This window comes from Agelaius phoeniceus, chromosome 12, assembly GCF_051311805.1.
Source record: "Agelaius phoeniceus isolate bAgePho1 chromosome 12, bAgePho1.hap1, whole genome shotgun sequence".
NCBI classification, from domain to species: Eukaryota; Metazoa; Chordata; class Aves; order Passeriformes; family Icteridae; genus Agelaius; species Agelaius phoeniceus.
In genome coordinates, this window is record NC_135276.1 from 17,940,394 (window position 1) to 19,018,236 (window position 1,077,843).

Genomic DNA, 1,077,843 nt, shown 5'->3' on the forward strand with positions numbered 1-1,077,843 from the left:
TTGCAGGTAGCCATTTTCTGTAACAAAACCACTACTTACCCAACTTGCTTCTGTTTCCAGAGAAGAAACACTTTCATTTAGAAACCTGACCACTTGGGAAAGTGCTACAGCTTCGGAGCTTGCACATAAAATGTACTGAAGCCTGAATCAATGCAGGTTTGCTTTATGAATATTTCACTGCTATGCTTACACCTCTGTCAAGAGTAGTTCAAGCATAGATTTTATACAGCAGAATGTTTCTACCTCAGGTAGGAAGCTCGAGTCGGACTTAAATCCCTCCATAAATGTATTTATACCATTGGAAATGCAGACAGGTGTTTCAGAACATCCCACCATGTCTGCTTGTAACTCTGTACTTAAAGTACATTTAAAAAGTCACACAGGGCTGAGTTTTGGTTTGTCTTGCTCACAATAACACACTATGGATGGTGCTTTTAAAGGCACATTTTGCAAATGCCCCATGAATAAAAGATTGTGCTAAAAATAAGTAGCTCTGAGCCACCAGCTGAATGTGAACAGCAAAGCTCCCAGATTTAAAGACAATAAACTAAAATCTACCTTTTCTTCACAGTTTGTTCAACACAGTTCTGTTGAAACAGAACCAACCTTCCTCTGTCCCAATTCCAAAATTGTGGATTTTCTAGGAAGCTCTTTAGCTTTTCATGTGCTTATCCATGCACCGTGGCACTCTCATGTCCAGCTATCCCTCAGGAAATAGCATGAAATTCAGGAGGCAGAATGCCCTTAATCAGAATTACTCCCCACTGGACTGAACAGAACCCTGCAATGCAGGAGAGCTCTCTGCAGAAGCCTGAAAAAGGAAGACTCCACATAGAATTCATCTCAGCCACTGCTGTTACCAAAATAACCCAAAAGCTTCTTTACATGGCACCACTGGACACTTCCCCAACTCAAGTCTCTCAGGACATGCAATTGCAGTGACATCTCCTGGTTGCTGGTGGCTCACCAGAACACACCTCACCCCTCAATTATTCAGCACAGCTATGCAGAAATTCACTCTCCATTCAAGAAATCCATTCAGAGGAATCATTTTCCTACTAATAAGCAAGAATAATGGGATGTATTCCAAGTTTTTCTTGTGATGACCAACAATAAATCATTTCATAGCTCAGGTCATATCTTCCATGGGAAGAAAAATGTCTTGCCATCATTAACTCCTTTTCAGCTAGCAGTAATATATGATCAGGTTTTAAGTAATTGAACCAGTAGCATTTAATTAGCTCTGAAAAACTATCTCAGATCATGAATCACAGCCTTTCCACCTGCACAAAGTCCCCTTACTAGGTTAAAAGTATATTTCTCTTTCCATGGTGTTATCCATCTTGAATATCTAATTAGGTGCTCCTGATATATGGATCACAGTTCATGTATCATAAGCAAAATACAGCAGACACAGTGTGTCCTTCTTTAAATAATTGAGTTTCACATCTTGTTTCACTGAGCTGTTAAAAAAAGACCAAAAAAAAGCCTCGTGCCCATGGCAAAATGGCCACCCCCTTACTTCAATTAACAAATTCCTTTCTGCAGAGAGCCAGCATTAAGGATGAGTAGCTTGGACATCCTGAGGAAATGCAGCAATAGCAATATTTCTTGTTGAAAGGCTGTGCACAAAGAATTGCTATGATTTTAGACAAGAACACACTGATGTTTTGCAAAAGACCCAGAGCACCAACTGACCAAAGAGAATGGTGTTTCTATCCTAATACTACTTCAGATGGCTTCATCACATGCTAAATAAATCAGTGCACTCAGCTAAATGTTGGGGGACATCTGTGGCCAGCACAAAAACAGGATTTCTCCTTGTATCAGACTGTATTAAGCATAATTTTTTTACACTAAATAAACTAATCCACAATCATCAACACAAAACCCCACAGTTTTTATTCTGCTTTCAAGTATGTTTCCGAAACTGTTATTATGCTTTTATGACAAGACTTACATAATTATAAGATTGGATTTTTTTGCTGAAAAAGAGGCAAAATTAGCAAATTTCTTTTGGAAGGCAGAAACTAAGATTCACAATCTGCTCAGATGTCAAACTGTAAACGTTGCCCAATATTTGGCTTGCTGTATTAAAAAAAAAGTTTCACTACAAAATCCTCTATTTTTAAATAAACTTTATAAAAAATAAAATTCAATAAAGTGGATTTTATTTCTCTGTTCTTCTCTCATCTTATTTTTAGCACAGTAAAAAAGATCACAAACCAAGCATGTTTCTGCTGACTTTTTTCAATTTGAAGAGAGCGCAGGTTTCATTTTCATAATAAAGCAAGCAGTGAAAGCTGAACTGCCTTACTGAATTGGACACAGCTCATCTTTACTCCAAATACTTCTTTCAGATGTTATCCTAAATTGTAAATAACGTTGCTTTTGATTGCATGCAACACTCAGTTTAACTATGCAGAACATTTAAAGAGACTGATGGGATGAGTGTCCCAGTCATGAAAAGCTGCTGAGAGAGGCAAGGATGTACAACATCCATTATATAAACACCCACTTTGGAAAGTGTCTGTCCTGTGGATGGTAGAAATTTCAATGAGAATAGAACAGATTTACAAATCCACCCTTTACATTAAATAGCAAAAACTCCAAACAATCTCCAGTTCTTGGTACTCTTGGTTTGGTAGGCATTAGGTAACAAGCTCCACTTGTGCAGTTGACCTTAATCATGAGGTTTTAAGAACATTTTCTTAGCTCTTTTACTAGGTCTTGTGTTACTATTCCCCTCTTCAACTTCATCATCTTCATCTTCATCATCATCCTTGAGTACACGTTGGTCCCTTTTTCTCAAAAATTTCTTCCCTATTGTTCCCACTAGTGTTTCATATCTGTAGAGAGAATAAAAAAAATTACACTTTCAACTAAAATCAGAGGAAAAATAGTGGTGCATCTCCTAAACATAATCAACAATTCAAGTGGTGTAAAAAACCTGGGCATTAAAAGCTTGGAGAAGCACAAGTATTGCATGACTTATTACATTATTATTCACTCTGATAGCTTCAATTTGTTAGCAGCTGGTAACAAGGAGGGAATTAGCATGGAATACCTGGATATCAAAGGGCAGAAAATCCCTACAAGTGATGGAGAATTTACCCCCAAATGCAATTGATATTCAAATGAATATACACCAGCATTCCTGGAAAATCAATTTGGTACAGTTCCATATCTATTGTGGGCTTTTTAAAATTTTTGTTTGTTTCATTTTTGGGTTTTATTTCCCCACACATAATACAGTAACGTATCATATTCCTAGCTAGTACTGATTATGTCATAAAATGTAACTTACCTTCTGGCCATTTCTTCATCTGACACATCAGCCTCCATTTTATCATCCTCTTCGATTTTATCCTCCTTGCACTTAGAGTTCATTTGGATCATTAACTTCTGAAAATGAAGTGAGAAACAGCTTAAGCATGTGACCATGACACAATGGCAACAGTGCTGAAATTCACTGGTAGAAGAGCATAAGAGGTAAGAATCAAATTTAGTAATTATTTTCTGTTCCTGGTTAGGCTAGAGCCATCATTATAAAAACTCAGGAAGAAAAGGCAACAGAGACAGCGTTTTCATTGTATTGTACTACTCAAACATTCTAGAGGGCACTCCTCCAAACATCTCCAGGAGACCAGATCATAATTAATTTTTCATTGTGATGTTAGCACACACAGACCTTGAAATGGTTTTGTTAAAAAGAAAGAATATTTTCAAGCATTTACAGTAAAAGCCATGAAGCAATCATATGCTCAGTCACAGGGACAGCAAGTTCAAAGTAACTGGAAGAATCTCCTAGGAAATTACCTTACATGGCCTTCTGCAAATCTCTCAGTCTTTACACCTTCATCCTCCTGCTTCAGGTTCAGTGCTAACCTTTTTATTCCTGTCCCTGTGTGCTTCTATCAGCATGAATCATGCCAGAAAGAAATGAAAGACTCTTGCCCAGCATTTTTACTTTGGAACTCTAAGGCCTTATTGATACAAGTAAGTGTTGAATAAATAGGGTTGAATGTTTGTAGATCAGACTCTGCATTCTATGTCAGGAGGAAAAGTGAGCTTTTGTTTTGGTGAGCAGCATGTGGGATGGTTTCCTCACTTCAGGGAGGGAAAATCTGCAGGAGTCGTGCAATTACTGACCAACAACACAGGGAGCTGATAAGATTCTATCTACCAGATGCTGCATTGATCAACATTTAGGGTTGAATGATGGAGTTTTGGGACATGGGAGGGTTTATGGAAGGTGCTGCAAAGGCCAATAAGGCTGCAGTGTGAACACTCAAATCCCCATCCCCAGGGGCTTCAACCCTAATGTGAGACAACCTCAAAGCAGGACACTGAAATGGTACCTCAATTTCAGGATTGAACCCTTTGAAGGACATTCTGCCATAAACGAGATCCTCACAGCGCAGAAAGCTTCTCTCTTCTATTATACAGCTCCTGAAACCCCAAACCCAGCATTTTGTCAAACCATGCACTTTAAAATTATCAAATTAAACAAATGCAAAAAGGATGTGCTGTCTTCCCCCACGCAAATAAACAAAACCACAGTGTATTTTAAACCATCAACTACTTTCTGCTCAATTGCCCTGATAAATCTTTCAGTAAAAGGAGCTTGGAGTGCAAAGGAATCCTTTTTGTCAGCAAAGCTGTGCCATCTCCACAAGCAAAATTAACTCTTCTGACAAAAAGCACTCTTTGCTGGTATGGTTCTGCCTACATTAATACTTTTGCCAGAATAAAAATACCACATAAATATCACTCCCCAGGTGGCACTACTATACCAGCAAAAGCTTCTAATTAATTTTTCATTGTGTTGCTGGACCTGGCATTAGTTGAGTCTGTCAGGGTATAAAACACTGTGTCACTCTCTGTTCAGCAGACAGATTTCCCCCTTCTTCCTCCTTTTTTTCCTCTTTTAATGAGCATGGAGTGAGAAAAGAAACATGACCCTGAGGCATTCATAATACATGTGTCAGATAAAAGTACTTTGGTGGATTGTTCCATCCTTTTCCTCACACACATGTACCTATTCCCTCATCCTCTTCATCTCCCATGTAAATCAAACTCTCATGATCACAGAACTCAGGCTGAAGAGATTGAGCTCATTGTCCTGCCCCAAGGCAATATCACTCACACATGTGCCATGAACAGCAGAGGTCCAGCTAACCTGTCCTCAAAAGACTTCTCATGATGAAGAATCCAGTGTCTCCTCAGGCAATCTACTCCAGAGCTTCAATAGCCTTATTGTTACAAAAGTTCTCCCAATGTCCAGCCTGAACACTCCTTGCTCCAACTGAAGCTCAAATACCTTTTTGTCATATCCACCAAGAGTAATGGAAAAGAGTTATCAATGGCCTTATTCAGCTACAGTTAATTCCTTGGGTCCCAGCTTTTTCAAAACTATGTATGTTCTCCCTCAGTGGAATTTTTTTTCACTTTAGAAAGGATGAAACCCAAGCAATTTCAAAAGTAGTTCTCCTGCTATTTAAGGCACCTTTCTAAAGAGCAGGACACTTTTTTTCCTTATTAGCTAAGCCTTCCTTTATTTTTGCCATTATCCCTCCTATTTCAAAACCAGGATTTGAAGTGAGCTGGACACAAGAGGACAGAACTGTCCTGATTGATTTAACCATGTGTCTGGAGCTGAATTTACTAACACAATGTTCCAAACTTTGTTTCTAATGAAGGGAAAAAGCAGCAATGAATGAATTGGACCCTGACTGAAAGAAACTAATTGCATGCATCTAGAAGAATGTGTGAGGGAAAGAAAACAACACACACAAGAATTGAAAGTAGGTCAAACTACACTAGGCAACCTCAAGAACAGCCCTAAAAATAAGTAATAAAAAAGTTGTAATGCCGGTCTGTCACTATTTTTGCTTCTGTTAACTGGTTATTTATAATACTTATCTTACAGGAAATAATATGAATATGCTATTTCCATTTCAAAACAATCCAATGACGATAAGAAGTACAAAAGATTACAAGCTTACTCTTTTTCCTTTAGATCTGGTACATCAAGATACCAGTGTTCTTCACTAATTATCTTCTTTTCTTCTTCTTCTAGTTGTTTTTTAGTTTGTGAATCCAAACCCCTTTGCATGAACTACAAAGAAAGACACAAACACACAGCTTCAGTTTTCTGCATCATGGGTATCTTCTGAACATGCAGTAATTACATGATAGCAATTATCCATTACATGATGTTTAGTAGTTGATACAAAGTAAATGTTTTTTGTGATTTTTTTTTTCTCTGAGTTTGGTCAAAGTTTGTGCAAACAGACAATGGAAAATTAAAACAGCTGCTATCATAGCTATCTACTGAAAGTCAACAGTAAGTCACACCTGTACTTACATATAAAGAAATAGACCTGTCCTGGCTAGTTTTGATGGACTGGAGTTGTCACAATTCCCCAGTTTTACTAAGGTTTTTCTAATGTTTCAGTAAAGACCAGAAAGAAGATAATGGTGTTGAAGTTATTGCTGCACATCAGGAACCAACTCCACCCATACAAACAGCACTGGAGCTCAGAACTAGAGGTGGGTTATACCAGCCTGGCCATTTTTTGTATTTTCAACCATCCTCTTCTCAGATTTAATGAACTGGAATGTGTTTGTAGCTGTGAAGGCACTAACCTGCCTTTGGAAGTGGAAAAATGTAAGACTTTGAAACCAGACTATGAGGCAAACTCCTCTGTATGCAGCTGTGCTAAAGGAAGATGTTCCCAGCTCTTCAGCTCTCACTGACCCACCAAAGTCCTGGTCCAGCACTGTATTTAAGGACCTGTTCACCCACTGCAGGAACAGTCTGCCAAAAGAGCTGAGATCAATAGTGGAGTTTAGGGCAAGACTGCTGTTTTTTCCTAATACAAGGACACTCCTGTCACTTGCTTCCTTGGTGAATAACCTCTGTCAGAGGATGGGAACAGGCAGGTAGGAACAGTAACCTCTCAACAGCTGGGTGTAGAAGAAGACATCTGTCACAGCCTATAAAAAACTGCTGAGAGCACAGAACTACAGACCTGAGGCCTGTGAAACAGCATTTTAATTTCCATTTGTCTTAAGTCAGGTGCCTGAACTGAGTGACAATTAAGTCAAATCAATGTCAATGAAACATGCTGGGAAAAAACAGAACTCTTCAAAATTTTATGGTGATAACCCATATAGTCCCACCTCCCTAAAAGTTGGGACCTTCCTGAGGATCTACAGAAAGTGTTTGGATAACTGTACCTGTCAGAGGTCTACATTTATACCAAGCTAACTCCCAGACAGAGGCAAATCTAACAGTACAGTTCACACACAGTCCTGTAAAAATATATAGGTGATATAGGTGTGCAATGTATGTATTATAAACAACCCACACATCTTTTCAGTCTATACAAAATGCCCAACCAAACCAAACTCAGAAGTACAAGCCAACAGAGCTAGTGTTTCATTTTATATTTCTATTTGCATCCACTGTACAAGATCTTTAATGAAAGAAAAATTGACTTCTGTTTTCTGAGTCGATTCAGAATATGTCAAAGCTTTCCAATTAAAATTACAGTATCTTCTTGAGGAAAATAAGTGAATCTATCATGTGGAAAAACATATTGCTCAAGGAAATTGGTTAGCCAGTTGAAAATCTCAACACAAGAAATTCTGCTACAAGAACCCAATTAAATAATCATTTCACACTCCATTTTAAAGATTATGTTCCTGAAGATTACTACAGGAAAAACCTAGATAGAAATTATGTGATCAGGTTTCTCTCGAATGTAAACACACACTGATGAATTAAAAATATACCCGTTGTGGTAGGCACAGAGTATTATAAGTCAGTAACTGAGGAGTTGTTTGGGTGAGTTTCCCCAAGCTGTGAGACGTGGATGAAATGGTGCAAGATCTGAAAGTGTGTCTCCATGTGGCCCAGTATTTACTGCAAAAGGTCCTTCCAACACCACCCACCACACGTCACCTCTGGGTGCCACTGCACCCACCTGCTGAATTCTGCTAATACATTGGATCACTACCTGCAGAGGCAGCTGCTAAAGGCTTCATTAAAACATTTGTAAACAGGAGGATCTGCAGAAACAAAGTGCTAAATGCAAGATCTGTGTATGACCTTTTCAAAACCTACTGATCTCTTCAAAGCTGGTTATTACTGCCTGGACTGTGAACCTGCAAATGTCATGGCAGCATATTCACATGGCTGGTTCTCCATTGCCTTCCAGAGAAAAACAAGCCAAAAACCTGCTTTTGAAATCTCCAGGGGGTTAGTATGCTGGCAAACAACAGAAAGAAAAATTTCATTTTAAAAGTGTATTATATAAAAATAAGAAAAAGTAATGATGCTGCCATCCAGGTTATGGGAGTCTGTATCATACATTGCTGGCTGACTCAGTTCAACACCTACTCCCTTTAGAGAGTGAGGCAAGATGTATTTTGTTCCTTCTGTGTACAAGTTTTAGATTTAGAAGCATCTGTTAATTAGGGTAAATATTCCATCATCCAACTGTAGCAGAGTGCACTTTATGTGAAAAATTGAACTGAAGTCAGCTAACTCTTTTCAGCCAGAATGTGAAATATAGGCCCATATACGTGGGGAAAAAATGGCTAAATAAAACACCACAAGCAAGAAGCCACAAAGGCCCCATCATGTTCAGTTAAAAAATTGAATATTAACATAAAAAGAAAAAAAAAGTTACTCAACTTTTCCTGGTTGTTTTCCAGCAATAAAGGACCATCAATCAGAGAACGTACTCTACTGAATTAGGAGTTGTAGTACATGGTGTGAAGCAGAATCCATTAGCCAGTGAGCAGAGACCAATTTCACACTGGTGACATGAGATTCACAATTCCAAGGGTAATAAGCACATCGGGATGTTACCAAGATCCCTGGCATTTATGAGTTGGGAAGGCTGGTTAATACTGGATGCTAATCCCCATTCAGGCTGGGATTTGCTTAGCCAGCAATGTAAACAGGGGTAAAAATGGACACACCAAAACTTTCTTTTCTCAACACTAAAAGCCCCACCCCCAAGCAAAGCAAACAGCATTGGTATTTTCATTTCAATGTGCCGTTGAAATATTTTTATTTAAATTCACAACAAACCACCCAGCTGCAGAGGAGCGAGCTGGAACGAAAGCACTCCCAAAAGCTGCGCTGGAGCTGGCCCTGGAGGCCAGGCTTTAGCTGGAACCATGAGGCTGCTCTCCGGCACCGAACCTTGCAGTTTGTAACCCCCGCGTTCGAGCGGCTCGGTGCCGGCATCAGCGATTTATTGCCGGGAAAGCAGCCCATGGATAAACACATCTGTTTATCCGGAGCGTGGGTGGCCGGCGATGGGCACGGCAATGCCCCAAACCAGGGTCCGGTACGGCCGCGTGTGGCCGGGGACACGCAGCCCGGCCGCGCCTCACAGCGCCGGGCCCCGCTCGCCATCGGTGCCCGGCCCTGCTGCCCCCGCTTCCAGCCCCCCCCCGCGGGCCTCCGGCTCGCCCTCCCCTCGTTCCCCCGTCACCTTCATGCGCAGCAGGTTCTTGGACAGCTTGGTTTTCACCTCCCCGGCCATGGCGGCCCGCAGGCCGCGGCGGATCCCCGCGCTCGCGTAGCGCCGAGGCCGCGCACGCCGCGGGAGGAGCGGGGCGAGGCGGCGGCGCGGCTCCACCCTCCGGCTGGGGGCGGCCGCGGGCACGGCACCCTGCCCACAGCACCCTGCTCACGGCACCCTGCCCACGGCACCCTGCTCACGGCACCCTGCCCACGGCACCCTGCTCACGGCACCCTGCCCACGGCACCCTGCCCACAGCACCCTGCTCACGGCACCCTGCCCACGGCACCCTGCCCACGGTACCCTGCCCACAGCATCCTGCCCACGGCACCCTGCTCACGGGCACCCTGCCCACGGCACCCTGCCCACGGCGCCCTTCCCACGGCACCCTGCCCACGGCACCCTGCTCACGGCACCCTGCCCAAGGCACCCTGCCCACGGCACCCTGGGCACGGCACCGAGAGCCGCCGGGGCCGGGGAGTGCGCTGGTGATGCAAAACCAGCGGTAGAAATAAACTTTACGGTGTGCGGGGTGAGGGAGATCGGGGGTGTGAGCAGGACATAAATCCGCTTCGGTATGAAATGGTGAACCTGACATGCCTTACCCATGCTTGTGTGTTGTGTAGTACTGCCGGCTTACAGCTTCATCCATAATTTTCTGGTGTTTCAAAAAGAGTATTAAATACTTCTCACACTGGCATTTGGAGACTGCTTGGCTTCATAAGAATTTATTTTTTTATAATCAGCACTGACTTTTATTAAAAAAAAAAAATCACAACATGGTCAGATGTGATTAAAACTGGAAAGCACACAAATTCAAAGATATTACAAGAAGCCTCAAAGCTTTGTTAGTCCTGAATTGTGATTTGTGAATTCAGTATTGGCAGTGTTGGTGTTGGACTGCCCTGCTGGGCACTGGGAGCTGAGGAGGATATCCTGATAGGGAATTGCCAGCTGACTCCTAGTCAGAAGCATGTACCACAATTTCTCTATATATCCTCATAAATCAGATTTCTGATGCCTGTTTTGACATTTGGCACATAAACTGGGTGATAAAGCAATAAGAGTGAGGGTTCAGTGTTCAAAACTTTAATGAACTGGTGTGCTCCAAAAGACCATTTAGGGAGAAAAGTTCCCGTATATGCAAGATGTAGGTCAAAGCTTGAAGAACTCTGTAAAGATTTATGTTCTAATAGACTCCACAGAAAGGTATAATGAAGGACAAAACCTGATTGCAGTGGGAAAGGAGGGAGAATTATCCACATCCAGCCTTCCTTATTACACATTTAAGCTTAGTGGACTAAAATGACCACAAATGCCAATGAAACATGGAGCCACAAATGCTTCAAGGCAAAGTCATAACACTGCATGAAAACATTTAATTTTCATATCAGGAAGGCACCTTCATTCCCAGGCTCTGTAAATGAGTTGAAGCTGCTCTGAAGTTCAAGGCCCCAGTGAGAAAGTCACATTGTGAGTGTGGCAGCTAAGCTGTTTTGCTCCTTCTCTGTTCCCTTTCTCATTAACAGCTATCATCCCTTCCCAACAAAAGAAGGCTGGGAAGAAATTTGCCATTTTCTGAATACAAATGTTCATCAAAGAATGAATATGTTTGGATCTTAGTGAGCAAACCAATAGGGGAAAGCTGCTAATTAATGTAATGACAGAGTACAGCCATAATCTGTCCATTTTTGGTGTTTTGTTCTATTTGCTGTGCATTTTAATAATGCATTTACTTTTTGTTGATCATTGCAAATCAGAGCCCTGTGTTTAATTGCATGACCTTCAACGTCAGGGCTTTTCTGAGCAGTTTCGGTTCATTTACAGTGCAGGAATGTACTTTGAATGATTTCTTCTAAATACTGTGCTCTCCTCAGCACTTCTGCAGCCACTGAGCTGTGCTAGTGCCTGGCTTTGCTTGGTGGCCTTTTCAAGGGCTGTTTCTGTCCCTCCATCCTGCAGAACATCCCAGCTCAACCATTCCTCAGCAGACTCTGCTCACAGCCTGTTTGGGATTGTGCACTGCACACAACAGCTCCACTCTACATTTGTTGAGAAGGAGCATCCTGCCCCCAAATTCTGAGAGCTGCAATCTAATAATTTACATCATCATGCAGTGATGTGTGATATGGGGAGAGTGCAAGGGGTTTTCACCTTATCTAACCATGAGGATTATTCCTGGTGCTCCCTGCTCCCCACTGTACCCCATGTCTTGGTGCTGTACCCCAGGCTTGCACAGAGTTTCTGTCACTGTCTGTTTGCACATCAGCTAAAAACCTGCCTTGATACAGGCAGGGAGAAGCATTTTGCAGTAAAAGCAGTATAGGTTCTGTGATGTTTATTTAGAAAAGTGGAGATTGTAAAAAGGCTGCCAAAGAATGTGATCTATTTTGGCAGTAAAAAAGCCCAAAGGAAATTTTTGGGTTGCATCTCCCATCGCTTGAATTGGATGGGGAGGTTATAGATAACAATCAGCTGCCTTGTGGACCAGATTATACTGTCTGGTAAATGTGAAGACACTCCATTGATTGCAGGAGAAATTTTTATGATTTACTGGTGGTGGTGGAGGTAACTCAGGGAAGAATCCAGCCCTGTAAATACGCCTGCTTGTGAAGTGGAGTGAGGGTGAGGAGAGTTAGGAGAGAAAAAGAAGCTCTCTACGTTTAGAGAAGAATCGAGGGTCATTGTAAATGACAATTAGACTCTCTCCCACAGCTGAGTGCTTCACAGCAGCTCCGTTTTCAACCCAGAAATCAATTTCTTTTTCAAAACAAAAATACTCGGGAAATAACTTGGGGGAAAGGAGTTCCATCTCATCAAAGATTGTACATTAAACAAGCAGATAAAAGATTTTTCTTCCTAGGAAATGTGGTCCCTTCTCCCTCTAGTAATTACTGAAGTCAAATCAAAGTTGTCATTAACATTATTTAAGGAGTAATCTCTCTTGGAGCAACACATGTGGCAGCTGTGAAGTAATTTCACGCCAATGGGATCTAATTTGAGGGAACTCGTGGCTTACTTTTCCCATAATCTTTTATTTATTCATATTATTGTAGTAGTGTGATTTTAGTGCAAAAGGGGTATCTCAAACCTTACAGCAGCCTACCAGTCGATTTGATTTCTTATGAGCTGTCTTTGAATTCTGAGGCAGCTTTTTGCAGCTCTCCGAATACCTGAAGCCTTTTTCCCCTCCTTGCAAATATCAAAATTCTTGTAGTATGACAGGCGAATCATTAATTTGTGTCAAACTTCTCCACTGTGTTTTAAACAAGGACATTATGTGTTTTTCTCTATGAATGAGGAAAAGAAAATGAGAAGTGGAGCTGCCGGGGGTCTGTTTGCAAACCTGAAAGGAAGGCGTGAAGTGGGACTGGGTGTGATCAGGAAAGCAGTTTGCTCCCCGGAGAGAGGGTGAAATCCTCCACGTGGCAGAGGTGCTGTTCTCATGGGGAGGACTCGTTTTTCATCTCTGCTGCTCCCACGCCGCTCTGAGCCGCTAATGCATGCGGTGCATTGGCAGCTGCTGAGGTGCTGGGGGCCGGGGATTTGTTACAATATTCAGCACCTTTGATGTGCTCACGTACAACCTGTGCTGCTCATCCTCACCTCATCCACGGAGGATACAGGGTAGCTCCAGCTCTCCTTCGCACCGCACTGATTCACCCTCTTTTGCGTTTTTCTTTTCTGGCATTGACACCGGTTTAGGTGGCATTTTGTAGCAGTGTATCTGAACTTAAGCCCCATTGTGCACCAGCCATACCGCTGGTAGCTATTCTTACCAGAGTTCTCTCAGAGCCCTCTGGAATGCATCAAGGTTACTAAGACAGAAACTGTGTTAAAGTAAGAAAGAAGAGGCTGAGAAACAGAGTACCAAGACCACAAGAACTAGATAATAGAGAGCTGTGAACCACCTGGACTGTAACCAGTCACATACCCTGAGAAGTGCATGCAGAACACCTGGACAAGGTAGAGGCACCAACGAAGAAAAGCACGATCAGCATGTGCAGTAGAGCTAAAATGTATAAATAAGTGTGTCATATAAACAATAAACATCTTCTGTTTCATGATATTGATTAGTCCTACAGGAGTCCTGTTCCCTGCAGCAATTGACACACAGAGGGTGTTTTAAATCCCTGCCCTGCGTTCCTCAGCTGACAGTGGGTTTTCCTGTGGATGGGAATGATGTGGAAAGAATGCAGCAGGAGCCAGGCTCCTGTAATTTGGGTAACACGGATCTGTGAGCTCAGTTCACGTGGCTGACTCTTTCCTTTTAATAGCCTTCAGTAGTTCACAATTTGTGCAGCATGGAAAGGTGTGTTTTAAAAATGTGCTTGTGGCAAAACAGTTACAAAATCTCCAGAACAATTAAGATGTGTCTTTGGTGAAAATGCCTGGTGTCAGTTTGGGAGAGGACTTGAGTTTGTCCTGAGTGCTTTTGGCTGGTCCAGTGGCACGGTGACCTTTGTATGAATAAATAGAGCAATTCCTTTTTGGTTACAGAAAGAGCCAGCCTCATGATGGCAGCTCTCTATATTCTGCCATCAGCTGAAGTGGTGGAGAGAACTCATGCTGGTCTGTCATTCTGCTGGCATGTGGAGAAGCCTAAATATTTGAAATTATTTGATATATGCCCATGTTAGGAGCCAGAGCAAAGAGAATGACTGCAGAACGGTGTGGAGCATCCTTCTCTTTGCTTTCCTTTAAAAATCAGGAGGCTTTTAACTTTTTGGATTTGAAGGAATCACAATTAAAAGAGAAAAAGAAAATATCACCCTCTGTTTGTTAGCCATAAAAATGCAATCCAGCAGTGCTGCTGGTGCTTTGCTGTTTCCCAGGTCAATAAATGGCTCCCCTGACTTTAATAAACATTGATGCTGCAGGCTTGTTCTACAGTGATTGAACATTTTTATAGTTTCAACCACTCGCATTGCATGAAAGCTTTAAGATTTTTTTTTCCTTTTATTCCACCCCTCTTTTCAGGAGGGTTGGTTCTGATTGATTAAATTGTCATTTTCAGAGTTAGTTGCTGAATTATAACTTGGCATTTTTAACCATGCGATTTGTTTAAAGAGACAGCGTTTTGATATAGCAAAGCAGCTGAGAATTTTTAAGCAGTAAAAGGAAATTTTGTTCACTTTGTTCTCAGCCTTTCATCACTGCCTGACAAAAATGCTCCTGAAAACAACATGAAGGCTATGATATGAAGAGAAGGTGCTTAGATCCATGCTCACTCCTTTATTCCATCATGGAGCTGGTCTGTGCAGAGCTATATTGCTTTCGATTAGTAGTCGGATACCTCATTGTTGTTGACACGTTTATCTTTCTGAGGAGGAAGGAAGGGAGGGAGGGGGAATTAGAAACATAAAATGAGTGCCACCCAATGTGATATTGAGAGTAAGTGGCAGCGCTGTACTTTGGATGGACCCCTTAATACGCACGATGGATTTCTTTGCACCAAAATGATGGGTTCTGAGTAAAAAACCTGCAGGGGTTTCACCGAAATCCAGACTGAGCCTGGTTGAAAGGGACAAAGACCTTGTAATTCTTTATAAACTGAGAAAATCACATCCACGTGATGATGCATTCATTTTTTTATTTAACCAGCTGCCACCTTCCTTCTCTGTGGATAGCTGCTGGGTTTCAAGGTCTGCTTTTTTACTTTCCTTCACTCCCCCCAATTTAAATCTGTATTCAAGACAGTAAAGCTGAAGTAAATGAGACTCACATAAAAAACATGTGTGTTCAGATTGTGTTTGAAAAGAAAGGCCAACAAAACTGTCCTCTAGAACATAACAGGGTATCTTTTGCTTTTGATTTACAGTGCCTGCAGGGGAAATGGGATAATCTAGTGGCCTGAATATGGGAGATCTTACACTGCAGTGTTACCCTGGTCAGACTCTGAAACAGTGCTTAGCAGTGGAAATCTCAGGGTATCAATATGAAATACTGAAGTCCAATTATACTTCTGCTTGTACACTTTCCCCTTTCTGGCCATTTCAGCTTCTGCTCTGAAATAATAACTTACAACAGTGCAAAGCTGAATTTCAGCAGTGAATTATATCCCTGGCCTCTAAATTTAATTGCATGGTACTGCAACTAACCCACTATCCATCTTGGTCCCTGGAATTCTTTCTGCCTCTTTTCTTCTGCTTCTATACCATTCATTTGAGACCTTTAGAAAGCACAAAATAGATGCCCAGAAGGAAGGTGAATTGTGAAGGGACTGTTTTAACTTCTTACCTGCCACCAATTCTTGATGGTTTTTAGCTAAAAAGGGAGGTAGGGTTCAGCAGCAGTGGGGTCAGGGTGAGGTGCTGCAGGCTCTGAATGTTTTCCTGCAGTGCTGGGTACCTGGGGTCAGGAGGACAATTTGCAAGCAGCAGTTTGGATACCATCCAGCCAGCTGGGTGCTGTACAGAATGTCCTTTTCCCACCATGTAGTGCCTGGAAATGGAGCCAGGGCAGGTGTCAGAGCAGGGCTCTGATTCAGCAAACCCGGTGTTCTGATCAGCTGAAGGTTTCAGCAAGATGTTGATGCCTGAGCAAACCGTTTATAGCAAAAGCAAAAAAGATTCTCTGCAGTTATCATAAATACAGTATGATTACATTTTTAGGACAGTTACTCATGTTTGTTTCAAAGTCGTATTAAGGCTATTTTATAAGTTGGGGAAATAAACTGTAACATGAAAAAGAGTAAAATATTCATTAATGCCGTAATGATTTATATCAAAACATTATGGGGTAGCACACTTTGCCTCGAACCAGTTCCTCAATGAATGTTTTTCTAATTTCCATAAGTAATTGACCTCTCATTAGCGACTCATTAGAAATATTGAGGTGATGTGACAAAAGCCAACCCACTGCACAGAAACTCTGCATGTGCATAAATCATTGAAAACTCTAATGGATTCGAAAGGAAGGACCACAAGAACCTTGCTTTCTCTGACTGAAAAAGGATTTTGTTTACGTCTGTGAAGTGAAACACTTTTCTGTGAAAATATCTATCTGTATCTATATCTATATCTATATCTATATCTATCTATATCTATCTATATCATCTATATGTATATATCTATTTATCTAATATATCTATATCTATATCTATATCTATATCTGTCTTATATCCTTAAATCTGTACTTTGGCTCATGGCTGATTTTCAAACCCTGAGCATTCACTTTTTTTCTCCTTGCATGTAACTTCATTGGAAAAAGAATTAGCCAAATAATTCAGGCATATGTGTAAGTGTGAGTCTATGTCAGGTCCTGGTACAGCTGTAGACATAGGTTGGAAAAATGGAGTACAAATTTTGGAATGGGGATTAAATACAAAACTTAATTTTGGAAGCAAATAAGCATCAATTGATGCTTCTCACTGACTCCATGCTAGAAGCAGATGCCTTCCAGAAAAGGCATTGTGCTGAATCCTTGCCTGTGAACAGTTGTTTCAGAGGGGAGAGGTCTGCCTTGTCCTTTTTCTATCCACTGTTAACCAACACAGCAATGTTAGCAAGCCCAAGTAATAGATTTTTCGCATATTGACATATTAACTTAATAACCTTATATATCTGTCTTTTTAGAGATCAATAAATCAATTTTGAGCTAGTTCTTCATCACTGCAATATTGTGAAAAGTGAAGCTGATATTTAATGTAGTTTTATGAGGCTTGGATGCTACTGGACAAACCTAGAAAAAAATCTATTTATTTTTAAAATATTCTTTAAAGTCCTGATGCCCATCTGAAACTTATTTGAAAGTAACTGGATTTGTGGGTTCCAAGTTAATGTTTCATTATGAAGTTACCTGAGTATGAGAGAGGAAAAAAAATGAGTGTGAGAGAGGAAGTTTTATACAGCAGAAAAGAGCTGAACTGATGAACCTCCCCTGACTTTATGCAATGCTGGCTAAGAAACTGCAGGGTCTAAAAGGTGAATAAAAGCAGTGAAGTAATGTTGGAAAAGAATGGGAAAAGCTACTGGCTTAGGCCTGTCCTGGATCCTCATTTGGGAAATGTATCTATCTGTTGTCTGGCTGCCCTTCTTACAGTTTGTTTTTTTATTTTTCTTCCTGAATTCTCTTGCAACGGGCCATTGCATAGCACTGCTTTAATATGGGTGAATATCACTTTTGTTTTGCCAAAGGAAGCACAGGGGTGATCATGAAAAATTTCCTATTAAGGAAGAAAAATGCACTTTTGAAGGCTCACTCAGAAAAATCAGACTGCTTAGCTTTCCATGACATTTAAAAGGAAAATATTGAAAAGAGATGATAGACAAATAGTGAAGTTTCGTGGTGTATTGATTGTTTAATGCCAAGTGACTTGTTTTGTGATGATGCTCCTGTATCTTTTTTTTTCTGTCTTGTTGCAGGAACTGTGGTTGCATGGTTTAGTCCTGATGATTTCAGCCCAAATGTACAGCAAAATCTGCTTTCCAATGCCTTTTAGCACCAGAGAGAGCATCTTCCTAGAGCCATGACTGAACTGATAGGAAACCAAATATGGTGCAACAGCAGAAAGCTGAGACTCAAACACCCAAAGATCTGAATTATGTCCAACATCTGCTCTGGGATTTCCAGAGCTGCTACAGAGATGGAGCTTTTACACTCCTGGACAGCCTTCCTGCTGGATTAAAGCATCCTCATCAGGTTATCCTTGCATCTCTGCACAGCACTGCTGCAGTGGGCTGCTCCTTGGAGTTCCATGCTCCTACACTGCCAGGATGTCAGATGGGCAGAATTGCTTTGGGATTTAGGAACACATTTGGATTTCAGCCAGGCATGGAAGATATGCATACTTCCTCTTATACCCACGCACACACTCAATATATTCCTTTACATATGGAATCTGAATCAGTAATACTAAAAGCCTGAAGTTGAAGGAAGGACAAATGCATTTATAGTCATGTCTCTTGATAAGGTTTTTATTTTTTTAAAAAACTCATGTATTCAATCATTTTGTGGGAGTGACATGATCCATTGCAAGGTGGTAATAAAACACACCAAGATAATTCTCCTGATGTAGATTGACTTTAAAGAAGTCCTAGTGCTAGGCTTAAAATTTATAATTTAACTGAACTAGTTAAAAACACTTCCTTTCCTTCCCTTGAAAAAGCTCACTGTGGCAAATGTATCTTATTTGCAATATTTTGGGTGTGCCCCTGCACTGCCTGTTAGTGGTTACCTGGGACTGGGTGTATTTTGCTGCTTTATGCTGAAAGCTGCTAATGGGAAAAAGAGAGTGTTATGATTGGGGGCCCAAACAGAATTTCCAAACCTGCAATATCATATCAGTATTCCCTGAGGCAAGGAAAGTTGTAGATATTCAGGAACTCACCAGATTAGCTAGGAAGGGCATCCTTAATGACACCAGCAGAAGAAAATAACAAGTTTTTTTTTTTTTTGTTGCAGCATGTTTTTGCTTGTTGTATGCAAAGTGGTTTAATATCACCTTAATCTCAGCTTGCCATGTGAAAAATGACCCTGTCTACTTGACACAGAAGTAGAATATTGAGAAGTGGAACATTTTGTCTAATGGGGAAGAGCTGACAAAGACAGACTGAATAATATTTAAATGGATAAAACTGACTTGATTTCGAATTCCAAATGAAATTAAAAATATTACACTAAGATTTATAGGGTTTGTTTTCTGTCTTCTCTTTTCTGTCTGTGTTTGCTGGGCTTTGCTCATGTCGCCAATATTTCAGTTTAGCAGCACCATTCCATTCTTTATTGATAAAAGCCAAAGGCTAAATATTGCAAGACATTTGGCAATGCCAGTATAAATGGGATTTCTCAGTTGTGTACAGCCCAGTTATTGATGTTTTTATTAGCAATCTTTGTAAGGGCACATTCTGCTTTCCTCCTCAGCACTGCAATGTGGAAATGAGGAAAATGCCTGTTGGAATTAGCTAAGCATGAGCCAGTGTTGATTGAACTCATCTGCCACAGGGCCAGGGTGTCTCAGCAATGCCTTTTGCCCCTTTGCCCATCCATGCCTCTCCTGCTGTCCAGGATATGGGAACAAAGCAGACAAATCTTCATCTGGTGCAGGAACCACCATCCCTTATTTCTCCACTGCATAAAGAGTTCTCCACAACCCACTGATTTCCTGCAAAATGCATTATCATATCTATTCAGGGCCAGTCTGAGGACACTATAGGGAAATTCTTTGAGAAAATGAATTTCTGAGAATTTTCACTAGCCACTATAAAAAGTTTTATCTGTGTTATTTTTTTCTCCCGCTCTGCTGTATAAACAAACATGACACTTTATTCTTCAAAGTGATTTCTTTCTGAATTATAGAACCATGGAAAAAGCATATAAAACCCACAAACCTTATTATTTTTGTATTCTTGAAACTCAAAATTGATTTAAACCAAGTTCAGCCAGCAATATTTCCTCCCCATCTGAGAAACTCTATCCTGAGCTTCAGACTAAAGTAAATTTTTATAGGCATGTTGTAATTATAAACCCTGGAGAAACAGATTTTGTAACAGGGACATGGGCACAAAGCTCCTCTGTAGTTACTCTGCTGAGCACTGATGTGGGGAGGCTGAACATCCATCCTCCCAAGAAGGAGCTTATTAAAAGACTGCAGTGGTTTTAATGGCATTTCTTGTGACATCAAAATTATTTCACTCAGAATCACAGAGCATCTCTGTTTCTGCATCTTTGAAAGCCCAGGGGGGAAAATACTTCTGCAGCCTCATAGTGACTGAGGGAAGCAGTCCAGAGGGATAAATCTGCTCTGGTGCTCATATCCTCCCACGATGGGAGATGTAAATTAAGCTATTTAATATAATAGTCATCACCAGGAAGGCAGGAGAAATGTTTGGAAAATACTCTGGGTTCAGCTTTTCCCCTTAAATTGATGAATAATGGCTGAAAGGTCAGCAATAACTGAACTCCAAATGAGGGGGTTTGGCTCACATCAGGTGTGTGTGGTAACTTGTGTTCTTATTAAAGTCTGTAGAGATCCTGGATTGATTTTCTTGCAATATTTCAAGCCAAGTGGGTATTTTTAAGCAATATACATTTCTGATTGGACTGATCATTGTATTATTTATATCATGTCGTTTGTGCACATGAATTCAAATCAAATGAGGGCAGGGTGCTTGGCCCAGATATATCACATAAGAGATTAAATCCTTCTCACTTGATCAACCTTAAATTACATTTCTCAGCTATACAGGTATGCAGATACTTTGCAAAGATGGATAAATAGCTTTATTGCCATTTTAGAGGCGTTCAAAGACAAGAATTGCCCCAAAACCAACACTAGCTCAGGGGCAGAGGTCTGAACTGCATCATCCCTCATCCTACATCCACAGAAGCCTAACAGCAACATTTTCACCTAGAATATCCAGCCTCTGGCAGTAAGTTTGCCTGGCTTTCTTCTGATCTCCTAGAGTTTACTCACAGGAGGAAGGGGCTAAAGTCTGACATGTTCTCAAAGGAGATGTGTAAAACAAGTGGTGGCAGCAGCATTCAGGGCAGGAGGAGGGTTTGGTCAAGCTGTTGGACTGCTGCAGGCTGGTGAATGTGAAATGGCACAGGCTGTGTTACAGCCCTTGAATTTTAGGGATTTTTAGAGTTGGCTCTTTGATCAGTCAGACAGTGAAGTGGGAAATGGAAAACCACAGAGAACTCAACTTCATCCACAGCGCATGGGAGTAGCCAAAAATAGCTGGTTGAATTGAATAGCAGGGCTGGGGAAGTTTTCCAAAGTTTTTCAGGATCTCCAAGGAATTTTTGGCCCATATTCTGAGAGAAAAATCACGTTAGACTCCCTTTTCCTGAGCCAGTTCTCTCATCCATGCACAGCTAGCCCAGACACGTGGGACTGAACCCAGCTCCTTCTGAAGCCAGGGGAAAGCTCCTACAGGCTTTGGTGGAGGCAGGATTCATCCCTTTGTGAGACAATCATATTTATATTCAATACCCTGCAACTTAAACTGAGGATTAGCAGAATTAAACCCTCCTAATTTGTATATCTCGGACTGCCAAGCCGCAATTAACTTTTGTACGTTTGAATTAATACGGAAAATTATTAACCACCCTTTCCTCACGCAATTATCATTATACACTTCTGGAAAAAAATTTCTTCCACATATGAAAAGTAGCCTGCACCCCTGTGACCTTATCCCTTTTAATATACTTTAGGCAGTAGAGTAGAAAACAATTTTTCACCCCACTGCTTCCATGTGCAGGCGATGCTTTCGCGGTGCCACTGCTAGGCTGGGCACTCTTGGATCCAGTGGCTCTGTGTGGGGCACTCCTCACAGGGGGACAGGACTCAGAGCTTTAAATCACCCCAGGGCAGCACCTGTGTGTGCAGCCCTTGGCAAAGTTTACATCCAGCTGCTTTTTTGTGTTATTTTTAATTGTGCAATGTGCAGGATCAACATTGTCCCTTTTGTCCCATGCAAGACCAAGCAGGACATTCTTTTTTTTCCCTCTGGGCACAGAGCTACAGGTTGGCAGGGCAGGGTGAAGGCAGCCTGGTGCAGACAGAGATTTCTGCCTTATTTTCTGCCCTTCTCTTGCATGGGCTGCCTGGGCTCTGCCCTTGCACAGCACTGGGAGGGCCCAGGTGGTTCCCAAAGCTGGCAGAGCATCTGTTGTCCCATGGGTTTTCCTTGTGCTGCACCATCCCTCTTTCAGGTCCTCTTTTCCTTAAATTTAGTTTCTTTAGGAATGTTCACTTTTAAGTTATTTTTTATTAAGGGTAGGGGGAGATTTGCAAGGCCAGGTATATTATTTAATTGATGTATCCCCCTTTTATAATAAATACATTTGTAACAACATAATGAAATTGTTGAGCAAAAGTTCTTTTCCAGAAGAATAATCTTTAACTGGTGCAAAATGTCTCCCTGGGATTTTCTCAGGTTTTAATTTCAGTTTGAATAAATAGTGTGAGACACCAGGCTGCAGAAGATAAAGGTGAATTTCATCTGCTTCCAGCTTGTCATAATGGAAATAATAACTACTTTAGCTAAAAACAAATTTCCAATTAGTTTCTCTAAAATAATATTATCTCCTTTTTTAATAGATACTGCAGCTCATTTTGGAACCTAATTTTGATAATATATAAACAGTTCTAAAATAGCTATTTCCACCAAAAAAGTGACAAGCGCAGATTTTGGCAGCACATGTTGGGAGCCTGTCTATATTGAAAAGCAGTATTTGCTTTTTTTTTTTTTTTTTTTTTTGTGGTGAATCTTAATGAAAAATAGAAAAATCAATTTAAAATATTCTTTAGGAGGAAGACATCTTTCCTGAAAGGCTTTATTTTAAATGTTTGGATAATGGTCATTAAACAAGACATTCTGAAATGATAAAAAACATTTGTTTGAGAAAATGCATAGGCTATCTATTTTATTATTGTTGTTACTCTAAGAATAATTAATGTGCTTTATGGGGGGGTTTCAAGACACAGGAAAAGTGAAGTAGCACTGGTGCTTAAATGCAGCTGAAATTGGCTGATCTATATATAACCCTAAATTCAGAAAGCAACAATAACATGGCTCAGAAAAAAGTGATTAATGTGAAGATTCTTTGCAGGGATGTGACAGGACTATATTCTGTCCAGTCCCACCCTGGGATCTCTGGGACAACTGTCATCTTAAATGCCAGTAAGGTGCAAATAAATGAACTTTTACTATTTAGGAGGTGCTTTTAGCACAAGAAGAAAACAAAACCTAAGCTCTGGCATCCAATGCCATGTCCAGCACTTGCAGAGAACATGTGACTCTGTCAAAGAAGCCAAGATGTGTGGCCCTGTTGGTTTATCCATCCCTGCCTAAGCAAAGAAAATAAATTTCACCAAAAAAAAATCCCAGAATGACACAGAATTTCAAAGACTTTGTATGACAAGACAGCATGAAGTAAAACAGCTATGTTAAAACCCCCACATCTAATTTAAAAACTGAATTTCATAATGCATAAACCTCTCATCATCACATGTACATATGTGTGCAAAACTGTGGGGGAACAGATCCAGGAGACACTGATAGTTCCAGGGATGTTTTTCTAAACGTTGACATTTTGCAGTGTATTTTAGCTGTGGTTATGGAGCTGCATGGAGAATTATCTCCTGATGAAAGAATGAAACACCAGACAAATAACCAGGATCTATTTTTGATGAATGTGGCTGTCAAACTGGCTTGGATGAGGGTCCTTCCAACCCACCTGTGCAGCCTCTGCCAGCAGCTGACAGGAAATGCTGTGCAGGAAACAATTGTAAAATAATTCACCCTTCACACCATCTTTCAGTCTTTCTGTTTTTGTAAATTCTTGCTACTCATCTTTAATATCACGAAATGATTTCAACAAGTAAACCTCAGGCTTCTGGTATGACATGGTGCTAACAGGAGACTCTTTCAACTTTTGTGATGATACAAGAAAAGTCTGTCATAAGCTGCCATCAAAGAGCTGCTTGGTAACACCCAGGCTGGTGTCTGCCCAGAAAATCGTTCAAACAATCGTGAAATAAAACATTTGCAAACATCATGTGCTCTTTGCAGAGGCAGATATCTGACAATACCTCACTATCACACAAGTTGTAATAATTAGGTCAGCACAGGTAATTTTCTGTGGAAACAGGTTAAGGAAACAGTTGCAAAGCAGGGCAGAAACTGGAGGTAGCAACATGCAAAATATCTCAGTTCACCTGGAAAAGAAAACCTCATTTGCATTTGCTTCCTGCTCTGTTGTAAATGGAAAAGACATTATCTCTGTGATTTACAGAAGATTTACAGAAGTATGGTTTACATAAATGAAAATATGGCGCTGATTTGGCCAAGCTGAGCGTGGTAATTTTTGCAGTGAAATGCGGAAGATTTTGTGAAGCCTCTGAGATGCCAACTCATAGTTCAGAGCCAGGCTGTGAGTGACTTTTTGTAGCTGGTTTGATTTTTATTACCTGAGTAAATGGACATTAGAGGGGAATTCTATAATGCAGGTAGCAGATGTAAAATGGTGTTGCAAGGGCCATTCACGACTGTGCGGAGGCTTTTGACACCTAATCATCTCCTTAATCACAGATCTGAGATTCTTCCCTGGAAATACAACGGGACCAAACTCAGCAAGAGCAGCACCCTTCCCAGATGGGATTAGCTCCTGGGTGTGGTGTGCTGAAATTTCATCTTGCCCAGCAGAAAAAGGAGGTATTGTTTTAGAGACCTGTGTGTTAGTCAGTGCAGGGTAAAAGGAATATGTTACTGGAGAGTTGGAATATGAAGTTTATATTCCATGAAAACTGTCTCATGAAACTGTGCATTAAATAGGTTCTTAGAAATGTGCAGCCCAGTAAATAAACCCAGTAATTCCACCTGTACAATAAGGAAATGAGTCAGTAAAGGTGTGGAAAAATGAAGGAATGACAGGGAAGCTTCATCACGGTTACGCTGAGGGTGTTTCCAATTTGGGCAGGGAAGGGAGATGTCGTTTTTTCAAGCTTGCAAGCAGAAATCATTGGCTGGAGAGATGGGAAAACTTATGCTTGACGAAATGGAAACTTAATACCAGCATAAACAGACCCACTCAAAAATAATGAAATGAAGTTTTAAAAGGCTTTATGGCACTCCAGGTTCAGCCCCAGCAGCTGGATTTACATAACTGCAGAGAAGAAGCTGCAGAGGTGGAAGCTAAACAAGTTCTGGTAGAGATGGGAGTGCAGAGCTAAAGGGCTCCCAGAAGAGTGATAGCAAACTCAGAGTTGCTGAATGTTTCAGGATAATCCTTGAAAATTTTGAGTTTCTCTCAGTCCCTTCCATGTAGAAAGAAAAGAGTTAATAAATATTGTCAGTGCCTGGGGAATTGTTCAAAAGGGATCTTTTGGAAGAGTAATCTTCATATTTAGAAGTATTTCCTCATTATGGGTAATAGGATGATGAACTGAGAAATGATCCTAGCCACTTATGATTCTAAAAGCCCCTAGCCTGAATAATCTATGCTGATTTAGAGATAATAGCATCAAAGGCAGAACTCATTTAGCACAATGTCCATTTACTTACTCCAAAGACTTTTACTATCCTGCACCTATTTTATAGACACTTATAAAAGTTGATAATGATGTGAAATGAAAAACGTAATCAAAAAAAAAAATGTCAGTGTGCAGTGAGAACTATTCTGTCCCACCCAGCCTGTTCTACAGACCTACCAACACTCCTCCTCATGAAGAGCAGTACAAATGCTGAGAGAGAGAAAAACCAGAGAGCATTCCCACTGTGAAGGGTCACAGCCTCCTTTGGGCATCCAGCTGCTCTGATGTGGGGTTCTCCAGGCTCTGCAGGTGAATGGGTTTATTACACAGCTCTCTGCTCCTGCAGGGGCTGCAGGGGCACAGCTGCCTCCCCATGGGCTGCACCACCCGGGGATCTCTGCTCTGATTGCTGGAGCAACTTTTCCTCCTCCTCCTTCACTGATGTGTCTGCAGAGCTCTTTCTCTAACAAATTCTCATTCCTTCAGCTGCTGTTATACAACAGCTTTTTCCCCTGCTTAAATGTGTTATCCCAGAGTTGCTACCAACCATCCCTCAGCCTTGGCCAGCGGTGGGTCCACCTTGACCACAGTTGGCTCTGTGGGACACGGGGAGCTGCTGGCAGCCTCTCCCAGAAGTGACCCCTGCAGCACCCCTGTACCAGAACCTCACCATGCAAACCCAATGCTGCACTAATTAAACAGAACAAACTGATGGAGAGGACGGTTTTGTGTGCTGGCTGCTGCAGCAGCACTTTGAGGGTGACAGTCACACTCTCAGAGCAGCATTTGCTGCTGCACTGCTGGGCTTCTCTTTGGCGAGCAAGTCTTGATTCCACTGCTGCACCACCTTGGACTTTTGGAGGCAGAATTCCTCTTTGATGCCCTCTCAGTGCAGATTCAGAGCTGCCTCTCTGCAGCAGGCTCTGCATTCTCCTACAGCACACGTTAGCCCACTAGCACAGGCAGCTGTCCCTAATTGCTCCGGATCACAGCCAACACTTTCCCCATTTTGGTTCCAAGTCCTCATGACTGTAACATCTTATTTTCAGCCAGAGTGTTTGCCCACGCATGGGACAACAAATGTTCAGGCTGACCTGAGGAGCTCTTTTTTTCCTACATTTTTTGGGTTCTCTCTTCTTCAAAAGGTGATGATGAGCTCTTTCAAATGCCGATTAGATCATCATAATTAAGATTTCACTTTGTTTTTCTCACATGACAGAGATTGTGCTTGCACATGTCACTGGTTTTAGGCAGTTTTGTATTTCCTGAGGTGATCCCTGCAGGGGTTTCTGAGAGACTGTCATCCTGGGTGATTTGGGCTCTGGCATTTGGACAGTGGAGACAACATTTCCAGCACTGCAGCAACAAAGGACAAGTGTTGGACGAGTGTTTGGCTCAAGACAGGAGGATATTAATAAAGGAGACTGTAATTTATGCCTCTGCATTTTTTAGGGCAGAGCTGATGATACAGCTCAGCCAGGACAACACTGGTTGTCTCTCAAATGCAGCACTCCTCATCCCTTCCTTCCTACATTCCCAAATGCAGTACTCCCAGTGGAAATAATAATTTTTGACATCACGCTTGAAAAATGCTATTTTCCCTTCTAACTGGTTCTTTCAGTGGGGATTTTCTGTGTGTTTATTTCCTCTAACCAGCTCTTCTCTTGTCCAAACACAGCCGTGCCCCTGCAGATCAGAGGTGGAGCACGCTGGTGGCGTGGTGGGTGTGAGGGCAGCTGTCCACCTCTCCCTCACCTCATACCCTGAAAGTTCATTCCATTTCATCTTTCACTTTTCTGTTTCCTCTTGTGCTGAGACCTTCTGCAGTTGGGTTTCTGTTTGATTGTGTAATAAACCCATGAATTATTAGCAGTATATAAAATATTGACAAACTCTTCACTGAGATAGAACAGCTTTAAAGTATTGATTATGAATCCAGAGAATTATAATTAGTTTCTGCATAAGAGATAATTAAGTTATTATTGTTTCTTTTTTCTCTAATATAGTGATGGATAGAAGGCATTTATACCAAACTGTATGTAATCTTATTAAAATTAAGACAATAGGTTTATGAGCACTCAAGATAATGGGAAAATAAAGCATGATGGGGAAGCATTTACAATTCCAAAGAGTTCAGTTGGCAACATCCTCTTGTTGTGGCAAGAAATAATTTCAGGTTTGCTCTGGGGAAACTCCTGGGCACAGAGATGTGATTGACTTCAGCAGAGTCAAAATCTCATTTCCATTTGGTTTTAACAGAAATCAAACCAACACTGCAGTGCTTTGTGTGCTTGTGAGCATTTTGAACCCAGGGGCTGACTTTTAGGTCAAATTTGGCTGAGGGGGACACTCTTAGATATATTTTGTTTCTGCAGTTTTTATACCAGCTTGCTAGCAAAGCCTTTGAAGTGTTAGTTTAGCTCTCATTAGGCATCAGAAAACTCATGCCAGAGCTCAATTTCCAGACAACAGGACACTGGTAACGAGTTTTTATGGATTCTGCTGCTCCAAAGTGATTTGTGCATCCTTTAAGCGAGATGCTTTTGCCACGAGGCTATGCCTTATGGAAACCTGATTTTATTCCACAGATTTCAGTACAGGCAAAGTGTTCCCAGGCAGAACTGGGCAGCAGGGATCCATCCTGCCTGCCTTAGTGTGCTTTCCAGTGCTGTGCTGTGCAGCCCTTGGCTCTATTCCCTCCACAGCAAACAGGGAGAAGGGTTTTCTTCCAAGGTATAATTCATCTGTGCAAGTTTGGGAAGAGAAAAATCATTGTAGGCATTTAAAGTAAGGCAGGGTGAATCCCATGCTCAGTGTGGTGTTGCAGTGGAGCCAATATAAATGTCAGGAATGAGAAGCTGTGGGCTCTGCCAGAGGAATGTGGCCTTCAGTGGATCCCTGCCTGCTCCTGCTTCCTCTCCCTCTTCCTGTGCTGCTCACAAGGAAAGGAAATGCTCCAGTGATGTGCAGTATGCCAAATCCAAGAACTGGGAGAGAGCAAAATTAACAGTCCCTGGGACACATTCTCTTTGAATATTGAGCATCTCCTGGTGCTCTTTAAATACATATTACTTATTCCTGGAAATCCCCTCTTAGGCTGGTATGTGGTTGGCCACTGAGAGAAAATAAGGTAGAAAGAGAATTTAGGAAGCTGATCCTCCCCACCCCTGTGCACCAGGGCAGCAATGCCAGAAACCTCCCTCATTAAACCATTTGCTCCTGACCCTCTCAGAGGTGATGGTTCCCCACCTCTCCTCAATCAGGAATTTAATGAATTATCCTTATGGTTACATTTCCTTATGTAAAACCTTTTACAGCCAGGAACCTCAAGCAAAGAGAAATTTCAGACAAGTTAAATTCACAGGGTGAATTAGTGCTACAATTATCTTACGAGAAAGCACAAAACTGTATAACATACCAGGATACCTGCAGCATCACTTTGGACAAACACTTGCAAGTCCTGGAACTTTTGTACATTTTCAGTTGCTTTTCATAATTTTGAGGTTGCGAACCTCTTGGAATTTCTGTTTTCTTGCACAGCATCATTGGACGATTCTCACAACCAAAGAAGGCCTGAGGACAGAGCTGAAGTGACTTCCTTCAAGACACAACTTTTTCTCCAGAAATGAAAAGAATCTCAGGCAGCAACAGGCAGATACCACTGTCCTGACCCTGGCATGGTGCTTGGTTTTGCTGAATGGCCACTTTCCAAAGCCTCTCACCCCAGGAGCTCATCCAGCTCTGTCCAGCAGCTGCCTGACCTGCTCTCCTGCTGGGCTGGAGCCCAGAACCACACTCAAATAGCTGCTTTTAACAGCTTCTCATCTCCCAGCCTTCCTGTGGCATCTGGTGGGAGCAAATTGCCTTGCTAGACTTCTGCAATCAGCAGGAGCTGCACTGCCAAGCCATGTGGGTGACAAAGCCATGTTCAGCCACGCTGCCCAATTTAATCCAAAGAAATACTGCATTGCATTAAAGAATAGAATAGAAGCAGGTAAGGAATTTATTTGCAGATCTCAGCTGTGTTGAACAAAATAGGAGCAGGTAAGGAATTTATTTGCCCATCTCAGCTGTGTTGAACAACTCATAAAACACATGAAGTCTATGAGGGAATGTGCTGTTAGAATTTCCACCAAGTTTGTTACAGCCAGCTCTTAAAATCCCACCTTCTAGGCCAAATCCACTCTAAATCTGTGGTATGTATGTGCTAATTGCAAACAAGCCTTGGATCCGGGTGCTGCTAATGCCAGAGGAGTCTGGGGGAGCTCTGAGTGCTGAACAGCTCCTGAATTGTGAAACGAAGTTGAAAGTGCAGCTGTCGGTCGGGAAAGCGGACGCGACAGCGCTCCCTCAGACTTTAATAGGCTGCTTGTGTGGCTGCTTTCATGATTTAACATTTGTTTGATAGTGCCTCTCTCTTTCCCTTTTGGGTGGAGATGTGAGCATCCTCGCAGAGGGCACTGGTCCTGAGCAATCACTGTCTGCCTACGGAACGGATGAAAACGCCCCCTCGCACCCCTGCCAACAAAATAGGGCACCTAATTGAAAGCCACGCCATGAGGGCTTCTCCATCCCCCTCCCTCCCTCCCCAGCACTACATCCTCATTGCATCTTTTGTCTGCTCTACATCAGATGCACCTTTCTTGCTTGCTCTGAGTGAAAACAATCCCTGCCTCCCCACAGGGAGGATGACAGCCTCTTCCCCGAGCATGAGCGCTAAATGAGAGCCGCGCTCGCTCTGTGTACTTTGGGAGGCAGGAATATTTCCAGGGACTAAATTAATCCCTCACATTTTCAAAGTGCGTGGCACAGATCTGGTCTTCAGCTCCCACAGTGGTTAAAGCAAAGGAGAGGAGATGGGGTCCCCTGGGTTTAATTCCCAGCGAGCCGCGGCGCGACGAGCGGAGCTCGGCTCTGATGTGCTCAGTGCTGCGGGCAGGGCGGGCAGATGTCTGTCCTGTGGGATCTGTCCTCCCACTTTCACTTTGGGGAAAGCTTTCTTCCCATCCTCCAGCTGAAACATCCAAGCTATTGGGAGGAGGGTTACAGAGGAAAAGGAAGAATTGTGCAATATGACAGTTTGGGAGCACACACTGGCTCTGGCTCCTCCAAAATGTGTCGCGTAGGCAAAGCGTGCAGCTGTGCAGGGTTGGGAACGGGCTCTCAGTGCTCCTGCCTTTGAGCCAGCAGCATTTATGGGCTCAAAGGACAGAAGAGGCAGGGGCTGCCTTGGCTCTGGGAGAGCGGCAGCCAAGAGATAGAGACATGACTGCAAAAAGCAGCTGTGTCCTGGCTTTGCCAGGCAGTAGGTGCCTGTGTGGAGGCCAGGAGCGAGCTGGAAAGCCAGTTCAGCAGGGCAGGGAGTGCCAGGATGCCTCTTATGCAGGCTCTGCTTGCAGATGTGCCAGCCTGGCTTCCTCCCTCTCTGCCATGAGTAGAGCCAGCAGCCCTCACCCATGGTTCAGTGCTATCAGGGGTGCATGGTGACCCAGCTCAAATACCATCCCCAGGGAGGACCTGGGTTTAGAGTTTCTTCCCAGCTTTGCTTTCTCTGGCAGATTTTTCTTACATGACTTTTCCCTGCCCCTTCTTTCACAGCAAAGAAATGGCAAAGTTCTGGCCATATAATTAGACCAAGAAATTCTAGCTCCCCACTCCCAAATGGTCCAAATCTACTGAAATCTACTGAAAAGCAGTGTCCCTTATCAGTTGCAAAATTGCTGTTGCAGGAGGAAAGTCATGCACAGCTACTGGTTTTGATGAGTCCCTCATACCTGGCTGTTCACCTGCTGGGCTCAGCTCCTCACTGAGGGCAAACAGTTTTACCCAAAACAGAGGTGAGAGCACCGAGCGCTGGTTCAGAGCAGGTCACCTTGGAAAAGAGAGGGAGAACCTTCTTCTCCAAAGACAAAGGGGGAGGTTTTGATCCATCAGAGGCTTCTCCCCAGGCTGTCACAACAAGCAGCTTCTAACCGAGGTTGCCCTGGCAGAGTGCAAAGCGTCCTGACAGCAAAAAGGCAGAGATGTGCTGCTTCAGGACAGCTGTTATTTGAAGGCAACAAGTAACTGTGTGTCTTGCTGTGTTTTTCCCAGTTTGGATCCAAGCAGGGCTTCTTCTGTGTCTGTAGGCAGAGGACACCCTTGAACAGAAGCTCTTGCATCCCACAGTGCTGCACCATGTGCCTCAGATCATCAGGAAGCCCCCCAGCTCTCACTCTAATTGCAGTTCTCTCTCTGGGTGTGAGTGATGTGAATCACTGGTGTTTTCCCAAGGCTACGATGTGCAAGGGCACATGCACTCACTTTAATTTCAGAATTGAAATTCCAGTGTGTTACTTGTCCCTTGGACCAGAAAAAATTGTCCCTGTTGTAGAAGGGGCAGACTTGGCTGCATTGGTAGGAACAAGGATTTGGCCACACTTTTTTTTAGTCACATTGTAGAAATGAATTGTTTCCTATCTTCCCTTCCTTTTCAAAGACATACAGATGCATTTGTCTTGATGCTGTAGAGCCAGAGCTCAGTTAATTATTTGCCTAACAAATAATGCATTTTTGATGGGCTGATTTTTATCAGATTACTCACCTCATGGAGCTTTACCATGTCTAAATTTCTTTAAAAAAAACTTGTACTCTTCAAAGAAGGATAAAACAGCCACTGTTACCACCTGTGTTTTACCACAAGTTCTTTTTCCTCTCTTCTTTTCAAATGTTTGACACAACTGGGCAGAGTCAACTTCCCATTTTCTCTGTGTGTGACATTGCTCAGTGGCAGCTGCTGAAAGAAAAGCCCCATCATAATCAGTGTGTTTTGCCTGTAGCACAAGGCATTTCAGCAACATTGAAAAGCTGAAAGGAAATAGGAGATAAGTTGGAAATCATGAGCTGAAATGCGCATTTCCATTTTAGAGATTAAATTAGAAAAATATATTATCGTGAATTTCAAACAGCATCATCAGCCGGCTTGACAGCTCATCTGGGCTCATGCTGGGCTGTTATTGAGGGAGCTTGGGCTAACATCCAGCGTCAGGATCCTGGTCTCCCTGGTGTTCAAAGGCTGGATGGAGCTCTGGGGCTGTGCTGCTCGGTGGGGAGCAGAGGAGGTTTCTGCTGGAGTCAGAAGCTGCTGACTGCAGCACTCTGCGAACTCAGTGACCTGCCAGCAGTGCCATGGGAAAGTGCTGCTGACCCATCAACAGCAAGGAGGAAAAGGGACATAATGGGGAAAAATTTGCACAGCTTGAAGAGCTGAGATCAAATAAAACAGTCCTGTAGAGAATGTAACAGGCAGGTAAATGAACAACCATTTCCTGGCCACCAGGAGCACTGCAGTCCTGCTGCACAGGTGACCCAGCTGCAGTTGCACAGTTTGGATGACATTCAGACAATCCACAGGTGACAGCACACAGGAAGAAAACTGGAGCATGTTTCCAATACCTCAGCTGATGTATTTTCAGAATTAAAGCAGGGATCAAACATAAGGCTCCCTTCCCTGTGGAACATGTGCACCCCTCCAGAAGGTTGGGAGCTCTCTCACCTGTGCTCTTGGCATTGCTCTTTTGGTGGCTCCAAGGCAGGGACTCAGAAAACAGCTCTGTAGAAAAGATTTGGGAAACGTTCTGTGTCCTAGTGGAAAAATTAGGAGTGAATCTGTTCCCTGATGTCATTGTAAGCTGTTCTGCTGCCCACAGTCCTGCCCAGCAGGAATTCCTATCTTTTTCTCCTTTGACCATTTTCTCCACATAGGCATTGGAGTGAGTGAATAGACTGCTATGTGATACCAAGCTCAACCCCTCTTTATGGTGAAAGAAGAGGAAAAGATGCAGAAAAGCTCCATTATGAACCAGATTAGAGAGATGTGTGCATTTAATAATCTCTAAAATGTGAGAAAGGGTCCAGCCTTGACTGAAAGGACATCTTCTCTATGCAATTCTGTTTCACTGAACCTTTTGAAATACCCAGTGTTCATATGGAGTGCTGAAAGTCCTCAGGAAAAGTTAAATTCTGCATTAATTAAACAATCAAGCTGTAAGCTATGTAAAGAAGGAAGGTGACACTTTCAAAGGGGCAGTTGAAGCATCAGATTGAGAGGTTGGAAGCACAATTTGTTTACCATGGCTCTATAAGTTTTTACAGTACACCAGTAGGAAGACCTGAGCCAGCCACACTCTTTGGCTACTGTGTGTGTAAGGTAAAATATGTGAGCTTAAACCTCTCATTTCTGAGAGTCCTTTCCTCCAAGCAGAGAATTAACGCAGGCAGAATATCAAAATAACTTCTAGAAGTTGAGCCAGAACAAAGAAGTGTTACCCAGGGAAGAAGCTGCTTCACAGCTTTTTTGGAATGAGATCTGCTCTTCAAGATGGTTTAATGAAGAGGGAAAGGCAGGAGATGTCAGCAGGCTGTGCATATGGAATAGGGTTAGTAGTCTTGAGAGAAATTAAAAATAGGTAGATTATTGTGCCAGTTTTTCCTGTCTTCTGTCATAAATGGTCTCAAAATCTGGCAGAGAAATCACCGGGAGGATGCACAAACTGGAGGAGCCAAGCAGCACAAAAGGGACAGCAGGGTCACTGGGTGACAGCCACACTGAAGGTCTGAGCCTCTGACCACAGACAGGGACCAGAGCCTGGGCAGAGAACAGGCAGGGTTCAGGTTCCATTTCTCTATTCAAACACAACAGAAGGAAATCCTTTCTCCTTTAGGAGTAAGACTTTGTCTCTGTGGTGTGGAACCATGAGAGGTGCCATTCCTGTCCCTGCAGGTCTGGTGGTGGCCCCTGGGTGACATTCCCAGGGGGAGAGTGGCACCTGCCAGGTGTACAATGCTGAAACAGACACTGATGCTGCTGAGGTGTCTGTGCACACACCAGCCCCTGGACAATAAACTGAGGTTCAGCTCCCACAGAAGTGTCACTGTCACATTTTCTGAAAAAATCCCTTCACCAGGGTTTCTTCTCCTGGGAAGCTGAGAAGCCTCAGAGAAAAATGAAAACAATAATTATCTGATCTGCCTCTCCTGTGTTTTGCTGCTTTGGAACGTGGTTTGGACATTGTTTACCAACTGGTCATTGTTTGATTGGTTTCCTGTGAATTGTTTTGACTTAATGACCAATCATGGTCCAGCCGTGTTGAGGCTCTGGAAAGAGTCATGAATTTTTCATTCTCTTTTAGCCTTCTGTCTGTATCCTTTCTTTATTCTTTATTCTTTAGTTTAGTTTTATTATAGCATTCTTTAATATAATATAGATCATAAATTAGCCTTCTAAGAACATGGAGTCAGATTCATCATTTCCTCCCCTCGATGGGGGACCCTGAAAATACCACACAGAAGAGTCAAGTCATGAGATTCATGTGTGGTGGGAATGAAGAGCAGCTTCTGCCTGAAGGGAAGGCTGCAGAGCTGTAAGGTCATTTACAGCCAGAGAGGGAAATGCATTCCCAGACTTACCTGCTGAGGGCTCATTTTATTTTTATTTCACTGGTCCCACCAAAGCCAGTGTCAAGACTTGCTAGAGTGACAGTTTCAAAAGGAGTTGTGATGCCATGTTAGCATGAACAGCTGAATTTTGGCTTTTCACAACCAGTAGGAAAAGTCACTGAAGGTCTTTTTTCATCAAGAAAACACATGGAAAATCTACAGAATGTTCAATCAGTAGCAAGACCCACTGAAAGAATCCTGCAGGAGAAGATTCTGGCCTTGTCAGGCTTTTGGTTGGCAGCCTGTGTTTGGCTCCAACACCAAACGTGGGGACAGACTGCTGGGGATTGGGACTTTACAGCTGGGAAATATCACCAGTTCCTGCCCATGTGTACCACCCTGTCCAGGACACGTGCTTTTGGGCACAGTTAGAATCCAGGATACAGGGGAAGTGGAGCTTAGATGAACTTTTCTCCTGCATCAGAATAAACACAGAGTTTGCATTAATTTGTGCTGATCTCTGCATGTCTCCATTATACGGTTGCCTACATCTATAATTATTTCTATATAAATGAATGAGGGGACATTTCTCTCAGAATTGCACATTGCCATCAAGATGAGCTTGGCTGGAACCACCCACACAGCCCAGAAATGAAGTGTTTTCTCCTGTCAGCTGTCTCCTGAGTAAAACCAGCACTACATCTTTGGATGTGCTGATCCAAGTTGGGGGTCTGGCATTGAACAGAGAGAAGGTTAAAGCAGGGGGTTGGTGCACAGGCTTGATTTCACCAGTTCTGCTGCTCTAGAACAGGGAGTGTGGTCCTTGCCATCCTCTCTGGTGGGCTGTAGAGTGAGGCAGCATGAGGAGAGGGATAAGGGCTGGCACCAGCTCACACTGTGCACACCAGGTGTTCATCATGGGCCTTCTTGCAAGGAGCTCCCACAGACTCATTACAGCTGTCATCTGGTTGATTTTTTTCTTTGACCATTTCATATATTTCCAGTAGTACTTTTAAGATGATAAACCCCCCTTGACTTTCTTGATTCAGGTGCATCCTGGGCTGTATTCAAAATTATGGTACAATTTCCAAAGCTTGAATGTGAGCCAGACTCTCTCTTTCCCAAGCTGGCAGGCTGCAAGGAAAGCAATGAACATATTTTTCACAGTTATGCATCTTGCATCTGACTCAGGTTGTTGTTATTATGCAGTAAGTGTTTCAGTCTGAACATTAAAGAAAAGGAAAAAATGTTCAGGTCCTAAGGGGGGAACAAAAATCCACTAATCCAACACAGGCTTTATTTGCTTGTTGACTACCAAGTGATGTTGAGAACGGCGGGACTCCCAGAGCTTCAAACAAGATTAGAGACTAGGAAATAGGACATTTATTTCAACTCAGATACTTATTTAAGTCTTCATTCTAGCTACACAGCTACGTATTTGGACATCTGGCAAAAACACTTGGCAGTGCTCAGGTCCTGAAAATGTTGTTAATCTTTAAAATCAATATTTCACTTAGGAAATTGCTCACCTACTTGCATGTTTGTGAGAGCTAATTCGTCCAAATGCTATTTCTAAAGTTACTAATTATGCTGGAAAAGGCATTTCTTTATCACTCTTGGACAACTTATACCCCCCTATAACCATTAATGTAAAAAATACATTATTATTACTAATTATTTAGTAGTAATATTTACTACTATTACATTATTTACTAATTATTACTATTTATTAATATCAGTTGGAAGATTCAAAAAGTATTTGTACATGATTTCCATAACTGGGATCCAAGTGCTGGTTAAAAAATATGTGGACACACCAAACTCATGTGGATGAATATTGGGCATCCACAAGTTGCACTTTGGTCCCTCTGACCACGAAAGACCATTGGCCCACCTGTAATTAATGCTCTGAATCTCACACTATTAAAATACTAAGCTGAATCTTGCTTTGCTTAAGAATCAGGTGGATGAAATGGAGACAGTGGAAGTCAAACAATGGGGTGGTTGTAATTTCCTGAAACTGCTGTATTTGATTTGCCTTTAACTCAGTTAAGTGTCTTGGCAAACCTTTAATTTGAAATCTGTACAGGCTGAGCATCACACCCTGCTAGGCCTATCAACAGATGGAGGAATTACTGGAGGCAAAATGTATATCTTTATGCTACTTTTTTATTTTTTTCCCCATCATTATACTAATCATGCACTGAAATGATCAGTAACCCCAGAGAGCGACAGATTTGTTTGCGGCAGAGGGTGACCCTGGAAAAGCGTGGGACTAACAGACACACAGGTGGCAGGGGCTTTCCCAACATGGGCTGACTTTTGTTGTGGGAAACTTGGAAGCTGATGGTAAACAAGGAAACCAGGTTTGCATCCCAGAGAGTCTGGAAAACGTGAGGGTGTTTGGATGGCCAGGGTGGAGCTGTGCAGGAGCTGTGAGCCGAGCTCTGCCCTGTGCCAGGACCGGGCGGGGAAGCTGCAGGGAGCCCGTGCCTGCCCCTGGCCTGTCTGGAGGAGATGAAACCTGTCCCATCCTTGGGATGCTCCAGCACTGAGCCCTCCGAGCCTGGAGCACTCTGGCAGCCTTTCCCATTCACACTCAGAGGAGATCCTGAACACACCAGCCTCAGTTAAAGTTCTGTAAAGACACAGGAAAAAACCCCTTAAATGGACTCAGCTCACCTCCAGTGTGCACATACTGCCCAAATCAACTGGAGGGAAATCAAATAAAGACCCTCCTGCATTTTCTCTTTACTGAGCCTGCTAACATTTTCTTCATTAATCATTAATCATGGAGCTAACTAAATTACTGTGGGAGTGAGCTTTCATTATTCCCCCCACACCCCCAGACAGTGCTGTTTTGGGCAGGCTCTTGCACATTCCTGGAGTGCCCGGTGCCAGCACTAACTGGGGTTTGTGCCTGCACCCTCAGGGAAGCTGTCAGGACTGCAAAGTCTCACATCCCACAGCAAGGTCCCCTGGCTTCCCTCTCACAAACTGCATTTCATCTGTCATCCCCAAAAGGACAATTTTACTTACAAGAAAAGCTCTTCAACAGAAGGCACATCCCAGAGAGCTGTCTGCTCCAGCTGCCCTCAGGGTGATACTATTTTATTAAAAAAAGAAAACAAAGCTCCAAACGTTTCAAAATAATCTGTGGACTAATAAAAAAAAGCCAAACCAGGTGCAAGTGAACTTTACTATACAACCTAGGTATGAAATGAAATTCAATCATGCAGAAATTGCCAACAACTTATTATAGATGAATGGGGTGGGAAGTGCATTTTGTCTAATCCCAAGGCATTTTAAAATAACTATTCAGCATCCTCTCACCTGAAATGTATCATCTTATTGATTTTGAGCTGACTTTTGCAGATTGACTCTGGCTGCCTGTTTGGCTTTCATGCTTTCAAGTCCTCAACTGCCCAGAAAATGGTGCCACTGCCATTCTCAAAGATGTTTTTAGTGAAACAGGCTTAAGGTGAATTAGAACAATAGCTGGGAATGAGAAAAGCTGAATAATAACTTCAGCCAGCTGGGAATAATGAGCACACAGCCGCAGCTGAGCTCCTCTGTGATGGGATGGAAAATCTGAGTGTTTTTAAGGATTAACCAGCTACATAAGCAGGGGAAAATATTTTCAATTGGAACAGGATTTTGTCAATTTTCACTGTGCAACATGGTCAAAAGTGAAGGAAATGTCAGGTCACTTGTTACAGTGATTTATCTGCCAGCTAAATTGTTCCTCCTCAGGCCTTGTGGTAATGTTTAAGACCTCCCAAGATATCTTCCAGGTTTCCCTTGATGTTCTTTTGTCAATATAGAACTCTTTGCAATGGAGAGCGAGCCCAGTCAGGGCATAAACACCAGGGCAGAAAATGTTAAAAAAGGATAAAAAAAAAAAAGCTCTGCAGATATGGGAGTGAAATGAAATGAGAGCATATCTCACTTTCAGGGTTGAAATTGTGTTTCAGGGCTGGTTCACTGAATCATGAACTTGGACTGAAAGGGTTCCTGGCCTGAGCACTTAGCAAGTACATTCGAGTGTGCACAGCTGGGAGATTTCCCTCTGAGTTTCTGGTTAATATAATCTTCAGTCCTGACAAATTTATGCCGAGTCAGAACATTTAAACACAGCAAACTCAAATGCTACCCAAATGCCTCCCTGTTGGACAAACACCATGGGCAGAGTTCAAATATATCTTGGAGAAACAGAGAAGTGTGGGGGAGCATCAGACACCAGAGCTTGTATGAGGGGTCCCTGGAGCCCCCAAAACTGGTGGGAAGCTCCCGAAACTGCCCAGCATGTCCAAGAACCATGGAAATGTGGTTGGAGAGCAGGATAAAGAGCCTCCTTCCAGCTCCCCCCTTTGCTGGGGCACTCTCTGGGGTACCCATGTGCCCAAGGGAAAGCACTGTCAGCAAAAAGGCCAAAATTCACTTTCAGTCTGAAGGTGCAAATTGGCCCCAAATGGTTGCTGCTCTGGAAATATCCAGAGTGGGATTTAGGTCAAATAAAGCTGGGTTAGAGCAACTCTTCTACAAAATTTTGTCTGGGATCCTGCTCAGTGGTTTGGTGGGTGGAGAGAAGATGGGTCCAGCAGTGTGTTAGGACAGATCAGGATTTGGGGTGGCCCTGTAGCTAAACTGGTTTTGGCTGACCTGGCCATCCCTTCCCATCTGTAAGCTCCCAGTGAATACCTTCAGAACAGGGGAGGAGGCAGAAATTATTTTAGCACCTCTCAAAAGAAAGCAGGCGACTCTGAGAGCTCGAAATCTCTGGAGCCGCGAAATCTCCAGTACAGATTCCCCAGCTGTAGCTCCTCTGATACTTCCTTCCATCCCTGCTGGAGAGAATCCAGAGCTGCCCAGCAGCTCCTGCAGCTCAGCAAAATGACAGAACAGCATGCCAGTAATTCTGACATAACAAGAATGACACATTAATCTCACAGCTGGGCATCACTAGCAAGGACCAAAACTGTGCAGACAGAAATCAAAGGAGAGCTGCACCGTTTCTAGGTCTCACCATTCAAGGGAACCCAGGGTACCCATCCCTCAAAGGGGAGCAGTGGTTTTGAGCACAATGTGGTTCATGGGATGCAGAGATTAAAAATGGAGCGTTTCTTTAGTCTAAATTGTAGCTTTGGGTTTTGAAAATTAAGCACAGCGGGTTAGAGGGCCCAACAGGTTTTCAGAAAGATACAAAAGCCTGGTAATCTTTGTTAAAAAAAAAAAAAAGAAAAGAAAAGAAAAGAAAATAGTGTGTTGTAACAGCAACACTGCCAGAATTACATCTAATGGGGAACAACAGGGGCTCTACTAAGCAGACATAACTTCACCTTAAGCATTCTGCTAATTCCCAGGTACCACCAGGAGACAGCTTCCCTGTCAATTACTTCTGGGTGCATGACAGCTTATGGCTTAACTGCTCCTATCTTGTATCATTTAACCAGATATTATCTGTTTTGACATTCATGACTGAGGTACTTGGCTCATAATTGGGAATGAGTACAACAGAGCAGAACAGAGTGATTTCCTTCCCCAAGGATGGTTGTTAGGGTGATGTGGCACTCTGGTGCTTGACTCACTGCATGACAGAAGCCCTCCCAGCAAGGCTGCAGAGCACAGCCAGGGAAGGCTCACGTGTGGCTAAAACCAGGGAGCTGTGCTGGGGCTGCACAAGCACAGGGGCACTGTCCAGTGCCAGTGTCCTTGTCCACTCTTGTGTGTTGGGCTCTGCATCAGCGGGGCTGGCACAGCCCCGGCCCCAGACCAGGGCACACGTGGGTGTGGGGATGCCTGAGAGGTGCCCCAGGGCAAAGCATCAGCACACCATGGCCTGAGCTGTGTCCTCTGCTTGAGCAGTATTATTTGGGTCTGTTTTAGACATTTAGGAGGATTTTGGACTATGGAAGTGTGTTATCTCCTGCCTGGGTTGTTGTTTCACTTCCATTTACTTAATGCAGGACAATCTGCAGACACCACCATGAAAACTGAGGGGGTTCATTCTGCTGCTTCTCTCTCGAGGGGGAAAGTGTCCAGTGCTCAAACAAGGGCAGCCAGTGCTGTCCTGTTTCACACCCACCAGACCTCTGGATTTTTCCCTAATTCAAACAAGTCCATACAAAAAACCCCTGATGCTGATTATCACTTAGATCAGAACCAAGATGCAGAGAGAAACAATATTATTCTTCCTGAATATGTATGGCAGAAGAAAACTGATAAAGCTATTGACAGCACAAACCAGAAAGAAATATGAGATGAGAGGAGATTGAGCTCCTTGATCTGTTTGATGTAACCATTACTGTCAGGTGAGTATCCTAATTAATGCAGGTATCTCATTCTAACTGCATGGATCAGGCCACTTTGTCTTTTCAATAATCTATAGAGCTGTACCTGGCATTAATCTTATTAATGGAACTATTATACTGCTTACAAATTAATTTCCATCTCGAGATTATCTCCTGGATGTGCTCATGTGCAGAGGGATGTCTTTCCTCTGAACTGTGAGAATGGGAATCCCCCCAAAGTTCTCTGGATTTGAAGATTTCAAAATTGATGCTGAGACTTCAAATGTAGATTTTAAGTGGCCAGATGCAGGAAGTGTAATCTTTCATTTCTGCTCTTTAAAACAGTTCTGCTGTTTGTATCACATGGAAGCAATCTTGTAGATTGCAGTCTGATGATTTCAGATTAAATTTTAATAATGCTTCTGGGTGGAAAGGATTTATCTACAGATATCTCTGAGAAGAGGAAAACAGCCTGTGGGGACCATTCATTGAAGCAAAAAAAGAGTTTTGGTTTTTAGTCCAAGAAAAAGGAGTCCAAATGGGAGTGAAATTTAGGCTTCCCACCTCTATTTAGTCACCTCCCTCAGTACAGTCCACATTTGTCAAGATTGTTTCCTTTGATGAAGTTTCCCCCTTTTCAAATGAAGACTCTTGAAGTGCAAGCGGCTCTCAAGGGGCCAGGAAGGAGGAGAAAGAGCTCTGGAGCTGAATGTCACAGCTGAGAGGAAAAGGACACATGAAAATGCAATTAAGAGTATGAAGGAAAGCTCAGGAAATGACTGATGATGTCTCCTGAGCGTGTTTGAATGCATGCACCCAGGTATCTTCTTTTCAAAAAGCAAACAAAAAATAGAAAATTGAGCTCCACTATGCATTTGCTAATTGAAAAATGAAAAATCCCTTCAGCTGTCAAGTGTATTCCCGCATCTTTACAAGTCTGTGTTTAGATAGGCTATGTGTCTTTTCAGGTTTTATTAAATTTTTTTTCATGTAAACTTTATATGGAAGACATTATTTTTCTGGAGGGAATTACAGCCCAGATGCTGTTCTTCTCTGTAGATTCCTGTATGTCTTGCACACTTGGTGGCACCCTGTTCCTGCAGGTTCTCACCTCCCTCTGCCTGGAAGTAAAGTCTGCACTGGGCTCTCCTCCATGTAACTTGGGAGGTTAAGTTTAGGAAGACCCTCTCCTCACAGATTTTGTACTCACAAGGCTGCAGGAAGAGAAACAGAGCAGGAATTAGGGTGTAAACTCACTCAGAGGCAAACTCACAGCTCAGCCTTGCTGGGCTGGGCTGCACAAGGGCGCAGTGCTGGCACAAGCTGAATATTCACCCTGAAACAGAATAATAATAAACAGAATAATAATCCATCCTTCCTGCTCTGGAGATGATCTGCCCAGGGAATGGGAGGCCCATCTCAGCCAGGGTGAGGAAAAGTCATTTAACCCAACAGCTGAGAGACAATCCCCTCTCCAAAAGGGCCCTTTCCAGAGAGCTAGACCTTAATATAGGCAGCTGTATTTTTTCTGCCTCACATTGATGGAGCATGAAAGTTAAACACCTAATCATTTAGATCTCTATTAGAAACACAGGCAAAAATGGAAGTGACAATATTATAATAGTACTATGTTTTAGCTACTCTTACCAGCTATGTTTGAAGCTTAAAGCTGTCAGGAACTCTAATAAAATGAAATTGAAGAGACAAAAAGAAACAATTTCTTGTTTAAAGCCTTAATTCCTGCACACCTGCTTGGCTGCAGCTGCTGTGTGCCAAAAAATGAGAAGAGGCAGGGAATGTCCCACCCCAGATGTGCTGAGAGCCCTGTGCTTGGGGCAGCTGCTGCCTCTGTGTGACCAAAGCATGCTGAGCTGCAAAACACCCACGAACAAACACCCATGCTGCAAAAATACCCATGGACAAACCCATGTGTCTCCAAGCCCATAAAGCAGAGGTGGACAGAGCCTGAAGAAGTGCAGGCACTTAATTTCAGCCTGAAAGTCACCGTGCAGTTACGACAGGTATTGATCTGCGTCCTGTGCGAGCACTTTATGAGTGATTTCTTATGTGTCAGGTGAGAGGCATGAATAGAGACCTAATTAAATTGTATACAAAGTACACGCAGTAAATCTCCCTGGCAATGTCAGCCTGCCTTGGAGCAGCCCAGGAGAGCAGGCAAGATGGCATAAATGAAAGATACAGAAATACTAACAGTCTGCAACAGCTTGGCTCATGAGACACCGACGTGGTGCAGCTGGGGATATCCAAGGAGAAAATGTGCCATTCCTGGGACATGTTCCACAGTCCTAAACCACTAAACAATGGGAGTCTTGCTCTTAAATAAAATTTTACTCTTAAATAACAGCTTTGTGTTTTTCTCCTGTGTCATAGCCATTATTCTATCACTGTTGTAAATTAATGCAGTATCTATCTATGATCCATCCTGATAGGCTTTTATACCACTGCAACATTGCAGAGACAAGGAGAGTGCAGAAATAACAGGGAAGTGAAAATTTTTTTTTTTTTTTTTTTTTTTTATTAGAGAACTATCAATATTAGGACAATGAGATATTGGGGTTTTTATGACAATGCTACTGTCCTTTGAGGAGGAGTGGGCCCTGCTGATGCTGAGCTGGGTGAGATACAGGATCTTCACATTCAGCTTTTGGATGGGCTGAGTATCTCACACCTACAATGAATTAGCAGCTTTATGACAGCATTTTCAAAAGCAAAATTATTTTGTGTGTGTCTATCAGGATGGATGGAAACAGATGCAAGTTTTTCTGCCAGCAGTCCTGGCTAGTTGAAAATTCTGGTGTGGAAGTTAGACACAGCTGCTTTCTGCTTTGGGGAAATACCAGAGCCAAGGTAATAAATATAGTGGAAATAAATACTACAATATATTGGCTTGGGCGTAGCGTGGCACTAACTTATCTCTACAGCTTTTTGGACTGGAGCTGGCTTGTGTTTCTGCACAAAGGAGCTAAGGTCCAGGTCAAGGTATTAAACACTGACTCCCCCAAATGACTACCCAGAGCTGAATTATAGCTGGCTTGGTTTGGGGATTTGGGGTTGTTGTTTTCCTTAGCTTCTCCTGAAGATGGGACCCGAGAGTTTTTCCAAAAGATACCACTTCTTTCCTATAAAAACCTGGTCCAGAATCTGCACTGCATTCCCTCCAAACTCCTGCAGTGGTCCTTGGACAAGGAGAAAGCTATTCCAGCCTTTTATCTTGGCCGTGTGGCCTGGGACCTATTTAAATTTTACTCATCTGTTCTCTTTATTAAGTCTGCATTGGGGTGAGAGTCTTCTCTTTTACCTCTGGTTTTCCTTACATTGTGCCCCTGCCCCTCCTGGATAATGTGAGGGAGCAGGGCACGCTGAGGAAATCTGCTCATTTGTAAAGCCAGTCATTAATAAGAATCAAGATGGCTTTACCACAGGGGTGCCAGCATCACTTGGCTGACAATGTCCCTTATGATCCTGGAGAGATTTTAATGGATTGAGCAGGTTGATGTTGTCATTTCCAATTTGCTGAACCATCTGACAGCGTTCCCAACAATTAGCACGTACAAAATACGGAAATGTGTTATCTTTTGCATTAAAAAAAGAAGACGGGAAGCTGCCTGGTCTCTGGAGTTGTATAACAACTTGTTATTCTGAAGTGCTTGCTTTGACTTTAAATAGATTTCAGTACAGCAGAGTCACCCTAACCTTGGGATAAATTTAGCTGTCGCCTGAGTCAGTAGCGGGGTTTGGGATCATTAGGAGCCGATCAGGAATTAGCACGCGCTTCCTGCGGTCGGAACTGCTGGAGGTGCTGGTTCTGCTCCTGCAGCCCAGAGATGGCAGTGCTGGGGACAGGGACCAGTGCTGAGAGCCCCCTGCACAGTGCCAGTCACTGATGAGAGCCCCACACACACAGGGCTGGTCCTTTCACCTCCTCCACCTCTGCAATCCCCAGCCCAGCGCTGCACAGCAACGAACAGGAGGGAGCAAAGTGACTCAGCCAAGGTCACACAGAGGGATGGCCCAGGCTCCAGGCACCTTGTGTCCTGGCTCCTGCAGGGGGATAGAGACAGAGGAGGCAAGCCAGGAGAAATGTACGCTCATGAATCAGGAGGTGCTTCCCGGGAGGTCATCCACTCTTGGTTGTTGAGATGAAAAGGTTGTTTTGTTTCTGGTGTGGACATGAGGCCATGAAATGCAGCTGTCAGCTAAGGAGAGACTGAAAGGAGCACCTCACATCAAAACCCTAAAGGCAGCAGATATATTTTTTAATGTGATGGCAGTTGCAGTCATTCTAGACCCACCATATCTTGTGTTAAGAGGAAATACATCTTCTGGCTCCTGACACTGGCTCCTGTTGCTTGCACTGCCTGTGACATGAAGTCACCTTCTCTGAGAGTGGGGCAGATTGAAGAGGGTTTTATCCCACCAACAGGACCAGGGTTTTGAATTCTGAGTGCAAAGCAGTAGGAGGTTGTACTCAGGAGAAGCAGGGCTCATCCCCAGGTTTTTCCTCCTCCATCCTCAGTGAGCATCTTGCACAGCTGTGTGTTGGGATGTGCCTGTGCTTTTGGGCACATCCTTTCTTTCTATCTTTCTGTCCAAGGGATTTGGGGAGCCACAGGAGGCTCAGTCAGAGTGCATATGGCTTTTGTGGGAACCACAAAGGAAATCTGGCTTTAAATAAAGCAGCCAGGCTGGGCTCCATGATGTGTTCCCACCTAGGATGAGGGCAGGAGTTGGACCTTGCCCTGCCACCCCCCGTCAGCAGGGAAGTGACCCTTATTTGTCACTGTGTGGTAACAGATGATGAATAATGGCTCAGGTGCTGCTACCTGAGGTAGGGCAGGTCCTGTAACCCAGGAGGTCAAAGCCTTGGCAGGCTGCATCCATCTTGGCACTGAGAGCAGCACTTGGAAACCAACACCAAGCACCTCATCTCATGGGTCTGCAACCATGGCAGGGAGACAAAAATGGGAGAGGGGAGCCCCAAAAATGCTTCCTGACCTTCATGTGTGCATTCAGCAATGCTCTGGTGGCTGCAGCCTCCCAGGCTTGAGATTTCTGTATTTTTAACCTCTAGTGACTCTTCCAAGACTTTGGTGCACCCAGTCATGTGCACTGTAGGAAAAGCAGCTACCAAACGTTTGAACATTTGAGCATCAGCCTCATAACTATGTAGGAAATGAAGATCTCCTCCTCAACCAGCCAAACCCCAAGCCAGGGGCGTAGGAAGATTTTTGTTTCTTTGCAGGTTTTCATGCTGCTTTTCCTAGAGACAGTTTTGAGAAAGACTGTCAGAATATCTTCAACAAAATACTAAAGAAACACACTGGGAACTGCAAAAGCTCAGAACTGAATATAAATATGAACTGACAAGCTGCTTCATTTGGTATCATTAAACTTCACAGTTAGACTTTTTTTGAAGACCAAATTATCATGTAAAAATATGCCTGTAGTGTTAAACTTGAGATGAAAACTGCTTATTTTTGTGTTTAGTGTGATAACTAGTAGAAGGAAAAGTTTCTGTGGTCTGATGTTTCATAGGGTTTTGAATTTTACATTCATAGCAGCTCAATTATAAATAATATTCATGATGCTGCAAACACATGGGGGTTATAAAAGTGAAGCAAACCAGGACGATTTTAAGATTATCTGATACTCTGAGGTTTAACCCAAAAGCTGAAGGCACAGACTAATGCAGCTGAGTTAGAGCATCCCGAGCAGGAGGGAAGAGCTCTCTTCTGACTCAGCGCCTGCCGATGCACAAATATCCCGACTTTTAAACAAGACTTTTCGAGGTTTCCCGGGCAGGCCGGCGTCAGAGGGACCCGAGTGACCGCTGGATGTCACTGTTAAGTCACAGAAGCACCCCGGGCACCCCGAGCGATGCCCCCTCGCTCCGTCCCTGCCCCAGGCTGGAGCGCTGCGAGCCGGGACCGCCCCGGGCAGCCCAAAGGGGAGCGGCGCTTTCGGTGCTTTCCCATTATTTTAAAGAGTTACTCAAAGTTCAAACAGCTTTTGCCGAGGCAAAGCTGTTCAGAGGCAGGGTGAAATTTAGGACGGCGAGAACACAAAATGAGATCTGGCTTTCCCCTTCCTTTGAAACAAATCCCCGTACCCAAAGCAGCGTAGCCGAGCGCTGCCTGGGACGTGGCTTTGTTTGGATATTCAAGGTGCGGGGATTTGTAGGCTGCTTGATTTTCCTGCTATTAATGCAGGAGTGAAAAAGAAAAGTGATGTTATTCGCTGGCACAAACAAACAGGATTGATATTAAATCAGCAATGAATCCTGCTATGACCTGGGTGTAGCCCTCAGGACTTTTCTCCAAGTACGTGGATATGTGAATAAATTCCTTCCATATCTAAACACATGCTCAGTCTTAGAATCACAGAGCCATTGAATGATTTGGGTTGGAAAGGGACCTGAAAGCTCATCTTGTTCCAGTCCCCCAGCCATGGCAGGGACACCTTCCATTATCCCAGGTGGCTCCAAGCCCTGTCCAACCTGGCCTTGGACACTTCCAGGGATCCAGGGGCAGCCACAGCTTCTCTGGGCACCCTGTGCCAGGGCCCCACCACCCTCACAGGGAAGAATTTCTTCCTAATATCCAAGCCAAACCTGCTCTTTTTCAGTGTGAAGCCATTCCCCCTTGTTCTGTCACTTTAGGTCCTTGTAAAAGTCCCTCTTGGCTCTTCTGTGGGCCCCTTCAGGTTCTGAAAGGCCTCAATTAGGTCAGCCTGAAGCCTCCTCCTCCTCAGGCTCAACAATCCCAATTCTCTCAGCCTTTCCTCTTAGGAGAGGAGTTCAGTGGGTGTTCAGGTAGTGCTCTCCTAAAGGAGTCCAGAAATGCCTTTCTTCAGGTGTCTCCTATTTCCCTTTGTTCCCAGATATGACAACATACCTGTTTTCTGTACAAGCTGGGGACAGTTTTTAATGCCAAAGCCATTGGAACATATTATCAAAGCCTCACCTAAGAGCAGGCTCACTTGATGGCCATCATTTTTACTAGAAACTAGCCTGTTTTTTCTTAGTATGCCATCACAGAAATTTCCTTTGAAAGAAGGACTGTTCTTGAATTCACAATGGGCTGTGACAAACTGTGAATTTCAAACAGCTCCACATTTCATTGCAGGAATTTGTCACCTTTTTTCATATGAGGAAGTCAGTGTAGATGTTTGCTTCAGGCCATTCTAGCTCCCCATTGGTCCCATGGGGTTGGTTCTTGAGCTGTTCCCACTGATGCCACCCTGGGGCAGCTTTTGGGCCCAGACTCCGAAGTGCTCAATCTTCTATGATGGACAAGGTCGTGGTTTCTTTTGCTTTTTTTCCCCCATGACCTTGGCTGTGCCATGAAATCCCAGGAATGGGGATACCAAGCATTCATCCTGCCAGAGCAGCTTGCAGACAGTTCCTGGTAAAACAGCCCATTCTTCCCAAAGCTAGAGGTGTTGATAAGACAAACCCTTTCCTGGGACTTACTTACCACTTCCTTAGATCTGTGAGTTCAAATTCAATTTACTTATTCCCTTCATTTCATGGATCCAAAATCAAAAATCTCACTTTTGTCCATTTGCCTTGATTGGTGTCAGCTGCAATAAAACATCACCGTGCCTCAACCCACAGAATGCTCAGCAAGGTGTTTGAGGCTAACCAAAGTGTTTCATTCTCCCCAATGGCTGTCAGCTAAAGGAAGGACAAAATAATTCTCCAGAAGGGAGAAAACAATCTCAAGGCCTGAAATGATTTGAGTGCATGTTTAAAAACAAAAGGTATGAGGAGGGCTCAGATTGCAGCTCATCTCGCTGTCATCTCACCATTTTCTTTTATCACTGAGCTTCCTCCCTATAGCCCTGGCTCAGCTCTGCTCATTTCAGCCTTCTTCTTCTCCCTCTGATCTCTGACATTGCCATGGATTGTCCAGTCCATCATGCTGAGGGAAAAATAGTCATTTCATGCTATTTGGGCATTGAGAGCAGCAGTTACTAAAGCACAGAGAAATGGTTCATTTTAAGTGTAGGATACAAATATCTGATCCAGAACATTTTCCAGACCTGTGTGAGAAACTGGGGAATTTCACCCTGTGGTGAAAACCACTCTGAATGTGAGGTGAGCTTCGGAGGGAGCTGGCTTGGTGGCACTGCCTTGAAAATTGGGAGGAGGTGGGAAAGCAGCTTTCTAGGGAGACACCAGGAAACACAAATTTACTGCTAAAAGAGCAGGAGCACATGCTAAGCAAAGATGCCAAGAGGTGAAGAGGAGATGGAGAACAGAACTGTTGGCACTGTTTGTTAGTGACTGGAAATGCACTGTGATGAGGAAAGATGTGGTCACTCACAGGAGATGTTCAAGGGGAAGGCCAGGTCCCCCCATATGGAGATAATGATAAAAGTAGAGAAAAGCAATGTCATGGGAACCAGAAACAGAACAGAAAGTATCCAAATCAACCCAGTGGTGATGAAACATGAGCAAATCAAACTGAGGAACAGTAGACACACCAGAACAGGAGTGATCAGAGCAATCATCCAGTCCAGCTGGCCTCCATTGCAGAAGATGTGACCTCAAAGTTGGACCCAGGGGAGTCTGTGTAACATCCCCCCTGTACTGCAGCTGTGAGCTCCCCTCACCATCTAACACATGCAGACTTTCAGTGAGGGACAGAACCCCACAACTGTAGGAGGGAGCCCTTGACTGGATGCCTTGAACAGCAAAAAGAGATTGCTCTGTTTCTATAAGGAGTGGGCAAGAAAATAAACCAGAACAAAATCCCTAGTCTGGGGGGCAGCTGACTCTTGGCTCCAAATCTAGCACTCAGCTTGTTCCTCTGTGCCCAAAGACACCAGACAGGAAACAGCTCACCATGACCTACACTGACTGCAAGACTAAGAAAAACAAAGATATTCTTCCAATGAAGAATTCACAGATTGGGGAAAACAGTGAAAGGCAACCTAAGAGTAGCAATTTTGATGAAGATGGCAGATTAGCAGTGGAGAGGAAATCAGATAGAGGAGTCTGCATAGGTGGAGGCTATTCAGGGTCTTGCTGCTGCTGTAGAGGTTTGGGGAGAGACCTGCTGCCAGGCTGGTTTGTGTGTAATACCCTTGGGGGCCAGAGAGAAAAGCTGTGAATCCTTTAAGCACTCAAATGCTTTCAGCCATATAATGTTTGGATTAGGATCCACTCGAAGGTGCAGCGAGCTCACTTGCTGAGTTCAACACTGGCAGAGATGTGCTGGTGCTTATTATAAGGTAAGAAGGAGAGAGGGAGTGTTCTCAGCACTCAATCAGTTACCCACAGGTAGAAGAGGAGATTCTGAATGGGGAAATGAAAATTATTATTATCTGTACAAAGCCATTCTTCCCCAAATGACACTAATGGGGATATGATACGTCAGGCTGCCAGCAGGATGAAAACAGACTTTGATTTTGCATTAGGAGGTGTCAGGGGGGAAGGAAAACACAACTCCCTGGGGCTGGGTGCTGAGCATCCCTCAGAGCAGGAGGCTGCACCACCTGCCAGGCTCCAGCACTTGGTGCTGCTCGTTAGTGGCACAGGGACAGGAGGGAGCTGCTGGCACAGCTCTGCACTGCCCTGATTAGGGGCAGGAGAGATTGATTGGTGTGCATAAATAAAGAGGTGAGACTGAAGCACGGCTAAATGGTGAGGAAGGGGAAAGGGTCTGTAAGTGTTTGAAGGGCAGTAGCAGAGGGAAGGGATGGATTAAGGTGGAACAGGGGCTTTTAGCTATGAGCAACAGGATGAAATCAAAAGGGGACATTTAGATTTTTATATACAGGGGTTTACCTAAGTAAGGGAGCAGGCCAGAACAGCTGCTCCTCACTCGCTCCCAGGAGGGCACTTTGTGCTGCACAAAGACTGCTTTGAGCCCTCTGGATGTGATGGGAGCCATGTGAAATAAGAGGCATTTCTGCAGAATTGACAGTGCCCTTCGCACTCATTTCCATTTATTCCTCACCAGCCTCCCAGTGTAGACAACAAGTATTTATCAGTGTAACTTTCTTTTTTTAGGAGTGAGATTTAAGCCTGCGAAATAATCCCCTCATTGGACATGCAGAAGGAGCTGCAATACTTGGCAGATGTGAAAACAAATTGGATGGCAAGGAAAAGGATTTAAACAAGAGATCCTAAGGAAGGTCAGCTCCTGGGGTGGCAGCCCCAGATTTTCCACACTGGGGCAGGCCCCCAGGCAGCCTCGTGCCTGGACACGTGTGGGCACTGCCTGCACAGCTGCCTGCCAGGCTGGGGAGCTGCCCTGGAGGAGTTCGTGGCATTTCCCCCAGCATCTCCCCACAAGGGTGAGTTTTTCCCTTGGAAGGGCAATATGCTTCTGCAGGAGTTGCAGAGAACAATCTTGTTAGGGATACACAGACTTGACTTCAACTCATCCATCTTAATAGGAATTATATCATTTTCCTTGATGGTTCTGATTTTCTATCCCATTAATAATAAAAAAGCTACTCTGCTTATATATAATGCAATTCAACAATAAGTCTCAAAGGAGGATCAAGATCACTTTGGCTTTCCATCAATTTGGTACTGACGCCTCTCCAGTTAAATAACTCGAGTGTGAGGAGAGTGAAAGGGACCAGGGATGCATCCCAGCACACACAGATTTGAACCTGAGTCTTCCTGAAAGCAGCTGATGTCAGTTCACCTCCCAAAGGGGGTACAGGGAGGGTAAAGCCTCTATTTTCACCTGCTGTAAATCAGGATGCCACACTGACTTTGTTGGAGTGAGGCTGATCTCAGCCACCTGAGAACTGGGCCAGAAGACACCATGAGAAGGATCTGTGATTATTTTTTATTGCTACTAGGTTTCAAATTGGTGTCTGGAAAGGGGCTTGTTAGTCAGTGTTTGCCAAATGGAATACTTCATGACAGCACTAATTAAAATAAATGAAACTTGACTTTTCAAGATGATGCTTTTTTACAGCAAAGCACAGTAGTTTGGAAACATCTTTAATTTAATTGCAAAATACTTTCTCTGGTTGTTTACTTAAAATTGTCTCTCATTGAAGAGTTGCACCAGTGTTTCTGGATGCACACTTTGATTTCGACATTTTACACTACATTATCAAGTTAATCTCCCCAAATCATTAACCCCCAGCAGGAAAGATTTTTAATTATGTAGATTCACCAAGTGTTTTTCAAGAACTGCATTATTTTCATGGGTTCAACCCTAATGTACTGTGGGGAGAGGGAGGGCATTGTCCTACACTTGATTTCATGAAACATCATTGTGAAAGAGGCCTCCTAACATGCAGCAGATTTCAGCCAATATATCTTATCCACAACAGAAAACAGCTAATGTCCTGGAGAGCCCCTGCCTTCCTGGGAAGGAGTGCTGATGTGCAAGAAGATAATTTAGACCAAACTGAACCTGCTTTTCCCTTCTAACATAAACCAGTTTTATTCCAGTGTATCAGAGTTCTGATTTACATCTCAGGATGTGGTCTCTGAATCAGACTGAAGCTAAAAAAAAAGCGATCATGATGGTTAGCCCTGCTCTTCTATAGGTTAGAAAGCACATAAAATGAAGAGTAACATTGAATCCCACTCCCTAACATCATGGGGGAAACAAAGAGTTGGGGAGATGATGGAGAAAGGACACTGCATTAATTTTTAATAATTAGCACTATTAATAAATGTTGGTTTGAGCCTTCACCCAGTGTCTTTCCTCTCTTGTTGGGCCCCTATGGTGGGCATGGAGGTGTGGGCAGCCTTGCTCAGAGTGTCAGCAGGGACTCAGCAGCTCTCACTGGGCTGGAGTAATGCATGGAAAGGCTTCTCTCTGCGGGACACAAACACTGGTGTCTTAAGTGCTGGAAAAACCAGTGAGTCACAACTGGCAGAACACCATAAAATCATCCTGATTTGCTCATCCAGAACCCTATTAAAAGATGAGCAGGAGCTGCGAGGGAACAGTTGCACAAAAGTGTGGTGTTCTCTCTGTCGATGTCACTGGTGGGCTGAGGAGCAAGGATTCATACCTCAGATGTACCCAGGATGATAAATGGTGACAATAATCCTACAGGAAGGGAAACATTTGAGGTGCCAGGGCTTGTCCTCCAAAACAGATGACACCGAATTCTTCTGGCTTGTGCAGCCAAGCTCCAAATATGAAAGAGAAATGAAGCATTTTGGAAAGGCGAGTGCATTTTGATTTCATGTGGGAGACGTGAAATGGTCCCAGTCCTGGCAGCTCGGAACCACAGAGACATCAAAGCACAACTGGGAGCAGTGAAGGTTTTTGTGGGCTTTACTGTGAGACTGCTCAGAGTACTGAAGTGGCTGCCTCTGTAAGAGATGGTGTGGAGGAGTCCCAGAAATGTATTGACAGCTGTCTCAGTGTAATGTGGCAAGGAAGCCTTTGCAAACACTCCTGTGGTTTATTTTCTGATACCTGCCTCGTGTCTCCCCTCCTTCTGTCCTTGCTCCTTTGAAAGGGAGATGAGAAACAATGGAATAACTGATAGTTCAGGACTGAATTAACAAGTCTGAATGTTTTTGCGGGTATGTGTGGTTGGTGTAGTACAATATAGATCCCAAGTTACGTCTTTGAATGCAGTGAGTCAGTGCAAAACCAACAATTAGGCCCTTTTCCTCTGAAACAGCGTTCATGCTCCCTATTCTGTAGTGACCCAGATCCATGAAACCCCAAGTTTATAAAAATTTTATGGCAGAACTACAGCTCAATTGCTACAGTTCATATTTCTACATTGAGTATTGGGTGCAGATAGTAGTGGGAAACACATGGTAGCTTTTACAGGTGTTAAAGCCTCTTCCATGAACTTTTATCGCAGAAAGTTCATTTCAGGTTTTATTTTCTTTATTCTTGTACCTGAAGCCTATGAAATCTCTAATCTGTCAGCCTGTGTGATGTTTCACCCAGTGTTTCACACTGCTGTATCAAAGTTAATAACAGCATCTCTATCTACTGCTACAGACATCATTATTTATTTGCCCTGTGCTGCACTCAGAGGTCCCAGGTGCAATCAGAGCTATCACTGAGCCTGTACCTAATTTAAACGTCAGTCTAATACAGACAACCACAGCTCTGCCCCTATAAACGTGTGCTCTCTGATCATGGGAACAGACTCAAACCCAGCAGCCCTTCAACACATATCTGCCTTGGTTCACATCTTCCTTGCATTTCAAATTGGCCAGGACCTTACCAAAAAGAAATTTGACACCACTGAGAGGAAGAATGCTGTGTCTCTCCTGTTCACTTTCCTTACCTGCCTGCTGCTCTTCCCAGAGCTGCAGATGCTGCTCAGAGAGATGCTTGTGGGGCATAGGATGGAAGAAAAGAGAGAGAAGAGCTAAATCAGCTTGCAGGACCTGCTCAGTGCAAAGGTTCAGGATTTGTTGTCACTGCTGGGTTGTGGCAGGGATGTGCTGAAGCATCCATAAGATTTCCTCCTGGGAGATCTTTGGGGCCAGCACAGTCTGGCCTTGGCAAAACATCATTGTGTGTCTGCATATGGGAAGAACACATCTAATTTAGAGAGCACAAAAAATGCAATGTATGTGTAGTTGTATGAGGCAATGGTGGCCATGAGTCCCTGATGGTCTGGCCTGATCCTCCTGAGGATCTTTAGGGAGATTGGTGGATGTTTTCTGGGTGTGCAAGTTTTATAAGAGGGTCAGCAGGAATGGAGAGGTTTTGAGAGGAAAATGCAGTTGCTTGGATGTACTTAATGTATTATTTGACATAAATGAGGTAAAGACTGTACCTAATGGCAAAAAAAGAAAAAAAAAAAGCAAGCTTGAACCCACTATCTTTTAGAACTGGCATAAATCAGGAATAGCTTGGAAATCAGCAGTCTGAATCTTCAGCTATTACCAGTGTTCCTGGGGTTTAAATGAAGTCGGAAGAGCTCTGCTGGTTTACATGAGCTGAGGATATGTCCTGATGGAATCACACAAGCATGAATATACTGTAAGGCAAAAGAGAATTAGGCCCATTATTTTTAAAAAAGCAAAGCTTGATTAAGGATGTTCAGTATAGGTTTAGAAAAAAGAGCACTGTCACGCCTCACTAACTTTGCTGTTCTGCTGAAACATGACTACCAGGGAGGTATTACAGTGCCCTGGGATTTTCTTAAAAACCAATCAAGGCAGCGTGGTTTGGGGGAGGAGAGGGGGGAACAGCACTTTTGTCAGTGCTAATTGCAGGCGTTAATAGGAGCTTTAGCGCTGAGAACTGCCTGAACTCCTCGGAAGTTGGAAGCACAAGTGCACTTGGCTTTATGGGTGCAGACAGAGAGAGATAATTCCTCTTGCAGAATGGAGAGGCAGGATCTGAGCTGGAGAGCAAACGTGCTGATCATTCCCAGTGTGATCAGTCAGAGGTTCAAGAACTGCAATGAATCGAGGGGGAAGCTCACAAGGCATTTTTTAAGATTGAAATATAATTAATGCAAATGCCTCCGAGGCTTGGTTCTCACTTTTGGGAAATGCAGAGCAAGAGCTTTATTATTTTTAAATGAATTGGATAAAACTTGAAGGCTACGTCCTCGGCAGAGTTGCATCAGCAGATATTTAACAGCAAAGAACAATGTTGATGTTGCAAATTGGGCATGTGCTGGGGGGAAAAAAAGTTGGGTCTGGTCCTATAGAAAAAAACACATAAAGAGCTGTAGAAGACTGCAGCCTGCCGGGACTGGGGTGTGGGCCTGAAAGCAGCATCACTGTCAGGAACGTGCAGGAACTCTTACAGGAGAGACACTGAGGTGGGCTGGATCACTAAAATTCCATGCAGGGTCACTGTTAGCACTTGTTTCTGCCAGAGAGGAGGTACCAACCATGTCCCACACCAGCACTTCACTTCAAAAGTCTTAGAGTAATTTTCTTAGTCATGTTCCTCATCAGAGAGCTTCACTGATCGACTTCACACCGTCCAAAGTACTGTTGTGCTATCAGAGATGTTCAAACACTTGAAGCTGATTCCTTTTTTGTTTCTTTGATTTCTCTGTCTTTCTCTTGAGTGACAGTTCCACCATAAATGTACAAATGAGATCAATGTAGAGTCTGACCGCTGACATTAGTAGGACCTCTCCTTGAATTCCCCTTTCTAGCAGCGTAGTGCAAACAGATCAAACAGCCTTTTAGGTATGGTATTTTATGTTACTTCATCTCCTTTTGCTCTTGTTTCTGTCAAATCATCTTTAATATTGAAAAATTCTCCCACAATGCAAAAGTTTATTAGAGGCCAGTGCCTCATGGCACCCCTGCATTCCTCTTTCCCCCTCCTCTGACAGAGCTCCTCAGGCTTCCACATCCTCTGTCTCCCTTCATCATTTCTGGATGGAGAACATACAGTCAGAATATTCAGAATATCACAGGTCCCTGTCTCCGGGAAACCAGGCACTGCAGCTGCCAGGGATTTCAGCTAACACCACAGACCTCCTGAAAAGTCAAGTGTCTTCAGGAGGGGCAGACATCTGCTGCCATCCCCATATTTTTTTCCTCTCTGCTCAGATTAACCATCTCAGTCCCTCTGCACAATTTCCTTGCCAGAGAGAAAGCAGGATTAAAGGTGTTTCTACATTACCACTCTTTCAATGGGGAAAGAAAAAAAAAAGGGCTTAATATAGCTTGAGAAACAAAGACAACAGCATGGGGAAGAAAGAAAGCACAGGTGTAATTTCTGGGCACAGTGAGAAGCCTTTTAAAAGCCCTTCAATGAGTGGTGTGTACATGTTTACCACCACTGCAGCTGACATATAGCCACAGGAGCACTGCACTACGGGGATCAAATGAGAACTTGTGGAGGGCTATTGAACACCAGGAATTTTCACAGCAAGGCAGAACAAAATTATTCAGCACTAGGGGGTTCTCTAATTTTGGTACACTTGGAAAATAAAGCAGTGCCTTTGTCCAGGACTAATATTTGCTCTCCAATGGCCAAATCCATCCGTTGCTTTTCTTAGCTGTGACCTGGGATATGTAGGCTAGCATTTGACATTTGGGCTGTTCAAGGAAATATGCAGAAATACTCACTCAAGGCTTGCTAGAGGACTTTTTTTTGCTTCTATTTTCGTTGCTTTGCGTACCTAACTTCTCTGAATCGTCCCAGGGCTTACACTTTGGCATATATTTAAAAATGTAAATAGATTTTCAAGGCTAGCACTGAGCCTCAGGGAGTCTCCAGTGAGATAAACAACTGAGCTGGTGAAACCCTTGAAATGTTTGCTGGGAGAGCAGAGGAAAACCCTCCTGAGATGCCAGCAGGCAGCACCAGCCATGACTGCAAGGCCATTTTGCCTCAGATTCCACTGTGCTCACTTACAAACACTGCCAGGCCACAGCTTGCAGCCAAGCACCGATTTCAGGCAGGAAAAGCCCACTCACTCCTCCATCACGTGCATTTTGGGTTGGGACTTCTTGCCTGGTGCCTTGTAGTTTCATCCTCTAAGGGCCTGTAAGGGTTTTCAGGGAGGAAAAGATTTCAGGGAGGCACAGATTTCGGGGAGGAAAAGCCCAATCACTCCTCCATCATGTGCATTTTGGGTTGGGACTTCTTGTCTGGTGCCTTGTAGGGTTTGATCCTGTAAGGGCCTGTAAGGGCCGTAAGGGCCTGTAGGGGCCTGTAAGGGCCGAGGCTCTGCCAGCCGTGCCATTGATTGGAAAGGCCACAGCAAGATGCCTCACGAGATGATCCCATTTTTATGGCTGAAATTACACTATCTACAGCCATTAAGTACCTTTTTCTCCTCATTAAATTTTGATCGTTTCCTCTGATAAAATATGGCTCTGGAAGATTGCTGTTCCAGGTTCCAGCTTTTGCCTCGCTCCTGAGGCAAGGGTTTTAAAAGGTGCAATCCTGCAAATTACTCCCCTAGTAAGGATTTTTATGCAAATCGTCCCGTTAACTTTACACAAGAAAGAGTTTGCTGGATCATGCCATTATCCCTAGGCTTACAATGGAAACACAACTGACCTTTAGCTGTAATGAGCACCAGTTGAAAAAAAAGTTACAAAATTGTCTGGATCTTTGCAAGCTGATACAAGCTGTGCCACAATGGTAGGGGACAGATCTTGGAGCAGGCTGAAGGAGTTAAGTCATTTCACGGTGTTAGATAACAGCTAATTGACAGCAGATATAATGCATGTTGATAACCAAATGTAATTCAGCAGCTAAGAATGAAAGAGCCCAAATATCTGCTAAACCAAGCTGCATGGGAGTTATTATAGAAATGTTCCCAAAGCTTTTGCAGCTGCAGGAAAAAAAAAAAAAAAACACCAACAAACCAACCCCAAAAAACAAATTAAAAGAAACCAACTAAAACTGTGATTTAGTACAAAAGAAAGAGGAATCAAAGCAGATGGTGCAGTTGCACGTCAAGCGTGGCCTGTTGAGTGCCCAGTGTGCAGCAGGTGATGAGAAATGGAGTTGAGCACAGGAGTTGTGGGATTACAGGCAGGATGGACTCCTTGGGTGAACTTGTGTGTGAGAACAGGGCACAAAGGTTTCTGATATTTTACTAAATTCAGTTCAGCTCTCCAGAGTCGTTGGGCAGGTTACCAGCACTGGAGAAAAAGGCTCAGGGTACAAGTGAGTTGTCAGACCGATGGGTATTGGCCCAGACCTTGACATCATCTATCTCTTGGTGCTTTTCCTCCCTTTTTAGCCCAAGGAGGCTGTGGAAAAGGCCCATCATCTCTCAATCCACAGCCCTGAATGAGCAGTGCCTCTGCCAGCAGCTGCCATGGCTCCCTGTCCCCCCACATAGCCAGATATTGATGTTATTAATGCAAACATTTGCCATCACTCTGCAGCTGTAGCAGAAACAGATCAGCACCACCATGGCCATTCCACACTTCCCTTTGCTTCATTTCCACTTCATTTCTGCTCCCTGCTTGCGCCTGCCCATGATTCCACTCCATCACTCAGCCAGGGTCTCCATTTTCTTTACACTGTTCTCTCCCTTCCTTCCCTCATCTCCTCCTTGTCCTTTGCCACCCCATTGTACAAGTGGCTTTTTCTCCTTCATACCCTTGCTTTTACCTTTTCTCTCTGTCTTCTTTCTTTCCTTCCACTCTCTGATGGTAGTTTTGACGCCTTCCCCTTGCCTCTTTTATTGCCCAGCTGCATTGCCTATTGTATTACTTGCCATTATCTCCAAATATATTTTGATATATTTCCCCCATTTTTCGAGCCTGGATTTTTGTTCCCTTAAAGGCACCAGAAAGCACTAAGGGTTAGAGAGGGGAACTGAAAAGCATTCCAGTAGTTTTCCATCAGCCTGTGTATAAAGCACTTCTTTTTCCACTTGATGAGAAAGCAGTAATCAGGTTCCCCCTGCATCGAGCTCTTTTACACAAAGAGGCTGCTGCAAAAAGAAACCAAATAGATTTCTACCTGGCCTTCCTCTTATCTCTGCCTTGAAGCCTGGTGAACCCACAGCCTTTTTGCTCTTTGTGGCTGCTGCTGCCATGCAAAGCACACGCAAGGTAAAGGGGGATGAGCCTCATCCCAGCTTGGCGGTGCAGGGCACGGCTGAGATTGTGGATTGGGCCCTGCAATTTATTTCCCACCTGGAGAATTTAAAGCCTTGGTCCAATAGCAGGGAGAGGAGATCTCTAACTCTGCAACAGCTGAAATGGTGTCAGAATGGAAGGTAAAGGGAGAAATGCTACAGTGCTAAAAGTAAGCTCTGATCTTCAGATTAAACATCACCCAGTCCCTTGGGTTCCCACCCTCCTACCTGTGACCACAGGGTTGAAAAATGCTGATATGTGTGCAGAGGAAGGTTCTACTCTAAGGTGTCATGGACTGAAATGCAGATTTCAATCTGTTAAATACAATGTGCTCCCCTCCTCAGCTTTGTCTCTACCAGCAAAAGAATCAGAACAACCTCCAGGGACCACTTGCTGCTCCCACCAGGTGTGTTCCCAGCTCTCTTTCCCTTCTGCACCTACAGCCATGGACCCAGCTGGGCTGGACTGCTCCCAATAGGGCCCTTCCCTGCCCCACAGAGCTCCTGGTTTGAGGGAGCTGGGTCTGTCAGAGCCCACCAGAATTGCCACAGACCAGCATATCCCACAGATGAGGGGCCAGGAACAGAGGCTGCCCTGGTACAGGTCTTTCCAGTCCCTATAACAAAGGGGTTGGAGTCCCAAGGGGGTCCATTTTCCCCTTGAAACACCCCACACAGGGAGGAGGTGCAGGGGCTGTGGTGCCCCCAGCGAGCTGAGCACTGCATCAGTGCCCTAAGCATTTCTGCAAGTTCAGAAGAAGATGAAACAAAACAGTCCTGAAATTATGCCTAATAAAGCAAAGGGAAAATGAGAACATACAGCCAGAAGGTGAAAGGCCCATTATAACAAATTTGGTCTCCTGTTTTTCTTTAAAATATAATTTCAGTCAAATGGATCTTATTTGCACGGTTGCAATTGTCACTCCATCTCTTTTCTGCAGCCACACAATACTTTTATCTCTGATGAGAAAATTCTGTAACTGCCTTTGTCTCATTCTCTACCTTCTCTACAGTCCTCTGCTTTTTTCCCTAACACCAAATAAAATAAAATAAAATAAATATGAGTCCCTCATCTAAGGCTCAGTACCAGAGATTTAACGTTGACAATGTGCTTTGTCACTTTGGCTCTGGAAAAGGCTTACAAAAGCTTTATTAACAGGCTCATTAGCACGGCCTGATTTACTTCTGCAGACTTTACTCTTTTACTAGTTTCCAGGAGCATCAGCATCAGTTGCAGGGCTAATGAATTCACTCAGATTTGCATGCTAATGAAACTCCCATGACTCTCTGTGCTCCCGACTTCAAATCGATCTTTGCTGTTGCTTGAGGAATATTAATAGAAATAAAAGTGAAGGGAAGCACCAGGCATTGCAGTTGGACTTGCTGTAATCTAAGGCTGCTGTGCAATTCACATTTCATGCATTACACTGTTTCAGATCTCATTTCTTTCATGCCTTATTGACTCTAGCTGTACAGGAGACAGCACCTTTAGGAAATTCCTGGAACAGGGGCTGGCCAGGGACTCAAGGGGGTATTTAGGAAAATCATACTTGAGCTCTCAATAAATGGGTCAGTCACCAGGAAGTGCTGCCATGCACCAGAGCGATTCCAGGCATTTTCCCCCAAACACATGGACACCATTTCTGTTTGACAGAAAGAGAAAACCTTCTGATCTCAGTTTGCTGCTGCCTGTGTGTGCAGTGTATCACTCAAAAATGAGGTGAGGGAGCTCCCCTTAACCAGACCTTAATTCACCTGGGTGAGGGGCCTGGCCCAGGGGATCTCTGGCTGGGGAATGGAGCTGCAGCCATGAAGGGAGCAGAGACATATCCAGTAACAGCACAACACCCTTCCCTGCTAGGAGCAATGAAGGGACCAGTACCAAGTTTATTCTTCACCTCCTGGAAACCACTGGGAACCATTTCCCCGGAGGTATCAATTCATTGCACTTCAGCTGCCAATATAGAAATGAATATATTTCTATCATCCTGGAGCATAATGATTGCCATTTCACAGGCTGAAAATCCGTTTGTCTGAATGCCTTCTAAGCAGGGACTGCTCTGTTTTGGGCTGTTGTGAGAAAAGCAGAAGGCATTTGGAAGTGCAAGGAAGGATCCAGAGCCCCAAATCCTCTGCTCTGGTAGGTCTATTGGAAGCCTTCCCCACAGGATCTCACTAACAGACCCAACCAAAACAAACAGCTCAGAGATGTGCCTCTGTTAATTGGAGATGCTACTCTCTCACTCCCGCTTCAATTTTAGCAATGATGAATGCTGGTAGCTGACTGAAGCCCTAGAAAGAAATCCCATTGTGCAATCATGTTTTTACAAGAATATTTTTGGCTTCTGAAAGTGCACTTAACACATCTAAATTAATGGAAAAGAGGATTCTTCACTGAGCAGCCTCCCGTGCCTGCTCTTCTTAATTTGATACAATAGCAGAGCGTACATTGAGATTAAAATGCTCTTTTGGATGCTCAATGGCAAGAAATTATTCAGCAAAAAACCAGGGCACCATTTTCCTGCTATCTCTTGCGAGTGAGGATAATCAAAGAGCTCCATTTTCCTTGCTGCAAAAATAACACAATTCCTACATACTTCTTTTTTTTTTTTTTCCCCCTGAACAGAAGTAAAGAAAATTAAATAAAATGTAAAGCAAGCTGTGGACTAATTATCCTTTTCTAGATGAATTCATATTGTAAAATAGCCTATTGAATGCATAATGAGCATCATTACCACCAAGAGGAGGAGAGTGGAGCAGTCATCCCGTCATTATCGGCGCTTATTTTGGGAGCGAAGCGGTGCCAGGGTGAAGCGGATGCTTTGTGCCCTGGACACTGGAAAAACAAGGCAAGCTGAGAGCCTCAAACTTCTCTTTATATTCTGGAGCACCTCACCCTGCCTCCAGCTGTCCTCTCTGGGCTTTGAGGGCCTCGGATGCTGGTTGCAGCTGGACACGTGTGTTTGGGATTGGCAGCTCTTCCACCAGCTGGAAACAAAGGGCTGGGCTCTGTCTTCTGCTGTGGGAGCTTTGAAGGGGTAATGTGGGTCAGGGCACTCATCAGGGTGGATGAGACAATTCCCATCCATGGCTTGGGGAGCTTTTTTTCGTATTTATAGCAGCATTCCCTGCAAAGTGGAATGATTTCCTGGGAGAGGCTCAGCCTGGAGCACCTTTTTCTGCCTGGGCTCCAAGCTGGGCAGCTCCAACAGGCTGACAGTGACTGCCTCACCTTTCAGCAGGGCCCCCCTCTGCCCTACACATGTGGGCTGCTGCCCCTGATCTCACTGCAGACCTGGGGGGCTGCAGGAAAAATTCCGATTTCCTCTCCCTTCCCATCTTTCTCTCCAAATGGATGCCAGGCATTGCACTTTCACTGGGATGGAAATACTCAAAGAGACTAAAATACTCCTCCTAAGTTAGGAATGTTCCTAAATGGTGTTCCCCGCATATTTTCCCTGCTTTCAAGTGCTTCCAAGTCTGGATGGCACTGGTACAGCTGAGGTGATGGCCATGGGGGACAGCTGCTCCCTGTGTCCTCCTTCCAGTGTCACCCTTGGTTCAGCAAATCCGTTTCATGCTCTAAGCCTAAAAGGTCATTTGTAGCAGTTTGGCCTGGATCAAAATGAATGAAAACATCCAATCAAGCCCTAATTGTGACAAATTGTATTAGCCTATAGTTGTGCAAGTTGCATTGCAGCAACTTAATTCAGGCTGTGCTAGGGAAGCCAGGAGAGGCTGAAGGGAGAGGTGTGGGAGGGCTGAGCTTCCCCCTTCACCCTGCTACTCCTCCTGTGAGCAGACTTTCATCCCAAAGTGCTTATGTGCTGTCAGCTAGACACTGCCCAAGGTACTGGAGGAATTAAGCAGGTTAGTCCCACTCCATGGAACTCAGTTTGATGCTGGCTGAAAGACCTGGGGAGAAAGAGCATCTGGCTGGTGACACAGGAAACTGTTAAAGTGAGGTGCAAGAAAGGGGAATGTGATGGGATTGGGTGTCCCTGCCCCTCTATTCCTCATTCCTGCAAGGAACATTCACTGGACCTTCAAATGGCTTCTCTCTAGTGCAAGATATGACAGTGGAGGAAAAAAAAAACAGGAAAGAAAAGAGAGGAAATACTAGAATTAATTTCCCTACATGACATATTTTAAAGGGCACTGTCAATTTGCTTTATAATTACATTTCTAAATCACTGGAAGATTACACTGAAAGGTGAACTTTACAAAACCGGAATATTTTTATTAATTTTTTTAAATTAAGAACCTTTTTGGGGATTTAAATACAATCCTTCTGTGCTGTAAGCCCGTGTAACAGCAACAGCAAGGAAATGGATAGGATATGCTACCCTTGTTCCTGCTCATTTGTACCTCTCATTTCCCACTAAGGCTACTAAACCTCAAAAGATTTAGCAGCTCCTTCTCTAAGGATGAGCAGCATGCTTAAGCACAAGTGCTCAGGTCTCCCCAAAACTTTGACACTGCCCTCATGCCTCAGGATCGTGAGAAAGGGCTTGAAGTGTTAATATTTGAGGCAAGAGGTTTATTTTGCTATCCAGTTTTTGAGCCCTTCCAGATATCCCCATTTCATGCCTTCAGGCTTTTCTCTGCAATGAGAAAAGCTCAAGGTGTCTTAGCTGAGAGCTGAGCTTCTCACCTTATCAAATTGCTCCAGGTCTGAGAGAGAAACCAGGCGTCAAGAGAATCAGCACAGAAATCTCCAGCTCTGCCTGTGGGGAGAAATTTGTTCTGGAAACACTGGAATGAACCAGAGGGATGTGATCCTGCAGAGGTGGGCACCATCCAGGTGCCCCCAGCCTCAATTCCGCTTCCTTTGCAACACCCTGTGAAAATAAAGCAAATCCTGGCTAAATTTGTGCTGTAGCCACTCAGGGGACACTCACGAAAGGCACTGGGTTAAGCAGAGATGTGATTTAAAAGTGCCCTGGCTAAAGCACATTAAATTTTAACATCACCACTCGGGGCTGTTGACACGGGGCTGTTTTCACCTGAGCTCCTTTTGCTGCGAGATGAAATCCAGTTTAACTGATTCACTTGCCCACCTGAGCTACCTCCCTGCCTCGTCCTAACAAGGCACAAAAGTAAAAAGCACAAAGCAGCTCAGTGTTGTAGTGGTTGTAGGAAATGATGGAGCTCCCCGTGCTCATCCACTACAGGAATCTATATTAGGTTTTTCAAAGTCTTACAAGCACAATGAGCTAATGCAGTCTCTCAGAGCAGGTGAGATTTATTTCTCTCGTTCTCTAATATATATGGGCCCAGATTCTCTGCTTGTTTAATCCATTGGTTTACATGGATTTACAGCAGATATTGGCATTTGATCTATGGCTGGGCTTGGTCTTTTGGCTCTAGCTTGAGTGAAGGAATAAAGTTCAGAGGACAAATTAATAGAGAGAAAAATTAGCTTTTCGTGTATTGAAAACAACAAAATTGCAGTCTGCTATCAAATAATCATCTAAATAAATAACCTTGAGAAAACCAATTACTTACATAGGAGGAAGCTATTGGCAGAGGTGTGAGTATCCTCCTGCTGCACCAGACTGAAAAGCCAATATTTATGTATAAAATGGAAATCTGGTTACTGAGACAGCATTGCAATTCACCCATTGTAATTAAAAAAATAACAATCACGATTCAAGATAATCCTTCAGGTAATCAAAAGCTGCATCAGTAGCAGGTGCTGGTACTGAGCTGTGCCCTTGCTGGCTGGTCCCCAGTGCAGGCAGTGACAAAGCTCTGACTGCCAAAGGTGGGATGTGATGGCTGATGGGGTTGTTTAGCCCAAAGGGGCACGAGGCAATAACCTGGAGAATTTGGGGACAGGGAAAAAAAAAAAAAAGCAACCCTCTACTTACAGGAAGGCTCCTCACATAATGTATTCAAATATATGTGTGTATACAGCCCATTTGAATGGGTTACATTGCAAATTCAGGCTTTATGGCCCTGAAAGACAAAGAACATCAAATGATTTTTCTTCTAATATGAGCACGTTAGAGATTTTAACAGCATTTGGTCTACTGAAACAAGATAAGGCCTGGAATAATAAGCAGCTGTTCAAAGATTTATCTAAATATGTTTGGCGGTTCCCCGCCCTTTGCCTCATGATGTGAACATCCCACAATTGAGACCATACCCTGTAAATTACCACCCTCTGTGGGGTTCTCACGTTAAATTATTCCAAATAAGCAAGGCCAAATGCTCTCAACTTAGCCAGAGATAATCAACTAATGTAAAGCAATTTCCAACAGTTCTATTTTTCTGCTTCAGGCTCTTCAAAGGACAAACAAAACCACACAGAAAATTGGCACGGAAAGGAATAAGAATTGTCACCTACTGCTTGTTGGTGCTGGACCAGCTTTTGTGTGTGTTCCTAATTATTAGGATTAGCAGTGTTGGATACCCAGCTCCAGCCCCCTCTGGGATCCAGCAGCAGCACTGGACATTGTGTTGGAGGCTGTGGGGATGAGATTTTGTTAGTCAGGCAATCCATCTCCCGGTAGAAAGCTGAAGGAATTAGTTTCACTTCCAGGGTTTTTTAATTATGGTCAAACACAAGTGCCCCAGTCAGACAAAGGAGTTGCATTACCTGCTGAAATTTCAGATCGCGGCGCTCTCTCCTTAAGGCATTGTGTTTGCTGTCTGCATTGACTTTCAATTTACAGTAGCTGCTTCTTCCTGTAGCACAAGACAACAAATGTGTTTCACTGTGTATTCAGAAACTTAGTGAAATGTAGATGAAATTCCATAATTTACATAATCAACTTCTGAGCTGAAAGTTCTAGGTTAAAATATATCCCTGAAATAGAAAGGGTTTTGCTTTTTTCTTGTGTTTTGGAAGGTACGACCCTTCATTTTGCACAAAATTGTATCAATCTGCCTTGCTGTTTTCAGTATACCCCATTATCAGTCAAATTAATAGGCCTGGAGAATGAAACCCCCAAAAGAAATCCACCACATTAGTGAAATAAATACAGTTAATGATGATAATTAAGTCACTAGGGATAATTGAGAGATTATCCAATTACTATCTATAATTCTTTGGCTTGCAAATAAGATAGGAGTATGTAGAGCTAATCCATTCTAGCAATAATAATAATAATAAAAAAATTAGTAGGGGGGGAAAAGCACAAAAAGCCCCCAACCCACAAATTATTGGATTTCTTCACAACTGGAGGTATTTCGTCAGTTTAATTGCCTAATTGGAGAGTTTTTCTAGTCTGAAGTAAATATTTTAGGCAGCTGTTCCAACACTGGTCTCTTGAGGATGGGGAGATATTCTGGGTCACTGAATTCCCTGCTGCAGTTCCTGATTCCCTGGAGAAGCCCTGCTGTCCCCTCGATCCAGACTAAGATGGGCACATGTGCTCCCAGCAAAGGTCTTAGAGTAACCACGAGTGAACTGATGCAAAATAAGAAGAGATGGGATCAGTCCTGAGTTTTGCTCTGGGTTCTGATGGTAAATTTAGGACAGAAGCTTGGTTCCAGCAGGCTCTGCCCTACAAAAAGCCCCTCAGGTCCCCCATGGGCTGCAGTTCCTCTCTTTTGTGTTGGTTTTGCAGTCATGCTGTCACTGAGCTAAGGAGAGGTGCTTGACCCCCCTGACCAGGTCAGGTGCTAAGGGAGGCTTTGGTCCCAAATATTTCTCAGCCTCAGCCTGTGTGACAGTGGCTCGAGTTTTCTAATTTAGCAAGTGGGTTAGGGACAAGAGCCAAAGCCCAGGAAAACCCAGCAGCACTCTGGGTAAGTTTGTACTCTCAGGGATAGGCACCATTTTTTGGGAGGTAGCTCCATTTTTGCTCTCGCTTTCGAGCATTTGTAGGGCTCTGCTTGGCACAGGTAATTTAAGGAGTTCTAAATATGGCCCCCAGCAAGTCAATTAAGGATGTGTTTAATTTTAACGTGTGCATAGTTCCTTTGGATCTCATCCATGGAAATCAGTGGCAAGGCTGCTGGTGGTTTGATTGGCTTCGGATCAGAGCCAGCAATTTTGATTGTAGAGATCGAATGCTTGAAATTAATTATATGACTAATGCTTCACTGGATTAGGGAATCAATTAATGGAAGTGGGGTGCTTGTTAGCAGATTTCCATTAACTTTCATGCAGATTTTTCTCCTAAACACAAACTGCATATTCATTGCCCTTGAATGCATTTAGGTAAGTTAGAAAAATAATAAGATGGTTGAAATAACCAGAATTTTCTAATAAAGCTACTGAAAGGAGTGTGGGATTCTGTACTGGAAATTAAATCCTTGCATTGAAAGACCTTGTGCCAAGTCCTCATACCAAATAGGTAAGTACCAGAAAGATTTTCCAATCCTGTTTATGCCAGAATCTCTTCAGTCTGGGATTGACAGACCAGGAAGGTGATCATCTTCACAAGCCAATCAAAAGGATCAGAAATGAGAGAGCAAAGGACAACCCTTTCTCCACACATCTTTTTTCATCTTTGAGTAGGTGCTGGAGGGCAAAGCATCCTTCAGCACTTCAACTCCTGCTTAACACAGGCAGCTATAACTACAAGAACATCCCTGCTCCCACCCATATCCATTCCTCCCAGCCCAGTGAAACCTCATTTCATGCTCAAAGCTCCCTGTGGACTCTGAAAGCACTCCCAAAATCAGGTTCTGACAGGTGTAAACACCCTCTGCTGAGGCCCAGAAGCTGCTGTAGGAAGGGATGGCTCCTCAGGAAGGTCCCAACCTGCCCAGCTGGCACAGGCTTTGATGGGCTGCACTTTATAGCAGGGTGGTTTTATTCCATGGCCACAAACTGAGCCCTGGGCTCTGGAGAAATTCCACTCCTGATGGTCCCCAGAACCCAGTCCCCAGCCCTGGGGCCCTGGAATGGGAGCTGCCTCTGGGCTGGTGTGTGTGTGCACACATGGCTCCTCTGTCAGAGCAGTGTATTAAAGCCACAAAATGTTTCTGTAAATATTGCTTCACACTTGGGTGAACAAAGCATGCTTTTATCTGAGGGAGAGCGCAGGGTGTAAATTACATTTTAATTGAGGAATTGGAAATACCAGCTTTTGCTTTTTGTGTTTTTTTCTTTTTTTCTTTTTTTTTTTGGTTGGATTGTTAGTGGGGATAGCTCTGATTGAAGCTCCCTGCAATGAGCCCACTCTCATTTCTGCAGACTTTCCCACCTTCCTTCTGGCTTGGCTTGCCTGGATTCTCCTCCTCCTCCCCAGTGAGGCTGTCTCCAGCCCCCTGAGCATTCCCAAGCCTTGCTCACTCCCAGTTTGGCACTGTGCCCCTGCAATGTTTGCAGCTGAGAAGGGCTGGTCTGGCACCCCCAGTGCCCTGCTGCCCCTGCTAGGCAGGAATGAGGGAGGCTGACAGTCTGCTGAGACCCCATTGTGCTACTCAGGATGCAAATCACAAGAAAAGGCTCCTTGGAGGAATGAAGTGTTTTGTGCTGTGCAAACTGGGTGTGATTCCTTCCTCTCCCAGAGCAGCTGGCACTGCACCCATTGAGGGCTCACAGGAGCATCTCTCAGGTCTGACACCCAAGTGCTGCCAGCCATTCCAGCCATGATGTGGTGCAGAGGTTCTTGCTCCCCCACACTAAAATACCACTGAGAAGCTGCAGTTGCAGCTGGGAGCACAATGGAATATAGGGTCATTTAAGTTGGAAAAAGCCTCTGAGGTCATCAGTTCCAACCACTAACCCAGCACTGCCAAACGCACGTCCCCAGGTGCCACATCTACAAGCCTTAAATCCCTCCAGGGTTGTTGTCCTCACCACTCTCCTGGGCAGTCTGTGCCAGTGCTTGATCACCCTTCCAGTGCTAATATCCAATTTAACCTCCACTGCTGCAACTTGAGGCCAGTTGCTCTCAGCCTGTTACTTGGAAGATGCTGACCCCTATTTTGCTACAGCCTCCTTTCAGGTCATTGTAGAGAGGTCTCCCCTGAGCCTCCTTTACTCCAATCTGAACAGCCCCAGCTCCCTCAGCTGCTCCTCAAAGGACTTGTTCTCCAGCTTCAGTGCCCTTCTTGCCTTTCATTGTCCATCTTAACACTTTGTTCATGTTCAAGGGTCTTTGCATTATCCCCACCTCTCACCCATCACTGCTGTGCCCCAAAGGACCGCCGTTCATCTAAGGCTTGCCAGTAGTGTGGGACCCTGTAGGATCTCTCTTTTTCCTGCTGGTGGAAACAGCCAGTAGTTTATAGCCCAAGCAGAAAGCATCCTGGTTTCTGGGGTCTCAGAAATCCCCCCTTGCTGGGAAGCTCTCTTTAGGAAGGGAAGGGAACACAACCTCATTCCTCAGGGCAGTCAATGAGCCATCGAGCACAGGAGCTGGATGTGGCCAGACAGAAGGGAAAGGCAGGAAAGGGAGCAGAGGATGGAGCCAGCTGTGCTAAACCTCTGCTTCTGGCAGGCAGCTTCTGCTGGAAGGGCTGGAGGGAGCCCAGGCTGGAGGCAAAGAGCTGCATCACCCTGCTGGGGATGGAATGGGAGCACGCAGCACTTCCAGCTGGGAGCTCAGACCCTGCACCCTCCTGCTCAGCGGGGTGAGTGCAGCCCCTTAGCCAGCTAATCCTCACAACAGGCTTTTGTGAGGCTACTATTTCCTTCTGGGGAAATGTATGATCTGCTGATTACACAGCATCCCAACATGCCAAATGTATGCTTGAAACCAGTAAACAATAAATATTTAATTAGCCGGTCATTTTGACAATAACAACAGGCAACAATTAAACTGGCTTTTGATTTCCCCTTCATTTAGTTGTCAGTCTTGTATAGTCAAAGTTAAATGCCAACTCTTGCCTTGACCACAGCCTTTAGTAAGGCTGTTAAGAGAATATTTAGGCTTGATCTGAGCTTTTGATTTCTGGCTCTGATTTCTCCCGCCTTTGCACCAGTTGTAGGCATGACTCAAATACCATTAATTTAATGTGGGCTGAATGTGAAACAGAAGCTTATTCTTTCTAGCCTAACAGTGCCAGCCAACATTTCAGAGACCAGTCGCACTTGGAAATACAATTATGATTCAACCTGAAACTCCTGATCTCCTCCACTGCTGTCAGGACTTTGCTCACCTCACAGGTCTGTGTACACCTGATGTTATTCCACAGGCACTTTCTTCCATCACCATCTCTGTGTATTCTTCTTTACTCCCCCAATGCTGGGCAGACCTGCTCAACCCCAAAGATTCTTGTCACCAATGGGGTGACAAATTTCTAAGTGGGAAAAGGAAGAACAAAGCTATTTTCCAGCACCAAATTAAATTTTCCCAACACCTACTCTTGCATCCACAGCTTCTGTATCCCAGCTCATGTCCCCACACAAAGGGTGTGTGACTCTCCTTGGTGTCTTTGTGTGAATCACCAAATTTTTCAGGTGGAAGGTCACTTTGGCAGATTTGCTGGGGAAGCCTTGGTCTGGAAACCAAACAATCCCCACTTATCAAACCTCTCCCATCTCGAGTTAAGCACTGAGATTTGGAGCAGATGCTTGGCAGCGTGGGAGGAGGTTGAGGTGGGACCTTCTGCCACTGACAATGCTGCATCCACCCTTAGAAATCAAGCAGGGCTTCTCCTACACTGCTGCCAGCCAGGATGTGAAGTTATGACCAGGAGCTGAACGTGGATTTTGTCTGGTTGAATTCAGAGCACCAGACTGCAAATGAGGAGCATTGGTTGTAATCACAGCTCTCCTGCTGGATGATGCCTGACTGCAGACAAGTCATTCCACATCTGTTCCCCTTTCCATCCTTTCTGGGTTGTGTAACTGAATGTGAGATCTTTAGAGCACGTTAATGTCACCCTGCTGTACCCAGAGGCCGTTTAGCTCTGTGCAGCCCTGACACTGTTGGAGACATGGAAGCACTATTTTAAGGTACCAGGCTTATAAATATTGCCCCTTTTTCATTTTTCCCCTTCACTACCACAATGTAACACCCTGCCCAAAGTCTCCATGTAATGCCAATTTTCTGATTCAACAGTTCCAGCAAGTCTTGTTAGATTTTGGTGAATATCAAAGTTGGTTCCAATTTAATTTTGCCTTTGTTGAGAAATGAAAACAGAGCCCTCAGTCCCCCCATAAAACAGAGGTAACATCCTTCAAAATAATGGATTTAATTATAAAAGTCAGCTTTGGATCAAGTCTGCTCTGTTTAGACCTACTAATCAGAGAGCATTTACAGAGTCATGAGGACCTGATAAAACGTGTACACAGTTTTAAATATGCCATTGTAATGCATTGTAAACCTTAATTTGAAACAAGACAGCTTAAAAGCTTTATGGATTTGACTGATGATACACCCTCTGTATTGATGGCTGAACCCAGCATGCTGTTATTCCTGCTTTCTTTTGCTAACAACAAAGTTCAGAACGATAATATATTTTATAAAAAGCTTCACTATTATGCTGCTGCAAAAGTGACTTTAAATAATGATAATAGGCCTGCACCACAACTTCACACAGAAACAGCTCTGGAGAAGATGAATTTCCATACAGCAGGCACGGAGGCAGCACAGGGATAATGCACCAGCTCTCCAAAATATTAGCGTGTGAGCATCTCACAAAGCAAAGGATGAAAGCATTTTGGAAGCTGGGTGGATCAAGGCCTCCTCTCTCCAGGAATGCAGCAGGGCTGGCAGGGAGCTCAGGGAGCTGTGACTCTCCAGCAGGGTCACATCCCAGGAGCACAGGCAGCCTGAAAACCCTGCTGGCAGCACTGAGCCTTCTCCCAGTGAAGAGTTCCTCTTCTGAGTGGGGAAGAGCAAAGCCAGCAGTCTGCTTTGATAGTGCAGAATTAATTAATTAATTTTCCTCTGCTAAGCCTGGCAATGTGATGTGATATAGCAGAGCCAACAGCCCCAGAGCAGCAGCTTATTCACACGAGGGGCTGCATTCCTGTCCATGGGGAGGGAGCTGGCTCTGAAAAAACACCTGCAGAGCCTTTGTTGTTCTTTCTCTCAGGCTTCGTGGTGTCAGATGGCTGGGATTTGAATGGGAAGCCCCACTTTGCTGTGTGCTGTGTTAATTCCTGCACCTCTGAGATCCAAACTTATCATCTGAAGAAAGCTTGGAGAAACCAGGAAATTGTTAATTTATAGCAAGAAACTCCGTCCAGCTCCCACAAATACATGAAATATGCACAAAGAAGAGCGGGGAGCTCACAATTCCAAAGGCAAGAGCTTTGCCAACTGGTGGGTCTGACCCCAGTTGTGGGTAAGACCATGGGGTGCTCTTTAGCCAGGTAAGCACAGGGACAGTCACCTTCTCACACCTGAGACACTCCTGTGCGAAACTGAGGGGCAGATAATCACATTCCATTTGAGATAATTATACCTGGAGCAATAATTCACCCTGCACAGTAGCTGGGTTAAACAAAAAGCTGCAAGGGAGCACTGACAGAAAAAGTATTTTTTACATTTAAACACTGGCATGATTTATTCAAGCAGTGAGGAATGGCGAATTTCAATGGATGGAAATGACACAGGTTACAGGTTGTATGAATTAATATAATTATTCCACAAGGCAATAAGTTGAAGAGTTGGCAATCACTCTTAAAATACCATTCAAAGACTCAAAAGAAGCGTCTACAGTTAAAAAGACTTGTTCTAAGCTTTGCATGAAATACTGTCCAACAATAAAATGTCATGTGCACCCTCCTGAACAGTCAACAGTTTCAAATTCTGTCTTCATTCTTACGTTTACTGTGGATCAAATTTATGCCTCTTACATTATCACCAGATAATAAAATATGCAGCAAAAAATACATGATGTCAACAGCAGCTCAAACTGTGAGGCAACCTTCAAAGGGGGACTTTCTCAACCCATCCCTTACAAAATTAATTGGTTATCTTTAAAGACCATATAATTAACATTTCTGTGTCTTTACATTTGTAAAGCAAGCATTTGTGTTCAAATTTACCTTGCAAACTCCATAATTATAATACTTACGTGTGTGTGAAAGCTGTAGTTGGTAGTTTCAGTGTCTGGCACAGTTTTAGAAGTGAGAATTTATGATCTCATGAACTTCCCCATTGTAACCCAGATTCCTTGCTCAAAATGAAGTCAAAACAATTCAGCACTGTAAAATTGTGCAGTTTTATGTATGTTATTAGGGGTGTATTTTGTGGAAGTAATAACAAGATTGAGGTTGAAATGAATCTCCATTTCCTATTACATATACACACAGATAAAATGAAATGCTGTTTTTTTTTTTTTAAGCAATGAACAAGGCATGTACAAACAGCTGGAAGACTATAAATATAAAAAAATATATTTGTGTGCAGGAAACAGGACTGATAAAGACCCCACTGATTCCTGGAAAATAGAAGATTTAAAGTTTGAACAAAGGGGACCAAAAATCTTACCTCCTTCATTCAGGAGAGATGCAGTATTAGAGAAAAATGTGTAAAAATGCAGTGAAGGGAAGCACCAGCAGCTGCTGGGATGTGTTCAGACCCAAAAGGGAAGGAGGCTCTGAGGCCATTTACTGGGCTGAGTCTCAGCAGAGAAATGCCAAGTTTCTTGCTCCTGATGTGGGTTGGGTGTTGGGTAAATATTGTGTATTTCCAGGTTAAAAACTACACCCTCTGCTCCTTGTAGTGTCTTTAAGGTCTAAAGTGTTGACAGAAGTAGCCAAGACCTTTGGTAGGCACCAAAGTAATTTTATGCCCAGGGAGCACATTTCAGAAGTGTGATTATTCTCATTGCTGGGCTAAAAATGTGCTGGCACTTCATGGAACAGAAGACGACCCCCTCTGTCCTGACAAGCAATCCAAGGTGCCAATTCTGCAATTTTGTGCACACTGGGATGGCAGGGGGAGTACAGAGGAGCCACCAGAGCTGTGGGACCCCAGGGAAATGTGAGCCCAAGGGTGGGGAGGAAGCTGTAGGGATGAAAAAGGCTCAGCAGGACCCTTGTATGGAAATAAAGTCCCTTCAGCAGTCAGTAAAAAATTCCATATTAGTCTCTTCTGGTGTTAAAATCTATGAATTTGAGAGAGAGGGAAGATGAACGAGATGGGAATTTATGACTTAAGTTTTTTATTTTACAAATGTATGCAGACTCTGGGAAAGCTGTACTGCTGATTTTTAACTCTTCCTCGAATGGACACTAAATATTTCAGTATCAGTAGTTCATCATTATTTTCCATCTCCAGAGAAATGCTGTTACCACCTTTTGCATAAATGTTCCTCACTGAGCCATGCAGTTTGGGGAAGATTTTCCTTTTTTCTTCCTCTCCTTTTGTCCTTTCATCTATGAATCCTGACAGTTTTGGGGTTTGCTCCATTCCCCCAAGTTCATGTGAATCTGCTGTCCCAAGACACACCACATTTAGAAAATTGATCATTAGCAAGTGGGTTTTCTCCCTCTTTCTGGTGGAGAATAGAAAGCAATTTTTCAGGTATCAGCTACAGCTCTGTAGGCACCTCTAGATCACTTCATTTTCCTAGTTTCAAAGGGCCACTTGACAAAAGTTAATTAGAATATTGCTGTCTGGGATGGGGAGGCCCACTGGGAGATGGTGGAAGCATCTAATTTCTCACAGCCCTTCAGCCAGAAAGCTTCCCAATGTGACTTTTATTATTAATAAACATACTGTACAATAATTATAGCACACCATACAGAAATTATGCCTTTTACAGCAGCACGGATTTGAATCCTGTCTTGTTAAACCTCCTGCATCACTCTGTAAATAAGTGCACTGGGCCCCAAATGCTCAGCCTGGAGGTGTTGCACACACAAAATTACCACCAGTGACAATAATAATGACAACCATAAATAGAGATGTGAGTCCAGTACAAAAACTCGCTCATGCTGGGGCAGCCTGGTGTGCTCCTACACACTCAGCTTCATAACACATTAGCTGCTTAATTTGGTAAGCAAAGAGGGCTGTGAGAAGAAACAGGACTGGTTCCCCATCTCACACATTTTGTGGATTTTCCTATATTGACTCCTTTCCTACCCACTGTTCAAACTGACCTACGAGCCAATCGATCAGGAGAGCAGGGAAATAAACTTCAGACAAAAATCTTAACAAAACAGGATAGGAACAATTCAGAACTGACAAATAAATAAACCCCTGACTCTGGCATATGTTGTGTGGCCATTTTCCCTGGGGAGTTTTTAAATAATGGGACACATCTCCTTCTCCCAGGCTGACCCCACATGCCACTGAACAAAGCAAAAACCCATCCTGACACCAAGTTCCTGATAAACAACTTGCATTTGTTGCTAAATAGATGCATCTTATTATGCATGCTTAGCAATTCATTCAGATGAGGAACAGCAGGTTGGATGACAGCATCTCCTGGTGACAGGTTGAGGTGCTATGAATATCACAGCCTTGACTTCACTAAAGCTCCAGGACCTCATCTGCAGCTCCCACGTGACACCAAAGCCTGATGAGGATCTGCAGCCCTGGGGCTCTGCCATGGACAGGGGAAGGATGGGGTAGGGCTGCACATCTGCAGTGTTTTTAGAGCTCATGATCTTACCCTTGCTGTGCCCCTCTCTCTGCCTCTTGGTGTCCTCTCCTCTCTGCCAGAGGTCTCCATGTGGAAAAGAAGCCTGACTTAATCATCTTGCACAGCTCAAATCTGTGTCCTTCATGATCCCTGCCTTTCAGAGGAGCAGTGTTTAGCTCCCTAAGCCAGCAATCTGCTTGGCTGTTGAGTTCAACAGGAGCACAAATAGGGCCTCAGTCCAGAGAGGAGTATTTTGCAGAGGCAGCTAAAATTAGGATCTGGCCCTGGGAGTGTGTTTGCAGACATCTGGATACAACACACAGCAGCACCACTTGTGTGGATCACCAGCATAATTGCAATAAATAATTTAAGAAACAGCAAATGATGCTGAAAGTGAAGCCTCCAGCTCTGCCACCAGCTGATGGCACTGTGGCCTGCAGAGGGGACATCTGCCAGGGTGGGATTTGGGGCTGGGAGCACTGGGGGTCCCCATGGGACTGACAGTGCCCCAAGGGGGCTGCAGGTGACAGCCAGTCCCTCTGACAGCCTGGCTTTAGCCTGAACATTTGTGATTGCCGCCTTTGTGTCCCAGGTGGGCTCCTCAGCTCCCTTCAAACCCACACCTGTCCCCAACTGAGGAACCTTTGGGAGCAGTAAGGAGGCTCCAGAGCTGTGCAGAATTGCAGCACATGGGATCAGGAGCCCTGTGTGTGGTTCTCTGTGCACAACATGGGTGGGTGTTTGCAAATAACCACCCTCCAGATGGCAAGGTGAAGCCAGACAGGAATTTTCCTTTATGCCCATTACTCTTTTCCCTAGCAATCAAGACCTTGGCCAGGAAAATATGTGATAACTCACAGATACAAGGTGTAAATACAGAGGGAGTGGGGAGGATAATTCCTCTCTGCACTGGTGACACTCTGCCATACATCATAAACCCTGACACTTCAGCACCAGCAGCCTGTGCTCTGGTGGAGGGACTTGTCTTCACTCCTGGTTGAAAAGCAAATCTGAACACAGGGCTGTGAGGAAGAGAATCCCTCTGGAAATAAAAGACCTTCAGTCATGTGAGTGGAGCAGCAGGATCTCTTGCTTGCTTAGAATTGAAACAAACAGGAAGTTCTTTAATCAGCTAAGGAAAGAAGAGATAAAGCAGGTCAGATGGCACCACAGCAGGCAGAGATGGCACTACTGGAACAAACATCCAGCAAAGCTCATCTGATCTCCCCCAGCCAACACAGCCACCTTCCATCTGGGGCTTTATTAAAAAATGGGATCTTGGAGATACCCCATTTCCATCTCCATACCTGTGCCAGAGCAGATCTCACCTTTGTAACAGAGCATGAGCTGAATCTAACACTCCAAACCCTGCCCCTTTTAGATGATTAACAGATTGACATGAAGTTATTTCTCCCCCTGATGCATTACAATCTTAGTTTCATAAAAGTCAGTAATTGTGATTCGCTCCTCGGTGCACTCAAAACTCTGACTCATATTTGAATTACAGTTTTGCAAAGGCTCTGTACACATATAATGGGCACGACCAAATCTGCCTCCTTCCTCCCCTGCCTCACAACTTAGACAATTAAAAACCTATATACAAAATGTGGCAGGTGAAGCCCATTTGCAGTGAAGTGTAATTATACTCAGAATAATGAGCATATGAAAAAGATTTCGTCTTGAACCAGTGCCTACCTTTTGTGAGGCTCTGAGTCACACTGGCATCACTTTCCTCACTATATTTTTTTTTTAGTTATTACTATTGCTGTTAGGCAATATAGCTGTGGAAAGAAGGTTAGGTTTTGCTTTGCATCCCCTGTTATCACCAGCGACATCATCAGCTAATCTGCTCCTGGCAATGACCTACTTCAGGAAGCAGCAGGGAAGCTGTGTATTCTCAGATCTCAAGTTGAGTTGGAAATCTCCTATTTGCCTTGTAAAAGGATGTCATTCCACCCACAAACCATTGAGAGACACTAGAAATGGGAGCTCATAGTGTTTATAGAATTCCTTCCTCATGCCTTGAAGAGAAAGGAAGCAGAGGCAGCTCAAAGGACCAGAAACTGTGATTAAATGTAATTTTTTTACTCTATCTAGAAAAAAATATTACAGTACAAATACGTAAAACAGCCAATAAATTTGCTCTTAGTGTCCTAACCCTTCTCCTCAAACCCTTTAACTCATTCCAGCATCTATAATCTTCTCCTGCAGAGCTCCACATGTTATGACACTTCCTCCACGAAAACATAGAGAGGATGCAGTGGCAATTTCAGCAAAGGAATCACAGAGAAGCAGCAGACAGGAATATTACTGATCAATGGCAAAAAGATTAAAGGTAGGAACATCCTCATGGTACTGTGCTGAGCAATGAGTGAAGAAGATCAAAGGGATTATCAAGTGCAAAGAGAGAGCTTGTGGCTATTAAACTGACAAAAAAAGAAATCCTGTGGGAAATGGGAACAAAACTCTTAGCAAAAGACAAGGATCAGATTTTCTTGTTTCACTAAAGTGAAGATGTTGGAGGGACAGGTGTCAGAAGCTGCAGTTTCTCACAGCGCTGATCCTTGAAGGGCAAAGGGATGAGAAGCTTGGAGGAAACATCACCAGGAATGGACAGAACCTCTCCAGCCACTGGAACGTCACCAGGAGCACAGCCCAGGCCAGGATGCAGAGAGATTTTAATGCTGAAATCATATTTTATGGATCTGACCTGTCTAAGAATGGGCATAACATTGTGTCTACCTAAATTTAAGGTTTTTGCTGAAGAGGATTTAGCAGATTTAATATTGAACATATTTTAAGTGTTTTCATGGGTAACTTCAAGCAAGAAGAACGTGTGAGCTGGATTATGAATCTTATACTCTTTTACAGCATTTATAATTAACTCTAGGTCTATTTTTTTTTCTTTGCTACTGGGAAGCAGTCATGCTGTAATCTTCTAATTAATAAATGGCTCAATAAATCATGAGATCTTTTGTCCATGGAGAAACTTACATATACTGTCAGAAATATTACACTCTAAAATGGGTAGTAGGCAACCAACCATATTTTTACTCCTTCTTCACTTTTTTTTTTTTAAATTTATGTTTAATTTGAAAATGTTTAACGACAAAATTAGTCAAAGAAATTATCCAGTAAGGGCTGGTTATTGTACCAGTTATTATCTCTGGGAAAGCTCTCATTGGCACCCAAGGGCTTTGGTGATGCAAAATTCAGCTGCACCAGAGCTGTCCAGTGACAAGGACATCCCATGGCTCTTGTCTTGGGCCATTGCTTCATTCTCACAATGTGTTTCTGGGGAAAAGCCTGGTCCAATGCACAGAACAATGGGGAAAAGTCCTGGACACGTGGCCTTGGCCCCTCACCCTGTTCTGTGAGCATCCTGCTCCACCTGGGCCTTCTTTTTCTCCTTGATGTTTTCATCTCTTGCTCATTTAAACCGAAACTCTCCCAGCCATGGGCCTTCTCTCCCTCTGTGCTTGCAATGCTCCCATTGCTGGAACATGAAATCAGAGAGTGACAAAACTTGTCACAGATCAGCAGGGACTGACAGGGACATGGGCTTTGTCATTCATTAGCCAGACTTCCCTCCTGTCACCTCCTCAAGCCCCCTCCCTTCCCCCAGAGCAGCATTAAAGCAGACATTTGTAATCCTGTGTTTCTGGCTGTCACACACATAAACAAATACCTCTCACTGCTCTCTGGGGAGGGAACCGAGGATCCTGATCTGCACTTTCTGAGTGGGGATGTGAGAGCAGAGACAGACAGGGTGAGACTTCTCAGCTACAAACACGCATCCCCAGTTTGCCCAGGCCCTGGCTGTGATGTGACAGGGGTGCCTGGGTGCATGGCAGATGCTCCAGCCTTCAGCAGCTGGTGAGGAGGGTGCCCTGCTCGCAGCCCTCCCTCCTGAGTTTCTGCTCTGCTGGCACAGGACATGGGCAACCACAGCCTCAACCAAACCCCAGGTGTTTGACCAGCTCACAAAGATCATAACTGTGGCAGGGCCCTGAGAATGACAGGAAAAAACTTCTCCTTGGAGGAGAGGCACTACAGGAGCTCACATCTGGAGGGCTCCTGGCTTCATCTGTTAATAGCCATTGCCAAAGCAGGTTTGATGAACCTCAAACTCTCCTCATGTTGTGTTTCCTTATATTTTATCGTCCCCAAAAGAAAAGTTCTTTATTATGAACTGCATACACTGAGTGGTGTGTATCCCAGCAGTGTCTGGGGGCTGCAGCCAGCTGTGACTCCTGAGGGAAGGTGGTTACAGTGCCTGTGGAGGTGTCTGGGTGCACAAGGCAAACCAAAATAACCCACTTTTGTTGTGCAAAATAAAAAGTCTCTCTGAAAAAATTGCTATATTGAGGAAACGATAGCACTGCATTTAAGACAGCCCCTAAATGTCAAGGGAGCATCAATAATTCTCTTTATTTTTACAATAGTAGAAGACACAGCTGCCTATTTATGGGTTGATAGGAAAAGAAAAGGGGAATGTGCAACTGCGTCTGTTTGAAATCTTAATTATTCCAGTAATCTTTCAAATACAGTTCATCAGCTGGATATAAACACTATCCTAGCTGCAAGCATAGGTGTGAAAAGGGAAAAAATCCCATTATCAAGCAATCTGCAGCTCTGAAGATGATGGCTTCCTGTGCCAGCAAATTTCTAACTGTTCTTTGTGGCTGGTGCTGGCAATAGGTTAGGAAAGTAAATGAGTTCCTAATGCAGGATGTAAGATATTCATTAAAGACCAGGTAGAAGAACATTAATTTACCTTTTAAAACTTATTAGGAGACAAATAAGGCAATGAATTCATTAGTATGCATGCATTGCCTCAGCTGATCAGGTCAGACAAGCTCAGCTGTGCTTCCTAATGCCTGCACTGCAAAACACTGCTGATAGTATGAACATTTTAATAATAATTGTAGTAATATTTACTGATAGGCAAAGGCAGGATGTGATTTACTGTAGCAGAAATCTTGGGTTTTCTATCCAGCTTGTTCACAGGTTCACACCACCTCTATGAATAATGCACTTAACTCCTACTGCTGACTATGGCCAGCAGCAAAACACGTAAAACAACAACAACAACAGCCTGTTTAAAAAACAGCCTGAAAACATCCTAAAAACAACCCAGGGAGTCTGAACAAGTCAATATTGCAAACGTTCTGCACTAACTGGGAGAGCAGCTTTATAGAGGTGAATTAAAAAAGGGGATAAACTCTTTAGCTTGGTATACACAGGAAGTAAATAAACTCTGTTCCACCCCAGATAAAAATGGGTACCTTTGCTGTCATTTATATTTTACAGCAACCCTCCCTTAAAGCTTCAGTTCTTCCAGCTGTGATTCCTGCTGAGATCCTTCCCTTGGTCACAGAGTCACCTGTGTGCAGTGATAAATCTCTGCTTTGAAATCTGAATTATACTCTGCTTTGAGGTCTCCAAACACGGGTGAGATCTTCCTTCACGTGCTGGCCCAATGCAGTTTTGGTGCAGGAGCAAAAAACAGCACTTGAGCACTCTTTGATCTGGGTCTTGTCATGCCAAAGCTGAGTCCTGTGTCAGAAAAGCTGCTGTGGGAAGAGCTGGGTGGTAATTGCCTGAAGTTGCTTTAAAGTGAAGTTGCCTGCTGAGATTAAGCAAGAAAATGCAACAATATCTGCATATATTTATTCTGGAAAGCATAATCAGGGATGGTGAGGAGTTTAAGGAGTGTGATCCCAGTCCACTGAGCCTGAGCACGTGGAATATGAGCTTCTAAAGAAGCCACTTCAAAGGCAAAAGGAGAAGGTAGAGAGCCATCAGTGTGAACAGATAATGCAGGGGAAGCAGGGCTTAGCAGCTAATTCATGAAGTGCATTTTTGCACAGGATTTTGGATGTAGCAGCTCACAATGACACGGGGCAGGCACTGCAAGGCAGAGGATGGAGTTATCTCCCTGGCTGGCTGCTCCCAGCCTCTCCCTGATCCAGCAGCCACTCTTACACATCATTAAGAGACAAGCTCCCCACGGGCACCACCACTGGCCTCATCAGCATGGGAAGCAGCCCTCTTGCTCTGCATCACTGAAGGCTGGAATATTCCCACACCGCGTCCGTCTGAATCACCACAGCTCTTTAAGGCAGCTCTGGGACTTTCATGGCCAAAATAATACATCCAGAGAGGGTCACATGAAGGATTTCTGATGTTGAGAGCAGCCTGGAAGCCAGGTGAAAGCACAGTTCAGCCCATCCAGAGCTGGTTCTTCGGGGATTTATCATAAATGCTTGTGGGGTGCTCAGAGGGAGCCCTGAAGATATGAGCTTTAATTGAAAAGGGATTGTGGGGGATATAAACCAACCTAAATGTCAGGGCACTGTTGCTTCCCCTAAAGGTCAGAATGAGCATACTGAAACCACAAGTCTGAAAATGATACCTCTGACAGTGCTGTTCCAACCATCCGTGGGCACAGAGCAATGCTCATCTATTCCAGCTTGGAAACTGGTAGGGAAGGATGGGAAAACAGCCTCCCAGAGGGCTGGGACCTGGGTAGAGCCTTTGGGATGCAGCTGCAATAAAAGAGTCTTCTGATGCCTTCCAAAGGCACAGCCCAAGTTATTACAACAGCATTAATTTACCATTAGGGCTTGCCAGAACCAGAGGGGAAGATTTTGATTTTTAAAAACAGAGTCGAAGGAAGGCAAGAATGAAAAAAAATGATATTCAGTCCTTTTAAAGTCTGACCTAAAAAGCCTTACAGTGTAAAATATGCACTAAAAGATTTATGTCAGGTTTCTATGGTTATACCTATGTATGGGTGTGATATAGAGCAGGCTCAGCCTTGCTCCTGCTGGCCTTACATGCCATGGAACTCAAAGAGCTCTTCCCAAAAGCCTGGCTGGAGTCAGCAGGGACGGCTGTGCTGGCTGTGTGGATGAGCTGAAGAGCCCCAGGTCACTGCCCTCTGCCCTGCAAGGCTTTACTGGCAGGGAGGAGGGAGCTCAGGGCGTCTCTGCTGCTGCCCAGCTCCTTTGGGATGGGGAGGTTCAGTGCATTCCCTTCCCCTACAGTAGCCCCTGGTCCTGGGGGTCCCTGCTGACCTCGTGAACCTGGTGGTACAGGCCCAACCCCAAAAGGGATGGAGAGGCTGCAAGTCCCTGTGTCTGACAAAGACAGTCCCATGGACATCCATGAGCAGCCCCTGCCCACAGCAGGTCAGGGTGGAGCAGCATCCCTGTGAGAAGGATGGGATTTATGGGATGGAACTTGAACAGAGGCAAGAAACTTCCTTTGCTTTATACCAGGAGGAAATACCAGCCCTCCATCCAAGATAACTCTCCAGAACAGCAAATGCTTGTTAAACATGGAAACAAAGGGTCTAATTCAGCTCTCACCCATGCAAAGAAGACCCCAAAACCCAACCAGATGACAGCCCCAGTGCTAATGAGTGGATTCACTTATCCAGCAGCGTAACGGAGGAGCCTCTCTGAGTGCTCCTCTTGGTTTCTAAGGAGCCAGCTGTTATTTATGCAGTCTATTTACACCTTCTTTTGGCTCTTTATGCAGAGGAATTATTTTATAGTGTAAGCTCCCTCTTGTTATTTTCCCTTTACAAGTGCATGCACTACAGAAAGAGAAGGTAGGACAAAGATGTTGGAAAGAGCCACATGTAGGTATGTTTTAAAGACAGAAGATATTTCAGGTTGTCAGTATGAAATTGTCAGAGAACATAAATTACTACTGTCTGTGCTTTTCTCCTTCCTAAGAGGATTGTGCTAATTAAACAAGAAGAGATTATCAAACTTTGTCTACAGCTGATAAAATCCAACTACAAATTAAAATGCATGTTAAAGCTAATCCGTCACAAACTGAAAAATTAAGCTAGTGCATTTATAATGTTTGCAGCATCCTTTGTCCTTCAGACAGTGCCCAAATACTAAAATTTAGTTGAGTTTAATGTTTTGCACTTTTGTGGAGATTTAGAATTGCACATTCCATGCAGTTTTCTAAATGCTCATCTTCTTTGCGTGTTTAAGATTGTGTCAGTAATTTGCATTCCCTTTTACAAATGGAATTGTAAAAGAAAAGGGAAAATGTAAGCAACTGGATTAAAATAAACTTTTGCCTCCTTCCAGTGCCAATAAGTTTGAAAAAGTTTCCTCTTGTTGTTACATACCTCTGATGAGTCACAGCAGCAGAAATGCCAAAATGCCACCAAAGAAAGGCTTTTCCCTTTTTATTATTGGAACAAGCAAGAACAAAAAGTTCTAGAAATACAGAGGGAGACACATTCTCCTGGGTCCCAGCCTTGCTTGCATGTATGGGCCTGAGTCACTGTAGCTGTGATTAACCAGATCAAAATGAGGGAGTTGGTCCACAGTGGCACACCCAAGCCCCAGCACTGCTGAAATTAGAATTTAAACCTTGAGGGTACTAAATCAAAGCACCCAATCTCTAGATATCCATCTGATCCTTGATAACTAAAGGACATTTTCCTCCTGGATCAAGTCCACTGCAGTCCAGAGCAGTGAGTGTGACAATAGCTAAAGGGTGAAGGAACAGATCTGAACAGAAAAGATAACCAAGAGGCCGTGGAGGCTGGAAGAAAAATTACAGCTCTCAGCCATAGGACCTGAGGCCTGTTCCTTGGTTTGCTGCCTGCTGGGACAAGTCATGCTGTATTTTTCCCTCTAATTTTTTTCTTGACATTTCAGACCCCTTTTGAGAAGGGGCTTTGTTCCACTCAAGTTTGGTGATACTGAACACTTAATGTAGAACATCTTTAGGACCTCTGATGATTGAAGTGATAATTGTATAGTGAATAAAAAATAAAAGATATGTAGTGCCTTTCATCATAACAATCTTGTACCTTTTAAAGTAACTTTAAGTGTTTTACTCATTGCTAAATATTTATTACGTCAATTTTTGTTCTAGCTTTGAAGGATATCGCGACTTTGATGGAGTCAAGATTCTGAAAAACACAGGCAGAGCAAATTCCTTGCAAAACCCAGTCTTGAGAGAAAAATAGGAGAGTGTACATTAAATGTTTTTGCCCACAAATCACCCTATTTATTTTCCAGATGATGACATTTTAGCACTGCTTTTATATTTCCCCTCTTCTCATCTCCTTGACTGGACATGCACACTGTGGTCAAATCCTGGTGGGAAACCAGCCTGAGATGTGCCTTCATCCTGCAGCTCCCCTCACCTCTGACTCCAACACCTCAGACATTCCTACAGCTCCCAGCACACCCATTCCTCCTCCAAACCTGCCCATGCCCTGGGAGCTGGGTCTAGTTTTAGGCTGTGCTTACACAGAATCCTTTGTACACCACCACTACTCATCCCACATCCCAGAGCCTGCCTGGCTCACCCTGCATAGGGATCCAACCCCTCCAGCCTCTCCCTGCTGGTTGTGTGCCCACATGGAGGCAGCACAGCCAAAATGGGGATTAGCCCTGGCCAGGGGTGTCTTGTCTCAAAAATTCATGTCTTCAGGTCACATTGGTTAAGACCTGCTCCAGCCTCTCGTGCCATGTCCCTCCAGGCAGAAACTGAGATCCTGCTTGTCAGGGAGAAGAATAATTGCAGATCTCTGGCTCTGCTCTAGCTTAAAGTGGCATTAATTCCTCCTAGTTCAAGGCATTGGAATAACAAATTCCATGTGTCCTGCGATTGTGATTTGTGCTGGAGGAAGGTCCACTTAGACTAGAAAACACAAGGGTAGTATTTATTTAACTGATTATGCTGCATTCTTTTCTTATGAATCACTCTCCACAGATGGTTCTTATGCCATGTCCTACCTTCCTGTTTGACAAGTGACTGCTCTGAATCCCTTATATTGGCTCTTGGTCCACTATAACTGCATTGAATGCAACGGATTTATTTTTTATTTATATTGGTGTCAACAAAGCTGGACACGGGGCCTTTAAAAGTAAAAAAGTGCCCCAAATACCTGTAAAATTCAATATGGCACATTCATTATTTATAAGATGATTGTTTCTGTTGCAGAACATTATTGATATTGTTATTTTGTGAGCTTTCCACGTGTACAACTGATATGTACAACTGTACTTAGTCAATACTGCTTGAGATTAATAAGAGTGGTAGGAGGTTTTTCAATCAATATACTCACTCCAAAGAATATGCAACTGGGTGTATAGGGGAATTGATTCTGTTTTCATAGAGATGTAAATAAAAACAATTCCTAGAAGCAAAAGGAATCATAAAAGTGGGAAATGAGAAGGCCATTTGTGATGTAAAGATTAACATACATTTTAAATATGACTTTGTGGCACTTTGGAGACCGTTTTGGGATTACAGTAATTTTATATTCAGTAAAAAGCGGCTTTCAAATATAGAGCCACAAATTACTTCTAGTGAGGAAAAAAAGCAGAAAAGCTCTTTTTTTTTTTTTTCCCCTCCCTACAGCCACAGGGTTTGTCAGCTTACTCTTGCCAGCCCTTACTAAAGAGAGTCTGGTTCCATGAATAGTACTGCCAGAAGTAGAAATCAGCGAGAATGAGCAGTCTAAAGGCTCACGTATGAAAACCAGCCTGCAAAGTTCAAGGAATAATTTCTTCTTGCAGGAGCCTTTCTATCCTCTGAGGGAGAAAAAAAGGAGCAACCACCCTGAGACCCAGGGAGAGATGAGAAGGGCTTTGGCCCTTCCTTGGGTTACCCTTGCAGGCTCTGTATGATGAAAGGAAATGTATGTGATGTGTGTGAAAACCTGAGAGCTGGTACCTTCCCTTTTATTTTTTTCTTCCTCCCCTTGATGATTTCCTTCACTCATCCTGCTCCTGTTACAGTTCATGGCTTCAGGACTGGTTCTTTGACTAAAGCAAGATCCCCTAACTAAGCCCCAAATATCTGACAAGTGCCTCTGTCCCAGCACAGAGGCAAACCTGGGCATGAGGCACTTTTTAAAATTAATTCATGCACACCACTACATGCCTAACCCACCCAGGGAGCCTGTTTCCACCCCATGGAACAAGAGTGGATTCCAACCCCACACGTGTTCCATGGTTTTAAGGATGTCCTGCCTCCCTCCTTTCAGTGTTTTGGGCAGCTTTTGCAAACAAATAGGTTTGGTTTTTTACAGCTTGGGAAAAGGAAGCTATTAAGCAAAACAGAAAGCATTGCTGAGCAATTGAGTTGATTGCACTTGTCCTTGGATGGAGAATGATCTGTGCTGGGGGAGCTGCCATCTCTGGAGACCCTGTGAGATGCTTGTGCTGGACACTGAAAGGAATCGCCAACCTCATGGAATTTCATGCTGGATATTATTGCTGTCCTGGCCAAACCACAATTTGGGTAATTATATCCTGCCCACCTCTGCTGCTGCTCTACTTTCCATCAGATGTAATATTCTTCATATCCTGTCCAAAACTACTGTGTGCTTCAAAAATAGCTATTTCATTTTTGCACAGAAGTGACTGGTTTTCAGCTGTGGTTAGGACTCCTTGCAGGTGTAAAAAAAGAAATAAATAGGACTTCTGGAGAGAAAAATTCAGTGCAGGCTGTATTCTCTTCCCACATGCACTGTAATGCCTGATCTTCACGCATTAACCCCAGACCTTTTCAGCTATTTTCTACCCAGTGCCCAGAAATGCAGAATCACTCAGGACCTTTCCTGCTTGGCACCATGTGAATCTGCAGTGACAGTCCCAGCTGGGAAGAGTTTGCAGCCTGAATGCCTAAGACAGTTCAGATAAAACATAAGCCCAGCAAAAGCTGAGAGGCTTGGCCAAGGTCACCCACATCTCTGTGGCAGCCTGGGGACCTCGCCTGCTGCTCAGGCTCCTGATACATTTGAACAAAGTCTCCCTTTAGCTCTCTTCTCTCTCCTTTCCTTCTTGGTCAGTTTATATCTAAGCTGATGTGGGTTTTGATTTTTGGTGATTTTTAATTCCCTCTTGCCTTCCTCAGACAACAGCATGAGGTCACTGAAGGTATTATATATAAAAATACCTCAAAAAATAGGGTTTTTTTACCTATTTGATGCATTTTTAGAGCTCAAGTTGGGTGCATGGAGCAGCTGCTTTACCAGGGCCGCTGTTTAAAGCTGGATTGCTCTGAATCCTCTCTCGGTTTGCAAGAGCCCCTTTGCTAGGGGTTAAGGATACACTTTGTGCAGGAACAGCCCAAAAAGCCTTGGCAATCCCCCTGGGGGTGGGATGCCATCTGGGATTTGCACTGCTCCTTGCTGTGGGCGTGCCTGGTGGGATGGACCAGGGAGGGAGACCAGAGCCCCAGCCCAAAGCGCCTTCAACACAAGGAAACATCACAGAGCACAGTCAAAACGTCCCAGGGCTCCCAAAGCTGATGTGATAGATCTCTCTGCCTTGTCTCCTTTCCTTTTTCTCTCTTTTTTCCCCCTCAGTCTGAAGAAGTGCCTTAAAACTACTGAGCCTCCCAGCAGCAGTGATGTGGGCAGGGATTGCCAGCAGGGAGTGAATGCACCGAGATGGGGAGAAGGAAAAAAGGGAAAATCCTTCTGAGCAAGAGGCTGAAGATTTGATAATGCTTCTGCAGAGCGCGGGGAGAGCTTTGCTTGACTCAAGGCTAAGCAAGAAACTCAGCACCTGGCTCATTTAGAGTGGTGAACAGTTCAGATTGAGCTTTTGGCTCCAATAAAGCCTTTTGCTCTATGCCTCAGACATCAGCATTCAGGCAAGGATTGGATGGGACAATGCAGCAGAAGGTTCACTTTTAGAGCTGAAAGATTATTATTATTACTGTCACCATCACCACCATCATCACCATCACCATCATCATCTCATTATTATAATTATTATCATTGTTATAGCTGCTATTATTATATTTCAGTGGAAATAGTCACACAGTTGAATTCATATATATGCTAATGCCTTGCTGAATCAGAACCTGTGAAAACAAAGAAGAGAAACCTGATGGACAGTCAGGATGAACAATTTAACACCGAGCTGGTCCCAGTTAGCAAATGGGAAAGCACAGTTTGCTGTAACTGCTCCAGACAGGTGCTGGGTTGGAGGGAAGGTGTTACAGGCTTGAGGATCTGTCCCAAAAACTGTTCCAAGACCATTTTTTTGATACAGATGCATTTCAAAAAAACCTGCAGACAATCCCTAGGCAAGCAGACAAGCAAAATTATCTCTCTGAAACCTGCTGGCTGCAGCACAGCCATAGGCCAACCCTAACTCTGCTATAACCATCCTGCAATGACTGGTGTTCAAAATAAATTGTCATCTCCTTTCTGCAGCCAATATTACTATTTCTGTGCATGAAAAGGAAATGGATGTTTTATTTCATCTGCTACTCATGGAAGTGAAATGCTCTTATATGTGCCATACTCCCAGCCTGAGGAGTAATGGTAAAATACAACTTGCACTCTTAAACTTGGTCTATATTTGAATTTTTGCTAGCCCAGCTCTGACACATAGGAATGTGAAAAAAAGAAAGAAAAAAAAATTCACACCTTTTAACTAACGTAACAGCAATGTACAAAAATCCTCATCTATCTTTTGCCAAAACCACTTTGAAATCTGGTTTAATGTATCAGTAAAGTTTTTTTTTTTTTTAATTACAATCTATTTTTTGCTAGGGAAGATTGCTAGGTCTCTGCTGGCTCAATAAATACAGATCTGAAGGCAGATTTTGAAACAGTCAGTAGTAATACTCAGTAGCTCTTAGAGTTCTTGGACCCAACATCTGCTAAATGCCAGGCTGCTTTTCACCAGAGGAGCAGAGGAATTGGCTCCTAATTGACCAAATGCCAAGGTGGGGTGAAGTGGATCCTGTGTGGTTAAAAAAACCCTGGATGTTTCTAGTTTTTCTCCTTTTTTCTCTAGTTTTCATCATTTTGCTGTTGGTCATTGCAGGACCCACATTCCTGGCTTTGCTACCTCCTCCTTGCTACTGCTCTCCCCAAAATGTCAATTTTCCTGCCCTGTGTGCATCCCAGCTGCAGAACCCCAAATGGTGGTTTCCACCTTTTCTATCTGGACTTCTGAATACAGCCAGAGCTGAGCACACATGGAGGTGGCTGTGGCCTGGGTTTTCCCTGCACTGCTGCTCTGGTTTGCTGGGAAAAACTCAATTTGCTCCATCTGGGCTGTGCTGAGAGAAGCATCTTTGTCACCCTCTGTGTCACAGCCCCTGAAGCAGCCTGGTGCCAGTGCCTGGCACTGCTGCTGGGGGAATGCTGGCAAGCACTGAGTCAAAAAAAACAATGTAATTGGAAAAATTAGCATGATCACCAGACAGGAGAACATCCCCATGTGTTTCCTTCAGAAAGCCCACATTTCCTTTAGCACCACGTGAGCAGAAAGGAGCTGCTCGCTGCTGCCTGGCTCCAGCTGCAGAGGCTTTGGCTGAGCACAGAGGTTCAGCAGGGACGTGTTTGTCTGCACTCACCATGAGAAGGGCTTTCCAAAGCACACAGTCAGCTCACTGGTGCACCACTGTGCTGCTCAAAGTTTGTGCTTTCTGGGCAAAACTTCTAAAAATAGCCTCCCCTTTAATATGGAGCTCAGAGCATGGATATTGCTTTTGGCATTTTGCTCGCTGCTGGAGGAACTCTAGCAAGGAGAAGTTTCCCACGGTCTGTTCTTTCAATTCTCTTTACACATAACACAACAGTGACACCAGAACAGGCTGAAGCAAGGGACAGGAAAAACATTTCAGTTCTGCAGATCTTTTTTTTTATTCACTGGTTCTGCTGGGCTGGGACACTACACTTCCCCTGGTACTGCATGTGAGACAGGTCCTCCTCAGAGAGGATGATAACAGCTAAAATACCCATGGAAAGGAGAAGGGTGCAGTGAAAGGTGCTTCCAGCTGTACTTTAGAGAAATAGAAGCCAAGTCCTGCAGCTACAAGTAGGTTTTGTCTGGAGTTCTCATCTCAGGCTGGACTATGTCTAGTGGATATCAATAACAGGCAGTCTCAGATGCAGAAATAGCATTTCAAGTAGGACAGCCTAGAAAAACCTGAATGGATCTGCCCTTATTTTAAAAAATTGCAGCTCTCCAAGGCCTCACCACCTGAAACTTGGGTACAATTGGTCATATCCAATTTTCAGAAGCCACCAGTGATGGATGAACCTCAGTAGCTGAAGATAGATGACCCGCAGTTATGAGAAGTGAAACAAACACTTTGAGCCATTCATTTATTGCTGCTGTGGTCAAATGGAGCAGGGTGGACCATGGATCTGATCTACTCTTGTAATTTAACCATCCCCATCCACCCACTGCAACCACTCCATCCCAGAGGAGCAGCCTGCAGTGCAGCAGCTGGATTTTCAAAGGAAGGGGGAAGAGTTGGTGCCCTCCTCCACTTCACACAGAAGGAAAAACAGAAAGAAGCTTCTTCCTTTCCATATTTTCACTTAACTAAAGTTCAATTTTCTAGAGGGGAAATCTCCTGATCTTTCTTCCTCTAGACCAATTATCATAAATAAATTCTCTGGCTCGCATTCATAAAATAGATAAAACAATTTGTTTAGTGAATAGATAAAATCACAAAGTAAGGAAACAACAAGAGGAAAGCCACACAAGAGCAACACAAACATTACCAGGGAGAAAATTATCAAACAAGATTCCCAAGGGATTTTAAAGGCTGTGTTCTGCTTTGAATGCACACATTTCACCAGCAAAATGTTAACACCTTCCATTTTCACAGCATGAAGAAGCCAAAGGTCTGGTTAAATTTCTACTCAAACGTGAATTTTAAAGATAAAGACCTACCTCTATTAAATACTCACATAAACACATTCACATGCATGCAGACACTGAAAGTCTCCAGCCTTTCTAGAGTTTTCCATTATTTTAGGATAACACAACACTAATTGAAGACCTGACTCATATCTAGACTCCGGTGAGTTTTGGTCCCCTCACCACTAAAATGCTGACATCAAATCAGAAGAATTTGTCTCTGCAAATAGTTTCTAGCTTTTTATATGTTAAAAGGGTTGAGCTTATTTGAACTACTGTCTTTCTCAATGCATTTTATTTAAAAATGTTCTTAAGATCTTGAGAAATTTTCATTCTTGTGGCTAGGGGAATAATTCTTCTGAGTTTGTTGCCTTTTATTTTTTTTTGGTATTTGAGCTGAAATGATTTAACTTTTCTGCTCACAAAGCAAAACAAATATTATAATTTTGCTTGGCCTATTTAAGAATACACAACTGCCAGAAAATGGATATGAAATGGGTTTTTATATTATTAAAGACGTGTGATCTTTAAGATCACTTGCAGCAAGATATTAGATATTCCTCCCTGCCAAGTTTCCTTTCTTCCTTTTCCCTCCAGCATGTATATAAAGAAATTAGCTTTTCCCAGTGCTCTGAAAAATTATTCCTCTGTCCTACCCATTCTGTGACCCCATATAGGACAGTACCAGGAAGGACTTGAATTTTGCAGGTCTCAGGTTTGTTATTGTTAGAGGTGTTTGCAGGTAGACTGTGATGCACAACACACAATTACCTTCAAGAGGAAAAACACAGAGGCAAAACTCGAGCTCTATAACATCCAGGTTTCAGTGTAGTCAACAATAAAATTAAATTTTCCACTTTGGCAAACCACCTTAGTCCTGCCTTATTTACTGGAAATGTTCTGGGTGGTGATGGGATGTGGCAAGCCCCAGAGGTGTCACAGACGTTGCTGCCATCTCCTCACCCAGAGAGGTGTTCTGGGACCTGGGAGGCAGGAAGGACCAGGGGAGAAAGACAATAGAAACCCCAGCCAGCCAGGATTTCCCTTCTCTGTTAAATATTTTCAAATCCATGGCACCGCACAAGGAATTTGCTGAGCACTGATTCGCCACACCTTGCCACAGCCACAACTTTCTCAGGAACATCTTCTGCTAGCCTGGCTTTGGCCAGCCACTAAACCCAGTGACATTGTCCAGTGTTGTTTCCTTCTGCTCATTTTTACATCTGGTCATTCATTTCAGCTCCCCCAAAACCAAGGCAATTGCAGCTTGCCCTGCTCCAGGTCTGCCACGCTGAGTGTGAGCCAAGGAACCTCACGAAGAATTTCTTGGTGAGGAAAACATCCCTTCCCCTGCTGCCTGGCATTTCCTCAAGGACAGAACTGTGGAGCTGAAGGCAGAGGGAGCTTTTGCTACAACAATTAATTAAGGTTTAGTGATTCCCCTTTTATTTTGGTGTAAAAAAGGAATAAACCACTTGTCTGTCCTGGTCTTGCAGACTGGTGTGAATGCCACTGAGGGTGTGGTAACCTTGGGCATCTGCACACTTGGTTGTCTTAAAACCAAGCAAGGAGCTTTAGGAGCAGTGGGATAGAGAGGGAAATAGCATCATCCACTGAGAAACCATCAGTGCTGATGAAGTTACACTGCATGCACAACTTGGAGAGGGTCTGTTTGCACCAGTCCTACAGTCCTGACACTGCCTGTTTATCCAGAACAGCCCCAGAGTGGGCAGTGGGGGTGACCGTGGTCACAAGGGTTTTCAGGATGAAGAAGAGATGAGAATGTTGACTCTATGATCAGAAGGCTTGATTTATTATTTTATGATATATGTTACATTATACTAAAAAGAAATAGAAAGGAAAAGGTTTCTTCAGAAGCTAGCTAAGCTAAGAATGGAAAAGAATGAATAACAAAGATCTGTGTCTCAGACAGAGAGCAAGAGCCAGCTCTGCCATGAGTGGTCAGGAAATCCAAACACCCACAGGAGACCAATCCCAGGTCTACCTGTTGCATTCCACAGCAGCAGATAACCATTGTTTCCTTTTGGTTGCTGAAACTGCAGCTTCTCACAAGGAAAAATCCTAAGAAAGGATTTTTCATGAAAGATGTCTGTGACAAGTGGGGGTGCCTTGATTTGAGTATTCAGCATTCAGCAGGAACAGCTTTGTTGGCATGGAAAAAAAAACCAAAAACAACCTTTAATCTGCAAAGTTTTGTACAAGCGTTGCTGGAGGTTCAAAGGTGTATCCCAAATCTGAGCACATGGAGGAGGTAGGAAATGCTCCTCTGCTGACAGCTGGTGGGTCTGGCTGTGCCTGCAGGGTGACAAGGGACGCTTCTGGTGGGGACTGGGCCAGGCTACCCCTGCCCAGAAGCTTCTCTGGGAACCACCACTCATCCTCATCCTCACCCTCAGCCACAGGCTACTCTGTTGGAGCAGCTGAAGGGGTGAGGACAGAAATGCAGGCAAAACCTGCTGAATGCCAGCTCCTGGTGCCGCTGAGGGTGGGTGGCACCACTCCACACCTCTCCAGCTGCTCAGCTGCCATCCCAGCACATTCCTGTGCCTGCTTTTGGCTTGGGTTAAGGGTTTAACCAATCCAACACACACCCATTGCAGACCCCTCATTTCCAAAGCATTTTTTAAGCACTTGGGTTGTCTCTAAGTGTAATTTATAAGACACTCATTGCATGGGCATTGATGGCAAAGTGCTGTGTGTGTTTCAAAGCCAGCCCAAGTGCTCGGAACAACTTTTTCCTATGGTAAAATACTTGCTCAATTGGTAATCCATGAGTGTGCATCCAGTGTAGCAACCATTTAAAAAATAATAAAACTGAAAAATAACTCTATCTAAAAAAAGCCATGACCCGTAAAAAGTATTTCCAATGACACCTATTAAAAATGAAAGGATGTTTCTAATTATATCTGCCTTTATACTTTATTGAAGCTCAAAAATAGCAAAAACAAATAGAACAATTTTTGCTTTCAAATGAGTGAAAAACTCTATGTTCTCCAAAATTATTTGGACCAATCTTTTGGTGGAAAAATGTATATATTTTTCCTGTGTAGCATGAACCCCTCTTCCACAGTTTTACTCTCTTTCCCATTTTCCAGGTGAACCTGAATATCAAAATAAGTGGAAAAAAAATAAAATCAATTCTCCAATTTTTTACACTTCTCTAACAAGGACCAGTCTCACCTGATGAAATACCTACAAAGCATAACTGTAAATTTTATTGTCTACCACACACCCTTGGTCGATTGAGTAACAGCTACGAGCCCTCAGAAATCAATCTATATTTATCAAATAACCAAACCTTTGTGAAACAGAAAGCAGGACAGGTTTTCCAGGCATTGTAAGATCTGGGATCTGAGTGTGTGTGTGTGTGTTGGAGAACATTTTGACCACAAACAGAGCTGATTATCGATATAATTATGCTGCAATCACACCAGAGGAGAGTCTCCAGTAAATCAAATCCAACTGTCCGCCCACTCGCAGAGAAGAGAGACTAAAACCTGTCAAATCAGGGAAGGAGGAACAGGTGGCCTCATTTGCAAAAAAAAGGCTGCTCCTCGCATGGCCAAGTGCTGAACATCCCCACTCACACACACACACACACACACACACACTTATTAAATGCAGAGTGTTTAATAAGCTTTCTGTGCAGCACATGAGATGTGCCTCCGGTGCGTGCCGCGATATAAAATGTGACTCGCAGGTCTCCTCGCACACCGAGCCAATAACCTGGCACTTGCTAACTGCTGCCACAAGTTTTCACCTTTTGAATGCATTTAATGGCTGCTGACAGCAGTGTGCAGCCTCTGTGGCAGCTCTGCCCAGCCCTTCAGAGGGAGCAGCTCTGTCAGCAGCTCAGGGGAGGCTCCTGCTACGCTGGTGTGGGACATCCTCTGTTCCCAACTCCTGTTCTTGGAGACCGCTGCCTAGCTGGGGTTAACAAGGCTGGGTCTCCAGAAATCCTTGGTGCCCCACCCAGGTGGTAACTGCTGCTTCTGCAGGTTTTAGAAATCACTTTAAACTGAAGGAGGGCAAGGTTAGATTGGATATTGGGAAGAAATTCTTCCCAAGTGAGAGGGTGATGAGGCACAGGCTGCCCAAAGAGGCTGTGGCTGCCCCATCCCTGGAAGTGTCCAAGGCCAGGCTGGATGGGGCTTGGAGCACCCTGGGATAGTGGAAGGTGTCCCAGCCATGGCAGCAGGTTGGACTAGGTGAGCTTTAAGGTCCCTTCCAACCCAAAAAATTCCTTGTTTTTATGAAATTTTGAATTTCCTTCATCTTCTCTGACCTTCTGACATGGTGGTCAGACCGAGAGACCCCCAAGCATTTAGCACATTTGAGAAAACTCAAATCTCACGATTGTTCCCATATATAGTTTCCTCCTGTTGGAAGCTGCAGGCATGTAGGGCACCTGCCAATCAATCTATTTTGGCAGGCAGTGGCAGCAGGTACAGGAAGAGCCTGCCACGTTTTGGGATGCAAACAGCTGCATTCCCCTGCTCACACAGGACTCATCTCTCAGCTGTGGCTGTTGTAATGACCAGACTATGAATCTTCAAACCCAAGGTTAATTCCTGTTTTCAGTAATGGATGGGAAAAGCTGAAAATCCATCAAAACTACAAAGAGGAGGAAAAAGCCTCTGAAAGCAAATGTCTTGAGGAAGTGCTGGCTATGAAATGAAAAGCAGATATGGCAAATGCTGTGAGTTCTCGGGATTCAAGTGTGCCCCCTTTCCAGGGGCTCCTGAAGGAAGAGATGAAAAACAGCTGAATGTCTTAGAAGGAAGGTTGGGGCAGCTGCCCTCTAACAGGAGATTCTCAAAGGCTCCAGTCTCTGGGGTGCCTCTATCACATGTTAGCTAAAGGGAGAAAATGTACAGGATTTAAACATACAGAAAATACTGTGTGGGATACACTGAAACTGCAGTCATGAGCTCAAGTACCAAATAATAAGACAGAATGATGATCTGTGGAGTCATTAAGTCCTTATTTGCCTAGCTGCAGATGATGCTGCCTCACAATTCCTTTCCCAAGCATAAACCAGCTGTGTTCAGCTCTTGGTACTGAGGTTGTAACCCCAGAGATCTATAGAAACATGACAAATCTGGTATGTATGCACATCCCTTATTCCCAGGGCTAAAAGAAGGTGGAAAACTCCAAGAGAAAATGCTCTATAAATAAGTTTAAGGACCCATCTGAAGGGGAGAGCAAGCATTTGCTTTAACAATGATTAATTTTTAATTGTTTTGTGCAATTTCAATGGACACAAGCTGTTGTAGGAGAGAGACCATTTGCAAAGTCCTCTTGTAGCTGTGCATGCTGTATGATTTAATCTGTAAACTGCTTCTGACAATACCCTGGAATGGTTTTCTGCTCTCAGTAGCACAGTCAACCGTTGCCCATGTAAATCCCCCATGAGAGAGGTGGCCCCTTTATGATCCAGCACACAGAGCAGAGGAGAAAGATCCTGCTCCACCCATAAAACCAATCATTCTTCCCTAATGCACATTGCAGCCACCATAAAACCCACTCTGACCATATTTAGCAGGCTGAGGTGTGATTCTGAGCTTGAAGGTTAAAGACCTGCACAGGTCCATCCCCATGGCTGGACTGTGAGGAGAAGTCAGTAATTCACACCAGCTACCACCAAATGGCACTGAAAAACAGGAATCCCTACCACAGGGGGAAAGGCCCTCCTGGAAGCTGCAGAGTTCTGTGCCACTGGGCTGTGCAGCACTGGGAGATGTCAATAAACTTTGCTGAGAAACTAAATCTAAAAATACACCTGGGATCACCCGTGGGAACATTTCCTTTCCACAACAGGCACCGAGGTCTTTAACGTGGAATTTCATCTTTTCAACCAACCCAATGCCTCGCCACCCTCCTCTCCAAGGCAAGCCACAGGGATGACATCTTCCTTATCATCAATAAAAATGATGTACAGCAGGCTGTGGAGTTATTCAACAAGCAATTTCCAAAGATCACCTTTACTGCAGCGTATAAAACAGATCTAGGACTCCCTTTCCAGGATGTCAGAATTTTATGAAGCATCAAGTCTCCACTTGCAGCTCCCTGTTATGAAAAGAACAGCTCCTCACGTCGATGTACAGTGTTTTGCTTGCCTCAGCACATCCCCATGACCGTGCAGAAAGGTTGCTTGTGATGAGGATTGTTATTAAAAGCATCACTGAGGTGATGCAAGAGAGGAAAAACCATTTTCAAAACACACCTAAAAAGAGCTGAGCAGGTGTTGCTGTCTTCCAGCTCATCTTGCCTGAGCCTCTGGACCACCTTGGATGGGGATGGTCCCACCAAGCATCATGAACACAGATGAGCTCTGTTATTCATGAAGTTTTTTCCCAACTGATGTTGTTGGAACTGAAAATGTGGCCCCAGGAACCGATTATGTAAATCCCTCAGATGGATGGAAGCTTTTCCCAACAAAACTGAGCATCACAGATGATTATTTCTGCCATCCCTGCAGCAGTGAGGGCAAGCTAAGAGCTGAGCACATGCTCAGAGCTTAGCACAGGCTGTTACAGGGATTTCTGAGTGTCAAGGACTCAATCTCCTCTTGAGGATGCAGTGTTGATTCCTAACTGTGGAGATGAGTCATGAGGAGTCAAAAGACAGAGCAGAAACACATCTGTTACTCTGCTGATCTGGAGAAGAAATATTTTCTCCACCTCAGTATTTCACATCCATCCTCACTTTTTCCTACCAGCACCTCCTCTGCCATAGCTGTGTTTTCAAATCCAGGGACATCACCATTATTCAGGAATAGGAACTTTAGCAAAGATGAAATGAAAGCAATATTACCAGCTCAGCAGTGACCAAGGGTGCTAAATCCTCCTCTAGCAGGAACAAACAACTGTCTTTCAGTGATTTCTGTATCCTGAGATTTGCACCACATTTGGACACAGTTAATATAAATAAATTAGCCCAAAAGAGTCAACATTAGATTAAAAAATAGGGTACTGTAACAATTATCTTCTGCATTTCAGAGCACGGGTAGTAGAATTTACTGCATGGAAGAAAAGGTGAATGGATTTGCATTTAAGTTTCATCACTTTTAAGGTCCCCAGTAGCCAAGCCTTCCTTTAAAAGAGCCCTAGTGGACAATAAACTCTTTTAGAAAATATACAGCAAAGCAGCAGTGCCCAATAGACATAAAATTAGAGTGCTGTGATGTTTCAGCTGTTCACTTCCTTTGATACAGGCAGCTGGCAGCAAGACACTTGAAAAGATGGAAGAACAAGTACCTTCTAATGGATAAATATATATTTTTTTCCATACCATATGTGTTTTAAATATACATAAATGCACACCCTCACACGTGTACTAATAGGATAAATTCACAGGGCAAACAGAAGTGAACAGTCACTAGTATAGATACTGAGCTACCATTAAGCATTTAAAATAATTACAGCTTTTAAACCATGGAAACAAGAACTTTAAAAGAATATTTTTGGTGCATTTTCCTCTAGAGTGAAAATTTCTTGGGTATTTCCTCCTGAGTGAAATCAGAAATCACCAGTGCCATTATATTTTAAAAGCAAAAGCTTTCTGCAGAAGATTTTTCATAAAGATGCTCCCAAATCAACCCCTAAGGAATGGACCGAGAGAGAGATCTTTAATAATATTTCAGTATGCAATTAGATTTTTCATTTCTTGTTAATTGTAATTAATTATCAGTTGTGTGGATGCCTTTGCACATGCTATTTTCATGGGAAGCCATGGGAAGGGTTTTCCTTTCCACTCTGCCAGCAGTGGCTTGCAGGAGGAGGGGAAGGCAGCTGCCCCTTGTCTCTGCCCACTCCATTCCTTGTGCACATCTGTGCCCCCAGGCCTGTGCCCATAAACCTTCCCTCTCTTCCCAGGGAAACAACTGGATGTACAGCTCTCCACAGTGACCTCCTCAGTGAGACACACAGGAATCAAAGGACATTCATTCTCCTGGCAAGCCAGGTTCCATTGCAAGCCTTTCCTTCAGCAGGCTGAGTTGACCTGTCTTTTATGCAAAATAGCGCTCAACCAGTGAATTGCTGAAGAATTAACAAAAAAAAAAAAACTAGGAGAAAATAAATTGAAAAAGAAATCATTGGCTTGTTTGCATCAAAAGAACCCCCAGTATTCACCATAAGAAACCAAGAAGCTGTTATGTTTTATGCAATAGATCCTTGGCCTTCCTTTCCTCCTCTTCTTCCTCCTCCTCCTCCTCCTTGCAGCCCTGGTGAGCTGCTCAAGAACCCAGGCAGTCTGTGCAGCCTGGACCAGCCCATCCCCATCCCCAAATCCCTGGGAGCTGCAGGATGGGAGAGTTTTTGGATGGTCCCTGGGAGCCCATCTCCTCTGGGCTTTCCTGCAGAAGCAGAGGAAGGTTTTTAATCTGTTACTCAGCTCTGACGTGCTCTGCTTTCCTTCTGGGTGTTGTTATGCATTTGTTTTCATGAGTGTTTGCAGCACCTTTCCACTTTGCAACAGCAGGCTTTGTGTGCCAGGCAGAAATATCAATGCTATCAGATACCACATGTGTCACTCCTTATCTGTAGCTGGCTGTAAACCCAACCCAGAACAACCAAAACAGATAATCCTTTCTAGAAGAAAAAAACCCCAACACTACCTCTATTTGGCTTGAAGATACTGTCAAGTGGTTTTGAGGTTCTTTTTTTGCATGTGGATACACACAATAGGAAAAAACCCTACTTTCTCATAGATGTGGATTTCCTCTCCCCTCTGAAACACTGAATATATTTATATCTGATTTATGCCATAAAGGTCCAAGTCCTTGAGGTCTTTCCTCTTTTACAGCATATGTTCAGCTCTTGTTCTTGCATTTGTGTAATGAAAATAAAAATAAAGAGAAAATATGTATTTTCACCTTTAATAAGAACAGGTGTATATCCAGCAGGATGGGAAGGCACTGATCAGCAGGTGCTGCTCTGCTGCTGCAGGAGGGGTTTACTCTGGTGCTTTGATAACAAAAAAAAATCCCTGCCTGGGCACTTCCCCCTTCATGGAGATGCTGTGAGGGTGAAAGGATCTGAGAGGCTTTGAGCAATGGTGATTATTGAGTGAGCTGCTCCTGGTTAACAGATTTGTAACACGATGTGGAAATTCCATATTGAATCTCCTCATTCTCAGGTGATGTTTCCCTCAGTAGCCTTTAATGGGAGGGCAGAGCTAAGGCATGAACAGAATACACACGAGCACACAAAATGTCTGCAACTCAAACTGTGATAACAAAAACCACAAAAGCAACAAAATTACAAAAACAAATGTTCTTCAAGGCTTTTAAGTCTTTGCCCACTGATTTCTATATGGAAAATTGTTTCCCTTGTGATGCCTTGTGAAGGCTGAGCTAGAACAGAGGCTGGACAGAGCTAAAGAATAAAGCAGGGATTTATTAAAAGGCCTCAATGGATCCACCTTGGGCAGCACAAGAGCCCAGCCAGGGCTGCACCCAAGGTGAACCAAAATGGTCCCAAAATGAACCCAAGATGAACCAAAATTGTCCCAAGATGAACCAAAATGGTCCCAAAATGAACCCAGGATGAACCAAAATGGTCCCAAAATGCCCGAGCGCTCCCGGGGTCTCTCCCTTGGATCAGTTCTGCTCCATTTGCATCTTGCAGTTCATTGTCCCATTCCAGCTTTAGCCCCTGCAGTCCCATCCTTGTTTTTCTCTCTCCAGCCCACGGGGTTTGTGCTCCTGGGCTGAGATTTGGATCATTTGTCCTTGGTGCCCAGCTGGAGCAGGAATTGTTTTGTGTCCCTGCTCTGTGCCCAGAGCTCAGCATCCCCTGATGTGAACCCAGACCCACACACTAAAGCAGCACAGAATGTGAGAAATACAAAAGCCAAAACCTGAGGCATCATGTGCAGTGTTCAGAATCTTCTGCCTTTGTATTAACAGGTTCAGGAGGGCAAAAGAGTGAGGGGACCACTCTGCCTTGGGGGAGATCAGCACCTTTTTGGGGTCTGAGGATGATCTGGGGGCACAGGAGCTCCATGGGGTGGGACAGGGCCTGGTGTGGCCCCAGCTCCACGAGGGGAGGCTCGGGGACCTTGCAGGTGGAGCTGGGACACAGCCAAACCCTGCAGGCTCTGCCTGGGAAATGTGCAGGGCAGCATTGCTGCCTCCTGCGAGGCTGTACATCCCTCATGTGCTGCTGTAATTATTACTGCTCTCTTAATCACGTTATGCAAATGGGCTGAGCGGGAAGGAGGGAGAGCAGGCAGACAGAATAAGTGAGGAGGAAAGGGTAATGCTTTTGGGTGGTTATGACTTTGCTCTCTGATTAAAATTCCTGGAATTCTCAATTGTTTCTTATCAAAAGGCTTAAAAAGGAGGATTTTTCTTTTAATAAAAATAAACGAAGAAAAATGGATCTCTCATTTCCAAGGGATACAATGGAGATCACCTTGTAGTCTGGCAGCAGAATTGATCTGATTTGCATTACCAAGGATGACTAAATGGAGTGTTAAATTATCTCAAAAAAAAAGAAAGATGTAAATTGATATTCATGACATCAACAAGGTTAGGGAAAAAAAAAAAGATAGTGAGTCTTTAAATGTCTTCTTGTACTATACAAGTGTTAATCTTGTATTCCATGGGCACTACATTACTCCAAAAGGCATCTTCTGCTTTTGTGTGACACCTCTAGGAAATGATTTGCAATTATACAAACCAGCACCAGAATGTGATGCTGCAGCAATCAGCACTGGCTATAAAAACACTAATTATTTCTGATAAATTCATTCTGTGGGTGCATTCTGAACACAGACAAAAAGTTTAGTGAGCCGCAAATTTGATTTTGGAATAAATGCATTTCATTCTAAAGTTTTCTGTTGGGAAAGATGTGGGGGAAAGGGAAAATCACCTTCTTCATCAGCTATGGAACCTCTCAAAATTATTTTTCAGTGATATTTAATCTGTTTAATTGCTCTTAAAATGTTTCACTATTTGTATGGATTCCATCATTGTTGACATGTTTATCTATGCACATATGCACATACACGGGAAATGCATTGGAATATGCAAAGAATATACAAGGTATGTGCAATTCCATGAATAAAATTCCATATTTGGCCCCAACATGAGTATTATTAACTTGGGTTGACCCTGGGCTACTGTTATCTTCTAACTTGGGGTCATCCTGGCAAACGGAGGCTGTGATCCCAATCTTGCCACTGCTCCCAAATTTACTTGGGATCATACTTTAAATGACTTGCTGGTCTAACCAAAATTTAAAAATAGCTACCTATAACTAATATTGCCCAATTGCTTTGCTCAGCTTTTGGGACTTTAGTTTGAGCCTTGCCATAGCTGAAAGTTTTCTATGAAGTCTTGGAGTCATGGGAGTACAGCTTTATCTTGCTCACTTAGGATTTTATGACTGCAATGTTGCATGATTTTTAGTAGGTCAGAGAAAACTGTTTAGAGCTATATTAATTAAAAAAATATTAGCTTTACCTAGTTTCCAAATGCCTGGGATGTCTGATAAGGCATAATTTTTAAACATACAAGTCAGTGTTAAACACTCATCAAATACTGCAAAGAACCAAAATATGTTGTGGTATTTAGACACCAATTCTTAAATAAATAAGGAGTTCTTGCTATAGTGCTGACACAAAAATGCCTGTAAAATCATCATGCACCTTTGAGACCAAGGCACAGCATTGTCAGGACAGCCCCAGTCCCCTTTGGAGCAGAGCAGCAGGGATTCCACCTGGAGCACATCAATCCCTCCCCAGCAGCACAAACAGTCCCTGTGACAAGTGCATCCATGCTCCATGCTCTGCCCCTTGGCTGGATTTGCCAAGCATTTTTGTCCTAGTTGGAATTTTCACATTTCCCTATCAGTCTTCAATTTTATCAGCTGTCTGGCAAGAGCACATAGCTGACAATTTTTCAGCTGTTTTCTTCTTCTCTGTCCAATACTGAGCACAATTCCTTCAGAATGAGGGAAGGATATTGGCATTTGGTTAATACCACAGGAAGGTGAGAGGTAGAGTGAAATGTAACCCTGAAGTGACAAAACCCATTAGTCAAATAACATTATCCACTTCTTTTTATTCTTTATTAAAAGAAGTTGCAAATATTTTCTTTAGTGTTAAATCAAAATCTCTGAGTACTCAAGGATGGCAATACTGACTCATAGTCAGAAGCCTCCTTCCTCATACCTAAAGTTCCTGCATCTCCACTGAAAGGCATCAAACCCTTTAAATCTCTTGCTCATCTCACTGCCAAGATATTGAATTATAAGAGCTGATTGAACTTTTTTTTAAAAATTCAGAATAGCAGTGGAAAGATTTATTTCACCTCTTTATCCTCCAATATTTCTGTATAGGTGTTTATTATAACACTGTATGTGGATACTAACTTTAGATTTGCAGATATGCATTTATGAATAAAATATTGTAGATGAGATCATAGATTAAGGCTAACAAATGCAGAAGTGATTTTTTCATTTGTAGTAACACAATGACCTCCTTTGCATTGCAAATGTCACTATATTTGGTTGGGGTGAGGATATGAAATATGTAATATTAAATAAGGATCTATAATAAACCAAAAGTAGATATCTGAGGAACAAGATGTCTGAAATTCCCCTTGATCTGGATTTAACAGTTTTTGATATTTTAGTTCTTTCCACCCTGGCTTGGTTCTCAGTGAACCCCAGAATTTACTCTGTGCTGTCCTCAAAACATTTCTGCATTAAGGGTTTGATGGAAGCACTTCCTGACACAGTTTTACATCCCTCATCTCATGTCAGGAAAAACATAATTTTCTCCGGAGCCCTTTCATGCTGGTGGGCATTAGTGACAATCAGCCCTGAAAAGTTCCCAGCAGCACAGGGTGGTTTGCAGGGAGATGTAAAATGCTCTATTTAACAACATGTCCATTAGTGGACCCCAGATGAAAGCTAAATTAAACACCTGCATTCAGATGTTTCTAAACAATGTTTCCTGCTGTACTGACAAATCATACCTAGCTATTTTCCATGAAGGGTATTATGTCTTTAGAGGAAATCTGTCAGAGAGAGATCAGCCCAATGTTCTCCATCCCTGAGCAGTAACAGGGTTATACAAACCCAGGGCTCTCTGCAGAGCTTGGGAGTGTCTTTGCACATTGCTGTCCCCAAATGTCACCACATCATTAAAGAAACAGAGCCTTTAATGTCCTCTTAAAGCCCTATCACAAAAGGATAAGAGGAGGGGTTTAGAGAAGTGCAAACACTCCAAAAGATGCAAGGAAAAGTAAAATTATTGCTTTGCATCTGGGATGAGAAATGTTTGCTGTCAACCAAAATGCATTCTAACTTCTGTCCAGAAATATCAATCCAATTAATTGCTATGGAATAACTGAAACCAGGAGAGAAAGAGTCCCCTTAGTGCTACACTCTAATTTCATGTGCTCTGCTCACTGTCTTTTAAAACCTAGCACTTCTTTTTGATGAATAGTCCTTGGCTGCCCTTCATCCTGGCAAAGGACTTTGCATTTCAACCTTTATTTCTCACAGAGGTTTTTCAGTCCAGATGTTGGCCCTTTGGACATTCCTGATCCACATTTAGCACCTCAGCTTTGGGTGCTGCCCACAGATAACCGGTGCTAAGGCCGTTATCTTGCCAAACATCCCTGCAGCCAACATGCAGTCAATTATTTTAATATTGTCCTTTAAATGAATCTCTCTAATCACCCTGGCTGCCTACCTCTGAGGCCAAATTAACTTGTCAGCCTCTTTTGTGTTCCAAGGGTCAATTTCTGAGAGGTCTCAGCAACGGCCCCAATCTGCTGCCATTGGAATCAATGGCAAAGCTCCCGGGATCCTCACTGCGAGCAGGTTTTGGCAAGTCCAGAGCATTTGTGAGAATTCCAGCCTTCAGGACAAAGTGTCCTCGAGATTTCAGAGGTGCCCTGCTCTGTGGCATTAAAGAGACATCTCCCCACGACACACACACACACACAGAGCACCAACCCTGCCTTCCCTGTGCTCCTGCTCCGCATACCCACATTATTCTCATTTTGCAGAGATGCACTTGCCCAAAGTCATTGCTGCTTCCTAAATCCCTTTTCCTTCCCCAGCTGATTTCCTACCTCCTAGGTTTCTTCTTTTCCAGCTGTTTTGACTTTACACTACAACAACCTGAATTTTACCACAATGTTGAACCAGGAAGCTTCTTCTTCCTCCCCTTTATATTTTTCTTCATTTATGACCTTTTTCAAACTGATATAACACTTCACAGTTTATAAAACATTGCATTTATCTGGTGTTTACTTCATCTTTCATTTCATTAAATAAAACAAGGCTTAACAGCAATCCCCAAAGTACCCCTAATTATTATTTCTCTCCAGACTGAGACCCCACAGTTTGTCCTTCAGCCAGTACAGATTCCCTGCAGTCATGGTCACCACCAGCTTCCTCCACACTTCTTCTCCAAGTAGGATTGCTATAAAATGTAGATGGATTATAAGCACTGCCTTTCCTCTGATGCCCAGTTTCATAAATTAATTTTAATAAAGAAACAATGAAGCCAACAGTGGTTTGGCAAATCTCTTCCCTGAGGGATCCAAATTCCAGCCTTGGGTGCCCAAGGCTGGAAGAACAGAGCTACACACAGAAAGGAAAATGTCCATTTCAGCCATCACCTGTTACACATTTCACAGCAGCACTAGGATCCCCAAACTGGAATGTTGTGCTCTGTTCCAAGACAAAGAAGGGATATCTTCTCAATGGTAATTTTGCTAAATTACTTAAAAATCTGAATTAAATACAGGGATACACAAAATAGAGGTGAGGTCAGGGTTTGTTTATAAAGGGAGAAGAACTTGGAATGCTTATCACACAATATTGTATAGAAATTTTTGCAAGAAGCAGTGCTGGCTTACATGAACAGCAAATTTAGATTTTGGATGGATGCAAAGTCACCTATCAAGCAGAAAAACCCTTCCTGAGGAAATCCTCTGCTGTGGATTTTCCAAGTTTTGATTTATTTTTTTCTAAATTAACTTCTGACTTTCTCAGTTGGCTCTGGGAACCGTTGACTCCATCAGCTCCTTGCTGTGGTTAAAGCTCTGGAAGATGTGGTTCTCACTCAGTTAGCACCATCAGGGTGGCTTCTTGCTATTCCTGATAAGAAACCACTCTTCAAAACCTGTGGGCAGCTGCACTCAGCTCCTGGCCATCCCTCTCCTCCCCTCCAGAGCACGGTGCCTCCTGGTTCCCAGGTTCTCTGCACTGGTTCCATGCATATCTCACCCTCACACTGCTGTAAATCCTGGGAAAACTGTGGGGCTGTGCTGGAAAATGCACCTGACAACATTTAAATCAATGTCAAGCCAGCCAGGAGCAGTTTGCCTTCACCAAAAGCCTGGAACAGCCAGGGAGCTAAGAACAGAAATATCACATTGATTAAAAACAAAAATTCCCATAATTGTTAATTTTCATGATATTTCATCCAGATATGTCAATCATCCATTTAATACACTGCTCATTACCAAAAAGCCACTCCTTACCTCCACACAGAGAGAAAGGGCAGGCAATTTATTCTTAAACATATTTCTCCTGAACTGACCATGACCTCACTGGATGCATATTTCTCTGCACTTGACATTATCACAGAGTGAAAGAGTAGTTTTACCTTGCACATAAGACTTAAAAAGAGTCACTCATTGATCTTGGTTTTCATTTCTGCCACAAAGGAATGCACAGGCATTTTTTCTTCCGCAAATGTGGATTTGGGTAAAAGCCAGCTTTCCTTGCCTGGTAATGTACACCAGCAGTTTGTGTGTGACTGGCAGCTGGTGCTCCTGCCTCTGAAAGAGGAGAGCAGTGGCATTTGTCATGGCATGCCTCTGACATTTTCCACAGCAAGGGGCAGATAATATCAAACTCCTGCTCATCCATTCAACTTCCTGGGGAGAAGCAGACTTCAAAATCTAAACCCAAGGAAAAATAGGCTGTTAGACACTTGTCCTAAAGGCTGCAAGGAAAAAAAAAAGTGTTTATAAATGTATCAAACCGCAGGAGCAGGATTTATCTTTGATTTGTCCTTGTTGGTTCTTGTCTGTGCAATTTCAGCCCAGACAGGGCTTGGCCCCAGGTCCTGGGGAGCCACAGGAGGTTTGGGGTTAGTCCTGCAACAAAACCCCCAAAAATCTCCACACTGAGAAGGAGAGAGAGTATTTGAGAGCTTGATGCGTCACCTCTTGGCAATGGAGAGCATCAACAAAAGCAAATCTGAGCATCCTGTGGGGTGCATCCATTACAGATTCCCTGTGCACCAAAATCCCCTGGACAAATGGGAGGACAAGGAACTTTTTCAAGCGTCCCCAAATTCATGGGGCAGCACAATGAGTGCCAGCTGTGCTACAGAGAGACCCTGCTGGGAGAAATACCTTGAAAACTGTTTAATCTTGAAGTTTAATTCCCCACAAGACTGAATGTCCAGTCTGTCCAATACCGCATATTGGGATGTTCAGGTGGACAAGCACAGTTTTGTGTCAAACATTTGCACTAAACAGGGGCTGGATTGCAAATTCATCCCAAGGCAGCAGCTCCTGCTGCTGAGGGAAGAGAGCCAAGGGCCAGGAGTGCCAGTGGCTTGTCATGGCTTGGGCCAAGTCCACCATCACTGCAGGATCTATCCAGTTCTCTCCTTAGCATCCAAAAAATATTCCTTCCCTTTCCAGAAACATGATGCTTGAAAGCAATTATGTACTACCAATGAGCAATAGAGAAGTCCTTCATGGCTAAGGCACCATTATTTTAATTAAATCTCTAACCATTCATTTGCTGATAAAAGTACAGTTTCCTCTGGGTGATTTCCACAAATTTCTGTGCTTACAGCATAACACCAGTTGCAACCTGAAGCCATAATTCAGCCACATTAACTGAAAATGATAAATCCAGAGTCTCTTAATCTTTGCCCTAAGATTCAGGGTGTATTGAGTTCAGGATGTATTTTTTTTTATTCTCTCATTGTGATCATGTCCTTCTTTCATTTAGTGCATTTAAGGACACAAAAATGTTTATACCACCCATGGTAGGTGAAGCCTAAAGTGCACGAAACTAAACTTGTGTGCAGCCTTAGTTTGTAAATTCATTGCCACAGAGGATAATTCCCAGCATATTTAGACACTGTGTTGTATAAATGGCTGTTGATGGCTATGAGCAGGTCTTTAAACTGCAAATATATAATTATCAAATAATAATAATAATAATCCTGTGTGTGAGAGGCATGTTCACATATAGAATATGCAGCAGGTGTAATTTAGTTGCAGTTTCTAAAGTGGAGAATCCAAGATTTAAACAGGAAGCTAGCAGTACAGATAGATGTCAGGAAAAGGGAGATGCAGAAAACGACCCAGAGCTGAACCTCAGTGACCTCCCATCCATCAATGAGTATGAGGAGGCTCAATGCCAGAGTTTCTGCATAACAAGCACAATAAAATGCCACAATAATAAGAAAACAGAGTGCTAACCTGAGGTAAATCAAACTAAGCCTCCCCCACTGGAATGTTTTTGCATGGGTGCGTGTTTTGCAGGGAGATACTTCACTTAGCATTACAAATGTAAGTTAGACTATGGTGCATATAAGCACATCCATATTTCATGAACCTCTATGTAGCTCCATAGTATTATCATATAAGTGGTATAGATTCCTTTCCTGGCTGTAATGGCAGAGTGTTTTCATTTTAATGATCCCTGTTATTATGCAGGCTGAAGGAATTCACAAGATCATCAGAACTTAGAAATTTCCAGAGTGGTTTTTTTTCTCCTCCCTGGATGTTCTGTGTGGTGTTGCCTTGATTTCTGGGTAAAAAAAAAAAAAATAAGGTAAAGATATTCCCAGCTAACCTCTAACTCAGATAAGGGCCAGCTCTGTGTGCCCTTTGTGTTTTGAGGGATGTGGGAGGCCTGGGGCAGAGCTGGGTTTGGGCCAGGTTAGAGCGGGTGGTCCTCAGAGTGAGTGCGGTGTGATTTACCTCATCTGCCTCTCATAGCTCTGAACCTTCTGAGGGAGAGCAAACGGAGCCTTGGCTGAATGTAAATGATGTTTTCATATGGTAATATATGATATGGCTTGGGCTGAGCCGTGCAGTGGCACGAGGTGCGTTGGGGACATAAAGGAAAACAAAAATCCTTGTGCTGAAGAATTTATAGCCTAAAAGAACGAGCCCTGGATTCTCTCCAAGGTAAAAAAACCCTCTTGGGAATATATCCCAAGAGTTGTTTGAGGGAAAGAGTTTCAGGATATTATGGATATTATTTTCCTACAGTAACATGTAGGAAAACCTCAGGCTGCTCCTGGTGCTCAGCTTGTGAGAGCCCTGCAGCTCTGACTGTGCAGGTCAGATTGTGTAGGGGACAACATCAGCTTCCTGTAAAACACTGCTGGAACTCACAAATGTTCTATGTGAAAGCCAGTGCTGAACCTTTTGGGTTTTCTTACCTATATCTTCCCAGTGGGAGATGTGTCAGAGACAGGGACCCTGAACCATGCCCACAAACCAACCCAGACCTCCTTTATTTCCAGGTCCTCTAAATCAATGAAGCATTTTACTTTTTTACTGTGTCTCCTGGGTGTAAACCTGCATCCATGTTTCTGAAGGAGTTTGCTTCATGCTGGGCATTTGTTTTTCACAAATGCAAGAAGCACTTTTGCTTGGAGCTTTTAGCAGGCTCCAATTTCATGTGTGGCCCTGCCTTCAGCAGGGTCCAGGGGTCACACACCTGGGCACTGTCTCGTCTTCATCACCCACTCTACCTATGGGATCCAGCAGAGTTAAAATGTTGGAACCAGGGAAAAATTGGGCCACAATATCTACAGTACTGTGTACAACCTGGGTGGAGCACAAATCCAGCTCAGTGGAGCATGCACGATGAACTAATGGGGCATCACATCCCATCTATTGGCTTTTACCATCTTTTAAGACCACACGATTATGCCAAATGCACAGTTTAGGGCGGGATTCACAGGAATGTTCAGCCTGATGCCTCCCTACAAGCAAAATCCCAGCCTGCAGGGTTTCAGTGGAAACAGCAATACACAAACATAAGGATTGTGAAGAGGACAAGCTGTTGAGAGGATGCCCTCTTTATTACCTGCACGTTGAGCATGTGTTGTCAGGGTTTTATATGTGACTGTACTGGTTTAAACAAACAGGAGCGTGGTGTAGAGCAAGAAAGCTGGCAGGAAGGATGATTTAAGATGAATCATCCCTTCAGCAGCCACTTAAGGGCTGTGTGGAGGCAAAGCCTGGGTAATTGGATGGCAGACTCCACCCCGAGGGACCCTGCCGAGCTGCAGGAGTAGCTCTGGCCAAGCTCAGGGCCAGGGAATTCAAAGACAAAAAAAATATCACCAAGGGTTAACAGGGGAGTGGCGGCCCTGGTGCTAGATGAGCTGGGTCTGAGCACCAGTGACTTGTCTGAGACAGAGAGAAGGTTTTAGGGGAGATGGATCTGTACAGGCTGCAGGTTGGTTTAAAAGCACTCTCCAAGCTTTGTTACTGCTGCAAAATACAGAGTGACTCTTTGTTAGGGTTTGATGGCACATCAGCAGTGCACCACTGAGCTCCCCCTCTCTGTCATGCCCTCTCTGCTTTGGTTCGTGTGGCAGAGCATCCCCAGGGATGCAGCCTCTGGGATGAAACAGCCCTGGAAGTTGTGCTGTGCTCAGGGGTGTGCACTGTGCTCCCAGCACTAATGAACATGCAGCCAACACCATCAGATTAGAGCCATCCATGAGTGAAATCCCTTCAAATTGCTCCTGTTCCCAGCAGCAACTGCTCTACTCTGCAAACCTGTGCCCTGGCCCAGTGCAAACAAGCCTTGCTGTGGGTGCAAGAATCCACCTGGTGAGTCACAGATGTCCCCAAAATGGACTTCTCAAGGGAAGGGGCTCACAGGCAGCCCCAGGCAGACACAGACTGGAGCATTCAGGGTAGTACAGCCCCTCTCTAGCCTTAAACAGAGGTGAATGACCAGAGAGGTGATGCAAATATCACCTCTTTCATCCTCTTAGGTGTAGTTTACCCAACAACTGGATTACCCCTGCTTGCTTTCCTTGGGAAAACCTCCCTTGCACAAACCCCAGCTCTGCTCAGCACAAGAGCAGCAGTGATGGAAACCTGGTGGCAGCTGGGAGGTGCCAAAGCCCTGTGAAGCCCAGGATCTTCTCAGCAGCCTGGAGTTATGAGTCTCTGGCAGCTCCTTGGATTCCACAGTGAGCACACCCTGCCCAGAGACACAAACACACTGTCTGGTCAACAGTGAAATTGTTTAGTGGGGAGAAACCAACTCCGATAAACTCTGCCAGCTCTGCCTGCCCTGTAGCACAGCAGCCAAAATAGGTGAAATAATAAAATGTGACTCTATGTGTCCTGTGAGCATAGGAGTGCTGGGAAGGAGGAATGCATAAATAGGAGCAAATTAATCTCACACACTTACTGCTAACTCTGTTTATTAGATTAAATTTATAACAATGCTGCATTAACTGACTCTGCTATCCAGCTTGCACACTCAGGGGTGTATCTCAAAAACAGAAGTAAAATTTCTCTTAAATACCTTGCAGGACATTTGTTCTTGAGTAAAGCTCTCTTAATTAAGCAGTTGCCTTTTAATAATAAACCAGAGCCAAAGATGTAGCATTATAGGTGTAAAAGCCATGAAGCAGAACCAAAACTCCATTATGGATCTAAGAAGACTTTTAGGAACACCAATAATTTCTTGATTTGTATAAACATTTTCAGCTGTCCCCTCCAAAAATGAAAAAAAAAAGAACAAAAAAACCCCAAAAGAACTTTAATCTCTATTCCTTTTCATCTCCCCTTTATTCTCCTAAGAGCTGAGGCATTAAAAGAGGAATCCCTGAGCTGTCAGGTGACTCCCCCAGGGGCAGGAACCCAGTGCCCATCTCTGGGACACCTTTCACAGCCTGTTACAGCCACCTGAGCCCAAAGCAGCACCTGGACCTGTGTCCCAGTCTTCTGTACAGCTTCCCCAAAGCCATCAGGCACTGTAAAGAGGAACAAATATCAAATGATAACACTGCTGATGGCACACATACATAGTAACACAGCAGCAGGAAGGTAATATTTGAAGTTTACAGAAAGCAAATTCAAGTAAGCTCTGAGTCAATCAGAAGTGACTGAAAGCTACTTTGGTCCAAATATGTGTTCAAAAAGGTCACAGCTGGTGTAATTATCCTTGCTAGACTTAGCACGTGTTCAGCTTAACACTGCCAAGAACTGAAGAACACTCTGGATGCCTAAGTAACTGTCACCTCATTAAAATAAAAAAAAAATAACTAAAATAATTATAATTCAGTGATATTTCGATCTAGTATACAAGAAATAATTTCTTTGGGAAAATACTTGGGAGACTTTTCAAAACCAAACTCTCTCTTTCCTCCACAGAATCTCCTTTTTGCAGCTACAGTCCCAGCCAGAAACACAAACCAGGCTTCACATCGAATGGGATCACATGTGAATGACAATGTGATGGAAAGGGACTGAGAAACAAAGCCTCCAAATGTTAATTGTATCTCAAAGGGAGAGTAAAATCAATAAATGCTATTTCTAAAACAACACAATATCCATCAGCTAAGATACCTGATATAAATCTGTGAAAGCAGTGTTATGAGAATGGTAATTTTTCCTAGTTATGGGAAAGGCTTCCTCTTATTTATTGCCACCAGCACAGCCATCTTCACCAATCTCTTTGCAAATAATGCAGATTTTGGTGCTGTCCCCCAGCCCCACCCTGTGCCAAGGACAGGCAGCCCCTGCTCGACTCCAAAGGCAAAACCATAAAAGTTTTACTGGGGAGCTGCAGCCCTCCTAAAGCAGGCAGTAATGAACTCAGAATCTATGGGGGTAGAGATTGCTTTGGACAGAGTAAAAGGCAAGGGGAGAGGTTGGTCTGAAATGTCAGAAATATTAACTACAGAGAAATACAGTAAGTGAATCAATGAGCACAGAGCTACTGGGTAAAAGGATTAAATGGCTAATAGAAGGGAGACTCCACTGACCTCCAACATGGGAAGGAGTTGATAATGAGATAAGTAAAGCTTATGAAGATAATAACAGTGTAATTATGGTCGAGTTCAAACTACTAAGTGTATATTAGGAAACCCCTGAGATATATATAGATATAAAATTCTGGATAGCTGGTAGTAAATGATTACCTCTTAGTCCAAAGTGTAAGAGGCTCAAAAAATACTTCTGGATTTGAGTTTAACCTATAACCCAACAGTGGGACTACATAAAACATTTTACACCTCATTTTTAAGGAACACACAAGAAGAAGGCACAGCGATTATGGAGTGATTTATCCATTGCAATTTCTGTTGCCACCAGACTGCACCAACTATAAATGCACAGAGATATCCTGGGAGACAGTCTTGGCCTGAGGAACGTGTGCTCCAAGGACCCAAACACACTGAGGAAGGCGGGGGAATGGGGCAGGGTGAGTTCCTTGCCCAGTTCTTGTCCCAGAGCTTGTGAACTGATTTTCATAATGGATATTTGCTGTAAGGGATCAGCGTGTAAGGGGCTGTATCCTATGAAATTACCCCTTTGCTTCCCACTAGCAAATTCTCCGCATGGCCACTGCTGAATGTTTTGTTTCCCCATTTTTTAATTTGATTTTCTCAGAAAACACGAAGCAAGGGATACCACCCACTGCTGAAGAAGCCAAAGCAGACAGATTAGCCAACAATGCGTGACAAATGCCGCCCTCACTGGGAAAGCACAAGAAAGCCTGGAGGATCACATTTTTAGGGGGACTCACTTCACATCTCCTGCCTCAATCCTGCAATCAGCTGACAGTGTGAATAGCAGGATTTGATTTCCTATCATCTAATTTGTGGGTGCAAACAGCAGTGTTCCACTGAGAAACGGAGCACTTACAGCTCCCATCGACTTCGTTTATCCCTGCTATTTGTGCTTACAAATCAGGGCCAGGCTTGATCTTTAAGTTCCATAATTTCCTCCTGCAATTGGTTGTACTCATGAAATTGCACCTGTGGTTGATTGCTGGAGCAGATTTAGGGGCTGGTTCTGAAGATGCAACCCGTGATTTTTGAAAAGCTGATGTTGGAAGAAAGAGAAAAAGACAGCTCCCACAAAAATGGGAATAGGGTTTTAGCTGAAACGACAGGTGTATTATTCAGTAAAATAAAAGTGACAGGCATCAGAAGGTCTTAATAGATGCAGTATACACTCCTACCTGGAGAACACAAACATAGCTCAGGGAAACACTTTTCTGAATAGCTGCCAATCAGGAAGTGGCAATAAAAAACTAAATAAATGCAGATCTCAAACATCTCAACTCTATTTGTCCTAAGCAGGGCATAGACATCTGTGTATCACATCACACATGTGCCACTGTGCGTGCCAGGGTGTGGACAAATGACTGCTGAAGTGCCTGAGCTGTAATTGGGTCATTTGTGTGCAGTCACCACCATTCCATGATCAAATCAAGGGTATCACCAAGTGCCTGATCCTGCATTTATATGCTAAAAAATATCCATCTTTCCATCCTTTGCTGTGGCTATAAAACACTGGGACATGCATGGCAAAGATTAAGAAAGATTTTTTTTTCCACAGGACTTCTTAGGTCACAAAAAATACAAAAGACAAGTAGGAGAGACAGGTAGTAGGAAAATGACTACACAAATGTAAAGTCATTTATTAATACAGTACAAGTGTGTGCTCTGAAAGGGACAGGTAGGAGACTACTGAGAACACAGGGCAGTGAATTATTTAAGTCAAGTGCCTTTTAGGGCCATGAAAACAGCAGCTGAAAAAAGGCTGTTAGGCCTTTTGTCCATACTCTGCATCTAAGCCTTAAAAACCCCTTACTACTGAGCCAGACAATGAATTTTTAATACCTTATTCACTGTTCTTAGATATTGCAAATGATGGAGCTTTTCCCACTTTGGGAAACAACTCCACTCTCCAATAAAAAAACCAAAACACATATAAATTGCCAACAGAAGGATTTTGAACCAAAATTCTCCTGGCAGCATCTCCATGGCTGCTCTTCTATTCCGTTTCAAGTGTCACACTGCAGAGACACCTTCAAAGGGGCAGGGTGAGGAGCTACATCAAACTGTAAGAAATCCTTATGTCTAAGAACAATCCCTCAGCTTATCTTCTATGTAACTTATTTTTTCCCAGATAGTGGCAAATAGATGAGAAATGAAGCCTTGAAGGGAAAAACCTTCAGGGAAGGTGAACTCCAACTTAGTGCAAAACATGAAGGTAGAAGTGACACACAAGAGACCAACATTAATTCTCTGAAACCTCAAAAAAAGATGTGTCCCATTTCCAGCTCAAAAGCATCTTTGCCTGACAGATCTGCAGGCTCTGCTTTGGATCTGAAGCTCACATTCATTTTCTCCCATTTTCTCTTTTTCCACGCTTAGTCACACATAGCAAAGGAATTTTAAGTCAATTTGGGTTCTCAAATCACCAGTTCACCATTTTTTTTAGTGTGCTCATTTTAACTCTTTTGAGCTTGTGTGTGTGAGAGTGTGGGCACGCACCTAAAACTGAGGTCCAACATTTGCCCTCTACTTGTGCCTGGTTTCCATCACTGATTGAGCAACAAGGAGGGAAAATACATTTCCTTGCTGACACTGAAAAGGAGAGCCCAGAGCACAAAGAGAGCCTGAACTTTTGCCAAGAGTTTGACTTTTCAGAGGAAGACTGTTCCTTAAATAAAAGCATCATTAAGGAAGAAAAAAAAAGAAGAAATCACCATACAATGGAATATAGGGTCAGCAATCAAGATCAGGCTGCACTTCCAAAGGCTTCCTCATGAGGAGTCTGGGGAGATGATGCAGTGGCCCATTTGTTTTTAGAAATCTAATGAATTGTGTTGTCCCAGATTTTGTCCTTGTGCACTATTTTCTCAGTGAGATCCTCCTCCATGGGGAACATTTTGCCTCTCTGTTCAGATGGATGTGGGACAAATTTTGCAAACGGGGTCCTAACTAAACTTGGTTAAGAAACTGAGTACTCTTTTTGGGGAAAAAAATCCATGTAAAAACCAGCTAAACGAAGATGAAAATGATCCCAAAATGTTTTTATATTTATGGTTTTAAGGAATGAATAATTAAAGCTGTTTGGAAGAACTCAGATGGAAACTGTGGGTTTATTTTATTTTCTAAACCAGCTACAGTGCTGAGGTAGCTCATCAAATAACACCAGGGAGAGGAGCTGGGCCAAGACTCTTCTGGGCCTTGCTGCCATTTACACAGCTTAGCCTGCTTATTTCAAGAGGGAAGAGAGCCAGAGATCAAAGCTCTTGACCCTGTGAGCACCAAGCCCCAAGGCTGAGAGCAGAAGGGTCCTTAATCACCTGGTTACCAGCTGCTGGTTCAGTCTCAACTTAGATAGTTGGGCTTAGAAACTTTTTTTGCCACATCAGTTAAAACCTCCCTCCTCAAATAACAAAAAAAAAAAAGCAGAGATGTAGATTTTTCACGAGGCTTAAAAATGCTGTTCTTAGCATGTCTGTATGGGCAGGAGAGGAGAAAAAGGCTCCTCAGCCTTTACTTGCCTCCATACTTTGCCTTGCACTTTTTGAAGGCTGCACAGCAAACCCCCAGGGCTGAATCTTCTTTGCTGTGCATGATGGATCATCAGGCCTGCAATTCCCATTATTGTTAATGGCAGTTGTGCATCAAATTACTGCACGTGGCATTTGCCAGTCCTCTGAGCTACCTGCTTTCCTCTAGCAGTGCAAGCACGTAGGAAATGCACCAGGATATTGCTGCTTTTGGAGGTTGTTAGCTGTGAAAATTTGTGCAATAAAAAAAAAATAAAATGCTGCAAGCTTTCATTATCTTAATAACAAAAAACTACACAGAATTTTCACTTTTTACTGCAGAGCCACCAGTACTTAAAACTGTGAAGAAGTCCAGGAAAAGCCAGGCAACAAAATTTAAAGTCAATCCATAGGCCACCATCAATGATAATTCCGGGGAACTCTGCTAGATGTTAAGACTGGTACTGGGCATAAAACACTATTGAGAAATACTTTGGATTTTTTTTTTTTTCCATCATTTTATTCTAGTCATATCTTCCAAAGAAACAGGCTGGAGTGAAAGTGCTGAGCACATGAAAAGGGAAGAGTCACAGAGAGGGCAATCACTGTTAGAGGCACAAGCTACCCTTGCCTTTGACGTGGTGAAAATGGAGTCCAAGCTGCCTGTCTGTGTGCCATGGGCAGCACAGGGCAGCTCTTCTCCTCCAGCACCACCTGGAACTGGTGTCTCCTGCCCTGGGACCAGTGCCACTGCCCCAGAGAGCACATCCCTGTGCCCTGGGGTTTGTTATGATCAGGTTTGTTATGAGGGTTTTGATGATGTGCTTCCCTCTCATTTGAAAAGAGTTCCAGAAAATTGCTGTCAGACCCTCAAGACCTCTCTTCCTCCCTTCTGCCTCCACTCTGTACAATGTTTTCACACTCTGTGCAATTTCAGTCAACTTACTGATGTACAAAGGAGAATTTAAGGAAATGTACATCTGCTTATGGCTCCATTCTGCATTTTGTTTAAAGCTTAGCTAGGCATCTGTAAGGGAACAGACAGGTTACTGCTCTGAGCTATGAAATATTCATAGAAACACCAGTGTGATGCCTCACCTTTGCTCCTTCAAACAGACAATGGTCTGGCTGCCTCCCCAGAGCCAAGTTTCAGTGTCAGAGAGAGGAGTAAGAGGAGTAAGTAACTTATTGTGCTGTTAATATATGATTATGTCATGTCTCTTAACACTCTCCCACTAGAGAGGCTGAGACCTTCAGGTCTGCAAATCCCCAGCTTGAAATGGAGCTGGGGATTTCTTCCCCTCTCTGTAAAGCAGCTCAGCTGTAATATGAGCTGAATGGAGAAAAGGTTCTGTGGCTTTCACAGAGAAAAGGTTCTGTGGCTTTCTTTTCCTTTTTTTTTTTCTTTTTCAGGGATCCCATTTAAAAGGCTTCAGAACAGAAGTCTTAGCACCTAGTTTGTCTTCATGCAGAAGGATGGAGGAGACTCCATTGACTTGTTGCTCTTCTCTTGATCTACAGAAGGACAGTAGTTGGGACAGGATTTGTTTCTGGAAACAAATCAGGAACTTGTTGGTTCCTTCAGTGACAGCTGCACCTGAATGAGCCAGGAAACCTCCCCCTCTGCAGCCCCAAAAAGACAAAATTTATGGCTCCTTCCCTCTTGAAATTGAGAAGAAACAGATCATTTCCTTGCACAACACACTAATAAAACCTATCAAGAATCTGTCTGCTGTTACTTCCAAGCCAAATTCCTGGACTACAGCAGGTGCAAGTTCCCTCCCACCTGGTTGCAGAGCTAGAAATTACAGATGGTTCTAAGAACCCAGGACAAAACCCAGTGAGCTTTTGAGATCTCAGTGTTGTGAAACAGGACTTGAAGTACCTCCCTGCAGCAATAAATAAATAGTGACACAGAACCTCTGGAGTCTGTAGAGCACACTGGCTTCTGCAGAGGGTGCTGACCTCGTTGTTCACTGCCCAAAAGTCCTTGGGATTTTATGGACCTGCATTAAAAATCTAAATCTTTTCATTTGAAGACCTACTTTTTGATGGATACTACAAATCAGTCTAAAGTAACACTTTGTCAGCCAGAAATCCTGATAAATGTAAGTGATGCCCCTTTTAATGCCTCCATAGTTAATGTTTCCACAGTTCCTCCCAGCAACCTGGGGGAAATAAAGGTCTACTGGTGATTATTTTCCTACTTTTCATTGTGTCATGCAGACATTTTTTTTTTTTTTTAATATTAAGGTCCAGGGTAGAAGATATCTGATTTATGCAGCTGGCATATTAATGGCCACTAACCTGAGACCATTTTTCTTTCTTCCTTTACAAAATAGATGTTCTGAAACCTGTCAATTCCCATTTTAGGAAGAGACCATAAAATCCATCTAAAAGCTTTTTCAGATTTAAGGAACTGTGGGTTTGAGGAAGAAAAGAGCAGAGAGAGTTCTGTTTTAAAATTTTGGCCTAAAATGGTTCTAACATGAAACCATCAAGTTTCTGGCTCTTGGGTGCTTCACACAGATTTTCTTGGGTTGTATTTTTAATAAGAATATCCAACATCAAACTTTATCCAAGCAGCACTGAAATTATTGGCCACTGTTAATCTCCTGTATTTCAGATGAGTCACTTTTGACTTTTATTAGGAGGTGGGAAAATCTCTTTCATCTAATTCCCAGCATCTTCATTCATGCATGACAACTTGTCTCCCTTCTCCGCCCCTGCAGTATGTGTGAAACAAGATGTCTCAAAGTCTAATTCTAGAATTCAAGTACTGAACTGAAAAAAAATTGCTGAAGTTTCTCATATATTTTTGTAGCACAGGCTAGAATTATTAATAGTCATAAAACACAAGGCCCTTTGCCCACAGCTGCTCTGCAGGTGGAAAACCAGTGAACTTTACAAGAAATTGGCTTCCAACTATTTTATTTGAAGCACTAGAGGAGAATAAGGGGTCTAATCTTTCAAGGACAGACATAACTTCAGCCTTGTGCCTGCCAGCAGATTCAATAGGACGAGTTAGGATGATAGATTTAATTGTCTGTTCAGGATGCTGCTGAATCAAGGACTGGACTCCAGTGGCTGACAGATGGTCTGAATGGTGAGACTTCATGGATCTGGCCATTTCATAGCTGTTCCCAAGTGCAGCTTGGCTCCTTTCTGCCCTGTCAGAGGATAATGGCAGTGCCAGTGAACGTCCTGCGTGCACAGAAGGGAACTGGGGACCAAAGGGAGCACAGGGCTGAGCAGAGAAGGAAAGTCCCTGCATTGCAAAGAGGCTGAGCAGGTGTTTCCCTGCCAGGAACATTTCTGATTGCCCAGGTCAACCCAACACATCTGACTGGGCCAGTCCTTGCAGTCTCCAGGGAGAGAAAGGGAGACCAGAGGTGCTTTGGAGCATGGAGATTGATCTGTTGCTTTATGTGCTGTCTAAAGCTGGCTGAGGATTTTTGCTGGAGCCTCTTTCTGTTCACAAACTTTAGTATGCCAGAGAAGAAAACATGTTTTACAGCAAATTCTTCCAAATGCTTGTTGGGGAAGGTTTCTAACCTCAAAATGAAAGACACAAACAGCTAATTGGGCCATGCTCCTGAAGAGTGGGAAAAATACATGCTCTGGGGATCTTGGAAGCAGAGAGTTGGTCTCCCACATCCCAGAGGCATTTCCCTGCCACTGCCCTGGAGCAGAGCTTCTCCAGTCTCTGCTGGGACTGCTCCATGTGGAGAGGCAGCTGGGTGAGCACATGGAAGCTCAGTCCAAGCCTGGCTTCAACTCTGATCTCCCACATCCTGGAGGAGTGCCCACCAGCACAGAAATGCTCCTTTGCAGTCATTTCCTCTCAGCTGTTATCTTGGGGGGAGAAGGAATATGCTACACTGGTTCCACGAACAAATAAAATCCATGAAACCCTTGATGAGCCAGAGAAATTATTTCTCACTGTGTCCACTGTACTTGGAGTATCACCTGAACACCTGCCCTTGAACTTATGTTCAACAGCTCCTCAGAGGCCAGTTTTGCTCTGCAGAGGTTTGCCTGGTGCATTCAAATGATGATCTTAAAAGAACTCCCTCTGAGTGCCTGTGCTGCCTGTTTGAGGTGGCACCCTGCTCTAGTGACCTCCAGCCACCAATGGATCTCCTGTGCAGCCACACCTGCACATGTGCTCAAAATAAATGATTATTTTAAAGCTTCTCTGATGGCAGAGGAGGTAAACCCTCACACAGCAAGACACAGGCCATCCTCATTTTTGCTTTCATTTAGTTTTGTTTGAAGAGGGATATGCTAAAAGCCTGGCTTAAAGGTACAGCTGAAAAATGAGCAAGCCTAAATTATTTTTTATTGTGTTTGATTTCAGTGGAGCCCCACACCAAAAATGAATCTGGCTTCACTTTCTCTCTCTGTCCCTCTCTCTGTTTCTCTCACACGTGGTTTACTTAAAAAATGTACTCAAGTCCTGAAAAACCTCTGCAGTTTTGGTAAACCCTCAATTGTTCTCCTGAGAGAGGTTTCTGTTAAATGACATATCTTTAATCACCTCTGTTAGAGTTTCTAAGAATACAATTAATTAGTTTTAGACATCCCACTACCAAAAAGGTTAAGTTCATCTTCATTAGGAACGACCTCATCTTGTCTCCAATCTCTCACTGCTATCATCTGTAATGACACACCAGAGAGGCATCACTTGTCCCATGACTGAAAGGCTGTTGGATGACTTGTTTATGACCAAAGCTTTAATTCATTAAATAATGGGGAAAACAACTTTTTAATGCCAGTTGTTTTACTGCTCTGCAGACTGAGTGCTTGTCTCAGCGCTGCTGTCGCATTTGGGGCTAATTTAATGAATAATTAAATAATTTAGCTTTTAACTAAATTAATCATTTAGTTAATTCATTAATAATTATCCATTGCACTTCGATGGTGCCTTCCAGGCTAGGATATCAGAGTGTTTTTTGAGCATTATGGGGAAGTTCACCCTTCTTCCTCCCGCATGCAGCCTGAGTAAATGGATTTTATGTGAAAAACCACGTTAGTCAGCTTCAAAGAGAGAAGGGATCTGGTTCTGATTCTGTGGGTGGGGGCAAGGAATGGCTCAAACCACCAGATTGCCATTTTCAGCAGACACAGACTCTCTCTCCAAAACCTTTTCCCCTTGCTAGGACAGCGTGTGATGGGAGGTGGGATGGCCTAACACTGGCCATGGGGGAGTGCAGGTCTCAATCCTTGCTCTGCTAATGACTTTTTGGGTGATCACAGTCCCCAGGTGCCTTGGCTGTCCACCAGCACAAGCTGGGTGCAAAAAGCTCCTCATTTCAGGAAAAAACACACCTAAAGCTGTGAAGCTTCACACAACGTTAAAGTAACCAAACTGCAATGAGATCAATCATCATCCTCACAGAGCTCTCCTGTGGCTCCTCTCCTTGGCACCAGGGAAAACAAGGCAAAGGTCTGCTCAACTCACACAGCAGGCTGGTGGAAAGTTCAGCACTCTGTGTGCCCAGCTGATCCATCCTCTACTCCCCTTCAAGCCACTCCAAGACACACTCTGCCCAGAGACTGTTAAATTTTCAAGCCATTAGTAATAACCTCCTCATCAATACTCCATAGTTCCTTTTATTTTTCTCCCTTTGGTACCTGAATAGCTGTGAAGGTGGTTTTGATACATTTAATATAATCTTTCCATTTAAAATGATTTTAGTGTCAATCCACTTCAAAAAGGTGCAATTTTTAATACAGAATGGAAATTAATTTTTTGTGCATATGGAAAGAGGCTGATTATGTAGGACATTGTGGCCTCATGTGTGGGAGCACAATCAGGAATCACTTTACTCATATTTTTTATTTATTTTTCAGTCTTAAGCATTGCCAAAATTCTTAATGACACAACCTAGTGACTACTTATTTAAAGGGAAAAAAAAAAAATTAGTATTCAGGAAGAGTAAACTGACAAGACGCCAAGTGGATTTAACTGTGTAATTCCAAGAGAGAGAGGAACAGAAAGTCTTTAAAGAGCTATCATGTTCTTAAGTGAAGACGTGGTGATGCATTGTTAAACGAGAGAAGAGTGGAGGCTGAGATAGTGTGGGAAGGGGGAGATAATGTGATGCCCTCACAGGCTTTGGGAGAGAGACACAGAACAAGCCTGTTCCCACTTTGCCGAGCATTGTGATGGTCAAGTGCAATATTCGAGATCTCTGAGGGGATTGTGCTGCAGAACAAATGCAGAGAAGGACTTTTGTCACCTCCTTGGGAAGAGGGTGAAGGGGGAGAAAGCCTCTGAGAAGTGGGCAGTGCTTCTCAGCAGCCACAGCACTCGTGGAGATGAGAGCAGCGCAAACAATTCTGAGGCTGTGAATGCAAACTGAGAGCATTTGAAACGGTCCCAGAGAGGATCTCAGCAGCTGCAATTTTCATATGCATACTGAAAACTCATCTGGGGATGCTTGAGGGCTGATGGAAGTGCTGTACAGAGAAGTGGAGAAACAAGAAAAATATTCCCAAGTGTCCTGATCATCATCCTGATTAAGGAGGAAGCAGCTCAGAGGGAGATTGTGCTGATCCAGCAAGAACCATCACGTGCTGGGTTGGGACTGGTAAAACTTCTGGTCCTGGAAGCAGAAGCTTTTCCCTCACATCTGCACAATCCTCATTTTCAACTCTAGTCCCATATGAGCAGCCACATCTAGGCTGTTTTTCTGGGGAAATCTCATGGATCTTTGAGGATCTTGCAGAAGGTTGAAATGGCACCAATCCTGCTTGGAGGAAGTGGAAGGAGAAGCTGGGTGACCTACAGTTTGTAGCTAAGGAAATATTGAGAAAGCAGAATATTGGCTTGTCTATTTAAAGAGAAGCATCTACTTAATGCAAGGCTGTTGTTACCTTGAAATTGTTGTTACCTTGAAATTTAAGCATTTGCTCAAGTGCTTTGCTGGATGGGAATGCCATTATCCATGGGCTTAAAGCTGAACATGTGTTGAAGAGATTTTTGGTGAACAGAAGCAGGGTTTATAGAAAACTTCAGCCTCAGCAATCATCCAACCTGCTTACACAGGAGCCACAAAACATCAGCCCAGGTGTTCCCTGAAGTTAAAGCTGTTAGTCGCAGGAGCTGCCTATAAAAAGTGAGGTTTTCCAAAGGATGATGACGATGGAGGGGCACTCACTGCTTGCTCAGTTCCTGCAATGGGCAAATCCATTGCTGGTATAAGTTTCCATATAGCCAAGGAGATCTATTTTCCACACATTCACTTAGAATTCTCACTGCACTCTTGTATTTTTGCTGTCTATTGCAAATACAGATAATATTTACTAATTTGACAGCTATTGCTATTCAGTGGGTTGAATATTTGACAGCTCCAGTCAGTGGATTGTTCCTTCCTGGATAATAATTCTAGAATAATCAGAAGCACAGTGAAAAGAAATTTAAAAGTACCTTTTTGAAGATATGCCACTGCAATGTCTTGTCCAAAAGAATGGTTTGTCCTTAATTAGGCCAGAAGAAAGAAAAAGCTTCTATGGCATATTAGTATGCTTTTATCACTGCACTGAGAGTAACAAATAATTAACAAAATGAACCTCATGGAAATGTGACTGGTCCTGTGAAGCATCCCTTGTTAGTTGTGTCCAACAACTGCCACGAGGGCCTGTCAAATTTGTGTTAATATGTGTATTAATGGATTTTTTAGTAGCACCATTTGCTACTTCAAAGATCATGTGTGTTGTCTATTTAACCTTGAAAAAGTCACTGGCTAAAAGTATTTGGGAATATGAGGTGCTTTTCTGCCTAATTTGTTCTGTAAGTATCAAATGGAAGATGTGTCATGGTAAATTGCATTTTCAAATGACAGCTAGTGTGGCTGTGCAGCACAGGACTTTTCTAACTATTTTCTAGACTAATTTATTGTTTAGTTGTCAGCCACCTTATTTATTGGCCATCTAAACCAGGAAATAAAGAGTAAATTTAATTCCTTATTTTTAAATACTTTCAGGTTTTATATTACCACAATAATTTTTGAAACTCCAAGTTTAAAAGGTAAGTGAATGTAGAAGCTCATTTAGCTGCTCAATTAATTTTACACCAGCTTTATCTGGAAAAAAAAAATCCTTAGCCATGGCATCCAGGTCTTTATGAGAGGCTTGTATTTGCACTTTAATATACATCAGTTATTAAATTATTAATCAACTGAAGTTCGTTAAGCTCTTTGAAGATAAAAAGCACTCAGAGTGTTAAACACCATTCTTCTCACAATCATGTCTTCTAATTTTCAATGTTTTACCACACAAAATATGTTTCACTCCGATCTAGAGGATGCTTAAAGTGAGTTTGTTTATACATTTTGAGGATGCAGTTAATTTACGTAGGTTAATGATTCCTGTGGCACATTGAGGGTGCCGCACAGTGAATAAATAAGAGTTTGCAAGCTGACTCATGTCAAGGAAATTGAGACTTCAAGGATTCTGTCAGTTCTCAGTGACAGTAAAAATCTCAGATGAAATCTTATTCCTGAGGAAAATCTACAGCAAACTTCCCTTGGAGGACGAGCGCCAGAATTCCAGGCCTTTCCAGGCTGGGCCTCCTCGTGTTCCTCAGAGGAACCAGCCCTGCCACAGCAAAGCTCTGACACAGACACCCCTTCCCAGCAAGGCCTCCAACTCCCCATCCAGCAGGATTAATTGTACCTCATTAATTGCACCTCATTAATTGCACCTCATTAATTGCACCTTCCACCCACCCCAATCCAGGCTTCTTGGATGATCTGATGTGAAGAATGGAGGTGCACAGGGCCCCGTTTGCTAATTTCCGTGGGGGAGAGGGGTGGAAAACAAAATCAGTGTTAAAAATCTCCCCAAAGGCCAAGAGCAAATGGGAAAGCCCTCAAAAAAGTGATAAAAAGATACTTGTCAGGACAACAAATTGCCTCAACTCCTGCTGATGGAGAAGAATCAATGCTTGAGTAGATTTATCAGGATCACCACAGACATTCCCATTTGTTCATCCACAAAGGTAAAACAACGTCCTCAAGTCTGGAACGTGTAAATAAAGATCCTTGGATTAGAGCTCAGTAGAAATGCGACCTTTGGGGTCAGGAGGGATGAACAGCCCTGCCTGCAAGCAGGGGAGCAGCTGCCCTTGGTCCTGCCCAGCTCAGAGCCTGCTGCTCAGGGAGCTTCCTTGGACATTGGACTGGACCTTCTCCGAGGCTGAGGAGGATGCAGCAGAGGGTTTTTAATTTCTTTTCTACTGCTCAGATATTTGGATTGCCACCAGCTGGGGTAAATCCATTCTGTTGGTTGAATTTGTGAGGTTGTTGGTACATTTGCTGTTACATTTGTGCTAAATAAACAACTCATTTTCCACACCAGTGAAATTTTGGTTTAACTACAGCAGCCCCCGCTGCCCAGTTCAGCTGAAAATGGATGAGAGTGAGGGAAGGCTGCTGGGGAAATCTTTCTTTTTAATCAGACCATTATTTAGATAGCTCTGATGTGCTGCAGGGTGGTTGATTTTTCACATGTACCATGTTTCTCCTCAAGACCATAAGAGATAAATACTTATTTCTCTATTCCTAGATTTTCACACCTCCATAGTATTTCCTTAAGCTTCAGCCATGCATAACGTGCTGACAAACTTAATTAAAAGTACAATTCATTTCCAGTATGCACTCTACACAGCTTAAAATTAAAAATGGTTTCTCCTTCACTTTTTGTAGCAACTGAAACCTTTGATTTTCTCACTTTTTTCCCAACCTCAGCTAACTGAAAGATAAACTTTTGATAACACAACTGAGTTCACATCTGTGATTCCATATCTTTAAAAGGCACATTCCTGGAAGCAGGAAAAACAGAACCATGGTGTATTAAGAATGCATAGAACATTTTAAAAAGTTTTAACCAGCTTAAAAAAAAATAAATGGAGAAATAATCTTTTGAAAGCCATGTTTGGAAAAGAACTTGAATACAATTAACCTCTGAAATTCTATGCTTGTTGGCTTGCTTAGTTCAGCGCTTCCCAGGGACCATTTATCTCAACAGAAAAGCATAAATACTGTGTAGCACTGACTTTATCAGTGCAACTTTAACTGAACAGTGTCCCCAGAGCCACTTAAGGGTTAATCCTTCGCATCTCATGAAAGGTAATGGATTTTGATTAAAGAGAGCACCTCAGTGGCTTGGGAGCCTAAAGCAGATGCACACATCCCAGCTTTATATTTAATTTAAATCCAGCACCCTCAAAGAGGAGCACAAGCCATTTATACCACCAGCAGCTAAACCAAAAAATGTAATGCAACTGACCTCAGTGAAATGGAAATTAAAACCACGGCTTAGCTGTAATAATTATTTGCATAAGGTTTTAATGCCTGGCACATTTCATGGAATAGCGTATGGATTCTTAATGGAAATGAGCCCAGCTTTTGGGAGAAGAGCTCAGGGCACTTTTCCCAGGGGTGTTTTGAGGTGATGGACCCTTCCCAAGAAGCAGAAGCTGGTCAGAGTGGTTGGTTTAAGCATTGGGGCAGCCAACCCACCTTCCCATTTTACAGTCAAATTTCTCTACAGCTTGGCACTGGCCACTCCAAATTAGCTAAATAAGTCTTTACTCAGTAGCTGGTTGGTGGGACAGGATTCTTCACCTCCAGAGATTGTCTCATCACAGGAAAAAAATTCAGGTTATTCCCGTGAAATGTGGGAAATATTCATTATTCCCATGAAAGAAATTCAGGTTTTTCCCCATGCAACAGCCAGCTCCCAGCAGAACACACACTGAGAGCTCCTGCCATGGTCACTCACAGCTCCAGGGGATCAGCCAGAGAGGGATGAGGGGGTGTGGGATGACCTTGCTGGAGCATTTCTGGTTTTAGACAGAAAGACAAGCAAGTTCACACTGTTTTTCACACCAGGGTGCTCCTGAGGGAGTTCATGCATATAAAAAGCTCAATTATATATGATATCAACTTTTAATGCACTGGTCTGGAAAAAAAAAAAGGTGAATTGTCTTGCTGTAGGCAGAGAGGGATTTCATCCACATGGCTCCTTCATTGAAATTCTTCCAAGGTTCAGACAAATTGCTGAAGGTTGTCTATTGTTAATAAAATCACAGAATCATTAAGGTTGGAAAAGACCTCTGAGATCATCATGTCTGACCATTATCTCAGCACTGCCAATTCCACCCCTAACCTCTGCTCCTGAGCACCACATCCCCTTGTTTTTTGACCACTTCCAGGGGTGGTGATTCCAGCACTGCCCTGGGCAGCCTGTCCCAATGCCTGACCACCCTTCCAGTGAAGAAATTCTCCCCAATATCCAATCTAAACCTCTCCTGGCGCAGCTTGAGGCCACTTTCTCTCGTCCTATCACTCGTTACTGGGAGAAAGGACCAACACCCACATCTCTCCAACCTCCTTTGAGGTCACTGTAGAGAGTGACAAAGTCTCCTCTGAGCTTCCTTTCTCCAGCCTAAACAATCCCTCAGCTTGGGAGGGACACAAAACCACAAAACCCAACCCCATACTGTCCAGAACAAAAGCCAACCACAGGAGAAGAAAATATGTGGTCAGCAAGCAAAAGGCCACCCTTGGTTTAGATTTTAATTATGAAAATTTTTCTCTCCTGACAAGTGAAATGAATTTAGTCACTCATGCATGGTGCGAAAGTTGAATTGTCTGAAAATTAAATCAAAATAAAAAATGAAAACTACAACCCAGGCTTTTACTGCTACCAACAAGGGAGCCATCCTTTAGAGGTGACATTTCACAGCAGTCCCCGAGAAATGTGATTGTTCATAGCATTAAGTAAATTATGGTCTCTGAACAGTGTGGAAATAATTGAAAATGTTTGCTGTTTTTAAGTAAATGTTATAAATCCCTGAAGGCTGTTTCAGTCTAGAAGTGGAAAAGAATAAAACGTTTCAAACAGCAAAGCATATGGGTAAACTGCCTGATGGTTTGGCTGACAATTGTGAAACTTCACGTGAAATATCCACTGGAGCAGTTTTCCCTCTTCTGCCAACAAACTCACTTTTAGAAAGTTTTCCTTTCCTCCCTCCTCCCCAGCCAACACAACACTCACACCTGAAATGGCAGCACTTAACCAGACATGGTCGAGGGGTTCCTGGTTTCTCAGGAGCAGAAATGTCAGTGCCTGAGCCCTCAAATAGCCCACAGCAAGGCCCTGCTCCCTGGAATGCCAAAATGTGACTCCCTGGCTGCTGCCCCGGGGTCCCAGGCTCTCTCTGTCACCCCAGGAATGGGGACTCTCCTGATGCTGTGCTTGTGGAGGGCTCACACCTCTGGCAGGAGCATTCTGCTGCAATCCTCTGGCAGCTCTGTGCACAACCTGCTGCATTTCGTGGCTAATCAGGAGCATCTGAGATTCCTCTTGAGATGCTTTTTTACCCTCATCCTGCTACATCTGCCATTTCTTCTTCCAAATCCCTGATTATCGTGAATAAAAAGAAGCTTTTACATTTCTGTTGAAGAGATGTAAGATTGTTGCTTAGAGTACACTTGTCATTTTGTCTCATCACAACAGTGTGAGACTCCAGCCCCAACACAGATATATTTACTACATCCAGACTGTGACACATTCGTGCAGAGAGGAGTCTCTAACACATCTCCCCAGCACTGTACAGAACTGGTACAGAACCAGCACACACCCTCCAGCCCTGCACTGATTTACTGATCCATCCTTGGAAATCCAGGCTGCAATTCCCAGGTGCCAGGCACAGGTGTGCTCCAGCAGACGTGCAATGCACTTCTGGGTTTTTCCCAAGCAGCAGCAAGAGGAGGAGGAGGAGGAGGAGGAGGAGAATTAACTGGCTTGGCTCGACACCAGCCATGACCCCACCTGCACGGAGCAGCTGTGAGATGCAGCATTAGCTCCTGACAAGTGGATTACTCACAGCAAGGAGACAATTCTATTACTCAGAGGAAGGAACAAAATATGTCACCGAAAGGTTTAAGGACCACGGAGCAAACATATCAGCATTGTTTAGGAAGCTGTTTATGCATAGATGAGCCTAGTGGGATTCACCAAAGCACCTGCATAAGTTAGTCACCTAATTTGTACCAGCCATAAAGGTATTCAGAGCCTAATTGCTTAAGTGTTTTTGAAATTCCTGGTAGGCGTGAAAAGACCTTTGTAAATCTGCTCCCCCATGCAACCCGATTTTTATGGACAGAGACTATAAACACCGATGCACAAATGCCTATTCATGAAGTCACACACTGACTTTTGATCAGTGGTTTAAGGATAATTTGCAGTGTTAGGGGTTTATGTGGGTTCAAATGAGTCCAGTCATAACTTTGTTGATTAATCTGCATGTAAAATTTGGCTGCATGTTGTAACAATGCATGCACGGTTATGGTTTAAACATAACTTTGCCAGAATACAAATATTCCTCCATCCTTCAACTCCAAACGTGAAGGCATCCACTGAGACAGTGTGACTGCTCCTGTGTACTTGTAGTTGAGTTTTGATTTAAAAAGCAGGCTTTCCCCTTCACTGGTTACAGCTTTTTATCCCTTACGTGAACTAAATTCCTTTACAAACAACATACATCTTGTACGCAATGCACTAAAAAAAAAAAAAACTCTCCTTTTTCATTGCAGAGATTTGTGTGGAGAGCCTGACTCCATTAATTTCAACTGGATTGACTCTATGCCATCTGTTTTCTGTGCAGCTGCTTTATTGTGGGAAGAGAGGAAGACAAGAAAGCACCCTTCTAAGCTCCACCAATGACATCCAGAAGTAAGAATATAATTGGTGGAAAACCTTCTGAAGTCTGCTGCAATCACAACAGTCAAAGGGATTAGAGTGTGATCTAAAAGAATAGATGCAGATTAGGCATTTTTCAAAAGGATTTGAAACCTGCCTTCAGCCCCTTTCCAGACCTTCATCCCTTAGAAGTAAAATAAACAAGGCCACTGGCACGAGAAGCAATCAAACTTGAATTTATACAAACTGGGGTTTCTCACTCCTTTGCAGCATATGGCAGACAGGTAGTAATCCATCAAACAGTGAGATCAGTGCAAGTAGCAGCAAGGTGACACAAGAACACTTGCCCACTGCACACAGAAGGGCACTGCCTTAATTTTAGAGGAACAATCCTGGTTTTGCGTCATCTTAATCCCTGCTCTTACCCAGTGACGCTGTTGCTGGGTCTGCACAGCAGCAAACAGACATAGTTCCATGCAGAACAGAAAGGAACTCAGCTTCCCAATTTCTAGAGGGTGAATAATGTCTAAACCAGAGCTAGGAAAACAATCCCCCAAAGTGGCTGCACAACCCCACAAAGGATGTGCTCAGCTCATTTAATGTAATACTTCACTACCACATACACACACTCTCTGTTTTGGTTTTTATTCATTCCTGGTTAAATCTGGGCCACACTACTTCTATCAAGCATTCTGAGCATTAACAAAAGGGCCTATTTCAGGACTATCCTCAGCATCACTCATTCCATGATCTAAACCCCACTGCATCTTCATCTTAATACTGCCAGGAGCTTCAGTCACATTTGTAAATGTGTTCTTGGGCCCAGAAACAATTTATTTGTGCTTGAAGTCATTGTGATAAGAGCGCTGCCTTTGCAGGATTAACCGATGCTACCCATGTATTTATGACTTGGGCAAGTTGTTTTTCCAGCTTTAATAAATAATGAAGTCCTGATGGTTTTTCAAGTGGGTTTTTGGCCTCCTGGAGCCGGAACAGAGCTCTGATGCCAGTCAGAGGCAGGAGCTCATTCCTCTGCCTAAGTAATTCTCAGCAGAATGCACCAACCACAGAACAGAGCCCTGCTGCTATAAATACAGCCCAGCCTGGTGAGGAGCAGGGTGGGAAGTGCTGGTGGTGGGGCTCCCACCACGCTGGGTGTCTCCTGGAAGGCTCCCATGCCCTCCCAGGGGCTGAGCTCCCTCTGTGCTGCATCAAACCCTGCTCAGAGGCAAAGCAGGGCCCTTAAGGGAAATGGAGCCTGACATGTAGATAATACCTTCATAAAGCAGACAGCAGCAATTAGCTGGGGATGCACCCTTCCCATGCAGGGCTGTCAGATCTCTGCATGCAGCAGAGCTGAGGATGGATTTTGGAGTTGTTAGGGAGCAATGATTTCAAGCTTTGTCTACCACACATTCTGAGGGAAGCAATCCCTTTCTTCTGAGCAGGATGGTCATTGTGACTTTCAGCAACAGATCAATAGAGAGGTGGGAAACATCCTCCAAGAACCTACACATTCACAAAGGCTTTTTCCAAAGGTTTTTAATTTTCACTCCTGCATTTTCCGTGCTTATTGTCTCCACAACTTTGTGGTCAATAAGCTTACACTGGTAATGGTCTAACAACCACCCTGCTCCCCCAAGACAACCATCTATGTGGCACTGTTGGAGATCTTTAAACAATTTTGTTTGGTTCTCAGCTGCAGAGACTGTTGATGAAAGACTGAAACTCTTTTCTGAAACTTTGTCCCTGAGGTGCACGGAGTCCTGTGTGACCCTGCCATGCTCCTTCAGCATAAAAGCTCCCTCCCCTCTGCAGACTCCAGCAGCCAGAGATGAGCAGAACAAAACACACCTCAGCTGACACGGCCCTGCTCCCTCCTATTTCAGCCTTTCACAGCTTCCAGTGCACTCATCTCAACTTTCATCAGGAATGGTGAAGCTCTCTCGGCTCGGTGGGGGCGCACAGAATTAACGAAGAGTGAGGAATTGTGTGAAGCCTCTTGCTCACACCCCACCCAGACATCACCCAACACAGCACAGCACCTGAACCCAGCCCACCTGGACATTTAAGGCTCCCTAGGCAGACTTAAACTGATGCCTTGGGAGAAGGGGATTTTTGCTTCCCTATGTTCATTTATTCAGCCATTTTATACTTAATCCTAATCTACCTGTATTGAAAACAACACGTTTGGGGGAATGAGAGAACTTCAGCTCTGAGTGCTTTAAAATGCTTATGCCATAGATATTTACATGTTGTACATGGCAGAGCAATGCTATGTTTAACTCAAACATCACAAACTCAAAGTGTTTCAGGTACTTAAATATGTGCCTTAAAGCAAGCATTGTAAACACCTCATAAAAGCACAATTCCCCAGTGTTGGCAAATAAAGAAGCTGCAGGGGGAAAACAAAGAAAGCACAAAGAAGAACCATTGCACAATAACAGCAAATGAATAAAACACAGCTGGAATTAGAGCACAGAAATTCAGTGGCCTCTTTAACGGGTCATGTCTTCCTTGCCTGCCTACCCTAGTGGACCAGATTTGGGAAAACCTCACAGCTCATAAATGTGGATTGGTGGCATTGAATACTAAGTAAAATATGTGCATGTGTATATAAATATATGCATTTATGTATGTAAACATACACATTAATGCATCATATGCCTATGTAGGCTAATAACTTTTATATATTTTCCCAAAAGCTTTGATCCAACAGAGCAAACAAGCAGAAGGGAAAAAAAATCACACAGCCCTGTGCTGTGTGTATACACATCCTGACAGTGCATTTTAGGTGTATTAAGTTAGAGGAAAAGCCTTGCTGCAACATGGAGAGGAGCAACACTGCAGAAATGTTTTCCCAGGGTTACAAGGTGCCTGTGTCTTATGCAATAGAGCATTTCCCAGCTCCTGCAGGAGAAAGGTTTGCATTTGGAATCATCAGAATCTGTTTTATGCCAAACTGACTTGATCCAAAACATTTGCTTAGTAAGTACAGCCTTGGTGGCTGTACTGTGCATATTAAATAGGGCACTTTACTATTACAGTGGCAATAAAAGCAATGAACAGACTTTATGGGCAAGAAGAAATGCATAAAGGCTAGGTACATCTGGACTTTGAATAATGTATGAAGACCAAATTTTAAGCTTGTAAGATAAATGCAGTCCCCAAAAGTAACTGGAACTGTCTGATCATTCTGGCTCATTGATCTTCAAGGGGTTTAGTGCAAACACTCTTGTCCAAGGTACTGCCTTTCTCCATCAAAGCTCCTCTGAAAGAGTCAACATTTAGATGAATTTCAAGCTACAGTGAGAATATCACAGGTTACCCAGGCAGCTCTAACTTCCACACAGCTTTCAGAGAGTAAAACACAAGCAGAAGTGAGAAGCCACTTTTTGGTCATGCAGCCAAGTGCCAAATCTATGATGCTCTCCCCTGCTCCAGGCTGCCAGACACCTGTCCCTGCCTCAGGGGAACTCCTTGTTTCTGCAGATAACACATGAAATGCAGAAATAATTGGGACACATCACCTCCCTTCACCACCTTGAATCCCCAAAGCCAGTACAGGGGGCAGATGGATCTCTGCTTTCCAGCAGGGTGCTCCAGCTCCAAGTTATTGCTCAGAAAGGGGCAGGGCTGCCTGTCACCCACTGAAAGGGGCTTTGCTAAGGGCAGCAGGGGCTCCTCCTTTTACCATTTGGCTCTGGGGAGAAAAATGGAACAATCCTGAGTAAACCAAGGCAGAGCTGCATCTTGGAGTGAGGGCTCTACAAATAACAGGAGCTTTCTCTTCCTTTACCAGCTACACTCTTGTGACCACAATGTTGGGGTTTAAAACGAAATCCTCTCCCTCAGCTGATCCCTTTTTATCAGTGGCAAGAGGCAAAGAGCTGACATTCAGGGCTTGGGATCCTCCCTGCAGCTCCCACTACACTGTGCACACATGTTGTCCCCTTATCACAGGGCATCCATACTGTTGTCTCCTTATCACAAAAGCTTCGTAGCTGCTTGGTGTTTCTCATGGGCAGCTCCTCAGAGCACTGACTCTTTCTTCTTCCCAAAGCAGCCAAATGACTCCAGATCCTTTTTTTCTCTCCTAGCCACCCACTCTTTTATAGCACTCTTCTTCTCATTGGGTACAGCTGTGGCCTGTAAAGTCAGGCCCATTCCTAATCTTTGATAATTGGCCCGGCTGCAACTCCTTAGGGGTAAGATTAATTTCTACACTATCTTTATTTTCTTATATTCTATCCCCCTACACACACAGTGTGTGATCTGTGCTGGAATTTCACACAGGGCAGTGCCAAACCCTTCCATGCTGCTGGAGCTCCTCTGTGTTAGTTTTTGGAGCTGTGATTCTCCAGTTTTCTCATCACCATGCCTGGAGGGTACAACAGCAGCGCTTTGCTGGCACTAAGGGGCTGCCAAATTTGTATTTACTGATAGCACTCCCGTGGATTGCAGGTTTCCTGGGATTAGTCATCCATGCACATCCATTCCTTGGGCTTTCATAAGCTGTGCTCAAAATGCTGAGGTCTACATCTAGAAATGAAAAATAGCAATTAATGGAAAGAACCTGTGGAAGTCTCTTTTGCAGTGGCTAAAGAATAAGGATTATAAATTTACTTTAGAAGCAAGCATTTAACGTGGAGACACTTCACAACTAATTGTCAAAAGGAATTTCTTCATCCCCTAACCTGTGCTGCTCACTGAATCAAAGAACTCAGTGATTGCCTCAGTAATGGGCAATCAAGCCATGGTCAGGTACTAAAACCAAACCAGGGATGGACTTTAAACAGTTGGCCATAAATATAAAAATCAGAGCCCCCCGGGTTGCCAGGGATGTAAACGGTGTTGATTGTTCTGGAGGGCTTTAACTCCTCCAAGTTTTTGCTGCTAATGAGAGTGAAGGGAGTGCAGCAGTGCCAGGCATGTGGCACACAGTGCTGCCTCCCTCACTTTCTCCAGATCACCTGGATGAAAATCATCCATTACCCTGCCCTCCCTGCCACCAGCTGGAGGGAGAGGGACATCAGAGGGGGTGCAGAGGTTGAATTCCTGGGGGTTTCCCAGATGCAATATGTGCTGCCTTGGCGTGCTCACAGTATTCCTGGCCTCCCCCAGGTGCTGGGGGTGCCCGAGGCACTGAGGATGCTGCCAAGGTGATGCTCAGCCTGATGCCAGCACCTGGATTCTTGGGGAGGAAGGGGTGGAGAGGTACAGCAGCAGTGAGATTGCTTTATAAATTATTGCCCGGCTTCAGCTGACACATTTCAAGCTTCAAAAGAGGCATAAGCACTACTCATAGGGTTTAAACTGTAAATCCTTAAAAAAAAAAAATCCTTGAAAACCAAAGAAAGGCAACGCCAGGACCAAAACTTTCCTCACTTCATTTATATTTTACAATAGTTCAGCTTGTCAGTAGATATAATTTGTGCTTCCTGCTCAGAAGATGCTCAGAACTGCCACAAAACTGCCAAAAGACACCAACTTTTGTTTTATTTTGTCCTTGCTGCTCCATCCCTTTAGAATGGGCCAACAATAAACTATATTTAATGTAAAGTATTAAAAGTGAAGTTCTCCCCAGGCTGATACTCAGTGCATGGACTTTCAGGTCTTCATGGTCATGTTGTAAATCAGCTGTGAATTAAACCTCTGTCAAAACATGGGATAAAATGGCTCTTCTGGTTGCTGCTATTGTTATATATTGTACAATATAACGTGACCAGTTTCAGAATGGAATTTCCTGCATTGCTAACAATGTTTCCCATTTGGGAATGCTGTCCATTAACAGGGATACTTTTACATAAGAGCTCACACAAACAGGTGCTGGGTGTTGAGTTTTCTGCTGTTCACAGTTTAATACATTGACGGATTTTAGGTTCATTAGATCATTGTAGGTGATTTTCTCAGTACCACACATTTAGAGTCACTTTAGAGAATAGATTCTTTATGCTGTTGTGCACGCTCTTTATAAATTTTATCTTCATTATTTGTACCAAAAGGAGATAAATAAAAATAAAAAATACAATTGGCTAGGGGCTTAAAAGAAAATATCAGGTGACCATCAGAGTTTATCTGTTGGTAAGTGTAAAGAGCCCAGTCCTTGGGAACACAACGAGTTGTCACAAGTCTCCACAGATGTACATCACGTGTTCCCTGTGTTTCCACTGGCTGCTTAATTTTTTTCTGAAAATATCTGGGTCCAAATTTTCATTAAAAAATGAAAAATTCCAAGAGAAAACTTAGTGGAATGCTGCATGTTGAAAAGAAAATGTCTATTTTAATACCTACTGCTGTCTTCTCTCTCCATACAATATTACCTTTTGCACGATGGGGACGTAACTTCTATCTAAAAAATATGCACCTGCAGGTAAGTACAAACAGATTTGCATTGACTCAGCCCAGCCATGTCAGATTTTGGGGTCTACCCCTCTTCTGCCAGCCCAGATTGCTCCTCACAGCCTGGCTGCTCCCTGCTGCCCTGAAACACCAAAATAACACAGCTTTTTGATTTTTCAGAATTATTTCTTCAGATGGAAATTGTCATATGCTCATTGGTTTTGTTCTGATTTTGAACAGAATTTTTTAAACTACCAGAATGTAAAGAAGAGGATTTTTCAAGCTTACACCGGCTCTGCCTTTGATTTTTAAAAGAACTTGTTCACATCTCTTCACACTCAGCCTGGTCAGTCTTTTGTTTTGCTGTATTCTCATTGTCTGATTCTCCCCACTGCATCCTGCTTCCAATTATGATTTAAATTAAGCTTAAAACTCTATTCCAAACACAAAGACTTCTCTTGCCCTCTCCACTGCTTTCATTTCCCTCCACCCCCAGGTTTTCTTTTGTTTCTTTAGCTGCAGAATAGCCTCACAGATCAGCCTGCAGCTGAAATTCAACCCTTTTGGAGGTGTCTCCTCTTCTGTTCTGGGGACTCTTGGATCCCCAACTTGCCTCTTGCTCCCAGTGCCAAATGTCCAAACTTCTTTGTGAGCACTTATTTTTCATGAAGGGAAAGAAAAGAAAGCCAGGCACAGGAGCATGCAGTGGAATAGGTCGTTCTGTTAGCAGAAACTGATGGCAAGAATAAAAATAAATCTCATAGCTCTGACAGTTACTCATTTTAAAAGGACTGATGGGAGACAAGCATAAAAAACAAAAGCCCAAAAGCAGATTTGAGCAAGAGGGCAAGCAGCATAGATCTAACAACCTAATAAAGCCTCAGCCAAAACAATTTTAGAGAGGAGAGAGCTCCAGCAGAAGGGAACATATGTTTGACTCAGCCTGATTAGAAGAAATAAATACAGGTGTAGCCATCCTGGAAAGGAAAACTTCCTGAGTCAGCAAACACAGACCAGCCCAGGGGTGAGACTATGAAAGATGAGAACGAAACTCTCAGTAACCTTGTAAATGGGGTGTGCTTAATTTGGGCAGTCTTGTTTCAAGAAAAGAAAAAAGTAAAATAGACATAATCCTGAGAAACACCAAAAAAAAAAAAAACAAAAAAAAAACCCAGAGAAATGAAAATAAGTGTTTCATTAAAAAGCAATTTTTTGGTTGCATATAACTTTTTTACATATATATATATATATGTATATATGATATTTACACAAAGAGTGAAAAGTCATTCAAAATAAAAATCACCCTAAAAAAATATAAAAAGGATATCCCAAGTTTACAACTGGATAAATAAGGTATCTAAAACCTATGGGAGAATCATCTGCAGCTAAAGCACCATCTAAAAATGTAATTCCCTATTCTTTTTAAAGTCAGCTTCAGTTAGCCTTTAAAATTCCTATAAAGCACAATTCACAATTCAGGGTTTTGCTGAGATGTTAAATTGCACTTTCAAAATATTTAAGATTCATTTCCTACTAAGTGCCAAACTACATCTCAGGAAAAAGATGTAAATTCATAGAGAGAATTTAAGTAATGTATTCCATGAGAGAACAGCAAAGTGCCACGTTTCTTTTATAGTGACACATTAACCTCCTCATATCAGCATGTTGAAAGGAAAAAAAATCCCTTCACTCAACAACACCAAGAAGCCTTATTCTTGCCCATTACTGTTTGTTTCCATTTTTAAGATTCCTTTAAAGAAAAAAACTTAATGCATCCATGGGTGGGGAATTAGGTAATTTTCATCCCAGACTTCTGAGGGAAATGGCAAAACAAACTGCAGGTCTGATAATTTACTGCTCAAACCTGGACAAGTCCAGTGTGACTGGAGGAAAGCAAAAACAAAAAATAAAATACCATGGAAGAAACAGGAGGTACTTTTATTTAAGCCAGGACAAAAAAACATTTGTTGTTCAGTCAGGTTTGGTATTCAGGGTAATTTGGGTTGCTACCAAGGAGAAATAATTATGATGCTTATAAAATATATGTCTTTGTCACAGCTGACCCCAAAGCTTCCCCATTACTGGCACAGCCTCTGCGTGAGGTTCAGAGCTAATCAGGGTGGAAAAACCATTTTGTTGAGTGAGAAACAGAAAATGCAACTAAACTTTGCTAAAAATAGCCCATGCCAAACTATCCTGGTATTTTGTTTGAAAGCAAATCCCCAAAAGCAATAGATTGAGTAATGTGAGGAATGCAGGGGATCTGATTTATCCCAGTGTCTCGGAAGCAGGTGGGATAAGGGGTGCTGGATGCTGGGAAAGTGGGGAGCTTTGAAGTGCTGCTGATTTGTCTGAATAAAAGCAGACACAAGACGAGGAGGGAGGCTAAAAATCATGCCTGCCACGGGTCCTGCTGAATTTTCCTATTAATGATACAGACACAAGGAGGAGAAGTGTGTGGATTATTTTCCCTAGAGACACACGTTGGAAAGTGCTGCCAACACGAGATGTAGGAAAGGGGCTGGAGGACGCTGGGGCTGAAGGAGATGGGAAGAAATTCAACCTTCTGCAAGGGCACACACATGGAAATTAATAAAATCTTCAGCTAATAGCTAGAGGCTGCTCTTTTAAGTGTTTCATCCAAAGGCTTTCCCAGTGTGAGATGAGAGCTTGGTAACGAGAGTGCATTTGCCTGCAGCTGCCATGGCTGGCTCCTCTCCACCACCTTCTCTCTTGCCCCATGGCCTCTCTCCTCTCATGTGGCCTGAAATAAATTTTGTTCATGATCAAAGAACAGTTTCCTCTTACCTTTACACCTGCTGTATTCCTCTTACATGACAGAGGTGAGTGAAGCACAGAGCTCTGTGTCCTTGCAGGCAGCGGAGGCTCCTCGCTTGGCAGGTCTGTGGGGAAGGGATTGTGATGCTCTTTTTGTCTCCCACCCCTCACCTGGTGTCCCTTCCCCATCTCCAGCCTGCTGCTCTTTTACTCCAAATTGAGAAAGTGTTTCCTGAGATTTATGTGTGTCCTTCTGGAAAGGAAAGGATGTGGTTTTGCCTCTCGAACTCATGGAGGAACTCAGGCACAGGTTTTTGCTGCTCTAAAAGTAGACTGTGGTTACAGCCTCCACTTCCTGCCCCATCTGCCTTCTAACCTTGGCATTAACAGCAAGAAGAAGTCTTTTACTCAAAGTTGACAAATTAGTTCTGGAATAGGGTCAGGGCTCTGAATCCCATTTTCACAGCACCTCCTATCTCATGGATGTGGCTCAGTGCTAAACCGTGGATCTGTGGAGGATTTCAAATACACCCCTCTCTTTAGTATTTCCTAAGGCAGGCTTAAGTGTTCCCTGATTTACTCACTGCCCACTTTGAATCTCATTCTGAGGCACTTAATCCTCTCCCTTCACCCCAGAGGGAATTCAGGCATCTCACTCAACTCTGTGAACTCTGTTCCTGGAATAAAGCCTGCAACCACCAGGCACAAGCTCCAAAAAGCCTCTTTCTGCTTAGGAGGCCAAGTTTTGGGTTCTAATGGCACTAATCATCTCAGAGGCCATGGCCCAACCACTTGTATGACACAGCTCCAGCACTGCCTTGAAACCTCATGTCTGGCTCTTGATACCAAACTGTGGGATGAGTACATTTCTCTACAGGAAGCTGCTCATCAAATCATTTAGCCCAAGAAAGGTTCCTAAAAGGAGCAATATCCTGACAGGCAGGGGAGGAACAGGAGAGTTTATCTGTGCTAGAAAGAGGTTTTATAGCCCTGAAATGACATTTTATTTCTCCCTGAAACTTTTAGGTCTAAATACTGTGTAAACAAGGGATCCCTTGTAAATAAATTTAAGGGGTGGGTAGTGATTCTGCAGGTATCTGAGAGAGAATTGTGCCTAAGCAGGAAGAGGAGGTTATTCTCTGTCAGATCATTTGGATCCTTTCATGGTTTCCAAATTCAGGCTGTCAAACTACAACAACATGAAATGCAGCTGGACAGAACAACAATCTTAGCAATACATGAACCAGATCCTTCCCCACAGGAGGGCAAGCATGTACCTTTCAAAGAATAGAAATTTTAAAGTGGAAACCCATCATCAGCCTTGGACTGGGGGCTCGAATGATCTCACAGCATCACCCTGATGTGGATCCATAGCTTGAGGGCCATGTTTTCCATGTCTGAGAGTGGCAGTGAGGTGACCAAGTGTCTCCCTTCTTGCTGCCACACTGTAACCTTCCTCTTCACATCCCCTTCACTGACCTTCTCTTTTTTCAAATTACTCTTTTTTGGTATCTTTCACCTGTCACAAAGCTTTAACTGCTTAAACCTTCCCAGAGCAGCTACTGCACAAATGGAGCTCTGCCCTGCCCTGCTGCTCCTTCCCACTGCACTGGCTTTGGGTCCCAGCTGCACACCAGTGGTTTCCTGGCTGCATCTGTCGTGCCACAAGCCCTAAGAATCATCCCATTTTCCCGGTTTCTAAATGCTGTTACAATTATTTCTCCACCTTCCATGACATCTTCTTGTCCCTTAGCTAAATGGACTAAATTTAAGTGCCAGGAACCCAGCTAGGTGAACAGAGCAGGGCTGAGATTGAATGGAGAAAATCCCTGGAGTTATCGATCCAGTTGGTTTCCCAATATAGTTTACCATAGTCCAGGCTTTTAACACCACCAAGGAATACAGGGCTTGACTAATGGCCACTGAAATTCAGTGCTGAAGTTTTGAAAAGCTTTATTTAAATGAATTTTCCTTGGCATTTTCTTTACAAGTTATAAAAAGCCTCTTTCTTGCTTCAGTAGTTATATTGTGTATATTCTCTTGGACTTTCATACTCATTCCCTCTTGTTTGGAAGTCAAACAAATTTATCTCCAGCTTTCATCTACTTCAAAAAGGGTATTTGTTTGCTGCTGTTATGTCTGTGGTACACATCAAAACCGTGCAGGCTTATCAAGTGTTAACAGTGTTTATCTCTAAATTTTGCAGTTGTTTTCAGACACATTGAAATGTGTTTTCCTCATGTTCAGCCATATTTCATTAAGAGAATGTTATGGCTTTTATAATCTTTGAGTGCTAGTTTTAAGATAGATGCATACGAATATCTGTCACATTTAATTATCTCCTCCATCAAATTCAGTAAGTGGCCTATTAAGAGCAAAATGACTGGTTCATACACTCATTAGAAAAGGGAGATTTCATGGTACAACAAAGAGGAAACTAAATTTTTATTTCTGACTCTACAAGAAAGAAGAGAGAAATCACAATGCTTAAAGAGGAATGTTTAATCTCTTGTACGAGCTGGAAGAATCCAGAAGATTTGCTTTATGCTATTGGTACCAGTTAAAGATCCCTTTATCAATGTATGGGGAGAGTGGAAGTTATAATTAAATAAGTAATCAATGGCCTATATAAACGAGCTGTTTTCAGCTTAGTTTTCAATGCATAGGTCAAAAAAATCCACTTGGGCTCACTCCTCGCAACACAAACCAGGCATGATTTTGCACCATGATTACTGATTGGAAATGGTTGAACTCTGTGACAAGGCACCAAAGGAATTTTCCCTTCTGCTGTGTGGTCAAGGACAGCATTATATTCCCCATCTGGACTCGACCTTGGGCAGCAGGGCTGGCTGGCTGGCTTTCTCTCAACTCAGGAGCAGTTCTGTGATGGATTTCTGTGCACCACAAGCAGCTCACTGGTGCCACAGTGACCCTGCTCAGGTTGCCCTCAATCCTGCAGTCCCTTCTGCTCCCAGATGTTGAACTTTGCTGCCCATATGGAGCTGCCTGGTGGTGGCCACCCCTGCAGACCAGGTCAGAGGCCTTGTGGCACCACCCCTTCTTCTCCTCCACCTCTTCTTTCTGGGCCATTCCTCTGGTTCCACATTTCCTGCCTCCTTTGGAATTTAAGGTCTGAACCATGTTGTACTTCAGTGGCTGGGTCAGCACTTGCTCTGCCTCACCTTGGAGTCTGTCCATGAATATGAAAGAAGAGGAGATAATGCCCATTTAATAGATAATGTCTATTTTATAGAAACCATAACTGAAGTTGGTATTTTCCATTCCAGGTTACCTCAGCTTCATCCCACAGCTTCTTATGACTGACCCCAAAGAAGAACAGTTGGTTTATCACCTTATTATTTTTATAATCTGTTACTTTTCCGGGATGCTGAGTTTTTCTATTGTTTTCTTGCACTACCCTTCCTCTTCTGCTTTCCTTGCCTCCTTTTGGGAATACCCTGGGTTCCTCTAAGCTCCTGTCTTGCCCCTGCCAAGTGGGATCCAGCTCAAGGACAGAGGAGGGCCCTGATCTGACAGCTGAGGGCATGGCTGGAGAGGAGAGGCATGGTGAGATGTGCAGTTCTGGGGCTGGGGGGAAGAGACACCTTTAGCTTTATTTATGGCAGTGCTGCCCCTCCCTGCGACCTTTTTCTTCCCTTTTAAGACCTTGAAAAGTTTAGATGTAAAATTTCCATTATTATATTCATGCTTTGTGGTTTTGTGCACTACCTGGTGACTCCTCCCCCCTATTTATCCCCATGTCATGAGCTGTCACAAAAATACAGCTAAAGATGGCCATTTGCACGCCCATCCTTCTTTTCTACTCCACTTCTCTTCCTCCTGATCTCCATGGCCCAGTAATCCCCATCTGTCCTTCTGCTCAGTCCCTTGGCATCCTCCTGCAGGTTTTTCTGCAGGCAAATAAACTCACTTTACAATTGAGGCATGTGGGCTAACTGGATCAAGCAGCAGTTCTGCTGCTGAGGACAGTGAATACAATTTTTCATCATCATCAACAGTAAAGTGTGTTTTCAAGTACTGGATTTGCTGCTGTGCTTCGGAGTGGTGGATTTATAACCTCAGAAAATCAGGATCTGAGGATGTACATATATTATCTCCAAGGAGCACAGCAATCTGTAGTAATAGGGAGATTTTTTTCTGCAGATAGCTCGTAGTGTGAGCCTCATAAAGGTTTCATCTAACAAAGCTATGCAAGGCTTTTAAGCCAGATCTCAATACAAGTCCTAATTTATTTTTCCCATTTAAACAAATGGCCAGATTTTCAGAAGTGTTAGTGAAAAAGTTTGCCTCTTTTGGGCTCAGGAGCCAGGTTCAGAAAGTGAGAACTTGAAAGAGGTGCACATTTCCTGGGAAGCAGAGCTTGCTTGCAAGAGCAGAGGGGCTGCAACAGGGAAGTACATCCCAGCTCCTTCCCATTTTCCTTTGATGCTTTGTGTTTGGTTGGTGCACAAAAAAAAAAAAAAGTAGGTGGAAAGTTTTAAGTTTATAAGGAAACATTCTACTGTCTCCTCTATCATTTCTTGATAAAACCTTATTAAACCCCAAACCCCCAAAACCTAATTAAATAAAAAACCCGTACCAAACCCCTTGAAGCTGACATCTCTATTTTTTCTCTAAGCACAGTTCTAACTGCCCAAAAGAAATCAAACTACAGTGGTTTATATAGAAAAATCTCTCTGCTGCCTGTCCTGATAAAGCAGTACTTACGTGCTTGCAGGTGTTCCACAATCTGCTTGGAAAATCTGTGAAAGAAGCATCATGTAACATATTTAGCTACTAAGAGGGAGAAATTGCTACATTATTATCATTTCTTTATTGTTAGATCATTTGATTATTTTGCAAGTCTTTCACCATATGTTGCTAATTGACGTACAACGGATGTGTGCTCTGTTGTCTTCATTAATTTGTAGAAACCAAATATTTTGTTTTTCACTTAAACTCGCTAAGATCCAGTCTGAAAAAAAATTCCATAATTAGGCTCACACTGTTTGTAGAGTGCAGCAAGAGCATCCTGGCACTGTCAGCTGGGGAGGAGGAGGAGAAGGGAGAGAAGAATGAGCCGTGTGAGTGAAAACTGCAGGCTAAAGAGATATTGGCACGAGCAATTACACTTTGCAATGTCCCTCAGCTAACTGTGCTTTGGGAAAGGGAAAATCAAACAAACTGTTAATATACCATCCTGAAATGAAGATATTGCTGGAAACAAATCAGCCCAGCTCGGAGGAGTGCAAAGGACTGGAGCTTTTGGAAGTGCTGGGATCTGCAGCCTCCATCCCCTTTGGCACTGGTTTGTGCCAGAAGGGCCTCACAAAACCTCACCCCAGCCAGCCCAGCACTTCTTTCCTCTGTGTGTTAATGCTGGTGACTGTCTGGTGGCAATTCTCAGTGTTAATTCTGGTGATTGGTGGTAATTCCCATTGTTAATGCTGGTGGCTGTCTGGTGTCAATTCTCAGTGTTAATTCTGGTGATTGGTGGTAATTCCCATTGTTAATGCTGGTGGCTGTCTGGTGTTAATTCCCAGTGTTAATTCTGGTGATTGGTGGTAATTCCCATTGTTAATGCTGGTGGCTGTCTGGTGTTAATTCCCAGTGTTAATCCCCAGTGTTAATTCTGGTGCCTGTCCTGCATGGTGATGCCTGCTCCTGATGTGCTGCAGAGCAGAGATCCTAAACCAGGTAGGACTTCTCAGCCCCTTCAGAAGATTAATTAGAGTGAGGTTGAACAGCCATGGTCTCTTCCCCACTCCTTTTGCCCAGTCCTCAGAGCAGAGGGGAGGCTGGAATGCACAGCACTGCCATGGAGCCTCAGGGAGCTGCTCTTTTCCTTCCCTTAAATCATGGTGATTTAATGGCTGGTTTAAAAGACCACAAGTCTGGGCTGCCAAACTGCTTCCCAAGCTCCACTTTTGCCCTCAGCACTCTGACTTTCTGCCACACATCTCTGGAAATCCTGAATCCATCCTCCATAAGAAATTCAATATTGCTGTTATGTTACAGGGCCTCATTAACATGAGTAAAATCCTCTCCTAAAAGGCACCATAGAGCGACAGAACTTTATCTTTTCCCTTTCTAGCAGTGATTACTTTTCCATCCCTGTCATTCAGAGGAATGAGCTTCATATTTATTTAGAACCTGAGATTTTGGATTTACTATGCAAAAAAAAATCTGCAGAGTTGACAGGCCACTTTTTTCCTAGGAGACCTCCAATGGATGCTTGCAGACACTCCACCATTTTCCCCAGTAAAAGTTCTGGGTCTTGTCCAATGTCCTTGGTAAATTATCATAGTCTTTTTTGCCTTAAGAGCAGGAAGTAATCAGTGGTCTAAAAAAAAAAAAAAAGGAGAAAATTGACTGCCTATCTCTCTGGCTAGATATACATCCAGAAAAAGAACTGAACACAGCAAAGCAATAACAGAAGTTGATCAATCTTATATGCTGTGGCACTCACAGATGTATACTCCCAAAGATGAATTTTCTGTCACAAGTCCAAACCACTAAAGCATGAGGAATAGCAGTAGCAGATTCCGCTGATTGTAAGAAGCAGGAGTCTCTGATAGTTATCTAAATATCTCATAAAAAATGATTATTTTCTGTCTTGAGGCTTGCCTTCCAGGTAGAAATGGAATATTGCCTCTAAATGTTATTAAGGAACAGATGGGTCTGCACTCCAGATCAGCTTTCCCTCCAATAGCAGCAAAGCTCTTCATCATTGAGAGGCTGAACGTTTGCCTGAAACTCATGAATTGCTACAAACCAGCTCTGCTCAGGATGGGGCTGTGTCAGTAGATCTCCAAGAAATAAAACAGAAAGCACCAGAAAAGGCTTGTAAAGCCACCCAGACAGGCTTTTTTACTTTAACATGAAAGCACAGTTTGAATTCTTTCTAATTTCTCTAAAGGAGAGCCAAATCAGCTCAAGTTTGTGGCAGCTGAAGGACACCGACTGACTTAGTGGCAATAATGTGCAAACAAAAGCAACAACTGCTGTAGCTGGCACTTTTGCAGAAGTTTCAGCTGTGGCTTTGCAGCATGACTGGCACATCTCTCAGATGTGCTTGTTCTGGCAGAGAAGCCAGAGGCTGGTTTGCCTTGGCACTGCCCACAGCTGGTGACGTGTGGCGCGAGGCAGGAGCAGAGGGAACAGGCTCCTGTCCTGGGTCACAGGGGTTCTGCTGCACTGAAAGCAGAGCTGAAGCTCCCATCAGCTGGGTTGCATCACCATTGAAATAAAAAAAATCACCAAAATCAGATAAAAGGTGCAGGTTCTCTGAGTCCTCCTGTCTTAGGCTGGAGATGCAAGATGTGGCTGGGGGTGTGTGTTCTATTTCCATCTGTCAGAGCTGGGGCAGTTGTCTCTGTCCATTGGGGTTTTTCTTTATCTCTCCCACATCCAATCCTCCCTCCAGGAGATCTCTTCTGTCCATGGCCAGTGAGTGTCCCTGCATGGCTGATCCAATCCCATCATCCCATGGGGAGATGCTCCGCCCAGGGGAGGAGCCAAGAATTCCTACCTGGATCCAATCTGAGGTTTGGGACACCACAGCAGCCTTTTCCTGCTGGATTCCCAGAGGGAGCCCAGGCCCATCTCCAGCAGCCCTGGAGCTGCAGAGGAAAACTCCCCCCTTGTGCAGGATCCCTGCTCCAGCAGAGCCACAGCTGGCACTGCAGGAGGGCTGAGCCCCCCATGGGATGGGGCTGTGCCACCCCCTGACACACAGGGGGACAGCTCCTATTCTGACTGTAGTAGTTTTTTTGTACTATTGCATTTGTATTTTTAATTTACCTATTAAAGAACTGTTATTCCTATTCCCATCTTTACCTGAGAGCCCCTTAGTTTCAAAATTACAATGATTCGGAGGGAGGGGTTTTATATTTTCTGTTTCAGGGGAGGCTCCTGCCTTCCTTAGCAGACACCTGTCTGTTCAAACCAAGGCACCTCCTCAGTGTTGGTTATGAGATAAACCCCTCACTTTTGGCTTCAAAAATAACTAAAGTCTTTACAATGAAATATGGCAAGCAACATCCCCTGATAGATGGGGCTGTACCTGTTTTAGAGAGGACTGTGCAGAAGCACTCTTAGTTCCTGTTCCAAAGGCTGTGGAGATTAATGGAGAAACTCCAGCTGGAATAAGGAGGTGTCACACCTTTTCCTCAGTGCATGGTATTTCCATTAGCCCCTTCTAAATCTGCAAGTTGCTGAATCAGGCTTTTGTCAATCCACGTAATGACTGTAACTCCTCCATCACTAGATATAGCAGGTCAGGGCTCACACACTTCTCTCAGAAGATGAAGAGAATAGAATTTGGTCTGTTGCAACAACGTTCTGCATCTGTTGGTGCTGCCCCCACCCATACTGTAACATTTTTGGTTTGTTTCATAATAATTTCTGGGACTTTCTTTCCTATTCTCTGTATAATCACCAGGTTTCTTTCTTCTGAGTATTGTATAGTAGAACATATTCAATTTATGGTTTCTCATTGTCAGCATTGCACCTCAGTTTCCAGAAGGAAACCCTGCTGGATGTGTCATTGGAGGGGAAAGCCTTTGGTCTCTCAAGTTATGCATGCACTTAAAAAAAAAACTTCTCTGAAGTCAAAAGGGTACATTGTCCCCCATGCTCTGAAATTCAATTTTGAAATCAAGGGGGCGATTGATTTAAAGTTCAAATTGAAAGCAAAGTCTTGAAACTGCTCAAAAGCCTGGCAGTATATCAGCCCCAGCCATGATGTTTTAAGGGCCTCATTCATCCCATGGACATTTTGTGCTGGACAACCCATTATGATTTTTGCTGTTCTGTTCTCCTCATAAAACCATCAGGACTCTCTCCTTCTGTCTGTCTTAAAAAAAAAAAAAAAAAAAAAAGGAAAAAGAAAATAAAATCCAATTTTTCCAGTTAAGTCATTCTTTGGCACTGGGAACACAGGAAATAATTTCTCACTGTCAGCTGGGAAACCATAAAGTTTGACTGGGTCAAGCCCTTATTCCTTCTCCAGCACCACTGGCCACACTACCAGCATTACAGCAGGGTTGTGTGAAGGGACAGGAAAGGGGGAATGCTGCTAAAACAGCCTTTTTTTCCACACAAGTGGCCTTAGACAACTTTGCTTTCAGCTCTTAGACCCTAGGGTGAGATTAAAAATTTTTGTCCTCAATATTTGGTAAGAAGAGGTTGCGAGAAAAAATACAATTTTCAAGTCCTAAGAGCGAATGTTATTCACTGAAATAAGGTGTCAGGTAAATAAATGAGTTGTACAGCCTGCTGCATAGACAAATAATGCTGAAAAGTTGTGGAAAAATAAACATTTTGACTTGTGGGGTCCATTTCAGGTCCTGTTATTTCTGTAGTTTCTTTGCCAGTAACTCGGATCCCACCAGCTGAGACTGACAGTGTTTTACACACCACAGATTTTAAATATCAAAATGACAGTTTCTCACATGTTGTTGTCCATCAGTATGAGCCATGATTGCTGTTTGGAGAAGATGTGATTGCCAACCTGTGGCTGGTGTGATTGCTCTTTGCAATCTGCTGTTCCTGAATGATTTTTGGGGGAGTGTGGGGGAGGCAAGCGGCTGGGCTGGAGTGCACTTCCCATATAAATGTTTCTGTCCTGATTTCTCATGGTAGTGCTTATGCAACCACAGCGTGCTCTGTGTGCATCTTGAGCTATTGGTTTCTTTTAAATATTTTTATTCCCATTTTATACCCATTGGTTAATCTGATAGCTTTTAAGATCCTGTAAGTTTTCTACAGGTAAACAGGGAGAGCAGGCAGTTAATATTCCCATTGAGATGAGGGTTACCAGTGGCCAGGAATATTTTCCCTGCAATGTTTAGCTCTTTAGAGAAACAGACATTAAAAATCCTTTTGTACTTGATGAAAAAAGTGGTATTAAAAGGGAATTCATACAGCAGCTGTGATTTAAGACAGTTGCATGGAGCTTCATTGGTTCCAGTGTGCACAGACCTATTTGTTTCCAGACATTGTCTTGGATATAGAGTATATATGCAAACTTTGTTCCACCCTCCGACATAACCATATATCTGCACTGAAAAGCCTGGCTGTAATTGCTGGGAGAACACAGAAGTTATTGGCTCTTTAGTCTGCTTAGTCCAGAGGAAAATGATCCTAGGGAAAATTCTTCTAAACCTTATTAGTGGCAGTTGACTTATGACCTATATCACAGTAATTTTTACTTGATATGAATAAAATCAATTGTGTTTCTCTGCAGTGTAACTATCCACTTTCACATTGTTTGCATATCTAATCTGGTTTTGGGTTGAATTTAGCCTTTGTCCTTAGTGATATTTCATTTTGGTTAGTGCTGCTATAGATCACGCTGCACTTGCTTTTATTTTCTATCAGCTTTTAATTTGCTGCTTTTCAAATCAATTGATTGTGACTTCATTAAGTGAGAGGGCAAATATCAGAAGCAGATGCAGTTTTCCCTCTCCTCTGGCTTTGTCTCCCTCTGTCCCTTCCAGAGGGTTTCTCTTGCCTCCACATTATGTGCTTTGCTTTGATCCTGTCTCCCTTTAAGCAGGAGCCTCTCCACACTGCTAATCACTTTTATTGCCACATCTGCACATTGTGTCTTTTCTCAAACAGGGTGGGTGAGCTCATAAAACTGTGCAGGGGACAGCAGGAAGGGGAGGCTGTGGAGCTGACATTAATGGAGAATCTCATAGGCCAGCAGTTCCAATTCAAGCTACAATGTCACAGCTGAAACAATGTCAGGACCCATTTCACAACCTATTACAAGAGAAAAACCACACAACAACAAAAGCTCATAACCCTTTGGATGTTACCCTGAGACCCATTCACACTGACAGGATCTGCAGGATATTGGATGTTCTCATCTCACTGAGCAGAAATCATTTGGTGTTTCGCAGGGAGGGTTGGGCTTCTTGGAAGTCGAGCCCCTTTCTGCTGCTGTAAAAACAATTTGAAGAGAAGGTGCAGAGTGTTGGGTAGGTGCCAGGCAAATAGGATGACAAAAGCAGAAGGAAATATAAAACTTACTGCATCCAAGAAGTAAATCTGAGCCCATGCCAGGAAAAGAATGTCAATACACATGTATGGAAAGGAACGCAGGCTATGTTTTATAGCAATTTAGAGTGACCATTTACCAGATGTTTTGGTTTACCACTGAAAAATAATATATGTATGAATAGCAAAGACCTTCCTCTTTCAAGAGAGAGAAAAAGGATCTTAATTGCATTGAATTTATCACACTTTTTGTCCATTTGGTGGCAGAGCACTTGTCCTAGACAGTAACAGGCAGGGCTGCAGTGCCACCAGTTGCTTTTCTGTGCACATTCACATATTGATTAATGTCCATCTTGATTTATTTTCAGAGGGCATAAGCAATGTCCTGTAACAGGCACACGCTTGCACTAAGTAACTGTTGATTCGTTTTGGACGTATGATCAAAACCATTCAGAAGCTTCAAAGCACTTTCTGTTTCATTTCTAGACTTTTTTCCCCCCCTCATTTTGTCCTAGGGGGGAAAAAAAGGCAGCAAAGACATGCAAATGCAATCACACTGGCCTCAGATGATGAATATTAAAACTTGGATAGGTTCAGCTTTTTTCTGCTCAGTGTAGATGTATGTTTGTTGCCATGGGTATGTGTGGGCAATGTGTAGGTGGCTTCTTTAATGTTTTGCAGCTTATCAAAAAGTTTATTTCTTTGAAGTCAACAATGAGTATTGTGCTTGTCCATGTGATATTTACTCTTACATCTTGTGTTGTGCACTAATTAAACTGATGTAAGAGGGAATAGGTTGACACTATAAAAGTTAATGGCCCACTACTGTAGAAGTCCAGATGGTTTTAGGGTCATATTTGTAGCATTAATTTTGAATGTCAGGCTGTTTGAACCCTGCTGGGTGCACTGTTCTGGCATATATCAAAGCAGCATCTTCTCTGTGAATTTAGTGCTAGAATTTTTCCCTCTTGTCCGCAAAGAAAATCCACCACATAAAGCAGGGTAAGTTAGGACAGAGTTAATTCTTGAGATGCTCCCTATGACTCCAGTGTTCTGAATTGAAATCAGTATCTGTGCAATGTTAATGCTGTAATTAAATTTCATTAGATTTAAAGCTCAACCTTTTCATGGTGAGGTAAAGAACATTCCTATGTGGTTTTACTGATCATTGCAGTAAATGCCTTGAGAAAGTAGTGCTTGAAGGCTGAGATCCTCAAAGGGATACTGAGACCTGAAAGGGGCTCTGGTGAAATTCAGGTGTTGGAGATGAAGACTGCCACTCCACAGCCTCCTCCCTCCCGAGGTGCCCAGGAGGAGAGGACACAGAGCTGTATCTGCCTCTCAGTGTGCCCATGACCGTGCCCTGGAGTCCCACAGGTGCAGTCCAACCCCTCTGAATGTGATCCACCTCCTCCAAAAGAGGTTGGGCTGGTGGAATGGTCTCCTGAGAGCCTGGAGTGCCATTCAGGATCCACCACCAGCTGAGATGCCCAGAAATCCTGAACATCAGTGCAAGGCTGCCCACAGGCCAGCCTGCTCTGGTTACTGACCTAGCACAGGGCTGAGTGGATTCCTGAGGGCTCCCAAAACCCCAGAAGGTTCTGTCTTTGTGTTGCAAAGCCTGTATCCTGTTGTCTCTCCTGTGCTTTGCTGACTATTAAGACCCTCACTGAACCAGCTTTCTGCTGACACCAGCTGTCTCACTGGCTATTAGCCTGTCTCTAACCTCTGTGTTTACCAGGAAAATTATTGAGAAAAAGGTAACAAGGCAATCTGGGCATCATCTGACAGGTTCTGATTGCCTCCAGCTCTCTGGGCAAGGCCGGCCTCACCCAGGCAGGGAGCAGAGGTGAGGAGCTCGTGCTGATTCAATTATCACCACTCTGAACTGCCCTCAAAGGCTACAGGTAGCTCGCAGATCAGAAAGAAAGATGAGCTCGTAACCAGCCAAGTCCAAAGGCTTCCAAAGTCAATAGAAATCTTTTCATGGAATTCACTGAGTTGTGGATCAGGGCCATTAGGAGAGCTCTGACAAATGGGCAGAGACACTGCAGGCTCCCACCCCCATCATGTATTAAATAGAGGTGGAAGTGGGGAACTTAACATGGAATTACCTCTTCTGTGCAGTATGTGCTGTATTTCTACCTAAAAACCAGGTCTGTACTCTGTATATGCTCTTTTGGCCTCATAAACAAAATCCTGCAGCCCTTTGCCATGCACTCTCTAATATCCTACTGTACTTTGTAGGTGGATTCTCAGAAAAAAATATTGTACTTGCAATTAATCAATTGTGCTGTGTTGTAATTAAATGACTATATCAAAGAGGAAGAAATTAAAACAGGATCCCTTAAAACAACTACTCAGTGGTATAATTACAGAATACCCTATGAGCAAATTAGTTTCTTCCTATGTGAGATCTGACAAACTAATAAACACCTTGCTGTGTAAATTGAGACCAGGTATATTTTCAGACTCTTAATCACTGAAGCTTACCAAAGAGTGAAATGACAAATCATTATTTGGGTTTTTTTCTCCTTTCTGAGTGAAAAACTCATTCACTGCTAGTCTTAATTCTTTGTGTATCTTTGGAAAGTTTATTCTGTTTGTCTTTCTACCCTTGTCTATTCTTTCTTTCTGTCATTATGATATTTGCCATAGAAGGAAATATCTGGTTCATTTATTCACTGCTTTTCAGTAAGTAGAATTCATCAATAGAGAAACCAGCATTTGGGAATGGGAATGGTTATGAACCTCCTGGCCCATATAATTCCCTTATCATGCCATTTGGAAAAGAAGAAAAAAATTCTGTGAATGTATGAGAAATCTTGTTGATTAAAAATACGCACAAAGCCAAGAATGTTCAACAGGTAATCTCACAATCTTTTCTTAATATGATCTCGAATAGCTTTATATATGTGAAACATTCTACTAGAGGAAAAGAAAGTCAATAAAATGATGAAAAGTAATTATGCTAGGAAGTGTAGGCAAAAAGAGAAAATCAGAGTTCAACAGATCATTTTAATTTACTGCCACCAGAGACATAAAGTTAACAAATGAGAAGACACCATATTCATTTTGAAGTGTGCAGTAAATATGACAGAGCATCATAAGAAATGTTCTGATATGATTCACTTAAAGCTTGTTCAAATTAATATACTACTTGTTGAAAATGTGTAGGAGCTGTTAAGTTTATTTTAAGGAAATATATTGACTTTAAGGAAGGAACAGTCACTGTGACAGACATTAAAACACTCGAGTGAATTAAGGAACATTATACTGAGTGTATTGCAAATGAAGGCATGATATCTCTGGAAGGGTTTTACAGTGTGAGAAGTCTTTAATGAGGCATTTGAGCTGCATGGAGGAGCAGCTCTCATAGCCTTTGGAACATGACTACAAAGAAGATATTGATCTGTAGATGTTATCCGATTGTATTCCAGATTAAAAGATGACAAAATCTTCAGGAGGTAACTGAGAAGATTAACCTGTCAAGGAGATACCCCATAATGAGATTATCCCAATATGAGGCTCTTCACAAAGGGGAGGGATTATTAAGAGGGGGAGCCAGTGTTTAAAGGGATTTTTAGAGTGTGCTGGTTTGTGTGTGTGTGTGTGTGCACCGGGGTCTGCGTGCGGGCTTCAGTCTGAGAGCAGGGCAGAAACACACGGAGAGAAAATTCTGGTCTGTGTTCCAGGACACACAGAGATGGAGCTCTGAGAGCCCTTCTCTTTCTAAGGCTCATTACAAAGCCCACTGTTCACTCTCCCCATGACCCCAAGCTTCGCCATAGCTGTATTAAGCAAAATACATTTTACAACCCCAGAGAGCATTTCTAAGAAATAATCAGCTCTGTGCTTCTGTGAGTAGCTGCAGGGGCTACAGGTCAGCAGACTACAATTACCCCTCATAGTTGACTACACTTCCAGATTTGTAGGAACTAAATGGTACTTTTAATGCATTCTTAAATATATCTATGTACTGTATCTATATCCATGCACACATCAGTCCTTTTCTAGGGGTGACTGGTAATCCTGTCCCATTGTCTATTGATCTATCAAAATATTTATGTTGTTTGTGAGTTGCATTTACTGCACATGCTCATTTTGCTCTGATCTTGCAGGTGTTTATGGCGTATTAACTTTTAGAAATTTTCCGACTGCTGTTGGAATGGCTTCTACCTTGTTCCAGGCAGGAACAGCTACACCCAGCTAGTTGCATTTTAATGTTTGCCATTAAAAAGTTATCAGTCACTAAATTCAGACCAAAAGTTTCCTTCTACATTAGCACCATACCAGTTTATTAATAAAGGCTGATGGACTGATCAGATAAGTGAATTTTCCTGCTGTGTTGGGACATTTAGTCATCTTGGACTCACCTCTTTCTAAGCATGAGTTTCTGATATAAATCCCTTGGCTTTCCTGAGGTCTGTGTGCTGTGGGAGCTGTTCAAATGTTTGTTGTTGAATCAGCATGAAGGAGCTACAGGAAGTCTGTTTTAACAGCCAGGGCATGTCAAGGAACTTCCATCAAGGAGGAATCAGATCTCTTTGCTGATTTCCTGCACTGTAGTGAAGCAATGGAGTGCTGAGTTAACTTGGAAGCTGGAATGATTACAACTCTGTATCTGCCCTCCTGTTCCCCACCATCATTTATACTCTCAAGGCCAAAGTCTATAATTCACACACTGAATGATCTTGTGCTGCCTGGGGAGTCCTGACTGCTCATAGATGGCAGTGCTTCCAAAGACACTTCTGCAAAGCTGGACCTGGAGCAAATCCAGGAGACTTTATTAATTGATTCTCTCTTTTAGAAAGATTACTACCTATCTTTGTTCCCATTTTCCCCGGTGAAAACTCTCTATTTCTGCTGGAAGAAGCTCAGAAGGCCAGACCTGATAGCACCAAAGAATAAAGATGCTCAAGCTTAGTTTTATGGCTGCAAAAAAGGCCTGTCAATCTCAAGAGCTACCTGAGATATTGGATGAGCTCATGAGATATCAGGCCCTTCGAGTGCAGATCTCTTCAGCAGCATGGGAAGGTCAACCTGCTGTGGCATCTTGACAAATGTGCAACGATGAAATTCCTCTCAAATTACCTTTAAAATACTCCATTTGAAAGTCTGCACAGCTCCAGAGCACGGTTTGTGTCATGTCTTGCTTTCTCTCATTTAATTCATCACAGCACTTTTAACCCTCCCTCTCCCTCCCTCTCTGGCAACCAGGGAAAGCAAACCTTTCCCTAAATATTTGGCATCCCTACTCAGGATTTTTTTTTCTGTTTGTTTTCTCTAGGTGCAGTGCTGTCCTTCCCCTTTGCAGGTGGAATTGGGGGCTGTCCCCAGCACATCCCTGGGGCCCCTCTCCCCCCTGCATCCCTGTGAGTGACGTTGCTGAGCACCAGAGCAAATCAGCAGACAGAGGTGAGGCAGATGATATAAATGATGCAAATTTAAAAACCACACCGCACAAAAAGTTAATCTGCAAAGTTAGTGTACCTGGTAAGTGGGGAAAGCTGTTCATTTGGCTGCAGAAAAAGCTGCTGAGTGACGAGGAATAAGTCACTGGCTGTGTTTCCAAAGGGTGGCTGAGGCAGTGGGATTGGTCCCATCAAGGATGATTTAGGGACTGCTTTTCATATTACATGTGTAAACTTGGCAGCAGGTGTGTTTTGAGAAGAGAATGGATTTATTAGCATCAGGGAAGAAGGGCAACAAATGTGATGGAACAAAGCCAACAAATTAAAAATAATTTGACAAAATTAATTAGGCTGATGTGCAAGTAAATGGGTGATACACTTTCTAGATGGGAAGTATGAGGTGATGCAGCAGGGGACAGAAAATAATTATAAGGCTGTACTTTTAGGAGACATCGATCATGGTGAGGGCTTAAAGATGATTTTAGATGATAAATAGATACATAAGAGTAGAGAAAGTCCAGTAATAATTTCAAGAGCATATTGACTGAAACATGTGAAATGTAAAAGGTGAAAAGGAAAGGTGGTTGATGCTCATTTATTAGTATTGATTTGCATTAGAGTAGCAACTTTGTATCCCAGCCAAGCTCAGGATCCCATTCTGCTTGGCACTGCATCAACACACAGTAAGAGGTATTTTGTAATCTAAATAGACTGGAGACAAAAAAAAAAATAGAAAAGAATTATAATCCCAAATGACAGAAAGAGAACTGAGGCAGAGAGATGGTAAAGCTTGAGCTGTTTGGAAAATGTGACCTTTTAATTAAAAATACAGCTGCAAATGAAAAATATTTAAATTTTGACACAATTCTCATGGGAAATTTTGAGCTGCAGCTAAAAACCTCAGTGTTTTGGGTAACAACAAAAAACAATGAAAATATTCCTGCATGTCTTTTCCTCTTCTGCCCTCACAAGAAAAGCTTTTTCAAAGGAAGAGGAAGAATGAATTAATTAATATGCACATTAGTTCTCTGCAAGCCAAGCTTCCAATTTAAAGAAGCACTAATTTGAAAGGAAATTTTTAACCATTTCATATTGAGTGCTTGATGTCTACCCACCAGGAGATGCACCTGGCCACAATTCTCCTCCACGCCACTGTAACCACAAGAAAATCCTTCTTAGAGACAGGGAAGAAGCTGCTTAGGAATACAGGAGTTCTCCACTACAGGAGGTAGGAGCTCTTATGGATTTTTCTCTGCCCTAGTTCCTATTTTGTAAAGCCCCATGAACATTTAAGTTCACGGTGGCTTACTCCACGTTTAATAGTGTAAGAACTCATCCTCTACTCAGAGCGCCCTTAAAATGTCTGAGAGAGGAGTGAGGAGCTGTAAATTCATCCCTTGCTTTGCTGTGCACTGGTTTCTTGGGGTAGACAAGCCCACAGAACACCACAGTTATTTTAGCATGATGGGGAAATAAGATAGACACCATTAACATTTTATGAACAGTTTTGGTCCTTGAAATAAATGCAAGATACTCAGCAGAGATTGAAGTGGTTAGGGCTGTAGCAACAACAACAACAACAAAAAATAAGGGTTCAAAGGTTCATGGGATGTAAGTCAAAAGGAAAGATTAGCTAGTCAGAGGGGATTATCTGAGAAAAGAGGTAGATAAACTCCTGACAAAGGTGACAGATTCATGCCAATAAGTTATCTGTGCTGCTGAATAATTCAAGAGAAAGAGAGCAGGGATTGAAGCTGAGGGAAATGCTCATGCAAAAGGAGTTTCGGAACAGTCTCGTATAAAAACTCTAGCTGCCCAAAGTCATCAGCAGAACTGAGAGACAGGAAAGGATGCTACACAAAGCAAAAAGAGAGATAATTTTTTTTTTTTTTTTTACTTAATAGCTTTTATAAGGAACAATTTAAAACCAGTTGGGGATTTCCTCAAAAATCAACTCTCCAATTTTCCTGTTCATATATGGAAAGGAACCCATAAGTCAGTGCTGGGTATTTCAGGCAGAACCCAGCCATTATTTCTTCTCTATTTTGTCTTAGGTATTAATTATTCCATAGTAATTATTTCATTGTATCCTAGTGCTGTGATTTTTTCCTTCTTGCAAGCTTTTCATCAATGCAAAAATACTGCAGGAAATATTTTGCTTCCCTTTTTCAGACACAGTATTCTATTCTGGAAAAAAATATCCATCAAAAAGATTTTTTTTTTTATGAGGGGATATATCAAAAAGCAAAATCAGTGGAACTGTTGGCTGAATTATTCCTCTGCCTTTCCAAGATGTTTTAGTAACATCTATCAGTGTCTGTCAAATGTTAATAATACTTCAGAGGAAACAACTTTACATTGCAGCTCCCCTTCAATAAACTTTTGACTTTCAGTGAATAGCTTATAAGCCTGAGAAACTCAGTATGAGACAGGAGTCTATCTCTGGACACAGAGAAATCCTCATTTTTAAGGATTTAGGGTATGACAAGAAAACTATACCAAGAATAAACTGATTTCTGCTTCTTCACTTTCTTTCCTCCACCCCCAAATTTAAATTTCTGTTTTTTAAGAAATACCTAGCAAAAATGATTTGAAATTTGAAGAACTAGAATGAGCTGGAACATATATTAGTTGAGGGCCCTATTTTTGATTGTAGATGTTAATACCTTCCATGAATCATCAGAACAAGGCATTGTCCCCTTCCAGTCATAAGCATGGTTAGGATTTCCAAGGACATCAATATTCCACTTAAAAATGACAGGAAATACATTGAGGCCCACAAGTGGAGGGAACAAAACTCTCTTGGGGGCAGTATCCAGCGCCTGTTAAAATATTTAAGTATCTAAAGATGCAAGCTGAGTCAGGAGGGGCTTTTCAAAAGCCTTCCAACAGAAAAAAGGGATTAAAATGGCAGCAGGAGCAGCCACTGCAGCACTGCCAGTCCTGTTTGTACCCAGCATGTGAGGAGCAGCCATGTGCTGGCTGTGAATCCCTGTTCCAACATCCCAGCACGAGCTGGGAATGTCTTGGGAGAGGAAGTGAGGGGCTGGTGCTTCATATTCACAGAGATTTGCTGTGCTTTCTGCTCAAATCTTACTGCTTGGCACACAGAACTAAATAATGCCCCTTCCCTGTCTGCACACATTCCCAACAGGAAGATGTGGGGAACACTGCAAATCATCTGTGTCAGACCTCACTCTCAGCTGAGCAAATAAATCACACACTTTTCCAGCCACCTACTCATCCCCCTGTGTGCTGAGCAGAGGAATGTGAGGGATAGCAGCACACATGGGACCAGATAGAAAATGGGAGCCAGAATAAACTCCTCTGCTGGTGCTGATGGTTTTGGTGCTATAAATCATCCTGAAATGGCTCTCTGTAGTCAAAATGATGTTTCATGGATCCCAGACAAGAAGTCAAGAGCTCACCAGAGGATGACACTATGGAATAAAAACAAAGCAGTGTCTCCTTGAAGAAATCTCCTGCATCTGCATGAGCATTTGCTGTCTGCTTTTCCCTGGAAAAGAGGGAACTGGCACAGCCCAAAGGATTTGGATGGCTCAAGCCCTTGGAGGATGTAATGATGTGCAAAGCTTCTTTCACACACACACACACACACACACACATATATCTATCAGCTGTACAGAGTGCACTAAGCCACAGCCAATCTCTGGAATTCCTATTTCACAGGGTAAACAACAGAGAAAAATCTCTGCTGCCCCAAAAAAATGGAAAAAAATCAGCAGGAAAGGCCAACCACAAGTGGGGCATTATGAGTTCCATAGTGTGCTACAGCCAGTTTGTGAAACAGCTTGTTTATTTTTATCATCATACCACTAACCTGGCTACAGCTGACAGGCACAACGAGGATTATTAGTTCTTTATTTTGATTTGGAAAGATGTTTGGCATTCAGTCAATAGCTTCCTATCCCATTCTCTGCATATTTCCAATTTCTATCCTCACTAAAAAAAATATGCATATGAATATACATATAGCAGAGGAGCAGAGTGCTCACTCTTCATGAATAGAGAAAACTAATGCATGTTGTATTACAGTCAAAGTCTGAGCTCCTGCTGGCTGCAGGTCATTGCAATACCAGGTACATATATAATAAATCAAAAGGACAATAATTTATTCTTAGCCACAGAAGACAGCTCAAAATGGTTTCTTCACAGTTTTGAGACATACCTAAATGAAAAATCTGCAGCAAGATTGTCCCTTCATATGCATCCTTCAACAAAACTGAATATAAAAAAGAGCACCTGAACAGGCTGTTTCAAGCCAATGTGAAATCACGTGGTGCTCTCAGAGAAGAATTCATGGCACAGCACCAGCACACGTCCCAGCTGACATGAATGGAGTAATGAAATCTTTTGGGATCCATGTGCAGCACAAAAATGCATTAAGGGTATCATTTAGACCCCTGAGATGTACAATGACCTTGTAATTACTGGTTTCACTCTCCAGTGACTTCTCATCAGGTCTGGGACTGCTACTTAAATTCCCAAGCCTTCTCCTTTGGCTTTAACTCTGCAGAAAATCTTATTGTGCCCAACTATTCCAGATTTTTTTTTTTTAGAAAAAATAAACACAGCTGTAGTCACAGCAAGTTGAACCTTTTTCTTAAATATTTCTCCTGCAATTCGTTTCTAAGTGACAACCAACCACACAACCATGTAAGGAAGCTTCTGGACTTTTCCATGCTTCTCCTGTGCTCTTACAGAAACCTGCCAGTGTTTTCTGTTTCAGGGGATAGATTTACCCAACCATCATCTTTTTGTCTCTAATCACATCACATTCATAGCAGAGAAATGAGCTGGGTCTTTACAAAACTCAGCTCAGAGATTGGCCTATGCCAGCAAGGAATAAATGAGGCTGAAGAATTTGGGAACTCTGTTAAATTCTTTAAGGATATCTTCCTTGCTGATTTTTAGAAAGAAAATATTTTTGTATTTATTCCACCAGGATTTATGACTGCAGCAGTCTCCCAGAGAACCCCCAGAACAACATTCCCAGTTCATCTGCAGGACAAAATCTACAGCCCAAACAGGTCACAGTGAAAGCAGAAAGATGATCCCATTTGATCCCACAGGTGCAAAATGCTTGGTTATTAAATACTTACCAAATATGGTTTTCCTGGGGCTTGGGTTGACTTTTGAATATTTTTTTAAATGGTAGAATTTACTTGACTAGGGATGGAAAATCACACAGTTGTTAGCTAAAACCAGATTCCCCAAATCCTCCATGAACCAGCTCTTTTTGCTGTTACCACTTCATGCAGTATGAAAATTGCACACATATGGAGATGACTGGCTCTGTAAACTAAAATTATTTCTTACTGAATCCTTCTCCTTTTTACAAATAAGTATGTCCTTATTTTTCTTTCTTTTTTTAGTGGATCCTGTCTTTGGCAACTGGGGCAACAGTGAGATTATTGGGAGTCACCAGATGGTGCTATTGTACATTGTCTGTCTGGTTCAGTTCATCTGGTTATCAAGGGAATCTCCTCAAGAAATTCAAAGCATCAGGTGCACCAAAGCATTTGGTGCAGTTCCTACCAAAATCTCCAGCAAACCTCATCTCTTACCTGAACTCACCTGATGAAGAGTTATGTCCACAGGTACAAAATCTAGGAGACCTTTTAGTTTCTGTGGGAAAAGAAACAAAATATTCTGTGAAACCAGGTCATCTGCATCTGCATTCCTCATGTGAGTAATGGTCAATGCTATGAACTGGCCATTTATGCCACAGTTATGAATTGCCTAAAGAAAATTCACAGTAAGAGAGAATGCCTGCAGAGAACATACCTGGAGACAAATGCTCCAGTTCTCTGCTGGGGAATAAAAATATTTTTGCCTGCTAGCCCAGGATGGAGATAAAGATGTGATGTTTGGATGCTTTATAATCCTTGGATAGTTCTGTCAACCGATCCAGCTGCGTACATATTGTAAAAGGCCTAAAAAATGTATCAGCCTGAATGTGCTCTCGTGCTGCTTGTTTCGTGGCAAAGAGGAAAGAACAAGACAACCTGTCGTCTCTAGCAGAGTCTTCCTTGCTGATTGAGGTTAATGTATTTCTTGGTGGGGCAGAAATGGTTTGGGATAAATTCCTTACAAACTGGGGGAGCAGGGAGCTGAGCTCGACTGAACTTGCTGCTGCTAAAAGCCGTGAAACCGCACGGACTCAGGTAAAATCCTGCTCAGCAGTGGGTGTTGGCAGAAGCTGAGTCTCACCAGGCTCTTGTGTAACCACAGAGCCATAAAGTAAGAGGTGTGCCAAGGGAGAAAATCTGGCATAAATATGTGACAGCATTGATTCCTTTAATCAATGCCCTCAGGATGTATTAGCACTCTGCCTCCTTGCTCCTCTGTGATTAATCAATAGAAACACAGTTTCCAGGTAGGGCAAGTGTCACCAGCAGGCACAGCCAGACCTCCAGGGCCTTTTCCTCAGTGTACAAATCAGTTTTGTCTGTTCTTGTTATGAGGTTTATGGTCTGCAAGGGTTTTGCATAAAGCAGCAGCAGCAGCAGCAGGCAGTGCAAAGGCAGCTTGTGCTGCAGGAATGGAGGGTGCTGGGGAGGGATGGCAGCAGGAGATGGTGATTTTGGACATTGTCACATCAGCTCACACACTGGTGGCTGGCAGGTTACTCTGGCACTCCACTGGAAAATTGATTCCCCAAACCCCAATATTTGAAATCTGTCCAATATTCCAGCAATATTAGGTCAGAACTGAGGGCTTTGGCTGAAGGATTACAATATTACACTTTGCCTCTCTTCTGGTTTTGCATCATCATCCAAGTAATGACACTGTGCAAAAGAGTTCGCAGTGAGGCAGAGATTTTAGGGAGAGATGTGCTTTATTTTCTTACACAGTTGGAAAAAGAGGTTATGAGAAGCCAGGATGCAGCTCCATTTTCTCTTCTGTTTCAGCTGAAAGCTTCAAAAAACATGGATCAACATCTATGTTAGCTGGCTGCATACCTGTACAAAGACACCTACCTAAAGTTGCCTGGAAGTTACTGATCAACAGATCCCTCTCTACTCAACCTCTTTATTAAGCTGAAAATATTACTGGTGTTTTCTTTTCCTGTGCTAGTGATCCAATATCCTGTCATGGTAGACTAAGGCTCCTAATTTATGTGCTGGCATCTTTTGAATAAAGTTGAAACATTGTCTGCAGCTCTTCTTTGCAACTGTTTTTAAATGTTGAAACAGCATTCTGTCTACATTGGAATTCTGTTTCATTATTTTCTTCCTTAACTTGATTTGTGATTAAACCCATCTCTTCTCAGCTTTCCAGGCTTAAAAGCTGTTTCTCAGGAAGTTCTTCAACAATTATTTTCTACTTTCAGGCTGATGGCTCCCTGGCAATATTTTAACTGCAAGCTTTGAAATGGTGTTAGATAGATAAATAATGACATTTCCCAAAGAACATACAACCTGACTGCTTCCTTCAGAGACCAGCTTTTATCACTTTCTAGTCAACTTACTTATTTAGTGAACTCCATTAAATTTCCATATAAGTGGATATCTTGAGGAGTTTTTTTCTGCTGAGTTTACTCGCTCCTTTTGCATCTGTTTTGACTGTTTTGACTTGGATCTAATCATAAGTAAATTTTATTTCTTCCTATTGAAGCTTGATTGTATATGATTATCTCTTAAGACACTTGGCATGTTTAATAACATTTGATTGCTATTGCTTTATATCTCTGGCTTTCAGAGTTCAATAGACTGAAAGAGTTAATTATTAATAATTATTATTAATTATTGCTTCCACTGAACCAGCTTTTTTCTCTCAGGTGCACCCCCTACCCACTGGTTAACAAACTCATCTGCACCCTTCATTTTGTTGTATCTTACTCAAATACTTAAATTTTGGTCTCAAACTGAGGGCAATCAGGGAAGTGCTGATTCCAGTGGCTGAGTCAGCATTCCCAAAATCCCCCTTCCTAAAATAAAGCAGTATTTTAGTTTGTGCATTCTGGTCTGAAGTTTTATTTTAATCCCTCTTTACTTAGTGGGAAGAATTACAAAAAGAAGATGAAAAAAGCTTAAAGAACCCAATTTTTCCTTTTCCACAGCACAAGAAGTTTGCATCTCTCTGGGTGCCAGGCAGGGAGCCAATGCCTTGAGCTGATGTTTTATTATGGAATGTCCTTGCAGCACCCTGGATGTGCTGGGCTGCAGGGAAGGGTGGCACAGATGTGACAAACAGCTCAGTCCCACTGCACCCAGAGCAGCTGGACCTCAGGAGTGCTGTTCCCATGTGCCACCCACCCAGGTCCTTCCAGGATCAGCATTTGAGAGCATTCACCAGAGCTTTCTAAGAGCTCTTGTTGCCTTGGTGCTATTGAATCTCTTTAAAACCTGCTGAAAAGTGGGAAACTGACACATCTCAGCATCTTATTATCTTTGCTGCATCCCCAGACTGTGATGCACAGATTTCCCCAGGGCTGCAGCTGGCCAGTGCTGCTACACAGGGTGTGGCACATGGGCTTCAGGAGCTCATGTTGTCCAGTTTTTGGAACCAGACATTGATCACTGTGAGGAATATTTCAGAAAACAGGTTTGGCTTCCCCAGATTTAAACAGCTCTCAGAAGAAAACATTTCTTTTATTCTCCAAATGAGGACAAAAATAGCTACTTAGAAATTACCTCTATTTCTATAGAATACTTCTAGCACTACAGAATAATTCTTATTTCTTTGGATTTTCCTTTTCCTTGCTGAGCTCTGTTCAGTGTCTGACACAAGAACAGCTGTACTGGCTCCATCCATCTCACCTGCACTGCCTGAGCTAACAGCATCCTGACAGGAACACAGCCTCCCCTTGGCATGGCACAGTCCCTGCCCTGCAGCTGCACAGACCCTCTGTTCCCCCGGACATCAGCTGCCTGCATCCGCTGCACTGATGGCAGGGATGTTTTTCCTGATTAAAAAGAAGGAAAAGGGTGGAATGAAGGCCACCAGCAGAGTGGGATGGGGCAGCATGCACACCTCCTGCTCCTCCATGGGGAGGGACTGCTGCCTGCACGTGCTGAGCCCTGAGATGCCAGCCTTTGCCACCACCACTGCTCCTGCACAGGTACCACTGCACCAGCAGCCCCCACCTCCCTTCCTTCTGCTCTGCCCCTTTGCCTTCTCTGGAATTCTTTTGTCATCTTTTAGGAATGCATTTACCCTGGTGCCTGAGAGACCCACAGCAACAGTGGCCATAAACAGATGCCTAAGGAGGAGCAGGAACAGGCCATTCTCATGATCTTTCCCCTGAGTGCTTTTTCCAGCTTCCAACTATTTGCAGCTCCGGGGATTTCCTGATCTGATGTTGTTAGCTGAGGGAAAAAAAGGTATTGTGGAGCTGAATGTGGCTTCTTTGATCTACTGGCTTGTCAGTGCTGGGCTCAGCTTAAAGTTGAACGTGCCCAAAGCTGCTTTAATAAATGTCAGTGGATTGCAGCTCCCAGGAGACCAAAGATCTGCTGCAGGGCAGGCATGAGACTATGCAGCACTAGTTTTTTACCAAGCATGGCCAGTAGAACATCTTAGATCTACCAAAGCCCTATTTTGACTTAAAGTAAGAAAAAAAATATAGGGAGTTTAGTACCTGGATGTGGGTCATTCTCACAGCATTCCATCCCTCCTTCATTCCTGATTAAAAGAAAGCAAATTTCCAACCCACACTCTATCATTGAGCAGCTGACAAGGGACCTCAGAACGAGGGTTAAGTGATGCCTCAGAGCCCCAGAATGACCCACTGCAAGCTGTTTGCTCCTTTCTGAGAGACCCAGTCAGCCAAAATCAGCTAATTTTGTGGTCACTACCTGATCAAGGCAAGGTAATATAAGAATATTTGTTTTCTAATGTTAGAAGATCCAGTTCCATCAATTGAAAAGGAGCTGTTTGTTTCACGTTGAGGCTAAGCCTACTAAAACATCCTAGACTGCCTCTTTCTTGGAGTACTGCACACATTAAAAGCTAAACCCAAGAGAGAGATTACAGATGAGCATGAGGCAAGGTAACCTTCTAGCATCCCAAGGGAGACAGCAAAAGGAACAGGTTTTTTCTCCATATTTACAAAGGCTTAATGAATTTTACATAAGCAAGATACAAAATTGAAGACAAACAATGAAATACAAAGAGATCTCAAGATACATGATGAACCAAGAATTCATGCATAATATACAGTATTTCAAAGGCATGTAAAGAAGCAGTGTAAGAATCTGATGTTTTTGGTGTATACAGAGTGATTTGTTTGAGAAAGATTCTTCCTTAAGGAGCCAAAACTTGAAGATGCATCAAGCCCCGTGCACCTTCTGGATGCAGGAGGGCAGAAAGGATCCCCGGATTCAGGTCGAGTGCTGTGTTTTATCCAATCTGATTATCCTGATTATAATTCCAGGTTATTTTCAGACCTAAAACACCCAAACAAAACAGCTTTCTGGTTATTAAAAGAACATTCAATTTTCAAATGTTAATTTTTCCACCTTTGCATCACAAGGACTTTCTTTTTCCTTAAGTCATGTCTACATCTGCAGAAACAAATTTCCTCTAAGGCTATGGAATATCAGAGAACTTTGCCATAAATGGTTTGATAGGTATAGAAAATTCCATGAGAAGGGGACATCCAGAAAATTCCTCAATGCAATTCCTACTTTTCAAGACCGAGAAAATTTATCATCGAAGAGAATATCATTGTTTTGAGTTGGCAAATCTACCAATGATAAGGAGATGTATCCTAAAATCAATTTTTGAAGCCAAACATGTGAGACTAATGACTTTATTTCCATGCTTAACAGGTGCTGATACCAGGGGGAAAATACTAAATAGCGTGTGACACCCTTGAGAAGCATGTAAGATATTTATCTGCCTAAAAGCCATGACTGTTGCATAGAGAAAAGGTTGTGAATGTAAATGGAGAAGAAGGAGTTTAAGGAAGGAGGGTGAAACCTTGATGCTGCTGCAATTGATGGCAATTGGAGTTCAGTGGGACAAGGATATGCCTGAGCTCACCTCAGCCTGGCCCTGTCACAGAGCTGGGGCTGCCCAGCCTGCTCTCCACAGTCAGGCTGGAAAATCAGGGAATCACAGAAAGGGTTGGGGACCTTAAGGTGGGACACCCTAGCCCAGGTTGCTCAGAAGTGGCTTTTCATTTTCTGGGGGAGGATTTGCTCAGGGCTCTTGTCCTCCTGCTGGGGCAGCCCTCTGGTACCTGACCAGTTTCTAACCCAAGGCCACGCAGCTGTTGCCTTGCCCAGGGCAAATACAATCACAGCTCTGATGGAGGGGATTTGCAAACATATTTTTATGATCATTCATGTGAAATACAGAGCTGCAGTGGCCAGGGCAAAAAGAAAAGCAGCTGAAAATGACATGAAAGAGAGTAGTGCCCCAGTCTCTTAACACCTCCAGTGCAAGCAGCTATGCCCAAAGTCAGGAGGTTTAACAGCTCTGGGCTGATGTGTCAGCTCAAGCCCTGTGCACAGAGATATTCAAAGACTGACACATTCTCCCTCTCTCTCTCAACTATTTTATTCCCCCTAAAATATACTTATGTATCTGCTGTTCCTCTGTGAAAAGATGAAAGATTAAGCTGGCTTGTGCCTGGGTAAGAATGGTGAAATGTTCTACCCATAAGTAAGCTGTATATTCATGGTAGAATATTTTAAATGACCCTTCTATCATAAGAAGGGATTTAAAAAAAAATCCATAACTGTGAGATTTAAGAGCATATCTCTCACATTTGAATTTCCTAGCTGATATTTGGTTGGGCTTTAGAAACTGTCACACAATAAAGCCATTAAAATTCTGTGGTTAATTTATTCCTGCAGTATTAACTTTCCCATTACTCATGATAAATATCTTGAGTTTGGATATGTCTTAGAAGAACTTTTGACAGTGATAACTTGCTTTTTCTCCCATTTCCTGTGGAAATGTTATTTTATTTTTTTTAATGTATAAAAGAGTAACTTTTCTAATAAACTTGCACAGTGAATTTTAAATAATGACTTTGAGCTACCAAAATAGGCAATGATAAGGTCTTTTGTGCATTTGTTTGGTTAATTATTCTGATTTGTATTTCTGGGCAGAATTCAATATTACCGAGTCTTGGAAAATACAGATCCCATTGCCAAAACAAATTTTCTCACTCCTGTATCCATTCATTTCCTAGACAATAGGTGAGGTCAGAAGGGAAACAAGGAGTCATTCCCATAATAGTGGCAAACAACTAATGAGCTGCCATGCATCATATTCTCCTTGCACGAAGCTGTAATTGCTTCCAGAACACCTGTATTCAGGCCAGATACAATCATGAGTAGGAGGGAGGGCAAAGGAGCAGCGCTGTTAGAACAGGGAGGGAGAGGCACATGTGAGGAATGGGAACAGATAGCCCAGCCAAGGAGGAGATGCTGAATGAAGCTGTGGCTCAGTTTGGGGTTTGCACAACAACTGAGGGTCCCTCAGGAAGGCCATAGGTTCTTTCAGTACACAAAAGAGCCAGTGCCTGAGGCATTTAGCAATTTACAGCTCTGGGTTTGACCATCTTTATGATCTTAATGGGGTCCCTGTGTGTTGTGCGCCTGAGTTTTCCTTCTGGAACACTGCAAGAACATTTTTCTATACCCATATGCTGTGGGGAGGACACCCATGTTGATGGCCTGTGAGATCAGAGAATTAATTAGGTTGGAAAAGATCTTTGAAATCATCAAGTCCAACCTATGACCCAAAAGCACCTTATCAACTAAACAATGGCACCAAATGCCACATCCAGTCTGTTTAGAGCACCTCCAGGAACAGTGACTTCAGCCCATTCCAGTGCCTTTGGATTACTGAAAAGAGGGTAAATAAAGAGGCAGACTTCAACATGGATAGAGGTGTAGGATTACAGGTGGCTGAATTACTGTAGACTGTCACTAAACCTGGGAGTTTTGCAGTTGGTGCAAGCTCACAGGACAAGATCAGTTGCTGTGATTCAGCTGAAAAGTACAAATTCATAGCAGGCATGGGATAAAACCTGCATTATTCCAGGAAACTCTTTGGATGCTGGAAGTCAGCTGAGGAGCAAGAGCTTCTTCCACAAAGGGGCCCAGAGAGAGAAAGGAAATAAAACCAAACTTTTTTCCACAGAGAAGATGCTGTGGACAAACCAACCCACCCCATACCTAAGACTCATCTCACTCCTTTCCTATCTTGGTTCAGATGAAGTTTGAATTAAGGAACAGTTTGCTTCTGGTTCAAGTAAAGGTTAGAAATTTACATGTACACTGCTGCAAAGTGTTACTCTAGAATGATTTACAAAAATTTGGTCTTAGAAGTTTAACACAAATTTTGTTTATGCTTAAAGGGCTCAGGGATCCAAAAACATGCAAAACCCAAACAACAATAGGTTTTATTCCTATAGGAACTGAAAAATTGTGTTCACAAGAACAGGGATTATTTTGATTATTATTATTATTACTTGTACAGAAAAGGGTGTGATGGTCCCTTAAGGATTTTTCTAAAATGTAAAATTCCTGTTTGACGAACCATTTTTAGTCTTGTTCTGACAATGGAACACACCCTACTTCTTTCCACTGAAGTATCAGTTTGTTGTGTTGCCTGTGACTTGCCTGTTAGCAAGTATGAAAACAAAACCCTTCTACTATCCCAGAGCTTGGGCTGGGATGTAGAGAAACATTAGACAAAACATCCAGAAGTCCCACAGGTTTTAGAGAAAGCTGAACAAAACTTTCTGTTGCCAGTAGGTCCTTCATGTAAGAAAGTCTTGTAGGAGTTTGGGGTATTGTAGAGGCCTTGAGTTGGGTACAAAATGAAAAGCTGTGGGCTGAAATTCAAACTGCAACCCCCCTTTTTTCTAGTTTTGTAAATATTTCCCAAAGAAACTTCAGCTGCATTAAGACTGGAAATTCTGAGTATCTGTCCCCCAGAATAAAACATTATTAAAGCCAGTGGCCTCACTTATTCCTGCTGGAGAACCTCAGGCAGGAAAATGGGATTTCACTCCTCTATGGAGTCCAGCTCAATCCAGGTACATTTACTACAACTTCTTGTCCTACTGTCACACCCTCAGTTGTTGCCCAGGGCTAAAACCTTTTCCCAGGCTTAAAGAAAATGCAACCTGGTGAAGCAGCCAGGAGTGTAGACTGCCAGTACCATGGCAGGGGAAATTAGTCCCTCTCTCTCACATCCAGGTTTCTCATGTGACCCACTTTAAAGAGAAATTAAAATTCCCTTGTTCTGATACATTCATAGCAGCTGATACTCAGCTTTTACAAAATAGGGCAAATCTTCTGAAGGTCAAAAGGCATTTCTGGCAGCATGCAGTCACTCCCTCATCTGCTAATGGGTCTGTCTCTGAAAACTCCTCGTGTGTTGCAGGCAATTACTACTGTTCACATTAGCTCAGCATTGGCCCCTGTGGCCAGAGAATGTCAGGGAGAGGGACTGAGCTGACGTGTCAAGTTGCTCCACATTTTATAAGTGAAGAAGATGGCATTTTGTGTCTAAAGACTACAGACCATATTACACCCATCAGTTAGCATGGTTTTGAATCAGAAAAGGTCTTGGCAGGAGCTTTCTTTGTCACAAGCCAGGACCCTCTCACTCACTGCCTGAGCTTACTACACATTTTTTGTTGGCAAGAAGCACAGCTCACTGTAAAAGGGGAGGTCTGGACCCTCTCATTAACTACGCTTTAAACCTGAGGCTGTTATTTCTATTACTGTTGCTCCGTGGAACCTCAGCTTTATTTCATTTGTGAAGCCATGTTGCCCCAAGCTGGGGTTTAGAGAGAGCCCACCCTCCACCACCTGCACTCTTGCCTCCTGTCCAGCTCCTCAGTAAAGCTCTGTAGAGTTTGAACCTCCTCCCGTTACCTAGCTGAGACAGAGGCACCAACTATTAATTTCTAATTAATAACCTACCAGCTCTTCATTAATCAGCTAATTAGCAGAGAAGACTCTGCGCCTAACCCCAGAAGACACAGCTAGGCTGGGGGCCCACCTGCACGGGGTCAAACACCTGATTTCAGCAGCTGCCCTCCTCTCTGCTGGGGTCCCCAGCAGCCAGGGCTGTGTGTGCTGGAATTCCCTCAGGTGAGCAGTGCCAAAAAACCATTTCCCAGCGTGGCTGGGCCCTGAGGATGAGGGTGAGCGCTGCCGGTAGGCACAGCCGCCCTCACACTTGGGCACAGCCGCCCTCACGCTTGGGCGCTGCTGCCCTCACGCTTTGGCGCCATTTTGTGCCAGGCCTTGGCAGTGGTTTGTGAAGGGTTAACTCCCCAGGAATGGTTAATTATTCCTCCAGGAATGCTTAATTACTCCTGTAGGAATGGTTATCACCCTTCCAGGAATCAATAGTTGCTCTTTTAGGGGATAAGTAAGAGCATCTGTGAGTAGAGGCCAAAGCAGGAGGGATGGGCTTGGGCGCCATGTTGTGCTAGGCCTTGGCAGTGGCTTGTGAAGGGTCAACCCCCCCAGGAATGGTTAATTATTCCTCCAGGAATGTTTAATTACTCCTGTAGGAATGGTTATCACCCTTCCAGGAATCAATAGTTGCCTTTTAGGGGATAAGTAAGAGCAGCTGTGAGTAGAGGCCAGAGCAGGAGGGACGGGCTGCAACAGGAGGAAGAAGCTCTGTGGAACTGGAGGCAGAAGGTTGGTGAATTTGGTTTTTATTAAATGATTATTATTTTTCTCCTTAATTGTTGCTAGAGGGTCTTGGCTCATTCTGGAGGTAAAGGGCTGTGGTATATGGCTTCTTTTGGCTGGGAGAGTCCTTTGGGGAAGCAAGTCCTGTCCTGTGCCAGGATGTGGAGGGGTGCCATGGCTGTAGGGATGGCCATGCTCCTGCAGGACCATTGGGAAAACCTCACCCTCCTTGTTCCCCTCTCTGCCCCTGCTGGCCATGCTCCTGCAGGACCATTGGGAACACCTCACCCTCCTTGTTCCCCTCTCTGCCCCTGTGCTGGGATGGCCCCATAGCCTGGTTGTGCCTTGTACAGAAAATAACTGCTCATGTTGGCTCAAATCTCATGTCACATTATCCTGCAGTGAATCATCTACCCTATGACTTGACTTCTATTTTTTTTTTTTTTTAATGAGTCTCTTTCCTGTAAAACAGGATGCAGATATGCCTTTGTTTCTTTCAGCCACCACCTACTTCTGGTGGGTCTGGTAACTCACTCAGCTGTTTGGCACCTGTGGTGGGATTAAGAATGTCCAAATCCCAGTGCCCCCATACAAAGGCTGTGCACACTGTGGAATGGCTGGTGCTGTTCTCTGTGGGATTTGCCCTATAAACCCTGCCCAGCCTGGCTTATAAATTCCTAGGTGTTCCTCTTGAGGCTGGGAATTATATTTGGTGGCAAACTGACTCCCTGAAAGAGAAGTGGGAGGTGGCCAGTCATGTATTTCTAGTCATAGAGCTCTAAGGTTTTTCTTTTTTACCCTGCTAAACTGGCTTTCTGCCTATGCCTAAAAAAGAAAAAGAAAGCAACCTACCTGCTTTTTTCCCTTTTTATGTCTAAGTAGTGAACCTTTTGTGGTTATGTAGAGCATTATTATTTCTGCTGGTAGTTCCTGCTAGGTTTTGTTTGGATTGTATTCCAACTTGAGTGTTAATTTAAACTCATGTGTAATGGAGGTACTGGGACAGAGTTATTGCTGCCTGTGAGGGTTTAGACTTGGAAGACAGTGTTTTCCCTCAGTTTTGGTCCAGTGGTATGTAAAGGAAGATGTAAGCTCTGAGCAGTAGACTAGCAGTGGTTGCATCAAACAACATTATTCACAGCTGGGAGCTCCTGCTGATGCTGGGGAGCTCAAAGTGGCTGGCAGCTCCTTTATCCCTTCTATCTGCTACCTGCCTTTCCCTCCCCATGTTTCCTCTCATCTCCACCAGCACAGCAGCCACCCGTGGTGGGGCAGAGCAGAAAGTGATGGCAGCTGGTTCTGCTGGATGAGCAAGTGAGGGAAAAACATCACTGATGAGAGCTGAGGAGACTTTTGATCCTTCTAGAAATGGGGGAAGGGTACTGCTAAGTAACCTTGGTGACTGCCAGGAGGCAACTCAGAAAAGGACTGGAGTGTTGTGATACTGGGGAGTGGCAAGGGAGGTGGAGTTGGAAATGCACTCAGGGGCATTCACTCCTAATCTTTGGTCCATCTGCCTGTGTTGCTTGCTGGGCTGCAACATAACCAATCCAGAGAAAGCAGGTCCCCTCTTTCAAACAGGAAAAGTTTTTCTAATTGAAGGACATGCACCTTTGAGACTCTGTCCTGGATTCTAGTTTGTTTCATTAAAAGCCAATTCTGCCATTACCTGAGCAGTTAATAAAATCTATTGCCTTATGATGCATTTTTTCTGCAGGCTAGAATAGATCTGTCTTGGTTGTGATTTGTGAGATTGAGGGGAAAACCCAAAATATAACCTATATTTCTGCTGCACTGAAAAATCTCTCTGTGTTCTCCTTCTAAGGCTTGGAAGTAACCAAAACTGCAGAGGTCATTTTTTTGAATTATTAAAAATAAGTTTACCTTATTAACATTTTAATAAAGAGAATCTCTTTGCAGTGGTGCTCAGAGTTGCTCTTATTTATCTCTGTTCAATTCCATTCTGTAAAAGAGAAAATACTATTGAGATATGTAAAGCATGATGTTAGGTGGAAACTAAACAGAAATACACCAAAGCAAAAATGCTTTCTGAAGGTGCTGTGTTTGTAGAGGTGCTTGCTCAATATGTGTGATGCAAAATGGGGATGCTTTGTGAAGAAATCATCCTTGTAAAGCCATTGGTTCTGGTCATCAGACTCTATCCAATGCTTTAGTGATGATGCTGCTGATCTATTTGGGAAGTTGGCTGGCTCTCAAGGCAGAGTCTCTTCTCAAAGGCTGTTTCACAGTGAAAATATGCTCAGTGCAGCCGAGTGCATGAATGAAAAAGCCTCTGGTACCTTCTAGTCTGGCAAAATGCAGCACAAAACTCAACTTACTCTGTCTTTTCTGCTGTCCCAGGTAAGAAATGTGTGGGTTTTTTCCTTGCTTTCTTTCATCTTTCTGCTTTTGTGCATTTGGATTTGAAAGTATTTGTAATTCAGCTCTGATTTCTGAGTAATTATACATTGCTTGAATTACTGTTTAAAGATGCAGGATCTCTGCTCTAAGCCAGTTGCTAGGAATGCAGGATCTCATAGTTCCCTGATTTACAATTGCAACCAATTTGCCGTGTGATATATAGCATTTTTTTGTTTCCCTTCAGGAAGGGTGGCAGGGGGAATCTTTCAAGTGTCTCGGTTGCAGCTGCAGCGGCAATATTTTCTGTCGTATCAAATGCTGCAACTTTGATTTGCCTCTTTTCTCTGTGCCTTGTGCTGGGTGGTAGGTTTATAGACTGTTACAGGCAGCTCACGTTATTTATTGCTTTTTTTATTTTTTTTTAAATAAAAGAATTAGAGGGGGGGGGAATATGGAGGAAAAATAAAATCAGACCTTGCAAAAGGCTCCCTTTGCCGTACTCTCCTGATAGATGTGTAACACTCCGTTAGTGACTTGCTGTGTAGCCTTTCTCTTATTAAATGTAATAGATCCCCCTCTGCCAGAGAGCAGAGGAAAAAACACCCAGCCTTAAAAACACGGAGCCGCCGGAGCCCCGCTGCTGCTGCCTGTCAAAGACAGGGACTCGCTGGGCTTTCACTTCTCAGCTGGTCACTCTCTCTTCCTCTCGCTGCTGTCACAGGGCTCACTTTTGGGCAGCTCAGAGCAGGGTTGGAAATCCTTTGTTGTTGTCCAGCTTCAGTGCATTCCCCCTCCTTTTGTCTCCGGGGCTCCGTAAACTTGCGTTTAGTGTCAGTGGGCTGAGATCTTCTGCACCGAGCAGGGATGAAAGTTAATTCCTTTTCGAATCGAGTGGGTTTGTTAACCCTTGGAGGGTTGGTGGGGTTTAGTGTCAAAAAAGTGCTTGGGACACTGAGCTTGACCCCCCCGTGTTTGTGTAACTGCAATCTCCAGCAGCGATTTGGTCTGCTAATCCCAAACAGGGCAATAAGGAGTAAAACGGTGAGGGATCACCCCTGGGAGAGCTTTATTGCTAGAGCAGCTGCACAGAGTGTGAGGAGGAGGAGGAGGCAGTAGGGTGATCCACATGCTGTGATCCACATGCTGTGGATCAAGGTTAGGGCACTCAGGTCCTGGTTTAACCTGGTCAGGAGTCAGGGCAGGGATGTGGGTGGTTGGAGCTGTGGGACAGCAGGAGGCTCCGTGGCTGGATTGGGAGTGAGCAAGCACAAAGGCATTTGGGTGGGTTCGGGATACCAGCCCGGCTCCGAGGAGTGGAACAAATGAAAGCAGCTGCCTTGGGCCATGGCTTTGGTGCCGAGCAGCGTGTGCTGGTGCCACATGGAGAGTTCCTGGCTGGGCCACTCTGCCAGCCAGGGCTGGGCTCCCTCCCTGGCAGCATCCGAGGGCAGCCTCTGGCTCTGCCAGGACTGGCTCAGCTGCTGCCCAGGGAGGGCTGAGCACTGTCCTGTGGGCTGGGGGAGCCCAGAGGGCTCCTGGGGACGAGAACTTGTCACAAGTGGGCTGAGAGCCAGCCTGGGCTGGCAGGGGGAGGCAATGCTCAGGGAGCAGAGGGGCTGGGCGAGAGGGCACAGGCAGTGGAAGGGTAACCTGTGGATGTACTGGACTGGTGCTCTCATCTTGGCTTTGAGACCTCCCATCTGCTTTGCTTGGCTTTCTCTCTGTTTTGAGTCTTTTTTTTTTTTTTGGTACAGCTTCTCCAACATACCACTGAATTAATCAGCTTGAGTTTGGATTTTCTTTAGTGGTTGCTTGTAGGAAAGCAGAATTTATGTGATACAAGAGGATTGAGTTCAAAGGCCTATGAAACATAGCTGGCATTTTTTAAACAATAGTGATTACTTAAAATCTGCACCCGATTCTGAAAACACCCTCTGCTCTTTATTGATGACTTTCAGGGATACTTCAGAGTTTCTCCCCAGGCTGGGCTGAGATGAGTTCTGCTGTACTGCAGGGCTGAGCTTGTGGTACTTTACCCTTACTTCCAGCTTAATTGCTCAAATTGCACTCTGCCTCCTTTCTCAGCATGTACAGCTCTATCTGGCCATGTCTCTCTCCACCATGTGAGCTAGTGCATGTCCAAGTTTACTTTCCAGATCATGTCTAAGAGTTAATGAATTGGGGAATGAATCAGAGTGTAATATGGAAGTGTATGTAATTCTGTCTGCAGGTCTAGGCTGTTGAGTATTGGCAGGTTAAAGCATGAATTGGAGCGGGTGCCATGCTAGGGAAAGAGATGGGATTTACTGAAACACTGTTTGGCTTTTCTCTTTGACACCCCACATACACAACTTTCATGTGACAGGAAAAGTAAACAGAAGAATGTGGGAAACAACATATTAAACAAATGCAGCCATCTGCTTGTGTCGTGGTTGTAACACATTTAGGGATCTTGTTCTGCACGTTCTCTTTTTTTCTCCCTGAGGAGCAGCAAGAATGTCTCATATAACGCCATGCTAGCGGAACCAGAAAGGACCAAGTTTGATAGGATTCTTTCTAAGCAGGTGCAATCTAGTAATCTTTCTGTGGAGGCAGAAGATAGTGATAACTTAGTTTCAAAGTAATGATAGCAAAGTTTGCAGTGTAGAGAAAAAAGTTTGAGGAAATTCTTTTATGTCAATAGGAACATGGACTGTAAAAGGTTTATTTTTAATGAAAAGCCCATTTCTAAAATTAGTAACTTGAGTTTTGTGTTTTCTTGGTCTGCCTCTAATTCAATTGTGTTTTTAAAGTACAAAAACTTTGCCTTTTGAGGCATTAAAAGGATGAAAATGGAGAAGCACTTTTTCATATCAAAGCAGCTCATTAAGTATGTATGCAAAAACTGAGGTAAACAGGTGAGCAATAAATTAATTTTTCCTTTTGCAAAGATTTAGTCTACACTACTACCAACTGTTCTGTTTTCACCAAAAAGAAAACTGAGCATTAGCTGGAATAAATGAGAGAGATGTTTCAAGTAATCCTTTAATTCAGACTTGCCTTTAAAACTCCAAAGCATGAGTATAATATACAGCTTTATTGATCTGAAGCTGACAATAAAAACTAAATGTACTCTGCTAGCTTATGCAGTTCACTATACAGGGTACAGTAAGCAGTAAATGCATACTCTGATCTGATAGAATTCAAAATCTGTGTCTTTTACATTTTCCCCAAAGGGTATTTTCTAAATCTATATACAAGTATTTGTTTTAAGAAAAAAGTTGTTGACAGGCTTCCTTTTTTATGTTATGCATTTCATGCAGAGAGATGACTCAAAATTTGTAAGTAAGGCTTACAGGGTGAGGAAAAGCTCCCATATTTTTTATAATTTTAACAATAACTGTCACGTTTCACTGGGTTGCAACCAAGTAAATTGGAAAAATGTGTAGATTTTACAAGCTTGTCATTAGAGTGAATAGAGAAAATTAGTCCTCAAACTCTTTCCCCTAATGCAGAGCTCACACTGCTGCATTCTTAAGCTTTTATTTGTTCAAATTTCTCCAGAAGAGGGCTCCATGCACAGCTTGAAAGGCAGCACCCAGGTATTGAAAGCAAAAGAAATTTAACAGCTTCAGGAAAAAAGACAAGTCTTGCTCACACAAGTGTGTTGATAAAACATTGCAGATTATGCTTAAATTCTGACCAAGTATCTCCCTGTTCTGTCATGTTGGTCTTGTTATTTGATGTTATTTGAGAGTTCTAGAGAAGTCCTGTGGTTCTTTTGTTATATCAGAGTTGTAAAAATGCTTTAAAAATGTTACAGAAACTCAATTGTCAATTACTCTGTATAATTATTTCTACTGATGAGCGCTTTGTGAGCAGGCTGACGCTTGCTCCCCACAGTTTCAGGCCATCATTTTTGGCTATGAAGTCAAAAACCATCTTCCAGTTGCATATCTCATTCACAAGATGGTGTCTCCCAAAACACAGAGCCATTCCAGCAGTTGTGCTGTCCTATTTCTCAAATATTACCTTGGAGGGAAGGTTGGTACTGGTGAATTACAATGGCTTTTGGCTACAGCTCTAACCTCTAAAAATATCCTTACACAGGACCTGACCACAGCCCTTGCTGCTAAGCAAGGGGGGTTTGTTATAGCAGACAAGTGAAAACATGGAAATGCTTCTGCAGTTATGGCAATTAAAGCCCACTTTGTGTACCCTCTGAGACTCAATCCTTCAATCTAAACTGTTAGTTTAGGTGATATGTTGGGTCCTGCTTTCTGTGTCTGAGAATCAAAGCTTCAAAAAGGTTTTCTTAGCACATGTAATATTTGTGCTGTGACCCATTGGGAGTTATTGACTCGGCTTTTAGTGACTTGGCAGCTAAGAAATGGGTATTCCTAAAAGCTGTCTCAGTTCAGCAGGTTCTATTAGAACCACTTAGATGGCAACTGTGGTGCCCCTTCAAGGAGTAGTGAAGTTCTGCCTTGCTTTTCTTCCTGTTTGCTGCCAGATAAGCAGGCTCTTCCCATTCTATTAATATGTAAAAGCAAGGCAGATAACAGAGCCCTCTGTGCTCCACTCTGCTGGAGCTGCATCTCCAATCTTCAGCGGCTGGGTTGCACCAGTGTGCTGCATGTCAGGACTTTGGCCTCAGGTTTCAGAGTTCCTAGGACAGCACAAACCTGTGGCAGCAGCTCTCTGGCCACAGAGAGCAGCAGGCACAACTTTCTCAGGATTGTCCTGGGGAAGGCTGTCAAGAGATCAGAGAAAAGAATGATAAACCATTATTACCTTAACTGGCTGCACCTGTTGTGAACAGGGGAATGTGTTATGGAGATTTGGTTACCAAAGGGTGGTTTCTTGATTGGCCAGTGCTGATGGTGCTTGGATTTCAGGGCCAATTGGTTCCACCTGTGTCCTGGCTGTCTGTGAGGGGGATGAGTTTCTTAATAAGTGTAGTGCAATAAAGTGATTAATCAGCCTTATGAGAAGCATGAAGCCAACACTAATTATTACCTGGCTGGAGGCCTGTGAAGAAACAAACATTTCAGTAGGATGGAGGCTTCATTCAGGACTTTGACTACAAAGGTCAGATTAGCAGTTTTTTTATTGTTTCATGAACAGTTACAGGGGCAAAATTCACTGTTTTGGTGTGTATCACTGGTACTCCAGCCAGCAGGGACAGCTGTGTCCTGGGGGCCTCAGGCACAGCTTTGCCAGCTGAGAAGGGAGGGGATTGTCCTGCTCTTCTCTCCACTGGGGTGGCCTCAGCTTGAGTGCTGAGGGCAGTTTTGGTCACCACAATATAACAAAGGTATTATTACACTCTTAGAGAGTGTCCAAAGCAGGGCAATGAAGATTGTGAAGGGCCTTGAGGGAAAGTGGTGTGAGGAGTGTCCTAGGGCACTTGGCTTGTTCAGCCTGGAGAAGAGGAGACTGAGGGGAGACCTCCCTGCAGTCACAGTTTCCTTGTGAGGAGAAGAGGAGGAGCAGGCACTGGTCTCTGGTCTGTGTGACCAGTGCAGGACCCCAGGGAATGGCCTGAAGGTGTGTCATGAGAGGTTTGGGGTTGATATTAGGAAAAGTTTTTTGCAGAGAGGATAAAATAGTCTCCCCAGGGCAGTGGTTGCACCACTGAACCTGAGAGAGCTCAAGAAGAGTTTGGGCAATGCTCTTGGGCACATGGAGTGACTCTGGAGGATGGTCCTGTGCAGGGCCAGGAGTTGGACTTGATGATCCTTGTGAGTCCCTTCCAATTCCACATATTCTGTGATTCTAACTAGAGGTTCATCTGTGCAGGCAAAAAGACAAATCTACAATGTCCACTGGGGAGGAGAAACAGAATGAGAGGCATTTATCATCCTTAGGAGACTAAGTGAGCTATTGCATTTCCCAGTCAACTCTGGATGATGTTAGTGGGTTCTTGATCATGGCCATATGGTTGCACTGTGCCCTGCCCTAATCACCAGATGGAAGGGACCAGCCCAGATGGGAGGCTGTGTTTTTCTGTCACTTCATGTGTCCTGCAGCTAACACAATGTTAGTGTACACAAATCAGGAGGATATTAAACGCCAAAGAGGAGAGAAAAATAAGACATGCTTTATTAGCCACTGTTTCATTACTTGGAGGTCTTGGAAATTTTCCCACTACTGCTTTTTAAATTTTTTTTTTTTTGTGTCTGATGTGGACTGTATTCTCTGTCAAATGGAAGAATCTAATTCTTTGAAAGCCTTACTGTTTCATATGAAGGGAACTCATTCTGCTCCTATCTTATCCAATATTCTACTGTTTTGCACCATTAATTTTCTTGGCTAGAGGAAAAAAAGAAGGATTTTAAGATTTGGTTCGATGAAGCTGGTTAGAACAGTTCTATGAACAGACTAAAATAAATATGAGGTATTAAGAGTGGGGTGAATCTTTTCAGCACACAGCAGTTTTCAGTATCTCTAACCACTTGGAAAAGCTGATTAAGGTGTTTAAATAACTTCTGATATCTCTGAATGTTGGTGTATGGATGTCTAATTTGGTATCTTTATGGGCCTTGTTCTTAGGAAACTGAACATCCATCTTCAAGCTTTTGAAATGTCTTAAAATTGGACACCCATACACAGATTCCTGAAACTAATAAGATTTTATTACCTAGCATTCCCTAGACTCCATTTGCATTCCTTAGATTCCATTTTAGTCTAAATAAATTAAAAAACCCCTAGCAAACCACTAATAATAGCTATTTATTTCAGTCTAAATTATTTAATTCTCTTGCTGTGAACAACTAATGCTTAATTCCTTACTAGTAATGGCAATGTATATATTTCTAAACGTTAATATTTAATTCCCAGGGACTTTGCAGCCTGGTATGTAATGAAGAGCAAATAATTCTTGTGTGTATGAAGGCTGTGTTAAAAGTACAGACAGCAAGTGGGTTTCTAAAAGTTTGCAGACTTTTTGGGATTTTGAGTAATCATGGCAAATGGACCTTGTGGAATTTGTGTGTAACAAGGACTCAAAATGCTGAAGACCTCAGGTTCTAAGGCCATTAAGGTGTCACAGCACTGTTAATGTGGCTGTATGAAAAGAAATATTTATACCTAAAACTGGAATTTAGGACAGGAGACGCTCACTTGCAAATCTCTGTACCTGCAAGCTCAGGTTACCTCAGCTGTTACCGTTTGTGTGTTTGTTACCCCTCTCCCTTCCCGGGGCTGGGTGTGAGGGCTCCTTTCCTGCTCCAAGGCAAGGCTGACAAACTTGGCTGGACACAGCTGGGGGACTCCTGAGTCCCTGCACTAATGGCTGGCTGCCACATGGGCAGGAACACAGCTGTGGCACACGTAGAGAGAGCATGGGATAGCTGCTTATAATGCTTCAAATCAATCCATAAAAGCGTTGACACATTGAGTTTTGTTCAAACTGCTATGGAGCAAAAAACCTCAAACGTGTTACAAAGCACTTATCATGCTGATAATTGGCTCATCTACTTTATAGACACTCAATCTCCTTCTTTTCATCTTCTTGGCATAACTTGGAGTTGGGCTTCTGTACAAGTTGTCAGTGAAGAGTCCTGGAGTCAAACACAGGGGATTTTGAACCTGTAAGTGTAAAACAAAAGCTGGCAGTTGTCCATGGGGTCACTGTATAAAGGGAGATATCTCAGCTGCCTGAAAGAGGAGTATGATCCACAGCTTGTAGAGACAGCATAAAGGGATAGAGGCAGAGGATTATGATGTAAACTTTCCCCTTCCTTAGCCTGTTACAGTGCTCTTGTGTATAATTGCATTTTCAGCAGTGGGTAACTGCTTGGGAGCAGAGAAAACCCCAGAAATCTGTTCCCCAGGATCTGGCATTTTTCCATAGACAAACCTTCTTGCTTTGAGTTCCTCTGCTGCCAAATAAGGTGTATTTATACACTTCTCTTGAGACAGCCCTGTGCTGTCCCTGAGGAACTGCATTTTATCAGACAACAAACAGCTATAACAAAATGTGAGAACTGAACATAGCACTGCTCTGGAGTTGACAAAGCAGGAAATCCAGAGCATCTGGTACTTTGCTCCCTGAGTGAAAGGAGATGGAATTAGGCATTAGAATTGGATGGGCATTTCCTTCCCCATCAAACCCATTGTTTCAGAGCTCTGTCAGAGGAAGCTGAGCAGCTCCAACTGTGCTTTCAGCAAGAATGGATATCTCAGCTGCGGGTTTGAGTTGATCTGTACAGTTAAATAACCAGCCAAATTAAAAGGTGTTCAGCTTGACCTTCTGCCAAAATAACTGGTCTTGCAATTGCCAGGTAGTCCTGGTTATTATCCAGGTGAAATGCAAAATGAAATACCTGTGGGTAAAGACAAATGAGAATATATGAAAATAGAACAATACATAAAATTGTCTTGGTTTCTGAGTGTATTTTTTAGCTTGCTACCTGAAGGTTGTATTTTGTGCCAGGCAAGGGAATTTATTGTTTTCTGAAATGTTTGTTTTCATAATTCATGATCAGATTGAACTAAGTGGACTCTGAACTCTATAAATCTTGATTTATGGATATTGATATTCCTGTCAATTTACTAATACACAGCTCTGACCTGAACACTAAACTAGGTGCATATTTGATAATCTTTCCTTCATAATGGATCATAAAATGGTTTGAGTTGGCAGGGACCTTAAAGAGCATCTCATTCCAACCATTCTGCCATGAGCAGGAACACCTTCCACTGGACCAAGTTGCTCCAAGCCCTGTCCAGCCTGACCTTGAGCACTCTCAATCCATTCTCTGTCTTGCACTTGGGCTTCTGGACCTGATTCTGTGTAGGATGTGGCAATATCGTTGCAAGAGTCATTATTTAGGAAACAAAGCTGTAGGGATGGTCAGGAAAGCCTGGAGTAAAGGGAGCACACTTGCACCCACATTGCCTACTTTTTGGGAATGGATAAGCCATCTAGTTTTGAAATAACTGTTTTCTTCTAACGTTTTAAGCAACAATGTCTCATTTAAAAATGATAAACAGGAATGCAATATCCAGTGTTAAATGTCACCAATGGTTTTCCCTAGTTGTTGATCTCTGCAGTTTGGCTATCAATGCAGAAATGTGGTACTTTTTGTGGTGAGGGTATTGATTATTGATCTGGAAAAAGAGCAGCTGATAAGTTCACATACCATGTGTTACCTGGAAGTAAGATAAGGATGCTGGGGATAAATAATGACATTTTGTGTCTGGTGGAAATTCTGGTCTTGCACCTCTCTCAACTTCAGTTTTGTGTGTTTGCCATAGCAAAGGACTGCTGCTCCCACCAACACAGGAGCAAGTCTCCTGAGGATGTGGATTGATTGCATTGCCCTCCTTTTGTTATCTGGGTGAAGGATGGGTGGTGTCAGTGCCATGTGCATTCCTGCTGTGCATGTACCAGGATGCTTACACAGCTTCTATTGCTGTGGTAGCTGAGCACCCTACAAATGGTAATGAATTTATCCTTGCTTCCCTAAAATAACTGCTCAGTTCCGACAGGACCATTATTCTGAAATGGGAGACAGCCTCCAACATCTGCCTGTCTCAATGACCTGAGGTCTGTTATCTTGGGTGAGTAATGATGTTGCCTGCTGTCACTTGGGCTGCTGGTGTTGATTCAGTGGTGGCACTTCATTCCACTTCAGAAAGATTAATTCTTATTGGAGGGAGCCAAGAATAAATTCAGTATTTAGGCCAATCAGAAGGTGGTGTTTCCAGTAGTATTTTAATAATGCAGCTCAACTTTCAAGAATGTAATTAGTTATGATTTGCCAAGGAACTGCCTATCTCTATACTTGCATAGAGAGGAGACTAATAAGATAAAATATAATCATAGCAGCACAGAGATCTTTAGGCATAAGGAAATGGAGAATGCTTGCTCATAGCTGGTGCTTGTGATGGCTGCTGGCACAATGATCAGGTGGAGCAGAGGAGGAGGATGAGGCCAGCAGTTCTATTTACACTCAAGGCATTTCAGACCAGGGCAGTGGGGTAGAAAATGGAGTCAGATAATGCACAACCAACTCTACTTGGGTAGGGCAGAGGTTGTGCATCTTGCCACTGCAACAGGAGACAGTCTCAGAATATTTCTCCTGCCATCTGCTCACTGACAGAGGTTCCTGTCTTCCTTCCTTTCCTTGGTTTGGAGGAGGTAGAACTGCCAAAATCTTGGGCTGCTCTGGCAGGAGGTGAGCTGCTGGTTGTGGCTGTTCCCCCCCCCCAGGTTTAGCTGCTGGAAATGGGATGTTGCCAACCTAAAGTGTCACTGTTAGAGAGATGTACCCAAATGTTTGAATTCCTGGGAGCACTAGGACACATGGATGCACCATTTGTCACGTGCCCAAAACATGAAACTCTGGCTTTCAACAGTCCATACAAATCAACAAAGTCTTATTTTTTGGAACAGCTGCTTCTCCCTGTGAGTTTGTCTCTCTGAAATGAGGATTTAGTCTTGCACTTGCTTCCCAATAATAGAATTTTCAAAGCTTTTCCTCCTTCAGGAGTCAAAGGCACACAAGCACAGAACCTGTTTCTTGCTGTGCATGGGAGCTAAACATTGATTATGGGGTGGGTGAAGGAGTTTGTGTAAAACAAACTGACTTGCTTGGCTGCAATAGCTCATGTTGAACCTGAACTGAATTGTTTCTCCAACTTGTTCTTGACTTCTGATTTCTGCATGCTGTGTGTTTGTGGAGTCTAGCTGGGATACGTAGGAATAAAAAGCCATCGTGCACAGCATGAATGGTTCTCTCTGCCTTACCTCCAGGCTGACTGGAAGCATCAGCATTCCTGTAATTTCCTTGTTCAAATTGCTTTTTTCTCTTTTCTCCTCCATCTGGTTAAAATAATTCAGATAGTCTGAGTGCTTTTAGTTTTTTTACTCAAACTTTCCTCCAGAACTCCTGGTGTCGGGGGAAAGGGTGAATAATTTTTACTACTGTGAATAACTTTTACTACTGTGGTTTAACTTAGATGGGGTTCAGCAGGTTCTGCTGGAAAGTCCATCCCTGTTCGTGGTGCTTATAGATGTTTTTCTTTTGGTGCTAAAAGAGGATGGAGGTTTTCTTGCACTATGAAGAAAACCAGACACACTTAAGGAGTTGCTTTCTTTTAACATTTCACATGGGTCATATTTTCACTGGAGATTCCCCAGACTTCGTACAGTGCTAAGTTCCAACCTCTGGCTCATGTGGTAGGGAACTCTAAATGTTGTAGTGTTGCTACTTGTGCTTTTCCTGGTATGTTCCTATCACCCTATTCCTTTCTTCCTTAGTTCTTTCTGCTCATGTGGAAAAGAGAATTTCATTTATCCTCCCCAGTAATGGTGTTAGGTTGGCGATCTCCTGGAGTCAGGAGTGCTGGGGTAGTAATTTGTTAATAAACATGCTGACATAGCTGCTGAATTTGTCCTCCTTTTCCCTGGTTGACTGAGGAGTACAAGAAAGAAGAGCAAACCTTAAAGCATAAAAATGGAAAGGAAAGCAAAAACAAGGGAAAAAAGAAAAACGAAATGGTATTCAATGTTCTGTCACTTTGCAGCTGTTTGGATTTGGAAAGCAGCCTTTTGTATTTATGATACAGTCAACAGATGCATACAGGAATGGAGCACAGTCTGATTTTGCCTGATTTCCACATCTTCATTTGCACAGTCTTGCCTCAGAGCTTAGGCTGACACCCATATCCAGAGCTCTTGCTCATATCTACATCTGAAGTTGCTGGCACCAGGAAATGGTGATACTGTTTTATGCACATTTGTGTATATCAACATGCTGGTTTATGAGAGGCAGGAAATTTAATCCTTTGTAAAACTCTTTATCCATTTCCAGCATTCATTAGCTGCCACAGAACTCTCCTCTCTTTTACATTTTATATTTTGGTGGGGTTTTATTATCTCAATGGACAACATTTATCCCTACTGCTTTGACTTTGTTGTACTCATTAAATCCATTCTACTGATTCTTTGGCAAGCTTGTTATCACACAGATGAAATAAAGGTAGGATATCCCTTCCTCTAATTGACTAATTGGATGGGGAAGGAATGGGAGTGGAGAGAACAGAAGACAACTGGGTACAAATTGTGAGGCCAAAGCAGCCTTCATTGCAGGACAGCGTTTGCAATTTCTTTTGGAGCTGTTTGCATGTCACTTCTTTAATTGTCTGAACCTGGCTTATGTGGATCAGGAAGGTGACTTAGCACATGCTCCCTGTGTGACACCAGCAGGATTTTAACTGTTTCCTGATGGATGTCAGTGTGTCCCAAAGAAAATGGGAAGGTGGGAAAGGGTCAGAGAACCTCGGAGGAGAAGTGCAACTCTGTTATGGTTTTCTAGCAATAAATATGAAGCAGGGCAGCTACCAGGAACAGCTGGGTGATGTCTTGCTGAAAAGGGGCAACTCCTAGGAAAGAGAAATGCTCCAAAGTTTTGTCAGATATTATGTGACTTCCTCTCTCCTACCGCTTTTGCTAATATAATTTCACAGATTTATCCCTTTTCTCTTATTTTTCTGACAACTCTTGGAGGCTAGCTAAAGAGCAAGAGATTAAAAGGAAGAGAACCTGGCTTCAGGCACATTTGCAAACTAGCTGTTAGTTTTCTGCAGGTCCTTCCATGCTTCAAATAGAAACAATCCTCCCCTGACAACTGAGCATACAATTCATGTACAATGGATCTGCTTCTGACATTGTATTTCTGGGGCGTTTGTACGACTCGTGATTCATCTGGCAGTGCTTGAGTTTAAGCACTGATAAAGGCAACACAGCAGAGTGCAAATACATTTGACCTTTCAAAACATTGAATAGAAAACAAAAATAGGAAAAATAGTTACTTTGCAGTTTTTCCTTGTACATGTGTAATGACTGCAAGCACACCAGCATTCTGATTCCTGCCCTGGGAGCCTGGGCAGCACAGAGGCCTCCAGGCCTGAGCTCCTCCTGTTCCACTGTGTGTGAGTTAGCCTGGTATTGATGTAGAGGTACAGGTCAACTTTGATTTCCCCAGATCAGGGATTGGCCTGATGTCTGCTGCAGCCAAAGATCTTTACTGTCTGGCATGCTATGTTTGTGTAATTGGCACTCTGGTCTTGACTGACTTGCCTGGTGGGCAGGTGTCTGTATTCCAAGTGTAAAGTTTCCCTGGAAGTGCCACTTTTAAATCAGTAGCACTGACACAGAACTAAGGCTGGGGCACCTGTGGGAAGCTCCTGCCAAAATCCTCAGCCAGCTGCAGCCATAGCTTGGATGCAGCCGCCTCATATCAGTGCTGTGAGCTGCTTTGAAAAGGGAAGAACTCCATGGGTGCTCTGTGGTGTCAGGGCTCAGTCTCACTGGATCCCTCCTGGAGGGGCATGGAAACAGAACTGTGGTGGGGGCACATCAGCCCTGTGACACTCCCTATGGCATCCCTGCTCCTGGGGAGCATGTGCAGCTCTGAATAATGCTCCAAATATGATGGGAACTGAAGATCCTCCCATCTGTTCCTTGTAAAACTGTGGTTGATTTGTGATTGCATTCCTTTGCTTTACAAGCAGAGGAGGGACGTGCAGTCCATCTGTCCCAGCCCACAGGAGATGCACAGGGTGTGCAGAATTGTGTGCCAGGTTCTGGGTCAGGGTAGGTTTTAAATGAGGTGACCAGGTTAAACTTTCATCTTGAACCTCTTTGGGGAAGGGAGGGAAGACTATGCAGCAGCTGGGTAGGGCTCTGATCTGGCATTGCTACAGCTATTTTTGATATTTCTAAAACTACTTTCCAGTAACTGCAGTGGAATTTGGATGGTTTTTTGGTCTGAAGCTTCTTAGCTATTAATGATAGTCCATCTTTAATTTATTTGTACTACCCTGCTGCCTGTCATATGCTGGTCAAGTCTTGTGCAGCAGAGAGAAACGTTTTTCCCTTATCCCACTTTCTTATTTCTTGGTTCATTGTGTAGTCACCTCCTGTGGCTGTGTTTACATGAATTTCATTGACAACAAGTCTTGAGGAATCCGCTTAAGTAATAATCAATTTTTCCTTCAAATTGCCTCTTTTTCCATATTTTTATGTGAATGGATAAAATATCTGATCAGCTTCCTTAGCACCTGTAATGAAAGCTCTCTCTGGTTTTGTTCAGTGCTACTGGCAAGGTTTTATGCTGAAACAAGGCTGCTGGACTGGGAGGGTTTTGAACAATTTATGGATTTAAAAAGGGGGGTAGGAAAGGAAGGGATAAACTGATATTCTGCCTTTAGTAATTCTCTGCTGTAAAATATGTAACCAGTCACTGGATAAGCAGCACTAGTGAATTGAAATTGAAATTTGTCTTTTCCAAACAAAGCTCTAACTGTTCCTTTCGTAGTTGTGCTGTTCCCTGCATGCTTTTGGGCCTACAATTCTGGCCTTTTGGCCAAAACATCACATTTGTGTAACAGCCCAGCTTTGCTGGGAAAAAACAGGGCAGTGAGTGTACTCAAAGTTGTGACTTTGAGTGTCCTTAGTTTGAAGTGGGTTTTTTTGAGCTTTGGATTTCCCCTAGCCCAGCAAACTCTGTGTGGACTTTGATATTATTTCTGTGGTTTAGCTTCTTTTTTCAGACAGCTGCTTCACTAAGAATCTGAACTGCAAAGCAGTGCCTTTTGCCATCCCACCAACCATATGCATCAGGCTGACCTTTGGCTTGAATGCAAAGTTTGGTGTCAACCCTGTCCCATTAGCAAACATCCCATAAATCATAGTGACAAGGTTTCCAGGCTGCTGTGGCTGGGGGCAGGTTGGCACTGGGTGTGTTTGAGAGACAGGAGCGATGTCTGATCTCTGTTAGCACTGAAGGACAGGCTCCAGCAGGCCCAGCAGAGCAGGGCTGGTCCTTGCTCCATCCCCTGCCCTGTTTCCATGTGGGTGCCCTCCCTTGGGCTGTGCCTTTGCTGTTCTTGGGTCAGAGCCCACCCCTGGCACCAAGGAATGGCTGCTGGTCCTGCTGGGGATAACTTCACTTGGAGCTGCAGCACTTGGAGCCTCAATTCTCTCTTAACAGCCTCATCCTTGTTGAGCATCTTGATTTCAAGTGTCTGTTGAAGCACTGTAAACAGATTTCCTTCAGCTCTGCAGCACTACATGCTGTGTTGCAATACATTCTGTCTACTTTAGAGCTGTTAGTGATTCATTAGTTTGCTGTTCCAGAAACCAATTCCAAAGGGATCACTCATCTCCCTAGAGCAGTGAGGGTATTTTCAAGCTGGCTACACAGTGCTGTGGCAGGTTTTTTTGAGACTTGCCTGGTTCAAATCATGTGGCAGTGATACAGGCAAAGGCTGCCAGCTCAATGGAGGATTGCACACAGATTCCATGGGTGGGAACTTGCAATATTCTTAGACACAGCTAATAATAGCTCCTCTCGACTCCTGAAATGTCACAGTGGTCTGGTGGGTAACTGCTCTTTGGAAAGCATTTACTTGTGGTTTGTTTTTTTTTTGCCACCAGGAGTAGTCCCTGACATGTTCAATGCTGCATTATGCTTGTAACTGAGAAAAGTATGTTGGAAATGAAGAACCTTAATCCATCTGTCTGTGAATTGACCTGTGTCAAGATCTCAGAATTGCAGCTTCAGTCTGGGGACTCAGGACTGTGTCCTCTCTGAGCTTTTCCTGTCCAGAGATTCCTAAGCTCTAATGAGCATGCCTCTGGTAGGGACTTGGAAACATAACAGTAAGAAATCTCTGGTGTGCTAAAGAAAAAAAGGTATTATAACATAATAGTTATAATAACAGTAACTCAGTTTTCTTTAAAGGGGTTAGTTGCTGCCTGACAGACTGTCCTGCAGTCAGGTCTTCAGGGTTTTTGGAGTTTCTGAGTATATCTTTGCCCTAGAACTGTTTTTTCTGATGGAGAAGAATAACTGCTTTTCATGAAACTTCCAAAGTTTTCAATTGTTTTATGAACCAAGAGAACACAGAAAATAATAATAAAAAAATCTTTAAATGTTCTGTGGAACTAAGTTAATGCTCTTTCTTACGTTAGCCATTTATTTCTTTTTGCTGTCTAGTGCACCCAGCAAGGTACCAGCAGTAAATCTCCAGCTGCAGGATTTACTGTAAGATTTTTATGGACTGCTGGAGACCAGGCAGGGATTTTGACATATTGGCTGCAGAGTGGCAGAAACTGATACATACAAAACTGTGAAGACCAAATTCTTACTCAAAAGATGCCAGCATTTAGAAGGGTGAGAAGTTGAGCAGTGAGCTTTTGTTAGATTATAACTGAAATCCCAGCTCTGAGCAGGTGAGCTGAGTTTTAGGAGATGTTGGACACTTGCTGCCTCCTGGGATTTGGATTAACCTGCCCCTTGCCAGTGCAGAGCTGCATGGGAATTGCACAGAGCCATGCAGTGGAGGGTGATGTAAATGTGGGGACAGACAGATGGCCTCTGCTCCAAGTGACTCTTCTCAGTTGCATTTTACAGCTGTTTGTTAGAGTGACAGACACCTGGATGTGTCTTTCAAGGCAGAGTTGCATCACTGGGGGCCATGATTAACAGGACATAATGAAGGGACCTCGCTTTCTGCATGCTACTGTATTTCTGATTTTATTTTGCTGATTTCTCACAGCATTTTGATGATAGGATCACTTAAGAGCAAAAAAATCAAGTGTAAATCAAAGGAGGAGCTTGTGAAAAGTCTTATAGGAAGACTTTATCAGCTAGGCTTGTTTGCAGTCACAGCTCAGGATTCCCAAATCACCCATCAGTACATGTTGACCCTGGTAGTGAGAACCCAGAGGAACATGGCTTGTGGGGGATCTTGGAAAAGAGTCTTGTACTCAATCTGTTTATTTGAACTAATTACTTTAATTATAGTAATTAATTTGTATCTTAATGAGCAATCCATCCCTCTATTTGCGCAGTACTGCCAGAATTTAGTCCTCATCTTAGATATGTTGCAGGCTTCTTGTGCCTGTGAAGATGCATTTTCAGAGCACTTGGGGAATTGTGGTTCACAGAATGACTTCACCTAAAGGGGAGGCTTGGCTGTTGTCATTTTATTCTTGTTCAATAATCTGAAATACATCATCAGCATCAATGCTTTACTTAAAGAAAAAGAAGGTTAGAATCAATGGGGTTTAAGAATATTATCCTCTTTCCCCAAGGTTTCTTTTATTTTCCAGAAGTACTCTGTCATTTTCTTTGCTTGGCAACTTAACTTACTTGTGAGCATTTAAAGCAAATTGTGGTCTTAGAAATCTGAGAATAAAAGTAGAAAATATTTATCTCACAATAAGTTTTCATTCCTCTTGCATTTATTGTACCTTGTCCCCTCTACTCTAAATCATGGCAATCAGGCACTGGAAAACATATTTTATATGAGGATCCATGTGAGTCCTGGCAGATGGATAATGGGTTACTCTCAGCTGCTCTTTGCCATTGCTGGATAAACCCCATCTTGCCCTGACTCATAGGAGTCATCAGGCTTCATTTCAGCTTCATCCTTTGTCATCCTGATAGGCAAAGGCACTGGGGAATTAAGACATGAAATTGTTGGTGTTCTTAGAGGAGCAATGTCTGGAACACGTGACAGTTGCTGGATCTGTGTTTCTGTTTAAACTTGCTGAAAGAATTAGGTTCCCATTGTCTCAGTGTGCTGTCTGCAGTTTGCTGTGATCAAAGACAGGAGTGGAGGTGCTCTGCTAGGAATGATCCTCTCCTCCTGCATGAAAGAACAAATTACTACAGGTTTCCCCTTCATGGGATAATGTGTTCATCTACCTGCTTCAGAGCAGTCAGCAGCTCTTTGTGAGGTATTGGTGCAGGCACTGGCTGCTCCTCAGGTGGCTGGAAGTGCCACATTTGTCACTCTTTGCAGTGCTTGTGGCTTTACTCTGAGCTGGTCTGAGGAGGGAAGCAGTGAGACCTGCCCAAACTTCCCCACGTGGCCAAGCTGGTGATTTCCTTTCTATGTGTAACATCTGTGCAGCACAAAAATAAAATGTGACAATCCTTCGTGTCCTCAGTGAAGTGCTTGCTTGAAGTCCTGCACAAAACAACTGGCAGCTGACTGCTGCAAATGGGTTTTTTTTTTCTTTATAACACAATTCAAACTAGAGGTTAAAACTAATAGCTAAGAGTGAGTTGTTTGAATAATAATTGATCAGATTCCTCTAAGTGGAACACTTGGTAAGAAAACAATGATAGCCAGTATGAGTGCTACAAGTTAAATACAAAACTGCATTATGACATTCACATATATATAAGTTCTATCCTAGCAATTTTTTCTTAGACATTTTTAGGTGTAATGCAGCATTTGAGTGACAAGATCTTGAAAAGAAATGCTTGCTTTTTAAAGTTTTTCATCATTTTGACATTATACTCGAGAGCAGTAATTGTGATGTTGTTTCTAAAGTCCAAGAGGTTTATCTGTCAAGTATTAATAACAGATAAACATTTTGTTTGTTTTCTGCATTTAATATACTGTGGTATTAACAGAAGATAGAAATCAGGTTTTCTTTCTCTGATGAGTCCTTAAATTCAATTTAGCTGGGATGAGGTAAACAACACTACGATTTGAAAGAGGATAAACCTCCCTGAGCTATTAGGGAACTTGTATATGCCTGAATGTCCTTGCTATTATCATAACTTTAATCATTGTAAGCTGCAAGCCCATTCAAAGTATTATCTGAGCCTGACAACATCCTCAGTGTTAGCACAATGCATTAAAAAAAAAAGCCTTTTGTGCAATCTCTGTCTCAAGGACAAGCCACCTAATTAACAGACCAGCCTGAAACAGACACTGTTGTGTTTGTCTTTATTAAGACATAATGAATTGCAGAACTCCAAGTTGTTTTTTTTGAATCAGAATGATCTGAGGGAAGCATTTCATGGCAGGGAGTGGAAAAATGTGAAGGCATGAAGTACCACTGTGAGGAGAATGTTAAGTATATCCATGTTGTGTGTCTCCATATATATGTGAAAATATGTATGAATAGATGCAGGATAATACACACAATGTAGGGCAGGCAAAAACCTGTGTCTTGTTGAGTTACAATGACATTTTTTTTAATTCCTAAAGCTAATACTTGGTTTGTAACTCATTATTTTTTTAAATAGTGTTTATGCCTTAAGATTGAAGCTTCTGAACTTTAGATATTCAGCTCAAGTTGCTCTGAGTCTGGGATATTCATATAAAATCCAGTCAGAGCCCAGTCTGACTCTTGCTCTCAGGTTTTGAACCTGTGTGTATTTTGAACACAAACTCACATCAGTGGTATGAAAGCAGGTGCTCAAATCAGCTGTTTTGAAGAGCAAGGACTGAGTATCTTTACTTCAAAGTAACCTGGTCCAGCTGTGCACTACACTCATGGGTTTATGCTTGCTAAATTCTTACAATGGGAGCAGAGATAAAGCAACAGCAGCTGCAGAGCAGAAGTGTGCATGGAGTAGTTTGAAGGACTGATCTATTAGAAGGAATTCAAATAAAAATTTGCCAGGTTTGATGGATTTTTGAAATATCTGGTTGTTATCCTCAAGAGCTTCATTCAGGACCATGTGGATCCTTCCTTCCTGTGTGGTTTTGGCAGGCTGGATCTGATAGTTTTTAACCACAAGTGCTTCCCTGCCTAAACATGCAGCTTCACAGAAGGATTTCTTTGAACAAGCATAATTCATATGCATTATATCCACAAGGATTTGGGCCTCTATCAACGCAATAGGAATAGACCCTTTTAAGATTGTGGAAATACTTGCTCACAAGAGAATACTGATGTGATATTTAAAAAGAGCCTTAAAGCAAGTGTCAAAATATGAGCAGACCTTAGAGATATATCAGGTATAACTATATGCAGGGCAACTTAGAGCAAACCACAAAATGGTGTTTTTATTTTCCCCTGTGGTGTGATGTTATAGCAGAGAATGGTGTGTAGAGCAGAAAATGGAATGTGTTTCCTTTTTTTTCCTCCTGCTTTTAAGTACAGTGACGTGTCCTAATTTAGACCTAATTTTCATTCCTGTAACATTGCTTGTAATAACGTCTAAAGTCCTCAGAATTAATTTGACTGGAAAAATTCCAGAAGGACTTTCAATTTTTCTCATTAAAAACATTATAGATGTCTTAATTAGGCACTGTTATTAATAGTAATATTACTCAATTTAGAACTACACACTTAAGATGTGGTTACCTCTGGTGTGATTAGTCAGAGAAGCTCTGCTATGCAAGGTTGCACACTAGAATTCCTAACAGTTAAATATTTAGAGCCAGATGCTCAGCTGTGTGAATTGTGTGGCTACTGTGGCCTCAGTGGAGCCAGACTAGTGTACATTAACTGGGGATTTGCTATCTAAAGTTATAAACAATCATTTCTGTCTCATCTCCCTTACTGTTTTCTTTTTCTTTCTTGTATTAAGCTTATTTTTGCTCTCCATGGTAGAATAAGTTGATGAAGTAACACATGCATATTGTTCCTGCTCCAGGATAGGCTGTTTAGCCACTAAAACTTAACTAAAGCCACTCTACACTTGTATTTCTCTTCCCCTCTGTTGTCCCAGGGGGGATTTTCCTGACTGAAGTGAACCTGCTCCTGATTTAGAACACAGTTCAAGGACCTTGTCCCCATGTCTTCCACTCTAATGGGATCTGTTACAGGCTCCAAGTTGTGGCAATTTGCTCTGCTTGGTGAGGACCTGCTGCTGCTACATGTGAGGGGAAAATTAGGTGGAATGTTTTCTTTGCTTGCCTAGACACAGGTTTACACAAACTTTTAAAGTACTCTGCAGACCACTTAATGTGTGTATTTTCCTGTTAGAAGATTGAAAAGAGCTATTTAGGTTTATTATATTTGTGCCTGGCTCTGTTAGCACAGAGGAACCCATGACAGTGTTCAGGTCTATAATTACTGTGGCTCCTGTTTGATGTTGCTGATGTTTATTGTGACTGGGGATGGGAAAGGTTGTTGGCTACCTGGGCTGTTGCTGCTCTGTGCCTTCAGCTGGGGAGCTTGTACAAAACAACAGCTGGACTTTGATTACCATCAGGTTGTAAGATTTTGTTTAAAAAGTCACCCCTACACCCCTTAAAATCACACAGCAAATGTGCCAATTTTTAAAGTTTATTTGCAAAGTGAGGTGTAAATTAAATTGAAAATAACACACCAAATTTTTTCCTGTTCTGTTGCTCAGCGATCCCAGGGTTTATATTCCAGGTGTTTTCAATGTGTAAATTCTTACCTAGGCTGTGTAAGAGCTCATTTGTTTGGCAGAAAAAGCTGCTCTTTGTGTGAACTGTGTGAAAGCCAGATTTGTCATCCTGCAGGTAGTTCAAGCACGAAATGAACAGTCCTCACACATTCAGGTTCAGGTGGACAGATGTGCACAGGGCTGTTCAAGGCATCTGGATACAGACTTGGTGTATGGGAGACTACTGAAACCTCAAAATGCTACAGACATTTGCATCTGTTCACTGGTGTATATAATGACGAGTTATTTGGGGTAGTGGGGTGTGAAGCTTAAGAGGAGCTTAATGATTTTTCCTTTAATAAATCATTTGACTACAGAAGTGTCATCTTTTATTAGCTTGCAATTTTGTAAAAGTTAAGATTGAGCATAATGTTGCATATAATTCTAAAACATCTGGTACCAATATCTAGTAGCAGCTGTTTAGTACCTGAAATATAAACAAAACATGATTTTATCCATAGCTGTTATAGTTAATTTTTCTGGAAGTTTTGGAGTAGATGTACTATGCAATAGATCTGTTCAGGAGAAAGAGTGAGTGAAAATTAAGATATTGTTCTAAACCTCAGCAAATACAACAGGTCTGCATAAAATGTTGACTAGGAAAACAGCTGTGTTTCTAAAAAGATTTTGTTTTCTATTGAAATGAAGGAAAAAACTTTAGGAGAGATCCTAAAATGACTGATAGCCCTTAACTACATTGTCTTCGTAGTGAAGTGCATCCCATTAAAATTTATGATCTGTTATAATTGTGTTCATATAGTTTCTTTTTTTCCAATCCCTCTTTCTCTGAGGAAAGTTACCCAGTGCTTTGACTGTGGTGATATACATAGAGCTCTATTCCTGGTGCTTGAACACCAAAAGGAAAATAAAACAACCCCTCAAACAAAGCAAAGTGAAAATGAGGTGACAGCAGTTCACTCTCTGCTTTTCCTGTCTGGCTGTGTCTTGGCACCCTCGGGAAGTGTGGGGGCTGCATTGTGACATGGAGCAGAGAGCAGGCAGAGCAGAGGTGCCTGCATTGTGACATGGAGCAGGCAGAGCAGGGGTGCCTGCATTGAGACATGGAGCAGAGAGCAGGGGTGCCTGCATTGAGACATGGAGCAGAGAGCAGGCAGAGCAGGGGTGCCTGCATTGAGACATGGAGCAGAGAGCAGGGGTGCCTGCATTGTGACATGGAGCAGGGAGCAGGCAGAGCAGGGGTGCCTGCATTGAGACATGGAGCAGGGAGCAGGCAGAGTAGAGGGGGCTGCATTGTGACATGGAGCAGGCAGAGCAGAGGTGCCTGCATTGTGACATGGAGCAGGCAGAGCAGAGGTGCCTGCATTGTGACATGGAGCAGGCAGAGCAGAGGTGCCTGCATTGTGGCATGGAGCAGAGAGCAGGCAGAGCAGGGGTGCCTGCATTGAGACATGGAGCAGGCAGAGCAGGGGTGCCTGCATTGAGACATGGAGCAGGCAGAGCAGAGGTGCCTGCATTGTGGCATGGAGCAGAGAGCAGAGGTGCCTGCATTGTGACATGGAGCAGGGAGCAGGCAGAGCAGAGGTGCCTGCATTGTGGCATGGAGCAGGCAGAGCAGAGGTGCCTGCATTGTGGCATGGAGCAGGGAGCAGGCAGAGCAGAGGTGCTTTTGGGCTGCTGCAGTTGGAGCTGCGCCTGTGATCCCTCCCCAGGGCCCACTCTGCAGGGTCACATTGCAGAGTTTCTCCCTCTGTCCCATCTGGGCATCCATCAGATGTGATTGCTCTTTGAGAAGATGGTGCTGCACCTGCTGAGCCTCCCCTTGACCCTGGGAACTCAGCTTGGTTTTCTGCCATGCCATGGATGAGCAATACCCATTTCAGACACACCCAGTGATGGGAATGTGGTTTATGGGAGGACTGAATGTGCACAATCAAGCAGTATTTCCTGTGCTATGTCTCTATGAACTGTTCCTTTTAAATCTTGCCACTGTAAGAAGCAGAGAGGTTTGCCAAGTAATCTGACTTTAGTGTTGCTTGTAGCAGGTTCTGGTCATCCTGGAGTCATTGGTGGGATTTATAGAGAAGCAGAATAAGATCTCAGAATATTGCAGAGCATCAAAAGCTGTACATGTGCCACTAGCATACTTTCCTTCTCCTTTGATGGTTCTTTCCAGGTTCCTCTGGGATGTGAATTCTATTTAGGGCACCAGTATTCTAGCAATCCTTTTATCCAGTCACGTGTAAACTACCTGTACAGAATAATATCGCTTTAAGGGTGGAATGATGTCGATATTTGAAACTTGAATAAATTTTTTTCAATCTGTACGATGGTCCCTGAGGAGTGCAAATGGTTAACTCTGATGCTGGATGTCTGTTTTTCCTTTTCACTTCTTAGTAAGGACACAAGAGGACTCTTTAAGAATGTGAGCCCAATGAAGTTTATTTCTGTCTTGGGGCATTGAGTTTCTTTTGATGTTTGCCTATTTCCAGCAGTGATTAAAAGTCACCCATCCAGCACCTTGATCTGTGCCTACCATGAGTCTGTAATCTGTGTGGCAGAACAAGTAGACCTCTGACTGTGTAGGCATGATTTTTACTTCATTCTGTGCATGTGTAACTAGAAAAATTCCCAATTTTCTGTTACAGTGAAATGAGAATTTTACTGGATGATTCAGGTCCTTTACCTATAAGTTGATTTTAAACCCATTATGCAGTACGGGTGTTCAAGAGTAAATAATTTATAATCATAGCCTCATGCTTGAGGATGCTAAATATCAGTAATTTTGTATTATAACTCATTAAGGATGACATTTGGGCTCCCAGGGGGCTGTTTGTAAAACTCCCTTGGCCTCAGTAATGTCAGGATTTCACCATAAGTGTTACCTAAAAAATAAAATGATGACATTTCACTTTTTACTAAATCCAATTAATCTCCATTAATTGCATAATAATTTAAAATGTAATCTTATTTGAAAAGCTTGGAAGTGCACCAAAAACTGTGACCTAGATCCTGCAGTTTTTGACTTGTCTATGAAATAGAAGGGTTTTTTTGTGCATGCACAGGGTAGCTGCAGTCATTTCTAACTGCTTACAGGATCTTGGCTTGGTTGTGTACACAGGATATTCCCTTGGAACCAGACCTGAGCTGGTGCTGTCTGGAACATGATGCTCTTTCAAGCAGCAAATGCAACAAATTGTCACCAGGTTACAGCTGCAACAGGGGAGTTTTCGTTCTGCATCAACAAATTGGAGTCTGAGAAACCTTTAGGTTGGAAAGGCCTTTAAGGTCAAGTCCAAACCTTTACCCAGCACAGCCAAGTCCAGCCCTAGACCCTGTCCTTAAGTGCACCCCATTTGTGCATCAGCTGCTTTGCTATGGACTCTTGGGCTGGTTGGTGCTCCTGGTCCTTATGTGGATGGGGGTTTGGGCCACTGATGCTCCTGGCCCTGGGATCTGTGGGCTCCTGAAAGCTTTCTCAGCTTCTGTGGAGTTTCCTGTGGTTTGAGACTCCCCTGGGCACTTTCCTGAAATGTTCCACTGTGGGTTGTGCTGGCACTGGGCCTGCTCACTGTGGCAAATGAGGCTCTCCTGAGAAAGAGCAAAGTGTGGATTTGTGTCATCTTTGGACAGAGAACGAAGCAGAGTGTGGGTGAATGCTCTTGGCATTAGACAAGAAAATAAGAGGATACAAACTCATTACCTTATCATCATTGTCTGTCACTTGGAAAGATGCATTGCCTGGATGAGGAGGAGTAGATCAAAATGAAGTGTTCAGGATCTCAAATAGAAGGAACTTTGTCCTACGTCCTCCTGAGGTGACACAAGCTGCTGTCAGATGTGCTTGGGACTGCCCTAGCACTGGCCAGCTATTGTGCTCTTTTTATCTGTTCTATTAAATTGTCTTTCCCTGCATGCAGAATGCCTGTTAAAAATGATCTCTGCCCTGTGTTAATTCCCAAATGTGCCTGGGTATGTTACTGGAAGCTAATCCAAGAGCTTTGCATAGATCCCGTGGCCTCTAAGCATTTACACACCATGAGGACTTTTTATTTTTGCTCCTTGGGTTTGTGTCCAATGGTCCCTGTGTAGGAAATGGAGACCATGGGCATCTCTGGGGTTCCTGGGTCCTGGAGCTATGAATCTGAAAGTCAATGGGACCTTTTCAGTCCCTTGGAGCCAATAAGAGTATAAAAGGCAGCAGGTGCTTTACCTTAGGTTATTTCATCTCAAACTGGCTAAGATGGCTGAGATTTATTTGGTGTAGAGCACGTATGCCAAGGGTAATCACATCCAGAACATTTTTATGGTTGCTTTTCTAATTCATTTTAACCAAAGTATGCAAAACTGCCCCTTGTAAGATGTTAATTCACTTCCTTTGGGAGATCTCTGGTGAAGATATTTCAGTGCCTCTCTATTAGAGAAAGATATTTTGAGACTTCAGAACTCAACTGGAGGAGGCCCTGAAGGATGTGGTCTGACTTTGAAGTTTTGAGTAGGAGGTTGGACTAATTGACCTCCAGAGCCCTCTTCCAACCTCAGGTATTCTGTGAGTCTGTGGTGATCTTGTTATTTGTAATGTCCTTCTTGCCAAATGTTCTCCTTGCTCCTTATGGACGTATTTATGTTACAAACTGAATTGGTTTGTGGTCTTACTGTACCCTTTAAAAATGAGCAGAATAAAATCTGTACATTGCAAGGGAAATAACTCCCTGGTACAACCACAAATGAAAGTAGGGGTTTGATATCTTATAAATAGGTGGAAATTTTTCTTAAATTGTGAGTATTTCTCCTTATGTCTTTCATTCCTTGTAATTCATTCTGGTTTTTGATGGCAAAACATATTGAGTGCAACTTCAATAATTTCCCAAGTGCTGTTTGTAGCTTGTGTCATCATGCAACTTACAGTAGATGGGCTTTGAATGTGGCTTTCTGTATCAGCAAGTTAATACAGGTTTTCTATTTTGCTGCATCTTTGCACCAGTAAGAGGACTGCTATTGTGGAGGGCATTCTACATGGTACTTGCCATGATATTTATTTTCTGAAAAAAAGTTATTTCAGTGTACAAGTGTAACAGAGGAGGAGACCTTTTCATCTCACTATTAAAGCAATTCTAAACTTCATGAATTTGGCTGTAGCGAGTGAGCTGGGCTTGAATTGTGCCTGTATTCTAAGAGATTTCATGGCTTTGTTAAAAGAAAGTTTTAATGTCACAAAGTCAGGTGTGGAGATATTTATAATTCCAGCATTTGCTTGTTTTCTTGCATTACAGCAGAATCTGGGTGTTCTGTATCAGAGATGCAGTATATTGCTTATCTTTTTAGAGCAGTTCTTGTATTTCTTATTTGGAGGAAGTGGAAAGATTTTCATTGGGTATTGGGCTCTTTTTTTTGTTCCTTTATGATATCTGCTCCTACTTATTGAAATGGCAGCTCTCTCCTCTACCTGTGATGAGAACTGATTCAATTTCTTTCTCCTGTGCTGCCACTGACCTGGGAGGAGCTACCTGCAGCCATTTGCAAGGTCACTTTATTATCCTCATTTAACTGTCCTTTAAAATTCTTCTCTGTTGTAAGGAATCAGTAACTTCACTCTGGAGTTATTGGCAAGCAACAGCAATTGGGAATATCTTCCACTCCTCTCTGAATTATTTGTTGTGTCCTAGGCTGGGGTTGCCTGGGGCATGAGATTTTTGCTTCTGAATTTGTGTGTGTACTGGCCCTGACCTGGGGAATCCTTCCACGGTATGTGTAAATAACAAACACTGATGTAAATCCCAGAGAACTTGTCAAGGCATTAGATCAATCTGAGCCAGCTTAGCATGAAACATTCAAGGTATTGACTCTGCACCTGAATCTCTTGAATGTGCTCGTGACACTGGTATGAATTCACAGGCAGATTTCCTAATGGTATTTCCTGTTTTGCTCCCTTCTGACACTCACCAATTAATGAATAAAAGGCAGCTTTGAGAGTGAGGCTGGAGAAGGAAATGTATTCATCCTATGCAGATTTAAGAGCCCAAGTTAGATACCTAGGCTTTCCAATGGTAATTCAGCCTTTAGTAAGCAAATGAAAGCATCTAAATTAGGAATCTGCTTCTTTCTTCTGCCAGTACCGTGAAGCTGTGTGCCTGATTTTGACAAGTTCTGTAATGTGAATAATCTAAGCTGCTGTCTCATTTATTTTTCAAGCCCCTGTGAGCATCAAATGGGAAGACTGGGCTGTAAGAGACCTCTAAACTCCTTCACTGGGGACTTTAGAGTGTCCCCATCTGCATGCAAGTTGTGAAAGAGGAGGGATTAGTCTGTAGTGAAAGACCCAAGAGGCTGGTTATGCTGGATGAGAATGTTAACAGAACTCTCTACACTCTTGTTTTGTTTCCCTTTTTGTGAGAACTGGGCAAATAGCTCACTGGAAGGGTTCATGAATAGGAAAGAAATAAGAGTTTTGCTAATTGGTTTTCAGGCCTCTGAACTGTATGAGGAGAGTGGGCATAATTTAACTTTTTTCTCCTTGCAATCATTACACAAATACCGTGTCCATTTTAATGATTTCACTTAGCAAACCTTTGCAATGTGGGGATTTTTTGACCCTGTGCCCCTCCTTATGGCAGAGATAAAAAAGAGAAGATATTTTGAAATAACAGTTTAAATCTGATGCAAAAATGGGACCTGTAAGGTTTTGTTTTTTTTTTTTTCTATTTGCATGCTATACCATGGCACTTAGATGCATGGCACTTTATTCTGTTTTATGACACAGGATGCATCTCTGGCTGATATACTGCAGGCAAGGCTGCTTTAATGCTGTCAGCCTGCATTAACTTACCACTCCAATGAACACTGGCCAAGTGAGACATGGGATGAATAACTCAAGTGGCAAAATAATGTCAAATCCCACAGCTTGTCTTCTACAAGCTGCCAGTTATTTATTAACAATTAGATCCAAATATCTTATTCAGAACCAACAATATGCTTTGTGAGCAAGGAAAGTGGAAACAACTGATCTTTGCTGGAGTATTTTGCTGATAAATCTGAAGTCTGTCTTTTAAAGGATAATTCTACAGAAATGCCCACGGAATCTTTGAGTGCTCTGATGGTTTTTCCTGGGAAAGAGCTGCTGAAATCCACAAGTGAAATACAAGTTATGGGTGAGCTTGTAGAGACTTGAATTTTTAGCAGCATGGTGTTTGTAATTCAGCTTGGGCCATCAGCTTCAGCGTTTTTATCAGTGCCATCAGCAGCAGCTTCTGGTGCTGAGTTACTGGATCTATGCAGAAAGGAGTTTAAAAAAATGATCGCCATCCATGGTGCAATTATGTACCCAATACCCTTTCCTCAGTGAAGAAAGGAGCAACACTATGCTTTAGAACTTGCCTTGTGAAAGGGTCTCATTTTCTCAGAATACTCTTAGTTTAGACTAATTAAATGTTGATATTCAAATGTTTGTTTCTCACCATACAAAATGCATGATTTTACTATTAGTCCAAAAAGCTTTTTCCATCTTCCTTCTCTGTGGGTCTGTGTTCCTCTAGGGAAGGGTCTGTTCTAGCAGCACGAAGGGGACAAATCCTGGCACCTGGGCAATAATGGGCTGAGCTAAAGCCATGAGACCCTTGGGATGTGAGTGTTGGCAGGTGCTGAGCTTTGGCATGGGATGTAAACCTATCTCAGAGGATGCATGCAAACAGGGGAAAAAAGAAAGCATTGAAGGAAGAGGGCAATGTATGATAATTCTCAGTTGGTTGTGGTAGGTGTTCTTGGGAGAGCATTGAGAAGGTTGTAAGTTGATTCAATAGACCTGAAAGATTTGGTGATGTCCATGTTTTCTCTCTGTTAAGTGAGATATTTTTTTCCCCAAAAAGAGAAAGGTTGACTCTCTGACCGTTTTGGTGCAGCACCTTTTGCCCTCTTAGTGCAGGGGTTAAGCAAGCATCACAGGCTGCTGCAATGCAGTTTGTTCTTGGAGAGGATGATGATGATGATGATGATAACAGAGTATTCAGGTGCACAATAATGGTGAGACACAGCCACACACAGCATTTGTAGCTAAGCCAACAGTAAAGCTGCCAAGTAAAGGGGTGGTTCTGGTTTTCCATGCTTTTCCAGTCACTTCATCCTTCTGAAAACAGCTAATTAGGCCACGTCCTCATGATCTGCAGAAACAAATTAAACTGGACTTCAAACTTCAACAGTGATGATGGTGGTGTCTCTTCTATTGCACAACCAGCTGCTGCATGAAAAATGCCAGTGCTTATACAGCTTGCACTCTGATTTATTGAGCCTTTGGAGTGTTCTGCAGCGCTGGCAGAGCTCTCTGTCACAGTCCTGTTACCCACAGGTTTTGATACCTGCCTCTTCAAGTGCTCAGGGTGTTGCAATCTTTGGTCTATCTCCTCTTGATTATTTTGTTAGAAGAGGTTCTTGAGGAAAGATGCTTTTCAAATACTTGTCCCACTATAGAGTGCATCCTCTTTCTCTTATAATTCCTAGTGCCAAGCCAGAGGTACACTTGGACAAAAGTTGTCTGGATGTTCAGGAACTGGTGTTAAAGAGGTTAGAACACAGCAAAGATGAGTGGGGGGAGGAGGGCACGCATTCAATAAAAAAACCATTTATACAACAAAAAGGGTCTAATGCTTGAAAGAATAAAGATCCAGAGGCAGCTCTGGGTCAAGGGTTCATTCCAATGCCTCCTTACAATCCAGAGATGAATGCCATGCTCTCTCTGCTTTTATATCACCCACTTACCCTGGCAGAAGTGGTGACTGCTATTGCCCAGGACAGGCAGGGGGTGCCTGAGGAACTGGGAATTCTTGTGCTGAGTGCAGGGCACACCCTCAGGGCAGAGCCTGGGGCTTGCCTGGCTCTCCTGTGACAGTGAGACATTATTAACAAACACTGACAAACCACATGCTTTGCAAATCCTTCTCCAGGCCTGCTCCTGATGCTCCCTCCAGGAATACTGGGCTCTGCTGTGCTCCCACCAGCAAGAACTTTCATGGGCTTTTCCCCCCGACTAACTGCTCATTTGACAATTTATCTCAATGGTTTCTTGGCATCTTTGCTCGGTTCTCATTCAAAATCTACTAATACCTGCTGAAAGTTGGCTTTTGCCCTCGCTGCCACAAATTCAGCATCTATGAATGACTAATTGAACTCTGGGTACCAGGTGTGAATGTCAGTGCATGCTGCAGTGAGTCCATGGCAGTCAAGCTGGTGTAATTCTGCTTGTCATGGATGGAAAAGTAGGGAGGGCACAGCAGCTGGGGAGGATGGGTTGCTGTTTTCTGCTCTGCTTGCTTGGCTGAGATGGAGCAAGGTGTTGCTGATATAAGCACCACCTGGTCTAAAAACTGAAGTCTGAATTAAAAAATATTTAAAAAATCCAGGCAGTGTTCCCTATTGTCAGAGCTTTGTTCCCTATAGTAAGAGTTTTGAGATGTTTAATCAGCAGTTTCATTAAATTGCTGTTGATGTAGAATGTTTGTCCTAGGAGTTAGGAATGACTGCCTGTGGTGTTTTGTTATTTCACATTCCCACATATCAAGATGTGAAAAGTGATACTGAGATCTCTTGTAAATCATGTTAAGCTCTAGCAAGGCACTATTGTAGCTCTGTACAAGAACTTGCTGCCTCTGTTCTGTAACCTTAACTATAAAAACAAAATATCTGGGCTGCTGCTGTTACTGGTTTGGATGACAGGGTAATAGTGGCTCTCAAATTAGTAAACTTTTTACAGTGTTTTATACCAAAAAGTTTCTACAAATGGAGTGTCCTGAAAATAACCAGCTATGGCAATTCTAAATGGGAAACTACACCTTCATTAGGTTTGTGGCTTAGATATGAGACAAGTGGAAATTATTCCAGCCCTTCAAATGATTCCAAATGCTCCATTTTTAGGATGGGAACATCCACATAAGAATTGTCTTAACTATCTGCTACAATTCTTGGTTTTTACATGAATTTTGATATTGATTCCAACAGATGTGACCAGCTGGAATCAGCAAAGTGCAAGATTAGTCCTTGCCTTTTTTAATTAAAATTTGTAAAACTTGTCATTGTAACAAGCTTAGTTTCTGTCCTGTCTTCTTCACTGTCTCTGTGCATGACACTGATCACTTGCTGCATGTTCTCTGTACTTTTGTTCTCTGAAAAATGTTTTAATATAGTTGAGAATTCTTTTAATGAGGGAAAGGGAGACTTAAGGACAGAGGAAGATCAGTGGCCATTCTCAGACTGACATGATTGTTGAAAGCATTGACAGACACAGCCTTTGATCTGGTTTTTGAGGAGTTTTCTTTTTCAGTGCTGAAGCAGAAGCAGTCAGACTACCATGTTCAAACAGTTTGTAGTTCATTCCATTATCTAAGAACACTCCTTTAATAACTTAATTCTTTCTAGAAATCATAATTCATTTCATCTTAAAACTTCATATACCAATTGCCAAACTTTTCAACAACTTAGGAATGTCTGTCAGGTTTTGTTAACTTTCAGTTCTTAAATTTGTGCCATTCCCTTGAAGGCACTTTTAGATTCCTTCTTGCAGCAATCCTGTGCAGTTTTAAATTGTAAACCTTTCTCTGGGAATCCATAAATACAAGTGTGCCATGTTAAATTTGGTAAATATAAAATTAAAGTCTGTAGGGCAAGGGAGCAGCAGGAGATGTTGAATTTCTCCGCTTTTGCAGTGAGCTCTAGGAGCCAGCTCCCAGTGGTGACATCAGGAAACAAAGTGTGGGAGGATCTGAGTTCCCATCTTGCTGCCTGCTCTGGGAAGGTCAAGACTTTCCTCTTTGCTGGCTTCCCATATCCTCAGAATGAAATGCTGGGCAGATTGTCCCTTCCCTGTCATGGGCACTCATGCTGGAAGGGAAAGTTGGGATAAAAGAGGGAACCTGCTGAATTCCTTGCTGCTTGTAGAGCTGTGCTGCTGGTCCCAGCAGTTTATAGAAGTTTATGCTCTTTGTAGAAAGACAATCAGAAGTTGAAAGCTGTCTCTGCTGCTTTCTCTTTTTCTATTTTAATCTTCTGTTTTCAGAGAGAATAAAGCTGGTTATGCCCTTTTTCTTTCCTTGCTTTGTCTCTTGATGCTGTTATTTTCAGCCTGCTCTTCTCTGGGCAGGTAACCTGGTTGTCTAGGGGAAAAAAGGCTTCTCCTTTAGCATGAAAGTGAAATTTCAGCTTCTCCTGTAAAATGCAAGTATTGTTCCTACATCTGAATATAACATTAACATAACTGAAGTGAAAAAGCACTACTGCTATGAAATTATAGGAGCTTCTTTAGCTACAATTTACTCAGGCTCTAGAATGTAACTAATTAAAGGAAGTTTCCTCATTCCTCCCCAAAGAGTATCTGCTATGCAGATTTGAGGTATGGTGAAAAAACCATGGAACAATTTAAAATTAAGATATTTTAACATCTTTAAAGAGCATAGAAATACTATGAAATGTGTATTTCATCAGAGAAACATCCAGCATCTTTCACAGCAGGGACTGACAGGCCATATCAAACCTTGCTCTGTGACAGTTTCTGACCCTGAGCAATGAGATCACTCAGCATACACACAGTGTGAGTTAATTTGGTAAACAGTTGATAAAAAGGCTACTAAAATTGCTGGTGGTCTCTCTGTTGTCTTCAGTGTGGTGTGCATAATATTTTGTTCATGGTGGTTATGAAAGAGTTGAGGTTACACTGAACTAAACCAGCTGTGGCATTTCTATTTAGCTGCAATCTCATGAATCATCAACCATGGTAAACTAACTTCTGGTTTTGTTATTCAAAGAAAAGTTTCAATAGGAAAACTTGTCATATATGAACTTTGAAATAATTGAAAGTACCAGAGACTCTTTGGAAAGGCTTTTCTGCTCATTTAATTAAAGCTCACCTTCCTCCTGGAAGAACTTATTAAAGCAAGCTTGGTTTAGCTGAGTATAACTCCTTGGTAATACCACTTACAACTTTGGAAGTGGCATGACTTGTATCTTCTAACAGACTGGGCAATAAACTTGTGTGTATATATATATATGCCCAAAACCCACCAGGATCAGTAATTTTAATAATTCCTTACAACTGAAATAATTGACTGGTTTCTCTGCTGCTGTTTCAGATGGTTGCAATGGGAATATTTTGTCTAAGTGCTTGTAAAGTGTGACAGATTTCAGAGCTCACCAGTTTGGAGCAGAGGTGTTCCAGCTGTGGGCAAGTCCTATGGAGGCTACTCTGAAGCTCCATGAAAATTGGGTAGAGCTGGAATAAATAAATGCTGAGTGGACTAAAAGATGGGTAAACCTAAGAATGGCTGGGGTGCTAGGGCACAAATCACACAGCCATACATCGTGCTTTACTGTAGTCTGTGCAAAGAGAAGTTTATTGAGAGATTTGTTATGCAAATAAAATGTCATAAGAGCTGGCACTTCAAAGGCCTGTGCGTGCATTTGCCATATAATTGCCTGGAGAAAAAGGCTGTTTGGATGTTGAGCCTTTATTTGCATTTGGAGGATTAGCAGAATGTTTACTTTACTACCCTTAGCCTTTAAGTGCTCTTAAGCTGTTTTTCCAAGAGAGCTGAATTTATTCAGTGTAACTTCTTGATTGACACAGCAAGAGGAGCACATCAACCAAATGTGCAGGACCTTGCAGCAAGCAGCTCCTTTCCTTTGTGACCTTGTAACACGTAATGGAACCAGTGGATTTGAATTAAAAAATAAATAAATACAGATTATTACTAACAGTACAGATTTCCCATGGAAAAAAATGTACCCAGATGAGGATAAAGATTAGAGCTGACAGAATAATGTTTCTTCCCTGTTAACTTTATCATACCTTAAAAATATTCAGTGCATATAATTTATTTTCATTTTCATTATCTTCCCAAGCTTAGGTGACATGTTCAGCTTCCAGAGAAGTTAATGGAAATCTCAATACTGACTTCAGAGGACTTTAGGTCAGGTTTTAAATGACAAAGAATGAGCCCCAAATATTTATGCATATTTATGAATCGAGTGAAAATTTGTTAATGAAATGTTCATACACGCTTCATTCCAGGCTGGCTGCACATTCATCTCAGAAAGCACATAAGGGCTTTTCTTTGTGTTCAGTTAAAAGCTGACCAAAAAGTCAATGAGATTTTGCTGGAATGAGGCTTTTGGGATTTGGGCAGTATTCATGTACACAAATCTTTAATATTTATTGCTAAGGATTGATGCTTACATGATGAGCAGCCACTTCATGCATGAAGAAAGATGTAGAACTCAGAGTTTGATCCCAGCCATGCTCTTTATTCACCATGTCACACACCCTGACCAGCTGTGACTGTTCCCCAACAGGAGCCCCAGGATGTCCTTATTGCTCCCAACCTGCCAGTTTTTCCTCTGAAACTTGAGTGAAAAGAGACACTTGACTCTGTCAGTTTAACAACAGATTGGCTTATTTATGCTAATTCAAAGCTCTTGCATATGAGAAGGAAGCATGTGCAGCTGGTGGGAAAGCTGAATCCTTGTGCTCCAGGAGGCCACATCTTCCAGGCTGACCAGCTGCTGTCAGGAGATATCCATCATTGTGCCAAAACACCTTGACAGTGCCCCCTTGACTGTCTTTTTCAGAAACAAAAATTGGATTCGATATGACAAATGGGTCTTTTCTATGAAAAGACTGGTGTCCTTTAGCCTGTCCAAGTACAGTTCTTTTCTCTGTGTGATATGTAGTCTCTTGCCCATGGATTATGAATTTCCTCTCTTCATCTAATATGGAAACAAATGAGCCTTTTCTCTCTCTTGTCCTTCTAAAGTTACTCATTGAACATTTAATCAAACTACTTATATTTGCATCTTTTCTGACTTTGAGGCTCTGTTTCAAAATGTGCCTTGGCATCAGGACTTGATTTAAGCCTCCTCTCTGGTTTTATAGTGAACACTGCAAAAAATAATGTATCTGTATTTTAGTTACACAGGTGAGAAAGCATTTTTGTACAAAGCATAACTGGGGCTGACTGGCATGGGGAAGGTAATTTCTCAGCCTTGCTATTGCCTGAGGTAGATTATATCTGAATTATCAACACCTAGCTGTGGCATTCACTACTGCTTAGCAAATTACTTTTAAATATAGAGATAAGCATTTGCTCTCAGACACTGGAGCTTCATTCCCTCTGTGCACACACTTCATCACACCTGGACCACAGACTGATGCTGTCCTAATCTGGGCCCTCTTTAAGAGACAGGAGACGTGACCTGTGCAATTTTGCAGAGGATTTGACTGCCGTGGTAAGGTTAAGAGTTAGAGCCATTTTGGCTTCATAGTGGGATGTTCACCTGAGAGTTGGTGACTATTAATTCTTCTCTTCAGTGTGAATTTTTATTAATTATTGATTGTACATGATTCCTTCCCCTAGAGACTTCTCTCTGCCAATTAAAAGCAAAATTTTCACTTCTGCTTACTACAGGACTGAAGGAAAAACCCCTTGGATTAAGCTTATGAGACAGAAAGGTTCTGCTTGAGCAACCCTTACTGAAATATGGCCAAAATCCTTCCATTCATAACCTCCTCTGGTGTTCCTTGCATGTGAACACTGGTGGTACTATTGGCTTGCACTGTAGCTCTGTGCTTTCAGCATAGGATTGGCAGAACAGATGACTTCTCTGATTGCTACAATGTAATAGGCTCCAGATAGATGAAGCAGCTGCTTGTTTATGCATCAATTCTGTACGTTTACCAGTCATTAAGTGTGCAATTAAGAACGTGCTTTTGGAAAGGCTGGCGATGCCTGTGCCCTTGGTACACCCTGAACACCTCAGAACAGATGTCTACAGTCAAACAGGAGTGAATTTTTGGTTAAATATGAACTGAAGGTGTTGCAAATGGAACAGATTTGAGAAATGAAAAAGGTGCCTTTAGCTCTCAAACAAGCCTTTTGTTTCCTCTGATCAAGGAGGAAAGAGCCTGTGAGAAGAGGGACAGGTTTTACAGCCTGATATCTTCCCATGTGCTGCTGACTCCCCCAAGACAGTTGATTTTTGGGCTCAGGCAGTTTTGTGCCCATAGCAAATATTCTATGGATGCAGGACACTGGTGCTTTAGGAGCCTTCTGGAAATCCCTGTGCCATTGAGCAGAGAGCTGGCATGCAAAGCCAGAGGGAATGTGCCAAAAGGGGGTGAAGAGCCATTCCTGTGCTGGCTAGAAAATAGCCAGAAATTCCTCATTTTAGACTTGAGGAATGAACCTTGAGCTGCTTTCTCTTTGAACCATGAGCATTTCACTTGAACTGAAAAGCCAGGGTGCAGCAGCAACTGCACCACCCTTGTCATCAAATTCTACATGGGATCCACTTCTGGGATGTGACAGACTGTCCTGATTGCTGTTCCCAAATGCTATTAGTCTGAATGCAATTCACATTTTCAACAAGTTGGGAATTACTCTTGATCTGGCCCTTGTCAGCATCTGTGCTGTGGTTTGGGCACATTATTGAGGTGTGTGTTCAGCAATTATCACACCTTAACCAACTGCACACAGAGTGAAGGGTTTGCTGCTTAGGTGATGTACTGAGTCTCTTACAGGTGTAGTCATCCTTGGAAGGTTATCCCTGCCACTCCAACAGGGAAAATGGGACACCAGGGCATGATGTGTGACATGATTCATGGATATGTGACTAGCACCCTGTGACTTATGATATCATCTCCATTGTCTTGCTTGAAAATCACCTTCTGCTGCTGTAGAAGGGCAATGTTTCCCCATGTAGTTTATAGCTCTCATAAACAACTCCTACCAGCAACTTTGCTGTCGTGTCCTGTCTCTCACCTTCTCCTTGTACCTGTTTGTAATTGAGGATGTGAAAGTGTTCCTGTAAAGTCTCAGTATGAGCTAAGCTGTGAAATCCCAGGGCTCTGCAGTGAGAGCATTGATCTTCTGCTGACTCATCTGTGATGACAGATACTGGAGTTTCACAGACACACAGAGTCGCTTTTGCTGACTTATTCATTTTAATTTAACTGGGTTTTATTTGTTCTGGTGACTGTAATTCAGGGTGTTAATATTTCTTGGTGGGAAATGGGAGCAACAGCAGCTTTCCAGGCTTAGCCATAGTAAAAATAGTAAAGGTGAATTTCAAAGAAATATCTCTCTGACTTGCCTGTGCCTGTACTCAGTTTAGAGCAATCAGGATTCTACATGCTTATGTTGCTCAGTAATTTAAAATGCAATGCAATGTGTGAACATATCACTGTGATTCTTCTGAAAAATCAAAACATGCACTGACAATCCTTTCTTTTCAGAGTATGAATAGGTTGGAAGTGTACAGATGCCTCTTGAAAACTGTAATGTAGGGATGTTTTTTCTCTGGTTACATTTTCCTTGATACTCATGTTTGTAGTTACCCAGCTTATTTCAAAGCTTGTCAAACAGTTGATTTGGAAAAAGGAATTGAAGTGATACGTGCTGACATGAAACTTCTGTTTGCACCCCTTTTTGTTGTCATTACCTGCCTTTGTTCAGCTGATGCATTTGGAGCTGTGACAAGCTTTGAGTTTTCTTGCTGTCATCTGTCTCAAGTTTTCTTCCTGCTCTTCCCTTCTTCAGGCCCCCTTGCCTTCCAGAGTCAGGGATGACTCGTACTGATGTCAAAGGAGTTGGGATATGTACATTCCATGAGCGCTATGCTATTTAGTCCTATGAATTTCTCTTGCATCAGTGCACTTTTTAAACCTCATCTATGCATTGTGGTTCCTCTTCAGCTGGGCTTCCTAATTTCCCTTTTCATGGTGTGTTGTTGATGTCTCTATTCTTTGTACTCATTCAGCAGTTAAGCAAAATCTTCAAGTGTACTGTGACTGGAAGAGCACATTCTGACAATGGAGTTATTTTTTGGTTAAATTTATTTGATCATTTGAAGCTGACAGTGTGTGCCTTGAACACACATGGAATGTGACAAAAGATGCTCTAAGCTTTAGGGTGAAGGAAGAAATACAGCAGGCTAATTTTATATTACAGTAAATTTCCCTAGACATGCAACTGACTAAAAGCTGTAAATACCTGTATTTGTGTCCTTCCCTATAATTCTAGAGAAATGTTTGGTATTTCTTTCTTTTCAGTAAGAAATGGTCAAACTGTGTGTATTTTATTTTAAAATAATTTTTTGTGTCATGTATTAGCATAGATGCAGTTTTGTCTATTCTCATTTTGGCAATGCTTTCTCCTGTACATCTGAATGCCAATTCATGGCTCATTTTTTGAGCTGCCTTTTGCAATACAGGTGACCCATGTTCATTTGCAGAGAGCCTTCTTCCTATACTACAGTACAAATTCATCTGGGGGACAGGCAAATCTTGTTTTATAGAGCCACAAAAATTGATGACCATTGCTACTCTATGCTAAAAGATGCATCACTGTGTAGAGAATAATTCAGAGAGTGAGAAACACCTTTCATGAAGGATGAACAAAGACAACTTTTGCAAGCACTGTGTCCATATTTTGAGAGTTTCTTTGCTGTTTTTCGCACTTGAGGTGTGACCCCACCTTAGTGCCAGCAGTGGAGTCACCCTGGAGGATAAGGAGGTGATTTCTACCATGCTGGAGGGCTGCTAGGGGCAAGGAGACTCCAAGGAAGATCTGTGTGAAACAGAGGGAAAATGGTGAACATTTCATTCCCAGTTTGCCCTAGTGCCATGCACACAGTGTTTGCTTTGCTCACTAGGGCATATTTAAATCAGAAAATGTTCCTTAGATCATTCATTCTGGGCCATCAGGAATTCAAGGGTTCTTTCACAATATCTCTGTTGAGACAAATAAGAATTAATAATTCTAATGGACAATTAATGAAGGGATTGTTGACTGACCACTAGAATTTCAAAGTAAGATTCCAGCTTTGGTAACTAAAATATCATCTGGAGGAGAGGATTGGTTATTCAAAATTGCATTCTGACTGCAATTTGCTGTATTGCCTGAATTTGTCTTTTTATATTTCTGTAGGTGTTCATACTGTACAATCTTAATGCATCATCCATGCTTGATATAGCAATAAACAGAGCTGGCAGTACAACACATTTTGTAAAACCATAAATATTTTTATCTGTCTGGGAATGGGAACACAGTTATAACTAAGACAGCAATGAAAATTTTATTTACTCAACAGAAGTGATGTCTGGCTTAAAGGGAGTCCTGATCTTCACTTTCTGTGTTCCTGATGCAGATTTAACCTTAGGGTTTAAATGAAACAAACATATTTTATGTTTTTCTCATAATTGCTAGCAGTGGGAAGTGTAACTTCTCACAAGATTCAGCAAAGAGCATTTGATTGTAAATTTTAAAGCTTAGGTCAAAGTACTTTTAACATGAGGTTTCATAGGAAATAATTTTCTTGGGAAAGTGTTTGAGAATTTATTGGTTTTACTTTGGCATTCTGTTATGATCCCAAGCCCTGAAGATTTTTTAAAACTTTTTTTCTTAAGAAATCAATATAGACACTCTTGAATAGCCAGCAGGCAAAGAAAATTTGAAGATATTGAGCTGAACTGCTCTAAGTTTTGATCTGTTGGCTGCCTGGAAATTCCGATTTGTACCTTCCTAAGATGTAGAGCTAAGGAACGTTTTTCTGACAAAACCTTAATCAAATCAGCATATTCCCTCCAAAGGGCTGCATTTTAACAGCTGTAGATCATTCAAAAGGAAATGAAAAGCTAATAGCAATTGTAATTGCATGGTATATGATAGATGTGAGTGGTTGCTTAGATGAATATAGCACAGATGGAGCATCCCCATGACCTTCCCTGTGGGTTCATTCAAAACATGCAGTCCAAAACATTTCTTCCTTTAATTTAGATATCATAGAAAAATGCTAATATTGCTTGGCTGGCTGAGGAATTGCAGCCCATTTGAGCCAAACTTGCTCCATCATTTTTGTCATTGTGAGCCAATCCCTGTGTCAGTAGGAACCCTAGCATGCTTTTATTCCAGAAGCCCAGCTAATTATCTCCTGTAGAAGGATTTAAATGCTTGTACCCTAGTAGGCACTTTAACCCTTAGGATGCAGTTCTCTCTAGAGTTCAGTGTTTTACTGAATGTGAATTCATGAAAATAATATGCCAGTAAATGAGAGAATGAAGCATTAAAATGTGTCACAGGAATAGATTAAAACCTAACATAAAATATATTCCAATGCTCAGCGTCCAGTTAATATCAGTGTGATTGCATTAGCACATAATACCTGCTATTAATTCAATTTCAATTTTATCCTACTGCTCTTCCTTGAAGAGGGGAACAGAGTGACAGCCTGTAGTGAAAATCAAGGAGAGAATCTGTTTGAAGAGTTCAGCTTTTGTCTTTTTTTTTTAAACATCAGCTTCAAATGGAGACAATAGCTGCAGGATTGCTTCAACCATTACAAAATCTTGGTCTTGATTCAAAGAACATAGAAACTATTATTCTGTTAAAACTGCTCTTGCTGAAGCTTTCATATCAGTGAATAGGAAAGTGCTGAAGTGGAATTTGAGTCCAGGTGATGGAGGACTCTCACTGTCATGAAGCCTCAGGTCGCAGCTGAGACTACACAACAAGAATTCTGAAATTTCTAGATTAGGACTTGTTTGGGGTTGGTTTTTTTTGGGTTTGTTACTTATGTCACAAGGCTGCTCAGTCTGGTTCACTGCCAACCCCATTATGTGGGACAGAAATTTGTGAATAGCTCCCTTTTTCTTGAGAACCCAACTTAAGCAGCATCTCCAAGGGGGAAAGTTCATTAAAATTTCAAGACTCCCTTTCCATGCTTACCATTTTGAAGTTACATGTTGTATTTTTGGCATGGATTGCATCTAACTTGAAATAACATAAACAAAGATAAATAATGTGGCACCAGTGATGAACAATCTTAAACAAGAAACTAAAGTATCTTTCTTTGTTTCCTGACTTATACTTTATGAAACTTTGATAAATGTGGCTTTGTAACATCTAAGAAAGTTCCCTGTATTTTACAGAAGGGTGAGGGTGGCTGTGCAAACCAAAGCAATTCATTTTCTTTGACAGGAGTTGCTCCATTGCCCTTCAAACCCTGTACATCAAAAAGCACAATGCCCCTCACAGATCTGAGAAGAATCTCCTTGCTCTGCAGTGAGGAAATCCTCACAGCAAATTCTGTGTGTGATTTGAATGGATGAGAGTGTGGTGGTATCCTGTGCACGCCTCATGAAAGGGTGACCTTCATCTGCTCTGCCTATGGATCCATGGAGGAATCACAATCTGAGCTCTGCCTTTGATCTCCTGAGCGTGTGCTGCTGGGAGCAGAGCAGCTGATCACTGCCCTGTGATAGAATCTGCTCCGTGTGCCAGCTCTTTCAAAGGCTTTTTTGTCCTCTCTCTTGTAATAAGGTGGTTATGAACATTTCAGAACACGAGTGAGAGGCAGAAAAAGGAATATTAGGCTCTATGCAGCTTATAATTAAAATCCTAGAGAGCAGGAGCTCTGAAGTGAGTGAGGAAAAGTACAATAAAAGCAAGCAAACAAAAAAACTCCACTTGATCCTGGAAAGCACAAAGGGAGGCTGCTCTGTATGCAAGGCTTTCTATTTCAAGTCACCTTATCACCAAGACAGCTTTCAGTTTAAGATGACAAACAAAAAGCCCAAAGGAATTCTTTGCCCATTCTGAGGGAGAGACAAGGCTCCTGTGCTGATGCCTGGCACGTTTGAGCTCTGTCCCACACTGAGCACTTCCACAGTTTTATACCTCACTGCTGTTTTATGATACTTCCAAGGGATTAACTTGACAGGGTGAAAACCAGCAAGATGTATATTTGAATAGAGATTAAAAATACAACACAGAGCATTCTATTCTCCTGTCAACAATTTCAAGGTGAAAAGACCAACAACATATCAAGTAATAAAAGCCACTTTGCAGAGGTTAGCATAATGTAACCAAGGAAAAGGGAGAGAATGAGGAAAAGAACAAAACATCTTTGGTATGCTTCAAGCATTAGAGCTCTTAGCTGTGGTCTGAAGATCAATAAGGCAGAACATTCTTTTTATTATATATTAATACAGTGTGAGCAGCAAGCATAGCAACTACTAGGATCATGTGACTGCTGCATGTATGTATTTTTCCACTTTGTCAAGATGAGTGCAGTTAAAATTTCATTTTTTCAGGTGCAGAGTTAAAACTTGAGATGTATAAACCTATTTTTGTAGCACCCAGAAAAGAATGGAGGGGCTTGTAGTGACTTTGTTTTGCCCAAGCCAGCAGCTGAAACACTTTCTAAAGTAGAGTGGTGGGACACTGATGGTGAGGTGTAAGAGATGTGTAAATAAAGGAGTTTCTGAGAGCAATTGCATTGAAACAAAATTAAGTTACCTTGGGAATTCCATATTTTTATCATGATATCAAGTTGTTCTCTTGTTTAAGTTTTTTTTTATGAAGATGTTGAACCTTCATTTGAAGAGCTGAAGGGATGAGAAAGAATCCCATCTGCCCATAGTTAGACCAGCTGATTAAAAACTTGGAACCTCATTGGGATCTATTTTCCTTTAGAATTATATTATGTTACAAGTTCGAAGTAGACTAGAGCATGATGTAAATTTGCATACTCTTTTTCAGATAGGCTTTTTCTGCTTAACATATGAAGTGAAGCTTTACTCTTTCTGCTATCCATTACCAACAACAAAATCAATTAATATTCTCATTTCAACTGAAAATCCATAACTTAAAAAAATATATAAATTCATGCTTTAGTGCAGATATTCAAAAGTAATTTAGTAATAATACATCAAAAAGAATACTTTCTGTGGGGCTGCTGAAATCCACTATTGCAAAGGTATTTTTTCTAGTCTCCTGACAGCAGTTAAGATTGCTGTGCTGGTGAAGTGGGTCACATCTGTAACTCAAATTGTGCAGCTTCTCATCACTAATCGTGGTTGTTTGAATTGCACTTCAAGACCTTGTCTACATCTGTCTGCAGCACTGCTTCTGTTACAAAAACTCATAAAAGGGAAGTTAAATCATTATCAGTTAAATGTCTGACAGAGTCTTTTGCAAATTTGTATTATAATGATTGTGTTTGAAAAAAAATCATGGGCTTGACAGGTGTATTAAAGCTAAAATATGTTTGCTAAGGTTAAACAGCAAAAAGTCACATGTCACATTATTTCTGCTTGTGTTAGAGCTATGAACCTAAGAATTCACCACAAAGCTAAGGAGATCTCTTGCTTTACTGGAGTTAGTTTGAAGCCATTCAGTTGTGTGGGTGTTTTGAAGCAATAATAAAACTCTAAAGCTAGTGACCAAAGAGTGAGAATTTCTATACAGTGCTTTGTAATAAATTTGAGCAAAGCCTGAGGGTGACATTGCACAAAGGATGTGTCACTGGCCTTCCTGTGCAGCTGTGTGAGCCTGTAATAAAGGTCCTAAATGTTTCTGCTGCAGCAGAGTTGGGCTGATAATAAATGCACCATGTAGGCTGATATGAGCTGTTAATAGCATCCTTTAATATGTTGTACCTTAATTTCTGCTGGACTGTCCCAAGTTCTTCCATGGCAGACTGGGGTAAGGTGCAGGTACGTTGGCAGCTGATGGCTCCTCCAGCACAGCACTCAGGACTCTTTTATCCTGTTTCCCCTGTCTGTGAAGCCATCTTTCCATGCCATGAGTGATCCAAGAACTGATTAATTCATGTTTGCAATGTGCTTGAAAGCTTATCAAAGGGAAAGGGTGACAGAAGAAACAATTTTATTTTTATTCCAGACTGCTGGCAGAGCCTGTGAGCTGTGGCTGTGCTGGGGTTTGGTGCTGTTTGCTTTGAGCACAGCATTTCAGTTGTCATTGCAGCGAGTGCTGGCCCACTGCTCTCACCCAGCTCTTCCCTTGCAAATGAGATTCAGCTGTGCTCCTTTGCAGCAGCAGTGACAGCACCAAACACCTCACAGCAATGCTGATTTGATTCCTTTTTCTTCTTTATTTTTTTTTTTGTGGCAAACAAATGAAGAAGTTCAATCAACGTTTTTATTTCAGTCACAGCCTGAAGGAGTTTCCAGGTGAGAATGAAACCTGGTTCCATAGTTCAGCTGGTGACCTCAGTGGTGTCTCTGTAGATCTGAAATGGGAATTTCTGTCTCAGTCTTGTGACTGAAATACAACTTATCTTTAAATCAATATTCAATGTCTTTCTAAAGACTGCACTGATAGTCTGGCCAATCTATATCTTGGAAAGTTGGAGAGCAACTCACTTAAACTGTGATCCCATTTCAAGTCCAGAATTTCTAGCTTGAAATTCCAGCCTGCAGATCTTGTTAAGATTACAGATTAAGGGCTTGCACCTAAACACAATAGAGTTCAGGGGAGTATTTCTATTGAGTTTGACAGGCATAAAATCAGACCTGCTCAGAACACGACAAATCACACTTGTAAATCTTTGTAGATCAGTATCATTCATTCCTTATCTCTTGTGGATGTCTCCTCATTATTTCCATTGTCAAAACTTGAAGCTTTTCATTTTCAGCCCTCTTCTCTTGGGTTGTGTCTTGATAGAACATATGCAATTTCATTAAATTTATGTCATCTTCCTATTTCAGGCAGTGAAAATAAAACCAGAGGGGAACTGAATGTTTTGCTACATTCAATATGGAGCGTCAGAATAAAAGATCCTTGTAAACTCTTGTTTTTTGAATGTTGTGCTTCTGTTTATAAGCATAGTAAGTTCTCAGTGTGATAGATCTCAGCACTTCAGGCTTGTGGGATAAAAGATGCATGTGCTCTGAAGAATGATTTATCTTAAACCCCAAAAGCTCTAGATGATCTGTAAGTGCCACTAATGCATTTGAAAGCCTCATTGCACTGATTCTATATAAAGAGAGTTCTTGTTACTCTCCAGTGGCATCTGTTACCTGTTTTGAAGCTGTCATTTGGAAGTGTGTGAGTACACTGGGCAGATTTCTGGCAGGTGCTGCTTTTTAGGGAGGAAATGAATGCAAGAAATTGGGAAATGTCAGTTCAATCTCAGAGCAGTGACTGCTGTCACCATGGGCTGAGCACATCCTCATCTCCAGCTCATGGTGTTGCTCCCTCACGTTTGTGCTTGCTCTGAGTGTGTTAAGCCAAAATTATCACCTAAAAATAACAAGAGTTCCTCAGTTTTATGGACTAATATCACTTTTTATTGTCCCTCTTCACCTCTTTCAAATTCAGACCTGCTGCTTCATTACCAAATAATTTCCTACTTCCTCCTTATCTCTTGAAAGATGAACAGTTCAGCCAAACTGAGCAGAAGCCTGGCCTCTGGGAGGGCTCCTCACTGTCTGGATTTTCTGGATGCTTCCTGTCCAGCTTTGGCTCTTTTGGTGATCTCCAAATTTCCCTGTTTTATCAGATCACAAAATAAAAGCAGTGGATTAAATTGATTTAAATACATGCTAATGCCACACTGGTGGCCATACTGAAAACTATACTGTAATTTTAGTCCTCAATAATTACATTGCATGCATGGTACTGTCCAGTCAGCCTGTATGAAGAAGGGCAAGGTTAAAACTGAGTGAAAAAAATCACAAATGCATGTCTGCCACCTGGCAGCATGATAGAGCTGATCTGATGTACAGGTTCAACCTTTTAGTGCTCCTGCTGTCCTTAACATGTGGATTTAATCCAATTCAGAAATGGCAAGTGTGTTATTACCTGTAAAAACCCAGAGTTTTTAGTCCTGCAGAGGCAACTCATGCTGAAGCAAAATGTTTGCTTTGCTGGAGTGGAACTTGGACATTCAGTAGGACAACACTGCAAGCTTCACACTGGCTTGGAGAGTTGGAATGAGAGTACAGAATTATATAATAATTCCACAGTGGTGTCCAGTTGTGTTAAACCTTTCTGAGGAGAAAAGCAGTCATTGTCTCACTTTCAGGGTGGAACCTGGTTAAAAGTCTTGGTTTCTCTGTTGGGTGAATTATTTTAGACAGCTTTCAGCCTGGCTTGGAATGAAAATAAATCCACCTAATAATGTGTACTTTAAAATACTTATATGAAATTGTGAGGGTTTGTGAGATGTTCCTACTGGCATTATAGCAAACTTGTAGTTCTGTCTTGTTATTCATTGTTGAAATGAATGTATTGAGGCACTGAAGTGATGAGACTCATGAACTGATGAAGAAATGAAAAAAAAAAAGTGAGAAGGGGGATTCCTGTCCAAATAGCTTTGGAGAGAGTTCCTTCACAATTTTTGTGGAATTTTTCCTATTGAGACTTCCTTAAAACACCAAAAAATGTGTGTTTTCTTCTTAAAATCAGGAAGTCCTTAACAGTATTGATGAAACTGATTGACATCAGTTGCTGTTTGGATCACATTAGAAGATACCTGGGACCTTTAACTAAAATATTTCAGCTTTTCAATAGCTACCACTGTTCCAGGTTTCTGGCTAAATGAAGAGAAAGTTATTTTCTTCTAACATAATGACTTTCAAAAGATACAACACTGACAGGTCCTAACCATAGGTAGGTGGCTCATAAATTTTCATGTGCCCAAAACCTGTGATGTCATGCCTTGTTTAATAATTTACTCCACTAATTCCTACTGATCTATTGTAGTGGACTGAGCCAAATAGTTTATTTGAAATTTCAAATCTATTTTTGTTCTTCCTACTTGCCTTGTTAAAAAGAAGAATTAGAATTAATCATGCTCTCCTTCACTGCTTTTTAATAACCCCAGATACCTCTGTGTCTTGAGCTTAACTGTGTAATTTCAGATTTGCAGCCCTGCTTAACCTCAAGCTCTGCTCTCAGTGTTGGGTTTGCAGCTGCTCTAAGTTGCTCTAACTGTCCTAGGATGCTGTAGTTGTGTTTATTTACAGCAGCTCCTCATTCTGCTTCACAATTTCCAATATTGCAGAATAGAGTTGAAACCAAACCAAAAATAAAGTAACTTGAGCAGGCATCCTCTCAGGTAATTTCTTTTTTGAAGTAAATTTTTAAGGACTCGTCTGAGAGAAAGGTGTGGGTGGCTCTTGGTTTTAAGGATATTTATAAAGAGGATGGAGTGGGGTTTTCAGGTTGGTTTTGGAGATGAAGGAAGGGATCTACTTGAGCTGCCACTACTCTACACATAAAAATGTGTAGCACATAGACTCTACCTCTTCAGAAATGCAAAACTAATTACATCTTAATTTGCATATCAAAGCAAATTACAACCTAATGAAACATTTGCCTGCCAAACATTTCTTTATCTTAATGAACAGAAAAAGAATACCTATTATAGCCTGATTAAAATGTCTTTGTACTTGTCCAACAGGTTACACTCTGTATATATAAAAATATCGTTTCACCATCTTGCTGGCAATGTGAACAAAACAGATTCTAATTTACAGCACAACTGTTATTGTTTGTATCCATAGATGTAAAAACTGATAGGGAAAATGTTTTGCATTTTCTTTGGAAGCAGAAGAGAGAAACAGTATAATTTTGAAAAGGTATTAATTATTCTATTTGGAGTTTTATATTATAAAATAATGCTCAGAATCTGAGAAATTTGCACTCTTAATTCATACATTGCTACAAGTGTATACCACGATTACTTTGTTTCTCAATGAAGTTCACCTTGTGAAACTCCCCTCAGTGAAACTTGAGACAGCTCAGACAGAAAATGATCTAATACTTAAAAGCTAATTCAGTTGAGAAAAATATCTTTAGCCCCTGTTACAAGGAATTTATGGAATAAGCAGAAGTTACTACAACTTTAGATACAGTATCATAAATCAGCTGTGCTGCAAGTGCATATCTTGGGGTGAATATGTTTTATTTACTTAATTTAAAATCTGCATGCTCTTGCTGTTTTGGACTATCCTCAGTACTCTTTAGTAATTAACCAAAAGCTGAAATAAATTTGCTGAACATAACTGTTCTTAATACAAATGTTAAATCATTTTCCCCCAGGGTAATTGTACCTGAATAGATGCAACTGTAACATGTGCCATAAAAGGAGATAAAGCAGCAACATAATGTACAATTTCTTAGTGCATAATGGTAACTCTGAATAACACATGCTCCATGAAGAAAAGTAATTTAAACTGCATTACAACAAATGTCATATTTTAAAATGGAAACTATCCATCATGTATTGGGAGAAAGTGTTGGTGAACTACAATAAGTCTAAGGGATGTACTTAAAAATTCTTTTAGGAGTCCATTAAAAATAAATTGATGGACTTGCTTTTGGGACATTGTTATAAATTGTAAGTGACAGATACATGTATGTTCCCTCCTCGTGGTGTGTAAAACTTGGTGGACACCAATTGTACAGAATAATCAGAAGTGATTCCTATTCTATAGTGGATAAAGCCTTCATTTTAGGAAATGATTAGTGAATTTTTAAATGACATTGGTAAAAATGCCTGATATTTAATTTAGGTTTTTATTCCAGTGGGTGTTAAATTTATAGCAGCGCAGTAAGTTTTAACAGTGAAAGCCAAAGCATGGAAACTGGCAGTAGAAAACTTGCACATCTAGGCTTTGTAGTGTTTCTCTAAAAATAGGAAATATTCATATGAAATCCTTTTAAGCTCATAGATAATTCAGCAGTGCATGTGTACATTTTATGGCTTTCAATGAAGACTTCCTGAAGAGTAGAAAACCACTTTTTTTGTCGTTCCCTTTTTAATCCAAAATGGTGAGATTTCATAGAGGAAGGAATCCTGGCATCCTGCTGACTTTAGCTTGGGCTGATGCACAGCACCAGAGGAGGTGGAGGTTTTAGAAATATGCAGTGTGCACTGGGGGAAATGTCTTGCTGTGGGGGCCTTAAAAAAACAAGGAAATTAAAATCTGTCCCCATCTAAATGTTGTTTCTCAACTGAAGTGATGGTGGTTTTTTTGGGTTTTTTTTTTGTGTTTTTTTTTTTTTTCTTTCTTTTTTTGTTTGTTTCCCACAATTTGGAATATTTGAAAATGTGCAGAGGCCTCTACCCATTATGGAGAGGGAAGGATGGCATCCAGGAATTTACAGGGTTTGTTCTCCCTTCCTCTCTGGATATGTTTGAATATAAAAAGGGGGGAAATTCTGTATATGAGGTGCCTCACACCCTCCATGATGTGCTGGGATATGGCAGGAGGGTTTTCAACAAGCTCACCCTGTTATCTCAAGAGACCTTGCTCCCTACTCCTTGTCTGCAAGGACATCTAGAATGCAGCCCGTAATTTTGAACCAAAATTTGTATACTTAAAAAGAAACAGCCCTGAGTCAATCTCTCAGTTGGCTTCCATCAACATTTTGCCCTTAACTTGAGTGACTTTGAGTTCTGCTGTTTTTCTGGAAACTGTTTTCTATTTTGTTACACTGCTTGAAGTATTTTTAATAGGGCCTCCTTAATGCTCCTTAAGAAACATGCTTTTAATGCAGCCAGTTTGAGTCCATTGAAACACTTGGAAGAAAGAGGGAGAAATGGTTCTGAAAACTGCTAGCAGTGGAAGATGGAGGGGGTGTGTAAAAATAAAGTGTGATTTCCTGCTCTTGTACTCTTCTAAACAAAGAACATTTGTAAAGCCAGTGTGAAACACTGAAAACTTTGCTTTGGTCCAGAGAAGAATATAAGTAGAAAGTATTTGACCTTTAAAGTGTCAGCAATGCTTTGGCAGACAGAATGCAGGCTGTAATATTTCAATGGGGTGTGAAATATTTCTTTAATCTCCAATCCCTGTAAAGAGAGAAATTGAAATCTACTGTCCCCCCACAAGTAAGTGGCTCAAAAATAAAACTCCAGGGGCCTGACTTCTGTGAATGCTGACTTTGTTCTTGAGAGGTAGAAGGTGATGGAAGAGGGTTTTGTCTTTTGGTTTTACCTTTGCCTGAAGGGATTTAACAAGTTTCCTGATCTCCAGCTCACTTTAATAAAAAAGTGGAGAGTACAGCTACAACCTTCAGAAACGCTCACCCAGCCCTATTGTGGGCTGAAACTGTGTCCTTACTGGCCCTTAGCTTTACCAAACTGCAAAGATTATTTGTTGAGGTGGTTGTTAGTAACACTAATGAAATGTTTCAGTCTGCCATGACTCAGTAGGAAAAAACTTGTATTTGGAACAAGGCTAAACAAAACCTGAGAAATTCAAGAGACAGGAAGAAACTCCAGTTTGGATGAGATGATTGGAAGGGTGTGGAATCTTTGTTTAATTAGTTTTCCTGTGGGAAGTTTTGAAGAAGAAACAATTTTTGATTAGAACTGCATACTGGCTCACTCTCCCATATTTTTTGGCAGATGACTGCCTGAGCCTGAAACTTTGTGTCTTCAACTACCTGTGTGTAATACATAAAGAATAAAAATAGAATTAGGTCTCACATGAGAACCAGGCTATGTAGCTCAAAAATTATTATTTTAGAATTCACGTCCTGTGTGATACCTTTATACTGCTTAACTCTCTCTGGATATTAATTGCTTGCCGAGTGTAGAAAAGAAGTGTAAGGTGCTGATTATGTTCGTGGGTAGTGAGGAACCCAAAGTTTCATCCTTCTTTCCTTAATGTGCTGGCAATTGGCATTAGTAGATGTGAAACAGCAATTCCAGCTTTCACTCACCGGACCTCCCCGGCTCAACAATGAGCATCCATTACCCACCCCTGTGTTCTGCTGGGTTCTGCAGCACCGAGGGAGGGTTTGCTGTGGTAATTGCAGTGCTAAGTGGCTTTAATGCGATGGCAGTGATTTAGGAGAGCTGTAACCAAGTGAGAGCTGGGACTGGAGGCAGTCCTGGTGTCCCCTGTCACAGACTGAAGAGCTTTTTTTAGGGAATGGCCCCTTTTGAGGCTATTGAGTTGTCAGCCTGACTTTATTGGGCTGTTACTCGTGGCAGCAGTGAAATGTGTCACAGCTGCTCCCGACTCCCTCTGTCAGTCTCAGCAGGCCACGGGGATCTGTGTCCCTGTTTTCCTTTCTTCACTCTCTTTTAAACAAAGTGTCAAACTTTCTTCCCAGCTTCAGTGAGAATAAATTCATAAATTGAGAAGACTTCCAGATTCTGCAGGGATTTAGTGTGTGTGGAGAAAAGAAAGATGTGAATATATGTTAGGCATTTCAGGCTTTATTAAACAACACATTCCAGAGACAATTGCTCAGGTTGGAATTAAGTTCAGAACATTTCTTGCCCAGCCTGTAGTCGTACTAGAGAATACATTTTTTAAATCTTCACTTTGTACTCCCAAGGCTGAACATATTTTTATGCTGAAAGCTTTTCTCTCTGTTTGTCTCTCAGTGTAAACAGGAAGGCTCACTTTTCTCTGAGCAGGAAGGTTTATTTAATGGAAATGAAACTGGGACTTTATTGAAGATGATGTAATCTCCACTGTGCCTCTGTCCAGTCGTACTTTTATATTTGAGGAAATAGACCTCCTCAGCCTCATCACACTGCACAGATGAATGCAAGATGAACTGTGACGAAGGAAAATTTGGGCAGCTTTTCATCTTTTTAAATTTTTTTTTTAATTAATTTAACCTTTTTGAATTCCAGTATTTCCTGTTCCAGGTACAGTATCTCATAGAGCTCATTTTCCTGGCCTTTTAAAAGGTGACCTTAGGGGTGCACATCACTGGCAGTCTCCAGGTGCTGATCCTCAACCTTCAGCTCTTTCTCTGGAGCAACCAACTTTGCTGAAGTGGGAAATGCAGCTCTGCTGGTTTAGTCTCAGCATAACTGAGATCCTCCAAAGCAGAGCAAGGCAGAACAACTTCACTTCTGTGGAATTTCTGGGTGCTGCTTTGTTACTTGACCTTCAGTATTTGTTCTGTTTGGAGACAGTGGGTGAAATTTCGTAGAAGCACAAAGCCACAAAGATACTTATTTTAACTATCAATAAAGATTTGGCACCCAGGGTGTCACTGAGGGATCCATGGTGGAGATTTGCTGCTCGTTTTTGTGCCAAGTGATTTGCCTTGCAGTTCCAGCCGTGTTGCATTGCTCTGTTTTCCTTGCTTACATAAGGTCAGAGAAGCTTCCTCAGTACTAAATTCAGGATTCAGCTACTCTTTCAAGTGTCAGCAGAAACGGCCTCAAGTACTCTGACTGATTAGGAAGGACTGAAAACCAGTGCAAAGTGCTTTGTTTATCAAATGAGTCTTGTTCTGCTCGTATTTGCATGCACACAACTGTAAAATGTCATAATTCAAGTGGCAATTATGGCAACATGTGCAAATTGAGTGATTCTGCATGCAGCTGGCCAGTTGTGCATGCACAATTACCCAGATTACAAATGCAATCACAGATAAAGCCTATAAATGCTCCTCAGCAATGTAAAAATTGACTATTTTCTACCACAGGATGATTTCTGGATAAAGCTGTGATAAATTTGAAGTTGTGGATTTTTCTTGTCATGGTCAGGAAGTTATTTGGTAGTGAGGGTGTTTATTAAAGCTGAAAACTGCTGGCTCCTTGTGTGTTTTTGAACACAAAAGTCCAAGATACAGTTATAGATCAGAACTTTCCTTTTCCAGGCCAGTGTATTCCTTCTTATGTGTTATTTTTCACATGCATTACTCCAGCAATATTTTGATAAAATGGATAAGGTGAGATATGTACTAAAAAAGCTGAGTTTTCTACTGAATTCACTGATTCTGAGCAGTTTTGAATGTCATTTAATTTAGTTCTTAGTCTAGGAAATGGGAGCATCTTGTGTGCTTTGATTTGCTGCCTCCAAGTGCCTGAGCTTGAGATGAGGAGAAGCTGAACAAGGTTCTGGAATGCTGGAATGGGGCTTTAATAAGAACAACAATATTAAAGAAATGGATTTGCTAAGTCAACATAGCAGAACCTTTTTTCCATGGAAGTAAAAAGTAAATGAATCCCCAAATCTTCCAAGTCCACAATAAAATATAAGAAGGATGGGAAAGGCTTTTGGGAGGTGAGATGCTCCAGAGGGGCATGCAAAGACTCCTAGAGAAGATGGAGATTCTCCAGGGTGGAGAGGTGTGGTCAGAGGGAGCCTCATAGAGCCAGAGCTTGTAGCAAGAGGTGTTTCAAGAGCTCAAGAACACTGTCAGAGTGTATTTGGTGTAGAAGCAGTTACTCTCCTTGCTTTCCAACAAAAAATGATTGAATTGAGTTGGCAGTATTGGAAAGTGTGCTTCTTGCTGGTAATGAACTGCCCACCATTCATCAATATTCAGTTATGTAGATATGGAATTTATATTAAACTTTAATGTTACAAATTACTCATTTCTGCCCCTGCTTCCCTTGTAGGAACAATGGAAAAATACATTGAACAGTAGTACATATCTGAGTGAATGAGAACCATTTCTTTATCTTCCATCAAAACTTAATTTCCTGATTGAAACATTTCACATGGATAAGTAAAACACAAAATAATGAATGGATTCTAGAATTCTCCTGTCTAAGCAGACTGATCTTGAGCTGAAAAACAAACCCCTGTGTGTGCAGGGTGGCTGCAGGCTGTTGACAGGAGTGGGAAGGAGAGGGGAGCAGCTGCCTTGCAGGGCACCAACCAGGAGAAAATAACTCAGCTGTGGGTGTAGGGATGGGTGACACAATAATTCCTGAACGCCCCAAGACTTTTATCAGTGCTAGTGGAAGGGGAGGAAACAAACTAATGGAATTTTCTCTTTGGTACAAGCCTTCTCAGAATAAATAAATCTCTTCTGGGGGTAGCACATCCCAAGTCACGGATGCACAAGTCTAGAAATTATCAGCTTGAGCATCTTAGCTAAAATTAATTAGCTGGAATGATCATTGCTATGTGCACTAACAGGGTCCCCTCTGACTAAGTGGAGAGGATCACATGCTAATGAAGACAGAATGCTCTGCAGCTGGGAGCCAGCAGGGCCTGCTCTCCTGAGCTGCTCCAGAGGCTGATGTCATCTCCAGGATGTGGGACAGAGGCAGAATGTCCCTCAGGGATACAGGACTGCCTTTACTGGACACATTTATACATATATATTTTATATATGCATATAATTTATATATATATATAGGTCATTCCAACATTCAGGAAAAGGAAATCAAGCACAATCAAGACTTAATTTCTTTATAAAGTTATTATAATTGATTTGTGTTTAGAGAGATTCTCCTTCAGCTCTACCTCAGATGTCCATTTTCATCCTTCTTCTGTGCCTTGACACAGTCTAAGACAGCTTCTACTTCAAAACATTTATAATCCAAATAGTCCTGGCTGACTTGAATAGTAGATCTATGTTTAAATAAATGTGGGAGACCAAGGGATGGGAAGATGGGATATCTTGGCTTATGGTATGTAAATAGCTGTGGAAATGTTGTCTATCAACTCTTCCCTCTCTCAGATTTCTTTTTTTTTTCACAGCCCAGATGCTTACACAACCTTCTTTTACAAACATTCAAATCTCAGTTGCCCAAGGACTCCTTTATTTATTTTTCAGACATTTTAAAGAAATTTGAACAAATCTATCATTTTTGGTGTGGAGAAAAAAAAAAAAGGAGAGGACAACAAATAGCTTTTTTGGAAAATGTCCTCGTGAGAAAGTCAGAAAATACTTAAAATACATCTAATTCCAGGCAGTGGAAAAAAAAAAAGTGGAATGACCATAAATGAAAAAAAAATAAGATATCAGAAGAGATTAGTTTATTTATCATGAGGCTGATTTGAGCCCATCAGCCTGATGTACACAAGGACAATCTCTGTCCCAGCCACAGTTCCTCGAGCAGGAGTAGCTCAGGAGCATTAGATTGATTGCCTCTAAGTGTTATCTACTCTCCATAAAAGGGAAATTGTTCCTTCTCATTCTTTTTGGCACCAGTTTTTAACCTTGTTTCACCTGAAATATGATTCCTTAATGCGTGAAATTTTTAAGTATTTGGACTATCTATGAAGGCTAAAGAAGTATATTGGTGGTAAATGTGATTATAAAAGGTTCTTTAATAGACTCTAAATGATGCTTTGTACTGAGCCTGACTGCAGCTCAGCAGTTTGGGGCTGGGACTGGGCAGCTCTCGCTCCTGGCTCTCCTGCAGTGCCCTGATCTGGGAGCCCTGTCAGGAATCTGCTGTGTCTGATGGGTGCAGAACCTGCCCATGCTCATTTCATCCACCTGGTGCCTGCAGAGGCTGACCCAGAACCGAGGCTGGGCAGAGCTAAAGAATAAAGCAGGGATTTATTAAAAGGATCTCCTCAATGGATCCACCTCGGGCAGCACCAGAGCCCAGCCAGGGCTGTACCAAAGATGAACCAAAATGGTCCCAAAATGAACCCAGGATGAACCAAAATGGCCCCAAAATGAACCCAGGATGAACCAAAATGGTCCCAAAACGAACCCAGGATGAACCAAAATGGTCCCAAAATGAACCCAGGATGAACCAAAATGGTCCCAAAATGAACCCAGGATGAACCAAAATGGTCCCAAAATGGACACCTGATCATGGGGTCTCTCACTTTGATCAGTTCTGCTCCATTTGCATCTTGCAGTTCATTGTCCAATTACAGCTTTAGGTTATGAAGTCCCATTCTTCTTGTTTTTCTCTCTTCAGTCCATGTTGTTTATGATCTTGTAATGTCCTTGGTCTCAAGCTGGAGCAGGAATTTTTTTTGTCTACCTACTCTGTGAAGAGAATTTACCAACATTTAATATGAGGCTCAGAACTACACACCTAGGCAGCACAGAATCTGAAAAATATGGAAGCTAAAATTCAAGGCATCACAGCCAGTTAATCTCTCCAGGCCCTTGCAGTGGTGGTGGGGCAGGCAGTGGACTGGATCCTGGTCAATCAGTTCACTGAGCTCTGCACTGGAAATAGCTGATAGAAGAGGAGACCCAGAGCTGCTGATAAAGCAGCCAGGCTGACTCACACTGGTGTGGCCACTAAAGATTTTCTCTCTTAATTTGTCAGATTAAGCAGCCACAGAGATGTTCTCTGTTTATCATCACAGCACAGCTGCTGTTCCAGCTTACAGCAGGCTCCTCTACTACCAGCAGACTGATCTTTCTTCTTTACTAGGTTTTTCACTTTACAGCAATTTAAACATGGTCTTAAAAGCACCACGACTTTATTTCCTAAGCTGGAACATTTTTGGCCATGTCTCTGACCTGATCAATTTTCTCAGTAGAACAGTAATTTTTAAAAAAAACATTTATAGCACAGTGGTTTGCCAAATTATCACCTCTCTGGCAAGACACTTACCACAGACTAATTACCCTGACACTGCTTCATGCACACCATTTATTACCATTCCATGTGAAATGTTATGGCTCCTGCAGGGCTGGGAACTTGTCCTTACTCTGCAGTGCCCCAGAGGCAAGCACAGGCTGATACTTCTGTGACTTGTCTGGGTGCAAATCCCTGAGAGGTTTTATGGCAAGAAAATGTTTGCTGTGTGGTGTAGGTATACACGGCTCAGACAGTGAGCTGGCTTCACATTTGTGGCTAAATTATAATGAAAATCTAATTGTAGCTAAATGTGAGTTGGCCCCATAATTGTAGCATAGTTATAATGAAAAAAGGGGTGCTACAGGGTTTTGGGGAGTTGCTTTCTAGTGTCTGAAGCAGCACATCCAACAAGCCCAGGTGAGTCCTACCCTCTGAATTAATCAGAGGATAACATCAACCTCCCTGTGCCCCTGCAGAAAATCAAGGTTCCCTTCACATTTCAGAAAAGAATGATGTCAGTGAAGCCATTACGTTTCTGTAGCTTTAAGTAACTGTCACAAACACAATTTCAAAGATGATTTCAGATAGCTTATTGGATTTGCTTCTGAAGCAAATTGTGTCATTGCAAAGACAAAACAAAAGTCCCCACAACATTAGAGCTGCTTTAATTGCCTCTTAATGCGTGATATTGCCAAAATTAGAAACATGATTAGAATGAAACAGGTTCTTGTAAAATATCTTTTTTCATTAGTGTTTTTTTGTTGCCTTGAGTGATTCTTGTATTCAGATTAAAATGCAACTGGCTTTTGATACAATCTTGTCATGAGCCAAGTCACCTGTCAGTTCATAAAGAACAGGTTTGCTCAGTTTGCTTTTTCTCCCCCTCCCCAATTTAGTTGACCTCAAGTTCACTTAGGTTTGAAATTGCCTTCCAATCTACAAATTGGACTATTTTGAGCTAGAAGAATCAGAAATGCTTTGGTATAAATGTCTAAATAATATTAGTTTTATTAATAGCATGCAAATGAGTTTACACAAAAACCACACAGACAGATGGTTTCTTTTTACCTGTGTCACTGAGCAAGGAAATGTGATATGAAAGAATGATTTGAAATGCTCTTTTGACTGCACCAGCTCTGAAAATAGCTTAGGCAAAATCTGCTGCCACAGGTGTTGTAATGCTGGTGGAGTTAATGACCAGTGTGAATCCATGGAGAAGGTACAGGTTATATGGCCTCAACCTGGTTTTATTTGGAGCCTATTTAAATTACAGCTTTATATTTAATTTATTGTTTTCTTAATACAAAACCACTTAAGCCTTCTGAGCTTTTAGAGACTTGCAGAGGATGCTGAGAGGGAACAGCTCTTGGTTGTGATTCTGTCATTACCCTGCCCTTGCCCCCTTTGCATCCACGTTTTCATTGCTTGGGAAGAGCTTGGGGACAGAATTGAACCTTTTATAAAGGTCTGTATAAAGAGAAGTTAATTCTGCTTGGTGTTAGAATGGCCTTGAATAAAGGCTCTTTCTCAACTAACTACAGGTTTGGGTTTTTTTGTCTTTAATTAGCCAGACTAATACCTAAGTGCTTATGCTATTTCTTATTCCTGATATTGCTTCAAAGGTATTCCAGCAACTTTTTTTAATATCTCCTAGTTTGATTAAGAACGTAATCAGACTGCTATATAGCTGATTCTCATCTTTTATTACTGATAATTAATTACTGAAATGCAAAATGTGTATATTCTGTACTAAATATCAGGATCCTCTTGTATTTTTGTATGGATATATCACTTTGATTTTTTTCATTACCTCTGCAGTACAGCTCCTAATGTGTGAATTTTTGTCAAGACAACACACGCTTACACACATTGCTCTGTTGATTAGCAGTTTATTTTTTCCTTATAAAAAATGATTGCATTTCCTTGCCAGTAAATTAGTGTTAATTCAGAGTCTAAGGAAAGGCTTTATTATTACTTTTCCTAGCACATAAGGATACTAGTTTCCAAACATGTCTCTAAACTGGGAGATAAAATTTTTCCTATCACCATTTTAATCTGTTTTCTTGTTAGCTCTGTACTTTTCACTGTCTTTCTCTTCCCTTTTTGCACTGGGTTGTTGTTTTTTTTTTGGTAGAAGGTGTTCTTTTCCTGGGAAAGAGGAATGAAGGTCCTTTAGCCTTTAAAATAATTATTTAATTACACTCTGACTGTGTCTTAATATTTCCCTGAGCCCCCATCATGCTAAATGTGATGCTGAGCAATAAGAACCCCTTCTCAGGGAGTTTTCCAAAGTAATTGCTCCTTGCCAGCTGTATTGGGAGTTTTCCTCTGGGGTGCTTTGTGGACACCAAAAGAGAAGGATCTCCAATGATTTCGTTGCTGTTTTAGGGATACAGGCATTTTGGAGTTTGGTTCTACCATCTACATATAAAAAGTTTCACTGAGAATTTCTCTGTAAGGAAACACTGCATGATCCTCTAACAACCAAAAAAAGCTTTCCCCCCACCAAACTAAAACCCTTCTCCAAAAGACAGAGCTATGCTGCAAGCTCCCTGTGGCTGGAATCTGCTTTTGTTTGGCACTGGCACCTTCACCAGCAAAAAGATGCTCGTGCTCCCCATCAAGCTGCTTGCTTCCCCTTCTCTCCCATTTCCAGTTCCCTTTGGGTTCACCAGGGATACCTGCTCCCATGTTCAATGGGCCATCTCCAGATTGAAGCCTCCCAGTGATGTCTGAACTTGAACAACAGCAGTTCATTAGTATACATTGTGAAAGATCAACAAAAATCTGTCTGGAACCAACCTATTATAAAGTCTGATCAGCTCCTATTTCAAGTGACACTCAGCAAGAGCAATTCCAACTCTGTAATATGTGTGACAGCTATTTCCAGAGTTCCTGCTATTGTGTGGCATGAAATTGTTTCTCTTATATCCAGCTTTGACAGACAGAAACTTGATCTGGTAATGAGAGCAGTAGAACTGCATCCTGCCAGCACGTAACCTGGGAGCAGTGATGTTTAAAGTCACAGGTCACAGTGTCCCTGGGTACAGATATCTACCATGAGTGTCTCCAGTAGAACAGTGCCTTTTAGCCTTTGGGTTTACTGGAAGTATGTGCTATTTATTTTAAGCAAGGCTCCATCCTTTTGACATGAGTCACTGGCATTTCTGCCCGGCCCCAGCACACTGGGAGAATTAGTTTGCATTGTTTCAGATGGCAGGGGAAAGGTTTTCAGATTTACAGGATAAATGGTTGTGTGCAGTGGTAATCAGTTGTTGCAAACATTATCCTAAATCAGACTGATTAATGATTGCATTATGATGGGTTCCAAATGGACACAAATCTGGATGTTATGTTTTTGGCAGAGAGCAATGACCATGTGTTTTGACTGCTTGGGTTGGTTCAGAAATTGATGTTCCCTTTTGATCAGTTCCTGTAAAGATCTAGTTTTCCTTTCCAAATGCTTGGAAAAAAAGATGCAAAACAACATCATTACTTTATATGGTCCAGACATAAAAATTGACTAAACCTGAGATTTTTATCCATGGGGGAGTAGGTCTGTTTGGACATACTGACAGTTTTGCAGGAGGTTGTTAATCTTTGCAACATTTGTGCTCTGTTACCTGAATATCCTTCTCTTGAATGAGATAATCCAGACACCAGTCAAAAATGGCTGAAGAGCATGCATTTATGTGCAGCCTTGACTTTGCAGTCTGGCTAACCCGTTTTCCATACTCATGCAATTCAGACTGAATCCCCTGAGGGGTGGGAAGTTGATGAAGCAAAAATGAAATGTAAAACAACTTTCTAAACATCTTTACCTCTAAGCAGGAAAGTTTTGTGTTCTTCTGGTTCATGAGTCAGAACGATTCATGTTTATAAAGCCAGCAGAATGAAGTGGGGCATTCTGGGTCTATTGAGTACATATTTTTAATCATTTTTTATCCTTTTGGTGTTTCTCTGCTCCAAAGTAGGTGCCATAGAAAAAGGTTGTCTCTTATTTTTTTATGTTGTTTTCATTTATTTTTATCTGCTTTAATCTTTTCAATGTTATCTTCTGCATTGCAGCTTAGCACCTTTAGCTGCCAGATGTTTGTCAAAATATCATCTTGCCCTTTCTTATTTTTCTCCTTTTATTGACCTGATGAGCATCCAAGTGTAAGAAACTGCAGTTTACTGTGGGCATGGAAGAGAGATATAAAGACAGATTTAAGGGATGGTTTGAAGCCATAGCATCAGCAACTTCTGCAGAGCCTTTTCAGCTGGGAAACTGCACTCGTATGTGTTAGGCTGTGTTACTCTCTGGGCATTCAAATTTGTGTGATTTCATGTGATTTCAGGTGCTTCTTTCTGTAGCTGGGCGATTGTCTTTATCCTTGGGTTCTGTACTCAATAGTATTGAATTTGGGCATATCTGCAGATACCAATGTCTTTGGCTGGATATACTAGTAATTATGAAATTTTGGAGAATTCTAGTAAATCTTGAATTCAGTGTTTAGTACCCAGTTCTCAAATCAGACTAATCTGTAAAGCAGAGTAATGCACCTGATGTTCACAGCAGGCATTTGGAACACCAGTGGAGACAGGGGTAGGATAAATCACTCTGAGTAAGAGTTTAATTAATTGCACTTTGAATTCCAATAAGAGATACTGTCTTAGTGTGGTGAATACCATCTCCTTAACTTCACATTCAGTTTTAGACTGGGTAATAAACAAACCTCCCATTGCCTGTGGATTGACTTTAAAAAGTTTTAATCTTATTAGAGAACATTTGATTATAGACTAATTTGCTATGCATCTCTTAAAGAATTCAGATTGATTCTAAGGAATGTGGGCAACTTTAAATTATCTCTTTCTCAACCAAAAGAAAGTTGCATCTCCCATTGACTTACACTTTAGTTATTAATGAACCCTTTCCCTCAGCTTTCCAGCAGTGACTCTACCTTGACTATGTTGTTGTTGGAAATAAAACATTTTAGCAAATTCTTTGGTTTCATTATGACTGTTTTCAGTAAATGAAGAAGGATAAAGATATATACCTTTTAAAAGTAGTTGAAGATAGTTTTGTGGCTCTAGTAAGAACTAAGGAACTGGATTTTCTTGAATAAAAGAAGGTGGCTTTTATCAATTAAGGGAGCAGTTAAGTCAGACTAAGTATATTCATCTATGTAGAGAGAGAGCCAGATTCTCACAACTGCCCCTTCTTTGGGTACTTCATTACATACATCCCATCTTAGTCCATTACATGCATCCCATCTTAGTCCATTACATGCATCCCATCTTAGTCCATTACATGCATCCCATCTTAGTCCATTACATGCATCCCATCTTAGTCCATTACATGCATCCCATCTTAGTCCATTACATGCATCCCATCTTAGTCCATTACATGCATCCCATCTTAGTCCATTACATGCATCCCATCTTAGTCCATTACATGCATCCCATCTTAGTTCATTACATGCATCCCATCTTAGTCCATTACATACCTCCCATCTTAGTCCATTACATGCATCCCATCTTAGTTCATGACATGCATCCCATCTTAGTTCATTGCATGCATCCCATCTTAGTCCATTACATATCTCCCATCTTAGTCCATTACATACCTCCCATCTTAGTCCATTACATGCATCCCATCTCAGTCCATTGCATGCATCCCATCTTAGTTCATTGCATGCATCCCATCTTAGTTCATTGCATGCATCCCATCTTAGTTCATTGCATGCATCCCATCTTAGTTCATTACATGCCTCCCATCTTAGTCCATTACATGCATCCCATCTTAGCTCATTGCATGCATCCCATCTCAGTCCATTACATGCATCCCATCTCAGTCCATTACATGCATCCCATCTTAGTTCATTACATGCCTCCCATCTTAGTTCAGGCTTTGGCTGTCTGTGGCTCTGACCTCATTTTCCTGGCTATTTAAAGAGTCAGTGAAGAAGATCAAGCACTTTTCACTTATATATTTGATATTTTCTTTATATACCATCTTAAAACTGGTCTGAATAGTCAAATTAAAGACACATGTCACTTTCCATGGATCAGAAGACCAACAATCTGGAGGTCACATTTTGGGATGTTAACTTGTGGATAGCTGCTGGATCATGGAATGCCAAATAGATGCTTGTGTTAGTTCAGTGCTGAGATTCCAAAGTGGTGCTTTGCAGGAAGGATCCACAGGGTTTCACTCTGCCTCTCTGCAGAGTTCCACCACAATGGCTTATCTGTACAGTGGAATCCCTTAACCACTGTGCAAGACTGATCTCTGGTTCAGGAACACAGCTTGAATAACAAAGTTATGCCAAAGCAAAGACCTTGATGAAGTTCAGGCTGTATTCCCACGAAAACATTAATTTTTGAAGATAGCAGATTATTATTTCTGTGGGGAATTAGCTCTTGGATGCTTCCACTTAAGTCTTTGCCCTGTGGGAATAGGATGCTTTTAAATCAGACATGATGAATTTTCACTGGCAGTTTTTTCTATGTTGATTCAAGAAACAAACCTTTCCTTCAGCCCCACTTGAAGGAAAAAATGAAATAGTGTAAGTAAAAGTCTGCTTTGGTTTTCACAGGTGACTGCAGACTATTCTTATCTTGGTACAGTTTTTTCTCAATATATTTTATTCTTCTTTAGACATATTGCAGTGAGGTTAAATTCTCTAATGAACAATTCAGCTGTGTATGGAAGCACAGCTGTTAATCCAGAAATTTTCAGCAATTAATCAGGACTATTTCTGTAATGTAAAAGTGACTGTAAAGTGCATGCAGCTCCATGAATCGAAGTGACCTGTACAAACATGATCTTCCTCATCTGAAACTATGGGCAAAAAATAAAACTTCCACTCACCTTGTACACTGAAGGACTTTCACCTTCAAAAGCAATCTCTGAATTGGATTTTTAAACATTCTTTTTCCTCAGAAAATTAGATGGTATGGGTTTGAAACAATCTAGCCCTCAATGTAAGTTAGTTATGCCTACCTGCCTTGGCAAAAGTATTTTTCTTTTCTTCTCTTTTTTTACCTTCCTTCTATTTTTTTTCAACATATACCATTATCTACGACACCAGGGAGTAAAATAAGTTAAGTAAAAGGAAATCATGGTTAAAATCACAACTCAGGAATTAGCTTTCACTTTGGGGGGGAAATTATTGAGCACAAAGCAAAATACATTTTAGTGAAGGAAATAATGAGAGACTTACTTATGAAAAATACAATCATTTTAGAAAACCTTGTATACAGTGAGTAATAATCAGTTCTCCATAATATTAAAGAAGGAGCACTTAAATTTTTTTGACATCCCTAATCATGGAGCCTGGGGAGCTGTACAGAACATTTGCATTAAATTACTCCTCATTTTCCCAGCCCTATCTGCCCCTTCCTTAGGTTTCGCTGCCAGTATTTGTGAATTTGGCAGAAGCCTACAAATTTCATAGCTAATATTGTTGTCTCCTGCCAGGAATATCAGAGGAAGGTGCATTAGATGCTGCATGGCAATTAAGGGTTGAGGGAAATCGTGATGGTTTTCATATGTGGCACCCGGGTGCCATCGTTTGTATCACATTACTGGAGTGCTGTTGCACAAGGGGCTCCCATGCATCCCTTCTGATGTGCTGGGTATTGGTGTCAGAGCTCAGGTGGGCTCTGCTGGGGGAAGCAGAGGCAAGTGAGGTGAGCCTGCACTTTGCAGAGGGCAGGAGCAGCTCTGGTGCCTCTGAGAGCTCTGTGTGTGCCTGTGCTGCTTCTCACTTGATTGCAGAGCAGTCATTGACGTTTCCCATTGTGGCCTTGCAGTCCCTTGCCAGTGCCACTGCCTGGGTATTGTATTTATTGGGAAATGTTTCAATGAAGGTAGGAATGATGAATTTGACTTTATTTTAGAAGGTTAATTTATATTATATTGTATTAAAGTATACTATACTATACTAAAGAATACAGAAAGAATACTTCCTAAATGCTAAAAAGTTAATAATGAAACCTCATGATTCTTTCAAGAGTCTCAACACAGCTTAGCTCTGATTGGCCAAAGAGCGAAAACAACTCACACCAGAGTTTAATGAAACAATCATTTGTGGGTAAATAATTTCTAAACACATTTTACATGAGCAAAACAGAGGAGAAGTAAATGAGATAAGAATTGTTTTCCTTTTCTCTGAGGCTTCTCAGCTTCTCAGGAGAAAAACCCCGGGCAAAAAAATTTTTTTCAGAAAATGTAAATGCTACATCTGAGCTCCCACCTTAGCACTGGCAAGTGGGCTTTTCCACAAGTGGTCATTCTTGGCCTAATTCTGCTTTCATTTAATGCATTTTCTTACAACTAAAGTTGTGCCAGCTCAGCTGTATCAGCAGAACTGCTCTCTCCTGGGTCAGACCCAGCCCTGTAGGAATGCACTGCATGCATGCAAGTATTGCCTATTAAAACCAGGCCTTTCTGCATCTTTTTTAACCCATGGAATCACATTAAGTCAAAACCAATGTAGACAGTGCTGAAAACCTTAGTACTTTTGGGGAATAAGCCCTAGCTGTAAAAATGTGTTAACACAAGGGCAGGTAATAATAGGACAAGGAGGAATAGCCTGAAGCTGAAGGAGGGTAAATGCACATTTGATTTCAGGGGGAATTCTCCCTTGGGAGGGTGGGGAAACCCTGCCACAGGTGCCCAGAGAAGTTTTGGCTGCCCCTGGGCCCCTGGAAGTGTCCAGGCCAGGTTGGACAGGGCTTGGAGCAGCCTGGGACAGTGAAGGTGTCCCTGCCATGGCAGGGGTGGGACTGGATGAACTTTAAGGTCCTTGCAACACAAACAATTCTGTGATTCTATGAAGGTTTATTAGCATAACTCATTTACAGCTGATTATAAAAAAAATCTCAGTGTCTTTAGAGAAATGGTGTGTCTGCTTTTGAAAATCAGAAATAAATATGCCCAAGAAGCATGTAACAAACACAAGTGTGCACATGTAGAAAGTGCCCCTGAGGCTTTTAACCAAGGTCTGTTCTGCTGGCCAGGATGCTCCAAGCTGAGGAATCTTCCCCCTGCTTGCTGCATTAACAGAGGTGTGATGCATGTTCCTTCCCAGGGTTATAATTATAGATGACACCCTGAGGAAAAAAACAAGTCTAGAGCATCTGGGTTGGGACTTCTGAGATGGAGAGAAGCAAAATTTCAATTAAGTGCAGTGGATTAGCACTGGCTGGGAAGTGGAATTGATATTCTGAAGGAAAGAAAAACACTTCAAGGAAACATTTGAATATTTCCCCGGTAAAAATTACTGTAGACCTCAAATGCCAAAACAAACAAACAGCCCACTGGAATTGTCTAAATGCTGTATTTTCTCATTACTGAACCACTGTGTTTTGAAATTAAATTCTTTAACATTATGTAACTCAATATTATGCAGATCAGGATATTAATTCTTTCAGCATCACTGAAATCAGGTTTAAACAGAAATAGATGCCCTTGAACTGTTTTATTCTTGGTAAAACTGCCTTCTTTAATAAAAAGCTCCTGTGTTGAAAACTAACTGGTCAGCTCTGTGTTTCAGCAAAAATTATCCCAGTTGTGTATCTCTGGCTCTCTCCCAAACTGTTTCTCCTACCAGAACTCAATTTCTATTTTCTCATCTGCAGAGAGGGTAAAAGTTTTTGGCATGCATATCTTCATGCATGCTGTGTAAAAAAAGAAATAATGATAAATATCTGTTAAGGGCTCTGTTTATGACTTCCTCTGTTGATATGACTTAATATGGTACAGATTAAAATTGAGATTATTCTTGTTAAAATACACAATGTGATTCAGTCATCACAGGGACCCCTTCTGAGCTATTGTGGGCCACCTCCTGATGCCCCACACCAAGAAAACCTCTCTGGGCTGAGGTAGGTAAATCTCATTTCCAGGGAGTGGAAAGGTGTTAATATTTGAGCAGTTTTGGGATTTTCAGTACCCTCCGACACAGGCACTGCTCCATATTCAGGGTTTCCATCACATGAGAATTCTGACTTAATACTTTTACATCCCTTGCTGAAGCAAAGTCCCTAAGCAGGCTATTTCAGTGAGATAGAGCATCCTCTTGTCCTTGGTGCACAGAACTAAAGTCATTGAACTAAAAGGAAGAATTGCTGAGGGAAAGATTTGGCATTTCCAGTGTAGTAGTTTGGACCTGAGTGATCGCTGTGTTTCTTTTTGACTTTACAAATCTATGTCACCTTAGGAATGGTAGAATTCTGAGAAGATTTATAATTGTTTCCTTGGAAATAGTCCCAGGGAGAGTATCAATAAAATGCTTTGAAGGAGCCAAAGCAGTCTGGAAGCCACAAGCTTCATATGTCATGTAGGGCTTCAGTCTATTGAAGAGCCCCCTATGGTGGAGATTTCAGGAGAGGGAAATTAAAAATACAGTCTGAAACACTCCAGTGATTTACCACAGAGTTTGCAAAAGCAGCAGGACTTCCAAGTCTAGCTTCTCTTGCTGTATCCTTCTCATTTATCACAGCCCTTCAAGGAGTTCCTCTTTAGGAGAACCCAATTCCCTGCTTGCTATTATGGCTTCTTCTTGTGATCATGAATCCAAAGTACAGCAGCACTGTTGGATGGGATTCTCTTCTGAAAGGCTGGGAAAGCTGCCTCAGGAGTAAAGTTACCAGTCTGATCCACTTTTTCTTCCACATTTCCTGGCTTCTTTCACAAAAGACTCAGGCACTCCAATGGGATCACAGGTGTGGGACCGAGATCTCAGCTGGCAGAGGCAGCTCCTCCCTGGGACACGTGGCTTTTGTTTGCCACACAGGTAGAATTTGTATTGAAATGGGCTCTGAAAGCAAAGTGGGAAAGGGAAATCCCCTGCTCTGTGCAAGTGGCCAACAGGAGAAATTGTGGATTTGTGAACAAACCTGGCTGAAGTGTCCTGGGAAGAAGCACAGGGGTGTAAGAAGGATGGACCTACTTGATGGTTGCTGTTTGCTCACTCCACTCTGGCTCAGCAGGCTGGCATCTCTGGGAGTGGGAATGTGTGCTCTGAGTGGGAAAAAAATTTTTGGGCAGCAGGATATCTTCCTAATCCTTCCTGTCTTCCAAACATCTCCTGTGTCCATCCAGGGGATGTTCTTAAGGCAGTGAGGAAAGGAGTAAGAAAGTTATCATCGAATTATATTGATGTAGGGCATTTTTATAAAACAGTCTCAAAAGGTCTTAGTACAAAGGTGTAATAGTAGAGAAGAAAATTCTTAGAGCTGAAGTGGAGTTTTTTTCTTTCCCCCTCTCTTTTTTTTTTTTTTTTAATTAAGCCTTCTAAATGAAAAATCCTGTAAATTTGTTCTTTATAGAAGTGAAAAATACTGCCTGTGGAGCTGCTGGTGGTTCATTATTCAACAGAGTGCAGTACCTTGTTTTAAAGACTGTTCTTGCAAATGATTATTCTCCATTTCTGTCAGCCTGTCCTCACACTGTGGGACCTCACTGAGCCAAGTCATTTAAAAGTCAAAAACTCAGTGAGAGTCTTGGGTTTTTTTCAACACTGAATATAGCAGCAAGCATATATGTGACACCTTTGCTTTATTCCTTAATTGCTCTGGATTTGTTTTGGATTGATTACTATCATGGAAATAGAGGCTTTCTCTCAAACCCCATTTTTAAGGCTATGACTATGAACTGAGGGGACTGGGACAGCAGAGAGGGTAGGGAACTTTTATAAAGGAAATTACTGGATGTAAATATGCTGGCAAGGGGAAGAATTCTTATCTGTGACATGATCCAAGGAGAGACTTCCAGTAGACATTGGGTCAAATCAGATATGGTTTGTGTGGCTTTGAAATGAGAAACATGAAAAAGAAGATAATTTCAAGGACTAACATGGCCTGGATCAGTGGTGTGTCTCTCCACTGTGCAAATATATTCTAGACATAAAAAGATCAATTGGGTGATCTAGTTCTCATGCTTTACATCCTCCCTGGCCCTTGGAAAATTGCACCAAAAATATGAAAACCTGTTCCATGATGAAAAAGGTGTTTTGAAGCACCTACTGTTGATTTAGGGAGTAGGTAACTAAAAGAGAACTGCAAAGAGAAAAAGGAAGGACACAAACCAATGTCAGTCAATGAAGTTTTCAAAGTCTCAAAGAACATGATAATACAGGTTTTTTTGCTCTGGGCTCTGACTTGCTGAGGTGAAACCTAAGATAACAAGAAATAAGAAATATAGAAACAAGTTTTCTATAGGAAAGGAATATTCATATGAATATTATAAAATATATATGTGATAGTCTTTTCACCACATCATTTATGACTTATATTAAGATACTGTGCCTTTTTTCTGCTTTTTTTTGTCAGGTCCTACAATATTTTATCTTTTCTATCAATTTATTCTTTTTTGTTTCTATGCAGGAGATACCATAAATCCTCCCTTTGATTGTGCATTGATGTAAAATTGAACAGCCTCTGTTATGTATGTGTTGCTCTCCCCTGGCAAACACTGGCAGATGTTTGGATACTTATTACTCTCACTTCACGATCTGAGAAATGTGATCTCTTTTTATTATAAGGAAATACTTTGTTGCTTATCTGATCCCAACCTCATTATGATTTCTGGACAGATTTTAATTGATTTCCATAAGTTTTGGAGCATTTCTTAAGATCTTTCAGTTCAAAAGTATCTTATGGCAGTGTAGAAAAAAAGAAGATCATAGGGACCTTGGCAGCTTTCTCCCTGGTTTTCCTCAGAGTCTCTCTCCTTTCCTAGAGTCAAGTCACAGCCTCCTTTGCTGCTCCTGCCATCCAGAAGTGCTTTCCTATAGCTCTCTGCCTCATTGATTCTCCATCTGTTTTACCCTGAGCATCTTTCTGGTGACCTGTGTTCGCATCTGGTGTAAATATGCTACTATTCAAAGTGTTTTTACTCTGTCACTTCCCATTTCAGGGGATGATTTATTGTAGCAGGGGCTGTGTGCTCTGTGCTGGAGAGAGGGAGGAAATCCAGACGTGGCCTCGAGGATTTCTTAGGTCTTGCTTGACTGGGATTGGGAAGCACGAGGCAGTGTGGTGCCAGGAGCTGTGACTGAGAAATCTGTCCCTCCAAATTATGGGGTAAATGAAGGAGCTGGGGATCAGACAGGCAGAGGAGGCAGCAGAAATGTTAGACACAATTCCTGAAAGTTGTGAAGGACCCGAGCCAAACCTCACGGATGTCACTCAGAACTCTGCCAGCCACTGTGAAAGACATTGAAAACAAATGCTGGAGGTTTGACTGGCTTTGCTGAGCTAGAGGACAGTGCCTCCATTACAATCCCTTCTCCTCTCCTTCTGCACTTAGAAAAACAATATAATTCATATAGATGGAGCACCACATTACTATCTAATAGCAATTTGTATTCTAAGGCTGTAGAGATTTTTCTCTTATTTCAACACTAGATTAACAGGGGGAAGAATTACAAAAGAATTGCTGTTGGAAAAGGAATTTGAATACAGACCAGGTGGCTAATTTGCTCCCATTAGTTAGTATGTTTAACAAGGGAGGGTGCAGTCTGCATTAAAGTCTCTGGAAGAACATCTCTATTGCTATTTAGCAGTTCTGCACAGATTTGAATTTTTGCCTGCTTTCCTTTGTGCTGGAGCTTTTTCCCCCCCAAAACACTGGGCAAAGAAAATAGCATATGGATGAGAAGTGGCATATCTGAACAACTATGTGTGTCTGTTACATGAATTGGTACAGAAGAAGAGGATGTATCATCGTGCTTTGATAACAAGCAAATCAGGAGCAATTACTTTTTTCTTTCAGAGAAAAGAGGATCGCTTACAGTACTTCAAAATAAGATTTTTTTTTTCCCCTGGAGAATAATAATTGTTCTCTGTGTAAGCTGAGACACTTATCATCTCTTTCAGTCTCACTGAATGTGAGCCATGCATGGTGTCTGAATGCATCTCTGCACTTAGGAAATAGATTGGATAGGCTGTGGTGATGTCACTTCTTAATATCACTGACTCCTGATCCAGTTGGATCAGCTTTTGATCTTTATAACACATCCTCTATGCTGAAGGAGAAAATGAGTAGAACAGATTGTTTTCCATACGGTTTTGGCAACTAGAAAACATTTGTGAAGTGATAATGTAGTGATTGCTCATGCCTGGATATGGAGAATGAAATTCTATAAGGAAAGCACTTTATTTCCTAGCAGAAGCTCATGGCAAACAGATGTAGCTCATCCACCACAAATCACAGGTGGGGAGAGAAACATGTTGCTGTTGGACAATAAACAGCATGTTCAGATAATGTAGATTGATATTAAGAACCAAAGACAAGTGCAAATATCACTCTGTTAAAACTATCCTTTTTTTCCATCCCTGCCTTTTTATTTGCATTTAGTTGCTATTTCCCAATGGGATTAAAAAGTTCAACAGCTTCATGGTGAGGTTTATTTCTTTAATACTTGAAGAGGCTGTGTGGAAAAGCCTGTTCTGCTGATTATAAACACTGGTACATAATTAATGAAATCAAACCAGTTTATTTGTTAGCCAGTGGTGCAAGATTTGACAGGAAAAGCTGAGGCCTGTTTTTTTAAATTGCATCTTTGTGTGTATTTTCTTTTACTCTTAGCTTTGTTGTATGGCAGTGAGCAGGAAATATGCTGGAAATAAAAATAAAATAAGTAGAAGTGTCTGAAATATCGTAAGAGCAAGAGCTGAAAGAGGAGATTTAATTTTTTTTCTTTTAGAAACTACTACATAATTCTAGTACAAAGAATTGTGTTAACAGTCTATACCTTCTGTATTGGAGCTGTTTTGAAACTGGAGTTGATGCCCACTGCTTTCTCTACCCACATTTTCTTGTCCTCTGGCCAATGGAACATATGAAGGAAGGTAGAAACCAGAATCTGAGCAACAAACAGTTATCTTTCACAGCCTAGTAAATACAACTTTTGCCATGGTTAATTTAATGGACTTTTTACTGACCTGACAGGACTTAGGTCTGAACTGATTTTGGAATGGCTGGAATGGCTTCTGAGGCTGAAGTTACGGCTGCCTCTCTCCTCGTGTTTTCCTCAGCCAGCTGCAGTGTCCAGACTGGCCTGGCTGCCCTGGTCCTTGCCCTGCCCTGGTGTCCCCTGCAGGGCTGTCCCTGCCTGGCTCCAGGCAGGGGAGGTGCAGCCTCCTGTGACACTGCAGTTCGAGCTTTGAGTCCTGAAGCACAAACAGGACAATTTCTACAATTTCTTCAAGCCTTTATTCACTGGATCAGCCTGTTTTTCATCTCTTAAGTTGTTCCAAAGCTATTGAAAGGCTGTTTAAGTTTGCCACCTTGCTCAGTACATTTGCCCTCTCTCTGCTGCTATAATGGCAGAGCCTTAGAGGGATAACATTACACTGGCTCCTACTGTGCCTATCAGAATTACAGGAATCAACAAAGCAGCTGTAAACCCTGTGCTGGGAGCAAGCAAACGATGGAAAAAGTACTCATAATACCTGTCGTTTGGTGTCAGCTGTTGTCTGCAAGGCACAATAGAACATCTGGAAGCGAGAGCCCTCCTATTCAGGTTGCTAAAATTGCATTAGCTGCTCTGGCATAAAGGGCAGGATTAGAATGACAGACCTCCCCACTGAAATATTTGCTTTTGAATAAACTTGTCAAATGCAACAAGGGGTGTCATGGCAAAACTTTCCTGCTTCTGCTGTGAGAAGAGCTTCTGTTTCTGTGATGACAAGAGGGCTGTGTTTAATTGAGCTGCATTTTGCTGCTGTCTGCTGTAGGTAGATACAATGAAAGGGGACAAAGGCCAAGTTCAATTCATTGCTATCAAGCTTCTTTTCTTCTAGGAGCAGGTAACAGCAAAACAATTACTGCAGGCTTAAAGCAGGTGTGTTGTGGCAAGAAAGAACGGGGGAAGCAAGAAACTGCTGCAGAAGCTTCGTGTTAATTTATGCTCAAGAGAGATTCACCATTCTTTATGTCACAACAGGGGGCCCAAATATAATGGGGAATACAAACTAAGGAAGATAATGGAGAGGGAAAGCATCTTTCAATGCCTTTAGAGTTCATGAGTTATTCCTGTTTGCCAGAACCCACTTCGGTGAGCATTCACTCAGCATAATGAAAGCGTAGCTTACCGTGTAGCTTTGTAGAAACTGGGTCAGGTAAATTTGAGATGCTGTTATAGCTTTATTCATCTTTAAACTATAGATCAAATAGTTCTAATAAAAAAATTTAAAGGGGTATATTTCAGTAGTGTCCATTAAAAAATCCTCATGTCATTCAGGACATTAAAACTAGACAAAGACCACAGGTCTGGCTTGTAACACTTTAGGAAGTTATGTAGGCAGCTGTTGATCATTTATAGACTTCAAAATGTGGTCCTGACTTAGAAATCCTTGTCTTTGCTCTTTAAGATTACTGTTTCTCCCCCAGTATTTATTCCTCTGTTTGTTTCAAATTACTCTGTAAGAAGAAACAATACCAGTTTCACACCTGGTTTGGGGGCTGGAAAAGCATCTCCACAGCTGGAGATGGAGATGCACAGTGGCTTTGTCTGCCTGCCTCGGGGAGTTTGGGCACTAAACAAATCTGTTGCATTTATCCATCTTTCTTTGTGCTAAAGCTTCTTCCTCCTTCCTCATAGGGTTGTCCAGCCTGTCCTTGGACACCTCAGTAATGTTGTGTCTTGTTGCTTGTGCCACCTTGGTGTGTCTATAGAACACTGTGCTGAACTAACTCAAGGGTTATTTGCCACTACAATGATGACAAACACAAAATTAACTAGAAATTCTTGCTTCAATGAGCTAGTGATGTGGAGCCACACAGGAAACAAAAGTGTCCTTTCTGATTTCTTCTAGAGAATTTTGCCTTTTCTCCTCTATTTAGAAATCAGAAGTGGGAATGTATTTTAGCTTGTGTCATCTCTAGTTGAGACTCTTCAGTTTTGAAAGATTAAACAAGAAGTCTCTCTTTTGTGGCAGTTTAAAAATTATTTGGGGTGAGGGTTGATGGCCTCAGGGTGCCTCATCCACAGACCTGTTTGGCTGCAGGGCAGGAGCAGGGTCCAGGAACACATCCAGAGGGGCCACTCAGGTGGAGATCCTGTCACACACAACAAGAGAGATGAAACTCCTGGCTTCCAGGACATTCCACAGCAGCTGAAGAGTAATGTTTCAGCTAATGTGAATGTATTAATGTAATTTGGCTCTTAAACAAAAAATGAAGCACGCTGATTTGGGAATCTTAACTGCTCATTTTCTTCAAAAATGGTAAAACAAAGTGATTCAACACTTCCAGGATGGTTTTTTTCCCACACACTTCTAAATTTAAAAAATGTTTTGTTGGTTTTTGTGGTTCCAGAGTTACTTCCATGAAACAGATATTGCCCAGGGGAGGGGGGAAAACCACATTTCAATTCTTAGAATATTATTTTAAGTTATGCCCAACAGATGACAACAAATATGATTAATATTAACAGAATGGAAAAGTTTTGTTTAATTTATTCTTTGTGAAGTCCTATTTTTCTTCATGCTTGGATCCCAGGGGAAAAAAACAGTTTAATGTGATTTCTGTTCCCCCTTTACTCTTTGCTAGTCTCAGATGGTCTTCTGGTCTCTCACTGCAGTGCTCTAATAGTGACCTACCTCAAAGATATGGACTTTGTTTGTTCCCTGAGCCCTTCCCAGGCAGAAAGGTGCATATCAATTATTCAGGAGAAATGTTCTCCCTGACAAAACATTCCCCTGATATCTTAACTGAGCACAGCCCTACTCACATAATGATTTCTTGCATCCTTTCAGCTCAGAAGTCAGTGGCTGTTAATGAGTTAACCAAGCTAATAATTTCTTGCTTTTAATGTGTTTAGTGTGCATCAGCAGGAGTTAATATTGTTGTGGAGGTGAAGGTTATAAAGTGTGTTGGTCTGGTCTGGCAGCTGCAGTGCAATTTCCAGGGGAAACTGGAATTAAATATGATTGTGTGTGCAAGGGGATGAAAAATGCCCTGAAAATGCTACCTGGGAGCACACAGACCACCTGCATCTTTAGAGCTGGCAGCTGGACACTCCTTGGAGTGAGGTGAGTGCTCCTGGCTGTCGGGGCTGTGGAGGGAATTCAGGGACACGAGCCCCTTCCAGCAGTCCCATAATCCCTGCAGCCTCTGGGATGGAGGATAAGGGAGCAGAAATGAAAGGCAAAAAAAGAGAGAACCCAAATCTAGGACAGAGGGGTAGCTAATGACAAAAAGAAAATTGCTAAGTGAAAAGGCATGGAGATTAAATAGAAATAAATGGGATGGGATTCTGGCTCTGTCACACATGAGAGTTTCCTTAGGGGTTAGGATGGATTTTGCCCTTGTTGCTTGATGGAATTCTCCATCCTCTAAGCTGGCTAGAGCAAGCTATGAAAAAAGAGCAATTATTTCTTCTTACATGCCTGCTTTTAACAGTTCTTGGTAAGCATGGAAACAATATGAACTATGTTAGTGAAACAAATTGGATGCCAAGAAACACTGGAGCCCTCAGATAGGATAGAAAAGCACAGTCTGAGCAGTGTGTGAGCTGGTGGGGGCTGAGTGCAGAACCACAGAACACTTTTTGTGAGAACTCCTGGGAGCTTTCAGAGCAAACAGGACAATTTTTCCATGTCCTCTCCCTCATTTCTCCTTCAGGTCATCTCTGTTGTGGTTCTTCCCCCTCGGGCTAATTGATTTTCACTGAGTTTTTCCTCTAGTTTTTTATCAGTTGATTAGAAAAAAACAGAGCCAACCTGCAAGTGCCTTCTTATCTCACTACATGAGAATAAATTATAGCAGCAAACTCTTGCTTTTCAGGAACTTTTCTGCCAGTGGATAACTATTACCCCATCCATTGTGTCTGCTTTTCTGGATTTCACTATTTTTTTAAAATAGAAAGTAAAAAATGAGTGGTTTCCCAGACATCTGATCAAAAATGTCCCATTCTCCATCTGCTCCATATAATATTTGCTCCTCTTGCTACTTGGTATTTATTTCTGTGGCCAATGGATGCAATAAGGTATTGTAATTTAATTGTTGGCAGAGGTTAAGATGATCTCATTTTCACTTTGGCTTTGCTTTTCAAAATTTCCTTTGTCTCTTACAATGCAGATCTCTACTTTGAATTAGGATTGTAAAATTATCTCCTGTGTGGATTTGAAAGCCACTGTCACAGCATAAACATCTTTCAAGGGCTTTATTCTTCAGTCTTGTGTATTAAACCTGATTTTTTTGTTAGTTGCTAATAAAGCCTTTGCTGTTGTTAAGGCACTAATGAGTGCAAAAGGGAAAAGACAACATTGTAGGATGTGTGAACTTAGAGAGCGGGTTTTAATTGATGGGTTGCAGTTCACCATTTAGAAAATGTGAGCCACAGGTGGTGTGCTTTGTTCTCTTGTTGCTTCTTCAGTAATAAACAACTTTCTACCAGAGCTGGAAATCACAGAACTGAAAGCTTGTTATAATTTTCCATGGTGCTGAAAAGGACACAGCACCTGTATGTTTGCCCTAAATATATACCTATAAATGCACCTACTTAACCTAATTAAAAAAGAAAATAATTTGGATTTTCAACTTTTTAATTCTTACATTTTGTAGATATTTCTTCCTGCTGTCCTCTAGAGAAAGTGTCTCTTTCTTTGTTTGATAAATTTAGTGTAGCAAATCACAGAGTCTCCCTGCTTTGTGCGTTAATTGCATTATTTTCATTTACAGATGGGGGAACATGGGGAAGTTAAATGGTTTGCCTGTGGTGAGGCCTGAGTTTGTCTCTTGGCATGGATTAGAATTGAGGAAGGGAAATCCTGGTCACAGTGGCTGGGAGCATTGGGAATGACCAACAGGTGTAGGAGTGAAAGCTGGAGCCTGCTTATGCCTTCTGCACTAAAATGGCACTGCAAATGAGTGAAATATAGGGGAAACATTTATACATTAAAATGAGGCTCCAAATGGCCCAATTTGCTCTGCCTTCTGGTTTGATTTTGGCTCAGTTCCTAATCTAGTTTCTCACAAGAGAAACTCCTACTGCGAATAGCTTCTTCTTAATAATAGAATATTACTTTCCTGATTAATATTTGTTGGACACTTAGTCTAATTACGGTTTCTCACAGCTACTTTAATTACTATAATATGAGGTTTAGCTTAAGCAAAATATTCCAGATGAGTTTAGTGATGCTTTGCAACTTAATTCTGTACATGGGAGCATGGCAGCTGACTATTGAGAGAGAAGAGAAGAGAACACACTCCTTCCTGAGCCAGGACACATGTTCCTCCATGATAAGATGTGTCAGTATTTTTGCTCCTGAATCAAAAGATGTAATGCTGAGGATTTACAGAATCTGGGAACTCTGAAACCTCAGCCTGGGGAATAGCTGCAGTGAACATGATTAACTGGATAAAGGGGAGCTCTGTGCAGTGCAATTGAGGATGTCAGTGTTTACTCACTAATTGAAATTGGAGAGGCTGAATTAAAAGCTTGTGATTAGTAAGGCATGCCAATACCTTTGAGGGGTAGCTCCTATCTTTTCAAACGTGCAGAGGAACATGGGATTGTTTTTCTCGGCAAGAAATTGTCCTATTTCTTCTGTGTCATTTGTGTTGAAAAGCAAAAGGTGAAATATGGAGATAAGACCTTGGAGGAAGTTAGTCAATAAGTTTTTCTTTCCAGGATATCCCAATTTAAAGTGGAGGTGTAGTCCACATTGATGTTTGTTGAATATCTTGGTGGGAAGTACAAAATTGTTGGAGTGGATTTTTGTAGTAAATGTGGACACCTTGGCATAGCATTGATGAAGGAGAGCAGGCATGAAAAAAGTGGAGGATTCACTAAAAATGTGACCTGGCACGTGCAGTTCTCAGCTCTCCAGCTGTACATCTCCAGCACCATTTGCAAACTTACACCTCAATTTCCTCTCCTTTTACAGAAAAAATGCTTAAAAGCAAAGTGTGGCCTTTATTAGTGAGAACAATAAATAATCAATTAAAACCTAAAATCCAACAGATTTTTGTGAATCAGTCCTGTTAAATCAGGAATGATGTCCTTGAAATCCAACCTGAATTTTGACATACTTAGCACTTGGCACTAGAAGTGCTTGAACTTCTGTATTTTCATAATAGAGGACTTGAATGCTTGGTTGATAAAACATCTGATAAGACAAATGTTGTGGGAATAAATCCTTCTCATTTTTTCAGGGCCTCAGACTTCATTAAAACTTTGTTCTCCTCCTTTGAAATGGTTTATATCAGTTTAGGGAACTAGGAATATTTGTAACTTCTGAAATGCTCCTGCTTCATTGGATGTAGGAAGGCACGGGAATTTGATTATGGAAAAAAGGGTCTCTTACAATATTTTAAAAAGAAAAAATTAGGTTTCTGGTTTTGCATAATGCTGATTTATTTTGAAGAGTAATGCTTCATGCTTTCACCCTTGGAAACTGATTCTTATTTAGGAGATGAAAGATTGTGCAAAATATAATATTCTTGTATAATTTAAACTGCCTGATAATGTGCTATAGCCTCCTAGAATTCAGGCCCAAACATTAGGCATTGATTTAAAAAAGGCATTTAAATAATTTAAAATTGTTCAATGCTGAGCATGATCAGCACCCCAATCATTTTCAAATAAAAGTACCTATAAAAATTGAAGCAGATGAATAATTTTAAATTGCTTTATACTGTGCAAGCACAGAACCCCAATCACTTTCAGGCTGAAGCACATACAAGAAAAAATGATTGAAGTGCTCCAGTAAATTTAAATTGCTATATACAAGGAAAAGGGCCTTGAAATTATTGGATACTCAATTTTTTTCTTTAAATTTTCCTATTTTTATGTACAACCCAAAGAGTTTACCTTTGTCAAGATGAGCCAAACAATCTGATTTTATAAACTTGCAAAATATTACATTAACCTCTGTTCCATGTAGTAATGATGGGACATTCCATGATTGAATGTCATATATCCTGCTCTAGGAATTCTCAGTATTATTGTTATTAAAGCAGGATCCAGGACAGAAATTTACATTTTTCCCAACTTCTCATGCGTTTTATGCTTAATGTTTATGTCTGCTGCCTGTTGGATGTCACGTGGAAGAGCTGATTTATCTGGTAAATACAGATAATTATAGAACAATTAAAAGCACTGGAAGTGCCATCCACAAGGTTTAGTGGGGAGGTTACAGAGGCTTCCTGACCACTGGATTTGGTTCAAACAATGGCTTCCAAAAGCAAATGATAGTTTATTGTGGAGGCTCCTTGGTGGAATTTGTGGGACACAACATCTGTTCTTGTGCCTCAGCACTGGCAGCTGTTCCTCCACCTGAGGAAAACGTTGTTCTCATGGGTACAGATCATTTTCTATGATTATTGTTTTTTCAATAAACAAAAAAACCCAAAAAGCAAGCCCTTGACGTTTTTAGCAATTAATATCCAATATTTCCCAGAGACACCATTCCTTGATAGTTGAAAAAAGTTCTTCTGTAAAGAAATAAGAAATAAGTATTTAACAGGGTGTTACTGAGGCTTTCTCCAATACTCCTGAGATCTCATTCTCAGCATGTCAGGGTTTTCTTTGACTACCTAATACATGTGAGGTCAATAGTTGTATCTTTTGCATAAAAGATTTCATTCAGCTTTTAAATTGCAAGCAATTATAAGAGAGAGGGTTATGGACCAGGGTCTTGCTTTCACATTATTTATGTTCTAATTAACTCACCAGACTGAATTTTTCCCCCCCCTGCTTTGGCTACTAAGTGTTGATCTTTAATAGTTATCTGTTCCTAGCATTAATGGGTTTTATTTCTTTGGAAAGGTCATTCTTGATGTAATGTCACTGTTAACACGAGGGAGCCTGTAAGTTTTAGACATTTTGCTTGATTGTGATGAGCTCAGAAATACTGATCTACTTGCTGTCTTTCCCCTGGGGGTTGCTTTCACTCTGAAGAGTTAGTACAAATTCTTTTTAATTTTTTGACTGTGTTCTTGCAATTCATTAAAAGCATTCTTCAATGAGCAGCTGACATAGCCAAAAATACGTTGTTTTTGGGTTTTTTTAATCCTTTTATATTTATTTCAAGATGACGCCACGAGCTTGAAAATTGCTACTTGTTGTAGGTAAATACATAAGGTCTGGACTTATAAAATGAGCAGTGATGCAAAAACTTTGGTTAAAATTAATTAAATCCATGTATGGTTACTACTGAACTACTGCTAGGGTACAGTTACTGCTCTTCAGGAAAAGAAAGGAAAATCACTTAAAAACCAGCACTGAAGAAGACTTAGCTCAGCTCACATGATTTTTGTGCAAATGAGAAACAGATGAGAAGACAGAGAATGTCTTGACCCACTAAAAAAGATTAAGGTGATTTGCAGCCCTGTCCTCACTAAGAGTTCACCTCTGAGCTTGGTTTTTAAATAGAAACCCATAGGAAGCCAATCTATTTGTTCTAATGCTATCATACTATTATTGCTCTGTATTATTTGCTGTAAAGAAAAAGTAACCTTGTGATATGCAGATACCTTCATGAAAAAGTTTTCTGTGCTTGTTTTACAGACTAGATGTTCCTCTTCCTGTTGATGTCAAATAAAATCTTGTCAAAACTGGTAGAGAGGCTTGTGTTGGGCTCCTTGTAGAAATTTAGCAGTTCTTATTAAGAGTCTTTGGATGTTAGACTTGTTTTTTCTCCAATAACCTTGCTGGAATCAAGGGATCTTACTTGAAAGTATTAATTTTTAAAAAATCTTTCATTTGTGAGTGCTCAGGAGAAGGTCAGAAAATGTTCAGCAAATCTTTTTTTGAAGTTGAAAACCAGATATTTTCACTTGTCCTTATACTTTTATGAGTTCTGGGGGGTTGTTTCTGTTTTTGTAATGTTTGAAGGTGATAGAAGTGTGTTTGTGTTTAATCCTTAAATCCATGTTATACTTTCAAAGATTATTTTCAGCAAGCTCATTTTCAGTTTTAGCTTAGCAGTGCAAAAGACAGATGTTCAGTGTTACAGCGAGTTCAGTTTGTGCTGCAGTAATAATTGCTTTAGACTCTAACTTTGTGGATTATGGGGAAAATAATAGGTGGAAGGTTGGTTTTTCTTTTTGATAACTATCACACTGCGGGGAAATTAAACATGTATCATGTTCCTTAGAGTTTCCAGCCATCCTATCCAAAATCCACTATCTGCTGTAAGAAATATGATTTTAATTTTTTCTCTAACAGCTTTTGCCACATCAATGTTTTCCTATGTGGAATAATGACTTTGCCCCATGCAACTCCATGTGAAGGGTTTTAAATAAGTTTAAACAATTTTTAATTTATTTCCTTTTTAGAAAACCAGAGATCCATATTTTCATTCATCTAAATGCTTCATGAAGTCGTTACTGCTGGAAAAGAGGATCAACCTGTTTATTTCATTATGCAATAAATAACTAAAATGTTTGGTGTGAGCAGATCAAAAAGGTTATTGTTGTAAGGCAGTTTAGGTTTCAGCAATTCCACACCTTGCAGCACAACCAGTCCAGAACTCTGACTTTCAATGTTTCTTCTTTATGCCTCTTTCACTGGTACAGGAATGGCTCATTTGCATTACTCTGTACCCTGTAAAATGAATTTATTATGCAGCTTCTCTAAATAGGCTAACCAGTTGTAATCTCATTCCAGTGGTGTATGGGTTTCAACAAAACATGATTACTTCTTTCATAATGCCTAAAAATAAACAAAAAATAACCTTGGAGCCCAACCTGTCCTTTTGCTCGGGTCTAGTGTGTTAAATAGTGCTATTAATCATGATGGGTAGTTATTTACTTGTTAAATACTTGAGTAATTTAAGATATTACTTATTTTGTGCACAAGTAACTGCTCTTGGTCTCTGTTATTAATCATCAAAATACTTAATGAAGCGGGATGAGAGCCATTCCCTGGATTACAAAATCTGAACAATGTTCAGATACATCTGCATGGCTGGGAGTTGATCCTGCACTTGTGGGTACAGATAATTCTGAGCTGGGAGCTCTGTTGGATCTGAGGGCTGAACCTCAGCTAGGAATCTGTGTGGAGAGGGAAGGGGCTGGAAGATCTCTTCTGTCCATGGGCAGAGCTGGTCCCCATCTGGTCAGAAAGGACATGGATTTAACAATGCATGAGGCTTTGCATCTGTGTTTATATTTCATAAAGATTAATCCTGGCTCTGTTTGCAGAAGCTGCTTAACCTTGTTGTAGGTAAATGGTGGTCACTCCTCCACTGATGTCAAATTTCACAGCTCTTTGTGTGCTGGTTAATTTTAGAATGATTGTGAGTCACCATCATGACAAGACTTCAAAAGGAATTTTTAGGAAGTGTTAGGCAACATGTTTTTTGCTTAAGGTAATATCCAGACTGTGGAGAACATTTATCTGGAATTCTTTATGTATTTTGCACGGGTGGAGCTTAAGAAGGCACAAAGAAATTTTACTGAGATGGCCACAGGGATGTATCCATAGATAGAGATGGAGGAGATGGAAAGAGTTTGGTTTGTCTAGCTCAATAAATGGAAGATTTAGAAGGGACAAAGGTTAATTTAGTTATGAGACAAGACTTGTGCAGGAATAAATGGCTATAAATTGACTGTGAACAAATTTATTCTGGAAGATATGAAATGACCATCAGAATAAGGGTCAGGAATTGTGAAATGCAGGAATTATTTCTGATTGGGATCAAGTGATCTGGCCAGCAGATCACTGCGCCTGCTTGTGACACCAGAGGTGGTTCCTGGGTAAGGCTTTCACAGAATCACAGGATTGTTGGAGTTGGAAGAGACTTCTGGAGATCATCCAGATCAGCCCTTCCTGCCAAGATGGGTTACCTGCTTCAGGTGACACAGGAATGTGTCCAGATGGGTTTGGAGTATCTACAAGGTTTCTCTGAAATTCCCAAGTTTTTCCTGGGTTCCCAAGTCAAGGGGAATCTAAGCTAGCTCAAGTGCTGAGATATGAAAAATATGTTAGTAAAAATTAATAAAAAATCTTATTTTAGGGTGCAGTTTCATGGCAGCTGCCCCAGATTGGGGTGCAGACTGTGGGGGTCTCACACCAGGCCTTGTTTTTCCAGCCACATCATCCTGTGGACATGAGATTCCCAGAACTTTGTGGTGACTGGGCTCAGGGAGCAGATGGGAATGGGAGAGCAGGAAAAGTGACTGGGGAGAGAGGATTGTCCCAACTCTGCCTTGAAATGAGGATGGCTGTCCAGGTGCAGGCCCATGTTATCCTTCTTCACCCTGCTCAGTTTGGGCTCTGTGGTCACTTTGATCTCTGAACAGCCCCTGGGAGCAATAATAAATGAAGAAATCATTTCTGAAGAAAATGATGGTGCCTCTTGCAGAGCTCCTCAGCTTCAGAAGGCGAGTGAAGGCTGTTTGATACTCCCTGTTCTGACACCACCGCTGGCAAATCACTCCTTGAACAACTTAATGAGATTCCCAGTGCCAAGAACGATGCACACCTTTTACTGAATATGCAATAAAATCCTTACAATAAACATAGGTACGTAAGGAAAGTGCCCATAAAAGGGAAGCTCCTGTGGTAGATAGTCTCACAAAAGAGTTTGTCACATTTTGTTTCCAGTTAATGGATGCCTACTGCAGTCACACAGCTTCGGTGACAGGAGAACTGAATTCATTTAAGCCAATAAAGTCATTCTAATTTGCATTTTCATAGCCCACTCTTCAGTACTCCGAGTGTGACTTTCCCTTTTAGGACAGAGCTGTGCAGTAAATGGATAGGTAGGCCCTTTAAGAGGATATTTATCATCCTTGAAGAATCTTAGTGCCAAATCTTAATAGCATTTCTTACAAAAATGACTGGAGCTCTCTATCAGATATAGAGGTAGAGCTGTAGAGATAGGGAACAGTCTTCTTTTTTTTAACTTCTTTCCTGATAGAAGAGCTGTTAAAGCCTGAAACAGTGAAAACTTCCTCCCAAAATGAAAATATTGCATTAAAAAATGCCCCAAATAATAATATTCTAGAAATCAAATTAATTTGAAAGAACTGCATTTAATTAATTTAATCACATTCAGAGATAAATAATTCAACATACCTTTCTGTAAAGTTAAAATGCCTTTGTTAATTATGCCAATCAGAGGATAATTTATTCAGGGTTGTTTTTTTTTTTGTTCTAGTTGTTATTAAAAAACACAGAAGACACAGAGAACTTCATGTCCAGTCTGTGTGTGTGATTTGATGAAATAATTGCCTTAGGACCTGCTGACACTCTAATTGGAGTCTGTGTAATGCAGAATCAGAACCTTACTTAGAGCTGCACTCTCTTTATTTTAAGTATCCCTCTGTTAATTTCATTTGACTAACTCCCTCATTTAAATCTGACAGAAGACTTCAAATTTCATCATCTCCCTATGACTGTGTGCTGTTTATCACTTGTTTCCTTCTCTGATGGCCTCCTCATTATCCATTTTCGTGGGTCTGGTGCTGCAGCACCTGAACATGGAAAAGGTTTTAAGATTCAAAAATCTCAATCTGCATGATAAAAATATTTTGTCATGAGCGATTTAATTCAGTGTTGGCAGTTCTCATTATTCTGATTACTTTTTTCTCTTCGTTCTCAGCTCTAAGGATCACCATATTTCTTATGAAAATCTGAAGTTTTCATATGCAAAAAGCAAATTTCTGTTTCTCATGTTTCCACAGAAAAGCTCAGAAGCATAAATTTTCAATACCCACTTCCAAGTAAATGAGTCAAATAAAAAAGAAGCCCCCAAACCATACTTCAAAAGATAAAAAACCCCCAACCCTACCAGAAATGCCAAACAAAACAACCAGAACCAAAAACTCATTTCTCAGGAAGTGACTCAAAATTTTTGAACTCTTGAAATGATTGCTCTTAGTAAAAACGAGCATGACTGCAATTTTAGCTCCTCCTTCTTATGCTCAATGTTGATTTGTTTTTATTTCAGATTACTCTCCTGAAGCCAAAGGTAGAATGTGGTCCTACGGAATATTTTCCTCTGAAAAGAGATTTGTTCACCTTTACTGTGTGCAGAATCCCTGTCTGGGCAGATGGCTTTCACAGGTGTCTGCACCATTTACGTTTCCAATTAAGTAAAGCCTTACACGAGGGTGAATTTCACACCATAAGGATTTGTGTGAAATGCAATTAATATTCTGCAGCTTGTGTTTCTGTGCTAGGTGATCTCCTCAAGGTAGGGCTAATGAAGATATGAGGGTATACACAGCAAAAGGTGAGAAAATTCATTTGCAGAGCGAGCATGTGGCCAAACTGGAACCGTGCAAGTTGAAAGGAACATAAAGAATCTGAAATTCTTTAGAAAGACCTTTCTGAGATGACTTTCAGTCACCAGGAGAGGAGGTGGAAGGACCCTGTTATTTTGAGGTGTCGTGATACCCAAAGGTGCTTTAGCATCAGGGAGTTTATTCATTTCCTCTGCAGTACAGCATTAAATTGCTCTCCTTTTTGCTTTCCAGCCATATTCTGTGTGAGCAGCTTTCAGTGCAAATGCTGAGGTCAGTAAAGGTCACCAGCATGTGCGTGCTGGCTTATTAACTAAAAAAAAGGTGTTTCTTGGGCTTGATATCTCACCAGGAGTACAGTTCCAGCAGAGTGGCCCAACTAGCACCAGAGTTATCTGAACTATGACATTTCCTTACACCAACTGGCAATAAATTCTGAGAGAAAAATTGTCATAATATTAAAACTGAGCCTGTGCTCTGTACATTTCTGAAAAGTGGGAGGTTATGAAAAACTTTGATTTTGCTTGTTGATGAACATAGGATCTGTAGGTCTGAGGAGTCACAACTCTGCTTTGCTTTTCAGACTTCTACTCTTTTAGATTCTCATGAGCAAATTGTACTAATTACCCAGCACTTGACTAGCTGGGTGAACAATATTTGTTGATTCAGTTCTATGTATGACATTTAAATATTATTTATAGTGTATTTAGCTGAAGTCTTTATATAGGCACCTATCAGTCCATAAAACCTTTTATTATATCCAAAAATGTGAAATTTACATGGTGTTTAAATTCAGAATGTATTCTGTTTTGAGCAAGCCTCTTTGCCTTAAACATATATCTGCCTGACTTAATTTTTCAAGATATTTTAAAAGACTGCTGTCCCCAGTGTGAAGAACCTTTACAGAAATTATTTTAATGAGATAGACATTTAGTTCAACAGAAGATTCTTCATAGAAAAATAAATTAAAAGAATAATTTTCTTTTTTAAATACAATTAATTAAAAACTGTCCATGTGATGACAGATTTAGCATTTTGTCTGACATGTAGAGAAGAAGAAAGTGCCTGGAATTGCACAAGTGGAATAAATTGTTCCATTTCACAGCAAGGCCAAGCTTTAGTCTTGTAATTATTTCAAAGGGAGTAAAGGTCATTTTCTATTTGCTGCATCTCTATTATGTGAGCCTTCTGTACCAGGCTTACAGAAGTTAACTCATGACCCATTTAGATTGCCCAGATTTCAAAGTCAACTTAGACTGTCACAAATCTGATAAAGTTGACATATTCCCATCTCTAAGTACTGCTATAGATGATGTCCAAAGAGGCTTTTTATTTATAGCTCTGTAAGACAAGAGTTCCAGCTTTAAGGCTTGAGTAGCTGGGAGATCAGAACATGATTTGCCTTTTACTTGCTGTGTTAATCCTTTAGGAGAAGAGCTGTTTGTAGATAAATTTCAGGATATATGGCTTGGACTTTTTTCTGGTGGGGATTCATTATATAACTTTGCTTGCATCTTGAGATGGGAAGAGGTTTTCTCCTGCTGTGATTGCATTTTTATGCATATTCATCCAGGAACACTGAGTCAGAAAGACAGGTACTTTAAACCTGCACCTGTGCACGCAGCAAATGTCTGCAGAAGATGCATGTGTGCCTTTCTTCCTGTACATATGCCCATTGAAATGCATATAAGGCAGGTTTTATAACAATCAGCAATCAAGCTTTATGCACAATTTTCAGGGCAGGCTCTGAATACCTCAGTGCACATTTGCAGATATCTCCTGCTGGAAGACTGAAGGGGACACATCCAATTCTCAACCCCAAAATCTCCAATAAAATCAATATATCAATGTCATTAAGGGAATGAGGGATTGGGGGCTGTGGTTTTAAACCTTTTTAAGAAAGGCAGGAATAGTGTGATGATACTGAAACTAATACAAGTCGAGTGTATTACACTTTTCTTGGTGTATTACTTTAAATCTTTCTCTTCTTTCTTGGTTAATCCTTCCAAGGGACCAATGTGGAGCAGGACAGGATGGAAGGCAAAGGTGTCCATCTGTTGTGCTTGCCTTTCACCAGATGAATTAACATGAAATATTCTGGCTGTTCCTTGCAGTCTGCTGGCACTTCTGGCCAAGCTTTTATAGCAATGGTCTGACATGAAACAAATGATCCAGCAGTTGGTTCCATAAGAACAACTAATGCAGACCAGGTGGGGCATTGCTGCCTTTAGATTTTGTAAATGGGATCACACTGAACTTTAAATGAGTGGGAAATGCAAGGAGGGAGAGAGCAGATCATGTATCACTGTGATTTAGCAAATGGATTGTGAGTGGTGGCGAGGAGGGAAACATGCAGCTGTTCAAATATTGCAGGACACCTCTTTAGGATCAGGATCAGCAGGCTGGGATGATAAAGGAGTGGAGGTGGGACTGAGAGGTGCTGCTGGTGCTTTGGGAGAAGTGAGAGTGCTGTTGTCACCTGAGCTGAGAAAAGGTGAAGGAGAAATAACCCTCAGCATTCACTGGTGTGGTATTAGGGAGAAATTGTCTTCACTTTAACCCTGAAGAACTTTATTTCCAAAACTGTAATTTTGTGTTGAGGATGTCTTGAGTAAATAGACCCATAGTGCAGAGCCACTTGAATTTAGGAGCAAATGCCTTTCAGAGCCCCTGTGTTTGTTTTGCTCTTGGTTGCCACACGTGCCCTCTCTAGCTGATTGTGCTGGGGCTGCCTGACAAGCAGCAGATTGCCCATAACAATTTTGAGATCAGAGTGGTCAGTGCACCACCTGAAAGTCAGGCTTTGTAAAACACCTTTAGATGTTCTAAAGCAGAAAGTACTTCTGAAAATGCACTTACACACATATGGGTTGGAAAATATGATTTGGCTTTTCCTGCTCTTAACCTTGCCTCTTTTTGCCTCTCTCTTTAGCCTTTTAAACTTTTTTAGTAATTTCTTTTTGCTTGCTGCTTCTTTCTTGACCATTCTTACTGCCATGCTCTCATTTAACAGCTGCCAAGAAAAATAGCCCTTCAGGTTGTTTTCTCTATTCAGGGATAAAATGCTTCAGAGTCCGAGATTAGAACTGTACCTATTCCCAAGCAATTTTATTTGCTTGTAAGCTTCCTCCTTTGATGTTCCTGTGGTGACACAGAGCTTGGGTGACCATGTACTGACAGTGACACAAACTGTATTCAACTGTAACCTTCAAATCTACCTCCTCTATGATGCACACTTTTCTTTTTCAGTCCTCCCATGGTGTAAACAAGCTTTTGATTGTAGGGAGAATAGACAAACTGTGGCTGAGAGAGAAAGAAAAGAAACAGTTCATACTTGATAGCAAAGAATTTATTCTAGAAATGGAACTTCTGTATGTGAGATTTTACCCATGAATACAGAATTTCTTCTGCAACTTGGTGATCAACTTGGAGACAGATTTGCAGCTCCTAATTTATCACTTTTTCAAATTTATTTGCATGTGCTTAATTTCAGCCTATATTTAGGTCCAGCTGTATTCAGCTAGGCCTAAATAAATGTGATTTTTAGGAGCAATCTTACATCCTATGTTTTTATGGACCAGTAACAAACTTTATTGATATTCTGAACTGAAATTCACCTTGAAAGCTACTATTTTGTAATTTCAATGCCAGCCCATATATATAGAAGCAAAAACCTTACATAAAATTGTTTAGCAAGATTTGAAGGGGAAGTGTGATGTGATGGATATTTTGTTTTATGAGTATGGACCCCAATGTTTTGTTTTATGAGCACTGAGCCTAAACCCGCTACAGTTCCCAGAAGCCAACATGATGGATGAAGGAGTGGATGTTAAAAGTCTATTTCTGTTTTTTTTTTTTCCCTCAGGTTCTGCTGCTTGCATGTGCAGAAGATTTAGAATGTGTCCCTGGATTCCAGCAGAAGGTTTTTTATATAGAAAAGCCATTTGAATTCAGAGAGGACCGGCTGATTCTGAACCGTATGTTGTTTTCATATATTACTATTGTGCAAAAATCAGAATTGTTTATGGACTCATTTCATTCCTGCCATTTATCAGAAAGCTTTTTTTGTTTTGTACCTAAGATTTTGGATATTGCCACGATTCAGTCTGAGTTCCCCTGTATTAATCCCATGTCTCTACAGACTTGACTTTGTTTCATATATTAGAAATGGCAAAACACAATATATAATCATTTAGGGCTATGTGAATACTGTGAAAACCTAGAATCAGCCATTTCTTAAAAATTAAATTTACTCTGAATTTTTTTATAGCCTTACCTCTGAGCCTGAAATCAGGACTTGCACATCAACATCTCTATTAAATTATCTCTGCAACTGAGATTTAGAAGTTAGTATTTTGAAAGTACTCATAGCTGATACAAGTCCATTTCTTGACATGAAATTCAGAGTCTGGAAGAAGTTTTGGATCATCAATGATAGCAAAGTGTCACACAATTGGAATATTCAGTATAATTCCATAGAGCAGGTGTCACATTATAAGACACAACCTGGAAGTGTACACCCAAAGCATTAAACTGAAGGACATTTAACAGTTTTTCAGTTCTGGTGTCAGTTCATTCCAATACTTCAGGGTTACAAATTGCTCATTCCGTTCTGGGGCTTTGGGATTTCAGCCCTGTCACACAAAAGTGGTGCCTTATCCAGTGGCCAATGTCTTTAAAGACTTAAAAAAGGATTTAGGTGCTGCCATTTTCATAACTTCCCAACACACCTGCATTTTTACATGTGATATTTAATACTAATGATTTCTTTGTTGTGCTTGGCTGCTGGTGCTGAACCAGGAGTTTTTCTGGGTGTCCAGCAATGGGCAATATCCTATGTGCAATATCTGAATCCTACAGTGGGATGCATCCCATAGCTTGGTGGAACCAAGAAGTGCAAACCAATATTACTCACCAAATGCACACATTTCCCAACTCAGTTCCATCCAGATATCACTGCCACACACTGATGGATTTTCACTTCAGATGAAGGTGTAATCTGTGCACATTCACTTTAAAATAGCATTAACTTCTCAAAACGAAATGTCAGAATTAGTTGCCAAAGTCTATTGAAATCAATCTCTTAAACTGAAGTCATTCAGCCTTTGGAGGTACTAAAATAAACCTCTAGGATAACATTTTTAGTCTCAGCATTTTGATATGTTGCTCAGTCTGAGCTGCTTTTTCACAGGAACTTTAGATCACGAGTAGTAATACTAGTCAGAGATGTGAGATTGTTGTTCAGCTTGGAAAAGAGGCTTCAAGTTTCTTATTTCTTTATGAAATTTCATTTTCTCTGGAGTTCTTATTTTGGACTTGTCAAACACATTATTCCTACATGGCTAGAAGTTGAAATTCTCAGAATATAATATTTAATAAGCAAGCAGATTTGAAGACCTATTAAAAGAAACAATATGGATAAACTAGTGCTAAATTGAATACAGAAAACTTTGTTGAATGCTTTTTCTGCTTCAGAACTTTGAGGCTGTAGTGTGTCTGGCCAGATCTCCTGCAGATTTGGAGAGTATCACCCCAAGGATGTTTGGTTCAGCCAAACTGACTGGACTGCTCTGTGGTGACCCAGCCATGTGCGGTGGCGTAAAATGAGCACAATAATTAAGATGCCACATTAGTGAAAGGAGGAGGGAGGAGCAGGAAGAGACTCAGAAATGCCTGGGAACAATCTGTGGAATTAAATTATTTTAATAAGCAGACAGTAAATTGGCCTAATGTGCAGTGTTGGACGGAGGCAGACTGGGGATGCGTGATCCTGGTTAATTCAATCACCCACAAACAGGGTGTCCTTCATGCAGCACCATTAAACCTCAGCACAGTTCCTTCATTTTAGCTGTCAACAGAATTGATAATTTTAATTGTCTGTTTGAATACACTTTGCATGCTCTTGCATCTTTTTATGCCCATTATCAAGAGCAGTGTAATTTAGCAGTTGCATTGCAATGTGAGGCTTACCAGGGCTGTGTAAATTAATAGAGCAAATATGTAAACCAGGCCTATAGCAGTGATTGTTTTTGTAGTCCTCAATAAGCCAAGGAGCTCCTTAATTCTTTTCTGAAGTGCAATAATACAGTCTTTTTCTTTTTTTTTCTTTTTCAATTTAAACAAGAACCTACTGTACATTTCGTTGCTAGCATTTCCCTTGTAATTAAATATAGGTTGAAGCTGGTTCTTCTGTATTTATTACTTCTACCTATGGCAGTGTTAATTATATTTTACATTTACTGATGGGAAGAATGAAGAGTAGACCATACTGAGGGTACAGAATTTTCTCTTATTTCTTGTTGTGATTTGTAGCAATTTTTATTAAAGCCTGCTTATAAGCTGGCCATAACAAGTCCAGCTGTGTGTGCATATTGTCCTTCCTATTAGTTTCACTGGTATTCAGTTACTATTAGTTTTTCTGACATTGTGTTCTGGCTGAACTGGCTTTTAAATTCTTATTTATTTATTTGCCCTTGCATCTCATTTAGTAGTAACCCCAGACTTTGACCATTTCTTTGTCCCTGTTTGGTCATTATTTTTGTCCCCTCAGACCCCTTCAGATCTCCTTATAACTTGTGTTTTCTATAACCATAAACAAAATAAGGCATTGCTCTTTTACTTTTGGTCTGCCTAATTTTTTCCTCTGTGTGCAGAACCAGATGTTCCTTTGATGTAGTAGGAAAAGGTCCATGGAGTCACTTTCTGGAAATAGTAATTACATCCACATAATTATTATTCTAACAGACAGTTGTGTCACTGGTTTTTTCCTTCCTTAAAGCTTTTTTTTTTAAACTTTACACCTAGGACCATCTTTGCAGTCCAATAGTGAAGATCATCAAGATTTCCACATTCTTGATGAAGTGCTAATTGACAGCATTTAATTGCAGGTTTTACACCTGTCAGGAGCACTTGTGGCCAGGAAATGCCTGTCCCTGCCAAGGCTGGCAGGTCACGGGCAGTGACAGGGCTCTGTCACGCTGGGCTCAGGGAAAGCTCCTAATCAGACTCGGCAAACGTGGGAATGTAATTGTGTTACATTAATCACATTTATACTTAACACACATCGGGCTTGGCTTTTGGGGGTATTTTTAATTGACAATGAATCAAATAGTGCACTTGAATAATGGAGGCAATTAACATAAAGCACGAGGTGATGCATTGTGCATGCTAAACTGGGGAAGGCATTGCCAGTGCTTTAAATGTCAAAACAAAGGAAGTTTTGACCCTTACTTGAAAAGCTCTAATTTGGATGTTAATTAATGGCTGACCTCTGGTGTCTCTTATGTGATAGATTGCCTGTTCAGAGCCTGGGCTGCTTCAAGATCAAGGTTTTGTCTGTCTGCATTTGGGTACTTTATGTTCTGTGGATTTTAACAAAGAGCTTTTCTATTCAACCATATCAAAATCATTGCTTACTCATATGATATGAAATATCTTAGTGTGCTTATTAATGCTTAAAAGCAAGTTTTCAATTGTCTGGCAAAGCTGTGACCTCCAACAAGATTTACTTTGTTCAAACCAAATAAAGCCTGTGAAAAGATCAGAGGAGACCATTCCTCCTCCTACAGCTTGTGTGCACACGGATCATGGCCCTGGTCGTGCCCACATCCAAATATTTCCTGTTGATTCTGAGCTGATGCCATGTGAGAGCTGTGATTTATCACATCCACCCTTCCCATTGATTCCATGCCAGTTGACTGCACAGATGGCCTCTTCCTGTGCCTGTTCCATGCTACCAAAAGTGGTGCTGCTCCTCTCCTGCTCATTCTGATCCTGGAGTTATCACACCCACTTTGTTCATCTCCCCTTCTTCCCTCTCCCCACACCCTGTGCAGAGCCAGCCTCATTCAGTCCTCTGTGGTCTGCCAAAGCCTCTTCAGGGCTGTGACACGGGGTTTGGATGTGACTGTTACCTCTTCATGCTGAATATTGCAGGGTTTGGGTAATTGGGATTGCACATGGTAGTTGTAGCTTGCAAAAGAACACGTTCAAGCAAGGTAAGATTTTATGCTTAGCAATTTCTTGCAGGGAAAACTGTCTGGGCTTCTGGGTAATAGGGAGATAACTGTGGATTTTCCACCTATTCAGTGTGTCCTTGCTGAAACAGTGTTGTGGCTTTTCAAAATGAAGACGTTTTTAATGCATTTTGAGTTTTACAAACATCTTCAATTTTCTTTCAATTCACGTAAATCAACTCACTGTGTTAAGAGCATGCTTCAGAAGATGTTGAAAAATGACTTGGTTCCCATTCCTTGGCATGAGGCAACAGGTTCAGTGGAAAGGCATCTCAACTTTCCTACCCAGGCAGGGGAGTGCTGGTTATAACCTAAAATATATATCTTAATGGGCTCATATGCATGGATAGAATTTGAATACTAGAGCTTCAATCTGACACTTGGGTACATGGTTAAGATCAGGCACCTGGAACTCTTATTCCATGTGGGCAGAAACATTGGTCAGGATTTGAAGCAACACATCTTAAGCACACTATTCCTATTAAAATGGTCATAGAAAGCCAAACTCATGTAAGTAAAGTTCCAGGAAATACCTGGGGCTCTGTGCAAAATGTTTGCAAAGCTGTGGAAGTTTTAAAGTGGGAGGTTGGGAACTTTACTACATATTTGTGGAGGCAGAGTGAGGAAGATCCTTTTGCACCTAAATACCTGATGCATTGCCTTTTAATTGAAGTTTGATGCTGAACTCCTACAAGTTTGATGTTGAACTCCTACTCCTCCCTCTTGGAGGGAGAACGTTTTCTGGGAACATATATTATAATTAAATAATACAGAATATCTCAAATGTGCCTCTGAATAGATACATGCAGATTGGTGTCGCAGCACAACAACATCACATCATATGTTTAACTGCTTTCACACATGATTGAAGCAGAAGAAAATAGGAGAGAATAGTTGTTGAGTGCCAGGTGGTCACACAATTCCCTCCTAAAAGCCTCCAGGACCCGAGGGGGAAGGAGTCAAAAATAGACAGTTTGATTTTTATGCATATACATTATATTAAACTAGTGTTTGCAAAGGTAAGACATTACACTGAACAGAGTAAAAGAATTATTTAGTCTCTGAAAAACATCTTCAGGGCTGAATCAAAACCCCTCAGGGGTGCAGTCAGCTCTTGAGGAATAACAGAGGGAAAGGCGTATGTGTTGGTGAAACCTCCTCCTTGCATTTTAATTCCAGGGTGGAGGAAATGAGGATCTAAACCCAAAGTTTCTTGTCTGTTTTGTTGAGAAAAGCCACACAATCCTGTTTAAAAAACAAACCAAAACAAGTAAACCCACATGAAAAGTGGGTGAGGATCTTTGCAGTGACAGTGAATGCTCTGTTAGCAGCTTGGTCTGGATTTAGGAAGATAAAAGTAGCAGATTACTTGGTTTGAGATTTAATTTGTTTCTGGAGACTTTCCAAAACCCATAATGTTTCTCAGCTAATACTTTTTTGAAATACGTGTGGGCTTTGGTTGGCTGAAACATGCCAGCTGTTCTCCTAATAATCTAAATCAATGGCCAACTGCTCAGCATTAGCAGGTTGGGTCTCTTGCTCAGTGCAGTGCAAACCTTGTATTAATAATGTCCCCAGGTGCTTCAGTAGAAGACTTCTCTGCTCATTTCCAGTTGGCAATTTCAGAACAAAACAAAATAAAAAATCAAATTAACCAAGCTATTACTCCTGAACCGATTACCCATGCAGGCCACGAGGCAGCTCCTTCTCTGCAGGTGTAGAAATGTGTTGGAAGGCCAAAATCTCTTTCAGGAAAGTGTAGGTGGCTTAGCTTGGTCCAACTCCATCAGCAAATAATCTGACACTGATTGCTTATGGCTGGCAATGTTTTAGCAGGGTCATCTTGCTGAGGAAATGGGAGGTAGGGAGGGGAATTTCTGGTTATTGGTCAGAGCTGGGGTCACTCTGGAGAGGATCCAGCACCAGCCCAGCTTTGTCAGGAGCAAACTTTGTCCATGTGTGACAAAGAGATGCAAATCACCCCACACTGAGACATTAATGCATTTCTGTAGAACATTTCTTGGTATTTTCACAGACTGCCTTTCTGACAGGACTTTTAATTTGAGGATCTTAGCAAAGCACCATTCAAAAGAATCATGGCTAGCTAACCTTTTCCATTACATTTCAAAGTGCAGTGTGGACATTTAGCGAGAATTAATGGGAGTATGTGAGGTTAAATCTTCCTTTAAACATAGAATCTCATTTAAGTTAATGATATCTTAAAGCATGCAAGTATTCTTGAAAATAATTGTAGATGTAGTTCACAATTAATTCCGAGCTTTTAGGATTTCTCTCTGTTAATCCAAATCAAATTATAACTTTTCTAATGTAATTATGATCATGCCTCAACTTGCAGTTTTTCTTTCCCTTTGCTTATTTAAATCAGTCCTTTTCAGACAGAGCAGTCTGCCTGCTTTAATGGACACATCTCCTTTGCATACAGCTTTCCTGTGCTGTGCCATTTCTCAGTCTTGCCTTGAGAATAAGTACCACTGGCTGTAAACTCAGGAAGTCTTTCAGAAATGTCTTAGATTGGGGGATTTTTCTAGCTGGAGGCTAACGCTCTGATTTTGTTTTATGCCTCTCTTCAGCCTATCCACCTGAAATTTTTTCCTCTAGAGAAGGGAAAGAGAAAGTAACTTTTAATGGATTGATTCTGAAAAGTCTGGTCTGTCTGGAGTGACTTTGTGCATATTTGTATGCCTTGTACCTGCTGCTCCTGGGGCAGACAAGTGAACCTGTAGATAGGGGAGTAAGAGCATGTCATATTCTGTGATGTGAATATTAACTAAAGTGTTTGCCTTGTGTTTTTCAAATCCCTGAAAAAATATCAGCCTGGGCAAAGGGTAGGATTTGCTCAAATAAGAATCCCTGCCTCTAAGGGATTATCTTCCACAAAATTTGAAATTCCTTTACCAAGGAATTCCTTTAAAACAAATTAAAATAAAACTAGGAACCTTGGGAGGGCCTAAAACATTCCTGTAGTGATCTGGGATGTTGCTTTTTAGACAAGAATTCCACTTACAATACTCACTTTGATTTGTTTACTTTCTTTAAAAAAAGGAAAGCAATAAAAAAACCCAGTGCAGCCTTTGTCTCTCAGCTGTAGAGAGAACTGAAGCAGAACTGAGGGGCCTTTAATAAGGCAGCAAAAGGGAGGCACTGCTGGAGCAGCTTTACAGGTAGTCAATAGCAGAAGAGAAATTCCTCCCTGAAGCTGGAGCCAGCACTGGTAAATCTCTGACACTTTCAAACACTTGCTGGCAGGTACCAGAACCTAAAAGCAGGTTAGAGTGAAGTAAGTGATAATCTCCTTGATGCACAGGACCATTCTGCTGCCAGGGAGTCAGGTTTGTTTTACTGAAGAGCAGATTGTGAATCTTTTCTCCCTTATCAACCGTGTTGTGAGTGCTCTGGCTGGATCTGGATTTATGTATGAACTGGATTGTCCTGCCTTGGATTTTCCCTGAAATAGGGTAAAGCCAGGTTGTAGGAAATGAGTGCATTTTTAATTTTGTTATTATTGTATTCTGTAATTGAAGATATTATTCTCTACTAACCACACTGATAGGAAGCACTGTTTATGTAAATGTATGAAGGCACGTGGGTTTTGTTTACCTTCCTTTGTGTGGCAGTGAAACAGAGGAAACACAAAATGTGCTCTGGTCTGCTAAAAACCCAAATTGCCTGGTTACAAGTAGGACCCCTGCAGTCTTTATTTAGCTGGAATTTTAATTACAGTGCCAGCTCTCAACACTTACAATAAAACAGTAGGGAGACAACTATAATTTGACCTTTATAAAACATTAACACCAACCTATACAAAAACACAACTTCAGCTTAAAAGAATACAGTGGGAGGCAGAATTCAAGAAATTATGAAAACAGTGTAGTTATGATACTTTAACTTTTGGAAAAAGCATAGCAATGTTCTTCTGTGGACAGCACAGATGTGTGATATTGGTGTGAACCATCTCCTGATCCTTGTGTAGAAATGCTGCATTTTTGGCCAAGGAAACTTCCCATGGTTTTTCATGTCTTGGGGAAATCAGTGCTGCTGTGAGCTTGGGGTAAAGGATGCTGCCCAAAGCCCATGGGAAATGCTGATGGATAAAATCCAGATTTCTTTCCCCAGAAAAGCCAATTCAGGAAACTCCAGGGGCCCCCCCATCCCCTGTGCATCTCTTCTTTGCTGAGGTGTTTGTGACAGTCCCTGTGGTGAGCTGCACCAAGGGCTCATTTTTCCTGCTGAAGGTCAGAGCAGAATGAGGTGGGGAAGAGAAGGAATGGATCAGGACAGACCGTGCCTGTGTTGGATGGGAATGTCAATGCAGCTCTTAATTTATCACTTTTTCAAACCAATTTGCATATGCCTAATTTCAACATATATTTGGGTCCAGCTGTATTCAGCAAGGTCTAAATAAATGTGATTTTTAGGAGCAATCTTACATCCTATGTTTTTATGGACCAGTAACAATCTTTATTGATATTCTGAACTGAAATTCACTCTATTTTGTTATTTCAATGCCAGCCCATATATATTAAAGCAAAAACTTTACCCAAAAATTGTTTTCAGCACTGCTGAAAGGGGCAGCAGGACTGGCTCCAAGGTATAGAAACACCAGAAATGGTCACAAATCCAAATGCATTTTGCTTAATTCTGGCTGAAATAGTCCCTGAGTTGTGGTGTGGCAGCTCACAGTATTTTCTAGTTCTGTCATCACTCAAAGATGATGAATAGCGTGCTCCAGGTCTTCTCTTGTTGTTAATTTAATATATAATAGGCATAGTTAATAAATGTCACCTTTGCTTTTTTATGAAATGGACTTGAAGCTGTAAACACAAGGACGTTTCAAATGTCCCATGATAAAAGGAAAATTTGAAGTTGTCTGAGTGCCAAGGTTACAAGTTGCTTTCATGTGACCTGAAATATTTTCCTTTTGCTGTTTGCTGACAGCTGAAGCATCAGTTGCTAAAATCTCTTCTTCCTTAACTTTTGAAGTGATGTTTCACACCATGCTATATCTGTGTTCAAAGGTGATGCTGGATGCACACAAAAATTATGGGGGTAGGAAGGCAGTTATTCAATATTGTAGTCAAGAGTTTTCCAGGGGTTCATTTGGGCTGCATAAAGAACCTCAAGCTCAGCTGCCAATGATTTGGTGTTTGGCTGTCCAGTTGCTATTGCTCTGGTTTTTGGGGATTTTTTTAGTGTTTTTAATCAAGGCTCTTCTAGCTGGAATTTTTATTCAGCCTGCTTTGTATTTATGGAGGAACCACTCAAGTGCATCATAAAACATATAGGAAATAGTGATTTTATAATATTTTTCTAGAGAAATGGAAGCAGTATTGTGGGAGTTACACAGAGTAATTTGCAACCAGGGAGCTCATTTCATTTAAATTTTTAAAAGTTACATTTGTGACAGAGGAAAGGGTCTAAAATTATCTTTAATAACAGAGCTGATGAGTTCATTCTTCCGATTAATAAGAAAATGCAACTCTCCAAATGTTCTGTAAGATTTGATATTTCTTCTGAGAAATCAGTCAGATCTCATGCAGGTAGGCAGAAGGCTTTTGACATAATAGAATAGCAGCCTCTGTCAATTAGATGTAAATCAAAATAAGAAATTTTATTTAAAATTATATTATTACTTCTGGCACTTTACTTTTATTCTTTGAGACGCTGCCTTTAATAGCTTCTCCAATAAATTTCAAAGAAGCTGAAATATAGAGGCTGTAACACTTCCAAAATAAATCTATTAATTGTAATGCTTCTGAAAACATTGGGCATTGACTACTTACTGCTGTTTTTATAAGTCAGCATCACTTCCCAGAACTGTCTGATACTGACTGGAGTTAGCACTGGTAATTAATTGAAATGAAATTACTGGAATGATGAATGAGAGCTGGACATGTTGGACTTAACTCTTTCTGGTGCTCTAGCTGTGCTTTACATCCTGATTTAGAAGGAATTTAAACAGCACATTAATTTCAGGTCCTTCCCACTCTCCAGAGCTTTGCAGCAGAGGCCCAGATTGTCTCAGTTTCAACACCAGATTTTCTTGCTCAGAATGTCCTTTGGGAAAGGCTCAGGCTGAGCTGTGAGGAGGCTGCTCCCTATGCAAGGGGAAAGGTGGGAGAGCTCCCAGCACAGGAGTTTTCTGTGCTGAAAAAGATGATTTGGGCTGATTATGCTCAGAACCATAAATACAGCAAGGAGTTCAATTTCCACGGGTGAGTGCTGCTCCTGCTGAAATTGGGTTTTTCTGCACAAGCCTGTGCCAAAACTCTCATCCTTCCTGTCTGCAAGGGCTACTGGATTTTAGGTAACTGATCAAACAAGTCTAGACTGGTCTTTTGAATATTCTCTTAATGACTTCTTAAATATAACAGATCTGGATAGGGCTGAGCTCTGGAAATAGGGGCTGGCACTGCACCTGCTGCTGGCAGTGAGTGGGTGAGAGCCTCAGGATGCTGAGCATGGCTGGGGAGAGCAGCTGGCACTGCCCTCAGGAGAACTGGCAAATTTAATAGTTTAATAAAGAAATAAATATTTGCTAAATTAGATTAAAGACTGGATTTAATGTGCCAGATTGAAAACGATACGTTATGGGTAAAGGTGGTAAAATTGTTCTCTGTCCAGCTTTACTATTTGTACAGGGTTCTAAAGCCAGGTCTATACCAAGTCTCCCTGCTAAAGCTTGGGGTTTAGAGAACCCAGAGGCAGCCTCAGCCTTGTTTGTCCTCTGGGAGAGCAGCTGATGGTTCCACAGAGCTTTGCCCGTTCAGGAGTGGTGGGAGAGCACAGGCTTCACTCCAGGTGCAGTGTTCCAGACTCCATCCTGAGTGCTTCTCTCCAGAATAGCACCTGCAAGGGTCACCTAAGAGTCTGTTTGGGGCAGGAGGACACTGTGAGGTTCCCAGGCATGACACAGGTCCTGGATCTGGGCACAGCAGGTCTCTGGAGCTGGGAAGGTGTGGATGTGCCAGGGGTGGCACACGCTGAGGCAGCACCAGGCAGGACTGAACTGTGTGGTTGGGTAGTGCTGAGAGGTGGGAATGGGACCTCCTGCCTTGATGGCTTAAAAACATCACCAAAATCAAACAAACCCCACCAAAACAAATACAAACACAGAACAGAGCCCTCAAAGCAACTTTCAGGCAAATACAACAACCTCTGCTTCTCTTCCTGCCCTCTCCCCTCCCTGTGACAGTCTGTGAGTCTTTGTGCCAATCTTTTGAGTTTTTACTGTGTTTTCTTGTTGAGGCTTTCCTGAGGAGCAGAGTTTTTACTTGAACCTACACCTGCCATAATCCCAGCAGATTGAACACTTAGCTGTGCACATAATCTTGTGCTTTATCCTTCTTGTTGCTACTTTCTGTTGAAAGAGTTTTACTTTAGATGGATGAATTACACATGGATTAAATGAGTGACTCCACAGCCCAGTAGTTTCCCCAGTTCCACCAATTAGAGTGGTTGTTTCAATCCCTACTCACCTGAGTGTTTATATTTTTAATGCTTTAAATCAATCAATGAATAGATAAAACTATGAGAAGCATCAATGATTTCAAAATAAGTATTTTTCTAGGGATTTTAATATTCAGAGAGCTGGAACTGGAACTTGAACTTGCTCGTGATGTGTGCACAAGAATCTTTGGGTGTAGTGATTACAAAGTATGTAGGAACATTTTAACTTAGCTTTCAGCAGAGGAAAAAGTGCTTTTTTTTTTTTTTTCTGGATTCTAAAGTCATGTGCTAGAGTACCATTCTTATGTTTTTTGGTTTTTTTTTTTCATACAATAACCAGTTGGATTATTGTATGAAAAGCTGAAATTATTCCAGCAAAAGGGGGCTGGCACAGCTTGCTGGTGTAGGAAAGTTTCTGTGTGCATGCTTCAGCAGCTTAGAGTAAGCAGTGCAGGTGAACTGGAGCATGTACAGTTCTTTACTTTGTTTATATTTTGGTGAGAAAAATGATTTTTTTCTTTTGAATTTGATTCTGGTGGAACTCCTCAACACCTTCTGCTTGGCAGCTGAACCAAAAAAAAAATATTTGCAGAGCCCTAATGGTGTCAGTAAATTGATTTCCCTAGACTGTCTTTCCTCTCTGGGATGCCCCAAAGATCACTATTAATGATAAAATACAATGGAAATTACAGAGGAATTAATACCTCGGGTGTTGCTCTGAAATGAGAACAGCAGAATGGATTTCCTTATTTCCTTTAAGGATACTGAGCACATCCTTGGTGCATCAGCTGCTCCTGTTCATGGACAGACCATGGAAAGGCCTCACTGGGGCTGATTTGCTGGTTTGCTCAGGGTTATCAAAGCAAAGGTGATGCTACCTGGGCCTGCTCTCCTGGGGGAGACAGGAATGGCTGGAATTCCACTCATTTTTCAGAGCAAAGTTTAGATCAGAACTCACTGCTGGTGGTTGATTTCCGGGGGGTCTCTGTGGATTTAGAGAGCATGTGCTTCCTCAGGTTTGGAGGGGACTGATTCATTTCTTTTGGAGACTTTAGATGAGAAAAAGTAGAGAAACCTTCCCTTGAAAGAAGGGAATGAAACAAGGATGAACAAATTATCTTTAAAGATGAACTTTTGATTAGCAGCATATCCTTTTAATAAATTGCCCTGATTTCAAATCTCCTTTTCTGCCATGCTGAAAAAAAAAAGTGATGGTTTTTGCCAGTTCTACTGGCAAACCTGAACGCTGCAAAGTCGGATGTAATGAACACAAATAATGTTCTGTGTACTTCCCTTCCAATTCTGTGCTAAAAAAATACCTACTTAGAAGGATTACAAGAACTGGAACAAAATGGGGAAATATACATTAATATTCCTCCCAAAAATATAGAAATATAATTGACAATTTTGATCTGAAGGTTGCAAGATTTGGTTGAAAACTGTTGAGGTGTAGTCATGAAATCTTACAGGAATTAGGAAAAAATGCTGAACACTTATCTGCAAATGCCATTTGTAGCTGACTTCATGCAGTTCTGTTTTACCTCTGGAAAGTAAAATCAATTTCAGATTAACTTTGACAGGGAGGTGTTGAGGTGTGTGAGTCAGCACTTACTCAGATATTTCTGCCAGCCTGTTGGGAAGACAAAGAATTGTGATGGATATTATCAATAACAGTGCTAGCCTGAAAGGAAAATCAGCAAACTAAGTTAAGAAACACTTTCCTGCCTTGTCCTGGCACACTTTGCAAAAAACTAAATTATAAGTTGTTATTAGTGTACAAAACTAAAATTTATCTTGAGATTTAGGAACACTTTTTCCCTCTGCTCTACCCCCATTTTGTAAAAAACCCTGCTGTTATTGCTTTTACTGGTTTTTTTTGCCACTTTGAAATCTGGAACAGCTATTTCTTTCTTGAAACAATGTGTTTGGTAGAAGTCAGTACAGCATGATTGAAACAATGAGGGATTTCATTCTTTTTATCCACAATTGTGGAGCTATATTCAATAACCCTTTATAACAATCTTTCCACTATACTGAATTATGTATTGATTCTTCTTTCGCAGTGGCTTCATTACAGAATTCCAGATGGAAAATGGGCTTTTAGATGTCAACCTGAAGCTCTCCACGATTTTGAATATGATATTACACATAATTCTATGAGGACCTAATCACACATCGTTTGATTTCAGTGAAACAACTCTCATTGACTTCCCTGAGAGCTGGCTGAGGCTTGGCTTGAGCTATTGCTGTGTTATTGAAAGTATAATCAGCATTTTGATTCAATTTTCCATCTCTTTCAAGTCTTACATGTTAGCTGTGCTGTGCATGTGGTCCTGCCTCACAGAATGATGGATTTTGGGTGTGAGAAGCCCCCTAAGATCATGGAGCCCAACCATCACCCCAGCACTAAACCCAAGTGTCACCTCCAAGGATGGGGACCCAGCCACTGCCCTGGGAATCCTGTTCCAATGCTTAATAAACCTTTCAGTGAAGAATTTTTTACTAACAGCCAATCTAAACCTCCCCTGGTACAATTTGAGGCCATTTACTCTTTTCCCATCGCTTGTTAGTTTTGAGATTGATCCTACCTGGCTACAACCTCCTTTCAGGGAGCTGTAGAGAGCAATAAGGGCTCCCCTGAGCTAAAACAAAACCATCCTCAGCTGCTCCTCCTCACATTCAGCCTCCAGACCCTTCCCAGCTCTGCTTCCCTTTGGCCACACTCCAGCACCTCCATGTCTGTCTTGTACTCTCACAATACTCAGGGCACTGGGATCCCTGGCTGGAGCTTTCAGGAGGACACTTTTAGAACAAACTTTGAAAGTAAAAAAAATATTGACTTTTTTTAATTGCAAATTTTGTCGCTGGAGCCCCTGCAGATGCTGTGTGTGACAGAGGAGTGTGGAAGCTGGGTCTGTGGCTCTGGTCCTTTGGCTGAAATTCCAGGGGTTAAAAGCTCTGGAGCACGCAGGGGTCTCTGGCCATTGATTTTTAGTGGTTGCTGTTACAGAAAGTACGAGTGGCATTTAAGAGAGACAAAGCACCATATTAAAGTTAATGCCTTTGATTTCCTTCAAATCATCTGTAATCCATGTGGGCCTGTCATAATTTATACCTGGCTCAGCCACAGCAATAAGTCAGAAACTGCCACATAATCTGCACCAACACTTGTGCACAAGAGGAATGGCACGTGCTGCTCGCTGCAGTTGGTCTTGAGGTATTAATTATTTATCTCTCCTTACCCAGAAGGCTGCCCTGAGCTTAATTGGTCTTTCTCATTATTTGTTTTGCTAGGAAAAAAATGGAATTAAGTACCAGGAGAGGAAGATAACGGAGGTTTTGCTGCATAAGATAAATAAAAACCAATTCCTTTTTGTTTCTAAACATTATAAATGTGACCAGGTTTTTTTGGTGTTCCCCCCTGCCCCCAAAGTCTTGGGGGTCTCCTGAGGATAATTTTAATAGGATAAAGTGGTCTCTGAAAGGCAATTAGCATGATTCTTATGAACTGGGCCATGCATGGGCCATGCTCAACCCTCTCCTGATTAATGCTCATCTTAATTCCATTTCTTGGGACTTATTTACTCATTTCACTACAGTGTATTTAGTTCCCTTAGCTCTGCCCTGTGGTTTGCAATCATCCTGGTGCCTTTCAAGTCAGCAGCCCCAGGAGGGCTGGAGAGCCGTGGAATGTGAGTTTAGATCAAAATCCATGCAAGGTTTGGTCAGAACCAATAATTGAAATAATTAATGCTGTAACAAAGCTTATGAAAAGGGGATCAGTGAGGAAGACACTAGGCTTTTTAGGATGAAATTCAGCACCTTGTGTCAGCTCTCCTGATTTTATTTAGAGGAATCATATTTCTTTGGAGGCGTGCAATCCACAGTGTAATAAAGCTCTGGGGAAAGTTCTTCTCTCTTACCATATGTCTGATGTGCTATACCACTAAAACAATTTTTATTTCTTTATTTTTAAAATTCTTTTCTAAGAAAGAAATTCAAAAGTTTGTCACTTCTTACCCAGTCTTTATCCATGTCTGCATTTGGAGAATTCCAGGACAAGCCAGGGCCTGTTTAAGTGTCTTCCAGCAGATACTATGACATATGTTTAATTAATATTGCTTTACTACTGCAACTTCTCTGTTCAGGAAGACTCTACCTCCAGGAGGCTTTTGAACTCATTTGATGTGCTTCAACACCTTTTGTGAGCTGTGCTTATTTCTTTTATGTTTATTTCTGTCTTTGGAAATTGGTGCAGTGGGAAAGCGAGGTCCCTGCCACCCACCTGCTTCCTTGAGCTCAAACTCTCCAGCACCAGCCCACCTACAGACCAGAAATAAGCAAACAAACAGCTCTGGCCAGAAGGTTTCAGCAATCAGCATGTCTCTCTTGTTCTAAAATTAAATGAGATGCAGAACCTGTCTCAAAACAGCCTGTATGAGGGGTAATAGAGAGGGGAGGTCCATTATTGAAGGTGCATCCTATTTACACCACATACAGCAGCGTCCTGTTGCTGGTAAATGTTCTAACTGCCAGAAGTAATATGACCCCTGAGGCAGGGAATATCTTCCTACATCTATTTTCAGTTAGTGAGAATCTTAGTAGACCACTGCTGGAAATAAATGGAGATTAGTAAGTTTTCCTGGCTTTATTCAGTACATCATAAAATGTTGAAAATATTAAAACAATTCAATATGTTCTTGGAAGATAAACACGAATAGGGCAGGGGAGGGTTTGGAGTTTGGGGGAATGAAATTTCTCAGGGTTGTTTGGGGGGCATTTTGTTGTGCACAGGCTGCTGCTGCCAAGCAGGAAACCTAATGCTGAAGGGATCTTTACACCCAGAGGGTCCCTTTGAGCCCCTCACTCCAGAACAGCTGTGGGTCAGATCTGGACTGGCTGGAGTCACTGTCAGCCCCTGCTGACTGATTCCTCTATGGGCTCCCCAGGATCTTTGCCGTGTTTTCTACTTGGAATTGCTTTTGTTTAGCTGGTTGCACTGTGTATTGATCTTGGGCTGCCAGCTAATTTACAGGCAGCATTCACCCAGCACAGTGTGTACACAGTGAGGAGAGGAAACAGGAATTCACCAAGTGCTGCCCGTGGTGCTCATCAATGCCCTGCAGCCACTTTTGTTGTGGTGCTAAAGGGAGAGTGCCCAGGACTGCTCAATGGCACCTGAGCTGCCTGTACCCAAATTTCCATTCTGTCACTCTCAAAACCAGAGTGGCTGCCTGCAAACTGCTCCCTGTGCATGATCCTTGAGCCCTGGAAGCAAGGCTGGGAGTGTAATTAGGCTGCCACAAGGAAGCACAAATGGAAAAGAGAAGGAGTTGCACTAAATGGCATTGAGGGTTTGGGTGCAGCTCTTGGCAGCTGTTACCAGATGGAGCAGCTTTACCTTCAGCATTCAATAGGGAGGGAAAATTTAGGAGCTGGAAAAAAAGTGCTTAAGCCTGTTGGAAGTGCATATGATAAAGGAGTTAAGATCCTAAAAAAGCCCTGCTTTTCCTTGGCCCTGCTTATTGCAGAATGTACATAACTACTTCTAGTTAAGTCACTGAGGCTGCTGGCAAACTTAGGAGGAAAACATATGCTTGTGTGAAATGCTGACTGGAAGTTTAGCTAATGATCTATTCAGCTCTGGGTGCCATACACAGATCATGAAACATTTACTTCCAATAATTAGCTGTTTTGTAGTTTGGGGCTTTTTATTTTTTATTCCTTTTTGTTCTTTTTTAATCCTACTCAGGCATATTGACAAACATGGCTTTTTGCTCTGCTCTTGGAGAAAGTTGCAGCTGCAAAGGTCCCTTGAGTTATGCCAATCACTTGCAGATGTTCTTCTGAAAGCAGAAATTAAATAGAATTTCTTGATGCCAATAAATTAAAGGAAAATATTAGACTGCAATCTCTAAAAATGTGTGCTCTGGTCACAATGCATCAAATACTGCTAATATAATGATGACCTTTTAAAGGAAAACACATTATGCTGGAGCTGTCTTTGTATTAAACCTGTGGAATGCTGGTATGCAAAAGTCAAGCTATTAAACAGTGGGAGAAATGGAGTGGAAATAATATATTTTGCCTTTGTCTGCTGTTGCTGTTCTGATAGGCACATTCTTCTCTTTTTTTTCTCCTGTATTCAGTCATGCTCTTCTTGAAACCATAAAACACAGAGATGGATCAAATACATGATAACATTTTGGAACATTATATCCTGCTGCATTTTGATGAGTTGGATCAAAATCACAATGACCAAAAGCTGTTGTTCAATAGCAAAAATGAGCAGAACTGCAGAGGAAGATAAGCAGGGTCCTTGTCTACCCTCATCATGGTCAGAGCATTAAAAAATGAGAGGCATTTGCTTGGAGCTAAGAAGATTTCCATTTACTCCTCAGAAGCTCAGATTGAGTAGTTATTGTGAGGAGTGACTTATTTGAGTTGTTATTTTAGCAGAGATCCCTGAAAGGTGTTATAGTACTTTTGGTGATCTGTACCCAGATATTCATCTGTCCATTGCAGAGATGTGGAATCAGAACTCTTCTTTCTTTACAAGTGTGTTCTGGGGTTTATTAAACTCACATTTGCAAGTTATTAAGTACCTGCAGGTGCTGAGTCAATTCCAGTCATGTTCCAGATACTTGCTGGAGAAATAGGATTTAATTCCTAAGGCTGTTTTTCCAAAACCTTTTCTACAAGTTTATCCACTTAGAAAATTTGGTTTTTAAATTTTTCTTTTGTCTGCAGAAAAAAAGGGGAAACGTTCTTCTATTTAGCTCTTTCCTAATAGAATGGGCATAGAAAAATAGAACTAAAATTTTTTTTGAGCTTTAAAAAGCTCTATTTAAGAGAAGAAGGCTTTGCTTCTCAGCCTAGAGATGACATAACTGTGATCTGCTTTACTTTGGTGGGAGGAATATAAGATTTTACAAGTTGGATACAGCTGTTCTCCAAACACCAGTTTGGAGTTTTGATCCCAGTGAAACCCAGAGCTGGGTTGGACTCCATGGTGGTTCCAACCAGGAGCAGGTGCCCAGGCCTTGGCACTGGTGGAGGAATTTCCCATTCCTCGGAGTGTATGTGTGCTGGAATGCTCTCTGCAGAGCCAGCAGGGAGGAGAATTTGCTTCCTGAGCTCAGCAGGTCTCTCCCTGCCACACCACTTGCAAGGGGCTCTGAGGCAGCACAGGGAATGGGAGATGTGTTGTGTTTGCACAGGGAGTTAAATAAACATCTCACACTGTTATAATTTTCTGGTTTTCCCGCTGTATAAACAGCTGCTGGTAGCTTGTCAATCACCTTCTACACTGGTGCTACTAATTGCATAGGGAAACATTAAAAAACACCTAAAAAAAGTTTCAAGGCTGATAGCAGAGAAGTCAAAAGGTTCTCAAACATTGTGTTTATCTCCTCTTGAGATAAAGGTTTTTCAGAAGGCCCTGAACCTGGAGGATCAAAGGGAGCATTTTGTTTGTAATGAGTACCCATCAGTGCCTCCTTTAATTACCATTCTTGTTGGTGTCTATTAACGAAAACCCACCAGGCTCTGCAGCAGAAAACATTAATTTACGAGTAATGGACAATGTTGTGTGAAATACATTGCTGGATATAAATCACTCAGTGTTTGAAGACTTAGACCAAAGTCATGTTTAGAATATTCTGTGTTCCTCCCTCCAGCCAATGCTAATTAAAAGCACTGCTTTGCCACTGCAGTCAGCAGGAGATGTTGAATCCCTTCCTTTGAAACTGAGCCCCTTCCTTGGGCTGCTCCCTTCCAAAGGCTCCCAGCCTCTCTTCCAGCTTGGTGTGTCTGGAGAAAAGCTCCTTTGAAATTTATTCTCTCGAGCCCTTTTCATATTTACAGCCCTCAAACCTCCCAAAACTCCTGAGCAAACTCTTACTTTTAACATCCCAATGAAGCCTCTCAGCATTGTTTAATCACCTTGGGGTGATTCTATGGGTGCCATGGTAGCTGCTAGCAGCCAGCCCAAACTGACCACTGGGATTAGCACCATTTCAGGTCAGAGCTATTGTTCGTGTGCCTGGCAGTGGATTTGAGCACATATGGCAATGCCAGCATGTGCCAGGCATGTTTGTGGCAGGCTCCTCATGTGAGGATCAGCAATATTGATGCTCTGAGCAGTCAGAGCTGCTGGAGATGAGCAAGGCTGTTGTCCCTGCCTGGCAAGGATATTTAGCATGTGATATTTAGCATGTGAGTAGCCTTGGCCAACTGAACTTTCCTGGGCTGCAGTGTGTGCCCAGCAGGCCCTGACCCATGTATTAATAAGTTTAAAAGCTTGTAGCAATTTTTAAAAGCTGATCTGTGTTTGTAAGGTTAAGGCTGCTCAGCCTGAACTAGCTGCAGTACAGAAGGAGTGAATTACAGTGAAACACTGTGTAATTCTTGCTCTGTCAATAGCTGAATTTGCTGACCAAACCTCTTGATCAGTCATTACAAGTGGACAAAGTTTAAGTGCCCTTTGCCCATTCATGAGTCTGTTCTGCAATTCTCAAAAGTCAATCTTTTTCCTGGAGGATTCTCTATTGTTACTCTCTGTAAATTTGGCAGTATCTGAGCCAGTGTTTAGTTTGGAATCCCTGTGAGTGAGAGTTGCCTTCTGTGTCTGACTGCATTGGTTGTATCTGAGGGCTCTTTTTCAATTCAGGGTCTATAACTATCACTCTCTTTTCTCTTAGAAATCTCATACAAGATAAACTGCTCTTGCTGTTTTGGCTTTTTAAACCAAAACCTCCATTTGGTGCATGTTTGCAAACTGATGAGTGGAATGTTCAGCATTTCTTGCTTTCATTTCCTCTCAAAGCTTAGGAAAACGAATCAAGTTTCAAAGCATCAGTTTGTTTTCTGACCTCTGTGAGCTGTTTGCCATCTGTGGTAACTCTGGGCACCTCAGAGCAGGGAGATACAAACTTGAGGTCAGCAGAACTGAAGGCAAAGATTTTGTAAGGTTTTTCTGTCTAAATTGGCACTTTATTTCAAAGCACACAGGGAAGAACTGCTGACATGGAACATGTAACGAAATTTCAAAGCCACCAAGAATGTTTTTATCCATTTTTCTTTTATTTTGAAGAATCATCGTAATTATCTGTCAGGCTAAAACTGAGTTCTATTCTAAAGGATGATGTAGAGAGTGCTGGATATTTGGAGGGAGAAAAATTAGACTTAGTAGAAGCTCAAAGATGTGTTTCTAATCCAGAGAGCTTTTTCCTGTCAATACAATCTCTTGTGCACCAACTTAATTATTTCATCATTTATCCTCATTAAAAGTTAGCGAGTTACAGAAATTATTACTGTATATCAGGAAATTTTATTTTACTGCAAACCTTTCAAGAATTACTTTCCTCTCTAGAAGAGTAAATTACTTTCCTCTGTCTTCCTCAGGTACTGGGATGTTTATTGCACTTATGAGAATGCTAAATTCTACATTTCTAAACTTCAGATTGTGATAAATGTCCCTGCCCCTCTGGAGCTTTTGAATAGTATTAACCTTAAAAAAACCCCACCAACCAAACATCAGCATTTAAAGTTTTGCTGGAAAAACAATTCTGTAAAATATTCCTAAATGATTTATGATTGGAGTTTGCTATTATTGAAGTTAATGTACCTTAATGGACTTAATATAGGTGGAAAAAAAGGCATGTACAGTGAAGGTTGCCCAAGCATTTTGCATTTGCGAGAAAACTTTTTTGTTTTCTTAATCTCTCATATCTGAGACATTTTTCTTCAGTTGTTGGAAACAGCATCAAGCAGTTGTTGTCTGTAATTTTATTGACTTTCAATTTCATCTTGGAAAAAAAATCTCAACCAAAACAAGCAAGACAGTTTTCAACTCAGAAAGGAAAACAGGTATTTTTATATGCAGCAGGAAGAAGAATGCCCATTTTCTTGCTGTAAAAACAAATTTTGTGCAGCTCACAGTTCAAGGTGTGTAGGAGGACAGCTGAAATTCAGTAACACAGAATTACTCATTGTTAGGAAATGTTTTTATTTGTGTGAAAATTTGGTTTGATTTGGTAGGGGTAGAGGACTTTGTTTAAATAAATAAATCAGTATATTCTCTGTGTTTGCTTTATTGGGCAGTGTGAGCTTCAGTATTTTTATAGGATGAAGGCTCAGGCAAAACCAGTTTATTTTCTTCATATGCGACATGATATCTGTCCCAAAAGTGGGTCTTGAGTTCTTCTCTTTCAATAATGTAGGATTCTAAAATAGAAAATTCTCTATTAAGTGAAGAGTAAATTCTTCCAATGAAAACGTAAAATGCCGAAGTTAAGTTTACATGAAAACTCAGCTTTTTTCCCTTGTAAGAATGTTCTGTAATTGCACAGCGCCATCCTATTTGTCAGTTCAACTTAGTTATGTTTTCTTTTGAGAACTCAGCAGAACTAGTGTCCATGAAATTAATTTATATCTTAGAAGCCTTTTAGAATGTTGCAGGAAAAAATGTTGCCACTGTGTTGCTGTGAAATCATTCTAAGTAATGGTGCTAAATTGTATTAAAAAGCTCCAGGACAGAGAACACTGAGCAGAAGGATAAAGGTCGTGTATAATTCCTCTGCAATTCAAGTGAGGCAATCTGACATTGCACAGTCCACTCTAAGGCATCTTTTGCAACCAAATAGTTGGGGGTGAATACCAGAATTTTGGCTGTTTATTCCAAGCCATACTTTGAGGGGTAGTTTGTCCAGGGAGCCCATTCCTGCTCATCCTCACTCACCTGGGGTGTGGATGGAAGGGGATGAAAGGAAACACTGCAACCTGTGCTAATCTAGAAGCTTTGTATGTCATGGAATTACTTTTGGAAAAGATGCTTCTGACTGGAGCAGCAGCACCTCCACTGCTCCCACACGTGGGTTTTCTTGGCACATCCTTTCCTGTTTGTAGTTTTCTAGCAGGTGTTTGGGTGTGATGAGTGCTTTGGACTTTCAGCTGGATTGCTGAGGAGGAAGGTGGACACCAGCCACAGGAGAGACCTGCCTGAGAGGCAGCAGGAGAGCAGAGAGTGAGACCCTGGGAGCACTGAGATACCAGGCTGGAATTGGTGCCTCCTGGAGGAATTTGGGTGATAAAGATTCTGTATTAGGAACACAGAGCATCCTGCCTGTGTATCACAGGGCAGAAATCAGCCCAGCCCAAGCCACTGAAGGGAAGGGATGGGTTGAACATGCAGGTAAAACAATGTGGGCTGGCTTATGGACCTCTGAGGGGTTTGGATTACAAGACAACATCAATTCCAAAAGCAGTGCAGCTGCTGCTAGACCAGGCACTCATCTGACCTGGAAAGGAAGGGGATGCCAACAGCATGACCATTGCTTTGCTTTCTGAGGGGAAAAGAGGAGTTGGGGGAACAGTGTTGCCTGGAATATTAGAGCAGCTAACATGTTCTGGGGTACTCTCTCAGCAATTTGAGAAAGAGATAAACCCAGTGATGGTTGAGGGCTGTAGGGTGAGTCCAAGCTAATGAGAGAATGTGGCAGAGAGGTGGGAATCTGGCCTTCATGGCACAGGAGAGATGGGAATGGACAATTCTGGGGCAACTTGTCAGGGGTCAGAATCCTATTTTGCCATAGAAGGAAGAAAAGCTGCAATGTGCAGTAATTGAAAAAGGATTCTGCTGGAGGAGGAGGAAGATGATGAAGATAAATGTTCTGTCATATCCCAAGCATTCCAATGGCTATGCATCACAAACAAATGCCAAAATCCAACCAGGCCACTGGATCAAATCCTGATCAGCTGTTGGGACAGCAGGGACAGCCCAGCAGCTTTGGAGTGCAGAATTTCTTATGCTTGGGAAATAACTCTTGAGAATGCATGGCAAAATTGTTCCAAGGCCAGTGCCTGGATAAAGTGCAGTTATTAAAAGGCTTGAGAGATTCTTGAGGGTGAGCAAAGTTGGGAAACTTGTGAGACAGAGAAGGGAAGTGCCCTGCATTTCAGAGTGACACAGGCAGGAGTCAGCTCTCTGGAACAAGGGGATCAGCTTGCCCTGAGACACAGAGAGCAGCAGGGCTCACTGAGCACTGTGGGGTGCATGCAGCCCTCTGCAGATGGGTCTCCAGAAAATATTTAATGGGGGGGCCACAGAATTAATCTGGAGAAATTGTAAAACTGGGAATCAAACTCCTAAGTTTCACTTTATTTTTGTTTTAACACCCATTCCTACCTTGTTTTTCTCCTTAATTGCTGTTTCCAATACTGAAGGTAATTATATTCACAGATTTACTTTTTTATTTGCAAAAAGAGTTTGAATATACACTGTGCATATTAAACAGTCACCACAGTGAATTTTTGACAAAAGAGATGATTGTGAACATAGTACAGGGTGTTTTTCAGCTCAGTTGTGTTGGATCAGAGCTTAATATCTTATTTCTTTATGTTTATTTTAAGATTCATTCTTTAATCCCATTTTCTTGGAGTAGATTTTCTTTCTCGCAGCTTTTTCTGTTTTCTCTGTCCATCACCTTTGCTGCAGATCTGAACCACACTTTTAATATTTCTGCTTAGACTGACTCTTATTAGTTCAAAGCAGAGCTACGTATTTAAAATTGATCAAGGTTTCTGAAGCAATTATAACAACTGCTTTTGGAGGACACAGTTGCAGTTTTCATTTTGATACTGTATGAAAGTGTGTTTCTTCAAAGCTACCAATGTAAGCTAGTAAGAGGCAGCTGGTAATTATTCTCTAATAAACAGAGTAAGAAGTACATGAAAAACCTTAGGGGAAACATACACTGCTTGCAGAGCAATTAATAAAAATCTCAGGACACTTAAAAGAAAATTCAGCCTGAGAATATGTATGCATTTGGCTGTGAATTTGAGTCCATTCCAAATTAACAGGTCTGTTGTGATCAAATTTGTTATTTGTTTACCAACACCCTTTTGCTTGTTATCATTCAACAGACTTTAGGAGATAGTTTTTAGTCTTAATCAACTCTTAATTTTATTTATAAAATCTTTACAGCTTCCAATCTCTGCTGTCTCTAAAGCCCAAATAATCAAAGTTTTGCTATATTAATTCCCTCTCTATTTTAACTTGTTTTGCTTGTAAATATTTGAACATGGATAAAACTTCATGGATCTCCATTAAATAACCAAACAGCTCCTAACAACTGGCAAAATTCCTGTCCTTATGAATGATTTCTTTATGCATTATGCCTCCTGGTTTTTCATATTATTACCTTTTCTTCTAATATACCTCCATGGCATATTATTACCTTTTCTGACTTCATTAGGCTAAATCAAAGGTGTTTATTGAAAGCTGAAAAGACAAAAGTGTGACCACTGGAGACCTTGAGCAAAGAGCAGAGCAAGTGTTTGTTGTCAGAGCCACATTTGTGGTTGCACTCAGGCTGTGAGCACTTTGTGTTTGCAAGGTTCAGGCCAGGTTCAAAAGAAAAACTGGAACTAAACCAGGAGCTGAGCAGGAGGGAGGCACTGGGAGTTTATCTGAGCACATCTCAGAGTTCATCTGCCTCCCCTAAATTTCCTTCAGCAGTGGCAAAGCCCTGACAAGCTGCAAGGTTACCCTGTCAGAGCAGCAGGTTTGGCACTTCTGTAGGGCAGAGATGGAGTAATTGGCTTGGGTGAAATGTGTTCCAAGATCAGGAAAAGACAAAGTGAGAGGAGGAAATCATAACTCAAACTTCCATAAAATTCATCTTTTCCTTTGGATGGAAGAATGAAAAGTTTGCTTTGGAGAGTTTATCTCTGTGACATCAACAAATGTAGGCTGCCATCACTTTCTGAGTGGAGAATTGTTATGAACCTCAAATCTGTTGGGCTTGGGCCAAACTGGAGTACTTGCTTAAAAGGGTGAAAGATATAAAAATGCAGTGAGTTCAGCCCCTGATAAAACTGCAAGTTGTGGGTTTGCCATTAAAAATGTGTCATTGTGGTTTTGTCATTTAAATCCAACTCATCCATCTTGTAGCTTTGCCATAGCTTTGTATTAATGCTCTTTTAGGATCGTTGTTTGGGGTAGGCTGCCTTGCCAGAGATTATATTGGATTATTTTGTAAATTATTGTGTCACAGGCACTAAAATTGTGATAAATTAGGAGAGTGTATATTTTTTGGAAAGGTGCTGGATGTTTCCTCATTGAGACACAAGCTTCCCATGTGCTCCTAATTTTCTCTCTGCACCTGACAGCATGAGTGAGACTTTAGCCATTGGTACTGGGGAAATAAAAAATCAATAAAAGAAGTTCAGAATTCATTTGGGATACCAAATTGAGATGCACCAGAACACTGTGATTGTGACATCAATGGAGAAAATATGGGTACTGTCAGGGAATGATTTCAGCCTTCCTGGGAGCCACAGCCATCATCTCTAGAGGGACCTTGAGCTGACTGAGTCCCTGATGAAGTGTTTTATAAGCAGAATTAAGTGGAAAACTCTGCATTTCTGTCCATTTAGGTTGGTTTTTTTGGGTCTCCCTAGGAGAGTACGTTCTCCCTGTGTTTTAAGCTGATTTGCCTGAGTTTTGTGTAGGTATGAGCACAGCAGTCCCTGCTGGCTGCATTTCTGGCTGCTGGGTGCTTTCTTCTTGGCAAAAGGGAAATGAAGGTTGTTAAACACAGCTGCTGGAGCAGATATAAACTGGTGTGTGCTGGAGCACCATAAATCATGCTGCTTCAAGACAGTAAAACCTGCCTGCTGTGGCCTACACCCAGCAAGCCCCTGTGGTTTTCCCTTTTTTAATGCAAACCACCCCATTAGAGAACACTTTGTAGTTTATCATGTGCTGATGCTCCTGCACCATGCCAGGTGTGCCAGCATGAAAACCACTGCAACAGGCACAGCAGCACCTTCACTGCTCTGATTTCTGTCCTTGCTCTCTGAGCTAGATAACCACTTGAGGATTGCTGCACACTCCACTTGCTTTTTGTGATTTCGGTTTATTTTTACAAATAAGTAGCGTTTTAAAAGAAACTGATAAAAAGCCTGCTCTCTGCTGATATGGCAGTGGCATTTGTTTTTGCACCGGGTGCTAGATAGGGGAGAGAGCATTCTGTTACTAATGGTTTAAGTCATGACTAATGCTATGTGCCAACAACAGAGATACAGATTCAAATTTAAATGAACTACCCAGGCAGTGTTTTACAGGATGTGTTGCTTGTTGGCAATTTGTTGTTCCTGACAACCTCGGATCCTCAGGCCGTTGTTACACCCGCCGCTGGGATTAGAACACACACAGCCTGAGCTTATAAATGTTTCAAAACTGCTGCGATGGAGCAGCAGAATTTTAAAATGTAATCAGATGTTCTTTTGAAAGTGGCTAATGTGAAAGAAACCAGATTTGGTGGGGCTTGATTTTAGTTCTGAAGCAGCAGCTTTTTTTATACTTCAGTAAGTTTTTCTGATGCTGCTTCCTACAACCTTCCAACTCCTCTTGTCCACCAGAAATGAAAAAGCCAAGGCAAAGCTGGAAAGCTACAGGAAGAAAAGTTTTAGGTGCTAGAAGACTCTTCTGCTTCAGGTCCATAAAGGAGTAGATTTCTGTGGGATTGATTTCTTTGAGACAGACGTGCTTACAACCCTTCCCCACAGCATCATTTCATTATTGAAGGCTTTCTTCTTGATTATATTACTGAAGGATTCAGTGTTTCTCATTGGACTTTAATAACAAAGAAGCCTGTTTTGAACTTTAGAAAGCAGAGTTTCGTCAGTCTGGCTTTTTATTTAGTCTTTTTTTATTAGAGCAATCCTTTATAACAAGATTAGCACATGGAAGGTGGCTGAGATCTGCTCCACAGGGGCCTTCACCTTTATCACATCAGTGCTTCAAAAGTTCCCGACAGCTGCTCACAAGCCCCTTTGTGAAGTGCAGCCGATTTCCTTATCTTCCTGTGGAAAGGCTTCCCAAGTGTCTGTCCACAGGCATTCAATTCCACATCTCCAAATTAAAACCTGCTCTAAAGGAATACACTATAGATCTGTGCTCTTTTGTCTCCTGCATCAGCTCCTGAAGTGAGATTAAGGTAAAAGGTATTTTTATACAAAATGAGGTCTCTGTTCCTTATCTCTGTGTTTATCTAAAATGTCAGAGTTAAATGGATCAGACATGAGTGCTTTGTGGAAGCAGCACAAACAGTTTATCAATCTGGTTATGATTGCAATAAATCCTTTGATCCTCCTGATGCTGCTGCTTCCTTTAATACCCAATTTGATTGATAACAAAGTTTTTGCATTTAGGAGTTAAGTGTTTGACTTGCTGGTTTGGAATAATACCATGGCATAGAGTTGTGTCTTGATTATAGCTTTTGTTTATCCAAGTGTTTTAAACAATATAATTTTAGATTAAGTTAATAGTCCAATGTGTCATGGAACTAACACATCATTATTAGTGTGATTATTGCAAAAAGCCCACAAATTTGTGATATTTAGTACCTTATTAATTTTTTTTTTTCATGGAGAAGCTGTCCTTTCTTTTGGTAGAAAAGAAAAGCTCAACCCCCTGATCTTATTAAAATGGTATAAGTGAAACATATGACCCTGAAATACAAACTATTTATAACTACTCCAATTTGATCTAATGCATTCTTCAGAATCATGTTTCTTCTTTTAATAATTCTTAAGAATCTTTTATTTTGTGATTGTAATACTGGTTTGGGGTTCGCTCCCTCAAAATAATCAGAATAAGAAAGTTTTCTTAAAATATTTTATGCTTTTTTTCCTGTATTTTTATTTCTGCCCATAAAAAGGCTTAGGACAGAATCAGTCATTCTTGAATTATTGTTTCCTTTCTTTTGTGGTGAACTCATTTCACACAAATCCTTCCCTACCAAAACATGTTCTTTGTGAGGAATGTCCCTTACTTGTCAGGGTGTGGTGGCATTGCACTGACTGCATTTCTCTCATTTTAGAGCTCTTGGATAATTCCTACACAGGCTTCCATCTCTACTCACGTTTTTAGGATTCTAATCCTGTTCTCTTGGAAAATATTGCAGAAGTCCAGTTAAATTCTTTGTAGTCAAGAATAAGGTGATTCTTCAGGATTGGGTAATGGGAATTTGCTGAATTCCTCCTAACCTGATGTCTTGCACAGTGATCTGTGACAGAATGCACTCAGAGAATGCAAGCTCTTGTTTTCACTGCTATTACTTCAAATTTGATCTGTCCCACATCTTGTTTGGAAGGTCACTAAGTGAAACAAGATTTTCTATCAAGAAACAAGATTTTCTGTCAGTGTCAGGCTCTGCTCTGTAAGTCCCATGGGCCCCATCCTGAGTGCCCTGCAATTGGAGCAGCCCTGTGGAAAACACAAATTCCACAACATGAAACAAGAGCCCCAGTCATGTTCAGCTCTGCACCTGAGCCCTGCAAGCCTGGGTGGGACTGCCTGTGGCACTGGGAGGGTTGGATGAAATGTGATTTATCCCTCAGATCTAGAAGGGAGCAATTAATTACCAAACCGTGATTTAATTCATTAGTGTCATTACAGCAGAGGATAATTTGCTTATTAGAGCTCAGAGAAGCACTGGGTGCTCACCTTTTTTCCCAGAACAGGACTGGTGGTGAGCCTGCCCAATGTTCTTTTCCTTGGTGTGCAGTATCTGATTCCTGCTGTGGCACGAGAAATCTGCTGGGTAGCTTTTAGTGAGGATTGGGGGGTTTCTGTACAACACACCTTTGAATTCATACTCTCATGAATTCTGTTCTATCTGCAAACAGAATTGGTTGTGCAACTCTATGGACTAACAACAATAGCATAAGATACACCAAAATCAGTTTAACCTCCACGTGGGTCTACCTGAGACATGAATTGTGTCTGTGCCTCAGGGATCTGCTGGAGCGTGCTGAGCCCTAGCTGGAAGAGTCACATCAATTAATTGCTCATAACAGAGAAGTACATTAGTCAATAAACACTTTTTGTTGTGTAATTAAATGGCAAACTGAAGGTGAGGGATTTAGTAATCCCTGGGAATATTTGTGAACATGCTGCAAATCGTTGTGTTTGCCTCCTCCTGGATGGTGAGAAAAAGGGACATTGGGTTCCACAAGGTAAAATAATGAGGAAAAGGCTCTTTTTCTGATGCCTTGGAGCACTTTCTTCTTGCTAGTTGTTCCACTATTAAGAATTGGATTGGTGTCCAAAGGCTTTATACTTATAAAAAGAAAACAAAGGCTTTCTTCTCCCCACCAAGAAACCAAAACACACTCTCCTATTTAGAAAGGGAAATAGGGAACTTTGAATTTTTTCTACATGATCTCTTAATGCACTGGGTTTATTCCTGGCAGATACAGCTTAACCTTCACATTTGTACAACAGAGTATCATTATGTATTTGTAGACTTCAGAGTTAAGCAGATACGAATTTATTTGAAAATAAATAAACAGGCAGGAGACTGAGAGGAATCTTTCACCAAAGCTGTTTTCCACACATTTCAAACTGCTCGTGTTAAAAGCTCTGCTCTAATACCCAACCTTTAATGCAATATTCAGGGGAAAAAAACCCTAATCTGTATCACGATACAACAAAAAGCCCCACCTTAAACCAACATAACAGCTTTATGGTAATTTGTTTTCCTGTAGGTAGTACCTTACTGTTTCGATGTGATTCTGAGAAAATTTATGATCTCATGTAAGGAAAAAAAAGTGTATTTTTTCCTCTATCATTAGACTTTCCTCTAAGAATGCCTTATTATAAGTTTGGCAGCCCAGCAGGATTTATAATATTGAATACATTGTGTCAGCTCTCTTGTTTGCAGGGGGATAAAGTTCCATTATTCAGAGCTTTGCTTCAAATCCGTCCATTGTAGTGCAATTAAGCACAGTCCTTTTTTTAGGACTAAACCTCATGCTTCCAGAAAATAAGCCTTCAAGATGAAGTGTGCAGGGTTTATGTACTACAGGTAAAAGCCCAGCTCCTTGTGTGGAGCACACCAGGTCTAAGCCCAGCCCTCAGCTGAGCTGAGGTTGGACATAATCTCTGCTCACTTGGGCTCTTTATTTTGTGCCCTGGCCAAGGACCATGCTCAGGTTGCAGAAAACACCTTGAGTGCCTGGACTGGAAGGATATTTTGTTTTCTCCTTTCTGTATTTAATTATCCCACTAAAAACATGAGCTGGGTTTTATGATGTAAATAAGTGTTAGTGAGGTGAATTGTGCCAGGGAACTCCAGCTATTTACTTGGGCCTTGTGGAAATAGAAAGGATGATGTTGAAGGGGACAGAGAGGACTTGTAGGTCTTTGTGTTTTCTATTTTTCTTTACTTTGTTGAGGACACAAACAACCATGGTGTGTGCCTGTAGAGCTCTGAGTACAGTCATGTGCCCCAGGAGGCCTGCAAGGATTTGGGCAGCATATGAAGGGGATATGGAATTGTTATTTGTTTTCTTTTAAATTGGGATTAGTCACCTCAAAGGAAAAATCTTTATATTGACTGAAGTTTCTGGTTTGGTCTGATTTTTTTTTTTTTTTTATCATAAGATTAAACAAGAAGATGAACCTCAGACAGGAATGGTTCATGTCTCACCCAGAGCTAGAAAGTTTGGTTTTACTTGTTCTCACTCAACTCAAACTAAAAACTCACAGTTCCATTTTGGATTTATTTGAATATCACTGTCTTTGGACACTGGATGTAAAAGACATCCAGTGGTTTACATGGTGGTGGTTTACATGGATGCTGTTTTCTTGTTGATATTGAATTTGAAATCTTAATAGTTCTGTGGTTTCTGGAAGGGGGCCTAAGACTAGGTCCTGTGACATCCAGAACACTGAATTTCAAATTCGAGGAATCTGAATTTTTATCAGTATGTCTTTAAAACCCCACATCCTCGAGCTATTTCTTCTTTCCACTTTATTTCTTCTTGTTTGAAAAGAAACAAGTTCTGCAATATTTTAGAAACTAGAAAAAGTATAAATATTCCATCTGACAAGTCCTTTGCCTAATGTAAGTCCCAGAACTCAGGTCGAAAGCCCATCTGTCACCACACAGAGCTAAAAACAAGGCAGAAATAAGAATATTCACATCCTCATAATGGAGTTTTGGAGTGCAATGGGAAAAGAGCCATTTCCTGCACTGTGATTCTGGTGTTATTTATTGTATTAGTATTTTTTATATTCAGTTCATATGACCTTTTGCTTTTGCTGTACTTTAAAATATATACCTTAGATATTGTATCAAGTGCTATGAACGAGCACTGGAAAATTTAGTTGCTAGTGTATTATATTGCCTTGATTTCATAGCCTAAATTCCACTCATAGTTCAAAAATATGAAGAAAGATGTTGGTTTTCTTGAAGAAGGCAATTTGGGGAATTCTTTTTGTTGATTTTCTTTCACTAATGTTCTTGCTGCAAGGGAATTTTCTGAGTTGGAGGGTTTACAGATTGCCAGGACAGTAATAAAACAGATGTTCATATAGATTTCAAAACCTCCCCAAATTAGACTTTCTCCTTACAACATCCCTGATGTTTCAGCTCTGCTGGGTTGGAGTTTGCAGTTATTTACAGCCCAAACTGCACCAGCCTAAAGCTTTCTAACAAGCTTAGTCTGTTGTTAACCAGCTTAGTGTATTATTTATAACCAGAACATCAGTTCAGATAAAGACTCCACTGCTCTGTGCCCTGCCTGGAAGGGTTTGCAGCCAAATTACAGAGTCAAGTGGATTTTGCAAACATGGAATAAGCCACAGGACAGCTCTGTGGGTGCCCAATAGGTTCTGGGTCACTAATTTGTGAGTTACTACCAAGCTTTCCCCTGAATTCTTAGTGCACCAACTTCTGTTATTCGAAGAGGACTAGATCTGCTTTTATAAGAAATGAGATGAGAGTGCCCCCTCCCCTATTTTCCATTACTGCTGCTGATTCTTCTGTGAAAGACCCTAAATAATTCCTTTTTCTCCTGAAAGCTGCCCTTTTCCTGTGTTTGTATAGAGCTCTCAGGTCCCACCTTTTGTTTTCCCTTAGCCCAGCTGGATAAGTCTGGCTCTCTCTGTCATTACCTCAGATCAATATTTCTCACCCTCTGATTATTTGTACTTCACTCCAGTGCTTCATCAATGCCTTTCTGCAGGGCAGTGCAATATTCCAGATGCCATCAGGGCTATAAAAGGCATCAGTGCCAAAGAGTGATGTCACTGCAGGTGTCCCAAGCACCTCTCCCCTGTCCCTGTGCCAGGCTGGGCTGTGTTTGTAGCTGTGATATTTTATGGAAAATCCTTTCCTTAGGATTTTTTCTCCTGAGAAGCTGAGAGGCCTCGGGAACAAAATGCAAACAATGGTTATCTGCTGCTGTGGAATGCAACAGGTGCATCTGGGATTGGGCTCATGTGGTTGTTTCTAATTAATGGCCAATCACAGCCCAGCTGGCTCGGACTCTCTATCCCAGACACAAACCTTTGTTATCATTCTTTCTTTTTCTATTCTTAGCTAGCTCTCTGATGAAATCCTTTCTTCTATTCTTTTAGTATAGTTTTAATATAATATCTATCATAAAATAATAAATCAATCCTTCTGAAACATGGAGTCAGATCCTCCTCTCTGCCCTCACCCTCAGACCCCTGTGAACACGGTCACAGAGTGTTCTCCCCCTGTGCTGGTGCCATTCTGGACACTTTCCTGTAACCACCGAGCAGAGCAGCTTGTTATGAGAGAATTTGATTTGCATTTATTCATCACTACCTGATGAATAAACATTCTTCAGGAAACAAAGGCCTCGCCTAAATTCTGTTTGGAATAATGGAAGGAATTCCCTTTGACTTCAGAGGCTTTTCAGTCAGGCCCCCACTGAAACATTTCAGGTACGGTTGTCAAGTAATTGCTCTGTAAATCGTTGTCTTTCTCTTGGTAGCTGTTGCTCTTTCATCTTGGATTAAGATGCATATTTTGGGTCTAACGTGTTCAAATTTCAAAAACAACATGTACAGAAGTTACATCTATTCTTGACTTCTGTTTGTGCTATTGAATATAACACAGTCAGAAAAACGAATTTACACTCCATTCTTGGGGAAGAAGAATTTCCAGAGAAGTCATTATTTCAGGGTTCTTCAAGGATCAAAGACAAGGAAGGAGCTGAGGAAGAGTGAAGGCGATATCTTTTTATCAAAATGTGGGTTTTGTTTTTGAAAGATATGAGGGAGAAAAAAAAATTTCTCAATTGTGATTTTAGAATATATAACTAAGGAAAAGTTTATTAGTGACCCCCTGACACAAGGTGGGTATTGTTTTCATTTCTGTCAGGTGTTCATCTGGTACAGGACCCAACCTTTTTTGCCAAAGTGTTTCTTGAAATAATTTGGTGGCCAACCTGATGCTAAAGAAAGCAGGATCTTATATAAAGCAGTATATAAAGCTGACCTAGTTAATGTTGTTTATTGTCATGAATAGCTGATGAAATCCAGCAGAAAATTGCAAAGTGTGTAGGGTTTGTGATGGAATAAATAAAATGGAGAAATAGCTTCATTGTGGAACATCCCACAGCAGAAATACTGTTTTTTAATTAAGGGAATTACGAATTGGAAAGCCAGGTAAGGATGACAGGATGCCCAACAAACTAAACTGAGCAGAGACTCACCTCTGTTTGCAGAAATGAGTGCCTGTAAGAGAATGAGATGATAAAATTGGAAGGCTGGATCCTTGGCTTGGGATGAGTGCTTAATCCATCATTGAAGTCACCAGAACACCCAGGCTAATGAGCAGGACTTTTTAGATTGTATTTAATGTTAAAGATGTGCTCGAGTGCCTCACTCACTGTTAAATACTCACTGCAGGCACAGATCCTCTGACTTCAGAAGGATCATTAGTGAGCTGTACAAACACAAGGGTTTGGCTGTTCTATTAAATTGGGCAAATGATGCTTGGTTGCCTTGTACAGGATCAAGTCCAAATCTGGCACTTCACTGCAGTGAGTGTAGGACACCTTCCTTGCTGCTTTTGGGACAAGTTTATATTCCGCCAAATTTTCAATTCCATGAATGTATCTATTTCACTTTATGCTGGGGAATTATTTGGTCAAAACAGCTTGTGATCATTTTTCTCCTGGTTCCATTTGTGAGGAATTTTCTAGTGAAAAGGAGGAGGTTTTTATTTCGTTATTTATTTAAAAGAATATTTTGCAATTATATTTTTTGCATGTGCAGAAACAAGGGGAAAGAGTTTTACTTATACTTGCAGGAATGTCAGAGTGTAAGGAAGCTCTGAATAAATTTCTTATTCTCTCCTCTCTAACACCACCTCCAAACCAGGTGGTTTGTGGTCCTTTTGCTTGACTCTGAAAATTTTGTTAGGCATAGCACAGAATAAATAACAGAGCCCTTCTGGCTCCCAGCATCATTTTTCCCTCAGCCAGGTGGAAAGAACATTTCTCGGCTATAATTTGTTTTGGTGCTATAATTGTTGTTCTCAATAAATAAAGTAATTTCAGAGTGACTAAGGAGGCATGTCGTGCAACAAATACACCATGAATGCACAGGGGATAATTATCTTAATTGTGTTATCCTTTATTTAGCTGGATGAATGGCGAGGGATCCTGCGTTTAGTGGAGAGGTTCAAGAAGAGCAGGATCATTTTTACCTCACTGTGAGAGCATTTGTGTTTGTGGGGCTCTGCTCAGAGATCAGTATTTGTGATGTCCATGAGGATGAGGGAGAGGTACCAGGGCACAGACCAACACTTCCTTCATGCTCCAGGCGAGAGGAGAAGCAGCTCTGATCCCTTCCCAGATTAACTCAAAGTCCAAGTCCCCCCTCGTCAATGGCTGAGACTTTTCCTCACCCTGTTTCCAATGGTGCATGTGGGTAAATGCCCCTGAAGGCAGTGGAGGTGCTGCATTCAGCAAAGTCATGGCAATAGACTGACAAAGTCCAATGGAATAGCAAACCATGAATCTTCTTCATTGTGTTTTTCCTTTTCATTTTTATCTCTCTCTGATTCAGAAGCACAGAAAATCTGTTATCTCAATAGAGATCTGCATCATCTCTTTGAATGAGAATATAAAAGAAGCAGGGCTGTGTTGCTGTTGAATAACTCTAATATAATATTATATTGACTAATTGTGTTTAATTAAATTAGAGTTTTGTATCTGAGATATGTAGTGCAGATAACCTTGTTCAAGGGTGTAATTTCACATTAAAATAAGAACCAGAGATGTGAAACCTCCCAATAGTGAATCAATAATCAATCAGTAACACTCCTTAATTAAGTCCCAATCAGTTATAATCATTATATCATGTACTGTAAAACCATTTAGTCTACAGAAAGCTTTGCTATCTCTTTCAAACTGTGACTTGTAATATCACAGAATGCATTTAAAAAATTACTTGAGCTGCTAGGACAGTTGAGAGATATTACTGGAGAAGAAGAAAATTAATCCTAATATTTTCTAATATAATTAATTTTATATTTGTATTTTCTTTGTACCTTAGTTTAAATATACAGAATTTCTGTTTTAAAGTGAATTATGGTACAAGCCTTGACTAAGAATGTTGGTGTGATTTTGAAAATACCATCATGGGGTTTTTTTTACCCAGATTAGTGTCTTCCATTACTTGGAGAGGCCAACAAATATTTCTGGTTTCAGTAATTAACATACTCTGGAGAGAACTCAAAACTTAAATACCCACAGAGAACCCCTATGGCCACATAATTCTACCCCCTGTACTCATGGGTCAGGTGGTTTCCCTGAACTGGTTCTTCTGAGCAGTTCCATGGGGAGAAAACCAGAAGAAAATAAAATAATAAAACTGACCAGTATTGGAGAACTGAAAAGAAATTCAATTTCACCCTTTGCAAATAGTACTCGATTTTGTGTTCTGAAGCAAAGTGGGGTGTGCCTCATGCTCCTTGTTTTCCTTGAGTGCAGTGTGTGGTCAGATGAACCTGCAAAGCCCCTGAGCTGAAGCAATTCCTGCTCTGCCCAGTGCCAGCAGAATGTCCAGGTGGGATTTGACTCCAGGGTGTGGCACACACAGCAGCCCCATGATTTCCTGCAGTGCACACATTCTTCTGCCCTGAAACCAAACCAAGCACTTTAACGTGCACATATCCTGATAATAAATGCTTTCTTACCCAAGCAGATATAAATCAAACTTCCTGCTTTATTCTACTTCAGTTAAGTTCTGTTAAGGTACTCGAGCCATAATTTTTGCATCACTCCATTGGCAGCAGATGAAGCTGAAAACCAGGGAACAGAACACAGGTTCCTGGGCTTTCTGACCACAGGCAGACCCCTAAAGCCAGGTCAGATAAAATCAACGTGTGAGCAAGCAGCCCCAGTGGCAGCTTCATGTAAAGCTTTTGGAAAAGGCAGCTTTTACTCCCTGATAATTTGGTTTAGAAGCAAATGTTCTTCTACAGCGATGTCTTGCCTGCTGACATCCAAATAATGCCATTGCTTCTGTTCTCATCCTTCTGGGGAGCAGACAAATGCTTTCCATCAGCTTCTAAAAGCCAAATTTTCAGCTGAAATGAATCAGGATGTGTCTATAATAATCAGTGTTGTTCTGAGATACATCAGCTGGCACTAAATACAGCAGGCATGCAGAAGCCTTTTGTTTCCAGCAGAACTTCCCTGTTGAATTAAACAGAGACTTCTGCTTTAAAAAATCAATATCACAGCATATCTCTCTGACATTATTTTAAAACACAAATGATTTTTAGTTCCAGATCTATATACCAAAATAGATTTCCTTTGCATTTTCCCATTTAATCATAGCATTAAGGAGGTTGTATTTCCATAAATATTTTGGAGTCCATCTTCAGTTCCACGTGTAAGGGTTAAAGTGGAGGATTTGTAGCAGAATTTTGTTGTTTTTTGGTTGTTTAATAGGACACAGTAAAAACACAGTCCAGGAAGAATCATTAAATGCTTTTCAGGTGTGCTCTATTGTACTGCACATATTCAAACTCAGGTTTAGGCCAGGTTCTTCTCAGCTGTGCTTAGCAAACTCTGGAATAATTATATATCTACATGTACTGTGTCCCTCTTCAGAAAAACACTTTGAATTTCCATTGACATCATCAGGGACATTTCAATTGATGTCATTGGCAATGTCCACACATTCTTTGCAGGTGAAACTGTTTTAAGTCCATTGAATTTCAGCTGAGAACCCATTCCAGGCACTGAATGTATGACCAAGATGAATTAAAGCAGTTAGTGATGGTTTTCTTTTCATATGCATTGGTTTGGTCAGGTTAATCTAAAGAGGATTAACTAATATTATATGTCCTTTTTTAGGGAAAAAAGAGATAGGATTTCTTCTGAAATCCTATGTAATCCTCCTCATAGGCCAGTAAGGTGAATTGAGTTAAATTCACACTGATTCATTTCAACTGGATATATCCCAGACATTCTTCCAGGTTTCTCATTGGGAGTTTCTTGTATTTCATACCCTGCAGAAGCACACAAATTTCAAGAATTATGTAGAAAGAAGCCCTTGATATGCTGGATGTTTAGCTGATGAGATCCAGTAAGACTGAATTCCTTCCTGGTCAGTTCCCATTTGAGTGCACTTTAGGTTTCCATCAAAATCCCGGAGACTTCTGAGGAAATACTCAGATATATGGGAACAACAAAACATGGGCGATTTAAATTTTCCTGAAAAGTCTGTTTTTCCAGAGAGCCACATGCTCTTTTTGCTCCATCTACTGCAAATCTTAGCTGCTCTTGGCTTTGATTCTCCGAGCTTCTCCTGCTGTGCACATTTTGACAAACAAGAACTTCCCTGCCCAAGGGCTGCAGAGCAGTCACAGCCAGAACCTGCCACCCTCATTCTCGTTTCCAGGCAGGTTGCACTTACATGAAATGCTGTACATGACATGTTAAAGCCATGGAATCCATTGCATTCTGATAATCCATCTCCTTTGAGCAGAGGATAAATTATATGTAAGAGCAGAAAAGAGCCAGGGCTTTTCAAAAATTGCAGGCCTATTATGAGACTTTTAAACAGACAATTCTGTCTAGGAACCTGTTTTTTCAGCATTTCAAAATGAGCCTGAAAATAATTTAAAGCACAAAACTTGCATTAAAAAAACCAACCCCAAAACCAAATGCACATTTATTTTTTGCTAGGATTATACGATCAAAGCCAGTGAGAGAAAAATACTTTAAAAAGGCATAACTTGTACAAGACTTCAGGGCTAATTTAATTTCCTCTCCTTGTCAAATGGTGTACTTCCAGTGTCATAAAAAAGTCAGGAAAAGATGTCAAATTTTTAAAACTTCTTCCACTTTCTAAAAATACTGAAAGTCACTTTTATTGTCGTAGTGTTTCAGTGGTTTATGTATGTTTAAAAAATCGTGTTCATATATTTATTTTTTCACTGGTATTGTATAAGCTGAAGAAGACAATATTGCAGTAGCCATTAACTGTGTCTCACATACACACATTTCAATGCAAACAGAAAATTCCAGACTTTCTATTTGCCATTTACTGTCCCCACTTCCATTTCCACCTCCCTAATGCATTGTCTGTATGCCAGAACACATTCAGGAATTAAATGGGACAAGGGAAAGGCAGCACAATAGAAATTGCAGGTTATTGCAATTTAAAGATATTCGGTGGTGACTGAAATTTGAAAGTCTGTCATTTGGCTAGTAACAGCAGGAGAGAAAACTTTAAAAGGAATTGAGAGAAAGAAATTTTTAGCAAAGGTTTGGGGCGGGGGTAAAAGCATCTAATGCAGGAGAGAGGAAAAGTGGTGCAGGATGAGAGGAGCTCCAACTGTGGGGAAATGAGACTTTGGAACAAACATTTCTGGAAGAGGTCAGAGAGATGTACCAGGAGAAAGCTGGAGAAGAATAAAAGCTGTGGCCATGGGGTGAGACTCACACCCAGTATGGTATGGAGAGGCACAGGGAAAATCTGCATGAATCCTGGGTTTGATGAGATTGGAAGAACATCCCTGCACTGTGTCTGAAGGTTCTTGTGGAGCTTGAAGGCCACTGTGGTTTTCACCTCCCTCTGGCTGCTCTGTCACCTGGACAGGCTTTGCCAGAGCACAGGAACCAATTAGGAAAATGGGATCAACCACAAAAAATATAGACCAGGAACAGATTTATATTTTTATTTCATTTTTTTCTTTTGTCCCCCACTGCAAAGTAAACCAGAACAATACATCGTGCCATATATTGGCAGATAATATATGGCATGATGTATATAATATATATAATATATATCTGTATTATATATATGTATATATTATGTATGTATACATATATATGTATACATACATAATATATACATATATATATATATAATACAGATAATGCCAAGCTAATAGTCTCCTTCTGAACAGAATATTCTACTATCATTCTTTTCTTAATAGTTATGGGAGATTTAGCAAAAAAAAACCAAACCCTAGCTACTGAATTGAAGATAAAGTCAACAGTTTTGTGAAGTTTTTAGTAATTGAGGTGCATTTTAACACCTACCAAACAGGAGATGGTAACTGAGAGCACCTTGCAAGCTGACATTTGCTTTGCTATTTAATTCTCAAAAATCACAAACTAAGAGTTCCTAGACAAAGGAGCTCTTTTGGGAAACATGGCTTGGACAGCTGGATGAAAAAGGAGCAAATGTTGCTTGGAGCTCTATTTACTAGGGGTGAGCACCAGAAAATGTCACTTTACTTCTAGAAAGTAGTGTTTGCTACTGTGTGAGAGCAAGGCTGGGTTGGGTGCAATGGCAGGAAATCAGTTTGAATATGGCCTTGCTGATAACACCTGTAAGATTTACACATTTTCCTTCAAACCTCATAGGAAAGACTTTGGGAACTTCTGAGCCTTATATTTGTATTCAGACAACTGCCCAGAGTTACAGAGTGGCTCAATAGCTGCTGTTATGGCTGCTACAAAATATAGTTTTAGCAGTGCTGACACCTACATTGTACTCAGTATTCTCTGGTGTGTCTTGGGCTGTATGTTATTTTCATTCTGCTTTAATCATGGAGCCTCAGAGAGGAATTGTTAGTCTAATGAGCTCTCTATCCTTGTATAGCCTGATTAATGCTGCCAGGGCAGCTTGTTTGTGTTATAGTAAAGATCTCCATGCTCTGATCTCTGCTGTGGTGTTTTTAGTGTTCCCTGGCTGGTGATAAAAAGGCCAACTGCTGAACAGCTGCATTGACTGCTGCTCCTCACTGCTGCTGCTCTTCCTTCAGGGATGCAGCAGGGGCTGCAGGTCCTGGGGCATCCTCAGCCATGGAGAGCCTGTGGTACACAGGCTGTGGATGCTGGAGATTCAGCTTTACTGCAGGAAACCATTGTCCTAATTTGTTCTTGATTTGCTTGCAGTGGTGGGCTCCTCTTATGTATCTTCTGAAGTTGTAACCATTTCTGAGAGTAAAAAAACAGATATTGGGGTGGGATTTTTTTGTTTGTTGGGGGTTTTTGGTGTTGTTGTTGTTGTTGGTTTTGGGGTTTTTGGTGTTTTTTTGGGTTTTTTTTCCTGCCTTTATCTAGACTGGGGAATGCCCTGTCTGGTTGCACAAAGCATTAAGGGAAGCTCAGCTCTTCATGAGCTCTGTGGCCGGGTGCCTGGGCAGTGTGGAGGAGCCAGGCCCTGCTCCCTGCAGGCTGACAGCAAGGGGTTCCCTGGGGGAAGCAGTGGCCATTGCACCCACCCCACCCCTGCAGCAGCTCTTGTGCAGCTCCCATTATCCCACAGAGCCCCACAGGACTCTGCCTCCAGCCTCTGCACCTCCTGCACCCTCCTACCTTTGCCAAGGAACTTTCTCCCTCTGGATAACACAAATCCCCAGGGAAGGGCAGTGAGTAAAGCCAGAGCTGCTCCTGGTGAGAGCTCAGCAGGGACATCCCAGGGCTGCCTTGGAAGCTGTCCCTGGTGTGCAGCTCATTTTGCAGGAAAGGTCCAGGTAAAAGCCGTGGTAACATCAAAGGGGTTTGAGCAAATGACCACAAAACAAGGAAAGACTTTAGAGCTTTTGTGATTCTTTTGCTGTCTCAAATCTGTGTGCTTAAGTGGTACAGCTGCTATGGAAAACTTCAGGATAAGGATGGTGGCAGGCATCATTGGATCTGTTCTTTAGCTGGCTTTTTGGGGAATGCCCTGTCAACTGCCACACTAGCATCTCTGTGTTCATCACGTGTTAGGCTTGACAAAAAAGGGTAAGAATTTTTCCTGATGTATAATATAGATTTTGCCTTTTGATTCCTGTGGATGTAAAATAATTCCTTCACTGAAAAAGCTCTTAATCGAGGTTTGTACTATGTCCATGATTTAGGACCATGTAGGATGCTCAGGGCAGAAAATGTGAATTTTCATTGTGAATATTTTCATCATAGTTTTGGAGGGTGGGAGTGTACAATTTTTCTTGTACCTATATTTTGACTTCCGTTTTAAAAAGTCCTCAAGAATGTGGCAAATGTGTAAACAATTCCCAGGATTTTTAAGATTAACTGCCCCATAGGCTGCCTTTCAGAAGAAATACTTTGCCTCAGCAAGTGCTGCCATTCAGGCATGTCTTGGTTTGAATTTAAATAGCTCTAAACCACCGAGCTCTACCTCTGTTTTGTCTAATACAGATGTAGGAGGCTTTAAAGACTGGCCACTGGAGCAAGCTCATTTTCATAAAATACCTTCAATTCTCTTTCTGCTGAGCACTGTCTGTTTCAGGATTGCAGCCCTGGGAATCTACTTAGCAAATACTGAATGGAATAATGGCTGCATTCAAGCACTACCACAGCAATGCCAGCTCCTTTGCTGTTTGTTTGTTTGTTTGTTTGTTTGGGCTTTTTGGAGCAGGATGGGATTCATTAGTGGTTCTCAGGCATTTCAAGTCATTCCTGTGTTAGGTTTTGCAGATTTTCTGCCCACTTGGGGACTAAGTTGCAGATCTGGTGCAGTGGCTCAGTGTGGCCATGCTGCAGCTCTATTTTTATGAAATGTACTCCTTTTTATTTTTAAATCCTGGCTATTGGAGGTCTTTCTTCAGAAGCCCACAGATACTACAGCTCTGCCCAAGTTCAGCTGAAGGTGTTGGAATTCTTTAAAAGATGGAGAGTTTAATCAGACTTTTCCCTTTAAATTACTTGCCTAATTTTCTTTTAGTTTGGTTCTACTCTGGAGATTTTATAGACCTGAGTGTTGTGTGCTTTCTGCCAGAATCTAAGGGGGTTTAATGAGTTTGTTTGGAATAGCTGTTTTGGAATCCATAATGGAAGTCTCAGAAGTACCTCAAAACTTTGTCCTTGGCACTATTTAGTACCCAGGAGTTGAAGACCATCACAACTCCACACTCAGCTGCTTAGAAAACTAATTTTTCTGCTCCTTAACATCAAGATATACTGTAAATGATTTTTTTCCCCTCTGGATTCTCATGTATTTGTAAATCTGCTAAGTTTTTTATATTTCTAGTTGTTCTAGAAATGGGAAAACAAACAGATAGAAAAAACCCCAAAGTATTTGAAAAGAAATTTACAGTGGAATGAAATTGAATTGTTTGTAGTAACTTAGAGGTTTCTATAAGGAGTAAAAGTGGAGAAGAACTCCCTTCATAAACAGATCTGTATCTGCTTTTAGACTGAGCTAGGGAATGGCATTGTGTGTTGCTGCTTTTCTTGTGGTTGATCACACAAGCAGATCAGCCTTTTAACCATTGCAAATTCCTTGAAAAATTCCTTTGAAAAAAAGGACCTTTAAAATATATATATATATTGGGATGTAACATAATTTCAAGGCCTAATGAGAAAGGAAAGTCTGGCTGGAGAGAAGCACTTTTTCTTGATGAAATGAAGCATTCATGGGGAGAAGCATTGATGGAAAACACAGGGGATTTTTGTTGGGTTTTCCCTTTGTGGTTTTTTTTTCCCTCTTTAACCTCAGAAATGTAAAGATCTTACATCAATGGGAAATGGTGGGTGGGGAAGTGGGGGCAGTGCAGCTCCTCCAGGTGTTCTCTTGCCATTGCTCCTCTGTGTCCCAGCAGCACCAACACCACTCAGCATCACTGAGGCAAAACTGATCAGCACTTTGCTCTACAACAAAACAAAACCCAGTGCATTTATGATCTCCCCCACTACCTCTCCCTTCATTTGGCAGCATCTCCTGGTCACTTTCATCTTAAATATCTGTAGCAAGAATAATAATGTTCATAAAGGGAGCTGTTAGTAGTTGCTTATTTATAGATATTTGTGCTACCTTTTGCTGAATGTTGACTTTTATGCTGTTCTGTACCAATGTGTTTTATGGAATTATTGCTTGGGACAGAATGAAGTTACCTATTCAAATATTTGATTTTGTTTTCTTGCTCTACTTTATGACACACCTCTGCCCAAAGACAGAATTGTTCTTCTTCCAAGATTAAAAAAGTCAAATGGAGTGATTTATTTTCTCCTAGTTGTATTTTTTTTTCAGCAATAGGAAGAGAAAAGCTGGGAATCCCAACCTTCATGTTCTTGATGTTAAGAGAATGATTTACCTTGCAAAGGGCAGGAGGATCTGACCCCAAGGTTATTTCCTTGCTTTAGGGAATCAAAATTTGACAGACCATGACAAAAAGTGTGTAAGGGCCAAAACTGGCTCTTGGGACTGAGGGGGATTTGTGAGTGCTCCAGCCTGATAATATGATTCCTTATGAGCTCCTGGTCTACACATTTGAGTTATTTTCTGTTTCCACAATCCTGAAGTTTCTTTCTGTTTTGCCTAAACTGGCTCCCAAAGTTCTGTTCTCCTGTCTCTTTAAACAGTTATTCAGAGCAGAAGGAAAGTTGCAATCTTTTTAGACATTTTTGAAGATGTCATTAAATAATTTATTGTTCAGTTGTGATAGTACTTCAAGGGAAAAGTGGCCTTGGTGTTACTCAAGAATTTCCCTTATGTGTGACCTTGATTGTAGCAGAATGAGTGAAATGATGCTATAACATGCAAAATGTGTTATTAACACATAAAATATCCTGTTTCTGAGCTTGTACTTTTTCCACAGTTTGTGATGAACTCAGGATATATTATGCAGTGCTGGATAAAGCTGTGTGTCCCCTCTGCCTCACTGGAAAATGATGATACCTCAAAGGTCTCCTTTGTTTTCCATTCCCTGGCATTGCCAAGCCATCCCTCCCCTTCCCTTCCCATAACATTTCAATAAATCACAATCAAACTAAGCGTGGCAGGAGCAGCTCCCCAGGCAGTGACCTCCTTGCCTGTCTCAGAGGGCAGGGGGGGAAGAGCCCTTCCCACCATTCCTTGGAGGATGGCCAGTGGGAAAGCCACAGAGCAGGGTGATCCAGTTCTGAACATTGAGATGCTGCTGTTCAGTCCCACTGGAGGCTTGATGAGAAATTTCCTTCCCCCTCCTCAAGGATTGCCCCTTCTTGGCAGAGGGGTGCTGTGGGTGCTGACTGGTGACTGCATGGAGCAGTAGGAGTTGTGCTGAATGCTCCATGACAAATAAGGCTTTTACACTGTGGTGTTTATTCCTACACCATGTGTGGTGAGCTGCTTTGGAATTCTGCTGGAATCATCCCCACTGCTGAGACCAAAGTTGTGTTTCTTTGGGGGAGGATCATCTCCATCCACCAGGACTCCATGGTCAGCCCACAGGCACCAGGAACACCTGACAAAGCAAGCTCTGCTGATAAAGCCTGAGCTCTCAGTGAGGAGCAGTCAGCAAGGAAAGAAAGGTGCTGCCTAAAGAGGGGCTACAATGAGCTGCTGACAATACTGCAGAAAGAGCCTTTATTGAATGCAAGTTCACATTAACAACGCTGTGTTGAAAGCAGCTGTCAGGTGGATAGAAAATACAGTCAGGCAGACATCATTTACACTTCCTTAATGCATAACCTATGGAAAAGCTCACAGGGAAGAACAGAATAACTAATTGACAGCTCAGAGCCCGGGGTTTTTTGTTTTGCTGCAGTTGCTCAGAATCTCTGATAGAATTTCTCTTAGAAATTAACACAGGGTATTTTTTCCTTTAGTTATTATTAATTAGGCAGGTTTGTACGAATCTTTAACATCTGAATTGGGTTTGTGTTTTAGGTTGTAATGATACTTGATCACCTGTTGAAAGAGTTACACAGATGCAGTGAGCTTGTGTGTTTTTTACTCCCCAAATTAACATTGTTGGGAGATAAATATCTTCCAGCCTTATCTGAGGTCCTGGTTCTGCCATTCAGCTAGGACAGAAAAAAGCTTCTCTTTGTTAAAAACAAACAGACCCAGGTTTTTCAGAGCTGCATGTGCTCTGAAGCGTGTGCAGCTCTCAAAGGGACACAGGTAATTATGGTGGGTAAATGAATGCATGATCCATTAGGTGTGCAGATACACACCTGTCCCTGCTGCTGGGAGAGCACCTGCACAGCAGCTCCAGGGCCACTGGCACCCATCAGGACCTTGTCAGGTGGCTCAAGGGTTGCCAGAGAGAGCCAGAGGAGCTGTGATTTGTGAGGATGCTCGGGCTGGTGGCTGTCCCAGCTGGCAATCAGGGCACGGAGCAGCGCTCCTGGCTGCTCTCAGTGGTGGCTGGGCTGCACTCATGGAGCAGCCAGGCAGGTGAGGTGTGCCTGCCACTCTTCCTGGCCACACATTTGTGGGAACATCACAAACTCCACGCTCAAAATTCCTTAAATATTTGATAAGCCCTGGGGAAAGGTTTCAGGTGGATCCTACATTGTTAAGATTTATTATAAAGGAGAGAGTTGCAGACGCACTCCACATTTTGTAGCATCTCTACTGAAAAGTTTTTTTTTCTGCAAATTTATATGAGATCACATAACTAATGGCAGAACATAGAATAACCAGTGTAAACTTTGAAAATTGTACTTCTGAATGTCTTGGCAGAAGAGATTTCAAAACGATCCAAGGACAGAAAGATGGAAAATAATTTCAGAAACTTGCTGTGAATATTGATATTCAGAATTAAGTGGTTTACATATCTTTATTGAAAGACTGCCCCACTACTGGGAGTTCCACCTACAATTTCCAACAAAGTTTGAAATGGCATACTGTAAAATCATACTTTTTTAATATTGAGAAGGCCTTTTCAAAAAGTGTTCTCTGCCAAATAAAGAGAACAGCATATGACCAGCACAGCCCATATTAATGACCTGTTCCTGCAGTGTTCTCTGGCTCCAGAGGCTGATGTTGTGCAGTGCCTTGCTGCAAGCAGTGCCCAATGTGGGTGTGATGTTTTGTCAGGTTGGGATGGCTGCTTACAACCCTGTGTTTTCATTTTTAAATTGCAAATTTTTTTTAAGCAAACACCAAATGAGGTTCCTTCATGTGAAGGTGGTACATATGTAGAATTTTAAGCACATGGTGATGGAAAAATAGGAGATAGGACTGGAAGTGCTTCAGCCACTTGTTTTGAATGAACCAACCTTGGTAATGAGAGAGAAATCCCAGTTTCACCAATTTTCTGGGTTCACCCAAGAGAAATGAACCTCTGATATTGCAACCTGAGTCCCCAACGTCAGTGAGTGACACTGAAATCTGATTGAGATCCTTCACTGTGGGCTCTGCACCAAAGGTGAGACATAAACCCAGATCTCACCCTTTGCAGCTGTTCCTGTGGGCCTGGGTACCATTTTTGGGATGTTCCAGTTCAAATCACTCTCCCTGGGGCACTGCAGAGAGAGGCACAATTCAGGAACAGCCCACCAGGCCCCACTGAGCCAAAGGTGAAACTGCAAAGCCAAATATCACAAACTCTGATGTTGAGTTCCCCAGCTTATTGCTAAAATTTCAATATCACATCAAGCACTGAAATGATCAATGCCCCTCATATTTTAGGGGACCCAGCAGCTGTACAATTTAAATTTGTTAAATTTGTTAACTAAATTTAAATTTGCTAAATTTGTTAACAACCAGAAGAATTTACCTATACATCAGCATTAGCAAAATAACCATTTGTTTTCTTTACCTGTCAGCCTAAGTTGTATTACAGAGTTGGCTTTTCCAGCTCTGTTGTTTCTATCATGGATGCCAGGTTTAAAGGCTAAGAAGTTGCTTTGTCTTTTAACACTCAGTTTTGCTGCTTTTTCTGCACTCATCAATACTTATTCTTCCTATTTTACCCTGTTGTAGCATCACTGTGCTCTGAGGGACCATTACACAAACAGAACCTGCTCTGGAAAAAAATAAAAAAATCTGTGTCCAACAGAAATTTTCAAATTTTGTAAAAAAACCCAATGAAACAGACAAAAAAAAAACCAAAAAAACCCAAAAAAGAAACCAAAAAGAAACCCAAAAGCAAACTACTTTCTTTTAGATCTGGACAAGAATTCAAAGCTGTGAAACAAGAAAGGAAAAATGTTGAAGTAGAAACATTACTGTAAAGACAGCAAAGCATTCTAATGACAAAACATTTGGTTTACAAATTTAGCAGACTCTCAACAGCAGGTCTCTGAAATAAGTTTATAAAATAATAAGTTTACTAAAGCTCAATTTAGAGCTCCTAAGAGCTTTTGGACATGAATTGGAGGGAAGAGGAGAGTGAAATGGATGCAAGCAATCAAAAAAAGAGGAAAACAAAGCATCCTTTTATTCCAAATTTTTAAATTAAACATAATATGCTTCTGTCAAATGTTTGTATTCTGAAAATAAAAGAAAATAAGATTCTTTAATCTGGGTTTTTTCCCCAGTTGTAGTACAGGGCCTTAAATAAGGTAAGGAAGCATTGCTTTAACAGTGTTACAGAAACATGAAGATTTCCTTTACCCTGTTAAACCTGAGACCTAAACGTATTGATGCAGAAAAATCAATTCATTTAGTGAAAAAAGTATTATTTACTACTAGCTAGATTCTTTATTTCTGATGGAAACAATTTGTTTTCCCCAATAAGTGTCAGGAGCTGTCAGTGTATTTGGAACAGAGTTTATTCAAAGGCTGAAATGAACAGAGCTCTCAAATGAGAGAATTGAGAGGTGGGAGAAAAACAAATAATTTTAATGCCATTCAGAAGGGGCCCTGACTAATCAGATTGTTGTTCATGGCTTCTTGCTGTTTAGAGGACAGAATAGCATAATTTAGAGAAATATTTGCACTACAATGCTTGCAAATTTGGGGAAATGGAATTTGGATTAAGCCAGGATTATTTTTGATCTTATCCCTCTCTGCTTCTTTTTTTTTCTTTTTTTTTGGTGAATCTGAGCAGTGCTGTTGTACGTGCATAAAGAAAATGGCTTATTTTCTTTGAAGTGTCAATAACATTGTCAGGCATTTATCTAAGTAAACACACAGCAGAATGATTAAGTCAGGGTGAAGCTGAATGCATGAGACACAAATTAATTTTAGCATTGTTTATAATCTGTACACTACACAAAATCAGGAGTGCTTAGCACGGGGGGAAAAGTACTGGGCTCTGTAAGAAATGTCAAAATGAGAGATGGGAAATGAGTTGTTACCTAAGGAGTTTTGGGAAGAACCCCTGGTTGGATTGGTGAAATCATTACCCAGGACATTCCCTAACACCAGGATAATGGGGGCAATTAAGGGAATGGCATTCCCAGTGCTGTTGAACCCCAGTGTGGCAGGGGGGAAATGTCATCTGCTGTAGGTGGCACTTAAACATCTCTACTCACTCCAGCACTTCTAGATACTGCCAATATATTGTTGTGAAAATGAAGGGAGGTGAGTAAAAACATCTTTTTGTGAAGAGTGGTGTGTCACAGCATCACAGAATCACAGAATCACAGAATCATCACAGACTGGCTAGGGCTGGAAGGGACCTGAAAGCTCTTGTTTCACCCCTGCCATGGGCAGCGACATCTCCCTCTACCCCAGGCTGCTCCCAGCCCTGTCCAGCCTGGCCTTGGGCACTGCCAGGGATCCAGGGACAGTCCCTGTGCCAGGGCCTGCCCTCCCTGTGAGTGAGGAATGTCTGTACAGTCACATCTCAACAATAATATTTCCAGTTGCACCTTAATCAGAACCTTCTGAGATCAGTGCAAAGCTCCTTTGTCACCAGGATCTGAGCTTGAGCCAGTTCTGTCAGTGGGTACAAACTTACAGCAGGCAGAAATGAGTGTCCCCTTCATGTGAGAAAGTAAAAGCAGAAATATTCCAGTGAGCAGATGAAGCCAGACAAAGAACTCTATGTCCCAAATTTCTCTGAAGCCAAAAAAAGTGATCAAAAAAGGCAGGCTGTGTTTATGGCATCAGAGAGGTTTCCTAGAAAGGACATGAAGAAGCCACCAAATGTCAAACTCTACTTAAAAACCCTCTTAAAATATCAACTCATTAAAAATGAAATAATTTTCTGTTTTATTGAATAACTTACTGAGGTCGTACTAAACTTCAGCACATGCTGTATTTTAAAGATCTGAGTTGTGTTTGTGCACAGGATGGGTACTGGTATTTTGCTATTGCTCATTATTAAAAAAGAAAATCTCTCCATAAAATGTAATGTAGAGATCCAGTTTCGGTTTTATGTTTACACCATTCATTTAAAAACACACAGCAAAAACAATTTACAAAACGAAAGGAGAAAAGTTAAATCACTTCTTCAAGGAGGCATCATCCTATATTTATAGTTTGGTAAACACAACATTAATCAGCTGGAAAATGTTCAGCAAAATATAAAACCGTTCTGGGCTCTAGCTCAGAGAAATATATGTAGAGAAATATATCTAGCTTCTCTACTTCAAAAGGGAGTGCATAGCTGCAGAACCTGCGGGAAAATCAATTTTCTGCGGCATAAGTGGCTCGCACAAAATTTTGCAGTGCCCCATCTAGATTTTTTTTTTTTAATTTAACTGATTTACTTCTCTTCCTCTAACAAATATCCGGGCTGCAAAAGCATTCAGGTTACCATTCCTCCAAATACTGTTGGAATGGTATTGAAACACTTGGTGAGAAATAAAAAATAAAATCTTGATGCGATTGAAAGAAATCACACGAGGTGCACATTTCTGCCTTCAGAGGTCTTGGCTCAAGAGTGCTTTCCACCAAAAATTGGGAGCAGAACTTGAGATTCTTCACTTTGGTGGTGGTCCCAGTGAGGTGGCTCACTGGGTGATTCCTGACTTTGTGCAGGGAGGTGACCAATTCCCAAATTTGCTGCTCTTTGTACCAAAATGGGATAATCAGCTCAAATCTCCATTGGAAGCAACACACAGAACCTTCTTCTCTGTATTTGTTCTGCTGAGAGCAGTGACAAAGTGTGTCCCCAATAGAGTTTTTGTGATTTTTTAAGAACCATCCCTAGAGAATAAGCATGCTGCATTCCCTCTTTGATGTGCTGCCCAGGGACTTCAAAGAAAAACTTATACAAAATACATCCTCTTAAAAATTGCTTTGTTTCCAAATCCCAGCTACAATTATTAATGTAATGTAGGTTGACTTTTTAGATTACATTTGATTTAATTTTAGATTATGATATTATTTCTTTGACTGTATTTTGTCTGTAGTGATAAAAAGGTGCATTTCTTAGGTAAACTTCACTCCTGAAATGAGCAGGCTGAGTGTTGTACATAATCTATCCTCATTTCACATGATGAGACTTTCAAATTCGGATCTTTTCGACTCAGTGCCTCCTCCATCACTGCTGGAGCTTAGTGTTTTGAGGAGAGAGGGATGTATTACAGCAACTGATGGGGCTTTACTGGCTTGCAAACACTCTTCAGCCCTGCGAAGCAAGATCAGGCTCTCTCATGTAAAATGCATTGCTGCTAACACTGGGAGATTCAATTATAACCATCCCCTTCCAAGGTTTATCTTCTGAAAAGTGATGGGAAGAAGTAAACTGTTGAAAGTTTGAGAGGATGGTGAGTTACCACTTTGAAACTTGGAGTATTTTCTGTCACTCCTGATCTGTGTGTAACCTCAGGCCATTTGTTTGTTGTCAGGAGAGGCACTGGGCACAAAGCCAAGTTTTAATAGCAAAGGTGCAGATCCCCAGCACAGGAAGCTTTGGAGATTCTGAGATGAAAATGGGATGTTCTGCAGTAATGCTAACACTGAGGTGAATCACTTTGCACAGTGCCTTTAAACTGAAGAACGGGAACCTCTCAGCCTCATCTGACAAGAGGGGAGCTCTGGCTGTGTTTTGATACTCCAAGTCCCCGATTCCCAGCTCTTGTTTTTTGGCAGAGGTTTGGGGGGGAAGTGTGAGGCCTTCCCCCAGGTGCTGGGGAAGGTGGGGACTCCTGGCTGGAGCTGGCCTTGTGGGATGCCAGGATGTTTTAGCTGAGGTCATTGACACCTCCCTGGCAGAGTTCTCCCTCCTGGGTGGAAGGAATCAACCAATGAGCCAAGGTGTGCCCCTCCTGCATGGAAGGATTGCTCCTTGCCATTCCTTTCCCTTTCTTTGGGGGTCTTGGGGTGGGATCTCTCGTGCTCCTCCCTCGAGTGCTAGCCACACACTTTATGGATGGCCTGAGCAGCAGCCAGCTGGGATTGTCATCGAGAGCCCTCCTGACTCAGGCACCTTTGTGAACAGCAGAAAACACAGAGGCAGTTAATGTCAAAAACCTCCTCTGTCAGTCTTACGTATTTTGGTAATGGCTTTGGCACTGAAAATGACTGAAATAATGCCACTGAAATGTCCATTGAAGCAAGATATAGCTGTGTCTACACTTGAGCTTTTGTCAGTATGGAAATGTCAGAAAACATTATATTCAGAGCACAAATTGCAAGTATAGAACTGACAAAGTAAATTTTGAACAGTGTACTCAAGTGTAATGCTTGAAACATATTCCAAATTGGCAAGTTGCAACCAATCATGGAGCAGAACCAGTGCTCCAAAAACCTGACAGAGCCAATGTTGAAATCAGAATAATTGCAACTCCATTTTCACAGTAATTTAAATGGCAGAAGCATTGGCAGAAATTCATGAATAATTTACATATAAGAATTTAGCAATCTGTGGTGAATAGAAAAATAAATGGCAAATCCAATAAATAAATGATTGTTGTGAATTATTTGCTCTGCTCTGATGTTTGCTAAGAAGTGTCTTTTTTTTTAAAGGGCTGGATTTAAACTCCTGCTTCTCAGGTAAATGCAGTTTTAAAGCAATAGCAGAAAAGTACATATCTACCAGGGGAAAAAATAACAAAACAATAGGAATGTGCAACAGAGGTTGTTTTATGAAGGATATATATAAAAAGGACTTATTTACCAGGCAGCAGCTGCAATTCCAAAATCTGTAGCCTTAATGAGAAATGTTAGCTGATATATGTAATGATGAGTTATACACTGCAACTGTTTTTAATTAACTATGTATAAAGTTTTAAGATTTATAGAGGAGGTAAAATCTGAAAAGAGAAATTCCTAATTCCCTTCTGTGCCTGTGGAAATGTGATATTATTTTAATAAACAAGAAATTAATTTACACAGCACAGTATTTATTTCCACATAGAATGGATATTTCTTCTGTGTAAAAAAAAGTTACAATAGGTAGTTAAAATAGAAAAATTGTTTATCTGGTTTGTTTTGACTTTGCTTGAAACAAGATAAACACACTAAATATTTTTACTAGTTGGAAGGTGATGGTTTTTTAATAAGCTATGATCATTTTGTAGATCTATTATTTTTTTTTCCATAATGAAATTCTGTTTTTGACGTAAATCTTGAGCAGTGTTCCACATCAGTTTATTGGAATAATGCCTCATAATTCACCTCGTGCAAGTGTGAGAACAACTGCTTTTTGCCCAGACATTTGATTAAATTTGGAAATCTGTGGACCTTTTTTTGGTATTTTCCCCCCCATGCTTAAATGAAAAATATTTTTTAAAAATCTCATAATATTAATTATTTTTGTTTGACCAAGAATAAAAAGTCAAGCTTGGAATAACTGAAGAAGACAGAATTAAATAAATCCCACATGATCTTTTTACCAAAGTCTAGTGCTGGTGTTCTCTTTCTCCACCAGCTCAGAAATTGGGACACTCATTTTGGGTGCAGTTTTTCCCATCACGTAGCATCAAACACTCTCACCAGTAATGAACCCTCCTGCTGTCCTGTGGCCTAAAAACTACATAGCTTGCTCAAATGACCAGTAACACTTCCCTTTGGAATATCTGCATTTCCTTTCCATTTGTCTCCTATCCATAACCTTGTAACTTTGTGCAGAATCTAATTTTCGGTTCTTGATTTTTCCTGCTGATGTTATTCCACGTTGAGTCACTTGTGTTACCTGGGAAGAACTGGTGTCTGCCTGTTAAGAGGCTGGTCCATGTTTGGAAACATCTGGGAATGGGAATAGAGATCTGGTATTTGAATCTTCTTTGCTGGATTTTTTCCCCATTCCTAATAACAATTAAATGCACAAATTTGTATTTCAAAATATTATTGCCCACATTCCACATTTGCATGCTTGTGTTGGTACTTTAAACATCCTTATTTAACCCCAACTATCAATTTGCTCATCCCTGTCTGACATTTTCAGCACTTTGTACATGTCCTTGCCCTTGAGACGAATTCCTCAGGGAGTTTCCATGGCTGTCCCCGGTCCCTGCAGGTCACAGGATGCATTTTGAACAAATGAACTTTTCAATACTTGTAGCCAAACCCCATTTCATTGGAAATAAAAACCTGAAGCCTTCTGTAGATGGAGACAATGAAATTAATTTAACATTCTTGGCCTATGAAAAGCTTTTCTGTTCCTGAGAGTGGCAGGTTTTGTGACACTGTCTGTTGTCAATTGGTGCTCTCAGGTGGTAACTTTCTATTTATTTTGTGTATGCTGATTGACTGTTCTGGCACTCCCAGGTTTCTTCCTGGAAGAAGGCAAGTCTTGATGCATATGTCCAAATGCTGTTTTTCTGGAATATATGCACCTCCACCCTGGCTGGTGATTCCAACTTTTTTATAGGGGAGCAGTGCCCTGCAGAGCCTGCACTGGAGAGAGCCATCCTGAGCTCTGGAACAATTCCTTCACAGAAATACTTTAAAACATTGGAACAGACTGCTCAGGGAAGTGTGGAGGCACCATCCCTGGAAAAAACCTGAGGACATGTCTTAATGCTGAGCGTGGTGGTGGTACTGGGCTGGAAGTTGGACTTGATCTCCAAAGGAATTTCCAACCTCAGCTATTCCATGGTTCTGTGGGAGTGCCTGCTGTGTGACCTCAAATGAGGAATTGATCTGGAGCTCCCAACATGTTAACACAGATAAAAGTTGGTTTATTTTCCATGCCTATGAAGGAGGGTGTTCTAGACACTTCAAAAGGAAAAGGAGGAGAAATGCAGAGTCTCCTCCTCGAATAGCAAGTGAATGCAGTAGTAAAATAATGTTTACTCCTTTGGTGGTTTGGAAAGCTGGAGGAGGAATGAATAATTGGGAAACGAGTCTGCAAAGGCAGCTAAGTTGAGCAGCACAACTCATTGCCAGTTCCTGTACGGGAATGTTGTAGGGAAAGGTTGTGTCAGCAGGAGAGGGGGTGGAGGCAGGCATGGGAATCACAGTCAGAGAAACACTTCCCCAAGAGCTGAGCACGTTCCTCCCCGTGCTTGTTTGGGAGGTGAGACGCTCCTGAGATGTGAGTCAGGAGGAGGAGCCCAGAGACTGAGTGTACAAACCAGGGAGGGTTGGTCTGCAAAGGCAGGAGCAGGTGTGGGGAGATGTAAAGAGCCTGCATTTTATTTCTTGATTGCTTGTCATGGTCAGCCAGGTAATCTACCTGCACTAAGCCAGGGCTGCTGGGCTCCAGCTCCTTCTGTGAGGAAGTGTTCTCATCTCTTGGAGCTGGGATTCATCTGAGATAACTGTTCCATGTCTAGGAAATGGATAGAGGGGCTGTGCTGTCTTTGCCAATTCATGATCCATTTCTCTGTCTGCAATTTGCTCTTCTGTGAAAGCTTCCCTGGTGTAGAATATTCCCAATCCAGACTTGTCTCTGGCAGAACTTCAAAGCATTGACAGACATCTTTCAGGGTTGTAATGAAATCTGGTTTTGTTCAGCTTTGGAAGGAAATTTTAATGAAGAGTTTTGTGAAATAAAAGGGCTTGGAGGTGATGATCAGGATTTGCTTTCCAAAAAATAATATGGGATGAACAAAGTAAAATGAAGTGTGGTGGCACCAGTGCACCTCTATCCCTCTACACTGCAGTACAATAGCAGCCATTGCCTGTGCAATAATGAGTCCCATCAGTTTCCAGGCTTTGTTATAACAGAGTATTTATGTAAAACACTGAGGGCAAAGAGGATGGAGGGAAGGAATGAAGGTTGTCTATCAGGCTGAATACACAGAGCGTTTGGTACTTCAAAACTAATTTTATTTTTAGTTAATATTCATTGATGCAAGATCTAGTCTATTATTAAGTGAATCTGGTGGATAATTACATCCATCACTTTGAAATGTTTAAGACAAGTGTGGAGTTGTAAAACCAGTCTTTTGTATTGGAATCATCCCCAAAATTGCATTGTGGGAACCATGTTGACATTACACTTTGATCATGTTCTGAGTCTGAGGGATCTCAGCACGTTCCCAGAATTGCTCCTGTGCATTGTATTTACAGGCATTAACCAGCCAGTCTCGATTTCTTGGGAGCCATGAGAAAGTGCAGGGTGTCTCTGTATTCTCATTTTCTTGGCTTCTGTCAGTGTTTGAGTGTGACCCATCTGTGGATGAGTGAATGGCAACTGTTTATTCCAGAATAAAGCATGTGTTGAAACACAAACAAGCAGCCTACAGAAGCACTGAGCTGAGTTTAATTAGCTGTAGAGTTCATTTCAACTTCAAACTCCCAAGTTAACTTGCTAGGCAGCAGAGTTTATAATGCATTTCTTGGTAGGTGCCTGCTAGACAGGAGAGCTGATGATATTATATTTGTTGCTAGGTGATGAATTCTGATAACCTTTCTGTTCCTACATTTATAAATGTCTCATGCACTCTCTGCTATAGCATAATTACTTATTTATGCCTCAGTTCCTGGGTGGAACTACTATAAAGTTGCTAAGCAGCCATGTGTATAAATATATAACATTGTGTCACTTGAAAACTTTTGGCAACTCACGTTTACCAGATGAATTCTCTGTTTGTCACTATTGTAGCCATTAACAAAGTGGAACACAAATGAGGGATATCAGTGTACACAAGGACAGAACTTTATATATCACAAGAGACTAATGCTCTGGGAGGGGATGTGAGCTGGAAAAATGCACAGATTTAGTGGTTTGGGGTTTTTTTGCATTCTTTTCTTTTTTTTAATGGCTTTATAACCAGAAGCAAAGTAAAGATTGACTGATTATTATCTCACCTCTTTAAACTTCATAAGCATTATAATCATTATAGTTATTCTAATGTGAAGGAAAAGAGGCACTTATTCAAACAGATGTGCTGAGGTTTCTGCATTCTAATGCTGCAAAGTGAGGTGAGAGTGTAGGAAATCTTTATGAGTAATTCTCAGTGCAGCCATCAGAGCATTTGTCATTAGTGGGACCTATACAAACCCTAAGGAGAAATGAGGGAAAATGATAAATCAAGGGTTTTTTTCCTTTATTTGACTTTGACACAAGTTTAGGTGAGTTGACAACTATGATGGCAGCTGGAATTCATGTAACTTTAGGGATAACTGTAATTTATTATATCTAAGAGTGTATCTGGTAATAAAATTCTCAGATGGTTTTGCACTGCACTCTTTTGTTGCCTATGGAGTTTAATACAAGACACAATTTTATTAATTCAATTTTACTCTGGTCACAACTTTTCTGTGGAAACTGTCAGTTATGGGCCTGATCCATGTTCCAAAAGGCTTGGAATCAAGCACTGATTGATCCCAGTCTCAGCTGCTGGTTCCAATGGTGCAGACTCGAGGTTGGCAGCGTTACCCACGTGGTGCCAGAGGAGGGTGGGACATCCACCTGTGACAACCAGCCAGCAGCAAATGGCCCAAAGGAGCAGAGCTTGTGTCTGGAATACAGATTGTGTGAAGCTATTGACACAACTTTTCATTGTCATTTGCTTCATGTGCAGAATTTGTTTAAGTGTGGAGCAATTCCACCCATTTCAGCAGCAAACGTGAATAACAACACAACCAGGATCATCAAATAATCACTATTGAGCTGTTTGTGTTTTCTCTTCCTTTTTTTTTCCCCCTCATTGTTCCTTAGTTATTAAAAGAGGCACAAACTTCAGCAGCCTGATGTTCTTCCCTTGGTTTATCTGTGTAAACAAATTTAAGGTTATTTATAAATGATCCTGACTGACAGAATATACTTTCCCTCAGGTCAGTTCTTTTGTGGAAGATACCAAGGCCTGTCTTTCTTTAAAGTATAAAAGCCTGTGTTTGATGTGAATAGAAACTGTTCTGGGAATGACTGTGCAGAGCAAGATTACATGGTGCAATTTTAATTACATTGTTCTCAGCAGTGCAACTTGTCTAATCTTAGTGTGAGAGTCAAAATTCAAACCAAGGTTATTTGGTTCTGTAACAGTTAGTCAAGCACTGATATTGTTTGAAAGAGATGACAATAAGTTTAACAAGTTTAAAATCCAGCACAGTTCTGAGAAGTGGCTTTCCTCCTTGTTCTCAGAAATTTTGTATTTTAGCAGATTGATTTTTTTGTGGCTTATAGAATTATCTGTGTGTTGGAATTGAATGGTTACTTGAGTAAAACAAAAACTTAACTACCAACTCATTTTGCAAAACTAAATGCAAGACCTTCTGAAAAGTTGTTAGTAAACTGTGTCCAAGGGCTTAATTTTATTAACCTGATTTTTAAACTGAAAAGGAGTATAGGTCAGTTATTTGCACATTTATCAGATCAGTCTGGAGAAATCAACTTTCTACATGAGAGTTTGAGGGAACTCTTGTGAGAGAACTTGGTAAAACCACTAAGAGGAATTGTTATTCCTCTGTCAGGTTCATTGATGGAGAAACCAAAAGATTTCCCCTGGAACTGGGAGTGCCTTTGTTTGACTTTTTCACTGAACAACCTACAGAAAGCTGAACAATCTACAGAATAAATGGTTTGAGCAGATTTTCAGGCATGGCATTACTCATTCAGCAGCTGGGAAAATAGGCCAGCAACCTACAGTATCCATTTTGAAAGGAAAATATTGCACAGTGGATTTATTACTCACTCTCATTTCCTTTTATGTATTGTAAATGATGCGTCATCCTCTATTTCTGAAACAAACTCCTACCCCTGAGTGCTGTTTGGAAATTATTTCACAGGGCACAAGTTGAAGGCTTTATTCTTGGGGACGTCTTTTAAGGAAACATTATTATAATTTCATAATTACTATCACTACAGAAGAAGGGCAGCTCTTTGTAGATGTGCATGGATTTGGGGTTTTTAACATTTCCTGGTGTGTACTGACCAGGAGTTTGGGTTCTGTTGGAGAGTTGAGGTGAGGAAGCAGCAAGCTCAGTTACAGATTAGTTGTCATTCTGCACAGAAGGTGAAACCAAGACCCAAGACTGAGGAGGTGGAGGCAATATTGCCTTGCACAGCAACTGTGGGTAATGTGCAAAAAAGCACTTTGTAGTGGTGCCTTATTTAATGAAAAGCTCCTGCCCTTTGACTTCTTGTCTCCAAGTTACTGCCACGGCAGGAGAGATATCTCAAGCAATATTTTTTCTCCCATCTCTGATAAAAGCAAGTGTATAAGGCTGTGAGTAGCTGCCATGGATTTGGTATAGAACAAAAGATATTTTTTACAATAGTAATTTCTTCTTCCAGCCTCAAATCACCAGATTATTTGAACTTGCCACTGTAGGAGCAGACAAAGTTTCCATTCCTCCAGTGAGGCTCCATATTTCACTTCTATTATTTATTTACCTTTCCTTCTAATGGCCCAACCTCAGGCAACTGGAAATGTGTGTGTAACTCAGTGAATCTTCTGTACATCCAAGAAAATATCATAATTTTTCTTAGATTAATTTAACACTCATAGAAAAATAGTTGTGTGCTGGAAGAACCTAATGCCTTTAAAAAAATAAAAAAAAATTTGAAAAATTTTTGACAGATCACATTAAGAAGTGGCAGATCACTGTAATTATAACAAACTGACCTTGAAGATAAACAGTTTTAATTGTCAACTTGAGGGAAAATATCCCCATGACCTTTGACTAATTGTCTAGTTAATGAAAAACCTTTGCTAAATAAATTTGCGGCTTTGGAGGCATTTGAAACATATACTGGTGTAAATAAGGTATTTTCTGGGCTGGTTTTACTATAGGTGTTTCCTGTGAGTGATTGCTTGTTGTTACTTTTTGACATCTGCTGGCAGCCTTTTTTTATCCAGTTAAAACTCCTGGGACACCGTTTTTGTTTTTTTTTTTTTTTTCCTGAATTCAATCTCCACTGATTAGTTTTCAATAAATTAAAAATATCAAGAAATTTGGGTTAGTTAGCACTTAAGATGACTGCACAAAGATCAGATGTGCACCTGTGCAGAAGACAAGGAAATTCATGGTCAGTAGCACACTGCCTCTCCAAGCTTTATTCAGGCAGCATTAAAAGGAAATAATCCATTGCACCCCACTGGGAATTCTTGTACAAACTCAGACTTCTGTCCCTTCTCCCTCCTCTATAGACACGATTAATTTCATATTGACAAACTTCTCACAGCGATCTGCAGAGCCCTGAGCACATTGAATGCATCTGAATGTCTTTGATTCTGTCTGCTTGTGTCTCAGGCCCAGCCAGTGAAGACATTGTAGGAATCTAAAGTTAATTTCATCTTATGTTCTCCTGGGGATCTTAGCACAATGTTGTGTAAATCTGCTAAAATGGAAAATTATTGATCATTTGCATTGCAATAGTAAACCCTTTCACAGGCACCTACGAAGTTTAAAAGTATCTTTTCTACATATCATTGCTGGCTCTGGGGTTATTTGTGCTGCTCACAATCGATGCAGCATTAACAGGGAAATGTCACTTTCCTCCCCAGATGTGACAGCTCCTTTGAGACTGGAGCTCCACAAATGGGGTGTCAGTTCATGTCCCCTGCATTTACAGAGAGAAAACAGCTCTGGTTAAACTGAGCTCTGCGTGGTGCTCAGAAGATCAATGACTGTGATATAGCTTCTGAAGGTTTTATTTTTTTTTCTTCAGACACACTCCCTGACATAATATTTTTGTTGAAACAGTAATTTTTCTCTAGGGTTTAGAACAGCAGCTACAGTATTTTCGTGCCTTATAATGCAGCCACTGACCCAGGAGATCAGTCAATAACACCTCTGTGTTGTAATGAATAAGTCAAGATAACTTCCAGCCGAGAACAACTCATTACAGCTCCTTCCACCTGATTAAATTTTTGCCCTAAATAAGACAATGGGCAGCAAAATGATGTGTGAAGATATCATGTAATGCGAGCTGATGAAGTCTGCTGGAGGAGGAGGAGGGGATGCCTTCAGTTTTGATTGTAGTGGTTGTGTTTTCCTGTCATTTCAAACAGTCACAGACAGCTGATGGAGCCCTGTTGGCAGAATAAATTTGTTGAAGAGCACGAGATGCTGCTGAGAGATCTTCCTTTCTAGCAGAAAGGAAAGAGGGAGCGTGGTGGGAAAAGTCAAGTAGCAGTAGCATGGAAAAAGTCAGGAAGCCTTGAGTTTGGTGCTGATGGAGCCATCTTGCTCACTGTGCTCTGTGCTGGAATCCCACACAGCAACCCCAGTGCTGCAGGGCAAGGAGATTTTGCTCCAGACCTGGGATGATACAATTTGTGAGGCCTCTGGTTTTAGGGTTGGTCACTTCCAGTTCAGGGTACCAGGTGTGATACTCAGATCAAGCTGAATGGTGTTGTGATGTGCCAGGAGCAGAGGCAGAGCTCAGTGGGACGTGGAAAATGCCAGAGCCCAGCGTTGGGTAGGGCAGAAGGTGAGGAGAGGGGCAGAGCAGGGCATGGCTGAGCTGGGTTTTTGGTGTGGATGGAGTCCCTGGCTCTGGAATCACACATCAAACCCATCACCCACGAGGAAACCTTCAGTCAGGTATCACTTATTGCTCAGGTGAGCTGTGCTGCAGAATTTCAGGTTTTTAGCAATTTCCCAGCTCTGCTACAACTGTAGGTGGTAGAGGACATGCAGGAGAGAGAGCAGTGAGGCTCTTTTGTAGAACATCACACCTTCCCTTGGCTGCAGCTGGCTCCTGGGCGAAATCCCTTGTCTTCCATCATCTAGGGGAGCTTATCTCCTATCTGTGATAGGTGCAATGAATTCTGACAGCACAGAGAAAGCTGTGCCTATCAATAGGCACCATTTCTCCAGGGGAAAGGGCGTTCTCCAAAGGGCAGGAATGAACACCCTGTGCCCAGTGGATGAACTGCTGGCCTGATTTTTGTGTCATAACAGGGCTCTGCACAAATATAATCATCACACATAAACCACACAGGGATGTTTGCCAGTTTAGCTAATCAGTTTGTTTTTTCAGACTTGAAAAGTGTGCTCAGGGATACAGTTTGTTGCTTAGTACTTGTTCTTCCAAAGAAGCCAAATATAAATGTGTATTTGTCTTAAGCAATGATTGTTATGTTGTGACGAACATTTCACTGTTGTTCATGTTCCCTCAATTTCTGACTCTCTGGAGACTAAATAAGTCATCACTGTAATTTACTTCAGGGGCACATAAAGAAATTATATAAATGCAAGAAAATCATAAAGATGCAGTGCAAGATAATAACCCACTGTTGCTTGTTGGATTTGTTAAAAAAAATAATTCTGTAGCAATTCTGCTGCAGAGTTAGGGTAGCATTAAGCTGTATAAGAACCTTGAGAAAGGGTTTTCATAAAATTCATTTTGTTCATTTTATTAAATGTTCAATAAGTTTTTTTGTGCAAATACTTCAGTCACACTAGTAGATTTCTAATCTGTGAAATCATTATTTCTGCAGCACTTTTAGATATAAAATAATGATAATATCATAACTTCAGGAGCAACCTGTCTGACTTAATTGTTGACAGTGTCTTGTCTGGATATAATTCTGCCCTCAAATTTTCATGGGGCAACACTTTTTCCATCTACTGCTTAGGTATTTTTGCAGCAAACCAGCAGAACCACACAGGCTGTGGGCTCACTGCCAGAACTCGTGCCCAAGAGGTGGTTTGAAGGCACCTCAAAGGCAGGGAAAGAAGCTGTTTCTCCTCGTGGACATTTTTGTTGGCTTGAAAGGCAGGATTTGTTTTGTTTCCCAGCTCCTGTGCTGGTAGCTGCTGTGGCAGCTTCCTCTCTTGTTCTGGGATGGGTTCAGGTTGTCCAGATGTGCTGGCTGCAGGTGGATTTTGCCCTCCCCACGCTGGCAGGATGACTCAGCCCTTTGAGCCTCATTGCACTGGGTGTTTGTGCAGCTGGGGGTGCTGAGAGCTGTCCCAGGGCTGGGAGCCCCTTCCCCTCCCCAGCCCCTCTCCCTTTCCTGCCTCACTGCTCACAGGAGCCTCTCCAGGTCACGCTGCTTTATGAATTTTCATACACAACCACAGCACCCAGAAGCATTTCCATTTGCCTCAGCCATCACTTTTCTCCGTGGTTAATGAGGCTCAGCCTCTCTGACTTCCCTGTTTTGAGCAGAGCTGGGGGATCCCTGCTGGCCTGGCAAGTTAAGTTGCCTTTGTGCAGCTGTAATGTGCTTTTCTTGCACCTCCAGACCTCTCACAGCTACACCTTCTGACTTGTGGCTTCAATAGCATCTAAAGTTGTTTGATAGAAACGAGAAGGAAAAAAAATGCAGAGGATAATGTTGCTTTGATGTTGTAATTCCCATGGATTTGAGCAAGGCTAGGTAATATTTACAAAAAGCATCCTAATATTTATTGATAGAGAAATTAAGTCTGTGTTTTCAATGTGAAATTTCCTCATTCAGGAGTCATTTTGTTGCTTGTTATGATGAGCTAACAGAAAAATATGAATACCTGTACATAGAGACATACAGAGTTAGTTTTGGTGTGCCTATAGATAAACATGTGTATTTATTTATTCAGAATACCTCTGTGGAGATTTCACCAGAGAGAAAATTATGGATTCAGTATTTCTGTTCAAAACAAATTAAACTGCTGAGAATTAAACTCGGAAAAAAAAATTACTTTGGAAGTGGAATATATCAGACCAACATATGCTTCTGAATACAAACCTATTTCAGCTTGTTTTCTTTCACTTGAGTTTATAAGAAATGCAACTGCTAACCTTTCAATGTTTTAAAATGGTATCCTCTAAAACATCTGTGGGTCATTATCATAAATATCACAGTGGTGTAGAAACCTCACATTTGTAATGTATCATAGCAGGGAAAATGGAATGCACTGAGAGGAGGAATCCCAGGAACATGAGTTTCCTTGCTGAGATCTATAAAGGTTAATATTTCCAGTTACAAGTTTTCCCATCATTGCACTAATGGACTTGGGATCCTGCACAAGTTTTTCCATCAGGTCTTTTGGTGATCATAAGCTCAAAGTCAATGATTAAATCCTTGGGATCCATGTAGGCATTGCTAACATGAATATCGGTTGGTGGAAAGAGATATTCTGTACAACTCACGTGTGAATTTTACAAAAGGAGTAAAAGTCTAACACAGGAGGCTGAGAAATGAACAGAGGGCGATGAATGACACTCATGTTTTTCACTGGGAGCTGCTTGGCAGTGTTTACATTTTGCTAGCATGGAGTTTTGGAGCCTGTCTCATAGCATGTGGCATATTAGGCACAATAAAGATGTTCATTTGGCAGCTGGAGCATGACTAGGAACATCAAAAGAGTCATAGATGCGTCAATAAATGAAGAACTCCACCCTCATATAAATATGAGATCACTGTTTTAGTTGCCCATTGAATTCTTGTCAGTGAGACACTCACTTGTCATGCCTGGTGCAGCATTACCAACGTTTCAGTTTGGGGCTAGAGCTGATCTGTTGCTATTATTCATTTTTTGCACTTTTGTAGCGCCCTCAGCACCAAACACAAATCATTTTGTTGCAAGTGCTGTACAGACACAGGGTGAGCAGGTGGCCTTTGCTCTGAGGAGTTTAAAATCCAGTTAAAATCCTTAAGCTCTAACGCAGAGTGAGTGTGCAGGAGAACAGGGGAACTTTTGGGGTGTGCCTGTGGCCCCTCTCATCAGGCTGCCACTCACCCAACCTGTTATAATGCACGTGGGTAGTGGGAAAAATGTCAATTATCCATCTCAGGGCTTTCCTCACACCTCATTTCTGTGACAAATGCAGGAACATCACAAACATCATCACACAGACCATATGTTAGCAGGGCTGCCAAGCAGCCAAGTGTTGGATATTCAGAGAGCACCTTTGCAGCTCAGGCTGACACTTTCCACAGCTGATATCCACAACTTCTGTCTCATTTCTTGTTGCACTGGTTGGTACTTGGGGGACAAAAGGAGTAATTAATTAATCACACTATAGAGTTTTTACAGAGGGATTTCTACACTGACTTTATGTACAGAGCAAGATTCTTTCACCAGAGAATAAGAACTAAAAATCCAATTTCCCTTGTATTTAATGGGCATTTGCAATGTACAGGTTTGGTTCAGAGATAGATGCAATGCCATGGATGGGAAATCTGAGGAAACTGATGGAGCTGAAACTCCTCAGAGCTCTCCTGAGTGCCTGGCAGGGAAGGTCAGTGTGGCCAGGGCCAGGCTCAGCTCCATGGGCTCTGTAGCTGCTCCTGGAGCTTGCCAAGGGCAGCTCAAGTACTGTAAATTTGGGATATTTGGCTCTTCCCCAGAAGGCACCTGAGTTTAAGGAAGCAAACATTCCAGTGAGGAGCATCGTGGGGATGGCTGGGAATGCAATTCAGTCTCAGGTGACGTTTCCTGCTCAGCCCAGTCCAGCAGACAGCACCATCCTGATAAGGTCCACATTTGACTTGGGAGTTTATCTAAGGCTCCAGTTCCCCTCAGCTCTCTCAGCAATTGGTTTCAGTTTCATCCCTGTTGGCCCTGAGGCCAAATAATCTCCAGTGTTCTCTATCCCTACGATCACTTCATCTCCTCCCACTTCTAATTTCTCTCCTACATATCAGTACTTCTCAGAGCCTTTTGAATTTCTTTCCTTCTCCTTGCTATTAACCTCACCAAATACTCTCATTTCTGTGGTAGGACTGGGAATTGAAAGCATCAGTGCTCTTGGAGGAGACATGGTAAAAAAAACCCAGTTTCCCACTTTCAAACAACTCTGCCTCAGCCCTTTTTGGAAAAAGTTGCAGGGTTTTGTAAAGATGAATAGACAGCAAAGTATAAAAGGTTTAAAAGTGTCAAATTCATACTTCCAAGGGAATATAGAATAGATTCAAGTGCTTCTCCTGATTCCATGTGCCAAACCTGCATGTGGCCCTTGAATTTCCCCAGAGCATGCAGAGGGCAGCAATGCAGGGATCCCAGGGCTTGTGAGCACTGAGCAGAGAGGGGGGAGCAGAGCACCCCCAGGCAGCTCCTCCCTGCTTTAGAAACAAAACCCTCTGTGTTTAAAAAAAGTTGGTCCTTTTCTTGAAAGGCACTTGGAGTGTTTGGCTGGGTGATGCTACAACTCTGAACCATGACATTGGATTTTAAGGGATTATTTTATTATAGTTGTCTTTGGCTTTTAAATTTTTTTAAACTTTTTATTCCTGATATAATTTCTCAGAGGCCAATGCTAAATTTTTCCAATTGTAAGCTATTAATAGTTAATCAGCAGCAGTTTTTGATTATGAAAAGCATATATTTATTCAGAGAATCACAGATTGGCTTGAGTTGGAAGCCATGTAGGGTCATGCAGTTCCAAGCCCTCTGAAGTGGGAAGAGATGCTACCAATACAACAAGTTCCTAGACCTTGTTTCATTGCTTCTTTTAAAATTATTTAGTTGTGTTGTGTGGTTTTTTGGGGGATTAAAATATAAGAGACTTATAATTCACAAAGGCTGCAATCCAAGCAGTATTTATACAGTGGTTTGTACAGAGAATTTCAACTTCCCACATTTGTAATGACAGAAAAATATTACGTTTTTTTTGTTGCTAGCTTTAGGAAATTGAAGTGAGTCTATTAAAACACCTGCCATAAACCCAACATCAGCTGCCAAGGGTGGTTTTCCACCAGGCAGGCTTTGCTCAGGGACCCCCCTCAAAACCCTGCTGTGGGCACAAGACCCTTCCTGGGAGCAGTTCCCAGCCTGGGAGTGTGGGCACCAGCCCACTCTGAGCACTCTGAAATTCCTTTAAGCTGCTGCTGCTCCCAAATTCAGTGGTTTTCCCTCCTGGTTCTCCTCCAGTACAAGACTTTGCAGGCAGGATGTGCCACCTGACAGCCCGAGATAGGTTTGTCTGGAGAGACTGCAGTGTCTGAGGGAAAAGAGGTTTTGTTTCTTTTTTATTTATAATCCCTCTTGCTTTCAGCAAAATTCAATGCAACACCAAATGAGCTGATGAAATTGTGGTTTTCTGTCCCGCTGTGAATCCAAGGATAGTTCTCTTGCCCTACAGTAAAGGGGAGGAAATGGGAGCAGTTTTTAGTTAAAAACATGTAATTGAGCTGAAGCCTTGTGCAGCAGGAGATCCTTCAGCTGCTGGGGGAGTTTTTCTGCCAGAGCCCGTGGTGTCTGTCAGGGAGTTTGGGCTCTCCTGGGGAAGGGAATTGTCTGGTGTGAATTCACAGGGTCACGGCTTCACGGGGTGGTTTTAATTTTGTCTTGTTCTCAGCATCCACGTCTCTTCTAATTGGCAATTAAATTCATTTCCCCCAAGTCGTTTCTGTTTGGCCAGTGATGGTAATTAGTGAGTGACCTCCCTGTCTTTATCTTTTCCATCCTTCTCCTCAGTTCTGCTGAGCTGGGGGAGTGAGAGGGTGGCTGGGAGCAGCCAAGGCCAACCCTCCACTCTTGCTTTGGTAAATTGTGCCTCACATCTCTTTTTGTGCCTTATTCTGTTTGAATGCTTGAGATTTTGGCATTGTTTAATTGTTAATCCAACCCATCTCATCAATATTCATCATGAAATGAAGTTGTAAATTCTGGAATCAGTGATGATTCTTTTTCCCTGCGGTGTTCTGCTTTGGGATTGAATCCCAGGGAATGCCCAGAAAGGAAGGATCTCCATGAGGTCCTCTGGCAGCCCTGTCTTCATGTTGTTCTACCTGGAGAGAAATATTTTGATGAAAAATTGATAAATTTGATGAAAAGGATTTCTGCGTTACTTGCCAGGAGTGTTGAGCGGCCACCCACCATGAGACTGTTCCTGTGCTTTAGGACCAGTTATAGAAATTTCACAGTCAGGAAGAGTTTAGGGATTGGCCACAAGAGACTCTGGGATCCTTTCTCTTCCTTTAAAAAAAATACCCCAGTACAAGAAGTGTATGCAGTGAATTTAAACAATTATGTCAAGTGTTTTATTTTGTAGTAAAACTCCATTGTTGTTGATTTTATGTAGCTGGTATCACTGTCTGTAGTTTTTTCTGAAATTGTAATGCAGTTTTTAAAGATCCAGGGGAAGTGAAATGTAAAATAGAAATAGTGAGAGCATACAGGTAAATGAAAAGTCTGCAGCAGCAGTAACTCTGGGAGAAGGCAGGGAATACAAAACAGGTTGTCTGCAGAAAAACCTTTCACATGCAAATGTATTGTTCAGAGATGTCAAAACCTGAAAAGTTCATTTAGCAATTGCAAGTTTGTGGTGAAGATCTCTTACTGATATAGCTGGTAGTTAAATCACTAATATTTTATCCAGTTTTTTGTGCAAAATTACTCAGAGAAGAAATTTGAGACAAAGTCTCAAATCTTTGTGCTTTAGTAACATTTCCCTCTTTATGCCAGCTTTCCTAAATATTTTAAACTTTCCATGTAAAGTGAAACAGGATTATTGACAGCTACTGTTCAATTAAAATTCTCCCAATCCTTAGATACAGAGCAGCTCATGGACTGTGTGACAATCCTGGCAGTAGGAAATGTTAGAGTTCAGTTTTTCAGTTTTATAAAACTTTTGCAGTAGCCTGGGGCTGAATATTCTGTAAACAACCAGTGCTGAGCCTAAAGATGTACTGGGTATCTGAAAGCACTTTGCCACAGAAGAGCCTTTGGAGGTGCTGGGCTGTGATGAGGAGCACAATGAAGCTTCTACTGCCCCTGCTCCGTTTGTGGAACTGGGACGTGCATTTGATTGGAGTGATCACAAAAGGCTCATGTCCAAAGTGTTTTATTTATCTGCCACCCAGTTAGACTGGTCAAAGCCTCTTCATCTTCCTTTCTTTCATTCATACATTTCTTTATGAAGAAGAATCAAAAAAAATCGAATTTCTTTCAAAATTTTTTTCCTTTGAGAGACATTTCTTCCCAAATCTGTAGACAAGCTAATAACATAAAGATATCTGAAGCTTGTGTTCCAAAGTGGATACTTACAATATGTTTTTTCTTGTTTTTTCTTTTTTTTTTCTTTCACCCCCAGTGAAATTTGATGACTGCCAGGGGAACAACAAATTGAACTTTGAAGTTTCTAACCCAGACTTTAGAGTGGAACTCGATGGGAATTTGGTTGCACTCAAGAATGTATCAGAAGTTGGCAAAGCCCTGTTTGTGCACGCGCGGTCGGAGCACGCCGAGGATATGGCAGAAATCTTTATTCTTGAAGCCAATGAAAAACGTGGTGCATTAAAGGTAAGAGAAATACCAAAGATTAAAAAAAAAAAAAAAAAAAAGGGCCAAGGAGATGAGGAGATGCTGCTGCTAAATTGCTAAATATTTACATGTGTCATCTAGGATTGTAGGCAATTTTAATCTGTTAGCAGAGATCAAAATCAGTCTTCAATGCAGATATTGCTGTAACATTTTAGCTCTTGGTTTAATTTGTGATGCAGATTTCCTGGGTTGTGGAAGATGTATTACATCTTCAGGTGTGGATGCTAAACATTCATAAAGACTTTATTCAAATGAAAGAGTCCAAGTATGAAAATTGACTGCTTTTTCCAATGTGTGTTATGCCAGGTAATCACAGTTTGGCCACAACTAAAAATGGAAAATCATAGTTTAAATGTGTAATTTAGCATTTACAGAACCTTCATGTTTTGCTCCAAGTCTAAGTACATGGGAATGAATTCTGCGTAATTTAAATTTTCATATTGGTCTGCTTATCTGACATTGTTAGGTGGTAAACTGCTTAAACATCTGCACACAAACAGTGACACACATTTACACTCTGTCTCTGTACCCTGGTGATTTTTGTTCTGCTCTGTCCATTGAATATTTTGTCCTTTCTTTCCCTCTCCTGAATTTCACTGTAAAACAAACCTCATCCTTAGGGGTATAAAGCACTTCAGAAATTGAATTGAATAATTATAAATTGAATTATTTACTTTACACCCCTGCAAATAACAAAAGGAGATGTGAGATAGCTTTCACTTCTGTGTCCTGGCATTTAGGAGAGAGGCAGGCAAGGCAGTGGCTCGCTAGGTAATTAAGCCTGGTACCTTTCCAGACCTATAATTTCACAGAAGTATAAAGAAACTTTGATAAAAATGGCTGATCTGCTGTCTTGATTTGGTATTTAGACACTCAATTGCCAGCATTCTCCTCATATTCCCAACAATATATTAGTATAACTTAAGTCTTCCATTATAAAAACAAATTATCTTGAGGAGAAAGGTTGAGCAACCTTCTGGAAGTCGGTGGCTGAGGAAAGGTTTTGCTCTGCACTTTAAGCAGCACACCATGTGAATATGGATTGCCAGCAGGAGAGAAAGAACCAGAATGTGTAACTGCAGAAAGCTGATCAGAACACTGAAATGGAATTTAATTTTATTTAAATATGCCGTTTCTTCACAAAATTAAATTTTAACACAGTCATACTCGAGGGAGTCTCTTACGTGGAGGAGCTGTGAGTTTAGGACTACAGAGAGCCAAATTCAGAGTAGGAAAGCCACACTTGAGGAGCAAGCTGGGCACTTGGCTGTCCTGTGCCTCAGACTAGCAAGCCTTGCTCCTTCTGGTGCATTCACAAGAATGTTCAAATGGTTTTATTTTGAAACCTTAGGAGCAGTTTCAAAATGGGGATGATCATTCTCTGGTTAGAAGTTACTAAAACCACTGAGGAGTTGAGATGTCTCTGACAGGAGGTCTGGAGTTAAACTTCAAGGGGTTGGTTTATGTGTGAAGATCTGACTCTCTGAGAATCACATTCTGAAGATTTATTCTGGTTTTCTTAGAGAAGCAGCCCTTCCATATCTTTGAGGAGAGATATTCTATGGAAGTTGCAATCTAGGGGAGATCTTGTCAGATATTCTATGGAAGTTGCAATCTAGGGGAGATCTTGTCAGATATTCTATGGAAGTTGCAATCTAGGGGAGATCTTGTCAGATATTCTATGGAAGTTGCAATCTAGGGGAGATCTTGTCAGATATTCTATGGAAGTTACAGTCTAGGGGAGATCTTGTCAGATATTCTATGGAAGTTGCAATCTAGGGGAGATCTTCTCTCATGAGCAGGAGTTACAGGATGTGTTTTTGCACAGACTATGACAAAGCTCTGCCAGCAACCTTTTGTCTTTATGTCCTGTTTGGGTTTTGGGGAGTCTCCCCTCAGAATGTTCCAGCAATTTTAATTGATGCCTAGTCTTGAAATCTCTCTCCAGACTCCATTTGAAAGCCAGGCCCCACTCCTGGATTCTGTTCCAACCACTTTGTGTTGTTTCAGAGAGAGAAAACCAGTCTAAATCAGGCAACTTCTGCCACTTGCCAACCTTTCCTCGCAGGTGACAATATCACAGCAACATCTCAACCTGCATTCATCACCTCTTTCTGGATTTTGATATTCAGCCCATAAGCAGCTGATTACCCATTTCAGGTGGGATTTAGTGTCTGCAATGCCATTGTGAGTCACACGATGCCTTAATGTGTCCTGGGAAATCCATCTAGTGAGAATCACCCCCTTTCAAGGGAATATAAAAATCTCTGGGGCCGACTGTCCTGCTCTGCCCTCACCCAGTCCTCTGTAGCTGTTAAATCAATATTTCTTCCCAACCTTTTTCCATCTATTTGCCTATTTTGAACACCACACAGACAGTGTTGTCTTTCTGTTTGTCATACTTGAGAAGGATATAAAGACTGCAGCGTCCTATCTAAAGTGCTTTTATGATAAATTTGAACTTAGTCCTGTACTTTTGCAGTTTAAATGTGTCAGCACGGAAACAGCAGAACTGCTCCATCTGTTTATGCAAGGAGCCTTGGCTAAGAAATGCTCAGATGGAACCTCAGTAATTCAGCATAATTTTGTGGGGTTAAGATGAGCACATTCTGGAGCAGAGCTTAGCATTCAGTACTTGGAGAACTGTACCTTGTCTAATTAGGGGATAAGTAGTTCTTAAGTATTTCCCCACTGCCAGCAACTGCCATTTCTTTTCTGAAAGCATGTAACCTACATCTGTGAAATCCCATTGTTAATGTTGCTAATTGCAGATTCCCAACGTGTTTGGGAATGGCTCTCAACAATGATTTCTGATGTGCTGACTGGCACTCGGAGCCTAGGAACAGAGAGTGGCTCCTAAAACTTTCTGATTGCTACCAACCATGCTTTGGATGAATATGGAAATTATTTAGGGGTGCAATCTGGAGTGTGCAGAAAAGCTTTTGGTATTCTGCTGGTGAAGGGGTGCAGTTCTTGCCTGGAAAGATGGGGGATGATTCCAGCTGGCCTCACTGATCCCTCCTATGTGATTAACTAAATTAACTTCACGGCCAGAGTATAATCAATGGCTGCTGGAATATCACTTAGTATTTAACTGTTATTTGCATCTGAAGGGCCTGTTTTCCTCCTCTTCTGCCAGAAGCACAATAGACCTGCAGAGCCTGCAGCTTTCCATCCAGGGGTGGCCATGGCTGCAATGTGGGCAGAGGTGGTTCCTCAGCCACGAGCCAGCTTGGCCATGGTCACACAATCTCCTGCAGGGGCAGACACTGCATTGCTGCTTTCCCTGATGTCTGCACGTCTAACATTCCCCAAACCCCATCAATCTCTGCTACAGATATTCATACATGCTGAAATCCCTCCATCAGATTCCACATTGGATTCCAGATCAGACTCCAGCTGGAATTGGTTTCTGCAGCCTGCTGGATGTGCCTCCTCCCTCCAGTGATTTTGGATAGATGTACCAGTCTCTGTCTGTCTTGACAGAGAGGAATATTCCCAAAAAATCTTCCTTCATTTCTGAGAGACTTTTGAATGTGAGTGCACAGAAGAGCCTGTGGCAGGTGGAACAGTTATCTCTTTAATAGTTATGTGCCTGTACACCCTTGGAGCCTGAGGCAATCAGTGGTCAGTGAAAAAGAGGAATTCTACAGACATTCCCCATGGAGCAGTGCTGGTGAGCAATGGAACATTCCTGTCAGGAATGCTGCTCACTTCCAAAAAATTTAGAAAGGTTTATTAAAACCTTATCAAAAACACAACAGAAGACTGAATAGAGAAAAAATTACGACCCCAGGAGCAGGCGATTTTCCCCACCATGTGCTCACCCACACAATGGAGGTTTCACCTTTTAACCCTTTAGCCCTTCCCAAAATTCTGTCCATTGACTCCTTCCTCTCTGTCCAGTGGTGGAAATCCCTTCCTTGAATCTTTTCTGGAGGTCAGGTGCTGCCATAGTAATGAGCCAACCCTCCCAATTGTCCCAAACCCAGGCCACTCCCTGATAACAACACAAGGGGAATAAAACACAACTAAAAAATGTAAAACTTCTCTTAACATACATACATGATATTTGCCTTTTAATTGTGAGAGCCAACCATCCAATAACTCATCTATCACATTCCCCATGGAGCAGTGTTGGGATGTGCCTTGCCCTGCTCTGACAGTGTTTGCTTGATGCCCTCTCACACAGTCAGGACTGGAGTGCTTGGGGATATTAAGAAAAAAGAGACCTGGAAATGTTTTGATTGTCCCAGAATTCTCCAAATGAACTTTGGATTCATTCTGAATAATTCAGAGAATTGCTAAGCCTCAAATCCCTAATGGAAAAATAAATCACTCCTAAACCCTAGTTGAGGAGAAAATGGCTGAGCCAATGACTGGCAGCATTCTCTTCATTTTTTTAACTTGTGTCTTGTCCAATGCTTGATCCCTGCTTTGTTTTATGGAGAAAGTAGGACAACTGAAAGTTGGAAATTTCGTCTTATCTGAACATGTGTCCAGACATTAGAGGATTTATGTATTTATTGAAAGAGACAGGTTTTGTGGAAGGCAGAAAGCATTGCCAGGCTTTTCTAAAGCCTCATAATAAATGGTGAGTTGCAAAAGGTGGCAAGCTGAGACTTGAACTTTGTCCTCCAAGGCTAAATAAAATGGTGTCTGCTGGTCCTGGTCCCCCTCTGAAATCTAGTGCTGGTTTTAATGAACATCCCCTCAGTGTACTGAGAGCTAAAAGGAAACCTTGGGACACAATCTGTCTCTGCCTCTCTGTGTTGGCAGCGTTTATTTTTTTTTTTCCTTCCCCAGAGCAAAGGGAGTTATTTAGAACTTTTATTTGCTACACCATTACAGACACAGGGTGAGGGGTGGAGGGGAGTGAGATATCAAGAGTCTGGCACCAGAGCAGATAAGAGGGCAGGCAGATATTCAGAAATTCCAGGCTGGTAGTAACTTCACTGCATGATGCTCAGCAGTCTTCCATACAGAAGGATGAAATGATTAAATAGAAACTGTCAAACCCTCAGGACACATTTCAGGCACTGGATAGAAAAGGAACAGGAGAAAGAAAAGAAGAGATAAGGGTGAGGAGCACACCCAGAGACAGCATGTTGTAGACAAAGTTTAAAGCCATCTCCAGCAGCAGCTCAGACTGAAGGAAATGAAGTTGCCCCAGTGCTGCTACTTTGTCCAGTGCCCTTTGTACCAGCCAGGGGCTGGGCAGAAGCTGCTGCTTTTTTCCCCTTTGTCCAATCACTGCTTTTCCCAATGCCAGCACTCAGCTGTGTTTGTTACAGCAGCCACAGAGCCTCAGCAGCCTGGCTGGAAACTTCCCTGCAGACCCAAATTCTCATTCCTACCAAGCCTCTGCCTTTTGTGCAAGTTGCTTTCTGCCTGTGCATGTTTCCTAAAGTATCAAACAGAAATAATGAAACTAAGCTCCTTGGATTTAAACCTTAGCATTTCTTGTTTGTGTCTTGCTCTCTGCTTATCCCCACAGGATAGAGATTGCAAATATTATGGATATGAGATAAAAAGTGCCTAGAGCCTTAAATCCTACATGTATGGCTTTCTGCCTTAGAAAGATGATAACGGATCAATAATCTTATTATGAATCAGGATTCTCTCACAGCAGAAAATATTCAGGCAAGGAAGTGTGAATAGTTGAATTTAGTCATCTGGCAATTCAATAAGTTATTTGGAAAATAAGATCAAGAATCAGCCTCTCTGATATAGCAGGCAATCGTTCCCATTAACGTATATTAGCATTTTTCTGTTTAGAACAGAATTCCAAATAGGCTGAAAATGACTGTGCAGAGGTATGGAGATGGACTCTCATATGAGATATTGACAAACAGGCTCCAAGAGTTCCATGTTATTAGATTTTGCATATAGCAGTTGCAGCAGAAAGGGATGCACTGCATAAATAAAATACCATGTTTTGCATTTAATTTTAGAGGCACAAAATAGAATAAGTCACGGGGGGTGCATCAATACCTATGATACATTTGAGTTATTATACTGATCAAAACTGTGTACAGAACACCACTTCCAGAAAAGCTGAGGAGATCCCTTGCCTTCAGATATGCAAGTGTCCTCCAGGCATATAAAGAAGGATTTTCTTAGAGATCAAACAACAAAAAAAGTCATTTTCTCACTGTTGTGTTCCGTTTAGCAGAAAGTTTAACATATTAACATTCTCCTAGCCATTAAGTTATTAAGTTGTTATCACTCCTGTTACTTTTGTTATCACACTGCAAACACATATTGACTTGGAATTCATGCATCAAAAGCTGAGGTAAAAGTGATCTTAGAATTTAATACCTGTGTATTGGTGGCATTTTTGTAAATGACTTTGCCGTGCTATAATCACCACTGAATAGATAATTTTTTTCTTTTAAAGTCTGCAATGCTACTTTTAGGATTGCACAAAATACATCTCAATTAATGTCAATGAAAGCAAGAGCTTGTTCTCATCAATGGGTCATTCTCTAGTGTCATTTAGCTGCCTTTTAAACGATATTTTTATAAAAATCCTCTCTGCAGACCACTTGCTGTCACAGAAACAACAAAGAGCTCCTTTTATATCAGAAATCTCCTCAACCTCTCTTTTCCACAGAAATTCCAGTCACCTATTTTCCCTTTTTATGCCTCAGCCTGCTCCAGAAGCTGCTGAAATGATCAGATTCCAGAGGGTTTCAGCTGGAGCCCTGGGAGCAGGAGCTGTGCCTGGCAGTGCTGTGGCTCCCCTGCCCCTTTGCTGGGCAGTTTTTGGGTGTCCCACAGAGCAGCTCTGATTTGAGGGACACCCACATTTCTGCAGCCTCCCCTCGCCTCTGGTGCCAGGCTTGTGCTTCCTCAGGCCTGCACTGAATTTCCCCTTCCCCAGAACCAAGGAAATGCAGGTTTCATATACACTGGCTTTGGAGTTTGCTCTGACAAAGATCCATTTATCTGAGAATTATTATGGTGCCAAGAGATGTGGCAGTTGCCATAGCAACAATTACATATTGTGTTGAATACCAGAGTAAATGCTATAAAGAACAGGAGCCACTGGTGGTTTTCATTAATTTAATGTTCCTTTTTTGGACAAAGTGTGACTCATAAGTTTATTCACTGTGTGTGTAAGTGCCTAGATCAAATGTGTGGGCTCGCTTTCCTCCTCTTTCCCTCAGTGTGCAACTTCTGCATGTAAATGAGAAGTACTTGGTTATTTAAGGAGAGAAAAATGGTCTTATAGACTGGAAACATGAATAATTGCCTGTGAAACAAGAAGGTGTTAACTTCCCTGAGTGTTCAGTGCCTCTCTGTGAGTAATCTACATTCAGATTCCATGTGAGCCAGGGTGTAGTTATCCAGGAAAAGGCACTTTGTGCTCCTCAGTAGCAAGGAGGGCTAAGAACTGAATGTGTTTAGCAGTGATTCAAAGGTGAAATTAGATTATTTTTGAGACAAACACAGACCTTGTTAACGATTTCAAATTATTTAGAGACTAACGTGAAATGACTGGCAAAATTCTTTGCAAGGAATGTATTTTATTAAAAACCAGTTACAAACAGATTTCCTTTCAGCCCTGAGCTGCATTTAGGCTGCTCAGTTGGTTCTCCCTGCTGCAACAGGTACCATTTCACTATGGCTTGATGTGCTTCTGGTGGAAACTTCAGTTTTTGGTGGAAACTGAACCAGATGCAGTTCTAGAATTGCACCAATTTTACTCTGTTTTCTTTTAAAACACACTGAGGTCTTATCCTTCATCCATAAGAGCTCGTGGCAAAGCTTCCACAAACCCTAATGAGAGCACTTGCTCAAGGATTGCTAAAGTCTTGTATTTGAACTAAAATGTATTCTGGCACATAGTGCTAAGAAAATACCTATTTACTTCTTGTGACTAAAACATTTTATGAGAGTTTGAATGATGGATTAATTATCTGTAGATGTTTTGAATTTAATTAGCTTCTCTTTATGATTTCTACATTAACTGTCCTTTATCCATAAAAAGAAAGAATCCACTAAATGTTGTGGATCAGTGATAAACCATCATGCATTAGCATATAATTATTTTTTCCAGTATTTTTCATTGTGAGTGTGGCCTGGAAGTATTCTGGAACAGACAAAACTGTGCCAGTCCTATGCCTTAATCTTCAGAGATTGATGGAATTCTGTGCAAACTCGTGCCAAAAGTGTGGGGAACATTTAAAGAAACCCTTTGTGAAAGGTTTAAATTTAAAATTCATGTAGTAAATGAGGATATAAGTAAGAAAGCAAGAGGCTAAGCATGATTTAGTAGAACATTAGGCGAGATCATAAAGGATAAGTAGATTTCTCTTAGGATATGTAATATCTTTCATTTCTAAAGTGGCTTTCATCCTGTAAGATCCTCAAAGTGCAACTGTTAAGTACATGGGGACAGAATGTGTGTGTGCCTGTCTTAATACAAACATCTCTAAAAGGAGGCATTTGCATAGATATCTTTATTTTTGATACTTATATTTGATAATAGTTTTCACATCAGGGTAGGAACACAGTCTTCTCAAACGAGGGATTAGGGAAAAGGAGCTGGCAATTTTGATATGGTATCAGAATTGCCATGACAGCCTTAATGTCCTCAAATCCATCATGAAAAAGAGATGTTACAGAAACCAGGAGAATGTGTGCAACTGAGGGTAGAGAAGAAAAATTGTCCATTTATTCCATGGTTGGAATGATGCAGTTGGTGCACCACAACTACCCCAGACCCACCTGGGAGCTCTCTGATTTATTAAGGAACAGAGACAGTTCCAAGAGGAGCTCAAACTGAGTTGTGCCCGAAACTAAGCTCAAGCTTTTTTGGGTTTTCTTCCTTGGGTCAGAGACACAAAATATTGCTGGTGTTTTCCCACCATCTGCTTCTCCCTCAGCTTCCAGAGGCAGCATGGATTTGAGAGCCATCATCAGAGAAATTATTGACATGAAAAGATGATTCCCCGAGGAAGAGTTTAGCAATTTCTCTCATTGGACACATCAATAAGGATCTCTAATGATTGTCCCAATGTTTCCATGCTGATTTTCACAATCCTAAAGGAACATTTATTATGGTTATTACAGTAACACCTATCTCAGCACACATCTTGCACATCTTAAACATTTAATGGGGCATCACAGGATAAAAATCTACATTTGTCCTCCCCCAAGAATTGATTCTGCCATTGCAAGAACAGATTGCTTCTTTTGGACCTAAAATTCCTTATTTGTTGATCATTACAGTTTTGATGCTTTTATGGTTATTTTTTTTCATCTTACTTGTCAGCTAGTTTTTTTTAATACCTAGAATAACTTGGCAACTTGAAGAATGTAAGAGTTAAAGCTTAGAGCAATTTGGTGTCTTCATAATAAACAACTCTGCTAATGCTTGCAGTCATCTTGGAGTTATTAATCATCCATCCCCTCACTTATTTCAACACCAAATCCAACTGAATAACCTTTGCATTAAGCAGTTCATCTGTCTGAGAAAAAAAAAATAGTTTTGCTGCTTGGTTTATACAGTTTCTCACTGAGAGGGCACCTGGGGTTGTGATTGCACAGGAAGAAAGTGCAAATCTAAAATCTCTCTAATGGTACCAATGGTGTTGCAGAATATTTGATGTGGCCAGGTAATGTCAAGGCGGTGTGGATGGACTGGTTTGGTTTGGTTCGTCTCAAAAAGGGTCAAATGTGTGACATGACCTGTGTATTTATAAATGAAAGCTTGGAGTCTTATTTTTGTGTGTGGATTTCAGATTACACATCTCTCCTGTGAATGTATAAATGATCAGATTTTATGGAGCTTTAAGGGCTCTGCTAATAAGGAGCATCACAGACTCACACTCTTTCATACTCTCCTGATGGACAAAATCTTTTCAGAACTACTAGAACAAGTGTGCAAAATATATCCATCAGATGAAGATTTACAGCTTGCAGACCTATTGATGATAATCTATGAGTTATTAAAAACCATAAAAATCCAATTTATCTTTCTTTAGTTCTTCTAGAACCCATCTGATGTGGTGTGTTAAATTACTAAATGTTTGCTGGGCTTTTATTACAGTATTGAACACTGTATCAGTGTAGAAAGTTTTATCCTCTAATCACCAGGGGAAAGGTGATAATATAAGTTGTGGTTTTTTAAAATCTGGAAGACCAAACCAAACTTTCATTTTCAGATATTGGCACAGAAATTTTTTGTCCAGGGGTTTCGATGGTGTGATCCCATGAAGAACTGGGAGATGATGAAGGCTTTATACCTGCACTGATATTAGGGTGCAGGTGGTAATATTGGTATTACCTGAATTTTTGACCAACCAAAAAAAGAATTCTAGCGAGAAATGAGTTCATGTTTGCACTACTAATGCAGCTTGAAAGGCTGTATCAAAATGCAGAGGGCTCCCTCCAGGCCCAGCAGGGTGGTGATAAGGCAGCACGTCACCTCCCTGCAGCAGGGGCCTCAAGTGCTCTCCAGAGCCAGATCGTTTTGATTTGGATATTGTTGAACTCAGGGACAAAAAAATCCAATAAATACAAAATTCCTGATTGGCTGACAAATACTATGCATTGCAGTTTCTTCTCTGCACAGAGACAATATTCTCATACCTGTGAGTTTTTCCTTTTCCCTGAAGATGAAGTAAAAATTCAGCTACTTCTGCTTGAAAAGACATTTCTGACTGCTGAAAGATGTGCTGGTGACAAAACCCCTGGTGGGAGGGCCCAGGTTACTCAGGGATTTACTCCAGCCTGGCAGCATCTGCAACAAGAATATTCACAGTAAATCTGTTCTTATTGCTGCCCTTGCTGCAAACTCTCAACTCGTGCTGTAGGCTAAGGTGATTATTACACTAATATTCTGTGTTTGCATGACTCCTGCCAGTCCTTTGCAGCAGAATGGCCTGCTAGAAATAAAAAAAAAAAAACACAAAAAAACTTAGATTGAATTATTGAATTTCTGGTTTGGGATTTCATGATTTGTTTTGGTACTACCTCAGTCAACAGTCATGGACTAATTCAGTTCTGTCATTGATTATATCAAAGCTGAACCTCCAAACTGAGAGGTTCATTGGAATTGCTCATGTGTGTTGTAGTTCCAGTTATGTCTGTGGAAACATGACTGATATGTCAGCGTGGAATGTCAAGGAGAGCCTTTAACACATGTTCTGTTCAGTGCTAACATTGTAGTTTGGTGTTGAGAAGCATAATAGAGATATAGGAATATATATGTGTAGCTTGGGATAAAAATGAGGAACAATATTTGACAATTTTTCAACAAAGTCATGTTCCTGCATGACTTAAAATTGATACAGCTGGCTGTTCTTTCCACTGTGCTTCAATACCAACTGTAACTTGGTGCTAAGAATTTTTATTTGTTTGTCCCACTTTTAGTTTTCAGTGGAGGTGAATTGTTTCAGCAGCAGGTCAAGGGCAAAGCTGGCAGCTCTCAGGCCTCATCCCTCGTGTGGATGTGCAGGGCAGCCTGAGAACCTTTCAGACTTTATTTGCAGACAGCTTCATTCTCTCTGTGCTGCTGTATTTTGTTGCCCTACCATTGTTTTCTCTCTTTCCCTCCACTCCCAACAACCACCATTTTGAAGCTGGTTTGGTCATTAAAGCCAGACTTGACCCTCAAAATTGATCCTCAAATCAGGAATTCAGGCAGAGGTAAGGAGAGGGGATGTTAAAACTTTAGTTTAAAGATTTAAAGTCAAAGCTGGGGCAGATCTGGCTCTGAATTTGGCTCACACCTATAACAGTCAAAACTCATCACTCACAAAGCTACACGAGTGTGTGAGCAAGGCTTGCAGCTTTAAGTTACAGGGCTGATGTTAGGCCTGATTATTCACAAAACCGTGTAATTAATCTGTCATAGGAAAGCACAGCAAGCATGCACCAAGTGCAATCCCCATTAAGCCAACAGGAGTCATTCCACCAGCTTTAATGAGCTTTGAATCCACTCCTCAATCTGCTGTGAGGAGTGTCCAAATCAAAATTTATCTGGGGGTGACCTTGATGTTAATTGTTAGTGCTTCCATGTTGTTTAATTGCCAGGAAAGCTGAAGGCATTAGTGGGGCTATCATATGGTATGGTCCTTTCTATTGGATACTATCAGCATCAAGCTGATCTATGTAATATTAATTGTGCATAATGTTAGTGGCTACTCACAGTCTGCCAGTTATATTTTGTGTCTGTGAAACAGAAAAAATACCCTCTTCAGTTATTTTTAATGTCGCTTCTGCCTGAATCCCTGCAAAATTAATGTTTTTTTGATCAAGCAGCTCTTCAGAGGATCTCAGAAGTTTCACATTTATTCAGTGGCTTTTAATCCCAGATTTTGTGTACTGGCTGTAATTACTTTAAAATTATATCTCAAATTTGTAAATAACATAAAGGAGATTCTGTTCAACCCTATGATGTCTATTAAATTTAACATCTGCCAGAAAAGTTCAATCATCTGTATCCCAAATGGAAATGTTTCCTTCTTTAACATGTCATATTTAATTCAATTAGAGGAAAAACATGGGGAATACATTAGAAGTACAAAAGGGAAAGGGTTCCTTTAATTTTTGTCTACTAAACAGAAAAGTAGATGGCTTACTTGAGGAACATAATTACTGTAGCTTCCAGTGGTATAAAAATATGGGAGAGTTGTAGTTGGAGGACTGGGGGAGAGAAATTATTGTTTTTATTTAATGGCTTTCCGAATTCCTTGTCAGTGCTGGTAATTATTGTGTCTTTTCTTTTTGTTGGCACTCAGTGCATTAGGCTGCACTTATGATCATTTTATTAATGGGAAATATGTTTCTGAACAATTGTGAATTAGATAAGTGGCATGATTAAAACTCATTCTTTAAAAACTATAAAATGAGAAAATAACATGAATTAACCTTGAGTCTAGACAGTGGGAAGATAAGACTCTGGTTTCCAGTGAGGGTGTGTGCTTAGGAGAATGAAGGGAGGGCAAGAACCTCCTGCACTGGCAGAAATGCTGTGCAAAAACTGTGGCTTTAGGAAATACACACAGGAAAAACAGCAAAAAGCTTCTAGAAGGAAACCCAAGCTGGGCAAAAGGAAGAAGTGTTACTACTGACAACCTTCACTTTGATACCTCTCTGTGTCTGATGCCTGCAGAAGATGGAGTTACTCAACAAGCACATTACAGGTGGGGTTTTGTCTTGGTTTGAAAGGTGTCTGCTAAGGAAGAAATCCAAATGAAAACACCACCTCACACATTTAATCCCAACCTTAACAAAAAAACCCAAAACAAACAACCAAAAAATCCACACTTTGGCACCCCATTAGCATCATTGTTATCTCGTCCAAGGAGACTAATTTGTAATCTTCTGATAACAGATTTATATGTGTGAAGTGTATTTTTCAAAAGTATCAGTGGAACTGTGATGGAATGCTGAGTTCTGTGAGATTCATTTAGGCAGACATCTCCCTCTCTCTCTCTAGATATATGTGAATGTGCTACATGGATTTTATCTCAGCTAATAAGCATGAATTATACATTCTTAAATGCTTCTTCCATTTATCAAGCTTAATGTTGTTTAAAATAGCTGAAAAAAACAACAAAAAAAAGTTTAGAAGATTTTAACTTTCGCCATGCTCTAACTTTCACCATGGGATGACAAGTACCTTAATTCACTGTAATAATTGTCTCATAAAAATGGCACACTAAGCATGTTTTTCCACCAGAAATTTTCATTTTGATTCTCAGTATTTCATATCTGACACTGCGCTAAACGAGAACACGGCTTAACAGTTGATATTGATTTGCACGTCATTTTTTCATTTCACTTTCCTATTCAAAAGGAATCAGTGCTGACAAGTTAATGAACTCCAGCTACAAATACAGAGATAAGCCATGGGATAGGTTTAGTACCTGCCTTGTTCTAATTACGAGAGGTTTTCTTTAGGTGGCTGTTTCATGTTCACTACAGGGAAACTGGAATCAAGTGACTGTCAACAAAGCAGACACCTGGAAAAGTGACATAGTACAGGGCTATTTATAGAACCTTTAAGCAGCTCTACATCAATTTATCCCAGTTTTTTTTTTTAATATTTACAGGTGGAATACAATTTAAATGAATATACACTGAGTCCTCGAGCTCTATGTTGAATCCTCATAAAACTATACTACTTTATATAATCTATTTTTAAATTAACTTTTTGTATAAATTAATAGGTTTGAACAGTGGCAATAGAGATTAGGACTGTAGAACCAGCTCTCAGAACATTTATTTCCCTGAACTTCTTTGAACACCTTTTGCCCCTGATATACTTTCAATTAACATACCTGGCATCTAAGAAGTTATTCCAAGTTCAGTTTTGGTGTTGTTTTACATGGCCAAATTGGTGAATGTGATTGAATTGTTATTTTGGCTGGTATGTCCTGCTGAGAGAGAGAGATGAGAGATTAGCTGGGCAAATCTCACTCAGAAATAAAATCCTATTTTGTAGCCTAGGGTAGATTTCTTTAGCCCCTACAACTTGAAGCTGCTTCCAGAAGTACAGTAAAACTGTAAAACTGAGTTTTACATTGAAAGCAACCTGCGGTGTGAACAACTCAGAAATACCTTTGGTGTTTTGGAGGAGGAGCAGACTAGTACTGCTCTGTGGTGTAAATTTACTAGAAGGTAATTCTCCACCACCTGGGAATTTTCTATCAGGCACTTCCTGCACTGCCAGCAGTGACAGAGATAATTAATCTGACCAGGGAATTTGGCCACTGAAGTCACCTGTGGACTTTTGGAATGAAAGACTCTCTGAATGTTTGCACGGCTAACAAGCCATGCAGCAATGGAGTGAGGAGGAGAGAGGAGCTGTGGGTATTCCCTGCCTTGGGCAGCAGATGTCTGTGGTGACCATAAAAGGCAGGGAACAGGGTGTTCCACCCTTTCCATGGGTTCTCTTCTCAGAAGAGCAGGGTGGGGAAGGCTGTGGCACTCTGCCCTGGATTCCAGCCTTGCCCAGGGTTGCTCTGGCAATGGGAACAAACTCTTGGCTCTGGGGAATGCACTGATGCCGTTTGGCCAGTCAGAGCAGGGGCACAAACACAAGTTTAAAGCTGTGTTTAAAGAGCTGTGCCTGCACAGTTTGAGACACCAGCTCTGCCTTGCTGTCCTGCTGATGGTCACAGAATATCCTAAATTGGAAGGGACCCACTGGGATCATCAAAGTCCAGCTCCTGGCCCTGCACAGGACACCCCACCAATCCCCCCTGTGCCTGGGAGCATTGTCCCAGCACTTCTGAACACAATGCTGATGGGCAAAGACAAGGAGCAGTGATTTCTTGGCTTCAGAGGGCTCTGATTTTGCAGGAGGAGGGAAATAGATGTGCAGCAGAAAAAGTTCATTTTCCTCTCTTCTACTCCAAACAAAACTCAAAACAGCTAAGGAGAATCAGCAGCAAAAATGTTGTTTATTAAAGATGAGAGGGTGAGAGGTTGAAATGGGTATTTTTCAGATCGTTCCCCAAAATTATTATTCAGTCCTTGCATGGGGATAAGTCTGATGAAGGATTCATTTCTTTGCCATTTCAGTATCATTCATGTTTTCCCAGCAGGAGAGAAATGTGAAATAACAAAAAGATTGTTCTTTATTCCAGGATTAAAGTTTCAAAAGCTTAAGATTTGAACTTTACTTACATATTTTGAAGAGGCTTGAGAAGCTATTATGCAACCATATCTTTCATTTCAACTACAGTTGGAAACAATGCTATCAACACAGCATAAAAATATTGGGTTTATCTTGTTTCTATTTGTATTGCAAGGGTAAATATCTCACAGGACTTCCAACCTAAATTTGCAGGCTCAAGAATTTTGTGATTATTCAGGATAAGCTTCAGAGAAGCCTATGAAATCCCAGCTATTTGTTTGGTGCAAATGCAGATTTCCTCACTGAAGTGCAGCCATGCCTGACACGAGCAGAGAGTTCACTTAAGTCTTTGTTGTTTCTAAAGATAATGAGAGTTTCAGTGTATTTCTTGTATTTCTTAAGAAAGCTTAAATATCACCTCAAGGAGGTGGAGGTAGATGGACACAGAGCTGTCAGAATTAAAAATGAATGACAGGAAGAAATTTTGTTTGCATAAATTTTCTAGGAGACAAATTGGGAAGATGGGTAAGGGACAGAGCAGAAGAGAAGTGTAGGATCATAATGAGATAAAAGTTGTGACAGACAGAAGGGGTCATGAAGAGCCCTAAAATTAAAAATAAAAGAAGGAGGGAGGAGAGGAGGGCAGAAGTAGCTGGGTGGAAAATGAGAGCTCAGGAAAAAAAATAAAGAAAATATTGTATAAAAAATAAATCTATTCTTACAGGTTTCCTTAAATTGTTCATGCCCCCTCCCTCTGTTTTATTTTCCCTTTGCAGCCTGTGGCATGAGTCTCATAAAACTTCACTAAGATTATAATGCAATACCTTGGCACCAATCTCTCTTGTTTATGTGTCCATTAGTTCAAAGCCACAGACAGGCAATTTATTGGGTATGAAAAATGTCACCTATGGCACCCTCATTTGCATCTGAAAATTGATTTTTGTCACACTGGGATTTTAGGACAACCTTTTTTGGCAGCCAACATTGCCACAAAGCATAATAAAAATAATTATGTGACCACAAAAGCAGGTGAAGTTCATTGTAAGTTTTAAGTCTCTAGGGAATTACAGTTGGCAAGGCATTATTGATGAGCTTGTGATCCTTCTTGGTGATTAAATATTGACACCTAAACTTAAAACATTGCTTGAGAGTGCCAGCAAAGTGGATAACAACATAATGGGACTTGATAGTGTTTACTCAAATATTCCAGCATGATAGCAGAATAGTCGTGATGTCACTTGAACAATTGAACTATTAATTAAGATTTTTTAAAATTGGTAATTACTGAGCTATGGAATGTTTTTTAAGGGAGTATTGTTAAACACCTTTTGAGGCTCAGTTAAAACATGTCACCAGCTTAGCAATTTTGCATCTGCTAAGTCAATTCATTAATTCATTTTCCACTTTCTGATGTGTTTGGCTGTTGGAGTTTGCCAAGTTTTTGTCTGTCACTGATGTGATTGTTAATGTACATGGGAAGGTGTCATTTTCCATTGTGATACTGAAAAATCCTATTAATTATCAGTGTTAAGTTGTTCAAACACTTTCATTAGTTATTTTGGCAAAACAATTCCCCAGGGTGAGATATATTTATATAACAAATTCCTCTAAAGCTGAATCAACCATAAATGGATTATGCAAACTTGTTTCCTTTCTTGTAGATAAATTGTTTTACAGCAGTGTTCATTATGAGAAAGTCCTTTGCCCACTGTAGTACTTAATCAGCACAGAATAATCTACAGCTTCAGTTTCAATGCTAAAAAGGCACCATTCTTTAATATGAATCCAACTTTTAATCTTAGCCCTGGATGCTGGTTCTTTTGGGGTTTTTTTTATGCCTGATTTAAAGCACAGGCAAAGGGTGGTGATTTATAAGCTGATATTCCTTAAAGGAAGTTTCTGTATGCAGTTATGAAGGGAACAACATGCAGCTGAGAAGGGATGAGCATGATCTGACTGAGATGTGTGCTGGAGAAAGGATGGAGACAAAAAGGTGATTCTTTGGCATTTAAGAAATATGTGACTTTTTTATACAAACGTGGAAAGCAGTGGAGAAATTTGGGATTATTGAAGCATTTGGTTTTGTTAAAACACAAACTGATACCTTTGTTTCCTAAACAAGTTCATATTTAGTGTTTGAACAGTTCATCAATAACCCCTTGGCATGTGGCTGCCCTCTGAGAGGAGCCCAGAGTGTGAGCCCACTCCTGGCTGGCTCTGTGGAGCTGCTTTGCTGGGATTTATGGGACAGAGCATTGAGCAGTAACCAAGGACTGCACACCCATATTTCACACCCACTCAGGGCTGTCTCTGCCAGCAGAGGGATTTGACCTTAATCATGGGTTACTCACAGGCCTCTCAAAACGGAGCCTGTTTTAAATCATGGGTGGCACAAATATTTTGCTCTGAAGTCAGGCTGCAGCTGCCAGGCACTGGCTGTGGTTTGGGAGCCTGGCACTCGTTCCTGGCAGAGATGCCAGCCTGAAAAGGACCAGGGAAAGGCTGGGAGTAGCAGGAAAGTTAGTTAGAGACTTTACCTAATTAGCAGTGGGATATGTTTCTGTCAACTATCACAAGTGTCATTAAAAATCAGACCCAACACTTTTATATTTGCTTGTGGCACTAGAATTCAGACAAAACCTCAGAGATGTTTTCTTCTTTGCAAATGATTTTTACTGTCCTTGCACTCTGGGTTTAAATTTTTATTGGGGGAAAAAAACCCTGTTATTTTCTAACTTTTTCTTCATTGTTCTAGCACTATTTCCTCCTTCAGGGTTTGTTAGTTGCAGTCTCCTGGACTCTGGCTGCATTTTGAACGTGGGATTTATAGTTGGTAGAAGTAGCCTGGATCACAGTCTGAGTGTGCTCAGCAACATTGTTTGACCATATTTGGTTCTCTTCAACTGAAAGGCCCAGTCTCTGCTGGTAAAATTCCATATTTAGTTTTGAACCAATGATTTCCTTTTATAAATTGTTGCATCCAATAGAGAGGAAAAAATCATTACTATCAGTGCAGAAACACTTAGGCAAATACAAGTGGTTCTTTTACAAAGTTAAAAGCGAAAATGTGTGAGTTTCCAATTCCCTCACACTGATAGAATCAGTAGAAAAGTGATTCTGCTGTATTTTATATAATGTACTGTGAAATGCCAATGAATGCTTTTTTCAACCTTATTGAATGATACCAGGCTGTTACCATCAACATGAACAAAACCACTTGCTTCTATTTCTTTGCTTGCTCAAAATTCTAAAAGAAGAAAAATAATAGTTTACTTGAGCTCCCATGAATTTTCTGACCTACCCACCTATGTTTTAATCTAGAAAAGTATTATTCCCTGGAAAGTACTAATCAACTGAAGCATTTCCATTGCATTCATTCTCCACAGCACAGCTATTCCAAACCTCATTCCATCTTTTACATTTTGTTTTTGGTTTTGTAATTTATGTCATTACTCCTCCAAGTGGCACAGGCATCACTTCCCATCAAGTCATTCAGATCACAGAGATAACCTTTTTGTTTTCATCTTGTGCTCTAAATGTAATAAATCAAATCCTTGCCAAAAGCAAGTTCTGAATTTTATATCATGAAATTTGCATTTCATGCTCTGTTGCTTATTTACAGAAGCCATCCAATCTGAAAAGACAAATAATGCCACATGACTTGTGTAACTAATACAGACAAATGTTTCCAAGCAACTGCCTGAGCAATCTGAAGATCAAAAATTACTCATCTGAAAAACTTGCGTATAATGGTAGATAATGTATTTGTTCACAGATTTCAGGGTCTGCTAATGGACAGTTTGTAAACTGAAACAGGACCAAAAATGTACCAAATTAGGAAGGCTGCAATTTATTAACTTGTCTCTATTAGATGGCTCCAGCAAAATAAAGCTATTTTAGGCTGAGAAAGTCATGCTGCACTTCACTGCACAGTGCAACCATCAGGCAGGAGCAGCCAGACCCTCGAGCACAGTGAGCACTGAAGGTTTCATTTTGGAGCTGGGATACCAAAGGGAATGGTGTGAACAAAGTTGAATAATGCAGAGTTGAATTCGTTTCCTCACGTTCCTTGGAAATTCTGCACTTTGCAGCAGCATGCTGTGCCTGCTCTGACACACACAGGGTCTTTGGTCATGCTTGGAGGCAGGAGTTTGTACTTGGCATGTGCAATGAGAAGTGGAGAATCATTCTTACAAATTCATAAAAACATTTAAATCCAGCCCACTCAAGGCTCTTCTGGGGCTGGCATGATGGGTAATTATGAGGGGTAGAGAAATATTGCTGATTTAGCTCAAGCTATGAGAACCCAGGGTTTTAGCTCTGGAATTGTCCTGTTTAAATTCCAGTGTGTCAGTAGAAACAGCAGACATCACAGGTCTGCCTTTAATGACTTCAGTTACTTTGGGAGCAAGAAAATGCATATAGATAAAAATAGAACTCATCTGACAGAACTGAACAAATATAAAATATGAACAAAAAGGTAAAGTGGAAATAAAGGGGTGGATAATCTCCTTTGGTCAGAGCCCAGGCTTTTGAATGCATTTGAATATATAATTTCTTTCTCAGAAACACACGGGATTAGAAATCAAGACCTGAGCAGGGTTTTCAGATCTGCGGAGTGCTAAAATAACAGCATTCACTGGAAGGTGTGTGGGAGCAATTATTAGAACAACAGAGAACCTGTGTCTGCCCTGTCCCCTGTGGCTGCTGGGCTGGCTGGCCCTGCTCAGTCTCTGAAAGGAGTTAACAAGGAGCACTGGAGTGCTCCAGCCCTGCTCTGACAGCTTTGAGAGCATCATTTCCTTTAAATAATCTTGGACTCTGCTTCCCACTGCTCAGAAACACAGAGTGGGAAGCCCCTGGCCAATGCCATAAACAAGTAACACTGGAGTTGCCAGGCAAATGACACGCAGGGAGTGAGTCTGGATCTGCCTTCTTTTGGCCAGGAAACTTTAATAAAACCTGTTTACTTGGTGCTTGTGTAGGTGGAGACTGTTCTCATACCATGGAGAGGCTTAGTTAAAGGTCAGCAGGTGTGAACTAAGGAATATAAATATTTCTGTGCTCCTCTGGCTGCAGGTTGTTAAGGCAAGATGCTCAGATTCCAACATATGACTTGGGATGATTTACAGTTGGGAACTCTCATGTCACATTTCATGTATTGTAAAGTGTACTTGGCTTTAGTTTCTGCAGTTATAATCCAGAAAAAAAATCTTCAAACCATTGTAAACTATGACTCCTGCCATTTTAGGCTCTTCTCCCTGAAGTATGTGGCAATTAATATTGTTAGCAGCTTGATGTTACAGCTCATGAATCATTGATCTGTTCCAGTACAGCAATTAATTTGCCTCTGATTCCTGACAGGTACACTCTTTGAATTTCCTGAAGCAGACTTAATTGCCAGCATGTGATTAAGGAGAAATGTGAGAATCCACAAAGATGTCCAAGCCTGTGTCTGGGTCTCCATCTTGCATGTTTCACTTTTCTTTTGGGAACCTTCTGCAAAAAAAGCTGTGCTTTGATTTCCCACCCCAAAACAGATACAGCAAAACCAAAACAATGTTGCTATTTCTAGCCAGCATATTTTATAAATTCAGCAGAAATCAAATCTTGAAGTCAAATTTGAATGAATGCCTGGGTTTTGATTTTTTTTTTAAATGTGTCTTGGAATTAATACTTTTTAAAACTTGGTTCATTGCATGTGAATTTTAGACACCTTTTATCCAAGTCAGAACTTCAACTGGGTGCTCTCCTTTAGTAATACTGTGTGGGTCTTTGAGACTGTCCAGACTAATGAAAGGCGTAGAACTAAGAGGCATTGTCCTGTGAATTTAATTGGGTCACTGTGGTGGGAACAAATAACACAGGGCATGTTTAGGTCTTGTATTCTCACCTTTGAAAAATGCAGCCAGAGTGCAGCAGGAAGCCCAGCAGCACTCAGGTGATAATGAGAAGCTGTCCACAAGGCACTACAGCACTGTCTCTTTATTGTGCCACACAACAGAGTTAAGCTGCTGCTGTTGGGCAGTTATTGCCTGTTAATTTGTGTTGAAGAGTAAAACTAGAGCCCAAATTGTGAAGTGGATTAATTCACTATGATTTCAGCTTTCTAGACTCAGTTAATGCCCGTTAATTAATTTGTTCCGAGTAGCTGGACCGAGCAGTGAAGTGGATTAATGCACCAACATTTCTTCTTTCAACCAGACTTGAAATCCAGCCTGGTGACTGAGGAGCTTTGCTGGAGCCTGGATCTAAGTGGGCATTTTGTCTTCATCACAGACCATGGCTTCATTTGTCAGCCTGGCAGCTCCTGCACGGGAGAGCTCAGGAATGCAGCTCTGGGGAGCAGCCTGCATGCATTGTCAGCCCTTAGGGAATACACCCAGAGTTTTTATTGTGATCTGAACACAACACAGCCCTGCTCTGCAAAGTTATTTTTGCTAGGAGTTAGTAGAGCAGGAAAGGAGGGAGGAAGTTGTGCAGGCATGTGGCTGCAATATAACACATGCAAGAGAGTACCAGTTCTAATGGCAATTATTCAAAATCCCTCCCAGTTAAACTCACCTGGATTGCTCCAGCTAGAAACACACTTCTCACACTCTTAACAAATGTGGCCTTTTTTTGTTTTCCAACAGAAGGTAAATGGAAACTGATCCACAGCTGGGTGTCCTCCATGTGATTAATGCTGTGCACAGAGCAGGATTCACCTGGAGGGGCCCAGCTGATGCACCTGCACAGCTCAAGGGGCCAAAATACAGGGCAAGAAATGTGGCTGTGTGTCCATTCAGGCAGGGTCTGGGACTGCAGCTGCTGCATCATTTAACAGCACACATGGTTCAACATGCACTCTCTTTCTTTAGGGTATCATGGAATTGCTTTTGTGCAGCACTGTTATAATGCAGTGGATTCCATAGCTCTTGAGCCCACAATAAAGGTTTAAAATGTATTAATTTTCTGCACACTCTCACAGCTGGCTGCCCTGCAGCAAGACATTGAGAGCTGGTTTTCCAAGGTGAAACAACTTCTGCTATGAATAATATTTATTTCACATAAGAAATAAACTTTATTTATTAGAAATTGTCCTTATATCCCAGGAGGGAAATGTGGAACTGCTTGTTCATGGCTGCTTGTGTTATCCCACATTTGGAGTTGTCATTGGTGTGCTACTGATCCACAGATTTTGTGGCTTCATGTAGGTTATTGCCCCACCAAAATCTCATCTTTAACTCATTTATCAGCCCTAGAACTGGGATTTGTGTTCTATGTGTTCTTTCTCCTTTTTGAATGTTAAAAGTACTCTTGAATTTTCAGTTCTTCCAATATAAGAAGAGAAATGAGTCCACTCAGTGGAATATTGAGAGCAGGAATATTGAGAGTTAAGGCCTTGTGTCCATGCTGTGCAATGTATTTTACACATGGCTTTGGTTAAGTCTCAAAAGAATCAGATTTTTGAAAGATTTTAATTGCTTCGGATCTCCGCCGTGTTTCTATTTTCAGAAGCAATTTGGTATCTCACCCAAAAGCAGATGATTTCATTAAGTGAAAGAAAAACCAAACCAAAACACCTCATTTTTAATGTAAATTTTTATTACAGCAGACTTTTCTTAAGGCTTTTGTACCTAGGCAATGGCATCAAAAATTACTTTCCTTATTTCAGTTACATTTATTTGAGGTGCTGAAGGTTTTGGGACATCTTTAGGAATTTTTCATTTCTCCTGGCATGCTGTTAAAAGCAGTCTGGTTTTATTTGCTTTGCTACAAGTGTAAGCACAGCAGGGATGGAGAAAAGGGTATTTTTACCCATGGTAAGTGATGTGTTGCTAATGTATCCTGGTGAAGATAGAGGCAGAAGGTCAGCCATTGTCTTTCTCCTCAAGCCTGCATTTCAGTTGTGTTTGACAGATGAGGCAGTCAGAGCATATTTGGTTGTTTGTGTATAAGGGACACCTCATTATATTTAATGAGCAGTGTTGAACCAATATGAGCTTTCCTGTAAGAGGGGGTGATTCACATATGCTTCAAAATGAGAATAACATTCTCTAAATGATGACAAAAAAAATGCCTGAAATGTTAATTTAAAAGAAGAGTGCATTATTCTCAGTGCAGGTAAATCCCATGGCTAAAGCAAAGTTAGTGGTACTTTGTTTTCATCTTAGAAAAACTTTTCCCTGTCACAGAATAAGGCAGGTGTGTAGATAAATGAAACTTATATTTCAATAGATACAGGACTTTTCCATCAAAAAAGATACTGCAGAAGTCCAGGGCAATAATGGAATTAATTATGTCACAAAGTAAAAATTCAGATGTGTCTTCACCATAGTTTTGTCTCCTATGTATCAAAAACACTCTAGAATATATTGTCATTAAAATGGTTCTGATTTACACATGACCAAATAGTTTGAACCAGAATAATTTTTTTTCACCTCTGTTTTTTGACTCCTCTAAAGATCACAGGAGCCTCCATCCTACCAAAATCCCCCTGGCCCAGGCAGATGGAGGGCCCAGGAGCAAAGCTGAGATCTCTGAGTGTCTCTGCAGTTAATGGATGGATCAGAAATGGGCACTGTGAGGCTCTGCCTCTCCACTTATGGCACAATTATAGGAGAAGGAATAATTAAATCAAGTTTCACCAGCAATTTCCATTAGCTATTGTATCTGGCCATGCATCACCAGCTTGGAAGTTTTTTTTTTCTCTGAAATACCCAATTTCCCTTAGCCAGCTGTATTTTACTGGGTTTGTTCTTCCCAAGCACACAAAGTGATTTTTGGGGTGACATTTATGGGCATTGAGGACAGAATGCTTTTGAGCAGATGTTTGTGTGAATGTCATTGACCTTTAAATTTCTTAAATTTATTCATTGAGTTCATTATTTGTTTAAATACTTGTTCATTAATTTAAAGTTCCAGCACATTTCTGAGATTTTTTATATTGCTACCAACATGTGAAAATATTTTTCTGGTTTAGGCATATATTTTAGAAATAATTAACTTCAGTACTGCTGATGATAAGAATATTCTGATGATAGAAATAATACACATAAAGGAATTAAGTATTACAGCGTGACTTAAAATTTCAACTGAGAATTATATAAAAATTATTTCTTAAGTTCACCTGCAAAGAGTTCTAGTTTTTCAGCATTTTTCTGATGTTATTTTGTAGGAAAACCAATATACCTCAGATTACCACACCCCATTCCCTATTGCAGACGAACTTTGCTTGCAACAAGCATCCAATTAATTTTATTTTTTGTATTTAGGGCTGAGCCCATTTTATACCATCAACCTTAGTATATAAGACCAACTAAATGACAAGAAACTGAAGCACTTTTCTGGTCACCACAGTGGATTACAGATTGCCACTCCAGCAGTGTTTCCAACCCTTATTGTGACAAATCGATCCCAGAATTCAGCCACCCTATTCCCATGACAAGTTCTAATGAAATTTTCTTTGCCAAGAGTAATGGTTTGTGCTGCTGGAGAGTGACCAGGTCATTCATTCAAATATTCAAGACCTGCAAGAAGGCCTGGTAAAAAGAAGGAAAAAACAGAACAAAGAGGAGAGTTCTTGAAGGATGCAGGGAAATTCCAGCTTGCATGGTGTTGTAGTTTGGGCAGGCTGGCATCTCTCAATTCAAGTTTAGCCAAAATGCTGGAAAAACGAGGAGGCTGTGTTTGGTGCTTTTTTATTGGGAACAGGAAATCAAACTTTATTGCCAAACTTTATAACCAAAGTTTATTGATTTAGTGAATCAGCTAAACTATGGCTGAGCTGATTCCATGGGCAAATTAAGAAACTCAAAAAGAAGGTGTAAAACTTGGTTATGAAATGGTGGCAGTGAAGTAATAGCTGGATTCTGATCATAACCCACTGACCATGAGAAGTATATTTCATTGATCATGTGAAATACAATGATCACAGATATGGAATTGTAGTTAAGCAGTAAAAATAACGAACCTGATAGGATTTCTCTCCTACCATTTTTGTTTAAAAAAACCCACCAAAAACAATCAAAAAAATTGAATTTTTTTATTTTGGTGCACTTTATTTTTAGGTAGGTGAGGATTCATTATATTATACCTGTTTTAAATTTTGCCTATGGGTGAGTGTCTGTGGACAGACACTTTTATGTTCCTGTATTTCAAGGCAGCACTGAAGGGAGAAGCAGATGGGACCACAGCCATCATCTCTCTGGGTGCTGGTGGGACACCCCCACCTGGAACAGGCCAAAAATCCTCACTTGGAGTTGTTGGAGCCTCTGTGGTTTTGATCAGCTGGCTCCAGCAAAGGTGATGGAGAACTCCTGTGGGGATTCACTCATGGCAAGGTCCAAAAGATCACTCCTGTGGCATTGCCAGCCCGGTATTTTAAGAACTTTTGGAGCAAAATTACCAACTCTACCTGGAGTGATTTTATATCCCTTGTGAGTTGCTTCTCCAAGAAACTAAATAGGTGAATGCAGTAAGAATTATTATATATCCAATATATCCACCCATGAATGAGAGTTATCAGCTGTTGAGCCAGGTGTTAAGTGCACGTGTAATGTCAGATCCTTGGCAGATTCCTTCTTTTACACCCACTGAGGATCAAACCTGCAGTTGCAGCTGCTTGGCACTAAGCAAAATGTTTTTCCTTTTCCTCAGTTCTTTACAAATGTGGAAATCATGATAACCACAAACACCAGTCAATGATTCAATTGGTGAAGTATTCTTGACCTTTTCTTCTCCTCTGCTTACCTGCATTCCCTAGAGGTGCTTTTGGCCACTCATTTAATCAGTCATTGCTGTTAGACACCAGGGGATGATGGGAAAGAAATCATGAAGAAATCACTATTTAGAAATACACAGTGAGATTTGAAGTGTATGAAACACACTCAGGGAAGTGCTTACATTTCTGTGCTTAATCTGCAGAACCTCCTTCTCCATGAAACAGAACAATTGTGTTAGAAACAAAAGGCAATAATTCTCTTTTTTTGTTGTTGTTCTGAAGTTCTGCTTAGAAATCTGGACTTAAAGGCCATAAGTCTTACCATCCTACTGCTTTCCTTTAGAACTTCACTTCTTTATATTAATGACTCCCTGAATATAATTTGAGTTTTTCTTCCATTTGAGAATCTTTGGGAAGTGTAAGGATAACCTGTCATGGGCAAGTGATGGGTCTAACTGCTTATGTGTCTATGGCTACCAAAATTGTGAGCCCTAGATGTTGAACAAGCTGGAAATTGCTTTTCCTACTCAAACTGTCACAGAAAGAAATGTGACACATTCAAAGTCTTGTTGGATGGGACTGTGAGAAAGGTGATCTGGTGGAAGATGTCCCTGCTTACTGCAGGTGGAACCAAATGGCTTTTAAAAGTCCCTTTCAACCCAAACCTTTCCATGACACAAAGATAAGCAGATCTGAGTGTCTTGTTCATTTGCAAAGACTCCCAGGTGAAATCCCTACTTCTCCCTGGGCTGAAGGAAACCGTGAGAGTAGGAGCAGGATGGAAAGTGTGAGCAGATAAATGTTGCTGCTGCTGAGCTGAAGAGCTGGGGTTTCCTTGTGGCCATGCTGGGAGTCACTCCTGCTCCTCAGGATCATCTCAGGCATGTGCCAGCCCCTCTGTGTTTACAGTGTGAGAGGTTTTGAAAGCTTTGCTGCTCTGTGCATTTGCCTTTGGACAGGATTCAGCTCTTGTCATTGACACTTCAACTGTTTTTATCTTGAACTTTCTCATGAATTTTTATCAGGGAAAACTCTTGGGAGAGGAGTTGAAAGACAGAAGCAGGGACCTGAGTGGCCTTCAGACTGAAAGATTAGAGAGGAATGGCAAAGCCTTTGGGAGAGCTGGGAACTCTACCAGGGGGAGCCTCAAAATGTTATGAAAATTGGCAACATTGTGAGAAGGGATTCTCTGTGTGCTTCCCACTGCTCTTTGACTTTATCATGACTAAAGCAAACTGGTGAAAACTTGAGTTTCCCTTGCTCCTGTTTGTTGTCAAATTTGAGGAATGATGCTAAAGCCAGCAGAGGTAGAGCAGAGTTGGGTGGTGAGAGGCTCGTTGGGTTGGCGGCATTGCCACAGACGGAGGCAGGAGCAGCTGTGGAGAACTTGGCTGATGGATCCAGATTGTGCCACCAAAAAAACTCCTTCAGCCTTGACATTTTATAAAAACACAGCCTGGGGATGGAGCTTTGATTGTGTAAGAATCAGTTGTTGAAACAACAACATGGATTCCAGAACTGGCTGAAAACTTTGGGGTTTGGAGTTTGTGCATTAAGAGAGCAAAGTGCTATCTGTAGGATATAACTGCCTTACTGGAATGAGACATTTAATTCAAACAGTGATTTTTTAATAAAACTGCCATGGCAACCCAAATGAAAAGAAGTGATTGAAATATTTTTCAGTTCCACAGTTCCCAATGCACTACAAATCTGGACATTTTGTTGTTGTTAGGTTTTGGTTGTTTTGTTTCATTTGTTTGTGGGTGTTTGTTTGCTTTGTGGGTTTTTTTTTTTGTTGTTTTTTTCTCTTCCAAAAAAAGATCAAGGGAGAGCTTTGGGAGATGGGGAGAGGCTTTTTTGACCCTGGTAGTAACTGTGCTTGGAGAAGAGAGTTGCAGAGGCTGTGGGAGGAAGCAGAGGAAGGACAGTGGTCTCTGGGAAGCTGCAGCTCCTGCAGGGAGGGCACTGAGCAGATCAGAGACAGAACGGAAGAGAAAGCAAAGGTGTGGTGGGCAGAGTTTTCCAGGGCCAGAGGCCACTGTGGAGAGCTCACTGTAGCTCATGATGTGCTGAACTGCCTGAAGCTCAGACAGAAAGAAAGGCTCCAGAAAATGCTGCAGAAAAAGGAGTTCTGTGTACATACAACTTTTATTTTTATTCTTTCTGAGAGCATAGCATGAAGCTTTCTCTAAGAGAAAGCAAACCCCAACACAGCAAAACATCCAACACCAACAACCTACTAGCTCATATCTGAAATTACACCTGGGCTTTGGTGTCTGATTTGAAGTTATAAGTTTTTGGTGTTTATTGAGTGTTCGTTACCTGTGGACTGTGTTTGCAAATTCACTTTGTTGTGCTTGATTGGAAGCCTGGGCTGAGAGGTGACTGAGTGTAGATGATGTCCATCCTCATCCATGTCTTCAGAGATATTATCATATATATCTTTAGAGACAATTCTCTAAAAACATTTGAAACGTGGCTTTTTACTGGTCTTGTGCAAAAATTGCAGCACAAGTGCAAGTATTTGAGGTAAATCAGGCCTTGCTAAAGGCTTGTGATTTAATCAGCTATCAGTTTAGGATTGTGGACACACCTTACATGAGTACAAAATCAATATAGGCTGTCCACTGCCACTGAAAAAAGTGCAGTAACCTGAAAGATGAAACACATGCTTTGATATGTTATCACTAATTGCTGGAAAATATATCAGACTAAACTTAGAATATGGTAGTTCATGGGAATTTTACCTAAGGTGCAGGGAAAGGGAATAACAATTGAATAACTTTAGTTTTACTAATTAGTCTTTTTCTTTTTCAGGAAATCTTAAAACTAGAAGGCAGCCTTGGAATTCCAAGACAAAAAAGGGCTATTTTGGCAACTCCAATACTAATTCCTGAAAATCAAAGACCTCCATTCCCCAGATTAGTTGGCAAGGTAAGTCAACAAAACTGGATCAAATGTTGATATTAAGTAATTGATCTATCACTCTTATAGTTTTGCAGTGCCTGTCACATTGGTGGTAATATTCCAGATTTCTTCCTACCCTCTTCCATCCCTTCTGCTTGTGAACACTGAATTTTCTGATCTCAGGTCACCTGAGTCTCTCTGTAGAAGTTCCTTCATTAAGAATTTCTTATGGGGAGTTTAAGATGGGAATTCTGGGCCCCTCAGGCACAAGGATACAAACCAGGCCCTGTTTGTGCTGCAATTTTTTCCTGGCATTTTGTCATCCTGATTTGTCCCTGTTCCTGAAGTGCTTCTTGGGTATCACAAGTGCCTCAGAGGATGTACAAAGACAGAAATGTGAGAGCATCTGGCACTCTGCTTTTCAAAGGCCCTGAGAAATCTGTCCTCAGCTAATATTGAAATTATAGGAATTTCAAATGATCAGCACCTTGAAATACTTGGAGATGTCATAATTTTTGCAATCTTTTATGGTGTTTTTTTCAGCATAGCTCCAATTTAGGTTTCCAGATGATTAATTTGGCTGGAAAATATTGCAAACAGAAAGAGAGATTATGCATGTGTCAGGGGAGACAAAAGTTTTAGAGGTATTTAAGAGACTGGAATGACACATTCTAGGTCAGCTGTGGTAATTTGCAACTGAATGCTAAACAAAGCATAAATAAAAAGGTTTGGACTCTCAGACCTACTGATTGTAGGGAAGAAATTCAGCCAAAATCAATGCTGAAAAGAAAAGCAGTTATTTCAGGTCTTTCTGACTTGTCACAGATCTTCACAAGATAGCTGTGAGGTCTTGGTACCCACAATGAATGAGTTTAATAATTCAGAGTACTGGTTCCTGTACCTGCTTCAGATCCTGCACAAGCTGGAGAAAAAGCTGTTCATCTCACTCCCTTAAATTCAGATATTTATTGTCAATATCCATAGCTTTCCATAGCTTTTCCATATCCAACACTTTCCACAGCTTCATGAATTTTTAAAAATTCACTTAGTTGCCCACTTCTGTGTGAGGAACGTGTTTATTTCCTCTTCCAAAATATTTTGGGGCTCATCTTCAGAAGCCTCTTGGGGCACCACAAGGGCTGATGGATCACAGCTCCTGCTGGGCCTTGGTTTGTCCTGAACCTCAGGAAAAAACCCTTTGCCATCTCTGCTCTGCTGTAATCCCTGCAGAAGGACCTTGCAGATTTGTGTGGTTTCTGTGGTGTTTTGGGGAAGAGGCAAAACATCCAGAGAATGAGTGATTTGCATGTTATAACAGAGTTTCAAAAATGAGAAGGAACCTGAAGCCTTCCTGACTGCCTGGAATAACTGATAAGGATAATTTCAGATTTCTGGCTTGTTCTTTGTGGTGCCACCACGTGATCCTGTCTGGGTGTTCACATGGAAATCAGGTTTCCAGGGTGTTATTTTCCCTTTCTTTCTTAATTTCCCTTACTTTCCCCTGCTTTAGCAAATTACCAGTGTGGTTTATTAATTTGTTCTGATTTCCTCTTGCTCTCCACCCCATGCTGTGCTGGCTGGAATTGCACAAGGTTGTTTGGAAGTGATTGCAGCAACCAACAGGTGAAATGCTGATTAGCACTTAGTGGGGAGCTGGGCAGATGTGTGGAAAGAGCAGAGCAGGGGGAGGACAATTAATTGAGTTTTATTTCACAGTTAGGAAACACACCATAAAGGAAAAAAAATAGGAATTTTAGAGGACTTCCTTCATGAATTTTTGATATATGCATATCAGGAAGGAGATACTGCACTGGACAAGTGAAAAGAGTGTTTTGTTCAAATTAATTGCAAAAATTTCAATTAGTATTTAGGTTAACAAGGAAGTACATGTGTCAAGCCTGTTCTCCGTGCTGTTCCTGGCTTTCCAGCATCCCCACTCAGGAATTGGATTATTGCCTTGCCATTTCCACACCCTTCACTAGGGTAGCTCTTAATTAAATAACTATCCTAGGCATGCTGTGTTGGTAGGTGGAGAAATCTCACCTTTTAGCAGGATTTAAAGTTTTACATATTGTGCCTTTGTGCCTGAGGGAGAACCCTGAGATTAAAACATTTCAATACAACCTTTGTGACCAGATGGCCCAGGCTACAACTCTTGACTGTTATTGATGTGTTTTGTTTAGCTCTTGCTGATAGAGCACTGGGATATGATATTCAATTTTTAGTCTCTCTCCATATGCTGCTTTTCCGGTTTATTTGTCCACATGAAGTCAAATGAAATACAAAGCAGTGGGATGCAGGATTATTTTGTACTTCCACTGGCAGGTTATCCTTCCACTCCATGGAAATGTTTTCTAAGACTTGGAGTGGTGTTTCTGTGCATGTGCAAAACAATGACACACTTTAACTGAGGATGGTGCTTTTTGAAGTTTAATCCTCACTAATGTTGACCCCAAGGAGCACAAAGGGAATTGTGGAGATGCTCTACAAATCCCAGCTCTTTTTCCACACCTCAGAAGAGAAGGACACCTGCAAAGTGAGACTGTGTTTATCCAGGCTCAGAGGATTTGCTCTTCATGTTATGGGTGGACAAATGACGAATCAAGGATTCTATTCTTCAGTTTAAAGGAGTTGTCCTGCATAGGAATGAACATTGCAATTGCTGGCAGGGAAAATCTGGAAGCCGTGAGTGGCCTGCTGAAAACTGGCAGGACATTTTATGCTCAGTGAAGGGCAGAACACAGAGAGAGGTACACAGGAGTCTTTGCAGGAAATTGTTGAATAAATCAAAACCTAAACTTTATTTTTTTCCCCCTAAGAATTTTTTTTTTGCTGTTATTTGTCTGTTTTGTCTTTTGGAAAGGGTATGGAGTTGGATCAGGTGTTTTGGATCAGAATCTTTCTATGTTTCCTGCCCCTGATCAGGCTGTTAGCTGCAGTTACATGACAGGACTGACCCCAACAAAAACTCAAGACTAGAAGTGGTCCAGGCTTGCAAACAGGACAAAAATCTTTAAGATCTATGAGGAAGTGGTTTTTTTTTCCTCTTCTGAAATGTGAATTTAAGGCAAAGAGCAAATGCATCTTGTCTGTTAGAGCAGCAGTAGAAAAACGCTCGAAGAAAGGAGGAAGCTGAAGAGAACTGGCTGTAAAAAGCTGCTGCAAGCTGGTATTTTGGAGTGGCTCTACTATTTATATATGATAAATTGCATGCTTCACAGAAGAGAATTGCCATGGACTAAAGAAGCAGCTGTAAAAAAATGTCAAACTTCAGGCAAAAAACTGAAGTGTCAAAAGAGATGATCATGATCTCTCAGCCTGGGAAGAGAATCCAGAGAGGAGGTTTGTAGGTTAGGGGAAGACATGAGAAACACAAGAGAGGAGCAGCAGTGAAACAAGAGCTGAATTAAGAAGCTTTTTGGTACCACTGGAAAATTAAGGAGAAAATGAGAGGGAGTCTAAAGAGAAGTGGAGGAGGAAAGAACCTGGCAAGGAGGGGTGTCCAGACCTGGAGGATAATGGTGTGTGCCCACAGAGAAGAAACCTCAGAACCTTTCCAACACCACGAGAGGGATCTGTGTCACTGCTTATCAGCTGCTAAGCTGGGAAAGGTCTGAATCCCAGTTATTGGCCTGAATCTTTGTTTCAGTTAGTAAAAATGATGTGGAAGCAAAGGAATACATTTCTCATAATGGAAGTAGACATAGGGTCTACAGGAAACATTTACTGGATTTTTAAGGATCAATTCTTTAATATCCCATTGTTTGTTTTCAAATCATCACCACATCAAATGCAGTGGTTGTGCTGCACCAGACCATGGTCAGAAAACAAGAAATGGTCATTAGCAAGAATTTTGGCTTGTCCAGAAGACAAGAATATTTTGATTTTGGCTTGTCCAGAAGACAAGAATATTTTGGTGACTGCTGAAGAAGTGGGTGGGGAACTTTTTCAGGGAGGAGATGGAATTACAGAGACACAAGGAATTCTGATTCCTTGAACAAGTCTGATGGCATCAAAGGAGAGCATTCTGCTGAAGTATGTCTACAATTCCATGTGGGAAAGGCATATCCACAGATGAGGATATAGAAAAAAGAAGCAAACAAGGCAGAAAAGTGAACAGGTGGAAAAGGGTGTTATTTATGAATAGCACTTAGGCAATAAATAAAGCTCTTTGAAATCCATCAAGAAACAAAGATTGGATTTAGAGAAAAAATCAAGTTCTAGTTCAGGTATGGTAAGACTGGGCAGAAATATATATGAGCTCCATTTGCTCTGCCTAGCACCAGCATTTTCTGTAAATCCAGATGATTTAAGTGAAAGGAATACACTGGTGTAATAACTAATGGATATAAATTTTGGCATAAGATTAAAAGAAAAGTTTCTGGTACCCAGAGAGGAAGAATTAATTTCCACCAGCAGTACTGAGGAGGGAAGACAATATTTGATAAATATGTGATCGCAGTTGCATAATACAGCTGCTTCTGATCCTGACAGAACAGACACCTCCAGTTTTCCTGCTGCTCTGGTGTTCCTGAAAATGTGTAAAACCCTGCTGAGCTGGGCCTGAATGGTTGGAGGTGTCAGGGTTTAACATCTGATTGAATTCATGGAGGAATGGCACACCCCTGACCTTCAGGGAAAAACACCAACCTGCCTCAGCAGTGGAAGGAGCAGTACTCCATTAAATGAAAGGGCTTTCATTGCAAGTGCATGAATTATTAAGCTACAGCACATTAATTCTCATTAAAGGATATGTATTTGATGTCCTAACAAACTATTAAGTGAAAACAGCACTTCAGATTTGTCTCTTTGTCTGGGAGGTGTCTCTTCAGCCCTCCCTTTTTAAAGAATACTGACATTCACATAAACAATTCCAACAGAACACATTTGTTTTCTTTCAGCTAATAGAATTTTATTGGAAAAATTTGCTAAAATACACCTGTTTACTTAAGACTTTCAGAAGACTCACACAAGTTGCAAATGCCTTGGAAAACTGGAAAACAATAATTTACCATTATTTTTTCAGTGTTTGGTGTCGCTAATAAGAATAAAAGAATTTTAAAACATTTGGGGAATACTTTCTAATCTAGTTACTATGGTTACAGGATTGTTGGAGATAAAGCAGTTATATGGCAATGATGGAATCGAATTTTCTGAACAATATTGATATATCCAGTACCTAATTTCCTGCTTCATAATAAATCATGGTAATGACCTGAAGGAAGGCAGCAAACAGAAGAGATTTTCTGCTCTAAAGCTGTTCAGCAGAGTATGCTGCAGTTTAACAGCCACACTGCTTGTGTTAACTTTGATTTCAGATGCTGATAATTTTAAACTGTGTTGCAAATTAAGGTAGAGGTGAGAAAAAAGTCTGTCCCTGCCAGTAAATTGCCTATGGAAAGTAAGTAAGATGAAATAAAACCCTGGCAAGTAATTTGTCATTGGCACAGTAACTTAATTGTAGGCTCAAGTTTAAAATGTTTGGATTATTTTCAGACACAACAGCTATTTCATCTAATGAATAGCGATGGGGAATGAGAATTATCATTCCCTAACCCCATTCTCTGTGGTTTTCATGGAACCAGACTGATTTTTTTTTGTTAACTTTCATCTTTAAAGTCTTCCAAAATGATCCTATATCCTGATCTGACTGATGAGAAGTTGTTTTTCCACCTTGACTTTCTGTCTTGTTTGAGTTCAGTTGTTTGGAATACCCACTCAATCTGTCCAGTTCCTAGAATCTATTTTCTTATTGAATGTACAGTTTTGAGCAAAAGCTGGGTCTCTGCATTCTTAGTAGGGCCAAATTTTAAACTGAACAAGATGCAGAGCCTGGTTCTGTAATCTTGGATTGGTAAAACAGGATATTTGGATCCAGGATTTCTGTTTGCTTAGTCCCCTTATTTATGAAGTTTCTTCCTACAAATCTATTCAGAGTAACACTTTATCTTAAGTGGGATGAGAGATTCAACAGACTTACCCAGCTTTATTTAGTAGAGTGATGTGTTAATATGCTACCAGTAAAAACATAAAAACTGCATAATATCAAAGTCAGGGGAGAGAACACAGCCACAGAGCTTCCTTTAAATCAATTAAGATATTTATTTGATAGCTGTGAACTGATTCATACTGCTTGATTGTTTTCCTGTTCCCTTCTAAATAATTCCTCTGGTTTCTTGTTATGCAGTCAATTGTTAGCAAGTTTATAATACAATATAAAGCAATATCCAAATGAATGACATTTGAGGAGCAAAATTAACTTATCCCTGCCAATTTACAAACTAGATACTGTCATACTGTCAACCTTGGTGCTTTCATTAATGAAAGACTTTAATAAAGGCATTTTGCAGCCTGGTCTGGCGACAAATTTGATATTACCAGCTGTGGCTTGTTAAAATGGTATTAAGTAAAGATGGTTGGCAGAGCATTTCCAGAAGGAAAAATTATATGTATTATATATGGCTCATCTGTAAGGTGGAGTAAATAGCTGTCACTCAGGAAACAACAGCAATTCTCTTCCTTCTCCCTAACTGCAGATTCTCTTCAGTGATTAATTGAAGAGAATTTTAACCTTTTTGTCTTTTGCCCTTGCTTTTATCATACATGGATGATTCCTGTTTTGTTTTGGTTTTTTTTCCCCTTTGCATTTTAGGGTGATGTACAGCAACTGATCAATGGGGTGAATAAAGGAGTATGATGCTATTATCCATAATGACAGCTGTGTTTTAATTCAGGAAACATTTTCCCTTCTCATTTCCAAAACATCTGGTGCTCTTTTCCAGCTGCCCTCTAAAGGCACATTTTTTTAACCTTTCTGGTTTATCATCTTTGTCACTTACTGTGCAACCTTGTTGGCTGAATTCAGAAATGGAATAAGTGTGGTGTGGTCTATAGGGCAGAATCTTGGAATGCTGAGGCTGGAAAAGGTTTCTGCAACACCGAATTTTGAAGTTAATGTCATTCTTCTCTATTGGCCTATTTTTCTTCGTGGTCAAATATATAAAAATGTAAATTATTTCATTTTAATCAGAGTTCTGCTGTTGACCTAAACCTTTCAATTACAAGAAATCCCACATATTAAGCAATTTCCTTTTGCTTGTGTTTGGAAAAGAAGAATTCAGTTTGGCCACTCTACTTTCTCTAGAATGACTCACAAAGAGAAAAATCACTTTCTTCCTTTGAAACTTTGCTTAAACAAAGGCAAGTGAAGAATTCAGAGAACTGTAATTTTTGGGATTAATCTGCTTTCCAAAGTTCTGTGTTTAACTTAGCAAGAATGTGGATTTTTGGTTTGGCCATGATGTTCTTTAAATTTTCTCAGGCTGTTTATGAAGTCATGGTGATTATTGGAATGTACAGATTTTTGGTTTAAACACTCAGACCCTCCATGATGTATTTATATATATATTAAAAATATATATATAAAATGCATACACACATTTCAGAGGTGCACAGCAATAAATGACTAAAGGCTTGTACAACATATCCAGATTTCCATCAACTCTCTTTTTGGTCAGTGCTCTTGACTTTGTAGGTGTTTTCCTCCCATTTTAATCTATAAATTGCTGCTGTGAGTTCCTCTCCCTGTCATTGGAAAGTCTGCTTTCCCATCCAAAAATGTCCCTTGCACTGCTGCTCTTCCACACTTTCTTTTCCTGCCATGTTTCCATCTGCCTCATGTTCCTGAAGAACAGGTGGAAAACATGGGATAAATATTTATACACATTCTGTTTCAGAGTTGCAGTGGCTGTTAAAACATTTGCACAGTTTTGCCTGGGTGTTATTTTAGGAATATTTAGCTTGAGCTGCAGTTTAAGCTGAGTCTTTGTAAGCTTGAGCTCATCCCTCAGCAGTGCCTTGTAAGCACACACTAAAACATTTCCCTCTCCTGTACCCCTGCCTGACCCTGAGCACACTGGAGCTGACAGAAATTCTCCCATCAAAGTGGGAATTTTGATAAGGCCAACCCTCCTGGGAGATTGCAGAGGGAAAAAAAACCCAAAAGGACCTTTGGAGGAAGTGTGGGTTAAGCTGATGGTGTACATATCAAGTTTTACTTTATTCAATGTGTTTTTAGGGAAAATTTTTAAAGTGCACTTGGAAAATAGGATTTTCATCAAGGTTCAAACAGCTTCAGAAGGTTTTCATTTCTACAAAGCATGGACAAAACTATTAAGCTTACATTTCCAATTGAGCTTGAGAATGGATTTGATAATAGGAATCTGTTCAACAATGAAGTCCAGAAATTGAAAGTAGTAGTGATCCCTATAATCCAATAACATGTGTCTTATTATATTTTTTACTTATTAGAATTGAAAAAAAAAAAAAGCAGTGTAGATGTAGCTGAGCTTGGCTGCAACTTGAATTCAGGGGCTATATTAATTTAATATAATTCATGTTCAAGACTGATTTATAATATATTACAAGTATTTCATGATAATAGAAATTATGAAAGCTGGTTTCCTATAAATAAAAGTTCCCTGCAACAAACCCAGGTGCTCTTATCAATGACAGCCCTTTTTGCACAATGAGCCTCAATAATCCCCTCAAGCACCACTGGGGTTTTTTTCTGCCTCCTGATATTTCAGACTGGGATAAGAGGGAGCAAATCCTGGAGCTGCAGCTGACCTGATCAGGCAATGAATATACATGTGGAAAATGGAAATTCTTCCTTCCTTTCTGTCTCTGCCAGTGCCAAAAGGTCTTTTCACTCTGCATTGCTCCAGTTTTTGTGGAACTTCTAGGAACTTTGCATATTGGATGTTTTTTTAATCAAATTTGGTCAAAATTAGCCAAAAGACTTCAGTTGGATCAGTCAATTTTTTTTTTTTTTTCAGGAGATTAGACTAAGAAATCAGATGTTTAGCAAAAAAACCTTTCCTCAATAGATCCTTTTCTACCTGACAGAGAAGCCCTAAATGTTCCTGAAGAAGCTCTTGTAGGGTTGGAATAATGGTTAAATCAGACTCATGGAAAAGCCAAAGTCTGCAGTGGGCAACTTGCTAAATGTGTGAAAGCAAAACTGTAAGGATCTGTATGAATTTCATACAGGAAAATGGGCAATGCAGAGCATCTTGAAAGTGTGTAAATAGGAAAACATAATCAAATATAACATAATCAAATATATATAGTATAACTGTGCTGTTGGGCAAACCTGAGTTTGTTAAGGGTCACTGGAAAACAAAAATTAGCTTGAATTAATAGAATTTATTATGCATGGATTATTTTTTCAAACTCCTATCCTATCATTACTGCATTAAGTAATTTTCTTAGGAGAATCCTAATTGTTAATAAATCATATTCTTTTTTCTTAAAAAAAAATTCCAACACAACAATGATACAATAATGCTTTGGAAACTAAAAAAGTGTAATTATCTGTTAATGAGAAATCTTATAAACTTCATATTGTTTCCTTTTGGGCATGACTGATGAAGGATGTTCTTTGTAAGTACTGTAAGAAAGTTGCTTTTGTAAATAACAGAAAATGGATGGTATTTCTTTCCCCAAGATTCCACAAAGATTGGTGGTTCTAAACTCTCCATCTCAGGACATACAGATGTTATTCAGAGTCAGCTGCTGTGAGCTCAGGACATGCTGCTGCTCTTTGCACCCAGCAGCTCCTTTTCCCATGCACTACAAAACAGGCTTTGAGCACATTTTTCATCTTGAAAACTCCCATCCTGAACAGCCTTTTAATTCTGGGAACAAATGAAGCTCATGTTCCCTGATGATGACTGATGTGTATGCATAGGTGCTTATAATTTATGGAGGTGGAGACAGCTACAACCCAGTCCAGTGCAGCAGAGCCAAGAACAAAAAGGAAATTCTTCTTCACAGGCTTTTCAAAACAACTACTTTCTAAAATTCTTATTGGACACCAGAGTCAATTAGGTTTTTAGAATTAGACAGAAAATTTCCTATCAGCTTTCTAAATCAAAGACTGGAGGCAAAATACAGCTCTGCTGTCATTTTTTGTCCTTGATTCTCTCAAGGAGGGACTCCCTGTTGCTTGTGTAATGAACCATGGGGACCCTCCTGCAGTAGCTTTCAAAGAAATTATTATGTTGAAGAGAGAGAGAAATTATCTCATTGCACATAATTTAGGAACAGGGCCTGCCATTTGTTTCAGGCATGAATTTACAGTCAGGAGATTTTGAGCTTCATAGATCTGGGTGACAATCAAATATCTGACAAACAGTTCATGCAAAAAGTTTTACTTCTACTGGAGGGTCAAAAAGACTGTAAGAGGATTCTTCAAAATCCCCAACCTCCCTCAAAAAAGTGAAATTCCTGTCAAAGTGGAAGAGAAAACTATAAACTACCAGTAAATATTTCAATTATTTTAGAAAGAAGGGAGGCTGTGCCACACTGCAGATATTCTCAGTGGAGGAAGAGGACAGGAATATGATGGAGTATCTCAAAATAAAGTGTCAAAAGAAATGGATTCAGAGCAGAAGAGAAAAAAATATTATAAAAGAGGAAAGAGCAGGTTTGTGGAACTCAAACTGGGAATTAACTCCTGGCTGAGGCACATAGGGACTGCTGCACCTTGGTTCCACTCACTCTGGAATGTGGGGTCACATCCTTCCCATTCTGTTTAAAAAGCTCCCAAAAATCCTTGAGAAACATTAGGAATTAGAGCCCACTGAATCCCATTCCTGCAGCAGGCAGTCAGAGCCAAGATGCAGCAGTCACTGGAACAGATGAACTTTGGAAGATCATGAGGTGAACAGCCAACATGGATCTTTTTAAGGCAATTCATATCTCCTAAATGTATTGAGATCTGTGGATGGAGAAGCTGAAGGTGTAGATAAATCTGATCAATAAACCTGGGCTTCTCTACTGAGAGAAAATGCTTCCTTCTGCTAAAAATGATTGAAACATCAGTGTGGAAAGAGATTTCCATAGGGAAGGTTTTGCCAGTGGATATTTCAAGGATTTATACAGTGATTTGTGTTTAACACAACAGAAATTATCTGGAAAAGGAGAGGTTGCAGTGACAGAGTTTGCAGATCATCCAAAATGAGTCATGGGACTGACAAGGGGTGGAAGGATTGGAGTGCTGCAGAGTGATTTGACAGTGCTGAAGGTTAGAACTGGTTGATCATTTTGGTCCAGCACTGTGATATTCTGTGTGTTGTGGAGGCCAAAAGGAAAGGGTGTCCTTGCTGCTGTGCCTGAGGGTTTCTGGTGCTGGCACAGGGGACATTGATCCCCACTGCAGGGAGAATCCAGGGGCAGATGCGCCCAGGAATGACCCCCAACCATTCCACTGTAATTTTTGGTTCATCTTTGAATTATTTGCACTGCTCTTTGTAAAGAAAACACACTGCAGGAACGTTTCAGGGTGGCTGCACAAATAGTTACTTTGCAGTTCTGTAATTCCACAAACCATGTCTAGGTTAAGCTCTTCTTCTTCTAAAGACAATTTCTATCATTCAAATGTGTCTGGAAAGCAGAGAGAAGGGGTGAGGAATGTCTGACTCATTATTTGTCCTCAAATACTGCTTTATTATTTAAAGAGTCATTCTGCATTTCAAAAGCATGTAGGCAGTGGTAGAAACAAAAAGCTATTTCTGAAAGCAGCGAGATTTAAGTTACCAAGGCCCACATTTGCCCAGAATTTAGGTGTCTCATTTCCTTTGTCACGATGGTGTGTGTAATCTGCAGTTAAAATGGAATTAAAGTTACTTCTTCTGGCATTTCTGATAATTTGTGCATCTCCAGTTCTCCTGTGAAGGAGATTTTATAATGTCTACTACTGGGTTTTAGTTTGGTTCCTTGCTGCTGTCCCCCCTGGGATGCTGGGCTGGCACATCCCTTGGTTGTCCTGAGCTGTCCAACATGCAGGAATTGTCCTGGAGGGTGGGATAATTTGAACTTGGGGTTTTTAATTGGGTGGTTTCAGGCTTCCTCTCCAAGATACTGCAGAAGGGTTAAATTTAGCAACTAAATTTTCTAAGATAAATCTCTCCAATATTTATTTTTTCTGTAGGTTTAATTTAATGCTGATATACTGTGCTGTCAATTGAAAATCCCCAGGATAGGTCAAAGTGATAGATGTAGAGAAGCAGTCCTAATTGATGAGAGATCTGTTTTCTTGCCCATTGATTTCTCTGGCTGGAATTGAAATGAATGATTTGCAGTTGAAATGACTTGACTATTCTTTCTAAAGATCAATTTCAAAGCCATCTCTGCTCTTCATATTAGCTGGGAAATCCTGGGACTGTTTTAAGATCTTTCTGTATTCTAAACACATTAAGGGTAACCATAGAAACATACATATTAAGGTGATTTTAATTATTAATAAACTTGGTAGACGTTGCTAAATTATTTTTGTACCTCCACAATGGGTTGTTGACTGATTTACATTTCAAAAAAGTTACTAATTCCATTAAATATTTTTTTACTTCTATTTGAGAATTGTGATCATATGCCTGCAGCCTTAACTTCTGGTAAAAATTAAACAACAGTACCTGATCCTGGGGAAAGTAACTTGCTTCATTAATCTAAAGGCTCTTTTTGCCTCATTAATTATTGCTGCAGTTTTACCTGCATTTCCCTTAAATTAAAAGAGAGAAAGTCATTATTTTAAGTTTATTGCTGAATTCTTTGTGAGGATGGGTGTGCTCTTGTACTTTCTTTATAGCTGTCAGTACATTATTATTCTCCATATCTTTCTATTTCCATATGGGACTCGCTAATATTTCAGAGAAGTCCTTTTTGCATGAAAATATGTAGTAGATTTGTAGTAAAACAGGTTCAGTAGTGTATGTAATGTAATATTTGTTATCTGTGGATGTTTTACTCTTATTATAGCTGCAGTTAAATATAGGGAGACAGCAATTAATTACACCAGGAATAGCTGTTAATGCTTCCATTTGTTTTGAGTAAGGGAACTGCAATAATGACCTGGTTGGTGATTTTTCTCAAGCATTGAGATATTCTGTGTATTGTCATAAGATGGAGAGGCCAAAAGGAAAGGGTGTCCTTGCAATAATGATCTGAGCCTGTGTGAGCTGGTGAGAATGGCCTGGGCTGTTTGTTAGCACTGAGCTGAGGCAGTATCTGTGAAAGCCAGGTGAATTTTGGATTCCCACTGATGGAATTGAAGTCAAATACGGCCATGGGGGATTATAGATTATCACTTAATAATGCCACTATCAGTAAGGAGTGGTTAGCATGAAGTGTAAACAGCATGGAATGAAATCCAGTGGTGCTTTCTGGGTGTGCCTTCTCTTTTCCCTTCGTTGGCAGTGTGTCAGTGCCTGGTGGGGCTGGGAACCCAAGCCCCAGCGGTGGCTGGGTGCTGTTCCAGAGTTGAGCCAAGGCCCAGAGTGGCTGTGGCTCCAGTATCGGTGCACAGCCCAGCTGGATCCTCTCTGTGCACACTGAGGGACAGCAGGGACTGGTTGGATATTTGCATTTTGCCAGTTTAAAGTGGCACTGCAGACCTGTGTTTCTGTTTGACTCCTGTTTTAACTCTGTCTTTATAGGATAGGTGACATGTTTATTAACCCCATGGGGTAAAGAACTCTGAGTTAAGGGAGACACCAAGGAGACACCACTGCAAGGATGCTCTGGCATCAGGATCACTCCTGGGGCGGATCCACCTCCCTGACCCTGTTCCAGAGCACACATCAATGGGGCTTTTTCTCTTGGAGGCCAACATACCCCTAAGAACAGCAGGAGTGGATGATGTCAGTTTAATTCCCATTAAACAGCATTAAACTGTTCTTTTTAAGTCAGGTTCAAATTGCTTAAGCTTGTTCTGGTAGATGGAACAGAACCTCCATGACTCCTGAGCTCATTTAAATAAAAATCTTGTTGTTACAAAAGAGGGAATTTCTTTCTAACATTTTGAATACTTTATAAAAATATCCCCCTTTTTCTTTTTTGCTCTGGTTTATTCAGTGTGAATTATACTTCTTGAATGTCTTTCTCTATTCCTTTATTTTCTTCAATCTCAGCTAAGTATTAAAATGATTTTTTTTCCACACTATTAGCTACATTTACATTCTGCAAGATAAAGAACGCCATAGCCATTATCCACCAATCCTATGTATGCAACACTTTAGTAATTTAACAGCTCAAACTTTCACAAAATCTTACTATTAGCTTTAAATAGTATTTTTTGACTTTGAACAGTGTTATGGCAAAGCAATTGTATGTGACTGGAAAGCATCTAATTTTGTCAGAGTTAGGAAAGATAAAGCTGCTAGAGGCAGTGGAAAAACATCTTGTGTTTAGCCACAAGTGGATTAAAAATCTCAGCAATTTTTTTGGTTTTAATTGTATAAAAACTGTAATTAAGATTTAAGTAATGATAAATGATAAATTCAGAGGCTGATATTAACTTGCAAGTTTATGAAATGCAGTGTTAAAAAAAGGAGAATCCATTATTTCTGTTGCCTACAATTTTTTCTTGGCCTCAGGCCACCATTGGGCAAAATCAAACCTTTTCTCATAGAACCTTGTGTGTATTTTCCCTCTAGTTCCTTCCTTAAAAAAGTAAATTTTATTCCTTTAATTCAAGAACAGAATTTATGTTCTTTGTGTGTTATATGGGTTCTTCAACATTAATATTTAAATTCTTAATAGTTGCTGATAGAAGCCACCAACTATTACATTCTGGACTCAATATGGAACATTTCTTCCCTGCAGTCTTAGATGTCATGAAATAATGTTTTTTAAGGTATATTTGTTAGGAAAAGACTTAAGTTAGATTTTGATGGACTGAGTTTCACAGAACATTGAAAAACACAGCTGCATATGGGATAAAAACAGAGCTGTGTGACCAAAATTAATTTCTTTGAAACTGCATTTTAAAAAATTATTTATTTACCTATTTATTTATTTATTTATTTTGCTGGTGATGTGTAAGATAACAGTACCACACTTTAGGCAGCCTAGAAAGTTATTTTCTACCAAGAATGCAGCACAGATTGTTAGGTTAACACTTTCAGCCTAGAGCTTCCAATAAAGGTCATCCTAGACTTTAGAAGTGGTTCATATTTTAAAAGAGCATTTATATTTTAAGCCCATATTTAATAATTATTGGTTAAAACATCCAAAGGTTATTATGTGTAGTCTTTGAAGAGCCTCTTTACTGAAGCTTTAACAAAACTTGCATTTCTGGCTTTAATTTTTTTTGCTGGAACCTTCCACAAGAGTGGGCAACGCTACCATTGGAACGATGTGGAGAATCATTGCTCCACATTATTGCACAGCAATTTTATTTGTTGTTTAGTGAAAGTTTAGGAAAAGATCTGTATTTATCAATGCACTTTGAAAACCAGGAAAATATTTGGAAGAATATTTTTGTGTCACCTGACTGAAAGGCATTTCTTCTTTGACGGCCAACAAGACACTGGTTTGGCTGAATTCTGAAATAAGGCTTCTTAAAAGAGATTACTTCAAACTTTAAACACAGTGTAATTGATCACTCAGCATTCTGTGGATTATTTGTTATTTATTCTCAGAGATACCAGTAAATCTTACTTATACTCTTAAAATAATCTGTTGGAGCTCAAAGCCGGCAGCTGTGCAGCTCTTTCCAATACCCTTGTAATCCCCTCAACGTTTCAGATTATTTCTGTAGGAGATTTTTAGCTTTATGTGGAGTTTTTTATTCTAAATGAGTAGGTAGATTAAATCAGGTTGACATTTGTTTGCCAGCAGAGAAAATCAGTGGCAACCGGTTCACTTAAGATAACACTTGCTAAGGACTGTGAGAGTTTCACTATGTAGAAAGGGCAGTTTAAGTTTTTCCTGTTCCAAATTTGGCCTTTTCCCACAGTTTTTCCAGGTATAGATGCCAACCTTTGCACACAAATGCAAATGTTTATGCGGAAATATTGATACAAATATCTGTGTCAGTAGGAGATGAGACTAAAACAAAGACACCCTCACTTGGAACAGCAACAACTTTTGGCTTGCTGAGTCACAAAATGTAGATGCTCTCTGCATTTAAATTTTATGGCTCAGCTTCCAGTTTTTTGAGGAAGGAAATTATAAAATTTGCATGAATTATCACACTAACCTAGAGCAGCTCTTTTCTGCATAAATTCAGGTTGGGTAATTGGTGTTGTTGCAAAATTGAATGAAATAGTTTTGCAAGTCCAGAATTAGGTATACAGAGTTATCTTGATGTGAGTAAACAGGAATAATTATGTTATTGTCTACAATTTTGTTGGAGAGATCTCTTACAAAGGCACAAGCAGGGGCAGAGCTGTTTGCAGAGGGTACATAAAATAAATCCTTGGTGTGCAGCAGTGGCAGGAGCCATCCTGATCTCAAGGTGCCTGCCAGCACTTTGTGATCACACTTCACCCATTCCTGTGTTTTTAGAAATGCATCAGTCGTTTTAAAAGTTCACTCCAAAGACCCCCTGTACTTTTGTGGAGTACCTGGGAAGGAGCTGTGGTGTTCTGGGTTTTGGGTCTCTCCAAACCCCTCCAATTACTGCACATTTGGCATGTTGGATCTGGGGGTCCAGGCTGCTTTTATTCAAATTATTCAAATTACCATTTTGAGATAAAAGTGCCATTGAAGGAAGGGCAAAACCTGCAGTGAAAATATCAGGATCAGAGATCCACCCCTCATTTTCTTCTGACTACTCATGTAATGATTCCACTTTGTGAACTGAGTGCTTGCCTTTACTACAAGCAAGCAGAAGTCACTCTGGTAGATACTTCATTTGTTGTTTTTTGAATCTCTTTTCACTGCTAGCATGGTTAAGATTTTTACTAATACAGTAGATTAATATAATATTAAGAAAATTATCTGGTTTTTAGATTAAAAAAAGCCATCGATGCTAACATTTAGTCACTATAGACTGCTTTTGTTTCAAATTAGAAGCAGTCAAATTTATCGAGATGTGATTAAAACTTTGTTTTGAGTAACATTATCAGAGGTTTCTGCCATGTAGTCCGTGCTAGCTCTTCAAACACACATTGCTAACAAAAGCTTTTTCAAGCATGTAGGTAAAATTTTTGATCAGGTTTGTGATGACATTGATAATTTAAGGGCCAATATGAAGAAAACACAAATTACATTTACCATCCCTAACTTTGAGTTACATTTCTGCCTAGTTTTTAAGGAGTTGTGACTATTCACACCTATTTTAAATTTACCTCTGATGGTTTTAGATGAAAAGTGAGGTGGATCCACTGATAAAAATTGAAATGAGTGTAGACAACCAAAATTAAAATCTTAATTAAAAATTTTTAAAAAATATAGTTACTAATAGAAGTATTCAGTGCTTCATCATACTGAAATGTTTGAAAATTTTAAATATCCCAGATAACTGTCAAACACAGCTGCCATGTGCCCTTGGCAGAAGCACCAGCATCTGCTGAGATGCAGACCTGTGACCTCTAGATAAGTTTCTATACACAGAAAAATATTTATCTTCCTCCTATGACCTTCCATGAACAAGACATGAGCCATGGATTTGTTTCCTAGGGAACTAGTGACTGAGGAAAATCTATAATTAGATCTGTGGGTTGTTTGCTACAAGTGGGAATTGGGTGCTAAGCAGGTTCTTAAAGTATCCACAAGTATTAGACAGACTTCATGTAATCGAACCAAATTTAGAAAAAAATACCCTTCATCATGATATTTCTTTTTTAAAGTCTTCAATTATAAAAATTAAGTACTTTTGATAGGGTACTTATTCCTCTAAGTTCATTTTAATTGCAAAATATTTTTACATTCAAGACTCATCAGGTTGCTAGCTAAAGCAAAAATAAAATTAGTCAAAATCTTCCAAGAAATTTCTTCAGCTTCAGCTGAGTCTTAACTTTCAAGAGCATTTTAGGTGAAACATTCTCATCAGCTCCATTTTCTCACTTTACTACTCCCATTCAGCTCCTCAGGTCGGCTCTACAACTTCAGTGTTTTATTCTGCAATTCCAATTACTCTGCCCAGCTGGAGGGTCCCACTCAATCCAGGCCTTGATTCCTTCCTCTGCTGCATGCATGGATCTGCAGATAACATTTGTAGCTGAGTCCCAGGGGCAGCAAAAGTGGCTGCAGGGAGAGCAAGCAGCCAGGGTTTTGTGTTCCCCAGGCCAGGCAGGGTTTTGTACTCCCCAGCCCTCACCAGCAGATTATTGCAGCTCAAATGCTGCCCTGGTGCCCCAGCCCAGGGCCAGATCAGTGCCCTGTGCCTGTCTGGGCGCTGCACCAGAGGCTCTCAGTAATGAATTAAGATTTTGATCCTATTCAGAATAAATAGCATTGTGAAATACCTGGGAAGAGGTGCTGTAAGTTGGGTCTGTCCTCCTCTTTTCTTTCATTTCTTCCAGATTCAGCTACACCTGTGGTGATTGCAGGTTGTGTATTTTGTCCTAAGTCCTGAATTGCTGCAATTCCAAATCATCAAATGTGCCAATGTCTCCTCTTAATTTCTGCCTTTTTAGATCTGTGAAAAGCTTTCAGGAAAGCTCCTCCTTCAATCCAAATAATCCCTTGGTTGGTTTGTTTGTTTTTAAGGGGATCTTTTGAGCTCTTCTTTTAATATTGTCAATCACAGTCAGGTTTTCCCTAACAGAGCCCAGCTCGGAGCGGCTCCGTCTGGCTGTCACTCGGCAGAGAGTGGTGCTCCAGTTCCTCCAAGTGACAGGGCTTGCAAGCCACTTCAATAGCAAATCAAATATGGTGCTGAAATGGCTCCTGAAAGGCCAGGCCAGCCAGAGAAAGAGCCAGGCCTCCTGTGACAAGGAGCATTTCCAAATCCTTTCCTTTGAGGCCACCAAAGGCTGTGTTTGTGACCTCTGTGCTGTAGGGAGGTGGTGCTGGCTACAGAATCCTGAGTCTGCAGATGTAGTTGTGAAACAGACTGCTAGGAACAGGGAGAGGGGAAATTATTGGTAATGAATCTTCTTGCTCTTTATAAATTAGGAGTAAAAGGAAGCTGAGGAATTACCTGCTACAAAAGCTAATGCACATCTTGATGTGTTTATTGAATTACTTTGCTTCGATCTCGGAGCAAATGCTCATTGTTAGCTATTTATATTGGTTAAATCCTCAAATTTAAATCCCTGCAACTGCTGGAAAGGGTTCTGCAGGGAGAATCCTTGCATCTGTGTACAACTACAATAATGAACCTGGGGCTGAAGGGATCCACCAGTGCCCAGGGCTCCCACATGTATAAATTCATTTTGCTTCACTCGAACACCTGTGCATGCCACTACAAAGTTGATCTGAATTTTGCAAACATTTATGCGTAATTATGATAAAAAGCCATTATGTTGAGAAGATATTTTTTGGTTGAATATCAAATATCCTATTTGTTTTGATTATTCTAAAAAGATCTGGGAAATGGAGCCCTGGTGGTGAAACAACTTCACTGGTTTTTAATATATTGTGTCATTTTCATACATTAAGGTACTCTGTTGAAACATTTGCCTATTGAATTTATGAACCTTGTCAAATTTCAGATTTGCAGTTGTTTCTACTTAGTAAAACATTGTGTTTGCACCGATGTAACAAAAGAATGGTTGGTATAGTACATTTTATAGGAAGTAGAGCCCCAGTCCAAAAAAATCCTTCAACGTTTCACCCATTTTTTGAGCAGTGTGAGTTCTATTTCCTTCATGTACATGAAGTCCTCAGTGTGGTGCTGGATCAGAGCATTCACAGTTTTGTCTGAATGCCTTCAGGCGAGGAACATTGGTACCATTTGCAGCCCCTAACCAATCTTACAAAAATGCATCAAAAATATGCTAAAACCACTTTAATTCTCCCAGGCTTGTTCCTAAATCTGACACTTCCTGAAATGTTTTGCATGACAAAGCTCAGAGTTAAAATGCTAAAAAGGACCCTCTTGAGAATATCAGTGGGGTTTTTTATTATTATCATAATTAATTTATTTCAATGCCTGACTTTTTTTATTCTCACGTTCCTTCTCTGAAAGTTGGTATAAAAGTTTTCACGTTCAAGGTATGAGTATACCCCGTGCTGAGTATTTCAGAAATTTTTGCAGATGTGAAAACACTTCAGTTTACAGATGCACTATTGTAATAATACACATGTTCTTTTTTTTTCTCTGTAATTTTCAAGAGAACAAGTGCAAAACAATGTGACTAAGAAATAATTGCTAATCTTGTAATAGTAAGAGTTTTGCCCAGTGCCACTGAGGTTTAAATGTGTATGAAATGTAAGAATAAATAACAAATAATCCACAGAAGTAAACACAGAATCCAAACTTTCTTAAAAGATTAATTACCTTGTATTTCAAGTTCTATTCTAAGTAACCTCTTTGATGGAGAAGCATTGTGTAATATTTCAGGCATATCTGTATCTTAAAGTAAAAAATTCAGATATTTTGTGGTAATGTGTTTCACCCAGGGTCTGAAGTAGAAAATAGGTCCTTGAAGTTTAAAATAAGTGAACTATGGCTCTCTCTGCTGGGTTAAATCCAGTCTGTTGTCCATGGACATCTCTTTTCTCTGGGAGATCTGTGGATGTGCTTTGGTATTTGGACTGTCAACTGCACCAAGCAAAATGGCAGGAGCTGATGGCACAGAAAGGATGTCTGAGGCACTAAAGTGGTTTTTCCAGCTCTGCTTCCCCCAGAACCCAAACTCCTCACCTCAGTCCTGTGTTCCCTTGCCTTGGCTGTCCCAGGGGTTGGGCTGAGTTGTACATTCCCTTCCCATCCTGTGGATCCTGGAGGGCCCCTGCAGCTGCAAGCACAGAAATCAGGATCTGAGTGGGAGATTGACTGGCAGGTTCCAGCTTCTCAGGAAAGCTCTTGGAGATAGACACATCTCCAAGAAATACAACATTGAAAACCTTGCCTCTTCCATAAACTGGAAATGGTTTGAAATTTAGGACTGTGATATCTCCTGGGTTGTTGTTTTCCATAAACACCTTCAATTGCTGAAGTTTTACTTGAATTTCACAAATATTGTTCATTCTTGTCTCCATCAACTTGTTTTGGGTGTTTTGGATAACATCCTGAAGGAGCACCTGCCCTGATGTGCTTTGATTGATAACAGAGTGAAGTTAATGGTCCATTATGCAAACAAGAAAAAGTGGGGCCTGAAAAATATCCTGTACTGGGTTTATCCCTAATTATCACCAGCAAAGGACACAATCACTTAGAGAAGCTTTAGAATTCCTGGTTTTTTTTTTTGGGAATGAATCCACTGGATCTCCTTGCCTGTCACCTGCACAGGGAGTGGATCTGGAGAAAGTTCTAATCAGAGAGAAAGCCAGGGTCAGGTCTGGCCAATATCTGCCTTCATCAAAGAGAACAAATTGGCTCCACTTCATCTGACATTTCTTTAAAGAAGCCAGAGGTACTAATTTTTACATAATAAATTATTAAAGTCAGCAAAGTATATAAATTCCTTTCTAGCCACAGGTTTTGTATGTTTAACTTAGAGTAATGAAGAAGTTTCTGTTGGTTAATGCATTCGAATAACGATGGGAATATTTTGCATTTGTTTTGGTTGAAAGAGTATTTGAGTCAGTGTGGAGCAGATGGAGCCTCTGACTGTAAAGAGTAATTTTCAGTATGGCAGGACAGGAAGAGTCTGTTTATTTAAACAATATCTCAACAATGGGCCTAAACCATTGTTTTGCTCTTGTGGAGCAAAGTGATTTGAGGGAAAAAATAGTTCACCTTTAAATATTCCATGAATAAATTTGCTTCCTAAGAGGCTGGGGAAGCAGGAAATCCCAGAACAAACAACCCTACAAAAAAAACCAAAAACCCCAAAAAAACTAAACAAAAACCAAACAGACAAACAAAAAAACAAACAAAAAAATCACCCTAAAAAAACCCAACCCACCAAAAACATAACCCAAACAAAACAAAAAAAAATACAAGGGAGACACTGTAATGCTCTGATATGAAAAGAACTGGGACATGAACCAAATATTCCTCTCTGGGGGTGGGATTAATTTTCTAATTAAAAAGTGAAACTATTATGATGCACCTATAATTCACCTGGCATCAAGAACTAAGAAATTATGGGAGTGGTTGAAGCAAACACTTCTTAGAGAGCAAAACCGGTGACTGAGGATGGTGCTGCCTAGGACAGATTTGCTGGCACTGCAGAACTGTGAATTCTCTCTCTCAGGGCGCTGTGGGGTTTTTGTGCTTCTATTTCTCTTCTCCTCTTGAGAGCACTCTGATTTACTTTTGTGATAAACCCCTAACAACAGGGGGATCACGTTGCTGAGATGAGTTTGGCTCTGAGGGATCCATAATGTCAGCCCCAAAATAGCACTGGGGAAATACGTTCTGGCCATGGCTCAGCAGCAAGCGGCTCCTGGCACTCCCTGATGCCCTGGGTGCTTGGAAGGCTCTTCCAGCTGAGCAGGATCACAGAGCCCTTTGCTGGGCCCTCGTGGGTGCTGTGCCTGTGGGATGGATCACCTCAATTCCCAGTTATTCTCGGAAGTGCCCTCGAGATGGGGAAGTGAGCAGTGGCTGAGTGTCCGTCCAGCGCTGTCCTTGTGTCCTGGGGGAGGGAACAGCCTCCCCCAGCCCAGGCTGGGGTGGGATGCTCAGCTGGTGTCTATTCTGAGCCATCTGCCCACAGAATGACCTGTCAGCTCAGAACAAGGGACAGTGAAATAGGTAGAAATTGGATGAAGTATTCCTGCCTTAGCCATATTCCCAGTGGGTGGCTGGTGGGGTCCTGTGCTGCCTTAAAAACCATTTCCTAAGAATGCAAAGCCTTTATCTGCAACATGTAGCCACTGCCATATGGTGCAGACGTTTTCAGTATTAGAACCTGCACTGAAGTTCCTGAAGCTGTGAAAAAATTATGGAAATATCTGCTTGTGACTGGGCTCCAGGTAGCAGTGACTGTGGGATTTCATTGATGTATTTTTGAAAAGTAAAAATGAAATCCCAAAGTAAACATTGCAGCAGAAATAGTCTGGCCTTGTTTTATCTCCACCAGGATATTGGGAAAGCATTGTTCTGCAAATGCATTGTGAGCTAGGAAATTTTCCTGTGGACAGGGCTGTGTTTGTGCCAGCGCTCCAAATCTCAGCCTTGCCAGAGGAGATGTCAGACAATCCTCCTGTTTTCTTCCTTGCTCTTGCTGAGGCACCAAACCATATGGCAAATTAAGCCTGATTTTTATTAAACTTTTCATTGTACTGAGCTCCGTGTGAACTGGGAAATGCACTTTCTTTGAACTATGCAGCCATTATATAAGCATCTTAATTAGGAGCTGGTAATGTTCTCGCTGACATTCCTGGGAGTTCGCGGCTCCCTCTTGTGGCTAATTAAGCTTTTTAAAGGAACCTTCTGAAAAATGACTTTTTGTGAGCCGCCCACAGCTCTTGGGCAAAGGCTGCCGTGGTGCCCCGAGCTGGGCTGGGCTCTGTGTCCCAAAACCAGCCTGAAGGGGCTGTGCAGTGAATTGATACAAGGATAAACTGATAAAACGAAAAGCTCTGCAACGGGTTGCACGGTGAACGTGACAGATCCCTGAAGTCTTCAAAAAGCTGAGAGAGCTCATCCAGTCGTTTAGAAAACCTCTGCTCCCTGGTCACTCTTCCTCACATGCATCAGGTGGTGAAGAAGGGTTTGCAGCTGGAGTTGGGATGAGATGTGGGATGTGCCAGCTCCAAGGAGCACAGACCTGTCAGGCACCACATTGGGATGCCTCACCACCAAATTCAAGGTGAAGATCTTTGCCAGATTTGATGTTGCAAAGAAATTTTCCCACTGGTTGGGGTTGCAGGGACTACTACTACTACTACTACTACTACTACTACTACTACTACTACTACTACTACTACTACTACTATTATTATTATTATTATTATTATTATTATTATTATTACATATAATAATTATATATAATTATATATATGTAATAATATAATAATATATAATATAATATATTATTATATTATATATTTTATATAATATTATATAATTATTATATTATAATATAATAATTATATATATAATTATTACATATAATTATTGTAATATTATTATTTTTTTTTTTACATTCTTGCTTTTCTATCAAATGTGGTGAAAAATTTCCATATGAATATCTGGGGTTTTTTTAAAAATTCCCTTTCAGAGCTCAATATTTGTTTTTCTTTCTTAATGCGGACTGTTACAACTGGGGCGTTGTGTTTATACTGCATATTAAATTTGTCATAAACAGGTAATGTTTGGTGGCTCTGGTGGAAATGGTTGTGGTATAAGCACCTCTGAGTTCGACTTTTGTCCTGGCTTGGGACTGATTTCAGGCCTTTCAAGACACTGTTCTTATATGAGAAGGTGCACTTGCCTCATAGGAACTCTCAGACATGAGGGCAGAAAAGAATCAATTCATCTTTTCCCTACAAAAGTGAGAAATGGTCATGACATTGCAAAATCTCAAGCATAGCTTTATGTTAAGAAAAACTCATATTTTTAGGCTTGACGTAAAAATACCAGAAATTGGTCCAAAAATGACCCGAACAGCAGGTAACTTTTCCGTAGGAGCCATTAAGTTTCAGTTTCATCACCAAACCAGAAGTCTCAAAGTGTCTTTGCCCCTTTGTCACCTGCAGTGTTGTCTGCCTCTGTGTTTTGTCTTACTCAAAAATACACAGGAAGAAAACTTCAACCATTAGTGTTTCTGAGTGTTGGAAGGAGGGAGAAAAAAAGAGGTGAAACAGGTTTTTACTTTGAAATGTCTCCCTTCCCCAAAGGGTTTGGAAAGCAAACCTTTATCTGTGAAAATTCTGATTTCCTATTTCATAACTCGTGGCAATTTTTTCTCAATTAAAATAAAGGAACAATGATTGTGGAGTTAAGTCAAAATCTCACTGCCCAGTAATCTGCAAACCAGCATTGCCCAACCCACAGCAATAGGGCAGCAAACATTTATTTCCTCAGGGACATTATTAAACACCCTGCATATTTATTATCTCAAAATTGGAGAAGGTCCCGATTTCTAAGGCCACTTTCTCCCTTCCTCTTCCTGAGCTGTAATTCAGACCAGAATATAAATTTTTTGACTTAATGTTTCTGTGGAAATCAGCAATATGAAGCTGCTAGAAACAAAGAACGAAGAACAGCAGAGGGAAGAAGTGGCTTGGCAAGATTGTCAGCCTTAAAGGGCAAGATTAATTTATAATCCCTCAGATTCTGGTGTACAAATACAAATTTGCAAAGTGTGTAGCTTATAACTGACATTGTGTGGCTCTGCAGGTTGGTAAATGTTACTGTCACTAATGGGAGGCTGCCATGAAATTGGATTTTTAGGGATTTTGTTCTCATGGCAAAATAAGGTGATATTAACAAGGAATTGCCATACACTTATGGGTGAGTGGATATACATAAGTAGGAATTTGGGAAGTGGACTAATTCCAGCTAATTCAGGAGTATTTTGGGCAGGATATTCTGATATTTTCATGCAGAGATTTTCCCCTTGATTTAAAATCCTGGAAAAGGAAGGGTTTGAAAGACAAATGAGGGGGAAAAAAAATCCCAACCTGAAAGTAGTGTGTAATGACTTCACAATGACAAATAAAATGCTGTGTGATAGTTCTCTGGTATGGTAAGGGCTGTTGTGAAATAAGAGTGCATCTTGGCAATCAATACAAAATGCTTTTTTTTTTTGCAAGTTTGTAGCTGTTCTATCAATTTAACTAAAAAGAAGAAATAGCATTAAATGAAATGTCAAATTCTAGGCATAGAGTGAATTCAGTGATGGAATAACAGAAACTTTAAGTAGTGAAATTGAAGACACCAAAGATAAGATAGGAACTGGCCAAGAACACGAGTAGCTTTCCCAGTGTTTAACACAAAAATTGCACAGTGTCTCGTGAATGATTGAAATCATATTTTATCGTTACATTTTATGGGCAGGGAACACAGCTCAGCATTAGCTGAAAGACTGAAATGACTTATGTGTTTGTAGGATGGGTTTAAAAGATTTTACAATGTGGCCCATCTCTTGTTTCCTGCCATGCAGGTCATCAGAAGTGAAGGGACAGAGGGAGTGAAGTTTCGCCTCTCTGGGAAGGGAGTGGATCAAGACCCAAAAGGAATTTTTAGAATCAATGAGATGAACGGGGACGTCTCGGTGACCCGAACCCTCGATCGAGAAGCGATTGCCAATTACGAGGTGAGTGCTCAGAGATAACATCTCTGCTCTGTGTTGATAGCATGCGTTTTCTGAATGTGCATTTGCTCCTGAAAGATCTGCAGGTAAATTGAAGACTCAATTGCAGCCACTGTGATAGGAAATTTCAAGAACCGTTGGAAATGGTAAATGTGTTTGTTTTTCACGCAATTGAAATTTGCCTGCTTTCTGCACGGACTTTTTGTCATTTATCTTCAGTGGAAATGCTGGCTGAGTGTTGTGTATGCATTTGATTTCTGAATAGAAAATTTTGTTTGGACAAAGGAAGATCTTTTGGAGTAGTTGTCACTATGGTACTACAGAATTATTCATTTTTATTGTCAAATGGTCAATTGAAACTACCACTGAACTCCATTTTTAGTAGTGGGTGTCTTTAACAGAGATAAAGAACATTCTGATGATATGAAAATGTTACATATGAAATGTACATCAACTAGAAAGATCTTACTAAAGATTCTTTTCCTTATCAATAAAAACGTTTCTCTCTATTGAATACTCAACAAATGATCTCCGAAACCCACAAAACAACTGCCCCACCTTGTCCCAAAATGCATAAAATAAACAGAGGCCCTGTCAATTCATGTTTTCCATCCAGCTCTGGGAATGTGCACTCACAGAACTTGTCCGTGGCCGCGTTGCTCCAGAGGAGCAGCAGAATTCCGAGTGCTCAGTGGCTGTGCATGCTGCCCTTTGTGTCTGTCTCCCTGTCTGGCAGAGGGAGACACAGGGTGCCCTCCCCCTGTGGGACACGGGCTTGGGGACAGTCCTGACTGCCATCCCTGACCCTCATTTTCATCTCCTGCAGTGTAATAATCACCATTTTTACCTCCAGTGCTGTTTCCTCCCTCCTCTGGGAGAGCTTCCCAGTTTGGTGATGGGTCCTACTGCTCAACCAGCACTGCTAAAATTTACCATATGCTGGTTTTCAACACGTAAACATCTCCCTCCTATCTGGGGCTGCAGTGAAATGTGTGTTAAGCACTTGCACAGGATTTATGGGAGTTGCTGACGTCCTCCTTGCAAGAAAAACATTGCAGTTTCTCTTTTTAACGTTGTTCCTTGTCTTCATTTGCCAGCTGTTTCTTATTTTATCAGTGGATTTCCACCTTAATGCGTTGCATATAAACCTTGAATATTTTTTCTCCTGGAAAATCATAGTAGACTTTTCAACTTAATGCAGCAAACCACAAATGGCCCTCATATCTGATCTGGCAAAAGACACACTTAAATTAAGACAAACCCATTTCTCTAGAGGAGGCTCTTTGAAGAAATGTAAGTTATGCACAAAAAATGTCATGGAGCAGGTGAGCAATGAGCACTGTGAATGTACAGCCCGAGAGGCTTTGGTGCTTCCTGAGCTGTTATCCTGCACTCTGCTCAGCAGCTCACCCCATCCTGCAGCAAAAAATGGGCTTGGAATGTTCTGAAGGAGAACCCTCAACCTGATCACTCTGTCTCAAATCCAACCCATTATTTTCCAATAAAGATGTGTCATGGAGTCAGGAAGACAACAGCATTTTCTCCCTGATTTCCTTGGTACACTGAATAATGTAAAATATCCTTGAATTTCTCTCAAAGAAGTGTTTTCTGGTTTTGTTTGAGCTTCCCCCTCCCCAGCACAGTGGTTCTGAAAGGAAAAATTCAAAACAAAATGCAAACAAGTTAAAGAGATCATTGTGAAGAAATACCAGTTCTTTGCAAACCATCAGAATATCAAGTGTGTAATCAGAGGTGGGGGAGGAATGAAAAAATAAAATCTGTTTGAGTCCTTCAGCTACGCCCAGGGATGCTCTGCCTGAGCACTGATTTATTTCCTGCACTTAGTGCATATGTGCTCCAGGGCTAAGAATTGAAAAATGTGAATAGGGCACAAAACAGAGCTTTTGTGATCACAGTATTTCACAGAATTTTGCAGATTTTACTACCTCAGAATGTTTTAAATTAGCTAAGGATATTCAATCTGTTAAAATTAATTTTTTTTCTGTGAATGTTTGAAAATTTGGGTTTGCTGCCCTCTTTCTCCTGGAGGAATGCTGAAAAACTTGTAGGAGTTCTTCTCTGGATTCATGACTAGAGGACATGATTAAATTAGAGAGTATCAAACTCTACACAGACAACTTTGTTCATTGTTTGTGTTAATCCCTTCTTTCTATGGTTTAAGTATTTTATTTCTAGTAAGAGTTAGAAAATATTTTAAAATAGAGTGAAAACATCTGTCTGAGGGCCAGGGCCTGGCAGTCTTTTCAGTGGAGCTCATTTGTGTGGAATTTGTGTTTTCAGATGAGTTAAAATTTGATTTTTAGCAAAGGAACTCAAACTGGCAAGAGGAATGTAAGGCAGCTCGTATTAATGACACCACCCTCACCCTCTGAAATAACCCTATTAATCCACTTGGTTTAAGAGTTTATTTCCTATGAAACTTTGTGGTTTGTGCTCTTAAAGCCCAAGAAATGTCAGCCAGCTTCAGTTTGAAGTGAAAGCTGCTTGTGAAGAGGAGCAGGAGGATTCAGGGATGATGTTATGCCCAGCAAAGGCAGACTGTGTTAGAAAATTGTGTAGCAACTCCTTTTCCTCCTGGAGAGGTTTGTGAAGGAGCATCCTGATAGGAATTCTGCAGGTCAGAGCACACCCATGGATTTACATGCAATGGTTTTGCTTTGGGGTGCTGGAGCTTGTTGCCAAATTGCTAAATGATGCTCTGAAGAGGGGCTAAAGCAGGCTCTGGGCACGTTGTGGAATTGCTTCTGGGCTGGTGAGATAAGAGGGAGCCCAGAGCCCCTCTTTAGTGGGAGCAAAAGGTGCTGCATTGTATAAATATGCTCTCAAGCACATTTGGTTTTCTCTTGAGATTTGAATAAATCAGACTAAGTCAGAAATTTCAGACAATGACAAATACTTTATTTTTTAGTATTAATAGTTTATTTGCTATTGGAAAATGCAGATGTGGAAAAACATATGAAGGAGATTGGTGGGGATTTTCTAGCCCAAATGAATTTTCTAACCCAAATCAGTGAGGTGCAGACCATCTAAAACCTGCCCATAATTTATAGAAATTCAGAGTCCACTTCAGACCCATAGTCTTTTCTGATTCCAGCAGAGCAGAAATATTAGTGACTTTTCAGTTCTTTCCTTGAGCAAAAGAAAAAAAAAATCAAGTGCTTCTGTAAAGAGATGTGATAACAGCAAAAGGATTGCAGTGGAGCTGGAAGGCTACTTGTGCTCAGTGTTGATAAAACCCCAATGAATTAGGAAACAAAGGGTCAAACAGAAGGCCAGTGAAAATAGAAGTCTGAAAACCACTGATTATGGGGAAAATTGCTATTTAAAACCCCTGGGTTCATTTTTAAAACCTCACATTTACCTGGGTAATGCATTTGTAGGCAGAATGCAAAGAAAAGCAGGAAGAGTTGTAGAGGTAGATTGCCACTGCCAAGACGACAAAAAGTTTCCAAGTTACAAGAGTTCTGTTCTTTACTCCAAGTTAGGTGGGTCCAGAAGAACTGGCAAAAATGTTCCATTATTTTTTTCCTGTTCGTGCATGAGATTTGGGTTTAGGCATTCCTTGGGTCCAGGACAGAGCCTCCAGTTGCAGCAGCTCATTTCCCATCGCTTCCCCCTGCCTGGGATCCCTGCAGCAGTGAAATCCTGTCCTGCAGCCCCTAAAGCATCAGTGGCAAAGTGCCATTGGGGTGTTCCAGCTGGGACTTCAGATTTTAAAGGGTGCTGCCATCGTTGAAAGGCAACAAATGTCTGTGGAAACGAAATAATCAGAAGGTGATCCTCTGCAAGCATGAAATGAAGCAGCTTGATAAAACTGTGTGCAAATTAGAGCTGTGACCAAATTTACCTAGGCAATTTGAACTGCTAATGAAGAGTTAGTTTTAATTATTTTTTAAGTAAAGAGCTTTATTTGCTTTAAAAAAATCCTTGACAATCAGAGGTGTGAAATCAGCCCTCAGCTTTTCTCATAATGGCAGATGACACTTCTGTGAAAGGATGCCTTGCAACTGGTAGTGACAGACTGAGATATTTAGAAAACTTATGTTAACAGGGCTGAAAAGCAAAGTGGGAGTGTGCAGTTCTATGAGGAATTGTTTCTAAATGTTGGCTGACATGTAGGCTGAGAGGAGGCTGGAGATTCCAGACCCATCAGCAGCTCTGGGCTCTGAGCTGCCTCACTTCAGGCACCTGGGACTGGCTCACAGTTGAGGGTGAGGCTGCTGCCCCAGTGGGCTCAATTTCCCTGTTTAATAAGGAACAAACAATGGAAATGCTTCACAATGATGAGGAAAACCAGCTTGGTCAGGTGCTGAGGAGCATTTTGTGGGAAAGATTTGTGAGTGCTTTAATGCATTTTTGCAGATAAGGGAAGTGTTGCTGTCGCAAAACCCTGGAAGTGAATGGCTGTAATTTATCTGTGCAGGAGCAGGAATTTCTCATCTGTGTAAGTCCATTTTAGTGCAGCCACATCCTTTTTGGGATGATTTATCATCCCCTGATGCTGAATCTCTGCTGATGCTGGCTGGAGATCTATGGACAGCACACAGAAACATGCTGCTATTTCAAAAGGAAAATCACACGTTTGCTTCTAACTTCAAGAAAAATGTAAAAATGTGTTTTAAGCCTGGTTATCTGCACAGGCAGATTTGTCTGGAGTGGAACTGATCTGCTCTGTTCTGAGCTGAAACCAGCTGATGGGAAATGTCAGACCCCAGTCATCTCCTACTAATATCCCAAAAAAAAGGAAGGCGCTCAGTCTTTCATGGCAAGAAGTTTGGTCTTGTACAGATGTAAATTGCAGTAAAATGTGCTTGATTTAATTAAAGAATCATTAATACACAGATCAAACCTGTTAAAATACTGGTGGTTTCAAATTACATCAAAAAATCGTGGAGTAATGGCAGAGTTCAAAGTTTCAGGGAGGAATCCTGACTATTTAGCAAGGGGAAATGAAAGAAAATTTTACTGTAAAAAGAAAAAAGGAGTTCTTGTGGAAGTATAAAATATAATTATTAATCAGATAGAGAATTATTTATATACATAAGCTGCAGGCAGATCAACTGAAATACAGCTGAAAATTCTGTCAGGGGAAAGGATCTCTGTAGCCTGTGTTGCATGTTGTATGTAAGGAGTGCAGGAGAGAAATGTTTTTTCCTTCATATTGCTGAGTTTTTATTTTATACTCATCAATGTGTGACATGTTGGGGCTCCAGGTAAATTCAGAAAGAACCCTTCAAAATAAAAAAAACCTGGAGGCAGAAACAAACCCAGCAGAAGCAAACCCTGGATCCTTCAGTGAGATCCATATGGGCAGACTCCTGAATTAGTGGGAAACTTTCTGGCATTGATTGTTTACCAAGGTCAGAGCCAAGGTGATCACCAGAACTGTGGGCATAAATCAAATATTTGAGCACATAAATTTTAAGTGGAGCCACATTTCTTAAAACTATGATTTAAAGAATTGCTTGTGCAGCTAGGATGGAAATGGGATTTCCAGCTACTGGAAATATTTCTCTCCCAAAGTTGGTTTATGGCATAAAGAGAAAATCTGACAAGAAGTGAAGCTAAAATTCATGTCATTGTTACTTATTTTGTCTTGGGGGAACAAAATATTCTATACGAACTCTGCAATTTACCATATCTTGTTCATTTTTACTGGCAATATTCTGTTCAATAAACACTGTATGTAAATCAATACCTCCTAATGTTATGAGATATCAGCAGGGAGCTGTGATTCCTTTCAGAAGGCAGCAACATCCTCATTTTATGTCTGGGGAAAGCCTGCAAAAGCCAACAGTTGCTTTTGTTGGAGGGCATTTGCTTCATTCTGAGCTCTCACTGCTGGCCTGGCTCTGCCATCCCTGCTGTTCATCAGCCCTGGCGTGTCATTCCTAGCAGGAATGGAGAGGAATTCTGGAAAAAGGAGAAACCAGCAAAGCTTTGTTTATAACCTATAACTGTCAAGGCACTGGGCTTGGATTTCCATCCTAGAAATAACACACTCTCCAAAGACCAGGAGAAATGAGTATTTCCTTATTGAGGAGTGGGAGAGTGGCTATGCAGTAGGAAAATGTGAGTTTATTGAGATAGTAACAAATGACATTAAATTTATTTGCATGATGGTTAAGTTTTATAGGTTTTTGTCTGTTGTTTTGTTGATTTTTTAAAAATTATTTTCTAATAGAACACTCCCAGAAAGAATAATGATGTGTTCAGTAAAACACAAGGAGACTAATAACATTTCTTGTCATATTATGTTAATTATCTATGAAATCACTTTTGTTATTATATATTAATTGCATTTCAAGGCATTTAAAAGTCATCATGATACTTTGCTGGTTTTGTTATTATATATTAATTGCATTTTAAGGCATTTAAAAGTAATCATAATGCTTCTTTTCTGTTTAGCATGATTGGTTTATTTGTTTCTTTTCCCTGTTAGTATTAAATTAACTCTCAAAATTCCTTGCTGAGGCCTCACTGTTCTGGGTACAACAATATCCAGGAAGACACTTTGCCCTTTCCTCAGAACTTGTGTTTTCCTGCAGGAAAGGAAGGAATCTTAGGGGTTCAGTGGAAATATGGAAACATCCATTCTTTCTGGTTGATGTTTTTCCTACTTGGGTAGGAAATCTTTATCTGCTCATGAACACAGCCTGACACACAACCAACCATGGGTTAAATAGAAATTATTATTCCTGTCTTTATGAATGGCAAGGAGGATCTTTTTTCACCTCTTATTAGGTGTAAATTTTTATTGGTTTCTTTTCTGGAAAACTGCACAAATTCTGAGTTCCCTGATCCTTTGCTAGCGAGTGCAGAAGTGCTGCAGTGGGAATTTTGGCACAGAGCACCTGTCCTGTGGCTCAAGACAAAGTCTTGAAGGTCTGGCCTTGCTTGCTAACTTAATAATAAGTTTTTGTCACCCATCAGTAACTTTCAGAATGTAACACAGACATTTTTGAAGTTTGGCTGCTCAAACCTCCACATCTCTTGTTCCTCACAACACAGAAACAATTCTGTCTTATTCAGATATTTATTCAAAATTCAGAATCTTAATGTTCTGATTGCTGCAAAGACCTCGATTTCTATGGCTCTGTTCTGAAGCTGGAAATGTGAGTCCATGACTATCCATAGCTTCTGTTTCTAAACAAGACAGGTGTGGTCTGCAATAAGTTTATTTTTTCCTCTTCGTTTTTACTTTTTTAACTGATATAATGAATTCATTATATTTTTGTCAATAATTCCCTGTGTGCAGCAACCTGAAGAAAACCACATTACCTGTCTTATCCTTTCCTGCCATCTTCTTTTCATTTTCCACCTTCTTACTCTTCTTCCCTTGCATTTTTAACTTCACAACATTTTACTCCCCGTCTTTCTTGATGTTTTACATCATTCACTTCCACTTTTCCCGCACTCTGCATTTCCTTGTTCACACCCTGACCTGTTTTTCTGCTCTTTATAAATCATTTTGCAAGGGGAGCACACAACCATCATCTGAGCACAAATTTACTTGGGTTTTGTGTGGAACCTTTCCACTGTCTTTGCAAAAGTTGTGCTGCTTTATCCATTCTGATCAGCTGTATTACCCATAACTAAATCCCTTTGGAATCCTCTGTTCCAGGAATCTTTGACTTCACATTGCTTACTACAGGACTTAAACTTTTCTGCAATTTTCTGGTGAAATAGTCCAGGCTGTAAATATCTGATGCTAAGAAAATTTCAGTGAAAAATTGTGCTTTGTTTCCATATTAAGACCTTTCAGTCTGTATATTTCCTCCAACAGCTTATGGGTATTAATTGAAGTGTATGATTATCTGGAAATTGCTGGCATTCAGTTTATTCAATTCTGATACCTAGTTCTGTCAGCCCTGGAATTGTGGTCTGCTCAAAAGTGAGCATAGAACACCTGATATAATAATTGGTTCTGTGGCTTCAGAACTGAGAGTTTAATGCTTGATCTCTGTAGAATTATTGTAGGATAATGGGTCATTATTTTAAAACTCTATCTGCATGTGTTTGGGGCAAAAGCACTAAGCAGGTTTTTAATTTTAATACCATATTCTTATAAAACTTGAGAAAAGAATTTGTATATAATTAAGAAATAAGGATGCTTCAAGCATTTGTGGACTCAGTGAATTACTGTAACATCATTAGAAGGAATTAGGCTACAAGTGAGAAAATTTAAATATCTTTGCCCAGTTGAATGTGCAGTTATCTTCAAAATCCAATCTTTTGGTGTCTTTTATACACCAAAAGCTTTAGGAGTCCTTATATAATTCAGCACTTTCACAGGTCCCCAAACACAGCCTGTTCATTGTTAAATATTTATAACATGTCCTAAGACATTTTGGGGAAAAATGACACTGTGGACCTTGGGGATCTCTATTATTGAAATGATACAAAAATTACTATGTGCTGGAAAAAGAAATTAAATACAACAGAAGATTGGAGTCTAGGATCCAACTGGCCAGGTGCCCTCCAAATTTTGGACTGCTGTATTTTAAGTCCACTGCAGGGAGTCACCTTCATGCCAGCCCAGGGGTGAGGCAGATGTGGGTGGGTGACAGTGACATTCTATAGTTTGAGCTGTAGAAATGAAACCAGAGCTCCTTGTAGGTTGCCTCTCTCAGCTGTTCCTCTGGAATTCCAACTCTGCTGGAATTGATGCAGCTCCGAGCCCTGGGGGCACCACGGGGCCCTGCAGCTGCAGCTCAGCCCACAGATGCTGCAGGAGCAGAAATAAAACCCATTTTCCCCTGGTGTCACAGGTGAACAGGTGTTTGCAAGAAATAAAATGATTTTTTTAATATAGTTCTGACTGATACATTCACCAAGCAAGCAATAAGAGATTCACTTATACACTTGTCCATTTTAAGAAAATATAGCTGCACATCACTCTGCTGCACATCTGTGTGTTCCAGCTGCTTTTTTTGATATTCTTTGACTAAATACCTCCCAATATGTCCAAAATAGATGTCACTGCACAAACACAAGTGTATGATTTCATAAACCCCAAGTGCATCCTTTAACCTGGTTAGTGGGGAGGAGGGGGGGGAATTTTTGATCCACAACATCAGAACTCTGGAATTCTTTTTGTCAGTTATTTAATTCTTTAAAATGAAAATAGGACAGGACTTGATAGGTGGAAGTTCAGAAAAATCACTAACTGTGATGAAACTCACAAAAATGTAAGTTTGCAACACTGCACACTGCAAGCAGAGCAGTGGGAATTCCTCTTTTTTCCTTTATTGGTTCTTTTTGATGGAAACATTAATGGAAACAGGTGGTTCTTCTGTGTTCATATTTTTCTTTCTTTAGATCTATTTCACTGCATAAGAGCAAACAAGTGAGAGAGGTTGAAGGAATTTGGTTATAAATATTTAGAGAACACTCATGAGGAGACTTCTAATATTATGGAAATTTTACTTTGCCATGATTTTATTTGCATATAAATGATAAAAGCCTTGCTGTATTTATCCTTGTTTACTCAGGTCATAACTAATTATTTCTTAATTAGACAAATTCCTTAAAATTAAGCTACATTTATGTAAGTGTCTTGGTTTATTTTTCCTCCTCTAGTAGCTCATTAACAGGAGACATGACTTTGGTTTAGGAACTTTCAAGAGATAATTTGCTGATATGAGTTCATGTAGAGCACCATATGTTTCGACTCATGTGGTGGATCTTTTTGTTTTCAGGGGTTTTGCACTTTTTCTGTAGAGAATAGAACAGGTCCCAGGAGCTGCTGGCAAAACCTCTTGTGCAGGTGTGAGGCTGGGAGGTTTCAAGGACAGACACTGGAATCTTGACCCTTTGAGGTTACCCCATAAGGACATTTTCTTCCTCTGATTTTTGCAATGTTCAAAACATTTTTTTCCAAGCTTTGTTTTGTCTGCCAGGGCTGGGAAATGCTCTGTTTCAAACTCTTGTCTAGTTCAACACTAAACCATAAAAGAACATCAGAGTCCAGTTGGCACTGAAGGCTTCAGAATGGCAAAGGAGGGGAAATATTGGGGCAGGTGGTGTGGAGCCAGAAAACCTCCATCTGAAATGGTTCTGTGCATGGGAAACCTGCAGAAATACAAATTATTTCTTCTAGTTTTGTTATTAACAAGTGTCATGTGCTGTACCCTGCTCTCCAGCTGCATCTGCAGTTTAAATTTGCAAAGCAGAGACAGTTCATCTCTGCAGAATTCTTCACAACCTCTGCTCTTGACATTATCCTTAATATTTATTTTACATACTGGCAATTCAGATAGCTGAATGTAAGGAATTGAAAATACCTATTATCTATTTAAGGCTCTGTTATTATATATATTTCTTAAATGCATTATGTATCCATAAAACACAGGTGATCTGTTTTCATATACAGAGTACAGATTATATTTGTGGATGGGAACAAATAAAGCAATGTACTACAGTCACATTTCTGTTACATTCAGAAGATTTAATAGAGTAATAATGTAAAATAACAGGATTAGATTTACTATTTAGAAATTACTAAGAGAGAGGAAAATCATGACAGTTTTAAACTACCAGTTTTTCTTGTTGTCTAAAACAACCTGTAAAAAAACTTCCATTTTTTTCATTGCTGCTAAGGAAACATAGTGGAGAGGACAAAAAAGGAGGTAAAGAAATTGTTCTAAAAATAACACGTATTGCCCAAATGCTCTGAAATGTTATTGTATTTTCTATTTTCCCCTCTATAGAGGACATTTGCTGTGGCAGAATGCCTTACTCTCTTTCCAGTTCTCATGAACTTCTACTTTGCCTGTGATCACTGGGATCTTCTCCACCTCAGGGAGGGCCTGATTTCCCTCAGGGATTCTCATTCCCAGAAACTGGAGCTTTTCCCTCACACAGAGTTGCAGTCTTTGTCCAACCAAAAATCTAGAGCTTCCAAGAGAAATTTGGTGGAAAACCAGCGATTTTGGTACTTATTGGGCCTGAAGTGTTCCTAAGTTGGAATTTTGGGATGCTCACGGCTGTGCTGAGTGTGAGTGGCAATGGCCTGAAGGAATTGTGGACTTGCTGTGCACAAACCCAGCCAAAGCACAGCCTGTGGTGGTTTTGGCCTCAGGAGACCTGGTTCTCCAGACATCTCAATACCTTCTGATGCCTCAGGTTTGGCTTTTCTATTTCTCACATTCTGTGCTGCTTTAGTGTGTGGGTCTGGCTTCACATCAGGGGATGCTGAGCTCTGGGCACAGAGCAGGGACACAAAACAATTCCTGCTCCAGCTGGGCACCAAGGACAAATGATCCAAATCTCAGCCCAAGAGCACAAACACCGTGGGCTGGAGAGAGAAAAACAAGGATGGGACTGCAGGGGCTAAAGCTGGAATGGGACAATGAACTGCAAGATGCAAATGGAGCAGAACTGATCCAAGGGAGAGACCCCGGGAGCGCTCGGGCATTTTGGGGCCATTTTGGTCCATCTTGGGTTCATTTTGGGACCATTTTGGTCCATCTTGGGTTCATTTTGGGACCATTTTGGTCCATCTTGGGTGCATTTTGGGACCATTTTGGTTCATCTTGGGTTCATTTTGGGACCATTTTGGTTCATCTTAGGTGCAGCCCTGGCTGGGCTCTTGTGCTGCCCAAGCTGGATCCATTGAGGAGATCCTTTTAATAAATCCCTGCTTTATTCTTTAGTTCTGTCCAGCCTCTGCTCCAGCTCAGCCCTCACAAGGCATCACTTGTCCCCCAGCTTGGTGGCACACAGATGTGGCGCTGCATAATTGGGAGAATCCAACTCTTTTGTGCCCTTTGACATCTCAACAGTGCCTCAGTTTGAAAGACACCCTGCAGCCTGCCAGGTCTAAATTGCAAAATTAGCAGTCACTATTAATTTCCAGGTACTGAATCATCCAATGATAGTGATCTCCAGCTCCTGTTCAGCCTGTGTGCAATTGATATGTGCAATGTATTTATTAGAGATTTGCTTTAAAGGGATGCAGGTGTTTGAGGATATGCATTTAATTTCTTTTCTTCCCTGGGAGCTTTGATCAGTGCTGTGCTCAATACCTCTGCCACGTGCTTTGAACTTGTAGATGCAAGCATATAAATAATTTCCCATGTCAATTCCTGGCTCATCTAGCTAGGCTGATATATGGAAGGCAAGTTGTCTCCTAAATTCCTGTCAGTGGGATTAGTGAATTGATTAGTTGAATTCTGAATTCAAATTACAATTAAAGGCAAAATTGTATCTCTTAGGCTTCAAGTCATTTGCTCAAAGTGTAGCAGTCAGATTACAGGATTTGACCAGGTTTGTATTATGAATAAAAACAGTTTTCAATAACATTTTCTTTTTTTTTTCTGTTTGTAAATCAATCTCTTAGATTATTAGCAATAACTAAACAGAAAAGATGTAATATTTTTTTCAGTTCTTCAGCGTAAAAAGGGAATTCCATTGATTTTTGAAAATACTGATGATGAGATTCAGGGAACATAATTACCTCCAAATGCCATCAGTAACATTCAACGATTGTTTTCCCCAATAGGTTCAGCTCAAAGTATTTAAAATGACAATATGGGCACTGTATATTAAATTGCAGTTACTATTTACAGGTTATTGATAAATATTTTGCCATAACAGACTCAGGACATATGTCAGGCATGAACCTTTGCATTTGGGCCAGAAGCTTCCCTGATGCCAGTGAAAATTCCTTCCTTTTCCTTTTCCTTTTCCTTTTCCTTTTCCTTTTCCTTTTCCTTTTCCTTTTCCTTTTCCTTTTCCTTTTCCTTTTCCTTTTCCTTTTCCTTTTCCTTTTCCTTTCCCTTTCCCTTTCCCTTTCCCTTTTCCTTTCCTTCCTCTTGGTGTAAAATTTCTTTCCTCACATATTTTCATGATTTATTCTATCTCCATAATCCAGCTTTCTCAATCTGGCTGTGAGCTTGTCCCATGTTATTGGACATGGCTCCAGAACAGGACTTATAGACCCCAGCAGGACTTTTAGGCCCTGCAAAGTTCCTGTATTTTGCTCCCATGGCCATGCAGAGCACATTCCAACCTCACAGAAGTATTTGGAATGATTTAATATCTGCTGCTCCTCACACAGCACCAGCACTGACTCAAACTGCAGCTCTGCTGGAGGATCCTTTGCTCCTGCTGATATTATCATCTTGGTTAAGTGAGAAGCAAATGTGCTGCTAGGAGCTACTTGGGCTTAATTTTTGCTATTCAGCACCATAAATTACAGTATTTTATGGCCACCGTAAAAGGTGTGATTTGAACCAATTATGCATTCTGCTCTAAATCCCCAAACTTTGGAGAAGCATGTAATTATGGAAAGTCATTTCCACCGGGTCAATTCTCTCTTATCTGTTCACAGAGAACACCAGGACATGTGTGTGAAGCTAATAAAGCATCATTTGAAATTAGACTTATTAAAGCTGTTTATTAATGAGAATGTTTTCCTTTTCAAAGCTCAAAACTTGCCCATGTGTGAGTAGCACAGAGAATTTCCCCGCTTCTGCACAAGCTCTTTTCTCTCTTCTGAGGAGGGATGGAATGGAGCCCTTAGGACAAATGGAAAGGAAGCAGAGGTTTGATAGAATTTGGAGATTAAATGTATAATTTTCAAACATACCCACAAAAAACAAATCAGCATTTATGGAGCTCTGCTGCCCATTGGTTTCAGTGGTAGATACTTAGGATCTCTTGGTACAAGATTTAACTCTTTAAAAGATGTGGTAGATTGTCACTCAACTTTCTGTATTTTTATAGGACTTTGTGCATTTTTTTCCTACAGATTTTTTTAGAGTTAAATATGCAGGGAACTAAATACTCATTTTTCCTTGGGAAGCCAGTGTTTGAATTTTACCTGTCTGTTGAATCAGATTTGATTGTAACTTTTTTCTAACAGTCAGGGAATCCAGAGGATTCAAATAACCATTTCCTAAAGGTGTTAGGATCAGGTTTCTTCCTTTCTCTGTGCTCTCACTCTCAGTCTCACAGATTTGCTGTTTAAGGCAGGGCACCATTGCACTTAGGAGTAGTAAATGTTGGTTTACTCTATGAGTAATGAGAAGTGGTGTCACACACAGGGCTCAGCAGTGGTGAGGTGGCAGTGAACTCATGGGAGGTGTTTTAATATCTGTCTTTGGAGCTGCATAATTACATCAGCATCCAAAATTAAACTAAGACCGTCCATTGTCTAACTGCTTCCCATTGAGACTGTGATGGGTTAGGCCAAACCATAATAATTTCAGGATTGTTCATGAGCCACAGTGGAACTTTTAGCATGTAAAAGGACAGAAAAAATAGATGATTCAAACTGAACTCTGCTAAAAAGCAACAGTTTATTCCATTAAGGATGGTGCTGGCTAATAGATGTGATTTCTTCTTCTACGTGTGTGATGGCATTTTTAACTAATAATTTTCACTGTTGACAAGCGATTGAAGAGAAAACTGAACGTAACATTTGGTATTTAAAAAAAAAAAAAGGGATGCACAATTGTTTAAGAGCATTTCTGTATGGGAATGGTTACAGAATGCAGAGTGCAGTAAAGAATTTGGCCGGTTGCTTTTGGAATCTGTGTGGCTGTGACAAGCACAGTTGTTCAGGAAGCAGAGATCTGGTGTTCTGTCTGAGATACACACAACACACGAGGTGCCAGGTCCAATTAACAGTCTGATGGTGGTAAATCCATTATCCTTGGAAAGAGAGGCCACCACCAGGAGACATTAATTCAATGTGACACCAACTGGGGTGTTTATATACAGCTAATTGTAGTGTCAGACATTCTGCTCTAATTGAGTTTAATTGTGGCAAAATTGGAGTTAATTAAAAGTTAATGGTATAGAGCACATCGTGTTATTATAAACTATGGGTACATGTTTCATATCCTTATTATTGTTGTTAAAATGGTCCTTTCAATTACTGTGCCTTGTATTGGCACTTTGGAAACGGGCTGTAATTGTTTTGACATCACTGAAAGTTATTGTTCTGAGGAGGCCTGAAGAAATGTGTTTGTTTTAAAAGGCTTAGCCAAGTTTAGCTCGGTTCTTTGTATCAATATAAATATCACATGTGATGTTTCTACCCACCTTGCTAAGGAAAGGGTGGAGAGTGCTGGGAAAACAAAATTAAATTCTATTTCATCTTAAGAGAATGATGGTATTTTTGGTGTTGTCCATCATAACTTGGGTAAGGAAACTTCGATTTCCTCATATTTTGTAAATCCACCTTTTTCTAATTGTGTCCAGTCTCTGGCTGTTCTGTGAGCATCTCTGATGAATCTCCTGTCTGTGGGCTTTTCCCTGAGCTCTCTTTGCTTTCTTCTTTCTCTGCACCCTTTGTTGGCTCCTGTTACACATCATGTTCTATATATTCCAATCATTTATTCACTGGCAGCTCCATCTCTATCCCAACCTCTCTCTTGATGAAGTTTTATATCAAAACTTTTCTGCTTGACTTGTCCTCCTGGATGTCTTGCTGCCAGTTCAGAAATAGTCATTGCATTTTCCCAGTTTTCTCTCAATTTAAGCAGCCCAACCATACTCATGTCCATCAGCCCAACACCAGGCTGATTTTCTTGGTTTTCTCTCATATTTTCCTTCATGAACTTTTTTGAAACTGCCCAAATATTAAAAAAAAATGCAATGATGTGAAATGCTTCTTTCGAAGAACTGTGGCTCCATGTACACCCTTGGTTCATACAGGACAGGTAAAAGGTGTTCTAAACGTATTTATGAACAAAAATTGCCCTGTTTGAAATGGCTCCTTATGTGGGGAAAGTGATGCAGTAAAATTACTGATTTTCTCCTGTGGGCCAGCAATTTCCTCAGCCCTTTGCTCTGTAAAGCTCAATAGGCTGGAAAAGGCAGAACATTTGGAACATTTCAGTAACAGCAGAGGAACTTTATTCCAAAAAGAGGAAATTTGGCTCTGGAGCTGCCTAAAAGAAATATTATTTATGAATACTTTTGCTAATGTAAGCTTCTATCCCTGTGGAAAGCAATTAGCACTTTATCAGGAATTGTCATTTTCAGAAAACCCCAGTGAGACACACTCCTGTTCCATTGGACACTATCACTGAGGAGGGCAATAATCCAAGATAAGAAATGGGAGGTGGGGGGTGGGAAACCCCAAACCAAATGTATTTGCCAGTTTTCCTAAAGATGAAAAGTCCTTCTGCTGCTTAACATTCAAAACTGACCCAAAAAGTGAGTAAAGACTAGGGTGAAAACACTGTGGATGGGGAGTAGATTTGTATTCAAACCTTTTTTGTTTAATTTATCACAACCAGCAGGTCTGGGTTTCTTTATTTAAAGAAAGATGTTTTACTAGGTCATGGGTGCATCGAATAAAAGGAAATTCTGTCAGTGGCAGTAAAATTATTGCTGCAAATATCTTACATCAGGGGCATGGAACACACCAGAAAGTGCTGAAATGAAGTTTGTGAGAGACCCAAGGAAAAGGACAGTGATGATTTCTGGAATCTGGTGGCGCTTGTAAATCTGCAGGTTTGAACTGATACCGAGGTGGATTGTACTGCACGACCTCATTCAGTTTTTCAGGGAAAAAAAATTATTAATGGTTTTGTTTATATACCTGATAGGGGTAAATAACTAAGATAATAAAGGCACAAAGGGCTGATCCAGTTTTGTGCTAAGGCAATATGATGTATGCTCTCGACTTTTTTTTCCCTACTCCAAAATTTAGTTCAACTTTGACTTAAATACTGTCATTACAGAAAAACATGCCTTTAACAAGCCATTTGCAAGAAATATCAAGGAGTCTGAATAGGAAGAAAGGCATTCAGAGATTTTGAGTGGTGTTGGAAATAGAATATCTCTTGTTAGAGAGAAAGGAAAATGCTTGATATTTAATGTTCATTACAACACTGGAGAATATTAACATGCCTCTGTACAGTGTGAATGGAAGTGGCTGTCAAAAAGATGGAGTAATGGACCACCAAAATATATAACACTGTGAACTAAGCCATTGTGCTTTTATTGATGAAGAAGTGGAAATGCTTGATAATCCTTGCAGTGGAATTCTACTGTATTAATAGGTACTTATTTTTCCTCTTTTCTTCTTCTCTCACCCTCAAAACTACTTGAAACTTGTATTTTTCATGGTTAAGGAAAAAAATCTATAATAATTTTTCTCAGAAAAAATTTTATGAGTGTAATTCTCTTTTACAGTGAAATAGATATGAACATGCTCCTCATTTCAGTATTTTTCAGAATATTCATTTATTGCATTTTTCTGGCTTTAACTTCTGCCCAAGTGTGATTGTTACCAGAATAGCTTCTTGTGAGGAGGAAACAAGAATGAAAGCAGATGGGATATGAAATATACTTAGCTGCTAGGGGCTCAGAAAAACTTTAAAAACTTTCATAAATTAAATCCCCAGCTCTTTGATGTTAAGATTAAACCAGGTGGTTTACAACACGCTCGCAGTAATATCCAAGCTGCCAATAAATCCCGGATGGGAAGATCTCCAGTGAACTTCAAGAGAATGAGGCAATTTCTTGGCTCACATCCCACTGAGCCAAGAAGAGGAGGTTGCTGAGAAGTTCCCATGTTTTGCCATCTGCTTCCACCAGGCACTAAAAGTTTCCGTTTTGCCACATTTTGGGACTCTGTGAAGTCCTGAGGCTTTTCAGCTCCACTGGCTCTACCTTCCTTTTTTGAGAGAATGTAACACCAAAACCCACCGTGTTTACCTTTGGAATTTGGTTTGGTTTTATTTCTCTGTTTTGGGACTCCATGAAGTCCTGAGGCTTTTCAGCTCCACCAGCTCTAACTTCCTTTTTTGAGAGAATGTAACACCAAAACCCACCATGTTTACCTTTGGAATTTGGTTTGGTTTTATTTCTCTGTTTTGGGACTCCGTGAAGTCCCGAGGCTTTTCAGCTCCACCGGCTCTACCTTCCTTTTTCCAGGGAATGTAACACCAAAACCCACCATGTTTACCTTTGGAATTTGGTTTGGTTTTGTTTCTCTGTTGTATTTCTGTATTGTATTTGTTTAGTTGCCATGTTTAACTTTGGAGTTTGGTTTGGTTTGGTTTCCCTATATATTTATTTCCCTATTATATTTGCAGGGACCCCTGTGGCAGGCAGGAATGATGAATTTGACTCCATGGTCTCAGAAGGCAAATTTATTACTTTTTGATACTGTATTATATTAAAGAATACTATCCTATACTAACTGAAGAATACAGAAAGGATACTTACTGAATGCTAAAAGCTAATAATGAAAACTTGTGACTCTTTCCAGACTGGCCCTGATTGGCCAAAGAGTAAAAACAACTCACAGCAGAATCCAATGGAACAATCACCTGTGGGTAAACAATCTCCAAACACATTCCACATGGGCACAACACAGGAGAAGCAAATGAGATCAGAATTGTTTTCCTTTTCTCTGAGGCTTCTCAGCTTCCCAGGAGAAAAATCCTGGGTGGAGGGATTTTTTCAGAGAATGTGAATGGCACATTTCTCTGTTTTAGTAACTTGTTTTTTAATTGGGTGGAGAGGCAATGAGTTCTCCCATGGATCATTTATGTCTCAGATTGTGAGAGAGTAATGGTCTCATTGACACACAGTGGCTCCTGCTGTGCCAGCCAGCAGCATCCTGTGCTTGGGAAATTGTCCTTTTGCTTTTATTTGTGCCTTGGGAAATTGTCCTTTTGCTCTTATTTGTTGGCTTTTGCAATTCTCATTTAGTTGTAGCCTCAGCTACAGCAAACCTCTCCTTGCAATCTTGCATATTATTATTACTCACTCACAAGAAATGTACAGCAGCATGAAAACAAAATTGTCTTTTTGAAATGGATTTGGACTCCTTCTTTTATTTTGGTCCAACCCATTCCAAGTCCTTTATAAGATATTAGTATGACAAATATTAATCCTTGAACTGAATTTGCCTTTTTTTTTTTTTTTGCTGTCTGTTTTTCTCAAAGGAGAAGCAATTAAGAAGAGATGAAAGAATTTTCTATCGTATACATTATGTTGGTTTTAGGTAGCTATGCCAAACCTGGCATTGGTTTTCTTCTGAACTCTACTCTCTTCTATTTCTGTGTGTTCAAATTTATTTAAAAAAATACTCTCTGCAATTAAAGAGCCTTAGTTTTGATCCAAAAAGGTTAAAATAAATTGCCCTCAGAGAGTTGTGAGGTAGGAATAGACAGTAAATTACCTGAAGAGTCTTTTTTCTTTTTTGTTAAATATTTGCAAAAATTTTAAAGAAAACCCAACCCTCTACCATGCCCAACACCCCCTCTCCCTCAAAAACCCCTCAAAACAACAAAAGAAAAGCCCAAAACCAAAAAAATTCCAGTTTTTCTAAGGGCCCGGTTTTTCACCCTTGGGGAACTAAATTTCAATGCTATTTGTAGATGGAAGTGCATTTCCCTCCTCAAAGGAGGAGGTAGTTCCTGCAGCTGTTTTCTGAGTGTCCTGACCTTCGATTTAATCTGAATTAACACCCTAATTTCATTAATAGAAGGTGTCCAGGGAAACTGACCTGGGACTTTGGTCCCACAGACAGAATTGATGTCAGTGTGAATGGATTGTCTGCAGAACATCAAATATTCCAAAAAGAATATATTTTCTTTGGCCAGAGAAGATGTATTGGTGACTTCTTAAAAACAAGTTTAAATTAAAAAACACAGACTTTTAAAATGCACTGTCTGTAGAATGATTTCATCCAGGAAATTCTTAAGGTTGTTTAAATTAAGTCCAGTCCATTTAATATATAGGAGACAAGGATCAAAAGTCTCTGAAGATCCAGTTCAGCTCATTCTTACAAATTTCAAGAAAAATTCCTTCTTTATTTTCTCCTAAAACAATCTAAGTAATTTCCTTAATAATTTGTCTTAGTTATCTTTCATAGAATTGAAATTCTCTTTTGGCTTTAATCTGTCAAAGAACAGTTTCAAAATTCCCAAATCTTTCACAGAAGAGCTCCTCTCTCTGCACTGTTTTGCTTTTTTATCGCCTACAACAGCACATGTGTGCTTCACCTTTGGAGTGGAATTCTGCAAGTCCCAAACTAAGGCATCACATTTTTGTTTTGCCTGCAGCCTTTGAGGCAGTTGGAGACTGACATCCCAACGTTTCCAGCACTGCTGAAATCCCAGGTTATAACTCTGCAGCTTGTAAGAACATAGACTTTGACAGAAATCAGCTTATTCTTTCAGCTTGGGGATTTTTTGTTGCTGTTGTTGTTGAGCTCTTGTTTGGAAGTCCTGGTGAGCTCTCTTTCCGTCTTAATCTATAATTTCTTTTTCTTTCATCTTGCAAATAAACCATAGTGTGATATGAAATCACTTGTTTTGTGTGTGTGCTGAGGTCTGTCTCAGCCAGGCTGATCCTGTGGACCAAAGCTGAGGGTTCTAAGCTCATTAAATAACCTCATTAACACACCGAGCCTTTGTAGGAGCTGCACACTGGAGACCTTTCCCTGGAAGGGAATTTGGTAAAAACATAAATAAAGAGTGACTAAAGAGACTTCCACGTGTTTTTGGAAGGGTGGTTGAACCTTTGGAGAAGTGAATCAAAGTTCAAGGTGTGGATTAAGTCACTGACATGAAAAAACAGTGTATTCTTATAAAATGGATAGACATAAAAACTTGAGACAAGTAATTTATTCTTACAGCAACATTTTCAAATTTTTTCTCTAATGGAAAATGATAAAAGCTGTATTTACAGGATCTAGACTCAATTCTTTTGTTAGGACTCACTTTATGTCCTAATTTTGTCTTTGTATTTTTAAGCAGAAAACAGTGAGAGAATTTCTTGTGAGTTCTGCTTTTTCACTTTTTGTAATCTCATCAACTAATTTGAAAGCATTTGAAGTTTGGCACTTTGAGTGATTTTTTGCTTGATTTTCTTTTGAACAGTTCCTTTTTTATTTTGTTGCTGATCACTGCCACATCCTTGCATTGAAAAAAATATACATACATATGTATATAGTTGCATAAACATATACATATTTTAAAATGGAAATTAAATAAGAAATTGCACCTTTTTTTTGTGGTTGTGTATCACATCAGCAAGGATAGCAAAGGTTTTGATATACACCACAACTTAAAATGAAACTCCTGCATGTGACAGGGTTACTGTTAAGGATTCCTAAAGTAATTCTTAATTATGTTGATGATTGCTTCTATTTCACTTCTTATCTCAAATCTGCTTTAGAAAGTCACCAGTGTAAGACAGAATCATGACCAAAATTTTATGGGAAAAGACTCAGGAATAACTCTGCATCAAAAATTTGTTTATTTCTCTCAAAATTTGCTCATGGCAGCCCATTCTTGCTCTATTTTCTGCTACTATTATTATTCTTCAGACCATTAATTAGTTCAAACTCCCATTATTTGAAGTCAGAAGATCACAGAAATGTTGTATCCTACAGTGCCAGGGGGTGTTTCTGATTTGAACAACTAAAGGTTTTTCAACTCTTCTGCAGACCTTATTGGCATCTCCAGTTATGTCCTCTGAATTACCAAATCATCACTGGCTCATCAGGGCAGCAGTTCAGCCCTAATTAATTAGAGGTAACGAGCTGAATAACTTTCCATTGGAAAAGGCTTTTATAAATGCTGTTGCCTCAGGAACAACCATGATGTGGTAAATTGTGGTTGTTGAACTCCTAAATTTTGTTATAAAAGGGACAAGAGATTTAATAATTTGTAAGAGGATGAATGCCCTTGAAAAATTTTTAGACGGAACTGAAGAGGTGGCAGTCTTAATTCTCAATTGTTCTTGGTAATTTAGTGCATTGTTAAAAAGAAATTCATCTTTTGTGTCTTTTGGAGATTAATTGTATCTTCCTAATTTTTGTTGTTTATGACTACAGTTAATGTGCTAGCAAAGAATAACCATATCAAAGCAGGAAATACAAAATAACCTTAAAATCTTAGCTCAGGAGAAGCACTTTTCAGAAGTTATGCATTTTTGTACTAAATTATTTAATAATATATACTTAGGACAAAAAAAAAATGCCTTTTAAGAAACTTTGCTTTAACTCCTTTTCCTCTAATGGTCATCTGGGGTTATTTTGCACATTTGCTTTAATGATGAAGGATAAAAGCTGGAGGAGAGAGGAAGGTGTGAAACTTTAAATCCTTTGTCTCTAGGAGCAAAATCATGGTCCTATTGAAATAACTTTTTATTTATAAATAAATTAATAAATAAATTTCCTCCAGTGAGGAAAAGCCCATGAGGATGTGTCTGGTCACACTCAGACACAGCAATGAGAGGCACACTCATGTTTATGTCATGGACATGGACCAGCTCCATGTTTAGTTAAATAATGGAGACTCCAAGTTTCAGGCTCTAGCTCAATGGGAAGAAATATCTTTTACAATAAAAGCTGAATTTAATTTGTACAGTGCACTGCTGAGCTGGTTTAGCACAATGCCAGCAGCTGAACGGGTGTTTCACAGTTTAAAATGCTTTTACCAGGGCACATGGCTGGTATTGTGGAACACTGAAAGAAACAATACATCCCTCAGCCTGTTTCCCTGGCTGTCAATCTAGCAACATATTTATTTCACAAAGAAAAGCAGCACCTTTTCATAATATATATTTCAAATCTGAGTGCTGTTCCTTAGCAACAAGAGCTCAGGAGCTGGTGATCCTGAGATGAGCCACAGAAGCACAGTGCTGCCATTAGCAGGGAGCTCACAGGGGAAACAAAGCCTTTCTGATGGCTAATTTCACTTGTCCCACCCTGAAAAATACTGGCAAAAATAAAAAAACCCCAAAAAACAAAACAAAAAAAACCCCAAAAAAACAACAAAACTTTTCCCTCTTGTTGAATAGACTAAATCAACTTGAAGTGCACGCAAAACCATGTGGGATAAATGTGACCTGACTATAAAACAGATGTGTTTTATGAATAGAACCTTGAGAAGTAATTACTCACAGCTTGTTTTAGAGAGACCTACTTTCTTTCACTCTGAAAGGAAAATGTACTTATGTGTCAGGTTGGAACAATAGCTTTGAGTGCTGCTGATACTAAAGAAATTTAAAGAAAGTTGAGCACTTTCTGACAAGGGGTTTTTCATAGACTCCTGCTTTTGCTCTTTGGCTAATAAGGGAAAAGCAGTGTTGGGGGGTAAAAAGCACTGAAAAAGATAAACTAACCCAGTGTTGTGCAGAAATTTCCATCCTGGATCCAGATTTCATTGTAAGGGTTTCATTAACAGTAAGGGTTCCTTACTGTTTGAATCATCAGTGGTGTTCATTTCATATAAATATACACCAAGCCTATGCAAAAGGCATCAGGAAATTAAATATAAGTAATAGAAAGTGTCTCTCCACAGGGATTTTTTTAATGGAACAGAAGGATACATGAAATTATGTGACATGTCTGCTCAGATCAATTGACTTTTGTGTGCCCAAAGTGCCATGGGATCAGGAGACAGCAATCTCAGATTTGTACCTCGAGAACCCTGCCTGGTTCCTGTTACTGCTTGTTCCCGTGGCAAAACCATGCAAATAAAACACATCCCTAGGCATATTCCCATGTCTTCATGGAGTTTAGGCTAGCAAATAATTTAGAAAAATAATACAAAATGAATAAGGAAGACTTTTCTTGGCTTTTCTGGTCTTTGGATTATTGTCCATGTGACTCTTAGCTGAGACATGAACCCATGGATGGTTAATTTTAAAAGATTTCAATGTGGTTGTTCATTTTGAGTTTCATTTCCACAATTCATGTCAAAATCTTTAAAATACAGTAAACAATTTTTGACCAGAAAATTATTTAGTTTCTTTCAAGTCAACCAAAAGGGAGAATTTACCAGAATCAGGCAGTGATTTACACTTTTACTATCCAATTACTTGTGATTGTTTGGATAGACCTTCAGTGTTGCTTGAGCTGAGTTTGCTGAGCATGAATATATACTTTGAATATTCAACTAGTTCATTTTAAATACTATCTATTAATATTTTGTAAATAATAACTCTTCATTAAGTGGACAATAATACTTGATATTGTGGTTAATACAAGATAACAGGATCCATTTGTAATTAAATAACCCCAGTGAAGAGGGAGCACTAAAAAATCAAAGGGTCAACTACCAAATGTTAACAAGAGTGCATTACACATTATAGTTCTTACAGCAGTAATTACCATTCAGTAATACATTTATAATATTAAAAGTGTATTCACCAAGGTCATTCTTTACTGAAAACTCACAGAATTAATGGAGACAGGGAATGTCTGTTGTATTTTTTTTAATAAAAATCCTAATTTTCTGCTGTTCTGTTCCATGTACTGAACTTGTGCTAAATGTTCCCCTGATGTATTTCACTGCAAGATGCAAAGTGCTGTCTAACGTGTGTTTTGTTTATTTGTGCAAAGCCTGTAGCTGTGAGGGGCAGTGCCATGAAATATTAAGAGCTTTGCCATCTGTTTGTGAGAAGATGTGAGGTGTGGCTGCAGTCAAGGCTGAGTGCTCTGGAGTAGGAGGGAAGTTTTTATATTTACATTCCATATGGTACAAGCAAAATATGGCAAACAGAGCATTTTCAGATGGCACCCACAAGGTAAAATCCAGGCTGTCCTGCAGCCCAAGCCAGATTCCTCACTGCTTTCAGTGGCTGCAGTTGGCAGCTTCTTGTCTCAGCTATTAATTTCTCTTAGTTTTGGAAAGACTTACAACATTGTTGTTGACTTTTGAAAATTCAGAGAATTTGTTAAAGGTGATAATAGTAGCTAAAATGCTACTATTATCACCTTTAACAAATTCTCTGAATTTGCAAAATCCTATCAATAGGTCAAAATCCATCAAGATTGTCAGAGGAATAAAAAGAGCAGAAGTGACAAGAGCTGACAAAGTGTTTCTGAGTGACAAAGACTCAGAAACTTTCACTGGACACAGTGGCCGGGATATGGTGAAACATTGTTGGCTTATTTCTTCAAATGGAGCATGAATGGAACCATGCCATTTTTATTGATGAACGGGAGAACAATGGCACTTTGTGCTTTGCTGTTTCAACACCTCTCTGGGAAAGGGAGAAGGAAGTACAGAAAGAATGAGAACACCACCAAAATGATCATAATTTAGGGAAGGAGCTGAGTGAGGCCTTCTTGTGCTGCTTTCTTCCCATCCTTTGATTATTGTTATGCTTCCTTGATGCCAAGTCAGTGAATCCCACAGGCTCTTTCTAGGTGATCATGAGATTATGTTATGCTGGCTTTGCCTCTCTGAAGCTGTGGTAGAGTGATGTGAGCTCCGAGTTCTCTCTTAGCAACTGATCACCCCTAAGACTCTTTCTCCTATTGCCTTCAGACCTTCCTGCAGGGATGAAGAAACACCTAAATGAGGGCCTATCAAGATCTAAAATACCTATCAATGAGTTTTTCACAGGTCTTCATTGACAGAATCAAAACTTTATCATTCACTCTTCCCAGCTTAGTTCATGGCACAGTGTCCATAGGCGGATTCTGAGGGGTTACTCCAAAGTTAGGCCCAGAGATTGTATCCTAACTTGAAATAAAAACACTGTCATGGCTTTTTTGTAGTCACAAGAGTATTTTTAAATTCAGATTTTGAGCATATTGGAGCAGGGCCTGTCTCTAACCACGTAGTTTATTTTCCATGCTACTCATCTCAGTAAGGATCCTGATTTATTCCCACTGTTACCGTAATAGAAATTATAAGAGCAATAAGGTGAAATAATGTGAAAATAGGGAGCAGAGGTTTTAGTCAGTAGTCTTTAAAAATGATGTCTTTTACATTTTTAAATTCCATGCTGACAGTTTACTGAAGGAATGAGGGCAATTTACATTTCAAAGCTTAGTTTACAAAATTGGCTTGGCTCATTAGAAACTTGTGGCTGCGTTTTACAAATTTGTCCCTTCTCCCTGCCTATTCCTCCCTCTGTCCTATTCATTTTTAATCTCTGCACATATACATGGCATTCCATGCCAATAATAGAGAAAACTGCTCTTAAACTCCTCATTACAGCAGTATCTTGACACAGTCTTATCCTGCAACCTGTGGAAGGGATTTCACTGATTTTAGACTTCTTTCTCAGTGTCCATTACCAAGCAACCTACAGGATTGCAGCTGCAGACAAATCAAATTTATACCCACTTCATTTTCTAACAGCATAATTGAGAATTCCATTTAATCTCAGTATATTAGGCTCTGACTTTTACATCTTCCTGAAGCTTCCATTCTCATCAAAGATTTACATGGTGTGTTACCTGCTTTTCCTCTCACTTTTTTTTTGTCAGCTAATGGCTATTCATAATGCACGTTTTATATGAAAAATTGTTCCATTATTATCCTTTTCTGCTGGAGAGTTTGAAAAACAGGAAGGCAAAATGAACACTAAAAGCCTGAATTCCGACTTGCCCAGAGATAAAGCTCAGTGTTTAGATTCTTCTGTGGGCTGCTTTCATTCCAGCTTGCACAGGGAGGCATAAATTAAGCCTTCTCTACATAAGGGCCTATTTTCAATTCGGGTTTCATCTTCATGAAGGACAAACAGCTTTATGTGTGAGGTTTCCTGCAAAGCTGGAACCTCAGACAGGACGCAAACGTCTGAGAGGCAGCTGGGGAGGAGCTGCACGAAGCTCTGAGGGGCAGGGGCTGCAGAGGGGCTGAGCAGGTGGGGTTGAAACCCACCTGAGGTGTCTCTTCTTCAGCTCTTGGTTTAGATTGGGAGGGAGCTTTGGAGATGGATCCTGCTGTAGCCTCCTCTGAGGGTGTTTTGGCCCAGATGGTGCAATAGGCGTGGAGGTGAGGATCTGATCGTGTTTGGATGGAAGCAAACTGCCAGCCATGCTCAGGAGCTCACCTCTCCTCCTCGAGCTCATCCTCAGAGGGGAGGAAGAGCAGAGTGCAGGGCTCAGCTCCCCCTCACTGCCTCTGAGCGTCTCCTGTTGGCCCATCCACCTCTCTGGGCTTGAATCCACAGGTGACACCACCGGGAGGAATTGTTTGTTCTCTTATCAAAGATGCACACTAGCTGGCAAGCATGGAGTCCTTCCTTATTATTGAAGGGTTCCATAAAATGCATTAAAATTCCCCTAGGTCTGCAAAACCATGCGTGAAGTTTTTTGACAATTATGCAGGAGCTGCTAAGGTGATGCCCATCTGTGCAGTAATTCAGCCTTTTCAAAAGGCTGTCATCTATTCATCTCCTCTGAGTTTCAAAAGCAGCCTGTTTTCAAGAGAAAGATTTTTCTTCTGGTATTAAAAGGGTTATACTTTATCCAAAGCAGAAAGTAAACACTTAATGTATTGCTGTTTATGTTCTTTTTATGTGTGTGTGTGAATATTTTTGTTGCTCTCCCTAATAGGAAGTCAAGAAAGTTGTTTGGGCATGTAGGTTTCCTGTCAAATATACAAGACAAGTGATCATCAGAAAATAAGGCAAAACAGGGTTATAAAAATGAACAAGCAGTAAAATATGGGGGTTTGTTAGTCAGAAACCTTGCAATGCATGAAAATTATTTCACTGAATGTCCAAGTCCTTCTTTCTTTCCACTTCCCCATTTTTCATTTTTTTGCTAGATGGATCTACAGTAACTCAGGTGAAGGTACTGGATGGAAGTTAGGGACTGAGGGGTTATAAAAGAAAGCTTTCAGGATTTATTTTATTTGACAATATGATGAGCTTCTGCACTTGCAGTTGAAACCAGCCTGTAACAGCTGGGATTCTCCAGCTGTCAAGAGCTCTTTCAGCAGTAGGATTGTTTCTGGTTGCAGTCTGGTTTGCCAGTGAGGGTGATGAAGCATAAAACGTGTCCCACATCACCTCTGGCCTTTGCTGCCTTGCTCCACACTGGGAGGAGCCTGCACTGGGACACAGCAAAACGCTCCTTCTGTCTCTACAAAGTTCTTTGACACTTGCAAGTCTGCAGAATAATTTCAAATTCAGACCCTCCAATGAAATGCAAATGTTCAGCTGGCAGAAATCAATGCATGATGCCACTGAATTCTAGGAATCAAAAGCCAATTTTTTTACCAGTTTGGCAGGCTGGTGTGATTTCCCTGCCTCCTAACAGCCACATACAAGGGTCCATATCCTTTCCTGAGGTATGTGCCCTAACATCTCTGATCTTCATAAGAAATCATTGTTTTCTAAGCTTAGGAGGGTAAAAATTAGGAAACTGAGTGAAGAAATAGGCATTGTGTTTTTGCTGTGGTTTTTACTGTATTGTTAAAATTAAAGATGGAGTTTTGGAGCTGAGTTTTTAACACTGGGTTTACTCATGGGCTGTAGGAAGTGCTGAAGTGGTTCCATATCATGATCACTTGTTTAAGTAGCTTGAATTTTATCAGCACTTAAAACTTGTACTCACATGATTGACACTAATGATTCTGAAAGAGACACTGTATTCTGTGGAGTGAGTAATTTGTTTTTTTAAAGAATTGCTTGAATACCTGTTTACGCTGTAGAATAACAGTGATGGTGACATTATGATGATACAGCCAATAAACAGAATGGTTATGGTTTTTTTAAAGTATCTGAAATACTTGCCAACAAAATTTGTCATGTGGAAATCTGTCATGGCTGTGAGGAAATGGATATTCACGTGCCTGTGAAACTTTGTAAAGTCAAAGCTGTGGTTTTGGTCTGGCTGCCTCTAGTTTTTAACAATTAAAGTTGTTAGTACCTTAAATATTGCAGTGGGATTAGCTTCAGTGACCATGAGATCAGACTGTTATTGCTTCTATCTTCTATAATATTTGTTTCATTTCATGAAAAGTGACTTCTTAATGAACTATTGGCCAGAGCTGTGGATTCCCCAGGGTTTCTCAGACCTGAGCTGTCCTTAGTGAGAGCTCTGCAGGTTGACCAGGGGAAGTTTGTGCCCTCTGCAGTTTTAGGGGAGGAGCTGCATTTCCCCAGTGCTCCATGAAGTGCAGGTCACACACTAAGGGCACAAGGGGTTCTTTACACAGGTTCCTTGCTGTCAGCTGTCCCCATAATTCAATTAATCAAAGGAATGAAGAGGGAAAAGTTACATAAGGCCCTTACTTAGGATTGAGAATGTCGAGTGCTTCTTTCTCAGGCATAAACTGCAGGCTCTGCTCAAGCTGTGGTGCATCAGAAAACCAGATTTGGTGAGATTACAGCAACTTCAAGCATCTGGCTACTGGTTGAAGTTTTTCAATTCCTGAGTAGTAATCTTTTGTTTAATGTTCTTCGTGTATTAAGTCTCCTTAATTCCAGAAACCTTTAATCTGTGTATGTAATAAGACATTCCTGTTGAAGTGCCAAATGCTTTGTTTGCACATTTTTAAGTTTCAGGAATCTGTTAAAAATACCAGAATGTCCTTTGTAGAAGATTATTTAGATCATAGGCTCTATTGACTGGTGAAATTGTGTTTATCTTCACAACGATAAAAAACAGGAGTTCTAAAGGAGAATAAGGAAAACCACTGAAAAGGATTCTCCTTCCAGTCCAATCTCATTCGTTGAAAGAAAATGTATATTAATTAAAAATTTAGACACTTCATTTCTGTTGCAAGGCTCCTTGCAAAAGACAAATTATTTTATACATCTAGTGTGTGTTGGAACTGACAGATGAGATTAATATGCTTCTTAAATTACCATTACCAGGGGTCAATTAATAAGTGAACTAACCTTGTGAAAGTCATTCTGAGAGACTAGTTACAGATCTGTAATAGTCCCTGTCAAATCACACAGAATTGAGGAAATGAGAAATCTGTCAAATAAATACCATACCTACTAATTGCATTCTGCATAAGGTAAATGAGCTCTGGTGGTTGTTGGTGGAAGGAACAAGAAATAAGTCTGAGAAATGTTGCCATTAATAATATACAAATTTGGAGTAAAATTTACTTGAGGGAGCATGAATGCACAGAAACCTCCCTTGGTAACAGAAAAGTGAAGTTTCTTGGAAGGCAAAGAACAGGGGATATGAAGCTTGAATGATCATTAGAGGAATGTTTCTTAGGCTCTTATATAGTTTATTACCTTGGCAATTACAGGATTTACCTGGTTTTTTTCATTTTTTGATGCAATTTTCTGGATCTTTAGAGGTTAACTTACACAAATTAAGCTTTCATTATGACAAGAATTAAACCAGCCATATTTGTTGTATGATGGTAAAAAAAAAAACAACTTCCAAATTTACAAATTTCTCTCTGTGGGAAGGACTTTATTAAATACCCAGCTCCAAACCTGCAGGTTGACCAAGCCTCATGTTAATCCCTAATCCTATTTCCTGTGATCAGGTTATAAAACTGCAACAAGTATAAAAGCAAGATCACAGGAAACCAGTTTGCATTCTTCCAGGAAACCCTGAAGATTTAAGACAGTTCCATCAATAAAATCAACCACTTTTGGGTTAAATTTGGGTGTTCACAGCTATTGGCAACTGCAAATAGGATTTTGCACTGTAGGTTTCGATGTGAGCTTGTCTCCAGGTTACTGGGTTCTGTATGTTAAATCATCCAGCTACATCTATTAATGAATAAATATTTTATACAAATATCAAATACCATGAAAAAGCAGAAATTTGCTGTATGATATGAACCTTGAAAAAGCAGCAAGTCAAAGATTTCTTTGTGCAGCAAACCCCAGGTTTGCTGAGATGGCAGAAGTGGCTGTTTGTGCATCTAAAGGTATGAGTTTAGAAAATTTGGGTATTTATGGCATTAAAATAGCAGTCATGCTATTGGACAGGAGAAACACTCCAGCATGTGCTGTCATGAAGCTTTGACCTGGAAATTCCTTATTCCAGCCCTAGAAATGTTTATAAGGCAGGTCAGAGAGTGCCATGTGACTGAGGGGATCAGTCAGAGCAGCCACTCAGGGCTGGGCTCAAAAGCTAAAGGCTGAAATGTGCTCAATGGCAGCCTTTGATGGGTAATTCTAAAATCTAAATGTGGTTCTGAAAAGGAACCTGTGCAGAGAAAAAGGTTTTAAAAAAAGATGTTTCCATACATTTATTCAGTTCTGCTCTCTATGATCTTCTGCTGGGTAAAGCAGAACATGAGGCAGAAAAATAAACTTAATGTCACTTTTCTTGTCTGTTGTTTCATTAGTGATAGAACATTTTTCTAACATTGAAAATCCTGTATAGATCAAGATTGTTTTTTTAGTGAACAATTTCATTTCAGTTAAACTCTTACATGATATAATTTACCTGCTGTCAAACCCAGTTAAGTGACATAGTTTGGTGCTATCATATTCCAGAACATGTCAGGATTTGATGAGCTATGAATGTTATGTTTAGTATCATGCATTTTTAAAAGGCTTTTTCCCCAACATTCTACTGAACACTCACTGAATCCTTCTCTGAATGTCTTTTATTTTTCTGCAGGAAAATGTTCCTGTTATACAATTTTGGTTCCTTGCTGAAGAGACAATCCATATTCATGCTTATTTTTTGACCTCTTAGTGAGAGATGAAGGTCTGATCACTTCAAATACATTTCTTACGAGCCTATTTTTCTGTGGTTAAAACTTCCAATTTCTCTGAATTGTTCAGCATGGAGCTCATTTATCTCCTGATAAAAAACAATTCTTTCTAAGTGGTGTCTGTAGTAAAATCAGGGCAGCTGAGTAAGCCCGGAGCAGTGTCTGTCCTGGGCTGCTCCATGGGATGGTGAGAGCTGCTGGCAGAGCACTGAGTGCCATCCATTGAACACCCCTGTGAGCCAGCAGCCCTGCCTTGCCAAGGAGGGGACACACAACCATGTGAGCAGAACATTTATCCTCCAGAAAAGTGATTCTCAGGTTTCTGGGGTTGAGATGACCCCGAGGTGTCAGAAAGTCTCTTTTTTCCCAGCCCCACGACCAAAGAAGAAGTCGAGATTCCTTGGCTCTGCTGTTCAAGGTTGTTTATTTTCTCTTATCTCTTCCATTCTTTCTCTGACCTGCTGAGATCTGTCCAGTAGGTCGGGTTGTGGCACAGTCCCTGCCCTTGGGGTGATGTTGGCTTTTTATACTAAGAACTACCTGTACTTTATTTACAATAACTTCCCAATACCTATCACCTGTGTTAGGCAGTCTGGCTCTACTCTAAACCAATCCCAAAATGTCACCATCACAGCAGAAAATGGAGGACAAGGAGAAGAAGAAGAAGGAGAAGGAGAAGGAGAAGAAGCAGAAGAAGAAGAAGAAGGAGAAGGAGAAGGAGAAGGAGAAGGAGAAGGAGAAGGGGAAGAAGGAGAAGGAGAAGAAGAAGAAGAAGAAGAAGACGAAGACGAAGAAGAAGAAGAAGAAGAAGAAGAAGAAGAAGAAGAAGAAGAAGAAGAAGAAGAAGAAGGACAGGACACACCCAGATTCCTCCATCTTGCCTCTTGAACCCCCATTCTAAATCCCCAAAATTCTACTTTTTCACCCTGTGACAAATGAACTATCATCCTACTCAAACTCCTGTGACTTGTAACTCCTCACACAAAGTTGGGAATTGTTTCCATGGGCTAGAATCAGAGGCACAGGAGTTTGTGACTCTGTGCCAAGGTCTCTGAGCCCCCTGCCAGGGTCTCGAGTCCTCCAGAGCAATGTCCTGGCTCCTGACAAGTGATCATCCCACTCCAGGTTTTACTGCATTTCCTTTTGTGCCTTTTTCCTTCTTTGGCCTAAAATGAAACAAGCACAGAAGTTTTAGAATAATTCTTTAGTTTTGAGAAAAGATTGTGAGATCTTTCTGCCTTCCTAAGTAGACCTAATAATTTTAAGTTGGTTTCTTTTTGCAGTTGGTTTTGCTTTCCTTATAGAATCATGGAATCTTCCATGTCCCTTCCAAACATGGGTTTAGGGGCTTTTTTATTTCATGCCAGGGGATTTACTTGGTGCAATAATAGCAAACTCTTGGTTTTACAAAAGACCTCAATTAAAATCAGAATAGGCTCTTTTTGATAGGCTCCATGGGGCTGATGGATTGCTACTGATTTCAACTCCAAAATCAAACCCTTGGGATTGATTGGACTGAGTTTCTCTGTGTGTTCTGCATTGACCCAGCAAGTTACTTAACAGTGACAGATTTATAAATAGGTTACTCCAAATCAAAGAAATTATCTTATGTTTGAACCAGCAATATATTGATGAGAAGTCACCTTGCCAGGCCAAAGGAGAACCTGTTTTGGTGATGTAGCAGAGCTGAGTGAGGAACTCTCATGCAATTTTCCATTAATTGTTGTTTTACTGAACAGTAAAATCCGATCATTCTGTTTGCTGTGTCAGGCAAATTAAAAACAAGAAGGTGACAGGAATAATGGGATAGAGACATGACTACACCTAGTCACAGAGCAGAATTTGGTGAATAAATCTTGTTTTCCTTTTTTTAGACACTGTCTAAAGTGTGTAAATAAGATACTGTCTGTACTCAAATGGACTGTTGCAATTACATTGGCAGAAATAATGACACTTCAAACTTAATTATTAAATACATTTCTAGCAAATCATGCTGTACTGCTAAAATAGCTCCCTAATGCATAAAAAAATTCGGGTTTTAACACCCATCTATTATTTTTAGAAAAGATCTGTGCTGGGATGTGCAGTCCCTTAACTGACACAGGGGAGTGCACTCCTCAAGGGGAGTGTGATGGAGTAAAATAGCACAGGATGATTTTCCACCACCTTGTGGCTTCAGTGCCACTTTGGGAATAAATACATGAAAGTTGAGTAGTCTGCTCTGTGTACGAAATCCCTGTGTTGCTTTGGAGAATCAGCTTCAAAAGTCTCTTCAAGGGCTTCCTCTTCTAGGACATTTCACATTTTAAAAAATTGCTGCACCCTGGTAGATTTTAACAGCTCAAAACACCGCAAGACTCCTCCTCCTTTGCATATTTGTTTATTTAATTCTCCAGTCTTGCCACAGCAATTCTCTGTGTTTGAAATTAGTTGCCTGTATTTGGTTCCTTTTCCTTTGTACGTACTTTTATTTCTATTTTGCCTTTAATAACCCCTGGTACTCTGTTGGTGATCATCTTTGTGGGTCCCAAAGATCCCTTTCTTGGCTTTTTGAGTGGCAGTTTTGCAATAGGAGAAGGAAATCTTCCTGCAACACTCTCTGGGATGAGTCCTGGAATTTAAAATTTACTCCTTTTATCATCATTTGGTTTGTGGGTGCATGAAAAAGGGTCTTGCTGATTGCTATAATTCAAAAAGGCTTTTTTCACTTGCAATTTTTTGGTGCTTAGAGCATTTAATTAATTTTTTGACTGACTATATCCAGGCTTTACATTTTGCTGGAATAACAGACTTGCCCAATTCTCCCTTTGCCAAATACAATATTCCACATAGGATTTTTTTTTTTCAGTTGATACAACTGATGCAGCTTGATGCAATCAGTGAAAAAATAGAAATCCACAATGTAATCATTGTAAAAAAAAGGCTTTGATTGCATTTTTGGACTGAAAATCATGTCTGTTAGTATTTGTGGATAGTGAAAAGGGTTTGAGAAGGGTAAAAAAAGACAAAAGGTGACATTGTGGGTCTTGGAATTCTGAAAATTGCTCAGATAAGGTTGTCATAATTTGAACTTTAGGAAAAGCATGAAGGACAGAAAAGGACAGAAAAGGACAGAAAAGGAGAAATCTTTCTCTCCAGAAACAAAATGGGTGTGGAAATGTGGCAGGATGAAGTCCTGAAAGTTAGTGACAAATCAGCAAGGCAGAAGTCTGTGGATTTGGTTTGAGATCTGGTTTTATAAAAGTGCAGCACAGGAATTGTTGTGTGTTGTAAAACATCTTGTAAGATCTCAGAATTAAGGGAAAGTGGTGGTGGAGCATAAAATTTACTGAGGAAGTGCCTTCCTAACATGTCAAATGAAGTAAATTATGGTTGACTGAGATATTTAAAATAAATAAATAAATCCAGTGAGGCATGCTAGAACTGCAAATTACACCTTAAGATTAATAGTTTTAACAGGTAATTTTGTCACGAGAGCTGAAGACCAGTGAAGCATTTCAGAAAGTTCCTGGGTGAAATGTAAGCAAGGAAAATAAAAGAACACGAAATAAATTCTATCTTTCCATGTGTCACTACACAGCAGATGCTTGCTGATCCTTCAGGAATCACATTAGAGCTGTTTGACTACTCAGAAAAGACTTTTACTGTGTTAATTCACCTAATTTGAGACTCATTGACTAAATCTTCCTTTATTCACAATTAATGTAGAGAGATGGTCCAACATGTTAACAGTGACAAAGACTCAGTTAAGAGAGAGAGAAAAGGTAATTTGAAATGACATTTTATTTTGGATCAGGCTGCCCTGGGAATATCTTTCCACTACATCCATGTCTGCAAACTACTTTTCTGCTATAATAATGTGGAAACTGTTCAAGATAATGTCTTTTTTTCTGTGAATGAAATATAGATTTAATAGGAGAAAACCACTACACTGCTGGAATGAAACAGAGAAGCTGCTCATTGTGTGTGATCTGGGATGTGCTGATCTGTCTAGCTGCTCTTACCAGGAAGATCAGCTGTCTGAATTATAAAAATATCAGCCAAAAATACCTTTTTGGAAAAAATCCAAACAACTGGACAGAATTGGAAATTCAATAAAGCTGACTGTAGACAAAATCAGCAAAAAACTCCTTTAGTTTGGGATGACAGGGCAGGATAAGGAGAGTTTTGTTACCTCCAGTGCTTGCACATGGTCACAGCTGTGAGGGTGTGGAGTGCAGCAGGGCAGGGAAAGCCAAGCTCTGACTCTGAGGACTTCTGGGCTATATTTGAAATATCTACCCCCAGACATGTCAAAATTCTTAATACAACAGCTTCCAAGCCCTGATGCTATTTAGGGAGATCAATAAACTCACTTTTACTGAGGAGTGGAACCAAACCCAGCAGGGAGGGAGTTGTGATGATGCTTCCCACACCTTTTATCATCAGCATGGAAATGTGTCAGCTCTGGCTCACAAACAGGCAGCAAAGTGCCAAATGTTTACTCGACAGGGTTTGAGGAGGAAGGAGAGGGCAGTTCCATGGCAGGAACCTGGTCAGACAGGCAGGTTCCAGTTGGCAAAGTGGGTGCTCTGAGTAAAGGAGAGGATGCCAGGGCTTGGGAAAGGAGTTTTAGAAGGAGATTTAGCTGCAGAATAAAAATAAATAATAAATGAATACAATTAAATACATGAATGGGCAAGGGACTGTGTAGAGACACAAACAGAACACTAAGGAGTTTGTCACCCCATCCTGTGTGCTGGGAAGGGGCATGGCAGACACCTTGTGCCACAATCCAATCCTTCTGTGATGGCAGCTTTGCAGCTCTGAAATTTTAATGGGTTTTGTAAGACATGGCCCTTGCAGCATGGTCATCTCAACCCTGTGGGCAGAGACAAATAAATCTCACCTGGTTCTCTTTTCCTGCCTTCTGGAGACCAACCTTCCCAAAGGTGAATTTAGGAATGCTATGGAATTGCATCTGTACAAATGCAGTGTATAAAATATGGTGATAGCATTTCAAATTTTGAATAGCAGGGCAATTTTATTTACAGGAAAAGCCAAATTTTCAGCAGCTCCACCAGGAAAACACTTGTCTCTGAAGGGTTTTCCTCACTGACACTTGCATGCCAAGCACTCTTGTTTTCCTCTTGGGTGGGCTCTGAAGGAGCCCTGGCTGCAGCTGTCCCTGGAGCACTGATGGGGTGGAGAGGAGGAGCTCCAGATGTCACCCCAGGAATGTGAAACTGGAAACTGAGGCTGCAAGGCAGCAGAGACCTGCAGGCCTCAGTGCAGCCTGGAAACTCCTCTGTCCCAGTGCTTTTGTAACTGGTTCTGTTCGTTAAACACAGGGACACCCGAGCTGTTCCCTCTGCTCCAGCCTGGCATCAGCCTGGGTGATCCTCCACTTCAGAGACCTTTTCCTCCTCGTTTGCAGGACCAGATAGTTTAGCAATAATAACAAAGCCAAATCTCTGTATGTGTGATATATCCCTGGCATTTGCACTGACCTTTATTCCTTATGCCTAAAGAAGTTATTTCCTTGGCCCTGATGCATTTGGGATCTTGCATTTTAGTTCTTGGTCTGATTAACTACAGGCTCTCTCTGACCCTGTTGCTTCTTGCATCCTTCCACGAGGTGAAATCTGTTCAACTCTTGCCACTTCCTCCACTTTTGGAGTTATTTTTGAGCAGCCAGAATGGTGAGCAGTGTCAAATAATGCCAGCAGCTATTTAAAAGTGCAAAGCTATTTTTTTTCAGCTTTTCTTTTCTAAGTGTCTTTATTGCTTTTGTGGTGCAGCATGGAGTCTAAAAATTCTGGCCCAGCTTATGTCTTAATCCTTTATTTCAGCCCTAATTTGTCTCTTTTTTGATTTCTTGAATATTTTTGTGGTGATTAGAATTGATTGCTTTGGTGAATCCTGATACCTCCTCTGTCTCCCCCACCTCCTCTCCCTTTTTGAGGGGATCAACATGTGCTCTCTTGTGATATGGGAAGATTTTAATTAGATTTTAATTTGCATGATCATCCTTAATACTTCTGGTCTGTGTGAAGTACACGTGGCTGCTTGAGAGCTGTGCTGCTCCTCAGATTTGAGGGATGTTCTCCTCATTTGTTCACCGAGGTTATTTTTGGAGTGAGCATTCTCCTTTCAGCTCCTAGATAATACTTAACAGAATGGATGCTTCAGAAGTTATTTTAATTTGATTTTTGTAGCCATATGAGAGATTCTTTGAGGCTTCCTCTTGTAAGGATGCACAAAATTATTTTCACTCGTGCTTTTGTGTCTTTAAAGTTGTAGAATAGTGTGTAACTGGGGGGAAAATTATATACTGAGAGGACAACTGGGTTTTCAAAGATCTTTCAAAGGTGTTTTGATTTTAATAGGATACATTATCCAGTCTCATAAGGCACTTTGAAAAATCATACTGTGCACATGTTGGTAGCTTAATAATCTTTGTAAATCTAATTTTACATTACTTGCTCAGCAAGAGACGGAATATCTCTATCAGTCTTGTGTGCAGAGATCAAAAACCCAGATTCAAGCTTGATTTAAATTTTGTCTGGTCTGTGGCTTTGGTGAAGTCATTTCATCTCTGTCTCCCACCCTTTGCTTATCTTATTTATGTGACTGATTCTCTTTTGAAACACTCTGGGGCTGTTGTTCCCATCATAGATAATCAGGATGGGTCAGTTTGGGCACCTCACTCCTGCCTTATGCCCACCCTAAAATGGGGGTTTGGTGGGGTTTGGAAGGTTTGTAACTGCACCCATTTGCTCTGTGAGGGTGGCAGGACCCTGGAGCAGCTCCTGCCATCCCATCTGCTGCCTACACAAGAGGGAATTTTGGGATAATGTCAGAATCTGCCCTTCCCTGCTCCCAGGGAACAATTCCTTTGCTCCCTGTGACTTTTTGCATGACATTAAACCCAGTTTTCTCTCATGCAGCCTGGCTGTGTCCTAGAAAGTGACATTTGGCAGAGGGACTGGAGTTCACAGGGACACATCTGGGGCAAAGGATGGACAGAAGCTTTGAACAGCTGCTGGTTTCTAGTGCCTGATATTATACAAAACCTTAAATGTTCTGTGGATATCAAAAGGAATCTTTGCAAAGAATTATTATTACAAAAATTTAAACGTCAAAAATAAGAAATAATAGACACGAGAACTCACAAGTAAATCTTCTCTCCTTCAAACTGACCTAAAAACCCCCTGAAAATACCAATTACTGCTTGCTGACCCCTTTGTTCTTATAACTTAAAACCAACCCCAGGAATAGGTGGTAAAAACTGTGAGATTAATTTATCCATTTTGTGGGTTTATTTTTTCAGTTGACATACAAAAGTCTGCTATAAAATCCCAAACTGTTTTAGATTTTAATGAGAGAAAATATCAAAATATTATCAAAATATCAAATATTATCAGAATAAGTTTTGGAATTGGGTTTAGTGTGAAGAAAAGACAGAGTTCATTTTGGTACAAGATTTTTATGAGTATGTAATAATGTATTTTTTCTGCAGTTTATGCCGTCATTCTCTACAATTTGGGGGTTTTTATATTCGTCCTCTGTGATTTTTTCATGGAAAAGGGGCCATTTTATACTTAGAACAGAGAAAAATTTCCAGGCTTTAAGCTCTACAGAAAACAACACTTTTTTAAAGAATATTGTGATTCAGAGACACAGCTGGGGAAGAAAATGCATTTCCTGTGACACTAATGGTGGCACAGTGTATACATTCAATTAGATAATGAATTCATAATTGCTTGGTTTCCAGCTATGGAGCAATTTCATACATTAAACCCAAAAAAATATTAAATGCATGGCATTGTAGCTTCATTTTTCAGCAAGGAGCACATTCCAGTGATGGCATTTCCTAGGAATATTGTGACTTTCCTGGATTGCCTGTGACAGGTTTTCCAGTGGAAAAAGAGTTTCTGATCTTATCTCAAGGCAACAGGAGCTGCAGGTACCAGGAGCTTTTGGAACTGGCCTGTGCTGATTGAAAAGTGGCCAAGAAAATGTTCTTGTGCTTTGCCCTGCAAAGGAAAGGTGAACAATGGACAGATTTGCTGCACAAAAAATCATGTGGAAAATGGGTAGGAAGCTGTTATTTAATTATATTTAATTAAGGCTCTAAGAGTTTTCTGACTTGGGCTGGTTTTGTTTAAAGACAAAACAGTTGAAATAATTTGGGAATGTTGATTTGACAGTCTCAGATAAACCCTCTTGGTGACAGGTTCAGGTGCAACTTGAGCTTTGGAAAGGCAAAAGGTTCCTTTTAGTCAAAAGTGTATAAACTTGGCAGAACTTGCTATGTTATGCTTCACAAATTAAAATATGATGTGGACCCTGACCTTTGAGTCCACTGATGTGACTAATTATTAAAATCTTAAGCCCACTGCCTTAAAAGCCAGAGATAAAAGCACATATTTTACTGTTTATAATATTAACTTCCTCTTTCTTCCTTAAAATTTCTATTAATGCATCTACAAACCTTTGCCTCTGAAGTGATCAAAGATGAGGTGACTCCTGCTGAAGAATTCACTCTTTGTCACTTTGGAAAGATAGAAGTCTTGGGCTTTTAAAAAATTGTGTTTAATTAATGCACATAGTTAAGAGATAGTTGTGCTCAGAAAGTAGGAACTGTGTAATAATTAATTTTTGAGATGGATGCAGTAGCAATAAAGCCTGTGGAAGATATTCCTGCAGTACTTCCATGGCTAATTAATCCCTTTCCACCTTGGCTAGGTGAAATTCCCTAATTGCAGGTAATGGATGGTGCTGGGTTTTGCCATCATCTGTACAGTTCTGCTGTGGTGGTCGATAGAATTCTGTTTAACCCTGAAAAACTGTTTATTTTTGTTTGGCATCCTCTCCCTCCATCTCTTATGGAGCAATATAACTATTAGCTCATGTTTTATTCACACTCTTAAATCAGGAAAATTTACTTGTAATTAGTTTCTCTTTGTCTAAATGATTGTCTTCTCTGAGTTGTGTTTGTTAGGTAATTGCATAAAATTTTTACTACAATCTTGCACCATAAAGAGAACTTTTTTACTGCATTTTATGACCTAGAGGTGGCCAAATTTTCTTTTCTTACCAGGAGATTGCCTGAATGAAAGATGCATAAGTCCTTACTGTCAATCCACACTTAAAAACTGATGATAAATAAACCTAACAAGTATTGTCAATAATTAATGTGATCAATAAATAAATCAGCAGTGATCAGAATCACTGAGGTGGGGCAGGTGGTGGTGTTGCAGAATTTTGGGTGGTGCAGTGCTCCTGTGAAGCTGGGGGTGAGGAACAAGTAGAAAAACCATCTGTGGAAACAAATGGAAAACTTCCACGAGAAACATTCCTGTGGGCAACAAATTGGAAATTACAATTAGATGGCAGGTAATGACTAAATAACCTGTCTAAGGCTTTGAAGATAATTAAGCACTAAAAGATTTTCCAGATTTACTTATGGAAATCTCCAAATTTATGATATAATTTTATGTGAGCCATTGGCTGGCTGGCTGCAAAGTGAAAATAGACATTTATATGCAGAGAAGGAAGGTGGCTCTCCAGAATCATTTCACCAAAAGCAATAAATGAATGAAAACAACCCTTCTGTGAAGAGAAACCTTTGAAATTACTTGAAGTAATGGTAAGAACGAGACTGGTTATCTTTTCATGTAAATGTTATTGCTGGCTGCAGAGTAGAAAGGATTCAAGACTGTTTAAAATAAAGCAGAAAGCTTAAAATGAGCAACTTTGAATAAGCTTAACTTCTGATGAGATCATTATATTTGGGGTGATGAAAGATCCTTGCTTTGCATATGCTGAGGGAAATTGCATGGGAAGCCTAGAAATATTCCATTTCCAGAAGGGAGAGGGTTCAGTGGGAGTTTGCCAGATAAGAATATATTTTATCCTGCCTGCACTTCGGGGGTTTAGGCTGTTCCCTGTTCCATTGCTGGGCCTAATTGGCTCAGTGGTCAAATGATCAGTGTTTCTGAGCCATGTTGGGGCACCAGCCAAAGTCTGCTTTGCATCTGATCATGAAGTTTTGTGCTGTGAGGTGTAAAGTTTCTCCTAAAGCCTTGATTATCCTTTGTGGTTTGCATGTACACTTGTGTCAAAAATGAAATTGGGATTTAGTCTCAAGAGCTGCTGGAAATCACAGGTTAGATTATGATGAGCATGACTTCATCATCATCATCATCAAGCCATGGTTTGGGTTGGAAAGAACCATCTAGTTTCCACCCCCATGAACATAATTCCATGATCTTAAGTGGGAAAGCATCAGTTTTTCACAAAATAAACAGCTGCAGAACTCTGCAGGTTGGGTTTTTTCCCATTTGTTCAAATCTGCCTTTATGCTTAGCACATGTCCTTGGAGCTGCATTGTTATAGCCAGGTAGGAACTCAAACCCTTTCTAAATGTGCCATTATAATTTCTTGTTATCAAAAGAATTAATTCAGTATTTTTCCTACATCCGTCAAGTTTTACATTAAAACCAGAGAGGCTTTCTTGCCTTCTGCACAGAAAGGCTGAAATCTCACAGTTCTGTTAGCTGGGACAATCTCATTTCCCACCTGGTTTTATTTACAGCCTGTTCAAAGTGCCAATATTGTCTTTTACTTGAATGCTTTCTCATTTGCATGTGTTGGGTTTTTGGAAATAACAATAGACTTCTGCTGTTATTTTGTGAGCAGATTTTATGGATTGTTTGGTTTTGTTTTAATTTTGGGTGTTTTTGTTAGTTTTCTTCATGGGGAAGCTAGATAAAATATCAGACAGCTTCTTTCACAAACTGATCATATAAAGAATGATGGCCATAACTTCAGTGCTGCAGGTTTTTATTTTGAAAACATTGTAAAATGGGCTTAAAAGGAGCTGGTGAGTTAACTCAATACTTAGGACAGGCTTGAAAATTATTGTACAAAGATTAATAAAATAAAGTCCTCAACAATCTTAATAAAATGAAGAAGATAGCATGTAACTGTTCCTACAGACCTGTCATGCCAAATTTTTTGGACAGTTGCTCTCAGATGCAGTGGACTTGGCAAAGATAAAGTAAATCTATTTCAGTCATTAATAAGAATTTCCTATTCTTTTTCTTAATCTGTGCAAGTCTGAGAAAAAAACCCCAAAAACTGGCATTAGATCAGCCTTTGTTTTAAATGACTTACAATTCTGATAAAGCAGCTGAAGCAGTTTTTTAAATTTAGCAAAGTCTTTGTTCTTTCCAATGAACAGCACAGTGACTTGATACCGAGAGATAGATTAGAAGCAAATTATCTTGAATTTGAAAATTAATTTCCTGGAATTTCACAGGGAAATTTTGCTATTCTTTCACTTCCCAAAGCAATTAACATGGTTTTGATGAGTCAGTTTTACTGTGATAAAGTGTCCAGCTCTGGAGTCTTCAGCACAGGGATGATGTGGATTTGTGGGTCCAGAGGAGGCCTCAAAAATGAGCAGATGGCTGGGACATTTCTGTAAGGACAAGCTCAGACAGTTGGGGTGCTCAGCCCCAAATCTGATCACGGAGTTTTGTGCTGTGAGGTGCAAAATTTCACCTAAAGCATTGATTATCCTTTGTGGTTTGCATGTAAAGAGAAGAAAAGGCCCCAGGAAGACCTTAGAGCCCCTTTCAGGGGATTACAGGAAGGCTGGGGATAAACATTTAGCAGGGCTTGTTTGATAGGACAAAGAGAAATGGTTTGAACAAAAAGAGATTTGAACTAGATGTAAGGAGAGGAAATTAAAATAAGGGTGGTAAAATACTGACATGGTTTGCTCAGAGATGAGGTGAATGTTCCATCCCTGGAAAACCTTCAAAGCCAGGTTGGATGGGACTTGGAGCAACCTGCTTCAGTGAAAGGTTTCCCTGCCCATGGCAGGGGCTGGAAATTGATGAACTTTAAAGGTCCTTTCCAAGCTGAATTATTTTATGATTCATTTTTGTCAGTAGTTTCCAGCTTTAGCTAAAACTGTATCTGACTTTAACGTAGTTCAGGAATGGAACCACTTTTCCTTTCCCCGTCCCATCACATCCTATGGCAAAGATTCCTGAATTGGCTTTGGAGCTCAGAGCTGAACAAACCCAAAAGCTGAAGGGGAGGTGCTCCCAGAAATCTTCAGCTGTGCCAAAGCTACTGGAATCATTCCAACCAGAATATTTGTCTGCCTTTAGGATGTTAATCCAAATAATAAAAAAATAAGGCTTGGGAAAGGTTTGCAAGAACAATTCCCAGACAAGTGAGGCTTAGCAGTGAGTAGATGTTAAAATGGACTGTGACACTATTTACAAACAGTGCCTGTGAGTAGGTGTCTCACTCAGAACAAATACTCCTACTCACACCCAACACATTGAATTTAAAAAGTGGAAGGTATTTATGAGGGTAACAGAAAACAGAGAAAGGTGATAATAAGCCATCCATTTTAATAAGGAATTAGGATTCTGACCTATTTCTTTCCCAGCAGGATTTATCACTAAGTTATAAATAACTTACAGGTATAAGACAGGGCAATGAAGAATAAATTAACAGTATAAACAAAATGCTCAGAGACTTCCAGCCTCTGCTGGCTCCATTTTCTCAGGGAAAGACTGGGAGAGAGTGATATTAACATCTGAGCTCAGGTTCATTTTCTGGCTGGCTTAACTCCATTAGAGTCTGGGGATGGGGAGGGCAGGTGAGAATGATAGTGGTGTCTCAGACATGTTTATTGCTGTATTTTATTGATTTCTTTGAGGGGAGAGAACTGCAGGTATAGCACACAGTTGCAATCTAAATTGATTTCTCTGTTGTTTAAGAATTTTTGGCACGGTTTGCCCTGGTGACTGACTGGGGCCTTGCACTGCACGTGGTTTGGGGGGTTGATGTACAATAGGATCTTTCTGTCCAGTTTTTGAAAGTAAAGAAAGTCCAAACAAATTTTCAGCTTGTGAATACACCCACTTGATTGAGACTGAAGATGTTCTTTCATTCTTCCACACCTCATTAGAAGACCCAGAGAAATCTGAAAATGGCCTAACAGCCTCTTCATGCCATCACCACTGAAAAATGTCTAAATGCTACAGTATTCCTGCTTTTTGTTTGTTTGTTTTTCATGGTTTTGTTTTCTGTTTGTTTTTAAAAAGGCTTTTGGGTGAGCATTAATGTCAATTCTACCATGATAATTCTATATCTGTCCACTGGAGGTGTGCTTGATAAAAGCAAAGAAACAAATTCTAACCAAATCTTCACAGGCGTAGGATCAAATTTGCAAGGGGTCTTGTTTTTCGGGGTTTTTGAAAGCTTTGGGGTTTTTTAAAGCTTTTTAATTCTTTGGGCAATATGGCATCTTCAAGCTGCCAGGGGGTATCTCAGGTTTGAATGTACATCTGTCCCTTCTTTTGCTTCAAGGAGAAATCTGCTCTGAGCCTGGTCCAGAAGACTGGGCTGCAAGTGGCGTCTTTGGCAGGGTGTGGCCACACCAACGCTCATCAGAACCCTTTTTTTCTCACCTCTTCTCACTGTGAGAGTGAACTCACGCCTTGATTCCTTTTTCTGCTCGCACAGCTGGAGGTGGAGGTGGTGGATATGAACGGGAAGACCTTGGACGGGCCGGTGCGCTTGGACGTCTTGGTCATCGACCAGAACGACAACAGGCCCATGTTCAAGGAGGGCCCCTACGTTGGGCACGTCATGGAGGGATCTGCCACAGGTGAGTGCCAGGCACCCACAGCTCAGGAAATCATTGTGTTTGCAGGGATGATCAATCTGACTCCGTGTTTTCGGAAGGTTAATTTATTATTTTATGATATTATATTATATTAAAGAATGCTATACTGTACTAAACACAGAAAGGATACTTGCACAATGCTAAAAAGATAAGAATGAAAACTCTTTCCGGAGTCCTGACACAGCTTGGCACTGATTGGCCAAAGAGTGAAAACAACTCACAGCAGGACCCAATGAAACAATCACCTGTGGGTGAACAATCTCCAAACACATTCCACATGAGCACAACACAGGAGAAGCAAATGAGATAAGAATTGTTTTCTTTTCCTCTGAGGCTTCTCAGCTTCCCAGGAGAAGAATCCTGGGCAAAGGGATTTTTCAGAGAATGTGAATACGACAGAGCTTGAACAAATCCTCTGTTGATAAATGCATTATTATCACTCTGTACAAGTTTTCTTGCTGATTTGGTGGCTCACTGGATTCTTCTTATGTGAAAAGAAGCAGGAGCAGCACAACTTAAGGACAGCAGGTAATGATTTTTGAAAAACAAGTCTCTGCAGTAAAAGAAAGTAAAAGGAAAATACCCAGAAATTAGTTGGAAATAGGAGCTTTGATTTTGGTTCATGTTTTTTCTTCATCTCTGGAATCAATGAAGACAACCCCTAGGATATGATTAAGGTTCAAACCAAATACCATGAGCAATTTCTGTGCGGAGTGGGAATTTCACTTTTTTTTCCTGTAAGTTTACTTACTGGAAGGGTTGTTTTTATTTGTTTATCTAGCATGAGTCTTGTAAATAACACAAATAAATGGAAAGCACATTATGAATAGAATAATGTAGGGGAGAATGAAATACTGAACAATGCTGATAAACAGATGTTGTAAATGCAGATACAACCGTTGCAACAATACAAAAACACATTGATAATTAAAGTTAGCAAGGAAAATGTTCTGATTAAATTTCCTGTTGATTTTGTCTGATGAGGAAATTCTACAAGAGTAAGATACTGTTCCAAGTTTTAATGTGGGTATAACCATCCAAGTTAAAGTCTTCCCTCATATTATGTAAGATTTCTGCTGAATTTTTCATTTCACATAGAGTTCTTCATATCTAAAAACCTGTGGGTATGAAATGCATTACAAGCTGCTCCTTCAACAGATTAAATTTTTGAGGTAAATGTTTATTTACCTCACTTGTGACAAACATATAATGAAGATATTGATGATCTTTTCAGCCAAACAAGAAATGTTTCATATTTGAGAATATGGCTGCCAGCGGAACACTCTTTTCTTTTGTAGGTCTCTAGTACATTTTTTAACTGGCAATTCTCTATTTTTATTATCCATAAACTCTCCTTGTTTTCCTTTTTTTCCCCACTCCTTATATTGAAGTTTACACTTCTGATTCAGTAGGGATGTTTCTCAGCCCACCTTCCAGTGAATTCTTCTGTAATAGTTCCATCCATTTTCTCCTATTGCTGTTTTGTATTGACTCAGGTATCATTTAGTATTTTGATTGTCTTTCCTGTTGGCCAAAGTTTGAATAATTTTTCTCAGCTTTCCCTCCCTTACCCTCCAGGTATTCATCACATTAAACTCCATAACCTCATTTGCCTGGTGTCAAGAGCACCAATGCTTGCAAAATTATTTTGTGCACAGTGGAGCCTGTGGGATCAGGGTGGGCTGGAATCAGCCACAGCTCTCTGTGCGGATGGCACCCACTCAGCCACCACCTCCTGCTCTTCTTTTCCATAGTTCTTCCCAACTTGTGGCACAGATCTTCAAATTATTCATCAGGCTCTGCTATTGTATCACAGAGGTTATCAGAGAATATTCTGGGCTGGAAGGGCCCCCCTCAGCTGCTCTAAATCAAAGGTTGCATGCACAGCTTGAGGGAAATCCTGATGTGCTGGCAAGTGCCGTTCCTGAGTCCTTCCCTTTGGATTGCAGTTGTGCTGAATTTCATTGCTGAAGCTGCAAAAGGAAGGCTTTGGATGGGGATTTTGAAGGAATTTTGAATGAGTTAGAGATGGGATCTCTGAGTTTTTTAGATGATGATGTTTATTTTTCTCATCTTCTATATAGGTAGGAAGGGTGAGTTCAGCTCACATCTTCACAGCATGGTTCAGAAGGTCACAAGACCCTTAGTTATAAGACCTTTCAAGGATTTATTGCTTAATAAAATACTGTTGATAAGGATATTTATATTTTTGATCCAACCCTTAAATATTTCATTTTATGGACTCATAGTGTAAGCTTTCTTAGTTAATTATGTTATGATACACAAATTTACAGTACTGTATTTTAAACTTCTTGTTTACCTTTGTAACTACTTAATTTTTTTTCTATATTTTGAACTCTAAAACTCTAAACTTTCTTTTTTTTAACTTAAAGTGTTTCTGCTTTCAAGCTACATTATCACTTCTATTACACAGAAATTACATAAACACAAAAATTACGGTGAAAAGTTGTGCCAAGCCCCTTTTAAGAATCTTCTATCTGAGATAGATATAAATCCACCAAAACTCAAGAAAACATGGAAACAGTGTGTGATTTTTGTATTTATTTGATCTGTCTATGAATAATTTAAGAGTCTTTTGAGCACAGTCCCAGTGAGGATGGTTTGGATGGTGTTTAAATAGATTTTTTTTTTATGTCACTAAGGCTATTCACATTTTTTTGTGTGTGTGATTTTTAAAATCACAGTAAACACCCCTGGTTATTTGGACACTTACAATTTCTGTGCCATCCCACTCCTGGAGAGGCAAGTACCTGCCTATAATTACTGAGAGCACAAACTACATTACAATGAGCATTCATCTGAATTTCAAGCTAGGGCTTGCCAGACCTTATAATTAATGATAAAAAAATGTGACTGCTAGGTGATATTGCTACAGATTTATTTCTTGATATATCATTCCTAGGGAAATTTAATAATATAGTTAGTTACAGTAAATTAGCTCTTTTCAGGGAAAATTGTTATGGTTCTGAAAATAGCCCAGAGTTAAATCCTGACAAAGTACACTCAAATGTGTGCTTAAAGTGACCACAGATGTGCTGAGATTTCTATTAGGCCTTTTCCTGGAGGGACTGCAAACTTGGAGGCTTTTTATCATAAATAAATGAATTGGAAGACCAGTAGAAACTATTTGAAGACAGAAGAACCAGTTTGATTTGCTGTTTTTTACTTATACCAGCTCCCACTCCTGGATGAGGTTGTAGTCAGCATATGTGTACCAGGAAAATAATGGCAGAGCCTGGCTCAGTGACACTGATGGCAATTTTTGGACTGACTGTAATGGGTTTTGTGCTCGCTGCACTGCTGATTTCTCATGTTTTTGTTTTCTGAGTTATGACCCAGTTTATTCCCCGTAGATCTCTGATTTTTCCAGCTGCCAGCTCAAGGGTTGAGGAGCTGTGTCTCTTGCAGCAGCCTCACCTGAGCACGTTAATGAGGGTGGCTCCAATGCCATGGATTCCACAGGCAGGTAGAAACCTTTGGATATCTCACTTTAGAGGTTGGAAAGTGGAGGAGGGTTCAATGAACTTGGCAGCCACCTCATTTCTCTCGCTGGAGGCGCTTGACAGAAATTATTTTAAACACATCTGACATGATGTGACTTACAACAATATGCTGCAAACCCAGTGGGGTAAAATCTTAACTGCAGTGGTTTAGCAAAATTGCTTGAGAATTGCATTTAAAGAAAGTAACTTGTTTTCTGTGCTGCACACAATAGCCTGGATCCATTGCATCCCAGCCAAGGAGCCTGGACTGACAGATGTCTATAAATAATTGCTGGAAATAAAGGGACACTTGGAGACATTCAGAGAGGAAACAGAAGGAATTAAGAAGAATAGCCTAGAGGGTTCTGCAGTATCATAAAATAGTAATTTGTAGAGCTGGATAAAGCATGAGGAAGGGGCTGAGTATCATTGGTAGCTCTGGAAAATAGTGCAGTGGTTGAGGTAAATGAAAACTGGTGCTGAAATGGTGCCTTTTATTTAGAACAGCCTGCCAGGTTCATTGATTGATTGTTTGTTGGTTTTTTTTTTGAATACTTAAACTGTGCATTAACTTATTGTTAGGTTAATAAAAATGGGATTGTATGTGATAGATGGAGTCAAAAGAGTCCACGAAAGGGAAACAAAGGCCCAGCTGGCCTAGCAAAGTGACAAATATAAATTTGGCATCATTGTCTTTTACACACCTGTTGCCAGCTTTGATCCCTTTCAAATATTCTGGTACTGTTTTCCAGACTCTCTTTATTTGTGCCCTGCTATCCTTGCTGGCCTGTGGCAGAAGAAGGTTGCCAAAGCTGTAAATTTAATCAAATTGTATTGAACTGGCTGAAGTGTCAAAGTCTTCTTCTTTCTTTTGACCTGTAAATCCCAGGGCACAGAGGGAAATTTTACAAGGGTGATTTTACAAGCTATCTTTTTTCTGAAAGATTAATTATTTTTTTTAAGTCACAAAGAGCCATTAGAAAAGGATAGTAAAGGATATATTACCTTTTATTTAGGAACAAGTAGAATCTGGACTTTCCAGTCTTTTCATTCTGCCTGCACCAGGGTTAGGGTGACACTTGAGTCTTTTTGTCACAGAAGTTTCACTGTTGTGCATAAATGTTTATTTTTTGATATTTTATTGAGTTGGGGTTTTGCAGTATAAACTTAGAAGTATCTATAGATCTGACCTGCAAACAGAAATATCTCAGAAAATTCACCTCAAAACTATCTCAAAATTGAAGTTTGAACCTGAAGTTTTTTGATTCCTAGCACTGCCACTCGCAGCAATACTCAGATTTAGAGATTTGAAGTTTCAAATGTTACATATTTAATTATGAAACACTACTGTGAGCTGTTGTGGAAAATGAAATAATAAATTGGAATGAAACTGTGGATGAGGAAGCCTCTGACTCAAAGGAAGCAAAAGAATAAATATTTATTTGTTAAACCAGCCTGTTTCACAGCTTTTCCCCAGTCCTTCCTACTGGAGATGGAATGCTCAGCTTTGGGTATAACTCAGCAGAGCAGTTTCCAAGTTCCTTTTCTTCCAGAAATGTTCAGTCTTGGCAAACTTGAAAACTTGCTGATGGCAAACTTTCAGCCATCCTTTCTTGGGATTAATCATCTGCATTTCAGCAAAACTCCATTTGCTGCCTCAAAACCCTTTGTAATCTGGCCTGTAAATGTAAGGGATGTGAACTAGGTAGAAACATCTGTAATGTCAATATTTAAATTTCCAAGCAGAAGCCAAGCAGCAGCCAGGCTAATTATGCACAGCTGCTTTGTCTATCCCAGTAGGAAATTTTTCACAGATCTGTGTGGAATAAAATACAGCTGTATATGAATATGGTTATTGTGTGTATGTATGGATATATCTGTTCTTTAAATATGTATGATGTGCATATATTGCAGAGAGATGAGCTTCTATAGACACAAATATCTGATCTTTTATTGGGGATTCTGGTATATTTTAGTTACTGTGTAGGTGCATGATGGAAAGAAAAGATTTGCATTTACTAAGAATCTGTTGCATGATGGCAGACAAAGCTGCACACCCACTGTAATCTGCCTGCTGGAAATTGAAAGGAACCCATTAAAGCAAGTAATTAACAGGTTCTCAGGTATGCAAGTGTGGTTAAACCAGGGCATTTGGAGGAAATGCAAATAATCTCATGTGTGGCAATTAGCAGTTTCCTCAGCCTGGGTCTGGGATGGGTGTCTGGGAGCAGGAGGCTCCAGGGTTCAATTAGTTCTGATTTCCAGCAGAATGAGGTTAAACCCAGGGAAGGCTCCAGACCAGCTCAGGTGCACAGGTGGAGTTACTGAACTGCTTGGGAGGACTGGAAATGAGTCACCTTCTTCAGTCCCAGACAGAACATTCCCTTTGTGATTTGTGTGCTCACTGCCCCTCCTGCTAAAACGAGCTTTCTTCTTTTTTTCCATAGTTACACACAAGTTATACCAAAATTCATCCTTATGGCCAGATCAGCATTAATGTCTGATGTTTAAGGCTGTAAAAGCATCGTGGTCTCTGTGCCTTGGACAATTCATGGGGTGCTCCCTGCACAGAGCAGTGATGGCTGGAGTTTGGGCTCCTTTAGCATTACAGCCCAGGCTCATGAAATAAAAATGAGTATGTTTCTTAATCAAAGAACAAATGAGTTTAAAAAAAAAATGCTGGAGTCCTTGCTGGGTACTGGAACACAAGGGCTCAAATGAATTTGTGCAATTTGGGATGTAATTGTTTGCAAAAGGAAATTTATGTACTAATTTACTTAACAGTGCCTTTTGCACCTGGGCTTTTGCACCTGTTTTGTGCATCTCCTTCTGTTTTCTCAGGAGAGACAGGGATGAGCTTTAAAGCTCCAAGCACTTTGGACACATGAGATTAAACTGATCCATGTAATCAATAAATTGAAAGTTCCTGCAGTCCCAGGAAAGCATTCTCTGAAAGAACTCAGGGCTGTGTGGCAGCCTGCAGGGAGGGAGCATGCTGCAGCCCTCTGGGCAGCCTTTATTAGTGGAATAAACCCTCAGTTTGTGTTCATACACTTCTAAATCACCCTTTGTGGATATTGCCTTGCCATCCCCTCTGCAGGCCAGCAGCCCTGCAGGAGTCAGGGGCCTGGCAGCATCCACTGCTCCACATTTCATCCAGATCCTTTAAAAGCTGATGGAAAGGGTGATAAATCCCCAGGAGCTGCAATGATGTGCCACAAACTGATGATGTGGTTGGAGGCTGGTGGCAGGGATGCTGCAGTTGGAGCCCCATCCCACCCACCCTGTGCTCCCCCAAGCTGGGTGTAAATCCCAGGCTGGGTCACAGGGCTGGTGACAGGGACAGGGTCCCCTCTGACTGCAGGGCTGTGCTGTGGCCACTGCTCCTGCTGCCAAGGCAAAAAGCAAAGCCAATAAATTGTCAATGCAGGCAGGCTTTGCCTCAGTGTGCACTGCAAATAGACAGATCCATCCTACTTTTACTGTGGGAGATATGAGTGGAAAACTCAGCACAGCACAATGGCAGGATTATTTATTCCCTTACAGGTTAACCTGATTAATTTCAATTTTAATTGAAAGCTATTATCAGATAGATAGTGCCTTAAAATAATTTTTTCTTTTCTTTTTTTTTTTTTTAACTGTAGGTTCACATTTTTCTTTATGTTTTTTCTCATTTCTCCCTTTATTTCATGCCCTCACAGTTCTTCCTTCCCCACCACTAAATATTGGGAGTTTAAATTGCAGTCTGTAATCCCATGAAGTTAAAAAGGAGTTGCACACTACCCTTGGAAGAGTGAAAGCAATTGCAATAGGAAAGGAAAACTTAGTGAGAATGACCCCACAATAATCTATTTTTGCAGCATGAGAGGTTTGTGCTATTTTATAGAAATATTCAAAATAGTTCACTTGACTTTCAGATACTGAGCACAACTTCTAGAAAAAGGCACTCTTTGACTTCTTCATTCAGATCACATCTGTTAACTACAGGAGATGTCCCCTTTGCTCACCACTATTCATTTCCACACACAGTTGCACTATTTCTCTGTAGCACTTTTCCATGGCTGTTCACCAAAAATAAGTGGGAAATTACATTTATTTTTGGATGTCAAGCTCTCCTGGAGAGCACCATTAACATGCTTGAAAGTAAGCAGGAGAAGCTTTTATAAAATGACACATTTGTACCTGAAGAACTTTCTGGAAAGGTTGAGAAGTTTATTATTGGCTTTCTTGTGGAGGGAAAGGGGGAAAGGTGCTGTCAGCTGATGCTGAGCTCGATTCACACCTGGGGAATGTGATAGACAGGTGGAAGGTGAGATCTCACAGCTCTTGCTTTCAATCCATCTTCTGCTGGTACATGTTGGAAACTCCAGCAGAAATGTCTTTAAAATGTGGTTTGAAGAAAATATTAACAGATACGTATTCAAGACAATGATTTTTGGGGACACAAATATAGCTCATCATTGCTATGATTTAAGCACAGAGCAGGAAAATTGAATATATTGAATCTTTTTGGATGGAAAATGCACAACTTCAGGTCCATGTTTCAATTGTACAAGGCAAAGTTCTGAAGGCAAAAATATTTTGATTCCAAAGTAAAAGGCAAAAATAACTTGGTTAAAGAATTTTAACTGATTTTTCCTCAATGCTTACTTATTATACTTAAACCCACTTGTAGTTTGAAAATGGAAATTACTATGTGCTGAGAATTATGTTGGTGACAATAGTGGATGTTTTCTTGGACAGCTCTGTCCCAGCTTCAAATCTGTGTTTTAACAGTTTGCTTGTACAGAATGTTCTATTCCAAAATTAGTGTGGTAAAACATGATCTTAAGAGTACTAGAAGAATTTAATAAACGTTTTAAGAGACAGGAATATTATAAAAAATGTGATTTTGCATAAAATAGCAATATTTGCCATGCAAACCTTATGGCAGCACGTATAACACCCCCAAGAAAGGAAATGTACATTGCTGGATGAAAATGTTTCCATTTCCTCTGTGGAATCTCTGAGAGAAAAACAAAATATGATTTCCATTATAAAGGTAAAGAGCACAATCTACTTTTAACATCATTTCCTTTTAATCATCAAAAGCATTGTCAGGAAACTTGGCTGGGAAATTTATTTTTAACATGGTTTTGAAATTGAGAGACACACCTCAAGACAAAGCTACTTTAATTAATGAAATAATTAGCAATACACTGCAGGTCTTGTCCATAGGGCCATATGATTACTCACTCAATTAATATATGATGAATTTTCTTCCAGGCTACTCGAGGGTGTAATTTTATTAAGCACACATGGAAACTCTATTTCTTGGCCTTGCTGCTTTAGGCTCTAAAAGGGCAGTGTTTGCTGATCTCAGAGAGAGAAGTAGGAAAGATTTATTTCCCCAGTTGGGTGGGGCCAAAAAGCACCCAAAACTAAATTTAAAAAAGCCAAGAAGCAACCAAAACTCCCCCAACTCTGTGCATTCATTTCATCAAACCCTTTCCACTTCTCTCAGATGAAGATGTGTTATTTGTTGCTCTAAGCAGAAGTCTCTCATCTATAGTGACAACCTTTGGGCTTTGAAAATATTGCCAGTCTCAGTATGTTTTTACAATCTGAATTTCATGATGTTTGATTAAAAAGGAATCCCTTGAACAGTTGTTCTCTTTTACCATTAGCAGTTATAAATACAGTATCTTTCTTTAAAGGAGCTTTAAATTTTTAAAGAGGTGTTATTTGAAAGTTTTTTATCTGTCATTTCTTGCCATCATATCTGGGAAGTTTGGAAGGCATCTGAAACACTGAAGTGAAAGAGTGTCTGAGAAAGATCTCCCTTAAATGACAATTCCTTGTGTCAGCTGGGACTGGAATGTTGTGCAATCAGTGGGAATGTCAGTGAAATTCATACAGGCTCACTGTTGCTAAAAGCCCATGTACTACAGATCTGAGTCTTTGGAGATGAAATTGGCAACCATCCCTATTTGGGAGGGCAAAACCCATCCCTGCTGCATCCCCAGCTCCTTGCTTCAGAATGTGGCCCTAATGCAGGCCTGGATTTCTTAGAATATACAAAACTTCAGAAGGTTGTCAGCATCTCAGCTCGACTCTGGATGGGATTTGCTTGCAGGATTTAATCTGCTACCTTAATTTTCCTTTACATTTTGTTGCATGAACCATTAATTAACGTCATTGATCTGGCAGTTTGGATTCTTCAGCACCTGCAGCACCTTTGCTGGAAAGCTTCATGCTTAAGTACTGCTCCCCAAAGCACTCTGTAAATTCTCTGAGTCAGCACCTAGGTAGCGTTTTTCACTCTTCAAAAAGTTCTCCTCTGGGGCAGAGCACCAATTATAAAAATGCAATCACAGCAGTTACATGATATTAAAATAAAACTTATGCAGTAGCACATAATAGCAAATCAAACTATTAAACAATATCGAGTTTCCTCCTGTATGCAAGAATAGGTTCTTCCTCCCACAGGCTTTGGAAGTGTCACTGTCAGAGGAATTTTAAACTTTGCAGGGTTGGGCTGGGGTTGAGGCGAGCCCTGGAATCACAGAATCGTGGAATGGTTTGGGGGACCTTAGAGCTGATCCCATTCCATCTCTGGGAAAGTTTTTTGAATCAAATATCATGAAATTCCATTCCCTGCCATGTACAGGGTCATCTTCCACTATCCCAGATTGCTCCAAGCCCTGTCCAGCCTGGCCTTGGACACTTCCAGGGATCCAGGGGCAGCCACAGCTTCTCCAACTTGTGCCAGGGCCTGCCCACCCTCAGAGGGAACAATCCCTTCCCACTATCCCATCTAAACCTGCCCTTCTTCAGTTTAAAACTCTGCCCCATACAAATCCCCACCCCTCCTGTTTGTAGGGATGAAGGCCAGGATGAATGTAAAATGAGTGATGTATTTCAGCTGAACCTGCTTTGGGTTCTTCCACTAACACAAAGCATTGTCTTAAGGCAGAAAAAACTCATTGTCTTAAGGCAGGAAAATGGGATCTGGGTGCTTGGGATCTGCATTCCACTGAGACACACTTGTTCCAGTGCCAGCAGCAAAGTAAAAGTGCTTTGAGGTTTTGGTCTGACAAATCCTGCAAAACTATGGACAAGCTGAAGGTGTACTCAGATAAATTGTGTTGGAGAGAAAGCTCATGCCCTAAAACTGCTCTGAGGATTTCTGGTAAATAATGGCCAGACACTGAAAGAATATTCTTGTAAACAGGAAAAAAAAAAAAGAAATAACACTAAAATAATGTAATTCTGTTAATGGAGGGACCTGAAACACTGAAATATCTCTGGTGTGGCTGTGAGTGAATGGATTTTGCACTACCCACCATCACTGTTGTCCAAAGTTATCAAACCAGGTGCAGGTTTAGCAAGCAAAGTTAGCAATAAATGCAGTCAACGTAGCATGGGCACTTCTGATCTTGTTATGTCAACGTTTTGTGCAGATGGGATGAGCAGTCCCCAGATCTGATTGGCCAAATTTTGACACAGGAGATGGGTTCCCAGCTGTGGCAGAGAGGGGCCCTGGAAAACAGAGGCACAGGAGAAACATCAGCATGTTCTAACAGACAGGGTAATGGGTCATGAAATTGCAGACATTGCTGTTTGGGCACACTGGCCAGCATTGTTTTGCAAATTCTTGCTTTTTTTAATTTAAACAGTTTTGCCTTCTTGGATTTAAGCTGAACTCTATCATAGCTTCTGTTAGAAAAAAATCTACAGTACTCAAAATAATTATAAGACCAAAAGATTGACTTGCCTCTTGGGCTTGTTCTGATCCTGCTTATTTGGCAGCTTCACTTGGGGAGGTTACACTTGCAGCAGGCTTGGGGTGTGCTCCAGGCTTACCAGGAGAGAACTAAAGAATTGAAAACTTGATCCTATTTTCTTAGCCAGGGAAAAAAAGAACTTAATAGTATAGCTTTTCTTTTCCAATTTTCATTTTTTGAAGGCTTGCCTTTGCTAGTTAAGATAATATAGTTTATCCATCCTCTGGGCTCTTATTTTCTCATTGCTACAGCTGTATCCCAGAAAGCTGAAATTATCAGCTTCAGGCTTCATTGCTATTGAATAAAGTTTTAACTCATTTTTCTTTCTTCTTTTTTTTTTTTAATTTTTTTTTTCTTCAAGCTGAAAAATCCTTTTGGAAGCAAGCAGGCAGGCAAGCCTTCTGTTTTTCCCCTCTTCCTGCTTTGCAGATTACATTTTGTCTGTCAGTTCCTTCATAAGTAGCTGCTCCAACTGGAAAGTGTAGGGGAAGGACATCAAAATTCTGCCTGTTTTCCTGGCTCACTCTGTAGATTAAAGCAGCAGTTACAGCATTATTAACATTCTCTTCAAAGCAGAGTGAGCAGAGGAGTCCGTGCAGTGCTCGGAGCAGCCCCAGCACAGACACATCCCCAGCTGCTGATTGTGCCACCTCCTGCCAGGCACCACAATTTGGAAAGCATTTCTCAAAGAACCTTTGTTCAGAGTGTTTTTGCTGCTGAATGGAGATGTCTCTCTCCTAAATGAAACAAAATCAAATCTCCTGATCAAGGCAGAGATTGTTTTCTCAGGCCTCATCCAGGGGGAGAGGCTCTCCCGCCCAGGCTGTAGCAGGGAGTTCGTTCATGCCCACCATGGCTCTATATTAAATATATTGTTCCATAAAAAGTGTTGTGATATTTACTCAGTGCTGGTACATCCTTCTATTACTTTGGTGTGCCCTGAGGGGTTTAAACACTGTATGCTGGAGAAGAGGAAAAAAAAAAACAATCTTCCTTAGTTTATGGATTTTAGCCTTTGCATAAGCTGTGAGGATGGGTAGTGGTGATGCTGCTTAAATACTTCTAAATTTGCCTGGGCTGCAGCAGCCAAAGGAGTAAAAACATTTTTTAAAAAGTGTTAATTAAGAGAAACTAAAAGAAGCAAAGGTTTCTTTGTTACTGTAGATTTTCTCTTGCCAATCTGGTGTACCTTAGCTGCAGGCTGGTCCCTCTTAGGCCCAGGAATTACAACCTGTTGAATGCTAAATAGGTGGTGTGCACCAATACTAATGAGGATCTGTGGAGCAGCTCCTTGTTCCTGGCAGCCAAAGGGAGAAAAGGGCATTTCATGGTTTGCTCCTCTGCCTAGGGACACTGGATTTACATATGGCCTAAAACTGCTGATCAGAGCTAATCTCCCTGATCATTATAGCTTGAAGAAAGGTTTAATATTCAGGATGTTCTGAAGGCTTTTTCCCTAAACAAAAATAGGCTGCATGAAAAGTGGGCCATTGGCAAGCCAGGACTGGGAGCTGGTGCCAAGAATTTTAATGGCCTGATGCTAAGCACTGAGGGCTTGTGCTGCAGTGAAACTTTTTGTAGTTTTTCTCCCAGATACTCGTTGGGTTTATTCTGTTGTCTCAAGCCTGTCCTGAAGCACATTTTTTTCCCCAGACTGATGTGAGGGGACTTCAGAGCTCAAGAGGCAGAGGGATGTGGCTGCTGCACAGTCCTGGCAGCAAAGCGGCGGCTGGGATTGCCATGGGATGTTCCCCAATCCTGCTCTCCTTGACAGCTTTCCCTGTGGGATGTGTCACTGTGCAGCTGAGGCTGCCTCCTCACTCCTGGCAGCGCTTGGAGAGAAGGGACACAAAGATTTTTGGGCTGGGAATCCTCCTTTCTCCTCACTTTTGTTTTAAAGGTGTGCGGATGAATTGGCAGCTTTTGTCTTTCATTCCTTATGATCCAGGACAGCTGGGGATGTACCACTGAGAATAATGCTTCCTCACTCTCCCAGAATTCTAATTTAGGTCAAATTTCTGAGAAAACCAGAACCAGCTAGTTTATTTCTAAATGACTTCCTGCAAAATGCAGGATTTGCTCTGCGGATCCATTTAGGCTTCATCCATATTTGTATTTATGTATTTACAGATCTCCTGCAGCCTTGGTCCACCATTATTCAGCACTTGCTTTTATCAAGTAGCTAAAGAATTAACACCTTTCCTCTTTGCTTTGTAGTGAAAAGGGGGAGATACTTTCAAGAAATTGAAGTCCTGGTTAGAAATTCCAACTGCATTTTTTTCCCCCACTGAAAAAACACTGGGAAAAAAGGGTTTTTTTCCTGGTTTTTTTTCCTTTGGTGTTTTGTGGGGTTTTTTTCATTGTTTTTGTTTTCCTGGGGTAATAAAAAGAAAAAACCTAAAAAAATCAGGACTCCACCGTGTTGTCCACTCCCCAGAAGTGTGGAGAGGCAAACACTGAGGTGTTTTTAGGGCTGCTGGCAGCTCTGGTGGTGGCTGAGTTTGTTCCGCTCCACCCACGCTCTGTCCCGCGGCTCCTCTCTGATCTCTGTGCAGAATCTTTTCTTTCCCTGTGGCTGTAACAAATCTGGGGTGCCTCTCACCTTCCAGAGCAGCATTTCCTCATCTCTCTGACCCTGCCCTGCTCCTGCCATGCCTCATGTTGAGGAACAATCTCAGAGTTTGCCTTGGAGCTGCGAGGGCAAAGCTTAGTAGGGATAAGGCAGGAATTGAAATAATTTTGCCTTCCAGCACTGGTGACCTCTTCTGCATCGCATATGCTGTGTGTGTTCTCATGTGTTAAATTGCAAACTCCAGAAGATGGGTTTTGCAACTTTATTTTTGCTTAATTTGTTTCTTAAAGGGTACTGATTTGGGGATTTTTTTTTCTTTAAATGTGTAAGAAATCTTTTCAGGAGAGCATCTTGGATCTCTGAAGTGGCTTTGATAGTCCCAGCTTTGATGTGAGTTGTGACCTTGTGATCTGTGACACAGTAGGAACTTTATTGTCCATAAGCCACCAAGAAATGTATATTTCTATGTGCTGGTAGATGGCACTTTTTGAAATACATTCTTGCTCATGTAAATACATATTCAATGTCTTTTGTTGGGATTGTGTCCCATGAAAGCTGTTCTGAGGATTCCTAATTTTTCCTTCAGTTTGCTGAGCACTTATATCTTCATATGTTTACCTTTAAACAACTCACTTGAGTTTTTCAAACCAGTTTTGGAGAACACTGACACAGGACACAGCAGTTGTTACTCCTACTTTTGCCTTTAATTGTCAAGAACATAAATCCTTGCTTGCCAATTAATTTTTGTGCATGGTTGAGAATGGCTGCCACAGTTGGCAACTTCAAGTTGCTATGGAGATATTTTCTGTTGGCTTCAAAGGGTGAATGATGATGTTTGGATGTGCTCATCACGTACCTGGAGGGTGTAGATGCATATTCACATCTTAATTCATAAATTTCCACCCTGTGCTTGAGATTTTATGTTTATTGTTTATTATAGTCAGGTAAAATGGCTTGTGTTCCCAATTCTGAATGTTCCTTCCAGAGTCAGACAAATAATATCGGTATCAAGTTTTAAAATGATTAAAACCATGAAAATTACCTCTTGTAGATGAAACAAATTCATTTATCATTTGGGATGTTGACAAAAGTGCATTGGGTGTGTGTAGGTCTGATGGAAAGCAGAGAAAGAAATCTGGCCTCACTAGGGCTCAGAGTACATTTGTTAGTGAGAAGTTATTGACTCCTTTGTATGTAGGTTATATATGTATGTATGTAGATTTGTATGTAGAGTGTATATGATTGCCTTTCCTATTTGTGTCTGAAAATCAATGCTCAGCATAGAGGGGAAAAGGAAAATAAAATCATTGTTTCTTCCTATTCGTCATTATCCTGTGAAGAAAATCATAAACCCTTGGGTTTATAAACTAAAACACACTTGGGAGAGCTCCAATGAAGAGCAGTCCCAAATCCTTTAGCAAAGAAAATAAAAATCTCTAGAAAAGGAATCATTAAGAGATTCTTAGGTAATTCTAGAAGAACATCCTGAGTTTTGAAAAGTCAATGTTTTATTTTGTTACTTTAACACACAATATGAGCCCCTCCAAGGGTCTCCCAGGTGTCCTGCAGGAAGTAACTGGCTGCAATATGAGAGGTAATGAAATGCACAGTGTTCAGAATTCCTCATCCCACGGTGCTCAAGGCTACATTAATATTTACATTATGTAAATTAATTGTTAAATGCTGAATAATGTTGAACCCAGTGTTATCTTCATAGCATTTATTATAATAGAGCATGTGGAATTTTGCAAAAATATACAGGGAATTAATAATTCTCTCTAATTGCTGGAGGAAGATGTAATACTTTAAATGTGATATTTTATGAGTTACTAATGTTTTTTTTTTTTAATGGCTCTCAAAACCCAAATGGTCATATTGGCACACATTATCATAATAATAGAGGCAATATTGAGATAGAAAGTCTGCCTAGAGAAGTTTGGGGGTGATTTTATCCTTTAAAAATATTGTTCACTCCAAGGTGAAATACATCTGGGGAATACTTTGGGAGCATTGCCATCAAGCTCGAGGCTAAAGTTCAGCCTTAAAAATGTTTAAGGAAGAGTGCCCAATTTCCAAGTATAATCAATATCCACAAAAAAAAAAAAAAAAACAAACCAAAAAAACATACCCCCCCCCAAAAGAAAAAAAAAAAAAAGACAAAAAGAAGGCAAGAATTTAAAACGTGGTGGATGCTGGGTGGTGCATCAACCTTGGCAAGGATCTGCAGAGGGGAGCATTCATGTGATGCACGGGATGGGGATCACAGCTCGGTGCTCTACTTCCCTCTAGAGTCAGTGGAAGAAATCGGTGATGAATCCTGCTCAGGGATGATGCCCTGGGAGCTCTGGGGTGCTCACTCAGCATTAAATCAATGGCACCTGCACAACTGAGGGTCTCAGCTGGATGCCGGCAACTTCTGAAGCCAAATCCACTTTTTTCATGAAATTGGGTTTGGTGTCTGGCATATATTTATTTAGGAAGGGCAAACATTTGGTTGGTTACTCAGACTTTTAAACCATGTCCTGCTGAATCGTGGATAGAATTAGGAATTACTCATGGATGGATTTAGGAGCCATGGATACCTAATCTTGTAATGATCATGTTGGGCTACAGAGGAGTGAAATGAAGGAATGGGAGATCAAAGTTCTCTCTGTTTGCTCTTGATTCATGTTTGGTTTGCTCATTTATTTATTGTTTTACTGTATTGGAAGCTCTGCTCAGTCATGACCTGTGTGCACTACAGCCAGGATCTTAAATCTGCACTTTTGGCACCCTGAAACTTTGCAAAGTTTTATCAAATTTGAGAAATATCCTTAACTTAAAAGAGGGAAAAGGGGGAACCAAATATCTTCCATTCTGTTTTGGATGACAGCTTTGTGAGGTTATAAAGTATTTTTTAAATTTTAAAGGGAACATTTCTTTGCACCTATTTATCTCTTTTAATTCTTATATTTCATTAAGATAATTGATCTTATGGTTTTCAGTACTCTTTTTTAGTTTCACCAGAAAAAAATATTCTGTAGTTGTATCTACTGAACAAGCTAAGTCTTACTTTAAGATTAGATTTGGTTTTCACTTGATCTTCACTTCACTTGTGTATGCTTTTAATTTGCTTGTTTTTAGCAAACATACTTTTACTTTAAACACAAATCTAGGTAAAAAGCACAAATGTTTATACCATAAAAATCACTCAGTTCTGAGGTGAAAAGATAAAAGTCAGGAGGGTTTTCTTCTATAAAAGTACCTTTATATAATATCCCAAAGTGACAAATGCAGTACAAATTGCCAAGTTTTTTTACAAGTTTTTGACATTATAGCCACCTGTTATGTAGGGTAAAGGAAAGTGAAATAAAATTAAGAGAAATGGTAAACAGGAAGGAAAGCAGAATGTATAACTCAGTGTAGAGATTCAGTTTCCATGTGAGCACAAAAAGCTGCTCTTTTCCTAATCTCAGTGACACAACATCCACTGTGTCTGCCTCCATAAATATCTCAGAATTACTAAACCTTCTGTAGGTCTTGAGTTTCCCCCTATGAGATAATTGTCTGTGTTACTTCTGTTTTATACACCATGAAATTAGAAAGGTTAGAGCCTGTTCAGGTTTATTGGCTTCTGTTAATTAATCTCACAAAGCCTTCCTGAATGGTTTTTATGATCCCAGCTCGAAAGAAAAGCCAGGAATGCCCCAGTGAGGGTTCTCTGGTCCCTGCTGGCACTGTCCCATTCCTTGTGTGTGTGTGTGGCTCCATTTCTTTGCTGTCCAGGTGCTGCAGTTGTGTCCTGTATAAAAAATCTCATTTTTTGCATGGGAAGGGGCTGAGAGTAGAATTAAAAACAAAAACAAAAAAAACCCCAACAAACCCACTTTTGTTATACTGACAAACCTTAATTAAGTTTACTGCTTACCATTCACAGCTCTTGTCCCAATAATACCAGTGGCACAAGTCATTTATTTACTTTTGGTTCAGCACATGGTTTTGCTTTTTACACATCTTTTCCTATGTTATTTACCACAGATGAGTTACTGGCAGACTGGAAATGTATCTGGCACTGACTCAAGCTCTCTTTTCTATCTACAGTATCTTTATATAAAACCCATCCTTTAGAGGTCTCAATAAAAACACTCGATAAGAACCAAGTTGATGGCACAATTAATTTATATTGGGTAACAGGCTTCTCCTTGTAAACTTGGTTATTTGGGAGTTCTGTGGACAACAAGGCAAACTATTCTATAAAATTAACTGTAAAATGATCTGTCCCCATTTCTTCCAACAACCTTTAATGTGATACCTTTTAAACAGTTCATTTTCACCCAAAACTGTAACCCAGAATATTGAAAGCAGTGCAGTGTAGCAGCTCCTGAACTCCCAGTGTCATTTGTAGGTCCATGATTCCCCATGAAAATTTCATTTTTTCTGATACCAAAGAGATAAGCAAAGATCTAAAGAGGTAATGTGAAATTCTAGAGATAAGCAAAGATCTAAAGGTGGGAGAGGGCTGAAGAAGGAGCCAGCCTATGGATTTGCTGGACACTGGGTGTTTGTTCAGTAGGAATTGGAAAACAGACAGATACCAAGTGGCATGGATTTGCATGGGCTGCATGCTGCTCTGCTATCTTAGAATAAAGATAATTTTGTTTAGGGTTGGTGGTTCTCTAGCTTCAATTCAAAAGTTCTTTGATAACTTTGCACTATCACTGCCAGAGTGAAAAAATTTTAATTGGTAATCTGCAGGCAGATTGGCACTACTTCTGGATATTTTCTTCTTTAAAAATTATGTTGCTAATGCTGTCCTTTACACTCATATAAAATTCAAGCTGAGATTCTTAAAGTTCTCTAACTTAACAGTTGTCACTTAATCAGCTCTGCATGTCCTCTTAAATCTGCTTTCCAAAAGGCTGCTCTTCTTCAGATTTTGCAAAGTCTGGGTCTGGAATACAGGAGGGGTATAAGATAAGATACTAAATTTTCAAAAAAGAACAAAAAAAAAAAAAACAAAAAAAACCCCAAAACCCAGAGTAGTTATAGAGGATGGAGGAAATACCTGACTCTGTGGACAGGAGACATGGGATTGCAAAAGCCTTGCTCTGCCTCTGCAGACTCCTCTGGCGACACTGGGCCAGGGAATTGCCTTCTTCAGCAGGGGAAGATGCAAGTGTTCTCCAGAAGGATGTTTCTTCTGGATTCTCCAGACAGAGACACTGCCAGGTCCAAGGTGCTTAAAAAGATGCAGATTTTCTTTATTAAACGTTTCCATATTTACCAGTTTTGGAGGAAGTCTTGATAGTCTCTAATGCTGCTAAGCAAAGGGGAAAGGGTGAAAAGGAACTCAGAACATTCCTTCCTTGAAGAGCCCTCACTATGAGCTTTTCTGCATGAGGTCACAATTTCAGGCTCAAAATGCACTTTTAAACATGGTTTTGCAATGCCTGTAGGATTTGAGAGTCCAGCCATGATTGTTGTTCTCAGAGCGTTTATCACTGTGCCAGCAAAAGATTGTAGGTGAAAACTGCATAGTCTGAGCAGCACAGGTTCTGTTTTATGTTTTTATCCATCACTTTGAGAGTGTAGGAATTGTCCTTGTTGTGCTTTGTGTTTGTCATGACTTCTGCTCTCTCCTGCCATGAGGAAGCTGGGTCATGTCCCCAGCCTGGTGACCCAGAGCTGTGACAGTGCAGTTGAAAACATGGATCTTTCTGGAGTTGGCTTTGCTGAAATTGCTCAGCTTTCAGTTAGTGAATTTAATAGCAGATAACAACGAATCTTCCTGCATGACATCACTGTTTTGCCAGTACTGCTGTAATTTTTCATCCATCAGTCCCAATGAAGAGCCAAAGCACATCCAAGCACACCCCTCTCTCATTAACATTTATTTATTTAATGCTGGACTTGGAGCAGTGCTGACTGCAGAGCTGACAGTGGCTGTCAAACACGTGCTCCTTCTCAGGAAAGGGACAAAATCTGGTTTATGGATTGTGGGTTTGTTTCAGGAGGATGTGAGTGAGTGAAGCAGTGTTTGCCAGCCCTGCTGGTAAATCTGATTTGTGACAGAGTTACCATGGGCTGATTTGAATACTGAGTAAGAAGAAGAGCACTGCTGTGTGTCTCCACACAGTAGCTGCCACATCAATCATAACTTATAAGTACTCAGCTTTCTCTTAGAGGTAATTGCAGATATGTTTACATTTTGCATAAAAAGAAATGACCAATCTAATCTTAAAATCCACAAGTGCTGGAATGAATCTGCTTCCCAGCCTGTCTCCCTTGTTAATCTTCTCTGCAGACAGGCAGCTTGGCAGAGCAAGCCAGCAAATGTATCTCAAAATGCTTGATTCCAACTAAAGTTGAAATGTTTAATAGGATGAATATTTGAATTTCATTATACTTTATACCATGGAAATAACATTGCAGGCATTTATTAAAAAAGCAAACCTGGTCCTTCATTTGGCCTATAAATTCTGTCTATGATGAATGTTGGAACAGGAGTATAAGCCAATATATTTCCTCAGCTGCCTCTCTAAACATTAAAGTGACATAAAATGCCCAATGATCTGGAACTCCTTTGCCTTGGGACCTCTGCTAACAAGACTTTCAGCTGTGGCATTGGAGGCCAGGAATTACTGGGACCTCTCCTTCATGGAGTGGAGTTATCAAATGACTGATTACAACTGAATGTTCCTATTTCTAGGTATTACATGATCCATCCTGGAATTATTTTCCAAATCAAAGTGTCAGGTGTCCAGATTCTTTCGCTGTGGTGTGGACAAAGCTCTTGTCAAAGAGCTGAATTCAAAGCTGATGCTACTGAATAGCAGCAGGGATTGATTTTGGCTCTTTAAGAGCCAAATCAATAAGAGGATCATGTACAGAGAAAACTAAGTCAAGCCTGCCTTGTATGCCTTCCTAAATAAGAATTTTATTTATACATATAAATATTTATATATGTATGTGTGTACGTATTCTGAAAAACTAGATTCCAGCAGCCTGTCTGTAAAACATTGAGAGTTTTGAAGGAAATTCATTTAACTGAATTTTTAGAAGTGAAAAAGAATAATAATTTCATCATTCTCTCAATGTCCTCTTTCTACAACACTTTTCCAGAATTGTTACCTTTTATAATCACACAGACTCAATACATGAACTTGAGCACTGCTACAAAGGGAATTTTTTCTCATTGGTTTCTCATTGCTTTGATGTGCTAATTTCTGTTAAGAATAGTTTAGGAATAATTAAAGCATCTCTGAAATAGTTCTCTTGAGAGGCTGGGAGTCACCTACTAATGATATTCAAGAACTACTGAAAGTGACATCATCCCACTGTATTAAATAGTGCTGAAACTTTGTATGTGTCCTAATGCCTCACTTAAGCTATAAGTGAGAAATTAAAAGAGTGAGGAAAAAAGATATACATTTACACACCTCTGGTTAAGGGTTTGCTTTATACAAGCATAGCTTTTCCTGATTTTTCTTTATTTCTGTCTGATTTTTCTTTATTTCTGTCTCATTTAACCTTTTGCCTTCATGGCAGCTGTTGGACTGCAGACAATTTGGACCTTCTAGAAGTTTTTAGCTGTGATATTTTTTGTGTGGTTTTTTTCATACATTTCTTAACTTTTTAACGTTGTGCTCCAAATGTAGAAATTACAAAGGAAATCTCTTGCTAAATGTATCCAACAGATCCCCTACTTCACTTGCAAATGACCATCCTTTGTTAAAAAAAAAATATGTTGCACAGCTTGTAGCTAATAGAAGCCCCAAAAGATAATGAGTTCTCTATTGCAGAACAGATGTATGCTGCTCCTTTTATCATAAGGAGTAGATTTACAGGAGAAAAAAATTGCAGTAACCCTTGAATATTCACAGCTTTGCTGGCAGTCCTTGCTGCCTGTTATTACATGAAAAAGGGCACTGTGGCAACTGAAAGTCAAAAGCAATTAAATAAAAGCTAAAGCGATACATACCAGGTTGAACATCTAACAAAGACGACAACGAGTTGTTGGAGAGTAGGGGAAAAAAATGGAAAAGGACTAAGAGGAGAAGCTATTAAATGAAATATTGGCTGGTAGTTCCCTGCAAACTCATTAATTGGGAAGTAATTCTAACAAGCAGGCAATTGCCAAAAGCTGCAGTGGAGAACGTACAGAAAAAAATTATGATCACAGCAAGTTGGTTATTTCTTTTTCCCCAAAACAATATCATTCCCTCTACAGTGCCACAGGGGCCTGGAAAACACAGGATCACATTCCCTCCAGGAGAGCCAGGGAGGTGCTCCAAGTCTGTGCTTTGAGGCCATGTGGTCTCCAAAGTCACGCCAGATCCATTGGTTTTCCATTTGGTCTCCAAAGTCAGACCAGATCCATTGGTTTTCATTTGGTCTCCAAAGTCAGACCAGATCCATTGGTTTTCCATTTGGTCTCCAAAGTCAGACCAGATCCATTGGTTTTCCATTTGGTCTCCAAAGTCAGACCAGATCCATTGGTTTTCCATTTGGTCTCCAAAGTCAGACCAGATCCATTGCTTTTCCCTGTGGTCTCCAAAGTCAGGCCAGACCCATTGGTTTTCATTTGGTCTCCAAAGTCAGGCCAGACCCATTCCTTTTCTACATGTTCTCCAAAGTCAGACCAGATCCATTGCTTTTCCATTTGGTCTCCAAGGTCACACCAGATCCGTTGCTTTGAGGCCATGTGGTCTCCAAGGTCACACCAGATCCATTGCTTTTCCATTTGGTCTCCAAGGTCACACCAGTTCCATTGCTTTTCCACATGGTCTCCAGAGTCAGAGCAATCCATTCCTTTTCCACATGGTCTCCAAAGTCCCACCAGATCCATTCCTTTTCCATTTTTGACAGATAAGAGATGGAGAAATGGCCCCTTCCCCATCTGGAATGTTCTCCCAGTTCAACCCTCCTTCCCCAGGGGCCATCAGCAGCCCAGCCATGGAGCCCTCCCTCCTCACTGGGTGTTTGTCCTGTCAGCCACAGCTGTGGGACCTCCTTGCTAAGGACAGGGCACAGATGTTTTCTGGAAAGGGGAAACACAATTCCTCAAATATTTTGTCCTCGTGGTCCCAGGGAAATGCTCTTTGCAAGTGGGAACAGTGAATTATTTGTGCAGCTCTGTCACAGCATCACACTGCACTTCCCTTCCAGGACTCTGTAAATCAAGATACAGCCACAGCCCTGGGCCCAGCACTCTAATGTGCCATTGTGGTGCTAAATTAGCAGTTTTCTGAAGGATAGAGAAATTCAGAAGCAGTAGGGTGTAATAATTTCTTAATTGCTTAGCATTTTGGCATGAAATTGTAGGTTGGACTTGGAACTGCAGGAGGAAAATAAAGATAAATCACAAAATCATCTAGACTCATGAGAAACACCTTTAGTAACAAGTAATGTCAGAGCTTTTAACAGCTTTTAAGATTTAAGGATGTTCTTTCTGGATATATGTTTATTTTGAAAGCTGTATTTCATCCATAGTACTTAAACCATTTTGGAGCATGTTTTATTTTTAATAGTACAATGATCATTTTCCACGGTCTGCTTGGGATGTGCCATTTGAGATGCTGAAATTACTGCTAAATTATTTCAGTTTTACTGTAACAGCATTCTATCCAAGTCATGCATTTAACATACCTTAAATTAGTGTGGCCAAATAATAATAAAAAAAAAATTAATGGCTCTTTTTTGTGTTGGTTTAGCAAGAGAAAAATGCATCTCATACAACACTGATGTTTCAGTTCTCATTTGAAGCCTGGTTAAATCCTTTCCCTGTGGATTTCAGTGACATTTTGTGTGGTCTAAGCCGTGTTCTGTGCAGGTGTCATCAGCAGATATCTGTGACTCAGTCAGCTTTTGGACAATATTAATGGATTAATATGAATAGATTATTAATAGAAGCAGAGACCTTCTCTAAACAACTCCTGTGTGTTCTTTGGGGAATTGGTTGGATTTGAACCCCAAATGCACAAAAGGAATTATTTCACTCTGTGGGTTTAGTGCAAGCCCTCCATGCAATGTCTTCAGTAGGCCACAATTCCCCTGCTGAAGAAGAAATTTGGAGAACAAATCCATATTTAAGTCAAGTTACAGGAATAGTAGCAGACATCATTTAGGGACAGTGCCCATCTCCAGTTATTGAGAATGGGAGTTAAAAACTTTCAGCAATAACAGCAGATAATTGTGAAAATATCAGCTTTTGGAGTTGAAGATGCATATATAACTTTATAGAATATATAAAGATAAAATGTAAGTGCAGAATGACTGTTTCTATATAAAACAGTAATTGCTTTTTTGTCTCCCTTGTATTAATCTTTGCTTCTGGAACGTTTTCACCCAGAATAGCACAAGCCAAACACCAAAGTTCACTTTCATTATTTGAATAGAGGCCAAGTGTAATTTCATTTCTTTACCTGAATATTCCTGCAGAACCCAGGGCTGGCTGGTGTTTGTAGGGTTTTGGCAATCTCTCTCATTATGTGCTTCTTTCTACGTGTACTGGAGGTTTGTGGGGCTTTTGCCACATCATTTTCCTGACTGCCTGTACAGATGTTTTTTCTGGTTTTAGCACAGCCTCTGTTGCCTTTGTAAGTAATTGTGATAGATGAAGAAAAAATAAGGTAGAGCTGAAGGATACTTCAGGAGCAGGAAGAGAACTTTTTCTTTCATTTAGGAGATCTGTCTATGCACCACACCTTCATTAAGACATGGTTTCATTAACAAATCGCTCCTGTGCTGCTCAGTGAGTGGTCTGATTTCTGGATTTAAATCTTGCTCATGACTCCAGAGGTTTTGACCTTAAGTTTGGGGGGTGCATCCCTTTTTTTTGTGTGTGTTTGGTTGTTTTTTTCCTCAAAATGAAATCTCAAGCTGCTGGATTGCTAATGGAGTTTAACGTCTGTTTCTCTTGGGATTTGTAAACAGACAAAGTTCACTGATATATAAATTATCAGCCAGGTCCAAAGCCTTGTCCTGCTGTTGAGTGACATCTTTTCATTGCTTTTGAAAGGAGGCTTTATAACCTCAAATCCCAACAATTTATTTTCCTGCAATTTTCTCATTTTCCCCAGAAGGCTCAGATCCTTCAAGGTGCTGAAGTGGCTCCATTTCATTCTGTGGTAGAAAAAGAGCTCAGCTTTTCTCTGAGGTTGCCTTGCACCTGCCAAGATTGACTTCAGTGTTGGGTGAGACAGAGATGGAGGTGATCCAGCAAGGGATTGGGGGGAATCAGGGTGCTTGGTCCAGACATGGGCACCAAATTAAGAGAGGATGGGGGGTGTGAAGGTCAGGCTTGCCTGGCGCTAGGGTGGTGATCCAGGTCAGAATGAGGACAAAAATAATGTGCCTAAACTCCAGCCAGAATAAAAATTACTTGTTATCTACTCTTGAGGATCATTCATCTCACCCTCACAGTTTTTAGGGCAGTGGATGAAGTAGCAAAGGGACTCCTGTTCTCCTTTGAGGGCTGTGTTATCAGATTGTTTAATTTTGCCATGGCTATAATTTGATTAGATTAATTCAGTCCTTACTAAACTGGGATGGAGTCCCTGTGCAAAACCATCACAGAATCATGGAATACCCAGAGTTGGGAGACACCCATCAGGGTCATCCAGACACCCCAAAACCCCACCCTGTGCCTGAGAGCTTTGTCCAGAGGTTTCCTGACCTCAGGGTTAGAGCCGTGGCCATTCCTTGGGCCATGCTCAGTGCCCCAACACCCTCTGGGGGAAAACCAGAGATAGATCTCACAAAAAAGAGTAAAATACGTTGAGAGCTGTGCTTCTGTAGCACTGCCATGGCAGGACTCTGGGGGTGTGCATTTAGGGGTCACACCTTGGTGTTGAGGTCCCTCTCTGATTATCCTCACTGTTGTCAGTGCAGTGCAGAATCAGCATTCATTTACAGAGTTCACTAGGAAAAAAAAATCTTTGTCTCAGCAGTGATGTTTCCCTTTCTGTTTTCCTAGAGCTCTCTTAGTGTCATTTCAACGACAATTTTAAGATTGGATAAATGATTTAGGGCAGAATGTGATTGCTGCCTCTAGTCCTTAGGTGGGGAAAAAAAAGTAATTCTCTGTTATTGGATCTATTTTTTATTATTATTTTTAACAATATAATTTTAGGCTGCAATTTTGACAGCTGAATTGCAGAAAGAATGAATAAATTACAGCCATTCACACCTGCCATTTAGTAAATTTCTTTTTTAATGACATATACCCAGTTGATATGCCAGTATCATAAATGACTACATGCATGCAAAGCATTCAAGAATAAATTCTTATCAATTCTTCCTCACATTTAGCCAGCTGACAATCACATGGGGTATATAAAGAGTGACAGGGAAATGTCATTTTGACAGTAATGTGCTAATTGCTGGTGGCAGGAGGCCATGGATGGTGATGATGATGATGATGATGGCAGAGGGGGAATTCTGACTGTGTTGCCCCATTGATGAGTGTTTTAAAGAGGGCACAGGAGGGGCTGTCAGAGCAGAGGGAAAGGCTGCAGAAGGCAGTGAGGGCTGTTGGGATTTGGACAGGGGGCCCAGCTGAGCCAGGGTGGAGTCACCATCCCTGGCAGTGTTTGGAGGTGGCACCTGAGGGTGGGGTTTAGTGGTGAGCATGGGAGTGGGGCTGGGTGATGGTTGGAATTCATGGTCATACAGGGATTTTCTGAGTGTTGACTCTGTGATTTGGGCCACTCAACCATTCATTTCTTAACCAGCCTAGAGCTCTGGGATGGGTTTCACAGCAAAAACTTGCAGCCTTTGAGATGAAAACACACATAGTACACACTGGGGGAAAAAAGGCTCTTTTTCCATTTCTGAGACAAGTGAAGGAGCACTTCCTCATGTTGTGACCTTTGCAACAACCAATACAGAAATAACCAAGCAGGTTTCATTCCCAGCTGTAGGCTGTGTCTGGCACTGTGAGATCTGCAGTCAACTCCAAATTCAGCAATACCCCAAACCAATTGCAGTTGTGTGGAATACTGAAAAAGCTGCCACCAAATGTTTGCTCCTGTAGAAATAAAAGAAACACAAAGCCCTGTGTTAAAATGTCAGTGTGGGACAGGGTGTGAACTGTTAAAAACAAAGCATGAATTCAACACATTCCCTTTACCAACCTTGCTGTACAAATTTCCAACTGGAATTTCCTAGCAGCAAAGAGATTCTGTGCACCTCTCACAGGGTGAGCTTTCAGTGCATCTGCAGCAAGTTTGAGCAGTTAGGAAGTTCTAATAAGTGAGTTTTTGGTTATGCAGTTATGTTTGCCAAAGATTTTATTGTGAGAAAATTATTTTTCTCATTGCTTTATGTTTTAAAAAGCTTTTTCAGCATCTCTATAGTTCTTTGGTAAATATGTAAGGCAGAAAGATACTCAAGTCAATTCTAAATAATTGGGGTTTTATATTGTAATTCCATTTGTTTCTGCAAATATTTTTAAATTATGACTCGCTGGGGATGAATTTCTCCTAACCTGTTTTTTATTATCTCATTTTACACTACACCTTTTTAATATATTTTTAATGTGCTATTAGTCATTGCAATAACTCTTTCTCGCTTTTCCCATTGGCTTCTCAAGCTGCTGTAATGCAAAATGATTTTCCTTTCTCTGGGTTCTTTTTTGGGGGGGAATAATCTTGAGGGATTTGTGTCTGGGAGGAGAACACCAGCAGCAAAGCACTCACCACGGAGCTTTAAAGGGAACAGATCACCCTTAGTGACATTTCTGCAGGAGTTGCCCCTAATTAAAGCTGAGAAAAATATGGACTTTCCATCAGTGTTGGCTTCACTTGGCTTTCCCTGCTCAGGTGAGGCACGAGGCAGGAGATGTGAATAGGATCAAACTGGTTTTGAGGAGAGATCCTGAAATTTTCCTATTGTTTTACTGCCTCTGATTGATCTGGTAATTGCTCATGACTTGGCTGATCAGAGACAGGTGTTCTATAGGAAACTTGCCAAAATCACTTTGAAAAAAACTGGATGGAAAGCCTGAAACACTTGAATTTTACCTTTGATGTTGGGAGCTTTGGTGATCGTGATCCTCATCTTTCACTACGTTACCTGACAGCCCTTTCTGTCAAACTAAACCTCCCAAAAGAAGGGGTTTCCTACATTTGAAGCCTTTTAATTTAGAACAAGTAATGTACAGTGAGCACTCTGAGGGTGATTTCATGTGAAATGCTCTTTTTTCCTGTCCCTGCCCGTGGCAGGGGTGGAACTGGATGATTTTTAAGGTCCTTTCCAGCACAGACCATTCCCTGACTCTGTGATTTTTCCATACTAATTTTTAGTGCTGTTTCAAAACTCAGGTTGGAGATGTCTGAGGTGTTGTCCTGAACATTTCAATATTTTATCAAGAATCGAGTGTCTAGAGTTTGGGGGCTTTTTGTTAAGGAAAAGTATTCTTACAGAAAATGTAATTTTATTGAAGTGCAAATGAGAAAATGAAGTTCAAATCTGACTCTGTTGTTTTCACTTAAAATTCATCATTACCTTGATCTCTCAAGTCTCCAGCTGATCAGTAAATCTTTTTGAAACCTTCATGGTTCCTTTCAGCTTAATGGCAAGTTATGATACCCTTCACATGTACTTGTTCAGAGCTGCTATTTCTTCTGCTTTAGCTGAAGAAGTGGAGATAAGAAATACTCTGTGATCTTTAAAATGTGTGTACATTTATTTTATTTTGGTCTTGGGTTCTTTTGGTAAAGTAAATGCTAGAGTTTTCTCATACTTATACATAATTTATTTATGCATTCAGTGTGTTTATTGACCTTTTCAGTTGACTGTTTAAAGTATTTTAAATAAATAATTTCATTATCTACATGTTTATTTACAGCCCACCACCACTATTGTCTTCTTGTGGGCTGAGCATATTTTAAAAATGGGGAACCATGCAAAAATGAAAAATATTATAAAATGGTTTAGGGCTTTTTTTTTAGGTCACAAGGGGTGTTTAGCAGAGTTGCAAAGATCCCTCTGTTCCCATTTCAAAGCTATATTTAGTTCAAAACTGTCCTTTTTGCTTCTGTTCTGTCTTCATTTGTCAGATAAGAGCTGCTCTGATCATACTCGCTATGAAGGGAAGTTTACAGGATTGTACCTTTATGGAGAAAAACATATTTGCCCAAGTATCTTTAAACGTTGTGCTGTCTGTTCTTAAAATTGAAATCCTTATTTTCTTTAGCTTCTCCCCTTAGGCAGGAAACACATTGCTGTGATAAATATTGTATGGCTTTTAATGCTAATCATTGTTGATTCATGGCAGAGACGAGCACGTTGTAAAAGGATATAATAAACAAAAAGTATTAAAAAGCACCATAAACAAATAAATACTTAAGCAGCTGCTTTTCAGTGCTCCATTAAAGCTGTTATAAATTAAGAATGTGCTTGTGTGTTTTGCCAAGTTCACACTGCACTCACAGGAAATGAGTTATACTGAAAGATAATCTTGCACGGATGGACCCCGTGAGCCCATCCCTCTGGATCTGCCTGATTTCTGTGATAGACCAAAGCAGAATTTGGGCTAGGTCAGGAGACAGATTGCTTATTTGGCATTTCTCTTTTACATTGAATTTTGTTTTAATTTGAGGTTTAGCCAGCACCTTTTAAAGGTAATTTTAAAAGACCTTGAAGGTTTTTCATTAGGGTTCTGTGCCCAGAGGAGTAAATGCCATCAATACCTTTGGTTATTTGGCTTCCTCTGTGCTGCTCCAAAGCTGTGCAGAAAACAGACTGCTCTAAGAGATTATCATCTTGCCATAAGAAAAATCAGCTTTTTATATTTTTGCCATGCTATTTATCTTTCCAATGGAATATTTAAAGAAAAAAAAAATATTTAGGGGGCATCCATATACTTTCAATGTCAAATGGCTTCCCATGCAGGTTTTGAGGTGGAGGAAAGCTTTCTATTTCTATTTGTCCACTGTTTTAGTCCTTTCACACAGTGCACTGGAGCCTGATTCTTACTCTTCACCATTATTGCAATTTCTTTGAAAACAGTGGAGCTGGACTGGTCCAAGGCTTAGAGAATGTGTTACTACATTTTCCCTGCTGATATTGGTATTTAGGGATCTCCAGGGTCCTTTTTACTCTGACTTTAGTGGAATTTAAAAGATGCCATTGTAACATTTTAATTGCACAGAGTCCTCTCAATGGGACTCTCCTTTTGCTGTGTTTATTTTAGTCTGTTTTCAAAAAGATGCTGTTGATTGACAAGCTGTATTCTCTTTGACAGAATGATTTCACTTTATTTCAAGTACATTTTATTACATGGTATTGAAATTATAGCTCTTAAGTTTTTTTAAAAACTGACTTGCTACAGACTTTCAAGTTTGCACAGTTTCTTTATCCCATAAGGTACTGCAGGTGAAATATTAACTTTTTACATGAGAGTAAAGTGAAGTTCTCTCTCTGGCTGTGGTAATAAATTCTAGAGAAAACCCAGGACAAAGTTTGTGACATTTAAAGTGAGGCATAACTTTCATTTGCAATTTTTCTGGGTGAATACAGCTCCCTCACCAGGAATCGGTGGATATCAATTGTATCAGTGTTGTATCATGCAAAGGGTTATTTTTCTGAGAGGAGGCACATTTCCTAACCCATTTTATTGTATTTCCTCAATAAAAATAGAGCTGCTGAGAGCAGCTGAATTCCTACCAATAGAAATGTGTTTGGCCCTAAGAGAGAAACCAAGGTCTGGCATTTTGATGTGAAGATGAGAACTAAAAATGCATTTTTACTGGTTTAGAGGGAGGCCAAGAGTGAGATTATCAGTCATGAGAGCAGCTCTTGTTTGTAAGGGTGTGTACACAGAGCCTCTTAAACGTAAAACCTTCCTATTCCTCTCTAGCTCCTTGCTCACTTTGCTTTTTCTTCCTTACTTTATTGATCTGATGCACTTTTGTCTGAATTGATCCCTGAGGTTATAGATCAGCCCTTGAAAAAAAATCTCCTTGATAAATGGGGAAACTGGGGATATCCTTTACAGCAAGTGTTTGGTGAATTTGTCCACTTACAGGCTGTGCAAAATGTGTAGAGGTAGAATCTGAATGTGATCTTCAAAATATCCCATTGCACCGGGGAGTACAAGACCTGTTCATCTCGTGCTGGGTAACCCAGATAGCAAGGCACAGAAGTTGTTTTTTACCCAGAATTTAACTTTTCAAAGCTTCCTGGACTGAATATTGATCATAGAACAGTGAACTAATTAGAGAAATCTCTGATGTGCTCTCAGTACTAGGAGATTCTTTAAGGTTGCTTTTCTTTTTTCTCTTTTTCTTCCAAAGACAGAATTAAGTTAGACATTTACAAAAAAGTACTTAACAAGAAAGATGATTAAAAAAAAGTCTTTAGTGCTGCTCAAGTGCTATTGGCACATGAATATGGAATTTCTCTGCTGTTTTTCCTTAAATCATGGCTATTTTATGTATATTTTAGATGAAGCCATTGTACCTGCCAGAGATCCATTCCTCTTATCAAGTTGGCTTTACACTTGAAATATCTTTCTGTCTTCAATTGGCCTTTTAATAAATGCATGGATTCATTCACAAATAAGATGGCTGTGATTCATCAGCTTACCTCACTAATGAATGTTTATTGCCTTTAACTTCCTGGTGCCTCAGAGGCTGCCCAGGCTGGAGTGATTTGTGCCCCAGACTTTCATCCTGTTGGTGAAGTCTTTTCCAGTGAGCTGTGTTCTTGCCACAGGCAATGTCTCCTTTCAAAACTGTACATAAATAAAATATTTGTTCACGCTTCGCTCCGAGCTGAGCACTGAGGAAAGTCTTCACTCACGTTCACAGAAAACGATATCTGCTGCAAAGAGTAAATCCTCATTTTCATATTTAATGAAGCCATAATCAATGGTAATGGCTGAAGATTGCATTAAAGGAATCTTAATGTTCCTCTCAAGGGAAAGTAATTTTACTGGAAACAAGCTAGTTAATCAGCCTCAGACAAACTCTGTGCTTTATTATACAGGCAGGTTTGCCAAGGACGAAGAAAGAAACATAACAGGAGCAGGAGTCAATTTTCATCTTCAAAAATCTCTCACATTGGGTATTATGTAGATTTGCTCTCTCAAACACCCAGTACAGATCCTCTTTTTAAACTGACAAACAAAAAAAAGGCTGAAATTTATAAAATATTTCTTTCTGCCCTATACTCTGTACAACTTTCATGCAGATGCAGTTAAATTCTCTTTAAAAATTCTCTTAAATTCTCTTCAAACTGGCAGAATACCAAGAGAAGCAGCCAGACAAATATTTCTCTCAACACCTTTTATAGATTGACATCAAACTTTAGCATCAGTGGTGATGCCCAGAGAACAAACAGAGAGGTTTGTGCAGGGAGATCTCTTGTGCATCCCCAAACCTTCACTGTGAGGGGGAAAGGAAGCCCAAAATTCGGCAGAAGCTGCTGCGGGCAGAGCAGGAGCTGCTCCCTCCCAGCACGGCTGGAGGACTCTTGTTGAGAGAGAATTGCCTGGATCAGGAGCTGGGCAGGGAGAGCCTCCAAGTCCCTCCTGTGTCTGGGTTTGGGCTGCCAGGCCCATCTTCCCCGTGGCACAAACATGCAATTATCCATCATGAGCAGGAGCGTGCAGGAATCGCTTTCCTGCTGAGGTCCCACCACAGGGATGGTGGAACACAGAGGAGGGTTTGTGCCTGGTTACAGCTGAGCTGCAGGACATGGCTGGATAGAGGTTTTGGTATAAACCCCACTTGTACACACTTGTGATTGTGATGGCCTAAGATTGTGAATAACTTCTGAAAAAATGATGTTGTTTACTTGTACAACAGAATTGGAAGAGATTCCCTTTGGAGCACCAAGCCCTTTTGAAAGGTGCCCTAGAAGTAAAGAGATGTTGTGCCCAAAAGCTTTTCTCTTTTCTCAAAGTTTTATTTTTCGGTCAGTTAGAACCAGTGCTGGGTTTCTGCAGGCAATATTGGTATGTTTGCTTTGGAATTCAATGGGAATTTCAGTTCCTGCACGTACTACAGAGGCCTCTTAAGGTTCAGGGGTCACCTGGTCCTGTGCTCAGAGCTGTTCAGTGAACTGAGGAGCCCAAAGCTCCCTGGAACTGCCACCACTGTCACTGCCAGAGCAAGGGAGGGTTTAGTGGCATCTGCAGGCAAGGGAAGGTGTGGAACACCACAAGGGCAAGGAGGGAAAATCTGGATGTGGGGGAGCTCCTTTTGACAGGCTTTGCTCATCCCTTAGGCTGGGAATCTGCACATTGCATCTTCATCTCCTTGCTCACTCCTGAAAGACCTTTAGTGTAACTTTGATAGGACTGAGAATCAAGTCCATTCCTCCTGGTTTTGAAAGGAAAGCTGAATCAGCCTTTTCTCTAGATATTTCAGAACAAGCCTCATTTCTTATACACGCTTCTTGGAGCATTTTGTGTTATGTATACAGAAGAAGAATAGATTGTGTTACAGTTTTGTAATTAAAATGCAGCTGAAAATCATTGATCTGAAAAAGAAATACCAGTACAGAGAAAAAGAAACATTGCTCCTGGTTTCAAGTGGAAGCTGAGAATAAATCACAATTTGTTGTGTGCTGTGGGACTGCCACATTTCTAGCTAGTTTCAGGCTATTTATAAATACATTTGTAAATATATAAATGGTCACTTCTACATTCTGGAGAGAGTTGGAAGGAAAATCTTGACTCAGTGTTAGAAAAAACGTTGTTGGAATTGCCTTTAAAGGGGAACATTAATGTTCCTACATATTGTGTAACTTGTAGAGAGCAAGAAAGTAAAGGAATAATGATGGAGACTTGATCTAATTGGTTTTCTGATGCTCCCATTTCTGTGATTCATTTTAAGAAGTCTTTCAAGCTTGTGTAGTTATGAAATAAATGGAACAAATTGGAAATGTGGAAACTAAATAAATAATGATCTGCCCATCATGTTAGTATTACTGCTGTCAGTAGTAGTAACATTTATTTAACAATTCTTCTGCATTAATAGGGATGTCTGTATAATAAAATGTGTAATAAAATCTAGCCCATCTTTGAAAGAACTTGATCCCATGTCAGAAAGTCATCCTCCATTCAGAGGAAGACTTGTACACTGCAGGAGAAGTGTCACTGCCCTGGAAATATTTGTGTGGGCAGTACCTGGGAACCGGTTTGCTCACTAATGTGGATTTAAATTTAGGACCTTACATTTCCATGGTTACTTAATATTTGAAGAAGGTTGAAACCTGCTGAAGCAATATCCCTTCAGTGTATTCAAGGGCAGGGAAGATGATGACAATTTCATTTTGTGTTGGTCTTGTGCTGATTTATTTTGATGTCTGTATTTCCTTCTGAAACCTCTGCATACCCTCTCTGCATGAGCTGTAAACAGCAAAATAATCATTTTTCATGTTAGGCAGCTCTCCAGCAGTACAATAAGGTGCTACTAACCAGCTGTGCAGAACACCAGAGTGTGGTGGCTCATAAAGCTGTGACCCTGCATGGCCCTTGCTCTCACCACCACGAGCCTTTGCATTTGCTCCTTTTCCATGGGAGAAAACAACCTCTGAAAATTATGCAAAAATAAAACATTTTGCCTTTCAGAATCACCAGGGATAATTTTCCTAAACGGTCTGAGTTTCCCTGCTCCTATTTCCATTTAATTTCACCCATCTGGGGCACATTTCTGCCGGTAGCAGAGGAGGGCTTGGCCATGAGCAGGAGAGCTCTCCTTGCTCCCTTCAGCCCTGCTCTTTTTTGGGTGATGCTGCAGCTGGGGGAGCACTGAACCTCAGTGGATTTTTTTGCCTTCATCCTTACCTGTGCTGCTGCCATCCCAAGGATTCTTGATGGATCAGGGGTCACTCATTCACCCCAACTCCAGGTTCTTCACACAGCACCTTTCCCCTCCCCTGCCAGCTCGTGGGTGAGGGAAGCACCAAGGGGATCCACAGCAGGAGGGAAGCTGTGCCTTTGGGAATATCCCAAACATGGACCCCACAGACCAGGCAGGAGCCAGGTGGGAAGGAGCTTTGGGAAGCAGGAAAATTGGGGCAGGAGTTGCTGGGATTAGGGAAGCAGGACAATTAGGGCAGAAGTTTCTGGGATTAGGGAAATGGCACAATTAGGGCAGGACTTTCTGGGATTTGGGAAATGGCACAATTAGGGCAGGAGTTTCTGGGATTTGGGAAATGGCACAATTAGGGCAGGAGTTTCTGGGATTTGGGAAGCAGGACAATTAGGGCAAGAGTTTCTGAGATTTGGAAAACAAGGCAATTAGGGCAGGAGTTTCCAAGATTTGGGAAGCAGGACAATTGTTTCTTTCTCCAAGCAGCAGCTGACTGAACAAGAGGACACAGTTTCAAGCTGCACCAAGGGAAATATAGGTTGAATATTAGGGAAAAGCTTTTCACAGAAATGGTGATAAAGTTCTGGAATGTTCTGCCTGGGGAGGAGGTGGAGTCCCCATCCCTGGTGTGTTTAACAAAGCCTGGATGTGGCCCTGGGTGCCAGGGTTTAGCTGAGGGGTTGGGGCTGGGTTGGACTCGATGATCTCGAAGGTCTCTTCCAACCCGGTGATTCTGTGAATTAGGGCAGGATTTTCTGGGATTTGGGTAGCAGGAATTTCTAGGAATGTACTTCACACCCTCCCTCTGCTCAGCTCAGAGCTAATTGGCTGCCCACACCTTGTTTTTTGGTGGTTTTTTTTGATTCCCATTCCAATTCTTGCTGCCTGTCCCTCCAAGGAGCCACAGCTTCAGCTGCTCTAAACAACATTTTAAGGTGGTTTGTCATAAACATGAGTATCCCCCTCTCAGGGAAGCTCTCCTGTGCTGTATTCCAGAGGCATAAATCTGTTCCTGATTATATGGATTCTGTTTAAAGGAAGGAATTAAATAGTTTTGTCTTGCGGCAGGATGCCAGGGATATTTGTACTGCAAATTCTCATTTTGTGATTTCAAAAAGTGTTTCATTACTGAGTGGAGAACTTTTTATACAGCCATAGGGAATTCACTGATCAGGAAAACATTCCAAAATATCATAAAGGAAAATTAGACTTGTAGGAGATTATGCAAATGAAGCTGTTTTCTTACAGAGGGAGAGGAATCTTTACATTTTCTATTGTCTAGGTTTTGTATGTTTGCCTACATGAAACAAATTGGGGAAATCAGATTTTTTTTGTCTCTAAATTCCAGTGCTAGTTACTTTTCTGTACTTACTTCTCTGTTACTGTATTTGAGAACGGAAACATTAAATGAAAATTTTGCTTACGATATTTTCTGAACATAAAAATCAATAGCTTACATTCTGTAAATATTTACAGCTGTTTGCCTCACACTTTGTATATTTTTCAAATGTTCTAATTGAATAAGCCTGGGAAGGAATCAATACAAGCAGTTTTGTACATTGGAGCTGCAGCAATGCCTCTTTGAGTTACAGATGTATTTATTGTAGTGTCACATTTCAGTTCCCAGGGATTTTTAAGAAACTATTTCAGAGCAGGAGCAGAAATGATGGTTTTTTTCCCTCCTCTGTAATAGTTGTGGTGTAGTTGCCAACACTTGTAACTTTTTATTAACATTAATTACTTTTGATGTGTGCAGCAAAACATGAACAATATGAATGCTATGTCTCCATTAATCACTTTGAAAAAGCATTTATATATTTAATTACTGAACAGGTAAGAGTTCAGGTTTCTGGAAGGACACTGGCAGCTAAGAGATGATGCTGAGCTTCTTATTCCATAAGGGGCTCTTCCAGAATTCTTTGAGCCAAGCCAAATCAATGTGGAAAATTCAGCAGGTGAATGTGTCAATGAAAAGACACCAAATTTGAAACACATTTGCACTGACATAAATTTAAAATAACTTCATTTGAATATATGTATTTATTAGTATTTTCTATATCTATACATTTTTTGTCTGTTATACCAAGTATATGTGTATATAATATAGAAATTAACTCCATTGCATGAATACAAAATAAAATTGCATCAAAGAAAAATACACAGGCACTCATAATTACACATATATGAAAATATTTCTCTTTGCTTCAGAGCAGTACATTTCAATAGATTTCAGCTTTAAGAATGTACTGCCAGCTCTTTTGGCATTCATTTGCTTTTATAAGCCTGTAATGCTCCTGAGCTATTATTCAGAGTCATCCCAGCTTGTCATCCCATCCAAACTTGTCAGAAATTATTTCCAGTATTGCACAGTCTCCACATGCAGTAACCGGAACAGAAGATTAAATGCTTTTTGAAAAATGAAAAATTTTTATAAAGTTTGCCCAGAAAATTGAAACTCATCATTTATACTCTGTTTCCATGTAAGTGCCTTATAAATGGTTAACTAGTTTTTGAATAAATCTGTCATAAATGTTTAATTGAGGGGCACTGGGTTGATTTTAATTATGGCTTATAAACATCTGTAGCATGGGTAATTTATAATGCAATTTGTGGGTTTGTACATAGATCTCACTGCTTTAGGAGCAGGCACAAAAGCAGAGGATGAGAAAAGTTCTTTTTGTGTTAATTTCTTTCCAATTCCTGGACGCTGGGGCCACTTTGCAACATTTCCAGTCAAATCCTGGTGGAGCAGCACCCTCACGATGTCTCACACAGACATTTTTATCAACTGCCCAGACCTTGGCAGATCAGTGAGCAAAGCTTTATTTAAAAAGAAGATTTTTGGGAGCCAACTGTAGCAGCCCATTCAATTACGTTGCATTATTCAGGATATCACATTTTCTGAGCATGGGGATGTTTTTCTTTGGAAGCAGCAGGAAATGTCTGGGTGTGGAGCTCCAGTGGCACACACAGGAGACCCCACAAGTGACACCCCCCAGAACATTCATTCATTTATTCCCTGTGTGTACATGTGCTAAAACCCCTCAGAAATCAGCATAACCAGGTCCTTCTGCAAGTGGGATGCTGCTGAACGATCCCCTCAACTGCTGCTGGAATTGCTAAATTGGAATAGAAACTCCAATGGTGCTTTGCTGCACCTTCTACTGCCTCCTAACTCTGCAAAAGAATGATTTATGGACAGGACCTAAGCAGAGAATGGCAGCACTTCCCATTTCCTTTAGTGCAGGAGCCAGGTGGGAAGAGAGCTCCTTGCCAAACTCTCCTGTCCTGCCCCAGCACCCAGCAGGGTCCCAGCCAAGGCAGGGAATTTTGGGATTTTGGCCCAGGCTGCATTCCAGGCACCAGAGTTAAGCTGTTCCTGTAGGATACGTGCAGCTGAGTTATTCAGCCAACAGGAGATTTGTGTTATGTTGCATGCAAAACATCAGATTAACCAGTTTATATATATATATATATATATATATATATATATATACTTGTCACATATTTGTCATCTGTGACAAATAAATAAAATACTGGTCAGGAGATCACAGTGTTTCACAGTACTGAGGGAACTGAAGGAATGTCAGGCTTAGAAGGCATAAGTGGTTTATTCGTTAAAAATGAAATTATTTTAATAGTTTTAATAATATTTTTTTATTTTAATATTAAAAAAATATATGAACCACTTGAGATTTTTCATAGGTTTTTAGATCTGAATGCATCTAGAAGTTTCAAGTAAATCTTAGTCCTAATCCATGATGACTTCAAGGATAAAAGATACCTCTGGTATTAGATAGAGGGAGAGACAAATGCTTCTCTAGAAAGTCTTAATATGCATTATTAAATATATTCTCTTTGGGGTTTATATGTATATTTTAATACACATAAAAAGTTACTAACCAGGGAAATCTGAAAAATTTAGAGACTGTATACAGAAAAGCTCACATGCCTGACATCTTTAAGATTAATTTCTTTATGAACATCCTATCCCTAGCTCAAATTTTTTTCACAATTTTATTGACACCTGTGTTTCTGTGCTTTTAACAACATAACCAGCTTGCCACCAGTTTTGTAGTTCTAGAAGTCAATGCTTGCAAGGATAAACACAGCTGGAATTTTTCTTTACATTTTTAAGCTATACTGGTATTCTGTGGGAGTGGGGAACTTGTAAAAATGTGCCTTTTTTATTTGCTTTAGCAAATAATTTTGTTTAATTTGTAGTTGTTCTGTGCCAACAGATCTATTCAGTGCAAAGAGATCATTGTCAGATCTGGCTGTTGAGGCACAGAAAATGCAATGTGAGGGAACCTTGGGAGAAATCTGCTGGGATTTCTATCCCTGGCTCAGTTCTTAGGTGGAGTGAAAGTGAAATCATAAACTCTCCTCTCTTTAAAGCAGACATTGGGATAAAAGCAAAGGGAGCTCTCAGAACAAAAGAGTTTGCTGTTATTTAATGGATTTCCTGGTATCTTCTGGTAATGCTCTAAAAATACAGAATAACTTCACCTGACATTGGTACCTGCCACTGGAATGACTCTTTCCTCTTAGGCTTTCCAGATCTGTCATGGATCTGTGATTTAAAGTACAATTTTCCCAGTTTGACACATAATCCATAGACACAGATCTTGTGGCTCATTTATAGCTGTCATAGGGGTTTTACTGTAGATAAACAGACATAAAAATTATAAGACATATAAGAATTATTTTCTATATATAATAATTATTTATATCATACTAAAATATATAATATATATATCTTTACCAAAATTAGATGGTAAAGAGATCAGATTTGGTAAGTTTGGGGAACTTTTGTTTGCTTGGATTTTTCTTTTTTTTTCCTTCAGTAGTTATTAAGTTTGTGATGGGGCTTCTTGACAAAAGTCAAGGAATTTATGTGGTGGGAATTCTCTGATCCTCAACCCTTTGTTTATATAAATACCATAATTTATTGATGATCTAATTAAGAATTGTGTGGCAGGGGCAGGGATGGATGTGAGCAGACACCTCAGAGACAAAAACTCTGACTCAATTCCTGACCTTGCTGGTTGCTGGGGAGATTTACAGCTCACATCCCTAGAAAGTAGGATTTCATATAAGTTACTGGGAAAACAAACAAATAAATCACAGGGGTTTGAAGTCAAATATTTCTTACTTGATTATTTAGCTGAAGTTTTGCATGGGAGAAATCCACTCAAGCTCTCAGGATTTGTACTCTGAAGGTTGATATCATCTGGAATTTTCATTCTTCCATACATTGACTCAGGGCTCTACTCAAAATTACAAAAGAACTGAGGCTGAAGGGAAACTCTGTGACTGTGTTTGACAAACGGTGTTTACACATTGCCTTTGAACTTTGTGGTATTTTGGTATTGACATTTTCAACACTGGAAATTGTGAGGGCAAATGTCAGCAGGGAACCCAAGGCAAGAGCATCTGTGTCTGCTCCTGTTTGCCTCCCAATTTCCTCCAAAAAGGAGGGAAAGGGGATGGCTGGGATGGACCCTCACAGGGGCCAGAGCCACCTTCTCCCCAAGAGGAGAGACTTCATTGAAGCCCTGAGCTGAAAACTTGAATTTTAAGTGTGTTCAGCATGAGAGTTGTGGAAAAACACCCAGTGGAAAACTAGAAAATTGAAAATTGGAAATCTCTCTCTAAGTCTCCTTTCTTAGGATGATTTGCCACTGACTGATGCTTGTTTTCTTTTTGCCCAAGAAGGAATATGTGCATTTATAAAGTACAAATGTACTTGAGCAAGCCTGTGACTTAATGACCCCAAATTTGCACACAGCTCCACAAATCTTTATGATCTCGAAGTACCCAATTGCTGGCAGTGATATATCATGACCTGTTCTGTGCTTAATTATTAATTTTACATTAAGGAGTCTCATAGTCAATATTTAGATGGTTTATGACACACAGAAGCTTTTCCATGCTCATATTTTCTTTGCAGGGACATAATGCAGCCCTTTCAGCACTAAATCAATTACACACAGAGTTAAAATAACTTGATTTGTTGCTTAAGGTCCCTTCTTAACAAGATGCATCAATTCTAATGGAATAAAACCAGGGATGTCTTGGGCTGCTTGTAATCCTTGCAGGGCTCCACTTTGCAGGGGTTGAGGCTGAAAAGTTGTGCAGAACAAAGATCCCTTCAGCCCAAAGCAGTTGTGAGGTGGGGAGAGAAAGGGTTCTGGACGTGCCAGAACAAAAGTACAGGAAAACATTTCATTCTAACCCTGCTTTCCACACTGCAGTAATGTGCAGAATTAATGGGAGTGTATCACACCTTTTAAGTGCCCTCTCAGAGTCAGAATTCACCCAGAAGGAATTACTTCCAAAGGTGCTTTATCTCACCTTTCCTAAATTTTTACGTTAGAATGGGATGAGCTGCATCCAAGATTGCCAGGCCCTCTTTAGTGACTGTAAAAAAGACTGGATGGATATCTGAGCCTAAAATGGTTGTAACTGAGTGAAAGTCATCACACTTGCTGAACTAAGTGATTTAATCAATGACTTAATTCAGGAAAGAATCTCAGGATCGCTACTGAAAATAGATATCAGACACCTCAAATTGTGTTCTTGTTACAAACATGGACAGTTTTGAAACCTGTGATTTATACAAGATAGTTTCAAAGGCCTGCTTGAAAATCACAGAGCACACTCTTGCAGCATCTGAATCATTTATTAAATTCAGCTATCAGTGGCTTTAAAATATAATTTAACCAAAAAGATCATTTGAGGAAGGGCTGCAAAGATTTCTACGTGCAGATACTTTAATCTCAAGACAGGGGAAAAGGCAGAAAACAATTCCATTTTCTGTTATTGCTCTTAGGGAATGAGCTGTGTGGACTTGATTTAAAGGCTGGCCAATTTGAAGTGCAGGTTTCCAGAATAACTGATGGTGTTTGTCCTTCCCCCTGTGGGCTCCTTTACAGTGGGAAGCTGTTGCACTGGGGTCAGGGGGAGGCATGGGGGAAGAATGAATCCTTTTTAAGGGTATCTTTCCAAGACATGCCTTCTGATCCTCACTAAGGGTTTGTTCCACACTTACTTTGAGACCTTAAAATCAAACCTTCCACTTCTGTTTGTAGTTTTGATAGGAATTACTGCATCTGTGATATGATTTATCCAGAAAAGTGCAATGGACTTAGAGCAATTCTCTGAATTAAGAACAGGGAGTAGTTGCCCAGTTTATTTATTGGGTCCAGCAGTGAAGTCCATTATGAAATATTGCTCAGGCCGGTGAATTTAAATAAGTTCAACAGGGCAGACCCTACCAGCCCAACCAAATTTATTCAGCTGCAGAAGAGGGTGAAGAAAAACAAAACTCACCTAAAAAGGTCCTGTAGTATGATGGAAACACTTATCCCTCAGATAAAAACCCTCAGATGTTTAATAGATCAAATGGCTGGGACTTGGTGATGAAATCAATACGAAGATGAAATAATACATCAGAACTAAGTGTGTGCTCTGTTCCTGCAGAGGAAGGGAGAAGCCTTGTGAGATGATTTGCTCCTCATTAGGACGGCTGATTCTCCTTTCATTAGCACTGCTTTTGTAATATTGAAGCACCCTCAGCTCATCTGGGTTCCTTTTGGATTGATGTAGGTGCTGAGAGCCCCAGTGGCAGCCTCTGGGTAGCAGGGCTGGGTGTTTCACTTCTATTTCCACCACTTTGTCATTTGAGATTAAAGCATACCAGTTCATATTAGTTAACAGGCAAAGAGTAACACTGAGAACTTCCCAGGTGCAGTAATTGCTGAAGTCTGTGGTGCTGTGTATTCATAATCCTACACCCCTATGAAAAATTGGATACTTGTGTAAATTGCTGGTAGCAAGAAGGGAAAGGGTCCAATGTAGGCACAAACAACAACAACAAAAAAAAAAAGGCGGCACAGATCATCCTTTTGTTTTCTCTTTCATTTCACATATATTGAAGTGAGAAATTAGGGAAATAAAAAGGGAATAGAGGCAATTTAGTACTGTGTATACCTAATACAGACCTTCAAGGTCAATCCTGTACTCCACAGCCTCACCTAAGATAAATCTTTGCTTTAGTAGGGCTGGGCTGAATTAGATCAACAGAAATTCTGGCCCACTGTCTCAAAAGGTGTTTCCAAATGGGAAAGATTGACTTTGCACTAATAGATCTTTTTAAAATGTAATATCATTGCTTTTTAATCAGGAAGGATGCCAGGGTACCTTACTTGGACATAGAAGAATGGTGCAAAATGATTTCTGTGAAGTAATGACGTGGTTTTGATTAAAACCCGCTGAGACAGGGGAGTTTAATTGCTGCCTTTCTTATATTTGTAAGAAGTCAGTCAATTCCTTTACAAAAGTAGGTAATTTATGGAATGAGATCTTCCATCTGTGAGTGTGGCCCTGATCAAAAGGTTATTGAAATCTGTGGAAATGTTCCCTTCTTAGAAAAATCTCTCCGTTCTGTTGTTGCTCTGGAACAAGTCTTAATGCAGAATATACACACAGAGTGCAGCCTGGGCTTCTTATTACCCAGTTCTCACTGACTGTAATTTTTAGTGTTTTTTTAAAAATAGGCACTTAGTGTCCATACATCACATTGTTTTATTTTGAGGTTCTTTCCCAATTTCAAATCATATTTTTCTCATTTTCATTATCAAGCATTGTTAGATTTTAATGTACTCCTGATTTAAAACACACTGCTGCTCCCTCCCTACCAGTGCCCCAAGCTTCCTTCCACAGGACACTGCTGCTGTGAAGGGGTTGTGGGATAAGTTGTACCTGGGCCGTTCAAGAACTGGGAATTGCAGTTTGATCTCCAAATTCAGAGTCTTTCCTGCCTTGATGGATGTGAGCTGGGTTCCCAGTGACCAGCAGTGTTTTGTAAGGGCTGAGAGAAGCATCTGTTCTTGCTTCTGTTGCCATTCCTGTAAATACTCAGAATTCTGCTTGACTGGCCTGGAGGGAGACGAGGTGAAAGTGGCTTTGAAGTGAAAGATGGTCAGCTCCCTCCCAGAAGTTCAGAATGCAAATAATTGTCAATCTTTTTTTGCTAACCTGAGTGAAGTCTCTGAAAGCGCTATTTTCTTTTCTACATTTATCTTGATTAAGAATGCTGCCCCTGTTTAGAGCCTGGGAGAAGCTGGATATTAGTTTCTTTTTTGGGGGAGAAACTTAAATGATTAATCTAATTTTTCCTGATTTATTTTTTGTCATTAAGTCTAGGGGAAGCTTTCTACCTCATTCAAGAGGTAATTTCTCATGGGTATTTCTGGATATGAAAATTACATAAGTCTATATTTATTTGTATGACTTCAAAAATGGCTGTCTATTAACAATTTGCATTGACTGGCCAGAACTCTATCCCCCAGAAAAAGAGGGAAGGGTAAAACATGGGAAAATATTAAGGAAAAGGTAAAGAAAAGCTAAAAGAAAACATCTGGATTATAAAACAGAAATAAGTGCAGAATATATATTTTTAGTAAGCTCTCTGCTTACCCTTGACTACAAAGTTTGCATCTGCATTTAAACAGCTTGCATATGCCTGAAATCAAATTTGAATGATTGCAGGCAATTCCAATTTTGCATGGGACCTGGGAAAACAGCACAGTGCATCATGTGAGCTGTGAGCATCTCTGACAAAAACCTTCAGCTGGCAGTGATGCCTGGTGATGGCTGACCTGGAACAGAGGCTGGGCAGAGCTACAGAATAAAGCAGGGATTTATTAAAAGGATCTCCTCAATGGGTCCACCTTGGGCAGCACAACCCAAAATGGTCCCAAAATGAACCCAAGATGGACCAAAATGGTCCCAAAATGAACCCAAGATGGACCAAAATGGTCCCAAAATGAACCCAAGATGGACCAAAATGGTCCCAAAACGAACCCAAGATGGACCAAAATGGTCCCAAAACGAACCCAAGATGAACCAAAATGGTCCCAAAATGCACCCAAGATGAACCAAAATGGTCCCAAAATGCCCGAGCGCTCCCGGGGTCTCTCCCTGGGATCAGTTCTGCTCCATTTGCATCTTGCAGTTCATTGTCCCATTCCAGCTTTAGCCCCTGCAGTCCCATCCTTGTTTTTCTCTCTCCAGCCCACGGGGTTTGTGCTCCTGGGCTGAGATTTGGATCATTTGTCCTTGGTGCCCAGCTGGAGCAGGAATTGTTTTGTGTCCCTGCTCTGTGCCCAGAGCTCAGCATCCCCTGATGTGAACCCAGACCCACACACTAAAGCAGCACAGAATGTGAGAAATAGAAAAGCCAAAACCTGAGGCACCATCAGGCAGCTCAGACCAAAGGGCTCAGTGGCTGAGCAGGGTACCTTGGGCAGGGATGTTGAGTTTTGGCCTTTTTACCTCTGCTGGTTTGATAAAAACAGAGGGAAAACTCAGCACTCCCCACTGCCCTGGGGCAGCAGGGGCCTGGAGCTCAGCTGGCATTGACCAAACTCCTCCTGGGATTTGGCTGCCTTCCTGCAGAGCTGGCACCTGTGGTGATGAGTTACACAGGCATTCTGGAAATTTCTCCATCTGACCTCTCAGCAAAGAAGCTTGTCTATCTCTTTTGAGAATTTTCCTGCCTTGTTTTGACGGGATTGATTTTCATGATGTTTAAATGTCTCATCTAGTCTCTGCTTGCTGTGATTTTCCTGGTTGATTTCTAGTGCTAGTCAAACTCCAGAGAGAACGTGGGCCCTTTGTGTTTGTCATGCCTGGGGCTAAATCTTGCTCTTTGTATGTTGAATAGATGTTCCTGCACTCATAAATCACTGCTCTGTCATGTTTGCCTGCTGTGAGATGCTCAGTGCATATCATCATTTACATTAAACCATTTGCTTCCAGAGAATGTGTTATATTGCTTTATTAATTATGGGATCTGACATATAAGATTATGTTATGAATTGGCTCTTAGAATATTAGAACAGTGGGACATTTTATAGCTTATGGTCATGATCCAAGAAGTAATTCATGACTTTTCTTAATAAACTTGGCTGGTCAAAAGGGAAACACACATGAGAGTGTGACACTTTTGCTTAGGGAGAATCCTGGTTAAGAAAAAAATCTTTGGTGATTTCATTAAACCTGCAGCCTGTTTATATCTGGAGGAAAAATTTTGGCTTTTTTCAGCTGCATCTCCATTGTCCTAAGTCCTCTTTTACTAAACTTGCAATTCCCAGTCCATCTGGAGAGCCTGTAAATGAGCAAGAGTGAAGGATTCCCTTCCCTGGGCAAGGAAGGATTGTTTGCTGAAGGGGGAGCAGTGATGGGTGCAACTGGGGACGCTGTTGAGGGGAAGCTGAGCTATTGTAGCTCTGTTTTTGTCATCTCTCCAAAAGACATCATCTTATCCTTTCAGGGGATGAACTTTTGGACAGCATCAGATAGGAAATGAGACTTCATTGATTTTACTCCTCATGCAAATACCTGTTTCATGCTATCTGCAGTCTATAAGACTAAAGTCTTCATGCATTTTTTTAATCTTTGTTTCCTTTGTGTGTGGGAAGATGCACAGAGTCTGAAATGTTATCTTGTTTGGGGATAATGAGTTGGCCAACACAAAATCTGTGAAGGGGATCTGGTATTCTGAAAGAATAAATTACATTTTTCACAATTTCTTGTATCCGCACAGACAGAGGTAAATTTCAGTATGAATATCTACCACAAAATGTTATAACCTGGTTTGTACAGACAAAAAGCACAATTTGGCAATCTTGGTGAGGCTAACAATTTTCCATGTTTTCACCACATAGTTTTACCCTAAAGAAGGAAACATCCACAGCACTGCAGACAAAACACACCAAAGTAAGATCCATGTCACATAACTCCAGCTAATGCAAATTCCCTCACTGACATGCCATAGATCAATGTCTGGCCTGGAGCAGAGAGTGCCTGAGAGCTCCTCACAGTGTGACAGTGGCTGCAGCGTGGCTGGGGACAGGACTGTGTGTAAGTCATGTTCCAAACATCCCAGGAGTGAACAATTCATTCTGCCAAAACAACTGTGCTGTTCCTGGGGAAAAAAGGTTAAATACCAGTACTGCTAAAGGTTGACCTGCCCATACATCTTCTCTCTTCTGTCATAACATTCAGCTGGGAATGTCCCATTATTTCTTACTCAATTTATATGCTTCTGACTGCATTAGCTCTCCATAGATAGTAACAATTCTTGACAGTTCTTCATCTCTGCTTAATATTACTGAAGTTTCTTCTGTGTACTGGGAGAAGTTTGTTTATTATTCATTCCAGAGCTGACAGTTCACCAGTTCACCCTTCCAGTCCTGTTGGCTGCAGTGCAGTGGCATTCCCAGGGTACTGCTCAGTGATGCCATCTAATCTAGAGTTTAAAAAAACATCTAAATAGAGAATGTGAGGAAACCAAGCCCTGTGGTAGAAAATTATTGCCCTATACAAATGTAAGATATGCTCAAAGCCTGAACTCAATGGTTCTCACTAGATGTCTTCTTTATTGAGCAAGGCCTTCAAGTTTTTAGTGATACATATAATTGCAATTCAAATGCCCTTGACTGGAACCAAAATACACCTTTTTTCTTATATTTGTTTTGCTCCCCTGGGGCTTTTTGTCTGAAAGTGCAAAATGATAATCAAACATGTAATTAGTTATGATGAGAACATTGTCAGGAGGGCTTCTTCCAGTTTCTGAAAGTTGGGCTCTAGAGATGTAAGTAACCCTCTTGATTTCTTCCTTCTCCCTCCCATATTTTACTCTTGGGTTAAAATTTACTCTTGTCCTCCTTCTTGGGTTAAAATAGCTGTACTTCTGGAAAATGTAACATTGTGCAACTGATTGTTATCACGTACAGAGACACAGCTGAACTTGTGGAGAAGGTGGAAAACACAACTTTTCAGGGCAGTTATTTAACTAGGAGAACAAACCCTTCCCTTTCTGTAACACATGTAAAAAACATTTAATGTACTGAATATACAGTGGAGAGCCACAGAAAGAATGAAAGTCAGCTGGGAAAACTCCATGGTGAAGTCTTTGAGCTCTGTAGATTCAGTCTTCTCTTGAGGCTGTAGGCTTGAGACATTGGTTCACATTTCACCAGGCTCGAGATAAGCCTCATTTCCATTCCTCTCCAGTCCTCCTTTTAAACCCAGCAGCTGCATATCAATAAATAAATAAAAATTTATTAAACTTATAAAATATAAGTAAATAAATAAAAGTTCAGTAGTAACGTTCTCGTGGCATCTTGGCAGAGAAAAGAAGAGAAAAGGAAAGAAAAGAAAAGAGAAAAGAGAGTGGGATAGGTTATAAGAGGTTATTAACAAAATACCAAAGAAATTTTCCCAAGAAACCCTCTGTTCCAACCACTCCAAAACCATGTATCTGTTAGATTTTACTTCTTGGTGCCTAAGGGGAGATTTTGCCAATATTTTCAAAGAACCAACAGATTGATGGCTGCAGCCTCTGGAGCAATGGCCTGGGAGTGGGACCTGGGTGTGAGCAAGGAGGAACTCTGGGAGGTGCAATGGGAGGTTCTGAGTGGTTCTGGGATTTCTGAGTGATTCTGGGATTTCTGAGTGATTCTGCCCAGCAAGTATGACAGACAAACCCTGAATATTGAGACACACCAGGACTCAAGTGTGACAGACAAACCCTGAATATTGAGACACACCAGGACACAAGTGTGACAGACAAACCCTGAATACTGAGACACACCAGGACACAAGTGTGACAGACAAACCCTGAATATTGAGACACACCAGGACTCAAGTGCAGCTTTCCTGAGAGTTTCCTCCATGGATCTCTGTGCGTCATTGGCACGAGGAAGAAGCTGCTGATTTTGCAGACATCCCTTCCCCAGCCTGATCAGTTTATATATGTTGTTTAACATGATAATGTAGCAAGCTGTTGTTTTGTGGTTTGAAAGGCAGCTGCATTTGATTGATGCCAGGAATGGAAGTGTTTGTAAAATGGCACTGAATTAGGTGTAGTCAGTTTATGGGCCTGGGGAAATGAATCTTTTATGAAGAACAAAAGTTTATGATGAGGGAGGAATACTCAAGAAGAGTACATCTTGAATGAAGCTCTTTTGGACTGGATGCCTGTGGTAAAGCCTTTCAAAACACACATTTGGGCCATTACACTTTCAGGATCTCTATATAAACATTATTTTTTCTGGTGGTCCAATCCCAATTTGTCATTTGTTTGTTTGTTCTCTCTGTGGACACCTCGATTAGGATAGGGAATTTCTCCCCTGGAATTGTAGCTATTGGGCTTTTCCAAAGTGTTCCAGGTGAATGTTTTAACTGCTGGATTAAAGCTCTTGTGATTTTTGAGGCATCAGCCACAAATATGAAGCACACGGGGGTGAAGTTTTCTGTATTGATCCCCAAACAAAAACCAAACGCAGCCTCTACTAATACATAACAACATCTAAAGACAACCCCACATTTTATGTGCATTTTTTACACATAATGAGAACTTGTGAGAATAGAATAACTTTAAAATTAGATTTAAATGCCACTTTGATGGTATCCATGAATCAATTCCACTTCTCTCCAATTCCACTTCTCTCCAAAACTTTGGAGAGAATTATAGAAAAAAGATGTATCTAATTCTCTCCAGCTTTCCTCCTGGAAAATGCATCTCTATGCAAAATGGATGTAAAATTCTGCTCATCTGAGTTTCTGGAATTCTTATCTGTATGCACCACAGGAATGATTGCAGGGAACAAGATAATGTCTGGTGAGTTGAAAGGTTAAAGAACTGCAGCTGGCAAATCAGACTCAGCCATTGTGTTAAGCCAGTCCTATGCCAGATAATGAGAGATTATGGGATTTGCATCAGATCTTAAAATTTACATGTGCCTTCCACTGTTTTATCATCAGAAATATTTCAGTAGGACAACTGTATCAATGGGATTTTTAGTTGAATATATATTGTAATAAGTTTCTAAATCTCTGCTGAGCATCAACTCATCTAACAGATTTATAACAATAGCAACCTTGTATTCTTTCAAGATGTTTTCTACTGTACTTGAGTGCATTCTTCAGGAAACCACTGTGTACTGAAATCCATTTAATTTCACATGAACTTGGGGACTCTTAAAGATCCCTTGAAGATTTTCCTTAGTCCTTATTTATTTCACTGAAACCTTGTGATTTAGAGACCCTTGTGGAACATGTTATCTAACATTGATATAAAAAAAATCTCAAAAATGTGCTAAATTTCTAAAAACAGTGCATTGGGTGAATCTTAATTCTTCAAAAAAGAAAGCAGTTCTTTTTCTCTCTTTTCTTCTCAATCAGTCTCACACAAAGTAGGTGAAAATATCAGGAAAATATCAGGGCTGGGATCATCTTGTAACACTGGAAAACATGGCCTGGTATCCAGTGGTAAGCTTCTTTTTGAGCTGTCTGACCTTTAATCACTGCTGAATAAAACCAACATGCTGTCAGGCCTCTGCTATTTTTCTCAAGGGGGTAACTCTGCCCGAAGTAGCAATAAAATAAAACCTTTGAGAGCTGATATTCAAGGTCACTACAAGAAGAAGCAACACTCTGTACTCTGGGAACTACCACAAAAGGGGAAAAAAAGAAAAGGAGAAATGTATCTAAACAAGGCAGTTGAGTTTGTTTAACAGTGAGCAGGCAGTTGTTATATCAGTCTATAACTGAGACTGGGCTTGTTTTTATTTTTACCACAATATTTCATTTTTATTTGATTTTTTTAAATCCAAGACCTTCAGAAAGAAAACAAACTCACTGTACATGAATGATACATATTTCTGTTACTGAGGCACTTGCAATCTAATGTGTCAGGCCCTGTCTGCATCAGGATTTACCCTCTTGTAGTCATTTTGCCACAGAACTCTCTGTGAATACTGAAACGTGATCCTATGGTCTTACAGATCTATGAAGAAATGAATATGCTGTATTTAACTTTATATATTTAATTTATACATATAATACATATTAGATATATATTATACATAATATATTGTGTATATTAAATTTATGTATTTAAATTATATATTTATATGCTGTATTTAAAATGTGTTGACCATGATAGTTTAAAATAATACTTGCCCAATCTGTGGGGAAAAGAAAGGTTGAGTTCCCACAGAGGAATTAACCTGTAACAAGGAATTCTGGCTCACTCTGATACTGATTCACACAGGAGATAATGGTGTCACTGCAAAGTTACTTCAATGGAAGTGGTGTAGATCACAGAATCTGATAAATTGTTACAGCTGGGATTTTTGGGCCAAAGGCTGGATCCCTTCCTAGGTTTCTTACTTTATGGTTTGCTAATATCTCACATGAATCTGTTACTTACCATTGATTCACTATTGAAATGAATTTATAGATTTGATCATGGTTTTTTTGGTATTTGGTAGAATCTCATTCTGTCTTCAGCTCAATATTACCAGAAATATTTAATCTTGCTGTGATCATATATTATTTAATTAGATTGCTTTTCAAACTAATGCTTACATTTACAATTATAGATGAACTGATGAAGAAATCACTTTGGTCTAGGGGTGAGCATCTCACAGTTGAGCCCAGGTGTCTCATTACACCCTTTCTTTTTTTCTCAGTGTACTGTACAAAGCTGATAAAATGCTGACAGAATTTTGCTCTGGGCTGCCTGTCTTGGGGAGAGGAAAATCCTTGATCCAGGGATGCAGGATGTGCTCCCTTCCTAAGCACAGGACTGGCAGCAGCTCAGTGCTCTATTAACTGTGATCAAGAAACAAAGTGAGGTTTTTCCTCTGCACAGCATTTAGGAATCTGTGCAGGGAATTGCGTTTCCCTTACTGCACTCTGCAGCAGAACTTTGTGCTCAGGGAATTTCCTGGCAGAGAAACCTTCAGCACTGGAAGGACAGTGGGGCAATAGAGATGAGGGCTTATTGATGTTCATAAAATAAGCTCACAAATTTGTACAAATTGAAATTGGAACAATGCAGGCTTTAATAATTACAACATTTCTTATTGACAGAAATGACATTTTGAAAACACATTTTGAACTGCAACACTTCGCCATGCAAATAGAGACCTGTTATTTCAGCATTGTTGTTTTCATTGTAGCCACCTGTGGATTTTCTGCCTGCAGAATTAAAAGTGGAAGTGATACACTTGTAATTAATTTAATGAAATGCAATTACTATGGATGGCTTCAAAGCCCAGAGACACAGGGAATTTGTGTTAGAGCACATGAGTCTTCTGTTGGATAAGTAACAAGTACTCACTCCCTACAACTCCTGAAAGGTGTCTGTGCTCAGGTGGGGTTGGTCTCTTTCTCCAGGCAGCACTGACAGAACCAGAGCACACAAGGGGAAATATAGGTTGGGTATTAGGAAAAAGCTTTTCATGGAAAGAGGCCCAAAGTACTGGAATGACCTTTCTAAAAAGGCTGGATGTGCACTGGGTGCCAGGGTTTAGTTGAGGCGTTGGTGCTGGGTTGGACTCCATCTTGAAGGTCTCTTCCAGCCTAGTTAAACAAACAAACAAACAAACAAAAGTAAAGATAATGTGAACAAGAATGCAAGCTAAATACCCTCAGTGTTTGCGAGGGTTTTTGCTCAGTGCCCCTGCCTGTGCCCTCTCCCCAGGAACCACGGTGATGCGCATGGCGGCGTTCGACGCCGACGACGCCGGCACGGACAACGCCCTGCTGCGCTACAACATCCTCAGGCAGACCCCCACCAAACCCTCCCCAAACATGTTCTACATCGACCCTGAGAAGGGAGACATCGTCACCGTGGTGTCCCCTGCGCTGCTGGACCGCGAGGTGAGTGAGAACTTCCCTATTTCCAGTTTCATGGTTGTGCCTCTAAATCTTCTTCTGGGGTGTGAGAAGACGCTCTGGGTGTTGTTGTGTGGGGATTCAGATGCTCGCTTTTATGGAGTCTTTTAAGAATTTTGTTTATTTCTTACTCGGACTTGAGAATTTCTAATCTCTGATCAGATTTATAAATCTAGTAGTTCATGATTTCTGTGCGAGACATTTAGTGTTGTGTAGTGAGAAAGAGCTCAGGATTAACTGGACTTCAGCTTAGAGTTAGTAATTGCCACCCAGAGCTAACTGTGCATATAGCTCATTCTGAGAGTATTAGTTTAGTGCTCTATATCTTCCCTAGAATATTTTTATGAGTGGACTTAATGAACTAATTCACTTGGTACCCCATAGCCAAAAAAAGAAAATGCAAAAAGGGGTAGGAAAGGAACAGGTAATCCTCAGATGGCTTTAAGGTGAATTGCCACAGTGCCAAAATCTATGCTTATAACAGATCATTAACATTATGAGAGCATAAATTGATGGCAAAGAAAGCTTAGGTATGATCATTTCATGTTCAGAAGATAATAAAGTAGAGGCAATCTGTTAATCCAAAGGTTTAGGTACCGGAATGTATAAAATCTTGGCACCAGAAAGAGTTACTCTATAAATCACAATTTCCTTTCATGAAGTAGCCCTGAGTGCTCTTAGATTCCTGGAGACATCCAAATTCTGTTCTTGCAGGGTGTTTCAGGTGTGTGCTGAGTCACTGAGCTTGTCTTCTAAGTTGATTGGACTCAGGATTGTCCAATGTTCCCAATATTCAGCCCATTATTTTTCATGTTACCAGATAATGCACTTCCCTTTCTAGGTGGGTAATTTCTTTCTACAGGCTTTTCCAGCAGCAAATATTTCACAGGTAAATCAGTCACAGATACCAGGAACGTAGTGGAGTGAAACTAATGTCTGGGACTGAATGTCTGTGTTTTTAAGTTTAAGAGATTCTGATTTTATTCATATTTGGGTGCCTGGCCACAGAATGGTGCCAAAATTAAAGTTTACAAAATCCCTACCTTTTCTCCCCTCAAGTTTCCTTTCCAAATTCATGGTTTCAGTTCAAACAGTTCAGCTTTTTACTGTTTTCTAAAGACAGTTTTAAGTATTTTTATTCCTCATAGATAACCATTCCCCAGATTAAACCAATTTACTCAAAATTAGAAAATCAATGGAAAGGAATGAACATGGCTGCTTTTCCCAGTGCCTTCCAAAGGTCACTGGTGATTCGTGAAATAATGATGCTGTCTCCATGCACCTGAGAGCAGGAGCTGAATTCCTCATGATTTTTAATAATCACCAATTCCATACCTTTACTTTGAAGGTGACATGACAAGCTGGGACCTGTTGAAATTCCAGAGTAATTTTTGTTGTTCCAAATCTGAGTGGTTTAGGAACCAAAGTGTGTGGCTGTGTACAATTTGAACACTAAAATTAAATATTGTCTGCAGTTAAAATCCAGTTTCACTTTGTCTTGTCAGAGGAAAGGCTTTGGGAAAAAGGATGTTTATTTTTCCACAGTCATCTTTGTGGGTTCAGCCTCTTCCCCTTCCTGCCCATATGTCTTGAGCAGAAACTGGTGGTCAGGCCTCCATTTTCAGGTCTGTGGAGTTGCCATTCATGGTCAAATGAATTACTTCTATTTTTAACCATAATTGCAGCTTTTAGAGACAAGCAGCCTCAAGGTTTTATTCTGAAAAAAAAAAAATCTGGGTACCAACTTAATATTGATGTTATATAAATAACTCTTATGTAGTTCTGTGTGGCCTATGAAATTGAATTATTATAAAAAATTGTCTGTGTGAGGTGGGGACAGGGAGAGTAAAATGTGGAGGAGGAAATGTCTGAGTGGTTTGGGAGGAAGAAATGTCTGACTGGATTCCTGCTGGGGGAATAAAGTGTCTGCACATCTGCAGGCTTGAAAGAGTGGCTTTCTGGAAAGGTGTTGGGCTGGAGGGAAAACCATGTGCAGATAACTGCTGATATTAATGCCTTTTTATTGGGAGCCTGAGCAAATCCTAAATGTTTTGGCCCCTTGTCACAATCTCACACGAAATGTGTTGTAGGAACATGGGAGGAAGAATTGGGAGGAAGAATTCTTTCCCCTGAAAGCCTTGCTAGAAGGTGTGAACCACAAGCTGGAGGCTGAGGACCAAATCCTCATGAAGGAGAATCTGAGTCAGGAGTGGTTTTATCTCAGCAATCCTTATCTTGCTTTCCTTGGCACCTCAGAGGACAAGGTGCTGTAGTAGGCACACAGAGGAAGCAGCAAACCCTCCCATCAGCTTTTCCACTGCTTGGAGAAGAGATTGGATGTTGGGAGCAGCTCAGCTGATGCTGTTTGGTGATTGGAATTTGAGCCAGCAGTGTTTGCAGGTGCAGCTCATGGAGGGACACACAGCCTCTGCATAGGGCTGGAGAAAAGTGAGATTGTGCTGGGGAATTTCACAGCCCAGACACTGCAAAATCTCCTGGTCCTGGTGAATCTGATTATCCATGGTTTCCTGTTCAACCTGCAGCTTCTCCTAGGTTTTACTGAAACCTTTAGCAGGGTCAACAGCTGCTGTCATTGTAGTTGTGCTCCTTAAAACTGTAGCAGCCCTAGACACCAATTAAGGAGCTGAATGAAAGTAAAAAATTCTCTAGGAAGGACATGGAGAAAACTATTTTTCATCATTAATGTGATTATGCACCAGAGTTTTATATGAACTCTTTCAAAGCATGTTAGAACACTGACTAAAATTACTCCTATTTTCCATCTCTGTAACATTCACCCCTGCTTGGTCCTTGATGCTTTTGGGAAACTCTTCACTGCATTTAAGACAAATTAGCCGAATATAAATTGCTTGAGGGGTGGTTTTGTTCTTTTTTGTTGGGTTTTTTTTTCCCATTTTAAGTTTAAGATTTATTTCATATTTGTGCATCAGAGGGAACAGGAGACTGGAGGTTTTGCCCAGTGGGGGAGACTGAGATGTGGACATGGAAACATCTGCCAGGTTTTGCCCACCCTGGATAGTCCAAATTGTTTCTCCATGCTTCAGCATTTTCAGAAATGGAGCTATGGCATAGCCTAGAAATTCTTGTTCCAGAGCAAAGAATCAAAATTACATTTTGAGGCATTTACATTAAAATGAAATAAAATTTGGACATCTAGAGAGCTCAGTTTTTAAATCAAATCATATAGATGGGCAATTCTTAGTTTGCATTAGTAAAGATCTATATTAACAATATTAAGAGACAAAAATGAAAAAATAATTTTATTTTTAAAGTATTATCAGGGGAAAAATAAAAAGTCATTTAAAAGGAGAAGGAATTTATTTGTTTCTGGTCAACCTCAACTGTGCATCTTAGCTATGAAGGACCAGCTCAATGTGAAGAGAATTTTTAAAAATTCCTACAAGTCCTCAAATTTTCTTTTTAATTTATTAAGTTTGTTGCTAAATAGGGAGTTCAGAGATGGGAATTCTTCCTGTTAGAAACTGCCTGGATGTTTGCTGGGGCAGGGATGGGTGATGGAGTTGCTTTGGAGCTGTTTCCATATTTGAGTATCCCCTAATAAAAGTCCTTCTGCACAAAAAGGGTGTGCAGGAGCCCCCCAGGCCCCATCCTGCAGGATGCTGAGGGAATCCTTCCTCCCTCCAAGGAAAAGGCACAGAGAAGGATTTGTATTTATACACCAGCAGATTTTTTTATTTATAAATTTTTTAGATTCCAAATCGTTTCCAGAAGCGCACGGTCCTGGGGGTTTAAAGCAAAACTCAGGTAATTTCTCAAAGAACATCCATTTTCATTTTCACAAGGCAGGTAAGGACACATTTTTGAAGATTAATGTGGGTTGTTTTTTTTCTCTTCTTGTGGGAGTTAGGCATCCTTGAATGTGTCAGTAATAAAGATTGAAGAGTGTTAGGGGGCAAATTATACCTCCAGGTATCCATTGGAGAATACATTTTGATTCATAAATTCAGAGGAGAAGGATGCCCTCCATCAAAATATATGGTCTAAATGACACAAAATAGAGCACAACAGGGAAAGAGAGGAAAAAAGCAAGAAAAACAGGGGGAGGGGAAGGAGTTGGAAGGAAACCTTGAGGAAATGTCCTAAATTTCAGGGACGGAGACTCCAGTTCAAAGTGACACTTCCCTGCAGTGAGAGGAAAATAATGCACCTCGTGTGCATTAGTGAAGAAAACACTTGTGGTCTTGTAGAATGAACTCAGAAATTTCCTTTATGGGTAAGGAACTGGGTTTGTGCTTGCCCACAATGCTGTTTTCCCAGTGTTCCAGACCCCTCTGCTCTATAGGAAAGCAACTGTGATTTGCATCAACTTCATGACTAAAGTACTAAAAGAAAGCTGTCACCACAGTTGCTTAAGTGAAATATTTACTTCTCACAGTTTGAGAAGTAACCTGCTTTTGCTTTTGATAGGAACTGCTGTGCCTAATTAAATTTGAGTTCAAGTTAACAAATGGTTTGAGCTGTCTGCTGCACGCTGATCCGTGTGCTGGTGCTTTCAAACACCTCAAGAAATCCAGTTCAAGTGTTCTGTGATTGTGAGAGACCCTGGGCTGGGCTGGGGTGAGTGAAATGTGTGTTCTGCTGTGGGCTGACACGAGCTCAGGAAGCAGCTGCTGTGTTCTGTGTGCGTTTGAACCAATCTTGGTGCATCACTCTGCCCTGGTTTCAATCATAAATGCTTTGTTCTCTCATTATGACTTGAGAAAATGGAGCTGAAAGGCTTTTGCCATGAACTGTGAGGAACCTGGAGTTACATCAGCCCCCAGTGCTCGTGTTTGTGTGAACTGCCCACAAAAACAAAGATGGTTTGGGGTCTGCAGCATCTCCCTGGTGAGGGGAGGCTGCGGGAGCTGGGCTGGTTCCCCTGGAGAAGGGAAGGCTGAGAGGGGATCCCATCAATCCTTACAGACTGGGTGCCAAGAGAATGCTCCCAGAGCCTTTTTGGTGGTGTTCAGCTGCAGGACAAGGAGCAATTGCCATCAAAATAAAAAGAACAAGTTCCACCTCAACATGAGGAATAATTTTCCCTGGAGGGGGCAGAGCCCTGGAGCAGCTGCCCAGGGAGGGTGTGGAGTCTCCTCTGGAGACATCCCAACCACACCTGGACAAATTGCACCAAGTTTTTATTCTGAAAAAAAAAATCTGGGTACCAATTTAATATTGATGTTATATAAATAACTCATATGTAGTTCTGTGTGGCTCATGAAATTGAGTTATTATAAAAAATTGTCTGTGTGAGGTGGGGACAGAGGGGAGTAAAACGTGGAGGAGGAAATGTCTGAGTAGTTTGGGAGGAAGAAATGTCTGGCTGGATTCCTGCTGGGGGAATAAAGTGTCTGCACATCTGCAGGCTGAAAGAGTGGCTTTCTGGAAAGGTGTTGGGCTGGAGGGAGCACCATGGGCCACTCCTGGACACTTTTCCTGTTGAATGGAACAACATTCCTGCCTTGGAGGGGCTTGGACTGAGTCATGTCCTGAGGTCCCAAGCCTATTTTGACTCTGCAACAGGTGGTTGAACCTCCCCCTAAAGCAAAGGCTCTGGGACTGAAACCAGATTTCAACTCTGCAGCAAAAGCAGAGCACAGCACCCAGCCAGTGCCTCCCCTGGCTGGGAGGGATGCATGGCTGTACAATGTTCAAATCAGCAGCAGCCCTGATCCATATTCTGGTGGACATAGGCTGGTGTGGAGCAGGGCAGAAATGTTCTTTACAGCTCTGCTGGCATGAGTAAACCACAGTGCTCGGGTCCAAGGGGCTGAACTTCTCTGAAGGGGTTGGGAGTGGAAAATAGAAAAATCTCCTCCACTTCTGCATGTGGACACCACCCTTTCTATTCATGTTTTCCCTTTTGGAGATAGGTGTCCTAGCAGTCAATATAGTTATTACCTGCTCGATCTAAATGCAAATGCTGAACCAACAGTGCACTCTCATTTTTAATGAAAAGATATTAATCTTTTCAGCAAATGCATTCCACATTTGATCTTGGTATTAACCTCTAACATATTCATATTTACAGCAATTGTGGGAAAACATATACCTTGGAGCACATCAGCTCTAAGTTGGAATAATTGTATCATTTTGTCTTGTCTTCTCTGACAGAACTCCCACTTGCACACCTTTCACTTGTTTTGCAGTGTGGTAAATTCCAGAGCTGAACCTCAGTTCCTATGGTTTAAGGGGTTTTAGTAATAGATACAGCAATATCTCGTATTTCTTTCTGCTTAAAATACAAGATAAACAAGGTTTTCACCATTTCCCTATGGTTAATGCATTTCTAGCATTCTGGTTTCTGATGCTTGTAAACATAAGCAGCAGAGGGTCTTGAGTCAGAGGAAAGCTCATGGGCCTTTGGTCTCTTTTCAGAGGACACTCCATAGCCCATTATACCTGAAATATTAGAAATGGGGAGGAAAAAACCTGCCAATTATAATGTTACTTATGGGAAAATGGACAGAGATTGAAAGTGCTTCTTAGTGAGATGTAAAATCATATTTAAAGTTAATTTTAGGATGAATTTTTCAGTGTTTGGTCTTAAATGCCCGCAGTAAGAAAAAAAAAAAATCTTAGTTTACCAGTAAGTCTTAGTTTGATTCCTATTATGTTTTTGATGAGATAGCTCATGAACCTGTTCTTGAATCTTGAAAGAAGCTGTGCAAAGGAGAAATAAAAGTCAAAGTTATGTGTCAAAATATGAGCAGTATGATTCAGGTTACAAACAGGAAAAGCTCCTATTGAGAGAACATGAGAGGATATGTATGTTCATAAACAAAAACACAAATCTGATCTGTTTGAAGCTGTAGTGGCAGAATTCCTAAAATCTTTCATGACGTTAGATAATTTCTAATTTCATTTAACACATAGCTTGGTTGTCTGACTTAAAAAAAAAAAAAAAAAAGAGAGAAAATTATCTGACAATAATGGGACCAGAGTTTCTTTTCTGTAAAAATGCATGAGGGGTGAGCATATTCCATCAGGGAGCCATTCCAGCACAATTTTCCTGTCTCCTCCTGGGCAGGGGGTGCAGCACCCAGACCCTGAGGCAGACACATCACTGGATAGCTTTTCTTCCAAATCCAGAGCACAAAGTGTGAGAATCCACTTCTGGAACCAAGATGAGCAAACACTTTCTGCTGTCTTTGGGGATGGACAGCTCCCTGCAGCAGCTGCTGCCTGCACTCTGTGTTTTTACCTTTTCCTGCTGCCCCCAAATCCCCACCTTGGCCCCTCTGTGGCAGCCCTGAGCTTTGGTTTGTTGGAAACACCTCTGCAGGTAGAGCCCTGTGCTCATGCCAGCCCCCAGAGCATCCTCCTGCAGCTCTGCTGGCCAGCACCCACCCACCCCTTTCTGGTGCTCCTTTCTGGGCTCACCCAGCACAGTCTGGAGAATGGCTGCATGTCCTTGTCACATTTTAACCTGGAGCTTGCACGGGGGATAAATTGCCATTTAAAGGCAGAGCTTCTGCAAGGACATGCCCTTCCTCTCCAAGATTCCCAAGATAATCTCACAAAGGAATCTTTTAATTGCTTTGTCTGCGTCTCACTCTGACAAGGAGGGAAGAAGGAGCATTCCTGGTTCTTCATTAGAATGTTGGATTTATTTCTTAGGTGGGCTACTGGCCCTTCATTCCCCAAGTGCTTTATGCACTCATTGGTGGCCCCAACCATCATTTTAACTCTCAGTTTTCTTCCTGGAAAATCTCCACATTTCCCACAAGATGATGTGAATCTGATTTTTCAAACCCACAGCTCTCTGTAGCTTTGCTAAGCAATATTTATATTCTCCCTCTGCTGTTTTGGGTTAGGAGTTTGGGTATCACTGCCTCCTGTGGCAGATAGTTTGCTGATCCTCTAGAAATGTCACTCATCCAAACATCCTGAGTTTCTCTGACACTGATGTATTGCAGAGAGATTTAAAAAATATCATCCTCAAGGCACTTACAAAGAGTGACACAAAACATGATATCAGCTGCCCACATATTTTGAATAGAAGCTGATAATGGAAATGTCTTTTTTTTTTTTTTTTTTGGTGAGAGTTTCTTTATTAAAAAAGAAAAAGAGAGCAATATTAGCTTTATGGATGGTGAGAGGTGAGAATCCCACTGTGACAAATGGCTGTCTAAGAAGGGAAAAGAAGTGGTGGACTTAGAATAAAAAAAGCCTCCAGCTGCAGGTTTTGCAGAGGAGCTGGTTAATTGCTAACTGGTTAATTGCTAATGGTTAATTGCTAACTGGTTAATTGCTAACTGGTTAATTGCTAAATGTTTAATTGCTAACTGGTTAATTGCTAACTGGTTAATTGCTAACTGGTTAATTGCTAAATGCTGGCACATATTCTGCTAGAACTAAGAGCACAATGATCTTCAATGTTCATCTGTGACTGAAGATGGTGAAACTTAGAAATCCCAGGTTGAGGACAGACCCCACATTTGGTAGATATTTGGGGCAGTGGTCTCAGTTCAGGGAGAGGTGGGTGAGCACATAAACAGAAAACTAAAAATTAATGTTATCCATGTAGACTAAGGTGCCAAAAGGTGAGAGAAATCTGACAGATTCTCGCTGGCAGTGTTTTATCAGCCCTTGCTCGGGGCCAAGGAACATGACTCCAAAAGGTAGAAGTGCTTCACTATGGATTAATCCCATTTTTTTTTTGGAAGTTTCCCATTTCCAAACAGTTTTTTCTGGCTGGACAAGATGAGCTTCCTGCTAGAGAAGCAGTGTGGAGCACAGTTAATGCTTGGAAACAGAACTTTTGGATATTTTATCTTCAAAGTCTGGCTTTTGAACACAAGTATCAATACTTTCAGAATGCTCAGTGCTGAGGAGAGCAGAAAGGACAACATCTGGAAGTGGTCAGTTTACAACCAGCACGAATCAAGTAGAGTTAGCACTGAAAATAAATGGAATTACTTCAAAGTTACTATAGGAATAATTGCTTAGTTTGGTGGAGCTGCAGCTCGGGGTACTTGGGACTCAACAAGAGTTATCCCAGAGGTGCTAGATCTGATTTTTTATTTTATTTTAACATGAAAAGAGTATTTTCAAATATGTAGGTGGTTATTTTTAGCCCTGCTAGAATAATTCCAATTTCCCAGTGTGTTATTTTGGGATAATTCTAGCACCAATGGGGTTTCATTTTCGATTCCCCAAATGTCATCAGAAAACAGACACATCTTTGTCATTTTATTTTCACTTTCTTTTATCTTTCCTGTTTTCTTATGACTTTCTATTTTTAGAGTGCACGTAGCAAAAATCATTTAAAATATGATGGTTTGTAGGAGATTGTATCTTAATACCATCAATTGGGAAATTTCTTTCTCTCCAATTTCTACCCAAATTTAGCTCTCTTTAGTGCTGGAGTATTTAATTACAATAACATTAATTAAGTGTGTGTGTGTGTCCAACTTTTAGTTTTCAGTCTATACTGTAGAGTTTTACAAAGCTCTATTCAAGATTAAAACAAATCCCTCTTAGTCTACATGGAGGACATTAATTTTTAGTTTTCTGTTTCTATACTCAGTGTATCAATTAAAAGGTAATTTGAGGAGGCAGAATGTGAATAAATATAATGAGTCACGTTAATCAAGTTCTCCTCTGCTTCTCTTCTGGACTGGAGGATCCAGTGGTGTTCCATTTGTAAAACATTCAGGGAACTTTTTGCCTGATTGTTTTAAATTTTTGTGTATTAAGCAAATCTCAAAAATTGAAGTCTTAATTAAAATGCAACTGTCCTAGTGAGACAGTGGCTGCCTCTGAGTCTATTTTCACATGTAAATGTTGTCCATTTAGCCCATATTGTGTCCATTGAAGCCCTTCAGAAGCTCCAAACCTAAGGCATAAATGAAGACATTCAATGATGTGGTGCATTAGTGTAGACAAAAAGTTCTCTTTGGCCCAGCCTGGCTCTTTCTGTCCATTCTGTGCTGTTTGATGCAGCTGGGAGCTCCCCAGGTGATGAATTTCCCCTTTCTGGGGGATCCCTGCACCCCCTGTCAGTGATCCCAGTGCTGCTCCTTGTGCCCCAACTCTGCTTGATGAGTTTGATGACTTTTTACAGTTTGTGGTGCCTTGGGAAGGCTGAGCTGGAACAGAGGCTGGGCAGAGCTATAGAATAAAGCAGGGATTATTAAAAGGATCTCCTCAATGGATCCACCTTGGGCAGCACAAGAGCCCAGCCAGGCCTGCACCCAAGGTGAACCAAAATGGTCCCAAAATGAACCCAAGATGGACCAGAATGATCCCAAAATGGTCCCAAGATGAACCCAAATGGTCCCAAAATGAACCCGAGATGAACCAAAATGGTCCCAAAATGAACCCAAGATGAACCAAAATGCTCCCAAAATGCACCCAAGATGAACCAAAATGGTCCCAAAATGAACCCAAGATGAACCCAAATGGTCCCAAAATGCCCGAGCACTCCCGGGGTCTCTCCCTGGGATCAGTTCTGCTCCATTTGCATCTTGCAGTTCATTGTCCCATTCCAGCTTTAGCCCCTGCAGTCCCATCCTTGTTTTTCTCTCTCCAGCCCACGGGGTTTGTGCTCTTGGGCTGAGATTTGGATCATTTGTCCTTGGTGCCCAGCTGGAGCAGGAATTGTTTTGTGTCCCTGCTCTGTGCCCAGAGCTCAGCATCCCCTGATGTGAACCCAGACCCACACAGCTCAGAATCTGAAAAGTATAAAAGCTCAGAATCTGAAAAATATAAAAGCTAAAACCTGAGGCATCATTTGCTTGTGACATCTTTAACTTGATCTGTCTCATGCTAGGGCTTTTATTTTCTTTTTTCCTTTTTTTTTTCCTTTTTTTTTTCCCCTCAAAGCCAACTTTATTTCTTTGAGAGGAAATCCATAAAGCATCATTCTCCCTGCAGAACAAGTAAGAGCTGCCTCCTTGGAGACCAGAGATAAATCACTTTTAAGGGAAGACATTGCTCACTCAGAAAAGTAATTTGTAAACATTTTAAGTTTGTGCCATATTATCCCACCATCCCCAAACAGGTGCCTGCATCTAAAATGCTGAAATATGAATTCTCCCTTGCAGGCTGATTGAACAGGGAGCAGCATTTATGAACGGTGACTTTTCTTCTTTGGCAAACAACATCTGATATCTTCAGAATATTTTGCCTGACACTGCTCATTAAGAATCCTACCCTAGATGAGATGGTTTCAGCATAAAAGTTGAATATTTTTGCCAATTAATTTTTCTGTATAGTATTTATATTGGGATGTTGCCCTGCATGAACAATAATAGTAGATTTAGGCCCGGCAACGCTCACACTGCAGGTGAGGTGTGGGGTAGTGCCATGGAAGGGAGACTTCCAGTCCTTGAAATGGGAAATAATTCCATTCCAATTCCAAAAATCATGCAAATAGGATAGGAAGTAATGGAAAATAATTAATGGGAATTGGCAATAATTAATAAATGGGAAACGATTCCTTTCCAATTCCAAAAATCATGGAAATATTCCAGCTTTAAGGGACTGCAAGAGAAAAAAAGGTCCAGAATCTGGCCTTTGATTCCACAGCAAAGAGAAATAGTAAATTTTATTCCAAATGTATTTCAACTTAATAAACATCTGTCTTGTATATTTAAAACTGCCATTTCAGGGTTGTAATTATATCATCTGAAAATAAGTCCTCCTCAAAAGAGAATTGAAGTGACAGGCTGAAGAAAATGAAACATGACGTTGCTCGTTCTCCTTTCGTCCTAGAGCTAAAATTTAAATTAATTTTCTTCTTCTTGTCAGAAAGTATTTTAATTGGAAATCACTTTTGATTGCAGTTTTCAGAGAGGAATGGGATCCTTCCCATTGTGTTGTTCAGTGTCTTCATAATATTCTAAATTAATCTTTGCAGATATTTTAAATAGTTGATAGCTGTGATGGTAATTCTAAAGAAGGTTAAAAAACCTGAGATAAATGTAAAGATTCTCACTTTTTTGTTGTTTCTTGGCACCTTTTCATACAGATATGGTGTGTTTGTTGCCATAGTTACCTGCTTGTTGAGAGAAATGAATATTTGATAGTAGCAGTAACTAGACTGTAAAAATTAGTTATGCTGCTTCAGTTCAATTTAGGTTTATCACACTTTTTTTTTTTTTTCCAGCTGAATTTTCATTATAAAATGTTGAAGGAAAGTTGTAGAGTCATATTCCTCTGGGAGCTGCGAGTCTCTGTAGCCCTGTAAGTTCATTCACACTCATTCCACAGCCCCCCGATGAACTAAAAGATCCTAATTAAATTTTCTTGCAATATACTTCAATTTTCAGTTTTCAGCCCACTTCTAATGGGAACTCCTCTCAATATCTTCATCTAAATCTCACAGAGGACAACAGTAGCCATTCCATGGCCACCACAGGTGGTGGCTTCTTGTGCTGAAACAGTGAGAGGTCAAATGCAGGGGTTTGGCTTAATCTCTCACTCCTGAATAATTTCTGGTTTGACAAAATCCTTTTTAATACCTGCTTCAGCCCACAGCAGACAGTGGAGCTCCCCACAGCTCAGGAATGCAGCTTGCAATGGCTGTCCAGGCAGAAATTCAGGGGAAGTTGCATGTTAGAGAGGAAAAGGATCTCCAGAATAATTAAAAAAGAATACGTGGTTTAATTAGGAAAATTCCAGGAGTGAAGCAGCTGCTGCTCTGACATTTGCCTCAGCACTGGCACCTTGCTGCCTGCACGAAAATCTTTGGCAGAAAGGGTGACTTGAGGGAAAAATGATGCTCTGGGTCGTGTTATCATGCAGGGCTGTCTGAGGCAGAAGTGACAGAAATCGTGTTGGCTGCATTATCTTCCCTTACTCTAATTTCTCTTGTCTTGGAAATGTCTGAATTGTCTCTGTGCACTTTAATGTAGCTTTGATAAAATGCATAACTCATGGAAGAGAGAAACTGAAGGGAGATCAGAGTTTTCCCAGGGGATTTCTGCCTTCCCAGTGAACCACGAGAGAGATGGAAAGCGCTGAAACGAGGGAGAATTTTCAGGAGAATTTGTCAAAAATGCACTTCTAACATCTGGAAGCTCTGAGATTTCCACTAATGGGATTAACTGCTTGAGAAAACGAGGGGAAGGCAGGAAAATCTGTGCTGGTGGTACTAATGGTGTGATTCAGGCTTTCCTGGGTAACCAGAAAGTTGTTGCCATTGATTTTCACCTCGGAAGTTGCAGCAGGTCCAAGGCAGCTGCTGGGGGGAATTGGAGATAGCAGAGCTTTTTGCTGGACTCTTGACTTCTCACCATGGCCTAATTATAACATTAAGGCATCATGTTCCTGCCTTAAAAGAGAAATAATCACCAGGTTCTGCAGACTGAGCTGGAGGGTGGCACTCTGGGCCAGCAATGGGTAAAAGCTTTGCTTTTAGCAGGGTGAGCAGTGAGGAGATGCTCCTGAGAGCTGCCAAGGGGAAATCAGGGGGGTTCACTTAGCAAAGTCCAGCACTTTAAAATAGATTGGTTTTTAGGTGTCTGGTTTGGGTGGTTTTTTGTTGGTTTTTTTTTCTTTTTTTTCTGTGAGACATAAAAAGGTCTAAGTTTGATGAAAAAGTTTTTGAAGCTGTTGTGAGTTTGTGACTGTGCCTGCATTGGGATGGAGCCATGGGGCTGAGCAGAGGATGGGAATTCTTTTCTTGTCAGTCCTTCCCTTCCCCATCTGCTCAGGGCAATCCCTTCCCAGCCCTCAGCTTCCTGTCACTTCTGTACAGAGTTGGATCAATATAAGTTTTTCCTTTTTTTCATATATAATGCCTGGCAGCTTATTTATTAGCCTAAAGTTTGCATTAAACAATACTGCAGCAAAATTTCCAGTGCACCCCCTACCCCCAAAAAACCCAATAAAAACCCCAAACCACAGGGGTTTTCCAGTGTTTTCTGACCTTTCTTCCCCAGCCAACATGGCAAGGAATTTGTTTCTTACATGGGAGAAAATTCCATTAGCAATATCCTCAAGGCTTCGGGGGATTTACCATCTTGCCTAATTTGTTAAGAGCTGAGTTTTTCTGAATTGTCTTTAGGTAAGGGGAATTCTTCAAATCTTCAGTTCTTTGGGTGCACTGGATGTAGGGAGGATTTGGAATTTATTGCCTAAAAGGGGATCTTTGAAGTATTGTGAACATATATATAAATCTATATGTGAATATAAATACATTAGTGGCTGGTTCTTTGGATTTTTTTTTCTTGCTTGAGAGTCCTTTCAAAGATATTTTATAACTGGCTTGCCTTTAATTGGAAAATGAGACATGGAATTTCATATGGTTTTGCTGGGAATGTCATATCTCAGCATAAAAAGTCCATCCCAAGGTGTAGATGGAGTCAAAACAAGCTTTTACTAAAGCAGCTGCCAGTGGAGTCTCACAGCTTGATTTGAGGAAGGAAGCAGTATTTTAAAAAAAATCATTATTTATATTGTGTAAATGAGAATTTATTTTCATTTTTAAAGCAGATCTTGTCTCCTTTTGGGTGAGAGGGGCAGAGCACCGAATACCTGAGCTCCAAAAACTTTACCAGAAGCTCCTGCCTTGCCAGGTGCTGTACAGGAGCATTGGTGTATCAGCTTCTTACTGGTCCCCTGAAGTTTATTTATCATATTTAGTTTATCAGCCTCCACATGAGGCAAGCAGGATTTGATTGCATGATCTGACATGTCAATGTTATTTTTGGGAGGCCAAAGGGAGTCTGATTTGATCTCAGTGACTTGGTGAGCTACTCCTACTTGAAGAGATGGGTTTAAATTAAACTGAGGATGTTCATTTCCAATAGATAAAGCAAGATAAGGTTTTCTTTTTTCATCCCAGAAATGATAGAAAGCAGTATGTAATTTTTGGTTTATGAAGATGGAGGACCGAAAACTGACAGAGATTTTGGAATATAAATTAAAAATTTAGATGACATTTTGAGGAAATGGATAAGCAGAAGATGCTGTGCACTTTGGTTCGAGTAAAACCTGTCTTTTTCAATCCTATCCAGGGAAGATAAATTATGTAGTGTAATTCAGACTATTACTGATAAGTGTAATGGATCAAACAGAGCATTCTTAGTTTCAATAAACAGGAGTGAGAATGGCAACTTCCTGAACACTTTCCTATTCCCTGTGCAGCCCATCTCAGAAAATACCAGACAGTATCTTCAGAATAAACCATACAATGCTCTGCAGAAAACATTCTGGAATATTTGATATCATTTAAAACATATCTTCCACTCAGTTATAAATATTGGAGAACACTGGGAAAGTGTTATAGCATTTTCCATATAAATATATTTCTTATTTGTACATGGGCCTGCCAGTAACCACTCAGAGATGCAACAGCTGATTTAAAACCTGTAGGCAAAAAGGAATCTGCTGCAAATGGAGGGTTAAAGCTAAGGGGTGAATCTCTTGTTAGAATTCTGGCATAAATAATGAGTAGAGAAGAAAATGAGTAGCAAATAAGAAATGCTCAAGAACTGGTGAAGGGGTTCAGAGTACTTAATTTAGGTTTTTGAGCAAGCTGTGCACTTGTATACTCCATGAGAAAAACGATGTTTGGCTCTTGGGTGCCACAGTGCACCACAAATGGCACTGAGCTCTGACAGAGCAGACTGTGCTCAAACCTTTCCATGGTGGGAATGGTGTGAGAAGTTTCCCTCTCCTTGCAGACACGAGGGGTGACTGCAAAAAAGAAAAAAGTAGCACAGGAAGGGCTGGAACCAAAAAGAGCCCAGGACAAATTTGGTTTTGCATGGTCATTTCCTCTCTCTGCCATACTGCTGTGTGGATTTTAGCTGTTGTGAAAACATCTGGAGAGGCACAATTATGTGAATTCAAAATTTCAGTCACTTGAATTCCATTGGAAATAATTCTAGAAATTTCTGTGTTTTGGCTTTGAGTGTACATCAGAAAAGCACGAGAATTTATTCCTGTGGTTCTGATTTGGTTATTTAATACCAATCTCTGCCAGAGCAGAAAAGAATAACAACATCCTTAGCAGGTTACAGACAAGGCTTCACCTGCAGAGAGACTCATCCCGTACCAGAACCCAAGGCTTTGGTTTTACCTCCTTATAAAACAACCATGGATGCTCCTCCTGCTGCTGGCAGCATCCACTGGGTCTTAGATAAAATGTGCATGAAGGAGAGCACGCCCAGCTGCTGCCCTGCCCCATGTTCTCATTGCTGGACACTCCCAGGGTGCCAGGACCATCCACTGCTGCTTTGCCAAGGTCCTGATTTGGGTGGAGCTGCCCAAGGAAAGCACCACTGAGATTTATCCTTTGCTCAGCTGTTCCTGCAGCAGGGCAAACCCCCAATGGCCTCTCCACTCATTTTGCTGGGTGATCCATCTCTGGAGCAACCTCCTTTATTGGGAAATTGTCTCCCTGGGAGGAGCAGGGGCTGCTGTGCTGCTGGATTTACTCCCCTGCTAATCCTGCTGTGTTTGACAACACAACTCTGGTAGCCAGAGTGGCAGGAATTTCTGTCCTGAGGTAATAACTGGATGGATGATGACAGAAATAAAAACCATTGGTTTGGAACTATTTGTCTTAAAGCTGGTTCCTCACCTGGTCCTGCATTCCTTTTTCTTCCAAGTCCTTGTCTGATCAATAATACCTTTTCAGTGGCTCCCACCTTCTTGACAAATTTCTTCTTTCGAAAGAAACAAGATTTATTTAAGTAAATGGTGTGTTTTCAAAAAGTTTTCAATATGAGAAAGCATTTCTTTATTTTTCTTCTTTCTTTAACCTGAGGAGCTACAAATGTGTTACTGAAATAGTCAAGCATTCCTCAATTTTCACTAGAATTTCTCTGGAATTCTATTTCTCTGGAATATATAGGAGCAAAAGTGGGGAAAAGAGTCAGAGGTGAAAAGAACAAGGACAGGGAAAATTTTAAAAGACAATGGGGCACAAATGTATAATCTGTGAAGTTGGAACTTTGGCTAATTCACTTGTGGGAATTGTATTTATGGATAGCAGAATGGAACTGGGTGAAGGGAAATATCCAGGAATCTTTTCCAGCAAATGTTAAACTATGGAATTCCTGTCTCAAAGAATGTTCATGGCTATATTTTGGAGAACAGAAAAAAGCCAACATCTTCAATGTATATGCTTGAACAAAAAAGAAAAACTCACAGAAACCCCCCCAAAAAAGCCATTTATCAACAGCGTCCCAGTCAGAAAAAAATAAATGTTTGGGTTCAAAATCTTTTATTTCTTATATTTAGGAGTTTTCAAGGCCAGGTTGGGCAGGGTTTGGAGCAGTGGAAGGTGTCCCTGCCCTGGAATGAGATGGTCCCTTCCAACCCAGACCTTTCCTGATTTTAAATCACCCATTCCAGTGAGTCCCTGCAGTCAAAATGGACGAGCAAAGAGCAGCCTGTGGGAGCTGTGGGGTGTGGCTGCAATGGGAAAGGAAACAGGTGAAAACCATCCCTGATATTTCTGAAGAGCCCTGATGACTTTTGTGAGGAACGGTTCCTTTCTGAAGGTCCAGATGTTCACACAATAAGGTGCTATTTAAAGTGAGCACAAACTTCCCTCCATCTCTCTAGATAGCAGCAGACTCTGGAAGTTTTTTTTTTTAAAAAATATAAATTGAGCTCTTCAGAAAAAAAATGCAAATCAACAGATATAGCAGAGCAGAAGAATAGAAACAAGAAAGGGTTTGAAATGTGGTTTTAGCCACATTGTTTTAGAGTTTATGAGTCATCCGAGCTTCTTCTCTACTGTGGAAAATTGCTTCAGAAATTGCTCCAGGCACTTAGCTCAAAAATCCTGTTTCCACATTTGTTCATGGACTCACAACTCCTGCTCACATCTGCTCGCTCGAAATGGACACAAAAACTCCTTTGGGTTCAGTCCCAGCCTTTGAACTCCACCAAGGTGCAAGGTTTTCTGAAGTATGAGTTTTAAAGACATAAATTTAGGCATAAATTATATATATAGGCATGAAATATTAAATTAAATTTTAATTTAATTTAAATTTTAGGCATAAATTATTATTTAGGCATAAATTATATATAGGCACGAAATATTAAATTATATAATAACAATATAATACTTCTAATATTATTCTATATTGATAATATATCGATTATATATAATAATCTTATATATAATACTTCTAATATATATATAATATATATTATATATATACATATAAATACTTCTATATAGTACTTCTAATATTATTCTATATTATTAATATTTTGATTATTTAATAAGATAATAATTGTATATATGCATGAATTATTATTTCTTTTAATTATACTTTTATAAATTTCTGCTTATTTTAATTTATGGATTTTTGATTTTAATTTTTTGGATTTTTTGGATAATTTTTTTATTTTAATTTATGGATTTATGAATTTTCATGTAAATATTTTTGGAGGCTTGCATTAAGGATTTCTTTCTGCACCTCCTGTTCTGACCATCAAACCAGCAAAAAAATTGATGGTGATATCACTGAAAAGGAAAAGTCTGGCAAAACCAGGGCCTGAAATGAGGACTTGCTTGACTCACATAAAGAAAACCAGCAGATAAATATATATATTTTTATATATATATATATATATATTTCAAGCTGGATTTCCTTTGCCTTTCACAGTTTAAGAGATTAGTCTGGTGGAAAATCCCTGATGCTCTTATTGGAAAAAAAAAGTGGGGTTTTTTTTGTTTTTGTTTTTTTTGGTTTTTTGGGGTTTTTTTGCGTACTAAATGTACTGAATTTATTTATTTGCATTGAATATCCCTTTGTTGTTTGTTGTTGTAAGCTTGGGCTGGTACCCTGATCGCCCCTGGAGGTGTGTCCAAGCCTGCCAGGAAGCCAAAAATAAAATTCTCCAGCAAATCTGCGGCCCAAGAAAAGCCCTCTGTGGTGGTTGTTTTTCTCTGTAGTGGTTGTTTTTCTCTGTGGTGGTTGTTTTTCCAGCAAAGATGAAATTTACCCAATCCAGGTGAAAGCTGATGGATACAGTGAATATTTACCTGACCTGGCTGAGCCCGTGGGACAATAGAATGCAGAGCATTAGAGACTGGAGGCAAAATTTCCACTCCAGATGGGTAAAATGGGATTATTTTGTCCATTTTTAATCACTTAAATAATCAGGGTCAGGGATTTAAAGGGAGTGACTTTGCTGAGAGGTGGGGCCGCTCAACACCTTTGAATTGAGACAGTTTTCCACAGGCTTGGTGGAAGGAAGAGGTGGGAATCTCATTTCACACAGCCAGAACGTCAGATCCAATTGTGCTGGCTTAATCTCAGCTGCCTGCTGGAAAGGAAATGGCGATGGAATGATCACATCAATATTCCACGTACCACTGGAGGGGAAGTAATACCTTTAAAATATAATTTATATGAAAATGTTCCTCAAAGACCTGTATTACAAATACAAAGGATATGAAAGATTTTAAATGAGCTAATGGGAGGAGGAACTCAGCAATCCCCTTTATTCCATCCCCTTTAAGCACAGGGAGGTGTATTCCCAGCTCATCAGTTGATCTGCAGCGTGAGCGGCTCTCACAGGTGTGGAGCTGCCCCAGTGCCCAGGCCGGAGCTCACCCCCTGTTCCTCTCACCGGCGCCAGCAGCTGCAAATAGAAAAGGGCTGGGAAAAAGAGAATTTACCTGGGAAAAATACAGGAGACAGAGCAGAGCTCTAAAGAGGGAGGACATGAGGGAGTGTGAGGGGTGTGTGACTGAGTGGGTGTGCCTGAGTGTGCCCGGGGGTGTCTGGGTGTGCCCGAGTGTGTCTGAGTGTGCCCGAGTGTGTCTGGGTGTGCCCGGGTGTGTCTGAGTGTCTCTGGGTGTGTCTGAGTGTGCCCGGGTGTGTCCAAATGTGTGCCCGGGTGTGCCTGAGTGTGCGTGGGTGTACCCGAGCGTGTCCGGGTGTGCCTGGGTGTGCCCGGGTGTGTCTGAGTGTATCCGGGTGTGCCTGAGTGTGCCCGGGTGTGTCTGGGTGTGCCCAAGTGTGTCCGGGTGTGTCTGAGTGTGCCCGGGTGTGTCTGAGTGTGCCCGAGTGTGCCCGGGTGTGCCTGAGTGTGTCCGAGTGTGCCCGAGTGTGCCCGGGTGTGCCCGAGTGTGCCCGGGTGTGCCTGAGTGTGCCCGGGTGTGTCCGGGTGTCGCTGGGTGTGTCTGAGTGTGCCCGGGTGTGTCCGAGTGTGCCCGAGTGTGCCCAGGTGTGTCCGGGTGTGCCCAGGTGTGTCCGGGCGTGCCCAAGTGTGTCCGGGTGTGTCTGAGTGTGCCCGGGTGTGTCTGAGTGTGCCCGATTGTGCCCGAGTGTGCCTGGGTGTGCCCGGGTGTGCCCGAGTGTGCCCAAGTGTGCCCGGGTGTGCCCGGGTGTGCCTGCATGTGCCCGGGTGTGTCTGAGCGTGCCCAAGTGTGCCCGGGTGTGCCTGGGTGTGTCTGAGTGTGCCCAGGTGTGCCCGTGTGTGTCTGAGTGTGCCCGGGTGTGCCCGGGTGTGCCTGAGTGTGCCCAAGTGTGCCCGGGTGTGTCTGAGTGTGCCCGGGTGTGTCCGGGTGTGCCCGAGTGTGTCCGGGTGTGCCCGGGTGTGCCCGAGTGTGCCCGGGTGTGCCTGAGTGTGCCCGGGTGTGCCCGAGTGTGCCTGAGTGTGCCCGAGTGTGTCTGGGTGTACCTGAGTGTGCCCGGGTGTGTCTGGGTGTGCCCGAGTGTGCCCGGGTGTGCCTGAGTGTGTCCGGGTGTGTCCGAGTGTGCCCGGGTGTGCCCGAGTGTGCCCGGGTGTGCCTGAGTGTGCCCAAGTGTGCCCGGGTGTGCCTGAGCGTGCCCGAGTGTGTCTGGGTGTGCCCGGGTGTGTCTGAGTGTCTCTGGGTGTGTCTGAGTGTGCCCGGGTGTGTCCGGGTGTGCCCAAGTGTGTCTGAGTGTGTCCGGGTGTGTCCGAGTGTGCCCGGGAGTGCCTGAGTGTGCCTGGGTGTGTCCGGGTGTGCCTGAGTGTGCCTGAGTGTGCCTGAGTGTGCCCAGGTGTGCCCGGGTGTGCCTGAGTGTGCCCGGGTGTGCCTGAGTGTGCCCGAGTGTGCCCGGGTGTGCCCGGGTGTGCCTGAGTGTGCCTGGGTGTGTCCGGGTGTGCCTGAGTGTGCCCGGGTGTGTCTGAGTGTGCCCAGGTGTGCCCGGGTGTGCCTGAGTGTGCCCGGGTGTGCCTGAGTGTGCCTGGGTGTGTCTGGGTGTGCCTGAGTGTGCCCGGGTGTGTCTGAGTGTGCCCAGGTGTGCCCAAGTGTGCCTGAGTGTGCCCAGGTGTGCCCAAGTGTGCCTGAGCGTGCCCGGGTGTGCCTGAGTGTGTCCGGGTGTGTCCGAGTGTGCCTGAGTGTGCCCGAGTGTGCCCGGGTGTGCCCGAGTGTGCCCGAGTGTGCCCGGGTGTGCCCAAGTGTGCCCGAGTGTGTCTGGGTGTGCCCGGGTGTGTCTGAGTGTCTCTGGGTGTGTCTGAGTGTGCCCGGGTGTGTCCGGGCGTGCCCAAGTGTGCCTGAGCGTGCCCGGGTGTGCCTGAGTGTGTCCGGGTGTGTCCGAGTGTGCCCGGGTGTGCCTGAGTGTGCCCGGGTGTGTCCGGGTGTGCCTGAGTGTGCCCGGGTGTGTCTGAGTGTGCCCGGGTGTGCCTGGGTGTGCCTGAGTGTGTCTGAGTGTGCCTGAGTGTGCCCGGGTGTGTCTGAGTGTGCCCAGGTGTGCCCGGGCGTGCCTGAGTGTGTCTGAGTGTGCCTGAGTGTGCCCGGGTGTGCCTGAGTGTGCCCGAGTGTGCCCGAGTGTGCCCGGGTGTGTCCGAGTGTGCCCGAGTGTGTCCGGGTGTGCCCGGGTGTGTCTGAGTGTCTCTGGGTGTGTCTGAGTGTGCCCGGGTGTGTCCGGGTGTGCCCAAGTGTGCCTGAGTGTGCCCGGGTGTGCCGGAGCGCGCCCGGGTGTGCCCGGGTGTGTCTGAGTGTGCCCGAGTGTGCCCGAGTGTGCCTGGGTGTGCCTGGGTGTGTCTGAGTGTGCCCGGGTGTGCCTGAGTGTGCCCGGGTGTGCCCAGGTGTGCCCGAGTGTGCCCGGGTGTGCCTGAGTGTGCCCGGGTGTGCCTGGGTGTGTCCGGGTGTGCCCGTGCGTGTCTGAGTGTGCCCGGGTGTGCCCGAGTGTGCCCAGGTGTGTCTGAGTGTGTCCGGGTGTGCCCGGGCGTGTCTGAGTGTGCCCGGGCGTGCCCGGGCGTGTCTGAGTGTGCCCGGGCGTGTCTGAGTGTGCCCGGGTGTGTCTGAGTGTGTCCTGGTGTGCCCGGGTGTGCCTGGGTGTGTCTGGGTGTGCCCGGGTGTTTCTGGGTGTGCCCGGGTTTTCCTCTCCCTGTGGGCCCTCCCTGTTCAGCGCTGGCCGCCCCTCAGGCATTCCAGGTCAGTTCTGTCCCCTCTCCATGGTCAGGGTCAATTCTGTCCCCTCTCCATGGTCAGGGTCCATTCTGTGCCCTCAGGCATTCCGGATCCATTCTGTGCCCTCAGCACCATCAGGGTCAATTCTGTCCCCTCACCACAGTCAGGGTCCATTCTGTTCCCTCTCCATGGTCAGGGTCCATTCTGTGCCCTCAGCACCGTCAGGAGCTGCCCCAGCCCGGAGGATGCTCTCACCAGGGAGGCAGTAAACGCCCTTTGCTTTGCAGCACACACCAAAGGCCTGCTCTGCACAGGGAAATTCTTATTTTGGGCTGCATCTCAGTCTCTGAATCTTAGCTTGAGATGCAATTTGGCTCTCAAAAGAGGTTATTTTATTTTTTTTTTTTTCCTGGGCTTAGGGTTAATATTTTTTTCTCAGAATTGAGTCATTGTGATTGAGTGACCTTAAATTTTGCACAATAGTAGTGATCCCTCTTATTTGAGCACCTTTTTTTATATAATTCTATTAGCTCTATTATGTTTGTTTATGCTGTACACTTATTCTGCTCATTGTCCTTGCTGCTCAGGTTCAAAAAGTCATGTTACTAACAAAAGGAATAATTCTGATTGCTGCAAATGTGGTTCTGAGTGTTGAAAATACTGGAAAATCAGGTGTGCTCATACAGCAGTTACATGAGAGCTTCAGAGATTTTCCTTTAAATTTACCAAATCTTTAGGATTCATTAAAATGTAAAACATTTCAGAGTGGCTTAAGGTAAAACGCATTTCAAGGCAACTCACCCTGGAGCCAATTATACTGAAAGTTTTGCCAAAGTTCAAGATTTGAGCATTTCTAAAAGTGGTGGATAAACTCGTTTTTACACCCCTGACCTAGGTAAAAACCCCAAAATCCTTGTTATGAGTAAAATTTTGCCCCATTTGTAGAAAATAATTAAAATGAGGCAGAAGTAAATATTGCACCCTGTGGAAACTGCTGCTTTTCTGATTGCATTCTGCTAATTAGGGTGTCAGAAATGCTCATTCCCTGCACTCGAGTGGGGAAAACAGTTCCCATTTCATTAAAATACTCTGCTACTATTTTTAATCCCTTCCTTTTGCCATCTGAGACTGTGCGCTGTGTTTGGAGCATTTTATTTTTCAAGATTAAAAAAAAAGAGGCAAGTTGGGGAGAAATACTTTACAAGCTTGTAAATTCTCATGAGGCTTTTCACATAAACCTCTTAGAAAATGTTAGATGGGTGTGCTTATTGAAGGGATTTTATTTAACTGTGGGAAAAGAGGGAATTCTTTGTCTGTCCCAGATACTTTTTTACCTCCCAAAACCTCTCCTGCCTGGCCTGATTTGAAGTGGGCCATGTGATTTCCTCTCAGCTTTGGTCTGCACAACAAACAAAACACAGACAAAATCATTTTCAGAAGCTATTCCCAGCATGAGGAAATTCAGTTAAATGGTGAAGCGTCATTAATTTTTATCAAGCCATATAAATGGAAGGAAATCTAAGTCTAAATAATAGAAAGGTCAAAATCATGGGTATCTATAGTTATTAGCAGAGCTTTATGGGGCATTCAGAATTGATATTCCCTAGTGACTCCTAAATCTAATTTTATAATTGACAAATAAATATAATTGCTTGCCTTACAGTCATGATTATTTTTTTTTCCCCTGTAGATCAAAGTGCTATAGACATGGAAAATTTATATTCAATCCTCAGAACTTTGAAAAGTTATAACTGAAAGAGATACCTGGGTCTCTGAACCTGCCTTCATCTTGGACCTTTGATGTAGTAAAAGAACATTTGGGAGATCACATCACACTCCCTGGTAGCTGCACTTGGCTCTACAGGGCTAAGAAAATATATTTAAAAAACATTAAATATTGGTGATTGGTATGGAGCTTATTTTAGTGAAAGATTGCAGATGTGTTGACTAGGTGTGGCATTTTCATCACAGGAATGCCCTGATGGTTTTTCTGAGTGACCAGCACTGAACATGGTCAGGCATGTGCTGAAGGAGAGTAAAATGGCTGTAAAATGAGTGTCCTTCTTTAAAATTTGGTCATGAAGTCTTGGTAAAGCTGAGGTGGCAGCACAGCTGATGCCAGTGCTCATGCAGGGCCCTGTGGGAACTCATCCCATCGCTCCCAATGTCCAGAGATGCCAGGAGAACCCTTGGGGGTCTCAGAAACCCTGGAATGTTGCCAGGAGTGTTTGGTGGCTTGATTTTGATCCATCCACAGAAGTGACAGCAGTTTGAGGACATGAGAATCACTTTAGAGTGAAGGGTGTAAAAGGGACACATTTAGAGGGTGAAATATAAACTTTAAGGTTTTTGGTACAGGGGGGTTATGGAGACAAGATGGAGGGATCAGGGCGTGTCTCGTCCTTCTTCTTTCTTCTTCTTGTCTTCCATCTCCTGTGGTGATGTTGGCACTTGGGGATTGGTTTATGGTGAAGGTGCACTTGCTAACATGGGTGAAAGGTATTGGAAAATAAAGGTAAATATCATGTACGTAGATTTTAGTATAAAAATGCATGACCGCCCCATGGGTGGTCAGAGAGTGCCCTTGGCTGCCTTGCAGATCAGACCTCTGTTGGGCAGACAGAAAAATTTGTAGATAAGAAACAATAAACAATCTGAAGATGGAAAAGCTGAAGAGTCCAGACTCGTCCTTTGGAACGCGTCCACCCAAGAACCACCCTACCCATGTCTGGGCAGAGACAGACAGACGGACCCGACAGGGCCCTTGCCAACCTGCTCCACCTGGGGGATGCTCACACAATTCCTGTTTTCACGTGCACTTTCAGGCCTTTGGAGTCTTTTGACACCATTTAAATTGGATTTACAGCAGTGTAATGAAATCCAAATCTGGCCTGTGAACAGCAAAAATCTACTTTACTCCTTCAGCAGCATGATCACAGCTCTTGTTTTGCTTCCTGGTACTTGTTTTGCTTCCTGGTACTTGTTTTGCTTCCTGGTACTTGTTCTACCTTATCCTGGCCTTTAGGAAATGTATAAATGTATAAAAAATGTATAAAACCAGCTGATCTGAGGGTCTGACTTTCAATGTAACTTCAACCAAACCTCAATTTGAGCTGCTCAGTAAAATATTTACAAATTCTATGTCTGTCCCATGTAGGGGCTTTACTGCCCACCTTTTACAGATTTTCTTCCACCTGTTTTGTACAAATTTTAATGCAAGAATGAAATCTGAGATGTGTCACAGTGTATGAAAATCAAGACAGATTTTATGCTGAACACAAAATTATCCCAGTTTTTTACTGTCTAGTGCAGCAGTCTAGAAACAGTGTTGATGTATTTGGAGCAGCTTGCATGACCTAAAAGCACAAATGCTGCTCAGAAGGTGCTGCTTGTCCTCCTTGCATGACCATTCCCAGTGCTGGCCCAGAGTGAAATTATTTCAATTATAGTCAGTCATTAGTAGGAAGCACACATTTCCTGTGTCTGAATCTGAGTGTTTGAGTTTTACCTAGGAATGGTATTTCTTATTCATTGATACTGATTTTAATTTATTACCATTGTAAAGTTATTTCAACTGAGCTCATGTTGTGCATATTCCTTTTATTAGGAATATTTGTGTCTTCAGCTGTATATTTTAAAGGTGTTTAGTTGCAGCAGGCAAAATTTTATGCAGAATTAGAATAACTGTGACATAATTAATTAAAACTACACTATAAAATCTGGTTTGTGAAGTAGCTCTTTCCTAAGTGTGAGCTCAAAAATGCACAGCTTCTCTTTGCTACTGCTTTTAAAGGTTTTTAAACCCCAAGAACTGAGGTTAAAAATGAGGAGTAGAGTGGGTAACACCAGAAATGAGTCTGGGCTGTGTTCTTGGGCTGAAATGTGAGAAATAACACATTTACAGGCCATGAATGGTGGGGGTAGAAGGAGGAGAGGAAAACAAGAAACTCCCAACAGGGACCACACAGCAGTTTAAATCCTGGGTACCTGAGGATGGTGGTGCTGAAAAGATGCAGTTTCTGGAAGGAAAAGTTCCGTTCATTCTCAGTTCCATTCCCAATCCCGCTGATTTTCCCCCCAAAAGCCTCGTGTCTGTCCTGCTGGCTTTGAGCATTCCCAGAGTGCCTGGGTCCCCCAGGGGTGCCAGGCAGGCCCTTTGTCTCCAGGGTTGGCTTGAGAGCTGAACCTGCCCAGGTTAAAAATCCTGCCCTGGGATCTGTCTGAGAAGGGAAATGGGACAATTTGGGTCACTGTGATCAGGACAGAGCCACTCTCACCATCCCCAGTGCTCTGGAAATGCATTGAACTCAGGATCTATCCCCAGCAGCCTCTCCTGCTCAGCCCCTCCCTGGGGATTTACCCATGGATGTGCAGATGTTGTCCCCCTGCTCCAGCTGTGCCCTCCCTGGCACCCCAGCCCTGGGATGGCACAGCCTGGAGTCCCCATTTCCCTGCCCTCAGCCTCTGCAGGCTCTGAACTTTGCTGCTGTCTGTGTGTGACTGAGTGAGCCCCTTGCAGCCCTGGCATTTCCCTTTAACCTTCCCTGGGATTTGCTGATGGCTCTGCTCTCCCTGCAATATTCTCTGGCCAGCACCGAAAATATAACTCGTGTTGTCTTGCAATGGAAACAGCAAATTACTCTTATTACTCATTTCTAGTCCTTTGCTGCAGCAATCCATTAGGAAAGAAACAACCACTAAAAGTAACAGCAAAGGACAAAAAGAGCAGCCAGGCTGAAAGCACAACTGCCTCTCAGCAATGGTGGTGGCTGCCAAATTATTCTGCTCTTTGTGCCTCCCCCACTTTGATTCAGCATTTCCCAGGTGTGAGGATCCCTTCCAATGTCTCAAAAGGAATTCTTATTATTGCACCAGCTTCATGCATGGGGGAGGTGAAGGATGAAGCATGGAAATATTGAATGTCTAGGCAAAAATCAGCTAGGAAATTTGAATTGATAAAATTTACTTGAATTGCTATTAAAAGATGAGTAAAATATGCAAGTAAAGCTGAACATGAATATACTTACACATTTTTCTAAATTAGACCCTGTGAATGTTCATTTTCTCTTCTTAAACACCTTACAGATGTCCATATTCATGTTGTGATTAATATAGAAAGAAATTAGTGACTTTTTGCATCGTTTTACACTTTTACAGTTCAGCTTTGTACTTGGGCAATGCAATAAGTCAACTGCAATGAGGAGCTCAGTTCTTTGGAGCATATATATATTTTCCATTTTTCTGACAGTAAAAGTTGCACTTTCACAAGTGAGGCCACCATTCAGAAAGTCGGATTTAGTAAGTGGAAAATTTGGTTTGAAAACCCCCAAGAGAAAGCTTTTTGGGCAATTTTAGACAGCTTCTGCTTTAACTTGATTAGAAATCCCACACGGATAATCCCTTGTGCAGTAGAAATCAACAGTTGTGGTTGCTTAAGATGTGGGTCAGAAGGGGTAATAAATATTAAATCTAATATTCTTTATCACTGATACAATCTTAGGATAAGTTGTCTGCTTAAATGGATGATAGCATTGCTGTAAAACCCAGGTAATAAGTTTCAGAGTGTGTGTGGCACAAGGCATTTGATTCCAGGCATAGCTACATATTTTATAGGCTTTATTTAGGAATCAAGAGTGGGAAGTGTCTGTGTGTCTCAAATATTTATTTGTCATCCCAGCTACGGCTTAGTTGAAACATTTGGAGCCTCTGTCTGTGATCCCATGAGGTGTCCCATAAAAGGGTTTTGCCTGTGGGTTTCAGGATCTATATGCAGCACAGCTGTTGGGCTCAGCAGCGTGATGGATGCAGCTTTTATGAGCATAATGAAAGGGAATTTTTAAATGCACTAAAAAGAGGCGTAAGACGGCACATCAAACGGAATCTGCGCTCTCCTTTCCGGAGCCTGGCACAATCCTGTGCCTTTCAGGAACGAGAGCAGCTCAGGGAGGATGGTGCAGCCTGCTGGAACAGGGGCTGCTCTGCTCTGCACAAATCAGACCAAGATTGCAAATCAACGAGAGCCCCCCTGAGCAGCTCCTGCCATGGGCAGAGGGCACAGAACGTGCAGCCACCCCCGGTTTGTGTTGGGTGTGAGAAACATCTTGTGACTGAATGACCTGCCACTAATGAGAAGCAATGCTCAAATGAGATGAGGGTCCTTGTCTTGCAAGCACCCAACAAATGGGTTCCATCTGGCAGCAGAGTGCCTTGGTGTGTGATTTGTTGTGATTTGTGTTGGACTCTCGTGTGCAACCGGCTGGGAGGGTTAAAGAACCTCATCAGAATGCGGGGGTTCCTACAACAGCTTTTAAACCTTTTGAACCTCACTTGGAAGCTTTGAAGACAGAAGTTTAGTTAGGGGAAAAAAAAAAATAAAGAAAGAATTTTTAATTAAAAAATTTTAGGAAAAAGTTTCAGTAGCCTGGGACAGAGCACGCATTGCATCTCCTGCCTGGTTTTCAATGATGGTCTGGATCAGCACAAGGAGAGATCTTGGAGAGATCAACAAGTGGAGACTGTTGAAAAATGAAAGGCAGCTGTGGCATGGTCAAAATATCCACCTGGAAAGATTGTTTCCTCTATAAGAACTTGAACCTCAGTCTGTGTAGGTGCTGAAAATTTTTAATGATGTATATTTCATTGAAACTGGTTCTTTCAAGTTAAAAATGATGGTCCTCAAAGATCCTGATTGAAAGTGTTTTTAATGCTCATGGAGTCACTAAGTAGGAAAAGACCTCCAAGGCCATGGAGTCCAATCAATAACGCAGCAGTACCAAGGCCACCACTAACCCATGTCCTCAAGTGCCACATCCACAGGTTTTTTGACTATTTTCAGGGCTGGTGAGCACTTCCAGGACATTTCCCTGGACAGCCTGTTGCAATGCTTGACCACCCTTTTGGTGAAGAAACTCTTGCTAATATCCAAACTAAACCTCCCTTGACACAACTTGAGGCCATTTCTGACTGGTTGTAAGGAGAGCTAGGATTGTGTCTTGTGCTGGAGATCCAACAGGGAAAGTGGAAAAAATATTTAATGATGAGAATAAACATGGTCAGCAGACTGGGTTGCATTTGAGCAGGATTCAGAGAGCTCACTGGTGGCTTCTCAGCTGCTGATCAGCTGTCACATACTTTTCACCCCATTGCTGATTATTTTCTCTTTTCTCTCATTCTTAGTTCCTTCTTCCAGTGCTTTAAGGTTCTTTGTAGCAGCCCATTGGGACAGGAGGTGTTTTTGCAGTGTTTGCTCATTTTTGGGTGGTTTGTCACCACATAGGATGGCAGCTAAGGGGATGGTGATTGTCTTGTTTGCTGCAGAAGGAAGAGAGCAGTGACAGGAGGGTTTTTCCTGCTCTGGGGAGAGCAGCCAGGTGTGTAAATCTGGGAGCAGAGCTCATAGGAGGAGGGCAGCAAGCTGAGCCTCACGTGCAGGAAGCAAGAGGACACACAGAAAGAGCAGGGAGCAGATCTCCAGCCAAGCCTGAGTGATTATGGAGAAAAAAGGAACCCCTGGAGGTCTGTGCCAGTTTGTTACACGTGGAGAAGGCAGTGAAAGTTGCTGGAGGGAGAGCAAAATGGATCCCTACTGAGAGTGCACAGTGCTCAGGGAGTGAATGTCGGGGCTTTTTTCACCAAAGCTTTTTATAAATCCATTTCGCTCTCTAAAGCTGGATTTTTACCTTAAGAAAATGCAAAATCTTGAAGTACCCACCCAGCACACCCTCCTAGCCTTGCTCCAGCCCCCACAGTTTGTATTCTGATGGGACACAGCTCAGAGATTGGTGATTTGGGTCTGCCTCTCCCAGCCCTGAGCGTTGCTGGTGTGCAGAGAGCACCTGCTCCTCTGAGCCACGGCCAGCCCCATCCTCATTCACTCTGATGGGTTCAGGGGTTTTGCCAGAGTAGTCTCCTGGATTTTGTTTGGTGGTTTTCCCCCTTTTTGCTTGGTGGTTTTCCCCCTTTTTGTTTGGTGATTTTCCCCCTTAGGGTCCAGTAGAAATTCTCTGAAATGACACACACATCTTTCTTTTTTTTTTTTTTTTTGCTTCCCACCCATGGAGTCTTGGCATTTTAATGCTATCCTTAAAAGAGAGTGGAGGAACTGGCACTAGGATTTTCAAAGGAACATTGAAATAGCCTTATTTTCTTAGGCTCTTCCCATCCCTGACCCATAAAAAGTAGAATGCTGTATTTGTTCATTCTTTCCTGCTTACCATCTGTCTCCCTTTTCTCTTTTGTATAAAACTTGTACATTAAAAGCCTGGTTTTGTAACTGTCTGGTGAAAATATAGCATCCTCCTGACCTCACTGCTATCATGTCTACAGCTGAGAGAGTTCTTTGTATGTCCTCCTATGTCTTTACTGAGAAATGGGTGTCTTACCCTTTTGGGTGATGTGGGGGAACAGCTTTGATTACATAAAAGATCCAAGCAGCTTCTTTTTATTGTGCTACAATAACATTTCAGGCAACAAAAAAACCCAACAGTCTAGCACTTCTGTGATGAGGCTTTTATGTAAAAAAAAAAATATAAATTAAATAAGAGCACTGTGAGATTTAAACCATCTCAGTTCTGTGTGTCATGTCCATCGTTGTTAAATTGAGAAGCTTTGCAGACACTGCTGCAGGGGGCTTGGCTGCTCCATCCCAGCCAGATGTGCAGGATCCAGTGTGAGTTCTGAACAGCTCAAAAGCAGCAGCAGAGCTTCTTTGGCCAAGCTGGTGACTCCAGCTGAGCCATGGCAGAGCCCTTCAGGAGGCACTGCCTCCTGACTGACCACTACCAAAAATCATCCTGTGCAGTTTAAATCTCCATCACCTCACAGAGGCAAATCTCAAGGTGCTTTTATTGCAGCTGTTGTTGCCATGTCTTACCTGGACCCTGTCTCAGGTGATTCCTCCCCATTTGGGACATTTTTATTACAAATGACAGCTTCAGTCTTGGACCAGGACCCCAGTATATCACATGCCTGTGTGAACATGAGATAAAAACGTCTTAATCCTCTTTTTAAGAACTTATTTTAGTCATGGGAAAAGCAAAGTCTTTGGGAAATACAGGTAGAGGTGAAACCCTGGGCTTTCCCAGCAGGGTGGGCAGCAGTTGCAGCACTCTGGAAGAACAGGCTGAGGGGAAAACTGAAGAGGATTCTGAAAGAGAATGCTGAAACACCTTCCCTGAGTTTTACCTCGTGTGGCTGGGGCTGTGGAGCAGGAAGAGTTTGCTGTTTATGCTGAATGAGAGTTAAAAAATTGGATTAGAATGGGCAAGAGCATATACTGAAAGAGTTCTCTGCTTCTTTCCTAACCAGAGTTACCTTGTGTTCCCTAATTTCCCAGCTCAGCTTTAACAAACATGCTCACCCTTGTGCCAAGCAGAACTCTGCTCTATTCTCTGGATACCAAGATCCTCATTTCAGAAAATGCTTTGTGAGCCATTATACTCTCAGCATATTTTCAGGATTTCTTCACAGAAATACAACTGGTTTGTCCTGGAGGCATTTTATCATGCCATCCTGGAGTAATTGCTGCTTTTCTCCATTTTTTTACTACTTTGAAACACACACCACCTTCTTCCTGTGCTGTAGCCACCATCTCTTGCTGGGAGGTTCTGCCTGTCCTGGGGATGACCCCAAAGCTTTGTAAGCTGTTCCAGGAGAATGGCTGTAACTAACAGGGCTACTTTCTGAAAACCAAGAAAAATCGCCCAGTGTAATTCTCCTTCCCTGGAGGGCTGTTTTTGTAATAGATTTCCTCTCACCCACCTGCCTTCTGTGCATAGCAGGGGATGTGCTTTGTATGATTTGAAGTGATAATTAGAAGTGATGGTGGGTGGCCACAGGAGGGACTGCAGATCCAAAGCAATAACTGTGTCTCCACAGAGTGACACATCACCTCCTCAGCAGACACTTTCAGACTGCAATTCCTTGGAATTAAACCTGGGAGATCCTAATCAAAGGCCTTGGAGAAGTGAAATTGTAGAGTGTGTGGAAATTTATTTGAGTCATGGCTGATAGCAAATGTTGGCATCAAAGGTGCATCTTCCAAAAGAGCATCAATGCTGCTGTGAGAATAGAAACTCTCTTTCCAGGATGCTCAGGGTTTTTGTTTGTTTCAATTTTCTGTGTTTTGTTTCCCAGTTTCTGCCATAAAATGCATTTTAGGAAGAGGTCACTGTCATTACCACACATATATTTGAAGGGATCCAGTTTGAGCCTGTATTTTGGGGAATGTGCAGCTTTTTATTTGGTGATGCAGCTATTCCTTAACATCCCATGGAAAAGATTCCTTCACCATGTAATTTGCAAAGGCTCCTGAGATGTAATGCAGGCAGACTGAGGCTTCCTGCAGCAGCAGAGCAGTGCAGAGCTTGCTCACATCTCTTTGGGTGAACATGGGACACTCTCTGCCTTTGATATTGCAGAGCATTAGTCCAAGGTGGAACAAATGAGATTGGGATGGCACCTGTTTGAACACTGCCTCGGCTGCAATTTGATTTTGCTTCACAAATTAGCATGTTCCATTACTGTCCTTTTCCCAGTGATAAACAAGATAATTCATTTTGGGTTTTCCTGCGCGGCAGAAACATAAAAATTTGTCAACTGTAAATTGCTGTAGGTGTCATTAAAATTCTCCCTAACCAACCTAATATGTTCCAGGGATTTTTTTTTTTTTCCAAGACACTTGCAGCTATTTTTAAACCACCTGCTGTGTCTATACATATTCAGAGTGTAATGGGGAGGCACTGCTGAGCAATTCAACAGGAAATCATTTAAATAGAGAGGGACATAAGAGTAAGTGATAGGAAGTTCAGGAAGTTAATGCACTAGTTTGAAGTCTTTGTCCCCCCTGTGATCTCCCCCACGCACTCTTTTCTGCATGGCAGCCTTCAGGTTTGGATTGTTTTCCTCTGCAATAATTGATTTGTGATTGCTTTCAGTCTCACACAATTGTCCCAGTCAGGAAGTCAGGCCCTTGCAGCACAGGGGAGGTTCATGGTGTGTCCTCAGAGATGCTGGGGATGATGTGCAGAGCAGCACAGAAATGGAGCAGTCAAAATGCAGCGGGGAGCCAGGGCCTGTCCTGTGCTTTTGGTGACTGCGAGAACTCTCTGGTGCATCTGCACCCTTGCTCCAACCATTCTGCAATACCTGCTTTATCTTTTCAATTTTTGTCTTCTATCTTCTTTTGCCACGTTTTTCATCTTTGCACTGAGCTATAACCTCTATTCTTTAAAGAGAACTCAGGGAAAATAAAGAATTAGGTTTTATTAACTTCTTACAAATAGGCAGAGAGAAAAGGCAGCTTTTACTTTAACCATCCTTCTCTTCCTGGAGTTGTTGTAATTTCTCACAAGTTCTGGATGCCCTGGGCATTCAATCAGTTCATCCTTGTAGCAACAAATGCTTCTATTCATATTTTATATTCAAGGGATTTACACACACAACCATTTAAAAGCAAAGGGATAATAAATAATAACCCAGAACAGAAGCTAATCTGACCACAGTAGATGAGTATCTGCTGGTAGAGTGGGCAAATATCAACTCCTAAAAAATATCTTCATTTTTCTACTCATTTTCCCCTTCTGGATAAAAGCTTTTTACATTGCAGCAGATTGTACCAATATTTTACCAATATACTCTAAATTTATAAAGCAATATAATCTTATTATTTAAAGTTAATAACCTAATTAAACTGAGGGAGGGACTGAGAGGAGAGAGTGCCCAGAGCAGCTGCAGCTGGTGTGCAGACACTGAGCCACCAGGGATGGCAGGAGGCACCTCCTGACTGAGTCACAGGGCTCCAGCAGGGGCACAGTGGGAGCTGTGGTGGGTAAATGATGGCAAATTGTAACCCGAAATTTACTTTTTCTGGCAAGTTTAGTAAGTCAGGACAGCCTGAGACAAGTCTGCATTATCCACCAGAGCTGGGAGATGAACTCCTGCCCTGTGGTTGGGTGTGCAGAGGGGGTGGAGGAGTCTTATCTGTGCTGCTTTGACTTTTCTGGAGTACATTGTTGTCCATTTAAAAACAACATGTCCAATTACCTGCTGTAAAGCCTCGTGACTGAAATCTATTTAGAAAGACAAGGCAGAGTGTAAATAAATAAATAAATGAATAAATAAAAGAGTAGAATTTCTGTGGGTTGGTGGCTGCATTCTGGACAAAAAATGCCCCACTGGGGAGGGGCAGTGGAGATGGAGCTGCAGCACCATTCAGGCTGCTGCTGGGCTGGAGCCAGGGTAGCTGCCCCAGCACCTGGGTGAGGTGGCATTAATTAGCTGTAATTAGTCCTGCTCATTACAGGACACATCCAGCAGCCCTCCCTCCGCTCCCTGTTCCACCCTGGCGTCACTGGCAGTGCTGGGTTTGCTGCTGCTGGATGTGCCTTGGGTGTGCTGGTGAATCAGAGCCATCAGTGGATGTCAGAGCACAAAAACACTTCCAAAAATAGCAGCAGCAGGGACAGGAGCAATATCCAGCCCAGGAGCAATCATCAGGGTGAGGCTCTGCCCTGGAGGCTGCACCAGCCAAAGCAGTTCAGGGGCAGTTTGATGCTCAGTTCTTCTGCAAAGGGTTTGTAATGTAGGTGGAACATAAAAAATTCATCATTCTGGCTGTCTGTGCTGTGCTGCCAACCAAGATGTTTCCCCTGTGTGCAGATGTTACTGAAATTGAACTTATCCCTTTGCCCTTAATGATAAATGTGGGCTCATCTGAGGAGTGCAGCTTCAGACTTGTGTTTGCAGAGAGAGGAGGGCATGGTCATATGTAACATTAAGGAATTCCTGACAGCAGAGATCATAAAATATTTAATTTATTTCTCACTTAACTTAAATGAAATGACAGGCCAAATGATCTAAATGAGGCAGGCTTTATATTTATTTAGTCTTAGCTTTAACTCCTAACAAGAGCTTTATCATATTTAAACAGTCTCACATCATTAGGTTAATAATAGACTGCAGTTTGCACTGCTGGTGACTGGATTTTTCATTATCCTCAGTTTTGGTCTTTCAATGGCCATTATTGTTTATTGTGCCCTTTTAAAAAGTGAATAAATTAAGGGAAACTAAATCAGAGGGATTTGTTATCAGAGGAGGCAGTGACAGATATTACTGAGCTTGAGTAGAAGGCAAGAAAATAGGAGCAGGAGATTGAAATAAGGTAGCAGGGTTTTGAAATTCAGACACATCAATCTGAAAGAAAATACCATTTGTAAAACACAAAGCACCGAAGTTTGATATTTTCACTTATATTTCAGCATATTTTGTGAACCTATTTAATTCTTAATGCTTGACTTTTGTACAAATGGGATTTTTTCCTCCCAAGACGAAGGGAGGTAAAACTTCTTTATTGCCCAGAGAAGTTGTGGAAGTGTTCAAGGGCAGGTTCTTGGAGCAGCCTGGTCCAGTGGAAGGATTCTTGCCCAGAGGAGCTGGAAGTTGATAATCTTTAGGATCCCTTCCAACCCAACCCATTGTGTGAAATCAGGGCGCCTGTCACCCATTATTCAGTGGTGGTTGACAGAATCAAAGAGCAAGAACTTTAAAACCAGATTCAATCCAAAGCTCTGCACAAACAGAATCTGGCCTGCCACAAAAGTCAGCCCAGGCAGAATTTCCACCAGTTCCAGTCAGAAATTGTTCATGTGTTGGGAACTGCTCATTTCCTGCCGGTGCCAAGGTGTGAGATCACTGCTGCTGACCCAAGCCAAGCAGCCCCTCACTGCACAAGGGCTCTGCCACAGGAGCAAAAGGCAGAAAGGGGAGGGCTGTGCCCTGCTGGCAGTGGCTGGCTCTGCCCAGGTGATGAGGATGAGGTGAGCTGCACAGGCAGCCCGTGGGCAGGGCAGTCCTGTTTGTTTATTGCCTTTCCTGGGCCGGTGCTGTCCAGCTGCAGACACACACTGAGAGATTCTGGGCTTTGCCATCTGTGCATCGCTCCACTTTGAGAGTGGTGGTGCAAGCTGTAAGTCCTGAGTGTGGTCAGAAATTTGAGCTAGATCTGCAAAGGTGTTGGAAATTGGACAGGAGAAGAACGAGCTTATTTTCTGGCCATGTTGAAATAGGAAGGGCAGGCTTTTGCTCCTACAACTTGAGCTGAACACCTTGACCAGAGGGAGAATTCACCATTCAGCTAAATAAGACAATGTGAAGAGGGATGTGAAAGTGAACACATGCTCCCAACATGTCCTATCCCCCATACTAACACCATTCCTGACATTCTCTGGGTACAGCTCTGTGCTCCAGGCTCAGAGCTCAGCAGCAGCTCCAAAAGTGCCCGTGGCTGAGGGGAGTTGCAGGTTGGTGTTAGAGCTCTGTGTTCATGCAGTAAATGCATGGCATTTCTTTAAAAAGCTGTTTTCCTCTCGTCCTCCTATTCCCAAACAGAAATCTGTCCATGCATCAGATTGTTCCCTGCACAGGGCAGGGCAAAGGACTGAATATCTTTGCTAAATAAAAAGCTGTTTTGTATTAGGAATCAGACACTGCTCCAAGATGCACAGATTTGCAATTACAGCTTTGTCCTGGGAGTGAGGATTCTAGAATCATTTGCTGACACAAATTTGCTCTGTGACCTGGGGAAACATTTGAATACTTTGTGCTTCATTTTTCTCCTGCTGCTACATAAATTTTTCAGTGTTGTGTCTTGTACCATCTGATTTCTGTTTTCTGTTTAATCAAGTAATATAAAATTTCAGCCTTTAAGCTGTACAATGCAACTGAATCACTTTGCAATTGATATATCAGACACTGGCTGGAAATTTTTTTGAATTTTTAAAATTAATTTCCATTTTGTCATGACTTGCCTGTTGTTTTAGAACAAATTGAAGCAGTTGGAAAATACTGGCCCAATCCTAATTTGTATTCTGGCTGTTACTTCCTGCTGGAATTAGTGACATGCAGTTGTCTTGATGCAGGTGAATCAAAGTTTGCCACGTCAAGTCCAATTCTGCTTCTGTTTAAGATGATAATAAATCACCCCCTGAGCTCTGCTGTGCACGTTGGGGTCCATGCTTGGTGCTCTTAGTGCTTGTTTAAATTTCTAATGAAGACACAGAATAATGCATGCTTGTATTATGGCTTCATTATACCATGTAAAATGTCTGCAGGAAAACACATCCCCAGTCAATCATCACTTGGAGAAGTTTTCCCTTCTCCTGGCTAATACTCCATCACTTTGATACCTTCCAGGCAGGTTTTGCATTCACCTCATGTCCTCAGAGTCTACAAAACAGCTCAGAAAAATAAGCCAGTGCCCAATACCATTACAGTGGATGCTGTGAGAGTCCATATGGTGTTAGTTTCTCAAAAATAAATCACACTGAGAACTGTTGGATGCATACAGGGACCTTTTCCAGTCCCTCTTGGAGGAAATGTTACACAAAAAAATATTTTAGGAGAGCAGCAATGCATTGCTTTAGAAGAATTATATGAGACAAATGAACCTGGGATGGATTAATATTCACAGCATTAATAAAAATTAGATTTTAATTACTGTTTAGTAAACCACATATTATAATTTAATAGCTAATTTAAAATCAAGATTGCAGCATTTAGAGCAAGTTTCTAGACCAAGAAATTATATCTTCTGCATAGTCAGCACACTTATGCTAATGCTGTAGTGCATGTGTTAGATAAACCCTGCTGACACCTCCTTTGCACTTCTGCATGCATTATACAGACCACTTTCTAATAAATAAATTTTTCCATTTTTGGAAAAGAGTCTTCACCTGCAGCTGTACAAAATCAAGTGCAAGTTCAGTCCCTCAACAGGGTTGATTTCATCAATCCTTCCCCTGGGCACACCAGGGTGATCCGGGCACTTGGGAGGCAAAACTGTTCCTAAAATTGACAGTTCTTTCCCAAAGTGAAAGCAAGGAGTCTTTTTCCATGGCAAATAAAACAATACTCTCCCCAAAATGGCAAATGTATTCTCTAGAAAATGTTTTCCATCTCCTGTGACCTGATGTGGATAAGGACATCGGTTATTCCTACAGTCCATGGTTCCCTCTCTGCACTTATATTGTAGCTTTATCTACAAAATTTACATATTGTAACTATTTAATTCTCTGTGGTGCTTCCTTTCAGCATGGCAACCCCCCACCAAAATAATTTCCAAGTAGGAAAATGAAAGGGCACAGGTGAGACAAGCAGTTTGTTGTCGTGTCACCTTTGAACCTCAGTGTCTGGAATTTTCACCATTATAAATCTCAACAGGATTTTTCAAAGGGATCCTTTGTTGTTAAACCCCTTGCTAGGATAGATTAAAAAGAAACTGCTGGAAAAGGGAAAAAAAAATAAGAACAAAAAAGCAGCTTCCTCAAGATGAGAAGGTGATTTCCCAGCTGGACAGGAACAGCTTTGTTTTCTGATCTTGTGTTTTTACAGGGTCATTTGAAAAGTCACTGGTTTGTTCTGTGGCATTAGAACAAAAGATGACTAGACTAAAACAAGAGAACTATTCCATATGATATCAAATCTATCTGCATTTCAGAACCTGTCAAAGTGAAAAATGAAACCACAAGCTTGGCCTTTAAAAATATTAATTCACTTTAGAGATGAAATGTAAAAAGTGCTGGGAAAAAAGTCACCTTATCTTCAGGAAGAAGCAAGCAAGACAAAATCCCTCTTGCTCTTCCTGGACCTCAGATGGCACTTCCATGCCACCCTTCAGTCTAAAAGAATGATTTGATCACCAGTTCTTGCCACCATAAATCCCTGAAGTGTTTTTTGCCCTGTTATTAATGAGACGGTCACCAAATGCACCAAGCAGGGCTTGAGGAATCCCAGTTTCAGGGGATAATTTACCACTTTTACTGAGTGATGTAAGGGTTTAGTTCAGTGTTGAACGAAATCCTACAGCAGCATTTTGGGATTACAGCCCCAGTTTATTGACAGCAGAAAGCACTGGCCATTAGGATGTCAAAAAAGGTAATTAGTGAATATCCAGCTAATAAATTGTCAATATTCAGAGATATCCAATGTACACTTTTCACATGCATTCATTTAAAGCCTGTATTTAACTTCTCAGCTAAGCATAATTTAAAGCTTTTAGGGATCATTCTGCCAGTTTGGTGCTATTGATTCCACACAGCAAACTATAATCAACTGATAAATCTCTGATCTTTAGTCACAATTAAATGATATAAATGAATATTTCTGTACCATTTGAGATGACATTTTGATATTGGCCTTGCTGAAATATATTGCAGATATTTCTCAAAAATTATCTGCCATAATCTATAATAACTGATGAAGAAATTATAGATAAATTTTCACTTCAGTCGGCCTCAGCCAAAACCTTTGCTCCATTAATATATTTTTCTGAGATTTCTCTTTAGCCAGTCTGTTTTGGATTTTCTAGTTATTAAGACTTTCAAATTTGACGACACAAATGATTGCTCTTGAAGTACTGAATATGACCATGAGTTCCTTTTTTTATTATTCTTTGTAGTCATTTGGTGGCTTTGTTGTTGCTGGGTTTTGGGGTTTTTTTTGTAATTTCTCCTCCCATATGCCCCCAGTTCCTGTTCTTAGGCTGCCACCTAGTAATAGCAGTGAACAAAACCCTGTTGGACAGGCAGAGCAAGCCCAGAGCAGAGAGCTCTTCCAGAATAACCCCTGCAAACCAAGAGGAATAGAGCTGTTAGTTTGTCTCTCCTGTTCATAAATAAACCTGCCATTTTTTTCCTGAGGTTTAATTTTCCTTGCAGCTTGTTTTAATACTTCAGCCAAGTGGAAGTTCAATACAAGGGAGCATAATAATGAATATTTCCCATTGTTTTATTTCCAAGCACCATAACCAATGAGGCAAATAATCCATGGCCATTAAGCTTTCTATATAAAGAATTGGAAGGTACACAGAGCTTGCAATAGCATGAATAACAGAGGTCTTCCCTCAGGCCTTCAGGGGTTGACACACACAGAATATTTTCCAAGTGAGTGTGGTGATCTCTTTAATATTAGAATATTTTTATTGCCTCTTCAGGGAATAGCTGTGTGTCTCTTGGCCATTGAGAAATTTAGAGCAAGGGGCTTAAGAACTTTGATTTTTTTTTTTATTGTTTTCCCAAGTGAGGCTCAGCTGTAAAAACTGCATCTGAACAGTTGTGCCTCAAACTTTGTGTGAGCACCAGAGAGCCCTGTTGAACCAAACACAAAATAGCAATTAAATGATAGAAAAAAAAATTTCTGGAGGCTTAGAGGGCTTAAAGTCAATCTCAGGAAAATCAGCATGTGAATGCTGTTTCCTCAGAAGCCCTAATAAGCAAAGATACACCTAACCCAAACTAGAAATGCAAATATCTTATTACAAAGCTTATTGCCTTGAAAATTGTCAGGCAAATGCTCCAATTAGAGTCCCTCAGTGACAAGCAGTCAGCAGCTGACCTCATCCACAGCCCTGACAGCCCTGCTGCCTCCCAAGGTAATTAAACTCTTGATTTCACTGGAACACTCAGTGGAGATGAAAATATTCCAACAAGAAAACCACGGAGACACAGAAGCCAGGCCAGCAGAAACAAGCAGGACACGGGCTGTTTTCTGAGCCTGTGATGTTGGTTTTGTGGGGAACACAAAAAAAAAAAAAAAACAAAACAGGTTTGGAGCCAGCCTGGCAAAGCGGAGACTGAGAGAGGGACACGAGGGACAGACACATCCTCAGCCATCAAGGGAATTGTGCAGGTTGTTATAAAACAGGAAATAAAATCAAACCAGGAAGGGAGTCTTGATCTTCTCATTCATCACTAAAAGGGAGGAAGTGCTTAGAGCCCCAGATTAGGAACAGGAGCACTCTCAATGTGCACATGAAGTGATTTTCAGCAGGACCTCCAGCCATGCCATTGATCACTGCATCAATGAACCCGCCCCGGGGTGGTGCTGCATGCAGCTAATGGGTGTTTGTGGAACACATCAGGATCTGCATGTAAGGACACATTTCATTACTTCTGGCTGTCCTGCTGCACCCTGAACTGCTGGCTGGCACAGCAAGAGTGGCACTGTCAGGTTTAGAGTGTGTCCCTTGACAGCTGGGCCCTTGCTGCTGTGCAGGGCTGGGGGGAGAGGTCCTGCTAAAAAAGGCACTTGAGAGGATGAAAGCTTTGGTTTTTTAAAGTCAATTAACTAAAAGTGTTATTTCCTAAACGTGTTCATTGACATGAATGCTGCCATGGGGGTTGTTCAGTACCCTTCTCTGTAAGTGTGGATTTCTGGGTGCCTTTTCTCCCTTTTCCACCTGTAACCAAGAGATCTCATTCTATAACCAAATTGAATTTCCTGGTTCTTGTCTGTGTGGGGTGACTGGAAGGGCAGCATGGGAATTCCCAAGTCACTGGGTACCAACAGCACATAAAAAATGATGGATTTATCCTTCCAAGTGGAGCTGAGCCCTCCTGGCCCAGTGCCCACTGCACATCCCAACAGGGCCTTTTGAACACAGAATTGTAATCAGAGATGCCTTCGTTATCAGCAGGTTTTGGGACTGATTCCATGCCAGTCAAAGATCCCATAATATTTCCCTTGATCCCTGCAGAGAGAGGTTCTGATGCTGTCAGTTGGTTTTGGGATTGCTGGAAAATGCTCCATGCCAGTCAAAGATCCCATAATATTTCCCTTGATCCCTGCAGGGAGAGATTCTGATGCTGTCAGGAACAAGCATTTTGACCTTTGGTAAACAGAGCATCTGTAAATAAACTTTAAGGGTAGGATGTGATGCTTTTTTAATGTAGGGCTTGTTTTGGAGATGTTATATTCTGTCCAACAGAGGGATCAATTGTCTGGTCTCAATATTGATGGAGGAATGTCTCAGTTGTGTAAAATTCTGGTGAAAAGGCTTGGCTTCTGTGGAACCATGACTCAAAAATATTGATTAAATTCAACGTAATCCTTCAATCTGCCAGGAATCATCAAAAAATGCTTTGTAATTTGCCACTGTTTGGAGGCACTTTAAAAACTGCATATTTTCCTTTCCTGGTGCTGTGACATTTTCCTTTCAAGTGCTCCTCTCCTAAGTGTGTTGTAAGGGAAAATTTCCATAATGGCCCAAACAAGGAGGTGTTGGTTACCTCTGTGCAGGGAGGGTTCAGTGGAATGCTCAAGATGATGAATGATCTGAATGACCTCTCAAATGGGCGCTGTTTGATGCTGTTCCTCACCACCTGGAATTGGAATCACTTGGGAAAAAAACAATGTCTGATAAATTCCATGGATATTATAAATCCATTTTACCTACCCTGGCCTAGAACCAAGTCAAAACCTCAGGTCCAGGGAAATCTGTGGAGTCCAAACTCATCAGGTTTTGACATTCTTCTGTAGGTCCTCCTTCACAAGAAAAACCCACATTTTTAGGCAAATAATATTTTTGAAACAAGGGTAGATAAGGAGAAGGCAAAGCTTGGGGAGAGGGAGAGCACTGGAAGATAACTGAATTCCTCCTTGGTTATCCGTGGCCAGCCTTTGAATCCCAGAGAAGAAACCTAGGGCTGATTTCTATTTATTCTGTTTTATTTTCAGTTATGTACCTCATTCCTGCTCTGAAACATTGTCTAGCTAATAATATCAATGTTATTTCACATTTTCACCAGCTATTGCATTCCTGCTTTGATAAACAGCATCTTACCAGGCTGAAGATGCTGAACATTTGACAAAGGCAGTAATTTTAGAAGCATCTTCTCCATTTATTTATTAAGCTAATTGCTTCACTTGTAGCCTCCCTTCCAATTTGTTGTAGTGTTAACTCAGCATTTCCTGCCTCTGGAAATCTCTTTAACTTAAAGTGACTTTTAAGACAGGCTTTTAAGAAAATTCAATTTTCCAGTTTTCTTGTGAAATTGAAATTTCTTTCTTCCTTTTCTTTCACTTTCAATAAAGTTTATGCAACTAATATTAAAATTTATAATGGGACTAATATTTGTTAATCTCAGTTCAAACAGTGGATTTGTATTAAACCATAGTTTCAAACACTTCCATTGAGAGTGAGAAAGTGTATTGCTTTTAATTCATTCATTACTGTGCTGCACTTGTTAAGCTTGAATTGTCATTATGATTACACACCATAATTTTTAGTATTCAATATTAATTATATTTAAATCCCATTAGATCTATTGTTGCTGGGCCTGCTCTGATTCCCTTTTTACAGAAATGTTTTGGAGCAGTTCCAGCACATGAACCTGATCCTGCAGCTCAGTGCTGGTTTCAGCAAGAGATTTGTGCATATAAATTAATTATGTCAATAAAAGTTTTTTGGGCTCAGTAAAGGTTGCAGGGCATTGCAGAATGTCACACACTGCAGAAATGTCAGGAATTAGATCTTGAGCTGCTTGAGGTCAGCACCAAATGTCCTGTTGGACCAATGGGTGTTGGAGGGTGCCCTGAAACACAAATTTCAGGTTGCACAGTGCACATTCCAGACACAGGAAATGCCAACCTGCAAAGAATTGAAAAGGTGCCTCAGTCCTTTATTTGCTTTAATTGCAGATCTTTAGCAGCAATACAAAATCACATTTGCCTGTGTGTGTTTGAGCCAGGTCCTTTCATGGTTTAAGAGCTCTTGCCCTGCTTGTGGCCAAGCTGGCTCACCAATCCATTCTGAGTGTGGGCAGAGCTTGCCTGTGCTGCAGTTCTGTGTGTCCAAGCAAGCCACACTGATGCCACGCTGGGAATTCAGGGGTGTGTGGATCCCTCCAGGCACTCAGGGACTGAGTGAGGTGAGCAGAGTCTAACAAGGTGAAGTTTGATAAGTCCAAGTTCTGATCCTGCACTTTGGCCACAATAACCCCTGCAGGCTGGGGGCAGAGTGGCTGGACAGTGCCCAGGCAGAAAGGGACCTGGGGGTGCTGGTGGCCAGCAGAGTGCCCTGGGGGCCAAGGAGGCCCAGGGCTCCTGGCCTGGTCAGGAATGGTGTGGCCAGAGGGGCAGGGAGGTCACTGTGCCCTGCCCTGGGCCCTGCTGGGGTCACACCTGGAGTGCTGTGCCCAGCTCGGGCCCCTCAGCTTGGGAAGGACCCTGGGACACTGAGCACATCCAGAGGGGTTGGAACACAAACCCTGTGGGGAACCTCTGAGGGAGCTGGGGGTGCTCAGCCTGCAGGAAAGGAGACTCAGGGCTGCCCTCATCACTGCACAGCTCCTGAAAGGGGCCTGTGCTCAGCTGGGGCTGGGCTCTGTCTCCAGCAGCACTGACACAACCAGAGCACACAGCCTCGAGCTGCACCAAGGGAAATATAGGGTGGAGAGCAGGAAAAAGGTTTTTACAGAAAGGTGATAAAGTTCTGGAATGGCTGCCCAGGGAGGTGGTGGAGTCCCCATCCCTGGGTGTGTTTAACACAGCCTGGGTGTGGCTCTGGGTGCCAGGGTTTGGTTGAGGGGTTGTCGATGATCTCGAAGGTTTCTTCCAACCTGGTCATTCTGTGACTGCACAGTTCTGTCTCCAGAGCAGCTGGACGTGGGTTTAGCAGAGCTGAGGCACCCAAACTGTGCAATTTCAGAGCATCCCACATCCCCAGGGAGCACAGCCTGGACAAGCAGCAAAATCCAAACCCTTCACCTTCAGAGTCAGATCCCTTCAGAGCAAGGGGAACGCGCCAGGGCTGAGGCTCTGAGAGCTGCCCCTGGGCACAGGGCTGGGCTGGGGATGGAAATGCTGCTCAGATCCACAGCCCAGCTCTTCCTGCCTTTGAAAAGCTCTTTCAGCAACGTTGGGATGTCTCTGCCCAGTCCTTCAAAGGACTCAGGTATTCTTTCCTGCCTTCTCCTCCTGCTCCCAGTGCCTCCCATCCCATTCTCCCCTTTGTTGGCTTTGCTGCTTTTAGTCTGCAAGAACTGCCTGGAAATTCTGGAGTTTGCACAACTCTTTCTGAGCTCTGTCCATTGTAGTTCCCTGACCTCTGCTCACCCCCACATCCTCCTGCATGCCCCCTCCTGCATTCCTGCCTCATGGTGCTACATGTTTTTCACTTAATTGCAGTTTGTCCTCCTTTAATACAAAACCAGTAGATTTCTCTCAGTCATTTACTCTCATCTTTATTTCTTCCTTAATTCTGCACATTACCAAGAGTTTGTTTTCCTTCCCAGTGTGCCTTGGGAGTTCTCCTAAAGGAAAGTTGTATGTAAAACTACTTTATAGAGCACCAGGCCTCCAGAAATGTCTGACATTGAGTAGCATGAGCGCAGCAGGGAAGCAGAGTTTGTGCTGAAGCATTATTTCTTCTTATTTGAGCAACCCATCCTATATTTTCTGTCATGTAAATTATTGTTTCACAAAAGCAGCTGTACTGCAGTGCAAAATCTGCATGAGGCAGTGACAGGCTCAGTCTGAAAGCGAGAATAACCTACAAATGTTGGTTTGGTAGCAAGAAGACAAAGCCTGACTTAAGGATGATGGTGGGGAGATGTTTGGTTGGCAGATGCTCTTAGAAAATAAAAGTAGGGTTTGTAAAAGTCTTGCAAAATGAGAACTTTTTAACTGAAGCAGAAAATGCAAGACTTGCAAAAAAGGCATTTAATTTTTTTTATCATGAAAGGAAGTGATAAGATACGTAGGAGTAAGAAAGAAAAGAATGAAATTGACTGGAGAAATTTTAAATGTAAAATTCCATTGTTATATCTTTCATCAGAACATAAATCCTACGGAGGGGTTGATTTTTCACCCCATAGTGTGATAAGCTTTTTGGTAAAACAGAAATAGTGTAATTGAAATCCATTTTGCATCATTTTCCCTTGGATGATTTAGAATTAGGCCAATTTATATTCCGCAGGTACAACCCAATGAGAGTGTAAATGCAGCCACCAGAATTGTTTTTGTCCACGAGCAAAGCTGGTACCATTTACTGATTCATTACACTCTCAGCAGGGTCCTCTCTTTCAAAAGCTACCTGGAATTATTGCTGGCAATAGAACACTAAACTCTAAAATAAGATTTGCATAAAAAATGAAAGTTCAAGGAAAAATGATAATAGTGATTAAAAGTAACACTTGATGACTATTTTGATTAGAGCACCACGTTGAAATGTGGTATTCAAACAGACACAGAGGCTTTTTTTCCCCTCCAGCTCCAACTGACAATGCACCTCTTTAACTAAACTATTATGTCCCTGATAATTTGCCTGAAATAATAGACAGTGCTTCCATTAATATTTAACAATATAAACATCAAGCAAAGGCTGTACATCTGGAATCATAGACCATGTTTCTTGCATTTGGGTACTAATTTTAGAAATAACCTCTGTCTCCCAGGGCCTGCTGATGTGTGGTTGTCGTAGCAAGTCAGTAATTGAGTTTTCTGGGCATTTTGACCACTGATAGAAATTTGCAAAGCAGATTACACAGCAGAAACACAATTTCCATCCTGACCTTTATCACGTTGCTTTTTGTTGGGGGAATTGGAATGTTTAGGGAGGGAAATATAATCTAAGTGGCCCTAATTTATGAGAGAATGTGATTTCTGATGTTAACCCAGCAAGCTGCATTTTGATTCATCTGATAACACATCATCTAAAAATTTGGCATTAGTCAGGTACCACAAAACTTATTATCTTTTATTGCCTAGGCAGAAAATACCGGGTTGGATGATTATAAATTGAAACCCGTGGAAAACTTTTACCTTCAGCTGCTGTGCAAAGATCCTGCCACAGGATTGTTTGTTTCAGCAAACAAACAGCCTGGTCCACACCCTCCAGCAATGATGCTGAGCTGTGGTGGATGGAGAGGCGCTGGTTGGGGCTGAGGATGGAGAACCTCCTTGGGAGACCTCTGCAAAAGGTCCTTTCAGAGGGTTCATCCTGGTTGTGTGAGGCTGTTTTGGTTTGGACAGGCAGCTGTCTGCTAAGGAAGGCAGGAGCCTCCCTTGCAATGGAAAATGTGAACCCCCTCCCTCTGAATTATCCTAATTTTGAAATTAAGGCACCCTCAGGCAAAGATAGGGGAGTAGGAACAGCAGTTCTTTATCAGGAAAATTAAAAATACAAATTGCCCTAATTTTTATGTGGTTACACCTGCAACAAGGCAGGAAGGGTTACCTTCATCCTCCTGTTTTGGGGAATTTGGGGGCTTTTTTTTCCAGGGTGTGTGTTCAGGGACCTGTGGTTCTCATGGTTTTGGTGCCAAGATGCTTTGGAAGCAGCCTCTAACCCCGAGCTCTGGTTTGGTTTGAATGGGAACCTGCCAGTTTTTCATTCACAAACTGGGCAAGTTAAAGCTTAATAAAAGTGCAAATAAACCCGGGAAGTCCATTTGAAGTCAGTGGAGCTGCGCTGATTGATTCCAGCCCGAGAATCTTTTCAGGCTTGAATGCTTTTGAGGCTGCTCCTGATTTCTCCTCTCTCTGAGCTGCAGCAAACTCTGCTGCTCATCCCTGTCCTGATCCATTTGGCCTGACCTTTACACCCTCCACACACTCAGGGAATTCTCTTGGCGCTGGGAGTTTTAAACAGAGAGATTTGAAAAGCTGTCTCTGCTAAAAGCCATTTGAGGTTACTGTGTAGGAGAAACTTGTCTCTCCTTTCATGGTTTTGGATTTAAATAGACTCATTCCTACCTACAGCAGGGACTAGGAATGATTCAATAATTTGCAACTAATAATTTATTAGAACAACTTTGCCCTCCTTTCTCCTCACAAATTGTCTGCAAACAGATTGTTCAACTCTAATATGTTAAAAGCTAAAAATTGTTTGACCATTTTTTTTTTCAGCAAATACCTTTTGGCCTGTGGATTATTTGAATTGCAAATTGCAAGTGTTAAAATGAAATATATAATTAACACTGCAAATAGAGCTGATTGGGTATTGCAGGAGACCACTTTTTGTGGAAATATATTGTTTTTTCACAATGAACATCTACTACAGCAACACAGTGATTTGGAGGAAGAAAAAACCTTTGTTGAAGTAAATATTTGTAATACAGAAGGGAATTCTTATCTTGAGTGCTCCTGACAGTTCACTTGAGATTTTGCTGGTGGAGACCACCAGATTGAAAATAGAAAAAGTTGAACTGCTTCTTCATCCTTGCCTCATCCAGGCAGGTGCCCTGCTGCAGATATTTATTTATTTATTCTGAGCTCTTTGCATGTGCTCTGTCCCAGTTGTTGCCTTTGTAAATATAATTAGGCCTAACTTTGCAGATTGTGTAGTAGTTGTTGTAACATTTTTTAGAAGTATAATAATCAGGACAGGAGAGAGAATGGTGCCTCTTACACTTGGCAGTCAGACTCTTAATGTCTCCAACCATATATTCTGATTTTAATGGAGAAACCCTTGGAAATTTTTACTTTCTAGCATTGTTGCATTGTTCAGTATGAAGCTTTGGACAATATTTTTATATTTTCCAAATATAATTAATATAAAATATAATCATATATTTTATATATAATTAAGCACCAGGGAAATTATGTAACCAAGTCCATCCTTGGGGTTTTTTGGGTACAGTTCATTAATGGGGATGGCATACAGTGTTTTCTATCCAGCACCAAAAACTGGAGTATAAACAGTGGTAGGTTTGGAGTCTGTAAGGAGTAGGAGCAGTGCCAGGGGCCATTGAAAGCACCAGAATATTCAGTGCTGCATGGACAGGGAGGGCTGGAGGCTCTGTGAAAGGGGGATTCTGATGGAGCACATGGGAAGCTGTGCCATGATTTCCATGGTTCCTCTCCCAAAAGAATCCTGTGGCTGCAGGGAGAGCAGGGGAGCTCCTGCAAGGTGGGTTGTGAATCCTGAGCTCTGGAATTGTCATGGATTCTGAACTCTGGGACTGATATGAAGTCTGGGCTCTGAAATTTCCATGAATTGTGAGCTCTGGGATTGTCCTGAATGATGAGCTCCGGAACCATCATGCATTCCAAGCTCTGGAATTGTCCTGAACTCTGAGTTCTGGAAATGTCCTGAATTGTGAGCTCTGAAATGATTATGAATTCTGAATTCTGGAATTTCCATTAATTCCGAGCTCTGGATTGCCATGGATTCTGACATCTGGAACTGACATGAATCCTGAGCTCTGAAATTGTCCTGAATTCTGAGCTCTGGATTGTCCTGAATCCTGAACTCTGGATTGTTCTGAATTCTGAGTTCTGGAAATGTCCTGAATTGTGAGCTCTGAAATTATTATGAATTCTGAGCTCTGGAATTGACAGGAATTCTGAGTTCTGGAATTTCCATAAATTGTGAGGTCTGGATTGTCATGAATTGTGAGCTCTGGATTGCCATGGATTCTGACATCTGGAACTGACATGAAGTCTGGGCTCTGAAATTTCCATGAATTCTGAGCTCTGGAATTGTCCTCAATTCTGAGTTCTGGAATTGCCATTAATTTTGAGCTCTGGAATGGTCATGAATGGTGAGCTCTGGATTGTGCTGAACCCTGAGCTCTGGATTGTCCTGGACCCTGAACTCTGGAATTGTCCTGGACTCTGAGCTCTGGATTGTGCTGAACTCCGGAATTGTCCTGATTTCTGAGCTCTGGAATGTCCTGAATTCTGAGCTGTGGATTGTCCTGGACCCTGAGCTCTGGAATGTCCTGGACCCTGAGCTCTGGAATTGTCCTGATTTCTGAGCTCTGGAATGTCCTGATTTCTGAGCTCTGGATTGTCCTGGACTCTGAGCTCTGGATTGTCCTGAACTCTGAGCTCTGGAATGTCCTGATTTCTGAGCTCTGGATTGTCCTGGACTCTGAGCTCTGGAATTGTCCTGGACTCTGAGCTCTGGAATGTCCTGATTTCTGAGCTCTGGATTGTCCTGGACTCTGAGCTCCAGAATGTCCTGGACCCTGAGCTCCAGAATGTCCTGATTTCTGAGCTCTGGAATGTGCTGGACTCTGAGCTCTGGATTGTCCTGAACTCTGAGCTGTGGATTGTCCTGGACTCTGAGCTCTGGATTGTCCTGATTTCTGAGCTCTGGAATGTCCTGGACCCTGAGCTCTGGAATGTCCTGGACTCTGAGCTCTGGAATGTCCTGGACCCTGAGCTCTGGAATGTCCTGGACCCTGAGCTCTGGAATGTCCTGGACCCTGAGCTCCAGAATGTCCTGATCCAGAGCCCAGGGAGCCCTGTCCCAGCAAGGATGGCTCTGTGTGCTCCTCACAGCCCCTGGAGGGGCACAGGCAGTGACACCACCCAGGTTAGGGAATGTTTGCACACAGCAGCTCTGTGATTGTCTGTAATTGCTTACAAACCATCATGGAACTGTGTTTTCTCAAACCAAGCCCATTCCTGGGGGGCAGAGCCTCTCTCCAGCCCCTCCTGCTGCTGACAGAGGGTTTGGGTGGGTGAGCGCTGTCTTTGTATTCCTGGCACCTCTGAGCATGCAATAATAAGGGTGATTAAATGGTCTAAAATCGGCTCAAGAAGTTACATAATAATTGATGCTTTCACTCTGGAGTGAAAGATTTCTGCAGCACTGTTTAATTATGAGGAACAGCTGAAAAAGAAAAAAAAAAAAAAGAGAAATTACACACATTGGTCCAAGAGGAAAGCAGAAACATAGCTTGTGTTTTAAAAAGAAAAGAGTGATTTCAGTATATTTGACAGCAAGTATTTTCTTTGGAACACTGTGATTCTTATTCTCCAAAGCTATTAAAAATTATTACAGTATTTTATATTTTCAGAACAGCTGCCATGGAAAATGACCTTCTTCCCAAAGCAGGAGCATCCAGTGAGCAGCTGCTGCAGATCCACATCCCTCTGTGATGAAGGGAAATGTCTGTGCCAGGGCAGAGGCACCAACTTCAGTGGTGTTGGGTCTCTTATTTTTATTTAGAATATTTGGTCTCTTCCCTGGCCTTACTTTTAGCAGTAGTCTAACTAACAAGAATGATTTAAGGGGAAATATCTCAGACTAAATCTGAGCTTCAGCCTAAGCTTGTCCTAAAGGTTGGTGATCTCTGCCTGAGGAGAAATTCTTATAAATGCCATCATCCATATCAGGAACTCCCTTAAGAAGTGTTAATATTTATATTAATATTTATTTTAATATATATATATATAACAGCCAAGATGCACGTGTGTACAGCCTCCTACAAGGTGCTATTAGTTCAGTGTCCAAATCCTAATTTGTACATCAGTCAAAATTTATCATTTTACACAGGCTGTTGAAAGCATGCCCATAAAATTCCTGTATTTTCAAGTAAAATGTAACAAACTCATCCATGTACACAAGCCCTGTGCTTAGGCCAGCATTATGAAGAATTAAATGTGTAAATTTATGTGTAATTTAAAATAAATGTGCAAGTTAAGAGGGATTAAAGTCTTGATCCTATATATTAAATAGTCACAGATTTCATCATGATGAGTAACAAATGACTCTGGCCAGGAAACCAATTTGGTTCCAACATTTTGGAGCAACTTCTTTCCCTTTTTAATGGTTACTGCTGAAGGAGAAAATTTAGTCTTCCTTTTGCTTCCAGATATACCCATGGACTCCACATCTCCCACAGGTAGTAAATAGATATTGATTTTGTTCATAACAGAAGTACATTATTACAGTGATTAAACTGTAGACTTTCCTTTATGATATGAAAAAATTGGAAATGGGTGAGCTAAAGAGGATTAATGTTACAAAAGAGTTTGGGTTTTTCTATTCATCAAACTGTAATTCAAGCTCTAAATGCAAAGCCTCTGTGTATATCACCCTTTTTAAGCAGCAGCAACTGGCATTTAAAATAAATGCTGATATTATAATTATCAAAGCATTATGTCTGTTAGAGCTGCTAATAGTCACTTTGCTTCATTTTTTTTTAATTTTACATTTGTCAAAATCCTGACAAGCATACTCTGGGATAATGTTAGATTCAATGTTGATATTGTTACTCAACAAGAACATTGATTATGTCTTAATAGGACATATTCAGTATGTATTATATGCAATTATCATCTTAAATGAACACAAGCATTTATTTAGCACCAACTGAAATTATTTCAATCCGAAAATTTTTTCTTTCTGGTTAGCATTATATTATAAAGTCATTAGTACCAAATATGATATTACAGCACACTCCTGATACAGAATTATGCATGAATACATAGTTTATAAACAGAATTATAAATAAAAGAGTTGAGGCACTGTTCCATCATTACAGAAATACAAATATCCATGGAATAGTCAGAAAACTCTCTTCTGATAATTAGCATTGAAAGGATCCTTAAAACACTTTTAAGCATTTTGAATGTTCTCTGTGTTGTTTGCTTCACAAACAGAATTTGTTTTGATTTCAGCAACTTCTGGGAATTTGGGGATTTCTATTCTCTCTAATATATTTTTTTTTATTTTGATGAGGACTGAAGCACTAAAGGAAGGCTTGGTGCTGGGCACTGCCCAAAATATGCAATCCAAGGGTGCCTTGCAGGGGGCACTGGAGGAACATTGAACAGGGCCCTGGGGAAAGCTGCTGCTGGCTGCCCCTGCAGGGAATCGCAGTCTCAAGGGCCCTAAACCTTCCCTGCAGCCACCCAAGGGCCTCCACTGCTTCCCACCTTACATTCTGAGTCCTGCTGCACTGGTGGTGCTGCCAGTTCCAGCTGAATTTGGATGCCCTACAGCCCAGACCAAGGCTGGGACTGTCCCTGCTGCTGGTGTGAAATACTCCCAGCCAGGGCTTGCTTCTCTTCACTCCCTTTTCATTGTATCTGTAATATTGAGAGATAAAAACCCAGCAGAAACCCCTCAGCATCTGCTTTCATTCAGCATCACCCAGCAGCTCTCCCTGGATCATTCCACCTGTGAGTGCCTGCACTGCGCTGCTCATTCCCTGTGCTGGGGGCAGCTCCTGCTGCGTTTGTCAGGAAGCTGAACTCAGAAAATGCCTTTGCTGGGCTCTGCCTGCCCTGTGCTGCTGAGCCAGCTGTGTCTGTGGGATCTGCTGGGGATGGCAGGGAGGGCACCTTTGGAGGGAAGCACTCAGGACACAGCTCAGCTCCACAAGCTGGCAGTGCCACCCCTGCCCCGGCTGAATGGCTGCAGGGAAAATTGATGGGGAAAGGAATGGTTCCCCTGCTGTAATTGTACAAAAGCTCTCAACAGTGTCACACCCCACAGAGTCACAGCTGATAAATAACAAACCACACCAGCAGGGACTTGATGTTCATTTATTACAATAACCCATTCTCCTTTGGAGATCCCACTCAGTGGGAACTGGGCTTATTTCTGTTCCTGACATCTCACTGTCCACTGACTGCATTGCTTCTGCAGGGCTGTGCTTAGGTCACTGAGGAGCAGGATTGGGTTTAGTGACAATCAATGACTTGGTGGGACATGTCTGAGTCTCTGTGGGGTCCCAAAATGATCAGATTTTGGGTGCTGCATCCCTTCAGCTGGGCAGGGATGGAGATGGGGAAGGAAGGATGCTCTCCCCTGTCACAGACATCTTTTATGAAAAATCCTTTCTTTAGGATTTTTCATCTTGGGAAGCTGAGAGGCCTCAGGAACAAAATGCAAACAATGGTTATCTGCTGCTGTGGAATGCAACAGGTGCATCTGGGATTGGGCTCATGTGGTTGTTTCTAATTAATGGCCAATCACAGCCCAGCTGGCTCAGACTCTCTATCCCAGACACAAACCTTTATTATCATTCTTTCTTTTTCTATTCTTAGCTGATAAGAATAGCCTTCTGATGAAATCCTTTCTTCTATTCTTTTAATATAGTTTTAATATAATATATACCATAAAATAATAAATCAGCCTTGTGAAACATGGAGCCAGATCCTCGTCTCTGCCCTCACCCTCAGACCCCTGTGAACACGGTCACACTCCCCCACTTCCTCCTTCCAGCAGCACTAATTCCTCACAGGATAGGAGGAAAAGGAGGGGGAACACACTGGGGTCCAAGCTCTGAGCCCTGAGAAGAGGGAGATGCTGAGGAGGTGCCCTGGGATCTTCCAGAGCAGCCCTGACCCCCCAGCACATCCCTGCAGCAGCATCCCTGCAGAACGGGGCTGCTGGCAGCACAGGGATCCCTGTGTGCCCGCAGAAATCCAGGATTTTGGTGAATCCCACTGCTCCAAACAATCCCTGCTGCCTCCTCTGGGCTGGAGGCAGGAGGATTCTGCAAGGTCCTTCACAAGAGAGTGCAAAGAGAGCCCGTGATGGGAACAAGCTCTGCTCAGGGTTTGCATCTGTTAGCAGCTGCTGCCTCTAACAAGGCAAATATTTGGTGTCAGAACGAGTTGTAGGAAGTGCTGCATAGCAGGGAAGTGTGAAGTATTCATAATTGTATGAAATACTACTCAAAATTCAATGTTTTTCACGTTTTGCGTGAGCTTAAACATTGGACTCCTGTCACAGACATTTCCTGCTGCAGTAGATGCAATTTCTAGCATAAATGGGCTTGCTTTCACTAGAAAATGGGATGGTTTTCAAAGGAAAAAAGGCCAATTTGTGACTTTAAATGGGCTTTCTGAGCAAAGAGGCTTATAAACATGAAGTGATAAATGGCTTTGCATGTCTTCCATACAATAATAATGACTTTCTAATCAAAATAATGAAAAAGTCACAGCCAGGAGAGGGGAGAGAAGTCTCATTCAGGTTTTAATGCACTTTAGGAAACAAATATATGAAAACTATAAATTCAGTTCCCCTCTATGGTGTGAGTTTGTGTTGCAGACATGTCAGTAATACTTCTTTGCATTTGTTTTTATGATGTTATAAATCAAACTCCTGGTCTTGCTTTGCCACCTTCTGAGATGAATTTCATGGAATAATGTTGTAAGACCACAGGAAATACATTTCTTAGGATCCCCTGTGTGGCAGTGGCATCTGATTTCCTAGCACCACCTATGTTTTTAGAACAAAATTTATCTTATGGCTCGACTTGTTGATTTAACATGTAAATTTATTGTTTCATAATAGCTGATCTGAAGAGCAACAGAGGTGGTTGCTTCTCTGTTGGCCTAAAAATGCTTCAGAATCTGCCTACTGAGGAGCTGGGATCTCCTTCTCACATGTGCTCCAAAATAAAAATGGTGGGACATGCCCAGGAAAATATAAAATTCAAAATCCACAGTTTGGGGAAAGCTCCAAATCCCTTGGCTACAGACCAGCCTGGGCGACCCAGGAGGCTGAGGTTGCTTTGCTGGGCTGTGTCCAATTCCTGATAATTCCCTGAAAACCTGTTGGATAAAGGACATGGATGAGGGATGTCAAAGCTGGGAGCCCTGGGCTCTTGCAGACACAGCTCCAAGAGGTGCAAATTTCACAATTTGGGAAAATCTTCCAAATCCCTTGGATGTAAAGGAGCCTGGGTGACCCAAGAGGCTGAGGCTGCTTTGCTGGGTTGTGTCCAATTCCCTGGAAAAATTCTGGACAAAAGACATGGATGAGGGAATGTCAAAGCTGGGAGCCCTGGGCTCTTGCAGACACAGCTCCAAGAGGTTCCAAAAGCAGCGGCTTTGTTGCAGTTTTCCCCGTGGGATGCAGGTTTGTTGTCCAGGAGGATTTGGACAAACATTCCTGGGCAGTGTGAGGTTCTCTCTCACTGTGTGGCTCCAGAGGTTCCTGCAGCCCTTGCCCAGCTGTGGCCTCTGTGCTCACTTGGGCTTTGGGCAGGTGCTTCCACCTGAGGCAGCCCCAGAAAACTCATTTTAGTGAAGAGCCACTGAAACCCATGCCAGAATTCCCTAGGAGTGCCAGGGGAGCAGGGCCTGGTGCTGGGAACATCAGAACATCAGCTTTGACAGCTCCTGCTGAGCCCTGCTCCAGCTCCCATCCCTGATGGGACAGATGGGAATTCCAAAGGCTGCCACATTCCCATTCCAGAACTGACCACAAATGGGTTTTTTTTTTCCACATTAAGGCTGTGTTTTATGAGAGGAAATTAATTTGGATTTTGCTGTGGGCCTGTGCTGTCTGGTTCTGTGCAGAGGTGGGCAGCCAGAGAAGTAGCCATGGCATAAGCACCTGTGGCAATCAGATATCAGCAATATAAACCATTAATATCACCCTGAACATTGGCTTTGGGTAATAACTGGAAGTCTCTGCCTGTTTTGGAAACTGTTTTTTTGTTTCTTGCCGTGGAGCAAACTTAGATTACCAGTCTAAATGCTAATACCCAGAATGAATGGGATTTAATAAAGTGAATTTATATGTAGATTGTGACATTAGTATTTAATTACGTACCCATCATAACACTGATGAAGAAAGCTGCTAAATATTGGTGCACTGAAGGTAGAGCTTACTCTTAAAGAGCAAGTATATTTTAATTTCTTACCTCTTTCCTAATCTTCCTAAATAACAGGATAAATTATGTACTGTTTACCAATACTCACCTTCATGCTGGATTGCAAATGAGGCTTCCAGAGTAGCAGCTGATCTCATAGAAAGCTGTGCTTGTGTTTCAGTAAAACTGTGATAACAGACCTGTTTCTCTGCTATGTTTTATTAGGCCAAATAAAGTCTTGTGATTTAAAAAAATTATTATTTTAATATTAATTAAAAATAGTATATTGCCTCTATGTTGTTTTTTTTTTTTCCCTTAACCTTTCCTTTTCTATTTTTATTTTTTTTCTTTCAGACCATGGAAAGCCCAAAGTATGAGCTGGTGATAGAAGCCAAGGACATGGGTGGGATGGATGTGGGACTGACAGGCACAGCCACTGCCACCATTCTCATTGACGACAAAAATGACCACGCGCCAGAATTCACCAAGAAGGAGGTAAGAACTGGCCATCTGTTCTCTCCAAAATGGTGCAAGCAATCCTGATCAGCTCATTTCTAAATATAAAGATGTTCTTGGAGGAAAGAAGACAGTACAGAATGTTTTTGGCTCGGTCTGACAGACTTTACTGGAGCTGCTCTTTTCTTTTTTTTTCACGTTAATGAACGTGTGTGCACCAGCTCCAAACCACGGTGCAACCATAAGGTTAAAAAAAATGATGTCATGTAGAGATTGGCTAGGCAGGGTACAAACGTGTAAAATCAATTTTCTGGTGGTACCTTTCTCCTTTTGCTCCTGTGGGGGGAAATAGCAAAACTAGCTTAAGGCTTTGGATGGTCAGGACTGTGGGTGAAAACAACATTTTCTTCCTGTCTACAGCACTTCCCCTGTGAGCCAGCCGGAGTTTGGGGGTCTGGAATTAAAGCTCCAGCCCTAAAAGCTTCAAATTTAGCCTACAGGTGGAATTTGCAAGGAAAGGTTTTTGCTCTGTAAATTGAATTCAGCTGGAAGTTCTGATAAACCCCAAAACCAAGGGGAGGGAATTCCCTGCCTGGATCCACCAGACTTCCTGCCCTGCTCACGCTGCTCTCTTTCACCCCCTCCATTTACTCTGAGTCTGATTTATTTTGGTATCTGGAGAGAATGAGAGAGTTTTAAAAATTTTACCTAATTACAGCCAGGTTGGATTTTGCTGCTAAAGTTTCCTGGGGCTCTGCAAACTTTTAAGGAGAAATTCCCAAAATATGAGAAGTAAACCTGATTTTAAGATAATTGTGGAGTAGGAAATGGAAGCCTATTGCTGTAGAGTTTTTTTTTATTTAACCTGAATTATATTTTTACCTTTTTAAAATTTGTTTCCTAGCCTAATATTAGTGACTTGCCAATGGATTATATTGAAACAAATTGCTGTTATTTGATTTGAAGAATTATTTCTTTTATAAACGCAAAGTAAAAGAAATTATTCAAACATGACAGAGAAGGGTTTTAAAAAAAGGGAAAAATAAGAAGAAAGTAGAAACAATGACAATTGTGCCAAGGGAATATCTATAACTACATCAGTAAAATGCTTTGGCAGTATTGTTTCAGTCACCTGAAAATTATCATGGACAGACTGATCCAAACCCTTCAAGTACATGGGTGACAATTAAGTGACAATGATCAAACTATTCATTCCTTCAGAATTACCTTTTAGATCAGGCTTTTAATGCTCTGAAAGCCATTTCCTGACAACCAATACTTAAAATATCCTTGAAATGCTGTATTTTTTTTAACCCTCTGGAAAATAACAATGTACAAGGACAGCTTGGTGCATTTAGAAATAAGAATTTATTGGATCAATCAGTATTGATTGCAAGTCATGTCAGTCAGAGTCCTACCTACTCGAATTTCCAAAGTTGGAGAATTCTTCTCTGGAAGAAATATTTCTAGATTGAATTCCTTTGAAGTGTTTCTATAATTATAGTCCTGTTTGACTTAATTTGGTAATTTGGACACAAAAATTCATGTGCCTGCTTAGCCATAAATGTATTGTTAGTCTCAATTTCTGTGGAAATTCAGAAATGCTCATAAATTCAGTTCTGTCAGTGACAGTAAAAGTTGCTTTATACCCTGGAAAGTTTGTGGGTTTTAGCATGGCAATTAAATAGGTGTGAAGAGACAGCATTATCTTGTTTTCTTTGAAAAGTCTGCTCTTAGATATTTTTCTTGCATTTTTTTTTCTCTTTTCCATAGTGACACCTCTCTTCCTTTTTTATGGTTTGCTGTGGGTTTGAACCTTTCACTATTTAGAGATGCTAATGACCTCAGAAATCTTCCCTCTGCCTTGCTAAGTGATGTTCATATTCCATGAAGAAGGCAGGAAAAATCAGCCTTTCATGTATGGTGCCAGCCCCCTGCAGGAGCAGATTCTCTGTTAAAATAAGAGCAGGGAGGTGTCTATCAGTTGATTTAATGCCACTTTATTTGATTTTCTGCTGGAAGTGCTTAGTTATTGCAATTTAATACCAGTTGCATACCACAGGTTGCAATACTATTGATTGGAATTAGAGCTGAAAGAAAAAGACAATATTTTTCAAGGTAACTTCTGAAGGAGAAAGCTCAAATTCAGTAAATCTGAAGCTTTGGTTACAAAGTGTAGCTTCTTTTATTTATTTTATTAAATAAATAAATTGAATTATAAATAATAAATTAAATTATTTCTGGCCTTAGACACTTCCAGGGATGGGGCAGCCACAGCTTCTCTGAGCAACCTGTTCCTTATCACCCTCACAGGGAGGAATTTCTTTCAAATATCCAATTTAAATCCACATTTCTTTAGCTAAAGCCCATTCCCACTTGTCCTATCCTACCTGCTCTTGTGCAGAGTCCCTCTCCTGGCAGAGGCAGTGCCTGCCCAGTGACTCTGCTCTCCCTGTTCTCTCTTTTCCCCTCCCTGCATCCCCCTCCTGGGCCAGGAAAATTCACCCAAGGTGTGCCAGGTACCCCAGGAGCAGCTGAGCATCCTGGCTGGGGTCCAGCACAGAAATTCCTCTGCCTGCAGAGCTGAAGCCCTGGAGGCTTGGGGTGCTGTCATGATCCACCCTTATGAATGGGTTTTGTGATGGGTCGTGGATTTGATCTCAGGGTGCAAAAAAACCCGACATGACACAGGGGGTTTGCAATGATAATCAAAACAAATGCACCTTTATTGAATGACCACAGAAAAATGTGATAGAGGGATTAAGGGAGAGGAAAAGATGGAGAAAGAGAGAGAAAAGAGGGAGAGAGAAAGAGGGGGATAGAGCTGCCAAACGTAGAGACCAAGTCCTTTGGTCCAGTCCAGTCGAGGATCCGCCTGTTACGCCGGGGAGATCTCAAAGTCTCTGGCTAACTCAGAGGTTTTTATTATGATAACTCTATTGGAAATTGTGAGGGGGGGAAACAGATACAATAAGGAATAGATGTAACAGGTAGTCCATGCTCTCAGCAGCAAACGAGAGCCATTGTTGTTGTGGTCCAGTGGTCACAACCTGCAGGCAAACATCTCGCTCTGGTCAGCTTTGGTCCCCCACACACCTGCCCTGGGCTGGGGGGTTCAGTCCCAGTCCTTGGGGGGAGCAGAGGGGCCTTTTCACATGGGGGTTCCATGTCCCAGTCCTTGGGAGGAGCAGAGGGGCCTTTTCACATGGGGGGGTTCCATGTCTCAGTCCTTGGGAGGAGCAGAGGGGCCTTTTCACACAGGGGTTTCAGTCCCAGGCCTTGGAAGGAGCAGAGGGGCCTTTTCACATGGGGGTTTCAGTCCCAGTCCTTGATGGAGAGGCTCCTCACATCTCAGTCTGTCTGTCACGGTGGTTGTAAAGCAGGTGAGGGTTGTCTGCTGTGGGGACCACCCAGAACTCAGGAGCACTCCAGCCAGGCCGAGAGGTGGGACAGCTCCCACGGCTGCTGTTGCACAAAGGGCACAGTGCCCCCTTCTTCTTCTTCTCATTGGGCTCAGTGTACAGCAAACAACACCTGTGCAAACAATGGCTTGGCAACGCTCTCAGGCCTCAGGGCCTTGTGGGATGTGACAGAGCAGAGATTTTAGACAGGGGGGTCTTCTCTTCAGTGGTCCCCAATGACGATTGTGAGGCAGATGAGGGATATTTCGGACAGACTCTCACAGGTGTGTGTGTCAGGAGCTTTGATGGCTCAATAAATGAGACTCTGCTTCAGCCCACTTCATTATTTGCTTATTGCCCTGTCACTCCACACAATTCCAAAATCTCTGCCTTGTTCTGTCTCACATCCACACTTCCTGCTAATGATGGGCTCTGAGCAGGGTAAAAATCCATTCAGGCGTGCAAACAGTACCCTGCTTCCTCCAGGGGTTTTAATAATTTCATCTTCAATGCCAAATAGAGCAATATTTTAAGAGTTCCTCCAAAAATCCCAGGTGAGGTAGCAATGTCTGCCTTTTAAAAGGTCACAGTGGCTGGGATATTGTGCCAGATTTAAATTACAGAGATTGAAAATAGAGATACTTGTAAAGTTAGTGGCTGCTTTGTAAAATTTACAACCTTATTTCTATTATGGGAAAAAGTTTTAAAATTAATTTTATGAATTATTATTTTATGTCACAAAGGATTTTGGAGTTTCCTTTCCAGCAGGGAAAGGCCTTAAGATCAAACTTTGTTCAGCTGTAAGGGATTGCTTATGAGAAAATAAGGAATGAAGCAAAGCAAGGAGCAGGCACAGATTGTTCTGGAAAATCTGACACCTGGCTTGCATCCTGCAGGATATTCCCAGTGGGTGGAAATGAGCTGGACTGAGTGAACACTGAGGGTGCTGAGTCTTTATACCTAGAACATTAACAAAAATGAGAATTCTTTTCTTGTGTAACTGTAAGAGTGGCTGACAGATCCCTGCAGTGTTGTGTCCTGCAAAAAAGGGGGATTTTGGTCCAGAGTTGATGCCACTGTGGCTGTGGTGTGATAAAAAATTAACAATGTGGCATCTGCTGAAAGACACGAGCTGGCAAATTCTCCTCTTGTGTCTGTTCCTGGAGGCCTGGCTCTGCCTAAGACCTGGAGAAGGAAAAAATGAGTTCTAACACAAGAAAGATATGGACTTGACCCCTTTCTGTCTTTTCTTCCTTCTCCAAAAGAATAGCCCAACAAATCCTATTTACTCCATTCCTGCCTGCAGAGCGTGTGCTCAAAAATGAGATTCCTCTGACTCTGTTTGCCTTTATCTTCTGACCTGAATTTTTAAAACTTCCATTGCTGCTTTTTCATGTGTTGTTTTCCCTATATATCAGATATATTGTCCTTCCTTGGTAAATCCTGCCAGGCACTGGACAGGGAGTGCAGTGCTGTGGCTGAAGGGGATGATTTTCCTGCAGTGCCCCCAGTTCCCACATTTCTCCCCCTCCACAGATTTGGGGCTGCAGCCCATCCCTAGCCAAACCTGGAAAAGTGGCATTTGTCACAGTGATCCCACTGGCACATAACAAACAGAGGATTCATTTGGCCAGGGAACAGCCATTCCTCACACAATTCCTCTTTCTGCCACTTCCAGCCTCGCCTTCAATTCCATCCATTTCTGGGACAAAGAAATGTAACACAGAAATAATTCTGTCACACCAGGGAGAGCAAGATTAGGGAAAATATTTTGCCTGGTATAATTTTTTTAAATATACCTGTTCTTAGAAAATAATTTTCCAGTAAAATAAAGATCTTGCCTCCTGCGAACAGAATAAAATTTGTGTAATTTGACAAAACCCCATCATGGCGAGACCTGAGATACACCAGTGCTGGGAGTCTTGAGTGAAAAATATGATTTGCTCCCATTTTGAATAGCAGTTGATAAATGGTTTATAAAAGAGTAATAAATGACAAATGGGAGCTTTAATAAATGATTCACCAGTTCCTGTGGAGGGCTGTGAGGGGTAGGCCCTCGTGCCCATGATGGATGGTGGCCGGCAGCGCTGTCTCCTGGCTCAGCTGTGGCACCCACTGGGGAAGGCAGCCCTGGAGGAGAATCTGCACCTCCCTCTGCTCGTGGCTCTCAGAGGATCTGAGGCTTGCACAGCTCCATCTGGAGAGAATGAACGTGCAGCTCAGGCTGCTGAGAGTCCCTGCTTCAGCTCTTGGTATTGGTTAAACTGTGCTGAGGAACAAATAGGGAGTTAAAGCAGTTGGAAGGTTCCTCCTGGATCACTTCTCCATTCTTTTACAAAAATGTCTCTCTTGGACATGATACTTTTTTTTTTTCTGTGGTAAACAGAGACCTTGGCAACCCAGAGCAGATCTGCCCATTGACTTTGCATGTTTGAAGCCAACCAATCTCACCTCTACTCTCCTGTGGACTGACTCCTTCTTACCTTGTCTTGCAGGGAAAATTTTGCCCTTTGGGACTCTTAATGGATTTTGTTCCTTTCTGTGCACTGAGCTGGACCACACCTTTAGACACAATCATGTTAATGGTAGATGATTCCTCTTCCAACCCCCTTCCACAGGGTTTTTTCTTTATTTTTCTTTACATCTGACTGGGAGAGCTATTGAGTGAGAACTGTGGTGGTGTTTGCAGGGGTCCCAGGATGAGGGAAGAGATGAGAATCTTGACTCCATGTTTCAGATGGCTGATTTATTATTTTATGATATATTATATTTTATTAACAAAAAATGATAAATTAGAACTATACTAAAAGAATAGAAGAAAGGATTTCATCAGAAGGCTTGAAAGGAATAGAAATGAATGGAATGATAATAAAATCTTGTGACTGACCAGAGTCTGAGCCAGCTGGGCTGTGATTGGCCATTAATTAGAAACAACCACATGAGCCCAATCCCAGATGCACCTGTTGCATTCCACAGCAGCAGATAACCACTGGTTACATTTCATTTCTGAGGCCTCTCAGCTTCTCAGGAGGAAAGATCCCAGCAGAAGAATTTTTCATAAAATATGTCCGTGACAGAGAGCCGCAAGTGTGTGGAAAACAGAGCCAGGGAGGTGCTAAAACCCAGCTGGGCAGCGAGGCCAGGGCTGCAGCCCTCTCCCCATCCCTGCTGGGGTGGAAATCACAGAGCAAACCAGGCAGAACAGAGAGAAAAGCAGCAGGAGCTGCCAGGGAGGCTCAGGGAGCTGGGGACAATAAAACCACGTTGGGTTCTTCCCACCCACAAACTGCTCTCACCTGCTGCATTTTGGCAGCACTGAGGGGCTGGAGCAGCAGCACCAGATCTGAGCAGATGACAAACCCCTGCCAGGCTGAGAGTTAAGAATCAGAGTTTCATTATAGCCTGAACCAATCTGAAATTCCAGCAGCCTGCTCAAATTGGATCAAACTCCCCCAGCGCTGATTTGTCAGCAGGAAGAGTTTTGTGGGCTGGATAAAACCATTGCAGCAAAATCACATGAGCAGAATGCATATTGGAATTTCCATTTGGCTCCCATTTTTTGGGCTGTGAGACAATTTACATGCAGAGAAATCAGAATTCATGCAGGAACTTAGCAGGGCAAAGCCTCTCCAGCAGTCAGTAAACTTTGGCACAAAGAGCAGCTCCAGGATGGCTGGGGATCACCAGAGAGGAGCTCTTGGGCCACCCTTGCTTTTTGTAGAGTTGTAGATACAGCTGGAAAGGCTCCTGGAGCATATCTTAACCTTCAGAAACCTCTGCTTTGGATAAATATTTGCACTGACCTTTTCACTCAGCTTTATTTCCACTTCATCCTCTTGCAGCAGTTCACTAACACACTTGACATAGCTCCAAGTGCCCAAAAGTCTCCTTGAAAGCAAATGAAAGATCTTACCTGGCATATTTTTTATGTGTGAGAGGCAGAATTTATGAAAAGAAACAAACATCTAAGTAGCAGCAAATGTTTTGTTTTCTAAATGAAGACTGGGAGCATTCTGTTGTCACTGCAAAATGAAATTTAATTTCAAAATGAAATTTAATTTTCAGTGACTATACCATTGCTTCATGGTTAATAATTGGTCACTGGTCTCACCCATGGTACAGTTCATGGCATCCAGAGTTTTCTGAGCTGTCATGACTTATAGAACAGGTTTCAAAATCACATAAGGAGTTTAGGAATCTAAAATCTAAATAACAGTCATGTAGACACCCCTTCTTTTTTTTTTTCCCCTAAATAATTTTAGATGTCAAAAATAATTTAAAAAATATTACTGGACTTAATAAAGTAGCTGTGAAGACATCTGGTGCCCACTGGAGTTCAAAAATCTGGGTTTAGGAGCAGAGATTGCTTGGACTTGCAGTGGAATTAGGATTCCAAATATCTGTCTCTCTTCTAAAAACTTTCAAATAACCTGGAAAAATGCCCATGATCAAGAAGAAGGTTTATTAATATTTCTCAGTTGTGTTGTGGTGCTACCAAACCAAGGACATCTGGAAGACTTATTTAAACAGTCTGGCTATCTGGATAATGAAATTACGCTTTTTGTTTGTTTTTTTTACTTCTTCTTGAATATTGTGTGTCAGTTTTTATCAGAATTAGCTGGCTTGAGGATTCTCATGTGATCAGAAATGCTCAGCACCACTCAGGATTGAATTACCAACAACCTTAACAACAAATACTCTGCTGTAGCACTTTCAAGAGTAGAATAATTTCAGAGAAAGGAAAACAAATACAGCACAAGATTATTCTGTGCATTGAGTGAGACAGAGACCTCTTCAGCAAGAAACCAAACCAAATGAAATAACATTGTTTGGACGACCAGTGGTTCCTGGATTCATCCAGATTCACACTGTGTGCATAATAATCTGTATTCATGTGGCTTTCAGCAAGCTATCTGCATAACCAGTGTAAGCACTTTGTTCAAGAACTTTTGCAAAATATGTTTAACACGGACTCCATGCACTTATCACATAATTAGGGCTGGATGTGCTGCCTGGCAGGAGGCAGCAGATTCCCACATTTATCTCTGCTCGTGAGGGGCGAGCTCATTGCTTTGTTTCTCTCCACCAAGGTCAGGAAATACATGAAGTTGTCTATTTAATCTCCAGATAAACACATTTCAGTGGTGCATAAAACAACAGAGTGCCTGCTTTGTAACCTGGGAGCAGCTGAGAAACACTTGTACAATGCAGGAAAGGGTCTGTGAATAGAAATGATCATTCAAACAGTGGGAATTTGGGGAGGAACACAAAGGCACTGTGCTGCTCCTCCACATCTGATTTTCCTCCCAGCACTCTTGCTCTCCACGTAGGCTCACACAGCAAACTTGCATTTTTGCCAGTCCTTTTCCCTTTTTTTCCCCATTTTTGTCACTGTTCCTTCCCTGCCCTTTGTTTAGCTGCCCTGATTTGCTGTCCTCAGCTGATCTGAGCCACCCTGATGCCAACTCCTTTGCCTTCTGCAAGCCTTGGGTCGTGCTTGGGAGGTCAGCAGCAGCTCCATGGCAATAACCGCAATTCTCTCTGCAGCTGGCAAATTCTCACCACAAACCCAAAAATCCTCTGCTGCCTTATCCTCCAAAGGCTTCTTCCATCTGCTTCTGCAAGCAGCAAATACCCAAACCCTGCAAGCAGCAGAAAAGCCATAAACCCCCACAATTTACTGCTCTCTTCCCCAAGAAATGAAGGTTAATGTGCTTCCTCAACGTGGTCCATGAAGTGTGAACTTTACAACAGGTATTAAGGTCAGGATTACAAAGTAAACAGTAGCAGTGAGAGTTTGGAGTACCTGTAGCACAAACACATTTGGGTGAGGAGCTGGAGAGCAGAAATTAGAGATTAAAAAAGAAGGAAGGCTCGGACAAAGGCTCTTGAGGGAAGCACAAGCTAAACAAAGATAATGTAATGTCTCCAGGTCTAGTTTTGGATCACTTATTCAGGGAAGCTGTATAAACATAATTATTAGCAATCATTGCCAGGAGTGGGTATGTGCTTTTCCAATTAAACAAAAAAAAACCCAAAAAAATCCAAAACCAACAACCCAAAAAAAAAAAAATCCCAAAGAAACCCCTTCAGCTGGAATTTTGCAGTTGTCTTCAAATCAAATTAGGACTGTTTTCTATAGATTTCAATTGGACATTTTAAATTTTGAGTATTTCCCTGTAATACATAATATTATAATATATAATATAATATTGTAATATATAATATTGTGATATATAATTGCTCTAAATGTACTGGTGAAGCAGTCCATGGGAATGTCCTTTGATTTCACTCTTCTCCCAGAGTGTTCATGGCATATTGAACTTCACAAACTGTCCAAGGAATTCCAGCTCCAACACTGAGTGCTGGCAGGTGACACAGAGACTTCCAAGGAGCTTCACAGAGTTTCTTTCAGATCAAGATATAAAATGATGCATCAATCTCCTTTCTGAAATTAACTTTGGGAGTCTCTTTTGGGAGACCTCGTTTGACTGTGTGACATCCAGCTGAAAAAAAACCTTGGTGTGGAAACAGTGATTTCTACACGTGGTGCTCATTGCAGAGCAGCTCCTAAATCATCATTGTCTTATTCATAGAATCCCAGAGTGATTTGGGTTGTAAGGGACCTTAACATCATCTCATTCCATGTGCCATTGATGCCTCAGGTTTGGGCTTTTCTATTTCTCACATTCTGTGCTGCTTCAGTGTGTGGGTCTGGGTTCACATCAGGGGATGCTGAGCTCTGGGCACAGAGCAGGGACACAAAACAATTCCTGCTCCAGCTGGGCACCAAGGACAAATGATCCAAATCTCAGCCCAGGAGCACAAACCCCGTGGGCTGGAGAGAGAAAAACAAGGATGGGACTGCAGGGGCTAAAGCTGGAATGGGACAATGAACTGCAAGATGCAAATGGAGCAGAACTGATCCAAGGGAGAGACCCCGGGAGCGCTCGGGCATTTTGGGACCATTTTGGTTCATCTTGGGTTCATTTTGGGACCATTTTGGTTCATCTTGGGTTTGTTTTGGGACCATTTTGGTTCATCTTGGGTTCATTTTGGGGCCATTTTGGTTCATGTTGGGTTCATTTTGGGACCATTTTGGTTCATCTTGGGTGCATTTTGGGACCATTTTGGTTCATCTTGGGTGCATTTTGGGACCATTTTGGTTCGTCTTGGGTTCATTTTGGGACCATTTTGGTTCATCTTGGGTGCAGCCCTGGCTGGGCTCTTGTGCTGCCCAAGGTGGATCCATTGAGGAGATCCTTTTAATAAATCCCTGCTTTATTCTGTAGCTCTGCCCAGCCTCTGCTCCAGCTCAGCCTTCCCAAGGTATCACTGTGGCAGGGACCCCTTCCACCATCCCAGGCTGCTCCAAGCCCTGTCCAGCCTGGCCTCGGACACTTCCAGGGATCCAGGGGCACCCTCAGCTTGTGCCAGGGCCTCCCCACCCTCATAGGGAACAATTTCTCCCTAATATCCAATCTAATCTTCCCTCTTTCTGTTTAAAGTAATTCAGAATGTAAATTGGGGGTCAGGCAGTGAGGAACAGATGACCAGGTATTACCTTTTTTGCCTTGAAGGACTTTTTACTCCATGCATAAATTATTTCAGTTCCTCACCTGAGGAATGCAGAATCTCAACAGAAATACCAAGAATTCTAAACCTCTTTGTCTGACACAGTGCAGCTGATTGGAGAAGTAACAAATAGAGGAATTGTTAGATGTGTTGCAAATATCACTGTAATCCCACGAGTTCAGAAACCCACACTGTTAATATGCCTGCAGCATCTGTGGGAGTTCTGTTTTAAAGCAGGATTAAACATGATAACACACTATAGATCTTAACATATTCAATTTTCAGCAGACAAAACCCTATTTAATACCAATTACAGAATATGTGTGAGCTGGTATCATAGCTGCAGTTTATTTGAGCAGAGGGAATTTGTAAAGCTGAAGTCTATTCATTCAAAAATAATAGTTTATGTGGCTGCTTGGGTCATTCCACTAGAGTGAAATGAGTTTTGTGATCAGTTTATCAATTCCTTCACTGACAAGTGAGATTTTAAGATTTTTCTCAGCAACACTAAAACTGATTTGGCTACTCCGAAATTTGCCAACCATCTGTGCACACGAATCAAAGTGTCAGGATTATTTAGACAAAATATCTTTTTTCTTTCTGCCCTGAAGCATTAAAATAGACAATGGGTAAAGTCACCATGCTAAAAGGAGTTGTAGGTTTATTCAAATAAAATTTTTAGCAAATGCCTGTGAAAGATATTCGTTTGGGAAGAAATAAAATTATACAGGCCTGGTTGTGTCTCGAACTTAGTGGAATGAAAATGGTGTTGTTACATGTAAGGAAAAACAGATTAAGGGGTTCTTACAGGACTCCTTGCAGTTATGGTCTCTTTTGAGGAAAATGGCTCAGAAGTGGAATTTATTCATATCCTTTAGTTCCTACTTTGGCTTGTTTCCAGGACTTGTTTGCCTTAGAGTTCCAGATGCTTATTTGCTGAAAGGGGAGCCCTTTCTCCAGCCGTCTGTCCAACAGTCACTTAATATTTATTTGTTTTTACAAATGTGTTCCCCTGTGTTCTCAGTCCATATGTCACAAAAAAAGTGTAAGCCCAGCTCTACACAGAGAATTGATGTTATCTTCCCTTTCCCATCCTAGACTTTGACCAGATTAGGAAAAGTCCATTCATCCCAGTTGTTTTCCTCACCCTATATTTCCCTCCAGCACTAATGCTCTACAGCCAGTCCTTTGGAGTTTATATTCTAACTCCTGTTTTCCTCTTGATGCAGCTCTTATAGAGATGATTTTTTTTTCACTTCCCTGTGCTAATCACTTGTGTCCTCTCCTCGATATTTCATTTGCCCAGTGCTAAAATTTATCCTTCAAAGTTCCTTCTGCCTGTCGCATCATTCCCTTTTTTTAGGACAAACTTCCCCATTCCAACTAACCAAAGAGCAAACTCTTGGATTTTCTCCTTTCTGAGCCTATTCTTTAGTTAGAATTCTGCCAGGAGCCTTCTTTGAATTTTAATAATTAGCTTTAAATTTCCCTTTCTCCCAAAGTGCTCAAGCCTGACCACCTCACATTCCTTCAGCCCCTCTGCTCCTGTTTCCAGCTGCTGCCTCAGAGCTCCCAGACCCTCCAGAGATGGATCCCTGACTGCTTTTTGCTCAGTGACTCCCCTTTCTCTCTGCTCTTATTTTCACCACTTCTCCCCTCTCTTTCTGCATGGAAAACTTTTTTTTACTCTATCACCAAAACCTGGTTCCGACCTTTGTCCTCTCATGATCCCCATCCTGTCCCCATGATTTTCCCCTTTTTTTTCTCACTTCTGGAGGACCTTCCTTTTCCCATCCCTTGATCCCACCCCCAGTGAACTCTTCCTCATGCCCTCATCCCCTGCTTCCCCTGGGAGCCACCTCTTTGTTTTCAGTGCCTTAAGCTGAATATTTGCCCAGTCTGTGCACACCCTTTGCCTGCCTTCTCTAAATCCAGCCCCGTGGCTGCTGGCTTGCACACATCCCCTCGTTTGTTCCTTTTCAGCTTTATTTCCTCCTCCCCAGCTCATTTGTTCTGCCCATCTCCAGCCACCGAGGCTGGCAGTGCCCATACATTAACTGGTACTGTCAGATGTTCTTAGATCAATGATTTTGTTTCATTTAGAAGACTGATGGTGAGCAGAGCACTGCTGTCCTCAAGAAGTTTAAGGGGTTGAAAGCAATCTCTCAGCTGAAAAAAAAAAAAAAATATAAAGTTTGAAAAATCAAACTAATTATGTGAGGAAGTTTTGAAAGAAACATAAGGAAGATCAATCCTGCTAAATAAGCTTAAATCTAAACCAACAGTTGTCTGAAATAATATCAGGGAAGAAGATTTATCTGTAGTATTGATATTCTTAACTGCCTGCATCCAAGCTGTGGCTCCCATCCAAATGGAGATGGGAGTGCAGTTTTAGACTGGGAAGTAAATCTGGATTTCTGTGCATATATACGAATAGAAACAAAGGCCACAGGTGTCTGCCTACCTACACTGAAGATCTGATATTTTGTTTTTCTAAAGCTGCATTTTCTAACATGGGTTAAAACAAAAATGAAACTTGGATTTATTTGTCTGTTTCACAGAGCCACAGAATCATTCAGGTTGGGAAAGAGCTCTAAGATCAACAGGTGCATTTGGAAATAACACAATATATTTCCATATTTAGAAATAACACAACTGGCATTTGAAAACAAAGAACATTGTTTCTGATTAATTGATCCAGTGCTGAAGCAAGCTAAGAAACCTGTGTATGTTTGGAGACAAATGAAGGGCAGGCTTTCTGATTTAGCAGTTCTGACCTTTTCAAATTTTCCTTCTTAAATAATAATTGAAGCCATAAGTAAATAAATTCAACTTTGCCTGCAGATGTTGAACTCTTTAATGTCCTTTTCCTGTGACAAGGCACTGCCTGATATTCCTGGCACAAACAGCTTTGCCCTGCCCTGTACCAGGGCTGCCTGACATGCCTGGGAGCTGTTTCCTTTCCTCCAGGCAAATGCTTAAAATGCAGTTCCAGTCAATAAATCTGTGAGGGTTCTGTGGCTGGGCAGTGTTCACCCAGAGGTCCTCTGTGTCCCAGGGGTATTTCTTTCCTTCAATCCCCCAGTACTCAGGAGAGAACCAAATCACAAAGAGCCTTGTTTACCTGGGCTGCCTGCCGGAGCTGCAGGGAGCGCAGGGAGCGCAGGGCCACTCTCAGGTGCTGCTGGATCAATCAGGGATGGCAGCACTGAGGGGTTTCTGCCAGCTCTGCTGGCTCCCAGCAGCACCTCTGGGAAATCTCTGCTTTGCAAAGATCCAAGAGTTCAGCCTGAGCTCCTTTGGTGCCAGTAGGGAACAGTGTCGGGATATTATTAAAAGATCTTGGGTTCTGAGATGTAATTTTAGGTGAACTTCTCCACTTCTCAAGGATTTCAGTCTTGCCTGTTTCCCTTGCCTTGGGTGAGGGTTATCCCAGTTGATCAAAGAGCAATATGTGAGCACTAATCAGTTTTAGAATCTCCTTACTCCAGCAGCAATTGCTCTAATGCAATCAATTAAAAGAAAATTTTAATGATCTTAATAATTGAGCTTTTAAAGGGAACACGGCAGTTATTATTGAACTCTTAATTTATTATTTCCCATGGAGATCAGTTTGGAAAATCAAAACACAGCTTTTAAAATGCACCATCCCCTGCAGTCTCACTGGTTTATTTCTTAAATTTCCTCGTTGGCTTTGTAAATAATGGCAGCATAGAAACAAGGAAGCAATGAATCTTTTTTCATTTCTAACTTCTGTGCTATGGGAGACGCAGGGGAAAGGTTCTATTCCTGCCTGAATTCAGCAGAAGGAGGGACATCTTCCCATGCATCCATACAGCCAGGGAAAACATCCTGTTGGCTTCTTCCATGGATTGCTTTCAAATAAACACTCCACTTGAGCTGCCTATAAATGAAGACTGGGGTTCTAGTCAGCAGAAATTCAGCTACTTGTTGCCCATTTGAATTATTTATTCAGAAATAATAAGCTTTATCAACACACACTGAGATGATTTTCTGTGTTACATGGGAAGGCCATTGTAGAACCTTTGCTGAACTAATTTGGGAGAATTCAGGAAGCACTTTATTCACTTTTTAATGCCTGCAGTCCAGACTATAGGTTGAAGCTCACTTATCCCATCAATGTATTTTTCTTAAATTCTTAAAGTATGGACAGCATTACAAATGTTAATGCTATTATTATAGGATCATCATTTAAAAATCTCAGCATTCTCCAAAGGCTCCAGCAGCGTGTCATTTCCCTGCTTTATTAAAATGAATGAACAGATGTACAATTTATTTCTGCTGAACTATCATCTAAATTCATAAGCTATTTCTCATGTGCCTGAAATCCATGTTGGTTTCCCATTTTCTTCGCCTTAGAAAAAAAAAAAAGAAAAGAAAAAGAAATATTCGACTCTCACATTTATCACTCTGGGGAGAGAAACGAGAAGCATACTCTCCTCTTCATTCACTTTAGGCTAATGCCCTCAATACAATTTAAATCCCATCTCTTCAAGGCTGTTCTCAAAGCCCAGGCTCTGGGGCACCCAGGATCTGAGTGGAAAAGTCCCTTGCTGTCTGTGCAGGTGGCCTCCAAGGACACTGTCCCCAACAGGACAAGGTGGCACAGGGCAGCTGTGTTTGTTCTTTTGGGCTGGCACTTGCAGTGCCAGTGGAGGAGATGCAATTTCTCAGAGTCTTGGTGTCTGCTAAGGAAGGCAGGAGCCTCCCCTGGAATGGGAAATGTAAACCCCCTTCCTCCAAATTGTTATGAATTTGAAATTATGGGGGGGGGGGGGAGGGGGATGCTCTCATTTAAGAAAATGGGAGCAGGAAGAACAGTTCTTTATTAGGGAAGAAAATAAAAAGATAAAATAAACAATGCAGTAAACCAAAACAACACTGACAGAGTCAGAGCACAGCCTGACACCCTGTGGGTCAGGGTGCTGACAGCAGAACCATTGGAATTGTGGCTCAGCCCTCCTGCAGTGCCAGGGGTGGCTCTGCTGGAGCAGGGATCCTGGAGAAAGGTGCAGTCTCTGCCTCTGGAGATCCAGGGCAAGAGGCAGCTGCTGTTCCTCTGGGGAATCCAGTGGAGAAGCCGTGCTGGTGTTCCAGAATCCCCAGATTATATCCAGGCAGGAATGCTTGGCTCCTCCCTCTGGGCAGAGCTGTGCTGGTGTTCCAGAATCTCCAGATTATATCCAGGTGGGAATGCTTGGCTCCTCCCTCTGGGCAGAGCTGTGCTGGTGTTCCAGAATCTCCAGATTATACCCAGGTAGGAATGCTTGGCTCCTCCCCCTGGGCTCACATCTCCCAATGAGATGCTGCAGTTCTTATCAGCCATGCAGGGACATTCAGTAGCTGTTATCAGCAGATGGCTCCCCTGAGAGGGGATTGGGTGTGGAAGAGATAAGGAAAACCACTCACTGAACAGAAGACAGTGGCAAACAGAATACAATTTTCTTGGCAATCCAGGACACTCAGCTGGATGTTGGAGGAAACCAAGGAAGGGACAAATAATAGGAAGTGGGAGAGGTGAGAAGGTTGGGTGTGATTGGAGTGAAATTTATGGCTGAGGAACAAGTGCCAACTGGCCCCAGCCACTCCAAACGTGATTTCTGTGCCTTGCAGCAGAGTGGAGACGTGGCAGGTGCTCCTGGAAGGCATAAACCAAACAAGACAATGCAGAGATTGGAGGGAATGAAACCATGCATGTGAAACAGAGATGTTGCCATGGAAAAAAATGAGCATAAAAACCCCAGACAGTGCTCTCAGCCTGTCACAATCCTTATTTGTTGGCAGGGTTTGTGGGCAATGCAAGGCTGGCATTTTGCTTTAATTCCATGTGAGGAATGAGTGGATGACACGTTCTAGGGGTTCTGGCAGCATTTCTTCTGTAAACCCTATTTCTAAAGCTTTATATTGTAAGGAAATTTAAAAAAAACCCCAGTGAAAACTGAATTCTCAGGCTCAGATTGTGGGGTTTAAGTCTTTTTAATTTTTAGGGTTTTTTTTTTATAAAAATCACTTTGGCAAAGAGAGGAGTGGAACAGAATGCAAATCAATCTGTTTTCTTCATTTCATAGCTGCTCCAGAATTTAAACGCAGGCCTTTAAATTCCTTTTTGCCAGACAATTCAGGAAAATGATGAAGTAATGGCTGAGATTCATTAAAAGCATGATTTCCTTCAGAAATCTCGTCTGCGTGGCAGGAGCAGTTTGCTCCTGCAGGTCTGCAAGGGAAGGGTTTTAATTCACTAATAAAATGGAGGAGTTCTAATTTGAGCAGCAATTTTGCTACAGTGGCCTCAAAACAACTAAATTTTGATATCTAGTTTTGCCACTCTTGCCTCTTTTGGATCCTTCCCCAGGCTGAGATCAGAGTTATTTTCCTCTTCCTTTTCCTTACATTTTGTTGCCAAAAGAGGACACGACCAGCTAGGAAAGCCACAGGCACAATTTTTATCTGCAGGAAGGAGGGCAAGTGTTATTTTGCTGTTCCACCCTGTATCTCCAGCTGCCAGCACCAAACCCAGCATAATGAAGACTCTTGGATGATGGGGAAGAGTCTTGGATGATGGGGAGTTTCAGACTGGAATCTCAGTCAGGAAATTCTTTCTTGTCACTTGGTTTTGGCACAGAAAAAAAAAAAATAAATCATGGCAATCCAATGAACTTCCTGGGTGTTCATGAGCATCATGAGCCTTAAAATGTTAGAAAATCAGGGATATGTGTTTTGTTCTGCAGAGATTCTTGGATTTGGGCTTCTCATGGAAGCTTCAGGGAAGGGTTCTCAAGATATCCTCAAATTCCTCCCTCCTATTTATGTAATTTCCAATTTTTGCTTATTTTTCCTTTAAGAGCTTTGAGGTTACAGTGCCTGTGATGTCCCAGCAACCCTCCACAGTCCTTGAGCTTCCCTGCAGGTTTTTCTTCATATCTGAGGGATATGAAATCTGAGGATTTCCCAGTGAAGCCCAGCAGTTCTTGGCCTTGTCCCTGTGCAGGTGACACCCAGACAATCCCAGACAATCCTTTTATGCACAGCAGCCCCTTTGGCACCCAGAATTATCCCAGGCCATGTGCTTCAGACCTCTGCCTGTCCCAGGGCTCCTTTCCTTCCTGCTGTGGGCAGGAACCAGGGGCTGTGACCCAGTGAACAGTTCCTGCCTCTGCCCTGCATGAGCAGCAACTCCCTGCACTTCTCCACTGAGTTTTGCTGTTTGCACAACATCAAATCCCTTTTATTGTCCACAATTCTTCTTCCAGCACAGAATAAGTGATAAAACCAACATCTGCTGTCTGTGGTGTCGTCTTCTTTCATCCTCAGCACAGGAGGAGAATGGTCTATGGATTTTTGAGGGCTTTGATGTGATGGGGTTTTGCTGCTGTGTTTTTTCCTCTCTACCTGTGGTTTTGTGTTTGATGTGGAGAATTGATTAAGTCATCTGGGTGTTGTCTTTTTATTTGTTTTGGATTTTGTTGTAGGACAGGCTGGGAATATTTCACACCCCAAGGAGAGCCTGCAGGCACTGTGTAGGGCTCTATAGGCACTGTCTAAAGGTTCCAGCTTTATGTCCCATTTAGGGACACTGTGATCCTCTCTAAAACACCAAACTTCTGTCCTGCAGCTCCTGTTCTGGGCTTCTCTTAAGGTAAGGAATGTGACAGCTGTGCCAGGGCTTGTCCTGTGGGCAAACGTGCCCAGGGGTTCAGGAGGAAATTCATCAATTCCAGGCATAGTTGAGAGTGAACTTCATTAAGAGAATGTTTTATAACCATGTAGCACTCTTCATTCCAAGGAACCCCAAAGAAACACACAGAAAATGGATCTTCTCTGTGGGCAAGAGGAAAATTAAATTGCAACTTTCTCCTGCTTGCAGAGAAAACAGAGGTCTAAGACTTCATTTCCTTTATTAAAGAATTCTACTCCAGAAAGTTTCTTTAATTTCTGATGAAGCATTGCAGGTAATGGCTAACCCTGATGTTGTATTTTTACATTCAAAACCTTGTTGGTGGGCAAAGGGAAGCCCACCTTTATATATAATGCCAAGAATTCAATGTTCATAAAATTGAAAACTAATCCAAGTTCATCCAAATCCAAGAATCATTATTAATCCTCACTGAATTACTGAAACAAACAAACAAACATTCTTCAACTTAGAAAAAAATTCAATAGTGATAATAGAATAGATGTAAAAGTGTTGTACACACCTTTCTCAGCTCCTACCCCATTTTCCTGCTGTTTCTTTCACCATTTCCTGGCTCCATGACGTTGGAGCTTTAATTTCTGATGAAATTAAATTGCTTTAATTCCAGAAAGTTGCTTTAATGTCTGATGAAGCATTGCAGGTAATGGCTAACCCTGATGTTGTATTTTTACATTCAAACCTTGTTGATGGGCAAAGGGAAGCCCACCTTATATATAAAGCCAAGAACTGAATGTTCATAAAATTGAAAACTAATCCAAGTTCATCCAAATCCAAGAATCATTATTAATCCTCACTGAATTACTGAAACAAACGAACAAACATTCTTCAACTTAGAAAAAAATTCAATAGTGATAAGAGGATAGATGTAAAAGTGTTGTACACACCTTTCTTAGCTCCTACCCCTTTTCCTGCTGTTTCTTTCACCATTTCCTGGCTCCATGACATTGGAGCTTTAATTTCTGATGAAATTAAATTGCTTTAATTCCAGAAAGTTGCTTTAATGTCTGATGAAGCATTGCAGGTAATGGCTAACCCTGATGTTGTATTTTTACATTCAAACCTTGTTGGTGGGCAAAGGGAAGCCCACCTTATATATAAAGCCGAGAATTCAATGTCCATAAAATTGAAAACTAATCCAAGTTCATCCAAATCCAAGAATCATTATTAATCCTGATTGAATTACTGAAACAAAGGAACAAACATTCTTCAACTTAGAAAAATTTTCAACAGTGATAATAGGATAGATGTAAAAGTGTTGAACACACCTTTCTCAGCTCCTACCCCTTTTCCTGCTGTTTCTCTCACCATTCCCTGGCTCCTGTGGGCCATGGAATGGTTTGGTTTGGTTTGGTTTGGTTTTGGTTCCATCCCAGTGTTTGTGGCCAGTGGGGAACTGTAACTCCTGGGGTGCTTTGCCAGGACAAAGGGGATGCCCACGCTGACCATTTGCCCTTGGGATCATTTGGGGTCATATTTATGTCTTTGAGAACACATTTTTGTGTGTTGCTTGGCCTGAAGCTCCACAGTAGGTCCAAATGTCCTGCCTGTGATGTCCCTCACCCTTGTTAGATCCTTCCCTGCCCCCTGAGCAGTGCCTGGGGCTGTGACCGTCACCCACCCCGGGGCACAGGCAGCCTCAGGATGCACAGTAAGGAATCCTTGTGTGGCAGCAGGCTCAGGAGCCTCATGCAGGATGCAAAGCTCCCTCTCAGGGGCCAAACTGAGCTGCTGGACACCGGTGTGTGAATGCCCTGAGGTTTTGGGGTGAACAAGGGGAGATTTTTGTGTTTCACACCAGCCATAGCCCCTGGTGCTGAAGGAGGCTGAGGTTCAGAGTGGAGTCTTTAATGAGCTCCCCAAGTCCTCTGAGCAGCCAGGAGGGCACTGGGCTCTCTGAAATCACCCCTGTGCTCTGCCACAGCTGATCAAAGTCTCCCTGCTCGCCAGGAACATGCAGTGATTCTCAGCTCAACAGTGAAAATCCACCAGAAGGGAAAGACCAAAATCTGGCAGTGGCAAAAGGGCCAGGCAGTGAGAACCAGGAGGAGTTTGTGAGTGACCTGGAGAGGTGAGAGGGCTGACCAGGAAAGGCAGAGCTGAGCTGTGCCAGCCTGTGGGAGCCTGGCACAGAGGTCATTATCCAGCTTAACGCAGGCAACTTTTCTCCCTCTGGTTTTCCTTCCTCCCTCCAAGCTCAGTGCCCCTGACTTTGAGTGAAAATATCACAAGTAATCGAAGTTGCAAACCCCAGCAGAATACTAAATTAGAAATTAAGCAAAAATGCTCTTCATTTGGAGCACAGAAGTCCTGGGCAATTTTTCTAATGCTGTATTACAGCAATTGGAATTTTTTATTTTTTTTCCCCCCCAACTGCTTCACTCACTGAATTGATTGAATTAAATGTGCTCTGTGGTGCCAGGGAACCTCTGACCCCAGTTACTCAGGATAATCAGGGGGTAATCAGCCTGCTGTGATCTGAGCTCCAAAGGAGCAAGAATATTGTAAGGTTCAGGGAGCCTGAGCTGGCATTAATCAGATGTCACCAGGGTTTGATTATAAATCCTAAAGACCACCAAATTGATACAACATGGTTTAATCCACTAAAAATTAGGTATCTACACATTAATCACCAAGTTGAATATCTGCAAGTGATTGCTTTTCTGGTAAGTGAAGTCAGGTGTCAATGCTTTGGAATGTCCCACAGTTAGTCATAAATATAATGATTAGCATCAGCACAAAAGCAGCATTAGCCAGATTAAAAAAAGATTTTGTTCTAACCTCAAATAGATTTTTTTTTCCTTCTGTTGGAGTTTTACAGCTCCATTGAAATTGCTCCTCGTGTTTCCACTCTAATTATGAGCTTACTCAGAGGCAAGAAATAGGAGATGTTTCTGAGGCACCTGCAAGCACAGCATTTTCCTGCCTTCCAAGGGGAGGAAGGGTGGCTGCTTACAGTATATCACACTGCTGTGTACAGAAATAAAGTGGTATTTATTGTCCCTGAAAATGATTTCCCCTAGAACTGGCAAGCTCAGGTGAAAAATCTGTATCTAGAAATGTGTGTCAGGATCCAATTAATTCCTCCTGCTCTGGGTGTCCTTGGGAAGAGCCCAGTGTGGCAATGGCAATGCAGATGCAGGAGCACATCCCATGGAGGATTCTGCAGGAGGAGATCCAGTCCTAAATGAGGAATAGCACAGGCTCTTAATGAACTCATGCTCTTCATACAAATCCTGATTTAGTAAACATTCAACCCTGTGGAAAAGCTTTTTGATAGAAACTGAAGGTGATACCAAATTCTTATTTATCTCACTGGTGCCACCCGTGTTTCCTGGGAATTGCCTTTATTTGCATGAGACATTTGGTGTGCTTGGAATCAGAGGGTTCCTAAGCTGCCTCTGAAGGATTTCCAGGTATCTCAGAGTGTCAGCTGGGATCAGCACAAGGGAATTGCACAAAATCTGGGCGTCCCAGCAGTGTCAGCTCTGGTGGCCAGGGGCTGTGGAGGTGCCTGGTGCTGTCCCCCAGCCCCACCACGGGGCACAGCTGTGCTCAGGGTGATGCTTCTCCTCCCAGGGATGGCTCTCACAGGAGCCAGAACCAGCATGTGCCCCTGGGACAGCCCCTTTGCTGTTCATAGGATCACAGCATGGTTTGGGTGGGAAGGTAGTGGAATAAATCACACAGACTCCATTTTCCTCATGGTGGAGAAAGCCCCTTCTTTATTCACTTTTATGCAGTTTTACAGACCTCATGTGGGACTCCAATTGGTCACGAGCTTTCTTGCCAATTGCTTTATTGGTTAGTAAAAGGTATTTTACTTGTCCCTCAAATCTCTCTACTCTTCATGTGTTTACATATTTTTTGCACTGGTTCTCATGGGGTAGATTTAATGTTTATACAGGTTGAAGCATTTTTTTACCCAGGAATAGATTGTTATGTTAATAAACTGCTCACACCAGGATTGCTTTCACATGGGAACCTGCAAAGTGCCAGCTTGACAAGGCCAGCACTGATTTAGCAGAGCAGGCCTGATTTTATGAGGCCTTTCTTTATAATTTTTCTACCTTCCTGCAACAGGAAGGGACCTTAAACTCATCTCATCCCACCCCTGCCACAGCAGGGACACCTTCACTGCCCCAGGCTGCTCCAAGTCCCAATGTCCAACCTGGCCTTGGACATTCCAGGGATCCACAGCTGCCCTGGGCACCCTGTATCCCAATATCCCAATATCCCATCCTGCTCTGGGCACCCTGTATCCCAATATCCCATCCAACTCTTAAAGCCATTCCCCCTTGTCCCATCACTTCATCCCTACACAAAAATCCCCTTTAAGTACTGGGGGGCCCTGGAGCCCTCACAGGGCAGTTGTGACAGGCTGTTCCCTGTGTTTGTGCTGTGTCTGTGTGTTTGGGTGTGCACCACTGCTCTCTGGCCCAACCTTGGGCTGTTTTCACCTCCCTGCTCATTCTCAGTGCTCAGGCACATCAGCTGGGCAGTCCTGCCACTCACCCCCAATCCCTAAGCAGCTCAGGGAAAATTCAGTATCAGGACAGAAAAAACACCTTTAGCTCATTTTGATCTTCCTTATTAACAGAAAGGAGCAAATGCTTAACCATTGACACAAAGCACACCCAGTGAGGCTGCAGTGGTGTTTGTGCTCCAGAAGGATGTGTGTACAGAGAGTGTTTGGGTAGGAAAACATAAATTACCGGTGAGAAAATGAAAGGGCCCTGAATGTTCCCTCTGTGACATTCTAGATAAGAAATAAGCACACAACGGGCCCTTGCAAGAGGGATGTTTCATTTTCCTTTAGCACAAATATTTTTCTTTCAAGGAAAGATGAAATGAGCGCTGGCAAAAGGAGCTGGGTGGTGGGAGAGGGAGGCCATCACAAGCCTTAAAGCAGAAAGCAATAAATCCACTTAGCATGGCTGAGCTTTTTCCTGACCTTTTCACAGCTGTGCAGTGCCAAGCCATGCATCTGTTGCTGCAATATATGTTTAAAGCTCAGAGTTTCCCAAGCAGGTTCACCCCAGCTGCCAGAGAAGGGCCCTGTCCCTGCCTTTGGGATGCTCCTCTCCCAGTGCTGGATGGGCAGGCTCCCATCACCCGTGGCCATTAGTCAAATACACTGCACTTAGAGCTATTTGTCTTTATTATTGACCTTGGAAACAGAATTGTTCTCTGCTAACAGGGTTAGAGGCCCCAGGTCTTTGTCTTTCCCGTCCTGGGTAATGAGAGTTCAGTGCTCACCTGGATGTTCAGGGTATAATAAAGATTTTTCTGCTATGAGAGGGAAACAGAAAAGGAAAGGGATCATTAATCATGAAAGTTCACTTCTGTCTCTGATCTCTAAATGATTATTCTTGTATCACAGCTTTTTGATAGAGCAGTAATGTTTTGCTCAATGAATGTTGAGCCAACTGGATGTAGACTGGATAATTTGAGGAAAAAAAAAATCTTGTATATCCAGTAGAAGAAACTGTGTGCAGTAGAGTTCATTCATCACTTTGTCAGCAGACTTGGAAGACTTATTGTGTTCAGATGGATTGAAATATGGAGCATTCAGCCCAAATTCTCCTTTCCCCACTCAGCTTTTCACAGAAAACAAAATGCTGGCTCGAGATTTCATTTTTAAAATTCAGGCAGATTCTGTATCACTGCAGATTATGCTGCCTGTAAACTTCCATCTGTACCTCCTGCTTCCACTGGAACAGTGTGAAACCTTGCAGAGTTCTTATCTGCTTCCAAAATAGAGTTTTCAAACTGGGATAACTTCAGACAGCTCTCAGCTGGAGGGGCTTGTAAATCTAGGGCATCTCATCCCCATCAGCTGGCACAACCTAAAATGCCAGAAGTTTGGGGAATTGCTGAGATTTGTAGCTGAAACATTCTGGAGAACACAAGTTGCTTTGAATGCTCGGACTGGGGCTGCTCAGCACTGCCCACCCAAGGCCCCGTGGAGAGCTTGAACCACGGTCAGAACATCTGCTCTTGGCAGCCTGGGCCTCGCTCAGCTGGGAACTGGCACAAGGAAAGATCCCATCCTCTGCAATCAGGGCCCTCCTGGGGCAGGAGAGGCAGGAGTTCTCATCTGGCTGCATATGCTGCTTGTTCTCAACCAGGCCAAGGATTCTGACACAGAGAAAATCTCATTTTCATTGCAACTCCTGCCTCTCGGCAAAACCAGGAGTCTTAAACTAATGAGAATATGGCTCTGTTACCTTTATCAAGGTACCAAAGTAGATGAACAAGGTGCCTCTAGAATTTTATCTGGAATATTTTTGTTCTTTCACCTGTTTAGAATGAAGCATTCCTTTCTTTTTATGTTGCTGTTTGGGTTTTTTAAATTTCTATTTGTTTAGTACTTTTGTATAGAACTAAAATACAGTTTTTAGACCTTGTCTGCTTCCTAGAGGTAAATATGATAATAATTTAAAAATCACCAATAGGTTTCATCTGCTGAAGCTCTTGTCACTGCCCAGCTCTCTGCCCATTACATTTATTTATACCTGGGAGCAGACTAAAGCCCTTAGAGAGATTTCTCCTTCACTTCCCTCAATCTCCCAAAATTTCTAGCAAATCAACTGGTCTCTCCATACATTAATGTTAATTTTAAGCAAAAAAAAAAAAAACATGTATTGTCATAAAATTCTCCTTTTTTCCTACCAGTTTAATATTCAGAGAGGAGCGAATTCACCTCTCCTGCTGCTCAGGGTCCTTTGTGGCACAGGTAACCACAAAGGACAGTGAAAGAAGATGTGTTTTCTGAACACATCCTGTGTCCAGGCCCCAGAAATGTGACATGTGAAAGAAAGAAGATGTGTTTTCTGAACACATCCTGTGTCCAGGCCCCAGAAATGTGACATGTGAAAGAAGGAAGATGTGTTTTCTGAGCACATCCTGTGTCCAGGCCCCAGAAATGTGACATGTGAAAGAAGGAAGATGTTTTCTGAGCACATCCTGTGTCCAGGCCCCAGAAATGTGACATGTGAAAGAAGGAAGATGTGTTTTCTGAGCACATCCTGTGTCCAGGCCCCAGAAATGTGACATTCAGGGAAGTACCAGGAGGAATTTGTTATTTAAAGGTCCTTGGAGCAAATGAATCCCACCTCTAACTGGGAGTGGCAGGAAATGAGTCACAGGTGGCTTCCAGATTTTCCTTTTAGTAGGGCAGGATCAGTGAGTTCCATCATTTATGCTCAGATGCTCATCTTCAGCAGCAGCAAAGTTGGTTTGGGTGTAAAAAATCTCAGCTAAATATGAAAAAGCACCATTGAACAAGAGCTCCTTCCCTTGTCACCATCACTGGGATAAGTGGGGGGAAAAATCCTGTAAAATCTTCATGCTCCTCCAATCAGGTGGGTGAAAAAAGACAGAAAAATCCAGAGAGGCGTATTCTGTTTAAAGTTCATTGCAACTAAAGGAGACATCCAGCATCCTAGAGAGAACACAGAGCTCTGGCCTGGGTGGGAAGTGCACAGAGGAGGAAAGGAGGGGAGCTGGGCTGGCTGCATCCAGCACCAGGAGCCTCATGAATGTGAAAGGCAGAGCTCTGCCTGCTCCCTGGGCAGCTGAATAGGGGTGGCTGCTCCTCCAGCCCTGCTCACAGCATCGTTTTCTCTCATGCTGTTGTTTTAAACATAAGGTTTGTTCTACCTGTGGTGAGGGAATTTTTTATAGCTCAGAGAATAACATCATTATTTGAGATTTTTCTCAAAAGTTCCTTAAATGTAATAAATACAGTGGCCTTTCACTGGGCTCTGTCCACCTGGAGAAGGAGTTTTTGTTTTTCTCTGATACAACCATCATTCTAGAGGTGTCCAATTATGGGTGGGTACTTGATTTATTCCAGAAACCACTGAGTGAGCCTTGCGTTTATAGGTGGAAAAGTGAAAAAGAATGAATAATTTCTAAATTATTTATATATTCAGGAAAAAAAAAAAATAGAATCTTTGTCTTCCTTCTGCATCCTCAGATATTTGATGTACACCTGGAGGTAGCAGGCTTTGAAGCAGGCATTCACCATATGATTAATACATGTTAGAATTATCTTTTTGCCTTTGCTCAGTGAGGCCCCGAGCTGGGCTGAGGAAGAGTGTAATCTTGTGTAAACAAAATCTTCAAAATAACTCCAAAAAGCACCTGTTTTCAAGTAACCTTCACCATCACTTATTTACAGCCCCCAAATGGCTTTTTAGTCTTGTGCAAGCACATAAATGAGAGGATTGAAATCAGCACCAGCTCTGGGTGGGCTTTCAGTGCTGCTGTGGGGAAGAAGTAGGGAGAAAGTTCTGGAAATTAATTGGTGGCTCTTGTGAGGATCTTGGTCTGTAGATCTTCTAAAGTTTTCAAAGATTTGTTGTGTCTGCAAGAGGGACAGGAGGGCCCTTCACACTGGCAACCTTACAGGCAGCTCCTGCAAAACCCAGCAGTTCCTCCCCCTTTTCCCCCTTTTCCCCCTTTTCCCCCTTTTCCCCCTTTTCCCCCTTTTCCCCCTTTTCCCCCTTTTCCCCCTTTTCCCCCTTTTCCCCCTTTCCCCCTTTCCCTTTTCCTTTTCCTTCCCTCCATCCATTTTACCCCATTTTTTTTCATTCTAACACCTGAAGTGGTCTCAGTCCCAGAAATAATTTGGCTTTAACCTGGTGGAAAACTGCTCCAGAGGGACTTTTACCTGGAGCCTAATTAATAAGTTCTTTTTTCTTTGTTTCTTTGAGTGCCTTTCCAAGCAGACTGGTGAGCAGCAAAACAAAATGGAGCCATGCTGAAACTTCCTTTTTTTTTTCTTTCTTTTCCTCATTCATGATGAATATCAGTGGTTTTGAGCATCTTTGTGTTTTTCTATAAAAAGGCCCAAGTTCAGAGCCTGCAGACGTTGTAGCCATGTTCCAGAGAGCAGAATTGAATCCTCAGCCTTCCCTTTACCTAATTGATCTCTCAGTTTGGTTGCTCTTGTTGCAGACTTGCAGACAAAGATTTTGCAGACAAAAATATTCATCCAGTCCTTCATTACTGAGTCCTGCTTTTACTTTTTAAAGCAACTGGTGTGTGCCTTGAAAGATCACAAAGCACTTAAAATGCAGAGGCTGTGAAAAATGATCCAAAAGTAAAAACTGAAAATGTGTCCAAAATTATTATGGTCAATTTCACATATTTGAAAGGGTTTTTTTTTTCTTTTTGGTTTTCTTTTTCTAAACTATGATTGAATTCTTTTTGTAGTTTCACCGGGGAGGTGGAAGAATATTATGTACTCAGAAAAAAATATAGAATAAGCTGAAAGAAACACTTTCAGTCAAGAAATAATGCAGTGCCTAGGAGCCAGCATTATGGCAGTAAGACAATGGCAATAATAAAGCCTGTTTAGGTGACTCACAGCTATAATTTCTGCTTTGCATCTCGTTTACACCATCAAATCCTTGTCATACCATGATAATGCTTTATATTTATATGGTGTCTTTCATCTAAATGGCTTTCCAAGTGTTTCATGTGTTGCTTGGTGTGCAGCTTACATCAACCTAATCCATTACTTCAATGCAGATATTTTTGTAGTGAAATAGAGCTGCTGTTTGTGTCCTCATAGCAAAGGCTGTGCACAGTCTTAGGAGTAAAATACCTTTAAAATCTGCAGAAGAGATTAGGGAGATGTAACACCAAGTTTGCTTTGAGCACACTATTTTCCACTCAGTCACTGCAGTGGAGGGTTTGGCATAAATTGATTTTGCTCAGGTGCAGTTTTGGAGCCCTTGAGGGGCCCAGCCCAGCAGGGCAGCACCCTGAGGCCTAAGGATGGGAGGAAGGTGGGTGCAGGATCAGCAGCTCCACTTTGGCCACTGCAAAAATACAATTTCCTCCTTGTACTACCCTTACCTCGAGTGCCAGTGACTTGGGTTATCCTTCTCTGGCAAGCTGGGCTTTGTGTCCCACTGAATTCCACCTGAAATGCTCATTTCTGACATTTATGGGGCTCTCATTCCTGATTAATCCAGAATGAAGACCTTTGTGACCACTCTGAAAATTCATTTGTACTTGGAGGTGTTCCAGGTACAGAGTTATGGAAAATGCTTTGTTTCCTTGGCAAATAAATCCTGGGAGCTCAGGTGCATTTGTACTGAATGGCAGCATGCAAAGGAAAAGGCAAAAAGAGCAAGCAGGCTGCAAGAGATTCTGTAACTTGTCATCACATTCTCAAGAAATTAGACAGACAAAATATGATCACAAAGGCAGTGGGCTTCAGTGGAGGGAGATAATTGCAAGAATACAATTTCTCTGTGGAATTTCTAACACAGACATATGAATGAATGCATCCCATTATTTCCCATCTTTTATGATAGATAGGAGAGGAAACAAACACGTGATAGCAGCACAGAACACCTTCCACTGGAATATCACCCTGATAAATGCAAACTGACACAGAGTTTTTAATTTGTTTATTCCTGATTGGGAATCACAGCGTGCAGAATCTGAATGAGCCATCGGGTGCTGATCACCGACCCCAGGCACGTTTCTCTTGTTTGTGTTTGCTGCTTGTGGCAGCTCTTTCATTTGGGTGCCAGTGCCCCCTCTGAGGTGGCTTTTAAAGGTGCTGTTTGTGCTCAGGATGCTGCTGGACAGGAGACATTCAGGTGACTCTGATGCACTGGAGTTCATCTCTTCATCTGCTCTAAGTCAGTAAACAGAATCTCATTCACTGCAGAAGCTTTAAACGAGGCTCTCTGATAAGAATCTGATTTTCACATGGTCTGGGTGCCACTTCCAGCAGTGGCTGGGGCTGGGCTGGGGTCAGTGCCTGCATTCTCAGGTGAGAATCCACATTTTGCAAAGTGATCTTTGCCTGGGGTGAGAGCCTGACAAGGCTGCTTTGTCTTGGCACCATCCAGAGGAGTTTTCTGTCCCTAAGAGCTGCCAGTGCCCTGTCCCACCAGCTCACTGGGGAGGGGGATTTGGCTCAGCGTCACCTCCTGGCCCCAGCAGGAAACAACCACTAAATTCAGAAATTCAGACCTTGCCAGGTCTGGGCAAGGGAGGAGCAGTGACTGAGGCTCCTCTGCTCAGGCACAGCTGGTTTGAACATTCCTGCTCTCCCTGCCATCCCTGCACTGATCCTGTGCTGTCAGAAATAAAAACTGCTCCTTGTCACCCTCAGGACCTGTGGAGCCAGGCTGGTGACCCCTCACAAGAACCCCAGTGTCCTTGTCTGCTCCCCATCAGTCCCAATGTTGCTGATTTGTTACATTTTCCAGTCTATTCATGCACCCTCACAGGCCTCACTCTCTTCCTCTACATCCATCACTTTATTTCCTCAAAATCTTCCAGTTCCCCATTAACTGCTGTTCACTCAGTGTTTCCTTCTAAGTTTCTGTCAGTCCATTTTCTGTGTATTTTGCCACAAGATTTCGGATACAGGAATAGAAGAGCTGCATCTTTTTTTCTCCCTTTTATTCCTAAAACTTTAAAAATGACAGAATTGCTAAAATCTCTGGGCTGTAAGGATGATAAGCACAATAAATGGCAGCATGGCACATCACAGAGCAGGTTAACCTCACATTTCAGACACTCAGAAGCAGCAAATTCACACAGCTCCTTCCAGCAAACCCACTCTGGCCCAGGGTGTTCTCCTTCCAAGTTATTAGTGTTCAAATGGGTCCAAATGATAGCAGTTTAAATAAAGTACTGAACTCATCTCCTTTATTCTTAATTTATAGTGGTGCTTAGGGGATGTGCAGATATTTAAAATGAGTAAAATCAATTAACTTGTGATCCAATTATTTGTGTTAGCCACTGTGGGGTTTTATTTCAGAGCACTTGTTCAGACTTTCCCAGTTAAGCTTTGAGAATATAAACCTTTCACTGTGAAATATGAGAAACCTGTGGTTATTTTTTTCTGTTTCCAAATGTAATTCCTATTTTTGCCCTTTCTTAGTTTTTAAATCCCCTTTTTTACTTTTGTTTTTGAAAGGGATACGGTATAACAGATTTTTCTAAATGTTGGGAGGTTTATTCCTTAAGTAAAGGTGACTGAACAGACAAAAGAGTTCACCTTCTAGATAAAATACACTGTATTTTTCTAGGCCACGGGATTTCACAGTAGATATGTGTCTTTTGCAATCACAAATCTGTGATTTATTACACTTTTCACATTATAAATTTAGAGTAGACCTCTGTGACAACTTCTGTGGTCTGATCATTCTGCTTTTCCATCCATCTTGGACAGATTTTAGTCTAATGTTCCAGACAGCTCCAAATATCTGTGTTTATGTGGTTGTTTCCCAAATGTGAAGGACACTGGGGGTGAGGGCACCACTGCAGCTGGAATTGTTTGGTTGGCACAGCCTTTCTCTGTGGAATTTGGCATTTCCTGACCTGCAGGAGTCAGAAGTCAGCAGTGCTGTGCCCCAGCAAGTCCTTGTGCCCTTTGCAGCTGAAGTTACTGAGAGCTCTTCCTAAACCAGGGGAAAATGGGGATGCAGAAGAAAGCAAATCCCAGTTGAGATATCCTTGACTGAGACATCCTTAGCCTGAAATTCCATAATTTTTAAACCAGCTGGCAGACCATGCCAACCTTTTCCATCACAGTCTGGCACTGGTGGGGTAAAAATAATCAATTTCTTGCACAGGTATCACAATATTGTATCTGAATCAAACAGCCATATCTTTCAGTATTTTACCCTAACAGTTCCCAAGGTGAGCTAGGTAGTACTGAACTCTTAATTGAATCAGACTGGAGGATTAAGGAAAAGATTTTTCCCAAGGATCAATATGAATTAGGAGCAGATGCCTGGTCAAATCTAAGGGTTAGATTCTTTAGTATTAGGCTCCTTGAAGCCTGGTCACCTTTTTATGCAGCTGAAGGGAAATTGTTGGGTGCCGAACACTTGTGGGGAAAAATCATGGCCCTTATGGTTCTGATGTCTCATATTATGCATAGTCAAGTTGGGAAAATATGAAATAATATAAAAATATCAATCAGGCTAATTGGTTATTTTCAATCAGAGTAAGAGGTACCCAAGTCTGCTTGACAGTGAAAACGTTTGGCTGAGCTGGAAGAACACAATCTTGGTAATCATTCTTCTGTTATTTCCAAGATTCTTAATAGAGTTTTCCTTTTAATTCGTTTCAAAGCAAGTGAAAATATTGTTGTATTATCATTTAGAATTAATTAAACTGAAAATGAGCTTAATGAACTGTCTGAAACAAAGCTCAATCACAACCTGTTACATATTAACCATCAAAATCAAAAGAATCTTTAAATGCTTTGTTAGATACACCAAGGAAGATAGAAATAGCCAGTTAATAATGTCATCCTTTTATGAAATCAGGTTGGAAAGCTTGAACTGAATGCATGCACTCAAATTATACAGAAAAATTGAAAAAGGGTTTGGGAAGACAAATCCAATCTATTGGAAAAAGAAGAAGAACAAAGATAACAACACAGGGGAAGACATAATCATCTTTTCTTTATTTTCATGTGAGGAAATCCACTTTAACTACTATTTGTCCAGATTGGGAAATCTATATATTAATAAAACACCATTTTCTGTATTCAGTATTTCCCCAAACTCTTCTGCAATGTTGTGACTTCTGGTGTTCTGTAAGACAGAGGAAAAGACATTTAGTTTATTCAGGTCTTGAAGCTGCTTGGGTGACTCTTGCCCTTGAGTGATGCATTGTCACCAACGATGCAGCTTTGAAGGAGCACACGTACAGCCAAACCTATTTGTGTCATTAAAGTTTGTAATTTTGGACTTTTGAAGGCTTAATCCCTAGAAATGCTAAGATTTCCTAATGATCTGTAATGGCAGTGCTGATGTTCAGCACTTCTCAGGATTAGGTCTGTTATCAGCCTGGTTTATCCACCTCCAAAGCAGGTATTATCTTATCACTCTTACATGCAGTGCTTTTAGCACGTCAGCCTCAAGCACTTGAAAGGTGAGGAGTGTTATTAAGTCTGACCCTTGCAAGCTTTTCCAATGGTTTGCTTAATGCTTTTTTTCCTGCATAAATAAGAATGATGGAGAATAAACTAGAATTTTCTTACGGGGTTGAATCGTCCAGCAACGCATTTCACAAGGTCATAAAAAAATCCTTCCACTGCACAAAAGAAAGCAGCACTGACTTTTAGTTATGCAGACAAAGTGGTAGCATGAGGTCCAATTATTTCTGAGTGTCTTAGAGCAAGTCCTCAAAAAATGCTCTGGGAATGGTTTTTGTGAGACCTGTTTTGTGTCTTGATAACAGTGCAGTGAAAAATGAATGGGTGTGGGATAATTCATGAAAAAAAGAGTACGAAATGCAAAACTGGATTTATTTGTGAATAAAAGTGGATTTGGAGGCAGAAGTGGTCTGAACAAGGCAGGTTCCTCTTCCCTCAGTTCCCTTTCTGGGAATACATGCAGCTGTGCAGCCCTGCAGGTCTCTTCATGCTTCACTTTCCAGTGATATCAGCTGAACTGTCTGCTTGTGATCAGAACCTTTCCAAGCTCCATTCCCACCACATCGCTGCTTATCTGCCATCTATTACTGGAGAGCAGCTGAAATGTGCCACCTCATATTTCATAAGTGAGAATGCATTATTTAAAGTTTCGGTCGAGGATCCCATCTTCCTCCTGCTGGGGTAAATAATTAATGCTGCCTTGGATATTTTGTGTGGTCATTAAGTGGAGATAGTAACGATTTCCTGTGTGTGTTTTTTTTTCCCAGTTCCAGGCCACAGTGAAGGAGGGGGTCACAGGTGTGATAGTGAATTTAACTGTGGGTGACCGGGACGACCCCGCCACGGGGGCATGGAGAGCTGTCTACTCCATCATCAATGGGAACCCAGGGCAGAGCTTTGAGATCCACACCAACCCCCAGACTAATGAGGGAATGCTCTCTGTTGTCAAGGTAAGAGCAATCCCCTCCTGCCCTGTATTTTTGCTGTCAGGTTTATCCCCCGGGTTCGCTGCACAAAGCAAGGCACAGCAGGGATGGGTTATTGGAAGATATAAAGTTGGCTGCCAGCCCTTGTCCAAACTATGTGTGTGTAACCCCTTCTTCTGTCACAGTAACCTTGTTTTTAGTCACAAGGACTGCCTGTCCCTAACTGTTGTGCTTACATAACAGCCAGGGTTGCAGTAAGCATCACAATTAATGGTGAGATTTGACAACAAAAATTTGTCGCTAGAGGTACAATTAGAATTCAAGACACCCATTTTGCTCTCACTCAGAGAACACATGCAACTAGCAGGGAAGAAAGGGACATGGATTCAGACTGAATCCATAGTTCTGAAGTGGATTGGTCCCAAGTTTCTAAAATCTCATAGGAAAATTTATTGCCTGTCTTAGTATGAAACAATTCTGTGTTTCAAATGTAACAAATAAAAAAAAAAAGAAGAGGAAAATAGCCCTGTTTGCTGCCTGTGCCAGAATGCTCTCTTTTTGGCTTCAGAAGAGGCATTGTCAATTCTTAAGGCAAGTGCATGTATTTGCCTTTGATTTCAAGGCAAGAGTTGAGAAAGCAGCTTGTGTTATTGTCATGAGTGTGACTCATGTGTTTGTTAAATACACGCTGCATATAAATAAACACGTATACATGAGCACTGAGCTGTGTCTATGAGGGATGCAGCAAAATGTGAGCTCTTGGACAGGGGGATGTCTCCATGGGTTTTTAAGTCCATTATGTTTATCATCTTCAATGCCCTTCAGAACTGAGTGTGTCTAATCCTGAGCTGCCACCAAGCTCCAGGTGCAAGGAGTGTCCTTGTCCCTTTCTGGCTAATTCTGCTGCCTGCAGTTTTGCTGTGGGCTAAAGGAACAAGCATTGAGCATTGTCTTTGACCTCTGCCCTCTGATCTTCTTCTTTGCAGCCTCTAGACTATGAGATTTCAGCCTTCCACACGCTGCTGATCAAAGTGGAGAACGAAGACCCGCTGATCCCAGACATCACCTACGGGCCCAGCTCCACAGCCACGGTACAGATCACCGTGGAGGACGTCAACGAGGGCCCCGTGTTCCACCCCAACCCCATGGCAGTGACCAAGCAGGAGAACATCCCCGTGGGCAGCGTGGTGCTCACGGTGAACGCCACCGACCCCGACACGCTGCAGCACCAGACCATCAGGTGAGAGCAGCGCCCTCTTGTATTTGGTGGGCAGCAAGGAATGATCAACCTGACCCTATGTGCCCAGAAGGATAATTTATTATTTTATGGTGCTATATTATGTTAAAGAATGCCATAATAAAGAATACAGGAAGGATACTTACAGAAGGCTAAAAAGACAAAAATGAAAACTCGCGATTCTCTCCAGAGTCCTGGCACAGCTTGGCCCTGATTGGCCAAAGAGTGAAAACAACTCCCAGCAGAATCAATGGAACAATCACCTGTGGGTAAACAATCTCCAAACACATTCCAAAGCAGCAAAACACAGGAGAAGCAAATGAGATAATCATTGTTTTCCTTTGTCTCTGAGGCTTCTTAGCTTCCCAGGAGCAAAATCCTGAGTGAAGGATTCTTCTAGAAAATGTGAATGCCACAGTGTCCCCTCATTTTCGTCCTCAACTAACTGGGAATGTGCCCAAGAATTTGCCTGCCAGTGCAGAATTCTGTTTAACTTAGTAAGAAGTTACAATTTATATTTTGTCCTGCAATTAGAGATTCAGTTTGTTGAAAACACAAATTATTGAAACAATAGTTTTCCACACCATGAAGTTCCTACAGTAGAACAATCAAGTGCCACAAGGAATAGACTTGGCTTAACGTACTTTCAAAATTACTTTTAACCTGCTTGTTTATTCCTCTTCCTTCATGAGAGCCAGGGAAGATGTATAAAAGTTTAAAATATCTATAGAAGTGATGCATCTGTTTTACACAGGGTTTAAATCAGTTTATGATCACTTATAATGTCCCTCAGTAAAATAATGACTGTCCATGTACTTTCAAGAGCTGAGAAAATATTTCAGTGAAAGACTGAAGCTAAAGGAAGCCAAGACTTGGCCCTGCCCAGATAAATGAAAATAAATTATTATTTCTGTGCTGTTATATTATAATCCCACGATTGTGCCATGTCACAAGGGGCAAACCTGGGTGTTCAATGGTATCATCATCTTATATTTTGATCCACCTGCTTTGTTCCTTTGGCTTCAGATTCTCTGAAAAATGAAAAAAACCAAGCACTTTGTTCTCTAAAACTAAATTGGCTTTCCAGACAGCTTTTGTCAGCATTTGAGAATTACAGGTTAGGCACTACCACTAAAACCTACAGCTGTGTTTAATTTTTCATTTCTCCTTGTAAGGATCATTTCCCCCAGGTCTCAGTGTATATAAAAGGGGATAAACTCCTTGTGAGAACGACTTCAAAGCTGCAGCTGAACAATGGCTCTGTCAATCCAGACCATAGGCAGAGCTCTCTCTGCTGTCACAGGGTTATTTAGCAGTGATTGTGCAATCCTTAAAGAAGGTTTGACACGTGTACTGTCCCACAATAAGGGAAGCTGCTGATCTTGGAGATGTTCTCTGTCAGCAGCAAGTCTTGGTGAAAATGTCACTGCAAAGGACTCGGATGTGAATGATGAGCAGGTGAATTTAAGGCAAGGCAGATAATTAAAAGTTTCAGTTCTCTGCATCAAAGATAATGTTGTTAATAACATTAATGGTTCAGTTTTTTTTCCTTCAACTTCTACCACAGAAATATCAGTTTATCTGCTGGATGATTCTTAGCACATCATTTCCCTTGTTTTATAAATAGATTTCTTTGTAGAATAATTTCTTAATCTTAAGTTTAGCTTTTGCTCCAAAGACCCCTTATTTCACACACAAAAATTTGTGTCTATGGATGGAATTTCTGTTGTTTGTCAGACCCTCAGCAGCTTTGCTCAGGACCTGGCTTGTGCAGGTATTTATTTCCTTTGTGTTTTGGACTGAGTTTAAGAAATTAATTTATTGATGCTCTCCATAATTTATGTATTTTCATACGTAACATTCATTAACAGAACACCTGACTGTGTGATGCTAAGAGAGAAAAGCCATGAAAATGCAAGGATTTCATTACCAAAGGCAACAATCCAGGAGCTATTACCCAAAATTTTCCCCTTGACCTACTGATTTTGCTGAATTTCTCCAAACTTCATTGACCCTGAGTTTAAAGGGCACACAGTGAGGCAGTGAATAATCTTCAATTTGCTTTAAGGGTGGTGTAAACAGTTGAGAAACATAAACATATTTTACAGTGCACTACACCTGGTGCCAAGGAACCCCCAAATCTTGACCAACTCATGAGATAAAGAGAATTTTACCTCTCTTTATCATAAGATAAAGAGGAGTAAAACTTCCCAGAAGTTTTACTATATCTGCATAGCGAACATGGAAGGCTTATAACCCAAAGCAAGATTTTTTTTTCCTGTTATGTGCAGAAAAGAAGAGCAGAATTAAGCTAGACTGGGCTGGGAATGAGGAATGATCATATAAAGGAACTTTGGAAAGGGAAATGGTTGTGTAGGTTAGAGGAAAATGATGCAAATGTAATGGAAATCTGGGCAATGGCAGAATGTATCAGGAAAAGGCTAATTTGAATACCTGTCAGTCCTACTGCTAAAATAACAGGAAAGCATAAAAAAGCATTTTTAAAAGATGTTTTAATGCTGACAGGTGTTGAAACACCTGGGTGCCAGCAGTGAAAAAGGCAGACTGTGGGATGAGAACAGCATCTGCAATTAAGGACAAGGTGAAATTCCATGTGTAAAAGCCAGAACCACTCACTGGCTGGGGTCTGGCTGAAATGTTTATCTCCAATTCCCACAGACAGGTGTGTGTTTAGGGTCTGGGACAATGTGCAGCACTTTTATAGAGCCCTGATTCCAAATTTGTGGAATCCAATAATAATGGATAATAATAATAATAATGGATAATAATAATGGATAATAATAATAATAATAATAATAATAATAATAATAATAATAATAATAATAATAATAATAATAATAATAATTCCAATAATTCCAATAATTCCAATAATTCCAATAATTCCAATAATTCCAATAATTCCAATAATTTGTGGAATCCAATTCCAATAATGGTGCCATCAGTCCTTGCTATGGTAAAATAAAAGCCAAGCAGGGTCAGCACAGGCTCCTAAATGAGTCTGTGGACTAATTGATGATTAATAATCATGAGTGAGCAATGTTTTGTCTGCAAGAAGCAATGAATGTCAGATTTGTGCTGTGTGAACCGTGTACATCATCCTCAACAAAGCATAAATCTCTTCAAAATGGGCAGACCAGCAGGGAATTAGTGATGTTGGTGGGCTTTGGGTTCTTCTTTTCAGCCTGTTACAACTGAAATATATCCAATTGCAGGGATATTTTTAGTTAATTTTCTGTATAGGACTTGTAGAAAGGAGCTGCTGATTATTTGTAATCAGGAAATTTAGTTACTCTACTAGATATAACATGATAAATGCATTTCAAGACCAACAAAAAAGAGTAGAGAAAGCATTTTTGCCATTGTCTGCAACTAGATTGAATTTATTCTTTGAACAATGCAGATCTGAATCAGAATCGAATTACTTATCTCTGAAAAACGTGGCTCACTTTGTAAAATTTCCTGAAGACAGCTGTACTTTTGAAGCAATTTTCCTTCTTATTCTTCAGCTTCAAGTGTTTTTGCAGGCTGAGGAAGAATTTCATTACAAAGCTGAAACAAGCTGGCAAAAAATGTGTTTCAGTGAGAAAAATAAGACTCCAAAAGCCAGAGCTGGGGCTGTGGCCATTGGTCTGCACACCAGTGGCAGAACTTGCATTGGCACTAAAATTCCCTTTCCATTGGCACTAAAATTCCAGAGGAACTCCAGGCAGAGGTGGGAGCATCATCCTGCAATTAAGAGGTGGAAACCTGTGTTTGTTCCACTCTCCTTGCTCCCAGAAAGAAAAAGAACCTGTTCAAGCTGGGTCACATTTCTCACATCCATTGACCTTTCTTTTTCCCTTTTTTTTCCTTCTTTTTTAAGCATTTAAATCTCTCTCCAGTTTCCATCTTTTCTATTAAAAAATGAAAGAAATCCAGCAGGCCCCATTTTAATTATAACCCAACAATTTATTAATAGAACAGTAATGAAGTTTCTGAAATTTGATTTCTTAATCAGGGACCATTGTTATTTTTGTGCCAGATTTGAGAGTTTAATTTTGGGTACTTCTTCCCAACCTCTGAAATTTTAATCAGAAGTTTTAAGTGTACATGTCAATGAGAAGTTAAAGGCCAAATTTAATAACATTTTCTACCTTGGGAAATTAAAAGAAGAACCTCACTCTGAAACCCATTATTAACAGTAGATCTTAATTAAACACAGTTATGGTTCTCAATATTTGACTATGTGAGGAGATTGGTTTCAGTATTTTTTCCCTTTTTAGGATTCAACAAGTGCAGAATATTCAACAGTTAAACTTTTAACTACGTGCAAATAAGTTGTTTACTGCAGTGTATTTGTAATTTTTAATTAGAGCAGTGTTGTTTTCTGGTTTCGTGGCTTATCATGGCAATATATTTTTATTACCTACTGTGCTCTTGGATTTTAAATTATTTATGTAAACATATTGTTTATTCTCAGTGAGCAATGTGACTCAATGCTTCAGAAATATCTTCATAAGAAAAGTTTATTACAGCTCTAAAGCATATCTAATTCATTAAGTAGAATTAAAATGCAGCATTTGAAGCTGGAGAACTTAGAACCCAAACTGAACTGAGTTTCACGGGCACATGAAAGACTGCAGAGATATCTGAAGCTCTGTATGCAAATAAGGTACAGATTTATGTATAATATTTATGTATAATGTTTATAGCAAGCTACCCCACATGGTACAGGTGGCTCCTGGAAGCACAGGGACATTGTTTCCATGTCTGGAAATAGGAGCAAAGTCATTTATTATCGTCAGCATTTCCAAATAACAGCTACTGCTCTGTCTGGGAGGGGACAGACTCTGTTTTTCTTGATAAAAATTGCATTTTTCTGTGCTGCAAACTAAGCATTAACGAGGCTTCGTGCTGGAGCATCAGAGCAGGGGTAGGAGGAGGCTGAACCCAGCTGAATGAAGAGTGGTTGTGGGTTTTGCTGCCTTGGAGGAGGTTGTAGTGAGTCTCTTTTGTAAAGTCTCCAGTGAAAGGATGAGAGGAGAGAGAGAACATTCATTTTCCCAGAGTTTTTCAGATTAGACAGTGGGAAAATGAAAAAATTCACTGCAAGGGTGGTCAGGTACCAGAACAATCTGCTCAGGGAGGTGGTGGAGGCCGGTCTGGAAGTGTCCAGGAGTGTCTGGATGCAGTTTATGAGCTGGATCTCGAGGGTCTCTTGCAGCCTGGATGATTCTGTGCATGGTTTGTCCCCTCACCAAGAGCCTCTGGGTGCTGGGCTGGCCAATGCCTTTGAACAGGAGTTTCTGCTGGTTTGTTTTAGATGAGATCATCCCGACTTTGGTGCCTGTGGTGGAAATCAGTGGAAATGTTGCAACCCCTAATTGATGGTAGCCATGATCTTTGGCCAAAAAATGTATAAATAAAATAAAATGGCTGTCTGAAATGCTATGAAATAGTGCTGAAACTACACTGAAATGAATTCCTAGCTCAGTAAATTTCTCCCAAATCTCAAATGCTTGAGAAAACTAAGGAGAATTCTCTGGAAAAAGTGAGGTTTATTCTGTTCCTTTCCTTGCCTGCCTATCCCCACCCTTCCACACAGAGAATGCATAAGCCATGAATCACAAAGACAATTCAAAAAGCCTTTTTCATGTCTCTTGCCAGGATTTTTCCAGAAATCCTGAACCCCCTGTGAACAAGGATGAGGCTTCACATCACATTGCTCACAACCACTTAAGGGATCAATTTTGCATACTTTGTTGCACATCAAGCCTTTTTAAAGCACTTTTGTTGCTGGTGAAGGTCAATAAATTCGCTTTTTTGGGATACACTCCAATCACTTCCAGAAGTACTACATAATGAGAGAGGGATAGGAAGACTTAAGGAGTGAATGCTTAGGAAGCAGCACACTTAGTCATGGTTAAATATGTCTCCTAGAGTCTGAAGGACTTGTCTTTGATTCCTAACAACAGGAGATTTGTTTTCCTTGTGCAGACAGGAGAATAGCTCCATTGTTACAAATGAATGGCTGAGCCATGCTCTCAGCATGCAGCAGCAGAGTTTTTCACTGTAAGTTATATCCAGGAGCATCTCAAGTTGGCTCTGCAGTTTTATTGATGGCCTGCCTGAACCCAGCCACTGGGAATTTGTAGTGCATCTCTGGATCTGAAGTTGCTGTGTATTGAGCAGTGTACACTGGTTTTTTTCTCTTCCTTTCTCTTTTTTAAGTTAGATGGAAAGGCAGGGAGAGACAGAATCTGCTTGAAGCAATGAAAGGTTTTTTCACTTCTGTCTTTGTGAACTCTGAAACACAGAAACACCAGCTCTGGGGAGCTGTGGGTATTGAGGTGTCCAGCAAACAATGCCAGGAAAGAGGAGATTTAATCAGCTCTGGAAGGATGGACTTGGGCACTTCCCTCACCCTCTGCTGTAACTGCAGGTCCTCAGTGGCCACTGGCTCAAGAGCTTTTTGCACAGCAGTCATTTTACTGACACTGCTCCTTGAAGGTGTTCATACTATCTGAGTGGGTAATTATTGTGATGTTTGTGTTTTACCATCACAGAGTTAATATCTGAAGGAAAAAATAGTAAAACTTGCATTTTGATTTTTGTTTTTTGGCAGTTCGACCAAACTGACTTCCACTTTTTGTTTATTGAGCAAAGTAAATGACTCCTCTTTCCCCATACAGCAAACTCTTTAGGCCTTCAGCATTAGGGAAAGCAGCAAAATTGTTTCTGGAGCTGTACTGTGCCTCCTTTATTCTCCTCTCACACCCAGAACCACACTGATGTAACTCTGGAAGGGGGAAAAGGGAGCCAAATCAGCCCCAGTTTCCCTGTGCAGAAGGTGGTTTGTGTCTGGATTTATCACCAACACTGAGCTAATGTGCAGGAAGCAGCTGATTAAAACAAACAAATGAAAACAAAGAAAATTAAAAAAAAAATTCTCAGGTGGGAGCTACAGAGGTGGGACAGGAGAGAACAAATAGCTGGAATTAAACTGCACTGCTGAGAGAATTGAAACATCTGCCAAAGCTGACTCTGTAAAATCCGTGCACAGCACCTGATGCTGCCATGCAGGAGAGCCAGTGCCCCTCTGTCAGCTCCCATAACAGAGGGCAGAGTGCTTTTCCCCAGCTGTGAGCAGATGTTGACAGCTGCCCCCCAGCCCTGGCAGGCCCTGTGCTGCTCCCAGGCGTTCCCTGGCTGCTGTAATTCAGCACCAAGCAGGCAGGGCAGGGTCCCTGGCACCACTGATCCCCAGCTGCTTCCAGAGCCTCTCACGCTCAGGGACACCCCCAAGGCTCCCCTGGTGCTTCTTTTTGCCCTCTTTTCACTGATATTCTCTGTTGGGGCAGATGTTTGACCTGTTCTTTCTGCTGTTGTGATATTAAATTTCGGTGCTTGAGGCCAGTCCCAGCTCCCCAGCTGGGGCTGAGCTTTGTTCCAGCGGTTTTTGCCTTGCTGGGAGGGGAGGGAGCCTCCCTGCTTGCCTTGTCTATGCTCATATCTTATCTTCTCTGGACTCTTGGCTCTTCCCAGCACTTCCCAAGGTCTGGGGAAAGGTTAATGTACATAAACAGGTTGGCATAGCATTATTTCCTTGTCCTCTCCAGAGCAGGGGGAAAATTTTCACCCAGACTGAGTGAGGCTGTTCTGAAAAACAGTGTCTCTTTCCTGAGGGGAGGAAAAAAAAAAAAATCAGCCTCTCTCTCCTTTATTGGTCTCTGAAATAGCAGAAGTGTCTGAATTAAATTATTAAAGGCTACCTAAAGCAGGGGGCCCAGGAGTTCTCAATCCATGATTCATAGTTTTGCCCAGAACCCAGCTACCTGAAGCTAAACTTCATCACTGCTGACAATACTTGTCAAAAGATCCTGTTCTTAAAATTTTCCACTGCTCCACTCTGTTGGCATAAATCATACTTAATATGTTGATATTAAAGCTGTGGATGATAGCATTGAAAAATCTGTGTTTCCATGAAGTCAAATAAGCCCCAGTCACCTATTTCAACTTGCCTTGATATTACCTTTAGAATCCTGAATTCTTGATTAATAAGGATGAATGTAGCATTTAAGGGGAGTTTAATTAGACCCTCTGTCTTTATCCTGCATAACAATATTATGCCACATTATGATTTCAACCGTGTCAGCACTCAGAATGAATGGCTGTGAACTGTGAAATTATAGGGCACATTTTTCATGTCACTGCCTAAACAATATTGCAGATCTTCTTGAGAAATGTAACAATAGGATCTATCAGTCACAAGTTATGCTTGCAGTGGAAGGCAGATCCAGACAATAACTCACTTTGTCATTACTGCTCTCTTCTAGCCTCAGAAAAGGCAGGATTTTGTCTCTGGAAGAAGTAAAGAGTATCTTGATTATAATAAGTTAGCTATCAAGTTTGAGGACACAGTGTGAGTTTGAGTTGTGTTGATGGGGAAAAGGGTGGTATGAATTTCTCTTAATATTTTAAAGCCATTGAATTCTGGAGTCTCACTCAGCTGGGTTTGATCATCTGTGTGTAGTTACAGCTTTCAGTGGTGCTTTGATAGAAATTTATTTGGGCTGCTTAGAAGTGGGATTGGAGCTCCAGGGACCAGTGGTGTTTTACATGATGGCAAAAGCTGCAAAACCAAGCACTGAAATCAAAGATTTCTGGGAAGATTGGTGCCATGGAGGGAAAGTGTCTAATTAAGCAATTCAGCTCTTGTGTCTTTAAAGCAAGTGCAGATCTTGGATGGCACTGAGCAGATGTTGTCTGGCACATTCTGGCCATATTTTATTAATTTACCATCTCCAGACTAAGGATAGAATAAATCATGGGCACTTCCAATTCAGTGGCAAAACTCCCACTGAATCTGGGAGTTGTTTTCCATGTGGGAGCAGAAGCTTTCCCCAATACACAGAATTCCTGTGGTATTCCTACTGAATCTCGAGTAGGTTTCCATGTGGGAGCAGAAGCTTTCCCCAATACACAGAATTCCTGTGGTATTCCTACTGAATCTCAAGTAGGTTTCCATGTGGGAGTAAGATCTTTCCCAAATACACAGAATTTCTGTTGTATTCCTATTCCTACTGAATCTGGGAATAGGTTTCCATGTGGGATCAGGATCTTTCCCAATACACAGAATTCCTGTTGTATTCCTATTCCTGCTGAATCTGGGAGTTGTTTTCCATGTGGGAGCAGGATCTTTCCCAAATACACAGAATTCCTGTTGTATTCCTATTGAATCTGGGAGTAGTTTTCCATGTGGGATCAGGAGCTTTCCCAATACACAGAATTCCTGTTGTATTCCTGCTGAATCTGGGAATATGTTTCCATCTGGGAGCAGGATCTTTCCCAAATACACAGAATTCCTGTTGTATTCCTATTCCTGCTGAATCTGAGAGTTGTTTTCCATGTGGGATCAGGAGCTTTCCCTATACACAGAATTCCTGTTGTATTTCTATTGAATTTGGGAGTTGTTTTCCATCTGGGAGTAGGATCTTTCCCAAATACACAGAATTCCTGTTGTATTCCTATTCCTTCTGAATCTGGGAGTTGTTTTCCATGTGGGATCAGGAGCTTTCCCAACACACAGAATTCCTGTCCTGTGTTCACAGCCTTGCCCAGTGGCAAGGCAGCCCCAGCCTGTGCATTTCAAGGTACAAAGGCCCCATCTCCTTTCAGGCTCTCTGCTGGTTATCCTTGGAGTGGAATTGAAGTTCAGTGAAGAAATTGTCAGAAGGTTTAAGCACTCATTTTTACTAAATGGAGCTCTGCAATGTTACTGTAATAGGAAAAACGCCTTGTAGAGTTCAATTGGAATTCTTTTCTATTAACTTTGTAATAAGGATGCCAATTTCTGCAAAATAGTTTCTGAGTAAGAGTGAAATTATGCACTTTGTTAAGCAGCAGTAAGCCTGCAGATTCAGTCTTGGTTCAAATGTGAATTACTGCATTAGGGACTGACTTCTTCCTGATTTTCTGACCATTATACTCTAGGTAAATATGCCTACAGAGACATGCAGGCCTGCTTTACACAGAGCCAGATAATTGTTATCCATGGCATCCCTTGGGCAGCTCCTCTGGGTCGTGCTCAGCCCCACATCACCTTGGAGATACCAACCCTCCTCCCCCAGATTTCACTGCATGCTCCAAACCCTGAATTTTTACACAAATTCCCTGTTTTAATGGGTCTGGCAGAGAACTGTTTCCTCTTGCCCATGGGAAATTTCCACAAGAATTCTCATTTCCTAAGGCCCAGCCTCTCTGGAGATTCAGCCCTGGCTCCTTGGTAGGATTTTACACAAATGCAGCCCCAGCTTTCATCTGATCATGTTCAGGAATAAAATAAGGAATTTTTCTATTAGTAGGGGAGCAAGGTGTGCAGATTCTGGCCCTGGAAGCTTCTAAGCTATTAACCAATGTTTAAAAAACATTTCAGCCCAGAAAGAAAACAGCACTGTCTCAGTTTTGCACATGTCCATGTCAGGGGTGTTAAGTCAGCAAACTCATGGAAACTGCTGCAGAGTTTTTGTTTTGAAGTGCAAGGAAAAAGGAAAAGAAGGAAAAGCCCTTTTCCTTCTTTTTCTGGAGATTCTGGAGATTCAGCCCCGGCTCCTTGGTAGAATTTTACACAAATGCAGCCCCAGCTTTCATCTGATAATGTGTCAGGACTAAAATAACAATTTTTTCTATTAGTAGGGGAGCGAGGTGTGCAGATTCTGGCCCTGGAAGCTTCTAAGCTATTAACCAGTGTTTAGAAAACATTTTAGCCCAGAAAGAAAACAGCGCTGTCTCAGTTTTGCACATGTCCATGTCAGGGGTGTTAAGTCAGCAAACTCATGGAAACTGCTGCAGAATTTTGGTTTTGAAGTGCAAGGAAAAAAGAAAAGAAGGAAAAGCCCCTAATGGCTTTAATCTTTGTGTAACTGTGCTTTTGAACAAGTCCTTCTTTGTGCAGCCAGGTGAGCCTTTTCATGAAAGCTTCTGTCATTTCAGAGGGGGGAAAAAACCCCAGATTCTTTTAGTTTTGCAGGTTTTGAGGCTTCCAGCTTTTTGTCCGTCAAATTGAAATGTTAAAATTCACCTCACAATGATGCTCTGGGCCTGCATTGAAGCTGGCAAAATGTTCAGATCCCAAAAGACAAGGGAAAAGGGTGAGAGAAGTTTAACTCCTGGGTGTCCAACCAGGGTTAAACAGCATGAAGTCACTTGGGCATATCAGAATCTTATGAGATGAAATACATTCAATTCCCAGGGCACTGTATTTGTGTGCACTGAATGCAGTGGATATCAAGCAGAAAATAAAATTAATACCCATCAATAAAAAACATTTTCCAGCCTTGTAACATCAAGAACAAGAAAAGGAAAGGGGAGGTGAGAGGTTCAGTATCATGGTTAATAATGTGAGTACATAATATCCAAGGAAAAATTATATTACCAACTGATAATGTGAAGAAAAAGCACATTTAGTCCTGACTAATAATAAGTTTTAAATTAAGATTTTGGGGGTTTTTCCTAGCTTGTATGTACTTCATGGGTGTAAGGGGGCTGGGATATGTTTGGGTGCACATTTGGATGTGTTTGGATCCATATTTGAATCCATATTTGGATCCATATTCTTGAAGAGATGAGCCCCAGGGTCAATGGTGGCCAGGGCTGGGATATAAGTTTGGGTGCACATTTGGGTGGGTTTGGATCATATTTGGATCCATATTTTTGAAGAGATGAGCCCCAGGGTGAATGGTGGCCAGGGCTGGGATATGTTTGGGTGCACATTTGGATGTGTTTGGATCCATATTTGAATCTATATTTGGATCCATATTCTTGAAGAGACGAGCCCCAGGGTCAGTGGTGGCCAGGGCTGGGAGATGTTTGGGTGCACATTTGGGTGGGTTTGGATCCATATTTGGATCCATATTTGGATCCATATTCTTGAAGAGATGAGCCCCAGGGTCAGTGGTGGCCAGGGCTGGGAGATGTTTGGGTGCACATTTGGGTGTGTTTGGATCATATTAGGCTGCAGGATGAGGATGTGAACAGTGCTGCTCTGCCCTGCCCTGCCCTTTTGGGAGCTGTTTTGGGAGCTGTTTCCAGGCCAGGGGTTCCTGTGGGACGTTGGTATCAGCCAGGGCACATCTGGGGCTCCCTGGAAGCTGCCAGAGCAATCCTTGCCTGGGAGCAGCCACAGTCCAGCAGAGCTCTATTGATCCTGATAGATTAAAACTTCCCCTCCTGAGCCACTTCCAACCTCCTTTCTGCCCATCCCTTAGGGAAAAAGAGAACTGGAGAAGCTGGAAAATGTGCTGTTTCCCAGCTGGGTTCAATACTGACATTTCACTGCTGCATCTGCTGGGCTCTTTCAGAAATTTCCCAGTTTTTCAAGAGCTACCAGGGCAGTTCTTGAGCATCCAATGGATTTGCAGTGGGAGCACAGGCACAAAGAGCAGGCGTGTGCAGAAACTTTGATAGAGTTTTGCTGCCAAAATCCTTCTCTGGGTAGTTTGTAAAAGACCCTGAAGCTCATCTGATGCTGATTAGCTTTTGAGGCACAATTGCTACAATGAGAAAACTTTTACTGATTTGCATGTGTTGACAATTATTCTAACAGTAGCAACCTGATTATACCAGTGTGTTAGTCCCAGATATGGTGTATTATTCCCCAGCTTTAGGAATAATTCTGATAGTTATGGCCTCTGGCTTCATTTAACCATAGCCCTAATCACTTCTGATTAAAACACACATAAATGAGTTTGTGGATTTTTTACTCTTTTTTTTTTTCACACCTCAGCTTCTAGAGGGTTTTTTGCCCCAAAGGAAAGAAAAAGAGAAAATTAGGTTTCAGCACAGAGAAAAGTTTGAAAGACTGTACAATAATAATGAAAAATATTTTCATTTCCAGAACATTTTATTTAACCACCTCATCCATACAGTTTTATTATTTTGATTTGATTAATTGTTGTAGGTTTTGAGATTGGATTTATTTTATTATTCAAGTTGCAATGACTCTCCTGTTCCTTTCTTCACATTTACCAAGGGGTTTACACCATTATTTCTCCACACAAATAGCTAATTAGTCAACCATTTTCTCATTTGACATTTCTCAGTGATGGGGGACTGCAAACTGAATTCCATCTGATTTTTCATCCTGTTTTGATGGTATCATTGGAGATTGAGGGTGTGATGAAAGCCAGCCTGTTAAACCCCTGATGTGACAAACAAAACAAAGCTGAGATGAGGAATCTTTTAGCTGAGATGGGGGAGAAACCCTTCCCTCAGGAACCTCCTCCAGGGCCAGGATCTCCCAGGCAGTGGTTTTATATCTGAGTAAAAAATGGAATCCAAAACTCTGTATTCACCTGCACCTCGGAATTAATGCATCTGATCAATCCACATTGTTTATCAGTATCTGGAAAAAACAAAAATAAAAAAAAAAAAAGTGAATCACAGAATAACAGAAAGGTTTGGGTTGGAAGAGCCCTTAAGGATCATCTCATAAAGATCCTCTCATTCCAGCCCCCTGCCACTGGCAGGGATGTCACCACTGGACCAGGATGCTCCAGACCCCATCCAGCCTGGCCTTGGAAAATGAAAGCCCACAACTGCTCCAACAGCATTGTTCCAATGGCTTTAATGCCACAAGTATTTTAAAATTTAATAAAAACCAAAACAAACAAACAAAAACAAAAAAAGGAAAAAAACCAAAAAACCAAACAAAAATAAAACAACAAAAAACCAAAACAACAACAACAACAAAAAACCACAAACAAACCCAAAACAACACAATCTTGGAAGCTGTATCAAAATGATCTTTACAAAATCAAATGTCAGTATAGTGACATTACTCTTAATATACATCAGAGAATTGCTTTTATTGTTCATTTCACATGGGATAGGAATTCGAGACCCAGCTATGCAAGGCTGGGAATATACATATATATATATATATATGTATAATATATAAAAATATATTATATATTAATTTATATAAAAATATATACGCACATATATATATGTACATTGCCAGCATATATATATATATCTATATATACACACATATATATATGGGTTTTGCCCTCCCCAAAGCTTTTAACCCAGCCTGGGAGGAGGAACACCTTTGTTATCTCATGGCCAAAAAAGCAGAAAAATTGCAGTGTGTCCCCAGTAATGAGTGTGGAGTTGGTTCAGCTGGAGAATTGCTGTGCTGCAATAAGGTTCCCTTTCTGCTCCTCCTGGTGCCATATGCTGCCCTAATTAGTGCAGGCAAAAGGTAATGAGAGCACAGTAGAGAAGAGGGAGCTCCATGGGAAGCAGGCTGATCTCTAAAACTCTGCATTATGTCATCCCTATATAGAGCACAATAGAGTTTTCATCCAGGTTTTTAATGTTGCACTTATATTTTGGGATGGTTTTTTATCTTTCTCTGAGAAGCACCAGTGCTTCCCTGGGTGTGGGTATTTGTGCTGTAACTGCTGCATCAGTCTCTCCCAAGAAACTCTGAACTTTTCCCAGGGTTAGTGCCTCATGATTTTTCAACCAGCCTTGATGCAAAGCTGTTCATAAATTTTAAATAATTCCCATATATCTGCTTCTCTATTTTAGTTTTGCACCAAGTGCAAATTCTGATTTGTGCTCTGCTGTGCATCCACAACCTCTCTGTGTCTCTTTGGAGCTCTGTGTTTCAGGTGTGCACTGGAACATTGGGACAGACAATTTCCAGGCTGAGGCAGCTGCTTTTGCTGCTCTCTTTGCAATGCCTGCCTGAGACAGCACCAGGACATGAACCCAGAGCAAGGAGGTCACAGTCAGCACATGCTACACCCACCTTCCCTTCCCTCTTGTCACACAAGCCCTTGGGAGCTGGGAGCTGTTGGCCCAGTTTAATTTTTTCTTTAAAAACCTACAATGAAATAAACTCCATGAGCAGCACTAAATTGCAGTGCTGCAAAGCAGAATAAAACCAAACTAAAGAGTGATTGGCACAGCAGAGAGCACAACTCTCTGCATATCTGATACATCCCTGTGCTCAGGAGTGAAGATGCAGCAGGTACATATGGACAAGTTCATGTTTAACCACCTAAAAAATGGTCTGATTTCAAAAGCTGCTGTGCAATCAGATCCCACCAAAGCCAAAAGTGGGAAGTGAATCTTTGCATTGGGAACTTCTATTTTTATCATGGTTTTTATGATGGGTCCATTCTAAACCTTTGCTAGCAGAGCCCTCAACAAATGGAACAAAACCCAATCAAATGTACTGCAATATGCTCTTAAAATAAGTAAAAATGTGGTGGGAAAGACAAAGTGCTACTTTTGCAATATCCTGTGCCAAATCACAGGTTATACAATCCAGGTTTTTATTTGCACAGCCAACAGTGCTTTGTAGAGCAATCAGGGAAGATAATACAATCCATTTTACATTCTCATTACTTTAGAAGTGTTGAATCTTCTGAAATGGTTTCGGGGTTAATTGAGAATTTGCAGTTTTACAATAGACTAGGAACTGTTTAGGCTGCCCTCGTTCCATATTTTTGCGCATACCTTTGTGGCAAAGTTATAAAAACAACAATAAAAGAAGAAACAAAGAAGTGAAATGAAATGATCTGCATTGTTTCTGTTCCAGGCACTCATTTTTGTGGGAGATAAAGCTGAGGTATTGATTAATGTTTAAATGGCTATTAGGAGGAAGGACGTGTTGGGCTGATGGAACATCTCACTGTGCACTAATGCTTTCCTTTGATTCTTTCCCACATATTCCCTAGGGGATAATTTCTGCTCCTGGGGAAGCCAGTGGTGAAACTCTGAGTTACTTTTTTTTGCCAGCATTAATAACCCAACTATTTTCCCTATTTATCTCTTTTTCTGCATAAATTCCAAAAGTTTCTGGTTGCCAGATCTGCTCTTTAACTTATTTTGACATCATAAGAGCTCATACAGATGTGTAATTTTTCCTGGCTGTATATGCTGAAGTTTTGATGCTCACTCTGCCTGAATATTCCTGTGCACCACAGTCAGGCTCAGCAGCCCCCAAGAAATTTCATTTTTCAAGCCTGAAGCAAAGTTGTGGTAGAAAGCAGCAGCATTGGCAGGGCTGTCTGTCAGCACTTTGTTAGAGGCTGTAATTTTATTTCATTTTACCTTTTTTTTTACCCCCTCAATAATGTCTTGTTTTTGCTTATTCCCTTGTATTTGCAATGATACTTTTTCATTTTTTTTGCAACATTATCACACAGGACTTTCAGGTGAATTCACTTTCAGGTGAATTCCACAGTGAGGTACTGCCTTGGCACAGACTCATTTAATAATAACAGGTTCCATGTCAATTACTGGTAATTTAAAATGCCTATAAAAGGTTGTATGGTGGTTTATGACCTAAAACAATTCACTACAAAAAAGATAAACAGGTTATTATCCCAGGTATTGATTATATGATTGGAGTTTTGGTTTAAACTATAAACACATTTAATTGGAGGGGGAATTGGTGTCAGTTAATTCAGCTCTGAGTTGTTCTTTACTTAATATATTTAACTTTGTATAGAATTAGGCCCTAATCATGAACATTCTTTTATTTACTGCTTCAGTCAAGCTCAGGGAAGTTCCTGGTGTGTAAAATCCACAACCTCTCAAAACATCTCCAGTTTTGGGGGGTGAATATTTGTGCTGATGAAAGGGGGAAAAGCACACCAAGGAATTTCATATTGAGGCATCTTGAAGACAGCATTCCCAAACTCTGACTGAGGCACCGTGGATGTGGCTGAATTTAATCAGCAGGAGGAGGAAGCTCCAGATCCCACAGTGCAGAACAAGAGTGTGCAAACAGGGCTGGGTGTCACTACCTCCCCCAGACCTGGGGAATTCATTGTCTGACTCTTTTTGCCACTATTGCCCACAATTTAGAACAATTCCAGCTCGCCCAAAATAACTAATGGTAAGAAAAAAAAATTAAAACCACTCAAATGTAAATTGAAAATACAGCTTCTAGTCCAGCTGGAATTTGGAGTCTGGAAAAAGGAGGTGTGTGACAGGACTCATGAGGTCAGTGTGGGTGAATAGGCTGTTGGAAGGGTTCTGGCTGTACAACACAGCAGTAGGAAAAAGGTCCTATATAATATCCTAAATATTGATTTCTCTGCTAAACTTTAGGACATATATATATATATATATATATATATATAAGGAATTGACTCAAACCTCTAACAACACTGAACTGTCTCTAAGGCAAGGCACAAGCTTAAATTGTGGTTTTGCAATATGAAGAGATCCCCTGTGAAAGCCACTGAGTGCCCCGACAGATTCCTTTGCATTTGTTTGATGTTCAGATCCATAATTTGCTAACAACTCTGCCCTTTTGTTCAGGTATTCAGTGTACAAGGACCCAGCAGGGTGGCTGGAAATCAACCCCACCAACGGCACCGTTGGCACCACGGCAGTGCTGGACAGGGAATCTCCCTTCGTGCACAACAACGTCTACACTGCTCTGTTCCTGGCCATCGACAGTGGTGAGTGAGCCCTGGGGCTAAACCCTGAATTCCCTGCTTGAGATGCTCTGTTCTGAAAGCTGCACAGGATGCCTCAGGTTTGGGCTTTTCTATTTTTCAGATTCTGTGCTGCTTTAGTGTGTGGGTCTGGGTTCACATCAGGGGATGCTGAGCTCTGTGCACAGAGCAGGGACACAAAACAATTCCTGCTCCAGCTGGGCACCAAGGACAAATGATCCAAATCTCAGCCCAGGAGCACAAACCCCGTGGGCTGGAGAGAGAAAAACAAGGATGGGACTGCAGGGGCTAAAGCTGGAATGGGACAATGAACTGCAAGATGCAAATGGAGCAGAACTGATCCCAGGGAGAGACCCCGGGAGCGCTCGGGCATTTTGGGGCCATTTTGGTTGATCTTGGGTTCGTTTTGGGACCATTTGGGTTCATCTTGGGTTCGTTTTGGGACCATTTGGGTTCATTTTGGTTCATTTTGGGGCCATTTTGGTTCATCTTGGGTTCATTTTGGGACCATTTGGGTTCATCTTGGGTGCATTTTGGGACCATTTTGGTTCACCTTGGGTTCATTTTGGGGCCATTTTAATTCACCTTGGGTGCAGCCCTGGCTGGGCTCTTGTGCTGCCCGAGGTGGATCCATTGAGGAGATCCTTTGAATAAATCCCTGCTTTACTCTTTAGCTCTGCCCAGCCTCTGCTCCAGCTCAGCCTTCCTAAGGCATCACAGGTGTAAAATTATCCAGTGCTGCAGCACTCCTCTGCATGGCCACCTAAATGTATTAGAGACCATTTTGGAAACCAGAAGAAAGAAGAATTAACTTGAAACTTGCAAAGATGAATTAACTTTAAATTCACAAATTTATAACAGCTTTAATTTAGCTTTGTACCTTACAGATTTATTCCTACACTGATGTCTTAATGCTAGGTGTAATTAGTCTAGAAACGTTCTTGGAAATGTAATAAATCATCCTAATCAGAGTTAATTTCTTCACAATATTTGAGCAGTCAGCATGCCTGAAGCACTTAAATACCAATAACAACTCATCCTTAATATGCTGGATTATAATCTATTCAATACAATGACAGTGAAGATAAAAACACAACTAAACTCCTTGTTAAAAAGCAACAATTTTTGCATATTGTGTGTACTAAAGTTCCTCCTGTCAAATAGAATCCAAATTAAGCTATCTAAGGAAAATTCAGAGTGTGAGTCTGGAGCAGAGAAATAAAAAGAAAATCCTGAACATTCCAAATCTCCTGAGCTAAAGGCACAAAATAAATAAAAGATTTGCCTATAATATAACAGCTAATATGCTAACACTTTTTCACAGCTGCAGCTGGTTTAGCCCTGGTGATGAATTGTAAAATGCTCTTTTTAAGAGAGTAATTCTACATTTTTGCAAGCACATGACTCAGGGAACATTTGCAGGGCCTGACAGGAGAAAGAAAATATCGCCTTAAGTATAGCAGAAAAAAAATCTGCTGAGGAGATGATTTACTTCTATATTAATATACATATTTTCCTTAGGAAATTTCTGGGGGAAAATGTAGCACTAAACATATTTCTGTCTTTTGCTTGCTATTGGATTTTTTTTTCTTTTTTAATGCATCTCAAAATCAGGTGCTCTGGGAAATGTCATCTCACAATGAAAGTAAAAATTTGGGATATCACTGAGAGGTTACCCAAAGGACAAAGTTGTGTTTTAAAGGTGAAGTCAGATATTGTCACAGGGAATAGATGGAGACAGGAGATGAGTGTTCTTGGCTGTGGGAACCAGCCTGAGTAATGTGGATTTTGGGGTCACCTTTATGCTGCAACTTAGGCCTTGCTTGTTTATTCTAAACCCAGAGCTTCACTGCTTTTAATTCTCAGATTTTTTTTTTCCATTCTGGAAAAATGAGAGCAGGGGAAGCTGTGCTGGACAGCAGAGCAAAGGAAACCTGTTCACTTGGGATTCTGAGGCAGCACCTGATTGCAGCCCCTGTAATTGTGTTTATTTGTGACTCTGGCAGTGCAGGAGTTCATCTTCCCCAGCATTATTGACTCCTGTGAATGCAATGATTACAAACCACACGTGTGCACCCAGGACTGTCATGCTAAGGGTTAATAATGATCTTTTCCTGCCATCAGCAGCCCTGCCACTCGTGGGAATGGGAATAAACAGCAGAACTTAATTAGCTGATATTAACCTTGTGCCCTGCATCACCTCTGCATTAATTACCAGGCAGCTTGGGGAGCAAATTCAACTTAGAGATGGGCTGGGAAGTGGGAAAATTTCCTGCTGGCCTGGATGAATAACTCTGGCCAAAGCAGCCAAGGAGGTTTTGGAGTTGATCTCAACAGGCTGGGGCTCTGCCCTGTCCCTGCAGGGACAGCTGGGACTGGCAGCATCCCTGGGAAGTGTTCCCAAATTTGTTTCCAGGCTGACACTGTGATCTAGCACTGCTGGGAGACCCACTTTATCTCTGCAGCCATCAGAGCTAACGTCCAGCTTGAAATATTGCATTAGATGAGAAACCAAATTGTGGGAAAATGATATGAAATGCATACAGAATTACTTCAGGACTCTAAAAGAAGGTTGTGTTAACTGAAAAAGGGGAAAAAATCAGATTGAACAGAACTATCTGCACCTCTTTAGAGCAGCATTGTCCACAGACTGCAGACCTCTCTCTTCAGGTTAATAAGTGGAACCTGCCTAATGCCAGTGAAAATGCCTGGGACTTCTCAGTGAGAGGGCAGCCAAAAGCAGGATTAAGAACTGCCAAATGAAATAGGGTAATAAAGTGAAAATTTAGAGGCATTTCCAATAGAGCAAGTCATTCGCTTGGGCTAACTGATTTGTGGTGAAAAGGAAGGAGAGGAATAAAAGAAATACTTTAGCAGGAATTCTTTTTTCCAAAGCATTCAGTGGAAGTTTTTATTTCCTTTGGCCTCTCAGCTCATCTCTGAGATGGCACAGGCACTGGGGAAGTCTGAGCTGCCACAGGCTGTCCTTCCCTGTCCTGGATATTCAGAGAGCTCAGGTAATGCCCAGGCACTGCCCAGCACTGGGAACTGGCACCCAGAGCAGCTCCCAGCAGAGCAGGCACTGCAGGATCTGGGATCATCTTTAACAGAATTTATAGTGAATAACTCTAAAATCATACAAAACCTTGTGCCTTAGCCATTGCTCAAGTGCACAAGCCATATTCTAAGACATAAATACAAATATTAATTGGAGTTCATAGCGTTTACATGCTCACAGAAAAGGTTCTGCTGTCCCATTGTGTTCCATGCTCACCCCTTTATAAAATAACCTTACATTCGAGTGCTGTCCTGGGGGAGGAGTGCAGACAGCTGCAAACAAACCCCACAATGATCCTTTTTCCTTTTCCCATCCCCTTTTCCTGTGGAGATTCTGTCACCAGTTCCATCTTACTCCTGGTTATTGCACTTCAGTGCAGGGAGCAAGTGCCAGGGCATTTTTTTAATCTGTAAAGTGTTGGATATTTCTGTCACAAGTAAAACCTGGGGCTTTGTGCTTGGTGTTTCTTTATATAAACTTGTTACATCTTTATCTTTTTTTGGGATGTCACTTTACCAGTAGGACAGGAACAATGCAAGGGGCGTAGAAAATGCAGTCACTCCACTGCAGGAAATAAGTTAGATCTTTATGACATTCTTTTTGACCTTTAATACCTTTAGATATTATTTCTCAGCATTATCAAATTAACTGCAGCCAAAGGTGGTAAAGTATGAATTATGTTATTCCTGATCCAAACAGTTCCTGTATCTTCCCAAACACACTTGAAACAATGTGTAGCAGCAAATTTGATGGAAACAGTGTTAATTTATAGGTAATAAATTTTGACCTTTTATGGGGATGCATTACACTTTAAAAAGGACTTTTTGGAAGAAATATCCTAATTTTCTCAGTACATTTGATTTCAGTAAAAGGTCAACTTAGTGTCTTTAGAATTTGAAAACTTTTTATTAAAGACCTGTGTGACCACAGAGTCTCTGGCCTATTAAAGAAGAAATTAAACACTGGTAGCAAATACCATGCAGCAGAGCTAACACATTAAAGTGTCATGAACTGTGTTTAATCTCTGAGAATGAGCTGATAATGGGGCAAAATCGGGTTTATGCAAACTTGGGAAACATTAACAAAAGTGCCAACAACGGTGATCATTTCATTTGTCCTCTAATCCCTGAACCCAATGCAGCATCACAGCGTTGTTGGGAGCTTTTCTGCCAAAAGGGATTTTGGTCATTCCATGAGAGGAGAAACCATTTGGATTTGAGAAACCTGTGTGGAACAGACCTTGCAAATGGGCTCTGTGGTGCCATCCTGCAGATCCCACTGCTCGCTGAATTTGGGATGAGGAACACAAAGCAGAGCACCTGCATGTTTTTCTCATTCAGCCATGCTAGAAACTCTGCAGGAAAAGTCATTTTTTTTCCCTGTATTCTGAGAGTTTGAGTCACAATCTGGAAAAAATAAGGGAGGAGGAAACCACGGCTGGAGTTGAAGCTAAAAAATACCTGAAAAAATACCTGAAAAAATACCTGGAAAAATACCTGGAAAATGTGTGAAATCTTTAAAAGATAAAACACCATTTCCTTTTAGAGGTGTGAAAAATTTATCACCAGATTTACCTTATTCATGCAAGAATCACTCCTTTTTTGTGCAATTAATATCCCATTGTGTAGCCTTTTGCCATCTCTTTAAAAAACAAAATCTTTGGGTATTTTTGGTTGCTTGACCCATAGAAAACCCACCTGTGTTGTCCAAGGCTGTCACCTGGTGACAAATAATGACCAAATAATTTTGCTGGTTGGGTTAAATGCAAAGTGAAGTTGGATTCCACTTTTTTGGGGGTGGTTGGATGCCACCCCAGCGGGATCCCACCTAAAGGGAAATATTCTCCCAGTGAGTCTGATCCAGTGTGAGCATTCCACCTTCCTTCCTTGCCACTCCTATCAGCAGGGAGCTCCTGAGGCAGAATTTGGGAATAGAACTTCAGCTGGATTAAACAAAGAAATAAATATCATTAAAAGTCATTTTAGTTGTGAGTTCAGGGTTTGCCTTGAGCTACACTGGCAGTTTAAGCAAAAATCAACTTGCACCTTGCTTCTGTGGCTGTGGGCAGCTGCACTCGTGAGCTGTGGCGCTGCCTCGCTTCTTCTGAGCAAGATGAAGGAATGGTCAATCAGGGTCCAGTTCCCACTTTTTCCTGGGTTTCCAGTGTTCCCAAGCAATCCTGAATCCCATTTATTGTGCAGGTCTTGGCACTGCTAATCACTGGAAAGAAAACTTTTCATTCTGTGCTCTGTGTGACGAGCAGGAACACACAGCACCAGGAAAAGCTGAGCAACAAAGAGATGTGAGGCCCTGTGCAATTAGAACTTCTCCTGACAGGTATCTGACCTGTCTCCTCTCTCCATGATGCACATAATTAAATTACCATAGATTGATTCCACCTAAACCATGCTATTTTTGAAGAAATCAGGCAATTAGTTACCATGGCAACCCAATTAAGCCAGTTTTATACCCCTTATCTTAATTGCTGTATTAATTGAGAAGAGAAAATAAATTGAAAACTCATCCTTTTCTTGCCATTTTACATTTCAGTAAAATATGAATTGCACACAAAATATTGTTTTAATTTGTCATCATGGACTCATGATTGGAAAAAGAAATGAGAATGTTGAAAAAAGTATTTAAGATGGATGGCATATGTCAGTAGCAATTGGATATGCTGAAAGAGCTGGGCTCTTCTGAAATGTAATTACTCAAAAACAGGAGCTGCATGTTTTATTTGAGGGGATGAATGAAGGGTTGGAACTTTGGAAGAAGCCAACAGCATTTATGGATGTCCTGCTGTTGTGTCACACACAGATTTTTTTTATTTTACATATATTTTATAAATATATTATATATATACACACAATATATTATACATATATAATATATATTTTTTCTATACATTTTATATATATATTTTATATTTTATTTTATATAAACATATTCTATATTTACTATATAAATTATATATATTTTATATCTTTTATATGTATTACATATTATAATTATATCTATTTATATATATTTTATGTATAATGTATAAATATATGCATATTTATTTATATATTCATTCTATAATTACATTTCTTTTCAATTATTTTTACTTATATATATTACACTTATATATTATATATTATATATTATATATTATATATTATATATTATATATTATATAATTATATTATATAATTATATAATTATATAATTGTGTAATTATATATTATATATATTTTATATATTTACTATACACAATATATTTTTTGTATTATATAGAAATGTATAATATACAATTTGCATTTTATATATTTTATATTTCACTTTATATTTTTTATAAAATATTTAATAATATATTTATTATATATTTTTAATTATATATTTATTTTATATATTTCTTTTATATCTTTTACAAAGCATCTGTATGTTAATATAGATGGAAAAAATGCGTAGGAAATTTGAATTCATGGGGAATTAGGGACCAAAAGTCAGCACATGGCTTTGAGGAGAGCAGGTGTGTGAGCAGCACCCCCAGGTTTTGGTGTCCTCCCCTCTCCTGGTCCCGTTTGCTGTGGCTGAGCCATGAGTGGAGCTCACCCTGAGCACGGGGCTGCCTGCACGGGGTCCCTGCCAAAGCTCCAAGCACACACAGATTCTCTGAGCAGAAAACCAGCAAATGGAGGGGAAAAAAACCCAGTGTGAGGGATGAGACAGAGATTTGTGTTTAGATGCTCAGAGCAGCATCCCTAGGAAGCATGAGAAGCACTGTTCTTGTTGGAGTAGCAGCGTGTCATTTGTGGGGCTTTATTAGTTCTGATATTATTCTGTGCAGCTTTTCATTAAGAGTCAAGCATTAAGAGGATACAAAGTATCTTTTTCTATAACACTTATTTTCAAACTAATTTTTTCAACTGGTGGTAGCAACATGGTCATTTATGCTGGCAGCACTAAAATCCAATTTAAAATCCACATTTCCTGGTAACAGCCCCTTGCATTGGAGACTCAGTTCACCACCAAGTTTCCACTTTGCTTTACTGTGAAATTCTCCATCCTTCAGCCTCTGTTTAGTAGCTTTTACCCAAAGAAGCGATGCTGTTTCACTCCTGTGATGCCCAGGGTACATCCCAGATGTGCCACTTTGGGGAGTTTGGAATTCTCTCTGTCTCCAAGGGCTCTAAGGGCACCCAAATATTTAAATGTTCATCCTCAGGAGGGATGGCCAGTTCTGCTCAGTGGCAACTGGGATCACAGCTCAACTGAAAAAGCTTCTCCTCAGGACTGTTGGACCCTTTAGGTCTTGCTCTGCTCATTAATTCTGCTCTCAGCCACAAGGTTTGACAATGCAAATTAACAGTTTTACTTCAGAATTAAAATATTCTATGGGTAACTTTCCTTTCAAAATCAAAGGTGTCTGGGGATCATGGGATTTTGAATTATTTCAACAGCATAATGCCATCAAATTTATGAAAGTCACATATTCCCAATGGATGAGTTGTGGCCATTTTTGTTTGATTCATTTCGTGTTACATTTTTATGACGTGTGTTAACAAGCTCCAGTTTATGACCCTGACATTTGCTTGCTTTTCTTTTGGAGGTCTTCATAAATCAACGAAAGATTTTTTGTTTAAATCATTATAAATAAACCAAGCAGAGAATAAGTCATTGAAATGGACAGAAGCAATTTCCTTTCACTCCATTTTTTTTTTTTTGTGTGTAATATTTGCCCAGCCCCTGAACCATACAAAGAGTGAAACATTTGCACAGCAGGGAGAACACAGCCATATCTGTGTGTGACAAAGTAGCAGGACATCCATAAAGCTGTTGGCTTCTTCATTTCAAAAGGCAGATTTTAATATCACTGACTTCAGAGAAAGATAAGAAGGGCAGTGCATAAGACATTATCAGTCCAGTGTGGAAATAATGCATTCAAAATTAAAGACAGCAGTTTAATTAAGTGCATGAAAGGCTGGCTTTTATGATCATATTTCAAATACCAGAATGTCTTTTCATCCATTCTGCCGTATGACTTTACTTAATAATATATCAAGAACAAAAAACGGATGGGAGTCTTTCTGTAAATTCAATTAGTCCAATAAAAAGTGAAAAATAGTTTCTTTTTCATTAAAAAGAACTCAAGCCTAACCCTTGTGATGACAAAGCGTGAGATGGGAAGGGAGGGCAGGGCTGGAGAAGGATGAACGTTCAGCCTTTGTGATGCATTTCTGCTCGCAGGAAACAGATGAAGTGTCACCATTAGTAACATTTGTTATTGAAAGGACTAATTGCATTCTGCTGCAGGCAGCAGTTCATCAGATCCACACCACGGGGTACTTGCTTCTGCCCGGGGATGCTCTCCAGCACAGCAATAATTCAGTTTATTTCATTGTGTTGTAGATAAGTTTCCTTTCGGAGGCCTGGGTTACTGGGCTGCTGTGGGTGGTGCTGAAGGGCCCCTCTTGCAGGGCTGAGCTGGAGATGCTCTGGCACCTTGTCCTGGTGCTGTACAGGTGAGCTGCAGCCCCCTGAGCCCATCTGGCAAGGGTTTACGTGGGAACCCTGGTCACTGAGAATTTCTGTACTGATGGACACTGACCCCACCCTGCATTCGACCTGAAACCAGAAAGAAATTCCACAATTAAACAATAGAACTGTTATGAGTGTGTAGTTTGAATGGAAGTGTGTAATGTCACATAGTAGAAAACTTTGAGTTTAAAGCTTTAGAATATAATAATAGTTATAAAACAAAATAGAAGTTTTAAAGTAGAGACATCCTTCTTCTTTACCTTCTTCTTCACCTTCTTCCTCATAGGTTTAAATAGTTTAAATAAAAAAGTCCACATTATGAGTCACAAGTAGTTAGTTATTAGGTTAAAAATATAAATTATATGGGAGTAATTTCATAATTTAACAGTTTATCCTAATAAAACCTTATAAAGAAGGAGATACAGCTGCATTTTTACCTTGTGAGTAGAGTTCTGTAGAACTCACACCTTGTAAGACTGTTCTGCTCAGGGAAGTGCAGGGATCACATTCCCCTGTGCTAAACCAGAAATAAAAAAAAGGAATAAACAACCCATGAGTGCAACATTTCAGTGCCAGTCACAGCAAAGGACAAAACGTGCACTCAGAACCCTCGGAGGTGATTTTGATGGGGTGCCAGAGGAGCCGCAGGCAGTGTGTGAGTGGCTCAGCCAGGCTCAGCTCTGCAGGTTATTGCCACCTGCCAGCTCCTGGCTCAGCCCTGGCACTGAGGTGCTGCTCCCAGCAGGCCAACCCTGCCTCCCCAGCTCCCCCAGTGCCACCAGGGCTGCTTTGTCCCCCACAGCCCTGGCGCTGAGCCCTGCAGTGGTGAGTGGGCACCAGGCTCGCCCCTGCAGCTGGCACTCGGGTCAGGCTGGCAAACCGCTCTGGGAGGTTTGAGAGCACTGCTAGGCCAGGGTGAATAACCCACCTCGTGTCCCAGAGCTGCCTCTGGCAGGTTCAGGGCTGCTGACAGAGCTGCACGGGGCCCTCAGGGCTGGCAGGGATGATCTGGTCCTGCTCTGCTTCTGGGCACCCAGCTCAGAACCCGATTCCTGCCTCCTTTTCCTCTCACTCGTCTTATTCTTCATTCTTTGAACACTGTGCTGTCTGGGGGATGGTTCCCAGTATGTTTCTCTCAGTATGTGCTGATGAACAGATTCTGTTCCAGATATCTATTCATGTCCTACTCTCATTTTAACTTCAAAATATTCCTCTCCCAGAGGTTTCCTTAGAATAAATTTCCATACTGTAGAGAATCAGACAGGCTTCATTCTGAAAATCAGCAATGAATTTACAAGGGTGACTCATCAGGTTTTTTAAGCAATAATTTCCATATAAAAGAGGTAAGAACAATAAAAAATTATTTCCCTTTGCAAGCCCGCAGGTGCAAATAGGAGCAAGAGTTTATGGAAATGTGATTTAATAAACAGATGTTTGTTTCTTTTTCCTCTAGGTAACCCTCCTGCTACGGGCACAGGAACTTTGCACATCACCTTGGAGGATGTCAATGACAATGTCCCATCCCTTTATCCAACGCTGGCAAAAGTCTGTGATGATGCAAAAGATCTCAGGGTAGTGGTTCTAGGAGCATCAGACAAAGACCTTCATCCCAACACAGATCCATTCAAATTTGAGCTCAGCAAGCAATCCGGCCCAGAAAAGTTGTGGAGAATCAACAGGCTTAACAGTAAGGCTGGAACTTGGATTTTTGTGTATTTATTGTATTTGTTTGTATTGGTTTTTTGTGTATTTATTCTTCCCACTCCTCCCTCCCAGGGCACTCCCCCTGAGGCACTGGGGGAATTTAGGAGGGGTTTTGCATGAAAGTTGTGTAGGATGGATCTACCTAAAGAAGCTGCTGCTTTACCCTGTGCTGGGGCTGCTGGACCTGTGGGACACCAGTTCTGAAACCTGAAATTCCTTCTTGTGTTGGCTGAACTTTCCTCTCTGGGTTTTTCATTAAACTCTTGTATTGGCTGAATTTTCTTCCCTCTATTTTGCATTAATCAGGGGCTATTAATAATGGATAATTTTGTGAAGATTACTGCATCTCATGGCACACAATTGTTTTGTACAAGGCTTTGCTGTAGGACAGCATGGAAGTTTTGCATGGGCTTTAGCAATGTAATTGAAAAACTTCCTAATTTTAAGTATTTAAACCCTTCACAAATAAAATCTCCCAATGCACTGGGACCTTGCACAATTGGTAAGAAGATCATGAGATTGCAGAAGGTTTGTGTGTCAAATTGTGGGCACAAAGTACAACTTTTCTTCACAATGTAGGTTATTCCTGTTTCTTTTCTGGAATGTTTTATTCTCTGCCACTCTCCAGTCTTTTAGTTCATGTCACAGCCTTAGAAACATCTAGGGATGGATGTGATGGCTGCGCTGGCTGCAGGACAAAGGGGAGGAGCTGTTTTTTGGCTATTCTCCAAACATCAAACCACCCCAGTGTCACACCCTGACAGAATTATCACCCCCACTGGGTGCCAAGAGCTGCTGTGGCCTCAGTTCCCCAGGTGGAGCAGATCCCTGGCTTTGGAAGGGCCTTCCTTCCCTTCCCTTCCCTTCCCTTCCCTTCCCTTCCCTTCCCTTCCCTTCCCTTCCCTTCCCTTCCCTTCCCTTCCCTTCCCTTCCCTTCCCTTCCCTTCCCTTCCCTTCCCTTCCCTTCCCTTCCCTTCCCTTCCCTTCCCTTCCCTTCCCTTCCCTTCCCTGGGAAATTGAGGAAGTGCTTCAGCAGTTTTCCCTGTACTTCCCAGCAAGAAGGGTGATTTTTTCCTTTGGCAAGTAAATTTTTTATCTCTTCTTGTCATTTTTGGGGTGACTTGCCCCCAAATGCATTTCAATAGTATATTAGCTTGCACAGGCAACTTCTGCCAATAATTTACAGACCAAATCATGTATTTAAATAAAAGGGGTTCTTACAAGTTGTTCTTTTGGTGGGGTTTGGAATAAGTTTGTAATTAGATTTCAGCCCATGAAAGAATTTCAGTACTGCCTCTTCCCTCCAAATCATTTATTTTGTTATTTTTCTTAGAGTATTCTCATTTTCTTCCTCATTTCCATGACTAACTGCCGTGTCTGATATTGCTTGCACACTCCTTCACCCACATTTGGTTAATTGTCCCCTCATCCTTTACAGATACCCATGCCCAGGTCATCCTGCTGCAGAACCTGAAAAAGGCCAATTACAACATCCCCATCTCAGTGACAGATTCTGGGAAACCTCCTCTGACCAACACCACAGAACTGAGGTTACAAGTGTGTACCTGCAAGAAATCCAAAATGGACTGCAGTGCAAGTGATGCTCTCCACATCAGCCTGACCCTAATCCTCCTTTCACTCCTCAGTTTATTTTGTAAGTCTTTTGCTGAGCTCTAAGTCATGAAGTGTTGTTTTCCTGCTCATTGACACTCTGCATCAGAAAACCCTCCAAGGGAGGAGAGAAATTCACACATTGATATCATAATGCTGGAATTTTTGGGTTCTTTTCCCATGAGGGAATAGCTGTGAGACAGGTGGGGGGGGTGGGGCTTTTTCATAGTCAAAAAAAAACATATAAATGGATGTCTGATTGTCAAATTAAGAAATAGAAGCAATAATTTTAAGAGGAATCAAAGGGAATCAGAGCTAACATATGATAAAGTGAGAAGTACCAGCTGTAGTAGCAGATTTGTGCAATGCTTGCTTTCATCTCTCCCCATTTGAATTCAATTCAAGCCCAGAAAGAGGAGATTAAAGGTGTTCCTGTAACAATGGCTGTTCTGGGTCACCAGGAAAACGAGGCCTGTCTGCTTCAATCTGTTCCTCCACATAAAATGTGCAAGTGACTGGAACATGAGGAACTTATTTGAGATTCTGGGCTTAGAACCACCCAGAGCTGGTAATCAAATGGCCAGGCTGGCTTGGAGGGCAGAGAAAACTGACAGCTAAAAGGAATTTCTGCTGTTTCTGAGAAAGCTTTCCAAATGAGATTTACAAAATTCCTAACTTGAATTGGAAATGGGGAAAAAAATCCCGGAATGACCCAAAAGTAGGAATTCAAAGCCATGGAATCCAGAATTTAAACAGGACATGTCCCTGGGTAGTCCTGTGACAGCTGCCAGCAAACTTTTTGAGGCAGTGTTAGCTCTGAATTCCTCTCTGTTTCAAAGGAATAGCTGTGTCCTACAACTATGACAGTAAATCTGTCATTTAAGGACTGTTACCTTCATCTTCTATTAACAGAATACATTTGTAAAGTGAATTAAAACCTGAGCCATGGTGAAAGGCCTGGGATTCCCCATGAGATAAATGTGCCCTGGGGCAGGGGGGAGGTCGAGGCAGAGATCCCTCCCACACCTGAGGCTTGGTGTGTGCCTGAGCACACATCCTGCCCTGTTTGCTTCTCCTTTCATCCCAAAAGCTTGGGTGAAGGTCGTTGTGAGCTGCTACCAGCGGATGTTTGTGGTGCTCTTTGAAGATGAAAAGGACTATATAAATGCTAAGTGCAAATTCCTGTTCTTAGTCTCAATCAGTGGCATCTAAAGGATCTGTTTTGGCTCTGGTTCAGCTGGGCTGGGCTCAGTCTCCTGGAACCAAATGCAAACTTCAGCTGTTAGGGGCAATATGTTAAAAATATTTGACAGGGTGTGACACCATTGCAGCAGGGATATAAATGTGCAGCCCATTGATTCAGATATATTCTTGTTGCCACTTCATAAACGTTGCTGCTGCTACACTAGGCGTGACTTTCACCACTGGAATTACTTTCTTACCTGATGTGATTTGCACTTGAACTTGATTTACATTAATTCATCTGCTCAGGATACAAAGGGGTAGAGAAAGGCTTTGCACTTTGGGAAGTTGCCATGTTCATGTTGATTCTTTACAGCCCCCACCAAGAAGCCTGGTCATTTTCCTTAGGTTGAATTATAAAGGCAGTTTTAAGTATTGGAAAGCACTTTTTGAGTTGCTCTTCTTGGCTGCAGGTCCTGTCCAGCTCAGCTGTGGGTGGAATACACCCCAAGGGCACCCCAAGGCTATTCCATGGCTGTCATTCCACCTCTGGAACTGTTCCCAACCCTGCCTGTGCAAAGCCAGCAAACACCACAACTCCCCTGAGCATTTTCCTCAGGTGTGCACTGCACAGAGACAGAAAGGAATGGGGCTGGGAGCCAGTTAAAATAATGTGGTTCTGTGTTTGAACTCCTCTGAAATGTGCTGCTATCGCCCCGTTCCCAACTCATTTCCACACACAGATTTTTTATAACTGTGATTAGCTCCATTGCAATGTTTTGTATAGTCCAAATATTTATCAGAGTAATCAAAGATTATGATGCCATAAAAACAAAGAGAACTTTAGTGCTTATTGAACAGATGAAACGTCCCATTTCTAGTGGCAAGTTATGGGTTTAATTTTAGCAAAAGCCCTTACGTGGCTGACTTTGCTCCCAGTGTTTGTATTTTATGAGGCTCTTGTTCCTGGGAGGTAAATCCTTCAGTCAAATGAACTTTGTAACTCATGCCAAAGTATTTCTCTTTGTATTTGACATCTGGTGTGAGGATAGATAGCCCTCTGAAAGAGCTGCTCGTGGTGAAAGAGCCCTGCATGAATTTCTCTCCTGTAGAAAACATCTTGGTATTATCATTTAAATGGTGCAATTATTAGCTATACTTAGAATATGTGCCTCCTCAGTAAATCATGAAAGAAGTCAGATGTGGCAGATTTCTGAAGTGTCTGAGCACACAAGTGAAGAGCCTGATTAAAACTGAAATGGATGCAAAACCCAGCAGTTCCTCCCATTCTGGAGACATCCTACTGTGCTCACTATATTGAGGGATAATGGGATACAGACTGCACACTTGCCCAGAAGCCCCTGGGAAGGTAGATAGAGCTGCAACAAGAAAAAATTAGGAGTTCCTGGCAGCCAGAAATAGAAAATATGAGATGCCAAAATATATGGGCAGATTTGCACAACAAAACAATGTGGTGGGATTAAAAGATGATGAAAACAAAGTTGATTGGGAAAAGGAGCATCTCTGCATGCTTTGTATTTAACCTAATTTTACTGAGGTCAAGCTGGAATGGTGGAGAGTGGACAGGCAGAGGAGTTTCCAAAGTTACAACAGGTAATGGTGACAAATATTGGAAAGAATATTGTCATTAAAGCAGACTCTGTGTTTAAGGTGAGACTTCGTGTGGTGTCAGCTTTTCCTTGCCACTGCTGGAGACAAGACAGGACCAAATGTTCAGCCAAAATTCAGATCTTTAGTAGTTCAGATTGAGGGGGGAAAAAAACCATGAAAAAACCATGCTGGGTTCCTGGTCAGGGAGGGAGCTGCAGCAATCAGGTCCTGGAGGGAGGGAGGGAGGGAGGGAGTGGGGAAAGAGGAAATGTGTCTGAGCATGAGTGGGGCTGCTCTGAGATGGGCCCTGAGCGCTGCAGTGCTCCCAAGGGACACAGCCAACCCAGCCCTGCTCAGAACTCAGCTAAAAGGGATCCTCACCACCACCAGAACTGCAAACAGGCCCCCCCTGGAAGGCTCCTCAATGTCCTCAGAGAGAGAGCAGCCACAACATCCCACAAGGGTGAGGGATGGCACAGCAAAACAAGCCAAATCAAATTTGTGCATATTTGTGCACAAAATCTGCCCAGGCCCTGTGGGATACTGAGGAAGAACCACTCTGGCTGGCAGAACTAAGCTTTAGATCTATTACAAATTATTTATATTATTATTAGTATTTAAAGGGGTATTTGAATTCTGGGCTTTTGATTTTATAATAACTATTTCACTTAATTGCATAATCATAGAATGGTAATTGCATTTCATATCTTCTTTTATATTCTACCAACATAAAAGACCACGTTGGATTCAAATGTGTGCAATGAAGGGAATAAAAGGCACAATAGTTGTGTCACTAATATTTTACTTAGATTTCCCTGTTATAAAAAGACTGGGATCTGAACCTCATGTTGAAAAAACCCAATGTTTTATCTTTTTTGACTATCAACCATGAATGAGAAGCTTTTATTTTGTTCACCTGGCCACTGGATTACAAAGCTGCAAGTTGAGCTGAAATAAGTGAAGAGCTCCATTATTCTGAACAGAAAGTGATGTGCCAGACGAGGGGGGAAACGCTGCCTTAAAGAAATTAAATAAGCTAGAGGTGTCTACATTGCAATTAATTTGTTAAAGTCAGGGTGAAAGGCCTCAGGTGTGTTTGAAAAACAGAGACTGGCACAGAGGTTACAAAAAAGCCTTAGAGATACCCCTGAATTTAATTGCCCAGTAATTTCCACAAACTTTTCCTATTTGGTGTTGGCTGTCCCTCACTATATTGGGTTTTTTCTGATTTGACAAATAAACATACAGAGCCAATAGAGAAAATATAGTTTGTTTTTGTTTTTTTTTTATCCCTTGAAAATGATGTGTTTATTATTAAACCACTACAAAACAAACCCCAAAAAAACCCCAAAAAACCCCAAAAAATGTAAAAAATTCAATTATATGGGACTGGTGAGTTTGAATTTCCATGGAGCTGGACAGGCAGAGTTAATCCTGCAGTGTTATCTCTCACCCAGCTCATTTTTCAAAGCCACAGCAGCCCCTGTATCTCTTGTTTACCCCGTGTTATTTGTGCAGCAACATCAAATGGCTGAAAAGGGAAACAGAGCATTCCTGAAAGGCACCAGAATGAGACAAATCAGAGCAGGTTTCAAATGGAACAGACCTTTAAGGTCACTGCTCTTTCCCTTCCCTCTGCAGATTTGTTACCTGCACATTCCCACTTTTCAGCCTTTATTTTGAATTTCTTGGCTGAGTTTTAAACAGCCAGGTTGCTTTTTTTTCCTTCAGGACTCAACAATTGGGTTTTCCCTGTAGAATTTTTGGGTTTTCCCAAGAAAAAAAGGAAGAAGTTCATCCCTGTTCCATCCAGTTCCAGAGGAAGGGTTCCCAGTAGGTGAATTTGCTAAAACCAACACTTCTTGTTTGTTTCTTTGTTTTGTTGGTTGGGTTTGGTTGTTTTCTTTTTATATTTTAGGTTGTCTTAGCACCTTTTAATCTTCTACAGCAATTTTCTTCTTTTCAGAGCAGTTTATTTTTAAATAAGTTAAAAAAAGAGATCAGTTTAATGAAAAATACTAAGGAAGTTTCCAAGATACATTTTCCCATTTCTGAGAAATCAAATATCCCTATTTTGGCTAAAATTGCAAAAACTATTAAAATTGGAGAGTTTTGCTGTGAAAGGTGCTTTATTGAGGTGGTTGTTTAGATTTTTTTTTTTTGCACTGCTCTAATTTGAGTTGCATTCTTGTGCTAGAGCACCACCATGTAGGTACCTAAAATATCACTTAAAATTTGCCCTCCAAGTAATTGGAAATTGCTGATATTTAGTGAGTTCCAGTGATGTAAATCTCACATCCTAAACCAAACAACAGCAGCAATATCCACTATCACTCACTGTCTTTTTGACAGATGCTTTGGTCCACATTAATGTTATTATTTTTGCAGCTAAATATCACTGAAATAGATGCTCTCTCAAGTGCCTGTATGAGAAAAACACCATTTTTATTTGTGCCCTTAAAGATCTGGTTTGATTTCAAAGGAAAGGATGGTTTGGGGTTAAGGGGTTGCTTCAATTTGAGCCAGCCTTGATTTGAATCTCAATTTTAACACAGAGCTGTGCCCATTCTTCTGATTTCACTGCAGGTTTTTTCCAATCCTGCAACATATTGTGCAGTTTGGGAGCCCACCTAAAATTAATGGGGCTTGAAATGGCCCAGAAATCCATATGGATGTCCATAATTGGGGACAGGATGTTTGTACACCAGACAAGACAAATAGAAATGCCCCCAAATTACCCATCAGCATATTGAAATGTGCTTAATAACACTGCATTTGATGGAGTCAGTTAGGTGGGAAATGGCATTTTCCACACATTTGGAGCCATCCACAGGCGTTGCAGGAGCGCAGAGGGGCCAGTTTAGGAGATGTGTGTTTGGAATGCAGAAGGGAGCAAATGCAGCTCCTTCCCCAAGAGCTGCAGTGCTATTGCTGCTGGTCACTCTGCAGCCATGGCCTGGACATTCAGAGATTGGTTTGAGAGCCCATTTAGTGCTGGGAATTCAAGGGAACGTTTTTATGTTTCCATTTTCTCAACGGTACTTCGCAGTAATTGTTGGTACATAATGTTTTGTGTTTCTTCTCTGAACAGCTTCTTAAAGCCACATAAATATTGAATTTCAGATGGTTATGGTCAGGATTGCTCTGGAGTGGCCTATGATTAAAAACTGGCACCGAATACATGACCAGCTGAAGCATTTTTTTCTGCCATTGATGGTCACTACACATTGTGAGATGTTTGTTTCTTTTCACCATGTCTGTCCTTGGCTATTTTCCCCATAACTGTTTTTCCTATTCCTGTCCTATTTTTTCCCTTTATAGCATCCAAATAACTCAGTGTAAACAGCTTTGTGTTCAGATTTGGGCAGGATATTAAAGATTAGGAGGAGATTTGTGGTGCCTGAAGGTTTGATGCTGCTGCCTTTGCTTCTGCAATACCCAGTGGATACTCACAAAGCCCTTTAAAGGACCATTAATGTTTGGAGTATTTTAGATGAGGACTTAAAACCTCACTTTATCAATATAATTAATTGGGATAGGTCATTAGTTGGTGGTTAGGTAAGCACCACTTTTAGGAGCAGTTCTTCAAAAGATTTGAAGTGAGCAGGTTGATACCAACACCTGGCTGATTTTCTAGTTTGTTTTTTTCCCCTTTTTTGTGGCTTCTAAGCATAATCCTTCACTCTCGTTTTTATTCTTACTCAACAAGAATTTCTTCAGATGATTAATTTAGGATTTCAAGCTGGGTTGAGTTTGTACCCACAGATCTGAATGTGTCTGGATTGTTCATGTTCTGCTTATTTAAAACTGCTGGTAACCTGTGCTGTGCTGCTGTGGGAGATGAGATCTGAGTGCCTGAGCAGCTTCCAGCCCTTTAAAAGGTTGGCTCCCTGCTACAGCTGATGCATTTCATTTTCAGCATCCCTATGAAAAAAAAAAAATCAGCAGACTTGTTCAGTGCTGCTATTTCCAAACTGTACTTATTCATTTCACTTGTTGAATATTTTCAACCATTCCATTCCATTTATCAGATTAGAGCATGGGGAAATATCCTTGCAGGCTGCAGGCAGCCACCTCTGCAATTGTTTAGTTTTGACAGAACTGAAAAATGAAGGAAGCATTTATTCCCTATTGCTCCAATGAAGGCAACACTGCTTTGACAAAGTATCCAACTGAAATTCACATCAATTTTTAAAAAAATAATAATGGAGTACATCTTGGCTTTTCTACCTTAAAACTCCCCATCTCCCAGTGAGATTCTTCACCTCCCTGGAGAACAGGAATTGTATTAGAAGATGGTTTTTATTTGATAAACCTAGGGAAGCACATGGCTCTGAATTTCTAAGCAAGGAGAGTGGGAATTTTGCTTCATCTGAGCAACTTTTCTTTCAGAAAATGTTTATTTTATTCACATAGGAAGAGCTCATTACACAGGGAGTGTGTGTGAGTACCTGATGGGGAGGAGGGCAGGCACAGACAAGAATTCAGCAGAGCCCTTGCCAGGGTCAGAAGAAAGAGCACTTTGGCTTCCTCCAGCCCTGCTATATAATAAATTTATATATATATATATATATATATATATATATATATATATATATATATATATATATATATATATATATATATATATAATATTTATATTCTAGATTATATAATTAATATTAATATATAATTAATATACATTATATATTAATTATATGTATTCTAGTCTATTATATATAATTATATATAATATAATATAATATAATATAATATAATATAATATAATATAATATTATATTATATTATATTATATTATATTAAGTTATATTATATTCAGTTATATTATATATTAATATTACTATCTATTTCTATATAAATAGATATATGTATAGATATGAATTATATAAATTAATGTAATAAGAATGAATCTATTATAATGAATATAATTATAATAGATTAGCAGTGTGGGAGCTGCTAATGCTGGTGTCCCACGGGTGCAAGGACCTCAGCAGGGGGACTGTGTCCCCTGTGCCCACTGGGAGCTGGGGCTGGCACTTTTCCCCCTCCCTGCCCCTCTGGGCTGACTGCAGAGCCCCTGGCAGAGTTTCAGCTCCTGCAGCCCAACCCTGGCACTGATTTAGGAGAGCCCCCCAAGCTCTGAGGGCAATTATGAGCCTCTCATTTCACACAGTGCTTCTCCCATCCTTAACAGCATAATGTCAAATAATTTCTCACTTAAATGAGAAACCAATTGTGTGTGATGCTATGAGCTGCAGATTTTCAGGATAAACTCATTTGCTTTTGGAGTCTTTATAAACTTTTCCCCAGGGTGTTGTGGCCAGTGAGATCAGCAGTTTGTTCTGGCTGATATTAACCTCAAATTTCTTAATTGCAGGAATGAAAACACAGGGTATCTGTTTGGGAACAGTCCTTCAAATTCAATGAGATTTTGGGGGAAATTTATAATGATTTATAGGCCCACTGTGAAACTTCTGCAGTTGAAACTTCCCAGTGACAGATCAACAAGTGATGCACATGAAAATAATTTATATTTTTCAAAATTCTACATCCAGGCTAAACTAATAACTGTGCCTCTAATTAATGACCTTTCCTAGATGGTAAATCCAGGAAAGAAGTACCTGGATGTTGATTAGCTGCCTAATCAGAAGCACAGTGCTGATCTCTTCTATCATTTTTGTTACCTCTTTAGCATTACTGAGGTTTCAATAAAGTCCATGATGTAATGTAGACTTTTAATTATGCCAGATTAATGTAATATTTCTGATGAAAGGGTAATTGAAAGAAATGGAGCATGCATGAGCTGAACTCCAAACTCCAGCTGTGTTAACTCTCCTATTTTAATGGGAATTAAAGGATGAATGCATTTTGGGCAAAGCTCATTCCTGTACAGAGGGTCAGCAAGAAACTTAAACGCCTTTAATTTTTATGAGGTTTTAACTGCAGTGTAGAAGCAGAGTCTGTGAAATAGAGGGTGAGCTTGGTCTCATAAAGAGCACATCTTCCAAAGGCTGTTAATTACTCTGCTTAGACCTGTGTCTTTAAAAGAAGCAGGGGATTGAGTCCCTAATGTAATGTGAATATGTTCAGAGAGAGCTCTGGCTGCAGCAGGGAAAGCTGGGGGGCACCAGAGAATTTCTGGGATCAGAAGTTCTGCAAGCCCCACTGCTGGCTGGAGGGAAAGGCTCTGCTGGAATGTGAGCTCTGGCAGCCTGAACCTCAGGGAATGAATTTGCATCCCACCAGTTGCTTCTTCCCTGGAATGCAGATCATTAAATCTTTGCCTTAAATTCTGTGTATTTTTCCCTCCATTTTCCTCTGTTGTGTGGCTGACCACGAGGAGTAAACCCTGAGTTAGCCCAGTGTGACAGAGGCAGGGAGATGTCTCTGCAGCCTTTGAAGAAGCCAGCATTAGGAACTTGGGCTAAATTAGATAAATTGCACCTTTTCAAACCAAATCAGCTTTTGAAACTCTAATGCAGGGCTTTCCTGTGGAGTTGACCACCATCATCAACTTCAAATACAGCCAGCAGACCTTGGTTGAGGAGAAATAAGGGTTTTTTCCATCTAATTTTCTATGCCATGAGTCTCCCTACCCTGAACTGTGCACTTAGACCAATATCCCCAAAGTATAATTATTTTTATTGATGCTATTAGTACATTAGCTCCAGACAGACTCTCACAGGATTTGTCCAGCAGAAGAAAATCTTCACTTCCAGACCTCCTCTTCTTCCTGATGCCAACAGCCACCAGCTGCTGCTGAGAGGGTGCTGTGCTTTCCTATCTGAGCCCATTGACAGAAATGCAATAATTCAGAAACACGTGGCAGTAACCCTGCCTTTCTCACTGCTATGGATCTTTAAGGATCTCTCCCAGCCTAGTCACTCTGTGAATTCTCTGCTATCTCACTGTTATCTCAGAAGGAACAAGGCTGAATGTCTCTCAAGTATCAGAGGGAGAAGAGCAGAGGAGAACTGTGAGATAAAATTGGTGAAGATCACATTAGAGACCGAAATGAGAGAGATTTCTGGAGGAATACATTCCCTACAGCTGTGCTCACTTAGTGCTGCTGTGAATCCCTGGATACCCACAGGAAAAGGTGGAAGGGACAAAATAAGAGAAAAAATTTCCCTCCCCACCTTTGTGGCTTGAGTGCTTTGGGCAGCAAATCACTCGTTGTAGGTAATTTCTGTCAAATCACATCTGAAACAACACAGGGTGGGTAATAATTCCTGAGTGCTGAGGCCAGATATGGAGGCAGAGCTGATAGAAAGAAAATAAAATAATTACTAGGCCTAATTATCATTAGTGTGCAGATCTAAACCTGCCAGGCACAGGCTTACCAGGGAATTAAGTTCTTAAAAGAAATAGTTCTCATTGATCAGCAAATGTGCTCCCTGCACGCATTATTTGCACATTTTATGCTCACAGTATTCCTTAAATACTAATATATTTTATGAGCTATTGCCAGCTGCAAACTATAAATTATCTGTGCTATAAAATACATAATAACGGGTTCAAAAAAAAACCTAAAAACCAATGCAATCCCATCAAAGTGAGTGGAAAAGTCACCAGGTGAGCTGGGGCTCAAATATGAAGTAGATTCTAAAATTTGGCTCTGTGTGAGCATTTCTGGAACTTTCATTTGTTCCTTCTTTATGGGGACAATAAATAAAAAGAAAAGCCAACAAGAAAACTGCAATTCCTACACAGGAAACAACAATGAACACTGGAAATCCAACTGGGAGAACAGAGAGATTTTAAACATGGACCAGAGGCTCAGATCTCCCCAGTGAGTTTATAACAGAGCAGCTGTGTTGGTTTCAGTGGATTTCCTCACTTTCAGGTTGAGTTTTCCAGGCAATTCTTTGGTTATCCTTGATTGGGAATAAATATTGAGTTTTCCAGGCAATACTTTGGTTATCCTTGATTGGGAATAAATATTGAGTTTTCCAGGCAATACTTTGGTTATCCTTGATTGAGGATAAACATTAAATTTTACAGGCAATACTTGGGTTATCTTTGATTGAGGATAAACATTAAATTTTACAGGCAATACTTGGGTTATCTTTGATTGAGGATAAACATTAAATTTTCCAGGCAATACTTTGGTTATCCTTGATTCCTGTAGATTTTGTGCTAAGGGAGTTACTGGCCAGGATGTTTGGCCAATTAACACCTTACATGACCTTATCAGACTCTTTGTAGAAAGTAAATTTGTAACTGACACTTGTTATTAACCACAGAAAATAAAAGACTGATGCTCTCTAGGACAGAACAATTTCCAATCAATTTTGTGTGCAACAGAAAGACCCAAGATAGATTTGATCTTGCATATTCTTACTTACCAAAAGTTGTCTACTGAAACGTTACAGACCATAATTTTGAGAGTTGAATCTGATTTCCAGAGGCAAAAACCATTCCTTTAAATAATCCACCTGTGCAAAATTTTCTACTTTTCTACTCAACAATAAATAATTATTATTCAATAAAAATTATTATACTTTGTGGGGGTGTAGGTCTAAGTGCACAGTTCATGACATAGAAAATGAGATGGAAAAAGCCCTTCTTTTTACTCAATCACCATTAATGGCTGTGTTTGGGATAATTCTTTTAACACAAGGCTCAGCTGAATTCAGAGTAGTCTTGGCACCCTCTGCCAGTGCCAAGAGTTTGTGGAAGTGTCAGGAGATGTTGGGGCACAGCTTCCTGTGGAAGGGGCCCAGGTTTCTCTGAACACACCTCAGGGGAAGTTGCCACCACAGGCTGTGAATGAGGGGAAAACCAGGGAATTTCTGCAGGGAAAATCCAGGAATGAACAGGGGGAAAGAGGCAGTGAAGGAGGCACAGCCACAGAGGTTTTGTCAAAGTGGCAGAGCAGGAAAATGCTCTGTAGAGCACAAGGCTGGCAGGGGATGAGCACACAGCAGCTCAGTTTGTCAAGGGCTCACAGAAGATGCTGCAAACCTGCTAAGTGAGAGCCTGGGTAGGGGATTTGGCTCTTTGAATGGCTACAAAAAGCCCTTTGGGACAACCTGTGAGAGAGAAGCCTCTGGATTGACATAACCTAAATGTACAGAGCTAGAAAGGAGATTCCATGACAAAAAGCTCCTCTGGTTTGTTTGTGCTTTCAGGCCTGAACAAGAGGCAGGATGATGGTGTTGTCCTGGGCAATCAAAGGAGGGAGTGCTCCAGGGGGAAGGTTTAAGAGCTGAGTTGTAGCTGTGCAGAGCTGCCAGGAAAACATCCAAAAGTTATCAGAGCTAGAGGCTGACATTTTAGACTAAATGGAAAAGTGGGAGAAGAGAGTAAGAGCTCTGAACTGTCAGCAACAATGTCATTGCTGGGCAGGAAAGGATGGTGGCACTGGGAAGGGGAAGAAACCAAAGTGGGGGGGAAAAGGTTTCCTAAAGGAATAAACTGGAGGAACGAGACCAAAGGAGAGGCTGGGAAAGTGATTAGAGAAATCATGGTAAAATTACAGGAGGAGATAGTCCCAGGAGCCAAGGGAACTTCATTTTCAGGCATGTGATTGAATGGATCAAAGGCAAGAAAGGATGGAGTTGAGGAGAAATTTCAGTGGAAGAAAATCTGGGCAGGGCTTGTAGAGCTTTGAGGTGAAAGGAGCCAGGAATGGGGTGGTGCCTGCAGAGGCAGCTGGGGTAACAGGGAGGGTCCAAAATTCCTTGTGAGAGACAAACTGGCCTTCAATAGATACAAAAACAGCAAAGGAGAAAAAGTCATAATTAAAGATTAACTGGTTTCTGTACATCCCACAATGTGTATGAAAGGCTCACACACATTCATTATGCCTGTCAATATAATGTAAAATATACAAGCTTTTCTTCAGGTGTGCACATAAATCACCAAACCCTGCCCTTTATTTACAGGCTGTTGGTGGAGCAGCTCCGTGGCTGCTCCAGTTGGTGGGGAATTTATGAATTTTGTGCTGACAGATTTCTCTGGTGACGTCTCAGCCCGAGCATTGCACAGAAACTCAGCACCACAGCTGCTGCTCATTCATCATGTCCAAGTGCCTATCCTGAGCAGGAAGACCCCCAAGGATCTCCCAAGGATTCAGAGCAGTTCCATCAGTCCCAGACCAGTGTCAGCTCCTTTGAGCCAGGATTAAACAAATCCCCTTTAATGACACTGAGCTTCATTGGGATCTGGAAATGCTATTTTTCAGGTTGTCTGTGAGACCAGAGTCTCAAATTCTTTCTTTTCACCACCCAGGGGATCAGGTTGTTTATGAGAATTTAGTTCTAGCTGGCATCCCTAATCCAAATATACCCAGACTTTGGCAGTCATGACCATAAATCTCCTATATGTGAGTCTGGATCCTGATTTTGTGGCCAGACCTTTTCTTTCAGCAGCAGGATAAAAATCCACGTGCCCAAGCAATTCCAGATTTTGTCCTATTTGGAAATCTCAGTTAAACTTCTCCCTTCAGTGAGCCCCATCCATCAGCACCTCTATGGATTTCTTACACTTAATTTGCTTTATTTACCTTTGTTTACCAGAAGTGAAGCACTGCAGGGAAGGGGCCAGGCAGCTGTTGGCATCCAGGTGCCTGCTTGCTGCAGAATTCAATATTGACATCAGTTCAAAGGATAACAAGAAAGAAACAGATAAAACAAAACAGCCTTATCAATAATTAAATTAAATTTGATTTGCCCTAAAAGGCAAACAGATCATTAAAATTTTTTAAAGGGCGCAAACCAGCATCTAACATTGACCATAACATTTCTGTGGTGGTGACAAAACTATCAATATTGCAATATTACAATCTTTGAAGTGTACAGATGCAATAAACATTAGAAAAACATTTGCTGACTGAGTCTTTCCCTTGGTTTTATAGGCTGAGTGTGAGCTATAGCTGATGTTAGATTTGCTCCTGAACTCTCCTTTCTGAATTCCTTTACTGCCTTGGTATTATCAGGGTGTCCATCTAAAACAGAATTCAAGCCCCACATTCACTTCATTTAATAGAAACACCACATAAAACTCTCATATTTCTGTAGCAACATTAATATGATGCACCAGGCCTTTTATTCCCTTTTATTCACAAACTCTAAAGCTCTATTAGAGTGTTCATTTTTAAAAGAATTTTGTTTGTTTGCTCTTTGCTTGTCAGGGTGCGCAGGGAGGGAGGGGCTGGCATTTCCTTGGGCACGAATGGAACTGATGGAGGTGCCCAAGGTGGGGGAATCAGGTCCTGGCTCAGGATTTATCCTCCCACCACATCTTCCAGAATTGCACCACAGAGGTCTCTGACTGCCCCACATGACATTTTGGGCTTTCCTCTTGGAGATTTCTGCACTCACTTTAATTGTCTCTGGACCCAAATAATCAACATTTAACTACTGGCAATGTTCATGCACCCAACCAGTGATTTGACTGAGGGGGAAAAAAAACCCCCAAACACATAAAGATCCTGTGATTTGCATGGCAATACTCACCCCCATCTCCTCCTTTAGGTCTGTAAGAATTCTGCCATTTGAAGCTGTCCTACAGAGTTGCCATGGCAACGAGAAGAAAGGAAAAAAACCCATCAGCCCTGAAGATTGCAGTTTACAAGGACTGTTCTTCACTCCTCGGCCTCAGTTGCTCCAGTTTAGTTTGCAATCTCACTCAATCTGTCCAACTGTACCTTGGTGTTCGACAGCCTCCGCCCCTCCGCCCTTTGGCCCTGGATTCCTCCTGCAGGACACAAGGTTTACTCAAAATTTACTCTGAATGTTAACAGACCATGACATCCAAACCCCCACCCACCTTGGGGTGAGCAGAAAAAAAAGAAAAAAAAAAAAAACACCACGAAACCAGATTGACTCCATTTTTTTTCTATCTGTTGACTTGTTGCTATTCAACTGTTCAGAAAATATTTTGTCTGTGGGTTAGTATTTGTATATGTATGAGTGTATGTATATATATATATTTATATAGAGAGAAGAGTTATACCACAGGTTTAGCTTTTATAAAATGTTCATCTGGAGGGTGAGAGAAGGGAGGGAGCAGAAGAACAACACCACCACAGCCACAGATGAATGGGAGCTGTCCCAGCATGGCTAAACCTGCTGTGTTTGCTGTCCAGAGCAGCAGAGAGCCCGCGGCCCTTCTCGTACCTCAGGGTCAGCAAAGGAGAAATGCAAATCCCCAGGGCTTGTTCCTGCTCTGGACTGCTCTCCCTGCCCCAGAGGGAGCTGGGGATGCAGGAGGAGCAGCCAGGTGTGAGCAGCTCTGCCTGATTTGAGAGGCCAAAGGGCTGAAATGTTGGCTGGGGCAGGTGACAAAACGTTTTTATCAGCTCTGCAGGTGAGAAGCTGAGCCCAACGCTCAGAGCTTGCCAGAGCCCTGATCTCTGCCTCAGCCTCGGGGCCAGCAGCAGCACAGGGGCCCTGTTCTATAAAAACCCTCACAGCCACACCAATCCATCCTTTTGGATATATATATACATACATACACATGTACACACAGTTGCCAGTTAAGAGTAACGAGAGCATTTCTTTGTGTGTGTAAACTTAGCACACCTGTTTGCAGACAGGGGAAAAAAGGGTGTTTGTTCTCTATGAATATGGATCCTTTTTTATTCTGTGAGCATGTAAGGTCAAAAAACAACAACAAAAAAAAAAAGAATCCTTCTAACTGTATGAAGATGATCATCTTGTTAATAAACTGTAAATGATCCATCAAAGCTCACACCAAATTTTTATAAAATTAACACAAAAAGTATACTAGTGACAGACTGTGGCTTTTATTAGAGCTTGGCAGTAACTAGGGTAAGGTAAGTGTCTTAGAATATTTTAATAAACTTGCTTATTTAAAGTTTAAACAAGAAAGCTTCCTTATGCAATAGAACTTTGCAGCTGCACTCTTTAGTTGGCATTTTTACAGTAATTATGGGTCATACTCGATGGCATCCTTACCACAGTGAGAGTATGAGCATACCTTCCACCCCACATCTATGTTCCAATAGTAAAGATTTTTGGAAGCATTAAAAATAAGTCCAGACATACATTTAGTTTCCCATAATGCTACACTAGATATTAAATGTGTGTTGGTGGTTAAAATTTGCTGTACAATAGCTTTTCTCTGACTTCCTGTATTATACCAAATATGAAACAGGTTTTTTGGTTTTTTTTCTTTCTTCCTTTTTTTTTTTTTTTTTAATCAAAAGGAGTAATAACAACAGACAGAGGAAAAATGAGTTTGTGTTGTGAGCTTTCCTAACGTTGTAGATTTGTTGATAAGATATGAGCTGCCTTCAGACCAGGCTTTCTCTTCCAGCTTAACTCCTGCAGTCCTGGCCAAGTGAAATCTCTTGTGTCACCCAAGTGGCACTTGAAGGTCACTGGGGACCCCAGGGGTGGCTTTGGCAGCTCCAGGCATCCCAGCAGGGAAGTGCCTGACCCCAACCCTCGACATGGGCACGCTCCTGGTCCTCTCTCCCTGCCCATGCCTTGTATGGACCCCACCTGCTGCTTTGCCATCAACAATCACATCTTTTTTATTAAAAAAAAAATAAATAAATAAAAATAAAAATAGATATTATTTTCAAGCAAATTTTTTTCCAAAAGGAACAATTTATCTACTGTATGGCACCTCTGGAATTCCAACGTGTATGTTCAATGAATGCACCCAAAGATATTCTGCACCCTGTGCTTTGAGCTACAAAACCTCTATCTTGAATAAAAGAAATTATATTACCCTGCCCCACAAATACTCTTTTCTACTTGCTTTTTTCCTCTCTCCACCCAGCCAAACCCACCTCTCTTGACTTTGGTGTCATTTCTGTCAAATGCCAGAAAAATCTGCCCTTCCCTGCTTTAAACCCAGGCTCACAGAGCGTTTGGTGAATCATCCCAAGGGCAGCCAAAGAGAGGAGCAAAGAGAAAACTCTTCTGCCTGGAGCTCCACCAGCAAGGGGAAGACTCTTCCTACACCCTGTGCCCAAGGAAAGGATCTTTCTTCTTGGATCCACTGCAGGATTTGGATGTGCAGAGGGCTCAGAGCCTGGCTGAAGCTCTGAGCCGAGCTGCATCCAAGCCTCCATTCCCATTTTCCCGTTGTTTCTGCTCCCACATTAAAGCCTCCCAGCCTTTCCCAAGTGTCCCCAGGGAGCCCATCCCAGCCATGCCAGGAGAAGATGAAGCTGCCATGTTCATGTTTGCCCCATTTAACACAGACTGTGGCACGTTCATGGTGTGACACGAGTGAGGAACCACAGCAGGATCTGAATTTTCCTACCTGAACAAAGGGTGTCACCTCTGGCTCAAAAAGCCAGTGTCCATTTCCTGGAACAAAGGGACAACAGTGATTTATCCATTTTCCTACAATACAATGAAAAAGCAGAAGATTTACAAAATTTGTTGTATTATTTTCTAATAGTTGATTCTGTTTAACATTAGTTCAGCCTAATTAATTGATTCAGCATTAATTCAAGGTTGCTGTTTTTTATAACACACCCCTTATTCCTACCCAGCTGTTTTAGCCTCACCAACAGTTATTTCAGTCTGTGTTTGTAGGTTCATAAATGCTGTCTAAATTTGGAAAGGCAGTGAACGTGTTGATTATCATTTTGTAACAGGCACAAACTTACTTTTTACTTGTTAAAATCATTTCACTTGAAAAGGCTCTGTGCTGTTGAAACAAAAATTGGGAATAGCAATCAGTGAGAGGGGTTTATTAGCAAGGGAAAGGTCTCATTTTTGGTGTGCTTGCTAATTGAACCCTGGTCTGTGCTCCTTGTGTGTGCTTTTCCACTGTGCCTGTGTGCATTTATTAATGTCCATGTTGCTCAGTAGCTGTAGGTCTGGAGAGTAAAAATAAGGAAAAAGAGCTGAATTTCCTGCTGGGTATGGAGGAGGATGTGGAGGTGAGGGTGGAACGCTGGCAGCACCGTCCCTGAGCCCTGCTCTCATCACCTTTACACTGCTGGAGTCAAACAGCAGCTCCATCAGCAGAACTGAGGCTCAGTTCATCATTTTTAGGTGGAATTCTCCCTCCCCACCTCTTGCTGCTGGCTGTGAACAGTGGGGCTGCAATGTTTGTCACAGGATTGCTGAGTGCTCACACCTTAGCAGAAGCCTGGGGTTTGTCACATCCAGCCACCCACAGGTGCCTGCACTGAGCACCTGGAGCTGTCAGAACCATTTGGTTTAACCTTTATTTGAAATGGATGGGGTCAAACGATTTGTTCCGCTCTCTTGCATAGTCATTTTTTAGATTACTATAATACAAACCTCATTTATTAAATTATGGACTTACAAGCAGCTTGTAGGGCCCTATCTTAAATGCCTTATCACTAGAAAAAGACATCTACTATATTGACAACTTTGGTCTTTCCTTTGCAAAGGCCTCTTGTCTGAAACACTGAGAAAGCTGCCAATTTTCCTCTCAAATGTTACTAATCCACTCGGAGCAGGATTCTGTACACAAATAATCTTACATCACTTGCTCTAAAGGCTAAGTTGCTTTTGGAATAGGTTTAGACATGTCTTATTTAATTAAAAAAAATAATAATTATATTAAAGTCACATTGGCTTGAGACCACCAAGTCTAAAGCAAAACTCTGCTCCTGTCTTGCCTTTTTTGCATCTCTAGAAACTCTGTTGTCTGAGAGAGAGCCAGCCCAACGCTAACACAAAGGAAAATAAAACAGCAGTTACTTCCTTTCAGTTAACTCTGTGCCCTTCAGCAGTGCACATTAGGAATGAACATGATGGATATTCTCTTCAGAGCAGACAGAGCTGAGGCTTGAAAGCACAGGAGGCCCTGAGTGCCCTGTCCTGCCTCACACCAGGACACTGCAGCTGCTCGGGGCTGTCCCAGTGGGATGGATGCACTCCCCCACGCCCAGAGGAGGGTTTCCAGTTGCACAACTGCTATGTGTGTATATATGTAGATATATAGAGATATACACATATAAATATATATATTATATATATGCAGGTGGAAGGAGGTGGATACAACACGGGGGACTTGGAATAAGCAGTTTAATTCCCTCAGTTAGGGAGGAATTCATGAGATAAGGGACAGCATGGGCTGCATGTACTGAACCAGTCTGATTTAAAGCAAATAAAAGGGGCAAAAAGCCCACACACCAAACCCCAGGCTTATCTCAACTCTCCTGTTGTATTTCTGCCACCCTGAGCTGTCCCCTCGTACCACAATTGCATCAGTTGAAGACATGCATCGTTGTTTTCTGACTCATTTTCAGTTGTCTGTGGATCAGCAGGTCACAGGAGTGCAAAGGGAAGGGTTTAGAGCCACAATTCCTCATTCCTGAGCTTCCAGTGGGACAATGTGGGACATTCCTGAGCTTCCAGTGGGACAGCTGCTTGGGAAAGCTTCATCCAGCCTCGAGCACTGCCTTGAACACCTCCTCTGCATCAGCAAGCGAGTGCACTCTGAGGCTTGGGGTGAAATAAATGCAGTGTAGAGCCAGGCTGGGTGTTTGGATGTGCACACACCCCCTGAGGTGTGGAATGAGGAATGGATCCGTGTCTGGGGGGCTGAGGTGGGAACTCAGCACAAATGGGTTGTGTTGTTACTGCCATTTCAGCCAGAACCCTCCTGCAAAACCACACCTACCCCAAACAACCTCTGTCCCTTGAAGTTACCACCAACATTTTTTTTTTCCATTTTTAACAGTCCAAACAAGGAGGAAAACATTTTGTTTGATTTTCAAGATGCTTAATTCAGCTGCTTTTCCAGTTAATCATTCCTTTGGGCCCTAGTTGCTGAATCGCTTGCTGTTTCTGAGGTGTAAATAAACATTTTGATTTATGATGTGGTTGCAAAGAAACTTGTAATTTATTTGTGAAATGCTCAAATAAAGGATGTATGGGCTTTTACCTTCTGTCTGGACCTAGACCTTGCCTCAGGAATGGAGGCCACAAAACGGCCTCCAGACTGGCAAAGGAATGGAACCACCCGTGCTAAACATCAGAAACCTCAGCATGTTCTTCAGGAAGGAGAAAAATTGCAGCCTTCACGTGGTTTGAGAATGAGAATCATGAGCTTAGAGAGGTAAATGGAATCACAGAGGATGGTTTGGGTTGGGAGGGACCTTAAAAATCATATTTTGAACTATCTAAAGATCAGGGACACCTTCCACCAGAGCAGGGCCCTATCCAGCCTGGCCTTGGACACTCCAGGGATGGTCTGACCACACAAAAAAAGGTTTGCTCACCAAAAAGCAGAGCTGAATATTCAGGTAACAACAATAATTTGCTGTCTAAAGCCCCATTTCCATTGAAGAGGTTGCCTTGAGCCAAACCCAAACCAGCTGTCCCCAGGCTGGACTGCAGCCAGGAGCTCTCATGGATCTCTGTGCATTTCCTTCCTGCCTCACCTGGTCACTCACCACCCCCTTAGAGAGAGCAGCCAGGCACAAAAACTGCACAAACAACACAGAAAACTGAACAAGTGCCTCCTTGCCAGGGAATTCTTGTTCCAGTGTAAAGCTAAAGCCTGCTGCCTTGCTGAAATTCCTGCAGGTTCTATTTCAGATCTTCTAGGAAGTTATCTGAAGTGACAGAGCCACACAAAGGTGGAATATCTCTGAAAATAGCCTTTCAATACCTGTGAGAATAGAGGAAGCTGGGGAGGGAGGGCAGCCCTTGAAGCAAACATTTGAGCACAAGCCCCAGCAGCTTTCTGTCACCGAGACCCACCTCCAGCCCCTGCCCATTGCTGATGCTTTTCCAGGCTTTAAATCTAAATGGGTTTTTTCATGTGGTCCATAATAAGTAGAGGATGAAAGAGCCCACATGGAGCCTGTGCTGTAGTTGGGCAGAAGGTCAGCCATTACCTGAAAGCCACAGCAAACCTGGATCACCTCCTTTGGTCCCAGCTGAGCTCGTTGTCCTAAACCAATGCTGAGAAACAGCACAAAGTTAAACCACAAGCAGTGTGGTGTTAACAGAGAGAGAAAATGCTGGATGGCTTTCAGCTGGGGGAGGTTTTGTGCTGCCCTTTGAACCCTCCTGTGTCTCATCTCACACCTCCCATTCTGCCCTGCACACTGCTGTTAGCTGGGAACTGTGCACAGCTCAGCCCAGTCATGGCCTTTCCCCAGCAGCAGAAATCAGAGCAATCCCCCTGCCTTCAGTGCAACCTTCTCACCTGCAGAAACAAAGCAAGGGGCACTGCTCCTGCTGCAAAGCTTCGGGGAGGCTCGACCTCCTCACCTCCAGCCGGACTCTCCTCATCCTCCTGCTGCCCTTTGGCTGCTCCCGTGGCTCCTGCACTGAGAGACTCCAGCCCAGCACTGCCCAGCTGTGTGTGGGCAGCACAGCCCACTCCTTTCACCCCTTTCCCAACACAGAGCTCCACATCCAGCTGTGTATGGCAGCACAGCCCACTCCTCTCACTCCTTTCCCAACCCACAGCCCCACATTCAGCTGTGTGGGCAGCACAGCCCACTCCTCTCACCCCTTTCCCAACACAGAGCTCCACATCCAGCTGTGCATGGCACACAGCCCACTCCTCTGACCCATTTCCCAACCCCACATCCAGCTGTGTATGGCAGCACAGCCCACTCCTGTGATTCCTTTCCCAACCCACAGCCCCACATCCAGCTGTGTATGGCAGCACAGCCCACTCCTGTGATTCCTTTCCCAACCCACTGCCCCACATCCAGCTGTGTATGGCACACAACTCATTCCTTTCACTCCTTTCCCAACCCATAGCTCCACATCCAGCTGTGTGCGGCTCTGGCAGCACAGCCCATTCCTCTGACCCATTTCCCAACCCCACATCCAGCTGTGTGTGGCCATGGCAGCACAGCCCATTCCTGTGGCTCCTTTCCCAACCCACTGCCCCACATCCAGCTGTGTGTGGCAGCTCAGCTCACTCCTCTCACTCCTTTCCCATCCCACAGCTCCACATCCAGCTGTAGGACACCACCACCAGCTCTGTGGTTGGATGCACTTCCCAAACCAGGCTGTCCAAAACAAGAAAAGAAAGCATTTTGGCTCCTTGATTACTGCCAGGTATGCTGAACACTCAGAAAGCAAAGCCTAGCTGGCTGTGGTAATTAAGTGTGCCCCATAATTAAGAGCAGTGATTATAACCTGCCTTGGGGTTGCAGGGTGCAGTATTGGCTCAGCTGGCACCAGGGCAAATGGCCTTGGGTGGGATTTATGCACCTGGATCCCACTGGAACCATTAAAACCCCAAAAGCCAAGAGCTGAAGGACCCCTCCCCCTGCTGATAAAATAATTCTAGAACTCTAAAATGTTTCCTTTGGTTCTAAGTCATCATGAGCTAATACAGGCACTATTTTTTTTCCCCTACATCTCCAAGGTAACTCAATTGGCATCATGCTTCATACTGAGCAAAACCAGCAAAACCTCCAGAGAACAGGGGCCCCAATTAACAGATTCACAGCCTTTCATATCCTTGATTGCTGAAAAGGAAAAAAGAACATGGGGGATGTGTAATTCATGTGGGGATCACAGAGAATGTGACAGAGTCCACAGATAAAGCACAGTAGAAACCACACATTGCAGTAATTAGAAAAGCTGTTGTTACAAGACAGTGTCCAAAGGAAAGATTTTGACTTTTTGTGCCATTAAACTCACGTGTCCAAGCTGAGACCACTCCCTGCATCGTGTCAGATCCACCCCAGTGCTGGAGAGCCTGGGAAGTTCTGCCATCGTTACCAATGCCAGAAACTGCATTAATCCCCCTGAAAATGGCTCTTCTTGGATCCTGCATGGAGAAGTCAAAGCAGAAATGGCTCCAGAGAGGAACCCTTGGTGCTGAGAGGGTGCAATGGCTCCTTGTACCCCCAGCCCTGCCCAAACCAGCCTGGCAGTGGGGATTTCACCCTCCTGCAAGGGCAGCCACAGGGCCCAGGGCAGGGACAGCAGCCCAGAGCCTCTGCAGAGAGCTGGAGCCCCCCAGAGCCCCACACTGAGCTGGGCTCAGGGTGATTGGACACCCAGAAATCAAACTACAGTTATTTGTGCAAGGGTTTCCCTGTGGCTGGACTGTCCCCCTCTGTGTCACCTCAGTTTTCTGGGCATTGCTGTCCTGCCATCACTCCTGCCCTTGTGCAAGACCCATGGGGGCTCTCTCTCTCTTTCCTCACTTCTGTAACAAATCTACTTTTAATTGCAGTTGTCTCTCTTCACTCACACCTGGGGAGCTCAGCCCTCCCTCACACTCCTAATTCCCTTTTTCTGGCACTGGGCTCTTTGCTCTTTAGCAAACGAGCTCCTGAAGCAAAAGTAAATGAGTGCTGCACTCGCATCTCTGCTGGGCTGGAGTGGATGCAGTCCAAGGCTGGTTTTCTTCAGCTTTTTATTCAATTTTAGGCAAATTCCTCTTGCCACTGCAGCTCCTCCTAAATAGGTGGAAGATACATTAAACCATATATCCCTACATTATCCAAATCATTTGTCATCAATACACTTTCAATTAACCTTCCTCTATATTTCCTAGTATCAAAACCAATAACCAACTCTCATCATCACTCCACAACCACCATCAAACAAACATAGAATTAACCCCAGAACAAACCAACCCCCCAAAAAAACCCAAACAAAAATACCATGCTGATAAACCATCAATCACCCACAAAATTCTATGTTCTTGTAGCTTATGAGCAGTTGAACTCCATCATTTAGTGAAGGTATAGCTCATCCAAAACACAGCTAAATAATTAGGTGCATGAGATTTATTGTTCAAATCAAAGTAATAAAATATGTATACATATAAATATAAGCTGTTCAGGTGATGAGCTTCATTATTACACACACATAAAAAATAATAGGCTATTTTTAATTGCTTATTAAACAGTGAATGCTCATTAAAACCTCGGTTCATTAGAAAAAAAATAACATGCAATTAAACTATAGTAGAGACTAATTAATATGGGAATTGGGGCAATTCTGATACCTTTAAAGAGGTGGAAGTGGGGACAGTTGGCAGCATGGGCTTGTACCACTCATCTTGATGGGCCTGGCAGGTGCATTTCCCTCTACTCCAGGGCTTTGAGAAGGTTTTTGGTTCTATTTTTTGGTTTCAGTTCCAGAGGAAATAGAGGGGACTGAAATGGGATTTTTTTTCTGTGGGTCTTCACACAGTCTGGATAAAAGATAAAAGATAATAGATTCATCTATTCCCCCATAAAACACCTCTCCCTCTGTTTGTGCACAGACCCTCTCCTGGCATTCTGCATCTTTCCTTTAAACAAATAAATTTAAAATGACCTGAACAGAATTCTCAGCCTGCTCAGCCCCTCAGCCATGGATTTAGGAGATCCCTGTAGGTTTGTTCTTCCCAAAGGCTGCTGTGCCATGAGCCACTGTTCAGAGCTGCTTCCCAGCTTCCTGTGAGTCAGAAGACACTCACCAGGCACAGCCCAGGCTTTCAGGGGAAGGATTTTGCTGCATTTCTCATGGCTGAAATGACAGAAGAATGCTATATTTCTCAGCAAATACCACTGAGGGAGCCTGCTAACCTTTTTCTCTTCTTAAATTTATTTTTAAGGCCTCAATCCAACAGCTTTCCTGTATAGAGGCAGGATGTCACAGGCGTCCAGACAGTGAAGATTTGCCCCTTATTTTTGGTAGCATGAGCATCACAGAGAGAGGTGAAGAGCAGGGATTTACTGAGAGCAGCTGAGAGCACCCAAACCCAGGATGGCTTCAGACTAAAAGCCCAAGTTTGCTGCTGGTGCTCCCCCCTGGAATTTGGAGTCTTGTGCAGGTTGGTGGGAGCTCTGAGTTCTGCCCTGTGGAGGTCAGCCTTTCATTACAGAAAAACACAATTCCAAATTTGCTGCTCCCACCAGGACTGAGGGTGCTCACAGCACCTGCAGCTTGGCTGGGCCATGGTTTTGGGACACACCTGAGCCTTGCTTTACACCTGAGCACATTTATACAGCACGTTGTGAAAAACGCCAATCGCCTGTTTTTAAAGTGTTAAAAGTTTAATAGTAATAAAATGGTTATAAAAATAGGAATACAGTCAGAGTAATAATAATTTGGACAATTTGAATTAGGACAATATGAGACAATAGAGACAAAGACATCCAGGTACCTTTTTCTGGGCAGCACGAACCCAAAAAAGGACCCACATTAACAGAGGATTAACCCTTAAAAACAACAGCCTGTTGCACAGTCATACATCTCATCCATGATGCATAAATTCCATTCAAACACAGGATTCTGTCTGGGCAGTGTCAACTTCTTCCTCTGACTCCTGAATCCCACCTTCGAGGTGGGAAGAAGTTCATTTCTCCTGATAATGGAGCAATAAATCCTTTTTCTCTGAAAGATTTGGGTGTCCTGTGGCTGCAAGTCCTTTCTTTAAAAAAAAGTATCCTACATAGCACGGTTTCTATTTTGACATTTTTTATAACCTAAAACTATATCCACCACACTACTTAAGAGAATTAATACAGCATCACTTTCTAACACAACACATACAATATTCATTTTAACATTTGCGAAAAGCCAATGATAAAATACGCATTTTTCACAACATTTATACATTTATAAGCATGAGAGTGGGAAATCAGCTCAGCTTTGGTGCTGGAATGTTTCTCCCAGTTTGCAGAGCTGTAAATGCCTCTGCAGGATGGCACTCTCTGCTCTGGTGTGGCAGCATCTCCACCTCGTTTCTGGGTTATGTCTTTGATGGACCAAGTGATTATTTTTCAGCCAATGATCCAATTTACACGTAAAATAAAGTGCCCTCCAAAAAAACTGTGTTTTTTGAGCTGTGGTGAGGAGCAAAACCCATTCACAGGCACTCATTCAAGAGAGGTGTCACTGGCCTAACACATTCCCTTCTCCCCATCCCTCCCTTGTACTTCACTCTGTTACTTCTCTGTTAATAAATAAATAAATTCCCCGTCGGTGTAGGGCTGTGGGAGATGAAATAATTCATTTTTTTTCCCATGTCAGCAGCGCTGATGGAGCCTGGCAGCAGCTGAATCCTGGCTCGGGCTCCTGCTCTGTTTTCCTTATTAACGTTTTGCTTGGCTGTCCCTGCCAAAGTCCCCTGGCCATCTCTGAGCTCCGAGAATCGTCGCAAACATCGCAAGGTCCAAGTGTGAAATGAGCTGCACGGAGCCCCCCGGGATGCTGTTAGCAGCGGATTCCCAATAACCTCGGGTTCACAGCAAACACCAGGCACCTGCTCAGCGCCAAACACGCTCCTAAACTGACACCCAATTATCGCCGCATATTTTAGCATAATTTTTGCACCTTATCTAGGACCCACCATGAGCCTTGAAAGCCTGTTCATTAATTTAAAAGCAGTCCGCAGGAACCAAGACAAAAATGAGAGTATGTTGGACGGGAGTACACAAGAATCCTGGAATTTTAAGAGAATTCCGGAAAGATTTCTCTTGTGTGCTGCAATTCTGGTTTAGTTGGATGCCAATTGAGATAACAATTTGTAGAAGACAGGTGATTAATCTTAATAATTACCTCTAAGGGATCATAAGTATCTAAGAAAGATTTCCTTAAAACAAACAAACAAAACAAAAAAAACCAAAAACAAGCAAAAAACCAAAAAAAAAAAACCCCAAAAAACCCCAAAACAAAACCAAATAAACAAAAAAAAACCCCAAAAACCACAAAAAATCCCCAAACAAAACAACCCCAACAAAATATGAACAAAGACTCCCAACCTCCCAAAATAAAGAAATTAAGTTGAAAAAAGAAAAGAGTGCTCCAGAAACATTCCTTGTAACCACGGAATACCTTAAGCATTTAAAAATTATAGTCAATGTTTTTAGACTGGGGACCTAAAACTTAATGTTTAAAATAATTTTAAAAGTATTACACGCTTTCAACCATTACTTACCTTGTAAATAAATTTGTTTTTTCAACAGCCTGCTATAAAAATATAAGACAACTCTATTCATCCAGTGGCCCAGGAATGAGTGCAGCCCTAAAAAGCAAAATAACCCAACTCTTAATCATACATACAATATAGGGGCTGTGAAGGGAGGTGATTTCAAACTCAACTGATTTTTCCAGCATTAATTCAGAGTTTCTATAATTCCTGCAGCTGATGCCAGCTGTCTCTGCATCGTGGTTAATGATTCATGTCCTTTAACCCAGGTCCTCTCCCTGGGTGTTGGGCTCCTTGTGCAGGATGGGGTATTTGGATTTTGTGTTCATCCAGACAAACTGAACTCCCCAGAAGCCCCAAAGTGACTCCTTCTATTCACTCATTGCTGTGCCTGACCCTAAATCCTGCTCTTCACATCCTTCCCGACTGGGACAAGGGATTCTTCCAAGGAATGAGCATTCCTGAGGATGGCACGGAGAAAATTCACCGTGGTTGAGTGAGGAATATTGAATTTTTGGTAGCTGAATTATTCCCTGCTCCACAGGGAAATCTGTGTCTGAAAACAGCTTCCCCTGGTAGGGACTGCAGAGCTGAGCCCCCACACACCTTTATAAATGCTGAATAAATGGATATACTCCATCTGGGGCTGCCTTGCTTCAAGTGAAGCTTCTCAGGCAGGAAAGCCAGATAATGGAGCCAGGTAATTTGCCTCCAGCAGGCAGGTTAAACCACAAATAAATATTATTCTGTATTATGTCCCAAAGTATTATTGAAAATAATACCTGAGCTATTATTCAGAATGTTTTCTCCTGTTCCAGCAGGAAAATATACCTTTGTATTATCAATGCAAGAAGTGCTGGAACTGCATTAAATAAGTTTTTATGCCATCATAGCTGGGACAGATTTTAGCAGGGAACAGTTCTGGCTACCAAACATTGGGATGAGCAGGAAGGGTCTGTGCTGCTGTGGCCTTGGCTGTGTACAGAGAGCCAGGGATGGTTCAAGGACACAATTCCACCTTGGAAGAGCTGTAAGGGCTGCTTTGGGGTGCAGTCTGACAACTGTGCCACTTGGAACCTCCAGGTAAACACACATTCAGTGATACTCATAAAGGGATTTTATTCTGATAGGCAGAGGAAAGATCTGGAAGCACGAACCAGGAGACTGCACATTTTTCCTGAGAACTTTCTTTTTAATTTTTATTCCTCTTGGACTTCCCCTTTTCCCCTAAAAGATTACTTTTTTTGAATAGTATATTATTTTTTATTATTTTAAATTTTAAATTTAATAATAATTAAAACATTATAAATAATAATTGAGCTCCAATAATCCTTCCCTGCTTTCTTGTTGGCACTTCAGATCCACGTTCCCCCTCCACATCTGCAGTCAGGCAAGTCCCACTGACACCAGCACCAGATTTTTAAGGGAAAAAATGTGTTCACTTAAGTGTTAATTGCCATTAGCTGCCATTGTTTGCCATGTTCAATAACTTGTATTATCTTCCCTGCCACGCTTGTTCTCTCACCTCTATTACTCATCCTCTGTTAACTTCTCTCTCCACCTCATTTCTGGGTTATGTCTTTGATGGACCAAGTGATTATTTTTCAGCCAATGATCCAATTTGCTCATAAAATAAAGTGTCCCCCCAAATGACTCACGTTTTCCTTCACTTCCAATAGCTTAATCTGTCACTTCTAAACGCTGTTTTCTAATGGAGCATCTCATTTTCTCCTTTCCTCTCCCTCCTTCGCAGCCACACCAGTTGCAGCCTAACAATGAAGGAGATGGATTGATTAAATGGATGAGTTCTGCATGAAACTGTTCCAACTGGAGAAACATTTAATGGTGGTTAAATATTACACACTTGTACACACTGCCTGAAAAATGAGCATGACTAACTCAGCAGTCAGAGCCCTTTGAAAATGCCTTTCTGGGCAGGATTGGGCACGTTTACTGACATCAATTTTGTCATGCCAGCTCTAATTAAGCCTGTCTAATTACTTCTCTTACAAGGCTTTCAGGTTGAGCATATAAATTCCTGGGGCCATTATCTGCTGTAGGTGCAGAAATGTCCTGTAGAATAGCAGGGAGGAGAGGTCTGGAGGGAAGGTTAACACTTTTCATTAGAGAATATGACATAGCTGGGGGAGCAGACAAGGTTTTGGACACACAGGTCCAAAATATGCTAAATATCAGTGAGGAATGAGTTCACCATGGGTCCAAAAGAATGCTCCTTTTTTTTTCTTCTTTTTTTTTTTTTTTCTTAACTCTCTCAGCTGGTCAGATAAAATAAGTAGAAAACTTTTCTGCCTCATATTTTTTGAAGTCTGAAATCACTGCTACATAGAAAACATATCCAGTGAGAAAAAGCAGGTTTTAGATGAAGAAACTTCTCTTTTATTTGGTCTGTTTGCAGCAAGGAAGAAAGCAAATAAAGGAAATGAAATGGCTCCTACTCACACATCATGTTGCCCTGGGAAATCTGTAATTCTGGTCTGCAGAATGGAACAGATCCAGGAATAAATGTCACCCCAAAATTGTCATGAAGGGATGAAGAAAGGGAAAGGGAAAGGGAAAGGGAAAGGGAAAGGGAAAGGGAAAGGGAAAGGGAAAGGGAAAGGGAAAGGGAAAGGGAAAGGGAAAGGGAAAGGGAAAGGGAAAGGGAGAGGGAGAGGGAAAGGGAAAGGGAAAGGGAAAGGGAAAGGGAAAGGGAAAGGGAAAGGGAAAGGGAGAGGGAGAGGGAGAGGGAGAGGGAGAGGGAGAGGGAAAGGGAAAGGGAAGAAAGGGAAAGGGAAGAAAGGGAAAGGGAAAGGGAAAGGGAAAGGGAAGGGGAAGGGGAAGGGGAGAGGGAGAGGGAGAGGGAAAGGGAAAGGGAGAGGGAAAGGGAAAGGGAAAGGGAGAGGGAGAGGGAAAGGGAAAGGGAAAGGGAGAGGGAGAGGGAAAGGGAAAGGGAAAGGGAAAGGGAAAGGGAAAGGGAAAGGGAAAGGGAAAGGGAAAGGGAAAGGGAGAGGGAGAGGGAAAGGGAAAGGGAAAGGGAAAGGGAAAGGGAAAGGGAAAGGGAAAGGGAAAGGGAAAGGGAGAGGGAGAGGGAAAGGGAAAGGGAAAGGGAAAGGGAAAGGGAAAGGGAAAGGGAAGATTTTTCCCACCCCACTGGGTATCTTACACTGTTTGATGCACAGGTAGGCTATGAGGGCACCTGAAATTCAGCTCTTGCTCAGCCTTGCCAAGAATAAGATCTTACAAAGAAAGAACAAAACAAAAACCAAAAACCAGAAGTGCCAGTGCTTGAGGTGACACAGGTGGCAGCAGCAGCAGGGAGGAATCTGCCCTGACTGCAGGTACACAGTGGCCATGAAAACACAGCATCAGCTTCCATCAACCTACACGGGATTATACAGAATTATTCTCCATGAAATCCTCACCCTAAGGTGCAAGTGGTGTTGAGTTTGAGGGTTGAATTACAAGGAGCAGTTTCTTATCTTTCCCTGCTGTTGCTCACAGAAATGCTGCCACCACAGCTCCTGCACAGCTCACCAAGCCCTAGAATTGTGATTTCCATGTGTTTGACCAGTTGGAGAGGCCAACCAGGGCTGAAAGTACTTAAAGTAAGAAATACAGGGAGCAGGAAGCAGGAAGCAGGGCCCCAAATTAATACCACTTTGCAAGTTCATGTCCTAATTTAAATTGGGGGAAAAAGAAGCCATAAACTTATTCTCCTGAGTTCAATTGGGAACAAGGTTGGGCTGCAGGTAAAACTTAACTACCACATGGCTTTAAACAGTTATTGCTTGAAGGGCTGGTGCCAGGATCACAGTTAGTTCCTATTTTATAATATTAAAAAAAAAAAGAAAAACCACCATCAGCTCCCCCTTTAAACCCCACACACAGAGGACTTGTTAACGTCTGTAAAATGCACACATTTAATAGCAAAAGGCTTTTCTTGTACACATTTACCATAATTTAGTCTGTGTCATTACTTGAATGTTGCCATTGTCGCTGTTTTACTGTGGCCTTGGCTTTTCTAATTTAAATACCTTTGTTGGAATTGAATTTGTTGGGGAAAAGCAGAATATTTGCAACACACACTGTATTCTGATCAAACTGATAGCAAAGCCAAAGCTTTCCAAGTTCCAATCATATTCAGCATTGCTGTGGTTTTGTTTTAAGTGCAGAAACATAATGAAATAATTCCATACCATAAAGCTTGATGAAAGTGGCAATTAAAAAGGAATAGATCTGATACATCCTGCTCTCCACATTACCACGCTCTGTAAAATGTAAATCACCAGCCCCAGCTCTAAAGCTTTCCCTTCCCGTCCTGATTAGGCAAATATTGAAAACAATAATCATTTATCACTGAAGTGAGCCTTTACCATGGAGCAGAAATGGAATAGCCACTGTGGATGTTCCGTTTTCCACAGCAGACTGGCTCCCACATTAGTGGCTATCAGCACATTCCATGTCACTCCATCATTGTCTTTCACTCAAATCCTACATTTGTGGGAGCAGATGGAAAGTTTGTTTAAATTAATTGAAAGCATGCTGTGCACAGCTTGTGGCACCAAGAACACACGAAGAAGAAAGGAAGATGCATCAATTTCCTTTCTAAGATACCTAAAACTGTGAGAAGAGATCTCTGAAGAAATCATCAAGATATTATGCTGCCTTTTTTTTTTCCCCCTTAAGCAAGCTACCCTGCTTTGATTTTTACAAGAGGAGGATGCAGCAAAATTGGCCATGTGAAAAATAAATCTCCCTGGGGTGATTCACAATAGAATGACCCAGAGAAACCTGGCACTGTTGGGGTTGCCCACAGTTCTGGGCAACACTGACAAGTCTGAAGGTTAATTACCTCTTGATCTGTTTTGGATAATGTTGCTTTTCTTATATTTGGGTGCTCAGCTCTTCTTCTGTCATCACTGAGAAAATCCAGGGACCTTCTCTCTGCTCTGAACCAAGAGACAAAGATGCCACCAGTGCCAGCATCACCTGTGCTCCTCAAGCTGAGGTTTCAGCTGAGCTCCTCTGCAGCTTCACAGGGACCAGCACGTGGCCATTCCTCAGCAGGCCCACAGCTCCAAAACCACCTCATCAATACATAAATAAATAAACAGAATAAATCAGAGCTCCAAAAACACCCCATAAATAAACAGAACAGAATGAGTCAGTTCACTTTTACAGCTTTCTGACTGAGCTAGAGCAGAAAGGTTTATCATGTATTTAGTCCCATTTCTTTTATAATATAATATATATTATATAATAAATATAATATATATTTTATATATTATATTTATGTATTTTTATAGTATTATTTACATATATATTATATATATAAACTATATAATAAAAATATCCCAAGTGTTTGTTTCCCAGTCAGATGAAATGGGAGTTTGAGGGAAATGCTCCTAAGGTGGATGGCATCTGTTTGGTTTGTGTGCTCTGCTCTGCTCAAAACCTGCAGGAAAAAAGGTTTGGGTTTCCATCCATTGGCCCAGACCAAGGTGAGACCCCCTGGCCTCAGCAGGTGCTGTTCCATCTTGTAAAGCAGCTGCAAGTGCAGAAATCAATGAGGAAAAGCAGGGAAAGCAGTTCTGGGGTGCAAGGTGGGGAAAGGCAGGCAGGAATGTGCAGCACAAGCCCTGAGAGCGAGAGGGAGCAGAGGCAGCTGAGCTTTAGGAGTGATGGAGAGAAAACAGCCCCACGTCCCAGGGTCACTGGGTTATCTTATGGAAAGTCCCTTTGCCAGGATTTCTTCTCCTGGCAAGATGAGAAGCTTCAAAGAAAAATTAAAAATAATAATTCTCTGATTTGCTTCTCCATGTTTTGCTCCTCTGGAATGTGATTTGGAGAATTGTTTACTCAGCACGTGAATTGTTTTAACTTAATGACCAATCCTAGTCCAGCTGTGTTGGGACTCTGATCAGTCACAGGTTTCTATTGTTCATTCTTGTCTGGCCTTCTGATGTCTCCTTTCTCTTTCTTTAGTATAGTTTTAGTATATCAATTTCATATCATATCATATCATATCTATGATAGAGAATATAGAGTATGTAATTAATATAATATGATATAATATGATACTATAATATATAATATAATATAATATAATATAATATAATATAATATAATATAATATAATATAATATAATATAATATAATATAATATAATATAATATAATATAATATAATATAATATAATATAATATAATATAATATAATATATCAGCCTTCTGAGAACTTGGAGTCAATTCTCATCTCTCACCTCGTCCTGGGGACCCTCACAACACCAGAACATTCCAGCAGGACTGGAAATTGGAACTGCTGCAAACAGGGAATGCACTGGAATTTGTTGGACTGAGGAAGGCCCAAGGACCCTGCATGGAAATGGGGAGAGAGCTGTCATTTCAATCCATCTTGCTGAGTTTTCTCTGTCTCAAATGTTCCAGTTTGCCTTCAGATAAAAGCTGACTTGTGAGGTTTAGTTCCTTTTGTTCACCTTGGTGCCTCTTCCTTCCTCTCTTTGGTGTCTCCACACGAGACTTTGCTTTTCTTCTCTGAAAAGGTCAAGAGGTAAGAAGAAGGTGGGAAAACATTTTTTTACATTTGCTTTTTTTAGTCTTGAACTCCTCCAAGGCTGATGGGGAACAAAACTAAACCGAGACCCTTCTGGGTTTAGAAAAGTAACAATTCGTCTGTAAAAACTCAAAGAAAAAAAAACACATCCCACATTTTTTTCCCAAATTAGTCAGGTTATTTTGTACTGAGGCAGTGATGCCCTCCCCAGTCTGAGTGTGAGTATTGACCCTGTGCAGCTGGGGCCTTATTGCTCCTGGTCACTGATGTATTTTATCACCTCCACTCCTGGCAAATCAAACACAACTCCAGCAACTGCACATGAAGAAGATGAAATAATGCAAACCTTTCCCAATCCTACCGGTCTGACCTCATCTTGCATCTTTCCAGAGAGACTTCAGACCTTGCAGCTGAGCCCATCTTCCTTTATTCCAAGATCTGATGACATCACTTATATTTACTTGTGTTAAACATCCCCAAAATTATACTCACAGAAGATTCTATAAAAATCTTGCAGCCTGTATTTTTCCCAGAGCTATCTTGATATCTCCTTGCTTTCCCCAAGTCTTTTATTTAAATTCTTTCCTTATTATTTTTATGCACTTCCAGCTTTGTCCTCTAAACTGTGGTGCCTGCAGAATTTTCACTTTATTTTTACACAGTCCAGGTCTTTTATGGGCGGCTAAGCCAGCATTTTCTTCTGTTCTTCAACCTGTATCACAAGTTTTTCCTTTTCCTATTTAATTCACAGCAAAATCATGCTCCTTCCTGCATGCCAAACTCTTTCACTCATAAACAAGATGCAGCAGCAGAATAAAAGGGAAAATTTGGCTCAGAGTTCACAACTTCTCTTTGAGCACATGACAGGTGTGTTAGCTCCCATTAGGAAAGCCTCTCTGGAAATTCAGAGGATTGCACAGGTAATCACTGTTTGATTAATAATTTACAACACCAACAGGACAGAAATGAAAATGGGGGAATGACAATCTCCAAGCAGCTGTGGGCCTGTCAAAAATGGTAATTTTGTACCCTTTTTCCTGTGCTCGGGCACTGCTTAACCCCATGCTGAGCTGCCTTTCTAGAACACAGCCCCTGCAACTCAGGAATAATTAGAGAGTCAGAAAGGAACCAGGAATGCTGCAGAATTAACTTCCCACCTCCTAGTGTCACTTGGAGATTAATTTACCTAAAAACTAATTACCTGACATGCCACAAGCACAGAACCCCCAATGAAATTAAAGGGAAAAAAAATAAGAAAGAAAAAAAGAAACCTCAGAGCTTAACCAGAATTTTCCATCTCCAAGTCTACACACAAGGAAGATCAGTTCTTCTGAGAAACCCCAAAGTCTGCTTTTACTGAGGAGAAAATGGAACTGTGGGGCAGCAGGAATGGAACCCCTCAGCCCTTTCCCTGACAGGAAAGGAAACATCAATACAAGAAATTTCCTTCTGAAGACAAAGGTAAAATCTGCCCTCAGGGGGGCAGGGTTTAGGCAGGGGAGGAGCTGCCCTTGCACTGGGGCTCCACATTGAGCCCCCTCACTGAGTTTGCCAATTATGCCAGACTTGGAGTTTCCAGAGCAGGGCTCTGGGGATGGTGCCTTGGGAAGGCTGAGCTGGAGCAGAGGCTGGGCAGAGCTACAGAATAAAGCAGGGATTTATTAAAAGGATCTCCTCAATGGATCCACCTTGGGCAGCACAAGAGCCCAGCCAGGGCTGCACCCAAGGTGAACCAAAATGGTCCCAAAATGAACCCAGGATGAACCAAAATGATCCCAAAATGCACCCAAGATGAACCAAAATGGTCCCAAAATGAACCCAAGATGAACCAAAATGCTCCCAAAATGGTCCCAGGATGAACCAAAATGGTCCCAAAATGAACCCAAGATGGACCAAAATGGTCCCAAAACGAAGCCAAGATGAACCCAAATGGTCCCAAAATGAACCCAAGATGAACCAAAATGGTCCCAAAATGAACCCAGGATGAACCCAAATGGTCCCAAAATGCCCGAGCGCTCCCGGGGTCTCTCCCTGGGATCAGTTCTGCTCCATTTGCATCTTGCAGTTCATTGTCCCATTCCAGCTTTAGCCCCTGCAGTCCCATCCTTGTTTTTCTCTCTCCAGCCCACGGGGTTTGTGCTCCTGGGCTGAGATTTGGATCATTTGTCCTTGGTGCCCAGCTGGAGCAGGAATTGTTTTGTCTCCCTGCTCTGTGCACAGAGCTCAGCATCCCCTGATGTGAACCCAGACCCACACACTAAAGCAGCACAGAATGTGAGAAATAGAAAAGCCCAAACCTGAGGTATCAGGGTAAAAAGGCTCCTCAGGTGTCTCCCAAAGGGTTCCCTCACTCCTGTGCCAGGCTGAGCCCAAAGTTAATCTCAGCTCACTGCCCCACTCCGTGCTTCTTCTTGTGCCATCTCTGCACAGCTCTGATGGGGTGTTGGAATCTGAAATGTAGGGAACTCTTAGAACTTTGGGCTTGTAAGTTAAAGCCTAGAATTAAGCAGAGGATTTGATTTGAGACTTCAGAAAAGGCTTCTAAACTTTGGTGCTGGAAGCAAGAATGTAGATTTATAGTTTAAAGCAGAAACATCTTAAGCTAAGTAGAAGAAAGTTTAGAGTTTTAGAGTATAGTACTGTAAGTTTATATGTCAAAACATGATTAGCTAAGAAAGGTTACACTGTAGCATGAGTTTATAAGACAAAATAGTGAAAGATTAAGTCAAAAAGATAAGCATCCTTGTTAGCAGTGTTTTATTAGTCAATAAATCCTTAAAAGGTCTTGTAACTAGAAACCTTGGGATCTTCTGAACTATTCAGTGAAGATGCGAGCTGAACTCGCCCTTCCTGCTTATGTAGAAGATAAAAAAAAATAAACCACATTATCTCAAATAATTCAGAGGTCCCATCTCAAATTCTTTCAGAATTCCTCACAACGGGAAAACATCCTCCTTGTTAAGCATTTATGCACTTTCATAAACTCATACTTTTCAAAAGGTAACAGCTTTAGTCTGTTTGATTTCTAGAAAACTTCAAGGCAAAATTCTCCACTCCGTCTCTCTGCCTTTGAAACTGGAGATGCCCAACAAAAAAAAAAAAAAAAAAAAAAAAAAAAACAAAAAAAAAAAAAAACCACCCAAAACTGCTTGAAATCCTTGGTTTGTGTCCCCATGTGCTCAGAACCTGCCACTGCTTTGTTCTTGGAGGGTTCCAAACCTGGCAACCTGCACCTTCATTTTATCCATCTCCAGCTGCGAGGCACACGCTGCTTTTGCTCCTCTCTGTGTCATATGATGCTACTTGAATTCCATTTTAAACCCCAGCCATGTTTCTTGGGGTGCAGAAGCAGTATTTCCTGCATTCAATTCCAGTTTCTTTATGGGATAGTTGTTATGCATGGCTGATTAACAGGCCCCAAGCTATACTGAACCTGCTACCCACAGTAAATTGTTCTTTCTGTTGCTGCTGTCATCTCCTTTAAAATATCAAGCTGTTTTATAATTAAAGAGTCCCTTGAAGGTCTTGTTTCACTAAACAATCATTCCTTCCACCGTGTGAAGTCCTTGTGCTAATAAACAATTAAACACCACATATCATTTCTCTTGTCTCAAGAATCAACCTTTTATGGAGGACCCACTGAGGCAAAACCCGAGATGTGATGCTCAAAAATGAAATTTCAGCATGTGCTGCGTGGCTCAGGACTAGATCTGCTCTTAATCTGCACATGGGGTGGGTTATAGAAGATTAATCGCTCACAGGAGTGCTCAGAAGCTTTCATATGTCACCAGAAGATGGCTGGAGTTACTTATCTCCAGCAGCTTTATCCTTAATTACCTTGCTCGCTGATAATTCCAAATTTGGGATTCAATGCACAGTGAAAATCTCCTGTTTTAATTACAGATTGTAACTTTGTTATACAATGTGTTTTCTATGATAAACGGCTTTTCCTTGAACACTATTTTGGATATTTTGTGGAAAAGGCAAAAGCTTTAAAAGTTTTACGCTATCAGAAAGTTTTTTTCAGAATTTTAACATTGCAGAACACAATTCAGGGATGCTGGGGCTTATGCAGGAGTGTACATATATTTTTTCAGTCACTCATAACACTGACTATAATTTCATTGTTCTGGGCAAAAAAAAAAAAAGAGTAATTGATGTGGTCTTTTTAATTTTCAATGCAATTTAATTAAATTGTTCCTTTTAAAGTGATAAAAGATAACCAAATTAGGAAATTGGATCAATTTATGGTCTTACATCACCTATGAAACAGGTTTTTAATCACTGTTTTAATGAGTTACACTTCGGCAGCAAGTTTAAATTTGTAAATATTTGATCATAACAGCTCCTGGCTCTGGGTGTGTTTGTGCACCAGGATGTCTTATTTTTCTTTTCAGGTGCTGCTTCCAGTACAATTTTAGATAGATTCCCCAGCTGATAGAGGATGTCATCATTTTTCTGAAACACTGGAGGTACAGCAATCTGTGCTAGATATGAATTTGCCCCAAAGACATCAGTTTTTCACATTTAAGAGCTTTCTCTAAGACAAAATAGATCAGACACTGCAATCACCACATCAGTATTTTTTCAAATTACTCTGGATGCTCACCTGCCTTCACCTCTAAATGCCACAGAGCCCCAGTTTCCCACTGGTGAGTGCATTCTGCTGATGGAATTCCCCGTTAGAAAATCCTGCCCTTTCTCCATTTTCACTCTCTCCCACATTAAGTCATTTACAAATCCGTGGCCTGCTTCACTACAAACACACACACGACAAATTGCTGAATTGCTGGGGCCTTTGCTGTCCAGAAACAGCAAAGAAATAAAGAAATAGAGCCGTGCTTAAAATACCCACTATTAAAAATATCCTTCAAGGACCACAAGTGAACCTTTCATCACCTGAGAAATGATTTTTCTTGTTTCGTTCTCTGCTTTTTCCAGTGGCTGTTGGCTTTTCAGCATCCTCCAGTTTGCTGTGGTTGGGTTGAAACTGCTCATTCCACTTCTGGAAGTGCCTGGTGGCAATGCCTGTGGAGCATCCTGCTTCCTGCTGGGGGATCCACATCCTCAGAGGGTCCTGCCACCCCTGGCTCAAACCCTCACACAGCAAAAGTGTTCCCACAAACAGCCTGGGGGCCTTTTGCAGCAGCTTTGGGATGGGAATTCACCTGGCCAAGCCCCAGGATGATGTTGCTCAATGACCCAGGTGTGCTCAGAGGCAGCCCTGGAACAGGACACCCCATCTCTAATTACTCCTCCCTCTGCTCCGAATTCTGGTCGCTTTATTCTCCCCTCATTTCCACCTCTTTGCAACAGACATAGCAATAAATTTGCACCTCATTTCCTTAAAAGCTTGCCCACTCACTTTTCTGGCATTTTATGTTATAGATAACTCTACTACCAACTCCTGTTTTTTCCATAAACTCCCTAATCAACAGGAGCACCTGAAAGCACTTGCAGTACTTTGCTAGGCCCATCTCTGCTCAGCTGGTACGTATTTTAGCATGCTAAGCACATCCAACAGGGTAATGGAGTTTTGTTTCTTCCCTCCCAGGAGTTGCATAACAATATTCCTGCACTCAGCAATGACACCCAGCTCTCACTGCATTTCTGTGCAATGGCAAAGTTTCAGCTTTCTTCTTTTTTTTTTTTTTAATTCAGATCACATTACAATTTTTATCCATTTTCTGTCTCCACCCAGGAGACACTAGAGCACTTCTCCCAAAGGTAAAGGGTTCTTCCAGCTACATGAAAACCCCATTATTCAATGCCAGACCTCGTTCCTTCAGGTCTTTTTGTCTTTATGATCACAAACTTTTCATCCATGTCTGCCCCCACGGTGTGAGATTCTGTCATTAATCCTTTCCCTTCCCCTTTCTGGTTCTCAGGATGCTTCCCTGCCTTGTTTTTGGCCAGAGGGGTTTGGCAGAATGTCCAAAGCAGGGCAGGCCATGGATCAGCAGTTCAGCAAGGAAGCAGAGCCAGCAATGCAGGACAGAAGTACACAGAGGTGGGGACAGCTCGGGAGCTTTGGATGGAAATCTCCTTCTGGGAGCCAGGAAGGAGAAGGAACCCAAAGCAAACCTTGGCAGAGCTCCCAGCCCTGCATGGCTGGGCAGGCAGAGCAAGCATGGGTTGGAGACATCCCATGAGCCAGCTCCCAGCCCTCTGTCTGCCCTTTCCACCTCTGCATTTTCTCCTTCACAGCCTTTCCTGCTGTCTCTAGAGAGGAGCAGTCCATGGCACAAACTCCAGCACAAACCCCACGGGTGCTGCTGTCTGAGCCTGTGCCCTGCACCCAGCTCTGCCTGTGCCTTCCCCCAACAAACTCATTTCCAAACACACAGAACCCTTGGCACGACATCTCTCCTCCCTGTGCTCAGCTCAGATCATCCATCCTTCCCAAAAACCCACCCTAACCCCTCCTGATCCTCCAGTGGGCTCAGCCCTGCCAGCACAAAAGGGCACGTCCTGAGCATGGTGAAAATGCCTGTGCAGATGTGGCAGCAGCATCCTGCAAACCCAGGGGCAGAGCAGCCAGCCCAGGCCTCCAAAGCTGAGGCTCTCTGCTTAGAAAATATGTGAGGCAGATTCCAGAAGGAGATCTGTGAGTATGTTCCTTTACTTCCAGAAAAGTCATGTGTGATGTCATGAAGGAGGAAAACAAGCGCCTGACGTCATTAAATTAACCCCATTCCAATACATCATTCAATTAACCCCATCATTAAATTAACCCCATTCCAATACATCATTCAATTAACCCCATCATTCAATTAACCCCATCCCAATACATCATTCAATTAACCCCATCATTAAATTAACCCCATTCCAATACATCATTCAATTAACCCCATCATTAAATTAACCCCATTCCAGTAAAAATCAGTAGGAGCCCACAGGTCTCCAAAGCTGAGATTCACTGGTTGGAAAATATGTGAAGCAGATTTCAGAAGGAAATCTGTATGTTCTTTTATGCTGCTTCCAGAAAAGTCATGTGTGATGTCATGAAGGAGGAAAAAAAGCACCTGATGTCATTAAATTAACCTCATTCCAATACATCATTCAATTAACCCCATCATTAAATTAACCCCATTCCAATACATCATTAAATTAACCCCATCATTAAATTAACCCCACTCCAATACATCATTAAATTAACCCCATTCCAATACATCATTAAATTAACCCCATCATTAAATTAACCCCATTCCAATAAAAATCAGTAGGAGCCCACAGATCTCCCAAACTGAGATCCTCTGCTTAGAAGATATGTGAGGCATATTTCAGAAGGAGATCTGCGAGCATGTTCCTTTACTTCCAGAAAAGTCATGTGTGATGTCACAAAGGAAAAAAACAGAAACACCTGACATCATTAAATTAACCCCATTCCAGTAAAAATCAGTAGGAGCCCACAGGTCTCCAAAGCTGAGATTCTCTGGAATCTTCTCTTGGAAGATATGTGAGGCAGATTCCAGAAGGAGATCTGTATATTCCTTTATGCTGCTTCCAGAAAAGTCATGTGTGATGTCACAAAGGAGGAAAACAAGCACCTGACATCATTAAATTAACCCCATTCCAATAAAAATCACCAGGAGCCCACAGATGAGGGAGTGAGTTGGTGATTTTTTTTAACATTGCTCTCCTCTTTCAAAATCCGTCTGAAAATTGATTTTTTTTTTTATTTTAGTGGGGATTTTTGAAGGTGTACAGCAGGTACAGAAGGTGTATATTCCCTGTAAACCACAGTGGAAAAGTGCCCTTCAACAGCTAAATGCAGTGTACTGTAAGTGAAAGAAAGGAGTGAGGAAAAGGTTTTAGAATTCTTAACAACTATTGAAGAACAAAACAAAAAGCTGCTATATTTTAGAAGAATGAGTCCATCTACTGCCCATCCATGAAACACCAGCTATTTACATCACCTTGTCTAGAACATGAGTCACCAAACTGAAAAAAAAAAAAAAAAAAACATAAAAACCAAACCAAAATCCATCCAAATGAGCAGTTTGGCGTTCTTAGTGTAAGAACAAAGCAGAATTTCAGCGGTGAACTCTCAAGAACTGTTTGGATTACAAATACAGCAGGCACGGACCAGTTTTCCTTTGGAGCACAGAGAGCCAAATGAGTTATCACAGACAGAAAAATCACATCAGACACGAGGAGTTCTGCCCCCAGGTTTGCTCTCCGGGCTGATGCTGAGCGTGTTGGCAGAAATCTTGCACCCGGAATATCAGAGGAGATTTGTAAGAACATCCTGCCAGGGAAGGGCTGGAGCAGCTGTCCAGGGCTGAGCTCTCATGAATTTTTCTTTCAGGGACCAAATGACAGTTCAGGACCTCTGGGACCTCGTGTGCCTTGAGCTACAGCCAGGATTTCGAGTAAAAGCCATTTCTACCTTGACTGGAGGCTTAGAACCACCACTGGCGACCATCAATTCTGCTGAGTGAGGATTGTAGATACATATTTATTTGTTTATAAAATACACATATATACTGGCATATGCACAGGGCTTTGATGGCCTGGCAGAGGGAAATCCCAAAGGCAGTATTTTTTAGCAGCCTAATGCTGTAAAAAAATTTTTTACAGCATTAGGCTGCTAAAAAATACTTTAAAAATTTTTCCTTTTTTTTTTGTTCAAGACAGAAAAAAAATGGGGGAAGAGAAACAGGAAGATCTTAAGCTAAAAATTACCTAAAAACATATCAGATTTAAATCAAGAGATCCACTTCTTGCTACTCTGTGACACTTCAAGTCTTTTATTTTTCTTTTCTTTCTCAGCCCTCCCTTTATTTTTCACCTTTGCTCTCCATTTCTTTGTCCTGTTTAATTACAATCCTCCTAAACCTGGACATCTCTCTCTCCTGCTCCAGTCATTCCTTGAATACTGACTAGGAGGAGAGAGCAAGGAGTTGCTCCTGGCTGCTCTCAAATGCTGATTTCAGGGAATGCTGAATCAACCACAGCCACAGCAGAGCCAGGAGGGGATGAGCAGCTCAGCTCTCAGGAGAAACCTGGCTTGCAAAAAAAACCACAGGGGAGGCCCCACAAGAATGAGAAGGGCAAATATCACACCCAACCCCACAGAGAGGTGGGAAGGAAGGCACAGACAGCTGGGGATGAGCTAATTTATCTTCAGTGCCCAGAAAAATTCTGGAAGAAAATATAAAATATTAGAGAGCGAATGCGGCAGCGGCAGGGGAATAAATAACTGACAGGGAATGGTGATATTTTTCAGGAATCCATCACGTCAAAATTGTCTGGTTTCCATCTCTGGCAAGGTACCTTGAGCAGGAGATGCCATACATTTGAAATTCGGGAGGACTGAGTGAGATTAATAATTCCTGCTCAGCAGCAAATGCTCAAAGCTGTCTCTGAAGGATTGATGCTGCAGGGGCTGCTTGAGGTGCCCCAGTATGTGGCACCCTGTGACAGCCAGGTGCCAGCTCCCCTGGGGGAATTTTAAAAGCTTTATCACAATAAAAAGGTTATAAAAATAGTAATATAATTACTATTAATTTGGTAATAAAATAGTTATAAAAATAGCAATATAATTACTATTAATTTCAATATAATTACTATTAATTTGGTAATAAAATGGTTATAAAAATAGCAATATAATTACTATTAATTTAGTAATAAAATGGTTATAAAAATAGTAATATAATTACCAGGTGCCCAGAGCAGAGCTGCTCAGGGAATTCCAGATTGGTTTGGGTTGAAGGGACCTTAAAGCCCACCCAGTGCCACCCCAGCCATGGCAGGGACACCTCCCACTGTCCCAGGGTGCTCCAAACCCCATCCAGCCTGGCCTTGGGCACTGCAGGGCTTGTCTGGGCACAAACTGTAAAAACAATGCAAAATCAGCAGGTAAATAAATAATTCTGGGGAAGAAAGGGTGATCCATTGAACTAGTAAAACAGATAAATACTCCAAAGTTTATCAAATTTGTTAAATTTTATCAATTTGTTAAAATGACAAACATTAATTAAGCTTCATTTTGGAAGGAAAATTCAACCAGGCAAATACAGCAGGAGCAGGAGTTGAGCAGGACAGGAGACATTCTGGAAAGGAAAAGAGAAGGGGCCACACAAAACAAATTCATCTTGTGGTGGAATTTACAGTCCTCAGCTCAAAGCTCTGACAGGATCACATCTTTTAATTATGGATCATTTACTGATGAAAAAGTGATGGGTGGCTCCCAGTATGCAATCAAAGCTGAACAGCAGTTCTGAGAATCTGGAGTTTTGGACTTTCTTTTCTGCAGGAGCAACACTGGGAATTTGTATTATCCCACCTTATCCCTCAGCTGCTCCTATTTAATGAAACATCCCCTGTAATCTCAGGAAAAGGGGTTTTCCCTCTTGCAATAATTGAAAAGTCTGTGAGAGAGGCTTTGGGGAAATTGCTTCAAAATTAACAAATAGATTAATGAGTTTGCTTAGTTAGGTGTACCAAACTCACCTTGAATATTATCCCATAATAATTATGGGATAATAATTCAAACTCACCTTGAATATTATCCCATAATAATTATCCCATTTCAGTGCTCTATCCAGAGGGTTCCAGAGCTCTTTCCTTAGATGATAAATCCCTTGAGGCAGGACCCAGCTCATGTTCCTTTGTCACTCTGTCAATCCCTGTCCATTGGCACCTTAAGCTGCTACTCCAATAAAAACAAGAATAATTTTTCTACCAAAAAGCTCCCAGCCATTAAAGAAGAAGCAGAAGAGCTGACCCAGCACCACCCTGATGGAACCAAAGGAGGCATTTTTGTGACCGCCTTATTTCCATAATTCTCCCAGGTTAAGGTCAGTGCTGCCATATTTAATTCCCAGGAGCTAAAACCCCGAATATTGCTGCCATTGTAACAAAACAAATCCCTCCACCAACCTCCCTAAAGCTCCTCCAGCTGCTCCCAAAGTTAAGCTGAGCACAGCTGTGGCGCTGGGAGGAGTTTGACCCGAAGCAGGCTGTGGTGCCAGCAGATTTCTGCATTTATCTCCAAGGTTTGTAAGTTTTTATTCCCCACAAAAGCATAACTTAATGTGCCTCTGCCATGCTTTTCACTTAACTTCTACTGAGATAGCTCAGAGTGTATCTAAAATGTTACATAATCACCTCTAAGTTGTGATTCTATCTCCCCACTTCCCCTTGGCATTTAGCAAATGGCATCTTTGTTCATGTGAGTCACGTTCTTCCCAGCCACGGAGCCTTTTCACAAAAAAAAAATCAAATTAATCTTATATAAAAATCAGATTCTTACTATGAATATGCCCAATTTCATTGAATTTTTTTTATTGCTTTCTGCTCACAGGGCAAGGCAGTGAAATATAACTGAAATGTCAAATGAAATGTATGGCAAAGAGATTAGGAGGAAACTTTTAGCATTTGTTACAGATTAATATGTTAATTACGGCTTGTATTGTGGAGAAAGATTAAGTATCACCAAAGTAAATTTATTTTTAACCAGCTTTATTCCTCACACTTCATAAATTAACCAGCAGAATACATAATGGGGAAGGATTCCAGCACTGAGATTGCTGGAAATTATGCAAAACTCCAAAGCATACAGGGTTGCAATGCAGATAATGTCTGTGCTTTAAAATAAGCACTTCATCAAAGGGAATTAAGCCTCCTCCAGCACACCTCATTTCCCAGGCTGCTTTTAGGGATCTCTAACTTTGCCACAATGGCAATACCAAAAACTGATCAATATTTTAAGCTCTAGTTTTGGCTTGTGTTGCATTAAGGGTGTTAGTCTAAGCCTAACAATGCAAACACCCACCTGACATTAAAAATTTGCTGAGAGAAGCAGCTACACCTGTAAAATTAATGAAAAACCACGAGGGGATGCAGCCCTGAGCCCTAGAACAGCACAGGCCAGAGATGCTGGTGCTGCATCAGCTCCTCGTTCATTCCTGGGTTTGTTCCGTATGGACAAATCCCCAAAAGCAGAATCCAAAACAGCACCCACAGTGAAGAGGTTTGGGGGTTTTGCCATGGATTTCAGAAGAAGAAGGGGTTTGAGCCATATCCAGATTCTCTGGACTCAATGGGTGCTAAACCAACATGAATTTTTCCTTTGGTTTGAGCGGATTTGGAGATTGGCTCACACAGACCATGGGGTGGGACCCAAAGCCTGATCCTCTCCAAAAGCACAGGTTTTTGTATCTCCTATAAATTATCTGCTGCACCATCAGTACCAGCCCTCGTGCTCAGGATAAACCAGAAATGGGAAATACAACACTGTGGGATTTATAGAGCAGCCAATGCAATTTACATCAAAACTCACATTTGGATGGTATTTGGTTAACTCCTGTTCTGGGCAAATTTCTGAATATTTTGACACTTTGAGTATAACAAATAATTTCCCCGTGTTAAAAAGTATTATTTTGGTAACAAGAAAAAGGAAATGCTCTGCTAAATCACAGGTCCATCTGTCAAGAATAATCCTAACAAAATAACAGCAAATTTCAAACTCATTAATCCTGTAGCTGGTAATTACTCCAGAAAAGAATGATGTTCCTATCTTTTTGAGGATTTAGAAGCCTATTTGTTGCATTTTTTTTTTAGAAAGTACCTCATTAGATTCTGGTAAAATATTAATTTTACTTTATTTTGGGGACAAACCTGTAATCTAAACTTACAGGTGTGATGTCTGGAAGTGCACCAAGGTGGTGAGACCGAACAGGAACAGCATCCCAGCAGAGCAGCCAAAATCCTGAGTTCTGAGTTCCTCATCGACCCCTTTTCCTCAGTGAGGCCTCCCCCGTGTGCAGGGGGATAGATCCTGCTGTTAATTGTGTTAATTGTGTTTGCTGGATCCCTGGACTGAGTCAGGAGCCCTTTTGCTCCCGGTGCTCTTTCAGCGCATTCAACAACCCCTCACGAATTCTGACAGAACAGAGACGCCTTTCCCCGTTTACAAAATAAAGAGAGCAGGAAGCCCATGGAAAGTTCTGCCTGCCCTTGGACACTGGTGAGCAATGCAGAAAAAGAAAAGAGAGATTTTGTGGATAACGTTCAAAGAGAGACTTTGTGGATAACGTTCTTGTAATCACAATTCAAGACGTGCAATCACAACTCATTAAAGCGTTGCCAGACCATCACGAAGGGAGAGGGGATGTCTGATTCAGCAGCCACCACATTAACAAGAAAAAGCCTCAAAAACCTCAAAATCCTTGGGTTCAGGCTGGCAGCAGTCCTGCCAATGACCCTCCCTTTGCTGCATCGTGTCCTAATTGCTTTTCTTCTCTGGAATGACCCATTTGGAGCCTTCTGCTCCCAGAAATGATCTCCGTCCTCCCTGCAAGGCTGGCAATCAAATCTGCTCCTGTCCACTTCAGCTGCAGCCCCTGGAGCCTCAGGCTGCTGAATAACTCTGAACACATCTGGAAAGGCATTAAGGATCCATCCCCTTGGCCTATTGCAGGATATCAGGGGCTGTTCATTCTCAAAGTCCATAAACCTAATGTTTCCCTCTACTGTGCCTGCAGGAATTGAGATTTATGCTGGTCATTCTCATGGCTGACCCTTCATAAAGGGTGAGGAGAAAATCCAGAAAATCTCTGTGGAGTGTAGGTGAGGCCAGGCAGGTTGTGAAAAACTTGGGCTGACAAATGCAGCTGGAAGAAAGACTGTTATATTTTCATTAAAACTTAGTTTCAGCTTTCATTTCCAGCTCGGCTTTGTGTTTAAGGAGCCCCTCACCAACTCTTCCTTCCATGGAAAAGCAAACAAAACTCACGAACAACTTCCATAAGTTCTTCACACCATCATAGATTTTACTGTTATATTTTCATTAAAACTTATTTTCAGCTTTCATTTCCAGCTCAGCCTTGTGTTTAAGGAGCCCCTCACCAACTCTTCCTTCCATGGAAAAGCAAACAAAGCTCACAAACAACTTCCATAAGTTCTTTACACCCTCATAGATTTTTAATTGAAATGCAACTCCCACAACACCTCATTAGTTCATTGAGTGCTGTATTAGGTTAATTTACTGAAGGGTTGGGGGCTTTTTGCACCTGCCTCACACATTTACCCCATTAAGCATGTGCAGATTATCAGGTAACTGCTCAATTAAACTAAACGATTGTTCTAATTGAATATTTCATTAGAGTAAAAAGCTCCTTGGTATGTATTAGCAAACATGTGCCTCACTGAAACATGTTTCAGATTAAACTCATGATAAAACAATCACATGTCTCAGATTAAACTTGGACACTTCAGCCTGCACGTCTCAGTGGGAAAAACTCCAAACAGCTCCAATTACCTCTGGATAAACTTTTAAATATAAGATCACTGGATTCAAATTAATTTGGTATTTTTTTGCCTGATTTCCTGTAGCCAAACCTCTACAAATGCAACCAAAATTCAAAGTCGAACTCATCGAAACTCAAGAGTTTTGCTCTGTGTCATTTCTTGGGTTTTTGCTTGAAACTCAGCCGCACTTTGTAGAGTTTAATGAGAATTCTGGTTGAAAGGCAGACTCAGGCTGGCTCACACATTCCATGCTCCAGCTGGAATACCTCAGAACATGCTATTCTTGGTGACAAGGGACGCTCATTTTCCTGCAGAAAAGTGGGCAAGTTGTAGGTAGTACAGCTTAAATTGTGCTGTATTTTTGTAATTCTCTGATGGTTCCATTCTGCCATCCTCGTGCACTCCGAACAGAGGCTTAATTTGAATTTAGCCAAGTGATTCAATGGGGAAGCATTTGCAAGGGAAATATCATTTAATGCAATGTCACAGCAAGATCAGGAGGCCTCACCCTCCGCAGCTCCTGTGAAAAGTGCATATTATATGGCTCTACACAGATATTTACTATATGTATTATTTTGTATTGATTAGTAGTGCTGTTTGAACAGGTTAATAGTATGGTAAATGTAGTTTTGTATTTAAAATTTAACTTTTGTAGTTAAAATAGAAACTATGGACATTTGATATTTTTTAAAGGAAGGAATGAGGTACTCACACCAGATAGCAGCCACAGGACACCTGAATCTTTCAGAGAAAGAGAATTTGTTGCTCCATTATCAGGAGAAATGAACTTCTTCCTGCCTCACTCAGCCCTGAAGATGCTGTCAAATTCAGAGGAAGAAGCTGACACTGCCCAGACAGAATCCTGGGTTTGAATGGAATTTATGCATCAGGTATGAGGTGTATGAATATGCAACAGGTTGCTGTTTTTAAGGGTTAATCTTCTGTTAACGTGGGGCCTTTTTCGGGCTTATTTTGCCCAGAAAAAGGGACCCAGACTGTCCATAACTCTTTGTTTCTATTGTCTCATATTGTCCTAATCCTCATTGTCCAAATTATTATTACTCTAATTGTATTACTATTTTTATAACCATTTTATTGCTATTAAACTTTTGAAATTCCAAAACTAAGCGATTGGCATTTTTCACAGCTCCCAAGCTGTGTATATATGTATAAATATATATAAATACATATTGATATATATGTAAATCTTTGCTGTACCCTCCTGCACCGAGCCTGCCTGGCTCTCAGGTGGAGCAGAGGAGAATTCATATATATTGATATATATTGATATATATTGATATATATTGATATATATTGATATATATTGGTATATATTGATATATATATATATATCGATATATATTGATATATATTGATATATATGTAAATCTTTGCTGTACCCTCCTGCACCGAGCCTGCCTGGCTCTCAGGTGGAGCAGAGGAGAATTCATATATATTGATATATATTGATATATATTGATATATATTGGTATATATTGGTATATATTGATATATATCGATATATATTGATATATATTGATATATATGTAAATCTTTCCTGTACCCTCCTGCACCAAACCTGCCTGGCTCTCAGGTGGAGCAGGGGAGAATTCATATATATTGATATATATTGATATATATTGATATATTGATATATATTGATATATATTGATATATATTGATATATGTAAATATATATCAATATTGATATATATTGATATATATTGATATATATTGATATATGTAAATATATATCAATATTGATATATATTGATATATATTGATATATATGTAAATCTTTGCTGTACCCTCCTGCCCCGAGCCTGCCTGGCTCTCAGGTGGAGCAGGGGAGAATTCACCAGTGTGCAGCTGCCACAGGCCCTGGTGCAGAGCTCTGTCCCTCTGTCTGCTCTCCCTCTGTGCTCCCAACAGCCGATTTCAGATCCTCCTGGTGCAACAGCTTTGCTGGATTGCTGGGAATTAATTGCTGGAATTACTGTAGGAACAAAACACATCAAAGCAGAAGTTTGCCAGTGGATAGAAGGAGAACTGTGGTACTGCATTTAACTGAACTCTGGAGGACTGGGGCTGTCTTTCTCTTGGTGAAACAAAACAACTTCCAGATTATTATCAGCTGAAATTGTCTCATTAGAGATAAGGAAGCTATCAGCATGGAGAAATGAGCAGGATTTGTGTCCCCAGCCCAGGCTGATTAAAGCCCTTCCCCTGCAGGGCCAGCAGGGAGGGATTTATCTGCCCTGGGCACAGCTGATGGAATTGGACAGGACAAAAGAACAAAACCCACAAACCCTTCTGCAATCAAACGCCCTCAGGGCCTGCTCCTGACTGAACCCTGCTCTTGTCACAGCCCCGCAGCTGCCCCAGTGCCCTGGGGTGACAAACACACCCCGAGGCAGAATTGTGCCTGAATGCATTTCTTTAATGTGCCGCCAGCCCTAAATTATTACACAATCATTGCATGATAATCCACGAGCATACCTGAAGGCAGATAATTAAAAATCTGAGTTAGTATTTTTATTTCTGGCAGGTTAATTTCAGTCTGAGTCGACAGAGGATGTGTTGTGGAGTTAAAAGTAAAAATAAAAGCAAACAGTCCTTGTGAGTGAGCAGGCAGAAAACTCCTGGCTGGACTTTTTTTGTTGTTGTTGTGACTTCTACAGAAATCCCTGTTGAAACTGCTTAAAAAATAAGAGGACGATTTAAAAAAAAGCCAGATTTAGCATTAGCAATGCTAAAATTGTAATTGCTGAGTTCATGTGTTCATGTTGCCATCCCACACCTTACCCTTCCTCTCTGTAAATCTGATTCTTCTTATCATTTCTGCTCTGCAAAGCCTCCAAGTCACTCGTGTGCTGCTCCAGAAAACAAGAGCACATCTGTGTCATCTTCCAGCAGCACAAAGCAGACAATGGGAACAATAGGGAGTGTAATTCCATCGGGAGAGTGCACAATGAGAGATTCAGGAACAGCCCCTGTGCTCAGGAGCTCCTCAGGATAACCTGGGACCCTCTGGTGGGTGGGAATGCTGCAATGTTTTTAGTATGTAAAGAGAATAACCCTGAGGTTTTCCCTTGCCATTCAAATAAAGATGATGCTTGAACCCTGATAATATTAAGAATTAATTCAGGCACAGCTCTGAAGCAAGCATATAACTTTTTTTAAAAAAATATTTTTCTTAGAGATGCAAGATATTATTGCACATCACCAAAGAGAATAATACATTTAACCCGTATACCCAAAATACATTCAAATCACAGTAGAAAAGCATTCATGTGAAATCCTTCTACTTGAGTCATTATTTTTTACTTAGAAATGGCTTTTTTTTTTTTTTTTTTTGAATCCTGACTATTCCCTCTGACTTAATCAGTGGGAAATAAAGAATGAAGCTGTGGTCAAGGGCTCTTCAGGCTGGGAAAGGATAGAATTTATAATCTGAAAACCTAAGATGCTTGACACTCTCAGTCTTTTCTTTGCAAAAAGAAACAGAAAATTTTAAACTGATGGCAAAAAGCAGAGCTTGCAAAGTGCCCCCCTTGCTGAAGTTCAGCTGCACCAGTAAAATACAGGATATAGGGAACAAGAGACAAGGCTCTTCAGCCAAAGAAAGAACCCTGAGTTTCCTGCAGACAAACCTGGACAAAAAATGAGAAAACAGCTCCTGGAGTAAGGATTGATCCAGTGGAAATAGGAGAGTAACACACAGCTGCTGAGGAAAACTGGGAGTTTATCCATTGAGGGTTCCACCTAAAATTACAGAGATGGCAGGAGGAGCTCCACAGAATTCACAGAATGACCAGGTTGGAAGAAACCTTCAAGGTCATCGAGTCCAACCCAGCCCCAACCCCTCAACTGAACCCTGGCACCCAGTGCCACATCCAGGCTTTGTTAAACACACCCAGGGATGGGGACTCCACCACCTCCCCGGGCAGAACATTCCAGAACTTTATCACCCTTGCTGGAAAACCTTTTTCCTAATACCCAACCTATATTTTGTCATGGACATATTCTATGAAAAATCCTTTTGTTAGGATCTTTTCTCCTGAGAAGCTGAGAGGCCTCAGAAATGAAATTTAAACAATAATTACCTGCTGCTGTGGAATGCAACAGGTGCATCTTTCATTGGTCTCATGTGGTTGTTTCTAATTAATGGCCAATCACAGCCCAGCTGGCTCAGACTCTCTGGTCAGTCACAAGATTTTATTATCATTTCATTTCTTTCCTATCAAGCCTTCTGATGAAATCCTTTCTTCTATGTTTTTAGTATAGTTTTAGTATATAATTTTCCTTTAATATAAAATATATCATAAAATAATAAATCAGCCTTCTGAAACATGGAGTCAAGATTCTCATCTCTTCCCTCGTCCTGGGACCCCTTTTTACACCACCACAGCCTGAGACTGTGTCCTCTGGTTCTGCCAGAGCTGCCATGCTGCTCCCACTCTGTCCTGGTCTGCACGAGAGGTACAAAAATGAAAAATTCCAAGAATGAATTGGAAACTGGCCCGAAAATGAAAATTCTTGCAACCAGAAGAGCGGAAATGTTATTGTTGCTGCTGGGATCTGAAAGGCAATGGCTGTTCCTCCTTTGCACCCACTTCTCTGTCATCCCTGCCCAGCTGGAATCAGGGAATGAGGCTCCACTTTCCTTGGAGCACTTCTGTCCCTTTGAATTCTTTCTGTGTGCCACTCATCTCCACCACTGGGCCCCTTCCAGAGGTGCATCTGCCTCAAAGCAGGTAGCAGCAAAAAAAAAAAAAATTCAAAAATATTCATAAGAAAGCTGGGAGCTTCTGACAAGTTTTGCAGCCCAGCCTGGCAGATGCAAGATTTCCTGATAATCATCAAAAACAGTTGGATCCTTTGTGCAGCTTATCTGAGCCAAACAGAACCCGGGGCCCTTCTGAGGTTTGTCCTGCTCGGGTGTGGATGGCCTTCAGACAGACGTTGCATTTGGAAAGCAATTTTCTTTGTTGTGCTGGGAGCAGCAGCCAGCAGAGTGAGGAGCTGCACTCCTGTGCCATATCGCCCAGGCTCATGTGTTTGCTTTTTCAGCCTCTGCTGTTTGATCCTCTGCAGTGGATTCTGTGCAGATACCAAAAAAAAAAAAAAAAAAAAAAAAATTACCAGGGTAATTTGTCCAAATGAAAGAGAGGCAACGAGAAAAATTATTAAAAAGAGTACCCGAGATGGGATTTCTCTGCTAAAGGCTAAATAATGTTAATTTCCTAGAAACTGATCCAACCTTTCTACTCGTGGCTCGGCACTGCAGGCAGCACATCTGTTTGTCCTGGGCTTGGGAAGGACTTGGCATCCTTCCTCCTGTGGTCAGCAGGGTGTCTGGAAACTGATGTTTTGCTTGATGTGGCAAGCTACAGGGTTCCAAGAATAATGATGGCTGAAACATTACCCAGGGAATAAACAAATTATTTTTTTCCCCCCTTTCTTCCTCCTCGTGATAAAGCCTATCTTGTGAAATTTAGGGCAGCTCTTTTATAATTTATAGATACCAGCCTGGTATCTTATCAGGGAATAAGATACATGAATGAGTGTACAGCTTGTTTTTCTTTCACAAATCAGCTTTTCAGCCTGTCCATCAAGTTTCAATCGAATTTGAGGAGGAAAAGTTTAAAAGATGCAGAATACCTGCAAGCTTTGTAAGGAGAAGCAGAAAGAGAGAGAGGTTATGAAGGTTGGCCACTGAGACAAAGGCTGCACTCTGAACCTGACCTCTCCTGGACTCCAGGTCATCCACTCTTAAAGCTTCCCTCACCTCCAGTGGACCATCTAAGGCACCCCAAGAATTTGCTCCAAGCAGACTCTGGTGTCTGATCAGGGCTGTGGCCACAGTGAAACGTTTAAAATAGCAGAAGAAAGCCATCTAGATCAATGAAGCACAGACCCAAACCCATGGGAAGTCAGGATTCCTCATATCCTCTACCCATGCCGGTCCCTGCTAGAGATTTTTGGCCAAACTTTTGCAAAGAGCAGTCTGAGCTCCTGTGGAAGTCTGGCTCTGAGCCTCTGGCAGCACATCCCCTCCTGGGGTTTCCCTCTTTCCCTGTCTGTTCACTGACAGGGCTCGCCCCAGGAGAGGGCACAAAGTCCAGCCCTCGCTCCAATGCAGTAAAATCTGGAGTGTCAGAGTACAGGGGAGGGTCTGAGCATCCTGAGAGAGAGAGAGAGAGCAGATTTCTGCTATTGCAGAGAGCACAGGCAGCTCTGACAGCACCAGCCATGGCCATCCACCACCACCCCCTGCTCCAGAGCTGCAGCAGAGCACAGGGAGGGAGCGGAGACCGAGCCAGAGGTGATGGGAGAGGGGCTGAGTGGCAATTTCCTGGAGCAGTGTGACTGTGTGAGTATCACATCTCAAATGTGCACTGACACCCCTCATCCCCACGGATCAGTGGCTCTGTTCCAGATTGCAGTGCAAGGTGTTTTCCATTACCATCTGTATGGCAGATTGTCTTTTGTCAAGTGGGCAGTTTGCCTTATCTCTCTCTGAGTGACCACAATCACTCCTCCCTCGGGAGGGGACATTGCTGATAACAGCCATGGAATGTCCCTGCATGGCTGATAAGAACTGCAGCATCCCATTGGGAGATGTGAGCCCAGAGGGAGGAGCCAAGCATTCCTGCCTGGATATAATCTGGAGATTCTGGAACACCAGCACAGCTCTGCCCAGAGGGAGGAGCCAAGCATTCCTACCTGGATATAATCTGGAGATTCTGGAACACCAGCCAAGCATTCCTGCCTGGATATAATCTGGAGATTCTGGAACACCAGCCAAGCATTCCTGCCTGGATATAATCTGGAGATTCTGGAACACCAGCCAAGCATTCCTGCCTGGATATAATCTGGAGATTCTGGAACACCAGCACAGCTCTGCCCAGAGGGAGGAGCCAAGCATTCCTACCTGGATATAATCTGAGATTCTGGAACACCAGCACAGCTTCTCCACTGCATTTCCCAGAGGAACAGCAGCTGCCTCTCCTTCCCCTGGATCTTCAGAGGCAGAGACTGCACCTTTCTCCAGGATCCCTGCTCCAGCAGAGCCACCCCTGGCACTGCAGGAGGGCTGAGCCACAATTCCAATGGTTCTGCTGCCAGCACCCTGACCCACAGGGTGCCAGGCTGTGCTCTGACTCTGTCAGTGTTGTTCTAATGTACTGCATTGTTTATTTTATCCTTTTATATTTCTTCCCTATTAAAGAACTGTTATTTCCTGCGCCCATATTTTTTGCCTGAGAGCCCCTTAATTTCAAATTTGTAGCAATTCAGAGGGGTGGGGAGGGTTTACATTATCCATCTCAGGGGAGGCTCCTGCCTTCCTTAGCAGCCTCCTGTCCCTCCAAACCAAGACAGGCTCCCGGGATGATCCCATCTGTGAAAGGCACAGCAGTTGGCAGCTGTCAGTGCTGTTCTCCCTCCTCACACCAGGTACCAAGCAACTATTTGCTTGTGGTCACTATTTACCTGAGAAATGTATGCAATGGAGGCTGGGATGGAGCTGGCTTCTCAGTTCACTCTCCATTCCCAAAGCCCAGCCAATGGAAAACAATTTTATTTTCACACTGCCCTGACATCCAGCTGCCCAGCATGGGACACACACATTACTCTGGCAAGAAGCTGATAAGAAATTTGTACACTGGTGCATGAAATGAAAATAAAACAAGGCTGAAATTCACCCAGAAAAAACAGGAGTCAGCTCAGGGGCTCGCTGCATCCATGTGACATTTGGAGCTTCAGCTCACAGAAAAGCACAGGTAAGTAAGAAGATCACAGGTAATTAAAATCTGCTCGAGGGAGCATATGCCTGTCAGACCAAAGCACCACCAGCAGCAGCTTCAGCACCTCTTTGAAAAGAACAAAAGGTTCCCTTTGATGTCAAAATGTTCCCTTTGACCTCAAAAGGTTCCCTTTCAATTCAAAAGGTTCCCTTTGATGTCAAAAGGTTGCCTTCCATTTCAAAGGGTTCCTTTCCAACTCAAAAAGTTCCCTTCCACCTCAAAAGGTTCACTTTGACCTCAAAAGGTTCCTTTTGACCTCAAAAGATTCCTTTCCACCTCAAAAAGTTCCCTTCCATCTTAAAAGGTTCCCTTCCACCTCCAAAGGTTCCTTTTGACTTCAAAAGGTTTACTTTGACCTCAAAAGGTTCCCTTCCACATCAAAAAATTCCTTTTGACCTCAAAAGGTTCACTTTGACCCCAAAAGGTTCCTTTCCACCTCAAAAGGTTCACTTTGACCCCAAAAGGTTCCCTTCCACCTCGTCCTCCCCGGAGCAGTTGCTGTAGTTGGAAGCTGGTGGCTGCTGTGAAGAACATCACTGTTTTAAAGGTGTGAGCTATTTCTAGAGACACAACTCACCCACAATGTGCCTCTCTGGAGATGATTGCTGTTGTCACTGAGAACACCGAGCCTGGAGATCATGAGGGGATGGGAAGGAAGCTGTAAAGTCTTGGCAGCAGCTTTTGAAGCGCTGTGAGGACACGCTGGGTAACTGCTGCTGGCTGCACGGGGGACAAAAATTGCTCTTCAGAACTGAGAGAGGCCCTTCAGCAGAGAGGCTCTGGAGGAGAGCCCAAGCAGCACTGCTAGCAGCAATTAGCATCAGCTGCTGTACACAAATGGAGCCTGCAGAGGAGTTTGTTGGCCTGAAAAAAGTTCCTTTTAGACTGACAATTCATCATTAAGCTGCGGTGCTTTTTTAGTCCCATCACCCTCATTTTCCTGTGTTTGCAATTAATCCGTCCTGTTAGTGGTCATCTGAACTGTCAGGGTTATCAAGAGCGGGGTTAGAAAGGATCACCTTCAGAAATAAAACCACAGAAAGTTGCAGAGAAGGATGGGTTTTACCACCTCTGTGCCACCACCCCACAGCAATTTATCCATCTCCCTGTCTCAGCCCATCTCCTGGAATACATGAGGCACAGCCTGGAATTGCATTTTAGCAGCAGGTTGGAGTAATAGATGCTAAAGGAGCAGTGACATTCCTGATGTGTGATGCTCTGTGCACCACAGGGAGCTGAAATCTCACTTTGTGTGCCTTATGGCATGCCATAAATCCCTGGCTTTATGTGCTGATGTAAAAACCCATTTAACAAATCCACTGGAGCTGACTGCCTGCATCAATGTTATGACAGGCAATAGACTCCCAACAGCATTCCTGTGAGGAAACATCCCCACACCCTGATTCAGGGCTGTATATTAATTTAATATGTTCATGAGAGCACCTGTTAGAGTGAAGGGATTCCTGTTTCCAGCTCAGGATCCATCCAGCAGCTGTAAAAGGGCAAATGGTGCATCCAGCACAGCTGCCCTGAGCACTCTCCTCAAACTCTGGATGTTCTGGGTACTTAATGCTGCTTTTTGTGGCTGTGGTGCACGTTTTTAAGAGTGGAATTCATCACTGCTCTTGTGTGCTCAGAGACACAAGGTGGGGATACAGATGGAATACACTGATAGCTTTGAGAGACAACGGAGCAGGAATCATCCTGCATCACAACTGAGCAGTACACTGGAATTCAATCATCAAATCTGCAAAGGAATGCCAGGAAAAATCATCTCATTGTGGTGATTTTCAATGTCTGCACGACTGCATGCACCAGAGAGGGCCTTTGATAAGGAAAACATGAAGGATGGACACGCACTGACAGCTACACACACTGAATATTTAGATTATTGTATCAGAGTTATAACTAAATACAATAAAATAATAATATAATATAATATAATATAATATAATATAATATAATATAATATAATATAATATAATATAATATAATATAATATAATATAATATAATATAATAATATAGTTATGATATTTATAAACTAAATAGAATAATTATATTATTAAAATACAGTTAGCTGCAACCCAAGTATAAAGGCCTCATTCCATAAATTTGGCAATTAATTTGCATGCACAAAGTTTTATTGGCATTTGAAATTCCAGCACTCTGAAGGAAAAATAAAAAAATCATGAGCTTTGAGATATTCAGGTGAAATTATACAAGTATTAATTAATAATCACTCAACAACAAGACTACAGAAACACACAACTTACATAAGAGCAAAAACTACTCAAATTAGCTGAGTATTACAGAGGATGTAGAAAAGGGATGGGAGTTGCAGGATACTCCCAAATGGGTGCAGAGTATCAGTGAATTTAACACAGGTGCCTTTTGAGGTGTCTGCAAGGGAAAAAATAATAAAGTGGGATCTTTATCTGAGTGCCCAACATTTCTGTGCTTAGAAAAAGTCTTGAAAGCCCTGATTTTTTGGTGGATTTAGCTGTGAGGAAAAAGGCTTGGAGAGAACTTTAATCTTAGTCACAAATCCTACAAAGAGGTGACCTTGCAGCTGTGCTGCAGGAGAGGCTGTGCAGGTGCAATGGGAGCAGCTCTGCCAGGTCAGAGTGCAGCAGGTGAGGCTGTTTGCCCAGAATAAATCATCCTGACCCAAAGCAAGGCTGAGTTCAAAGCCAGGGCTTCTCTCAGCCACGTGAGACTCAGGAAGGTTTCCCAGCCTGAGACCATGCACGTTGTTCCAACAGCTTCCAGAGGTGCTGCCCTCGCTGCCAGGACATTGTCCATCCAAGCAAGCAGCTCCCTGCTGCAGACATCAGTTGGTTCAGCACATAAAACACCAAATGAGGCCAAGACTCAACACAGAAATTAATGTGCAATCCAGGGATAATTGTGTGCTGCAGGTCTGCGCTGAGATCTGGTGTTAATAGAGAATATTGATGTTGGGGATGAAATGAAATGCTTTCCCCACCACCATTTAACCATTCTCCCCAAGCTTGTCCTCTGCCTGACATGAATTAAAGCCCTAAATTAATTGTCACAACATTAGTCCAGCTCTTTGCCCAATTACGTGGCTCCTTGAGTCATTAGGGCTCTGATGAACTGGAAAACTGCAGCGTGGAAGCCCCAAATTTCCCAGCTGCAGGTTCTCAAACAGGAGAGGAAAAGGAGACAGAAACCAGTTCCACACTGCAGGGTTACAGTGCCTTTCCAGCCCAAGGACAGACAGCTGCCATCCCCCAGTTCCTCCCCTGCTTTCCTGTCCTCAAGAGATGAATCCACGTGTGCAACCTGCTCAACCATACCAACCAATCTAGGAAAGTGAACAGCCACCTTCCAGTGCCTCTGTGTTCTGCTAATGTATTCCCATTTCCTCTGCAAAGCAATTTATTCAGCATGAACAATTTGTAATAATATATAGTACGTGGTCTGTGCTACATAAGCCTTTTCACATGTAATTAATATTTTATTTAATTTTAACATTAAATTACTTTTCTTACCCAATAAAAGATTATATTTTCCAGTTCAGGGATGCAAATCTACTGATAAATAATGTAAGGAAACGTTAAAATATCAACAGATATCAGTTTACTACAAAATAAATTACTTCCTTCCCCAGAGGATGTTTAATCTCAATTATTGCTCACGGAAAGCACACACCACTAACGAGCCAGCCAAGAACAACCCAACTCCTGCAAGCACATTTGATAACTAAACTGCAATATGTTAATAACCTCACCCCAGCCCTGCTCCCAGGAATTGGGAACTCACAAAGCTGCTTGCTCCTTCTTTTCAACAATTTCTGCGTTTCCCCAGAGGAAGAACCACGGTGAACACCGGAGGGAATGCTGCAAATTCTCTGTTTATGGTCATTCTCACAACTTGCACGAAACATGACTTGCATGAAACATGACTTGCATGAAACATGACTTACTTTCAGAGCATGGCTTATCAACTCCAGCCGAAACGTTCAAGGCCAGGCTGGACGAGGCTTGGAGCAGCCTGGTCTGGTAGAAAGGGGATGGGATGAGATGATCTGAGAGTTCCTTCCCCACCCAAACCATTCTGGGCTCTCGCAGACTCCTGTAACATGACTGGTGTAGGAGTGAGCTCCTCGTTGACAGAGTGACAAAACTTTCCTTTGTCCCGTTAAAAGGAAAGGAGCCCAGAAGTTTCTCTCCTGGATTAAGTGAAAAGACACCTCATAGGACCTGGAAGACTTCACCTCAACCTCAAGGACAGCTAATTAGACAGAAGCCAAAAAGTCCTGCCTGGGCAATTTAGTAGAAAAAGAAGTAAACAAAGAAACAAATTGCTTTTGTGAGGTGTTTTACCAAGAAGAACCTCTTGCACCTGGATCAGCTTTTCTCTGCTTGTTATTTTGCCTTTTATTAAACCCTTTTGTTCCCAACACTGCAACAGAAGCCATCCTGCTGATTTTTACGCCTCCAAGAGTAGCTGAGCTATCTTAAGTGCATTATAAACCTCCAAGAACTTATTAGACCAAGTCAAAAAAGCTAAGTATAACAGACTGGAGGTGATGAAAACTCAAATATGGGCAGGATAAAGCCATGCTGAGCTGACAGTTATTACACTCCCCTCTCTCTTTAATGTGGAAGAAGCAGCAGATAATTTTTGGACAACTGCCTTACAGATAAATCACTAATCAATCTTCAAAGCAGGACAACAGGATTCTAGGCCTTCCTTACTGAAAATGGGATTGGCTCCACCAAGCCCACATCCCATAAGGGCTCTGTGACCATCTGATCAATAGGCTGGTTACTCTTTTGGCGTTTCATGTGACAAAAATGAAGGGAAGGTGCAGAGTCTGACGATGTGTGGGTGGAGCAGTGTCCCACACTCAGAGCTGAGAGAACGTTCTGGCTGCAGGGCGATGCCCAGAGGCACAGCCCAGGTGTCCTGGTGGAAGAGGGGCTTCCATCAGCTCCACATTTACCCCAGAAGGGATAGGAGGGCTCAGCACCCCCAGGGCTGTGGGGGATAAGCAGAGCCTGGCGGTGTTTGACAGCCCTGGTTTCTTTATTTCCCACGTTCAATGGGATGGAAAATGAGAATGTCACCAGAAAAGGAAATTGGCACCAACACAGAGCCAGTGCCAGGTCTGTAATGGCTGCACACAGATGTTACCAGGGTAAGCTTGAGGAGAATGTGACAAAGGCTGAAGAGCCATCCCCTGTTGGGTGGGAATGCTCAGAGTAGCTGGTTGAGAGGCAGCATGTGAAAATGGATGGATGGTGTGTGGCCCCCAGCTGCAGCAGAACATCTGTGCTGATGAGCACTGCTTGCATATTCATGCTGCCATTACCACTTCTGCTCCTCTGCAGCTCCTTATTGCTGCAGTTCCCATTCCTGCAGCTCCCAGAGCACCAGCACACCCAGTTTGCAGCAACACCCTCGGGACTGGCCAGAGGAAAACAAGTTACAGGTGGGAAACCTGAATATTCCAGCATTGCAGCTGCACAAACCTCTTGGTGGCCAGCTCGGGCACCTCTTGGAATTGTCTTTAGGAAATGTCAGCCTGGGGAGCTCCACAAGCTGCACTTCTCTAAGGGTGAGGTTGCACCTTGGTGCTGTGCCATGCTGGGTATAGGCATGGCCAAAGATCCCTCTGCCTGCAGAGCAATATTAAAGGGATTTTTGTGTCAATCAGTAAAACTCTTCCCCTTTGCTGCTGCAGCAAGGGAACTGCCCTGGTCTGAGTGTGTCTCTGTGAAACTGAGCCTGGGCAGTGCCAGGGCAAGGGCATCTTGTCCCAGTGGCTACATAAACCTGCACCACCAATAATGCAATCAGAAAAATAATAATAAAAAAACACTGTGGGCATGGAGAGATCATGAAAACCATGGAAGAGCGTGCCTGGAAATAACCTCATCATCTCTCAGATCCTGTTTTAGGTGGTACTATTGTCTCCCCAGTGCTTCTCACCTCCCACTGCTTACAAATACCTGTGCAGGCTGCTTAGAGCCGTGGTGTTGGTGAGAGATGAAGAACACAATGAGCTCCATTCCCCCTGTTTGCATCTCTGCTGTTATTTACATTTTCTAGTGTAAGCTGACATAAGGTACTGAAGGTGGGGAGAGTTTTTTCCATCCCCACCTGGTCTGAACCACACCACTCCAAGATTTTGTATCCTTCAGTCATCCCCCAGCCCTTTCTACCCTGTGCTGCCTCTGACCCCTGAACTCCTGCGTCCTTCACGCACTTCCACGCTCTGAAAATTATGTTAGAAATCTTTGCCATGTAAGCTCAGTGCTGCAGAAGCTACTGCACCTCCTAAATTAACATTTATGTGCTCTGGCCCTAAACCTTCTGACACAGGTAACTCACAGGGGCAGCCAAGGGGAGATGCTAATATACTGGAAATTAAGAGCTAAATGTAACATTTAGGGAGTAAATAATCTATATAAAAGCAGAGCCATGACCCTTCCTGCCTGATGCAGAAGAATGAGCTGCTTTACCAAGTCTCTGATGGAAGACAGATTGCAGATTGATTATTTTTTGTTAAATAACTCCTTTCCCTCTCAAATCAAATTATATGTATTATGCAATTGCTTCTTTTTCCTTAAAGCTAATCTGTGAGAACATAGAAGCAGTGCATATATAAAAATGACCACAAAAATTTGGATTTTTTATACCAGGGTATAAACTGGAGCAAAAGCAGCAGCATATCAGGTAATTAATTTATGGAACTTGAAACTGATTTCCAGCAGTTCAGACTTTCCTGTGCTGTGATTTTTGTTTGCTTCTGGATTTCTGCATGAAGTTTTTCAACTTCTTACATGAAGGAACTTCATGAAAATGTTTTATATCCAAACACGGACACTGAGGGATCCCATTCCACACAGACTGCCAGCCTTAGCAGCACCCACATTGCACAGCTGAATTTTGCCAGGCACTATCACAATTCACAGAATCTATCACAATGCACAGCATCTATCACAATTCACAGAATCTATCACAAATCACAGAATGTATCACAATGTACAGAATCTATCACAATTCACAGAATCTATCACAATGCACAGCATCTATTGCTATCCAGAAAAGAAAATTCATTTTATGTCAACTGCAGGCAAACTTGATGAATTAGAGGCTCCAAAGATTTTTTTTTTTTTGCCCCAATTTTTCATCCCCTTTTGCAGCTGCATGCAGAGAGAGCTCCAGGCTGGCACAAGCAAACACTGTCCAGGGCTTGGTCTGTGCAGATCCCAGCCCAGGCACCACCCTCTGCATGTGCTTGGTCATGTCAGGGGGTTTTGTACAGGGAAACAGCTTAGGGAACACTGGCATGGCTTGAATCCAAGATAAACAGGCTCAGAGTGAAGCTGCCACCTTCCTCCAAGTGGCTTTGGACAAGTCACTCAGCTTCTTGGCATCTCCTGTTGAGTAATGAGGGTGGGAACAGGATTATTGCCCAGGTACACTGATGGGAAAATGGGAGGAATGAATTGTTTTAGCACCAGCTCGTGTTCTTCTGGGCTAATCTCATCTGTGCATGGAATGGACTGAAGGGGGAAAGAAGAAAGAAGGAAAAGAAGAAAGAAGGAAAAGAAGATGAAAAAGGGGAAGACAATATGGAAGAGAAGGAAGAGAAAGAAGGAAGAGAAAGAAGAGAAGGAAAAGATGGAAAAGAAGGAAAAGATAGGAAAGAAGAAGGGAAAGAAGAAGGGAAAGAAGAAGGGAAAGAAGAAGAGAAAGAAGAAGGGAAAGAAGAAGGGAAAGAATAAGGGAAAGAAGAAGGGAAAGAATAAGGGAAAGAAGAGAAAGAATAAGGGAAAGAAGAAGGGAAAGAATAAGGGAAAGAAGAAGGGAAAGAAGAGAAAGAAGAAGGGAAAGAAGAAGGGAAAGAAGAAGGGAAAGAAGAAGGGAAAGAAGAGAAAGAATAAGGGAAAGAAGAAGGGAAAGAAGAAGAGAAAGAAGAAGGGAAAGAAGAAGGGAAAGAAGAAGGGAAAGAAGAAGGGAAAGAAGAAGAGAAAGAAGAAGGGAAAGAAGAAGGGAAAGAAGAAGGGAAAGAAGAAGGGAAAGAGAAAGAAGAAGGGAAAGAAGAAGGGAAAGAAGAAGGGAAAGAAGGGAAAGAAGAAGGGAAAGAAGAAGGGAAAGAAGAAGGGATGATGGAAAAGATGATGGAAAAGAAAGAGGAAAAGAAGAAGGAAAAGAAACCAGCAGCAAGGGGACAACAGTCGATGCCCGATCAAACCAAGCTGCACCTCATTTGTTTCCATACATCTCTCAAGCTGCAGCTTGTCAGAGTCACCTGAATAATCCTGGTACAATTCCAATCCATATTTCTACCTAAATAATTGAAAATCTTTAGCGTGCAATTGATACAGCTGGCAGTGACACAGCACATCCATCTGCCCCCTTGCACCAGGCAAAGTTTAATAACCAATATGCCCGATGGGCTGAAATAATTTAGAGCCCATATTTATCCTCAGGAGTGGCTCTTGCTGGCTAAAGGTTTCACCACTTCCTCATAAATTTAAGGGCTGAGTGTGCAGGGAGGGGAGGGAGTGCCCAGAGGAAGAGATTTGTGGGGAGAATCCTGTGCAGGTGAGTGACAGCCTCTAATGACCCCTTCTCGTGGGGAAGAGTTGCCTTTGTGCAGTCATTCTGAAGGATGAAATTTTGATAACTCTTTAATCACTGCAGTCTAATGAGAAGGAGGCAGCAGGTGAAGGGGGAATCAATCATGGCAGCTCAGGTTCCTGGCTCTCGTCCTGCTGGGAGCACTCAGCGTGACACAGAGGGCTGGGGCTCTCCTCCTGCAGCTCCAAAAAGGGATTCTGTGGCTTTCCAAGAACCTCTGATTTCCCTCAAGAGACCCCTTTCTGTGGTCAATAGTCATCCATAATCCCAAAGAAAAAGTGTTGCTCAAAAAAGTGCAAAGGGCTGAGATTTAAATCTAAGCAGCTTTAATTTTAATATTGGTCAAGATTCTTTTATCCTGCCAGTGTTTGCTGTGCTCACTGCAGACCTTTGATGCAGTGTTTGGTTTTTAATTCACACTTGTGAATTCAATATTGTTATTATCTGAACTAAGTCCCCAGTGACACTTGTGACCTCTCAGGTGTCATTATGATTGTGATTATGATTGTGATAATGATTATGACATTTTATCCCACAGAATTCCTGAACATATAAAGAAATAAATGATTTCCTACAGATGGAGGAGCTGGAAACACTCAGCGTGACACAGAGGGCTGGGGCTCTGCTCCTGCAGCTCCAAAAAGGGATTTTGTGGCTTTCCAAGAACCTCTGATTTCCCTCAAGAGACCCTTTCTGTGATCAATAATCCCAAGAGAAAAAAAAAATATTTCTCAAAAAGTGCAGAGGGCTGAGATTTAAATCTAAGCAGCTTTAATTTTAAAATTGGTCAAGATTCTTTTATCCTGCCAGTGTTTGCTGCACTCACTGCAGACCTTTGATGCAGTGTTTGGTTTTTAATTCACACTTGTGAATTAAATATTGTTATTACCTGAACTAAGTCCCCAGTGACACTGGTGGCCTCTCAGGTATCATTATTATTGTGATTATGAAGTTCTTGCATTTTATCCCACAGAATTCCTGAACATATAAAGAAATAAATGATTTCCTGCAGATGGAGGAGCTGGGAACACTCAGCATGACACAGAGGGCTGGGGCTCTGCTCCTGCAGCTCCAAAAAGGGATTTTGTGGCTTTCCAAGAACCTCTGATTTCCCTCAAGAGACCCTTTCTGTGATCAATAATCCCAAGAGAAAAAAAAATATTTCTCAAAAAGTGCAAAGGGCTGAGATTTAAATCTAAGCAGCTTTAATTTTAAAATTGGTCAAGATTGTTTTATCCTGACAGTGTTTGCTGCACTCACTGCAGACCTTTGATGCAGTGTTTGGTTTTTAATTCACACTTGTGAATAAATATAAATATTAATAATATTTATTAGTTCAGATAATAACAATAAATAAATATTGTTACTATCTGAACTAAGTCCCCAGTGACACTGGTGGCCTCTCAGGTGTCATTATTATTGTGATTATGAAGTTCTTGCATTTTATCCCACAGAATTCCTGAACATATGAAGAAATAAATGATTTCCTGCAGATGGAAGAGCTGGGAACACTCAGCATGACACAGAGGGCTGGGACTCTCCTCCTGCAGCTCAGATAAGGAATTTTGTAGCTTTCCAAGAATCTCTGATTTTCCTCAAGAGACCCTTTATGTGATCAATAATCCCAAGAGAAAAAAAAAAAATTCTCAAAAAGTGCAAAGGGCTTAGATTTAAATCTAAGCAGCTTTAATTTTAATATTGGTCAAGATGGATTATTTCATCCTGCCAGGGTTTGTTGCAGATGTCCCTGCAGACCTTTGATGCAGTGTTTGGTTTTTAATTCACACTTAATATGTGTTAGCTAATAAAAATCAAAGTCCCCAGTGACACTTGTGGCCTCTCAGGTGTCATTACTATTGTGATTATGAAGTTCTTGCATTTTATCCCACAGAATTCCTGAACATAGAAAGAAATAAATGATTTCCTGCAGATGGAGGAGCAGTCAGCGCTCTCAGATCCCATGAACCACCAGCACAGAGTCCCTGGTGCAGATAAACTGCTCAGAATTTTGAGGTGTTGAGGCCCACAGTGAGGAAGGAAACACCAAAAATCCTTATTTTACATTTAGTAATACAAATTCCTCGTGCTCTTTCAGCAGGCACAAAGATATTTCTCGGTTATTTCTGTTCGGAGAGCGTTGCATGTGAAAAGCTCCCTGTCAGGCCAATATTGGAACAGTTCCACCCTGCACCTTTCCCCAGGGCCAAAATGCTTTTTGGGGAGTGGGGATCTGGACAATTTGCACTGGGAGTTCTTTGAGGTGATTTTCACACAGCCAAAAAGGCTCAGCCAGTTCTCACCACCCACCCCTTCTATCAGCACTTAAATAAGGAATTTTCCTTCTTAATTAAATTGATGCTAAATTGTCCCAAAAGAAGTCTGATGAAATGTTTAAATCTGAGCCATTTCTTTTGTCCTGTCAGGTTGGACATCAGTCTGTCAAACACAACCACATCTTCCCACCACTTCAGGAAACATAAATAAATTTAGAGGTTTCACAGTTCTCACCATCAATAATCACTATTAACCTATTCTGTTACTAATAGCCTTTGAAAAAATTGGTATATTTATAAGAAAGGCAAATATTGTGACAACTGAAGCACAGTTTTAGGGCTGCTGCTGTTGAAGTGGTCCTGTTATGAAGGGAGATGAATTTCTAATGGATTGGAGGCCAGTGTTGATTCCTGCCTCCTTCCCAACCCTTTTCACAAAATACAAAAGGGTTCAGAAAATAAATCCCTTTCAGAATAAGGTTCTGCAAAACCAAACCTGAAGAAATCTTGTGCTGATTCCTACATACATCTGGAAAATTCAAGAATCTCACCACCAATATTCTTCCCCAGTGCTGCCTTTCTCCTGCCACCTGCCTAAGAACCCATGTCATGTGTGGCTGCCACTGGTTCAGGGGACACACTTCAGCTCACAGAGCCTTTAAAAGTGCATTTCAACCATCTGAGCATCAGCATTCCCTCTCCTGGAACAAATATTTTTATTTCTCAGAGGCAAAACCTTTTAATTGTTTTATGTCAACCATTCAAATGAAAACATTCCTTCGTGTAAAGTCAAACTTCCTAAGAGACTCTAAAAGCAAAAAACATCACCCTTTTCTTGTCTTTACCTGCATGTTTCTCATTTTTTCTCTATTGTCAGGAGCTGAAAAAAATTCAGCTTTCTATGCAAAACTTCAGCAGCAGTGTCTCTAAAACCAGTTAGAAGTTAGGCTTAGCATTTCCAATCCTCCACCAACAGGAAAAGCAAGCAAGCAACACCACAGAGTAAGGATGAGTGTTTCAACACTCATCACTGGTATTTTGAAGAGGGGCTGAAGTGCCATTTAGAGTACATATGCTCTCTTGCCATTATGTTACAAAGAATTGGTTTCAAAATGAAATAAAGCCTCTTGGGTTCTCAAAGAAGAATGATTCTTTTTTCTTTCCCCCTTCTCACAAATCTCAGCCAGCTCTGCATTGTTTTCCTGTGAGGGAAGTTCTGCTTAACAAGGACAATCCTTTCTGCCTCGCTGTTCCTTAAGGCCACCTTCCTCCTCCTCTTATCTTTTCCTCAAAATTATTTGTCCCTCTCACCTTTAAACCCTTTCAAAAATTGACTCCAGGCTTTCCAAAACCCTCTCCAGCTCTCACTTCAAAGATCTGGATCAACAGAAGAGCAGAGAGACAGGACAGACTCCGTTCAGCTTCCCCCCATTGTGGGTTGCAAATAGAAGCATCTCCAATTCTCCTCTCCATAAACTGCAGCCTTCACCTGAATTTTGTCTGCATTTAGGCCACTCCTCTCCACCTTACCCTCCAAGATTTTCAGGAGAAGATGTGAGGCAACACAATTTCCCAAACAACCCCTGAGCACCCCCAGGAGCTGCTGCCATCTCCAGGGATGGTTTCACCCCAAAAGTCCCACAGAAAGCCAGGAATGCCACCAGGGCTCAGTTCCTCCATCCTCTGGTGGCTTTTTTTTTTTTGGCAGATGACTCTCCTGGGTAAGTGGAGCACCAAAATTCTCCTCTCACACGAGTGGGGCTCTCAGGGCATTGGTTGAAATCCTGTCTGAACAAAGCGGTGCCATTTCCCTCCAGCTTCTGCTCTCCCTCCCTTTGTTTGCTTGCAGCTATCAGGATTTAAAGTTCTTGCCTTCTGCCTCTTATCAGAGGTATACATTTGCTGTTGATAGCTTTTAGTGAGAGTTATTATTAGGCAACTTTTCACTTTTATCTCTTATCACTTTCTGCTCCAGAAAACGTTATCACTCCTTTCACTAAGTGTATGATAATTGGAGCTTTGAAATTACAGGTACAACACACAGAGATTTAATGGATCAATTTGACAAGCTAAAAGAATTCTAGTTCCCTTATCTATTTAGCATTTAAATAGTGCTTTTTCCTAATTAGTCTGTAGTTATAGTTACCAAAGTAATTGTCAATGGCTGTAACCACAAATACAGCAGATCTGTCAGAGCCAGCCCCATCTAACACTGGATCAGGACCTTTTTCAGGAATGAGCAAATGCTCCACAAGGTTTCACTCAGAGCCAAACATCTCCCGAGATTTTAGAGGAGTTGGATTCATGAACAACCCTCAGGAGAGACCAGGGACCTACTTTACACCTAGTTTCAGTCTTTTCAAGGAGAAGTTAGAACAAAAAAGAAGCCAGGTTTGCCATGCACCCTTTGGAAAGTCCATTTGCACCCAGAGCTCTGGGGTTTAAATCTCTGCACCAGTGACAGCCTAGGAAATGTCAGAGTTCTGGGACAGAGGCAGCTGTGCACCCACAAAAGCCTTCCCAAAGATCAGAAAAGTCACATAAAAAATAATGGGAAAAGAAACACCAAGGATTTATCCTCTCCTTTGATGTTTGACCTAATGGATAAAAAATAAAAAAGCGTTTTCTTCTTGGTATATAAGAAACGTTTGTTCTGTTGTCCCCAAAGATCTAGCTTGAAAACCAATTAAAAATGAACCTAGGAAATTTTTCCCCTCCTCACATGAAGCCTTTGTTCTCAGAAAGTGAGGGGGAATCTCACAGTTTGGGGAACAGAAGGGTTTCCCAAGCCCCAGGTGCTGGCAGCAAAGCAGAACCATGCTCTTCCAGCAGGGCAGAATCCAGAACCACGCATTTGTGTGGCCAATACCTGCACCTTTCTTCTTGGGTTCCTTCCCATGAAGCAAAAGCTGTGTGAGGATCACACATCTCACAGAAAAGCCTTCATCCCTCTTCCTCTCCTTCCTCCCTCCCAAATCACCCAATCCTCACCACAGCCCTGCTGAACCCATTCCATTACACACAATTATTCAAATATTATTTGTGTGAATAATTTCCAAGTATTTCCATTGCAAATGCTGCAGGATGTGCAATCCATTCCCCAGAACAGGCAGTGAACTCTGACCAGACCACCACAAACTTTAATGCCATTTGTTACTGCTGGAATTGGAACATTTACATTGGAAACCTGAAACAGAAACATCTCATTCACATTTAACCCTTCCCTTCCAGTCCCGATTGCACACCCTGCAATAATCCCAGAGCCTGAAGATTTGGACATTCAGTCTAAAAATGTCATCTCCCTCACACAAGCTTTCCTACTTGGATATGGATTATTCAGAACATCTCCTTCTGTCACTGGGGAGAGTGAACACAGTGAAATTTTGATCTTTTTTTCTTCAGCGTTTTAAGAAAATAAAGCCACCTTCACATTGTGACAGACAAAAAAAAATAAAAAATGAAGCTGTGCTACAACACAGAAGATTTGAGGGTTTTAACATAGCACCTTTGAAAATATATTTTGCAAATGATTTTCCCCAGCTTTATAGAAGGCTGCAAAGGAATCTTGTCAGCTGGTTCCTTGCAGATATCCATGGCAGGGAATCCCTTTGGGGATGAATATTCACCAAGGTTTTCCCCCACTCCAGGGCTCCTGGATAAACACCAGTGAGAACTTTCCAACAATATACACATTATACTGCAGCCCTGCAACCTGATTTAGCTTCCTGCTAGGATTTTATTGCCTCTATACCCATGCAGAATCTTGCCCATTATTTTCCTGCAGCTGCTTTACTGCCTCTATCCATCAGAGGAATTTTCTGGAAAAATAGGAAACCATATGCTTCCAAGTTGATTTTTTTTTTCCCTGCAGACACAAAGTCTTTTTTTTTTTTTCTGCAGACAAAAAGATATTCAGCAGAATTTATTCATTTCTAATAATAATTCTAATAATTTCTAAGCACAGCTTTGTCCTTCTTCACCACAGAGATTAAAGAAGTTCAGTACTGGGTATCCATCCAAAGCACACAAAATAAACAGGCAAATCCAAACATGCCAACAGCCTAAATTTGTAATTCTCAGGCAATGGAAATCTCTCTTCAGGTTTAATGAAAATTCACTTGCACAAGGCTTGAGGGATCATGCATGGAAGAGTGTAATTAAGGCCCACTGAGAATCCATGCAGTGATTGAATTCCTCACTAATTATTCAATCACCCATTGGCCCTGCTGCAGAAGCTCTTATCCTCTGTGATCCTCCCCATCCAGGAGTGCAGGGCTTGGAAAAGTCCTTGGGTTTGCATATTGAAATCAAATTTTTATCTTTTTTTAAGTCCTTGGGTTTGCATATTGAAATCAAATCTTTATCTTTTTTTTAAGTCCTTGGGTTTGCATATTGAAATCAAATCTTTATCTTTTTTTTTTGTTGTTTTATTTTGTTCTTGTGAAAGCTTCAGATTTCAGTGAAGACAAGGAAATTTCTGTAAAGCTGCGCATTATTTTGAGTGTGTTTATGTCTTCAAAGCAGAAAAGACAGAGGGAAGTCTCATATGAGCTCAGGAAATGAAGGAAACCAGAAAAAAACATTTATAGGAACTTCTTATGAGGCTCAGAGGTCTCAAAAATACATCCCAACTTTCCTTAGATGACAAATGTGGCTGTGAAGTCTGAGGAAAAAATCAGAAACTGATTGAGGAGGGAAGGGTTTGTCTGTGGCAAACAAAGGTATTTAAAGTGAGGCAAGAAAAATCACATTAAGCACCAAGAAATACCTTCCCAGACTAAGCAAAGTACTGGAAAAGTGACTTGGGAAGCTGCAGAGTCTGACAGATCCTGGAAATATAACATATTGAAAATATAATATACAAATATAGTATAATGAAATTAAATGTATTTGACCCTGATGGAGAAAAAAATATAGAACAGCAGGATATTTTAAAAACTCTTCAAGGTCCACAATTACATAGACAACGATTTTGTAACAAATTTGTTCAATTCCCACAAGTTTTCCACTCTAATCTGAGGGAAGGTTCTCCTTACATCTCCTAAAGGCCAAAGAACTTCTCTTGCTCTTAAATGAGCCCCAAACTCAGAGGAGTTCCTGGCTCACATCTTTCAGTTTGAAACATGATTTGGTTTTGTTTCCCAGTTGTTACACTTGCGTTTAAAAAAGAAAATCTATTGCAAGAGCCGTCACTTAAAAATATAAATTTAAAACCCGTCAAAATATATCTTCTCTCAATTTTTCAGAATTGATCTCAACCTTTTCCCTGTCAAGACAAGAGACACTTTTACAGGTCCAATCTTAATTTATGGCTTGTTTTGGATGACCTACATATGCAACCAAAATAAAGAAAACAAATTAAGCCTCCACAACACGATGTCTCTGATAAAAAGGAGCAGAAATAAAGGGCAGGGCTGTGCTCAGCCCACATCTCGTGGCAGCCTCTGTCTCTGCAGCAGCAGGGTCACACAGGAGCTCTGCAGGCATTGCAGGAAAATGGAGTTTTAGAAGAGAAATTTGGTGTAAAAGAGGAATTTAAAGAGAACCAAGCTGCGGTAACCACAGGAATCTTTTCCCCAGGGGTGAGGGGAAAGCTGGAAGTTGTTTGCTGTGAAAAATGCGAATTTTATGACTGGCATTTTGCAAATATTAAAATGAATATTATAAGTGTTATGTTGAAAAGTTATTCTGTATTAATTTTTTAAGTAGTGTGCTAAATATAGTTTTAGGTTATAACATAATGATAAAATAGAAACCATGTATGTGGGATATTTTTTAAGAAAGGACTGAGGTACTCACACCAGATAGCAGCCACAGGACACCTGAATCTTTCAGAGAAAAAGAATTTATTGCTCCATTATCAGGAGAAATGAACTTCTCCCTGCCTCACTCAGCCCTGAAGATGCTGTCAAATTCAGAGGAAGAAGCTGACACTGCCCAGACAGAATCCTGTGTTTGAATGGAATTTCTGCATCATGGATGAGGTGTATGAATATGCAACAGGCTGTTGTTTTTAAGGGTTAATCCTCTGTTAACGTGGGACCTTTTTTGGGCTTATTTTGCCCAGGAAAAGGGACCCAGACTGTCCATAACTCTTTGTTTCTATTGTCTCATATTGTCCTAATTCAAATTGTCCAAATTATTATTACTCTAATAGTATTCCTATTTTTATAACCATTTTATTACTATTAAACTGAGTGTCCCTGGGATTTCACAGCCCAGCTGCAGGAGGAGCAGCAATGATGGAAACAACACCAAATTTAATATTTTTATATAACTGTGGTCAGGGGGTTTGTTCTCCTTTGCTCAGGTGGAAAGGAAGTGAAGTTCCTTCTCACAGGACTGCTCCAGCACTGAGTTTAACATTTCAGCAAACTGGGACCAGCACAGAGGACACACAAAAAATAATGAGCATTAATGAGCATTAATGAGCATTAATGAGCATCATCTCCAAACATCAGCCCTGGCATGGTCAGAGACACCTGGCCTGGGAAAACATCCACAAGAGACTGAAAAATGAGAAGATAATTAATTATCAAAGGTGAAGGGATCAATAACAACAGGAAACCAAAGGACTGCATAACTTGGGAGCAGGGAACGTGGAACCAGTGAATTCCTCTGGGATTTGGCTTTGGAAATCTGGGAAAATCAAGTCCAAATCACGTGGGATGGAGTGATTCTCTCTGCACAACCCAGGCAGTGTGTGGGTGAAATGATTTCTGTGGCACATCCTGGCCAGAACAACATCAAGGCAGCAACACTTTAATTCTCTAACACTCACAAAATGTTGTTGGAGGGTTTTTGTTTTTCAGTGACACAGTGCCCACCTCTCCAGGGACAGAATTTCCATCGCCTGAACCCAAACCAGCCCTGTGCAAGAGGCAGTTCTTGTAAAACAAGCACCAACAAAACACAGAGAGAGCACCCCAGGGCTCAGCTGCAGCTGGCATCCCAATGAAGCCAAAACCACAGCAGAAGAAATAAATAAATTAATTAAAAGCTGTAGTTATACTAAAAAACCCCAAACAATTAAATGATTTTGTAATTCAAGTCCCCAGGAAAAAAAATCAACATATTTGCCATGTAATCTGCTAAAATACTGGTTATACAAATTCATTCTTAAATGAGCACTAATTTTGCCACATTTATTTTCAGACATGGAGGAGTTAAAAGCAAGTTAATGGCTCAAAAGTCAATTTTACCTCCATATTAGAATTTCCATTTGAAAATGGATTTGTGCTTTCTCTCCCCATGATCTGAAAATTAAGAATTTGAAGTTCTCTCTCTGAATCTTAAACAATTTTTAGACAGTTTCTTGAAATGTAAAAATTAACTAGGAACATTAAATTTGAAATTAAAAAATGCAAAAATACAGTATTATGGAAATCCTGCAAAAGAACACTAATAGTTTATTGAAATTCCTGAGTCCTATTTCTAAATGAGATGTTTAAAATTAGCATATATTTACAGGAACCTCTAATGTTATAACCATTAATAATCTTTGTTAGATTAACATGAATAGAGTTTAATTTCTACCATGCTCAAACCTGGACTTTAACACTGACAGCTCTGTTGCCAGGATGAGATTTTCTGAAAACCTCAGCTACAATTTATCTATCTAAGGAAAAAAGAACAACATTTCAGAAACTCTGAGTGGTTTTACTGAAACTCTGTGTCAAAAATGTCCTTGATGTGTTGATATATTCTGAAAACTGGGCAACTTTGGTTCTCAAGCAGGAGATGAGATCTTTTGACAACACAGCCTGAAGGAGATTTCTGCTGTAACATCTCTGAGGTAAAAAGGCACATGAAGGAGGAATTTGACCCTGCTGTGTCTAAGAAATATTGCCACCAGCTTTATCACAAACAGACAAAACCAGCACAGGAGTGAAGCTTTTCAGTGCCTTTCCAGAAGGAGAAAAAAAATCAGATATTCAAGTTTGAAAGCTGTGGCCAATGGAAATGCCAAACAGGAGCTCTGCAGGAGGACTTTGTGCACCAAACGTTCTGTCAGAAGGATATCCAGAATATTATTATTATTATTATTATTATTATTATTATTATTATTATTATTATTATTATTATTATTATTATTATTATTGTTGTTGTTGTTGTTGTTACTAATAATATATAATACATAATATATAATATATAATAATATATAATATATAATAATATATAATATACATTATAATATACAATATATATTCAATAATAAAATTATTATTATTATCATCATTCTTATTATTAAATATATATTATAATTTAATAATAAAATTATTATCATTTTATTATTAAATATATATTGTATATTATAATGTATATTATATATTATAATGTATATTATATATTATTATATATTATATTATATATATTATATATATTATATATATTATTAGTAACAACAACAACAACAACAATAATAATAATAATAATAATAATAACAATAATAATAATAATAAATTTGTGTTTAAAAATAAAATGTAAAAAGTGTCAACCAGCAGGTCTTGAAGCCAGAGCCTCAGTGTAGCTCTCTATTTCAGCAGGAAATTTAGAGCCAAACCCCTCTCAAAGGCCAAATATCCCAGCAGCAGCCACAGCCACTGGGGCCTGTGTGGAATGGGGGCTCTGGGGTGGTGCCATGACATCCCCCAGGCAGCTGAGGCTCTGCTCAGGAGCACTGAAAACACTGAATGCCCACTGCATGCCAGAGCTCCAACTTGCTTTATTTTCTCCCTGCTTGTGGGAATCACAAAAACAGAAACTTCCACAGACACTGAAGGATCTGATCTGCAGCCTTGGGAGAAGCTTGGATTGAAAAATGTAAAAATACAACTCACAGGTATTAAAGGGAAAAATCATAAACTTATGTTTCTACAGTTTTAGGTGAGAATATGCCTTAAGTAAGAAAGTGTATTGATAAAATGGTGAAGGGTTTATAATGTAGAAAACTGTATTGATAAGATGGTGAAGGGTTTATAATATAGAAAACTGTATTGATAAGATGGTGAAGGGTTTATAATGTAGAAAACTGTATTGATAAGATGGTGAAGGGTTTATAATATAGAAAACTGTATTGATAAGATGGTGAAGGGTCTATAATGTAGAAAACTGTATTGATAAGATGATGAAGGGTTTATAATATAGAAAACTGTATTGATAAGATGGTGAAGGGTTTATAATGTAGAAAACTGTATTGATAAGATGGTGAAGGGTTTATAATGTAAGGCTGTGGTTGCACGGAACAAGCTGAGAATTTAGAATTTGCAATAGATGCATGTGTGTGCCTGTGAGCTAGAAGCCCATTGGACAAAAGTGTCCACAGGGCAGCAAAATTAGGCCAAGATGATAGGTCAGAAAAGCAAAATAAACCTTGTGGCATCTATTTATTGGGTTAGAAAGTTCTATATTGCCTTGTAACAAAGAGCTTGTGACTGCTCTTGAGCTATGGCTGAAGGCTTGCTCCTCCAAAATCTCCCAGCCTCTGAGACTGATGTTTATCTGAGCAATAAATTTCATTCTTAGCTTGAAAATAGTCCAATCCCTTCATTTCTAGCAGTGGCAATACCTGCTGACCTTTTCAAATCATTAAGACCATAAAAAAGTAATTAGACACACAAAAAACCATCCTGGCCAGAAGGAACTGTCTGAAACCAAAGAACTTTAGCTGCAGATGGGTTAAACAGGCAACAGGAGGCAGAACAGTCTGGGGAGATGTCTCAGGTTTTCCTGCACTATTTCTATTCCAGGCCTGCACAACTACCAGACAAGAATAAATTGGAATAAACAGGATATTATGGCAGAGCAGCCCAGGTGCCAGACCAGGGCAGCCCCTGCTGACCATGATTCCTTCATCTTCAGGGTGCTTTGTTTATTCCACTCTCTGACCATGATTCCTGCATCTTCAGGGTGCATTGTTTTATCCACTCTCTGACCATGATTCCTTCATCTTCAGGGTGCATTGTTTTATCCACTCTCTGACCATGATTCCTTCATCTTCAGGGTGCATTATTTTATTTTATCCTCTCCCTGGCCTGTCCCTGGTGACACCACCCACCCTCCCAGGCCCTTCTGCTCTCCTTTGTGCTGTGAGGATGATGGCAGGGTTTACCTTCTGCAAGAAGTAAAGAAATTGTCTCACTGAGAAATCCCTGGCTGGGTTTTGTCTCCTTCTACCCTTTTTCCATGATTTATGATTTGAGGCCTGGGTCGTGCTGTGAGGGCTGGAGCCCCTGCACACTGCTCTGCTCATTCCACTCTCTGAAATCTCCCTTTAATGCCACGTAAAATTTGAGGACTTTATTTAAGTAAACTTGCCTGGCAGGGCTCTGAAAAGGCTTGCAAAACACTGTGGTTATCTCTGGAAGGGACTCATTTTGCCTTTGTACTCATCCTTTATCATCTTCAGAAAGCCAAGGGCTCACAGGAAGCCTGCACACACTCAGCACTATCAGCACTCAAAGAGGAGGGAAAATAAAAACAGCACCAACCCAGACGCTTGTTACCTTGAAATAAAGCAGGAAATGTAATTAAAAATTTCAATTACCATTGGCATTTCTGATGCTGCTGCTGCAGGAGGCCGTCTTGCCAAAATTGGCAAAGGAAGGCTCCCTAGAGAGAAGCTCTGAACTACATTTCAGACCACTTTATTAATCATTCCATCATCATCAAAACTGTTTGGGTTAAAGTGAGGATTTTATGATTAAATGTTACACATTAAGGGCTGAATATTCCAAGAGATTCTCCTGCAGCTACCTGCACACTCTGAGTGCACAGAGAGGCTGGGATGCACTCACATCTGAACATCCAGGCTGAGATGGATCCCAGCAGGAGACAGATCCCAGCCCCATTGCCTCACACTGGAAATCCTGCTGCTGTTTGATTTGTGAAAGCTGCAAATGGGCTCATGGAACGTGGAGCTGACATTTTCTGTGCACAGATCTCACCTCACACACCCGTGCAGTGCACATTTCCCAAGCTCATTTTCAAGCCTCATTGCTGGCTCTGCCTGGGCCAAGTTCTACCTTATTTATTACTGAAATTTGATTTGCATTTCCTTCCTTTTGGGGGTGTGGCGGTGGCAGAGATAAAGTGACTTCTCTTTCAGAGATAGTGGAGTCAGAATGTGTCACTGCTGAATGAAGTGACATGACTCCCATGTCTTCTCAGAAGGCAAAACCTGAGTTTTTTAGACTCATATCTTTTTTAGACTCTCATATTTTTATAGGCAGTCCAAGAGGGTTGGACCTGCTCAGTCCTTAATCAACACCCCTCACACCATTGGCTAATTAGGAATAACACCCTTCTGGTGAACATCTTATAAATAACAGCAAGTTCAAAACACCACCTGCAGGATTGTCTTAATTCTTTCTCAAAACTTCCCAGGGCAATGGCTGGGAAAGTTTATCTGACTCTCCCTCTGAACTCTGAGCAGACAGTGAGGTAATGTCCATAAATTTCTACACTTAAATATGGATTTCATCCTGGTCAGGGGCTATTTCATATTCCCAGATAAAACTTCTGAGGGAGGCTCTGAGGTGCACATTAAGAACAAAGTCCTGTTTCATCTTTTCACCAAATTAGCAAAAAAAAAAGCTGAAAAGGTCAAGCAGACCCTCAAAGCTTGTGTGAGACAACCTTACACAGACACAGAGAAAAAAAGCAGGTAACTGAATGGTCAGTGATGGTAAAGGATGTGTTATCTTATATTTCATTTAAAAGACAAGTTAAAAATAACTTCTAATGCACTTCCAGGGTTGTTAGTACAGCCCAAACCAGTTCCTATCTCAAAAGTACCAGGAAAACAGCAGCTCCTTAAATCTTAGCTGACATCTGGTGGCAAATTTGGCATTTTCTGATTTATGGGGCTTTGCAAATCTGAGCAGGTTCAAAAATGAAATAAAAGATTTATTATGAGCTTTTCATAGGTGGAGTTTTTGTTGGTTATTTTTTTCATTATTGGAAGAGGAAGGACACACTTCTCATGCATTTTTGGGCAATTCCACATTCAGACCTGCTCATCAGGCACAGTTCCAGATAGGAATGCTTACTAAGAGTGCCAAGTGAGCTTGAGCTATCATATATCAAAATACAGAGAGGAACAACTTAATTTATAATAGCACAACGTTTAATGCAGCTAACCAAGTGAACTTTCTCAATCCATTTATTCCCCAAAATCCGTAATTCATGTGTTTTATGTGACAGGAAACTATAACCACATATCCATAGCTAATACATTGATCATTTTGGTGGGTGGTTTTTCTTTTTTTTTGATGACTGTAACAGTATTACAGGCATGCAAATAATTTGAAACGACTTTTCCAAGGCTAGCACAGTGTTTTAATGGTCCTCTTTGTGTCAACCACCTGCCAAAACTTTGGCTGAATCAAGCAGTTCCAGATCATTGGAACTCTAATTATTATAAGCACAAGTGACTTTTGGAGCAGCAGCGAGCTCTCCATGACAGCCTTGGCAAGTGCTCTCCAGGCAGATGAATTCAACTCCACTCCTGCCTCTGATTGCCAGGTCATTCCCCATTTTCTGATCCTTTGGTTTCACCAGAAATTAGTGCTGGTGCAGAATGCTTCCAGCGCGAAAGGAGTGGCTTTAAAATTAAAAAAAAAAAAAACAACACAAAACATTCAAATCAGGTAAAGACAAAGGGCTTTTCTCTGTTTGTGAGAGTGACAATGACAAACCCAGCTGATGCCCAGACAAAGCTGCATTTACAGCCTGAAAGGAATGTTTTTAAAATTTAAAAAAACACCTCCAAAACATTCAAATCAGGTAAAGACAAAGGGCTTCTCCTGTCGGTGCCTGTGTGTCAATGACACTCAGCTGATGCCCAGACAAAACTGTATTTACAGCATGAATGTTTTTTAAAATTAAAAAAAAAAAAAACCCAAAACATTCAAGTCAGGTAAAGACAAAGGGTTTTTCCAGTCTGCACCCCTCTGACAATGACAAACTCAGCTGATGCCCAGACAAAGCTGTGTTTGGTCAGAATGCAATCAGCATTTTTTAGTGCCTGTTCCAAATGCAAAGCAGGACACCTGAGCTGCAGACACCTTGGGTAGCCCAGGTCCCCCCTCTATTAACACCACTCACACAGTGGGACAGGAAAGCAGCTGGAAAAGCCCTGTGTTAGGGAAATTAATCCACAAACACCAGAGCTTTATGTCCAAAAAGGAGACAGAGGAGTCCTTTGGCTTTATTCCAATAAAGAGAGAGGTGATGGGGTATTCCCCTGGGGTCTCTCTAATTTGTGGAGAACTCAGCCTCCTTTTTATCCAAATTTCCCTAATTTTCCTTTTTATCCCTAATTTCCTTTCTCTCTTTCCCCATTTCTGAAGTACTTGAGAGGTTCAGACTTCCCAGAATGTCTGATACCAAGGATTTCCCTCTAATGCATAACCCTCCCTTTTAATTTTTAATTCTTACAGAATTTTAGGGGTTTTTCTTCTCCATTGTTTCTTTCATCTCTCAATGTCTCATTTAATTGCTCAGCAATCCTCAAGTTTATTTGTAAAAGCAAATATCTTTTTCCATTCACCAACCAGTGGAATCCTTCTCATTATTACTTTTATCTCCCAGCAGACCCACAGCTTGTTTGTAAAGAGAAATCTGCTATTCCTCTCACCTGGGAAGTTTAGAGAAAGAATTAAGACAATCCTGCAGGTGGTGTTTTGAACTTGTTACTTGTAAGATGTTGACAAGAAGGGTGTAGTTCCTAATTAGCCAATGGTGTTGATTAACGACCAAGCAGGTCCAGCCTTCTTGGAACTATAAAAGAACGTGAGTCTAAAAACCTCAGCTTTTGCCTTTTGACAAGACATACAAAGCTGTGTTTGGTCAGAGTACAATCAGCATTTTTTAGTGCCTGTTCCAAATGCAAAGCAGGACACCTGAGCTGCAGACACCTTGGGTAGCTCTGGTCCCTCCTCTATTAACACCACTCACACAATATGACAGGAAAGCAGCTGGAAAAACCCTGGGAAGTTTTGATAAAGCTCAGAGAAAGAATTAAGACAATCCTGCAGGTGGTGTTTTGAACTTGCTGTTTCTTGTAAGATGTTTACAAGAAGGGTGTAGTTCCTAATTAGCCAATGGTGTTGATTAACGACCAAGCAGGTCCAGCCTTCTTGGAACTGCCTATAAAAGAACGTGAGTCTCAAAAACTCAGCTTTTATCTTTTGACAAGACATACAAAGCTGTGTTTGGTCAGAGTGCAATCAGCATTTTTTAGTGCCTGTTCCAAATGCAAAGCAGGACACCTGAGCTGCAGACACCTTGGGTAGCCCAGGTCTCCTCTCTATTAACACCACTCACACGGTGAGGCAGGAAAGCAGCTGGAACATAAACAGTTCATTTTCTGCCTCCACGCTCTGATTAAATCTTTATTCTGCAATCAGACCACAGCGGTTTGTTGGGTCACGACTTTCCTGCTAAACAAGAGGAGATTCCCAGCACAGCAGCAAGGGGGGAGACAATTTTCAAAGGATGCCAGGATGAGGAGAATTCAGAATTATTTTCATTCCTGAGACATTTTCAAGGATATTCGCAATTTCATCTGAGGCAGCGTTTAGAAACAACACACCCACATTATACAATGACATTTCTCATCTTGAGATGTGGTTGCAATAAGAGATTTGTGTTCATTCAACAAGGATCACTACAGCACGATAAAATCTACTGTATTGGAAAATAAAGGCTGAGTGAAGATCAGGATAAACTCCACCAAACTGGGCTGTTGGCTTTTAATTAGACAAACAACACCAGAGAGTCACAGAATATCCAGAATCACAGAATTAACTGGGTTGGAAAAGACCTTTGAGATCATCAAGACCAACCCATGACCTAACACCACCCTGGCAGCCAGAGCGTGGCACTGAGTGCCACATCCCAGCTTGGAAGGGACCCACAGGGATCCCTGAGCCCAGCCCTGCTCCTTGCAGGGTCAAACAATGCAGAAATTCAGGTCCTGTGCCCTCCCAGCAGGTCAGGAGCGCCGTGCCCACACAGTGCTGTAAATACTGACAGTGGTCACAGGGCTGCAACAGAGCTGCAAATCTCACCGGGGCTTTATTTCACTCCTCAATCAAAATGCTGCACCAGGCAATGTGTTTCTCTGGGATTATTCTTCAGAAAACTGCAGAACAACTCTTCCTCTCTCCTAAAATTCCGTGTCTGTCACAAATCTCTCAGTGATTTTCGGCTGTTGAGCAGAGTGAAGGTTATTAAACAGTTAAAATCAAGTCCGTTGTTAAAATAATTCTGTGCTGCAAATTTAGTGTCAAAACCAAAGGCAAGGCTTCTGACTGAGCTTATTCTTTGGGGCCAATCCATCCCAAAGCCACCCAAAGCTGTGAAACTCTGCAGCTTTTGCTGCAGTTGAGGTTGATTTTGGGGCCAATCCATCCCAAAGCCACACTGCCGTGAAACTGCAACTTTTGCTGCAGTTGAGGTTGTTTTTGGGGCCAGACCATCCCAAAGCTGTGAAACTCTGCAGCTTTTGCTGCAGTTGAGGTTGTTTTTGGGGTCAATCCATCCCAAAGCCGTGAAACTGCAACTTTTGCCGCAGTTGAGGTTGGTTTTGGGGCCAGACCATCCCAAAGCTGTGAAACTGCAACTTTTGCCGCAGTTGAGGTTGTTTTTGGGGCCAGACCATCCCAAAGCCGTGAAGCTGCAGCTTTTGCTGCAGTTGAGGTTGTTTTTGGGGTCAATCCATCCCAAAGCCATGAAACTGCAACTTTTGCCGCAGTTGAGGCTGTTTTTGGGGCCAGACCATCCCAAAGCCATGAAACTGCAACTTTTGCCGCAGTTGAGGCTGCTTTTTGGGGCCAATCCATCCCAAGTCCACCCTGCAGTTTCCTGCTCTGGGTGAGTGGCAGAGCATTCGTCTCCTGTCCAGCCACGCTTCCTCCTCATCACAGGCACCACTCCAAGCGTTCCCCACGCCCTCCTGAGCCAGGACAGCGCTGAGGATGGAAAACCCCTCTCCAGTTTTGAGGCACAAGGCGCATTCCATCCGTGCTCAGTTCCTTTTATTCATTCCGTGCTCGGTGTTTCCTGCACCCACACCTGGGCAGGGGTAGCGGAGCAGGGTTTGGAGCAGGGTTTCTCTCCGGTCTGAGAAGTCCCCGTGTGCTGATCCCCCGGGGATGCAGCAATTCTCTGCTCCCAGACAGGTGTCAAACGCTGCCTTCCAGAGATTATCCCGGCCTCTCTCATCCCCTGCTGCCCCGGCTGGTGCAGGCACAACAGTAAATAGAATTTACCGCTATCTCAATAGGTAAAGAGGAGTCATTAGCTCCTGATACCATGACAGGGATTCTGAGCAAAGCGAGGATGAGCCAGCCTCATACCAGCTCAGTCCTTTACTTACAGGAAGATGAAAAAGAATTTTTTTTTCCCCTATGGAAGGCTTTTGAAGAGTTTCATTTCTACCTCAAGATTTTTGTTATTTTCCTTGCCCTTTTTTTCTCCTCCTGTGTATCAAAACGGCAAAGTGGAAAAGAAGATGGATTGAAATCACACACACATACAACAAAAAGAAGCAAAAATTGCAGAATAATAACTTGTTTTAAATCTCCAATCCTAACAATGCACAACACTCACATTAAGAGACCATGATCTATTAATTCACTGTTCAACAAAACTCCTGTGTCTCCCTTTACCACTCAGCTCCTCAAAGCAGATATGAAAGAGCTGCTTATTCAACTGCCATTACAAACGTTCAAAGCACAAACTCTTCCCTTGAGGCTCTCATGGCTCCTCTTTTAGCACCAGCAGTGATTTCAGTGCTGCTCAGTCGCTTCCCCTCATCTCCTTGAGGTTTTTTTGGGTTTTTTTTCCCAGAGCCCAAACTTTCTATCGAGCGAGAATTGAATAAACCTCGAACAGGAAACTTTGGCATTTATTTTCAGATGGTCCAGGACATGTCATAAAATACATAAATGGGATTTTTCTACTTCATTACTAAATACTGGAGAGCCCTGATCCTATAAGCAGGTAAGACATTTCTGGAGAGTCAATACAAGCTGCTAGAGGGTGGTCAGGGAAAAAGGCTGCTATGGAGAGTGACAAAGCTTCTGGAAGTTCTGCCTCCTCCACATTTGCCCAGAAATAAGTGTCACCTTTTTTTTGGGTTTTTTGGGGTTTTTTTGTTTTAGGTTTTGTTGTTATTGTTGTTTTGGGGGGTTTTTTGGTTGGGTTTTTTTGTTTTTTTTTTTTTTGTTTTGGTTTTTTTGGTTTTTTTTTTTGGAGGGGGTGGTTTTGTTTTGGGTTTTTTGTGTTTGGTTTTTTTGGTTTTTTTGTTGTCATTTTTTGTTTTGGTTTTTTGTTTGGTTTTTTTCTTTTTTTGGTTGGTTGGTTGGTTTTTTTAATACTACAACAAGAGGGAAAAAAAAAAAGTTCAGAGGCTTCATTTTCCTGCCAGTAACAGCACAGCACCTTTCAGAACGTTTATTCCAGCCTGGGTTTTTCTCTGCCAGCCAGCAGCTGCCCCTACAGCAAGGCAATATTCTGCTTTCCCTGCCAGAGGCTCGTGTGACCTGAGCTGGCACTCTGGGCATGTCCCATCAATGCTCTCACTGCACACCCCACTGTTGTCCACATTTTGCTCTTCCCATTACCCTGATGTCAGAAACCCCAGAGGTTCTGCAGTTCAGGCTGGGGACATGCGCTGGCTGCGACTCAGTGACAGAAACCAACCACTGGGGCAGTGAAATGTCCACAAATGACCCTGAAAAAGATGAATTCAGGCACACAGGACCTTGGACCCTGCCAGGGGCTCCTTCAGCACAGACACCAGGGCCAGAGCAGCATTTCCATGGCACCAAGCACCTCAGCTGGGATCAGCACATGCTGGTTTTTATCACATTTGGAAGTTGTGGACCATTTTTCTTGAGCTTGCCATTAGAATTTAGACAAAGACACTGGGCAAAGTTAACCCTGAGCACTTGCCAGCATTAGAGCAGATTCACAATTGGTATTTCTGCAGCAGAACTTGACTTTTAGGTGGCACCAATAAAATTACACCCTACAAAACAATAGCAGCTTCTCCTTTTGACAGAAGCATGTATAAATTTATTATCCAAAGTAGCCCAGAGGCTGCTAAGGAGCTCACAGGCCTTTGATCACAGCTTTGCTCAATCTTCCCAGAACTTCAGCATGATTATATTAGCAATGGTTGGTATTAAACCTAAAGAACTCTGTCCTGTGGCACATCCCTGACTCAGGATTATGTCACCTTCTCTCTTGGGAGGACTGAATGCTCTGAAAGTCACTTCAGCATAACCAGGAAAAGCACTCACTTTTTTTTTTAATATAATTTTTTTTACTTCTAGCCTGTTGTCAAATACCATATTAGAAACTTAGGAACAATATCTTTGGATTAGCAATTTCTGTCCACAAATACTGAGTGACAGACTGTAATAAAATATTCATCTGGAATTTATTTTTGGGACTATCATTCCCTCTGTCCTGCCATGACAAAGGTGCTTCACACCTCCTCTGAATGCTCTTCAAATCATTCCTTGAAACAAAAGGATGAGTGGATACAGTTGTTGTTTTGATTTATATATTTAGTATGTAATTACTCACTAAATAAACACCGAATGAGGGAACCAGTTCAGGGAAGAGCTTGATAAAGCACAATTTGCAGCATCAAAGTTCTCAGGAAATGAGTATTAATGCAGTTTCCTACTTCCAAGGATTTGCCTTCTAAGCCCTTGCTCCAGTGTTGGAATCCAAAATGCAAAGAACTCTCAGAATTTTAGGGCTGTAAGCCAAAGCTAAGAATTAAACACAAGATTTGATTTGAGACCTTAGGAAAGGCTTCCAAACTTAAATACCAGAAGTGAGAATGTGGATTTATAGTTCTAAACAGAGACACATTAAGTAAAAGAAAGCTTAGAGTTTTAAAATTTAAGATATAGAAAAAACAAAGTAACCACAAAAGTAAACAAAGATATTAGAATGCAATACTGCAAGTTTGTGTATCATAACATGATTAACTAAAAAAGCTGACACTGTAGCATAAGTCCATAAAACAAAATATTTAAGAATTAGATCAAAAACATAAATATCCTTATTAACAGTGTTTTATTAGTCAAAAACTCCTTAAAAGGTCTTGCAACTAAGGGTCTTGTAACCTTCTAAACCATACTATAACAGTGTAATCTGAATTCACCTTTCCTGCCGATGCAGAAAATAAAAAAATAAACCACATCATCAAAAACAATTCCAAAGTCCCATCTCAAATTCCTGCTAAAATTCCTCACCAATAAATCATCCCAGTCCATAGAGGTGTCCCTGGAACTGATTCTGCCATGAGTTCTGAGAGCACAAACCCCTGCAGGATGAAGGACAGAGCAGGAATGAGGGTTTGGGTTAAGCAGTGATTTAAGGGAGGCTCTGCGAGTTGAGAGGGATTTTCAACGTTTCTACACCTGTTAAAGACTTCAAACATCTGTGCTGAGAGGCGCCCCAAAATCCCAGGGAGAGGGTGGAATCCTGGCCTCAGCAGAAGGGACCTTGCCTTTGCCCTGAGCTGCTGGAGGATTGCAGGCTGAGCACAGAAATCCTTCTCAAGGCACTTTGCATCCTCTGTCAGACCTTCTGAGCTCCTCAAAACCTGAATGGGAAAGCTTCTGAAGTGCAGTTGAAGCATTAATTTGACTGCAAACGAATCAGTCAAATCAAGACCATCCCTTTCAGTTTTGGGGTCTTTGGAGCATCGACCCTTTCCTCCCATGGGATTTGGGAACAACCAACTTTTCAGGTTGGGAACAACCAACTTCTCAATCTGGATTGACAGATGTGAGTGAAAGTTCACAGAGAGCTCCATTATTTGACCCACAGGGAAATTATTGCGTCACTCAACAGCCAATAATATCCATTTCAACAAATACATATATATATATATATTTATATGAATATCCACATGGGTATGTAGGTGCTATCCTCTCCAGCAATTCTTTAATATTAATACCTTTACCAGGAAACACTGGTAGTAAAGAAGCTGGAAAAAGGGCAAGAAAAATCTCCCTGTATTCCCAGATGTCATTTTAACAACAACTGATATATTACAATTGTATGCACTTTTTAACTGTGAGTAAAACAGCCATTACACTTGTTACATTTTATGGGCAGTGTTATTGGAGAGAAAATGGCTTTGACAATATATATTTGAGAAATTGTTGCTCTTATTCACAATTCATGAGTGCAGCCTTCCTGCAATATATCAAAGCTACAGCCAGGCTTCCATCATGGTGCATTTTAGGCACCAGCTCAGCTGTTAGACTGTGGCTTTATAGGATAGAAAATCAAAATATACCCCTAAGGGGTGGGGGCAGAGTGCATGGCTGGTGGCAAAAAGAGGGATTGAATTAAAGCTTTTTTTTAAAGCCTAAGTTTTTCCTGAAGCCCTGAGATTTAAGGATTTCACGACTGGCCTGAACAGAGCCACAAAATCCAGAGAGTGGGAATGCAGTAGCTGCAATGGAGGAAAATTCTAACTGCCTGATCTCCATTTTGTCCAGCTGATATTGCTCTTTTATTGATCAAAAGAGGAAAGGGAGAGGAAAGGGAGAGGGAAAGGGAGAGGGAAAGGGAGGGGGAAAGGGAGAGGGAAAGAGAGAGGGAAAGAGAGAGAGAAAGAGAGAGGAAAAGAGAGAGGAAAAGAGAGAGGAAAAGAGAGAGGAAAAGAGAGAGGAAAAGAGAGAGGAAAAGAGAGAGGAAAAGAGAGAGGAAAAGAGAGAGGGAAACAGAGAGGGAAACAGAGAGGGAAACAGAGAGGGAAACAGAGAGGGAAACAGAGAGGGAAACAGAGAGGGAAACAGAGAGGGAACAGGAAAAGTTAGAATTAGCACAGAAATGTTGTAATCATCACAGTCAATATGAAAAGCTCTCTGATGGAAAAATTTTGCACACAAAGTCTACATGCAAGATCAAAAGGGGTTATAGAATTGGGGTTTTTATATATATATATAATATATATACATATACATATATATACATATATACATATATATACATATATACATATATATATTATATATATATAATTGGGGTTTATTATATATATTATATATATAGGGGTTTATTATATATATTATGTATATATATAATTGGGGTTTGTATATATATATTATATATATAATATATATACATATACATATATACATACATATATATACATATACATATATATAATATATATATTATTGGGGTTTATTATATATATTAGATATATATATATAATTGGGGTTTGTATATATATATTATATATATAATATATATATATATATACATATATACATACATATATATACATATACATATATATAATATATATATTATTGGGGTTTATTATATATATATTAGATATATATATAATTGGGGTTTGTATATATATATATAAAATATCATTATATTTTTCATATATCATTATTTTTTTTATATTCCATCCTGCTGGCCACGTTGTTGGGATGTGTTCATGACAAAAGCACTGCCAGGGGAGGCAGAAGGAGAAATTAAATTAAATGGAGTTGGGAGTGGCAGGTCCCACGTGCCTTCAGGAGCAGCCAGGCAAAGGTGTACACACCTCAAACACCAGCACTAGCAGCTGTTGTACCACTTTCCAAAAAAAAGCAAAATAAATCCTGGCTAGCCTAAACCAAAGCATCAGTAACTCTTTAAAAACAACAGGGGAAAAAAAAAAGTTTCAAAATATGTGTTCCATAAATAAAAAATACAAGTGGAGCTGCAGTATTGATCCCAGTTGTGAGTTGAGGTGGAGAGAACTGCAGAGCTGGCACTCACAGCCTTCTGAGCTGACAATAAATCCCAGCTTTGCCATCTCCAAATTACCATTCTGCACCTCTCCATTGGAGGGAAGTCATTAATTAGGCTGCCTTCCTTACTCAGGAGGCAAAGGTAGAATAATTCCCCAATTCCCTCTGGCCAGCTCCTTATTTACAACTTGTGTGGGACCTTCTGCAAACTGATGGGTAAAAATCCCCTCTCAGCAAATGCCATGCAGGGAGGTAGGGCAGAGCCAGAGAAAGGTAAAATTGTTGATGAATTTGTGGTGCAACTGATTGCTGATGCTGGGAAAAAAAAATGAGAGCTGCAAAGCTGTGTGAGGAGAGCTTCTGGAACGTGCAATAAATCTGAGTTTGTTCTCCACTGTAGCCAAGAGAAGTCACTCAAACGTGGCTCCAAGGGAACGCAGGCCCGGGGATTTCTGAGCACAGTTTCCTACAAGGGGATTGGGAGCAAGGTTTATAAATTCACCTGAGAGAGGCAACAATGCAAACCAGATCCTCTGGATATCCCTGGGAGCAGCAGCTCAGCTGGTGCACGTGTGGGACAGGACAAAGTGTCCCTTTTTTGGCCAGGAAAGCGTTTTTAAATTTCCATATCAAATACATATTTATTTCTCCTCTGCTGATTTATTGCAATTAAAGAGAGCTCAGGCTGGGCAGTCATAGTTCAACCTCTCTCTGAAACCATCCTGGGATGCAGGAGGTTGTAGGAGTGGTTGTAGGACATACTTTGCAGTTTGAAAGCAAACAAATCAACATTTAATGGGTGACTTTAAAATCTGACTCAAAGCCAACCAAAGTTTTGCAGCTTTTCGCAGCAGAATTTGTTTTGATGCAGTCGAATTCTTGAGAATTTGTTTTGATGGAGCTGAATTTTTGAGAATTTGTTTTTGATGCAGATTAATTTGTGACACCTACAGGGAAGTGGGCAGGTGGGAAAAGCAAACCTGGGAAAACAGCAGATTTTGGAACAGCTCAGGAGATAGATTTGTAAATTCAGGCACAGCTGACACCTCCTACAGGGACATTTATTTCCATTCCTTTCTTTATTTATTTTATTTCCATTTATTCTCTCAACATTTCCATTGAATGCCACTAAAACCTCACCTCATGGCAGGGAGTTGGGTTTTCAAAGCAGCCACCACCAAACCAAATGAGGTCTCTCTTACCAGATATCAAACAAAACTCTGGTGCAAGTCAAGCTGGCAGGAAAACTCAAGGCCCAGAACTTGCTGATATAATGCTGCAGGGAAGGAAATATTAATTTTCCTGGAGGTAAATTAGCCACAGATTGGATACAAACATTACCAGAAAATCCATCAGCTTGCCTTGATCTAACCCTGGTGTGTAGAAAGGAAATTCAGACCTTTTAGTGAAAGACTGAATCTTGATGCTCTGTGGGATTCAGTACAGAATAAATAAGGTGTGTGCTTTGCCAAGGCATCACAACCCAACTTTCTAAAGCTTTTTCAGGCATACCAAGATGCATAAGCACTAATGGAAAACAAATACAGATAATCCTGCTGCAGACCATTAACAGAATAATGAGATGTCATTAACATGTAAAAAGAAGGAGCTAACAGAATTTGAGAATGATTGACATGTGGAAGAAAAATACCTATACAGTATTTGCTCATTTCATTAAACTGTTTAGAAAAAACTTAAATATTTAATCCAAATTTTCCATCTCTGGTTCATGAATTACACATAAGTAGCTTAATTTTCTCTACTCTCAAGGAAAGAAAATAAAACTACAAAAAAAGATGAGGGAAATGAGAAAAAAAAAAAAGCCCTGCAGGCAGTTAAAGGACTAAGCTGCATTTTGCTCCTGACTCTCAAATTTCTGATTTTGGTGATCAAATATGGGAATATGTAAAATTTAGGAGTTCCCACCTTACCTCTATCAGGGAGATGGGCAGGAAATAAACACCCCAGGCTGCCTCATCACCTCCAGCAGCAGGAACCAGGAGTGTGCAGTCCCAGAACAGCACAGAAACTGCTCAGAAAAATTGATTTTATGAGAAAGAATCCTTAGCAAACCTTTTCTTTTCAGCTTTGCAGCTCTCCCAGCCTGAAGTTTTACCTGCAGCCTCTAAACTACCCCAGAAGCGTTGCCCAGCAGCAGAAAATATTCATTGGACCCATGTGCCTGACCCAGGTGCTCTCCCTTAGGGGAAAACACTTTTTGGGGCCTTAATTAAAGTCTACAAAGCCCTTTCACTTATGGAGCATGCTGAAAACCCTTCTCAAAGTGTGGAATCCGTGAACTGTTGTTGTGGGTAGTAATCCATGTGGAAAAATAGTATTTTAGACAAAATAATTCTGTTATTTTCCTCAGGGGAGGTCTGTATTTGTTTTCTCTATACTTATGAAAGAGCTAAATGCAAAACATTTGTGAAGAGAACCATCCTGATGGAAAAAGAGTGAGCTCAGGAAGGCAGCTGGAGTGTAACTAATATCAACAGATAAAACCACGGAGGGAGCCAGATATCCAAGGCACTCACACTCATTAAATTAGCATTCCCTTCCCCATAAAAGCAGAATTCAGCAGTTTTGCCTCATTAAGTTGCTCCTTCCTGAACACACCCAGGAGCTCTGCAGGGCTGGCTCAGGGGGTCTGGCTGTGCTTTAGGGACTGCAGCTCAGAGCAAACCAAACTCACACAAAGCAAACCTGCATGAATGCCAGCTACAAGGAATGTTTGCTCCTGGAAAACTCCTCTGAATTTACTGCAGATCTTGCCCATTAACATCAAATTGCCAAGGATTAAATGCAGATATAGATATATAAATTTTTACATAGATATAATTTACACATAATTAATTACATATTAATTATATATTTTATATAGTTATATCTATATAACTATATATAAAAATTATATTTATATATATAAATACATATATTTATATATAAAATATGCATATAATATATAATATACAATATATATTATATTATATATTATATATAATATATATAAATATATTTAATAATATATAATATGAATATATAATATTATATATTTATTTATATATTTAGTTATAAATATATAATATATAAATATATATAATATATAATAATATATTAATATATATTAATATAAATTAATATATATAATATATTTATTTTAATATATATTATATTTATTTATATATTGAATATATATTATACATAATAACATATATTAACTATATATTACATATAATTAATATATGATAAAATATAGTTAGTATAATAATATTAAGTATAATATATAATTAATTATATATTAACAATATACATTAATGTATTTAATATATTTAACCTAGGGATGTGCTCAAAGCATTAATCAAAGCCAACAAAGTAACATTTGTTCACTGTTAGCTCAGCTCCTTTTGGGTTCTGTTCACTGCAACTGAATGGCACAACTGGGCTGTGGAGCACCAGGGAGAGAAATGCCCTTTCTGGGCAATTCTGCAGCAGGCAGAGGATGCACCTGCACACTGGAGTCTCACCTGTGCAGCCCCCAACAAAATTCTCCCCTCTCTGCCCCTGCTTTCCCCTTTTTGCTGGGACCAGCACTCACAGAGCCACCAGCAGCACAGAGCAGGCTGGATTCCAACCAAGAACTCATTCAATAATTAAATAAATGAATAAAATACCCAAGGTTTTGACAGAGCTGTCCTTTAGTGCCATTTTTTACTGTGGCCCATTCATGGCTGGATGGCTGGATGGCTGGATGGATGGATGGATGGATGGATGGATGGATGATGGATGGATGGATGATGGCTGGATGGATGGATGGATGGATGGATGGATGATGGATGGATGGATGATGGATGGATGGATGGATGGATGATGGATGGATGGATGGATGGATGGATGGATGGATGCATGGATGGATGGATGGATGGATGGATGGATGGACGGATGGATAAATGAATAAATATCTGTTTGCCCTTCCCCAAACCCGTGCAGAACACCCCTTCTGTTCTGATTTCCCCTCGGCAGCACCCAGAGTGTTTGTGTCCCTCAGGAATCCCCTGGAGCCTCAGTGGATCAGGAGCAGCTCACTGAGCTCTCAGGACAGATTTCCTTTGGATTTCCACCCTCTCTGGAAATTTTATTCAAGTAAACAACTCAGCCATGATAGGGGTGGGACAAGTGACATTTCTGGCTGCTCTTCACAGCCACCTGTCAGGGCTCAGGGTGCAGAGAATTAAAAGCTCCCAGTAATAGTGGCTCTGTGAGACAGAGCTGCTCACTCTGACTGGCTCACTGTCAGTTTATAACCTGCAGCATGGAGTCTTTTAAATCCTCTGTAATTTTTGAACTGCAAGGGATTTGGGGATCTTATCAGTGAGGAAATAATATTGTTAAGGTTTCTTTCTCTCGAGTGTTTCAGGCTCCCTAATACATCTGTGAGCTCCTTGAGTTGCTTGGATTTGTCCAATATTTTAACATTGCCAAAGTTGCAGAACTGAAGGTGTAAAGTTTGTGTGCTGCCAGCGCAGTGTCCCCAAATCCCCTGGGTCACAGCTGGGTGGACAGCTGTGCACAAACTCTCTGTGCCATGAATTAGTTTATTAAAGAACAGCAACACTGCTCAGCCAAAATATCTAAGACAGAAATTGTTGTGTAATAGATGAAAATATTGATATTCCAGGTGATGCCCTCTCTGCCTGGCATTCTGCTCAAATCTGATATCTGATATTCCAGCTCCAGGGAAGGCTCTGATTCCACCCTCAGAGCTGGGAATTCTCCCACCCTGGCCCTGTGCTGAGGCCATGCCTGCTCACCAATTTAACCCACTGCATTTACAGGTTCCTGCTCAAACTGTGCCCAGGAAATGGGATCATTTCTGCTCTAAAGACATTCTCACACAACAGCCTGATCTCCTGCTTGGATCCATCCCACAGCAGCTGATTCCTGTTCCCTCACCCAGCCCCATCTGTGAAGCACACACAGCGTGGTTCCCTCAGCACAAAGCCCCATTCAATCCGAATTTCAGCTGCAAACCCAGCCCAGATGAGCTGCAGCGCTGCTGCAAGGCATGCAAGGGAGATCAGCCATTGCAAAATGTTCAATATTATTTTTGCAGGGAGTTTTTAGTGTCTCTGAGCTACCTGCCTTGGCAGAAAGGATTGCTGCCCACTAATTTAGAGTGCTTTTACCAGCTCAGCACCTGAGGGATAATAACCTGTGCTGCTGCCAGAACCATCCTGCTACAGCTGCAAAGAGATTTTCCAGCTCAAATAAAAGCCCACATTTGTGTGGCCTGAGAAATGCAGCATCCAAACCAACCCTGACTCGGGAATCAAACCAGCAGCCTCAGAAATGGATGAGAATAAAATGCCAAACACGGCATCTCAGCCAGGAAAAAGGTTATTATTAAATGTTTTCATATATATATTTATACACACACATATATATATTTAATGTAGGAATGTGCCCAAAGTATTCATCAAAGCCAAATTCTGGCTCCTCTCCCAGCCCTGCTCTCTGCAGTAGTTTTATTCTGGATCCATGTGCAGAAAAAACACAAAAAAAAGTCTTGGCATTTGAAAGACTGATGAAACTTAATTTGTCATTTTGTCTGATAAACACTGCAAAATGTGGGGGTAAAAACCATCAACCTTGATAAACAATATTCAGAGTGCAGTTTATGCAAGTTTATGGTGAAGGTGCAGTAAATGAAGCTGTGCCATGGAAATCCAGCTCACTGGGAATGGCATTTTCCAGAAAATTCAGGTGTGACCCAGAGCTCCCAATGGCATTGGGAAGACTCCAACTCCTGCTAATTTTCAGGCAATTAAAAATTTAAAAATTCAATTAAAATTTAAAAAATTTAAAATTATAATTTAAATTCAATTCCAGCCAATTTTCAGGCAGCAGAATTTCAAATTATCCTCCTATCTGGAATCCTTGGGTTTTTTCTGGTTCCTGCTTTATTCAAAGGAGGAGGTAGGGAAGGGACTGAGTTCTAAAAAGCAGCTCCCAACAAGTGAGTGGTGTTAAATGCTGTAATAAATTGGGGCTGATTTGATTTGATTTGACTTCCATGATATCTGAGGGAAATGAAAATAAAGTCTGCAGGAAATGTGTCAATTTTTCACATGAATCAAAAGAGAGTGATCGTTCTGTAACAATAACAGAGTTTGCCATAAACATTTCTACAGGGGAAGCATTATTGTACTCTGATCACTGCAGCAAATGGCATTAGGAAATATTCACATGGCAGGAGAAAATGATTTTATGGAGGTGTGGGGGGAGTTGTCTGTGTGTGAACACAAAGCTGTGTGCAAACATATTTCTACTTAAAACATAAAAATCGAGCAAACAAAAGAAACCCCCCCAAAAATGGTAACAAAAGAAATCAATTTCTTCATAGAATGAGTAGGGAAACAAAGAAGCAAAGGAAAAGTGAGGGGAAAAAAAGATGTTAACAAAATCCAATCTTTAAGATCTTCCTTTTGTGTGTCTTTGTAGGGAATAAAGAGAACATTTATCTTCATTTCACCCATTTCCCTGGTTTGTTCTGCATGTCTGTATAATGTGAAACCTAATGAAACACATAAAAAAGAGAATAAATAAAATTGTCCTGACTGTAGTTATGGCATAATTCTGTCAGGCTCCTGATTTTCCAGGAGCAAAAGCTGGCAAACACTTTTCCACTGCACATTCCACACTGATTAAAAAAGCCTTCTGGTCTGCGGGGTACTCTTTGCTTGGTTTAGAAATATGCAAAAAAACCCAATTATTTCTCACAAAAATACGAATTAATAAATGGCAACTGCACAGACAAGACAGCAGCGTCCTAAATGGCAAAAATGGGTCAGCTGTGTGTCACCTTGGGCTGGCAACCCTCAGAAATCTGTGCTCATTTCTGGGGTCTGGAAATCCCAGGAAGCAGAGAACAGGGTGGACAAAATGCTGGATGAGCCACTGAAGTCTGTCCCCAAAAAAGAGCATTTGGGCTTTCTGCATCACTCCCCTCTGATGTAATAATGAACTTCAAAAATGAGTATTTCATGGTAGGACAGTAAGGAAAACCAGGATGGTTTTATGGTGTACTGTAATTATTGACACCAATTAAAAATCAATCAAAAATTAACAAAAATTAAAAATTAACATCACTTTATCACACAGCCCACAGATAAAAAGCCCTCAAAGACAAAACACAAAAAGAACAAGAAACAGCATCTGTTGGGTGTCCTTTTGTTCCTCTGATGTGCCATAAGGTGCAGGACATTTGGGAAAACCAGGAATGGAAACCAGACTCAAGCCCAAATCTATCTGTCAAGATGGGAAGCAGACCCACAGGCAGGAGTGCAATACAATTCTAATTGAATGGCAATAAAATATGGCTTTAATGTGCTGCAGCACTTGAGAGTGGCAGCTGTTGATTACCCAGCCTGGACTGCATGCCTCACAGAACACAAATTTAATGGTTTTTTCCTCTTTTCTTGAGAAATATTTAGGGACTTTCAGCCTTTCTTGTAGCAATCCTGGGGACACACGTGGTTTATTGGCCAATTGCTGCATTTCCCTGTGGCTGAAGGGAAAAATCTGATTTTTATCAGATTGGCAGAAGGGAAATCTGATATTTATCAGATTAAATCCCTTACTCTCGCTGTGTGTCCATGATTTTTTGTTTTGCTAAGGAGAGCAACAAGTGATTTTAAAGTGTGACTTGTTCTCCATCTAATTATCATCCTGTTGTTGGCCAGTTCAGTCATGGAGAAAAAACACAATTCTCAGCTGGCCTTTTGATATTTTTGCTACTTGAAGGCTTCTGTTCATGCTCAAGTGAGTAAAAAAATCATCAATTCTGTTTTACTGGGCAGCTCAGCAGGGTTCAGCCACGCTGAGACACAGAATTATCCTTAATAATAACAACCACAACCTCGAGTTGTGCATGGGGAGGGTTGAGTTGGATTTTTGGACAAATTTCTTCACCTGTGACTGGCAGCCCAAGGAGAATGGAATCACCATTCCTGGATGGTGGCACTTGGGTCTTTCTATGTTTCACCAACTTTCTCTGCCAAATTCTTCTTATGTTCCTAATTTAAAATTCTGTTATCTCTCCTTTTCCCAAATTTACTTATTAATTACAGCACATAATAATTCCATTCCTCTCCTCCCCTCCTCAAAAATTTACTTCCACAGACGTCATTTTCATTTTGGAAGCCATTTCCATTACAGAAAAAAGTCACTTTTTCTTTTCTGAGGTAAAAAAGGGTCACTATTATGCTGAGACAGAAAATTCATAGAAAAAGAAACAAAAAGTGCCTGTCACCTCATTTATCTTCAAAACAATCAATTCCACTGTATCAATATTTCTTTAAAAATAAAAAGCTTTCCCAAATTATGACCTTCTGCTGTCTCTCTGCTATTTCATTGCTGCCTTATAGCCTTGAGAAGAAAAAAGACAAAAAAAGCAGCTGATTAAAGACAAATGGAGAGAGCCTCAGTTCCTGCAGCACAGTCACTTGCTCCAGCTCTTATTGTGACTAATAATCACATTCTTGTGACTAATAATCACCTTATTGTGAATGAAGAGGGGCAAGAGATGGGTGGTGAGCAATGCAAAGAAAACTGGGCACAGAAATATCCATTACTATCAGGGGGATGCCAAAAAACAGTTCCAAAAAGGTTTCAAATGGGGGACAGAATTGTGTTTGAAAGGCTGGAAAGTGAATTTCTTTTCAGCTCAGATGGACAAATATTGGTTAAAATAGATTGGTGACTCCAGCACAGCCCACCCTGGGCTGGTGGGATGGAAAATTCCCTCTTTTCCCTTTGGAGTGGAACAGAAAATGGTGCAGGGCTACTCTGGAATTCTGGGTTCCAGCATAGCCCTGCACCATTTTCTGTGACATTTAGAGCTGCCACAAACAGACTCTGCCCAAGGTCACATTCTGCTGGCCTTGGAAATATTCTGCCTTCAGTATTTCCCCACTTCCAGACACCAAAATATCTGGGCAGATTGGGTCCAAAAGTTCAGGCTATCAAGAAAAAACCTGATTTTTTTTATTATCATCTCCACACAATGAGCGCAGCCACCAACAGTGGGATGTTTAAAAGCTGCTCAGAACTCGCTGTAAAATCAAAATTTTGCAGGTGTTCTCTGCTCCAAACAGCTCCTACACTCCCAGTACACACACAGGGGAAGAAATCCTGAATTCCTTGTGCTCCCCTTCCCAGGACACCAAAGGACAAGCAATAAACGAGTCCTGCAGCTGGGCACAAACTGGCAAAAAGACATCCAACAACTACTAATTTTTAGCTATTTTTTTCTTGCATAAACTGCACTCTGAATGCTAAAAAATATACATATTCAGGGGCTGCATTTGTCAGAAAATGTGGGTGAATTTTCTCTTCAGAATGATTTTTCAATTAGAAATGTTGATTGGTTAAGATTTGGATAATTGCTTAAAGGTAAAGCAGATGAACTACAATGACTTTAAGTGATACATTTTCAGTTTACCAGGGAAATGTCAAATTTCCTCTAACAACATGGCCTTTTTAGAAGGCAGTCAAATTCCCTTTTTCTTTCTTCTTTTATGATATCAAATAATACATTTAAAAATCCATTATTTGCATGTTTGAACTCAATTCAATATTTTATCTCAAAGGAAAACAAAAAAGCAAATAAGAAACAAACCCACAGTGGAAAGCCTGGGAATAAATATAGGTCTCAGATCAAAAGAATTCCGGAACAGAGCAACAATAAAAATAAAAAGACACAGGAGTTTTGTACATGCTGGAGGTCAGACCTGATGCAGAACTCTTTCAGTGAATGGCTAATTTTAATGCACAAAAAGGGCTATGAAATTTATTTTTTATTACAACTTCTCACTCCAGCTGCCTGCACCTTGTGTTGGTAAAAATAGATTTTCAAGATCTTCATATTTCCTCACAAATTCTGACAATTCCCACAGCACCGGTTTGGGATTATCAGTGCATGAGGGTGGAGAGCTCTGCTACTGCATAATTCAGTAAAAACAAAATCTAAATTGTGTGGATAAGTTGATATCCTTCCCTGATCCCCTGCCCTCACTGTCCTCTCTGGGGATGTTGCTGTGATTTCACTCCAGCTTTGAAAACTGAAAAACTCAGACTAAAGGGAGAAGGAGGAAACCTGAAAACACTTGTGGGCTTTATTTGTGAGCTGGAATTAAATTTATAATACAGGTAATTTATAATTTACGTACTAAAATATGGTATATAAACATAATTTATGTAATATACTATAACATATGTAAAATAAATAGATGTAAAATAAATATAAATAATATAAACATATATTTATTAATATATTTATTTATATGTATAAAGTAATATATATTTATTGATCTATAAATAAATATATTTATTTATATATAAAGTAATATATATTTATTTTTATATATAAATAAATATATACTATATGTAAAATTAATATTATATACCCCAAAATATATATTATGCTATATGCATAATATATAATATAATAATATTTTATATTTATGTATATATTATATTTACAATATGTATAATATATCATAATACATTATATATTATATCTATGTATGTACATACTTTATGTAACAAGGTATGTATAAAGTATGCATAATTTATGTAATTAAATTTATAATTTATAATTTAATTAAATTAATGTAATTTTTGAGCTGTACAGAGAGAGGTGGGGAAGCATTTCTGTGCATTACAGCCCCCAAAAATGCAACTTTCCTCAGTTCTCAGGTACCAGGTGTTGTCACAGCATCACCTCACCCGATTCTCTCCATTTCTTCCATGTTTTTCCTTTCCTCCTACAGCTCTCTCTGCTTTGCCATCATTGAACAGCCTCAGGTTGAGGAATATTTCTCATGAAAAGAGAAATCCTGATTTTAGCTTGGCCTTCCCTGAGCACAGGGCAGCAGTGACCCTTCTGTGCCAAGCTGTGGTGGAAGCAAATCCCAGGCAGGATTTTGCACTTTTGGATACTCCAGTCAAGTCCAGCTCATGTCTGTGCTCTCACCAGGGACGTTTTTCACAGGAAAATCCACTTCAGTTCACAGCAGACCCAACCCTGCCTCTTTTCCCACTGAAACCCCACTCACATCCACCAACTGTGCCAAAATAATCATCAGGCTCAGGGTGGAAAACACAAAAACACACCTCAGGTCATCAACAGGATCCTTGATGAGGCACAAATTAAAAGCCTCTCACCTTACTGTGACTAAAAATCACATTATTGGGACTAAAAATCGCATTATTGGGACTAAAAATCGCATTATTGTGACCAATAATCACATTTTTGTGACCAATAATCACATTATTGTGACCAATAATCACATTTTGTGAACGAGGAGGGGCAAGAGATGGGTGGGGAGAAGATCCAAGTTGCTGCTGCTTCTTTCAGCCCAGCCAAAGGGAATCACCCAAGGCCCAGGGAAGGAAAAGCTTTGTTATGTGAGGCAGCTGTTGAGGATTGTCATAGCCCAAACCAAGTTAATAACATTCCAATGAGCAGTAATAAAGAGTCAAAAGCAATAAAAAAAGGAGAAAATGATCTCCAGAGGAATCAAGCTGTGTTTAATATGGCAAAGGAGGTTGTTGGACAGGGGAGGAGGTGCAGGCAGGGAAAGGTGTGAGCACAGAGTGTTGGCCCACACCAACATTTTCATTTTCACTGAAAACCAGCAAAAACTGTCCCTCTCCAGGGGCCTGTAAACCCAACATTTTGATAAAGTGGTGAATTTCCTAATACCAGCACACAACATATTTGTGATCCCCAAAGCCTCTGGTGTTAGCTGGTATAAACAAAAATAATTCCATAGCCACTGCTTGTCTCCTTTCATGTTTTGTTCACAAGCAACCAATTTCCCAGAGCCTGAGCCCAGCCAAGCATAAATGCACATCTCCAGAGCTGTGTGTCTGAAATACCTGATAAAATCACAGAGGAGGAACAAGGGATGTGTAAAGAGGTTCTGTATCACTAAAATCTGTGTACACACCAGAGTGGGGATTATTTGGGTTAAATATCTTGTGTAATAATTTTTATTCATCTTAAATTCAAGTCACTGCTGTCTCTGGTATTAAGAGGGAAAATAAACTTTAAAAGTGCTGCTTTAAAGTATACACACAACCCAAAACAACAACTATTCTCTCAAAGGATTATGATTCTCAGGATTTAAAAATATACAGAATCTTGGTGTACCTGAAAATTAGACTTTCCTGTAAATCTTTGAAAGGTTTCTCTTGAGAAAAGTTTGTTCTTGAGTGGGCTTTTCCAGCAGTGAAACCACGCAGAGGCTGGGCCAGCTCCACATCACCTGTGCTGCCAGGTCTCACACTCTTTCCTCTCTGTCACAGGCACTTTGTGGCCCATATATCTTTAATTTTGCATGGAAACCCATGCAGAACACATGCACCTTATATTCATCTGGAAGACAAACACAAAAACATGTTTATTCAAAAAAAATTAAAAAAAAAAAATCTCCAGTTTATATATGCAGTGTGATTAGAAACTAGGCTGCAAAAATGGTCTGTGGGCTTTGGTGACAGGTTTGAATTCAAGGTTTTAATTCACCACTGCTGTGATCCACCAGATCAATTCTGTGCCTTGTCTCCCTTTCATGCACATTAGGAACAAATTTTCAATTTGTTATTAAGGCAAATTTAACTTCAGAGGTTCCCTGCAGGGTCACAGAATTATCTGCACTTGTGGAGCACCCAGTGATTTCCAAATAAAGCCTCATCCAAACGTTATGGAAACCACTGGAGGTATTCCATGGATTTGAGCTGGCTTTGCATCATGACCTATGAGAAAATATTCTAAATAATTCTAAAAGTGGAAGGAAGGGAGAAGCAGAGAGGGTCTTGGCTGCCATTGCTCATATTTGTACCTCTGTAAACAAATATTCTGAGGTCTCAAGCAGTGGCAAAAAATGAACCATTTTCCCCTGTAAATCAAAACTGGGGAAAGAAAACTTCTTTCTTGCTACAAGAAATTAATTTGGTTTTTATGTTGCCTGTTCATTTTGAACAGTGTTAGAAAAAAATACAAGCAAGCTTTTCACAGAACCTTGAACTGCTACAGCACCTGTTAGAAAATTTACACACTTTTGTGGGAATTCATGTGTTTAATATTGAACATGTATCTGTTTCAAACCTTCCTCTCGGCTCTGATTTCTCCAGAAAGTCCTCAATGTGTTTCTGGCAATAACAACAAAGAAATTACTGCACTGATTTGCTTCTCTGACTCCTGGCTGCAGTATAATGCAAGAAACAGCTTTTATTCTGTGCTGGTTTAGAGTTTTCCATATCAACTGCCTGCAAACATCTCTAAGCTTCCTCCATCAGAGTTTTGATGTCTGGAATAAACATCTCTCTCAGAAAACTTCAGGGAGAAAGCAAGGTGACCAAAACTTCTGGAAATCAAGATCTTTTGTTCATCTTTGACTTTTCAGTCCGATTCTGCTGCCCCTGTCCACAGCCAGCAGGGCAGTGTCCCTGATGTGCCACTGTCAGTGTGCCAGCCAGCCCTGAATCCCTGAAACGTTGATTTCCCCATGGAAATGCCCAAATCCCAAATCCCATCCGAGTCAAAAGGGCACTTTCAAGCCCTTGCTCCAAATCCTATTGGCCCCATTGCTTGATTTTAGCTTGAAGGATGTGAAAAGAAACCTAAATCAGGATTCTGGGTTCAGACAGCAACTGTTTGAACAGAGAGAACATGAAATTGCTTGGAAAATTTTCTTAACTCTTAGGTCTTTGCCTCTGCTCAGTGAACTTTACTCTTGTGATTCAAAGTGTCATTAGACTGCCATTATCATTACAGCTGAATACTTCCTCATAATTGAAGAATGATTTAGGAACTAAGTAGCCTGACATGGTGGCATATTTTATCCTAACAACTTCCAAACATGCAAATGTACTCCACGGACTCCTTTTCCACGAAACTAGGCAAAAAAATGATAGCAAAAATATTTAAAGAGAAATTAATCCACTGGAAAAGGCATTAAAATACACTGAAAGTAAATGTAATTGTTTTTAAACCAAATGTTTTCATAAGATAAATTCAGCATTGGACAGGCTCTTTAAAAATCAATTTGCACTCGCTTCCTCTATAAAGATTTATCCCAGAGAAAAAAAAAATCCATTAGTATTAAAGTGCTTAAAAACTTGGCAGACTATCTCCAAAGGCATCAATTTCTGCTGCTAATTAACACTAATTATTCACTCAGCAGTTGTAAGTTGCATTTGGTCCCTGAGGGTAGATGAGAGATTTGTCTCTCTCCGTTCTGTGTATTTGTTCCAAGAGATTTTCACATTCAGGCATCACAATGCTGTGGACTTGGAGATCTGAACTTTCCTCTTCTGCTGCCAGGAGTGGAGCAAGAATTTCTGGTGTAAAATAAAGGGGGCATGTTGAGGGACAGCATGGTGTCCCACCCTGAGCACGGCATGGAAGGTTTGTCTCTCCTGTTTCTCTGTGCTACAGACTCGACCTCACACCTTCCCTCAGCGTCCATGTGGGTTTAATTTGGCACTTTCTGCTTGCTCAGGCTGCAAGGTCCAACCTGCCTCTTAAGCAGCTCTGCAGAACTCTGAGGTTATTGCTCATGAGCACAGTTACCAGAGAGCCTTTCCCTTCCCTTCCCTTCCCTTCCCTTCCCTTCCCTTCCCTTCCCTTCCCTTCCCGTCTCCATCTCCATCTCCATCTCCGTCCCAGTCTTCATCTCTGTCCCATCCCAGTCTCCATTTCCATCCCCATCCCCATCGCCATCCCATCCCAGTCTCCATTCCATCCCATCCCATCCCAGTCTCCATCTCCATCTCAATCCCAGTCTCCATCTCCATCCCTGTCTCCATCTCCATCTCCATCTCCGTCTCCATCCCATCCCAGACTCCATTTCCATCCCCATCCCCATCCCCATCCCCATCCCCATCCCATCCCAGTCTCCATCTCCATCTCCATCCCAATCCCAGTCTCCATCTCCATCTCCATCCCAGTCTCCATTTCATCCCATCCCAGTCTCCATCCCATTCTCATCCCAGTTTGGATTTGGCCCATCCCAGACCCCCACCCTCCTCCAAGCCCCCTGAGCAGCCACCAGCCCTGGACATTCCCCCAATGGGGGCCAAGACAAAAACCAGAAAAGGAAAAACATTTCAGGGAATTGCCTTTCTTGTTTATGTTATGTTTATGTGGAAGAAGCAAATCATCTCGTTCTCATAATATTTCACCAGACTGATTAAATGAGTGTTCCCTAATCTAAAAGTTTGTCTTTCTGATGCCAAATTAAACTGAAATGAGTATTTTATTCCCTCCCCTCCTCCAAAAAAAAGTAGTGAGAATAAGCGACCCCCACTATTCTGGCAATAAAGAGAGGAGTTTAAATATCCAAATTCCCCAGGATGCTTTTTAAAATAACTCTCATATCCCTATATTTTGTTTTATAGCCAAGCAACATCCAGCAAAAAAAAAAAAAAAAAAAAAAAAAATTAAAATATTTTTTAAAAATTCAAATTTCTTGCTGCAAGAAGGAAAGAAAATAGGACTGGCTAGAAAAGCTGCAGAGAGGAATATTAATGCAGCACAACACCCCCTGTGCCCAAGAACAAAAGATAGATAAAGATAGATGTGGGAGAGAGAGAGAAGCAATAAAGGGTCAGTAATAAAAGAAATATATCACTTGTAGAATTGACTGGGCTTTACTTGAGATTTATAATCCATTCTAACTGGAGTAATTTGTGACTCCTGCAGCCACCCTGGCTATCAGACATGGGAATTTTGGAGAGCACCACCCAGGAGTCAGAGACATGAAATGTGGGGGCTTCTGGCTCTTCCCTTCTTCTTTTCAATAGCATTCCTTTACACTGGAATTTTTTTTTATTTTACACCATCAACCAGCAGCCAGCAGGTGACAAAAGCAGCCAGAAGGGGTTAAGTGGCTTGCCCTGAAATTACACAGGGAGTCAGAAAGGGAATTTGTCTGATTCCTGAGGGCTCTTCCCTGCTGCCCTGAGCCCAGCACAGCCCAGCTGCCAGGCTGGACCCAGGGATCTGCCCTGCCATGGGCATCCAGAGCACCCTGCCCAGAAAAAGGGGATTTCAAACCCCTGGCACTCTGCTCCAGGCATGTCTGAGCATCATTGGAAAGCTCTGATTCATTGCTCATTCGTAGGTTTAAGTACTCACGTAGCCTGGTTTTAATAAGAAAAGGAACAAATAAAATGGAGGTGAAAGAGCAGGGAAATGTCTCAATTTCCAGTAAATGCTAGAATTTAATTCCTCAATATAACTCCTATCACCCTGCAGAAATAGGAGTTGCACGAGGATGTTGCCTTCAGGTGGGATTTGCAAAGGAGGAATTTAAAGAATCCAACATTTCAGTTAAAGAGGGCTCAGGGTTTGGGTTGCTTTTGGGGTTTGGTGGGTTTTTAACTTTAGTTTGTTTGCTTGGTTTTTATTTTCCTCTCTTTACCTCTCAGTTGTTTGACCAATCTTTTCAGGATAATCCTCGTTTCACTTTTCCCCTTGACTCTGAGGGAAGTATGTCTTGCCTTGTTAAAGAGTAATTATGATATTCTATTAATCATTCCATTAATAGGAAAGGACCATGAGGGACCTCTTGAGGGGTTTGAAAGTCCTTATTGGAAGCAGGAAACTTGGAATAATAATCCCCTATGGATATATATTTTTTTTTTCTGCATTCTGAGGGACTGTTATTTAATTAAAAGGACCCTGTATTTCTGTTTCTGGTCAGTGTGAATAAATTAAGGTGATTAAATTTGAAGCACTGCATTAGTTGAACTGACAGTTCCATTGTTGCCAACTAAAAGTAGGAATCTGCTAAAAATAGCAATCAGCCTTAGGAAGTTGTATTTCTGTTGCTTGCAGCTTCTTTTTTGCAACATTTTATTTTTCTATAGGTACTTAATTTGGTTTTTTTTCTTCTGGAGGGTAGAATTCTGCATGTTTTGCCTACCCAACAAATAAGAAATAAAACAATAATAACACTAAAAAGATTGTTTTCTAAACAATCTTGCCCCCCGCTCTCTTGAGCAATCTAAAGGAATTTGTAAAGGACCAAACTTATGGAAGTAAAGAAATTTCACACAAACTGTTAGGATAAAAACACAATTTACCTTTGTGTTTAGGGACAAGGAGAATTTCTCCAATACGAGAACATCATTTGAAAGCATAAAAATGCAATTTAGCTGACACCAACATGATGAGCATTCCAATGAATCTTGATGGCCCAACTAAAACCCACCTGAATTTCTTCCAGGAGCTGCAGGAGATTCTGGATTGGGGACCTGCAGGTTCCTGGCTGGGTTTTGTGGGAAAGGATGAAGAATGGGCCCTGAGCAGTCCTGGCTGTGTTTGTGTGGGTGCATCCTCACCAGATGGGTGTCAGATGGGGCTGGGCTTCCACACAGCCCCAAATTGGCCTGTTTGAAACAAATCATGTTGACAAACACTCACAGATGGATGTAATGATGATTTTCATTGCAGCTGAGGAAACAACCTTGTGTGTTCCGCTTGCATGGTAATTTTTTTTTATTTTTATTTTTTTGCCAAAAAAAAAAAAAAAAAAAAAAAAAAAAATCTGCTGTTGTGAATGCCTCAATTGCCCTGAAATAAGCACTCTGGGGATTCTCAAAAAACTTTCTGTGAATGAGCAAATATTTACTGAAGTATGCAAGAGTCCTCTAAAAAATAAATGAGGAATTCAAAGTACTGCAATCAGGATATGTTTACAGAAGGAATTTCATTAATTTAGATCTGTGTGAAAAAAAAAATCAATTTATCCAAATGGAAACAGGTCCCACTCTCAAACTATGAAAAAAGATTGAAAGACTCCACTTGACTTTACCAGGCTTGGCCTTCTATCCCTAAATCCCAAAAATCCTCCCTGCACTCCTTTTCTCTTGGAAGCTCATAATGGGCAGTGATCGTGGATTGAAAATTTTTTAAATTTTTTTTTTTTTAATTTCCACTGAATTCATGGAAGAAAATGAAGCTGCAATTCCTGCAGAACAACTGTGTTTACACAGAATCCACAAAGAGCTGTCAAAACAAGCTCCATCATGTCATTACATGGAATTAAACTCCTCTCTGAGGCTCCTAAAATGTTAGCAGTGGCCTGAATTTGAGAATAAAAACAATGTAAAGCAGAAAAGAATGAATCGGGGAAATACTAAACCATGCAAGAGGTAATTCAGGAGATGGCCCAAATTGGGAAATGGGAAATCAGGAGATGGGCACCATTTCACCTGGGATCAGTGATGGACTCTAATGTGTGAGGAAAGGGTGTCAATAAGGGCCAGCAAGAGGTAAAAACTCATGTGTAAATTATATTTTTGTAAAGCTGACTCCAAACCATTCTCCTCCCCTTTCCTTCTTCATTTTTGTGATCAAATAACAAATGACCTATTTTAGCTCTGTGGCAACAGAAAAAAATTAAATCCTTTTTGCCTTGGCTGCCAAATATTTCTGGGGTGTATTTCCAGGCAGGAAAACAGTCCAACACCAGGGAGCAAAGCATTTGCACAAAGATCACAGCAAAGATCTCAAAAATCCAAGGAAATTCTCTCCACTGCAGGGCCTGGCCCATTCCAGAAGCATGAGACTTGTCCTGAAATAAAATAATAATAATTTTAAAAAAAGCCTCAAGAAGTCCAGCTGGTTTAATACTAGCAATAACTTCCTTCCCATCACAAGCTCCTTAGGACAAACTGATAAAAACAAATTCAAATCTGTCAGAGGGCACAGAGCTCTACCCTCACCCCAAACACGAGCCCGGGGCTGTTCCAGAACCTTCTCCCTGCCCCAGACTGGCACAGGCAGCTCATGCCCAGCCTCCCCAGTCTCTCAGTGGTGATGCTGCTCTGTCACTCTGTGCTCAGGAGGGGCTGGCAGCAAACACCTGGGATCCCTGGGCTCACCTGAGCTCATCCATATTCATGCTTGGTTTGCACACAGCACAAGTCAGGAGCTTCCTGAAAATGCCCTGGGTGTCATCACCTCCCAGACCCTGACAGGGAGTTCACTCCCAACATTTATAGCTTTCAGACAGAGAAGATGCTCCCCTGTGTCTTTATTTCAATTTAAATTCCATTTGTGCTCTTTTGTCAAATTTTCCACGTTGAGGTATGAATAATGCTGACATTAGCTCTACCACTACAAGGTTTGAGCTCTTTAATGAGATTCCCTTATTCCATTTTTTTTTTTCCTGAGGCTAAGGTTTTCAGCTAGTCCTCTTTTAAAACTGAAGGCAAAAATGTCATTGCTTGACTGTCATGTTCCTCTTTTTCCAAGCACCCCAATATTCCTTTCCAAGGCATTGCATGGAACTGCCTGCTTCAACTGAGGGCCACCCACAACAGCAGTGACAGAATTCCCACAGAATTCAGATTTCCCTTTGGATTTGCCCCATTTTGGTTATGAATCCTACAAAGCAGCCTTGTTCCTGCCTGCCTGAAGGGCAGCTCTGATTTCAGAGCATCCTTTTCCACTGCTGTCCCAACCACAAGGATGCTACAGAACGTGAACTCCTGGATTTGATTTGCTCCTTTTGCTTTCCCCATCACTTCTGGCTCTCCTGCTCACAGCTACTGAGAATCCTTGCCTGTGCCTCGAGGAAGGAGCAGTGCCAGGAGCTATCGTGGTGTTCCTGGTGTTTGAAGCTCCTCAGAGCCAGCTGCAGCTTGAGAAGCTATAATATGTTATATTATATTATATGTTATATGCTATAATATGTTCTATTATAATAGAACCACCAATAATGGTTCTCCTCCTGTGCACACCTGCAAGTGCTCTTCAGGAGCCTTGAGAAGGGCCCATCTGCATTCACCCTTAAAACATGGGAATCCTGTTGCTCCTGTGAGACAGAGAAACTGAGCCTTGGCTTTGAAATGCTCAGGGCTGAAGGAGTGATACTGAAGGGGGAACTCTCCATGCCTGACTTCTCTGCTTCACCCCCTTGAAAAGGGAGCACCTCTGAAAACACCAGCCCCATTTGCTGTCTCTGCTGTCTCAGGGCCAGGGATGTGTTCCCTGCTGCTGCCTTTTTTTCCTGGAAGTGAATTTTTGAAGCTCTTGGAACAAATCATTCTTGTCACAGGGAGATTTCTCAAGGACACCTTAAGATGTGGACAGGCAGACATTCATGTCTCAGTGTGCTGGGAGTAATGCATGAAAATCTCTTTTTATGGAGGATATAACAGAGTCATTTAACTGCTCTGGCCATGAGCTCTGGCAAGTCATTCCTTAACCCCCCAGTGCTTTATATCTTGGGAAGTGATGCTAAGACAAGATAATGTCCAGCCTGTAAAAGATTTGATGATAATGATTCTAAATGCTGGGTATGAAGAACAAACTCCTTAGGCTATTTTCTAAGTTTTAAATAGATGTGGGGGGAAGGAGGGGGGTGGATAAACTCTACTATCCATTGTTTTTATAATGGCAAAATTACTGAAGAGGTATGAGTTCAGCATGTAGGAAAGATGTTATGCCAAAAAATCAAATTGCAGTACATTGTCTATTTCAAAGCAACTTCTGAAGCAGAAATTAATTTCCCACTTCTATTAAGAGGATCCCTGACAGTTTGAGAGAAGGGGGTAAAAACCAACTAAAGCAAAACAGTGTAAAATGCTAAATTCCCTCAAACAGGCATTAAGAGCAGTGCTAAGGGACAAGCCACATTCTCCAGGAGGCTGAAAGTGTGGTGGCTGCAGGATGGGTGTTCCAGGATGTTCCACAAAGCAGAGCAGGCATGGGCAGCCCCTCTGGAACAGCCAGGTGGAACAGAGGAGTCTGTCTGTGTCCAGCAGCCTCAATGTGCAAACCCATTTGTGTTCATTGAACCCTAATTCTGCTCTTTACCCTCCAGAAAAGGAAATAAATCCATCAAGGAGGAGCAAGAGCCAGACAAATCACTTGGTGATTTGTTTCTAAGGAAAGAGATGATGAGCTAAGCTCCCTTTTTTTGGGACTGTGAAGGGAACTGTGGCAACACCTCCAGAAAGAGCTGGATTTGGCCCTGCACATCATATTTGAAAGTGTAATTGCCCCAGCAAGACAACACAAACTAGAAACACCAACAAATCTTATTTCTTCACATCCCCCTTCTAATCGAGAACCTGAAGAATTTACTGTGGGCTGGCAGCTCTTGATTACGTTTTTGCACCTTTTTAAAATTGTCTGAATGAAATTTTAAGGCAGGCAAAGATGGCACATCCTTGTGCTCTGTTTGTGCAGGAAATAATACTAAAAATGCCAATTTTTAGCAGCCATCAGTCAGATTCCCCAGCATTCTTCTGCCAGGAGAGCAGAATTCCTGATTGCCCTTGGGTCCAAGGATGAAGAATTCCTGGGTCCAAGGATGAAGAATTCCTGGGCCCAAGGATAAAGAATTCCTAACTTCTCCCATGTCCAAGGATGAAGGCTGCTGTGGACAGTGAGGATTGCAGGGCTCAGTCAGCACAAAAAGAGATTAATAGTAATAAATTTTTAATTATGACAGGCTAGCTATGTGTCAGTTTATTTGGTTAATGGGTATAACAACATCCCACAGCCCAGTTAAGGGTGAATTTTATGGAAAGACAGGATTTGAAGGACCATCTCTATATCATGGCCTGAGTCTTGTCTTCTATCCCTGCTAAGGGAGTCTATGGGATCATACTAATGAAATCTTTATAATTACTCTTTATAGAACTTTAGACTGTGGATAAATTAGGCAGAAATCTTGGGGATATTGAGCTTGGCTGGAATTCTCATAAAAAATTTAAAAATATTTTGAAATTGCACCTTTTTACCTTAAGCAGATTTCCTTGTGGTATTTGTAATACACATTACTGAAAAGTTAATCTGACACATTTTTTGTGCTTTTTTCTTTTACTCCTATAGAGGAGACACATTAAATAGGATAAAAGAAGTGCTGCTTTCAGTGTACAGGTGAATTTCACTATTCAGCTTCAAACCCAGGGAATACAGAGGAGGTTACAAGTGCTAAGCAGCCCCCAAAAATAGATCCCTTGCCCTTCTCAGAAGGAGGAGGCAGAGGATTGTGAGGGAGTGAATCTTTGAGCAGTTTTAAACCTGTTCTCCCAGATCCATCTCACACTCCAGGAAGAATTGGGTTCCTCTTTTATCTTCCTCACCAGGTCACATATCCATAATACAAGCTTGGGGATTTGTGTAATCTAAATTGTCCTTCTGCTTGAAAGAGAAATGTGTAATGTGGTCGATACTTTTTACCCTGTTGGAAGTGGAGCTGCACAAGCCCAAATAAATCATTTGTATGTGACAGGCCCAGAGCAAATGAGAAAAATATTCTCTTCTCCCCATTATGCCTAAAATTTACAGGGTTTTAATGATTTAATGAAATGGAGGGCAGAACCACTGAAGAATTCTAAAGGAATTGGAGGAATATGAGAGTGCTTTGTCCTTGCTATTACCTATTGATTAACAGTGGGAGAATTTTGGCTGAAAACCCCCCAAACTTCTCTTCAGTAAATCACAGAGAATCAATGCCTCCTACAGCTGCTCCATGGAACTGAACTGTGGGGAAAATTGAGCCTGGGTAATTTTTAACAGCAAAGGATCCTGGCAATGCACTCTGAGACATGCATAAGATGCTATTGGAAAATAAATTTTAGAATGGAGAGATAACTTTAAAAGTACAAAGAAACTTATGAGGATTGTTCTTCATCTCATTTTGCTGAGGCCCCAACTCTTCACACAGCGAATTAATACTTGGTGTCAGTGTAGCTTTGCAAACTGCAGCTTCTTTACAATCTGCCCTCTTGGAGCACCTTTCACTGAATGGCTTCAAGGCCCATTATTGAAATGAGGCTGCACAGCTGTGGAGATGCTGGAAGGCAGTTAAGAATACAAAAAAAAAACCAACAAAAAAGCCAAAAAAACCAAACAAAAAGGACTATTTTTGTTTCTCATTATTCTAACAGTTTTGGGGCTTCTTTTTTTTTAAAAAAAGGGGGATGTGTTTCAGTAACAGGAAAGTGAAAGGATTCAGCAAAAACATCAGTATCTCTTGCTAATATATGTTGAAAAAAGAAGAAAAAAAGTGATTGCCTAAGAAATCCCAACAGCAACCAAAGGAAACAGTCGTAAAAAGTTCTATGAGAGAACCTTTTCAAACTGCCCAAAGGGTTATTCCCATTTAGCACCACATAAGGTCCTTCAAATTATAAATTACACACAAGAGGTTAACCCTGGAAATCTGATTTAGTTATTACCTTTTCCTCATACAGAACAAATGAAAAGAAATACAGTGAAACAGAGGAGAAATGAATCCATCAGAGACTGGAGCGTGTCAGTGGGAAGTACTGACATTTCAACTCAATTCTGCAAATAAAAGGAATGTTTGGGGAAGGGAGGGATTGAGGAGTGAGAGCTGGAGGAAAGGAGGAGTTCATTACAATCCCCAGGGCTGGGCAAGGACTGAGTGCTGCTCTCCCTCTTGAGCTGGGTGTAAATCAGGTTAAACTGAGCTGGGTGTAAATCAGGTTAAACCGAGCTGGGTTGGGACATCCAGCAGTGGAAACCTTGAAATAGAGGCACAGAAATGAAACCAGCTTCCAGAAAACTCTCACCCATCTCCCTGCAGGGCAGAATAATGCACAGTGGGCTGGGCAAGGCCAGGCTGGGGTAAAGAACCACTTGAACTCCACAGATCCTGCAGCACACCCAACACAAAAAAATAAAACCTGTGAGAAAAACCCTTGGCACCTCAGTAGCACCTAAGATTACCCAATATTTCTTCCAACAAAGCAGGAGGAATGATTCCCAGCACTGTTGACTCAAACCATCACAAAAGACATTTTTAGTGCATTGTAAAAGCAAGATCAATCACAGAATTCCCAGAACGACCAGGTTGGAAGAGACCTTCAAAACCATCGAGTCCAAGACAGCCCCAACCCCTCAACTGAGCCCTGGCCCCCAGTGCCACATCCAGGCTTTGTTAAACACACCCAGGGATGGGGACTCCACCACCTCCCCGGGCAGAACATTCCAGAACTTTATCACCCTTTCTATGAAAAACTTCTTCCTAATATCCCACCTATATTTCCCTTGGTGCAGCTTGAAGCTGTGTGCTCTGGTCTCAATTTGGTGGGCAGAGCTCTTCACTGACTGAATTTCAAAATGATTTATTTATTATTTTTGGCCCCAAGCACACCCTTCCATCCTAATGAGCTCTTTTCAGAATTCCTGGCCCAATCAAGTGTCAGATTTGCTGCAGGTTCCTTGGCACCCCAGGGCTCAGGGCTCCCCCTGAGCTCTTGCCTTGCTTCTGCTCCTGTTGGGCTCACGGTGCTTGTGCCCAGCACAGCTCTGACTTTCAAACCCAAACCTTGCAGCTTGACCTGTGCAGCACAGACACATCAGAGACTGCCACAGAGGTGACATCAGGGTGGTGAATTTGCTGAATTTGGCATTGCAATGGCTGGGTCCCTCTCCTCACAAGTACAGAAACTGGGCAGAGTTGTTATTTGCAGAACAGAGTAACAGATTAGGGAGGAACTGAGCCTGCACGGGGGAAGCTCAGTCTCTCCAAGAAAAGCAGCAATGGCTCACAGGATGCTGGTGCTGTGTGCTCTGTTTGCCTCTCTGGCAGTGCCCCTGCAGGCTCTGGTTTGCCTGCAGCCCTTTCCTGAGCTGCAGTGGCATCCTTGGGAGCAATTCCTGCTCAATTGCAGGGGGCTCATTCCCACAAAATTATAACCAGCGTGCAAGGAACTTCCAAAGCATTCCAAAAGTCCTCTCAGAGCCCAGCACATCAAAAAGAGCTCCCTCAAAGGATGCCCCAGGAGTGTCCCTGTGGCAGAAATCGCTGCCAACAGCAGCTGCCTCCTCTCCTGTCCCTGCCCTGCCTTGGAGCAGGCACGAGTGAAATCTGTGCATCAGAGCTGCCCTCAGCAGCCCAGGGAGAATGAAACAAGGCACAATGAAGGTGCCAGAAGTGCCATTTGGCACTTCATGAATGACAAGCAATTTGTTTGAACACTGGTTTTTCCCAGCTCCATAAAACCTCAATTCCTCCCTGGCAGGGCGAGGCCGGAATTGCAGCAGAGTGAGTGCTCCAAACAATTATCTCCACTTTGGACCTGGGAGCAGAGAGGTTCCTGATGGAGGAACGAGGTTGTTCTCATGTGTTTGCAGCCAGCTGCCTGTGTCAGTGACACATTTGTGCTGGAGCAGTGGGAAGTGCTGCCACTTCCCCTTCTGGAGCAGCTGCTTGGGGAAGATTCCACTGAGATGGGCTCAAACCCCAAACAAGCAGGGCAATTAGGAAGTAACCACTGTCTTCCTCTCAATCCCAGACTGTGGCATTCATATTTTCTGGAAAAATCCCTTCGCCCAGGATTTTCTCTTGGGAAGCTGAGAAGCCTCAGAGAAAAAGGAAAACAATTCTGATCTCATTTGTTTCTCCTGTGTTGTGCCCATGTGGAACGTGTTTGGAGATTGTTTACCCACAGCTGGTTGTTTCATTGGCTTATTGTGAATTGTTTTTACTCATTGGACAATCAGGGCAAAGCTGTGTCAGGGCTCTGGAAAGAGTCAGGAGTTTTCATTATTATCTTTTTAGCCTTCTGTCTGTATCCTTTCTGTATTCTTTAGTGTAGTTTAATTTAGTATTCTTTAACATAATATAGTATCACAAAATAATAAATGAGCCTTCTGAGCACATGGAGTCAGATTCATCATTTCCTTCCTGCCACGGGGCACTCTGCAAATAAAACCCCAGACCAATACTGAAGCTTGCAGAGATGGTTTTGTACACTGAGGTGGGAAGAAGGCTTTGGTAGGAACACCCTGTTATCACAGGGTGCTCACTGTGCTCAGGTGAGATGGGGCCATCCTCTGTCACATCTGGCTCCTATTTCATCTTCTCCACCAGGTCACACATCCCCAATACACAGGCTTGGGGATTTCCTGTGATCTAAATTCCCCTTCTACTTAAAAAGGCAAAGCATGATGTGTTTGATATTTTTCACCCTGTTAGAAATGGAACTGTGCCAATACAAAAATGTCCAAGGTGTGGCATTTTTTGGCCCAGTGGTGCAAGTCCCACAGGTGATGGAGGGAATGTGAGCTATGAAATGAGCCTGTGTACAGAAATATGAAAAAATACTGCGCCAGAAAATCCAGCAAATATAAGATTTTTGATGCCTAAGGGGGCTGATGATCCTTTCTTTGTCTTTTTGTCAGTAAAAGTGATTGACAACTGTCCTCAAATCCAGTAAAAGATCTGCAGCTTCTAATATTTTGCAGGGGGAATACACAGGAACAAAAGCAATTAGGTGTCACTGCAAGAGTCCTTTTCCTCTCATTAAATGTATCCAGGGAAAAGCAGAAAAAGAACTCTCTGCTTTGCAAAGGAGATTTTTTTTCCTCCCTTCCTTCACAAACTGTTTTGTTCCTATGGCTTTTCTTTTAAATTCCTAGTGCCCAGCTGACTTCAGCTCAAAGACTACAGATATAAACTGAATTTACTGAAATTAGCATGGCCCAAAAGTCTTTCTAACAAGCATTGCAGAACTTTACAAGCAGGAGGAAAGCCTGAGAGACAGGAGGGTTCTTTCAGCAAAACAAATGCTTATATTTTTGCTTTAATTGGTCAGGAAAAAAAAAAGAGAACAAAGTACAAGGGAGATTCAACAACAAGTGACTGGCTTTTATTTAAATCTTATTTTTATGAGATTTTTATGCAGCAGTGAAAGAAACTGGGAAGTGCTTTCTAGTCATAGGGCTTAAATTCTTTCCAAGAGCATATGTTCAATAGAGTCCATCAGAATATCAAAAATCAGAAAGAAACCTTGCAAGAGTTTGATGAGAACAGGCTTAGGAGATATCTCAACTATTCAAGCAAACCATGATAAAATTTTGGAAAAATGTAAGAGTGGAAATGTTGAGCCAGGAAGACTGACTCAGTGAAATGACTCAGCCAGAGCTTGTTTGCTTAGCATCAAAAATATGAAAAGGAATTGATCTGATAAAGAATTAAAAGGGACTGTGAGTCACTGTGGTTCTGTGGAAGAGAGATTTGCCAGACTAACCTAATTTCATATCCTGGTAGAATTACAAGTGCAGTTTATGGAGGTAAAACCCTTAAATTCCTGTAAATGTAATGTTACAGCAGTGTAATTTACAATATTCTGTTTAAATTTACTATTTTACCATCTTCATATAAACATTAAGTGCATCAATAACCAGCCATATGGCAGATTTTTACAAACCTGTTTTCAAGGAAAGTTGTCATGGAAAAATGGAATTTTAGTGCATGGCTGCCTCCTAGAATTCAATCCTTTCATCAGCGATCCAGAATTAAATACAAAATCACTATTGAGAAAATTGGAGGCTGCTCTAGCTGCTGCTTGAGAGAAAAATTGATAAAAACCTGAACAGAACTGCTCGGTAAATCGGGGGAATTCAAGCAAAGGACACTTGGAGACAGGGAAATGCAACAAACCCAAGGAATGCTGGCCATGCCTATCCCAATCCCACAGAGGATTTACAGCCTGGAAATGAATTACTCCAAAAAGATTTGCTGCTCCAAGTGGCTTTGGAGCTGAATGGGTGAGTTTGCAGGATGATGCTGCAACAAAAAGCACTAATGAAATCTTTATATAAACAGAGGCAATGGGAGCAGGAACAGAAATGTGATTTTTATCTCCTCCTGAACACTCTGATAGAGAAACTCTTGCAGTCAAACAGATGCTTTACAATGGGGTGCTTAAAGGCTCACTCCATTTACCTTATCATGGCAAAGAAAAGAGGTGTCTCAGGATGAAGGGGGAGATAAAAATGCCATGTCCTCCAGTTTTTATTTCATCTGCTGGAATAAAAGACAGGAAGATAAGGAAAAGGAATAGAAGCCCAAAGAAGTCAAACACTCTTTTTTTTTCAGATTCAGTCTGGATGTGCCTGCACAGAAGGGATTTGAGTAAAACACTCCTCAGCAAGAGCAGCGTGCAGGAAATCCATGATATTTTGTTATCTTGGGAAGTTTAGATCAGTAGAGGCCAGGTGCAGGCACAGGTCAGGCCTAACCCTGCCCACCTTTTTTGCAATCGTTCCCTTTAGGGATGGACACTGCTCCAGCAGACAAACCCCACCTGCAATATCGGTGCTGGAAGTGGAGGATGTGAGAGGTGCGATGGCTTAGAGCCACAAAGTCCAAAAATTACATTTCCAACCCCAGAAAACACCTATTTTCACATAAACAAAGGCTGTATCTTTGTCTTCAGACACTCTACAAGGCCATCTGCAACTTTCTCATCTCATAAATTTTTTTCTTTTCCTAATTAAGGATTTTCTTGTCCACTGCAATGAGGTGGCTTCCACTCCTGCTCTGTTTTTGGCTCAGGGCTAAAATTTGGGGAGACAAGAATTCTTCTCCCTGCCAAGGCTGTTCACATCTTGCTGTTGGACACTGAATCCAAGAGGAGACTGTCCCAGCTCTCTTTAATTTCTTTTTTTCAGCTTCCAAAGGGAGGCAGCACCACAGCTTTTCTCTGCTCCCCCTTGACCTGACAATCAATTTGTGCTGATGATTAATGGAACACCCAAAAAGGAGCTCAGAGCTAAATGACATCTATCTTTACATTTTCAGGGGAGGAGTGGAGCATTTAAGAATTTATTTATGCAGGCTTGTTGTAGAAATTGAAGAAAATGCAGAGGTTTGTTTGTACCTTGATCCACCCATCTGCAATGGACTCCAAGCCACAGCTGGGAATAAAGCCACTGAATCCCCATGTTGTGTTTGACATCAGGTTATTTCATGGTCCTTATTGAAAATTATTATTCTAAAAGAGAATTTAAGGGAATAAAATATACTGGCAAGGAGAGGGGCCTTCAGAAATTAGGGCCATTGCATGAACAGATGTTAACAGACAGATTGTAGCTGCTGCTGCAGCAAAAAAAAAACTAAAAAAAAAATGAAAGGAAAGGTGTTGAGTAGCTCTGCTGGAAAGGAATGCTCAGTGTAAGAAGTACAGTCTATTTCTACAATGCTGCAAATTTAATTCCAGAGTGCTGCCATCCAGATAATGGGGTGAGGGAAAAGGATGTAGGAGCACAAGGACTGCAGAGCACTGGCTGCTTTGTGCTGCTTTCTGGATGATGGAGTTCGTTGGTGATGCCTCAGGTTTTGGCTTTTCTATTTCTCACATTCTGTGCTGCTTTAGTGTGTGGGTCTGGGTTCACATCAGGGGATGCTGAGCTCTGGGCACAGAGCAGGGACACAAAACAATTCCTGCTCCAGCTGGGCACCAAGGACAAATGATCCAAATCTCAGCCCAGGAGCACAAACACCGTGGGCTGGAGAGAGAAAAACAAGGATGGGACTGCAGGGGCTAAAGCTGGAATGGGACAATGAACTGCAAGATGCAAATGGAGCAGAACTGATCCCAGGGAGAGACCCCGGGAGCGCTCGGGCATTTTGGGACCATTTTGGTTCACCTTGGGTTCATTTTGGGACCATTTGGGTTCATCTTGGGTTCATTTTGGGACCATTTTGGTTCATCTTGGGTTTGTTTTGGGACCATTTTGGTTCATCTTGGGACCACTTTGGGACCATTTTGGTTCATCTTTGGTGCAGCCCTGGCTGGGCTCTTGTGCTGCCCAAAGTGGATCCATTGAGGAGATCCTTTTAATAAATCCCTGCTTTATTTTGTAGCTCTGCCCAGCCTCTGTTCCAGCTCAGCCTTCACAGGGCATCACTGTGAGACCATTTTCTTACTGAACTGCACTGCAAGAAGGAAATGCATTTTCTATCTGCAGCATTTTCCATAGAAATGCCATTTTTTCCATTTACACAACCACTGTGTGAGCTCACTCCCAGAACCTCTGGAGGCAGGCAGTGCCTTTGGAGGAGATCCACAGTGCCCTGGTGCAGTGCAGGAGCAGGAGGTGAGTGCTGCTCTGCTGTGGCTGCCCCAGCCAAGAAGGAGTGAAAATTGTGCTTGAAACTCCCTGAACTTGGCTGGTTTGAGCCTCCAGCCCCAGCCTGGCTGTGCACAGCCCAGAGCCATCAATGGGTCTGGGGAGAGCTTGGAGCAGAACCTGCTCCCCCAAAGCACCTCCTGCTCCTGTGAGTCACAGCTGGAAATGGAATGGCAAACAGCCACCGAGGAGGAGCCCTCGCTGCTTTGGGTTTCCTCTCCCATCATGATCCAAGTCATCTCCAGAGGGAGGGAGTGAAAATGAATTTATTTACAGCAGGCACACGAGTCAGATCAGTTGGAATGCTGAGGAATTGGATCTAAGGAGTCATTTTGATCTCTTATGAGTAAAGTCTCAGCATATTATCACACACATGCAGCACTGTGGCACTGAGAAAACCTCTCCAGAAAGGGCTCTGCTACTAATGCAGGCAGACAGAGGAAATGAGAGCGAGCCAGAATGTCCTGGTATAGAAATTTCAGGCTACAACTGTACATTATTTCACCTCTTTCCTTGTGCTGAATTGTACATGAACAGCTCCTGAGTTTCTGACATTATTTCAGCTCCAATAAATTCATTTGAATAGTTATTGCCTGGGTGTTCACTTACAAATATTCAGTATGAAGAATATAAATTGTTTTGGCTGCATGCATAGAATTTATTGTATGTTTGTGTTTCCCCACATTTAACATCCAGATCAAGGTTTCTGGAATGAACACTGACAGTTACAAATGTGCCTTCTGTTAAAATTACTCTTAGGTTGGCAATTGTGATTAAAATTGCTTGGTGGGAGACTCACAAGAAATGAAGTCTGGAGAAGGACTGAACCTCAATTTTGATGGAAGTTCTATTCAGAACTTAAATAAGATCTCAAGAGGGATGGTGGGAGTGGGAAATGAAAAGTATTCTACCAGCTTTCAGTCCAGCCACAGCACAGTGAGGCACCGAAATCATGCTATTTTCCTCAAAAATCATGCTATTTTCATCAAAAATCATTGTATTTTCCTCAAAATTCATGCTATTTTCCCCAAAGTACTTGATCCAAACCCCAGCACACACACTGAGAGGATAAATATTTTGCAGTGTAGCTGCACTTCACCAAGGAACCCTAATTAACCCCCTGAAATGCATCTTCCAGGGAGAGTCAGTCATCCTGCACTTGCCATATTCCACGATGGCCAATTGCTGCTGTGAGAGGATTGTTCTGGCAGGAAATGCTGACCTGGGAGCTGTGGGTACTTATCTGGTTAATTTTCTCCCTGAGCAGTAGAAAATCCCCAAGATTCTCACTATTTTGCTTACAGCTCATCACATCTCCCAGCTATTTCTGCCACTCTTCTTTCTGCAGCCAGCCCTTCTGATGTCTCCAAGCCCTCCAGAATATTGTGTTCAGAAACAGGGCCCCTAATTACCCCTAATTACCCAGCCATTCAGCAGCTGATTCACCCCAGCATCCTGAATTCCCTCCAGTGGCTGCTATTAAAAAGTCAGGTTGCTACAAAGCCCTGCCTGCTGCCAAGGCTGGTGCCTGACTTACAACCTGTGGGGACTTTTATTAGAGTAACATGGGCCACTTGTGTGCTGAGAACTCTGTGAATATTTCACTCCTTCCCCGAGTCAAAGCTTAGAAATGCCACAGTTCTTCCCCCTGCATTAAATAGTAAATCACTGTGGTTTATAATCCATCATAAATGTAAGCTACCAACCCAATCCATTCCTCTTTCCAAGCAGTCTCTCCTGCAATCTAACACTAAATCTGTGTCTCCATTGATGCAGGAATCAGTTTGTTCTGTTTGATTTCTCTCCCAAAGTAGACAAACTATGAAAATATCTTTTCCAATTTTAATCTCCATTCTAGTCCAAGAAACAGAAGTAAGCAATGTATCAGAAAAGTGGGAATACCCTGAGCAGGGATTTAATAGACATTTTTGTAACTCAGCTTGTACATGAGAGGTGAGGAAGGAAAAGGAGAATTAATAGAACATGTATAATTTATTTGCATGTGGGTAATGTATGCAGGATCTCACATTAAGACTCTCATCTAAGAAGCCATAATGTAAAGTCCATATAAAATATATATAAAAGTGAAGCTATATCCTTAGAGGAAGAACAGTGAAATATTGTATGGATTATAAATGAACTAGAAGTAGCAAATAAGCTCCTGCTGAGGTTGGTTGGCCAAGCCATTCTGATTGTGTAGGGAGCTTGTCATCCCTTCAGAGGATCCAAGTGAAATATCCCTGGCTTTGAACGTGCTCACAGGTGAACATTCCTGCACAAAATGGGGGGAGGCTCGCTGGGAACAGAGCAAAGCTCATCTGGAGCTCACAAGGAGGGAATCGTTTCTGTTTTACGTCTTGGTGCACAACTGTGGGTGCCAGGGGCAGCTGAATAGCCAGGAAGTACCAGTTAAAATGGAAGAGAATGTTCCCCCAACCCATCTGCTGCTGCAAATTTAGATGAGCTGGAATTTAGACGATGTTGGATTTCATCCATAACAACGACTGGGTAACAACAGAGAGAGATCCAAGGTTCATGTTGATAACAAAGTTTCAGATCTCGTGTTTTTGTTATTTTTTTGCTCTTCAGTGAATAAAAAGAATAAGGAAAGCTCCAGAGACACAACTGGCTTCCAAGTAACCACGTTCCTCAGCAATTCCAAAAGGGGGGAAGTGCTGACTCTTAATTATTTCATGATTCCTCTTGATAATTACTTGGTAAAGGGCACACACCACAAAAAGCATACAGACAAATTGTGTAAAGAGAAAATATTTCTGAAATGTTCTTGGATTGCCTACAAAAGGCAAAGAAATCAAAGGAAAAATAAAAAAGATTATTTAGAAGACAAAGCAAGTCTAAAAGCCCTTGAGAGGGACATCCCAGAGACGGGAATATCTCAGCCCTGAGGAAAGGGAAGCCACAGGAATCCTGTGCACCACATCCCAGAAAGACTTTGGATAGCGGCACAGGGCTGGTTCTCTCATCTCAAAAGGAGTACATTACAAGTGGAAAAAATTCAGAAAGTGGAAACTAGGCTGTCTAGTAACTCTCCATAAAAGCAATAATAGAATAGGTTGGGACTACTCAGCCTAGGAAAAGAATCATTTGGTGGGATATGACAGAAGTGTGCCAAATTTGAAAGGATGGAGAGGCAATAACCTCTCACTAACTGTTCACTGCTGCATCCATGGAGAAGCAGGGACATGGAATAAATGGCCAGGAGCACATTCCACCCTCCTGAAAAGAGGTAATTCCTCCCACCACACACAGCAGGGCTGGGAAACAATTGCAAAAGGATGCTACAGATGCCAGTAATTTACACGGGCTCAAGGAGGCACTGAACATGTACTTGAAAGAGAAATTAATTGCACATGAAGGATTAACAACCAAATTCTGCTCTCATTATTCATGGCCACACTGTCAGCAGTGGGACTAAGCAGATAATGGGTTTATTCCTCTCTCTGCACAATGCAGGCTCGTGTCGAGCTGCAGGCAGTGCAGGCAGAGCCAGCTCTGCCCTGGAGGCTGTGGGAGGTGTTTCAGTGGGGTGAGCAGGCAGGACTGGGCATCAGCGCAGGGATGGCAGCAGCAGGATGTGTCAGCAGAGCTGATCTCCCCCAGGGAGAGATCCAGGGAGAGATCCCCTGCACAGCTCTGCTGAGCACAGGCACCTCAGGGCACGGCTCCCTGTGCTGCCCCAGCAGCAGGAAAACAGAGAATTCCTAATTCCCATCCCATCCTCACAGCACAGTGCCCAGGACTGTGACTGTCGGGCACTGTGAGTAATGGGAGGGTTGACTCTCACAATTAAAGGGCAAATATCCTGTATATGTTAAGAGATGTTTTATAGATTTATAGTTATTTTTTACCCCTTGTGTTGTTAGCAGAGGTGGCCTGAGTTTGGGACATTTGGGTTGGCTCATTACTATGGCAGCACCTGACCTCCAGTATTGTATTTGGAGGGAATGCTCTGATGAAGGCAGGAATGATGCATCTGATGCCAGGTTCTCAGAAGGCTAATTTATTACTTTATGATATATATATTATATATATATCATAAAGTAATATATATACCTAAAGTAATATATATATATAAAATATATATACTTTATATATATATACTAAAGAATACTATAGTATATATAGAATATATACTATACTATACTATACTAATGAATACAGAACGGATACTTATTGAAGGCTAAAAAGCCAATAATGAAAACTCCTGACTCTCTCCAGAGTCCTGACACAGCTTGGCCCTGATTGGCCAAAGAGTGAAAACAACTCCCAGCAGAATCCAATGAAACAATCACCTGTGGGTGAACAATCTCCAGACACATTCCAAAAGAGCACAACACAGGAGAAGCAAATGAGATAAGAATTGTTTTCCTTTTTCTCTGAGGCTTCTCAGCTTCCCAGGAGAAATACCCTGGGCGAAGGGATTTTTCCAGAAAAATTCCAGATTTTTCCACACTCCAGAAAAGATTTAAGGAAGTAAACTCCAGCACTGGACAGCAGAACTTTGGGAGGGGCTAAAGGCTTAAAAGGTGAAACCTCCATTGTGTGGGTGAGCACATGGTGGGGGAAATCCTCTGTAATATTTTCTCTATTCAGTCTTGTGTTGTGTTTTTGATAAGGTTTTAATAAACTTTTTAAGTTATTGGAAGTGAGTGTCATTTTTCTCACACAAGTGTTTGCCTTCACCTGTACAACAAAGCTTTGAGATGCTGTGTGTGGGTTTGGTTGTGTCAGTTGATTTGCAGCCTGATGGAGACCCTGGGGATGATCCCAAGGATCGTGGGCAGTTTAACCTGATCAGGCTTCTCCAGGCTCAGCTTGTAGCAGCACTGCAAGATCTGTTACTGAATCCATCAGGCAGCAGCACGTGAACTTAAAGGGCTCTAAAACACCTCATGCAAATGGGAACGTCACTCGAGGCCATGAGAAACTCTGGGAGTTCCAAAGGTTCCAATGCTTGAAATGGGCACCTGATAGAACCATTTTGCATACGAACTTAATTAGAATTCTACTAATTAGGCAGCATCTTTGTAAAGCAAACGTGCAGGGATTATCATATGATGTTTGGAGAAAAATGAAAATCAAGTTTATTTTCCAAATGCAATGTGATACCCAGAACAATGGAGATGGCAGCTTGACGTGCACAAGATGTGCCAATATTTGCTCTGCACAATTGTTTCTCTGAAGATTAGGGGGGCTGAATCTATAGACATGGCAGATAATTTGAGTGGAATTACACTCCAGAATATATATTTTTTTTTGTTAGGAAGAGCTGCAGTAATAGATTCTGATTAGGCATTCAGTTGGTAGCCAGTACATGAATTCCAATTACTGAGCCAGTATTCAGAGTAAATTTTCATTGAAACCTTTCAGACCAGGAGTGAGTAAAACCTTCCAATGGTTTAAGCTGTCCTGAACCACTTCAATTAATTTGTGGGTTTGTAAAATTGATGTAAGGCTGCAGAGGAGATTTCCACCCACACACCTCAATTTAATCCCTTTTTCCTCCCCAGAGACAGCTCTGTTTCCCTCCTCCTTCTCCACTTCTCACAGAAAGATCATCCAGCAAAGCAGAGATCCTACCAGTGAATTTCCCTTTAGCCTGGAAAAACATCAAGCTCTTACCAGAGGAGCTTCATGTAAAATGCAATGCTATTTGCAGATATTTGTAAATGCTTATTTTCCTACTAAATATTTTCCCTCTATGTAATGGCACCCCTCTATCCCCCAAATCTCTCTTTAGTCCTTTATTTCATCCTAACTATTTCGGTTCCACTGGTGCAAACAACATTAAAAACTCCTTTTTAAGCGATGGCTTTAAAGCCCTGTTGGACTGTAAAGAGGCAGAAACATGTGCCTCAGTGAAAATCTGAAAATCCTTCTCTGAGGCATTTTCTTGATGATTATTCAACTCCCTCTGCTCCCAGTGCTTGATATTTAGAAGATCTCCAGATAAGACTTAAGAACCACGTTCTGTCCTCTGTTATTATATGTTGGATATTATTTTCAATAGGCACTTTGCACGTTACATAAACAAGAATAAACATTAAATAAACAAGAAATAAGAATTTCCAGGCAGAGCAGCCGGGTGGGAGCAGGACTGGAAGGAGAAGAGCTGTGGTGACAAGAGAATGATCCCAGCAGCTTCATCCCCTCCATTCCCCAGATCACAAACCAACAGCTCTGGGAGGAACACAGATATATCTCAGTTAGAGAAAATTCAAGATAAAAGTAAAAGCAGTGCTATTTGTGTGGTAAATTGAAACGTTAGCACCTGTAACCACAATCAAAATACCATTAATGGTTTACTCTGATCACCTGGAGTGCAAATCCATGCTGCAACCCATGGAAATGTTGTGTAATATAAACCAAAGCCATCTGAATTATTGTAATTTGGAGGGGCAGGGAATGGAAGGGGGGAGAGATATAAACAAAAATATGTATTTGGTGAACACTGTTGCAATAAAACACTGAGGTTGATTCAGGTAAATCCCAGGGAGCCACTGACAATGAAAAACTACCCTTATGTTCCTCATTAAGTAAATACTACAGTTTATCACTTAAAAAACTGCAGGAAAATACAGGCAAGAGTATTTTTATGACCAAACTCCATCCAAATTGCTCCATGCAAATAAGCCCAGTAAAAGCAGAGCCATTCAGTGCACACAAATCCAAACTGCTGGATCCAAAGCAGGCTCATCTGGAGTGAAATCAGGTCATTCTCTCCAAGAGATGGAGGAATCTACAATGGCCAACACTTTTCAGAACAAATCACATCCCTTTAAATTGGCCTCATTAGCCTTTCCTGCGGAAAACCAAAATGCAATTTAGTTTCTTAAAGGGACTTCTCTCAACTGTAAAATTCCTAGGACTTGGCTTATGGAATAATATTTTTTTTTTCCTGAGTTCTGATTTAAAAAATGTAAACTTAATAATCCATGAGGCTGTGAGCAACCTTTGTTTTCAGCACAGAGAGCTTCCCAGTTAGCTGGAACGAGCTTTTTGGGTTTAGCTACTTCCAGGCCATTAAGCTAATTAAACAAATGAGCATTCATTCCACCAGAATAACCAGTTGCTCCAGGAAGTGATAGTGGCAATTAAGCAAGTGACACTCTTCCTTCTGAGAGTCCCAGCAAGGGGCTGAATGTGCTGAGTGCACAAACAGAGCAAACCATGGACTGGAGACTTGGGCAACTCCACAGAACCCTCAGCTTTGCCCCAGTTCTTCAAGAAATCCCCAAATTCCAGGCCCCACGAGTTTCTTTCTGACCCAAAGTGTAATTGTGCCTCTCCCAGCGCTGACAGATGTGCTGCCACCCCTCTCCCCAGCCAGCAGGGCCAGCTGCTGTTTACCCAGGAGTGCTTCTCATTTCAGCAAAGTCAGCTGAGGATGTTTAAAGCAGGGATAAGAGAAAGCTCAAGTGATTTAGCTGGATGAGCTTGAATTTAACAGGATTACTTCTTATTTTTATTAGAAAGCTATAAAGTGATTCTGCTATTTTTATTTTTTTTTTTTTTTTCCCAGAAAGGCCATCATGGTGAGAGCAGAATTATCTGCATTCTGTAGAATTCCTGCAGCAGCCCCATTGCCCAGGCTCACAGCAGTGTGGCACATTTAACTGGTTTCACCATCCATCATGCAGAACTGTCTGCTGCACGCTCAAACCTCTGGAAGGTTTAAAAAAAACATCAAGCTGCATTTTTCAGTTCCTCTCAAGAGCACACAGAGTTCAGGCAAAGCCTGAAACCAACTACCACCCAGAAAAGTTCAGAAACTGCTCAGGAAAAGTGATTAAAATATAACAGAACTAAAACTGCTGCAGCTTTGCCTTTTTCCCCCCACAGAGAAGGAAGGAGGGTTTCAGAGCAGTGTTACAATTATCATTAGCACTGCTTCCTAAAGAGAGAGTTACACCTAGATTGAAAAATTGATTTGGTAACACAAATCCATGGGGACAGACAAATGGCTGGTCACAAATTGGGATATATTCAAGAACCCCCCAATTTAATATTGATCATGTTTTGTGCTGGTGAATGCTTTGCCTGTTGAAGAAACAGTTTTTTTCCACTTTTCTCCAAGGAAATCTTTTACCTGAACCAGCTGGGGGAGGAGCCACTTAAATAAACCCTATTGGAGGTTTTTCTCCCAAAATTGCCCTAAACCAGGACAACACTGGAGAAGGAAACTGCAAATTTTGGGTCAACCTGAGGGAGTGATCAGTGACTTTTACATAAAAATATCCTCTGCTTTTCTGAGTATTCCAAGGAAATATTTGGTTTGTTCTGTGCAAGAGACAGAAAAATAATAAAATGCACTTTTTCTTTTTTGCATGGAAATTCACATTTCTAAATATCACAGCACCTCTCTGCAGGTGAGAGGGAGGGGTTGGTGACACCATCAGGTTAATGTCACTTAACCTCTTCCAACACCTCTTCTGCACCCTGCCCTTCCCATCAGGTGTGCTGAGTGTTGCTCCATGTCAGTACAACTTTTTGTAATTGTTGTTGTCAATAAGATAACACCCAGGCAGAAGGAAAAAATAAAAAGAAAAAAAAGGATAAAAATCCTGGTCTTCTGGTGACTTAGTGACTTCATTTTTAGGGGCATGCTGAAAACTCTCACTGTTCTAGAAACCAGATTCCTTCAAACAGCTCCATGAACCCAACCCAAAGCTGGAGCACAGCTTTCCTCTCGGGTCCTGAGCCACCAAAGGAGATATTTGAGCCTGACTTTTGGAAGGCTTGAGCTTCCCAAGGGAAATTCCAGCCCCTGGCAGCTCCTCCCAGCCAAACTACGCTCAGACTCCTCTTGGTGCAGCAGCAACTTCATTTGTCTGACTCTATAATTAAAAAGGTACTTAGACTTGTCAGCAAGAACACAGCCAGTTTGTTCTGAGCTTAAGCTCCATGACAAGACAGCAATCTTCAGGCTTCTGACCATAATGCATTAATATAATTATTAATGTCCTGGTGTGTTGGTTTGGTGGGTTTTTTTCCCCTCGATTTTCTTCTCTTTCCCCCTCTGCTTTTTTCTTATTTTTAATTTTCTTTTTTTTTTCTTACTAGCAAGGCAACACTGCATTAGAAATAGCTCTTATCATTTTAATAGTCTTTAAATGAGGCTGGCAAAGCCTTAAATAAAGAGATATTTTGTTGGAGAAAATAAAGAAAATAGAGAAACTGTTTGTAAAACATAACTCTTGTGCCCAAAGGGACATATCATTTTCATATTTTAAATCTGAACGCATTTCAGTTATTTTGTGTTTTTGCAGCAATCAGTTCACATTATGAGAATAGGGTAGTATAATTATGGAAATTAAGTACAGATTTCAGTTGAATGAACTCATCAGATGGAATTACAGCCTTTCTAGATTGGTCGTCTGGCTTTATGTCAGATGATTTGCATAAAACATTTAGCTTAATGAGAAGTAAACAACAAGACTGCAGAATGTATTAACCCAAGGGGGTCCAAGCTGACATGTGAGAAATATTAAGGTTGTAGCTTTTTTTTTTTTTTTAGCATTATTATTATTATTATTATTTTAAAGACAAAAAGAAAGCCTTGAGAGCAGATTAGGAACATAAAGGTAATTCTGGTTTGGATCATAATTCTTCATGAGTGGTATTTTTCACCACCTACAGTCACCCACTGTGAAGTAATTTTTCAGGTTTATTTATTTTCAGTTGCCTGTAAGCAGAATCTGACATAATCTAGTTACCCTGTCAGATAGTGTTCATGGCTGCAAACATGTCTTTGTGTTCAGCAGTTGAATTTTCTTCTGGTCAGTGATCTGGAACTTGCTCAAATTACTTTCTGGGATATGTAGTCATTTATCCATAATCTCTGGAGGGTCTAATTTTCATTGGGAAGTACAGAACCGAACTGCACTTTTGCATCTTTAATCATGAAACTCAGCAATGCTGCCATCCCAAAAGCATATTGATAGCAAGGCTGCTCAATGCACAGAATATTAAAGGGCTCCTTTTGCTGTTCCCATGGCAGCATCTCCTTCTGGGAGGGTGTTCTCCAGGGGGCCTCAGCAAAGTGTGTGAGGGGTGATTTGAAATCCCTTTATTGAAATTGGGATTTTCAGGCTCTGCCCCTGGGCTGCCTCCCAGCTGTGCACTCCCAACATGTGATTGATTCAGGGCTTCATCCCACTGTAAATCCCCTCCAGATGTGTCTCCCTCTTGTGCCACAGACTGAGGGTGGCCTCTCACCACAATCCAGAGTGACCCTTGCTCTGCGTGGAAAGAACCAGAATTCCTCCCCTGACTGTTGCTCTGCTCTCCTAAAGTTCTTCCAAGCTTTTTGATTTTTACACTTTTGTGATGGAGTTTCTCGTGCACTTTTCATGTAAATAATGACTGGTTTGCATTCCTTTCTGGAGGGGGAGAGAATGGATGGGCTGTTGGTTGGACCAGTGTGGTTGGAGAGGTGGCAATTTCATCCTCCAATCTATAGTCACTTTTAAAATTCTCTAAATACTGAAATCTGAAAACAACCACACTTTTTACCTTGGACATCTCAGCGAGTGAGTGCTGTTCGTTTCGTGCCGTATTGTGACCCTGACATTTCAGACACCCAGGGTTCAATGGAGCTTTCAGCTCTGCACCCCAGCGTGAGCAGGAGCACGGGAGGGTGATCCCAGGAGGCCAGGCTGGTGCCTCTCCAGCCACCAGCTGCACATCCCAGCCCTGCTGGGGATGCAGCCCCCTCTGATCCCCTGGCCAGGCCCTGAGAGCCTCTCCGAGCTCCAGCCCCAGGGATTGCTAATAAGGCACTTAATTACTGGGAAGAAATGTCTCCAGTTAAGGGTTAGCATTCACCCTCCTCACACAGGGAAGAATGAAAGTCTGCAGGAACAAATCAAACCCTGGGGCTCTACTTTTCGTTTAACCCACATGTGAGCATTCCAGGTTAACCAGTGAAGTGGTTGTTCAATTCCAAGGCAAATATTTTGATTAATGCAGCTCTGATTTAAAGGCATGAAATAAACTGCAGTGCTTAGACAGCCTCCTGATGGTGCAAATTTTAAATATTTTTGTATTCTAATAAAAAAAAAAAATCACCATATGAGACTGAGTAGAAGAGGATGAATAATCTTTCAGGCTTCCATTACCTTTGCCCAGGAAGGATCAGTAGTGGGAGAGATTGCCTTTTTCTCCATCCATGATTGCTGGTGACAGCACACAGAGAGGAGAGTCACCAATTCAGTGGCTTGAAGAACAGCATGCCCCATGTTGTGCTTACATTTCAAAATAAAGAATCATATGACAGTGGGAAAGGGAATAAACCACTCTGCTTTTGCTGCCTCGTCTGCTCTTTCTACTGCTGAGCTCTCCTTAATGAAAAATTGGCCCAAGCTGGAAGAAGCAGAGCAGGAGATGAGGAGGAAATGGTGGTGTGGGAAACTGCTGACCCTTGTGTCTGCCTGAATATAGAGACAGCAGAGGTGGGGGTGCCTTAAAAGAGTCTGTGAGAGCCAATGAGCTCCTGGCTGGCTGCTTTTAGGGAAACAAAGCGAAATGAGGAAACTTCAGCCTGCTGGAGGTGATGCCTCAGGTTTTGGCTTTTCTATTTCTCACATTCTGTGCTGCTTTAGTGTGTGGGTCTGGGTTCACATCAGGGGATGCTGAGCTCTGGGCACAGAGCAGGGACACAAAACAATTCCTGCTCCAGCTGGGCACCAAGGACAAATGATCCAAATCTCAGCCCAAGAGCACAAACCCCGTGGGCTGGAGAGAGAAAAACAAGGATGGGACTGCAGGGGCTAAAGCTGGAATGGGACAATGAACTGCAAGATGCAAATGGAGCAGAACTGATCCCAGGGAGAGACCCCGGGAGCGCTCGGGCATTTTGGGGCCATTTTGGTTCATCTTGGGTTCATTTTGGGACCATTTTGGTTCATCTTGGGTTCATTTTGGGACCATTTTGGTTCATCTTGGGTTCATTTTGGGACCATTTTGGTTCACCTTGGGTGCAGCCCTGGCTGGGCTCTTGTGCTGCCCAAGGTGGATCCATTGAGGAGATCCTTTGAATAAATCCCTGCTTTATTCTTTAGCTCTGCCCAGCCTCTGTTCCAGCTCAGCCTTCCCAAGGCATCAGATGAACGTGCAGATGTGGCAGGGATGGATGATGATGAGCTCTGGTGAATTAAAGGCTGGTGGCTCAGTGGCCACACAGCCAGGGTGAGAACAGGATCACTGCTCAGTTCAGAAAAAAATTATGGAAAAATCATTTGGGGCCTGGCCTGCAGCAATTCAGGGAATTGTCCTTGCTCTACAGCTGGCTTGGTGCTCCAGTTTGAAACCAGACCATGTGCCACAAACACCCTGGAGAGTTTCACACCCCTCTGGCTGGGCTGGTGGGTATCACCCAGAAACAAATCCCTGTCACACCTGCCACGGTCTCTTCAGACAACACTAAAGAACTCCTGACCTGTTACTGCTGAGCAGTGGGCCCAGTTTTGCCCTTGGGTAACAGATTCGGAGCCACCCACCCGCCTCAGACAGCCCAGAATGCTCCCAGTGAGCAATCACCACCATCTCCCCCACGGGGAATGATTCCCCTACAAAGCCTCTGAACACCTTGGGATAGTTGGGATGAAGGAGGTTGGAGTTGTCTCTGAGGCTGGTGTGTTTTAGATGTGATAAAAACAACATCAGTCCTTGCTGTGGTAGCACAGAGGTAGAAAATGAAGTGCATTCCATGGAGCTCGAGTGACCCAGCAGCAAAGCTGCTCCTCTCTCCATCTCTAATTGAACTGAAGGATTGTTTCTTTCTCCCTGCCTTGGTTTATGCTCTGCTATAAACCTGTGCAAGGCCCTCAGCTCAATCAGCAGCTAAACAAAGTGATAATTCGTGCTTAATGAACACCTTCCGCCCATTGAGCACAAAACCCTTTCCAAAGGTAAACGAGCGCTCAAGACGTGGGGAAAAACGACATCCAATTATAGGGGATTATGAAATGAAGCTGAAGCAGACTCTGAGTACCACAAAGTGCACTCCTGCTCCCTCCTGCTGTCCTTCAGGACCATCCTTCACAGAGGTAATGCAGCTTTTACTCAAAATTTCACTGAGTACCTGAAAATTCCATTTCATAGCATATGGTGCAGAATCATCTCTTTTTTTTTTTTTTTTTTTGAGAGGAACGCATTTCTTGCTCCTAGTTCAGGCTGAACAACTTACACACAATTACAAACACAGCATTCAGCACTATTTTTTAACTTGGTCCCTTTTCCTGGGCCTTGCAGAGGGTGATAATTCTACTCCTCACTAGGTTGGTACCAGTTTTTCCCTGTGGGATACATTATGTCCCATGAGTTTCTAAAACCATCTTTACCTAGAGTTCAGGAAAAATAAAATTTCCATCCCCTGGCCTAGGAACAGCTCCCACTCACACCCAGCATGACCAGGTGCAGAAATGAGACGTCCATCAACAGTCCAGCTGATCACCCCAAGGGCTTTCCTCCTAAAAATGTAATCCAGGGAGTTTTCCCAGAAAAACTATATCCTAGGGACTGGGAAAGGGTCTGGAAATGTGGATTTCAGAGGAGGAAAGACTGTCACAAAATGAACACTACCCTCCAAATGTCCTCTTAGAGCTGGGCCTTGTGCAGAGAGGGGTTTAGGATTCCGTGAGGAATGGGAGCAGCAGAAAGCACAGCCTGGGGACTCCAGCACTCAGCTGGAATTCTTTGGGGATGTTAATTTAAAGATTGTGAACAATGCTCAAGTGCTTTACTGCAGGTGAGCCCAAGCCACTTGTCCCATAAATCAGTGTTAGAGCTTCTGATGCCTCTCCCAGTGCCTCATCCATCTGTGTTCCACAGACTCCCATTAGCTACAACTTTTTATCAATTTTGCAGCAAATGAAGTAGAGGGTGAGAAAATTCCCTGCTCTCTTTGGAGCCAAGAAAGTGATAAGGAAGCTGCAAACTTTCAGAACTATGGGGAGGGAAACATCAGCAAAACATTAATTCCCCCCCCAGATTCCCTCAAGGACTGCTCAGAGTCACCAGAGCTTCTTAGATCTTTCATTTTCTCCTGATCATGAGGGATTTGAGAGCTCTGCACCACTCAGTAAAGCAAACACATCTTGTAATCACAATATCATGTTTGATGCTGTCTGAGAGCACAGAGGGAAAACTGTGGCTGGAACCACAAGTGTTGGTTGTGTTTCAACAGCTGTTAACAAGCATGAAAATAATACTTTGGTTTGCACAGGCATTGCTGCTCCCACACTTCAAGCAAATAATGGCATTTCTGAGTGACACCTTTGAAGCCAAGAGGAGGAGGAGGAAGGAAACCTCCTTTTGCATGGGTCCTCCTCCTCAGCACCTTCACCCCCTGGGTGTTGTGGGTGCAGAGCAGCCTGGGCACAGGGATGCTCTGCCTTTGGTGCCTCAGGTTTGGGCTTTTCTATTTCTCACATTCTGTGCTGCTTTAGTGTGTGGGTCTGGGTTCACATCAGGGGATGCTGAGCTCTGTGCACAGAGCAGGGACACAAAACAATTCCTGCTCCAGCTGGGCACCAAGGACAAATGATCCAAATCTCAGCCCAAGAGCACAAACCCCGTGGGCTGGAGAGAGAAAAACAAGGATGGGACTGCAGGGGCTAAAGCTGGAATGGGACAATGAACTGCAAGATGCAAATGGAGCAGAACTGATCCAAGGGAGAGACCCCGGGAGCGCTCGGGCATTTTGGGACCATTTGGGTCCATCCTGGGTTCATTTTGGGACCATTTTGGTTCATCTTGGGTTCGTTTTGAGACCATTTTGGTTCACCTTGGGTGCATTTTGGGACCATTTTGGTTCATCTTGGGTTCGTTTTGGGACCATTTTGGTCCATCTTGGGTTCATTTTGGGACCATTTTGGTTCACCTTGGGTGCAGCCCCAGCTGGGCTCTTGTGCTGCCCGAGGTGGATCCATTGAGGAGATCCTTTTAATAAATCCCTGCTTTATTCTTTAGCTCTGTCCAGTCTCTGATCCAGCTCAGCCTTCTCAAGGCATCACCTCACATCTGCATCACCTCTGCATCACAGAGAACCCCAAACATTCCCACACCCCCCTGGGAAATGATGAGCACTGTTTTAAAAGGTGACATCTGAGGAATTTGCCTATAATTTAAATCATGCTGGATTTTAAACTCTCTCCTTAAATAGATCCTTTCTGTCCACAGGTTTTTCTGATTTTTTTTTTCTATTTATTAATTTATTTAGGGTTAGATTTAGAGCAGAGAGTGTGTGGGGTGGATGTGCTGCCCTTTGAGGTTTCTTAGCAGTTCAATGAGGTTTGTAAAAATGTTGAGAAAGACCTGTTGATTGCATCTGTGTGTAATTACCAGTTGTGGAATGTGAGCATGCAGTATGTATTTATTGAATTATGCTCTGAATGTGAATAGTACACTGCTGCTCCTTAATTGCCTACTCTGAGAGGTGGCTGACAATGGGGCTTTTCATCTCCTCCCACTTCTGCAGGGAGAAATAAATAAAATTTCCTCTTTTTTGGTTTTTTGTTTAACAGCCTACTGACATTTTGTCAGCCAGAACACATATATTAGGAAATACCATTTCAGTACCAGTGTTGCTTAGTAAATTTTAAGAGGGTTGGGGAAAGAAGCAGCAATAAGAGAGAGAAAAGTACTCAAAACCTGATATTATGAATAATGTTAGTGCTTCATGAAGTGCCCACGGAGGTCACTGAGAATTTAAAGGTATTTTGCATCAGGTTCTTACAGGTTTTGCTCTGTTGTTTTTCTTTTCCCAAAAAAGGTTCAAATTTTCTGCCAATGTTAGGGGATGAAACTTCACTGAAATCTCTGGAAATGCACCAGCTTATTTCAGAAACATATGTTGTCTGTAACATTTCCACAGAAGGACAAAATTCCAACCCAATCTGTCCCCATAAAGGACCCTCACCCGTTCCACAGCAGGAATTTCACAGTGATCCTACTCATTTATCCACCTCTGCTCACAAACATTGCTCACGAGCCTTAAAGCAGCAAAACCGTGCTTGGTACCCTTGGCTCCTTTCCATAATAAATGTCCTGAATACAGAGATGTGTTTATTACACCTGCAGCCATTCACACTAATTTAAAAGGAGCTTCAGCAAAGGGCACCTTAGGACATGGTGTGGAGGCATTGACAATCTCCTGATTTAATGCATTACCACATGCCACATGTGACTGGAGCAGTTTTATATCCCTGACAGTGGAGCAGACATGCAGCTTAATTGAGTTCAATTTAGAAGGGCTGTAGAACAAGCCATGTACAGTGGAAATTCTGTATTTTATGGTAGCACTGTAACAATTCTTTAACAGTAGCTGGAACTCATTTCCACACTTCTGACTTAACAAAAGAAAACTCAGCCAGGGCTCCCAAGTATAATTAAATTGGTATTCATCACTCAGCCATAAAGAGCACCAGAGCACTGTGAAACAAAATCTCTGGCAGGGGGTCTGAGTCCTTCTGTTTCAATTTCCTCAAGGCCAAGACAGCTGAAAGAAGATAAGCAAACATCCCTGCAGAAATGGGAAATCAGAATGGATTTCTGTGAAGGACTGGACAGGCAGCAGCATAGCAATGAAAGTGCTCAAGTGTTTACAAATCCTTCCACGGGATGCTGCACAGCTTGGGAGATGGGGACTCTGCATGCAGATGGAAAAATGGAAAAACTCATTTTTTTATTGAGGAGCTGATCCAAACCCTGCTGAAATTTGTGCAAAGAGCTGTAGTTCTGTTTCCATGGATTTGGTGATGTCCTGTGTGATCCATCCCACCAGTGTCACCCAGACCGCAGGACCATGAGGCCACAATAATCACATCACAAATGGGCAAGTTGGAGTCCCAGATGTCTCTGTGGGTCAGGAGCACAGCAGGCATTTCCCACACACATTGAAATCACTGAAATAACCACAGTTATTTCACTATATACTATACTGTATGTACTATAGTCCATATATTTCATGATATTATTTCTATATATATTAATACATTAATATATTTCACTATATAATTTCAATAACCACTGAAATAACCACAGTTATTTCATTATATACTATATGTACTATACTCCATACATTTCATTATATTTTTCTATATATATTAATATACTAATATATTTCACTGTATTATTTCAATAACCACTGAAATAACCACAGCTATTTCACTATATACTATACTATATATACTATACTTCATATAATATATTATAGGGAAGTATAGTTTACATACTATAAACTAAGTGAAATATAGTTTGTATACTATACTTCTATATTTCACTATATGATTTCTATATACATTAATATACCAATATATTTCAATATATTATTTTAATAACCACTGAAATAGCCATAGTTATTTCACTATATACTATACTGTATATACTATACTTCATCTATTTAATTATATTATTTCTATATATATTAATATATTAATATATATAGAAAAAAACACAGTTATGGTCTTCCAAAAGAACTGTTCTGAGTAACTAAACTCTAAGAGTCTCAGAGTACAGAAATGGGCACAGCTGACGAGGGGGTTGCTTGTTTTCACAATCACTGTCATCCCTAAAAGTAGAAAAAAAATAAAATAAATTTAAAAAAAATTAAAAAAAAAAAAAAAAGAGAGAACAACAACTAAACCCAGTGAAACTCAGAGGAGTAAAATCCTGTCACTGCAGGCAGGAGTTCCTGCTTGGTGGCTCTGTTTTGCTGCAGTTTCTTGAGGCCTGTCTGAGTTCCAGCAATGCTCAGGCAGTGCTGATAAATGCCCCGTGCAGCATTGCTGGTGCACGTTCTGATTTAGCAGAGCACAGGTTGTAATCACTTATGGAAATGTTTGATGTGGGACTTCAGGAAGTACTGCTGAAGTATTGATTGCTGCTTCTGACTTGTGCTCGTGCATTCTGAGCTGATGAAATTCATAGCAAGGACCGAAACCGGGCAGTGCTGTCAACAGAATCGTGGCTCATTTGGCCATGGCTCAGTCCCCACAATTATATTAAGTGGTTTTATGGGAATAAGAGCAGGAAGCCAGCTGAACTACCCTCGAATGACCAATGAAAACAGTCCAGATATTCTGTTTGCAATGCTCACTTCACAGGCATCCATCAGACAAACAGCCTTTCCTGGATCTTGTGCACTGTCAGAGGAAGAGGGGCAGAGAAGTCATGTGCAGCATGTGTAGCCCAAAGCCAACTCTGTGCTGGGAAATAATGCAGAGTGCTCACATGGCACAATAGACCCTTGGTGGGATTTCTGAAGCTATACCCTAATAAATACCTTCTGCCAAGTGCATTTGATGGGGTTCCCAGCCCAATAATATGATTTTTGTGAATCCCTGTTAACTCCAGGGCCTCAATATGTGTTTTTCTCCTGCATATCTCTCCTGATTTGCATGGCTGGTGGATTTTTTTCTCTCTTGCCTCTGCCAGGCTTTCTCATTTTTCTGATTTCCTTGCTGCTGCCCTGCCTCTGCTTGCAATTCTCCCACCTCTGACCTAGACCACCTTTCAGGTGGAGGGGATTCTCAGCTGCTGCTGCTTTCTGTCTGTGCCCTCTCTCCAGCCCTGCTCACAAGCCAACAATAAAACTAAAAGAGCAGCAGCTGAAATTATAGTCACCTTTCTCCAGATTTAATAACAGCATGAAAAGAGTTATAAGACTTGTAAAATCTCATTTTCAGAGCTGAATTTTGTAACTAACCTGAAGTTTCAAAAAAAATAATAACAGTAGCAAGAGTCCAAGACCTTTGAATGAAGCAGAGGGCAGGAATCACAAAGTTATTGGAAAAAATTTAGAATCTTGCAGGCAACAAAAAGGAGGAAAGGCAGATTATTCTGGTCCATAAATATACTTATAATTAATCACTCATGAATAAAACTTTGTGTCCTGTCAGCATGGAAACCTCCTGTGATTACTGCCTTGCCTCCTTTTCTGAATAGGCTGAACACACCATTGAAATTCAGCTTTACACCTGAAATGCTTCCTGTCAAAACTAGCAAATACATCCCCCCAAAAATTTTCATTTCAACAGCTGCATTTTTTTTCCACAGCAAAATTCCAGCAGGCTGTGCTGAGTGGATATAAGGAGTAAGATTTTGTGAGGGTGCTGAGGCCCTGGGACAGGGCCCAGAGAGGGGCTAGGTGCCCCAACGCTGGGAACATTCCAGGTCAGGCTGGCTCTGAGCAACCTGATCCAGGGGAAGATTACAGGGAGTTGGGACATTTAAAAGTCTCTTTCAGCCCAAAGCACTCCATTATTCTAAAAAATGTAGCTAACAACGCTGTCAGAGAGCAGAAGATGGGTGAGGATGGAGGGAGTCTGGCGTACCCTGCAAATGAAGCTCTGTCCCTTCCCTAAAAAGGAGTCCAAGACCTTGTTGAAAGGCTTTTGAATTCAATAAACAGAGCTCAGTGATTTAATGAACTTTGAATCATATTCATTGCTGAAACAGGAACGTTCAAACAGGAATTGTGTCCCTGGTAATGAGGCAGAGCCTGGCACCCCAGAGCAGAGCAAAGGGCAATTTCCAGACAGAGCCATTTGGGTTCCGTGCTGGGCTCTAACAGTGGCAATAACACTTCCATCCAGGGGACACCTGGATGCTTGGAATAGGACAGAAAACATCAGCTCATTTCATTTTGGCTTGCAAATAGCTGCAGATGGCAAAGCTGTTTGCTTGCTTACAGCCCAGGATGGGCTCCAAGTGCAAAGAAAAAGCCTCTAGTATCCCACAGCCCCCTCCTGCACCTTCCATGTGTATTCATTTAGGATTTAGCCTGACCCAGATGTAAAATGAAACACCTTCCTCAAGGGGAAAAAATTATATATATATATATATATATATAAACACCTTCCTCAAGAAGAAAAAATTATATATATATGTGTATATATATATATGTTTGTGTATGTATATATATGTATATATGTGTATATATATACTTGTGTATATATATACGTGTGTATATATATGTGTGTATATAATATATATATATATATATGAAGTGACTTTACACAATTCTGTAAATCTTTTTTAAATACAATCAGAACTCTGAATTGTGTGGCATAACTACAATTTGTCACAGCACAGTTATCAAAAGCACTGCAGTGAATTTAATAGTAACAGAGCCATCTTTACAGGCAAATGCTGAAAACCCAATATCGGAGTTCTGTTCTTTACACAGGAGTTCTCCATGGTGGGGGCAAATGCTGAGAGCATCAGATCTGATTTCTCTTCAGACTCATTTGTGAGTCCCCAGAGATCAGCTGAACCCTTTCTGGGTTTGGGTATCAGGTTTTATCATATTTCCCTTAAAACCAGCTCAGGGAAGGGATGTGCACAGCTGGATGCTGCTGGGGATGCTCTGGGGGTTCAAGGATGGGAGGCAGGGGATTTGCAGCACAGCCAGGAATCTGTGCTGCGGCATGGATGTGAAGAACAGATAAGGATGTCTGCAGCAGTGTGACTCCATTGTCAGCGTCTGGCCACCTCCAGCACTGCCAGCAGCACGAGGGGCCCTTCTCCCGAGAGCGGCCTTCGGGACAGCGCCTGAGGCAGTGCCCAGCTTGCGGCTGCAGGCACGCCTTGTGCAGGACAGACTATGGTAAAGGCTGCAACCAGCGGAAAGAAGAGGGCGGACTCCAACTGGGTCTTAATGCGAGCTTAAATGAACCCCAGAGAGACCGAGAGGAGAAGGCGGGGGGCGGGCCTGACAGCAGGTTTTAAGGGTAGGGAGAACAAGGGAGGTGCCAGGCATTGGGCCAATGGGGGTGCAGTGGGGAGCGGGGTCCAAGGGATTGACACGTGGGTAACACCAACGGGAAACATTCTGGGGAGGGGCCCCGGCTCCTCAGCCAACCATCGAACTCCCCTGCTGGAACATTCTAGCAGTAAGGGCGGGCAGTGAGAGTGATTGGCAGGGTACTGGGGAGGGGCCCCGGTTCCTCAGCCAACCATCGAACTCCCCTGCTGGAACATTCTAGCAGTAAGGGTGGGCAGTGAGAGTGATTGGCGGGGTACCGGGGAGGGATCAGAAGAAAAGATCCAAGGGTTTCCAGGGAAACCAGGGCGGAGTTTAGGGGATACATTGTCGGCTGGGGTGGAGCCAGGGAGACAGACAGCTCCAAAGGCGGGAAGGGAGAACTGGGGCAGAACCATTTTCAGACATAGGGGGAGTGGAACAAACCAACCTAATAACTTAACAAAACACACTGCAACAGATGTCCACATAAAGGATGTGAAGAACAGATATTGAGGTCACAGGCAAAAGGGAAAAACATTTCTGGAGCCATAGGAAACTGGGTTTCCAACTCAGAGAATGGAGGTGAGAACCCATCTACCTGGACAGAGTGGAACCCTGCTTTCCCTCCATTTTAAAAAAGGAGACAATCTACATTTAAATGCATACAAGCTTGAGAGAAAAACAATTTATGAAGCCCATCTAGATACTCAGAAGAGAAAAGTTACATCCTAGGGAGGAAGAAAAGCCACAAATGAAATTCAATGGTGGGAATAAAAAAAATGACACAAAGTCCCCACGCAGTTATTTCCTACGAATGCTCTCAGACAATACAAAAGACGTGGTTAGTGAAAATCAAAGTTATTTTCTCAGCTCAGGCCATTTCCCAGTGCTTCATCTCCACCAGCATTTTTGCAACCAGAAGCAAATCTTCCCTTTAGTTTATGACACACAGAGCAGAAGGAGATGAGCAGAATAAGGGCAATAGAAACCCACTTTTGTCAATAAGGGAAGCAAAATTTCACTGGGACAGACGCAGCTCTACCTGCCAGCAATTACCCAGCCTTGCCTCTGGAGCCTCAAAGGACATTTACTCCCCACTGCACCACACAGGGGGCCTCAAATGGAAGAAAAATGGATTTGGAGAGGCCTCTGCAGTGAGGGCAGGGAAAGGGACAGAAAGCAAAAAGCAGAGATGGAAAACTCAGCGAGTTCCATCACAGCTCTGGTGGGCACAGCTGGAAAGAAAGGCAAAGGGAGGGTGGGAGAAGAGAGTTCTTCCTCCTTGATTCTCCTATGCCAAGAAATAGGCTCTTCTTTGGCTCTAAAACTGCTTGACTTTAAAGGCTCCTAATTTTTAAACAGAAGGCATGATTTTTCTTTCTCATTTCTGTCCTATAACGAGGCCAAATTTTCACAGAAATTTTCCTTTCTTCAGTAGGAAAATAAATCATTTTCTATGAAAGCTGCCATGGAATATGAAAAAAAAAATCTAAATTATTATGTAATCTTAATTAATTATATTTTTAAAATTACTTTTTCTTCTGCCTTCCTTACAAAACCCAGAACTCCACCGTTTATCTTGTTATATCTAAATTAGCAGCCTCCCCAAGCGGGTGTTACACTTGGAAGACAACATGTTGCAAGCAATTAGAGAATTGTATGTAAATACACAATTTGCCTGAGAAAAAGAAAGCTCTTTGGTGTGATTAAGTATCATTTAAAAAAATTTGTGCTAAAGAAAAGAAAACAACTCCCCAAGTGAAGCAGGATTGGAAAACGCGGTTCCCTGGGGGACCAGCCCAAGGAGCACAGAAAGGTGTGAGAGTGCTGCCTCATTTTGCAATCTTTGTTCCTGGGAGACTTTGCTCTTGGAGGAACTGATGATCCAGAATGTGATCTTCTCCTCCATCAGCAAGTCCTTAATAAAGGGATGGATTTGTGGCACAAATCTTGGATGCTCTCCCCTCCAACAGGAGCTGCGCTTCTTTCAAAAGTTCAGAATTCAACCCCTCAGCATGGCTTTGGCCACCTCACAGGGAATGGGCAGAGATTCAGGAGCACACTGATGAACCTGAGGGACATTCACACCTCCTGCAGCACCTCAAGGTGGCCCCTGCACCTCAGAAGGGACACAGGGATGTCAGCTCTGCTTTCCCCTGCCAGCAAACAGCCTCTGGAGCTGGGCCAGAGCCATGGATGGCAGCAGGAGGGGGACAAGCCAGCCTAAATGATGCCTTGGGAAGGCTGAGCTGGAACAAAGACTACACAGAGCTAAATAAAGCAGGGATTTATTCTTTAGGATCTCCTCAATGGATCCACCTTGGGCAGCACAAGAGCCCAGCAGGGCTGCACCCAAGGTGAACCAAAATGGTCCCAAAACGAACCCAGGATGAACCAAAATGGTCCCAAAATGAACCCAAGATGGACCAAAATGGTCCCAAAATGCCCGAGCGCTCCCGGGGTCTCTCCCTTGGATCAGTTCTGCTCCATTTGCATCTTGCAGTTCATTGTCCCATTCCAGCTTTAGCCCCTGCAGTCCCATCCTTGTTTTTCTCTCTCCAGCCCACAGGGTTTGTGCTCCTGGGCTGAGATTTGGATCATTTGTCCTTGGTGCCCAGCTGGAGCAGGAATTGTTTTGTCTCCCTGCTCTGTGCACAGAGCTCAGCATGCCCTGATGTGAACCCAGACCCACACACTAAAGCAGCACAGAATGTGAAAATAGAAAAGCCCAAACCTGAGGTATCATAAAGAATGGTAACTCTGCACCTTGGCTGAATAAATGCTCTCCCTCCTTTTGGAGCCTTGATTCTGCCTTGCCTTCACTGTTGCACATGATGAATAGCATCCAGCAAATTAATATTTAAGAATTCATCACTGAGAGGTGATTACTCAGCTAGAGCAGACTCAAGTTATTGATGCTTGGCTCCCTAAGTGGGTTGGTTTTTTTGTTTTATTTGATTTTTTTTTTGGAGTGCCTATAAACTAAATTAAGACATTTTAAACATTGTAGCATTACACATCATTAGTTTTCCTGATCTGCATATTTTAGCAATTGTTTATGTTGTGTAGCATGAAGAGGCATTTCTTGCAAGTTATTTCTGAGCAAAGCTGGGTAGTTTGGCTGCTTGTGTGTCATCAGGGATTTAAAATCACAATGATCAAAGAGCCTCAAAAATATCAGGGGCCAAAGTGGAGAAGTAGTGGCACACAACGACACTCAGGAATGCAGAACTTTAAAGCATCAAATACAAAACTCATGAAGACCTGGCATGGCACAGGAGATGTGGCCAATGTTTTTGGAGAACACCACTGCCACTGGAAAAGTGTTTGGATTTCCCTGCACGTACCAGTCTGTGTTGAACCAAAACCACACAGACACTGGTCATAGTCAGTTGAATGAGAGAATGAGGATCCTGAGGGCCTGATGTGGAGTTGTCTTGGGCTAGAGCCAGGTGGAGCTGGAATCACATTTGGCTCCGTGCCACAGGGCAAGAGGACTACACAAAAATAATTATCCCAACAATATTTTGCACTGTTAAGCAACAAAGGCATGATTTTCAGTGTGTAATGCCTATTCACTTGTAATTGATCCAAATGGGACCTCATTCTTCATGAGAAGGGCTTGGAAAAGGGCCTGACAAATTGTCAGCTTTGTGCTGTACCTACATATGTTCCACAGCATACAGGGGTATAATCTTGAATTAATGCATTTTATAACTCGAGCAAAACTCATCTGGTTCTGTGGTGTAGAACTGAATGGCTGCACTTGGCAGGCTTTTGTAGGCATTTAAGACCTCTCTTTATAGGCAAAATAACAAGACTCATCAATCCCATATTGTCCTCTTTGTAAAAAAAAAAAAAAAATAAAAAACCAAACAAGAAAACAACAAAAATTCTGAATCTGGGAATACCATTTGTGAAGTGTCCTTGGGTTACTCTGAAGGCTTTAATTGGCTGTGTTAAATTTTATCTGGTTAGATGTGCAGCCAGTAATTCAGTAGGGCTGAATCAGCTGTTGGTCCCCACTTCGCCCAGGGCTGGATTATTCCATGCCCTGGGATTCCACTGGGGAAGTTTCTGGTGTTATGATCAGAGGGAAAAGCAGCAATCAAAAATAAATTAAAAAAAAAAAAAGACACCTCAGCATGACAGCGGTGCCCGACAGAAAAGGCAGAGCTGGGTGCATCTGTTTGGAGTGAAAGTTTGATTAAAGGAGGCCAAGCCAGGTCTGGAATACCACGGAGCCATCTACTGGGAAGTGCAGCTCTGTGCTCCTGCCTCCTCCTGCTCTCAGCTCCCAGAATTAACCCCTCCTTGATGCCTTGAGACTTTAGCTGTCATATTTTTCAATAGTTGTGGTCCTGCAATTATTTAGTGTGTAACTCTGAACTCCATGTACTGTGTGAGCTGCTGCTTTCCCATTTTGGGCAGACACAACAATTCCTCTCCAGCCCTGGCAATCAAGGACACCTCACTGCCTCAGGCCCTAACAGATGGAAACAAAAGTGAGTTGGGGGAGCAAACTGGGGGTAAATGACTTCATTATCTGAAGCTGGAATTGGACAATTAACCCCCAATATGCAAATAGACCAAACCTATAAAAGTGTGCAATCCTGTGACCTACTGTCCATTTTTAGGTGTAGCCCCTGGGGGGCTTTGTCTGCTCTAAGTGTACCTGAAGGCCCTTCAATAAATATAAATAAACTGCTTTTTATCCTTTTAATTTTGTCTGACCTCTGTTTTTAGGTAGCCCCAGAGAAAGCATCATCCTCACCTACCCATCCACCTCCCCTGGCTGTCCCTCTTGGAGGTGCAGGTGAATTCCAAACAGTTCTTGGCCCTTCCCACCCTCCTATTCCAGGGAAAAGGGAGGAATCCCCGTGTCCCAGCTGGATCTCCAGAGGAATGAGATCCTCTGAACACCCCTGAGTTTTGTGAGCAGGGAGGTGTGTGCCCACCCTCCAGGGAGGTTTGGGGACAAGAAGTCACATCAGGAGGAATTTGCTGCGCTTCAAGACTGGCACTTGTTTCTGCAGGGAACTGGAAAAGTTGATCTTGTTTTTACAATGCACTAAAAATGTCTTTTATGATGGTTTGAGTCAACAGTGCTGGGAATCATTCCTCCTGCTTTGTTGGAAGAAATATTGGGTAATCTTACGTGCTACTGAGGTGCCAAGGGCTTTTTCACAGAATCCCTGGGTTGGAAGAGACTTTCAAGATCATCAAGTCCAACCGAGCCCCAACATCTCAACTAAACCCTTGCACTCAGTGCCACATCCAGGCTGTGTTAAACACACCCAGGGATGGGGACTCCACCTCCTCCCTGGGCAGCCATTCCAGAACTTTATCGCCATTTCTGTGAAAACTTTTCCCTAATGTCCAACCTGTATTTCCCTTGGCACAGCTTGAGGCTGTGTCAGTGCTGCTGGAGACAGAGCCCAGCCCCAGCTGAGCACAGGCACCTTTCAGGGAGCTGTAGAGAGGTCCTGTCACCCCTGAGTCTCTTTTTCTCCAGGCTAAACACCCCCAGCTTTTTATTAATTCTTCCGTTTTGCTGTTTGGTTTTGTTTTTTCTAATTTTCTCCTCTTTTTTTTTCTTTTTTTGAAAGCAGGCAAATGCTTTGTCCACACAGCACATGTTACTTTTTCCCCAGCAACTATTCCACTTCCTGTAGCCATTTGAAATGAGGGCCTAGATTAAAAGAATCATTCTCAGCCACCATTTTAAACACAGCCAGAGCTGCATTTGCATCTGCCTTAATCAAGCTGCTTGCTAAGTGAAACAGCCCTGCTAAAAATGAAGCTGATTGCTTTTTGTGTCCTGCAAAATGACTTGGGTAGACAACAGCTGAGCAAATACTCCTTAATCTGCTTTGATATTAATTTCACATCTATATTTGAGCTTACCATTGCATTGGAGTTTCCATGCCACAGGATTTCATCCTTGGGAGAGGAGGAGTTGAAGAGTTCAAGTGGTGCCACAGGGAATCAGTGTAAACACACAATTCCCAATGGTGCAGAAGGGCTCTGCGCTCCAGAAAGCTGAGGGAAAGAGCAAAACCCTCATTTAATCATGGTCAGTCCCACACAGCTCATAAAATTTTAATTTTATTTAATATCATGTATAATTTACATATGTGTAAATAATAAATATATTAACCTTTATCTTTAGTGCTCAGCGCTATTATTTTTTAAGAGTTTTATGGAACCCAGTGGAACAAAAACCTTCTCTGGGCCTGACCTAAACTCTTGCAGGCTGTTAGGGCAGCTGTGCCAGAATAAGGGCAAAGAACTTCAGGTGTTGGGTCAAGACAAACAGACAAAAACATGGAGGTTTCTATGGATAAGCAACACAAATATTCTGCTGCTTGGACCCCACACCAATCCCAGGAACTTTGTGGGAGTGCAGGAGCCAAAAGGGCATGAACAGAGACTGAACTGACAATCCTGCCCTCAGCTCTATTGGCAGGTAAATCAAAAGAAGAAAACACACTCCACCAGTGAAAGGTTAATTAGCTGTCCCTATTTTAAAGTGTGTGGTGTTCTGCTGGCAGGTTTGGGCAGGTTTGCCTCGAAGTGTAGAATCGGATGGGTTGAAACCAAGGACAATGAGCAGGAAATGTTAATTACAGGACAAAAAAGGATTTCTGCCCCGAGCTGGGGCTGGTGGAAGTGGGAGCTGAGCCCTCCCTGGAGTTTACACAGTTGGCTAGAGCTGACTGTCAAATTTAAGGAAATAACAACTATAGATTACTGCCTTTCCTCTCCTCCACTGAAGCAATGTGTCCCCCTGCCTTTTTTTCTCCATCCTAAGCTTGCTCTTCCCACAGATAACACAGTCAGAGCAAAGCTGTCAAATCGAGGAAAAATTGTTTCCACCAAATCATTTAATCTTTAAAAAAAACCCATCCTTACCTTCACTTCATGAAAGGCTTTTCTTAGAACCATTTAAGAACCATTAAAAAAGGGGTTTTTATCTTTTTTTTCCTCATCCCTTAAACACTGAAATCCTAAAGCACTTCTAATTAACCACAGTTTGTAGGGGTTTTGTGAAGCCATTATGCTCTGCTAAGAGGACACACACTTTATCAAGGCCTGAGCACGCTCTAATTAATAGGGATCACATGCAGCCCATTAATTAACTCAAACTGGTAATCAAGCATGCAGAAATAGTGCTTAACTAACCCCTGGTGGCCCCAAGGGCAATGCATTCCCTGAGAGGTGGTGTCACAGTGCCCCAGGAGCACCTGGGGTACCCCAGGGTGGGGTGCAGAGGGGTTAATTTGACAGAAAATACAATAGCAGAGGATGTGTTTGCATGGGAATTTCTGGGCCTGGGAAAGAAAAGGATAAATTAGCCTTAATGGGAAGTTAAAGATTTCCTTTTTCACCTGCCTGCTCACCTGCTCTGACCTTGAGCTTGTCTCAAGGTGTGCCAAAGGAAATATAGGGTGGATGTTAGGAAAAAGATTTTTACAGAAAGAGTGATAAAGTTCTGGAATGTTCTGCCTGGGGAGGTGGTGGAGTCACCATCCCTGGGTGTGTTTAACAAAGCCTGGATGTGGCTCTGGGGGCCAGGGTTCAGTTGAGGGGTTGGGGCTGGGCTGGACTCGATGATCTTGAAGGTCTCTTCCAACCCAGTGATTCTGTGAATTCTGTGATTATTGCCCACCACGTCCCATCCATCCATCTATCCATCCATCCATCCATCCCTCCATCATTCATCCATGAATTCATTCATCGTCCATCCATCATCCCTCCATCCATCCCTCCATCCATCTATCCATCCATCCATCCCTCCATCGTCCATCCATGAATCCATCCATCCACCTACCCATCCATCCCTCCATCTATCCATCATCCATCCCTCCATCCATCCCTCCATCCATCCATCCATCCATCCATCCATCCATCCATCCATCCCTCCATCCATCCCTCCATCCATCCATCCCTCCATGCCAGCCCTGGAGCAGAGGTGAGGACAGGGATTGTCCCACAGACAGCTGGAGCTGCTGAGAGGGCAGCAGGGGAGGAGAACCCACAGGCAGAGGGACTGGGCTGAACCAGCCCTGAGCAGCTGCAGCCCCAAAGCCAGGCATCAGAGTGCATCTCATTATTTGTAGGAACACTGATAGTTCTAGAAGTTGTGTCAGCCCACCTTTCTCAGGAGCCCACGGCAGCAGAATCACCTTTGGAGATGTTTAATTCCTTCCTTTGGACTCTCTGCAGAGACTACATTCCTAAATCAGAGCAGTTTTACCTCATCCATGGGAAAATCAGGTGGTGTAAATCCCCACTTGGAATTAAACATGACTCAGCAGTGGGCAGCTGCTAATCAAGGGTAGCTATTATCATCTTCATGGGAATCAGGAAAAGAACCCATTCCATGTTCATATTTAGGTCATCAGCTTCTTTCCACATCCCTTAGACCTTCCCTTGGCACACTGCTGTTCCACCAGTGTAACATTTGGGTGAATCATAACTTAAAAACCACTGTTCCTGTTTTCCAGGAGCCCTTACAGTCTGATGAAGGTCACAACGAAGGCAGAACAAAACAAAAATAACCCAGCTAACGAAAAAATTACTTCTGAAGCACTTTCCCCTGCTCTGATTCAGTGTAGTTAAATTACTAAGTAAATCAAACTCTAATAAAGCATTGTCCTCTGACATGAAATCACCATGCTATAATTCTGCTTCTAATCACTGCTGGTGCTAGGAGACAGTGAGCACTGTCATTACAGGCTGTGATCTCATTCAGCCTCATGGAAGTTTTACACCAGAAGGGAAAACTACTTTAATCTATGTGCCTTCCAGTAGAATCCAGGTCAAAATGCATCACTTGGTAACATCCTGAGTGCGTTTTGTGGTAGGAGCCAGGACAGGTTGTAGGAAGGATTACAAAATGAAATAATGAAAGCTGTTCTATAGTCCGTGTGTGAAATTTTAGCACCTTAAGCCTGAGTGGAATTTCTGCTGGCTCCAGTTTTCTGCCACAGGTCCCATCCTGCCCTCAGTCCCTGAGTTACTGTGTTTTGGCTCAAAGTCAGCACAGGGCAGTTATTTTTCCACTGACCACCAGGGCCATAACTTCAATTGGAATGAGTCATTACAGTTAAAGCAAAATTAACTGGATCTCATCCTGCCTTGGCTTGTTAAATTAAGGAAATGTTTGCTGTGCCTCACACAAGCTGTTCCCTCACGTGGGCTTTAATCAAAGCACATCAACTTCATTCCAACTGGACAATGCCATGATTACCTTGAGCTTTCCACATCAGCAAGTTATTCTGAAGTTTTCAGAGGGAAGTTGTGGTGGCTTGGCCTTGAGCCACTCCCTCAGTGCTCTGCGTCAGTAGAACTGGGGGAGAAAAGGAGATGGAAAAGTTCACGGGTCAAGATGAAGACAGATAAACACTTTAATAATTGAAACAAGGCAAATTGTGCTGCTACTACTGATTAAATTGTAGTAAAAAGGAGAGAGATAAACCCCTACAAAACCAAGTGATGCCCAACACATTTGCCCACAAACCTCTGAGTGATGCCCAGCCTGCCCCAGAACCAGTTCCCCCAATTCCTATACTGGGCAGGATCTTCTGAGGTGTGGGATGTTCCAGTTTGGCTCAGCTGTCCAGAACCAAATACTGCAGTTCCTGTACTGGGCAGGATCTTTTGAGGTGTGGGATGTTGGGCCCAGCTGTCCAGAACCAGTTCCCCCAGTTCCTATACTGGGCAGGATCTTTTGAGGTGTGGGATGTTGGGCCCAGCTGTCCAGAACCAGTTCCCCCAGTTCCTATACTGGGCAGGATGTTCTAAGGTGTGGGATGTTGGGCCCAGCTGTCCAGAACCAGCTCCCCAGTTCCCATACTGGGCACTTCCCCTGTTCCCATACTGGGCACTTCCCCAGTTCCCATACTGGGCAGTTCCCCAGTTCCCATACTGGGCAGGATGTCCTGAGGTGTGGGATGTTGGGCCCAGCTGTGCAGAGCCAGCTCCCCAGTTCCCATACTGGACAATTCCCCAGTTCCTGTACTGAACTGGATGTTCTGAGGTGTGGGATGTTGGGGGGCCCAGCTGTGCAGAACCAGTTCCCCAGTTCCCATACTGGGCTGTTCCCCAGTTCCTGTACTGAACTGGATGTCCTGTGGTGTGGGATGTTGGGCCCAGCTGTGCAGAACCAGTTCCCCAGTTCCCATACTGGGCTGTTCCCCAGTTCCTGTACTGAACTGGATGTCCTGAGGTGTGGGATGTTGGGCCCAGCTGTCCCGGCCGTGCTCCCTCATGGCCCCTCCTTCCCCTCCTCACTGCAGATCCATGGGGAGCTCCTCGATTTAGGGCCAGCAGCACTGAGCAAGAACCAAACCCACCAGCACGCTGCCCACAGCACACTCTGAGCTCCAGACAGAGCAGAACGAGCTCCATCCCAGCCCAAACCTGCACAGCCACCAGAATTTCACCAGATCTTCTGTGCCCAACCCATGGTGAGGCCGCAGAGGGAGCTGAAAACCTCCCCTGGGTGCTGATCCCAGAGCCAGAGCTCCCTCTGCAAGCTGCCTTGCAGCACTTGGGGAGTGTTTAGTATGTGCCACGCCGATTTTGTGCAGGGATAATTGGTTTTAATCAGAATGTTGTGCAGCTCTGAGTCAAACACATTACACAAGTCTAAATATATTGTGTCAACACGGCTCCTGTGCACGAAGCAGGGGTAGGCCCAGCTCAGGAGCTCCATGGAACACCAGGATTCTCTAGGAGGAAATGTTGATTTAGTGGTGCCTTGTCCCAAAAGAACCATAGTTCTAATAATGATTCTTGGAGTGGAAATAATGGAAAGGAAGGAGAGGAGGTTTAGGGACTGTGGTTCCTGTGTTCCCTGTATGATGTGGGGCCCATTCTGTCTGATCCCATGGGGGATCTCACTGCCATCCCTTCACAGCCATCAGCCCAGGAGTCTGAAGGAATTAAACATCAGGGCACCTTTTCTAAATTTAACAGTGGTAGGGGGGTGAGGGAGCTGTCCAGGCATTATGTGCCTATATTGCTTTTCAAAGAAAAAAAAAAATCAAACAAACATTTCATATAGACAGTAAAGTACATTTCACATAGACAATAATGAACATTTCACACAGACAATAAAGTACATTTCACATAGACAATAATGAACATTTCACACAGACAATAATGTACCTTTCACATAGACAATAATGTACCTTTCACATAGACAATAAAGTACATTTTATATAGACAATAATATACATTTCACACAGACAATAATGAACATTTCACACAGACAATAATGAACATTTCACACAGACAATACAGATAATTTGTTGAAGGTGCTGGGCAATGGGGGATCCTCAGAGCAGGAGAAACCCCACAATTAAAGGAAAGGGCAGCCAGCCCCCATCCCAAAACAGAGCCCAGCGCTCATGCATTCCCCTGGCACTGGTTTGAAATCAATTTAAACGGGGTGTGAGAAGCTGTGGGCTCTGTTCAGTGCAGAAAGCAGCAGGGGATGATGGAGTGGGGATCTGGCTGAGGAGCCAGGCTCCTGTCTCTGGCCATTCTCTCTCACAGCCTCCTGTGGTCTCACAGGGGGGAAAGAAAAGAAAACCATTTGCTTCAGCTGGCAGGGGGAATCAGGAACAAATTGTCCTTAAGCACCACTCGAAGTGAATTAAAGTAACAAACTCACCTTAATGATCCCTTTGGAACAGACAGAGCCTTTCAGTAATTTTACTGCTCCTTCAAGTCTCCATGGAGGAACAAGCAGCTCCTGCCTTTCCTCAGCTTCATCCTGTTCATTCTTTAGACCACAACTCTCACAATGCTTTATTTTAGCCCTCAGCTCCCATTGGCACTCAGAGTCCATCACAATCTGATCATATTAAAGGCACCATTTTCATTCCTGAGTATTTTAAGAGCTCTATAATTTTTTCCCTTTACAAAGCCACCCTGCCCCAGCAAAACATACAGTGTATTGTTCAACAAAATAGAGCAAATGCAGACATTTTCAGACCATTCCAAATAATGGGTAAGAACAAGAGGAAACATGAAAAAACGGCAGCTTAAAAGCAATTTCCAGATTTTTTTTTTCATTCATTTATGACATAAAACTTCTCTTGGGCTGCAGAGCCTGGGCCTGATGATATGGGAAAGAAATAGATTTATTAGGGTGGAAAATTGGGCAGCTTGGCTCTAGAACAGAACATTCACCTCTCATTATCACCGACCTACCTGAGCCAGCACCCCAAGGAGCAGGAGCTCTCCCATCCCACAGAGACCCTGGTGGCCCAAGAAACCAAATGCAGCCATAAATTCCATGGCATCCTGCACATAATTCTCTTTTTCACAAGCCCTTGCCCATTTCACACTGCTGGGCAGTGAAGGACAGGAGTAAACTTCAGTAAACCTTGCAGGCACTGAGAACCTACCAGGGGCTGCCACACACAGAAATGATCCACCCCGTTATAGAAATTATTTTCCTTTAAGCCCAAGAGAAATTCTCCTTGCAGAGCAATTTGCAACAAGACCACTCAACAACATTGTGGCTACAGTACATTTTCATTAACATATTTTTTAATTCAGAAAAAACCACATTTTTCTCTGTGCTGGGCCTTCCAGATCAGTGAGAAAAAGGGGAGAATGTGGTGGTATTCTCAGGGGTCCCAGGATGAGGGAAGGATGAGAATCTTGACTCCATGTTTCAGACGGCTGATTTATTAAATGTTCATATATTTTATGATATATATTATATTAAAAGAAAATGATCTATTAAAACTTACTAAATGAATAGAAGAAAGGATTTTATCAGAAGGCTTGAAAGGAATAGAAAGGAATGACAATAAAATCTTGTGACTGCTCACAGCCTCGACACAGGTGGCTGTCATTGGTCATCAAGTAAAAACAATTTCACATAATTCTCCAAATCACATTCCAAAGCAGCAAAACATGGAGAAGCTGAAGCTTCTCAGGAAAAAAGATCCTAACCCAAGGATTCTTCATAAAATATGTCTGTGACAGGAGAATGGGGTTTCCCGTTCTCCTTTTTCCTCACACCAAGTGAGGCTTCAGCTGGAGCCATGAAAGGAGCTCACCACCACATCCCCCCACCCTCTGTCACCTTTTAGAGCCTTCCTCTCTCCTGGTTTGGACACAACCCAAGGTGCACCATGTGTGTAGCACCAGCTCCTGCTATTTTGAACAGTGAGGAAGAACCACCCACCACCCTGGCTAAAATTCAGATTAATTAGGGCCCCTCCAGTCTCTGCTTTCTGATGATTAAAGGCTCGCAGGAGCCTGCAGAGATGACACCTGTCAGCGTGAGTTATCAAAAGACATTAAGCACACATTTAGTGGGGGCTGCCTGGGTTTTTAACTAAAGGAAGCATTCTGCTTAATTCAAGCAGTGCTCAGTACCACCAGCATAGCTCTTCAGCACGAGTTATTACAAAGCCACAACCCATTTTGAAAAGGGAAGAGAGCAAAGCCAAATTAAACTGACAGAGCTGGAAATTTAAACTCTGTGGCAGTTCAAGTTATGCACTACATTTAGCTAAAAAAAAAAAAAAAAACCCAAACCAAAAACCCTAATTTTATTTTAAGGGCCCATTTTCCACAAATGGCTGAGCTGTTTAAGTTAAAGTGAATAAATACCTAATGAGCCATTAAAGTCTATAAGGTTCTATGGCCTCCAGGCACTGGTACCTGGATTCAGCCAATTATAGTTCCATAAGATAAGATGAAGACATCAGGTTGTTATTGGAATATATAAAGGTTGAAGGCACTGTTAATAAGTCACTACAGGATGTGATAAAATTGTTTAAACTGGTTAAAAACAATGTGCTCAATGTGCTTTGCCAGACACATTTTTACTGCCCCTTTCCTCCCCCTGAAAAGTCTCATCCTTCCTTTGTACAATATTGCATTAACACCAAAAGGTGATTTGTTTCTACATTTCCACGTTTTTAGCACATACTCTGGAGGTTATGAAATATTAATGGTGGCAATTCCTCAGCCATGGCATAGAGAGAATAGGAAGGAAAGAAATTAGGAAATACTGTTAAAAAAAGGCAAAAAAACCAAAAAAATCCCTGAAGCAACCATCTGAGAGAAGAGCCATAAATAGTGAAAGTTGTATTTGCCTTTAAGCAATCCTATGGAAATTATTCTCACATTGTCCTATATATGTGTCCTTAACATTTTTCTAAGCTGAAGAACTCAGCCTATCCATAATTAGAATTTTCTTGTGCTGAACATATCCATTAATCTTAAATTATTTTCTCACGTGCAAGCACATAGGGTTTGACTGTACAATCCAAACATAGAAGGAGAAACACATGAAAAATCACCCTGATCACAGGGGCTCCAGCCTTGCAAAGCTTTGTGGATATGCATCATTTTCATCCCACTGGTTTGGGTTTTCCAGGGGGAGCCTGTGTTTGTCTTCTCACAGCTTCACCCTTAATGCATCCCTCTTATTCCTCTTCTTTTGAGCCCTTCTGTGAGCCCAGCCTTGCCAAAGGCCAGGCCTGGGGAGACTTTTGACTTTCAGACTGCTCACAACATTTTGGCACTTCCTCTGAGCCTGCTTCCTGTACCCATCTGCTTTCCCTTGGCTTTACCTGGAAGATTGTGGGGCAAAGTCTGTCTTTTTTATTGTGTGCCTGTGCAGCAGCATCCTGATCTCTCTCCAGGGTTTCTTGCTGTTTCTCAGCTTAACCCTGATATTAAAGCAGGGCACCAGGGGGGCTCTCAGTGGGACAATTCAGAGCCCAAGGTTAATCAGATGAATAAATCTGTACAGAATCAGAGGCTGCCTGATGGAGGCTGAAACATTTCATTTGTGGAAATCCTTTTAGCAGGAGAAAATTATCTCCATGCAATTTTCTTTATGACTTGAGGACCAGTCATTTAAAAAACTGTGGCTGTGTCCTAAGAGCTGCCACATAAACCTATGGCCCACAATATATTTTTACAAGCACACTTTATAAACCTCAAGGGCTGACCAACGTTTCTGACAGGCACATTTCCATATTTTCCTTCCCCCTGCTCTGTCACATCAATGTACTGAGGGCTAAAAGCACCCAACAGCCCCAGCACAGCTTTTATTTCCAGCAGGAAGGTTTGTGTGATGCCCTGGAGCAGGGAACCCCTTCCCCAGTGCCCCAGCAGGGCTCCAGGCCAGTGCCCCTGAATTATCACCCTTGGCTGATTCAGCTTCTCACTGCCACAGCTGAGCTCTGCCTTGGCTCTAAGGCACCAAAGGGGAAAAATCTTCCCTCCCAGTCCTGGGATCAGACTCCCAGCTTGAGTGATCCGTGTAATTCAGGTGGCATGGGCAGCACTGAGGCACATTCTGTCAGCTCAGGGCCAGCCTGGAACACCTTTCAGTGTTCATTTTTCAATGTTCTCACCTCAGACCGGCTCAGTCATTGCACCAAATCACAGAACCGGCCTGTGCTGCAGCAGGAAATTCCTTGTTTTCCATGCACACATTCCTGCTCACTCCTGCAAAGGGTGCCCTGCTCCACATGTACTTGCACAATCTGGAAAAAATCTGTAATATTTGTAAAATCTGGAATATTTGCAAAATCTGGAATATGCTTGTGAAATCTGGAATATGCTTGTGAAATCTGTAATATGCCTGTAAAATCTGGAATGTTGTAGCCCAACAGGAATTCTGTGAGACCATTTTACTGTCCTGATCTGCATTAGGTGTCCATTGATGCCACAGGTGGGTGTAGTGGTTTTGGTTTGTTAATTTGAGGTTTCACTAATTTTGAGATTTTTGGATCATTGTGGTAATGAGTGTGGTGGGTTTTAGTGTTGGTTAATTATTAATTATGTTTTTGTGGTTGGGTCTTTTTTTGTAGGTTGGGCATTTGTTTGTAGGTATTTTTTTGTTGCTGTTGTGAGGTAGGATTAGGAGAAAGGTAAAGTAGGTTTAAAACTTTAAAAGGGTAAAAAGAAAATTTATTAGCAATAATAAAAGAAAGAGTAATGAGAATGAAAAGTAATGAGAATGAAAAGTAACAAGAATGACAGGTTTAATGAAGCACTCCAGCCTGCACCAGCTCTTCATGGCTGTGCCCATGAAAGGCTGGGTGGAAAATTCTGTCCCCATCCTTCTGGTGCCATGAGTTCATTGGTTTGGACCCCCTGATTTCATCCCCAACCCTCTCATCAATGCCCCTGCCTGCTCCTTTCTGGCACTGCACTCTTTCCCTCCATGGCAACTCACCAGCCCTGGATGGTTACAGAGCTAAAGATGAAAAACAAGCAGAAGGAAAGAGGAGAAAGTTACACAGCAAAGCAAATAAGGAACATGAGAGTGTGAAAAATATATTCTAAAGTACAGCAGTCCTATCTCAGGCAATAAAGAGAGACTGAAAGTTGGAGCATTTAGCTCCTTTCAAATTACTTTTGCATGAGCCCTGCCTCTTTGTGTGCTCAAGATTGCTCATGGCTGCCAATTAAATATTTTGGGAATTACAGATAGTGGAGACCCAGCATGCTAATGGCACTTGGAGGCATGGCTGTGTAATGCAATCTCTTTTTTTATTAAGGGAGGTTCTTTTCTGCTGTTCTGATTGTATTCCCAGGTTATTTCTTTGTTTTTTATTTACTGTTCCTGGTGTGCATGTTCCCTGTTAGCTACAGGCCAGGACCATCAGTTCAAGCCTGCTCTGAGCAGCTGGGGGCTTGTTGGTAAAAGATATATTGATTTAAAAGTCACAAAATATCTTACATATCTCACAAAATACACTTACAAAATATCTTACACAAAATATCTCAAAATATCTTACATACCTATAGGCGACAGGGGAAAAAAAAGTGAGGGATGTGTAAATTATTATTAACAAATAAAAATTAATATTACAATAGATAAATTATAATAGTAAAAAATAAATTATAAATTATATAAATTATAAATTAATATTATTGATAAATAAACATATTATTTCAAATATTTTCACAACAAATAAAGATAGATGACACATAGGTTGGATAAGAGGGTTAGTTTTCATTATTATTATTTTTCAAAGGTTCTGTTCTTTGCTTACTACAAGTGGAGTAACATAAGTGGCATTTAATAACAGTACAGTCAAATACATGTTCCAATTCCCACAAGAAAAGAAAGACAGTCTTTTTGATATCTGTAAGAAGATTTTTAGAAATTAAAGAGATTGCAGAGGATAACAGTAATCTCATTTAGTATAAACTACAATTACCAGCATCAAAAATGTAATGTGAGAGCTACCTGGAGAGACAAACCAAGCTGGCAAGGCAGAACTTTCTGGGATGGGAGTTAAAGAAGAAGAAATAAAATACTAAAAATAAAAATACTGTCTGTACTAAACACCATGCTGCAGATAAAGACCTCAAATCCTCCTGTGTGACCGTGGTCACAAGGGTTTTGAGGATGAAGAAGAGACGAGAATGTTGACTCCATGATCAGAAGGCTTGATTTATTATTTTATATGTTACATTAAGACTATACTAAAAAGCAATAGAAAGGAAAAGGTTTGTTCAGAAGCTAGCTAAGCTATAATAGAAAAGAATGAATAACAAAGATCCGTGTCTCAGACAGAGCAAGAGCCAGCTCTGCCATGAGTGGTCAGGAAATCCAAACACCCACAGGAGACCAATCCCAGGTCTGCCTGTTGCATTCCACAGCAGCAGATAACCATTGGTTCCTTTTGGTTGCTGAAACTGCAGCTTCTCACAAGGAACAATCCCAAGAAAGGATTTTTCATGAAAGATGTCTGCGACACTCCTGCTTGACTCAGGATCTGCTTGGATGAGGCACTGGAATGTTCCTTCCCTGGGATATTACAGAGAGGGAAACTGAGACATACAGGGATAAAGAGCTACAAACACTGAATTTCTGTGGCTCAGCTGGCCTGCTTTTTGGGGACACCAAGAAAACACCTCTCTTCCTGGGCCAGTTGAGGTTGTAGCCTCTGATTGATTTTGCTTCACAATGCCGGGAGGGAGTGAGAGACTCGAGACTTGAATCTTACTTTCCACATCTAACTACAAAACTGATCTGGCTGCTAAAATAATGTTGCAGAAAGGTCTGGAAGAGCCTTTGAACTTAGAATGTAATATATAAGCCAAGGAGAAAAATTATTACACTTAAATTAAATATGGCAACAACAAATAAACCAGACAATTTGTTGCACAGTATGGATTCTGAAGGAAAACATTGCATCCATTATTTCTTATCATTGCTCCAGGAAAGAAGTTCACAGTGAAGGCAAAAAATGAAGTTAGCAATGATTTTTCACTTGTGAACCTTTCTCCAGGGATGAGTTATAAAGGAAAAATATGTTGCCTGGAAGAAGAGAGAAGGCAAGAATTATTTATGTTTATATATTTAGTAGCATGCTTGCACTCATACTTACTCTGCTATAGGAGAACCATTCAACAGCAGAGTTACACTTCTTCCTAATTTTGTCCAAATATATGAAAGAACTCTTTATTCAAGGAGCTGTAAAATATCCATGCAAGCTGATTCTTGCTTTTTTTCTGGGGAAAGCTGAGCATGAAGGCTTTCTAAATATCAGCTGGGTCACGGGGGAGCAGTAACACTCACCCAGATGATTTGTACCCAAACGTGCAGGGCACAGGCTGGGACCTCAAAGGAAAGGGAGCAGCCAGGAAAACAGGCTGCCAGAAGCAGAACAGAAGCTCTCCACAGCTGAGGGGCAGGGGAGGGAGTGCAATTAAGGAAAGGTGTTGATTTTAAAAGTAGCTCAGGAATATCAAAGAGCGGGGAGCCAGAACGATGAAGGTTTTTGGGGGGAGAGCAGGCATTAGATCAAAGGAAATATTACATGAAGCAGGGCATCAAACATCTCACCAAACAGGAGGAGGCACTGAAGTGTAAAGAATAAGTAAATAGAGGAAAAACTGCTGGGAACAGGAAGATGTGAAGTGAGCAGGACAGCCACAAACACAACAGAGCTGCCATTTCATAAATTTGCTCCAGCTGTTGAGTGGAGGATGGAGGGATTGAGTTTGGTGGTGCCTAAATTCAATGGCCAAACCAAACCTTGGAATCTTTGGGCAAGTTTGTCTATTACAAAGACAACAGTAAACCTTTGGCAGAGGCACTGAAAAGAAGCAAAAATGTGTTTTCTGCCCCTGAAGGGGATTTAACCAGTTTGCCAACAGCCTGATGCTGCCCCGGGGTGATCCCTGTCAGCTCATGGCCAGGCTGACACAGCCTGCAGCCATCATTCATCAGGGTTCATCACTAATTGTGTGAAAGAAATGGGAGCACCCCCAGATTAAGGCTCTGCACACACCCTGTACCTTGTGGCACTGCAGCTGAGGAAATGAAGAGTCTGAGAGAGAGATCCCTTGGCTGTGGGGTGGGTCCCACCTCTGTCAGGGGTTTCCTTGGGGAATGTCCTGTGTTGAATCATTAATGATGTAAACAAACAGGGATGGACACATTTCCAAAGGGAAAACAGAGAGCAGAAAGGCAGGAAAAGGTGAAATGTAGAAAAGCTGAGGAATGGAAGCACAGCCATTACCCAATTGGAGGATATTCCTGTTATTCCACGGCACAATAACAGCATTATGCCTTCTCACTCATGGTGGTGCTTTGGTAAATCCCTTAAGTAGATTAGAAAGAATTACAGACACTACTGGACAAGTAAATCCCCTGCAAACAGGTAAAACAAGCATTTTTAGTGTACACAGCTACCAACAAAGCCATGGTGCAGGAATGAGTGGAGATTCCTGGTGGGGAAGCTGGTGAGGAAAATGGAGGTTAGGGATTTAAAGCCTTCCTTGTTCCCTTCTGGTGATTTCCATGCTCAGCTGCTGCCCTTCCCTTCGGACAAGGTTCAAGATAAATTCCTTCTCTCCCATAAAACTGGAACCCCCAGTCACCTACAGAGGTACTGCAGGAACCATCTTTGTGCTGCTTTAATTCGTATCTCCATGTGTTGTGATGTGGCTTTTGCACTCAGGGAATTATATCCTACAGCCAGGTTAAGCTGGAGGGGTCCCACTGAACCTAAAAGGAGTTAATTCCTCTCAAGGTTCTGCTGATTTTCTCTCTACAGCTGGTATTTTTATAAACTGAATTTATTGTGTTCTTCTGCACTCCTCTGGTCACAAGAAAGGCTTCAAAACACCACCCAGATCACTCCTTTAATGAGCTGCACAAACAGAAAACCTGAGCATGTATCCATGTCCTCTCCAGCATCTGGGCTGTATGGATGGGTTTACCATAAAGCATTAAATGTCTTTTTTGTTAGCATTCAAAAGAATGCTTGGTTGGTGCCTCCAGACATTTTTCATTTCCCACTTCAAGCAGGATTCAGTATTTATCAGACCTCCTCATGCTTCTCTAATTGGATTCTTTGCCCATTGGAAATGCACAGCAACATTCTCCTCAGAACAATGCACCCAGACAGAACACACCTTGTTTAAAAATACATAAGTACATTTCTTGTTTGAGCACAGAAAAAACAACATTTCCAATTCCTCAAGAAAAACTTCAAGGGCATCAGAAGATCCAGGGCAGGCTGGTACTGACCCAGCAGAAGTGAGACCTGTGATAATTTCACTTTAATCCAGTTTTCTCCTACAATCACCTACTGCTTATTATTCCTTGTCAATAACTTGGTTTGTATTTTGAAATGCTTCTCTTTGCCATTCCCTGAAGTTTCTGTACTCTCCAAGAAGCAACAAAGGCACCTAACACATCTGAAAAACACACAAAGCACAGTCTTGTTCTTCAGGGGGTACCTACATCCCACAAAACTAAAATACAGCCAATAATTTCCCAGAATATGACACTGCATTACTGTTACACAGCAAGATTTACTGAATTTACAGAAGGATTTACTGCCTGAAGGACTGTGTGAAACAATGGCTAAAGAGCAGCAAAGCATTATTTTACAGTGCACAGCAAAAAATCTCCAGATCTGAGAGAATTTTAAGGGCTGCCATAGACTGCAAACTCTGTAATGATCTGGAGACATCTTCTTGGGGCTTCAGTTCCCAGAATCTGAATCTTACTTTTGCTTGAATCCTACTTGCCCCATCTAACTACAAAACTGATCTGGCTCCTGAAATAATGCTGCAAAAAGGTTTGGAAGAGCCTTTAAATATTATAGATAATATAAATATTAGATAGATATTATAAATATTTGGAAGAGCTTAAAATATTATAGATAAGCCAAGGAGAACAATTATTACACTTAAATTAAATATGGCAACAACAAATAAACCTATAAAAAGCCTGTGTTGGGGTAGGACCAGAGAGTTTTGTAAAGGAAAGGTGAATATTGGTGTGAATGGAGAAAAATGGGGATTTCTGGATGTGGAGGCACCACGAGGAGCACCCAGCAGGTCTCAGATCAGCCTCTGTTCGTGGCACTCAGATTTGCAGCTCATCAGGGCTCCAAAAACGTCAAAAATGCCCTTTCAAAACCTGCACATGGTCACCAGGCTAAGACAGGAGACATGAAATGGCTTGACAGCTGAAGTTTTCCACCCTGTGAACACTTCTAACCTGTCGGGTCCGTCTGTCTGTCTCTGCCCCCACACGGGTAGGGTGGTTCTTGGCTGGCATGCGTTTCAAAGGACGAGTCTGGACTCTTCAGCTTTTCCATCTTCAGATTGTTGATTGTTTCTTATCTACAAAATTTTCTGTCTGCCCAGCAGAGGTCTGATCTGCAAGGCAGCCAAGGGCACTCGTGACCACCCACGGGGCGGTCGTGTCTTTTTATACTAAAATCTACGTACATGATATTTGCTTTTATTTTCCAATACTTTTCACCCATGTTGGCAAGTGCACCTTCACCATAAACCAATCCCCAAGTGCCAACATCACCACAGGAGATGGAGGACAAGAAGAAGAAAGAAGAAGGACAAGACACACCCTGATCCCTCCATCTTGTCTCCATAACCCCCCTGTACCAAAAACCTTAAAGTCTATATCTCACCCTATAAATGTGTCCCTTTTACACCCTTCACTCTAAAGTGATTCTCTTGTCCTCAAACTGCTGTCACTTCTGTGGATGGATCAAAATCAAGCCACCAAACACTCCTGGCAACATTCCAGGGTTTCCGAGACCCCCCAAGGGTTCTCCTGGCATCTCTGGACATCGGGAGCGATGGGATGAGTTCACACACTAACCAAACTCCACACCCACAATCCCAGGGCTACCAATCGATTTTGGAAGCCTTCTCCATGGCCTCAGCTCAAATATAGATTTTTCTTGTGGGTCTGTGCCCTTCAGCACAGAAAGTTTAAAATTCTCAGCATCCAGGACTCCAACAGGTGGGCAGGGCAGCATCCAGCTCCCACCAAACCCCACTATTGTTATAACATATTTTAACCCCAGTGCAAAATGTCACTCTCACCTGACATCCCAGTGTTTCCATTGCAGATTTTCTGCTCATCTGCACGATCCTGAGAGGATGTGAGAAGCCACACACACACTTGAATAACAGAAATTAATCACTCCATGAACAGAAGTGCCTGAAATGCAGCCCCTTTGGAATGAACACGCCAGCACTCTCAGCAAGGGCAGGACTTCACTTACTGCAGGTACCCTGGCACGGGGCCAGTGGCAGCAGATCAGTGCCAGGGGGGCTCCAAGTGACTGCTCTGGCAGTGATGGAGCACAGGCAATTCCTCTTTTTTCATTCCCTTGCTCCCATTAACACATGCAAATGATGTGCCTTGCTGTGTCTCTTGTTTTAGCAACCTCAGTTAATTCCCTGTTAACACTGATTTTTTTTTTTTTTGTCATGCCCAGTAGACATCTAAGCAGTCTATTTTTATTTTTTTTTCCTTTGGAGGAAGAGGAAAGAGAGAGAAACAAGCCCTGATGTGGAGAGATGAAGAATGGCAGAGCACCAAAGCACAGCAATGAATGCTGAAGGACTTTCTCCTTCCATTAAGAACCTGCTCAGGAGTCGTGGACTAAAATGCACAGCACAGAGGCATTCAGACAGCAGAGGTGTTTATAAACTCCTGAACACACTTGTCAGCTAATTCTCCATTGTGGCTGGGTCCCCACAACTGCTGCAGAACAATGCTCCTTGCACATGCCTTAGTTTGGGACAGATTTTCCAGACATATGCCACTCACTGGTGGCTGTTAAATGCTCCATCCATAACCCATTATGTGCTTCTGTATTGAGGTTTCTCTGCAACAGGCAGCTGTTTGACAGGGAATAAACTCCTGGGGACAGCAGCAAATCAAATTAAATATATCTCCACAGAGCTATCATAGGGGGCTGCATGGCTTGATAGGCTGCATCAAGAGCAATAAACACACACAGGAAGAGCAAACCTGAGATAAATCAAGATAGTCCAAATGAGCAAAGAGGCTGACAAATCACCAGTGCCTCTGTGAAAGCCATTAGGAGTTTCAATGATGATTTCAACAGAGCCACTATTTCAGCTGTCTGTCTGTGGGCAGGAAGGTTTTAATCCTATAAAAGTCAGAGATTATCTAATTAGTGTTCTTTTCTCCCTCGCTTTATGAACTTGGTTATGGGGAATTACACTCACTGATATGCCAATAAATAAATTCACTGAGGGGAAAAAGAAAGAAAGAAGTGGAACATGTTAAGAGTTCAGATTTCATTCTTTCTCTTTTCTAATATTTCTTTTCCCAATATAAACCTGTAACCTGGAGTTTAGTATGGGCTAAGGAAAGAAAATTGCTTCATGGAGCAGAATCAAGCAGGGATTTTCCTCAAACACTGGCTCATTCTCATTGAGAATGTTTTTATAAACATGACAGCATGAATGTTTCCTTACCTCTTACTTTTATGCATGCATCAAAGCCTATGGAATACAGACTGGTAGAGATACACTCTGTACCAGGGAGGAAGAGAAACAGCAAAAGAGATGGCAACATAGTGAATAAATTCCTCTTAATTAATAAATTTCATCACATTAACAATGGCCTAAGCAGAGCAGTGAGCACTTCAGGGAAAAGCGCTCTCATATCTTACTCCAATATATTTTATATCAAAAACCTGCTCTCTTAATACTCCCTTTCTCAGCCACTTGTGTCAGACTGAATAGACCCAAATCCTCAGAATTATTTCCTTCAGGAAAAGAAATGATGAATCTGTGTAGCAGTGAGAAGAGCCTTGTTCTGTTTTAAAAGCTCTCACTCCTACATCATTCATTCTGTTAAGGCTCCCCCAGCCAGCCCTGCACGGGCTCCTGATCCAGCTGGGGAACTGCACTTTACAACACCACATTTTACTGGCATTTTGGGCTCTCTGAGTGATCTTATCTAAATCAGCTGCATGTTAAAAACCAGAGAAATACACCTGTGCTGCTGTGCCTCATAGAACAGTTCCTTGTCATCAAATATAAACTGTGTTTTTCCATGCTGGATCTGCCCAGAATCTCCACAGGCTGCTTGGGAAGAGCTGGGGCAGGAGCAGAGGACAGCTGTCCCTAGTTAGACCAGCCTGATATTATTTTAAAATTTAGTTCATTCAGCTTGAAAGCTCCTGTGCACCTCCATACCTCAGCAGGGAGAAAAACCCTCAATATCTGAGGATAAAGTTACGAGGATCAGGTATCACTGTGCTTTGAGACTGTGTTCACAGGGGTCTGAGGGTGAGGGAAGAGATGAGGATCTGACTCCATGTTTCACAAGGCTGATTTATTATTTTATGATAGATATTATATTAAAACTCTACTAAAAGAATAGAAGAAAGGATTTCATCAGAAGGCTGGCTAAGAATAGAAAAAGAAGGAATGAATAACAAAGGTTTGTGGCTTGGCTCCCTCTCCAAGCCAGCTGGGCTGTGATTGGCCATTAATTAGAAACAACCACATGAGCCCAATCCCAGATGCACCTGTTGCATTCCACAGCAGCAGATAACCATTGTTTGCATTTTGTTCCTGAGGCCTCTCAGCTTCTCAGGAGAAAAAATCCTAAGGAAAGGATTTTTCATAAAAGATGTCTGTGACAGTGCTCTGCTGTCATTGTAACTTCACAAAGACGCTTTAGCACTTTTCCCTCAGTGCTCTGGTGGTGGGACTGGGAGATAACCAGGTCCTTGTGAAAGTTGGACAAATCTGTCCTGATTTGAAGCCTCTGAAAGTCTCTGCATGCACAGGCTCAGGGGAAATACCATCAGGTAGCTGAATTCTTTGGAGCTTTTAGCTGTCCCCAGCATGCTCCACTGAGCAAGAATTTAAGCTCTGAGCAAGAATTCCCTCTCCCTCTCTCCAGCTGTGTCCCTGACACCCAGAGCAGGGTAAAGCTCTGGGAACCTCACCTGGGTGACAGCAAACTGTGACCCCAGAATAAAAAAGGGGCATGAGGGGGTGGGAGCCAAACCAGAGAAAAGCAACAAGGAGAGTGGTGGGGCAAGGTCAGCAACAGGAGATGAAAATCCCAGATCTGAGGAAGAATTTGACTGGGGTATAAAATGGAAGATTTTATTTGAAATTTCATTTAGATTTTAAAGATTGGGATAAGAGAGGCTGGGGAGCCCTGCAGGAAGGGATCTGGGGGCGCAGGAGGATCTGCCAGGGCTGTCCTGGGAGCCAGGAGAGCAAATCCAGCCTGGGGTGATTCAAAGAGAATAAACAGAATATTTATTGCTCCTGCATCCCTGGAAGTGTCCCAGGCCAGGGCTGGGAGCACCCTGGGACAGTGGAAGGGGTCCCTGCCCATGGCAGGGCTGGAGCTGGTGAATTTTAAGGTCCCTCCCTACCAACCCCAGCATTTTCCCATTGCAGGGTGGCTGTGCCACAAATCCAGCAGAGAGCTGCACATTTGGAGGGTGACATCAAAGATCTACGGTGCAAAATGTGCTTCAAACACAATCTGAAGTTTGAGCAGGACTCAAAAGATGATTATTCAAAAATCCAATTAAAAGTTTATCCTTTGCCTAAAGGCATCCTCTTAACTCCAACAGAACTCGTTAGGAGAACTTTAGTTGCAGTAAAAATATGAAATTTCAAGGCTATCTCATCAGGAGAATATTCTCTGAAATAAAACCACAACAACATTTATTTTAAAAATTTAAGCAAACACAATTTAAATATTTAAATTGCATTTTAAATACCGTTCTGGAACATGAAGTCTATCTAAGTATATTCTGAGATACAGACTGTAATAATGTAATGATTTTTTCCCTATTTAAAGTTCTGGCATCATTTCCTTTTCTTTTGTAATTAGGCAGAAACAACATGTGTCATTTTAATTCTCAATCTTTCTCTTTCTCCACCACTCCCCTGAACAGTCCCAAATTCTGATTCTGGCTAAGATTCAGTAAATAATTCCAATCCAATCCCCAGTAGCTGGGTTAATGAATTGTCTCATTTAAAAGTCACATTTAGCAGAGAGTATTGCAAATCTGCTTCAGTGACTGTTACTTTAATTTTCCTTCATACTTTTCATTCTTTAAAAAGAAAAAGGCCTATTAGCTTCAACAATTTAGTAAAAATTTCTTTTTTCTTGCCATTTCTTAAAAATGGAAACAGAATATCTTTTATTTTCTCACCATCTGACCAGGTACTGTTTAATTGATCTCTTTCAGCTGCAGCTGCTCCCTTCCAGAGATTATCTTTGTTAATTCTGCCCACAATTAAGAGATGATAAAGAGGAAGAGATGGATATTGATTAGTATTACACATAATCTAAAAATGCCATACAACCTTCTGGTTTTCAATACTGAGCAGGGAGTTAATGCACCCTGCAGGCAATTATGGCATCTCCAGGAAAAAACCACAGAAATCTGCATTTGCACATAATCATTACAGCCTTAGCAGCAGATTTTATTTGTTTGTTTTTTTGGTTTAAGAACTTATCCAGCATGTCAGGTTACATCTTGCTTTTCCCCAGCTCTGCTGCAGATTTCTGAATATACACTCATTTATTAGACATAAATGGCAAAAAGTGATTTCGTTTTTTGTTTTTAGTTTGTTTTTGGTTTTTTTTTTTTAATAGTTTTGGGTATCCAGTAAAACCCAAAACTTAAGACAGACTACAGGAGACCTTGAAAATAACCCAGTTATGCTGTGTTAATTCCCTGGCTATAAGCATTAAGCTTGGAAGGGACACCCCAAGGCAATCCAGCTTTCCCCATAACCTGTGGTTGATGCCTCGATGGAAGATTTATGTGGAAAAAATGTGGAAAAGTGCCAATCACCTGCCAGAAAGTTGGGTTAGTGCAGGAACACACCTGGACTGGCTCATGACATGCCTTTAGGTCCATTGATCCTTCTGTCAGCTCACTGTACTCCACAGTGAACATTTATCCAACACCCCAGTGGTTCTTACCCTCACTTGAGAAAGATTTGGGTTCCAATTTCTTGAAAAATGCAAATGCTTTTGGAAGCACTAAAAATACCAGGCAATAAATGTGATAGCTGATTCCTTATTTCCTGAAGAAAACAATGCTCAAAGTGTTTTAACTGCTCCTGGCATGCTGGGCACAATCCTGACCCCTCCTGCCTGGAGGAGTTTCCTCACCAAGAGGCTGAAGAATCACATTGCCCTTACCTTGCTCTATCTCCACACACCTTTGTACCCTTTTCTGCAAGGAGGAATTCCCTCGGGGGCACATTTGGGAGCTTGTGACAGTCAAGAAGTAAAATAAACTGCAGAGATACACATGGGAAGTTTGTCTGCTTCAAGCATTTCCCTCTTTTAGCAGTTCTGTGACGGCCCAGGACCTGGAAATGAACTGAAAACTGCAAATCCTCCAGCCAAGCACTGTCTGGGCTCTCAGTGCTGACACAGGGCACAGCTCAGAGCACAGCTCCCACTTTGCCCCACACAACTGGCACTGAGGGACACAAAAAACAGTCCTGGGATGCAAAAAACAGTCCTAGGACACAAAAAACACACTCCTGGGACACAAAAAACACACTCCTGGGACACAAAAACCACAGTCTTGAGACACAAAACACACTCCTGGGACACAAAAAACAGTCCTGGGACATAAAAAACACAGTCTTGGGACACAGAAACCACAGTCTTGGGACACAAAAAACAGTCCTAGGACACAAAAAACATACCCCTAGGACACAAAAAACACACCCCTAGGACACAAAAAGCACACTCCTGGGACACAAAAAACACAGTCCTGGGACACAAAAAGCAGTCCTAGGACACAAAAAACACAGTCTTGGGACACAAAAAACAGTCCTAGGACACAAAAAACACACCCCTGGGACACAAAAAACACAGTCCTGGGACACAAAAACCAAACCCCTGGGACACAGAATCCAGCCTGAGTTGATCATAAACAGCCCCAAGTGACAGAGCAACATAATTTCTATTGATTTGCTTTCAAAGGCAGGATGCAGCTGTGAAACTGAGGTGGTTTTCTACGCAGCCCCTTCCAGCACAGCAGCTCCCTGTGCTCACTGAGGAGAGGCACTGAAAGCAGCCTCCCCTTTTTCCTCTGCACACCCTTCTGTGCTCCTCAGGAGTGGCACTGCAGTGGCACTCAGTGACAGGGACAGAAAGGAACTGGGTGTCTCTGTTCTTTCAGTGCTGTGAAGACTCCCTGGGACAGAGCACACTTATTGTCCTGGTAAGTAGCACAGATGGTGAATATTTAATTTTTTTTCTCCTCAGCATCTTTCATGCTAAAATCTCTCTTCAGTAGCAAGCTGGAAAATCCAACAGAAAGACAAAAATCGATGGCCAGTGCAAGAAAACTGATAGCACTTAACAGCTGATGGCTTTTCTGGGCAGCCTGTCCCACCTCCATCTCCAAAGGATCCCTCTGCAGTGCCCTGGGTGCTGTGCTGTGGCACAGAGCTCCCTGCAGGAGCTCTGGCCTCACACTGCTAAGCCATCAATGGAAAAGATGATGTGACCTCAGAAAGCACAGCACAACCAACCAGCACAACCAGCACAACTGCTGGAAAGGAAACAGCTCTGCAGGTGCTGAGCTTCTGATGGAGAGCAGATGGCACCCAACAAATGTACCCATCCACAGGAGCTCCAGGAGGAAGCTGCTGCAGCTTTGCAACCTCCTCAGCCCCATCACAACAGCAGATTGAGCTGGCTGCTGATGCAGGGGTGAGTTCATTCAGCACCCAGAGAAAGGTGGCAGCTGCACGAGGGGACAGGGACAGAGCTGGTGGTGACATGGCCTGGTTGTGAGCACATGGGTCAGCAGCTGAGGAACCAGTCCTGCAATGTGATGCCAGCCTGGTCAGGGAGAGAGAAATGGCAATTGTTTCTCACAGCAGCTTGTGGGAATTTTAGGAGTTGTAGGAATGTGATAACTTGTTAGTATAAACAATCTACAGGTAGCATTTTTCCACTTTGTTTTCCTGTTCTTCTCAAGGACAGTGTGTGAAAATGTTTTTTATTAACTAGCCAATCAAGTAGAATATGTTGTATCAGTCTGTATAAACCAAAGAATCCTTTGCAATAAAAGCTCTTTTTCTCCTCTTGCAATTGAGCCTCTCCTCTGTCCTTGTGTCATTCTTAGCTCGAGGGTGATGCTGCAACCACGGGCTGCAGGTGGGAATTTGTTTGCCATGCCCAAATGCCAGCATCCATCCTGATTTGGAAGGTTGGGTGGAATAAAACCAGAGAGAAGCCCTCTCTTCCCCTGAGCTGTGTGAGATGTAGGCAGGCAGGTCTGGGAAAGAGCTGCAGTGTTAGTGAAGCATTAGCAGCTTTGCTTTTCCTCCCTCATATGCTGCTATCATTTCATGTCACTGAACCAATTCTCATACAATTGTCTGAGGCTCCAAGTGGAAAAAACTCATTATCCTTCGAGTCCAGCTGTTAAGAAGATGGGATTATGTTGTATTTCCATCTGCAATACAGCAGAAGCATTAGCTCTTTTTGAACTATGGCCAGGAGGATGCAGATTTAATTGCCCTCATAGCTCCTCCTGCTTCAAAATAAAACCATCTTTCAAACCCATTGCATTTTCACAACTCTTGCACTTGAAGTAAGTGAGCTGGCTCCCTCAAACCTGAAGAGTTTAACAAGGAGAGGGTTCTCTTGCTCTATTCCTGCCAGCCAAGAATGGCTGGTATATGTTTATACAAGCAGCTAAATTCCACCTTCAAACCTGAATTCTAAGTCAGTTGAGAAAGAATAGAAAGCCCAAGAGAATGGAGCCAAGCCCTGCTCACTGTTAAAACCAGGAGTGTCCTGAGTGTTCACTGTGGGGTGGAACTGCTGTCAAGGAGGGTCACTAAGTGAAGGGGGGAGATGCTGAAACCACATCAACAAACCATGATTTATTGAGAAAGTTTGTTTTATTGGCTTATAAATCACACCTACCTTGTTATTAAAAAAGCTCTTTATCAACTTAAAACGTTACCAGAGCCAACATATAATATATATATTTAGAGACTCCTCACCTGATTCCCAAGTAACAGTCTGGCTTGTTCTCTCCTATCTGAACACTTCCCTATTGCTCATTAAATTGTAGCAGCCAAAACATGCAAATCTAACCTAACATACCTGCTGTACTGAGATCCTGATTTTTCAACATTAGTGCAAGGCTCTTCCACGCTCCAGCAAAGCAAAGATTCAGTGAGTTTTAGATTTAAACAGGAAAATACCAGGATGCTATACATGAGATTTTTCTGAGGGTGCAAAAGACAGATATTGTAGAAATAAACTTTTTAAACAGTAGATTGCTGTTTTGATAATATGTTTGACCCCAAATTGACCTTTATTTCAGGTACTTTGGTTCTGAACAATCTATAGCAGCATTTTGACAGAGAAGTGCAGCTCCTTTCAAACACAGCTGATATAATAAATTACCAACAGAATATTGTTGGCTCAGGTATTTTTTTTTTGAGTCACCCCTGGGCTGTACCTGATGAAGATGATTTTACTCTCCATGAATACACACCACAGGTGATTCAAGCAGGTGGAGCACAACCTGCTAACCCAGGTAACCCTGAGCACTTTGTGACTGCAGTAAGACAGTGCAGGTGAGCACAGCTCTTTGCAGTCAGCACCACTCACTGCGATGATGATGATGATGATGATGATGATGATGTCCCCCTAGAGCTTGCTGTTCTGCTGGAACTGGGCCACCAAGGCCAGCACCTGCTCGGAGGCCCTGACCTGCTTGGAGGCCAGGTAGAGGGCACTGTTGGAGGCTGTGTCCTCCAGGAAATACCTGTAGTTGACCATCATGCCACAGGAGGCCCCGAGGCCCCTGGGGCTGCTGTCCCCCATCCAGTTGATCCTCCAGAGCACCGAGCCGTTCTGCAGGTGGAAATTGGCCACGGGGTTGAGGGCATAGCCCCTGTGCTTCTCCCCATACAGGTACCAGGCACAGAGCCTCATCAGGGGCGACTGCAGCACCTGCACCAGCTTTTCTGACCTCACCCACTCGTTGGTGTTCAGCAGTTTCTTTAGTGTGTTACTGCTGGGGTCTCCTGTGAGCTCAGAGATTTCCTGCCACTCAGATTCTGTAAAAAGTTCATTCCTCCCCTGGTCTTTTGTCTGGGAGGAGAGGAGACCAACGAGCCATTTTGTGAATCCTGGGATAGGTGAAAGTGTGGAAAAAGCTTCTATCTGAGGAAGTTCTTTCTGCAGACAAAAGGAGAGAACAAATAAATCATGAGTTTGGTCATGACTGACACAGAGAAGTTTGAGTCAAAGGGCAGCTGATGGCCTTGGCTTTTTGGCAAGTGAAAACCAGGGAATCTGAGAAGGAACTGATACACATGGACACAAAAAAGTGAGAAAAAATCCCCCTGGCAGTCACAGGTTAGTGATGAGAAGGCACTGGGAGCACACAGAAAATTTTAACACTGCCTGAATCCATTCCTCACACACCATCTCATAAAAGCACTTTTGCAGTACTTAACACCATTGGGTTCTGCTGTTATCCTTTTACAGGCAGAAATAAACATAAAATCACAGGCCATAAAGAAGTGATTCTGAAGAGAGCATTTTTTTAAATAGACATGCAAGTTTGGAAAACCATTTAAATAGTATTTATTTTTCATAAATAACTTTTTTTAAAAATCAAGGGCAGTTTATTATTTTAGTCTATTGTAAAATCAAGAGGTATTATATTTAGATTTTTATGGAAAGAAGTTATTTCCTGAAGTTTTGAATGAAATTCTTTATAAAGGCCAGCTACCTTTAATGATATTCCCTAAACCAGCAAGAAATACAAAGTGTGTGAATATTTTTTATTGCAAGTATAACACTAGTTTTAACTATATAAATATATTTAAATAGAAATAAATTTTATATAAATATAAAATTTCTTCTCTACTCCTGCTAATTTCTGATCAATCCTTGCTAACTATGAAATCATGTGAAACAAAATATACACAAGGACAACTGTGTTAGCTTTGGGGCTCACCAGTGAGAAGCATAAAGTCAGGGTCACTTGGAATGAACCCAAAATGGACCAGGCAACCCTCCTGGAGGAGTGGGGAGCCAAGGAACCGAGGGAAGACAGAGCTGAGCTGAAACCACCCCCGTGCTGGTTTAATTACTGTTCCAACAGAAGAAATGGTAAGAACCAAGACATTCATCAACATTACAGAAGCATCTTAATGTCAGCAGAAAATTGTCTTTAAATGACTACAAATGGCGCTTTTTCTACCTCGAGGATTACCGAGGTACCCATTAAAAAGCCATCAGGGCTCAGCTGGTGCTGCCAGGTTGTGGGAGCTGCAGCTCCTCGCTGCTGCTGAGCTCCACAGCTGCCACCTGCAGCCTGTCCGGGAGGCTGCAGGGATCCATCTCTGGATTCCCAAAACCTTTTCCCTGCCCACAGCAGCGTCCCGAGTCTGGCCCTGCTGCCCTGTGCCTTCCAGCACGGGGACACACGGCCAGCCCTGCAGCCTGGGGACACAACTGGGTCACCTGCCCTGAGCTGAAGCTCTTTGTTAATTCCATACAGCAGCTAAGAATTCTTTTGGGACCAGGCAGGGACAAAGAAAAGCAGATCAAGTTACATCTTATCAAAGGAACACCTCATTTCATCTCCTTAGAGAAGCAGATAGAGAAAACCAATCAAATTATTTCCTAAAACCACTCCTTTCTGTATCTTATTGAACAAAACAGCATTTTTGTCATCAGAGCTCCCAGGAGATCCTGCCTGGGTCATGCTCACAACTGCTGCAACTGCCACACTCAGACAGTGCAATTCTAGGAAAGAAGTAGAACCTTTTTTTCAAGTTTCCACTAAAAGACATGATGATATTTTATTTTTAAGAGTAATTCCAAGGCTGATGTCCTTAACACCATCTGTGAAATCCAACCATCAGCTTTCCTTGCATGTGCATTTCATCAAATTAAAAAGTTCCTTTACAGCCATCCCTCCCACTTCTGTTTGCTCCTGAACAGAGCTGCCAGGGCTCTCCTTCAGGAGCTGAGTACTCTAATCCCAATCTCATCACGAGGGCACCCTGCACCACCCACCATGACAAAAGGGACAGTGAATTATTTCCTCCCCTCTCTGGGTGCTAATAACAAGCACTGCCAAGTTCCCAATGAAACAATGACAGGGATTCCTGAGACATTTCCTGCTCCTTGTTCATCCCCTCTTCCTGCTGTGACCTCTCACCCAGACACCCCAAACACTTCACAGGTTGGTGGCTCATTCTCTATTAAAAACACCAAATGGGAAATTGTGTGGTTTTACTTCTCAGGACAGATAAGACACGGGGAAGTGACCCCATTTTGAAGTGACAGTACCAACTACTAGATATCTGATAAAAGCTTTATTCAGAAGCTTATCTGAGGCATCCATTTCTCATGGAAAAATAAATAAATGCACTGGACTGGGCATATTTATGTTTTGCTAAATTGATGTGCTGGTTTCTAAGGCTATTGGTGGAGATCCATTAATGTTTACTTTCCTGTCAGAACCTCACACACCATTAAGAAACAGCTGCTAGTTTTGGTTTGGGGTAGATTTCTGTGTTTGATTGTTGCTTTGTGTTGTTGTTTTCTTTTTCCTTTCCTTGCAGAAGAGCACAGATTTCCCCCATTATCCCTATCTCATCTGAAACTGTCTTGCACTCAGAAAGCTGCAGTCCAAGGTCACATTTTTCATCAATGAAATCAAAGCCTGTTTTGGAAATTATGATCTCCCCAGGTCACCTAGATCAAATTAAGGTAGCAATTATCAACAGCCCAAGCAGAAAGCTAAAATCTGCCTCCAGTTGTTGAGCATTCTATTGAGTCACACAGCAGCTATCAGTTTTCTCCCTCAAATGCCACAGGCTATAAAATCCTAAGGAGTTTTCTCAAAGGCTTCAGCACAGTTATCTGTGTCTGTCATCAGCTGACTGAATTGCCATGATGTACCTTCTGCAGAGCCCCAGACTGCTCAGAGTGCCTCTAAACACATTGGGAATTAAATGTCTGGCTAATGAGGAATCCATCCACCTCCTCGTTCAGCAGCACCTATCAGCTTGCTACAAATGATCTGCCTGCACTCCATTTAGGGTTTGTTTGCTTTTATGCAGTTGTCTGAAACAGTTTCAAAATCCAATTCATTTCTGGGAACAACACAAGCTTCAATTTCAGAAATACAAGAGATCATTTTTGTTGCCTGCTCCCTGCTTTATATACATTAATATAAACAAGAGACTGTCAGAATGCCTACACAGCCTATGCCCAGATTTGTACAGGGACAACTGGGATCAAAGTGGTATCAGTGGCCTAATGAATTCATCCCAAAATAATCCCAACAGGATATGCTCAGAAACAACAGAAGCCTGTACACAAACCCCTTCTGTATTATCTGTGTAGCAAACTTTCCTCAAGAAACTGCCAAAACCCAATAACCTGCTCCTGAGAGCAGCACAGCTTCTCCCAGGATGCTCCTTGTAGGTGACACCAGCTCCAATTCTGATCTCCAGAATATCCCCCCTACCCCAATGACACAGAACAATTCCTGGGGCAAATGCCAAATGTTAATGTCCAGGGAAAGGTTAAGGATTCCAGCTGCCAACTGTGCACACAGGGGAAATGAGGACCCCATTTTGTGCCTCAGCTTCATCCATCTCCATCTGCTGAAATTAGTGAGAGCCAAAAGCAGCAGCCACCCTTTTGTACACAGTGCCTCAAACTAACAGTGCTCAGCACTGGGGTCTGAAATCCCCACCAGTTTTCCCAACAATCCCAGTAAAAACCCATTTTCAAGGAATGCTTTCAGGAGGGAATCAGTGCTTGGCATCCTTTGAAGGTGACAAGTGCTGCCCCACACATGCTCATGTTTAGCAGTGACCAATTCAGGCAAATCAGCAAGATTTCTAAAAAATTAAATTCGATTTTAATTGTGCATTCATGAGTTATTAAGGAGTATGGTAGTAACTGGATTTATAGACATCATTTTCTATTTTAGATCAAGGTTTCAGTAGAGTTTTTTGAAATGCTGTCAGGTGAAGGCTTTGATGCAGAGGGGTTCTCAGCACACTCCTAACTTTGTACATGTCTTTTCCTGACCTAATGATACACATTCATGACAGGCCCAATTTGGAGCTTTCCTCATGAAGAATGGCAGCTGGGATTTCAGTCTGGAGGTTACAGTGGCACTTACAAGCAGAAGTGTCAGAGCAGATTACACTAAGGTAGAAGTCAGGTAAAGGATTTTTACTGGAGGATAAAAGAAGTTTTAAGAGCTTGCAGCACCTTGGGACAGCACAACTGAAACAGAATTGTGCAGATCAAACAGATGTCCACAAAAAGTAGCTCAAATGGCAAGTTATAAAAGTGTCTCAATCATCAATTTAAATAAAATGAAAAAACAGAATCTTCAACCCTTTCAAATGGTCTCCTCTTCCCAATGCATTTTATTACCAGTTAAATTAAAGAGAGTCTCAACTTCTGTAACCTGGAACACTTGGTGATTAAGCAGCACTTGAAAAAAAGCTTTGTTTATTGCAAAGCCATGCAAAGGTGATATAAAGAATCCTCTTCCTAGCAGAGACCTCACCATCTATTTTTACACAGGCTGCTGGACACTGGCTTAATGAGATGTAATTTTTGACCCAGGACTTTTTTGCTGAGGCTGGATTGTTTCAGCTGCTGTCACCAAGTCCACTCAGCACTCCTGTGCACCATTTGTCCCTCCTGAAGTGTAATTCTGCTCCCAAGAATTATGTCCAACCTGAATAGAGACAACCTTGGCAAGTCCTTTGCTGCACCTGAGCAGAGAGAAAGAGAGCACATGTGTGCAATTAATCCACAGGAAAAAGGACTTCCAGGATTTTGGGAGCCAGGCAAAACAGGCTGCCAAGAGTATTTACTCACTGCATGGCCTGCCTTTGGCCTGAACAACCCTGACTTTGTAGAAATTCCACATTTTGAAGTATTTTGAAGCTGAAATACAGAGGGCTTCTGTCCTCTGAGGGGTGAGGTCCCATGGGATGGGAGGCACAATGTTTGCAGCTGAAGCTGGATGAGGAGGCCTTGCAGAAGAGCATCAAACCATTGTGGGAACAACAGGAAAATGATTGAAATTCACTCCACAGATGCAAAACGTGCAGTGGGAGATGGTTCTTGCACCATTCAAGACAAACTCGAGGACAAGTCTTTGGAATGAAGGTGGAGAAAGCATGGAGGAGTGTGAAGAATAGGAGAGAGAAAAATATGAACATCAACCAGTGAAGAGAAAACTATTAGAGAGCCACATCCCCAATGGATAAATATTCCTGGATTATCCTTTCTCTTTTCTTTAGCCCTAGGGTGGTTCCCTTCCAAGCAGGAATGGTGCAGGGCAATGCACAGAGGTTGTTGTACCTTTAATCTGTGCACACAGACTACACACAAACTCCTCAGCCCATGTCCAGTTTATCACACAATAATTTCCTACCAGAACGTTTTTCACAGCACCTTTAAGCACTGTGGGAAATTGGAGCAGGGAGGAAGAGCTCCACCTTTGGCATTGCATGGAAAGCACTCAAGTTTTCAATTTATTTAAGATTGAGGATTAATTTTATGATTAAAATGTATTTCAAGGCATCTCAGCAAAGGGTTTCCTTTGATAAACACTGAAGAGGGGCTGGGTTTCAAACACTGAAATGTAAAAACTTTGCCAGAAGTAGAAATACAAACCAGACTCTTCTGTTGGACACACTGAATTTTAAAACCTGCATTAGGTTATCTAAGCATGATGTGTCTTTAGAACTCAAAATTTGCCTTTAGAACTCAAAATTTTGCTGTACCTTTCGTCTGTGCACACAGACTACACACAAACTCCTCAGCCCATGTCCAATTTATCACACAACAATTTCCTACCAGAACGTTTTTCACAACACCTTTAAGCACTGTGGGAAATTGGAGCAGGGAGGAAGAGCTCCACCTTTGGCATTGCATGGAAAGCACTCAAGATTTCAAGTTATTTAAGACTGAGGATTAATTTTATGATTAAAATGTATTTCAAGGCATCTCAGCAAAGGGTTTCCTTTGATAAACACTGAAGAGGGGCTGGGTTTCAAACACTGAAATGTAAAAACTTTGCCAGAAGTAGAAATACAAACCAGACTCTTCTGTTGGACACACTGAATTTTAAATCCTGCATTAGGTTATCTAAGCATGATGTGTCTGTTTGCCTTTAGAACTCAGAATTTTGCTGGTGTTGCAAGCAATTAGTGATGGACAGATACAATGTCAATAGGGTTATTTTATGAGAGCAACTCAATTATCCAGACATTATTTTTCAGATGTGAAAGCAGATAACTGCATGAATTTATTCCAATTTCCCCTCAGTCAAGATCAGACAGATGGCATGGCCTAATTATACCTGGACTACTGCATTTTCAACAATTAATCTAAAAAACATTCCAAAAGCAAGATGCAACAAAATTCAGCCAAAATAGCCATTAAAAAAAATTAAAAAAAAAACCCAAAAACTTCAGGGCAGCTATGAATCAGCAATTAAATAATCTATCACTTTCTGGCAGTAGAAGTTTGGAGCATCAAATTTTAAGATATTTTTGTAAGTACAACTGAAGTTCTAAATCACAGGCTGTTTTCCAGACATGGTTACTAATCCAGATGTTTAACAATGAATATAAACACAAGTGGTGATCATTACTTTCAAGTAGTAGATTTGTCAGCAATTTAAGTAGTAAAGACTATTAAATAAAATAATGTGCTTAGTGCAGGAATGTGATTGGCTCTCTCACAGCACTCTGTACATGAATTTTCATTCCTTTCTCCAGTTGCTTGGAAGAAGGTTCCCCAAGTACTAAAGCTATTAACAATAATCCCTCAGCCTGCAATGATATTATCTAAATTAACAGAACTGACTGGCAGAGAGTAAATGATTCTTTAGACTTTTAAGACATTTTCTTTACTATATTGCAAGACATACCAGGGGAAAAGAAATCTCTCTCCTTTTTATTTTTCCCAGTGGATGTATTCAGGGCATGCATGCACACTGCATAAATAACCAGGGGCAATTCAATATAACAAACAAAGCAATGAACTCATTAATAAATAGGAAGGGTTTCTGTTCCTGGAGAAGCTGTAAGATTTTAGAAAAGGCACTGTCAAGTACTTTGAAGAGAGAATATCTTGATCAGGCTCTTCCCACTCAACTGAGAGGCAACTGAATTGTATCAGAGCAGAACACAGCTCTGTCAAAGCCACCTCCAACAGAAATGGTCTCATTTAACTTCAGGAACCACACAAGGAATTCACACTGACCATGTCAGCTGTGGAACAGGATCTACATCTGGCAGACATCAAGCAAGAGCAGGAAATGCTCTTCCAGAAATGCCCTTCCAGGAAATGCCCTTCTAGGAAATGCCCTTCCAGAAATGCCCTTCCAGAAATGCCCTTCCAGAAATGCTCTTCCAGAAATGCTTTTCCAGAAATGCTCTTCCAGAAATGCTCTTCCAGAAATGCTCTTCTAGAAATGCCCTTCCAGAAATGCCCTTCCAGAAAAGCCCTTCCAGAAATGCCCTTCCAGAAATGCTCTTCCAGAAATGCTCTTCCAGAAATGCCCTTCCAGAAATGCCCTTCCAGAAATGCCCTTCCAGAAATGTCCTTCCAGAAATGCTCTTCTAGAAATGCCCTTCCAGAAAGGCCCTTCCAGAAATGCCCTTCTAGAAATGCCCTTCCAGAAATGCTCTTCCAGAAATGCCCTTCCAGAAATGCTCTTCCAGGAAATTCCCTTCCAGAAATGCTCTTCCAGAAATGCCCTTCTAGAAATGCCCTTCCAGAAATGCCCTTCCAGAAATGCTCTTCCAGAAATGCCCTTCCAGAAATGCCCTTCCAGAAATGCCCTTCCAGAAATGCCCTTCCAGAAATGCTCTTCAGAAATGCCCTTCCAGAAAGGCCCTTCCAGGAAAGGCCCTTCCAGGAAATGCCCTTCCAGAAATGCTCTACCAGAAATGCCCTTCCAGAAATGCCCTTCCAGAAATGCTCTCCAGAAATGCCCTTCCAGGAATGCCCTTCCAGAAATGCTCTTCCAGAAATGCCCTTCCAGAAATGCCCTTCCAGAAATGCTCTTCCAGAAATGCCCTTCCAGAAATGCTCCTCAGAAATGCTCTTCCAGAAATGCCCTTCCAGAAATGCTCTTCCAGAAATGCCCTTCCAGAAATGCCCTTCCAGAAATGCTCTTCCAGAAATGCCCTTCCAGAAATGCCCTTCCAGGAAATGCCCTTCCAGAAATGCACTTCCAGGAATGCCCTTCTAGGAAATGCCCTTCCAGAAATGCTCTTCCAGAAATGCTCTTCCAGGAATGCTCTTCCAGAAATGCCCTTCTAGAAAGGCTCTTCCAGAAATGCCCTTCCAGAAATGCTCTTCTAGAAATGCCCTTCTAGAAATGCCCTTCCAGGAAAGGCCCTTCCAGAAATGCTCTTCCAGAAATGCCCTTCCAGAAATGCCCTTCCAGAAATGCCCTTCCAGAAATGCACTTCCAGGAATGCCCTTCCAGAAATGCCCTTCCAGAAATGCACTTCCAGGAAATGCCCTTTCAGAAATGCCCTTCTAGGAAATGCCCTTCCAGGAAATGCCCTTTCAGAAATGCCCTTCCAGAAATGCTCTACCAGAAATGCCCTTCCAGAAATGCCCTTCCAGAAATGCCCTTCCAGGAAATGCTCTTCCAGAAATGCCCTTCCAGAAATGCCCTTCTAGGAAATGCCCTTCCAGAAATGCTCTTCAGAAATGCCCTTCCAGAACGGCCCTTCCAGGAAAGGCTCTTCCAGAAATGCTCTTCCAGAAATGCCCTTCCAGAAATGCCCTTCCAGAAATGCCCTTCTAGAATGCCCTTCCAGAAATGCTCTTCCAGAAATGCCCTTCCAGAAATGCCCTTCCAGGAATGCCCTTCCAGAAATGCCCTTCCAGAAATGCTCTTCCAGAAATGCCCTTCCAGAAATGCTCTTCCAGAAATGCCCTTCCAGAAATGCCCTTCCAGGAATGCCCTTCCAGAAATGCCCTTCCAGAAATGCCCTTCCAGGAAATGCTCTTCTAGAAATGCCCTTCCAGAAATGCCCTTCCAGGAATGCCCTTCCAGGAATGCCCTTCCAGAAATGCTATTCTAGAAATGCCCCTCCAGAAATGCCTTTCCAGAAATGCCCTTCCAGAAATGCTCTTCCAGAAATGCCCTTCCAGAAATGCCCTTCCAGGAAAGGCTCTTCCAGCTCTCCACATCCCCAAAGGCTGCTCAGGGAGGAAGTTCCAAGTGCAGGGGAGGCCCCAGCAGCTCCTGGGCTGAGCTGTGACATGAACTGGGAACTAAACCATGCTGGGCAAACAGACCCTGAGCCCCCCTGGCACACCCACCTGCAGCTCCTTCACAACTCTTTTGATGAGGTGAGTCCCAAGTTCCACGCCCTGCAGGCCCTGCTGAGTCAAACTGATGGAGTAGAAAATTGCTGTTGTGATTTTCTCTGTATCTTCTGTCTCTAGAGGTGGCACTTCTTTCACTATGGCCTGGGAAAATCAGGATTCAAAATAAAAAATGTTAATAATAGTTGTTATCAGCATTATGGGGAGGTTTTTCTTTTTAACTTTTAAAGGCATTAACACTTTTCCCCACTGTTTTATTCATTAACAATAAAAATCTGATAAAAAAGTAGGAAGAGCTGCTTATTCATTAGAAGTGCAGAGAAAAACTGTAATATGGTTTAAAGTTTTCAGAAGAAATTGCAACCACTTTGAAATTTTAGTCTCATTTTCTCTATGTATTTCTTATCTTTTCTTATTCTTCTTACTCTTGAGCAAATCCTCAAAATTTCAATTTAAATAATACCCAAGACAGACAAAATATCCCTGGAATTTTTACCAGCTAATTCTCTCATCTCTAAAAAGATGAAACAAAAGCAAATATTGCGAAATCATAAGGAATTGTGGATTTTTAAATAATCACACTGCAATGTCAGCACTTTGCTGGGTACTAAATGCCTCAGGGGCTGTACCTGGATGCTGCTGGAGATGTCACTGGTTAGTGCCACGTGCAGGACAATCAGGGGCTCTCCTGGGATGGCACAGTGAGAGAAGAAGTAGCACCTCCTGTAGGCCCCAACTCGCCGCTTCATATCCACCCAGTTCCTGACAGGGTGCACAGCTTCAGAACTCAAGGGGAAAATTTAAAAAGAAAATTACTGTTATCATTCATTTATTATAATTGTTATTATCAGCATTATTATCATTGTTGTTATTATAATTGTTATTGTTATTGTTATTATTTCATTTAAAATAGAGGTCAGCTGCCCCACAAGATCAGTGCTTTTCCCACTGATGTCAGTGACAAAACTTTCCAATCAAAAAACAAGAATCAGGCTGTGAATAATGTAAAATTGTCAGCAAGCTCTGCCAAAGTGGATTGTAAAGGAATATTGCACACCCACTCACTGGTGTGTTTGCCAAATTACCTCAAAGAGTAATTAAATATTACTAATTATTTTTATTTGGAATATTCACCTTGTACGAGTTCTCTTCGTCTCATCAACACTCAACATACTTTCAGAACATTCTAGGGATTATTTTTTCTTCAAGATTTTATACAATAAGGTGGCCCACCACATAATGTAGTAATTTTCAACTTCTTCACCATTGACTGTTTGACAGAAGTTCAGAAATCAGTGCTGTAGACTCACAAATCAAAGCTGTAGATTCACAAATCTGTTACAGATTCAGAAATCAATGCTGTAGGTTCAGAAATCAATGTTACAGGTTCAGAAATCAATGTTGAAGATTCAGAAATCAATGTTACAGATTCAGAAACCAATGTTGTAGGTTCAGAAATCAATGTTGCAGGTTCAGAAATCAATGTTACAGATTCAGAAATCAATGTTGTAGGCTCAGAAATGAATGTTGAAGGTTCAGAAATCAATGTTACAGATTCAGAAATCAATGTTACAGATTCAGAAATCAATGCTGTAGGTTCAGAAATCAATGTTGCAGGTTCAGAAATCAATGTTACAGATTCAGAAATCAATGTTGAAGGTTCAGAAATCAATGTTGAAGGTTCAGAAATCAATGTTACAGATTCAGAAATCAATGTTGCAGGTTCAGAAATCAATGTTGTAGGTTCAGAAATCAATGTTACAGATTCAGAAATCAATGTTGCAGGTTCAGAAATCAATGTTGTAGGTTCAGAAATCAATGTTACAGATTCAGAAATCAATGTTGAAGGTTCAGAAATCAATGTTGAAGGTTCAGAAATCAATGTTACAGATTCAGAAATCAATGTTGAAGGTTCAGAAATCAATGTTGTAGGTTCAGAAATCAATGTTACAGATTCAGAAATCAATGTTACAGGTTCAGAAATCAATGTTACAGGTTCAGAAATCAATGTTGTAGGGCACATTGTATAAAAACCAAGGTGCTCTCTTCACATGTAGTTTACAGTGATCCTGTGCACCTCACCAGCCAAAACTACTGCAGCACCTCTGGGAATGTGGGAAGAGTAACTGAGGAAGGTGGAAGGAAAGACAGCACTCTACCAGTGCAATGTGAGAGCTACAGGATCAAATCATGGCACAAATGATCCCTTTACTCTTTCCTTCAATCCGGTTTTCAATTGGGCTCTCAGCGCATTAATGCAAATATTTCATAATTACACTTTGCCTTCAGCTCAGAAAAGCAGAGTCCTGGAAACAGGGAATCTCTGCAGTCCCAAGCATTCCATCAGCTCCTGATCAAGGAGCCTTTAGCACTTACTCACTAATTTTCTGGAGAACCTCACAAGGTGACTGCCACGTGACCCGCTCCAGGTTGAGGAATCCTGTGCAGAACCATTCTGAGAGCATGTTCTTGAGAACTCCATTCATCTCCTGCACCAGAACAAAGATGGGCTGAGCTGCTGAATGAGAAAGGTGGAACATGGAAATGGGAGTGAAGATAACCTTGATTGACTCCAAATCCAACACTGGGAGCTTAAAGGAAACTTTATGGATCTGCTTTAGAAGATTAACCACAAAATAGTCCAGGACTGAATCAGGACAATCCTTGAAGGGATTGTCTCTAGTGCAAGCAGGGACAGGGAAGGTCAGGAAAAACACTGTGGACAAAAAGCAGACAATGGGCAGAAGGTTTTGAGCAGATCTGACCACAGGCTGCAGTCTCACAGATTCAGATTTCTCAGATTTCTTTCAGATTTCAATGCCATGGAAATATCTTTCAACAGGATGCAGACAGAATTTTTCTTCTCTGAAAACATGAAAATATTTGAGCAAGAAAAATAAAACCCAGGAGCATAAGACAATAGAACTGGAAAATCAAACCAGCTTTGGAGCAGTATGAGATGAAACCCAACTCCAATGTCAAAGCCTTTCATTGTAACAGTGATTCACTGCAATAGTGATTTTTATATTCCCTATCAGTTTCCTGCTGCCTGTATTATTAAAGATTTCCTGTCTAAATTTATTTGAATTTAACAAGTATTCTTGAACTCAGCACAGCATGAATATCCCTAGAAGAGATTCCAGAGCTTGTTCTGCTTTCTTCCATTTGCCTTGCACACAAGACACAGTGTGATACCAGCTTACCAGCAGCCTGACCAGAAACCTGGGCTTACCTGAAACCAACTTCATAACCATTTCCTTCAAAACAAAAACTCCTCATCTTCTATTCAAACTTTTATTAAATAGCTACTGCTGCACATAGAAGAGATAAAAATTAAGCTCCAATGTACTGTAGCTTGCTACATTAAAGAAAAAGAACTGGAAAAAATATATAAATCTAATCAGAAAACCTAAAACATTTTTCCTAAGTTCAGATGTAGTCTCAGGACTGTCATAAAAAGCAGAAATATTTTCTATTACACCCTAAGTTGCAGAGGCACTTGACAAAAAACAAACATCAAAGCAGGTTTCTGCTGGCCAAAGTAACTGCTACAAGTATTCCAAAACTAAATAAAAGGACAGGTTTATTCCTTAACACACTAGAAAAAAAAATTCAAACCCAGAAGAAACAGCCATTCATCTGCATAGAACACTTCTGTCCTCCATGATAATTCTTTTTCAATACCTTTCTTCTAAACAAATTTATTCTGATTGGTTTGTTTATTCTGACTTTAAGGTACCTCCCTTGTGAATCCTTCTTTCTGCACAGCTCTGAAGTTTTTAGATAATAACCATAAATCACTTTGGTCAGATATCCCATGGTGTAGTGGAAGTCTCCAGGCACTCCAGGATTGTTTGCTTTGTTTTCTTCTGTAGGGGCACATTGTAAACTAGAAAAATGAGCTGGAGTTGTGAGATTTGGGGGCAAAGGAACAGATCCTTCAGGCTCTGCTGCCATCCAGGTGCATTTTGAACTGCAGCTCAGCTGCAGTGCAGCAGGCAGAGCAGGATGGCAGCATTCCACACTCTGCTCTGCATCTCCTGCAGGCACCAGGCTCAGGAGGAGCTCAGGACACTCATCCTGCAGGGAAAATGGACAGTGGGAAGCACTGGAGTCAGGGGTTCTGCTCCTCTGGAGGCTCAGCAAGGGATGTTCTCATGACAGAGCTGTCACAGGGTGCAGCTGGACAAAAGCAATGCAGCTGTAAGCAAAGGAGGAGGTGGAGGGCATGTGCTCTCAGTGATGATTTGGGGAGAAACAAATTCTGTTTATGGGGAATTACAAGTCAAACAACCTGTCAGCTGTGAAGAATGAAGTTTTAGACAACAACAAGGCACTGTGCAGGAATTTGAATGGCTCCAAGTGGAAGGGACCTGGCACCAGCACTGAGTCCAGGAGAACAGGACACAGGGATGGCTTCAGACTGAGAGAGAGCAGGTTCAGATGGGAAATTATGAATAAATTGCTCCCTCAGAGGGTGCTGTGGTGGTGTTCACAGGGATCCCAGGACGAGGGAAGAGATGAGAATCTTGACTCCATGTTTTAGAAGGCTGATTTATTATTTTATGATATATATATATTATATTAAAACTATACTGAAAGAATAGAAGAAAGGATTTCATCAGAAGGCTTGGAAGGAAAAAAGAATGGAATGATAATAAAATCTTGTGACTCTCAGAGTCCAAGACAGCTGGACTGTGATTGGCCATTAATTAGAAACAACCACATGAGCCCAATCCCAGCTGCACCTGTTGCATTCCACAGCTGCAGATAACCATTGGTTACATTTCGTTCCTGAGGCCTCTCAGCTTCTCAGGAGGAAAGATCCTAAGGAAAGGATTTTTCACAAAATGTGTCTGTGACAGGGAGGCCTGGACAGGCTCCCCAGAGAGGCTGTGGGCTCCCATCCCTGCAGTGTCCCAGGCCAGGCTGGACAGGGCTTGGAGCACCCTGGGACACTGGGAGGTGGCACTGCCCAGGGCAGGGCTGGCACTGGATGGGCTTTGAGGTCCTTTCCAACCCAACCCCCTCCAGGATTCCATGATTCTGGCCTGACACAACCTTCAGTGCAGAAAGACATCAAAGTTTCCAGTACCCAGAACTGTGTTTAACTCAGCTCATCTAAACAAGATAATTTGTTTAATATCTCAGTGCACAGGACAGCTGCACTCCAACAAAGCCAGGCTCAAGTTTGGGTCTCTTATTTTGCAGATTTAGTGGCAGGTTCTCTTATTTTGGAAATGTAGTGGTGTGTAAATTCTTATTTTCATTTCAGATGCCTTTTTAGCCATAAAAATTACATCTGCAACACTTCATTAAAAAGAAAAGCAAACACATTCATTATTCAGCATCCCAGTCTTAAATTTGAGCAATAAGACATACTCAGATTAGTATTTCAAATTACCAGCTATACTTCAATTTCTGCTAGCCAAGTCTAATAAATTGTGGTAATTTTTTTTTCCTTGTTCCATGTTCTTGCTACGAGACAGCAAATTACAGCCTTTTAAATCTTCACATCAAGTACCTATTTCTTGGGCAACAAATGAGAAAACTCTTATGAAAACCTCCAATTAATTATATTTTATTAAGAAGAAATGCTTCTCTGATGAGGGAACTATTTCACTTTCCCTCTCAACCTACTAAATAAAATACCCATCACAAGAGATGAGTTTTCCCATGTGTTTGGAAAGTTTGAAGTTTTCAACTTGATTTATTTATTTTTGGACTCACAGATCTACTCTGATATTGCCAAGGATTTGAAGGTGTTGGGGGGTTGGTTTGGTTTGTTTTGGGTGGGGTTTCAGGGATTTTTTTTCCTGTTGTTTTTTTCTATTTTTTCCCCACAAATTACCTTCAGAATCTCCATAGAGAATATCCCTGGTGAGATACTGGAAGAAAATCCCCAGCAGCAAAAAAGGATTCAGTAGTGACACCAATTAAAGGGGACTGGTTTGTGCTTTGTTATTGCTAATAGTAATTACTGCAGTGATAATGGCACTGCTGAAAACTCTCCTGGCTCTTGTGGTTTATTTACTGGACATCTTAAAATTAAAATCATTATTTCTTTTTTTTTTTCCCCCATTTCTGCTCATTTGGACAATGAGTAAATTGTGCTCAAGCACTTTCAAGTGACTTAATCACTTAAAGATGATATTTTACTGCAATCTGTTGAACAAACACAAAATAGAAATCATTCATCACCCAATATCTGAGCAGCCTGAGCTGCTTTTATGCTGATAGTGCTGAGAAAATAGAAAAATATTTCATATTTACAACACAGCAATGGGCAATCCCAGTTTTAATAGGTCTTTCAAATTAGAAAGTAAAAACTAAGGACTGACTGAGAAATATTTTAGACATTTTGAGAAAAACCAAAATCCCAGGAGGCCACATAATGCATTCTGTAATTCTCCACCAGCATCAAGGAGATCCATTTAATTTTATTCCCACAGTGTTTATTTCCTTGTCAGTGCAGACACAAATATACAGAGGTTATAAAACTCTTGTTGCACATTTGTCTTTATGTTAGAATTGAAATCAACTCTGCACTAATGAAATGGCTGCACAGGACTTTTGATAGGCAAACACCAAACACTTTATTATGGACAAACTTCTAACAATGATGGTGCTTTTTTATTCTTCCAGTAGATCAACACAAGACCAAGATTACAAAAACACTCCAACCACTGCTTAATTATGGAAGGAGATTTATAGATAAATCAATTTGACAAAATTGCTCTCTTTTTCATTATCTTGTGCCAGCAACTTGAACTTTTCACTGACTTTTTCTAAATCCTATGGAAAGATGAAGAATGTTTTAAAAGCAATCATTGGATGATTTGCCACCTGAGATCATAATGTTGTCCATTTTTCACCAGAGTCATATTTCAAGGGCTGAAATAAGCCAAGTGAAGTAAGCAAGCAAAATGTAACAAATCTCAAGAGGAAAATGCTGGCACAGGAAAAGTAAAATGTTGCAGGTGAGAGGGCTCTGAACAGCAAGAGGAAGAGCTGCACCCACGAAACAGATGTGCAGCAAATTTCACTCTGTGGATTGCAAAAGCTCATCAGAAATTCAACTGTTTGTAAGGACAGTGGAAAATCAGTGTCCTGTGGTGAAAAGAAGGAACAGAACATGAGAAGAGCATAAGAGAGAGAGGACAAAAACTGAAACAGCAACATGAAAAATAATCAAGCCCGGCTCTGCTGTAAATTCACTTTTAAAACAGTGTTCTGTGTGCCAGCACTTCCCAGTGCCACCCTATTGCTTCATAGCAGGGGCCACCTCCTTCCTGAGGTGCCATGGCCTGGGGACACTCGTGTCCCTCCAGAGAACCATGGAATTATTTCTGTTGGAAAGCTCCAGCGAGTCCAGCCTTTGACCATCACCACCCTGCCAACCAGACCATGGCACCAAGTGCCACAAGCAGTGGCTTCTTGAATATCTCCAAAGATGGGGACTGCACCACCCCTCTGGTCAGTTCCAATGTTTAATCACCCTTTACACGGAGAAATTCTTATTTATGTCTAAGCTGAGACTGCCTGGCCCAGCCTGAGGCCATTTCCTCTCCTCCTGTCCCTGTCCCTGTTCCCTGGGAGCACAGCCTGATCCCACTGTCCCCTCCTGTCAGGAATTGTGCAGAGCCACAAGGTCCCTCTGAGCCTCCTTTTCTCCAGGCTGAGCCCCTTCCCAGCTCCCTCAGCCGCTCTTCATTGGACCTGGCCCGTAGACCCTTCCCCTCCCCTGAACCCACCCCAGCAATGTCCTTCCTAAACCCACCCCAATGTCCATCCTGAACCCACTCCAATGTCCTTCCTGAACCCACTCCAATGTCCATCCTGAACCCACCCCAATGTCCTTCCTAAACCCACCGCAATGTCCTTCCTAAACCCTCCCCAATGTCCATCCTGAACCCACCCCAATGTCCTTCCTAAACCCACCCCAATGTCCTTCCTAAACCCTCCCCAATGTCCATCCTGAACCCACTCCAATGTCCTTCCTAAACCCACCCCAATGTCCTTCCTAAACCCTCCCCAATGTCCATCCTGAACCCACCCCAATGTCCTTCCTAAACCCACCCCAATGTCCTTCCTAAACCCTCCCCAATGTCCATCCTGAACCCACTCCAATGTCCTTCCTAAACCCACCCCAGCAATGTCCTGCCTAAACCCACCCCAATGTCCTTCCTAAACCCACTCCAATGTCCTTCCTAAACCCACCCCAATGTCCTTCCTGAACCCACCCCAATGTCCTTCTTAAACCCACTCCAATGTCTTTCCTGAACCCATAAAGCCCCACCAGTGACCTGGGTTCCCGGCACTGCTTCCCAGCCTAAAGCAGCTCCACGAGCAGCACCACGAGCAGGAAGCCCCAAACCACATCCCCCAAATTCCCTCAGAGCCACCCCGCCCAGGCCGGCCCTCACCTTGACGTGGGGCCCATCCACGGCCTTGCTCGCCAGCCCCTCCATCAGGTCGGCCCTGAGCTCCACGAGGAAGCGCAGCCCGCCCTCCAGGCGGCCCAGCTGCTGGAAGAGCCCTCGGTACTGGGGGTTCAGGTAGTAGCGGAGCCGGTCCTCGGCCTGCAGCAGCGCCCCGGGCTCCCTGCGCTGCTCTCGGGCCTGCAGCACCTTGGCTGCGGCCTCGGCCACCCGCCCGTGCTCCACGCCGAAGTCGCGGGCCAGGCGGGTCAGGAGCTCGGCGCGGGGCGGCCCGGGCTGCAGCGCGCGGTAGAAGCGCACGAACTCCGCGCCGCGCAGCTCGGCGGGCGGCGGCGCCTTCTCCTTGGTCTCGTAGGGCGGCAGCGGCGGCACCGAGCGGCGCAGCAGCTCCTCCATGGCCGGGGAAGTGCCCGACGAGAGGCGGCGCGGGCCCCGCGCGGCCCAGAGCAGCGGCCACAGCCGCCTCATCCCGCACACCGCCGCAGGCCGCGGCGCCGCCCGCCCGCCGCTCCGCGCGCGCTGATTGGCTGAGCCTGCAGAGTGACAGCGCGTCCAGCCAATGCAAAGTGAGGAAAGCGTGGCGGGGCTGGGGGTGTGTGAGGGGTGTGTCTGCCGCCATGTTGAGTGTGGCGATCAGAGGTCACGGGCTGGTCCCTCACGGCCCGGGGATCCCCCGGCTCCTCCCCGCCTTCGGAATGCACCGCGCTGCACTTTGGAACCATCGAGTCATATCGGACACGGCACCAGGCTGTGCCAGGGGAGGCTCAGGCTGCACGTTAGCAGGAATTTCCTCACAGAAAGGGTGGTTAGACTTTGGGCTGCCCAGGGAGAAGTTGGTGTTCGGTCACAAGTTGAACTTGATAACCTCAGAGGTCCTTTCCAACCGAATTGATTCTGTAATTCCATGAATCATCAAGATTGGAAGAGACCTTTAGGATCACCCAGTGCAAGTGTTCACCCAGTGCTGCCACTGTGACCCTTAAACCACAACAACAAATGCCAGATGCAGACACCTAAACATCTCCAAGGATGGTGACCCACACCTCCCTGGGCAGCCTGACCTCCCAACCAGTGAATAAACTCTTCTCAAATGCCTGATTGAATCTCCCTTGTCTCAGTTTGTGACCTTGCACTGTCCACAGTATCCTTCTCTGGATCCCTCACCCCTGTGGCTCCCATACTCCTGCTGGGCTGTGCTGGGTTTGTGGAACACCAGGCTTGCACAGGTCTGAAATAAATCATTCATGTGTGACTACAAGTGACACAAGTGTGGCAATCCTGGCTGCGTGCACACCAGGGAACAAATCTGATTTCCTGGGCAGCTGCCCCATGTCCTGAGGAGGCTGTGGCTCCTGCAAAGCTGCTGATACCTTCAGGGATCACAGCCCCTCAGGGATCACAGCCCCTCAGGGATCACAGCCCCAGGCCAGCCCTGCTGCAGGTTTTGCTCTGAAACCACTGCAGGAAACAACACAAATTTGGTTGTGCAATTTTGAGGTCACAGACCTGAGCGTGGCCTGTTCTTAAAGCCCTGTGGCAAAAAGGCTCATCTTGAGCCCAAAGAGTGCACTCTCAAGTGTGTCAGGACCTTTGTTAAACATCTCCATCCTGCTCCAGCTCAGGCTTAGAAAGGTAAAATTCCTCTGGACATTAAGGATTTGCCTCCTTTAGACATTAAACCAGCAAAACACACAGGTCATGATGTCAGTGAGGTCAGAGTTGAGCAGAAATTGTCCTTAAAAACACAGGGAATTGTGATTCTTAGCATTTGAAAGAATTGAGGAGAGAATCAAGCCCTCTTTGGCAGTGAAGAGACAAAAGAGAGCTCTGCCTAGTTACACATTTTAGAACAATATGTTAGAGATCCCCAAGGATGGAGACAAAATTTTAAAAAACCACCATGAGCAGTATAGTCCTAGGGAACTGAGGGATAAGATAAACTATTACATAAGATAAACTATTACACCTTTAAGGGAGGGAAAACATGACTCAGAAGCATTAAAACACGTAAAAAAGACTTTAAAAAAAAGTTTTAATCTCATTAGCAATGAATTAAGCTTCAGAAAATCCCTTCCCACCTTAAGAACTTAATTTTCAGCTAAATAAAAAGCCTTCAAAGTTGGCTGGTCAGTCCTTCTTCAGCTCCCCAGGAAAGGGGCTGTCAAAGAGCCTCTGTCTGTGTCAGATTCCCAGGATAATGTCTTTGGAGACAGAGGGGTAGGAAGAGCTTCCACCAAAAATCATAATGATATTTCTATATGCAAATATAGAAATATTTTTATAGCAATTCTGCAGTTTCAAATAGGGATCCATTAGACAAGTACAGCTTTTTCCTCTTGAAAACTAAAATAAAACGGTTTTAGCCGTGCTTTATAAAAAGAAGTGGACAGACTTTATTTTTTTAACAAAGGAGAGCTAGAAAATGAATTTTTCCTTCTATATGTTTAATAATTATCTTAAAGCTGCTTGGTCAGCTGTGCTTGGTCAATGTATGATTCTGTCATAAATTTCATCACAATCTGATGCAGATTTGTTTGACATAAACCCTAAAATCATGCTAAGATTAATCTAGTTAGTCTCTTCTATTCAATGAAAGCCTTGTGGACCAGCTCAGTTCCTGATTCAGAAATTTCAAGAAGCCTGGGATGGAGATCTTAGCACAGGGGGAGAGTGGTGATGAAAGATGAAGGCTCCAAGCTGCCAGAAAATGGTCAGCATTTCTCAGGATCAATTCCTTTCAAAAATCCTATCTAGAAATGCTCCTGTTGTTCCCATTTTGACAGCACTCTCAGATTGGCCTTGGGTAGGACTGCTGCAAGAACAGAGCTCTCTTGCATGACCCAGGGCCATGAAAAGCAGCTGCCAGAACCCTCTGTGGTGCAGCTTGTAAGGCTTCCTCAAGTAAGACATTTCCTTTGAAACATTCTACTACTTCTTCTTTTATTTTTTTTGCTTTTTTCCCCCCAGGGAAAACTTACTGTCTGCTTCAGCTGCTGCTTGGAAAATGAAAACACAGCTCTGGCTGTCAGGACCTGAGGGCACCACGGATGTCAGTGGCCCTGCCCAGCCTCACCTGGGACCTTCTCCATGGGTTCAGGAGCCCCAGTTCAGCTCAGCCTGGGGCTTTGAGCCCCTTCTGCACAGGGTCCCCTCATCCCAAATTCCAGCCCCTCTTCCCCAGATCTGCCTTGCCACCATGGACCTTTATTCTTGAAAATATTTATTACTGAAAACTGGATAATATTATTATTAGAAAACTGGAGCTTGAAAGAGCCTAATTGCACTTCAGTAAGTGTAAATTTTGTCTCTGAGCAAAAAGGAAAAGCTAATAAAAGATGGAAAGTCAATTTGAGCCAAGTCAATCTGATCCTCTTCTTTTTTTTTTTTCTCTTTAATCTGTTCAAATGTTAGGTAAAAATAAAATACATGCCCTGGATTCTCTGCTCAATAATTCCACCTTAGCAAAGACAAACTGATTCATGATGGAAATGAAGGTAGTCCCGTGGCTTGGGGTTTGTTTTGTTTCTTTCCTGTATTTGCTCTTACATGCAGAGTGCCACATAAATGTATTTAGGAGAAGAGTCTGAGCTGAGAAACTGACTGTGCTATTATTCAAGAGAATAGGAGAGCTTCAGTTCACTTCAAAAGAAACAAGATGGAGCCAATGATTTCCAATAAATCTGTGTTTGTGCTTGCAAAGTGTTCATCCAAGGGAGATTTGCCAGGAAACATCTGACAAAACCCTCTCTATCCTAAAGATGTCTTGTTCCTGTAATAACAGAGTTTATACACAAATTTCTCTTTTTGAGCTCTCAAACTAAAGATTTTTTTTTTTAAATATCTTTTAGAAAATATTAAAGATATCTATGTGATCAGCTGAAAACCAGCCCTTTTCAGGCTGCTAGGAGGAAATAAAAGGTCTCTTCCTCTGGTTTCCTTGTACTTGCAGTGGGAGAGCAGAGTGGGAAGCTGTGCTGCAAGCTCTGAGCACATTTTCTAATAGCTCAGAACAGAGTTTGTAAAATTACTTTAAATGAGCGAGTATCCCATTTTGAAGAGTTCATCAATCTCAGAAGATACTGGGAAAAGCCAACTTGCTGTAGTTACTGAGTAAAAAGCAGGATCTTTCCAGCTTTTTGCTCTGCTATTCAGTTATTCAGCCCCTCCAAACAGGCAGTTCTGAGGGTGGTTTTGTTCCAGCTCCCCAAGCTGGGTGTTTAAAATGAGACAGCAACATTGCAGAGCTGTAGGCATTGCTCTGCTTTAATCTTAATTTTAGATAAATACAACATTGTTTTATAGAATTACCTGGCTCTAGGCACAGGGGGCTTGTACTGAGAGCCTGCAGGATCAGCTCTGTGCTCACAATTCCAGTTTTCTTTAGTTCTACCTGGGTTCAGGGTTTCCTTCCTGAGTTTTTCTTGTTGAGTTTGCCCTCACTGAGTTGTTCTCCAGGTAATGACACCAAGTACTGAACAGCAGAGGCGTCAGCCCCTGAAATCAGATCATGGCAATATTTGTTTCAGGTGATTAATCTCTTTCTATCCAGCAGTTCTCTGAAATAATTGTGAACCTGAGGATTTTTATTTAGGGTGCTGTAGAATCAGAACTTTTATCTTAAAACTCTGGTTTCTATGGTTTTTTTCTACCAAATTTAGGAATATTTATAACTGACAGTGGACCATTTCTAATGTTTTAGCAATTTTTTTTTTAAGGAAAACCAAAACTCTTGGAGATTTTAAGAAATGTCCCTAATATCTCGAGGCATAATTAAACTGATAGTAATCCTTTTTTATTTTCAGGCATGGGTCCTAAATACAATGTTGAAAGATGCCAATATTCATATGAACATTGAATTTATTTGCTTTGTTATCTGATACTCAATTTTGCCGTTACAGGGTTGATAGTAGATAAAAGTTGAATATAGTACATGAATTTACAAGCCAGTGTCCTTCACCCTTGGTACCACAGAATCCTTGTAATTATCACAGAGATTGCTCCCACAGAGGCTTCCAGCCACTCTTCCCCCCTGTTTCTGTTGGCATCATGAAAAAGAGCAAAAAAAAACCCTAATTTATCTTTCAGTATGAAAAATAAAAGGTGAATGTCAGCCAGAGTTGTTTCCCCACCACCTCTTTACAAAAATCCCTTTCCTTTTTTCTTTATTTTGTATTTTCCTCACTGGAAAAGTCTTCATTGGTGATTCAATTCCTCGATGAATCTTCTATTGCCATTTAGCAGCTCATTCAGCTCCTCGATATTAATTCTTGTTCAGGCTTAGATGGCACATTAGAGGAAAATGAGGCTAAAGATTTAAGCAGATACTTTTAATTATGTCTGCCTCTAATAGAAGATGGACAGAATCCTACAGAATATTAAGCTACTTTCTCCTGCATGAAACTTTTATGCTTATAGCACAACCTATTCAGTGTAGCAGCAAATTATTCCTTATTACAGTTTTTTCAAACTGATGTTTGTAGTTTTTCTCCTTCATTGCTGAGACAGATTTTTGTGTGTGTGTTTGTGAATTTGGGCATCTAAGTAGTAAATGAAATTCCCTTCCAGCCTACAGAAAAAGGAAGAGTGTAAGAGTGAGAAGCTGTTCTCTGGCTTACAGTGAAAATTAGATTTTTAAACACCTGGAACAGAGAGCGAGGAGGAAGAGGAACAGAGGGCACCAGGAAGAGGAAGCTTCAGGATTCAAATATGGAGGGAATCTCACTGAAGTCGATGAGAAATTCAACAAAACATTTGGGATCCTTTGGGAAAGGACAAAACTTTTCATCTGCGGTGAGGCTGAACTCCCTGGGGCTGTGCCTCAGCTGTGAACAGTGCAGAACCCCAGGGAACTTTCCACTTTTCATTGCTCTCTGGTTTTTACCTTCTCCATCACAAAGCAGTGGATGAAAATCTCATTACAGAGCTGGGCAGAGCTCAGGGAAAGGACTGACCTGCACTGACAATCCAGGTGTTTATTGGAGTCAAGGCCTGGTTTCTGTGACTGGAACACCTGGGAAGTGTTGGGTTGTCCATGTGTGACCTGCCCTGGCCCTAACCAACCTCTCTGTGCTTTTTGCTAACATCTCTAGCTCAGGCTTCCTGAAATTTCTGAATCAGAAACTGAGCTGGCTCATAAGGCTTTCATTCATTGAAAAACTAACTGGAATAATTTTAGCATAATTTTAGGACTTTTGTCAAACAAATCTGCAGAAGTTTATTACAGAATTTTTGCAGCCCACTCCAGTTCAACTCCAGGCATGGACTGAGTTAAAGAAGGAGGAGTTCAGCTTTCAGTTTGCTTATTTACTGGGTAAATGTTTCTTTTACAGTTTGTGTTTAAGCCTACAGGGATGAGTATAGGCTGCCTGTTACAATCCTATGCAAATTTATTTAGTCTCCTGTATGCTAAAAGCATTCATTAGTTTTAATAAACACAAAGATTGGGAAACCAAGAGCTGTAATAATTGCTTTACACAGCATGCAACTTAATAATCAGGAAACAAACTCCTTTAAAACCTCTTGTGTTTATACTACTGGCAGTGAAAGTACTGCTTTTACACTGTCGTCTTCCACAGACCTGATTTTTAGTGTTGCTGGAGTTTCCTTGAGGCAATTAGTTTGGAAAATTATCTGTTGGAATCGTTGTGGTGCCTGGACTCAGTTTAATTGCAGAATGCTGACTTGCTTTGTGACATGGTGTTATTTCATAAAGTTACCAGCAGCCTTAACAGATGTGAAATGCTGCAGCTGAGGCACTGAAGTGTTTACAATGTTCAGTGTGTAAATCCAGAATACAGAAATTGCAAGGATGTCAGAATTTATGATAGCAGCCTATTAATCTGTCACCAGCTCTAAGGGCCTCTAAAAGCTCAATTACCACTGAGGTGTCTCCATGTTATTCCCCCAGTTCTGCAGGAGTGAATCATGGTGAGGAAAAAGTGATCTTTGTTTTGGTCATTTCGATTGTTTCTGTGCATTTCCTACACCCTGTTTGTTTTGTTTCTTAACACTTCTACAAGTGTGGAATGAAAAAACCAAAAACAACACCAAACATTAAATCAACGCTCTGTCAGCCTCTTAATCTAACCTTTTAAAATGGGAATGGGAAATGGGAATGGGAAATGGGAATGGGAAATGGGAATGGGAAATGCATTCAGCTGATCTCTCTGGGTTTGTTTCCACAGTCAGTGGTAGGAAGGAGGTTCTTCCAGAAGGTTCCCAGATGTGTTCCTTCTTCCAGAAGGTCACTAAATATGTTCCTTCTTCCAGAAGGTCCCTAAATGTGTTCCTTCTTCCAGAAGGTCCCTAAATGTGTTCCTCCTTCTAGAAGGTCATTAAATGTGTTCCTTCTTCCAGAAGGTCCCTAAATGTGTTCCTTCCAGAAGGTCCCTAGATGTGTTCCTCCTTCCAGAAGGTCCCTAGATGTGTTCCTCCTTCCAGAAGGTCCCTAAATGTGTTCCTCCTTCCAGAAGGTTCCCAGATGTGTTCCTCCTTCCAGAAGGTCACTAAATATGTTCCTCCTTCCAGAAGGTCCCTAAATGTGTTCCTTATCCAGAAGGTCCCTAGATGTGTTCCTTCTTCCAGAAGGTCACTAAATGTGTTCCTCCTTCCAGAAGGCCCCTAGATGTGTTCCTCTCTCCCCACCAACTGCAGGAAGGTGCTGCTGTCTCAGTCAGTGTTCTCCAAGCAAACTTGCCAGAATTTATTCCCTTAAACTTCCAGTCAGGGCAGGAAATTCTTCTAAAATCCATCACTGCCATGGCCAGGACACAGTCCATGGAGAGTGAGCAGAGCTCTCCCTTAGCTCTGGGACAGCCCCTGGAGGTGTGGAGCCATCAGCCAGGGCCCAGTGGCTGCTGAGGTAATTATTACCAAACCTCTCCATCTTTCTTAATTAGTACCTTTGTTCTCCCTGCCAGCAGCAGATCCCATCCTAGTTTATGTCCTGATAAAATGCATTTCAGAGATTAGAAGAGCTGCAGTGTGCCAGCCCCCAAGAGCTGGGAAGAATTTGCTGTGAAGAGTTTGCTGTCAGTCTGCAGCCAGCTTGTCCCCTCTCAGGAGCTGCTGCAGCAGCTCAGAGCAGCAGATGCCTGGGGCTGCTCCCCACTTTCCAGAATGTTCTTCCCTTTGAGCCCCGTGCTCTGTGTTTCACAAGGAGCAGAGTTTATGAGCAGCCTGGCAGCCAGCAGCACTGGGATGTGGGGAAAGAAGGAGTATTTTTTGAATTTGAAATTAATATTTTTCTGAATTTTAAATTAAGGGTGAATAGTATCTGAATTTTAAATTAACATCTATGTTAATTTAAATACTTTTCTGAATTTTAATTTTTTTGAATTTTAAATTAACATCTATGAAAGAGTTGCTTTGCTACTACTTAGAGATCTAAATACTGCTGGAGTAGAGTTGATTGTTTTCATTTAAGCTTTTATTGATTATTGACCCCAAAGAAATTGCCCACAGCCTGGAACACAAGAATCTCTACTGTGCAGATTTGTATTTCATTTAATGTGATAGTAAATACAGTTGTATCAGAGGGGAGAAGCATCTTCAGGAGACTTTTCTGATGCTGCAGATGGCTTTTTGCAAAAATAAAAAAAGTACTGGCGTACTGTACTGGTGGCTGGAAAAATCTCTAAAGGATGGAGTGAAATAAGTGAGGGCCACAACCTCAATTTACAGCACACAAAATCAGAAATGGAAAGGCTTTTTGGGAAGGCACTGATTTTGTGAGTCCTGGTGTGTGTGTGTGTGTCTCTGCCCTTGTAAATGAGTGTGTAAATCCCTGAGGATGTGCAGTGGTGCTGCCCTGTTGCAGTAAGGTAGAAAAATCAGAAATTATTCATAAAATCAGGCCTGCTCTCCTAAAATCAGTGGCTGGCCTTGTCAAGCTGACACTTTGCAGGTTCCCATGTGAAAGCAATGCTGGTGTGAGCAGTTCATTAACATAACAATCTATTCCTGGATAAAAAACAACTTACACCTGTATAAAGTGGTTTTACACTGTTAGATAGAGAAATGAAAACTATCTCTCACAAACAACTTTCCCTGCAGGTACACTGAGAGTTTGAGTGACCAATCAATCCAGAATAACAATTTGTTACTGACCAATAAAGTCATTGGCAAGAAAGCTCCTGACCAATTGGAGTCCCACAAGAGGTCTGTAAAACTGGATAAAAGGAGTTTTGTGAATAAAGAATGGGCTTTCTCCACCATGAAGGAAATGGAGTCTGTGTGATTTATTCCCATAGTCCCTTCCTTTTTCCAGGGGTCAGAGGGTGGAGCTGATGGATTTGGGGGTTTCTCTGCAGGCACAGTGCAGGATTTTCACTTTCCAGCTTTCCAGAGGGCAGTGCTGCCATGTCCCTGATGAGGCTGTGGTGAGGGTGTTTCCATGGGTAACCCAGGGATCTCCTTCCAGCCTGTGGAATATTTCCATCACCTCTGATGTGTGTTTATCACTGTATCCACATGGCTCAGATGTTTCCACAGGTAACCCAGTGATCTCCTTCCAGCCTGTGGAATATTTCCATCACCTCTGATGTGTGTGGGTCAGTGTGTCCACAGGGCTCTTTCCATGGGCAACCCAGTGATCTCCTTCCTGCATATGGAATATTTACATCATCTTTGATGTGTGTGGATCAGTTTTCATGGGTAACTCAGGGATCTCCTTCCAGCCTGTGGAATATTTCCATCACCTTTGATGTGTGTGGGTCAATGTGTCCACGTGGTTTTTTCCATGGGTAACCCAGAGATCTCCTTCCTGTCTATGGAATATTTCCATCACCTCTGATGTGTGTGGGTCAGTGTGTCCACAGGGCTCTTTCCATGGGCAACCCAGTGATCTCCTTCCTGCCTATAGAATATTTACATCATCTTTGATGTGTGTGGATCAGTTTTCATGGGTAACTCAGGGATCTCCTTCCTGCCTATGGAATATTTCCATCACCTTTGATGTGTGTGGATCAATGTCCCCACATGTTTTTTTCCATAGGTAACCCAGGGATCTCCTTCCTGCCTATGGAATATTTCCATCACCTCTGATGTGTGTGGATCAATGTGCCCATGTGCTCTGCTTAGGAGTGATTTATGGGATAGGAACTGGAGGCTGATCCAGTGAAATAATCTTGTTTTACATATTAATTGCTGTACTATTTGATGTTTCCTTCAAAGTAGAAGCTTTTATCAGCAGTTTAAGTTGAGTTTGGATGGATTAACAAAGATTAGAATGGAAGTTGGAAGGAAATATGAAGTGTAATATGTTGTATAATGTTCATTCAGGACAAAAAAACACTTAAAAGATTAAGTAGCAGAATAACAATGAATTATATGATCTTTTTAAAATTAATAGAACTGTACTTTTTATCTTCAAAATACTCAATAAGGCAATGTCTACATTAGAGATAGGCTGTAAGAAGAAATGCTGAAGTTTGAAGTTTCAACAGGAATTGCTGGAGTTTTCTGGAAAGTTCATTCAGAGCATGAAATTATTTGTGTGACACAGAGGGAGGAAGAAGGCTCAGGGCTATGATTCTCTGGTGGATGTTTTGTTACTGCTTAGTGGAAGTGTTTGTTATATTCTCCTCTGCTTCCCTCTCTTTGCCTGTGAATTCATCACCTGCAATTGAAGTGTAATTGAAGTGTAATTCATTCTGTGGTCGCTGTTTCCTCATGGATGCTGAGGAGGAGATGTGTGGGAACAGAAAAATTCATTTAATGTCACCTACCTGGGTCAGCTGTGCCACTGAACAGGGACAATGTGGGCAGTAACTTCCTTTTTTCTAAATGCTGGACTTGCTCTGTGTACAGCCTTCCTCCCTTGACTACTGCTCTGCTCTCCTTAATGAAATATTTATTTGAAACCCCTTTCCCATTTGATTTTTTTGCTTGCATCCTAATGAGACGTGACAGGGGGATAGCAGACTGCTAAAGCATGGAGACCTGTAAATAAAGGAACTGTTCCATCTTATTAAATTTGTGAGGGAAAAAAAAAACCAGAGAGACCTGTTTCATATGCTATTAGATTATTTCCTCACAGTCACAGGTATTTTGGTGACACTGGTTCAGATTTAGTGGCTTTTTAATGTATCAAACTTAATTTTCTCACTGCAGCTCTGTCAGTCATAAACTGAAGTTTTCTCCTTTGCTTTTTAATTATTCCACGGATTAATATCTTGAAAATGGGCTCATTTCTATGCCTTAAATTAAGCTAGCTCTGTTTCAGCTTTTTTTCTCAATTAATCCTGTAATTAAGACCCATTAACCCATGGCAGAGAATAAAATAAGAAAGTAGAAACAAAAATTAAAAAGTGGGGGAGAGAAGCACCTATTTGGCTTCCTTAATCATAAATTGCTTAAAATTCTTTCTGGAACAGCCGCTAGAAGGGAATTTATTCAGGAACTTGACAGTTTCTATGTAGTTTTGAGAAGAGCATAAAGTTTTCAGACAATAGTCCCATCAGGGATGCCAGTTGTAAACAGTCTGGATGTACCCACTTAATTACATGAAAACCTGGCACGGTGCTCTGGGGAAGAATTAAAAACTGCTAAACCTGCATCCCACACTGCAAGTGGGATATTTCATCAAGTCAAAAGCTTCATTGCACCCTCTAGCCAGCCAAGAGAAATCCAGGCTGTTAAACATTTTATTAGGGCTGGTGTTCACTCCTGCCCATATATCAGGGCATGCTAACAGCAGCAGGAGGGTTTCTTTGACCAGGGGAGGGTGGGACTCTTCTGGGTGAATTTTCCTGGGCATTTTGGGGTGGTTTCTATGGGAAATGGCCTGGAGGAAAGCCATGCTGGAGCTCTGAAGTAGCCCTGGCTGAAATGTGTGAAGAGGGTCTGGATGCTGCACAGGAAGGAACAATTGGTAAATGTGCACCATTTTTTATTCTTTTAACACTGCCAGGCGCCATTAAGTGCATTAATGTAAAAATATGAGGGCATTGTAGTAACTCACTGACACACAGACTGTTTTTGCTCAAGCCCAAGGACACAGCTTAAAAAAAATAGAGGAAAAACATGAGTTTTGCTTTAAAAAAAAGAGAGGAAAAACCACGGGTTTTGCTTCAAAGCAAGCTCATATAACTGAAAAATATAGGGTTCCTCCTATGATGTTTATGAAACCAGCTGTATTATTTATTTTTTCTAATGTTTTTGACCACTTTTAGCACTCTTTCCCTGCTTTGGCAAGCAAACTTGGACACCATGTAAGTTTGTGCTGCATTTCAGGTCAACACAGCTCTTTATTGGCTATAAATAATTTGTGAGGTATTCAGTGGTTTATGATACCTGCACTCGAGGGCCACCATAAAAGCAGTTATGCACATAGGATGTCAAAAATACATTTTTCATACTTTTGGGATCTCCTAGGCCATTGCTTAGGGATTATTGCACGCCTGTGTGCCATAAAGTGAAATGATAATCCTCCTCCTGAAATGTTTATCTCAAAACGCACTAAATTCAGGTCAAAACCTTTCCAGACATTAATGATCATTACCAAGTGTCATTGTCTTCAGCAGCTCAGCACAGATAAGCTTTAAATGGAAAATTAATGGCTCTTTTGTAAGCAGAGGCCTCAGCTGAAGCAGCCTGCAGAGGCCACGTGCACTGGTGGCACCCAGGGTGACTTCCCCAGGTTGCTGCCACCCACCCCAGGTGACAGCAGAGCTTCAGGAGTGCCAATTGTGGTATTTTCTGGGGTCCCCCATGGCAGGGAGGAATGAATCTGACTCCATGTTCTCAAAAGGCGAATTTATTATTTTATGATCTATATTGTATTAAAGAATACTATACTAAAGAATAGAGAAAGGATACAGAGAGAAAAGATAATAATGGAAAACTCATGGCTCTCTCCTCAGAGTCACAGCTTGACAGTGATTGGTCATGAAGTTAAAACAATTCACATGAAACCAATCAAACAATGACCAGTTGGTAAACAATCAAAAGCACAATATTGCTTTGCAACAACCAGTTGATAAACAATGTCCAAACCACGTTCCAAAGCAGCAAAGCACAGGAGAAGCAGATCAGATAATTGTTGTTTTCATTTTTCTCTGAGGCTTCTCAGCTTCCCAGGAGAAAAATCCTGGCAAAGGGATTTTTCCAGAAAATGTGACAGTGCCAGCCAGCCGTTGAAAGGACCATGGGGCAGCTGTGAGCAGGGCACCCCCAAAGCCCAGCTGAGTCTTCCCCTCATGGTCTGAGCCTGTCCCCAGCTCAGGCTGGGGCCCACAATTAGCACAGGGTGTGTGCACAGCTCATTAATTACTAGAGCATGGCTCAGTTTGCTCCCTGAAGAAGCAAGTCCGTAATGTTTTATCTTCCTCTCATTTGGTGCCTTTTGGAATCCCCATCTTCCTCCAAGACTCTAAAATAAGGAGGTCCCCAATGTTGCTCTTTGCGTTTCTAACCTGTTTGAACTTCAAAAGGCCTCTTGTTTCTTATGTTCTACAAAATACAAATATGAATACAGAGGAGGGGGGGAAAACACTAATTACCTCAGCTGGACAACGATGAATTCCACACCAAATATCCCTGTGACTTCTCACTTTTCAAGGATGAATTGTTCCAGTTATTGCTGCCCCTAAGGTGTGTCCACATGAAATGTGGCTGAGTTACATCACTGCAAAGATATTGGAATTTTCAGTCCAAAGGATAACTAAATCTAGATCTGGTGTATCTCTCAGCCCCCAAAACTTTAAACAGGGATATTTGGGGTTGGTTTTCAGGTATTTATTGCAGCTTTCTCAGTTAGAAACAAACAATATCTGAGCAGAAGACGATCACCCCAAAGTCATGAAAATTCCTGCAGGCACCTGTGTGGGAATGGGCATTGTTCAGAACCTTGGGTAGGTTCTGTAATTCTTTGGAACAGTTTTTCTCTGCCCATGCAAATGACTGATATTTAATGATTTCACTGCTGTGGGTCACTGGGATTCTCCTGTGAAATCAGCTCCTGATAAGGAGATTTGTATCTTTTGTGAGCGACCACAGCCTTGGCTGAACTGGGGGTTTCCTGCAAAAAGTGTCATTTTGATCTATGAATCTTCTCTGTAATGAGAGCAGAGAATAAAGGCACCACAAGAAAGAAACTAATGAAAACAAAAATCCAGCTGTAATGAGAGCAGTAGGAAGAACAGGCTTTAGGTAATTCTGCCTTCAAAAAACTGACAGTTTAATTAAAATTCTTATTGGGAACTCTAGGTAATATAGCTTCGCATTTAATAGGAATATTTTGCAAAACAAGTGTGTGACTGTGTTTCAAAACATAAATTAATTGGTTGCTGGCTAGAAAAATGAGATGAGTGGGTGTTTGAGCCATCCTCCTGCACCATTTGGTGTCCTGCCATGCTACAGGTGCTCCATTTGCATGGCCAGTTTTGCAAAATTGAGCTATTTCAATGTTTTCTTACTTCTGGTGAAGCCTTATGCCATGACAGGAAGGAAATAAAATATGACAGAAAGGTAATTAGTTTTTTCATTGCTATTGTCACAAATCAAAGGTGTACATACTGTCTTAATTTTTAATCAAAGTGGGGTGAGTTCCAGGTAGGATTCATCTGGGATGAAAAATGCAAACCTTTTTGAAAGGGAATGTTGATATTTTCTCTTGAAACCTCACAGACAGAAGAGTCTGGGCTTATCTTTGCAAAGTCCATGCAAAGCCTGGTGTCTGTCCTGCTTATCTCTTGCATGTCTTGGTGCTTCAGAATTCCTGCCAATCTTTATTTTCCACCAGCACGAGTGGGTGAGAATTAATCCAGCTTTACAGCCAGGCTGAAAGAACAGAGGCAAAGTGATTTGCTCAAGGTCATTCAGAAGATTATTGGCAGAGCCAGGATTAAAACTTGCTTTTTAAATCCTGAAAGATGAGTGTTTTTAAGAGGTCCAAAGTGTGGATGTGGGAGTATCTCTCATGAATTGCAGCAAAATTGAAACATTTTTTTTTGAGCTCGTCTTGTCCACAGCAAACCACGTGGGCACACAAGAAAAAAAAAAAAAAAAAGGCATTTTTCATTCTCTTTTGGCTTTCCTCTTTAAATTGTGGTGCTTCAAGTCAGCTGTTGGGGCCAAACTCTTCAAAGCTTCTTTTCTTACACCCCCCACCTTGGAATTCATGTTTGCATAAAAGGGGAAGGCAAAACCACGAGCCTGCCTCATAATTCACAGTTCTGCGTGCTTTATTTTTAACCCTGCTATAAATTGCTGCTGGGAGAAGATTAGAGGGGATGTGGAAATCTGAGGGCTTTAAGAAATGGCTGTCTGGAAGTCTGCATTGATAATTTCAGTCGGCTCTCTGCCAGATACCATTTGATTCTGCTGGTGAGCTGCTCCCAGGAAAAAAAAAATAAAAAATCTGAGTAGTCCTAAAATAAATTAAAAAAAAATCCAAGCCCTGCAAGGGATGTGTGTCATTAGTGAGATGATTGTTGGTGTTGAGCTGCAAGGGTTAAAAGCCAGTGGTTCTGTGGGTGCTTCCTGCAGGGGTTGGTTTTTATTTATGCAGTAAAACACGGTGAAGATCAGGAAGCTAAACGAGGGGAGAGAGTTGATTAGCACTTGGTTCTGCTGGTTTGCCCCTGTTTTTCTGTGCCAGGAGCAAGAGTCTGTATTCTGGTTCAGAGTTCAAGCAAAACTCCTGGTAAAAAGGAACATAAAAGCTAAAAAGAGCGTAGAGATGATTGTTAAACAGCTGAGCCTGCCAAATGTCTGCAGAGTATCTGTGAGAGCATTAACAGAACAGTGCTTGGGCTGCTTTGTTTTAAAATTTTATTGCACTTGTTTCACGCTAAAACCACATCCAAGGTTCCAACTCTAAAATGTTTTGTAATGAATCCTTCTTGAGAAAACCTTTAGAGCAGAGTTCATTAAAAAGCTCCAAACCAGGCTCCTTCTCACCCTCCAGTGTTCATTCCTGTGAACTCCATGATGCATTTTAGCCCTTCCTTGCACAAAGAGCTCTGGAGCCCAGTTCCTTCATCATCATGCTGAAAGTTCCAATTTTATGTTGTGTCACCAAGGGAATTCCTTGGTTTTCTGCTCTGCCGTGCCACAGAATTTCCCTTCTTAGGAAAACCAGAAGCAATATAGATGTTTCCAAGTATCACCAGGAAATCAAACGAGCAGTTGACAGCTCTTGTTGCTCAGGAACACCAGTGCTGTCAATTTTTTGAGAATATGTGGCTGTTTCCAGCAGTAGAAACTCTTGGTAGCATTAAGTGCCTTGAGATTTTTATTGCATGTTGGAGCAGAGTGCAGCCCAGACATGAAAACATCTATTTATTCATGGCACCTGTAAATCCCTGTTACTCTCAGGCTCTGCAATAGCTCATGGAAAGTCCAGGATGAATAAATATTTCTGTGCAGGTGAAGAAAGAGCAGCATGAAATATCTGTTGGTTAATTCCTGGGATGGAATACTTAGGATTTTTGATAAAGAGAACTCCAGGAAGAGCTCTTCATCTTCAAACTGATCTTTTGGTTATAATTCTGTGTCTGTAGGAACTCTGCTAGTTTGCAAAAATAATATCAGCAAAGCTTGATTGTGTCAATAACTTCCTGGGGATTCAACAACAACAATTTAATTAAAAGGGTGGTGATTTGAAGATTTGGCATGGCATGAAAATACAGGAGTGCAGAGTGAGCTGGATCTGGAAAATTTTTGAACAATCAGCTGTTCCAAGTTGCTGAACTTGAGCAAACTGCACATCTGGCATCACATCTCTGTGTAAGGCCTTGTTTGTCTCCTGATCACTTCTTAAAGCAGCAGCCTGAGCTTAGCCCTTGTCCAGCTGGGCTGGGCTGGGGACAGAAATGTCCCTCTGGAATTTGGGGTGAGACATTCTGGCTGAGCACTTCACAGACCATCCCAGATTGGAAGGACTTGCACAAATCACACAAATATGAGCAGCATCTGTGACATTTAACCATGGTAGATGGGAATGGATGTGTTGACCCTGTCAGTCCAAGTGTCCAAGTCCCAGTGCAAATCCCTCTGGATCAGACCTGACGTGCACCTTGCATGGCAGAACTTTGGAACTCTGCAGCTTGGATGAGCTGTGCTTTAACTTCTCAGCTGCTCATGGTCTGCAGAAATGGTTTCTTAGCAGAGGGTTTATTTCCTGAGAGGTCTGGAAACAAAACCAAGTTGAGGAGCCAACAGTGAGGCTTGAACCTCAACAAGTCTTTAAGTGTGTCAGGTGTCTGGTTCCTACTTTGGATAGAAACACTCCTCAGGCTTAGGAAAATTTGGATGAAAAGTAAGAAAATAAGTGCACTAAAACATGGAACTGCACTGAGCTGCATTTATTGGCCAGCGTGCTTGTGTCATATTTATTGAATTTATAGAATCCTAGAATCCCAGACTGGTTGGGGTCGGAAGGGACATTAAAGTTCATCCATTTCCATCCCCTGCCATGGCAGGGACACCTTCACTGTCCCAGGGTGCTCCAAGCCCTGTCCAGCCTGGCCTTGGGCACTGCCAGGGATGGTGGGTCCTAGAATTCCCTGGGCTTAAATATTTTCTCACAAGCCTTCATTTCCCCATCTCTGAAAAGAAACTCAACCTTTCTGTCCTTGTAACTCCTGACACACATTAAAAACTTTTCCACACTGGGTTCTTCCACACTGTGATGGAGAATTTGACAAAAGAGAAAAGAAGAAAAGGTGGGAAAAAAGATTACTAAAAAGAAAAAAACGTTCTTAAATCAGAGACCTGTCAATAGCATCATGCAAACTAAATTTAACAGCTAATTTACTGGTGACAGAAATATAATCCATATAATTTATGCATCTAATATAATCTGTCATTTGTGTTTAAGGAGGAGAGCAAGGCAGCATCTAATAAAATGTAGAAGAAAAATGAGTTTGTGAGGTGAGTGACAGAAATGTTCATTACCTCTGTTTTTTCCTGTGGCGTTCCTCTCTTTTAAAGCAGGAATCTTAAGAATTTGATCCTTATGAAGTAGAAAATTACTACTTGAAAGGACATTTTTTTCCTTCCCCTTTCTTGTCAAAACCTAAAATTGTTCCAGTTCAAAACCAATCAAAGAAGAAACAGAAGATTCTGACTTCATCCCTGTCCAAAGAGAGCAAAGAGAAAAGAGGCCAAGGGCTCCTTCAGAGATGAAAGACCTGTGGAAGTTAATTTGAAATCACCCTCAGTTATTCAGGCTCTGCATTAGGTGCACACAGGTGAGTGAGAGAGATTTGGGTGTCCTGCAGCCTGTGCTGGGTGAGAGGAGCCCCAAAAGCTCTGACAGAACCCAGAATATGGTGCTCTGACATTATCCTAAAATGATTTCATGTTGGGGTTGCATTTCGAATCACAAAGCAGCGGTGGAGAAACTGTGGGATAGTGAAAAGCACTCCAAGGAAAAGCTGAGGGGAATTCTGGATGGATCTTCCCATTGCTTTTGAACGTGGCATGGGATAATTAATGATGTAAAAGTCCTAAAAAGCAACACCCCGTGGCTGCAGCAGCACAAACTGAAGGGTTTTCACCCCATCCCAAGGGCAGGTCAGAAATTTTGCTAATCAGAGATTAGAACTGAGGTTTTTCATTGGCTGCAGAGCAGGGAAGTCAGAGGGCTGTGAAAATACTCCTGGGCTCTCACTGGCACTGCCTGATGGGGTCTCTGAGGTCTCTGGTGTCGAGGTGACCCTGAGGTGTTGGAAAGTCTCTTTTTCCCAGCCCTGAGATTGAAGAAGAAGACAGAATTCCTTGGCTCTGGCTCTCAAGGTTGTTTATTTTCTCTTATCTGTTCCATTCTTTCTCTGACCTGCTGAGATCTGTCCAGCAGGTCGGGTTGTGGCACAGTCCCTGCCCTTGGGGTGGTGTTGGCTTTTTATACGAAGAACTACCTGTACTTTATTTACAATAACTTCCCAATACCTATCACCTGTGTTAGACAGTCTGGCTCTACTCTAAACCAATCCAGATGTGCCACCATCACAGCAGAAGATGGAGGAGAAGGAGAAGGAGAAGGAGAAGAAGAAGAAGCAGAAGAAGAAGGAGAAGGAGAAGAAGAAGGAGAAGGAGAAGGAGAAGGAGAAGGAGAAGGAGAAGGAGAAGGAGAAGGAGAAGGAGAAGGAGAAGGAGAAGGAGAAGGAGAAGGAGAAGGAGAAGGAGAAGAAGGAGAAGGAGAAGAAGAAGAAGAAGAAGAAGAAGAAGACATGCCCAGATTCCTCCATCTTGCTTCCCGAACCCCCATTCTAAATCCCCAAAATTCTACTTTTTCACCCTGTGACAAGTTAGCTATCATCCTAGTCAAACTCTTGTGGTTTGTAACTCCTCACACAAAGCTGGGAATTGTTTCCATGGGCTAGAATCAAAGGCACAGGAGTTTGTGACTCCGTGCCAAGGTCTCTGAGCCCCCTGCCAGGGTTTTGAGCCCTCCAGGGCAGCCAGAGCAATGTCCTGGGTTCCCACAACTGGCACGTTCCCTGCTTTGGGGTTTTGGCTCTCTGTAGGTCCAGCAGCCCCACAAAGCTGCTCCCTGTGCCTTCTGTGCAATCTGAGCCCTGTTAATGTCACATCTGAGCGAAGGCGCCGCTCCTCCAGTTCAGAGCATCTCAAAACAAGGTAAAATAAGAAGCTTCTCTGCACAATTGCGTGAAAGCAACTTCCTGAAAAATATAAATCTGGTGTAAAATCCTTCTGGCTGTGGCAGGCATTAATTCCTGGAACAATGTTTGCTATTTATTGCACGCTGGCATTTGGGAGTTCAGAGATACTGCAGTACATTGCCGGCAATGTGATATTTATGTGATGTGATAAACACATTTATCCATAGGCATTTCTCTATTAGATTAAGACAAACTGTTGATTTATAAAGGGAAAAATGTGGTGTTTGCAGAGCAGACAATGGAGCAGACAACCTCTGGCTTTTTGTTTATTTCTGTTGTAATCTTATGATATTATTCCTTTAAAGCAGAAGGCCAGCTCCCTTGCTAATTGTATTTATCATGTTTAGCAATAACATGGAATAAATACAGCATATTTTCCATAGGTTATTCTTCTAGAGACATGAAAACTCAGAACTTGTGTGGCAGTTTTTAAAACTAATACTTCTGGCTAAGTACTTTTAAAAAATTTAAATGCCTCAAACACTGAAATATTTAAGCTTGAATAAACACCAACTTTAATCACTTTTATTTGAAATAAAAGGACGAAGCTGGAGATGCAGTGTTTCAGCAAAATTATGGCTGGATATTTCCCTTCAAGCAGTTTTATTTCAGATGTTACTTTGGGGAAAGAACTTATTGCTTTAGATTTGCACAATCCTGTTTTTCTACCCCCATAATCTGGTTTTCTGTAGGGCCTTTTAAAATAAATTCCACTAAAATCATCACTTTTGAGCTGGTTTCCTGCCTATCTCAATGGCCATTTATTATTATTAAATGTGTATTTTTTTATCCAACATGGTTTTTAGCATCCTCAGTGAGGTTTGGGGTTATTCAGTTACAAAAGCAGCAATTTTGAAGCTGGGAATCCAAACGGGGACCTGGAGGAGCAGAAGAAAAAAGTGACAAGTACAGTGCAATTATCAGTACCTGAAACCTTTCCAAGAAGAGTTTGTCACAAAATAAAAAACCCAGTTTTTCCAGAATAGAAACTTTCCACGAGTCCATACCCACTTCAGGAAACTGTAGTTGTAGATAATTAATAATTAATGGCCTATTAACAGAAGATACCTCCTGGAGGGAGGATTGGTGGTGGAAGAGATGAAGAAAAACTGCCCAATGAGCAGGAAATAACTGGTAAATAGAATATACACCCCCATTTCCAGCCTGAGACAGGGGGGTGAGCAGGGAATGGCTCTGGCTGGAAACTGCAGGGAGGGAAAGAGCAAGGAAAGCAATGGTAAGTACACATCAGAATTTACATTCTGCCTGAGCACTAAAGCACCCAAACGAGCAGAATCCAGCTCCAGATTCTGCAGCACTCAAGGTAAACATATGCAAACTGCCACTTACAGCATTCCCTTGTCTTTTGTTGACAATATAATCTCTCCTCTAATTGACAATCACAGTTACACTTAAAAACCCCGCTTGAGCTCACTTACCTCTCTGCAAATTTATCACTGTGATAAAAGCTATCAAAACAATAGCAACAGTTAGACATGCCTCATATCTAATTATTTCCACAGATTTAAATGGCTTTCTCTAACTGAAAGTAGCAGATTTATGCCTCTTTTTCCCCCCAAATGTCCCCATAACAGCAGATTTCTACCACTTTGCTTTGTAAGCAGAATCCAAACATGGTAACACAGAATCCTGAAAGTTTCATTACAAAGTGAGATATCTTGTTCTTCTGATGCTCTTTCTTTCCACATATTTACAGTTTCTTGCAAGGAAATGTAAGGAGGACATTCACATGCACTTTCCTTCCATTGGATTCATATGTGCTTTCTTATTTTGTGTATTTTTCACTGTGGTTTCTTATTTTCTATTTAGAAAAACAGAGAAAGAAGCATCAGTACCTCGAAGGAGCAGAATTATTAGAGAGAGAATTTTTAACCCTGCATGGGTTTGTAGATGTCCCTTTTCAGATCTGCTTGTAACTGACAATTTGAACTAAAGGCTTAAATACATAGTAGAGAACACTGAATTTTTATTTTTTAGGGGAGGAAGGCTCAAGAATAATCTTGACTCAACATTAAAGTTGATGTTCTTTAGAAATTAAGAATGGGCAAGTGGAATTGTTGCACTGAAATCCATGTGACTATTGACCCAATGCATAACGAATATAAATGATTTTTAAAATAGAAATTATTACTAATTTTTTAAAAAAATATGTATTTGTGGCTATAATTTTAATGAGTAAGGCCCATAAGCCTCTTGTCCCAGGTAACAAGAGACTGGAGGAGAGGAAACTCCCTCAGGCTGTGCTGGGAAGGTTTAATTTAAATATATTTCCATGGCAGGAGTTTCCAGGCATTGGAATGGGCTGTGTGGGGATGTGGTGGAGTCACCAGACCTGGAAATATTCCAAAAACATCTGGGGTGGCACTTGAGGGCAGGGCTTAGGGGTGACCCTGCTGGTGCTGTGGTGATGGTTGGGTTTGATGATCCTCTCCTGCTTTTACAGCCTCTGGCTGTTATTTCATTGTTTTTACATTTTTGTAAATTCTGTCCTGTCCATGACAGGCCAGACTGGACAGTGCTGAGGGACCAGGTAACTGCACCTTGGAAATATTTTGCTGCCTTTCAACTAATTTTGCAGTTTGGATTGGAGATTTCTTAATCACTGTGCATATTAAATTTACAATTAAATGTTTCTCTTCCTGTATCAGCCCTCAGCTGCTGGGTCAAGGCTGAAAAGGCAATAACAGTTACAAAATTCCAAAGTAGCTTTAATGGCCAATGGGTAGGAGCAAATTTTTTTGTGACTCACATAAAAATCAAAAGATTGAGGCAATAGAATTCTTTTACTTCTGAATTTGCAGTTGCAAGATCAGTGCTTAGCACATAGTGGGAGATGATAGTGTTTCCATGTAATGGTGTTTCATTAGCTCGCCTATTTATTCAAATTATGCTTTTACTGTTATAGAACTGTTCTGTTTATGTTTACATTTTATAGTCCTATGTTTACTTAAGAGAATAACTTGAAACCATTCCACAGATGCAGCAGCACTGAAAACCTGCCACAATGCAGTGAGAAAGTGCTTCGTTAGTAAATAGCATTTAATCAAAAGCATTCAACTGTTAGGGAGAAAAACCCCACACGCTTTTATGGAAATTGCAACAAATAAAGAATGTGCTGCTGCTTCTTGGCTGGGATGCAGTTGGGGAGTCAGTGCTCATGTTTTTCAGTGGCCTTGATGGGTGGTTGAGTGTCTGCAAGTGGCTGCTGAGGCCTCTGAGAGGATGTTTTAGGGAATATTAATATCGTTATTAATATTAATATATGATATAATTTACAATAATATAATTCATTTCTATATTATAAATAATTTATGAAATTATATAATATTCATATATTATATAAAAATATATATAAATTTTATATATATAATTTATTTTTATAAATATAAATGTATAAAATTTATATTTTAATTTATTTTTATAAATTATATATAATTATATGTAATATATAATTATATATATGATCGATAACATATCATTATATAATATATCATTAGATAATATATAATATATCACATATAACATATACTGTTGTTGTGTTATGTATATTATATATAATAATATATAATATATAAATATCTATAATATATCATATTATATGTTATATCATATATTATACATTACATATTATATCTTATATTATATATATATCATATATTATATATATTATATTTTATTATTATTATCATCATCATCATCATCATCATTATCATCATTATTATCATTATTATCATTATCAGCTGAAACAGCAGGAAGCTGATGTGCTGAAATATTCCACCCCAGCTTCTGGAGAAACCCTTGGTTGTTGTTGATGTCAGAGGGCTTCATGATGGGGGAGAATAATAAATTAATAAAGAGCAATCCTTCTGCAGAGTAGCAGCAAACCCCAGAGTGAGGAAGACAAGGCAGAGGAATTCCCTGCCTCCCAGATTTGGATTGCTCAGTGGCTCCTCAGCATTTGCAAATAGAGCTGGATTTTGAGGCTGTGAGTCAGAAGCTGGGACACACCCAGAGCAGGCTGTGCTGGGGTTGTATTTGCTGGGAATGCCCCAGGATTGGTGCATCTGGCTCCATGTGCTCAGCAGGCTGATTTATTAATTTATAATCCTATATTCTATTAAAGAATACTGTCCTATACTAAAGAATACAGAAAGGATACTTACTAAATGTCACCCTGGTTTTTTAAGATTTTCTAAGCCTTCTGATGTTGACATTCTTGTAGTGAATTTTCTCACACACTTTCTGTAAACAACTCATTGTTTTGCATTCCTTTATGGAGGAGGAGAGAGTTGATGGACTGTTGGTTTAACCAGTGGCATTGGAGAGGTGCCACTGTCACCCTCCAATCCACTGTCACTTTTGGAAAACTATAAATGTTGGAGTCAGAAAATAAACGGCCTTTTTTTCTCTTTCACCTTGAGAACGGTGTGAGCGTGTGTTCTTTTGTGTCCTATAGCGACAACTAAATGCTAAAATGATAATAATGAAAACTCCTGACTCTCTCCAGAGTCCTGACACAACTTGGCCCTGATTGACCAAAGAGTGAAAACAACTCCCAGCAGAATCCAATGGAACAATCACCTGTGGGTGAACAATCTCCAAACACATTCCACAGGAGCACAACACAGGAGAAGCAAATGAGATCAGAATTGTTTTCCTTTTCTCTGAGGCTTCTCAGCTTCCCAGGAGAAAAGTCCTGGGCAAAGGGATTTTTCCAGACAATGCGAATGCCACGTGCTGGGTCGAGCTCTGGGAATGGTTTCTCCCCAGGGACACCCAAATCTCCAGTTTTCTCCTGGTGTTTTGAACCCTTCTGTGTGAGGGAGCAGAGATTGTCATGGTCTGTGCAGCAGGGAAATGGATTGTGGGAGCCTCAGTGCTGCCTGTGGAAGCAGGAATGATTCCCCATTTGTGGGAGCAGTGTGGTCATTCCAGGTCAAGCTGCTGTAATTCCATAAATTGTCTCCTTGGCTCTGTTCCTGCTGCTCAAAGGGGTTTTTCTCCAATCACTGAGAGGCTTCTGCAATGTTTTCTGTTTAAGGACCTTGAGGACTTTACCTGTTTTAGAGCAAGATGAGTAAAGATCATCATGCTTAATAAAATAATTATGAATTTAGTCATTCATCTTGCAAGTCTGCCATGTTCTCATCCATAAGGAGGGGGAAATGTGAAAGTGTTAATTGATATTTCTCATTAATTGACAACATTTGTAGATAAATCCCAAAGTATGAATTTTGGCCAAATCCAGACATTTCTGCATTATTGGTAACTGAGTTCAAAAGGGCTTCATTTTACATTTTGGCTTACTGAGTCTTTTCAAAGAAAACTGAAAGTTAAAAAGCTCATTTTTAAAATGTATTTAAATTAAATACCATTCTTTCAGCTTCAGGGTTCATAAATGTTTTCAGTCAAACCAGTATCTATTAGAAAATATTTAAACAGACATTACAAAAGTAAGTATAGAAAGAATTAATTTGCAACATTTTATCATAAAGGCATTTGCAAATTGCTTCCTACACTACTCAGCTATTTATAGTTATTTGTTCTTTTTCCACTGGAGCAGACTAAAATTCTCCTTTGCAGCTTCTTGCTGTTATCTGTGGAATGAATTGTGTTCCCCACACAGCCCCCACGATCGATGCAAATATGCTTGGATTTTTTTTCACCAAACAATTACCCCTAAATACCAGAGTTCATTGCCAGGTTAGTGCTTCTCCTGCTGCTGATTCAGAGCTGGAGGACTCATTTGTAACCACTTTCTTCTGGCATTCTCATTCAGGAGTTGAGTGATGTGATGCCTCACTATCTGTTTATTTCCAAACACAGTGAAATGTTTGACTCCATCGCCTGAACACAAAAATCCTTTCTTCCCAATTCTCCATGAATGCAGTGCTTCTGCTTGTGATGGGATTTGGGTTGTGAGGTCTCTTAAAAAGAGTGGAAAGCTTTGCCACTATTTGAGGAGCTTGGCTTAAATTCAGAAAGGCTGGTGAGGATGTTATAAAAAAATCAAATAGCACCAAAGTGTATTTTGAGTTCAACTCTGTAAAGTCACTGCAAAAGGTGAATTTCAGAAGAATTAACTGATGCAGCTAAAATATTGGTAATGTTTATTTAAGACACATAATAATTAGTGTTTGAAAAGACTTCCAAGATCATCAAGTCCAACGTGTTCTTTGTCCTTTTGGAGGATATACAAATAAATAAACAAAAAAGCAAAATAAGGAAGTGTGCACAGAGAAAACAAGGGCTTGCTCATCAGCCTCTTCCAGCAAGGATGAGAATATCTGTGTCCTAGTGCAAGTGGCTGCTATTTTCTGTTTTATTAAATAAACTTCTGAGAGAGTTTTAAAAAGAAATTTGCACAGTGTTTGGGGAGATAAAGTGCAGCTCACTGAACCCAGAGCACTTCAGAGACCCCATTCAATGCCTAGTGAGGGGAATAAGAAAACTGTTTTCTTATCTCAGAGGAGGATCTTGGCTTTTTAAAGTGAAAAGTTGCCTTTTCCCCAAGTGAGGAGTGACTTCTATCAGCCTCCAGCCTCTCTCAGCTGCTTTCAGGGCTGCTCTCATTACAGATTAACTCCTCACATATTTCCCTTTGTTTCATGATGTTTCTTCTGTGCCATTTGCAATTAATGTCTGGGCTGATCCCCAGATTAATGAGTTGCTTTAAATGCTTACCCTGTGGACAACATCCCACCTGTATTTATTTGTTTTGCATTTTTGCCTGGAGCAAGTTATCATTCAGAGGGTGTTCAATCCCAAGTTATTTTCACAGACAGGAACCAAGGCAGAGACTTTCCTCTCTCTTTAATATCCTTTATTTATTGTTTCACAGCTGTGAAGGGACTGGCTCTACCACGTTTTTTGAATGAAATGGAGATTGTTGCATTAAATCAATATCAAATCTGATAGTCAGCAGTCAGATCAGTTCTTGGAAACTCAGCATGGACAAAGGCTCGACTTAGGAATTTTTTGGGGTTTTTTCACCCCAGAATTATAATGAAGAAGACAAAAGAATGTTTTTACCCCTGGATCAGTTGCATATCAGTCACTTTTCCAAGCTGTTTGTTCTCAGCAGCTGCAGAGCTCAGTTGTGAATTCCCTGTTCTGACCCCTTTGTGCTGAACCCCTCTGTATTTATTTGGCAAAACTCCCACATGTGACACACTAGATCACCCCTACAGACTCGTAGAGGCTGGGAAGTGCCCATTTACTCACTTTTATCTGCCCCTAAACCTCTCTGTGGGTGTTGCAGGGATCAGAGCTAACCTGCCCTGGGAAGCAGCAAACGTGGCCAAGGCTCAGAGCTGGGCATGAATAAATAAATCCACGTCTGCACTCCACATCCATGCAGGCTCAAGGCAGAACTGCCCAGCCTAAACATCCTCCTGCAGGGTATTTGATAAAAACCTTCCTCCCTCACTGCTTGGGGAGCCCAAAAATTGAGTTTGTGAGAGGCAAATCAGCTCCCAGGGCAGAGTCAGAGCCAGGCTGTGGCTGCTCTGCTGAAATCCTTGCCCAGCAAAGCCCTCCCTGCTAACAGGGGGACCTGGCTCTGCAGCGTTTTTCTTTCCTGTTTGGGTGATCAGAAAGTTCAGAGGGAATTTCACAGGCCTGCTCAAGGTTGCTCAATGCCTGCCCACCCGCTGGGATTTAGTGTAATAATCAGATTAAACAAATTCTGGATTGAAAAATGATCAAGCCTTTCCTGCATTTGGCTCCCCAGGGTTTTCCAGGGCTTTTACACTTTAATAAAAAAACCCCTCAGCATTTTATTTAAGTAGAAACAACCTACAGATCTGTGCTGCTGTCCTAATAATTGCTTTTTATTTTCAGCAGGCATTTTTCTGTAGTTAACCTTCTGCTATGCACATTAAAATGAAGTTCAGAGGAAAACTTCTGTAGTGATGGTGGCATCACAGAGCTTTGAGCATTAATTTGCTGCATCACCTGGAGGAGCAGTATTTATTTACAGGGTTTGCCTCTTGTGGGACACTTTTCTGAGGAGTATTTGAATAATTTTCCTGGTAAAAGCAACAGCTGTAAAAAAAAAATCACCTCAGTGCCAATCACAGACATGTTGTTAATACATAGCAGTGAAGCATTAATTAATTCATTCATTCATTTTGAATTATTTCGCTTTTCGTGCAAAGATATTGTTTGGTGATCTGAGCATAATCCTGGAAGTTGTGGTTTTCTGCAATACTGGAAATGTCACTGTCACAACCACAGATTGGAAATCTGATTTTCTGTATTATTGCAGTGCTTTGTAAATATTCTGTGCTTTATGATCATTGCAGTGCTTTATAAATATTCTGTCTCCTGTGAAATGAAGATCCTCCCTCAATGCTCTCTGTACTGAGAACAAATACTTGAGGCTTTTAGAAATGAAAGGTTTATCACATTTTTTGACTTGGTGTGGCATGAAAACCTTTGAAAGCTGAATTTGACAGAGGGACAGCAGGGAGTGGAGTGAGCCAGGAAGGGCTGGGATTGTTTGGGGCAGGGATCAGTGCTGAAATAAGAGACAAATTAGCCTGAAATCAGAGACAAAACCTGCCCTGGCCTTGTGTTTCACTGCAACATTCATAAAACCCAGGAGAAATAATGATGTCATGTGTAGTGAGAACAATTCCCTTTGCTATTAAAGCTGCCCTGGGTGATGGTTCAATGTGATAAATGTCTCTGTGGGTTTTTTACTTCTCTAAGGTGGCAATCAAGGAGCACTCAGGGTGGCTTTTGGCTTTTCCTGTCCTGTGGATTTGTCTTTTGGGAGCCAGGATCACATCCCATCCTTGCCAGAGGGAATAAAGAGGGAAAACTCTTTTTGTTTTTGGTCCCCAGGGAGGTACCTGTGTGGTTGGTGGCTCTGTGGAGAGTTTGCCTGCTCTGCTCTGGGTTCTGTAACGAGTTTGGGAGCACTGATGGCTTCAGACAGGGTTTTATTGGTTTTATTGGGTGGCAGGGTGGCCTCTGATCCAGGTTTAGCAATTTATATCATTGACATTGTCCAACAATAGATCAGATCCTGCTGAATCGATTAGTGAGGGTGTATTGAAAAAGAAAATAAATTCATTCCTTCATTCTGCCAAGGGAGGTGTTTTCTGCTCCAGAGTACTAACTGACAAAAGGGCTGGGAGTGGGACCAGTGGAAGGAAAATTCATTATTTGAAAGGTTCTTGGAAGCTTTCATAGGAGTAACCCCCATTTTAAAGATGTGGCAGATCCATCCTCTCATTCAGGTGGAGAAATAAATGAATTCATGGGATTTAATCAAAAATGTCAGTGGTCAGTCAAACAAAAGTTCTGCACCATACTTGACTTTTGATATGTGAAATATAAATTGATATTGATTTGGGGGGGTCTTTTACAGAACAGTTCCCAGTTTTCTGATTTTCCCCACCTTTAATAATCTTTGAGCACTTTTAGAGCAGGTATTTTGCATGAACTTAGCAATTGATTCAAAGTTAAACAAGAGGTGATGCAGGTAGAGAGAAAAAATTAAAATTTTATTAGGTTCAGCTGCATCAATCCTGATATATTTCCCACTTCATCTTTCTTTCAAGTGGAATTAAAAAATGCAGCTGTTCTTGACTAATTTTATTATTTTATAACTCGCTTCAAAAATTTATATAAACTTCAGATGCTCAGCATTTTTTTGCAAATGTTGACCCATGACTGGTCAATTTAAATTGCAACAAGGTCAGACCTAACCCCCATAATTCACATCATGAAATGCCTCATAAAATCTGAAAAGCCACACATCAGGAAGTGCAGAGGGGGCAGGATCTTCCTCAGCTGTTGGAAAAGCAATAAAAGTGCTGCAGTATTTCTCTGTGAAGGAGCAATAATGAAACCTTTCCAGCCAATAGTCTGACTTGGTTTTAAAGATTTTAAAGAACATTCAAGTTGCTTTATAGTAAAGGCATTTTCTGCCTGTATTACAAACATAACACAGAACTGGAGCCCAGCCTGGATAAATAACGTGGGGATAAATCTGATATTTCTGTACAATCATCTCTGCCAGGCTTGGATTTCCACAGCTGAGTCTCTGACAGGGAAGGAGGATTGGGATTGAAAGACAAAAATATATTGTGGGTAAACAAATGCTGCCCAAAGTGCTCTGTGGGGTTTGCAGGATAACAGCAACATTGGCTTTATCAGCACCTCTGCACCCGAGGGGCTTCTCAGGCCATGCTGGAATCATTTTGAGCTGATTTTCTTGGTTTTCTCAGCTTGATTTTCTGCCTGCAGTTAAAACTGGGGTTTAAGAATGAATATGGCAAATTTTTTGGTGCAAATTGTTCTGAAATTTTATTAATTATGACCTGCGAGTTTTATTAATGCATTACCTGTGTATGACTTAATGACCTAATGCCATCTCCACTGACAGCCTGCATTAATTTGGCTTTTCCTGAGCTGGTGCTGCTTTAATTGAGATCACTTGGGGCCCCCATTGCTCCCCAAGGATAAAGCAAACAAAGCTCTAAGAATATTTGTTGCCCTGTGATGCCCTGCAGTTGCCACAGCACAAAATAAACCCAGACCAACCCACAAAATATTGTCTCATATGAATAATTTCATACCTATTCCAGGGCTGTGTAGTTCTTTTGTGCTTCTCTGTAGGTTGGAATTGCATTTTCTTTTATGTGAAGCATGGGCAGGTACCAATAACTTATTTATATCTGCATAGATCTTGGTGTGACAAAGCACATAAGTCCCATATTGATCAGCAGGATTTAAGTGTGTGTTGTCCCTCCTGCTGAGCTGCAGCCAGAAATTTTAGTGCTTGGTGGCACTGGGGACAACTCTCTTCTGTAAGTTGTTAAATAAGAAAATTTGTGCGAGGAAATTTCTCCCCTATTTCTCCAACACTGAGAATTATTTACATTTATAGTTAAATGGGTTGCTCCTGTGTAAGGGAAATGGGATTATTTTGCTTTGCTCCAAGGTTGAACAGATTATGGTGGAGTTTTGGAGACTTGGACAAAGCCTGAAACTCAAGTGGGAAGGGTAGAAACGACCCATTAGAGTGGTGTGTCGTGAAATGGATTTAAAAATGGATCCATTTTAAGGGAAAAAAAAAGGATAAAAGGCCGATAGACATAATGGCATTACTGTAATAGCAGTAAGAGTGTGGCAGGGCAAAAATTCCACAGTTTCAGCAGAAAGTACTCCCTAATTTAACATATTGATTATTATATATAGATATATATACACACAGTTTTGGGATTTAGATAAACCAGATGCTACTGATATCACCTAGAACCCATCATCCAAGCAGCAAATTGGAGCAGCAGAGAAACTGCCTTGAACAATTATAGAGCTTTCTGAGGGTGCTTAAATGAAAGCAATCAAAGGCTGTGGTGCCTCCTGGCACTCCCCCCTGGCTGAATTGCACCTCTTTGTGTTGGCTATTTTCATTTTCAGCTAAAAAGGTGTCAGTAATAGTAGAAAAAAATAGTAATAGTAGGAAAGTAGCATGCTGTAAGCTCTTTGTGGTATTTTCAGGGTCCCCAGGGTGAAGGAGGAATTGAGAATCTGAATCCATGTTCTTAGAAGGCTAATTTATTATTTTATGATATGAATTATATTATATTATATTATATTATATTATATTATATTATATTATATTATATTATATTATATTATATTATATTATATTATATTATATTATATTATATTATATTATATTATATTATATTAAAACTATACTAAAGAATAGAGAAAGGATCCTTACAGAAGTCTTCACAAGATATTAATTAAAAACTCATGACTCTCCAGAGTCCCAATACAACCTAACTGTGATTGGTCATTAAGTTAAAACAATTCACATGAAACCAATCAAACAATGACCAGTTGGTAAACAATGTCCAAACCACGTTCCAAAGCAGCAAGACACAGGAGAAGCAATCAGATAATTCTTGTTTTCCTTTTTCTCTGCGGTTTCTCAACTTCCCAGGAGAAAAGTCCTGGGTGAAGGGATTTTATCAGAGAATGTGAATGCCACAGGTTTCCACTAATTAATGCAGCTGCTTAAAATAATTAGGGATCTCTTCTTCTGTCAGTTCTGCTCAGGAACTTTTCAGAGGCATGAAAAGTTCTCTTTGTCCTCTGTAATCCACGAGGCCTAAGGAGTATGAGACCTTGGCAGGGAAAACTTGGGAGCATGGGGAAAGGCAGAGATTAGTGCTGCCTAATTTTAGTGATGTATGTTAGAGAAATTAATCTTTTAATGTGATAAATAGGGAGAAGAGCCCTGAGTGAAGCTCAGAAATATCTGATACAAGAACCTCCCTCTCTTCCAAGGAACTGGAATCCAGCCTTGGGAACTTGGGGTGGATGTTCTGGGTTTCCCTTGTAATTTGATGCATGTGGTAAAATACAATGTATCAGACAGAGAATTGCATTCTCCATCTCCATATTTATAAAAATCAGGCAGCTTGATCACTTGTGAGCCTGGGGGTGATATTTAGAATTTCACTCAGCCTCCTCCCTGCCCTTTTCCTGCACAGTTGTTCTTTGGCTTACATGGACAAGCTTGGGTTTTGCCTCTTCATTCTGGGAAGAAGAAATTCTTCAGATCTTGAAATTGCATGGATGGTTCTTCTAAAGAGGATGGGAACAAAACTGCACACCCCTCACTCCTCTCCCACCTCTGCCCAGCCACCTTTAAATTTTCCCTTTAAATTTAGCATCGGTCTTGCACCACTCAGTTCCCATTTTTCAAGCTGTTGTGAAATTTGCAGCCTTTCAATAATCTTTGTATTAATTTCCTCACGCTGAAAATAAGTAATTACTCACGTTTTTCAAAATGTGATCCAAATTAAGAGGCTACACTGCATCTTCCCTTGATGGTTATTTCAGGAGAGCTAATCTACAACGTGGGTGACCTTTTCCAAATTTGGACCCATCTGGCATTTTCAAATGGAATTGAGTATTGATCCCCACACTGTTAATTTATGGTTTAATTAAGAAGTCATCGTGCTGTGATGTGGTTTGATGGCACATCCTTTCCCACATCAGCCAATTAACGTGGAGAGCCATCACAAAACTATCACTTTTTATTATTTTTTTTTAATGGACCTTCCCAGAAATGGAGATCTCCTCTTGTGGACTAATGGTTTGGAATGCATTTCAGCATTAATGACCTGCAGGAGCTGCTGTAGGAAGTAAATTCTCAGTTTTTTATGGTTTGGGGAGGACCAAGGTGCTGCTTCCTGCCCTTGATGGAGTTTCTGGAGCAGCCCAGGTCACCAACACCTCTGTGAAACAGAGAAGTGGCTGTGAAGGACCAGTCAGAGCTGGGTTTGCTTATTAGGGACAAGAAACAACATTTCTGCCACGAGGCAGCACCATCAGGGTTTCAAGGGTCAAGTTCCCTTCCTCTGGGTGAAAAAAATATTTACAGCAGACTTGTGATGTTGCCAAAGTGTTTCTATTTTGTGCATCTCAAAGTTTGCCTAAGCAAACGAGAGTTTCGTGTGTTTTCTGCAGAACATTTGTGTCTTTGAAGGCACCTCTCACAAGAGTTTATTGATCCTGCTTTGTGTTTTCAGGATTTCTGATTTTTAGTTGTTTGTAAGCGTTGTCTTCTGCCTTCTCAACCCCCTACTTAATGTTCCATCCCAAATCTCCTGTGAACGAGCACTGAAAATGAAAAGGTTGGGATACTTGAGCCAAGCACTTCTCTTACAGGCAGATCTTTGGGGTATATTTGAGTTATCTGAAATATTCTTGCTTGGCCAGGCCCATCCAGGTGTGTTCAAGGAGCAAATCTGATCATGGAAACTTAAATTATAAACAAACAGCTTTAAAGGAAACATTCATTTTTAAAAGGCTGCAAAAGCAATGCAGGCAGAGGAGTGGGAGGGATTTTTTCCTTCTCTTCCTCCTCTTTAAAGTTTTGCCTAAAAGAATCAACATTTTTCCAATGTAACTTTTTTATTTCACAGTTATGAAATCAACAGCTCTTCTGTAGATTGCATTTCTTTTTCATTAGTCAGTTTTGAGGCAAGAATGAATAATATTTATATATTTATCAAGTCATTTCTGACCACGATGAAAAGTTACCCATAATATTTTGATTTATTAAAAGTAGATATATTTTTAATTACCGAATAATTTAGTAGAAATAATCTGAGCGCATCTGGCACAAAAGCAGAAATAAAAGCCTGAAATAAATCACAGTGGTGTTAAATTTAATTTGGCCTAAACTTCAAGCAGAAGTCATGATCAGATAATAACTTCAGCTTGGTTATTCAAGTCATCTCTGCAATTCCAAGTCCACTCTGAAATAAAGAGCAAACAACAAATTGTCAAAACAACACACTATTAGCAGCTCAGCCTAAAAGGAATTAAAGGACCAGAAGCTCCCAAATCAGGGCACTTCTGAAATGAGGAACAAATTATATCAGTTCAAGGAGCACTATTAGAAAACCTGGCATCATCTTGGTGAAGAAATGAAACCTTGGTGGGGTTTTTTTTTTTGCAGGTAAAGGTTTGTGCAAAATTAAAACACTTTTAATTCAACCAATGAAAGCAAATTATCTTTGATCTTCTGAGAAGAGCCTGCAGCTTGGTGTTATTTAATATCTTAATTGTAATTTGGAATAAAAGAGGAAGGGAATCTGAAATAATCCCTCTCAATTGTATTTCTCAGGGAGTTTCAACTCTTGGAGGACAGAAAACAACAGACTTTTGCTTCTGATTGTGATAATGTTCTTTCCTCAGAATGCAAGTCCCTCAGTGATGCAGAACTGTGACAAAAGTGCACAGGGAAAGGATTGAAAACCTGCTGGGAAACCAAAATTATGATCTAAAGCCCACTGAAATGGAAAAATGGGATTCTTCCTATTGACATCACTGGCTTTTACATCAGGCCCTTGATTTATTACCAGCAAAAAGATCTTAACATTTCAGATGCGGTGTCAAAAGCAGATTTCCTTTTAATACCCCATAAAGCACAGAGGCTTAGAAAGCTGCAGAATGACCAGGTAAAGCAGAAAAGCAAATGCTTTTTTAGCAGGTCAGAGCAAGGGCACTTGTTTTACAGTTAAGAAAGAAGCCCTCAATTGAGAGTGACAGCAAGACCTCTGCTCCTGCAGCCCAGGGAAGGTGCTGGCTGTCAGGGCAAGCTGCTTTTTCACCACTCTCAGGGCTGTGACATAAATTTAAGCCAGGGGAGAAGCTGGACAGGTGAGAAAGACTGAGAAGAGTTGGGTTTTAGGGAGCAGAAGTGTGGAGAGAAAGAGAAATGGCAGGCGTTTCTCACAGCAGCTTGTGAGGAATTTTGGAGTTGGAAAATGTGATAACTTGTTAAGTATAAACAATTTGCAAGTGGTGTTTTTCTACTTCGTCTTTCTGTTCCTCTCAAGGACAGTGTGTGAAGATGGGTTTGCTAGTTGGCCAATCAAACAAAACCTATCGAATCACTCTATAAAAACCACACAGTTCCTTTGAATAAAACCTCCTCTGTCTTTTCTACAACCCTGCCCCTCACCTGTTCCTGTCTCAGTCTCAGCACAAAAGTGACACAGAAGTCCTCAGCAGCAGGGCAGGATGTGCCTGGGTGGGTTGGACAGGATTTCTGGTGGGTGCTGGGAGGATGGGAGGATGTTCCCTCCTTCCCCTGGAGAGAACAGCAGGGAGGAGTCCCCAGGTGGGGACAGCTCCTGGTTTCCTTCAGCAAATCCTCTCCACACAAGTTTCCTGCTCCCTGGGAGCACCCTGAGCTGGGTTAACTGGAGTTCCTGGTGCTGGAATTGCCCTGTGAAGGCTCAGAGGTGCTGCTGAGCGTTCTCCCTCTCTCCTCATCCCTGTCACTGTCCCCTTGAGCAGCAGCACTGCTGGGGGAGTTCTGTTCCCCTGCTCACGTGGGCAAACAGCACAACACAAACACCATCCCATCATTCTACCCTGAATCCTCCAATTTATTGCTGTCTGTGGCAGGAGATTGGCCTGAGCCCCCAGTCCTGCCTGGTTTAGCTCCCGCTGCACATGGCATCATTAAAGTGGGCATCTAAACAAAGCAGATCAGCGTTAATTCAGCATAAAGAGCTCCACACTCATGCCAGGTACTGAGGTGTCGCAGACATCTTTCATGAAAAATCCTTTCTTAGGATTTTTCCTTGTGAGAAGCTGCAGTTACAGCAACCAAAAGGAAACAATGGTTATCTGCTGCTGTGGAATGCAACAGGCAGACCTGGGATTGGTCTCCTGTGGGTGTTTGGATTTCCTGATCACTCATGGCAGAGCTGGCTCTTGTCTCTGTCTGAGACACAGATCTTTGTTATTCATTCCTTTTCTATTCTTAGCTTAGCTAGCTGCTGAAGAAACCTTTTCCTTTTTATTGCTTTTTAGTATAGTCCTAATGTAACATATATCATAAAATAATAAATCAAGCCTTCTGATCATGGAGTCAACATTCTCATCTCTTCTTCATCCTGAAAACCCTTGTGACCACAGTCACACTGAGGTATTATTGTAAATATTGCTGGGTTTTCAGCACGTGGACCTGAGTGATGCAGATGTACCCCAGTGTGCATTCAGAAAGCAGTGGGATCATAAAAACTCATTTTTCATAACCATCGGACTATGATTAATTGTAACAATACAACTTATTAATTAAACTTGGGAAGCAGCATAATGGGAACTAGCATTCTCAATTCACTTGAATGAGTTTCAGCATTTATTCTGCAGCTCTTTTAATGAGATGCTGAAATCATCTGTGTATCAATCTATTCATTACCAAATGAGACAAATGCAACAATCCTAAGTATTCATGAAAATATCTTCATTAGAAAACTCATATAATTAACCTGGAGTGTTCTCTAAATGAAGCACCTCAAATGTTACATATTTTCTTTCATAATTGCAATTTGAGAATATTATTTTCTCATTCTCCCTGATTATATTTAAAGTAAAACCAGCTTTCAGCATGATTTGAAATCTTTGGCACAAAAGGACAAACTTCAGGGAAATGCAAGCAATGGGGGTGTTGCTCCCTGTTGGTTTTGCTTTATTTGCTGTTAATGTCCATTATCAAAGACTATTTCAGCAAGAACTGATGTGGTTGTGGGTCCCATCTTTGTGCTGGTGCCCACATGAAAGGTTTTTCAGTTAATGACACTTCACTGCCTTCCCTTCATCTCCAAACACTTCAGTTAAAACGTACAAATTATCTCCATGCTGAAATTTGCCAAGAAATGTCACTGACTCTAAGTCTGTGTCAGCTTGCCTTGTTTTTGAGGAAAAATCCTTTGTTCCAGCTGAAAACTTTGAATATTTCCCACTGATGGGGAACTGCAACTTTACTTAAAGTTTTGCACAGCACGTCCTGGCCCCTCTTTCCCTTTGCAGCCAGCAGTGACCCCACACAGAGTCCCTGCAGAGCCCTGGGTGAGGAGCATTCCTGGGCCTTGAAGAAGCAATCCTCACCAGCTGGGATATCCATGGCTTGTCTGGTGCCAAAGAATTTCCCAGAAACACCAACAGGGACCCTAAAACTGCTGACTGCTCTGGTTTCTGCTCCTTCCAGCACGTTCTGCCTCTCTGGGCTCTGTGCACTCCTGCTCTTGTTTCCCCTCTGACATGGCACAGGATCCCCAGGGCTTTCTCATGATGTGATCCCATTTCCGGACACATCAAAGCCCATGGAAGAGCTTGGGTTGCCTTAAATGTGATACTTTTTTTGGGTTTTTCCTTAAGGAAATGAAGGGATCAAGTGGCAAAGCCGTGCAGGGATCTGTCCTGGTTCATTAGCATTAAAATTTGTTAACTTCAGTGCACAGAATTCCTGACTTTTTTGAGGGCAAGCAGATAACCCTGAAAAAATGATGCTAAAAAGGGAAACTAAAAGAGACCCCACACAAAAACAAAGGGGGGAAAAAAATCCCCAACAAAATGCCTGAAGATCTTTTCATTGCTACTGCAAGTAGGTGCTGGCATCCCAAGGACACCTGCTGTAAGAACAGCTGCTGTGAGTGGTACATGTTTATTTTTACCTGGAGATGAGAGGATGAAAGGGAATGGAGCACTGAAATGGGGAAACATGACAGGCACAGAGCACAAAAGCTGACAGCCTGTGGGGAGTCTGACAGAGCAGCAGCACTGCTGATGTTCCTGGGAGCTTCATTCAGCTCAGGGTGCCTGGGGATTTGTCTGGCAAAACTTGTAGGGATGCAGGAACACTCCAGATCTCATTTCAAGATCTCTTAATATTTTGCAAATGGTAACAGTCTGGCTTTTCCCACCCCTGTTAATACAGAGGGATTTCACTGACTCTTAATTAAGTGTTAGGGCATGAGGATGTTGTATATTAATAGCATGCTTGTCTCTAGAAGGCTGCAGAATTTTTGTAATAAAATGGGGTTTAAAACATCAATCCCTTTTTATTTGTAAGGGTGCAGCACACAAGGAGTTAATAGAAGGGAAATTTTCATTTCCTGGAGGGAGCTGTGAACATGACTTCAAACAAATCTGTGCCCAGCTGTAACAAGTGCCTGAATATTTCTACTGTACCTGCTGGATGATTGTGATCTCTGTTTAAACAAAAGATTTCTTCTTTTTGATCCCTCTATTTATCCTCCTTTCAATGAAGGATTTTCAGCTCATTTAATTAGAAGCTGCTCTCTAAGAAATTATTGGGGCACCCACAGCTTAACATTATAACTTTGAGCAATGATAACAAACTCCCTCAAGGAAATGGACTGAAAGACACTTCCTAAAATACATGTTATCATCAATCATTATCATCAACAGGTGACATTCTCATGTTCTGGTGTCACTTTTTTATCTAATACAACAAGTTATCTCTTTCCTTTTGGTTTAGTAAGGAAACGAGATTTATGAATTCACTGTCTCTTCGTTCCTCTATTTTGGATTTATTAGCTGTTTTCAGTGAAACTTGATAAAGAAATAGTGGCACCAGAGAGATTCTCTGTTAACACTTCTGCAAAGGGAGGCAGCTGGGCAGGGATAAGGAAACCAGCCTGGGCTGGTGGGAGATGTCCCTGCCCATGGCAGGGGCTGGAGTGAGATGATTTTTAAGGTCCCTTCCCACCCAAACCACGCTGGGACTGATTCTGTGCTGCCTTTTGCACAAGGCAGTGGAGCTGACAGGTTTATGGAGGCTCATGAAGGAGCAGCTCCTGTGGAGAAGATAAAGAGCATTTTTGAGCAGATATGACATGTTTCTGCTGCTCTTACCTCTATAGAGGAATCCTACACTATCTTTGCCAAATTGGTGTCCGCTATTGCTCTGTGTTTTGAACTTATCTCTGGAATATTCCAATTTCCTCACTTTGGTCATTCCTGCATTTCCCTGAGTTTGAAACTGTCCCTTGTGGAGCTCCTGCATGAAGTCAGGGGAAATTTGCTTCTGATTTTGATGAGAAAAAAAGACCTGAGTGCAATGTGAATTTACAGAATTCCAATTTTTGTCATGCATCAGGGCTGTGTGGGGCCCAGCCCACCAAGGGAAAGTAGAAAGACAAAGCAAGAGGTGACTGAAAAGCAAATCCTGCTCAGGTACTGCAGCTCCACAGGAAGCAGGATTTATTTAAGTCTGAATGTTCTACCAGACAATTAAATCCAAACCTTGGGAAATCTGAATGTGCTTACAGAAGGTCACTGATCACCCTGAGACAGTTTTTGGGGAAACTGCAGAAGGGAACGTCCTGGGAACATTCCTGTTGAAAGACCTGAAATCCTTGGGGATGTTGGCATCTCAACACCCTGAGCCCTCCAGCTCTACAGGGTGAGAAATCCAGAAGCACTGCAGAAAGAATTCAGAACTCCAGAAGAATTAAAAATACACCTGTAATTTCTATTCAGCAGCTTACTTCAACCTGAGGAAGGGAAGGAAAAAAATTAAGGTTTTCCAGCTGCCATTCCCTTTTGTGGGGTAGATCAGCTGCTTCCCAGAAACAAGCCAGCCATCGTTTTCCCTTCATGCCCAGGGCTGGGAGCCTGTTCCAGAACAATCCACAGGCCCAGACCTCGCTGCCCTGTTTTATCCTCTTGGTGGAGCACACAGAGCTTTGCTGCCTGCCTGCCTCTGCAGGGATTTCTCTGCTGGCCACAAAGAAATGACTTTGCAAGCAGTGGTTTTATCTCCACCCCGCTGCCCCTCGTCTTTGGCTTTGGGATTTCTCCTGCATTGATTCTGGGAGGTTTTTCCTACCATGCTCTGCTGGCTTGGACACTTTCCCCACTCCAAATACTGAGCCTGCAACAACAAAAACAACCAAAAAACAGCTGCAAGACACTGATTTGACATTGTGAAATTTGTTGTGTTTAATGGGTTTTCTGCAAGAGGGGGTTGTTGAAGGCTTTCTGGCTCTTGGTCTTCCTAAAACATCGTGGATTTCAATTGCTGGAGCAATATTTTCAATCAGAGAGAAGCTTTTGATTTTCAGGGCTGTAGATGGAGCATTCTGAGTAGCCTTAATCACACACATAAAGGTTTTTAGTGTTTCTTTGGTGTGGTATTTAATGTGTCAACCACTGTAGTCAGAGCCATTTCTGAGATTGGAGATGGATCTCATTGCAGAGTTGAGATGAGAAATTTCCATCTTTATGGAAGATGCAACGAGACCTGGAATATAAGAAAATGGGGCATTTTATCAAATGATGCATTAATGAGGCTTTATATTTTCAGCATAGCACCTGTTTATCCTGCCAGCCCTGGAGTCCATGGGTGGAACATTCCCATTTTGAATATATGGCTTGTTCCTGCTCTTGTTACAGCCTGATTATTCTGCTGTAAATGCACCACTGCAGGTAGATTCTTTTTTTTTTTTTTTTTTATTGTAGAACAGCCATCTGTGTTTTTAAAGCCTTGATGAGGCTCTGAAAAAGCCAAGCAGCATCAACTGCTTACAATAGCCCAATTTTGATAACTTTAGAATCAGAGCATTCAAAAATAATCTCCAGCAATGAGTGAAACTGGATTTTGTGCTGATTGGCTCTGTGTGCTCTCCTCAAGCATCTTTTTCCCTCTGCTTGCCAAATTTAGGTATTAGATAAAAGATTTTTAAAATGGTGCCCTAGGCTCCACTTTGGTGGTCTTAATTATTTACTGCCTCCTTGCACACAGCCTTCCCCACTTAAGTAATTGCACTAACAAATTGCAGTATTAAAATGTCTGTCTGAACAATTTGTAGGTGCAGCCTGATATTTAGATGCTTAAAGTGCTGCTCTGAAATCTACAGTTTATTGTGCATGTGAAATTACACTTGAAAAAGAGGAGTGTTAGGAGTGTTCCTGAAAAATCAGGGTCATTTGTGCAAATATATCCAGTGGTTGGAACCAGGGTAATTTGCATAATTATAGAAGAGTGCTGTGCTGGAACCCAGGGTAACTTCATCAGGGTCTGTGGTACCTGTCAGGTGGAATAAGATGCATTATAGCCTTTGCCTCTTAAAAATACACCTGTAAGTGATGCCTTGTGTTGATCCTGCCTCTTTCCTGGGATTCAGGGTTGGCTGCAGACATTTATTTTGCACTGGGCAGTGCTATTTCCTCTTATTGCTTTCACTTCTGGGGAGCACTTGAGGTGCAAGCCCAGCTGAGGGAAATGAGGGGCCTTGCCTGGGCTGACGTGCACAGGCAGCGACAAACTCAGGCAAGGAACATGGATTTTTATTTTACCTCAATTACTCCTTTGGAAAAACAGATCTTTATCCTGTGTCTGTGTGGGAATAAATCACACAGAGTCCATTTTCTTCATGGTGGAAAAAGCCCATTTTTTATTCACAAAACTCCTTTTGTGCAGTTTTACAGACCTGGTGAGTGGGACTCCAGTTGGTCAGGAGCTTTCGTGCCAATTACTTTATTGGTTACTAACAAATTTTATTCCATCTTGATTGATCACTCAAACTCTCAGTGTGTACCTGCAGGAAAAGTTGTTTAGGAGAGAGTTGTTTGTGTTTGTTGTGTTTCTATCTAACTGTGCAAAACCATTTTATACAGGTGTAAGTTGTTTACCCAGGAATAGATTGTAATGTTAATGAACTGCTCACACCAGAATTGCTTTCACATGGGGACCTGCAAAGTGCCAGCTTGACAAGGCCAGCACTGATTTTAGGAGACCATGCTTGATTTTATGAATAATTTCTTTATGATTTTTCTGCCTCACTGCAACACCAGGATCGTGTTCAGCCCTGCAGGAAGGTGTGAACTCTTTGCTGGATGCTCTAAAAGGGAAGGGTGGGATCCTTCAGCTGACTTCACTTCTCCTCAGGTGTCTTTTTAAGCCGGGTGTGGTGAATGGAAGAGAGCCCAGCAGGTGATGGTTCCATGCCCAGGGAGGGCCTGATGCTCCCTGGAATCCCCCCTGCACCTCTGGGGGCAGTGGGGATGGCTGGCTCAGCTCAGGGGAGAGGAAAAGTTCACTCTCACCCTGAAGACACAAGCTCTTCACTCTTTGCACAGCCAGTGGTGAAAAAGAGCTCCCAGGAAATGAATCGAGCCAGAATTTCAGGCAGAATCCAGCTCCCCTGAGCTTCCAAATAACTCAGCTTCACCACACGTGCTGAGAATGCTTAGAAGCCTCCTCAGAGGTGTCCACTGAGGGAAAAGCAGAGCCCTCAGTGCCTCTCCTCTTTTAAAGGCAGGTGAAACTCACTGCAGGCTCACGTGGTGGCACAAGGGCAGAGCTGGAGCTGCTGGAGGGATGGGCTCATTCTGGGAGCTGTGTCCTGCATCCTTCTGGAAGGGTGAGCTCCTGCTGGAAGGGTGAGCTCCTTCTGGAGGGATGGGCTCATTCTGGGAGCTGTGTCCTGCATCCTTCTGGAAATATGGGCACCTTCTGGAAATATGGGCACCTTCTGGAAGGATGGGCTCATTCTGGGAGCTGTATCCTGCATCCTTCTGGAGGGATGGGCTCCTGCTGGAAGGGTGGGCTCCTTCTGGAGGGATGGGCTCCTTCTGGAAGGATGGGCTCATTCTGGGAGCTGTGTCCTGCATCCTTCTGGAAATATGGGCACCTGCTGGAAATATGGGCACCTTCTGGAAGGGTGAGCTCCTTCTGGAGGGATGGGCTCCTGCTGGAGGGATGGGCTCCTTCTGGGAGCTCTGTCCTGCATCCTTCTGGAAATATGGGCTCCTTCTGGAAATATGGGCACCTTCTGGAAATATGGGCTCCTTCTGGAAGGATGGGCTCATTCTGGGAGCTCTGTCCTGCATCCTGCTGGAGGGATGGGCTCCTGCTGGAAGGGTGGGCTCCTTCTGGGAGCTCTGTCCTGCATCCTTCTGGAAATATGGGCACCTTCTGGAAATATGGGTTCCTTCTGGAAATATGGGCACCTTCTGGAAGGATGGGCTCATTCTGGGAGCTCTGTCCTGCATCCTTCTGGAAGGGTGGGCACCTTCTGGAAGGGTGGGCTCCTGCTGGAAGGGTGAGCTCCTTCTGGAAGGATGGGCTCCTTCTGGGACCCACTGTCCTGCACCCTTCTGGAAGGATGGGCTCATTCTGGGAGCTGTGTCCTGCATCCTGCTGGGCTGGAAGGATGGGCTCCTTCTGGAAGGATGGGCTCCTTCTAGGACCCACTGTGGTGGTGTTCCCAGGTTGAGGGAAGAGATGAGAATCTTGACTCCACGTTTCAGAAGGCTGATCTATTATTTTATGATATATATTATATTAAAAGAAAATGATCTATTGAAACTATACTAAATGAATAGAAGAAAGTATTTCCTCAGAAGGCTGGAAAGGAATAGAAAGGAATGACAATAAAATCTTGTGGCTGCTCACAGCCTCGACACAGGTGGCTGTCATTGGTCACCAAATAACAACAATTTCACACGCTGGGTAAGCAATTCTCCAAATCACATTCCAAAGCAGCAAAACATGGAGAAGCTGAAGCTTCCCAGGGGAAAAGATCCTAACAAAAGGATTTTTCATAAAATATTTCTGTGACAACCCACTGTCCTGCACCCTGCTGCAGGGACGGGCTCCTCCTGGGAGCTGTGTCCTGCATCTTGCTGGGCAGAGGGATGGGCTCCTTCTGCTGGAGAAGCCCTGGCAGTGGGATGGAAGCTGAAATGGGAACATCTTCCTGTGCCTGCCTGAAAGCCCTCAACAGCAGGGACTGCAGCACACTAAAAATAAGCACAAATACAGCATGAAGTAATGAGAACTGGTGTTTTGGGGAAGAGGGGGGATAATAGTAGCAGGAATTGTGGAGATTTATCTTTAAATTGAAGTATCTTGATAAAATCTATGAGTATAGAATCCGTGGTATAGAAAAGGGGTGAAAATCTAGCAGGAGCTGTTTTTTTTTCTTCTGATTTGGTATTCTCAACAGTGGCAGCTGATGTTTGAAAGCATTTGCATTGCATCTGTCCTTAATGTTCACAACAAGATAACAGAAGCAGAGGGATCTGATCAAAGCACAGCCCTGTGCCTCTCATTCTGAAAGCAGCAAAATGTTCCAGAAAAAGAAAAAAAAAAAAAAAGAGAAAGCTCAGGCAGGTGTATAGAAGCAAATTCACAGCAGATATGTGATGGCTCAGAGGAGATAGTGCAGGGGATAGAGGGGAAATGGGAGCTCTGGCTTTCAGCTTTCTGGTCAGGTTGGGTATTATTTCCACTCTCTTTCCACGCAGTTAGGAGTGTTTGTCCATGTCTTGCAGGTGAGAGATGCCTGTAAACAAATCAGTGAGGGGAGAGGAAGGCAGGACATGTTCCTGCATTTAGAGTGGGATATCACCAGCACTGGCTGTGTGTGTTTACAGCCCTTTAGGGAAGCAAAGATGACAGGCAGGTGATAGTGATCTGTGATTCCTTTCCCCAGTCCATCTTGTACTCCTGAACAACTTCTCCAAGTGTTTCTGGGTAAAGAAATGGAGGAAAGACCAGTTCAGTTCTCAATTCATATCTTGAGAGTCTAAAATATATTGATATTTTTAATATAGATGGGGGTTTCACACTAGATATCTTCTATAAATACCAAATTACCCACCAAAGTTCAAAGATGCAGCAGTTTGTTGTTTTGGCATGCTGAGTTTGGTAACAGATTTAATTTGTTTCACAACACCATGGATAAAAGTCAAAATTCAAAGAATTCAAAGTCAGTGAAACTAAAACTTATTAATGAGGCAAGTGTCCTTGTTAAGAGCAAAAACTGGCTTTGTCTGTGGAAGGGACTTGTGTTTTGTGAGCCTGTCAGGAGCTGCAGGGCTGAGTGAAAGGAGACGACACCACCCCAGGCACTTCAGTGTTGTCTTTGCAGGCTGCTGAAGCTGAGAAAGATTCGACTGGTGCCAGAAATAAAGCACTGTGTGCGGAGCCAAGGGGCATCACTTCATCCCCCAGCCCTGAGACAGTTTTGTCCAGCTGTCTCAGGCAAATCACTGAAGGTCTGTGTCTGTTTTCCCCTCTGCAGGTTTGCAGGAGTGCTTTTCCAACTTATTGTGGTGGTGCTCTCATTTCTGGAGATCTGAACAGGACCAGAGCAAAGTACACAAAAAAGAAAAGTTCTTTTAATTGATGTCATTAATTTTAATGATATTCCTCAGAACTTGTTGACAAGTTTGAGACTGAAAGGTGCAACTTGGCTGAAATCAAGGGAGCTCTCCCAAGAACTGATTTATTCAAATTGTGTTAAAAATGAGATGCTTGTGGAGTGGTGACTGAGAGATAAGGGAACATTGTGCAAATCAGATCCAAGGCACACAACACAGGGCTCCTGAAGTGAAATTTCACCTGAGTGAGAGGGGAGGGGAGCCCTTCACCTCATTACCTGAGGGGTGAAAGCCTCAGCTTGGGTGGTACCCACAGGAATTTGAGTTCAGAGGATGCCTGCCCTGAGGGTGGTGTACAATTGTGCTGGGGTGAAGAATTCAATATACAACATCTGCTGTCTCTTTCTACCTTTCCCTTTATCTAAAGATTCACAAATCTAAAAATGTCTCCTTGGGAGGAGGAGGAGGAGCAGGAGAAACAACCAATATTTCCCAACCTGCTGTTCCTGGTTCTGCCTCCCCTTTTGCCAGTGAGGTTTCTGTGCCTCCAAGCCCAGGAGTGTGTGCTGCAGCTGAAATTCCCTGTGAGGAAGCCCAGCAGAGCTCCCAGGGAGGTGTAACAAGGCTCTGGAGCCGAGGGGCTGCTGTGACAGCAATTTCTGAGCTGTGAATAGAGCTCTGTGCTGATTGCATTGATCTGAGAGCCGCCACCAGCGCTGCTCTCATTGACATTCTCGTTGGCAGCGTGTCATGGAAGCTCCATCCATGGCAAAAGTGAGATGTGTTAGCAGCAGACTCGTCAGATGTGTCTGCACTGCCCTGCAGGCTCTGCAGGATCACCACTGCCCCGTGTCCTGGGCATTCTGGGCTTCCCTTGAGCTGGTTTTTACTCTAATCTGCATGGAACCATCCCAAATGTTTTCTGTCTTGCCTGGAAGAGCAGTCCCACCTTGTGGAAGAGTTTTTACAGTGACTGCTGTGAGCCAGGGAGAAGTTTGGTGAGAGGATCCATGTTTACCCCTGGAAGGATTTCCTACCAAGGTCGTTGAGACAGAAACCAAGAAAGAAAGAATTTTAAAGTTGAGGTGTTGGGTCTGGGTTGGACTCAGTTGTCACAGACACATTTTATGGAAAATCCTTTCCTTAGGATTTTTCCTCCTGAGAAGCTGAGAGGCCTCAGGAGCAAAATGCAACCAATGGTTATCTGCTGCTGTGGAATGCAACAGCTGCATCTGGGATTGGGCTCATGTGGTTGTTTCTAATTAATGGCCAATCACAGCCCAGCTGGCTCAGACTGTCTGAGAGTCACAATTCAATCCATTCCACAATTCACAATTATTATCATTCCATTCTCCTCCTTTCAAGCCTTCTGATGAAATCCTTTCTTCTATTCTTTTAGTGTCGTTTTAATATAATCTATATCATAAAATAATAAATCAGCCTTCTGAAACATGAAGCCAACATTCTCATCTCATCCTGGGACCCCTGTGAAGACCAGCACACTCAATGATCCTTAAGGTCTCTTCTAACCTTGTGATTCTGTGAATAAATAAGAGAAACCTGCAACTGCCCATTCCAATCAGCACTTGTTTTTCTCCCCTGACCAATGAGTAAAATGTAAACTTAGGAGTTTTGTAAGAATGTATAAAAAGCATTCATGCTAGACTAAAAACAGGTTTGAAGCCTTCTGGAGATGGAGTGTGTTGCTTTGTGTTGTGACCATCTCGGCTCTGACACCCCCAGCCCCTTCTGGCTCACAGCTGTGGGGGCTCCAGCCTTGCTCCCAGCAGGAAATGGGGACAGAACCTTTGGGTTGGGCTCAGCTGCAGCTCCTGGGCTGGCATGTGGGAACTCAGCACATCGCTCCCGATGGCCAGGGATGCCAGGAGAACCCTTGGGGGTCTCAGAAACCATGGAATGTTGCCAAGAGTGTTTGGTGGCTTGATTTTGATCCATCCACAGAAGTGACAGCAGTTTGAGGACATGAGAATCACTTTAGAGTGAAGGGTGTAAAAGGGACACATTTAGAGGGTGAAATATAAACTTTAAGGTTTTTGGTACAGGGGGGTTATGGAGACAAGATGGAGGGATCAGGGCGTGTCTCATCCTTCTTCTTTCTTCTTCTTGTCCTCCATCTCCTGTGGTGATGTTGGCACTTGGGGATTGGTTTATGGTGAAGGTGCACTTGCCAACATGGGTGAAAGGTATTGGAAAATAAAGGTAAATATCATGTACATAGATTTTAGTATAAAAAGACATGACCACCCCGTGGGTGGTCAGAGTGCCCGTGGCTGCCTTGCAGATCAGACCTCTGTTGGGCAGACAGAGAATTTTGTAGATAAGAAACCATAAACAATCTGAAGATGGAAAAGCTGAAGAGTCCAGACTCGTCCTTTGGAACGCGTCCACCCAAGAACCGCCCTACCCGTGTGGGGGCACAGACAGACAGACAGACCAGACACCGGCCCTGCCCACCTTGGCAAAGCCTGCCCCAAGCTGCCAGCGAAGGCAGGAAATTAAATGAAATTAAATAAATGAATTCCAAAGTCTTTTTGAACACCTTGTGGGGCTGGCACTCTCCCTCGTCTCCCTGCAATAAGGAAAGTCTTTAACTTTTTTAATTGCTTCCATTTTTTTTCTCCTTGATGGTGACATTTCTTCCCCAGGTGCCTCCAATGGTGGTTCATTTATCATTTTTTTTCCCTTTCCCAAGCCCATGTGACTTTGTTTTCCTTAATTTTATTTAATTGATTATAACTAATTGACTCTCGCTTCAGGGAATTGAGGTTTCTGAGCCTGATCTTAATTTATTTTTGGTGAAGTCTTTTTCTTCCAGTCCGGGCCTGAGCTGCAAGGTTATAATTTTAATAAAAGAAAGAGCTGAATGGAGAGATGCCTTAGCACAGGCTCAGTCTATGGCCTTGGAAAGCACTGGAAACTTACCTTGATATCCATGAACTCTTCTGTCTGATTTAATTTCACCATGCCTTGGATGCAAGCACAGCCAGCTCTCCTGTGAATCAGGCTTTTAGATTTTATCTATATAAACATTTCTTTTCTTTCCTTTCCTTTCTGGAGCGTGCATATGTTGTATTGAAATCTAGGAACAAGGCACAGTCGCTTACTGCAGGGCTTCATCTCCACAGCATAACAGCAGTTTTGCTCTTTTTAAAAGGAAGAAAAACAGATTTCCTTGGCAGGGAAGATAATTTCGGTTCAATCTCCATCCAGCATGTGGATAATTATATTTATTTTCTAATGTAAAATACTTGGAGCTCCTTGAGAGAAAATATTGTTTATTTAAGAGATGCATTTAAAAAAAACACTGAGTTTTTTTGCATTATGATGATACCAGAGCATCCCAGGAAGATTTTGTGGTGACAGGGAATTTCTGGATGTGCTCTTCATGTTTGACCATTTCCCCTGCCCACACAATCTCTGCCACATTTTCTGCTCTGGCTTTTAGAGGACTCCAAGTCATCCTTTGATTCTGAACAGATCTTGATGGAACTAAAAAAGCAAAACTATTTATTATTTTTGCTTATCATTTATCTTGATGGAGCTGCCAGCAGAGCTATTTATTATTTTTGCCATTTTGTGGTTTGTGTTCATGAACCCAAAGGGGTGAGGGGCATTTCTCAGTGGCACAGCCCCACTTCCATTTCCTGTGCCTCCCTCTCTGCTGCTGCTGATCAGCACAGGATCCTCTGCAGGTTAACGAGAAACTGCTACACATGAAAGCCAAGGGAATCTTTATTTTATTTTATTTTATTTTATTTTATTTTATTTTATTTTATTGTAATTTTTTTCTTATTTTTAATTTATTTTATTTTATTTTATTTTTAATTTTTAATTTCTAAAATATTTATTTTATTTTATTTTTTTATTTTTAAATTTTTTTTATTTTTTAATTTTTGTTGTTGCTGTTTATTTTTTATTTTATTTTTAAATTATTTTATTTTATTTTTCTTATTTTTTTTAATTTCTAAAATATATATTTTATTTTATTTTATTTTATTTTATTTTATTTTATTTTATTTTATTTTATTTTATTTTATATTTTATTTTTAGTCCAGACGTTGTGCTTTACCCAAGAGCACCATCTTCTGGCTCTCCATGTCTGGGAGCTGAGCTGAATTCAGCTGCAAGGGAAGGTGCTGAGGGGAAGTGAAAGCTGCTGAAGCTGTGCCTGGTGGGGCATTTGCTGCCATTTCCTATTTAAAAACTCCAAAGCTCTCTCTGAACCATCTTCACTTGCTTTTCTTCAGAGTTCCTTGCAATTCTTGGCTGACTTTGGATACTTCTCTGCATGGTCCTGCTATTCCTGATGTCCTTGCAGTGAGTCCCCACTCCTGGGCTCTTCTGTTGCTCTGGCTTCTTTTTATTCCTCACAGCTGATTTTCTGACCACTAAAATCAGGGGATCTCGACCAGAAACACCTCAAGAAGAAATTCTCTTAAGAGCTCACTTTGATCCCTGCAAAACCTTGCTGCTGTGTTAAAACACTGCTCAGCTCATATTCATGCCAGTGAAATCTTTATTCTTGCCAGTGAAATCTTTATTTATTCGTGTTCCTGTTCCCAGCACGGACACTGCACGCTGTCCTAGCAAGGCTAAATAAGACTGAGCTTTCCAGGGTGTGTATTCTGAGGTGAAACTGGAGAATTTATCAGGGCAGGCCCTTGGGGTGGCTTTTTGGAAGACTTTGGGCACTGTTCCGAGCACAGATCATCTCATGGGAAGAGATAAAATGGAGAATTCCTTTTGGAAACACTTGGAGACCTCCAGTGCTGCAGTTGTCACTCCCTATCTCCCTGACTGACACAGCTGCAGAGACAGGATTACAAGATTTTATCACATGAATCTCATTAGAAAATGCCCACTAAAGGCTTTTCAAAGAGGTTTTTGTCAAAGCTTCCATCTCCCTCTTCCTAACAATTCATCCACCATGTTTCTGAATAAAGTCAATGAGAATGGAAGGCACCCATCCTTTTTTTCTCTTTCTTATTTTTTTTTTGTAGCTTCCCTTGATAAACCAATATTTCTCTACCATATTGGAAGAATAGTGCTCAAGTTGAACATGGAAAACGTTGTTCAGCAGGACTCACTTTGGGTCCTACATGCTGTAAATGAGGTCATGCATTCAAAAGGGACTTAAATGCTGAGGTTCCTGAGATAGGATTTGTATTGTGCTCTTGACAGGCAGTATTTATGCCTCTGTCAAAAAGTTCCTTGCAGATTAAAGTTACAGGAGCTGCTACAACCAGCTTCTGGGTCTATTTTTAAGCTGCATAATGTGCTGCTCGATATCCTTTGATTATAGCAGGGGTTGGGATGTGATTGGAAGAACATGCCCGTGTGTGGATGCGCTGCACGAGTTGCAAATCTATTATTTACAGCAGACACAGGGTTTTTCTTCATTGCCTTTTGAGCCAATCCAGCCTGGCCCCTGTGCTGCAGCTCAGTGTGACACCATCTGGCTGATCCTGGACCTGTGTGAGAGCCACGAGCAGAAATTCAAAATTGTGATGTTTTGGTTCATTTTAGCAAATATCCTCTTGAGACATTGAAGCTGCAGGATGAATTTTCCTGCAAAACCTCCTAATATGCCTCTGTTCACTCATTAAACCCTACTCAACATTACATGTAAGTGAGAAAAAAGAAGATCATTCCAGCTGGCAACATTTGGGCCTGAAGGTTGAGCATCCACCAGCAGGATCTGGGCTGAGATCATTGGAATAGCAGCACCTCAGTTTCATAATGGTGGAAACACATTTCAGTTTAGAGAGACAGGAGTGACTGTTACTTAAATTCATATTGGGATCCTGAACATCCCAGAAGCTCTAGAGATATTTGGAAATAGGTTTAGCCTACACCAGACCCCTGGAGTGTGTGAATATTGAGGTTATTTTAACCCCTTTTGTTTTGCCATCTTGAAATACCTTTCCCTGTTCATTTTTCTTCAGGGTGCCCAGGATTTGGAGAGATATGGAGTTACTGGTAAAAAAGAGGTAAAACAAGGATTTTGTCTGGATTTCACACAGCCTGGAGGCCTCAGGAAATGAAATTATGACAGGGTAGTTTGTCTTGGAGGGATGATGAAGGGCCATGGGTGACCTCTGTCCTTACAGATCTGCTGCTTCTCTCCATATTATTTCCAACTCTGCAATTCTATGGCATAAGCACGTGTGTTCCTCATGATGAGAGTGTTTACGAGAGCAGCATTTGTGATGCTGTAAAACTTGAGATTATTTAGTCTTCTAATTTTAGAGCTGTTCCCTTCTCCCTTCCATGCAAACCTGGTGTTAGCAATTGTAAATTGGCTCCAGCTTCAACTCAGAGAATTTAAAACAGTATGAAACTGATTTTTTAAAAGAAGGAATTATTCTTTTCCTCTATGTTGCCTTTCATGCAGACATATTCTGCACTGTGGGCAGTAAGCACATCTCAGATTAAAGCTCCTCAAAAGGTCCCAGCTTCCACCTGAAGGAAATTTGGGGAAACAAAAAAAGGGTCTCATGAAGTAATGGTTTTGTCAGGAAAATTAATCCACAAACACCAGAGGTTTATGTCCAAAAAGGAGACAAAGGAGTCCTTTTACTTCAGTCAAATAAAGGGAGAGGCCATGGGGCATTTCCCTGGGGTCTCTCCAATTTTTGGAGGGCTTTTTATCCCAATTTCCCTTCTCTCTTTCCCTATTGGCTGAAGTACTTGAGAGGTTCAGACTTCCCAGAACTAAAGAATACAGAAAGGATACTTACAGAAGATAATAAAAGATAATATAAAAGCCAATAATGAAAACTCATGACTCCTCCCAGAGTCTCGACACAGCTTGGCCCTGATTGGCCAAAGAGTGAAAACAACTCCCAGCAGAATCCAATGGAACAATCACCTGTGGGTAAACAATGTCCAAACACATTCCAAAGCAGCAAAACACAGGAGAAGCAAATCAGATAATTATTGTTTTCCCTTTTCTCTGATGCTTCTCAGCTTCCCAGGAGGAAAACCCTGGGCAAAGGGATTTTTCCAGAGAGTGTGAATGGCCCAGTGCTGCTGTGAGGATTCACCTGCTGCACGTCTGTGCAGGAGCTGGGGACTCAGCACAGGGGTTAAAGGCTCTCTGCAGAATGTCAGACCTCTGCTCTGTGTTTGTCCTTTTGCCAAAACAGATTTCGTGCTGGGGAAAGCTCTCAGCTCCTAGCGCTGGAGAAATGTGTCTTCTGTAGTACAGCTGCTCTGGGAGATTCCTCTTCCCCTTGTCTTCTCACCAGTCTCTCTCAGATCTGGTTTTTAATGAGGTTTCCTGCTCCAGAGAGCTACCACAGAAGGCCATTGGTCTGAACCTCTTCCCTCCAGAAGAATGCATGAATAATTCAAGCCCATTAGCATTCATCCACCTCCCGCCGAGGCTGTTGCCCAAACGAACTCACTCCTGTCCTTTTAACTAATTATTCCTCCCTAACTACCTCTATTTTCCCTCTTCTTTTTCCGTTTTTTATTGGAAACACCACCTGCCTGCTCCCCCTGCCTCTTCCATCAGGTTCCACAGGGAATGCTGCTGTTGTGGGGACTTTGTGTGACAGAGCCACCACCAAGAAACAAACAGGCTACTGCTCAACAGGCCAGCTCTGAGCCCTGCTGAAAGCTCAGAAGTGATTTTGGCAAGGGGGATTGTGACCGTGTTCACAGGGGTCCCAGGATGAGGGAAGAGACGAGGATCTGGCTCCATGTTTCAGAAGGCTGATTTATTATTTTATGATATATATTATATTAAAACTATGCTAAAAGAATGGAAGAAAGGATTTCATCAGAAGCTGGCTAAGAATAGAAAAAGAAGGAATGATAACAAAGGTTTGTGGCTCGGACTGAGAGTCTGAGCCAGCTGGGCTGTGATTGGCCATTGATTAGAAACAACCACATGAGCCCAATCCCAGATGCACCTGTTGCATTCCACAGCAGCAGATAACCATTGTTTGCATTTTGTTCCTGAGGCCTCTCAGCTTCTCAGGAGAAAAAATCCTAAGGATTTTTTTTTCTGGTTGTTTCTAATTAATGGCCAATCACAGCCCAGCTGGCTCGGACAGAGAGTCTGGGACAGCTGCCTTTGTTATTCATTCCACTCTATTCTTAGCTTAGCCAGCCTTCTGAGATGAAACCTTTTCTTCTATTCCTTTAGTATAGTTTTAATGTAATATATATCATAAAACAATAAATCAAGCCTTCTGTAACATGGAGTCAGATCTACCTCTCTTCCTTCCACATAGGACCCCTGTGAACACCACCACACTCCACAGCAAACCTGCCTGCCCATACTTTTTCCTTTTTCTCCCTTTCACCTTCCTGTCTCAGCACTGTTCATTTTCCTGAAACAAACCCTGCAAAGATGAAGCAGGCAGGAACAGCAGCTTTTGTTTGGGTGGGTCAGGGGAAAGCAGAGCTCTGCCATGGCTGTGGCACAGGGCTGGCACTGCAGCCAGCTCTCCTGACTTTGGCAGTGACTTCCTGAGGGACTTCATCCTGCAGGGACCCCAATTAGCAGCACTTCAGCCCAATTTAGCTCCAGGCTGCTAAATTCCTGTCATGTATCCTCTGAAAGGCCAGCCCCAGCCTGTCCTTGCTGGATTGGGTATGAATGGGCACAGGAAAGGTGAACTATTCTGTATTCTATTACTTATCCCCTTGGGCAGTGCAGTCTTCCCCTGTAAAGTTGAACTTTAAATATGATAGTTATTAAGGCTTGTCTAGGTTTGAGATTTAGCTCATATAAATTCTGACAGGAACAAATGGCTCTAAATTGTGACCAAATCTTTCTTTCTCCCCATTCTCTTGCCCTTCCAGGTCTGCTGCTCAAAGAGGAAACTGAATCAGAACAGCTGAGGAAGACAAACAGCTGCTTTAAAACAAAGTTATCCAGATCTCTTCCTAATAGAAGAAATTACTGCAACATGCCATGCTGCAGCTGAAAGCAAGATGCTTGTGACAGATCCTTTTCTACTTGAAATTGGCTTTTAAAGCAGGCAGCAAGTGGAGGGGAGTGGAGCATGGCAAGCTGCATGCAGAGCTCAGGGGAGAGGGAATCATGGTGGGATTCAGTTTCCTGGGTCAAAGCCCCACCAGATAACACAAGAAATGATATTGGATGGAAAAGCAGGTAGAGCAAGGCAGATCAGTGAGACGTGGTAGGAAGCAGTAGGGCCTGGGAATTAGGACACCAGGCACGACGAGGGAGTGTTACAGACATGTTTGATGAAAAATCTTTTCTTTAGTATTTTTTTTCTCCTGAGAAGCTTCAGAAACAAAATGCAAACAATGGTTATCTGCTGCTGTAGAATGCAACAGGTGCATCTGTGATTGGTCTCATGTGGTTGTTTCTCATTAATGGCAAATCACAGCCCAGCTGTCTGGACTGTCTCAGTCAGCCACAAGCTTTTGTTATTATTCTTTTTCTATTCTTAGCTAGTTTTCTGATAAAAATCTTTTCTTCTATTCTTTTAGTATAGTTTTAATATAATATATATCATAAAATAATAAATCAGCCTTCTGAAACATGGAGTCAACATTCTCGTCTCTTCCCTCATCCTGAGACCCCTGTGAACACCTTCACAAGGGAGTCTGGGAATTATTTCTGATTATTTTGAAGGGCAGAGCATTTCCCCATTTGCTCTGCCCCACCTTTTTCTTTTCCCCGTTCATGCCAAAGTGCAGCAACTGTGGGTACTGCAGAATGGGATTAATGTAAGGTTTACTTGGCTCAGGGAACTGCAGTGGGAATCGAAACCCAGGGCAGGGCTGGCAGGGTGATTTTTGGTGATTTTTGGGGTGGGAGGGTGGCTGGCCCCAGCCCAGCCCATGCCTTCTCCTGAGCCAGGCTCAGTGCCCACCTTAGCCCCAGCCCAGGGCCAGCCCCAGCTCTGCCTCTGCCTGGGCTGGCCCTGCAGAGCTCATTCAGCTCAGTTAAATTAGCTCAAAGAGCCCTCTCATGTCAAATAGATGCAGATTTCTTACCTATTCCAGGGCTGCTCTCAAGGATGTGTGTTCAGCACCCAGCCTGCCAGGGCTCTGAGCTCACCAGGGATCCTCAGGCACGCTCAGCAAGTCAGGAAATGCAATTTTAGCCACAATTTCAGCCAGGTGTCCTTTGACAGCAGAGAATGGTGGTGTCCTTTAACTCCAGGTGATGCTGCTCTGTCAGGCTGCCCAGATCTGCTCCAGGCAATGGTCCCTGTCACAACCCTCAGTGATGCTGCAGAGGGGAGAGGATAAAACCTGTCAGGAGCCAGGACATTGCTCTGGTGATTCCAGACCCTGGCAGGGAGCTCAGAGACCTTGGCACTGAGTCACAAACACCTGTGCCTCTGATTCTAGCCCATGGAAACAATTACCAACTTTGTGTGAGGAGTTACAAACCACAAGAGTTTGAGTAGGATGATAGTTCATTTGTCACAGGGTGAAAAAGTGGAATTTTGGGGATTTAGAATGGGGGTTCAAGAGGCAAGATGGAGGAATCTGGGTGTGTCCTGTCCTTCTTCTCCTTCTTCTTGTCCTCCATTTTCTGCTGTGATGGTGACACTTTTGGATTGGTTTAGAGACAGACTGTCTAACACAGGTGATGGGTATTGGAAAATTATTGTAAATAAAGCACAGGTAGTTTTTAGTATAAAAAGACAACACCCCCCCAAGGGCAGGGACTGTGCCACAACCCAACCTGCTGGACAGATCTCAGCAGATCAGAGAAAGAATGGAACAGATAAGATAAAATAAACTATCAGAACCCAGGACATTGCTCTGGCTGCCCTGGAGGACTCGAGAGCAGCCAGGGGGCTCAGAGACCTTGGCACAGAGCCCAAGACCCCTGTGCCTTTGATTTTAACCCATGGAGCAAATTACCACCTTTACATGAAAAATTACAAGTCAACAGAGTTTAAGTAGAATAATAGTTAGTTTGTCACAGGGTGAAAAATAGATTTTTGGGGTTTTAGAATGGGGGTTCAAGAGGCAAGATGGAGGAATCTGGGCGCGTCCTGTCCTCCTCCTTCTTCTTCTTGGCCTCCATCTTCTGCTGTGATGGTGACACTTTGGGATTGGTTTAGAGTAGAAGCTCACTGTCTAACATAGGGGATAGGTATTGGGAAGTTATTGTAAATAAAGTACAGGTAGTTCTTAGTATAAAAAGCCAACAGCATCCCAAGGGCAGGGACTGTGCCACAACCCGACCTGCTGGACAGACCTCAGCAGGTCAGAGAAAGAATGGAAGAGATAAGAGAAAATAAACAACCTTGAACAGCAGAGCCAAGGAATCTCGAGTTCTTCTCCAGTTGTGGGGCTGGGAAAAAAGAGACTTTAATACCTCAGGAGCCATTTCAGCAACACAAAACCCTAGACCAGCCCATCCTGTGCCAAGTGATAACACCTCCTGCACATGGCTACACTGCTGTCTTTGCCCTTATGATGCCTTTCACAGAGGATCTGGAGACATTTTCCAGGCGTTAGTTAATTAATCTCCATAACATCCCTGTGAATGAGGTGACTTATCTGCTGTTTCACAGACGTGTGAGCTGAGGTTAAGTGTCTTCCCCAAAGTTAAACAGCGAATTAGAGGGAAATGCTGAGAGGGAAATGAAGGGCCACAGCTCTGTCTAACAGCCCTGCTCTCTCCCCAGCACCCTGGCTGCCCAAGGAAGCTGCCTTCCCTCTACACCCCGTCCTGCTGGACAGCAAAGTGGTGAAGTTCAAATATTTCTTGCAAAAACGAGCTCATTAGCAAGTGTTTTACCTGTAATTTCAACTCCTGACACGGATCCGTGGGTATGGTGGTAGATTGTGCTCTGTAAAACAGGGATTTCTTATTCAAGGCCAATTAAATCTTTCTCACGAGGGAGTAAAACTGAGTTTAAAGACACCAACTGCATGTGTGTATTCTGACATGAAAGCATTAACACCTCAAACTGAAATGTATATTTTTTTGAAAGGCTTCCAGGTTTGCCAGTACAGGCTCTCTTGTTTCTGAGAGAAAAATTGATTTTCTACAAATGTTCAGCAGGATTTTTTTTATAATACTTCCCCCACCACCCCATCAGAAGAAGGAATTACTGATTTTCTTCATAACTCAGCAGACATTCTGGAAGTCTGAGAATACATGGTTTATATTTGCAACTTCTGACAAGCTGGGGAAAGGAAATAAGTATTCAATACCTGTCCCACACAGTATTGCCTGTCCAGATCAATAAATGCAACAGCAAGGGCAGCACTCTTGTGGAGAGCTGCAGTTAGAGTTGCCACCTGCTTTTTGGCAAGTCCCTACATTTACTGGCATAAAGCCCACTCTCTCTGAAATGCTCCAGCTGCTGCTGCTCCCTTCTATTTTAATAAGGTGTTTAAAAAGCTCCAGCTGTTCCTGAAGAAGCAGCTCAGAGGAGCAGATCAGTCTGACAGGCACGGCGTGAGCCAGGGTGGCCTCCCAGACACCCCATGGTGGCTCTGGTGATCAGTGCTGACACGCTGGATTTGGCAGCTCTGACGGAAGCAATCCACTGCCAGATGGGGGAAGAATGGAGAGAAGGGAAGGCAGAGGGATGCTCCACTGCAGATCCACCCTCAGCGGCACCCAGGAGGGCACAGGGAGGGTGAGAGGCACATCCAGCTCCTCCATCCCGTCTTTTGTCCATGGCAAACCCAGCAGAGGTCACCAGTTCCTCTGCCACTAGGGAAAAAGCACCCGTGGCCTCATTCCAACCCACAACAAATCACCTTTGTTCTCCCAATTAATTTCCCCTTCTGCTCAGTGTGTGGCACGTGTGGAATTAGCTCCAGAAAGGCAGAAATGTTATTTTAAAAAACTGTTTGAAACGTCCCAAAGAGGCATTGCAGCAGGATTTACCCAGCGTTCCTTCATCTCCATTCCCTCTCTAATTACCAACGAGCCTCCTTCTTCAATGCTCTTTTATGGAGCTCTTCTTTTCTTCCCTGTTGCTATTAGAAAGTTGCTGATGTGGGAAAAAAAAAAAAAAAAAAAGGAGGGAACGTGTCATGAGAAGAGTCATGGCAGACTGAGCTCACTTTGAAAAATCCCTATTCAAAATTGAAGTGGAAGCTTGGGTTTTGGGGTTTTTTTTCTTTTTTTGGGGGGTTTTTGTGCGGGGGGTTGGGTTGGGATTTTTTGGGGTTTTTTTGTTTGTTTGTTTGCTTGTTTGTTTGTTTTGTTTTGTTTTTTGGGGTTTTTGGGGTTTTTTTGTTGGTTTTTTGGTGGTTTTTTTTTTGTTGTTTTTTTTTGTTTTGTTTTGTTTTGTTTTGTTTTTTGTTTTTGGGGGTTTTTTTTGTTGTTTTTTGTCTTTTGTTTTTTTGGCATGAAACCCCAAAACCCCGGTGGACAGGGGTGAATGAATTCTCAGCAGAAGAACATTGACTCTGCCATTCTTTCCTGGCTTTGCTTGGAAAAACAGGAGCAGCATGAAGGGTGGAACATCATCCCTCTCGATCACTTGTTCTGTCAGGAGACACTGCAGGTACACAAGTACAACATAAATTTGATTTTCGCTGCAATCAGAAACTGTACTCATCCCGTGTTTGTCAAGACAAAGTTTGAAATTCTGGTGAATATAGGAAGGCAGGAGGCTGTTATCATGCAGAAGTGAGATATCAGTGTGATCTGTGGCTCTTCAGTGCATTCCCTGTCTCACCACCCCTGCAGTTATGGGGCTTTCACATTCCAAGCTGTCACCTGAGCTGGGAGCAGGAGGAGGAGGAGGAGGAGGAGATCAGCCACACACCCATCCATCCCACCCCTCTCGTGGTGCCAGCCCTCCAGAATAAAGGATTTATTCCCTCACACCCTTCTGATTCTGCCTCGTGGAAGTCAGTTGGTTTTGATTTGTGCTGGGATAATAAAACTCAAGAGGGTTTTTAATTTATTTTTTTTTTTCCAGAGGAACAGAAAGGTGATACAGGTTCTTGACTTGCTTGGAGAGAAGCTTGGAGCTGTCATTGCTGAAAGAAGCATTTTCTGCCTATTTCTGAGGGACAAAGTGGGCCAGAAATGCTGCTGCCAGTTTGGTCACTCACACAATCTCATTGCTGAGCTTCTGACTGATTTAACACTTAAATCACCAAATCTGCAGTAAGCAAAATCCCTTCTATTGTTGTTTTTATCCACAGTTGATTTTCAGCCTGGTCCTGGCTTGGAGCTCTGCTGTAAAGGATCCCATTCTGCTCAGTTTTAACACCAAGGGCAATTTGGCTGCAGTCTGACCCCAAAATGCAACACAGGGCACATCCACAGGGCTGCTTCCAGGGAAAGGTGTCTGAGAGTCACTGCCCCCAGCAAAGGAAGCTGGGCAAAGGGAGAAGCAAGCTGGAACCAGGAGGAGAGTGGCTGGGACAAACTGGAGGGTCGTGTCTTCGTTTGCTTGATCATGTAATTTGTAAAGCACGTCCCCAAAGCCCAAGGACAATGTGAGAGGTGTCACTTCACCCACAAAGGGTCACCCCTGGCACAGCCTGGAGGACAGCTCAGGGCTGGCACTGGCAGGAGCAGGGGTTTGGGACAGGGAGTGAATGGCACCACAACCACTCAGCCCAATTCCCACTTTGTCGCAGATTTTCCATCTTTTATGGAAAATCCTTTCCTTGGGATTTTCCCTCCTGAGAAGCTGAGAGGCCTCAGGAACAAAATGCAAACAATGGTTATCTGCTGCTGTGGAATGCAACAGGTGCAGCTGGGATTGGGCTCATGTGGTTGTTTCTAATTAATGGCCAATCACAGCCCAGCTGGCTCGGACAGGGAGCCGAGCCACAAACCTTTGTTATCATTCTTTCTTTTTCTATTCTTAGCCAGCCTTCTGATGAAACCTTTTCTTCTATTCTTTTAGTATAGTTTTAATATAATATATATCATAAAATAATAAATCAGCCTTGTGAAACATGGAGTCAGATCCTCCTCTCTTCCCTCACCCTCAGACCCCCGTGATCACCATCACACCCACTTCTCAGGAATTTGGGGGGGCACATTCCATATCCAACCTACAGCTGAGCTGAGCTGCTGAGCCTGGGAGCCACCCTGGCTCCTGCCCTCTGCTGGGGCCATCAGAGACCTGACTTCAGGGGAGCTGGGCACCTCATGGGCACCAGGAGCAGGGATCTGAGCACCAGGAGCAGATCTGAGCATCTCATGAGCACCAGGAGCAGATCTGAGCACCAGGAGCAGATCTGAGCATCTCATGAGCACCAGGAGCAGATCTCAGCACCAGGAGCAGGGATCTTAACACTTAATGAACAACATGAGCAGGGATCTGAGCACCAGGAGCAGATCTGAGCACCTCATGAACACCAGGATCAGGGATCTGAGCACCTAATGGGCACCAGGAGCAGATTTGAGCACCTCATGAGCACCAGCAGCAGGGATCTGAGCACCTAATGGGCACCAGGAGCAGATTGAGCATCAGGAGTAGGGATCTGAGCACCTAGTGAACACCAGGAGCAGATCTGAGCACCAGGACAGGGATCTGAGCACCAGGAGCAGATCTGAGCATCTCATGAGCATCAGGAGCAGATCTGAGCAGCTAATGAACAACATGAGCAGGGAACTGAGCACCAGGAACAGGAATCTGAGCACTTAATGAGCACCAGAAGCAGATCCAAGCACCTAATGGGCACCAGGAGCAGATCTGAGCACCAGGAGCAGGGATCTGAGCACCAGGAGCAGATCTGAGCATCCCATAAGCACCAGCAGCAGACTGAGCATCAGGAGTAGGGATCTGAGCACCTAGTGAGCACCAGGAGCAGATCTGAGCATCCCATGAGCACCAGGAGCAGGATCCGAGCAGGGATCAGCAGCGATCTCAGCTGCATTTCAATTCCAGAGCTCCCTGAGCACGGAGCTGCCTTCATTGCAGAGGGGACAGTGCCATCTACAGCCCCGACTCAGCCTGGCTGTGGAACAGTCTCCAAACGTGAGAGGATCGGTGCATTTCTGGATTTAGCCTCTGGATTTAGCTGACAGCACCTTCTGAGCCCTGCTGTGGGCTCTGGTGCCGAGCACACTGCCAGTAAACCATGGGCAGCACCAGCACAGCCACACAGCAATCCAGGAGGAGTCACACTATCCCAACCACTCCCCTCCGTGGCTTTGTGTCATTTTGGGGGCTGTTTGACAGGGCTCACAGAAAATGCCAGATCTTTATCCAAATCACTTCTATTTCCATCAGGTTTTGTATAGCTCTTGAACTCTGAGCGTTCTGTGAGTGATTATTGCAGATATTGGGGCTGCAAAACTTCCCAGTTACAAACACACACAGATCACAGCTGTTCTGAGAGAGGAAGGGAACGCAGAATCCACTTTGGTGGGCAAAATCCCCCAGCAAATGCAGAATTGATTCCAAACTCAAACAAACACTGGGCCTTTCTACAGCTAATTAATGACACAGTGCTGTGCTGTAAGCCATGGGCAGCACCAGCACAGCCACACAGCAATCCAGGAGGAGTCACACTATCCCAACCACTCCTCTCTATGGTTTTGTGTCATTTTGGGGGCTGTTTGACAGGGCTCATAGAGAATGCCAGATCTTTATCCAAATCACTTCTATTTCCATCAGGCATAACCCTAACCCTAAACCTAACCTGGGGTTAGGGATGGAACATTAACACAGGAAAAAGCTGTGGAGGCAGCCATGTTGTGGCAAACACTGAGGCTTTATTAATTATAGCTAATGAATGAAACAGTGCTGTCCTGGGTGCTTTTAAAGGCTGTACACACCTGTAATCCAGAGGAGAAAGGGGTGAGATTTGCTCTGTTCGTGTAACCTGGGAGTTTGGCTCTGTTTCGTTCCAGAATTCAAGGTTAGGTTGGGTCTGACCCCCGTGATCCCTTCAGAAGAGAATCAATTCCAGCAGCTACACCTGAGAAGTGGCAAAATCAAAGCAATGGCTAAAGGAAATTTGTGTGCTTTAAGTTTGCTCCTAAAAATCTGGACTAATTTCATTCTGAAGCTTCAGCTCTGTAATAGAAATGTAGCACCAGTCTGCTCAGGAAAAAAAAAAAAAAAGAAAAAACAAAAAATCCAACATATTTCTGCTCCTGAATCTATAGAAATATCTCATGTGTTAGCAAGGATTTTGACATTCAGGTGACAATTCTGTTCTAGGCAGTGGAGCACAGAGGGAATCAAATCAGATCACATCACCATAGGAGGAGGATTGAACATGGTAATGAGTAAGATGGGCTGGTGTTTAAATAGCAAGAGATATTTGGGTGAAGATTAAAGGATTTTTAGTCATGGGTCCAAATTCCACGGTTAAATAAAATTTCTGGTGACATTTGTATAACAATTCTGGGGAATTACATTGTGTGGGTTTAGTCTGTGATAAAGTTGAAGCTGCAGGATCTCCTCAAGGTACAAGAGCCATTTTTAGCATTAAAAAGTTGACCTGCTCGACCTCTTCTCAGTGGTTCTGGTCTTTGACCTTGGCATGCAGCATCCAAAGAATCACAGGATCAGCATCATCCTTGAGGATGGTCAGGCTGGAGTGCTCCAGGATCACAATCCCACTGGGATTTCTATGACTGAGCATCTGTGAGAGTTAAATTAAACCTGTCAGACCTCATGGCAGAGTTGTTCTTTGGAGCACACTGAGGGGCAGCTGACTGCCCCAGGTACTTTCTAATTTTCTATCTATTTCTTAAAAAATAACTTTTAAAAGTTTAAAAACTTTCTATTATTCTAAAGACAGAATTAGAGCAAACAAAGCTCTCTGTTTATCTCCCAACACCAATTTTTCTACTCAGGCTCAGTTAATGCATGCTAACCTTAGTGTAAACATTTTATTTTTTTTTTTTTCCTAGATAAGCTCCTTGAGGAAAACTTTCTGCTTGATTTTTGAGGAGTTGCTCAGCTGCAATCATGCAGAATTCCCAGGATTTCTATGACTGAGCATCTGTAAGAGTTTAAACCTGTCAGACCTCATGGCAGAGTTGTTCTTTGGAGCACACTGAGGGGCAGCTGACTTCCCCAGGTACTTTCTAGTTTTCTATCTATTTTTTAAAAAATAACTTTTAAAAGTTTAAAAACTTTCTTTCTATTATTCTAAAGACAGAATTAGAGCAAACAAAGCTCTCTGTTTATCTCCAAACAACATTTTTTCTACTCAGGCTCAGTTAATGCATGCTCACCTCAGTGTAAACATTTTATTTTTTTGTTTTCCTAGATAACCTCCCTCAGGAAAACTCCTGTTTTCTCCTTCAGGAAAACACTTTCTGCTTGATTTTTGAGGAGTTGCTCAGCTGTAATTGTGCAGAATTCTCAGGTGCAGAGGTGCCCTGCCTGCTGATGTCAGGCACTTTCATTTTGCCTTCATTTTCACTTTTTTCACTTTGCTTGGGCAAGGCCACTTGAAGGACACCTCTCTTCTTCTGCCATCCCATCCAGTGCATAAGAAACTGCAGAACTTCTGCAAAATGTCCCAGTCCCTTTGCTCAGCAAAGCTTCCTTGGGAAACACACGGATTTTGCTCTCAGGAGTGAGCCACTTGTTCCTGTGGGTTTTGAGAGGTTGCTGGAGGGGAGATATTTCCATCCTTTTCTGTAAATCAGTTAGGAAAAGACTAACTGGCCCTGATTCCTGCTCCTCCCTGGGCTGGGCACAGCCACAAAGGGGAAAAGAGGAGAATGAGCAGAAAAAAGAGGAGAATGAGCAGAAAAGAGGAGAATGAGCAGAAATCCCTGGCAGCCTCAGGGTCTGACCCCAGGGTTTCTGTCCCCACACAGGCTGCTGGTGTCAGATCAGCTTGAAGAGATTTCATTGATGCCTGACAACTTTTAACAGTCCAACACCTCCATCCTCCCTGTACAACTCTGCACTCATCTGCTACTGATGTTAAATAACCTTTTTTTTTTTTTCCAGGTTTAAAACATGGGGTTCCAATGGGCAAAAGTAGCAGGAAAAGCCAGTGAGGTGAGAATGTTTGGAGATTAAACATGGCTGAGAGAGATTTCAAATTCTAATCATGACTTTTTTCTCAAGTATTTGTTCTGCCCTATCAGCTAATACAGCAATGGTGCATGCATTAACATCCTGAAATTGAAACAGAGATCAAGGGTATAGGGTATAAATTGGTTTTGGAGCATAACATTAAATAATCAAACCACGCTGGAGCAGCCTCTGTGACAAGATGACTTACATTTTTGGTGCTGCTTTTTAAATGTGATTATGCATTTTAATTGTTTAACTTCAGCCTCTAGAGTAGTTTCAAAGATGTTTTAAAATAACTTATGGCATGAAAAGCCTCCTGGTTTTTAAATATGCCTCGGGTTCAATGAATTTGGTTTTAATTTTGTGTGATGTGTGAAGCAGTGACTTTGTTCAGTGCTTCCAAGGGGGTGGAGCAGGATTTTCTTAAACACTCTGGATTGACGAGGCTACAAATGTGTAAAGACAGTAGAAATTTCCATTCAGTTTGTTGTTTTGTTACTCTGGAAGAACACAGGGCTCCACAAATTTCATGTTTGGAAGAGCAAGAATCTTCAGGGGCAGGTTGGACAGGGCTTGGAGCACCCTGGGATAATGGGAGGTGTCGGGATGGGAAACCCATGGCAGGGTTGGGATGAGCTTTGAGGTCCCTTCAACCCAAACCATCCTGGGATTCTGTGACTCTGGGAAGAGCTCTGGGACATAAAGGGACTGTGGATAAACAGGAAAAGGTGATGGGGTTGTCTTCCCCACTCCTTCAGCCATTCACCTCATCCTGCCCTTCAGGAACCCAAGAGACAGGGAGCTGCTCCTCCTCAAAAGAAAACACTTCTGTAAGAGAAACAAGTGCAATCAGAAAGCTTCATTCCCTGGGAAATTCATATTCTGAGAGATGAAGGATTTGGTCTGAGGAGGAAAAGGTAAAACTGGAGGAGCTGTGCAGGTGGAGCACTTGGAGCTGGAGATGCTGGCAGGACCCGGCTGGGACGAGGCTGTTCCTGTGCCACAGGTGGCACTTGGGCCATTTGTGACCCCACATGTGACAGAAATGCTGCTCACAGAGGGGCTGCCCTGCTGGACAGGCTGTGCAGCACTGGGGCTGTCTGAGCTGAGCTCCAGGGGATTCAGGGGGCAGGATCAGATCCTTCCTCTGCACACAAAAGGGTCACAAATCACATTTGTCACATGCACACCTGCAGTTCTGGAGAAATTAACTCCATCACTTCTCCAGCTGTTAATTCCTCCAGGATTGAATCTCTCGAGCAAGGATTGCACATTGCACAGATCTGTAAGCTGCAGGTGTATGTATCTGTGTTTATATCTGTATCTAACTACAAGAACTTCATAAACAAAAATGTCAGCTTGTCGCTATAGGACACAAAAGAACACACGCTCACACCGTTCTCAAGGTGAAAGAGAAAAAAGGGGCCGTTTATTTTCTGACTCCAACATTTATAGTTTTCCAAAAGTGACAGTGGATTGGAGGGTGACAGTGGCACCTCTCCAATGCCACTGGTTAAACCAACAGTCCATCAACTCTCTCCTCCTCCATAAAGGAATGCAAAACAATGAGTTATTTACAGAAAGTGTGTGAGAAAATTCACTACAAGAATGTCAACATCAGAAGGCTTAGAAAATCTTAAAAACCCAGGGTGACATCAGCTCTGCAGCAAAACAATGTAAAAGAGCACTTCTATTATCACATGCACATTTTTCAGAGAGGCAACTCCTGGTAAACCTTTCTGATATCAGAATGTTTGTGAGAGGTAAAGTGTCTATTCTCATTCTTTATTTTCCTAATTTAATTTCATTAACTCTACATCAGAGTGAGGAAAAACTATCTCAGCAAGCAGTAGATCTTTTCAAAACAGCGAGGCTTAAAGCCCAGGAAGTGATTTGTGCACGCTCTTGATTTTCTGAACTGTAAACCATCCTCAGTGCAATCCCCAGAGCTCAGCAGCTCCTTACAGCCCCAGCCTCTGAGCCCCACGTTAAAGGTGCCCGAGTGATTCACTGAGCAGTGCTGCTCCTCGCAGTGCCTGTGCCACTAGAAGGCACTCTCTGCTAGAAAGTCAGGAAAAGAGAAGATTTTCATTAAATAATTCCGTGTGGACACCTCCAGGAAAAGTGCAGACTTCAGGTTTAATGTCAGAGAAATGCTGGACAGAGGCTCTGGCTGTGGTTACAGCTGCTTGCCAGCCAAATTATAGAATTGACATTATTTCCCTTTGGAGGGCAGTGCCAAATGTATTTACAGTGTGAGGGACTGAATTCCACGAGCTCTGAGCTCTGGAGGAAGGGCCAGTGAGTGACTCCAGCACTTGGCAGGATTTGGAGGACAGGCAGGTGACATCTACAATTCCACAGGAACCTCTGGCAACCCAATTCCCTGAGGATGATGCCTCAGGTTTATCTTTTTCTTTTATTTTTCAGATTCTGTGCTGCTTTAGTGTGTGGGTCTGGGTTCACATCAGGGGATGCTGAGCTCTGTGCACAGAGCAGGGACACAAAACAATTCCTGCTCCAGCTGGGCACCAAGGACAAATGATCCAAATCTCAGCCCAGGAGCACAAACCCCGTGGGCTGGAGAGAGAAAAACAAGGATGGGACTGCAGGGGCTAAAGCTGGAATGGGACAATGAACTGCAAGATGCAAATGGAGCAGAACTGATCCCAGGGAGAGACCCCGGGAGCGCTCGGGCATTTTGGGACCATTTGGGTTCACCTTGGGTTCATTTTGGGACCATTTGGCTTCACCTTGGGTTCATTTTGGGATCATTTTGGTTCATCTTGGGTTCATTTTGGGACCATTTTGGTTCATCTTGGGTGCATTTTGGGACCATTTTGGTTCATCTTGTGTTCGTTTTGGGACCATTTTGGTTCATCTTGGGTGCAGCCCTGCTGGGCTCTGGTGCTGCCCGAGGTGGATCCATTGAGGAGATCCTTTTAATAAATCCCTGCTTTATTCTGTAGCTCTGCCCAGCCTCTGTTCCAGCTCAGCCTTCACCAGGCATCAAGGAAGGGAACCAAGGGCACTTTCCTGGGGGTGTTAAGAGAGTCAGTTTAAAGGAGGACAGGAAACATCAGCTGGCACAAAGGCTCCCTGCCAAAACCAGAGTGGCAGGATGGAGTCCATCAATTCCTCCGTCCCACAGCAGGCAGTGATGTGGGGGGGATAGAATGTAAGAAAATAAAGGTAGTTTAGAAATTAATCTTACCCCTAAGGAGTTGCAGCTGGGCCAATTATCAAAGATTAGGGACAGGCCTGACTTTAACAGGCCACAGCTGTACCCAATGAGAAGAAGAGTGCAATAAAAGAGTGGGTGGCTGGTTGAGAAGGGAACTGGAGTCAGTGGCTGTTTTGTGAAGGAGTCAGTGCTCTGAGAGCTGCCCATGAGAAACACCAAGAAAAGCCAAAAGCATGAAACTTTTGTGATAAGGAGACAACAGCATGGAACCCCTGCAATGAGGTGAGAGCACAGTGACACCTGCCTGGCCCTGAGGGAGCTGGGCTCATCCTGTGGGAAGGGAGGCTCCCAAGCTGGCTCCTGCCTGGGGTGAGTGTCACAGGTCACTGTGTCACTGGCTCTCTCCAGCCTCATTTAGTGCCTGCACCAGATGCTGCTGGCTGAAAGCTGCAGTCTTATTTACTGTACATTGTCTTTAGGGCAGAGATTAAATGAAAAATCCTCTTAAGGATATCACAGCTCTGGATCATTTATCAGTAGGCAGAAGTGTTTAAAATATGCTTTTATTAGAATGCTGTTCCTCTGTGCAGAGTAACATTCCTGCCATAAAGACAGGAATTAGGAAACCAGAAGAGATGAAACAGCAATGTCAAATTTATTTGTGTTGCCCAGGTAAAAATACACAGGCCACACAGCTCCTGTGATATTTAACTTAGTTCTCAGGTCTTAATTCAAACCCAGCCCTGCTGTTAAAGATTGCCTGCACAGTCTGTGGCTGAAGACTTGCATTAGGTCACTCCTAATTTCTGTCACAGAAAAACACTGATTCTGTTTGCTGCTCCTAATGCAGATCTTTGAAAGGGCCTTGTCTTAGGTGGGAAATGCACGATGTGGCCAGGGCTGTGTGTTCTACTGCCATCTGTCAGAGCTGGGGCTGTTATCTCTGCTCATTGGGCAGTTTTTCTTTATCTCTCCCACACCAATCCTCCCTCCAGGAGATCTCTGCTGTCCATGGGCCATTAATTATTAATTACCTTCTGTCCATGGCCAGTGAGTGTCCCTACAGGACTGATCCAATTCCATCATCCCATGGGGAGATGCTCCGCCCAGGGGAGGAGCCAAGCATTCCTACCTGGGTACAATCTGAGGTTTGGGACAGCGCAGCAGCCTTTGCCCAGTGCATTGCCAGAGGAGCAGCTTCTGCTGCCCTGCATGGCCAGAGGGAGCCCAGGCCCATCTCCAGCAGCCCTGGAGCTGCAGAGGAAAACTCCCCCCTTGTGCAGGATCCCTGCTCCAGCAGAGCCACAGCTGGCACTGCAGGAGGGCTGAGCCCCCATGGGATGGGGCTGTGCCACCACCCTGGCACACAGGGGGACAGGGCCTGCTCTCACTCTGCCAGTGTTGTTTTGTATTACTGCATTTTTAATTTTTCCTAATAAAGAACTGTTATTCCTGCTCCTATATCTTTGCCTGAGAGCCCCTTAATTTCAAAATTATAACAATTTGGGGGGAGAGGTTTGCATTTTCCATTTCAGGGGAGGCTCCTGCCTTATTTAGCAGACACCTGTCTGTCCAAACCAAGACAAACAACTGCAGCTGAAGTGGGGCTCTGAAGGCTCACAGGGGAAGAGAAGCAGGGCTGGGAGAGGATGGCAATGCAAACCCAGAGTAGGTGCAGGGAAAAGCAGCTAAAATCAGGCAAGTGTTACATTTATGAGGGAAAAATATCCCAACTGAACAATGACTGGAATCTTTCCAGTGACTGCAAAAATACAGCTGCTTCTTAAAGCTGAAATGATTTTCCTGGAATTTATTCTGCCAGGATAAACTTGAGGAAAGCAGGGTTACTGCTGCTGTACAGGGTGCAGGCAAATTCAGCAATGGCCATGGAGGAACACAGCCAGATGAGAACTTATAACATTATACATCATATATATATATATATATATGAGAATGTACATGTATAAACATCATACAAAATTATTATCTACTTGAATATGCTTCCCTATATTCTAATTAATAATTAATTAGAATTAATTGTAATTTATTACTATTACTATTTCTAATTAATACTTTTCCTATATTCTGATTAGCTGCTAAAGGCCAGATCTGACAGGGCACGAATCATCACCTTTTTATTATACAGAGCACACCTGGATTTTTAGACTTTCCTGTGAGCAGCAGCTGTGCTGTCTTTTTATAACTCACAACTAAATATAATCTCCCATCTAATGATATATTTATGCTAGATTATGCTGTAACACACACGAGCTGGCTATTTGTTACCACATAACCGTTTATTAGATTTTTTTTCTTTTGAAATGACATTACAAAGGACCTAAGGCTGGTATTACAAGTATATATTGATACATTTCTCATGTTCACAAAATTCCCCCATTTTTATGAGCTTTTATTACAGTGAGTTTGGAAAAATGACCTGTCATATTGCCTTCACAGCACTCAAGTGCTAATTTGGTGGCATTTAAGGAGCAGCTCAAGTGTGGTGCAACTGCTGCCTGCCACTAGTGCTTGCTGAAATCTGCATTTGAAGCTGGAGGAGCATTGCAATGATTGTCAGGAATGGCTGACATTGGTCATTTTTCTTCACAAGTGACACAGTTCAGACTCTCCCAAACACACCTTCCATGGCCAAAATGTAATAAATACACACTCCAGGCCCAAAGATGTGGGCATGATTAGAAAAGCAAACAAAAACAATCAAATATTCTGAAGTTGCTATTCCGAGAGAAGCAAGGCTTTAAAAATCTACCTGGATTCTCTCATTTTTTGTTCACGTATCACTGCTTTGCTAGCAAACTCCAACAGGGCAGTGATTCCCACTGAAAACCCCACACAGACATTGCCACAACCCCTGCCCATCAATCCCAACCCCTTCAAGCCAGTTATGGATCAAAGGTAATGGCAGAGGACATGTTAGAAACCTTCAGTCCCACGGTGAGGTTGCTCTGTGAGCAGCTCCTTGCCTGCCCAGGTGTCACAGCTGGGGTGGCAGTGGCTGCTCAGGTGTCTCTCATGGTCCATCTGCATCTCCTTGATGCTCCAGGAACACCAGCAGTAGGGGAGATGGTTTTGGTGTTCAGTGCCTCGTTTCCTTTATTACATGGATGAAAGACAACACAATCCTCAACTAGTGAGTGCCTGATGCTCAGAGCTACAATTAATGCAATGAATTGAGTTTCAATCTTGTGCTTCACAAACTCACAAGGCAAGGTTCCCATTTGGAGGGAGTCACTAAATGCTGAGCTATCAAACATGAAACATCTACAAAAGTACAGGAAAGAGAAAAAAGTGACTCCACAAAAAAATACACCCAGGAGTTGAGATCCATAAGATCTGTGTTTTAATAACACAACCAAGTGATCCTCGTTACAAGAATTCAAAAAGTGAAATTACAGTACACAAAATCAAAATAGAAACTACCCTACCCCAACTATACAATGTACATTAGGAATGCAAGCTCTGTAACAATATAAAAATGCTTTCACACACTGGAGTTGCAAAAAGCCATTTTTTAATTCCAAGGATTTGTAGAAAAAAAAGAAAAAATAATCTTCCATGACTTGAGTTGTTGGCAACCTGTTGGGGAAAAATAGTAAGAAAAGAGATTACTGGGAATTAAAAGAATGATGCTCAGCAGAGATTTTCATTTGTGGGGTTCAGACTAATGGAAATGACACTGAGGGCAACAAAGCCAGTAATAATTTGTGTTTCTAACAAGGTAACACAAAAATAGACACCTTAACAAGCAAGAACATATCTGTTCCAAACACAGGCCCACTGTAATACAGGGGCAAGGGGGCAATCAGAAAGAATAAGAAGAATATATAATATAATAGAATATATAATACAATAGAGATTTACTGGCAGGTGAATTGCATTCCTCCAGGGAGCACTGCCCAGGGACATGGATTGCCTCATGCCTGGGTGCCCTCCCACACAGCCAGCACCTGCAGCTTGGCAGCTGGGAGAGAGTCACTGCTCCCTGCAAGCTCCCAGATGGCACTCAGGAGGAATTTGCAGCTGAGGGACTCCTCAGCAGCCCCCAGGGCTCCACCTGGGCAGTTGCTCCAAAGCCTGAGTGCCTTTTCCATGGGGAAATCCCTGCTGGTGACCACCCTGAGCCTGCCCTGGCCCAGCCTGGGACTGTTCCCTCTCCTCCTGCTGTTCCCTGGGAGCAGATCCCTAAACCCCCCAGCTGTCCCCTCCTGTCAGGAGTTGTGCAGAGCCAGGAGAGTCCCCCTGAGCCTCCTTTTCTCCAGGCTGAGCCCCCTCAGCAGCTCCTGGTGCTCCAATCCCCTCCCTGGCCATGCTCTCTTTCTCTTTATCACTCTCTCTCTCTCTCTCCAGCACAATCACCCAGAGCAGCCCCCAAACCAAGGAGCAGCTCCCTCTGTGTGTCCCAGCCAGCAATTCCAAAGGCCCAGGGGTCTGCTCCAAAGCCAGGATTTACTTTAGCCCTTGTTGGAAGCCGGGGTCTTGTTCTCCCCCTCGAGCTCCTCCACGCCCGCCTGCATCATGAGGTCGGCGATGTTGCGCTCCAGGTCATCGATGCGGCAGCTCATGTCATCGACTGCCCGGGGGTCAAGGGACAACAGGGACAGCTCAGGGACAGGGACAGCTCAGGGACAGGGACAGCAGCCTCAGCAGGCACCTCAGAGCCCCCCCCAGCCCAGCCCTGGGCACTGTCAGAGTCGGGCACAACCGTGCCAGGCTCTCAGCACACTCAGCGGGGCAATTCCTGATTCCCAAAATCCCATCTCAGCCTGCTCTCTTCAATCTGAGCCCATTCCCCTCCTCCTGTCACTCCAGGCTCCTATAAACAGTCCCATTTCACCTTTCCCTTCAGGCCACCATTAAACCACCCTGAAGTTTCACGTTTCCAGGTGAACAATCCCAGCTGTGCCAGCCTTTCCTCCAGCAGAGCTGCTCCATCCTCTGCTCACCCTGGAGCCTCCTCTGGTCCCTCCTTTCCCAGCCCCAAATGATAACATTCCCCTACAAGTGTCTAAAACTCCCTTGGTTTCATTGTTTTTATCCTTACAGCTTTGAGCAAACACTTATGGCTGCTTCAAATTTCTCTTACAAACCCCACTGGCCAACCAGATTTGGTGACACTTGTAATGCTGCCCCCATCTGAGTTTAGAAAAGGATATTTCTTCCAATTATTTGGTCAGACATGGTTTGAAACTTGTCCTGCATTTGCTGGAGCAATGTCTGCACCTAATAGAAAGGGATAAAAAAGAAATGGTTTGTTTCCTTCAGAGGCTTCAGGTTACCCGATCTCATGTAACAACTACATTGATCTTTCACTGCTAAACTCAAACCCCTGCAGTACAGTTATACCTAGAGGTAAAAGTTCTACTTAAATACATGTATAACAAGGTGTTACAGGAAACATTTGTAAAATCTAGAACCCAGCCACCTCCCCAACCAGGACCAAAGTCAGGACAGCACCTCCATGGCCCCGTTAATGTCCATGGCCCTGGTAATCTCCGTGGCCCCGTTAACGTCCATGGCCCTGGTAATGTCCGTGGCCCTGTTAACGTCCATGGCCCTGGTAATCGCCGTGGCCCTGTTAATGTCCATGGCCCTGGTAATCGCCGTGGCCCTGTTAATGTCCATGGCCCTGGTAATCGCCGTGGCCCTGTTAATGTCCATGGCCCTGTTAATGTCCGTGGCCCTGTTAATGTCCATGGCCCTGGTAATGTCCGTGGCCCTGTTAATGTCCATGGCCCTGGTAATCGCTGTGGCCCTGTTATTGTCCATGGCCCTGGTAATCGCCGTGGCCCTGTTATCGTCCATGGCCCTGGTAATCGCCGTGGCCCTGTTAATGTCCATGGCCCTAGTAATCTGCGTGGCCCTGTTAATGTCCATGGCCCTGTTAATGTCCATGGCCCTGGTAATGTCCGTGGCCCTGGTAATGTCCGTGGCCCTGTGACAGTCCGTGGCCCTGTTAATCTCCATGGCCCTGTGAACGTCCGTGGCCCTATGAACGTCCATGGCCCTGGTAATGTCCGTGGCCCTGTGAACGTCCGTGGCCCTGTTAACGTCCATGGCCCTGTTAACGTCCATGGCCCTGTTAACGTCCATGGCCCTGTTAACCTCCGTGGCCCTGTTAATGTCCGTGGCCCTGTGAACGTCCGTGGCCCCGTTAATCTCCATGGCCCTGTTAACCACAGGGGGATTCTGTGGCGTCACAGACCGGGTTGTGACGAGGGCCCCTTCTCCTTCCACCCCCTGCCACGCCCAGCGACACCTCCCGCGGAGCAGCTGCTCCCAGCCCCATCCAGAAGCGGGTTCTCCCTCCTTCCCCGGCTCTCCGCAGCCCGGCCCGGGCCTCACCACGGCCGTCAGGTCCTGGACGCTCTTGGGGTCGGTCTCGGCCATGGTGGCTCCGGCGGCGGCTCCACTTCCGGGCCGCGCCCCGCCGCTTCCGCCAGCTCTCGCGAGAGCGCCCGCCCCGCGGCATTGTGGGAAATGTAGTCCTGAGGCCAGCGCCGGTAGTCCACGGACCGGCCCAACAATTAAAGATTTTCGCTATTTCTACATTTCGGCTGAAAATTGTGCTGTTCTCTTATTAATTATCCTTCTGTCTTCTATTGGTTACTGCTGTATGAGCGTGGTGTTAAATCATTCTATGTAAAGAGCTTCTCTGCTCTAAGGATTATACATTTTTGTTTGAATGACTGCTGTTGTCTCTGTTTAACATGCACAATTTGGTTCCTGAAGTCCTCATTTCTTTACACGAAGAAAAATTAATAATTTATTTTAATAAATAATACATTCTTAAATTTATTATTTATTAATAAATTTTTTATTATTTAAAAATTATTATTTATTTTAAATAATAATTTATTAATTATTCATTTTATTACTTTTTGTTTTGCTTTTTATTACTTTTTTTTTTGTTTTACATCTTTTATTACTTTCGTTTTATTACTTTGGGGTTTTTTTTTCTTTTTTTTTTATGCACGGTATTAAAATTTCCTTTCTTTTACTTCTTGCTTCCTTCTGGATGAGCAGTTAAGTTAAGCTTAGGTAGGTCTAATCTCTTGAATGCTAACAATCTACCCAGAATTAGATAAAAATTTAAAGGGTGACATTTCATGAATATCTCTTCTAGAATCCATTGGCATTTCTGCTGCTTTGCCTAGACAAAGCTGGATGATTTGATTATAAATAGTTCATGTGTGGAGGAGAATGGGTAATTATTCTCAGTGCCTGCTCCATTGAGATTTTTTTCCCCTCTGTTATTGAGTTAAAAGAAGTTTGGCAAATCAGCCAGGAATTTCCAGCTACAGATCTCAGGCTGAAATGAAGGGCACTTGAAATTTTATTTTCTCCTGGAAATTTGAAATGTGTCCTTCCAGTTCCAACTCTACAAAAGCAGGAGCAAGGCACCAATTGGAGATGGACAGAGGAGAAATCTGCAAAACAAATGGGCAGTGTGGAAGCCAGCAAGGAAAGCTGTCCAGGAAAAGGGACAATGACAGCTGTGTCACCCTGCTCTTCTAAAGCCCTTCTCAGCCTTCTGAGGTTTACATATCTGTAATGAAGTTTCTCACACACTGTTCATGCAAATAATGATGGTTTTGCATTCCTTTCTGGAGGAGGAGAGAATTAATGAACTGTTGGTTTGACCAGTGTGGTTGGAGAAGTAGCAATTTCATCCTCCAGTCCATGGCCACTTTTGGAATTCTATAAATATCCAAATCAAGAAATAAATGAGCTCTTTTTTGCCTTAAACATCTCAGTGAGTGTCGTTCATTTCATGGGGTATTGTTGTATTTTCAATGATGGGAATAATGTGAATAATTGAGCCAGCTCAGCCAAATGTGAGGGGACAAAAACCTCCCAGAGCAAGGGAAGGAGGGTCACAGGTTGTGCTTCTGCCCTGCAGAGCTGCTCTGCCATGGGCTGCTCTTAATGCAGCTTGCACTCAGATAAACTCTGAAATCAGGTTCCTGAGAACATCCTGGCTGTGAACAGAAAAAATGAGCAGATGAGATTTACTTAATTTGTTAATTGGCATTTCTTATAATCCCAAATGTCCACAGTGTTCAGTATTGTAATTTCTGGGGCCAGTGGGACTCTTGGTTGGGCCCATTTGGGTGGTGCTTTCAATAATGTGAATAATGTGAATAATTGGGGCAGCACAGCCAAATGGGAGGGGACAAAAACCTCACATAGAAAGAGAAGGAAGGGTCACAGGTTGTGCTGTGCCATGGGCTGCTCTTAATGCAGTTTGATAAACTCTGAAATCAGGTTCCTGAGAACATCCTGGCTGTGAACAGCCTGGCTCAAAGAATCTCTGGGTAGCAGAAAAAATGAGCAGATGAGACCTACTTAATTTTTTAATTGGCATTTCTTATAATCCCAAATGTCCACAGTGTTCAGTATTGTAATTTCTGGGGCCAGTGGGACCCTTTTTTGGGCTGTGGATCAGGCAAGTGCTGCTGGTTTGGCTGGATCTGGAAAGGAGAAGAAAAGGGGTTTTTTATCCTTTAAACCAAAGCCAATGGCAGCTTTTCTGCAGGAAATCACTGCTCCCACAGGGAGGAACTCTTGGGACATTCCTCCCCCAAAAACTCCTTTGCTCTCAGAGGACGACAGAGCTGCTTCATCTCACAAAACTTCTCAAGTTTAATTTTTCTGCCTTCATTTATTCAGAGTGGGGAGCCCTGGAAATCCCTGGGGTTCCCATCTCTGGGCAGGATCCCCTGGCACTGAGGAGCTGCCCAGGTGGCTCCTAAAGCTGCTTTTTGCTGCTGTCAGAGTGCCCAAACTGGCACAGTTCTGCTGCTTTGTCAAACTGCCTGGAGCACCAGTTCAGTGCCTGCTGCAAAGTCACATCAGAGTGTTGAAAAAAATCCCATTTTTCTGCTCTGAACAGTTTAGGAGAGCTCAGTGGTGCTGGGGCAACACAAAAGCAATTTTTGCAGGGTACCTGCAGCATGCCAGAGCCAGGGTAATCCATCAGGGTGTTGCCAGCACTATTGATGGGGTCTGGGATGGAGTTTGACTGCAAAGATGAAGAGGAAATTAAAGATAACAGAGTGATAATGGAATGATCAATGCTGCCTGCTGCAGACTTGGTGTGTGCACTGAAAAGGGAGAGTTGTGCACTGAAAAGGGAGATTTTCTGTCCATTGTGGATGAGGGGATGAGCCTGGTCTGAAATGCAAAGCCATTAGTGGGGCAGGGTGAACCCTGGGGCTTTGCTGACAGGGCAGGGAAATAAAGAAGGATGGGGTGATGTCCCAGACTGTCTCTTTCAAGAGAGCAGAAATAGTTCTGGGGTTTGTCAGGAAATTCCCTTTCCTCAGTAACCACAGTTCTGGTTTCTCTCACAGACACTCAGTGTAAAGATGGGATTTTGGAGAAGTCCTTTTCCTCTAGCATTTGAGTAGCCTGGGCTGTGAAGCAGAAATTTGTTGCCATAAAACCTCTTTTGTTTTGGTTATTAAAAGTCTGATTTCCATGGGAAAAAAAAATCATCAGTTTGGGACAAGGATTTTCTTTTTAAGGGGACTCTCTGTAGAAGGAGTCTTTACTCAATAAGTGAACCAGAAACCTGTTGTCATAAAACCTCTCTTTTTTGTTATTAAAAGTCTGATTTCCTTGGATAAAAGTCATCAGTTTGGGACAAAGATTTCCTTTTTAATGGGACTCTGTAGAAGGAGTCTTCACTCAGCAGGAAAAACTGTGCTGAGTATTATGGGCCTCAGAGTCATCCACCATGAAGCTTTTTGTGTTCCTAAAAACTGAGCCTGGCAGGAAAACTTCTGTGTCCCACCTTGGGAACCCTCCACAGTCTGGAGGACTGGTCTCTGTGGCAGACATGGCTGCAAAATTCTCTTTTGGGCAAGGCCATTTGGAATTTTTGATGATTTTAATGGCTCCCACAAGGGAAAAAGGAAACTTCTGAGTGTCTGATTGCTTGTAGGATGGGGCATTCATTATTTATCCTGCATGCTTTTGTTGCTGCTTGCTGCTAAACGTCCTCATCCTCGTGGGTTCCGGTGCTTTTAGAAGATGTCAAGTTCTCAGGAGGTCATTCTGGGATTCATTAGGGATCTCCATCTCTTTCCCATCCTTCCATGCATGCAGGAGTCTCAGTGTCCTCCTCAGTATTTTATTTTGACTTGTTGCAAAGCCCAAGGGATGGATTTCTGCCCTCTGGAGGTTTCACCACAGCCACTGAGGTCTTTATTGACAGCATCTGATGCACCCTCTGAAATGTTTTCAGCTGCCTTCCTCAGGAGGATCAGATTTTGAACCAGATAATGGGATGGCTTTATCCCAATCATATGGTTTAAAATATCTTGTGGGGTCAAAATTTCATTATTTTAATCTCCCATTGACCATTACATGAACCCCGGCAATTCACTGTGGCTTTTCTACAAAATTAAATTGCTTAGGAGTGGCTTGTACCAAATCTTTTTATAACATCCTTGAAGAGTCAGTAGCTTTCTAAGACAAGATCTCCTTCTAAAATTCCTTTTCCACACAGTAAACTTTTGTTTCCTAGCATTACTGGCCATTCAGATGCTCTGTCATTTACCTTTGTTTTCTGTTTAATGCTAAGCTGAGTTTTAAGCCATTCGCAGGGCAATCAGAATTTCGGCTTTAACATTTGTGTAGATAAATTGCATAGAAAGTTTAATTAACTAATTATGTACCCACAGTGAGTCATAACAGCCTGGTAATTCAGAACTGCAGCAGTCTGACCATCAGCAGAGTAATTCTCTTTGTGCTTTAGGGGATGCCAATCACGACATCAGTGCTCTGAAATTGGCAGTTTTGGCCAAAACAGGAAGATTTGAGGCAAACAGAAGAGAATGGAATTGATATTTTGGGGAGCCATTTGAATATGGAAGCCAGCCACCAGTTTCAGAGATGATTAGGGTTTTAGAAGGCTGGGATGAGCAGGAGTTTTTCAGAAATTGGGCATTCAGAGAGGAGCTCTCTGAGCAAGGGTGTCTCATGAAGCTCCTCACCATCACCGTCCTCCTTGGGTTGTGTTTTCAACCCACTGTGAATGAATTTCAGTCCCCCAGCACATGATTGCATGGATCTTTATAGTTAATTGCATTCAAAATTAGAGTGGTTGGGGATTTTCTTCTTTTCCCTCTATTTTTGTGAAAGGTTATTTGTAAGTATGTTCATTTTCAAACTGGATGCAACCTGAGCCAGAACTCTGGAGTGTTTACTGCAGAAATGTGGATTTGGTCAAACGCTTTATTTCATATGTGCACACCCCTGACTTTTCCCATCCCTTCCCCTCTTGAAGCATCAATAGTAGTTAGTAAAAACCTCACAGAGCTGGGCTAATGATCCCTTCAAAATGAGCAGGGAATAAATTACAGCAGGAACCACACTAGGTAGATGACATGATTTAACTGAGTCCCTGAAGGATTAGTCTGGTGATTATGGGAAGTGTCTTTTTAAATGAGGTAATTTGAAATTAAGTCTCTTTTCCATATCTGCTTAGCACAGTTTATTGTTCAGAGTCTGTGGCTCAGGTTGGTATCTGATGTTTGAAACAGCTTTGCCCAGAGTGTTTCCTGATGAGTTTAAAGTAATTTCAGACCCTTTCATTCCTGAATGCTACACCTGCAATGAGATTAGGCAGCAGAGTGGTTAAAAGGAGTTTTTCCATTGCTAAAAAAGGTACTGCTGTATAATTCAGAACTTCTCAAAAGAGAAAATCATTTAAAAGACTGGAAAGCTGAAAATAACCCACCTTGAGGGACTGCCTGCTGTCCAGAGCATGGACCCCAGCTCCTGCAAGCTGCAGCTCTCTTTGCTTCCTGCTATTCCCCATGGATTCTCCCAGATCAGGAGCTGCTGGTTAAAAATGTGCTGGGGAGCAGAAATGCAGGGAGAGCCTGGACATTGTGCTCTGAGCAGCTCACCCAGGCAGAGCAGAGCACTGGCACTGAAATAGCAAGAGATGTGTGATGCCAGTTGGTCAGGAATCTGCCTTTTACACCCTCCTGAGAGAAATCATTAGGGATCCACCGAAATTTCCCATTTCTCACAGTAAATTCAGATGGTTGGGACATTTAGTGGGTCTGCATCATGGTTGCTGCCAGGCACAGGAATGTTCTGGCTGGTGAGGGGGCAAAGAGCTGTATTATTATTATTAGTAGTAGTAGTAGTAGTAGTAGTAGTAGTTGTTGTTGTTGTTGTTGTTGTAATAATTACTATTGTTATTATAGTATATAATATTATATATATTATATATAAAATATTTTATATATAATTATTATTATATGTATAATATTATGTATTATTATATATATTATATATAATTATATATATTATAATATATGTTATATACTATATATAATATAAATATATATTATATTTATTATATATAATTATATATATAATTATATATTATAATATATATATTATATATTTTATTTATATATATATATATATATAAAATAAGACCCAGATTTTCCAGGAAAGTACCCATGATAAGTGTTATCTGCCTCTTGAATCTGAGGACGCATTCAGGACCAAGCCTTCATGCTCCTGCTTGGGAAACATCAAAATTGTCTGAGCTCCGTCAGCCATTCCAAATTGCAATTTTTTGCTCCTGCAGCTGACTGAGGCCAGCTCCTATTTGTGCACTGGATGTGCCCAAGGAGAGGAGGGAAAGCTGGAGCTGCACAGTGCTGAGGTTCCAGGGAAATTGCACTGCCCACTCCAAGCACACAGAATTATCACAAACCATGAAATGGTTTTTTTCCCTTCTGCTGCACGCTTTGTGTCCAACCTGTCATGGCAATCTCGCTCTGGAGCTTGAGTGAACCTCAGCCCCTGATTCCCATCCTCTGCAAGGAGCTTTCCAGCTTGGCAGCCAGAAACCAGGCAGCTCACAACACAAATCCTGTCTTGAGTTCCAGACTCTGGCTCTACAAATTGCACTTGTATGCAAAATAAAGCAATTTCTAACCACTGGCAGTGGATAGGATGCTGCACTGATGGGCTGGATGTGTTTGACAGGCTGAAAGCAGCTGCCTTCCAAAGGAACAGTCCTGCTCCATGATCCTGTGCCAGATAAGCCTGCTTATCTTCCAGACTCAGGTAGATCAGGTTTAAATTCTGGGTTTAGCCATTTTAATCTGGAATGGAATGCATGCATAGAAACTGTAAATTTGTTTGTCCGGCTCATGTTTCTCTTGTTACAAGGCTGCTTATCAGAAATAATAAATCCATGCTCTTTTTTCCTTCTGAAACACTGGCAAGGTCTAATTATATCATGATTTATTTTACAACATCAAGACCAGGACTTGAAATATTTACTCAGGAAAAAATTAGAAACCACAGAGAGTAATCAATCATTCACAAGTGGACAGCTGAAATTCCTTCTGTGTCCATTTGGTAGAGTGAGTACAGAATAACCCTGTTATTGGGACCTCTGACAGAGGCAAAGAATAAAATTCAGCCTTTTTGATTTGTAATGCCCTTTCAGGCTGAGCCTTATAAAAGCACCTCATCTTGAGTAACAATCACAAACTGTAGTCCAGGCTTTTTAATCCTAAAAACACAAGGGATTAGTGAAAATAGTAACAATTTGGGGCCCAAATAACTGAGTTATATGGCATGTTGGTAGTTTTTGTTTTATTTTTTTAATAGTCAGATCTACTCCAAAACCTTCCAGCTCTGTAAGATTGAGTTTGGGTTTTGGTGGAGGGATGTGCCACTGATTTTTCCCTGTGATTTTTCCTTCTCCAGGCCCTGCTGGGCACTCCTGATGGATTGCTTTCCTCCTGGGAGTGTTTGCAGATCCCAACCAGTTGCTGCAAACAGAAAAACTTCTTAAGGCATTTACCTGTGTGGAGAGACAAAAGTGCATTAGAAATCCTCAATGCCTCCATGGTAAAAAAGTGCCCACCACAGAGCAGAAATGGATGGGAACCAAGCTGATTGCAGAAAGAACAATCAGTCTGCCTCTGAAAGAATTATCCCTGTTTTCCAGCCTGAATTTTCAAGTAACTGTAGATCACTATGCAGAAAATTATTTTTCATATCTAATTTATGCTCAGTAAAAGGATCATAAAATTCTCCAGATTCTGCTTCTCCCAATTTCCAGCTGTCTCAGGAAGACTAAGAATTGCCACCATAACTCTAACCCTTGATGTGTGTTTAGTTATCAAAACACTTTGTTACATCACTCCAGAAGCCTTGACATTAATGGTCAATTCTTCAGCTTCTTTATTCCAGTGAAAGGTGAGCTCAAAGATATAAAATACAACAGAATCAGTGTCAAACTAATTGATAATTTAATGAAAATTCAAATAACTGAGCAGGCAGAGAAGCAGACCTGAATCACAGAATGGGGTCAGCTGCTGGGATGGAAATATTCCTGTTCCATAATTTCATCATTTCAGTGGGGCTGGTTTGTAGCCTGTTAAAAATGAGATGTGGTTTTGTCACAGCTCACACAGTTAATTTCAGAAGTTATTCACCAAATCTAAGGTTTGTTTTATTTATTTCATTGGGGTTATGCTGGTTTCCATCAGCTGGGGATATAATAGCCATTTCCTTGGATTTCCCACCAATTCCTGCAAATCCCATAGTGAATGCCAATAAAACTTTCTGGCTGTGTAGGTTTTGAGTTGTGCTGTGTGTGGAAGGACTCTCAGCCCCATCTACCAAGTATAAGCAGGTGCATTTTGGCCAAAACAGCCTGGAAATGGTGCTGTTGATATCTTTGGCTTTGAAATGGAACATGCCCAGAAATTAGAATGATGCAGTACAATCAAACAGATCTACCTTCTGTTTTGGAGTCTGTTAGGAAAGTTATATTTTAGTGGAAATAAACCCCAATTCTGCCATTTTATTCGTACTGCAGGAGATATTAACCTCCCAAACTGGCTGTTTGCAAACAGGAATATCTGCTAAGTCCTTCTCACAGCTTGCTTTTTTTTTTTTTCCCTTCCTCACTCCAGAGAAACATTTTCCAAATTTCCCTTCCAGCATGAGCTCTGTCATCTCACTGCAGGTCAAATGTAGTCTGTCCTTGCCTCTCTTTCCCTAAGAAATTCATTAGGGAGCCATAGAAGAGCTGATAATTAGCTGTGAGGGACTTGCAGCAGATGTTAAATATTGGAGCACTGATAGTTTTGTACTCTGAGATCTGAAGTGCTGGAAACCTCATTCATTACTGAGCATTGGTTACTCTCATTTTCAGGGATAGAGGAATTTAGGAGCTAAGTTAGCAAGTGAATATATGAGCTGATTAATAAAAATTCCACACCAGCCCTTAGCCTGGAGGAGGCTGAATTTAGAGCCAGCTCAGACCCTCAATTGTTTATGCAAGGATGCTTCAACACCAACCTGAAACCACAAATCCAAGAGGGCTCCCCTGGGCTCCCTGAGCACTGATTTGGGTCGTGTTCCTCAAAAAGAGCTACAAGGCAGCAGCAAGTCAGGAACCACAGGGGGATGTGCAAGAGATGGAGAGCCAAGCCGAAAACAGATAAAAGGAACAAGGCCTGGTTCCTTTTTTCGTTGTTTTAAGCCTTTTTCCCCTTTGTTTTAAGCCTTTTCCCCTTGTTTTAAGCCTGTTGTAATTTGCCAGATCCCATTGAGAGGAATGTTTCACGTGCTTTATTTTGGATAAGCAATATTAACATTTTTCTCCTGCAGTTTACAGTTGGAACCCTGGTTAATGAGAATTTTAAACTTTCTGTGCTGGCAGGCACTGACCCCCAAGAGAACACTGCAATGACCTGAGGCTGTGGAGAAGCTTCCAAAATGGAATGACAGAACTGGGATGGTGGGTGTGGAGTTTGGATAGAAATGTGTGATATCACAGGGTGGGAAGCTTAGAGTTGAAGGTTTTAGAATATAGTAATATATATAAAGCAAGATGGAGGTTTTAGGGCTGGTCCTTCTTCACCTTCTTCTCCATGGGTTTGGGTGGTTTTGTGTAATTGGATAAAAAAGTCTGCATTGCAGGGCACAGGTGGTTGGTTATTGGGTTAAAAGTGAAAATAATTGAGGTGTCATTTCTTAATTAGACAGTTTATCCTTTAAAGGCCTTGTAGAGAGAGAAATTGGTCTCCATTTTTAGTTTGTTACAGTGAAGTGCTGTAGAACTCACAGCACAGTTTGTGAGATTAGACAATAATATAGATACTATAATATAATATGTTAAAATATAATTGTTTATGTTATATATATTCTATATTAGTATATATTTATAAATTATATATTACATTTGTATATTACAATTATATTATTTCTAGATCGGAATTATATATTTCTATATTATATATTTATATTATAGATATTATTCTATATTATATCTATATATCTATTATATATATTATATTATATCTATTATCTATATCTATTATATATTATATCTATATCTATCTATTATATATCTATATAATAATATCTAGATATTATTATATATTATATCTATTATCTATTATCTATATTATATATTATATAATATATAATATATAATATATTATTATATATTATATCTATATTATATCTATAATCTAGATATTATATCTATATCTATTATATCTATTATATCTAATTGATATATTATATCTATTATTATATATCTATTATATATCTATATATATATCTATCTATTATATATATTATATCTATTATTATCTATATAATACATAGATAATATAATATAGATAAGAACTAATAAACAGCTGAATCCAAACAAGAAATACTGTCTGACACGTTAAAATCTTGGCACAAAAGAAGCCAAGTCCCCCTCAGGTTCCCACGACATGGTTTGCCAGCCTGTGCTGAGTCCCAGGCTCCAGGGACAGCGTTGTGTGCTGCCCAGCTGACAAGGAACATTGAAATCAATGAATTCAGGAAGTCAGAGCTGGTTCTGCAGCTGAAGCAGAGCCCCAGACCCCCAAACCTGCAGCATCCTCTTCCTCACAGGTCACTGCATCCCTGCCAGAGCTTCCCTGGGGCACAGAGCACCCAGTGCCAGCTGCTGGGGCAGCCCCTGCCCTGGGCAAGGTCTGAGCTCCCCAGTCCCTCCCTCTGAGATTATTTCTGATCCCCAGCACGGGCCTGGCCCTGTGCATGGCCGTCAGCATCCCTAATTTTATCAGCTGCATCTGTTTAATTGGCATTTCAGCGGAACAGGGAGCCTGGGGGCAAGGAAGACGTGGCTCAGACATGAATGGCAAATGTTTTAAAGCTTCCCTCTCCCCTGGGTGAAGCCTCCCAAGGACTCTGGTATTTGTGCTGCTCCCATTCCAGGCTGCCCTCCTGGGCTTGGATCAAGTTTCTTCCTGTGCAGAGAACATTTAATGGATGTACATGAGATCTACTTCATCTGTGCCATCTCTCTGTCATACAGCAGGAAAACAAACATTTCTCAGAGCTACTATAGAGATTTGTACATTTCAAAGGCTATTTTAGACCATTCTCAGGACTTTCTGCAGAAGCTGAGTGCTAAACTCATGGGATTCTTTCTGTTGAGAGCTGTCAGAAGTCCCTTAAGCACTAAAATCTCTTTACAAGAGATTTTGGAACAAAATCTTTTGCAATTTTCCAAGGTCCAAAACCTATGCCACCTTCCAAAATTAAACATTTAGTCGTAGTTTCTCTGTGTTTTATGCTACTAAGAACTGTATTTATCATTGTCACTTTTACCTGTTTATCAGTCCTGAATGCCACTTATATTTTGTAGGAATTTCTCTGTGTTTTATATTTCTAATAACTGTATTTATTAATGTCACTTTTACCTGTTTATCAGTCCCACATGCCACTGATATTGCAATAGAGAACTTGGTGGGAGATGCTGCTGAAAATGTACCAAAAATAAAATGCAGGATTGTGCTGGGAGGTTGGCTCTACACTCACCATCCTTCTCATATAAAAAAAACCTTAACATTTTCTTGCTAAATTATCATTTCTCACAGCATTTTGTCAGTGGTTTGCTCTCACCTCTTAAACTCTGCAAACCCCTTCAAACAAAACCTTTCCAGTTGTGCCTGATCACTGATGCAACCAGAGAGTTGCCTGATTTATAAAATTAATAATAATAATAATAATAATAATAATAATAATAATAATAATAATAATAGTGCTAACTTGTCAAAAAAATTAACAACTTGATCCCTACTTGATCTGTACACACAGTTTTTAGAAAATGAATTATTCTGGAAGAGGGAGGTGGGGAAAATATTGCTGTTTAAAAAAATGTCACCTTACCAAGCCAGCTCTGAGAACCTGGGAATCCTTTTTCCTGAAAAAGAAACAAAGCATCTCGTCCTACTTTCCTAGAGATTAGCTTTTGTTTAATCTTCCAATCTTCTGGCATCCTGAACCACTGACTACTCTAATAACAGCATTCTACTTAATCCTTATGAAACATGTAGTGATAATGCCTAAGAAACAATTGCTGTTTTACTTTTAGCTGCCAGCTAAAAGCTTGAGCTAAACTTAAAAAAAAAAAAGAAATGTGAAGGGTTTTTTTCCTTTTTTTTCCTTGTAAATTCTCTAATTATATACTCCAGTTATTTTTTTTCCAGTATATTTATTATAGATGGCCAGCTATGTTTTATTTTATATTCTCTTAGAGCAGACCAAAGGTTCACCCTTCCACTTCATCATTAAACAAGAAAAGAAAACCTGTTAATTTTAGGAGGCCTTTATATATAAAGGAGGTCTTTATCTATAAAGGTCTTTATAGATAAAGTTCTGATCTCACTTCACATAAATCAACATTTGTTGTCCTTGGAAGAAAATGGCTGTTTAGTAAAAAGAAAAAAAAAATATAGATTTAAAAAGGTCTGCAGAAAAGGTCATTAATATTTTCTGATGATATGAGGAAATGTGTTTTTAGAAAGAAAGTTCATAATAAATCCCTCTACCTCTTCTGCATGGCCTGGGAGCTGCTGTGAGCAGACACCATCTTCTCTCTACAGGTGACACTCCCAGGGGAAAATCTGAGTAAGAGTCAGCCCAGGTCAGACTTGGTCATTTCAGCAGAAATGTGAAACAAAAATCTACAGGCCAGCTTGGGATGATGACCAAAATCACGTTTGCTCTGACTTGAATTCTCCTTTGCTTTTGTGGTTAGATTTTTAATCTGGTTTAATTTCAGCCCTGATTGATCTGCAGAGGAAAGGCTGAGGTCTAAAGATCAATTCATTCTGTTCCTTCTCCCTGCCCACCTTTTCAGGAGTAATTTGTTTGCCTTTCTCTCAGCTTGCACACATTGTATTTGCATTGGTGGATGATGAAATACTTGACTGATTTTTAATACTTCTGTAATTTGGTCCACTTGTTCCCATCCATGAAAAGAGAGGTAATTTGTTTCACCAGGAGCTGCCAGGCAGCTTTTCTGAGCTGGAGCTTGCACTCTGGGAAGGCACTCATCAATAACCAGGTGGATCTGCTGCTGTCAGAGTGAATCCATGTGGAGCAGGCTGCACCAGAGCTTTCTCTGCAATTGATGCCTCTCAAGTGTGAAAGGGAACAGTACAAAGTGTGTGACTCTTCTAAATAGGGGCAAAAGAGCTCTGAGTGTGCCTAGCACAGCATTCTGCTGCTGCACTGTGTCCTGGGACATTTACCTGGCCACTGTTCCTCCCTGAGGAGATTATCTTCACACAAAGATAGAGGTTTGGATGAGTGCCAGCTGAAGCTTTTCCCCTTTTCTTCTGCCTTTTGGCTCCTTACAGAGATCCCCAACCAGAGAAGAGATATCTCTGATTAATTAATTAATTAATCAGGCTTGGGGTGAGGGACAGCCAGGATTATTATAAATTCTTGGGGACAGTTTGGCCTTCATGGGGAATTCTGACACTTGGGGCTGAGGGGTTGCTGTGCTGGCTGGCAGGAGGGGGAAAAACTAAATCATCTTTTCTGTAGAGAATTCAGGCTGCAGGAAATGAGCTGGGTTTTCTCTCTCAGTCTTTAAAGTTAGAACCAGTTTCTCTTGTGTTATTTGTTGGCTGGGGGTGTCATTCCTTCTGAGTGCTGCAAGAAAACATTGCATACCACTTATCTCTGCCCTGAGACACAAAAGGCTTTCATTAATTAGGCTTGAATGATCTGAATGGAGAGGAAAAGCAGGCCTGGGGTCCAGTGTGCTGAGAGCTGCCCAATACCTTATCTTGGTAGCTGAACACAATCCCTGTTCCCTCCTATCCTATTTACAACTTTTGTATCCAACAGGAGCCCTGGGCTAATGGATGTGCCTGATGCCAGCTGGGTGGGAGCTGGAGTAGGTGATGTGTTGGGGTAAATCATGCTTTGGGTGAAGAGTTTTACCCCTGAACTCTGGCAGCCATCTGGGAATTAACCCATCCATCTGGGATTTAACCCCTCCACGTGCAGCTGAAGGCAAACACTGCAGGCAGCTGGTGTTCTGTGGGTGATCTATGGAATAAACACACCTGGCTCTCAATTTAGCTCAGTTTGTTAGGGGGTGGTGCTAAAAATGCCAAAGGTGTGGGTTTGATCCCCATTCACTTCAGAGCTGGACTCCTTGTAGGTCCCTGTGATTCAAATTTTAAACATTTTTTCTTTCTTCCCTGAACAGCAGGATCCATTCCTGCCCTCTAGGTAAACCTGAATAAAACTTCACATTAATTTGCAATCTTGCCTTCATGCTAAGCTACCCAAAGTCTTTTATTGCTCATTTCACAGCTCTCAGAGCCTCAGCACCTGTAAAATCTCAGCCTGGTGAAGGATGTCTCTAGTTAGGAATGAGTGCAATGCTCTGCTGAGCTTGGAAATGTGCTCAGCTTTCTGTGGCTTCTGCTACTTTGTCATGCAAAGGAGCTCAGAGATTTCTTCTGGCTTCTGCTGGGGACCATGCAGAGCAAAGCTCAGGTGAAAGGAGGTAACAGGAGGGGAGAAATGAAGATAAAGGCAGACAAAGGCCTTGAGGTGATTCTGGTGTTGATGCCAGGTGAAGGCTGACCTAGAACAGAGAGTAGATGGAGCTAAAGAATAAAGCAGGGATTTATTCAGAGGCCTCAATGGATCCATCTTGGGCAGCACAACCCAAAATGGTCCCAAAATGGACAACTGGTCATGGGGTATCTCTTTTTATAACTTTTGCTCCATTTGCATCTTGAGTTCATTGTCCCATTCCAGCTTTAGCCCCTGCAGTCCCATCCTTGTTTTTCTCTCTCCAGCCCACGGGGTTTGTGCTCCTGGGCTGAGATTTGGATCATTTGTCCTTGGTGCCCAGCTGGAGCAGGAATTGTTTTGTGTCCCTGCTCTGTGCCCAGAGCTCAGCATCCCCTGATGTGAACCCAGACCCACACACTAAAGCAGCACAGAATATGAGGAAAGCAGAAAAGCTGAAGTTGCATTTGTTGGAAATGTTGTTGGAAAGCAACAGGTAATGATAGGACAAGGAGGAATGGCTTTAAACTGAGAGAGGGGAGATTTAGATTAGATTAAGGAATAAAATATTCCCTGTGAGGGTGAGGAGACCCTGGCAGAGGTTGGCTGCCCCTGGATCCCTGGCAGTGCCCAAGGCCAGGTTGGACAAGCCTTGGAGAGCCCTGGGACAGTGGAAGGTGTCCCTGCCATGGCTGGGGTGGCACTGGATGATTTTTAAGATCCTTTCCAACCCAAACCACTCTGATTCAAAGCAGGGTGCTCAGTCTGCTGTGGGCTCCCATAGGGCAGAGCCATCTTTTTGTCAGGGTAAGTGAACTCTGATTTGGTATTTCAAATGTGAACAAAATAGGAAATATATGAAATAAGAAGGGGACCCTCACAGTGACCTGACTGGCACTCCTGTTTGGTTCCAGTTTTGGGCTGAGATCTGTCTGTAAGAGAGCTGGAACACAACCCCTGGAGAGTGAGCACATCATCCATCCATCCATCCATCCATCCATCCATCCATCCATCCATCCATCCATCCATCCACCATCCATCCATCCATCATCCATCCATCATCCATCCATCCATCCACCATCCATTATCCATCCATCATCCATCCATCCATCCATCCATCCATCATCCATCCATCATCCATCATCCATCATCCATCCATCCATCATCCATCCATCCATCCATCCATCCATCCATCCATCCATCCATCATCCATCCATCCATCCATCCATCCATCCATCCATCCATCCATCATCCATCATCCATCCATCCATCATCCATCCATCATCCATCCATCCATCATCCATCCATCCATCCATCATCCATCCATCCATCCATCCATCCATCATCCATCCATCCATCATCCATCCATCATCCATCCATCCATTCATCATCCATCCATCCATCATCCATCATCCATCCATCCATCATCCATCCATCCATCCATCCATCCATCATCCATCCATCCATCATCCATTCATCATCCATCCATCCATCATCCATCCACCCATCCATCCATCATCCATCCATCATCCATCCATCCATCCATCCATCCATCCATCATCCATCCATTATCCATCCATCCATCCATCATCCATCCATCCATCCATCCATCCATCCATCCATCCATCCATCCATCATCCATCCATTATCCATCCATCCATCCATCATCCATCCATCCATCCATCCATCCATCCATCATCCATCATCCATCCATCCATCCATCCATCCATCCATCATCCATCCATCCATCATCCATCCATCCATCATCCATCATCCCTCCATCCATCCATCCATCCATCCATCCATCCATCCATCCATCCATCCATCCATCCATCATCCATCCATCCATCATCCATCATCCATCCATCCATCCATCCATCCATCCATCCATCCATCCATCCATCATCCATCCATCATCCATCCATCCATCCATCCATCCATCCATCCATCCATAATCCATCCATCCATCCATCCATCCATCCATCATCCATCCATCCATCATCCATCCATCCATCATCCATTCATCATCCATCCATCCATCATCCATCATCCATCCATCCATCATCCATCCATCCATCATCCATCATCCCTCCATCCATCCATCCATCCATCCATCCATCCATCCATCCATCCATCCACCATCCATCATCCATCCATCCATCCATCCATCCATCCATCCATCCATCCATCCATCATCCATCCATCCATCCATCATCCATCATCCATCCATCCATCCATCCATCATCCATCCATCCATCATCCATCCACCATCCATCCATCCATCATCCATCATCCATCATCCATCCCTCCATCCATCATCCATCCATCATCATCCATCCATCATCCATCCATCATCCATCCATCCATCCATCCCTCCATCCATCCATCCATCCATCCATCATCCATCCATCCATCCATCCATCCATCCATCCATCATCCATCCATCCATCATCCATCCATCCATCCATCCCCGCATCATCCATCCATCCCTCCATCCATCATCCATCCATCATCCATCCATCCATCCATCCATCCATCCATCCATCCATCATCCATCCATCATCCATCATCCATCCATCATCCATCATCCATCCATCCATCATCCATCCATCATCCATCCATCCATCCATCCATCATCCATCCATCATCCATCCATCATCCATCCATCCATCCATCCATCCATCCATCCATCCATCCATCCATCCATCCATCCATCCATGTGTGCTGGAGGAGTGGGAGAAAATCCTCAGCACTGCTGAGCTCCTGTTGGCTCAGCCCCAGAGCGCTGTTCCTGTGCTCACACTGGGGCACATTTGGACCATCTGTGATCATTCCTCAGTCCTTTCCTTCAGCCTGAAAAAGACTGGGCTAGAGGGGAGACAGGGTACAGAGGTTTCCAGAAGTGCAGCTGCAGGGCACAGCTGGGGATGTGGCAGCTTGAAAAGTGCCTGCCCTGGCACTCTGGGATTGGTGATTCTCCTACAGCCTGGGAAGAAAAATGGAAAGGAAAAGGAAAATAATTATGTCAATTATATCAATTATATCTGTGGAAACCCATGAGCTAGAAATTGTTGTATTTTGTTGTTTCTTATGAGCAAACCCACAGGTTTTCATGAGGAAAATCCCCCATTAATACACATCCCTCTAGACCTGCTTCCCTGCATGCCACACAGGACCCTGGGAGAATTTCCTTGGATAGATTTTAGCAGAGTTAAGCCCTGTGCAGAGTGTTAGCTTTATAAGCTACTTGATTTACCCACCACATTTTCCAAGAGGAAAGCTTCCCAAACTATCATAAGCTTGATTATTCAGCAGAAAATCTCATTTCATGAGAAATGAGTGCTGTACCTGCCTTGCTCAGCGTGCTGGTCCAGGGCTTTTTGGCTGTGTTTTCTTGCTCTCTGAATAAAACAGGAGGATCACATAAATATTGGCAGTCCTCAGTGGTGCTTTTTAGCCAGAGCTGAGCCAGCAAACAGCTCTGTCTGTGCCAATTTCTCTCTCTCTCAGGCTGAACGTGCCCTTGAGGAGCAGGTTCAGCACCTCCTTGTAGTTATAAATGGAATATATTCTCTCATACACAGGGACACAACTACTGCCTAATGGTTTACAGGTTGGGATACTCTTTGCTGTTGGTGGACCTTTTTTCTTTGTTGGAAACAGAACAAATCAAGAATTCCTTGGATTTTTTATTCCTCTTTCCCACCAGAATCAGCCATCCTGGAAATCTCTGAAGACCTTGTGAAATTCCCTCCCTTTTGGAAATGGAAGTGTTTGAGAGTGTTCTGTATAACCATTAGATATATGCAGTCAGTATGGTTTGTAAAATTACACTACAAGATAAAAATGGAATGCAAAGGCTTGGGGTTGTGTCTGGATTTGTAAATCTTGTGAACAGCTTGCAGGACTCTCAGACCAACAAAACTTGTGATCCTGGAGAGTTATCTTGGTGGTAAAAGAAAGGTTAATATTGATTCACCTTCCTGATTGAAGGTTTTTACATTTCAGAATCCCTCGAGGGAGGATGAGTATGGGAATAAATGAGTATGGGAGTATGAGAATAAATCACACAGACTCCATTTTCTTCATGGTGGAGAAAACCCATTCTTTATTCACAAAACTCCTTTTTATCCAGTTTTACAGACCTCATGTGGGACTCCAATTGGTCAGGAGCTTTCCTGCCAATGACTTTATTGGTCAGTAACAAATTGTTATTCTGGATTGCTTGGTCACGCAAACTCTCAGTGTGTACCTGCAGGGAAAGTTGTTTGTGAGAGACAGTTTTAATTTCTCTATCTCAGGTGTAAATCCAGTTTATACAGGTACAAGTTATCTTTTACCCAGGAATAGATTGTAATGTTAATGAACTGCTCACACCAGCATTGCTTTCACATGGGAACCTGCCAAGTGCCAGCTTTCTTTAGAAGAACTGACAGGCCAGCCAGAGCAGGCCTGATCTTATGAAGATTTTCTTTCTGATTTTCCTACCTTACTGCGAGGGCTGAGGACAGCAGTGAACACACAGCAGCCATGCCAGGCTGCTCACAGCTCCTGCTGCACTGGGCTGAGCTGGGCTGAGCTCTGGATTCCAGGAGGACACAGATTTACACCACATCTGGGCTGCTTTTCTTCCTCTCTCTGCTGGCCCACGTGAGATAGAGCAGGCAGGGAGAAGCATCTGTCAGGATCTCTGCTACTTGGATAAAATGTAGTCAAACATAAAACTTAACTGCCTTATCATAATATTTAGTTGCACTCTTTAGAGATCTCAGTGTGCTGGGTGATTGAAGCTCTGTAGAGTTTCAAAAAGCTGGAAGCACTTAGCACAGGGATTATCCCAGAACCTGCAAAAATGGGCCTTTAATTTGCTGTTATTTCAATAAATAGGATTAAAGCCCAGCAAATTTATCTACTGACATATTTTTGCTCTTTTGGGAGATAATTTGAAACTTATTTTTCTTCTATGTGGTGTTTTCTTCAATAACCTTGCCCTAAAGATTAATTTCTGTGTATTTTCATTGTTGGTTTGGGTTGGGTTTTTTTTTAAATCCCACTTGTGTAATAACACAGAGAAATGGACCCTTGTTACAGTTTTATTCAGAAATGCATCATTTCTGGAGTTTTAAATTCTGTTGGAACATTTCTCAAACTCTGAATCCCTTATGGGATAAATCTCTTTGACCTTCAGTTTTCCTCAGATATCTTTTTATCAGCATGAAATGAGTTTAATTTGTTTGGGCATGCATCCTCACACCCTAATGAGCTGATAGTGTTATCTTGATCAGTTCTGGAAATGACTGTTCTAAATCCTGCCAGGCTCATTCAAGGTATGAACCCTTGGATCTGGCTTGGAATTACAGTTTCACCCTCTCTTTCCTAAAAAGTATTCTCTAAAAATCATAGTAATTGTGCTGGAGGAATGTATTCATGAGTCTTTGCTGAAGTATGTAATAGTTTTTTTCTTTAATCACGAGCTCATAGCTTTTTGTCTTTCAGAAGCTTTGAAATTTCCTGGACTTTGTTGTCTTTGAGCTGAGCTGATTTCTGTGAAATTCTCCTGTAAGAGTCTCTCAGAGGTAAAAGAGCTCTGACTAATTTAGTGTAGAACAAGAGAGCTCAGAAAGCTTCGGGACAGTCAGGTGCAAGTAAAACATCAGACCAATGAAAACACAAATGATTTGGAAAATCAGACCCTCAAGGCATAAACTTGGGATTGTTACCTGCTTTGTTGCTCTGGTGAAGATAGTTCAAAACCAGGGATTTTGCAAATGAAACTTTAATTAGAAAATTTTACTGTCTATTTTCTTAAATGAGGGTGCAACACACTTAAAGGGCAGTGCAAGAGCTGTTGGTTGAAGAACATAAAAGCACTTTCTTCATTTTATTAATATTCTTTATTCATGAGTGCAACCCAATTATCTTTAGCATTTCTCACACATTCCCTTTAAGGTGATGAATTTTAATAAGAAATTTCTTTAACTTTGTGAGCAAAGGAACAATTCCTGTTGTGGGCAGGTGAAAATAAGAGAAGCCATGGAACTGGGGAGGGATTTAATCTGTGTCCTGTCTGCCTGGGGAGGGATGGGGGCCTGGATTTTAAACCAAAGGGTGGAACATCAGCAAATGCTCCTGCACTTTGTGTGAAATAAAGTGAAACATCCTTGGGTTCTCACAGAGGCTTCGCTGCCCCCAAGTTCAGCATTAATTGTTCCTCATCTGCTTGAGATTCAGGCAGCAGGAAAATTCTGTATTGGTCCATTTGTTCTTACTGAGAACAGCTCTTGGAAGCTGATGGAATTATTTTGAAGAAGCTGAAACAAAACCTGCTGGCTCATCTGGCTGGTTAATATCTGGCTGAACATTAGAACTGGAAAGAAAGAAAGAAATTTTGGAAGACATTATGGCTTAATTATACGCATGTCTGGAGTTCTGTGCTAATATATTAAGTCCTAAATTACTTTTTAAAGCAAAATTTGCCAGGTATGAAGCCGTAGAGCTTTTCATTAAAATCTGAAGTGTTGTTTCAGGATGAGTATGTTTTATTATTGATGGTATAACAGGCTGTAACTTTCAGAGGAGAAACACCTGAAGGGTCTTCTACAGCCCTTCCCTTTTAGATAAATGCTTGATTTTTACAGCTGCTGTAGTTATGGCAGGAATGAAAATGAAAATCATGAAATCTGAGTTGGATTTTTATCCCTCTTGCTGAATCTGCTGGAATAATCTGCTAAAATGCTCCTTAGTGCTGCTAATCCAGGCTTGGATTGTTGTGTGAGCTCATGGGATGCTGTTCTGGTTGCAGATCTTTCTTACAGTGCCCAAGCCTTGGGTCAGGCTCTTCCCTGCTCTGTGAGCATTTCCATGGAATAAGGGAACTACAGGAACACAAAACTTTGGGGAAAATAAGTTTTTTAGAGCTGTCTTCTATCACAAGTGAAATGATAAAGACAGGAGCACAGGAGGAGGGGAAACACCTCAGCTCTTTCCCTTCATCTTTTTCTTGTGAGCATCATTTAATCATCCAGGAACAAACCAGAGTAACCCAGAGCATTAGGTTTCATCCTAATATTGCAAATCAAGGACTGGAGCCTGCCCAGCAGATCTGCAGCCTGTTCCTCAGGGCTTTGCTGGGTGTTGTGCCATGGCTGGCACTCAGGGAAGGGGGCAAAGCCCCATTGCTACCAAAATAAAAAGTTCACAGGAAGGAATTAAACACTTTCAGTAAAATGGGCTGGAATATCTTCATTTTACCATGCAGAAACTGGAGTGCACTTAGGAAATATGACTTTTATATCAGCCTTTTATCAGTTTGAACTTCAACACGTGGCTAATAATTTATTACTTGTAGAAGTAAAAACTGGGAATGTGCTGTACTTCTTCCTCTCCTTGACCTTTTACGTTTTCATCATTATTTATAGGTTACTGCAATGTATTAAAATAATTTTCTGAACCAAAAAAAGGAGAAAATCTTTTGTGGAGAAAAAAAACTAGAAGGGACATGCTGAGTGTAATTTGTGTTAGCAGATGTGCCTAATTGATCAAAATAACTGCACAACAGTGTTTGGGTGTGTTTGAAATAGAATTGTTGACCACTGCAAGTTTTAAATAGTTCTGCTATAATTAATACATGGCATATGCAGTCCAGCCCCTGAATTCTTTTACAATTTGCTCCTAAAATAAAACACTGTTCCCTCAATGAATTTGTGGCTTAATCAACCTGGTAACTTTATGGTATGAATGTTACTGGCTGGATGCAAAGACAGGTGGAAAGCAAATTTCAGGAGTTCTAAGAGTAGGTTGAAATAATAAAATACAAAACCAATGAAATTAAAGGAAATTAATTGCTGGGATAATAACATGTCCATCTTATGTAATGCTTGTGTGCCAGAGGAACTGGTGAAAGTCACAGAGGAGAAACAGCTGGAGGAGAGCTGGGAGGCACCAGGGCTGCAGAGAGACCTGGAACAGGCTGCAGAACCCCTGAGGAAATCAGAGTTAGGTCAGGAAAAAGGTCTCAACCCCTCGGTGGGATTTCAACATCACAGAAAATTTGCATTTAGCCCCTGATCAAAAGTCATTCTCTGTGTTTGGGTCCAGGTGGGAGCATCCTGTGTTGTGTTCTCACAGGATTCCCACAGGCTGGGCTGCAGAGCAGGATCAATTCCTGATTTCCCCCAAAAAGCAGCAGGATGGGGTTTTTTGCAGGTTCCTACCACACCAGGAGGTGTTGCTGTGCCAGAGCAGCCATTAGAAGCTTCAGGAGAGATGCAGTGCATTGGTGAGGGATGCACAACCTGCATCCCCTGGGTGATGGGGGCTGCCCCTCTGCTCTGTCTGGGATGTAGGTCCAGGGAAAAGGCTTTGAAGTCAGGGAAGCTGGGTGCCAGGCAGCTCAACTGCTCTTTTAATTAATTCTGGTTAGGAAATGATTCGATCTTGGCAACAACAGGATCTGCTAATTGTAACTGCTTGTTCTGAATGTGTTACTCAGTTGAGTTACGCCGGCACTAAATGTTCCTCCTAACATGTTTTTCCCTCCCCTGTAACACCATGAATCATGCAGGACTTATTTTCTGGGAGAGCTGGTGCAGCCCAGACCCAGCTATTAGAGGAGATTTAAGTTAAAATCAGAAATAGGAGTGATGGTCCAAATTCAGCTGGACATTCAAACACTCAGCTCCTGTCAAGCACTGGTGTGTTTGTTTGTTTGTTTGTTTGAACTCTGTGATTCAGCACATTCTTGGGCTGTGTTGTGGAACTTACAGGGGGTTAAAGCACATTCTTGGGCTGTGTTTTGGAACTTACATTAGACTGAGTCAGGGCTTGGATTTCTGTCACTGTCCACAGTCCCAGCTACATCACAGAACCTGTTGGACATGGAGCTGTTATGAGCACTTGAGCAGTAAAACTCCCAATATTTCACCAGATATCTATGTTTTTATACCCATGAGCTGGGCTAATTTTATGTGCAACTATGTTGAACTAACTCCTTATCCAATAAAGAAATTGTTACTTGGAAAAAGCAAATCAGCTGCCCCACCTGATTGTTTGTGTCTCCAAAGTGTGTGTCAGTGAGAGAGGTGTTTGTTTGTGTTTTTTTAAAGCTGCAGCAATTCTGCATCAGGATTTGTGTCCCAGCAGCCACCAGTGATCAGGGGCAAGCACTGGATTTGGCACTGCCAGGCCAGAGGGTGGAATCTGCAGAGAAATGCAGGTGGCATCACCATGCACAGGACCCTGGAGAGGACAGGACCCTGAAGAGGTTTGCTTCCAGTCCAGACCAGGATTTTGTCTGATTTATCATCTCACTGGATCTACTGTAGAGAATTGCCAGAAAAAAGAAAAAAAAAACCAAAAAAAAAATTGTGAAAAATAAAAAATCAGATGAACCTGTTCATAAACCAGCAGAAATTGCATATTTGATGGAGGAAATATAAATGCCTTGTCATCTAAGGCCAACTTGTTCCCCTTGTTGGAACATCCCCCTGAATAATCCCCTGCAGTTTCTCTGGTTTGAATCATAAGGTCAATAGCAAGATAAACCCAAGAGATTAATTCCAGTCACGCCATCCCAGTGGTGCCAACAACTGTGCTTTTCTCCACTCCAGCTGTGCAGGAGGGAGGGGAGCATCTCCTGCAGGAAGCTGCAGACCATGCAGGAGGCTGGGTTTCATGTCCAGCTCCAGGGAGATGTGGCAGTGCCTGCAGGTGTCCCCAGGCTGGGCAGGAGGGGCGCCTGCCAAGAGCTGGCCCTGGGGAATGCTCACTCATCACTGAGCTCTGCCCCATCACAAGGACATGAGGACCTTGGCAAGATTTAAGAAATGGAGCAATGAAAGCTGGAAATCTGATTAAAAACTAATTTAGGCCTTGATTAAGCTCAGTGCTTAAATACAGTTCCGAAATTCAGCGTGTCAGAGCCCTGTGGGGATCAGGAGGGCTCTCACTGTGGCCATGTGCACACCTGGCCTCTGGGACCTGCATGGAACTCACTGAGCTCCTTCACACCATCTAAAGGCTCAAGTTGTATAAAACCATCCCTTCTGTCCTTAAAGGAGCATTGCTGACCTCTGCAAAGCCCTGTTGATTCCTTCTGGCTCTACATGGGTATCCCAAAAGGGGCATCTTCCATTTACAACTGAAAAATCACTGCCACTGCCTCTCTGGCAATCATTCCACTCATTCTTTACTATTTATACCTTTGGATTCTTCTTAGAAGAAGAATTTTCACATTTTCAGAAGCCAATTTTCACATTTTCAAGAAGGCTATTTTTTATCTTTCTTCCAGAGAAACCATCACCATTCAACACAAAATATAACACCAAGGCTTTTTTGATATGGTCAGTAAGCTTGAGCTCTTTTTTTTTTATTCCTCATTTTTATTTTAAATAATTATATGAAAAAGAAGTTTGAAGACTTTTGCTGTCTAGTATGATATGTTTACAGTCTGCATACCACAACTGCATTTCAAGCAAATGCTCTTGCAAACAGTGTTTTATACAAAGCAGTGCAATTTGTTAGGTACAGATTGATCATCTGGCTACAGGCAAACTTTGAAAGCTGTCACATACAGCAGTTTTATTTTATTTTAAGCTTGTTACTGGCTTTAAATACAGAATTTGGATTTGTGTCTGTATGCCTGGTGGATGAGCTGTGGATAACCACACTGGTGTGTAGCCCCGAAAGAATGTGTCCTAACGCCTGGCTCAGGAAATTCATTGCAAGAACACTGGAAACTCAAAGGCAAATCAAATAACAAGTGTGTTTGTGCCAACAGAAGCTGGTTTGTTTGTTACTCATTCAGTGTTAGGTATTCAGCAAGATGCATGAGTGGTAGAGACAAAGTTTCTTCTTCGTAGTCATGGAGAAGAATGAGCATTTATCACTGAATAAACTCTGGCTTTTTTACATTCTCCCAACCTCCAGCTCCACGGGGATTTTTTGGAGCTGGCTCTGTTGGGTTGGCTGCTGCTTATACCTATGCCAGGATAGCACTGTAACCTGTGCTGTTGCTTTGCTTTGTGTATTTTGCTGATGCACACGTGTGCACATTTCTGTCTGTGGTTTTGGGAACGGCCCAGGCCAGGCTCAGATCCCTGGGTAGATGTATTTGATGTGGTTTCAGGCCCAGGTCCCTGTGTAGATGTGTTTGATGGGGAAGGCCTGGCTCAGATCCCTGTGTAGATGGGTTTGAGGGGGATACCAGGCCCAGGTCCCTGTGTAGAGGTGTTTGATGTGGTCTCCAGGCTCAGTTCCCTGTGTAGATGTATTTGATGTGGTTTCAGGCCCAGGTCCCTGTGTAGATGTGTTTGATGGGGGACACCAGGCTCAGTTCCCTGCATAGATGTGTTTGATGTAGTTTCAGGCCCAGGTTCCTGCGTAGATGTGTTTGAGGGGGACACCAGGCCCAGGTACCTGTGTAGATGTGTTTGATAGGGGAGGCCAGGCCCAGTTCCCCATGTAGAGGTGTTTGACGGGGTCTCCAGGCCCAGGTAGGTCCCTGTGTAGATGTATTTGATGTGGTTCCAGGCTCAGTTCCCTGCGTAGATGTATTTGATGGGATCTCCAGGCCCAGGTCCCCATGTAGATGTATTTTATGGGATCTCCAGGCCCAGGTCCCCATGTAGATGTATATGATGGGATCTCCAGGCCCAGGTAGGTCCCTGTGCAGATGTATTTGATGTGGTTCCAGGCTCAGTTCCCCGTGTAGATGTATTTGATGGGGGAGGCCTGCCCCTCCAGGATCAGGCTGTCCGTCTCGTTGAAGGTGTCGCTTTCCCCGGCGCGGTTGGCGCTCTTGGCTCGGCTCAGCCGCGACTGCAGCCGCTCGTGCTCCTTGCGCAGCTCGGAGTAGGAGTGGGAGAAGGTGTGGAATATCGAGGTGGCGGGGAAGGACATGATGAGGATCCCGCTGAGGATGCTGCTCAGAGCCACCATCTGGCCCGGCACGCTCCGCGGCACCATGTCCCCGTAGCCCACGGTGGTCATGGAGATGATGGCCCACCAGTACGAGGCGGGGATGCTGGTGAATTCCAGCACTCTGCCTGACTCGTTCTCAGCCAGGTACACCAGGGGGGAGAAGAGGGTGACGGCCACGCACAGGAAGAGCAGCAGCAGCCCGAACTCCCGCGTGCACTTGCGCACGGTGAGGCCCAGGGTCTGCAGGCCCAGCGAGTGGCGGGCAAGGCGCATGACGTACAGGATCCTCAAGGCACGTAAAACCCGTAGCACCAAGCCCACCTTCTCCAGGTACGTGTTGCTGCTCGGCCTGTCCTCCTCCTCGCTGGAGTCGTCCTCGGAGAAGATGAGGGAGGCGTAGTAAGGGGAAATGGCCAAGAAGTCGATGATGTTCAGGGGTCCTTTGAAGAACTGACACTTGCTCCTGGCCTGGATGAAGCGGAGGCAGAACTCCAGGGAGAACCAAGCCACGCAGATGGTCTCGATGACGAAGATGTAATAGCACTTCTGGGAACACTCACCCTGCCACAAAGCAGAGAGGGAAATAAACAAAAGAACAGTCTGTGAACCAGCATCCAAAAACGCTGAGGGAGAGGCAATATGGATCTGCCTGAGTCACTGGCAGCAGAGATAAACAAAACCAGCTCACAGGTAGTGTGGCAGCTGTCCTTCAGTTCCACAGAGAATACTGAGCACACAAAATAGCTGAACAAACAGCTCATTTGCCTCTCTGGTCATGGTCAGGCCTCATTGGTCAGGTAGGCCATGAGGTCTACCTGCCTCATTTTACCCTGTTACTTCTTCCAACTACTAGAATGAAACCCACCTATGTATAAAGTCCTGGCATGCAGGCTGTAAGTCCTGAATGTCACAGACAGGTAGAAAAATTATAAAAGAAAGGCCTCATAAAATCATATATAAATAGCCTGCTCTATTAAATTAATAGCTGGCCTGTCACTTCTAAATGCAGCTAAGTACTTTGCAAGTTCTCATGTGAAACCATCTTGAAAATGAGAGTTCATTAACACAACAATCTATTTCTAGGGTGAAAAACAAGTGCACCTGTATAAACAATAAAATCTGTCCCATGAGAATCAGTGAACAAAATATGTAGAAAATTCAAGAATAGAGAGATTTGATGGACAAATAAAATACCTTTTACTAACCAATACAGTAATTGACAAGAAAGTTATCAAATTACAAATTAAAGTTGCCCACGAGGTCTGTGAAAACTGTATAAAATGAGTTGTGTGAATGAAATATTGGCTTTTCCCACATGAAGAAAATGGAGTCACGGCAGACTTTTTACAACACTCAATCTTTCCCACTTTCTGCTGCACTTGGGAGTAACAAGTCTTTCTGCGTTACAAAATTGGCCAGCAGAGGTTCCCCCTCAGGACTGAGTTTTACCCTGCCCAGCCCTCAGAACAATTTAGCTCTGTAGCACCATTTGAGGATTTCTCCTTTCTGCACAGTAAGCTGCTGAGTCCATCTTTTACCCCTAAAATGAAACACCACGGAAGCTCCATCAGCCCTGCCAGGGCTCTGCATGCAGGGTCAGGCTGTGGCTCCATTTGCAGTCAGGGCTGGAGCACATTGATGTTTGCAGAGCTGCTGACTGGGCTTGATGAGATTGCCTGCAATCAGCACTTGTGTTGTGCAGTGCTTACTCTCTCTGAACCCTGAATTATTTGTACAGTGCAGCCTGGACTCTGCACAAAACCTGCCTCTGGTCACCCCAGTGATGGGGCCTCTGAATTATTCATTGCTCCCATCAAGATTTGTTTAATTTTTTGTTAGCTGGGCTGAATTTCCAGTACATCTGTTATTTATTTGCCTTTAGACATTTGCAGGTGACATTGCTCTCAGATCATCGTGGGGTTTTCCCTATTCCTTCCTTAGAAAACAGAAGAAATTTTGTTTAAGCTGGTTAAAACTTGCTGGTTTGTTAAACCTGGAAGGTTTAACCATTAAGATGTAGGCTGTCTTTTGAAGTGAGCATGAAATTTCAAGGTGTAGCAATGTAGAGACTGTTTGGGAGATTTTTAATTCTTGCCACCCTCAGTAACTTCAGTATTCCCTATGGAAATTTGTATTTACTGAGTGAAGGCAATTTATGCTGTCAGCATAATGAGAACATGCTCATTGCCTTCACATGGGGAGATGGATTTCATCCCAAGAGTTTGCATGTGAATGTTTTATATATTAGGAACATTTGTATATATTATGGAATGCACCTGACTTGATTTATATAGAATATCCCTCTCTAATGTCAGTCTCTTCCAACATTCTTCATCCTTTTGAATGCCCTGTTCAAAAGCAGCAAATATTGAAATAAGAGGGGGTGGGGGAGGAAATATCAATCACCAAAGCCAATTTCTGTTTCTCCCAGTAGTTTTGAGGATTTTTACAGCTCAGTGTTTTATGCTGCTCTCAGAACTGTTGTCCAAAGAACAGGCAGAACACACACTGACTTCAAAGCTCTGTTCTCACCAAAACACTGATGCTCCTGTGTCAGTGGGAGATTTCAAATTTTTATTTTGCCACCCCATTCCCATTAGTTACTTTCAGTACAGCCCAAATACCCTGATCCATGCAAGCCTTTTTTTGCCTAAATAGCAGATAAAGAAATCTCTGTGCCACCACAACTTCTGCACGATTCCTCTTTCTGAACAAGCCAGTCACATTTGGATATTCTAGTGCTCAGCACCTGCCAACACAAACCACAACAAACTCCCTCCCTCGACCTCACCATTAACTGGACTGGAATTCTGGGGGTTTATTCCCAGATCTTTGAGTCAAATTTTCCCTGAGCTCCTTCTCCTCCTGCTGCAGTTTTGCTCACAGTGGTGTGGGAGCTCTAAAAGCTCCAAGCTGGGGTGGTGATGACTGTGAGCAAGAGGGGAAGATGAGGTTTTATTTAGAAGTGACCACAGCATATTTTGGGAGGGCTTTTTCAACCAACCCATCTGACATCAATCTGTACTCAACCTGTCACTGACTTTGATGGGAGAACAGTTATGACAGGCCCAGCAGTGAGTATGTAACTCTTTATACTTTATTCATCCTGCAGATTTACTTTTCAGCAATGCAAGAATTTATCAGGATTTATGGAACTTGCCTCCGGCAGAAATTCTACAACCTATGATATAAATGTAATAAAATGAGTGCCTGGTATTGATCTTCTGCATGAAATGAGCATTTGGCTCAACAATGAATGAAACAATATTTTGTGTGCAAAAAGATACATACTGAGCCTGCTGCCTGAAATATTGAGTGGTTTCTTAGATTTATAAACTACCTCAAAGAAGCAAAGGAGTTGTTTCAAACTCCTCTACCACCAGAGATAGTAAAAAAATTCAAGCTTCCTTTTGATTATCCCACTCTGGTGTATAAGAGAGTGGCTTATTTTCCATGTTCTCTTATGTGCTGGAGTTTATGGTGTTACAGTGAGATTGCTCATTTTAGGATATTTCTGTTAAATTCTCTTTAAAGAAGGAAAAAAAAAAAAAAGTTAGTTCATGATAAAAGAGAAGAAGAGCAGTACTGAGTGCAGTTAACCCAGTTCCCTCAGAGGAAACAAGTGCCCAGGGGAACCCTCCTGGTTTCTGTTTTCCACTCACAGAATCCCAGAATGGTTTGGGTAGAAGGGACCTTAAACCCATCTTAAACCCTTAAACCAGGTTGCTCCAAGCCCTGTCCAACCTGGCCTTGGATACTTCCAGGGATGGAGCAGTAAAAAAGCAATTTATTCACTAATTGTGAATTCCAGCTAAATGTGCTTGAGATATGTGCCAGGAAACATTAATTAAAGTGTAATGACATCTAGGATAACAAACAGAACCAGATCCCAGGGTTATGCAGCACTAGCCTAACTTACAACAGGTATAAATCTCATCTAGTGAAAATAATATCTTTACATGCATCAATAATTTCAGTTATGCCCAGGGAGACTGAATCAGAATTTCCCCTGCAGAATATATCTCTCATCTATCCATGCTGGTTTCCAGATGCTGCTCACTTTTTTTTGTGTGGACAAGGAAAACTTGATTATTACTGAATACCTGTAAGACACCACCAAGGAACTCCTCTTGTTCCTTCAGGGTCTGCTCTGTGCTGATCACTTGTGTCCCACCTTTCTGCCCTCTTAAGACAAATGACAATTAAAATATGCTTTGGAAAACTTGTTCTGAATCATTACCTGATCCACCCATGAGTTTTCTGCTGCCAGAGATTTACCCCACTACCTTTTGCAGTGGGTATTTACCCTTTATTCCCTCTTAATCTGAAGTACAATCAGGAAAGAAATCCTGTTATTCCCATGATGTTGGGAGTGCAGTGCTGCAGCTGTGTGAGGATAAAATTGGACAGGTACCAACTTTCTGCCCTGGGTGTGATTGACTCTAAGTGGAAGTTCATTGGCAGCAGTCTGAGCCTGTTTTCTGTGGTGTGTAATTTGGGATTTCCCACAATCTAAAAACAGGGTGGAGTCTGGGAGGTAAAACAAGCAAAACTACAGGATTTCCTGTGATCTCCTTCCTGTGCTTGCCAGGGAGCTCTGCTCAGGGTGGTGTCAGTGATTCCAAGTGTTTCTTGTGTCAAATGATCTATTCCCAAGTTAAATAGCAAATGATCCATTGTGTCAAATATCTATTCCCAGGTTAAATAGCAAATGATCTATTGTGTCAAATGATCTATTCCCAGGTTAAATAGCAAATGATCTGTTGTGTCAAGTGATCTATTCCCAGGTTAAATAGCAAATGATCTGTTGTGTCAAGTGATCTATTCCCAAGTTAAATAGCAAATGATCTGTTGTGTCAAGTGATCTATTCCCAGGTTAAATAGCAAATGATCCATTGTGTCAAATGATCTATTCCCAGGTTAAATAGCAAATGATCTGTTGTGTCAATGGATCTATTCCCAGGTTAAATAGCAAATGATCTATTGTGTCAAATGATCTATTCCCAGGTTAAATAGCAAAAGTTCCTCCAATGTTGTGGAACACTTTGCTAATAAGCACAGCTTGATCAGTATCTGGATTATTTCAGAATCATGTCATATTTCCAGAGCTTTGGAGTGGAAATCAATATGTACCTCAGCACAAGGTGTATGTGCTGCTTGCACAGCACACTGGTGAGAAAGGAATCTCGTGTTATTTATGAAGCCAAGCTGACAGAAGTCCTTGAACCCAGCTAGAAGTCATAACAGAACCCCTGCATGCAAACACTGTTATTCCCAGGGCATGTTTATGGGAACCAGCTAGCTCATCATCATCATCATCATCATCAAACAAATGAGCAAGGGCTGAAAGGATCTGAGCCCTGCTCCCAGCCCAGGCTGCAGCACTGATTGCTCCTGGGGAAAGGCTGCCCTGTGCTCAGTGACCCACACCCTGTGGAGCCAGAACCAGGGAGGGAAAGAGCTCAGATGCTCCATCCTCTTGGAGTCCTAGAGGAGTTTCCCTGAGCACAGGACCTGCACCTTCTCACCCCTCAGCTGTGGAGGGACAGGCTGCCAGAATGCCACCGTTCACACCAGGAGCACGCCTGCCTCCATGGCTGCTGCAGGGTCATGGTTCACATCTGCTAAATTTATCCTGGCAGGCACAGGTTTTGTTTGGCACAGCCAAGCTGCTGCTCAGATCCTTCCTGTGATGCACACACTGCTCTGTGGACAGAGGCCAGGGTCCACCAGAGAGGCAGCAGATGGGATCAGCCTGTCCTGCAGCTCCCGACCTGCCTTCTGCCAGCCTGTGCTGTCCAGCACTTATCCCAGCAGGACTGCTCTTCCTGCAGCCTGGCCCTTTGGCCAAAATCAGCCAGCCCTCTAGGTGCAGGATTTAGAAGAAAAACCAGCAGGAATTTCCCTCTCTAAGCCCAAGGCTGCCATTTCCTGGGTGGGTGCTGTTTTCCAGCCTTTTGCACTTCTCACACCTGGGCAGTTCATCCTGGTCTAGAGCTTCTCCCTGAGCAATTCCCTGTGTGTGAAAAACACAAACTAATGGCATGGTGTAAAAACAAGCTTTGGTTCTTCCCACAGACCCAAGGCAGTGGGAATACAGGGGAGGCTGCAGGTCTAGAGCAGGGTTAGGAAGGAGCAGAGGCAGAGCAAGAGCTGGGTGTAGGGAATGAGCTCCCCAGCTGGCTCCAAGCTGTTCTTACCCCGTTGACAGCAGGAAATGAACAGATACCGGGCAGAAATCCCTTCTGGCTGTGAAGTGATGGCTTGGTTAGGAAATGTGGTGGCACTGTGGGTTCCCTGCATACCTGAGCTCTGGGATGCAGCTGCAGTGCTGCAGGTAGTGCTGAATCACTGCGGCCGCATTGACGCTGGTATTTGAATAATTAAACCACGCTCTGCTGAATCAAATGGTGGGGAGGGAGAGCTTGAAAACCCTGTGTTATGGATCACACCAGCTCATGGATTTATGGTTTCAGCCTGGTGCAATAAAATCAGAAGGTTACAGCCTGCTGAGAAAGACTCTAACCTGATTTAGGGAATGATGAGCTTGTTAAAGCAGTGCTGTGTATTCTGAGAACACAATGAGCTCCCACTTGTTCTACTTGAGGGGAAAGAAGCCTGGACTTAGGAAAACAATTACTACAATTACAGCATTTGAGGAAACTGAACTAATATTGGTATTGTATTAATGTGGACATTAGAAAGAACAGAGAAAGAAATTAATGCTCTGTGTCCAACAAATAATTATCCCCTCTGGGGCAGAAGTGTGCCTAAAATAAATTGTTAAAATTAACTTTTAAACTTTAGTCTGCAGACACTGTTAGAGTCAATCTGAAGAATCTGGTTTTGATTTCAACCAGTTGGTAACTCCAAAGTGTTGGTGTTAGCAGAAAGATGTGAAAGAGTAAATTTTTCTTGTTTTTCTAGTAAGGAATCTAACAGACAATTTTGTAACTGTGCAGAGCAGAGCAGTCAAAATGACAAGGAATTAATCTGAACTTGGAAGGATAACCTTCAACTGACAGTTTTGCTGCTGGTCAAAGCATTTTGCCTGTTACTCTTTGTTTCTTTTCTCACTGCATTGCAAATTCTTCAGAGAAATTCCTTCTTATTGTAACTCTGGAGAACAGGGGGTCCCAAAGACGGTTAAATCTGTTTTAAGGGGAGATACTGGCACTAATGAGAGGTGCTGACACTGTGGGAAAGAACTTGGGGAATAAATTAGAGAGTTTTCCAGAGATGGAAAGGCAGCACCCATCTTCCCAAAGAAAACATTTATTAAGCACTCACCTGTGCTTGAGGAGAGCCAGGTGAGGGGAGTGACCAGGCTTTTGTAACAATTACAGCTCTAAAAGCAGCAGGAGGGGGAGAAATCCTGAATGCCAGTGAGGGCCACGTGCTGGCAACACTGCACAGCTGCTGGGGCAGTGCCCAGTGCAGAACAGCTGGAACAGCTGGAACAGCTGGGGGGTCCCCAGGATGGCGTGCAACGCTCGGAGCCTCAGCACTGCTGGGACACAGCCAGGAGGGGATGGGCATAAGGCACACAAATAATGTCCAAATGTGCTCCCTGAACACTGGACCCTGGCTTTGGAAAGGCAGGCAGGACCCATTCCCTCCCTGGAGGGTCAGAGCTTGTGCAGACACTGATTGTGTGTGGCAGGGAGGGTGAGCATCCCCTCTGTGCCCTTTGGGCTGTGCAGAGCAGGGCTTCAGTGAGATGAGCATCATCAGAGCTGTACAGAACAGAGCCAGTGCTGAACTGGGCAGTTCTGGGTGTGGGTGCCTGGGAAATGGTCACTGATAATGTGGGACTCTGAAATCAGGGTCTTCACACGATGGTGAAATTTCCATCTCAAAGCTCTGGGTGTTGCTGGCCTCAAAAAAAGGCAGATCCCATAAAGCAATAATTCATAAATATATATCATAAAGCAATAATTCATAAATATGTATCATAAAGCAATAATTCATAAACATATATCAAAGTCCCATGCTTGAATATTCTGATTTCTGGTTTTAATGCTTTCTTATTTAACCTCTTCAATCATTATTAATTTAACTAATTCACTCCATGAAGCACATAAATAGCTGGGTTTCACTGTGCTGAGCACACCCAGACCAGGAGGGTTTGGGGGCTCCAGTGAAGCACATTTTCCTACTTCCCTTGCTAATCAAAATGGTCAGAAAAAAAATCAGAATTGCACTGGATGCTTGGACAATTTCAGAGAGGGATTGTCTGCAGAAAGTGACCTGATAAGAACCCAGAATAAAGTGCTTGAGCAGATGCAATAAAGCCAAAGCACATCCAGCTTTATTTTCAAGTAATTTCAAGTCATATGTATATAGCAGTATATTTATAGATAGGCATGTACACATATGCCTTTATAGTATTACACTTTAAATGAGCATTACATTTTCTTTCTCTTCACAATAAGGCAAATAAATTGGGTTTTTCCCCCATAAAGTAAAATTATTCCAGTTTTAAAGAAAACCTGTTTCTTGGAAGTTTCCCCCAGTGTGCAAGCCAAACATCCTTTAGCATCATACAGAGAACTTCAGCAACATCAAGCATTAAAAAACTAATCAGGGCCTCCAGAATAATGGTGTAGAATATAAAAAATAATTTAAAAGTGGCTCTATTTGTTAAGTACTGGGTTCTCCTCATCTGTTCTGTTTTCTGGCTTCTAAGTGCAACCAGAGACCAGAAACTTACTCCTTTAAAAGGAACTCGATTTTCACATAATCAAATGATCCCAGGAAAAGAAGCTTTAAAAAAATGAGTATTCTGTGTTTCAGGATAAAACCTTCACATGCAACAACAGTGGTTGCAGTTTATGATGATTTTGTTTCATTAGGTCCTATAAAACACCTAAAGCAATTCCAAGCTTCTCAAGGTCAGGTAAGAGCAAACACAAGAATTAGTAGTAACAAGGTCAGGGAATGGAAATATCTGGGGGTTTTCTTTCCCCCTGACCTTAATTTGCTGCCTTCCTGGAGGACAGACCTTGCTGTAGCCTTTCTGCTGAGTCATTTCTCCAGAGGATGCCAACTTTAGGGACTCATTAAATGAAATATCTCATCCCAAGGAAAGTCCCCAGAGTACTTCAAAGTGATCTCCCTCTCCAGGCCCCTCTGCAGTGGTTTTATCCCAGACTTTTCTGGTGTAATGATGTTGTTTTTTTCCTTTGGGTTGGGTGTGCTGAGCAGTGGCTGTTTCAGTGACCCCTCTTAGACTGTAACTCTTATGAGGGACTGGGACTTTTGGGGGGCTCTGATGGGACTTCTGTCCTGTCTGTAGTGGGATGATCTGGATTTCTTCATTTGAGAGTAACACTGCTGAATTTTGTCACTTCAGCTTTCCTATGCTTGGTCTCCTGTTCAGTTTTGCAGCTCTCTCAGGCTTCCTGTTCAGATCAATAACAGATTTTCTCACCTCTAAATATGCCTTTTTTCCTTATCTCTACATGCCTTGAATAATGCACATTGATGATATTAAATCTGTTTTTACCAAAGACAGTTTGGTAAAAACTGTTTGGTAAAAATAGCTCCATAAAGAACTGATGCAAATATCATGGACAAGGATATATTTCCACTGGAAAATGTGATCATTCTGTTGTTTTATTCCTAACTAACATAACCTTGTTACTGATTACTCCTCTCTCCTTAGCCTCACAAATAATAAAACCTTTTGTATATTCATTTCATGGTCAGACTCAAACTTGAGCTCACCAGAGCTGTTCCTTTGCTACTCCACATTTTTACTGAACTTTTTGCTCACCCTTCAGCTGGGATTGTACTCTCTGGGTTGAGATTCACATCATGTCCATATATAATATAAATGTTTGCCCAAATCTGGGTGGTTTTTTTCATGAGGAGGTCCCTAAATGGCATTTGGCACATTCTGGAGTGTGTCAGTGATAACAACTCCTCCTTTATTTCTCTGCCAGCTGCATCCTCCACTCCAGGCTCCCCCTGCCATCATCCCCTCTGCTGCCCCTGGGCTGGTCCTTCCCTCCCCTCTGGTTGCCAGGGTGACAGGGTTTCCCTGATGCAGATGCTCTCTCCTGGCTCCCTGCCATCCCTCTCGCACAGACAGAGCCGAGTTCTCACTTTCCTGAGCTCGCTGAGGACTCCTGGCTGCTCTTGTGCCTGCTCTTTCCTCCCTCCTGGGCAGACCTGGCTCAGCAGCTGCTCACAGGACCAGGGATCTGCTGTGCCTGCAGGGTGGGATCAGCAGCCTCTGAGCCAAGTGAGTCAAGTGGAAGTCACCTTGCATTATTTTCCCTTTTTTTTTTTTCCTCTGATCCATCTTGAGCTGGACTCCAGCCAGTTTTCACTCTCTTAATGTGGCTGTGGTGAGGAGGAACAGGACCCTAGAGTGGTAAATATGCAGCAGAGGTAAAGCCTTTTTTGTCTGTTTTTCTGAATGGTAATATGGATAAATTCAATTTCCAGCGTTGGTGGCATTGGAAAATGGATCCTTGCAGTAATTTTAAGGACATTTAGCTCAGAGCTTTTGCCAAGCTTTAACTCAGAACTGATTAAACCTCACAATAATCTTTGAATTCAAGTGTGGAATTTCAGGTTGTTCAGAAACTTTGTGAATGAATTTGACTGTTTTCTGTCACTGAGCAAACAGGTATCGAATCATCTTTGTGTTCAGCCCTAAAAGCAAAAATTTCAGGTCCTGCATGCTTGTTTCAGGTTGCTGGTAAATGTGGCCCCATCTTGGACTCCCTCTCTGAGGTCAGTTCTGAGTTACAAATCAACAGAGAGTTGATTTTGCTAAGTATGACTCAGCTGCAGCCAAGAAATCCTAATTTTAGTCAATTAACTTCATGCAGCTATTTGTCCAGCTCCAGTTAAAATGCTCTTTTGAGATATCAGTAAGGAAATCTTAGTTGTTGCAGGCTAAGAATTTAGGGATGGAAATTTAAGGATGCCAAAACTGCTTGTTAGTAGTTCAGATTCTCTGCTTTTCCACAAGGCATGAGTATTTTGTCTCATACATTCCCCTATTTTTCCTGTGGCAGAACATCACATAATTCATAGAAAAGGACTTTTAATACTCTGTATTCTGGGGCACAATGACAAAGTGCATGAGGCTGCTGCTGTAAGTGTAAATTATGGAATGTTTCCAAACGTTTGGACAAATGTGGTCCTCTCCTCAAGTTCATCCTTCATCCTCTCCCCTCACTTCCAACAATCCATCTTTTGAGCTTATTTCAATGCAGTTTGCTTGTTTTTAAAGTGCTGATATACATGCAAATCTCTAAGTAGTAATGTCATCCTTGTTCTATAGGAAATCAGGAACAGCAGCTTCACTGCAGCTCCCAGACACACTTATAACCCTCAGCATGCTTTTCTTTCTAACTTATTTATTTTTTAAAACACACAACTCCTTACATCCAGCAGAGCTCTGCTTATGTGCTGGGTCCTTTACATGGGATTTATTTATCAAAGCTTTTCCTGCAGTGGTTGGGAAATGAAGATAAAAAGCCCCTTCCATTAACAAAGTTAGTAGGAAGCACTTGCTGGAGCAGAGTTTGTAATGTTTGTACATTGAGCTGGAAGAAGGATGTTCTATATTTAAAGTGCTTCCTTGGAAGAAGCATTGGAACAGTGCTAACAGCTTTTCCTGTGAAAACAGTTTTTCCTTTTTTCAGCCAAAAAGTAATAGAATAGCTGGTGAAGGCTGCAAGAGCACCAGGCTTATTCCTGACAGGTTGGAGCCTTCCTTAGCAAATGGAAGTTAATATTCAAGGGGTTAAAAAGGAACAGGGAATTATCTTAAATTTCAGCCTCCTGTGCAGTCCTCAGTTTTATCCAAAGACATCAAATATCAGGATTTATTTTAACCATGATAAGGCTGCTTTGACCAGTAAAATAGATACAGATTTTTGTCTTGTACACACCAGGCTGTGCTGTAAATGTAAAAATGACTTTATTCATCAGTATGTGACACTCTGAGGAGTGTCTTGTCTTACAGCAGGGCTTGGGGCAGGGAGTTCATTTGACACAGATTTCCTCAGCACTTTTGGGAGGGCAATTTGCAAATGAAGTGCAGGATTCATTACAGAGATTAGTCAAGGTTATTTGATGAATTTGGACGTTACCACATCTGAAATAACTTTGGATTCTTGCTCATCCTCTGGTCTATTATTACAAAAATAAATCTTTTAAATACTGAAATATTTACAGTAATGTTATAGAGAAGATCCTTCATGTGTGATACAGGCTCGATTTATTTGCCCTGAATTAATGTGGATGAGTTTTTTGAGAAGGGTTTAAGTGCAGTTAGCAGTTCAGACAGTGCTTGGTATTGCTCCTACAATATGTACATATATATGGGGCAAACACAGAATTCTTTTAGCATGGAATTATGATTTTTTAGAGGCACAGCTTTTATGTATCAGTATGTGCAAAAATACTTCATCTGCCTCTCATCCTTCAATCTTTATGCAACTACTGAAATGTAACATATAAAAATTAATGAATATTTCTCCCTCTTTAAGCATCTGACAGTTTTATCACAAGGGAAGATAACCAGCTGTTTTTAAAGTAAAGATGTCAGAGGAAAATATTTCTGTAGCTGATGTGTCCAAAGGAGAGATTGCCTGTAAATAGAGAGTGAAGCATCTTGAAAACTCCACCATGTCAGTTTGAGAGCCAGTGCTAACAAGTTAATCTTACACTGGAAGCTGCTTCTCAAGAAGGAAAAACCACCCTATACTGGAGAGCTGAAACATCTGCTCTGTCCAAAAGCTTTCTTGTATTCTAGCTAAGAATCAGTCTAATATTTGTTCCCATTATTCTTAACATGATATCACTTGAAAATGATAGCACTAATTTGAGCCATAGCTGGGTTTTCTGTCCCAGTTCTGTGGTTAGAGCAGTTAAGAAGGACTGACTTACCCTGTCTTCTTCAGCTCTTAAGTCTGGCATTGTGCTCACACAAAGGCTGACAGCTGTGGTGGCCACAAAGAGGATGGAGAGACAAGCAAAGACTTTGCCTGGCAGTCCTGACTGGGGATTTTCCACCATGTCTCTGAGTCTGTTCATGAACTGCCCAAATCTGGTTTTCTCATCCAAGACGCACGAAGCCTCCTTGCTCCTCCGGAGCTCCTCTTCTTTGCGGATCTCGGCCAGCTCCTGCAGCTTCTGGAAGAGTTTCCGAAAGCAGCAGTTCTCCAGGTTGGACTCCTCAATGCCCCAGTACCTCAGCTCCTCCTGGAAAGACAAGGCACACATGTCTCTCAAGAGCATCAGCTTCCCTGCTGCGAGGAAGCTGACGATCATCCCGAAAGCGTTGGGGTTCCTGTCAAAGAAGAACTCGTGGGTGTCCTCGTCGTAATCGTCGCACAGCTGGATGATTTCCTCATAGCTGCTGCAAAGCTTCAGTTTGCTCAGTCTGGTCAGGGGAAACTCGTCCAAAGTACTCCAAGGCAGCAGGTATTTGATGCCCCCAACGTTGATCATGATCTCTGTCTTCAGATCGACTGCAGACACTTGGTCAGGGTGGTAAATCCTCCTGGCCCTCTGGTAATGGACCCCCTTGACAGAAGGGGTTTCCACGCAGATGGGAAACAAGTGGCTCAAGGAATTGCAGGAGTTGTAGCTAATGTTGCTATAGTCTTGGTCACTGCCTCTGGAGAGAATAGGCATCTCTAAGAGTTCTCACCGGGACATCCAGAACAGCATCAGAGCAGGGGGATCTGTCAGCCAGAGGAGACACAGGGAGGAGGAGAAAACATAGCAGAGGTTACTGCCAGAGGAAAGGTGTCTCCAGCCACTTTCCTCAATCAGGAAATCAATGAGTGCCTGTTTGGTAAGTAAAAGTCACCTCTGTGCCTCTTCCTGAAGCCTGCAGCCCGTGAATGAGCTTTGCTTTGCTGCCTCATTGGTTGTCTGGCAACACAGGCACGGAGCACAGCTCCAGCCTCATTCATAATTATCACCGAGGCTCGGGAGCCTGCAAATCCGAACGGGAACACCTCGGGCTCCTCTCCGAGCAGGTTTGGGCACCGTTACATCCTTATTTTATCCTTATTTTGCGGTCGTTGTCACTTTGCTTTCTTATTTCTGTAAACCCCTAACCACGGGCTGACTCAACTAAGCTGCTTAATAGTTATTAGCGACAGAGTTATTAGTTATTAGCGACAGGGCAATTACCTGCCATCAGCTGGATGCGAAGTTCTAATTGCTTTAACGGGACTGCTCAGATCGTGATTCCTCTGCTCTCGCTGCACGCCCGTTCTGCCTCTCGGGGGGATTGCAAGGATTAAAAATACCTTAAATTCTGTCTAAATGATGACTGTTCTGATCCACCCGACCTCGTGCCAAATTACTGCGAAGTTAGAGAGGAATCTTTGCCCACCGCGGAGAAAACTTTGTTATAAGCAGGCAGAAAGCCTTTTCTCACCTCGGGGAATTTAACACTCCCCTCCTCCTTTCAGGGACAAACCCCTGCTTTTGCCTATAGTCCCTAAAGATGAAAAAACCCCTTTTTTACCCCAAGACAGGCAAGTGCGAACTGCAAAGAAAGTTTCCCGAAGTGACTTACCGGCGGAGCAGGGGCAGCAGGCGGGAGCGGGGCTGCCCCGCAGGTGATGCTCACCTGCCGCACACGGCAGCGGCTCCCGGGGGCATCGTCCGCCTTTGCTTACATGGAAAATCCCTGGAGCCCTCTGGAGCTCTTCCCTCTTCCTCCTTCTCCTCTTTCCTGGAAGGGGAAAGCAGCCGTGCGTGTTGCTGTAACATATGTTGTGCTGAGGGATCCTGCCAAAGGTGTCCTGAGCCGCAGCTCCTCTCCTGGGCTTTGCTGGTGGAGGATGCTGAGGGAGAGCTGGTGGATGCTGCCCTCTCCCCGTCCCTGCTCTCTTCCCTGCCCTCTCCCTGTCCCTCCTCTCTTCCCCCGGGACTGTCGATGTGGTCCTGGAAGAGGAGGGGAGAGGGAAGGGGGAAGGGCTTAGGAATAATCTCTCCAGCATCCCTCCGTGTATGCAGCAGGCAGCAACTGGGGAAGAACACGGAGTACAAGTCCCCGGCTAATGAGGTTTGATAATCAGTAAATTCTGGCAAATCTACTTAATAAAACAATTTCCAGCATAGTCATGCTACTGTCACTTGGTCTGGAGAAACCACTTCAATTTTTCAGCACTTTCCATGACCTGCATCCCTCTCAGAACTGGGATTTGCTCTTTAATATCCCTGGATGGAAAGGGGAATTTGTAAGGTCCATGGATGCTGTGCCTCAGCATTCCTTTGCCTGTTAGGGAAATGCTTTCCTTCCATAAAATAAAGGACCTCTGGCTTGTAAAGCAGAGGTCTCTTTTCCAAATCTGCAGTGCTTTTCCAACAGCCAAGAACTTTTTCCTTTGCTCTTACAGATTATAGGAAATCAAACCTTATCATTACTCCAACCTTATCATTAATCAAACCTTATCATGCTTTGCTCATGCATGGGCTGTAATGCTTTTGGATTCTGCACTTGGGATGGCACAGATTTCACACAAATTCTATTTGCTTGGCCTCAGTCAGAGAGTGCAGGAAACCTGGGGTCAGATTCTGTGGACAGGTCCCCAAAAAGCTTTGGCTGGTGGCTGTAGCCAGCAGGCTCTGAGTGCATCCTGTCTCCAGAGGGATGTGTGAGTGAATCTGTGGGGTTGAAATGCCGTGCTGGGAGTGTGAAGGTCACCAGGAGGAGTGAGATGGGCACAAAGTGCAGGTGCTCCTCAGCCCTGGGAGGTGTGAGGGGCTGCTGGAGCCCTGAGCTGCTGCTCCTCAGCTTTTATCAGCTCTGAGCAAGGCTGTGGCACAGCCCAGGACAGGGAGCCTTCGCTAATTGGGCTTTTGGGGCACATCTCCCCGGGCCCACGAGGTGCCCACAAGATTAACTTCTTATCAGGCCTCACCACTGGGGTTTTCACTCAAAGCCTAATTATGCCATCCACAGAGAAAGACCAGATAGATGCCTGAAGGCTACAGAGTTCTGGGAGCACAGCTCAGAATCACTTAAATCCTGCACCTTTGTGCAGGACTCAGCTGGCTCTGCCCATCAGTCTTTCCTATGGATTATTTCTGTGAAGAAAAAGTAAACCCATTCTAATTAACTTTGGATGGATTGTTTCACAAAAGGATAAAACCAATTAGCATTTCCTTCCCACCTTGTGAAGCCCTTGCATGGTGCTGTTAAAGGTTATTTTTCTGAAGACAGCTGACAAGAAAGTGAATAAATCCAAAGCAATGAGAAAATTCTGTGTGCAATTGAGTGATTTAAGTGCTACATTTATTTATCAAGAAATACATGTACTTTAATTTCAAGTTTTCTTTTCAAAGAGTGGGTACTCTAATAGTTGTTTTATTGGGACCTGCAGCTGTGTCTGTAGCTGGATCAGGACCTTGTTGCTGGCTATAATCACACAAATATCTGTCAGAGACAGAGAATGGATAGAAATATTCCTATTGAAATTGATTCATAAATGCACACAAAAGAAAAATACCTGATTTGGTGTCTGAGGAACTCAGCTCTGAAGGACTTAAACATGCACCTCACCCCAGAGCTGTCCTGTCCTGGCCAGGCTCTGTTTGTGCCCCCTTGGACCCTTGTGCCACATCTGTGGGAAATCTCCTCAGCACTGATATCTCTCAGCAGGTGAGAAAGGCAAATTCCTGGCTCAGCTCTCACATTTGCTGATGTGTTTTTTCACTTTCTAAAAAAATTTCATCACTACTCCTGTATTTTTCCTTTGAAATTCTCCATGCCCTTTGCAGCATGAAGTTGATAATCCTTAATTTCTTTCTCTGTTCTCTGTTTCCCTCACAATTTCTGGAATTGCTCCCTCCTTGCTCTTTAGCCATCTGGTTATATCAGCTCCTTACACACCCTTTATGCCTTAAATGCAGTTTCCATATGCCTCACTGATTTGTTGGCATGGATGACGTTCCTCTCTCCTCCTTGTTTCCCTCCTTGGGTAGCTTTGTCCTTCTCCTGTGATTTGGTTTAGTCCTCTGTTGGAATCCTGGATGCTGAGAATTTTAAACTTTCTGTGCTGAAGGGCACAGACCCACTGGAAAATAGTGAAAATATTTGACCTGAGGCTGTGGAGAAAACTTCCAAAATGGATTGATAGCACTGGGATTATGGGCGTGCAGTTTGATTAGAAGTGTGTAATATCACAGGGTAGAAAACTTAGAGTTTGGGGTTTTAGAGTAGAGTAATATATATGGGGCAAGATGGAGGTTTTAGGGTGGAGGCTGGTTGTTCTTTTCCACCTTCTTCTCCGTGGGTTTGGGTGGTATTTTGTAATTGCACACAAAAGTCCACATTGCAACTTTGAGTGAGCAGTTATTGGGTTAAAAATGAAAATAATTTAGGTGTCATTTCTTAATTGGATAGTTTAGCCTTAAAGGACCTTTCACAGGAAGATAGTTAGCCATTTTGTAGCTTGTTAGAAGAACTCAGGACTTGTAATACGATAAGAAATAACAAACACCTGAGTCTGAATGCAAAATATCGTCTGGAGAGCTTCGATCCCGAGGCAGAGGCAGAAAAAAGGAGCCAAGAACTGGCAGCCCCTCCTCTCCCCGTGCTGCAGAGCAAGGACAGGGTGCTGCTGCTGCTGAGGAAGGAGCAGAAGGAGCCGCTTGCCCAGCAGGCTGGAGCCCTCGTGGCTGCGATGGCTCAGCTCAAACCCCGGCCCTGGGACAGGAGAACCTGGCAGAGCTGACCTTTGAAGGCAGCACATTTCCCCCCCAGATTTCAGTCATTAGAGCCCTCACAGGACCTTTATTCAGGGACTGATCAGAGTTGATCCTGCAGGAGATGGAAAGCTGGTGGTGTTCACTGTCCCTTGCTCACCTGTGATTTCACCTCTCCTGTTTTGCTCTCTGCAGCTATGCCAGCATCCTGTATGAAGAGCAGATACAGACAGAAAACAGAGATTTCTGGTTTTTTTCCACAGAGCACATAATAAAACTGTAGAATTTATGGGCACAGGCTGCTGCAGTGGCCAAAAGTGTAAAGTATTTAGAAAAGAACTGAGAAATTTATGCAATGAAGGTTCCCTAGGCAGATCCAATGTCTGGCACAGACAGGCAGCAACCCACCTATTCCTGGGCACCAGGGAGATGTTTTAGCACAACCTGGATGTTTTTCCTGTTCTTTTTCCCCCAGAATTCTTGATGTTTGATGTACAGGGGGCTGCTGGGGTGACCTTGTGTTTGTGCTGAGACACCTGAGGGCAGCCTGGGCTCTCTGAGGTTGGTGCTGCACCTTTGGGCTGATCATGCCGTATTTACCTGACAATATTTCTCTGTCAGAAGAGCCAAGAAGATCTGAATTATCTGTTTACATCCATATGTGCATGTATAGAATCTCCAGACCAATGATGTCTGTATATAATGGGCAATCTCACTCAGAAATGCTCAGTGCTTCCAGCCTCCCAACCATCCTGCAGGGAGCAGCTTGTAATTTAATAAAAGCACTGTTGTCAATCCTCCTCCCTCCCCAAACAGGCTTTTTGTGATGCTTAAATATAATACCAAGATAATTGCTTTGCCTGGCATCTCTAACACAAGATGCATTTCAGGCTTTTAAAGTCAGGGGGAAAACAAAAGTGCAAATCAAAATAATTATTTAAGGAAATATGAATGCACTGGAAAAGAGGAGGGAGAAAAATGAGGAAAAGAAATTAATTTTCAAAGCCTCCTCATTCATTGGCTTAGAAATCAGCATCTTCAGTGCTGCATCTTCAGTGGGTGCAATTTCAACACAAAATTGTTTGATGCTGTTTCTTTTACTGATTGAGTGCACAGCCTGTTGTCTGTGAGCTCTGTTTCTCCTTTAAGCCTCAGCCAAGGTATAGGTCTGGCCTTTCTAAGGTTCTTTATGTTTGTGCCATGTGAATGCTGATGATAAATAAAACAATTTTTTGGTTATTTGTAAAAAAAACAACAAAAAATTACATGTGATTGAAAAGAGCATTTAAACGCCCAAAACTTCATTTAAATGCTTCCATTGTGTTCATTGGTGGTTGGCACTTCTGGAATTAATTGGAATTAGATAGCCTTGTTACATGGAAATTCAGCCTCTTTTCAGATCCCTCTGCTACTCATGGGCCATAAAGGATAGCTTGGCCTCCTTTTCTCCATTTAATTATGACATTACACATTGCAAGGTAAACTTTAAGGATTGATGCCAACGTTTTATTCAGTCCAGCGATGTCTGCTTCATGTTCCTGTTTATATCCCCATAATTTGCCTTTATGAAGCAATAGAAATCCCCTCTCTTGCCAAATGCCTCATTTGTATGAATAATTAAATTGACAGTAAAGCACTCGATCCACCTCTTCATTATTCAAGTCTTCCCAAGTTGCAGCATTATTGATTCCAGCAGAATAATGCTGCAATGGCCCAGGAACACGTGGTAAATCAGGCTGTGGGTACCCAAGGTTTGTTAAACATTTTATAAAATATTGCTGGTTCATCCCTGTCCTTGGAAACCCCAGCCGTGATCCACGGTTCTGTTGTGCCACAAATTGTCTTGGAAGACTGGGTCACATATCACTGGCAGTGTTTTATTCCTTATTTCTTTCATTGCCTTTGTTTCTTTTTCCTCTGAAAAGTTTCTGTTTTCTCTGTCAACTCTGATGAAAGCGGTAAAGGGGTCACATCTGAACTACCATTGAAGCAAATGAACCATTTGGGGCATTTCTTTGCTATGTAAATGTAAAATAATGTTCATGACGTGTAACACACACATTTCTGTGTTGTTTCTCTCCTCTCCATGCATGAAAACTGAACCTGTGCCAACTTTGCTGAAGTTTCCTCAAGTTTTCTGTGCTCTTTTCCTCTGGGCTATCTAGAAAATTATGCCTGTTAAAAACAGTGGCTGAGGAAAGGAATCCTAAAGGGATAATCATTCCTCCATGGACCCCAATGAATTTTGCATAAGGGATGAATCACTTAGGTTTAAAAGGGTTTAAGGAATTAAAATGTTGTGTGGCATGGGCAGAGGAAAAGCTGAGTGCCAGGCTTGGGGCTGAGTGCTGTTTCCTCTCCACACAGTGGGAGATGGATCAGGAGGCAATGCCCGGGTGTTGTGGGATCAGGATTTAGACAGAGGCAGTCCCAGCTCTGCCCTGACTGGAGAACAGGACCCAGAAAATCTGAAATCTCCTGATTCCAGCTCTGGTGAGCAGCTTCACCCTGAGCTCCACACACAAGCCTGGAGCAAAGGAGACTCAAGGGTGACCTCATCACTCTCACAGCTCCTGAAAGGTGCCTGTGCTCAGCTGGGGCTGGGCTCTGTCTCCAGGCGCTGACACAACCAGAGCACACAGCCTCGAGCTGCACCAAGGGAAATACAGGTTGGATAGCAGGAAAAAGTTTCTCACAGAAATGGTGATAAAGTTCTGGAATGTTCTGCCTGGGGAGGAGGTGGAGTCCCCATCCCTGGGTGTGTTTAACAAAGCCTGGGTGTGGCTCTGGGTGCCAGGGTTCAGTTGAGGGGTTTGGGATGGGTTGGACTTGATGGTCTTGAAGGTCTCTTCCAACCTGGTCATTCTGTGCATTCTGTTTGAGGAAGGTTTTCTGCCATGTCTGAGCACCTGGAGGTCCAAACCAAAGGGCACATCTGAGCACCTGCACATCAGGAAACAAATCTGGTCAGCATTTTTGACCTCACTGAGAGCTTGGCAACCAACTGGTTTGAAAGAGAGGCCTGGTGATAATCAGCAGGAGGCTGCTGCTGATAAATGAAGTTTTCCCTCCATTTTCTCTCCAGCTCTGCAGGCACATTTGGACTGTGCATTTTGATGTTTCTCTCAGAGCTGGAAACCTCTTGACAACATAAACTGTGAGGAAAACTACATAAATGCTTTTCTTACCGAGTGCTTTTTATTTCGGTTCCAGAGCATTTCTGAATCACACCATTCTCTTGACTGATACCAAGGGACTCATTTCAGTGGTGCAGCTCAGGATCACTGAAATACCACAAATATCCAATATAGAGCACAGGATACAGCCACAGAGATAATAACTTCTCTTTCTGGTCACCCTCTAAAACCTGATACTTGACTGTTTTGAGTGCCAAGATTGGGGTTTTTACCATTTTCATGAATTTCTATAGCCAGGAACAGCAGAGATGATTAAGACAGAAAAAGGTTTGATTCAAAGAGAAGCTGTCTGAAGGGTGTCTGCACACCAGGTGACAGAGGCACTGTCCCTGTGCCACCATGAGTTAGAGAAAATTGCACCATTTCAGGATTTGAAGAGGCAAATGGACAGAAAAATGTGTTAATTTTCTAGGAAGAAAAGCTGGGGAAGATTTTAACCAGATGTTGCAAGAGCTCTGCTATAGATGTGTCTGCCTACCAGCACTGTTATTTTTTGGGCTCTGCCTGTACACACAGACACACACCTGACTTACAGTGCACCCTGAAGTATCTGCTGTTGGCTGGTGTAAAATCAAAAGGGAAAAGGTAATATTGTGGTCACAATCCAGTTGCCATGGTAAAAATCTCTCTTTGTCATCCCAGCCATACCACTCAGTATCTCTGTGCCTCACTTTCCTAGCCATAAATCAAACAAATATAATTACTGTGGTCTTATAGGAACTGTGTTTGTAATACTGAAAGATGAAAACAGACTCCCATTCAGGAGATATTAAAAAGTTGATCTTCAACCAATTCTGCTGGAGAAGACAGCTTTTTAACAGGTGGGTAAGTTACTAGAAAGACCAATTATTAAAAGTTATCTAGCTCAAGAATAAAACACAGAAGTGCTTTCAGCTTCCAAACAGAAAGAGAAATAGTGTTAAAATTCCATTAGCTACTGTGACAAACTGCCAGATTAAAACATGAATTGCTAAGCAGGTGAGGTGGGTTTGAATACTGAATGCTGTTGGTTTTTTTCCCCACTCTTGTTATAATTTATTTCTCAAATCATTTAAAACTAGTGAAGGAAGGTCTGAGAATATTTTTTTCTTTTAGTTTTTACTGGTGAGATTGATTTCTTCCTCTTGTTTTTCTTAATACCATACTTTTTAAATTACCATACAAATCCAGTTCTCCATTTATGATGCATTAAATGTAAAAAAAAAAACTTAAAAAAATCATTCCAATTATGTTTCTTCCCAAGCCTTGAGACCTTGTGTTAAAAGCAATATGCATAAAACTCATTGTTGTGTATTTAGCACCACACTGTTCTTAAAAAGTACCCTTGAGCTCTTCTTAATAACTTGGCTGGTTCTCCTTGGGATCTGTATTTTAATCCATGAAATGTTAGCCTTGTTGAGGCTGAAATATAAAGATGTTATCTGATCGTGTAGGAACTCTTGGAAGCAGAAGCTGTGCTTGCAGAGCAGCCCCTGCAGAGCTGGGAGAGCAGCCCAGGCTCTGCCCCGATGGGCGCTGCCCTTTCCCCTTGGAGAGGGAAGGAGAGAGATTTTCCCCCTTGTGTGAGTCCCTGGCTCTGCTTTGGGGATGAATTTATGAGGCTGACACTAAACATCTTTTAAACTCCCATCACCAGGGGAGGAACCTGTTTAGGAAGGACATTGAGGTGCTTGAGCACATCCAGAGGAGGCCACAAGGGGCTGGGAACACAAACCCTGTGAGAAATGTTTGAAGGAGCTGGGGCTCTTTAGCCTGGAGAAGAGGAGCCTTAGGTCACAGACACATTTTATGAAAAATCCTTTTGCTAGGATTTTCCTCCTGAGAAGCTGAGAGGCCTCAGAAATGAAATGTAACCAATGGTTATCTGCTGCTGTGGAATGCAACAGCTGCATCTGGGATTGGGCTCATGTGGTTGTTTCTAATTAATGGCCAATCACAGCCCAACTGTCTCGGACTATGGTCAGTCACAAGATTTTATGATCATTCCATTCTTTTTTCCTTTCAAGCCTTCTGATGAAATCCTTTCTTCTGTTCTTTTAGTATAGTTTTAATACAATACATATATCATAAAGTAATAAATCAGCCTTCTGAAACATGGAGTCAACATTCTCATCTCTTCTCTCATCCTGGGACCCCTGTGAGCACCACCACAGCCTTGGAGGTGACCTTACTGCTCTCTACACCTTCCTGAAGGGAGGTTGCAGACAGTGGGGTTGGTCTCTCCCAGAACCAGAGGACACAGTCTCCAGCTACAGCAGGGAAGGTACAGGTTGGATATTAGGAAGAAATTTTTCACTGAAAGAATAATGAAGTACTGGAATGCTCTCCCCAGGGAGGTGGTGGAATCACCATCTCTGGATGTGTTTTAGAAAAGCCTGGACATGGCACTGGGTGCGATGGTCTGGTTGAGGTGTGAGGGCATGGGTTGGACTCTGATCTTAGAGGTCTCTTCCAACCTCATTATTCTGTGGTTCTGTGAACCAAGCCCTTCCCTCACCTCCAGCCCATCCAGCAGCCCTGGTGCTTTGCAGCTTTGTTTTTCAAAAGTGAATTTGCAGCCTTGGTTTGCCTGTTCCTCCCTCCACGGCCTTCCCCTGTGTGTTTGGAATTCCCATTCCCCATCTCGGGACAGACCCCTCCAGCACCCAGGGCTGCCAGAAACAAAACCCTGCAGCACTGCAAGCCCCAAAGGGTGGCTCAGGTTCCTGTCCTGCTGTCAATAATCCCACTTTTCCCTGACCTCTGGCTGCTTCATCACCCCTTGGTGCAGAGGAGCTTTTGCACTGATTGAAGGCACTCTAGAGCTGGCTTGGCACGAGGATTAGGAACTTTAGGAAGGTCTAAGTGCTCCTTGTGAGCTGCCCTGCCCAAAGCTGGCATTACCTCCTGTAAAGTGATCATTCTGCTCTCTCCATCTGGATTCCCCACCTCCTCTTATCCTACAGAGTCATGAGGGCTTATCAGCTGTGGCTGCTAAAAGGGCAGGGAGGAAAAATAATCAGCAAATGTTTCATTCACCATAATCTAAAAATTGCCATCACACTGAGTCAGCAAAGGTGGGACTGGGCAAGGGATGGATCTGTGAGTCATGTTTATAACCCAGCTTTTGTTGTAAACACTACAAAGATGCATTAATTAACAATAAAATCAAGGGAAATGCCTGGCAGGGTAGATACAGAGACAGAGCCAGAGAGATTAGAGAAGATGGAAGGCACTTGTAAACTCAGGCTGAACCTGAGGAAATTACTGTGTGTCCACTGTGGGGGATTAATCTAAAGCAAACCAGGCATGAAGTAGGAAGAGGGATGAATGCAATGAAAAGCAAGAGTCAGGAAGGCAGAAATGCTGGCTGGTTTTACAGCATGTTAGGCTAGCATACAGCAAAACAGAAAGTGACTCCATTTGTTCCGTTTATCCACCAAACAAATCAAAAGGTGCTTGTGGAGATTTTTGCAAAGATGCAATGGATCATGGATAAATGGGAGTACTGCTAAATTCTAACCTCCTGTGGCTTTGGATTTCATTGTTTGAAAGAGATTTACAGAAATTGAAGTGAATGGGGCTGACAAAATCCTTTAAAGACATGAAAGTTTTCTCTTATGAAGAAAAGGTAAAAGAATTTAGAAGGTTATGGGTGACACCACCCATCCACAGCTGTTGAGTGGCTTTTAGCATGAGGTGAAAGAAAATCCTTCTCTCAGTGTTTCAGGGAAGACCTAAAATTTCATCTGAATGCCTGAACTAGACAACAGAAAATATCTTAAATAAAATACCACGTGGGCTCCTGAAGGAAAAGGAGTTTTTCCAGTGAAGTTGCTCCTCTCCCCAAAAGTTTTGTCCTCATCCAGTGCTGGTTTGGATGAGGCAAGCAGGACAGGATGGGATTGGAGAGGATGGTTTTCCCCTTGGCTGGAGTGAGGACAGGACACACTGCTGCAAACTAAAAGCAACACCCCCTGCTCCCTATTAGGCAGCACAAACAGCACTCAGAGCATTTCCACATCCACTCATCTCTTTTAAGCTCTCTTACCTGGAGCTTAAATGACAGATCCTCCTGTTTCTGCAGTGCTTTCTTCCTAGCTCCTTTCAATAATTCATATTCATCTACACCTCATTCCTGGGCTCCTTTTCATTGCTCCTTTGATAAACAACAAGAGCTGAAATGTGCAGGAGATGCTGAGCTATGACCATGGCTCCAAACACTCCTGGTGTTGAGGGAAATAACTTCATTACCACTTGGGCTTTACTGCTTGCCTGGGAAATATCCAGGCAGTGCCTGACATAGAAATGTGTGGCACCAAGAGGGGGAGAAAAGGGTCTGCAGTGTTTCCTCATGCATTCAAAGCAGAATTTTCACAGCTCATTTTAACCATTTTGCACGGAAAAACACAACAAATGTGTCCTTTTCTTAAAGCAAGCAGAAATTATCCTGTTATTTGTTTTTACCCTCAGCAGTGTTTAGACCCAGGCTGCAGAAACTCCAAGTCCCTTGGAATTTTACATTAGTGCATACATTTTGTTAGCAGCCTGTGCCCAGAACAAATTCTGTCTCCAAGATGTCACTGTTTAGAACTTTCCTTTTTAGCAGTGATGTGGAAGGACTTCAGTAAATGGCAGCACTTGGCCCAGCTCCATCTCACTGAACAGGGACTAATTTGAATTTTATTCATTCCAGACTATTTCTTTCCACAGCAGAGAACAAGAAACTACTTAGAGGGTGATAGAGATCTCCCCTGTTGCTTGTCCTTCCTTTCTGGGTATTTAGCTGGCCAAAAGGGCCTGTCTTTCAACCCTAATGACCTCCAATAAATAACTGCACTCAGTGGCCCAGCCCAGGCTTTGTGTGTGGGTGTCGATTTTCCTTCTGGTATTATTTAATCTGCTGAAGGGATTGGAAATAGGAAAAGATTTTGATTAGAATGAAATCACCCAAATTGCCCTAAGCTCCTAAAGTAATGCAGGCAGCAGAAGTGCCAGTGAGCTTTCCCTGATTCCCTTCTTGGTGGAGTCCTTCAAGACAGCCCTGGTTTCTCACCATGTCCTGGATGAGTCTCCATAACCCTCCTCACTCTGCTGGCCTTTGCTGGAATAGTTTTGCACTATTTCTGCAGCAATTGTGCTGTTCAGAGGAACTTTCCCCAGCCTGTTTCTGCCCTCCAGGAGCCATCCCCGTGTATTGGACCTGGGAGATGGAACCAAGAATTAAAGGGTATTGTTTCTTTGTTAGGTGACAGCACAGGGTGCTCTTGTTTTGCTCTCCTCTTTTACTGCAAAACCTTGTGAAATCAGTGCAGGTGCTTCCTTCTCTCACCTGTAATTCCCCAGCAGGCAAAACCAGGGAGAGTGCTTGAGGTGATGTGATCTGCACAGCAGATTAGCAGAGGGTCCTCAGCCCGTGCTGAACAAGGACAGGAAAATGCACTTGGCTGCTTCACTCAGCACCCCCTGCTTGGACTCAGGGGCAGAGCTGCTGCTGGGCCTGAGGCTGCTGCTCTCCTCCAGCCTTGGGGAAGCACCAGAAGCAGCAAAATCATCCATTTCTGCCTTGTCAACAGAACTGATCCAAAGGTTCAGGCAGAGTTCAGTGAGGAGCTGAGGGACCCAAGGGCAAGGAGGGCAGAGCTTGGACTGTGAGTTCTTCATTACTGGTGACAGGAGAAGGAAAAGCTAAAGCTGATTAGAAAAATAACAAGTGCTATAATGTTTTGCTGGGTTTAGGGTGAGATCTTAATTTTAAGAAAAGCTTTGGATCCCAAAGGTTATTTTCTGCTGGCTGCAGGGTTTTGGAAGGACTGGTGCATTCCAGATTCACATTCTGGTGGTGCTCCTAATTATTGTCCTGTTACAGAAGTGGTTTTGTTTTCATGGGAGGTGGTATTAGCCCATAACTAAAATGACAGCTCAGAGGAAGAAGTGTTTCAGGACATAAAACCACCTCTGTAGCATATCTGCCTTGCTGGGGACTTCCTGAGATGTTTTTGATTTTAATTTCCAGCAAAACCCAATGTTTTCTTACTCTGATATTTCCCAGAGATCAATGCTGGCTCTCTGGTGTCTAATACGAGATTGTTTTCCCTTCAACTGGTCTTTAGTGGTGCTGCAGCAGAGCAGGAATGGACTGGAGCAGCCTCTTGTTTGGTGCACACACAGGACAAACAGATGCTGTTGTCTTGGGAAGTTCACCCTGGAAATAGATGCAGAAGTCTAAGTCAGACTAATGGGAAAATATTTCCCATTTTCAAGGCAAAACTTGGTCTCTGGTTTCACTGAGAGGCTCTGGAGTGAATCCCCATAATTGTCATTAATTGGCCAATTGCCTGATACAGATAATGGAAGGGCCAAATCCTGTTTTCCTCAGTCCCAGGGTTGTTCTTTTTGCTCCAGTCCCCTGTGAAGGAATTTTGAATGTCTTAGAGACAGGATTTCTGAGTTTTTAGATGCTGCAGTTTATTGTTTTTATCTTTTACATAGACAGGAAGGGTGAGTTCAACTCTCATCTTTACTGTACATTGAGAAGGTTACACAACCTCTAGTTACAAAGACTTTTTAAGGATTTATTGGCTAATAAACCACTGCTAACAAGAATATTTCTGGTTTTTACTTAATTTTTAAATATTTCGTCTTATGGACTCATGCTACAGTGTAAGCATTTTTAGTTAATTATGTTATGACACACAAACTTACAGTACTGCTTACAGTATTCTAAACTTCTTGTTTATTTCTGCAATTACTCTAAACTTTCTTCTTCTTAACGTGTCTCTGCTTTAAACTATAAATCCACTTTCTCGCTTAAGTTTGGAAGGCCTTTCTAAGTCTCTGAGTTTCTAAAACCTTTTCTATGGTCTTAGATCAAATCCTGTGTTTAATTCTAAACTTTGACTTACAGTTGTGAGAATTGCCTGCGTTTCAGAGTCAGGCTGGTGTCCTGTAGGTGTGAGTAGAAAATGGGGACACGAGCGAGGCGAGCAGGGTCTGCCAGCACTGCCTGGAGGGGGGAAAGGCCCCTGTGTTTCCAGGGCACCAAAGTTCTGAGAATTCCCTGCATTTTGGATTCTAGCAGCCTGGCTGGTGTCCTGTAAGTGTCAGCATCAGTCACAGCTTCAGCTCTAAATTCACTCCAGGCACTAAAACCCTTTGGCTGCTATTAACACATCTTAAGCTAATGAGTCCCTGGAATTGTAATTCCTTCCAGAAGCTATTTGCAATGGACTTAGCTGGCTAATGGTTATGTGTTTGAACTTCATCCTTTCATAATAAATTCCACTGCTAATTCCTGGCTTTCCTGAAGCTTTGTTCTGCCAGATTCACACCGTGGATCTCTCCTGGGATGCCTTCAGAGCAAGGGCAGGCTGCTGATTTGTAGGCAGGAGCCACACACCTTTATAAAAGATTCAAAATACCTTGTTTTAAAAAGGTTTTAATTTCATTACAATCACAGCTCTAATAAAAAGCTGGGTGCAACACTTACTGTTTGTTCAATAAGTGTTCTGATTTTCTGTGCCAGTCGACAGAACCTGGAGTGAATTTGTTATGAGGGGCGAGCTCCTCTAGTTGGAGATGCAGTCTGGAGCTACAGGCACTCCCATATCCTTTTATTTCCATTAAATTCAAGTTTTTTAATATCAGTTTTACTCAGCTGATGCCAGGCACACAGAATGCTGATTTCCTACTGGCCCTTTTGGGGTGAGCAGCTCACCCTTTGTGGTTGTCCTTTATCTCACCCTGCTGAGGATGAGGGGGATGTGCCACAAGGGCAGCAAATTTTCTTTTCTTATATATATATATATATATATATATATATATATATATATATATGTTTGGCTATGGTTTAGTTTGTTTAGGCTGACTTAAAGACAAAAATAGGCCTTGTCCATCCCTTTGATTTCCCCCAAGGGTTATCTCTTAGTATGAGTGTGGATTCTTCAGAAACACAGACCCACGAGTGACCCACTAAAGATGCAGAAATCATAAGAAAGCCCTAAAAAGTTCCAGTTGGTTTGTGATTAGCATTTTTTAATCGTTGTTTGGTCATTTTTATGCAGAAGCCATAACCACCTCCATTATCTGCCTCACAGTTCATAATTGACAGCAAAGCGATTTTATCAGCATTCCTTGTAACATCTGTTTCAGATAAAGACAAGAGGAAAAAAATCCAAATTAATTTGTGGATAGGTTTGCTTTGAAAATACATGAGACAATTCCCATGGTTCCATTTTCTTACAGCAGTCCCATGCTGTGCTGTTTATTATTCCTGTGTTTCTGATATTCAGAATTCAGGGTTTTTAGGGACAGAAGTGCTTAGTACCTGCATCAGTAAGGAAAAAGTCCAGCTGAGTGCTTGAAGTTGCAGAGTCTGGAATGCCTGCTCCATGCTGGAGGTAAAATGAAGGCACACATTAAAGGATACTCAGCCTTCTATGAGGTTTTTGGGTTTTTTGTATTTCTAGTTTTTAGATGTTAATTTCTTGATCATATCTATCTGGGATTATTTCAGATGGTGTTGTTTAATACTGATTAACAATTGACCTTTAATTTTTGTCTATTCATTTGTCTTTTTACCTAGACAAAAATATGATTTCTGACAGTGTGCAGCTCTGACACACTGCCCAGGAGAGTAAATTGTGACTTTTTGGCATCATTTCCATTTGTAGCTTCATTTCTGCATCTGATTTTATCCCCTGAAGAGCAAGGCTATTATATTCCATGGGACTACACCAGCAAAAAGAGATTGAAGTGAGTAGAAAATCAGTCCAGGGATTTGGAAACATTTTTATTGCATTGACACATTTTGATTTAATTTTCTTGTTTTAAACCATTTGCTTGTGCAAAATATCATTATTACAAAACAAATGGAATCATCACATTTATGAATGGAAGAGAACACTGCTGTCAATCTTAATATTCTTCATTGCTTCCTCCTTTTTCAGTCTTGTCCCACTGTTGCTAATTTTGTTCCTTTTAAGGAAAAGTTGTTTTTGCTTATCTGTTATTCAAGTTGATTCTGGGCAATTTTAACCCATGTCAGACACCCCACTCTGTCAGAGGAGGAAAGGTGGGCTCCTAAAATGATTTAATCCAGTGAGTTATCCCACAGGATAGCTGGGAATGTTTCCAGGGGGATGGGGAAGCAATCAGCACTGATCCATTGGGTCACCCACGGCTGGCACCTCCTCTGGCAGGAGAGACCCCTCTCTATGAAAAACCAAAATAAAAGGGGTCAGAAATGTGAGGTCACCTCAAATCCCTGTTAAACCCTCTCCAATTTAGTTCATTTTTCTTTGGAGGCAGCAGAGTTATGGTGACAAGAATAGTTTTACTCATTGCCAGATCTTGGTTTTGCTCAGTTTTTGGAACTTTTCTCCCCTGACATTTAATGAAGGAAAACACCTCTCCTGCCAAAGACAGTTTAACCTCCCTCTAACAGACAGCCCTGCTGCTGTAAAATATATTATTAATGCTTTAATCAAGCAGCAGTGCTTTGATTAATGTCTTCTCCTGACTCACGAGCAGCGAGGGAGAATCATTAAAACCAGAAGTTGAGTCATGGAAAGAGACATGGCAGGAGAGGAGAGTCAGGGTCTGTCATCAAGGAGCTCATCTCCTCTCTGGTGTCGTGTTTGGAGTCACCTGGCTGGTGTTGTTTGCCTCCTTCCTCCCCCTCATCCCTCCTGCCTGGCTTTGTGCCCCTGGCAAAGCTGAAACCCGAGCCTGGGGCTCCCTTCCTGCAGGGATCCAGCACAGCCCCTCTGCTGTGCTTGTGCTGCCCCCAGACAGGGAAAGGAATTGTGAATCTGACTCCATGTGCTCAGAAGGCTAGATTATATATTATATTATATTATATTATATTATATTATATTATATTATATTATATTATATTATATTATATTATATTATATTATATTATATTATATTATATTATATTATATTATATTATATTATATTATATTATATTATATTATTATATCACATTACATTACATCACATTACATCACATCACATTACATTACATTATATTATATTATAGAATGCTATACTAAACTATACTAAAAAATACAGAAAGGATACAGACAGAAGGCTAAAAAGATAATAATGAAAACTTGTGACTCTTTCCAGACACTGATTGGCCCTGATTGGTCAAAGAGTGAAAACAACTCACAGCAGAACCCAATGGAACAATCACCTGTGGGTAAACAGTCTCCAAACACATTCCACATGAGCACAACACAGGAGAAGCAAATGAGATAATTGTTGTTTTCCCTTTTCTCTGAGGCTTCTCAGCTTCCCAGGAGAAAAATCCTGGAAGGTGAAGGGATTTTTCAGAGAATGTGAATGTGACGCCCCTGGACCTGCAGGAGAGCAGCACTCAAAAAACAGAGCCCAAAACCACAGCCAAATAAACATCTTGTTAGGAATCAAAGTGTTTTCCCTGCACTGGCAAAGATCATTTTTATACCAAGTGAGGAATTTGATAAACACTCGTATTTATGTCACTTCAAAAGCTTTTTACTTTCATGCAGAGGGTGATATATAAAGAATATTTCCTTGCTGCCATTTATGTATGGATCACTTTTATGCATGCTGGATAAGAAGTTTTCTTTGCCTCTACTATTTAACACTATATAACTTCATTTTCTTAATTCTTGTTGCTTGTATTGGACATCTTTATGAGCATAAATAAATACACTTGTGCATACCTACTCTAGGATATAGACGTGTCACCCATGGTGAATGAGGAATGATTTTGAGAAATATGAGGGGAGAAAACTCATTTCTCTAGTTCCTTTAACAAATTTTGGGGCTCTCACTAGGCAGGAATGGGGAGTTTTCTCTTTAACATTGATTTGCAAACTGCAGAAATCATTTTCTGCATCATCACATTTCAGTGTTAGAATTTCCTTTAAAGGGATGTCCCATGCTCCACGTTATTTTCTGTTTTCAAGACAGTTACTTTAAGAGAATTCATGCCCTTTTATAAAGGAGAGAAATCAGGGGGCAGCAATTTCCCTGGTGGATTATTCACAGCAGAGACCCCAAAGGGTTGCTCTAGATGTGGCTCAGAGCTCACAAGCAGCAAATTTCAGGCTCAGCTCCAAGTTTTGTCCTTTTAATACAAAGTTCCAGGTTCCGTGCAAACTGATGCGAGAGCTGGGCTGGTTTAGAGGTGTTAACAAAAGCCCAGTGATTACGGGCAATATCAGCGGCTCCTGCAGTAATTATCTGATGAAAGAGGCAGATTAAGCTCTCAGATGGGCAGGCAGATGCAGAGCTCTGCCGTGTGGGTGACATTGCCAGCTTGGGCTCAGATGAAGCAATTTTGAAACGTGAGCAAGGAGAGTTGTGTAACGCAGCTTCTCACCCCTCTGGTTTCCCATAGATCACCTTCCTAGAAAATCCTAAAAAAGGAAATTATTCCTAAAAAAGGAAATTATTTCAGGAATTTCACAGCTTGGGGTAACTTGCTCCTGGTGGGTTCAGATCCCAAGAACTGTATTTTCTTTTTTTCAGCCATTCTGGAGAATAATTTACTCTTGATTGAGTCTTTTCTCTGAGCTCTGAATTCTTGTTGCTGATCCCAGCACAAAGAGTGACCACGCCAATTTTGGGGTGCAATGACCTGCTGCTGTGGTTGCAGCTGTATCAAGGGGAATAAAACCTTGAAGAGCTAAAGGGTTAAAGTCCCTCACATGCAAAAGAGAATGGCAGAAAGAAATAAGGAACAAAACCTTTTATTTAAAGGCCTAATACTGGAGCAAAGTCCCTCAAATGTGCCCCATATATTAATTCAGCATCACTCATGTGGCTGGAAATGAAAGGAATGCTCCATTTGTTCTGAATGCTTCGGGTTTGCATTTAAAAGTAAAATTGCCAAGGCTCTACAGGCATGTTATTTGTTGGGATTTTCCTGCCTTTATGTTTGCAGAGTTGGATAAACTTTATCACTTTAGTTTAATAGAAGATCTGGAAGATGTTTGCTCATGTGTTTTCCATATTCAGTATATCAACATCAACATTTTCTCATGGATTTTTCACGGATTTGTGGATAATTCTGGCTCTGTCTGGAAAACATAAATGCCAACTGGTAAAAATCAAGTGTGAGAGGAGATCTGGATGTCTCAGTAAATAAATATCCATGGAGGTGATTTTCAACTCAATCTAGTGCTTCTTAAAACACATTTCATAAAGTGTTTCCTGTTAAGAGGCCAGCCCAAAAAGATTTGAGAACATTTTTTACATTTTTTTTTGAGAGAGGTGCATTTCCCTTCTTAAGCAAGTGTTCCCACACCTGAGCCCCTGTAAGTTACCTGTGATTTTTTCCTGTCATTCCTTTGCAATAAATTCATCACAGTTTCAGTGGTAATGCTTTGATTAAAGGTGCAATTTCCTAAACACTCACCTGTGTTTGCTGAACACACATTTTTTCTGTTTCACTGTGTTTCTGTTTTCAGTTTGTTAGAACTCTCTCTTTTCTTCCTTTTTTTTTTTTTTTCCAGGCCAGCAGGGTAGAAGAATTTAAATATTTAGTATCATGAATATTTGATTATCTTCAAGATTATACTTGCACCTAAAAAGAGAGAAAAAGGACCATGTACTTCTGTCCATCTCTCAGACTACCTGCAGCCTGGGCCCAGCAGCCACAGACTTGCTGAGCAGAATATTCACATTTTTGAGTTTTTACTGTGGGGTGGTGTTTGTGTAAGAGGCAGGAGTTTTGAAGACAATCTGGCAAAGTTTGTGCTCCATTTGTGAAGGTTTATTTGTATTTTTTATAGTAAAACCAATGGGAAACTCACTGACTTCAGACCCACTGAGATACAGGAGGAGACTCTGTGGTGCTGCTTGGATGGATTTCCTTGGCCAGGGCTTAACCTCACTCTGAATTTGTGATTTTGCTGCAAATATTTGGAAAAGCACCCACTCCCAGCACAGCTGGCAGCAGCCACTTCCCCAGGCTGAAGGAAGGTTTGGGTTTGCTCCTCCTGCTCCATTCCTGGCAGGGACCTCTCTGAGAGCTCTGAGCTCCTCGTGCTCCCCAGGGCTGTGATCCTGCACCTCCAGGACTCCCCATTCTGAAAGCACAGCTGAGGAACTCCAGCTTGCTCCATTGCCTTCTCTAGTCCTCAGTGTGTATTAGAAATAGGAATAGGAATAGGAATAGGAATAGAAATAGAAATAGAAATAGAAATAGAAATAGAAAATAAATATATAGATATAGATATAGATATAGATATAGATATAGATACAGATATAGATATAGATATAGATATAGATATAGTATAAATGTAAATTAAATACAAATATAAATATAAAGTTAAATATAACTATAGATATAAGTTAAATATGAATATAGATATCAGTGAAATAGAAATAGAAATGTAAATTTTAAAATAAAAATAAATATAAATAAATATCAGAATCTTTTATAAGCACCTGTTCTGATCTGTGTAAGGGGGTTACAAACCTGATTTCAGCACCTTGTGGCCCCCCAAAACATTCACCCCTCTCACTGTGAGCTTGCTCAGTGATGAATTTTCCCACTGTTCTAAAGCTCCCACTGGGGTGTTTTGTGTCTATCCATACTAAGTAATGGAATTGTAAATTAGAAAAAGAAAAATAAAAAGCAGGTAGATCAGGCATACATTGTTTGCTTTGGTGGTGTGATCCAAATTAAAAAAAAAAAGGGTTCCTTTTTTCCCCCTTCTTCTTTAGCTGTCCTTCTAAAATAAACGACATCATGGAGCAGAACTGGAATACCCAGCATTTAATTTCAGCCTGATGTGAGCACCTCAGAGGGACAGAACAAGGGGAATGGGATGAGTTTTGAAATGCCAGCAGCCTGGCTAATAGCCACATCATAAGCTACACACTGGCAAAAAAAATGCATGTGCTGGGAAGCGTGTGCATGTGCTGTGGTTGTTTTCATGAGGATGGAGCACAGCGTGACTGTGGGGGTTTGTAAACAGCAGAGGCACTGAAAATTATTTGTGGGTTGGAGTAAGTAGGAGAAAAAAATCAAATTGCAAAGCATTTTGGTTCAAACTGTCCCACAGACCTCTGGGTAGCTGGGAGTTTATCACCAAGATTGTTCTGGAAGGGAAGGAGGAGGAATTTAAAGTTTGGCTGTGCAGGAATGAGTTGCTTGAGGAGTATGGGAAGAATTGAACAAGCCCTCAGTGCCCTGTGGCTGGAGAGGCTCCCCTTGGCAGGGCCTCTGAGCAGCCCCAGAGCCTTTTTACACAAAGCAGTAAAAAACAGGGATGGGAGTAATTCCCAGAGGCCACACACACCTGCTCCCAAAGCAGGATTAACCCCTTTTATCTCGTTCCTGACAGGGACTTGTCCAAGTTCTCCCCTTGCTGCCCCATCCCTTCTCTCCTGCCTCAAGGGAAAATTGAGAACATCCCATGCCCACAAATGGATCCATCCCTGTGCTGCCAGTGCTCAGCTCTCCTCAGAAAGAGACTAACAAGAAGTTATCAGGGTTTTTTCCAGTTTTCAAACCCCTTCTGCCATTCCTAGCCTTGTCCAGTGTTTGTGGAGAGCTGCAAGGAGCAGGGCAGAAAATCACACTGTGTAGTTACAGCTGAATAACTGCTTTGAATGTCCAGAATGCCTTCTAAGTGATGTTTTCCAGCTCTTCCACCACCTTTATTATCCTCTGTATGTTTCAAGAGACTCTCTATAACATTCTTTACACCCTTGGGCTACAGGTAGCAAATTCAGATGGCAAAGATGGGAACCCATGGGGTTGGCTCCTTGTGGATTGGGGCCAAAAAAAAGAGCCTTATCCTGCTCTGTCAGGGCTAGTGGGAATTATGGTGTCAGCTGAGGGAATGATCAGCCCCTCCAGGAATTAATAAGAGTTCAGGCACCCCAGAATTCTGCTGAGCCTGCAGAGCAGGGGCTGCCTGGCACCATGTGCTCCTGTGGTTGGCACTGGAGGTAATCATTCCCACAGACAGAATGGCTGGCAGGAAAATGAAAATGATCTTTATCAAATTAACTGAGAATAAGCATTGTGGCTGTATCTGGAAGCACTCTCAGGGCTGCTCTCAGCTCTCACTCTCCCAGCCTCAAAGACATGGCCCTGCACACTGCTGCCAATGTTTTGCATGGGAGGGAACATCAGGCAAAATTCACTCATTTATTTGTCAGTGCCACCTCAGTGGGAGCCCTGCTGCAAAATTTGGGGTCCTCCTGGCTGGAATTGCAGCACAGGAACTTAACTACTGAACTTCTAAAGCTTTCCGTTTAAAGTGTCCAATTTTTAGGGTGAATGAGTTAAAATCAGGAGGAGGATTTAGAAATGAGGAGCCAGAGTTTGTGCAAATAACTCGTGTGGACATCATTGAGCATCAAGGTGAATTTTAACTCTGTTAGATTGTTAAAGGAAATTAGTTTAACATGCCAGAGAGGAATGTTTAGAATGTGTAAATTATCCAAAAGTGTGTGCTTCAAGTAATGGAGAGAATGAAGAACTCTGCTGGAAACAGAGACGTTTTTATTTAATTAGGAATAAACCAGTGGAGCCACAATTTCAGGTTCTCTTTCTGCAGAAATGTTGAAAGGTTTTGTGAAAAACTTGCTATGGGTCAAAGGTGCTAAATCACAAAGCTAAGGAAGGCTGAATTTATTTTTCTGTTATTTTTACTTCAATGAAATAATGATTAATTTTAATATGAAAATTAAGAGAAAATGTGGCTGTATTTAATGAGAGGAACCAAGGCACTAAAACCTTGACAACTGATTGCCTATCTAGATATTTTTTCCTTTATATGTAAATCTATCTGCAACTTTTCATCTACACATTTAGATGCAAGAAGTTCATAATATCTCTTTATGTATTTATTATCATTCATTTCTACTTGTATAATCCCACTTCTTTGTATGGAATTGCTGCAATAATTGGTTATTTTCTCACAGAGCAGAATGTGTCCACTGATAGCTGGTGCTGATAGAAGTGTCCTTCAATACTAAATTAAAAATATGTGATTCTATCATCATCTGTCTGGACCAGGGACCTTCATCCTCCTGCTGTCTGCAGCACCACAACAGCTTCCACCTCTTTCCACAACTTCATCTCCAATTTAGGGATCAGCAGCAGCACACATGGCAACCAGAAATAGCCTGGCTTCCAGCAAAATGTCACTCACCCCAGAAAGTTAATAAAAAAGTCCAATACCTGCTTTTTTTGCTGCCCTGCAGTTGGCATCTCGCACGTCAGGAGGATGCAGGTCCAGGGCTGTGGGAATGGCCATCTGTTCTGCCTGCACACTGCTGATGCTTGGCTCTGCTCAACTGCTCACATGCTCTCCTTTTTTAGAGACATCTGGAACTGGTGGCCAGCTATTAAAAAAAATAATAATAGAATAAAATAAAATACGGCAGCACAGAAAAAATGAAATTGGGCTGAGTGCCGTCGCCATGGGATCATGAGAAATTTCAGCATATTGGTGGAGTCATGGGATGGTTTGGGTTGGAAGGGAATTTCAAAGCTCACTCAGTCCCACCCCTGCCATGGCAGGGACACCTTTCACCATCCCAGGTGGCTCCAAGCCCTCTCCAGCCTGGCCTTGGACACTGCCAGGGATCCAGGGACAGCCACAGCTGCTCTGGGCACCTCCCCACCCTCACAGGGAGAATTTTTTCCTGATATCTCATCTAAATCTACTCAGAAAAGTGTAATAAAAGCCAGAGGGGATGACATCATGAGTAGGTTTTACTGGTTTGTTTTCCTAATGACACCACAAAGCACATGGGGAAGTAGAAGAAGACAATCTAGGGTGCAGAAAGGTGGAAAAATCCAAGTGGATGAGCTCAGTTATGTACAGACTAATGGGGCACATTGTCTAAGCCCCTTAGAATGAAAGTACTGTAATTATATTTTAGCATTGCAGTGTTAATTGGTGCAGGGGAATCCCAAAGGTGCACAAGCCACTCCTGGATTCCATGGGGGTTTTTACAGCCAGGGGCACTTTGGAGCACACCAGGAGCCAAAGGAACATTCCCTGTGCTGTGTGATGGGATAATTCAGCTGCCAGCCCTGGGACCAGCTGGAACACCCATGGCTGATGGAAAATATGGAAATATCCACCCAGAGTGAGGAGGAGGAGCTGTTCCCTGGTGAGGAGAGCAGGGGCAGGCAGCTGCTGAGGGCTCACCTGAAGCACCTCCAGAGCCAGGGAGCTGATGCTTCACCTGCAGGGCCCTTGGACAAGGGGCTCTGGGTGCAAGTGCAGAGTCAGGAGAGGAGTGGGGAGAGCAGGGCATGGTTCATAACTCTGCATTAATTGCAGCCTCAACAAACACAGCGTGGAGCCACACAGACAGTGAGAACCAGCTCAGCCCCCAGGGATGGCAGCATCTGCCATGGGCAGCTTCTCCCTCCAGGCTGGGTCCCCTCACCTTTGTGTCCCCCAAGGCATTGTCCCTAAAAATAAAATATAATATATTATATTATCTCAAATAATATTTTTTTTCCACTACATTCACAATTTTTCACTAGATTCAAATTTTCCCTGGGGGAAAATAAACCCCCAGCTTTTACTCATAGCCCAAACCTTATATAACTCTTCAGGATATGATTCTGTTTGAAAGGTAAAATGAACATTCTAACAATATAATCATTTTTTTTTTCAGTACTGAAACCATCAGAAGATTTTTTGCAACTCTTTCTTTAGTGCCTGAAACGACCAAAGTTTTCTAGAACTGCTTTTCTCTCTACTGCAGAATTTGTGTCAGTATCTTTGTGACACTGTTTGTGTCAGAGCAGGGGGTTTTGATGGAGAAGTTTGGAGATCAATTCATTTAAAATTCAGCCTTGCTGTGAGGTTTCCTCCCAGCAGCTCTTGTTTAGGAACACAGTTTTTCCTGTACTTAAATTTGAGTCAAACACACCAACAGGATTTCATATGGATGGAGCAGGTGCTTAACAACACTATTGCCAACACCTGCAGCTAAATCACAACTTAATCTTTGCAAATTTTGTTTAGAAAAAAAACCCAAAGATGTTATCCCACTTGTACCTCCTGCTTGGCCCTGAAAGGTATGTTTAGATTAGATTTTTAATCTTTCCACAGCAATGATGAAGTCTTAATGTTGAATTCATTGTTTATTATCCTTTTTTATTTCCTATGGGTTAGAACTCTTGGAGCCACCAACTTGCTGGGACTGCAATTAAAATGAAGAGGGGAAAGCACCAAAGAGTGGGAAATGAAATTGAAAATATTGGCTACCTGTCTTAAATTGTGTATTATGCTGTGAAACCTAAAAGTAAATGTTTTGTACAAGGAAAATGCTGCTCACAGCCTGGGCAGGTGTTTTGCACCTGTGGACCTGCCAAGTTCTGGCTTTTCCCTTTATTTAGCAGAATGTTTGCAGGTGAAATATTTTCACACAAATCTTCCTCTGGTGCAAAGGTCTTGAACACCTGGACAGTGAAGCTGGGAGATCTCAAAAACGGGGATTTTATGTGTCAGAATTGATATTTCTTCACCTGCTTCGCTGTGCAAACTTTTACACAGGAACTTGTGAATTCCAGAGACACAAATTCACCTCTTAGGGGGGGAAACATTGCTTGTGGGGGCTGCTAAAACCATCATGTCAGAAATGTATGTCCAATCTTTTCTCTGATTTACCATCATTTGATTGCTTCAGGATTAAATATGAAGAGGTGTGAAGTAATACAGGCTCTCTGTATCTGCTGCAGGACATGATTCCTAACAGAGCAAATTGGAATTAAATTGAATTAAACTCATCACTTTACTCGAGGGTGTGTTTGTTCACATATATATTAACTATATATATTAATATATATATAATATATAATGTTATATCAATATATAAGCATCATGTAACTGTATAATAATCAGTTGTGCAATATTTAATAATCATATTATATATTATATACTTTATATAATTATATTAAATATATAATATTATATAATTATATAATATATTTTATACACTATATATTATTATATATAAAATAATATCTAAAATAATATATAATAAATAAATGGAATGTTATAGTAGAATTGTTAGAATATAATATATTCTCTAATATAAAATAATAATTTATATAATAATATGTTTACATATACATTAAATATTCATATGTATTTATATATTAATATAAATATATATAATATATAAATACAGGTATAAATATAAATATTTCCATGAATATAAATATATATATGTATTTAATTTTGAAGTGGATTTTCTACCTTTATTGTAGCAAAGCAATTAAATACAAGGTTTATTGCTCATTTTATGGGGTTTTTTTGGGGTTTTTGCTGCTGCTCCACAGGTTTGGAACCAGCCCCTCACTCAGTCACACACTTTGCTGCATCCAGGTTCCTTTGGAGACTGAATCCTCAGTGAGCAGCACACAGATGGCAGCTTGTGCCAGCATTGCTGGGTTCATTACTCCCTGTTTCAGATGGCTATTTAATTTGTTATCACTTCTGGCTGGAAAACTGGCTGTTCATGTAATCAAATGCCTGCTTTCTGTCAGGCCCCAGGCATTTATTTTCATTACTGGGGGTTGCCTCAAAATAAAAATAAAAAAATAAATTAAAAAAAACCAATCTGGAGGCTGGGTGTTGGAGCAAAGCTCTTTGGATAGCTGGGTGTCCATCTGGTGTGTGAGTTTGGAATAAACAGAGAGAGCCTGGAGGATCTTCAGGAGGTGTGGGAGCAGGATGCTTAACAAGAGCCCCAGGGAATGGTGCCTGCCTGAGGAGCACAGATTTAACACAGTTTGGGAGACCTTAAAGGAGGGGAGAGCCCAGGAGGCATGAAAATAAAGTGGGAATTTTAGCAGTGTTTCCAATTCCATTCCCAGCTCTTTAAATTACAGAGTCTCAGGTTTTCTGTGCTTGAAATAGCTCCTGAGGTGTCAGAAAGTCTCTTTTTTCCCAGCCCCATGACCAAAGAAGTCAAGATTCCTCATCTCTGGTTTTCAAGGTTGTTTATTTTCTTTTATCTGTTCCATTCTTTCTCTGATCTGCTGAGATCTGTCCAGCAGGTCAGGTTGTGGCACAGTCCCTGCCCTTGGGGTGGTGTTGGCTTTTTATACTAAAAACCACCTGTACAATAATTTTCCAATGCCTATCCCCTATGTTAGACAGTCTGTCTCCACTCTAAACCAATCCAGAAGTGTCACCATCACAGCAGAAGATGGAGGAGAAGGAGAAGGAGAAGGAGAAGGAGAAGGAGAAGGAGAAGGAGAAGGAGAAGGAGAAGGAGAAAGAGAAGGAGGACAGGACGTGCCCAGATTCCTCCATCTTGCCTCTTGAACCCCCATTCTAAATCCCCAAAATTCTACTTTTTCACCCTGTGACAAATTAATTATCATTCTACTCAAATCCTTGTGGTTTGTAACTCCTCACATAAAGTTGATAATTGTTTCCAAGGGCTAGAATCAAAGGCACAGGAGTTTGTGACTCTGTGCCAAGGTCCCTGAGCCCCCTGCCAGGGTTTTGAGTCATCCAGAGGAATGTCCTGGCTTCCCACAACAGAACATCTCTGCTACCTCAAGAACCTTTCTGCAGCCCTTGTGCCAGCCCTGCATTTCCTCACTCTCTGACCACAAAGATGAAGGATTAGAGCAGAGCTGGGCAAGCCAAGCCCTGCTGGCACCGGGCTCAGGCCATTCTGGGCCACAGTTCACTCATTATTGCTATTTGTTGACATGTTCTCTGTAATTTAAGGAGCTGTTTTCTGCTTTCCCTGGCACTAAAGTCCGATGGGTGTCTGGGATTTTCTGCCCTGCACTTGATTATTTCTTCTGTCTCCACAGTAAGAGCCCAATCTGTCACTGGATTATGTACATTGACTTAGCAGTGAGATTTTAAGGCTGAAATGAGTGTATGAGAATTAGCTGCTGAAATCCTGTGACAGTGAAACATTGGGAGGGGAGGACTGAATAGAAATAATATTCTGCACAACCCAGCCAATATATGGAAGCCAAAGAGAAAAGGCAAGCAAACAATTCCTTTCTATTTCCATCGTGCAAATTTTAATTTTTAATTCGGTAACAGGAGGGCTTTAAAAAGCCATTAACCAAAGATTTCCTCTTGGTTGATTTTATTTTCTTACAACAGAATGCCCCTGATTCCTTAAAATAAAATAAGGTAGCAACATTTTCTTTAATTAAACCATATGAAATATTTAATATTTTTAAGGTTTCTGGGCAGAAAGGTGTGTGTTTCAGTAACCAGATATCAGCCAGCTCCTGCCCTGGTAACACCACACCATGGTCCAGGAGTTCTCTCTGGCTCCTGCTCAATAGTCCAGTTAAATTTGGACACTCTAATCCAAGTAACTGAGTCCACAAACCCACTGATTCCTAAAGAAATAGTCACCCTGAGCAATTCTTACCTGAAATTAATCAGATTTTGCCTTTAATAAATGACAAATTTTTAAAGGAATTTTAACATTCTATCAAAATAAGAAAATTGGTGAGTTTTTAGAAAGTGATCATTTTTTTATGTCAATATTCCAGGTATCTCCATCTCAAAAATGAGATGCCTCACATGGGAGCTAAATGTTTTTGGCCGCACAGAACCGATGACAAGAAATCTGAATTTCTCTTCCTCGAAGAGTTTCAAAGTGTTGATGGATTGTCCTGATGAACAACATGAAACTCTTCCAAAATCTTACAGCTCTTCAGGGAACAGGAAAAATCTTCCCACTCACTTCTTGTGGCAAGGGAGGTATTTCATAGTGAACTTTAAAAACATTGACAGATTTCTCCCTGCAGCCAAAGGAAGGCAGTGAGAGTTTATGTGTTTCAAAGAAAATTGAGATGCTGGCAGACAACATCACTGTCTGTGTGTGTGTCTTTCAAAATGCAGTTGTCACCCAATGCAGTTGTAGTATGAATCATATCCTGAAGAGTTACATAAGGCTTGGGCTATGAGTAAAACTGGGGGTTTATTTTCCCCAAGGGAAAATTTGAATCCAGTGAAAAATTTTTAATCTAGTGAAAAAAAAAAAAAATTAAAATAAAATATTATTTGAGATAATATATTATATATTATGTATTATATAATATATAGTATATAATATATAGTATATATATTATATATATAGTATATTATGTTATATATAGTATATTATATAATATATATACTATATTATATATTATATTTATTTTATATTATATCTATTTTATGTATTTTCTATATTATATCTATAAAATATATAATATAATATATTATATTATATATTATATTATATAGCATATATAATATATATTATAATATATACAGTATGTATTATACATTATACTATTTATAATAGATAAATTATTATATATTATATTTTATATATTATATAACTATTATATATTATATCTATTTATAATAGATATAATATTATAATATATAAATGTATATTATACATTTATATATTATAATATTATATCTATTATAAATATATGTTATCTATTACAAATTTATATTATATTATATTATATTATATTATATTATATTATATTATATTATATTATATTATATTATATTTATTATATTTATTATATTATATTAATTTTTCTTAATTGTAACAATAACTGAAAAGCTGGAAGCCCCAGAATTAGGAGCCTATTTATCCAAATTCAGTATATTGTACTTATAAATGGATAAATATCAGTGTACAGAGGGTCAGTGCAGAGAACAGCTTTTGTGGCCTGAATTTAGCAACCACTCCAGTCTGATGATAAATAAGAAAGGTCCCCTTGGTTATGTAAAAAGAAGAGGGAAGCATCTCAGTGAATAATCCCCAGGGATTACAGGGTCCCAGTGAGAGTCCAGTATTAGCCACAGCCAATGGCTGCACATCTGGAACTGGGAGCCCAGAGGCAGCTGGGGGGTGGCACTCATTAAAAATAGATCTGCTGGGGAGCTAAGATGATTATTGGTGCTGATTTGCAGGATTAGACATGGGCAGCAGTCTGTCAGGCTATTTCTTCACTTGAGCACACGAAGCCTCCTCCAGGGCTGGTGCAAACAGGGGTTCCTGGCTGGGGAAGGGAGAATTTGGGAGGGGAGAAGGAGAATTTGGGAGGGGAGAAGGAGGACACCTCCCCTCCGTGAGCACATGCCCAGGCCTGCAGAGATTTGTGTGGCTGCAAGTCTGGAGATGGGGATGATGAACAGGATCTCCCTGCCTGCTGCTCTGAAGCCTTTGCAGCTGGATTTACATCCAGTGTGTGGAAATTGCAGGGGAGCAGGTGCTGCAAGAAGGTAGAAAAATCATAGGGAAAAGCTTCATAAAATTAGGCCTGCTCTCCTAGAATCAGTGCTGGCCTTGTCAAGCTGGCACTGTGAAAGCAATCCTGGTGTTTAGCCCCAAAATTGCCTCTTTTTCCTGTCCCTGAACAGAAATCTACTCTTCCCCCCCCCCCCCCCCCCGCAATATTTGCTAAGTGTTTTCTTACAGAACAGAACAATCCTGAAAATAAGAATAAAGAGGAATTAGCAACAAAGAAAGCAAGGGTTTCCCAGTCAGATTTTTGCACAGTTATTTCTGTGGGGACTACAGTTGGTGAACATAACAAATAACAATCTATTCCTGGCTAAGAAACAACTTACAGCTGTATAAACTGGTTTTACACCTTAGATAGAAAAATTAAATCTCTCACAAACAACTTTCCCTGCAGGTACACACTGAGAGTTTGAGTGACCAATCAATCCAGAATAACAATTTGTTACTGACCAATAAAGTCATTGGCAAGAAAGCTCCTGACCATTTGGAATCACACATGAAGTCTTTAAAACTGTATAACAAAGAGTTTTGTGAATAAAGAAGGGGCTTTCTCCATCATGAATAAAATGGAGTCTGTGTGATTTATTCCCAAAAGCAGGGAGTTACAGGTTCATTTCTTTGAAGGAAATTCAGGATACGTGGGATGGACTGAGAGTGGTGGATGCAATTCAGAGTTTTATTTTAGAATAAAGAAGTCAGAGGACTGTAGTCCCCACAGAAATAACAGTGTGCAAAAATCTGACTGGGAAACCCTTGCTTTCCTTGTTACTAATTCCTCTTTATTCCTATTTTCAGGATTGTTCTGTTTTGCAAGAAAACACTTAGCAAATATCGTGGGGGAAGAATAGATTTCTGTTCAGGGACAGGAAAAATATGCACTTTTTGAGGCAAAACAAGCAGTTTGGCTAACCAGAGGGATATGATCCTGACAACCCATTTCCCTTCATTTGCTGAGACAATGATAGAACAAACAATTTAAAATAATAAGCACATTCAGAAACATTACAACCTGTGCTATCTGCCAAGGGGGGAAAGCCTCATCCATCAAAGAAGTGATTACAGGTAGTTTGCCCAGATCCTGCTAATTCCAATGTGTACCACAATTTCCTCCTAACTCCTGGTTTATGTGTTTGTTGATAGTGAATGAATATTCTGTTGAACCATCTGAGCACTGGGCTTTCAGCTGGCCATTAAGTTAACTGCTGAGAAATTAGAGCTGGACCTCAGAAATGCAGATTCATGGGGGTTAGTTGGTAATTCTTTAATCAACTGCTCCTGCTGAATTGCCACATGAATTTTGTTTTACCTGGGGCTGTGTCATCCATAGTTACTGTTTAAATTAACCTGTCAGGTCAAGTAAATGTACTTTTCTAATTAGATTCTTAATGTTTCCATCTGTGGCTTGGGCAAAATATTTCAAGATCCTTTCCCACCTTGGTTCAGAAACTCTCTCCTGAGAGGGGAATTGCTGGAAAAAGCCAAGCCATCCCCAGCAGCCAATTCCCCCATGCAGATGTGGGTGGATTCAGTGGGGATTCACATCTGGGAGCAGAGATAATAAAAGAGAAGCCCATAAACCCAGTTTATGGCAGCAGCCAGAGTATGCTTTGGAGACAATCTCACTCGGTGCTTCCCCTGTAAATAATCACAAGATACAATGGATCTGTGGGAATTAAGTTCTTAGGAGGCGGTGATGTCATGTCCACAGATTCAGGGCACTATTCACTTGCTTTTGGGAAACATTTGATAGTTACATAATATTCTTCAATCCATGTTCTGGATCAGCTTTGTTCCATCAGGCTTTTCCCATTACTTTAATAACTTCTGGCCCCAGCCTCACAAGTTTGTTTGTTTGTTGGGGTTTTTTTGGGTTTTTTTTGGTTTTTGTTTTTTTTAATGTGCCACCATATTTAAAAATAAAAAGAAAAAAAGGCCAAAAAAAAGAGAAAAAAAAGCAAAGAAAAAAGCCAGGGAGTCCAGCAACTTCTAATTCATGGTTGTTGCTCACATGGATATAAATAATAGGGGTTGTTTAACTCAGGGCAGCTTATTTCTTATCTGAGGAAATATTAATGCCCTCCCTGTTATCTAATTCAGCATAATGTAAGGGGATTTAGTGGAGATTAAGAGAGAAAGTGGGAGAAGGATTTATATTCTTTAGGGCCATGCTGGTGCTCCCAGGAGTTTTGGCATCACTTCCATTAGAAGAGGTGATTGCTCTCTGAGGAGTTAAAATAATTGGAAGGAGAGGCGAGGAATGAGAAGTCCCGAGGAGAAAAAGAAGCAATTGCTCAAGTTGCAGACTCCCTGCCCTGCTGCTGGAGGGAAACATCTTTGTTCTCAGACCTGGAGGAAAGGCCAGCACCCCAGCAGCAGTTAATTTTTAACAGCTCTGCTCCTCTGCAGAGATTCACTCCCTCGGGGTGCTCCAGCCTGGCCAGACAGTGAAAGAGCACAGTTCTATAATTTAATGTTATCAAATCTCTCCAGTTGTGTGTGCAGCTCCTCAGGGAGAGGCTGGAACACCTCCAGGTGATGGATCCAGCACTCCCCCAGTCAAGGCATTGAGCTTTGCAGATATCTATTGGTTTTATACAGGAATAAAACCAATTTTATGGTTTGTGTAGAGGTGGGGAGCTATATCAGAAGTCTGTTTCTGTTTGCTTTGAATGCTGTGATGTGATTGAATCCCCAAATTTACCATTTAGGGAATGCTCTGTGGCAGAGTGCCTCTTTGTAGTGCCAGCATGAAATACTTGAATGACATTTGCTCCTCAGCCTTGGAGCCCAAAGCATCACCTTCTTTCCTGAAGGTCACATATTTCCACAAGCATTTTGGACAAGAGAGGTGAATCTATTCATTGCAGACTTACTCTTGATGGGTACTTCCTAAGCAGGGAAAGACTCAGGCAAAGTCAACCACTTTTGTGAGGTTTTATGAGATTCCAGCTGATGCCAACAACAGATTCAAGTAAATTTTGTGGGAGCCTGGTTGTGCTAAGCATCCAACAGGGACAGAAGTTTTCTTCAGCATCTCAGCTCACGTGTAAAATGCAAGGTTGACTTTTTCCCTGTGGAGGTGACATTGGTAGATATGCACAATTATACCTTGATGAGGATGAAAATGGGATCCCTCCAGGGCAGTGTGAAGGCACCAGACTATTTATGACATCTGATCTTCCAGTTCTGCTGAATGTAATTGCTCCTTTTGGTGCTAACTGAGCAAAGGCAGGTCAGAAACTCAATACTTCCAGGCTGTGCAGTGAAACAAACACCACCTTTCCACACAAAGGAGGCTTGAAGGGCAGGAACAAGATTAAAATGTGGATTTGAACTAAGGAAAGTTGCATGGACATCTGCTGTTTGAAGCAGGTTGGAGGTAATTCCATCCAGATCATTGGGTTTTACAGCCTGCTCGTTTTTATTGCTCCTTATTCCAAGCAAAAGGAGTAATCCTCTGGGAAGGGGAAGAGAAAAAAATCCTGGATATAATAATACAGCTGTAACCATGCTGTCCAGCCATTTGCATCCAAAAATGGAAAGTCTTTGTGAAAGTGAAGGTTGTAGCCATTCTCTGGGCAGCTTAATCCAGCCAGTGATCCCATAATCCAAGTTCCATTTACTGGCTTCCCCTCCTAGCTGGTTTGGAGTCAGCATGATTTCTTCCAAATGCTAATGAAAACCAGGGAGCACTTACTCAGGGAAGCAAATGGAAATAAAATCCATATTTGCAGCCATTATTACAGCTCGGGTCTGCCTTTGCCTTTATGTCACAGCATTTTGTGCAGCTCAGCTTCCAGCCTTTGTTCTTTTCTGACCTGGAATACTGGAGGAGTTTGAGATGGCCAAGAAAATTTTTGTTTAGGAAATCAAATAGTTTCCTATGGAATTCTTAAATATGGACAAACTTCTTCTGTTTTGTTTGGGGTTTTTATTCCAAGAAATATGAAAATTACATTCCAGATTTCTGAACTTCTTCTGTTCATCACCCTACGTGTGCAACCTTATTGTTTGAGCTTCTCTCACGAGCAATTTTCACTTTTTGCCTAGTTTCCTCTTGGTTTCTTTTCCACCTGTTCTGGGGTGATTTATGGTTAATTTGCAACTTTCTCTGAAATAATCAGAAATAGTTAATAACGAAATAGAATAATTAAAATGAAATAATTAATCAGGATTCCCTCAAATGTGAAATGGGACCCCTAAATGAGGCCCTCATGTCAGCAGCTTTCCTCGCCACCACCTCACTTCAGTCCTTCCTCACTCCATTACGTGTGGAGACGCTGAGTTTAATTGTGTTATTCCTGGCAAAGAAGGAGAAAAAAAGCAGAGGAAAACTAGTTCTAACAATCCTATTTGTGAATTATAACTGTACACTCTAATCTAATCATGTTTCTCTTTCCCCAGATGTGGAGAATTTCAAGAGTGCCTCATTACCGACCACTAATTAAATGTGCTGTGAAAGAAATGTGGGGTGAAATCCTGCCAGCTTGGAGCTGCTGGCAAAGCTCCCACTGACTTCAGTGGCACTCAAGTGTTGCTTTTTGGGTTCTGGTCTAATCAGAAGATGATCATTGTAATTATATATTATCTGCTAACATCTGGGATCTCCAATTAAATCTCCAGCCTCATGGCACTGGGCAAGTAAAGAGGTTTATTTGAGTTTTAGGTCATTCATCATGGGTAAAATCCTGACAAGTGCCTGCCTAGAACCACAGGATTTATTTTTTTCTTCCTGGGGGCCCACAGCCCCCTTTGAAGCCAGAGTCTTTCCAGAGTGTGTGTTTGGGTCTGGAAGGATTATCAGCCCCAAACAAGGAGGACTCAGGGGTTGGTGTAGGGGCCAGGCATCCTGGGGAAGGCTGGCTGGAGTTCCATGGAGATGTGGCAGCAGTGCAGGAGGCACCAGAACAACACCCAGAACACAGGAGAGGAGGGTGTGGGGTCTGCCTTGAGGGGCTGAGCTGCCCCAGGGTCTGCTGTGAGCCACAGATTTGAAAATTCAGAGTATCAGGGTCCTCAGATCAGTGATATTTACAGCTGGGGCCTGCCTTGATGGTGACTTTCCTAATTCCTCCCTAAAACTCATTTAAATTCCTCACTGGTTTGTTTTTCCCTTCCCCATGGCACTCCTTGATCTATGTAGTTCAATTAAAAGGCAGCATGAGGGCAGTGTCTACAAGAATTTGTTTATTTCCACATTTTGCCTCCAACAGAAGTTCTCTAAATGCTTCTCTTCTACAGCAACATATTTTCCACTTCTTTTTATTTCCCTCTCCTCTAAGCTGCTGAAACTTTGCTTTAAAGCTGCAGTGTGAGTTAACAAGTGAGTGCCCAAATCCCTGCCTGTTGGTATAAACTGAATTTCCCATTTGTGACCACTCACCTGATGAGTCAGGCTAACAGAAAGAGGCTCAGATTTGGATTCCTGATTTCCCTCTTTGCTCACAGGAGCACTGCAATGAAAGGAGACTTTTCTGGCTGTGTTTTACCCCTGTCTCTCAGCAGCACTTTTGTGCTAGATCCCTTCCTGTTTCATCTGTGAGGTTAATTGTGGATGAAAAAGGACAGAATTAGGTCTCTGTCATGGCACCACAGTGTGTTTGATTCCTTGGGGATGCTGCAAATCAGACACCTCCCACCAGCAGGTGTCTGAGAATTAGTAAATAAATCCCTTATTTTGTACAAGCTTTCTGAAGAGCTTTTCCCATGTTCAGGGCACACCATGATTTCTTTCTGAAAATGCTTTAATACCATGAAGTGTTTGTTTACATCTGAAGGGGGGTGTGTGCCCGTAAACTTGTAGTGCTTCCTTTGGCTAATTACAAACCTAATCAGTAACTCCTTTTACGTTTCCACTGACTTTGTAGCTCTGGAGACAGATTTTAAGGTGAAGGGGCTTGAAACACTCAGCTGTGGAGCATCAGGGCCCAGTGAAAGCACCACAGTCCCTTCATTTCAGCTGGGACTGCTCTGTGGGAAAGGGCTGCTGTGGAAATTCATCCTCACTACTTCTAAATGATGTTGTGTTAATACAGTGGCTGTGCTTCTTCAGGTTACTACTGAAGGATGTTCCTTTTGACACAGGGGGGGTTTCTGGGGAAAGTCCTTTGTCCTGGGCTGTTCCCAGATCCAGTGAACAGCATCTTCTGTTCCCAGGTGGATACCCAGTGGTAAAACAGCCAGACATCAATAGCAGGGCATACCTTTGGAAAAAAGCAGCATCCCATTTAAAAAATGAAACAGCCCTTGGCCTTTCATCTGTGCCACTCTCTGTCTCCCTGTTTTTTAAGTTCTTCTCAGCCTTCTGATGTTTTACATTCTTGTAACGAACTTTCTCACACTTTTCATTTGTAAATATTTATTGTTTGCATTCTTTTCTGGAGGAGGAGAAATTTGACGGATTGTTGGTTTGTCCAGTGTCATTGGAGAGGTGGCACTGTCACCCTCCAATCCACTGTCACTTTTGAAAATCTATAAATGTTGGAGTCAGAAATTAAACTTCCCTCCTTTTACCTTGGAGATTCCAATGTCCATGTGGTTTTATTTCATGTCCTATAGTGACAACTCTGGGACAACTGTGGGAGATGCAGTTTGTGTCTGCAGGGACAAAAACCAGAGGCTGCCAGTGGGATGGGAAAGGCAGAGCACAGCCCTGAGCTGGCTTTAATCAGTGCTGTGGAAGGGCAGAAAAGAGGTGTTGGCCCAGGTACTCACAGAGGCTGCACCAAGGAGAATTGCAGGAAAACCCGGAGGGCTGGGTTGTGGCTGAGCACCCAGGTGTAGCCATGATATTTTATGAAAAATCCTTTCCTTAGGATTTTTTCTCCTGAGAAGCTGAGAGGCCTCAGGAACAAAATGCAACCAATGGTTATCTGCTGCTGTGGAATGCAACAGGGGCATCTGGGATTGGTCCATGTGGTTGTTTATAATTAATGGCCAATCACAGCCCAGCTGGCTCGGACTCTCTGAGCCACAAGCCTTTGTTATCATTCTTTCTTTTTCTATTCTTAGCCAGCCTTCTGATGAAACCCTTTCTTCTATTCTTTTAGTATAGTCTTAATATAATATATATAATAAAATAATAAATCAGCCTTCTGAAACATGGAGCCAGATCCTCATCTCCTCCCTCATCCTCAGACCCCTGCAAACACCACCACACCCAGGTGCTGCTGAGGGCCCAGTGTGCACTTTATTGGCAATTAACCTTTCAAAGCAAAACTCTCCTAGCCCTCAGTTTGTTCACCCAGATGTTTCACAGCTCACTCCATGGACAAGTGTGCTCAGTCACAAAGACTCTCCATCCTCTTCCTCCTGTTAAAAATCATTTTATGCATGAACACCACAATATTTTAGCTGAAAAAGCCCTTTACTTCAACTGGGACAGCTGAATTCTTTAAAAATGTCCAAAACACCCTTAAAAGTCTCAGCAAAGGCATCTCCCAGTGTAATTCTGGAGTGGATCTGAGCCCCAGCCCAGTTCCAGTTTGCAGTGCCATGCTTTCAGTGCTTTCAGATCCTCCAGCTCTGGGTGTTTCTATTGTGACATCTTCTGCACCATAAAAACACTCACAGTTTCAAGTTAAATCAACAGTTGTGGCAGAATGGGTACCAGAATTGCAGTCAGATCCTCAATTGCCTTTAAAAGAAGGGAAAATGCTGTGTGACATTTGAGGATGGCACTAACAGCATCACTAAAATAAATTAAATGAATGTTATCTCTTTTTCTGAGTGGCTTTTAGAGTCTTTATAATGGTTTTTGGATTGTTGCTGCAGAGTAGCATTAACAAAGTACCAAACATCTATTTCCATGTAATTCATCTTTTGCAATATTTGTTAGTCCTGGAGTAATGGAGGAGCCATTCTTAACTGGAAATGGAAGAAATGGAGCATCAGAAGAGATAGGATGCTATCAAATAGGAAAGCAAACAAGTCTCTGAAATTAGAAAATGTGAGTTTTTTCAGCTTTCAGTACCTTCTCAAACAGAACTGATAATGCCATGTGGGGTTACAGGAGGTTTACCCACGGCTGTTAAGCTGCAAAGAGCTTGTGTAAACAGATTTAATTTCCAAACAAAATCAGACCTCACTCAAAATGAGCACTTCTCTCTATATTCATCCTCAAATGGCAAATTTCTTCAGAAAGTTTGAACCCTGACTTCTAAAACTCCACAACTCCGAGATTTACGCTTGCAGGAGGCAAGCCTGAGTTTGAATTGAAGGCAAGGCTTTGATTTTAAAGCAGGAATCTCAGAGCAGCTGGGATTCAGGGAGTCTGAGTTTATTCTGAACTTTGTGTGACTACCTAGGGTACTCTGAAAAAAAAGAGAAAACTCTGTGTTTTGACTTCTGAGGGGGATTAAAGGCTCGAGCTGACATAAATCACAGATAAGTGTTTTGAGGAGGAGTTTGGCTCTCCAGATGTGACGTTCTCAGTTTGCAGGGGCAGATAAAGAATTTCAGTGCCCACCTTTGACTGGAAGGTTCACAAGCCCTTGCCCTGGGCCATTTGTCAGACATGACATCATAAGGGTGTCCCAGGGATGGTTCAGGCCACGTTTGTGCCTGTCTGGATGTGCCTTTCATTGTTCAACAGCAACACAACGAAGGAGCTCAGGGCCAGGGTGCCAAGATCCTGTCTCAAACTGCAGTGGTTGCTCTCACCCCATATTATCTTACAAAACAACACTTTTCAGCTTTTGGTGAGGCCTCAGAAGGCCCTGAATGAAGCTCTAGTGAAGGAGCAATTCCCCCCAAAGCAAAGGAGTCCCCCAGAGGAGCCTGTTTGTGGAATCTCTGCATTACAATTAGCTCTGCACAATCCTTCTGTGAGGAATTACAGGACCTTACTCACAGTATCTGTCAAAATAATTGCACCTCTCAGTGATTTTTATCCCTCCATTCCTTGTTTTAAATATGCTCCTTAATTAAGTGGCTCAGCTCATTTCAAAGTGGCCCTGAACTGAAATGAGCAGCACATCTTCCCCATTACCCTGGGAACAAACTGAAACCCTTTCCATCAGCTCCTGGAGCCTTCTGTGTTCCTCTGCTTGTTCTGATTATGAGACAACACTGTAAAGGGAGAGGATGTTATTTTGGAGCTGCAGGTGACAGGTGACACCAGAGGGCTGACACTGCACAGGTTGTCCTAGATTGCAAGGCAATGTGTGTGTGTTCTGTTGCCCTCTGTCAGAGGTGGGGCAGTTATCTCTGTTCATTGGGCAGTTTTTCTTTATCTGTTCCACAACCAATCCTCCCTCCAGGAGATTTCTTCTGTTACTGGGCCATTGATTAGTAATTATCTTCTGTCCATGGGCCAGTGAGTGTCTCTGCACTTAAAAAATAAAATTAAAAAAAATAATAATAAAATAAAATAAAATAAAACAAAATGGCTGATACAACTACATCATCCCATTGGGAGATGCTCCGCCCAGGGGGAGGAGCCAAGCATTCCTACCTGGATCCAATCTGAAGTTTGGGACACCAGAACAGCCTTTTCCACTGGATTCCCAGAGGAGCAGCTGCCTCTTCCACGGGACCTTCAGAGGCAAACTCCCCTCTTGTGCAGGATCCCTGCTCCAGCAGAGCCACAGCTGGCACTGCAGGAGGGCTGAGCCCCCCTGGGATGGGGCTGTGCCACTTCCCTGACACACAGGGGACCAGGGCATGGTCTGACTCTGCAGTGTTGTTTTGTATTACTGCATTGTTTATTTTATTTTTATTTTCTTCCCTAATAAAGAACTGCTATTCCTGCTCCCGTATCTTTGCCTGAGAGCCCCTTAATTTCAAATTCATTACAATTCAGAGGGAGGGGGTTTACATTTTCCATTTCAGGGGAGGCTCCTGCCTTCCTTAGCAGACACCTGTCTGTCCAAACCAAGACACACGTATATGCAGAAATAGGTCTGGATTTCCTTCTGGAGACAGAGGGGTGGCACAGGGTGAGTCAGGGAGCCCGGCTGGGCTGCTTTGGGCTGGGACAGAGCTCATCTCCTTCGCGTGGCACCAGGCTGTGGTTTGGGCTTGTGCTGGAAGATGCTGAGAATTCAGGGATACTTTGGTTCAGCCAAAGGCCTCTCCTGCTCCTCATGCCACCCTGGCAGGGACACAGCTGAACAAGGGGTTAATTAATTACTCCCTTGTTGTAGGGGAGGATGAGGATGGGAGGAAGCAGAGCTCTTGCTCCAGGTGTGGGCACACATGGCAGGACATGCAAACATCACTTTGTGTCACTTTGTGTCACTTCTTTCATCCTGTGCTGCTCCTCAAGCACCTCTGCTGAAAGCACTCCCAGGGAAATGCAGATGAGCCAAATTGGAATCATCTGCAAAGGAGCAGGAGCTGAGGGGTGTTTTAATGCAGTGGTTCTAATTGCTCCCCATTTCCTGCCAGGGAAATGTGTAACTGATTAAGTCTATGACATTAATTTAACTCAAACAATAAAATGTGCTCGTGTCATCAGAATTATTTACTAAACACACATTTTCCTGGAGGGAGAAGGGGAGAGTTTGTAAACAAAATGTTAAAATATGTTAAAAAACAAAATGTTGTGTTTATCACCTTTCTGAATCCCAGGTGAAGCTGTTGTCAACACAATGAGGGCATTAATTAATATTTAATTTATAATTTATATTAATTTTACATTATTAATGTATTAATCATGACTAATATATCATTACATTATGTCTTATTAATATATTAACTGTAATTATAATATTATTTATAATTAATATGGGAAATAATGCCTGTTTTAAGGTTAGAACTCAGCCTCTGTGCTGGGCACTACCTGATTTCTGTCTGCCTTCCCAGCAGAATCTGTTGTGTCTAATTGGAGATTATCCCAAGTATCACAACACAGCCCAAATCTGACAGTTCAGCTGAGCACTGGAGTAATGACTCAAATAATGCACCTTGGAAAAGTTAATCCTTAAAAATCCGTTAGACATATCTTGTTTTCCAGGTCAAAGCAGAGCTATATTTGACCTTTCAGAGGAATTCAGGAATTTGGGGATGGGGGACAAAGGGAGGACTGAGCAGTTGTTCTGTGGCTCATCTCATGGTGCAAAACAAACTTGCGCATTCTGTGGAAGTGCAACAAAAATTGGATTTTGTTCCACTCTTCCCAGATCTTGTCCCAGCAGATGACAGCCAGGCACAGAAATAAAATAAAGCACCATATCAAAGAGATATTAAATCCTGCTGCCAACAATTGGCTTCATTTTTCTAGATATTGATTGCTGTCAAGGTCCTGTCTGGGGAAGGCTGCAGAGTCCTGGTTTATGACAGCTCACATAAACAGGGAATCTTCAAATGCTTGCCCTGGGAACATTTCTATTTTGCCACTTAAATTCTCCCACCAGCTCTGATGTTTTATTCCTTAGATCAAGAGGCCCAGAAGGGCACCAAGTTTTCCCTGTCTGCTCTGGGAGAAGGAGGGAGAGGCTGATGGAAGCACCCTGCAGGTCAGGCATTGTCACTCAGGGGTTCACAGAGAGCTCTGGCTGTGCCCCCTCTGTGCCAGGAGCACTGCAGCACTGCAAAGACATTCCCAACACACCAGAACCCTCAAAAACAGCTTCATTTTTCCTTTTTCATTTCAACAGCCCCCTTGGAGAGCCACACAGCTTAAACCCCAAGCCCTTTGAATTGTTCCACAGTGTAAATGCCATATTGATGCTGTGAGTGTAAAAGCCATCCCATCCTCTCCAGGATGGAGTAATTTCTGCCTGGTGATTTCCCCCAGGAGGCTCAAAAAATGAATTTTCTCCAAGGAGGTGAAAGAAGTTGGCAGCAAACCACTCAGGCCAGTGGCTGGAGCAGTTTTGGGGTTTGTCTGAAGCAGTCACAGCTCAGCAACAAAATTCCTGCATTCTCCTCTCCTTTCTCCCAGGGTTTCCTCACCAAATGAGGGGATCTATCACATATTGAAGCCCCCTTCACAGTTTCCATATTTCTGCTCATTTTTCCCCATCTATTTCCCACATGGCGACTCAGCCAGCCCAGCGTGCAGCTCTGCCTTTGATCTGTGCACCAGAAAATCTGTATCAAGTCAGCTGCACATTTCTAAGCAGATTAAATTTGCCCTTGTGGTTCATCTGAAGCCTGACAGATCTCTCCTTTGTGTGCTTTGAGGTCCAAGATCCCAAACCAGCAAAACCCTACAGCCCATCTGGAAGTTTAAACATACGATGCCTCCTTCAATGGGAATCATTTAAAGTGCTTAAAACTCCGTGCTGCCAAAATCCTCTGCTTTTCTACCCTGACCAGTGACCTTCACCTGAACATTCCTGAAGTGTTCTGGGCTTGTAATTTGGGGTTTTTTTTTTGGAAGATGGTTTTGGAGAAGTGAAAAAAGCCCACAGTCTTCATGTGGAGAGGTGGAGGCTCTTTTTGTTTGGGGTGTGATGGAGATGCAGGGCCTAAGGTAGGGCATGAGTTTGAAAGAAAAGCCAATGGTTTTGGAGGAAATGGTAAGAAATGGTGTGGCTGAGTGTCCCCTCGTTGGCTTCACGAGGTTTCAGGCTCATTTGCTCTTTCTCAGCCCACATTTAAAGGAAGGTGTGCTCCCAAGAGCTTGAGATGTGGCAAAATGCAAAGACCTGAGGGAAAAGGTTCCCAAGGGTTGACATGATGTGGGACCTGTGCTTGCAAAGCAGACAGCCTGCTTTTCCCAGCAGGAGCTGCAGAATGTCCATTTTGGGGATCTGACATCTGCCCCAGGCTCCAGGGAGCAGTTTTACCACAAAGGCAACTCTGAGAGAAGCCAAAACTGTGAACCAACTCCAGGCTCAGCTCCCTTCCCTCAGTAAAAACAGAAATTCAGTGCTCTCACTTCTTCTCAACTGCCAAACAAAGCTGAAAGGTTGTCATGCCTGGGGAAATTGAAATATTATTACTTTTTAATACAAATGCCCTTTTTTGGTGTCTATTCAGCCCAATATATCCTGGGAGCTATTTTTGAGTGCTATGCACAGGGGAAAATAGCCCTCTGAGCTCAGGAGCCAAACCCAGAAGGAACAAACCTCCCAAGGATTCTTCTGGATGCCGCCCATCCTCCCTCATCTATGGAAACATTCCCATTTTGGTGCAAATCATTTATCTGGTAAATTGCAAATGTCAAGGTAAAATGTAATGAAAGGAGTGGGAACAAGAGGAAACTGTGTCCAGTTTTTCTCTCCTTTTGCACCACCCTGTAGCCTTTTTGAAATGTGAAAACTATTTTCCAAAATATGCTTCTTTGGAATAAACTGCATGTTATTTACAGCTTCTGACAAGATTCTAAGCTACTGATACCCTTGATTTGTGTGTTTAATTTGGGTTTTTTGCAAGAAAAACAGAGAGAAGTTGCTTGTGTGAACCTGAAATCTATTGCAGTTCTTGACCAAGAAAGTTCAGGGAAATAATTTATCTGAAAAAAAATGAATTGCTCCTTTTAATCTTTTCAATCTGCTAGGTAATAAATAAATAAATAAATAAAAATTAAATGGAAAATAACAGGCCACTTTTTGATTCAAATTGGACTGAAAGAAATCTAAACTGATGGGGGAAGAATCCTGGCAGGTTTTTTTTTTGTGGGATCTGCAGCTTGAAAAAGCTGAGGGAGAGAATGTCAAGGGGACATCTCTGATTGAGCTCCTGGGGCTGAGGGGATAAAGGGATCTCCCTGCTCACATAAGGTGAGGAATGAGCAGGGATTTTAGATCATTTTGTTGGTTCTGATAAAGCCATTTTGGCTGCTTCTGGAAATGACTTTAATTGCTGGGGGTGGGACAGCCCAGTGGGTAATGCTGACCCAGAGCCTTCAACATCCATCCCAGCCTGATGCTCCCAAAACAGGGGCAACAACTCCTCATCCTCATCCTCATCATCCTCATCCTCCTCATCGTCATCCTCCTTCTCCTCATCATCCTCCTTCTCTTCGCCCCCATCATCCTCCTCCTCCTCATCCTCCTCCTTATCTTCATCCTAATCTTAATCTTCCTTATCCACATCCTCCTCTTTCTCCTCCTCATCCTCCTCTACCTCCTCCTCATCCTCCTTATCCTCCTCCTCCTCCTCCTCCTCTCCTGCATCTGCACTGCCTCATTTTTCCCCTGCCCAGGGCTCAGTGGCACCTGAAGCTCTGAGGACTCAGATTTGTGTTTGCTGCCATCCAGGCCACCCTGGGTATTTCATCTTCAGCCCATAAAAGTTGCAGCCTGTGCTTCTGAAATCCTCTCACAGTGGCTGCAGCACATGGCTGGGGAGGAGGAGAGGCAGCTTGCCATGTTTTTCCCATCCTTGCTCATAAATAGCCTTTGCTTTGATGTTTCAGATGGCCTTAGCATCCATCAACAGTTGGAGCCCTCAGCAGCTCATTCAGTGAGCTGATGTTTGTGAATAAAGTGGAGATTTTAATCCCTGGGAGCAAAAGGTCAGCTGGAAAGGGGGAATGATTCATCTGTGGGTCTGTCACACAACTGGGCTGTAAAAGTCACAAACTGGTTTTGTGCAAATCAGAAAAAAAAAAAAATTATTTAATTAGATAGTGAAATATCAAGGTAGCAATGGCCAGGAGTAATTTCTGTCAATTTGAGTTCTCTTTTTAGTAAAGCATCTTTTGTAAGCCCCTCCCACGGCCTCTGTTCACAAACCCTTAACTCTCTGGAAGCAGATTCACTCCCAAACATCCCAGCCCTCTCTGCTCTCACTGACCCCGTGTGGGAGCTCCCTCCTGCCCTGACATCCCACTCCTCCTCACTGATCCCCTGCCAGGGCTGGAGGTCACTGCAGGGGCCCTGCAGGGAGAGGTGCTCCCAGCAGCTGCCTTTCCTTGCCCTGAACCACAAGATCTCTGCTGACAGCTTTTTTAGCTTCTATGATCTCTGGAATTCATCATTTTCAGCATAAAAAAAAACCAAAAAATCCCCAACATCTGTGCAAGGAAATGTCCTTGGTAGCTCAGCATCCCAGGGCTGTGTGCACATAACCACAGCAAGCAACACAGAACTGTCCTCCAGCTCCAGCTCTGGTGACAGGAAAGGGAAATCTCCCATAAATTACAGTTGTGCTTTTAAAAGTTTGTAAGCAAACAGCCACGAATCCCCTTTGTTCTCCACAAGGGCCTGTTTGTGCAAGATGCAAGCTGAGGGCAGGCCTTGGGCAATGCAGGGTGCCCCTGCTCAAGGTTTTCCATGAATGCCACAGCTGTGGGGCAAGCTGGCATCTCCCTGGAGACAAATAATGTAAGGGAAAGGGAAAGGGAAAGGGAAAGGGCAAACTTTGCTAAAGCAGATTGCTTTGCAAAGAAGGCTGGAGTTTGCAAGATGCTGGCTGTGAGGGGAGCAGTGAGTTTGGTGTTTTGCTGGCAGGCTCAGGCAGTTTGGATTGTTTGTGAGGCTGGTGAAGGAGCCCTGGGGTCCCTGTGAGCTGCTCCATCTGACCTCAGTGTTTTATACCAGTGATGTCCCCTCTAACTCTGAAAGAAGTGGCCCCAAATCCAGAGCAGCTGCTGATGCAGCAGGAACCCAGCCCTGCCCTGCTGTTTTTTTCCTTTTTATCCCCCAAAACCATTTCACTGCTGGTTGAGGAGCAGCTCGGAGCTCTCCCCCTCCTGCCAACGTGGTTTAGGAGCTGGGGAGCAGGGACAGGAGGGACAGACCCACAGCACCTGCCTGCATGGATGTGCCAACACCTCCCTGTGGTTGCCTTTGCTGTCAGAGCACAAAATGCTCCAGCTCTGGCTGCAAAGCCCATCACAAAAATACCATTATTGTGAGCAGTGGTTATTTCATTAGTGTGCTAAAAGAGATCGTGGCCATTTAAAGGAGCAGGATAGAGTCTGTAATAGAATTAGATGGTCCTGAAAAGGCAGTAGTGGAATTCAATCACTGAGCAATCCACATGCACTTCCTGAAGGTAATCCATCCCAGTGTCAAAGGAAGCCCATTGTTCTCGGCCCCCAGGGTCTCCTGCTCCCACAATGTACAAAGGGCTTCCATGTCAAGACCAACAAATCTACTTCCCCAGCTTAGTCAGAGATAAGAAAACAATGTCTGGACTAGCCAGACAATTTGTCTATCTTTAGGCACTTTGCTTTTCTCTTTGGAAGTTTCACTGTTTCCCTGTTTGGGCCACTGCTGATAATGCTTTCCCTGGGGTAAGGCTCTGCCTGTCCTTACACATTGCAAAACTGAGAATCACTGCAGGTCATCTTGCATTTGGAACAAGATATTGGAAGTACATTCACATCCCAAACTGGTTTACACACAATAGGAAAAAAAAAAAGTTATTCAAAATATGAACCAGCTTCCAAGCTCCTCCTTTGGTGGCCCTAATTTAGAATTAGACTTTTTATTGTCCCTTGCCACCTGTGTACTGTGAGACTTGATTTGTAAACACTGGCTCAGAAACTCAGCATTCATTCATTAATTCTACCAAGAATGTTCTGTTTTGTAACCAGAAAATTGAATTACTTGCTACTTAATTTTAGTACTTTCCACCTTTTGTCTAGGAAATTGAATTATTCTGGTTAGTTTTCTTTCTCCAGTGTCTAATAACTCCCACATACACACCACCCTTCTGTGTTAATATATATTCAGCATCCTTCCAGCAGGTAAAATTCCATCTAAAGCATCCCTGTCCAAGCTTTTTGAGCTTAATAAGAGCTACAGAGGTGAAAGTGGAGCCAGAACTGAGTCAGTGCTTCTCTTTCTTTTGGGGATGCCCTGGGGGGGCTCAGCCAACCTGGGGAATATTGGAAACAAGGCAACCCCCATGGCAGGGAGAAAATGATGCATCTGACTCTATCTTATTAGAAGGCTAATTAATTACTTTATATATATTATATAAATTATTCTATAATTATATTACATTATTATTCTATATTATTCTATATATATGACATAATTCTATATATTACATTCTATATTATTACATAGAATATATATTGCATAAATTACTCTATAATTATATTACATCATTATTTTATATTATTCTATATTATTCTCTCTATATATTACATTATTCTACATATTACATTACATTCTATATTATTCTGTAGAATATATATTCTATAGATATATTCTATATTATATTACATTATTATTCTATATATATGACATAATTCTATATATTATATTACATTCTATATTATTATATAGAATATATATTATATAAATTATTCTGTATTATATTACATGATTATTCTATGTTATATTACATACATTCTATATATTATTATAATATATAATATTATATATTGTTATATATTATAATATTATATATTATAATTATATATTATTCTATACTATATTACATTTAAACTGAATCTGCCCAGCACTCAACTCAACTGTCCAACCTTTCATGACTGTCAGCTGACAATCCTGACACACACACACCTGGATTCAATTGGTCAGTGAATCAAAACACACCAGAATCTAATTATCAATTTCCTTCAGGTAAACAGCTCCTTCAGGTAAAATCCTTCCACTTTGGCACAACACAGGTGCAGCAAATGAGATAAGAATTGTTTTGATCGCTCTCTGAGGTTCAGGGAATGTGAATCTCGGAATGTCCTTGGGAATTGTGAGAAATGTGGTGACAGGGGGACGTAAAAACCAAGTTTGTGCCTCCACGGAGCTGCCATTAGCTAATGGCTCTCGCTTGCAGCCAATGCAGTTTTACAAAGAGAAGAACTTTCCCTGAGAGCCCCATCCCTGGCAGCAGCAGGAGCCCAGCAGGTCAGGGCAGATGAAGGGCATTTCCCCAAGGCTTCCCAGTGCAATCCATGCCTGCTAATCTTTAGCAAATTACACTGACAAACCCCAGGCAGCGGCTGCAGGAGCCCTGCACAGCAGCCCCTGAAATCACGCACAGCCCATTAATGGATCAGGCCTTTAATGAACTGGAAAATCTCTCCTCAGCAGAGGCCAGAGGATGCTTGGAGGCTCCCAGCCCTGCTGAGCTGGTGGGGAGGCAGGCAGGAAACTGTGACAGCAAAAACGCTGCTCTGGGGGCTGACCCAGGATGGGGAGCAGCCCCAGCACCTCACAGGGATGTGGGCTCTGAGGACCCAGTGATGCTCAGCAGCTCCTGAAAAATCCTGAGCTCAGAAACCCCCAGAGGGCAGCTCAAGGAAAGCTGCTGCTGCTCCTGTGCTCTGTGTGTGTGTTCAGTGGATTTTCAGGAAATACCCTTTTTTCTTCTCTTTCAAACCGGGGCTGACCCAGGATGGGGAGCAGCCCCAGCACCTCACAGGGATGTGGGCTCTGGGGACCGAGTGATGCTCAGCAGCTCCTGAAAAATCCTGAAACCCCCAGAGGGCAGCTCAAGGAAAGCTGCTGCTGCTCCTGTGCTGTGTGTGTGTTCAGTGGATTTTCAGGAAATACCCTTTTTTCTTCTCTTTCAAACCATCAGGCAGATCTAGGGGGTGCAGCTGGCCAAAACACAATTGCTGGAGAGGCAGATTACTTCAAAATGAATGGAATCTTGCTACAACCTGCATTAAAAAAAAAAATAAATAAAAAGCTTTTTTTTTTTCTCCTACCAGTCATAAAATCTAGTTATTTCCTGAGCAATATTGCAATTGGCCTGATGCTTATGAGATATTTTGCCTGCTTTCTACTCTGCTTCCTACTGGGCAGTCTGCAAGGTTCTCTAATCTCTAAAAGAAACAAGCATCTGTTTCCTTCATGGTCCATGCCTGATTTAAGGTAATTATACTCCTATTATACTTAGGTATTTTATACTTAGTTATTGTATTATATTGTATTATATTGTATTATATTATTTTATACTTAGGTATTATATATTAAGGTAATAATACTCCTATTACTCCTCCTACATGAAAAATCCTAGGGAAAATAAGAACAACTGATTTTTTTTTCCTCAAAAGGATATTTTAACTTGTAATCTGAGAGGAATTAACTTTTTAAAAGGAGGAGTCTCCAAATTTTTCTCCTCTCTCTGGGTAAATTTGGTGCATTTCCAACTGCTCCATATCTCTGATGTGTCTTTGCAGAACCTGCACCCAAAGATCCCCCAGCTGGCACATCCTGCTTCTCCTGGTACATCAGCAGTCTGAGCATCCCAGGAGCCATGAAAACAAAAATAAAAAAGCTGATTTTTCTCCAGGAGAGAGGAGAAAGAATGACCAAAATGCAGAAGGGAAAAGAAAATTGCTGGGAAAAGAAGAGAGCTCAGCAGGGAAAGTCTTGGAGTTGATCACATCACCCTGTGGAGGCAGGGGAGATTTTTTCTCTCATTCTATTTTCTCTCACTCCTCCATATTCTGAAGCAGCTCCCTGGAAGTGTTGGCACTGACAGGAATGTCCCAAAAGAGATTTGTGCAGAGATTTGTAACACAGTGACTCCCATGTCACCTCAGCAAGAAAGCCACGTGAACCTGCATCTTTATATCTGGTTTTAGATTTTCAGTAATTAAAAAAACAAAACAAAAACAACAACAACAACAACAACAACAACAAAAAACAACAAAAACCCCAAATAAAATAAAAATAAAAATAAAAAACCCAAACCATCTTTGTGCTTCTTTGGAGTCAAGTATTGGATTTTTGAATCTCTAGGGGTCAGCTCCTCCTAAACAAAAGGCACTTGATGTCCCCACTGCCCTGAGATGGAGTTTCAGTTCCATTTCCATCCTCAGAGGTTGGGCTTTGCTTCATCTCTATCAGCAGCCACTTAAAAGGCTCAAACAAAGCAACTTTGCCATTCAGAAGAAAACCACCAGACATGTTCCTAAAGGATTTCTGTTTTCCAGAGCTCCTTGACCCCCTGGCCTCACTTCTCAGGTTTTAATAAAAAATCTTTGACAAGTATTTTTCATATTTCTGATTCTGACATGGGGAAAGTGGCTCTTTAAATATGGCTCTGAATTAAAGACCTTGCAGAATCAGCATTTTCCGAATGCAGCCTTTGAACAACTGGAATGTTTCCTTCCATAAAATCCTCGATGAAAACTGAGTCTTGAAGGCAATGTTTGCCCCCCTGCAGAGTGTGAAACCCACAGATTTCAGCACAGATGCTGCAATCCCTGGGCTATGAGAATGAAGAGCAATTTCACTCGAAATGGGAACAGGATTTCATCCCAAAATACAATGGTCCCAGAGCAGCTTTTCCCAGCTGAGTGGAAAAGCTGCCATTAAGGGGTGAAATTCAAAGCAGGAAGGACATACCTTGGAAAAAATTAATTAGGAACAGTTTCAGGTTCTTCTCTGCCTGCTGTCAGTTTGCTGACTTTACACCTCCCACATTCCTACTTTAGAGAGTTGGGGTTCTGCTCTGCAACATACACCCAAACAGCAGGGGCAGAACATTATTATTATTATTATTATTATTATTATTATTATTATTATTATTATTATTATTAGAAGAAGAAGAAGAAGAAGAAGAAGAAGAAGGAATAAGAAGAAGAAAGAAGAAATAATAATAAGAAGAAGAATCATGATAAGAAGAAAGAAGAAGAAATAATAATAATAAGAAGAAGAATAAAGAATAACAATTATAAGAAGAAATAATAAGAAGAAATAATAAGAAATAATAAGAAGAACGAAAAAGAAGAAATAATAATAAAAAGAAATAATAATTAATAATAATAATAATTACTAATAATAAGAAGAAGAAGCATAAAGAAGAAGAAGAAGAAGAAGAAGAGAAAGAAGGAATAAGAAGAAGAAGAAAGAAGAAATAAGAAGAAGAAGAAGAAGAATCATAATAAGAAGAAAGAAGAAGAAATAAAAATAATAAGAAGAAGAATAAAGAATAACAATTATAAAAAGAAATAATAATAATAAGAAATAATAATAAGAAATAATAAGAAATAATAATAAGAAGAATGAAAAAATAATAATTAATAATAATTATTATTATAATAATTACTAATAATAATAATAGGAAGAAGAATAAAGAAGAAGAAGAAGAAGAAAGAAGAATCCCAAACTATTCCCCATGTGCAGAAAGGGAGACCAAGCACACACAGATTGATGCAGAGCCCTCTGATGAAGGTTGGTTTTTCCAAACCCAGAATTTCACTGACCCTTTTTAAGCCCTTATTGCCTGTCTGGGGTGGGATGGGGTGAGGCTGTGTCACATTTCAGAGTGCCCTGACCCAGAGGAGCCCTGAGAGGCTGTAAACACAGCCCTGCTCATCCCTGCTCTTGGAAACACCCAGTGCTGCCAGCACTGCTCTGCCCTGCACCATCCCCACCTTCCCAGCCTTTCCAGCAGACCAGGAGCCCAGCCAGGCTCAGGGCTGGCAGCCTGGGGAAGCAGCACAATTGCAATGCCAAGGGGTAGCTGTGCTTTGGGGTGGGGACCAGGGCTGTGCTCATTTTTTACAGTAGCTGGAGCAACCAAGTCTGCTCTGCAATGGGCCCTGCCCAGAGCTACCCTGCTCCTTGTGGTGCCAGCAGATAAAACCTCCTCAGGGGCACATTCTGGGGGCACCTTGGCAGTGCCCCCATTGAACCTCAAGGCTGGCTCAGACACCAAACCCTGCTGGCATCTGAAGCACTCACGTTGTTTTCCCTTGCCTCATTCCAGACCTCATCATAAAACCCTCTGTCCTTTTTTCTGCTTCTTTCCATCAATAGGATTTCCATCCCCTCTGAGGAATAGCTGTGGATTCCAGGCTTTGCCCCGGGTCCCTCCCAGCGCCCGTGGGATGAGGACACACAGGGGCAGCAGTGGGGCTGCCCCAGCCCTTCTCTGCTCCATGGCCAGGCTCCAGCTGGCTCCAGGGGCACTGGATCCATCCCCTGGGGGAAAGGGTCACAATCCAGGCTGGCATTTGTTAGAGCAGAGCAGCAGCAGCGCCCAGACATTACTCACATCCCGAGATATGCGGGGCTAAGGCCAAGATTCCTCCTGGAGGCTCCAGGGGCCCTCTCCAGGTCCTTGTGGCTTTGCCAGTAACCCCTTGGCTTCTGGGCTCCCACCTCAGCTCAGCAAGTGCCCTGAGACCACTTTTCATGGTGACCCCAAAGCTCTGGTGTGGAAGGAACTCGTTTGCAAAGCCCTCTGTCAGGGAAAGCAGGAGTTATTCCTACATCTGTTCTGCAGAGAGTGTGGGAGCACAACCCACTGCAGAGTGAGGGGAAGGAGGGACAGAGTGAGGAGGGATGGACAGAGTGACAGCAAGGAGGCACAGAGTGAGGAGGGATGGACAGAATGAGAGGAAGGTGGGACAGAGTGAGGAGGGATGGACAGAGTGACAGGAAGGAGGCACAGAGTGAGGAGGGATGGACAGAGTGACAGGAAGGAGGCACAGAGTGAGGAGGGATGGACAGAATGACAGAAAGGAGGGACAGAGTGAGGAGGGATGGACAGAGTGACAGCAAGGAGGGACAGAGTGAGGAGGGATGGACAGAGTGACAGGAAGGAGGGACAGAGTGAGGAGGGATGGACAGAGTGACAGCAAGGAGGGACAGAGTGAGGAGGGATGGACAGAGTGACAGCAAGGTGAAACAGGCTGAAATGCCCCAGCCTGACTGGTGGGCACAACTCCAGCCTTTCAATTCAGAACTCCCCTCCCATTCCCATTCCATTGCCTGCAGAATTTTTATTTCCTTCCTCTGAAAGTCTGCAAACTGATGAAATGCAGTGACATCTGAATTTGCAGTAACCTGTCAGAAATGTATTTATGAAGAACCAGCATTTCCCCCTAAAGTATCTATTTTTAGGTGGTCACTTTATAAACAGTGCTGCTTTAGAATAGCTGCTCCCCTTTGGGGGGACCAGCCATGAGTTTTTCCTGCCCTGATCGTGTTTTTCCACATTTCCAGGAGCTGCTGTGTCGAATGAGTGGCTGCTCCAGTAGATGCATTGTGTCTAATGGCTTTGCTTATGCATTCCTGAGGCTTTGCATTGGTCCCAGCAGCAGCCTGGAAGTTCCTGGCTGTGACTCTCACTCAAGGGCTGATGGTGCAATTATTCACCTGAAGGGAGCTGCTTTATTCTCAGTTATTATCTCTTCTGATCTCCCAGCAAGCAATTGCTTGCAAAGAAAGCAGAATCAGGCCGTGTTACACACAATTATAAATCTAAATTGGCCTGGAGGGGGAAGAGCAGCACGTTTTCTTCCTCAGAGAGAGAGGAAAGCTGTAGGAGCTGGGCTGCTGTGCCAGGTCATGTGTGACATGTGTGTAAGTTATGGAATTTCTGACCTAAATTCCAGTGTTTTCTCCTGGATATAATGCTGCCTTCCTATAGCACAGACTGCTGGTTTATTCATCTTCATTCTCCCTTAATTTAAGCTCCCTTCCATTCATTCAAATAATGTTTAAATCTGTTTTCCTTGATTCTTTGAGTGAGGTGTTGCTCTGTAGTAATTCACGGTTACCGTAGATAAACTGATTGTTGAGAGGTCTAAATCTGCCCGTTTAGCTGTGAAAAACTTCCTCTGTGGGAATTCCAGACTAAATCTTCAAAGAAAATCTCTCTTTGAGGCAGCTCAGCCAAAAAATCCTAAGAAATTAGTTGGGAAGAACCTACTCCAGCCCAGCTTTGCAGCTTGAGTTTTCAACACTGACACAGGGCTGACTGTGGAGAACGAAGAGTTTCCTGCTCAAGGAATTGTTGTGAAGATGTTTGAAAGAAAGAGGGAGTTTATTTGAAATTTCTAGAAGCAGGACTGGTAATTGTCCAATCAATAACTCTGCAGAGGGTGCTAATTGTTACTCACCCTTATGTCCAGATTAAAAGTTGCTTTGATTTGCCTGGGATTTATGGCTGGCAACAAGCTCCCAAAGGAAGGAGCCTGAGGAGCAGGAAGCTGGATGGAAGTGGACAGGAATTCTCCAAAGGGGAAGTGGGATTTCATCCCCTGAGACAAGGACAGGCCTCCCAAGTGAGGAGCAGGGACCCAGGGATGAGGAGACACCACTCACATTTCCACAGCTCTGTTCCAGGGCAGGGAGAGGCTGGAACAGCTCAGCTGTAAATGCCAAAACTTCTCAGTCACAGTCTGAAACAGCTGCACAGCAAAGTAAATCTGCCCTGCTGCAAACAGCATGTCCAGGGCTCCTCTGGCACAAATGTTGAGTTAATTGAGACAAAGTTGGTAATAACTGCCAGCTCTGCAGACACAGAGCCCCAGATGAAAGAGGTCTTACCCCATTTGTCTCCATTACCTTGTCATGAGAAGGATTTTCCCTCCACACAGCCTCAACAAAATCTGGATGTGGGGCTCAGTGCCCCAGGAACCTCCAGCAGACTCATTGCTCCAGTGCTGGGATTTGGCATTTTGGAATCCTTGGAACAAGGACCCTTCCCTCCTGGGAGCTGTGGGAGGGGTGGCTCAGCCATCAGCTAAATCAGCCTTGTCACTTTGTCCCTGGAGGGTTTGATGGGATAAGAAAGGCTCTGAATCCTCTATTCCAGCTGCTGAATCCCCAGCACGTGGAATTTAGTCTGCATCACCCCTTTGAATTAAATCTGAAGAGGAAAAATGCCCAAAGGAAGAGCCTTTCACCCTGGGTGGAAGAGATGAAGTGCAGAGCACCCAAAGGTGTGGGTGGACAATAAAGGAGCTGCTATTTAACCACACAAGAAGCTATGATTAAATTAATCCACCATTCTCCTTTTTGCAGCTCTTTGGGGGAATTAGATCAAGAAAGTAACAAAGGAATGCCACAGTCTGCCAATAATGTAATTAAAGAACCAAGCCTCATCTGAGCTTTCTCTTGCCAAAGAGCTTGCTGGATGTGAGTTGGAAAAAAAAAACCCAAATTCAGGACTTTAAAGGGAAAACAGAGAGATATTGTGAAAAACTATTTGAATACCCAGCTATTCACTTCCTCCCCTTCACACTCTCAGAACACAGAAAACATGGATGATGAAATAATGCACCTACTTCAGGAAGACAAGGCAGAAAAAAGGGATTTCTTAGGGGTGGTTACACTCAAGAAAAGGTTGATGACTTTAAAAGAGAGGTGGAGTTGAAGGGGACCTGGAATTTGTGCCAAACCAACTGCAAATGTTTATCCCATCCTATGGAGATGTGCTAAAAACCAGCCCATGGGACCAGTGCTCTGCTTTTAGGTTGTTCTTCTACTCTTAATAATTAAATACAAGTCACAGAGGCCTGAGGCTGCCAGGATCCAGGCTGGACAAAATATACAACTGCTGGTTCTGTAGAAATAATTTACATTGGAACATGTCCAGCATTGCTGGGCACTGCAAAACTCAGATAAATGAACCCTGAAGAAGCAAAAAAACCCCCAAAGTTGCCAAGTGGTGCAAAACATGGGTGTAAATCTGAGCTCAAACTCTGCAAAACACGAGTGTGAATCTGAGCTCAAATTCTGCAAAACCTGAGTGTAAATCTGAGTTTAAACTCTGCAAAACATGAGTGTAAATCTGAGCTCAAACTCTGCAAAACACGAGTGTGAATCTGAGCTCAAACTCTGCAAAACATGGGTGTAAATCTGAGCTCAAACTCTGCAAAACATGGGTGTAAATCTGAGCTCAAACTCTGCAAAGCATGGGTGTAAATCTGAGCTCAAACTCTGCAAAATCTGAGTGTAAATCTGAGTTTAAACTCTGCAAAACACGAGTGTAAGTCTGAGCTCAAACTCTGCAAAACATGAGTGTAAATCTGAGCTCAAACTCTGCAAAAGATGAGCGTGAATCTGAATTCAAACTCTGGCAAGCCCTGGAGCTGCCCTGCAGGTATTAAGTAGCCAGTATTAGGAAGAGCTATAACATACCGAGCAGAGAGATTTGATCATTAGTTTGGGATTAGATTTTGGGAATAAATTCTTCCCCGTGAGGGTGGGCAGGCCCTGGCACAGGTGCCCAGAGGAGCTGTGGCTGCCCCTGGACCCCTGGAATGTCCAAGGCCAGGCTGGATGGGGCTTGGAGAGACCTGGGATGGTGGAAGGTGTCCCTGGACATGGCTGAATGGATTTTAAGGTCTTTTTCAACCCAAACCAGTCTTGGATTCTGTGATACTCCTCCATTACTTCTTGAGGGACAGTCTAGAGAGGCATAACCACATAAGAAACATGCTGGAGATTTAATTTTATGGATATGTAAACAAATATAACGACATAGATATATAAAAATATTTATCTTCATATAACACAAACATGACACTATATAGCACAGTTACACAGTACATAAAGTTTAACAAGAACATCGAACCAAAACTGAAATGAACATTTTCCAGCATGTAAAATTCACAAGGGGAACAGCAAAGGCAGCTGTGCCCTGCCAAGCTGGGGGTGCTCCCATGAGAGCCAGAGGTTTGATTGCTCTCTGCAGTGCCAGGTCTGAAATTCAGCCTGGTGTGTGTGTGAGTGCTGCTCTTAATCTCTGCCTGCTGCTAACAGCATGTTCAGGGATCTTCTGCTTTGTGCTCTTCAACCTACGCATCTCAGGGCAGCAATTATCAACAGCAACCCCAGACTTTTGTGCCCACCAACCAACTTTGTTTTAGGGACTTCCTGATGTGATTTATCTTTCAAAATTCATCATGGGTTTGCCATTCTTGCAGCATTTGTCCAGTCTCCTCTTAAGGCCATGTAAACTTTTAGTGTCCATTACAACCTTGGTGGACCAAGTCAATGAAGACCCACGTGCTTTGAATTTGGGAGTTTTGCCTATTTCCTATTAGCTCCAAATGCTCTTATAATGGCTGGCTGAAAAGTCAAGTCTTTATCCATAGTCTTCAGTGACTTTTTCAAGATGAAGGATCGTGTTTTACTTAAGTTGCACCATTGACCCTGGACTAAACCACACAACACCTTTGATCGCCCTTGCAATTTTGCTTGCAATATTATCTGCCTGGGCAGATAATGGGCAGCTGGAGCTTTTTCAGAGCCCTAGAGGTATTTTACCAGGCCTGGGATATCATTTCATGTCCTTGCCAAAGTGCTGCTGGCCCCAGAGAAGCTGCAGCAGGACAAGGGAGTGCACTGTAATAGGATGTGGGATGTGGAGGTTAAAGGTTCCACATAGGAAATCCTACACAAGCACAGTGCTGATACACATCTGGCCTTTCCTCTGCCTCTGCAGGTCTCTCTGACAGGCCCTAGAGCTATGAATTTGCTATTTCTGGTTGTAGGCAGGACATTTGTGATGGGAAATCATCAGTCTGGGGCAGAGCTTCAGCCAGGAGAGGTGCAGCCCCAAAATCAAACGGCTTGGCCCAAACTTTCTGACCCTGCCCGGTCTTTGTGGGTCAGAGGAGGGTGTTAGCCACAAGATAACCCCTGTTTCAGTGTGCTTTGTGAGATCTGGGATTTGCACATGCCTTGTAGGAGGTTTTCTTGGTGTCCATGATGACATGGCTGTGTGGTCCCTGGCTCTGACTCTGCCGTGCCCCACAGTTTCTGGGAACCCCCAGAGCACAGCTCAGCTCTTTTAGGGCTGGGGGCCCTGAATGTAACTCTGCTACCCCCAGGAATTCAGCCTGGCTGAAGGCACAGCATGGTCAGGGCTGAGGATTTGCTGTGGATCTGTGGGAAATGAATCTGTAGAAAATTCTCAGAGCCTGACAGAAGGCTCACATAGTCTGCATCTATATGCAAACCTTGAGATAAGAAATGCTCCCATCTCTGGGTCAGAAAAGAGCTTTGTCCAACATGGATCCACAGCCAAAATCCCTTGTCTTTAATTTTAGGGTAAATCTCTGAGATTTCTCTGAGGTTTCCAGTCTGGGCCTCGTCTCTTCTCAGCAGTCCCAGTGTGAGAGCTCCACTGCACATCCTCCCAAAATATGAACCAATTCCCAATGGCCTGAGAGGGAGAGCATCCTGCTGTCCCCTCCTGGGGGGCACCAGCAGCTCACAGAAGCTTTTTGGAGACAAAAGGCTGTGGAACAGCCATGCCCTGGAGGGAGCTGGCACAGGGAGGGACAGCAAGAGCAGCTGGGGCAGTCCTGCCCAGAGGAATTGTTTGGGATTGTCCCCAAAGAGGAGCCTCTCCCCCACACTGAGAGCCATTCTGCCTCCTAATTAATGGGATCGTGCATTTGGAGGCTTCCTGGGAGTTTTGTCAGTGGGATGCAGCACTCAGCAAGTCCTTCCCTAATAACATTCATCTGCTTCACTCAGACCTCATCTCCAGCAAAGCTGGCTACAAGTAGAGGCTTTATATTTTTCTTTACAGGCCTTCCCACATGGTCAGGGGCCACTTAACACTGACCTCTGCCAGGCTTTGCAAGGGCTTGGGGCCAGATGCTTAAAGGGAATCACCTGGCTGTGTTTTGAATTGCTTTTGATCTTTTATTTCACTCTATAAATTCCCAGAGGAGCTCGCTGGGAGCAAACATCTGGCACAGCTTTTCCTGCTCAGGGAAGGAATGAACCCAATATTGAAACCCCAGCTTTGGGGTCTTCATGTGCAGCTGGCCATAAATAAGGGAAGGAATGAACCCAATATTGGAACCCAATATTGAAACCCCAGGTTTGGGGTCTTTCTGTAGAGCTGGCCATGAATAAGGGAAGGAATTAATCCAATATTGAAACCCAAGTTTTGGGGTCTTCATTAGAGCTGGCAACAAATAAGGGAATGAATAAAGCCAATATTGAAACCCCAGGTATGGTGTCTTCCTATAGAGATGGCAATAAGGGAAGGAGTGAACCCAATATTGAAACCCCAGGTTTTGGGTCTTCCTGTAGAGCTGGCCATAAATAAGGGAAGGAGTGAACCCAATATTGAAACCCCAGCTTTGGTGTCTTTCTGGCCACAAATAAGGGAAGGAATGAACCCAATATTGAAATCCCAGGTCTTCCTTTAGAGCTGGCCACAAATAAAGGAAGGGATGAATCCAATATTGAAACCTCAAGTTTGGTGTCTTCCTGTAGAGCTGGCCATAAAAAAGCCCATGGGTGAGGGGGTGAATCATCTGCATCCAGTGTCACCCTTCCAGAGATGTTGCTGTTCCTCTATTTGTTGATTTTTGTATTCACCCCTCAGCACACCTAAGGGACTCCTTTTCCTGCTAATCCATGCAAGGACCAATCCCAATTGCTGGGTTAGCAAGGAAAAAAGTAACAATTCTAATATTGCTGCTGTAGGATACCTCACACACAGCAGAGGATGGAGGGGCGACCACACAGGGACAAATGATGGTGTCCATCAGTGCTGGGGAGCCCAGCTTCTCATGGGGCAGGTTCAGCTTTGGGAAGCTGAGCCAGGGCTGTGGTTTCTTTATGTTCATATTCACAATTTCACATATTCATATTCACAACAAAATCACTCTGGATTTACTGGTTTTTTTTTTCTAAGAGTGAAGGGAAGTGGGGCAGAGCCTCCATTCGTGAGGTAGCCAGACTAGCAAGGGTGAGATCATCTAAATTAGCTCACATATTATTATTGGCTCATATATATAAAATATCTATATAATAATATTTATTATTATATATAACAATATACATTATCTAATATATTATTATAGAATATATATATTTTACATTTATATATTATATAATATATTATATAATATGTATAACATATATTACAATTATATTATAATTATATATAATTATAAATAAACTATATATTATAATAATACATTATATTATATATAATATATAACATATATTTTATTATTATTATTATTATTATTATTATTATTATTACTACTACTACTACTACTATTACTATTACTATTATTACTATTATTACTATTATTACTATTATTGCTATTATTACTATTACTATTATTGCTATTATTATCTCATATATAGTCCCTCCCTCCCTATATTTTTTCAGGGGGACACAAAGCAGCTGTAACCTTCCCACTGGGTTAGGTAACATAAAAAATCTCTAATAAGCTCCAGAAAACCACTGCCCCTTGCTGCTGGCAGCAGAAGCTGTGCAGAGCTGGCAAGGAAACAGCCCCTGGAAAAGGAATTGCAGCAGCCCCTGGCATGAAGGTGCTGGGATAATATCCAGCTGAAATGAGTCACCTGGTGCTGCTGCAGTGGTGTGCTCTCAGGAAACTCTCTCTTTGATATGATCTCTCTTTAAAAGTCAGATCTTTCCTCTGGGAAAAGGCAAGTCTTGACTTAGGCTGACCTACCTTGTTCTTGGCTAGAAAAACATCTTTTCCCTTGGCTGCCCCTTGACTTTCACTCATAACCTCCCTGAGAACATTTTTAAAAACCATTATTTAAGTCATCCCAATCAGGCAGCATGAATCCCAGTTCTAAAAATTGTTTTATTGCCCTAAGCTGATAAAACGCCCATCCTTTCATTCAGGTACATCTTCCTGCAATTATTTTTTTTTTCTTTCTTGTGATAATTCCTTTTCAATCACCATCCATCATCAAATACCTGGTATTTGAATTCCACAACTCAGACACCTGCTTACCAGTAAATTTGAAAATTCTAATTATTGCCAGTGGTTGTGTTTGTAAGGATCTGTGCCTGATGCCTAGAATTTCTTCACAAGCTGCCCAGAATGCTTTACACTAATAGTGGAGACATAAACCTGCCAGTGTTAAACAAGAAAGTCTTCAGAAAGTCAAGGCTGTTCTTTTTTGTTTAAAGGGGCCATTCAAAACTGAACTTGGTAGGGCAGGAACTGCTCTGTAGTGGATGAAAAATGCCTCCAGAAGTGAGTGGACTGAGGTCTCTCATGTTTTAGGTTTCACTGAGCTCCAGTTGGGAGGATAATGTGGATATAAATGGGATAAATGATGTCCTGGAGTTGTTTGTCCTATGACAACACAGCCAGGGACTGCCAAGATGAATATCCAGAAAAGGGGAAGAAAATATTCTTTTTTTTCTTTTTTATTCTTATTTCTTTTTTCAGTATTGACAGGGAAGTTTTTCTTAATCTTGTAAAAAATACAAAATCCCTTGCCCAGCTTCCAACAGAAACTGGAGATAGAAGCATTGGAGGAATGGAGATGGGTGGCAGGAAGAATTAATCAAGAGTTGTGTGCAGGATGAGTTACAGTTCCAAAAGTGAAACATAAAACATCAAAAGTGAAACATATAAACATCAACTTTCATTTTGATGTGAAGACCATGACCAGCTGTTGAATTTTGGTCCTGCAGAATTCTCACTTCTTCAGTGCACAATCCACGGACTGCAAGGCACAGACCCTGTTTTTTCCCAGATAAATGTCAAAGCTGTGTATCTGCAAAAATAAAGGCCAGTAAATGGTGTCTGAAGTAGCTATTAATCTTTGGAATTAGTTGCTCCAAGTGCAGATTGCAAGTATATGAAACAACAAAAAACGGAATTAAATTAGGGAGATTTATCGTGAGCAGTTGTTGCACAGTGGTTTGGGTTTCAGCAAGAGCACAGAGCAGAGAAAGATCAGCACAAAGACATAAATAAAGTAGGAATACTCCAAGGAAAAATCCTGTTTACTCTGTGCAAGCTGCCATGGCATTTGTCACCTCAGAGCAGAGGAGCCAGGACATGGGTGGGAGCTCCTGCATGGGCTGGATCAAGGTGCAGGTATTAATATTGAAACAGAGTTTGTGAAAGGAATTGGAGACTCCTGTGGTGTCAGACAGAGCCCTCTGAGCAGTGAAAATTCAAATCAGAGGTGGGAGAGGCGGCAGGGCTGTGATTCATTCCTCTCTGGATATACTGAAGCTGTCTGAGAGAGCCTTTCAGTACCTGCAGCACAGCTTTCAGATGGTGTTGGATGGGATCTGGGTGGGGGTGACAGTGACCTGCAGGTGCTGAGCTCTGCCAGCATCCCAAGGTGACACTTTTGTCCTTAGGGAGTCACCTTTCCATGGGCTGGCCTGTGAGCTGCCCACAGCTACCACAGGGTGAAGAGAGAAGCCAGGGGAAAATGGCCTGTTTGAAGGAAAACTGGGATAAATTCTGTTTTAAATGCCTGACTGCAGCTCTGGGGCAGAGGAGAGCTGGTGAAATGGGGCAGAGCAGGTGACAGGGACCTGGAGCAGGTCATAGGGGCCTGGAGCAGGTGACAGGGACGTGGAGCAGGGAACAGGGGCCTGGAGCAGGTGACAGGGCCTGGAGCAGGTGACAGGGGCCTGGAGCAGGTGACAGGGATGTGGAGCAGGTGACAGGGCCTGGAGCAGGGGACAGGGACGTGGAGCAGGTGACAGGGGCCTGGAGCAGGGGACAGGGGCCTGGAGCAGGTGACAGGGACGTAGAGCAGGTGACAGGGCCTGGAGCAGATGACAGGGACGTGGAGCAGGTCACAGGGGCCTGGAGCAGGTGACAGGGGCCTGGAGCAGGGGACAGGGGCCTGGAGCAGGTGACAAGGGCCTGGAGCAGATGACAGGGGCCTGGAGCAGGTGACAGGGCCTGGAGCAGGTGACAGGGGCCTGGAACAGGTGACAGGGGCCTGGAGCAGGGGACAGGGCCTGGAGCAGGGAACAGGGCCTGGAGCAGGTGAAATGGGGCAGAGCAGGTGACAGGGGCCTGGAGCAGGTGACAGGGGCCTGAAGCAGGTTACAGGGGCCTGGAGCAGATGACAGGGACATGGAGCAGGTGACAGGGCCTGGAGCAGGTCATAGGGGCCTGGAGCAGATGACAGGGGCCTGGAGCAGGTGACAGGGGCCTGGAGCAGGTGACAGGGCCTGGAGCAGGTGACAGGGCCTGGAGCAGGTGACAGGGGCCTGGAACAGGTGACAGGGGCCTGGAGCAGGTGAAATGGGGCAGAGCAGGTGACAGGGACCTGGAGCAGGTGAAATGGGGCAGAGCAGGTGACAGGGGCCTGGAGCAGGTGACAGGGGCCTGGAGCAGGTGACAGGGACGTGGAGCAGGTCACAGGGGCCTGGAGCAGGTGACAGGGCCTGGAGCAGGTGACAGGGGCCTGGAGCAGGTTACAGGACCTGGAGCTGTGTTCCCTGCAGGGACAGCCCTCTCCACAGGCAGTGCAGGGTGAAACCTCTGTGGCACAAAATGCTCTCCAGCCCAAATGCTCCCTCCCTGTCCCCCCTCTGTGCCTGAAAGAGCTCTACCATGGGGCCACCTCAAACACTGCCAGCCCCCAAAACCCAGCTGCACCTCTGGGGATGACTCTGTGCACCAAGCAGGGTTTACAGAAACACAGCAGGGCAGGCTCATTGGGTTAGGGTTAGGGTTTGGGTTTGGGTTTTTGGATTGGATTGGATTCCCAGCTGCACAGGGAATCCCAGACCATGCAGAGACGCAGCACTTGTGCTGTCCCACTGGGATCCCCCACCCTGTACCTCTGCAGCTGTGAGGGAGGTGATTATTCCCACTTTAACTCTTCATTCCCTTTCTCCCCATAAGAGTAATCCCTGGTTTTACTTCCCAGCAAAATTCCCAGGCATCAAGTGAGCAGATTTTGTTACAAAGAACATTTTAATAGCTGTAGAGATACAGAGAGAACTGCCCAAAGCACAGTTACTGCTAGAAAACCTTCAGGAACCTCAACTCTAAATAAATCAAATATATTCCCTTAACTGCTGAGCTTTTTAAGGCACACCTTGCTCTTTTTTCAGGTTCCCATCATCACATTCTGGCAAGCTTCAAGATGAAATCCTTTGGCTTCCACCAGTGTGCAGCTCTTGACACTTGGGCATGGATCAAAGTGAATTTCCACAGCTTTCAGGTATAAGGAATAATTGGAAGATATTTTTTTTTGTGTATCCACAGGGTATAACACTCCTCTGCAGACCCATTTTAGAGTGGATATAAAATAAATCCAGCAAGGCTCCTCTCTGCTCAGCAGGGCTGCAGCTGGGGTAAACTGAAGGCAAACAGGGCTTAGTGTCTGCATCTTGACAACTTTTGTGGTTCTGTTCCTTCCTTCACTCAGGTGGAAGCTGGACAAGCTGCTGGAGGAGAAATTCAGGTGGAATTATAAAATAAACAGCCCCACATTTGGCTCAGCATGCCCTGAGCAGCCCACCTGATGTCTCTAAAGTGACACACACGCAGATAAACACATTTATACACACCAATGTGTATGAATGCCTTGTTCTTACAGCTCTCCTTTGCACCTGCCTCTGTGTCCATCCCAGGCAGGATGCTGGGCACTTTCAGCCTGACTCCAGCACCATTCCCATCCTGCAGGCCCTGGATGTCCACAGAGATGTCCAAAACCCCACGTCCACTCCTTCCATGCCTCCCATTGTCAGGCCCAGCCTGACTCACGTCCCCTTCCTTGCTTTCTCTGTGTGCTCATGTAATTTCCAAGCCACCTTCCTTCCCTATTCCACACCCCAATTTATTTTTTCCTAATGGTCTTTCCCCTCCTTCTAAATAATTTTCAGAAAACCAACGTCACCTCGGTTTAATGAAAGCCCCTGGATGTTTATCATGCCATTAAACCATTTCCTTCCAGTGGGCTCCAGATGAAGTTGTCACTTTGTCAAGGCAGCAGGAAGCACACAAAGGGAGAGCCCACCAGGCTCTTGGGAAGTTTGGGTGAACTGTTTGCAAAAAAATCTGCCGAGCCCACCCCTCCGAGACCTTCATTTCCCCCTGCGGCAGCTGTCATCTGATCCCACGCTTCGCCTCTGAATGGGGCTCTCGGAGGATGCCAGATGTTGGGAACAAAGGTCTAAAAATAATCTTTCCAAGTAATCTTCCCGTCCATCACTCAAGGAGAGCGTGAGCTTTGTGCGAACATGTGAGCCGAGAACCTGATCTAACTTAAACAAGTTCAACAGCAGCTCCCGGCTCCTGCCTCTGGGCTCCTTTTTTGCTTTTTCTTTTTTTTTTTTTTTCTTTTTTTTTTTTTTAATTCCTTCCCCTTTGCCTTCCCAGAAGCTGCGCAGGGAAAAGCTTGGAGTGCTCAGCCCTCGCTCTTTCCCTCCCTCCTCTCCTCCCTCCTCGCAAACCCCGGCAGCTCCGGGGTCTTGCTTCCATCGCTCCCTGGGAAAAAAAAAAAAAAAGAAAGGAAAAAAAAAAAAAAAAAGAGTTCCAGGCTGCTTCCAGAGATGCAAAAAAATCTTTTCTGTAAAAAGCTCCTGGCTGCAGCGCTGTGTGTGCTGGTGGTGCTGCCGGAGCCGGGCTGTGCCAGGAGCCTGTGGAAACGCGCTCTGCTGAAAATGACGGAGAAATACGATGTGAGTGGGGCTGGGGGGCTCGGGGGATGCTGGCCGAGAAAAGGGGAGTTATCCTGGCGTGGTTTGGGATAAAGGAGTGTGGGATCGGCGGGATGGCTCGGTATCACAGCCATCCGTGAAGTTTTCCCAGGCTGTGCGGGACTTTTGCCACCTAGCTGCTGCAGGGGGAAGCTTGGGGAGCGGGGAGAGAGGTTTGGGATGGCACCGGCGCCGCTTTCCCTGGAAAAACCCCGGGGCAACAGGAAAAGGGACCGGGGAGGAGGGGGATGCAAACCCTGAGGCTCCGGGGAGAGATTTAGTGGGGGAACAATAATGGGATTTATTGCTTGGAGCAGGGAGGGTTCCCTGCCCAGCTCCTGTGCTGGCTTTTGGGGTAAATGGTGCTGGAGGGAGGGATGGGGGCATTGCCCACGGCTCTGTAAATCCCTGGAGCACTGAGAGCTCAGCCCCACGGTGCCAGAGCAGCGTGCCCATCGCCCTATAAAGGGTGGTGATCCCAGAAATCCATCCCTGAGGCTGTGCCTGGCACATCCCAGAGCTGCTGCCCACGCCCTGGCACACCTGGGTGCCACCATCTGTGCCTGCTCCTGGCAGCCTGCAGGCTCCACAGGGCACTGGGCACAGCCACCACCCCCAGTCCCACTCTGGGGAGAGCTGCCCAAAGCACAGTTACTGCTGGAAAACCTTTAGGGACCTTCACTCTGGTTAAGCAGGAGCGCTGGAGCTGGAACTGGGACAGCAACGAGTGCAGGGGATGGTGCTGGGTCTTGCCCTGGTGTGTCTGGGCCAAATGACTCTCAGAGATGGTCAAAGAGGAAATGGGAATTGAAAAAGAAAAGGAAATAATTTGATAGCTTGAGTTTTGGGACTTGCTGTTTAAAAAAGAAAAAAAAAGTTTGAAATTTTTGCTTGGTCCATTCAAGTTCCCTTAGAAACCAGCACTGAGCCAAGGTTTCTGCCCCATGAACTGCTTGGGTGCAAGCCCCAGTTTATTTTCTTATGCTCAGGTCTGACTGCATCTTCCAACCACTGCATGTGTGTAAACAGCACCTCAGTGTCACAGGCAGATCCCTCCATCTGTTTTCTGCAGCTTTTCATTCCAAAAGGATGTTTTTATGCCCATGACTTTTAGAGTGATGTTCGTGCATGGCAACATTTGGTTTGTGCAATTTCTGACTCAGAATTGTGACACACATCCCTTGCCCCCAGTGAGAAAACTGAAATTCTGTCTCCTTGAAATTGTGCAGAAATCATTGTGCTGATGTTTGAAAGGCACCTCAGGATTTTGTAAAAAGTCTTCCTTATAGCCTCTCTTGGGCTAGGGTATCCTCTGGTTTGCACTTTAATTGGAAAATGGTGACACAAAGATCTGCATTTCCTGCAAAATCATTCACTGCAAAGTGCATTTATCTGGATGTTCTTCTGCCATATTTCAAAGTGAAGCTCAAATTTAATAGGAGCTATGAGGTGAATGACCCAGAGAGATGGGACAGGAGCAGAAGAGGAATTTACATGTTGATTTTCAGATAAGGAGCCAGCTCCCCTGGGGATATATCCTCTTCTTTCAACCTGCACTTCTTCAAAGTGCTGTTTTCCTGGCAGCCCTGAATCCAGGTGCTACTGATCTGGCAAGCTCAGCTAGAATTGCTCATATTGACAGAAACATTGATCCAGGGAAAACAGAAAATGCTTTTCTTTCTCCTCCTCCAAGCCTTGTCAAGGGGGAAAGCGTCTGCTCTGCATCCTCTCCTGCAGCAGGAGGCAGTTCTGGCAGCCCCTCTGCTTTCTCACAGGGATGTTTTCTTTCCTACCAAATGCTGTGTGTTCCCTGTGGTTGGAAAAATCAGAGTCTGGGGGCAGAGCAGCTGATTTGTGAGTCATTTGGACAGAGGGATGACAGATGGAGGTGCTCATGGCAGTGTGCAGCCATGTGGGACATGGGCCACAGGACCTGTGGGACCTGTCCCACCCCTGTGGGAGCCCAAAGGACACAGATCTGTGTGGTCTGAGCCCAGAAAATCTGAGGCTGCAGCAGCAGGAGGAGTGTGTCCAGAAAAATGCTGGGTGCAGAATGGCAGGCAGGAGTGAGGATGAGGAGCTGGCTGGGGTCTGGCCAGGGGGGTTTCATTCACCCTGGGTGAGGAAGGCTGTTGGTTGGCAAGCAGGGGTCAAGTGGGGCTGGAGAAGGGAGGAAGAGGGATTGCAGTGAGGAGAAAAACCTGGCAGTCACAGTGGGATGCAGGACCTGGGCTTTAAAACAAATCCATGTATTTTCCAAAGGGACATTTGACAAGTTTAGTGATTTGCAGCTGGTGTTCTGCAGCCCCCACACTGCAGGAATTGTTCCCAAGGGGCAGAGGGAGGGAGATACCTGGGAGTGGGTTCAGTTCATTATAAAACACCCATCATGTCTGTTGGGAAAATCTGGGCCAGTCTGGATTTCATTCCACTGACAACTACAGCAAGTGTTTGAGAAAAATCCCAGCCTTCTTCTAAAGTTTTCCAGAAATGAAGAATTCCTCCCAGCTGCTGTAATGCTCTTCCAACAATTTACTTACCCTGCAGCAGCCAGCTGTCATAAATCAGCCCTGGGGTACCCTCTGTGTGTTCTGGCCCCCATATCCTCAGAGTAACCTGTGAGCAGAGCAGCCTCAGCTCCCCTTGGAACCTGCACACACACAAAAACCTTTCTCTGCATTTCCTGCTTTCCAACCTTTTCCTCATTGGTGTGCATCTTCTTGGAGCCCACCCCAGTTCTGCAGGGTTCTTCCAGCTGCAAACAGCAGATCCTGAGCTAACAACAGGAGAAAATTATTCCCATTGCTTTGGTCTTGTCCTTCACATTAAGCTGCTTTCAGGCTGATGTTTGCCACTTTGATTATCATTGACGGGTGATTTCCCAGGTCTTTAATGGAAATACTGGAGGATTCAAAATTCATCCTGTGTATTGTTTGTTTGTTTGTTTGTTTGTTTTATGGCCCGTGTTTGGGAACACCTGCCAGGGCCAGAGCTGGTGGTGGGAGGCTGAAATAAACCTCATGTGTCACCTCGAGGGGCTCCATGCAGAACATGAATGAGCAGAGAGCTGTGCTTTGACACAAGCTCAGGGACCAGTTCCAGACACAAATAACAGAACAGATCTGGGATTTTTGGGAGGCAGACTGCATCCCTATTGAAATTATGGCTGAGACTGAGTGATTCCATCCAGGGTCTCCCTCATCTTTGTTCCTCAGCTGAACTCTGAATTTTTCCCCTTACTTTGTTTCTGGCTATCTAAGGCAGATATTGTCATTAAAATATTTAATAAGTCTCCCTGGAAAACAGAAATTTACCTCCTGCACTGAAAAAATGTTTTTAAAGAAATTTTGATTGTCATCACAATCTGCAAAAATAATAAATCGGAGCCAAACTGTGAATGCTGGGAGAGCTCTTATAAACCTTATAACCCAAACCTGGAGATGTCCTTAACCAGGTTATTTTGGGGGATGAGGGAATCCTCTTTTATGCACCCATAAACGAGGGGGTTTATTAGACCAAACAAGCAAAATATTCTTATTTTGAAAGCAATGAGTTGTGAGCAATAGGTGACCAGAGAAAATGGGCAGGGAGGTCATGAGGTCCAAAGTTATTTGGCTACAACTGTTATATTGTTCCCCAACGGAAATTTCATTCATGGAGCCAGCTGTTCATTGCAGTTTTGGCTTCTTGGGTTCTGAATCATCTGTGAAGCAACTGCAGTAATTGTTTGGTGTTTTTTTCATGTAGCCATTATTTGCCAGTATTATTTTGGTCCCATTTCCGTCTGCAGATGACCTTTCACTGCAATCTGGAACAGCCATTCTCTCCCCTTGCTGGGGTAGCCTGCTTTTACAACACCTCCTCCCGCTTCCTCCTGCAGGATGTTCCGTAACTCACCTTACAGCCAACCTGATTTCCTTTTCTTCTCTTTGCAAAGGATTATGAGTACCCTCTTCATTCTCACAGCTCCCAGCAGCAGCAGAAGAGCGACCGGTGCCCGCCGCCGCCGCAGAGCCTGCCGGAGCGCGCCTGCGAGGTGCCCAGCTGCCGCTCCGACGCCGAGTGCCAGCGCCACAAGCGCTGCTGCTACAACGGCTGCATCTACGCCTGCCTCGAGTCCGTGCAGCCCCCGCCAGGTACAGGGAGCCCCGGGGGAGCTGGCAGAGAGAGAGGGGCTTGTGGGGACAGGGGTGGTGGTGGGGGTGGTCTTCATGTGCGTTGGCGCGGGGTGGGAGGTTGGAGCGCGGGTTCTGTTTCGCACTTGGGGTTTCTGCAGGGTTGATGAGTGAAAGAGGTGTCCAAGGGAAGATGATGTGGCAAAATTTCTACTTGGATGAGTTGTAGAAGTCACTCAAAGGCAGTTGTTTTCCCAGGATGGCATTTTCCATGCTCCGTCCCTGGTAGTGTCCAAGGCAAGCTCATGAGGCAAAATTTCCGCTTGGTTGAATTGTAGAAGTCACTCAAGGCCAGTTGTTTTCCCAGCATGGTAGGAGCTTTTTCCATGCTCCAACTCTAGAAGTGTCCAAGGAAAGCTGGTGTGGGAAAATTTCCACTTGGATGAATTGTAGAAGTCACTCAAGGCCAGTTGTTTTCCTGGCATGGCGTTTTCCATGCCCCATCCCTGGAAGTGGGGATGCCACACAAAGGCAAGCTGGTGTGGCAAAATTTCTAGTTGGATGAATTGCAGAAGTCACTCAAGGCCAGTTGTTTTCCTGGGATGGCATTTTCCATGCCCCATCCCTGGAAATGTCCAAGGACAGGCAAATGCTGTGGCAAAATTTCTACTTTGACAAATTGTAGAAATCTCTCAAGGGCAGTTGTTTTCCTGGCATGGTATTTTCCATGCCTCATCCCTGGAAGTGTCCAAGGACAGGTTGAATGAGTCTTGGAGCAAGCTGGGATAGTGAAAGGTGTCCCTGCCCAAGGCAAGGGATTGGAATGAGGTGATCCTTAAGGTCCTTTCCAACCCAAACCCCACATTCTGTGTTTCTGTATTCAGGAAAAGAGGCAATCCTGGCCTGAATTAGTGCTGACAGAAGTGAGGCAGCCAGCTCACCATCCTCTGCCATGGGAATGGGAATGAGAATGAGACTGGGAATGGGAATGGGAATGGGAATGGGAATGGGAATGGGAATGGGAAGCAGCAGCTCTTTGAGCCTCTAGGACACCAGGTTCTTGTGGCCTTGGACAACATCCATGTCTCCCTTTCCACTGGGACAACAAAAACATGAATATAAGTCCAAATCAGATGAATCCATCAGGCAGCCTCCTCACGGGCCCTTAGAGGAAATCCATGACTTTTCCATAACTCTGTGCCCTGTGGCTGCTACGTCTTGACACTGTGGTCTCTTATTTCTGTGTTCTGCAGTCCTGGACTGGCTGGTTCAGCCCAAACCCCGCTGGCTGGGAGGCAATGGGTGGCTTTTGGATGGCCCAGAGGAAGTCTTACAAGGTACAGGACATTTCTCTGTCTTCTCTGCAATATCCATAATCCCACAAAGGCCCTGGAGAATGAATCCCTCATACACAGAGCTTGCCTGGGATGTTGGGCTGCTGGGGCTGCTGGTATTTGTCAGGAGTTTCCACAGGAATAACTCTGTCTGGTGCTGGGAGCTGCTTTCTGCTGCAGTAAATACTTTTTATGGATATGGATTATCCAGCAGAGCACTAGGAATGCTGCAGGGTGCTGGGCTTGTACCCATTCTTCAAATAAGTAGAGATATATCTTCCTTTTAGAAAAAGGCTTTGTCATCATACACATAATTTTCTGCCAGCTTCCTGATAGAATGTGGGTGGACTTGGAATGGGAGATCCTTTAATCCAGAGTGGCCTCATCACCCAGATGCCTTGGGCTGGGGCTGTGGCTCTTGGATCTGAAGGTGACTTGGACAGGAGCCCTGGCAAACTGCTGCAGAGCTGTGCCAACTGGGGCATCTAAATTTGGAGACTGACAATGAGATTGAGCTTCTCAGGTTCATTCCATAGGAAAAGGGTTTTAATTAATTTTTTACAGTACCTAAAACTGAAATAAGGAGGGAGTGGGGAGGTGGGAAGAGAAGTTTTCTTCTGTGAGACATTCCCAGATGTATGGACACCTGAAATTTTTGGGTTTTTCATGGAAAAGTTAACCCAGCTTTTGATCAGCTTTAGACAGATCCAGGTAGTGCCAATAAATTCTCCTCTTTGGTCTTACAAAAATGGTTTTAGACTCGCTGAGCCTCAACTCTCATCTATTATGGAAACTCCAAGTTCTTGAAGAGAAAATTCTGCCTCCAGCTCATTGGAGCTGCACAGCTAGAAACAAGATAAAATAGGTTCCTCCTCATCTATCCTTGTCATGCTTATATTATTTGTTCTTATCTGAACACCTTCATCTCAGCTTGAGGGAGTAATTAGGGAAGCAAGAACCATCAGTCATGGCATGAGAATTACAGCAGAGGTACTTGAAATTAAAAGTCAGAGGGAGGAGTGGCCCTGCAGAGTCTGTACATGTAATGGCCACAAACACTGCCCAGCTCCTGCTTTGCCTTCTCATTCTGAGCTGCACTTGCTGCCTGTCCCAGGTCAGAGTGGTGAAACCTCTCTTTGGGACAGGGGTGGCACAGCCTGACCCCTCAGTGAGTCACTCCTGAGGTTTGGATTCAGCAGCAGGTCTGTGGGTGTGGAGCAGAGAGCACAGCAGCACACTGCCAGCTTCCTGCTCGTGTTTCCAACTCCTCACCCAGCCTAGAGCCTGGTGGGACACAACCCTGCCTGGTGGGACACACTTGAATTATGTAAAAATTATGCTTGGGGAAAACAGCCCCATGGGGGGGATCATCCTGCATGGTGGGCACTGCTGATGCCTCTTTGGGCTGCCTAAAAACAGAGGTCAGACAAAATCAAGAGGGTAAAAAGCAGTTTATTTATATTTATTGAAGGGCCTTCAGGTACATTTAGGGCAGACAAAGCCCCCCAGGAGCTACACCCAAAATAGATGATGGGTCACAGGTTTGCACACTTTTATAAGTTTGGTCCATTTCCATATTGGGGGTTCATCTGCCAATTACAGCTTCAGGTTATGAAGTCATTTACCCCCAGTTTGCTCCCCCCAACTCACTTTTGTTTCCATCTCCCAGGGCCTGAGGCAGTGAGGTGTCCTTGACTGCCAGGCCTGGAGAGGAATTGTTGTGTCAGCCCAAAATGGGAAAGCAGCAGCTCACACTGTACATGGAGTTCAGAGTTACACACTTAGTGCCTAAAGAGGCTGGCCTGGAACAGAGTTAAAGGAATAAAGTAGGGATTTATTAAAAGGCCTTCAAAGGATACACCTTGGGCAGCACAAGAGCCTGGCCATGGCTACACCCAAGATGGACCCCAGGTCACAAGCTTTCACACTTTTATAAGTTTTGGTCCATTTACATATTTGGGTTAATTTTCCAATTACAGCTTCAGGTTGTGAAGTCCCATCCTCCCAATTTGCTCTTCTCAGTTCACTGTTTTTTATGCTTTTTGGGCCTGAAGCTGCAATGGTGTCCTTGGTCCTGGGGCTGGAAAAGGATTGTTTTGTGTGACTGAGCTGTGAGGAGAACTTGCTAATACTTTATATGAAGCTCAGAGTCACACACCAATGAAGTACATAATCTGAAAGATACAGAAGCTACACTTAAGGCATCACACCAAAGAATTGCAGGATTACAAATACATGAAAAACATACAAGCTAGAACCCTGCAGCACCAGAGGTGGGGTGAGCTGTGCCAGGAGGGCCCAGCCTCCATGGCAGGGAGCCTGAGGCGGGCTGGTGGCCGCATTGGGGTCCCTGTGGGTGTCACAGCATGACAGGTTTCTCTTGCAGCTGAGGCCTGCAGCACCACGGAGGACGGGGACGAGCCCCTGCACTGCCCCACGGGCTACGAGTGCCACATCATCAACCCGGGCAACACGGCCGAGGGCATCCCCAACAGGGGCCAGTGCATCAAGCTCCGGGGAAACCCAGGTGGGTGTGGGCAGGAACCTCCCTCGGGGGGATGAGGCTGCCCTTTTCTGACTCACAGATGGGGCAGCTGAAAGGTCTTTGAAAAACTTTGATTCTATTTTCTGTCTCAGGTGAAAGGTGGGACAATGCAGATTTTATAACTCGTGCCATCACAATCAGAAGCCAACTATTTATTAATTACAATACACTTTAAGCATTTCTTGGCCTATCAGCTTTAGCCACACCAGTGTTGTAGAAGCCTTAAAGCCAATAATCTAAAATTACTCCTTGTGGGTCCCACTGCAATGTATCTTTCACAGTTCTGTTTCTCCAAAGTATCCAGTCTTATTTGCAAGGCCACGCTTTGAAACTTGTTTCTAGCTCCATTTCTCTCTCAGCAGTGTTTGTCCTATTCCATGGCATTTCTAAGTCAGCATTTCTTGTCTCAAGGTTTGCACACAGATGCACACTGTGTGAGCTTTCTATCAGACTTTGAGAATTCTCTGCAAATCCATTTCCCACACTTTCCCCTCTCTCTTGAATGGAAAAAACTTCTCGTGCATGCTGATGTTTGCAGGGCAGAAGCAGAAAGGAAGGGACCAGGACACCAGGACACTCGTGCCAGTGTCCTCTGGGGCTGTGTCTGCCTGTGCTGTTACTACACAGCACAAAAATTAGAAATATTTATAAGTTACTGCATGCTTCAATGAGAAATTTGAGTTTTAAATTCCAGTTTTGTCTTCTGACTTTGCTTTCTGCATCTAAAACTTTGTTGCCTTCATTCTGCTGACGCATTTGCCCAAAAAAGAATTTCATACATGCCAAAATATTTTCCAGGAAAGCTCATAGCATGTTTAGATATTCATTGAATGGTAGGATATGTACATTGGCACTGGGCTACAAATCACCTCAGTGCAGAGACATGAGACATCAGTTTTGCCATTTGGTCACTGTAAAAAACAGGAGAGGCATCAAACCAGGTCTCTGAGCTGCTTCCAAAACAGATTAAGAGTTTTTTTCTCAGGCTTTTGGACCATGTCTTTTATAACCTTTTCTTTAATAACATTCATAGTAACCAATGTTATGCAGAACTGTGGGGATCTTAGACATGAAGTATTTCTAAGGGCCTAAATAATTACATAAATGGCAAACAGAACAACCTAGCTGGAACTTGAATTATGTAAAATGTTAAAAGATGGTCTGAAAGGTTACCCAAATTTTATTTCATTTGGGAAAGCCTCTGATTCCTTGACTTGTAGCTATTGAAAAGGTTATAAAATGCTAGTGGCAATTCCCACTCTTATGGCAAATGAGTTGTGTCCACAGAGCTCAGTAATCTCAGCAGTTTATAAGAGGTTTATAGCAACCCAAATTACTTCAGCCACAGAGGACTTTTATTTCCCTCATTGTGAGGCCATTATTTCCCTATCTCTAATTTCTCTGTGCTGTACACAGCAGGTGAAAATTTAACACAAAAAATGAAGGCTGACTGGGTATGTTCTCACCATGAACCTTCTTTTCCAGATGGACACAACCTGAGGCATAAGTATTACAAGGAATATTTTGGTAAGCTGCTGGCATGAAGTGTTTGTTGTTATTACTATTATTATTATTAAGCTTTATCATTCTTGCAATGCTTAGAAGGAATTTGCTCCTTATGATATGAAGGTTTGTACATAGAAAAAAAAATATTCTTTATCTTCAACTCTCTATGCTTTGGTCAGATCTTATTTTAAGATCTACAATGTCCTGACTGTGGACTTATGAGAACCAGCATTTTCAGCTGTGACAGAATGAGTTGAATAGTTTTCTGCCAGGGGAACCACCCAGTCCAATAATCTTTTTTTTATTTTTAAGCATATTTTTGGAGCTTTGCTTTTGGCCCAGGACTCCTTTGTGTGGCAGCTGAACACAGAGCTCTGTCAAAAGCAGGGTCTTGGACTGTGGTAAGAGATAAGGGATGGCTGGAGCCCAGTGAATTCCCTCAGAGGTGTCAGGTCCCTCTCCCAAATCTGGGGCTCAGAGAAAGCAGGAGCATCTCCCACATCTTTCCTCACAGTTCCAAAGCTCCTGGTTCCTCCCTCTTGGATCTGGATCAGATTGGAAGTGACACTCAGGTATAACTAGACAGCAGCTTTGACGTAAGATTTCCAAATTTGGCCACTTTGGCTGATAAAACCAGGAGAGGATTTCCTTTCCTCTCCTCCAGTGTGGGCCAGCCCACATAAATAATGATACCAATAAACCTGCACTGCTGAGGGAACCTCAAGAAACCACTTGCCAGGGCCCAACCCCAAAACCTGACTTTGCTGATGTTTGTTTTACAGGGAGCAATTCCAACAATTTGGTTGGCTATGTGAAAAACCAGCAGAAGCATTTAGGCTAATTGAAGGTGTGCCTGGGTAAGTGCCCTGTGAATAAAGGGAAAGCTGGGTGGAAATAGCTGGTGCTTAGAATGCAATTATTCACAGAAACATTGTCTGAGGGTGGTATTTCCTCTGAGCAAAATGCTGGAGTAAGGACAGCACCTTAAAACCCTGTGCAGGTGCATGAAACACTCTCATTCCACCAGACACACCTGATTTCTTTGCAGAACCTTTGCCTTGTGGGTATTTAGAGGATGGAGTGATTTTTAGGATGAAAAATAACTGGTGTTCCTTAAGATTTTAAACTTTGTGTTTAGGGGCTTCTTCTAGCACAGGTGTAACTGGGCCTGCCAGACAAATTTAAAAGCTGTTTATTCTGGCCTGACTGCAAAAAGGGTCAGTCTTGAAAATCCTTCAGCACATGGGGGGTTTTGTGGGATAATTTCACGTGTGTGAACACTTGTGCTGGGCAGTGGCACCCACTGATGTGAGCAAAGGCACATGGATCTGGCCAGAGCCAACAGCAAAAGCTCTGTCTGTTTTATCAGCCTTGCATCAGGCAAGAATGAAAATATTTATTACACCAAAAGTTCTCTCCCAAGATGGTTTTCTCAACACTTTCAGCTTCACTTTAAAATTAACTTGGGTTTAGCTGGGAGTTGTGAAAACAAAGAGTTCTGTACCTACGTCAGGCTGGCTGTTAAGATTGCTCAGCTACTTAAGGACAAGTTCTGTGCAAACATCCTAGGAAGGATAAATATTTTAATTGCTCTTCCTCTTTTTTTGTCTTTTGTTGTTTGGTTTTCACCCAGCTGGACCACTCTGTCAAGGAATGCTTTCACCCAGCAGCTTTCTGGTCCCAGAGCTCCACATCTCCAGCACCCCCTGATCCCTGCCCACCACTGACCAAAAAATTCATTATCCAAGGAACAGGAAGAGTTCAGATTTTAACCCCACCAGGAAGGGGAGACATGTGATCCCCTGAAGGAAACCACACTGCTTATCAGCTGCCCTTCTACAAATGAAATGCAAACACCTCCAAGGGATCCCTGAAAGCCACAGAGCCATGATCAGGCTGCTGACACAGAGCCAGCCCTTCATGTGCTTGTTATGTGACCAATTCAGATTTCAGGCCTGTGAACACAACCCAGTGACGTCAGAATTCTACCTAAATATCATCTCTAAGCTGCTTTAAAATAGGTGAGACTAAAGAGGTTCTCTGAATCAAATCCAGTGCCTGCCTGTCTAGAACAACCCCTTTACAAAAGCCTTTTCATCAGCTTAAAATTCAAAGAAATCTGCAAGTTTCTTCTATTTATACCCAGATAAAAACCAGGCTTGACACCCACTTTAAATGGCTAAACCTGAAGTCTTAAGAATTTGAGGAAGTTTAAGCTAGGAGCAAAACCAGCTTTATAAATGATTTTAGGTTACTTTCCTCTTCTCAGTCTGGTGAGCTGCAGATTGAGAGTTAATAATGGAACAGATTCCTTCCTACAATATCCAGGCTGACACACAAATGCATGCCAGGTTTTGTAATGTGCTGCTTTTAGCCAGCACAGTTAATACTCACAAAATCTGGGGGTTTGTACCTGCAAAATCTCAGCAAGAGGCCTGAAGTCTGGATAATGTGTTAAATGTGTTAGAAAATCAAAGCCAGGATAAATTTGTGTGCTGAAAAGGATTGTCTGGCAGATGGGCCACTGCTCCTCAGGAGTCCTGTACCTTTGTGTTGATTTCCCTAAATCCTTAAAGTCTGGATATTGGTATTTGGGCCTCACAGCTTCTTTTAGCTGTTTACCATTATACAATGGAAAACACATTTTCCATTGTTTTCCTTTCCTGTGGCAGTCCTAAAGGGACAGTTGCATTTATTGTGACAATCCAGCCAGAACTGTCTGGCAGAAAAGCCCCTTTTGCTCCATGGTTTAGTCCATGTCCCCATCTGCCTGCATGAAATTAACATTTTCATTTGCACAGTAGTAGCACTGCATATAAATACCCAATTCACAAATGCAAGCCCCTGCTTCCACTCACAAAATACACGATTTTTTTTTTCCACTCACTAAATGGTTTCAGCCAAATCCAAGACACTCCTAAAACTCTTGATACTTTGCACATGACATTTGCAGCTGCAGAGATGGAAGGTGCCAAACTGCTCTTCTGTTTCCTATTCTAAACACACTCCTGGGTGCTTTACAGAGCAAAGGAACAGCTGAAGGGCTCCACATTTTCCTAAATATCTCCATTTGTTGTACTCACTCTTTTTCAAAGTGCAAGATGTTAAATGCAGCACCAAGTTTGGGCAGAGCTGTTTCTATAATTTTGTCCTATGCAGCTTTCTGCAGTGAGATCTTAATTCCTGCTTGGACACAGGAGCCACAGAAGCAGAGAATTGTGGAATGGTTTTGGAAGGGAGTTTGAAGCTCATCACCTTCCACTAGACCAGGTTGTCCAGGCTCCAATCAATATTTTATAGTTCCAATCTGTGTTCAGACCAGAAACTTGTCACTTATCCTACTGCAGCCTCCCTCCTCAGTGCTGCTCAGTGAAATGGGTTGATTTTGTTCAGCATTACTTCCTGCAGGAAAAAAAATCAAATTCTGATTAAATGAGCAAAGCCCTCCAGTGATCACTGATGGCCCCAAAGGGTAAATGCCAAAATGTTCTATTTTAAACTAAAAAATTCCTAAAACCTTGTGAGGAGTTCGTTGAAAAACTGGTGGTGTGCATTCACAAATTTGAAAGATTAAAACTTCAAATCTCAGCCTAATGTCTCAAAGCAGCCCAAAATCTGCTTAATTTGAGTGGACCCATTCACTTCAGTGTCTGTTTTCTTTGTAGCTGCTGAAGCACATACCTGACCACCTGGGTGGGACAGTGCAGGTATGTTCTGCTTGCAAAAAGAATTAAATTTAAAAATAAAAAGAAAATTGACAAATTAATAATTTGATGATGAATTTCTGTTTACTGGGTGTTTCACAGCCATCACCCTTCTATAGTGGTGCTATAATGCTCAGGGGGATTTTTCCAAGTTAATTCAAGTTATTAATTGTCAAACTCAGAAACAAAAGCCACAGAAGGGACTTGACAAAGTGCTGTGTTTTCAGCAGTGAAACACTGGAATGTGAAACTCAGACACTGAAATGAAAACACAGAGCAGGTGAGCTGTCCTCAGCTGCTCTGCTCTCCAGAAACAGATGCTCCATCAGCAGCCTGATGCAGCACAGTAGGAAATGCCTGCTGTAGGATGTTTTTAACATTTTCATGACCACTCTGCAGCGTGTTTGGTGCTATGAAAACCTTCCTGTGAGTCACTGAGTGCTGCACTGCCCACAGCTCCCACACCCCCCAGGATCTGGGCAGCCCCAGGAGGCCCCTCCCTGGTTTGTGCTGTTCAGGTTCTGCTTTGGTGCTCAATAAAAAGTGACCAGTCTATTTTTCAACCCTGCTGAGTTTCTGTTGTGTCTTCTTGATGTACTTTCAGCTTTGGATTAGGGGAATAAAATGGAGAAAACTTCTCAGTTTTAGTTGTTGGGAGAACATAACACAAGCATAGGGAGACAAAAGTAATTTTGTCCACTGGGAGGGAGGTGATAGACCCCAAAACACATCCACCACCTCTGTCCCCTCTCAGAGGGGCCCCTGTTTTGGGTCAGACCCTCAGTTTTTGGCATTTGCACGGTGATGCCCCAGGAGAAGTGGCCCTTTGCACTGGGGCCGTGCTGGGGCTGCCAGCTCCGGTGCTTTGGGCTGCACCAGCACTGCCCAGGCAGCTTTGCAGGAGCCTCAGAGGGTGGAGAAACCCAGCAAGGTGAAGGGCAGAGCTGGGCTGTGCCCACTGCTGGCACAGGACAGGGGCTGGGCCGTTCCCAGCCTCCACCACCCACCTGCCCCACCCAGGATCCTGCTCTGCCTGCTCCTCCGAAGGGACAGGAGTGCTCCTGCTCTGCCCTGACAGCACAAAAAAACCAAAACCAAAACCAACCAAACAAACAAAACGAAAATAATCAACCAAAAACACCAAACCCAAAACAAACAAAGAAAACCACCAACAAAAAACAACCAAACAAACAAAATTTTAAAAAAAACCAACCAACTTTTTCTGGTGAGTCTGCAGAGGTAAATCCTATTTCTTCCCATTATTTTCTCCTTGTTATTTTCCATGCAGACAAAATGGCAAGAACAGCAAGAGAGGCTGTGTAAAACAAAGATTTTTAGAGAGTTTCCCAGACAGAGCTGTGGATGGTGGGGCTTGTTCCACTCATCCTGAGTCCCCCAGCAGGTGAGACTCCCAATTTAAGCAATGGAAACTGTGCAAAAAGAAACCAAAAGCTTCCATTAAATTCCTCTTCCTTCCCCATTACACACCTGGGGGCAGACCTATGGATTTTACTCAACCTTGATGGGACAAGATGTTCTTTGCTTTAAAAACCAGGAGCAGCCCAGCAAAACCCCAACCCTAAAGCGAAGTGTTTGGATTTTTGGGTAGCAGCAAACTCCATTCTACCCATGCAGAAGAGATTTTTTCCCTCAAGGTGGCACAAGAGGAACAAAAGTGCAACAAGCCTGGTTCTGGCAGGGGAGCAGGTGAAGGAGCTGTGAGTTTTGAGCTCACAGTATCATCGTTTTGGGCTCAGGGAGTCTCAGAGAATGGCTCCTTTGCTGTGTGTGTCTTCATAACAGATATTTTCTACTTAAAAGACAAAAAAAAAGAAAGGCTTTCCAAATAATCTCCTTAGAATTGGAGCTTTATTGTCCAATTAAATAGGAAATACTGTAAGGGAACTGAAATTGGGCTGTGTTATGTTTTTAGGGTGTGAAAATGATAGAGTGAAGAAATACAACTTGTATTAGTGTTGTTTTCTTAACATTATAGTCCTGATTCAGTCTACTCCCAGCATTTCCTGAGCCATGGGATAGCAAAATACATTAATTTTTCATTAGATTTCCTGAACATGCAAAAATCAACAGCAGCAAGAAAATGAAACTTGAGTCCGTTCAGCAATTTCTCAGAGTGAGGGGCAAACAGCAACATTATTTTCCTGCATTTATTCCATCTCATCAAAGACAATTTCCCAAAACAGAACTGAGGGAACACAAAGATGAGAGAGAGGGATGTGGTCCTGAGCCCAAACCAGGCTGTTCCTCCCCAGTTTGCTGGATAATAAAACAGCCTGCTGTGATTGTTATGGTGCATTATTATTACTATTGTTATTATTATTATTATTATTATACTCATCATCAATACGTTTTTCTCCTTTTCTGTGTCCTTTTTGTCTTGGAATTTCTGCCAGTCCCACTCAGGGCATTGTTCCCCCTCCCTGCCCCGTGGGTGTGGTGCAGATTCTGGATTTTGCTCTTGCAGCTCCATGTGTCTCTACAAGCAGCAGGGCTGTGCCAAGGGGATGATGCTAAATAAGGAAAGGATCAGCCTGCTGCTCAATTAGCCATGGTGGCTAATGAGGGCCACAATGGGCATGGGCTCACCATGCACAGCACAGCCCCAGGATGCTCTACTGGGCAGCAGCTCCATGGATGATGGGTGAGGATTTGGGGTGAGAAAAGCAAAAGCAAAACCAAAGGGAAATTTCCTTCCTACCTCCCTAGAAAGGGGGAAGATATTTTCCACTGCTTTTCTGGCAGGAACACAAGGATTTGGGGTGATGTTAAGATTGTGGAGACCACAAACAGGCTCAGGTGGGCAGGGGGAGGGATTCCCTGGCAGGCAGTGCCTTGTCAGGAGCTGCCAGAGCCAGCTGGACGTGCTCCAGCCCTTTGGAAGAGCTGCACAAGGAGGGGGAGCCAGTTCAAGAGCACAAATGAGCTCAGAGAGGTTTCACCTCCCGATTCCCATACGATAAAGCCCAAATCCCTCTGTATCTGCTCCAAGCCCTGGCTAAGCACCTTACCTAAGCCCTGGGCAGGGCCTGGATGTGAGATTCCCGAAAATCAGAGCCCAGCATCACCGCTGGCTCCTTTCCCACGGGAAGGAGCGCTCTGGGTGATGCAGGAGCTCCCTCCCTCTGCCTGACGCATCCCGCTTGGATCCTTGCGAAAGAATTGCTCAACCGCGGGAGCCGGGAAGCCCCAGCTGGGTTTTACAAGGTCCCGGCTCCTTGCAGGGTTTCCCAATCGCTGTGTTTTCCTCCCAGGTTGGGAAGAAGCCCCTCCCTCCCTCCACAACACCTCGGTGGGTGCTTTGTGGGGTGGCCCAGGGGGTCCCCAGCTTTTCCTGGACCTGGTGGGACCCGGGGGATGCAAACAGGAGACAGATGCTCCAAGGAAAAGCAGCGTTTTGGTGAGGGTTTTGACACCACGGGCTGTCACAGAGGTCATGGGGCTTGGCCTCATCGTGGTCGAGAGCAAAATAAATGTGCAGTTTTCTGGACATTGTCCTTGGAGGAAACTCTCTTCTCCTACAGAAAAGTGCACATCTGTTTTTCTCTGGCTGGGAATGACTTTTATTCCCTCAGTGCAGTTTCTACTGTCAAAGGAGGATCTGAATCTCCCAGGTTACACCTCAGGGACAGTTTAAGGGTAAGTGGACCCTGCAGTCACAGTGCCTGGGGGAGGATGTTGGTCTCCTGGGGCAAACCAGGGCGTGATGCTCCCTGACAGGCAGCCATAAATCTTTGGGACTGATGCAACCAGTGCACTTTATCCATCCTAGAATCACAAACCAGAGGATAGGGAGCTGGAAAGGACCCACAGGGATTATTGAAGTCCAGCTCTGGACACCAAAATCCAACCTGAGCTGTGTGTTGGGCTTCACCACGAAAGCACAAATGAAACACTGTGGGTTTGATAAATGATCATTACAGATCCCCACATCACACCTCCATGATGTAAACACTCCTAAATCCCGGCGTTGTGCTGACTGGAGCATTTCCTAAGAAGAACCATCCCAGCCTGGAAGTTTACAAACAGGCTCGGCCGTGCATGTAACTTATCCCTGGCCAAACACCTTCCCTATCTCCCCGCCGACGCTCCTCCCGCAGCAATCCTTCTGAGGGCGGAGGAAAAACCCCAACCTGCTCTTCAGGTGCCCATGGAGGTGTGCCTCGTGTCGCAGCCCGGTGTCACACACAGCCAGCCTTCCCGGCCGGCTTTTATGGGAGCAGCTCGCAGGGCGCGCACCTCCCTGCGGCTCCGGCGGCCGAGGGAAGGAAGGCGTGACTTGGCGGCAGCTCCAGGTGCCTCTGTCTCCCTGCAGGTAACCCGGAGCTGCCGGGGAGACGGAGCCAGCCCTGCTGCTGCTCCCAGCCTGCTTGTCCCGGTGGTGCCACCCCGCTGATCCCGGTGGTGCCACCCCGCTGGTCCCGGTGGTGCCACCCCGCTGGCGCCGGGGCGCTTCGCAGCGCGGCGCGGCGAAGATGGGCCAAGGGAGCATCGCCAAATTCTTCCAGAAAAAGTCGCTCCTCCGCTTCGTGCAGAAATATCAGCCCCTGGGAAGCGGCGAGCCGGAAGAGGAGGTGAGGATTGCCTCTTGCCTGGACCTGCTGGGATAGTCTGTGTGCTTGGGGTTCGCTCTGTGCGCTTCTCCTGCTTTGTCCCCGCCGGTAACTCGAGGTCGCTGTGGTTGCGCTGTCCCCGCTCCGTGCGAGCCCAGTGGCTCCCGCAGCAGGGGGATGAGGTGGGTGCTGTTTGCCAGGGTCAGGAGCCATGGGGAGCCTTGTTTCTATGCAGTAATCCAAGAGATGAGGCCCGAATCCTGCCCAGGAGCTTTGTTCCCTGCTCTGAGGAACTTCCAAACCAAGGAAGAGCGTGGGAGAGCCCTGGAGTGCCATGGGAGTGTGGGTACGACTGGGGAAATAGAGAGCAGGGCTCCCCTGTCCCCAGGGTACCTTGCCACCAGTGCTGGTCACTGGCTGAGAGGCTGTGACCCTCGGGATGTGACCCTGGGGCTGTGACCCCGGGGATGTGACCCTTGGGATGTGACCCTCAGGTTGTGACCCTGGGGCTGTGACCCTGGAGCTGTGACCATCAGGCTCTGACCCTGGGGCTGTGACCATCAGGCTCTGACCCTGGAGCTGTGACCCTGGGGCTGTGACCCTGGAGCTGTGACCCTGGGGCTGTGACCCTTAGGATGTGACGCTGGGGCTGTGACCCTCAGGCTCTGTCCCTGGAGCTGTGACCCTCGGGCTGTTCCTGCACCCCTCTGTGCTGTTCCTGCACCCCTCTGTGCTGTTCCTGCAGTCATGGCTGGTAGCCAGTGGCCAAGGAGAGTTCTGACTCTCCACAGTGTCCACTGGGAAATATTGCTTTCCTTCCCTGCAAAATGCTGCACTGCTGTGCCCTCCCTGTCCTCAGTGCAGATGGAGTGGCCAGTGGTGGTTTGGGTGACATATTTGCTGTTCTTCTTGGTTTTTCACCACAAAATCTTCCAGTCTGGGATGATCTGATTATTTGCTCAGCACAAGGCTCCCATGGCTCAAGCCCCAGTTTTTCTGGCACAAGGCAGATGGGTTGGGTGCTCTGCCACGTGAACCCCATTTGTCTAATTCCTTCAGCACGTGGGCTTAGCCCTTACTCCCATCCCAATGAGTTCCAGCCATGTACTTGGAGAGATTCATGAGCTTTTCCTGAGTGACTGAAGCCTTTCCCAGCTATCATTTCAGCTAATCCCCTTCCTGAGGCTCGTGTGGGGTGGGTCAGTGTCACAGGGAGAGGAAAATGAGACACTGAACTCTCACCCTGTGCAGTGCATGGGGTGATGCTGCTCTACACTGCTCACCCAGAGCTCAAAACCCCAGGAAAAGAAGATCTTGATGAGGTTACAGAAAGTCCCTACGCCCTGGCTTGGTAGGCACCTGAGATTTCTGATTGCACGTAGGCAGGAGGCCACTGGCAATTAGGCTGGCTTGTTCTTAGGCTGCACCATTTATGCTGTGCCAAAATAAATAGTGACATGTGTTTGCCTCCAAACCTAAACCCCTCTTGAACCTCAGCTCTGGTCCTTGCAGAGAGTGGTCTGTGTGTAACAGGAGAGGAAGGTGAGGAGAGCTTTGGCATGGGGTAGGAGGTAGACAGCAGTGTAAAATGAAAATAAGAACTTGGTAAATCAGGAACTCATTCCCAGAGTATGATTTAGGCTAGTAAATTACTCATTTTCCCACTACTTGATGGCATTTTGCTACTTCACTTGAAAATAGTTGCAGAGCACTTTCAATCTTATGTGCAAAATATAAGTATAAATATAAATATATAAAATAAAATAAAAATATAAAATAAATATATATAAAATATATAATACATATATAAATATATATACTATATATAAGTATAAATAAATATAAATATAAACATATAAAAATATATTAAATACATATATAAATATATATTATATATAAAATACATAAAATACAAATATACCTATACCTATACCTATAACTATAACTATAAATATAAATATAAATATAAATATAAATATAAATATAAATATAAATATTTTGGTCAAAGCACTGTGCTGGGCCATAAAGGTGTGATTGCAGATGATCTGATGGGACTCCAGGCAGGAGAAATGCCCAAGAGTTGGTGAGGAAATGCCTTCCCCAACGTTTCCTGTGAAGGAAAGCCCCAGAGCTGTCACTCTGGGGTGCTGGCCAGCTCACCTGTGGCCATGGTGTTTCCTAGAGATGGCAGAGCACACACCCAGCCCTGTGCAGGCTCTGTTGGGCATGGTTTAACCCTTTCCTGCAGTGCCCCGTTCAGAACCAGGGGAATTCAGTCCCCAGTTCAGGGGAATTCATGTGGGGCTGATTTCCACTTCAGGAGAATTGTTTCCTGCAGAAATCTGAAGAACAGTCAAAGATTTTTTTTCTTCTGAGCATCCCAGTGTGTTTGAAAGTGGGAGAAAAGCCTGGGCACTGCTTCTTTACATCCCCTTTTCCCTCTGCCCAGGTAGCAGGGGCACCTCAGTGGGCACAGCCCAGGGCAGCACTCCCAAGGGGCTGCAGCTGGGTGCTTCAAATCAGCTTTGCTGCAAAACCTGGGGCCTTTTGCACAATCAAAGGCACTACCTTGAAATTTGTATCTGCAAGCAGGGGGACAAGATCTTTGTTTCACGTAAAAACATTGGAATTCTGTTGGCAGATGTGCAACAGGGGAGTGGGAAATTGTGTGGGAGGTGCAGAAATTGTGGTGGTGGTGGTGGGAAAGGGCTGGGAGCTTGGAGAGGGAAGCCCAGCAAGGCAGTTCCTCACCTGCAGGGCTGAGGGCTGCTCTGGGCTGGATTCTGCATTCTGCCTGCACCCCTGGAACATGGGTATTTTTGCCTGCCATGTCTACCCCCCCCCCCCAAAAAAAAAAAAAAAAAAGAAATGTAAAAGGCTTTGGAGAGAATGGTTTGATTAATTTATTGGATTTTTGGCAGGGATTAATTTTAATGTTTGGAAAGGCTTCATGAAGACTAAATAACCCAGCCCACTCTGGATTGCAGTCCATTAGCTGCTCCAAAGTAACCTAAGACAGGGAAAAGAATATAAAGAATATGCAAAGCCTCAGCAGAGGCAGAGATGGGGGAAAATCCCTAGAACTGATATTTTTGGGCTGTTTGCCAGAGTACACAAAAAGGGCTGTGTGCTCTGCAGAAAGCCCCACGCTCTCTTTCTTCCACATGGGCTGCTCAGTGGCACAATTGATGGATTGTTTTGGGATGAGGGATGCTCAGGTACCTCCAAGGTGGCTCCCAGCCACACCAGCTGCTCTTTACAGCCTCCAGTATCTCCTGATCTTGCAAAGCCATAGATAAACTGAGAATTCCCCTTTTGTTATTTCTTCCTGCCCTGCTGTGTGGAGTCTGTGCTCTTGTGCAGAAAGGATAAAGGTTATAAATGTAAATGGATATTGTGGATAAGCCACATCTGCTTTGCAATGTCAGTACAGAAGCCAGGAGAGGTTTGCTGGGGATGGGATTTGCCCAGGACACTGCCTGGCACCCCACATCCATGGGGTGGAATGGGATTGGGGCACAGGGGCTCTGCAGAGGCAGCACATGCAGAGGAGGAGGAGGAGGGAGATGGGGCCCCTCTGATGCATTTCAGGGGCTGTTCTGGTGGGAAAAGCTGTGCCATGCTCATGAGGGAGAAGCTTTTTATTGGGAGAATTCATCCCAATGAAGCTGTTCCTGTCACAGCAGCCCCTGGCTGCCAGGAGCAGAAACCACAGAGGGCTCAGACACATCCAGGGCCTTTGGCATTTATTTCCTCCACACCTTTTTAAAGGTAAATATTGCTGATAGAGCTGGGCCCTGCTTCCCTTAGGGACTGCAGGCATGTTATCTTCATGTCCAGGTCTCTTCCTGCCCTCCAGCTGCTTTTATTAAAATTTAAACTCCTCCAGGGCAGAGGTGTACCTTGATACCTGTGTGTGTCACCTGCAGCACAGAGGAGCCACATTAATCAGGCTGGCAGTGAATTCCAGGATGTGTTTATCCATGGCAGCCTTGTGTTTTCTTCCCACCAAACCCTTCCATCTTCATAAGTGGCTTTTTGGGATTTCAGTGTCTGGATGTCAACAAAGTTACAGGGAACTGATGGGTTTGTACAACCAGGACACCCAACCAGGGATATAAATCCAATAAATCCCCCAAAGAGGGATATAAATCCAATAAATCATGAGTTTGAAACATGGAAGGGGTATTTTTGTCCCTTCTCAAGAGGTCTGTTAAGGAGATGTGGAGATAAGGGTGATGTCCAGTGCTAGGATGGCTCAAAAAGGGGAGCAGTGCTGCAGCTTCTCTGGGCAAAATGGGGTCACCAGCTTGAGGGAAATGTCAGGAAATGGCCTTAAAAAGGGGCTGCAGCAGATGGATATGGCCAAAGCCTGGTCCAGGATCAGGGCTTAGAGATGCTCTGAGCCCTCCAGAAACCCCAAAACTGAAACCAGCTCCATGAGAAAACAGCCAAGGACATTTTCTGCATTTATCATTTTCTGCATTTATGATTTTCTGCATTTATGATTTTCTGCATTTATGATTTTCTGCATTTATCTCAGGCTTTAGATTGCAAAGCCCTGCACGTTCCTAGAAAGTTCCTGAATATTCAAGTCTCCAAATACCCCTGCAGGAGGAAGAGCCAGACCTGAGTGCATCCCACAGCAAACACTCCAGGGTGCTGGGAGCTGGTGCCCAGTGCCTGCCACACTCTCTGGGGGTTCCTTTTTAATGAGCACACACTCCTGTGCTTTATGGATGAAGGGAAAAGGGAATGGAGCTCCTGTCCCTTGGGAAGGGGCAGAATTCTCCCTCTCTGTTCTTAGCCTGATCACAGTGACTTCACTGTGGGCCTGGCAGAGATTTTGGGGATGCTGCTGCTGTGGGAAGTGCATTTCAGAGAAGGAAATTAGGGGAATTGAAAGGGAGAGGTTGGGATGCTGAGGGTTTGGGCTGCCTGGATGGGGCAGGAAGGGTTTACCCTGCTTGGAGGAGTTACAGAGTCCGTGGTGGAGCAAAACAGCCCTGCACACAGGAGGGGAGATTTTGCTTCTCCTTCTGGCTCACACTTCTAGCTCACATTTTCAGTTCATTTCTTATGTTTTTAGGAGGAGAAAGGTGTTTTCCTTGCTCTGGGCACCGAGTCTGGGCTGTGAGACACTGGCAGGGGACAGAGCTGCTCTGGGGCAGGACACTCAAACAGAACAAACCTTTCCTGATCAGCACAAACCTTTCCTCACCAGCACCATGAGCTTCCTTTTGTGGCTCCCCAGCTCCTCACAGCCTCTCTCCCCCCACAAGAACCTGCCCCTGCCTTTAAGCCTGTGCTCAGGATTAATTCGAGCTGGTACTAAAGCTCTGAGATTTGGGAAGTGCTGTAGTGACCGAAGGAGCCCAGCTGGCAAGGGGAGGGAAGGGAATGGGATGAAGAGAAGAAGCAAGGAGCTGCTGGAAAGCTTTAATTAACACTGCTCTCACCTGACGAGTGCTTTGCTGTGTTTGCTCAGCCCCAGGAGGAGTGTGAGCTGAAAATCATCCAGCAGGAGCAGGAGGTGGCAGTGCTGCCCCCGAAGGACGCCTGTAAATGCCACAAGGAGGACTTGGCAAGAGCCCTCAACGTAAGGATTTGCCCTTGGGAATGTGGGATCTGCCTGCGGGAATGGCCTGAGCTGCAAAATCAGCCTTTGAATGCCTTGCAAACTGGAGTGCCCAATCCCACTGCCTTTTTGTGGGATGGATCCTCTGAGGGTCCCCACAGCCAGGGAAAGCTTTAGTGCTTGGCAATATTTTGGTTTCTGACCTCAGGATTTTTTAAATCCAGGCAGAATAGATTTTATCCCTTCTCATTTTGTTCCCTTTGAGTTTTGTCAGGGTGTATTCATTTTTATTTTCTCTTTAAATACACAGTGCAGTCAGAAAATCCTTCTTTCTTTTACTATTTTAGATTTCTAATTCATCATCTATGATATAATTTCTCCCTTTTAGAAATATACTTTTTTTTAAATTAACTTGTGCTTACTTCATGGGTTTCTGTGGTGGTTGATGGTAAAATTTTATAGTTTAACAAAAATACATATTTAAACAGAAGAACAACAGACAGATTTATTTTCTTCATGTGGGACTGAGCCATGAAGATCTTGCCTAGTCTGCTAATAGGGGTTTAACATAAATTTGACATAATAAGTTTTCTGTAACTATAATATGAAATGGGTTTGGGTTTCTTTCCCCTCTAGGTTGATTTACAGACTGGACTCTCTGAGTTTTCCGTGCTCCAGCGCCGGTCAAAACACGGCTGGAATGAATTTTCAGTAGAGAACACAGAGCCAATATGGAAGAAATATCTGGACCAGGTGAGGATTTTCTGCACAGATTCTCATTTCTTGGCAGCAACAAAACCTGGCTGGGTTTTGCTGAGCGTGTGCCTGCATTGAAATATTCAGGGTTTCTACTTCCAGAGGCTGAGCCTTGGAACAGGCTGTGCCCTGGGCACAGGAACTGCTCCTTCTGGGAAAAGCCACTCTGAGGCTCCTCTGCAGCTCCCTCAGGGTGCAGATAACATCTGCAAACAGAAATGGACCTTTTTATCCCCACACAGCCCACAAATCTAACTGTAGGTCAGATTGCTGGAGCATATTTATTCCCTTTAAGGCAAGTGAGAAATTTGTGAAAGGTTTGAGGAGAGCCAGTGGTGGCTGGAGGATGCTCTGGTTTGGAGATGCTCTGATTTTGGCTGTCCCTCCAGGAAAGGGGCAGTTGTGGAGCTCAGGAGAGTTTTAGGGTTGTGAAGGCTGACCCAGAACAGAGACTAGATGGAGACAAAGTAGGGATTCATTAAGAGGATCCACCTTGGGCAGCACAACCCAAAATGGCCACAAAAAAAAAAAAATGGACAATTGGTCACGGGGTCTCTCCCTTGGATCAGTTCTGCTCCATTTGCATCTTGCAGTTCATTGTCCCATTCCAGCTTTAGCCCCTGCAGTCCCATCCTTGTTTTTCTCTCTCCAGCCCACGGTGTTTGTGCTCCTGGGCTGAGATTTGGATCATTTGTCCTTGGTGCCCAGCTGGAGCAGGAATTGTTTTGTGTCCCTGCTCTGTGCCCAGAGCTCAGCATCCCCTGATGTGAACCCAGACCCACACACAATAGCAGCACAGAATATGAAAAATAGAAAAGCCAAACCTGAGACATCAGGGTCTCTGTCAGAGATTCAGTGACAGGTACATTCAGAAATGGTGCCATGTGCTGTTGACATCCACAATTTCACACCAACGGCCCCAAAAGCCAGGCAGAAAGTGATATTTGTCATCTTCTCTTTCCCCAGCTGAGCTATCCTTGAGTTTTGCTTTTATTATCTATTTCTCAACAGTATTTAATACAACTTTCATGTCTCTTTGAGAGCTTTTAACCAGACAAGAAGGGCCTTTTGTTTGTTTGTTTGTTTTTATTTTTCATTTCCAACCAGTGATTTGACTGATCTTGCTTAGTTGAATCACAAGGATTTGAGTTGCTTTGAAAGACTTCATTTTTATTTCATGGTTCATCCCTTTTTTTATATGATTGATATTCTTTAACCTTTTGGTAAGGATCACTAAATCTCTCCAAGGATTCCTGATAAAAAGTGAGATGGGTTTTTTTCTGCTCAGCCTTAAGAACCAGTTTCTCCTACAGGGACACCAAAGGGATTTGTTGATACATCTCTGATCCTCCTGCAGTCTTTTGGTGCCTCTGCTCCTGCACCATTCACACCCAGCAGCCCTTTGCTGTGGCTTTTTCCAGCTGCTATTTTTGTAAACACTCCCTTTGCCTCGATTTTCCAAAGAGGAATGGAGGGACTTTCACCTTTGGATCCATCCAGGAATAAATTTAAACCCTGGCTTTCCTGCTGAGCATCACCACACATCTGTTGCACAAAGCAGGCAGATTTATCTTTATCCATTTAATTCCTTGCCATCAATTCCCACATCAGTTAAACAAAGCTGTAATTTTCTCAGGTAGGAAAAGGGGCCTCAAAATCTCTGTTTAGAAGTGAAGCAAGTGAGCACCTGACTCCCACAGCCCTCGGTCCAGTGAAGATTTGAGCAGATTAATTAAAGAAAAAATGAAAAAGAAGAAGAAAGAGGATTTCTGGTTTCAGATTCTAAAAAGACAGTAAAGGTTTTGTTTGTTCTTACTGTGCATCTAAGAAGCTTTTGGAATCACCTCTGTGTCTGCACTGCAAAGCAGTGCCTGTGCAAAAAGGGGAAAAGTGTTTTGGTGTGAACTTCAGAGAATCACTGGGTTGGAAGAGACCTTCAAGATCATCGAGTCCAGCCCAGCCCCAACACCTCAACTGAACCCTGGCACCCAGTGCCACATCCAGGCTTTGTTAAACACACCAGGGATGGGGACTCCACCACCACCCCAGGCAGCCATTCCAGAACTTTATCACCCTTTCTGTGAAAAACTTTCCCCTCCTATTCAAGCTACATTTCCCTTGGTGCAGTTTGAGACTGCAGCAGACTTTGTCCTGCTGGTCCCCAAGGCCACCAATGCCCTGTGGGGCAGGAACTGCAGAACCTGACCACGATGCAGGGAGGGTCCTGGAGCAGAACCACCCAGGGACCCTTCCTGAGGGACTCTTCTTGTGGGACCCCTCCTGCAGCAAAACCACCCAGGGACCTTTCTTGTGGGACCCTTCCTGAGGGACCCTCCCTGCAGCAAAACCACCCAGGGATCCTTCCTGATGGAGCCCTTCCCGCTGGAGCCCTTCCTGTGGGATCCTTCCTGCTGGAGCCCTTCCTGTGGGATCCTTCCTGTGGGATCCTTCCTGAGGGAGTTTGGGACTCTTCCTGAGGGATCCTTCCTGAGGGAGTTTGGGACTCTTCCTGAGGGATCCTTCCTGAGGGACCCTTCCTGTGGGAGTGTGCAACTCTTCCTGAGGGATCCTTCCTGAGGGACCCTTCCTGTGGGAGTGTGCAACTCTTCCTGAGGGCCCCTTCCTATGGGACCCTTCCTGCTGGAGCCCTTCCTGTGGGATCCTTCCTGAGGGACCCTTCCTGTGGGAGTGTGCGACTCTTCCTGAGGGATCCTTCCTATGGGACCCTTCTTGAGGGACTGTGGGACTCTTCCTGCTGGGCTCTTTCCTGCTGGACCCTTTCCTGTGAGACCCTTCCTGTGGGCCCTTCCTGAGGGACCCTTCCTGTGGGACCCTTGCTGAGGGACCCTTCCTGTGGGCCCTTCCTGAGGGACCCTTCCTGTGGGACCCTTCCTGTGGGCCCTTCCTGAGGGACCCTTCCTGTGGGACCCTTCCTGTGGGACCCTTCCTGTGGGATCCTTCCTGTGGGCCCTTCCTGCTGGGCCCTTCCTGAGGGACCCTTCCTGTGGGATCCTTCCTGTGGGATCTTTCCTGCTGGGCCCTTCCTGAGGGACCCTTGCTGAGGGATCCTTCTGAGGAATTCTTCCTGTGGGACTGAGGGACCCTTCCCGAGGGATCCTTCCTGAGGAACCCTTCCTGTGGGACCCTTCCTGCTGGGTCTGCAGCCAGCTCACCTTCAGCACCTCTCCTTCCATATTTCCCTTGTGTTCTCAGTTCAAAAACCCCCTCATTCTCCTGCTGCTGGCCTCAGCTCTAGTGAGTGTCATCACCAAGGAGTACGAGGACGCCGCCAGCATCACCATGGTGAGTGTCACCTGTCCCCATCACCATGGTGAGTGTCACCTGTCCCTATCACCATAGTGAGTGTCACCTGTCCCCATCACCATGGTATGTGTCACCTGTCCCCATCACCATGGTGTCACCTGTCCCTCTCACCATGGTATGTGTCACCTGTCCCCATCACCACAGTGGGTGTCACCTGTCCTATATCACCTTGGTATGTAACACCTGTCCTTTATGCCCATGATGGGTGGCCCCCATCCTGCATTCCCATGGTGGGTGTCACCTGTCCTTTATCCCCATAGTGGTGGCCCCATCACCCACATGACACCTGTCATTTGTCCTTGTGATGGTGGTCCCTGTCCTTTCCCCCATGGTGGTGGCCCCTGTCCTTTGTCCCCTCGGTGGTGGCCCCTGTCCTGCCCCATGGTCCCTGTGCCCACACCTGTAACCCCTCTGTTCTCAGGCTGTGCTCATCGTGGTCACCGTGGCCTTCATCCAGGTGGGTTGTGCAGAGCTCTGCCCGTGGCCATGGCCAGCAGCACTGAGCCCCCTGCTGTAACTTGGCTCTCCTCTCCCTTCTCCTTTCCAAGGAATATCGCTCAGAAAAGTCCCTGGAAGAGCTCAACAAGCTGGTGCCCCCCGAGTGCAACTGGTGAGCCAGGGCTGAGCAGGGAGGGGGCTGAGAGGGCAGCACCAAAGGGAGAAGAGATTTATTCCAGGCTCTGGTGCACATAGTGAGATGCTGGTCTCTGGAGGGGTGGCACTGTGAATGGGTGCAGCTCTAGGTCGGGGATGAAATAATCAGTATTGATCAGAAATTATTAGAATTTTTGTTTAACTGTTAGGGAAAAATTAGAAATAAGGAGTAGGCATCCTGTGGAATTGAATAAATGCTAAGACAGGAGGGTCCCAGAAAAATCCTGCTCCACATCCCTGCAGCATCCTGCATGTCACTGTCTCCTCAGGCAGGAAAAACCTCACCTGTGTATATATTTTTTTGCTTTAGGGTAGTTTTCCCCCCAAGATCTGGGCACAAAGCAGCACCTGAGTGCAGGTGCAGGTGGGATGGGGTTCCTGTCCTGCCTGGTGCTGCACACATGTGTCAGGCACAGGCACAGCCAGGTCACAGCCCGTGGAGCAGCTGCAGGGTGGATCAGACACCGCTTTCCCCACGGCTTTGATGTTTGCTATCAGTGCTGGAAATCACAGGAAACGTTTTCCTTATTTATGTCTTTGCAAATCAGTTTTGTCACGGCCGACAGGAAAAAGTTGTGAGTCTCAGGGAAGCCTTGCCCTGCCAAAGAGGTGTGGGGTTTTCCTCTGGTCCAAAGTTCACCCTGGAGCTTACAAACCCCACTATTGGTTCTTTATTTATTTATGATATGACACCAGAAGCATCCAACTGCCTGGAAGGCTCCACTTTGAATGCAACAGTGGAATGCCAGGGGTAATTCTAGCTTTAAAAAGCCTCTTTTTTAGGCTCAAGAATCTGCAATTTATTATTTAAAGCATGAAAGCACAACTTCTCATTGCTCCTCTACTGTATAAATAATGTTTAAGTCACTTCTGAAATGTAAATCATCCATAACCTGCCCATCTATTTACGAATTAAAACCAAGCCCAAGCTAAACATAATCCTCTGCTCATTGCTATAAAGATTTTCTGTTCTTATTTACATTGGAAGCTCTTTGGGGCAAGGCTTCTTGCTTTCTTGCCAGCCACATTCCCAAGCTTGCAGAAGGAATAAAACCCTCACAGCCTGCTTCCCTTTCTTCTTTTTCCTCCATTTGCCTCATGCAGCCTAAGGGAAGGAAAACTGCAGCACCTTCTAGCACGAGAGCTGGTGCCTGGAGATATCATCTACCTGTCTGTGGGTGACAGGGTTCCTGCAGACCTCAGGCTCATCGAGGTAAATTCAGCTGGAAACCAGCCTGGCTGGCAAAGCCCTTGTCTTAACAGTGCCAGAAATGAACCTTTTGAATTAGGTTACAGATCTGCTGGTGGATGAATCCAGTTTTACTGGGGAAGCTGAGCCTTGCAACAAGACTGAGGGTGTGCTGCTGGAGGCTGGGGACATCACCACGCTGAGCAATGTGGTTTTCATGGGGACCCTGGTGCGATACGGGAAGGGGAAAGTGAGTCCTGACATCACTGATCTTTTCCTGGGCATTAATTACAGATTCTTTTGGTGTGGGCATGGAGAGACATAAGGTGAATGATAGAGGGGAGGTTGGATATTGGGAAAGAATTCTTCCCTGTGAGGGTGGGGAGGCCCTGGCACAGAGCAGCTGTGGCTGCCCCTGGATCCCTGGCAGTGCCCAAGGCCAGGCTGCATGGGCCTTGGAGCACCCTGGGATAGTGGAAGGTGTCCCTGCCCACGGCAGGGGCTGGAACAAGAGGCTTAAGGTCCCTTCCAACCCAAACCAGTCTGGGATTCTCTAGGTTTTTCCACCTCCATCTCTCTTTTCCCCTTTTTTCAGGGCGTGGTTATTGGCACGGGTGAGAATTCCCAGTTTGGCGAGGTGTTCAAGATGATGCAGGCTGAGGAGGTAACACAGCCCCTGGCTGGGGAAATTCTGGATGCCCTGGGTGAAAGTTTGTGAGCAGGAGCAGTGCCAGGAGTCAGTGCACTGGGCTCAGTTCTGCTTCTGCCACACAATGCCCTTGTGAGTGAGGGACACCAAGTGACAGAGAAGGACAGAACAGGCTCTGCCCTTGGAGGATTGAGGGTGGGAAAAGCACAAGGGACCATGGATTGAAACCAGAACTGTTGGGTTACTTGTTCTGAGCTAACCATCATCCCCTCATCCCACACAACATCCAAAGGAAAACCAGTCATCTCTACTTTTTCCAGACTCCCAAGACTCCTCTGCAGAAGAGCATGGACAGGCTGGGGAAGCAGCTGACCCTGTTCTCCTTTGGGATAATTGGTGAGTGGGATGCAGGGCTCACACTTGCATGGATGGCTGTGGGGTCCCTCTGTGCTCTCCCAAAAGCACTGGTGGGTCTGGCTTACCTGGACTTTGGGGGTCCAGCAGAGACAGCACTGAAGGAGAGATGTGGATGCCTCATTGGGTTTTAGTTCAACAACATCAGCTAAAACAGGTTAGGGAATTTTTAAATTCTTTTTTAATTAAATCCTTTACACCCCCAGGTTTGATAATGCTCATTGGCTGGCTGCAAGGGAAGCATCTCCTCAGCATGTTCACCATTGGAGTCAGGTGAGGACTGGAGAGGCCTTTTCTCTTTCATTTCTAATGAAGCATCCCAAGGAATTCCCTGTTCAAAACATGGATGTTTCACATAAGAAAACTTGAGTAAAACCTTTCACAAATACGTATTTCTCATGCCCTGGCATAATTAATGTGAGTTCTAAACAGAGTGGAGGAAAACAGAACTAAGCTTGAGGGTTCATTTAATTTTGTACACTGTTATCTCAAAAATCTTCACTGGCATCTCTACCTCATCCTGCTGTGAGTGCCCTTTCCTATCTGTGCTGTGAATTTAGTGGGAGTGTACCAACAGCAAATATTGCTCTTTGCTGTTCCTACTGGATTTACATCTAAAGAAAGGAATGCACACCTCACACAGCAGAAAGACGCATGCACAGCTTCTTAATCAAACACTAAAAATGTGTTTTCAGCAGTGCCCATTAAACCTATTAACTTGGTGTTGTCATGGTTCTAAAATCAATTCTTAAATAAAGAAGTGCTCTATGGAAAGAAAAAAAAAATCCTGGGTGAGGAGACAACAGAGAAGCCAAACTGATTCAGTGCAAGGAAAGTGGTTAATCCTGAGTTTTGGAGGGCAGGTGATGGTTTTATAAGGTCTCATTTTGCACATGCCTAGAAGCATTCAGAGTTTCCCAAGGAATATCTAATATCCAGTATGCAGGCTGGGGTGGATTTTTCCAGCATATCAGGTGTTGCAGGTTTTGATAATGGGGACATTTGGGGAGCTGGTTCTGTCCCCCTCATTGTGGGGTAAGAGAGGAGGTGAGGAGCTGCACGTGGCCAGGAGCCATTGGTTAATATGTGAGCCCTGATGCCAAGGAATATTCAATTCCCATCCTCAGAAAGTTAAATAAATGAAATTAAATCCAACCTCTACACCCTGGCTTAACCAGAAATTACTGCTCTTTGGCAATGTAAAGAAGAAAAATAACTGCTCTGTCAAAATCATCCAGGAAAAGCTCAAAGGGCTGGATAAATATCCTGCTTTTGTATTTACAGTGTGCCAGGAGTCCCAAGGGCTATCCCCTTAGGAAAACTCAGCCCTGGGGATGTTCCTTGGCACCTTTGGGTCACTATTGTGGTTTGGCCCCTGTGTTGAGGCTGTTGTGTCTCTGCTGTCCCCAGCCTGGCCGTGGCTGCCATCCCTGAGGGGCTGCCCATCGTGGTCACTGTCACCCTGGTGCTGGGAGTGCTGCGCATGGCCAAGAAAAAGGTGATTGTGAAGAAGCTGCCCATAGTAGAAACCTTAGGTAAGGCTGCAAAGGGGCTACACGGCTTGGTCACCTGCCAGGCTGCAAAATCTGAGCTGGGCAGCCACAGGTTGATCCAGAAAAATAAATTTGGAATAGGGTTACTGGGACAGAGCAACCCGCTCAGAATTAAATATATTTTCTGCCCTGTGTTTCCCTTAGTTTGGTGGTGTGAACATGGTTGGAATGGTGCAACCCAGCCCACGGGGAGCAGGCACACATTGGGTTAAAATCTTTGTTTCTCCTTCCTCTCCATGCTGTGGGATCCTCCTGCAGGTCCATCCCGCCCACTTCTTCAGTGTCTGGCTAAAAAAACCTCCCCAGCCCCTTCCTGGCAGCAGAAATAAAGCCATTTTTCCTTCTGCAGGCTGGGTGGAAATCTCCCTGATATCCAAAAAGTCCCGGAGAGGGGGACAGAGGGGACTTGAGGAGGTGTCCAGCACATCCTCACAGCTGCAGGGCACAATGAACCAGGATGGAATTGTTCTTCCAGCTCCCCTTATCTTTAATTTGTCCCTCACTCCAGGCTTTGCTGCTCTGCCCTGGTCAGGGTGGCAGGGATATGGAGGAGGAGACACAGAGTCTCTTCAGCACCACTCATTAAAGGCACAATAAACACCAAAATCTGCTGCACAGCCAGGTCCTGCAGCTAAAACCTGTCCTCTCACGAAACACTGCTATTGTTTGAACTGCCCTTGTTTGTTTTGCAGTTAAGGAATCTTATCACCCCGATTTTATTGTCTCTGCCCTGACCCAGGACATCTGAAAGGGCTTTTCCCTCCTGAGGGAATTTGTTCTGCTAGGGCTGCGCCCACAGAGGCGGAACTGCAGGTGCAGAGAAGGCACAGCCAAAACTGTCTGGGAAACTTCTGAAAAGGAGAAAAACAATCCCTCTTTAATTATCAGTCACTGAAAATGAGGTATTGGAGGTCACAGCTTTGCTCTCTGCTAATCCTTCCAAAGTGTGATTCATTTAATTGCAGCCCAATCTGCTTTATTTTCTCTCCAGGCTTTTACCTGGAGGTCACTGTGCTCATGGGGTTTGTGCCTGAGCACTGTGATCACCCCCAGAGCCAGGGAAGATATTCACACTCAGAAGAGAGCTGGAGCCTGATGCTTATTTTGTATTAATTTCCTCCCTTCTTGGGAGTAGAAACTATCTGGAAAGTGGTGCCTCTGTTAATTCACCCTATTGTGGTATTTTGTAAATGGGCTCTGGAAAAATGTGCTTTGCTGGATCAGGATTGGCACAAAGCAGAGCAAAGGGGCAGATTCTGCTCTTAGATGTGGATCTTTGAGTATTTTTTGTGACAGTTTTTAACCCATCTCCTCTCACAGTCCCTTGGTGAGGCAGGGAAGGGCTGCTATTCCTGATTTAGAGAAGCAAGGCTTAATTGGCAGGGTGGGAATTGAGTCTGTCTTTTTGGAATAGAACAGCTCTTCTGTTGAGTGATACTGCAACTCAGAAACATTGACCAAAACAATGTGACCCTCTCCAGGTGTCCCCTGCCACATCTCACACCCCAGTGATGCTCACAATGCCCCAGTGTGCACTCAAATCCTTCCCTTCCCTTCCCTGTTAGGAACCTCACCCACTTTTCAATCTTTTCTCCCTTTCACCGGTGCAGTTCAAACACCACGAGTGAAACTTGTTCCCCCCCTGCCCCAATCTCCCTGCTGGGCTGCATCATTGCCCAGTTCTGACTGGAGCCACCCCTGCCCCAGGTTGCTGCAATGTCATCTGCTCGGACAAGACGGGCACCCTGACTGCCAACGAGATGACGGTGACACGGCTCGTGACCTCGGACGGCTGCCAGGCTGAGGTAGGGATGGGGCTGAGGAGCCGACCCAGCCTCTCCTGCTGGAATCCAGCAGCTCTCCAGCTGCTTTTGGTTCTCTCAGACCCAAACCAGGGAGGCTGGCCAGCCCCAAACCCAGCAGTTTCTGTCATATTCCATGCAGAGAAGGGATTTTTGCAGACCTGGGGACAAGCAGAGGTGGGGCTGAGGGGACAGAACTGCTCGGGTCCCACAGAGGTGTTCATTGGAGAAAAGGAGACTCAGGGGTGATCTTACCACTCTGTATAGCTCCCTGAAAGGAGCCTGTGCTCAGGTGGGGTTGGTCTCTTTCTTCAGGCAACAAATGGCAGAATGAGAGGACACAGCCTCAGGCTGCGACAGGGGAAATACAGGTTGGATATTAAGAAGATTTTTACAGAAAGAGTGACAAAATACTGGAATGGCTGCCTGGGGAGGTGGTGGAGTCCCCATCCCTGGGTGTGTTTAACAAAGCCTGGATGTGGCACTGGGTGCCAGGGTGTAATTGAGGGGTTGGGGCTGGGTTGGACTCGATGACCTTGAAGGTCTCTCCCAACCCGGTGATTCTGTGATTCTGTGATTGGCAAAACCTGCTGTTCCTTGCACTTACTGTAAATTCTGAAACCTGCCACTGTGGATGTGACAGTCTGGTGAGAGAGAGAAAGACAGATAAACCTTCCCAGGAATTGTTCTGGGCAGTTTTGAGAAGGTTGAGAGAAAGATTTCAAGCAATCTTGCAGCTGATGTTTTGGACAGTTGTTTTCTCATAAGATGTTTACCAAAGGTTGTCTTCTTAATTAGCCAGTGGTGTGATGGGGTGTTGATTAAATGGCCAATCAGGTCCACCTGTATTGGAATGGTGTATAAAAGAATAGGTTTTCAATAAAACTCAGTTTAACCTCCTGAAGAAACCTGGACTCTCTGTGTCACCTCACTCCTGTTCCATCTCCTGCAGGAATATTTATTATAAGAGCAGCTTCATTCTCTGCTTGCTTCATTCCTCTCTGTGCAAAATGAGGGAAAATGCAAAATGTGAGGCAGAGGAGAGACAGACAGTCAAGAGAGCAGGGCTTGAACAAACCCAGTGATGCCACTGCCACTGCCAAAGGTCTGCATCTCTCCCCTGAGCTGCAGGAGACTTCTGGAATCCCAGCAAACAAGTTCCCTATAGGACAAATTCCCTCCTTTTGTCCGTAAAAAGCCATTTTAATGTGATACTGTCACTGTCTGCAACCTTTCCTTTAAGCCTTGCTTTGAGAGAGAAAGAAGAGCCCCTGCACTCCTTCAAAATGAGAATTTTCTTGAGTGCAGCCCCCTGCACACATCTGCAGTCCAGTCCTGCCTGGCAAAGGGGAAATTTCCCACCTCTCTCTCTCTCTCCCTCCCTCAGGTCAGCGGGGTGGGCTACAATGGAGAAGGAAATGTTTATCTTCTGCCATCTAAGGAGATCCTTAAAGAATTTTCCAACATCTCCGTTGGGAAACTCGTGGAGGTAAGTATAAATTATGAAGCAGCTCATCCTAGTTACATTCAATTTTCAGTTGCACAAATAATTTTGGATAATTCGTGTGAAAAAAAACACTTTTGTAATTCTAAAATGGACTGGTTTGCTAAAAAATTCTCATGGGAAGACTGGGTGTGATGTAATTCCTGAAGTTAGGAGTGAAAGGCAGTGGTCATAAGGCATGCAGGGAGAGACCAGAGCCATCAGCTTCAGGAGTCAATGATATTCTGGAGAAAAATACAATTCTGGCAGAGGAGAAACCAATAGATTTTACCCTGTTCAGGTTTTTAATGTGCACAGTTTCTAGACATTAGCCAGCCACACAGTCAGTTTATAAATTTATTGTGATGTTCTCTGGGTTTTGTGTCAGCCTTACATAAAATTTTGAACATGCAGCTGTAGGGTAAAGTGGAGTGTTTGGGTGGTGAAATGATTTGAGCTGGAATCTCAAATGGAGACTAGGTCCTGTTTTATTCATACTGCACATTAGAAACAATAGTAGGAGAGACTGAGCCTTCATTTTCATGATCTATGAAGCTCATTAGGTGTATCTTATGTTCTCTTGATGTTAATTTATCCAAAGCATAATATTTTACCAAAATATTGGTGTATTATATGCATTAAGTGGCTTTAGAAAACACAAGAACTGATCCCAAGTGATGCTGCTGAATTTTTCCCAAAACTTTTGGGATGTGGCTCCTTTCATTCCCCAACCTTGCATCATTTCTTTTAAAGAGATTAAAAAGCTGTGACTTCAGTAATGACAAAAAATAGCTCATGCAAACCTGTCCCTTTCTCCAGGCTGGCTGTGTAGTCAACAATGCTGTTATCAGGAAAAACAGCGTGATAGGACAACCCACAGAAGGAGCTCTCATTGCCCTGGCAATGAAGGTAAGACCCTTGGAGTTTCAAATTTCCTGTAATTCAAATAAATAAATAAATAAATGATTTTTTAAAAGCTGGATTTGTGAGGTCTGGCAGCAGAGTGAGACTGCTGTTAATTCCACAGCTGGGTTTGGTCCTCTCTTGTCCCCTCTGCCCAAGGTCACAGATGTTTCCTCTCCCAGCCATCCTTTAGTCATGGACAAACACTTGCCTTGAGCTCCTGTGCTGACAGAAATCATTGCCTGGCTTGGTTAATCCTGCAGTTAGGCTGGGTAATGCATTTATTTTGGGCTCAGATGGGACAGACTTTTTTATATTTCCTGCACGTGCCAAAGAAGAGTCCAGGAGGAAGAGAAGAGTTAAAAATGGGCAGGAACAGGCCAGGCCAGATTGAATGGCAGAGTGTCACCCTCATTTTGGGGCATCTGCTGGCTTATACTTTTTCCTGGTCATGATTATGTAAAACAAGATGTTTTTATGAATATTGGATTCACACTCCCAGGCAGAGCTGTGAAACACCCCAAGGTGTCACCTCATCATTGTCACCCAGGCTGTGGCCTCAGCCCTCAGGTCCCTGCTGATAGGATGCACCTGCAAACACCTGATCTTACCTCCTGCTTTTAAAGTTCATAACTCTAGCAGTGAAATCCTGATTTCTCAATGTTTTTTCTTTTTAAATAATGGCATTTCCTTTCCCCAGATGCTGAGTTAAAACCTTCCTCCTGCTCTGGAATTCAAGCCAAGCAATAGCAGAATATGAGGGAGGGGGTCTCTTCTATTTTTCTTTTTAATGTTTTGGTTTGGTTTGGTGGGAGCTGGGGACAGAGGTGCTCAAAAGCAGCTTCCAGTGTCTCCCACTTCCCCCACACTGCTGGAGCAGGAGTGTATTGAAAGGTTTTGTTGTGAATTGCTTTTTGAGTGTAATTCATTGGGAAATAATTCAAAGCCACATCCACAACTGACCATTCTCTTATTTGCTATTTCCTTTCTTCTTTCGAGTAGAGTTGCTGGGAAATAACCCAGAAAAGAAACCCAGAAATCTGCTCAGCCATAGATTTAGGGAATGGACTTGATTCTCCTTTGACTTGAAGCTTACAGAAAGGCAGAGCAGCTCCCTAATTCTTTAAAACTTTTTCAGGAATCAAGCTTCAAACTCCAATGTAATTTACCCCATATCAGCCACACCAAAAAGGGAAAAAAATTGTTTGAAATAGGAGTTTTGTTCTCCTCATGTTTTCTCTCGAGCTCTGTGGTATCTGACAGCCTGGAAGGACACAGTCAAGAGTCAATCCTTGTGATATGGAAAATATATCCAGGTTTTGGCAATGCCCAGCCTCACAGGGCTCTTTTTGTTTGACCTTGCTTCAGATGGAATTAGCTGACATAAAGGACATTTATGTAAGAAAGAAGGAAATTCCATTCAGCTCTGAGCAGAAGTGGATGGCTGTGAAATGCACACTGAAAAATCAGGTAAAGCAAACAGAGGCAGGGGCTGGTTTCATGTTTCTAATTGTGCACCTCAACAATGGGCATGAAATGGTATCTCCTCAGCAAATAATGTTTTCAGGAGTTAACTATGTCGGGAGAAAATGGAACAAACCTCAAAATTCCCAGCTTGGGGGGCGTTTTACCCTGTAAAACTGAGTTTGAATGGGAGGGGGGAATACTTTTGATACAGTGGTTTGAGCAGGAAAACAAAATCTTTTCAGAGATAACTGACAGAGAGAGAGAGGTCTGGTGTTTGGGAGGAAAGGTTGGCCCTTTATCCCTTACTGGGTTAAGGAGCTCATTTTGGCTGATATTATGCTCTGGTTTAAAAACTCACCAACCTTTTCATCACCATGCTGTCTGTGAGGGCTGAACATGAAAAATGGCCAGAGCAAAAATATCTCATCCTATCCATAATATATGCTCCTGTGCATCTCTTGAAACAGGTAAAAGAGGAAACAGGATCTTTTCTACCTAAAGACTTTTTCATTTAAAATATGCTCCATTTTTTGGACAAAGTGTATTCTCTCCTTGCTTTCAAGGATCAGGAAGATATTTACTTTATGAAAGGAGCATTTGAAGAAGTTATCCAGCACTGCACTCTGTACAACAGTGGTGGCATCTCGTTGTCACTCACACCCCAGCAAAAAGCCCTCTACCAGCAGGAGGAAAAGAGAATGGGCTCCTCAGGGCTTCGAGGTCAGTCCTTACTGCCCCCATCTGGCCTAAAACTTTCCTGCTCTGTTATGGTGAGGATGGGCAGAGGCTCAGTCCTCACAAAATCACAGAAGGGTTTGGGTTGAAGGGACTTGAAGTTCATCTCATCCCACCCCAGCCATGGGCAGGGACACCTTCCACTGTCCCAGGCTGCTGCAAGCCCCAGTGTCCAACCTGGCCTTGGACATTCCAGGATCCAGGGGCAGCCACAGCTCCTCTGGGCTCCCTGTGCCAGGGCCTCCTCATCCTCACAGAGAAGAATTTATTCCTAATCTCCAGTCTAAATCTCAAGTTTCACCTTAAAGCCCTCAGTTCTTAGATCACTTTCATGGTCTCTTCCAAACTCTTGTCAGAGTGCCAAGGGCCATGTTTTAGGTCTGCTGGCTGATCTGGATTTTTGTGCTGGGTTTAAATTAGTGAATTTGAAAGGAGCTGAAAACAACCACTGGAAATTGAGTGTTTCTCTTCCATGGGGAGCTGGGATTGTCTGGGACACGCTCTGGGTGCTGCACTGCAGAGCCTTGTGCTGAGCCTGATCTAAGCACTGCTCTGCCAAGTTTTGGTTTTGGAGAAGACAGCAACAAAAAGCCACTTTGGAAGGAGTTCCAAACATGGATTTGGGAGCTGAGATTTCTGTTTGAAGCTTGGTTCAATCCTTTGCTAGGCCCAAATCTCTCGATCTCCTGATCCCAGCTGCCTGTCAGTGCACAGCCCACAGGAGCTTTATCCATGTGGCACCTCCTTCATCACCAGAAGATCCCCCCAGAAACATCTCAGACTTCCACACAGTGACACAGACACCATTCCCAGCTCGGAAGGAGATGAGGACAAGCCTTGGCAGCAGGATCTGGAGGATGGTGGAGTTAATGTACAGATTCTCCCACCCTGTGTCCTGTGGTTAAGAGCTCCTGTGCAGTGCTTGATTTAAAATATCCAAATTATCTGCCCTCGTGGCAATGGCAAATTACTGCTCTGAGGGGAAGTGATTAACTCAGGCAGCTGCTGCAGCTTTTGATTCAATCATCAAAGCAATGCTGACATGAACCCCTGGCAAAACATCCTTGAGTGATTTAAGAATGATTGAATGATAACGGGTGTGCACCAGGAACAGAGACAAAATGTTCAGAGCCTGGATGTTTACATGGTGGGAGTTTCACTGGTTTAACTGAATTTACATTTCACATTTTTAGGTTTTAAAAAAAGTGTAAGTTTTTGCAGGAATGCTATTGTTTAACTTAGTAGTTTAACAGTGTCTGGTTTAACATAACACTGTCCAGATTTAATCCATCTGCATTTAGACAAGACGTGGTACACAGCTTAAAATTAGAAAGAAAGAAATCCTAAGAGAAACATGTCAAACAGAAATGCTCTCATTCAGAGAAACTATTATTTAGTGGACTGAATTTTTGTGTCTATACAAGATCTGATTGTAATGACTAAAGATCTGTTTTTAATGACTTTTTCTGCCAGGAAACTGGCAATTTAATATCTTCCTTAAATATTCCTTTTAAAGCATGGAAATACATCATTAACAATTTAATCTTGTCCTCTTTTTCTCCCCTCTGTTACTAGTACTTGCTTTGGCTTCAGGTCCAGAACTTGGCAAACTAACATTTCTAGGTCTGGTGGGAATAATTGATCCCCCAAGGGCTGGGGTGAAAGAAGCTGTGCAAATCCTGTTTGAGTCTGGTGTGTCAGTGAAGATGATCACTGGAGATGCCCTGGAAACAGCTGTGGCTATAGGTACCAAACTTTGCTGCTCTCCTGGGGCTCTGTGGCATGTCTGTCACATCAGTCCAGTGCTTTATCCCTTAATAATCAACTTTATCATCGTTTCTGTGTGCTCAGTAGAGGCTTTAAAGGTCACTGAACTTTTGATTTTCCATTGAAACAAACATTAAATGGAGTATAGAGCAGCTACAAACTCTGGGCCAAATTCCAGTAAATTAATTCCACTATTTTAGCACCAGAAATAGCAAAATCTCAGTGTAAGCCTCCTAAAAGACACAGATAGCATTGCTAGCATTATAGAATCCATTAATATTTAGAGAGTGAGTATCTCTTTTCTTTGCAGGACAGAATATTGGTCTCTGCAATGGGAAGCTGAAAGCCATGTCTGGGGAAGAGCTGGACCAACTGGCAGAGGCAGAGCTCTCCTCCACTGTCCAAAATGTAATGGCTTTGATTACATTTTAAAAAGCCTATTTCCAATAGCTTCCATCTAATACGAGATTATGTTTTGTCTTTGTTGTTTTTCAGGTTTCCATTTTCTTCAGAACAAGTCCAAAGCACAAACTAAAAATAATAAAGGTAATAAGAGCCTGTGAAATTCATTGTACACCTCACAAAAACAAGGGGGAGGGAGCCTCAGTTCTCTGGATGATCAGGTCCTCCCCAGCAGCATCAGCTCAAACTAAAGGATTGTAAAAGCCCAGCTAGAGCACTGGCACTGTTTCTCTGAAGGTATTAGCTGTGGAATTGGACTTGATGATCCTTGTGGGTCCTTTCCACCTCAGGATATTCTATGATTTTATGATGTTTCTTGCAAGTCTGGGTCCTGGGCATACAAAAAAAAAAAACAACTAGTGAGGTATTAGCAACTACAACATCAGGAGAATGATTTCTGAGGATTTTACTCCCCTCTTCTAACTTCTGCTGGTGAGATATATATATATATAGTGAGATTCCATATACTCCTGAAAATCCGAATTCTTGCCCTGAGCTTTGTGCTCTGTGCGGTGCCGAGTCCGTTTCACCCTCAGAGTCCAACAGAGCTTCTGATTTTCAATACAAAAAGAGCAAAGCAAACAGTCCAGGCTCTGAATTGCCAGCATGGCTTGTTCCTGTCCTGGTTTGAGAGCCCCTGAGCTGTCCCCTCCCACAGGCCTTGCAGAGGGCTGGTGCTGTGGTGTCCATGACAGGGGACGGGGTCAACGACGCCGTGGCCCTGAAATCCGCGGATATCGGGATCGCCATGGGACGGGCAGGGACAGACGTCAGCAAAGAGGCTGCCAACATGATCCTCGTGGATGATGACTTCTCAAAAGTCATGTAGGTTTGGAGATTTTCTTACTCTGCAGCTCTTTTCTGGCTGGCTACTGCAGCAAGCCTGTTTGTTGTGTGAGGAGGGCTGGGGATGGAAGTGGAGAGCCCCAGGGTGGATCTGACTCGTCTGTAGTTGCACACATAACGATGACTTTCCTTCCAAGTGATGTTGACCAAGCCACCTTGCACCTGAAAGCCCTGGTTCCTCTAACTGGGGATCTGAGAGCACCAGTCTGGGTAGATCAGAGCTTTTTTGGTCATAATTTGGGCTCAGTGATCCTGGAGGTGTTTTCCAACCTTTGTGATTCCGCCTTGTACTCTGCCTCATCCAGAAAGCTCAGAGGAAAAATGTAATTTGCAATGCTCTGTTGGTTCATAACAACAGAGTGGGCAGGGTACAGTGAGTATATAAATAGGTCCCAGGCCTGCTTTATGAACCAAAACCTGGCCACGTGAGCCAGGCTTTCAGATCTATGTGTGGATAAAGGAATTGTAAGTGAGAAGCTGCACTGACAACCTCCTCCTGAGCTGGGCTCTGAACTTCCTCTGAAATAAGGGCTACAAAAGACAATTGTGTTTTGAGTGTCCCAGGGAGCTCAGTGTAAACAGTGGGAGTGCTCTTTACTTAATAAAATCCCCTCTCCCTTCCAGGAATGCAATAGAAGAGGGAAAGGGAATATTTTACAACATAAAAAATTTTGTCCGGTTCCAGTTGAGCACGTAAGTTCCTGTTCGCTTCAGCTCCTGTGAAAGCACCTCTGGGGTGAGGCCCTGCACAATAATGTTCTGTGCTTGCAGGAGTATTTCAGCTTTGAGCCTAATTACCCTGTCAACAGTGCTCAACCTCCCCAACCCACTCAATGCCATGCAGATCTTATGGATCAACATCATCATGGATGGGCCACCAGCACAGAGGTATGGAAGAGCCCAATGAGTAAAATAATGTTGGGTTTAATATGTCTGAATTTGGCCTAGGAACACAAACTGTTGTGATTCCTCATCAGTCATCATCAGTGGTTCAATAAGCTGCATTTCTGTTCCCTCCTGATCTTTCAAAAAGCACTTCACATTTACTTGAGGTTTTCTGTATTTTCCTGGTTTATGGTGGAATCAATTTACTATTCCATTTTTTGGCTAGGAATGGCCTCTTATCCTGAAAGTACCACCAGGGAGTAGTGGGGATATGCCCCAAAATCACAAGACTTAGGAACCATCCAACTGCTAATTACAATTACAGCTAAATACAATTACAGCTTCCACATTATGCTCACGCTCACTCCGGGGTGGTCTGAGCATTTAATGTTATTTTAGCAGCTCAATATGCAGAAAAGACCTTTGGTACCAGTGACATGGACTAATTTGGGCCTTATGTCACCTTGTTGGAATATTCACACTGTGTCCAAAGAACTGCACCCTCCAGCTCCATCCTGGTTTCTCAGGATGAACATTTTGGGACCCTGCATTAATTAACACATCCCTCTGCTTCTCTTGGAGGCAGTTTGGGGGTTGAACCTGTTGACAGGGACACCATCAAGCAGCCCCCCAGGTGCATCACAGACACCATTCTCAGCAAATCCCTGATCCTGAAAATCTTCATGTCAGCAATCATCATCATCAGTGGAACCCTCTTTGTCTTCTGGAAGGAGGTGAGGGAAATCTGCACTCGGATCTTGTTTCCATCAGGGTGGGTGGAGCACAAAGTGAGGGCAGTTTCTGAAGGACGTGAGGAACACTTCTGGAACCCATCCCATGGGGAAGGATCAGTGTGGGCAGAGGGCTGAAAGAGCAGGGTCAGCTCCCAGCTCTGCTCCCTCTTACCTCTAATTTGGTCCTTCCAATGCAGAATGGGAAACCTATTACTTAATCAATACTTTAAGGGACTTTTCACCTCCAGCTTTCCATTTTCCCAGCAGAGAATGCCAAGTACAATGAATTGCTGTTGGTACTTTAAGTTTCAGTAATTTAATTTAGGATGTTCTTTACTCAAAGTCCACATCAGTTTAAGAATTTCAAGTATGATTGATAAGATCATAAACTATAAAATTAGCAGAGAGAACTGAATGCTACCTACAACAGCTAGAACTACATTTACTCCTTTGTTTTACTACCCTTCGATTTGACAGGGCTCATTAAAGGGAACATTTAATTCTTCTATTGAATTGGCATATTTTTGTAAGGTTAAACTAACCCCTGAATTTTTGTGTGCTCCCAGAATCCAACAGGGGGCATAACTCCTCGAACCACTACGATGACTTTCACCTGTTTTGTGTTTTTTGACCTCTTCAATGCCCTGACATGTCGCTCTCAGGTGAGATGGCTCTGTCAGCAGTAATTTCTTGTCTCAAATCACAAACATAAACATTAGAATACCAGCATTTTGCATAGTAAGGGTTTTTTTAATGTTATTTAAAGCAGTATGATTTTTATCAACTTTTTGTACAGATAAAATTATCCATCACAAGAGCAACTACACTTTCAATTACATAGCTCTAAGTTAGTGTTTATGTAACTTAAAAAGTAATGGAGATGAAATGTAAAGAAACAGGGTGTCATTTAGCTCTAACAGAGATTGGGAAAAGCTACTTTTAATTTTCTTTTCCCTTTTCTAGACAAAGTTGATATTTGAAATTGGCTTTTTCCGAAACCGCATGTTCTTGTATTCCGTGCTTGGCTCATTTTTGGGACAGCTGGCAGTTATCTACATCCCTCCACTCCAAAAGATCTTCCAGACAGAGAATTTAGGAGTGGTAGGTAAGTTGCAAAATAAATAATGGTTTGGTTTTGGTTTTTTTTATTTCCTTAAAGTGACTTTAGAAAGCAGATGCCATTCCCAGTTTGCTCTGTCAGCTCCCAGCACATCACTGGTAGCAGAGATCAACCAACAGCTCCAATCTCTGTGTATTTACACAGAGCTGTCCCAAATAGTAGCAGTAGTTCATATTATCCCAGCTTACATTCTGAATATTGATTTACTGCACATAAATGCAAGGAAATTGAGACATGCCAAGATTTTCCAGCTCTGTATGATGGTATTCCTCAGATCATTATGCAGACACTCCCTTTCTAAAGAGCTGGGTTAAGCTTCAGTTTCCCAGCTGAAATGGAACACAGATTGCAATCAGCAAATTGCACCCTACCACACTGTGTTCCATCTACATTGTGCTGTGTCATAAGCAGGGGGCAGGAATCCCAAATTATTCCTGTTTCCACCCTCCAAGGGGACCATCCCTTGTGTGCTGCAGTGCTGTCCCTAACTCAGCTGGCAAGGGTACAAGGAGGGCACACAGGGGCTCACCAGCCCAATTCCAGCTGCAGGGAAGCTCTGGGCTGGGATTCCTGCCTGGCTGGGCTCACCTCCACTCCTTCCTCTCCCAGACCTGCTGTTCCTCACCGGCCTGGCTTCCTCAGTGTTTGTGGTTTCCGAGCTCATCAAACTCTGTGAAAAGCACTGCTGCCCCCCAAAGCACACCAGGGGATGTCACAACTGACTGAGACTGCTCTGAAATACACCTGGAACACAGCTGTGACAATCCCAGTCCATGGCTTTGTGACCCACACGTCCTTCCTGAAGGTACTCAAGTGCAGCTGTACCAACAGTCCTTACACCAGAGACTCTTCTACCCCCTCCATGTGAGCTGTCTGCAGAAATCTCCAGAGTGGCTCCTTTTTTTAAACCAAGAGCAGGTATATTTTTATAACACTGATCTCTATTCCAGAAGGCTGAGCTAGTCCCAGACAAAAGAAGAGTTTCACACCTGTACAGAAAAATCTATTGTGCATAAACTGAAATTTTATTTATTTAAATCAAACTCATTTTTATTAATAAAATCTACATTTTAAAATGTTACTGACAAGTATCTGAGTGAGACTCGTGATTTAGACACATCCTTTAATGTTTCACTAGAATAGTGGAAAAGACCTGCCTTGAAGCATTTCTTTTCCTTCAATCTGTAGTGTTTGTGGATTCCCAGATACCCAGCCTTGACTCAGCAAGACTTGCAAGGAAACTGGAGCAGGGAGCTGAAGTGCCAACCCTCAGCTGTCAGTTTTGGTACCTGTGTGACTGACAGGAGAAGAATCAGGCTGATCAGAGCCAATGCTCAGCAGAGGATGGATTTAGTGGGAAAGGGACTCAATTCCAAAGAGCCTGAGAACAGAGATGAGTCAGGAACAGGGTGGGGATGTTGAGCTTTGCAGCTGGGCCAAAACTGCACAAAAGAGACTGAGCTGTTCAGATCATAGCTAAGCCTACTGCTGACAAAAGCTTGCTGGACATTTTGGGTGCATGAGCATGAAGCCCAGATTTCTTAATCATTAGCTCAGGTTAAAATAAAAATTGAGTCTTTCCTAAGCCCTTCTTTTACATTTAAAGAACAATTTGGAATAATCCCATCTCCTGCTCAGATCAGTGATGTCCTAGTAAATAATGCTCTACTGAGACATTGCTAAAGTGCCCCTGTCAGTTTTCTTCTTGCCCCAGCTTAACACCTTCAAAGCGAAGAGGAAGAGTCTCAGACACAAACTTGTCAAAAAACTACAATTTCAGAGGTCACAAGATAGTCACAAGATGAAGTTCAAGCAGGATTATATTTTGGATTCAAAATCTAGAAAGAAACAGCTTTACTAATACTCATTAAAAATCAAAGAAAACCTGGCCACTGAAATATTTTTGGTGGAGAGTAGCTTTGTACAATTCAGGGGTTTTTTTATACCCTTGCAGATGGTTTCAGTTCTCAAAAACAAGCTTCTGCCTTGTAATGGAAGGAAAATAAAGCCTAGCTGTTTATTTTATGTTTAACTGCAGAAATTCAACTGTCTCATCCTGTATGCCATCTACATGGGAGTGTTTAATAGGCTTAGGCACTGCTAAGTGAAAAACACCTCTAAGACTCACAGTGGGAGTTTGAGAATGTTCAAACAAAAGCTGCTATCACCACACTTACAGACAGCATCATGTACTTAATACTCCTTACATTGTAAAATTTAATATTTGAATACTATTTATATATAGAGAGAAGAAAACTATACAAAAATATCAGTGCAATTGTTCTGATGCTTATTTTTTTCTGTGTGTTACAAACTTGGGAGATTATCTGGTTTCTCCAAGCAAGTACAGCATAAAAGGACATTGTCCCAGGCCTTTCACAGCACTCTCTGTACTGCAGCAAACAGCATGCAAATGCCCCAAGCATTAGTTCAGGTACTCCACAAAACACACCAGCTGAGTCCTAGGATGCCTGGCTGGAGTGATTTGTTCATGCTCTCCTTTCAAAACTAAATTCATGTTGTTTAATATAATTTTTACAAATGAGATCAACGTTAAGGCACAAGTGCAGATTGTTCAGAATATTCAAATCTGGCTCCTCATGAAAAACAACAGGTGGGGGAAAAAATCTCATACAAGAAAACACCAAGGGAAAGAATTTTAAGGAAGGCCACATGAGCAGAAACTATAGAATGCTATTGTTTTTCTCTAAGCTGCAAAGAAGACAAACTCATGCCAGGACAAAGGGAATTGGACACAGTCCTTCTCCTGAGGAGGAGAAAAACTGACAGTCAGAGACACTGATAACCAAACACTTGTTGCTGAGTTAGAAACTGCAGTCCCTGCTACAAAGGGTTCTTTTTGACAAGTTAATTACACATAGTAAATTAGCGAGGTCAAACTAATAATTACTGAGAGATGGGAACTAATTCAAGTAGAAAAAGTCCTGAGTATAAGAGACCTGACAAAATTGGTGCTGACTGGTGAAGAGTCACAAAACAGAGCACAAATCCCAACAACTGCATTTCACATTGTGGGGATTCTTTTCCATAACAGAGTAATGATTCATTTTGTGGAAATCAAGTGTACAGCAATCTTCTTTAAACATTTTACAGACATAACCCTGATTTTTATTTCTTTCACAAGGTATCTGCAGATTCTATTCTCAATTAAGCGTGGCTGCTTCTTACTCAACCTTTTTTACAGCCTGATCTTTTACTCCAGTCTCATGAGGCCACTGAAGAATTTACCTTCTCTAGAGAATTCTGCTGGAGGTATTTTTAGGCTAAATATGGCTCCAATGATTCTGGTCTAAAGCAACAGACAAGTTTCTGCAGAAACAGATGAAGAGAGATGCACAAGGGATAGTGTTGTACTATAAAACTTGTTGTGCAACATCCTACAGCTCACATGGAATCACCTGCTGAAAATCTGACTTAGAAAGTTTGAAATTTAATGCTTTAACTGAAGCAATGCAGATTTATAGCAACCTTCATATGGCACCATGTGGACTATTCTATGTTCAGCACTGTAAGACATTGTTACAGTTTGTAAGCTTTGCTGACTAATTTCATTGCATGCAAATAAATATGTGCAGTTGAGGTATAAGAGCTTTAATCAGTGCCTGGAACAGGTTTTATAAATATATAACTATGTACATATCAATTCTCCAGGACAGAAAGCCATACTGTCAATAACTTCTGCTGCCTTTAATTCAGTGTGCAGACATGATCTATGGGGAATGAAAGCAGATTCATATTCAGCTGGAGCTCAGCCATGCCTAATGATTATGTCCCCAGGTAATTTTTCTGTCCTCCCCAAACAAAACCCTTCAGGCACAGTAGAGCTTTAGACCTAAATATTACACAAGTACAAGGCTTAAGCTTTGTCCCAGACAATTAGGTACATTCAAGGGGGGAAAAAAAAAGGAAAAAATATCTTGTCCAAGGAACATCACCAGCACTTGAAGCAAATAAAAGTGAAGTTTTTACATGTTAGTGTGGCTCCTTTAGTTCTCATCATCATCACCTTCATCCTCTTCCACGGGCTCCCGCAGACCTTCGCTCTGACGGCTTTTCCCAGCCATTTCCAGCAAGGCCTGAGCCTGAGGATCCACATCCAGGATACTCTTCTTACCTTTTCTCTTCAAAACAAAATAAAATACAGTCCATTTAAAAGGTCAGTATCAGGCTACAGGGAAGACTCACACTCAAAAGTCTGTAAGTGATGTAGTCTGCAAGCTTGGCACAATGTAGAAGAAGTGTTTCCAATTTCAAAATTCACAAATACGTCAAATGATTTTTACTGCTGCACCTACATAAAACAGCCATAAACTTTTCCTAAGATGACAGTGAGATATTTCAAGTTTATTCAGGTTATAAGCCATCCAGGACATCCTGGTTAACCCCATCTGAGTCTGAAGTGCTGATGGGAGGTTTTTAAAGAGATCCAGTTACAATTCAACATTTTCTGTAAACAGTTTGCTCTGTTTCTACTTAGAGTTATGTGTCCAGTGAAGTCAGGGTAGATGAATTTAGTATGAAAAGAAGTAAAAATTAAAAAGAAATAAATTTTAAAACCCCACCAAACTGTACAGACCAGACAGTTTAATAAGAGAATAAATTGCAGGGATAGAGGAGACTGGAGAGAGGGCTCCTACTCATTCCCAAAAATAATGTGCAGAAAGACTGGCATAAATCTATTCACACAAATTTATAGTAAAACAATAGTAAATTTAAAGTTACTGATAAAGAAAGCTTTTGAGTCTCTTCTTGAACTAGAGATTAGACTTTACTTGAGAGTTTCCAGTGCTTTTAGAAACTCTGGGGTTTACTGAGCCCCTCCAAGGAGGTTCCTCCCAGAGACCATTCCTCAGTATCAAAAAGGCCTTTTAAAATTCAAAGTACTGCTATTCTGACTCTATCACCTCATGGCTCCTGATATTCTTTCTTGTTGGCAACCTCAATAATTCCACTACAGTTCTGCTATTTGGTGCTACAAAGCACATGGCAGCACAGGGCCAGGTACAGAACATGTTACTGACTACAGTGGAAAGAGTGTTTGAACAAAAAACTGCAACCATGAGCTTTACATTCGCAACTTCTGTTCCAAGCAGGACACAATTTCACAGGTTCAATTCACATTTCACCTACCCCTGCACTCTCAGGGGCGTCTCCCACTGCCCAAACTTCCATGGCATCCAGGGTAAAATCCTCTTTGGCTGACAGCTGGGGGCTGTTGTAGGTGGTGCAGCGAGGTTTGGCTTTGCTGTGGCCCTTCCCATAGTCACTGTCTATCCAGAGCCCAAAGTAGCCATGCTGTCCACCCATACCCTGTGGAGAAAACCAGCACATTAAACACATCCTGCACAGGGAAACAGACTGGCAAAGTCAGGAAACCTCAAAGTAAGCTGCTGTGGTCACTATTTATGCCACACTTCTGTGAGTAGGTGAAAAAAGGGGATACCCATATCTACTATTCCTGAACACTACTGAAAATTTACCTGAGTGATACTGCCCTACCTCTGTGCTTCACAGAATACAAATATCTGTCACTTGTGCCACAAATTAAACTCCTGGCTTTTGTTTATTGACTATTAACAGTTCCTTTTCAAATGGAGTGGCAGGGCTTGGGTTTGCTGCCTCCTTTCCATTTAGGAAAGTATCTAGAGAAACCAAATAATCAAATAATGTAATTTGATGTTGTTCACTTTTTCTAGAGCAAATTCATTCCAGCCTGCTGGAAATCCCCAAAGTTATGGGCACATAATGCTCCAAAACTGTAAAGTATTTCCAGGACAGGTGGTGTGTTGTAGCTCTGCAGAAACTCCTCTGCATCTGGAGAATTCATTTGTGAACTTGAGTAGGAGGAGCTCCTGCCACTGTCATCACACTGCTTGCAATGTCTGCACTCTCATCCTGCTGGGAATTTTCCTCCATAATTCCAAAAGCAGTTGCTGTGGCAGGGAGAGCAGCCAGTGGAAGAATCCTCAGTTACACAGATTACTGTGTAGTTTTGTGCTGCTTCAGGCATGCAAATTTCCTCAGAGAATAACAAGTGAAATAAATCTGCTCTCAGAAGGAAAAAAAAAAAAACCACAAAACACTTCCAAACACCAGCCACAAATCCAATTTCCAAATCATCATTTCTGAATACTTACAAGTCCATTTGGCATAGTCTGCTGGCCATGGTTTAAATACATGTAGTGGTCATTGTACCCTGTGTATGTGTATACAGCCAGAGTGGGGAAAACAGAAAACAGAAAGCATCTGTTGTCACCTGCAAACAGAGAAGCACCTCAGGTCAGACAAGAAGTCAAGCAATAACAAATAAATTAGAAAAAATAATTTAAGCTGAATAATTCAAAGACAGCAGCTGCCATCTCAGAAAGCCAGTAGATCCCCCATCAAGATTTATATATTTTTTTTTATTCTCAGTGAACTCTGTGCAGTCACAAAAATCGATGCAATTACAGGCTGTGATCAAGGGCAGAGTCAGAGGCACCACTAGGACATTATGTCACTATGTCACCTACCCCAGCCTGCATTGCATCACCTAACACTGGCCAGCTGACAGATCTGTACAAACTGAATGCAGACATCTCTAGTTCTGACTACACTGACAGATAAATCAGTTTAGTCAATGATTTAGAGCAATTTTCACCATGCCCAGTTCAGGATTCAGAGGCACCTGTGGTGTGCTTGCCATGTAGGCTTTGTATGTTTCTCTATCAGGAAAAAATACAAGGAAATGGATGTGTAATCAGGGTAAAATAATATTATACCAAGTGTCTGAAGTAGTAATTTTCAAACACTCATTTAAGACATGAATTAAGTTTCTAATGTAGCCACAATGAGGATTCCCAGCAACACCAAATACCCATAGCCCATGATTTTTTTTCACAAATCCATCACAAACATTCTTTCCAAAGAGTTCTTCAAAAACCCTCTCTTCTCCCTCAAAATTTTAAGGGAACAAGAAGTTTAGCTTGTCCAAAGAATCCTCTGGCTGCTGGATTTTAGAAAGGGAACACAGTGCACAAATGGCAAGAGGAGGCTCAGGTGTTCCTGATGGAGGACTGCCATCCTGTGGTCAAATTATTTAGACACTAATTCATCATCTGTGCTCTACTTCATTCATTTTCATTTGATTTTCAACCTAAGAAGCTACAGGGCTTGATAGATTTCCCTGAAAACTTGTTCTGTGGTCAATAAGTCCTGCAATTTTAAAAGCCTTATCAAATAAAAAACTATAAATATTAATCAGCAACATGCCTGGCTGCCATGCTAAGAATAACTCTGCATGTGTTTTATGTTCTTTGAAAGTCAGTGTTATTTTTGCCACAGAGAAATTCACTTGGAAGTGTAAGAAACACTTGGTGTCATTAAAGGGACAGTATCCATTAAGGGGACAGGATTCTGGTGCCTGTACAAAAACCAGGGAATATACCAGAGATACTAAAGAAAGAAAAGTTGAGTTTTACCTTGAAACTGTGGCTTCACCTCCCAGGAGTGAGATGCAAACCCACCAAAGATGAAACCATCCAAGTCCCTTATGATCACTATGCAAGGACCTTTGTTCACTATATGGGCACACAGCTGGGAGAAGCTTTCCCCGTGGAGCCTGGAGGAAAATAAGAGCTGCCACTTGTGCTGCATCTCTGCAGGCAGGTGGGAGTTGATGTAGATGATGGCTGGGATGTCCAAGAGACTGACAACTCCTCTTCCTTTGATGCCTTTGCAGTGAGGAACCAGGTTGAGGATGTCGTTGGTTTGGTCTGGGAGGGAATGCAGGACGTGGAGACCTTGCCTGATGACAACACTGAGGAAAACTGAGATCTGGGGAACTCGGTACACCCAGTCCTCAATGGCACCTTGGTCAAAACTTGTCTCCAGCAGCTGAGAACCCACGGCTTTTGTCCCATCTGAGGAATAAGACACACAGGGAGAGGACTAAGTCTCCCTGTCTGGAAAATAATCAGGTGATTTTTAAGAGTAAACATAATAGTCCATTATTGTAATGGACAGAAAACCACATTTGAAAGGAGCCAGGAAAAGTAAAATGTCAACATTAAACAAATGCAACCACAGAACTGAGAAACCTCTACCTGTGGCATTCTTTGGTTGGGCTGTCATGATTTAGAAATGCAGACTTTGAGCTACAACTCATGAAGTGTTCTTTACAAGACAGCAAGATCTGTTATTACAACAGTGCTTTTTAAAAGGACATAGCCAAAAATACATGATAAATTTTATTTAAATAAATATTATTTAGATGCCCATTCCTATCACTTGCAAGTCAGGTATTTGTGAAATACACGTGTTCCATGACAAACTAGGACTTCAGATCAAATCTCACCTGAATTTAGGGGAGAAAGATGGTAAGGTTAAATAAATAAAATGCCAATGTCATTTTCTAAGCACTAGGTTTGAAATGTTGGTCTCACCCTCAAAATTCAAAGATGTGACCTAAAGAGAGAAATTCTCATGAGATCACTGATTACACAAGCTCTGGGATAAGCTGAATCAGGGCTGCTTACCTGGAAGCTTCAATTCTGAGAGCAGCTCAGAAGCCAAAGCTTTGACTCCACTTGAAGAATCCCTCGTATTCTCCAAACTCCAACCTTTCAGCTCCTTCCTGTAGCTCAGTACATGGACTACAGATGTGATCAGATCCTCTGTGAACTTAAAAGATTAAAACATCACCATTTTGGTATTTCTTAAGTGAAATTTCCAAGAGTTTCAAAGGACTGTCTGAAGATAAAGTCAAGCAGTAGTGACACTGTAATCCCAAAGGCAGACACATCTCTTGCCATGACAAGTCAGGAACTACAGAAATGCTATTTCAGTGTCATAGGCCTTGAAAAGGATCCCTTTTCAAGTTGTCTCATACATGTTACTTCACAAAGCACCTCCATAAAATAGAGAATGAAAGAGGGAGGGGAAGGTCAAGTTTTGCAGAGTAGGAGCTGCTAGTGAATTACTGTTCTGTGATATCTCAAAAGTTACAGAGTTGATTCTGCAACTAAAGCTCTAGAAAGCATTTTACTCACTTCCCAGAAGCACCAGCCACACCACAGCCCTTGCTGGCTCTTAACCACAGCCCTGCTTTCTTACTGTCCCCCCCAACACACATTTAACTGCTCCTTTACCTCTTGGATTTGTTTGCCCTTCAGAGGCCCTCCCGTCTTGGCGATCATTCTCATTATGATGCTAATCTTCTCATCTGCATTCCCTTTTAAGAGGTTTGACATAAAAATTACAAACTGCTCCTTAGCAATCTGCTCACTGAGCCCGGCTGATTTGCCAGGCAGGTCAATGCTTTTCATTCCATGGTACAGGCGAGCAGTCATTGCCTCTGGCAGGGGCTCCCGGGTGTGTGCCTGCAGTGAGAGAAACAGCAAAGAGCACGTTTAACAAATGAAGAACAACTGATGTGTTCCAGTTAATCTGTGCTGATATACAGTATGTAGTATCAGCAATAAATTTTTGTCAAAGAAGCGCTTTGCCAAGAGAAAAATTTAAAATTTCTATTTTTATAGTGGTATTTTTAGTGAATTAGGTTGATACTGTTTTCTAGAAACACCACGGGCTTCAGAAAAACCAACATTGTAAAGTCTTAATAGGATATTAGCAAAGGGTTTCTAGGTGTTAACTGGTGCAAAGGTTTACAGCTCTGACACTAAAACATTCAAAACTGTGTTTTAATTCTGCTTTCCATAGTGCAGCTCACTTAAAAGCCAAGTGGAGTTTTTTCCATATCTCAGTTTTGGCCTCAAGGTAGTGTTTAACCCCACGTACACGTGTAAAAACATTCCTGGAAAATTTCCCCCTGCATAGCAACTAATTGAAGCACAGATCACCTGATTTTTAAAAAGCATCCCTGGTGTTAAAGAGAGTCAAAATCAGCACTTATTCATCTGCATTGCATGTTTGGCCCTTTGAATTGAAATCTAGCTGGAATGTATCATCACTCATCACAGCTCTGTGGGAAAGATCTGACTCTGGATTCAAAGTGTTCAAGATAATTACAGAGTTTAAAAATAAATCACCTCGAGTGCATGCACAGAGGAGGAGGTGATTACCCAGTGTCCTCACTGTGCACAGAGGTGTGCTGAGGACCTGGCCTGACTCTTCCACACTGGGGTAGCTCAGTGGGGACTGTGCTGAAATCACTGGAGCCCCACCTGCCTAAAAGCCCAAGTGCAGCTCCACTCAGGGGAGCTGCTATCGCTGATTCCTGGCTCAATAGCACCCCTGGGAAGGCACCTGGGCTGCTGCTATTTGCTGTTAATGGCTGTTGCTGGGCATGAGAGCCCCAACACCCTGAGCTCTGTGCTGCTGGACTGACGTCAGTGCCACAGCTCCCATTGATTCCAGCAGCAGCAGCAGCAATAGCAGCCACAGCACTCACATCAGAGCTCCACAGCGAGGGAGGGATGCTCACAGGGGGTACAGCTGCCTTTGAGAGGCTTTCTAAAAATCCTCTATGAGCCTCAAGTGGGAGAGGCAGCAGGGAACACAACTAAAACATTATACTCAAGGATTTTTTACTTCACACTGCTGATTTACCTGCCTACTCCCTACCTAATCCCACCACTTCACTGAGCTGTTTTTTTGCTTCTAGCTATTCCAAAGAGTGGGCCTGGGGTGTGAAAAAAAAGGAGGTGTGTAAAAAAGGAATCCTTAATAACCATCTAACTCACACCTCTGACAGCTTAGAACCCTTGTTTTGAAAAGGCTTCATGAAATCATCAAGAGGTTCCTGCTCCACCTGCTTCCCAAGCTATGCAGTGCAGCCTGTCCTGGCCCAGATGCCTGGGGCCTCACCAGTGGTACCAGATTGTAGCTGGATCAAATCTGTCACATCTCAGTCCAGACATGAGGCATTGTCACCTACAAGGCAGAAATGCCATTGCCATTCTCCCTGCACCTACAGGAAGTCTTCCAAAAGATTTTCATTTAAGCTGGCAAACAAAAAAGGAAGGAAAAAGGCAAATGTTCATCAAAGATCACACTGATCTGGGAGACACTGATCTCTGGAAAGAGAACTTCTGCCAGGTCCCAAACAATTAACAGGCACCAAGGACAGTGGATGAACTAGTGCTGAGAAACCAGGGAGCAGGAACATCATTTCCAAACTTGGTGCTCTAAAAATTGGTGACAGCTCACAGCCAGCCAGGCTGCAGGAAGGCTGAAGCTGGTCTGTATGCACAGGCATTGCTGAACACCTTAAAATAACCTGCTGCTTTCAATGAGCTTTAATTTGACTCCATTATCTGTGTAATATACATCAAACTGCACTTTACCACCACATTCATTTGGCCACTTAGTTCCTGACTAGCTGAAGTTATTAAGGATCCCAATGACTCATTTTTGTCTTTTCTTGATTAGAAAATGAATGCAAAGTTAATCAGAAGCATAATGCATGTTAATTAGCTAAAACAGGGAGCCACAGCTTAATCAAGTCAAATTGAATTCTCTCCTTTTAGTACAAGTGAAGAGATTAGAGAGAGTGATATGTCAAGGGAGACAGGCATAACCAAATAAAAATTGACTTTGTGACAGCTCCTCAAGACAATCTGTAAATGATCCCACACTACAGACTCCAGGGGTAAAAATATTCTTCCCATTTTTCAGGTCTCTGTGAAAATATTTCCATACACCCTAACTTACTTCAGAATCAGGAAAGCTGCAAATGGACCCAAAAGTGCAATTTAAGAGATAAATGCAAACCTGAAAGTCACTACTCTGGTTAAACTGCAAGAAAAAGTTAAATATCCATCCTGCCCCAAAATACAAAAAATTAAATCGAGATGAGCAATCCTTAAAAAATACCACATCTTTATAGTTTATTTCTGGAATTCTGTTCAATGCACTACACCCCAGATATATGATGAATAACAGACTGTCTTACCTGTAGTGCTGCCAGAGTCACAGTTTTCTTTGCAGCTTTGGCATTTTTTGCTCCAGATGAGCCACTGGATCCTGATAAGGTGTCAAACAGTCCATCAATGTCAGACTGCTCCTCAGGAAGAAATCTGGAAAGATGATTCTGATAGGCATTGCTTTCAGCATTCCCCATCTTTTCAACCTGAAGCAGAGAGAAAAAAAATCAAAAGAAACATTAAACACAGAAAGGTATCACAAGGGCCATGAAAGACATATCAAACAGACTGACATACCAGTGCAAGCTTTACAAGAAGAGCAAATTAGCAGCCTTACAGGAAATTATTAAAACTACTGTTTAGTCTCAGTATTCACCAAGGCTCAATGAACCTGGAGAACATCTGTGAACAGCAACTGTGCTTTAAAGCTGACAGTCTGACAGCTCCTGGCTAAAATCACCCTGGCCACCAATGCCAACCTCAGTCAAGTCTCTATCAAGTGGAAAAACCAATATGATCCAACGGTAAAATTAGTTTACACAAAGTGACCGTGAGTTTGACAGCTGGATTACATCCCTAACATGAAGGGAAAAGCCTGAGAATGGATTAGTTATGACAGATTATGCTGCATCTTTCTGGTGCATTAATGGACTGAACCTAAGTTTGCCAATATGATGTGGTACTAAAACACCATCACTGCAAAGTCTCTGAAAATCACTTAAGAGTGGGTTTTTTCGTGGACACACTATGAAAATAATTTGAAACAAAGGAACAAAAACATTTAGGAACACAACTCAAGACCCGTTAAAAACACACAGATTTTTATGAAACCAATAAATCAATCATTGGGAGTTGGTACCCACAGAATTAAAGCCAGTTGGTTTGGGGGTTTCTTTGTTTTTTACTTTTGGTGGTACAACTATTTCTCTCTAAGTCCCAGGAGTCACCTGCACTACAGATTGATTTTTTTGTGTTTTCTGGGCCATGTGCTCTGCCCTTTTCCTTGGAGCAGCACAGCACAGACCTAACAGTGCCCAAAACCCCAAATTCCACCACGACCACAGTGACGGCCACCACTGCCAACAGCCTTCCCACCTGTCTGAGAAGACACAAGCCTGGGGTGACAATATGAAAAATATCAGATATGGAACAAAAACATCATTTTGCAGGGGGGTCTTTCTGTAAATTCCATATCCTTCCTGACATCTCTCTTTTGTAGACAAGCCCATCATGCAGTCCTCCAGCCACGTCTGAAGGACACACTGCTGAGCCCAATGCAGTATTTCTGTCGTTAACTTTGTTTACCGTAGACAAGAGGCCGGGCTGTGGCTGCTTCACCTTCAGGCCTAGAGCCTTGTTTGCCTGAGGAAGACGCCGATCGTGCGGTAAGCACCGAGAGCTGAATGGAAACCACTATAACCTAAAAAACAGAGCGTGGACATGTTGTTAATTTAAGCAGCGAAAAGGGGGCTTTGAAGGGTTTATTCCCGGGGTGCCCAGCTCATCCTCCGCAGCCGGTGGCAGCAGCTCCCGCCCCATCCCGGTGACGAAGCTGGGGCTGGGCCGAGCCCCCCGCCCGCCCCTCGCTTACCGGCAGGGCGGGCCGGCCCCGACGGGCCCCGGGCTGTGACACCGGCCCGGGCCTCGATAGCCCCCGATGGGCCCCGCGCTGTGACACCGGCCCGGGCCTCGATAGCCCCCGATGGGCCCCGGGCTGTGACACCGGCCCGGGCCTCGATAGCCCCCGATGGGCCCCGCGCTGTGACACCGGCCCGGCCCTCGATAGCCCCCGATGGGCCCCGCGCTGTGACACCGGCCCGGGCCTGGCCGGCGCCATCCGGCACCTCCGCCCGCACGGCCGGGGCGGAGCGCGGGGCCGGCCCTCGGCCACGGGGAGGGACGGGCGGAGCGAGGAAGGCAGGGAAGGGATGGAGGAAGGCAGGGAAAAGGGATGGAGGAAGGCAGGGAAGGGATGGAGGAAGGCAGGGAAAAGGGATGGAGGAAGGCAGGGAAAGCGAGGAGCAGCGGTGTTGCCCCCGCGATCTGGAGGGGACAGGCGGGCGGTGAGGATGCAGCCTGAGAGCTCCGCACATAGCGAGAGCCACCCTGCCTCCATCAGGGCTTCCTCAGCCTTGAGGGGACCTTCTCTCTAAGGGGACGCTTTTTCCTGAGGAAACCCGCATTTTTGAGCGAACATTTCCCTCCTTTTTGAGGGAACCCTCCACCCTGAGAGAATTCTCCATTTTGAGGGGACCGTGCAGCCTGAGGGGACCCTTTTCCCTGGAGAGAAAATCTCCTTTAGGAAATCGCCCTCCCTGAGGAGACCCTGCTTTCCCAGAGAACCCTTTTCCCTGAGGAGACCCTGGTTTTCCAGGAACCCTTTTCCCTGAGGAGACCCTGCTTTTTCAGGAACCCTTTTCCCTGAGGAGACCCTGCTTTACCAGAGAACCCTTTTCCCTGAGGAGACCCTGCTTTTCCAGGAACCCTCCTCCCTGAGGAGACCCTTCTTCCTGAGACATCCCTTTTCCCTCATCCTCCCTGGCCCTAAAAGGGGTTTCAAAAAGAGTAAAATTTCAGAGCTGTAGCTGGGACACAGCAACCACCCTTCGCAGCTCCTGTCTGAGGTGCCAGGTCCCCTGTGCTGAAGCATTTTAAAAACCATCCCAGAAATTATCCTGGGAAGGTCCTAGAAAGGACTGTGGGTGAAGGTGTTGCTGGCCCTGATCTGTGCTGGAAACAGCTCATGGCCTTTGGGATGGGAAAAGCTGGGTGTGCCTGTGTGTAGTAAATATACTCTGTGTAGTAAATATACTCTGTGTAGTAAATACACACACACAGGTCACTTTCAGGGTAAACGCTCCAGCTCCGGTCAGTTTCAATGGCATTGGGGAATGGAGGAAAAGCACAACAATTTGTCAATGAATAGGTTCAGTTTCTGTCTCCTGACTGGCAGAATCAGGCTGGTGTGAAGCTGAGAGGTAAAAAGGCTGTACATAGGCTAAGGGACAAATGCAAGGTGACAGGGACTGGCCGTGCCTTCAGTCAGACATGGGAAGACTTGGGAGAAAAAATTATAACCTAAGTGGTTGCAAAACTCTGGTCCCACAAATCTTTTTTTTTTTTCAGGTGGCAACTTTTCATCCCATTTGCATTGTTCTCCTTGTTCTTTTAGCTACAGGGTTTGGTTCCTGCAGCACACCAAGGCCTTCACATTCAGAGCTGTGACACCATTTTTGTCCATGCTTTGTCTGACTCTGGTTGATTTTCTTGCAGCCTGAGCTCAGTATGAAGCCTCCTTCTCCTTCCAGAGATGGGAAGTTCATACAAATCTGCAAATTCACACAAATCTGGTACTGTGAGTGTTCCTGCAACAAGGTACCATGGAACAGGTTAGCAGCTTTGGCATTTAACTTTTAATTATAGTCTGATCAGTGTGTTTTTAACAGAAAGCAGAAATGTGAATAAGAAGAGAATTTAGGGGGGAAAATCATAGTTTCCCAGAGAAGTTATTAATGTCCCATCTCTGGAAGTTTTCAAGACCAGGTTGGATGGGGCTTGGAGCACCCTGAGCTAGTGAAAGTTGTTCCTGCCCATGGTAGGGTTGGAATGAGATGAGCTTTAAGGTTCTTTCTAACACAACCCAATCTGTGATTCTGTCTGCACTAACCATGGCAGAGCTCCCACTGTTTTGCTCTTTTGCAAGAATGAGTAAAAATCTTGATAAAGTTAAACCACACTTTTTAATTGTGGGGTGGTTTTTTTAACCTTCACAGGTGCAAAGTTTCATAAAAACCTGTAGAATAATCTTCCTGTTGCCAGCTCAGAAACAGATTGACCAGAATTCCAGGGTGGATGCTGTTTCAGGCTCTCTCTGATCACCACTAGAGGCACAGGAGTTCCCCAGCTCTTTCAGCAGGGTCAGCACATAGCAAGTAAAAATGAAATAATTAATGGCACGTTCATATGACGTGAATATAACCTGGGCTAGTGGAAGGTGTCCCTGCCCGTAGCAGGGTCGGGATGACCATTTTAACTCAAAACAGCTCGAAACATTCCGGGATTCAATGACATTCCTTTTGAAACTGCTGGAGATGTCTTTGCCCACACGATGGCACCGCATGTTTAGGAAGTTCCGCACACTGCGGGCTTCAGCACCGCTCCGAGCCGGTTTGGATTCCCCCGTTCAAACACTGTGGGTTAGAAGTAAAACCTGTGTCATAAATTAGTTTATCCCTTTCCTGTTAACTCTACGTAATGACCGTGAGGACAAAACTGTTCTTGGTGGAAATCCCTCCCTGGGCTACATGAGCACGTTCTGGAAAAAGTCTGCTGTGACTTTGGTTTCCATCAGTGTTAATGAACTTCCAGAAAGTGAAACGTGCACAATGAGAAAAAGTTTTTTCATTCAAGTTAACTTTTTCTTCTTTGATATTTTTTTTTTAATGTTAGTGTTTCTGTGGATGTATTGCTTCACTTGCAGTTGGAGTTTTACATTTGTTTGTTTTACTGGTTGTGTTTCATATTTTATCTCTTCCTGGAGGACCTCTTTTCACTCTGGACATACAAGCCTTGAGATTCTAGGCTTACTGACCTTGCACTCAGACTGACAACCAGCCAGCTAATTCTGATTCACCAGTATCATCCTCACAAAGAAATGATGATCTCAAGACCCTTTTTCTCCAGCTACTGAGCTCAGAATCAATCAAAAGCTACTGAAAGGTACCTGGCCTGGTTTAGCTCCAATTTATCCCCTTTTGTTCAAGCCTTGCCCCTTTGTGACAGAGATGACTGAGCTGTGGGTTTGTCGGCCCTGTCCCTCAGTCTAACCCGAGCTTCCTGCTGCTCCTGGATGGAGTTTTGTCACTTGCCTGTGACATTAGGCTGTAAACTCCAGCTCTTAAAGCCACAAGATACTCACACTAAATCGCACAGATTATGCTCCTGCTGAGGGAATTTCCAGGTCAGAGGCCAACCCCCCTTTGAACGCCTGTTCTTTGCACTGTAAAACCTGGTGCGTAAGGGCAGCAATTCGCAGCTCTCCTTAAATGAGTCGTCACTTCCTCATGTGTATTTTCAGCTACTCAGCAGAGCTGGTGAAGTGCTTTGTTTCTGCCAGTCAGAAAGAGAGAATACACTAAGATGCCTTTTAAGGACATTTAAGAATATACTGGTGTATAAAAAAGAGGAAAAACACACAAGAAGGTTCTGTAAACAATTGTGGCTAGTTTTGTGAACTGGTGTTAGACGTATGTTTGATTGCAGAGTGAAAAAAACAAAACCACAAAACCCCAAACTATTTCTTTAAAAGACTATATATTTTTGACTTTAATAAAATGGAGTAGGTTTGGTTTTATTAGTTTGCCAAGACCACAGAAAATTTAGATGACTTTAGTTCCGGGTAATCCTCATTTCAGTTGAAGTCTCAGTTCAGGTAAGTCTCCTTCAGTTAAAATAAATTATTTCAAGATAAGAAAATAGAATATAAATTATGAGCTAAGCAGCTCTTCGTTTATATCAAGCACATGTGGTTTACCTCAGTTATCTTTTAGTTTCTTTAAAATTCTTTTTTTCTCCTCTCTTGAGTTGGAACAGAGAAATTTTGCAGCTCATTAGTCTTGTATACATATGTTAAGGTTGTTACTCTGTGGTGTCAGTGACTCAGGATCGTTCTGATTCACCTTTGATATGATTCATACCTCGCACTGACTTCTCACTGAAGGCCAGCTGAGAAAGGGACCCTGCTGTGCCAAAGGCTGTGCAGACAGACAGGATTTCTGCTCCAAAGAGCTTATAATTAGCTGCACTCACACATGCAATGAGCAGAACTCCAGCCCTCTCAGGCACAGGCATCTGAGAACTCCAAAAATGGCATTATCACACCGGAGGCACTTTTCAGCAGGGTGTTTTGGGGGTATGTTCACCTCCTGGGAAGGAGAGATTGGGACTGTAGGTCCAAATAAGCCGTTCAGTTTGAGCCCTATTGCAGCCTGGAGTGCAGATAAGCTCTGCTGAGAGTCACGTGGAGGAAACATGGCTGATGCTTTTCCCAGTTATCACTCAGCATTTCAGTTCCATTCTATTGCAGAACTCCGCCCTTTGCAAAAAAGGTCACATTTGAGTTAAAAGAGTTAAATTATAAAAGACCCTTTCCATGGTTTAGGCTCTAGTGAACACAGAAGTCATTTCACCCCTTTTAGTGCCATTAGGCTCAGTTTCCTGTACTGATGGACACATGAAGTTTCACAAGCCATCTGCAGTCACAGTGGAATCTTGCAATAATGCTATTTGATGAAACTAGTGGTAGGCTGGGCCCTCTGATCATCTGTAGGGTGACCTCAGCACAAAATTCTTTTTGACTTTAAAAGGTATCCTCCAAACCTACCCCTCCTACCCTTTTATATCCGTGTTGTTCAGCTCTGCCTGTAACTGGCTGCTGTAGGAGCTGTAACTTCACAGCTTCTCACCTGATTTGCCTTCGGGTTTTTGTAGGATTGCCATATAAGGCTAAAAGAAAGTCTGATTCTCACCCAAACGGAGTCCTTAGGTAGTCACAAAGGAAGTTCTGGGTTTTGCAAGTCTTTGTACTTCCCTTTACAAACCCTCTGCCTGCTGGTAACCAACTCTTCTATAAAAGGAGAAAGGGTGCAGTGAACAGATTAATCTGATTATTGGGGTTTGAACTAAGTGATCTTTAAGGTCACCTCCAAACCATTCTCTGATTCTGTGATTACGGGTAGAGATTAAAACATGCAGTATTTTAGAAAATGTACTTACAGGTGGGATAACATTAATATAAACCACAGCAAATTTAACAAAGCAAACAATCCTTAACAAAAGAACTTCTTCCACCAAATATGCAAACTCTGATGCTGAGAAACCCCACACAGCCCCTTTTGTTTATTTTCTGCTTAGCCCAGGCCTAGTTTGAATTAAATTCCAGATTACTTACTGCATTACCCAACTCTTGTTTTGTTTGCAAAAATTTGTAATCTGTGTTTAGTGAAAACTGTAGAGGAATACAACAAGCCTGTAAATGAGTAAAGGAATCAAATGGTAGAATTCTGAATATCAACTGTCTTTGAGTTTGCTTCTTTTTTTTTTTTTTTTTTTTTTGGTTGGTTGGTTTAACTTGGGTTTGTTTTTTTTTTTTCATTTACAGGCTGCTTTCTATGAAGGAATTTTAGAATTTGTTGAGGGTATTTTCTCCAATGAGGAAGTCTTCCATAGAAAATATATAACTTTAGCTGTTTCCATATATAGCACTACAGGATGGAAAGCAGAGGATGCAGATGGAAACAGAAGGTCTCATTTCCTCATTTCCTCATTTCCTCAGAGCACAGCTTAGTTCCATCTATTTCAATTGTAATGTGGGCAGCACATTACAACTGTGGCCCAGACTTTCTGTTCTGTTTGTGAGCATGGATCACCTCGCAGGGGTTACCACAGTTGTGTCCTTGGGGTCAGACTGTTTGCTCTGCCGACCCCAAACCCTGGAAGTGCCACCGCCATCAGCAACAATGAGGTGCAAACACAGTGAAAAACATCAATGAATTTTAGAGCACTGAGTCTTGCAAACAAAAAGATGTTTGAGCAGGAGATGGGAAAGTTCTGGTAACATTCCTGAACTCATTTTCACTCTTGTTCACCTCTTTAATGCATGCAGACTCTTTCTCCAAACAGTGGGAGAAAACCTCTTGAAACATGCTAGATTTGTGAGGGAAGGCTTTTTCAGCAGGGCAGCTGTGTTTCTTGGCAGTGTGCAGTATTGACACCCACCATGTAACAAGAAACCAGTGTTTTGTCCTCTGTTGTATGGAAAACCCTTAAGTTTTGAAAATAAGTGATGGAAACATGATCGTGGCTTGTGATGTCAAGAGCCATTGAGGAAACAAATAAATTTCTTGCAGTTTCAGGGGTTTGTACAAGTGCCCTGCTTTGTTATGTGCAGCTACTTTTCCCACACAGCTTCTTCCCTTCCACCTGGGCTGGATTTGATCCATTCATTCTTTGTTTGTTCTTGTTGTTTGTGCAGCACAGTTTATTTTCCACTGTAACCCATCTTTTTAACTGCTTCCCATATTTCTGTCCAGGTGTGGAATGTGGCTTTCAGAGTCCAAAGCCTTTGGTTACCTTTCACAGAGTGACCCAGAGCCCATGATGGGGTGGCTATTGCCCAGAACAAAACCAGTGCAGGCTGTGGGAGCACCCAGTTGTTGCTGACTGCTCAATGCTGGGATCTCTGCTCCAAGAGTGTCCAGGAAAAGGTGAGACACCAGATCAAAGTGTGAGAGAGGAAGCTGTTCCTGCTTCATGCCTTTCCCAGGGGTGTATGTGTGTGTATATATATATATATATATATATATATATACTATATATAGTATGCAGTCATGTCCTTGTACATCTCAGCATTGCCAAATTGCTCCAATAAGTTCCAGGTTGGTGTTTTTTTCAAAATTTTGGGCTACAAAAGCCTGGTTCTGGAGCAGCTTCCTCTGTGATCCAGCTGGATGGAGTTTTGTCACTTGCCTGTGACATTAGGCTGTAAACTGCAGGGTAACCAGCTCTCAAAGCCACAAGATACTCATACTAAATCCTACAGATTATGCTCCTGCTGAGGGAATTTCCAGGTCAGAGGCCAACCACCCTTTTCAACACCTGTTCTTTGCACTGAGAGTGTAAAAAAGTCAAGCTGGAAACCTGGTGATCCAGCAGCTGGATCCTGTGTGATCCAGCAGCTGGATCCTGTGTGATCCAGCAGCTTTTGTGTGATCCAGCAGCTGGATCCTGTGTGATCCAACAGCTGATCCTGTGTGATCCAGCAGCTGGATCCTGTGTGATCCAGCAGCTGCATCCTGTGTGATCCAGCAGCTTCCTGTGTGATCCAGCAGCTGGATCCTGTGTGATCCAGCAGCTTTTGTGTGATCCAGTAGCAGGATCCTGTGTGATCCACCAGCGGGATCCTGTGTGATCCAGCAGCTGATCCTGTGTGAGCCAGCAGCTGGATCCTGTGTGATCCAGCTGTGCTGCTTGCTGGAGCCATGAGCTGTGGGAGGAAGTTGGGGCAATAAGCTGCTTCCATCTCAGTGTTTATTCCACGTGTGGGTACTCCAGTACCTTCATGAAACACCTGTGGCAGATGTGTCCCCACAGATGCTCTCCAGAGCAGAACACAGCAGCTTTCTCAGCGGTTTCTGTTTTCAAGTTGTACTTTATCACAGGAGAGGGAAACCATCATTATCAACAAGCAGTCTTAAACTGCAAATCCAGCTCTTCTGCCCAGTACAAAGAGCTTTTAAAGGTCAGTCTGGCTCTTTACAGCTTGGGCCTAATTAGGCATTGCAAACAAGCAAGAGAATAACCTGTGCTTTTATACTGAGGAAGGTACCAGTGAGATCAAGATAACAGCAGTGAGCTGGGACAGCTTTGAAGGGCTGCCTGTAAATCATCTGCTGCTAGAGGTGACTCAGAGCCTGTGTCCCCAGACAGGGCTCAAGTTGCAGTTTAAAGCAGCGATTTCCAGTACTAAAGAGAAAATGTGTCACAGGAGATCAGAGTCCAAGCCAAGCTCTGCCTTTAGGTAGGGCTCTGTGCTGGCAGCTGATGTGGGGAAGGGGAGATTCAAGGTGGTGGGAAAAGAGGGTGAAGTAGTGAAATGCTTTGTGTAAATGGTTGGGATTGAAAAATGAAAAAACCTTTTTTTTCCCTCCCAAGGTCTGTCCTTGTCCTGCTCTATGGCCTCAGGCAGGTTCGTTGTTCACTTGTACATCTCTCCACACAAATGCTGAAAGAGTACATGGTGTAATGGGCCTGATTTTATTGCAGTGCTGTAGCAACATGCTTTCTAACAACACAGGGAGGAAAAGTAACAGCACTGTTTCTACAAGCACCCTTGGAACCACCCTTTATTCCCATCCTGCAAAAAGAATCTCCCTCCCTGAGGTACCTCCTCTCAGAGGCAATGCCAAGTTGTGGAGCTGCACAGAATAAAACTGGTTCCAGTGGCTTGGGGTGCATCAAAACCCCCCTGACACTCAAAAACAGCCACAAATCTGGCAGAGTGTGAGGCCACCACCAAAAGTGGGTGTCACACAATACCTTCTGCCAGTGAGGAAGAGCAGGCTGTTTCTATGGCTACTACTGCCTTTCTCTCAAATGCATGAACCACTGGTGCTGATGAGATCATATTGTATTATAGAAAAAAACATTTACTCACATACTGCTTTACACTGCAGCATTTGTTGAGCTAGTAAATATCTGAGTTCCTATCAGAAAGACATTTTCCACTTTACGTATTTTTGTAAAAGGGTAGGGTTTTCCTCGTCTCTGATTTATAAATGCATCCATTTTGGCCTCGAAAATCCTTGTTCTGGTTTCCATGACAACAGGTCTGATTTTTTGAGACTATTTCTTCCCCTTACTTCATCTTGGGTGGGGAAGAGTTGCTGTCCCCTTCCAGTAGCGGTGCAATGGGCAAACAAAATGGTTGTCTTGGAGGAAAATCTGCAGACTTGAAGCCAGAAACTTCAGCCAGTTTTTTGAAACACAAGTGAGAGATGGCACTGCTAACCTAGCACAGGTCTGAGTCAGATTTTTTGTACATGAAAATTCAAGTGCATATGTAATTCCAGGAAATTTTAGTCATGTACCACCCAGTCATGTACTTAACAAACTGCTCTGGTATCCCTGAATAGCTCTGTGTTGGCACACAGCAAAATAACCAGACAAAAAGGATCCAGCCAGTCTGTTCATATTGTCACTTCACAGATTAATTAGTACTGAATGCACTTTATTATTTGAAATACACTCTCACCAGCTCTATTTTTTCCCTCAAGACATCCCATTTTCAGTACTGAACTGCTAGGACTGTCTGTTTCACAGATCATTCATGGGTAAGGCATATTCCTTCAATGTGGAGCAGTGCATTTGAGACCATGGGTAGTAAAGGCACCATAAATAATCCACAGCTGCTCAGTGCATTTTGCACTTTTAACATTTTCAGGAAAAATGAAGATAGACAGCTGCTGGTACTCCATGGCTGAAGTGGTTTAGTAATTGCTCTTCTAAAATGATAAAAAGGCCTTTTTTGCAAACTCCTCAGAAAATCCCTGGAGAGGTCTTTTTTCCTGTTCCCTGCAGAGAAGAAGCACAATGTACCTGCATCCTTTTGGGCAATAAGTACCTTCAAATGTGCTGTCCCCCCAAGTTTCAGATGTAACTTCTCTCTTTTACTTTCTGCAGAGTTTACTTAATTTATGTGGGTAAAAGGCATTATTTACCACAGTGTTTAAGATATCATTGTATCATGCCATTGTAATCTCACAGATGGCATTATAAACCACGGTGTTTAAGGTATCATTGTATCATGGCATTATAATGTCATTTTAGCTGGCAGCAGCTTGATAAATCAGCTACCCATTCCTGAAACAAGTGTGGGATTGCTCCCAGTGTCCAATCCAAGTGCTGGAGATTCCAGCCCACCTTTTGAAGCAGAAATCCAAGAGTAGGTCAGGTATTCTCCATTAAGACAGAAGGCAGGAGTATCTAATTCAGGCTGTTTTATCCACTCCATTGTAACCTGTCTGTAATTCACATTAGAGGCTGCTCTGTGACTCTGCTGTCCCCACCTGTGCAGTCCCTGACACATCTCAGGGTAAAGTGAGATTATTGCTGAAAGCCAGGAGCAGTTAGGAGTGAATCAATACCAGGCACAACACAAAAGTGATTCAGTGATTGCCTTAAATAACCACGCACAGGTTTTGCCTTCTGTCATGACTAAAACATGCTGCCCATGCCGAGTCCCTTGGGGACAGTGAAGTCACAGCAGCACCATTTCAGCTGTGCAGCCAACCAGAGACAATATGAGCACCCTCCTTTTCTGTGCCCTACCGTGACATGCAAGGGATTAAAATGTGAGTCATCTGCTGAAAGAATTCTGATCCTGAGGCAGTAGCATGGCTCTTAGAAAGGTTTTGCATTCTGTAAATATTAATTATGAGTGGTGAAGAAAGCAGACACAATTGAAAACAATGAAACCTATGCAATTCCATCTGCATTTTTAACTTTTCAGATATCAATGTTTCCATCTAAATTGCTCTCACACTTAAAATGCTTCAGAGGTTTTATAACCCATTGAAAATTAATTTTTACCTTTCTGGGTTTTTTTCATTTCTGGTGGCACAACTTCATGTGATATTGCCCTCCACAAAAGTGTTGTGTTGAAAGCCTAAATTTTGTTTGTAGTGCTGTCTGAATGGTCCTGCAAATAATTAATTGATTCCTGCTTTTCATATAGCCCAGAGCAAGTTTAGAGGAAATAAATGTAACATGAGTTAGTCATCCTTTAAATAATCTCAAAGCAGGGAGCCCTACATTAACAGCAGGCTGATAATAAGCTGTGCAGTGCTGTCTCCAGTGAAGCTTTCCACATGACTTCAAATAAATTGATGAGCTGTCATTTATTTGTTTGTTTGCTTTTTCTCAGCGGCTGAATTTACAGTCTCCTTGCTGAAGTATCAATTATTCTTGTAGAATTGAATACTATTGTTTTAGGATTATGCATGTAGAGGCTAAGGTGGTTTGAGACATGATGCAAATTAATAAGATACCAACTCTGTTAAGACACCTGTGATAGGGTTTGGTTTTTTTGTACTAGAGATAAATATGTTACAGGAACAGCAAAGAATGGGATTAAAAAGAATCAGCAGACCTGATCTAACCATTTAATTTTTTATTTTTTTCCAGCTTCTGCTGCTGACCATCTGCAGCTGCTGTCGGTCAGGCATTGATCTGACCTCTGAGGGACAGAAATTCATTCTGTTCCCTGCCTGGTCGTTCAAGGCTTTTTATCCTGGCATTTAAATTGGATTTTATTCAATTTTATTTAAATCCACTGTATCAACACTTAATGAACAGAAGCCCTCCCACTCTGCTCTGTGGCATCCCATTGTATAGCAGCTCTTTATTCTTGTGTGTGTGCTATGCATATTCATGTCCCTTAATCTTTCATGCTAATGTACATTTCCCTTTCCCATTCTTCTTGATTATCATTAAATACCTGGATGATACTTAAATGTCAGAAAAGCCCTGAGAAATGCCACATACTGCAGAACAAATAGTTTATGTTTAAAAAACCCTGAGCATGGGAATATCTGCTTTCCAGGCAGAGGGACTGTTCTGGCCAGCTCTGAAAAAAAAAGAGATCTCTTGAGAGAAATAGATTTATGGTGCTGGTGGTGTTTTGATTTGGAACTTTGATATTGAAATTGGAGGTTCAGAAATGAATCCTGTCTTCTCTCTAGTTCATCTCTGCCCTGACATGATAATGGGTCACTTGGAACAATCAGCTGGCTTCATTAATTATTAATCCTAACACATGGCAAAAGCAATCTGGAGATTGGCTGGATGTGTGGGGGTCTGTTGATGGAAATGTAAAGGGGGCAATTACCACTCTGAAAATAAATGAGGGTGGCAAGTGCCAAAGAGAAAGGGGAATCAGGAGCCTTAGGTATAGCTGGAAGAATTAAAAGATATTTTATCTTACAGTCAGATTTATATCTTAAATTACATTAAAGTGAAAATTCCTCCAGCAGGGCATGTAGTTCACATGAGGATTGGGTTACTTGGCTGAGCTGTGGTCTATGCAGATATGCATTTATAAATGTTCACAGGAATTGTGATACTTGCTGAGTGCATAGGAAAAGCAGTGAGCTGTTCACTTTTAGGAACTGATACCCAGTTGAGCAAGAATAGAACTCTTATCCATGCATTGTAGGAGCTTCCTGGGCATTTATGCTGAGGGGAGAAAACAGAAGTCTTGAGACATGGAGTAAGAGCTGCTACATAACATGAATGCTGTTTGAAGGTGACTTTTTATCTGCACAGACCTTGGTAGTGTCATGAACAAAAATACTCATTGCCACTGCAGAGAGGGAAATGTGTGCATTTGCCCCAAAGTCTGATACAATGAGAGGGTTTTCTTCCTTTGGCCTCTCCCTCTATTTGCTGTACCAGAACAGGAGCTCATGTTCTGCTGGTTTCAAAGGGGCTCTCTGTACACTTCCTTTCTGTCAATGATACATTGATGAGATTTGTGCACAATAACATCTTATTTTAATATCTTAAAGAGCCCTTGCTGGGAGAGTGGTGTGTTCCAAACCCCTGCCTGCTCAATGTGATGCATTGCTGGGGCTGCTGCTCTCTGGATACTGTCTGGATTCAGCTCCCAGGTGAGCTCTCCCTCCCGACAGCCACGGTCCCCGTGGCAGTGGAGCCATCTGTGGCACCTCCAGATGCCCCACCCCAGGTTTTTCCTGAATTATCCAGCTCCAGTGGCAGTGGAAGGCAAGGCTAGAAAGGTTAACAGCTCTCCCTCTCACCCCCAAATTGCTGAGGAGGGCTGGCAAACCACAAAGGGCTTTCTCATGCTTAGGCTCCAACAGCTCAAGCAGTGCCACGGATTAATGGAGCTCCAGACTGTCTGATGGAGTTTTTCCCACAGAGCAAAAATATTAACCAAGTCAATTGATTGCATTTTCATTTCTTGAGGGAGGTGCAGCCCACACATCCCATTGTGTGTGAGCACAGACAGTCTGCTGAAGCAATACTGTGTTATCTCACAGTGCTTTGTGCTGCATCTCCAGCCCTTGCCTCTGCTGTAAAAGGAAATGGAAATTCTTGCTCACAAGACCCATCTGACAAAGAAATAAATTCTTGTAAAGTCAGTGTCCCAAACTTAGGAAATTACAGTATCTGCTGCAGCAAAATGCTGTGATAAACCCCCATCCATCTGGAATGTTTCCATAATCCACTACAGATTGCCAATTAATTGCATACTTAGTTCAATGTAATAAGGGCAGATAATAGGCTGTATTAGTGTGAGTCCCTCAGGGGCAGTGGAAATACATCACAATATTCCTAAATAGTGTATTTTTATTAAAGCAACGCCTGCAAGCTTCTGTCTGCTACCAGAAACCTTTTGTGTGGGGAGCTGTGCATGTAATGAAAGGCCAGATTTACAGCACACACTCCTATTAAGTGAAGCACTTAATTGCTTACTTCAAGTACCAGTTCAAATAAACTGAACTCATCTATTTTCTAATTAAATGTGGGAAATTATAGTGTGGCTGGTTGGGACACAAGGTTTTTAAACCCTCTTCAAGAGCAGGAGGAACTGTAAACAGTGTCTTATGCTGTTAAGATTAAAATGAGACTGAAATCACAGAAAGATCCTTTGAACAATGGTGTGTGAAATATTTAGGATTTTGCACACATAATAAATCTTTTTTTTTTCTTTTTTGCTTGCTTACAAAGAATCTTTTGTGGCCATTTTGGATTTAGACTAAAATTCCTATTAATTAAACCAACTACCTAATGAGAAGTCATAGCTTTTAAATAAATACATAGAATTCATTTTATTTGGATGAATTGGGTTTTTCTGTGCTCTACTGAACATAATGTCCATGATGACCTTTTTCTGCTCACAGGAGATTTAATATTTTACAGCAGCGTTTCTGGGGAGCAACTTGGTAAACAGCAATTGTTCTCTAGAGGATAAAAAATGGGAAAACTGGTTTGGAAATCAAGTCAGATTGTCACAGGATTATTAGGGTTTAAGGAAATTACTCATCTTTATTTCATTTATTCCTACACTTAGTTAATCTTGCATATCTGTGACAACCACAAGAGTGGTGTGTACTTTTTCAGTTTTAATTTTCTGAACATTTTGTGTGTGTGTGTGTTGTATAACTGCAATATTTTAGTACCCAAAGACCTACTGCTGGGTATAGCTCTGTACCTCCATGTGAAATCACTGCTGTAGAACCAGGGATGGATACAGAGCGTTAATTTTAAATGGAATTACCTCAGGAAAGTCTTGGGTTGCTCTGGGAGGGCTCCCACTGAAATGCCTGTGACTTACCTGCCCCAAAAACCACCTGATGGTTTTCCTGTTGATTTTTAGCACGTTCTCCTGTGGATTTTTCAGAAATGAGAAAGCTGAGCACGTTTAGAACAGTTTGCTGCTATCAAGAACCATTTTGTCTTTGCTGTTTCCTTTTCCTGAGGCTGTCACATGAGCGATGAAGCAAAACTTCACTCATGAGCCACTACTTGTAAGAAGAGACAGAACGAAGCTGGGCCTCCCTGCCTCCTCATGTATTATACATGTGAAAGTCATGATAATTTCATAGGATTTCACACTGTAAAATTAATGTCCCCATGACCCAGGGCCTGTGGATCTTCCTCATAGCAGGCACCACATGAATTAATCACTCAGCTCCACTTCTGTGCCATAGACTCAGTTTAGCCAATTCCCAGGAGTGCCAGGCACTGCATTTGCTGGTTCCAGCAGGGGATATGTTATTTATTACCCCTGGAAACATGGAGCACTCATGTCCACAGGGAGGGTCAGCTTCCATTTAGCCTCCCCCAAGCCCCTGTGCAACAGACATTATTGGTTTAGAATAATTTAGCTTTTTTTATGCTGCTAGGGAGAAATTACTTCAGCAGATTACAAGTAGATGGATGCTTTCCTCTCTTAAATGCAAGGTTTGGGGTTTTTTTGCTGTTCTCAAATGGGTTTTATACTATCAAACTAGAGAATCTCATTCCTGTAATCTAATCAAAGATGTTAATATGGAGAGCAGTGGTTGCTAACCAAATAGAAATCTGCCACTGTCTCTTTTCAGTCCTGATAAGTCTTTCCTTTTAGCTGAAAACCATCTGGGAAGCCTCTGGATCACGTGCAGGACTTGCCTGCATTGATAAAAGCTTGAAAAAAATACTGATTATAGAGCCATTTGATCTGGCTTGGAATTAAAGTGCCTTAGAAACTCCCTCCCACAGTGCAAGATAAAACCACTGGTAACACGTAACAGATCTTAGGAAGCTTCTTACACCTTCAAACAGGAGAGCAAGGCTTCCTGAATCTAAAATCTGAATTTTACAACAGAATTCCAGCACAATTTCTCTGAGCTAGAGATAGCTTGTTCCTAGTTAGCATTTTAATTTTTTTAATGAACAAAAATTCTTCTGTTTTGCTGCCCCAACTGAGCAATAGTAAGAGCTGACAAACCTTTTTTGTGTGTGTGTGTAGATCTGCTCTGTATTTAACAAACAGCACTCTTTTCCCCCCAGCTCTGCAAACACACTCTTGTAAATCTCAATCAAAACCCATTCAGGACATTTCATCTTAAGTGGTTTCATCTTACTGTAATTACCAAGTCATGTGAGGAATAGCAAACAATTGTCTGCACAACAATGGAGATGAAATAGAGATAGCCTCTAATTAATTCCATCTAGGTTATAATTAATTTTGACTGAGTTGCTCAGGACAATATCCTTAAGTCTCACAGGCTGCTCTAAAAGGGGCTGATCACCAGCTGCTGCTCTTTGATTTTTCAGAGCAGATGGGGCTATTTCCAGCTATTGCTTAAAAGGAAATGATGAGGTGGAGGGTGGGGAGTGATTGATTGGCTTTGAGCAGGCCTCGGGGTGAGAGTGCTGGAGGAAATGCTCTGTCTGAAAAGTAGACTCTGATAAGGTCTCTGGAAGATTTTAGAGATGTTTTGGTTTAATTTATCTTTAATTTTGTAAGCACTGCTTTTTTCTTTATTAACAAAATGTATGATTAGTGATGGGGCTGCCTTGTCAGTAAATATTTCATTATATGCTATGTATTAAGTGGCATATAAGCATATTAATTAATCACATTAATGAACATATAAGGCTTTGGGTCACAGTGTCGATAAAGGTGATGAAGGATACAAATATGAATGTTTCTGGTCCTTGCCATTCTGTAGAAACAGAAGATGAAAAATATCAGTTTGGATTGTTACTCTAGTTCTGTCTGTCAGCAGAGAGCTGTTCTCTACCTCATTATACAAGAGGCTTTGGTAAATAATGCATTAACATTAATTTGAGAAATTCTGCCACTTCCTTTGTTTGCTGGCAAACGGCAAAATTCTCAGATGGATTTGTTGTCAGAAATTATTCATAATGTCTGCAATAAATAAATCCTAGCTTGCTACTAGACTGTAGTCATTAGGAGCAATGGATTGACCAGTGTGGCAGTTTCTCAAACACCACAGTATTTAGGGTTTCCGACTGGAGAGCATCTAGAACTCTTTAATACCTGTCATGGGCTCAGTTCTAAATGCAAAAGGTGAAAATAGAGGTTGGAAACCAGCATTGTCTGACTATCTCTAGTAAAACACTTGTGTGAAAAGAGAGCAGATGTGTGACAGCTTCAGAGCTAAAATTTTCAAAGCTGAGAATTTGCCTGTGGGGAGGGACAAGTCAAAATTATTTTCACATTATGCATTTCAGCAGGAATAAATAGGAAAGTTGGGGATTTAAATATTAAATAATGGTGTATCAAATGTGTTTTCTAGTAATTTCATGTTCAGCCTGTATTTTCCTGTGCTAAATCTTCTGCTTACTATCATTTTCTTTTGCTGGACTTTCATTGCTGTAGTGTACACACCATCCTATGAATTCCTAAAGACCAGTGCCATGTGCTTTTCCAGGTGAAAACCCCACAGAAAGCAGTGTTTAAAATCTTAATGAAGTTCCTGCTCATATGTGAGAAAAGAAATTAGATGAGCAATCTCTGTCTTATGGTGGGCTTTGAAACTGGTACCAAATGCTTTCTCCAGTAATCATTTCACTGTGAATATGTGGCTCCAGTCCAAACCAGTTCTTGTTTCCTGTTTAGTCTCAGGGAGACAAGTCACAGCTCTGGTTTTGGGAAAGCACTGGTGGGATGTGTGGAAACACTGCCTGTGTTATCTGTTTGTGGTACCTTGAATGTGATGGCTGTTGAATCTTTTTTGTACTTTTTTTTTATCCTTTCATTCTTTTGTTTGCCCTACAAGTACTTTTTCTGAACCCAATGAATTCATTAGAATGCTTTAATCTGCCTTTCCCATCATAGAAGCCATACAGTTTCACCCAATAACCCTTGTATTGAGCCCAATAATCATGTTCCAATTGTCAATTCTCTTTTTTTGCCCTTTAACACAGGTGCCCTTAAACTCCTTGGTTTTCCCAAGTGTGTTTTATTAATTGTAGGCATGTCAAGGTACAATTTGACACTGCCTATGTGGTTCACTTGCTCAGTATCATTGCTGATTTCTCAGGGAAGAGGCATGGCCCATCTCCTCTAGAAAGCTGTTACAATCCAGATGAATATGTCTGTGTTTGGAAATAAATTAAGACTGCAAGTAAGTTTTTTTTTCCCCACTTCAGTTCTGTCTTTTTAGCAAAATTGTGCTTCCCTTGCTTGCAGTTTTAGGCCCTGTAAAGCATTGCAGGGCAGCTTCCCTGCTCTCCTGCAATTCCAGCCTGCCTGGACAACAGGAACATTTTGTCTCCTGAGACACCAATGTGCTGAATCAGTGGAGCCATGGTTTTCAGCCTAATATCTGTCCCCATTAGAGTGGGCAAGTAATTCAACTTTTTGTTTAAAATAAGAACTTTTTAAGTGACTCACACATTTGTTCCATTGCTTCAAAGGATTGTTCCATGCTGGCAAAATCTCCCATGGAAAAGTCCAAGAGAAAATTGAAGGAAGATCTGCAGTTTTCAGAGTTTTGCATTGTTTGCTTCTGGCTTATTCAGGTATGTTGTTCAATTAGACCTAATTCCTTTTTATCTATTCTTGGAGGAGAAGTCCCTCTCCATGTACTAACAAATGGTCAGACATGCCCATGGCTCATTACTGAATAGACACAGGAGGCCTGTCCTTTCCAAGGTTTCCAAGATATTTCCTTTAGCAGAGAAAAAGAGGGGAAAAAAGAACCCACATAGAACCCTGAAATGCTTCCCTGACAGTTCTCAGTGCTAATACAGTTTTTGCATCAGGCTGGGATATAAAACCTTAGTTTAAAAGGCTTTATGGAGATGTGTGAATGTTCTAAATATTGTTATGCTGAGAAAGAACAGCTGCATGTGTTTGTGCTGGTTCAAGGCAGGTGAGGGTTCTCTGACTGAACCTTGTGAGGGTACAGCAGCTTTCCACAGCCACCCATCAGCAGTATTGGTACCTAATTCTGCCTAAAGATTGTGATTTCTGTAATGATTTTATTACTTTAATTCTTTATTCAGTAGTAATGCTGGATTGATGTATTCTTTCCTTCTAGTTTCTTCTTCCAGTTTCACTTTTTCCTGGTTTTGTCTTGCCCTCAGTTTTATCGAAGGAATTTGTTATACAGCAAAGTGGATTCCTTTCTAGACCTTGAACTGTTCACAGCCAGTGGTGGAGCTTGGCCTCCAGAGCTGTAGCATTAAGTTGGTGTGGTGAGGGATCCACTGAATTTCATTTTTAAGCTGGTCTCCATCTCAAAAGGCATGGCTTCAGCTGTGGGAGTGGCTTGCTGTAGGACAGTGATGAATTCCCTCTGTCACCCAGCTGCTGGTCCTGCCTCTACCCCAGGTACTCTCACAGAAACTCTGGGTTTGACCACAAGCCTTCAGAGGAGAATGGTCGTAATAAATAAGAAATAATAATAAGAATAAAGCTTTTGTTTCTAGTCCTACCAGGATCAGTTTTAAGGGCTCAGGCCAGAATCCTCCAAGGTAATAATCTTTGTGTGGCTAATTATGAGAAATGAATAACCTTCTGACTTCTTATTCTGGGGGAGTGTGGGGTGTTTAAGGAAACTGAGGCACACTGAAGTGACCAAGTTTGCTTGAAATGTTGTAGCCAAGAGGAACAGACCAGCAGAACTGAACAATAGCATGCAGTCTCTGAATATCTTGCTTAGCTCTTCTTTTTTCACTCTTGTTTCTGAACACTTGATTAATAAGTTTAGCAAAACAATGGGCTTGCTTTCCTTAGTTCCCTTCCCATTCCCTTTGGGGTCATCTACAGAGCCCAAGTGCTTTATGCGCTGCAGTTTAAAAATGCACCAGGAAGTCTCATATCCTGTTCTCTGACTTTCTTCAACTTTCCTTTCAACTGTAACTCAGAAATAATTACAACAGAAATAAGCTATGTGTGTGTCTCTAGAAATGTTTCAGTACTAATGAGACAGTTTCAAAATTGCTATCTATGGAAATGAATGCACTTGATTCTTCTATAGTGAAGATCTTGACCAACTTGTAAGTTTTGAGTACTGATGAGAGATAAGAATGGATTTTTGTCTTTTCCTTGTGAATATTTTTTCACAGTTTCCAGTTAGGCTTGAAAAGGAACTTAGCCTGATCTTGAAATGCAGAAAGGAGAAGCAGAGAGCCCACACCCTGTTCATGCTTACTCTGCTCTTTGCAATCAGTGTTGGTTAGTTCCCTCTGGGACATAGAAGATGAGACCAGGATGGTGTTTCAAGTTGCAGACACTGAAACCAAAGGCCTTTTTATGGTGTGCCACTCCTGTCTCCTTTGTCCACTTGAAACAGGTTTTTCCAATGTAAGAAGCTTACTTAACCCAGGGTTTAAGGCTATTTTTATCCAGTGTGAAATGTGCATGTAAAGAAAGCCTTTAGAGGTAGAGGACAGCACTGTTTGTTTTTCCTCAAGGTCTCCTTTATGCTCCAGAAAGATATAACTATTTTCTGGAAAACTTAGATAATATTCAGATGTCCTGCACACTCATATTGCTTGGGTCAATCCTTTGAGGGGCAAAGCAGCAGATAAATTTGCAAAATCCCACTGGTGCAGTAATTCAAATGAACTGTAATGTCATTGCTTTGCATGGTCCTGATTTCTACAGGGATTCTGGATCCCTATCTGTGAGATCTTACTGAATCCTATCAAATATATGTGGAAATTTCTCATTCCCTGCACTGTTTGCAACAATATGTAAGAGCCCTCCTGTGTTCAACTCCCATTAGCTACTCAAATTGCCACTATTTCATTATATATTCAAGTGGAGGATATTTTTAAAGCACAGCTCCTTAGCACAGCTTGGGGGTCAGCACATCCATCCCTTTGTGCTGCTGCTCCCCAGCATGCCTGGAGGTGTTTATGTAGCTGCCAACTGGTGGGGTCAAGGTTCCAGAATGTAAAATACTGCTGCAGAGATGGCAGCTAGGATTCCACAGCCTTCCCCAGAGCAGCCATGGCACTGTCACAGCACAGTTTCACTCCACCTTAAATGCAGAAGCATGTCTGTAACTATTGTGAGCTTTTAATCGCTCCAATTACCCTGCTTTCCCCTTGCTGACAGCTGGCATGCACACCAGTCCCTGGTTAAGGCTTGCAGGAGAGATGGATTTCTTTTTTTTCAAAGCACCAAGCACAGCCCCAACAATACCCATCAATTTGCTCAGCTGGAGTTTTCTGATTTTTCACAGAAGATGCTTAATGCAGAAACTATTATAATGTGCAAGATCACTGCCCTTGCAGAGGATGCAGCAACAGAGAACAAACTAAATCCAGGGGGTTTTTTAATAAATAAAAATAATGATGCCAGAGTTATCATTAAACAAGAGCTTGGTTTAAAAAGCTGTGCTGGTAGCTGGAGGTTTAGCAACACAGGCTATTTGGCATTTGAGTCAAAAGTGAGTAAAACCTCCATGGTACCAGATTAAAAATGTAAATATAGAGGAGAAAACATACTCTGCCATCCATAGAAGTCCTATTGTCATGGAATATTCTGAGTTGGGAGGGACCCACAAGGATCATGAGTCCAACCCTTAGGTACTCAGCTTTGTTCCTTTGTAGCCTCTCCTGCATGGCCTCTCTGTGCTGACTTGTCCAGCAAGATTATTACAGGTTTTTTGGCTAATGGAGGTGGACTCTTTCCTCTTTCTCTCATCATGGAAAGTCCTGCCGTGTGCACTGAGAGTGTTCCTTCTCAAGTGCTTGATGAACAAAGAGACAAAAACCTAATCCTGGCAGCACTGAGTTTTCCCAGCAATCCTAACCTGCCTCTAATACCTTAATCCCAGCAGCAGATCCTGTTACTCTTACACAAACTGGGTACCAAAGCCTGAAGGAGGGTGTGGATTTCACCCTCTGGGAGGCCTCTCATCACTTGGGATGGGTCAAAGATGGAGTAACCTGCCAAAGACCAGAGCTGGGCATGTGTTTTTGTCCTAACAGCAATGCCAGCTCATGCCACTCTCTAAGTGACCACCCAGCATCCTGAACTGCGGAACTGGTGAGGCTGAGCGTTTGCTTTCAAAAGGAAAACGTGGGGTTGTTGGGTTTTTTGTTTCCTTGGGGTTTTTTCCCCATATGTCCTGCTCCTTTCCTTCACTTAGCTTATCCAAAGTCTGACAGACACTTGTGGCACAGGGATTGAGATGGTTCTAGGTCCACTAGGTCTACTGTGTTATACAAGATCTCACAAATACTGCAATGTCACCAAACTCCCAGGTGTTCTTCAGAAATGTGTTCTCTGGAAAACCTCTCCAAAAAGCACTGAGTTGAGAGCCCTCACTTCAAACACTCTGTCAAAATTGGATGCAAAAACCCTATTTGAGAGGAAACAATTGAATTCATTTGCCAACCTGGCCCATTAACAGAAATTATTTATGCTCCAAAGGCAGCTGCACTGCAAAGTTCTCCAATGGTTTAGCAGACAGCTGCTCCTGCTGTGTGCTGAGCTGGAGCTGTGGCTGCTGGTGCCTTCTCCAGTGATAGAAAGGCTGGCAAAAATCTTGGCTTCAGCTCCCTTACAAACAACAGTGAAACCAGGAGCCAGGAAATGTGGGCACAAATGTCCTGGAGGGAGCTGTCTCATGGCTGTGGTTTTACACCCACCTCCCACCTCTCCTGCTCCCTGCTGGAGCAGTTTGTTTGAGAGCTGCAGAATAAAAGTTGCCATGGGATCTCTCTCTGTTTGTACCAGTGCAGAGCTGCATGCTTTCTTTAGTGTTTGACTGTGTGCTCACCCTCCAGGTGTCCCTGCAGCTCCAGGTCCTCTTTGGAGCTCCAGGAGTGCTTCAGTGAGCACTGGGTTCAGGCTCTCAGCTCATTGCAGAATAACCTTGGGGTGTTGTGGAAATGGAGGGGAAATTAAGTATTTTACCCTCTCCATCCACAAATTAGTCCTGTTGTCCAAAGTAACTTCAAACTCTTCTTGATTTAGGTGTGTGATTTAGGGTCTAGATCCCAGGTTTGCTGTACCCTCCATCTCCCCAGCCAGACCATTCCATGCCTTTACCCAGCAATCCCTGTTCCTCTGCAAAGTCAGGAGGTGGCTGAGCCTTGGTACAGCCTTTGAAATGAGAATTTGTTTTCAAGACACATTTTAATAGCACAAAATTAAAAGTTACCCTTTAATTGTACTAATCCTTCCCCACAGTTGATGTGGCACCTGCTGGGTGCTGTTTCAGCAGGTGGAGGTGCCCAAGCAGCCCCAGAGAGGGCACAAACCCTGCCCACTTGTGTGTGCCATCAGCTCTACCTTTGGTCAGACAGGCTCAGGATTGCTCTGGCAACCCCAGTCACAAACTGCAAAGGACTCATCCTAAAACCCAAAAAAGGCTTGTGCTTTAAGGGTTCTTCTCCCTTTCTTATTTTCTCTCTCCCAGAAATCAGTTCTGAGCAGATGGGCCTACAGCAGCTTTATCAGGGATCCTTTGTTCCCTGGTTTCTGAGCCTGGGCTAACACAGCTGCTCTTGGAGTCAGTGGGGATATCAGGTGTTTGTTTTCCAGTGCCTCATATCAGAAGGATCCTTGCAAAGAAACCACCCAGTCTGATGGCTCTTGTCAGCTCCAGAACATCCCCCAGTGGGGTGAGCTCTGTAACTGCTCAGGAAAACCCTGCCTTGCTGCAGCCAGAAAAGCATTGGTGCATTTTCTGTGTGCCACAATTGCAGAGCCCTGGAGAAGAGCTCTGTTAAATCCCACAGGAGTGGTGTGGGAGATTCCTTCATCTGTTCCCTACACCCTGCTCTGAAAGGTCACTAATTTAGGCAGAAGCAAGTACTAATTAGCTGTGTGCACACCTCCAGCCTCAGCTGAGATGAGCACTGAGAGCTTCCATGGATGAGAATTTATTGGGCTGCTTCTTGGGATGGTTTTGTCTCTCTGGCTGCTTGCTTGGTCTTGTCTTGGACATCTGTTTACAGTGATATAAATAGAAGTTTATTTTTTCTGTCCTTGTCCTACTTATGCTGATAATGTGCACACAAAGCTCTGTCCATCAGATGAACTTTGTGATGAACAGATTTGTGGAATTCCTTGGTGCTCCCACAATGAAGCAAAGTAGCTCGGGGGATCTCTCATTGTATTTTATTCTCTAGATGCTGAATACATTTCAGAACCATCTTCCTCTCCCAAACTGAAATGTGAAAAGCAATTCTGCTCCACCCACTGACCTTCATGTCCTTGCCTCAGGTGGAGCAGGAATTCCTACAGAGCTGATATTTTCTCTGCTTCTGAGGAAAAATTTCTTTATTTGCTCTGAGTCACATTGGATGTTATCTGTGGCTGTGTGGTTACACAATTCATGATCCTACTGCCTGCCTAGAATTTGCCACAGGATTATCAGAAAGCAGACACTGTAGGACCTTTCTAGGTGTGAACACAAATTCAAATTCCCCTGATTTATCTTGACTTGTCTCTGAGTCCAGGTAAGATTTTACACAAATGAATGTGGTGTGCAAAACTTAGGGCAACACATTTGTACCTGAGAGGGAAAAGAGCTCTGGGGGAAGTTCCTGGATCAGAGCAGCTGAAATGGGGAATAGGGAAAATGGAACCAAAAAGACCTTTTCAGTTCTCTAAAGAACATGTCTGGGTGAGCTCCCACACAAATCTGGCCTTGATTGCCTCTTACTTGATATAATGAAAAGAGATCTTGGGGGATTTTTTAAATTTTATTTTTAAGAAGTAGCAGATGAACATGGCCAAAAGTGAATAGGAGCAATCTGAGGAATTGCAAAATGCTAAAAGAAAGTAAAAGCACTGTCAGGGGTTCTGTTATTGCCTGAGTAAAGACAGAATGTGCAGTATTTAATCACAGCCTTACAGGATTGTGCTTGATGAATGCATTTGTTGAATAGTGAGGTTGGTTCAGCAGTGCCCTTGGTGCCCACTGTGGGAAGAATTCCTGTTTGCTTGGATCCCAGGTGTGATCCCAGCAGCTGCAGCCTCTCCAGTGCCAGTTCTGACACTGAATAAATTGCAGTGCATCTGAAATGGCTGGAGCAGCACGAGGGCTCTCCCACAGAAATAGTTCACGAGTGATTACCCCCTCTCTGTCTCCAGCAGACAACACAGCAAATGTTTGCAGAGCACAGCAATCCAGCAATCATTTCAGCATCAATCCTATTGCTCCTGAATGGAAATGCACGAGAGAACTCCATGTACAAACCCCAAAAATATTTCCTGGGCACAAAGCCAAAGCAGAATAATTTAACTGCATTGAAGTGCTTCATGTTTGGGGGGAGGTTTTTTTTTGTGCCAACACGTGAAAATCAACATATTCTCAAGGAAGGCAGAGGTTTTGTAGAAGCAGTGGTGGTAGAAGATTTTTTCATTGAATTTTGACCCATTTTCTTGAGGCATGCTGTTCAAAACTCAGGGGCACATGCAAATTAGGGGCAAAAGTCTAATTGGCACATGCATTTGCCATAACTGGAAGAACAGAATGGAAGTGATTTGGTGTTAGGGGATTAATAACACCCCAGGTCTGAACAGAAGGGGAGTGTGAGGGGGTGGGAGGTGGTTCCAGTTCCATGATTCCTGCCAATGTCAACCCTGGCATATATATAATTAGCCTACTTGATTAACATCACAGAATAAAAATGTGAATAGGGGAACTCTTCTACTCTGGCAGCCCCAGGAGGCTGAGGAGCTGGAAGGTGCAGACAGAGAGGCTGAGGGTGGGCAGCAAAACCTTGTGGGTAGAACAGCTGGTAATGAACTTTTGCTCACTGGAGGCTTAGCATGGCTTCCCTTTTCCTTGTTGATGGCAAAGCTCCAGTCACAGCCTCCTTTCCTGCAGTTGTGGTCTCTCTCAGAACCTTGCACAGTCCTGTCTGTGACTGCTCTGCTTCTCAGGGTGCTGGGGAGTCACAGAATTCACAGAATGACTGGGGTGGAAAAGACCCTAAAGATCATGGAGTCCAACCCAGCCCCAAGACCTCAGCTAAACCCTGGCACCCAATGCCACATCCAGGCTTGTTTCAAACACAGTCATGGATTTGTGCTCCCTGAGCCCCTGTGTGGAGCACCACAGCACTCCAGGAACTGCTGAATACCACAATTCACACAGACAAAGGAAGGACCATTAGCTGCTCTGGTTTTTTCCTCTACCCACTAGCAAAATAACCAAGGGAATCCATCCTTCCCCAGAATGTGGAAGCAGGAATAAGTGGCTGTAGAATCCCACAGGGCAGATGTCTGATAACAAATCCATGCATAGCTCTCCCTCATGGAAAATAAAGGAATAGAAGAAGTCATTATTACCCCTGCCTCAAGCAGAAGCTTAGCAGCTCACAGGAGTGACAGCTCAGATTATTGGTGTATTTATAATAAAGTCTTTTAAGTCTGCCACGTGGATTTGTGAGTCAGCAAAGAGAGCAAATAGGTCTGTAAGGGACAGGGCAGCACAGAAGGGAAAACTGTCAGGGATTACTCAACCTTGAACGTGCCCCAGTGTGCCTCCATTTCCTTTAGCAGTAACTATTGTTCTGGGAATGAGAGATTCATTTTTGATTTCCTTGAAAGCAAAGAGCAGGGAAGGCAGTGAGAAGTGCCAGATGGGGATGGAGCAGGTCAGGCTGCCCCAGCTGGCAGCAGCACAGAGGTGAGCTCTGCACAGAGGGGTTCTCCCAAACCACCCTCCAGGCAAAGGCTGCTATGGACCTACATCTGGAAATTCACTGTGCTCTACAGCTGCATGGTGCAGTAGGTTTGGGGGAACTGAGTGCCTTTCTAATAGGTTTACAGCTGGAGATACCAATTTAGGGCTCATAGGAAGGAGAGTCCTTAATCCTGTTCAATCTGGAGGCTCCTTGCAGGGCTGAGATCACAAAGAACCCAAAAATAAAGCACAAGAGTTGACTAATTGCCAGTGTTTAAACATTTAGTAGTTTTTCTTATTTATCTAATACAGAAGACTTTAATGCTATGTAATTTTTTTGCACTGAAACTTTAGAAAAAAAAATAAATCACACTGTTGTGACTGGCCAGAAAGCAGCAGCTGAATGCCATGGCATAAAGGAGAGATTTTAATGAAATGGATGCACAACTCATCCCAAAAGTTGGTTGGAATGGAACACTAATTCACATTAGGATCTTCCAAAGCCTTGCTAAACACAGTTCCTAATCACTCACTGATGGTCCCACTCTGCTTTTTATAGCAGTGGTAATCCAGGTAACCTGGACAAACTCCAACTTGGATAATTATGTTCTCCTGACCTAAATTCTCCTTGGTGTTTCAGATGGATGCTATTCTTGGGCTGCTATCCTTAATAAGCAGTTGCTGCTTTGTGCACTCTGAAGGCACTCTGTGTGTCACCTGAGTGAGCTGTGTCTCACTGGACACACAGCCTGTCTGAGGGACATTCTGGGAGGTTTGTAGACCTTAAAAACCTTTTGTAGGAGTAAAGTGGGAGAGGATTTCGTGTATTTCATTTACAATTTACAGCATCTACTTAAAAATATTTTGGTTGATATATATCAGATGTAGTAATTAAAGCAGATATTTTGGCATGCATGCACACTCTGGGATGTGGGCATTGGAGGCACTTTAACAGGCAGTCCTAGAAATTCAGCTTTTCTTGGCATTTATCACTGGCTTCAAAGAATGAATGCTCATAATTCTGCCAAACACTCAGTAATGAGGATTTCAGCTGAGCATTTCCAGCTTGTTCTTCCCAGCTCCAGTTGGTCAGCAGTACCTGAAACAGATCAGTGGTTCCTGGAACCACATCTCCTCCAGGAAAGCTCAGCACAGAGCACAGACTAAAGAACACTTGCAGATAAACCCTCTGGAGTTTTTTTGAGGGGGGAAAGAGGCAGGTGTTTGGGTTCTTTTGTTGGTTGAAAGGTTTTTTTAATAAGGACTCAAATACGAGGCGGCAGCCTGAGGGAACTATAAAGCAGATCTAGTGGATCACCCTGGGGACATCAGCTGAGTCAACATTAGCTACATTTACCAGACTTTCTTCCCCATCTTGATTTCAGTCTGTGCTCTGAGTGTGAAATACTTCTCTTCACTGCTGTCACTCATCTGGTTTGTGTTTTTATCAAAATCATTTGACTCATCCTCATCTTTTGCTTGGGCCTTATCTGCCCTCTTTCATCATTGTCACATTTTTCACATGGTCTGAGCTCCTGGGATGTTCTTGGACCCTCTCCCTTCACCAGTCAAACAAGAACAGGAAAACAGCAAAGCTGGGACCAACATTTCAGGAAACAAAGAAATGCGTTTAGAAGGGAAACACCCCTTCTAAACCCCCAGATCTGAGGAAGGATGGGACAGGAAGTGGAGGGTGACTGGAAGGAAGAGCAAAGTTGCTGCTGCTGTGGAAGGATGTGTCAGCAGAGCATGAAAAAGCAGGAAGTGGAAAGGTGGAGTGTCAGTGGGTGAGGATGGAGGCACTGGTGGAAAGGACAAGGACTGGGAGCAGGAAACAGCACAAAGCCCCTGCTCAGAGGAAACAGGCAAAATTCCAGAGTCCTCAGCAGCCCAGCCATGCTGCATTCCCACTGAGCCCTGCCAGTGTAACACCTACAGTGAGCTCCAGGCACTCCCAGTGAAACCCCTTTGGTTTGCATCAGGGCACAGCCACAAAGCCATTGCATTTTCATTGTGCAGTAAAATCCACAAATCATGTATGTCTGACTATGTCCAATTCTTTGCTTGGGCACAGGCACAGTTGCTGTTTTAAGCAGTCAAACAAATTGAGATGCACAGAATGAGCCTGATTATTTCCCAATGCATTAAACATGGATGAACTTGACCTAAAATCTTTTAAAATTGCATTCACTTCCCTCTGTTGCTAGCAAAAACGTGAGTTATAAATGCTAGAGCCAGCTGAGGCCACCAGTTCCTCGAGAAAAGGACATTATACATGTAAAACTCTTTGTGATAAGCACAAGAATAATTGCAGACTTCAGCTCAGGATCTTGAATAAAGCATTCCTGGGATTTCAGGGAGGACTTGGTGTTGCTGTGCTGTGTTGCTGCAGCCACTCTGTGTGTGCCTGAACTCAGGGCAGAGCCCACTGTGATACTTTCCAGAGATGTTACAAGAATTAAAAAGGGACTACAGCATCACTTTCAACTGGCTTCCCAAATGGTTTTATTAATGGTTTCAGGATGTGAGTAAATGAAGCAGATTAACTGGGGTTTTTTATTTCCTTGTATTTCAATGGAAAGAAAAGTAGGAAACCCCCTTGCAAATGAATTTGCTATGAACTCAGTGCTTTTTAGCCTAATCATTTTTTGCTCCTTTTCACCCTTGTTTTTGGGCTACTTTCATGTTTCAGTCTTGGGAAGTTATTAGAGCTGGAACACCCCTGACCTCCCAGGATTCTTGTTGGGCTGAGCTCCTTTTTCTGTGTAAGCAGAGAGTGGAAATGACTGGGGCAGCCTGGGATGGGAGCAGTTTCTGAGAGGAACTGGGAAAGAGGAGAGGCTCTGTCTCCAAGGGGAAGTGCAAACTGAAGCAAGTAACCAAAGCATGGTCCAAAGGGCAGTGTTGCAGCCACTGCTGAGTGTGGGATAGAAATTTTGTCCATCTGTTTTCACTGCTTTTAATCTGTGATTTTGCCATCACCCTCTCCTTCCACCTCTGCACTCTGAAATGGATGTGAAATACCACTCTTGTGTAAGGAAAAAGAGCTGAAGTGCTGAGGAGCTGAAATATCTGCAGATCCAAAACTTTTCCTTGGGGCCAAATTTACAGAAGTCCAGATGAGTCCCACAAATTCCAAATAGATCCAGTGAAAACTCAAATGTTAATATGACCAGCTGGAGGCAAAGGCACTCTGGCTTTGGGTAATGCCCAGAAGAAATCATCATTCAGAGAAACAAAGTCTACACCTTCTCCTTAAACCCATGCTTGAGACACACTGGGAAAGAGAAAGGAGACACAGCTCTAGTACACACTACAAAAAAAAATAAATCTTCCCCTGCCCACAAAAGACCTTTTCACTGGAGGGAATTTTTTCTCCCATTCATTGTTTCCCCACTGATAAAAACCTGGTTAATTTTTAGGGGTTTTGGCAGTCTAGCTCCAAAACTGAAATCTGAAATAAGACAATTCCCATTTTTTTTTTTTTTTGCACATCTTCTGCCCAGAAGTCAGTAAAATCCACAGATGCTGGAGTTGACCCAGCAGGTACAGATATTTATTTCCTGTGCAGTGCAAAAAGCAGTGAGCAGATCCATGCAGTGAGGGCCCTGTTGCACAGTTACCATAGAGACAGGGCATCCACAGAGCTGCTTTCCTTATTCCTACCAGTGCTGGAGAATTAGGCACAACACCTTTCCTGCTCTTTTCCCTTTTGGTGCACACAGACAAGGTGCTGAATTGCTGGTTCTGTCCTGGTGTTTGGCATCAATGAAAAGCCCCCTGTGTGCATTTTTCTCTGAGCTGTTGAAATGCAGACTCAGTGCCATCACCTCTGGGGTTTAGCAGAGTTCACACCTCAGCTCTCCCCGCTTTGTTCCTCAAACCATGCTCACAATTTCCTGTTTAGAAGCAAAAAGGGGGCTAAAGAGCTCTTGGTGCTTCCTCTTGTAGCTCAGTGCAGTGGTTTCTTCCCCAGAAGCAGCTGACAGTCAGGATATTTCTCTGATGGGCACTTGAGCTATTTTTTCCCATTCTCATCAGTTCAGATGGCTCTTTGTAAGAGCAGTTTCAAACCCTAATTCCAAGTGGCTGAAAAATAATGAGATAAAATAAGTTCTTTGAGTTGTAAAAGCATTAGCTGAGCAGGCTTGGCTCAGTGTCAGAGAAGCACAAAGCACAAGGGACAGAATTAATACCCAAGAAAAGTTCTGTGAGCTCTGTAAAGAAGGTACAAGAAATCTGAATCACAGCTCTGCAGACATTGCTGTTCCTTTGCTGTATTCTCTGCACTTCTCTAAGAGCTCAAAAAGGCTTCTGATACTTATTAACTCCTTCCATTTAAATTATGGAGTTCAGAGGTGGAAGCTTTGCAGATGAAACCCTTTGGGTTTTTGTTCCTCCTTTCTCTTTGGGGAAATTGAAGTGTCATGGTGACCAGGGTTAACAGATGCACCAAAAGGTCAGCAAGGCACGTCACATGTGAGCAATGAAAACCAAATCTGCCTCTGATGGGCTTGACTGAAGCCTTTCCAAGATGGCAAGACTGGAGAGAAGCTCTGGAGAAGCAGAGAGGGAGACTTCTGAGAAGAAAACAAGTTTTTAAAATACACAGGGAGGTCAGTGCAGATACAGGTGATGGAGGATTCATATCACAGGAGCCCTCAAAGGCCTGGCTCCAAAAACTGCTGAGTGAAGGCACAACCCCCATTCCAGAGTCCATTCCTTTCCCAGGATTGACTCTGTTAGGAGATAAAGGGACCCAAACCAAGTGACATCGTGGTGCCACCTTCAATATCTCCTCCCTGACGTTAACATCTACCTGAACCCATTTCCTGCTCTGTATTATTTTGCCACTAATTGCACAATAATTCTTCAATTACTGTGGACTGCAGAACAGGGAAATCCATCTGTCAGTGCTCTGTGTCCTTAGGACTCTTCCTGCCCTGAATTTGGAAGGGCTGCACTTTGCACCTCCTTTCCATTCCCTCGGGGCATCCCCTGCCAGGCACTAAGAGATTAAATTGAAGCTCCAAGCCCTGCCCTGCCGAACTCCCAGCAATTCCTGGGCTGGCAGAAGGCACAGATGAGCCACATATGAGGCAGCCTCTGAATCAGGCTGTAATTTGTAGCCCAGGATGTTCAAGTTGTGAAACCAGAGCTATCTGCCTACGTACACAAGGCCAGAAACTGGTGATGTAAAATTCCCTTTCTGCTCAGAGAAAAGCTTTGGATCCCAGGGGATTTCTTTAGGATGAAACTGGGAATTTGAATTAGATTATGCTCCTTTTTTTTCCTCACCTGGGCACTCAGTGGGATTTGGACAGTGGGATAAAGAGCAGCACATGATCCAGGGTCAGAAGGACTCAGCATCCAGCTGTGTTGATGAGTCAGGAGTGGTGTCTGGGATTTATTCCTTTTTAATATATATTTTTACCCTGTAAAATATGGGTATGATTTATGATTCTGTTGACTTTTCAAATACAGTAATAAGCACTTTAACATCTTCAAAGTGCTTACAGATACTATCTCACTTAATCTCCAAGGGAAGGAACATAAGAAAATAATCAGTAACAGATAAGAAAATGTTTTAATTTTGTAAAAGAACTTAAAGGTTATGGCAAATGAAAGACCTGATGTTGAACTAAATCAAAGCAATGGAAATGAGCTGGAGCTTGTATCCATGCAAGGTTTCTGGTATCCACTCTGTGGGTTTGGTCTGGGTGTGGAGTCCCTTGTCTGGTGAAGGGGCAGAAGAAAGAAAGCCAGAGTTACACAAAGAGCTGAGCTGTTATCCCTGGGGGAAAGGGCTCAGGCTGCATTGCCAGCAGGATGCTGGCCTTGCAGGAGCAGAGAACTCCTCTCTCTCCAGCCCCTTGCAGTGACCATTTGAGCCCTTCCAGCAGGGCAGGAGCTCGTGGCTCTCTTGGCACGTGCCCACATTGCCCTGGCCAGAGCCTGCTGCAGCCCTTGCCAGTGAATAAATGTCACATGAAGGAAGAAATTACAGCTGGGAGTGCCCAAATCCCAGAGAACTGCCCAGTTTGCAAATTAACACAAAGATTCTGGCCTTGTTTTGTTACAGGGGAAGCCAGCTGGATGAAAATATTTCTTTTTGGATAGTAGTTGTAGAAGAATGGGAGGACTGGGGTCATAGAAAGCCAAAATCTTTGCAAGTTCCAAGTGCTGGTTTGAATGCACTCTTTTCTCTCAAGACCTTCAGCTGTTCCCTGCATGCTGAGAAACACTTTCTGAAGGGCCATTTTGAAGTAGTACAGCACAAAAAAAGAATTCCTCCTTCAGAGAGCATGGAATACTAATTTAGGGTTGGTAAGCTGTGGGGGAAAAAAGGCTCCTCATGGTCCCCTTTCACCAGGATGTTTTTTCCCCATCCTTTTTGAATTTAATAATGTGTCAAATTAGGGTTAAAGTGCTCTGTTTCCTGTGCTCTGCTCTGACTTTGATGCTGTACAAGACCTCCCCAATTCTGCTTTTCTCTGGCACTGCTCAGACATGAGAAAGTCCCAAAGGCATTGTGTAAAGCTGCTGCTTGAGCAAAGGAGAGCAGTGAGGGGAGCATGTAAACAAGGCAGGCAGCAGATCCACCCCAGCACCCTGCACTGCTCTGAGCACTGGCACCAGTTTGGCACCACTGGCTTTGGCTCTGCCTGGCCAGCACATCCCAGTTTGACACAGACCGGCTTGGAAAACCCTTTTTGTCACCTGCTTTTGAATGGATTTTTAGTGACTCCACTCTCTGAGATAAAACATCTGTTTGGGTGAGGGATGTCCCTGCTTTAGGTTACAGTGATCAGAATTCTGCTCATGTTCAGAATTCCTTTGGAACAAGATGGATTTAAAAAAAAAAAAAAAATTAAAAAATAACAAATTTGCTGCACAGCTCCTCAAGCTTTCCACATCTAAAGTTCCCTCTATCCTTGGGGACTGCTCAGGGTCCTTTTGAAAGCCTCAGTACCACTGCACCTGAGGCCCATAAAAACCCCCCTGGTGCAGAGCTCAGTCCTGCCCTTCCCACAGAAATTTCCCCATATTGCCCCGAACCCATACCACATTGCCTTGCCAATACAGACCCCTGGAAAGTCTAGACTCAAATTGGGAATATTTCTGAGCCAGGCTGGGTTTTATCTTGTAATGGTGGTTCACTAAATTACGCCCTTAATGACATCTATGAATCAGTTCATTCTGTCCAAAGAATTCATTATGAAGACTTTCTTGATTTGTGGAGCTTAAGTAGGAAAGTGCATCTACAGGTGTCATCCAAAACCTGAGTTATAGGATTATATATTATCTTTTAGAGCCATGAAAACGTGGAAATTAGTGTTCAGGTTTTCTCCCTACCACATACAGGACAATCCAAATGTGTGAAATGCTTTGGAAAGGCTTTAACAGTGCTGTGTCTGTGATTGGGCCATAAACCATGTCCTGATTCACTGTATAAAACACATCCACTGCACTCCTGTACTTCCCTAAATCCCCAGATATTTACAGGAACGGTTTTCTTTCCTTACCTATGATCAAACAGTGCTTTAGAGCAGGGCTGGCTGCTCCCTGCCCTGTGCAAACCTTTCACACAGACAATAAAACTGATGTACTGTGAGAAGCAGGGTCTTAAATCCCTTTTTATGAGATACTGAAATGACTCTAAAGGGCTGTCATTGCCACAGTTGGTGTGACCCAGGGCTGAAGGTATATTCAAAAATCAATCAAACCAAACAAAGCTTTTGGAGGGAGATCAAATGTGAACTGGTGTTTGGTTCATGTGCTGTGCATTTTCCAGGTATGGGATAAAGAAAAGGTTCAATGAGGAATGATCAATAAGAGAGTAAATTGCAGATACCCAACTAATTCACTAAATCCAAGGCTTTTGGTAACATAATTGTAACTCTGATGTTATAATCTTCTATCCTTCACAAGCAATGTCAGGAATGACAACCTGGTATTCATTATATTGATCTGAATTCATGCACCAATCATTTCAGATCCTGTAGGTTTGTGGAGATGGATTGTACACTTGAGATTAAAGAGAATGACCCTCAAAATTACTGGGCTCTTTGCAAGCCTGCACTGCACACATGGCTGGGGAAAAGTTACGTTGCATTTTTCATCTTTTCTTTTCTGGGGGAATTCCATTTTCACACCTGGAAGTGTGTCAGGCCTGGAAATCAAGCCTGGAAGTCAATCCTGAAAATGTTTCCCAGTTCTGGATGGTCTCACACTGGAACATGCAGCTCTAATGTGCACCAAGACTTCCCTGATCTTATCAGAGAGCCTGAAGTGGGACCTGAAGGTCTTGTTCTGAAATTCAGCACAGCCTCTCCCTGGCCTTTGGCATGACTCCCATGTTTATATTCATCACCATATGGAGTTATTACATGAATGATAAATTTATTTACATCATAATATCCACATATATAATCTGGAAGGAGTCACAGAGAGCAGAATTGTGTCATTCCAGTGTTTAAAGCTGCCTTTTGAAATGACATGTTGTGCATGGGGATATCCTGAGCTGACAGCAAGGCTCAGCCTGGTGTGTCAGGCTGGGGCCTTGGCTTTGTCCTGCTCCCAAGGACAATTACAGGGAGTCTGTGCTCCATGGGGAGGAATTGTTTGGGTTAAGAACTTGCTTTTCTTGGTGAAAATCAGAGCCCTGCCCTGACATATTTACAGCAACTGCAGCAGAAATTCCCTTAACCCAGCAGAGTGTGGGTTCAGTCCTGTTCTCTTCCATCTTGCATCTCTCAGTGTTTCCTCAGTTCCTTTGGGACCTTTTGAAAAATACAGAAAAAAACCCTCATTCTCTCCTTCAGCCTTTTTTTTAGGTGTTTTTTTCTTCTTTTTCTCCTAATGCTTTCTCAAACTCATTTTCTCTTTTCCTTCCTCATTTCATCTAGACTCTGTTTCATGTTGAATAAAGTACATCCCCTGTAACAGGCAATTTAATTTAAAAAGAGATAACACCTATTTCGTTTTTCCTTTTTGTAGCAGTCTCCTTCAAGTAGGCAAAGGTTCTCTGCACTGTGTTCTGTAATTAACTTGTCTTTGAGTCAACCCATATGCTCAACTAATGCAAATTATTTTCTGTCTAAGATCATTTATTGCTCGAATGAAAATTAATATTTTAATCAAAGTAACATTAAAAAGTAATTCAGCTGGTTGAGTGATTCTGAAAATTTGGTGAAAAAAATGAAAATTTTCAAAGGATGTCAATATTCAGGGAAGCTTTGATTGTGTCTGAATGGGGTTGTGTTCTGCATCCTGCAGTTTTATATAAGCCACATTATATTTCATCTTCCAAAATATTCCATACTGCAGTAGAAAGGATCTTGAGCTTTTCAAAATGTCTTGGAAAGGAATCTGGGGGAGAGATGGGAGAAGTGGCTTTTATCCAGCTCTGACTACTTAGTCACTGGCTGGAAGGACACCAATGGCAGCCACAGGAGGATTAAAGATCCCTTTCCAAAACAAGGATCATTTCAGTGTTTCCTGCCTCGTGCTTGAACCAGGGTGGACGTGGGAGCATCAGCTGCAGCTGTGGAGCAGAAACCCTGCAGAGGGGCTTTGGCAGAGAAGGGAGGAGGGAAAGCTGAGGATGCTCAGGGTCCTGGTGTGAGCCTGCTCCAGCCCCCGTCCCACAGAAGCTGGGATGGCCTCTCCATCATTCTGAGAGAAGGAACATCCTCTCCTTGAAGCCTCAGGCCAGAAATTCAAGCCACACCAAACCTGGTCCATATGTTCTCACAGAAAGTTCACCTTTCAGAGATCAAGTGGGTTTGTTCCAAAAAAGAATACAGAGATTTGCTGTTGACTTCAGCCTGACCCAGGTTCCACTTGTAAACTGCCTTAAAATCTCCAGCACTTGGCTGCAGTTCATTTCTCTCACAAATCCCTGAGGTCATGATTCAACAAAACATTAAATCCAGCTTAAGGGCTCCTTGTGCCAGCTCAGAAAAGTCATGACACAGAATCACATCACACTGATCCAGAGCAAGCAAACTTGCCTATTTGAATGTATTAAACAGTAATGAGAAGTTTATGTTGGACCAGAAGTCTCTGTCCTGATGAGGCATCTCCTGCAGCTACTGCTCCAGCATTTTTCCTCTATCAGAAATGGTCTGTCCTCTTCTAGGCAGGAAAAGTGAGAGTGAATTCTGTGTCCTGCACTCAGCATTTCACCAGAAGCACAATCCCAATGGCTGATCCTCATCCACTGGGTATTGCTGGCTCTGATTATTTCAGAGCGTTGCTATCAGTGATCCCAGAACCAGGGCCTTGCCCCAGCAGCCTGGAAAATGCTTGGGAAAAGCAGCAGTGCTTTCATAGAGACACTCAGAGAACATCAGGGCACTCATTTCTCCTGCTCCTTCCAGCAGGGAAGTCAGCAAAGCTGCCAAGGGCAAATCACTGCAAAGAATTCTTCCTGAAGCTCAGAGAGACTCAGGAGCCCAGTGAGATATCACCAAAAGGGAGAGCAGCTGTGAAGCATTCCAGCTGTGGTGGAGCAGGGAGCTTCCCTGAAGGTTCCCTCAGCCGGCCCTGCCAAACACACCCTGGCAGTCAATGCCTGAAGTCAGGAAGTCAGGCCTGAAATAGTTTGAATTCTTTGTCCCAGCAAGGAGAAGCTCAGCAAATCCTGGAGATTCATTGTTAGGAGTTCCAGACTGAGCTCCTTTTGGGAAACAGGATTGATCCCTGATAGCAAATTTGCTTGAGTTTTTGGATTTTTTTTTTTTTTTTTTTTTTTTTTTTTTTTTTTTTTTTTTGTGGCCTGAAGCCATCATACATTTGCCTTAACTATTCCAACACTTTTTCTCTGTGAGTTGTGCTCATGTGTCATGAATTTTATTATCCATTTCCATCTGGGCTCTGTGACTGATACAGGCACTAGGTGAACATTTCACACTAACTGGGAACATTCTTTGTTGGGCCCTGAACCGTGCTGCTAAATCCTCCCAGCTAGAGAAAGAACAACTGAGACATCTGAGGTCACATTCACAGAACAATCCCAGAAAACAAGGAATTGCAATAAACAAGGGAGAGGCTTCCCAGAAAGTCATTTCCCAGTGAGCTCAGTCCATCCTGAGCCCAGGGAGCTGCAGCAGTTTGTGGCAGCCCTGGCAGCCATCCTGAGGGAGAGTGAACAGGGAGCTTTGCACATCTGAAGGCTTTCAGTGACATTTTTAGGGCCAGAGTCCATTCTGAGCTCTGCTGTTATTCACCTACAGCTGTTTTGGCTTTATAGCTGTTAAATATAATCTGTGCTGAAAGGGAAAAAATGGAGATGAATTCATTAGTGCTAATGTTCATTGTTTTCTTGCACGGTTTGTGTGCAGAGCACACAGCTCAGTGCAACCCCAAGACTTTGCCCACTGGAGAGGAGCTCCAGAGAGGAGCTTTCCCATGCCACAACACTGACCCCCTGCAGCACACAGGGGGTTTTGTTCTGCTCAAGCCAAGGTCAGCAGGCAGATTATTCTTAAAACCTTTCCAAAAGCAAACAGAATTAAATTGTGTCATGAAAGACAGTAGTTTAATTTCTTAGAGTCAATCAAAACAGCAGAACTCCTGGAGTGGATGGATTCCTGGTAATAAAGCAAAATCAGAGAGGCAGAAAAAAAAAAAAGTAGAGAGAATGACACTTGAGTATGTAAAATAATCACAATAAATATTTATTGGGAAGGGAAGGGGAAAGGGGATAAGGGGATTACAGAAACATTGGGGTGGTCAAGATCTCATTGCAGTCTTCAGCTTCCTCCCAAAGGGAAGGGCAGACACTGATCTCTTCTCTCTGGAGCTGTGCCAGGGCAGGTTTAGGGTGCCTATCAGGAAAGGTTTTTCCCCCAGAGGGTGCTGGCACTGCCCAGGCTCCCCAGGGAATGGGAACATCCCCAAGGCTGCCAGAGCTCCAGGAGAGTTTGGACAGCACTCCAGGGATGCCCAGGGGGGATTTTGGGGGTGTCTGTGCAGGGCCAGGAGCTGCACTGGATGATCCCTGTGGGTCCCTTCCAACTCAGGATATTCTGTGAATCTCTGAAAATTGCACCCAAGCTAATTGTGCTTCCTTTGGAACCCCTAGGTTACCCATATTAACCCCAAATTTTGGGGTGTGGAATGAATCTCTGATCAATAGTGCAAACATTAACCAGGGATAGGTATTTTAGAAATCTCCATGGAGATATTGTCATGGCAAATCAACAATGCCTAGTGTGTGACACACATTCATATTAATACCTCTAATTCATAAAAAAAAAATAAAAATGCCCTTTCTCCATTCTTGCAGCATGCTAGAAAGAGCTGTCACATGTTGGATGGGATTCTAATTGCTAGCAGAATACTCAGCTGTTGACAGACACAGCTTCCTGTTGGAAATAAATGTAAACCAGAATAGGAAAACTGACCTGATCCAACTGAGGTCTTTTGGAGGTGAAAAATAGAACAATTACCGGATGCAGGTAGATCAAATTTTTCCCTATGGAACAAAAATTCTGTGGGATGTGCTGATTTTGCAGAACTAAAACCTTTCCTGGGAATACATCAATTCAGTTTATCAGGGAAGAAAAAAAAGATAAATTGAATAGTTTACATTTTTTAGAATACTTGTTATTATTAATCTTTGAAGAATTAGCAATGAAAGAAATGTCAGTGGTAAGACAAAATTTCTTATACATATTCACGCAGTGTATCAAAATCAACACAAAATGGTTTAAAAAATGTGTAAAAAAATATTTTGCTTTGTTGTAAGCATCACGACTTTTTGTGGTTTTTTTATTTTTCCTCTAATCAATGAGTATTTTCTAAAGTTTTGGATGTGTTTAAAAACTTTCATCATTTTAAATGCTATCAAAATAGAATAGTCAATATAGAATATATAGTCAATATAAAATATCTAGTCAATATAGAATATATAGTCAATATAGAATATATAGTCAATATAAAATATATAGTCAATATAGAATATATAGTCAATATAGAATATCTAGTCAATATAGAATATAAGTCTATTGTCCTTTTATCTTGTGGGTGTATGGGGCAGAGAGAGCAGGACTGATGCATAAACTGAAAACACTTCCAGTTCCTGTTTCCTGGTACTTTGGGCTGTTGGACAGTACATGAGACCTTGAGCATTTTTCTCTTTGTTGATTTTCCTGCCCCTGAAGGGCCATGAAAGGCTGAAGATTTCCTGTCTGACCCAGGTTGCTCCTCTGATGGGGGCTGAGGTTTCTCCCCAGCTGGAGGGAGAGGAGCAGCAGAAGCAGCTCTCAGGGGAGCCCAGCAGCTCTGCTTTCCAGGAGCTGAGTGCTCAAACCCCTCAAAGGACAGAAATAAACACCTGCTGAGGGAAAATGTCAAAATGTTCCTTCGTGGCTCTTAAGAAAACAAATTCTGAAAGCTGGAGAGAACATGCCCAAAATCAACATGACAAATAAATTAACAGCTGAATTACCCAAGTGCCTTACATGAACAAGGACAGCTCTCCATGGCACAGAATGAAATGAAAGCCCCTACCAGAATGGGATTTTATGTTGCATTCAGGCCCACTCAAGAGAGGAGAATATTGAGACCCCAAGAGAGGATTTTCTGTTAAACTGGAGCAGACAAAGCAGGTTCCTCTGTTCCTTACCCTGTCATTGCCTTCGAGAGGTGCAGGAGGGCAAGCAGAGGAGCTGTAGCACAGGCTCCAGCTCTTGTTCAGGTCCTTTAGCAACCAAATGAAGTTGACAGCACCCTCAGACAGGTCAGAGCAGGTACAAGGACACTGCAGGGTCAGTGGGAATGGTGTGGAACAGAATAATGAAATTCAGGGCTCTCCAGATGAGCCTCAGTGACTGCCATAATCATAAATCACATAGCTCTGTCACTGCTGTGTCCTGCAGGAAAGAGACAGGCACTGCAATGATCAAAAAGGGGTTTTCCACTGCAAAATTCTCTTGTTCTGCTTCCTTTGAAAAGGACTGTAGGTATAGCATTATTTCCACCTTTGCAGAAATATTTTATCTTAAAAAGAGTCTTATTAAATAGTCTCCAGCTGGGATTGGCTTACAGAGGGGCGTTATCTGAGCACTCCAGAGGCTCTGAAAATAGAAGAAGGAAAATGCTTCAATGAGAGAGAAAATATATGTGTGCTCATAAAGGGTAATGTGAAATATCCCAGTGTGCTGGAGACACAGAGAATTGTGGCCATTGAATTCATTTTCTCACTAAAAATATTCCAGTCAACTCCAAATAATCTCCTCTCCTCACCTGTGTTTCCAAAAGCCTTCTAAAGATTTTATCTTTGAAACCAACTTTCTTTTCATCTTCTGCTTTATCATCTTTGCTTTTGGGGTCAGTTTTTCTTTCTTAGTTTCTTTCTTTGTCAGGCTGCCTGGAACCATTGCTGTGTGTTCCACTGGAAACACACATTGCTTGTGGAGGCATCTCCAAGTATGAGCCAGCTCCTGAATGAGGAGTTCATTTTGAGGAACTGTGTTGAGAACTTTTATTTTCATGTGTTTTCAAGCTTGGGGATCCCTAACTGATCCCTGATGATACCAGTGTCCAAAGAGACAAGCACAAGCACCCAGAGAAAAGTTAAATGCTAATTTAGAGGCTCTGATTGTGTCCTCTGAATTCAGCTGCCTCTCCCCACTGCTCCATGTGTGAGCCAAAGGGAATAAAAGCTGGGCAGGAAGGTGATCCAGCCTGTGCCATCATGTCCAGGTGTACAGAAAGTACAGGAACTCTGGATGTCCTTCCCTTTATCACTGGGCAGCCAGCAAATATAGAAAATACTGATTTCTTTAAAGCCTTTCTCAGGCAGAGATTGATGACTGAAGAAAACAAAACCCATCATCATTCTACATTCTTCAGTTAACCTCAAAAACCACTTCCTGATGTAGGATTCTGCTCCAGGAGCTGCATCAAAGAGGAGATTGCAGCTGCAGAGCAATCCCACCAGTGGGGATGGCAGCCTGAGCCTGAAATCCATCTACAACTGTCCCACAGAAAAGAGGCTGAAAAATGCAACCACACTGCAGTGATGAAGCTGCCAGTGCCAGAGCAGCATACATCCCTTTTAGGGGTCATTTCTTCCCTTTTAGGGATCATTTCTTCCCTTTTAGGGGTCATTTCTTCCCTTTTAGGGATCATTTCTTCCTGAGCTCACCACCTTGGACATCCTGGCCTGCTGCCCTTGCAGAGAAACACCATTTCCACTGAATAGATCCTCACATTCTGCACTCACTGCTTGAAAACCTGTTCAGGAGCCCTGACCTGTGCTCCACATTAACCAGAGATTGTTTTTAGCCAGAATATCAGGGGAGCTCCATGGCACTGCCATGGATCTTGGATGCTCTGGGCTTTTATTAATGCTGGTGACACCAAATGCACCTTCTGGTGTGAGGGGAGCTGCAGGAAAGATAATGTTATTTCTGAATCAAATTATCCTTCCTCTTTATACTTAATTAAGAACACAATCTTGCTGGAGGCTGAAAAGCTTTGGCTTCAGTTTGCACAGACACATCATATGTGTCTGCCTGTCCAAATATTTTACCCTTACATTTTACAGCAATATCAGGGCCTATAAAAATGATGGCAAAAAGCCTATTGATTTCATCTGAACAGGAGCCAGCAGAAGCTGATTTTACCTGGATAGTGTTCTCTAACAGATGTAGCTCAGTAATAATTCATGTTCTTGAATCCAACATAAAGCTATGAATGCACAATAAAAAAAAAATCACAGTTCTGAGTCTGTTACTTTCCTCTCTGCTTAATCAACAGGAACAGAGAGAAGGAGCAGATGACCTGTAATAAAAGATTTTTACCATTTCTTCTGCACCTCTTTGCTGAAAGGAAATAATCTTTCACTCTGGATGAGTGAGAGGGTAACACAGCACCCTGTTACTATTTATGAGACATTTTCCTTGCTGATGCTTTCACCACACCACATTTGTTACTGCTGAAAAATAACCTGGACAGGAAAGCCTGGAGAAGTAAAAAGGTTCTTGTTCTGTAGGAAAGGAGAGTGAGGTACAATTTCAGAGCTTATCTCAGATGATGCCAGCAGAGGAGATGTGGCTGTAATTTCCTTGCATGAAGTAATTTGCAGAGGCACATTAATTAGTGTGTCCCTGTGAGTGTCTGAGGAGACAGACAAGAGCTCTCCAGTTCTGTCCTGGAAAGCACCAGAGGTCCCTGGGAGGATCTGGAGGAGAATTTTCAGGGTTCCATGGAGGTTTACCCCAAATCCATCTCAGGCCCCAATCAGCACCACACTGGGAGCTCTCTGTCCCCTCAGTGTTCAGTGAACACAAACTGGGGATGATTTTCCTCCTTTCCCTTGGAACAGAGTGGAAGGGCAGATCTGCCTGGGGGTTTCAAATCCTGAATTTCAGTATTTGATTTGTATGATCTGTCTGTCTATAATTTGTATTGGTCTGTCATGCTTAGAACATGAAAAGTGCTCTGTTTAATGAGAAAGTGGACTCTCTATTCCAGCTCCCAAAGCCCTGATTCCATCTAGACCCCATTTCCCTCACAAAGAACCTTTCAAAAGCAAAGAATTTCAAAAATCACTGCTATGAGTGGTTCAAGAATCTACACAGTAAAGAAGTCCCAAAATGATCTGTCCTCATTGCAGATTTTTTGTTAGCTTGAATTTCTTGCTCCAGAAATGGGTCAATATTCACACACATACAAAAAGATCTTTTGTTTTCCCAAGTATGTGTGAATTTTGTGGAATTCTTTTAGGATACAGAAAAGCTTATCTTTATTTTCAACATCTAACATGCCAGAACCAGTTGCTTTGAAAACATCCTCTCCTCTAACGTGGTTTTCATTAGGAGAATGCACTCCCAAACTGAAACCAGTGCCAGTTTTCAGAAAGCAATCCAGTGTGTTCTTGCCTTGACATCTGTTGGTATAAATAATGTAGTAAAATGGGAATTTGGAAGAATTATTTGTGTATATTTGAGAAGATTTGTAACTGGGGGGTGATTCTGACAACCTGCTCGTACAGGCAGAGCTGCACTCAGTTCAGATATTGAAGCCAGCAAAAAGGAACACTGTGATTATTGCAGCTCAGATTTACAAGTTTCAAGCAAATAAAAAAAAAAGAAATGTCAGACTAGCATGGAAGTGTCACCAGGAGCAACCTTGGGAACAGCTAAGCCTGGAAGGGAAGTTTACAGTGAAAGCTCTGTTGTTTCTTGTTGGGATTTACATTTCCAATCAAAAATCCAGGAGGATTTTGGCCTGTGTGGGGTGTTTGCAAGCTGGTGAAAGCAGAATGGGGACTTACTCCTCTAAGCAGATTTTAAATTCACCAAAAAAAATCCTTGCGGAATGGAAAGCTGAGAGCTGTGCACTGGTATTAGGGATATTTGCATTACCAGGGCAATATTTAATTGGCACTTGCCCTAACTGGACCCTTCTGAGCTTAGTTTGACATTTATTCATTTTCATTTTGTACAGGATTTGCCATGCAGAGTAACCAGTGAGCACCTGCTGTGCTGCCCAGGGGATGGGTAAGTAACTCTCATTCTTTCTGCAGATATCAACTTGCTGGGAGCACTTTAAAGCCTTGAATGGAAAAATCAGAAAATTTAGCAAACATTTCACTGCTTTTACTTCAGTTTTTGAGCACTGTGCCCTCCTGCCTTGTCCTGGTTGTGGTGTCTGCAGCAGGAGTGTAGCAAGAACCCCTCACCAGCTCTACAGACCCTGGAGTGGCTGCTCTGCTTTGTGCCTCTGTTAAATGAAGGATTTGTTATTTCTTGCTGTTTATCCTGTTCAGAGACTCTCAGTTTCTATTCCTGTGCTGAGAGGAGCACTCAGTGATGTTCAGGCAGGTTCTGAGCTGTTTGTCTGGGCTGCCAGGAGGGCAGAGCTGGGGCCACTGACCAGTTTCATGCCTTGTTTTAATCTGGCACAGCTCTTTCCCAGCACATCATGCAGACTCTTTTCTACATTTTGGTCCAACATGCACTAAAATCAAACTTTCTTGGTTTACATTTAAGGGGATGAGCTTGTGCTGGTTTATTTTAATACAACATCAGTTCTAAAATACTTTTTCCACTGGAAGACTCCAGCTTTTCTGGCTGTGCTGAAAGTAGCATTTGGTATAAGCCATAAACCCTGCTGCAAACAACTTAATCTATTCAAAATGAGGCTGGAAAGGAAAAAGAGCACTACAGCAAACAAAGGCTTGTGTGTCCTTGTTTAAGGCTGAGAATCCCATGGCTCTGAGAGATGAGTTTTGCCCTTGGAGCCCTCTAACAATTTAAGACATTTTTATTCCAGCTGTTTGCCCAGTCTGGAGCAGAGCTGCCTCATTTTTGCCTTGCTACTGAAAATTCATCTGAGCTCTGTGAAAATGCACTTTGAGTCATCTCTTGTGTTATTGTACCTGAAACAGGGAAGATGCTTAAAGTTCATAAGGGAGCTGAGATCAAATTTAATCATCTGTGCACTGCAGACAATTGTATTTCCCATTTGCTAAATCCAATTGTTGGTGTTTCATTCAAGCATCCACTGAAGAGAGTTCTTGCTTTGCCTTGCAGTGAAAAGGTGAATCACTCAATTGTTTTATTTCTTCCAGAGGTTAATCACCTTTCTTTATAAAATGTTTGTGTCCAGTTTGATGTTTCAGTCAATCTGTCTTCAGCCTTTTGCCACTGGTTCTTGGTTTGTCCTGCTGTGCTCAGCTGCAGGACACCGGTTCAGCCCCCAGTAAAATTCATCTTCTCTCCTCTCCCCCAGCCTGGGTCCCAATTACAGCCTGGTGTCCCACCCCAGCAGGGTTCAATTGGGTAAAATTGTAAGTTGAATCTCCTCTACGTCCCAGGTCAGTGATTCTCAGAATATTCCACCCCATTCACTGCAATTAAATCAGCAGCCGGGGCAAAAAGTGCTCAATTTATGCCTGACTCCTCTGTGCACCCGTGTGATAATCCTCAGCTAAACTGATCATGAGATTGTGCTGCTTAAAGCCAGTGTTTATCTTTCCAAGCACTTAAGGCATTAAGTGTCAGTATGAGAGGAAAATGAAACATTGGCAGAGAGTTTTCAGAAACAAACATCAACTGGAATATTAAGAGGCTTGATGCAAGGAGGAGATTTATGGTTTCATCTGACAGGTCTGAGCTCTTAAATAAGGGAGATAAAGATAATAAATGTTGTAGCATATTTGATTTACAGCTCTGATGTGAGATAAGTTGGCTGCTCTGTACAGATCACAACTGAGATTCCCTATCAAATCACTCCATAGCTATATCCACATTAACAAATAGAATATTCTCACATTAAGTGAGAATCCAGAAGTGGGATTGTCCAGAAACTGTGTTTTAGAAGGGAGATACAGCCAGATGCAAGATGCTTCCTGGAAAACAGCTTAAAAGAGGAGGAAAGTGCTGATTTCTGACTTAAAAACTAGTTCTGTGATTCAGCCCAAAAAGTTTTTCATCAACCCTGTCATTCCAACTGAATTAAAAGTGTTAGGGGGAAAAAAGGCAAATAATTCTCCAACAGAATATGGTATCTGGTGACAGCCAGCACATGGATATGGAAAACAGCTGCTTGTCTGGGTAGTGCAGGGAATATTGTACATAGATATGGGCACTGCAAAGTAGACAAGAGTCACTTTGCATCTAGAAAAGGGAACAGTGCTTCTCTTACTCTTACCAGGTGTTCCTAATAGCACACAGAATAATTTGTGACTTTGTAATAAGAATCTGTTTTAGGACCAAGAGTTATGGTTCTTGTCTGAAAAAATACTGGGAATTTTTGCATGAAACTTTAGGGACTTTTGCAGGATTCTTGCTCTCAAGAATTGTAACAGCTTTTAGTTTCATCTTGGTTTGGAGCTCAGCAAAATTGAAACACTGACATTTGAGGTTAAATACACTTCTGATGCTCTTTGTTATGGTAACACCCCTTTCACTGCTACGTTCAAGAAGAGAGCTGAAAATTCACACTTTGCCACAGCACATTTTCAATCTTGTGTGAGCCCCGTATTCTGTAGCCAGATTTCATTGAGCTTTCCTCACATGGAACTTTTCTTGGCTCGTAGTAACCCAGAAATGCCGGTGAGGAGTTCACACCTTTGCTCAGGGCTGATCTCACCACAGCTCCTTTGCTCTCACAGTCTCACCCTGCTGAGGACACCCCTGGGAGCTCCTGGAGTCCTGATTTTGGCAAAACACTTCTTCCCACGAAAACCGACATCGTTCTCCAGTGGGACAAGATTCAACTCTTATTATTTTTAAATCATGTCACTAATCTACTTATTGGAGCCTTGCCCTGGTGTAATAAAAACAAGTTTAAATTGCTGAAGGGCTCAGCTGCTGCCTCCAACAGCTGCCTGGCTGTAATTTGCCAATGGGATGTATTACATCCTGATTACAGTTTCTTTTGAGTGATAGGCCAAAATTACAAGGCCGAAATGTGGCTAATCATGATAAAGGAGATAAGTCTATTCATCTCCTGCCTGCATTTAATATTTGCACAGCAGATGCTGTTTGTTCCCTTCAGCTTCATTTCCACAGAAATTTGCTCTCATTCTGAAGAAGTCGGAAGGTTAATGAAAAACTTTATTGGACGTTTTGATGGTGGAGAGAGGGAGGAAGGTGGAATATCTTGGAAGGTTTCTCTTTGTTTCCCAGCCCAGATCAACTTACACAAATCAACCAGCCCTTGAAAGACAAGCAAAGGGAGCTACTCCAGGCCAGAAACGATTTTTTCACTGAAAGGATTGTCAGGCATTGGAAGTGGTGGAGTCACCATACCTGGGATTGTTCAATAAACAACTGGAGATGGCTCTCAGTGCTCTGGTTTAGGTGACATGGTATTGTTGGGCCAAAGGTTGGACCTGATGATCTTGGAAGTCTTTTCCAACCTTAATGATTCTGTGATTCCAAATCTTCCTAAAACATTCTGGGAACTCCTGATGAGCAGTGCTGCAGCAAAAATAGGCATTATTAATTCCTTCTCTGTCTCCACCACTGTGGGTGAAGATACAACCCACAGCAGAGTCCCTGATGCATCAGATCAGAGCAGCCA

The 1,077,843-nt window shown here is 42.1% G+C and overlaps 8 protein-coding genes and 3 long non-coding RNA genes across 13 annotated transcripts; 3 read left to right on the plus strand and 8 right to left on the minus strand.

The window, feature by feature from the left end:
• Nucleotides 1-1,879: 1,879 nt before the first annotated feature.
• MPHOSPH6 (M-phase phosphoprotein 6) lies at nucleotides 1,880-9,682 on the minus strand. Its single transcript, XM_054640497.2, has 5 exons — nucleotides 9,519-9,682; nucleotides 6,009-6,121; nucleotides 4,362-4,452; nucleotides 3,308-3,405; nucleotides 1,880-2,849 (listed from the first exon to the last, which is right to left on the minus strand). Exons 1-5 carry the CDS (start codon nucleotides 9,567-9,569, stop codon nucleotides 2,684-2,686), a joined length of 519 nt encoding a protein of 172 aa, XP_054496472.2. The 5' UTR covers nucleotides 9,570-9,682; the 3' UTR covers nucleotides 1,880-2,683.
• Nucleotides 9,683-174,571: 164,889 nt separating this feature from the next.
• Nucleotides 174,572-620,584, plus strand: CDH13 (cadherin 13). 2 transcript variants are annotated; one of them, XM_054640681.2, is made up of 14 exons: nucleotides 174,573-174,739; nucleotides 262,989-263,100; nucleotides 331,833-332,041; nucleotides 361,186-361,302; nucleotides 387,234-387,386; nucleotides 432,326-432,470; nucleotides 484,703-484,881; nucleotides 541,708-541,848; nucleotides 575,200-575,382; nucleotides 576,345-576,598; nucleotides 593,942-594,084; nucleotides 604,113-604,346; nucleotides 605,802-606,017; nucleotides 620,248-620,584. In XM_054640681.2, exons 1-14 carry the CDS (start codon nucleotides 174,695-174,697, stop codon nucleotides 620,253-620,255), a joined length of 2,139 nt encoding a protein of 712 aa, XP_054496656.1. In that variant the 5' UTR covers nucleotides 174,573-174,694; the 3' UTR covers nucleotides 620,256-620,584. The 2 variants fall into 2 exon arrangements, with proteins under 2 accessions (XP_077040991.1, XP_054496656.1); XM_077184876.1 differs by lacking the exon at nucleotides 620,248-620,584 and having other exon boundaries at nucleotides 174,572-174,739; nucleotides 605,802-606,040.
• LOC143695077 (uncharacterized) lies at nucleotides 589,478-600,031 on the minus strand. The gene is made up of 3 exons (XR_013183980.1): nucleotides 599,185-600,031; nucleotides 598,379-599,081; nucleotides 589,478-589,997 (listed from the first exon to the last, which is right to left on the minus strand). It is a non-coding gene; the product is annotated as an uncharacterized LOC143695077 (long non-coding RNA).
• Nucleotides 605,501-620,294, minus strand: LOC143695076 (uncharacterized). The gene is made up of 3 exons (XR_013183979.1): nucleotides 620,230-620,294; nucleotides 619,278-619,347; nucleotides 605,501-605,833 (listed from the first exon to the last, which is right to left on the minus strand). It is a non-coding gene; the product is annotated as an uncharacterized LOC143695076 (long non-coding RNA).
• An 8,969-nt stretch (nucleotides 620,585-629,553) lies between the features above and the next one.
• On the minus strand, nucleotides 629,554-755,941 carry LOC143695083 (uncharacterized). Of its 2 annotated transcripts, none has more exons than XR_013183992.1 (3): nucleotides 753,934-755,941; nucleotides 750,585-750,719; nucleotides 629,554-629,866 (listed from the first exon to the last, which is right to left on the minus strand). It is a non-coding gene; the product is annotated as an uncharacterized LOC143695083 (long non-coding RNA). The 2 variants fall into 2 exon arrangements; XR_013183991.1 differs by lacking the exons at nucleotides 750,585-750,719; nucleotides 753,934-755,941 and adding exons at nucleotides 632,600-632,686; nucleotides 634,249-634,345.
• An 18,969-nt stretch (nucleotides 755,942-774,910) lies between these two features.
• Nucleotides 774,911-794,360, minus strand: MLYCD (malonyl-CoA decarboxylase). The gene is made up of 5 exons (XM_054641029.2): nucleotides 793,833-794,360; nucleotides 787,783-787,895; nucleotides 786,036-786,192; nucleotides 785,401-785,550; nucleotides 774,911-776,223 (listed from the first exon to the last, which is right to left on the minus strand). Exons 1-5 carry the CDS (start codon nucleotides 794,313-794,315, stop codon nucleotides 775,690-775,692), a joined length of 1,437 nt encoding a protein of 478 aa, XP_054497004.2. The 5' UTR covers nucleotides 794,316-794,360; the 3' UTR covers nucleotides 774,911-775,689.
• Nucleotides 794,361-864,630: 70,270 nt separating this feature from the next.
• On the minus strand, nucleotides 864,631-867,590 carry HSBP1 (heat shock factor binding protein 1). The gene is made up of 4 exons (XM_054640715.2): nucleotides 867,479-867,590; nucleotides 866,290-866,356; nucleotides 865,587-865,706; nucleotides 864,631-864,712 (listed from the first exon to the last, which is right to left on the minus strand). The coding sequence occupies exons 1-3, from the start codon at nucleotides 867,521-867,523 to the stop codon at nucleotides 865,588-865,590; spliced, it is 231 nt and encodes a 76-aa protein (XP_054496690.1). The 5' UTR covers nucleotides 867,524-867,590; the 3' UTR covers nucleotides 864,631-864,712; nucleotide 865,587.
• A 24,747-nt stretch (nucleotides 867,591-892,337) lies between these two features.
• Nucleotides 892,338-907,606, minus strand: KCNG4 (potassium voltage-gated channel modifier subfamily G member 4). The gene is made up of 2 exons (XM_054640952.2): nucleotides 906,857-907,606; nucleotides 892,338-894,502 (listed from the first exon to the last, which is right to left on the minus strand). Exons 1-2 carry the CDS (start codon nucleotides 907,604-907,606, stop codon nucleotides 893,717-893,719), a joined length of 1,536 nt encoding a protein of 511 aa, XP_054496927.2. The 3' UTR covers nucleotides 892,338-893,716.
• Nucleotides 907,607-972,932: 65,326 nt separating this feature from the next.
• WFDC1 (WAP four-disulfide core domain 1) lies at nucleotides 972,933-986,877 on the plus strand. Its single transcript, XM_054641056.2, has 7 exons — nucleotides 972,933-973,092; nucleotides 977,048-977,246; nucleotides 978,479-978,562; nucleotides 980,946-981,086; nucleotides 982,590-982,631; nucleotides 983,393-983,467; nucleotides 984,244-986,877. The coding sequence occupies exons 1-6, from the start codon at nucleotides 972,964-972,966 to the stop codon at nucleotides 983,449-983,451; spliced, it is 654 nt and encodes a 217-aa protein (XP_054497031.2). The 5' UTR covers nucleotides 972,933-972,963; the 3' UTR covers nucleotides 983,452-983,467; nucleotides 984,244-986,877.
• Nucleotides 986,878-990,807: 3,930 nt separating this feature from the next.
• ATP2C2 (ATPase secretory pathway Ca2+ transporting 2) lies at nucleotides 990,808-1,018,063 on the plus strand. Its single transcript, XM_054640705.2, has 27 exons — nucleotides 990,808-990,906; nucleotides 996,374-996,484; nucleotides 997,100-997,216; nucleotides 1,000,433-1,000,522; nucleotides 1,000,965-1,001,000; nucleotides 1,001,092-1,001,153; nucleotides 1,002,302-1,002,410; nucleotides 1,002,487-1,002,636; nucleotides 1,002,982-1,003,050; nucleotides 1,003,356-1,003,431; nucleotides 1,003,656-1,003,722; nucleotides 1,004,860-1,004,984; nucleotides 1,006,710-1,006,807; nucleotides 1,008,192-1,008,293; nucleotides 1,009,107-1,009,196; nucleotides 1,010,559-1,010,660; nucleotides 1,011,221-1,011,377; nucleotides 1,012,968-1,013,138; nucleotides 1,013,470-1,013,567; nucleotides 1,013,655-1,013,705; nucleotides 1,014,280-1,014,446; nucleotides 1,015,092-1,015,160; nucleotides 1,015,239-1,015,355; nucleotides 1,015,939-1,016,086; nucleotides 1,016,653-1,016,748; nucleotides 1,017,050-1,017,191; nucleotides 1,017,816-1,018,063. Exons 1-27 carry the CDS (start codon nucleotides 990,808-990,810, stop codon nucleotides 1,017,926-1,017,928), a joined length of 2,832 nt encoding a protein of 943 aa, XP_054496680.1. The 3' UTR covers nucleotides 1,017,929-1,018,063.
• Nucleotides 1,018,064-1,018,210: 147 nt separating this feature from the next.
• Nucleotides 1,018,211-1,030,977, minus strand: MEAK7 (MTOR associated protein MEAK7). The gene is made up of 9 exons (XM_054641001.2): nucleotides 1,030,683-1,030,977; nucleotides 1,030,397-1,030,511; nucleotides 1,029,121-1,029,297; nucleotides 1,026,356-1,026,586; nucleotides 1,025,744-1,025,888; nucleotides 1,024,688-1,025,128; nucleotides 1,023,365-1,023,483; nucleotides 1,022,358-1,022,537; nucleotides 1,018,211-1,021,348 (listed from the first exon to the last, which is right to left on the minus strand). The coding sequence occupies exons 3-9, from the start codon at nucleotides 1,029,286-1,029,288 to the stop codon at nucleotides 1,021,214-1,021,216; spliced, it is 1,419 nt and encodes a 472-aa protein (XP_054496976.2). The 5' UTR covers nucleotides 1,029,289-1,029,297; nucleotides 1,030,397-1,030,511; nucleotides 1,030,683-1,030,977; the 3' UTR covers nucleotides 1,018,211-1,021,213.
• Nucleotides 1,030,978-1,077,843: the final 46,866 nt, after the last annotated feature.

Bases quoted from the DNA above. Each gene is read 5' to 3' on its own strand.
- MLYCD (XM_054641029.2), bottom strand. From the start codon at position 794,315: ATGAGGCGGCTGTGGCCGCTGCTCTGGGCCGCGCGGGGCCCGCGCCGC. The intron at 785,551-786,035 runs GTACAGCCCCTG...TGATTTTCCCAG, and splicing joins ACATCTCCAGCAGCATCCAG to GCCATAGTGAAAGAAGTGCC. The intron at 776,224-785,400 runs GTGGGTGTGCCA...TTTTGTCTGCAG, and splicing joins GAGTTGTGAAGGAGCTGCAG to AAAGAACTTCCTCAGATAGA.
- WFDC1 (XM_054641056.2), top strand. From the start codon at position 972,964: ATGCAAAAAAATCTTTTCTGTAAAAAGCTCCTGGCTGCAGCGCTGTGT. The intron at 973,093-977,047 runs GTGAGTGGGGCT...CTCTTTGCAAAG, and splicing joins AAATGACGGAGAAATACGAT to GATTATGAGTACCCTCTTCA. The intron at 977,247-978,478 runs GTACAGGGAGCC...TGTGTTCTGCAG, and splicing joins GTCCGTGCAGCCCCCGCCAG to TCCTGGACTGGCTGGTTCAG.
- CDH13 (XM_077184876.1), top strand. From the start codon at position 174,695: ATGCAGCACAAAACTCAACTTACTCTGTCTTTTCTGCTGTCCCAG. The intron at 432,471-484,702 runs GTGAGTGCCAGG...CCCTCTCCCCAG, and splicing joins CATGGAGGGATCTGCCACAG to GAACCACGGTGATGCGCATG. The intron at 541,849-575,199 runs GTAAGAACTGGC...TTTTTTTCCCAG, and splicing joins CAGAATTCACCAAGAAGGAG to TTCCAGGCCACAGTGAAGGA.
- HSBP1 (XM_054640715.2), bottom strand. From the start codon at position 867,523: ATGGCCGAGACCGACCCCAAGAGCGTCCAGGACCTGACGGCCGTG. The intron at 866,357-867,478 runs GTGAGGCCCGGG...CCTTTCTATTAG, and splicing joins TCCAGGACCTGACGGCCGTG to GTGCAGACATTGCTCCAGCA. The intron at 865,707-866,289 runs ATATCCTTTTCT...ACCCCCGGGCAG, and splicing joins TGACCAAATAATTGGAAGAA to TCGATGACATGAGCTGCCGC.
- KCNG4 (XM_054640952.2), bottom strand. From the start codon at position 907,606: ATGCCTATTCTCTCCAGAGGCAGTGACCAAGACTATAGCAACATTAGC. The intron at 894,503-906,856 runs GTAAGTCAGTCC...GCTTTGTGGCAG, and splicing joins TAAGAGCTGAAGAAGACAGG to GGTGAGTGTTCCCAGAAGTG.
- ATP2C2 (XM_054640705.2), top strand. From the start codon at position 990,808: ATGGGCCAAGGGAGCATCGCCAAATTCTTCCAGAAAAAGTCGCTCCTC. The intron at 1,004,985-1,006,709 runs GTAAGGCTGCAA...CCCCTGCCCCAG, and splicing joins GCCCATAGTAGAAACCTTAG to GTTGCTGCAATGTCATCTGC. The intron at 1,017,192-1,017,815 runs GTAAGTTGCAAA...TTCCTCTCCCAG, and splicing joins AGAGAATTTAGGAGTGGTAG to ACCTGCTGTTCCTCACCGGC.
- MEAK7 (XM_054641001.2), bottom strand. From the start codon at position 1,029,288: ATGGGGAATGCTGAAAGCAATGCCTATCAGAATCATCTTTCCAGATTT. The intron at 1,025,889-1,026,355 runs GTAAAGGAGCAG...TAATCTTTTAAG, and splicing joins AGGGCAAACAAATCCAAGAG to TTCACAGAGGATCTGATCAC. The intron at 1,021,349-1,022,357 runs GTAGGTGAAATG...TTTGTTTTGAAG, and splicing joins ACGCCCCTGAGAGTGCAGGG to AGAAAAGGTAAGAAGAGTAT.
- MPHOSPH6 (XM_054640497.2), bottom strand. From the start codon at position 9,569: ATGGCCGGGGAGGTGAAAACCAAGCTGTCCAAGAACCTGCTGCGCATG. The intron at 4,453-6,008 runs GTAAGCTTGTAA...TTGGGGTTTCAG, and splicing joins CCAGATCTAAAGGAAAAAGA to GAGCTGTATAATAGAAGAGA. The intron at 3,406-4,361 runs GTACCATTTCAG...CTTCATTTTCAG, and splicing joins GGTTCAATCCTGAAATTGAG to AAGTTAATGATCCAAATGAA.